Source organism: Rana temporaria, chromosome 1 (genome assembly GCF_905171775.1).
Source record: "Rana temporaria chromosome 1, aRanTem1.1, whole genome shotgun sequence".
Taxonomy (NCBI): domain Eukaryota; kingdom Metazoa; phylum Chordata; class Amphibia; order Anura; family Ranidae; genus Rana; species Rana temporaria.
In genome coordinates this window covers 464,216,341-465,369,773 of record NC_053489.1, presented here as the reverse complement: position 1 = coordinate 465,369,773, position 1,153,433 = coordinate 464,216,341, and the positions used below count along the sequence as shown (strand labels likewise).

General features: G+C 43.2%; 2 protein-coding genes across 3 annotated transcripts in view; one reads left to right on the top strand and one right to left on the bottom strand.

Annotated features, from left to right (window-relative positions):
- Window positions 1-103,232, bottom strand: part of RAP1GDS1 (Rap1 GTPase-GDP dissociation stimulator 1) — a 191,391-nt gene extending 88,159 nt beyond the window's left edge. The window contains exons 1-2 of one of the 2 annotated variants that reach the window (XM_040328113.1): window positions 103,011-103,232; window positions 13,622-13,729 (exon numbers count right to left, since the gene is read on the bottom strand). In XM_040328113.1, coding sequence (XP_040184047.1) covers window positions 13,622-13,729; window positions 103,011-103,014 — 112 coding nt within the window. In that variant the 5' untranslated portion in view covers window positions 103,015-103,232. The remainder of the gene's footprint in view (window positions 1-13,621; window positions 13,730-103,010) is intronic. The other variant, XM_040328123.1, reaches the window with a different exon arrangement.
- A 97,035-nt stretch (window positions 103,233-200,267) lies between these two features.
- On the top strand, window positions 200,268-1,074,992 carry STPG2 (sperm tail PG-rich repeat containing 2). Its single transcript, XM_040328101.1, has 15 exons — window positions 200,268-200,436; window positions 208,237-208,370; window positions 224,205-224,314; window positions 236,501-236,647; window positions 245,853-246,017; window positions 346,683-346,798; window positions 354,951-355,062; window positions 441,005-441,112; window positions 443,449-443,608; window positions 447,022-447,185; window positions 452,978-453,070; window positions 604,279-604,444; window positions 752,007-752,122; window positions 1,067,518-1,067,669; window positions 1,074,757-1,074,992. The coding sequence occupies exons 2-14, from the start codon at window positions 208,265-208,267 to the stop codon at window positions 1,067,650-1,067,652; spliced, it is 1,698 nt and encodes a 565-aa protein (XP_040184035.1). The 5' UTR covers window positions 200,268-200,436; window positions 208,237-208,264; the 3' UTR covers window positions 1,067,653-1,067,669; window positions 1,074,757-1,074,992.
- Window positions 1,074,993-1,153,433: the final 78,441 nt, after the last annotated feature.

Here is a 1,153,433-nt window from a genome sequence, read left to right as displayed (position 1 = left end):
CTGGGGGTCTCCCAGATTCCGATAGCCCCCCCCCCCGCAGACCCCGACAACCAATGGCCAGGGTTGTCGGGATGAAGCCCTTGTCCTCATCAACATGGAGACAGTGTGCTTTGGGGTGGGGGGGGGGATCGCTCATCCTGACCGGGCTGCATGCTTTCCTGACCGCGCTGCGTGCTCAGATAAGGGTCTGGTATGGATTTTGGGGGGCCCCCACCCTGTTTTTTCGGCGTAGGGGGTTCCCCTTAAAATCCATACCAGACCCAAGGGCCCACAAAACGATGTGCCCACAAAAAAAAAAAGTCAGGCATAAGGCAAAAGACAACTGGGCAGTATTGCCTCTAGCTTCCTCGCAGTGGATCTTCCCCCTATACTTACATTGCCTTGCTCTATTCTGTGCAGTACTATTACCATTTTGAAATCTCCCTTATATAGAATATCAAATCTTCACTTTAACTCAACTTTAACATGACCAACAATAGGATTCCTGCACAGTGAGAAAGTGTTAATTTGTTTGTTAGCTGTGGGAAAAAAGAGATTTTTAATACAGCTTACCTGTAAAATCTTTTTCTTGGAGTACATCACGGGACACAGAGCGGCATTCATTACTATATGGGTTATATGAAGTACCTTCAGGTGTAGACACTGGCAATCTCAAACAGGAAATGCCCCTCCCTATATAACCCCCTCCCACAGGAGGAGTACCTCAGTTTTGTAGCAAGCAGTATGCCTCCCAAAATGGTCCTCAAAAAAAGAGGGGTGGGAGCTCTGTGTCCCGTGATGTACTCCAAGAAAAAGATTTTACAGGTAAGCTGTATTAAAAATCTCTTTTTCTTTATCGTACATCACGGGACACAGAGCGGCATTCATTACTATATGGGATGTCCCAAAGCAATGCTTACAATGAGGGGAGGGAGAACATCTCCAAGACAAAAGGATTTAATTTAGAGATATACTCAAATCATAATAAATCCAACTTAGTTGAGAAAAATAAAATTTTTTAAATTTAACTCGAACAAGAGGAGCCCCCGGAATCCGAGGGTCTCAAACTGCAGCCTGCAGCACTGCCTGCCCGAAGGCAGTATCAGTATTCCTTCTTACGTCCAACTTGTAGAATTTTGTAAACGTGTGGACAGAAGACCAGGTTGCCGCCTTGCAAACTTGAGCCATAGAGATCTGGTGGTGTGCTGCCCAGGAGGCGCCCATGGCTCTAGTAGAATGAGCCTTTAATGATACTGGAGGAGGCAACCCTTTCAAGCCGTAGGCCTGAGTGATTAATTGCTTAATCCACCTAGAAATGGTGGACTTTGCAGCTGCCTGCCCCTTCTTGGGCCCATCCGGTAGAATGAACAGCACATCTGTCTTCCGGATCTTCTTTGTAGCTTTAAGATAGGCCTTCATGGCCCTGACAATATCCAAGGTATGCAGCAACCCTTCCTTTCTGGAAGTAGGTTTAGGGAAGAAGGATGGTAATACCAAATCCTGGTTCAAATGAAAACTGGATATGACCTTCGGAAGGAAGGAAGGATGAGGGCGGAGAACGACCCTGTCCTTATGAAAAACAAGATATGGTTCCTTACAGGATAAGGCTGCCAGCTCCGAAACTCTTCTTGCGGAAACTATGGCAACCAAAAATACTAACTTCCTTGTCAGTAGAACCAAAGGAATATCAGCCAACGGCTCAAACGGTTGTTTCTGTAAACTTTGACAGAACAAGATTTAAATCCCACGGACAAAGCGGGGATTTAACTGGAGGTCTAATACGTAAGACCCCTTGAAGGAAGGTCTTAACCAGCGAGTGGGTGGCCAGCGGCCGCTGAAACCACACTGACAGAGCAGAAATCTGTCCTTTGATTGTGCTTAATGCCAATCCTTTATCCACTCCTAGCTGGAGAAAACTTAATACTCTATCGATGGTAAATTTGCGAGAAAGCCATCGCTTGGACTCACACCAGCCTACATAGGCCTTCCAGACCCTGTAATAAATCACCCTAGAGACCGGTTTCCTGGCTCTGATTAGGGTAGAGATTACTTTCTGAGACAGACCTCTACCCCTGAGAATCAGGGATTCAGCTTCCAGGCCGTCAAATTTAGATGCCGTAAGGCAGGGTGGAGGATCGGACCTTGCGATAGCAGGTCTGGCCGTAGAGGAAGAGTCCAAGGGTCTCCCACTACCATCCTTAAGATTAGTGAGTACCATGCCCTTCTGGGCCATGCTGGAGCTACCAGGATGACTGGTATGTGCTCCACCCGGATCCTGCGCAGCAGGCGGGGTAGTAACTGGAGCGGGGGAAACGCATAAAGAAGTTTGAACTGATGCCAAGGGCAAACCAACGCATCGGTTCCGCAGGCCATCGGATCCCTTGAGCGGGACATGAACCTGTCTAGTTTCTTGTTGAGTCTCGATGCCATGATATCCACGTCCGGCACTCCCCATCTTTGGCAGAGTGCTTGAAAGACTAGTGGATGCAGAGACCATTCCCCCGGCCATAGAGTCTGGCGGCTTAAGAAGTCCGCCTGAAAGTTGTCCACTCCTGGAATGAATATTGCCGATATGCAGGGCACATGAGCCTCTGCCCATAGAAGAATCAAGCTCACCTCTCTCTGAGCGGTTTGACTCCTGGTTCCCCCTTGGTGATTTATGTGTGCCACGGCCGTGGCATTGTCTGATTGAATTCTCACCGGGAACCCCTGCAATTTTGACGTCCAAGCCCTGAGGGCTAGTCGAGCAGCTCTGAGCTCCAAGATGTTGATGGGCAACTGCTTCTCTGGCTTTGCCCAAGTACCTTGGCGAGTGCAACCATCCAAAATTGCTCCCCAGCCCGTCAGGCTGGCGTCTGTGGTCACTATCTTCCAAGCCACTGGGCTGAAAGACCTCCCCTTCAGTAGATTCTGAGGGTCTAACCACCAACACAGACTTTGTCGGACTCTTGATGAGAGCGGCAACGGGATATCCAAGGCCTGTGGCCTTCTGCTCCATGCTGACAGGATGGCTGCCTGTAGGATGCGAGTGTGGCTCTGGGCGTATGGTACCGCCTCGAATGTGGCCACCATCTTGCCTAGTAACCTCATACATAGGCGAATAGTCGGTTCTTTCTTGCTTAGAACCAGTAGGATTAATTCCTTGATGGCTTTTACCTTCCTCAGAGGTAGGAACACTCCTTGTTGTTCTGTGTCTAATCTCATGCCGAGATATTCCAACTGCTTTGTGGGCTGGAAAGCTGACTTTTCTCGATTTAGGACCCAGCCGAACCTCTCGAGGTATTGGACCGTGAGGGCCACTGCTCGCTCCAAGCCGGGAGACGAGTGATCTATGACTAGGAGGTCGTCCAGGTATGCTAGGATCGTGACCCCTTGGATCCTTAGTTTGGCTAGGATTGGAGCTAGGACCTTCGTGAACACCCGGGGGGCCGTAGCCAACCCGAAGGGAAGCGCCACGAATTGGAAGTGACGCGAAGCCACCATGAAGCGTAGATATCTTTGATGTGGCTGATAAATTGGAACATGAAGGTAGGCATCCTTTATGTCTATGGACGCCATGAAGTCGTCCTTCTGGAGTGTGGCAGCTGCTGACCGCACGGATTCCATCCGAAATGAGCGGATCTTTAGATATGCATTTACCATCTTTAGGTCCAAAATTGGCCTGACATCTCCATTGGATTTTGGGATGATGAATAGGTTGGAGTAGAAACCCAGCCCCTGTTCCAGGACTGGTACCTCTACTATTACTTCCTGGGAAAGTAGATGATCTAATGCCGATCTTAATGCGGCTCCCTTTTCCGGATCGTTTGGAATCCTCGACTTCTGGAAATGAGGAGGAGGAAACCTTAGGAAATCTAATTTGTAGCCTGTGGCCACGGAAGACCGTACCCACTCGTTGGGAATGCTGGCTTCCCAAATCTCTGAAAAGAGTCGCAGCCTTCCCCCCACCTTCGTGGGTGGGGGCGCCCCTTCATAAGGTTGGCTTGGGGGCTGGTTTTGCTGGTTTGCGAAACCACTGCCTTTTGCCTCTAACAGCCTGTCCTTGTGATCTGCTGTTGAAGCCGAAGTTTGCTTTTGCAGGAGGCCGTCGATACTGCTTGGCATTAGAGGGCCCCTGCCCAGGGGAATACTGTCGTTTAAACGCAGGTCCCTGAACCTTCTTCTTAGTTGGCAAGAGAGTACTCTTGCCGTTTGAAATGGTCTGAATGTATTTATCTAGGTCTTCTCCGAAGAGTCGTCCTCCATGGAAGGGGAACCCTACCAGGAGCTTCTTGCATGGGGGCTCAGCCTCCCAGCTTTTTAACCATAAGAGTCTTCTCATATGGATAAGGGATAACGATAAACGTGACGCTTGCTGGATAGAATCCTTGATTGCGTCTACCGTAAAACATATGGCCTTAGGGACATCCGAAAATTTTTCTGCCTGCTGGGCCGGAATAAGTTTAAGCATCTGCTTAAATTGATCCGATAATGCTTGAGCGACCCCAATCGCAGCCACAGCTGGCTGTACTACTGCCCCTGCAGTAGTGAAGGAGTTCTTAAGTAGTGCTTCCAAGCGCTTATCAACTGGATCCTTGAACACCTGTATGTTTTCTACAGGGCATGTTAACGATCTGTTAACACATGAGATGGCTGCGTCCACTGCAGGAGTAGCCCATCTTTTGGAAAATTTTTCTTCCATAGGATATAGGACAGAGAACCTTTTAGGTGGTAAGAAGATCTTATCTGGCTTGTTCCAATCTTGGAACAAAATTCCCTCTAATAGAGGATGGATCGGAAACACAGCATTGCTTTGAGGCGCCCTCAGTGAGCCCAAAGCTGAAACCGTCGATACCTGGAGATCTGGTACTGGCAAGTTGAATGTCCTATGGACCAAGTCCGACAATCCTTGAATCCACCAGCTCTCCCTCAGGGAGACTGCCCCAGACTCCTCTGTATCCGGGTCTTCGATCCCTGAACCTACTTGGTCCGTGTCCAAGAGGTCGTCCAATTCCCCTGAGGAAAGGACCTCCTCTTCTGAGGGTCCGCGCTCGGGCGACGGAGATCTATTCCGCTTACTGCCCCGCATAGCTGCGGATATCATTTTTTTTTTTTTTTTTTTTTTCCCATGCTTTTCTCATCTCTTTTAAAGAGGTGAGTAATACCTCCTCCGTGACCATCTTAGGGCTGGACTGACCCGCGTCAGCTCCAGCCCCAGATCCCGATGGCCCCAAGGCTCCCTGTAGGGAAAACAGCGGCATACCATGGTACAATACCGAGGTACACCTGCTACCTATTGGTATTTGGAACTATAAAAGTTAATTGTCCAAACACCTGTTTGGGGGATAAAAAAATGCTTCCTCTCCCCTAGATGACTTTTTTTTTTTTTTTTTTTTTCGTTTTTGTTTCAAATCCAGGAAAGAAAAAACATTCTGTCCCCCTGAGTAGTATTGCAAAGAAAAACTATGAGATGGAAAAGAAACAGCCTATTTCTAGGCTTGACAAAACAGTCCTCTGAAGACTGCAATATCCTTTCTGGCCACTGTGTGTCCTCGGCGCCCCGTGCTGCCACTCTGGTCTATGTCCTCAGTTCCAAAGTATTGATGGAACAAACAAGGAAGGGCCGCCCCTTCCTTTAAGCCACTGACCCGCCCTTCCCCCCCAGCAACCTCAAACAGGAAATGCCCCTCCCGACAGGGGGAGGGGGGGGGGATTTTGGGAGGAAGGGACCTCTCTGTTCCAGCAAACTGCGGCCTGCAGCCTGGAACCATGAGGAGGCCAGCGTTTTGCCTGCTTGCAGGCTCTGAGGAGGAAGACTGAATGGAGCATCGCCTGGAGGCCTGCAGGTAAGCAAAGCTCTCTGACACACACATATATTTTTATATAACACAGGCCCCACTCAATGCTTTTCCAACACTACAAGGGAGGTCACATCTTATGGGGAATAATACATAGAGAGCCATCCTATCTTTATGATATGTGACTAGTTTGCCAGATGCAGTGCATAACTTTAGGCATGTCCCCTGTGACCCCCCAGAAAAAAACCTGCTAAGAACCAAGTTCCGCAAGTTTTCCCCTCACTTACCTGCTCCATGCCGCAGGACTTTGCCAAGCAAGAGGCCCAATCTTCCCCCATCTCCGTGGGGATGTCTAGACCTTCAGGCCCTGGGTTCCTATGAAGGATCCACTGTCCTGGGCCCATATAGCACTCTGGCAACAGAAACATTAGGTACCCAAAGGTTTCTAAGTTCTGGGCCCAGGGTCCAGCTCTCTAAAAAGAAAAGCATTATGGGCTATACCCCAAGGGTTTGGGGTCCGGTTACTGACCACTTTAGCGCTGAGGCTTTTTTGGACAGAACCGGTAGCTCACCTAATCCCAAGGATGCGGAGGCAAGCTAAACCATGACTAACACCTAAGACACTGGCGTAAAAACTGAGGTACTCCTCCTGTGGGAGGGGGTTATATAGGGAGGGGCATTTCCTGTTTGAGATTGCCAGTGTCTACACCTGAAGGTACTCCATATAACCCATATAGTAATGAATGCCGCTCTGTGTCCCGTGATGTACGATAAAGAAACTGATACTTGAAGTCCAAGCATGTCATGCAGTCATAAGATGGATGCTGGCTGACATGGACAGAGCGTGTTTAGCATATGAACGGTCTCTGACCAGCTGGGACACCAATTGTCGGGTGGGTGGGTTTTGCCCCACAAACAGGAATCTGTCCTACTGCAGGAAGCAGCATGTATGTGTGTACAGACATATTGGGATTGCGCATCTGTGTTTTGACCTCAGAGACAGACGACTGGACCAGACTGCTGATGATACTTATCAGAGATGGGCAATCTCATAGAATGGATGTTGAATGGAGGCCGAGTCATAGTAGTCTGTGCAGAGACAGACTGAAGGTCTGAGAGGACTAAAGCATAAGCCTGAACAATTTTCCTTTGTGTATGCCTTTTTATGATATGATAGGAACCACTGAGAGAGATTCCTATACGTAAATGGAATATTGATTGATACATAAAGTGGGCAGGAGCTCTAAAATGCATGCTGGCATTTTAAGCGGAGTTCCACCTAAAAGTACATGCCACATTTGACAAATCATTTGTTTTGGGGGGCGGGGCAGGTACCCAGTTTTAAAAAGTAACCAGCTCCCACTTATGCTCAGGCTGCCTAGGCGACTCGAGCGGTTCTCCTCTCCCCCTCCCTCCCTGAAATCTTCTAGGAAACGTCACAGGTCCCAGAAGATTGCCTGGCCATTGAGGAGGCGCAGTGCGACTTGCGCATGTGCACACCCGGGTGTGAAGTCGCAAGCTGTCACAGCCGGGTGCCCACACTTGTGATGCTGGCACAGGGAAAAGGGCAAGGGATAGAACTAAGGGTTTAGGCGGCCACATCACTGGATCGTGGGACAGACGAGTGTGTGTTTATTACACTTTTTGTAGCTGCTGACTTTTAATAAACACAAAAACGAGTGGAACTCCGTTTTAAACAGAGTCTGTCAATTCTCAAATCGACCTCAAAAACACACACACACATATATATTTTTATATATATATATATATATATATATATATATATATATATATATATATATATATATATATATATATATATATATATATATATATATACACAGTGCCTTGAAAAAGGAATACATTTTCCACATTTAGTCGTGTTACAACCAAAATGTAATGTATTTTGTTAGGATTTGATCTGATAGACCAACACAAAGTGGCACACAATTGTGAAGTGGAAGGGAAATGATAAATGGTTTTCAAAATGTTTTACAAATAAATATGTGAAAAGTGTGGCGTGCATTAGTACTCAGCCCCTCTGAATCAATACTTTGTAGAACCACCTTTCACTGCAATTACACCTGCAAGTCTTTTTGGGGATGTCTCTACCAGCTTTACACATCTAGAAAGTGAAATTTTTGCCCATTCGTCTGTGCAAAATAGCCCAAGCGCTGTCAGATTGGATGGAAAGCTGAACAGCAATTTTAAAGTCTAGCCACAGATTCTCAATTGGATTTAGGTCTGGACCAGTCTAAACACATGATAATGCTTTGATCTAAACGATTCTATTGTAGCTTTGGCTGTGTGTTTAGGGTCGTTATCCTGCTGGAAGGTTAATCTCTGTCCCAGTCTCAAGACTTTTGCAGACTCTAACAGATTTTCTTCTAAGATTGCCAGGTATTTGGCTCCATCCATCTTCCCTTCAACTCTGACCAGATTCCCTGTTCCTGCTGAAGAAAAGCATCCCCACAACATGACGCTGCCACCACCATTTTGCATGGTGGGGATGGTGTGTTCAGGGTGATGTGCAGTGTTCATCTTCTGCCACACAGAGTTTTGCTTACCACTCTTCCATAAGTGCCAGATTTGTGGAGTGCATGACTAATAGTTGTCCTGTGGACAGATTCTCCCACCTCAGCTGTGGATCTCTGCAGCTCCTCCAGAGTTACCATGGGCTTCTTGGCTGCTTTTTCGAATAATGCTCTCCTTGCCCGCCCTGTCAGTTTAGGTGAACAGCCTTGTCTTGGTAGGTTTGCAGTTGTGCCATACTCTTTCTGTTTTCGGATGATGGATTGAACAGTGCTCCGTGAGATGTTCAAAGCTTGGGGTACTTTTTTTTTATTTTTTTATAACCTAACCCCGCTTTAAAAGGGGTTGTAAAGGTAACATTTTTTTTCCTAAATAGCTTCCTTTACCTTAGTGCGGTCTTCCTTCACTTACCTCAACCTTCCATTTTGCCTTTAAATGTCCTTATTTCTTCTGAGAAATCCTCACTTCCTGTTCTTCTGTCTGTAACTACACACAGTAATGCAAGGCTTTCTCCCTGGTGTGGAGTGTCGTGCTCGCCCCCTCCCTTGGACTACAGGAGAGTAGTATCCACTTTGCTATATCCTGTCCACCTGGCTGTGCCTCCACTCCCCTAGGTGCGCCTCCCCTCTCCACCTGGCTGCGCCTCCCCTCTCCTGATCCTGTCCACCTGGCTGCACCTCCCCTCTCCTGTCCACCTGGCTGCGCCTCCCCTCTCCTGTCCACCTGGCTGCGCCTCCCCTCTCCTGTCCACCTGGCGGCGCCTCCCCTCTCCTGTCCACCTGGCGGCGCCTCCCCTCTCCTGTCCACCTGGCGGCGCCTCCCCTCTCCCGTCCACCTGGCGGCACCTCCCCTCTCCCGTCCACCTGGCGGCACCTCCCCTCTCCCGTCCATCTGGCTCCATCCCTCCACCTAGGTGCACCCCCCCCTCTCCTATCCACTTTGCTATATCCTGTCCACCTGGCTGCACCTCCCCTCTCCTGCCCACCTGGCTGCACCTCCCCTCTCCTGCCCACCTGGCTGCACCTCCCCTCTCCTGCCCACCTGGCTGCACCTCCCCTCTCCTGCCCACCTGGCTGCACCTCCCCTCTCCTGTCCACCTGGCAGCACCTTCCCTCTCCTGTCCACCTGGCAGCACCTCCCCTCTCCCGTCCACCTGGCTGACCCTCCCGTCTACGTGGCGGCACCTCCCCTCTCCCGTCCACCTGGCGGCACCTCCCCTCTCCCATCCACCTGGCCGCACCTCCCCTCTCCCATCCACCTGGCCGCACCTCCCCTCTCCCATCCACCTGGCCGCACCTCCCCTCTCCCGTCCATCTGGCTCCATCCCTCCACCTAGGTGCACCCCCCCTCTCCTATCCACTATATCCTGTCCACCTGGCTGCACCTCCCCTCTCCTGCCCACCTGGCTGCACCTCCCCTCTCCTGCCCACCTGGCTGCACCTCCCCTTCTCCTGCCCACCTGGCTGCACCTCCCCTCTCCTGCCCACCTGGCTGCACCTCCCCTCTCCTGCCCACCTGGCTGCACCTCCCCTCTCCTGCCCACCTGGCGGCACCTCCCCTCTCCCGTCCACCTGGCGGCACCTCCCCTCTCCCGTCCACCTGGCGGCACCTCCCCTCTCCTGTCCACCTGGCGGCACCTCCCCTCTCCATCTGGCTCCATCCCTCCACCTAGGTGCACCCCCCTCTCCTATCCACTTTGCTATATCCTGTCCACCTGGCTGCACCTCCCCTCTCCTGCCCGCCTGGCTGCACCTCCCCTCTCCTGCCCACCTGGCTGCACCCCTCCACCTAGGTGCACCCCCCTCTCCTGTCCACCTGGCTCCATACTTCCCCCACCTGGCTGCACCCCTATCTCATGTCCACCTGGCTGAGAGTGCTGACCAGAGTGTTCTGGCGGGGGGCGTCCCCCTGTCAGAACACAATAAATCAGCAGGGAGATCGCTGTACTAACATTGGATGGTTAGTACAGGGGCTCCGACCTGAGCTGTCAGTATAGTGGTGTGTACAAGGCTTAATGCTTTACAACGGGCTTTTCAGTATTCACAAAGCCAGTTACTAAGCATTACTTACAGAGCCAGTTATAAAAGAGGTTTTGCTTAATGACTGGCTTTGTGAGTCATGCTTTATAACTGGCTTTGTAACCACTACTTTATACGTTTTAGAGGGGAACTGCACTTTATAACAGGGTTTGGCAACTTGTTTTCTAAAGTAGTAGCTCCCAACCCTTTTTTAAGGCTACATCTTTACACGTGTTTAGGCACAATGCAAATGGCAGGGGCTGGTATCTGCTAATTCCTACTGCTGTTTATGTAGGAACTGGACCATGGAGCAATAGAAGAAGGTGGCCTGGTCTAATGAATCATTTGTGCTTTTACATCATGGATGGCCGGTTGGGTGTGCATTGCTTACCTGGGGAAGAGATGGCACCAGGATGCACTGTGGGAAGGAGGCAAGCTGGCGGCAGCTTTAGGGATCTGCTAATGACACCTTGGCCCCCGCCACTACAGCATACCTTCAGAGGTCTAGTGGATTCCATGACTTTATGGGCCAGGGCTGTTTTGGCCGCAAACACAGCTTTTTAGGCGCTTTGGAAGCGCTACCCTAATTTCAATTGGCAGGGTGTTTTGGGAGCACTGTACACAGCGCTCCCAAAGATCCCAGTGTGAAAATTCACACTGAAATTAATAGGAGATGGTTTCCAGGTGCTTTACAGGCGGTATTTCTAGCGTTAAAACGCCTGAAAACCGCCTCAGTGTGAAAGGGGTCTAAAGTCTAGTTAAAAAGACTATGGCATGGCGCTAAACTTACATGTAACTAAAACAGCAAAATCATTTAAAAAGATAATAAAAACTGTTCCTACCATTTGTTATTGTAAAAATAACTGCGCACAAGTTGGAAGCCTGAAACAATGTCACGTTTATCTATGCAGCCATGATGAACAGCCCACAGCTCCAATGTCTGTTTAAACGTGAGTGAAACCAACTGTGCATGAGAAGGATACAAACTAAGCCGCTTACAAATTTAGCTCAATATGTAAATTAATGTTACCAGGGTCAAATAAGGACATACTAAAAATAGAACCAAGTGCAATCTGAACTAAACAAGTGTTAAATATATTTATTACTCTTCTGGTAGAGAAGACACAAACATGTGGAAATCCTGTTCATTTAACCATTTCAGTGCCCACGGCTCTTTTCTCTATACGGACCAGGCCGAATTTTCACTCCTTTGTAGCTTAACCAGCCTCAGTGTCCTGGAATAACTAGTGTTACTTTAGCTAAAATGCTATACATTTGTATTCTGCAACCTGTCCAATTTATCACTGTTATGTTTCTAATCACAATGGTAATTTACAAATCACATAAAAGCTTTTATTTCACATTTTAACACAACGCTACAAAAAAGGTAAATAGACTAAAATCTTTTAAAAAACTAGCAGAGAAGAGCCGCAATTCATATGCTGAAAACCAATTACTCAGGATTGCCAGAGGAGCTCATTTACATACTAAAGACTTGGGAAGATCTCAGCAGGTAGAAAAAATGTCTTGCTGGGTCATTTTGTCATACAGTTACCACAAGGTCATGATTTACTTTACCATGCCTGAGCACACAAAGTATGCTCATACCACCAATTGGAGCGCTGCATCTAAATATCACTCCAGTTTTGGGGGGATACCTGGGAGGTTTTTTTTTTGTGTCGTATTGTCTTTGTTTTACAATTTTACAACTGAGGACAACTGAGACCTGAGAACTGCTTTGCAGGGAAACAAAATTCAGCACATAGGCAGAGCTCCTTCCAGTTCTTCTCGGCGATCAGTGGGTGCTGGCAGTCATCGATTGGCCAGCACCCAGTGATCGGCGTCTGCTGTGCCTAATCACAGTAGAAGTTGTGCATGCACCCTACCCAGAAAAGCAAAATCACATTATATACATGATTCTGTGCAGAGTGGCCGCCCATAGCAGTAAAGCTACAATGGACCGGTTGCCAAGTGGTTAAGTTTGCCTAAAAATAGATAAAGAATAAGCACAAGGGACATTGCTTGCCTTTAGGGCCAGTTCACACCACATGCATTCCAGTGCACCAGAATGCCCTGGAAAACAAAAAAAAATTCACCGGATCCCAGTACAGTGAGAGAAAAAAAATACAGAAAAAAAGAAGAAAAAATGCATCTGGAATGCTTGCACATTTAGGGCAAAACAACAGCTTTTCTTTAACCTATTCTAGAGGCATGATTGGACTTGTTGTTCTACAACTAGAGGATGTACTGTACATTTGCCTACTTCTGCCATAGAGGGTCATTATGCCTGTAACCAAAAATATTAACACAAGCATGAGTCAGAGTGCATTCTGGGTAACAGAGCAGGGTAACAGAGCAAGCTGGATAGATTCCATACCGATTCCTCCTGGATAGGGGTGCAAGTTTGCAACGGATACAAAAACGGATCAGAGCCACCCAGTGTGCTTGCCAGAGCCCAGTGCACAGAGTGACACGCCTCCCCGCCTCATCGCGCTGACTACAAGTCAGCGCGGGGAGGCGTGTCGCACTGGGCTCTGGCAGGCACACTGGGTGGAGCAAGATGGCCGCCGCTCCGGAGCTAGGCCGAAGCCGGGGACTTTCCTAGGCCGAGGCTCCGGAGCGTTCCGCGGATCGCAGGGTGTGCCGATCCGAACGGGGTGACCCGTTCGGATCACGGATCGGCGACGATACGTTGCACCCCCAATTGCCACTAATGCTGGCCATATACTATACGAAAAATCGGCCAAACCCATTTTCGAAAAACTAACATTCGGTTGTGAGCGGAAACGATAGTGCCACCATGTAATGACCGATAAATCATTCAGTGGACATAAATTAATGCTTTTTTTTTTTTTTTTTTACATATACCTAGTGCAGACAGTTTGGACAGGAAACACATTAACCTTTTTCAATTTATCGTTCGTTCGGCAGAAACTTGTCCTTTTTCCGGCTCAAAAACGTCCAAATGATTATAGATTTTGTGCCCATTAACTGTCCGAAAAACTAACAAACTGTCTATAAGACTGAATTTCGGCTGATTTTTCGCATAGTATATGGCCAGAATATGTTTTAATCAGCACTGTATCAGATCTTTGTACTGGGCAGCAGGATTACAAGTTTAATGGAAATTGCTAGTAATATTTTTTTATATTGTAGATTTTACCTGAAGAGTTTTATCGAAACAAATGGATTATTTCTGAAAATTGCTGCTATTCTACTTCTGGCTGGTAGAATTTTCCAGTAATCACAAGAAAAATCATTTTAAACACACCGTTGCTGCCAGGTAATTAGTAGAAAGATGATTCTGGAACTTACTATTTTGACCAAGTGCCTGAAGCAGACAATCCAAACATCCATCTAGCTTGTCAGATGTGCAGTCAGATCCACTTATCTTCAACTTCTCCAAGGTGTCACTTAAATTATCTGCAAAATAAGCATTAAACAAAAAGGAAAAAGATCAGCAACACTGCATTTACTTTACAGTCTTGTATTACTCCTTTTACTGAAATAAACCATAATCCAAAGCCAAGTACTGAGTATTATAAAGCACATCTTGTATATTTATGTGGCCATATCATGGTTAGCGATTAGGATGTTCCAATATTAATCAGTAAAACAGTATTGCCACTTTTACAAAAGGCCACTACAACAGGTAAGAAGATACAAGCATAAAAAGCAGTAGAAGTGTGTAGATGACCTCTGGAAATTAAAACATGACCCCTTATACCTTAAATGTCCAGTCAGAATAGCTACGTGTACTTGTCTCAATACAGAGCATGAAGTGTCATTTCTATCTGTTGCTTCCTTCCTCTGCTTTCTGTATTAGTCATTTTCCCGACACCAAGAGAAAAATGGTGACAGGAGAGGGAGCTCCAGCTGATTGACAGCCTCAGCTCTGTTCCTATGTAAAGGGGGTCATGTCCATTTCCTCCAATCAGCTCTCACTGAGCTCTGCGGTGTGTAATTTCAGTTCTCCGCCCCCTGTTTTTTTCTAAGAGCTCAGTCAAGCTTTATAAAAATTGTGGACTTTGAATGGATGTATAGAAAAGACTGCAGATAAACAGGTACAATTTATGTAGGAGGATTTGTTTCATTTCTGTAAATCACCTGAGGTTAGCCACTTCACCGGGTATATGTAGGGGTTTACAACCACTCTAAAGTATAACTTTTTTTTAGTTTTGGATAAAGGGGAGAGGGATTAGAACACCTGTAACTTTGTATTGCTGTCTGTGCCCCTGTTAAAGAGGCTCATCCTCTCTATTTTTCTTGTTTACCATGTTTACCATTGAAAGTGAAAGTAAACAAAAAAACTAAATTAAGTCATTTTTTTCCATCTATTAAATCTATTATCTATAAAAAAAAATCTGCCAGTAAATGCCTTATACAGCCAACTTCCTGTTTCTTGTTTGGTAAAAAGCATAGGCTTATGACATCATGCACAGCTCTCTCTTACTCTGAGAATTTACCAGGAAGCGAGAAGGGAAGAGTCATAAGAGGGCCAATGAGAGCTGCAGAGCTGGAGGTGTGTCTGTGTAAATCCAGGAAATGAACAGGCAGCAGCTTCAGCTTCCCACAAAATGGTTGCAGCCAGATTCAGTGGGAGATATCTTCAGCATATTTGGCAATTACAGAATTTCAATATATATAAAATATGCAAAGTGGTTGGAGAGAAGCTTCAGAATGAATGACAAAGATGTTTTATTACAGATTATGTGAGCAGACTGCAGTTCCTCTTTAACCACTTAAGGACTGGAAGGATTTGCCCTCTTAATGCGATATGGCACCGTGTCGCTCTGACAATTGCACGTCGTGCGACGCTGTACACAAACAAAATTGACGTCCTTTTTTCCCCACAAATAGAGCTTTATTTTGGTGGTATTTGATCACCTCTTTGGAGTGGGGATTTGGGCTATAAACAAAGACTGACAATTTTGAATAATAAAAACAATATTTTTTACTTTTTGGTATAATAAACATCCAAAAAAAAGTAAAAAAATTATTTCTTCATCAGTTTATATATTCTTCTACATTTATTTATTTTTTAACAAAAATAATTATAGCGTCTACAAAACAGGATAAATTGATGGCATTTTATTATAATTATTTTTTCACTTGTAATGGCAGTGATTTTTAGCGGGACTGCAGACAGATCAGACACTTGTGGCAGTTTTTTGGGACCATTGACATTAATAAAAAAATTAAGTGTTAAAAATAGCCACTGATTACTGTATAAATGTCATTGGCAGGGAAGGGGTTAACACTAGGGGCGATCAAGGGGTTAAGTGTTCCCTAGGGAGGTGTTTAACTGTGGGGGAGGAACAGCAGTTCTGTCTATCCTCCCCTGACAGAATGGGGATCTGTCTGTTTACACTGACCGATCCCCGTTTTGTCTCTCTCAGGAGTGATCGCGGGGGCCGGCAGACATCGTGGCCGCTTTCCACGCACATTGGCTTTGGCATCGTGCCCCCTAGTGGTCTTAAAGCGGCCGACATACAATGGCGGCGATTCGCCCAGCAGTACAACTGTGACGGCTGGGTCCTGCCCCTATTATAGTTACCAGAGCCTTTTCCTCTTCACAGAGCAGACTAATAGCAGTGGAAGCTATTGGCTCCTGTTGCTCTCAATCAAATCCTGTAATTTCCAAGCTACGCTCTCTGTCTATAGGCGTAAGAAGCGTGCCTCAGGATTAAGCCTGCATGAGTGTCTTTACAAGAAGGGTCTTCCAAAGGAATGGACCCGTCAAAGAGATGGTGCCAAATACATCGGCAAGGGGTCCCAGAAGAGGAGAATCAGAGCTACTCTATGCAAAACCATTGCAGAGAGCAGGTATGTACGAGATTTTTTTTTTCTTTGTTAAATAAAGTTTTTCTCTCTGTTCCAGTTTCTGATACTTCAAAATTACCTCTGCCTCTTTTTGATCATCCCCATTTGCCACTGGTCATGACATCGTGCCTGACCACCATCTCTTTTCGGGATTCTGCACTTCATCTCATTGCCGTCAACTGTTGCCAGTCCAGGTGTATCCAAGGGCAGCAACCTGGAAGCAATTCACAACTTTCGCTAGTCCTTGTGGGATAAGTCAGCAAATACTAGGAAGTTCCTTCCTCATCTTGGCCATCTTCAGGTCCTACATATTTGCGACGATGGAGGTAAAAGTTCCGGGACTCATGTGCGTATAGGGCGAAAGTCAGTAGTGTATTTAGGATTTGTGCTGCCCTAGGCCTAACTAAACTCGTGCACCCCCTAATTTAAATATGATCCACCTCTTCCTGTCAAGGCCACATCCCTTGCTGTTCAAGATCCGCCCTTTCCTTACTCTATCCAAAATGAAAAAAAAAAGTGTTCCTATAGTTCTACTTTAGGCACAGAATTGTGATAATTTTATGGAGAGGACTAAGAAGAACCATGCCAATGGTGCAGCAGAAAATACATGGAAGATAGGACACCAGGATGATAGGACAGTCAAAATTAGAAGCTCCGCCCCGCCCTCCAGTTGCGGAATGCTGGCTACCTGCATAACGGAAGCAGTGCAGCCGCTTTATGGGGGCACCAGAGTCATTTTCCTCTCTGACCAACAGTGTAGCGCAAGCCAGCGGGGACTCTTTCTGTGCTGCCCCTCTGCAACATGCTGCCCTAGGCCTGGGCTTTGTTGGCCTAGGCCAGGATAGAGCGCTGGCGGGAGTGATATAAGCTTGGGGCGCGGAAAGCTGGACATCTCCTCCAGCCCTGTAAGCACCTTTAGCAGCCATGGTTTGCCGTCATTGGTGGGACAAGGACACTGCAGATATGGATTTGACTAGATATTTACTTTGACTTATCACATTTTAATAAACTGCCTATTGCTGCACTACATGGTGCTTTGCTTTCTTTATTAGGGTCACACACACACACAGGAGCGTTTTTTTTACAAGTACGTGTAGAAATACTCGGTATCGCCACCAATACCAGTATTGGTGCATCCCTAGTATTTACACTCAAGCCTATTTTTGTTATCCTGCTAAAAATATTTACAAATTTAATTTCAGCAGATCTTATGAATCAGTACCTAGTAATTTCCGTTGGCATAAGTCAACCTGTATAAAAGCCCATGCTGATATGAGAAGAGCTTAGGGAACAGAGTAAGCAGAAGCAAAATAATTTGATATGGGTTGCATGTAGACTGCCGATGGACAGAGGAACTTTCCCTGAAGCCAAGTAGCTCAGGGGGAAAGCAGATAGGTGCCTCCAAAAGTAAAATGTCAAGGTAAAGATTTGTTGCCTGGTTACCAACATCAAAAGTCTTGAATCCTCGGACGGGAGCAAGGGCCCTCATCTAAGAAACCAGAGTCATTGGCACACAATATAGTGTACACCTATGGGCAGAAGCCTCACCCTCACTACACGTATGGTGCTATATGATCAGATGGTGAATTACTTTGTTATTGTCCCAATGAACATAACAAAACAACCCCAAAAGGAGCTTTGCCTACTCTGGCATTTTAAATTAGCCAAGCGGCAGTTGCAAGTCACTTGTAACCTTGTGGTTAACAATCATCAGGAAAACAGAAGCAATTTATTTTGCAGCAATTTAATCAATAATAATTTCACACAGATTTATAATAATCAGCATCTGCACAGAACAAGAGTCTCATTTAATCTCCTATCAATCTTATTTTCATCTTTAAACAGTGCATAGAACATTCTTAATTTATATTACAGTGCATCAGTCTTATTCTAGGAATGGAAGTTTAAGCATATCATCTTCTTTTGTACAGTATATGAACAGAAAAAAGTCAAGCTTTGCAACTTTTTTTACACTGTATTCTAAAAGGATAAAGTGCAAGGTGCCGGAAGCAACTTGTCTCAGGTAAAAGGTTAGAGAGGTTAGGAGAGAAGACTCACTTCAGCAGTTGTACCATCTGGTTTCATTTATTTCTGAAACATGCACCAACTGATCCTCACTACGTACAGCCATCACAGGTCAATTGACTAAGGAGAGATATCCCTTTGTGTGGCAGGAGAATAAGCAACGTTGTTATCCCACTCAGTATTTGTAATCCCATGTCATGTCACATATTCTTGATAAGCAGTAAAAGCGTTTAACAACAGGCCCTAGCTCCATTATGGACTTTGGTAGGTGCAGGCCCTGTGGAGAAATGGATTCTCAAAGTTCAAAGCAGAAGCACTGAAGTCCTTGTCTCTCAGCAGCTCAGCTCACCCTGCTTAATGTTCCTCGAACTTCTGGTCTGTTTTTATATTAGAGATTACAAGGTTGGAAAAGGGAGATCTGTACTACTAAAAACAATAACTTTAGATCTTTCTGCTGTGAATTTGCAAATTAATTTCTCCAATGTGCTTTTATCTGCAGAGGTCAGTGAGTACTTACTTTAAAGCTCGTTTAATGCTTGTGCAGAATATGTAGATACTGTACTTTCAATTTCCATAGCCTGACAGGAAGAGCAGTTTTCATTAGCATTGTAGTACCCGAGTACTGTGATAAAATTAAATTCTATCTTTAGCTGCTATTTTACTCTCAGATGGAAAGAAAGCAGTCACTGCTTCCTGAGGATGTCCGAGGACAAAATACATTGAGGCAGGATTTCAGGTTGGCCATGCTGGCATCATATTCACCCAGTGGAAAGCACGCCAGCTTAAGGCAGAGCAGCTGCGTATCCAAGCTAAGCCGACACGACCTGTTGCATTTAATGCACTAGACGGAGCAAGAACGTCCATTGTTTCTCCACCTCTGAGATTTCTTCACTTCCAGTTGTGATTTGTTTGCTTTATTTTTTATTTTTTTTTATAAATTTCTTTTTATTGAAAGTTTTGACATAACAAAACATACATTCCTTGGTAAAGCACCAAGTAAACAGTTGGTCAACATGACCATGTACATACAACAGAGCCATCGCAGATGGCAGTAACCACAGAACTCCCACCCTCCCTCCCCCCTCTACTCAGTTCCCTTCCCCTGCCGAAAACCAGCGCAGGGCTCCTCTGAAAAACGGATTTACACCATGCTGCTTAATTATCCCCAATCATAGTCCCGATGCACCGGAAGTTAACCATTATAGGCACACAATGTATGAAAGATTCAGAAATCATTTACCGTTCCATCCTACCCAACCGTCTGATCAGATTCGTACCAGGCCCTCCACACTTTTTCAAATTTTCCCACACAGCCCCGAGATAAATAAGTTGCCTTGTAATATGGGAGCATAGCATTCACCAGCCCTTTCCAAAATACTATCTCTGGTGCCCCCGGACTTTTCCACTTGAGCAAAATAGCTTTCTTCCCGTAGAACAGGAGTATGCTAAGTAACGTCCTATGCGCCCTGGAAGGGACCACCTCCTCCACCAAGCCCAGCAGACAAACACTGATTTCTCTAGGTATAGGTACCCCCAGCACTCCCTCTATGCATGACGTGACCCCAATCCAGAACTGCTGAATCTGGGGACAGTCCCAAAACACGTGATGTGCGTCTGCTGGCGAAAAAGTGCACCTCCAACATTCAGGTGGCACCGACGGGTAAATCGCTGCCAGCCTGGCCGGGGTGTAGTAGCTTCTATGTAGGAATTTAAACTGAATGAGTCTATCCCGGGCCGCCACCAGATATTTAAACGGACGATCCCACATGTCATCCCACTCCTCCCCTAGTATACCAGGGACCTCAGTGGCCCACCGCTCTCTACATTTTACCAAGGCCTTAGGGCTGATTTTAAACAGTTCTTTATATGTCACTGATAAAGTTTTGGGTAAGTCTTCTGTCATTAGAAGGTCTTCCAGTCGAGAAGGAAAAGATGCAACTGTCTGTGTTTCAAACTGCGTCTGGAATGCGTGTCTCAGTCTCAGATACCGGAAAAATTGTGTGTTAGGAAGGTCATGGTTGACCTTTAGTTGGTCAAACGTTAGAAGTACCCCATCACGTGTAATGTCCTTAAGTTGTTTAATCCCTTTACCCGCCCATCCTGCAGCATCATCAAATTTGTAGAATTGCTGGAGCTTCGGGTTCATCCACAGGGGAGTCAAAGGAGAGACCCCCGTGTAGCTGGGACAGGCCAATTTCTCCACCTCTACCCACGCCTTAACCGTGGCCTTCATAGACTCTGTCAGCGGGAGGTCCTTTCCTGTACCTCGATGTATCGCCAACCGAAGGGACTCATAGGAGCCCAAATGGGCTGCCTCAAGTATGGTAGCCGAATCCCCCGCGTCTGAAATCAACCATCTATGTACAAAAACTAATTGCCCCGCCAAGTAGTATTTGCGCCAGTCAGGCAATGCCAGCCCTCCCTGACCCCATGGTTCCTGCAAAACCTTCAACCCCAGCCTGGGTGTTTTCGGTGCCCAGAGAAACGTGGTAGTGATACTATCCAACTTCCTGAAGAAAGACTTCGGTATCCATACCGGAGCATTCCTCAGAAAATACAGTATAACCGGGAGAATCTTCATCTTTAGAAGATTAACCCTGCCAATCAGCGAGAGAGGGAGTTTTTGCCAAGTTAGTGCTTTTTGTTTAAAGAATGTCAAAAGGGGGAGCAGGTTAAGAGACATATAATCCATCACACTCGCTGTTACCTTCACACCCAAGTAAGTTATCTGTGTAACCCACTTTAGTGGTAAGTTGGGATTCGCCTTTTCACTAGCTCCCTTATCCAAAGGTAGAATGGACGATTTGCCCCAGTTGACTTTCAGTCCCGAATATGTAGTGAAGGTGTCCATGACACCCAGAGCAGTGACCAACGAGTCCCCCGGGTCTCTTAGAAACAACAGGAGGTCGTCTGCGTATAACGCCAGGCCTTCATTTATACTACCTACCCGAATTGCTTTTACGCCCTCTGACGCCCTCAGCGCCACTGCAAGAGGCTCCATCATAAGGGCAAATAAGAATGGTGACAAGGGGCACCCCTGCCTAGTGCCCCTCCCGATCGAAAAATACTCTGATGTGGACCCTCCCATACGAATGGCTGTCCTAGGTGTACTGTACAAGAGTGCAATCCACTGTCTGAAAGATTGACCAAAACCCATGTGCTCAAGAACTGTATGCATAAAGTTCCAGTCCACCGAGTCAAAGGCCTTCTCTATATCAATAGAGACTATTACCCTGTCGGCCGAATCTACATTAGGGAGCTGTAAATGCGTAAAAAGTCTTCTCAAATTAGTATCAGTGGATTTTCCCGGCATAAAACCTGTTTGGTCTACATCTACCAGGGATGAAATAACCAACGCCAGCCTCTTTGCTAAGACTTTCGTCAAAATTTTGAGATCCGTGTTGAGCAGGGCTATGGGTCTATACGATGAGCATTCTAGCGGATCCTTACCTGGCTTAAGCAAAAGAATTATGTATGCATCCAGCATAAAGGCTGGGAGCACTTTTTTCTGCAGGCAGCACTCAAATAAAGTCGAAAGCCTAGGGGCCAACTGATCAACATATGACTTGTAAAAGTCCGCCGGGAAGCCATCCGGACCCGGCGCTTTATTAGGTGGGAAGGCAAAAATCGCCGACACCACTTCCTTATTTGTGATTTTAGCATCTAAAGCCATACTATCTTCCTCTGACAACTTAGGAAGGGATAAGCCCCCCAGCAATGTAGCCAGAGCCGCGGTGTTATACGGCGGTATCGGTGCATACAGGGCTGAAAAAAATGCCTGGAACTCAGCCAAAACTTCCGTCGGGTCCCCGACCAGATCACCACTACGCCCCCTCACTACCGATATGTGCTCTATGTGATTTTGCTCCGCTACCAGCCTAGCCAAAAGTTTCCCATTTTTGTCCCCTTCAGAAAACAGTGAGTTTGCTCTATGTGTAACCTCCGTATGTGCAAGATCATTACAGTGCATCGACAGTCTACGTCTAGCCTCCAACAAGGCAGAGTAAGAAGCATCAGTCCGGTCCGCAGCGTGTACAGATGCGCAGTCCTTCTCCCTATCCTGTAATTCTTGAATGGTCGCATTCTGATCTACCCTGACCCTTTTAATAGCAGTAATTGATTCCCCCCGCATCACCGCCTTAAACGCATCCCAAACCACTAGTGGATCGGCCGAGTCCACATTCTGTGTCCAATAGTTGTCAACTGCTTCAAGTAGGTGGTTGGAAACCTGCTCCTCCTGCAACCAGCCCGGTGACAGTCTCCAACTCCTGCCCCCCCCAACCGCTGGGAAGAGCAAAGAGACAGAGAGTGGATTATGATCTGAGAGCCCTCCTGCCAAATAGTCTGCCCCCCCCACATAGGGTAGCATAGCCTGATTCGCAAATGCCAGGTCTATCCTAGCCGATGAGCGATGTGTCTGTGAAAGATGGGAGTAGCAGGTGGTGGTGGGATGTTTAGCCCTCCATATTTCTGATAAACCAGCCATAGAAACCCATGACAATAAGTCCTGCGATCCTCCCCTCCCTGAATTGGAAGAGTCTAGATCACTAAGTGTAGCATTAAAATCTCCCATCATTAGCAGCGGTAAATGAGCATGCGGGGTCAGTTTCACATATAAATCATATAACATTTGTACACTAAAAGGAGGTGGCACATATACATTAACCAACAGGATTTTGCGGTTGGCTATATCCATAACCACCGCCGCATATCGCCCCCCTGGATCAGTTATCACCTGGTGGATCTTACAAGGGAGCGCCCTGCTAATAAGTATAGACACACCCCTTGCAAATGTGGAATAGGTGGCGTGAAAAGACTTTTGAATCCAGTGCTTACGTAAGGCCAAAAAAGAGATTTTTAATACAGCTTACCTGTAAAATCTTTTTCTTGGAGTACATCACGGGACACAGAGCGGCATTCATTACTATATGGGTTATATGGAGTACCTTCAGGTGTAGACACTGGCAATCTTCAAACAGGAAATGCCCCTCCCTATATAACCCCCTCCCATAGGAGGAGTACCTCAGTTTTGTAGCAAGCAGTATGCCTCCCAAAATGGTCCTCAAAAGAGGGGTGGGAGCTCTGTGTCCCGTGATGTACTCCAAGAAAAAGATTTTACAGGTAAGCTGTATTAAAAATCTCTTTTTCTTTATCGTTACATCACGGGACACAGAGCGGCATTCATTACTATATGGGATGTCCCAAAGCAATGCTTACAATGAGGGGAGGGAGAACATCTCCAAGACAAAAGGATTTAATTTAGAGATATACTCAAATCATAATAAATCCAACTTATTTGAGAAAAATAATCTTAAATTTTAAATTTAACTCAAAAAAAGAGGAGCCCCCGGAATCCGAGGGTCTCAAACTGCAGCCTGCAGCACTGCCTGCCCGAAGGCAGTATCAGTATTCCTTCTTACGTCCAACTTGTAGAATTTTGTAAATGTGTGGACAGAAGACCAGGTTGCCGCCTTGCAAACTTGAGCCATAGAGATCTGGTGGTGTGCTGCCCAGGAGGCGCCCATGGCTCTAGTAGAATGAGCCCTTAATGATACTGGAGGAGGCAACCCTTTCAAGCCGTAGGCCTGAGTCATCAATTGCTTAATCCACCTAGAAATGGTGGACTTTGCAGCTGCCTGCCCCCTTCTTGGGCCCATCCGGTAGAATAAACAGCACATCTGTTTTCCGGATCTTCTCTGTAGCTTTAAGATAGGCCTTCATGGCCCTGACAATATCCAAGGTATGCAGCAACCCTTCCTTTCTGGAAGTAGGTTTAGGGAAGAAGGATGGTAATACCAAATCCTGGTTCAAATGAAAACTGGATATGACCTTCGGTAAGAAGGAAGGATGAGGGCGGAGAACGACCTTGTCCTTATGAAATATAAGATATGGTTCCTTACAGGATAAGGCTGCCAGTTCCGAAACTCTTCTTGCGGAAACTATGGCAACCAAAAACACCAACTTCCTTGTCAGTAGAACCAAAGGAACTTCAGCCAACGGCTCAAACGGTTGTTTCTGTAAACTCGACAGAACAAGATTTAAATCCCACGGACAAAGCGGGGATTTAACTGGAGGTTTAATACGTAAGACCCCTTGAAGGAAGGTCTTAACCAGCGAGTGGGTGGCCAGCGGCCGCTGAAACCACACTGACAGGGCAGAAATCTGTCCTTTGATTGTGCTTAATGCCAATCCTTTATCCACTCCTAGCTGGAGAAAACTTAAAACTCTATCTATGGTGAACTTGCGAGGAAGCCATAGCTTGGACTCGCACCAGCCTATATAGGCCTTCCAGACCCTGTGATAAATCACCCTAGAGACCGGTTTCCTGGCTCTGATTAGGGTAGAGATTACTTTCTGAGACAGACCTCTACCCCTGAGAATCAAGGATTCAGCTTCCAGGCCGTCAAATTTAGATGCCGTAAGGCAGGGTGGAGGATCGGACCTTGCGATAGCAGGTCTGGCCTTAGAGGCAGAGTCCAAGGGTTTCCCACTACCATCCTTAGGATTAGTGAGTACCAAGCCCTTCTGGGCCATGCTGGAGCTACCAGGATAACTGGTATGTGCTCCACCCGGATCCTGCGCAGCAGGCGGGGTAGTAACTGGAGCGGGGGAAACGCATAAAGAAGCTTGAACTGATGCCAAGGGCAAACCAGAGCATCGGTTCCGCAGGCCATCGGATCCCTTGAGCGGGACATGAACCTGTCTAGCTTCTTGTTGAGTCTCGATGCCATGATATCCACGTCCGGCACTCCCCATCTTTGGCAGAGTGCTTGAAAGACTTGTGGATGCAGAGACCATTCCCCCGGCCATAGAGTCTGGCGGCTTAAGAAGTCCGCCTGAAAGTTGTCCACTCCGGGAATGAATATTGCCGATATGCAGGGCACATGAGCCTCTGCCCATAGGAGAATCAAGCTCACTTCTCTCTGAGCGGCCTGACTCCTGGTCCCCCCTTGGTGATTTATGTATGCCACTGCCGTGGCATTGTCTGATTGAATTCTCACCGGGGAGCCCCTGCAATTTCGACGTCCAAGCCCTGAGGGCTAGTCGAACAGCTCTGAGCTCCAAGATGTTGATGGGTAAAAGCTTCTCTGGCTTTGCCCAAATACCTTGGCGAGTGGAACCATCCACAATCGCTCCCCAGCCCGTCAGGCTGGCGTCTGTGGTCACTATCTTCCAAGCCACTGGGCTGAAAGATTTTCCCTTCAGTAGATTCTGAGGGTCTAACCACCAACACAGACTTTGCCGGACTCTTGATGAGAGAGGCAACGGGATATCCAAGGCCTGTGGCCTTCTGCTCCATGCTGACAGGATGGCTGCCTGCAGGATGCGAGTGTGGCTCTGGGCGTATGGCACCGCCTCGAAAGTAGCCACCATCTTGCCTAGTAATCTCATACATAGGCGAATAGTCGGTTCTTTCTTGCTTAGAACCAGTAGGATTAATTCCTTGATGGCTTTGACCTTCCTCAGAGGTAGGAACACCCCTTGTTGTTCCGTGTCTAATCTCATGCCGAGATATTCCAACTGCCTTGTGGGCTGGAATGCTGACTTTTCTCGATTTAGGACCCAGCCGAACCTCTCGAGGTATTGGACCGTGAGGGCCACTGCTCGTTCCAAGCCGGGAGACGAGTGGTCTATGACTAGGAGGTCGTCCAGGTATGCTAGGATCGTGACCCCTTGGATCCTTAGCTTGGCTAGGATTGGAGCTAGAACCTTCGTGAACACCCGGGGGGCCGTAGCCAACCCGAAGGGAAGCGCCACGAATTGGAAATGACGCGAAGCCACCATAAAGCGTAGATATCTTTGATGTGGCTGATAAATTGGAACATGAAGGTAGGCATCCTTTATGTCTATGGACGCCATGAAGTCGTCCTTTTGGAGTGTGGCAGCTGCTGACCGCACGGATTCCATCCGAAATGAGCGGACTTTTAAGTATGCATTTACCATCTTTAGGTCCAAAATTGGCCTGACATCTCCATTGGGCTTTAGGATGATGAATAGGTTGGAGTAGAAACCCAGCCCCTGTTCCAGGACTGGTACCTCTACTATTACTTCCTGGGAAAGTAGATGATCTAGAGCCGACCTTAATGCGGCTCCTTTCTCCAGATCGTTTGGAATCCTCGACTCCTGGAAATGAGGAGGAGGAAACCTTAGGAATTCTAGCTTGTAGCCTGTGGCCACGGAAGACCGTACCCACTCGTCGGGAATGCTGGCTTCCCAAATCTCCGAAAAGAGTCGCAGCCTTCCCCCCACCTTCGTGGGTGGGGGCGCCCCTTCATGAGGTAGACTTGGGGGCTGGTTTTGCTGGCTTGCGAAACCACTGCCTCTTGCCCCTAACAGCCTGTCCTTGTGATCTGCTGTTGAAGCCGAAGTTTGTTCTTGCAGGAGGCCGTCGATACTGCTTGGCATTAGAGGGCCCCTGCCCAGGGGAGGACTGTCGTTTAAACGCAGGTCCCTGAACCCTCTTCTTAGTTGGCAAGAGAGTACTCTTGCCGCTTGAAATGGTCTGAATGTATTTATCTAAGTCCTCTCCGAAGAGCCGTCCTCCATGGAAGGGAAACCCTGCCAGGAGCTTCTTGCATGGGGGCTCAGCCTCCCAGCTTTTTAACCATAAGAGTCTTCTCATATGGATAAGGGATAATGATAAACGTGACGCTTGTTGGATAGAATCCTTGATTGCGTCTACCGTAAAACATATGGCCTTAGGGACATCCGAAAATTCTTCTGCCTGCTCGGCAGGAATAAGTTCAAGCATTTGCTTAAATTGATCCGATAAAGCTTGAGCGACTCCAATCGCAGCCACGGCTGGCTGTACTACTGCCCCTGCAGAAGTGAAGGAGTTCTTAAGTAGGGCTTCCAAGCGTCTATCAACTGGATCTTTGAAAACCTGTACGTTTTCTACAGGACATGTTAACGATTTGTTAACACATGAGATGGCTGCGTCTACTGCAGGAGAAGCCCATCTCTTGGAAAACTTTTCTTCCATAGGATATAAGACAGAAAATTTCTTAGGTGGAAAGAAAACCTTGTCTGGTTTGTTCCACTCTTGGAACAAGACTCCCTCCAATAGAGGATGGATCGGAAACACAGCACTGCTTTGAGGCGCCCTCAGTGAGCCCAAAGCTGAAACCGTCGATACCTGGAGATCTGGTACAGGCAGGTTGAATGCCTTATGGACCAAGTCCGTCAAGCCCTGAATCCACCAGCTCTCCCTCAGGGAGACTGCCCCAGACTCCTCTGTATCCGGATCTTCGATCCCTGAACCTACTTGGTCTCTGTCCAAGAGGTCGTCCAATTCCCCAGAGGAAAGGACCTCCTCTTCCGAGGGTCCGCGCACGGGTGACGGAGATCTATTCCGCTTACTACCCCGCATGGCTGCGGCTATCATTTCTCCCCTGCTTCTCCGCATCTCATTTAAAGAGGCGAGTAACACCTCCTCCGTGACCACCTTAGGGTTGGGTTGACTCGCGTCAGCTCTAGCCCCAGACCCCGATGGCCCAAAGGCTCCCTGTGGGGAAAGCAGCGGCATAGCTCTATCCGAGACCTCAGATTCTGCGGGGGAATCCCCACCTTTTGTACCCTCTGATCTTGATGCCATGGTACAATACCGAGGTACACCTGCTACTTATTGGTACCTGGGACTTATAATAGTTAAATGCCCAAACACCTGTTTGGGGAATAAAAAATGTTTCCTCTACCCTAGATGACACCTTTTTTTTTTTTTTTTTCAAAGAAAAACTTTTCTTCTTTTTTTTTTTTTTTTTCAATCTAGGCAAGAAAAAACATTCTATCCCCCTGAGTAGTATTGCCAAAGAAAAGACTATGAGATGGAAAAGAAAACCAGCCTATTCCTAGGCTAAACCACAATCTTCTGAAGACTGTAGTATTCTTTCTGGCCACTGTGTGTCCTCAGCGCCCCGTGCTTCACTCCAGTCCTTCCTCCCTTAAGCCAGAGAAATGAATGAGCTGTGGCATCTAAGGAAGGGCCGCCCCTTCCTTTAAACCACTGACCCGCCCTTCCCCCCCAGCTAAAACGGCGCCAAATGCGTCTATAACACGTGCACGCGCACCGCGCGCGCGCCCGCCGACGGGGGGGGGGGGGGGGGGGTTGGGAGGAAGGGCCTCTCTGTTCCTGCAGCCGCAGGCCTGGAACACACGAGGAGGTCAGCGTTTTGCCTGCCTTGCAGGCATGAGGGAGAGGACTGGATAGAGCATCGCCTGGAGGCTTGCAGGTAAGCATAGCTCTCTGACACACACATACACTTGTACATAAAAGGCCCCACTCACAGCTTTTCCAACACTACCAGGGAGGTCACTTCTTATGGGGAAATATAACATATAGAGCCATCCTATCTTCATGATATGTGACTGGTTTGCCAGATGCAATGCATAACCTTAGGCATGTCCCCTGTGACCTCCCAGAAAAAACTTGCTAAGAGCCAAGCCCCGCAGGTTTTTCCCCTTACTTACCTGCTCCATGCCGCAGGACTTTGCCAAGCAAGAGGTCCAATCTTCCCCCATCTCCGTGGGGATGTCTAGACCTTCAGGCCCTGGGAACCTTCTTCTTCCATGAAGGATCCACTGTCCTGGGCCCATACAGCACCCTGGCAAACAGAAAACATTAGGCGCCCCAAAGGTTTTCTAAGTTCTGGGCCCAGGGTCCAGCTCTCTTAAAAAGAAAGCATTATGGGCTATACCCCAAGGGTTTGGGGTCCGGTTACTGACCACTTTAGCGCGCAGGCTTTTTTGGACAGAACCGGTAGCTCACCTAATCCCAAGGATGCGGAGGCAAGCTAAACCATGACTAACACCTAAGACACTGGCGTAAAAACTGAGGTACTCCTCCTATGGGAGGGGGTTATATAGGGAGGGGCATTTCCTGTTTGAAGATTGCCAGTGTCTACACCTGAAGGTACTCCATATAACCCATATAGTAATGAATGCCGCTCTGTGTCCCGTGATGTAACGATAAAGAAATTCTATTTCCATCCAGGTGAGTCTCCTGCAAGAGGACCACATGCGGCCGAGCTACTTTTAAATACTGAAACATTGAGGCCCTTTTAAATTTGCTATTTAAGCCCCGAACATTCCAGGACACAAACTTAATCACATTAGCCATATTCCCCAGTATAAAACATCTCCCAGGTGCATCTCATACAGACCCGGAGGTCTAGATCAGGACGCAGCAATAATACCTGGCATGAAACCCCCGCTAACCGAGGACTGGGAACTGAGTAGTAAGCACATACAAGGAAACCCATCCCCCCTCCCTCCCCTCCCAACAACCCTCCCCCCCTGCTATTATACCAGAACCAAAAAAATAAAAAAGACAAAAAAAAATACGAACCTTGAAGCAAAAAGGCTTCAAAAACACCCATTGTCTGGTATGCAGCTTCAAAACCCAAAAACATTTTAACACCCAAAAATCAGGTGTTACTGGAAGTTGTTCCGAAAGATTTCTCGTCCAACCGTGTCCTAAAAGTCTTCCTGAGTTCCAGAGAGCTCCACATAAACAGGTTTCAACTTGGAGCTATACAGAGAGGGCCTAAGCCAAACTGAAAAAGGAATAACCCACCACTGCCACCTGGTGGCTGCAAGGCCAAACTATCAGGAATGGCACACAGCTTTGAAATAATGCATTAGAAAGCACAATGTTCCATCTCTCAGCCTAATAAGACAACATTGTGAAAAGCCCAGAGCTGGGGCTGTAAAAAATAAAAAATAAAAACCCGATAACAAAAGATAAGAGATTCAAACGTGTGGCCTGCTGCGACAGACAGCAGGAAAAATTTGTGCAATGTGACTTGAAAAGAAGGCAAAGTACACAGGATTGTCCCAAAGTGCTGTTGTCTACAGTGATAGTAGATTCAAAATCAAGGGAAAAAAAAAAAAAGGGTGAGATATACTCAATGCTAGAAAATAAAACATCAAATTCTCAATACTCAGCTTGCATTGAAGTTAGTTCATGGGTTCCTATCCAACCAGTCGCAGGCATCTCTCGGATTATCAAAAAATTTTACATTGCCTTGATGTTGAACTCGCAGTTTACTGGGATAAAGCATGCTGTACTGTACATTCTTCTCACGCAGCCTCCTCTTAACATCATTAAATGATCGTCTTCTTCTCTGTGTTTCCGCCGAGAAGTCAGGAAAAAGCATTATTTTGGCATTCTCATATTTCAGCTCCTGAGCCCTTCTAGATGCTGACAGTATCATGTCCCTGTCCCTGTAGTTCAGGAATTTCACTAAGAAGGGACGCGGATATTCAGCCGGAGGCCTCCTGCCCATGGGTACTCTGTGTGCCCGTTCCACCACATAAGTCGGGGGTCTCTCTCCCAAATTTAGCAGTTTTATAAAGAAGTCCTCAGCAAAGGTGGTGGACTGTGGGCCCTCTGCCCCCTCCGGCAGTCCCACCACGCGGACATTATTCCTCCTTTGTCTGTCCTCAGCATCATTTGCGCGGTCCTGTAACAGTCTCACCACCTCTTGTAATTCAGACAGTTGATTGCCCTGTATATGGGTCTCATCTTCCACACTGGAGATCCTCTCCTCTGCCTCTGTCATCCTCCCCCTAATCTTGTCCAGGTCATGTCTTATCAGGGTAAATTCTGTTGTGAGGTGGTCTATGCTCACCATGACCGCGGCCTTGCTGGCAGTTATGGCCTCCAGGATCGGGCGAGTGATCGCCTCTTGAGCTGCATCTCGAGCCGGAGGGACAGGCTGAGGATCCCCCGCACGGATGTCCTGTGCATTCCCCTCGACATGTGCCATCTCCTTGGCTAGCCTCCGTGCACTTCTCGAGGAGGGAGGATTGGGCAAGATGGCGGCGGCGACTAGGCCCGCGTCTGAGCCTCGTGCAGAGCGGGTCTGGCGTTGGCACTTCGGGGTCTGGTTTCCGGATTTCGCCGCCCCCCTTCGCATGTCCGGAGGTTCCCCCACCAGAAACTGGGCTGCTGTGGCAAAAAATCGGGCAGAAAAGCTCCTAGAAACGGATAATTAGAGCGGATTACTGTGGAGCTCTCACAGCACACGTCTTCCCTCGATCACATCCGGACACGCCCCTGTTTGCTTTATTTTTAAGCCGTTACCAGCTTGTAAAGCATCTGATCAAACCGATCTCGGTTTGATCAGATGCTTTGGAGAGCAGAGAAGAGATCTAGGGATCCAATAGATCCCAGATCTCCCCATAAAAAGGACCTGTCATGGCCCATGCTATCAGAAGATTGTTCATCCCTTGTGATAGCATGAAAGGTCAAAAAATAAAAACAATGCTATGGTGCAATTTAAAAAACAAACGTAAAGTACCTCATTCCCCCTGTGAAAGTGTGTGTAGCTCCTGCATATATGTAAACAGTGATCGTACCACACATGTGAAGTATTGTCCCGAATGTCAGAGTGAGAGCAATAATTATACAGCCAGACCTCCTGTGTAACTTGTAAAGCCTTTTAAAGCATCGCCTTTGGAGATTTTTTAGGTACTGTAGTCTGTCGCTGTTCCATGGGCATACATAATTTTCAAGTGTGTCATGTTAGTTATCTATTTACTTGGTATAAGATCTTTTTATATTTTACAAAAAAATATATTGGATATTATATTGTGTTTGTGCGCACTAAAATTCAATAAAGCGTTTGATAAACCGCTGCTCAAATATCGTGTGACATAAAAAACATCCACCATTTTACTCTCCAGTAACATGGCTTTTAGAAAATATATATTGTTTGGTGGCTCCAAGAAATTTTCTAGTAATTATCAGGTGTCAGTGGAAGCAGGGGAGGATCAGAGAAGACAGGATCAAACAGCCTTTTTATACAGTAAGGGAGATTAACCCCTTAGGTTCCACAGTGAGTATAACAAGCATGCTTTACTGTATGTATAGACTGATTTTACTGTTGAGGGTTAAGTAGCACTTTAAAACTATAAAGACCTTTTTCATAAAGTCGGACCATGCTCAAAGTACAGTAAAAACAGTAGTTACCATCAATTGTTCTCATTTCTCTAAACTGATCACAAGTGACCAGTTACTGCACTTCTAAAAATTGCACCCTTTGTTGCATTTGGCCTATATACGGGACACTCCCATAAAAACATGCTGTTTCTACAGTGCAAGTGTGATTCTACTATGATTAAATACCTTTCTATCCACCTATTGCTCGGTATACTGTATATACATACACTACATTTTATTCATCAAGTTTTGAGTGTGGCTCACATGCCGAGAATGGTTGTTTTTTTAGACCAGTTCATGTATGTAAACACATCAAGAACCTGGCAGCCTCTCAGCCTCTTGCAATTTTAATAACATTTCCAGTAGATGCAACAGAATTATATTTTGTATTCGCTCAGAAATCTGTACTGGGATATAATGTTAGCATCACTGTTCTATATTTCTAGTGCTTACAAATGAGTCTGCAAATGCTCCCTTAAAGAAAGTGCTGAGAATTAAAAAAACAGTAAACAAAGGTGAACTCATACTTGTCCATTAGAGATCTGCTTAGTGTCTGGTTGTTATGCCAACTCCCTACTTAAAGGCCACGGTGAGACTGTAAACTGTCTATGGGGATTTTCAAGTGAAACTGTAATGGTAACATGCTGTGAAAAGAAAAAACTAGCAGTTCTCTTTTGAAAATGTGTTCCTCACAAGTGTATATAAAACGTAAATTATTGTTCTTGCAAAACTGATATAACAACTAAAGACTATGGATACATACATACATACATACATACATACAGGAAAAAAAACACCTTTCGGATTCAAGCAACGTCGCTATAGACCGTTATTCTCTCCCTCTATGGCTGCATTCACACCTGGGCATTTTAAAATCATGGGCAAATTTGCTGCATTGCGTGAAGCTTGTCACTCAAAAAAATTTCAGTAGCCTCTTTTCTGCTGAGAGCCTGAGACAACCTCTCCTGCCCCCTGCACAGCCCCCCACTAGAGTAAGGGGGGGGGGGCAGAGCATAGAACTGGTGACTGACCATCACTGTTCTCTGCTCAGAGCGGAGGGGGGAGGAACTGAGCAATCAGCAGAGTTTGATCTCTCAGTTCTCAGTAAAGAGCTGGTGGGGGACAGATGGAGCATTGGATCGATGCTACATTTACCTGGGTGAGTATAATAGTTTTTTTTTTTTTAAAACCCAAACTTCTCTTAACCACTTCAATATCGCACACCGTCATATGACGTCCACAAAGGGGATCTCCTATTGTGGGTGGACATCATATGACGTCCTGGACTTTGTGCGGTGATATCTGAATGATGCCTGCAGCTAGAGGCATCATTCAGATATCATTTTGTTCCGGCGGCGATCCTGCGCACCATAAGAATGATCAAAGCGGCGGTTCCACCGCTTGATCGTTCCTATAGGCGGCGGGAAGGGACACCCCCCCTCTCGCCGCCAGTCCGGTGCTTCTCCGGTCTCCCCCGTGCCATCAGGGGCCCGGAGAAAGGACCGCCGTGCGCCGGATAGGAAGCATAGAGATGACTGGTGACCAGATGGTCACCAGTCATCTCTATGAGCGTGGGAGGCCCCGGCGGGATGTGATGACGTCACTTCCGGGTACCGGTAAGTAAACAAAGCCGCAATTGCGGCTAGTAAGCATTAGATCTGTGAATTCTTTTTCACGATCTTATGCTTTCCAGCCTGGAGGAGAGATGTGGGGCCTTATTGACCCCGCATCTCTCCTTAAAGAGGACCTGTCACACACTATTCCTATTACAAGGGATGTTTATATTCCTTGTAATAGGAATAAAAGCGATAATTTTTTTTTTTTTAAAAAGTGTAAAAAAAAATTAAATAAGTAAAAAAAAAATAATAATTTTAAACGCCCCTGTCCCCGGTAGCTCGCGCGCAGAAGCGAACGCACACGCAAGTCCCGCCCACATATGTAAACGTTGTTCAAACCACACATGGTGAGGTATCGCCGCGTGCGTTAGATCAAGAGCAACAATTCTAGCACTAGACCTCCTCTGTAACTCTAAACTGGTAACCTGTAAACATTTTCAAAGCGTCGTCTATGGAGATTTTTAAGTAACAAAGTTTGGCGCCATTCCATGGGTGTGGGCAATTTTAAAGCATGACATGTTAGGTATCTATTTACTCGGCGTAACATCATCTTTCACATTATACAAAAAAATTGGGCTAACTTTACGGTTTTGTTATTTTTTAATTCATGAAACCATTTAAAAAAAAAAGGCGTTTGAAAAATTATTGCGCAAATACCGTGCAAGATAAAAAGTTGCAATGACCGCCATTTTATTCCCTAGGGTGTCTGCTAAAAAAAAACATATATAATGTTAGGGGGTTCTGAGTAGGAGAGAAGTGCCAGAATAGGCCCGGTATGGAGGTGGGTATAAAAGCCCTGTATTGAAGTGGTTAATTCTTCCAGCTCTGCTATCTGATCTATCTGTTGAAACCTTCCTTTATGTCTGGTACTTTAGTCGTTTTTCAGTATGACTGTTTTTTTAATTAATTAAAATGCAATGGAATGTATGCAAGTGCGGCATGGTTGTATGGTGCAAGAAAAACAAAGCCGGATGAAAAGAAAGATCATGGCCAGAAATGTTCTCAGTTAAGCAGCATACTTTGGACAAAAACAGATGGATGTCATGTCAAGTTTTTATCACGATCTGTGTCTCCACTGGAGGGATTACCCCATCTATTTCGGTGACCACTGTCAGTGGGACTGAAAGAGGGAAAATTCAACATTTAGAATTTTCCCCAGAAAAGGATTCGAGAAGAAATCTTCCAGTAGGTATAGCTGTTGCGGTGCCTGTGGATTTCCCTCACTTTGGAGAAATGTTCTCTTGTTTCCTGTAGTGTCTACAAGAAAGCACGTAAAGAGAAGATTCTCCAATGGAACAGAGATGGCAAAAAAAAAAAGGGCATGGGTTTTAAACGCTCTATACTTTATTCAACATTGAGAAAAAACGGTTTGGCATTAAATATAAATTTTAGACATCCGTCATATGGGATGTCCGAATCGCTCAGAGTGTATACTAGTGGACTTCATATCAAAAAAGTAAAACATTTTTGTATGACCGCTGAAAAAAGAAAAGAAAAAAAACTATTATGTAAATTTACTTTTGTAATAGAAATACAACTTTGAGGAACATCAACAATGAAAAGACAAATGAATAAAACACATTTAAATCAGGCAATGCCTAAATGAGATGAAAGTAACCTGCACCTCATTGTCTACACTTCTGCAGAATAAATGCTTGATAAAACAACCTTGTCTCTTTGTTGGCACTTTCCATCTCATTTATATGCTAGGCAGTACATTTTCTAAGAAAAAGCGGTGAGGCCTTCCGTACAAAACATTTCTCATCTGATCGCTCCCTGCCTTGAAAAAGCCACTTCACACTAATTCTAAAGCTGGCTACACACAAAACAGACACATTTTCTGCTTGACAGAGCAACTTGATTGCAATAGGCACCGTTCTGTCTGAACAGTGACACCATGCACATGCCAAAGTGGTTACCACATTTCTAGACTGCCCAATCGATATCATATTCAAGACCAGAAATGGCTGGTTATCAAGCCAATAAGGGACAAAACCCAGAAGCCAGATGACCAATGCCAATAAAAATATAAGATGTGCATGAATGTTGGATAGCTTTCTATTCTTCATTATTTTAGAAATCGTTTTTTTATTTGCAAAAAAAAAGAGAAAGGTTACAAACTTCAAGTGGGGCATCCCACACAGAGGAGGACACATCTTAATCTAGATGAAACAGTCTACCGAGTTCTACATTAAGACTGTCCATAGATGGAACAAACAGATTTTCCAATCTCCACAATCAAGGTGGATGGAGGAATCATTCCCGCTTCGCTATTGTATTCAGACAGTGGGAATTCTGCACTGTCAGAATACATTGATCAGCTGGTTTGTCTGCATGCGCTGATCAAGTGAAAGGTCATAGGTGGATCGAAATTCAGCCAGTTCATGCTTAGACAAATTTCGATACATTTATGGTCGGTTTAAAGTCCAACTCCAGGCCCCACTGCAAGGGTTAATTGTTTGTTCAGTCTAAAGTAAGGGCACAGTATTGAGTACATTACCTTGAAAAAGTATTCATACCCCTTGAAATGTTCTACACTTTGTCATGTTACAACCAAAAACATGAATTTATTTTATTGGGATTTCATGTGATAGACCAACACAAAATGGCACATAATTGTGAAGTGGAAGGAAAATGATAAATGGTTTTCAAAATGTTTTGCAAATAAATATGTGAAAAAAGTGTGGCGTGCATTTGTATTCAGCCCCCCTGAGTCAATACTTTGTAGACCCATATTTCGATTTAATTACAGCTACAAGACTTTTTGGGGATGTCTCTACCAGCTTTGTACGTCTAGAGTGAAATGTTTGCCCATTCTGCAAAACAGCTCAAGCTCTGTCAGATTGAATGGAGAGCGTTGATGAACAGCAATTGTAAAGTCAGATTCTCAATTGGATTTAGGTCTGGACTTTGACTGGGCCATTCTAACACATGAATATGCTTTGATCTAAACCATTCCATTGTAGCTCTGGTTTAGGGTCATTTTCCTGCGGGAAGGTGAACCTCTGCCCCAGTCTAAAGTCTTTTGCAGACTCAAACAGGTTTCCTTCTAAGATTGCCCTGTAATTGGCTCCATCCATCAACTGTGACCAGATTCCCTGTTAAACAAAAGCATCCCCACAACATGATGTCACCACCACCATGTTTCACGGTGGGAATGGTTTGTTCAGGGTGATGAGCATTTTTCCACCACACTTTTTGCTTTTAGGCCAAAAAGTTAAAATTTTGGTCTCATCTGACCAGAGTACCTTCTTCCACATGTTTGCTGTGTCCCCCACATGGCTTCTCGCAAAAACAGATTTGTGGAGTGATGACTAATGCCACATACACATGATCGAAAATTCTGACAAGAAAAGTCCGATGTGAGCCTTTCTTCAGAAATTCTGACTGTGTGTATGCTCAATCGGACTTTTGCCATCGGAATTTCCGCCAACAAAAGATTGAGAACAGGTTCTCTATTTTTCCGCTTGTCTGTATGCAATTCCGACGTGCAAAAAAAACCATGCATGCTCAGAATCAAGCAGAAGAGCCGAACTGCCTATTGAACTTCATTGATCTCGGCTCGTCATACGTCTTGTACGTCACCGCATTCTTGACAGTCGGAATTTCCGACAAGATTTGTGTGACCGTGTGTATACAACACAAGTTTGAGCCAACATTCCGTCAGAAAAAATCCACGGTTTTCTTGTCGGAATTTGTGTGTACGCGGCATAATAATTGTCCTGTGGACAGATTCTCCCACCTGAGCTGTGGATCTCTGCAGCTCCTCCAGAGTTACTATGGGCCTCTTGGCTGCTTCTCTGATTAATGTTCTCCTTGCCCGCTGTGTCAGTTTAGGTGAATAGCCATGTCTTGGTAGGTTTGCAGTTGTGCCATACTCTTTCCATTTTTGGATGATGCTCCGTGAGATGTTCAAAGCTTGGGATATTTTTGTATAACCTAACCCTGCTTTAAAATTCTCCACAACTTTATCCTGACCTGTCTGCTGTGTTCTTTGGTTGATGCGGTTTGTTCACTAAGGTTCTCTAACAAACTTCTGAGGGCTTCACAGAATAGCTGCATTCATACTGAGATTAAATTACACAGGTGGACTATTTACCAATTAGGCGACTTCTGAAGGCAATTGGTTCCAATATATTTTAGTTAAGGATATCAGAGTAAAAGGGGGTTGAATAAAAATGCACGCCACACTTTTCAGATATTTATTTGCAAAACATTTTTAAAACGATTTATCATTTTTCTTACACTTTAAAATGATGCGCCACTTTGTGTTGGTCCGTCACATAAAATTACAATAAAATACATTTATGACCTGATGAAAATTTCAAGGGGAATGAATACTTTTTCAAGGCACTGTAAATACTTTTCATTCTCCACGTTCCAGCAGGATCCATCCAGCACTGCGATCAGGCCTCAGCAGTCTGCCCCAGCACCCCAAATGAAAAAGACTCCTTATGTGAATACCACCATCTCTGATAATAGGGGCGCTTGTCAGATCTTATTGACCCATCTCTCGAAAGGTCAAGGGAGCAATAATCACAATCATCGGTGAGATGTTGTATATGCCCCTCTACGGGTGTCTTAAACTGTTTCTCCTCAACTCCAGACCAGTGGGAGGTGCTGCGCGCCGATTACATTGCGTTTACACTGATCCCGAGAGCGCAGGTATTGTTTTGCCAGCAAGAAAGACTGTACAGGTGGCGTTTATCTCTCTTATTGGATGTAAATTCAAATTTTAGTTGTTTTAATAAATTAGTAAATGATTTTACACTATTGGAGCATCCATTTCCTTTTATACATTCGTCCATGTGAATTGATGTGGCTATTCTGGAGTTGAGGAGAGACAGTTCAAGGTCCATAGTGGGGCATACAACATCTCACCGATGGTTGTGATTATTGCTTGCTTTGCCTTTCGAGAGATAGGTCAATAAGATCTGGTAAGTGCCCTTATTATCAGAGATGGTAGTATTCACATAAGGAGTCTTTCACTTGAGGTGCTGGAGCTCTGAATGAACTTTTAAAGGAAGATTGTTTTAATATTTTGTCACAATTTAATGACAACTCTATTCATTAGAGTGATTTTTTTTTTATTTATATTTGTTTTACTGTGCTGATATCACATGGTTAAGTCGCTGCTTTGCACTGGTATTTTGTTTTACACTTACTTTGGAGCACAGTTTTTCCTATTTAGATCCAACAGCAAACTAAACGGCTGAGGAGTCAGAACCTTGAAGTAAAATAGGGAGAAGATGGCAGAGCTTGTGACCAACAGGAGTTCTGACAGCATAGCGCTGGAGGGGATCGATTGCCAGGCAAGTCTGCCATTATGTCCTATATGTTATGCATACTAGCAGATTATGACTAAAAGCTCCAGTGGCCCAAAAAAAAAAAATATATAAAAATAAAAGGCCCCACTACAAGGGTAGATATTTTCAAAACCAATCAATTGATTCCAACTTTAAAGAGCATCCTTACATATGACTGGTGGAATTTTCAAAATAACTTTTGAATACGGATAAAAAAGAAAAAAAAAAAAAATCTCATGTTGGCTGAATTTAATGCACAATTTGCGGTGTTTTCGCCGCAAATTCGAAAGCCGTGGAACACCCTTTAAAGTCTATGGGGGAAATCAAAAGTGATAATTTTAAAGGCTTATATGCAAGGTATTGTCATAAAAAGTGTTTGGGGACCTGTGTCCTGCCCCAGGGGACATGTATCAATGCAAAAACAAGTTTTAAAAATTTAATTTTTTTCGGGAGCAGCGATTTTAATAATGCTTATTAACCACTTAAGACCCGGACCAAAATGCAGCTAAAGGACCCGGCTAGGTTTTGCAATTCAGCACTGCGTCGCTTTAACAGACAATTGCACGGTCGTGCAACGCGATTCCCAAACAAAATTGGCGTCCCTTTTTTCCCCACAAATAGAGCTTTTTTGCGCTATAAACAAAAATAGAGCGTTCTCAGTTTAGGCCGATACGTATTCTTCTACCTATTTTTGGTAAAAAAATAAAAATCGCAATAAGCGTTTATTGGTTGGTTTGCGCAAAATTTATAGCGTTTACAAAATAGGGGATAGTTTTATTGCATTTTTATATATATATATATATATATATATATTATATATATATATATATACTACTAATGGCAGCGATCAGCAATTTTTTTCTGACTGCGACATTATGGCGGACACTTCGGACAATTTTGACACATTTTTGGGACCAGTCATTTTCACAGCAAAAAATGCATTTAAAATGCATTGTTTACTGTGAAAATGACGGTTGCAGTTTGGGAGTTAACCACAGGGGGCGCTGATGGGGTTATGTGTGACCTCATGTGTGTTTACAACTGTAGGGGGGTGTGGCTGTAGGTGTGACGTTTTCGATTGTGTATCCCTATAAAAGGGATCACACGATCGATGCCGCCGCCACAGTGAAGAATGGGGAAGCTGTGTTTACACACAGCTCTCCCTGTTCTTCAGCTCCGGGGACCGTTCACGGGACTCCAGCGGCGTCCCGGAGCTTCGGACCGGGGTCACGGGCACGCGACCCACGGCTGGGTACTAGCACAGGACGTACCTGTACGTGCATGTGCCCAGCCGTGCCATTCTGCCGACCTAAATGTGCAGGAGGCGGTCCTTAAGTGGTTAAAGTGAAATAACATTTCGTACCTGGGGGGCGTCTATAGTATGCCCTTTAAAGTGGCACATTTTTCCTGTGTTTAGAACAGTCCCTGCACAAAATGACATTTCTAAAAGGAAAAAAAGTAATTTAAAACCAATGGCGGCTATAATGAATTGTCGGGTCCTGGCAATACAGATAAAAGTCATTGAAAGAAGGGCATGGGTTCCATTCCAGTCCATTACTCTTCAGATCTGGTGTGACTTTTAAGGGGAACCCCACACCAAAAAAAAAAAAAAAAATGGCGTGGGGGTCCCCCCAAAAATCCATACCAGACCCTTATCCGAGCACGCAACCTGGCAGGAAAAGAAGGGGGGGAACGAGAAAGCGCCCCCCCTGAATCGTACCAGGCCACATGCCCTCAACATGGCGAGGATGCTTTGGGGTCCAAAGCACCAAGTCCCCATGTTGATGGGGACAAGCGCTTTATCCCCACAACCCTTGCCCGGTGTTTGTGGGGGTCTGCAAGGGGGGGCTTATCAGAATCTGGAAGCCGCCTTTAAACAAAGGGGAGCCCCAGGTCCCGCCCCCCCCCCCATGTGAATTGGTACATTGTACCCCTACCATTTCACAAAAAAAAGTGTCAAAAACACAAGAGCCAGCTTGGGACAAGTCCTTTATTAAAAAATAAAAAATTCCAGCGATGTAAATCCATTCTCGAGTTCCGTAAAGGAAAACAAAAAAAAGCGCCACACTAGCTCTGGCTCTATAGCCAGCTCCTGCCGATTGACGCATCTACCTCTGTGACAGTAGTTATATAGCTGAGGGCGGGACCACCGTCGCATTATCGTTGGCGTAGGGTTCCCCTAAATATCCATACCAGACCGAAAGGGCCTGGTAATGGACGGGGGGAGGGACCCATGCCATTTTTTTTTTTATTATCTGTATTGCCGGGACCCAACAATTCATTATAGCCGCGAGTAGTTTTAAATGACTTTTTCCTGCAGGGACTGTTCTAAACACAGGAAAAATTTGGCATTTTACAGGCATACTATAGACACCCCCCAGGTACGAAATGCAAAGGAATATTTCACTTTTATTGTTTCACTTTAAGCATTATCAAAATCACTGCTCCCTAAAAAAATGGAAAAACTTTTTTTTGCATTGATAAATGTCCCTTGGGGCAAGACCCAGGTCCCCAAACACTTTTTATGACACAAACTTGCATATTAACCTTTAAAATTAGCACTTTTGATTTTTCACGTTCGTGTCCCATAGACTTTAACGGTGTTCGAAGTAATAAAACCATTGTAGAATTTTTGAATCAATCTACCGTATTTAACGGCGTATAACACGCACAGGCGTATAAAACACCCACCTTAACTTGAGGGTAGTTTAAAAAAAAAAAAACGTTCCACAGACCCCCTGCACAGTACACAGCCTCCTTTCCCTACACATCACACGGCCCCCTTGCCTTATAAAGCCCCCCGCACTCCCAGTCTCCTGGGTTAGCATTGCCTGCATACTTTAAAGTTGAGAATACATCACTGTCAGCCTCTTCTCATACACATGACCGCTCTCCTCCAATCAAAAGCTACACTCTAGGAGAAGGCGGCAGAGCGGGAGGAGGAAAGCGGCTCAAAAGAGCGGTGTCAATTGAGGTATTTAGAGGCTTTCATTTACATTGAGGGTGACACAGGAGGAGCAGTGTATGAGAAAGGACTGGCAGTTAGGGATGAGCCGATCATACCCGGGTTCGGTTCGCACCAGAACGTTCGAACAGACCGCGGGTTCGCGCGAACATTTAGAACCCCATTGAAGTCTATGGGACTCGAATGTTCGAATTCAAAAACGCTCATTTTAAAGACCAATATTCAATTTTATGTTGGAAAACGTCTTTCAGAACCCGGGTCTTGCCCCAGGGAACATGTATCAATGGAATTTTTTATTTTTTTTTTAAACGGCCGTTTTTCCGGAGCAGCGATTTTAATGCTTAAAGTGAAAAAAAAAAAAAAATGCAAAATTCCTTCAAATATCACACCTGCTGTGTGTCTATAGTAGTGGCACGTGTTTAGAAATGTCCCTGCACAACATGAAATTATTATAAGAACAAAGTAATTTAATACTGCTTGCGCACGTGCTGTTTGGCAACAATATCTCGATTATTTTAGGGGTGGTGGGGGGGGGGCATTATTTTTTTGTGAAAGCAAAATTGTAGAAAAAAGGGCACCCCTCAAACATACTGTAATTGGAGCGCAACAAAGAGCCACGTGCAAAGTATTGCATCAAAAATTGTTATTAGGCGCCCCTGTTACACAGGAGCACAAAAATGTGTCCGTAGGCACAACACAACACTGCAACCCCTCCCAATATCTGTAATTGGAGCGCAACAAGGAGCCACGTGCAAAGTATTGCATCAAAAATTGTTATTAGACGCCCCTGTTACACAGGGGCACAAAAATTTGTCCGTAGGCACAACACAACACTGCAACCCCTCCCAATATCTGTAATTGGAGTGCAACAAGGAGCCACGTGCAAAGTATTGCATCAAAATTTTTTATTAGGCGCCCCTGTTAAACAGGGGCAGAAAAATTAGGCCTTAGGCACTGGTGGCAGAGCACAGAAAAACAAAATTTCTTACTAGGTATCAGCAAGAAAAGTGAGGAGAAGGATATTCCATCAGCAGCATAACAGGACAGTCACTCAGCATCAGCAGTCTCAAAGGGATCTGACATTTCAACAAAAAATTCTTATTCAGTAACATCAGCATCAGGTGCTTGGTAGCTGGTGTTGATCCAAGCCTGATTCATTTTGATGAAGGTCAGTCGGTGGAGAGGCGCACCCTGTGATCGGTCACAAAGCCTCCAGCAGCACTGAATGTGCGTTCTGAAAGAACACTGGATGCAGGGCAAGCCAGTAGCTCAATTGCGTACTGTGCAAGCTCTGGCCAGTGATCCATCCTCAAGACCCAGTAAGCCGGAGGATTTTCGGTGGGGAAGGTGTCCAAGTCGGATCTTGCCGCTAGGTATTCCCGGACCATGTAAACCAGACGCTGGCGATGGTTGCTGGAACCGGTCAGACCTTGGGGCTGCGGACTAAAAAATTGTCTGAACGCATCGGTCAGACAGCCACCTTCTCCACCGCTCCTTCTCTGACTCACCGAAGCCTCAGCAAGACGTTGTCCAGGGCCAGGTTTTGGTAATCCCCCCGGTTCTGGGAACGCATTGCACAAACCCTTCTGCAAGGCCTCCCGCAGAAGTTTCATCTTCTGCTCCCTCTGCGATGGCAACATAAGGTCCGCTACCTTACTCTTGTAACGTGGATCAAGGAGAGTAATGATCCCTCTCCTTGATAGCACGTACACGAGGATCCTTACGCAGGCTTTGCAGGATCAGGGAGGCCATGCAGCGTAGGTTTGCAGAGGCATTCGGGGCAGTGGCATTATATGACCGTCCGGAAATGCACACAGACTTTCCTGGCCTGCTTCAGGACATCCTGTAAGCCCGGGTACCTGCCCAAGAACCGCTGCACCACCAAATTGAGAACATGCGCAAAACAGGGCATATGGGTGAGTTTTCCCTGTCGCAGGGCAGAGAGGAGGTTGGTGCCATTATCGCTGACCACCATTCCAGGCTTCAGCTGGCGTGGCGTCAACCACCTCTGAGCCTGCCCCTGCAGAGCTGAAAGAACCTCTTCCCCAGTGTGGCTCCTGTCTCCCAAGCACACCAGCTCTAGCACCGCATGGCATCTCTTGGCCTGCATTCCTGCGTAGCCCCTCGTACGCCTACGGAGCACGGCTGGTTCTGAGGAAACAGCACCACAGGAAGAGGCCACAGAGGAAGAAGAAGAGGAGGGGGTGGAGGAGAGAGGTGTGTCACAAGCAGTAGTAGTGTTTTGGAGGCGTGGTGGCGGAACAACCTCCAAAACCTTGCCCTGCGTCCTTCCCAGCTGCCAGCAGAGTCACCCAATGGGCCGTAAAAGACAGGCAACGTCCCTGTCCATGCCTGCTGGACCATAAGTCAGCGGTAAGATGCACCTTACCACTGACCGCCCTGTCCAGCGAGGCATGGACATTGCCTTCCACATGCCGGTAGAGACCTGGAATCGCCTTCCGTGAGAAAAAGTGGCGTTTGGGTACTTGCCACTGAGGTACTGCACATTCCACAAACTCACGGAAGGGGGCAGAATCTACCAACTGAAAAGCTAACAGTTGAAGTGCTAGTAATTTTGCTAAGCTAGCATTCAACCGCTGGGCATGAGGATGGCTGGGAGTGTACTTTTTTCGGCGCTGCAGCAGCTGGGGCAGGAAAATTTGTCTGGTACTATCAGTAGATTGCCCGCATGTACTACCACTACTAGGTTGTGACACACCTATTTCTACAACTTCAGTGCAGGCTTCAGAGAGGACTGGCGGTCTAGTGGGGTTGGAGGTCACAGAAGGGCAAGGGGAGGTACGCTTTGGTCTTTGGTGTGGGTCTTTCTGGTATGCTTGCCAACGAGCTGCATGGCAGCTCGACATATGTCTGGTCAAGCATGTGGTGCCCAAGCGGGTGATGTTTTGGCCACGCGAAATACGCTTGAGACATATGTTGCAAACAGCAAAGGTACGATCTGATGGACATGTTTCAAAAAAGGCCCACACCAAAGAACTTTTGCTGTACCGTTGAGACACAGCAGTGCCACGTAATGCAGTTGGTGTGCTGCCCTTAAGCTGACCCCTGGAGGGCATCCTGCCTCTTTGGAGATGTGCCTGTGCCTCGTCCTCCTCCTCTCTCCTATCAGGCACCCAGGTAGAGTCAGTGACCTCATCATCCCCAACCTCCTCATCATCACTGTCGACAACCTGGCAGTATGCTCCAGCTGGGGGAACATCACTCCCAGATTGTTGTCCCTCTCGGCCACCCCCTCTCCCTGGGCTCACATCAATGCCTTCCTCTATCTGTGTTCCGTCATCGGAGTCTTCAAAACGCTGCGCATCTTCATGCAGCATGTACCCAACACTGTGTTGGAACAGTTCGGGGGACTCCTCAGGAGGACACGGTGGGACTAGGGAAGGATTGTGTGATGCCATTGTGCAGAGGGAAGAGGACGCCTTGGCAGCTGCTTTGCCAGACAAACTATGATCAGTCTGTGTGAGAGAGGATGAGGAGGATGAGGACGGCTTGGTCATCCACTCCACTAATTTCTCTGCATGTTGAGGCTCAACACCGAAAAGAAGGACGAGCGGCCACGGCCACGTGCTGAAGAGGATGCACCACATCCACCACCAGCGTTACCTCTAGATGCAGAGCCTGGTTGCCCTCATGACTCTCTGCCTCTCTTTGTCCTTCCAGCCATATCTATGCGTTCAGGTGCTATGTAACAAAACAGACGCAGTCACACCAACTGCGTTCAGGTGTTAGTAAACTGCACACACGCAGCAAGAGCGACTGCGTTCAGGTGCTATGTAACAAAATAGTCGCAGTCACACCGACTGCGTTCAGGTGTTAGTAAACTGCACACACGCAGTAAGAGCGACTGCGTTCAGGTGCTATGTAACAAAATAGTCGCAGTGACACCGACTACGTTCAGGTGTTAGTAAACTGCACACACGCAGTAAGAGCGACTGCGTTCAGGTGCTATGTAACAAAATAGTCGCAGTCACACCGACTGCATTCAGGTGTTAGTAAACTGCACACACGCAGTAAGAGCGACTGCGTTCAGGTGCTATGTAACAAAATAGTCGCAGTGACACCGACTACGTTCAGGTGTTAGTAAACTGCACACACGCAGTAAGAGCGACTGCGTTCAAGTGCTATGTAACAGCACACACGCAGTGACACAAACTGCGTTTAGTTGCTATTAAACAGCACACACGCAGTAAGAGCGACTGCGTTTCTGTGCAATTCAATAGCCCACTTGCATTAACAGCGACTGCGTTTCTGTGCAAATAAATTGCACACGTGCAGTAACAGGTAATGCGTGTATGTGCAATTAACTAGTACTACGTTTAAGCTAATCCCTAATGCAGGCAATACAACACGTTAGAGCGCTGCATGAAGAACAATCTCCTGCCTGACAGATACTAATAGCAGATCTAGCTGAGCTATACAGTTTATAAATATATTGACAACTCCTAGGGATGTGAATATATTCTCTACAAACTGTAGATTAAACTATACTGACTAGCCTTCCTGCTCTATCTATCTATCTGGTAGAAGAGACACTGTGTCTCTATCTATCTCTCTCTCTCTGTCTGACTGACTTCTCTAACAAAAGCCAGAACACACTACACGAGGCCGCCGTGCAGGCTGCCTTTTATAGTGTGGGGCGTGTACTAATCCCCCTGAGCCATAATTGGCCAAAGCCACCCTGGCTTTGGCCAATTATGGCTCTTCGTTTTTTGCGCGCTGTGATTGGCCAAGCATGCGGGACATACAGCATGCTTGGCCAATCATCAGCGCTCATCGCCGCAGTGAATTATGGGACGTTTTGCGTCATTCCAATTAGGCGCAAACGACCGTTTTGTTCGAGTATAGACGAACGATCGATGTTCGAGTCGAACATACGTTCGTATCGAACGCAAAGCTCATCCCTACTGGCAGTAATGTTTTCTTAACTTTAAAGTATGCTGGCAGCGCTGTCCCAGGAGAGGTGGGGCTGCCGGCCTGACACCCCCCAAAGAGTGGTACCCGGGGGCCGATTTCCAATCCCCATTGGTAAAAAAAAAAATATTGGAGTATAACACGCAGGCACAGTTTACCCTCTATTTTAAAGGTAAAAACGTGCGTGTTATACGCCAATACATAAAGTATTTGGAGGAGCACATTAGGAATAGTTTCAAAGGAACCAGCTGCCACTGTAGGAATTACTATGCTGCTTCAGTGCCGCCTCATCCGCTACCATCAGTGCAGAAGAAAAAAACGTATTTGCTAAATTTTATAAGCAGAAACTAAGAAAAAAATATTTTTCTGCCTTGTTTAGCAAAACAGCAAAAAAATGTATTGGTGATTAAATACCAACAAAAGAAAGCCCTGTCTCAAAAGAGAACACAAATTTCATTTGGGTACAGCGTTGCATAACCACGCAATTGTAATTTAAAGTGCGACAGCAGTGAAAGCTGAAAACTGGCCTGGGCAGGAAGAGGGAAAAAGTACCCAGTGTTGAAGTTGTTAAGTTCCTGGAAGTTTAGAATACCTGCACTGGTTGGAAAAAGACCTGCTGGAGTTTCAACACATGGGCCCCAGAAATGCAAGAATAATTGGATTCTTCCTACAGCTTACCTGCAAAATCCTTTTCTTGGAGTACATCACAGGACACAGAGCAGCCATAATTACTATGTGGGTTAATTGCCACCTACAGGTGAATGGACACTGGCAGATCAATGAAACAGGAAGTCCTCTATTTAACCCCCTCCCTCCTACACAGGAAGTACCTCTGTTTTGTAGCAAAGCAATGAATCTCCCCAAAAGAATAGGGGAGGGACCTCTGTGTCCTGTGATGTATTCCAAGAAAAAGATTTTACAGGTAAGCTGTAGGAAAAATCTAATTTTTGTTATCGTACATCTCGGGACACAGAGCAGCCATAATAATTACTATGTGGGGTGTCCTAAAACAATGCCCCTGAGGGGAGGGAGACACAATCACAGAAACTGCCACCTGAGGATGACTTATTCTGCAACCCGTAACATAATGTGGCCAAAGTAGTATCCTCTGTGGCTTTGATATCCATCAGGTAAAATCCTGTGAATGTATGTACCAAAGACCATGTAGTGGCCTTCAAAACAGGAGCCACTGACCCCTAATGGAGCATGGCCTAAGATACCCCCACAAACCTGGTAGCGAGCCCTCTCACCAAAAAGGGGCAGGGACCTTGCCCTTTCAAGCCATAGGCTTGAATAATTAACTGGCGGAACCAATGAAAAATGCCCTTCCTGGAATTCTTGACCTGCGCCAACATGTAAATCCAAACCGCCTGAACTACCTTGAGAGTATGGAGCGATCTTACTCCTGCCAACTGAGGATTATAAAGATGGATTAGGACGCAACATCACCTTATCATGATGTAAGGCCAAGAACGGCCCCTTGCATGAGAGAGCAGTCAGTCTTGACACAATCCGACTCCCAATGGTACTTAAAGCCAATTTCCTTTCCCCTAACAATTGGAGAAAGGAAAAAGACTACTACTCACATATCTGCAGGTGCCTCTACCCGGCTTCACCCCAGGCATTTAATATTTATCAATCAATATAAGTCCTGTAATTTAAGCTCCCTGAAGCCGGCTTCCAGACGCTCAACAGTGTGGAGACAACAGGACCCAAGACCATTAAGTCCAGCTGGACTGAAAGTGTCCAAGGCTATGTTAGCCAAATAAGCCCAGGAGGGCTTGGTACTAACACTATTATCGGTGTTACCACCTCCCGGATTCAAAGATGCTGCAGTAGTTGAAACAAAAGGAAGGTGTCAATTAGGGAGAACTAGTTCTAAAAGGTGTTACCAGTGCATCTACCCCTATTGCCAGTGGGACTCTTGTCCTGGACACAATCTGTCCAACTTGTTGTAGAACTTGGAATCCAGTAGATCCCCCTGTAGAGTTCCCCCAACATTGGCAAAATGAATCGGGAAGCAGAGATCGCGTGGTCCCGGCATTGGTTGCTGATGACTGGAAAACCCCCTGCCATTTCTCTATACCTGGACTATGTACTGGTGACAGAGACAACACCTGTTGTTCTGCCCTAGACAGACTGTGGTTCACCTTAAAATCTTATTATCTTCCAAACTCCTGAAAGGAAGAATTTTACCTTCTCCAGATTCCGAACCACCAATTTAAGTCCTCCGGCAGCCCAATGCTTGGATCCTTAGGTTCCAGACAGAGAAAATATTCATCTACAAAAGACCTGGAGTAGGACTATACATAGAAATGTATCGAAGGAAAAACTGGAACAGACCGCTTCCTAAACAAAGATTGAGGTATACGGAAATTGACCCCCCTTTATTTTCAGGCAAGTCCAGCACCGGGGCTGGGAGCTTTGTGAACCCTGTGAGCTGTGGCCAGCCCGAAAATAAAAAAGATGACTTTGCACTGCAATTGCAAAAACCCTGGATGAGCCTGGTAATCTCTGAAAATTGAGCACACCTGTAGTACTGACGGCATATCTCTTCTTGAGACCTTAACATGCCAGGAAAGTACAAATACCCCCCAAATGACCCTTTTTGGAAAGGTATTCAGAAAGAGGCACGGTGAGGTTTTTGAAGTTGAATTTTTTTTCGCAGAGTATTGATGGAGCGTATAGAGGAGGCTGGAAAGGGCACAGAGCAGCGCTGTGGACACTACAGATGCAGCCCACAGCACTGCTGCAAACAATCTCTACCCTCTCCCCTCACACTGTACCTATTGGTACAGAGCAGGGAGAAAGGAACCGGATGTGATTGTTGTTGTGTTTGCTCCGTCATTTGACAGAGCGATCACATGGTAAACGGTCGCTATTAGCGATCGTTTACCGCAGGGCTCGACAGTATCCGGGCGCTCGCAATTGCGACAAGAAATTGTGACCTGGCGCCCGCCGGTAATTGAGGCCGCGGCTTTGCAGCCTACAAGGCCGCGCCCTCAATTACCGGCCGTCGCAGGCCTGCCGCGATCGCGCGGTGGTGGGGGCGCATGGAGGCACAGGATCCTGTGTCATCTGGTGGTGGCCGTTGGCGTTACAAGTAAAACAGCAGTTCTAATGTCTAATTTTTTCACTGTTTTCACTGCCATCTCCTTCCCTCTATTTAGAACCCCCAAACATTATATATATTTTTTATTCTAACACCCTAGAGAATAAAATGGCAGTCATTGCAATACTTTGTCACACCGTATTTGCGCAGCGGTCTTACAAGCGCACTTTTTTGGGGAAAAAATACACTTTTTATTTAAAAAATAAGACAACAGTAAAGTTATCCCAATTTTTTTAATATTGTGAAAGATAATGTTACGCTGAGTAAATTGATACCCAACATGTCACGCTTCAAAATTGCGTCCGCTCGTGGACTTTATATTATTCACTTTGGTATTTAACCACTTCCTGAGGGCCGTACGACTATATACGGCCACAGGGTGGTTCTAAATCTTTGGGTCGCCATCTTTTTACGGCCTCCGCTCCTCCTGGCCACTAGGGAGCGCGTGCCAGCCGCATCACTGAGATGTCAATGCGCGTGCCTGGCGGCCGCGATGTCCGCCAGGCGCCCGCGATCGGCGGTTACAGAGACAAGGACGTGGATCTGTGTGTGTAAACACACAGATCCACGTCCTGTCAGGGAGAGAGGAGACCGATCTGTGTCCCTTGTACATAGGGACACAGATCAGTCACCTCTCCCAGTCAGTCCCCTTCCCCCACAGTTAGAAACACTATGCAGGGTACACATTTAACCCCTGCCTCACCCCCTAGTGTTAACCCTTCAATGCCAGTCACATTTATACAGTAATTAGTGCATATTTATAGCACTGATCGCAGTATAAATGTGAATGGTGCCAAAAATGTGTCAAAAGTGTCAGACATAATGTCGCAGTTCCAATAAGATTTGCAGATCGCCGCCATTACTAGTAAAAAAAATAAAAATAATAAAAAATAACAATTCTGTCCCCTATTTTGTAGGCGCTAGAACTTTTGCGCAAACCAGTCGCTTATTGCGATTTTTTTTTCATCAAAAATATGTAGAATACGTATCGGCCTAGACTGAGAATTTTTTTTTTTTAATTGGGCTATTTATTATAGCAACAAGTAAAAAATATTATTTTTTCAAAATTGTCGCTATTTTTTTGTTTATAGCGCAAAAAATTAAAACTGCAGCGGTGATCAAATACCACCAAAAGAAATCTCTATTTGTGGGAAAAAAAGGACGTCAATTTTGTTTGGGAGCCACGTCGCATGACCGCGCAATTGTCAGTTAAAGCGACGCAGTGCCAGAAGCTGAAATTTCACCTGGGCAGGAGGGGGGTATATGTGCCCAGTAAGCAAGTGGTTAATTATTCATTTATTTACTTACATTTAGATTGAGTAGCAATTCTCTTTTATTATCATCATTCACCGTGTTCACTTGGAGGCGCGAGAGCCCTTTACATTTTAATCCAACAGGCTAAGTATTTGAGGGTTAATCCACAGCAGGAATCATGCACTCTTAGCGGTCCTTTTCATCTCTCCACCGGATATCAAAGGATCTCAGGATCAGCTAGATCTCTCTCCCAGGAATACACACTATCTCCTCGAGGGATTTGTGATAGGTAAAGCCGCTCAAAAGGGCAGATTTAGGCATATTGAAAAAACAAGAAAAAGAGGAAACTTCATGGTGCAGTAAATCAAAAAATGCACCCTTTATTAAAATACCAGGTTACTGACATCCAGATAAAACAAATTAAAAAAAGGCTACCAGCCGCGGCTCACGCCGAACCAGCTGGATTGTGATGACGTCAGAGTCCTTCGCTCCACACGATGCTGCATTTCCCCGTACAAGGCATCCACTGGGAAAGGAGGCCTAAGCACCTGAGGTGGACGAGAAGGCTGAATGGGGGCTTCCCAGTGACAAACCACCCACAACAGAGAGTGGACCCGGACGCCCCCACAGCCCCGCAAACGGGATACAGAGACCCTCAGGTATACCCCGGCCGACGCAGCAGGCCCCGCAAGGGGAGGCAGGGAAAGAGAAGGGACAGAGGGAGAGAAAAGCGAGGACAGGACAGGAGACCCCCTATTCGACCCCCCAGGAATGCCCAACTGTTCCATCCTGTCGGAACAGGAGGAACTTACCCGTCCATGCGAGGACATGCTGGTGCGTTCCAGACAGACCCATAGCAGAGCAGTAGGGAGTGGCTGTCGGCCATGGTCCACTGTGACAGAGAAAACAGCAGCCCGGTCATGTGTGGACCCCAGAGAATATAGCCCAAAGGCCACCCATGGAGCAAACGGGGCATGTTGTGGTCGACCCAGCGCGTAGCTAAGGTCTGCTCACGCTCGCTGGCCGGACTGGGGGGGGGGGGGAACTACCAGGATCTATAGTATCCAGCCTGTCACCCAGCCGGCAGTTGATAGTAGATCTCAGGATCAAAAAAAATTAATCCTCAGGACCCTAGGCCAAAAGGGCACTAGGTCCTTCTCCTACACTAGGCAAAATAAAAAAACTGAGCTGCTGGCTGCTGGGTGAGGAGTAATGACCGGAGGGATCGCCCCCTGGGCGGGCCTGTTCAACTCTGTTAAAGTTATAAGTTTTAAAAGAACCAACATGTATGCCTAGTCCTCTCCTATAGAACAGGAACATAACCCACAAGTCGAGATTTACAGAGGCTGTGTCTGTCCGTGGACGATAAGAGATACGTATTCTTCTACATATTTTTGGTAAAAAAAAGAAAAGTCGCAATAAGCGTTTATTGATTGGTTTGTGCAAAAGTTATAGCGTCTACAAAATAGGGGATAGTTTTATGGCATTCATATTAATAATTGTTTTTTTTTACCAGTAATGGCAGCGATCAGCGATTTCTATCGGAACTGCGACAATATGGCGGACACATCGGACACTTTTGGCGCTATTTTGAGACCATTCGCATTTATACAATCGATCAGTTTTTTTTTACCAGTAATGGCAGCGATCAGCGATTTCTATCGGAACTGCGACAATATGGCGGACACTTTTGGCGCTATTTTGAGACCATTCGCATTTATACATCGATCAGTGCTATAAAAATGCACTGGTTACAGTGTAAATGTGACTGGCAGTGAAGGGGTTAACCACTAAGGGGCTAGGAAGGAAGGGGTTAAGTGCGTCCTACAAAGTGATTCTGTTAGGTGGTGCGGCTTTGATTGACAGGTCACTGATCACCGCTCCCGATGAGAGGGAGCAGACGATCAGTGACATTTTACTAGGCAGAACGGGGAGATGCTGTGTTTACACTGGCATCTCCCCGTTTTTCAGCTCTGTGACCCAATCGCCGGACACTGGCGGACATCGGGGGTCATGGAGCTCACGCGCTGTCAAATTCAAACTGAACGTAAATATACAACGTATATCCACGCGAGCCGGTCCTTTAGTGGTTAAAGTGCAACCATGTCCTTTCAAACATGTGACTATGCCACATGTATCTATGCAACATCTATGCAAAACATGTGTTTATTCAAACACAGGCAACAAGTATATATACAATGCTGCACCTGCCCCCATACTAGTTTTGCAGAATTAGCCAAGCACATAAGCATCTCATGCAGCTTTTTTTATGCTTCAGAGCAGCCTAAAAGTAATATCCTGCAGACCAAAAGCACATTATTCTGGAGACAGGACCATATTATAAGGTCTGGTGTCACTCCAACATCACCTCCATCCATATTACAATACATATATACATAGGGCTTACCCTGGGACTTTAAATTAGGTGAATATGGTAAGCCAAAAAACATATCAGGATAGTAAAAAAGTAAATTTATTACAGTTTGTTGCACATGTAAGACAACAGCAATACAGGCCGATAAAATATGCATACAATGTGAACATGGGTCAGTCCACATACATGGTAAACAGTATAAAACAATTACAAACATCAGAGAAATGTGCAAGCATAAGTAGTACCCGACGATGTTTTGCGAGACCACGCTTGCTTATTTTGGAGACACAACACCCATATAAGGGGTACATCGACTTACAGTTGTACAGGCCCCCCGGATTAAGCAGTATGCGCAGTATAAAATCTTGACTTGTCTGGCCACACATTTCTCCCACACTTCATTAGTATCCATGGGCTGCGGTTATGTCTCAAGAGGCCCTGCTGAGCCTGCTGTTCACATGATAAACATGGCAGGCCCTTCACTTCCTGCCTATATAGAATTAGGCCATACTGAGCGAGGCTGCACCCTCAAGTGGCTGGAGGAGAAACAGCAGCTCACTCTCCTAAGAAGTACACAGAGCATGATTAAACAGCACACTGCCCCCTGAGAGAAGACCAGACAGACAAATCTCTTCACCTTACAGACACTGGTGAAAAAAACAAGGTACTTCCTGTGTAGGAGGGGTTGTATAGGGGAGGACTTCCTGTTTCATTGATCTGCCAGTGTCCATTCACCTATAGGTGGAGTAGAACCCATATAGTAATTACTATGGCTGCTCCGTTTCCCTGTGATGTCCAATAAAGAAAAATCATCTTTTGCTGACTTTACTTGTATTTACTTTCACCCTGTAGCGGTTCATTTTACCCTCATCATAGAAACATTTTTTTTACCCTTTGCTGGCAATCTCCCCACCCCCTCTGCTAACAATTGCAAGCGTAATGTTGAATTACTCAGCATTGATAGCTTCATATTAAAATCATCTATACAGACTAGCCTAGAGTCAGCAAGCTGCTCACTTCATTTCTGAAAGGGATTGCAATGTCTTGTCACATACATTTTTTTAAATGACCTTCCTTTCTTCTTCATGTGTGGGTAAAGCTAAAACAAATGGCTGGAATTGAAAAGGCTTAAGCTGGCCATACAATAGTAGATTTCTGAATGATTTTTCAAATGAATGTTCATATGAACATGTATACAAAAATTCTCAATCAGCACATTTAATGACGACGAATGTCATTCCAAAGTACTTTAAAAAAATTGCTTTAAACATTTGATTTTCACTCTTTCCAAATAAAAAATCACATTCATTGTGAAAAATGTGTTCAAGAAAATAAAATACGTTCTGCTTCTTCAAATTTTCTTGCCACTGTGGTTGAAAATGTAAAACTAGTGTATGCCCAGCTATACACTCAAAGCCAACTATAGAGGTTTACCCATTATGCAGACAGCAATACCAAACAGTCATTAAGACAGTGAGATATGCCCTGAGTGACCAAATGCCTCTCGGATTATGTGGCTAAAAATCTACTCCCCACCCTGTCAACACTACGCGAAGTGCTCTGCATGGGCCAATCTACCTCTCAACCTACTGGGTCGCATTAACCTGTTGAAAATGATTATGTTGCCAAAATTCAATTACCCATTTTGAAATTGCCCAGTCTGGGTCCCTGCTGCTTTCTTCTGGGAAATTGATAAACCGGCTGGCCCGCTCTACGTTGTGGCTGCCTGCCCGCTTAGGTGGCCTGGCCCTCCCAAATTTCCAGGTTTACTTTTGGGCTGCGGTTTTGGTCACGGTTCAGTGGTGGTTCCAGATCCAATACTGCGGTCCGTTTAGAGGCATGCTGCCTGGGCTCACTTGCTGGGCTTCGCAGTTTTGTCTACAGGGGACCCAGGGCATACGAGACCACGCCGTGTCCTACCAGGGCAACGTGGAGGATGTGGAAAGTTGCCCAACGGCGTTTCAAGCAACCACTTCAATGGTCGCCGGCACACCCTCTGTGGGGAAACCCCAGTTTGTCGCATCTCCGTACTGTTCCAGATCCCAGGGTTGGGCCAGATACGGCATTACTACCTTGGGTCAAGTTATTCCCCATGGTACTTTACTAACCTTTGCTGTTCTAAAAGCTCAGTATGACCTGCCCCATTGGATGCAGTTCAGGTACATGCAATTGTGCCATGCCATCAGGGCTCAGTTCCAGAGTTTGCCTCTTCCCCAGGCTGATCCTATTGAAGAACTCCTAGCTCCCGATGACCCGACTAAACCTCTCTCCACGCTCTATGGAGCACTCCTGGGCTCCGACTCCCAAGTTCGAGAAACTATGGGAATCATGGCACAGAGACATACCCTCACTGGACAGGGAGGGATGGGACGACTGTCTTGACTACAGCCCCAAACTTGTAATTTCCTCCAAAGACAAGCTCATTCAGGTTAAGTTTCTCCACAGGGTATACTTTACACCCCAAAAACTACACCAAATTTTCCCTGATAGGAACCCGGATTGTCCCTGATGTACCATACAAGTTGGCACATTTATGCATATGTTCTGGAAATGTCCTGTGATCTCGGCCTACTGGACAAAAGTTTTTACAGTCATTAACTCTAAACTGAAACCATCTCTTCCACTGAAACCCGAATTGGCCCCGTTGGGGGTTCACGAGGATGAACAGCGCTCCCACCACTCTAAATGATTGATCTCTTACCTGTTTTTTTAGACCAAAAAACACATACTGCTTAAATGGATTGAGCCCGCCCCCCATCCATCTGCTCCTGGAAAGTCCTGATTAAAGCTGCCCTACCTATGTATAAGATTACATACAAAAACCAAGGGCTGCCAATGGAATTATGAGAAAGTATGGGCCCCTTGGACATCTGCTTAATGGACACACAGTAGTCACATTTATAGCCTAGAGGCCTTTGTATTACCTGGTAGTGGTGGGGCATGAATACCAAGGTTTCTTGCTATTAAGATTGTGTTTTCAGTACCGCATGTAGATGTGCTCCCGATGATTTCACCTCCTTGTATATATGTGTACTTCGATTATATGCTCTGTTTTGTATCCAATGCATATGCTGTAACTTTTCCTATGTGACAACAAAAAAGAACCTAAAAAAAATAAAAAATAAAAGATATGCACCGAGTTCGTTTAAAGGTGAAGTATGGCCGAAGCTTGTTTGTTGTTCTGCACTCCTGACTCAGATTCAGAAGACAGCGGGCTAAAGACCTGGCAGCTGGCTCAGCCTCAGTACATTGCTGAGACCCTGGGCCAGCTGCTTCTGCCGCCTCCACAGTCCAGTTCTCCAGTGAAGCTGAATGTGGAGAGCACAGAGAGGTGACTGACATTCAGAGCAGAACTGAGTGATCAGTGCTCTTTGAACACTCAGTTCTTGGTGCAGAGCAGCTGGGTGACATCTAGGACAGTATGTTTATGGTTTTTTGATTCCCACACTTATATTTTAAAGCAAACCTGCCTCTTGCTTAAACCAATTAATGCTCAAAAATGCAAACATCTAAAAGCAGTCTCAGATGGAGTTCTTTGGAACCCTTGGTTGCTAGGGAGTGCTTGAACAGTTACAGCTAGCATAAGGGACTAGAAAATGCATTTCCTGCAGAAAATGTGTGGGAATGCTGAGTAGCTAAATTGCTAAGCCCTCACCAAAGCCATTTACCATAACCACTATGCTATCTTTAGGACATACAAGCAGTGTTCCTTCAGTACTTATAAAGCCTCTCTTTGATCATTAACCCCATACCTAATGAGTGAGAGAACCCTTCAAACAAGCCTTAATAAATCCACAACAGTACATGCTATCGAAACAGCGACTTCATCATTAGAGACACACGGCCTTTGTGAACGCATTTTGCTAAACAAAAATGTGGGCATGTCAGCAATTAAAAAAATACGTTTGCTGTGCGTTTCGCTGTGAAATGTGAAGAATTTTGTACAGGACAGTCAATGGAAGAAAATGTAGAACTCTTGTCATTTGAAAGCTCAATCAGCCAAAAGAAAAAAGCGTATCACAAAACTGAGCACATTGCCTGAAACTAGACAAATATACCCACGTTTTGATGAATAAATTGTGTATGACAAGTAGATATTGTGGGCGTGTGAGCAACTTATAGAGAAGGAACTAAGATAATTTTTTTAAAGCTCTGTGCTGTAGCGATGACATCATCCACTCTAACCAGTCCCATAGACACTCTGTTTAATCAATAAAATTTCCTGAAATGATCACTAAACTTACACAGCTTTTTCACAAAAACTGTAAAAGATATTAAACTGAAACGATATTTTGTGAACATTTTAACGTTTGTTTGGTGTCTGTAGGTGAAAGTATGAAGGAGCTGAAACTTTTGGTAGCGGAGAAGATTTGAAGGATTTGAAACATGCGCTCATTGACTTTAATGTTAAAAAAAGTGTCTAAAAGCTTAATATTTTAAAAAGTATAAAAAGAAAAAAAAGTTGAAGAAGTCCCATCATTATCTGAAAGAGCTGAACATTTTAAAAGTTTAATGGTCTTAAAAAGGGTTGTAAAGGTTTGTTTTTTATTTTCTAAATAGGTTACTTTAAGTTTCCTTCGATTTCCCTTCTAAATGTTTTTTTTTTCTTTGTCTGAATTTCTTACTTCCTGTTCCTTCACAGTAAGGTGTTCAGTAAGCTGTTCTAAATGACTTTCCACCGCTCGAATGATGGTGAAAAGCTTACAGAGGAGAAACAGGAAGTGAGAAATTCAGACAAAGAAAAAAAACATTTAGAAGGGAAATCCAAAGAAAAGGTAAGTGAACAAACAATGCACTAGTTTAAAGGAACCAATTTAGAAAAAAAAGACGAACCTTTACAACCCCTTTAATAGCTGAAAGTATGCAGAAGTTACGCAGAGCCAAAAAACGTACGGAATAAAATTAAAAATAACTAGAAAATGCATTTTCTGCAGAAAATGTGTGGGAATGCTAAATAGCTGAACTGCTAAGCCCACACCAAAGCCATTCACCATAACCACTAAACTATCTTTAGGACATACAAGCAGTGTTCGTTCAGTACTTATAAAGCCTCCCTTTGAGCATTAAAGGGGGTTGTAAAGGTAAAACAATTTTTCCCTAAATAGCTTCCTTTACCTTAGTGCAGTCCTCTTTCACTTACCTCATCTTCCATTTTGCTTTTAAATGTCCTTATTTCTTCTGAGAAATCCTCACTTCCTGTTCTTCTGTCTGTAACTCCACAAAGTAATGCAAGGCTTTCTCCCTGGTGTGGCGAATGCCTCTTGAGGGGGAAGGGGGTGAGCAGGAGTGTCAGGATGCCCACTAACACACAGCTCCTTTCTCTATCTGCAAAGTAAAGAGTGTCCTGACTTGCCTGCTCGCCCCCTCCCCCCTCAAGAGGCTTTCTCCACAACAGGTAAGTGAAGGAGGACCGCACTGAGGTAAAGGAAGCTATTTAGAGGAAAACACCTTTACAACCCCTTTAATCCCCACACCTAATGATTTTGAGAACCCTTCAAACAAACCTTAATAAATCCACAACAGTACATGCTACAAAGTCGAAACAGCGACTTCACCGTTAGAGACACACGCCCTTTGTGAACGTATCGGTATGAAATTTATGTTGATAAACTTAAAAATGTGGGCATGTCAGCGATTTAAAAAAGAGGTTCTCTGAGTTTCGCTGGGAAATCTGAAGAATTTTTTACATGACAGTCAATGGAAGAAAATTTGGAACTCTTGTCATTTGGAAGCTCAACCAGCCAAGAGTAAAAAGCGTATCACAAAACTGAGCAAGCACATTGTCTGAAACTAGACAAAAATACCTACGTTTTGATGTATAAAAATGTGTATGACAAGTAGATCTTGTGGGCGTGAGAGCAATTTGTTTTCTCTTTTAACCGGTTGCCGACCGCCGCATGTACATGTACGTCCACAGAATGGCACATACAGGCATAATGGGCGTACATGTACGTCCCCGCCTTTCCGCGGGTCCGATCGGGACCCCCCCCGCTACATGCGGCAGTCGGATACCCACGGGGAGCGATCCGGGACGGCGGCGCGGCTATTCGTTTATAGCTGCTCCGTCGCGATCGCTCCCCGGAGCTAAAGAACGGGGAGAGCCGTATGTAAACACGGCTCCCCCGTGCTTCACTGTGGCGGCTGCATTGATCGAGTGATCCCTTTTATAGGGAGACTCGATCAATGACATCAGTCATCCCCCCTACAGTTGTAAACACACACTAGGTGAACCCTAACTCCTACAGCGCCCCCTGTGGTTAACTCTCAAACTGCAACTGTCATTTTCACAATAAACAATGCAATTTAAATGCATTTTTTGCTGTGAAAATGACAATGGTCCCAAAAATGTGTCAAAATTGTCCGTAGGGTCCGCCATAATGTCGCAGTCACAAAAAAAAAACGCTGATTGCCGCCATTAGTAGTAAAAAAAAAAAAAAAAATTAATAAAAATGAAATAAAACTATCCCCTATTTTGTAAACGCTATAAATTTTGCGCAAACCAATTTACCAAAAATAGGTAGAAGAATACATATCGGCCTAAACTGAGGAAAAAGAACATTTTTATATATGTTTTTGGGGGATATTTATTATAGCAAAAAGTAAAAAATATTGCATTTTTTTCAAAATTGACGCTCTATTTTTGTTTATAGCGCAAAAAATAAAAACCGCAGAGGTGATCAAATACCACCAAAAGAAAGCTCTATTTGTGGGGGAAAAAAGGACAACCAATTTTGTTTGGGAGCCATGTCGCACGACCGCGCAATTGTCTGTTAAAGCGACGCAGTGCCGAATCGCAAAACCTGGACTGGGCATTTAGCAACAAAATGGTCCGGGGCTGTGGTTAAAGATATTTTTTTTAAAGCTCTATGCTCTAGCTATGACATCATCCACTCTAAGCAGCTCCATAGAAACACTGTATAAATCGATAACATTTTCTGAAAAAAATCACTAAACAAACTGCTTTTTCACAAAAACTGTAAAAGATATCAAACTGAAAACATATAGCCGGATAGCTGAATATTTTGTGAAAGTTTTAAAGTTTGTTTGGTGTCTGTAGGTGAAAGTCTGAAGGAGCTGAAACTTTTTGCAGCGGGAGAACGTTTTAAGAATTTGAAGCATGCTCTCATTGACATCAATGTTAAAAAAAGTGTCTAAAAGCTTAATATTTTAGAAAGTATAAATAGTAGAAAAAAAGTTAAAGAAGTCCCATCATTAGCTGAAAGAGATGCACATTTTAAAAGTTGAATGGTCTTAATAGCTGAAAGTATGCAGAAGTTACGCAGAGCCAAAAAACGTACGGAATAATACAATTAATAAGAATAAAAAAACGAACAACAATACTGGGAATGCTATAGAGCATTCCCACTAATAAGAATAATAAAAAACGAACAACAATACTGGGAATGCTATAGAGCATTCCCACTAATTAAGAATAACTAGAAAATGCATTTCCTGCAGAAAATGCGTGGGAATGCTGAATTGCTAAGCCCACACCAAAGCCATTCACCATAACCACTACACTATCTTAAGGACATACAAGCAGTGTTCCTTCAGTACTTATAAAGCCTCTCTTTGATCATTAAAGGGGTTGTAAAGGTAAAACAAATTTTCTCTAAATAGCTTCCTTTACCTTAGTGCAGTCCTCTTTCACTTACCTCATCCTTCCATTTTGCTTTTAAATGTCCTTATTTCTTCTGAGAAACCTTCAATTCCTGTTCTTCTGTCTGTAACTCCACACTGTAATGCAAGGCTTTCTCCCTGGTGTGGAGAAAGCCTCTTGAGGGGGGAGGGGGCGAGCAGGATGCCTAATAACACACAGCTCCTTTCTCTATCTGCAAAGTAGATAGTGTCCTGCCTGGTCGCCCCTCCCCCCTTCAAGAGGCTTTCTCCACACCAGGTAAGTGAAGGAGGACTGCACTGAGGTAAAGGAAGCTATTTAGGGCAAAAAACAAATGTACCTTTACAACTCCTTTAATCCCCACACCCAATGAGTGAGAGAATCCTTCAAACAAGCCTTAAAAAATCCACAACAGTACAGTACATGCTATCGAAACAGCAACTTCACCGTTAGAGACACACAGCCTTTGTGAACGTATCGGTATAAAATTTATGGCGATAAACTTAAAAATGTGGGTATGTAAGCGATTTAAAAAAGAAGTTCTCTGTGCTGGGAAATCTGAAGATTTTTTTACATGACAGTCAATGGAAGAAAGTGTGGAACTCTTGTCATTTGGAAGCTCAACCAACCAAAAGAAAAAGGCGCATCACAAAACTGAGCACATTGCATGAAACTAGACAAAAATACCTACGTTTTGATGTATAAATTGTGTATGACAAGTAGATCTTGTGGGCGTGAGAGCAATTTGTTCCTTCTCTATAAAGATAATTTTTTTAAAGCGCTCTGCTGCTGTAGCGATGACATCATCCACTCCAACAAGCCCCATAGAAACTCTGTTTAATCGATAAAATTTTAAACGAACAACAATACTGGGAATGCTATAGAGCATTCCCACTAATAACAATACTGGGAATGCTATAGAGCATTCCCACCAATTAAAATTAAGAATAATCTCCCTAATGCTATAAAGAGTTAAACTGGTTCCCCTTATTACCTGCACATTTCTCTTTACACTGTATTTTATGCACATGGGTAACACATATTACTGTCTGTTGCTGCGCCAAATATGTACCTTGAGCGTTTTGGGGTTGGAGTGGATACAGTTCAGTCATATTTGAGAGCCGTGGCTCTACCTTGGGGCAGACCCATTGGCCAGACGCCCCTACGATTCAGGGGGTGGTCTTTTTGTCTGTGCCAGAATTGGAGCACTAGACCCAACGGTTTCACCCTTTCCTCTACATGGGGCTTTACATATGAAATTATAGTAGTACGATAGCATCCCTTTGCCTTCCACGTCATATGTAACACTGCTTTTTATGCCCATTGAGACTCACATTTAGTGTTTTTTTTTTGGCTGTGTGCCCTGGGCTCCAGGGGTGGGACCGTGGTTTTTGGGACCACACTCGGGAATCGTGGCCTTGCCTTGGGGCGGGTTGCCCCCATGATTCATGGGTTGATTGGTTAATCCACCCCGGGCTTAGAGCATGAGACCGGTGCGGATTTTACCCTTTCCTTTGCAGGGAGCACTCTGCTACGGGCTTCAGAGGTGGAGTGGCCTGTTTTCAGCCATGGACCAGGGAGGGCCTCCCCCATACACTAAAAGGTTGCTGTAGATCCCTTGTTGTTTTCAGTATAGTTTACAACATTGCATTTTTGGGTCCTCGATGTTCAATTTCGCTGTCTAATGTTTTAATGGTTGTGCTCTTGGGTGAGTGGGGTTGGACTGTGGATTTAAGTCACAGCCGGCCCGGGCACTGCCGCGGGACAGGGCCAGTGGCTGTGAATCCTGAAATTTTGGGGTCTGTCCTGTTGCACTGCTTGGGCTTGGAGCTCTGGACCTGTGCCGACTTTGCCCTCTACTGTGGGAGTTTTTTTTTTCCAATACTTAATTACTAATGTATTTAACCTGTGGTTTGTTTGTCGATCTGCATTTATTACCTCACATCTTAGGAAATGCCGGTGTTCCAACATTGGTCGATGCTGGCTGGTGGGACCCCAATGGCGGGAGCTCTGTGCCTGGCCGTGCCTTGCTACTTCCCCACATTAGGTATACTCTGCCCTGGTGGCAGTAGTTTTAATCTGTAGAGTTTTTATCTCCTTCTAGACTCTTCTTTCTCTTTACTTTCTAACTCTCTAAACTTCCCTCCCCCCCCTTTTTTTTCCTTCCTTCTCACCCCAGGGGTGGTCACCGACAGAGGCAGATTCATTGGCAATATGTCTGTCAAGATCCTTTCTTGAAAACGTAAAGGGGCTGAATTCCCCCGGAGAAGCGCACTAGCGGAAAGATTTAGGCCGGCGTATCAGTAGATACGCCGGCCTAAGTCAGAATCTGCGCCGACGCAAATTTAAGCGTATTCGGGAAACCAGATACGCTTAAATTAGGCTCAGATACGAGCGGCGTAAGTGTCTTTCACCGTCGTATCCTAAAGTGTAATTTTTAGGCTAACCGCTAGGTGGCGCTTCCATTGCGGTCGGCCTAGAATATGTAAATTAGTTAAGCCGATTCACGAACGTACGCTTGCCCGACGCAGTAAAGATACGCCGTTTACGTAACGCATTTTCAGGCCTAAAGTTATTCCATCAAATAGCTGGAATAGTAATGTTAAGTATGGCCGTCGTTCCCGCGTCAAAATTTGAAAATTTTACGTTGTTTGCGTAAGTCGTCCGTGAATAGGGCTGGACGTAATTTACGTCCACGTTGAAACCAATAGGACCGTGCGGCGTACTTTGCCGCAATGCACACTGGGATATGTACACGGACGGCGCATGCGCCGTTCGTAAAATACGTCAATCGCGTCAGGTCACCCCCCATTAACATAAAACACGCCCCCTCAGCCAAATTTGAATTAGGCGCGCTTACGCTGGCCCGATTTACGCTACACCGCCGTAACTTAGCAGGCAAGTACTTTGTGAATCATGTACTTGCCTTGCTAACTTACGGCAGCGTAGTGTAAACACGATACACTACGCCGCCGCAAAGTTAAGGCGGTCTTTCTGAATCTAGCTATAGCTGTCTAGCTGAGCTCTGGAGACACAAAGTGCACATTTCTCCAAGAGACTCATTTCAGGGCAGACAGGATACCCAGATTATCTAACAAATACATTCCAACGGTCTACCATAGTCCGTCCTCGACCTCGAAATCTAAAGGAACAAGCATCCTCATATCAAAATCTCTTCCATGGCAGCTCCTCAATATGTACCACGATTAGGAGGGTAGATTCTTGCTCCTAAAAGGGACCTTTACCGTACCCCAAAAGGAGAATACTTTTCTTTGCGCAGAAATCCTCCCTATGCAGTAGGTATCAGGAAACCACGTACAAAATTTTGACGCATTGGTATAGAACTCCGTCAGTTTTGGCAAAAATATTCCCCCCTCAGACGGACCGTTGCTGTGGCCTCCACTCAGGTACCCTTCTCCATATTTTCTGGGAGTGCCCTACACTTGCCACTTTCTGGCAACCAGTGCTTAAACTCATACATAAGCTCACGGACATCTCACTGCAAGGTGACCCAGCTGCAGTCCTGCTTAACCTCACCCTATTGTCAAGGAAACAATACCATAAATCCCTTCTCAAGCACCTCCTTCATGCTGCACGGGCTTGCATTCCGCCTTTGTGGAAGCATCAGTCTGCCCCAATGGTGGCCCAGTGGTTCACGAGAGTGAAGGACATAGGGCAGATGGAGGAGTTGACATTGGCATTGCAGGATAAGTCTGAGGAACACAAGTCTAGATGGATACACCTGGACCTCTTCCGCTTCTCGGATGAATTTCTCCAATATACCTAGTTAAGATTCTTTTTTGGTAGCTCCCGCTGCCTGACTGACGCTGTGGATGCCTTCCTCTGGGTGGTGACCCCTCCATTTCTCCCACCCCCCCTTTTTTTTCTTCCCCCCTCTCCTTGCTCTTTTTCTTCCTTTTCCTACCTCGCTCTCATTTTATTTATGTGTTTTTTTTTCTTTCTTTTGTTCCTCTTCTAATTTTTCTCTAATAAATAAATGAAAATATGGTGTGTACAGGATAGCACTCTCTACCCCATTTTAGACTTCCCTTTATGATGTGATGGATCTCCCTGGCAGTAAAGGGGTTTCCCCCCTCGGATGGGCTCGCTTTCGGTGAGATCTGCCTGAGGGATTTTTCCTCTGGAAGATAGGAATGTCTTGTATTTTTCTTTCTTTCGTATGTTGCCTTTAATATTTGTTTGGACATTTCATGATTCAGTACGGAGTAATGGCAATACCTCACAAGTTTGACATTGATAGTTCTGTGAAGTTATCGTTTTATTGTATCTGTGACACATCTTTAAATAAAGAATTAAAAAAATATATATATAAAAAATAATAAAAACACGAATAACAATACTGGAAATGCTATTGAGCATTCCCACCAATTAAGAATAAAAAACGAATAACAATACTGGGAATGTTATTGAGCATTCCCACTAAATATACACAGTTCTGGCACCAATGCCACATGGAACAGCCAGTGGCAAAGTAGTAGTAACTTACACCAATCTTTATTAAATCAGGTAACTTTTTCTATTAAAGATTTTGTAATACATACATAAAATAAAAAATAAAACACAAAAATCAAAGCAAAAAAGTGCAGCATTAAAGCATCACTTGCTAGATTGTGGATATAAGCAATGAGTATATTCAGTATAATACACACAAATAACAGACTGTTAGTGCAAAGTTGAGACTATCTTATTGTTAGGCCTCTTTCACATTCACTGTTCACTTGCAGTTATGCATTGCGATTAGCAGCGCTTACATGCGGTTGCACTGGAACATTCTTGCCATTTCTGATGTGCTTCCCGTTTTTCTTTCCTTGTTGCCGCTGCTATCCGCAGGTAAAATAGTACACTGCAATTACCCGCGGTTATGTGCAGATAGCTGCGCTAAATCTGTCCTGGACGCAGTCAAATACATTTTTTGTAACAGCACAAAACCCAATGTAACGAAACCATTGCTAAACGCAGTGTGTGAATGGGGCCATAGGAAAGCATTGTGTGAGTTTAAGTGCGTTAGATAACATCTATCCGCAGCTAAAATCTGAATTCTATCCGCCCGTGTGAAAGGGGCCTTATACTCAACATATTTATTAAAGTATTACAATACCATCCCTAAAGGGTAAGTGTTCAGGCATATGGAGACAACGTAACTGAAAAGAATCACAATGTGTTGTACAGGATGACACTATGCCGCGCCGCCAATTCAGGTGGGGAGTGATGGAGAGGGAACCAAAGAAGAGTCCAACAAAGTGGAGGCTAACCAGGGGCACCATACTTCTTTTTTTTTTCCCGGGCAGCCCCTGTGTGAATAGGTTAATTTCTCTTTTTCCATAATACCATTGACTGCACTCTGCCATTGAGAAAATGTGGGAGAACATGGAGACAACTACTTTTGGGCTGTAAGTTTGCAGGCAAGAAAGAATATGCGTATTAGCATTAACCTGGATGTCGGTGGTATAAGGTCCTCTGAAAAGATGTGTCACCTTAGGGTCTGGTGATAAGGAAATTGAACAGAGATATTAAGCTACATGAAAAATGCTTATAATATTTAATGTCTCTAAAAGGGGCATTCTTCCCCTGATAATCAATATAATGGGTTGCTTCTTCCCCTGACCACCCATGTGAGAGATCCATTTTCCACTGATCATTCATGTACAGGGACACATTTTCCATTGACCACCAATGTAAGAGATCCCTACACTGACTCCTAATGAAAGTGAACACATTTCCATTGACCACACAGTCTTAAAGGGGTTGTAAAGGTTCAAATATGTAAAATAAAATAAAAAAAAACCAACATGTCATACTTGCTACCACTGTGCAGCTCGTTTTGCACAGAGTGGCCCCGATCCTGGTCTTCTGGGGTTCCTCGGCGGCTGTCTCTGAACCCCCCCCAAGAGCCAACCCCCTGGAAGCTCTCTCCCAAGGGGGTTAGCTTGCAGGCATGCTCCCGTGATACATAGTCGCCAACTGTATCACTCGGCCTGCCCCCGGATGTTTTTTCACCTTAATGCATAGGATGCATTAAGGTGAAAAAACACAAAGCTTAACAACCCCTTTAAGAGCAAACGATACATGCAATGACCGAATTTCAAATGATAAATCACTGAATGAACATCAATGAAATGTTTCGCTTCTGGGTCACATATGTGCAGTAACAACAGTTCAAACGGGCGAGAAATGCATTAACCTTTCACTTTATTGTCCTTTGATTTTTTTTGCTCAAAAAAGTCACAACCAATTTTCCATCTGTGCTCATTATCTGGAAGAAAAACGAAATGTCCAAATGATCGATTTTCCCAAATGATTTTTCAACTAGTGTATGGGCACCATAAGGGGCATTTTCCAAATTACCACCAATGTTAGAAGACACTTCACTAACCACAAATTTTGTCTGTCTGCATTTCTTTCCTTGGTAATATTAATTTCATTTTATTGTCAGAGAAAATCCTTTTGTTATATTGTGCCAAGGTGTTTAAAATTATGTGTTCTGGATGTCAATTATGCTAGGTATGCCACATCCCTCTTTCTTTTATGATTTATGAATAAAATATACGTAAAGCGCTGCGTAAATTGACGGCCCTCTACAAGTACCTGTAATAAATAAATAAATAATAAAATAATTATATCAACAACTTACTGATTATGCTATTGCAGCATGAAATGTAGATTTTTAGCAGAGGTTGCTGGAGAACTAAAAATATTTTAAGGGTTATTCTGTGGTTAAGGTTGAGAGGTGCTCTTCTAGAGGAACCTGCACATAGCCGTATCTTCCAGCAGTTCGCTCTCTCACACCTATCTCATCCCTCATTGCAATGTATGTTGCCTTCCTAACCAACAGACAAGCACAAATTGCAGGGGAAAAGCCAGAGCAATGAGTTTGTAGCTGGGTGTCGATATCTGCATGTTAAATGCCTTACGTTCAGGGATCCTGAGGCACATTTTCTTGAATGGTTATAAAAGGGGAGTCAGATTAATTATTATGGGAATTACAGTTTATCTTAAAGACACTATAATAAATGAGTTTTGCCATGCAATTCCAATTATGCAATTTAATGTTTTGTCTACATACAAGAATCTAAATTTTTGTATGTAGGAGGAATAAAATGAGCACAGCTACAGAAAGCTGTAAATCCAGACACACTTTCATCCTCATTAGCAAGATGTGTTAAAATGAAAAAATAGATAACCACAGCTGATTTCCTATTTATTTTGAACCTAAAGTAAACTTGTGTTAAAAAAAAGGGGGGGGGGAATATTTAAAGTGTTATTAAGCCCACAACAGCTAAATCGATGTATATATGCAGACGTGTGGAACCCAAGCGAAAAGGGGTTAAAACTGGCACTTTGCCGGCAGTTCGGCCGCGCTGCCCATTCATTTCAATGGGCAGGAGCAGTGTATACACTGCTCCAAAGATGCTGCTTGAAGGATTTTTTTTTTTTTTTTTTTTTTAACGTCCTGCCACCGCATCACCTCAGTACGAAAGCCCTCACACTGAGGCCCCATACACACGAGAGGATTTATCCGCAGATACGGTCCAGCGGACCGTATCCGCGGATAAATCCTCTCGAGGATTTCAGAGGATTTCTATGCGATGGCGTGTACACACCATCGGATTGAAATCCGCGCTGAAATCCTCTGCCGATGACGTGTCGCGCCGTCGCCGCTATTATGACGCGGCGACGGGCGCGACGCTGTCATATAAGGAATTCCACGCATGCGTCAAATCATTACGACGCGTGCGGGGAATCCCTTTAGACGGATGGATCCGGTAAGTCTGTACAGACGAGCGGATCCATCCGTTGGAATGGATTCCAGCAGATGGATTTGTTGTGCATGTCAGCAAATATCCATCTGCTGGAAATCCATCCCAGGGGAGATTTCTCTGCGGATAAATATCCGTTGGCGTGTACACACCATAGGATCTATCCGCAGAAACCCATTTGATGGGATTTATCTGCGGATAGATTCTATGGTGTGTATGGGGCCTGAGACTGCAGGGAGCCGTTTTGTCAGGCACTTTACAGCGTTATTCGGGCGCTTTAGATTTGTTTTAGCCCAAAAGCACCCGAAAAACACCCCACAGTGGGGGGGGTGGGGGGTCTGCACTGATAAACAATCAGCACAGACCCCCCCTGTCAGAAGAGCAGCCGATCTGTCAGACGTGAGTGAGGAAAAGCAGATAAAGACTTTACCTAAATTGGAGTTTCGGTCAGACTGAAACGCCGCAACAACGACCGCCTTGATGTGCACCCCCGGGAGCGTGCGGCGGCTTGTTATCCTGGTCATGTCATATGATGTCCGATCAGGCTAACAGAACCACTTTGCCGCCATCATTTTAATATATGGCAGCCAGCAAGTGGTTAATGTGTATATAGGGAACTCTCTGGTGTCTTAAAGTGATTGTAAAGTTGTTGTTTCTTTAAAAATAGCAAAAATGTTATATGTACCCGTTTTGTGCAGTGGATTTGCCCTCCTCTCCTCGGGTCCTCCTCATCTCGGGCCAATCAGGAGGGAGAGTCTTGGTAGGTCGAGACTCATGAACATCACTCGACAGAGATGGGGCTCAGGTAAGTATTAGGGGAGCTGCTGCACACAGAAGGCTTTTCATCTTAATGCATGAAAAAAAAAGAAAACCTGACTTTACAACCCCTTCAACTCTCCTTAAAGTGTATTAAACTCAAAACCAAAAATGTAATATAGTGCAGCTTACCAATCATGAGATGTGGTCGCTGCATTTGTTTTCTTTACAGACGAGAGGGAAAAGTGTTAAGAGTGCCTCTGGATGAAGGAGCACTTTTGGACAGCAGCATTGTTAATCTAGGGGGGGGGGGGGGAAGCGTTAGATGTACTAGCAGATTTAGGTATACTAACAAATTGAAGCCACCTCCAGCTAACACTAGTAGTAAAAGTAGATTTGATTTCTTTGCCAGTCTTTGTGTTCCAAAATTCTGGTGAGGCTTCCTTATACAGCATTTTATTCCGAATGTCACTACATGCATTTCACAAGGTACATAAACACAGACTAGATTGTCATTTGAGTATTTATTTATTCCATAATTAAACAGACCACTGAAAGATCTACAGCTCTTCCAAATAAATTTACCATAAAAACCAAAGACTGAACAAAAATAAAAGATGTGTGCAGGGCCATTTTTCAATGATACTTGTAATTTTGTATAGAAAAGTCCTATATTCACCCAACACTTTGTTTACCAACATAACATATGTAGACACAGACTATAGATAAGAGTTCTGCAACATCTGAATGTCCTAACCTCAACCCAGCAGCTGGCACAGTGTGCATGTGTTCACCATTGCCATAGACACAATTCCCTGCTGGTCTCCCTGGCAGATCAGGGCATTCAGAAGCATGCAAGTCAGAGCTGAGGCCTGTGTTTACATAAGGCATATCAGTTAGGTAAGGAGGAAAAAAGGGGAGACTTATGGAAAAGCTATACAAACCTTCAATCTGAATAAGAAAAAAAAAAAAAAAAAAAAAGATAAAATAAGCATCAGAGACAGACACCAGCTGCAGTTTTTCACAAACGGTAGCTATATGACTCCAGGATTTTCTCTAAGCAGTGAACACTATATTTACGAAAGGCAAATCCACTTTGCACTACAAAGTGCAAACTACAAGTGAAAGTGCACTTGGAAGTGCAGTTGCTGTAAATCTGAGGGGTAGATCTAAAACAAGGGGAAGCTCTGCTGGTTTTATTACCCAATCATGTGCAAGCTAAAATGCTGTTTTTTATTTTCCTTGCATGTCCCCCTCAGAGCTACAGTGACTGCATTTCCAAGTGCACTTTCAGTGCAATTTCAAGTGCACTTTGCACTTGTAGTGCAAAGTGGATTTGCCTTTTGTAAATAACCCCCTTTGTCTCCCATTTAAAAAGCTAAATTAGCCTGCCAGGAGAACAGTGATTATTTCTAGCAGCTATAACAGCTGCTAGCGATAATCACATGTACAATACAGCAGGCTGGTTGTACACAAGTTGATCGATTCATCAGTTTGTTTACATTTAGCCTGCTCACACATGGTTCGAATCTCGGACGGTTTCTGTTGAACTGGCCAAATTTCAAACTGTCTATATAGCCTGCACAGTCAGAAGAAGCAGTGCCTACAGATGAACAACCATAAGGCCTGATTCACACCTATGTATTTTGCACTACAGAACGTGTTCCATAGGAAACCATGTTAAATGGACTGTAGCGCAAATCTGCAAAATGTAAAAAGCACCAAAAATGCATAGGTGTGAATCAGGCACTGGAGTGACTAGGCACACTTGCATACCAGGAAGTACTCTTATTTTCATCCAGGAGAAATTCTAGACAATAATGGAAATCTTTTATAATATTACTTAGGCACAATGAACAATTCTAAAGGCTGCTTATAACATAAAAAAAAAAAAAAAAAAAAAAAAAAAAGCAAAGGTTTTCTGAGTCTAGGTCCACTTTAAAAGCTTTATGGATATATATTTTATATCATAATTTAGTTTACCTTAAACTGTATTATATAATTGTTCTGCTCTCCTGTAGGATAAATACTCCATATATGGCAGCCAAAATTTTGAGATGTTTAAAAAAAAAAAAAAAAAAAAAAGGGGGGGAAAGATGACCAAAGTAATTTTGGCTGTACCGCTCCTATGTATCACAGGAGTGCACTTAGTTCTGCACTCCTGTGACCCATTTTTAGTCAACAGAGGCTAAAGCCTTCTGTTGGCGGACATCATGCAGATAGTCCTGGCTCTGGACCGGCAGCTGGCTCAGCCTCTCAGACTGAACACTGAGAACTGAGCGATCAGAAGCCCTATTGCTCGGTTCTTAGTGTAGAGCCGGCAGGGGACAACTGCAGCTGGATTGGTGTGGCAGCCATCTAGGTGAGTGAGTATGTTTATTTTTTTTTATTCCTGAACTTCTCTTTTTTAAAGAATCAAAAGCGCTGCTATAATCCTTTGTGAAATTACTTTAACAGGCAAAATAACACAAGAATTATAACACATGCAATAAACTCAGCAAATCAACGTAATAAAACCTTTGGGGTTAACGTACACCGTTATCAGACTCAGTTACCCAAATGCAGTAGGCTTTCAGTTGTATTCAATTTATTTAACTTACTGCCAAGTTGCTTTATTTTGCCTTTGAGATACTTGTGTTGCTTGAAGGGGCATCAAATTGCTTGAGTTTCTTGAAACTATCTTAAATTGCGTTTGCATTCACAATGACTTTAAAGCGAGTTCCGACTTAAAAAATAAAAATTAAAAGTCAGCAGCTACAAATACTGCAGCTACTGACTTTTAATAGTTTGAACACCTACCTGTTCCAGGGTCCAGGGATGCGGGGGAACGGAGCCTCGCTCATCTCCCCCTCCGCTCCGCGGTGCCGGCATCACTACTGTGGCATGCGGGAGCCACGCTGCGCACCGTGATTGGCTGGGCAGTCATCTGGGAACTGTGACGTGTCCCAGATGATTGCCAAGTGCGAGGGGGAAAAGGTGAACTTCCAGCAACGCAGTGCCCCGAGTGGAAGAGGGAGTTGAAACCCTCTAAAAAGAGAGTTTACGCTCCCCCTCCCCCAAAAAATGACATGCCAAATATGGCAAGTCAGGGGGTCACCTTACCTTAAAGTAGAAGTTCCATTTTTGGGTGGAACTCCGCTTTCAGCTGGCCATAGACTGTTTGAATCAAGGCCGGTTCAACAGGAACCTGCCGAGATTCAAACCATGTATGGACTGGCTGAATGCACTCAAAGTTGATCGATCGACCAGCCTGTCGGATTTTACATGCGATTATAACTGCTAGCAATAATCACTGCGTCATTCCCCCCCCCCCCACCAGGAGAACACAATGGCTCTACGCAAGGAATTTCCCCATCAAAACGTAAGCAATTTTCTTTCCTGCAAACCACTTTATGGCCAGCCTTACTTGTATGGGGGGGGATAGGTGCTCTGAATCTAACAAAAAAGTCCATGTACACAAGCCCTTAGCGAGTTAAACAGTGTGTGCTATGCTTTTGTAGGTTGGTGCTACTGTGGGATCTCCTCTGTCACAAGTAACACTCCTAATAGGGAATCAAATTCCTCATTCCATGTGGCCAACTCATGTCTCATATATCTGTATTTGTTTTTTTTAAATTAGAATTAGGGCACTTTAACTGACATTTTCCTTTTTATTTCCATAATTTGAGCTTTCTTTTAATGGTATTTAATCACCTCTGCAGTTTTTATTTTTTGCACTATACACATTTATAGGACCACTGGCATTTATACAGAGTGCTATAAAAATGCACCGATTACTGTAAAAATGGCACTGGCAGGTAAGGGGTCAAAACTAGGGGACGAGCAAGGGGTTAACTGTGTTCCCTATGTGTGTGTTCTAACTGCGGGGGATGGGACGGACTATAAGAGATGAGAGATAGTGGTTCCCAGCTTGTAGGAATTCACAATCTCTCTCTCCTCACAGAACTGGGATGTGTTTGTTTATACACAAACACACACATGTTCTGCCTCTCGTGCCAGTGATCACTCGTGGCCGGCAGGCACCGCAACCGCCGGTCATGAGCATCGGCACCCCCGCTGTGCTATCCCACCTAAAGGGACTGAAGTACAGCTACGATGGTTCGCGGGATCGTGCTGACCTGCTGACGTATAACGACGGTGGCTGGTCGTTAAGCTGTTAAAAATAACAATGTATTCATCAGTTAGGCCAAATATGTATTCTACATATTTTTGCAAAATAAAAGATCGCAGATAAGCGTATATTGATTGGGTTGCGCGAAAAGTTATAGCATCTACAAAATAAGGGATACATTTATGGCATTTTTATTATAATTTTTTTTTACTAGTAATGGCAGTGATCAGTGTGTTTTAGCTGGACTGCGAAATTGCGGCAGACAGATCGGACACTTTTTTGGGACCAGTGACAAATATACAGCGATCAGAGCAAAAAAATAGCCACTGATTGATTGTTTGTTTTATACTCAAAAAGATAAAATAAAAAAATAAAAATAGCCACTAATTATTGTATAAATGTCACTGGCAGTGAAGGCGTTATGACTAGGGGGTTAAGTGTTCCCTAGGGAGGCATTTCCAACTGTGGGGGGTGAGTGTAGTGACTGGAAGAGAGAGATCGTGGTTCCTGATCACTAGGAACAGCAGATCTCTCTCTACTCACCTGTTAGAATGGGGATCTGTTTGTTTACATTGACAGATCCCCATTCTGGCTCTCTGTGGAGCGATTATGGATGGCTGGCGGACATTATGGTCGTGCGCATCGGCGCGGACGTGACTGCTATTGCTCTTAAAGTGGCTGGCATACAGCTACGGCGATTTGCGCAGCCATGCCAACCTGCCGCAGTAAATGACGGCGACTGGTCGGCAAGCGGTTAAAGCGATTGTAAACCACTGGACAATTTTTTTTTGTACCTGCAAGGTAAAGGCATAATGTGCAAGTATGCATCGCATACTAGCACATTATGTTAAACTTACCTTAAAACAAAGCTCTTCCAGCGCCGAGAAGTCAGCGCTGCAGGTGCTCTCATCTTCCCCCGTCTTGCTTCCGGGTTTGCGCACTCCGGCTCTATGACTGGCTGAAGCCACGATGACGTCACGGCATAGGGCTCTCAAGAAACGGCATGGGTGGCCGTTCCTTCAGAGTGCATACGCCAACGATGTTACTGGCTGCATGTAAACTAAATATCTCCAAAACGGTGCAGGTTTCGGAGATATTTACACTACCTATAGGTAAGCCTTACCTGTAGGTAAAAGCAAGTGATGGAAGTTTATTTCCAGACCGATAAACTGTTATCCTCTAATGACTGGCACCAATGACAGCATTACCAAGTTCTTCAATGACATTGCATGCTACATGGACAGCTGCAAATTCAGACGTGATCAGAGTGCATTGTGTCAGGGTTGGAGGATGTGCCTGTGTTGACCCAGATAGTGGATTTCCACAGAACACACTTATAAAGAGAATCCTTGTTAAGAGTGTTGAATTATAAGGGTTTATATAGGTCCCTCTATAAGAATTTCCTTTTTCCTCAAAGTAAAACCTTTGCCCTTTGCTTTACTGAAAGAAAGCTAGCATGACTAAAAGCATCAAGGGCAGACTTCCTGGAGTTGAGACATTGCACGTATTCTTTCACAATTAAACAGTAACCACCAGAAAAATGTATACGCCCCGTGGTTGGAAAGCTGGCTTTCAACTTGACATCAGAATGGGAATACTTTACCTAATGGCATGAGAATGCTGCTGCTGACACAATAAAACATAAAAAAAAAAAAAAAAAAGTCAGCAGAGAAAGAAAATCTTTTCAAGTGCATATAGCTCTAGCGGCACTGCAGAGCCAAAGTTTTATTTTATTAAGCTGGGCTGATCTGCAGTTGCTTCGAAGGCTTAGTGGGGAGAAACACACAATCACATCTGAGCTCCAGTATGCTGCGACAGTGCCTTTAGTATGAGTAGTCTGTAACCAGCTATAGACAAAGCTCTAGTGCTAAAAACACATAAATAACATCTGCCGCACAATATGAAACAAAGAACCGTTTCCATTAACCGTTGTATATTAAAATATTGAATTTTACAACATACCCAATCTACCATAACTTGCCTTAAAAAACTCCTTTGGCAAACGGTAAAAGATCGCCCGAGTCTTTTTATACACATATACATACTGTATATGTAGCGGACCCCTGTGACAGGTGTGTAGTTCACGGCACTGCCAAAATATACATCAATGGCCAGCACAAATTAAACAATTCCGCTGCATTCACACCTGAGCGTCACGTTTGAGCTTTTTTTCATTAGTAAAATACAGAAACAATATAATTTCATCATTTGTTGCTATGTTTTTTCATTCACTTTTATTCATTATTATTTTTGTGGGTTTTTTTTTGGAGCGACGGGGCACTCGAGAAGAGGAGACAGGAACGCCACTGAGGGACCCCAGAAGAGGAGGATCGAGGCCACTCCGTGCAAAACCAACTGCACAGCTGAGGCAAGTACATTAATTATTTTTTTAAAAACCCTGAACCTTTACAACCCCTTTAAGTCAATCCAAGTCCTCTTCTTGCACTGTAATAGTACATGATATATAAGCTACCAACCAGCAGATCCATGCATAATCTGTGGGGGAGCTCTATTCATATGTACATTTTAAAAAATGTTGTGTGTGTGTGTACACTGTATAAATCAGAAAATAATGGGCAAGTTCTAAGATGAGACTTTGTGCAAAGAAATGTATGCATTGACAGCTTATCACATTGGCTACCTGCTGTTCGCTTTCAGCCACAGGTTCACATTAAAGTTAAAGTGGTTGTAAAGGCTCCAGGTTTTTTACCTTCATGCACTCCATTATTAAATCATTAGTGCGGTCAAAACCGATGTTCGTTTTCGACCATAGTGCACTTCGAAGGAGCAGGATAAAAAATTCTGGAAATTTAACCAGTGAATGTGCTTTTTGTTCCATAAAGTCCACTTTACTCCAAAATGGAACTTCTGCTTTCCAGCCAACCCCCCCCCCCCCCCAGTGTCACATTTGGTACCTTTCTGGGAGGCACACAGGTCCCAGAAGACAGCAAGGACCAGTGAGGATGTGCAGCCGTAAGGCTTGACTTCCCGATTACCTTACTGAAGATGCCAGCGCCTGCACATGGGAGCCAAGAACTAAACTATACACTTGTAACGAACTGGCATTTTTTTTTTTTTGATGGATCACTTACTGTATTTTAGGATTTTTCATTTTCCACTTCCTCCTGTGTGGCTGCGGCCCCGCACATTTTCAGATTTGCATTGTCTCCTGGGATATGTGCGTCATCAATCCCAGGAGGCAATAGGCATTGCCGAGTCGTGGCATCACGTTATTTGCTATGAAAACCCGACCTATACTACTTGGCAGGTGTATTCTGGGTATCCAGCATGCACCGAATACAGGAAGAGATACTGTCCGGCTTCAGCTGCCCACACAGGAGATGGCCGCGGTCTGCTGGGACTTCCAAAAGAAAGAAATCAATGCTGCAAAATTACTAAACAGACCTTAGTATACAGCATAGCTTTACTGTAAGACACTAATAAGCATGGGCATTGAATGGGTATTTCAATCCAAAAAATAGGATTTTTTGTACTCACCGTAAAATCCTTTTCTCTGAAGTCCATGGACGGACACAGCTCCTTAAATCTTGACAAGTGGGTTATGTTCCCTGTTTACAGGAGAGGACTAGGCAGAAACATGTTAAATAGTTAAATACATGTTACATTAACAGAGTTGAACAGCCCCGCCCAGGGGGCGGTCCCTCCAGACATAACCCTCCTCACTGCAGCTTGCAGCCTCAGTTCGTAACAAGCAGTACAAACCTAAAAAGGAGGGGTGGGAGCTGTGTCCGTCCATGGACTTCAGAGAAAAGGATTTTACGGTGAGTACAAAAAATCCTATTTTCTCTTATCGTCCATGGACGGACACAGCTCCTTAAATCTTGACAAGTGGGACGTCCCCAAGCAGTGTCAAAAAACGAGGGGTGGGAAATATATCAGTAAAAACAATTTTAACTTCACCCCAAAACAAGCAGAGCTCCTCAACGGAGGAGGTGCAACTTTAAACAGCCGTCGGCAAAAACTAGCGGCTGAAAAAATCATAAGATGCACTCACAGCAACCCTGTAAATTCTGGAAAAAGCGTGAACGGACGAGCAAATCTCCGCCTCGCACACCTGTGAGACCGACGCATGATGTCGGAAAAAAAAAAAAAAAAACCCAGGAAGCACCAATTGCCCTGGTCGAAAGTGCCGTGACCAGAAAGGGGGGCCCGCCCCTTAGGAGCATAGGCCTGTATGACGGCCTGCCTGATCCACCGAGAAATGGTGTTCGACGAGACCGTCAGGCCCTTTTGTGGACCAGAAACCGACACAAAAGAGAGTCAGAAGCTCCGAAATGGAGCCGTAGTAGGCTGGTATACCCGCAAAGCGCGTACCACGCCTAAAGTATGAAAGGCCAAAACCTCCTTCGGAAGAATGGAAGGTCGCGGGCGCACCATCACCTAATCCTTATGAGGGATCAAGCATGGCGGCTTGCAAGACAAGACCGCCAACTCAGAAACCCCTCTAACAGGGGTAAAGGCCACTAAAGGGGCCACCTTCTGAGATAGTGTCAAGAGAAAATCTCTCTGATGTTTCCAAAAGGAAGATTCCTGAAGAACGGAGAGCACCAGAGTCAAAACTCATGGGGGAAGAGATGGGCCAAGAGGGGAAAGTATATGACAAACCCCTTGCACACAAAAAAAGGGGACCCACCAGGGAACGGGCCGCAAAAAGACCACTAAAAGAACACAGCCAAGGCTGAAATCTGCCCCCAAACGGTGCTTTAAGCAATTTTTAGATCCAATCCAAGCTTTAAAAACAGCAGGACCCTGGACACCGAGAGTACGCCCGTGGACGTCACTCCATCCCTTCGCACCAAGAGAGGTAGACGGTAGATCCTCCGGAAGAAGACTACGGTGCCCTGTTGAGATGACCGAGTCAGACAGACCCTGGTCACCTAAAGTCTGGCTTCCAATAACCATGTTGAGCAAGTCAGTGACTGTACAACAGGAGGAAGTATGGGACCTTGAGACAGGAACCTCCTGCCCTGGCAACCGCCAGGGTGCCTCCGCTATCAGGGGCCCGATATCAGCGTATCAAGGACGCCGAGGTCAATCTGGAGCGATTAGAATCATCGGGATCTCCTCAGCATCCACTCTGTGGAGCGGCCGAGGAAGCAACTACCATGGAGGAATGGCAAAAAATCACAGATACAGACAACACAGGGCCACCAGCGCGACTGACGCGTCTGTACAAGATCACTAGACCTGGCCACTAACTTTGACACCCTTGCGGCGGAGACAAGCTGCCAGGAGATCCATGCCATGTGAGGCTCACTTCCTGCAAGGGAGCCGAAACACCCCAAGCACAAAGACCAGTCGCCCTGGTCCAGCATCTGGCGACTCCAGTAGTCCGCCTGCCGGCATACCTGATGGTAGACTGAAGCCACGGCCGTGGCGTAGTCCGGCTGAAACCAGATCGGTCGACCACAAGGAGAAGCATAGCCTGATCGCCTAAAATAGTAGGACAATGAACAGTAGACAGCACCTGGTATTCCCAGGCGGTCTCCCACCAGGCACTAGCCAGGCCCGACCCTGGGTAGCTACCGAGACCAGACACATTCAAGGAGGTGTGGTCATAGGTCCACCCAAGTCCAGCGACTCAGGGTCGACTGGACCCCCCAGTTTTGTGAACCCCCATGTTCACAACCCGTGAGCTGTCATCCGTCATAAACACCGACCACTGGAAGGAAGAAACAACTTCCCAGGCCGGAGAGTCGGGAATCTCTGTCACCAACTCAGAGAGACTCTGACTAGGTGGCGCACAGGAATCTAATGATTTCAGAGACAAGAGATTTTTACCACCTGGACAGTAGTTCCCCTGGAAAACCAGGGCGTGGAACTGGGCATACAGTACCGCCTTGAAGGAGGCTACCCACAGACCCCGAACCAGCAGGCCCCCGGAGAGAAGACCGATTGCGTAATGCCAATACCTTCACCGCAGACTGAAGAGTCTGCAATTTCTCCAGGGGAAGAAGGACCTTTGCCACTGAGGAGTCTGGGTCAACACTAGATACTCCAACGCTGAGTCGGAACCTAGCATGCCCATGATTTGAACCCTGGGTCGCACACATGGAGGGCAGGCTTGCTGCCACTGAGCTACACTTTCTGGCCTAAACGTTTAACGTCCACCCGAATCTTCGGAGGGTCTGAATGGGAATAACCCATCCACTAGGTCGGAGACAGAAGCTGCTCTCAGAAGAAAGTCGTCCAAGTAGCCAATGAGGCAAAGCCTCGCTGTCGCAACAAAATTCAAATAAGTGCGAGCTCCTAGCTGAAAACCCATGGTGCTGACGCCAGATCAAAAGGGAGGGCCACAGGCTGACAGAGACCCTTCTCTCATCACGAAGCACAGAAAAAAACACTGTGACATGTGCAAAACGGGACATGCATGTATGCGTCCCTGATGTCCGAGGACGTCAGGACATCCCCCGGATGAAGCGCAGCTACCACCGAACAAATGGATTCCATGTGGAACTACCCGACGTTCACAAAAGGTATTTAGGGCCTGAGGCCCATAGAAAACCCCCAAACTCTCATCCTGCAGGAAAGGTAAAATTACCTTGCAGCTTAGCAAATCCCACACTGCCCAAGGCAGACCGACGGGCCGGGAGAGGAAGACACAAGGACAGAACTTTGTTCTGTGGATAGGAGGAAACCCTATCTAGTACTCCGAAGAGACCACCTCGCAGACCCACTAGTCGGAGAGCAGGGAGGTTTCACTGAATTGTGAACCTGCAAGCCGCCCCTCCCACCTAGAGACAGGGAGGGAAGGCTATATACATTGGCAGGATTTGGGTGCCGGCGTGATCGGCTTATGCACCCAGGGACAGATTAGTCCCCCAGCTGGGCCTTTGACGGCCTGGGAGGGTAGCCCCTGAATAATACACACACATAGTGTGTATGTATATTATGTAGGTGTATGCACACATGTCTTTGGAGGAAACCGGAGTACCCGGAGGAAACCCGCGCAGACACAGGGAGCGACAATGCAAGCTCCAGGCAGATTGGCGTCAGTGTGCGGATTCGAACCAATGACTCTTTTGCTGCCAAGTAATGGAGTTAAGCACTACACCACCGTGTGCATAAAACCATTCTGAAACAGACGCCCTGGATAACAAGGGCGCAGCATTCAATGAAGCATCACAGACCTATATGAGGCCCTGGACCAGCTGGTCCGCTAGGCTAATAACCTCAGGAGAGAGTCGGTGCTCCTCCACTGTCTGGTGCAAAATGCTCACTCTGAGTTGTATACTCCAGGATGGCCGCCGAGCGTTCAGAACTAGGCCACAGGAAAATGGCCGGCACAATGTAAGCTGCGCCATAGCGCGGCTATGACAAAATGGGCGCCAATGGGCGTTTTCAATGTAATTGAAAAACCTCCCAAAAAATGGCGCCAGCGTCGACTGAGACCCCAGTGTAGTGGCCACAATAGGCCCGCAAGCCAGACCCCAGCATGGTAAACATGGAACGGGTCAGTACTTCGGATCTTCTATCAGTCAGATCCATACAAGCGGGGGTTCCCGCCCGGCGGTGAGGGACTACAAAAGCCCTCAGAGGCTTTTCTCATTCCGCATCTCAGAAATTATCAAAGAAGGGCACAGAAGGAAAAAACCTACACAGCGGTCTGATTTGTGTGATCCAAAAAAGACCGAGCCCTCAGCGGAAACCCAGCTGCACTATGCAGCTTAGGAGAGTCCCATGCAGCAGTAAAAAGCGCACCCATAAATGCCTTATTCTGCCTTTTTTTTTTTTTTTTTTAACTAGGTACCTGGTCCATGGCTCCATAACAGAGCATTCCCCAGGGGATAACGGGGGAAGGGGGCACTCTTTTACCGCCCGCCCGCAGTCCACCCCCACCCTGGCACAAACTGTGTCCAGGACTAACAATAAAAATTCTGTGGGAATCCCAGGTGCTAACACCTGCTGCCACCACCAGCATGTGGGGAAGGACCCAGATACTGACTCCAATATTTACATATAGTGTGTATTATAATATGCACACCTGTCCATACAAATAGACAAAAGCTCCTAGAGCCCTATTCAGGGCCTCTCACCCACTTGCTTCGCTGACCAGGGGTAATCAGGGGACTCCCTCAGGAGGAGACTGCCCAGCGCTGCCTGTGAGGAAAAGAACCGTGAGGTAACTTTTGCAGGGACCTGTGTTTAAACAGGAAAAGCCTCATAGGGCTGTTTTATGTAAGGATAAGACACAGATACAGCATAAAAAGCAAAACCGTTACAGGTGTCACCAATCAGTCAGCGTCTGCTGAAGTATAATCATAAACATCTGTGCTCATCACAGGGCTTTTTACCTTACAGGAAAGCCCAATACAAAAAAGAAAAAGCACAGGCCAGATAACACAGTCCCCTCAGGAAGGCCCCCTCCCCCCTGACAGTGGCAATGTTAGCAATGCAGCAAGGGAAAGGAGCAGGGAAGGGAGAAGGGACCCCCGAACCCCAGGAATGCCCAGCTGTACCAACCCACCGAAGCAGGAGGGACTGTACTTACCCGTCCAAGCGAGGACTCGCTGACGCATTCCTGACAGAACTACAACCGAAATGGAGGTAGCTGTCGGCCCGGTCCACTGTGAGTGAGACAACACCACAGCTCAGTCATATGTGGACCTCGGAGCAAAGCTCACCGGCCCCCCCAGGAGTCATGGGGTATGGCGTGGCAGACCAAGCCTCTTTGCAAAGGTGTGCCCACGCTTGCTGGTCGGACTGAGTAGACTACAAGGATCTATATTATCCAGCCTGTCTCTCAGCCGACAGTTGAAAGAAGATTCTTCAAGAAAAAGTCAAATAAAATAAAATAAAATTTCTCCTCAGGGCGCTGGGCCCAAAGGGAGCCATACGTCCTTCTCCTTTGCTAGGCAGAACGAAACTGAGGCTGCAAGCTGCAGTGAGGAGGGTTATGTCTGGAGGGACCGCCCCCTGGGCGGGGCTGTTCAACTCTGTTAATGTAACATGTATTTAACTATTTAACATGTTTCTGCCTAGTCCTCTCCTGTAAACAGGGAACATAACCCACTTGTCAAGATTTAAGGAGCTGTGTCCGTCCATGGACGATAAGAGAAATTCTAATTTCGGCCAGAACACCGCTTTAACGTTAATAAAAATCTATATTTACAGCAAAATTTATGCACAACATGATCTGAATTTTACTTGCAAAACACGAGACTGCGTGAAGAAAGGATTCCAATAAATGAAAATCGCCTACTTACAAAAATATGCAAGTGGGCGACGGGGAAAAAATAAAAAAAAAGGCTTAGAACAGTAAAAATTTAAATGATGGCCTGAAAGCGATTCTTCTACCTCGAGTGTTTGTATCGCTGGTAACCGATGGTCAGCTTGTGGAGCGCAGAAAGACTTCCTGTGCTCCACAAGCTGACCATCGATTACCAGCGATACAAACACTCGTGCGGCCCCTGGTGCTCGTGGACGGCGGTGACAGCAGAACATTACAGGCTTGCTTATTTGTTCATTTACTTTGTTTTTTCTGTACGGGCATTTTCTAAAAGGGGGTTCTGTCTCCTTGGCATTTTGTGGGATATTTATTTAGTGTTACTTCACTATTGAGTATTTTCTTTTGCCTATATGTACCCCCAATGGAATGACCTGTGGCAGATTCTGAAAACAAGAGGAGGTTGTGCCTGAGAGGATTGACATTAACACGCCAGTCCTCTTACAGGCTGTGGTAAGCCTGCATCCCAGATGGGAATATTATCACTACTTTGGTGAATCTTTAAATAGGGTACAGGGTGCACTTACGCCTTGTTTCTTGATCACCTAGCACACCACCTCTGTTTTTACATTTAAGTTCCTATCTGGGGCTACACATTATTAATTTTATAGCGCGGTTTTATCATTGAACCACGTTTCCATATTTATTTTGATACTTTGTTTTTATATCTTTATTGGGTTTCACCCATTTTAAAATAGCAGCTTTTTGGATCTTTTATCAATTTTAATCACTATTGATAAATCCAACACATATCCTTCACATCTCTTTCTTCACTTGGGATCAGTTAATTAATTTATTGTCCGCTGGCGCCGGAAGTGCATTTTAGTCCCCTTTCTGTCCAGTCTATGCACCTTTATTTTATACTTTCTGACATTAGTAAGCATAAATGCTCAGATTATGAGCTCTGCACACAAGGCGAGGGCAAGAGATCACCACTAGTAGGCATCCTGTACTACGGGAGTCGCTGATCCCACAACCTCTAACCACCATTTATTATCTACTATAAACTGAGAAACACAAATACAAACTCTTAGAATTAGAGTGGTCTAGCTACTGTAATCCTTCAATAACACATATCCACTGAAGAGATTACATGCATTACAGAAAAAAATAAATGTGTGTATAAGGCAGGGATAAAAATACGCTGGTGAATGCAGAAAAGACAGCTTGGACACAGGGCCGACATATTCCTTCCAAAGATGGCACAATTTAAACTGAGTAGATCAACACCACTGTTGTCAACTGTTGGCCAGAGAGGGTTAAAGTGATATTAGAGGCAGATTTTTTTTTTTTTTTTTTTTTTTTTTAAAACAAACATGTTACATTTACTTTCCCTGTGTAATAGTTTTGCACAGAGCAGCCCTGACACTCTTCTTCTCGTGTCCACCGCCAGAGCTCCTGGCCCCTCCCTCCTGCCAAGTGCCCCCCATAGCAAGCTGACAAGAACTTCTGGATTAGTGTTCAGATGTATTAAAGAAGTTGTAAAGTCAGTTTTTTTATCTTTATGCATCAAGATTAAAAGTCTTCCATGTGCAGCAGCCTCCCCAGCACCCCTAATACTTACCTGAGCCCCATCACTATACAGCGATGCCCACGAGTGCCTGGGTCATCCAAGACTCTCCTTCCTGATTGGCTGAGACACAGCAACGGCTCCATTGGCACCCTCTGCTGTCAAAGTCAGTCAGCCAATCAGGAGAGGGAGGGAGTCTGAATGGACACATGGAGCGGTGACTCGGTTTGGGTGCCCCCATAGCAGGCTGCTTGCTGTGGGGGCACTCGACAGGAGGGGCGAGCCAGGATCACAGAAGAGGGACCTCAGAACAGGAGGACCTGGGCTGCTCTGTGCAAATCCAACTGCACAGAGGAGGCAAGTATGTTTTTTTTTTTTCACCCAATAAAAATAAAAGGAGACTACAATCAATCACTTTAATATTAATATCCCCATTCCCAGGTCTGGCAGTCTCAATTTTGTTTTTCAAATTTCTGTTTATACAAGACATATACAGTATTCCATTTATAAGTTTAAAGCTCAACTCAAAGCAAACAGCTTAAAGTGATATTAACCACTTCAGCTCCGGAAGGTTTACCCCCCTTCATGACCAGGCCATTTTTTGCAATACAGCACTGACAATTGTGTGGGCGTGCGATGCTGTACCCAAATAAAATGTATGTCTATTTTTCCCACAAATAGAGCTTTCTTTTGGTGGTAGCATACTAAAAGTATTCAGACGGCCGCAGGACCTGTCTGAATATCCGAACAGTCATTGCATCTGATCAGCTGCAGCCACTCTTCGGCTGACAACTCTCCACCTGGCTCCACCCGAGGTTGAATGAAAAAAATTGCACAATCTATGGCCAGCCTCAAAAGCATTTGGTACAAAAAGTGGATTTATAGCCCCTGTGGTTAAGAAATATATTTAAATGAAAGATCTTGTGTCTAGAGTTTAGCATTAATGCGGCACACAGACGTATACACAGCAATGACATTGCAAACGCACACAAACCTTTTGTCAGCTGTATGGATGATGAAGACATTGCTCTTCCAAACCGTCCTTCACACCAGATGCAGTTCCGTTCAGTTCTGTGCGCTTTTTTTCTGCACTAAAAATGCATGCACAGTGTTTTCCATGTATTCCAATGGCTCTAGCTCACACCAGTGCAATCAGTTTCCGGTGCAGAAACTGACCGGAACCGACTGGTATTGGTGCAGAAAAAACGGAACTGCATCTGGTGTGAAATGGCCCTCATATACAGTTAAATGCAATATTACTAGCCTGTAAACTCTATGAAAATGTAAAACAAGTTTTATCCAAACATTAAACTAAGTCTTCGCACTCAGGATCAAATTCCTAGACACAACTGGCCACCCTGTACACAAGAACATTCCAAGAACTGTACATGAAATCCACAGACGAACCACATACCTAAGAAATGACAACCTCCAATCAGACCACAACCAGACTACCACAAGCCTCAGTATTCATTAAAATGAAAATGTTTGCTGAGATGATATACCATAATGAATATCCCTAAGAGCTCAAGATGAACTCAACACTTTGGAATGACCCCCAGACAGACACTGAAAATTACAAGGCCTGGATTCAGGGAACTTGTGTTTCTTCACCAATACATACAAAAGGCTGAAAGTTAAGGCCCGTACACACCCAAAAACTTTTGATTTGACAAGAGGGGAACTCTAATGTTATTTTTTATTATTGAAGTGTGTATATTCTCATTCCTTTTAATGTTAAAAAGGAGAAGTCCAGTCTGAGCCTTTTATGCTGGGCTTCTCCTCTGGGTCACAGGAGTGCAATTAGTTTTGCACTCCTGTGACCTGTTTTCAGCGGCGAGCGGTCTGAAGTCTGCTCTCTACGGATGTCACTGCCATCAGTCGGGGCAGGGCATCATCCCGACTTCCAAGTCTGGATCCACCAGCTGCCCGGATTGATGGCTGTCTCAGCAAGCCGCTGAGACGACCGCTCTCGCCCCTCCACTGCTCAGCACTCCAATGAGCGCTGAGAAGTAAAGCAGAAGCTATGCTGACGTTTGATGGTCAGCATTGCTCTGCTCGGGGAGGAGTGAGAACCGAGCCATCGGCAATGTTTGGTGGCTCGGTTCTCAGTGCAGAGATGTCGGGGGACAGGAGCAGCATCAGTCTGATGCTCCATCCATCGAGGCAAGTATGAATAGGGAAAAAAAAAACGCCTTTACTTTTCTTTTAATTATTCATTTATAAAAACGGATTTTTTGACCTCAAGAATATTTGTAAAATATACAATGTGGCTCTCGTACTGAAAAGATTGGGGACCCAGATTTAGTATATTGTGTTAAGGCAGACCGGTCATTTGAATGGGCTGGCAATGCGGCAAAGCCACAATAAAAATCGGACACATTCCATTTTTTCAACACAAGGTGTGCATTGGGGTGCTATCAAGAATGACATTTTCACTTAGGCTAGGTTCACACATGTGTGGGTGTGGTTTAAAGTTTGAACCAGACCTAAAAAAAAAAAAATTGGACAGGACTCTTCGAAAATGGACCGTGGCCGCCCCAGACATGTGTGAATCAACTCCATTGCAAGCCAATTTGGTTCACATGTTATGCGAATCGGATGTGGTTCAAAATGCATATATGTGAATCGAGCCTAGCTCAGAACTGAATTTGACTGCTTGCTATATGACAATGCAGCTTGGTTGCCAACACAAAAGTATAACGGTCATAAGACAAATACAGAATCTGTCACACATGACCTTCACAGCCTAAGGTTAGACTGGTGAATAAATCTTTGTGCTACCGAGAGATTTTACTGCTCGTTGTCAGTTAGCTCATTACCATGACATCGATTTCTATGTGCTGCAGATGAGGATAGTCCCATCAACTAGATAACTCTGGTGGCAGCAAAGAAATTGCCTGTGTAGCCTTATGAACGTTCTTAAGAAGATTTCTCAATTCTGTAAAAGGTTCTCATGTATCCAGGCCATAGTACAGGTAGAAGTCGTCACATTAAACTGGGCTTGTTCTGTATTGTTGAAGATGTTTTGTAGCTTATCCAAGCCCTTTCTTCAAATCACTGCAGAACCCTGCAAGTTTGGATGAGCTATGAAATGTCTTCAACCTTACCGAGAGTGCCAGCATGGGACACAAGAAAGGTAAGGGAATGCACGGAGCAGGCAAGTATAATAAAAAGGCATAATATACTAGAAGTATATTATATAAGTATAATAAAAAGGCAGCTAAAAGACATCATCTAGATATCTTTTTTCAGCCAGCTATTCCCTGCAATGTAAAAGCCATCCTATCGGCTTATTAGCCACTGGATTGCCTTTACAGGCAGCGGGAGGTAAAATAAATATACAAAAATTATATAAATTTTTAAAGCACCCCTGCCCCATCGTGCTTGCACGCAAAAGCAAATGCACATGTAGGTCACACCTGCACCACACATGTGAGGTATCGCCGCGAAAATCAATCAAAGAAAAAATTCTAGTGCTAGACCTCCTCTAAGGGTCCTTTCACACCAGCGTACCGTTCGTCCGTTCATTACAAGTCCGTTAACGGACTTGTAATGAATCCCTATGGGAACGCGTCCGTTAGCGGATGGAGCATCCGCTAGCGTCCGCGTCAGTCGGGATCCGCTTTTCCGAACGGAAGAAACACTATTTTTCTTCCGTTCGGCGGAACGGACTGGATGCAGACGGACAGACGGTCCGTCTGCATCCGGTCCCCCATAGGGGAAAGCGGAGCAGAGACAGGGCGGTCCCTGCACTGTGTGCGGGGACCGCCCTATCCGCCGACAGCTCAGCGGGGATCCCCGCTGAGCTTTGGCGGACACACGGAGCGGACCCAGAAACGGTCCGCTCCGTGTGAAAGAGCCCTAGCCCTAAATTGGTAAACTGTAAAAAAAAAAAAAAAAAAAAAGAAGTAAAAAGAGCCACCCATGTAGGTTTTTAGACATCCATTTTCTAGGTATAACATCTTTTATATTTTACAAAAAGAAATGGGTTACATATTGTGTTTTTTTTTTTGCATTAAAATTCATTAAAGTGCACCCCCCCCCCCCCGAAATTGCATTTGAAAAATTGCTGCGCAAAAACCCACGTGACAAATTGCAACGATCTACATTTTATTCTCTAGGGTCTCAGGTGGAAAACATATATGTTTGGGGGTTCCGAGTAATCTTTTCACAATATATATATATATATATATATATATATATATATATATATATATATATATATATATATATATATATATATATATATATATATATATATATATATATATATATATATATATATATATATATATATATATATTCTGATGAATGCTCTCCTTGCAGTTGTGCCATGCTCATTCTATTTTCGGATGATGGATTGAAAAGTGCTCAGTTAGATGTTCAAAGCTTGGGATAAAATAATTTCTGTTGTTTCAATCTTTTTGTATTGAAATTTTTAAAGAACATAAGCAATATGAACATTGTGCAGAGCAGCAAACAATCCTTGCGTGCTCTGTATAAACAGGAAGAGATTGTAAAGTAGAGTAGGGAGAAAACAAGGTTACAGAATCTCTCGGCGATTGAGTGATGTCTTCTCTAATCTCACATGTGAGCACTTAGTCACCAACTAATAAAAGCAGGAATATATTTTTTATGCTATAACATGGATGTAGAAACAACCAGAACCTTATCAACACGGTGGGGTGGGGTGACGTGGTTCCCCCCCCGAGTCATAATGTGGGTCGAGAAACCCGTGATTTCAAGGTCAAGAATGCCATAAATATCAATCTCCAGGAGTAGGCCCTCCTGTAGAGAAGCCCATCCCCAGAGATCACGGTCCACCAAGGATCACTTGTTACCAAGCATTATTACGAAATCTATTGAGGAAATCAGAAAGGGAAAAGAGAAGATAAGGAAAGGGGGTCTGTCCGAGGATAATACATCAGCCTATTCAAACCGCCAGATTCATGCATTCGGGATCACCTAACCCTGCTTTAAACTTCTCCACAACTTTATCCCTGACCTGTCTGGTGTGTTACTTGGCCTTTAGGATGCGGTTTGTTCACTAAGGTTCTCTAAACAAACCTCTAAGTAGAGCTGGGCGATTTTTTTACGATTCAATTTTTTATTTTATTTTTGATGGACACCCCACCAGTCCTGAGGAGCTGCAGGCAGTAGTTTTTAGGCGAGGCCGTGGCTTCAGCCTAGTCCGCGTCGTGCAGCCTCGCGAACTAGGCCGAAGCCGCGACCTCTCCTAAAAACTCCTGCCCGCAGCTTCTCAGGACCGGCGCAGTGTCAGCGCCAGTCCCGGGAAAAAATAAAATAAAAAATCTAACAAATAGATTTTTTGAAAATATGAATCGATTTGACCTACCAACTGGTTTTGCCCCACCTCTAAAGGCTGGGTTCACATTGGTACTACACAACTGTTGTACAACCGTAATCCTACTTTGCCCTGAAACATGGATCCTACTTCGGTCCTATTTTTATCCAACTTGAAGGAACAAGATACGATTTTGCTCCAACTTCGAGATAGTTTCACATGTCCAATGACCAATCAAAACAATCCCAGGGTGAGATACATTTTATTTTACCGCTGCTGTAATCACCATGTCGGATGTCACAAGTCGGATGGTTAGGAACAGGATCCAACTTTGATCCGACTTCAATGATATTCAATGGGCTGAAGTAGGACCAGTCGTACCAAAGTAGTGCAGGAACCTTTTTCAAAGTCGGATCAGTTAAGGTGGTTCTCATAGGGAATCGTTGATTTACACATGTCATTCGACATGTGTTCGCAAACCCGGCATGTATGTCGTACCAGTGTGAACCCAGCCTCAGGGCTTCATACAACAGCTGTATGGATAGTGAGATTAAATTACACACAGGTAGACTCTATTTACTAATTAAATTATTTCTGAAGACAATTGGTCCACTAGTTTTTAGTTAGGGGTATCAGAGTAAAGGGGGCTGAAAAGAAATGCACACCAATTCTTTTCAGATACTTATTTGGTAAAAACGTTGAACAAAATGTATCGTTTTCCTTTCACTTCACAATTATGTGCCACTTTCCACATAAAATACATTCAAGTTTTTGGTTGTAACATGACAAAATATGGAACATTTCAAGGGGTATGAATACCTCTTCAAGGCACTGTATATATGTATCACACACACACTAATGTATCAATCCACTGGAAAAGAAAGACATTTTGAAGACAGCTTAACAGATGTTTGATGTAGTCTCTTGCAAGCTTGAAAAAGGAGATTAAGGGGATAATGATGTAATCTGTGTATATCATTTTTTTTTTTTTTTTTAGGGTTGGTAGCACTGGAATAGTTAATCTCATGTAACAAAAAAAAAAAAATTATATATATATATATATATATATATATATATATATATATATATATATATATATATATATATATATATATATATGCTAAATTGGAAAAAAAAAATTTGTAGTGCAATATTAGGGGAAGTACAAAAGCAAAGGAATTTTATGGCATATCATCTGCTGTATTTTTTTCAGCAACACTGAAGAAAAAAAATACACTGCTCAAAAAAAATTAAAGGAACACTTTGAAAACATATCAGATCTCAACGGGCAAAAATCTCATGCTGTATATCTATACTGATATGGACTAGGTAATTTGTTAGGAATGAAAGGATGGAACATCATTTGATGGAAATGAAAATTATCCACCTACAGAGGGCTGAATTCAAAAAACACCCCGAAAATCAAAGTAAAAAAATTACGCAGCAAGCTAGTCCATTTCACTCAAAATGGTCCGCAGTAGTTTGTATGGCCTCCAAGTGCTTGTATGCATGCCTGACAACATCAGGGCATGCTCCCAATGAGACGACAGATGGTGTCCTGGGGTATTTCCTCCCAGATCTGGACCAGAGCATCACTGAGCTCCTGAACAGACTGAGGTGCAACTTGGTGGCACTGGATGGACCGAAACAATGTCCCAGGGTTGTTCTTTTGGATTTAGGTCAGGTGAGCGTGGGGGCCATTCAATAGTATCAATTTCTTCATCCTCCAGGAACTGGCTGCATGCTCTCGTCACATGAGGCCGGGCATTGTTGTGCACCAGGAGGAACCCAGGACTCACTGCTCCAGCATAGGGTCTGACAATGGGCCACGGATTTCATCCCAATACCCAATGGCAGTCAGGGTGCCATTGTGTAGCCTGTAGAGGTCTGTGCGTCCCTCCATGGATATGCCTCCCCAGGCCATCACTGACCCACCAACAAACCGGCCATGCTGAACGATGTTACAGGCAGCATAAAGTTCTCCACGGCTTCTCCAGACCCTTTCACGCCTGTAACATATGCTCAGGGTGAACCTGCTCTCATCTGTGAAAAGCATGGGGCACCAGTGGCGGACATGCCAATTCTGGTGTTCAATGGAAAATGCCAAAATGAGCTCCACAGTGTCTGGCAGTGAGCACAGAGCACACTAGAGGACGTCGGGCACTCAGGCCACCGCCACAAAGTCGGTTTCTGATTGTTTGGTCAGAGACACACCAGTGGCCTGCTGGAAGTCATTTTGTAGGGTTTTCGCAGTGCTCATCCTGTTCCTCCTTGCACAAAGGAGCAGATACTGGTCCTGCTGATGGGTTAAGGACCTTCTACGGCTCTGTCCAGCTCTCCTAGAGTAACCGCCTGTGTCCTGGAATCTCCTCCATGCTCTTGAGACTGTGCTGGAAGACACGGCAAACCTTCTGGCAAAGACACGTATTGGTGTGGAGGAGTTGGACTGCCTGTGCAACCTTTATAGGGTCAAAGTATGGCCTTGTGCTACCAGTAGTGACACTGACCCTAGCCAAATGCAAAACTAGTGAAAAACAGTCAGAAAAGATGAGATGGGGAAAAAAAAACATCAGAAACCTCCGCCTGAAAAACCATTCCTGTTTTGGAGGTCGTCTCATTGTTGCCCATCTAGTGCACCCATTGTTAATTTCAATTAACAGAAAAGCAGATGAAACTGATTAACAACCCCCTCTGTATACACCCCTCCCCCTCTGCTACTTAACTGACCAGATAAATATCCCAGGAGTTCCAATTCAAAAGTGTTCCTTTAATTTTTTTTGAGCAGTGTACGTATATATATATATATATATATATATATATATATATATATATATATATATATATATATATATATATATATATATATATATATATATATATATATATATATATATATATATTAGACTAGGTTCACACTTGTGAAGGTCCAGCATACCACATTTGTGTGGGTAAGCAGCCTATTATCAGCCTATTTGAATAGGGTGCTGTGCCTGCAGGAACGTGGGGGACAAAGGTCTCCGGCCCTATTAAAAACGCGGCCGCAGAGAACAGCATAGTGCTGCAGCACCGTGCAGTTATGCGCACCTGAAAACTCTGTTTTCAAATTCGTGAGAGTACCATTAACAGCAGCACGTTTTGGCTATGGGTCGGAGAAGGCGTTGTATGTTTAACTTTATTACTGCATTTGTGTTTTGTAATTGCATCACTGGTTGTTAGGAGGCAAGCTGTCAGAGCCCTAGCAACCAATGACATTGGCTGAACAATGGCAGTAGGTAGAGTCTGCTGGGGTAGCTGAGAAACTAGTCCCCAATCAGGTCTGCCTTACTTGTGCTTGACAGCGAATGTCAGTGGGCGGGAACCATAGCTGCTATTAGGCTCTACAGCGTTAGGCAAACCTGACAGCGAGCAAGTCTCAGAGTTTCCCAGCAGTCTCCGCTAACCCAATAATTAAAGGAGCACAAGCCAGATGGGTAATGAGAAATGAGTTCTCCATCAGGTCCGCTTAGCCTCTGATGGACAGCGGATGGCGATGAACTGATTTTATAGCGACTATTAATCTGAAAATCAGCAATGTAAATGGCCATCTGCTGCCAATCACAAGTAAGGCAGACTTGATGGGCAACTAGTCTCTCAGAGATTACTATCAAACACTGCATACCCCGAAACAAAACTCCTCAGCCGCTGCACCTGTCTGTGTGTGATGAGCAGTGCCCAGGGAGTGAACTCAACATTACTGAGCTGCTGGAGTGTCCAGTATGGTCTCCAACATGCACATAAATAGGTGGCAAGCACAGACAACTCTATTGTGGAAGACCAACAGAGTTCTAAAGATGATCTGAAAGAATGGGATCAACTCAGTGTGCAGTAAAATCAGAGTAAGCAATTTCAATAGGAGGAGATGAGCCTGTACAAATGTACAAGACTGAGGGTTATGCCGCGTACACACGATCATTTTTCAGCATGAAAAAAACAGGGTTTTTAAAAAAACGTCATTTAAAATGATCGTGTGTGGGCTGCACATCGTTTTTCAGGTTCTGAAAAACGACAAAAAATGTTTTCGAACATGCTGCATTTTTTAACGTCGTTTTAAACTATGTCGTTTTTCGGGTTGTAAAAAATGATTGTGTGTGAGCTAAAACGACGAAAAAAAACTGTGCATGCTCAGAAGCAAGTTATGAGATGGGAGCGCTCGTTCTGGAAAACTACCGTTCATAATGTAGTAAGCACATTCATCACGCTGTAACAGACAGAAAAAGCGTGAATCGTCTTTTACTAACACGGAATCAGCTAAAGCAGCCCAAAGGCGAATGGAACTTCCCCTTTAAAGTGCCATCGTACGTGTTGTACGTCACCGCGCTTTGCTAGACCATTTTTTAAAAACGATGGTGTGTAGGCAACATCTTTTTAATGATGAAGTTGGGAAAACATCGTTTTAATGATGAAGTTGGGAAAACGTCGTTTTAATGATGAAGTTGGGAAAACGTCGTTTTTTAGACATGCTGAAAAACAAAGTTTTCTTTCATGCTGAAAAATGATCGTGTGTACGCGGCATAAGGCTGGTGTTCATCGCAGTGCAAGTTCACCTTTACATACCCGTTTCCTGAAAAGGTCTCCATGCACCATTCTGTCCCCAATATATTAAATGCAGGGCTTCACACCCCCCCTAAACAAATGCCCACCTCTTCCCATTCTCTTTGTATTGCTTCCCTTGTATGACATTCCTGATGTACCTGCCAGGCCCTCTGCTTCCCATGGTCAGAGAGCACACCATGTTCAGTTCTCTAGCTGTGCTAGGAACTCAGCCTGCTCTCCTCCAATCATCAGACTTGTCTTGACATGCACCCCCCTTGCACAGCCATTCACTGGAAAGCTCAGTGTGCTGCTGCTTCTCCTTCCCCCAGCTCTTATGCACCCGAAAACAGAGGGAATGTGATCATTAATTTAAAAAAATGGAAATATCTATACACAAATGTTTTGCCTTTTGTTGCAATTTATACTGAATGGGTTGTTTTACAAGGTGATCGTTTTTACAATCACTTTAACCTTTCATCCACAAAAACATACTCACAAGCCCTGAAACTCCTGCACTGTCCTTTCCTTTTCTATCCTCACTGCTCTTCTGCTTCACATATAGCCTGACACCACCATCTTTGTTCTTTGTCATTGGGGGCCGGCTGACTCTTCCCAGTTCTTGGCACCAGTACCCCAATTATGTGGCACCGTAAATCTTCATGAGCTGTGGGGATGCCAATGCCTATTGGGATATGTGATGTTGGTGTCCCAGAAGACTGTGTGTGGAGGTTTTATGTCATTCTCACCTAGGTGTAAATGGAGGCATGGTGCAGTAAACATAATAAAAATAAAAAATAAAATGAATAAAGTCATTTTTCTAACATTGGGGCAGGGGAGGATTAGAATTCTGCAAGGTGATATTTTTGTGTAAAGGTCACTTTAAAAAATACTGACATACCATGTTTAGAATGTTCATAACTTAAGCTGTTCTACATTTGGCAATGCGGGCCTGCTGCATTCCCTGCTATGTAATCTTTCCTTTCTGTAAGGGAACTTACAGTAATATGAATACATATAATACCGGAAAAGAGAAATCATATTTAAAAAGGACGGACACAATAAAAATGTGCAGCTTTACTGCAATATATTTGCTTAAATTTCTCAATCACTTCATTGCATACATTTCCTTACATCTTATACATCATCATATATATGACTAAATATCCCCAGTACTGTAAATGTTGGTTGTATATGTAGAATAGTACAGATTATAAACAATTGCCTTCCTATAAAATGACAATTCCATGGGATCCAGCCAATCAGATGGCGCATTAATGTTCTCTGTACTGGAAGCCGTCAATTGAAAACTCCCACTCTGTCCAGTCCCCCAGTGCTGAAATACAGTTAAGTGCTGGAGTAGGCTTGACATTAAGTGCCAACATTTCACAGACCTGATCATGCAAAAGGAAAAAAGGCTAAAACCATGACAATAGGATATTTCAGAAAAGGTTGCCGATCCCTGGGGTCCATGGAGTGAATTAGCAATAAAAACTATATTGCAGTGTAATCAGCTGCAGCTCAGGGAGGTTCTTTGGCGTAACACAAACAACAGAATGTACAGCACGCTTCCAAACAAACCCAACTTTAATTCATTTTGTCTTTAACAGAAAACAGTACTAGGAAACCCGAGATAGAGAACAGAAGTTTGGCATCAAAATAATCTACTTAAATTCCACATTACCACCACTAATGAAGTTACCTGAGACCAGCAGAAATAAATGAAATGCTGTTTGCAAATGTATGGCAAGAAAAGTGATGGTAATCATGTCATAAATGGGAAAAGCAGAAGATCCTTTACATTTTTAATGTGCGATTGATAGGTAACTGGGAACATCAACACATCCATCAGTGACACTTTCCAAGGTCCAGTCTAACAGTAAGCCATACTAGCACCCTAAAAAATACCAGAATTTTGGGTACAAAGGAGGCACAGGTGATCATGCCAGCAGCTTGGCAGGCTGGGTGATATGGCAGCTGATGTGCTGTTCCACGTGGTAGAAGACTGTGACAATGCTTAATGTTACTAACTAAAAATATGGGTGTAACCTGAAACATGGTCAGAAAAATTGAATGGCTTGTTCTGCCAAGAGGATGATGAATAGGATGATACTGTTACTCCGATCGTCACTCCCGCAGGCTTCCTCTGTACTGTAAAGAAGACTGGGCCCCTAAAACTTGCTCCTCTTGGCTGTCTGAACTGGTTTCAGTTCTCTTGTATTAGCAGAGTCTGCATAAGGCAGCCCATACATTTTCTTTATTTCATTCAAATTTATTCCCGCCGAATAATTGCATTGTGACAGTGGGGAGACTACTAATCGGCACTGCCGGTTATAGCCGGTGGCACTGATCGGGAAAAACCTGACATAGATCGAAATTCGGCTGGTCCCTCATGAACCAGTTGAATTTTGGTCCATGTATGGCCAGCTTAAGTGAGGTCCCCCAGAGGAAAGCACCCACAACCTAAGACACCAGAGCGCAGAATTATGCAAGTATGACCAGAATCAAACAAGCAGTGCGGAAAGGGTGCAAGGGTAGAATGCTTTATTTTCCCCGGGTTCAGTGGTTAACCCTTCTGTATCAGGCGATCAGTGTGATTGGCTCACACAGCGTTCACATGATTGGGAGCCCTTCCTGTTGGCTCCCAATCAAAGGCCTTGACGGAGAGATTTCTGTGACAGCTTGATCAGTGAGTGCGCTCTTCCAACACAAACCTCATGCCACTGTGGGCACATGTGTGGAGGATGGGCAATAAAGCTCACCTTTCTTGCCGCTGTATATCTGCATTATGCAGTTGGCAAGAGGTTAAATTATATGTAAAGGCGTTTTTTTCTCTTACCGTAATGCGATTATCAAGAGGTTTTAAATCCAATTGAAAATTCCCAGTGTTCTTGGCACAAAGGTCCTTGCACAGGAACTTTGTCAGGGTGACAACCGTCACACAACTATGCCCCCGTGCCATCATACACTTCTAACAGAGAATATAGATGGCCTTGCTGACATACATTGCACAGGCATGGTCTATGGTTGTTACTATCAGAAAGCCAGGACAAAGCAATGACAGTATAAAACAGAAGTGGTTGAAAGAGGCTAAAGCAGGAGTGCCTACCCTTTTGAAGAGTGAGGGCCACTTAAGCAACTTCGTAACCAGTCGCGGGCCAAGAGCGGGCAGATAACAGGTCACGGCTACTCTATAGGCCCTCTGATCCGCCCTGATGAATTCCCTTCTGTTTTTCGGATTGGAGGTAGGCGGGCGTAAACGGACACCTGACTCTCTGAAGAGGTGAATTGAGGGTCCCATTTGGTCGGGCTGGTTGTGTGAAAAGGGCCTAAGACTGCTTTTACACTGATGTGCTGCCGTTTACCCACACTGCGGGTGCAGCGTAGTGCACCTGTGTCTATCCTGCGGGTTAGCTTATCTTTGCCATAGACTCCTTCTGTGGCAAAAGCCAGTGCTGTAGAGGAAACATTGGCTTATGGGGCTCTGCTCCGCAGCCACTTTCTTCCTCTACTACCAGCTTCATTCACACCACTGATGCTGTGATATGACGGGTCAGCAATCGATCTGGGCTTGCCAACCGCCATTCCAGAGCAGGAGGTAGCGGCCACATCAGAGGGCTCTGCGGGCCACATGTGGCACCCTGGGCCACTGGTTGGCCACCCCTGGGCTAAAGGATATCAACAGCACTGAAATGTAAAAAATGACAAATGAAAATGTGTATACAGTATTTCATTCCTTCCCCCATCCCCCCTGGCATCATACATATATGTGGTGGCAGGCCAGGTGAGCTTTAGCGTCAAGCTGCCAGCACGTGTGTCCATGCAGCTCCGATGTTCTGTACTGACACTGTGCTTGCAGCACACTGAGCGACACTGTCTGATTGGGATGGGCTCCTGATCATGTGACCACTGACTGTCAAAATCACTGATAATATGGTTGGGAAGCCAGCTCTACCCATTTTGCCATTAACACCCACTTAAAGCTGAACTAAACCATCCTATGCTATCTTGGCCTCTGATCTTCAACTGGTGATGCTGCACGTGATCAGTTATGACTACAGGCATTTGATGGTTTGACAATTTGGTTGAGAGAACAACCAATGTGACAGTTACATTTTCAGCACATTTTGGGAATGGGACTTTTTGAAACTGTTAAATTGATGTGTTTAGTTTCGCTTTAAAGGTCCCCCAGAAGGCAGCAACAAAAAGACTTGCAATTTGTTTACGCGAAAAATCATGCAGTTAAAGTGGAACTTTAGTCAGAATATTCCTGAAAAAGTCCTGCTAGATCACATCAGGCTGGCCCCTTTAGCAGGTATAGTTATGGAAAACATTTAAAATAAGTACAGCATCTCACAAAAGTGAGTACACTCCCCACATGTTTGTAAATATTTTATTATATCTTTTCATGTGACAACACTGAAGAAATGACACTTTGCTACAATGTAAAGTAGTGAGTGTACAGCTTGTATAACAGTGTAAATTTGCTGCCCCCTCAAAATAACTCAACACAGCCATTATTGTCTAAACCACTGGCAACAAATGTGAGTACACCCCTAAGTGAAAATGGCTAATTGGGCCAAATATGGATATTTTCCTGCCCCAGTGTCATGTGACTCATTAGTGTTACAAGGTCTTGGGTGTGAATGAGGAGCAGGTGTGTTAACACCAAATGTATCTCTCCCACTCTCTCATACTGGTCACTGGAAGTACATCATGGCACTTCATGGCAAAGAACTTGCCGAGGATCAAAAAAAAAAAAATTGTTGCTCTACATAAAGATAGCCTAGGCTATAAGAAGTTTGCCAAGACCATACAGTGGTTTAACAGGACAGGTTCCACTCAGAACAGGCCTCTCCATGGTTAACCATAGAAGTTTAGTGCACGTGCTCAGCATCATATACAGAGGTTGTCTTTGGGAAATAGACGAATGAGGGCTGCCAGCATTGCTGCAGAGGTTGAAGGTGGGGGGGTCAGCCAGTCAGTGCTCAGACCATACGCAGCACAGTGCCTCAAATTGGTCTGCATGGCTGTTATCCCAGAAGGAAGCCTCTTCTAAAGATGATGCACAAGAAATCCTGCAAACAGTTTGTTAAAGACAAGCAGACTAAAGACATGGTCTTATCAGACCACAGGACATGGTTCAAGTGAGCCAAGATAAACTTATTTGGTTAAGATGGTGTCAAGAGTGTGTGGCAGCAACCAGGTGAAGAGTACAAAGACAAGTGTGTCTTGCCTAAAGTCAAGCATGGTGGTGGGAGTGTCATGGTCTGGGGCTGAAAGAGTGCTGATGACACTGGGGAGCTACAGTTTCATTGAGGGGACCATGAATGCCAACATGTACTGTGACATACTGAGCATGATAACCTCCTTTTGGAGACTGGGCCGCAGGGCAGTATTTCAACATGATAATGACCCCAAACACACCTCCGAGACGGCCACTGCCTTGCTAAATAAGCCGAGGGTAAAGGTGTTGGACTGGCCAAAGCATGTCTCCAGACCTAAACCTTGTTGAGCATCTGTGGGGCATCCTCAAACAGAAGGTGGAGGCACACAAGGTCTCTAACATCCACCAGCTCTGTGATGTTATCATGAAGGAGTGGCAACCTGTGAAGTTCTGGTGAACTCCATGCCCAGGAGGGTTAAGGTAGAGCTGGAAAATAATGGTGGCCACACAAAATATTGACACGTTGGGCCCAATTTGGACATTTTCACTTTTGTTGCCAGCAGTTTAGACATTATGGCTGTGTGTTGAGTTATTTTGAACAGCAAATTTACACTGTTATACAAGCTGTACACTCACTACTTTACATTGTAGCAAAGTGTAATTTCTTCAGTGTTGTCACATGAAAAGATAATAAAATATTTACAAAAATGCAAGGGGTGTACTCACTTTTGTGATATACCGTTTAAAACTGTCTCACCTTGCTCTGCACATGCTCAGTTGCTCTCCATTTTTAAGCACTGACAAGTTTGTAGAGGCCGATCTGCTGACAGCTGTAAAGCTGAATTATACCCTCCTATCCTTTACAGTCAAGAAAGCTGCCATGGTGCTGCACATGTGATCAGTTATGACACCAGCCATTTGACGGTTCGGCAGTTTGGTTGAGGACACAAGCAAATGTGACAGTTAGCAATCCCAACGTCCAGGAACATAACTTTTTTGGAAACCGATAAATTGATGGGTTTAGTTCCGCTTTAGGATTTACTGCCGATTAGGGGCTCTGGGCTTCAGCGAAATGGCAGCCGCCAGCAAGAAGAAACAGAAACAATGGTGGAGGCAATTTACAGCACAGGCTAATAATTATTAATGTGGAATTTATGCTCCTTGCTAAAGAACATTATTTTTTTATCAAGTTGTTATGGGTAAAGTTCCGCTCACAAGTGGACCTTCCCACACGAGAGCAACTTCCTCTCATCCGGTACCCTTGCCCTCCATACTTCTTACACAGCTGCATTTTTTCCCCTTTATTTATAGTGTGGCCACCCACTTCAGATTCCCCACCTAGGAAAATCACGCATGATCAGCTGCCCCATACACATCCCAGGAGGCAGTGTTGAAGTATCACAATGTTTTGTTTGTGATGGGCATACACGCTACTATAAAATAATTAATCTAAACCAGGGGTCTCAAACTTTCTAAACGAAAGGCCAAGTTACAGTCCCCCAGACTTTAGGGGAGCCAGTGAGAGCAGAAAATGTCAGTGGAAGAAAAGTGTCCCCATCTCCAGCGTCCGTGGGGGGGGGGGGGGGTAGAGAGATTGCCCCATTGCTAGTGTCTATGGGGAGAAATAATGACCAGTTGCCGGTGTCAGTGGGGAGAAATAGTGCCCAGTTGTCAATGGAAAGAAAAGCGCCCGTCGCAGTGCCAGAGGAGAGACATTGTGCCCCGTCGCTGGTGTCAGAGGGCAGAAATAGTAACTCATCTCTGGGGTATGTGCGAGATGCAGAGTGTTCTGAGGGGCGGCCCGAGGTATGTGCGAGGTGAAGCAAATGTTTTGAGGGGGGGCCGAGGTATGTGCGAGATAAAGCAAATGTTTTGAGGGGGGGGGGCGAGGTATGTGCGAGGTGAAGCAAATGTTTTGAGGGGGGGCCGAGGTATGTGCGAGATAAAGCAAATGTTTTGAGGGGGGGGGGCGAGGTATGTGCGAGGTGAAGCAAGTGTTCTGAGGGGGGGCCCGAGGTATGTGCGAGGTGAAGCAAGTGTTCTGAGGGGGGGCCCGAGGTATGTGCGAGGTGAAGCAAGTGTTCTGAGGGGGGGCCCGAGGTATGTGCGAGGTGAAGCGAGCAGTTTGAGGGGGGGCCGAGGTATGTGTGAGGTGAAGCGAGCAGTTTGAGGGGGGGCCGAGGTATGTGTGAGGTGAAGCGAGCGGTTTGAGGGGGGCCGAGGTATGTGCGAGGTGAAGCGATCGGTTTGAGGGGGGGCCGAGGTATGTGCGAGGTGAAGCGAGCGTTCTGAGGGGGGGCCGAGGTATGTGCGAGGTGAAGCGAGCGTTCTGAGGGGGGGCCGAGGTATGTGCGAGGTGAAGCAAGTGTTCTGAGGGGGGGGGGGCCCGAGGTATGTGCGAGGTGAAGCGAGCGTTCTGAGGGGGGGCCGAGATATGTGCGAGGTGAAGCGAGCGTTCTGAGGGGGGGCCGAGGTATGTGCGAGGTGAAGCAAGTGTTCTGAGGGGGGGGGCCCCGAGGTATGTGCGAGGTGAAGCGAGCGTTCTGAGGGGGGGGCCGAGATATGTGCGAGGTGAAGCGAGCGTTCTGAGGGGGGGCCGAGGTATGTGCGAGGTGAAGCAAGTGTTCTGAGGGGGGGGGCCCCGAGGTATGTGCGAGGTGAAGCGAGCGTTCTGAGGGGGGGCCGAGATATGTGCGAGGTGAAGCGAGCGTTCTGAGGGGGGGCCGAGGTATGTGCGAGGTGAAGCGAGCGTTCTGAGGGGGGGCCGAGGTATGTGCGAGGTGAAGCAAGTGTTCTGAGGGGGGGGGCCCCGAGGTATGTGTGAGGTGAAGCAAGTGTTCTGAGGGGGGGGGGCTGGGGTATGTGTGAGGTGAAGCGAGCGTTCTGAGGGGTGCCAGCTGTGAAAACGAGGAAGGAACAGCCGACTCCTGATCACAGCTGACGGTATGTGGACGCAGAAGAGTGGCAGATTGGCTGAATGCATACATTTTCCCTGCATTAATGAGTGTGAAAGGTTGTAAAATATCGGGAATGATTATAATGGGGGGGGGGGGGGGGGTCCTATATTAGAGAAGAGTGAGCTTCATTCAGCAGCTCCCCATTGGAATGAATGAAATGGCTGCAGCAGGATAGAACTAGGACATGCCATAGGAAGGAGCAGGGATGTGTAACTTCCTCACACACTGCCTCCAGATAATTTCATTGACACCCTGACAGCAGTGTGTCGGATGTCGCAGCCATCGGATGTGGGCGCTGTACCCAGCTAGGTGTGCATGCCCATTCATCACTCACCCATGACTCCCCCGGTCTCTGTGCCGCTCCTGGATTCTGGCCGATCGCTCCGGTCACGTGACAGCCAGGGAAGTGAGGTGGGGGATGCTCGCTGTGTACTGCCGCAGGTGAAGAGGGGACACAGGCGACACTCCGACACCCAGCTTCGATTCTCCAGACACCGCGAGAGCGAGCGCGCACCCCAAGCACCGGCTCACTGGGGGGAGGAGGGAGGGGTTTCGGTTCACTAAAGGGGACGCATGCGCACTAGGCAGTCACTGTGCCTGAGGCGCGCCCCACCCTGCTGGACTGGTGCTCTTCTCTCACGGTGCGCGGTGCCCTGGGCTCAATGGGCTGTGCCCAGTCACTTGGAGCAGGAAGCCTGCTCTGCCCTCTCTCTCTATACCTGCTACTTCATTGTACTGGGCCCTTGGGTGACTCAGTCCGACACTGCCTAGGGAAGCGACACACAGTCTGCTTTCCCATTGGGCTTCTGGTGTGAGCAGTGCTGGCCCAATACATTGTGCTGCCTGGGACCAAGAATTAAATGCCCCCCCCCCCCCCCCCCCCAGAAAAAAAATCACGCCAACCAAAAGGCCCCCACATTCATTATTTTATATCATGATAACTAAAGGGGACCCGTCATGGCTCTATACATGTATAAAGGAGTATTAAGAGGACCTGTCATTGCTCTATACATGTATAGGAGTATAAAGAGGACTTGTCATGGCTCTATACATGTATATAGAGGACCTGTCATTTACTCTTTACATGTAAAGGAATATCAAGAGGACCTGTCATGGCTCTATAAATGTATATAGGACTATAAAGAGTACTTAACATGGCTCTATACATGTATAAAAGAGTATAACGAGGGCCTGTCATGGCTCTATAGATGTATAAAGAGAACCTGTCATGGCTCTATACATGTATAAAGAAGTATAAAGAGGACCTGTCATGGCTCTATACATGTATATAGAGGACCTGTCGAGACTCTACATGTAAAGGAATATAAAGAGGACCTGCCATGGCTCTATAAATGTATATAGGAGTATAAAGAGGACCTGTCATGGCTCTATACATGTATAAAAGAGTATAACAAGGGCCTGTCATGGCTCTATAGATGTATAAAGAGGGCCTGTCATGGCTCTATACATGTATAAAGGAGTATAAAGAGGGCCTGTCATGGCTCTATACATGCATATAGGCGTATAAAAGGACCTGCCATGGCTCTATACATGTATCCAGGAGTATAAAGGGACATGTGAATTGCCGACGGCCACAATGTCTTTTGCGCAAACTAATCAATGTACGCTGATTGTGGTTTTTTTTGGTACCAAAAATATGTAGAAGAATACATATTGGCCTTAACTGAAGAAAATAGTTTATTTTTCAAAATTTTGGGGATATTTATTATAGCAAAAAGTTAAAAAATATATATATTTATAGCACAAAAAATAAAAACCGCAGAGGTGATCCAATATCACCAAAAGAAAGCTCTATTTGTGGGAAAAAAAGGACATCAATTTTATTTGAGTAGCGGAGCTGGCGGACCGGGCTGGCGGGCATCAGTATGCTGCCCCCCTAAAAGTGCTGCCTGGTACCCATGGTACCACCCGGTCCCATCATAGGGCCGGCCCTGGGTGTGAGGGAACCATGATGCCATATGGCCTTCATCCTAAAGAGGAACTCCACCCTATTTACACAGGGGTTGCCCTTGAAGGAGCGATTCATAGGGGATCATTTCTCAAAGGGCAGTTAGGAGGTTATATGTTCCCTTTTCGACACTTGTTCAACCGCTAAAAACCTGTGTGTGTTGCACATGGTTATAAACCGCTTAATTTCTGGGCACTTTCACCCCCTTCCTGGCAAGGCCAGCTTTCATCGCTGTCACACTTTGAATGACAATTGCACGGTCACGGGGTATTATCAACGGAAGACTCACCCCTTTTCCCAATTTTGGGAAACCCGCAGTTTGAACCAGGGTCGTTGAAAGGTCCCTTTAGTAAACTAATGGAACAGGGGCGGTTCCAAGCATCGCATTTCTTGAAGGAGGGTACCTGGATCTCTAGGCAGGAAATGGAAAGGAAAGACTCGCCTTGCCAATTAGACTTCTGGAGATCCTTACAACTGCACCATTTCTTAGACACTTTAAAACCACCAGCTAGATACTGTCGAAGACTGACAAGGTTTGAGAGGTATTGCAGCGGACAGGGGACTTTACGGCACTCCCTGTCAAGAATTAGTGAGTTACTTAATACTCCAACAGCTGATTCTCAGATGCCCTTCTTTAACAAGTGGGAACGGGAATTAGGAAGACCCATTACAGAAGATCAAAAAACCAAGATAATAGGGAATATTTTTGAAACATCCATGTGTATAAAGACACAAGAGATGAACTACAAAATTTTGTCCCAGTGGTATCAGACCCCCGAGATTTTGAGTAAATGCTTTCCAGATACGACAGACAGATGCTGGAGATGTGGGAAGGAAGGAGGAACCCTATTGCATATTTTCTGGGCCTGTCCCAAAATTCAAAGTTATTGGAGAAGGGTCCGGGAAATAACGCAAAGATTTAGTAGGGAACAATTACCAGTTGAATGGCCTTTTTTTATACTCCAGGATGTGGAGATATCAGTGAGGCGCTACAGAAAATCAGTGGTGTGTCATCTCCTGAATGCGGCCCGGGCTTGTATTCCAGGGCTGTGGAAACAGACAAGGGCCCCATCCATTAAGATGTGGCTTAACAGAGTGGAAAACCTGAATAGAATGGAGGACCTTGTATGGACCTCAAGGCAGAAGCGGAGGGTTTACTTTGAAACGGGGGCGGAATGGAATAGATTCAGATATTCGGAGGAGGGGAAAGCCTTGATGGATGTGGACTGAAGGTGGGACGACTGCTGGGAGGTCCGTGGGGGTGGAGACAGGCAGGTGTTTTGTTTGCGTTTTTTTTTTTTTTTTTATGTTTTGCTTTGTTTTGTTTAGTTGGGTATTGGGGTTGGGTTAGGGATTTGGGGGGGTCAAGTAAAGTAAACAAGGAGACACAGGGGAAATGTCCCAACCATGGCGGGATTTTGGCTTCCCGCTATGAAGGGGACAAAACCGTAATGGGGTAACAAAGGTGTTATTAGGGTGAGAGCCCCGAACTCAGAGGATTGAGGGAGGGGAAGGAAACAGGGATAAGATAAAAATATTCAAATATACTTTGTTTTCCCTTCCCCTGGCTATAAATGAAGAATGATAGGATGGGGAAATGTTTTTGAATTGTTCTTTTTTTGGGGAAATTAAATTGATATCCCTGTTATATGTGATTTGAGGGGGCTAATCCAGAGGAATATCCCTCGGGTTTGGTATCTTTTTCCCTTTTTTTTCTTTGGATTGTACCTGTGAATCTCTGTTTTCCTTGTTGTTTAAAATCAAATAAAGGATGATTAAAAGACAATTGCACGGTCATGTGACACTGTACACATATGACATTTTTATCATTTTTTATACACAAATAGAGCTTTCTTTGAGTGGTATTTAATCACTGCCAGGGTTTTTATTTTTTGCTAAAAAGAAGACTTATAATGTTGGGGAAAAAATGTTTTTCTTAGTTTCTGGCAGTAAATTTTGTAAATAAGTAATTTTTCTCCTTGACTGATGTGCACTGATGAGGAGGCACTAATATGCCGCACTGATGAGGAGGTACTAATATGCCGCAGTGATGGGCACTGATAGGTAACACTGATGGGCAATGATCGGTGGCACTGATGGGCAATGATCGGTGACACTGATGGGCACAGAAAGGCAGCACTGACTGGCATTATTGATTAGTGTCACTGATGGGGCTGCACTGATGTTCAGTGCCCCCATTTCCTGTACAGTGTCCCCTGCGAGGAGATGCCACTGATTGCCACACCTCTCCTCACACTCTGTCAGATAAACGGCACTTCCATGTTAACATGTGATTGGATACAGCCAATCACATGGGTAAAGAGCCACGCCTTTGGCTCTTTACTGAAGGTCGCGCTGCGGGCAGCCGAGAGTGGTGACACTGGGGCGACATTGCCCCAGAACGAGAGGGGATCCTGCCCGCCGTATAGTAAAACCTTTCACATTAAAAACAGAGGGTTACATGGATCAAATTTCGAAAGAATTGTCTTTAGGCCAATATATATTCTTCTACATATATGTGGTTAAAAAAAACGCAATATGCATATATTGATTGGTTTGCACAAAAGTTATAGCGTCTACAAACTATGGGAAAGATTTATGGCATTTTTATTATTATTTGTTTTACTAGTAATGGCGGTGATCTGCGATTTATAGCAGTGCTGCAACATTGCGGCGGACAGATTGGACACTTTTGACAAAGGTAAAAGGTTGGACATTTTTGACAAAGGTAAAAGTTTTTTCATCTTAATGCATTCTATGCATTAAGGTGAAAAAACATCCGACAATACCGACCCTCCCAGCCCCTACGTTATACTTACCTGACCCCTCGAAAGTCCTGCGCTCGCCCTGGACATCCTCTTCGCCGTTGAGCCTGGCAACAGTGGATGGATTGAAAGCAGCGCAGCCATTGGCTGGCGCTGCTGTCAATCACATCCAGGGGAAACCCACACAGGCACAGCTCGAAGCTGGTAGTGCCGTGACTGGAATTCGAACCGATGACCAAAGTGCTGCTGGGTGGAAGTGCTAACCACTTACCCACTGTGCTGTCCAATAGTTCTTCTTTAACCATTTGAAGACCAGCATGTTAAACTCTCTCTTTCAGCACTTTGATACTCTCATTGACAATTACTCATGCAAAATGCACCCAAATGCATTTTATGTAATTTTTGGACAGCTGTCCTGGTGGTATTTAATCACCTTTTTTTTACTTTATAAAGGAAAAAAGACTGACAATTTTGAAAAAGAAAAAAAAAAGTTTCTTTACTACTTTACACTGGAAACAAGGAAACAGCAGGAAAAAAACTGCAGGTCCAAGCAGTATCTTTACTTCACACAAGGCTTATCATAGGTAGTTGTGTAAGTAGGCACAGCATTATCTATGGCAGAACAGTTTCCTCATTATTCACCTCTGAACATTTATTCAGCCTTATGGTTAAGTTGTATCCACTGTGCACACATCGGCGAAACAGAAAACGTGTTAGATTGCTTTCACACTGAAAACGCCAGCTGTTAGCGCTAAAGCGGCACTCGATATAGCGGTGCTTTAGTGCTCTGTAAGCGGCGCTTTTGCGCCACTAGCAGGGCACTTTTAATCCAAAGAAAGGGTTAAAAACGTCAGTTTTGCTGCGTTTTCAAATCGCGTTGAAAGCGATGCCCATTTATTCCAATGGGCAGGGCTTTTTGGGAGCACTAAACACAGCGCTCCCAACCCGCCCCAAAGCTGCTGCTTGCAGGACTTTTCATAGCATCCCGCAAGTGCACCGCTCCAGTGTGAAAATTCACACTTGAATGAAGGAGAGTCGGTTTTCTGGAGCTTAACAAAGGTTATTTCCAGCGCTAAAGCGCCTGAAAACTGCCCCAGTTTGAAAGGGGTCTTATTATCTTGTCTGCTTATGCGAAATCCGATCAGTGGCCCCCAACCTTTTTGGGGCCAGGGACCAGATTTATAGAAAAATATTTTGCCAAGGACCAGGGGTGGGTGGGGTTTCTGGTGGTTGGAGGACAGGAGTTAGCCCTTCAATCATCCCAACACCATGGTTCATATGGTGTCAGCATGATTAAAGCACATTATTTTTATTACAGTGTATTACATTGCAAAATATAATTAAATAGTCACCATAATGCAGAATCAGTGGGAGCCCTGAACGTGTTTCTGCAACTGGACAGTGATATGATGCCTGTCACCAGATGCAGCTTGTAACTTGTCACTGGAGCCTACCACCAAATGCAATTTGTTATTTGCCACTGTAGCCTGCCACAAGATGCAGCTTGTCATTTGCCACTGTAGTCTGCCACCAGATGCAGCTTGTCACCTGCCACCAGATGCAGCTTGTTTCTTGCCACTGTAGCCTGCCACCAGATGCAGCTGCTTGTTTCTTGCCACAGTAGTCTGCCACCAGATGCAGCTTGACACTTGTTACTGTAGCCTGCCACCAGATGTTCCTTGTCACTGTAGCCTGTCACCAGATACAGCATGTCACTTGCCAATGTAGCCTGCCATGAGCTGCAGCTTGTTTCTTGCCACTGTAGCCTGCCACCAGATGCAACTTGTCACTGTAGCCTGCCACTGGATGCAGTGTGTCACTTGTCACTGTAGCCTGCCACCAGATGCAGCTTGTCATTTGTCACTGTAGCCTGCCACCAGATGCAGCTTGACATTCATCACTGTAGCCTGCCACCAGATGAAGCGTATCACCTCTTCCTGTAACCTGCCACCAGATGCAGCATGTCACTTCTCACTGTAGCCTGCCACAAGATGCAGCATGTCACTAGTCTGCCACCAGATGCATCATGTCACTTATCACTGTAGCCTGCCACCAGATGCAGCATGTCACTTGTCACTATAGCCTGCAACCAGATGCAGCATGTCACTTGTCACTATAGCCTGCAACCAGATGCAGCATGTACAGTAACTTGCTACTGTAGCCTGCCACCAGATGCAGCATGTAACTTGCTACTGTAGCCTGCCACCAGATGCGGCATGTAACTTGCCACTGTAGCCTGCCACCAGATGCAGCGTGTCAGGGTTTTCTCTGTGCAGTGTGAAGTGAAACCTCTGTACAGTGGGTATAGAAAAGAATCACCCCTTTTTAAAATAAGCAAATTGTATTGCTTTTAGCCTGAAATGAAGACAGACACAGCTTCTGTTTTATTCAGCTCTATTTACTCAGTGCAGCTTATAACATCCAAGTGAAAGATATAATACCAACATGTCAGATTTTTTTTTATTATTTAAAAACAAAATCACTGAGTTTGAAAAAGGATCACCCCCCTCCTAAAAATAAGTAAACTCAATCAGGTGTAGTTGATCAGCTTCCCAATGGCACACAAAGTCACTTTCAACTGTGATCAGCTGTGGTCATTTTGATTAGCTCAGCATGAAAAGAGCTTACTTGGAGCATTTCAGTCCCTGGTAGTGAAACTCAAGCAAACAATCAACTATGGGTGGCAAGGCACTGTCAAAAGGTCTTGGGGATAAAGTTGTGGACAGGCACAAATCAGCAGATTGATACAAAAAAAGTGCTCCAGTGCTGATCCTACCCTCCCTGGGGCCCTAAGCAAAATGACATGTCACATTAAAGTTGAGAAGCGGGGGGGGGGGGGGGATTTGCGCTGGCTAAACAAAAATCTCTGAAGCTGTAAAAAACGCATTTAAAAAGCTGCAAAAGCGCTTTAAAAAAAACCATTAAATCATTACGCTCAGGTGTGAATGGTACTAGTGTAGCTTCGTCTTAGCTGGCCATGTATGGATCAAATGGTCCCTATTGAACTGGGCGAATTTTGATCCATGTGTGGCCACTGTAGTTGAACAGAAGTCGATCTACCGACAGGTCTTGCATCACATACTGTAGGATCAGGTAAATAAAAACTGCTTTTTTTTTTTAAATCCCCTAAACATATATGAGCATTTACCTAGTTTTTGGGATAAAATCCATCCCTGGTCATTCCTATGTTGGGATACTCGGGTAAGGATAAGGTTGCGACTTCTATGTTATGGTGTTTTTCTTATTTCCCCTGCTGTTTTTTCTTCTTCCTTTGTTATAGATATCATTACTGTATTGGTATAGCAATGGCTCATGTATATTTTGCAGCTTTTCAGATGCCGTCTGGTCTCCGGTTCACCCACACCTCACATTACTTGTTACCTATTTACTTATGGCACCACACACATTTGATGAATTGAAAATGTTATTATGGAATGTTAGGGGGCTAAACTCCAAATTTAAAAGGGCGATAATGTTTCAATACTCCACACATGATTCTACTTCAAGAGACGCATCTCACAGGCAGCAAAATTATTAACTTTTTCAAACTATGCCAGAGGCGTCTCAGTGCGTATCAGTAAGAAGCTGCCTGTGTCTTTAAGCATGTGCATACGGATCTATACGGATATATATATATCTGAAAAGTGTGGTGAGCATTTGTATTTAGCCCCCTTTACTCTGATAACTAAAATCTAGTGGAACCAATTGCCTTCAGAAGTCACCTAGATAGTAAATAAAAAGGATCATCACCTCAATCTAGAGACATGCCTCTCTTTGATAGAGGACTGGATGACAAAGAGTTATCTTAAACTCAACGGAGAGAAAACAGAACTTCTCCTGTTTCACGCCAAGCGTATGAATCAACCTACAACAACTTGGACCCCCCCGCCCATTCTGGGCAAAATCATCACCCCTAGCGCCAAAGTCAAAAGTCTGGGGGTCATCTTTGACTCTCACATGACATTGGACGCACAAATAGGGTCAGTAGTCAGCGGATCTCACCATCTGCTGTGCCTACTACGCAGACTTACTCCTTTTATTCCCAAGGAAGACATATCGGTCGTGGTGGGAGCTATTGTAAACTCAAGATTGGACTATGCAAATGCCCTTTACCTCGGACTCCCCAAGTACCAAATCGCTCGTCTACAAGTCGTTCAAAATACGGCCACTAGACTTGTGACTGGGAAAAAACCTTGGGAATCAATCTCACCTTCACTGAGAGCCCTTCACTGGTTACCAGTAAAAGACAGAATCACTTTTAAAGCACTCTGTCTAACGCATAGATGTATCTATGGGAATGCTCCCCATTATCTATGCGAAAAAATAAAAGCTCATAAACCCAATCGCGTTCTGCGTTCCACCAATCAAAATTTCCTCCAGATACCCAAAGCCAGATACAAGTCCAAAGGAGAAAGGAGATTCGCGGTCCAAGGGCCTAGACTATGGAACGCTTTACCAACCAGCATTCGGTTGGAGGAGAATCACTTAGCATTCAGGAGAAAGATCAAGACTCATCTCTTTTGATACCAAAGGAGACAGGAACAACAAGCGCCCAGAGGCGATTAAATTTGCATGTGCTGCGCTATATAAGTTTTCATTCATTCATAAATAGAGTCCACCTGTGTGTAATTTAATCTCAGTATAAATACAGCTGTTCTGTGAAGCCCTCAGAGGTTTGTTAGAGAACCTTAGTGGGGGGGGGGGAAATGCATTATGAAGGACAAGGAACACACAGACAGATCAGGGATAAAGTTGTAGAGAAATTTAAAGCAGGGTTAGATTATAAAAAAATATCCCAAGCTTTGAACATCTCACAGAGCACTGTTCAATCCATCATCCAAAAATGGAAAGAGTATGGCACAACTGCAAACCTATCAAGACATGACCATCCACCTAAACTGACAGGCCGGGCAAGGAAAGCATTAATCAGAGAAGCAGCCAAGAGGCCCATGGTAACTCAGGTGGGAGAATCTGTCCACTGGACAATTATTAGTCGTGTACTCCACAAATCTGGCCTTTATGGAATAGTGGCAAGAAGGAAGGTATTGTTGAAAGAAAGCCATAAAAAGTGCCGTTTGCAGTTTGCGAAAAGCCACATAGAAGACACAGCAAACATGTAGAAGAAGGTGCTCTGGTCAGATGAGAACAAAATTAAACTTTTTGGCCTAAAAGCAAAATGCTATGTGTGGCGGAAAAATAACACTGCACATCACCCTGAACACACCATCCCCACCGTGAAACATGGTGGTGGCAGCATCATGTTGTAGGGATTATTTTTTTCAGAAGGGACAGGAAGCTAGTCAGAGTTCATGGGAAGATGAATGGAGCCAAATACAGTGCAATCTTAGAAGAAAACCTGTTAGAGTCTGCAAAAGACTTGAGACTGGGGCGGATGTTCACCTTTCAGGTAGACAACAACCCTAAACAAACAGCCAGAGCTACAATGGAATGGTTTAGATCAGTGGTTCTCAAACTGGGGGTCGGGACCCCCTCGGGGGTCGAATGATGATTTGCCAGGGGTCACCAAATCCTGGGCTGTTCCTGAAGCCCGCACCTCTCTCCCAGCCTTTTTGCGGTCGCAAAGCAGGGCTGTCCCTGGAGCCCGTGGCCACCCACTCAGCCTCATTGCAGCCGCCCATTCAGTTTGAGGCATGGCTGGGGGGCAGAGACTAGAGGTCAGCTGACTGGTGAGGAATGTGAAGTGGGAGGGGCTGGATAAGACCCCCATCTCCTTATTTTGGTATAGGTGTCACTGCTACAAGGCACCACAAAGTCAGAGACTCAGTGAGTAACACTACCTGTGATTATAGTTCCCATTAAAAGTCCCCACTACAGTTCTCAGATCAGCAGATGACCTTGATCAAGAGCTGATCAGAACTCGCCCCAGCATTGCCACTCATCCCAACTCCCTGCAAGCACTGCCACTCATACCATTCTCCCCTACCAAGGAGTAAGAGAAGGAATAAAAATAGAGAATACATGGAAGGAAGAAGAATAGAGGGGAAGGAACAAAGAAAAAGGAAGAGAAAGAACAAGAAAGATGGCTTGAGAGAGGGATGGGGGGGGGGGACAATAAATTAGGATAGAGAGAGATAAAAGGAAAAGAAAGGAGAACAAAGAGAAAGAGTGATACATCCTAAAATGTACCATAAGGGGTTTTATTACTGTTCGAGTGGAGGGGACTCAGGTAGTGCTAAATGTCCGTAGGTTAGGGGCGCAAATTACTTGCCTTGGGTGCTGACAACCCACGCTACAAAAATAATTTTACTGTTAGGGGTCCCCACAACTTGGGAGATTTTATCAAGGGGTCACGGCACTTGAAAGATTGAGAACCATTGGTTTAGATCAAAGCATATGCATGTGTTAGAATGGCCCAGTTAATGTCTAGACCTAAATCCAATTGAGAATCTGTGGCAAAATTAGAAAATTGCTGTTCAGAGACGCTCTTCATCCAATCTGACAGAGCTTGAGCTATTTTACAAAGAAGAATGGGCACAAATTGTACTCTTTAGGCCCCGTACACACGACCAAACATGTCTGCTGAAACTGGTCCGCGGACCAGTTTCAGCAGACATGTTCGGTCGTGTGTACGGCCGAGCGGACAGGTTTCCAGCGTACATTTGTCCGCCAGACCGTTTTCGAGCGGACAAATGTTTCTAAACATGTTTAGAAACATGCCCGCTAGAATCCTGTCCGTCGGACATGTTCAGTCGTCTGTACAGACTTACCGTACATGTCCGAGCGGCCGCCATCCCTCGCATGCGTCGAATGACTGAGGCATGCGTGGAAGCATTGAACTTCCAGGGCCGCGCGCGACGATGACGCAGCGACGTGCGCGGCCCTGGAAGTTCAATGCTTCCACGCATGCGTCAAAGTCATTCGACGCATGCGAGGGATGGCGGCCGCTCGAACATGTACAGTAAGTCTGTACAGACGACCGAACATGTCCGAGAAACATTTGTCCGCTCGAAAGCGGTCTGGCGGACAAATGTACGCTGGAAACCTGTCCGCTTGGCCGTACACACGACCGAACATGTCTGCTGAAACTGGTCCGCGGATCAGTTTCAGCAGACATGTTCGGTCGTGTGTACGGGGCCTAAAGAGTACAATTTTTGCCCACTCTTCTTTGTAAAATATGGGGGCGCAAATTACTTGCCTTGGGTGCTGACAACCCACGCTACGAAAATAATTTTACTGTTAGGGGTCCCCACAACTTGGGAAATTTTATCAAGGGGTCACGGCACTTGAAAGGTTGAGAACCATTGGTTTAGATCAAAGCATATGCATGTGTTAGAATGGCCCAGTTAATGTCTAGACCTAAATCCAATTGAGAATCTGTGTTAAAATTAGAAAATTGCTGTTCAGAGACGCTCTTCATCCAATCTGACAGAGCTTGAGCTATTTTACAAAGAAAAATGGGCAAAAATTGTACTCTTTAGGCCCCGTACACACTTATCACACTTATCATCATGGGGTGCCGCACAATGATAATAAAATACTAATCTGAGTACACATAAAAGATACTTACTTCTTCTAATGAGTCTTTTAATCTTCTCCATTTGCTCCAGCTCCCTTAATTTTAGGTCAGACCACCTTTTGCGGAGCTGTTCTTTTGACCTGCGCACCCCAAATTTATGGTGGAGACTCTTCACCACTTTGTCCATGATTTGGGCCTTCACCTTGTTTGGATTCTTGTAAGGGCCATGTTTTCCATCGTAATCCTCCCTCCTTAATATTGCCACCATTTCCACCATATCCTCAAACACCATATTTGTGGCCTCCTTGTACCTCCTGCTCCTGGATCTGGTGTGTGCTACCGCCTGGCTTCGCTCCTGGCTTGAGGTTGCCATTTGCTCCACGTCCTCCATGTTGTTTTGCATTAAATGACCGAGAAGGGGTGGGGAAAGTACTAGAATGAACGTCAGGGGCGGGGAAACGTGCGGAGCTTCACGCATGCGCAGTGTATAAATTGATACCATGTGAGTGAAAGCAGCGTTCACAGTCTGTGGAAGAAGGCGGAAGAAACGTCCGTGTACTACGACGGTACGTAATTAGATTTTTGACTTTATTAGTGATCAGTGGATGAGTTTGTGGGCTAGATATGGGGAGAAAGCTTAGTAGTAGAGGCTTGACTGACATTAGCTTTTTTGGCTTCATTTTGACTTGCAGAAATAATGGAGGCCTTCAGAGAACAGGAGTTCTTCACAGAATTTGTTCAAAGGTGGAGGGATCTCCCTATACTGTGGCAAACTAAAAGCAAACTTAATAAAAACAAAGAGGCCAGGAAGCAAGCACTGGAGACCCTGCTTGTATTTGTAAAGACAAGGGTCCCCAACACCACAATCAAGACTGTGAGCAAAATAGGGACACCTACAGGACCCAACGCTCACAAGTCCTGGCCTCAATGAGATCTGGAGCTGCAGCTGACAGTATCTATAGGCCAAACCTGTGGTACTATAGTCAGCTGCAGTTCCTGGATGACCACCTGGAGTCCAGGACATCCCGTTCTACCCTTCCCCCAAGAGAGAGCTCCAGTCTTCCCTGCAGTCAATCCTCCAGTCTTCCCTGCAGGCAAGAGCAGCCAACCTCTGAGGAAGAGCCAGAGTTCCTGGAGGAGCCAGATTGTGACCCATGGAGCCAGGTATTGCATTTTGCTAACAATTTTTGGGAATCAAAGTATAATAATGATGTCAAATTGATGTTACTAGTGCTCCAAATTTAAAAGGATTGAACAATAAGTGTTGAACATATCAATAGACAGTAGTGGCCAAACATGATGGGGACAAGGATGAAATATGCTGGGGTCAGAATGATTGTGTGAAAATTTCAGGGACGCCATCAGGGGGGTACAGGCAGTACACCTGTAAGGGGCCCCGGACGGCAACCACCCTTTTTTGTAAGAATTTATTTTTTTATATATATCTTTTTTTCCCTAATTTTTTGTTTTGGGTAAAGGCCCCCCACTTCTCAATTTCAGGCGGCAGCACCCCCCTTGCTCCAGGGGGCCCATGCCTGAAGCTGTGTAAGGGGCCCCATAATTCATGATGGGGGCCCTGTCTGTAATATATATTAGCAATCAATTTGCATCTGTCATGATTTGAAAAATGTGTGTGATTTATGAAGACAACAAATAAACTATGTACCTTTTTTTTATACACAGACAGAGCAAAGCCAGGAGGAGGCAGAGCCCACAGGGAGCCAAGGGGAGGCAGGCCCCACAGGGAGCCAGTGGGAGGCAGGCCCCACTCCAAGACAGAAGGTGGCAGAGCCCACTGGGAGCCAGGGGGAGGCAGGCCCCAGTGGGAGACAGGAGGGATGGCCTGATACCATCTCACGTATTCCTCCTCTCCGCACTCCCACGAAAAGGGCCAGGAGGCTTATTCAAATGGAGGAGGAGACCCAGGCCCTGATTCGCGAGGCAACTGCGGCCCTCCGAGAGCAACCCAACGAAGAAGAGGGTTTTGCAGCGCTCGTCGCAACCAAGCTCCATAATCTGGAGAGGGGCCAGCGTGTGCGCTGTGAAACCCTCATCTTTAAGGCCGTAAACATGGCCATGTTGGGGCAGCTCGATGACGACACCGACATTGTGCGGATCGCTCCTCCTGTCCTTGCTGCTCCTCCTGCTCCTAGTCCTGCTCCTGCTCCTTCTCCTCTTCCTGAGCCTGCTCTGGATCCTGCTCCTGGCACAACCTCGTCTCCAGGAACCAGGGCCGCCATCAGGGGGGTACAGGCATTACACCTGTAAGGGGCCCGGATGGCAACCCCCTTTTTTTAGAGGTCCGGAGGTCCCCAGAGGCCCCGGATGGCAACCCCCCTTTTTTTATTTATTTTTTATAAAAAAAAATATTTTTTATATATATTTTTATTTTATTTTTTAATAAAGAGCCATTTTTTTTTTAGAGGTCCGGAGGTCCCCATATATATATAATATTATTATTATTATTATTATTATTATTATTATTATTATTATTAAAGGGCCCAGAGGTCCCCAGGGCCCCGGATGGCAACCCCCCTTTTTTTATAAAAAAAATATATTTTTTTTATATATATTTTTTTTATATATATTTTTTTTGTCTTTATATATATTTTTATATATATATATATATATATATATATATATATATATATATATATATATATATATATATATATATATATATATATTATTAAAGGGCTCAGAGGTCCCCAGGGCCCCATGTGTGGCAAACCCCCCCTTTTTTTTAATAAATGTTTATTTTTTTATTTTTGTTTTTATATATATATATATATATATATATATATATATATATATATTTTTTTATTATTAAAGGGCCCTGAGGTCCCCAGGGCCCTGGATGGCAACCCCCCTTTTTTTTCATAAATGTTTATTTTTAATTTTATATATATATATATATATATATATATATATATAATTTTTATTATTATTATTATAGGGCCCAGAGGTTTCTTTTTTTCATTTTTATTAAAGGGCACAGAGGTCCTGGATGGCAACCCCCCTTTTTTGCAATTTCTTTATATATATATATCTATATATCTATTTATATATATTTTTTATTTTTATTAAAGGGCCCAGAGGTCCCCAGGGCCCCGGATGGCTACCCCCCTTTTTTAATATATTTTTTTCTTTATTACTCCGTTTTTGTGTAAAGGCCCCCCCCGCTTCTCAATCCGCGGCAGCCCCCCCCCCCCGCTTCTCAATTTATGGAGGCAGCACCCCCCCCCCCCGGTTCTCTGCTCCAGGGGGCCCATGCCTGAAGCTGTGTAAGGGGCCCCATAATTCCTGATGGTGGCCCTGCCAGGAACCCCCAGCCTCCGAGGACTCGGTCTGCAGGGAAGACTGCAGGGAAGAAGACAAGCAAGTCTAGGCGATGAGCGATGTGATGCCCCTAATGGTCAAAATTTTTGTGGTCACATCCTTGTTTGTTTGCTTTAGGGATGTGCGTCTTTACAAATGCAAGCAGGCTCTCCAGTGCTGCCTTCCTGGCTTCTTTGTTTTTATTAAGTTTGCTTTTAGTTTGCCATCAGTCTTTAATTTCTATTACTTTTATTATACCAGAATAAATGTTTTTTTTGTTTGCTGACAAAATTTGACCATGTGTTTTTCTTTAAAATAGAGAGATCAGTAGTGAGTAGGCAGCCAAAAATAACATTTTCTAATTAACAAGGGACACTAACCTCCTTGTGGGTAAATTATACTAAATAATAATGTTGTTGTGGTAACTTGACACACTCCAAATAAAAAATAAAAAAATGGAAAGCAGTCTAAAATATTATCAAATTAATAACCAAAAAAGAAGAGCTACAATAAAATATTTTAAATATGCAGATTTTTTCTTAGATGGAGATCTGGTTAAAAAAAATAGTCATTAGGTAACAATAAATAATAAAGTAACAAGCTTGTCATAACTACCGTATTTATCGTGGTATAACGCGCTCCCGCGTATACCGTGCACCCCTAAAGTTGCCCCCGAAATTCCTGTAAAAAAAAAGTTATATGATTTTATTACTTACAGTTTTGGTGTCTTCCCAGCGTCCATCGTCCGGTCAGGCGTCCGTCTCCGGCCTCGATGGTGTCCTCCCGGCTTCTCCAGCGCGTGCCTCAAGTCGAGTCCCCGCTTCCCGTGCTCAGTTCGAACGCCTCCGCCGACATATATCGAGTGCAGTACACTCGGGTACATTCGGCAAGGCTCGGCGTCGCTTGCGCTCACGCTCTGTGACGTTTATGCGTGAGCACGAGCGAAGCCGAGACTAGCCGAATGTACCCGAGTGTACTGCACTCGGTATATGTCGGCGCAGGATTTTAAACTGAGCGCGGGAAGCGGCTATCGGCGTATATCGCGCACCCACGATTTTCCCCTTATTTTAAGGGGAAAATAGTGCGCGATATACGCCGTAAAATACGGTATGTAACAATATCAGCAGCAAAAAATGAGGATTAGTGTAGCATTAAAAAGAAGAAAAGAATGCGCTGCATTACACAATGCAATAATTTCAAACCTAACGAATGTGCTTACTTCATTCTGAACGCTAGTTTTACCAGAACAAGCGCTCCCGTCTCATAACTTGCTTCTGAGCATGCGCAGGTTTTTTACGTCATTTTAGCCCACACACGATCATTTTCTACAACCCGAAAAACGACATAGTTTAAAACGACTTTAAAAAATGCAGCATGTTCGAATTTTTTTTTTGTCGTTTTTCAGAACCTGAAAAATTATGTGTAGCCCACACACGATCATTTTAAATGACGTTTTTGAAAAACGTTTTTTTCATGCTGAAAAATGATCGTGTGTACGCGGCATAATAGACTAAGGCCGCGTACACACGATAGGATCGCCAGAGGACAACGGTCTGAAGGACCGTTTTCATCAGTCCAAACCGATCGTGTGTAGGCCCCATAGGTTTTTTAAACTTCGGTCAAAAAAATGAGAATTTGCTTTAAAATTTAACCGATGGACTAAAACCGATCGTTAGTATGCAAAAGCATCGGTTAAAAACCTGCGCATGCTCAGAATCAAGTCGACGCATGCTTGGAAGCATTGAACTTCGTTTTTTCAGCACGTTGTTGTGTTTTACGTCACCGCATTCTGACACGATCGGTTAATTAACCGATGGTGTGTAGGCGCGACAGACCATCAGTCAACTTCATCGGTTAACCGATAAGAACGGTCCTTCGGACCGTTCTCATGGGATGGACTGATCGTGTGTACGAGGCTTTACTCAAAAAGACTTTTAGCTGTAATTTTAGCAAAAGGTAGTTCTACAAAGTATTGACTATTGTATTGGGGGGCTGAATATAAATGCACACCACACTTTTCACATATTTATTTGTAAAAAATTTGGAAAAACATTTATCATTTTTCTTCCGCTTGACAATTATGTGCCACTTTGTGTTCATCTATCACATAAAATCCCAATAAAATACATTAAAGTGGTGTTCTGGCCTTGAAAAAAATTAAAAAGCCAGAAGCTACACATACTGCAGCTGCTGGCTTTTAAAGGGTCACTAAAGGAAAATTATTTTTGTTGCTGAAATAACTGTTAACAGGGTATAGAGACAAAAAAGTTAACTGATTCCTTTTAAAAATGATTAAAAATAGATAAAAATCAATCATATAATGTGCCTCTAGTTTCACTTTCACTTTTAAACTGGCTTCATGTTTCTGTGAAGTAGAGACACACAGAACAAAAACAAACAAATCCAGGGTAGTGTTTTGTTTTTAAAATGAATCTGATTGGTTCTGGGAAGTTTTAGACACAGTAATGACAGCTTAGACCACCATGAGAAAGCTCCCAGCACTGTAGTTATAGAAAAAGATGAATACCTCTAAGTGAGGTGAGATTTTTCGGGCAACCAAAAAATGATTGTGACAACTAGGTCATAAAAATATAAATTTTAATACATTAGTTCAAAACATAAACATTTCATAATGACAACATTATTTAAAAAAAGAATGAAAAATTTCCGGATAGAAAAAATTGTTACTGCTAGAGGATCCCCACACACCCCAGGACTAGGCTAAGGGTGTAGGTGATCATTTATCCGACGCGTTTCAGATGTCTCAGTAATACATCTTTCTTCAGGGAACAGAAAGCAGTAAGAGTTTTCCTAAAACAAAAGAAGGGTATATAATAACATACATATAAGATATACCTGTGACCAAAGATTTGTTTTTTAGACATTTGCAGCATGTGGAAAACAAAGGGGAGAGATGGAAAGCTCAATATGTAAAAGGAAGTGGAACTCACCCCTTTCCAGACACAGAGCGCCTAGATCATCCCCATGGAGCCTGTATGTGAGCCGCAATCAGGGCGACCAAACCAGATGGTATGCTTAATGTCCACAACGATCCCCCAATCCAGAGGGCTCCATAACCATGGGGGGGTGGAATAACAAAAGTCTCCACAATAGAGTCAGCAGTCATAGAACAATAAGAGGTGTCATGGCTGAGGAGAGATTTAGGTAGATATGTACAGGGAGAGTGTTAGATTCTTCACTAAAAGATGAGGCTAAAAATAGAAAAAAAGAAAAAATCTCCCTAAAGTGTACTTACCACTTCAAGTGCATCAGCTCAAATAGAGATGAACAAACATTCCAGTCATGGAAACCAAACTTGACCAGAAACCAAAGTAACCTCCAGCTCCAACAAGGGAAAGGAGGAAATGAATGCTGACAGGAACCCCCCTGACTTCCCTTTATATACTTACTTTAAGGATGATGGGCCTCAGGTGTATATGATCCACTCACTCCAGCGATATAACAGCTGTTCCTTAGATTGAAAGGGGTAATTGCTTGTAGGTGGAGCAATAGATAAACTATCACCAAGCATGATTCCTAACCACCAAATCCACCGTGTTTGGCGTGCACAACAGCGCGCCCACTACACCTTCTATGCTCTCCCCAAGGTCCACAAAAATCTTGTGGACCCTCCAGGGAGACCCATAATATCGGGTAATGGCTCAATCTCTGAAGGTGTTAGTGAGGTCATTGACCAATATTTGAGACCACACGTTCTCAACCTACCATCCTACACCAAAGATACAATACATCTGTTACAGATGCTTGAAGATATGACTATACCGACGGACGCCATTTTGGTCTCCGTCGACGTTGAGACCCTGTACAACAGCATTCCCCATTCATTTGGGTTGAGGGCTGTTGAACAGGTTCTCAAACAGCAGCCAACTACTGATTTCAAATTTAACACCTTCATCCTTACTATGTTAGAATTTATTTTGTACCATAACACCTTTCTCTTCCAGGGCTCCCACTACCTCCAGGTACAGGGTGTGGCTATGGGAACGTGCTGCGCACCGTCCTACGCCAACCTGTACCTGGGGGAGTGGGAGCGGGATTTCCTCCTGGGAGAGAATGCGTCGATGTGCGCTGCCCATATTTTGATCTGGCAGCGTTACATCGACGACATTTTTATTATTTGGGATGGACCACAAAGTGGCCTTGACGAACTTCTGAGACTTATGAATATCAACAAATTTAATTTGTTCTTTACCATGTCTCATGATCAATCAGAAATCAGTTTTTTGGACATCAAAATCAAAAAAGACCCCGATGGTAAAATTTACTCCACTCTGTTTAGGAAGGAGACCGCCGGGAATACCATATTACATGCGGGTAGCTTTCACCCCGAACCTCTCAAGAGGTCCATACCCTATAGCCAGTTTCTTAGAATCAGGAGAAACTGTTCGATGGAAGATGACTTCCACGAACAATGTAATGCACTCTCTCTCCGGCTATCCGCTAGGGGGTACACAAAAACTTGTCTCCGGAAAGCGTTTAATAGAGTTAAAGCCCTAGACAGACGTAAGTTGATTTTTAAAACCAAATCACAAAATATTAGGTCTGAAGAAAACAACTCAAGGATCATTTTGGGGTTCTCAAACGAGCATGCAAGAATTAGAAGGATAATAACAAAATTTTGGCCTATACTCACTGAGGACCCCATTCTCCAAAATGTACTCTTGGATAGACCTCAACTTACGTTTAAACGTGCGGACTCACTGGGGACCATTTTGGTCCGGAGTGAATACAAAGGTAACTCTGCCAAAGACCCCTGCAAGACCCATGGGACTTTCCCATGTGGACATTGCGCGCAATGTGAGGTCATTGGTAGGAGGACCACACTGGCATTGCCTAACGGGGAGACTCTCTCGTTGAAACATTTTGCCAACTGTGCTACACGGGGGGTAGTCTACCTCATGCAGTGCCAGTGTGGTTCCTTCTACGTTGGCAAGACCAAACAACCATTCCATAAAAGAGTGGAAAAACACATGCATTCTATGAGAATCGGCAACTTGTATTTACCCCTTGGGAGACACGTGGCTAAAGCACATGGGTATCACATGCCCAAAGTCAACTTTTCCGTTCTTGACAGAATACATATCCCTCTACGTGGGGGGGACTGGAATAAGGTACTTCTCCAGCGCGAGATGCGCTGGATTAGACGCCTTAAAGCTACAATCTTTCCAGGACTTAATGAGATGGAGAGCTTTAGGCCTTTCTTAGAGGGGTTCAGTTCGGGGAAAACAGACTAGCCCCCATATGCCTTCTGGAGATTATCCTCCTGCCTCTTCCCCCTCCCTCTTTTCCTGAATCGAAAACTATTTTTTTCAAAAAAAACCCTCCTATCATCCCCCCAAACCTTCCCCCCCCCCCACCTCCCCTTCCCTACCCAGACCCTAACTGTACCCTCAGGGACACTGGGGCCTTAGGTTGAGATGAGATTTGTTATAAGTAGGATTTATATTTATAAATTATTGTATGATTTTGATTTTGTAAATGTATGAGTCAAAAAGTCTCTCTTGGATTTATACATGAAATTTTTGATTGTAAACCTGTGATCAACTATTGAGGATTTGTTGACAGTGCACCCTGTGGTTTTCCAACTAGGAGCCATATGTGATAGGTACCGCCTCTCCACCGGCCTTTCTGGATGTTTTTGGTGTCCGTGATGATTCCACTCCAACCAATCATAAGAGGGCTCCTCCATCCACTGCCGGGGGAGAGTAGCACCTTGGTGCCTGCCCCAGGGGCATTCTATGCCCTAGGGGCACTCTCTTACCCGGCAGTGGTGACTTTATCTCCCTTTTTTTAACTGTCAGACCTTTTATCTGCCAGTTTTCGAGCATTTAGGCACAGTAAACATCTTTGCCCTGTCCTTAGGAGTTCGTCCTCGTTTCATGAAGCGTTCCTCCAATGGTCCTATTTATTTGCCCTGCATTTATCCTTTGACCTCCCTATTTCCCCTGGCTCCCTGGTCCAATGATGTCTCGAAATTGCAATTTTATTGTTGTGGTTCAAACCCATGGACTACTCGGCTCTTTTGAGTGGGCAGTAATTTCCACTCCTTTTGTGCGGACACTCCTTTATCTTTTCCTGTCCGGTTGTTGAGCGCACCTCATTCGCGTCGTTGCGACGCGCACAATGGGCGGCTCCAATACGTGCATTGCGTTCCAGTCCAGTCATCTGACATCTCGTGCACCTGATTGGGTGCGCCGCTGCCACATGACCTTTGGGATTTTTTTGACTACACTAGACGCCGTGGATCAGATGCTGTGTGACGCACAGGATGTGCGTCACCAGCGGCATGGCCACGGTGTTGTGCCCTGATTGATCAGAGCTCGGCCACCTGACGCTGACGTCAGTAGTGGGCGCGCTGTTGTGCACGCCAAACACGGTGGATTTGGTGGTTAGGAATCATGCTTGGTGATAGTTTATCTATTGCTCCACCTACAAGCAATTACCCCTTTCAATCTAAGGAACAGCTGTTATATCGCTGGAGTGAGTGGATCATATACACCTGAGGCCCATCATCCTTAAAGTAAGTATATAAAGGGAAGTCAGGGGGGTTCCTGTCAGCATTCATTTCCTCCTTTCCCTTGTTGGAGCTGGAGGTTACTTTGGTTTCTGGTCAAGTTTGGTTTCCATGACTGGAATGTTTGTTCATCTCTATTTGAGCTGATGCACTTGAAGTGGTAAGTACACTTTAGGGAGATTTTTTCTTTTTTTCTATTTTTAGCCTCATCTTTTAGTGAAGAATCTAACACTCTCCCTGTACATATCTACCTAAATCTCTCCTCAGCCATGACACCTCTTATTGTTCTATGACTGCTGACTCTATTGTGGAGACTTTTGTTATTCCACCCCCCCATGGTTATGGAGCCCTCTGGATTGGGGGATCGTTGTGGACATTAAGCATACCATCTGGTTTGGTCGCCCTGATTGCGGCTCACATACAGGCTCCATGGGGATGATCTAGGCGCTCTGTGTCTGGAAAGGGGTGAGTTCCACTTCCTTTTACATATTGAGCTTTCCATCTCTCCCCTTTGTTTTCCACATGCTGCAAATGTCTAAAAAACAAATCTTTGGTCACAGGTATATCTTATATGTATGTTATTATATACCCTTCTTTTGTTTTAGGAAAACTCTTACTGCTTTCTGTTCCCTGAAGAAAGATGTATTACTGAGACATCTGAAACGCGTCGGATAAATGATCACCTACACCCTTAGCCTAGTCCTGGGGTGTGTGGGGATCCTCTAGCAGTAACAATTTTTTCTATCCGGAAATTTTTCATTCTTTTTTTAAATAATGTTGTCATTATGAAATGTTTATGTTTTGAACTAATGTATTAAAATTTATATTTTTATGACCTAGTTGTCACAATCATTTTTTGGTTGCCCGAAAAATCTCACCTCACTTAGAGGTATTCATCTTTTTCAATTGATACAGAGATGTTGGCAACCTCATGCCTCCATACATGAGCCAAATTCCTTCAGCACTGTAGTTATAAGGAAACAGACAATCAGGAAGTGTGGAGATCAGAGCAGAATTACAGCAACTTCAAAGCAAAAACAAACAATGAGGACATGAAACCAGTACTGCAGTAAGGTAAAGGAAGCTATTTAGATAAAAAAAAAATTCCTTTAGTGATCCTTTAATAAATGTACACTTACCTGTCCTGGAGTCCAGCGATGTCAGCAATCGCAGGTGATGTTTATATCAGCTGTTGGGTGCTCTGCCGCCATTGCGGGTAGGGAAACCCGGCAGTGTAGCCTTTTGGGTATATGCCGGGAGCCCTACTGCGCATGCGCGAGGCCCCTCTCCTCTCTCCTATTGGCCCTGCGGCCAGGGGAGAAGGAGGGAGCCCCGCTGTGACATCACAGCTCCGTGGCAGGGACTCCCAGAAGTGGGAAAGGATACCTGTCATAAACAGGTATCCTGTCAAATGCGCTCCTAAACGGCCCGCCCCCGAAAAGGGAGGAGTCTTGGAATGGCGCGGTCAGCGTGGAGGAGCAGCTAGATGGGAGCCCTCGCTCTCCAGCCCAGCTGATGCATAGGAGCCGGACCTCTCCCCCTCCCTGATAGACCGCCCCCCCTCCCTCTCCCCTGCTTGGAAATGCGGTCTCTGTGCCGAGTCCTCGCCCTCATCGTCTCGGTTAGGTCTGCCGGAGATCTCCCGGACGTCCGCGGTGCACGGAAGGTGCGCGATCGGGTGCGTTGCGGCTTCTCTCCCTGAGCAGCGGCGGCGACGGGGGTGTGAGGTATCGCGAGAGCGGTACTCGGAGACGATACTACGCCACTCTGTACAGAGTGGGGGGAGGATGCAGTGACGCGAATGGGGACCGGAGCCCCCCCCTGACGCAACAGAAAGTTTCTTTTTTTTTTTTTTTGGTATGGTGCCCTCTTAATTCTGCAGAGTTGGCGGGTTCCCACGCTGGGGATGTGTCTTGGGCAGTAGTGGGGTGGTCAGCAGCAAGCTGTGCATATCAACAGGTCCCGCAAGCAGGTCAGAGGCAGATGAAAGGGAGACCTAACATCAGCAACACCACGTTGTCTTGCAGCCTAAGTAACCCACCCCACCAAAGCAAAGAAAAGATTGAGCCCACATCTAGCCCTACAAATCCCTGGAACAGGAGGGTAAGATCCGAAACAAACAGCAGCAGTTCATATGTGGCATTTTATTTCCTTTGAAAACTACCAGAACGGTGAGTAGTTCATATTCATCAGAATGGTGAGTACAAGGCTTTAATACGGACTAAGATCTAATAACTAAAGGGAAAAGAGAAAAGAAAGAGGATTTTAAAGGGACACTGGTATTAGAGGGCCAACAGCCGGGACTGACACAGAGATACAACAATAAGTAACATAAGAGATATATGCCTGTTAATGTTGTTCTCTGTACCTGTAATCATTTGGATTTGGCGGCCGCTTCCCCCGCTATCTCTCCCTCTCCTATTGTGAGGATTCATTAAGATACAGTGAGATCCGTTTTTTTTTTGTGGAGCATACGTGGAACTCCACGAGAAGACAGTAATGTTATATAGTTCACATTGTGTGTTACTGGTTACAGCATATATATGACCGAGTAGAGAACGGGGCTAAAAACGGATAAACATTTATGTAAGAAAGTTGTATACAGTATACAGTATAACTCAAAGCAGCAAATACTTTTCCTTTCTCTTTCTGTAAGCTGAATAAGTATTGTTACATGTAGCATACACTCTCCACTACCGTAAAACGGACATTTTATAAAATACCGGTAAAGTGTGCAGGCACATCTCAGGTGCGGCAAGAAGGATATACACCCAGGGCTATTGTATGACAGATAGGGCTGAAGGATGGCCACTAGGGGAAAAGGAGCGAGAGGCGGGGCAATCCCAAAGGGCCCCCGCTTTAGTCAAAGTCCAGGCCCGATGTGTAAATTTGTGACACATGGGATAAACGGAGACAATCCACAAATAGAGAAAGCAATAACCACTAGAGGAACTCAAGCAGAAAAGAAAAAAAAGAAAAAAGAAGATAAAAAAAAGGGACTGGTAGTACCTTGGCGGACGCAGGATCACTTTCAGAGTCACTATTAGAGACTATAACAGACCAAGTCAGAGAAACAGACAAAGATAAAGAAATAGACCCCGAACAAAGAAATAAGGACGAAACGCAGGACATGACACTTTTGCCAACAAAAAGGGAAATGGAGGGAATGTTTGCTGCTTTAGAGAGATCACTTAAATCGCAAATGGAAAAAATGGAGAGAAATATGGGGCATATACTGGAAAGAGTTGAAGAAGTGGAGAAAAAAGTCGATTGTAATGCAACTTCAGTTAAAAAACTAGAGGATGAAATAAAAGCATTAAAAATAATCCAACGAGAACAGGCGTATAAATTAGAAGATCAAGAAAACAGAGATCGAAGGAAGAACATCAGAATACGTGGAATCCCAGAAACAACACAAGCTGAGGATCTCCCAGAAATAATAAGAAAAGTATGTAATCCAATATTAGAGAGAGAAACAACCTCCCCACTAAAAATAGAACGCGCACATAGGATAAGGAGTTCGAGAGAGAGAGTACAAGATTATCCAAGGGACATTATTGTCAGATTTGAAAGTTGGGAAGAGAAAAACCAACTATGGAGAAAACTGAGAGGGAAGTCGCCATTGGAATATGATCAACATAATATCCAAATATACCAAGACCTGTCACAAGAGACGTTAAAAAGGAGAAGAAGCTTAAAACCCCTGTTGGGAATCCTGCAGGAACATGATATACAATACAATTGGGGATTCCCGGCCTGCCTAATTGGCAGGAAAAATGGTATCTCTGCAAGACTGAGGTTCCTAGAGGAAGTTCCAGAATTTTGTCAGCGTCTAGATATCCCAATACCAAAGAGAGATTAATAATGTTGAGGCGATGGGGAAGGGGGGGGAGGGGGGGAAAGGGAGGGGGGGGAAAGGGAGATTCAAAGATAGTAAACAACGGAAGCTGGGCGGGCGAGGGGGGGCCCTGGAGAGTATTCCTTCCCCAGAGTTCCCATTTTTGGGGGATAGGAGACCGGGCCAAAAAGAATTCCACCTTAGCGGGAGGAGCAAAAGAGCGCCTAGAGCGCCAAACAGGAAAAGCTCCAAATGACCGAAGGGTCAAGGATCGATCAGAAGGGAGGGGGGGAGAGGGAGGGGATGAGAAAGCCCCATACAAAGATCACAGGGGCAAGGCAGGAGTGGCGGGGAGAGGAGGAAGGGAGGAGGGGAGGGAGGGGAGGGAGAGGGGGTTCGGGTGGGAGAAGGGAGGGGAGGACTAGGAAAGGGGACGTAGATCTGTGTGTCATGCAACAGGAAAAAACAAAAGCATCGGAGAAAGATAGAAGGAAAAAAAAAAAAAGAAAGAAATGACAAACATAAATTTCTTAACATATAATGTAAGAGGCCTCAATTGCCCGGAAAAAAGGCATATGATATTAAGAGAGGTCGAAAGGTATTCAGCTGAAATAGTTTTTTTACAAGAGATCCACATAACATTGGATTCTAGTGTTAGACTGTATTCTCGGGCAGTTCCCACCTGGTACTATGGGGACTCCCCAAAGAAGAGAGCTAGGGGGGTCGCCATAGGAATAGGGAAGAACATCGCTTTCACGGTAGAAGATAGGAAGGTAGACCCCGAAGGCCGTTATTTGTTTTTAAAAGGAGTACTCCAAGGAAAAAGATACACGTTAGCAAACATATACTGCCCAAACAGCCAACCACACAAATACCTGAGGGGGATTTTGAATGCTTTAATGGATTTTAAATGTGGACATGTAATATTAGCAGGAGACCTCAACCTTTCAATGGACTACCAACTGGATAGCACGTCCGGGGCACAGAGGCGTAATATTAAACAGCTAAGAATACTAGGAAAAAAAATGCACAGCTGCTGTTTAATAGATCCTTGGAGAATTGCATACCCAAACAAAAGGGACTATACTTATTACTCCTCTGTGCATGGAACATATTCAAGACTGGACTATCTATTGGTAGACCACGAGCTACTAGAAGAGGTAGTTAAAATATCAATAGGAGTAACTACAATCTCAGACCATGCCCCTGTAACACTGACAATTAGATTTAAAGAGATAGAGCAAAGAAAAGGATCATGGAATTTAAATGAAGAACTTATAGAGGACAGCGAGGTGGATAACATAGTGAGAACTGACTTGGATCAATATTTTACTCTCAATAACACTCCCGAAGTAAGCATAGCCATGGTTTGGGAGGCCCACAAGGCATACATCAGAGGGAAACTAATTTCGATAGGAGCAGGGAAAAAAAAGATAAGAAAACTAAATATGGAAAATTTAACAAATGAGCTTTTTAAACTGGAGCAAACACATAAAGAGCGAGGGGAAAGTGAAATATATCAAGAAATTGTTATAAAGAGGGCCCAGCTCAGAGACTTGATGAAGGTTGAAACAAGGGACATATTCAAAAACGTTAGAAAAGAGAGGTATAAATGGGGGAATAAACCAGGGAAATACTTAGCTAAAATATCCAGGGAAAAAAAAAAAAAAAATTACATAGAAAAAATAAAAAATCAAGACGGCCTAGTGAAATATAAGACGTCTGAAATTGCGGATTCTTTTCGGACCTATTACAGCTCATTATATTCAATAAGGCTCAACGAATCTCAAGAGCAGGAAAAAACTAGAAAAACGAAAATTAGGGAATACCTAAAAGAAGTGAAATTACCTAAAATCCCTCAAAAGGATATTGAATCACTAGAGGCTCCAATAACTCAAGATGAGATATACAGAGCTTTCCAGGAAACACCGAGTGGTAAGAGTCCAGGCCCTGATGGCCTGCCGATTAAATATTACAAAAAATTTAAAGAACTCCTGGTCCCAGAGATGTGTAACTATTTTAATAAAATAGGAGAGGAAGAGGAAATGAGAAAAGAATCCCTATTGGCAAATATTTCTATTATCCCTAAAACAGGAAAAGATGGAACTCTGTGCTCCAACTATCGACCAATAGCATTGCTAAACGCAGACCTGAAGGTATATGCGAAAATATTAGCAACTAGGATAAAGGGTTTAATGCCGCAATTAATAAACGCAGATCAGGCAGGCTTTGTAATAGGCAGAGAAGGGAGAGATAATAGCATAAGGACCCTGTTGGTGTTACAACACGATCCAAAAAAGAAACCCCCAGTCGTACTCATGTCGTTAGATGCTGAAAAAGCATTCGACAGAGTCGACTGGGGGTTTATGATGGAAACTCTACAGAACGCAGGCCTGGGACCAAGGTTTATGAAATGGGTAAAGAATTTATATAGTCACCCGACGGCAAGGGTGAAGGTCAATGGGAGTATGTCGTCTGTATTCGAAATGAAAAATGGAACCAGACAGGGGTGCCCGCTCTCACCTCTCCTATATGTAATAGCTCTGGAACCTTTGTTAGCAAAAATCCGGGAAAACCCGGATATAGGGGGGGTGAGAGTGGGAGATGAAGAACATAAGGTGGCGGCGTACACAGACGACATACTCCTATATCTGACCAAACCTAGGGTTTCCCTCCCTAATGTCATAAAAGAAATAAAAAGATACGGTGAACTATCAAATTTTAAAATAAACCCGATTAAAACAGTAATTTTGAATTTGGGGATAGATAAAAAAGAAGCAGAAGAACTACAGAAAGATTTTCCATTTACATGGGAGAAAGAAGCTATAACATATTTAGGAATAAAAATTACATCAACACTTGAAAAACTTTACTCGGTTAACTTTGTCCCCTTAATTAACGACATTAATCAAGATCTGAAAAATCTAGCAAAAAAAACGCATTTCTTGGATAGGTAAGATCAATGCGTTTAAAATGATGATATTACCGAAGATTACATACAAACTTCAAATGCTCCCAATTAAAATACCACAAAGTTTTTTTAAAGTAATCAAAACAGTAATCTTGAAATACATATGGGCAGGTAAAAAGGCTAGACTAAGCTATTCATTGTTGAGCATGAAAAAAAAAGGAGGGGGGTTGGGGCTCCCTGACATAAAAAGATATTATTTCGCAGTTAATTTAGCTAGGTTGATAGAATGGTCAAATATACACACAAAAAAAAAATGGGTACAAATGGAAGAAAAATTAAGTAGCACACAATTAAATAGAAATATATGGATACCACCAAAAATGAGGGAATTGGGCACAAATACACATAGTATAACAAGGAATGTATTTAGAGTGTGGGATATACTATTTAGACGGGAAAAATGGGAGTATAATTCCCCATTAATCCCATTAGTAGGCACAAATTTTTTTCCACCAGGTAATGGAACACGTTTTGGAAAGTTATTGGGGGAGAAAAAATTAAAAGACATTGTCACACGGGGAAAAATTAAATTAAGACAAGATATAAAGATAGGAGAAGGGGAACAAAACACTTTGTGAGCACACTAGCACAACCGATTAGGGAAGACAAGACACTACACCCAATAGAAAAAATATGCAATATGGACAAGCCCCTGAAACATGGTATATCAAAAGCATACGGGATACTAACGGAGCTCGAGACCCAGGACACACTTCCCTTCTTAGAAAAGTGGGAAAACGACTTGGGCATAAAGATTGATAAAATACAAACGATAGGAGCAGTATACAACTATGCTTCGGATATTACCACCATAGAAGCAAACTATAAATGCATGGTCCGATGGCACTTGACTCCATCAAGAATGAGTAAGATTCACCCACATAACTCAGAGTTATGTTGGAGAGATTGTAAACAAAAAGGAACAAATATGCACATATGGTGGGACTGCCCGAGAATACAGGAATACTGGAAAGAAATTGTGGAATATACGGTAGAAATAACAGGAGAAAGGATTCCCTGTAGCCCGCTGACCTGTCTGTTTCACGGAACTGAAAAAAAAAAAAAACAATATGGAACAACTCTGGTCCCAGTGTTGCTAAACGCAGCAAAGGCCCTGATCCCAAAAAATTGGTTACTTCCAAAGAGGCCATCAATTAAAGAGTGGATAGAAAGGATGGAATATATAGAAGAGATGGAGTATCTTGCCTGTAGAGAGACAGGAGAAGAGGACAAATACAGGGCGATTTGGGAAAAATGGAAAGTGTTTAAATCTACAGAGAAGTTTGTCCGGGGAATGACAGAAGTAGATAGGTGAGAAACCAAATAGAAGATTGCATGACACACAGATCCAGGATGGGGGGGGGAAGGGAAAAAAAAAAAAAAAAAAAAAAAAAAGGGGTTATTTATGATATAATAGTAAGTAATGTCGCCAGACCTATGAATCGCTAAAAGAATAATGAATGGCTCAAAAAACATCAAATCTCTAACCGTATAATAGAAAAGGAATCTAAATATATAATTAATATAAAGGAAAAAAAAAAAAAAATTAAACTCCACGGATGATGCGAAGCCACAAAAGAGACGCTAAGGGCGGTCGAACCGTGAGCTTGTCCCACGATCATACGTGAGCAGAGTCTGACGTGAAAAAAAAAAAAAAAAAAAAAAAAACAGGTATCCTGTCCCTCCTCCCCCCAGTAAAGTGCCAATTGTGGCACCGGAGGGGGGGGAAATAAGATGAGTGGAAGTTCCACTTTTGGGTGGAACTCCGCTTTAACGTTTTTGGTTGTAACATGACAAAATGTGGACATTTAAAGGGGTGTGAATACTTTTTCAATGCACTGTAGGTGCCACCCCCTGCACTTTGCACCTGTGTTTCACTGACTGCGGTTTCAATGCTTTGCAGAAACATTTGCAAAAAATAATAAATGTAAGATTTTGCTGCAAATATATGTGCATTTATATATATATTTTTTTTTACAAAAGGTGGACATAGCCTTTAAGGGGCATTCAAAAAGCGTTACTATTCATTCCTATAAAAAGTGCATTTTACTGAAAAACACACCAATGATGTGCACCACGCCAAAACACAATGGGATAAAAAGGCCCTTAAAAGAGAAGTATGTTTTTTTTGTTTTGTTTTTAGAAAAGAATCATACTTACATGGGGGGATGCAGCATTGGTCCAATTCTGCATCTGTGTCCCAACCCCCCCCCCCCCCACCCCCTGGCTCTAACACTTATGCCGCATAGACACGATCATTTTTTCGGCATGAAGTTTTTCAGCCTGTAGAAAAAACGACGTTGCCCACACACCATCGTTTTTAAAAAATGCTCTAGCAAAGCACTGTGACGTACAACACATACGACGGCACTATAAAGGGGAAATTCCATACAAATGACGCCACCCTTGGGGCTGCTTTAGCTGATTCCGTGTTAGTAAAAGACGATTCACGCTTTTCTGCCTGTTACAGCGTGATGAATGTGCTTACTCCATTATGAACGGTAGTTTTACCAGAACGGGCGCTCCCGTCTCATAACTTGCTTCTGAGCATGCGCGGGTTTTTAACGTCGTTTTAGCCCACACACGATCATTTTTTACAACCGGAAAAACGACATTGTCTAAAACGTTGTTAAAAAATGCAGCATGTTCGAGAAAAAAAAATTGCCGTTTTTCAGAACCCGGAAAATGATGTGAAGCCCACACACAATCATTTTAAATTACATTTTTTAAAAACAATGTTTTTTTTAAGGGGAAAAATTATCGTGTGTACGCGGCATGAGAACTAAGCAATCAAACACTTTCACAACTGAACCATTTGGTTCTCAGGGCTCCCTGAGCAGAGAGCTGGTGATTTTCAGTCAATTCTGTCTACTGCTCTACCCAAGCTCACTGGAGTTCTGAGCTGTGGAGGGAGCGGAAGCAGTCTCAGCTGGCTGTGATGTCAGCCGACAGCGGCTTCAGTCTGCTGAAAACGGGTCACAGGAGTGCAGAACGAACTGCACTCCTGTGATACACAGGAGAAGTACTGCTAAACGTATTTCTCCTTTAATTCTTTAAGCAGAATTTTTCTTTCGAAATTGCCTTTAAATACATTTTGATCATTCTCTCCTTAGGCCGCGTACACACGATCGGTTAAACCGATGAGAACAGTCTGATGGACTGTTTTCATCGGTCCAAACCGATCGTGTGTGGGCGCCATCGGTTAAAAAAAATCCAACTTGTTTTAAATTTAACCGATGGATTCCTAACCGATAGAAAAAAAAAACGATCGTTAGTAGGCACGACCATCGGTTAAAAATCCACGCATGCTCAGACTAAATTAGGGGACGGGAGCGCTCGTTCTGGTAAAACTAGCGTTCGTTATGGAGATAGCACATTCATCACGCTGTAACAGACAGAAAAGCGCAAAACGTCTTTTACTAACACAAAATCAGCTAAAGCAGCCCCAAGGGTGGCGCCATTGGATTTGAACTTCCCCCTTTATAGTGCCGTCGTACGTGGTTTACGTGTCCACGTTCTGACACGATCGTTTTTTTAACCGATGGTGTGTAGGCGCGACTGACCATCAGTCGGCTTCATCGGTAAACTGATGGAAAAATCCATCAGACCGCTCTCATCGGACCGATCGTGTTTACGCGGCCTTAGGGTCACTGCTTTAAATTATCAATACCTGTGGTCTAATTTAGAATTAACATTTGATATTAAAGACACTTTAAGAAACAGTATCCACGTTTCTTCTAGAAGGTCCTATAATTCTGAAAATGTAAGTCTGTGAAATAAAGCACATTATTCTTTGGATGCATTTCAGGAAATTGGCTGTCAGTACACTTAATGCCAGGACAGCTGATAATTTGTGCTGAGCTTGTCTCCACAAGATTACCAACTCACACCAGAGGTATGTGAGACGTATTAGAATTTTGGCTAATGCACAAAAGAAAGAAATGTTATTAACTGGTGTGGTCCTATTGAGGGCTCCTGGAATATAAGTCTTCTATTGATCCACACAGTTCATAGCATAGAGCAAAGCATTGCCTTTGATTGCTCTGCACCTAAATGCATGCAGACTGCAGTGTTCATCTGCATTGCATTATAGTCCCCATTTCCTAGCCAGTAAGGCTTGGTTACTTCAGAATGCATAAATAATGCCACCAAGGATCCCATTTAAAAAGCGACATTCTGCCACGACTATATCATAATGTAAAAGAAAAAAAATCCAGGGGACATTTAAAAAGCACAGAATTGGGCTTCAGGCTTTGTTAATATGGGCAGCCAGGGGGGAGGTAAAAATAGGTGGTTAAGCCATGGCTTGACTGCCTCCGAATACCAAACTAAAAGATAGGATTGTACACATGCCTTGGCAAAAATTATACAGTATGCCCTGTCACATTCATCAGGCAGTGTGTGGGGAGGTGCAGCATGGTGCAGTAACTACCCAGAGTCCAGTTGCAATAATAGACCTGTATTGTATCTGAAGTTCAATAAAGCACAACTACCCAGTGGAAAGACAACCCGACTGCGCACACTTACAGAATATTGCAGCGAAAAGTATAACAGTAGGTTTCAGGTGCACCAACAGCATCTGTCTCGAGGGACAGAATGTGGGTGTCCAGTCCCTACACAGTCCCTACACTACTCACACGTGAAATGCGCATCAAGCCTGGGAGCCAGGGTCTTAAATAGACATTGCCTGACCCAAGATGTCTGCAAAGTCACATGGGGAGGCAGCATCTAAATCGGTGCCACAGCTTCCCCAGTGACCCAAGAAATCATAGAGGAACTATGTTCCCCTTGACTTACCCTCCATATGAAATGCCGCTGCAGTTGAGCACCACATGCAGTGGAGAAAGTAGACTGCACCTGCCTACAATTGAATGGGCCCGCATTGCAACCATGAGGCTCCCTGGGTTGGTGCAGTATTTACATTAAAAATCTCCATTCAGCTGTCAAGCAAAAAAAAAGCAGGCATTCAGAAGGCAACAGTATCACCTACTGCAGGGGTCATTAACCATCAGGCCGTGGCCTTTCTGCAGCTGGGCTGCGGGTGCGGGTGGCATGAGACACCTGGGTGAGTGGGCGGCATGAAAGAGCCGGGCGGCTGGTATAAGGGAGCCGGGCGGGCAGCATGAGACAGACGAGCGGCTGGCATATGAGAGCTGGGTGGATGGAAGAAGTGAGTGGGCAAGCAGAGATGATATCATCTCTCTCCGCCCCTTGCATCACCGCTTTTCCGTCCTCACAGCCGGTGTCCTGACATCATCTCTCACTGCCCGCCCCGAATCACCGATCTCCTGCCTTCATGCAGAACCCACCACTGCACAGAGTATTGCCTCTGTGCTAAATGGACCAGTGCTGCCACCAATGCAGTGGTGGCAGGCAGTGTGGCAAGTGAAATTCCGCATCTGGTGACAGGCAACGTGGCAGGTGGCGTGGCAAGTGACATTCCGCATCTGGCATCTATAGTGTGTCCTGGTCTCAATCCCAATACTAAGTGTAATTTCTGCCTCCTACTTCGTCCCTCTCCTATCAACATGTAGGGCCGGATTCCAGACAAGGCCAGGCATCGTGGCGGCAGTGGGTGCAGGGGCGGCGCCGGTGGAATGGGAGTGCTTCTCCCAGCAATCGTGGAGGGGAAGAGAGAGAGAGAGCCGCCCGGATGTTTAGATCGCAGCGCAGGGAACACAGCGATAACAGTTTTCATTTCAATTGCTGTGTTCCCCGCCACTCGCTGTCAGATACAGCCCAGCCCCCTGGTCCCGGGACTTTGATATATAGATCACCCGTCCATCCTGGTGACGGGTGATCTGTCAATCAAAGCTCCCCGGCCAGGGGGAGGGGCTGTATATGACGTTGTGTGGCGGGAACACGGCAATTGAAATTAATGCTGTTTTCGCTGTGTTCCCTGCGCTGCGTGCTGATCATCTGGGCGATGCTCCTGTTCCTCTCCTTTCCTCCCCTGCACAGGTAGGCTGAATGGTGGGCACAAGGCTGTATCATGGTGGGCACTGGGCACAAGGCTGTATCATGGTGGGCACTGGGCACAAGACTGCAGTGGTGGGCACAAGGCTGCATGGTGGGCACTGGGCACAAGGCTGCATTTGATGGGCACAAGGCTGCATTTGGTGGGCACAAGGCTGCATGGTGTGCACTGGGCACAAGGCTGCATGGTGTGCATTGGGCATAAGGCTGCATGGTGGGCATAAGGCTGCATGGTGGGCACAAGGTTGCATGGTGGGCACTGGCCACAAGGCTGCATTTGGTGGGCACAAGGCTGCATTTGGTGGGCACAAGGCTGCATTGGTGGGTACTGGGCACAAGGCTGCATTGGTGGGCATAGGTACAGCTGTTGTTAGTAATTATTTTTATAACTTAATTCTGCATACTGGTAAAACATTTAAGTGTCATTTCATGAGATAATTTATGAGGGCATGTTTAGGGGCGGGGCGGGCCGGGTGGTGCAACTGGTGGCGAGTAACCCCTGAGGCCTGGCTAGTAGCTCAGGACTTGAAATTTTGAGCCCTGGTCTAAGGGGCGGAGAGCTACAGAAGAGGCCGAGTTTTCTATTAATGTGCAGAGCTGATAACTTGGCCGTGCTTTTAGCAATATAATATTCGTCTTAGCGGGGCGTGTTTAAACAAATGAAGGGCGGCTTTTGCAATGTTGTTGGGCACGAGTATATTGCTAATACCACCCCTAAGTTATCAGCTCTGCCCATCAATTGAAAACTCGCCCTCTTCAGTAGCTATCCGCCCTTTAGATGCTATAACAGTAATGCACCCACCCCCTTGCAGAGTAGCACAAGCATCGGGAGCGTGCAGCAGTGTCTGTCACAATATCGTCGTCATTGCGCAGGCGCCGTGTTCAGCTGACTCTGAGCGATTTATCTTTGGCTATTTCCTTCGGCCCGCTTTTGGTTTGTACTGCGCAAGTGCTGCGCCTGCGCAGTACAGGGGGGACATTATCCGCCGGGGGACACTCATCGGCAGAAAACCGGCAGCAAGTCCCCATGTTCCGACCCGCCGTCTCGACCCGCGACTACTATCAACAAGTCCTGGGGGGCAGGGGTGGCATTGAAGGACCCGGCCTTGGGGCGGCGGCAAAGGGAGTAAATCTGGGCCTGTCAATATGAATCAATTTGTGATCAACACCAAGAGATAAATGGTGACAGGGGAGGGATCTACAGCTGGTTGACAGCCTAATTTCTGTTCCTGTGTGCTGTGGCGGAGTGTGTCCCTTTCTTCCAATCAGCTATAAGAGCTCTCCTCACTGAGCTCTGCAGAGTGTAACTTCTGCTTTCCACTTCCTTTTTTACGACAGCTAGGACAAGCTTTATAAATTTAGCACTTTGAATGGATGTAGAGAAGAGAAACAGGTTTAACTTATCTAGGAAAATTCTTTTCATCTCTGTACCTCCTGAGGCCAGTCACTTCACTGAATTTATGTAAGAGTTTACAACCACTTTAACTTTTACAACTGTAAAATGTTTTAATACTCCAATGACCTATTCATACCTATGCGTTATCACAAAGCATCATATTTGCGTTAAAGCTGAGTTCTAGTCCCCAAACACTTTTTTTTTAAAGACTGTATTTCTCCTAACATGTACATGAACATTTACAACATGTCATACATGTTGCACTTTTACTTTCTTTGAAAATAGTTTATTACTTACAGATCTCCAAAGCAGACAGGTTCCATTTTAGCTGTGGGCATCTGAAGCGCTCCTGTCTTAATTTCCAGGATTTTCGTGCAGGTGGCACTTTCCGATCTCGCACATGTGCAGTAATGTTCCTAACAGGTTGCCATAGCAGTGTCGCATCGGCGGAAGTTCCCGTCCCATTGCTTTAGCAACCTGTCAATCAGAGGACAGGAAAGAAAGGTAATAGAAGTCGGATCTCCCATTCGCGTAATTTCCTGTCTGCAAATAACGCAAGATTTCAGCGGTAGGTGATTCCCAAGGACTGCTGTGATACGAGATGCAGCTATCCCAGGAATAGGGATGAGCCGAACACCCCCCTGTTCGGTTCGCACCAGAACTTGCGAACACACCAAACGTTCGTGTGAACTTTAGAACCCCGTTAAAGTCTATGGGACTCGAAAGTTTGAAATATAAAGTGCTAATTTTAAAGGCTAATATGCAAGTTATTGTCCTAAAAAGTGTTTGGAGACCTGGGTCCTGCCCCAGGGGACATGTATCAATGCAAAAAAAGTTTTAAAAACTGACGTTTTTTCAGGAGCAGTGAATTTAATAATGCTAAAAGTGAAACAATAAAAGTGAAATATTCCTTTAAATTTCGTACCTAGGGGGGTGTAAAGTTAGCATGTGAAATAGCACATGTTTCCCGTACTTAGAACTGTCCCTGCACAAAGTGTCATTTCTGAAAGAAAAAGAGTCATTTAAAACCGGACTTGCGGCTCTAATGAATTGTCGGCTCCCGGCAATTCAGAGAGGATTCATTCATAAAATTTTTTAAAAAAATAGCGTGGGGGTCCCTCCAAATTCAATTACCAGGCCCTTCAGGTCTGGTATGGATATTAGGGGAACCCCGCCGTCAATTAAAAAAAAAATGCCGTGGGGTTCCCCCCAAATATCCATTCCAGACCCTTCAGGTTTGATGTGGATTTTAAGGGGAACTTTTTTTTAAAAAAAATGGCGTGGAGTTCCCCATAAAAATCCACACCAGACCCCTTATCCGAGCACGTTAACCTGGCTGGCCGCAGAAAAGAGGGGGGGACAAAGTGCCGCCCCCCCTCTCCTAAACCGCACCAGGCCACATGCCCTCAACATGGGGAGGATGTCCCCATGTTGATGGGGACAAGGGCCTCATCCCCACAACCCTTGCCCGGTGGTTGTGGGTGTCTGCGGGCGGGGGGCTTATCAGAATCTGGAAGACCCCTTTAACAAAGGGGACCCCCAGGGGTCATCGCAGCATTCTGGAAAGAGGTTCACGACCTTATTACATTCATTTCGACTTTTGCTCCTGATTTCACAGCTGAACAGTATCTGCTTCATCTCTCCTCCTTACCCAACTCGGTCTATAAGGGTTCAATTGTCATGCATCTTATTAACGCGGCCAAGCTGTGTATCCCCATCAAGTGGTTGCAAACTTCTCCCCCTAGAATATCAGACTGGTTACGCAAGGTAGACCATATCGCTACTATGGAGGAACTTATTTCTCAATCTAAAAACTCCTCTAGGTCCTTTAGTGATAAATGGGCATGTTGGTCTAATTTTTCGCAATCTACAGAATACCTTTCCTTATTGGACGCGTGTTAGGCCCCGGTCTAGTTATAGTATTATTATTATCTTACTCACAGATTATACGTCTTTTTATTTGTATAATCCAAATGTGGTTGTTGTTTTCTCCGTATCTAATTACCATGGCTATCCTTATTCTTTCTGTCCCCCCTTATGTGTCACATTTCGTGATGCTTGTCCTAATTTATTTACTCTTGTGTACGCCATTTCTCTCTGATACAAGAAATGTTGTGTGTATGCTTCAGTACTGAATATGTACCTTCATGTATGGATTTCTATGCATTCTATATTGGTTGATATTCTATGTTTATTCCTATGTATGTTATAAATACTCAATAAACAGATTTGGAAAAAAAAAAAAAAAAAGAAAATCTTCAGCAAGCTGTTTGCTAATTTTCCCAGACTTTTTCTGCCCTTGGGTCATCTTAAAGCGGATGTGCCACGGGAACAAAATATTAAAAGTCAGCAGCTACAAATACTGCAGCTGCTGACTTTTAATATTAGGACACTTACCTGTCCTGGAGTCCAGCGCCGATCGCAGCAGAGCACGAGCGATCGCTCGTCACTCTGCTGCTCCCCCCGCCATCCACGCTGAGGGAACCAGGAAGTGAAGCGCTGCGGCTTCACTGCCCGGTTCCCTACGGCGCATGCGCGAGTCGCGCTGCGCCCGCCGATTGGCTCACACGCTGTGTGCTGGGAGCCGAGTGTTCCCAGCACACAACGGGCGACAGACGGGATGTGACGGAATGCCCGTCTTTCGCCCGTATCGTGTGGCCGGAAGTGGGTGCAAATACCTGTCTTTAGACAGGTGTCTGCACCCCCCTCCCCCCTGAAAGGTGTCAAAAGTGACACCGGAGGGGGGGAGGGTTCCGATCAGCGGGACTCCACTTTAGGGTGGAGGACCGCTTTAATGGTCAATAAGGCTGTCCATTGGATTTTTGTAGGCAATAGTTAGGCACAGGGGACATCTGGGGCACTATTTACAGCCTGCTGTTTATAGGCTTCATAGATGCAGTTTCAATTGAAATGGAGTTGGATGATGCTGCACTCCAATCACTCTTAAAAGGGTCCAAAAATAAAGCCAAAACACGGAGTGTTACAAAGAAAGCAGCATATTCCGAACTGTCTTTTTATCTAATCTAGTGCCCTATAAATCCTTATTAAATGTTAATTTGTAAAACAAAGATTGCATGTATTTTGTGAAAAAGATATAAAACAACGCTTTTTAAAAAAAAATATAGGATAAATTTGACTGAAAACCATTATAGTTTCTTTTTTTCTCGGAAAATAGGTACAGAAACTCATTCACGACTCCCGTCCCTTACACACACCCTCCAAACCGCATCAAATAGTGGGTGTGGCCAAATTTCACTGACAGTGGGAGGGTCTAAACAGTTTTATTAAATACCAGGAGTGCATTATGTACAGAGTGCAGAGTTCAGGGAGTGCTACATAAATAGTGCAGAGTTCAGGGGTGCGCTGCATACAGAGTGCAGAATTCAGTCTTCTTCCACAGCTGCTTACGTCTGCATCCCCCATCCACATCTCACGTTTACCCCTCTTCAGCTCTGATCTCTGCATACAACCCCCCTTTACTGCCCCCATCTTCTCCCCATCTCCTTAAAAGCTCCACCATCTTCCACATGTTTTATTTTTGTTTCTGTATTAAGCTGAAGCTCTAGTACCTCCCTGCATACTATAGTTGGCTCCACCTCTATCACTTGCATGGAGATCATCCAGTGGTGATGTTGGCATTTGCACTACACCCCATGTACCTGCATCTCCCTTGTACCCATCCTTCACTCAGTGGGAGCCACTTAGGAGATCTGATCTGTGGGAGCTGTTGGGGAACAAGCTGTAACTTGTAAGCATAGAGGCCGGACTTTTGTGTTTTCAAGTAATAGTGGTCAGCAGCATAGGCGTGCGCACAGGGTGTGCCAGGTATGCCCAGGCACACCCTAATCACCCTGAGCAGCACAGATTCCCCCTACTGCCCTGGCTCCCATCTTTCCCCCCGCAGCGCTGGCAGCTTCCCTCCTCTCATATCGCCTGTTGCTGCTGGGATGTTTTAGGAGTGGGAAAGGTGCCAGTAAATATGTAATTTACCGGCCCCTTCCCTTTCTGAATGAACATTGTGAGTGATCGGTAGTGTGTGTTTGGGCTTTGGGGTGTACACCCAAATGCAATAGGCTGCGCACACCTATGGTCAGCAGGTAGCAGAGGGCCTGAGCCAGAGGTGATGGAACTCAGTTCCACCAAGTTCTAGCCGAAAAAAAGCCCTGCATATAACTATTGAAAGGATTAAAACTTAAGGGGTTGTAAAGGTTCGTCTTTTATTTTCTAAATTGGTTCCTTTAAGCTAGTGCATTGTTGGTTCACTTACCTTTTCCTTTGATTTCCCTTCTAAATGTTGTTTTACTTTGTTTGAATTTCTCACTTCCTGTTTCTTCTCAGTAAGCTTTCCACCATCATCCGAGCGGTGGAAAGTCATTTAGAACAGCTTACTAAACACCTTACTGAGGAGGAACAGGAAGTGAGAAATTCAGACAAAGAAAACAAAGAAAAAAAACATTTAGAAGGGAAATTGAAAGAAAAGGTAAGTGAACCAACAATGCACTAGCTTAAAGTAACCTATTTAGAAAAGAAAAAACTAACCTTTACAACACCTTTAAAATAAGTGGCAGTTGTACGCTAATGACAGTTTATGTACAATATCATAGACGAGTATCTTGAAAAGGTCCCTGTATTTTTTTTCTATTGTATTGATAAAAATATTGGAACATCACAATTAGTATTACTATATCGCAATTTTCTTTTTTTACTTTTATACTTTTTTTTTCTCTATTATGCTTTCTGCTATACAGGCTTCTATTACAGCTACTGTATACCGTTTTTCAGATTAGGACAGCAAAATACTTATTTATTTGTATAAAGTAAACATTAGCTACATTTTCGCTGGAATCATTGTTTATGTATCATTCGTTGTCATTTTCAAAAAGCATGGAAGATGGAGGACTAGCTTTATGGACTCGGGAGAGACTAGTTGCATAACAATCATGCCTAGATACCTGCTCAATTAACCATAACTGCTTTTATGTGCCTGAAAGACCATTTTTGTTTCAGCTTCAAGGATTGCTAAGCATAAAATATGTTTTTATTTCTTTATTATTATTTAATAAGATACTGAACTAAGGTTATAAAATGGGGACAAACTTATGTGAGTATAAATCAGTATGCCTGTGTTAAGGTATATCTAAACCCAAAAACAAAAAAATTGTATTTCTTGATCTGGCTCCTGAGATGTGAATTCCGGTTCTGGAGAAAGAGAGGTGGGGGGAGTGGACAAAGAAAAATGGAGAGAAAGAAGAAGGAATAAAACGAACAAGAAAGATGGATAGGGAGAGAGAGAAAAGGGGAAGAAAGGACAACAGAGAGCAAACAGTAGGGTAAAAAATATTTGAAAAATGTTATTGGGGGGGGGGGGGGGGGGTGACACCACATTTTACCGCACCAGGTGACACCAACCCTAGTGACGCCACTGCTTGATCATACATCACGGGACACAGAGCCTTAATTACTTAATGGGTTATGTAGTCACCACAGGTGATTGGACACTGACAAACCCAATTAAAATTGAGTTCCTCCCCTATATAACCCCTCCCAAACCGAGAGTACCTCAGTTTTTTTCGCCAGGGTTTAAGGTGGTTGGTCACGTTCAACATGTACTAAGAAGAAAAATGCTCATTTGATGGTCTGGCTGCGGAGACCTAGGAGCTATAACTGGATCCATTATTGGGCTGATATCAAAGGCCTAAGCTGGTTAGTACCCGGGCCTTGTGTAAAAAAGAAACAAGGTTTGCCTGTAATGTTTCTCTGCAGAGGACTGGGCTCTGGGATCCAGACTTTGGTGTACTAATACATCTGTGGCACGAAAAGTTTCTGGCAGAGTCTTCTACAGGTCCAGGTATGAGGTTTTCTCTAATAAAAAACCCTTGATAAACTTGAAGGTTGGCACAACTTGCCCGCCGTGATGGGTGAATGCTGGAACTATTTTTTATAGCTTTCCTGAGGTGTGGATAAGGTAAGAAGAGGATAATTTTATTTGTGTATTATCTTTTTGAGTAGGATGTCTTTCCTGGTTCTCACTACTGGAGGGAGTAAGTACAAACCTGGGGTTTTCTTACATAGCCATCCAGGATACATGCTCAGTGAAGTCGGTCAAATTTAACACCACTCACCTCCTTCCGCTGCAGGCTCTGCCACAATCCGCATACAGGGGTCCATAATGATGCCCCCCAGTAATCTCTCCCCCCTCTTCCTCGTCTCCTGGGCGCCGCCATGACAGCGGCGTGTGTGCGCACGCCGGGAGCGCATTTTTTGCTGTTGAATGAGACATGGATACGGGGAGGGCCAAGTGGTTGCTAGTGATCCATGCGCAACGCAGGACACCTGTGTGCAGGCGCCAAGAGGCTGGTTCAAAATCCCAGCACACCAGAGCCTTCCGTAAGTGGCATGGGCAAAGAGCTGTGGGCTGTAAGCATCCCTGTGGATTGAACCTTTGCTTTGCAGTAAGGAATATGTCCCCGAGAAGAGGGTCAAGGGCTAGTAAAAGGGGCACCAGAAAATCCCCACGTATGGCTCAGGATTCTGAGCTTGCGTGCAGTTTACTATCCCCTTTGTCAGCCTGATAGCAGCTTCACAGGATGAGCCCCTGTCTGGTTTTGCAGCTTCTCTTATGACAGCTTCTGTATATGTCACTGAGGATGCTTTAAAAGTTGCTTTGGATGGCTTAGAAGGAAGGATTGCTAATATTGTCGCAACCTCCTTGAGAGATAGCAGAAAACAGGGTAGATCCCCTTCATCTGCTCTGGCTCTCTTTTCAGATGAGCCTTCTGAGGGTGAAAAATCCCTCTCAGGAAATGAGGATCATGTGCAGTCTGGGGACTCAGAGGATGAGAGGATTCCTCCGACTTCTCAGTCGATAAAGATGCATGTGCAATATTATGCAGAGATGGTGTGTGCCACTTACAAATTGCCTCCTGTCGAAGCTTCTAGGCCCTCTGTTTCCTCTTTGGGATCTTGGAAATCCCATCAGGCTGCATGCGCCTTTCCAGTACATCCCTTGCTGGATAAACTGATGTATGATGACTGGGTTCACCCAGATAAACTGTTTTCTCCTCCTAGGCAGTTTTCCCTTCTTTATCCTATGGAGGAAGGTTTCACTAAGAAATGGGGGGTACCACTACCTGCTATTGATGCAGCTATTTCTTGTGCAAACAGAAACCTGACCTGTCCTACGTGCAGGGTTTTAAGGATCCAACTGATAAAAATCTGCAGTCCCTATTAAAAGCCTCCTCTTTTATGGCTGGGGCTGTAGTACAACCTGCAGTGGCAGCCATTGGTGTATGTCAGTTCCTCAAGGAACAAATGAAGCAGATGATTAACCTCCTCCCTACAGAGGAGATTGAAGTTAATGAGGACCTTCCTAAGGCCTTGTGCTTTGCGATTGATGTGATTATGGACTATGTACACATGCGCAGGTCCCCTTGGTTAAAACATTGGGAGGCCGAGGCTTTTTGTAAGAAATACTTGGCAGCGTTCCCAGGGCCGGTGCAAGGATTTTTGCCAACTCAGGCGAAGCTGCATTTTGACGCCCCCCCCCCCCCCCCCGGCAAGCACACGCGCACACACATCCTACATTATATATGTATATATATCAGACCCCCCCTCCACTAACTACAGACCAGGAGCAGACTGACCATTTGGTCACTCGGGCACTGGCCGAGGGCCCCATGCCACTAGGGGGCCCCATCAGGGTTGCCAGCCTCAGTAAAACTAGGGACAGTATGTAAAAATCTGTGGTTTAAAAAAAAATCCCAAGATTATAGCTGCCCCGTCTCTCCAGTATCTTTTCAGCGTGTGTATGTATACTGTGTGTATATATTGTGTGTCTGTATACTGTATATGTATACTGTATGTGTGTGTGTGTGTATACTGTGTGACCCCATAATCTCCTATTGCCCGGGGACCCCTTGAGTTGTCAGTCCGCCCCTGCTACAGACCCCCCTCCCGCAGTATGGATCCCCCTCACTAAGAACAGACCCCCCTTCCTCAGTACAGACCACCCTCCGTCAGTATAGACCCCACACTAAGTACAGACCACCCTCCGTTAGTATAGACTCCCTCCCTTAGTACAGACACCCCATCAGTGTAGAATACCCCCTCTTAGTGCAGACACCCCACCTTTAGTGCAGACCCCCCCATCAGTATAGATTTCCCCCCTTTAGTGCAGACTCCATCAGTATAGATTTCCCCCCTTTAGTGCAGACCCCCCCATTAGTATAGAATCCCCTTTAGTGCAGATCCCCACAGTATAGACTTCCCCCCCCATAGTGCAGGCTCCCTCATCAATATAGACACCCCCATCAGTATATACACCCCCCCTTAGTACAGACCCCTGCAGTATAGACACCCCTTTTAGTTTAGACCCACCATCAGCATAGGCACCCCTCTCCCCTCCCATAGCGCCCCCCACATGTCTATCTACTTATAATAGAGTAATAAAGTGTACAGTACAGACCAGTGGCGGCCCGTTCATATGGGGCGCCCGGGCGCCACCCCCCTCCCCCAGTCAGTAAAAAAAAAAAATTTTTTTTTTTTAAAACTGTCCCTTTAAGGAAAAAAAAATCCCAAAAAAGGTCCTTATGTGCACTGTGTCCGCGCGCCGGACGCCGGGCACAGTGCAGTTGGAATAGCGCCACGTCTGTGCAATCATGGGATTGCAGACGTGGCGCTACATTGGCAGGAAAAATATGCTTTTGTGGCGCTTCCCAGCGCGCCACTGTTTCCGGCGCGCTGGACATTGGTGTTATCGCCGAGCGGGTGCATACACTTTCTGTGTGCACCCGCACGTCCTTGTGTTAGTTCCGACGTCACTCGAAAAACAGGAAGGGACGTCGGCACTCTGGAGCTCAGTGCGTCCCGCTGGAACGGGTAAGCTGAGCTATGTCTTCCTCTTCCACTTACCCTAACTGTATTACAACACTGCAGCAGCAACAGCATCGGCGGCCAGAACACCACCCCACCTTATACATGGATGTTATTTTTTTATGTAATGTTCGGCGGCCGGCAAAACAGCAACACCCCCCCCCCCCCCCCCGCTTATTACAAGTTTTCTTGTGTTTTCTTTCTAATAATCGGTGGCCAGCAAAGCCAATACAAACCCGGCTTATTGATTTTTTTTATATATGTACTATTCGGCGCACAAACAAACCACCCCCCACCCTCCCCCCCCCCCCCCCCCCACCCCCGCTTAATCCAATTTTGTTTTAATATTTAATATTAAGCGAAAATAACGCCAGGCACCACCACTTTAATCAATGTTTTTGTTTTATATTTAATATTATTAACAGTTTATTTTTTATATTTAATTTAATTTAGCACTCCACCCCCCCCCCCACCCCGCTTATTAACAAAATCTCTTTAATACATAAGAATTACTGCACAAATAGCGGGCGTCAAGCCCCCCCCCCAGCTATTATAAAAAACTTTTTTTATACTTCATTTACCCACTTATTACCAACATTTCTTTTCTATGTAAAAATTGATTACAGCACAAATAGCGGCCGTCAACACCACCCCCACAGTTATTAAAAAAAACTTTTTTTATACTTAATGTGCGGGGAAAATATCGGCCGTCAACACCAAACCACCCCCCGCTTGCAAATTGTCCTGCGACTTGGGACTGGAAAGTTGCAGGATAAGTCGGACCCAATGATTTCCAATGAGAACTGTCCCTGCATTACTTTTGTCCCACTTTGATGTGACTTGAGGTCCATAGACCTCCAGAATACATAGGCATTGTCGCTGCAAAATCGCAGCAAAAAATTGTGGCAGAATCTTGCGACTTTCAGGCTAACGCAGTCTGAAAGTTGCACAATTCTACCGTAATTTTGATGTGACTTAAAGCAATGCCTGTGTATTCTGGAGGTCTATGGACCTCAAGTTGCATCAAAGTGGGACCAAAGGAATGCAGGCACTACTTTGAAGTTGCTGTGACTTGAAGTCGCACAGATATGAACAGTTCTCATTGCAAATCATGGGGTACGACTTGTCATGCAACTTTGAAGTCCCAAGTCGCAGGACAAGTAATGCAGTATGTCCGCAGTCTTTGGTAATCTTGTGCAGTATGTTTGCAGTCTCTGGTAATTTTGTGCAGTATGGTAATCTCTGATAATCTTGTGCAGTCTCTGGTAATCTCGTGCAGTATGTCCGCAGTCTCTTGTAATCTTGTACAGTATGTCGACAGTCTCTGGTAATCTTGTGCAGTATGTCCGCAGTCTCTGGTAATCTTGTGCAGTATGTCCGCAGTCTCTTGTAATCTTGTGCAGTATGTCGACAGTCTCTGGTAATCTCGTGCAGTATGGTAATCTCTGATAATCTTGTGCAGTCTCTGGTAATCTCGTGCAGTATGTCCGCAGTCTCTGATAATTTTGTGCAGTATGTCCACAGTCTCTGGTAATCTTGTGCAGTATGTCCGCAGTCTCTTGTAATCTTGTGCAGTATGTCGACAGTCTCTGGTAATCTTGTGCAGTATGTCCGCAGTCTCTGGTAATCTTGTGCAGTATGTCCGCAGTCTCTTGTAATCTTGTGCAGTATGTCGACAGTCTCTGGTAATCTTGTGCAGTATGTCCGCAGTCTCTGGTAATCTTGTGCAGTATGTCCGCAGTCTCTTGTAATCTTGTGCAGTATGTCGACAGTCTCTGGTAATCTTGTGCAGTATGTCCGCAGTCTCTGGTAATCTTGTGCAGTATGTCCGCAGTCTCTGGTAATCTTGTGCAGTATGTCCGCAGTCTCTGGTAATCTTGTGTAGTATGTCCGCAGTCTCTGGTAATCTTGTGCAGTATGTCTGCAGTCTCTAGTAATCTCGTGCAGTATGGTAATCTCTGATAATCTTGTGCAGTCTCTGGTAATCTCGTGCAGTATGTCCGCAGTCTCTGATAATTTTGTGCAGTATGTCCACAGTCTCTGGTAATCTTGTGCAGTATGTCCGCAGTCTCTTGTAATCTCCTGCCCATTTCGAGTCTTTTATTACTAACAGTGTAATTTTTTACTTTGTTTGCACCGATCTGTAAGGCTGAGCTATATACCATGATTTGTGATGCTGGGGCTGTATACTCTGTGCTGTGATGCTGAGCTGTATACTCCTGACACTATGAGTGGAAGCAAGTGGAATACAGGGGACGGAGTGGGTGGATTATATAAGGGGTGTGGCTTATGTGAAGTGGGAGGGGCCACATGTGGAAGGGCGGGGTCTTGCGCCCCCCCATCCTAAAACTTCACCAGCCGCCACTGGTACAGACCTCAGAACAGCGCGGCAGCAGACGTAAACACACAGCGGTGTGTGTCCCTCGGTTCCTCCTCCTCATTGTAAGTAAAGAGCGAGGAGAAGGCGCCGGCGGCTGTGGGCAGTGATAGCGGTGCCGCTATCCATGGGTGTCACTAGGGTTGCCACCTTTTCTTCAAGCCAAACCAGAACATTTTAGCGACGCACGGCATGGCACCCCAACCACGGTGCGATTTTGCCGCGATTGTCACCCAACAAATTGAGGCAAAATCACGTTAACAGAATTGTGGGATGCCTGTCACCCAAAATAAGTTTTGCTTTGCGATTGGGGTGCCATCATCCCCATCTCCTCCTATTACAAATCTTCTTCCCCCTACCAGCACAAATCCTCCTCCCTCCAATACCCCCATGGCAGCCGACAGGGGGTATTATGGGGGACCAGCACACAGGGGGGGGGGTCCGGACAGCAGGGGGTTCAGAGTGGGGGGCAATTAAAGAGGAGGGGGACAATTACAGAGATTGGGGGGGGGGGCAATTACAGAGGAGGGGGTGCAAATACAGACAAGGGGATGTAATTACAGAGATGGGGGGCAATTAGAGGAGGGGGTGCAAATACAGAGGAGGGGGTAATTACAGAGGAGGGGGTGCAATTACAGAGGAGGGGGGTGCAAATACAGAGGAGGGGGGACAATTACAGAAGAGGGGGGTGAAAATACAGAGGAGGTGGGACAAATACAGAAGAGGGGGGTGAAAATACAGAGGAGGGGGACAATTACAAAAGATGGGGGTAAAAATAGAGGAGGGGGGAATACAGAAGAGGGGGGACAATTACAGAAGAGGGGGGTGAAAATACAGAGGAGGGGGAATACAGAAGAGGGGGGACAATTACAGAAGAGGGGGTGAAAATATAGAGGAGGGGGGAATACAGAGGGGGGGAAAATACAGAAGACTGCCCAGACTCATCTAACCTTGCCCCAACAATCAGCACCATGGGTTCTTCTAAGCAGTTGTCTAGAAAACTGAAACTGAAAATAGTTGATGCTCACAAAGCTGGAGAAGGCTATAAGAAGATAGCAAAGCGTTTTCAGATGTCAATATCCTCTGTTCGGAATGTAATTAAGAAATGGCAGTCATCAGGAACAGTGGAAGTTAAAGCAAGATCTGGAAGACCAAGAAAAATATCAGACAGAACAGCTCGCAGGATTATGAGAAAAGCAATTCAAAACCCACGTTTGACTGCACGATCCCTCCAGAAACATCTGGCAGACACTGGAGTTGTGGTACACTATTCCACTATAAAGGGATACTTGTACAAATATGGTCTTCATGGAAGAGTTATCAGAAGAAAACCTCTTCTACGTCCTCACCACAAAAATCAGCGTTTGAACTTTGCAAATGAACATATAGACAAGCCTGATGCATTTTGGAAACAAGTTCTGTGGACCGATGAGGTTAAAATATAACTTTTTGGCCGGAATGAGCAAAGGTACGTTTGGAGAAGAAAGGGCACAGAATTTAATGAAAAGAACCTCTGTCCAACTGTTAAGCATGGGGGTGGATCAATCATGCTTTGGGGTTGTTTTGCAGCCAGTGGTACAGGGAACATTTCACGAGTAGAAGTAAAAATGGATTCAATAAAATTTCAGCAAATTTTGGATGGTAACTTGATGCCATCTGTGAAAAAGCTGAAGTTAAAGAGAGGATGGCTTCTACAAATGGATAATGATCCTAAACACACCTCAAAATCCACGGGGGATTACATCAAGATGCGTAAACTGAAGGTCTTCACAATCTCCTGACCTCAACATAATTGAAAATCTATGGATAGACCTTAGAAGAGCAGTGCGTGACAGACAGCCCAGAAATCTCAAAGAACTGGAAGACTTTTGTAAGGAAGAATGGGCAAAGATACCTCAAACAAGAATTGAAAGACTCTTGGCTGGCTACAAAAAGCGTTTACAAGCTGTGATATTTGCCAAAGGGGACAGTACAAGATATTAACTCTGCAGGGTGCCCAAACTTTTGCAGGCACCATTTTTTTGTTTTCTGTAATTTTGAAAGTGTAAATGATGGAAATAAAATCTAACTTTTTTTGACATATTATAATGTCTGGCAGTGGCCACATGTAACAGTTAAAGGCCAGTGGTGAGATGGTACTGCCTTGAGGAACTCCACAATGTAGATGGCGAGGGAGAGATCTATAATCTCCTAAGCGAACTACATGTGTGCGATTTGAAAGAAAGGACTTTAGCAAGTTCAGCACTTTGCCTTTTATTCCGAACAGGAATTCCATGCGATTCGTCAGGATGTCGTAGTCGATCGTATCGAACGCCGCCGAGAGGTCATCCTTAATCATAAGGAGTCTTTCACGCATCGCTAACGCACATACTTCTGTGCTTCGACCCGGCCTAAATCCCGATTGGGTGTCGTGGAAAAGATTGTTTATTTCCATATGATGTTGTAGCTGATCAAAGTCCACACGCTCGAGGATCTTGGCCAGGAATTGTATTGAGGTTATCGGTCTAAAATTATTTAGGTCGGCAGGATCTAAGCCTGCTTTTTTCAACAGCAGTGAAATTATGGCATGTTTCAATTGAGTAGGCATAAGGCCAATTGCAAGGCATTTATTAACTAGCATTGTGATATCAGCCACCAAGGTCACAGCGTGTTTTTAAAAAAAAAACATGCTGGGCATGTATCGTCTAAATATGTGGAGGCTTTTAGGCGTGATCTTTAAAATGTCTAATATAGATACAAGTTTAAATTTGTCCATATTGATGTTGGTAGGATCATGTAATGGTTGATAACTAGATGAGGCTGATATATCACAGATTTTTTCAATTTTTCCAATAAATGTTTCATGTAAATCTGTACAAAGTTTTAACAAGCCGATATGGACGGTGCACACCGACTAGGCGTTGTAATGGAATGTACAATTTTAAACAGCGCACTGTCTTTATTAGGAGCATTGTTAATTAGATGGTTGTAATATGTCCATTTACATTTTAAATTTAAATTTTCTTTTCTTTGAGTATGCATGACAGAAAATTCTATATATTTTCTTATCAGAATCAAGTTTCATCTTTAGCCACCTGCATTCTAATTGTCTTCTGCAGTCCACACAGGGCAGGTCAGCAGACAGTTAAGTAGAAGCACAGGTTTTAAAAGCACAGTGAAAAGTAAATGTCTTATCTGGCCAGGCAGGGTGCATCCGCCATGTAAATACTTCCTGGATGGTCAGGTGATCGCTAGGCCCCTCCCCGCTCTGCGAGTAGGCATAAGGCCAATTGCAAGGCATTTATTAACTAGCATTGTGATATCAGCCACCAAGGTCACAGCGTGTTTTTAAAAAAAAACATGCTGGGCATGTATCGTCTAAATATGTGGAGGCTTTTAGGCGTGATCTTTAAAATGTCTAATATAGATACAAGTTTAAATTTGTCCAATAGCGGCATATTGATGTTGGTAAGATCATGTAATGGTTGATAACTAGATGAGGCTGATATATCACGGATTTTTTCAATTTTTCCAATAAATGTTTCATGTAAATCTGTACAAAGTTTTAACAAGCCGATATGGACGGTGCACACTGACTAGGCGTTGTAATGGAATGTACAATTTTAAACAGCGCACTGTCTTTATTAGGAGCATTGTTAATTAGATGGTTATAATATGTCCATTTACATTTTAAATTTAAATTTTATTTTCTTTGAGTATGCATGACAGAAAATTCTATATATTTTCTTATCAGAATCAAGTTTCGTCTTTAGCCACCTGCATTCTAATTGTCTTCTTTTTGTTTTTAAAGACAAACGTTTTCCTGTATGCCAAGGACGAGATTTAGTCAGGCTTTGCCGATTATTTGATGTTTGTAATGACTCTGCTGGTCTGCAAACAGTACATTTACAGACCCTTACTTCTGAGGATTCGTACCCGAACACTAATCAGACCGAGCTGATTTTAATCTGTGTCTTTTTGTTATTCGAAAGATATGCTTATGCAACTACATAACAAGAAAGGCCATGTACCACAATCTGCCCGTACGCCATGTAAATACTTCCTGGACGGTCAGGTGATCGCTAAGCTCCTCCCCCGCTCGGCGTGCTCTCACAGCGTCAGGCGGAGATTATCAGCAGGTGCCACAGATGGAAGGCGATCAAAAAGGCAGTCCACACAGGGCAGGTCAGCAGACAGTTGAGTAGAGGCACAGGTTTTAAAAGCACAGTGAAAAGTAAATGTCTTATCTGGCCAGGCAGGGTGCCGCCGCCATGTAAATACTTCCTGGATGGTCAAGTGATCGCTAGGCTCCTCCTCGCTTGGCGTGCTCTCACAGTGTCAGGCGGAGATGATCAGCAGGTGCCACAGATGGAAGGCGATCAAATAGGCAGTACACACAGTTCAGGTAAGCAGACGGGTGAGTAGAGGCACAGGTTTTAAAAGCACAGTGAAAAGTAAATGTCTTATCTTATGTAACTGTGGTATACAGATCATCCAAAAAGGTATATAGTGGCAGTATTTTAATGTGAAAAGAGTAAAAAGAAGGTTTATAAGCTGTTGGCACTGCGGGGGGGGGGGGGTTTGAGCGGATGAACCTTGTAGCCACGCTCTTTCTCCAAGCATGAACGTTCCTAAGCAATTTGTTGAACTGACCGGCATTTTTTACGGACGACCTTCACACCAATGAATAGAAAATAGTTTGCAAACGATGTGACACACTTTTTCCATTTTTTCAATCAGTCTTTTTTGTTCAAGAAATATAGATATTGGATATTACTTGCTGGGCATCAATCTGTAAGGGCTTACCTTGAGTGGAGTCCATTTTGCAGAGTGTAAGCTCACCCTTGCAGGTACACACAGCCCACGGTAATAAGGTAAGACACTACCTGGGCTGCGAGTCTGTGCACGGGGGCTAGATAGGGATTTGCCAAGGATAGTCAAAGTATAGCCATGGTCCAGGATTCCAGAATTCAGAGTAAACGATAAACGTAGCCAGGGTCAGAAGCCGGGGTCAGTCTTCTAGCTGAAACAAACACAGGAACCTTTGGCAGGACCATCACAGAACAACGAACTGACACATCCCTCATAGTGAGGCAGGGCTTTATACCCTGGTTGATTAGGAAACCTGCCTCATCTGGACCAGGATAGACAAGTGCAGATTGTAGGGAGATCCAGAGACAGGCAATCAGCACATAGTTCAGAACCAGGCTCCGACGGACAGCAAGCAGAATACCAACTGAGTAGTGGCTCAGAGGCAAAGACCTGGAGCAGCAACGGAGAGGTCCTGGGTTCAATTCCACCCAGAGCCACTTGGGGCGTGACCACGCCTCGCTGTCTGTTTGGCACAGTAGCGACCGTGACACAATCAGTAGAAAATCGGCCGTTCGTTTGTGGAACGAGAATTTTCTTACAATTGTCTTATCGTGTATTCCTGCCCTTAGTCCAGAAGTTTTGAAGCAATAATGGAAAACTGTTGGAGGCCTTAAGTCAACTAAATCAGGGATGCCTTTTTGTACCCTCTATAGAATATTGCTGTAATGCTCACCCTGCAGCCTCAGTATTGCAGTGTTATTGTCACTAATGTCACGTCTACCCCAATGCAGGTGGTCAGACACTATAGCTGGCTACTGAGTGCTTCACCTATAGCAGCCCCTTTCCCTTAAAGGGGTTGTAAAGGTTTATTGAGCCGTTCTGGCTGGGGGTTAGTCAGTGTGCTCGCCCCCTATCTTGGGACTACATCCCTGCGGGGAGACGATGTGTTCACAGCATCTCCCCACAGGGATGAGGGGGTGAGCCTGTTGACTAACCCCCAGCTATAATGGCTTGGATGATGGGGGCAAGCTTACTGAGGAGGAACAGGAAGTGAGAAATTCAGACAAAGAAAAAAAAAATTTAAAAGGGAAATCGAAGGAAAAGGTAAGTGAACCAACAATGCACTAGCTTAAATGAACCTATTTAGAAAATAAATAACAAACCTTTACAACCTTTTTAAGACAAGCAGGCCTACCGGTACTTGGTTGCCCCCAGGACTTATACACAATGCTATAGTGTTTGGCTACTACGCCAGGGCAGAGGTGAACGGAGCAAAGCAAACAGGTACTTGCAGTTAGGAGACAGGTAGTGTGGTTCAAAGGCAGTTCAGGTAATAAGGCATACTGAGTTCAGGGGATAGTCCAGTATCCAATTCAGGTCATACACAGGAGATACAACAACAAGCAAGGCAGACTAACGGGAGCTGCTGCTTTTTCCGGACCACGGCGATCGCGCCATTTAGTTGCCGCTTTTGTCCCCAGCCTCCTCCGCTATTATTACCAGAGTAGAGGAGCGAACGGCGGGACAATTCTGGACTGGGGGCGGGAAGAGAGGTAGCTGCCTGTCATGTTAGATGGGAGGTGATTGGCTGCTAGGAGGCGGTCATAGCAGTCAATCACCAGTTCGCTGAAATGTCAACCCAGCAGCTCCCACGCTTTCAGTTCATGATTGTCCCGCCCCCTGCTCTCCGCTCTGTGAAAGGTAGGAGTAGAGAGAGAAGGGAGGAAAATGTATTGTAAGGTTGGGTGTTGATAGCTCAAGTGGGATATGCGATTTTAAGCGATTCACGCCAGTCCAGAACTATATTTAAGGGCCTGGTAGCCCATTTTTATTAAAGGCAAAAATAAAAGTCCAAACAAAATAATGACTTCAGCCTCCTGGCTCACACATGCAAAAGGAAATGCCAAGCCACCTGGCTCTCTTCAGCAGTAGCACCACTGCTCAGCATAAAGCCCTCCTGACGCCTGTCAGCAACCTCAGATTTAGGTCTCTGGGTTTCACGGTTTCACAGTGCACAACTGCACTCTCCAGCTCTCTAACTACTTCCGTGCACACGTGCACTCTCTGAGTTCTCCCTTCCAAGCCTGGACTCCTCGGGAGGGTGGAGCCCAGAATACTGGTCCTGAATCTGCTATCAGGCCCACACAACTCAGGACTGGGGATTTCATCCCACCCGGATCTCTGCGAAATCCCCGGGCTCCAGGTCCCAAAGTGGATTTTAGTAAATACAGAGGAAACTGAAAAGCCAGTTTCCTCTCAAACCAGCAAATACCCTGGAGCCCCTCAACCTGCCTGGTTGAGAATACTGGGTCACCACACCCCTGGGGTACCACACTACTACAGTATGGAAATGTCAAGGATGGGGAGCGGGGGCAGTGCTGTGTGTGTGTGTGTGTGGGGGGGGGGGGGTCATGTAAAGGGGGCAATACTGTGTGGGGGGATATGTGATGGGGCAATACTGTGTGTGGGGGAATATGTGATGGGGCAATACTGTGTGGGGGATATGTGATGGGGCAATACTGTGTGGGGGGGTATGTGATGGGGCAATACTGTGTGGGGGGGTATGTGATGGGGCAATACTGTGTAGGGGGATATGTGATGGGGCAACACTGTGTGGGGGGATATGTGATGGGGCAATACTGTGTGGGGAGATATGTGATGGGGCAATACTGTGTGGGGAGATATGTGATGGGGCAATACTGTGTGGGGGATATGTGATGGGGCAATACTATGTGGGGAGATATGTGATGGGGCAATACTGTGTGGGGAGATATGTGATGGGGGTCATGTATAGGGGGCATTACTGTGTGGGGGGATATGTGATGGGGCAATACTGTGTGGGGGGATATGTAATGGGGCAATACTGTGTGGGGGATATGTGAAGGGGGGTAATTTTGTGTGGGATATGTGAAGGGGGTAATACTGTGTGGGGGGATATGTGAAGGGGGTAATACTGTGTGGGGGGATATGTGATTGGGCAATACTGTGTGGGGGGATATGTGATGGGGCAATACTGTGTGGGGGGGATATGTGAAGGGGGGCAATACTGTGTGGGGGGATATGTGAAGGTGGGTAATACTGTGTGGGGGGATATGTGAAGGGAAGTAATACTGTGTGAAGGGAAGTAATACTGTGTGGGGGGATATGTGATGGGGCAATACTGTGTGGGGGGATATGTGAAGGGGAGCAATACTGTGTGGGGTGATATGTGAAGGGGGCAATACTCCTGATCTAGAGCAATGCAGGTAAGCCTCTATCACAAGCAAGGGATATAGGGCCAGATTCACAGAACAGATACGACGGCGTATCTCCTGATACACCGTCGTATCTCTTGTTCTATCTATGCGGCTGATTCAGAGAATCAGTTCCGCATAGATAGCCCTAAGATCCGACAGGTGTAATTGACTTACACCGTCGGATCTTAGGATGCAGTACCTCTGCCGCCGCTGGGTGGAGTTTGCGTCGTATTCCAGCGTCGGGTATGCAAATTAGTATGTCCGGCGCGGGAGCGCGCCTAATTTAAATGGTACCCGCTCCATTTGAATTGGGCGGGCTTGCGCCGGACGTGTTTACGATACACCGCCGCAAGTTTCCAGGTAAGTGCTTTGTGGATCGGGCACTTAAACTGAAAACTTGCGGCGGTGTAACGTAAACGGGTTACGTTACACGGCCGTAATTCTCTGTGAATCTGGCCCATAGTGTTCGTTTTGCTTATATCAGGTGACTGAGCAGATCAATAACCAACGGGTGAACACAGACAGGGGGGATGCAACAGCCAACACCCGGCTGCCGAAATAGGGAGCAGGAGCACTTAAGTGATCATGACAGTGATTATGTTCGATCCGCAGTGTTATACTTCAGAGAGGATCAGCCATTCCCTTCATTTTTTTCCTTAAAGTGATACTTAAAACACACTGTTTACGTTGTCCCTTCTATTTCTGTACATGGATAATGGGACTTGTAATTATTTTAATAAAAAAAAAAACATCTAAATACCTTTTTCCTAATTAATATATAGCTGTCACATGACCCCAATCTTTCCCAGCCTGTCTGCATGGACACATAAGAAGGAGGAGCTTCTAGTCCTCTGCTGCTGGCAATATGTTTACTTAAAAAAAAACAGCCTTTAGAATACAGAGTAAAAATAAAATGTTTCAATTGTCATACAAATATATATTTAAAATCAAATCTCTATTAGTCAAAAGAGATGAGTCCCCACTTTTTATCATTTTTTGGCAATAACATGGTGTGGGTGGATTTCTGCCACTCGCAGACTGTGTCACTCCCCTCCAGCCTGTGTCCTAGAATATAAGGGAGGTGAAGCCTCCATCAATCTACATGCAATAACCCACCCCCATTGTGTTAAGCTGGTTAGTGGGAATGGAGGAGAAGGAGGAGGGAGTGGCTGCAAAATCCATTTACCACTGTGTATATGCCCACATGTGCCATGCTCACATGACGTGCTCAGATGTGTAATTTTGAGTAAATGCTCAGCATAGAAAATCACTGAAAACTGAGCATGTGCAGAAGCTGCCAACACTGCTCTGCAAAATCCCCAACTGCGTTGGGGACATTACCAAAAGGGGGAGATAGAGAGCAGAAGGATCAACCAGGATATCTGCAGAAGACAGAAAACAAATTCCATAGTGACTGAGTGAGTATAAGCAGCATGTAATGCACAATTTATTGATAGTTTTTTATGATGTGGGTTCAGTGACACTTTAACATCTACAGTATATTTTTCATATACATAATGTATACATGTAGCGACATACCAAAAGGAGACACTGGATTTGTTTGGATACTGTTATGCAATGGCTATACCTTACTGTTCTGTCTCAGGATACAAATTTTAGACAAAGAAGTGAAGCCAGGGTGGCTAAAGTCTTTACAAATAGTAGAATAATAATACTTCTAGAAGAGAAAGCATTTATATGTGGAAAGTCACATCGTTGATATACGTTAACTTCCACTTTAAGAAATAACTGTGCTGCAAATCTTTGGGACACAGGATGATTTTTCCAAGTTAAATTTTAAAACAAAGCTATTCTTCTGTTATCTACATTAGTGTGCCAATGTTTTGTTTTATGTTTTATTGCTCGCCTGTTCTATGGTTGTAATATTTGCCGCTTTGTCCTTGTATGGCTGAACACATTTGCATTGACCTTGGTTCACTTCTACAGCTGTATAAACTATTCCTATGCTACAAGTCTTTCTAAGCCCTAAGTAAAATATCTGTTAGGCCCCGTACACACAACCGAACATGTCTGCTGAAACTGGTCCGCGGACCAGTTTCAGCAGACATGTTCGGTCGTGTGTACGGCCGATCGGACAGGATTCCAGCGTACATTTGCCCGCCAGACCGTTTTCGAGCGGACAAATGTTTCTAAACTTGCTTAGAAACATGCCCGCTGGAATCCTGTCCGTCGGACATGTTCGGTCGTCTGTACAGACTTACCGTACATGTCCGAGCGGCCGCCATTCCCTCGCATGCGTCGAATGACTTCGACGCATGCGTGGAAGCATTGACCTTTCAGCGTCGCGCACGTCGCCGCGTCATCATCGCGGCGACGCCGCGAACAAGTCACCGCGCTGTCTGTCCGCGCGGATTGTCTCTCATTTCTGTATGATGGTGTGTACAGCCATCATACAGAAATCTCCGGGCGGGCATGTCCGCTGAAAGCGGACACGGACATGTTTGCCCGTGTGTACAAGGCCTTAGGGAAAGAATTTCCTAAAACAAAGAAATGGGGCGCTTATTAATTTTGAAAAACATTTTTATTTTCTGCTAAATACAAATGTAAATACAAATACTGGGCCAGATTCACAGAGAGATACGACGGTGTATCTCCTGATACACCGTCGTATCTCTGACTTAGGCCGGTCGTATCTATGCGCCTGATTCATAGAATCAGTTACGCATAGATATGCCTAAGATCCGACAGGTGTAACTGTGTTACACCGTCGGATCTTAACTGCAATTTAAAAATGGCCGCTGGGGGCGTTCTCGCTGATTTACGCTGAGAAATATGTAAATCAGTGAGATACGCCAATTCACGAACGTACGCGGGCCCGACACAGTGTTGTTACGATGTTTACGTAGCGGTTTTCCCGGCTTATACTTACCCCTGCTTCTATGAGGCGCAGCCAATGTTAAGTATAGCCGCCGTTCCCGATTCAATTTTTTTTTTTACGTCGTTTGCGTACGCCGATTCTCAAACCCGCTCGTCGCAAATTACGCTCACGCCGAAACCACTGACGTCCTAGCGACGTCAGTGGGAGCAATGCACGCCGGGAAAAATCGCGGACGGCGCATGCGCATTTAAATCGGTGCGGGGACGCGCCTGATTTAAATAGTACACTCCCCCTAGCCACGGATTTACGATCCGCCGCCACAAGTTTGGAGGTAAGTGTTTTGTGAATTACCCACTTGCCTCTCAAACTTGCGGCCGAGGAATCTTAAATCACATAGATCACGCAGATCTAAAGATCCGCTGATCTATGTGAATCTAGCCCACTGTATTTACAGCATTGCTATTGCTTTACCATCAACATGGTAGCTGTTTGTCCCAATCAACATAGGCTGCAAAACTCCTAGTAATTAAAACATTCTTTTGAAGGCTTTTGATGGAATATTAATCAATTATTTAAGCATTGCTTCAATAGCATACATTATACATACATAAGCATCCATATCCATTATAGACGGCCTACCACTCTACGTAGATTACACTGTACACAGAAGTCTAGAATGCTCTTTATGTTTCTGCAGTCACTATAAGTTTCACTGTGTTTTTCCACCTTGTTTTACAGTAATACAACTCCCAATTTTCCCACTCTCATCATTGTCCTTTGATCAGTCTTCCTAAAAACCTGCTACCCGGTGCTGCAGTGGTTTACAGTGTTTAATAATTTATATCTCGTTAGATGCATGCACTACTGGATCCATTGACTTGACACTTTCATTTTCCTGACTGTGCTTTTTAAATTGTGTAGAGCAGCAGAAAAGGAATGTATTTTTCCATTTAGAGCCTGGATGTCTCAGAAGTGACAGAGTCAAATCACATCTCCAGTTACGTACTGTGGGCCAGATTCACAAAAGAGATACGACGGTGTATCTCTGAGATACGATTGTCGTGTCTATGCGCCTGATTCATAGAATCAGTTACGCATAGATAGCCCTAAGATCCGACAGGTGTAAGTGATCTTAGGCTGCAATTCTAGGCCGGCCGCTTGGTGGCGATTCCATTGCGGTCGGCGTAGAATATGCAAATGACTAGTTACGCCGATTCACGAACGTCCGCTTTGCCCGTCGCTCTAAATTTACGTTGTTTGCGTAGAGATACTTTGCGTAAACTAAGCATGCCCTCTAGGTGGTCTAACCAATATTAAGTATGGCCGTCGTTCCCGCGTCAAATTTTTAAATTTCACGTCGTTTGCGTAAGTCGTCCGTGAATGGCGCTGGACGCCATTTACGTTAACGTCGAAACCAATGACGTCCTTGCGATGTCATTTAGCGCAATGCACGTCGGGAAATTTTAGGGATGGAGCATGCGCAGTACGTTCGGCGCGGGAACGCGCCTAATTTAAATGGTCCCCGCCCCATTTGAATTAGGCGGGCTTGCGCCGGGCGGATTTACGATACGCCGCCGCAAGTTTACAGGTAAGTGCTTTGTGAATCTTACGCTGTAAACTTGCGGCGGTGTAACGTAAATGGGATACGTTACGCTGCCGCAGCGTAACGCATTTTTATGTGAATCTGGCCCGGTATTTTGAAGGTGTATACTTTACTGCTCCTTGCGTATGGGGTCTTTAGCCCCTGTAGGTGAAATCCCGAGAGGCACAGGTGAAGTGTCCAGTCCCACTGCCTGCAGCCTGTCAAATTCTGGGGCAGACTGGCATAAGCTGCAGTTTTGATGGACTGAGTGGTATTCATGTTTAGGGCCCTATGCATTCAAGGACGAATACTCGGATGCTGCACATGTGCCTCCTTGACATTCTCCGTGTACAAGGGGCCTAAAAAAATGCACTTTTGCTATACTTTTTTACCAATTGTTCCATTAATATTTTTAAGTGTATGTGAAGCCAAAATATTTTTTAAACTTTGGATAGATTGCAGAAGGTTTGCCCTCGCTATGGGTTCTTGTGATCATTGTCTCTGCTACAGAAATGTCAATGATGGGAAGTTCTATAACTTTGAGTTAACACAGGAACATGCAATGACAAGCTTTTGCTAACAAAGCAAACATAATATTGGCATGCATTAAAAAGGGGATCAACGCCAGAGATAAAATGATAATTCGCCCGCTCTACAAGACTCTGGTCCGGCTGCACTTAGAGTATGCTATCCAGTTCTGGGCACCAGTCCTCAGGAAGGATGTAATTTATCGAGTACAAAGAAGGGCAGCAAAGCTAATAAAGTCTCTGGAGTATATTAGTTATGAGGAAAGGTTACGAGCACTGAACTTATTCTTTATGGAGAAGGGATGCTTGAGAGGGGATATGATTTCAATTTACAAATACCATACTGGTGACCCCACAATAGGGATAAAACTTTTTTGTGGAAGGGAGTGTAACAAGACATGTGGCCACAATAAAATTTGAAGAAAAGAGGTCTAACCTTAAACTACGTAGAGGGTTCTTTACTGTAATGCTGTGTACACATGGATGTTTTTCGGCTTCTAATGTTTTAATGTCATTAAAAACGATCGTGTGTGAGCTTCAGAGCATTTTTCACGATCTAAAAAATGGGCACCTTTTTTTTTGAACATGCTCTATTTTTTCACAACGTTTTTAATGTTTTTGGAGTTGTAAACGTTTTTGGAGTTGTAAAAAATGGTTGTGTGTGGGCTTTAACGACGTGAAAAAAACGCGCATGCTCAGAAGCAAGTTATGAGACGGGAGCGCTCGTTCTGGTAAAACAAGCGTTCGTAATGGAGTAAGCACATTCATCACGCTGTAACAGACAGAAAAGCGGGAATCGTCTTTTACTAACACAAAATCAGCTAAAGCAGACCAAAGGGGGGCGTCATCCAAATGGAACTTCCCCTTTATAGTGCCGTTGTACGTGTTGTACGTCACCACGCTTTGCTAGAGCAATTTTTTTCACGATCGAGTGTAGGCAAGGCCGTTTTAATGATCGGGTTGAAAAAAAACGTTGTTTTTTCTAGAGCCTGAAAAACATTATTTTGTACAACCCGAAAAATGATTGGGCCAGATTCAGAAAGAGATACGACGGCGTATCTCCTGATACGCCGTCGTATCTCCGAGTTCTGACGGTCGTATCTATGCGCCTGATTCATAGAATCAGTTACGCATAGATATCCCTAAGATCTGACAGGTGTAAGTGTCTTACACCGTCGGATCTTAGGCTGCAATTCCAGGCCGGCTGCTAGGTGGCGCTTACGTATTTTTACGCGACAAATATGCAAATGAGGAGTTACGCCGATTCAGAAATGAACGACCGCCCGGCACTTTTTTTTATCGTCGTTTGCATTCGGCTTTTTCCGGCGTTTAACCCCTGGGTCTATGAGGCGCAGCCAATGTTAAGTATGGCCGTCGTTCCCGCAACGAAATTTGAATTTTTTACATCGTTTGCGTAAGTCATTCGCGAATACGGATGGACGTAATTTGCGTAAACGTCGAAAGCATGGCGAATTGCCTACATCATTTGGAGCATGCGCACTGGGATTCAGTCGCGGCCGGCGCATGCGCAGTTCGTTCGGCGCGGGGACACGCATCATTTAAATGATACACGCCCCCTACCCGCCGAATTTGAATTCCACCGGGTAATTTACGCTACGCCGCCGCAACTTTACAGGCAAGTGCTTTGTGAATACAGCACTTGCCTGAAAAACTTGCGGCGGCGTAACGTAAATGAGTTACGTTACGCCAGCAGAAAGATCCGCTGATCTTTCTGAATCTGGCCCATTGTGTGTACACGGCATTAGAACACTATTTCCCTATCTGTTTCTGCCTTTATTGTTTGTTTCTAGAATAAATGACATAGAACAAGCATGGAGACTGGAAGGTAAGAGTCATATTAAAACTCCTGATCTATGTGTTTGTTCTTATTCAAAGCTTTACTGAATCTATTGGAACAGCCTAATGACTAGGCAACTAGCATTTCAGAAGTTCAGCAATATCAGCTTCCATTTTCTTTTACTGGGGGTTGCCTTTAAACACTGACAAATCACATAGACTTTCTACAACTAGGAGTATTGAGGACCCAAGGACTGGGGAGCCTACCCTGAGTGCCCATGTTATTCTCAATATCTGTAAATATGAAGCTTTAATTGAAAAAAATTATATGTTGATCCTGCCATGAACGTCCTTGTTTGGGTACCTCCCAGTGCCGGGACAAGGCCATATCGTGCCCAGGGCAAAGATGGCAACCTGTGCTCCCTCCCCCCCCCAGGTATAGAGAAAGAGGCAGTGTATTTTCAAAACCAGAAAACGCTTAAAACAATATAACACTACAATACAATACTGCAGCCCTGTCGCAGTATATGTACTGCGGCGGGTCGGCAAATGGTTAAAGTGTAAGTTCACCTCACAGAAAATCTGTAAGGTGAACTTGCACTGGACCCCATCCCCAATCCTGCTAACCTGGAGTCCAGCGATTCCTCGCACTGACAGCTCGTATCGCCGCTGTACCGATCTGGGGATTTGAAATCCCAGCGGCTTTTTCTCCTCTGCCCGAGTTAGCCAATTCATTCATTCATAGATGCCCATTTGCTTACTTTGTTATTGACTGCTTGGTTGGTTCCTCCTCTCGCCCAGCAGCTCTCTATGGTTTTTTTCTCCTCCCTGCCGGCCTCTCCGTGATGTCACGCCTCACCGAGACTCTAACGTGCCTGTCAGGCGGAGATTACTCCACGGCTCCGCCTGACAGGGAAGCAAAGACCGAGTCCTTTGCTTGTACCGGGGTGCAGGAGCGCACTCGGCACATCTTTGCAAGCAGGTGCAGCTCTGCAGTGTTGTAAGGGTGGCTGGCGGTAGTCACTTGTTACCCAGAAAGTTTAACAGCACACTGCCAGCACTGCGCCCCCCTTCCTACAAAAATTGCTCTGCCCAGGGCATCCGTTCATTCCGTCCACCCCTTGTACCAGCCCTGGTACCTCCTATGTTTGGGGGACAGCTTGTTGTCTATGACTCCTATACTGTATTGTTATCCTGTTGCATCTCATTTGTGGACAGTAATGAATGTGACATAACATCATCACATCACATCATGTGATGTCATATAGCTCATCAATAAAATTGTGCCCTAGCATGATATATATTGTTTAAAGAAAAGTCTGTCTTTCTGACAGTGTAACATGAAGCAGGGTCTGAAGCTCTCTATCCCCACATTGCCCCTTTCCCCCTCCCTCACACTTACAGAATCCAGAGGTTCTTCACCCACAATTTGCTCCTGTCATTAATTGAATTTGGTACATATGTGTGTGGTTCCAACAGCACCGCCATGTCATTAATTTAAAGAGATCTGTCAATGAAAAAATTACAAATCCCATTTTCTCCTACGGCAGAGGAACTTGTAGTCCTCAATGGAACAGAAGTGTGGTGAAATCATTGCATTGTAGTCCATTGATACCGCCTCCAGCCCTGTAATCAAATGTCCATACTTTGGGAAAGACCTGCGGCTGGAAGAAGAGTCTGCAGGAGCCTAAGCATTGCACCTGTGGTCCTTTGATGGAGATTGCAATGCTTTGTGGGTTCCAATGCAAAAGAAAAAAAAATTCACCTTTTTTTTTACTTTCAATAGATTTTTATTTTTCCAAATATAGAATACAATTACAGTATGACCATGTCATGGTCTTACCTCTCTGCAGACTTCTTTCATCTGACATGTGCTGACGGCCATTGGTTCCTGGGCTTCTTATAACTTACCACACCCTGCGGCTCCTCCTTCCCACTGGGAGGAGCTGGATGCCTTGCACATATATAGGAGGTCTGTTGCTTCATTTCCCTGCTTGGTCCTCTTGTATTCACATGCTCCTGAGATTGTGCTGCTGCTTCTGGTTACCGACCTGGCTTCCACGGACTATCCTTCTGGCTCCCGATCCCTGGCTTCGTTCGGACTACCCTTCTGGCTCCTGATCCCTGGCTTTGTTCGGACTATCCTTCTGGCTCCTGATCCCTGGCTCCGGTGGAAGACTCTGCACTGTTTGATCATCCGTTTGGACTTTAACCTTGCTGTTTGGTTTTTAATAAAGCCTTCCTATGTCATTTATCCGTTGTTGTACGTCTGATTCATGCTTCCGTGACAGACCAAAGGCCGTGTCTACAACATCAAAACATTCAACAAATAAGGCAAAATGTCAGCAACAAGGCCTCAACCGACTTCATATTGCCCGATTGTAGGCTGATTAAAGGAAATATACGAGTTTGCTAACAGGGGAAGGGGAGGAAAAAAATGAATATAGTGGTCACTCGCTCGGGGGAGTCCTACCTGTCCTGGGCACCCCTAATGGGATCATTCTGTGCCCCGGCCAGGCCCCCCCCCCAATCCACCCCCTCCTATAAAAGCATACGTAAGAAAATTAGTGGGTTCGAATTTGACTTCAGTGCACTTCTAGCTCGTACTCACGAATTCAATTAGGCCTATAGTGTTGCCAAATTGTTTTTATAAAAAAACAAATATAAAACATTACCCTTAAGTCAAACAACTATCTTAAAAGGATAAGAGGTAGGAAAGAGAAAGAGAAGTGGGGGGAAGAGAAAAAGAAAGGGAAGGGAGCATGTGCCTAACTAGAGCTGGATGATGCAGGTTGCCCAGGGTGTACCCCAGTATCTAGAGATAAACCACAGTGGGACGCCCATGGTTCCCATACAGCTTCAAATTTTTGTTTCGTGTTAGATAGGATGCTGGCCAGCTTTTCCTGCATCATGATCCACAAAATCTTGCGGTTTACCGCTTTAATGGAAACCCTGGGTTGTTTCCAAGCCCTAGCGATGGTAATTTTAGCCCCGAGGAGCATAAATCGGATCAGCTTCTGATTGGGCTTGGATATACCCGTAATCGGAGCGTTTAGGAGAGCAACAGATGCTGACCTGGGGACCGAGCATTCAGTGACTGTGTAGATGAGGTTAAAAATCTTCTTCCAGACTGGTCTAATTCGGGAGCATTCCCACCAGACATGCACCATCGAACCCAGGAGTTGGCATCCTCTAAAACAACTGGGATCTGATGATAGGTAGATGGCCGCAAGTCTGGCGGGAGTCATATACCACCTCATGAGAACTCAAGGAAGTATTTAAGATACCCTGAAATGAATCAAAGCAAGCCGCTTGCCAGGTCTCCAGGTCCCATTCAAGTTGGAGGTCGGCCTCCCATGCCATCATGTAGGAAGACTTCTCGGTCGGGGGAGTGAGGGAAGAGTAGATGACAGATATCCCTCCCCTTTGTCCCATGGCCTGCCCGCACCAGAGCTCGTAGTCTGTGAATTTGGGAGGTAGAGGTCTATCTGTCCATAGAGTGTGTAGGAATTGTGATATCTGTCTGAATCTGAATTTTTCAGTGTCAGGGAGATCCAACTTGGTTAAACAGTGGTCTAGGGTAAGAGGGCCTTTGGTTGTGAAATAGTGTCCTATGCAGTACAGGCCCCTGTCCAACCACCAACTGAAGGCCTTATTGTCCATTCCAGGTGGAAAATTTGGGTTTTGAAATATATTGGCTAGAGGTTGCGCTTTCGAAACCAGGGCTGGAAGGTGACGGATTCTATCCCAAAGGGCGTAAGATTGAGAGAGGGAGGGGGACAAAATGGGTGGTCTTCTCTTTTGGGGGCACCAAAGTAAGTAGTCTAGGGAAAGATGGGGGACAGCCTGTTTCTCTATGTGGACCCAGTCCGGTTTATCAAGTTTGGAGTAAACTACTGATAGTTGAGCCAGCCTGGCGGCTAAGAAGTACTTATATAGATGCGGTAATTCCAGCCCCCCTCTTTTCCTATGGTTATATAGGGTGTTTTGGGGGATTCTGTAACCTGACTTGCCCCAGATGAATTTGAGTATTTTGCTTTGTAAAGACTGCAACTGGTCTTTTCTGATGGGGATGGGAAGGGAGCGAAATAGATATAATATTCTAGGAAGCAAGGTCATCTTTATAGAGTTAATTCTGCCTAGCCAGGAAAGTTCATATTTGGCCCAGTTATTCATGTCTGCTGTAAGTTTTCGGTATAGGGGAGGATAATTGTTTGTGTATAGGGATTCTGTACGCGCTGTTAAGGAAATCCCTAGATATTTGATGGATGAGGGACACCATTCAAATTTGAATGACTGTTGGAGGAGGGATACTGTGGAAGGTGGGAGGGACACATTCAAGGCTTGTGATTTGGCATAATTAACCTGAAGCCCAGAGATTTTAGAGAATTCTGAAATTACCCTGTAGAGATTTGGTAAGGAAGTAATGGGAGAGGTTAGAAATAATAGTAAATCATCGGCAAAGAGCCCACATTTATGAGTTTGATCTCCGCATGATACACCCAGAATGTCAGGGTTCTGTCGGATAGCTATTGCCAGGGTTTCAATTGCCATTGCAAAAATGATTGGGGAGAGAGGGCATCCCTGTCTGGTACCCCTAGCTATGTCTATTGGGGAAGAATAGTACCCTTGGATTCGGATTAGGGCCTTGGGGTTGGAATAGAGAGCTTGCATCACCCCCAGGAATCTCGGGCCAAAGCCCCATCGCTCTAGTAGGGGGAGGAGATATTGCCAGGACACAGAATCAAAGGCCTTCTGCAGATCAAGTGCTAGGAGAAAGACTTGTTGTTTCGGACCTCTGTCCCAGTTGGATTGCAAGATTGAGACAATGTCTACTGCCCTTCTCACTTGATCTGGGCCTTGTCGACCTGGGATAAACCGAACTTGGTCCTTGTGAATATATTTACCAATGAAAGAGGAGATGCGGACAGCTAGAATTTTTGTAAGAATTTTTAGGTCATTATTTATCAGGGATATGGGGCGGTAATTACAAACTTCTTCTAGGATTTTTCTCCGGCTTTGGAATAACCGTAATGTATGCAGTATTCAGTTGTGTACCCAAGGGGGAGCCTTGGGTCTTGAAATTAAAAAAGTTTGTCATATGTGGGACTAGGGTATCTGCAAATGTTTTATAATAGGGGACTGATAGACCATCTGGGCCTGGGGCTGAACCCTTACGGAGGCCCTTGATTACTGTCGCCACCTCCTCAACCGAAAAAGGTGCTTCCAACCTGTCTCTATGTTCTGTGTCTAAGGATGGGATGGATAGGCTGTCCAGGAAATCGTCGATCGAGTCCCTGGGAAGCTGTGGAGGAGCACTATACAGGTTAGAATAGAATGTTTGAAATGCTTCCAGAATCTTTTTTGGATTGGCTGTAGGTTCTTGACCCGCAATGCGTATCTTGGGCAAGGAATGAAACCTTGTTTTAGGGGACAATTTGGTCGCTAACATCTGACCGATCTTTTCTTTTTGGGTGTAAAACTTATTGCCACTCCAGCGGAGAGATCTCTCCGCTTTTGTTGTGAGAACTAAATTAAGTTCTAGTCTCAGCTTGTCAATATTCTCTAGTAAGGCTAAAGACGGTTTATTTTTGTGTTGTGCCCTTAGGGTCCTGTATGACCTCTCCAATCGCACAACGTCCGCTTCGTGTTCTCTTTTTATTTCGTGTGGAGATCTGAATAATTTTACCTCTAATACAAGCTTTATGGGCTGCCCATAGGGTCTCCTCGGAGATATCCTCAACATTGTTAATTGTGAAATATTCTTGAAGAGCTTTATTGATTTCTGTTGTTGTGGTTGGATTGGAGAGAATGGACTCGTTTAGCCGCCAATGTCCACTCTTTGCCATACCGGCTATAGTGCGTATGGACATGATGACCATGGAGTGGTCAGACAGGACCGTGTCTCTGATTTGGGCCTTGATCACTGCCGGAAGGACAAATGAAGGAATTAAAATATGGTCAATCCTGGCATAGGTATTATGCGGGTGAGAGTAATGGGTGTAGTCTCTCTTTGAAGCATTAGACTCCCGCCAGACATCCGTCATCCCCCTGTCATGGAGTAATTTGGCAATTTTCAGGCTGACCCTAGTGGGTCTAGTAAGTTGGGCAGATGGAGGTTTGGATTTGTCCAAACCTTGGTCAAAAGCCACATTGGAATCCCCCCCCCAAATGACTGTGCCTTCCATAAGGGGGGTTACAGTATCCAAGATTAGTTGGAAAAACTTATCTTGCCCTTTGTTGGGAGAATAGTATGAGACCAGGGAGTAAAGATGACCCTCAATTTTGCCCTTAACCAATATAAACCTTCCCTCTGGGTCTTTGAAGTCAGAGAGATATTCAAAGTTACAGGATTTGGAGAGAAAGATTGCAACCCCTTTAGTTTTATTCTCAGCATTAGCCAAATAGAAAAGGGGAAAATGAGAGTGGACAAATTTGGGACTGTACCGCCCAGGAAAGTGGGTCTCTTGTATCATGAGGATGTCAAGTCCGAGTGCTTTGTAACTATCAAAGATCTTTCGCCTTTTGACGGGGGAGTTCAGGCCCTGAACATTATGTGTGGCTATTTTGAGGGAGCTGTGTACGTGATCAGCCATGGGGATCCGAAAAGTCACTGAGTCTGTCTCCACCTCCACTCACCCTTAGATGTCTTCCGTTCTCCCAAACCTGCCAGCTGTCAGGATGGACATCAGGCAGCCAGGTGAACACCCTTTGTTCGTAGGTAATGCAAGCTGTAAAATAATGAAAGGTTAGGCACATGTGGGAAAGGCAAGGAACAGAAAAGGAAAGAACAGAATAGAAAGAGAAAAAGAGATGAAAGGAAGGTCTCCCAATCCAACTAAAGAAGAATAGGTAAAAAAAGCGAAAATACATTCTCGGGGGGGGGGGGGGGGTGGGAGACGCCCCTCGAGAACTTCTACCAAGGTAGAACAAGTCAAGCTTGCTCCAGGAGGGAACAAGCGACCTCGCCCCCAGAGACCTTCTGGAGTCTGAGGGAAAGGCGGAGGTACATGGGGCCCACCCCAGCCAGGGCGCCCCTGAAAAAATGCATGAAACAATTTTCAAAAACAGTAACTGGAAGGAATCAAGTAAGTCAATACCCAGTTCGGTCGGATCTAGGTCCGACCCGAAAGTCCCCCCGTCCTCCCCTCTGAGGGAATCGAGGAGGGAGGGACCCCAAAATCAAGGTGGGGACATCCCCCTGCAGAAAAAAAAAGGGGGGCCGATCTTTTAAGGAAGTGAAGTAACGGTGTAATAGCAAATGTCCAAGAAATTGTTAAGGTGATCAGAGAAAGTCTAATCCTCAGGCTTAGGTCCATCCGAGATCCTCTAAAGTTCAAGGTGAATATGACCAATGTGTCAACCAAGGTCAGATGGGTCCGCCATCTCTAGCCTTCTTGGACTTTGACCTGGTCCAGAGCAGGGATTGAGGACTGGTGGGGGTTGGTCTCTTGGAAGTATTTGGAATACTATGAGAAGTATCCATGGCGGGTTCTTGCGATATGAGCTTAAGGCGTAGAAGTAATCTTTCACCATCAGGGAAAGTGGAGAAGGAGTAATTCTTCCCTTTTTCTGAGAACTTGACCGCAAAGGGGAATGCCCAATTTCACCTCTTTTTTAAAACTAATACTAGTGCTGTACTATATAGTAAGCTTTGGGACCAGATAGGAACCTCTATGTTTTTTGCATTTTTTTTACTCTTTTTTCACCCTACTTCTTCATTCCTGCCCTACGCAACAATGACGTTGCAGATCCCACAAACTGAAGCCTCGTACACACGCACGGTTTTCTCAGTAAAAACCAGCAAGAAAACTGCTGGCAGAGCTTTCTTGCAGAGTAAATCGTGCGTGTGTACGAGGCTTTGAGGTTTCTCGTCAATAGAACCTGCTCTCTATTTTCTCATTGTGATTCTCTGCAGTGTTTTCCTGCCGAGAAACACGAGCGTCTGTATACTTACCTGTTGCCGTGGAAACCTGTGCATGCTAAAAATGACTTTGACGCATGCGCGGTAGCTTTCAAGAAATAAGTAGGTTGAAGCAAGATGGCGGCGACGGCATTGAATGTGACGAGCACATCCTCGTCGTACTCGATGATGTCACCGCGTTCGCACCATTCAAAAGAACGGTGGTTCTTTTGAATTGAGTGTGTGTACACTCGGCCGGCAAGAGAATCTTGCCAAGAATCCCAGATGTCTTCCTGTGCTTTTTTTTTTTATCTCCTGGGCTTTCTCTGCAGAGTGTAGGAGAGGCTGAGTATCGGAGCATGCACTGTATGCAGGGGGAAAGCTCTCTCATGCTGATAGCCATTTTATGTACATGTTGCCATTGGGGCAACTTAAGCTAACCTTAGCCTATGTTGCCGTTACAATGGCAACATGCAAACAAAAAAAGTCCAAATTTATTCTATTGCGCATGTGTGGGATCTTACAGTGCGTCATCATAGTAATAGAAGATATAGTACTGAAGATGGCTGGCAGGAACGCTGGGTGTTTACACACGCAATTTTATTATAAAGGAAAGTATTTAATCAATGGTTGAAATTGTTCAATAATGGGTGCATTTATTATTTTTTGCAAAAGGTGGACTGAGCTTTTTTCAAAATCACAGCAGTAAAGTAAAATGTTAGAGAAATGTGCTAGAGTAGCCCATGGTACATTTCAGTAAGCAGCTATGGCACTGCAAATTATTTGCAGCATTTTCTGGATACCACTGTTAACATGATATCAGTGCAGCTGTTCTGCTGCTTGTCTGTACTGTCTGTAGCAGCTGCACTGGATCATAAACCTTGTGAGCTATCAATAAAAAGCACATCCATTCTTTTACCCTTTTGTAGTTCTTCAAGCAGTGACATTGCAGATGTATGACATTTCTACACTCCTGCAGCTCCATAAAATTTCAAATTCCCTATCTTGTGTGCATCATGAGTGCGATGACAGCAAATTAATCTAACAGCCACGGGTCTGACATATTTCCAGTTCAACTATTTTATACATTATTTATTAGCATTAGAGTTTGGGTGCCGTATCCATACCATGTACAGTTCCTCCTTTCTTTCTCCCCAGTGACACAAGATATAGTAGGAAAAATTATGTGCTTATGGGCGCTGGCTATAGTCAATGTTGAGCAAAAACAGTAGGCTGCTCGCTTGACAGTGTAGAGATATTACAACCATGTTATGTAAAGTATTTGAAGATAAAAAAAAACTGTATGTGTATATATATATATATATATATATATATATATATACATACATACATACATACATACATATACATACACAGAGAGAGAGAGGACATGTTAAATATAAACATTTTGGTAATAGATATTTATCATCAAAACATTATACAATAATTAGACAACATTTTCTCATGCATGAATACACAGTTTTAAATGTGTATCTGTGCATATATGTTTATATACAGTATGTTGGTGTATTCAGTATATTGTTTATGAATACATTTATGAATGCATTTTTATAAATTTTTAACCAAATCATACAGTTGTATTCAAAATTATTCAACCCCCACTGAAATTGATTGTTTTGGCCAGTTTGACACTGATTTTGATCATCCTGTCATCCTGCTTACAATTAAATCAAAGAGGCACGTGTAGGTCAGACAAATATAACATAACATTTATAATGAAATAACCACAAATGTCTTTTCTGTGCTCACATCATTATCAGTTTTATTCAACCCCCAAGTGACATTCAATCTTAGTACTTAGTACAACATCCTTTTACAGTTATAACAGCTTTTAAACGTGAAGCATAGCTTGACACAAGTGTCTTGCAGCGATCTACGGGTATCTTCGCCCATTCCTCATGGGCAAAAGCCTCCAGTTCAGTCACATTCTTAGGCTTGCGCACTGCAACTGCTTTCTTTAAGTCCCACCAGAGGTTCTCAATCGGATTTAAGTCTGGTGACTGTGATGGCCACTCCAAAATGTTCCAGCCTTTAATCTGCAACCATGCTCTAGTGGACTTGGAGGTATGCTTGGGATCATTGTCCTGTTGAAAGGTCCAACGTTTTCCAAGCCTCAGGTTTGTATCGGACTGCATCACATTGTCATCCAATATCTCCTGGTACTGAAGAGAATTCATGGTACCTTGCACACGCTGAAGCTTCCCTGTACCTGCAGAGGCAAAACAGCCCCAAAGCATGATTGACCCCCCGCCATGCTTCACAGTAGGCAAGGTGTTCTTTTCATCATAGGCCTTGTTCTTCCTCCTCCAAACATAGCGTTGATCCATGGGCCCAAACAGTTCTAATTTTGTTTCACCAGTCCACAGAACACAATCCCAAAACTTGTGTGGTTTGTCCACATGACTTTTGGCATACTGCAGTCGACTCTTCTTATTCTTTGGAGACAGCAAGGGGGTGCGCCTGGGAGTTCTGGCATGGAGTCCTTCATTACGCAGTGTGCGCCGTATTGTCTGAGCAGAAACTTCAGTACCCACATCTGACAAATTTTTTCTCAGTTCCTCAGCAGTCACACGGGGACTTTTCTCCACTCTACGCTTCAGGTAGCGCACAGCAGTCAAAGTCAGCATCTTCTTTCTGCCACGACCAGGTAGCGTTTCAACAGTGCCCTTTGCCTTGAATTTGCGAATGATGCTTCCTATGGTGTCTTTTGGTATGTTTAACATCTTTGCAATCTTCTTATAGCCATTGCCCTTCCTGTGAAGAGTAACCACCTCTTCTCTTGTCTTCCTGGACCATTCTCTTGACTTCACCATGTTTGTAACCACACCAGTAAATGTCTAGAAGGAGCTGAGTATCACAGACATTTTAAAGCTGCCTAATTGGTGCTTATTAGGCTTTATTGCTGCTCCCTGACATCTACAGGTGTTTTCAATACCTGATTGAAAACACTTCAATGAACCTCTGTTCTTCAGAGTGGTAGTCTTTAAGGGGTTGAATAATTGTGTAAATGAATAATTCACAAAATAAACATTTACTACTGTATTACAAAACCAATTGATGTCATTTTAGTTGCATATGGTTCTTTAAGAAGTCCTTGTAGGATTTCATTCTGAATACAATTACAAATCTACACTAAATTCCCTAAAGCCCTTTACAGCATTGGGGGGTTGAATAATTTTGAACACAACTGTATATTTACATTTTATTAATTAAATTATGAATTGACATTTATTATTATTAATTCATAAATGTTATTATATTAGCCTCGATGAAGAAGATGTAGATACCTTAAATGCATTTGATCTCCTGGAAAAAGTTTGCCATGGGGTATATAGCATTCCTTTGGACACAGGCACTGTCTGTCTATGACACGTGATGGTAGAGATGGTCACCCACATTCTCTGAGTTTTTTTTTTATAGAAGACCCCTCTGTTTTTCAGATTGCCATCTTATGGACACTTCATCTCCGAATTGAAAAAACGGACTTGAAGAATATGATACAGAACAGATCAGTTTTGTCAGAACAGTTAAGAATCCTGCAAAGTTGAACATTTTCTTTTTCATACTGTGATCCTTTCAACTAAAAGCACACTGTACAAGAGAACCATTGTGTTTTGTACTATGTGCTTGACATGAATGGCATGATGAAATGGTGTATGTTTTACCCATGGTTTTCTTTTGTAACCTTCATCTTCCTCCTCTTTCCTCATTGGCCTATACCTGGGATATGCAATTAGCGGACCTCCAGCTGTTGCAAAACTACAAGTTCCATCATGCCTCTGCCTCTGGGTGTCATGCTTGTGGCTGTCAGAGTCTTGCTATGCCTCATGGGACTTGTAGTTCAGCAACAGCTGGAGGTCCGCTAATTGCATATCCCTGGCCTATACAGTTCCTAATGCAGACATTTCTGAATCAGAGGTAGCCCAGGCTATCAAGGTCACCCGATTTTCGAAGGCCAAAGATCCGGATGGCTTTTGTGGCCTATATCATAAGTTCTCCTCCTACTTTAACAGTATGAAGTAGGGAGCACAGCCTTCTCTTGACTCCTTTACGAGCGCATTATTTTATGATGACCCAAAACTAGTGAGAAGGCCCGTGAGCCTCAGGTCTTCTGCCCCATCTCACTGCCCCATTTACTAAATGAGAACATGAATCTCTTGGGGAAGATCTTGTGCTTTTGCATCAATAAATACTTATGCTCCCTGATCCACAGAGACCGTCACAAAAAGGATATCCTGGCAAAAGTATAGAAAAGTACATTTGTGGCCCTTCAGGTCTGGTATGAGTTTTGAGAAAACCCCCACGCCAACATTTTTTAACAAACGTTGTTGGACCCCCCCCTGGATTTGCCGCATTCTTGCAGTCAAGATGATCGTTCTCCTGAAGATTTTATATTTCTTCTGGACCCTACCAATTCGAATCGCCTTCTCCAGAACAAACGTCTCTCCTTCATCTGGGCTTACAAGCACCCTGGGGTATCCCGCATTACCTTATATACCCACAGGTTGTGAGGTGGGCTCGGAGTCCCAAACATCACAAAATATTATCAGACGGCACAAATCACCCATCAAACCATGCTCCAGGCCACATCTGACATCCCACTTTGGGTTCTTTTAAGGATCCCCAATTGTGCACCAGTCCTTATCTCTGCCCTACTATGGCTCCCCCTTAAACTGTGCCCCGCCTCTATCAGTCCCCTAATGGCTCATAGCCTGAAGCTTCGGAACTTGGTCCGGTACTCTGGCAGGCTCATGTAGCCGTCCCTCCCACTTCTTTCTCTTTTGAATAACCCAATGTTTACTCCCGGCTTGGAACAACCACATGTCTTTTCGTGGTGGCCCGACCATGGGTTCTCTCAGGCCTGACATTTTCTCATATCTCGCATCTTTCCCTCATGGCCTTCGCTCCAAGAGACCCACGATGCTATATCGGTCAGATTTTTCCGCTATCTCCAATTACGACACTGAATAACCTCTCTCCAACATCATGACAGGGTGACATGCCAAAGATATTTAAACAATAAGTGGATTGCGCTAACCTATTTATTGAACCCACAACTAGCGAGTAACCTGTCTATAAAACCCTAAAAAAGCATTACCTTGTGCAGCATAACTGTGTGCATGCAAAAAACGTTCTTATGTTTTTCCCTATGTGTACATGTGAGTGTACAAATACGTATATATATGTTCAAAAAATACGTAAATCAAACTAAAAAATTTGTAAATATAGACACAACCCCCTGTGCTTTAAATTAAAGGCCTGTGAAAAAGTGCATGTGCTTACTGGTATAGATTTCCAGTTATAGTATACCTGTATTAGCTACTCCACTTGTATCAGTGGCACTCTTAGGCCCCGTACAGACGACCGAACATGTCTGCTGAAACAGGTCCGCGGACCAGTTTCAGCAGACATGTTCGGTCGTCTGTACAGCCGAGCGGACAGGATTCCAGCGAACATTTGCTCGCCGGGCCTTTTTCGAGCGGGCAAATATTTCTAAACATGTTTAGAAACAGCCCGCTGGAATCATGTCCGTCGGACATGTTCGGTCGTCTGTACAGACCTACCGTACATGTCCGAGCGGCCGCCATCCCTCGCATGCGTCGAATGACTTCGACGCATGCGTGGAAGCATTGAACTGGCAGGGCCGCGCACGTCGCCGCGTCATCATCGCGGCGACGGCGCGGCCTCGTCGCCGCATATCGAGTACACGCGGATTTCTGTATGATGGTGTGTACAGCAATCATACAGAAATCTCCGGGAAGACATGTACGCTGAAAACGGTCCGGCGGACCGTTTTCATCGTACATGTTTGCCCGTGTGTACAAGGCCTTAAACGTTATAAATCTCAAAAACAAAAATCTCAAAAACATCAAATAACACAAAACTTGAAAATAAATAATGTGAAATATACAAGAAAACAGCAACAAAGGGAAAGAGAGGGGAAACCCCTATGTAGGCCCCCTTCCCTTCCTCTGTTATTATGAATAGTCCCAGCTTTTTCAAAAAGCTTGGTGTTCCTCCTATGAGGTTATCAAGTGCAGTTGGGTTCACCACCTCCGTGATAATCCCGCCACCTTCTGCAATGGCCACTCACCAGATCCTGTTTTATTTGCACCTTTGGTTCATTATCTGGATAACCAATCCTATTCGCACCAACAAACTGCCACCTTTCTCGGATGGATAGATTGTTATGGCCGCTTTTCCTCTATAAATGCTCATAGGAAATAAGTGGCCATCATAGTGTAGTAGGTAAAAAACTGTTTATTTATTTAAAAAATACAAAGACTATTGCACTCACATATTCGTGTGCCTCTATGCCGGCACCCAGCTTCTCCAGCCGTGTATGCATTTAGGGAAAGTGCGTTCCTATAGTAGCGTACCCCGCAAGCCTCTCCTCTGATCGGCGGTGTGTTGCGTGGATTCCAGCAGCCTCTATGCGCTTCGCAAAGGTATTTGCGTCATCAGGAAGCTGCTGTATTCCTATTGTTCTTAATATTTATACCCCCTTGAAATTGATTATTATGGCCAAGGATTTCCGCTCTACCCCCTGCCGGAAGTAGCTTAACTGGAAGTGGTTTCGCCGACATTTTGGTCATTGGAACCATTGCCCTGTTTATCCTTTGTGCCAGACTCCCGGTTTTGGCACAGGGGATTTTGTTAGTCTATAAATCTCGTGGGTCCTTTCTTCCCTCCGCCCTCCCTACTGCACACCCTCAATTCCCTTGGCTGGCACCATGTCTTACCATGTGAATGAATGAATGAATGAATGACTTGTATAGCGCAACGCATGTGAACTGAATCGCCTCTGGGCGCTTTTTCCAGCCAGTATCTGCTTGGCTGGTGCGGTCATTTTTTACCCCGTAGGATCATGACACGCTAGGGACACACAGTCATACACACATATATACATATATACTGGGCCAATTTGGACGATCCAATTTACCTACCAGCATGTCTTTGGTCTGTGTCGCCGTTATCTTTCGTACGGCTGGAATCAGTTAATCCCGCCTGGCCGGATGTTATCGTTCCGCCTGGCCGGATGTTGGTATTCCGCCATCCTAACTATTCCCCCATTTCCCTTACCGGAAGTGTTCATGCCGCCATATTCTTTATTGGAAAAGCCTCCTCTTTACTTGTGCTCTATTTTTAGGTAATTTACAATACACACCGCTCCAAAGATGCGGCTAGCAGGACTTTTTGGCCCCTTTCACACTGGGGCGGGAGAAGCGTCGGCGGAAAAGCACCGCTATTCGGCCGCTAGCGGGGCTAGCAGGACTTTTTTTTACTGTCCTGCTAGCGCACCGCTCCAGTGTGAAAGCCCTGGAGAGACAGAAGCGGCTGTTTAGGGTCGGTTTGCAGGCGCTATTTTTACGCAGTAGCCCCTCCAAACCGCTCCACTGTGAAAGGGGTCTTTTTTCCCTACTGCCAGCGCACCGCTCCAGTGTGAAAGCCCTCGGACTTTCACACTGGAGAAACACCAGCCGTTGTTTCAGGTCGGTTTGCAGGCGCTATTTTTAGTGCAATAGCACCTGCAAACCGCCCCAGTGTGAAAGGGGTCTAAAGAGTAGGTCTGCTGTTGCTGCCGATCTGCAGCCTCAGAAGAAATCATACAGTAAGTCCCCTACTTATGAACGAGTTCTGTTCCCTTAAGCTCTTTTGTAAATCCAACTTGTTGAACAAAGATCAGTGCTTGCAGACAAAGACTGCGAGCGCTGATAAATGTATTCTGGTGGGGGGAGTCCCCCTGTCGGAACACAAAAGCATAGCTGGAGAGATCGCTGCTCCAACATTGCTTGTGTTGGTACGGCGATCTGCTATTTATTTTTTCATTCAGTCCTCTGAGTTGACCAAAAATAAAACTATGCAAACACGTTTGCGTCCCTAAAAGTTTTCAACTCGAAGGTTCATATATAGGAGACTTACTGTATATAGGATAGAATACAATGTTAACCCCTCTGTTCCTGTGGTGCTCTCTCCTGGACAATCATAATCTGCTACAATGCCTTCATTCTGTATATATTCCTATTACTTTAAGACATGATAGCCAATAGCTCCTTTGCTATAGGGATCCCTGCCTGCATGCCAGCCTGGTTCTTTTTGGGAGAAGGGTGATTTAGACTGTAAAGATGTTTTTTTTATTAACTTTCCATGTATTCAGCTCAATAAATGGGGTGATCACTGACACATTTTGGGAGAACAATTGGTGTTTTTACCCATCAAATCGATATAATCATTGAATTTGCTAAAAGTTTTATATAATTGTCAAATATCTGAAACATAACATTTGTTTCTCTGCTGTTCAATATTTGGGAAATGTAAACCCAAGGCCTTTCACCAGTGGGTGATATAGTGACTTACCATTGTCACTATGTCCAGTAAACTATAGATGTCACCAGCACATCTTCACCTTGATGCTTTTTATGAGCTTTTATTTGTCACAGAAAAGTGATGTTTTGCAGCCATCAAGGGGCCCCTTCCCTAGACAACAGTGGCCTGGATTCAAGAAGCAATTGCGCCTGTGTAACCATAAGTTACACAGCGCAATTGCTTACTTGCCCCGGCGTAACGAATGCTCCTAATTCAGGAACCTCGTTACGCCGACTGCAGCCTAAGATATGCGCGGCATAAGGCTCTTATGCCCGCATATCTTAGGCTGCATTCTTGCGATGGCCGCTAGGTGGCGTTCCCGTTGTGCTCAGCGTATAGTATGCAAGTTGCATACTAACGCCGATTCACAACGTTGCGCGAGCCCTGCGTACGCAATTTACGTTGTTTCCGTACAGCGGTTTTCGCGTAAGGTTGCCCCTGCTATTAGCAGGGGCAGCCAATGTTACGTATACCCGTTGTTCGTCGCGAAATTTGAAAGTTACGTAGTTTGCGTAAGTGAATCGTGAATGGCGCTGGACGCCATTCACGTTCACTTTGAAGCAAATGACGTCCTTGCGACGTCATTTGCCGCAATGCACGTCGGCAAAGTTTCCCGACGGAGCATGCGCTCTACGCTCGGCGCGGGAACGCGCCTAATTTAAATGATTCCCGCCCCCTACGGGATCATTTAAATTGCACGCGCTTACGCCGGGCATTTTGCGGGGGCGCAGGGCAAAATCGTTGCCCTGCGCCTCCGTAAAAATAGCGCAATTCTAACTGAATCCAGCCCAGTGTCTGTGACAAATAAAGGCACATAATGAGCATTAAAGTGGAAGTAAACCCATCCATAAAACAGTTACCTTTCTGGCACGTGCCAGAAATGTAACATTGGTTATGCTGTAAACCAGTCAAACCATCCAATGGCTGGTGTCATTTCTAATCACATTTGCAGCATCATGGCAGTTGTAGATTAAACAGAGGCCAAGATGACAGCTTCCTTGGCTGAAAAAGATAGGAGGGTTTACTTCCACGTTATTAAAGTGCTTTCTAAGGCTTTTTTTGCTGCACTTACCTCTTGGCCCCCCCAATTTCGCTCTCCACCTGCTCTGAGACATACAATAAATAGCAGCTAAACTCAAAATCAGTTTACTGTATCAGATCAGGCAGTGATTGTGATTGATTTCCAGAGGTTACAGCATTTCATTACCACTTACTGACTGGTTGCTAGAGGTTACAGCACACATTACAGCTCACTGATTAGTTGCTGGAGGTTACAGCATACATTACGGCTCACTAACTGGTTGCAAGAGGTTACAGCACATATTACGGCTCACTGATTAGTTGCTAGAGGTTATGGCACATGATTTGTGCTTGTTGATTTTTTGCTAGAAATTACTGTACAGTAATACTCCTCACTGACTGGTTGTTAGAGGACACAGCGCATTATCTCCTCACTGCCTGCTCACCATAGACTGGGGAGGTGAGCGGAAACATCAATAGACAGAAAACTCCTAGGGTTCCAACAGCATTCAGTAGAGGTGATGGTGGATATGACCTTTAGGGGAGCATGATATACATATGAATGCTGCCTTTATGTACATTGCCACCAGCCGCCACTATTTACATATGAATGACAGTTATTTACATGTAAACACAGGGTCTGCAGGTGAGTCATCCGTACACAACAATAGGGCAGAGCTGAGCAGCATTAGTAACAGAACTTCACACTGAGATATCGGGACACAGCACAGGACTAAAAATTCAAGGGACAAGGGCATTTAAACTGAGATAGTTGGCAAGTATGAGGCAGCTGCTTTGGGCCCCACAACAACGAAAGGGCCCAGGGCAGCTTCCCCTTTTGTCCTGCCTTAAAGACGGCCCTGACTTACCTGCTCTGTGCAACGGTATTGCACATATGCAGGTATTATGCATGATTGACAGTCGTTAGCTTGAGTTTTGTACCAAAAAACTGCACTTGTGCAAAACACAACGTGAAATTAAAAGTAAAGTGCAAAGCAGCAACTTAACCATGTGATACTTAACACAGTGTTCTCAAACATAAATACATTCCTGAGCTGCGCTATACAAAAATGTGATATAAATAACTGAATATACTAATCCACAATAATGGAATTACATATTTTAAATAGTGCAAAAAATAACGTGAAAGTCCAAGTGAATAAGTAGAAAATTCTTCTTAGAAAGTTTATAGATATATATCCGTCATCAGCAGCTTATACAACCTCTTTGTACAGGACCTCCACCTTAGGTAGTAAAAATGCACACATACCAGATAAAATTGACCTTCTAGCCTTAGAAAGGTCTAATGAACTTAGATCTTAATCCAATACACAGATCTCTGAGGAGCAGCTAAGGACACCTCATTTGTGAAGAAACACGTAGGGCGTAGCTGCGTGCTAACGTCATCGCGTCTATACCAATCCAGGGAGTTTTAATGGGTTGCTGGAGAAGAAACAGTACAGTGTTTTTTATCAGTTTCATGATGTACAATAAGTGTGATTTAATTTTTTTATAAAATATCCAAACAGGTTTTACACTATCAGAGCATTCTGTTTTCTGTATTCCTATCCCTGGTCTATTGGAGGTTGGTCTGGTGGAGGACCATCATTCCTGGTTTCCTTATGAAGAGTGTCCTTAGCTGCTCTTCAGATATCCGTGTGTTGGCTGATTAAGATCTGAGCTCATTAGACCTTTCTAGAGATAAAAGATACGTTTTTTCAGGTAAGCGTGCATTTTTACTACCGAAGGTGGAGGTCCTGCACAAGGAGGTTATATACGCTGCTGGTTATGGATATGAAACTATAAACTATAAGATGAATTTTCTGCTTATTCATTTGGACTTTCATGTTCTTTTTTTGCACTATATATTTATAATATGTAATTCCATTATCTGTGGATTAATATATTCAGTTATTTTTATCACATTTTCGTATAGCGCAGCTCTGGAATATTAATCTTGAGTTAGGTTGACTAGTGTGGGTTGGGAAAAATTGCACGCTTTCCCAACATGCATAGAAGCGCGCGCTACCCTTTAGAAGAGATAAGGAGGTGCTATTATTGTTTTTTGATGGCACCCCCACACATCTGTGTTTCAATGCTGTGCAATTTTGCAAAAGGGTCAGGGACTTTTCTACATTTCTCGTGCTTAAAAATGTATGGGCTGCCCTCCACGTGATGCACGAAAACACCCAGAAAACAAGCAGAAACACACACTCTGATTCAAGTGTGAATCAAGCCTTCTAAAGCATATTTACAAATGCGTTAGGCCCTGTACACACGCTCGAACATGTCCGATGAAAACAGTCCGCGGACCGTTTTCATCGGACATGTCTGCTAGGAGATTTTGGTCTGATGGTTGTACACACCATCAAACCAAAATCCCCGCGGACAGACATCGCGGTGACGTGGCGGTGACGTTGACCCCGCCACGTCACCAAACCAGGAAGTAAAATGCTTCCACGCATGCGTTGAATCCATTTGGCGCATGCGGGAGATTTCGGTCCACTGGTTAAGCGTACTAACCAGCGGACATGTCGGACGGACGGGTTTCCAGCAGATAAGTTTTAAAGCATGCTTTTAAACTTTTGTCTGCTGGAAACCTGTCTGCTAGGCTGTACACACGGTCGGATCTGTCCGCTGAAACTGGTCTGCGGACCAGTTTCAGCAGACATGTTCGATCGTGTGTACAGGGCCTTAAATGAATCCTATACAGGCAAATTAATTATCCTGCATGGTCACTGAAAAAATGCTGAGGCTTGCTCTGCTTGTTGCCAAGGGGGGTCACAGCTGTTGAATTATTGCTTAGACACAGCATCCCATGTGTCTACAATTTCTCAGTTGGCACAGGAACATTTTTATTTGTGTGCCTTTTGGCTCAGCATGTGCACAGCCTACTATCAACAGATTTGATTATATGAAAGCAGCAAAAAATCAACAACTCTTGCACATAGGTGGGATTTCCAGTCCTGGTAGTCTAATACTTAAAGCGGTGGTTCACCCTTATTAACATCTTTTTAGCATAAAATTCGGCATAGTAGCGCGAGCTACAGTATGCCTGTCTTTATTTTTTTATCGCCGTACTCACTGTGCACTCGTAGATAGAAGATTACGACTCCCCGCGGGGAGTGGGCGTTCCTATGGAGAGGGAAGGTGATTGACGGCCGGCTCTGGCACGTCACGCTCCCCGAAGACAGCCGGAACAGGTCTCGGCTCTTCACGGCGCTATACGGCGCCTGCGCACAGACTATGCGCAGGCGCCGTGAAGCACCAAGTCCTATTTCGGCTATTTCCGGAGAAGCGTGACGTGCCAGAGCCGGCCGTCAATCACCTTCTCTCTCCATAGAAACGCCCATTCCCCGCTGGGAGTCGTAATCTTTTATCTACGAGTGCACAGTGAGTACGGGGATAAAAAAAATAAAGACAGGCATACTGTAGCATGCGCTACTATGCCGAATTTTATGCTAGAGGGAAATTTTTTTTTTTTTTTTATCAATAGGGTGAACCCCCGCTTTAAAGGGTCACTAAAGGAATTTTTTTTTTTTAGCTAAATAGCTTCCTTTACCTTACTGCAGTCCTGGTTTCATGTCCTCATTGTTCGTTTTTGCTCTGATGTTGCTGTAATTCTGCTCTGTTCTGGACACTTCCTGGTTGTCTGTTTCCTGTGGACCACAGTACTGGGAGATTCTAGTTTCGTTTTCAAACCCTCACTTCTCTATGGCTCTATACAGCACAGAGGCAGCATAACATGCAAAAACGAAACTGAAACTAAAGGTACATTGTATGATTGTTTTTTATCTATTTTTAAAAGGAATCAGTTAACTATTATGTCTCTATACCCTGTCATTTGAGCAAAATTCTTTTTTTTCCTTTACAACTCCTTTAAGGGATGGTGTCTCAAGCTTTGCTGCCCTCCAGGATCAGGGATGTGCTCGTAGTCACAAAAGAAATAGAAAAAAGAGGGCGCACCAGCCTAGTACATTATCACAAGTACATTTATTAATAATAAAAACAAGGTTAAAAGCTACTCACAAAATGAGAAGAAAAAAACTAGGCAAAAGTCACTCAATTGTGGCAATAAATCATGGAACCGACAGTTTATAGCAGAGGAGAGGACATCAGGGCCTCTGCTGGCTGATGCATTTCGAAAGAATACGTTCTCCCTCAAACCTAGCCTTGTTGTTATTATTAATAAATGTACTTGGGATAATGCACTAGGCTGTTGCGCCCTCTTTTTTTTTAGATTTGATTATATTCCTGTTCTGACTTCTAATGTCAGATCTGCCTGACAAGTTTTTACATTTTCATTAAAAGTTGACTGAATAGTGCTAAAAAATGATCTGTGCATTGTCAGGTGAAGTTTCCTTGACTCATGTTCTAAGCAGACCGTTTCTAAGCAACGCATTTTGCAATCACGTGAAAAAGGAAATAATTTACAAACATTTGTCTTTACATTGAAGTCTCCTACGTTTTTTCTCAGACATCCGTCAAGGTTTTGCTAAGAGCTATCTTCCTGGACTATAAAAAATTTAGTGTTAATGGAATAAATAAAACTAGACTTGCTTTAGTACCCTGTATTTATTTGAAATCAATCCTTATTGAATACTCACTAAGGATTATGTTTTATGGATTATGTGTTATGGATTTTTCATGACGAGAAAAACGACATTAAAAATTTTGAACATGCTCTATTTTTTCTCGTCGTTTTTCACGTTGTTGTTTTTCACGTCGTGAAAAACGGTCGTGTGTAGGCTTTAACGACGGGGAAAAAAACGCGCATGCTCAGAAGAAAGTTATGAGAAGGGAAATTTGAATAATCAGCCCAAAGGGTGTCGCCAATCGAATGGAACTTTCCCTTTATAGTGCCGTTGTACGTCACCACGCTTTGCTCGAGCATTTTTTTTCACAATCGTGTGTATGTAAGGCAGGCTTGACAAGAATCATGTCGAGAAAAACGTTGTTTTTTCCATGACATTAAAAACAGTCGTGTGTACGCGGGATAAGGCACAACATTTCTGAGGGGTTAATACTACTTTAACATTTTTCGTTCTCTCTCTGTTTGTGATACTACAATCATTTTAGAGTTCTACCCTCCTTCCGTTCTATTTTTTTTCTTTTAATCTCTAATTCTCTATCTTCTGAGTTCTTCCATGTCTGTAATCAGTGTATTTTATAATCTCTTCTACTTGCTTCTTTCTCCTTGGTTTGCCCCAGAATGGATATAGATGTATGGATGTTACGCATATGGACTTTGCATGTGTTTTTTTTAATTAGGTTAATGCATGCTTAGCCATATGTAAGTTTAACAGTTGCAGGTATACATCTCACATGATCCCCCTGACAATGCAAAGAGGTAGTGGTAGTGGCAGAGAGGTGCTGGATAGGGGTTTTCACAGGTCATAAAAATGTGGGCATTACTTGAGCCCAAGTGGCCTGTATTTCGCAGCTTACAAAAAAGACGCAGATTCCCCAGGGCAAGACATTCACTCAAGTTGAGAAATCCAAATGTAATAGGTCAAAGAACGAGCCAAATAAAAAATTCTTAGTATTCAAAATGTTTCAACTGGTTACAACAAGCAGGGCAAAGGACAGCCAACGGGTTTCAGAGCCCAAACAATCCCCCTTTATAAGGGCTGAAGGAAAAGTTTATAATAATACACATAAAAATGATGCTAAAGCAGAATTACTACTAAAACACAGTGGGCCAGATTCACCGATGAAATACGCCGTCGTATCTACTGATACGCCGGCGTATTTTCAAATTTCCCGCGTCGTATCTTTAGTTTGAATCCTCAAACCAAGATATGACGGCATTTGGGTAAGATCCGTCAGGCTTCGTACGCCTTCGGATCTTAGGATGCTATACTTCGGCGCCCGCTGGGTGGAGTTTGCGTCGTTTTCCGCGTCGGGTATGCTAATTAGCTGTTTATGGCGATCCACGAAGCTACGCGTGCTGGTCGCATTCTCTTACGTTGGCTTTTCCCGGCTTATATTTAGACTAGCCATGTTAAAGTATGGTCGTCGTTCCCGCGTCGAATTTTGAATTTTTTCGCACGTCGCCGTTCAAAAAATTACATCGGTGCGACGTCATTTCGCGCAAAGCACGGCGGGAAATTACAAAAACGGAGCATGCGCAGTACGTTCAGCGCGGGAACGCGCCTAATTTAAATGATACACGCCCCATTTGAATTAGACGGGCTTGCGCTGGATGGATTTACGTTACGCCGCCGCAAGTTTACAGGCAAGTGGTTTGTGAATCAAGCACTTGCGCTGAAAACTTGCGGCGGTGTAACGTAAATGGGATACGTTGCGCCGCCGGAATTGTACATGAATCTGGACCAGTATTTTTAGTGGTAAACATTTTAGTAGTAAGTAGACTTTATCGTTTGGAGCTCTCTGATCTATTAAACATAGGGAAATATATTTTCCTTATGGTCAAACACTGATCATTTAAAACTAGGGCTGTTACTGATCAAAAAATTTCTGTTCAATTAATCATTTTTTTTTTAATCGATTAATCGACTAATTTCGATTAATCATAACGCACATACAGATCCAACTACATTTAGCTGATCTCCTTGCAGGCTGATTCCCAGTGCAGCTACCAACAACTTGAAAATGGATAACAGGATACAAAAAACACATAAAGGCAGCACTCGATGGGAATAGCATTAAAACTTCATTGTTCTAACTCTCAACCCAAGCTTGTAAACGTTATAGATAGCTAATCCAATTGTTAGTGTCAAGGTGACCACTCATAGCTCATCTAAGCAAATCTCACATTTCTGCCAGTAAATATTAAATGTATTATTATTATTTGAAGCATAACACACGACAACTTTCCCTCATCTCCTATTCCACTGATAACTGATTAGATTTCCATCACTTTCTGTCCTGTGACAGTGGTCAACAGGATCAAAAATAAGACCCATTTCACACTGGGGCGGTTTGCAGGCGCTATTGCGCTAAAAATAGCGCCTGCAAACCCCGTGGGCTTTCACACTGGAGCGGTGCACTAGCAGGACCGCTCCAAAAGTCCTGCTAGCCACATCTTTGGAGTGGTGAAGGAGCGGTGTGTTTACCGCTCCTCCACCACTCCTCCCCATTGAAAGCAATGGGAAACCGCGGCTATACCGCAGAGGCGCATTGCGGGCGGTATTAACCCTTTTTCGGCCGCTACCGGCCGAATACTGCCGCAATTTCGACGGTAAAGCGCCGCTAAAGATATCGGTGCTTTACCGCCACCACACCTCCTGCCCCAGTGTGAAAGGGGCCTAAGGGTGAATCCATGGGACACAGAGTGCAATACAAGGCCTGGCAGATATTTAAATTTAACTTTTTTATTGAAAGATGCAAATATTCAGATCAGCAGGTCACCCATGCAGGGGTATTAGAATTACACAGAACATCAATAAAAGTAAGTCCACAAAGATGACCAAAGTCCAAAGGCACTGGCACAAATCAGGAAAGAGCGAGGGTGAGAACAGGCAGAAGCCCAGCGTGGAAAGGAGAAAAGAGAGAGAGAAAGAAAAAGGGGGGGGGGGGTGGAGGATTTGTGACATGGGGAGGAGGAAAGAGGGTAAGATACCCACAGGTTAGTATTAAGGCCAAATCAACAAGTAAGAAGCACTCAAACTAGTCAGGTGCAATGTAGGGAGAGTTTAGGACCACCGAGGAGACCAAATTTTAAGGTTTTTGGCGAAAGAGTCATGTAGAATACTCGCCATTTTCTCATTAACCATAAGATAACAGAAACAAAGGACTTCTTCCAGGCTCTGGCAATGGCTCTCTTTGCAGCGATAAACAGGTATGTCACCAGTTTTTGTTGGTACGAAAACAAGCCCTGAATCGGGTAATGTAGAAACTCAAGGTTTGAACTCAGCTATCTCTCCAAATCTACTTCCCTGTGTGTGGCATATTGATTGGATTATACATCAGACAGGAGGCTCATATCTTATGCATTAATCCTTCTTTATTAATGCTCACAGCAGAAATGTAAAAACATCTTAACGTAAGTATTTAAAAGAAAAAACTGTAAGAACTATGTATCCCAGCAGCCCCTGGGCCTTAGCCACTCCCATCCTAGTCTCTATAAATGGACTGCTCTCTCCTGATTCCTCCTCTTTCTTTCTGCTCACGGCAGAGCAACAAAAGATAAGTAGTGACAAGATTTATATTGATTGGATAATTCATATACATGTATTATTATTAATGTGTATTATTATTATTGATCAAAAAATTTTGATGTGTTACTAGATGGTCATTTGTTTTGCTGACTTATGTCCTGATTTGTCGGGTAACATTGTGCAACTACCAGGGATCCTGATCCCTGCGCTAGCCCATCGCTTCACTGTGCTTTACTGGCAATAGTACCCTCCACACCATCTTCCACATGCTCACCTGGTAACGCTGCGATCGGCAGCGTCCCACGTCCGCATCCACCCCCCCCTTTTTCCTCCCTCTCTCTATCGAATCTCCCGCGGCGCCATCTTTAACAACTTTCTCTCCCCTCAGGAGAGCTTTCGCGCGCGTACAGGGAGGCGGATCCTCTGCCTCCCTGTAACCTATCCGCAGTGCCGCTCCCCCGTCCAATCGCGGGACTCGGGGGGCGGACTCCTCCACCATCCTCTAACCAATAGGAGCTCTGGGGCCGTAGTCTCGCGAGACTTCGCCCCTGGAGTACGATTTTTCTGCAGGCTCTCCTCCCACCGCAAGCCAGTCAGCGCTGGTGGACGGAGATTGAGCCTGCTAGTGAACTGCCTGTCAGTGAGTTTTTATCAGTATAGTACTTCCTGGGAATTTATTCCTTTCACTATCTTCCTACCACAGTTAGCCTGGTTTTTCCTACCCTATAACGATATCCTGCATAACATTAGCAGCATGGCAGAAGAGGGCTCTCTCCCCATCCCAGAGCAGGAGCTGCTGCTGGAACCAGCGCAAATTTTGAACGCTGCCCAGCTCCAGGACATCATCAACAAGTCCATACAATCGGCACTAGCTGCAGCTGCCACCTCATCTAGGGCTAATCAAACCCTGACCCCCCCTGAGCCCATGCCACATGGCAATGTACCGACCGTAAAAAAGGGAAAATCCTCCCAAAAGAGGAAGCATACGGTGACGGATTATGACTCCCCGGCAGGGGAAGTAAAGAATATGCTCAGAGCAGATCCCTACACGGACTGCCACCCCACGCATCCTTCAGACCCCTTTCAACCCCTGGGCCTCAGGGAGTCATCTAAGAGGCATGGATCCGCCAAACGGACCAAACCAGACTCGTATGTGATCGAGTCAGACGACGATTCGTCCGCTGAGTCGGACGGGTCCGAGGTCTCGGGGTCTGACTACAATGAAGAGGATGCGGGGCACCGGCACTCCTACAGGATGCCAACCCTGACGACCAGGGCAAAGATATTATGGACGCCATGGGTGAACCACTGTTCAACCCGGACGCCATTTCCCACCCCCGCTCTGGGGACTGGTCTCCCCTACCCCACGTGTCACAATACATTGAACTTTGGGCACGTAGACCCCTGGAGAGGTCAAACCGCAATAAGCTTAGAGCGGAATGCCCTCGCCCCCACATCCCCATGAAGGCGGTCATTACGCCTGAGGTGGACCCCATCCTAGCAAAGTATCTGTTAAAGATGGGGAAATTCCCCAAGAAAGGGATAGACCGGTCTTTTAAAAATATACAAGATCGCATTCTGGATTTATTCGGACCCCTGACCAAGATCCTGAATCTGCCAGAAGAAGCTGCGACTACTGGCCAGACAGTTGATCTAGCACAATTGCGTGGCTGGGCCCAAAGGGCCATATGTCTGACGGGCAGCGACAATACCGCCTGCTCCGTCGAGCGCAGACGCTCAATCCTCATGCGGCTTGATCCGCAACTGGCCCATCTGGCGGAATCCGAGCCAGGCCCCGCAGCAGAGGGCATGTTATTTGGTGATTCCCTAGTAAAGGACATCAATAAATTCGTGGGCATGTTTAATAGCCTTGACAAGGCGCAAACGTCTCTCAAAAAAGCGGGTAACGCTAGAGTTTTTCCCCGGGCCGGCAGAAGTAGGGGCCGTTCTGCCGGCCGCTATAACAACGGCAGACCATTCCAGAGATCAGCTGCCCAACCTCACTACACTCAGGCTCCCACTCCGTACACCACCACTGCGCAACCTGCACCTTTCTTCCCGCCACGTGGCAGACCCTGGAGGGGACGCGGCCATAGAGGATACCCTCGTTCCCGCCCGTATACCGGTGAGTACCACACACATTCCCATACCCCTCACACCTGTGGGGGGCCGTCTAATGTTTTTTATCCACGCTTGGTCTGCGATTACGGCAGAATCATGGATACTGAATATGGTTGCAGGGTTCCAGATAGATCTTTTATCCCCACCGAATCTGGGAGTAATACCACCCCCTATCCAGTTTGCGGAGCAAAATGTGTCTCTGATAGACAACGAACTCCGGGAACTCATATCCAAACATGCAGTGATCGAAGTCGACCCCTCCTCCCCGGGGTTCCTCAGCAACCTCTTCTTAGTCAAGAAGAAAGGGGGGGGCTATCGCCCGGTCATAAACCTTCGGGACTTGAACCAACATGTCGCCTATCGACATTTCAAGATGGAAGGCATCCATTGCCTCCGAGATCTCCTCGTTCCGGGAGACTGGTTGGTGAAGGTAGACCTAAAGGACGCCTACCTCACTGTCCCCATGCACCAAGAATCCCAACACCTTCTCCGTTTCATGTGGTGGGGACGCACTTGGCAGTTTACATGCCTCCCGTTCGGGCTGTCATCCGCCCCATACTGTTTCACGAAACTCTTGAAGCCGGTCGTAGCATCGCTGAGGAGCAGAGGAGTACGTCTGATCATTTATCTGGACGACATCCTCATAATAGCTTACTCCAAGAATCAAGCATACCGCCACATGACTTGGGCGATCAACCTTCTACAAGGTCTAGGCTTCCTGATCAATCAGGAAAAGTCGGTGCTCGTCCCGGCTCAAGAGATGGAATTCCTAGGCTTCTCGGTAGACACCAATCTAGCTGTCCTTCGCTTGCCCAGCGAGAAATTGGCCCTGATTCGCAAAGAGATCAGGGCAGTACTTCGCAAGGGGTTTTTATCCCTACGCGTACTGGCCCGCATAGTAGGCCTGCTAGCGGCGTCCATTCAGGCCATATTTCCGGCCCCCCTGCATTACAGGGCCCTCCAGAGGCTGAAAATTCTACATCTACGACAGGGTCTCCGTTACGCGGACGAGGTGCCCCTTTCCTCGGAAGCCCAGGTCGAACTACGATGGTGGCTCAAACATGCCACCGAGTGGAACGGCAGGACAATCTTCAACTCACGTCCGGACGTCGTCATAGAATCGGATGCGAGCCGCCGAGGCTGGGGCGCCCGCCTGGGGGAGACCTCGACGGGAGGGACCTGGTCCAGAGAAGAATCCCTCTTGCACATCAACGCTTTGGAACTCTCAGCGGCACTCTTTGCTATTCAGAGTTTCCTAGCGGAACGGTCCAACTGTTGCGTTTTATTACGTATGGACAATATTGCAGCGGTACAATACATCAACCGCTTAGGAGGCACCAGATCCAAGATTCTGGCGGACATTACTACAGAGATATGGCACTTCTGTCTGTCTCGAGACATCATCCTTATGGCGGAGTACATTCCGGGTACGTCCAACACTGTCGCAGACTGGAATTCCCAATACCTTATCGACTCCAGCGATTGGTGCTTGGACCGACCAGTCTTCGCCCAACTGAATCTACTTTGGGGCCCCTTGGGCATAGACCTTTTCGCCTCCCGTCTCAATCACCAGCTGCCCCGTTTTTTCAGCTGGAGACCGGACCCAGGGTCCTCGGCAGTGGACGCTTTCCGCCACTCTTGGACAGGAGAAACACATTATGCGTTTCCCCCATTCTCTATGATCCCCAGGGTTCTGCTGCAGATTGCGAACCAGAGGGCGACTGTGGTTCTGATCACGCCATGGTGGCCAACACAACCATGGTTTCCTCTTCTACTGGGATTGGTCATCGACCACCCCAGGCTTCTTCCCCAGTTCCCACACATCCTCTCCCACCCGACCAAGGGCGTTCATCCCCTGGTGGAGGAGGGCACACTGACACTCCTGGCATGGTTGGTCTCGGGGTGCCGGACACTCACGACGGCCTTTCAAACTCGGCTAGAGATCTCCTCGCCGTGGCCTGGGCCCCCAGGACTCGGGCGGCATATCGATCAGCCTGGAAGCTCTGGGTGCGTTGGTGTGACCAACGGCAGGCTGATCCCGTGCGTGCCCTGTAACCGTCATAGCGAATTACCTGGCGGATTCCTTCAACTCCGGCAGGTCCTACAGTTCCATCAATATATACAGATCGGCCATATCGGCCTACCACTATCCGGTGGATTCTCTGCCAATCGGCAAACACCCCCTGATCTGCAGACTGCTACGAGGCATCAGGTTCAAACGACCCCCTCGGCCTAAATACCAATCCACCTGGGATGTCTCCAGGGTCCTTGACATGTTCTCAGGTTGGGAGGACAACGATTCACTGTCTCTCAAGTTGCTGTCGTTTAAACTTACAGTACTGCTATGCCTGATCTCCATCAAACGTGTCTCAGACGTTAGGGCCTTGGACATTTCCAGACGTCAGTTTTCACCTCAAGGGGTAAGGTTCACGTTAGCCCGCAGAACCAAAACAGGCCTACATTCAGTGTTCTACCCCTATTTTCCTGCACACCCACGGCTCTGCGTGGTTAGGTGCCTACAGGCTTACGAGGCGAGCACGAATGACCTACGAACCCCGGGTTCTTCTCAACTCCTAATATCCTACATAAGACCTCATCACCCGGTCACCCCGGCTACCTTGGCACGTTGGGTTAGATCAATCATGGCAATGGCGGGTATAGACGTTACCCTGTTTGGAGCACACTCATCCAGAGGAGCCATGGCCACCAAGGTGGTTGCGACTGGAGGTTCTCTTTCTGACCTATTACTGGCGGCCGACTGGTCTTCTGAGACCGTTTTTTGCCTTTTTTATTTCAGGCCGGAGGAACATGTCGCCATGTCTGTCTTATGATACTATGATTTTGGGATGTCATATTTGTTTTAACGATGATATGAATGTCGTGTTAAGCTTTGAACTTGCATAAGATATGAGCCTCCTGTCTGATGTATAATTCGAGATTTTCCTAGCTTGTGACGGAAAATATTGATTATATGAAGACAGGAGGCGAGTATCTTCCCTCCCTTCCCAACCCTCTCATGGTTTTGGGTTTTATTTCAGGATATTGACGGCATTCCTGTTTGGAATATAATTGCGACCTGTCGTTCGGGTGATGTTCCCCGGTTTCTGGATGACCAGTGGGTCAAAGTCGCTCAGTTGGTCGACCCCGTTGGGACCTGTTGATGTTACCACAGAAGTCTTCGGTTAAGAAGTCGTGGGCCGGCTGGCCGAAGGGTCGACAGTTGAAGACACGGTTCACGTAAGGATCCTGATAAAGACACCTCAAGGTTCACACAAAGAAAGAGGAGGAATCAGGAGAGAGCAGTCCATTTATAGAGACTAGGATGGGAGTGACTAAGGCCCAGGGGCTGCTGGGATACGTAGTTTTTACAGTTTTTTCTTTTAACTACTTACGTTAAGATGTTTTTACATTTCTGCTGTGAGCATTAATAAAGAAGGATTAATGCATAAGATACTCGCCTCCTGTCTTCATATAATCAATATTTTCCGTCACAAGCTAGGAAAATCTCGAATTGTTGACCATAGATCCATTATTTCTGTCAGAAGTGAATGAAATTAGCCAGAGCTCAAGAAACCCCTGGCAACCTCTGGAGGAACCCTGGTTGAGAAATGCTGATTTAAACAAATACCTACAGTATATATGCAAAACTCATCTAAGCAAATACCTACAGTATGTATGTGTCTGTAATTGTAAGTGTCTGTGCTTCTTACTATCACAGGGTTATTTATATACATAATTTATAGTCCCTGCTAGCTGGGTCAAAAACCCCAGATTAGAGGACTTATATACATATGTATAAATGGGGAGTTTCCAGGAAGTAGATTTAGAGAGAACTGGGCCAAATATGCATGGAGTTGCTGCTGTTGTATTTTTCATCTATAACTAGACCTAATACTATTATAAACTACCAGGGATGGACTAAAGCACAGAGTGGATAGGCTGACTCTGAATTCGGATGCCACATCACCAGGGCCACTGATAAGGCAGTACAGCCAGTTCTCATGTACTGTGCCCAGGCCCCATCAGTTTAAAAAGGGGGGCCCAGGCACCTACTGAGAAGGACAGCCATCTGTACTGCCTTACTGCAGATACCAATCCTCTTCTGCAAGAGGATCAGTTCTAACATCTACATCCCCATCCTCCTGCTTTCCTGGCCCCTCTGTGCATCCCTTTTCCCTGCAGCATTGCTGGCTTCTCCTCTGCCACTGACAGCTGCTGCGGGCACACCAGAGGATGTTTCAGGATGGGGCAAGGGGCCGGTAAAGATGTCATATAATAATGATTTTAGTGCATTTTTAGCAAAAATATAATTTGGTATTTTGGGAGGGGGGGTCGGTCAGGTAAGCAGTATGGGGCCCCGTGATTTCTAACAGCAGCCCTGCACACCACAGTTCCTGTCGGCTCCATTCCAGGCTGGTCAGACAACAGTTAGAAGATACCCTTGTGACTGCTTATCTTGTCGTTAGGTCTCTGACACAAAGACAGAAGTTGCATCAATTGCGCGGTCATGCAACACTGTACCCAAATGAAATTTGTATCATTTTTTTCACACACAAAAAAAATGTTTTCAAAAACTTTGGTCTTTTTTAGTTTGTTTAGCAAATGCAAAAAAAAATCCAGTGGTGATGAAATACCACCAAAAGAAAGCTCTATTTGTGTGAAAGAAAAAGATAAAATTGATAAAATGATTGGGTACAGTGTTGCATGACCGGGCAATTGCCATTTAAAGTGGGACAGCGCTGATAGTTGAAAATGTACCCGGACAGGAAGAAGGGGAAAGTGCCTAGTAGGCAAGTGGTTAAGATAAATCCTTGGGGACCCCCAGGTCAACAGATCTAGTGTCCCCATAGGTAGATTTCCTTTTTTTACTTTTGTAGGGACAACACGAAAGTTGGGATTTTTTTTAAGCTTTCACTTTCAATGATAATTGTAAACAGGATAAATAGAGGGGGTGCATTTCCTTAACGGGGCACAGACAGCAATAAAAACTGATGGGGGATCTAATCCCTCTCCACTCTATTCAAATGTTTTTTTTTTTTTTTTTTTTTTTTAATTGCCTTTAGTTACAGTATACTTTAAATTCCCAGATTACTGATTAATTTCTGTTCACAGAGGCCCTGTCCTTGGTGGAGGCATTTCATCACTATCAAACCCAGTCTTCCACTTAGCAAAGCTTCTGGTTCTCGTATTTACCTATAGGGTCACAGCCATATCCTGTTTGCAGAGGGCCATTTCCCATTTGTCGTACCCCCCCCCCCCAAAAAAAAGTGGGCTACATGAGGTTGATTTAAACAAATGCCAATGTATGTGAGGCCAACACATACTGTACATAATGCACCAAGAATATGGCGGCCTAAAATTATCTAATTAAAATAAGGTTTTTAGCATTGTGCTGAAAGAAAAAAAAAAAGTGCCGATAATATTTTGACACGATTTTACAGCGATTGTGACACGATTTTACAGCGATTTTGACTCGATTTTACTGCGATTTTGACACAATTTTACCTTAGTTATGGTGTGTTTTTCATAGGTCATGTGACTCAAAAAATGTCTCCAAAAATGCATCAGAAACGCAACACGTGTGCATTTTCAATGCGTTCTTGCTGCGTTTTCAGTGCTTTTCAATGTGGTGGTGCGTTTTTGGTGAGGTTTACCAAATATGCACCAAAAATGCAGCAAGCAGGATAATTACCACAACTTCAAAAAGTGCCTACAATGGCTGACAATAAATTCATATATTTATTTAGATTCCCATGATTATTAAAAAGTTTAATATAATACAATTATTTATAAAAGTTTATATATATTTTTTTTTAAACGTCAATTTCGTTTTCAGCCAAGTGCATCCTAAATTTTTGGTTTCGGTACCACCATTTTTATTTTGGTGCACCACTAGTACATACTATATGTATGTAAAGCCCCATACACACTATCAGATTTTCTGCAGGTTTTTGTCTTCAGATTTAACAAAACCATCTAATATGAAGTCAAACCTTAGGAGTTTCAATTTGTATGCAATCAGGCAGGCCCTTGCACTACATGGTTTTGGTAAATCTGAAGAAAAAAATCTGCAGAAAATCTAATAGTGTGTATGGGGCTTTAGGCTCCTCTAACCTAATACATACTGGGGCAGATCCACATACAATTGCGTGGGCGCAGCATATGTGAGATACGCTACGCCGCTGTAACTTACTTTGCAAATCTTTGAATCCTGAAAGAATTTGCGCCGTAAGTTACGGCAGCGTAGTGTATCTCTCGCGGCGTAAGGGTGCAGAATTCAAATGCGGTGAGTAGGGGGCGTGTTTCATTTAAATGAAGCGTGTCCCCGCGCCAAACTAACTGCCCATGCCCCGTCCGTCAAAACTCCCAGGGTGCATTGCTCCAAATGACGTTGCAAGGACGTCATTGTTTTCGACGTGAACGTAAATGGCGTCCAGCCCCATTCACGGACGACTTACGCAAACGACGTAAAATTTTCTAAATAATACGCGGGAGCAACGACCATACTTAACATTGAGTACGCCACCAGATAGCAGCTTTAACTATACGCCGGAAAAAAGCCGAACGGAAACGACGTAAAAGAATGCGACGGCTGCTCGTATGTTCGTGGATCATTGGAAATAGCTAATTTGCATACTCGACGTGGATTACGACGTGAACGCCACCCAGCGGCCGCCGGAAAATTGCATCTTAGATCCGACAGCGTACTAAGGCGTACGCCTGTCGGATCTAACACAGATGCCGTCGTATCTTGTTTGGTGGATACCAAAACAAAGATACGACGCGCAAAATTTGAAATTACGCGGCGTATCAAGAGATACGCTGCGTAATTTCTTTGAGGATCTGCCCCACTGTATGCAAAGTATCTTTGTCGCTGATGGTGTCTTGCATTTGTTAGAAAATAGCTCCCTCTGGTGGCGTCCTAATCACAAAACTTATTTGATTATATTGAGTTGGTGATTCTTCATTGTGTGGATTGAGTTTCATCCTGAATTATTTACTAGTAAAGAATGTGGGTAAAAATCTACTGCACTGAATCAAAGGCTCCCCAGCTCTGTCGATTCATGTTGTCATCATGTTTAAGGGCAGGTATGTGGAATTGATAACTAGAGCAAGTCTTCCTAATAAAGTACCCCCAAATATTGGATGAGCTTAGTTAATTAAAATCCTGCTTCCCAAGATACATTTTTATTAAAATAAATATGTATTGTAATGATTTCTTTTTATATAGATGTCGCTCTTAAAAATCAAGTGGTCAGTAGAGTGGGGGAATAAAAAATAAATAATAAAAATAAATAAATAAAATAAATAAATAAAATAAATAATAATAATTATATATATATATATATATATATATATATATATACATATAAAATAATTATTTATTTATTTTTATCACACATACATATATATATATATATATATATATATATATATATATATATATATATATATATATATATATATGTGTATGTATGTGTAATAAAAAAAATATATATATATATATATATATATATATATATATATATATATATATATATATATATATATATATATATATATATATAAAATTATTTATTTATTTTTTATTACACACACACATACACACACACACACACACACATATTTATTATATATATATATATATATATATATATCATTTTATTATCCTAATGACTCCTGTATATATGAATCCCCCACCCAGACGATTTTTTATGTAGGGGATGATCAGAGCTGGGTAGAGGGAGAGATCGATCCTGCAGTGGTGGAATGCGCTCTGTACTGCAGTCCCGATGACGGGTGTGTACAGTGACTCCCCTGGTTTCCATGGAGACGCGTCTCGCTGCTTGCACAGGTGTCAGTGTGTGATCAGCACAGAGGAGATCAGCGCCGGAGCCTGGACACCCCATCCCGTGTGCACACAGCCAGCACCCCGACCTGTAAGTCATTCTATGTCCTATATGTGTGCGGGGTACAATACACTGAGATCCGGCCCCCCACCCCTTCTCATGTCTTCATACATATTGTATCAGTAATGAACTCTCTTGGAAGCCTGCTCCTATAGTGTCCTACAGGGATAAACGCAAAACAAAACAAAAAAAAACTTTTAAAGAGGAACCCCCCCCCCCCCCCCTTATGTGTGATCTGCCCCACAGTACTACCACTTTACCCTCCAGGACTTTTCCAGCACTTTTTGTTCACAATCAGTATTTTTTGCTAGAAAACTTCATAGAACCCCCAAACATTTTATATATATATCTAAATATATATATATATATATATATATATATTTTTTTTTATAAAGCAGAGGACCTAGAGAATAAATTGGTGGGTGCTGCAATTTTTTTATGTCACATGGTATTTGCGTAGCTGTTTTTCAAACGCAATAAAAAAAAAATAAACTTTTTTTTAAAGTTTTTTTAATGCAAAAAAAAGCACAATAAATGACCCAATTTTTTGGTAAAATATAAACATTGGGGTGGATTCAGGTACGACTTGCGCCTCTTACTTAGGCGCAGCGTACCGTTTTAACGCTGCGCCTCCGTAAATTACCTGCACTACGCTTCATTCATGAAGCAGCAGCTACGTAATTTGCGCGGGCGCTCCTTAAAAATGGCCGGCGTAAGGGCGCGTAATTTAAATGATCTCGTAGGGGGCGTGGATCATTTAAATTAGGCGCGTTCCCACGCTGAACGTAGTGCTCATGCTCCGTCGGGAAACTTTCCCGACGTGCATTGCGGCAAATGACGTCGCAAGGACGTCATTTGCTTTAACGTGAACGTAAATGGCGTCCAGCGCCATTCACGATTCACTTACGCAAACGACGTCGTTTTTTAAAATTGCGACGCGGGAACAACGGGTATACTTAGCATTGGCTGCCCCTGCTAATAGCAGGAGCAGCTTTTACGCGGAAACCGACGAACGCAAACGACGTAAAATGCGTACGCAGGGCGCGCGTAGGGTTGTGAATCGGCGTTAGTATGCAATTTGCATACTCTACGCTGACCACTACGGGAACGCCACCTAGCGGCCATCGTAAGAATGCAGCCTACGATACGACGGCATAAGAGCCTTATGCCAGTCATATCTTAGGCTGCAGTCGGCGTAACAAGCTTTCTGAATACAGAAAAGTCGTTACGCCGGCGCAACTAAGCAATTGCGCTGCGTAACTATGGTTACGCAGACGCAATTGCTTACTGAATCCACCCCAATCATGTTACTCCAAGTAAATAGATACCAAACATGTCACGCTTTAAAATTATGCACGCTTTTAAAGCCTTTACTGGTTACCACTTTACATTTACACAGGAGGTCGGGTGCTAGAATAACTGCCCGTGATCTGACGTTCGCAGTGATAACTCTCACATGTGGGACAATCGCTGTTTGCGTGCGTCTATAAGACCCCAGATCCCTCCTCTGCCCTTAAAAGTATTTTACCACACCAAGATCGGTGTGATCAAATGCCTTTCTTTTTTTTAAATGGCGCAGTTTACATCCTGGTAAACCAGAAGTGATGTGATGTCATCGCTTTCTGGATACTGGATGGCTGATCTGCATTCCAATCTGGTGGGATGAGAGATCCCAGTAAAGGTGCGAAAGGGAGTGGAGAATGGGGGGGGGGGGGGGGTCATTCCTTCCTGCTGCTTGTAAAAGCAATCCAAGGGCCAGTTAGCCGCTAGGATTGCTTCTACAAGAGAGCTGACTGTGGGCTCTAAAAGACGTGCATCATCCTGGTATAACCACTTGAAGTTCAGTGTTGTACAGGTACGTCGCTTGGCGGTAAGTGGTTAAAAAAAAAGCATGTGTGCAGATGTGGCGAAGGGCTCTACCTACCTATATCATCTTACCTCTTCTCCCATGCAGCCAACGAGTTGAGAAGCGGGGTAAGGGTCTGAAAATGACTTCTCACCAGGCGGGACCTCTAGTAATTTGGGGGGCCCTAAGCGGCTTGCATAGTGAGCAGGAACAAAAATTGTTTCTGGACAGCCGCACTCTGAACAAGTTGTAGCCTTTATTAAAAAAAGGACAGCACTACAAGTCACAGCAACATAAAATAAAACCCGACTGCTGACGCGTTTCGCACTGAACCTAGTGCTTAGTCATAGCTTAGGCTTGCATAGTGAGCCTATAGGGCCGATTGGCCCTGCGTGTGCAGATATCTGCTTGGATCCATAATCTATGCATGCGTTGAATCTGGTGCGGCAATAGGCTACAGGGAGCACAATGTCATTCTCGTTTACGTGTGAAGAAAAAAAAAATACATTTTTTATTTATTTTTATCTAATTGTGAGAGAGGGAAGAGGATGGAGCCAGGTACACACATTTTCTTTTACTGGGTGATGGTTTGCTTAATTTATTGCAACTTAAGCCTTAAATGTGATGGCTGCATTCATTTTCTTTTTTTAGGCCTTTTTTCCCTTTTATTATTCCCTTTATTTTTCACCTGGTAATAAGGCCAATAACACACTTCTTGTTTTAGAGTGTCTCCCAGTGGCGGCTCATCCATACAGTGCCGCCCCCCTAATCCATGCGTTCGGCCCCTAATCTACATGCAGGGTGCCGGACGCATGGATTTCAATGTTTTATTTTTTTTAAAGCACGTGATTAGAGCCAGAGGCTCTAATTGGCTTAAAAAAGGCGGGCTCGAGGCGCAGATCACTGCGCCCTGAGCCCACCCAGTTGTGTTACAATAGCAAATTAATATTCACTGTTGTCTTCCTTATTCTCCTCCCAGCCAATCAGAAAGTGGGTCCTGAGACCCGATTGGCCGAGAGGAGAAGCGATTGTATTGGCCGCCGAGGAGGAGAAGAAGACGTAGGGGAAGCCGCCGTTAAGCAGAGGAGGAGGAGACACTGGGTGATGCTAACAAGGAGAAAGCACTGCCTGCGACCTAGATGGGGTAAGTGCGGGGCTGATGATGGAGCAACGGGGGGTTGCGACTGACCGACCAACCTACCTAGCGACTGCGGAAGGGGAGGGGGGGTGTTGGCCGCCTCTCCAAAAAATAGAGCACCAGCTGCCACTGGTGTCCCCACTCTATGGGGGAACAATGGAGACACTCTTTGACAGCAGCATTGTCAATCTGGGGGAAAGGGAGTGTTAATGTATTAGCAGATTTACATAGATGAACCTAACAAATTAAAACGCAACTAAACCCCCCTGTCATTTCCAGCCAAGGAAGCAGCCATCTTGACCTCTGTTTGATCTTTAACCGCCAGACTGGTGACTGGGAAAAAAAAATGGGAATCAATCTCACCTTCGTTGAGAACCCTTCACTGGCTGCCAGTAAAAGACAGAATTGCATTTAAAGCACTCTGCCTGACACATAAGTGCATCCATGGGAAGGCTCCGCAATATCTTTGCGACAAGATAGAACCTCACAATTCGAATCGCGTTCTGCGATCCACCGACCAAAATCTGGTCAGGGTACCAAAAACCAAATACAAGTCCAAAGGAGAAAGAAGGTTTGCTTTTCAGGGTCCTAGACTATGGAACGCTTTACCAACCAGCATTCGGTTGGAGGAAAACCATCTGACTTTCAGAAGACGGATCAAAACTCTGCTCTTTTGATGTCATGAGACACGAACAACTAGCGCCCAGAAGCGATTCAGTTCGCATGCGCCGCGCTTTATAAGTTTTTCATTCATTCATTCATTCATTATGCTGCACCTGTGATCAGTTATAATTGGATGGTTAGACAGTTTGGTTGAGAGCGCAACCAATGTGACATTTATATTCCTGGCATGTGCTGGGAATGTAACGTTTTTTTGAAACTGTTAAATTTATCATTTTAGATCCACTTTAAAGTCACACACCAGCTCACACGTTATAAGCAGTTGCATAATTACAGTTAATAAGGTTTAGAAAAGACACATGTCCACCTAGTTTAACCAATAGAAAAGAACAAACTCAGGAAGTTATAGAAATTGTTTTTTTTTTTCTTTTTGGGATAAAAGTTTTATATAAATAAATAAAAGGTGATCATTGAAAGCAAAGTAACTGCCACTTTTGCTGGATAGCTGGTCTGCTAAAAAATAAATAAATAACAGACTTACTGGCTGGATCACGAGGTAAAAATAAATACTAGAGCACCCAGCACTTTCTAAGAATAGCTAAAGGAAAAACTTTATATATATATATATATATATATATATATATATATATATATATATATATATATATTATATTTTGAGATAGTGCTGAAGGGTTGGACCCACTGTCAATTTTTCCTGCTATCTGTGTCTCTGTTATGCTGGGCATGCGCTATACCAGTGGTCTCCAAATTGTGGCCCCTGGGCCAGGTGCAGCCCTTTGCTTGCCTTTACATGGCCTTCAGGGCACTAATCTTCCCACTGATAGCAACAATGGGGCACTATTCCTTCCATTGACACCCACGATGGGGCGCTATTTCTGCCACTGACAACAACAATGGTTCATTATTCCTTTCCCTGACACCAGGCATAGGACTCTATTCCTCACAATTACACAGATGAGGCATTATTCCCCCCACTGATACCAACAATTGGCAATATTCCTTCCACCAATACCAATGATGAGGTACTATTACTTCTCCTACTGGGACTATGCCATTTTCTTATTCCCACTCATAACCAAGCCTCAGGCATTGTTTACTCCCACAGACTCCCACAGTATTTTCTACTCCCACTGTCCCCCTTAAAGCTTGAAGGACCTTAATCTGGCCGTTTGGGAAGTTTGGAGACCCCTGCTCTATACAATACAGGGACAGATGTGCAGCCCTGGCACAATGTCACCGGAACTTAAAAGAGAGGTAAATCCAAAATTTTGAGCTGCCACCAGAATAGTAACAGTAGGGACATCCTCTAATTTTAACACTTGTTCCCATGAATAAGACCCCATGCACACTGGCCGTTTAGCGTCTGTGCATAAGACTTTGGCGGTTAGATTTGGGCGGCAGGCACAGGCGCATCATCCAGCTCCGCTGCTGGCGGCCTGTAAACTTGGAGCTAGATTCACGTAGCTCAGCGTATAGTTGTGCCGGCGTAGCGCATCTCATATGCGCTACGCCAACGTAAAATAGGGCGCCCAGACCATTATTCACAAAGGTCTGGCGCCGTACGTTGCGCCGGCGTAGTGTAACTAGGCAGGCGTAAGCCCACCTAATTCAAATGTGGAAGGTAGTGGGCGTGTTGTATTCAAAATAGCCGTGACCCCATGTACATTTTTCCACTAACGATCTGCGCATGCGCGTGCATGCTCAGAATCACGTTGCATATACTCCCTAAGATACGTCGGCTCAATGCTTTCGACGTGAACGTAACCTACGCACAGCCCCATTCACATACCACTTACGTAAACGACGTAAAATTCGAAGGCTGTTCCGACGTCCATACTTTAACATTGGCTGCGCCGCATATAGCAGGGGTAATGTTACGCCGGACGTAAGCCTTACGTAAACGGCGTAGCGGGCGCAAGTACGTTCGTGAATCGACGTATCTAGGTCATTTACATATTCTACGCGTAAATCTACGGAAGCGGCCAGCGTAAATATGCACCCTAGATACGACGGCGTACTAACACTTATGTCGGTCGGAGGAAGCTGAAATTCAGGCGTATCTAGCTCCGTGAATAGCACGCATAGATACGACGGCGCATCTACTGACTTACGCGAAGTATCAATAGATAGGCCGACGTAAGAGCTACATGAATCTAGCTCTTGGTCTCTTGATGCATACTGCAGCAAACAAGACATCCCACCGCCATTACAGAATCCAGAAAACAGGCATATCCAAAGTGACAGCAGCAACAAAAAGGGGCAGCCTCGGTAGATAATCACACTGCTCGCTTCACTCTCTACACTGGCTCCCACTCATCCGATCTGGCTTCCGCACCGGATCTCGCTCATCTGATCTGGCTTTCCGCACCGGCTCTCGCTCATCCGATCTGGCTTTCCGCACCGGATCTCGCTCATCCGATCTGGCTTTCCGCATCGGATCTCGCTCATTCAATCTGGCTTTCCGCACCAGCTCTCGCTCATCCGATCTGGCTTTCCGCACCGGATCTCGCTCATCCGATCTGGCTTTCCGCATCGGATCTCGCTCATTCAATCTGGCTTTCCGCACCAGCTCTCGCTCATCCGATCTGGCTTTCCGCACCGGATCTCGCTCATCCGATCTGGCTTTCCGCACCGGATCTCGCTCATCCGATCTGGCTTTCCGCACCGGATCTCGCTCATCCGATCTGGCTTTCCGCACCGGATCTCGCTCATCCGATCTGGCTTTTCGCACCGGATCTCGCTCATTCTATCTGGCTTTCCGCACCCGCTCTCGCTCATCCGATCTGGCTTTCCGCACCGGATCTCGCTCATCCGATCTGGCTTTCCGCACCGGCTCTCGCTCATCCGATCTGGCTTTGCTCACTGGCTCCCGCTCATCCGTTCTGGCTTTGCGCACCGGCTCTCGCTCATCCGATCTGGCTTTGCGCACTGGCTCTCGCTCATCCGATCTGGCTTTGCGCACTGGCTCCCGCTCATCCGATCTGGCTCATCCGATCTGGCTTTGCACACTGGCTCCCGCTCATCCGATCTGGCTTTGCGCACCGGCTCTCGCTCATCCGATCTGGCTTTCCGCACCGGCTCTCGCTCATCCGATCTGGCTTTGCGCACTGGCTCCCACTCATCCGATCTGGCTTTGCGCACCGGCTCTCGCTCATCCGATCTGGCTTTGCGCACCGGCTCTCGCTCATCCGATCTGGCTTTCCGCACTGGCTCTCGCTCATCCGATCTGGCTTTGCGCACTGGCTCCCGCTCATCCGATCTGGCTTTGCGCACCGGCTCTCGCTCATCCGATCTGGCTTTGCGCACCGGCTCTCGCTCATCCGATCTGGCTTTCCACACCGGCTCCCGCTCATCCGATCTGGCTTTCCGCACCGACTCTCGCTCGTCCACTCTGTCTTTTCCCTTCCGTTATAGGCGTTGCTTCTCTTCCCGGCTGAAACAGGAGGCGGGTCCTGAGACCCGTCCTAAGACACCTGGCCACTTTCTGATTGGCCGGGAGGAGAATTAGGAAGACATTAGCGAATATTAATTTGCTAATGACACACAACTGGCTGGGCTCAGAGCGCAGACCACTGTGCCCTGAGCCCCTCTTTTTTTAAGCCAATTAGAGCCACAGGCTCTAATCACGTGCTTAAAAAAAAAAACATTTGAAACCCATGCGTCCGGCGCCCTGCATGTAAATTAGGCACGGATTAGGGGGTCGGTGCCCCTAATGGATGGGTTGCCACTGTTGGAGACAGAGGAGAACCCATTAGTGGTTTTGCTATGGGGGGCTATGGGGACCCATCAAACATAGCTATGCCTATATGTAACTTTTGTATTATCAAGATATTTATTTACATGTTCAGAAATACTGCACAGCTGTTTTGAGCCATTTTGGGGAGAATTAGGTAGGTGGCCATTACAGGTGCCCTCTTTGGAAAATACCAGTTGCCTGGCTTTCATGCTGGGGGCATGAGAGCCAGCCAAAAATTCAGACTACACCAGCTGAATGCTGGTTTCAGGTCAGTGGCTCAGAAAGTGTTGAGAGGATCAGTATGAAAGCCTTGCCACCAACATTTAAAGTGGAGGATGAGTCCCTGTTTTTCTCCCAGTAGAGGTTACTTTTTTTATGTTATAGGTAATCACAGCAGCAACATAATGCTTAATAAGGAAGATAGTATGGTACAGCATGAGCTGATCAATATTGTTTTTCTCTCCTCAGGAATATTGTCTTCTACATTCAGATTACCATGTATGACCGCGCACCACGAACGCTTGCTGTTATTTTGGGCAGCACTCAGGAAAATGTGGGCCCAGGAACATATGACTTGTCTGCAAACCAAACCCACAAGCCAGGTTAGTTGGGGGCTACAGCTACTACATATGGAGACTTCACAGAAAATATGAGGGTTATCTTTGCTGATCTTCTAAAAAGGCTCCTTCCATGACTATGTCTGGGTTTGATTAATACCTCTCATGCCGCGTACACACGGTCGTTTTTTGTGTTTTTCTCATGAAAAAAAACGACGTTTTTCAAACTTCATTTTAAAAAACGACGTTGCCTACACACCATCGTTTTTTCTAAATGCTCTAGCAAAGCGCGGTTACGTTCAGCACGTACGGCGGCACTCTGTTCCATTCAAGCTCGCGTCATAACTTGCTTCTGAGCATGCGCGGGTTTAAAAACGTCGTTTTAAACGTCGTTTTAGCCCACACACAATCATTTTTTATGACACAAAAAACGACGTCAGGATTTTATCAGATGCGTTCCCATAGAAGATAAAGGGCCTGAATTCACACCTGAGCCGCACCGCACTGCCTAGAAAACACACACGTTTTTTGGGCAATGCGGAGTGCGATTGCACCGCAGGTATGTGAGCTAGCCTCATCCAAATTAATGTATTTTAAAATGTCATGTGAATTGGATGCGGTGTAAGCCATATCCAATTCACATAGGTGTGAACCCAGCCATAACAATCACACAGCAATCTAAGAGAAAAGTCACACCGTACACTTGTTCTGAGTCAATGGTTATTTAAAGTCAAGCAAATAGGATTTTCAGAAGAAGAGTTCAGCAATGACAGCCTTTATTTTTTTTAATGATCCATTAACCACTTGCTTACTGGGCACATATACCCCCTTCCTGCCCAGGCGAAATTTCAGCTTTCAGCACTGCGACACTTTAAATTAAAATTGCGCGGTCGTGCGACGTGCCTCCCAAACAAAATTGACGTCCTTTTTTTCCCCACAAATAGAGCTTTATTTTGGTGGTATTTGATCATTTGCTATAATAAATATCCCATTTTTAAAAAAAAAAAAGATTTTTTTTCTCAGTTTAGGCCGATACGTATTCTACATATTTTTGGTAAAAAAAAAATCGCAATAAGTGTATAGTGATTTGTTTTTTGCGCAAAAGTTATAGTGACTACAAAATAGGGGATAGAATTCTGACATTTTTTTTATTATTTTTTTTTTACTAGTAATTCGGCGATCTGCGAATTTTGTCAGGACTGCGATATTGGGGCGGACACATCGGACACTTTTGACACATTTTTGGGACCATTCACATTTATACAGCGATCAGTGCTATAAAAATGCATTGATTACTGTATAAATGTGACTAGCAGGGAAGGGGTTAACACTAGGGGGGCGAGGAAGGGGTTAAATGTGTATCCTGGGTGTGTTCTAACTGTGTGTGGAGGGGGGTGACGTGACCGATGCTGTGTCCCTATGTACAAGGGACACAGCATCTGTCTCCTCTCCCTGACAGGACATGGAGCTCTGTGTTTACACACAGAGCTCCATGTCCCTGGCTTTGTCATTGCCGATCGCGGGTACCTAGCGGACATCGCTGCCGCCGGGCACGCGCATCGGCATCTCGGGGACGCGCCGGGGGCGCGTGTGTGCCCCCCAGTGGCCGGAGGACCCGAGGACGTCATATGACGTCCTCCTGGATTTCTAGAGCCACCATGAGGCCGTCTTTGACTATGGCCTGGGGCTCAAGTAGTTAAAGCAGAGGTCACTATACTTTCCAGTACAAAGGACATAGCATATATATTTCAAATATTACCTGCTAGCAAAAAAAAAAAGAATATCAATTAGACTAATGTAGCAGCCTGCTACTTTCTAGCTGGCGCTGCTTTAACTTTAGGGGGTAGCCTGAGAGTTAGTTGACTCAGACTGTATGATTTTTCACATGGCTGTTTCAGCCATGGATGTACTGTGAGTGACCACTATTGTTGTCTGGGGTGTTTTTCTCACTCCAGGCCGAGGGTGGCAGTAGTCAGGTCAATGTGTTTTGGGTGTTCCCCCTCAGCAGCCAATCAGAGGGAGTTGATCGTGCCACTGTGCATGCTGGAGAGGAGTACTTAAGGGACAGACGTCATTAGTTCGGGGTCATCGCTGATCCTGGTCTGTCATCCCACCACCTCCCGTGTGTGGCCCTCCTGGCCGGGGGTGCGTGTTTAAGTGTTCCTGGCTCCGGGACTACGTTGGTCCGGGGTTGTGATCTAATAAGTAGGCCTGGTAGCCAGACTGGATCTACTTTTGCAGAGTGGTCCTGTGCTGTCCGTCCTGAGGGAGGAAGCCCCTCGATGAAGAACTTGTCTTGTAGAGCACCGAGCAAGAGGCTGGTATCTCAGGAGAGGCCTTGAACTTCATCGAAGGACACACTACTACTGAAAGGCTGAGTGATGGTCGCCTGTCAGTTCTGAGTTCACAAGAATGTATTCAAGATCCGGGTGCTTAATCCTGTGCTGAGAGGATTCTGGACCGAATATATCTCCATCTTTGGGAAGGTCTGTGGCAGAGACTGTACCAAGATTCCGTGTGACATCCTGGCTGCTATGTTAGTGAGAGAGGCTTATCCAGGTGCACAGTACCCACTCTGGCTAGAGTGGCGACGAAAGCTGCGTTGCTGGAGACAGGAGTGTTTCCAAACAAAAGTTATACACCTGAACCTATTACCAATTACCCTTCCACCTCTTCAACTACTACTTTTATTCCTTTTACTATGTTGGGTAAATAAAGTGTAGTGGTACCCCCGAAGGAGCTGCTGGTTTGTTTTGGGTGGCATGTTACCTCGTGGCTCCTCCGCCGTCTAAGGGTGTATGGTGAAAGCAGCAGAAACGGAATGTCCACGACAGGTGTCTTTTCCTGTGCTCTTTATTACCCAGCTGGGTAAAACAATAAAACTTGTGGTGAAGAGTAAAGATATAGTAGGAGAAGAACCAGCAGACTCAGGCGTAACAATAAGGTAACAGTCCTGCTTCCAACAATACTTGGTTTTCTTCGCCACTCCAGCCAGAGTGGGTATAGTGTACCCGGACAGGCCCACTCTCACTGACCTGGCAGCCAGAGTATCACTCCAAACTTTAAGGGAAAAGTCTCTGCCACAGACCCTTCTTAGAATTAAGATAGCGGAGATGATCCTCCTTGGTAGACTTTGCACCTGGATCTCCTTCAGGTAGTTTACAGCTAGGTTACCGACTGACAGGTGACCAACGTCCAACCTTTCAGTGTCCGGTTACCTTGATCCCCGGTGGATTGTCGAGACCCTATTGGATTGCCAGCCTCTCTTGGCTCTCCTCAGGTGGACTTCCCCACCGAACAGCTTCCTCTCAAAGGAACAACGCTTGGGATCTTAGAATTAGGGACCCAGTCGATCACTGGGGCCCAGCCACAGCTCAAATGTTACGGACCAACGTGGTCCCGAAACCAGGAACACTGCGTGGCACGCGCACCCCGGCCTGGAAGGCCATTTCGCCGGGGCGCCATGATGTGGTCACCCTGAAGGTGGGTGCCACACTGGAAAGAAAAAAAACCCCTAGACCAATGGCATCTGTCCCATAAATACCCTCCCCCAGCATGCACAGCGAGGAAAACCCCTCCTGATAGGCTGCTGGGGAAAGGCACCCAAACCTCAACTCCACTGCTGCCACCTGTTGTCCTGGGGTGGCATCAGCACCCCAGAAGCAACAGAATTAGCCCACAGCACAGACAGAGACCCAAATTCAAACAAATCAGCCTGGTCAGAGCTAACTAACTCTCTGACCCCCTCTAAATTTAAATTAGCACCAGTTCTTAGAAGTAACCAGTGCTACTAAAGCAAAGAAAAAGAAGCCTAAAGAAGTTTTTCTCAACTCTCATCTGATACCCTGGACGGCGAAGGATTAGAGGTAAAATGCCGCCCAAAACAAACCAGCAGCTCCTTCGGGCGTAGTACTACACTAAAATCTGTTGCACAACCACATTAAGGGCTCGTGTACACATACAGTAAGCCCCCCTGAAGAGCAATTCACATTTGATAGGCAGTAAGGAGGTGTTATATCACCTCCATCTCTACCTGTTTTAACCCCTAAAAGGCACTGTGACGGTATCGGTATGATATCCCCGTCAAAGATTCCCTTCTTCCATAAGAACATCACCCCAATATTCCACGAGGAGGAATATTCCTGAGATCGCCCATTAAGCCACACATGAGTCCAGGCTTACTGCTAGAACAAGACAGACTTTAATGTTATATCACACAGCTTATATGTCATTTCCAAAACTGTTACAATGACAAATCTCCGCCCCCTCACACTGGGGCTTCCATACAGATGATTAGGCAGACACGACGGAGCCGATGCTGAAAACACATTTTCTTTAGACAATGACATCAATGACGCTGATTACTAGTTGTACTGAATACATTAACTAGACAGCTCGACCCTGCATATAGAGAGATAATTACCACAATGAAGCAATCAGAATAATTAACACAAGCCACTTAAACACAGATCTCCTTCACACAACACAATAGATCAATTAACCTTTAGAAATAGTGAGGGGACATTAGCACGTCAATAACCTGTTAGCCGAGGACTGAATCACACAGGGCAAGCAGGGAGAATTAAACTGAGACATATAGGCAAATGCATCACAATGGCCCCCCTTTTTCTCCCTGCTCCGGCAAACCCGGTTGGACCTTCCCTGGTCCAGTAGGGTTGACGGGTTCAGAGCTTTTAGTCCGAGGTTAACTCCGTTTGGCGTGACTGACCTCCCTTGGCAACTGCTTCAGACTCAGGTATGCCACCGGATTGTCAGATCACACGCCGGTCAGTCCCCAAGTCTTTGTGCGATCTGCAAAGTCACCAGAAGTCAGTGTGAAGACGGCGAATGGGTCTGTGCGCCGCCATCTAGGTGTCCCGCTATGGGAGGGGCAGGTTATGGCTCTGAAGTGACAGTCACAGGAGATTCATAAAAAGAAAAAGTTATATTTGTTGAAATGCTGTAGCACCGGTGCTCAGAGTCCGGGGGGGGGGGGAATCAGTGCCCCATGGGGTCAGCCACCCTGTGCTCCCTCCGCAGCCACCAGTTCTCCTCTTTGAGCTTCTCCAGCTCCATCTCCAGTTCATGGAGCCTGGGGGGGTCAGCCTACTGTGACCTCAGGTGGTTGTTCTCCTCCTCCATGCGGCTTATGCACTCCTCCAGCTCCATGTACTCACGGATCAGCTCCTGCTTGCTCATGTCCTGCAGGCTCTCCACGTGGTCCTTCATCATCAGGAACTGGGTGGTGGTGTAAGGGGCCACCGGTGGGCCCTTGGCGAACATCTCGGCCCGCATCTGGGACGCCCGCTGCGACTCCCTCTCCTCCAGTCGCTTCTTCTCCTCCCAGGTCAGCTTGTTATACGGCTTCCAGGACCTCTTCTTCTTGGGGGGGTAGCCGGCGGTGCCTCTTTCTGCCCCGCTCCCTCCAGGGCCCCTCCGGCTCATGGCTGTCGCCCATGACCAGCTGACAATGGTGTTCCCTGTTGTCCGTAATACCAGATTGTACCGTGAGGACTTCGTAAATGGTGTCCAATGGTTCTTCCGGACCCAGCTCCTGGAGATCCCAAGCCGAGTCTACACAATGGGCTGCTGCTGGTGGGCGGTACCCAGGTTGAGACCAATTTGACCTGGTGTTGTCATTCAGGGGGCAATTCTGCTTGAAGTGACCCAGCTGTTTGCACCGGAAGCAGCGTTGTTCGTTGTCCTCCTGGCGTGGATAGCGAGGGCTAGATGTCATCGGTCTGTTAGGCGGTTGGTATCTAGCGGCTGGTGGGTGTGAGGGCGCCGTTGGTCGTGGAGGTTGTACCCGTGGTGTGACCTGGTTTGTCTTGCGAGTATCCGCATATTCATCTGCCAACTTCGCGGCCTCTGGTAGAGTCATGGGCCTGCGATCTCTCACCCAATCTTTGACATCCGTCTGGATGTGATTGTAAAATTGCTCCAGGAGCATTAGTTGCAAAATGTCCTCTGCGGTGGTGGCCTGGCCGCTGTTAACCCAGTTAGAGGCCGACAGGGACAACTGGCATGCCCATTCCGCGTAAGAGTCTTTCGTGGTTTTGCGTGAGTCCCTGAACTTCTGTCGGTGGGACTCTGGGGTTACTGCATAACGAGCCAGGAGCGCTTCTTTAACCCGGGCGTAGCTATGGATATCCTGATCTGGCACGGTCCGGAAAGCATCAGAAGCTTTGCCTGACAGTTTGCCTGACAATATTGCAACCCACTCTCCTCTAGCTATTCGGTGCAGGTTACATTGTCTCTCAAAATCTGCCAGGTAGTTATCAATCTCACAGTCCTTTTCATCAAAAGCTTTAAAAGCGCTAAACGGGATCTTCCTTGTGTCTGCTGTGCTGTACTCACTGGCCCAGATTCAAGAAGCACTTGCGCCTGCGCAACCATAGGTTGCGCGGCGCAAGGGCTTACTTGCTCCGGTGTAACGAGTGCTCCTGATTCAGGAACCTCGTTACACCGACTGCAGCCTAGGATGTGACAGACATAAGCCTCCTTATGCCTTCACATCCCAGGCTGCATTCTTGCGTTGGCCGCTAGGGGGCGCGGCCTTTGTGATCGGCGTATAGTATGCAAATTGCATACTACCACCGATTCACAAAAGTTGCGCGGGCCCTGCGCACGCAAGGTACGGAGTTTCCGTACGGCCACTTTAGCATAAGGCTGCTCCTGCTAATAGCAGGTGCAACCAATGCTAAAGTATAGCTGCGCTTCCCGCTCGCGACGTTCAAATTTCACGTCGTTTACGTAAGTGAACCGTGAATGGCGCTGGACGCCATTCACGTTCACTTAGAAGCAAATGACGTCCTTGCGACGCCATTTGCCGCAATGCACGTCGGGAAAGTTTCCCGACGGAGCATGCGCTGTTCGCTCGGCGCGGGAGCGCGCCTAATTTAAATGATTCCCGCCCCCGGCGGGATCATTTACATTAGGCAGCCTTACGCACGGCTGATTAACATATCGCCCGCGCAATTTACGGAGCAATTGCTCCGTGAATCGCGGGCAAAGCGCAATATTTGCGTGGGCGCAGAGAAAAATTTTTGCTCTTTGCCCACGCAAATATTGCGCGATTCTACCTGAATCTGGGCCACTGTTTGGAGAATGTGCGGCTGCTTGTTGGACTGCTGCCAGTTTTAACTGTAGTTCTGCGTCTCTTATTTGTTTAGCCTCCTGTAGTTCTGTGTCTCTTATTTGTTTAGCCTCCTTCGCTAACAGGTCCATCACTTTCAGCACCACATCCGTCGTTGGGTTCGGGCCGAACCATGCTAGCTTCTCTCTCATTAGCTTGTTGGCTGGCGATTCCTCCTCCTGAATCACTGGTGTCTCCATCTCTTGTACTGCTGGCGTTGCTGCAATCCCGTCCTCCTGGTCTATCTCCATTGATTCTGCTATGATGACCCGCTTGGTTTTGTTGCTAGCAATCCTTCCACGAACTTCCAGTAGTTCTTCCAGTGTCTGCTTGGAATCCGGGTGTAAAGGGGAATAGAAGGGAAAATCCCGCTGCTGCCAACCAATTGTGACGGTATCGGTATGATATCCCCGTCAAAGATTCCCTTCTTCCATAAGAACATCACCCCAATATTCCACGAGGAGGAATATTCCTGAGATCGCCCATTAAGCCACACATGAGTCCAGGCTTACTGCTAGAACAAGACAGACTTTAATGTTATATCACACAGCTTATATGTCATTTCCAAAACTGTTACAATGACAAATCTCCGCCCCCTCACACTGGGGCTTCCATACAGATGATTAGGCAGACACGACGGAGCCGATGCTGAAAACACATTTTCTTTAGACAATGACATCAATGACGCTGATTACTAGTTGTACTGAATACATTAACTAGACAGCTCGACCCCGCATATAGAGAGATAATTACCACAATGAAGCAATCAGAATAATTAACACAAGCCACTTAAACACAGATCTCCTTCACACAACACAATAGATCAATTAACCTTTAGAAATAGTGAGGGGACATTAGCACGTCAATAACCTGTTAGCCGAGGACTGAAACACACAGGGCAAGCAGGGAGAATTAAAGACATATAGGCAAATGCATCACAGGCACCATCGAGCTTTGTGCATTGCATGTGGTTGCTGATTAAATGCAGTGCAGCCGCCTTCACTTCAGGGGTTTTTGTTCATTGGATGGATTCACCCAGATAGTCCAGGTTTTGAATCTTGTGTCCAGGTTTCAGGCAGACTGAAACCGGACACATTATTCAGACCGGAGCTGTGGGTGGCTTTATGGGGGCAGGTTCGGGATCAATGGGGGGTAGGGAGATGATGTCATCAACAGTAATTTAGCCACACCCACTGTTCGCTCTGGCATGCCATGCATACCACATTACTTCTCTCCTTGGGACACCCAAAGGTGAATGTTTTAGGCCAGGCATGTCCAAAGTGTGGCCCGCATAAGGGTTTCGGACGGCTCGCCTGGTGATCTTGACATATATATCTTTTGAGGCCCCCAACGAATCCCTGAGCACCGGGGGCCACAAAAGATAGTATGCTGGCTACCTTGGAGGGGACAGTACAAGTGCCGTGCATACAGGAGGGTATTTCCTGTTTACACGCCGTCCTTTGTAAAAGGAAGTCCCGTCTCCTGCGCTGCCATTGGACAACTGTTCTGTCCATCACAGGAGGCAGGATTTTTAATTAAAGAGGCCCATCGAGAAAACAGGAGTTTCTCCTGTTTGTCTGTTGGCGCTCGTCTCGCCCCCTCCCAGTCTCCTCTGAAGGCTGTACTGACGATAATGGTGAGTCTGCATTCATGGCAATACAATGGGTGCTGCATTCATGGCAATTTAGTGGGTTCTGCATTTATGGCAATGTAGAGGATGCTGCATTTATGGCAATGTAGAGGGTGCTGCATTCATGGCAATACGGTGGGTGCTGCATTCATGGCAATACGGTGGGTGCTGCATTCATGGCAATACGATGGGTGCTGCATTCATGGCAATACGGTGGTGGGTGCTGCATTCATGGCAATACAGAGGGTGCCGCATTCATGGCAATACAGAGGGTGCCGCATTCATGGCAATACAGAGGGTGCCACATTCATGGCAATACAGAGGGTGCCGCATTCATGGCAATACGGTGGGTGCCACATTCATGGCAATACGGAGGGTGCTGCATTCATGGCAATACGGTGGGTGCTGCATTTATGGCAATGGTGAGGCTGCATTGATAGGCACTGATTAGGCTTCATTGATGGGCACTGACCCTTATTTTGCTTCACAGTTCTTTATTTAAAATGTAAGATTTTTTTTCCTGAGGATTTTTTTTCCCTGAAACGTATTTTTTTAAAGTGAAGGTGCGTGTTATAAGCCAATAAATACGTTATATCCAAATATTACGCCCAAGCTCATCTCTTCACCACACACAGCCACAAAGGCAAGAGAATTCTTGTTGGGCAGTGTATTAGTGCTTGGATGAATACACTTAGACCGAATTTTAATGGTTTAAAGAATGTCAGGCAAAATGGCCGGCCCTCAAGCATGTTCACTTCATCAAATCTGGCCCTCTTTGAAAAAAGTTTGGACACCCCTCCTTTAGGCTGTAGGCTGCATTCTCTATATGCATGTCTCAATGTTCAGTTTGAGGTGGAGTGCACCTCTTTAATTTTTACCTACCTAATATAAGGAGAGGAGGAGTATGTTCCAACAGTTTTCAGGGTTAAAGAATCGTAATAATATTAATCAATTTAGGACTACTGCTTTCATCTATAGACGATCCTTTCTGTTGTATTATTATTTTGCTGGCAACGTAGTAGAGCAGCTGATGTTTAGCTCCTGGTACAGATGTGGTAGCCTATCAATATACTGTTTCCCCATATATGCATTTCTTTTTACCACTTTCCTCTATTATACTGAGCAGCTCTGCCTAAATTGTCCTTAGAAGGTCTGGGAGTGTTTTTGTGACAACGCTAAAGACAGGCTGTGCTGAGGAAAATAATTTTGAGTGAATTTCTTGCAAAGTGTCTTACCTGGAGATCCTGCCGGTAACAACACTTCCTGTTGCAGGTTGACTACATTAAGCCACCGCTTTGCTATTAGCAGAAGCATTGTCAATCTGCTGTGTATGGTCTCTCAGTTGGCCGTTGTGCTGCTGATCAGATCTGCAGGAGTTATCTGCAGACCTGACATGTGACCTAACAAAATGAAGAAAGGGTGTTCCTATGACCGCACATCTGACGCATGATTAAGCTCCGAAGGGGTGGAGAGAAACACAGTGGGAGTGTGGCCTTGCCAGAGTCCAGGCTAAGGTTTACATTCACTATTAATCTCTGAGATGGTCAGATGTGCGTTCATAGAGACACCTTTTTCACTTCGAGCAAACATAGGAGCTGGGACCAGCTCCCTTCCGATTCGGCACTCCTAGTGGTGGATACCTAGTACTTGTTACCCCTTTTAGAGAGCACACCAAAAAGGTCTTTGACCTAACAACCAACTGTGTAACGGTAGGGCCAGTGGGACCCAGAAGCTCCCTGATACCTCTTATGTGTAGATCACCCTGTGTCTCTAATAGGGGCACAGGGTGAATGAGAACCCCACTATGGTCTGTGCTAGTCAGATTTAATTGTATATATTATTTATATATAATGTATATTGTGTGTTGGCTGTAGTGTACTATAAAGCTTGCTGTGATTGCATTTGTCTGTTGTGATGTAAATTAATCTAGGATGGCTTCTGAGGATCTGTCACTGTGGCTAGTGCTGATTGACACTGTATTGTGTGAAGGAGTCCTGTGATAAATGTGTATTGCAAGTTAACAGACAGTCTAAAGGTCATGTGTCTGAGACATCAGCTGTAGTTAATTAGCTCATGTAAATTATGTCAGAGCTGGAGCCAAGATGTGTATTGGAGCTCGTTGGGAACCATTGTGTGATGATGTGGGTGGAGTTGGGTCATTGTTCATTTTGGTTACTGCAGGATCCTAACTGTATATAAGAGCCTGATTTTCTCAATAAAGGGTCTATTTGTGTGGAACCTCAAACAGAGCTGTGTGTCTCGTTATTGGGGTTCGTCTGCCTGACTGTGGAGTGTCGGTAGCTGTCTTGGGTTTGGGAATGGAATATCTTAAACGGCTTTAACCCCTGTCCCATTTGGGGTTCCGTTACAAACTGAAAGACTTCTTTGAGACAGGAGGCAGTTCTTACTCTGAAAAGTGATCTGCAATGGATCACTTTTTACAGGGTGGCATAGCAGCAGCAGCAGCAGCAGCAGCTGACAGACATCCCGGAGGCACTACAGCTGCCTTTTTTTTTTTAAATGTAAAAACTTTTTTTGATTGCTGAACAGCAACTCTACATTATGAGACCACAACTGCGAGCCAAGCATTTGACCCGTGGTTACAGTGTGGCCCGATTAATCTCAGTTAACAAGTTTGACAGGCAGTGCTGTTTGTAAAACTCTGAAGCCTGAGTTAAAAGTGCCACGGTAGGAGCTGCGGTGGCTCAACGCGATTGGCACTGCGCTGATAAGCCATTCACCTCTGCAGCTAGGGGTTCGGATCCCGGTCTCGGTTACATGTGAATTGAGTTTGGTGGTCTCAGCCCGGCTCCTGGTGGGTGTGCTATGCGAGGTAAGCCTGTGCTTAGTACGGTGGGAAATTTCAAAACGGAGCATGCGCAGTATGTTCGGCGCCGGAACGCTCCTAATTTAAATGACACACGCCCCATTTGAATTAGGCGGGCTTGCGCCAGACGGCTTTACGCTACGCCGCCGCAAGTTTACAGGCAAGTGCTTTGTGAATCAAGCACTTGCCCATAAAACTTGCGGCGGTGTAACGTAAAGGACATACGTTACGCCGCCAGAATGGTATGTGAATCTGGCCCGCTGTTGCTAAATGCGAGGCTGTGGCTTAGTGTTAGTTTGGAACAAGAAGTGATGTGACTGGCAGGATCTCCAATTAAAAAAATGCAACGTACTTATAAAAAATTTTTCTTAAAAAACTGTACAGTATTATAGTGAGGCATGATGCCAACATACAAAAAAATGGATTTAGGGTTATTATAAACCACTGAATATTTTTTTTTTTTGTCTGTTTGCTCTTAAAAAAAAAATGTATCTAGCCTTCCCCCACCCCTCTTCCGCTGTTCTCGCTTAGGTAAGACATGTCTCTTCTCTGGCAGCCTCCTGGGATATTCCCATTACATATCTCACCAGGCTGCATGCGTAGGGGCATAAATCGACTGTGGGCAGAACTGGCAAGCATAGTTGCGGAAAAGGCGGCCTTAAAGTGGAACTTTAGGCAGAGAAATAAGTCCTGCTAGATCATTCCTGGCTGGCCCCTTTTGCAGGTATAGCTATGTAAAACATTAAAAATAAGTGCCTCTACTATTTAACTGCTTGCCGACCAGCGCATGACTATATACGTCGACAGCATGGCACGGACAGGCAGAAGGACGTATATATACCCTTTAGGAAACCGGCATTGTGGGCGCGCGCGTAGAAATGCTGGCATTGTGGGCGCACTCGTGACTCTGACCGTGGGTCCAGAGGACTCGATGTCCGCAGGCATACCTGGGATCGTGTCACGGTGAGGAAGAAGGGGGGAAATGCTCATATAAACAAGCTTTTCCCCAGTCTTCCTAGTGACAGGACAGTGTACACAGCTTCCTGTAATCAGAGGCTGTTATCACTGTAGTGTCACACACAGCCCACCCCCTCCCCCTACAGTTAGAACACGTCCCTAGGCACACTTAACCCCTTCAGCGCCACCTACTGGTTAACCCCTTCACTGCCAGTGTCATTTGCACAGTAATCAGTACATTTTTATAGCACTGAACGCTGTAAAAAAATGACAATGCTCCCAAAAATGTGTCAAAAGTGTCCAATGTGTCCGCCATAATGTCGCAGTCACAATAAAAATCGCTGATCGCCGCCATTACTAGTAAAAAAAAAATATTAATAAAAATGCCATAAAACTATCCCCTATTTTGCAGACGCTATAACTTTTGCGCAAACCGATCAATAAACGCTTATTGCGATATTTTTTTACCAAAAATATGTAGAAGAATACGTATCGGCCTAAACTGTGGAAAACATTTTTTATATATTTTTTGGGGGTATTTATTATAGCAAAAAGTAAAAAAATATTGGATTTTTTCAAAATTGTCGCTCTATTTTTGATTATAGCGCAACAAATAAAAACCGCAGAGGTGATCAAATACCACCAAAAGAGAGCTCTATTTGTGGAAAAAAAAGGACGTCAATTTTGTTTTTTTGGGAGCCACATCGCACAACCGTGCAATTGTCAGTTAAAGCAACGCAGTGCCGAATCGCAAAAAGTGGCCCGGTCATTGACCAGCAAAATGGTCCGGGGCTTAAGTGGTTAAAACCCAGTAATACACTGTCTCACCCTGCTCTGCACATGCCCAATTGCTTTTAGACATTTTTAGGCAGTTTGTAGAGGCCTATCTGCTGACAGCCTAAAAGCGTAATTAAACCCTCTAATCCTTTAACCACTTAAGCCCCGGACCAATATGCAGCCTAAAGACCCAAGGTGTTTTTACAGTTCGGGACTGCGTCGCTTTAACAGACAATTGCGCGGTCGTGCGACGTGGCTCCCAAACAAAATTGGCGTCCTTTTCCCCCCCACAAATAGAGCTTTATTTTGGTGGTATTTGATCACATCTGCGGTTTTTAGTTTTTGCGCTATAAACAAAAATAGAGCGACAATTTTGAAAAAAATGCAATATTTTTTACTTTTTGCTGTAATAAATATCCCCCAAAAACATATATAAAAAAATTTTTTTTTCTCAGTTTAGGCCGATACGTATTCTTCTACCTATTTTTAGTAAAAAAAATCGCAATAAGCGTTTATCGATTGGTTTGCGCAAAATTTATAGTGTTTACAAAATAGGGGATAGTTTTATTGCATTTTTATTAATTTTTTTTTTTTTACTACTAATGGCGGCGATCAGCAATTTTTTTCGTGACTGCGACATTATGGCGGACACTTCGGACAATTTTGACACATTTTTGGGACCATTGTCATTTTCACAGCAAAAAATGCATTTAAATTGCATTCTTTATTGTGAAAATGACAGTTGCAGTTTGGGAGTTAACCACAGGTGGCGCTGTAGGAGTTAGGGTGCACCTAGTATGTGTTTACAACTGTAGGGGGGTGTGGCTGTAGGAATGACGTCATCGATCGTGTCTTCCCTATAAAGGGAATGACGCGATCGATGCGCCGCCATAGTGAAGGACGGGGAAGCCGTGTTTACACACGGCTCTCCTCGTTCTTCAGCTCCGGGGAGCGATCGCGACGGAGCGGCTATAAACAAATAGCCGCGCCGTGGTCCCGGATCGCTCCCCGAGCGGACCCGACCTCCGCATGTAGCGGGGGGGGTCCCGATCGGACCCCCCACCCGCTAATAGGCAAGGACGTACGTGTACGCCCATGTGCCTGTACGTGCCATATTGTGGACGTATATGTACATGCGGGGGTCGGGAACTGGTTAAAGCTAAAGAAGCCACTTCTATTTGATCTCCGATGGCGCTGCACACGTAAACCATTATGACACCAGCCATTTGATGGTTTGACAGTTTGGTTGAAGACACAAGCAAATGTGACAGTTATCAATCCTGGCATTCTAGGAATGTTACTGTTTTTTGAAACTTAAATCAAGGGGTTTAGCTCCACTTTATGATTTACTGCTGTTCAGGGGCTCTGGGCTTCAGCAAAATGGCAGCGGGAACAATGCTGGAGGCGATTTTCAGCACACACTCATTTTGGTAGCATAATTATTAATGTGAAATATATGTTCCTTGCAAAAAAAAACCACATCGGGCCAGATTCACAGCAGAAGTACGCCGGCGTATCTACTGATACACCGGCGTACTTTCAAATTTGCCGCGTCGTATCTTTAGTTTGAATTCTCAAACCAAGATACGACGGCTTCTGGCTTCGATCCGACAGGCATACAGCTTCGTACGCCTTCGGATCGTAGGTGCAATACTTCGGCGCCCGCTGGGTGGAGTTCGTGTCGTTTTCCGCGTCGGGTATGCTAATTAGCATTTTCCGTCGATCCACGAAGGTACGCGCGGCCGTCGCATTCTCTTACGTCGTCGCTAGTCGGCTTTTCCCGGCGTATAGTTAGAGCTGCTATTTTGTGGCCTATATTTAGACTTGCCATGTTAAAGTATGGCCGTCGTTCCCGCATCAAATTTTAAATTTTTTTTTTTTTGCGTAAGTCGTCCGTGAATAGGAAAGGACGTAACTCACGTCGAAGTTCAAAAAATGACGTTGGTGCGACGTCATTTCGCGCAAAGCACGGCGGGTAATTTCAAAACGGAGCATGCGCAGTATGTTCGGCGCGGGAACGCGCCTAATTTAAATGATCCACGCCCCCTACCCGGATCATTTGAATTAGGCGGGCTTGCGCCGGAGGGATTTACGCTACGCCGCTGCAACTTTACAGGCAAGTGCTTTGTGAATCAAGCACGTGCCCGTAAAACTTGCGGCGGTGTAACGTAAATGCGATACGTTACGCCGCCGCAGATGTACCTGAATCTGGCCCATAATTTTTAAGCAATTTGTTACGGGTAAAGTTCCACTTTAACTTGGAAGAGGCAGTCAGCTTACAATCACTAAGGAGGAGCAAGATGGCGCCGTGGGACTTGACTATGACACCTAAACAGCGGATCACAGCAGGAAAAAAAAGAATCTGCAGGGCAGGTGAGGTTGTGAATTGAAGACAAGTCATCAAAATACGTAAAAGGTAAGAAGGTTAAAAAAAAAAAGTGGGAGGGGAGGTGAATTTTTATTGAGAATGATTATTAGCTGTATTTATTATAGAAATATTGTAATATAATTTGCCTATAACAATGTTTTTGCTTTTTTATTTTTTACTCCTAGGTGGATATGCCCCATTTCTGTCAATGTCAAAGCGGGATTTTGTCTTCAACGTGCCACAGACTAGCTCTGTTGCTCCCGGACCAGGACACTATGAAATATCCAATCTAAAGGTGAAATTAATAATGAAAGAGACATTATTCAAATGAGGACAGATATAAATGCGAAGAAGCAGGAATACAATGGGAGTTACAAGTCTGTGTCATAGGCCTCCTGCCTGTTCAAGCCTTCTGAGAGCTGGAGCACTGCTTGTAAACCATCTGCTCCCGCTAATTCCATTCTAATTGCTTTGGAAGTTGTCATTTTTTTTCTTTTATACAATATCACTTTCCTTAATGGACCGAAAATGTCATCCAAAAAACTGTTATTTCCTGAAACCATAACTAGCTTTTACTTAATCTGTAAAATAGTGATAGCACATTGCGGCTGATTAATGAAATCTGGATTAAAGAAAAATTACCGGTGTTAGAAAGCATGGTAATCACTTTCATATCTTTTTAACCTCTAAAACTTGGATATAGCGCAAATGTTGTTTGCCATAACGATTGTTATTTTCTGTCATGTGACTGATATTTTCAGCTGTCATTGGTACTAATTGCTTAAAATAGCAGTCATTATGGAAAATAATGATTGCTATATTGTAGTGAATTGAGCTCATGGGATCTAACAGGAAACTGCTACTTAATTAAGTTCATTTTTCACCAATGGGAGTTATTGACTCCCAATTTATGCTGATTTATTGTGCCGTAAAATCAGACATTTTTTTTTTTCAGGCAGACTTAACACCTTTGAGTTGAGATAATGTGCACATTACTGCAATTAATGTGGAACACACCATGTGCGCCTCGTACACATGATCGGAATTTCCGAATTTTCTTAGAATATTTCTGACTGTGGGCCAGATTCTCAGAAGAGTTACGCCGGAGTATCTACTGATACACCGGCGTAATTCGAATTTCCCGCCGGCGTATCATTGTTTTGTATTCACAAAACAAATTACGACGGATTTAGGCTAGGATCCGACTGGTGTAAATCACTTACACCGTCGGATCCTAAATGCAATACAACGCCGACCGCTAGGTGGCGTTTACGTTCAAGTCTCATTTGTTTATGCAAATTAGCCTGATACGCCGATTCCCGAACGAATTTGCGTCGCGTAGCCGTCGTTTGCGTAAGCGTAAGGTTACCCCTGCTATATGAGGGGTAACCTTACGCCAGTCCGCCGTATGCCATGTTAAGTATGGCGTCGGGTCCGCGTCGTCTTTTCCCATCGGGTACGTAGTTTTCCTAAGTCGTTCTTGAATACGACTTTACGTCAATGACGCACACGTCATTGACGTAAAGTCGTATTCCAGAACGACTTAGGAAAACTACGTACCCGACGGGAAAAGACAGCGTCATTGACGTTTTCCGTTGAGAACTGGAGCATGCGCACTGGGCTATTTTAAGCCCGGCGCATGCGCAGTTCATTAGAATCGGGGGTGCGCTTAATTTGAATACAAGCCGCCCCCTTGGAGATCCGCTAGGCTACGCCGGGGCATTTACACTCCGCTGTCCCAACTTACGGAGCAAGTGTTTGGGGAATACAACACTTGCTCCTGTAAGTTGGGACAGCGGAGTGTAAGTGCCTTAAGCGCAGCCCGCAGATTTTTAGAGAGAATATGGGCCAATGTGCACATTACTGGCCCGGATTCACGTACGAGTTACGCCGGCGTATCTCCAGATACGCCTTTGTAACCCTGAGTCCGAGCCCTCGTATCAATGCGCCTGATTCTTAGAATCAGTTACGCATAGATTTGTATTTGATCCGACCGGCGTAAGTCTCTTACGCCGTCGTATCTTTACGCCTAGAAATATGTAAATCAGCTAGATACGCCAATTCACGAACGTACAGCCGGCCGACGCAGTACAGATACGCTGTTTACGTTAGGCTTTTCCCGGCGTAAAGTTACCCTTGCTATATGAGGCGTAGATGTGGCGTACCAATGTTAAGTATGGACGTCGTTCCCACGTCGAATTTTGAAAATGTTACGTCGTTTGCGTAAGTCGTTTGCGAATAGGGCTGGGCGTCATTTACGTTCACGTCGAAAAAGCATTGGCTTCTTGCGGGTTAATTTGGAGCATGCGCACTGGGATACTTTCACGGACGGCGCATGCGCCGTTCGTAAAAAGCGTCATTTACGCGGGGTCACATTAAATTTACATAACACAAGCCCACATCTACCACATTTGAATTAGGCGGGCTTACGCTGCGCTACGCCGCCGCAACTTTGGTTTGAGAATACGGCACTTGCCTGTCAAAGTTGCAGAGGCGTAACGTAAATACGTAAATAGGATACATTACGCCCGCACAAAGATACGCGGTTCTACGTGAATCTGGGCCTACTGCAAATAATGTGGAACACACCATGTGCGCCTCGTACACACGATCGGAATTTCCGAATTTTCATCGAATATTTCTGACTGTGTGTATACCCCATCAGGCTTTTTCCGTCGGAAATTCCGTTCGTCTGTATGGAACTCTGACGGAGAAAAAAACATGCATGCTCTGAAACAATTCGTTGCATGCTCGGAAGCATTGAACTTTATTTTTCTAGGCTCGTAGTAGTGTTGTACGTCACTGTGTTTTTGACGGTCGGAATTTGGTCTGTCCGTGTCCAAGGGTAATGAATAAGCACCTTTGTGTGAAACGCTTCTACCATTTGAACTGTGTGTAAACACTTGGGATGTTCGTTCATTAAATAAGAATTTTGATGGATCTTGGAGTGCTGCCATTTCTTCAGGGTTGATCGTGTCCAAGACAGCTTGAATGAAATTCCGTCGGAAAAACCCATCAGAGTTTATTTTGACGGAAAACTCAGATCGTGTGTACAGGGCATAAGTGTGTTGGGTGGCATTATTTCTTTTTTTTCACAAGAAGAAGGGGTGGCCTTATTTCTGAATAGCACATACATGCATATGTGATTGCCAATGCGTGGCAGCGTGCAGCAACACATAGTTATGCACTATCATGCATTGCCATGTAGAGTTTCTAAAAAAGGTCAGATGTGAATTTGTGTGTGCTGCTGTGCTTTGGTAGCCCATTCAAAATGAATGGGCCACTTTCACATAGACTTTCACACTACAAAACATGCATGCTTTAACCACTTGCTTACCGGGCACATATACCCCCCTCCTGCCCAGGTGAAATTTCAGCTTCCGGCACTGCGTCGCTTTAACTGACAATTGCGCTGTCGTGCGACATGGCTCCCAAACAAAATTGGCGTCCTTTTTTCCCCACAAATAGAGCTTTCTTTTGGTGGTATTTGATTGCCTGTGCGGTTTTTATTTTTTGCGCTATAAACAAAAAAGAGCGACAATTTTGAAAAAAAATACAATATTTTTTACTTGTTGCTATAATAAATATCCCAGTTTTTAAAAAAAAAACACATTTTTTTTCTCAGTTTAGGGCGATACGTATTCTTCTACATATTTTTGGTAAAAAAAAAAAAAAATCGCAATAAGCGACTGGTTTGCGCAAAAGTTATAGCGCCTACAATATAGGGGACAGAATTATTATTTTTTTATTTTATTTTTTTTACTAGAAATGGCGGTCGATCTGCGATTTTTATTGCGACTGCGACGTTATGGCGGACACATCGGACACTTTTGAAACATTTTTGGCGCCATTCACATTTATACTGCGATCAGTGCTATAAAAATGCACTAATTACTGTATAAATGTGACTGGCAGGGAAGGGGTTAACACTAGGGGGTGAGGAAGGGGTTAAATGTGTATACTGCTTAGTGTTCTAACTGTGGGGGAGGGGGGGTGACTGGGGGGGGTGACCGATCTATGTCCCTATGTACAAGGGACACAGATCGGTCTCCTCTCCAGAGACAGCACCGCTGTCTCTGTGTGAGCCGGCAATGAGAAATGATCTCATATGTTTACATATGAGATCATCTCTCATTGGCCGCACAGATCGCATCGCAAACAGCCACTCTGATTGGCCGTTCGCGGCGATCTGTGATTGGCTGTGTCCAAGTGACATGGCCAACACAGACTTTCCCCGCAGCACGCTCTGGAGCGCGCGCGGGGAACGCCCAAAGGGGCGGCCGTCAATTGACGGCCTGTTGGATATTCAGATCCGCGCTGAAGCCGTCATTCGGCTATAGCGCGGGTCTGTAGTGGTTAACATGCATTAGCATGCACCAAACAGATGTGAAACTGGCCAAATAGTGATAATAAAGGCTCAAAAAAAATAAATGAACATGTCATACTTACAGTGCCTTGCAAAGGTATTCACCCCCTTGGCATTTTTCGTGTTTTGTTGCCTCACAACCTGGAATTAACATGGATTGTTTGAGGATTTGCATCATGTAATTTACAGAACATGCCCACAACTTTGAGGATGTTTTTTTTTTGTGTAGCAAACAACAAATAGGACACAATAACAGAAAACATCAATGTGCATAACTATTCTCCCCCCTAAAGTCAATACTTTGTAGAGCCACCCTTTGCGACTATCACAGCTCAGAGTCGCTTTGGATACGTCTCCATGAGCTTGCCACATCTTACCACTGGGATTTTTGTTCATTCCCCCTTGCAAAACTGCTCCAGCTCCTTCAAGTTGGATGGTTTGCACTTGTGAACAGCAATCTTAAAGTCTGACCACAGCTTTTCTATTGGATTGAGGTCTGGGCTTTGACTGGGCCATTCCAACACATTTAAACCACTCAAGTATTGCTTTAGCAGTGTGTTTGGGGTCATCGACCTGCTGGAAGGTGAACCTCTATCCTAGCCTCAAATCACACACAGAGTGGTACAGGTTTTCCTCAAGAATATCCCTGTATATCCCTGTATCCCTGTATTTAGCACCATCCATCTTTACCTCAACTCTGTCCAGTTTCCCAGTCCCTGATGGTGTTCTTTGGGTGATGTGATGTGTTGGGTTTGCACCAGACATAGCGTTTTCTTTGATGGCCAAAAAGTAAAATTTTAGCCTCATCAGACCAGAGCATCTTCCTCCATACATTTTGGGAGTCTCCCACATGCCTTTTTCGCAAACTCAAAACGTGCCATTTTGTTTTTTGCTGAAAGTAATGGCTTTCTTCTGGCCACTCTGCTATAAAGCCCAACTCTATGTAGTGTACGGCTTATTGTCGTCCTATGTAAAGATACTCTAGTCTCTGCTGTGGAACTCTGCAGCTCCTCCAGGGTTACCTTAGGTGCTGCCTCTCTGATTAATGCCCTCCTTGCCCGGTCCGTGAGTTTTGGTGTGTGGCCGTCTCTTGGCAGGTTTTCTGTTGTGCCATGTTCGTTCCATTTGGATATGATAGATTTGATGGTGCTCCTAAGGGATCATCAAAAATGTGGATATTTTTTTTATAACCTAATCCTGACTTGTACTTCTCAACAACCCTCCCTTACTGGTTTGGAGAGTTTCTTGGTCTTCATGGCAGTGTTTGGTTAGTGGTGCCTCTTGCTTAGGTGTTGCAGTCTCTGGGGCCTTTCAAAAAGGTGTGTATATGTATTGACAGATCATGTGACACTTAGATTGCACACAGGTGGACATTATTTCACTAATTATGTAACTGATGAAGGTAATTGGTTGCACCAGAGCTTATTATGGGCTTCATAACAAAGGGGGTGAATGCATATGCACATCATGCCAATTATCATTTTTTTATTTCTGAAAAATAGTTTTATGTATATATTTTTCTAATTTTACTTCGCCAACTTAGACTATTGTGTTCTGATCCATCACATATCATTCAGATAAAAAAAAAACATTGAACTAAAGGCTCATATAAAAACAGAAAACATATATGGTAGAGGGAGGCCCTCTTCCAGATATAGGGATTTTAATGTGAGACATGTCAATTGAAGTAATAAGGTAAGCACACCAAACACAGAGGTTATAAATGTATCAAAAAGTTTAATTTACATATAAAAAATACATATAAAACAATTAGTTGTATGAATGTGACCACAATAGTTACAAAAAGCGAGGGTATGCAGGTTGCCAACTAGTTTCACACTTTCGTGCTTCGTCAGGGCTTTGCAACTTAATCTTTTTGGATTTAGTGGTCTGTGTATGACATAAAAATATGCCGTTAGTACACCATAAAAATAGTACATTGTAATCCATTATACATTATTGATAACAAAAAAGAACATAATAACTGTGTGCTCACCAATTCCGTTAACAACTGAACCAAAAAATGTCAGGACGCATTCCAAAGAATCCCGGCTGTAATGTAACAAAATAGGTAAAAAGCCAAGGGGGTGAATACTTTTGCAAGGTACTGTACCTTCTCTGTGCAATTATTCAGAAGCTCGATCCACCGCTTCTGGTTCCTCCCCCCTGCCGAGTGCCCCATGGCATGCTTGCTTCTGAGCCCGCCCCGCTTAACCCCTCACTGGATTGACAGCAGCAGAAACCAATGGCTCCCGCTCCTGTCTCTGAGCCAATGAGGAGGCAGAGAGCCCAGGACAGCAGCTGCTCTCATGCACATCACTGGATTTGGAAAAGGCTCAGGTAAGTATTAGGGGGGCTGGAGGAAGAGCTGCACAGTGAAGGGTTTTTGCCACCACATTAGTGGTAGGGTTGTCCTGATACCGATACTAGTATTGGTATCAGTGTCGACACCGAGCATTTGCCCAGCCGCTTATTCTCCTCTCCCCTCCTTGGCTTTTAACTGCTTTATTGAAATCTATACAGGAAGATTAGTGATTGTAACACTTCCCCAGTGCCACACCGATCACCCCTGACTGTCCCCCATATCCTCCTCCAGTTCCCTTTCGTGCTCTACTGGTCCCTCTACGTGCTCCTTGGTCCCCCTCCATGCTCCTCCACCCCCTCTGTCCTCCTTCGGAGGAAGGAGCTAGTACATCTGTCAGTGATCACTGACTCTGTTCATTCATATCTGTCAATGGGCATCATAAACTGTTTTTACGATGCTTCATTTTATGAATGGACAGGAGCCTCTGTCTACTGTCTATTCATCTTCAGTGCAGCTGAGGCAGCAGAGAAAGGGACTGGGGGAATCTCCGTCCTCACTACCCTGTCTCAAAAAAGAGATGTCAGGGGTCTATCAGGATATCTTACCAAGGCCACCCCCCAACAGGGCCAATAAAAATAAAAAATAAAAATAATTGTAATAAATAAATATTGAAAAGGTTAAATTGTAAAAATTGTCCACCCCCCCCCAAAATAAAATTAAATAAAGCATTGTAAAAAAATAAATAAACATTTATTGTAAAAATATAAAAAAAAATTGTAAAAAATAAATGAAATAAAAATAAAAACTACTATCATAAAAGGGGGTCTCAAATGTGACTCCTGACATCACTAAGGGGCCACACATAATGTTCAACATATAATATGTAATTCTTGAGAGGACTGTCAGGGACTGCAGACATAGTAGAGATATTGAGGGTCAAGGAGTGTGGACATGCTAAATTTTTGGCTGGGATATGCTACAGAAGACAATATGAAAAAGGGAACATGTTACATGTTTGATGTTGAGTGATTTTAAGTTTCGAGCTACAAAATGCACAATTGTGAATGGAGTCTCAAGGTAAAATTTATTTGTGCTCATAGCAACCTATCTACTTTTGATTGCTTTTTTTTAACCAGTTTAAAACTATATTAGGCAAGCTGTTTTAGGGCGAACAAACGTCCCTAGTTTCAGGAGGAAGTACCCAATTTTAGGGGACTGTTTCTGGGAAAAAAATGTCCCGGATTTCATCCCCAATTAAAAAAAAAAATCCTCTATTTTTTTCCAGCTTTAATAATGGCATTCCTGACTCTGAGTACTGCAGTGTAATCCATCTTAGCAACATTTCTTTGGCTTGGAGCAGGAGGCGAGAGGGGAGGTGTCTCCTCCCGGCTGTGTCCGGGTGCATTGGTGATTTCACATGCTGATATTATGTGTTCCTCCCAGTCCCTCCCCTCTCAGTTTGTGCACACTTCCAAAGTAAGGGGGTGGATTATTTGTCACCCTGCCCTTGCTTGTGTTGGTGACCTGCAGTGCACACCTGGGCCTGTACTCTTAACCAAGAACAATGTAGGCTCAGGTGTTATTAAACCATATCCCGATAATGCCCCTTCCACTGTTGGCACACTTTGGTCCCATCCAGAACTTGGTATGGCTTTGAATGCCACCATTATACACACCTCCTGCTCTGCCTCTGTCCCACCCCCAATAAAAGTAGGTGTAAGCTGTCCCCAAATTGTAGATGGGCCAAACACCCCCCCCCCCCCCCCTGTTCAGTTCGCAGCAGAACTCTCAAAAAGGGGAAAAGTTCTGCCCAAAACAGCAAACTCTATTGAAGCCTATGAGACACGAACATTAGAAATCAAAAGTTCCATTTTGAAGGCTTATATGCAAGTAATTGGCCATAAAAGGGGTCTGGGTGTGTGGGTACTGCCCTGGGGGACATGTATAAATGCCCAAACAAAAATTTAAAAGAAAAAGTTTTTTCAGGAGCAGTGATTTTAATGATGCTTAAAGTGCAACAATAAAAATTCAAATTACCTTTAACCACTTAAGGACCGCCTCCTGCACATATACGTCAGCAGAATGGCACGACTGGGCACATCAACGTATATGTACGTTGATCTTTAAGCCCAGCTGTGGGTCGCGGGCGGGCTCCCGCGACCCGGTCCGAAGCTCCGGGACCGCGGGACAGCCGGACCCGATCGCCGCGGGAGTCCCACGATCGGTCCCCAGAGCTGAAGAACCGTGTGTAAACACGGCTTCCCCGTTCTTCACTGTGGTGGTGTCATCGATCGTGTGATCTCTTTTATAGGGATCCACAATCAATGACGTCACACCTACAGCCACACCCCCCTACAGTTGTAAACACACATTAGGTGACACATAACCCCTTCACCTCCACCTGTGGTTAACTCCCAAACTGCAACTGTCATTTTCACAGTAAACAATGCATTTTAAATGCATTTTTTGCTGTGAAAATGACAATGGTCCCAAAAATGTGTCAAAATTGTCCGAAGTGTCCGCCATAATGTCGCAGTCACGAAAAATTCGCTGATCGCCGCCATTAGTAGTAAAAAAATTTTTTTTATAAAAATGCAATAAAACTATCCCCTATTTTGTAAACGCTATAAATTTTGCGCAAACCAACCGATAAACGCTTATTGCGATTTTTTTTTTACCAAAAATAGGTAGAAGAATATGCATCGGCCTAAACTGAGGAAAAAAATATTTTTTTGATATATTTTTGGGGGATATTTATTATAACAAAAAGTAAAAAATATTATTTTTTTTTCAAAATTGTCGCTCTATATTTGTTTATAGCGCAAAAAATAAAAACCGCAGAGGTGATCAAATACCACCAAAAGAAAGCTCTATTTGTGGGAAAAAAAGGACACCAATTTTGTTTGGGAGCAACGTGGCACGACCGCGCAATTGTCTATTAAAGCGATGCAGTCCCGAATCGCAAAACCTGACCTCGTCCTTTAGCTGCATTTTGGTCCGGGTCTTAAGTGGTTAAAAATAGTGTGCGCATCTGTAGTATGTATAGCACATGCTGCAGCAAAAATAAAAATTTTCAAGCAAACCTGGGCTGTGGTTGTGTTGTTTTGCGGGTGGGGGGCTTATTGGAATCTGGACAATCCCTATTACAAGGTAGCCCCCAAACCCCGCCCCTCTCCCATGTGAATGATTATGGCCTACCCATTCACCAAAAAGTGTCAAAGTACTAAAAACACAGAGGCAGCTTTTTGACAATTCCTTTATTAAAAAATAAAAAACTGTGTCCTCCGATGTAAATCCATCATTAATCACGACCGGCCCCTCCCTCTGCCTGTCTTGAAGACAAACTGCTGAAGGCTGGCTTGCCGTTTGATAGCTCTTTTATAGGTAAGGGTGAGGCACCAGGTGGCAGCGCCCACTTGCGAAGTCACTGACCCAGCATGCACCGGTTGGTAATATCACAAGGGGGGCTTTGCCACCAGGTGACGTTGCCAGATGGCTCCGCCCTTACCTATAGAGGAACAATCAAACGGCAAGCCAGCCATTTGGCGGTTTGCCTTCACTGCGGGTCTGGTATGGATTGGGGGGGGCCCACACTTTTTACATTTTTTACTGTTTTTATCTGCTAATTTTTTTCATTTGTATTCAGCTGTCAGCAGGGAAGCTCATTGACAGCTGACTCATCGGTTGTTAAGGACACTGCAGCCAGCTTCCCGGGCCCCGCTCCTTAACAACCAGCTTTTACTGTGCTCTGATTGGGCAAAGCTTTGTCCAATCAGGGTGCATAATGCACTGTGCAGCATGAACACCCTGCAAATTTGGGTGCTCCCTGAACGGGGTGAACAGCCATGTTGCTCGGGCCGAACCTTTCACCCAGCACTACCCCAGATTTCATTTTGTAAATCTGGTTACCTTATAATACAAATATTTACCTTTATCGGGGCAGATCCACAAAGAAGTTACGCTGGTGTATCTATTGATACGCCGCGTAACTTCTAATTTGCTCCGGCATATCTTTGTTTTGTATCCACAAAACAAGATACGCCTAAAAGCTGTGCTAGATCCGACTGGCGTACATCTTAGTACGCCGTCGGATCCAAGGTGCATATTTATGCTGGCCGCTAGGTGGCGTTTCCGTCGATTTCCACATCGAGTATGCAAATTAGGTAGATACAGCAATCCACGAACGTACGTCCGGCCGGCACATTTTTTTACGTCGTTTCCGTAAGGCTTTTTTCGGCGTATAGTTACCCCTGCTATATGAGGTGTATCCAATGTTAAGTATGGACGTCGTTCCCGCGTCGAATTTTTAATTTTTTACGTTGTTTGCGTAAGTCGTTCGCGAATAGGGCTTTGCGTAGAATGACGTTCACGTCCTAAGCATTGGCTTGTTGCGGGTTAATTTCGAGCATGCGCACTGGGATACCCCCACGGACGGCGCATGCGCCGTTAAAAAAAAACGTCATTTACGTCGGGTCACGACGTATTTACATAAAACACACCCCCATCACATCCATTTGAATTGCGCGCCCTTACGCCGCTAAAGTTACACTACGCCGCCGTAACTTACGGCACAAATTCTTTGAGGATAAGGAAAATACGCTGTAAGTTACGGCGGCGTAGTGTATCAGAGATACGCTACGCCGGCCGCAACAATGCGCCAGGCTACGTGGATCTGGCCCATCATATTTTTTTTATCTCTTGCCCATAATTATGTATTGTGCTATTGTTTGCAAGTACACATGCATCATAAATCCTGTGCTTATAGCAGGGGCTTTTTAATAAGACAAAAAAGAATGTAATAAAGTGTATAATTAAAGCGGGAGTTCACCCATTTATTTAATTTTTGCCCTTGTCCCCTTAGATTCCTGCTCGTTCGGTCTAGGGGAATCGGCTATTTATATTAAAATATGATCCGTACTTACCCATTTTCGAGATGCATCTTCTTCCGTCGCTTCCGGGTATGGGTCTTCGTGAGCGGGCGTTCCTTCTTGATTGACAGTCTTCCGAGAGGCTTCCGAAGGTCGCATCCATCGCGTCACTAGTAGCCGAAAGAAGCCGAACGTCGGTGCGGCTCTATACTGCGCCTGCGCACCGACGTTCGGCTTCTTTCGGAAAATCGTGACGCGATGGATGCGTCCGTCGGAAGCCTCTCGGAAGACTGTCAATCAAGAAGGAACGCCCATTCCCGCAGCCCATACCCGGAAGCGACGGAGAGGATGCATCTCGTAAACGGTAAATACGGATCATATTTTAAAACAATTAGCCGATTCCCCTAGACAAAACGAGCATCCATCTAAGGGGAAAAAGTGCTCTCTGAGGGTGAACCTCCGCTTTAAATAGCAGCTTTATACCTTTCACTTGTCTGGCTATAGAAAACTGAAACAAAGATGGCTGCTACATATCATCAATGCGCTTCTCTGTTTCTTCCGTAGCTTACATTTTAGTTTTAGAAACTTCTTGCTTTAATGGTAACGTAAAACATTTTACAAGAAGATTCAGCAGTCCAACTTTGCATATTGATATACGCAGCGCTATTAAACTGTGCCGTTTTTTTTTTAAGCAGATAAAAAATATTTGCTTGGAAAGTATATTTACATTTATTGTAGATATTACAGTTACAAATTAGCCTATTAGTCTAGTAGCAAGTTCTTCAAAGTGTTTCATACTATTATATTGGGTAGAAAATTTATTTTAACAATTACAAGCTTGGTTGCATCTTGCTATTAAATCTCTAGATTCATTTGGTTGCCTTCATGCAGCTGTTCCAGCTGGTGTGTGGACTAATATTATTCCTGGGTATCTTTTTGTAGGAAAAGGTAAAAGGAGGACAGACTATTCAGAACAAAGAGAAGCGTTTTCGAGAGACTACATCTTCTTTACCTGGACCTGGCGCTTATGACCTGCAGGTTGGGCTGGATATGGATGAAAGAAAGAAGATATCTTCAAAATCTGGAAAAGTAAATACGGCTCTATTGTATAAGATGGATGAGGTTAACCTTTATAATGGATTGCACAAGAAAGACCATTATCTGAACCCTGTTATACTTGCATTGAACATTGTTCACCTTACAGTGTCTTAGGGTCAGATCATCCAAATCCAATAGTTTCATGTCTAACGAGGCTGAAAATAGACTGATATGAAGTTCAGCCTTTCACAGCTTCTGCAATTTTGGCTCAGAAGATGATAAAATAAAACCCCTTGGGCAACTCTTGCCAGTTTTGCTACGCTTGTGAAATTAAATTGTTGGATTAAAACTGGATTCCAGACAAATAGGTAGATTCAGGTAGAGTTAGGCCGACTTATCAGTAGATAAGCCGACCTAACTCAGAATCTACGCCGACTTATCTTTAAGCGTATGCTCAAACAGAGATACGCTTAAACATATCTAAGATACGACGGCTTGCGCCGTCCTATCTTAGATTGCAATATTTCGGATGGCCGCTAGGTGGCGCTTCCATTGCGGTCGGCGTAGAATATGTAAATGAGGAGATACGCCGATTCACGAGCGTACGCCTGGCCGACGCAGTACCTTTACGCCGTTTGCGTAAGAGATAGGCCGCGTAAAGTTAGAGCTGGGCCCTAGTTGGAATAGTAATGTCAGGTATGGCCGCCGTTCCTGCGTCGAAAATTCGAATTTTTTACGTTGTTTGCATAAGTCGTCCGTGAATCGGGATTTAAGTCGTTTACGTCCACGTCGAAATCAATAGGCCCGTGCGGCGTACTTAGCCGCAATGCACACTGGGAAATGTAGGCATGTGCAGTAACAAGAAAACGTCAAAAACGTAAGGTCAAGCCTCATTACCATTAAACACGCCCCCCTAACACACATTTGAATTCGGCGCCCTTACGCCCGCCCGCTTTAGGCTACACCGCCGTATATTAGCAGGCAAGTACATTGAGAATCATTACTTGCCTAGCTAACTTACGGCGGCATAGCCTAAACACGCTAAGCTACGCGTGTTTATTCCAATGTACCTGAATCTAGCTAATACAGTTTAAAGCTCCTGGGCCCAGATTCACAAAGGACTTATGAAGGCGTATCTCCAGATACGCCGTCGTAAGTCTGAATGTGAGGCGTCGTATCTCGGCGCCTGATTCAAAGAATCAGATACGCCAGAATTTGTCTAAGATACGACTGACGTAAGTCTCTTACGCCGTCGTATCTTAGGTGCATATTTCCGCTGGCCGCTAGGGGCGCTTCCGTATATTTCCACTTTGAATATGCAAATGAGCTAGATACGCCGATTCACGAACGTACTTGCGCCCGGCGTATTAAAATACGCTGTTTCCGTAAGGCGTACGACCGGCGTAACTTTACCCCTCATAAAGCAGGGGTAAGTCATGTTAAGGTATGGACGTCGGAACATTGTCGTATTTTACGTCGTTTGCGTAAGTCGTCCGTGAATGGGGATGGGCGTAGGTTATGTTCACGTCGACTAAACATTGAGCCGGCATAACTTAGGGAGAAAATTTGACGTGATACTGAGCATGCGCGCGCATTCGCCATTCGTTAGGCGCGTCATTTACGTGGGGTCACGATTCATTTCCAAACAACACGCCCCCTACAAGCCTACTTTGAATTAGGCGGGCTTACGCCGGCCCATGTACGTTATGCCGCCGTAACTTAGGGAGCAAGTTCTTTGTGAATACGGTACTCGCCTCTCTAAGTTATGGCGGCGTAGCGTATATGAGATACGCTACGCCCGCCTAAACTTAAGCCATTGTATCTGAATCTGGCCCCAGGATTATTATTTTTTTTTTAAATAGACTGGGCCAGTGTGGTTACCTCTAATACAGGGGTGCTTAGACTTTTATGGAGCGTGAGCCACTTAAGTGATTTGGCTCCCAATGAAATGAAATGGCTCAGAATGTCATAATGACAAAACAACAAACAGGAGGATCATCATTTTCCCATGGGGACCAATCCCCATGGGATGTTTACCCGCTGCTTAATCACAAAGATCTATATTTTTATCAACCAGATCACCTTTAACGTTTTTCTAAACCCAGGGCCCTGCATTCACTATATCTTGTCTACCACAGTACACAGAACGTGGAAATGCAATAGTTTTAATAAATATAAACTGCTAAATACCTTTTCACATCAGCAGTATATAGCAGTCTTGTGACAATCAGTGCCTAGTTAAAGCTCGTAGGAGGAGTTTTCATTCTCTCATGAGGCTGCAGGACCCCTGACACTCTGTCTGGACAGTGCTGATTGGCCCTGTGCTGATAACATGCACTCTCCCAAGATAAAAAAAAGACTCTCTAGCAATACACACAAAACCAAGCACGAGCCTCTGGAGATGGTTTAAAGGCCCCTGGAAGAAGAGGAGGATGAGAGGAGACAGGATCAAACAGCCTTTTTACACAATGGAGAGGATTAGCCTCCAGTATAACAAGCATGCTTTACTGTATATACATACTGATTTTACTGTTGTGGGTTTAGTAGCAATAGAAAGGGGAGGTGGCGCCCGTTGCGCCCTTAGTGGATGTGCCACCCCTGTTCTGTACTAATTGTAAAAGATAGGAAGTCGCTGTATTGTCACCTGGAGGATTACAGCTCAGATTGTATGTAGAACTGACTACCAATGACAATTTGAGCAACCCCATCAGCCTTCTGAACATTACATAACAATCATTAGCGGTAACCACATTGGCCAAATCTAAGTTCTAAAAATCAAATGTACCTGGAGTTCAGCTTTAAGGGCCATATTCTCAAATAATTTACGCAGGCGTATCAGCAGATACGCCGACGTAAGTCCGATCCTATGTTTAAGTGTATTCTCAAACTGAGATACACTTAAACATGCCTAAGATACGACGGCCTGCGCCGTTGTATCTTAGGCTGCAATATTTACGCTGACCGCTAGGTGGCGGTCAGCGTAGAATATGCAAATGACTAGTCACGCCGATTCTCTAACGTACACTTGCCAGCCGTAGTGTTTTAACGTCGTTTCCGTAAGCGATACGCGGCGTGCTCAATGTTAAGTATGGCCGTCGATCCCGCGTCGAAATTTGAAAATTTAACGTCGTTTGCGTAAGTCGTTCGTGAATGGCGCTGGACGCCATTTACGTTACAGTCAAAACAAATGACGTCCGTGAGACGTCATTTAACGCAATGCACGTCGGGTAATTTACCCGACGGAGCATGCGCATTACGATCGGCGCGGGAGCGCGCCTAATTTAAATGATCCACGCCCCCTACCAGGATCATTTGAATTAGGAGGGCTTGCGCGGGTGGACTTTACGCGACGCCGCCGCAAGTTTACAGGTAAGTGGTTTGGGAATCAGGCACTTGCCACTTAAACTTGCGGCGGCGTAACGTAAAGGACATACGTTCCGCCGCCTCAGATCTATAAGAATATGCCCCCTTATACACAGATGAAATACATAGGCCCAGATTCTCAAAGAAGCGCCTATCTTTAGGCGGGCGTAGCGTATCTCAGATACACTACGCCGCCGTAACTTAGAGCGGCAGGTCCCGTATTCAGAAAGGACTTGCGCTCTAAGTTACGGCGGCGTAGTGTAAATGGGCCAGCGTAAGCCCGACTAATTCAAACTAGGCTGGTAGGGGGCGTGTTGTATGTAAATGATTGGTGTCCCCACGTAAATGACGCGCTTTACGAACGGCGCATGCTCAGTATCACGTTGAATTTTCAAAGTAAATTACGCCCGCTCAATGCTTAGTCGACGTGAACGTAACCTACGCCCAGCCCCATTCACGGACGACTTACGCAAAAGACGTAAAATACGACGCTGTTCGTACGTTTCCGACATCCATACCTAACATGACTTACCCCTGCTTTATGAGGGGTAACTTTACGCCGGTCCAACGCCTTACGTAAATGATGTATCTTGATACGCCGGGCGCACGTACGTTCGTGAATCGGCGTATCTAGCTCATTTGCATATTCAACGCGGAAATATACGGAAGCGCCCCTAGCGGCCAGCGTAAATATGCACCCCAAGATATGACGGCGTAAGAGACTTACGCCGCTCGTATCTAGGCAACAGTGAGGCGTATCTGATTCTATGAATCAGGCGCAGAGATGCGACGCCTCACACTCAGAGTTACGACGATGTATCTGGAGATACGCCGTCGTAACTCCTTTGTTAATCCGGGCCATACACTATATTACCAAATGTATTGGTGCACCTGCCTTTACACGCAAATCAACTTTAATGGCATCCCAATCTTAGTCCGTTGGGTTTAATATTGAGTTGGCCCACCCTTTGCAGCTATAACAAGATCAACTCTCCAGGGAAGGCTGTCCACAATGTTTAGGAGTGTGTCTATGGGAATATTTGACCATTCTTCCAGAAGCACATTTGTGAGGTCAGGCACTGATGTGGACAAAATGGCCTGGCTTGCAGTCTGCGCTTTAATTCATCCCAAAGGTGTTCTGTCAAGTTGAGGTAAAGACAGTCAAGTTCCTCCATCCCAAACTCGCTCATCCGTGTTTTTATGGACCTTGCTTTGTGCATTGGTCCAAATCATTTGGTGGAGGGGGGATTATGGTGTGGGGTTGTTTTTCAGGAGTTTGGCTTAGCCCCGATGTTCAAGTGAAGGGAACTCTTAAGGCATCAGCATATTAAGACATTTTGGACAATTTCATGCTCCCAGCTTTGTGGGAACAGTTTGGGGTTGGCCCTTTCTGTTCCAACATGACTGTGCACCAGTTCACAAAGCAAGGTCCATAAAGACATGGATGAGCGAGTTTGGGGTGGAGGAACTTGACCGGCCTGCACAGAGTCTTGACCTCAACCCGATAGAACAGCTTTGGGATTAATAAGAGTGGAGACTGTGAGCCAGGCCTTCTCTGCAACATCAGTACCTAACCTCACAAATGTGCTTTTGGAAGAATAGTCAAACATTCCCATAGACACACTCCTAAACCTTGTGGACAGCCTTCCCAGAAGAGTTGAAGCTGTTATAGCTGCAAAGGGTCGGCCAACTCAGTATTGAATTCTACAGACTAATAGCTAGATTCAGAAAGATTTACGCCGGCGTATCAGTAGATACGCCGATGTAACTCTGAATCTGCGCCGTCGTAAGTTTATTCTCAAACTGAGATACACTTAAACCTAGCTAAGATACGACAGCCTGTGCCGTCGTATCTTAGGGTGCAATATTTAGGCTGGCCGCTAGGTGGCGCTTCCGTTGAGTTCGGTGTAGAATATGTAAATGCCTAGATACGCCGATTCCCGAACGTACGTGCGCCCGTCGCAGTAAAGATACACCGTTTACGTAAGGCGTTTTCCGGCGTAAAGTTATTCCATCAAATAGCTGGCCTAGTCAATGTTAAGTATGGCCGTCGTTCCCGCGTCGAAATTTGAAAATGTTACGTTGTTTGCGTAAGTCGTCCGTGAATAGGGCTGGACGTAATTTACGTTCACGTCGAAACCAATACGTCCTTGCGGCGTACTTTGGAGCAATGCACACTGGTATATGTCCACGGACGGCGCATGCTCCGTTCGTAAAAAACGTCAATCACGTCGGGTCACAAGTAATTTACATAAAACACGCCCCCCACATCCTCATTTGAATTAGGCGCGCTTACGCCGGCCCATTCACGCTACGCCACCGTAACTTAGGAGGCAAGTGCTTTGTGAATACAGCACTTGCCTCTCTGACTTACGGCGGCATAGTGTAAATGCCATACGCTACGCCTGCCTAACGCTGCGCCCGCCTACCTGAATCCAGCTATAAGACTGGAATGCCATTAACTTTCATGTACGTGTAAAGGCAGGAGTCCCAATACTTTTGCTAATATAGTGTATGTGAGAGCTGTTATATCTGCCAAGGATTAGTCCTACTACACAGCACAGCCAGCTTGGTTGTTGTAGCACACCACACAGCCTAGTTGCAGGGACAAAAAACAAAAAACAAAACAATGCCATATTAGGGCCAGTTCATAGCTCCATTTTTTGGTTCATTGTGTTTTAGATTACTTTTACTTGTGTTTTAGGCATTTTACCATTGAACTCTAATAAAAGTGTATCATAGATGCAGCATGCAAGACTTTTTTTTTATAAAGAACTGCACCTAAAATGCATATGAAACACATACTAGGTGTTAATGGTAACTTTAATATTAGATACAAAATAATCACCCAGTCCTTTAATATTTCACAATTGTTTTTGTAATTATTTTCTAATGTGGTAAAGCATTTCACAGCTTAACTGGTAAAAAAAAAAGTCAGCAATTTAACAAGCATCCGTGTTATTGCCAAGTAACAAAAATACAAGGTGGCAGTATCCTCGGTTGGCACACTGGCTTGCCGCGTGGTGATTCATTTAAATCTCATATACAGAATGCCACTGGCATTTTTACCTAGACCTGTACAGTATTTAAGATATAAATGAAACCACAGCAGTGCAGCAGCATTCAGTCATTCCTCGAACTATAACTGATGCTGAATTACAGAAAGCCCCATACCTGCTATCTGTCACATTCCTTAGGGGATTGCCAGTTCCCTCGCTGCAGATGAGTGAGTGAGTGAGTAACTTGTATAGCGCTGACAAATGCGAACCGAATTGCCTCAAGGCGCTTGTATCCAGAGTCGTGCTGATCCTTCAGAAGAGATGGGTCTTCAGTTTTTTCCTAAAAGCCCGATGGTTTTCTTCCATGCGAATGGTCGTGGGTAGAGCATTCCAAAGCCGAGGTCCTTGGACTGAAAATCTACGTTCTCTCTTAGATTTGTAGCAGGCTGTGGGGAATTCGAGAAGGTTTTGGTTAGTTGATCGGAGCACCCGATTGGTGACGTAGGGTTTAATTTTCTCGTTTAAGTATTGCGGAGCGCTTCCTTGTGCGCATTTGCGAGTGAGGCTGAGTGTCTTGAATGGGATCTGATCCTTTACGGCTATCCAGTGGAGGGACCTCAAGACCGGGGCGATAGATTCCCATGTTTTTTTACCTGTTACCAGTCTGGCTGCCATGTTCTGGATGACTTGTAGACGCGAAATCTGGTATTTGGGTAGTCCTAAGTAGAGGGAGTTTGCGTAGTCGAGTCGGGAATTGATGATTGTAAGATGGTAAGAAAGCTGTGACCTGGGTCAGAGTAAATGCTATGGATGATGGAAATGCCTGCCAGTATCACAACCAACACACGTGGCAGCAAAATATGTTGTAGTGGATTGTCAAAAACTAGTGAGCATCCGCCATATAAAAAATTATTCTTCTACCAAATTAGGTCATTTATCTAAGCAAGAATTTTACTTTTATTATTTATTTTTATTTGTTAAAAAAATAAAATAAATTACACATTGAAAAGAATTCTCATCTGATATTTTTTATCTGTTATTGTTAACAGTCCTCCCCGAAAACCTTCAAACTTTTCACACTCATGCCTTGTACACACGATCCGTTTTTTCCGGCGGTAAAAAGTCAGCCGGGAAAACCATGGGGAAAATCGAGAACCTGCTCGATAGCTTTTTCCCCCTACACGCGGCCGGGTTTCCCTGGCAGGAAAACTGCCATGAGAGCTTTGGTCGGGAAACCCGGCTGCGTGTATGCTCCACCGCAGGTTTTCCCCATAGGTAAACTGCCGGCTTAAAAACCACCGGGAATCCCGGCGGGAAAAAAGAGAACACGTTCTAATTTTTACCGCTGGGATTCCCAGCGGTTTTCCTGTCAGGAAAACTGCAATGGAGCATACACACGACCGGTTTTCCCAGCCAAAGGCTGTCATGACAGTTTTCCCAACGGGAAAACCGGTCATGTGTACGAGGCATTAGGGTTGCTCATGTAATAAACCCATGGTTTTGAAATAGCCTAACCACCTCAATACTACCATATTGTAAAAAAAAGTGGCAAAGAGGTGGGAATTAATTATAAAAGGTGCAGCAGAAAACACACATGTGTCATTGAGCATAGTCACAATCTATAGAGACAATCAAAGTGGCTCTGTACCTCATGATCTCTGTGAACCAATCAAAGCAATATTAATGTAAGTGATGCTAGTACGTTTAGAGCCGGTTCACACTGGGGCGACTTGCGATCCGACTTCATGTCGCCTCAAGTCGTCCCAAGTCGCGCTGTAGAGAAAAACAATGGAAGTGAATGAGAGCGGTGTTAATACACACGACTCAAGGCGATCCGACTTCAGAAAAAGTTCCTGTACTACTTCAATCCGACTTGTAGGCGATTTGTACCCATTGATTTCAATGGAAGTCGCCTCAGAAGTCGGATCACTGTCTTATCTGAAGCTACTTTCCAGGAAGATAACATACATTTCTCAGGGAAACATCTCCTGCAACCCTCCCTCCCCCTCCCTCTCCCAGAGCTGATTGTTGTTTTATTGGCCACTGGAAAGTCTCCTGTCCTGGAGACGACTTCAAGTTGTGTTGTAAATCGCCCCAGATCGCCCTGTGGTTCATGTTCAAGTTGTGTCGGAGTCGCCTCTGAAAGTCGCGCTGGAAGTCGTGTCGCCCTAGGAAGGGGAGCGTTGAATGTTTGTAAACACAGAAGGATGGATGAGAAGATGAATGTAGGGGGGTCTTAAAGTGCCACTGACCACCAATAAATTTGAGATAATTTTTTTTAAGGTGTGGGTTTAAATTGCCACTGACCACCAATGATTGTGGAATATTTTTTTTTTTTAGTATAGAAATGTAAGAAGTCCCAAATTGCTTTTTTTTATTCCTTTATATAGTAAAACATAAAAAATAATACAAAAAAATGAATCGTAAGTGCCATAAAAAGAAAGCTCTATCTAGCTCAAACAATTATATAACATTATTTTTGGCACAGTGTTGCATGATCGAATCATTGCCAATCAAATTATCACAGCATTAAAAACTTAAAGATGGTCTGGTAATGAAAAGGTATATGCAGACTAGTGCTCAAGTGATTAAAAAGAAAAATAATGACACAGGTTCTTACACTTCCAGGGAAGGTAATGTACGTGGTTGCTGTGCATTTGTTGGCAAAAATTGGGTTAAAATTGGGGCCAGTAGCCCCCTAAACCCTAAAGATTTCAAGCATCATAATAGTATTAGTCATCAGCACACTGGACATTCATTATTCCAGTAAGTACTGTCCTTGATGGAAACAAATGAAATCACTAAACTTCAGCTTTAATATAAGTCTAGGTAGGATAGGGCGCAGGGCTGCAAAGTGTAAGTATTACATATACATATTTTTTTTTTTCATACAGAAAGTTCACAGCCTTTCTAAAAAGCTGCTGAACACTGGTGCCCCATCCATCCCTACACCGGGAAAAGCCTTTGGTTTTGAAGAAACTGCAAGTGGCACACTTGTCAGACAAAGTCCACCTGCCGCGGACAATACTCTGGGCCCTGCCTACTACGATCTCTCAAATGTAAGTAGAAACTTATCAAAATATATCTGAATGGAAATAAGTATAACATCATCAGGGCTTCTTTAAAAGGGTGTACAAGAATGTGCACAGTATGGTAATCCATAAGAAATGATCCAAGCTCATCTTTGTTGTATTAATTTCAGCTTTTATCAGGTTGAAGCAACGTTTTTGCTTGCCATGAGTTACCACACTTAGTACATCATCACCATCAAACAATATTTATTTATTTATTTATTTATAAAAATGCTTATTGGGAGCGCAGTCATTACCCAAAGGCCTCGATGCGCTCATAGAACCGACATATACAAATACAAACAGTCTCTTATTACTGTACGATAATTATATAAAACCACATACTAACCATTTAAAAACTGAAGTACTAATATCTTACCCTAATATAGTTGCGCTATGTGAGTGAATGAAGGAGGTGAATACATTCAGGTGCAATTGAATAAAACCTCAATGAATGACCATATGATTGAATCTAGTGAAATCTAAATAATTGAAACCTGTGAAAAATCTCTCTACCCCAATAGTTGCAACACAAATTGGGCAAAGATTAATACGTACATCAAAAATGATCAAAATAAATATATAAGTTAGATATGCATCAGTGTCAGATAAAAGCAGAAAACATGTGAAAAGTCCAAAGAAGTATCCAAACTGAAGTTGGGATAAACCACATGCAAGTGTACACAAGTGAAATATGCGAATATTATATCAACAGAAGATATTAATATTGCTAATCTTGACTCCAATGAAGGAAAGAGAAGAAGTCCAAATTCACACGAAAACAGGTAGGTGAAGGAGATGGAGTGCAAGGCTGCCAGACGCCACCACCTCACAGAGATATCCTCCGGTGTAGACAAACAAAATAATAAGGGTGTACCCTTACCAGATAGATGGGACCTCAGAAGCCAAGGTCACAAAGGCATCTGCAGAAACAAACCTCTGCAGTAGGTTGTCAGGCTAACTGGATCGTCCGGACCGCTCAGGGATCTCGCTCCTCTGTATGCAGTAATGAGAGTATGTTCTCCTCCAAGGCAGGCCACTGGACTTGCTTGACCTTTGATCCCTGAGCCTGGCTGGGGTCTTTCCTCTTCGCCCAGACCAGCTGGAACTCCACAAAAAAGGCGGTAAAATCTTCATATACTTTCACCCATTTAGATTTGGGTGATTGCACCTAAATTCCCCCTGCCTCTGAAGCCCGATCTGCCTTCAGAACATGCTTCAGAGGCTTCTAACAGATGGCGAGGAAGCGATGCAATGTCTGTTTTAACCTCATCTTTGCAGACAAACAGAAAACCTTATTGCATGTGGTTGCGAGGCATTTGTGGTGTTTCCCCATTTACCTAAATGTGTAGCGTTCAGCAGGTCTGCTGTCCACCAATCGCTACATTTCAGGTGAACTTTGTTGCGGGAGTGAAGTAGAGCTGCACAATTAATCGTTAAAAAATCATGATCTCGATTCAACCCCCCTGACGATCTCCAATGCAGAGTTTGCCGATTCTTTCATATAACAAGTGGAGAGACTTTATCTGCTCACTCAGCTGTCCAAATAAAATATCCGGGCAGTCTGACAAGTTTTTAACGGGAAACATTGCAACTAAGCTTCCTTCTTAGATCAAAGGGATAAACTTCTGTGTGTGTAAGAGCCGGTTCACACATGGGCAGCACGACTTGCCGAGCGATTCGGCAAGGCGATCTGCACGCGACTTCATAGGCGACTTGCAAAATGACTTCTGTATTGAAGTCAATGCAAGTCGCCCTGAAGTTGTCCCAAAGTCGTAAAGGAACCTTTTTCTAAGTCGGAGCTATGACTAAGCACTAGTTTTAGTGCGAAACGCGTTAGAGGTCAGGTTTTATTTTATTTTGCTGTGACTTGTAGTGCTGTCCTTCTTTTAATAAAGGCTACAATTTGTTCAGAGTGTGGCTGTCCAGAGACAATCTTTGTTCCTGCTCGGAGCGATTTGAGTCGCTCCTATTAGAACGGTTCCATAGTACAGAACGGAGCGCGACTTGTCAGGCGGTTAAGTTGCCTGACGAGTCGCCCCTGTGTGAACCGGCTCTCAAGAAAAAATCCGGGCAGTCTGCCAAGTTTGTAACAACATGAAACATTGTAACTAACTTCCTTCTTAGAGCAAACTTCTGTGTGTAAATGCAGGAAGTTTAACCACTTAAAGTCCAAATCTTTTTCTGACACTTGTTTCTTAAGTTAAAATCAATATTTTTTGCTAGAAAATTACTTGGAACCCCAAACATTATATATATTTTAGCAGAGACCCTGTGGAATAAAATGGCAACTGCTGCAATATTTTGTGTCACACTGTATTTGCCCAACGGTCTTTCAAATGCATTTTTTGGGGGAAAAAATACACTTTAATGAATAAAAAAAAAAAAAAAAAAGAAAGTAAATTTAGCCCAATTTTTTTGTTTTATTGTAAAAGATGATGTTACGCCACGAGAATCAAGAGAGAACCGTGATCTATCTTTTAAGCAAAAAAAACCTGTGATTCTCATTTTAGCCAGAATCGTGCAGCTCTAGAGTGAAGCGAAGTATCGTGGCCACAGCTTGTAAACATCCCCATTCGCTGCCTGTTGCAGCTTAAGAAGCAGTGGTTGGCGGGCAGCAAAAATGCAGCTCAACCGTGCATTTTTGCTGCCCCCAACTGCAAGTCTAAGCAAAGCCTAAACATTTCAAAGCAGTGAGCTTTATAGAGACTCTGGGCCATATTCTGAGTAAAGTTACGATGGAGTAACTCAGGATACTCCATCGTAACTCCCTTTTTTGACCCGTGTATCTATGCTCCTGATTCTAAGGCCCCATACTCACGACCAAACATGTCTGCTGAAACTGGTCCGCAGGCCAGTTTCAGCAGACATGTTTGGTCGTGTGTGGGCGCGAGCGGGCCGAATTCCAGCAAACATTTGCCCGCCGGGCCTTTTCCCAGCAGACAAATATTCCTGGACTTGTTTTAAAACAGTCCGCTGGAATTCTGCCCGCTCGGACACGTACGGTCGTCAGTACAGACCTACCGTACATGTCCAGGCGCCCGCCGTCCCTCGCATGCGTCGAATGACTATTGTTTACGCGCGGACTTCTGTACGATGATGTGTACAACCATCGTACAGAAGCCCTCTGGCAGACATGTATGGTGAAAACGGTCCGACGGACCGCTTTCACCATACATGTTTGGTCGTGAGTACCCGGCCTTAGAATCATTTTTGCATAGATACACTTAAGATCCGCCATCTGTAAGTCACTTACACTGGCGGATCTTAAATGCAATGACGCCGGCCGCCGCTAGATGGCATTTACATGAAGGAGTCATTTGCATATGCAAATGATCCTTCTACGCCGATTCACGAACGAGTTTGCGTCGCGTAACCGTCGCTAACGTCGTTTGCGTAAGCGGAAACTTACCCCTGCTATATGAGGGGTAAGTTTCCGCAAGTCTCGCGTAGGCCATGTTACGGATGGCGTCGGGTCCCCGTCGTGTTTTTTCGTCGGATACGTCGTTTACGTAAGTCGTTCTTGCATACGACTTTACGTCAATGACGCACACGTCGGCGTCATTGACGTTTTCCGCCGAGAACTGGAGCATGCGCACTGGGCTTTTTGCAGCCCGGCGCATGCCCAGTTCTTTTGTATCGGGGGCGCGCTTCATTTGAATAGAAGCCGCCCCCTTGGAGATCCGCCAGGCTACGCCGGGACACTTACACTCCGCTGTCCCAACTTATGGAGCAAGTGGTTGGGGAATACAACACCTGCTCCAGTAAGTTGGGACAGCGGAGTGTAAGTGCCCTAAGCGCAGCAGGCGGAGATTTACTCAGAATATGGCCCTCTGTCACCAGACCATTCATCAATCCCATTTAAAAAACAGTCCTCCAATAAGAATATATGTGTTTAATATATTTTATGCATGGTATTTAACTGTAAAGCCTCCCCTGTGTAGACATCCAAAAGCCCGGAAACTGCTGCTGGTCACCACCATCTTGAATGTGATCTCAGTTGCCTCAGAAGACTTACAAATGTCACTAAGTAGTATTACCCTTCATTCCTGCCCTGACAGTTATAAAGGGAGATGAGGGGTGGAGGAGCTGGGCCAGCACAGACAGTATTATTTAGACACTCCCAGAAGAAGAGAGGGCTATGACAATTGTTGATTATTAAAGTGAAATTTAAAAATTGACTGATTATTCTTTACATGAAACAAGTTGTATTACAGAAGCTTCATGGTCTGCACATTTTTATGATAAGGGACAGTGCTTTTTCTCAAAAGTAGACTTTACTAAGCAAATGATATCTAGTTCATTCATTTCAGAAAGTTACAATTCTAGAAATATCATCGAATCATAGCTAATAACAATGTATAAATCTGTAATATTCTAATCTGTATAGATGTACTGTATTTCAGAATGACATTAGCCGTCATATGAGCATAAATGCATATTGTGGGGAAAAAATTGTGGTTATTTTAAGAAATATGGGCCAGATTCAGGTAGAATCGCGGCGGAGTAACGTATCGTACACCGCCGCAATTTTTCATCGCAAGTGCCTAATTCACCAAGCACTTGCGTGAAAAATTACGCCGGCGGCCTCCGGCGTAAGCCCGCGTAATTTAAATGGGCGTGTGCCATTTAAATTAGGTGCGCTCCCGCGCCGGACCTACTGCTCATGCTCCGTTTCGAAATTCCTGCCGTGCTTTTTGTGCAGTGACGTCATTTTTTCCAACGGCGACGCGCGTATCGTAATTCCGTATTCCCGGACGGCTTACGCAAACGACGTGAATTTTAAAATTTCGACGCGGGAACGACGGCCATACTTTATACAGCAATACGTTTGCTGTGTAAAGATAAGGCACCCAAAACGACGACTAACTTTGCGACGGGAAACTAGACTAGCGGCGACGTAGCGAACGCGAAAAACCGTCGTGGATCGCCGTAACTCCTAATTTGCATACCCGACGCTGGTTTACAACACGAACTCCCCCCAGCGGCGGCCGCGGTACTGCATCCTAAGATCCGACAGTGTAAAACAATTACACCTTTCCGATCTTAGGGCTATCTATGCGTAACTGATTCTATGAATCAGTCGCAAAGATACTCTGAGAGATACGACGGAGTATCTGAGATACTCCGTCGTATCTCCGCTGTGAATCTGGCCCTATGCTTTTTAACAATTCTTCTAACAAACTGTTGAGTCAGTCTGTAAAACACCATGCTGCTAAATCCTATCTCACTCAAGGAAAATGTTCATAGAAGTGTAGAGCACAGAGCACAGTAGGGAACACAGAAAATTGTTCCATCGCTGATGGCATATGGATGTGTGCTGCACTATCTTAATAAGTACATAATGCTGCTTAGTTAATTCACTTGGTGACTGGAGCTTACTGAGTAATGAGTTTTACGTTCTTCACTTGTGAAAATGCTATGAATTCCCTCAAAATGTAATTATGTTAGTATGTATGTATGTATGCTATTTGTATTTTCCTGTAATTCTAACTGAACTGTAACTGACCCAACCCAACCAGAACAGAGGCTTTTGTAGGGGACTGCATGGTAGCCTCTTGTCTACTGACTATGGGCCCTGGCATTTGAGGGATCTACGAGTGTTTAGGAAGATGTCTTGTTATATAATGCAAGAGGACATTTTTACATTTAAACAAAAGATGTCCTACTTACCTCTTCTGTGCAGTTGGTTTTGTACAGAGTGGCCCTGATCCTCCTCTGCTGGGGACCCTCAGCAGCGCTCCTGGCTCCTCCTCTTATCGAGTGCCTTGCTGGAGAGCCACTCACCCTCAGGGTACTTGTGTGGCCACGCTCCCGTGTCCCGCTGCTGCGTTCATTGACACAGACAGCAGGACTCTGCCCCACCCCCCAGATCCCACGGCACTGGGAGCCACTGGGAGCCAATGGCTGCGCTGCTATCAATCTATCCAAATAGGACCCAAGACACCGGCTGGTGTGCTCATCCCCATCACTGGAAAGACCGGGTTCAGTTAAGTAAAAGGGGGGCCTCTGTGAGGGCTTCTGTATCACAGGAGGTTTTTCACCTTAATGCATAGAACCTTGAGGGCTTACAACCCCTTTAACAGTCAAGGAAGCCATGCTGGTCTCTGTGAACTTGAAACTCAGTGAGAAGATGTATGTAAAAATAAATCTGGTTAATGAGATTTGGAGAGCCCTGGGTCTTCTTGAATACTGGTGCCGATTGCCGAACTGTCTGGGTGGATAATGACCTGAATCACCTAGGCTTTAGTTCATGTTAATTAGATTGCTGTCAGCTAATAGTTGCTAGATGTAGATTAGCATACTGTTTATGTTAGCTGTTCCTTAGATGTGCTAATTGCTTAGGATAACGTGATCAAGCTCTAATCTAAATTTGGGTGGCGTATATATTCTGTGTGAGTTTACAATAAAGCGAATTCCAGTTTGCACCTAAGCTAGTGTCGTCTAATTATTAGGTGTTCAGCTATAATACCTAGGTTCCTGGTTCCAGACTGGAGGAAGCTGTATCTTGGTAAAAGCACCCAAACTGGGTGGTAGGCGTTCTTTCACAAGAACTATAGGCAAAACGTTTTTCTTTGGATAGAGCAAGGGAGGGTTATAACCACTGTCAGATTTTTTTTGCGTTCTGTGTCCCATGGCAAAGATTTACAGTACAAAAAGAAGAAAAAGAAAGGCGCACCAGCCTAGTGTGTTACCGTTGACAATTTATTAAATAGATATGATAATATAAAACTACTCATAAGAGAAATGGTATAAAAGGCTTGTCAACAACGATGTGATGAATACCCCTCGAACCACACTCCTGGATAGGGGGGAAGGAGGTGTGTCATTGCCGGCAGTAGAAGGGCAGCAAGGCCACTGTTCCCAGTTTTGACATTTGTAGAATTTTCCATGCGGAACATTGACTAACTGTTGGACAACCCACCCGTGCGCAGGAATTTGTGTTTTTTGTCTATCAAAGATTTACAGTGCCTTCTCTTCCTGTACCAAAGCTAAACAGGAAGAGGAAATCCTTGCAAACTCAAGGAATTCCTTGATGACCCCCAGGTCACTAGAACTAGTGTATTCTCTATTTCTCCTCTATTACTTTTCTGGGGACAGCCCAAAATTTGGGATTTTCTTTTACTTTCACTTTTAATGATAATGGTAAAATAGAGGACAATTAGAGAGGGTGAATCTCCTTAACCAGTTAGCAACCGCCCTATAGACAAAATACGTCTACAAGGCGGTTGCTTAACTCTAGGAGGGCGTCAATGTACGTCCTCCTAGAATCGCGCTCCCGCGCGCCCTGTGGGGCGCGCACACGGGAGTCTCCGTGATCGCCGGGTCCTCCGGACCCGACTGATCACGGATCACGGTAAATCGCCGCTGATAGCGGCGGTTTACCACGTGATCGCTCCGTCCAATGACTGACACATTCAGTCACAGATCCAGCCATCCATCCCTCCCTGTGCAATACTCTGCAATATTACCCCCATACTCTGCAGTGCCCCCCATACTCTGCAATGCCCCCATACTCTGCAATGCCCCCATACTCTGCAATGCCCCCATACTCTGCAATGCCCCCATACTCTGCAATGCCCCCATACTCTGCAATGCAATGCCCCCATACTCTGCAATGCCCCCATACTCTGCAATGCCCCCATACTCTGCAATGCCCCCATACTCTGCAATGCCCCCATACTCTGCAATGCCCCATACTCTGCAATGCCCCAAAATACTCTGCAATGCCCCGCAATACTCCGCAATGCCCCGCAATACTCCGCAATGCCCCGCAAAACTCCGCAATGCCCCGCAAAACTCCGCAATGCCTCCCAAAACACCACAATACTCCGCAATACTCCGCAATACCCCGCAATACCCCACAATACTCCGCAATACCCCGCAATACCCCGCAATACCCCGCAATACCCTGCAATACTCCGCAATACCCCACAATACCCCGCAATACCCTGCAATACCCCACAATACTCCGCAATACCCCACAATACTCCGCAATACCCCACAATACCCTGCAACGTCGTCTATGGGGATTTTTAAGTAGCGAAGTTTGGCGCCATTCCACGAGCGTGTGCAATTTTGAAGGGTGACATGTTGGGTATCTATTTACTCGGCGTAACTTCATCTTTCACATTTATGCAAAAGAATGAAGAAAAAATACTAAATTTGCCAAATTGTATAACAGAAACAAAGAAAAATTATTTTTTTTTACAGAATTTTCAGTCTTTTTTCTCTTATAGCGCAAAAAATAAAAAACCCAACGGTGATTAAATACCACCAAAAGAAAGCTCTATTTGTGTGAAAAAAAGGACGAAAATTTCATTTGGGTACAGTGTTATATGACTGAGTAATTGTCATTCAAATTGTGAGAGCACCGAAAGCTGAAAATTGGTCTGGTTATTAAGGGGGTTTACGTGCCCAGTGGTCAAGTGGTTAATGCCGGCCATACACTGTTTGGATTTAAAAAAAAAAAAATTTCTTTCAAAAAATCGTATCTAAGAATTTTCGTACGAATTTCGCACCAACAGCCGACTTTCGATGTGCAAGAAAAGAAAATTCCCGTAGAGAAAAGAAGTTTCCCGGCCACGAAAATGATTTTCTGTAGCAACATGAGGTGAAATTGAAGGCTTGGTCGGCCTAATTTTGAAAATCAATGGTGGCACCATCGGATCACAAAAAAAACTAAAAAACTTTCTGATTTTGAAAAGAAAATTTGTTCGAAATTTTGACCATGTATGGCCTGCTTAACGGGGGCACAGACCGCAATAAAACCTGACAGGTGTTCTACCCCCTCTCTACTCTATCCAAAACGAAAAAATAAATAAATAAACATATCTTTAAATGCTTTCTGCTCCCGTTGCTTACTATTATCTGCCAGCAAAGAAACTCTGTTCCTTTGCTGTTTGTGGAAGGTTTTATAAATTGCATTGCTTGCTCAGAACTGTAAATTGTTACTAATACTAAATTTACAGCACTACAGTAAATGCTGGCTTTTTTAATATATAACTATAATTTGAAATAATAAGCTGCTGTTATATTGTAGCATATATTCACATACGTATTTCCAAATATGCACAGTAGAATAATTCATTTGCCTGCATGTTACTGAATATTTATAAAAAAAAATAGCAAAAATAAAAAAATGGACCTTGAGTGCTGGTTCTCTCTATTCCTCAAAATGTCCCAGTGGAATTTCCTTAAAAAAAGCCTTAAAGTATAACTAAACGCAAAATTTTTTTTTAATAATTTTCTAGTTTTGGATAGGATACAGAGAAATTATAGTCTATCTATCTATCTATCTATCTATCTATCTATCTATCTATCTATCTATCTATCTATCTATCGCGCCCCCTTACTTTCAGTATGGGCACTACGCTAAAGTTAGTGGGGAATGGGAGAGTTATTTTGCTCCCATTCACAATTTGCTAAATTGTGGGCTGCTGTCATTCCAGAACTGTCCTGTAGGTCAGTCTGCGCTACAGGGGTGCCGATTCGCTCAATCCGTTCGGTTCACTTAAAGTAATGGGCCTGTGGCAGAGGCCCTAGAGCCAGGTCTGTGGCAGAGGCCCAGCAATCTAAAGTGACACTTCGGCTGCCAGGCTTGTGGCAGGAGTCTGTCCGGGGGCACTTCACCCACTCTGGCTAAAGTGGCGACGAACTGTGACTACTACTACTGTGCTGTTAAGAGCAGGATTGCTCGGTTCCTATCCAGGCCTGATACCGCAAAGTTCCCTATCACTTCATCAACCTTTTTGCTCTACTTCATGTTGATGTTGGCCATGTTGGGCCTGGAAATAAAGCATTTGAAAACCTTATTTTATTGACTGGACATTCGCTCACTACTCTACTCATCAGCTACACCCCTGGACAACACTGAGAGGTAACTTAAATATGCCGATTCCCAAATCAACCAGCGGCCCCTGAGGGGGTATCGCTACATATCTATCTATCTATCTATCTATCTATCTATCTATCTATCTATCTATCTATCTATCTATCTATCTATCTATCGTATCTCACAAAAGTGAGTACACATCTCACATTTATTTTTAAATGTTATTTAAATGTTTTCTTTATTATATCTTTTCATGTGACAACACTGAAGAAATTACACTTTGCTACAATGTAAAGTAGTTAGTATACAGCTTGTATAACAGTGTAAATTTGCTGTCCCCTCAAAATAATTCATAAATCGCTGACAAAAAAAAAATTAGTACACCCCTAAGTGAAAATGTCCAAATTTGGCCCAAAGTGTCAATATTTTGTGTGGTCACCATTATTTTCCAGCACTGCCTTAACCCTCCTGGGCATGGAGTTCACCAAAGCTTCACAGGTTGCCACTGGAGTCCTCTTCCACTCCTCCATGACAACATCTCAGAGCTGGAGGATGTTAGAGACCTTGCGCTCCTGCATCTGCCATTTGAGGATGACCAAATAATTTGATCTTGGTCTCATCAGACCAAAGGACATGGTTCCAGTAATCCATGTCCTTAGTCTACTTGTCTTCAGCAAACTATTTGCAGGCTTTCTTGTGCATCATCTTTGGAAGAGGCTTCCTTCTGGGACGACAGCCATGCAAACCAATTTGATGCAGTGTGCAGCGTATGGTCTGAACACTGACAGGCTGACCCCCTACCACTTTAACCTCTGCAGCAATACTGGCAGCACTCATATGTCTATTTCCCAAAGACAACCTCTGGATATACCGCTGAGCACGTGCACTCAACTTCTTAGGTCAACCATGGCAAGGCCTGTTCTGAGTGGAACCTGTCCTGTTAAACTGCTGTATGGTCTTGGCCATCATGCTGCAGCTCAGTTTCAGGGTCTTGGCAATCTTCTTATAGACTAGACCATCTTTATGTAGAGCAAAAATTTTTTTTTCAAATCCTCAGGGAGTTCTTTGCCACAAGGTGCCATGTTGAACTTCCAGTGACTAGTATGAGATGAAATTTAACACACCTGCTCACCATTCACACCTGAGACCTTGTAACATTAATGAGTCACATGACATGGAAAATGGTTAATTGGGCCCAATTTGGTCATTTTCACTTAGGGGGGTAATCACTTTTGTTGCCAGCAGTTTAGACATTAATGGCTGTGTGTTCAGTTATTTTGAGGGGACAGCAAATTTACAATGTTATACAAGCTGTACACTAACTACTTTACATTATAGCAAAGTGTAATTTCTTCAGTGTCCCCTTTTTTATCGTGAACTAAACCTGTAATACGGAGAGCACTAGATTGTCCTTTCTTTGTTCTTATATTTGGGGAGACCATTGGCTGGATCGTATGTGATCGGTACGCCAGGTGTGGGTCTAAAGCTATGTGACCTGTTACAGGTCAAGTCTGTGAGGTGAGAGGCTTGAATATCTGTGGTGGATGGGCTATAATCACCGCTTTACCATCTTGTCCATTATTGCACCTAATGAGGCTTTCTTTATTTGGATAATGGATAATTTTATATGGACTATTCATTTTTTTGCACAGCACTATATCTTGTTTTATTATCTGTCAAGGCGCTCTGGATTATCCTTGCGTGTCAGCTAGCAATTCTATGTGTATTTAATTATTATTTATTTTTTATCTGCGCTGCATATTTGTCATTTATATTTTGTATCTATCTGTCTGTCTGTAGGCCCTATTGAGGGCGAGTGACAGTGGGGGCGGTATGGGGTTTGTTGGGGCTTTGTTTGCAGCCCCCCAAAAAATGGAGCACCAGCTGCCACTGGTTATAACCCTTCCTTGCTCTTTCTAAAAGGCTAAAAAAGGTTTGCCTATAGTTATTCTTTAAATTGGTTGTAAACCCTTAAGCCCTATACACACTATCAGTTTTCCTGCAGGTTTTCTCTTCAGGTTTACCAAAACCATCTAATATGAGGTCAAACCTCAAAAGTTTCAATTTGTATGCAATCAGGCAGGCCCTACATGGTTTTGGTAAACCTGAAGAGAAAACCTGCAGGAAAACTGATAGTGTGTATGGGGCTTTACACACCACTTTTACCTACAGGTAAGCCTATAATAAGGCTTACCTGTAGGTAACGTGAATATCTTCTAAACTTGCACCGTTTAGGAGATATTCTTTGTATCACTATGTGCTGACGTCATTGGCAAATGCGCACTGAAGAAATGGCTTGCTCGTGCCGTTTCTTCAGCTGCTGTGCCATTACCGGTGGCTCCCGCATGCAGAGTGACGTCATTGCGGCTCTGGCCAATCACAGCGCAGGAGCCCGTGATACACAGAAAGAACTCTGGGAGGCATGTCGCCGGCCACGGTGGTGTGCTGGGTCTGTTGCGAGGGCTTCCTAGCTCAATATGCCTTTGTCTTGCAGTTTTTTTGGGGGATTTACAACCACTTTAAAAGAAAAGTATAGGTTTTAGTTTTTTCCCATAATCATACTTACCTAGGTGGATGGAGCATCAGACCGATGCTGCAGCAGTCCCCCGGTGTCTCTTCACTGAGAACCGAGCCACTGAACACTGCCGCTCCCTGAGCAGAGCAATGCTGACTGTCAGGCTCCTGCTCAGGTCCTCTACGCTCAGTGCCGGCCCAAGACATTGTGCTGCCTGGTACCAAGAATGAAATGCTGCCCCCCCCAAAAAAAAATTACGTTCACCAAAATGCCCCCACATCCATTATTTTATATCATGATAACTAAAGTGGACCTATCATGGTTCTATACATGTATATAGGAGTATAAAAAGGACCTGTTATGGCTCTATTCAGGCAATTAACCCCCAGTGGAGCGGAGAGCGGAACGGGAGGAGCGGTTGGGCGGCAATTAGCCCCACAGTGGAGTGGAGAGTGGAGCTGGCGAAATGGGATGGCGTGCAGGCAGGAAATTTACTGCCCCCCTGAAAGTGCTGCCTAGTACAATGGTACCATCGGGTCCCATGGTAGGGCCGGCCCTGTCTACGCTCATTGGAGCGATGAGCTGTGGAGGGCCGGGGAGAGGCTGTATCATCGCATATCACATACACATCACAATCACCACATTCGAGCATTAATAATGGCCAAGCACATAACTAATGTGTACTGATATCTAATTGGAAAAACTCTGTTTAAGAGTTGATAATACAGTCTCTGTGGAGTTCCCAAATGCTATATATGCTCGGTCAGATAGCTCATCTAAACGTGGGATTTGTTTGAGTGAAGGAGTGAAAAAGAAAGCTGTTCTGACATCATGAAAAAGTTCACTAATGAGTGATTTCAAAATCCTGTGGATGTCAAAGTTGAATGACCGGACAGAATAGCACTATTTTGAAACAGGTAATTTGCTTTTTTGAAACAGGTAATTATTAGGTGGACTAAAGATACTCTCAACACATCCATGGAATCAGACGTTCTTCCTTTACACTCTACCCAACAAGTCCTCGGCTAAGAGCCACGCCCAGAAATAGCTTGTATTGTGGACACCTAGAGACTCCTCTCTGTGAAAACGAAGCCGTACGTGCAAACTTCAAATTGCATCAGAAAAAGCCTCGATCCGCCACCAGCTTACTGTTTCTGATGTGTTTCTCTTGTGTGGTGAGCAGGCGATTTCCCTGTGACATGCTGACGTCAAGCAATGTAGTCTACAGTATTCACAATCACAGACACTCCCAAAGCACACCTGTGTTGAAGCCTTGAATCCCCTCTGTTCCTGCTGCTGAACAGTGTCAGCTGAGCTGCCTCTCTGCCTGTTGCCACCGCCGCCCACTGAGCTGCCTCTCTGCCTGTTGCCACCGCCGCCCACTGAGCTGCCTCTCTGCCTGTTGCCACCGCCGCCCACTGAGCTGCCTCACAGCCTCTCAAGTCTCACTCTCGGCCCCCACTACTACTGGGTGGGAAGCAGAGATCACTCCGCCGGGGAAGGCAAGGAGATAAGCAGCTGGGGCTTGAGGCAGAAGAACAAGGAATGGGTATGCGCCCGAAACTGAAGAAATAGTTCCCCACTACGACCAGCACATGATTATCAGAGAGGGGCACAGATAATGGATAAAAACACAACCCCCCTAAGCTAGTAGGAGCGGCAGAGCTTTGAAATTGGCAAAATCCAGGGGACAAAACCGGGGACAGATGTCTGGTCACCCTAGGCTATGGGATTTGTAGTTTGCATAGAGCAGTGCACATGAACACAACTAATGTGCACTGCTCGTTCCAAACAAATGGAAGTGAGAAGGAAAAGAACTTCAAGAATAAAGCATATTTTTTTGTGTCACTTTAAGGCAAGCAACATTTTACAAGCATATTGACCGGGAGCTTCAACCCAGAGTGACCTCTGTAGGCTCCATGCACACTAGCGTATTTTTAAGCTCCTAGCAGCTTTTTTGAGCGTTTTTTTATCTTTCCCTAGAACCAAATAGTGTTTTCCTATGCACACTATTGTAGGCTAGAAGCATTTTTCAAGCTTCATCTTCTAGAAGCATAAAAAAAAATGCTTTTTTTTTGCGTTTTTGGGAGCGATTTGCTAGCAAAAAAAAGTTGACAGCTCTTAGAAACCCCTAAATGCTGATAACCACTGCTAAGCACAGTTTGCCAGTGTTTTATTTTTCTTAGCCAGCGCCCACCGGCATTCTTGACAACCAGTGTATACTGTAGCTGGTTGTTAAGGAGTGGGCCTGTGTTCTGGCGAGCTGGTTCCTACCATCTATATGGTTCCCGAGCCGATGGAAACCTCAGAGCGGGAACAGCTGTTCATCAGCTGTAGACGCGCTCGCTCCCGATGGCTAATTATACACTCTATACACGCCGCTCTACACAGCAAGGGCCAGCAAGGGGCAGATGTGGTATTGACCAGTGTTTTTTTGATTGGTTATCCACGCCGCTCTTTACAGCAAGGGGTGGATGTGATACAGCCCCTTGCTGTATAGAGCGGCGTGGATAACCAATCAAAAAACCACTGCTCAATATCACATCCGCCCCTTGCTGTGTAGAGCGGCGTGTACTAGTGTATAAGCAGGCTTCAGGTAGCGGGAGCGAGCTTGTCTAAGCTGACAATCAGCTGTTGAGGCTCGGAGATTTCCGTGGCCTCCTACTGCGCCTGCGCATTCGAGGCAGGAACCATATCGATGTAGGAACCAGCTCCCCAAGACACCGGCAAGCCAACTGCCGCATCCTTGACAACAGATGACTCATCAGCTGTCAGCAGGGTTCCCCGATAATAGCTGAATGTACACAAAACGATTTCTCGCAAATAAAATTTGGAAACAAACAGCATGGGCCCCCTCCCCACAATCTATACCAGGCCCTTTTGCATCTGGTACATATTTTAAGGGGAACCCCATGGCACAAATTAAAAAAAAATCAGCATGGGGTTCCCCCCATCCATCCAAGCATGCAGCCCGGCAGTGTGTTTTTACTTATTTTTTGACACTTTTTAGATGAATGAGTAGGGGTACAATGTACCCCTACTCATTCATAGGGGGCCGGGATCAGGGGGCCTTCTTTTTAAAAATGGTAGAAAACATTAAAGCAACAAAACATTAAACTGCTAATTTTCTTTTAAGTTGCAAAAATAAGTGCCATAAAATGCCAAAGAGACAGCCCAATCCAGCAAAGAGGCAGCCCAATCCAGCAAAGAAACATCCCCATTTAGAAAAGAGACATCCCAATCCAGCATAGAGACAGCCCAATACAACAAATACACATCCCATATAGCAAAGATACAGCCCAATCCAGTAAAAAGCCCAATCTAGTAAAAAGACAGCCAAATCCAGCAAAGAGACCGCCAAATTCAACAAAGAGACATCCCTAACGAACAAATAGACAACCACATCCAGCAAAGAGACAGCCAAATCCATCAAAGAGACATCCTCATCCAACAAAGAGACAGCCCAATCCAGCAAAAAGACTTGATCAGTGTAGGGTTCAGTGCGCTCACTTTCCTCCCAGTGGGTGACAGATGGCCCTCTCTACCCCTGTGCAGCTGTCGTGGTGTGACAACAGGTGTTATGAAGGAGAGAGCCTACCTTGTTCCTCCAGTCTCCAGCACCAGGCTTGGGAGGTGTGTGTCCCCCAGCAGGCAGCGCTTCCTGATTGTCACTGGAGCCATCTCTCCCACCTTTTGTCTGCACCTCCTACTTTGCTGGTGCAGGCCCTGCTTTAAGGCATCTCTGGGTCGGCCGGCCCAGTCAGCCCCTGCCGGCGGCCATGGCTGTGCCCAAGGTGGCTGCCTAGTCTGTCTAGTGGTAGCGCTGGCCCTGGCTGTCCTCTCCTTAACAAAAATGCTACCGCTCCTAAACACTTTTGAAAATGCTCCTAAACACTAGTGTTGCTCACGAATATTCGCATTGCGAATATTCGACTCGAATATAGCATATTCGAGAAATCGCGCTATATTTCGAAATTCGCGGTGAATATTCGCAATTCCGAATATTCGATTTTTTACAATTTTTTTTTTGAATCAGATCACATCCTAGATATCTCCATCGACGTCTAAAAGCATTGCTGGTATAATTAGAGACCCTGGGCCGAGTAGCTGAAGCGTTCATTGAATTTTCCAGAAAGATCGCAATGCGATTATTCGGCAAACGCAATATCGCGCGATTATTTTCCTCGCCCCGATCTTCCGCATCAGAGCGATTTTTACAGTTTCATTTTTAAAACAGATCACATCCTAGTGATCTCCATAGACGTCTGAAAGCATTGCTGGTATGATTAGAGCCATTGGGCCGAGTAGCTGAAGCGATCATTTTATATTGCCGAATAATCGCAATGCGAATATTCGGCAATAGGAATATTGCGCGATTATTTGCTCCGCCCTTTTGCATCAGAGCCAATCAGAGTTCTCCTTCCACACTCGTCACAGGTTAGCAACCAATAGGAACCTGCCTGCATGGACATTATATAAGCTCACTCCCAGCACCATTTCATTGCAGATTCAGAAGCTTGCTATAGAGTGTGGAGGCTGTTTCTGTGTTCCTGGTTTCCTGGTTTCCTGTGTCTTTGTTCTTGATTGATTTAGATCATCACCAGCATTGCTATTTAGTGATTCCAGTGGATCTTTTCCAGTATATCAACTGCTTTTTTCAAAGCAATAGACCCAAGAGCTTTTTTCAAAGCTACGTTTTGTGCTGTTTTGTGCTGTTTTTTTCATTTGTGTTACTGTTTGATCCTGCAATCCTCCCTGTTCAGTTATATTTGCAAGAGATTTCAGAACACATATTGATCTGAGCTTTATAAAAGAGCTTTTCTAAAAGCTAAGTTTTGTTCATCTTGTGTTACTGTCAGATCTTGCAGGTTCACTGTTCAGTGATATTTGATAGGCATCTCAGTTCAAATTTTGTTTAGTTTTCCCTAAAGAGCTTTTATAAAAGCTAAGTTTTGTGTTCAGTTTAGTTAAATTTTGTGTAGTAAGTGTACACACTGTTAGTGTACATTTATTTCATCTAGCTTAGCTTAGTGTGTGTTTAGTGTCTGTGTTTTGTGTTTAAAAAAAAAAAAAAAAAAAAAGTTAGTGTTTGTTTAGTGCTTTTTTTTTTTTTCTTTAATTTTGTAGTCCTTGTCTGGTGTACTACTTTTCTTATAGTTTAGTAGCTGTCTGTGTACGTCTTTGTCTGCGTGCCTGTCTTGTAAAAAAAACACAAAAACACATTTTGTTCACATTTTCCCCCCCAATAAAGTTTAACCCCCCCACACACATATCAGCAATTATGAGCGGCATCCGTGGCCGTGGCAGTAGGGGTAGGGGAGTTACTCCCAGTGCTGGATCGCTGCCAGCACGGGGTACCTCTCGTGCCCCTACTAGTGGTAGAGGATCGGGTGCAAGGGGAGTACGCCTGATCCGGGAGTTCTTCCCATCGGGCAGCCGCCCGATATTGCCATCTCAGGCTCAAGTAGTGGTGGACTACATGGGGCACAGCAGTGCCACTGAGTCGTCGGTCCCGACTCACAGTAGTACCACCATTACACCGTTGCCTGTACTACCCCCCCCCAGCCCCCAAGAGTCCAGCATCTTACTGTTCGACAGCGACAGTGATAGGGATCTCTTGGGGGAGGCCATGCATCAGGCAGACCTCCAGCTCTGTCCTGATGGTCAGGACCTTTTTGAAGGGATGGATGAGGAGGATGGGATACCTGCTGGCAGTATCCCAGAGACATCCCTTCAAACTGGTGCTGCTGTTTTGGTGCAGGAAACAGCAGCACCTAGTCAGACCCAGGCGTGGGTGAGGGGACAGCGGAGCCAGGCTAGAGGCTCCATGTCACGTGGTTCCCTCAGACCAACACATCTCAGCCCTTGGTCTGACATCTCTGGGGGCGAAGAGGGTGACCCATCATGGTTGCCATCTGACGCGTCGGCTCACTACGTCAGTGACGACGGGGAAGGTAGGCACCCTGGTGAAACGGTGCGCCAGGTCACCACCAGGGAGACCATCGTCAGGGTCTCCACTGGTGATGGCAGCAGGAGGTGTCAGGAGGAGGAGCAGCAGCAGCAGCAGCAGCAGCAGGCAGCTCCACCTGTGCGCACCGAATCCCAGCAGGTGCAAGTAAGCGTCACCCCATCTGACAGGAGGGCGGTGCTGAAGTCACCTGTCTGGAATTTCTTTACCCTGGTGGCAGACAACCCTACCGTGGCCATCTGCCGGATTTGTAAAGTGAGGGTGAAGAGAGGGAAGTGTTTGGCTCGGGTGGGTACCACAGCCCTGAACCAGCACCTCAGGATAAACCACTGGGCGTTGTATGAGGAGATGAAGCGTGGTGGTGGTAGCAGCGCCACCACCACAAGTGAGCAGGGTACAGCAGCCCCTGCCACATCTTCATCTGTTTCCAGCAGGTCATGCCCCCCCGCTCCCTCTAGTAGAGGTACTGGTACCGGCAGCCAGACCTCTACTTCCACAGCACCCTCCACGTCTGTGTCCCGCACTGCCGTCCGGCGCCAGGCGTCGATTTCAGACGCCTTTGACCGCACCACTCCCTTCCCCCCTGGAGACCGACGTGTGCGTTCCCTCAATGGGCTCCTGGCAAGGGTTATTGCCCAACATCTGCTGCCCTTCAACATAGTTGACAGCAACCCCTTCAGGCAGATGTTGGAGCAGGCCCAACCCCAATGGCGTGTCCCCAGCCGCCATTTCTTTGCCAGGACTGGTGTCCCTGCCCTACACCAGCACATTGTTCAGAATGTAACCCTGTCGCTGGATCACGCTGTCAGCGACAGGGTTCATCTGACAATGGATGGCTGGACCAGCAGGCATGGGCAGGGACGCTACATCAGCTTCACGGCCCATTGGGTTTCCCTCCGAGGCGTCGGTGAGGGATCGTCGGCAACCGATCTTGTGGTGCCGCCCCGGGGTGTCCAGGGGAGAACTGCTGGTCTCCCTCAAGCCACTGTCTCCGCAGCTGCTGAGCCTCCCAGCAAGCGCCCCCGTAGCTACTCAAGTGTGGGGCACGTGCGCTGTCAGGCCGTGCTCCAGCTTGTTAGTTTAGGGGACCGGAGACACACTGCAGAAGAAGTGCTGAAAGCACTTCAAGCTCAGGTCCAGAAGTGGCTGACACCCCGAAGGCTCCAGCCAGGTATGGTTGTCTGCGATAACGGCAGCAACCTACTCGCCGCCCTCCATGCTGGCAGTCTGACGCACGTGCCCTGTCTGGCACATGTCCTCAACCTGGTGGTGCAGAAGTTCCTGCGCACTTATCCAGGGTTGAGTGACATTGTGGCAAAGGCGCGTAGGATTGCCAGCCACTTCAGGCGCTCCCCAACCGCTACCGCGTCCCTGTCCAAATTGCAGCGGAAGTACAATCTGCCCCTTCACAGGCTGATTGTGGACAGTGTGACGCGGTGGAACTCCACCCTCCACATGCTGAAGAGGTTGTGGGAGCAGCAAAGGGCGGTGAGGGAGTACCTGATGGAACTAGGCACTCAGAGGGCTTCACCACAACTCCCTTTCATCGCCTGTGCGGAGTGGGGGCAGATAAACCAGGTCTGCCAAGTGTTGTCCTCCTTCGAGCAGGCGACCAAGATGGTCAGCAGTGAGCAAATTGGCCTCAATAGCGTGCTGCCAATACTGTTCATGCTGGAGAGGACACTAGATCGCCTGCTCGAGGCTGGGGAGAGTGCCTTGGTGGAGCAGGAGGAGTCAGCAATGCTCCACCGAGACCAGGGCCAGGACCAGGAGGAGGAGGAGGAGGATGATGATGAAGAGGAGGAGGAGGTGGTTGCTGGTGTCGTCCCGGAGTCAGGGCCTGGTCAGGAGGGAGAGCCGGTGTTGGGGGCACCGATAGTCCGGGGGTTGGGCATGTCTGAGTTTGACCAGCAGCGCCTCAGGGAAGAAGAGTCGCACCTCATTCACCTGGCCAGCATTGAGGAGTCACAGCGGGCTGTGCTCTTCCCCATGGCTGCCCACATGCTCAGATGCCTCAGGAGGGACCCCCGGGTTAAGACCATCAAGACGAGGGATGATTTCTGGATGGCCACCCTTTTGGATCCCAGGTGCAAGGGGAAACTGGAGCAGTTCATCCCAGCCAGCCGGAGGCAGCACCGGATGGAGGAACTGCAGGCAGCCATTGTCAGACGGTTGGAGCAGGCAACTCCCCGGCCTCCAGTTGTCCCCCCTCATCTCACCCAGCAGGTGGCTGCACCCAGCTGCAGCCGAGCAGGGGACCTAATGGAAGAGATGAGGATGTTCTTCCAAACCGAGCGACCCAGTACCACCACCAGCAGCAGCAGCAGCAGTCACCACCAGCGGCTGGCCCACATGGTGGCAGACTACATGGCGTCCGTCGGTGCTTCTGACAGTATGAGCACCGACGACCCCATGGAGTACTGGGTTGCCAGATTGGACACCTGCCGCGAGCTCGCTCAGTATGCGCTGGAGTTATTGTCTTGCCCCCCCTCCAGCGTACTATCTGAGCGGACATTCAGCGCGGCAGGTGGGGTGGTCACGGACAAGAGGACCCGTCTGTCCACAGAGTCCGTGGACAGACTCACATTCATAAAGATGAATGAGTCCTGGATCGGCGGTGACTTTCTGGCACCCGTCGTCGGTTCAGGGCGCTGAAGGGTCCCTTGCCATGCATTCCCTGATGAAGCCCCGGACCTGATGTATTTACAGTGCTGAATATAACTATTTCAACATCAGAGAAAATCAATGTTAATATTTGGTACAGTAGGCTTTCTTTGCAATTACAGCGGTCAAAAATTTCTTTTATTTTTACACCAGCTTTGCACACACTGGAGGAGGGATTTTGGCCCACTCCTCCACACAGATCTTCTCTACATCAGTCATGTTTCTGGGCTATCGCTGAGAAACACGGAGTTTGAGCTCCCTCCAAAGATTCTCTATTGGGTTTAGGTCTGGAGACTGGCTAGGCCACGCCAGAACCTTGATATGCTCCTTACAGAGCCAATCCTTGGTTATCCTGGCTGTGTGCTTTGGGTCATTCTCATGTTGGAAGACCCAGCCTCGACCCATCTTCAAAGCTCTAACTCAGGGAAGGAGGTTGTTGCCCAAAATCTTGCAATACATGGCCCCGGTCATCCTCTCCTTAATACAGTGCAGTCACCCTGTCCCATGTGCAGAAAAACACCACCAAAGCATGATGCTACCACCCCCATGCTTCACATTAGGGATGGCGTTCTTGGCATGGTACTCATCATTATTCTTCCTCCGAACACGGTTAGTGAAATTATGATCAAAAAATTATATTATAGTCTCATCTGACCACATGATTTTCTCCCATGACTCCTTTGGATCAGTCAAGACAATTATGTCAGCAGTTATTTCACACCCTATATACTCTTATTAAGACTGCTGTACATCATGGCAACTCCTGCCCATGTGATATGACTCTGTATCAACTACTACTGTTAATACTACTACTGCTGCTTCTGCTGCTGCTGCTGCCCAGTCAAGACACCTATGTCAGCAGTTATTTGACACTCTATATACTCCTATTCCTACTGCTGTTCATCATGGCACCTCCTGCCCATGTGATATGACTCTGTATCAACTACTACTGTTAATACTACTGCTGCTTCTGCTGCTGCTGCCCAGTCAATACACCTATGTCAGCAGTTATTTGACACTCTATATACTCCTATTCCTACTGCTGTTCATGATGGCACCTCCTGCCCATGTGATATGACTCTGTATCAACTACTACTGTTAATACTACTGCTGCTTCTGCTGCTGCTGCCCAGTCAAGACACCTATGTCAGCAGTTATTTGACACTCTATATACTCCTATTCCTACTGCTGTTCATGATGGCACCTCCTGCCCATGTGATATGACTCTGTATCAACTACTACTGTTAATACTACTGCTGCTTCTGCTGCTGCTGCTGCCCAGTCAAGACACCTATGTCAGCAGTTATTTGACACTCTATATACTCCTATTCCTACTGCTGTTCATGATGGCACCTCCTGCCCATGTGATATGACTCTGTATCAACTACTACTGTTAATACTACTGCTGCTTCTGCTGCTGCTGCTGCCCAGTCAAGACACCTATGTCAGCAGTTATTTGACACTCTATATACTCCTATTCCTACTGCTGTTCATGATGGCACCTCCTGCCCATGTGATATGACTCTGTATCAACTACTACTGTTAATACTACTGCTGCTTCTGCTGCTGCTGCCCAGTCAAGACACCTATGTCAGCAGTTATTTGACACTCTATATACTCATATTCCTACTGCTGTTCATCATGGCACCTCCTGCCCATGTGATATGACTCTGTATCAACTACTACTGTTAATACTACTGCTGCTTCTGCTGCTGCTGCCCAGTCAATACACCTATGTCAGCAGTTATTTGACACTCTATATACTCCTATTCCTACTGCTGTTCATGATGGCACCTCCTGCCCATGTGATATGACTCTGTATCAACTACTACTGTTAATACTACTGCTGCTTCTGCTGCTGCTGCCCAGTCAAGACACCTATGTCAGCAGTTATTTGACACTCTATATACTCCTATTCCTACTGCTGTTCATGATGGCACCTCCTGCCCATGTGATATGACTCTGTATCAACTACTACTGTTAATACTACTGCTGCTTCTGCTGCTGCTGCCCAGTCAAGACACCTATGTCAGCAGTTATTTGACACTCTATATACTCCTATTCCTACTGCTGTTCATGATGGCACCTCCTGCCCATGTGATATGACTCTGTATCAACTACTACTGTTAATACTACTGCTGCTTCTGCTGCTGCTGCTGCCCAGTCAAGACACCTATGTCAGCAGTTATTTGACACTCTATATACTCCTATTCCTACTGCTGTTCATGATGGCACCTCCTGCCCATGTGATATGACTCTGTATCAACTACTACTGTTAATACTACTGCTGCTTCTGCTGCTGCTGCCCAGTCAAGACACCTATGTCAGCAGTTATTTGACACTCTATATACTCATATTCCTACTGCTGTTCATCATGGCACCTCCTGCCCATGTGATATGACTCTGTATCAACTACTACTGTTAATACTACTGCTGCTTCTGCTGCTGCTGCTCAGTCAATACACCTATGTCAGCAGTTATTTGACACTCTATATACTCCTATTCCTACTGCTGTTCATGATGGCACCTCCTGCCCATGTGATATGACTCTGTATCAACTACTACTGTTAATACTACTGCTGCTTCTGCTGCTGCTGCCCAGTCAAGACACCTATGTCAGCAGTTATTTGACACTCTATATACTACTATTCCTACTGCTGTTCATCATGGCACCTCCTGCCCATGTGATATGACTCTGTATCAACTACTACTGTTAATACTACTGCTGCTTCTGCTGCTGCTGCCCAGTCAATACACCTATGTCAGCAGTTATTTGACACTCTATATACTCCTATTCCTACTGCTGTTCATGATGGCACCTCCTGCCCATGTGATATGACTCTGTATCAACTACTACTGTTAATACTACGGCTGCTTCTGCTGCTGCTGCCCAGTCAAGACACCTATGTCAGCAGTTATTTGACACTCTATATACTCCTATTCCTACTGCTGTTCATCATGGCACCTCCTGCCCATGTGATATGACTCTGTATCAACTACTACTGTTAATACTACTGCTGCTGCTTCTGCTGCTGCTGCTGCCCAGTCAAGACACCTATGTCAGCAGTTATTTGACACTCTATATACTCCTATTCCTACTGCTGTTCATGATGGCACCTCCTGCCCATGTGATATGACTCTGTATCAACTACTACTGTTAATACTACTGCTGCTTCTGCTGCTGCTGCCCAGTCAAGACACCTATGTCAGCAGTTATTTGACACTCTATATACTCCTATTCCTACTGCTGTTCATGATGGCACCTCCTGCCCATGTGATATGACTCTGTATCAACTACTACTGTTAATACTACTGCTGCTTCTGCTGCTGCTGCCCAGTCAAGACACCTATGTCAGCAGTTATTTGACACTCTATATACTCCTATTCCTACTGCTGTTCATGATGGCACCTCCTGCCCATGTGATATGACTCTGTATCAACTACTACTGTTAATACTACTGCTGCTTCTGCTGCTGCTGCTGCCCAGTCAAGACACCTATGTCAGCAGTTATTTGACACTCTATATACTCCTATTCCTACTGCTGTTCATGATGGCACCTCCTGCCCATGTGATATGACTCTGTATCAACTACTACTGTTAATACTACTGCTGCTTCTGCTGCTGCTGCCCAGTCAAGACACCTATGTCAGCAGTTATTTGACACTCTATATACTCATATTCCTACTGCTGTTCATCATGGCACCTCCTGCCCATGTGATATGACTCTGTATCAACTACTACTGTTAATACTACTGCTGCTTCTGCTGCTGCTGCTCAGTCAATACACCTATGTCAGCAGTTATTTGACACTCTATATACTCCTATTCCTACTGCTGTTCATGATGGCACCTCCTGCCCATGTGATATGACTCTGTATCAACTACTACTGTTAATACTACTGCTGCTTCTGCTGCTGCTGCCCAGTCAAGACACCTATGTCAGCAGTTATTTGACACTCTATATACTACTATTCCTACTGCTGTTCATCATGGCACCTCCTGCCCATGTGATATGACTCTGTATCAACTACTACTGTTAATACTACTGCTGCTTCTGCTGCTGCTGCCCAGTCAATACACCTATGTCAGCAGTTATTTGACACTCTATATACTCCTATTCCTACTGCTGTTCATGATGGCACCTCCTGCCCATGTGATATGACTCTGTATCAACTACTACTGTTAATACTACGGCTGCTTCTGCTGCTGCTGCCCAGTCAAGACACCTATGTCAGCAGTTATTTGACACTCTATATACTCCTATTCCTACTGCTGTTCATCATGGCACCTCCTGCCCATGTGATATGACTCTGTATCAACTACTACTGTTAATACTACTGCTGCTGCTTCTGCTGCTGCTGCTGCCCAGTCAAGACACCTATGTCAGCAGTTATTTGACACTCTATATACTCCTATTCCTACTGCTGTTCATGATGGCACCTCCTGCCCATGTGATATGACTCTGTATCAACTACTACTGTTAATACTACTGCTGCTTCTGCTGCTGCTGCCCAGTCAAGACACCTATGTCAGCAGTTATTTGACACTCTATATACTCCTATTCCTACTGCTGTTCATCATGGCACCTCCTGCCCATGTGATATGACTCTGTATCAACTACTACTGTTAATACTACTGCTGCTTCTGCTGCTGCTGCCCAGTCAATACACCTATGTCAGCAGTTATTTGACACTCTATATACTCCTATTCCTACTGCTGTTCATGATGGCACCTCCTGCCCATGTGATATGACTCTGTATCAACTACTACTGTTAATACTACTGCTGCTTCTGCTGCTGCTGCCCAGTCAAGACACCTATGTCAGCAGTTATTTGACACTCTATATACTCCTATTCCTACTGCTGTTCATCATGGCACCTCCTGCCCATGTGATATGACTCTGTATCAACTACTACTGTTAATACTACTGCTGCTTCTGCTGCTGCTGCCCAGTCAATACACCTATGTCAGCAGTTATTTGACACTCTATATACTCCTATTCCTACTGCTGTTCATGATGGCACCTCCTGCCCATGTGATATGACTCTGTATCAACTACTACTGTTAATACTACTGCTGCTTCTGCTGCTGCTGCCCAGTCAAGACACCTATGTCAGCAGTTATTTGACACTCTATATACTCCTATTCCTACTGCTGTTCATCATGGCACCTCCTGCCCATGTGATATGACTCTGTATCAACTACTACTGTTAATACTACTGCTGCTGCTTCTGCTGCTGCTGCTGCCCAGTCAAGACACCTATGTCAGCAGTTATTTGACACTCTATATACTCCTATTCCTACTGCTGTTCATGATGGCACCTCCTGCCCATGTGATATGACTCTGTATCAACTACTACTGTTAATACTACTACTGCTGCTTCTGCTGCTGCTGCCGCCCAGTCAAGACACCTATGTCAGCAGTTATTTGACACTCTATATACTCCTATTCCTACTGCTGTTCATCATGGCACCTCCTGCCCATGTGATATGACTCTGTATCAACTACTACTGTTAATACTACTGCTGCTTCTGCTGCTGCTGCCCAGTCAAGACACCTATGTCAGCAGTTATTTGACACTCTATATACTCCTATTCCTATTGCTGTTCATCATGGCACCTCCTGCCCATGTGATATGACTCTGTATCAACTACTACTGTTAATACTACTGCTGCTTCTGCTGCTGCTGCCCAGTCAATACACCTATGTCAGCAGTTATTTGACACTCTATATACTCCTATTCCTACTGCTGTTCATGATGGCACCTCCTGCCCATGTGATATGACTCTGTATCAACTACTACTGTTAATACTACTACTGCTGCTTCTGCTGCCCAGTCAAGACACCTATGTCAGCAGTTATTTCACACCCTATATACTCTTATTAAGACTGCTGTTCATCATGGCACCTCTTGCCCGAGTGATTTGACACTGTATTGTCAATGTCTACTACTACTATTACAGCTCAGTCAAGACACCTGTGTCCCAATTTTTTGGTACACTATTGACTACTATGACCACTACTGATGCTGTAAAGTATTCCCCAAGTGTTTTTATGCTATGTATTACTATTACCACTACTGCTTGTAAATCATGCCTGTGTGATACTTAGTGGGAATGCTTTAATAAGCATTCCTAGTATGGATACCCGTAAATGTATTAATCTTAATTAGTGTGAATGCTTTAATAAACATTTCCAGTATTGATATCCGTAAATTTAGTAATCTTATTATTCCTTAAGTTTTTTGGTTCTGCGTAACTTCGGCATACTTTCAACTATTGAGACCATTCAACTGTAAAAATGTTCGTCTCGTTCAGCTAATGATGGGACTTCTTCAAGTTTTTTTCTACTTTTTACACTTTTATAAATTTTAAGCTTTTAGACCCTTTTTTTAAACATTGAAGTCAATGAGAACATCCTTTTCCCCTTTGAATTCACATGCCATGCCAAAAGTTTCAGCTACTTCATACTTTCACTTACAGACACTGAAAAACCTTTAAAGCGGTCACAAAATATTTAGCTATCCAGCTATGACTTTTCAAATCGTTATCGTTTACAATTTTTTGGTGAAAACGCAATTTACGTTTTGCGAATTTTTCACAAAAATGCGATAGGTTATAATGTAATCCTATGGAGGGGATTTAGAGTCTGTCATGTGACCTTAACATTGGAGATCTTTGTAATTAAAAATATCTTTACAAAAAGGGGAAACAAATTGGTCTCACGCCCACAAGATCTACTTTTCATACACAATTTTTAGATCAAAACGTAGCTATGCTTGTCTGGTTTATGGCAATGTGACCAATTCTGCGATACGTATTTTAGTTTTAATTATTGGAGCAACAGCCAGAAATTATGTCTCATAGACTCTCATGTGAAATTATCTAAAAAATGTTGCTGCAGAACTCACAAAGACGCTCTTTTCTAAATCGCAGAAATGGCCACATTTTTAAGTTTATCTACATAAATTTCATATCGATGCGTTTACAAGGGCCGTGTATTTCAAACGGTGTAGTCGTTGTATCAATTGCATGTACGTTTGAGGATTTATTAAGCTTTGTTTGGAGGCTTAAATCATGTATTAGATCTGTGAATTAAAAGCGTTTGTAATGTTATTTCTTTCCATAAATAACTTTCCTGACCTCAGTGCAATATTCCTCCTCACTGACCTGGGGGGGAGGGGAAACCTATTGAGGGGGGAGGGGCGACCAAGAAGTCAGCATACTCTATACTTTGCAGATAGAGAAAGAAGCTGTGTGTCCTAAAGATAGTGTAGTGGTTATGGTGAATGTCTTTGGCAAGGGGCTCACCAATTAAGCTATTCAGCATTCCCACTCGCATTTTCCTCAGGAAATGCATTGTCTAGTTATATTATATTTTAATACTCCTGCTGCTGCCTCCATGCTGAGTAAAGCTTCATGAGCTTTCTGGCACAGCGGATCCACCAACAGCCTCCGCTACAAGCTACCAGACCGGACTACCAGACCGGATCTAAACAGCAAGTGTAACTATAACAATGAACCTTATGTTAAACCCTGTTTTGCGGCATTTATACTGCAACCATTGGGCTGACTGCAAGAGCTCATCTGCATTCTCTCTCTTTCTTGCTCTCCCTCTCTCTCTCTTTGTATATATATATATATATATATATATTGTTGCTTTTGTTATGTTCATTTTTCAACAGTTTATTTTGTGTTCGTCGTGTCTGTGTCGTGTGCTTTAGTTTGTCCTAGGTTAATGTTAAATAAAATAATAGTATAAAATGTTTTTGCTTATTATGAAGTTAAATGTGTTGATGTTGATTTGTTTGATGTGAAGTTAGATGTGTTGAAAAACCTACAACTCTATCTCAAAAAGAAATGAAACATTTCCAAAAAATAAGTTTTTTTAATACAAAAATAAATTTAAATATAGCTCTCAATCCGTTTTTGAATGCGGTGCATTTCCGCAATCTGACCCGATAGCTGCTGCTCTAGCAGAGCATTTTGTTGGTTGAGGTAGCTCATCTTACGCTGGTTCTGAAGGATCTTCTGGTGCGTCTTTTGGATGAGTATATTTTGCCTCTTCAGATCTCTTGATGCTTTTAGGATATAATAAAAAAACATTTGGATTTCAAATAACGTTACCAAATAAATAAATATTTTTTTTTGCTTATTAATCAATCATTATCATGTGTATACACTTGTTATGTGTCTAACACATCCCGGGAGTGCAGAATTATTAGGCAAATGAGTATTTGGACCACATCATCCTCTTTATGCATGTTGTCTTACTCCAAGCTGTATAGGCTCGAAAGCCTACTACAGATTAGGCATATTAGGTAATGTACATCTCTGTAATGAGAAGGTGTGTGGTCTAATGACATCAACACTCTATATCAGGTGTGCATAATTATTAGTCAATTTTTTTTTTTGGGAAAATTGGCCAAAAGAAGGATTTGACAGACTCTGAAAAGTCCAAAATAGAGAGATATCTAGCAGAGGGATGCAGCACTCTTAAAGTTGCAAAGCTTCTGAAGCGTGATCATCAAACAAAAGAAGCGTGTGGAAAAACAAAGGTGCAAAATAACTGCCCATGAACTGAGAAAAGTTAAGCGTGCAGCTGCCAAGATGCCACTTGCCACAAGATTGGCCATATTTCAGAGCTGCAACATCACTGGGGTGCCCAAAAGCACAAGGTGTGCAATACCCAGAGACATGGCCAAGGTAAGAAAGGCTGAAAGACGATGACCACTGAACAAGACACACAAGCTGCAACGTCAAGACTGTGCCAATAAATATCTCAAGAAAGATTTTTCTAAGGTTTTATGGACTGCTGAAATGAGAGTGAGTCTTGATGGGCCAGATGGAAGAGCCCGTGGCTGGATTGGTAAAGGGCAGGGAGCTCCAGTCCGACTCAGACGCCAGCAAGGTGGTGGTGGAGTACTGGTTTGGGCTGGTATCATCAAAGATGAGCTTGTGGGGCCTTTTCGGATTGAGGATGGAGTCAAGCTCAACTCCCAGTCCTACTGCCAGATTATGGAAGAGACCTTCTTCAAGCAGTGGTACAGGAAAAAGTCACCATCCTTCAAGAAAAACATGATTTTCATGCAGGACAATGCTCCATCACACGTGTCAAAGTACTCCACAGCGTGGCTGGCAAGAAAGGGTATTAAATAAAAAAAAGTAATGACATGGCCTCCTTGTTCACCTGATCTGAACCCCATTGAGAACCTGTGGTCCATCATCAAATGTGGGATTTACAAGGAGGGAAAACAGTACACCTCTCTGAACAGTGTCTGGCAGGCTGTGGTTGCTGCTGCACATTGCAATGTTGATGGTGAACAGATCAAAACACTGACAGAATCCATGGATGTCAGGCTTTTGAGTGTCCTTGCAAAGAAAGGTGGCTATATTGGTCACTGATTTGTTTTTGTTTTGTTTTTAAATGTCAGAAATGTGTATTTGTGAATGTTGAGATGTTATATTGGTTTCACTGTTAAAAATAAATCATTGAAATGGCTATCTATTTATTTTTTGGTTAAGTTGCCTAATAATTCTGCACAGTAATAGTAGTCACCTGCACACACAGATATCCCCCGAAAATAACTAACACTAAAAACAAACTAAAAACTACTTCCAAAAAAATTCAGCTTTGATATTAATGAGTTTTTGGGGTTCATTGAGAACATGGTTGTTGTTCAATAATAAAATGAATCCTCAAAAAATACAACTTGCCTAATAATTATGCACTACCTGTATACTTCTAGCATCAATACCATATTATGGTTATACAATCTGACAGGTGCGCTTTATATGTTGTCCATTTTTATATCTACATTTTGTTGTTGAAATGTTATTAATCATTGTGCACATATTTACCTTCCTGAATGAGGCTCACAGGACCGCTCTCTTCCTCCTGCTCTTCTGCTTGAGAAGTTGGGGTGGTGGGGGGGGGAAGCTCCTCAGCTTGCTCCTCAACAGGAGCTGGGGTTGGGGAGTGGGAGGGCCCTGGCTGCTCCTCCTCATCCATGTCCTCCTCTGCCGCATCCTCCTCTGCCGCATCCTCCTCCTCCTCCTCATCGGCCTGGCGCCTTCTGCGCTTGGCGCGGACAACTGGCATTGGAGCTCCTATAATAACACAATGTTCATATATTATAAAAATGTTTTCTAATGACGTATGCAAATTCTGTGTACTGTGCTGTATTGTATATGAATACAAATTGATTTATATAGACAGTTAACCAATGGGACAATGTTATATTAAAGGGTCTTGTGGGCACTACAGGGGACTGAGCGTGAGCTGGGATGCAACCATGTTAAAATGAGCTGTTTTTGTCTCCTTTGTTTTGTTCAGACCATCTCATGTTAAAAAAAGGGCCTGATGGAGCACACGGGATTACTATAACAACCCCACTCCTAACACAGGAATTTAGTGGTAATCTATATATATAAAACTCAACGTGTGTGTGTGCATAAATGTATGTATGTATGTATGTATGTATGTATGTTCCAGCATCACGTACAAACGGCTAAAGATATTTATATGAAACTTGGCACACAGGTTACTTATATGTCAGCCACAAACATAGGATAGGTGGTTTAAACCTTACCCACCCCCACTTGCCATGGTCGGGGTTTTTCTTTAAAGTCCCATGCAAAGCAATGGGAAAATTATGTTCCCACATAACTTCTGTGTTCCTGTCTGCTGCCCCATGTCTTTTTTCAACAGTACTATGAATACCTTGGCCGGTGGTGATATATGTTAGCACAACATGGCATCTTGGTTAACAACATCTGACCTTACATGAATTACATATGACCTTACATAACTGTCACCAAAGGAGCTGCGGTGGCTCCACGCGATTGCCACTGCACTGACAACTGATTCACCTCTGCAGCTAGGGGTTCGGATCCCGCTCTCGGCTACCTGTGAATTGAGTTTGGTGGTCTCAGCCCCGCCCCTGGTGGGTGTGCTATGCGAGGTTGGGTTGGGAGGACCCCCTCACACCCGCCATTGCCAACCGGGGCATGGAGAAAGGTGGCAGATTGCCTCTGGGGGAGGCCTCCCAACTCCTGCAGGCCGGCTCCTCTCTCTTTCGAGTTCACGCACAAAATACACTTTTTTAAAAAAAAACATAACTGTCAACAATAACTTACCTGGATGATATTTAGCCCGAAGACGTCTGACATTACCCATTTGGCGCCTCTTGAGGTCAGACCACTTCTTAACAATGGCCTTGTGGTCATGTTGGCCGCCAAAGTCAGCGATTAGGGCGCTGACCACAGCCCTTTTCTGTGGCTGCCGCCGCAGGTCATCGTATCCTGTTTCCAGGAACTTCTGCAAGATGAAGAACAAAGTATATTGTAATACTTCTGTTGACAGCCTTATGGATATATGACGTAAATGTATGCTATTCAACAATTGGAAGCATTCTCGCCTTATTAATCAATGACAGGGGTAACATGAAAGATTTTATATCCTGCCATTTCGGTCGCCACCTTTTTTGCATAAATATAGCAGCCATTATCATTTGCATAATTATGAATATATTATTAACAACACAGGATACACGTATAGGGGAGATATGCGTTGCTAACTCTTTTCCCTGTCAGGAGCCTAACGCCCCGGGGGGTCAGAGACGGGACCTTTTTCGGAGGACCACTGACGTATGTACCAGTCGCAGTTTTTTGTGATGTCACTCTTTAGGTGTGTGCACATTTTTCACTGCATCCGGGTGGAGTTTTTGGGTTGTGTTTTGCACGCCACAGGCTTTTCAACAGGAAAAAAAACAGCTGGAGGCAGAATGGTTGCAAAACACTACGTGTTTGTTACTTAACTCTGGGTTTCAAGACCAGTCCACCTCCAGCTGTTGCAAAACTACTACTCCCATCAGCCACGGTCTGTCAGTGCATGCTAAGAATTTTACTTTTGCTGCATTTAGGGTGCCACAGTTTAGAGACCCGTGCATAAAGGCCTGAAAAATGGGGGCCTGCAGAACTTACAATACTAGAAGTGCCAGCATTCCCAGGCATGCTGGAAGTTGTAGTTCTGCAACATCTAAAGGGCAATATGTATTCGAACGTCCTTGGGCCTTGAGGACACTGAAGTCAGGACGTTCGCATACGTCCTATGTCCAAAAAAATGTTAAATTCATTATGCTAAATAACAAGGAAAAGTGCCTAAATACACATTTGCCAACCAGGGTGTCTGCAGCTGTCCAGGCATGCTGGGACTTGTAGTTTTGTAAAAGCAGGAGACACTTTTGTTGTGAAATACTAATATATGATCATATATACTAACTTTTAAACTAGACTTAAATGCTGGGCTGGGCTGGGACTTGTAGTTTTGTAAAAGCAGGAGACACATTTTTGGTTAAATACTAATATCTGATCATATATACTAACTTTTAAACTAGACTTAAATGCAGTTGAAGATGATGAAATAACAGTGGTCAAAATACTTACACAAATCAGCAACTTTTCCTCAGACTTAGTGAAATTGCTTCCAACCATGTTGCTGTGTGATTGCGCTGCGATCATAAGTTGGAAACTGGCAAGGCTCCAGGAAATGGTCGCGTGTTGTTCGCGTGTTGATTGCGCTGCTTGGACCGAGATGGGTCCATATGGCTTCGGCTGTATGGACCACAGTAACTCTTTTCCCTGTCAGGAGCCTAGGAGCCTAACGCCCCGGGGGGTCAGAGACGGGACCTTTTCGGAGGACCACTGACGTATGCAACCGTCGCAGTTTTTTGTGATGTCACTCTTTAGGTGTGTGCAAATTTTTCCTTGCACCGGGTGGAGTTTTTGGGTTGTGTTTTGCACGCCACAGGCTTTTCAACAGAAAATAACCAGCTGGAGGCAGAATGGTTGCAAAACACTACGGGTTTGTTACCTAACTCTGGGTTTCAAGACCAGTCCACCTCCAGCTGTTGCAAAACTACTACTCCCATCAGCCACGGTCTGTCAGTGCATGCTAAGAATTTTACTTTTGCTGCATCTAGGGTGCCACAGTTTAGAGACCCGTGCATAAAGGCCTGAAAAATGTGGGCCTGCAGAACTTACAATACTAGAAGTGCCAGCATTCCCAGGCATGCTGGAAGTTGTAGTTCTGCAACATCTAAAGGGCAATATGTATTCGAACGTCCTTGGGCCTTGAGGACACTGAAGTCAGGACGTTCGCATACGTCCTATGTCCAAAAAAATTTTAAATTCATTATGCTAAATAACAAGGAAAAGTGCCTAAATACACATTTGCCAACCAGGGTGTCTGCAGCTGTCCAGGCATGCTGGGACTTGTAGTTTTGTAAAAGCAGGAGACACATTTTTGGTTAAATACTAATATCTGATCATATATACTAACTTTTAAACTAGACTTAAATGCAGTTGAAGATGATGAAATAACAGTGGTCAAAATACTTACACAAATCAGCAACTTTTCCTCAGACTTTGAGAAATTGCTTCCCACCATGTTGCTGTAATATTGGGAAACTGGCAAGGCTCCAGGAAATGGTCGCGTGTTGTTCGCGCAATTGCGCATGCGCGATCGAAAAATCGCAATCGCAATATGTATTTTGGTTAAAATATCATACATATTCGATTTCAGAGTGCTGCTACAGCAGTTTTCGAAATATCTGCAATAAATTTCGCATTCGCATGTTGCGATATTTCGATAAAATATCAGGAATATTCTGAGCCAATCAGAGCGCTCCTCCAGCATATCTCGAAATTGCGCAATAAATATCGCATTCGCATGTTGCGATATTTCGATAAAATATCAGGAATATTCTGAGCCAATCAGAGCGCTCCTCCAGCATATCTCGAAATTGCGCAATAAATATCGCAATCGCATGTTGCGATATTTCGATAAAATATCACGAATATTCTGAGCCAATCAGAGCGCTCCTCCAGCATATCTCGAAATTGCGCAATAAATATCGCATTCGCATGTTGCGATATTTCGATAAAATATCACGAATATTCTGAGCCAATCAGAGCGCTCCTCCAGCATATCTCGAAATTGCGCAATAAATATCGCATTCGCATGTTGCGATATTTCGATAAAATATCACGAATATTCTAAGCCAATCAGAGCGCTCCTACCGCAGTTATTAAAAAATCGCAATTATTTTCGCATTCGCAATAGCGAAAAATCGCATTCAATTAATTTCGATAAAATATCACGAATATTCGAATTTAGCGAATATATCTCGAATATTCGAATATATATTCGAGATATATCGCGAAATCGAATATGGCATATTCTGCTCAACACTACTAAACACTACAAAAACTTTAAATATTAGCATTTTTATCCAGCGTTTCTTTTGTGGTTTTTGAGCATCTAGTGTGCATGGAGCCTTAAGGCAGAACATGCTGATGTGATGTCATGCAAGGATACTGCTTTCAGGGCCGCCTGCATGTTACCAAGGGTACTGACCAAGGTAATATGGTCATGAAGTTTCTGTGTTTAACCTCTTCTTGTGTAGGTTCTCTCCTACATTCAGGCATTTTTTTTATTTTTCATTTGTTAGCATGTATATGGCTTTTCTGACTACAGTAGTTATTATTAACTTGTACGTTTTTCTAGGACAGAAACTCATATGAATAGGCAAGTGTTATCGGTTATATGCTTTGTAATGTGTTGCTGTGAATGACAAAATAGATAAGTCCCTTCTTTCAATTTGAAAGGAAAACTGTTATAAGTTTTTGTGCCGTGTGAAATATATGTGACTAGACTAATACGCAATACATACATTTTCCTTTATACAGGGATTTCAGTGGGTTTTTATCCTAAAGTAACAGTGATGGAAACAAAAAATGTTCTGTAAGATGTGATGTATTGGGCTGAAGTGCTCAGGTCTGGTCTTTTGAAACAAGGACATTAAACAACAACACTAAATTCAGTTAACTGCTTGATTAGCCATGTTTGGCATGCTTGTATTGTGCTTATGTATGTAGGCATCCAAGCTCATTTAAGTGAATTATGTTGATGGACAAATGCAGCTTGCTTTCAGGTGCATTTAGGCTGGGTTCACACTACTACACTACTTTCATCCTACTTTGCTCTGCTACATTGGTCCTACATTTATCCTACATTGGTCCTACATCCATCCTACTTTCATGAACAGGATACTACTTTGGTCCGACTTCAATGATATTCAATGGGTTGAAGTAGGATCAATGTAGGACCAAAAGTAGTACAGGGAGCATTTTCAAAGTCGGACTGACTTGTGTAGGACGCTACAAGACGCTCTCATAGGGAAACATTGAACACAGAGCAAAGTAGGATGAAAGTAGTGTAGTAGTGTGAACCCAGCCTTAGCCTGCATTTGAAATCAGACACATTTGAAATTTAGACACTTCTGAGATCATTCACAGATGTATTAGATCTGCAGTTGACCTGCTTCTGATCTGGAAACCTGCTGCTAGAAACCTTTTAAGTCTTGACATTCCCATTGACTTATATGAGGCTCAAAACCTAGTCCACAGTGGCAGTTATCCTGTCTGTAAGGTAGCTGCCAAATACAAAAAAGCTATTATGTATATACTCTGCACATTGGAGCGAGGCATTGCTGCCTAACTGGTTGTCTAAGCTCCCTGGTTTTCTGGTAGTAGAACAGGTGTGTCATGTACATTTCAGTGGAGCTTGAGATGACAAGGGTGGCTTCTTGCACAATTCCTGTCCAAGCACCCCTGATGATGGAGACAGCAACTGCTAGGGCAGCAGAAACACACAGTAATGCCCCGTACACACGATCAGGATTCCAGGCGGTAAAAAGTCCACCGGGAATCCCGGGGGAAAACCGAGAAACTGCTCATCTGGAAAACTGCGGTGAGGGATTTGGCCAGGAATCCCGGCCGTGTGTATGTTTCACCACAGTGAAACTGCCGGGAAAAAGAACTGTTCTCATTTTTCCTGCCGCGATTCGCGGCGGTTTTCCTGTCGGGAAAACTGCCATGGAGCATACACAGGGCCAGTTTTCCTGGTCAAAAGCTGTCATGGCAGTTTTCCTGACAGGAAAACTGGTCATGTGTACGAGGCATTACACACAGGTACCAGGAAGTTGTTTCAATAAACTTGGAATTGGAGATGCTGAGGTTGAATGAACAGAAGCAATGAGTCAGGGTACAAACAGAGTTAAGTAACAGCCAGGCAGATAGGTACAGAATCACAATCAGGGTCCAGGTTAGAGACAGATGAGTTGTGAACATGCTGGCAGCGAGGTATAGAATCAGCAGGCAGAATCATAGTCAACCTCCAGGTCAGGGTCAGTAACATGAATCAGTAGCAGACATAAGTAGGTAAGGGAAATATCAAGAAAGTCAGATGCACCCAGTTCAGTAACAGGATTAAGCAGGCTATCAGGAACAAGGTACTTAGGCAGGTCCCAGGTTTAAATAGGGCACCAGGGTGCCAGTATCTTTGGGCATGCCCATATGTCCATGGGTCCCCTGTGATGTGCAGGTTCTCATTCTTGCAGCTTCCTGACAAGGTGACATAAATTGGCCAAATGATCAGACAGATGGTGACTGTAACTTTACTAAATAGGTGCAGAGTTAGGATTAACAATCCAAGGTCAGAAGGACAAAGAATATACATGCGGTAGAGAAAAATAAGCTTCATGCACACAGATACCAACAATGGCCGGAATTCATCTTTATTAAATCCAGTGTGTCCATACATTCATGCACATGGGGCATTTACAGTGCCTTGAAAAAGTATTCATACCCCTTGAAATTTTCCAAATTTTCTCATGTTACAACCAAAATCTTAAATGTATTTTTTGGGGATTTTATGTGATAGACCAGCACACAGTGGCACATAATTGTGAAGTGGAAGGAAAATGATAAATGGTTTCCAAATTCTTTACAAATAATTATGTAAAAAGTGTGGCGTGCATTTGTACTCAGCCCCCCCGAGTTGAACCACCTTTTGCTGCAATTACAGATGCAAGTCTTTTTGGGGACATCTCTACCAGCTTTGCACATCTAGAGAGTGAAATTTTTGTCCATTCTTCTGTGAAAAATAGCTCAAGCTCTGCCAGATTGGATGGAGAGTGCCTTTGAACAGCAATTTTCAAGTCTTGCCACAAATTCTCAATTGAATTTAGGTCTGGTCTTTGACAGGGCCATTCTAAAGCCTCGTACACACGGTCGGACATCAAACAAACTTTCCCTTGGATTTTTGTCCGAAGGAAGTTGTCCGGTCACACCCATAGCATACACACGCTCTGACTTTTTCGGCAACAAACACGAACTAGTGACGTTTCAACATACTGATGAGAGTTTAAAAAAGGAAGTTCGATTCTCCGGCGTCACCCTTTGGGCTCCTTCTGCTAATTGAGAGTTAGTAGAGGTTTCGTCTGTGTGCATTCGCGATTTTCAGTTTCGTGCAATTTTGTTCGTTTCTGAACGTCTGTTCATCAAGCAGACATGTTGCGCAATGGGGTTGTGCTAACTTGACCCACAAAAAAATATATAAAAATATGTTTGATTCATATAACCAAAATACACTAATCCAAAGTAAAGACATTTGTTTTTACTCCGTCAGTATCACCAGCAAAGCAGCTTTTAGTATTATCACATTATAAAGAAGAAGAGAATGTGCGCTGCTTTTCTTGATTTCAGAACTTGCCGCGTCACAAAAGTGCTCTTTCAGTTTGTCCGTTTGCAGACCGAACTTTTTGTCCGATGAAACCCGAAAAAGTTTGTACGATGGAGCGTATATACAGTCGGACTAATTTGAAAACTTGCTGGATTTGAAGTTTGTTGGCAAAAAGTCTGACCGTGTGTACGGGGCTTAACACATGCATATGCTTTAATCTGAACAATTCTATTGTAGCTCTGGTTGTATGTTTAGGGCCGTTGTCCTGCTGGAAGGAAATCCTCTGCCCCAGTCTCAAGTCTTTTGCAGACTCTAACAGGTTTTCTTCTAAAGGCCCGTACACGCGGTCTGACTTTTTGACAACAAACTTAAAAATCTGCAAGTTTTCAAATTTGTCTGATCGTGTGTACGCTCCATCGGACCAACTTTTTCGGGTTTCATCGGACAAAAAGTTTGGTCTGCAAATGGACAAACTTTTCGGCAACAAAAGTCCGATGGTGCCTAGTCCGCCCGCGTGTACAGCAAGCCATCGGACTTTTGTACAAAGTGCAAATACGCATTCTCAGAACCAATGTTAAAATCAACCAACAATAGCAGAAGTTAACCAAAGGGTGGCGGTAAAGAGCAGAAAAGAGCAGAAAAACCACGTGATGTTGGGAAAGTTATAGAAAAGTTTGCAGAAAAGTCAGAGCTTGTGTATGCTATGGGTGTGATCGGACAACTCCCTTCGGACAAAAATCCAAGGGAAAGTTTGTTTGATGTCCGACCGTGTGTACGAGGCTTTAGATTGGCCTGTATTTAGCTCCATTCATCTTCTTATCAATTCTGACTAGCTTCCCTGTCCTGCTAAAAAAAAGCATCCCCACAACAGGATACTGCCACCACCATGTTGCATGGTTAGGATCAGTGGCGGCTGGTGCTCAAAATTTTTGGGGGGGCGCAAACGGAAAAAAAAAAAATTGCAGCCTCACTGTGCCCATCACATGCAGCCACTGTGCCATCAAACGCAGCCACTGTGCCATGCCACCAAATGCAGCCACTGTGCCATCAATTGTCACCACTGTGCCATGCCATCAAACAGCAACTGTGCCATCAATTGTCACCACTGTGCCATGCCATCAAACGCAGCCACTGTGCCATCAATTGTCAACACTGTGCCATGCCATCAAACGCAGCCACTGTGCCATCAATTGTCACCACTGTGCCATGCCATCAAACGCAACCACTGTGCCATCAATTGTCACCACTGTGCCATGCCATCAAACGCAGCCACTGTGCCATCAATTGTCACCACTGTGCCATGCCATCAAACGCAGCCACTGTGCCATCAATTGTCACCACTGTGCCATGCCATCAAACGCAGCCACTGTGCCATCAATTGTCACCACTGTGCCATGCCATCAAACGCAGCCACTGTGCCATCAATTGTCACCACTGTGCCATGCCATCAAACGCAACCACTGTGCCATCAATTGTCACCACTGTGCCATGCCATCAAACGCAGCCACTGTGCCATGCCATCAAACGCAGCCACTGTGCCATCAATTGTCACCACTGTGCCATACCATCAAACGCAGTCACTGTGCCATCAATTGTCACCACTGTGCCATGCCATCAAACGCAGCCACTGTGCCCCTCAACTGTTGCCACTGTGCCAATTGTCACCACTGTGCCCTTTAATTGTCACCACTGTGCCCCATGATGCCACTGTGCCCATTGTCACCACTGTGCCCCATGATGCCACTGTGCCCATTGTCACCACTGTGCCCCATGATGCCACTGTGCCCATTGTCACCACTGTGCCCCATGATGCCACTGTGCCCATTGTCACCTCTGTGCCCTTTGTCACCACTGTGCCCCATGATGCCACTGTGCCAATTGTCACCTCTGTGCCCTTTGTCACCACTGTGCCCCATGATGTCACTGTGCCCCTTTCCCTGTAAAAAGCACTTACCTGAGGATTCCATGTGCTCCCTCGATGTCTTCTGCCGCTGTGGTGAAGCTTCAGCCAATCAGGTTCCTGATAACCAGAATCCGGGAACCTGATTGGCTGAAACGGCCGTTTGTCTTATACAATGAGCGCAGATTGCCTGCGCTCAGAGTATAGACAGCTGAGAGCCGGAGAAAAGCCTATCAGAGCCGCTGGCTTTGATAGGCAGTTCCCCTCAGCCAACCAGCTGCCGCTATTCGGGTAACCGGCGTCCCGCATCCGGTTATCTGAATAGACCAGGCAGCGCTGGCAACCAACAATAACATACATTTGTGCATTTATGCACGAATGTGTGTTATTTGCGAGAGGGGGTGGCGCTGCAGCGCCCTCTATAGACGGCCGCCAGAACTGCGGCTAAAATGTCAAAATGACATTTTAGCCGAATAAAAGTTCTTAAAGGGCCCGTTTTTTTTTTTTTTTTTGTGACTGTGGGAGGGGGGGCGGCGCCCGTGCGTCCCTATGGACGGGCCGCCACTGGTTAGGATAGTGTGTTCAGGGTAATGGGCAGTGTAAGTTTTCTGCCACATACAACGTTTTGCTTTTAGACCAAAAAATAACATTTTAATCTCATCTGACCAGAGCACTTTCTTCCACATGATTGCTGTGCCCCCCACAAGGCTTCTCGCAAACTGCAAACGGGACTTCTTATGGCTTCCTTTTGACAATGACATTCTTCTTCTCTTCCATAAAGGCCAGAGTGCATCACTAATAGTTGTCCTGTGGACAGATTCTCCCACCTGAGCTGTGGATTTCTGCAGCTCCTGCAGAGATACCATGGGCCTCTTGGCTGCTTCTCTGATTATTGCTCTCCTTGTCCGGCCTGTCTGTTTAGGTGGTTGGCCATGTCTTGGTAGGTTTGCAGTTGTGCCATACTCTTTCCATTTTCGGATGATGGATTGAATAATGCTCCGTGAGATGTTCGAAGCTTGGGATATTTTTTTTATAACCTAACCCTGCTTTAAACTTCTCCACAACTTTATCTCTGACCTGTCTGCTGTGTTCCTGGGCCTTCATGATGCTGTTAGTTCACTAAGGTTCTCTAACAAACCCCTGAGTCCTTCACAGAACAGCTGCGTTTATGCTGAGATTAAATTACACACAAGTGGACTCTATTTACTAATTTACCAACAAAAAAGAGCTGCATGGTCAAGTCGCCAGAAAGAAGCCTTTACTGCACAAGTTCCACAAAAAGCCTGGTTACAATATGCCCAACAACACCTTCACATGCCTCATTGGGCTTTTTTGTGGTATTGGCACAGTAAAGGCTTCATTCTGGCAGCTCAACTATGCAGCTCTTTTTTGTTCGAGTATCGTTGAATTGTGTTTCTCAAAACAACCACACCGTCTTTTTGGAGAGCAGCCTGTATTTCTCCTGAGGTTACCTGTGGGTTTTTCTTTGTATCCTTTTTTAAATCTTTCGCCAGTTAGCTGCACTATTTATTGGTCTAGCGGACCTTGGCTTGGTATCAAAAGAGCTCAGAATTTTCCACTTTTTAATAAGGGATTAAACAGTACTAACTGGCATATTCAAGGCTTTGGGTATCTTTTTATATCCTTTTCCATCTTTATAAAGTTCCATTACTTTGTTACGCAGGTCTATTGACTGTTCTTTTCTACCTCATGGCTCAGTGTCTAGCCTGCTTAGGGAATCCAAGTGAGAGCTAACAAACTCATTGGCTATTTTTTCCCCCCAAGTATTTTATTGGGTTTTTAGTATAATTACAATTACAGGCATTACAGTCAGTACATTGTAGATAACAGTTTTCACAGGGCACATTGCATATGGACGTTCCCTGGGACTTCTAACAGGAACTTTAGAGTGCAACTGGAAGCCAGGGAGCCCGTAAGTAGGTGACAACCATAATCTGTCTCCATCAACAGGGATCCACGAATTGGAGCCCTATAATTGTGCTAGTCAGTAAGCCTAGAACAAGGGGGGTTGGGGGTTAGGGATAGCACAGTGCAACAGGAAGGGCACCGGACCTAGGGGCAACGGCCCCCCACCCATCCACCCCCAAAGGGATCACACTGTGATCGGGGAGGGGGTCCCATAAACTAAACACAGGAGCTTCCTAACAGGGTCCTCTATGAAGCTGAGCCCCTTCCTACCGAGGAGCAGGGGGCTAAAAAGGTAAGGCAGGGAGAATACAGGTCATGAGATTAGTTGCACCTAGGTGTAGTCAAAACCAGAGCTAACCAATAGTGGGGGGGGGGGGGGGGAATGGGTAGACGGACATATAGACAGGAAGTTTCTACACAGGAGTACGTGTAAGGAGCAGGGGGAAAAGAGGGGGGTAAGAAATAGAGGGTGGAGAAAGCAGGACACGTGACGGCGGTATCAAGTGGATGAAATGGTGGCAGTCTAGGCCGTTGGCACTCATTGGCTATTTATACACAGATACTAATTGTGATTTAAAAAGTCACAAATGTGAAAAATTACCCTTTAATTGCCATTTTAACCTGTGTGTGCCACCTTCTGTGTCTGTACCAAGGCCAAACATTCCAGGGTATGTAAACTTTTTATCAGGGCCATTTGGGTGATTTCTGTTATCATTATGATTTAAAAAGGATCCAAAAAATTATGTGATAGTAAATACCTCCATGTGAGGGGATATCCTAGACTCCTTTTTATGCTTTTACAAAGACCTGTATACCTCTAGGGTTGACTACGGTGACTCCCAAGTGAATGACTACTTGGCTGACATATCTCTCCCTTCCTTGTCAATAAAGGGGCGTGAAGTGCTGGATGCACCTATCTCGATTGAAGAAATTGCTGCAACCATTTCACAAATGTCTGCACATAAGACTCCGGACTTAGACGGTTTCCCGACTGAATGGTACTCACAATTTAAAGACCTTTTGTGCCCCTTTCATTTGCGAACCTATAACAAAGCTCTAGATGTTGGGATCCTCCCCCCCAACGATGCGAGAGGCTTTGATTGTACTTCTATTAAAACCCCGTAAGGACCCACTTAAATGCGAATCTTACCGTCCAATTTCTCTTATTAATGTGGACGTTAAGATTCTGGCCAAAATACTGGCAAACCGTTTGAGCACTGTAGTCACGTCCTTGGTCAATAGTGACCAAGGGGGCTTTATCCCCGGCAGGTCCACCAGAATGAATATCCGCAGGCTGTTTCAAAACCTGCAATATCCACATGACTGTCCTCCCACTCGTGCTATTGTGTCTTTGGACACTTGCAAGGCAATCGACAGTGTGGAATAGCCATATTTGTTTCGGGTGTTACAGATGTATGGCTTTGGCCACCATGCTGTAGCATGGATAAAACTCCTTTACACCTCCCCGGTAGCTCGGGTGCGGGTCAATTCCTCTATCACTGGCCCCTTTCCGATTACTAGGGGCACACGACAGGGGTGCCGGTTTTCACCCCTCTTGTTTGCCCTGGCCATGGAGCCGCTTGCGGTTCGCCTTCGCTCCTCCCCCTCGATTAAAGGACTCCCAATTGCTAATATAGAGGAGCGCATTTCACTTTATGCGGATGACACATTGGTGTATCTGGCTGATACTAATGAATCACTTCAGGCCCTGTTGGTGGAGATTAATACCTTTGGAGACTATTCTGGCTTCCGGGTGAATTGGGATAAGTCTTTTCCTCCTAGATGTGGCTGAGCCTCCCCTGATTCATCCGGATTCCAAGCTTCCAGTGGTATCTTCCTTTAGGTACCTTGGGGTTCTGGTGCAGACCCCTTTATCTTTATATGTCGCCAATAACTTAGATCCTCTATTGGTCCGCCTTCGGGAGCAGACCAAGCAGTGGATGGATCTGCCTCTGGATCTTATGGGGAGGGCTAACGTCCTCAAAATGATGTACCTACCGAGATTACTCTATATCCTTGCCAATTCCCCTTGCAAAATACCTAAATCTATTTTTAAACGCATAGATTCAATATGTACTACTTTCCTGTGGAAGGGTGGCTCCCCCCAAGGTAGCACTTGAAACACTACGGTTGCCAGCGCACTTGGCAGGCCTGGCATTTCCCAACTTCTTTCTATATCATTTGGCATCCCAGTTGGTGCACCTCCACGATTGGCTGTGCCCGGTTCCAGCCAATGCCTGTACCTCCATGGAGGGAGCCATCGCATCTTCTCTGGAAACCCTACATAATATTATCTACAGAGGCCGGGTCCCTGATCGCCCCGAAACCTCCCTACTTGCCTGATCCCAATCGCTGGTACTCCAGGGGGGTTAAATATTTATGCCACCTGTACAACGCTCAGGGCTTTAAATCTTTTTCTCAGCTATGTTTAGACTTTGATCTACCAAGATCATACCTATTTTATTACTACCAGCTCAGGCACGCTATTTGTGCCCAGTTTGGCTCCCTGGATGATCCCACTGACCTGCCTCCATTGGAAAAACTGCTCAGACAGCCAGATCCCACTAAACTTGTCTCCACCTATTATGCAGCCCTAATGACTGACTTTAACCCCAGATTTCACACAGCTCAGGTAAAATGGACCTCTCTGGACATATCCCTGATAGACGAGGACTGGTCAGAATTTAGTGATACGTATAAAACCTCTGTTATTGCTTCCCGGGACCGCATTATACAGGTCAAAATTTTCCATCAAACCCACCTCACTCCGGCTAGGTTACACAAGATGGGTCTCCTGCCCTCGGCTGCCTGTTTCCACGGCTGTGGCCAGGAGGCCGATTTCTTACACTGCTTCTGGACATGCCCGGTAGTCCGGGACTTCTGGGAAGAAGTGGGTGCTTTCATCTCATCGGCGCTAGGCCTCCCTAGCATAATCCACCCCAAGAACTGCCGATTAGGCATTTATGGCGAATTACACCTATCATCACATGCCAAGAGACTCCTCCGGATACTCTTCTTCTATGTTAAAAAAGCAACTTTACTGTCCTGGAAGGGCGCACAAACCTCTCTGAAATCCCTCTGGTTAAAATGTATTAATGATGCTATCCCACTGTATGAACTTACTTTTGAACTCTGGAAACGGAACAAAACCTTCCATAAAATTTGGGGTAGATGGTTGGCTAGTCCGCTAACCCTCTCCCAGCACTGATTGTACTACTCTTGCTTGACCATTGATGGGCCGTGCCTCACGGATCTCTAATGTCTGGACCTCTGCTTTTGCTATATCCCGGTGTTATACTGTACCTGAGCCTTTTTTACTACTGTGCCTACTTTATATTTTGCACTGATGTCAGTTTATTTTTCTATGTTTGAGTGTATTGCCTAATGTTTATGACCAGGTTGTCTGGTGGCATTGTTGTTTTTTTTTTTGTACATGTATGTTTCTTTCTGCTTGTTGGTTTGTTTTAAACCTAATAAAAATATCTTTAAAAAAATTAATAAATAAATACCTCCATGTGATCACTATTCTTAAATAAAAGACAGCTTTTTTGGGCATGATCAGTCATATTTTCAATATTGATGCCAAAATGTCACAATTTCTGCCAGGGTATGAAAAGTTTTGAGCTCAACTGTATATATTTTACTGCTCCCCATCCGTACTTGTAAACCAAGACTAACTATCACAGTGATACAGGAAAGAAGTGAGAGAAAATTTGAAATAGACAGAGAGCAAAAATTAAAGTGTGCTTTTTTCAGCAGTGTATGGGATGACTAGAATTCTCATTTCTGCCAATGTCACTGTAAATGAGCATAAATCTCTCTAATTGGGCCATGAATAGCAGTATATAATCTGACAGGTGTCCTAATCCTTCATCAAACTATCCAAAGCTAGATGTATTAGTCTTGGCTAGACATACAGTACACTTAAATTCAGTACTTAAATAACAGAGTTCCCCAGGTTGGATGCATGGATATATGGAAGGATGTTTTCAGAGGCAGCACAACGCTTATGGCACAACTGTGGCACATAACGGCAGCCTGATTCATCTAATATTCATATGTAGCATACACAGTATCTCACAAAAGTGAAAACACCCTTCATATTTTTGTAAATATTTTATTATATCTTTTCATGTGACAACACTGAAGAAATTACACTTTGCTACAATGTAAAGTAGTGAGTGTACAGCCATTAATGTATAAACCTCTGGCAACAAAAGTGAGTACAACCCTAAGTGAAAACGTCCAAATTGGGCCCAATTAGCCATTTTTCCTCCCCGGCATCATGTGACTCGTTAGTGTTACACGGTCTCAGGTGTGAATGGGGAGCAGGTGTGGTAAATTTAGTGTTATCGCTCTCACTCTCTCATACTGGTCACTGAAAGTTCAACATGGCACCTCATGGCAAAGAACTCTTTAAGGATCTACAGTAAACTAAAGTATTGTTACTCTACATAAAGATGGCCTAGGCTGTAAGAAGATTGCCAAGACCCTGAAACTGAGCTGCAGCATGGTGGCAAAGACCATAAAGCGGTTTAACAGGACAGGTTTCACTCAGAACAGGCCTCGCCATGGTCGACCAAAGAGTGCATCTGCTCAGCGTCATATCCAGAGGTTGTCTTTGGGAAATAGACGTATGAGTGCTGCCAGCATTGCTGGAGAGGTTGAAGGAGTGGGGGTCAGCCTGTCAGTGCTCAGACCATACACTGCACACTGCATCAAATTGGTCTGCATGGCTGTCATCCCAGAAGGAAGCCTCTTCCAAAGATACACACAAGACAAGGCACAAGAAAGCCCGCAAACAGTTTGCTGAAGACAAGCAGACTAAGGACATGGATTACTGGAACCATGTCCTGTGGTTTGATAAGACCAAGATAAACTTATTTGGTTCAGATGGTGTTAAGCGTGTGTGGTGGCAACCAGGTGAGGAGTACAAAGACAAGTGTGTCTTCCCTACAGTCAAGCATGGTGGTGGGAGTGTCATGGTCTGGGGCTGTATAAGTGCTGCCGACACTGTGGAGCTACAGTCCATTGATGGAACCATGAATGCCAACATGTACTGTTACATACTGAAGCAGAGCATGATCCCCTCCCTTTTGGAAACTGGGCCGCAGGGCAGTATTCCAACATGATAACGACCCCAAACACACCTCTAAGATGACCACCTCCTTGCTAAAGAAGCTGAGGGTAAACGTGATGGACTGGCCAAGCATGTCTCCAGACCTAAACACTATTGAGCATCTGTGGGGCATCCTCAAATGGAATATGGAGGAGCCCAAGGTCTCTAACATCCACCAGCTCCATGATGTCATCATGGAGGAGTGGAAGAGGACTCCAGTGGCAACCTCTGAAGCTCTGGTGAACTCCATGCCCAAGAGGGTTAAGGCAGTGCTGGAAAATAATGGTGGCCACACAAAATATTGACACTTTGGGCCCAATTTGGACATTTTCACTTAGGGGTGTACTCACTTTTGTTGCCAGCAGTTTAGACATTAATGGCTGTGTGTTGAGTTATTTTTAAGGGACATCAAATTTACACTGTTATACAAGCTGTACACTTACTAATTTGCATTGTAGCAAAGTGTAATTTCTTCAGTGTTGTCACATGAAAAGATATAAGAAAATATTTACAAAAATGTGAGGGGTGTACTCACTTTTGTGAGATACTGTATTTTATTAAACTAAATATTATTCACCAATATGTAAGCTATACTAAATGTACACTATACACTAAAACAAAAACATATACAGTATACACAAATGTTATTCTTGGAACAAGTGTTATGACTTCTAATTTTTTTTTTTTTTGTGCTCTGAATTGTATGGATCTTATTTTAGTTTGATCACTAGGGGGAAGCAAAGCTCCACCGGCAAAATGTCACAGGAGCTCATAGGGCTTAAGAGGAGTAATTTCGTTTTTTATTAATTTATTATAATAAATATGGGGGATTTTCTTTAATGCTGCTGTATTGGGTTACATGTGCACTTGTTCTTTCTAGGTGATTTATTAAATGAAAACTACTCAGACACACAGATTACGAAACATATTTTGCTTTAAAAAAGCCTTTGTTAATTAAATTAATATTTATTTTTAACGTGTGTATATATAAATATTAGATTTTTTTATATATAAAGTTAGCTAGATAGAGGTATACATATCTATCTATCTATCTATCTATCTATCTATCTATCTATCTATCTATCTATCTATCTATCTATCTATCTATATATATATATATATATAGATATATATAGATATATATAGATATAGATATATATAGATATCTCTCTTTATCTAGCTAACTTTATATATAAAAATATCTAATATTTATATATTTTTTTGTCGGCATATTAGCCTACCATTCGATGCGTTGGAACAGATCTGTACTGTAGCAGGAGAATAAAAAGGGCCTGTAGACTGAAGGCAAGGGGCGGAATTCATAGAATTCACAGATTACGAAACATATTTTGCTTTAAAAAAGCCTTTGTTAATTAAATTAATATTTATTTTTAATGTGTGTATATATAAATATTAGATTTTTTTATATATAAAGTTAGCTAGATAGAGGTGTATATATATATATATATATATATATATATATATATATATATATATATATATATATATATATATATATATATATATATATATATATATATATATATATATGTATATATATATATATATAGATATCTCTCTCTATCTAGCTAACTTTATATATAAAAAAATCTAATATCTATATATTTTTTTTTCGACATATTAGCCTACCATTCGATGCGTTGGAACAGATCTGTACTGTAGCAGGAGAATAAAAAGGGCCTGTAGACTGAAGGCAAGGGGCGGAATTCATGTTGCAATAAGTTTATTCCCCACTAGATGCCAGGAAATGAATTCATTGCATAATTTCCAGGGCTGCTAATACTGAACTAAATGTCAAGAAATAAAGGGACACCTATTTTCAAGTTGTGATACCATATATTAACTTGCTATCCTAAAGGGAATAAAGAGCCATGTCATTTCCAATTATATTACTGAATATTAACCCAATAGATTTCAGTAAATAAAAGGACGTGTCATTTCCATTTATACTATTAACCTGCTAGAAGCAAAGGGAGTAAATGGGCAAACATATTATCGCTGCACATGCAGGCCCCTGGGGGCATTAAGGTTTACATAAAGCTATAAACACATACCGAGCACCAGCCTGGATCGTGGTAATATTATGAGATAAACAGGATCATCTCTCTATGGAAGGAACCTTGGGACAGAAGAGAATGCCAATACTCAAATAAAGTGGCTGTCATTTGGAAGCATGCTGAAGCATCCTTTAAGCCACATCATGGACATAATCAGACATATGGCGATACGTCCCCATCCGTCCATGGCGGATCAGATTGGGTAAGATCTGATGAAAACGGACATCCTATCCGTTTTCATCAGAACGCTCCATAGGAGACAGCTGCACAAGCCCCTCCCAGCTCAGTGAGCAGCGGACAGATCTCCCGCTCAGCTGGCGGGAGCTGATGGACTCCGTAGCGCTATGGAGTCCGCCTAGTGTGAAAGAAGCTTTACACTCAGTAAGTAGATCTCTTTTATAGCATTAAGGTGAAAAAACATTTACCTTTACAACCCCTTTAAGGCTGGGTTCACACTAGAGGTCGACCAATATGGGTTTTTCTCTGGCCAATGCCGATATTTGGAAATCGGGGCGGCCGATGGCCGATATTTTAGGCCGATTTTTTTCCCTTCATCTCAAAAAAACCTAGGATGGAGAGGTGGGGAGGAGATAATTGTTTAGGGTGAAGAGGTGGGGTGCAGCCTGTGAGTGCCACATCAGTGCCCACTGGTTCAGCCCATCAGTGCAGCCTATCAGTATCCATTAGTGACCACCAGTGCAACCTCATCAATGTCCATAAGTTCCACAGCAGTGCCCACCAGTGCAGCCCACCAGTGCCACCTCATTAGTGCCCACCAGTGCAGCCTATCAGTGTCCATCAGTGCCACCTAATTGGTGTATATCAGTGCCCACCAGTGCAGCCCATCAGTGCCACCTCATCAATGCCTACCAATACACCAGTGCATCCCATCATTGTCTCACCAGCGCATATCACCAGTGCATCACATCAGTGCCAACCAGTGCATCACATCAGTGTCAACCAGTGCATTACATCAGTGCCAACCAGTGCATCACATTAGTGCCAACCAGTGCATCACATTAGTGCCAACCAGTGCATCACATCAGTGCATCACCTCATCAGTGCCAACCAGTGCATCACCTCATCAGTGCCAACCAGTGCAGATGTCTGCCTAGGGTTGCCACCAGTGGAGCCTATCAATGTCCATAAGTTCCACAGCAGTGCCCACCAGTGCAGCCCACCAGTGCCACCTCATTAGTGCCCACCAGTGCAGCATATCAGTGCCACCTAATTGGTGTATATCAGTGCCCACCCGTGCAGCCCATCAGTGCCACCTCATCAATGCCTACCAATACACCAGTGCATCCCATCATTGTCTCACCAGCGCATATCACCAGTGCATCACATCAGTGCCAACCAGTGCATCACATCAGTGTCAACCAGTGCATTACATCAGTGCCAACCAGTGCATCACATTAGTGCCAACCAGTGCATCACATTAGTGCCAACCAGTGCATCACATCAGTGCATCACCTCATCAGTGCCAACCAGTGCATCACCTCATCAGTGCCAACCAGTGCAGATGCCTGCCTAGGGTTGCCACCTTTTTTTCAAGTCAAACCTGAACACTTTAATTTTTTTTATAGTATAAACTATACATATATTTTGCTATTAAATAACATTTCTAATCTTATGAAGTTATTAACAAGAGCCCCCCTTTACATCAGAGTCCACAGTTTCCTTCATAATAATTGGCCGATGCCGATATCTTAAAAAAGGCAAAATATCGGCCGATATATCGGTCGACCTCTAGTTCACACCTGTGCAAATTGGATGCAGATTTTCTCTGCATCCAATTCACATGGTAGGAGTTTGTGACCGGCTTTCTATGCGGCTCCTGTGCATCTTTTGGTCCGTTGTAGGTCCAAATTCGAAATTCAGACTGAAATTGGACCTGAAACGGTGAACGGGGACACACCGGACCCCTGCTGAGAGCTGCATATGGCAATAGTGTGAACCAAGCCCTAAAATACACTTGTGCCTAGACTGGGAACATTAAAGCCACCTGCGCTCGGATCCATGCACCTCCTCTGGCCCGCATGTCAAACTTTGACATACAATTGTATCCGTGCTGGTGCTGCTTGTACATTTACTTCTATGGACTGCCTGCACGTAGCTCCGACGTGGATACATATGCATCTGCCACCAGCTCTGCATGCAGGTTGGCTGAATGAGCCCTGAAGTGGACCTACCCCTGAATTGTCACAAAGTAAACCCACCATGCAAAAGGTTGTTAAAAGACATATCAAAAGACATACTGTATTTAGTCTTATTGACAGACTTTTATATCTGATAATTGCTCCTGTCTGTTCTCTCCAGCGCTCATGCTCCCTTAATGTCAATTTTAAAAAAGAGCAGAGAGTTCTATCTCTCTTTACGTCCTGGACTTCTAACCCATCCCTCACGATGACGTGCAAACCCACATCCCGTGCAAACCACACCATGGAAACCTTTAGCAAGCTCCTGTGATCCTTTCCCACTTCCGGGAGTCTGGGTCGTGGCTCGTGACATCAGCGTGGGGGTTCCCTCCTCCGTCCGCCTCCCCCGGCCGCCGGCGTGCCAGTTATAGAGAGGAGCGGGCCTCGCGCATGCGCAGTAGGGTTCCAGGAGTGAAGCCGAAAGGCTACACTGCCGGGTACCCTTACCCGCAATGGCGACGGCAGCACCTGAAAGCTGATGGAAACATCAGCTGCGGGTGCCAACATCGCTGGACTCGTGTCCATTTATTAAAAGTCAGCAGCTGCAGTATGTGTAGCTGCTGGTTTTTAATAAAAATTTTTTTGCCCAGAACACCGCTTTAAGGTGATCAGCATCCATCATTGATTTAAAGTGGTTATATAGTCTATATTCTATATTATATTATATATTGTTAACAACCAATAAAAAAACTCAAGAGTTCATACACATGGACTAAATTAGGCATTTATTATGCCTAGCATAAATCTCTAGGTACTTTCCCGCACCCAGGGATCTACACATGCCATGTACAGCCTGCAATACAAGTAAATGGGCACATGTGGCAAAAGAAGCAATAAGAGTATGACCTTGAACAGCCATTCACTTATATGACAGGTGGTACGCAGCATGAGCTGCTCCCTGGGTCCAGAAAAGGGTTGAGAGATTTACTCTAAGCATAAATTGCCTATTTTAATCTGCATGCATTACCCTTAAACAATTTATCACTGACCACTCTAACTGCTTGTACTGTGGAGTAATTCATTCTCAAACACAGCTACACCGTTTTTTCAGTTTCTAACATCTGAGAAACTGATGTGTGTTTACATTAGAAAGCTGGCAAACTGCCAAGTTTCTGCTCCCACAGATAATAGGGTAGGAGGAGCTTCACTTTCAGGGCTTCCCTTGTAGACTTTGAATTCCTACAGCTACATAAGTCAGCGAGGGCTTATTTAAAAGTACTTTTATCGCTTGTATAGAATACAGCATCTAGATACTTTGATGTATAGTTTTGGGATATCTACACCTAAATGTGACTTTGTCCCTAGAAAAAAATTAAACATAAAGAGTCTCTCTAAAGAAAATGTTTAGTACTTATCTATGTTGCCACTTGCCCATGCAGCCAATTTGCTCTTCAACAGCGAAACTTGCAATTGCAATTCAAATCAAATTCAACATCTGACAGTTTGGGTTTTGTCAGATGCCTGCCTAGGGTTGCCACCTTTTTTCCAGTCAAACCTGAACACTTTAGTGGCGCGCAACAAATTTATTTATAGTATAAACTATACATATATTTTGCTATTAAATAACATTTCTAATCTTATGAAGTTAATAACAAGAGTCCCCCTTTACATCAGAGTCCACAGTTTCCTTTTCACATCTGAACTCGCAGAATTCCTTTTAGCTGTAAGGAGGGACTCTGCAGACTCTGATGTGAGGGAGAACTCTGGGGACTCTGACATAAGGCATGCTCTGGGAACCCTGATTGAAGGGGTAACACTGAAAACTCTGATGTACGGCGAGGACTCTGATGTAAGGGGGAAAACTGTGGCTTCTGGTGTAAAGGGGAAATCTGATGTAGGGGTGCTCTGAGAACCCTGATTTACCTTGGTGTACTCGCTCAGAGGCAGGAGAGGTAAGAAGGGAGACTTCAGTCACAGACAGGGATGGATGGTGAGCTCACTCACCCCTTGGCAGTCAGTACCTCTCATCCAGATGTGTTTGAGGCTGCTGGACTTTAAATTTCCGGCCCCCACTTTCCTTTTCTGAGGCACAGCGAGTGTGGGCAGACAGAGGGGTAGGGGTGGGAGGAAGAGGTGCAGACCAAGCCCTCTCTCCTCTCCTGTCTTTGTGTGTATGGGGGGTGTATGGGGGGGGTGTTAGAGATGGCTTTGGACAGTGTAACAGACACTCTCAGCTTGGACAACTGCAGCCAGCAACCCTGTTGGGAAGCCATAGTCCAGTCTAAATAATGTCCGGGTTTCAGGCAGTCTGAAACCCGGACGCATGATTCCAAACCCGGACTGTCCAGGTGAATCATGGACAGGTGGCAACCCTATGCCTGCCCCTCCTTTGCTCTCTGTGGTTTGATCCACTGGCCCTTACATCACTACAGGGATGGACCAGGAATCCAACCAGTGGCGGCTGGTGAAGTTTTAGGATGGGGGGGCGCCAGACCCCGCCCTTGCCTTTTGACCCCTCCCACTTGGTGGAAATGGGCGTGGTTTCATCAAAATAGTGGGCGTAGCTCTAAGGTGGTGTGATTAGCATCCGAGATGAACGAGGGTTGGAGGGAGAGAGAGGGAGAGCAGGCCCAGATTCTACACAACAATATAAATATGTGCATTCTACAAAGTTTAACAATCAGCAGATTAAAGCGGTTGTAAACCGCATATATAATTTTTTTTTTTTTTTTTACCTGCAAGGCAAAATGCATAATCAGCTAGTATGCACCGCATAATAGCTGATTATGAAATACTTACCTAAAAACGAGGTGAACAACACTTACCTGGTTCACGCCGAGCGAGATGTCATCTTGCTCCGGCGTGTCTTCCGGGTATCGCCGCTCCAGCGCTGTGATTGGCTGGAGCGGCGCCGCTCCAGCGCTGTGATTGGCTGGAGCGGCGATGACGTCACTCCCGCGCATGCGCGCGGGAGATTTAAAAATCGGCAAGGTCCGGCGGCTGCCGGATCTTCCGCCGTGGATCCCCCCTGCGCATGCGCCGCCCGCATTGCGAGGGGAATATCTCCTAAACCGTACAGGTTTAGGAGATATTCTTTTTACCTACAGGTAAGCCTTGTTATAGGCTTACCTGTAGGTAAAAGTGCAAATTTAAGGTTTACAACCGCTTTAAGATACTTCAATCATCCCGGCACCATAGTTGTTATGGTGTCAGGATGATTGAAGCGCATTATTTCTATTATTACATTGTAATATAAAATGAAACCATTCAACTCACCATAATGCAGAATCAGTGGGAGCCCCGAGCATGTCGCCTGCCACCAGATGCCATCAGGTGTCCCAAGCGGAGTCCCTCCTTACCTCACGTGTCCCCAGCGGAGTCCCTCCTTACATGCAGCCCTGTGTCACATCAAATGTAGCCTGAGTCACATCAAATGTCCCTATCACTTGCAGCCAGCGCATGTCCCCATCAATAGCAGCCTCTGCCCCTATCAATAGCAGCCTCTGCCCCTATCAATAGCAGCCTCTGCCCCTATCAATTGCAGCCTCTGCCCCTATCAATTGCAGCCTCTGCCCCTATCAATTGCAGCCTCTGCCCCTATCAATTGCAGCCTCTGCCCCTATCAATTGCAGCCTCTGCCCCATCAATTACAGCGACTGCCCCATCAATTACAGCGACTGCCCCATCAATTACATCAGCTGTCCCATCAATTACATCAGCTGTCCCATCAATTGCATCAGCTGTCCCATCAATTGCATCAGCTGTCCCATCAATTGCATCAGCTGTCCCATCAATTGCAGCGACTGCCCCATCAATTGCAGCGACTGCCCCATCAATTGCATCAGCTGCCCCATCAATTGCATCAGCTGTCCCATCAATTGCATCAGCTGCCCCATCAATTGCATCAGCTGTCCCATCAATTGCAGCGACTGCCCCATCAATTACAGCGACTGCCCCATCAATTACAGCGACTGCCCCATCAATTGCATCAGCTGTCCCATCAATTGCATCAGCTGTCCCATCAATTGCAGCGACTGCCCCATCAATTACAGCGACTGCCCCATCAATTGCATCAGCTGTCCCATCAATTGCAGTGACTGCCCCATCAATTGCATCAGCTGTCCCATCAATTACAGCGACTGCCCCATCAATTACAGTGACTGTCCCATCAATTACAGCGACTGTCCCATCAATTACAGCGACTGCCCCATCAATTACAGCGACTGCCCCATCAATTACAGCGACTGCCCCATCAATTACAGCGACTGCCCCATCAATTGCAGTGACTGCCCCATCAATTGCATCAGCTGTCCCATCAATTACAGCGACTGCCCCATCAATTACAGCGACTGCCCCATCAATTGCAGCGACTGCCCCATCAATTGCATCAGCTGTCCCATCAATTGCATCAGCTGTCCCATCAATTACAGCGACTGCCCCATCAATTACAGCGACTGCCCCATCAATTACAGCGACTGCCCCATCAATTACAGCGACTGCTCCATCAATTACAGCGACTGTCCCATCAATTACAGCGACTGCCCCATCAATTACAGCGACTGCCCCATCAATTACAGCGACTGCCCCATCAATTACAGCGACTGCCCCATCAATTACATCAGCTGTCCCATCAATTGCAGTGACTGCCCCATCAATTGCATCAGCTGTCCCATCAATTGCATCAGCTGTCCCATCAATTACAGCGACTGCCCCAACAATTACAGCGACTGTCCCATCAATTACAGCGACTGCCCCATCAATTACAGCGACTGCCCCATCAATTGCAGCGACTGCCCCATCAATTACAGCGACTGCCCCATCAATTACAGCGACTGCCCCAACAATTACAGCGACTGTCCCATCAATTCAATTGCAGCGACTGCCCCATCAATTGCAGCGACTGCCCCATCAATTACAGCGACTGCTCCATCAATTACAGCGACTGTCCCATCAATTACAGCGACTGCCCCATCAATTACAGCGACTGCCCCATCAATTACAGCGACTGTCCCATCAATTACAGCGACTGCCCCATCAATTACATCAGCTGTCCCATCAATTGCAGTGACTGCCCCATCAATTGCAGCGACTGTCCCATCAATTGCATCAGCTGTCCCATCAATTACAGCGACTGCCCCAACAATTACAGCGACTGCCCCATCAATTCAATTGCAGCGACTGCCCCATCAATTGCAGCGACTGCCCCATCAATTACAGCGACTGCCCCATCAATTACAGCGACTGCCCCATCAATTACAGCGACTGCCCCATCAATTACAGCGACTGCCCCATCAATTACAGCGACTGCCCCATCAATTACAGCGACTGTCCCATCAATTACAGCGACTGTCCCATCAATTACAGCGACTGCCCCATCAATTACAGCGACTGCCCCATCAATTCAATTGCAGCGACTGTCCCATCAATTACAGCGACTGCCCCATCAATTACATCAGCTGTCCCATCAATTGCAGTGACTGCCCCATCAATTGCATCAGCTGTCCCATCAATTGCATCAGCTGTCCCATCAATTACAGCGACTGCCCCATCAATTACAGCGACTGTCCCATCAATTACAGCGACTGCCCCATCAATTCAATTGCAGCGACTGCCCCATCAATTCAATTGCAGCGACTGCCCCATCAATTACAGCGACTGCCCCATCAATTACAGCGACTGCCCCATCAATTACATCCTCTCTCCTATCAATGGCACCCTCTGCCCCATCAATAGCAGCGCCTGTCCCATCAATCCATCAATTGCGGTGCCGCTGAGAGGGGGGGTTTGTGCTGCCGAAATTCCCCCCAAAAATTTAATTTTTCTTAAAGATGATAAGGGGGGGGGGGGATATTGCCACCGAAATTCCCCCTGAAAGTGACATTATTTTTCAAGCTGACAAACGGCTGACATTCTCCCTGAAAATGACATTCTTTTTTATAATGATAAGGGGGGGTTGCTGCGAAATTCCCCCTAAAAATGACATTCTTTGTTAAGATAATATGCGGGGGGGGGGGCCGGGGGGGGATGCAGCCGACGATCTCTACGTAGAGATGAATATACAACAGAGGGGCAGCAGCAGCACTTACTATTTTGGTGGGGCCATGGCTGTGGAGGAGTCTGCTCCTCATACTTCCTGTCTTCTCTCTCGGGCGCATGAGAGAGACACAACAGGAAGTGACATCATGGCCCTAGATGTCAATCAATCTGCCCGGCTATAGTAACAGATACTATAAGCGCCGGGCAGACACTGTGGCTACCCGGTAAGCGCCACAAGGCGGTACTAAAGCCCGCAAATGAAGCGCCGCGTCTGCAATCTTTTGATTGCATGGACGTGGCACTTCCCATAATGCACGTGGCCGGCGCCACATAGTGCATTTGGTAAAGGATTTTTTGATATTTACATTTTTTTTTTTCTTAAAGGGGCCGTTTAAAAAAAAAAAAAAAAAAAAGTTTTTTTTTTTTTTTTTTTTTTTGTGACTACAGGAGGGGGGGCGGCGCCCGGGCGCCCCCTATGGACGGGCCGCCACTGAATCCAACAAACATGGAACGGTGCTTGATGCTGAAGATTGCTTAACCGCTGTAGCTCTTCAAGAGACAGAAGATCAGTGGCAGGACAGGTAAGTATTAATTATTTTCTTTAACCGCTTAAGGACCGCCTAATGACGATATACGTTGGCAAAGCGGCGCTGCTGGGCATAAGCACGTACAGGTATGTCGCCTACAGGTATGTCCAGTCATGTCACAGAGCTGAAGAACGGGGAGAGGTAAGTGTAAACAAACCTTTCCCTGTTCTTCCTAGTGAGAGTTTCACTGATCGTCTGTTCCCTGTCATAGGGAACGACGATCAGTGACGTCACACGCCAAGCCACGCCCCCACACAGTAAGAATCACTCCCTTAGGTCCCACTTAACCCCTTCAGCGCCCCCTAGTGGTTAACCCCTTCACTGCCAGTGTAATTTTTTTCACAGTAATCAGTGCATTTTTTTTAGCACTGATCGCTGTAAAATTTACAATGGTTCCAAAATGGTGTCAAAAGTGTCCGATGTGCCCGCCATAATGTCGTGGTCACGATAAAAATCGCTGATCGCTGCCATTACTAGTAAAACATTTTTCTTTTATAAAAATGCCATAAAACTATCCAGTATTTTGTAGATGCTATATCTTTTGCGCAAATCAATCAATAAACGCTTCTTGGGGTTTTTTATTACCGAAAATATGTAGAAGAATATGTATTGGCCTAAACTAAGGAAACATTTTTTTTTTATATATATATATATTTTTTGGGGATATTTATTTTCCAAATTGTCGCTTTATTTTTGTTTATAACGCAAAAAATAAAAACCGCAGAGGTAATCAAATACCACCAAAAGAAAGCTCTATTTGTGGGGAAAAAAAGGACATCAATTTTGTTTGGGAGCCACGTCGTACGACCACGCAATTGTCAGTTAAAGCGACGCAGTGCCGAATCGCAAAAAGGGGCCTGGTCCTTTAGCAACAAAATGGTCTGGGTGGTTAAATAGAGACCTAGGGCCAGATTCACAGAAGAGATACGACGGCGTATCTCCTGATACGCCGTCGTATCTCCTGATACGCCGTCGTATCTCTGTGATCCGCCCGTCCTAACTATGCGACTGATTCATAGAATCAGTTACGCATAGATAGCCATAAGATCCGACAGGTGTAATTGACTTACACCGTCGGATCTTAGGATGCAATTCTAGGCCGGCGGCTAGGTGGCGATTCCATAGCGGTCGGCGTAGAATATGCAAATGTCTAGTTACGGCGAAACCACGAAGATCCGCGCGTTCGTCGCAATCCCGTACGTCGTCGCTAGTCGTTTTTACCCGTCGCAAAGTTACACCTGCTTTAACATGGCTTATCTTTAGATCAGCCATGTTAAAGTATGGCCGTCGTTTCCGTGTCGAATTTCGTTTTTTTTATTTTTTTCGCAAGATGTCCGGGAATATGAAACGCCGTAACGCACGTTGCATTTAAAAAAAAAACGTCGCAGCGTTGTAACATAAATGAGATACGTTACGCCGCCACAGAGTAACGTAAGTGTCTGTGAATCTGGCCCCTTATTTTGAGATTTTTGCTCTAATGACATGAGTCATTTAAAGGAAACAGTTATCAGCAATGGTAGCCTCCGTGTTCTCTCAGCTTTGCTGAAGAAGCCTATTGTTTTGTTTACAGAGCTCAAAAGTTCAAGCACAGATTTACACACACAATTGAACATGTTATTTGGATTGATTAATTTATGGAGCTCATGTGCTAGCAAAAATCCTGTATTCTAATTTTCTTTACACATTTTTGTGTATTCCAAAAGAACACAGATTTGCCTTATTTACTGTCATTTACTTTACATGGTGAATATCCTCTACTCCTTTTATAAATTAACCACACTGTTTATAAAAAGGGGGAAGCCTATCCTGTGCTCTCTTAAAAAAACAAACAAACATAATGCTCTGGGTTAGCCTTTCCAGCACAGGATTTGTAGTTGGTAACATGTTAAACTGTGCTTTATTTAACCTCTGCCACCCCTAGGTAGGTAATGGCACGTGTACTAAATTATGGTTTTGGAAGCATTTTGGACATCAATATAGGTTCAGCAACCATATCAGAGGTGGCAGTCATGGAACCCAAAAATGCTTAGTCCTGTGTTTATCAAGTTTGCACATCAGAAATCTCTCCAACATGTATGGGCTCTATGTCTTGCTCTTTAGTCACTGTGGCTACAACATATCAGAACATCAATTTTTTTTTTATCTTATGGGTTAAGTTATGTTTAAATTCAGTAAACTGACTGTGTGCCTAAAGTAAGGTTGTTATTGCTGTCTGTAATTCCATCAGGGTATTCAACCTCTCTGTATTCTGTAGTGACAACTAAGGGGGCATTTCTCGGAGGAATTGTGTAACGCAAATGTAGGGAAGTGGCTGTAAAGATTAGAGCAAAGTGGTTTATAGATATCTGATTATTTTTATTGCTCATATATGATCAGTTTCAGTGGTTGATTGTTAACATAGTGTGCAATAGATAATGTTCAATTTATGCTGCTCTCAGGATGAATCTTGGTCTATCTTGCTACACTGCAATTTTTTTTTCTTCGCTTCTGGAATATAACCAAAATGTACTTTCCGTAAATTGACAGCTTGTTATATTTTACGCAAATGAGATTACTAGGCATATTTTTAATGTCAAAGAACTTTGCTTACTTTGCTACTACTATTGCTACTATTTTATTACATTATGTATAAATAATATATATTTATATATATATATATATATATATATATATATATATATATATATATATATATATATATATATATATATATATATATATATATATATATATATGTATAAAGGGGTGTAAATAAAGGCCTGCAGAACACCCACTCAGCGCCAAATCAAACCCACAGATCCCTAAGCAGCACCAACAGAGACAAGAATAGTAAAATATTTTTCAATATAAAACCATTGAGCAGCCGTTTAAAAAATTAAAAGGAAAATGAAAACATGGTATGAAAATAAAACAGTTCAGTCTCTGTAGTATTAAAATACACAAAACAGCGCTAACAAAATCAATAATGGTAGACTCGTGGTAAAAACCACTGAATAAAGAAAGTCAGGTAGTCAGTGTAGTCAGGTCAGTGTAGTCTGGTCAGTGTAGTCTGGTCAGGTCAGTGTAGTCTGGTCAGTGTAGTGTAGTCTGGTCAGTGTAGTCTGGTCAGTGTAGTCTGGTCAGTGTAGTCTGGTCAGTGTAGTCTGGTCTGGTCAGTGTAGTCTGGTCTGGTCAGTGTAGTCTGGTCTGGTCAGTGTAGTCTGGTCAGTGTAGTCTAGTCTGGTCAGGTCAGTGTAGTCTGGTCAGGTCAGTGTAGTCTGGTCAGGTCAGTGTAGTCTGGTCAGGTCAGTGTGGTCTGGTCAATGTAGTCTGGTCAGGTCAGTCTGGTCAGGTCAGTGTAGTCTGGTCTGGTCAGTGTAGTCTGGTCAGTGTAGTGTGGTCAGTGTAGTGTGGTCAGTGTAGTGTGGTCTGGTCAGACTACACTGACCAGACTACACTGACCAGACCAGACCAGACTACACTGACCAGACCAGACTACACTGACCAGACCAGACTACACTGACCTGACCAGACCAGACTACACTGACCTGACCAGACTGACCTGACCAGACCAGACTATATTGACCACACTACACTGACCTGACCACACTACACTGACCTGACCACACTACACTGACCTGACCAGACCACACTACACTGACCTGACCAGACCAGACAACACTGACCTGACCAGACCAGACTACACTGACCTGACCAGACCAGACTACACTGACCTGACCAGACCAGACTACACTGACCTGACCAGACCAGACTACACTGACCTGACCAGACTACACTGACCAGACCAGACTACACTGACCAGACCAGACTACACTGGCCTGACCAGACTACACTGACCAGACCAGACTACACTGACCAGACTACACTGACCAGACTACACTGACCAGACTACACTGACCTGACCAGACTACACTGACCAGACTACACTACACTGACCAGACTACACTGACCTGACCAGACCAGACTACACTGACCTGACCACCACATAATAAATACACTGTAAAGAATTACAACATTGTATTCTAAAAGTAGGGGTATGATGAAATCCCACTTGACCAAAGTATAATTATTAACCCCTAGATATCAGGACATATAACATCAAAAGTAACAGTGATGGCAATGACCCTGAGGGTGAGCACTGGAAATGCTGATGAAATGCAGATCTTATACTGGGGCTATGTATTAAATGCTTCTACTAGGGAGTATAAATAACCTGCAAACAATGTTCCTATAGGCCAATATAGCACCAGGCAGAATGGAGAGCACATAGATCACTGTAAAGGTTAATCAATAGATCAGTCTATCAATTCCAGTGATAGTGGTAATGCTCGTATTCAAAAGATAAACCGCATAATTCAAAGTCAATCCAGTGTATAGAACTCAAAGTAGTGGCTGTCAATCAAAAAGTAAATAGCACCTGTCTGGGTGTCATCCCGGCTCCCCCCCTGGAGTCACTCACACTGCCTGGCTGGCTGTCTGCTTTAGCCGTCCTCCACCCCAGTCTCCAGCCGTCCTCCACCCCAGTCTCCAGCCGTCCTCCAGCGCCAAGGTCCGCCAGCGCCACGGTCCGCCGCCTCCTCACACAGACTCCAGTCTGTTTGCTGCGCCTGACGTGAAGTCAAGCTTCGCGCGCTGTCCCCCCTTTTGAATGGTCCGGCCATGCGTGACGTGACGCGTCATCACGTCCCAGCTGCGAATCGCGATAGGATTGGTCCATTGTGATGTCCATCTCAACAGCACAGCGCGCCTATGATGGACATCTCACTGGCCAATCCTGGGATTGCGGGCGGGGCTGTGTCTGATGTCGATGGATGGACGCTCACGGCTCGCACGGCACAGACACTCAGACAGTGACACTGACACTTGACTTATGCACGCGGCGCAGATTCGGGGCTAATGATGTTAAAATAAATTGCGGAGACTCGGGGCTTTTCAGGGTCACATTCGGGGCTCCAGCCCACCAAGCCCCGCCCTCCCGACGCCCCTGCTAAGGCCCCATACACACGACCGAGTTTCTCGGCAGAACTCAGCCAGGAACTCGATGGGAGACGTATTTTGCCGAGAAAACCGGTCGTGTGTACACTTTTCGCCGAGGAAACGGACGAGGATCTCGTCGGGCCAAAAAGAGAACATGTTCTCTATTACCTCGTTAGTCAATGGGAAAAGTTGGCTCGCCGAGATGCTCGGCGGCTTCACAAGGAACTCGACGAGCAAAGCGATGTGTTTTGCCCGTCGAGTTTCTCGGACGTGTGTACGGGGCCTAAGATGTAGTCAAGGTGATGTAAACAATCCAAAGTGCTGAATGATGTCTCAATAGTGGTAATCCTAGCGTGCACCTTCCACCAGGGAAAACAATGATCTCAATCCACCGCGTGATGCACTCTCGCCAAGGGGGTTAAACTCATCAGAAAACTGAAAAATCAGAGCCTTAAGTAAGCGAATACATCAGCCACTTTGTCACGGACCATCACCAGAGGGCGGGGACAGCAGGCACAGGAGCTCCACACAAGGTCATAAAAACATGGAACAGCAATATAGTGTAATCCTGTTTATTAATCCAAAGTAGCCCATACACTGAAAGCCCCCTTAAACCTATCTACGTACATCAAATCACAATAAAATGAGCATAAAAGTGACCCCAGAGGGCGCTATCACCAGATCCAGACATCCATGGAGAGCAGGGGAATCCTTTCAGATACCATAGCAGCTTCCTAGTTTGGAGAGCGAGTGAAGCGCACACGTCACTTCCAGGTTAGCGGGGATGTCGTGGGTCATGCTCTGACGCGGCGTTTCATCTAACGACTTCAACAGAGATGCTCTCTGTTGAAGTCATTAGACGAAACGCCGCGTCAGAGCGTGACCCACGACATCCCCGCCAACCCCGCTAACCAACGTTTTTTTCCTGACAGGATTCCTGGCCGTGTGTACAGGGCTTCATTTTAAGTATATGGATAACTTCTGTTTTTTAGTATGTGTAAAACAGAATGTACTTTTTAACCTTCTTTCCTCCTAGTTGGGAAATCCCTCTATTCAGTGTGGAAAACTGACCCTAAGGGGTTTCTGGGGAGAAATTTGCTGTAAAGGACCAAACGAGAGTGGTGGTAAGCTCTATGTGGAATGGTTTTTTTACTGTGAAGCCTCGTACACATGACCGAGAAACTCGACAGAATCCATCAAGAAACTTGGTGGGAAACCGGTCGTGTGTACATTTTTCATCGAGGAAACTGTTGAGGAACTCGACGAGAAAAAAAGAGAACAAGTTCTCTTTTTCATCGACGGGAGTCTCAATTTCCTCGTCGTGTTCCTCGTCGGGCTGGTTTTCAACGAGAAACTCAAGCGTGTGTATGCTAAGAAACCCTAGCATGCTCAGAATAAAGTATTAGACGGGAGTAAAAGTAGCATTTGTAATGGAGATAACACATTTTTCACGCTGTAACAGACTGAAAAGTGCAAATTGTCTCTGACCAAACTTTTACTTAACACGCAGTAACATGAGATTAGCAAAACCAGCCCCAAGGGTTGTGCCAGTGGAATCGAACTTCCCCAGCAATTGTATGTGTTGTACATCACCACGTTTGAGAACAAGGAGATTTTGTCTTGACAGTGTGTACGCAAAGCAAGCTTGTCGAGTTCCTCGACAAGCCTAACAAGGTACTCGTCGAGGAAAACGATGTGTTTCGTCCGTCGAGTTTCTCGGTCATGTGTACGAGGCCTAAGATGTATGAAAATATGGGATAGTCTTTTAGGAGAACTAGTTTTAGTGGATTAATGAAAACTATTATTTTTTTTACAAAATATGGATACTTTTGTAGAAGAAATTTGTAAAAAATTCAAATAAATGCACAACAGAATGTCAAACAAGAATTAATCAGATTACCATAAAGGGTAATCTGAGATAAAAACATTATCCTATAGCAATGTCATCTGCAAAGCTCATGCTCCCGGCTGATTGGAAAGCTTTAGCTCTCATGGAAAAGGATTGTGTTGAACCACTGTAAGGTGACCACTGTTTCTACACAAAGAGCAAGGGTCCTTTTCTGCAGCATGCTAGCAGGGGGCAGACTTTTCTACTTGAACAGTGGCTGTTTTTTTAAAGAACCCCAAGACTTTGGAGACTATTTGTAGCAGTGGGAGCCCTTGGCTCCTACTGCTGTCAATCACATCAAGTGAGCCAATCAGAAGATAGAGGGAGCGGGGCCGAACCATTCACACTTCTCTGTGTGAATGGACACGTAGAGAAGTGGCTTGGCTCAGGTGCCCCCAGGGCCAGCTGCTTGCTGAGGGGACACCCGACAGGGGGGAGGAGCCAGGTGAGCTGGCGTGGGACCAGAGAAGAGGGCGATCTGGGCCACGCCAAAAACCAGTGCACAGAGCAGGTAAGTATAACATGTTTATTATTTTAATAAATAAAAAAAATAGCATACATTTAATTTATTGAGATAAACTGTGTTAAAATGTCAAACACTTGAAATGAATGCTTCTAGCACAGCTTATGGTGCTATGAGGAGAGAAGTGATTGGTCTGTGGTTAGGAGGTAGGTATAGATTTATCTTTTTTGTCTTTGCAGTAAAATAGTTCTTAGTGTCTTGCGTGTGTTTGGACAGTGTCCAGTTTTCATAAATGAATACTCTACGTAATTAGCTCCCAAGCCACACCGTCTTCACTCTCTAGTACTAAATTAACACAAATGCTCTAGAAATGTCATACCCCAGAAATGATATTCAAATGTTAACAGCAAGAGGTATAAAATACAGCTGTAATACAGCAGCTTTAAAATAAAAGGTCTTAAAGTGGAAATAAAAAGAGTAATATAAGTTTGCTTAAAATTTTTGCCTTCTTCCTCCTCCTACCTATTCGGCATAGTGTTTATATAAGAGAGCAAACTAATCATGTGATCTAGAAGCAGCGGCTCCCCTGTGTCAGTGAGAGGCTGCTGCAAGAGCTGGGAGCAGTTTTGCCAACCGTCAGTATTTTTACTGGCAGCCAGTAAAAAACAGGCAGTTTTCTCCTCCCAGTAAATGCCAGTAAAAAGAAAAGGGTGCCAGTGAAAATATGGCTGTGACGATTGGCTAGTTTCGGAGCCGGCCAAGACCATCCGAATGCCTGCTACAGTGTGTTTGACCGGCTCTGGTGGAGGCGGTGCCTGAGCATGTCCTGTGATGTCATGGTGCAAGGGAGCCAAGCAGAGCGGCCAGAGCCTCGTGTGCGGGTCGGGAGCAAGGCAGGCCAGGAGCGGGACTGTCAGTGCTTTCAGTCTACTTTCTTACCCTCCTGAGTCCTGTCCCTAAGCTGCTTACTTACTATATCGAAAATACAATAAGAAATATGTTTTTTGCATTATTATGTATCTTAAATCATATTACTAATTGCATATTGTACTTGTTTGTAGCCTAAATACTGAAATTTGCACTTAAAACGGTAATTTTTTAACTACTGGCATTTCCAAAAGTTTAAAAATTACCATTTTAAGTGCAAATTTCAGTATTTAGGCTACAAACAAGTACAATATGCAATTAGAAAAATGATTTAAGATACATAATAATGCAAAAAACATATTTCTTATTGTATTTTCGATATAGTAAGTAAGCAGCTCAGGGACAGGACTCAGGAGGGTAAGAAAGTAGATAATAGTAAGGACATTAGGACCCAGGAGCGCTGGTGTTTTGAGCATAAAAGCCCAGATCAAACCCCGTCAGGCTTGAGAAAGGAGCACATGCTCCGTAAACACGTCGCCTATTGGCTCTCCGAATCACCCGGAAGTACTGTCATCCACACAACCCATCGTCCACCCGGAACTGACGTCACAGCCCCGGCTCCCAGTGTAATCGAGATACAGGAAGCGTCGGCATCCACCGGCACCACCCGCTCTACAACACAGCCACATGCAGTGACTCTCCTGGATGTTCCCTGGTGTTATATGCCTACATTTTACCCACGTTTGTGAGTATGTTTGCTGTTTTTGTCCAATAAATGTTATGCAACATACTGAATTTAGAGTGGCGCCATTGTGCTTTCTCCCCACCTGGCTGTGACAGCTTGTGGCTTAACAGCTGGTTGCCCACTGTGCATGCGTGGAAGGAGAACATGCGCTGGGATTGCCTAGTCGGAGCAGAAGTGGCAGCTGGTACCTGTCACAGTCAGGTACCCGCTCCCCCCTTCCCCAAAAAGTGCCATTTCATAAACAGTAGTGGGAGAGGAGGCCTTAACCACTTCAGCCTCGGAAGGATTTAGCCCTTCCTGACCAGAGAATTTTTAGCGATTCGCTAAACAAAATGGCAGCGATCTGCAATTTTTATTGTGACTGCGACATTGCGGCGGGCAGATCGGACACTTTTGGCACTATTTTGGGACCATTGACGTTTATACAGCGATCAGCGCTAAAAATGGCCACTGGTTACTGTATAAATGTCACTAGCAGGGAAGGGGTTAAACACTAGCGGGCGATCAAGGGGTTAAGTGTGTTCCCTGGATTAGTTCTAACTGTAGGGGGGATGGGCTCAATACAACATTACAGAGATTACTGTTCCCAATGGCAGGGAGCAGTAGATCCCTGTCATGTTGCTAGGCAGAACAGGGAAATGTCTTGTTTACATGGGCATATCCCCGCTCTGCCTCTCCTCACCGCAATCACAGGCCGATGGCGAACATTGCGCACCTGCTAGGCTGGGATTTCAAAGGGACGTACGGGTACGCCCTTTTGCCTGCCTGTGCCATTCTGCTGACGTAAATCGGCATGCGCCGGTTGGCATGTGGTTAAAGCAGAACTTCCCCTTTTTGGTGGAATTCCACGGGAGAGAAAAAAATCTCCTGTCAGCAGCATCTTTGGAGCAGTGAGAGGAGTGGCGTGTATACCGCTCCTTCCCATTTAAAACAGAGGTGCATTGTGGGCGGTATTAACCCTTTATCGGTCACTAGCGGGGGTTAATACCGCACCGCTAGCGGCGGAATCCCGCGGCAAATTCGACGGTATAGCGCCGCTATATTTAGCGGCGCTATACTGCCACCGCGGCTCCCGCCCCAGTGTGAAAGGGGCCTAACAGTCAGGAGAGGACCGAGAGGCATGCCTGACAGGACTGGGTGGAAGCAGTCTGAGATGGATGCAGAGTTAATCTAAGAGGGTTGTGGAAGTTAAGCCAAAAGGGCTGAAGAAAGGGGCAGCTGCAGCCAGGTGGGCTGGCAGTGCCTGAGTGCCTTTCTTTTTCAATGCATATGAATGCACTCTCTGCATAAGGTCTGCTGGACTTCCAAATGGTGAAATTCCCACCTGTGGAATGTCTAACTTTAATTAATTGATCCACCATACTTGATGCATCTTTGTGACTATAGTAGACCAAACAACTTTGGGCCAGATTCAGGTACAATTGCGGCGGCGCAATGTAACCCGTTTACGTTACACCGCCGCAAGTTTTCAGTGTAAGTGCCTGATTCACAAAGCACTTACCTGTAAACTTGCGGCGGTGTAACGTAAACCCATCTGGCGCAAGCCCGCCCAATTCAAATGGGGCGTGTACCATTTAAATTAGGTGTGCTCCCGCGCCAGACGTTCTGCGCATGCTCCGTTCGCAATTTTCCCGACGTGCTTTGCGCGAAATTACGGCGGCCCGACGTGTTTGTGAATCGCGAAGGGGTTAACGTACTTACGCCGAAAAAAAAAAAATTCAAAATCGACGCGGGAACGACGGCCATACTTTAACATGGTGGAGTAATTTTACACCATGTTAATAGCACACTTAACTTTGCGACGGAAAAAAAAGACTTCCGCGGATATAACGAACGCGAAAACCTCCGTGGATCACCGTAACTGCTAATTTGCATACCCGACGCTGGAAAACGACGCGAACTCCACCCAGCGGAGGCCGAGGTACTGCATCCTAAGATCCGACGGTGTAAGTCAATTTACACCTGTCGGATCTTAGGGCTATCTATGCGGAAATGATTCTATGAATCAGCCGCATAGATACGACAAGAGATACGACGGTGTATCAGGAGATACGCCGTCGTATCTATTCTGTGAATCTGGCCCTTTGTTCTTGTTCCATTGCCTTGCTGTTTTAGAAAATTAGCAAATAGGGGGAAAAAGATGGATGGATGGATTGCTCAAGTTAAGTACATGGCAGGTTGTACAAAGTGGTATATCCTGTGTCCTCCCCCTTATGAAAGTCCTTCAGAATGACTAAGAGGTCATTATTCTTGGACTAAAAAAAATGTTGCTTCAGCCCTCCTTGGGGATGTTAATACAGATATACAGTACATTGCCCATTGCAATAATTTTGAGTCAACATTTCATAGTTTAATGTGCATAATTTCACCGAAGTACAAGCAAAATACACACAAATAAAGATAATGGAGGCTCATTTATTAAACTGAAGCATGAAAATAGAGACCAATCCATTACTTAGCTTTCTGTTCTTTGCTCTGCAAAAAATAATCTGAATCTGCTTGCGCTAAGCTCCATTTTACAATAATCACCCCCATTCTGGTTGAAGCTGTTGATATTTTATAATTATAAGTAGCACTAGAGTAATGGAATTTTTACAATTTTATACATATTATATGATATTTATTGTTAGCTCAATCAATCTAGCAATTCTACTGATTGCTCTTAAAATTATAGAAGATTAGGATTTAATTGGGTTATACATCATTTATCAGTGGTTGGAGATGTCTTCTCTGTTGTATTACTTGAACGAATGCTTTGAATATTTTGTAACAAGAAAAGTATAATTCTGCACACTAGCAATGACAGAGATTATCACCTTTTATACTGCACTGTATGATACCATTTTCTCTTTGATTAATGAGTTAAAGCTTAAATCATCCATCATGAACCAATACGGCCTGCCTCTTTCCATTTTGGGTTTATTAGCTAAGCATTTGCATTTTTAATGTAAATCCACAGAGCATAAACTACAATATTGATTTAATTAATTTATTTTATTATAGTATACATGTAGGAGGAACAGAACTGAATACATACATTCATTCATAGTCTGCTACGGATAGAGGGTTCATTTACTTCACTGACAAATATCTTCCATATTGAGTGATTTCAATGGGTGTTACCAGTCCGTGTGCTTTGCATACGAATCCAATGTAGATGAATCTAAAGTAGCTGTGTGTTGCTGTTGTCCTGTATACAAACGGCACACAATTGTTGGCCAACAAACAAAAAACTACCTGGTTTTTCAGCTCTTTAGCGCCACCCTTTAGGCAACTTCTGCTAATGTTGTGTTATGGTTAGCATTGCTTCTGAGCATGCATTGCTGGACTTTTCGGTGGTTATACCTGGATGACCCGGTACCATTTTTAGACCCGACAGTCGGCTCTCTTGTAATAGAAATTGGAGCGGCTCATGAGCCACTCGATTGCTATTACAAACAGACAGTGTTGATAGGAGAATCTCTCCCACCGAGACTTTGTCTTCTCCTGGTAATAGACAGTCGCTAGTGATAATCAGATGTTAAATCCGGCAGGTTGGTTGTACCAGAGTTGATTGATCAACTTGGGTACATTCAGCCTGCCTATACACAGTTCAAATCGTCTATGGCCGGCGTATGTGTTCTTCTGCCCCGGCTGCTTGTTTATGTGTGACCGCCGTGATCCGTTGAGTTGTCTGTGCTGACAGGAGTTCTGAATGGTACAGAGCCTAACTAAAGGGTCAAATAACTTTCCTCATCCTGGACCAATAAGTCAAGCTATCACTGCAATCAATGGTGGTCTGTCCTGATGGAGGTCTGAATGGGATGCCATCATTCCATTAGGATTCAAAAATATTTCTGCTAGTGCCTATCCAGTGCTTTATGTTTCTTATTCCACACCATCTAATTTCGTATGCCATGCTGTACACTCCCTAGTCTGCACTACCTCATTCCATATACCATGCTGTATGTGTCCAATTCCACACCACCTAATTACATATTGTTGCAGCTGGGAGCATGTATTGGTGCTGATGGGGGTTTTATTGTATGTGGTGGGGAAATATATTGTTGATGCTGGGGAATTTATTACTACTGCAAGGGGATTAATTCTTTAAAAGGGAGTTATGCTGAGAGGTGGGTTGGGAAGGAGATAATGGGCAGAGCTGGGAGGTGTGTAGGGGGGCAGAGACAAGAGTCACCCAGGGTTCCTGCCTTTATTCTCTGAAGAAAAAAACACTGGGCTAGATTCAGGTAGCTGCGCCCCTTCTTACGGCGGCGCAGCGTATCGTATTTCCGCTACGCCGCCGCAACTTACAGGAGCAAGTGCAGTATTCATAAAGCACTTGCTCCGTAAGTTGCGGCGGCGTATCGTAAATGGGGCCGGCGTAAGCCCGCGTAATTTAAATGTGGAAGGGGGGCGTGTTTTATGCTAATGTGTGATGACCTGACGTGATTGACGTGTTTTACGAATGGCACATGCGCCGTCCGTGTACATATCCCAGTGTGCATTGCTTCAAATGACGTCGCAAGGACGTCATTGGTTTCAACGCGAACGTAAATTACGTCCAGCCCTATTCGCGAATGACTTATGCAAACGACGCAAAAAATTCAAATTTCTAAGCGGGAACGACGTCCATACTTAACATTGGCTGCGCCACCTAATAGCAGGAGCAACGTTACGCCGAAAAAGCCTTACACAAACGACGTAAAAAACTACCGCCGGGCGCACGTGCGTTTTTGAATCGGCGTAACTAGGTAACTTGCATACTCTAAGCCGAAAATGACGGGAGCACCACCTAGCGGCCAGCGTGAGAATGCACCCTAAGATACGACGGCGTAAGAGACTTATGCCAGTCGTTATCTTAGGCTAATGTCGGCGTATCTAGCTTTCTGAATACAGAAAGAAGAGCAGCTGGAAAATGTAGACAAGTAGGGCCTGTAGTTGGCAGCATGTGATTCACCACGTGTCTTTGCTAGCGGAATAAAGCTAATAATAAACCTTACAGGTTACAACGTTAGTGATTTTTTTTTATGCAAGATCCATTTATCTAATAATTCCCTTTAACATATTGCTTAGGATACATTTTCAGCGATATGGTATGAAATTTGAAAAAGTACGTTTTCCTCAGGCTTTAACCTACTTGTGCTTTATACTAATGGTCCCTACATCTGCTGAGTATGCCAAAATCGTAGATATGTATTTGACATATATTTGATAATTGGGTGCGAGGCAATTTATAATTGTTACTGTGCTCTGTGTATGCTTGATTGTGATAAAGGAATGCAGCAAGGTAGAATGCTGAATCAGAATAAACGAGTGCATCTTTTTCAGAGTTGGCTGGTAATACAATGAGAATCTTATAGGATGACTTTAAAGGTGAAAGTAAGGGGAGAGGTTTTATATTCCTCATTTAGATATAAATGTTAGAGATTTTGCTAGGCAGAAAACGAAAACTTTGTCTGTGCCTGTATAATGTCAGAAGTGAATAAGAAGTATACTGGAGCAGAAATATTTTTGTAAACTGAATTTTGTATGCTGTATAAGGCTGGGTTCACACTACTACACTACTTTCATCCTACTTTGCTCGGTGTTCAATGTTTCCCTATGAGAGCGTCTTGTAGTGTCCTACATTGGTCCTACACAAGTCGGTCCGACTTTGAAAATGCTCCCTGTACTACTTTTGGTCCTACATTGATCCTACTTCAGGCCCATTGAATATCATTGAAGTCGGACCAAAGTAGTATCCTGTTCATGAAAGTAGGATGGATGTAGGACCAATGTAGGATCAATGTAGGACCAATGTAGCAGAGCAAAGTAGGATGAAAGTAGTGTAGTAGTGTGAACCCAGCCTCAGAAAGATTTGCACACACTGTTGCGTAAATATCAGTAAACTAGTGCTGCATTTAGATCAGTAAAGAAAACCAAAAATCTATACATCTATCGTATGTATAGAAAGTCTGCATGTGCTTCTAAATACACAAAATTGAACTGCCTATTAAAATAATTAAAATTAACACAGAATATAGTTGATCAAGGTAGTATCAAATGTATCTGATGTGAACAGGAATGAGCTTAAAATACCTGGGTTTGGTTCAAGGGTGTATGAACGGGGGAACTCAGTCAACCGGGTCACAGTCAAGGAGGGCTCTCCCCTCATCAGAGAAGATAAAAGTGTTCCAGAGCGCCCAGGTCCTGGAGTAGCGCACCTGCGGGTGGCGGGCTGAAAGAACGAAGTCTTCCAGTTTGCTTATGTCCCTCACCTTACGTATCCACATCCCCCACATCCCTGATGTCGGGGGTTGTGAGGATTTCCACTTAGGAGGAATGAAGGCTTTAGTGGCGTCAAGGAGGTGGTGTATGATTGATTTTTTGTATACTTTCCCAGGGGTACTGAAGGCATCGAGAAGGAAAAAGGCATGGAGAAGGAAAAAGGCCGGGTCATCCGGTATTTGCCATTCTGTGAATTTTTAGGCAATGCATTTAACCTCCTTCCAAAAGTGTTCTAGTTTGGGGCAGGACCAAAAAATGTGAAGGATGGTTCCCCTGTCTTCCAGACATCTCCAGCACTGGTCAGGAGTCTCTGGGAAGATTTTATGCAGTCGAAACCACCTGGTGAAAATTTTAAAGTTGGTTTCCTGTATCTTCGTACAGATGGAAGATTTGTGCGTAAACCTGAGGATGTGCTGTCATAGTTGTGTATTGAGTGATGTACCTAGGTCCCCTTCCCAATCACTTATACAGCCTAAGGAGTGGGGTTCCGTAGGTGTGTTCAGCAAGTCATATTTGGCGGAGAGCATCGCCCCTGAGTCTGCGCAAAATTCCTCAAAGGATGTGAGGGGTCTGTCAAAATGCCTTGGGGCGGGAGGGATCGAACAAAATGAGTAAACTGGAGAGTGCTCTAAAAACCCAGGCGGAAGTTGCCCATTGGGTCAACTAACAGCAAAATAGTCGGCCATGCCCCTGAGATTATGAAATGAGAGGCTTGTGCGTGGCCTGAGCTCCGTAGGTTTCGAAAAACAGCCTCATGCAGTCTCGTGGAAAAAGTGGGTTCCCTAGTATCGGGAATAGAGGTGAAGTCGTTGACAATATGGGGGTGAAACACCACGGTGCCCTACCAAGAGGAACAATAGATTGGCCCTGTTCAATGCGAACCCAGAGTTTTAAGTCTGCGTGTCTGTTTCAGTCAATTAGCCTACTTAAGTGTATCACTTGACAATACTTACGTACATCTGGCACCGCTAGTCCCCCGTAACGTTTAGGTAACATTAGTTGGTTGTGTCGCAAATGCAAAGAATACTGTTTGGATCTGTTTGAAAAATGTAGATGGGATATGGATTAGCAGAGCCTGCAAGAGATAGAGAAATTTGGGGAGGATACACATTTTAAGAATGTTGCAGTGGCCAAACCAAGAGTGTACTCCAGTGTTGTCTAGGAGTAATTTGATTCTCTTCACTAGTGGGGTAAAGTTGGTAAATATATTTCTTAAGGTGCCATTGACATGACATTTTCAACACATGTTGGTAACAACCAATGCAATCCATAAATTCAAAGAAAACAGAATAAATACATTTAGAAATAAAGTTATGTGTAATAAAATGGAATGACACAGAGAAAAAGTATTGCACACACTAACTGAAATGTATTTAATACTTGGTACAAAATCCTCTGTTGGCAATGACAGCTTCAAGATGCTTCCTGTATGAAGAAACTAGTCGCATGCATTGCTCAGGTGTAATTTTGGCCCATTCTTCCTCACAGTCTTCAAATCTTGGAGGTTCCGTGGGCCTCTTCTATGAACTCTGATCTTTAGTTCTTTACATAGATTTTCTACTGGATTCAAGTCAGGTGATTGGCTGGGCCATTCTAGCAGCTTTATTTTCTTTCTTTGAAACCAATTAAAGGATCACTAAAGGATTTTTTTTTTTAGCTAAATAGCTTCCTTTACCTTACTGCAGTACTGGTTTCATGTCCTTATTGTTCGTTTTTGCTTTGAAGTAGCTGTAATTCTGCTGTGATCTCCACACTTCCTGCTTGTCTGGCTCCTTATAACCACAGTACTGGGAGCTTTTCACTGTGGTCTAAGCTGCCATTACTGTGTGTAAAACTGAAAGTGAAACTAGAGGCACATTATATGATTGAATTTAATCTATTTTTAATCATTTTTAAAAGGAATCAGTTAACTTTTTTGTCTCTATACCCTGTAAACAGTCATTTTAGCAAAATAAATTTTTTCCTTCAGTGACCCTTTAAGAGTTCCCTAGGCTTTGTGTTTGGGATCATTATTTAGCGGAAATGTCCATACTCATCTTCATCATCCTGGTGGATGGCAGCAGATTTTTATCAAGTATGTCTGGGTAATTTTTTCCATTCATCCTTCCTTCAATGATATGAAGTTTGCCAGTACCGTATGCTGAAAAACTACCCACACCATGATGTTCCCACCTCCAAACTTCACTGTTGGTATGGGGGTGTTTTTGGGGTGATGTGCAGTGCCATTTGACCTCCAAACATGGTGTGTATTATGGAATCCAAAGAGTTAAATTTTGGTCTCATCTGACCAGACTCTATTCTTCCAGTATTTTACAGGCTTGTCTAAATATTGTGCAGCAAACTTTAAATGAGCTTCAACATGCCTTTTCTTCAGAAATGTAGTCTTGCGTGGTGAGTGTGCATACAGGTCATGGCAGTTGACTGCATTACTTATTGTATTCTTTTAAACAATTGTACCTGCTAATTCTGGGTCTTTCTGAATCTCTCCACAAGTTGTCCTTGGCTCTTGGACAACTCTTCTCATAATTCTTTTCACTCCTCTGTCAGAAATCTTGCGAGGAGAACCTGGTCGTAACAGGTTTATGGTGAAATTATGTTCTTTTCACTTCTGGATTTTGGCCCCAACAGTGCTCCCTAGAACATTCAGAAGTTTTGAAATCCTTCTGTAACCAATGCCATTAGTGTGTTTTGCAACAATAAGGTTGCAAAGGCCTTAAAAGAGCACTTTGCTTTTACCCATCATGGGAAGCTTCTTGTGTGACACCTTGGTAATGAGACACCTTTTTATAGGCCATCAGATGAGACTGAACCATCTAATTACTGATAGAGTTCAGCTGGTGTCTTGGCTTTCCATTACTTTTTGCACCTCCTTTTCTTCATGTGTTCAATACTTTTTTTCCTGTGTCATTCCATTTTATTACACATAACTTAATTTCTGAACGTATTTGTTTAAGTTTCTTTGTATGTAGGGATTGCATTGGTTGTTACCGACATGTGGTGAAAAATTCATGTCAATAGCACCTTTAAAAACATATTTATCTAGAAAAATGGTGACGTGTTCAATACTCATTTTACCTGCTATATGAGAGGTACATAACACTCTTACTACTTTTTTTCACAAAAAAATGTAAGTTATAAATAAACACACACTTTACACACATAATTAAAATACTAGAAAAACCCCAGAAAATTTAGCCACATTTGGGCAATGATGTCAGCCACTATACCTGCGCCTTTGTTTACATGGCCGGTAATGTCACTGGTTGCTAAGGACATGGCGGGTGCCGGCTCTTGCTGCTTCCTTTACAACCATTGACAGCAGACAAAAAAAGCTAACGTTTATAGTAGGAGTAGAAAAAAAACACTACTATTTATTACTTTTGGCTCCTGCTGAACCAGCTAAATGTTCTGGCATTCGGAAGAATGCCTGAACAAGCATAGGTCGGTCCAAACCTATGTTTAGATAAAGCCAAGATCTCTAGCTGACTAATAATTAATTGCTTCTACCCTCGATAGGCAAAGCACAGGATCACATTAAGCATGCTTATGATCACCCTTGCTGTTTAATCACATAACGATCTACATTCAGCTATTTTGTTCATGAAATAGCTATGGGAAACAGAAATTAATTCCGTAAATAATGTCAGACCCTTTGCTATTCAATAGTACTTTGCATTAGTTAAAAAAATCTGAAACATACTTTACATATTTACTGTTCTGAATCTTACTGTTATACTACCTGCACCTGTCAAAATGATTGAAATGAAGGGAAGAAAATTGCAATATGCAGAAACATGTTTCTATACTTATAACTGCAGTTTTTAACCCATTTGCAAAATATTTTAGGTTATTTTTTCCCCCAAAAAACAAGACATTTTTTCAAATGCTTAATGAAATGATTTGATATATACATATGAATATAGATTTTGGCTTATGATGTTAATGCATAAATGTAGAGAAGGGTATTATTCAAGCATGACATGATTCAAATCTGTTTCCTAATTGCTTACTATAAATATGCAGGAAATCTGATTCTGCAATTTTTGGGGAATACAATACTCCATGTGGATATTCTTGTCAAAATATAAAAAAAAACAAGCTTAGCTCATAACCACATTTATCACCTTTTCCAATGACACTCATATATAATTCACATGTGAAAATGAATACTGTGGGGTATGTTACTGTTGAGTTCAGCTTCCTCACTTGATTTAATGACTGGCAATGCTGATAGCATGAAATAGACTATTAATTAGTGAGTTAAGGCATATAATAATACATTCCTTGAAAAGGTTTTAAGACGTAAATCATGCATCTGTGTGAAGAAGTTACACTAAGAGATTTTTAAGAAATTTAAACTAAATGAATGTACAGTACATTTTGTAATAAAATATACAAGTAGCAATTTGCTTTAATAATTTATGTCATTCAAATAAATGTAACTTCATGATGTGGTATTTGAAAATAAGCTGTCCTTATGACCTTACGTTGCCCTGAACCAAATTTTTAAAACGAGGTCTATGGAATGCACAACACCGGCATTCTGTAAGATGAGTATTCTGGTTACATATCTAAAGTGATATTTAACCATTAGCTTTTTAAACACTTTTAGCACTTTAATCACTGATGTAGAAACCCTGGTGTTTAGGCAGGGTTGCTATAAAAGTAATCTGCCAAGTGGTAGTTGCCTTGGATAATTATCAGGAGGTCAATTGATTTCACCCTAACTCTGAAATTGCTGCACTTCTATCTTCTGTCGTTTGGTGGCCGGGTACCTGGTGACATTAGACAAGACAAGGACATTGCAAGGACAGACTAGTAATGAATGGGGTGTTTCAGCCAATGGACAGGGTTTTTCTAGGATCCCTTGGCCTGCTGGGAGAACCTATTTGGGTGGGGTCAGGTGACCGGGGTTCTGTGCCACCGGGATGGCTGTCTGGGTGGGCATGTGTTGTAATGCCCCGGGCTGCTAGGCCATAAGCCTTGGGCCTATCCCGGGGACATCTGGCTGCTAGGCTGTCTGAGGGCCTATCCAGAAGCTATAGAGCAGCGTAGGGTTGGGACTGTGACTTTCAGTCCAACCAGAAGCAACAGTTCTGCCGGCCGGAGAACCAGCTGTGGTTTATAGGTAGAGGAAAAGCTGTTGCAACTAAGGAACCATCCACCTTGCTACCAGAGACCACTGTGAGTAGCTGAAGCAAGTACCTGAGCAGTATTCTCACCATGATGTTGAAGAATTGGGAAAACCTCAGCCAAGCCAGGAACCCAGCCAGTGGAGGTGATGCTTGCGGAGCATTATTGATTGCCAAGCCAGGGACCAAGCAGGCCAGCGTGGTGACGCTTGAGGAAGATACTGAGTGAGAAAATTAGAAGAGCTCAGGAGATCCAGTCACCAGTGGATCTGTTAGTCTAGTGAAAGACTGAGAGCTCAGCTGAGTGAAGTTCTACAAAAGGAGATTGTAAAAGAAGTGGAGGAGTTCATTGCAACTGTTGTTAGAAACGGTTACAAGATTGTTGCCATAGGAGACAGCGGTCCTACTCATGCAGATGTGGTGTCTAGATGGATGCCTTTCCCTGCATGGCTGTCTGCCTATAGAAGTCTCGGAGTCTGCCAATTAATATTTCATCTATTATAGGGTGCCCTCTTTCCCACAGTTCTGTTTAAGAGACAATAAAACTCTTTGCATTCAAAAAGTGTCTGGCAGCCATCAATCTATCTTGATGTCAGCTGTCCACAACTCTGGAGGTCACCATTAGGCCTCAAGGGGCCCGGGACTTGGCTACACTGAATATGCAGCTTCTTCATCTTTTAATCCTGGCATATGTTCTTGTTTAAGCTGGTGCCATGACCACTGCCCCAGGTTTCCTGTTTCAGGGTGGTTCCTTTCTCTTGAAGAGTCCTATGGAGCCACCCATTCATGTAGGAAGTTGTGTCTCTGCATTATGTGCATCAAGAGAAAGACACAACCCCATAGCCTAGGAATAAAAGGCACTCCCCTGTTCCTCTCTTCTTCTTCCCTCTCTTAGATGGCTCTTAAAGAGGATTTTCACCTATTTAAAAGTCAACAGATACAAAAGGTGTAGCTGCTGACTTTAAATCAGACACTCACCTGTCCCACGGTCCAGCGATTCGGGCGTATGAAACCCTGCTCCTCTTAATCTCCAATCACTGCACGCTGTGATTGGTGATTAAATACCACTAAAAGAAAAAGAGCTTTCTTTTGGTGGTATTTAATCACCACTGGGTTTATTTTTTGCTAAATAAGCAAAGAAAAAAACTAAAATTTGGAAAAAAAATACGAAAAACTGTTTTCAGTTTGTTATAAAATGTTGCAAACAGGTAATTCTTCTCCTTCGTTGATGTGTGCTGATGAGGCTGCACTGATGGACACTGATAGTCACTGAAAAGGCGGTACTGATGGGCACTGATGAGGTGGCACTGATCAGGAGGCACTAATGAGGTTGCATTGATAGATGGCACTGATGGTTACCGATAGGTGGCACTAATAGTCAGCACTGAAGGGCACTGAGAGGTGAGACTGATAGGTGGCACTGATAGGCATTGGTAGGGGGTACTGGTAGGCAGTACTGATAGGTGGTGCTGAGGATGAGACACTGATGATCACTGATTGGCAGCACTGGTGGGCACCGATAGGCTGCACTGATGGGCACTGATAAAGCGGTACTGATGGGCACTAAAGAGAAGGCACTGATGAGGCTGCACTGATAGTCAGTACTGAAGGGAACTGATAGGTGGCTTTAGACTTTAAACCCTAGTCTAAATAGTATCACATTCAAACAATTAAATTGAAATTTACATTTAAAAAGAATCAAGCAGTTTTCTTCAAGGAATTAAATCATCCTTCTGCTCCAGTCCTGGAAATACACATCCTAAAGTAGATATAGACCTTTTGTGTTTCAGTGTTGGTGATTTTCTGCAGACTCTTTGCAGCTACTCCCTGTCTACGTGCTATGGTTGAATGCCATTTCTTGGGGCAGGTTTCCTAATGGTTACAAAGGTGGGCTATTTCTGTGTAGTCTCAATCATAAGCCTGTGTATACAAGGTGACAATGCAGGTGTCCAACTGGGAGACAGGGACAGTGTTGTCACTCTATACTAGGAAGTGCCTGAACAAGGACCTTCATGGTAGGATTAGGATTACTAGGTGATATGTTAATGAAAGATGCAGATTTAGAAATGCTGAAAACAGCTTTTCAAATGACAATAGGAATTTTAAACATACAGTTGTGATCATAAGTTTACATACCCTGACAGAATTTATGATTTCTTGGCCATTTTGATAACAATGATAACACAAAAACGTTTCTTTCACTCATGGTTAGTGTTTGGCTAAAGCCATTTCTTATCAATCAACTGTGTTTACTCTTTTTAAATCATAATGGCAACAGAAACTAGCCAAATCATCCTGTTCAAAAGTTTACATACCCCAGTTCTTAATACTGTGTATTGCCCCTTTTAACATCAATGACAGCTTGAAGTCTTTTGTGGTATTTGTGGATGAGGGTCTTTGTCTTCTCAGATGGTAAAGCTGCCCATTCCTCTTGGCAAAAATCCTCCGGTTCCTGTAAATTCTTGGGCTGTCTTGCATGAACTGCATGCTTGAGATCTCCCCAGAGCGGCTCAATGATATTGAGGTCAGAAGAATGAGATGGCCACTCCAGAACCTTCACTTTATTCTGGTGTAGCCAATGACAGGTCGACTTGGCCTTGTGTTTCGGATCATTGTCATGTTGGAATGCCCAAGTATGTCCCATGCGCAGTTTCCTGGCTGATGAATACAAATGTTCCTCCAGTATCTTTTGATAACATACTGCATTCATCTTGCCAACAATTTTGCTCAAATTTCCTGTGCCTTTATAGCTCACACATCACCAAAACATCAGCGATCCACCTCTGTATTTCACAGTAGAAATGGTGTACCTTTCATCATAGGCCTTCTTGATTCCTCTCTAAATGTAGTGTTTATGGTTGTGGCCAAAAAGCTACATTTTGGTCACATCACTCCAAATGACTTTGTGCCAGAAGGTTTGAGGCTTGTCTCTGTGCTGTTGAACACATTGTAAGTGGGATACTTTGTGGCATTTGTATAGTAATGGCTTTCTTTTAGGGACTTGACCATGCAGCCCATCTTTCTTCAAGTGCCTCCTTATTGTGCATCTTGAAACAGCCACACCACATGTTTTCAGAGAGTCCTGTATTTCACCTGAAGTTATTTGTGGGTTTTTCTTTGCACCCCGAACAATTTTCCTGGCAGTTGTGGCTGAAATTTTAGTTGGTCTATCTGACCGTGGTTTGGTTTCAACAGAACCTCCAATTTTCCACTTCTTGATTATAGTTTGAGCACTGCTGATTGGCATTCTCAATTCCTTGGATATCTTTTTATATCCATTTCCTGTTTTATACAGTTCAACTACTTTTTCCCGAAGATCCTTTGACAATTCCTTTGTTTTCCCCATGACTCAGAATCCAGAAACGTCAGTGCAGCACTGGATGAAAGATGCAAGGGTCTGTCAGGAGTCCAGAAACTCATTGACCTTTTATACACACACACACACACACACAACTTACAAACAAATAGATCACAGGTGAGGATGGTTACCTTTATTAGCTATTCAAACCCCTTTGTGTCAACTTATGTGCATGTTATCAGGCCAAAATTACCAGGGTATGTAAACTTTTGATCAGGGACATTTGGGTCATTTCTGTTGTCATTATGATATACAATGAGTAAACACAGTTGATTGATAATAAATGGCCTCAACCAAACACTAACCATGAGCGTAATAAATGTTTTTTGTGTCATCATTCACCTTCTCTGAAAAATGGCCAAGAAATCATAAATTCTGCCAGGGTATGTAAACTTATGAGCACAACTGTATATATGATTTAATCAATGGGTTTACATACACTTTAATAGGGATGTAGGCTGTAGCTCTGCTGCCATTTAACTAGCTTTAGCACTTGATAAATGGCTGCTAAAGTCTGCTAAGTACTTATGTAAAGCTACAGCTGTTGTGTTCAACACAACAATGCTGGAGCTGAAGAGTTTTAAATCCTCAAGAAATCTTCTGACAATGTTTTAGACTCTTTGTTAAGCTTTTGTAATTGCTTGTTTAGCAAGCAGCTTTTTCACAGTTTGCATTTTATTGTTTTATATAAGTTACAGACAAATTTAGTAGTGGCGCACCAAAATAAAAATTTGGCTCAAATCACACTGCAAAGAATCACATGCAATTTCCATGTGTGTTTTCAATAATACTCAAAATAACACAAAAAATGTTTGGCGCTAAAACCACCTCAGTGTTATCTCTATGGATATGGTCGTGGTGCACTGGGATCCATCTAGCTGCTGTGTGAGAAATAGGCTTCACTGCCCGATTCCCTACTGCGCATGCGCGAGGATCGCGGTGCGCCATCACTGGTCCCCGCTTTCTACTGGGAACAGTGTTTCCCAGAAGACAGCGGGGGGTGACGTAACAAGGCTGGATTCCCTGCGGGAGTCAGAACCCGGAAGTGGTGCAAATACCTGTCTCAGACAGGTATCTGCACCCCCCTCCCCCTGAAAGGTGCCAAATGTGACACTGGAGGGGGGGGATGGATCCAAAAAGCGGAGGTTCACTTTTTGTGTGAACTTCCGCTTTAAGGCAACAGTTCAATAAAACCAAGGTGAAAGTAAGCTCAGAAGCCACAGTACATGAACATGCATTACTCAATGTATGTATCCATCCTATATGCTGCTGACTCAGCCTCGAGGGCTCGGCTGTGCTCCAGAGATGTGGACAGCTAGGCTTACACTGATTCATGATGTCCCAATGGAGTGGGAACCCAGGAGAAGGGGAGACAGGACCTCGCTGGTGGAAAGAGCCATCAATCCGATGGATCAGCCTTCCCCTGAAACAGAAGCCGGGGGGTAGCCGTAAAGCTGCGCAGTCACTATCCTGAGCCCCGAGGTCCGGGTGTGATGTCACGGCCGGTGCACCCTGAAATGACAGCTGTCGTCAGGGCTCATTAACGCCGGTCGGGGGATACACCAGGAGTGAGCGAAAGTGCTCCAGTAGAGCTGGAGGTATCAGATTAAAGTGGTTGTTAAGCTACTCTAACCTGTATACACCATTAACACTGTCTCCTATTGTAGTATACCCCTCTGTATGTGATTTATAAAAATAAATGCTGCAAATACCTCACTTCACTGCCGAGATTGCGATCACATGACTGGCCAGCTTTCTTCTTTCCTCGTCTGAGAGATGCAGCGGGCGGGGCTGAAATTCCTCTGCTGATGTCAGTCTGGAGGGGAGGAAGAAAGGAGGAGAGATCTGGCTGGTCATGTGATCGCAATCGCGGCTCTTAAATGAGGTAGTTACAGCATTTATATTTATACTTCCCTAATATCGTATCCTGGTGTCCAGGGATAGCTCCTACTTCTGTTTGCAAACAATGATGTCACAGACTTTAAAAAGGTATATTAATCAAACACTAGTTAAAAAAATTACATTAGTAATGTCCATAAGGACAGGAAGTAATGGGCTAAATTGAAAACTATTCCAGGGTTCAGTTTTAAGAGTGGAGTGCATTTCTAGCAGATCAACTGGTACTTTGTCTATACTTGCAGGGTCTTTAACCTCTTGTCCACCATGTAACATGCACACTTACCTGTCCAAGGTGCCCACGATGTCGGCCGCCCGAGGCCGATCCGGCGATCATGGCAGGTCCTGGCGCCGCCATACTTTTTTCTGCCTCTAAACATTGAGTTGCTTCTACAGGCAGAACACAAAACTCCTGTAGAAGCAACGTTTTTTTAAGCCAATGTGCATGGAGCCTAATGCCGCGTACACACGATCGGTCCATCCGATGAGAACGGTCTGATGGACCGTCTTCATCGGTTAACCGATGAAGCTGACTGATGGTCAGTCGTGCCTACACACCATCGGTTAAAAAAACTATCGTGTCAGAACGCGGTGACATAAAACACAACGACGTGCTGAAAAAAAACGAAGTTCAATGCTTCCAAGCATGCGTCGACTTGATTCTGAGCATGCGTGGATTTTTAACCGATGGTCGTGCCTACTAACGATCGTTTTTTTTCTATCGGTTAGGTATCCATCGGATACATTTAAAACAAGATTGCTTTTTTTAACCTATGGATAAATAACCGATGGGGCCTACACACGATCGGTTTGGTCCGATGAAAACGGTCCATCAGACCGTTCTCATCGGTTTGACCGATCGTGTGTACGCGGCATTACACATTACTTAGCACACATGAACTCTCCTGAACTATCTCATTCCAAGCCAAATGCATAACCTTTGTTATTTATTTAATTATCACTTTTTTTTAAATGATCAGATGACCAATAATTGTTCTATACACCTTATAGAATTTTGTGACAGATATGCTTTGTGTTACAATAAAGTAGCCTTTTTGTGTGCCTGTAGGAGCAAACAACTGTAAAATTATAAATGATGAAGAAATACTGCTTATGCTTCGACTGGCAATACTGTCCTGCAGAATTTGGATAATAGACTCTCTTCATGTACCGCTAAACTGTGCAATTTTCCAGGCAAGACACGGAATTGCTTTCTGCTGCTAGCCTCGACAATGACATATGAGCTAGCCCTGGAAACACACTGTGAACTACCTGTGCGCAGCCATACTGGAACGTAGTCCATTAGTGCCTAAATGAATGCACTCCAAGACTTTTAATTTTTTACTGAATCTATTTCCATATTTAATTGTGGCATGTCTAAGGAAAAAGTTGCAAAGCACCTTTTCATCCATTTTGTTGTCACCGGGAGTGGCGATTAGTAATTCTTCTTGGAGTTATATTACAATGTTCACTTAAAATAATGCAGCTCCTTGCTGAGTTTGCTTCAATTAAGCCATATTTTATTTGGTAATGACTTACCAAGCTGACAGTGACCTTGAAGTGGATGTTGTCAACACTTCTTGGCACAATGCGCATGGTGATTTAAAGTTATTAATAGAACATCAATTTATTCTTCTGTCCACGTCAGAGTTTTTAAAAGGCTATTTAATTCAATTACAAATGTGATTTTTTTGGTACCTGAGTAATGCTTATTGCTTAGGCTTCTCATTTAAGTAGTAGTCAATTTATATTATTTTAATGCAGTGATTTCAGCCTTCGTATGATGACATAGATTTTTTTAATGTGTTCACTTACAAAAGAATAAGCTCTCGTCAAACCACTTTGGAAAGGGAAATACATTTGATCTCCTGTTCTTATAATTACGATAAATGGGCACTGACCCTACTCACAGATCAATATGAGCTATATGTAGATAAGATCTTGTTGTAAAAGACTCAGCTTTATATTCCGAAAATGTAAAGGAACTGGCTAAGCAGTTTTTTTTTTTTGGAACTAAATTATTATTGCTTTAATAGCTGGGAATTTGTCTTGTTTGTCATTGGCTTTAATGGCAATTATTGAAAATTACCTGAATAATCCTGGGGATGTTCTTTGTCAGATCGTTGTTTGCTGTATTTAAATGCTTAAATATTTCAGGTTTCTTAATAGAAAATAAAATGTTAGGCTGTATAACAATATACAGTACACTATGGCCCGGATTCACAGACATCGGCGCATATTTATGCCGCCGTAGCGTATCTTTTATATGCTACGCCGATGCAGCGCAGAGAGGCAAGCACTGTATTCACAAAGCCAGTGCTGCCAAATCTGCGCTGGGTTTCTTAGGCGTAAGTGGAAGTGGGCGTGAGCCATGCAAATGAGGCGTGACCCCATGCAAATGATGGGCGGAGCGCCAGACAGATACGAATAACGAACGGTGCACGCGCCGTCTCGTGGACGTATCCCAGTGCGCATGCTCAGAATCACGTCGGAACAGCTGCCTAAGATACGATGGATCACTGCCTACGGCGTGAAAGTAACCTACGCCCAGCCATATTCACGTCCAACGTAAACTACGTAAGATACGACGGCTTGTGTTCCCTGGTCCATACCCTTGCATGGGTTGCGCCTCATCTATGGGGAATAACTTTACGCCGGACGTACGACTTACGCAAACCGCGTATATTATGCGTCGGCCGCAAGTACGATCGTGAATCGACGTATCTCCCTCATTTCCATATTTGAATACAAAATCAATGGGAGAGCCACTTGCAACCAGCGTAAATATGCGCCCACGCTACGACGGTGTAGGCAAGTTACGTCGGTGAGATGAAGCCTATTTTTAGGCGTATCGTAGTTTGTGGGCACGGCGTACAGATACGACGGCGCATATTTGCACTTACGCAGCGTATCTTGAGATACGTCGGCGCAAGTGCTTTGTGAATCCGGGCCTATATGTCTATATATGTATACAGTTATAGTATATTTCATATTCTTGTCTTCAAGAGTTTCAATCTTATCAGCAAGATATAGTCCTCATTTACACAGGTGTTGAAGCCTGTAGACTGTTAATGGACATCACTGCTTGTCAATTTGATGCAGGTGCTGCGGAGCACCCACAAACAAAGACAGTGGGGTCATTTACTAAAGGCAAATCCACTTTGCACTACAAGTGCAAACTACAAGTGCAAAGTGCACTTGAAATTGTACTGAAAGTGCACTTGGAAGTGCAGTCGCTGTAGATCCGAGGGGGACATGCAAGGAAAATAAAAAAAACAGCATTTTAGCTTGCACATGATTGGATAATAAAATCAGCAGAGCTTCCCCTCATTTCAGATCTACCCCTCAGATTTACAGCGACTGTACTTCCAAGTGCACTTTCAGTGCAATTTCAAGTGCATTTTGCACTTGTAGTGCAAAGTGGATTTGCCTTTCGTAAATAACCCCCATAGTGTTTTAAGGGTCATTTACCCACCCCTGCATGCCTGTCTAATTGGGACATGTGTCTGTGTCCATGCACTTAGATAGGCGCCTGCAAACAGCACCTGTCGCCTCAAGCCGCATAAACACACGACCTATGGGCCTCAGCACCCGTGTGAATGAGGCCAAAACGTTTTCAGAACTGTAGATTATTCAAGTGCTTGCTTTGTATAAAAGAACAAATCTGTTGCAATTTAAAAAATACTGCTACTGGATTATGGTTTAGACTGTTACACTGGCGGCCCTCCAGCTGTTGCAGAACTTCAAGTCCCATTCTGCCTCTGACTGTGGGAGTCATGCTTGTAACTGTCTGCCTTGCAATGCCTTATGGGATTTGTAGTTCGGCAACAGCTGGAGGGTCGCCAATTTGACACCTTTGGTTTAGTGGTTACTCTGAAGGGACACTGGATGATGCTGTGTAGTTCAAGGTCTGCTTATCCTTAGTGTACTGAATCCCTTTTGCAATTGTTAGCTCTCTGTATTACTGTAGCTACTTTAAGCTACTAAAAGTAGTAAGCAGAGATGTCTCTTCCATGTTTCTGCATCTGGCTTCACTAAAGGTATTTTCTAAGGCCGCGTACACACGATCGGTTAAACCGATGAGAACGGTCTGATGGACCGTTTTCATCGGTCCAAACCGATCGTGTGTGGGCCCCATCGGTTATTTATCCATAGGTTAAAAAAAAGCAATCTTGTTTTAAATTTAACCGATGGATTCCTAACCGATAGAACAAAACCGATCGTTTGTAGGCACGTCCATCGGTTAAAAATCCACGCATGCTCAGAATCAAGTCGACGCATGCTTGGAAGCATTGAACTTCGTTTTTTTCAGCACGTTGTGTTTTACGTCACCGCGTTCTGACACGATCGTTTTTTTAACCGATGGTGTGTAGGCACGACTGACCATCAGTCAGCTTCATCGGTTAACCGATGAAAATAAGTCCATCAGACCGTTCTCATCGGCCGATCGTGTGTGCAGGGCTTTACAATATCACACTGTTCTGTCTGTCCAAATACAGAAACAATTTCCTCTATGGGACTTTAAAAGGCGGAAATTCCTTAGCAATCAAACAGTGTTATAAACATATTTATATTTTATTTGGAAAGTTAAAATCATGGAGGTATAACATCAAAACATATAGAGACAACCACTGGGCTCTGTCAAATATGAAGATGATATATGAAAACTAGAAACTAAGGGAATACAACAATTCTGGGAAACAGTACGGAGAATTACACAAGTATTTACGGAATATCAGATTCCAGATGACCCCTCGTTTTTTCTACTACATCATGCTGAAATATATCCGGTGAGATATAAGGGATCAATGATGTGTCATTTGATAAATGCGGCGAAAAGTTGCATTGCAACAAAATGGAAAGACCCCGAGGCACCTCCAATATCTATGTGGCTGAAAAAAGTAAGGAAAATAGGGATAATGGAGAAACTCCTCAAAAACAATAGATAAGAAAGAGCAAATTGAAATGATATGGGCACCTTGGGAATTATTTTTACAGTCGGAGGAAGGTAAAAAGCTAATAGGAGAATAAGATAAAGGGTAGTAGATGGAAGAAAGAAGGAAAATAGGAGAGAGAACATTTTGCGCACGGTGGGAGGACAGCGGAGGAGGGGAGGGGTGTATTGTATTGTCTTATTAGGATTTTTTTTTTTTTTTTTTTTTTCTTTTTCTTTCTCTTCTCCTAATTCTTCTCTCCGGGCTGAGGATAGACGGCTGGAGGAGGGGAATGGGGGAAGAAGGGGGTCTAGAGGTAGGGATAAGGGGGGAGGGAAAGGGGGGATAAAATGAGGAAGGAAGTGCTGCGGGAATAAGGAGGGAATTAGTACTTTAGATAAAGAATAAATGGATATTTAGTGGGAGATGGAACACTCGGGTAGTCTGAAATTTAGTTTAGAAGTAGAAAGTATTTGGTCTATCATAGAGGAATGGATTGAAACTAGTAGTGATACAGATATTATGAATAGTAAATAGAGTTGAAGAGAGAGAATAAATATAATTTCCATATATATGTTGATGTATAGGACTATGTTTAGTCCTCTTCTTATGTTTCCTGTATCACTTTCTTGCTTTTTGTTTTCTTGGAAAAGAAACGAAATAAAAAGGGAATGGACTTTAAAAGGCACACAGGTAAACCATATAAAATAATTGAGTTTTATATTTTAGAGAAATATTAAAAAAGATTATTATACATAGATATATATAAAATTCATGTTGATGTTATTAAATGACCCACACATATAAATTCTGATAACAATTCCAAAGTAAAGAATTATATTGATAAACCCAGTGGTACAATAGTTGAAATTCCAATAATGGGAATGTATACATGGAATAGTTGAATCAGAGTGTGAATCCAAATACAGGAATTTCGCTCACAAATATGGAGATGAGACAGACGATGCCCAACACGTTTCAAGTTTTGTGACAGTAATCCTCTTATTCAGGGGCTAGTGGTTCAATAACGAATATTAAAGGGTCACTAAAGGAAAACATTTTTTTTGCTGAAATGACTGTTTACAGGGTATAGAGACATAAAAGTTAACTGATTCCTTTTAAAAATGATTAAAAATAGATTAAATTCTATCATATGATGTACCTGCAGTTTCACTTTTGGTTTTAAACTGGTTTCATGTTTATGTGAAGTAAAGAGACCCACAGAACAAAAACAAACAAATCCAGGGCAGTGTTTTGTTTTTAAAATGAATCTGATTGGTTCTGAGGAGTTTTAGACACACAGCTTAGACCACAGTGAGAAGCTCCCATGAGTATTTTCATAAGGAGCCAGACAAGCAGGAAGTGTGGAGATCAGAGCAGAATTACAGCTACTTCAAAGCAAAAACGAACAATGAGGACATGAAACCAGTACTGCAGTAAGGTAAAGGAAGCTATTTAGCTAAAAAAAAAATTCCTTTAGTGATCCTTTAATTGTCTAGGACAGAGAGCTTTACCTTTCCGCTCCAAAAACTTCAGATACCATATTTCTTTGATCTTAAATTTATTAGGACGAGCCAGGTGAAACACAAATTGATAAAACAAACATCAATCAGTATAATATTACATCTAATAAAGAAACAATGCTCTAACACACAGAATGAGATAACACAAACTCACTTTTGAAGCTCGCTGAGGGGTGATGGCGAGAGATTGAGAAACACACGCGTTAAAAGTCTTGCTGAAGATTCCTAAAATGGTGGCTCACTCACTTATTCTAGAGAATCTCCCAGAATGCTCTAGTTCCTAACAACTTTATTATCACATTCTAAGAAATTACAATAACTAAACTACTACTGCATATAGCTAGCTTGGTATACATCAATGAAAAACAAACATATTATTTCAGCAGCACAGTAACTGAATAAAGGCCCGGTGGGCCGAACACACACTGAGAAGTCTATAAAAAAAATTGCATAGCCTTTTGTGTACATTCTTCATTCTGTGTGAACTGGGCAAGAACAAATGTCCTTTAGACTATTCTCTTCTGAAGGAATATTCCTATATTATGAACAAGAGTATATATATATATATATATATATATATATATATATATATATATATATATATATATATATATATATATATATATTTATTTATATTTATATATATATTTATATATATGTATTTACTCTCATTCTGGCTGCCTCCTGGAGACCTCCTGTCTCTCTTGGTGTGGAGCAGTCTCCAACTGGGAGCCATGAAGTTTTCCAATACCCTCATTATAATGGCTGTGCTTACCTGAGTACACACCCTGCTGGTCATCTAAAAAATCTGGATACAGGGTTGGAGATCCAGTCCCACCAAAGACACTATGGACTCTCCAAACTACAGAGTCTCATGACGGAATACCAAAACCTGGAGAAAGCTGCAAAAGCAGTTTTCTTCAGTCCACATCTATGCTCTGCTGTCTTGCACCAAGCAAATGTGCACACCATGTGTCCCCTAAACTACCAATCCTCCAACTGTCACAATACCCATATCTCTTTGAGCCTGCTACAGTTAGTACAATTAGAGTGATTGTAAAGTCTTGTTTTTTTACTGTGCAGTGGTTTGCATGGGGCAGCACAGATCCTCCTCTTCTCAGGTCCCTGGCTGGGGCTACTGGCCCCTCCCTCCTGTTAAGTGCCCCCACAGCAAGCAGCTTGCTATGGGAGCACCCGAGCCGAGTTTCAGCTCTGTATATCTATTCAGATATGGAGCCGTGGTATGGCCCCACCCTCACCCTCAGGAGGGAGATTCCCGGACGACCGAGGCTAATTACTTTCCAGGTTTTTGTTTTGTCAAAGCCTAATTAAACAAGCTGAAGTTAAAAGCTGACTGGTTACAATGCACAGATGCACCAGATTTTGTGTTCTCCTTAAGTTTTAATAAATCATCCCCTATGTGCGCAGCATCATTACTTTCCTCAGGGTCATCAAGGGTGTCCTAGGACGTTCACAATCCTAGTTTCTTAGAGATACTTATAGCACATAGAGGATGCACTAAGGACATCTAGTAGCAAAAAAATAATTGCTGCAAGTACAGCACTGGAAAGGAGGTAAGTATTGTAGTCAGAGATACCCTTTTGTTTACTGGGGGACACTCAAAAAATGGAGTGTATGAAATATATATCGGAAGATCCACTCGTCTGTATGCAATTCCGACACGCAAAAAAACATTCATGCTCAGAATCAAGCAGAAGAGCAGAGCTGCCTACTGAACTTCATTGATCTCGGCACGTTGTACGTCTTATACGTCACTGTGTTCTTGACGGTCGGAATTTCCGACAATGTTTGTGTGACCGTGTGTATGCAACACAAGTTTGAGCCAATTTCCGATCGTGTGTACGTGGCATAAAGGTGTGCTGATTCTATGCAAAGGGTAGGAAAACCCCCAGTGATATTAAATATAATGCACAATAATTTTACCCAATGTTAACACAATAGGTAAATTGGAAACACGTGTGTGGTCTAGATTGACCTGTAACACATGTGAATAAGCAATGTAAATATATATCAGCAGTCTCTCTCAGCAAATCTAATTCAGCATAGTGAATGGGCTGAATTAAAAACACATCCAACCACGTCCCAAATCCAACTAATGCCGATCCCAAGGTGTGTGCACTCTTTAGTATGAAGACACCACCGTGCTCAAAAGTAATAAAATTGTCTGCTTATCAGACCTACATAGATCACAAGCGTGTGTGATCCACAGCTTAGGGATGCATTCCTCCTTTCTACCAAATCTCAGAGATTCACGATGGAGAACAGCTCCCAGCCGACCGATGGATGAATAAGTATGGACGCTCATCTGCCGCCGATAAAATGGATTCCTCTATACTTTCCTCGGGCTCAAGTGGATTATGCACATACAATTTTAAGAGATTTTGCCCATCCACATGTGTTACAAGGTCAATCTAGACCACACACTTGTTTCCAATTTATCCATTGTGTCCACATTAGGCAACATTTTTGTGCTTTATATTTTATATCACTGTTGATTTTTCCACCGTTTACATAGAATCTTTACAATATCAATCACAGTTTCAGGGTCTTGGCAATCTTCTTATAGCCTAGGCCATCTTTATGTAGAGCAAAAAAAATGTTTTTCATTTCCTCAAACAGTTTGCCATGAGGTTCCATGTTGAACTTCCTGTGACCAGTATGAGAGAGTGAGAGTCGGTTCACACTAGGGCGACATGACTTCCAGTGCGACTTTCAGAGGCGACTCCGACACGACTTGAGCACGAACCACAGGGCGATCTGGGGCGATTTACAACACGACTTGAAGTCGTCTCCAGGACAGGAGACTTTCCAGTGGCCAATCAAACAACAATCAGCTCTAGGAGAGGGAGGGGGAGGGAGAGGTTTGCCTGAGAAATGTATGTTATCTTCCTGGAAAGTCGCTTCAGTTAAGACAGTGATCAGACTTGGATCAGACTTGGAGGCGACTTCCATTTAAATCAATGGGTACAAATCGCCTACAAGTCGGATTGAAGTAGTACAGGAACTTCTTTTGAAGTTGGAGCGACTCGAGTCGTGTGTATTAACACCGCTCCCATTCACTTGCATTGTTTTTCTCGACAGCACGACTTGGGACGACTTGAGGCGACTTCAAGTCGGATCCCAAGTCGCCCCAGTGTGAACCGGCTCTAAGAGTGATAACACCAAATTGAACACACCTGCTCCTCATTCACGCCAGAGACCTTATAACACTAAAGAGTCACATGTCCCCGGGAAGGGAAAATGGATAATTGGGCCCAGATTGGACCTTTTCACTTAGACCCCTTTCACACTGGGGCGCTTTGCAAACGCTATAACGCTAAAAATAGCGCCTGCAAAGCACCCTGAAACAGCCGCTGCTGTCTCTCCAGTGTGAAAGCCCCGAGGGCGCATGATGTGCATGATGTCATAAGCCTAGGCTTTTTACCAGACAAGAAACGGGAAGTGGGCTGTATAAGGTATTTACTGGCAGAAAAAAAAATGTTTTATTATCCAAAGTTAAAACAAGGGCAGAAGATTTAATAGATGGAAAGTTGAAAGTTCTAATGAAGCAAATGTCACAATTCTCATGTTTATGTTCTGTTCACCATTATGAATCAGGTTGGAGCTTCTTACAGTCTGGGTTCTAGAAAATATTATTTTCTTTCTCTACAAGGGTTATTTTTAAGGAATAAATATATTTCTAGTTCTAGTTCTAGTTTCATATCTGGTCTTTTTTTTCCCGAATAAGAGGTTTGTGGGACAGGTTAGAAAACAAAGGGAGATAAATTGCTTTGGGCAATACAAACAGTTGATCTGTCAGACACTTTTACTCCTGTATGCAGAACCTTGAAATCTCCCCTGGACATGGTTGTTAGGCTACTATTTAATTCATAGCAAGCCTTAGTGAGAATTGAAAGAGTTGTTTTCCTCATAGCATTATTTTGAAAACCTCAGAGATGGCCAGCAATGCAATTTCTCAGCTATTTTCCTGTTACAGGGAAGATATTTCAAGCGAATGCACATCGTTTAAGCTATTATTTCTTTATGTACATTAAACTTCAGGTAATTATTTTGTATTTTTTTTTTTTAAGCTGGCCTACAATATTAAAAACAGCTCTGTCTGCAATATGGGCCGCCTCTTGTTTTTTCCTCCACATTAATTCCTTATATTACAAGATGTCCTCAGTCCTCCTTTACGATGGAGGACATACTGTGAGTGCAGAACATCATAGACCCACCCTCTGAGGGGTTGTCACCATGCCATTGTGCACTCATAATATAAAGATGTCTCTGCATCATTGAGTACCTGCCGGAAAAGATCCATTATGAAATATAAAATTCCTCTCCATGTCACCAGCCCCGAAAAATCTGAAAGAGGCGAGTATTAAAAAAAATATGTTACAAACTTGGGGGGTGAAGAGGAGGGCGATTGGGGGCAGAGCCCAGAGTTGGGCTTTAAATTAAACAAATTCACAACCACTGTGTAGCACTGCAAATCAGGCCTGAGGACAAATTGAGAAACTAAAGGCCTGTACGCATGATATGAAAATCGGAAGTAAAATTTCGTCCGGCGATGATCTGTCGATTTTCGGATCATTAGTACGGTGCTTTTCGACAGCCGATACAGATTTTTCGTCCGACAAAAGCTGGATGTGCAGACTATAAAATTTTTGTCATACAAAAACTCAACGTCCGTTTTTTTCCGTTTAATTAGTATGGTTTTCGTCCGAAAAAAATCGTAAGAGTAAGACTTCACATGCTCAGAAAGGAAAGACTACATACAAAACTATTCAACACATTGGGGGTTATTTACGAAAGGGGCAAATCCACTTTGCACTACAATTGCAAACTACAAGTGCAAAGTGCACTTGAAATTGCACTAAAAGTGCACTTGGAAGTGCAGTCGCTGTAAATCTGAGGGGAAGATCTGAAATGAGGAGAAACTCTGCTGATTTTATTATCCAATCATGTGCAAGCTAAAATTCAGTTTTTTATTTTCCTTGCATGTCCCCCTCGGATCTACGAAGTGCACTTTCAGTGTAATTTCAAGCGCACTTTGCACTTGTAGTTTGCACTTGTAGTGCAAAGTGGATTTCCCTTTCATAAATTACCCCCATTATGTCACTTCTGAAGTTGTATTCTGTTGTATGAGATTTTTCGTATGGTGCGTAACCTCTTCACTTTCCACATGAGACTAGTATGCAACAAAAAAATGGACGAATGGTCGTCCGAAAATCTGTTCGGGTGAACGAGGCATTAGGCTGTGATTTTATGTATAAATCATTAAAGTCTAAGGTTGGGTCCACACTATTGCGAATTGGATGTGTTTTCACGCATCCAATTTGCATGTCAGGAGATTGTGACCGGCTCTCTATGGAACCGGTTCACACATCTCCAGAGCCGCTCTGGTGCGATTTGCACGGAAGCCCTGTGCGTCTTCTGGTCCATTCCAGGTCCGAATTCAGCCAAAAATTCAAACTGAAATCTAACCTGAAACAGTGAACAGGGACACACCGGACTCCTGCTGTGAGCCACTCTGTGCTGTGGTGTGAACCCAGCCTTAGGGCTCATTCAGATGTGCGTCAGTCCTTGCTGCTCCTCCATAAAGCGATCTGAGGTGGAACATTTTTCAAAGGGTAATTGACAGGCAGCTGGTGCTGTTTTAACTAACAAAAGGCCAAACCACTGTGTTCATTACACTTAGTTGCAGGGCAGTTGTGCTGAAGTCCCATAAAATGGGTTGCATTCGGTGGCCGTACTGCCTACCAACCATGACTAGAGATTTAAATTTTGCCACAGCCATGAAGCAAAGTCTCACACCCATGGCATGTGTACAACCCTGAGCAGCTGCATGTCTTTGTTTAGGTGGGTGGCCGGGGCACTAAAACCTTTGCTCAAAAGTCTGCTTTTACTGCTCCCCCTGGCTGCATGTTCGAAACATTTATATATTTACATCTATCATGGTGATATATTATGCGCATAGGCTATGCACAGGGCATGCCAGGTGTGCGCCTGGGCACACCATAATCACCCCATGTGGCGCAGATACCCCCTGTTTGAACCCCTGATATTTCATCAAAGCCCCCTAGCGGAGCTGCTAGAAAAAACTGTTTATAAAATAATAGAATTGTGAAAAATAACAAAAAATAAAAAAATAAAAACTTCCGACACCATCCACTGTCCTACTGACACCATCTACAGTCCTACTGACATCATCCACCGTCCTACTGACGCCACCCACTGTCCTACTGATGCCACCCACTGTCCTACTGAGCTGACACCATCCACTGTCCTACTGACACCACCCACTGCCCTACTGACACCATCCACTGTCCTACTGACACTAGGGTGACCACATTTCCAAACTGCCATTCAGGGACACCAACCCCCCCCCCCTCCCGCATCCCAAAAAAATATGATTTTTGATACTTTTCTTTGCCAATTTTTGGAAAAACAAAAGCAAACAGTGGTCACCAGTTTAGACATGTGGTATACATTTTCTACATATATATATTTTTTGCCCCCACTTGTCAGCTTCATGTTTTATTGCCCCCACTTGTCAGCTTCATTTTTTATTGCCCCTCACTTGTCAGGCTAATTTTTCATTGCCCCCCACTTGTCAGCCTCATTTTTTTATTGCCCCCCACTTGTCAATCTAATTTTTTTATTGCCCCCCCAGGGCAGGGCCCCACTTTGTCAGCCTCATGTTTTACTGTACTGTCCCCAGCCCCAGTGCCCCGACTTGTCACCTGACCTGCTCCAATCAGGTTCCATTTGCTCACCTTCTAATCTGGACCGGTCTGGTGTGTGGTTGAGTGCCTGTCTTTGTTCCCTGGCCCAGGCTGGGAGGCCCACCTCATGCAGTTGGTCGGCTCGAGCCACGGGCGGGAGGAGGAGAAGTCGGGCAATGTGCTGTGGGTGTTGGAACGGGTAGCCAAGTCATGGATCTAAGCCAGCCAGCACTGCAGAATGCCACCGCCCACCAGGAGGTCACTGAAGACTGGAGGAGTCAGGAGGAAATGCTCTGGCTGCTCTCTCTGGGTGCTGCTGCCGTGGCCAGAGAAGGAGAGGAGGTGGGTGGACACGGAGCGCAGGGCAGCACTGGGTAAAGGCTTTCCTCATCCCTGCCTCGCTCCGAGACTCTGCAAATGTGACGTCACCGGTTGCTAGACACCAGGCGGGGTGGCCCTAGCAACCAGTTTGGCAATTGTCTATTAGAGTGGCTATGTGTCCTCATTTCATTCCGGGACACTGTATTGTCCCGGAATGAAGGTGCCTGGGACACGGGACACAAATGAGAATTATGGGACAATCCTGGGTAATCCGGGACACGTAGGCACCCTAACTGACACCATCTACTGTCCTACTGACACCATCCACTGTGCCCAACCACTGTCCTACTGACACCATCCACTGTCCTACTGATACCAATTTACCAATTTCTGCCCTACTGACACTGTCAATATATATATATATATATATATATATATATATATATATATATATATATATATATATATACACACACATGCATATGTGTTTGAGCTTTGGGTTACACACCCTAATGCAATAGGCTGCGCACACCTATGATTATGCATGTATATCTAAAAAATATTTCAAATGATATGCATTCACTTTTATAACTGTTAATGTAAAATCATTATTGTTCCTTAAAAAAAAATACTTTTAGTAATGTACAGTATATTATATGCTTTTAAGATTCCAGTTATATGTACCTGCCATGCTTTAGTTTCCGTGCTGTAATTTTAATGAGTTTTATTACTCATAGGATTTCACATGCATCCCTATAATAACAGCATTTAGTACATAAAACTCATACAGCTCAGACTTCCTGCCATTAGCATGCCAGACTAGCCCAGCAGCCCCCTCAGCATGTGTCTTTATATGCTACAAGTGATTGCTTCAGCTTTTTTTTATTTTTATATTCTGAAGTTTCTGGTACAGATTGTTGATGTGACCTTGGTCTTTTCTATAAAGATGTGTCTTCAGATATTGGCACCTGAGAATTTGACATTTTCCACATATCTACAGTTTTTGCATTACAAAAAAAATTACAACACATACCTGTAGGCAGGGCAGGACTTAGGGTGGTGGGGGCCCCTGGGCTTGAGTGTTGAAGGGACCCCCTGGAGCCGAGAATTGGGGGGGTCGAAGATGTTGAGCGGGGGGGGGGGGCATTAAAGTTGTTGAGCGGGGGGGCGAATTGAAGTTGTTGAGCGGGGGGGAGCATTAATGTTTTTGAGAACGGAATGTGTCGGCTCTCTTCCCTTTAGCAGACATCCACACACCGCTCCGGTTCCTCCTAGGGGGGTTTTGCAGTTGTTGAGCGGAAGGGGAGTGCTCACCTGTGCCGACAGCCGGGGCCACAGACTGTCATTAGCCCAGGTGTCGGCTTTCTTCCCTTCAGCAGCCACAGTCCTCCACACACACACACCGCTCCGGTTCCTCCTGTTTCCGTGCTGCCTCCTCTTGCAGTGTGGGAAAATTAACCCTTTAGCGGGACTGCGGGAAGAAGCTGTCTGTGCGGGAAAGTCCCGCAGAATCCATGCGTGTTGGGAGGTATGCGCAGGGCCGACATCAGGAATTTTGGGGGCCCTTACACAGCTTAAGGCATGGGCCCCCTGGAGCAGAGAACCAGAGGGGGGGGGGGGGGTGCTGCCGCCACAAATTGAGAAGTGGGAGGGCCTTTACAAAAAAAAGAAGAAAAATATTTATATAAAAAAAAAGGGGGTAGCCATCCGGGGCCCTGGGGACCTCTGGGCCCTTTAATAAAAATAAAAAATAAACCTCTGGGCCCTTTAATAAAAAATAAATAAATAAATAAATAAATAAACATTTATAAAAAATTCATGAAAAAAGGGAGGTTGCCATCCAGGGCCCTGGGGCCTCTGGGCCTTTTAATAAAAAATAAAAAAATATAAACAAAAATAAAAAAATAAACATTTATAAAAAAAAAAAAAAAAAGGGGGGGGGTTGCCACATGGGGCCCTGCTCCACCGTGGTAAGAGAGTAATTTTGACTGAGCTAATTCTACATGGCTAAGAAAATTTACAAGAATACCACCTATCCATCACCATGGACAGCTTCTTAAAGTGGAGTTCCACCCATAAATATAACATTACATCAGTAGTTTTAAAAAAATGTCATTAGTCCTTTAAAAAAAAAATTTTTTTTTTAGATGCCTTCAAAGTGTTGTTGCTAGGCAGAATAGTTAATCTTCCCACTTCCTGGACCTAGGTGCTTAAGCTTCCTAACCTACACCGCACAGACTCCTGGGAATGTAGTGGGTGTAACTTTCCAGGAGTCTGTGCACTCCCCAGTCTCGAAGAATCATGTGACTTGGACAGTACAGGTGCTGAAACCTGATCTGAAACCTATTACACTGCTTGTGCAGCACTGAGCATGTGTATTACAGGGGTATTTATATTTAGAAAGTGAAATTGTGGCCGGAACTCCGCTTTAAATAAAGGAGGGTGAATTGCTTGACAGCTGAGTAAGCCCCCATTTACCTTGGGCTGTTTTGACATGTGATTTGACCTGTCAAATTGCCACCTATTGCCAGCAACGTCACAGTCCGAATTGGTGTGCCACCTATTGCCAGTAACGTCACCGTCCCAATTGGTGCGCCACCGATTGCTGCGCTGCACCGATTCACAAAAGTAGTTTCTGTACTACTTTTGGTGACTTCGGGGGTGATTTCAATACACACGAAATCGCTCCTGAAGTCGGACTGAAATGTGGGTTTGAAATTGTGTGAGTTCAGCTGAACTTGTACGATTTCAAACCCGCCTCCAGTGTGAACCCAGGCTTAGACTGTATCACAAAGGCGCTAATGATGTTTTTCTGTAGTTTAGTGGCATTTATCCTGTTAAAAGCCCATGTTGGTGAGCTTCAATTTGGTTTTCTCTTTACCGCTGTTCCTTTTAAACTCATATTTCTAAAACTTTTTCCCTTGAGAAATCAAATGTTTACAGTTTCTAGAACAATGCACATGTAGTTCTGGCATACATTCAAACTCTGCTTTTCATGTTGCATCTAATATGACTCTTTGATTGTTACTATGATAAAGGTAACTCTGACCTAAACTATTTCATATGTTATTTGTTGTGTCCATTACCCATTTATGAAGAATTGTGCATGGATTGTGTTAACAATAAACTGTCCAAAACATCCAACATTCAAGGACAGATATCTTCCATCACTTAAAGCTTAACAACACATTTGGTTCTGTTTTTTTGCTTCAGAATGAACCATATGCAACTCTGAAATACCGTGGTGTGCACTTTGGAAAGTACTCAGGAAAACGTACAGAATTTCAAAAGCATGATGGACCCGGCCCAGGGGAATACGATATAGATCAGTATGTATGACATTTTTTCCCAGGTTTTTTATTAACTCTTACATGACACTTACTGCTATGTTTCTACAATAAGTAATTCAAAGCTGCTTGATTTTCTAAAGAGGCGCTTAGATGGGTATTTATGCTCCAGCTTGTAGCGGTGGCAGATTTTATTGCATTGTGAATTATATTCTAGCATTTAACTGCTAGTGTTGTAATAGGAACTGTCAAAACCAGTTTTCATATAATGCATAATGGATAATATAGCCTTCATAAAAGGAGTATAGTAAGGGATCAGAGCCAGAAACTGAAGCCAAACTATGCCCTGGGATTGTGTCCTTTCACTTGATAGCCAGAAAATCAGATAAAACGAAGCTGGTATGAATTTGCAAATAGCGCAGTAGTCAAAACCACAATCGTGTACAGGATTTTTTTTTCTGTAAGTCATAAAAGCCCTTTAAGTTTCATATCCTGCACTGATTAAGACCTAACGAGTTTCAAACAAAGTATGACTTATTTTTAAAGTGCATCCATAGCCAAAACATTTCTTTTAATTTTGGATATACAGTAGTGAGACAGTTTTTATTGTTGCCATTGTATTCGCTTCTTCATTTGTCCTTGTGACTGAAAATGATTAAACAAAAATCGAAATGTTATGGTTGTCACTGGAACATGAGATGACACTTTTGCTATGAAAACATTTAGGGGTAGATTCACGTAGAATGGCGCAACTTTGTGCGAGCGTAACGTATCCTATTTACGTTACGCCTCCGCAACTTTTACAGGCAAGTGCCGTATTCTCAAAAAAAAGTTGCGGCGGTGTAGCGTAAATAGGCTGGCGTAAGCCCGCCTAATTCAAATTGTGAAGAGGTGGGCGTGTGTTATGTAAATCAGGCTTGACCTGACGTGATTGACGTTTTTCCCGAACGGCGCATGCGCCGTCCGTGGAATTTTCCAGTGTGCATTGCTCCAAAGTTGGTTTCGACGTGAACGTAAATGACGTCCAGCCCCATTCACAGACGACTTACGCAAACGACGTAACTTTTTCAAATTTCGACGCGGGAACGACGGCCATACTAAACATTGGTACGCCGCACTTACGCCACCATATAGCAGGGGTAACTATACGCCGGGAAAAGCCTAACGTAAACGGCGTAACTGTACTGTGTCGGCCAGGCGTACGTTCGTGAATTCGCGTATCTAGCTGATTTACATATTTCGACGCGTAAATCAGCATACACGCCCCTAGCGGCCAGCGTAAATCTGCAGTTACGATCCGACGGCGTAAGAGACTTACGCCTGTCGGATCTAATAGATATCTATGCGTAAATGATTCTAAGAATCAGGCGCATAGATACGACCGGCCGGACTTAGAGATACAACGGCGTATCTGGAGATACGCCGTCGTATCTCCACTGAGAATCTGGCCCTTACACTGACTTTCTGTAGTTGCCTCTGAGACAGGAAGTGAAGAGAAATCTCCCCAAAAAGACACATATAACAAAATAAATGTCTCCAGAAATGTGTAAATGCCAAAGCTATGGCTGTCAAAATGGATAGATTCCTTTTAGGATTAAACTCTTGCTGTAAGTAGGTTTTGGTCCAATAAACAGTTAAGCAACTGTGAAGAAAAAAAAAGTGCACATTTTAGAAGTAGCATACTTAACAGATAAGTAACATTTTGTTTTAAGAGAGAGTGAATTAACAGTATCAATGTTTTCATGGTTAGGAATACAATATCTTTCTCATTTCACAGTTGCAGCCTTTTTCCAAGAGCATTGTTAACACACAGTGCAGCAACATTATAGTTCTATATTGGTTCAATTAAAAATGTAATTCTGTTCATTAGAAATTAATTATTCATATATTATCTTCTTCCTATTTTGGCCCTCATTTTGATAATGGAAACATAAAATCATTTGCCATTGTAATATGGGAAATTTCTGTGTAGAAACATACATTTAAAATAATACATGTTACAAGGGAGTGCTTAAAGGTTAAAAAAAATACAAAATTAGCAGGTTACCGGTTTTCATATCACCTGCAGGTTAAATGCATTGTTCAGTCATGCATCAACTGCAAAGTATAGACCATATGTCTTGCATAATTATCCTTAGTCTACCTCTATACAAATATTTACTGTAGATTTGTGATAGGTATCTGCTTATATATATATATATATATATATACTTATATAGTATCTTACAAAAGTGAGTACACCTCTCACATTTTTGTAAATATATTTTATTATATCTTTCCATGTGACAACACTAAAGAAATGTACAGCTTGTATAACAGTGTAAATTTCCTGTCCCCTCAAAATAACTCAAAACACAGCCATTAATGTCTAAACTGCTCACTTTTGTTGGCAGTCGTTTAGACATTAATGGCTGTGTGTTACGTTATTTTGAGGGGACAGCAAATTTACACTGTTATACAAGCTGTACACTCACTACTTTACATTCTAGCACAAGAAAAGATATAATAAAATATTTACATAAATGTGAGCGGTGTACTCACTTTTGTGAGATACTGTGTATGTATATATGTGTGTATGTATATATGTGTGTATGTATATATATACACACAATGGATATTAAAAGTCTACACACCCCTGTTAAAATGTCAGGTTTCTGTGATGAAAAAAAGAGACAAAGATAAATAATTTCAGAGCTTTTCCACCTTTAATGTGACCTATAAACTGTACAACTTAATTGCAAAACAATCGGAAATCTTTTAGGTGGAGTAAAAAAAAAAAAAATAATGTGGTTGCATAAGTGTGCACATCCTCTTAAAACTGGGGATGCAGCTGTGTTCAGAATTAGACAATCACGTTCAAACTCATGGTAAATAGAAGTTAGTACACACCTGCCATCATTTAACCACTTGGCGCCCGCCAATGACAAATTGACTTTGGCAAAGTGGTTGTAATATCCTGAGTGGACGTCATATGATGTCCTCAGGATATTGAGCCGATGCGCGCCTCGGGGGCGCGTATCGCGGCGATCGTTGGGTGTCAGTCTGACACCCCGCAACACCAATCAAGGTAAAGAGTCTCTCACGGAGACTCTTTAGCACGTGATCAGCCGTGTCCAATCACGGCTGATCACGATGTAAACAGGAAAAGACGGTAATCGGCTTTTCCTCACTCGCGTCTGTCAGACGCGAGTAGAGGAGAGCCGATCGGCTGCTCCTGTGGCAGGGGGGGTTTGTACTGATCAATTTTCAGCACAGCCCCCCCCCGAGGATGCCCACTGGACCACCAGGGATGCCCACTGGACCACCAGGGAATCTATCTACACAACATAATACATATTAAAATGTGTGTGCATTTTTTTATGTATATACTATCTTATATACAACATCATTAAACTTATTTCTAACCTAATTCTACCTCCCTCACACAAATATGATATCTAATACCTCTTTAAAATCTTTCCTTTCTCTTCTCATTCTTTCTACAGTATCTACCCATCAACTCCACATTTATTTCAGTTTTTTTTTAAACTCAAACCACCCCTCCCAAGTCCTATGTTTCTATCAAGTCCTCACTTGAGTGATATAGTTCTTCCATTGTACAGATACATTCCACCCTCCTTGGCCAATCTCCAATTGATGGAATCTCTTGCAAGCCCCAGAACTTTGGAATGAGTCACTTGGCTGCATTCAATAAATAATGGGGAATAAATGTTATCTTATCCTGTTCTACTGAACTTACTGTACTGTAAAAACAAACATGCATGGATCTCTGGGTATTTCAGTTGCAGAAATTTCTTGTACCATCCTATCTATCCCCTTCCAAAATTCTTGGATTTTTACAAAACCCCCAGCAAATGTGAATTGTTCTGTATTTCTGTTTCAGTGACCTACCATAGCTGCATAACGGTCTAAACTATATAAAAAAAATAATTGGGTACTGTCCATGGTACATTTTTTAAATTTGCGCAAACATCAACATTTTCAGGACTAGCTTTCAAGGTTTACTTTCTTTAAGGTCCAAGCAGTAGGATAGGGGGGTACACGCCAAAAGCTTGTCCTGAAAATCTGGATGTTAGTGTAAATTACAAAAAGTATTACGGACTGTACTCAATTGGTTTTGTAAGTATTCTAGTTACAATCATCTCAAGCATAAACTGTATCAGATTGAGAAGCTGTTCAAGCTGTTATGAATGTTGACTGACCCTACAAAAAGTCCTGACACATGCATGTAAAAGTGAATGTGCACCCGAAAACTAAACTGCATTGTATTATAAAAAGAGGAAATAATAACACCAGGTATTTTTAATAAACTAGGTACTTCCAATGGTACCTACTGTATATCTGCACAAAAGTTAAAGCGGAGTTTAACCCAAAAGTGGAACTTCCGCCTAATCCACTCCTCGCCCCCTTACATGCCACATGGCATGTAATTTTTTTTGGGGGGGGGAGTGGGGGCTTCAGGAGGAGTGGGACATCCTCGCCCACTTCCTCCCGCCGAGGGGCTGCTAAGGCGATACGTCATATCGCCTTTCGGCGGCCCCTCCCTGTAGGCGATCGCCTGGGACACGTGACAGGTCCCAGGAGATCGCCGTGAAGCCGAAAGCTGTCACGGCTGGGTTCCCACAGTAACAATGAGGACGCCAGCCTGGAGAGGGGGGGAGACTAGTGGAGCCCCGGCCGGCGCGTCGCTGGAACGTGGAGCAGCACTTTTTGTAGCTGCTGACTTTTAATAAACATTAACAATGCCTGGAACCCCCCTTTAAGAGCCCAAATAATAATCTGACTTTACTCAGTGTTAAAGAAGAGCATAATATATAGTATATATTGCAAAAATGAAGCAGCAGGTTTCTTCTATGCAGTTTAACTTTTTAACATAGTATGCAGAGCTTCACAAGGTACCTTGTCACATCAATCACATCACATCAATCTCTGCCTTAGTAATGCTACTTTACTTTCCAGTGACTCTAATGCCCCGTACACAGGATCGGTTTTCCCATTGGAAAAAGTCAGATGAGAGCATTTGGTCGGGAATCACAGCTGTGGGTATGCTCCATCAGACTTTTTCCAACGGAAAAACTGCTGGAAAAAGATAGAGAGCGGGTTCTAAAAATCGATCGGAATTTCTTATCGTGTGTACAAATTCCGACGCATGCTCGGAAACAAATCGACGCATGCTCAGAAGCATAGAACGTAATTTTCTCGTCTCGTCTCGTCTTTGTCTTTTATGTCACAGTGTTTTTGGCAGTCAAAAGTTCACTGCACTTTTGTGTTACCATGTGTATGCAAGGCAGGCTTGAGCGGGATTCTGTCGGGAAAAACAATCCCTTTTCTTTCCCGACGGAAAAACCTCTCGTGTGTATGGGGCATCACAGTCATGCCAGCACACACATACTTATAAAGGTTTGGTCAGAAACAAAAGAAACCTTCCTTGAAGAAACTATGGGCATCTGTAGAAAACTTACAGAAACAGAAGACAAAACTCTTCCACAAAAACTGGTCTGTAATCTGTGTTTAGGGGACTAATAATACGAAATTCACTGGAAATTAAAATTGAACTAAAGGCACTTTTTTTCATGTTTGATAATGTAAGAGAGGGACTAACCCCCTATTATTTTTTTTATTTTTTTAACCTTCTACTGGGGAGATTTCTCTTCACTGCCTGTCCCATAGCCAGGAAGTGAGAGGAAACACCTCCAAAGTTTTCACCAGGGTCACCGGAACTAGTGCCCCCCATTGGAATATTTCCTCTTTATTTTTGCTCGGGTTACAATCCAAATTTCAGGAATTTCATTTTCCCGTTTGATGATAACAGTAAACAGGACAAATAGAGAGGGTGAATCTCCCTAACAGGGAGCACAGACAGCAATAAAAAAACTGACATGTGTTCTAATTCCTCTTCACTTCATCTAAAACTAAAAAAAAAATCCCTTAGTCTTACTTTAAGAGCCCGTAAAAATGTGAAGATCCTATAAAATTTGCAAAACAGCCGGTAAGGCTTGGTTCACATTACTGCTTGACGGAAGCACGCTTGTTCCTAATGACACCCCCATACATCAGCAAATGTGTGCACACCCAAACCTCATGGTGCCACAACCCCATGGCTCTCACAAGGTCCCCTGTATCACTGAATATCTTCGGTTTTTAGGAAACTCTGGTTGGGTGTCGCACACCATCTCAATCAATTAAAGGGTAAATATGTTTGCAATTTGAATAAAGATGTATATTGCCAGCGCTATAATGCTTATCTTAATAATGTTTATACTGGTCAACAAGTAGTAAAAAACTTTTTGACATGTTCCTTAAAGTAACAAAATCCTCCTGATTCAGAAAGGGGGGATTCAAATGTATCATCACATTTAGTGCTCATGCGGATACATATAAATATTCAGTGTGCCACGTCCTAAATAATTTCAGAAAAACAAAAAGACCTATGGGCAAGTCATGGACTTTTAGGGCACTGTACTCTGATTGAGATATAGTCAAAAGAGAAATAGAATTTTTCAATAAAATAAATGTATTACATAGATTAGGTATACAATTATAAAAACTCAGTTCTTATAGAACTGTATAGAGGCAAACTTTACGACATCATAACAGTCCCTCAAGACCCAGAGGTAGGTATATACAATAATAATAGTATTGAAAACCATTAGAAAACACTTCCGGAGGTATGAACCTCCACCATACCCGGAAGCGGCGGTGAAAGTCGGTATGTACGGGAAAAAAAACAAAAAAAACAGCCGATTGTCATTAGGACAACTGGGCTGATTGTAATGTTAAAAATTTATTTTTTGGGTGAACCTCCACTTTAAGAGAGTTATGAATAGTAAGTACAGAAAATCATCACTTTGCCCTTCACTTTGGTGTCTCTCTGGACCTCCTTTTTTGGTCGGCCTCAGGTCTCGCATTTTCTGTTTGTGCCCACCAAAATACACGCTATATTCTTTTTGCTATAAATATAAATAATGACTGTATTTTTGTATGTTACTTATGCACTCTTTTTTGTTATTTTAGCAAACTTTATTAAAGGCTTTTTGAAAAAGCGCTCTAACATGGCGCGAAACATGTCAAAGCCACATCTGTATATATAACATCTCACAGACATCAAGTTCACGGTTCCTCGTCCCCCTCCAGGATATATTACATTTACTAAGCGGGTGGAGGTTCTAATGGTTTTCAATACTATTAATATTGTATATACCTACCTCTGGGTCTTGAGGGACTGTTATGATGTCGTAAAGTTTGCCTCTATACACTTCTATAAAAACTGAGTTTTTATAATTGTATAACTAATCTATGTAATAAATTTATTTTATTGAAAAATTCTATTTCTCTTTTCACTATATCTCGATCAGAGTACAGTGCCCTAAAAGTCCATGACTTGCCCATAGGTCTTTTTGTTTTTCTCAAAATCCTCCTGATGAAGACCATGAATGTAGGGGTCGAAATGCATTGGGGTTATCACATGTAATGTACAATTACCACTTACTGACATATTTTGTAAATGTGCATTTTATGTCATTGATGGATATTACTTGTTGTTCTACATTCCAACCAGAGATAATTTTTTTAATTTCTCAAAAAATTTGTATTTTGTACTTTAAAATTATTTACATTTTGACGACTATCCTTCCTGCTAAAAAAAACACTTGGGGAATCATTTCAGTCTTTTGGGGTGTGCAGCCCTCCAACTCTCATTTATGTGTTGTTTTCTCCATGCCACAACCCCATGATTTCCTGGTGTTGGTTTTTAAAAAAAAAAAAAAATGGTGAGGACTTCTTTCTCCTGTGTTTCTCGCAGGTAGGGCAGCCCATTGAAATGAATAAGCTGGCTGACACGCAGCTTGCAGCTACACAAATGTGAACCAAGCTAAATGTAACCTGCATCCAGAACGCACAAAAAGATTTGGGATGAAGTTGGCCTACTTGTTACGCTTCGATTTTCATATAATTTGAGAATTGTGTTCCTGTAAATAGCGGCAGCATTACAATTCGCATGTATCAGCAACTTCATTTACAGTAGACCCCAGTGACTGCATCCTACAGCGTAAGTGCGTAAGTCTCCATTACTGAGTGATCTGGCCCCCATTAGAGCCTGTAAACATAAGGGGGAAAGGCTTTCTCTCTCTACTTGTTTAGATGTCTGTGCAATCTGAACTGCAGACTCATAAATCTTTCTTTGAACTTTCTAAAGGAAAAGTGCACTGCATTATGAGAATGTCAACTCCAAGAAGGAAGACAAGAAAAAATATGAGCCATTCATTCCACGCTATCACGAAGTAATCGTATTACAGGAAGAGAAGAAGGTAAAGTCAATTTGGCTGTTCATGGTGCTGAAATACAATCATTAACTACAAGAGTGGAACTTGTGAATTCCAGGCTCATATGATTAGAAATAAACTTAAATAACTGCAACAAGCAATGCACAGCGCAAGTTGAAATGTTTTAAAAAAAAAAAAAGATCAATCTGTAGTTTACTTGAAATACATTCATTCTTAATTATCTCAGTGATTTTCATTGATTTGTAGAATATGCAGAAGAACACTGAGTTTGTACAAATGAACTAGACCAGCATCTGCTATAAAATGTATTCTGCTAGATAAAGGCATATAATAATAAGCTATAAATATATAAGCTAGTAATCTAACAAATGTCTGCAGTCATTAACCACTTCAGCAGGGCCGCCATCAGGGGGGTACAGGCAGTACACCTGTAAGGGGCCCGGAGATCCCCAGGGCCCCGGATGACAACCCCCCTTTTTTTTATATATTTTTTTTATAATTTTTTTTATTATATATATATATATATATATATATATATATATATATATATATATATATATATATATATATATATTATTAAAGGGCCCAGAGGTCCCCAGGGCCCCATGTGGCAACCCCCTTTTTTTATTTTCGTTTTTATAAATGTTTATTTTTATTTTTAATTTTTTATTAAAGGGCCCAGAGGTCCCCGGATGGCAACCACCCCTTTTTTTATAAAGAAATTAAAATAAAATAATATTTTTTTTAATTTAATATATTTATATATATATATATGTATGTATGTATAAAGAAATAAATAAAAAAATAAACATTTATAAAAAATAAACATTTATAAAAAATAAAATAAAAAAATGGGATTGCCACATGGCCTTGGGGACCTCTGGGCCCTTTAATAAAAAATATATATATATATATATATATATATATATATATATATATATATATATATATATATATTTTTTTTTATTAAAGGGCCCAGAGGTCCCCAGGGCCATGTGGCAACCCCATTTTTTTATTTTATTTTTTATAAATGTTTATTTTTTTATTTTTATTTTTATATATATACAGGGCCCTGGATGGCAACCCCCCCTTTTTATATTTCTTTTTTTTTATATATGTATTTTTTTTATTAAAGGGCCCAGAGGTCCCCAGACCCCCGGATGGCAACCCCCCTTTTTTTTTTTATAAAAAAAAAAAAAGAAATATTTTTTTTATATATTTTTTTTCTTTCTTTTTATTAAAGGGCCCAAAGATCCGGCTACCCCCCTTTTTTGTAAAGGGCCCCCCGCTTCTCAATTTTCTCGATTAGCAGCGGGACCCCCCGCTTCTCAATTCGCGGCAGCCCCCCGCTTTTTAAATTGTAATTATTATACTTATTAGGTTATACATATTTATTCTTTACATTGTATATTTGCAGAGGTCTTGAATTAATTGTTTGTTAATGGATATGCAGGGTGACAGCGGGTGTTTTTGTTCAATATTGTATTTCTTCTATTGTTTGATATATGTCATGCCTCTTTTTGGCCACAAGATGTCAGTGTTTACTGTGTTTAGTCCAGTTGGCAATGTAAGATTGCTACTTCTTGTCTGTGGAATCACTGCAGGTCAGGTTTGGTGTTGTCCTTCCTGTTAGAGGGAGTGGCTTCATGCCTCTGTTTGTGTCACGTTTTTGTGATGATCATGCTGCGTATTTAAATAAACGGGTGACGCAAATTGGCTCCGCCCCACTGAGGAAGTTCATGTGAACGTAACGCGTATGTGGGTAGGAGCCATGCTCTGACGTCACCCGCTGTCATCCTGGACCTCCATGCTTAAGGTGTCTGCTCCTATTTGCGCTGTTTTTATTAAACCTATTTTGGAGATTTATACCCATATGGGACATGTGTACTCCTAGAGGTGAGCGAAGCAAGTGTGCTGGAGGTGGAGGGAAAGTCACCCTTGCATTGAAATTTCTCACTGGGGCTCTTTGCTTGCTGGGACTGTTAGTCCACCTTCTGCTTTCGTTTATCATTTGGATTTATATGGACTTTTTATCACATATGCAATGTTTTAATGAGCCCTAATATTGCGCTGAACTCCTTTTGTATATTATCCACTGTTGGATTATGTGAAAAATCTTAAAAGCCCTGTACACACCATTGGATATCTAAACGAATCTAATCTAAAGGATTTTTTCGTTGCATATCCGATGAAGCTGACTTTCATCAGTCTTGCCTACACAACATCAGTCAAAAATCCCACCGTGCCAAAACGCGGCGACGTAAAACACTACGACGTTCTGAGAAAAATGAAGTTCAATGCTTCCGAGCATGCGTCGACTTGATTCTGAGCATGCATGGATTTTTCTCCGATGGAGTTCCACACAGACGATCAGATTTTTCTATCAGTTTTTTATCCATAGGAAAAATTTAAAACATGTTCTATTTTTTTCACCAATGGAAAAGAGTCAGGTGGGGCCCATACAAAATCGGTTTGTCCGATGAAAACAGTCCGTTTTCATCGGACAAACCGATCGTGTGTTCACGGCTTTAGTGTTCAGCTGCATGTTCTACCAATTCTCTCTTTGCGCTGATTGTATTCATTTTGTTATTAATGGCTGTGTGTTGAGTTCTTTTGAGGGCACAGCACATTTACACTGTTATACAAGCTGTACACTCACTACTTTACATTGTAGCAAAGTGTCATTTCTTCAGTGTTGTCACATGAAAAGATATAATAAAATATTTACAAACATGTGGGGAGTGTACTCACTTTTGTGAGATACTGAATCAATCTATCTATCTATCTATCTATCTATCTATCTATCTATCTATCTATCTATCTATCTATCTATCTATCTATCTATCTATCTACTGTATATATATATATATATATATATATATATATATATATATATATATATATATATATATATATATATATATACACACAGTTGTGCTCATAAGTTTACATACCCTGGCAGAATTTATGATTTCTTGGCCATTTTTCAGAGAATATGAATGATAACACAAAAACATTTCTTTCACTCATGGTTAGTGTTTGGCTTAAGCCATTTATTATCAATTAACTGTGTTTACTCATTTTAAAACATAATGGCAACAGAAACTACCCACATGACCCTAATCAAAAGTTTACATACCCTGATAACATGCACACAAGTTGACACTAAGGCCCCGTACACACGATAGAATCCATCCGCAGATAAATCCCAGCAAATGGGTTTCTGCGGATAGATCCTATGGTGTGTACACGCCAGCGGATCTGTTTCCGCGGAGAAATCTCCTCTGGGATGGATTCCAGCAGATCGGATATTTGCTGACATGCACAACAAATCCATCTGCTGGAATCCATTCCAACGGATGGATCCGCTCGTCTGTACAGACTTACCGGATCCATCCGTCCAAAGGGATTCCCCGCACGCGTCGTAATGATTTGACGCATGCGTGGAATTCCTTATATGACAGCGTCGCGCCCGTCGCCGCGTCATAATAGCGGCGACGGCGCGACATGTCATCGCCAGAGGATTTCAGCGCGGATTTCAATGCGATGGTGTGTACACGCCATCGCATAGAAATCTTCTGAAATCCTCTCGAGGATTTATCCGCGGATACGGTCCGCTGGACCGTATCTGCGGATAAATCCTCTCGTGTGTATGGGGCCTAAGGGCTCTTTCACACGTCCGTTCCGTTCGTCCGTTTTTTGGACGTCCGTTAACGGACCGCAATGCTTCCCTATGGACTAGCGTCCGTTAGCGGATGAGCATCCGCTAACGTCCGTTAGCATCCGTCTGCGTTCAGTTCCGTTTTTTTGGACGGAAGAAAACCCTATTTTTCTTCCGTCTAAAAAACGGAACGGACGAAAAACGGACGATCCGTTTATCATCCGTTCCGCTAACATCCGTTTTTCTATGTAAAAAGCCCCCCAAAAAAAAAAAAAAAAACGGATGAAAAAACGGATGGAAAAACTGATGCAAAAACTGATGAAAAACTGACGAAAAACTGATGGAAAAACGGATCAACTGATCTGAAAAACTGAACGGACGTGTGAAAGAGCCCAAAGGGGTTTGAATGGCTATTAAGGTAACCACTAGTGTTGCTCACGAATATTCGTATTGCGAATATTCGGCTCGAATATGGCATATTCGAGTATTCGCGATATATTTCGAATTTCGCGGTGAATATTCGCAATTCCGAATATTCGCATTTTTTCAATTTGATTTTTAAAACAGATCACATCCTATCGACGTCTAAAAGCATTGCTTGTATGATTAGAGACCCTGGGCCGAGTAGCTAAGCTGAGGCGATCCTTTTATGTTGCCAAATTGAAAAAAAAAAAATTGCGATTTTTCGCTATTGCGAATGCGAAAATGATTGCGAATTTTCGATAACTGTGGTAGGAGAACTCTGATTGTCTCTGATGCAAAAGGGGGGGCTTTGTGTATGTTTCTGTTATTAATATTTGTATGTTTGATATTATTTTTTTTTGTAAGAAGGAAAAAATTGCGCATACCTTAACATACAGCAGCAACTCAAAAATGTTATACAACATAAATTAATACAAGACAGAAAATGGAGTCGCTCTACAAGAATAAAAAATATGTCTAGTGACAAGACATGTGGGCAAATTATAAAATAAGCAAGCGCAAATAACTTGTGAAATACACAGTGAAACAAATATATAAAGAAATATAGTCCCAATAATAGAAAAATAATCTTTCATAAAAATGTCTTTGATATGTGAAGTGAAAAAAAGTCCAAAGCATGCAGCATGAACGTGTTCAATCTTCAAGGTGTTTGATTGACAAACGGCTGTGACAGATGGATAGAGTAAAGAATCACCACCAATGCAAAACACTTTTTATTTTTTATTGTAAAATATCACGAATATTCTGAGCCAATCAGAGTGCTCCTTCCGCATTTGCCGAATATTCGCAATTATTTTGTATTGTAAAATATCAAGAATATTCTGAGCCAATCAGAGTGCTCCTTCCGCATTTGCCGAATATTCGCAATTATTTTGTATTGTAAAATATCACGAATATTCTGAGCCAATCAGAGTGCTCCTACAGCATTTGTCGAAATTGCGCAGTAAATATCGCATTCGCATGTTGCGATATTTCGATAAAATATCACGAATATTCTGAGCCAATCAGAGCGCTCCTCCAGCATTTCTCGAAATTGCGCAATAAATATCGCATTCGCATGTTGCGATATTTCGATAAAATATCACGAATATTCTGAGCCAATCAGAGTGCTCCTACCGCAGTTATCAAAAAATCGCAATTATTTTCACATTCGCAATAGCGAAAAATCGCAATCATTTAATTTCGATAAAATATCACGAATATTCGAATTTAGCGAATATATCTCGAATATTCGAATATATATTCGAGATATATCGCGAAATCGAATATGGCATATTCTGCTCAACACTAGTAACCACCCTCACCTGTGATCTATTTGTTTGTAATTAGTGTGTGTGTGTATAAAAGGTCAATGAGTTTCTGGACTCCTGACAGACCCTTTCATCCATTGCTGCACTGACGTACCTGGATTGTGTGTCATGGGGAAAGCAAAAACATTGTCAAAGGATCTGCGGGAAAATGTAATTAAACTGTATAAAACAGGAAATGGATATAAAAAGATACCCAAGGAATTGAGAATGCCAATCGGCAGTGTTCAAACTCTAATCAAGTGGAAAATGAGCGGTTCTGTTGAAACCAAACCACTGTCAGGTAGACCAACTAAAATTTCAGCCACAACTGCCAGGAAAATTGTTCAGGATGCAAAGAAAAACCCACAAATAACTTCAGGTGAAATACAGGACTCTCTGAAAACATGTGGTGTGGATGTTTCAAGATGCACAATAAGGAGGCACTTAAAGAACGATGGGCTGCGTGGTTGAGTCGCCAGAAGAAAGCAATTACTATGAAAATGCCACAAAGTATCCCACTTACAATACACCAAACAGCACAGAGACAAGCCTCAGACCTTCTGGCACAAAGTCATTAGGAGTGATAAGACCAACATTGAGTTTTTTGCCACAACCATAAACGCTGCATTTGGAGAGGAGACAACAAGGCCTATGATGAAAGATATGGGGGTGGATCGCTGATGTTTTGGGGATGTGTGATCTACAAAGGCAGAGGAAATTTGGTCAGAATTGTTGGCAAGATGAATGTAGTATGTTATCAAAAGATACTGGAGGAACATTTGCATTCATCAGCCAGGAAGCTGCGCATGGGACGTACTTGGACATTCCAACATGACAATGATCCAAAACACAAGGCCAAGTTGACCTGTCATTGGCTATAGCAGAATAAAGTGAAGGTTCTGGAGTGGCTATCTCAGTCTTCTGACCTCAATATCATTGACCTGCTCTGGGGAGATCTCAAACGTGCAGTTCATGCAAGACAGCCCAAGAATTTACAGGAACTAAGCACAGTTCACTGATAATAAATGGCTTTAGCTAAACACTAACCATAAAAGAAAGGAATTTTTTTGTATTATTCATATTCTTTGAAAAATAGCCAAGAAATCATAAATTCGGCCAGGGTATGTAAACTTATGAGCACAACTGTGTGTATGTGTGTGTGTGTGTATATATATATCTAGATATATACATTTTCTCTCTCTCTTTCTCTCTCTCTCTCTCTCTCTCTCTCTCTCTCTCTATATATTATATATATATATATACTGTACATACATACATACTCTCTGTATATTTATTTATTTTCTATTTTATTACTTTTTACTCATAGGGGTTTTTAGATCTGGACAGTAAAGATCAGATGCAGATTCACTTAAAATATTAATCTATTGCTGGCTATGGTCAGCCAGCAGTAGATCACTATAGCCGTGATCTACTGCAGCTAGGAGAGGCTCAGCAGCTCTGTCTAATACTCTGTAATCGCAGGAATTGCTATGATGTCATTAGACTCCCAATGTAAACCCAATACAGAAGCCCTGTATTTGCACTCTCTTTTGCAGTTTTTAGAAGGATCAAAGACCCAGGGTCATTGACAGCCTGAAGATCTAGAGCTGGAAGTCACTGACACTCAGGACTTAAAAGGATTGTAAAGGCATTATTTTATTTTTTTATCTTAAATTGGGAGTTCACCCGAAATTATTTTTTTAACATTAGATTAAGGCTAATTTTAGTAAGCAGAATCGGGTGTTCTTTTTAAAATGAATGCAGTACTTACCGTTTTAGAGCTCGAAGTTCTCTCGCCGCTTCCGGGTATGATGTTCGGGACTGGGCGTTCCTCTTTGATTGACAGCCTTCCGACGGTCGCATACATCGCGTCACCAGTTGCCAAAAGAAGCCGAACGTCGGTGTGGCTCTATACGGTGCCTGCGCACCGACGTTCGGCTACTTTCGGGAACTTGTGACGCGATGTATGCGACCGTCGGAAGGCTGTCAATCAAATAGGAACGCCCAGTCCCGCAGCCCATACCCGGAAGCGGCGGGAGAACATTGATCTCTAAAACGGTAAGTACTACATTCATTTAAAAAAAAAACAGCGATTCTGCTTACTAAAATTAGCCTCAATCTAATGTTAAAAATTGATATTTTGGGTGAACCTCCACTTTAATGCATTCAATGCATAAAGGTAAAAAAAACTTCTGTGTGCAGCAGCCTCCCTCAGCCCCCCTAATACTTGCCTCACTACTCTATCAAAGTGATGTTTCACAAGAGCCTCGGCTGTCTAGGACTCTCCCTCCTGATTGGCTGAGACACAGCACCGGGCACCATTGGCTCCCTTTGCTTTCAATCAAAGTCAGTAATTTAATGATGAGAGAGCGAGAGGGGGTGTGGTGGAGCCACCGCTCCATGTCTGAAGGGACATCGGTTCAGCTCGGATTGCCCTCATAGCAAGCTGCATCCTGTGGGGACACCTGGCAGGAGGGAGGGGTCAGGCGTGCTGGTGAGGGACCTGAGAAGAGGAGGATCTGTTCCGCTCTGTGCAAAACCATTGCAGCAGAGCAGGTAAGTATAACATGTTTGTTATTTTTAATTAAAAAAAAAACTGACTTTAATATAATTTTAACATCCCATCAGATGCTGTCACTATTTGGGTATTCAGACAGCTGCAAGCACTGTGGCTGTCAGAATACATTAGCAGGCAGAGGGGATTCCTTTATCTATGTGTGTCTGGCTAGCCTTAGGTTGCATAAAGCAGTAGACAGAAGGTCCTGTCCAAATAATCTGGTGCAATATCATAAGACGTTGTTAAAAGGAAAGACAGCTATAATTGTGTCCCATACACTCTATTCTGTAATGGTACCTCATAATGTACTGTTCTATATTTCTGTAATACATTCTACATTCTGGATAGTTTTTTCATTTTTAATATTTTGTTTTTATAAAAAAAGAAAAAAGGTTTGGCTAAGCTTACATCCTGCAGCTTACTGTAGCTACAGGGCCAATTTATATCCAGAGACTTTGGCAGAGAACTGATTTTAAAGCAAAATTATCACCAACAAAAGAGTACTTGAATATAATTCACAATCATACGTAGTCTTTCAGTGTCCAGACAATGTTACAATGTAATTGCGAATTCAATTGCATGAAGCCAGGGATTTTAATAAGGTTCAGCAAAAACACTGAATTTTGTTAATTATTCAGTAATGAAGTAGAATGAATGTCATAATGGACAGATTTGTTTCACAATTACCCTGTACAGTCCAACCAAAACCGAAAATTAAACAAATTGTCAATAATGAAACTTGAGGAGTCCAATTTTCCCCATGCAGGCATTACGGTAGTACTCCAGGCAGTGGTGTATTTAGGGTTTGTGCTGCTCTAGGTCTGACTAAACTTGCGCACACCCTAATTTAAATATGACCCACCCCTTCCTGTCAAGGCCACACCCCTTCTGTTTTAACATCCGACCTGTCATCTTCATGGGAGGAGGACAGAGGGACGCCGTGGGAAGAGGACAGAGAGGGAGGTTGCAGTCGAAGGACAGAGGGGGACACCGCAGGAAAAGGACAGAGAGGGGACGCTGCAGGAGAAGGACAGAGAGGGACGCCGCAGGAGAAGGACAGAGAGGGACGCCGCAGGAGAAGGACAGAGAGGGGACGCTGCAGGAGAAGGACAGAGAGGGACGCTGCAGGAGGACAGAGAGGGGACGCTGCAGGAGAAGGACAGAGAGGGACGCCGCAGGAGGACAGAGAGGGGACGCTGCAGGAGAAGGACAGAGAGGGACACCGCAGGAAAAGGACAGAGAGGGGACGCTGCAGGAGAAGGACAGAGAGGGACGCCGCAGGAGAAGGACAGAGAGGGACACCGCAGGAAAAGGACAGAGAGGGGACGCCGCAGGAGAAGGACAGAGAGGGACGCCGCAGAAGGACAGAGAGGGACGCCGCAGGAGAAGGACAGAGAGGGACGCTGCAGGAGAAGGACAGAGAGGGACGCTGCAGGAGAAGGACAGAGAGGGACGCCGCAGAAGGACAGAGAGGGACGCCGCAGGAGGACAGAGAGGGGACGCTGCAGGAGAAGGACAGAGAGGGACACCGCAGGAAAAGGACAGAGAGGGGACGCCGCAGGAGAAGGACAGAGAGGGACGCCGCAGGAGAAGGACAGAGAGGGACACCGCAGGAAAAGGACAGAGAGGGGACGCCGCAGGAGAAGGACAGAGAGGGACGCCGCAGAAGGACAGAGAGGGACGCCGCAGGAGAAGGACAGAGAGGGACGCTGCAGGAGAAGGACAGAGAGGGACGCTGCAGGAGAAGGACAGAGAGGGACGCCGCAGGAGGACAGAGAGGGGACGCTGCAGGAGAAGGACAGAGAGGGACACCGCAGGAAAAGGACAGAGAGGGGACGCTGCAGGAGAAGGACAGAGAGGGACGCCGCAGGAGAAGGACAGAGAGGGACACCGCAGGAAAAGGACAGAGAGGGGACGCCGCAGGAGAAGGACAGAGAGGGACGCCGCAGAAGGACAGAGAGGGACGCCGCAGGAGAAGGACAGAGAGGGACGCTGCAGGAGAAGGACAGAGAGGGACGCTGCAGGAGAAGGACAGAGAGGGACGCCGCAGGAGGACAGAGAGGGGACGCTGCAGGAGAAGGACAGAGAGGGACGCCGCAGGAGGACAGAGAGGGGATGCTGCAGGAGAAGGACAGAGAGGGACGCCGCAGGAGAAGGACAGAGAGGGACGCCGCAGGAGGACAGAGAGGAATGCAGCATATTTTAATTTGGGAGGAAAGAGGGGGTAAGGGGATATGTTCTGAGTGCTTTGGGAGGGGAGAGGACATGTGCTAGTGGTGGGGGGGATCAGACCCCCCCCACTAGCACATATTCTCTCCCCTCCTAAAGCACCCAGCACATATCTCCTTACCCCCTCCCATCACTCCATGGGGTTCATTTCAGAGGAAGATCTGAAATGAGGGGAAGCTCTGCTGATTTTATCATCCAATCATGTACAAGCAAAAATGATGTTTTTTTGTTTTCTTGCATGTTCCCCTCAGATCTACAGCGACTGCACTTCCAAGTGCACTTGTAGTGCAAAGTGAATTTTCCTTTATTAAATAAACCCCCATGTGTGCATCTGTTATCTGCCCCCCCCCCCCTTCCCGGTTACTGTGTCCCTCTCCACTGTAAACTATACACAGACTTCAGACCAGCAGCGCGGCTCTTGCACTGAAGTCCTCTGTGGCTCCTTCTGGCTGTGTACACTAGAAAATTAGGAGGAGCCGAGGAGTGTGTGTGGATGACAGTGGGGAGAGAGGTGTCGGCTGCTACGGAAAGCCGATCGCCGCTTGTGGGACCCCGACGGGAGATGTCCTGATCAAACACCGCTGGTCGCTCAGTTATCACAGCTCCCTGAGCATAGAGCTGGTGACTGTCAGTCAGCAACTCTCTGCTCTGTCTCCCACCACCCCCCGCGCTTACTGGAGGGGGCTCAAGCTCTCGGTGGCTGAGTCGGATGTCAGTCCAGGCATGTGGGCAAATCCTGACCATACGGTCTCGATCCTTCCAAAGCCTGGACCAGCTTGTGACATCAGCCGTTAGTGGGCTTCAGCCCGCTGTCTGCTCAAAACAGGTCACAGGAGTGCAGAAAGAACTTCACTCCTGTGAACCACAGGAGAAGTACAGCCTAAAGAGCTTTGGCTGTACTTCTACTTTTAAACTGTTACCTCCCCCCTCCTAACACCTATACCTATTAATCTGTGAAAGGAAGATGCATATACTTACCTATTTTCAGGACACTTAGTTTCCCTGGGCCGGATTCAGAAAGAAGATACGACGGCGTATCTCCTGATACGCCGTAGTATCTCTGAGTCCGGCCGTCGTATCTATGCGCCTGATTCATAGAATCAGTTACGCATAGATATGCCTAAGATCCGACAGGTGTAAGTGACTTACACCGTCGGATCTTAGGCTGCAATTCCAGGCCGGCCGCTAGGTGGCGCTTCCGTATCTTTTACGCGTTGAATATGCTAATGAGCATTTACGCCGATTCAGAAACGAACGACCGCCCGGCGCTTTTTTTTTACGTCGTTTGCGTTCGGCTTTTTCCAGCAGAAAGTTACCCCTGCTATAGGAGGGGTAAGTGCGGCGTATCCTATGTTAAGTATGGCCGTCGTTCCCGTGCCAAGTTTTGAATTGTTTACGTTGTTTGCGTAAGTCGTTCGCGAATACGGCCGGACGTAATTTACGTTAACGTCGAAACCAATGACGTCCTTGCGACGTCATTTGGAGTGATGCACGCTGGGAAAATTTGCGGACGGCGCATGCGCTGTTCGATCGGCGCTGGGACGCGCCTGATTTAAATTATACACGCCCCCTAGCCGCGGAATTTGAATTCCGCCGGGGGATTTACGATACACCGCCGCCGCAACTTTAGAGGCAAGTGCTTTCTGAATAAAACACTTGCCTCAAAAACTTGCGGCGGCGTAACGTAAATCAGATAGGTTACCTATCTGAATCTGGCCCCCTGTGTTAGCCAGCAGCACTGCAGGGGATAGGAGGAAACGCCGGCAACATATAAGCCATTGAAGACCATGGCTGATGTCACCACTCCCAGGCATTTCCAGCCATCATTGGAGAACTTTCTCTCTCCTTTTCCCTGCATCCGATTCTGGCTGACACATGGGAGATCAATAGTTAAATATACAAATATTTCTTTGACAGTTTTAAGAGCTGTTAGGTTTATCTCGGAATTCTTCTTTAAAGCGGTTCTCCACCCTAAAGTGGAGTCCCGCTGATCGGAACCCTCCCCCCCTCCGGTGTCACATTTGACACCTTTCAGGGGGGAGGGGGGTGCAGATACCTGTCTAAAGACAGGTATTTGCACCCACTTCCGGCCCGGCATTCACGGGCAAAAGACGGGCATTCCGTCACATCCCGTCGCCCCCCCGTTGTGTGCTGGGAACACTCGGCTCCCAGCACACAGCGGGAGCCAATCGGCGGGCGCGGCGCGACTCTCGTATGCGCCGTAGGGAACCGGGCAGTGAAGCCGCAGCGCTTCACTTCCTGGTTCCCTCAGCGTGGATGGCGGGGGGAGCAGCAGAGAGACGAGCGATCGCTCGTGCTCTGCTGCGATCGGCGCTGGACTCCAGGACAGGTAAGTGTCCTAATATTAAAAGTCAGCAGCTGCAGTATTTGTAGCTGCTGGCTTTTAATATTTTTTTCCCATGGCACATCCGCTTTAAGGAGATCAGCAGTGTCTCTTATTTATTACCCTTTATGATTTAAAAGAGCAGTCATCTTTATTCAATAAGTGATAAATCAAAGTGTAAATGGCAGCAAACCAGACCAACTCATTTGACAACCTCTTTCACTCATCTGACTATAATAGAAAATGCTATGTGTTATGGATATGATGTGATGATTGCTATTTGCCTCGCATTATGAAATTAGTTTATATATGTAACTGTGCAATATAATTGATAAAATCTAAGGCCCTCGGGTGTTTTTCATTTTGGAAGCATTTTGTTGTGAACTTTCTTAACATACCACTAGGTGGTAGCAGATTTCTAGTTTTGTTGTAATAAGGCAGACTTCATTTTTTATTCCTGTTCTAAAGACAAAGTAGTATTTTTTTTTTCAGAGAAAGACTAAAATCTATTTTTAAAAGGAAACTGACAAATACTAATTACAATATACAAGGAGTTGCCTTTTGTTTAAAGCCTATCATCATAAGAGGTTGATAAAGAGTGACGCAATCATGTGAGAAAGCAAATAAAGCTGTGACATTTTAGTACTAATGTTAACATGGAACCAAAACTTGTATAGTGTTTATACTACTCCAATTCCCAAAAAGTTGCGATGCTGTGTAAAATCGACATAAAAACAGAATGCAATAATTTACAAATCTCATAAAACCACTTTTATAGAAAATAGAAAACGTATCAAGTATTTAAACTTAAAAAATGTACCATTTTAAGACAGAAATAAGGTCATTTTGAAATTGATGCTAGCAGCGTGACTCAAAGATGGGACAGGGCCATGTTTACCATGGTGTGGCATCCCCTCTTCTTTTAACAACATTCTATAAATGTCTGGGAGAGTAATGTTGTCCCTTTCTTACCTGATATAGGATTATAACTGTCCTCCTTCTTTGACATATTTTTTGTTTAACCACTTCCCACCTGGCCTATAGCAAAATGACGGCCGGGCGGTGGTTCAGTTATCCTTACTGGGCATCATATGATGTTCAGCAGGATAACAGTGGGGCGATCTGACAGCCGCGAGTAGAGGAGAGCTGATCGGCTGCTCTCCTGACAGGGGGGTCTGTGCTGACCACCAGGATGCCGCCAGGACCACCAGGGATGGCCACCTACACTGGACCACCAGGTATGCCACCCTAGACCAACAGGGATATGCCAACCAGTGCCTAGGCAGCTGCCAATCTTTGCCCATCCACAATACCTGCCAGTGCCACCAGGGGTGCCACGTATCAGTGCCCAGAAGTGCCATATATCAGTGCCTAGCAGTGTCACCTTTTTTTTGGGAGCCAGTATAGTATATATTCTTTACAGATTGCCATGTGAAATAAGGATGGTGGCGCCCTTCCTGTAATGTAGACATCCACCATAAGCTGTTTTATATATATATGTATATATATATATATATATATATATATATATATATATATATATATATATTTATTGTGGCGGTGGGGCCCTGTGCTACCGTAAAGATTGCTGGTTTACGCCAGATTTGGGAGAGAAAGGCACAGCTGTGTGTTAGGCTATTTAGTTGTGACCTGACTATGGCTTGGGGCCCACCCAACAGACAGGAAGTCTGTGCATTGGAGTCATATGGACTCCCATCCCTCTGAGAGGAGTCAGAGGCTGCATGGGCACAGCCAGAACATGTCTTTTGGTCTGAGGAGCAGACCTAAGGCCTAGGCTAAAGGCCTGGAGCAGCCATATGGCAAGAATGTAAGCCAGGAGGCTAAAGTATTGCATATACAAGATACAGTGATTGTGGAACAACATGTGTGGGCCACTGATACCTTTTGTGAACTTTTCTGTAATTTTAAATAAAAGTGGTCTACCAGGCCCTTAAAAATTCAGTTCTGGACTGGCGTACTCACTGAAAACACACCCACTGATTGAGTCTGATCATCCCAATCTTACTATATATATATATATATATATATCTCAGTCTAGGTTTGTCTGAACCCATTTTGCCTTATCTATCAATAATCTCTAAGTAAAATCTATATAGTACCTGAAAAATATGCTCATGGATATTCTTGAAGGACGGTCCTGTGAATTAACCCTACAACTTTCTAAAATCGAACAATAGACTTTAGTTCTACAAATGCTTGCGATGAGACACTTTGTTTTATGTAACACTTTTCCATGTAGATTTATTGGTACCATTACAGTAAGTGACTATATTTATGACTCTTCTAATGGACTGGGAATGTTGAACCCACATATTGCAGATGCACATTGACTGTGACGAGAACCTTCTGCATACATTTCCAATATACATCAAAGGGTCACTTTGAGCGCTGTATATTAAGCTTGCCACATAGAGTGTTGCTTAGAAGTTATTGGTCCTGACCTGCAGTTTCTCTAGTACCGGAGCCAAAAACATTTAAAATAACGACTCAAATGGATTTGAAAATCACAGATGATTTATTTTTACTTCCCAGCTCTGAAATGATTAAGAAACCTCATTTGTAGCTTTAGGCAACAGAACGCTTTTCAAGATCAGTTACTTCAAATCTCTATCAGTCTTTTTCATCCAGAAGAAAACCACTGACATTGCACAGAAGGGAAGCTTATTGCTGAATGATGTATCGCACAGGGTGGTAATCTGAGGTGCTGTGTTGACATTGGTTTGTGGCGCTGGAAAGCCTTTCGTTTATAGAATCAGTAAAATATGTAGATTAGCTCAGTCAAGTTTGAAAATATGAAATAAGATACAAAATTTGCAGTTTTAAAACATAATATACATCGTAATATACGTACTGCGTTTTTCATTTTCTCAGTTATATTTAAAGGAGATTTGAATTTAGTTACAAACTATAACAATGACTTTGTGCGTTAGTAGTAGCCACCATTTTGGGCCTACTACTAGAGGATAATTAACCATTTGAAGTGCTTCTACAGCTGAAGCACTGACATAACACTTTGAGGTGCAAGGAAGGATATGCCATTATTTGACATTCTAAACTTAGGCCGGCCATAGACGGTTCAAATCTTAGCAGGTTCAGATGGAACCAGTCGAGATTTGAACCATGTGTGGGCAGGCTGAATGTACCAAGTTGGTCGATTGACCTTGCGATTACCGCTAGTGGGCGCTATCAATAATCACTACCTTCTTCCGGCGGGGGGCTTCCCCTGCACGCCCCTGCCACTGGGAGCAACTATTAACTTGGCAGGAGGGATCCCCCTGTGATGTTGGGGGAAATGTGTGTATTTCTTTTGTGCAACCCATTGTTGCAGGAAAGAAATTTGCACCGTATATGGCCTGCCTTACTTGCACTTCTTGGAGCTCCTTAGATTGACTGAAGGCAATTTAGAGGCCTACTAACAATGTCAATACAATGGCTTGGAGCTCCTTAGATTGGCTGAAGGCAATTTAGAGGCCTACTAACAATGTCAATACAATGGCTTGTTTCTGAATACAGGTACAATTTAATACCCCTTTTTTTCCCATTGTTGGCGGTAGCCTTGTATGATCTGTCAAGACTGAAAGCCTGTATGTCATCAAATGTTAATGGCTTTCCAATTTCCTAACCTATTGATAACTACTATTCCTACACGTCACTTCAGTAGAGAACCAGAATCTGCCAGCTGTTTATTATTTTACATTAAAGCCAGTGCAAGTAACTAATAGATCCTCTTTTGCCATAACTAATAGTTTGTTGCGTTTCTAGGTAATACATTTTTTTTTTTAAATGTGACTGCGCATCATGGGTGCAGGTGCACAGCTCTCATGCTTGATGTGGCCAAGGTAATCCTCCTGGGGCTGCAACTAAATGAGCTTGGGAGGATGCTGCACGAAACATGGTTAGATCATATGGGTAGGCTAATGTGTGCTAAAATATAGAGATGCTGTGTGCTGGCACAGTGTCCTGTAGTCCCAGTAGAGGAGAGCTTATGGCAGGCTAGAAATGTTGCTTTTAATTGTTGAGGCAGCGGTTTAGTGTTGTCTGCCTGCAACTGTAAGCCCACTGTATAGTGCTATAACTGGCAGGATCATCAGATAATAGTCATATAAAAACATTCCAAAAAATGATTATCTTCAGTAAGCTGTAAACACTGAAGAATTCTTCATTATGGATTTTCTATTTACATATATTTTACATCCATACATAAAATAACTGAATCTTAGAACATTACACGTAGAACCTAAATATATACCATTTAAAAGTTAAACGATACAATATATTAGAAATTAAGAAAATGCCTGAATTAAACATGTCAACACATGACTCGTCTCTATTTTTTCACTTTTTCAACTGCAAAAGGTGAACTCACACTTTAATAGTCCACGCTTTATGATTCTTTCATAGGATTTATTGGCGGAATAAAAAAATACACTTGCAAAGTTCAAAGTGTGAATATTTTTATGCTAAAATATTTCTTAGAAGGCCAGAGGCATCAGTCCATGTACTTACATTTTTTCTGTAAAAGTTTAATTGTAGTTATGTATAACTGAAGGTTATATGGAAAGTCATTGTGGCTGTAGTAAGCCTCTCTTCTGCGTCTAATTTCCATTCTGGCATTGTGTTCCTTCCACTGAGTGGGGTGGTATTCTCTTCCAGCTTTCAGATTATTGTATACCTGTCATTTCATATATATGTTACAAAAGGGTATTATCTCATACAAATTACAACATATCTCACACAAAAAGTGCATTTCCTATTGACTACATCAAAGGTGTCCATACAGCTGCATATTCATTAGAGAAGACACTTGTTCTCTGCCGACGATTGCCTCTTGTATAGATTCCCAAAATTATTCCTGCCTGATATCTATCCACTTGGATATTATGAGCATGGAATAGAAGATATACTCGTTTAAAAGTAACATCAGCATTTAAATGCAGTTCTTACAGTATTGTGTTTAATCTCTCCCAAACAAAACCAACTATGAGCACCCAACTGGATTGGTAAACGATAAACGATTGGCCTGAACACCAGTATTGCCTGTAAGCTTATTTTCCCCCATTACCAATGTAGCGCCTGGCTACTCTCATAGCAGGTGCTGCTGTAAATTTAGAAGGGGGTCAGAGAGTTAATTGACTCTGACTATGTTTATTTGGCAATATTTGAGGCCTCTATTCCAGCTCTGGCTGTACTGGGTGTCCATGGCTGCTGTCTGGGGACTTCAGGTACCCCCAGACGGTAGGTGGCAGCAGTAGAATGAGGGTCGTGTGGATGCTTCTCCTCGGCAGCCAATCAGGAGGGTTGATCGCCTCGCTGTGGAGGGGTATTTAGGGGGCAGACGCCATTGGTTGTGGTCGTCGCCTTGCCGCCTTCCATCTGGGCAGTCGTCCCACCACCCCCGTGTGTGGCCCTCCTGGCCAGGGTGTGTGTTGCAGTGTTCCTGGCTCCGGGGACCACGTTAGTCCAGAGCATTAATCTACCTTGTAGACTCAGTAGGCAGACTTAGTCTACAAATTCGCAAGTGGTCCTGTGCTGTCCGTCCAAAGTGGAGTAAGCCGATCGATGGAGACACCGAGCACGAGGCTGGTGTCACAGGAGAGGCCTATCTGCTCATCGAAGGACACTTTGTATCTGAAAGGCTGGACGAGGGTCGCCTGTCAGTTCCTGATGCAACTAAAGCTATTTGAAGGAGATCCGGGTGCTGAATCCAGTTGAGAAGGATTTTGGACCAAGATTATCTCCACCTTTAGGAGGGTCTTTGGCAGAGACTTCAATCTAGAGTTTTCCGAGTGACACTCTGGCTGCTAGGCTGGTGAGAGAGGCCTATCCAGGTGCACTATCAGTTAACCCTGAATCCGCCATTTCCATTTCTTCTATCCTTCACCTATTTCCACTTCTACTGTTTTTACTCGGCTGGGTAATAAAAGCACAGAAAAGTGGACATTGACTTTATTATAGCTCTCATCCAGTACCCTAGACGGCAGGAATATAGAGGTAACGTGCTACCCAAATCAAACCAGCAGCTCCTTCGGGGGTAGTGCTACACCAACTTAAGGGCCGTACACACAATATCAGACGACATCGGCCAGTTCAATAAAAACTGGCCAATTTTCGACCTGTGTGTACGGAAGCTGGTTCGATAGAAGCTGGCTGTTCGTCCAGCTTCTGTCGAAGAGGCATGACCAAAAAAGGTCTGCCGATTGGCACCTGATCAGCGCTTTTAGCCAATGACTGAAGGCACTGACTGGTGTATTCTGATTGGGGGGGTGTGTGCCCCTGTCTGTCAGAACACAATAGCTCAGTGGGGGAGATCGCTGTAATAATGTTGTGTCGTTAGTACAGCGGCTCCTCCTGATCATTTTAATTTAAAGACCCCACAGCTGCCACCCAAAAAATAACATACAAAAAAAGTATAATCCCAAAAGGGCAGAACATTAAATAAATGAACCAACAAATTATGTAATCAACAGACAAAAAAAAGGTGCTCCTGCCAAAGATACAACGTTGATACATGTAGTAGAGCAAAACTCTGAGGTTATCACATACACTACATGAGACATGCAGCACAAGGCTGCTAGTGCCTTGTCCGTTGCAGAGCCGTTGTGATCTCTTTGATTCTTGCCGAGTTGGAAGCAGTGTTTCATTGGCCATATCATGATGCCTGCGAGAGGTTAGTGCAGCTCATACACTTGACACATGTGAATGTTCATTTTGTAAATGGTTTTATTCCTTTTTTTTGTTGCAATAACCAGTATTATGCTATGTGAGGTTTCAATATTTGAGCTTCCTTATACTTTATATGACATATTAGGATATTAGAGAAGGTAATGTGATTGTCTGTGATTGCAAACAAAGCATGCTATCACTGAGTTTGGAGGTCACAACTGTTGGTGAGTCTCGGTTCACACTAGCCCCGACTCCAAAGCCATACGACTTTCAGTGCAACTTTGGATTACAACTTTGATATGACTTTTTACCCTCTGTGGCATTAAAGTCATATCAAAGTCGGACCAAAGTAATGCTGGAACCTTTTCTAAAGTTGCACAGACTTGTGTAGTATCAGTTAAAGGGGTTGTAAAGGTAAAAAATGTTTTCCCTAAATAGCTTCCTTTACCTTAGTGCAGTCCTCTTTCACTTACCTCATCCTTCGATTTTGCTTTTAAATGTCCTTATTTCTTCTGAGAAATCCTCACTTCCTGTTCTTCAGTCTGTAACTATACACAGTAATGCGACACTTTCTCCCTGGTGTGGAGAAAGCCTCTTGAGGGGGGAGGGGGCGAGCAGGAGGGTCAGGACGCTATCTACTTTGCAGATAGAGAAAGGAGCTGTGTGTTAGTGGGCGTCCTGACACTCCTGCTCGCCCCCTCAAGAGGCTTTCTCCACACCAGGGAGAAAGTGTCACATTACTGTGTTTAGTTACAGACAGAAGAACAGGAAGTGAGGATTTCTCAGAAGAAATACGGACATTTAAAATCAAATTTGAAGGATGAGGTAAGTGAAGGAGGACTGCACTAAGGTAAAGGAAGCTATTTAGGGAAAACAATTACCTTTACAACCCCTTTAAGATGGCTCTCTTTAGGGAAAAATTAAATTTCACATGTCACCCCACTTGGTTTCTTAAGCCCTGTACACACGACCGAGATTCCTGGCGGTAAAAAGTCTGCTGGTAATCCCGGGGGGAAAACCGAGAACCTGCTCGGTAACTTTCCCCCTGTACACACCAGAGGTTTTCCCATCGGGAAAACTGCGGTGAGAGCTTTGGCCGGGAATCCCGGTCGTGTGTATGCTCCACTGCAGTGTTTCCCATATGGAAACTGCTGGGAAAAAGACCGCCGGAAATCACGGCAGGAAAAAAGAGAACATGTTCTAATTTTTCCTGCCAGGATTCCTAGCGGTTTCCCTGACGGGAAAACTGCCATGGAGCATACACACGGACAGTTTTCATGCTGTCATGGCAGTTTTTCCGACGGGAAAACTGGTCGTGTGTACAAGGCATTACAAGTCAGATTCTATGTTGCATCACTGTGAACCGAACCGAACCTGAGTTAAATTCTAATTTGGTGGAGGTGCACAAGGTGGTCAGGATTTGGATATCTTCATCACCACATGAAGATATTTTCACAAATATTGAACTTTATTGATCTAACACCATATTTACTTTTTAGACTTTTAGGGATATATAATTTCACTTCATTGGATGTTATTTATTTTATAGTTCTGATCAATTTTTTATGCTGATTGCATATCTTGTTGGTTAATGTTTTTGCACATAAGTAAGAAGCTCTGGCCTTTTGGGATTATACTCATAGGTGTGAGCAGCCTATGGCATTAGGGTGTGCACTTCAAAGCTCAAATACACAGTATCGATCACTCATTGTGATCATTCAGAAAGGGAAGGGGCTAATAAATTACTTATTTACAGGCCCCTTCCCCCACTCATCCTAAAACATCCCCTGTGTGTGCCCACAGCAACAGCCGGTGGGAGAGAAGAAGAGGAAAGCCAGCAGCGCTGCAGGTCGTAGGGGGAAGCCAGGGCAGTAAAGGGAATCTGTGCTGCATGGGGTGATTAGGGTGTGCCCAGGCACACCTGGCACACCCTGTGCGCACGCCTATGATTATACTTCTGTAACAATGTGTCTCTGTGTATGGGGGTGGCTATATTAGCAGAGGAGCTTGGATTTGCTGTCAGATCAGTCCCCCTGAAAACTGGTGATCTGATGACTGGTGGGGTAATGATCAAGAAGCAATAGGAAAGAGGCTGAAGGCATAGATCCCCAAAATAAATAAAGTAGAAACAGGGAGATCCTTATGCTACAGCTTTCCCTTCTGCAAGGAGAACAGGGAGCAGCACAATAGATACTTCATTAAACTCAATCCAAAGCTGATGGGACTAGCAGTCAAAGTGAAATGCGATGGCTGCATTTGTTTTCTTTATTTTCATCTAGTGATCCAGCCAGCAAATATGTTGCTTTTCAAAAGAACAAACCCTTTTCTAGATGTATTAGTTTACGTAGATGAGAAAAACCATTTACCACTTACAGGGGTGCTTATAATGATATAAAAACCGTTTGTTGTGATTGCTTATAACGTTTTAGTTTGAGTTTAGCTTCAGTTTGTTAGTGTATCTAAGTCTGCTAGTACATCTAACACTTCCCTCCCCCTCGAGACTGACAAACTTGCTGTCCAAGTGTGGCCCCTGTTCTCATTCATCCACACCGCGTTTGCGCTTTTAACCCCAACTAGCCGCCAAACAAAGGGTTAAAGGCGCCCGTCTTGCGACGCTGCTTAATCGCTTTGCAAGCGCTTCTGCAGCGCTGCCCATTCATTTCAATTGGGAGGGGCGGTGGAGAACTTGCAGGGCTTTTTTTTTCCATTCCGTAAGCACACCGCCCCAGTGTGAAAGCTCTCAGGCTTTTTACACTGGAGGGGGCATGAGAGGCGCTTTTCAGGTGCTTTGCAGGCACTATTATTAACACTAAAGCGCCCCAGTGTGAAAGGGGTCTAATACAAAAAGTATGTTACTGGTTATGTTACAGATCCCCAGGTGAAAACAGAAGGAAAAAAGCCTTTAAATAGCAGATCAGTCATATGGGAGAGAAAAGACACCCCCTTATGGCCATTTTTGCAGTATGACATGGTGTAAAGCTGGGAGTATAAAAGAAAAGTGGCCCTGCATTAGTCAATTTCTTCTTGCAAACTGTAGGTTCCATCTTGTTTCTTTTTCTTTTCACAATTAGGTTTTCCCATCTTGTTTTTATACCACTTAGTTTCTTTAAAACCTTTGCAGATACTAAACATCTGGAAGAAATTCTGCACAGTTCCTGATGACTGGATCTTAGAATAATAGACTGAAAAACGTTTTTTTCTTCTTTTTGGAAGGGGCAGGTCAGAAGTTTACTACAATTAGTCATATTACCAGCTGGAATGCACATATACTGTACATGTTAGTGTACCATAAGCAAAGTAATACATTAAAGTTAAAGAAATTATAGACAGGTATGCAAGCTCTTCGAGGTGTCTGAAAATAACTTGTGGTGTCAATTTTCTTCTTATGCCGTGTACACACGACCATTTTTCCTGTCATGCAAAAAAAAAATAAGTTTTTCTTGACGTGATCCGTCGTGATTCCTCTCAAGCCTGCCTTGCATACACACGTTCATGAAAAAACGCTGGAGCAAAGCGCGGTGACGTACAACACGTATGACAGCACTATAAAGGGGACGTTCCATTCAAATGGCGCCACCCTTTGTTTGTTTTTTTTGCTGATCCTGGTGAGAGACAATTTGCGCTTTTCAGCCTCAGTCCGTTACAGCGTGACGCTTGTGCTATCTCCATTACAAAAGCTAGTTTTGCCAGAACGAGCGCTCCCGTCTAATACTTGATTCTGAGCATGCATGTTTTTTTTCCCCTCGGAAAAGCATACACACGAGCGGTTTTCGCGACGAGAAAAAGAATGACGGGAAAAACAACGAGAAAAAATAGAGCAGGTTCTAATTTTTTCTCGTCGAGAAAACTGCTATGGAGCATACACACATTTTCAAGACCAATCTAAAAAATGACAGTTTTCTCGTCATGAAAAACGGTTGTGCGTACGCGGCATTAGAACTTTATCACAAGTACACTTATCATAATTGCCTAATAGAAGGAACAGTGCAGTTCCAAAACAAACCAATGAGGCTTCTCTGCTTCCCCCCTACCCCATACACTGGTACCATGGATATGCAAATTTTAACGTGAACACTTCCCACAATGCAGTGCATCTCTGCTTATTCCTGTAGCATACCAACATCTGGCTGAACTTTGCATACAGAGCACACTGAGCTTTGGAACCCCAGGGCATGCGTCTAGGCATAAATGGTATTTAGTTTAACTAAGTGACAGGTGCACTTGATGCGATTAAGAAAATGATCAAAATCAAAATGTAAAAATTAGGGCTGTGGAAATGAACTATTAATTCCTCGATTAATCTTTACATTTTTTGATCGATCAAAATTCTTTTGATTGGTACTCACCTTTCCACCGACTTCTGGGCCTTCAGGGAGTTCCTTCGGAGATCCGGTGACATCATGGACACCGGCGGAGCTTGCCGTGTCCATCTGAAGGGCGCCTTCATATCTGCATGCCGGCGGGACCTTACTATCTGCCTCACGCAAGGTCTGTTACACTTCCCTCTATCAACTTGGGATTCTACAGCCATCCACTGGGAGTTGTGATAGTTCCCTTCACGGGACATCTACATGCCGACGGACTGAAGTTAACCCCTCCTCATCTGGATTCAGCAGTGGTATCATTGTACACATTTTTATACCAGTATCATACTTAGCTACATGTTTTTATGACTGCTTTTTCTACTGTTTGGTATTACTCGCACCATTTTTACAATTGATTTAGCTACATCAATTTTATCTCCAGTGCAATGTTTATTTTGTTACCTACTTGAAGACTATAAAAGTTTTAATGCTATTCCCATCGAGCGCTGCCTTTGTGTGTTTTTTGTATCCTACTATCCATTTTTTCCAGTGGTTGGTAGCTGGGAATCAGTCTGCAAGGAGAACAGCTAAAAGTAGTTAGATCTGTATGTGCGTTATAATTAATCAAAATTAGTCGATTAATCGATTAAAAAAAAAATCGATTAATCGAACACAAAAATTTTAATCAGTAACAGCCCTAGTAAAAATGCCTTAATTATAACAGTTCATCTATTTTTAAGTCACTACACAATTACAGGTTAAATAATTAGCATGAGCCATCACTGATACTCCTGTGGGTAGATAAATCCAGAATTAAACATATATTACATACTAATAGCTTTACTGGATATGTCTATGGTTATGTAGAATCCCTAAATGGTTGTTAACGTATTTTTGTGTGTCAGTTTGTCATTTTTTTGCTGGGATTTTTATAATGCACAATCTCTAGTTCCCTTGCAAACAGGATGACAAGTTGCTTTTCTTAATCCTTATGCATGAGTCATAAGGAAATAAAATGATTTGCCAAAAGTGACTAATAGTTGGACGTCAACTGACATTTTGTAGCCACCAGCCACTTCCATATCATGATGCATAGAACACGGATAGAGATAACTAGTGTGAAATATTGAGGAAAAAACGACTGTTTCATTTTATCTGGCAAAGTGTTGTGCGTTCTATGGAAAGATTTCATTCCAGTTGCATTGTGTTTTTGACCTTATCTCTAGCAGCTGTGTGATCATTCATTCCAGTGGACAGGGGTGTTTCAGAAGAATTAATTTCTGACACGTTACAGTAAAGTCATAGTACATCACTGAGCTAGAAAGTGACTCTGGCATATTCTCTAGGAATAGCAAAAAGAATGCTTGTGAAGAATGAGAGTGTTAGAAAGTGAAAGAGATATCCCAGCAAGACAGATGATACATACAATTGCCCCTTCTTTATATCAGGATAAACTCTTTTGGTTATCAATCAGTCAAAGGTGACAAAAGAAGTGACCATTAGGTCCTTTCATTAACACCCTCTAGACTGGCAGCACAGGGTGACCCACATCTGTCTTCATTAGAAGGTTCCTATCTGCAAGTAGTGAACAGATGGGTCATTATTGCCTAGATTGCCCTCTGGGCCTACCTAGAGGACAGGCAAAGTCATCCTGTGTAGGACACACATGTATAAGATACTTCATGCTGAGTAAAACACACGTTTAAATTAATAGCATGCTCTGTCACTGTGCTGGACTGTCCTTGCAAAAGTGTCCTTGGGTGGAGGAGGATTGAAAAAAATAGTTTGGAAATACATAAAATGAAAGACAATGTGATAAGCATGGAATGCACCGAGTAAATAGCATAAAATGTCATGTAATTATCTAGAAGCTTTGTACTCTTTTATGTATAGGCACTTGCATGTTAGTATACATTAATTTCCATAATACACTGAATAAAGCAAATCAAAAGCTTTTTCTACTTATCATTCCAAATAGAAAATTAGTTCTGTATTATGGTGTACCTTGCATTTATAAAAACCATATGGAATAGGCTTCAAAAAGGTAGAAGGTGATAACATCTAGGAAGCAGTAGACTCTTAAAGCAAAACCTCAGGTAGACAGATAAATACTAATTAACATATTTCTGTTTACTGTTTCAATAGCTAAATGATTTTTAATCCTGTATAGCCAGGAGTCTGCTGTTACGTGACATTCCATGATGCTTTTTTCAGGGTGCAGACCAGTGAGCCTGCTTCTCAGCAGTCTCGTTGCTCCCCCATCATGATGTCATCACACCACTAAATTCTTCTGAGACTTAGGAGGAACCCTGCCATTGGACAGCCAATGCAAAATGTCCTTGTCACCCATGCACTGATGTGGGCACTTGAAGAAGGATCTTCTTACTCTGCCAGGTGACTACGGTTTTAGGAAAGTAAAAGAAGCTTTTACGATAACCCAGATATTAGTTTAGAGAGTAGTGGGAGTTAACTTCTTGAGACCCGGGCCATAGTAAAAAGATGGTCACAAGGTGGCTCTATAGATCCGGGAGGCCGTCTTTTTACGGCCTCGGGTCCTCCGGCCACTGGCGCATCACTGAGATGCCGATGCGCGTGCCTGGTGGCCACGATGTCCGCCAGTACGAGGAATAGTTCACTACGAGTTAATAGAACATGGTACAATAGTCAACCAACATTGTTACTTATAAATTCTGAAAAGGTTACAGGAATCTGTTCAGTGCAAAAGACTGGAACTCTGTCCTGAGAAGTGTATTCTCTGCCACAACAATGCTCCTGCACAAACATTTTTTTCTACAGTCCAATCCGGGAATTAAATTGTCACATCTTGTATTTTTATGTTAACCTTGTATTTAACTGTTTGCTTGGAGTTCCACTTAAGGGAGTGAAGTCAAGCATAATGCTCAAACTGGTAATCAGGCTGGTAATCATAGTGAAGGGCCAGCAGTAATATGTAAGGATTAGTAGCAGGCTCTGACACTACCTGAAAGTGTCAAAGCTTTGCCTGTCAGAATGGCCCAGCCAGTGGTGGTGCGTCCATTAAGGGCGCACGGGCGCTGCCCCCTCTCTCCAGCCAACCCCTCTATGTAAAATGAAAAGTTTCATGCATTGCAAGAATTTATCCATGGCCGTTGTAGCCACCCTCTATTTAGGCATCCGGCCCCTTTTTGGATGCTGGGCACCTGAATTACAGCTGCAGGGGTGTTTTTTTTGAAGAGCCTGATTAGAGCCATAGGCTCTAATATGCTTTAAAAAAAGGTGAACTGCGAGCGCAGAGCATTTCGCTCGCCGTCCACCCAGCTGTGTTAGCAAAGCAAATGAATATTTTCTTTTCTAACACTGAACCTCCTCTCCGCCAATCAGGAGGCGCTGATCTAATGCCGGTCACCTGATTGGCTGAAGGCAGAGGCGACCCATTGGCTGCCTAGCAGAACAGGAAGAAGAGACGCAGGGAGGACACAGGAGCTATCGCCTGACCCGTGCTACTCATCCCACAGCTCGTCGCCATCACCCGCTGCTTGACCCACCACCACGATGGGGTAAGTGCCAGGCAGATAGCAGGGGGGGGGCAGTGACTGCATATGATTGGCACAGTGGCTGCATATGATGGGCACAGTTGGCTGCATATGATGGTTAAAAAGGCTATGTATGGGCACAGTTGGCTGCATATGATGGGCACAGTTGGCTGCATATGGGCACAGAGGCTGCATATTATGGGCACAGTTGGATGCACATGATGGGCACAATTGGCTGCATTTGCTGGGCACAGTGGCTGCATATGATGGGCACAGTGACTGCATTTGCTGGGCACAGTTGGCTGCATTTGCTGGGCACAGTTGGCTGCATTTGCTGGGCACAGTTGGCTGCATATGATAGGCAGAGTGGCTGCAAATGATGGGCACAGTTGGCTGCATTTGCTGGGCACAGTTGGCTGCATATGATGGGCACAGTGGCTGAAAATGTGGGCACAGTGGCTGCATATGATGGGCATAGTAGTTGCATATGATGGGCATAGTAGTTGCATATGATGGGCTCAGTGGCTGCATTTGATCGCACAGTGCCTGCAATTGATGTTTTTGTTTCAGAATTTTTCTGTTCGTTTGCGCTCCCCCACTGGGCCCAGCTTTTGGCCATGGCAGGAAGGTTTGGGATGCCTCTAGGTGCCTACACTTCATACATGTAGCTGTTAATCTTCTTCCCTCCATTAACAGAGTCCCTTAAAACCATTTGGCTATAAATTAAGGATCCTCAAACTACGGCCCTCCAGTTGTTGCAGAACTACACATCCCATGAGGCATTGTAAAACTCTGACATTCACAGACATGACTAAGCATGATGGAAATTGTAGTTCCTGAACAACTGGAGGGCCGTAGTTTGAAGACCCCTGCTATAAATGTTGCGTTGAAAGTGTACCTTCCAGTTTTATTGTTTGCCAAAACCCCATGTAATTGTCACGTTTGTCACACCCTAATCTGTAGGGAAACGTGGAAAAAAAAACAGATAATGAAAGCGGGAATTGTCCATCCAATGCAATTTACTGAAACGTCTGAGGGTGTAAATGCAGGAAGGAAATGAGAGCTGTGCTTAACAGCTTGTTAACACAAAAACAAAACATGTTGGTCATTTAGGCTAAGATACGTATATACATATGGACCCGGATTCACATACATCGGCGCATATTTATGCCACCGTAGCGTATCTTCTTTACCAAGCATAGGTGGAGGCGGGGACACACCTCTAGTCACCTGCCCTCCATCTACCCATCAGTATTTTTTATGCCTCTATTGAGGAGACTTTAAAAGTTTAGTTAGGACTGCAGAACGCAGAGAGCCTTGGCGATGGCTCTGCAGCATAATCATGTACTTGCAAATGTGTGCAACCAATCCTCTGCTTTTAACGTACACAGTTAGACAGTTGAATTTGGCTTGCTGTTTGGGTGGTAAGTGTGAGCCTGATTAAAAACGTTTACAACTTTATTTATACTTACTGTTTGCTTAAAAACGCATCTCATCTAAAGTCCCCAAATCTCCCCTCTCTTTACGCTACGCCGACGCAGCGCAGAGAGGCAAGCGCTGGATTCACAAAGCCAGTGCTGCCAAATCTGCGCTGGGTTTCCTAGGCGCAAGCCGGCGTATGTGGAAGTGGGCGTGAGCCATGCAAATGAGGCGTGACCCCATGCAAATGATGGGCTGAGGCTCAGACAGATACGTATAATGAACGGCGCATGCGCCGTCCCGTGGATGCATCCCAGTGCGCATGCTCAGAATCACGTCGGATCTACTCCCTAAGATACGACGGATCACTACCTACGGCGAGAAAGTAACCTACGCCCAGCCATATTCACGTCCAACGTAAATGATGTAAAATACAACGGCTTGTGTTCCCTGGTGCAGACCTTTGCATGGATGCTGCTGAGTTACACCTCCTTTATGGGGCATCACTTTACGCCGGACGTATGACTTTACGCGCACTGCGTCGGACAGACGTACGTTCGTGAATCGGCGTATCTCCCTCATTTGCATATGTGAATAGAAAATCAATGGGTGCGCCAAATACATCCAGCGTAAATATGCGCCCACTCTACCCCGGTGTAGGCAAGTTACGACGGTCGGATAAAGCCTATTTTCAGGCGTATCTAGTTTTGTGGGCACGGTGCACAGATACGACGGCGCATATTTGCACTTACGCGGTGTATCTCGAGATACGTCGGCGCAAGTGCTTTGTGAATCCGGGCATATATATATATATATATATATATATATATATATATATATATATATATATAAAATGTGTGTGTGTATATATATATATATATATATATATATATATATATATATATATATATACAAAATGTGTATATATATATTTATTTACAGTATATATAATATGAAGTTATATAAAATAATTTGAACATATTTTTCTAAACGTACTTGTTGAATTTGCAGCTGACTTTGTTAACAACAACTTCAGTTAAATGCTTATGAAGGTGGATGGAATAGCAAGGAAACCATGTTTCTCACTTGTGCTAAGTTTGATTTTACATTAGTCAACCTTGATCATCTTTTTCTTTTTTTTTTTTTTTAGAATCCTATTATTTGCTATTTTTCACCAGCGTTTTGTATGTTATTTGCCAGTAGGGCCTCTTGCCATTTACCTGTTATTGAAATCATGGTCACTAAGCATCCAGTGGAGGTTTGAGAAAAACAAGGCTATTTGTCTAGTTGCTGCCTGTGGCAGGAACATCTTTAAATACCAAGTTACTCTTTCAAGATGATGTATGATGGACGTTTTCAGAATATCCAGATTGGCAATCCTGTCTATTTTTTTTTTCATATTTACAGTGTAGAGCTTTAATAACAGCCTTCCTAAGAAACCACACAATTCTTTGCTCATACAGGAATATTATCCTAACATCCTATCTAATCTATTACAGAATACGTGGGTTAGTTGTATAAATAATACAAATATACAATTGTTTTTAGGAAATTCTATAACTGCTAGACACCCAGGTAGCAAGAGAGCTGCACATATACAGTATATCTACTGCCAATCTGAGTCAATGCAGTTCATGCCACCCTACTCCCAGAAATGACCCAAAGTCACACACTTGACATAACAAATCTTCAACGATGCCTTGCAACAGGGATGACAGCGACTGTGTAATGCATGGGAGGATAGAACACACAGCATGCTGGCACTACAAGTTCCTGCAAAATGACAGCCTGGGGATTGTTATCATTGAAGCATATTACCTCTTCTGCCAGTTGTTCGACACATAAGTTGTGGATTATATTTAAGAGCTGCAAGTACCATTCAGCTGTAAAAGTGTTACTAAACACACAACAGTAAAATCAGTCTGTATATGCAGCATAGCATGCTTGTTATACTCACTGTGAAGCTTAAGGGGTTAATCCTCTGCATTGTGTAAAATGGCTGATTTATCCTGTATGCACAGATCCTCCCCCACCTGCAATGTCTATCTTGGGGAAGGCCAGCTAACACAGGGAGGGTAGTCGACCTGCACATGCTCAGTTGTGTCCTTTGTGATGGAGAGAACAGTTTCTTGTTCTCAGAGCTAGCCAGGTCACATGATATTGACATCACACATGTGGGCGTGTATACAGGCTGTAGTGGAAATTTCCTCCCTCCTGAACTATCGGCACTGTTAAAACTGTGCAGTTTATCATGTAACTGTGGTAAATAGGGATGAGCTTCGGCCTATTCGGCGAACAGCGAACAATTTGAGGTGTTCGCGGCAAATTCGAAAAGCCACGGAACACCCTGTAAAAGTCTATGGGAGAAATCTAAAGTGCTAATTTTAAAGGCTAATATGCAAGTTATTGTCCTAAAAAGTGTTTGGGGACCTGGGTCCTGCCCCATGGAACATGTATCAATGCAAAAAAAAATTTAAAAACTGAATTTTTTTCGGGAGCAGTGAATTTAATAATGCTTAAAGTGAAACAATAAAAGTGAAATATTCCTTTAAATTTTGTACCTAGGGGGGGGTGTATAGTATGCCTGTGAAGTAGTGCTTGTGTCCCATGCTTAGAACTGTCCCTGCACAGAGTGTCATTTCTGAAGGAAAAAAAGTAATTTAAAATCACTCGCGGCTATAATGAATTGTCGGCTCCCGGCAATTCAGAGAAAAGTCATTCATAAAAATAAAAAAAAGCATTTGGGTCCCCCCAAATTCAATTACCAGACCCTTCAGGTCTGGTGTGGATTTAAAGGGGAACTCCACCCCAAATAAAAAAAAAAATGCCGTGGAGTTCCCCCAAAAATCCACACCAGACCCCTTATCCGAGCACGCAACCTGGCAGGCCGCAGGAAAAGAGGGGGGGACGAGAGAGCGCCCCCCCTCCTGAACCGTATCAGGTCACATGCCCTCAACATTGGGAGGATGCTTTGGGGGTCTGTGACCCCTCAAAGCACCATGTCCCCATGTTGATGGGGACAAGGGCCTCATCCCCACAACCCTTGCCCGGTAATTTGGGGGTCTGCGGGTGGGGGGCTTATCGGAATCTGACGCACCCATCGTGGCCTGGGCTCTTCCTTGCGTCAGAGGGGGAGGGGGTCACGTGACGGGTGGCCCCGCCCTCACCGACATAAGGGCTGTCACTGGCTGAAGCCGTGTCATTGGATTACCACCGCTGGATTTTTATTTTTTTTAATAAAGGACTTTTTCCACGGTGTGTGTTTTTTCTTACAATTCTTTACACTTCCTTAGTGAAATGGTAGAGGTACAATGTACCCCATTACCAATTCGGGATCTGGGGGTCCCCTTTGTTAAAGGGGTCTTCCAGGATCTGATAAGCCCCCCGCCCGCAGACCCCCACAACCACCAGGCAAGGGTTGTGGGGATGACCCCCAAAGCATCCTCCCAATGTTGAGGGCATGTGGCCTGGTACGGTTCAGGAGGGGGGGATGCTCTCTCGTCCCCCCTCTCTTTTCCTGCGGCCTGCCAGGTTGCGTGCTCGGATAAGGGGTCTGGTGTAGATTTTTGGGGGAACTCCACGCCATTTTTTTTAAAATTTGGGGGGGAGTTCCCCTTAAAATCCACACCAGACCTGAAGGGTCTGGAATGGATATTTGGGGGAACCCTACATAATTTTTTTTTTACATTTGATGCGGGTTCCCCCTAATATTCATACCAGACCTATTCGATTGTAAGCTCTTCTGAGCAGGGCCCTCTTAATCCTCTTGTATTTTATTGTATTGTAACTGTATTGTCTCCCTTTTATATTGTAAAGTGTTGTGTAAACTGTTGGCGCTATATAAATCCTGTATAATAATAATAATTGAGTTTGGGGGGACGCCCACACTTTTTTTTTTTTTTATGAATTACTTTTTTCTGAATTGCCGGGAGCCGACAATTCATTATAGCCGCGAGTGATTTTAAATGACTTTTTTTCCTTCAGAAATGACACTGTGCAGGGACAGTTCTAAGCATGGGAAACAAGCGCTACTACGCAGGCATACTACACCCCCCCCCCAGGTACGAAATTTAAAGGAATTTTTCACTTTTATTGTTTCACTTTAAGCATTATTAAATTCACTGCTCCCGAAAAAACCCGGGTCCCCAAACACTTTTTAGGACAATAACTTGCATATTAGCCTTTAAACTTAGCACTTTAGATTTCAAATGTTCAAGTCCCATAGACTTTAACGGGGTTCTAAAGTTCACACAAACTTTTGGTCTGTTCGCAGGTTCTGGTGCAAATCGAACAGGGGGGTGTTCGGCTCATCCCTAGTGGTAAACAGATCATCCAAAAAGGTATATAGTAAATGTAAAAAGAAGATTTATAAGCTGTGAGGGGGGGGGGGGGCGATGAACTATTTTCATATTACTGGGTTTAAGTCAACAGTTGGAAACTAAGGAGAAATCTGGCGCCTCTTGAAAGAATTCAATGATCTGTACTTCAAAGTAACTGGAGCAATGTGGCCTGACCACCAATAAGGCATGAAAAAGGGCTGATTTACTACAGGCAAATAGACTGTGTACTTTGGAAAGTGCAGTTGCACTCTGCAAATGGAGTCAAAGCTAAGTAAATGGGGTAAAGCATCACTTTGCAGAAAATACCCAATCAAGTGCCAGGAAATTAAAAAAAAAAACAGCATTTTTGCTAGCACATGATTGGATGATGGAAGTCAGCAGTGGTTCTGCTCATTTACTAATCTCTGGAGCAACTGCACAGTCTATTTGCCTTTAGTAAATCACCCCCAAAGAATTCATCTGTGCCTAGAACTCTGGCCTGCTATCCCATACCATGCAGACAGTACTGGCACAAGGTCATCCAGTGCCCAGGACGAAGGTGGCAAATTGCACCCCCCCTTTTATCTGGGTGGAGGGGCGGGGCTAATAGTGAAATGAATGTAATGCTTATGGTATGCACTGAATTAGTACCATTTGTTATGGTACACTGCAGCAAACTGGAGAGTTTAAAACTGAAGCACAAATATGGGGTTAACAGTGGTGGAGAAAAAAAATGTACCTGTGTCGGTGGTGTTATTGAAAGGAAAAAATATCCCTGTGTCAGCGGTGTTGCTAAGAGAAAAAATGGTGCTGCATCACTAGTGTTAATCTGAGGATAGCGGTCAGTGGGATGAAGTAGGGATGGGGACTCTGAGGGGTGCATAGAACTAGAGATTCTAGGGGGGGCATTTCATTCTTGCTGTGGACGCAAAACATGGCAGTCATGGCATGTGTACAGAACAGCTGTATCACCTTGTTCAGGTCAGAGGTCATGGTGGTAAAAACTTGGGTCAGCTGCTTGCTTTTAGCATCCTTGGCCCACCTATGTGAAGTAACCCAACAAGGGCCTTGTTTACTTTTGTGTTGGGGGGGGGGGGATAAAAACAGGTGCCTTAGATGTGCCTTTTCTGCCTCTCAACTGCCTATGCCCCCTCCTCACCCTAAACAAGGTGCAAGGGGAAATACACATGTATGGCAAAGATTACAACGTTGTATCCCTTGTCACATTGACAGGCAAGCATCCCACTGAACATGATCCATGTGAATTGGACCGAGCTGCAGCCCCTCCACAACACCATGCAATGCATGTGGCTTTGGAATGTGGTGCAGGATTTAAGTTAAGGTTAAAAATAGGTTTGAGGGAGGCAATACAATGTCTTCTCTCATTTTTGTGAATTGTGAATTAGCTCTAAATTGTGAACTAGCTCTAAATCTCTGATTCACCAAGGGATCTGCTCATGGATCCCCTGCGGATTGAAATGGGCTTTGCTCTGTTTGAAATAATCCTCATCCACACCTGACTGGCTAAACACAAAACAGAGCTGCTACCAGTTGGTCACATGTGAGAAAAATATACAGGTATAAATCGCGCAACCTCTACCACCCTTCTTGACAAACACAAACGTATAAAAGTGGGTGATGTCTAGGAAAAGTTCACTTGCTATATCAAAACAGTGACATATGGTGGCCGCTAGGGTGAACCATGCAGCCACATCAACACCCCTCAACAATAGTAGTGATGGTGATTAAAAGAAAAAACAAACAAATAACACTTGAATCAAAAAAACATAAACTGAATTTGAATTTTTGCTCTGCATGAAATAATAATAATAGTGATAATAAACCAAAGTATTGACAATAAAAAGTCCATAAATAGCAGGTAAGATGTCAAACACCCGTGCATCTGTGTCACATGACAGATTAGTTGTAAACATGTCCAAAATAAGAGAGTGACATGTCCTCCACCAGACTTATAGGTACAGAAAACTCAGGCACCCGTCCACTGGGGGAACGTTTAGAGCTTCTTGGGTGACGTCTTCAATATTGAGAAATATCATGATGCCTAGGTAAGAATTCAATTGTTTAGGAGAGGACCTGGACAATCCTTTTCTCTTTCAATTTAAAGTCTTCATGCAAGTCCACCTAAAGAGTGCAGTCAAAAGTTAGCCAAACAGAATTCCTCAATGTAGGTACAACTAATCTACAAGCATGGAGAACTAGCCCTGATTTTAAGACGTGACCCTTCTCTTCTAAACTCTACCTACAGCAGTAGAAAAGTGTAGCCAACCAAACAAATGCAGGGTAGTAAAGTGTTAACCTCCTTACCTGATAACTGAAGATAGCAGCGCTGGGGCATAACAGCAGACCGGTAGATCAAGATGCCAATGTTAGCCCGGTATTAAATAAGGTTGAGCATGAACAGAGAACGTTCTGTTATCATGTGGGGAGATGAGACTTATTTCCCTGTATTTGTTTTTGCCTACGGTAGAAAAAGAGAAGGGAACTGCTGGAGATCCAAGTGCACCCCTGCCTGTACACAGAGACACTGCGCTCAAGGCAGGCATCCCTTCCGCCCATGCCTTGTACCAGCCCTGCATTCAGATGTTTTATATGCATCTGTGCTTTCAGAGGTGAAGGACATCTCATGAGGTATGTAGGCACTAATGCCCTGTACACACGATCGGACCTTTGCCGGACCAAATTCACATCGGAATTCCAACGGAATTCCATCGGAGGAAAAGAGAACATGTTCTCTATGTAATCTCCGATGGAATTCATCTGAATTTCCGATGGAATTACTCCGATGGTGCATACACACAGTTGTAATTTACGATGGAAAAAGTCCGGACTCTTTCCATTGGAAATTCTGATCGTGTGTACGGGGCATAAGAGGTGTTATTAAATCTTTTAAAATACTTTCCTCTGGTCTGCTTAAGCATGTAGATATAAAAACGTTTACAATACTACAGTTCCCCTTTAAGAAGCCAATATGTATGCATGCTCCTAACTTAGCAGAAGGTAAAGGAACACTTCTGGAAAGCAAGATGTTTCTTTTAATAGTAGGGGGCTCACTTTGACCATAGTCAAGCCACTTTTAAACCATTAAAGATTGGGGACTAAACTGCTTAAATACATTATCTACACTATACAGGGAGTGCAGAATTATTAGGCAAGTTGTATTTTTGAGGATTAATTTTATTATTGAACAACAACCATGTTCTCAATGAACCCAAAAAACTCATTAATATCAAAGCTGAATATTTTTGGAAGTAGTTTTTAGTTTGTTTTTAGTTTTAGCTATTTTAGGGGGATATCTGTGTGTGCAGGTGACTATTACTGTGCATAATTATTAGGCAACTTAACAAAAAAAAAATATATACCCATTTCAATTATTTATTTTTACCAGTGAAACCAATATAACATCTCAACATTCACAAATATACATTTCTGACATTCAAAAACAAAACAAAAACAAATAAGTGACCAATATAGCCACCTTTCTTTGCAAGGACACACAAAAGCCTGCCATCCATGGATTCTGTCAGTGTTTTGATCTGTTCACCATCAACATTGCGTGCAGCAGCAACCGCAGTCTCCCAGACACTGTTCAGAGAGGTGTACTGTTTTCCCTCCTTGTAAATCTCACATTTGATGATGGACCACAGGTTCTCAATGGGGTTCAGATCAGGTGAACAAGGAGGCCATGTCATTAGTTTTTCTTCTTTTATACCCTTTCTTGCCAGCCACGCTGTGGAGTACTTGGACGCGTGTGATGGAGCATTGTCCTGCATGAAAATCATGTTTTTCTTGAAGGATGCAGACTTCTTCCTGTACCACTGCTTGAAGAAGGTGTCTTCCAGAAACTGGCAGGAGGACTGGGAGTTGAGCTTGACTCCATCCTCAACCCGAAAAGGCCCCACAAGCTCATCTTTGATGATACCAGCCCAAACCAGTACTCCACCTCCACCTTGCTGGCGTCTGAGTCGGACTGGAGCTCTCTGCCCTTTACCAATCCAGCCACGGGCCCATCCATCTGGCCCATCAAGACTCACTCTCATTTCATCAGTCCATAAAACCTTGGAAAAATCAGTCTTGAGATATTTCTTGGCCCAGTCTTGACGTTTCAGCTTGTGTGTCTTGTTCAGTGGTGGTCGTCTTTCAGCCTTTCTTACCTTGGCCATGTCTCTGAGTATTGCACACCTTGTGCTTTTGGGCACTCCAGTGATGTTGCAGCTCTGAAATATGGCCAAACTGGTGGCAAGTGGCATCTTGGCAGCTGCACGCTTGACTTTTCTCAGTTAATGGGCAGTTATTTTGCGCTTTGGTTTTTCCATACGCTTCTTGCGAACCTGTTGACTTTTTTGAATGAAACGCTTGATTGTTCGATGATCACGCTTCAGAAGCTTTGCAATTTTAAGAGTGCTGCATCCCTCTGCAAGATATCTCACTATTTTTGACTTTTCTGAGCCTGTCAAGTCCTTCTTTTGACCCATTTTGCCAAAGGAAAGGAAGTTGACTAATAATTATGCACACCTGATATAGAGTGTTGATGTCATTAGACCACACCCCTTCTCATTACAGAGATGCACATCACCTAACATGCTTAATTGGTAGTAGGCTTTCGAGCCTATACAGCTTGGAGTAAGACAACATGCATAAAAAGAGGATGATGTGGTCAAAATACTCATTTGCCTAATAATTCTGCACTCCCTGTATAGTGCTGTATGGTAATGTGTTAGCACCAATCATTGCTACTTGTATTTGTATCCGGAGCTGAAAGTATTATGCCGCGTACACACGGTCGTTTTTTGTGATTAAAAAAAACGTAATTTTTTAGCATGAAAAAAAACGACGTTTTTCAAACTTCATTTTAAAAAACTACGTTGCCTACACACCATCGTTTTTTCAAAATGCTCTAGCAAAGCGCGGTTACGTTCAGCACGTACGGCGGCACTCTGTTCCATTCAAGCTCGCGTCATAACTTGCTTCTGAGCATGCGCGGGTTTAAAAACGTTGTTTTAAACGTCGTTTTAGCCTATACACGGTCATTTTTTATGACACAAAAAACAACGTTTTGAAAAACTACATAAAAAATTGAAGCGTGCTCAAATTTTTTTTGTCGTTTTTCAGAAGACATAAAACGGCGTTTTCCCCACACACGGTCATTTTAAATGACGTTTTAAAAAAAAAAAATTTTTCATCACAAAAAACGACTGTGTGTACGCGGCATTAGAGGTACTGCAGAACTACATAAAGCACACTTAACAATACATTTGTGGCCATATGTTTATTAATTCGATTTAAAAAAGCAGTTAACTTATATTCCAGTGAATAAATTAAGCTTTGCAGGGGGTACCATACAGTCTTGTCTTCCCAGGAGGCCCTCGTGTACTCACAGTGTTACTATGACAGCCAGCAAAAACAGGAAATGCTTCATATACATAAGGCAAAAAAGCTTTTCCCTTAGTGAATGCGGTGAAGCTTCACTTCACAAAGAATACTCAGGCATGTGCAAGGAAAATACAAAAAACAGCACTTTTGCTTGTATATGATTCACTAAACTTTGGGGAAAATTCCTTTCCATCTTCCATATCCTTGTAAAAGTTAAGTCTATTTGCATTTAGTAAATACTGCTACAACTTCACCATAGCATTTAGTTGGGGGAACAAAATTGACTGACATTTGTGTCCTATGCCTAAACCACCCAGAAACTGTCAGGCCTCGTACACACGAGCGAGTTTCTTGGCAAAAACCAGCAAGAAACTTGCTGGTATTTTTTTTTTTGCCAAGGAAACCGGTCGTGTGTACACTTTTCGACGAGGAAACTGTTGAGGATCTCATCGAACCAAAAAGAGAGCATGTCTTCTTTTTCCTCGACGGGAATGGGGAAATTTGGCTCGCCGAGATCCTCGACAGCCTAACAAGGAACTCGACGAGCAAAACGATGTGTTTCGCCCGTGGAGTTTCTCAGTCGTGTATACGAGGCTTCACTGATACGGTACCATCCAATGTGCTTTCTGTATTTTTTCCTATTGGCTATCAAAAGTATGTGACATGGTAATATGGGAAATAACCTATCAAATCCAATCTTTTCCTGGAAGGTGAAGGCTGATTGACTACTGTGGTAGAGTCAGGCTTAATCCCTGTTGCAGAATGTCAGCTTCGAAAAAATGTAAGGAGTCAAAGTAACCTTGCTAGTTATGAGGTTGTTTCAGATCCTTATCCAAGTATCATTAGGATGGCAGACACTATTCACTTCACAGCTGTCCAGACATGGCAATAAGCCTAGCAGGTAGTACAAGGGTATAAATAACCATCTGAACTCTATATAATCATCAAAACCTTGAAACTTGGAAAGCAGCAGTGTGACGTTTAACAGAATTAGGAGTTGTCTTTAGATTGGTTAAGCGTAACTGTTTGACCAGTTGAACTAGACTGCTGTTAATAAATTGTGCAGTCAATATTTTAATGAAAGCTGACATCTAACTTCACCGCATCCACATTGCTTTTATTAGATGAGGACATGTTGCATTTAGTGGATCAAAACATTTTTGGTAAAGGAATAGAGCAGGCGTGGACTGGGCCAGGGGGCATGTGCCCCCTGAGCCAGAGCTTCTGTACAACAAATATGACAGGCACTCATGCTAACATTTACATTTGATTTTAGTGATTGCATTTACAAATACTTCAAGCAGAAAAGCAGTCATCCAGCCACAATTAACTTTTCTTGTTTGTGGAATGACTGTTTTTGAACGAAAGATGAATTTGAAGTTATTGAATCTTCGATCGCCTTATTGCTTATCAATACATGTATGGTCATGACTAGTGTAGTCAGGGCTGGTGCAAGGATTTTTGACACCCTAGGCGAAACCTAATTTTGCCGCCCCCTTGGCTCCACTCTTGACCCCGCCCCCTTTTCCCTGCCCGTGCAAACCCCATCTTTTTAATGAAGCACCCATCAAATGCAGCCTCACCAGTGCGCATGAAATGTCATCTCACCAGCGCCCATCAAATACAGCTTCACCCATGCTCATCAAATGCCATCTCATCAGTGCCCATCAAATGCCGCCTCACCAGCGCCCAAATGCCATCTCATCAGTGCCCATCAAATGCCATCTCACCAGCGCCCAAATGCCATTTCACCAGCGCCCATCAAATGCCGCCTCACCAGCGCCCATCAAATCCCATTTCACCAGTGCCCATCAAAAGCTGCCTCACCAGCACCCATCAAATGCCGCCTCACCAGCGCCCATCAAATACCACCTCACCAGCGCCCATCAAATGCTGCCTCACCAGCGCCCATCAAATGCCGCCTCACCAGCGCCCATCAAATGCTGCCTCACCAGCGCCCATCAAATGCCACCTCACCAGCGCCCATCAAATCCCATCTCACCAGCGCCTATCAAATGCTACCTCACCAGCGCCCATCAAATGCCGCCTCACCAGCGCCCATCAAATGCCGCCTCACCAGCGCCCATCAAATGCAGCCTCATCAGCGCCTATCAAATGCCACCTCACCAGCGCCCATCAAATGCCTTCTCACCAGCGCCCATCAAATGCAGCCTCATCAGCGCCTATCAAATGCCACCTCACCAGCGCCCATCAAATGCCGCCTCACCAGCGCCCATCAAATGCAGCCTCATCAGCGCCTATCAAATGCCACCTCACCAGCGCCCATCAAATGCCATCTCACCAGCGCCCATCAAAAGCCGCCTCACCAGCGCCCATCAAATGCTGCCTCACCAGCGCCCATCAAATGCTGCCTCACCAGCGCCCATCAAATGCCGCCTCACCAGTGCCCATCAAATCCCATCTCACCAGCGCCTATCAAATGCCACCTCACCAGCGCCCATCAAATGCCGCCTCACCAGCGCCCATCAAATGCAGCCTCATCAGCGCCTATCAAATGCCACCTCACCAGCGCCCATCAAATGCCATCTCACCAGCGCCCATCAAATGCAGCCTCATCAGCGCCTATCAAATGCCACCTCACCAGCGCCCATCAAATGCCACCTCACCAGCGCCCATCAAATGCCACCTCACCAGCGCCCATCAAATGCAGCCTCATCAGCGCCTATCAAATGCCACCTCACCAGCGCCCATCAAATGCCATCTCACCAGCGCCCATCAAAAGCCGCCTCACCAGCGCCCATCAAATGCCGCCTCACCAGCGCCCATCAAATGCTGCCTCACCAGAGCCTATCAAATGCCATCTCACCAGCGCCCATCAAATGCCATCTCACCAGCACCCATCAAATGCCACCTCACCAGCGCCTATCAAATGTAATCAATCTCTGGGGGGGGGGGGGCATTTGGCAGATATGTCATCACATACAGTGCACAACAGTTTTTATTCAAGATACCAGTGTTAGCAGGTGACAGTCTTGGGCTCAGCAAACTTCCGGACAAAGTGAACGATGACCCTGTGATTGCTGCCTGTTTGCTCTCATGAAATCTGCTGCCTCTGCGTCGGAACTTCTTCCACCCAGGCTCCACCTGTCCCCAAGCCCCAGGAGCCTCCGTCAGGCGCCATGCATGAAATAATTTCCCATAATGCTGCATCCATTGACACGGCTAGGAGAGCGGAGGGGGGGGGAGCGCTGTGCTGCTGGACACAGAGGGAGAGCGGAGATCGTCACACACACCGACAGAGTGTCAGACAGCGGAGAGGGAGGGGCTGCTGCCTGACTCTGAACACATCTCAGAGCAGAGCGCGTACAGGGAGATGCTGGACAGTGACACATCAGAGAGCAGAGAGCGCCATGATGTGACACTGAGCTGGAGCCGCGATTTGGGGGGGGGGGGGGGGCGGTGTCGGCTCTGCTTGTCAGGACACTGGTGTACTGTGCAAGATCTGTGGAGGACACACAGAGGACAGTGACCGAGTGGAATAACCGGCGGCCAGGCGCTCTTAGCGGCAGTGCGCTCTAGGCGGTCGCCTAATCCGCCTAGTGGCAGCGCCGGCCCTGAGTGTAGTCCAGAGGTACCCACCTTACATTTACCGTTATGACCTTTATACTCCACCCCATACTTAACCTCTAAAATAATGAGACCACACCTTCGTTTTGGAGTAAAATGGCCACAGCAGCCTATTTATTTAAACATTGTAAGGTAAAACTCCAACTCAAAATAATCAAACATATATCAAGCATATATAACAACATTAACACAGTCTGTTGGTCTTTTCTGGCAGCCCCCCGACTCCAACACGTCTATAACCAAACAAACTGCGGGCCCATCTAACACATTAGGCCTCCAGCCGCATAGTCCGCACAGAAACCACCCCCGCCCGCAGTGCAACCATTACGGTATTCCAACCAACCTTCAGCTGGAATACACCGGAGGGGCACATACTACTGATGAGCCCCCCACCCCCATTTTATCACATTTCTTACTGTCACCGTAAAAGACCAACAGAAAAACACTCCTGGCTGTCATGACGACCATCTGCCCGTACTCCTGTAAAAGAGAAAAACAAACAAACAAAACAGATACTACATAGGGAGGGAGGGTGGGCAAAAACTGCCTCCTCCAAATCTAACTACAGCTTTCTGTCACTCTCTGGCCCCGCCTCTCCATTAAATAATACCACTCCCCTCCAGCTCTTCTTACTGCTCACTACTGACCCATGGAATGGCACCAAACTTCGGTACTTAAAAATCTCAATAGGCGACGCTTTGAATTTTTTTACAGGTTGCCAGTTTAGAGTTACATAGGAGGTCTAGTGTTAGAATTGTTACACACGCTCTAACGCACAGGGCGATACCTCACATATGTGGTTTGAACAACGTTTACATATGTGGGCGGGACTTACATGTGCAGTCGCTTCTGAACGCGAGCTACCGGGGACAGGGGCGTTTAAAAAAATGTATATATATATATATATATATATTTTTTTACACTTTTTTTTACATTTTAATTTTTTTTTTTACATCTTTTTAAGTGTATTTTGTGCGTGTACTCGAGAGAGGAGCCGGACTTGGGAGTAGGCAGGCCTCCCCCAGAGGCAATCTGCCACCTTTCTCCATGCCCCGGGTGGCAATGGCAGGTCCTCCCACACAGCCCGCCCTACCTGCTCCGCTTTGAAGCCCAACGGGGCAGAGGGACTCCCTATAAGGGAGTGAGAGGATTTGCCCGCTCAACCAGCCCCCTTTAGTCCTTCGCCTCTCTTTTTTTAGAGACCGCGTGGTCAAAGTGCGTGCATGTTAACCCAATTTCGAGTGCGTGTAAGTGTGGTGGTTTTTGTGGGAGGGGGTGGGCGTACTAAGCGCAGGCTTACCTCGCATAGCACACCCACTGGGAGCCGGGCTGAGACCACCAAACTCAATTCACATGTAGCCGAGACCGGGATCCGAACCCCTAGCTGCAGAGGTGAATGGCTTGTCAGCGCAGTGCCAATCGCGTTGAGCCACCGCAGCTCCCTTGTTTTAATTGTTTTGATCACTTTTATTCCTATTACAAGGAATGTAAACATCCCTTGTAATAGCAATAGTGTGTGACAGGTACTCTTTATGGAGAGATGCGGGGTCAATAGGACCCTGCATCTCTCCTCCAGGCTGGAAAGCATGAGATCGTGAAAAAAAATTCACTGATCTCATGCTTACTAGCTGCAATCGCGGCTTTGTTTACTACTGGGAACCCAGGCGTGACGTCATCACATCGCGCCCAGGCCTTTGACAGTCATCTCTATGCTTCCCATCCGGTGCTGGACGATTCTTTCTCCGGGTCACGGGAGAGCCCGGAGAAGCACCGGATGGCGGTGGGAGGGGGGATGTCCCCTCTCGCCACCTAGAACGATCAAGTGGCGGAACTGCCGCTATGATCATTCTTATTGTGCACAGAATCGCCACCAGCAAATAATGAAATCTGAATGATGCCTCTAGCTGCAGGCATAATTCAGATATCCACCCACAAAGCCCAGGATGTCATAGGACGTCCACCCAGGATGGAAGATCCCATCTGTGGACGTCATATGACTATGGGCGAGTATTGAAGTGGTTAAACAAACTCTTGATAGCCATGAAGAGTAGATTGATAGAGGTGCCTTCACATAAGGGCTGATTTACTAAAACTGGAGAGTGCAAAATCTGGTTCAGCCAATCAGCTTCTAACTTAAACTTGTTCAATTAAGCCATGCCAAAAAAAACTGGAAGCCGACTGATTGCTATGCAGAGCTGCACCAGATTTTGCTCTTTGGTTTTAGTAAATCAACCCCGTAGTGTAGCAGCTTCCACTGCTCTGCTGGTGACTTCTGATTGGGCAAAGCTCTGTCACCTTCTTGTAGTGTTCAGCTTTGCCCACTTCCTCTCAACCCTACACATTCATTCCCATTGTCGAAATTACTACAATAGTCGGCCTCACCAACAATACAAATGTGGAAGAGACGGCAGGGTTTCAGGCAAGTCTTTGCACTACTGGGAAATATCAAATCTTTGTTTCATAAGGGTAGAGTGAGGGTGCCTAAAGTGACTGAATGTACGTGATGCTTGAAAACTATTCTTATCCGACAATGGCAATCTCTATATTTTTTGACAGTAATACTTTAAAGCATGATGCGCTACACATAATAAAATGTAAACAAATGTCCAAAAACTAATGAAATAAATCATCCGTGAATGGTATGTGAAATATAAATGAACAGCAAATATTCGAAAAAAATCCTTAGTGGAAACAAAAAAGTCCTTTCACCAGTGATTATGAAAAGAAAAGTCCATATTGGTAAGTGACAATCCAAAAAGAAGAGACCTCCACCAAACGAGTATTGAATCTGCTTACCAGATTCCCGGTGGTCTCTTAATTAAAAGAAGACCCCAGGTAGCATGAAGATATTAAACTCTGCAGAGTCAAAGCTTGAAGGACAATCAGGCCAACGATCTCGGTTGCACTCCAGTGTTAGGGGATACGGTGACCATACCACATAGAAAACATAGGAGGCCACAATAGTGTAAATCCGTAAAGAATTACTTTATTTAAAAGTTAGTAACAAAAACACACTTACAATTTAGCAGTGTTTAACAGGCTTATCAAGTAAAGCTCCGGCCGGAAGCAGACCAAACAGCCCATCAAATGGTGTGGAAGATATGCAGACAACGGGGGGTGATACCGATGTGAAAGCACGTTCCGCCCGACCTGGTTTCGCGACAAATCGCTTCCTCTGGGGCACTAAGAGGAAGCGATTTGTCGCGAAACCAGGTCGGGCGGAACGTGCTTTCACATCGGTATCACCCCCCGTTGTCTGCATATCTTCCACACCATTTGATGGGCTGTTTGGTCTGCTTCCGGCCGGAGCTTTACTTGATAAGCCTGTTAAACACTGCTAAATTGTAAGTGTGTTTTTGTTACTAACTTTTAAATAAAGTAATTCTTTACGGATTTACACTATTGTGGCCTCCTATGTTTTCTATGTGGTATGGTCACCGTATCCCCTAACACTGGAGTGCAACCGAGATCGTTGGCCTGATTGTCCTTCAAGCTTTGACTCTGCAGAGTTTAATATCTTCATGCTACCTGGGGTCTTCTTTTAATTAAGAGACCACCGGGAATCTGGTAAGCAGATTCAATACTCGTTTGGTGGAGGTCTCTTCTTTTTGGATTGTCACTTACCAATATGGACTTTTCTTTTCATAATCACTGGTGAAAGGACTTTTTTGTTTCCACTAAGGATTTTTTTCGAATATTTGCTGTTCATTTATATTTCACATACCATTCACGGATGATTTATTTCATTAGTTTTTGGACATTTGTTTACATTTTATTATGTGTAGCGCATCTTGTTTTTTTCTATATGTTTCCACTGTTTGTATATATTCAGTAAGGTGCAGCTTCACTTTATTACATTTGATTGTCACTCAGTAGTAGTCACTTTTTCATCACTCAACACATTAGCGCGGTTGCTTCCCCATTTTTTCTATACTTTAAAGCACACCAGTCAGCTAAGCTGCATTAACTATAAAGGGCAAAAGAGGCAGCTGCTTTTTTTTTTTGTGTGCAAGGTGGCCCACCAGATCAAGAGCCATTTCTAGCACTGTATCAACCCTGCTGTCACTAGATCTTTGCACCCTGGTCAATCTTACAAGCATACTTGGTGGCTTCTTTGAGAGTAAGAAGAGATGTACAATTCTCACTCAAAAACAGCAAGAGTGCTTGCTTGTTAGTACAGCGGGTACTATATATAACTCTGAGGTCTGCTAAAGTTTGCATTTGTTAGATACACTTGAAAAAACACTGGATTTGATTATTTTCCCGACATGATAAATGTCCAGTGTCAGCATGCATGATGGCATTTGTAGTTATACAAAGCTGATAATGATGTCCTTCTCCGTCTCCATATTTGGTATTAACAAACCATATGGGATAAAATGGGATGGCGGCCAACCAAGGATGGTTTCCCTTGGTCCACCAATGTGTAAAAGGAGGCTTTGTCAAAACTGCAATAATATATTCTCAGAAAAAGTTTGAAAACATTTCAGTGTGAAAAAAGCCCTACTTGGGTGCCTTCACGTCAGAGAGGCGCACGGTGTCATGTGGAGTCCCCCAAGGATCCCCCCTGTCACCGGTGCTTTTCAACATCTATCTTCGCCCTCTCTTTGACATTATCAGTAGCCAAGAACTACTCTATCACTCTTATGCAGACGATACGCAACTGTACTTGCGCATCGGCAACAAAAAGAATCATCATCCCAGTTTAGAGAAATGTCTCTCTTTGATTGACAACTGGATGACCAACAGCTATCTTAAACTCAACAGTTCTAAAACAGAACTCCTTGTGTTTCAGGCCAGCCGAAAGAGTCAAGTGGTAACAACTTGGACACCACCGCCCATTCTGGGCCAAATCATCAACCCTAGCTCCAAAGTCAAAAGTCTCGGGGTCATCTTCGATACCTTCATGACAATGGACGCACAAATAGGGTCAGTAGTCAGCGGAGCGCACTATCTGTTGCGCCTACTACGCAGACTTATTCCATTTATCCCCAAAGAAGACGTAGCAGTCGTGGTGGGAACAATCATAAATTCCAGACTGGACTATGCCAACGCACTGTACCTCGGACTCCCAAAGTACCAAATCTCCCGTCTGCAAGTCGTACAGAATACGGCCGCCAGACTGGTGACTGGGAAAAAAAATGGGAATCAATCTCACCTTCGTTGAGAACCCTTCACTGGCTGCCAGTAAAGGACAGAATTGCATTTAAAGCACTCTGCCTTACACATAAGTGCATCCATGGGAAGGCTCCGCAATATCTTTGCGACAAGATAGAACCCCACAATTCGAATCGCGTTCTGCGATCCACCGACCAAAATCTGGTCAGGGTACCAAAAACTAAATACAAATCCAAAGGAGAAAAAAGGTTTGCTTTCCAGGGTCCTAGACTATGGAACGCTTTACCAACCAGCATTCGGTTGGAGGAAAACCACCTGACTTTCAGAAGACGGATCAAAACTCTGCTCTTTTGAGGTCATGAGTCACAAACAACTAGCGCCCAGAAGCGATTCAGTTCGCATGTGTTGCGCTCTATAAATTTTTCATTCATTCATTCATTCATTCATGAAGCCATGTCACACTAGTGATCCTCACACCGAGAACTTACCAGAGACAGGATTGCTCTTCAGGGCTAAATAGGTTAGAACAATACTTTTTTTTAATTCAATACTTTTTTTTATTGTTTCCATACAAATATACAGAAAAGTTTACAGATTCAATTTTTTTATATACTTAGTGCATTTTATGTGTGTACAAAGGATTGATTGCAAACGATTAAACGTGTCCTTTCCTCCCCTACCCACCCCTCCCCTCCCTCCCTCTCTCCTATCTTACTTTTAAAATGCATACACGTTTTTTAATTCCATTCTTTCCCTTAGGTTGTTTTTCCTTTTTCTCTTTTTTTCTCCCTTAATTTAAAGTGAGCGTCCTATTTTACATAACCAGTGCTCCCATATTGCCTTAAATTTTTTAAGGTTTCCCCTTCTGATCCATGTTCCCCTTTCCTTCCCAATTGTGCTATTCATTACATTCAACCATTCCTCTGCTGTGGGTGGGTTTTGTGCTTGCCATTTTAGTGCTATTAATTTCCTTGCCTGGAACAGGCATCTTATAACTGCTTCTAATGTGTCCCTCTGTCCCATTCCCTCCTCGATGCATCCTAATAGACAAACTCTGGCTTCAAGTTCCAGAGCTGTACTAAAAGTTGCATTTATAATGTCCAAAATTTTTACCCAATATCTATGCAACTTTGGGCATTTCCACATCATGTGGATGAGGTCCCCTGTATTTTGACATCTGGGACATTTATCATCCTGTTTCCATCCGAATCCATATAATTTCTTTGGGGTATAGTAGACCCGGTGTAGGAGGAATAAGTGGGAAACCCGTTGTGACGGGGCTAATGAGACCCTTGTCCCTAGTTCCAATATCCTGTCCCATTGGTCGTTCGTTAAAGGTCCAATATCCTCCTCCCATCTCTGCTTGTTTCTACTCAACTTCTCTTTTCCTATTAATTGATCGCTGATCTGTTCATATAATTCCGAGATAAGACCTTTCAGGACCCCCACCTTGATTAGCCTTTGAAGTTGCGTGAGCTTTTGCCATCTTATCGGCTGTGCTTTAAATTGGGCTTGTAGTGCGTGTCTAACCTGTAAATAAGTAAAAAACATGGAGTTTGGGATGCTATATTCCCTGCTTAGCTCTGAAAAGGGTTTTAAAATGCAACCTGTATACAATTGCACCACTCTGGTTATCCCCCGTTTGTCCCATTCCTTTAGTTTCCCCATGGCCAGGATTTCTTTCAGATTATTATTATCCCATAATGGGGAGTATTCTGTTAGTCCTTTAAAGCCCAAAGCTAATTTTGCTGCTTACCACCATCTTCACTGTTGGGTTTTTTACCGAGAAGGAGTTGGCCTCTAAAGTCTCTATTACCGAGCCGTGGGGAGATCCTCTTAGCATCATTTTCCCACTTGCGTTTCCTCCCCCCTCTATACTACACCCCCCCAAATGCTGCAGCTGTGCCGCCAAGTAGTAACTATAGGGGTGTGGGACCGCTAGCCCTCCTCTGTTTGTTGGTAATTGCAGCTTTCGGAGACTGATCCTTGGTTTTCCCTTTTTCCAGATTAGGGTCCTAAATAGGGTCTCTATCTTTTTAAACCATCGATTGTCAATCCACACTGGGGAGTTGTGGAGTATATAGAGCAATTGTGGCATCCATATCATTTTAATTAAATTGCTGCGGCCGGCCACCGATAGTGGCAAATGTCCCCATATCTCCGCTTTACGTTTAAATTTACCCAGAAGTGGCACTAAGTTATTATTTATAAATTGTTCTGGGTTACATGTTACCACAATACCTAGATACTCCATCTTCTCCCCAGTTTTTAATTGAGGAATTCCTATTCCATCATTATTGCTTACCGGATCCACTGGTAAAAGTGTTGACTTTTCCCAGTTTATTACAAGGCCCGAAAATCGACCGAAGGCTTCTACTGTTTGGACTGCCATTTTAAGGGAGGTTGTAGAATTGCCCAAGAAAAGAAGGATATCGTCCGCATAAAGTGCGACTTTTTCCTCCTCTGATCCTCTCTGAAACCCCTGTATTTCCTGTCTTGTTCTAATAGCAATCGCCAAGGGCTCGATTGCGAGTGCGAAGAGAAGGGGGGACAATGGACATCCCTGTCTCGTTCCCCTTTCCAATTCGAACGCCTGTGAAATTTCATTATTTATTCTTATTTTGGCCTTTGGGGAATTATACAATAACTTTATCCATTTAATAACAGATGGACCAAACCCAAACTTCTCCAGAGCATGCCAGAGATAGTCCCACTCCAGACTATCAAAGGCCTTGGTGGCATCCAATGAAAGGATAGATCTATCTCCCATATTCTCCGTTGGAGTCTGTAAGTTTAGGTACAGCCTTCTTATGTTTATACTCGTTGACCGATTTGGAATAAATCCAGATTGGTCTGGATGTATTAATTTCTGAATATATTTATTTATTCTCGTTGCCAATACCTTAGACAGTATTTTTACATCTGAACAAAGCAGAGATATGGGTCTATAAGATGATGTATCTAATTGATCCTTCCCTTCCTTCTGGAGCACTATAATAATTGCTTCCATCATAGAGGGGGGTAGCCTTCCCCCTTCTATCGCCCAATTCAGCGTTTTTAGTAATTCCGGGAGCAGTACCTCACCGTATTGTTTGTAAATCTCCGCTGGCAGGCCATCTGGCCCTGGGGATTTTTGATTGGAGAGTCCTTTGACTGCCTGTTGTAGTTCCACTAATGTAATTGGGGATTCCATAGCGTTTCTGTCTTCCTCTGACAGAACTGGGGTTCCTATTCCTCTAAAAAATTCTTCCATATGCACTTTAGCTTCCCCCTTTTTTGATCTATATAAATCTTTGTAGTAAGCTGCAAATGTGTCCACTATTACAGATGTTTCAAATGAAATCTTACCTCCTACCGTCCTAACTGCTGGTACTTTAGAGGGTGCCATATTAGTTTTCGCTAGGAGGGCCAAAGTATGGCCCACACTTTCCCCCTCCGAATAAGCGCTCTGCTCCTGGAATAGACGCTTGTTTTCGACTTTCTTATTAACCACTAACTTGTATTCCTGTTGCTTCTCCAGCCATAGTTGTTGTTTAGATGGTGTTGGATTTTCCACATATTGCTTTTCAGCCTCTAGGACCTCCTCCCTTATTTTCTCCTCCCATTCCCTTGAATTTCTCTTAATCTTAGCTACCTGCTGTATCAATATACCCCTAAGGAATGCTTTTAGGGCGTCCCAGACCACTCCCTCTGGCGCCGTACCTTTATTAAAGTCCAGAAATTCCCTTAATTTGATGCTAATTTCTTCTGGCTTCCCCATGACTTCTAGCCAGAAGGGACTTATTTTCCAATAACTTTGGGGGCATTTTTTCCCTGTATTCAGTGACAGCACCAGAGGGGAATGATCAGAGACCCCTCTTGGGTAGTAAGATATTTTGCTAACTGCTTGCAAACATACACCGTTTCCCAGGGCCACATCTATTCTTGATAACGTAGAATGTGTGCCTGAGAAACAAGAGTACTGCCGTAGGTCTGGATGTTTCACCCTCCAAACGTCCCACCACCCAACCTCTTTCAGAAATTGGCTAGAACAATACTTACACGTTTCCATAGGCTTCTCCCTTGCTGGCCAGTTGATGAAAGCATCATCTAGCCAATGGGGGTACAAGGCATGGAAGCTGCTGCGTATTTTCTTAGTAGTCTATGGTGATGCTGTCACTGATAAATTGTCACTGGTGACAGGATCGCTAGTGTGACATGGTGCTTCGAACCATGAAACATTACTGGCCATTGATTAATTATTGGTTACTGTACTGTTACTCCGCAGCTTGATTAAAAGCAAATATTCCTGGAAACAATCAGTAGTGCCCTGAGGGTTATAGGGAGAAGTGATTGGAAATCTGCGCTATAAAAGACATTGCATATTCTTCACTGACTTTCACATACCACCTTTTTTTTATCTCTAAATACAACAAATAGAAGAAGGGTTGCACAAGCTTAGACACAACAGAAGAGGTTCCCTGCAGCTTGGAAGGTCAGTTTGACAAAAAAAATAATAATAATGCAGTCTTTTATGAACTATGCTGTGTTTTCTTCTTATTAAAGTCCTTTCATTCACTTAAGAGAGCAGCAAAATACTGTCTTTTATTCTGAATAGCACAACATGATGAAACATTCCTATTTATATTCTGAGAACAAGATCTGAACCCTTTCTCTCTCAAAAAAGACAGAAAGGCATTAATGTGCAATTTATTGCAATTTGAAATGGGTATGTGACAGGAAAATTATTATAATGAGAAGTATGTTTATTATTTTTTTTTCTCTGAATCACACTTGAAAATTAAGCTCCTGGAATTATTAATTTAGTTTTATAATACAGAAAGTTTTAGTTTAGTGAGCACAACAAAATTTCAGCTGCATTCAGTATTAATTACGGCTTTGAAATGCCTTCATAATTACACGAATTAGCCATTAACAGTTAAAATTAAACTTAATTAAACTGTTGGCATTGTAGAATTGTCAATCTTTGTTAATGAAGGTAAATATGTAACTGTTATGAAGCAGGATTTCTTAAAATATACTTATGGATATTAAATATTTAGAAATGCAACACCTAAATTGTTTCTCCTTTGATCTAAACCCAAAACTATTTTTTTATTTTGGAGAGAGTAAGGCCTCGTACACACGGCCGAGGAACTCGACGTGCCAAACACATCGAGTTCCTCGGCCAGTTCAGCCCTGAAGCCGCCGAGGAGCTCGGCGGGGCGAGAGCTCCCATAGAACAACGAGGAAATAGAGAACATGTTCTCTATTTCCTCGCCGAGCTCCTCGTCGGCTTCCTCGGCCGAAAGTGTACACACGGCCGGGTTTCTCGGCAGAATTCAGCCAGAAACTCGGTCGGAAGCTGAATTCTGCCGAGGAAACTGGTCGTGTGTACGGGGCCTAAGGGAGGGCTATAACCATATCCGACTTATTTTTTGGCCATCTTTGTGCCATTGTGCTTTGTACACACGATCGGTTTTCCCGGCGGTAAAAAGTCTGCCGGGAAAACCAAGGGGAAAACCGAGAACCTGCTATGTAGCCTTTTCCCCCTACACATGTCCGGGTTTCCCGACAGGAAAACTGCCATGAGAGCTTTGGTCGGGAAACCCAGCCGTGTGAAAGCCTCACCGCAGGTTTTCCCCATAGGGAAACTGCTGGCTTAAAAACCACCAGGAATCCCGGATTTCCACCGGTTTTCCTGTTGGGAAAACTGCGCTGGAGCATACACACGGCCGGGTTTCCTGGCCAAAAGCTCTGATGGCAGTTTTCCTGCCAGGAAAACCGGTTGTGTGTATGAGGCATTGGAGAGATTTTCCTTCACTTCCTATTCCATGGCCGAAACAGGAACTGAGAGGAAATCCCTCAAAGTGAGGAAATTCCTGGTTGTCACCAGAACCAGTGTCCCCTCTCGAAGATTACTGTTATGAGGATGACACAAATGTTTTAGATTTTTAGGAGAAACAGGAGAATAAAGAGGGTAAATCCCCCTAGCAGTGCACAGATGCAGACAAACCAATGCAGCAATGCAGTCAGTATGCTGACTAATGGAAAGAGCTGATGATACCTTCATATCCACTCTTTTTACCATAACATATAAAGCAGGACGCAGGGTGGATACCATGATAGAAGTTGTCCTATGTCCTATGTTGAGTATATGCAGTTTATATATTGGTATTCTGGTTTCAATACTGTTCTGTGATTTCCACATTTTATGTTTATTTTTAACTAGACTTTAAAGGGCTAGTGCCCCAAAGCAGATCATGCTGTTTTGGAGAGATGTTCCCCCTTCCCGTGCTAATCTTCTATGCAATTCCCACCAATACAACCACCAAGAAGTAAGAAAAGGATGCCCTGTGTAAGCTCTAATATTGGTGTAGCACTACCCCCATAGGAGTTGCAAATGTCAGGGTTCCCCACTGCTGCATAGTCAGTCATGCCGCGTACACACGATCGGTCCATCCGATGAGAACGGACCGATGGACCGCTTTTAACTGTTAACCGATGAAACTGACTGATGGTCCGTCACACCTACACACCATTGGTTAAAAAAAGGATCGTGTCAGAACGCGGTGACGTAAAACACAACGACGTGCTGAAAAAAAACGAAGTTCAATGCTTCCAAGCATGCGTCGACTTGATTCTGAGCTTGCATGGATTTTTTACCGATGGTCGTGCCTACTAACGATCGGTTTTGTCCTATTGGTTAGGAATCCATTGGTTAAATTTAAAGCAAGTTGGCTTTTTTTTAACCGATGGTTAAATAACCTATGGGGCCCACACACGATCGGTTTTGACCGATGAAAACGGTCCATCAGACTGTTGTCCTCTGTTTAACCTATCGTGTGTATGAGGCCTCACATAGCATTTCCTTCTTGCATCCGGACGCAGAAAACAGTCTGTTGTTGTTGTTTTATTAGGGGATAAAACTTGGATGGGGAAGGAATTTTGAGATGCCCAACTTGACAAATAACAACAGAACCAGGGATAACTTCCTCCCTTATTTACAGCTTCCACTCAATCCTCCTTCACAAATCTTGATCCTTTGCACAGCTCTGCTGTGTTCACTCGTTTAGAAGCCAACAGTCCTTTTGTTAGCTTAGCAACGGCCCCTCAGGCCCTGTACACACGATCAGTCCAAACTGATGAAAAAGGACTGAAGTTCAGTTTCATCGGTTCACCGATGAAGCAGACTGATGGTCTGATGTGCGTACACACCATCAGTTCAAAAACCGATCGAGTCCAACGCGGTGACGTAAAACACAACAAAGTGCTGAAAAAAACGAATGCTTCCAAGCATGCGTCGACTTGATTCTGAGCATGCGCGGGTTTTGAACCGATGCTTTTGCGTACTAACCATCGGTTTTGACCGATCGGTCAGGCGTCCATCAGTCCGATTTTAAAGCAAGTTCTAAAACTTTGGTCTGAAGGACAAAAGTCCAATGGGGCATACACCCATGTAGTCCCATGTAGTCACGGGCTTCTTCCCAGCCTACTTGACTGACATACTCTGGATATCTCACAGGGCAAGGTTAGATGAAGCACACCGCTGTCTTCAAGAGAAACCTGCTACAGATGGTAGGCTCTCCCTTTATCTGTCCCTCCACCCAGCTGATCTGCTCTGTCTTTCTTTGCTCCTGCTGCCTCTCTGGAAAGCTTTTCTCCAACTGCCATCTGTGGTGGGATCCTTTCAGGCTAACCACCTGAGCTCTATTACATTTCTGGGGACAACCCAAAATGTGGGATTTTCTTTAACGTTCACTTTCAATGTTAATGGTAAACAGGACAAATGGAGAGGGTGAATCTCCTAAATGGGGGCACAGTTGGCAATAAAAACTAACAGGGGTTCCAATCCATCTCCACTTTGTCCAAAAAAAGTTTTGCCTTTTGTTATACTTTAATTGATTTTTACAGTGCTGGTGGTCAGCCTGCCCGCACTATGGCAATGCATGACATTGATTCAGGGCAAACTGCATCTTGTGTTCTCAGTACCCCACCCTAGTTGAAAAGAGCTGATGTAGATAAAACAAGCATTTAACCCTCAGAGTGTGGAAGAGGACCCCCAGCAAGGATAGCATTTTCTCTAGCCTGAAGTTCAGCTTTAAAATTGTCATAGTGTAAAAGATTACTTTTTCATCATTTAAACAATTTTTAGCCAAAGCTGTTCTTTAAAGGGGTTGTAAAGGTACATTTTTTCCCCTAAATAGCTTCCTTTACCTTAGTGCAGTCCTCCTTCACTTACCTCATCCTTCGATTTTTCTTTTAAATGTCATTATTTCTTCTGAGAAATCCTCACTTCCTGTTCTTCTGTCTGTAACTCCACACAGTAATGCAAGGCTTTCTCCCTGGTGTGGAGTGTCATGCTCGCCCCCTCCCTTGGACAACAGGAGAGTTAGGACGCTCTCTACATTGCAGATAGAGAAAGGAGCTGTGTGTTAGTGGCTGACTCTCCTGTAGTCCAAGGGAGCGGGCGAGCATGACACTCCACACCAGGGAGAAAGCCTTGCATTACTGTGTGGAGTTACAGACAGAAGAACAGGAAGTGAAGATTTCTCAGAAGAAATAGACATTTAAAAGCAAAATGGAAGGACGAGGTAAGTGAAGGAGGACTGCACTAAGGTAAAGAAAGCTATTTAGGAAAATAAAATTGTACCTTTACAACCCCTTTAAGACTTATTAAACTGAATATGAGAGGGTTGGTCCTTTCATAACTACTTACATGTGTTTGGCTTGCCTAATGCATACATAGCTCAAAAAACAAAACAAAACTATTGTTTTTTAAAGTGTTACTAATCCCAGAACCTGCATTTACTATATCTGGTCTCCCACAGTACACTGAACATGGAAATGCAATTTTTTTTAGTAAATAAAAACTGCTAAATACCTTTTCACATCCGTAGTATATAGCAGCCTTGTGACTTGTATCAGTTACTAGTAAAGCTTGTAGGAGGAGTTTTCTTTCTTCCCTGATCCTCTGTCTGGACATGTCTGGACAGTGCTGATTGGCCCTGTGCACCCATGCACTCTGCCAAGAAAAAAAAACCTCTCTATCAATGCACACCAAACTGAGCATGTGCAGCCCGTCCTCTAGTTCTGTATATATCAGAATATTTTTGGGAGACAGTGAAAGAAGAGGTTTAGAGTAAGACGTGATCAAACGGCCTTTATACACAATGCAAAGGATTAACCCCTTAGGTTCCACAGTGAATATAACAAGCATGCTTTACTGCATATACAGACTGATTTTACTGTTGTGGGTTTAGTAACACTTTAAGTTCATGCTATAATTAAGGTTTGTGAAGTTCTGTTGAGAAGACAGTACCACTGCATCTGTAATACCTGACAAAAACAAATTATAGTAGCGATATCTCCTTATACATAACCTGTGTGCTATAACTTACTCTAATTCCCAGTATTTCTTTACACTGAAATGGTGATAAAAATGAAATCAAGTCAATCTGTGTGACAGCTCGAGTGATTTGACAAAATGCATTATCTTTGGATGGTTGTCAGAAATGATTTTCTTGAAAATGAATAAAGCAGTCATTTGTGAATTTTCAGATAGAAGATCTGCAGGTACGGGGAATTAATCAAATGGTAACACTGACTCCTCTGTTGAGGTAGAGAAGATTTATGACTATTTTTGGTCCAGAAGCATGAGACGCATCATTCTGATTGGTCTGTTAGCTGGTGGAACGTATTTGCTGTATTGCTGTCATTTAAGCTACAGCATTTTTGATGGAGATTCATTTTAGCTCTGAGCACGACAAAGGTGTTTTCTACAGTATTCCTGTTTTCCAGTGGTCGATTCACTTGATGAAATTCTCACAATTTACCGCAGATGTTTTTCTTCAGGATCTAGTTCAGGGATGATGTCTCTCGGTGTTATTTACAGTTGCTTTTTGAAATGCTTGAATACAGCAAGTAACCTTTTGTAGTTTAAATGTGTTTTCCAAACCAAACTGTAGTTTGCTCTCTGCTTCTGATTTCTGTCCCCTTGCTTGTGATAAGTCCACCTCTCCCACAGATATACAATTTTCCTGGGATGTAAGCAGCTAAATTAGAATGGACGGCACAAGAATAATAATCAAGTGGTAATGTAAATTCAGTAAGAGAATACACTCGTGAATAACAATGACTTGGATCCTTTAGATCATGTGTGTTTAGTGGTGAATTTTTGGCAATGTTATATGGTGCATTGTCATGCATTGACACCAGTTTTTAACCACTTAACCCCCTGGACCATATTGCTGGTCAAAGACCAGAGCACTTTTTGCGATTTGGCACTGCGTCGCTTTAACTGACAATTGCGCGGTCGTGCGACGTGGCTCCCAAACTAAATTGGCGTCCTTTTTCCCCCACAAATAGAGCTTTATTTTGGTGGTATTTGATCAACTCTGCGGTTTTTAGTTTTTGCGCTATAAACAAAAATAGAGCGACAATTTTGAAAAAAATGAATATTTTTTACTTTTTGCTATAATAAATTTTCCCCAAAAACATATAAAAAACATTTTTTTCCTCAGTTTAGGCTGATACGTATTCTTCTACATATTTTTCTAAAAAAAAATCGCAATAAGCGTTTATTGATTGGTTTGCGCAAAAGTTATAGCGTTTACAAAATAGGGGGTATTTTTATGGCATTTTTTATTAATATATATATTTTTTTACTAGTAATTGTGGCGATCAGCGACTTTTTTTCCGTACTGCGACAATATTGGGGACACTTCGGACACTTTTGACACATTTTTGGGACCATTGGCATTTTTATAGCGATCAGTGCTATAAAAATGCATTGGATTACTATAAAAATGCCACTGGCAGGGAAGGGTTTAACACTAGGGGGCGGGGAAGGGGTTAAGTATGTTCCCTGGGTGTGTTCTAACTGTAGGGGGGGGGTGGACTGACATGGGGAAATTACTGATCTTCTGTTCATACTTTGTTTGAACAGAAGATCAGCATTTCTCTCTCTGACAGGACCGGTAGCTGTGTGTTTACACACACAGCTCCCGGTCACCGCTCTGTAACGAGCGATCGCGTGTGCCCGGTGGTGATCGGGCCCACCGGACACGGGAGTTGGGGGCGCGCATGTGCCCCTAGTGGCCTGCGCGAGAGCCGACGTATAGCTACGGGCTCTCGCGCAGGGGAGCCGACCTGCCGCCGTATAACTGCGGCGGCTGGTCGGCAAGCAGTTAATATGTTTTCAAAATTACAATTCGGAGTGGATAGGGTTAACAGCCATTGATCAAGGTAGAACCTTGGATTGCGAGCAGTTTTCGCTCCGGAAACATGCTTGTAATCCAAAGCACTTGTAAATCAAAGCAAATTTCCCCATGAGAAATAATGGAAACTCAGATGATTCATTCCACAACCATTTATTCAGAAGTCCTTCAGTTTATAGTCCATATAAAAAGATTATAGCAATGTGACTAGGTTGTGTAACCATAAAATGTCCATCCACAAATGGAAGCCTCCACAAGGGGATTAGAAGCAAAATCCAGCAGGTGCTACAGAGTACAAAAGAGACAAGCTAAATTTTTATAACTTTTGACTTGGTAAACGAACAATGTCTTGATAAACAAGTAGCATCATGTCACAACTCAGTATAAAAGAGAAGAGAGGCACCTCTAAGTGTAGCAGTATGGTTACATTTAATGAAGGTACAACATTTAGCAACTCACATGGTTAATGATTAAAAGAGGCACATCTAAGTAAGCAAGCATCCGGGGTAAAACTGTCCACATAGACCGTCCTCCTCACCGCCGGCTCTCACCGCTGTCAGTCTGCAATAGTGACCAGGAAGACTACCCTGCAGTAGAGCAGTCTAAAAGCGAGGCTTAAAGCGCTCGTGGAGTGGAAGGGGTGACATTGATGGTGGTGTGGAGGATGGTCTGTGTGGACAGCTTTACACCAGATGCCTGCATACCTAAATGTGCCTGTTTAATCATCAACCATGTGAATTGCTAAATGTTGTACTTTCATTAAATGTAACCATATTGCTACTCGCCTCTCTTCTCTTTTTAAGTTGTGACGTGACTTGTATATCAAGACATCGCTCGTTTATCAAGTCAAAATTTATAAAAACTTTTGCTTGCCTTGCAAAACACTCTCAATCCAAGGTTTTACTGTATATTCATCACATGTTGTTACAATTTGATCTGCTGCCGTTTACTTATTTGGGCCTTCCAACGTGCCTAAACACAGAAAAAACACATATTTATTATTTTTCAAAATACAGGCAGTCCCGGCTTACAAACAAGATAGATGCTGTAGGTTTGTTTGTAAGTTGGGACAGGTAAATTTTTTAAGTGTAACTCCAGCCAAAATAATAATTTGTATGTTTTTTGGATAGCATAGGGAAGTGTTAACACCGCTGTAACATTTGTTTTGCTCTCTATGGCCCGTTCAGAGATTTCACCTAATTTCTTTCCCTGGGACAATTGGAGCTTGAAAAATTTGGGTTGTTGTGGAAACAAAGATTGATTAAAAATCTTCAGCAAAGACACCTTTTTCCCCCTATGATAACTCTTAAGCCTCGTACACACGACCGAGGAACTTGTCGGGCGAGACACATCGTTTTCCTCGACGAGTTCCTTATTAGGCTTGTCGAGGAACTCGACAAGCTTGCTTTGCGTACACACTGTCAAGACAAAATCTCGTCGTTCTGAAACGCGGTGACGTGCAACACATACAACGGCAGGGGAAGTTTGATTCCACTGGCACAACCCTTGGGGCTGCTTTTGCTAATCTCTTGTTACTGCGTGTTAAATAAAAGTTTGGTCGGAGACGATTTTCACTTTTCAGTCTGTTACAGCGTGAAAAATGTGTTATCTTCTTTACAAAGGCTACTTTTATCCCTGTCTCATACTTTATTCTGAGCAAGCGCGGGTTTCTTAGCATACACACGCTCGAGTTTCTCGTCGAAAACCAGCCCGACAAGGAACACGACGAGGAAATTGAGACTCCCGTCGAGGAAAAAGAGAACTTGTTCTCTTTTTTCCTCGTCGAGTTCCTCGACAGTTTCCTCGATGAAATACGTACACACGACCGTTTTCCCCGGCAAAAAAGCTCTCCCACCAAGTTTCTTGATGGATTCTGTCGAGTTTCTCGGTCGTGTGTACGAGGCTTGACAGGAGTGAATTTCCCTTCCATGGGGTAGATTTTCTCTCACTTCCTGTTGTCTCCCTCCATTTGTAAGTATGAGCTGTATGTAAGTCAGATGTTTGTAACTCAGGGACTGCCTATACACTGCACTGCAGCCCTGAGATAGGAAAATACACCATCTTTGTTATGGTGGACCATGATTATGTGGTTGATTTACTAAAATTGGAGAGTGAAAAATCTGGTGATAGAAATCAGTCAGCTTCCAGGTTATTTGTCAAAGCTTAATTGAAGAAGCTGAAGTTAGAAGCTGATTGGCTACCATGTACAGCTGAACTAGATTTTGTACTCCCCCCATTTTAGTAAATCAACCCCATTGTGTTTTGATGTATTGGAGAGCATGCATTAAAATGCAATAGTGTAAAGGAGGAGGAGCTCAGGAGCTTATTTTCTTTTTTGAAGTTTACATTTTATTTGAACTTCTTTAAGGAGCTTAATTTTGATAATATGCTGTGATGTAATCCAGAGAATATGGCTGCAGCAATTTCCAGCTTTTACAGACAGCTATTAAATGTCAAACTCACCGATATTTGTAGTCAGGTTTAGGGATATCATATTCCTGTTTGATGTAAGATACTAAGGATATATCGACATCTCTGTGCTTAAAGGGTCACTAAAGGATTTTTTTTTTGCTGAAATGACTGTTTACAGGGTATAGAGACATAAAAGTTAACTGATTCCTTTTAAAAATGATTAAAAATAGATTAAATTCAATCATATAATGTGCCTGCAGTTTCACTTTCGTTTTTAAACTGGTTTCATGTTTCTGTGAAGTAAAGAGACCCACAGAACAAAAACAAACAAATCTAGGGCAGTGTTTTGTTTTTATGTTTCAATGTTTTTATTAGAAAAGACAAAATGATATAAACAGACAAGAAGCGTATCTGGTCATTGTACAGTCATAACAGCATATGGGATTTCAATACCAAGGGTTCTGACGTCCAAAGCTCCCAGTTGGAATATCATGAAAACATCAATAAAAGAAAAACAAAAATAAAATACAAAATCCAATAGAGAACGCATAGACTAGCAACAAACAATTCTTTCCCTCAGCTTCGGATCATTGACCGACAACGATCGTACAATGCGGATAAGCCAGGAAAGAGGACATCAAAGCCTAGCAAACCCTACATGGGCTTAATCCGGTCATACTAATGAAGATATAAAAAGGTAGCAGGGACAAAGAAGTCAGGGAGAGAGAATGAGATAGAAAGGAAAGAGTTAGGAAGGAAAGAGAAAAAGAAAAGAAAGAAGGGGAGGGGGAGGGGGGAGGAACAACGGATCGGCATTTCCAAGCTACAGAACTGAAAATTATAACTAAGTCCCACACATACTGGTGTCATTAGTGAGGTAAAAAATCCAAGGATCCCACACCTGATGAAAAAATTTCATTTTATCTTGTGTCAGGGCTGACAACCTCTCATTTAACATCAGCCAGGATAATTTGCCCTTAAGCTGTTCAAATGGGAGAGCCGCTGACTTCCGGTTTCTGGCAATGGTGATTTTAGCCTAAATAAAAATAAATGTCAGTAGTCGTCTGCTGGATTTAGAGGCTTCGACCCCCCCACTCCCCAGCAGCGCCTGCTTCGCTAACTTGGGCAGGTTTATCCGGGTGAGGGAGTAAATAAAGTTATACACCCTGATCCAGAACCTCCTCACCTTGGGGCATGTCCACCAGATGTGATAAATAGTACCTAGTTGGCCACATCCCCTGAAGCAGTACGGAGTAGCTCCTGGCACGAAAGTTGCCAGTCTAGCTGGCACCATGTACCAACGCAGCAAAACCTTGTAATTGGCTTCTATTATAGAAGTATTGATGAGGGAACGGGAAGCTATCTCCGCCATTTCACACCAGTCTTCTAGGTCAATGGTTTCCTGCAAATCGGTTTCCCACTGGACCATACAGTGTTTTGTTTTTAAAATGAATCTGATTGGTTCTGAGGAGTTTTAGACACACAGCTTGGACCACAGTGAAAAGCTGCCATGAGATTTTTCATAAGGAGCCAGACAAGCAGGAAGTGTGGAGATCACAGCAGAATTACAGCTACTTCAAAGCAAAAAACGAACAATGAGGACATGAAACCAGTACTGCAGTAAGGTAAAGGAAGCTATTTAGCTAAAAAAAAAATTCCTTTAGTGATCCTTTAATTGTTTAAAAAATGGTGTTGGCTTCATGTTGGGTGGAGATTTCCTCAAAATTCACCCTTTGGCTAAATAGTAACGTAAAAAGTCTTATTGAAGAGAAAGAAATGGTCTTTAAAAAATATTAAGTGGAGGGTGCATTGTGAAGCATTGCAACATTACAAAGAATGCAATAAGAAGTGTAAAAACGCAATCAGGGTGTCAACAATAGACTACGAGAGACACATAGCAGAGGAGAGTAAAAAAAATCCCAAGGAATTTTTTTATATATATTATTGTAAAAAAGAGATATCAGAGTACATCGCCAAATAAAAGACGATGATGGGAGGATGGTTACAGGTGACACAGAGAAGGCAACTGTACTAAAAAAAAAAAAAAAAAAAAATTGGGATATTTATTATAGCAAAAAGTAAAAAATATTGGGCCAGGACCACAAACATTTACACTTGCGCCGCATATCAGAGATACGCTACGCCGTCGTACCTTACCTGGCGTACTTTCAAATCCTCAAAGATTTTGCGCCGTAAGTTACGGCGGCGTAGTGTATTTCTGGGGGCGGAATTCAAATCGGCGGGTAGGGGGCGTGATTCATTTAAATGAAGCGCGTCCCCGCGCCGATTTCACTGCGCATGCTCCGTTTCAAAATTTTTCGCCGTGCTTTGCGGGTAATTTTTTGAACTTAGACGTGACATACGTCCATCCCTATTCACGGACGACTTAAGCAAAAAAAAAAAATAATTTGAATTTCGACGCGGGAACGACGGTCATACTTAACATGGCAAGTCAAAAGCCGACTGGAGACGACGTAAGAGAATGCGAAAACGCGAGAACTCCACCCAGCGGGCGCCGAAGTATTGCACCTACGATCCCAAGGCGTACGAAGCCATACGCCTGTCGGATCGAACCCAGAAGCCATCGTATCTTGGTTTGAGGGTTCAAACTAAAGATACGACGCGGGTAATTTGAAAGTAAGCCGGCGTATCAGTAGATACGCCGGCGTACTCGCTATGTGGATCTGGCCCATTGTTTTTTTTTGTTTATAGTGCAAAAAATAAAAACTGCAGAGGTGATCAAATACCACCAAAAGAAAGCTCTATTTGTGTGAAAAAAAGGATGTAAATTTTGTTTGGAAAACCACATCGCACGACTGCTCAATTGTCATTCAAAGCGTGACAGTGCTAAAAGCTGAAAATTGGCCTGGGCAGGAAGGGGGTGAAAATGCCCGGTATTGAAGTGGTTAATAAAGAAAAAATATTATTTTGCAGCTAGGTGTACGGTGCTCCTGTTGCTGATAAAGTTCTTTATTATTTCTTACCCATACTGTTTGCCGAGAACCAGAATAACGTAAGGGGCAGATGACAAGCATTATAATCACTTTTCATTTGTCTCTATTTAAGACAAACATTCTGATTCAAAGGATTTTGAGCATTTAATATGGCACACCATTATTAAGTCTGGAACTGCAGGCTTTTATCATTTGAAAGAACTAGAAAGTGCCAGTTTAATGGACATGGCAATACCGTTATTAATTATCAGTTACAATTTTCTGACTACACATTTAGAATAAAAAAGATAATTTGAAAATAATTATACTTATCTGCCTTCTATTTCAATTATATCATCAAGCGCTTGGATTGTGCCCACTGATCTCCCAGAAGCTGGATGTCAAAATGTATTGCTGCATGCAAATTGTTTCTAAAACGTATAACAATAGTAGTAATATTCCCATTTGTATCCTAATTAATGTCATTGTACGCCTTATAGCTGTTGTAGTTTACTAGACATTCTCTTTGCCATGAGCATGTGTCTGTATCTATCTATCTATCTATCTATCTATCTGTCTGTCTGTCTGTCTGTCTGTCTGTCTGTCTGTCTGTCTGTCTGTCTGTCTGTCTGTCTGTCTATCTATCTATCTATCTATCTATCTTAGCAAGATTTTTGCTCATATGAAATGCATGAAAATTTACATGCTCACTTAGTAAAAAAAAACTAAAAAATGTAAAGAGCATAGGGCAATGGAAGTGTCCATTGACATGACAATGAAAGACAGATCCAGTAGCCGTGTGTTCATTCTTTAAAACAATTTCTGCGTCAAGAGACATGCTCATCTATTTGAGTGTGCATGTCTGTGGATGGAGCAGACTCCCCTGGTACTAGATTTTTATCTCTGGAAAATTATAATTACCAGTCGGGGAAACCAAACTAGGACAATCAGTTCTTTCAGTGAGATTGCTCAATCAGGTGTTTCTGTGTAGTCCCTAGTGTGTCTATAGACATACAGCCATCTCTCAAATCTGCAAGGTTATGTGACAGTTAACTTATGTCTATAGTATCGTCCACTATAAAAATCATATTTCTGTTACCAAAGTTAAAAAAGATGATTAATTTCTATTGCTTACTACCTTGGTAAATAAACCGTGGTGGCACCAGAAGGGTGTTTGGGTGTGTTAAAGCACCCCCCCCCAATACCTATCCTAGCACCCTCAATACCTCACCTAGCACCCCCAATTAGCAGCCTCCATAGGCAAGGCCTCATAGCTAAAACATAATGGGCCAGATTCACATAGAGATACGACGGTGTATCTCCTGATACACCGTCGTATCTCAGAGTTGCGTCGGTCGTATCTATGCGACTGATTCATAGAATCAGTTACACATAGATATGCCTAAGATCCGACGGTGTAACACAGTTACACCGTCGGATCTTAACTGCAATTTTAAAATGGCCGCTGGGGGCGTTCTCGCTGATTTACGCCGAGAATATGTAAATCAGCGAGATACGCCAATTCATCTAAAGATCCGCTAACCTATGTGAATCTGACCCAATGGCAGCATTGGTAGTCAGGGCCTGAACCGTGTGGTCTGCAGAATAGTCTTGGGCTCCTGACACCTAGGCCATAGCTCTCAATTGTCCCTAATTTCGAGGGACTGTCCCTCATTTCGAACAAAGTCCCTCTGGCCAGCACATGGAAGGGCAACGCACATAAAAAACATACAAAAATTCCCACCTCACTTACCACCTAGCCTGCAACAAAAAAAAATTGACTATGTCTAACAGTTCACGTTAAAAACAAGGGGCCAGATTCAGGTACAAATGCGGCGGCGTAACGTATCGTCTTTACGTTACACCGCCGCAAGTTTTCAGCGCAAGTGCCTGATTCACCAAGCACTTGCGTGTAAACTTACGGCGGTGTAACTTAAAGCCGTCCGGCGCAAGCCTGCCTAATTCAAATGGGGCGTGTACCATTTAAATTAGGCGCGTTCCCGCGCCGAACGTTCTGCGCATGCTCCGTGTGAAAATTTCCCGACGTGCATTGCGCGAAATGACGTCGCCCGACGTAATGTTTTGGAATGGCGACCTGCGTAACGTACTTTCGTATTCCCGGACGTCTTACGCAAAAAAAAAAAAAATTGAAATTCGACGCGGGAACGACGGCCATACTTTAACATGGGCTGTCTAAAATTAAGCCATGAAAAAGCAGGCCTAACTTTGCGATGTGAAAAAACGACTAGCGACGACGTAACGAACGCGCGTACCTTCGTGGATCGCCGTAAAAGCTAATTTGCATACCCAACGCTGGAAAACGACGCAAACTCCACCCAGCAGGCGAAGTATTGCATCATAAGATCCGAAGGCGTACGAAGCCGCAAGCCTGTCGGATCTTAGCCAAATGCCGTCGTAACTTGTTTTGAGGATTCAAAACAACGCTACGACGCGACAAATTTGAAAATACGCCGGAGTATCAGTAGATACGCCGGCGTATTACAACTGTGAATCTGGCCCAAGGGGTTTAGTTACACACATTTACAAACATATGTGTAAGCTGCAGTGGCCGCATCAAGGCACCCTGTCCTAACTCTATAATTTTGAGTTTCCCAATTTGGAGCACAAATATATATCTGTAAATAGATTAAGGGTAGTGTTTGATTACCTCTGTAGTTTTTATTTTTTGCGCTATAAACAAAAATAGAGCGACAATTTTGAAAAAAAAAATGCAATATTTTTTACTTTTTGCTATAATAAATATCCCCCAAAAAATGTACAACATTTTTTTCCCCTCAGTTTAGGCCGATATGTATTCTTCTACATATTTTTGGTAAAAAAAAATCCAATAAGCGTTTATTGATAGGTTTGCGCAAAAGTTATAGCGTCTACAAAATAGGGGATAGTTTTATGGCATTTTTATTAATATTTTTTTTACTAGTAATGGTGGTGATTAGCGATTTTTATCGTGACTGCGACATTATGGTGGACACATCGGACACTTTTAACACATTTTTGGGACCATTATCATTTTACAGCGATCAGTGCTATAAAAATGCACTGATTACAATGAAAATGACACTGGCAGTGAAGGGGCTAACCACTAGGTGGTGCTGTAGAGGTTAAGTGTGCCCTAGTGAGTGATTCTTACTGTAGGGGGGATGGGCTACATGTGACAAGACAGTGATCACCGCTTCCGATTACAGGAAGCTGTGATCACTGTCATTGTCACTAGGCAGAGCGGGGAGATGCTTGTTTATCCCCACGGCGATCGAGTCCGCGGGATCCGCGGTCGGGCTCATGGAGGTTGCGGCGGGCGTGCACCACATCCACAATGCTGCGATTTCAAAGAGGATGTATATATACGTCCTTCTGCCTGTCCGTGCCATGCTGCCGACGTATATAGTTGTGCGCTTTTTGGCAAGCAGTTAAAAGTGCAGGGACGCACGGGACACCCCCCAAGGTCACAATGACAGCTGAAGGTATCAAGTGCATACAGCATCAATTCACAAACGCATTTTTAACACTTGCGGTTGGGCGGGGCTAAAAACTCACAATCAAGCTATGTTTTTACTGCCCTGCAACTCCTCCCCTTTAAGCGGCAAAGGCAGTGGATAAGGATTTACACTTGTGTTGCTGCAAGAATTATTCCTCTCATCACCATTGGCAGTCAGTACCACCCACTGAATGTGGCTACGCTGCAAATGCAATGCACATAGTTGCTGCGCAGAAGTGCAGGTTTTTACTAGTTAAAACAGGCTGTGAAGGCATGACATAATACCTCCTCACCACCTGTCAAATGCCCTTTGAAAAGTGATCCTGTGCAGATTGTTCTTAAGGGGTGGTACAAGTGTAAAGGAGCCCTAGGAAATCTTCACTGAAAAAATGTGTTGATATTCACTTCAATTATTTAATTATATGAAAAGCAAATTCCTGGTAGCTTTAAATACCCAACCGTGTGCAGATGCTTTTCACATGATTGGATAATTGAAATTAATATTCACACTTTTTTTTTGTGTGAATATTCTCAACTAGTAAATCAGTCTAAGTATTAGTCAGTTTGCACGGTCCGAGACTACTCTATTTTTATATTGCGAGTAATGCCGCGTACACACGCCCATTTTTCTAGAAAAAACAATGTTTTTTTCAACGTGATTCTTGTCAAGCCTGCCTTGCATACACGCGATCATGAAAAAAAAAAATGCTTGAGCAAAGCGCGATGACGTACAACACGTACGACGGCAATATAAAGGGGAAGTTCCATTCGGATGGCGCCACCCTTTGGGCTGCTTTTGCTGATCCCATGTTAGTAAAAGTTTGGTGAGAGACGATTCGTGCTTTTCAGTCTGTTACATTACGAACGCTAGTTTTACCAGAACGAGCGCTCCCGTCTCATAACTTGCTTCTGAGCGTGCATTTTTTTTTCACGTCGTTCAAAACGACAATGTGAAAAATGACGCAAAAAAATAGAGCATGTTCTAAATTTTTAAATGCCCATTTTTCACGTCATGAAAAATGCTCTGAAGCCCACACACAATCGTTTTTAATGACATTTTTCGTGTGTACGCGGCATAAGCCTCCACTGGGAGCAGTAACCTCATCTTGTCTTTTATGTATCTTTTTTTATACGCTCAAAGCAGTCAATAGTTAAGAGCTTATTTATAAAGCAGTGAAAGTGACTATTATATAATCAGTGAATCAATAACTAAATAGGTAAGTATACACATCTTCCTTTCACAAGGTAGATAGTATAGGGGTTAGAAGGGAGGCAGGTTTAAGCTTGGTTAGGAATAAGTTGAACTTCCACTTTAATTCCAGTCTCGTGCTAAACCAGAAAGTGAGAGGCGATTTCTTCAAACTAAAATTCATTGTTACTGGAACAGATGCTCCTCTAAGGCGTCGTACACACGACCGAGTTTCTCGGCAAAAACCAGCAAGAAACTTGCTGGGAGATATTTTTTTGCCGAGGAAACCGGTCGTGTGTACATTTTCGTCGAGGAAACTGTCGAGAAACTCGACGAGCCAAAAAGAGAACAAGTTCTCTATTTCCTCGACGGGAATGGAGAAACTTGCCTTGTCGAGTTTCTCGACAGCCTAACAAGGAACTCGACGTGGAAAACGATGTGTTTCGCCCGTCGAGTTCCTCGGTCGTGTGTACGAGGCTTATTGCCTCGTACACACGACCAGATTCCCGTAGGGAAAACTGCCATGAAAGCTTTTGGCTTTCCGCCTGGAATCCCGGTGGGAAAAATGAGAACATATTCTCTTTTTTCCTGCTGTGATTTCCAGCGTTTTTTTTTCCTGGAAGTTTTCCTATGGTACATAGTTACATAGTTACATAGTTACATAGTTAGTCAGGTTGAAAAAAGACACAAGTCCATCCAGTTCAACCACAAAAAATAAAAAAACAAAATAAAAAACACAGTAAAATCCTATACACCCAACTCCATACCCACAGTTGATCCAGAGGAAGGCAAAAAACCCCAGCAGAGCATGATCCAATTTGCTACAGCAGGGGAAAAAATTCCTTCCTGATCCCCAGAGAGGCAATCGAATTTACCCTGGATCAACTTTACCTACAAATCTTAGTACTCAGTTATATTCTGTACATTTAGGAAAGAATCCAGGCCTTTCTTAAAGCAATCTACTGAGCTGGCCAGAACCACCTCTGGAGGGAGTCTGTTCCACATTTTCACAGCTCTTACTGTGAAAAAACCTTTCCGTATTTGGAGGTGAAATCTCTTTTCCTCTAGACGTAAAGAGTGCCCCCTTGTCCTCAGTGTTGACCGTAAAGTGAATAACTCAACACCAAGTTCACTGTATGGACCTCTTATATATTTGTACATGTTGATCATATCCCCCCTTATTCTCCTCTTCTCAAGAGTGAATAAATTCAGTTCCTCTAATCTTTCCTCATAGCTGAGCTCCTCCATGCCTCTTATCAGTTTGGTTGCCCTTCTCTGCACTTTCTCCAGTTCTCCGATGTCCTTTTTGAGAACTGGTGCCCAAAACTGAACTGCATATTCCAGATGAGGTCTTACTAATGATTTGTACAGGGGCAAAATGATATCTCTGTCTCTGGAGTCCATACCTCTCTTAATACAAGAAAGGACTTTGCTCGCTTTGGAAACCGCAGCTTGGCATTGCATGCCATTATTGAGCTTATGATCTACCAAAACCCCCAGATCCTTCTCCACTACAGATCCCCCCAGTTGTACTCCCCCTAGTATGTATGATGCATGCATATTCTTAGCCCCCAAGTGCATAACTTTACATTTATCTACATTAAACCTCATCTGCCACTTAGTCGCCCAATTAGACAGAGCATTGAGGTCGGCTTGTAAATTGGAGACATCCTGCAAGGACGTTATTCCACTGCATAGCTTGGTGTCATCTGCAAAGACAGAAATGTTACTTTTGATCTCAGACCCAATATCATTTATAAATATATTGAAAAGTAAGGGTCCCAGCACTGAACCTTGGGGTACACCACTGATAACCTTGGACCATTCAGAGTAAGAATCATTAACCACGACTCTCTGAATTCTGTCTTTCAGCCAGTTTTCTATCCATTTACAAACTGATATATCCAATCCTGTAGACCTTACCTTACACATGAGCCGTGTGTGCGGAACTGTATCGAACGCTTTTGCAAAATCCAAATATATCACGTCCACAGCCACGCCTCTGTCCAGGGTTTTACTTACCTCTTCATAAAAGGAAATCAGGTTTGTCTGACAACTTCTGTCTTTCATGAATCCATGTTGTCTGCTGCTTAAATAGTTTTTTTCCAGCAAGAACTCATCCATGTGGTCTTTTATTAAACGTTCCAGTATCTTCCCAACTATAGAAGTTAAACTAACAGGTCTATAGTTACTTGGTAAAGACTTTGTTCCCTTTTTAAATATGGGCACCACATTGGCCCTGCGCCAATCCAGTGGTACTATTCCTGTCTTTAATGAGTCCCTAAATATTAGATACAGTGGCTTTGAAATGACAGAGCTCAACTCACCTAGGATCCGTGGATGGATGCCATCAGGTCCAGGTGCTTTATCCACCTTTATTCTGTCTAAATATTTCTGGACCATATCACTTTTGAGCCATTGTGGATGTGAGGCTGTGTCACTCCCACCCCCATTTTGGACATGAGCTCCCCCATGCTCCATTGTATACACAGAGCTGAAGAAAATATTTAATAAATTTGCCTTCTCTTTGTCCCCAGTCACCCACTCTAGATTATTTTGTAAGGGGCCTACATGCTCAGACTTCACCTTTTTACTATTAATATATTTAAAGAATTTTTTGGGGTTTGTCCTACTATCTTTTGCAATCTGTCGTTCGTTTTGAATTTTTGCATCCTTGATTTCCTTTTTGCATATCCTGTTATATTCTTTGTAACATTTAAACAACACTAGTGTTCCTTCATTTTTATATTTTTTAAAAGCTACTTTCTTATTGTTTATAGCTTTTTTAACTTTGACCGTGAGCCACATAGGTTTTATTTTTAGCCTTTTAAACTTATTGCCCATGGGAACATACTTTGCAGTGAGGTTCCACACAGTCTTTTCGAAGAATTCCCATTTCTGTTCTGTGTTCAGCTGTGCCAATAGTCCCTCCCAGTCCAAGTCCTGGAGAGCAGCCCTCATCCTTGGAAAATTTGCTCTCTTAAAATTTAGTGTTTTAATATTTCCTGTATGTATTTCTTGCTTATAGTTAACATTAAATGAAATCATGTTATGATCACTGCTACCCAGGTGTTCCTTTATCTGAACATTAGTAATAAGCTCTGCATGGTTTGAGATTATCAGGTCCAACAGGGCATCATTCCTAGTTGGGGCCTCAATAAACTGCACCATAAAATTGTCCTGCAATAGGTTTTTAAATTTTTGTCCTTTAACTGTCCCAGAAGTGCCATTAATCCAGTCAATTTCTGGGTAGTTAAAATCCCCCATTATTATCACCGTCCCAGACCTTGCAGCCCTTTCCATCTGTGCAAGGAGCTGAGTCTCCACCTCCTCATTAACATTGGGTGGATTATAACAAACTCCAATGATTAATTTTGAACTACGCACATCTGTATGCAGTTCCACCCATAATGCTTCAGCCTCATCACACTCTCCATCAACCAGGTTCTCTTTCACGCTTGCTTTGAGGTCACTTCTCACATAGAGACAGACCCCTCCACCTTTCCTTTTTACCCTGTCTTTCCGAAAGAGAGCATAGCCAGGAATATTAATAGCCCAGTCATGTGAGGATTGAAGCCAAGTTTCAGCAATACCGATTACATCATAGCTCTCCTCATGCACCAGAGCTTCCAGCTCACCTGTTTTGCTTGGCAGACTTCTGGCATTGGTGAACAAACACTTAAATGTATTGTTACATTTTTCTCTGGTGTTTTTCATATAATTTATAGTAGTACGAATGGCACTATTATTTCCAATGGCTGTTTGCAACATGGGAACTTTCTTGTCACCTGCCATAACCCTTCCCCCATCTATCCCCATTCCACTCTCCATTAATGTCTGACCACTAACTGACCTGTCTGCTCGATGTAATTCTAATTCACCCTCCCCCCTCAATCCTAGTTTAAATACTCCCCCAGCATTCCCATAAACCTCTCCCCCAGCACAGCAGACCCCCTTCCATTTAAGTGCAAACCGTCTTTAGCATATAGGTTGCACCCCAATGAAAAGTCAGCCCAGTGCTCTAGAAACCCAAATCCCTCCTTCCTACACCAGGTCTTTAGCCATGCATTCAGCTCTCTAATCTCCCCCTGCCTTTCCTGTGTTGCGCATGGCACAGGCAATATTTCAGAGAATATCACCTTGGAGGTCCTTCCCTTCATCTTGCAGCCTAGTTCTTTAAATTGATTCTTAAGGAGCCTCCACCTTCCATGTATACTGTCATTGGTTCCAACGTGGACCAAGACAGCTGGGTCATGCCCAGCCCCTCCCAGTAATTTATCCACCCGGTCCACCACATGCCGAACCCTGGCACCAGGGAGACAGCAAACCATTCGGTTGAAGCGATCCTGGCGACAAATTATTCTATCAGTCCTTCTGATTATAGAATCCCCTATTACCACCAACTGTCTATGCCTACCTGCACTCCCCTCCCCACCTCTACTAGATGGGTTGCTCTCCCGGCTGTTAGGGGTAGCAGTAACATCTAGGGCTGCCACCTCTGTGTTTGCCACCTCCACATCATCACCCAACTTGGCAAATTTGTTTTGATGCACAAATACAGGACTGGCCTTCCCTTTCTTCACGCCCCTTCCACTCCCTCTAACTGCATTAACCCATCTCCCTATCTGATAATCCTGACTTGCCCCTCCACCCTCCACATCAACCTTACTGACCACTTGCTCAGCGAGCAGAGGACCCCTTTCAAGGTTGTCATTTCTACCCAGTGTTGCAACTTGCTCCTCCAGATCTCTAATACGAGCTTCCAGAAGGGCAACCTGCTCACATCTGTCACAGCGGTATCCATCTTGGAGCTGTTGCACCAATTTTGCATACATGTGACACTCTGTGCACTGAGCAAAACCTTCAACCCTGCTAGCACTCATTTCCCAGTTACAATATAATTACTTGTATGAAGATTAAGATGATACTTACAGTTTTAGAAGACTCCTGTCTTAACTCTTGTTTTAAACTCCTGGTTTTTAACTCTTCCACTTGTAATCAAAAAATTCCACTTCTGATCAGAAATTCCACACCAGATCTCAGCAAGGAGCCAGCTCTTATGGAGTTTTTACAGACACTTATATATTCACCTGTTAACAATTAGACACTCCCCTGTTAACAATTAAACACTCCCCTTAATTAGCAGAAAGGAAAAAAAGAAAAAAAAAAGCTGTTTAAAAAGTGTCAGAGAAAAAAAGACAAACAATTGAACACTTGCAGCAGAAACAGTTAAAAGCAGCTAAAAGCAACTCCTGGTTTTTAACTCTTCCACTTGTAATCAAAAAATTCCACTTCTGATCAGAAATTCCACACCAGATCTCAGCAAGGAGCCACTGTGGTAAACACTGTGGTGGAGCATACACACGGCCGGGTTTCCCGGCCAAAGCTTCCTGCCAGGAAAACCGCCCGTGTGTAGGGGGAAAAGCTGCTGAGCCAGTTCTCGGCTTTCCCCTTGAGTTTCCCGGCGGTAAAAAGTCCGCCGGGAAACCCGTACGTGTGTACGGGACATTAGAAGGTTTTCCCTCTACTTTCAGTTATTTTGGCATTGGAGACACATAACAGGGCACTGAAAAATTACACCACTTTGAGGCAGGTGACCCCCAGGCCTCCAAGGGCCTGGACCTGATTGTAGACGCATGTTCTTACTGCAATCATCTATAATCTTATTGGATCACAACTAGGAATTTTTGCCTGTCAGCTTTTTTATTTGCTGAACGTTATTCTTCCCATTTTTTTGTGATAAGAAAATAGGCTATTTGAACAAGCATCCTAATATAATTATCTGCGTATTTAAACATTTTGTTTTCACAGTTTATAATGCTAAGTTGAGTTGTAAAAGAAATATACGATGTAATATTAGACCAGATTCACTCCTTTATTTCTCAAAAGGGATTTTTAAGTCATTTTTATTGTAGTTTTTCAGAGAGAAAAATTGCCCAGGCAAGAAATGTAATTCTGGGGCAGGTGACATTTATATGGCTGAATTTAATGTTAGCTGCTCAAGGATTTCTGTATGATGCCTCTGCTGACTGTATGGGGATAGATCTCTTAATAATGACCTTTTTACCTGAAATTGAAAAATGTTTCCGCCAACTATTTACTATTTATTACAACCCTCGCAGAATATGTGGGCACTTTCTGTTTTACTCATTTTCTCCTTGTATGAATGATGGGTCTGCACTCACGGCAGAGAGACAGTGAAAATGTTAACCATAAATTTTGACAATTAAAATGGAACTTTGTTCAGTTTATTGAGTTATCAGCTTTTTTGAAATGGTGTTGGTCAGTTTGTGATCTCAATGAAATGTGTGTTTGGCTTTCCCAATGTGCTGTAGATTTTTTTTTAGCGTTGTAAATCATAAAAACTGTTCATTACATTAAAGGGGTGTTCTGTTAAAGAAAAACAGAATAAAAACAAAATGTGTCTACTGTTTTGTTACCCCCTGGCAAACACATACTTTCATAGATTTTAGATGTTTCAAGGGTTAGTTTCTCTTTTCAGAAAAAATTAAAAGGTGAACTAAGACCGTACACCCCCAACCCCTCACCCCCCAGTTCCCACTGTACATTCTTCCAGAAGCGCATTTGTGAGGTCAGGCACTAATGTTGGGCAAGAAGGCCTGGCTCGCAGTCTCCGCTCTAATTCATCCCAAAGGCGTTCTGAGGTCAGGACTCTGTGCAGGCCAATCCCAAACTCGCCCATCCATGTCTTTATGGACCTTGCTTTGCGCACTGTTCAAACGGGAAAGGGCCACATCCAAACTGTTCCCACAAAGTTGGGAGCATGAAATTGTCTAAAATGTATTGATCTGCTGACGCCTTAAGAGTTCCCTTTACTGGAACTAAGGGGCCAAGCCCAACCCCTGAAGAACAACCCCACACCATAATCCCCCCTCCACCAAATGATTTTGACCAATGCACAAAAAAAGGTCCATAAAGACATGGATGAGCGAGTTTGAGGTGGAGAAACTTGACTGGCCTGCACAGAGTTCCTTGGGATAAATTAGAGCGCAGACTGTGAGCCAGGCCTTATCAACATCAACATCAACATCAACATCAGTGCCTCACAAATGTGCTTCTGGATGAATAGTTAAATATTCCCATAGACACACGCCTAAACCTTGTGCACAGCCTTCTCAGAAGGATTGAATCTGTTTTAGCTGCAAAGGGTGGGCCAACTCAATATTGAAACCTACGGACTAAGACTGGGAGTTTGTGTGCGTGTAAAGGCAGGTGTCCCAATACTTTTGGCAATATAGTGTATCATAGTGTATAAAGTTTAGGCCTAATGCTGCGTACACATGACCGCTATTAATGTCATGGAAAAAAAGTCAACGTGATTGCTCTCAAGCCTGCCTTGCATACACACGTTCATGAAAAAAAAACGCTCGAGCAAAGCGCGGTGACGTACAACACGTACAACGGCACTATAAAGGGGGAGTTTCATTCAGATGACGCCACCCTTTCGGCTGATTTTGCTGATTTTGTGTAAGTAAAAGTTCTGTGAGACGATTCGCGCTTTTCAGTATTCGTGCTTTTCAGTCTGTTACAGCGTGACGAATGTGCTATCTCCATTACAAACGCTAGTTTTACCAGAATGAGCGCTCCCGTCTCATAACTTGCTTCTGAGCATGCGCATTTTTTTCCCCCTCGTTTAAGCGTACACACGACCGTTTTTCATGACGTAAAAAACGAGAAAAAATAGAGCAGGTTCTAAATTTTTAACGGGCATTGTTCTTGTCGAGAAAAGTGCTCTGGAGCATACACACGACCGTTTTTCACGACCAATTAAAAAAATTGCATTTTTCTCGTCATGAAAAACGGTCGTGTGTACGCGGCAAGAGACCATCATTTAAAGTGACAATGTCGCTGTCAAAGTCACAAGCCTTCACTTTATTGCTTGAAGAATTGTATGCATCCACCACCACTTGCTGTGCTGGTCCTGCTCTGTGGTTTCTCCCGCCAACTCCATGTCACTATATAACACAGTCGCGCTGTAGGGATTGCAGCAGCAGAAAATCTACAAAGGATAAATACAAAGCTTAACATTGGAAAAAAAAAATCTTTCATTTAAGTGAAGTAAATATTTTACTTGTATTACAGAGCAGTCTGTGTTCACTGGCTTCATTAAAAACACATGCTTTTATTATACCTTTACGGCTCCTGAGCTGTTTTATTGTCTATATTTTTCATTCTGTCAATATTCTTGACTGTAAAATATAAATAAGTTATGTTTTAAACATATAAGTCAAGATTACTATCCTTGTATGAGCAGTTAAAAGCAGATTTTCTGCACATTTTACAGTGACCCAATAAGATTAATATATCCCAGATGTGTATTTTTTCATTGTTACTATAGGTATGTATAGTTATCTTTAGTGAAAGCAGAACACTGGCTTGTAGTATGCTAAATGCTGGTTATTCTATATAAACATTTGGACAAATATTTAATTAAAAAGATTTGTAATGAGAAGAACCAGATCACCACTCTCAGCTTCTTTTGCCTTTGCTGTTTTTGAGTGATCCTGACTATTTCTACGCTCACTACAGTCTTAAGGGCAGATCCACGTAGATCGGCGCATATATCCGCCGGGCGTAGCGTATCTAAGATACACTACGCCGCCGTAACTTTTTTTTTTGAATCCGCAAAGAATTTGCGCCGTAAGTTACGGCGGTGTAGTGTATCTTTGGCGGCGTAAGGGCGCAGAATTCAAATGGATGTGATGGGGGCGTGTTTTATGTAAATACGTGGTGACCCGACGTAAACAAAGTTTTTTTGGAACGGCGCATGCGCCGTCCGTGGGGGTATCCCAGTGCGCATAACTGAAATTAAACCGGAACAAGCCAATGCTTACGACGGTGACATCATTCTACGCAAATCCCTATTCGCAAACGACTTACGCAAACAACGTAAAAAATTCAAAATTTGATGCGGGAACGACGGCCATACTTAACATTGAGTACGCCTCATAATAGCAGGGGTAACTATACGCCGGAAAAAGCTGAACGCAAACAACGTAAAAAAATGCGCCGGCCGGACGTACGTTCGTGGATCGCCGTAACTAGCTAATTTGCATACTCGACGCGGAATTCGACGGAAACGCCACCTAGCGGCCGGCGGAAAAATGCATCTAAAATCCGACGGCGTATTAAGACGTACGCCTGTCGAATCGATCCGAAATGCAGACGTATCTTGTTTTGTAAATACAAAACAAAGATACGACGCGGGAAATTTAAAATTACGCAGCGTATCAATAGATACGCCGGCGTAATTCTTTTGTGGATCTGCCCCTTAGTCAACATCCTTTCCCTACTAGAGTAACCGAATCCCTTCAGACCTAGTGTTTTTCTTAGGGTACATAAGGACTCAATCTCCGCAAAATGTCTGTCAATTTTATGACTTTGCATACTGAAATGTTATTCTAAGCAAAAGGAACAAAAGCAATTCTTGATTTCAAAAGTTTTAGTATGGGTCTTATCAACGCTGTATCCTGGCCTAGGCCAACAAGGCCCAGGCCTAAGGCAGCACTTTACAGGGAGGCAGCACGGAAAGGGGCGGACTGAGCGCCAGTCTTATGGGGCGGACTGGGCTAAGAGGCAAATTAGTCTAGAGCTGCTTCTAATTTTAACTGTACTATCATCCTGGACCACACACCTTCCTCACTGTGCTTTGAGTTTTCTGCTGTATCATTGGCATGGTTAAATCTTCTTAGTCCTCTCCATAAAATTATCAGAAATTTGTCCTTAAAGTAGAACTATAGGCAACACTTTTTTTTTCCATTTTGGATAGAGTAAGGAAGGGTTAGAGCCCCTGTCAGTTTATTTTTTACTATCCCTGTCCCATTACAGAGATTTCCCTTCACTTCCTGCCCCATAGCCAAACAGGAAGTGAGAGGAAATCTATGCAAATTAAGGAAATCCAATGCCCCCTCCCTCCCCCAAGCCCTCAGAACTAGTGTCACCACTCAAAAATTTCAGGGCGGGCCTTAAATGGAAAGAGGTGTGACCTTGACAGGAAGAGGTGGGTCATATTTAAATTAGGGGGTTGGACAATTTAGGGCAGCACAAAACCTAAATACACTACTTGGCAGTGCCAATCCTGACCTTCCTGGGGCCCTAAGCAAAATGATATGTCATATTAAAGTTGAAAAGCGGGGGGGGGGGGGCTGCCGAAAATGATATGTCACAATAAAGATTAAAGTTGAGAAGCGGGGGGGTGCTGACTTCTTACCTCTTCTCCCATGCAGCCAGCGAGTTGAGAAGTGGGGTGAGGGGCCGAGAATGACTTCTCACCAGACGGGGCCTCTAGTAATTTGGGGGGCCCTCCGCAACTTTGCGGGGCCCTAAGCAGCTTGCATAGTGAGCCTATAGGGCGGATCGGCCCTGCTACTGGGTCTTATATCATGAGCAAAGTTCACATAGGAACACTAAGGCCTTGTACACACGACCGAGTTTCTCTGCAAAAACCAGCAAGAAACTTGCTGGGAGATATTTTTTTGCCGAGGAAACCGGTCGTGTGTACATTTTCGTCGAGGAAACTGTCGAGAAACTCGACAAGCCAAAAAGAAAGCATGTTCTCTATTTCCTTGACGGGAATGGAGAAAATTGGCTTGTCGAGTTTCTCGACGGCTTCACAAGGAACTCGACGAGCAAAACGATGTGTTTCGCCCGTCGAGTTTCTCGTGTGTACGAGGCCTCATTCTATAAGGGAGGAATGCTTGATGAGCCTTGGGGAGAGCGAAGCCTGTGGTACAATACTGCTGAGCTGGGGGAATCCAGAGTCTAACTACATCATGTTTTCTCATTGACTAACCATACAGTGCAGACCCAGGACACATGTTCCAGGTCTCCAAGGTCACCATGCCATGCGTGTCAATGTACTCTCTCAGCTGGCAAAATGTACCAGGCCAAACAGGAACCCCCTTAAATTGACCTGTTAACAAAAGAGAATATGTAATTTTCTGGTTGCCCATGTGTTTCTTTACAAATTCTTTACAAATTCTAACAGTTTTTTTATTTTAATTTTTTTGTAGAAATATGTTACCATGCATTTATGCATTTCCTAAAAGCAGTGTTATTTATGGAAGATATCTTACAATTCTCCTGACTTAACCCAGCCAGACTTAACCCAGCCATAGATAGATTGAAATTTGTCATGTTCAGCGGGGATCGTCAATTTTTGGTCCATCTATGGGCAGGCTGGTTGTACAAAGGTGAATCTCTCAAGCGACTTCTGTATAACCAGCCTGTTGTAAAATGTTCACTCGATCTGTAGCTGGTGGTGCTGAGTGTATTCTGATGGTGGGGAGACTTCCCCGCTGCCAGAGTACAATAGATCAGCGGGAGGGATTTCCTCATCCACACTGAATGTGTGCATGGGGGGCCATCAAAATGAATAATGTATGGCCTGCCTTAAAGCAGAGTTTCGGCCACAATTTCACTTTTTAAATATAAATACCCCTGTAATACACAAGCTTAATGTATTCTAGTAAAGTTAGTCTGTAAACTAAGGTCTGTTTTTTTTAGGTTGTTACAGCATTTAGACACTTTATAAAATAGAAATTGACTGGGGCCATCTTAAGTGTGGGCATCATGAAGCCAGACTGTATGACTTCTTGGATTTTAGCCTTGCAAATCTCGCACATGCTCAGTGCTGCACAAGCAGTGTCAGATCAGGTTTCAGCACCTGTGCTGTCCAAGTCACATGATTCTTTGAGACTGGGGAGTGCACAGACTCCTGGAAAGTTACACCCACTACATTCCCAGGAGTCTGTGCGGTGTAGGTTAGGAAGCATTAAGCACCTAGGTGCAGGAAGTGGGAAGATTAACTATTCTGCCTAGCAACAACACTTTGAAGGCATCTAAAAAAAAAAAAAAAAAAATTATAAAGGACTAATGACATTTTTTTAAAACTACTGATGTAATGTTATATTTATGGGTGGAACTCCACTTTAATGTTGTCCTTAATTTATAACTTCAAATCTTGGTTCATCACAGTGCTAAGTCCACCTCCTAGAAAGTAAGAGCTTTGCAACTGCATAATTGTCAGTGATTACCAAGATGTGTTTACAAGAAAGAGAAAGCAATAAAACAGATGATCAATGCTAAACAATAAAGAAAGGAAATATATTTCCCTTCCTGAACTAACAGTGCTAATAAACAATTTCCTGGCTGTTTGAGGTATTCATCACTTCCTAGTATATACGCTGTGTTAGATATTATTATTACTGGGATTATTTAGATAATCTTTTCTATTTTTTGTGTTTTGCTCATTTTTGGAACAGAGGGACATTTGCTTTATTAAAATCGATTGCTATTCTTTATTTTTCTTTACATTTTTTGCCAAGTTAAATAACTAGCACAGTGTTAAAGCATCTGTACATATACTAGTGCTGCCAGCTGCCCACTGAGACCTAAATACTAAGGTGCTGCAGTCTCCTGATAGCAAATTTGCGTGTTCTGCAATAGATTGCTCGTGTTACTATATTGTTTCTAAAACTGCACCAAAACCTATGCCTTTACAAATGTAACCTTATTTTGTTCTGAATTTTAAAATGTTTGTTTTATTTAAAAGAGAAGTAAAGTTTTTTGCTATTCATACCTACCTTGGTGGATGCAGCATCAGACTGATGCTGCATCTGTCCCCCCGGCATCTCTGGTCTCTGCACTGAGAACCGAGCCACTGAACACAGCCGATGGCTCGGTTCTCACTCCTCCCCGAGCAGAGCGATGCTGACTGTCAGTGAGCATTGTTTCTGCTCTACTTCTTAGTGCTCATTGGAGTGCTGAGCAGTGGAGGGGTGGGGAGCGGCCATCTCAGCGGCTCGCTGAGACGGCCATCAATCGGGGCAGCTGGCGGATCCAGACTTCGAAGTCGGGATGATGCCCTGCCCTGACTGATGGCAGTGACGTCAGCAGAGAGCGGACTTCAGACCGCTCTTCGCTGAAAACAGGTCACAGGAGTGCAAAACGAATTGCACTCCTGTGACCCTTAGAGAAGCCCAACCTAAAAAGCTCAGGCTGGACTTCTTTTACAGTTCAACTAACTGTTATTTATGCTAATAAATTGTATATATGTATATCACTAATATGTAATGAAGATAACAAAATATTACAGTAACTAGCGTAGCATTTTGATTTGTATAAAAATTGTTATACCAAACTGTAGAATGAGAAATATAGCAATTCACTCCTTATAGAGACGGTATCACACACTTAAAGCACCTCTAAACCTAATAACAAAAATGCTATATATTGCAGTTTACCAATCCTTAGATGCTGTTTCTGCATTCGTTTTTTGACTTCTGGCTTATTTCCCTTTTATTTTCACCTGGTTTTCCTGTCAAAAGCACAGTTCTTGTCTCTGGGTGGATACATTTACTCCTTCTCTGTATCTATGAAGTAAAACCATTGTAGCCACCAGTGGCGGCAGGTGCTTGATAACTCGGGGGTGGGGGGACATTAAAGAAGGGAACTTCGGGAAGACTGGGAACACCCCCCTACTTACCTCTGTCCTGCCCAGACTTCGATCTCCCCTTCCCAAGTTGGGGAATGCTGGATGGCTGAGCTGGATGCTGAATGATGAGCCATCCCTAGAGTGGCAGCTGGTGGGTCCGTTGGTCTTCCCCTTAGTGCTCCCCTGGCCACGCGTCTCCTCCCTCCGCTTCTGGCTCTAATCACGTGCTTAAAAAAAACACACTCCCCTCATTGGAATCCATGGTCTGGCGGCCCTGTATGTAGATCAGAGATCCGGACGCATGGATGTGCCCGTGCGCCCATAATGGATGGGCTGCCACTAGTAGCCACCCTGGGACTTCATGTCTGCCTTTGTAGACTTATTTGTATTTTTCATCTGGCCTAAAATGTAAAAGAAGGGGGCTGAAACATCATCTGGAACTTAAGCATAGTTGCTTGGGCTAATGTAAATATTTGCATGCTTGATGTCCACACAGACAAGTATACTTGGTTCTGTTAATGAAGCTGAGTGAGCCCCCATCTAACACTTGTAAATTTTTGCAGGTGATTTGGTTTTAAAAGTAAAGGTATGTTGTATTTTCAGTAAGCTCACAATTTTTGTGACTTTCATGCTTTTTCTTGTTTGCCTTTCAACATGTTAGTTATTGCATTAAATATTGTAATTTGTAGACTGGCTGTTAGAAAGCGCAGTCAATTTGCAGGCACTCATGCACCTTGCTTAATGTATACAGTATGTAAACTGTGATTAATATTACCTTGCTCAGAAGCCTATCACGTCTCCAACTAATCTTTTACCACTTCAGCTCATTCCCCACAGTTACAACCTTTTGTATTACCTGCCCCACCCTTTTAGATTGTAAACTCTTCTGAGCAGGGCCCTCTTAATCCTCTTGTATTTTATTGTATTATAACGGTATTGTCTCCCTTTTATATTGTAAAGCACTGTGTAAACCGTTGGCGCTATATAAATCCTGAATAATAATAATAATAATTATTATTATTATTCCACATCCTTATATACATCATCATTTAATTAAAGTACCACATCCCTTAAACACTGGCAAGAAGTGCAGAGGAGATTTCACGGGACTTTTTAGGTACATAATAGTGAGTAACAAAACTTCAGTAAAAATACAATATTTATTAGAAATGTAATTAAAACAATATTTCCATTAAAAAAACAAGTCCAATCATGACCCATACGGTCCTTAAATTAGTTGCGGTATTATGGTGGTGAATCCAGACATGTTGTTTCGCTGGGCTTCTTCGGGGGTGTACCGTCCGCTAAAGATCATGATACTATAGCAAATAAAGACAAGGTGTAAATATTAATCAAATTAGCAACAATCTATACATATATTCCTTGTATACAAATTTAGCAACAGCAAAAAATGGCCTGGCCTGCCTCGCAGATTATTACAAAAATAAATAAAACAAATACATTTTTACAGAACAAAACAATGAATTTTGTAAAAAAAGCAAAAAAAGCATTGTAATACAACTTTGACAAGTTATTGTTTTTGATCTGTTTAAGACAACTAAATCACATCATGATATAGCGCTGTATTATAATTATCCAGTTCCGTTCAACAGTTGTTGAACCTCAACACGTTTTCTGGACTGTACAATCTGCTTCATCATGAGTGCATAGGGTGAATATAATAAACATATTAAAACATAACAATTAAGTATTTATGTATTATACACTGAATTAACAATTCCAAAAATAGTACAACAAAGTACCCCTTGTCCTGCCAGGTGGATGGAAACTATTGGGCTCAAACCTTGACTTGAGCGAGAGCTAAAGGGGGGATCCACCAGTACCCACAGAACTTGTCAAGGATTAAAGATATTGAAGGTTCTTGTGATTTTCATATATGTATATATACGGAACCCTCCAAAAGATGTCAACATTCTTGCAGGGCAAGTTTAATAGTCAATGGCTCCCAGTCCCAGATGGTGTATTTTCTTTCAGCATTTGATACATTTTTTAGATTTTTTTTTGCCTTTCTCATGAGGGTTTGAAGTAAAAAGGGTCCTACCCCAACCAAGAAAACATCAACTTCCAAGGAAAGGGGTTGATGATATCAGGGCTTTGGAAAGTGGAATTTAACAAAAAGAACTGAGTCTGTAAAAAGATATTGATGGCTTCAGGGGACCTTTTTAATTAAAGGGGCTGTTAGGGTTCGTTTTTATTTTCTAAATAGGTTCCTTTAAGCTAGTGCATTTGTTGGTTCACTTAACTTTTCCTTCGATTTCCCTTCTAAATGTTTTTTTTTCTTTGTCTGAATTTTTTACTTCCTGTTTCTCCTCAGTAAGGTTGCCCCCATCATCCACGGGGGTTAGTCAGCCAGAACAGCTTACTGAGGAGGAACAGGAAGTGAGAAATTCAGACAAAGAAACCTTTAGAAGGGAAATCATAGGAAAGGGTAAGTGAACTAACAATGCACTAGCTTAAAGAAACCTATTTAGAAAATAAAAAACAAACCTTTACAACCCATTTAATGTTCCTTTGGGTAACGGAGATAATAGGCACCAGTAAGATTGGGCCAGTTGGATATAGCCCATAGTTTGGCTGGATCTATAAGTCATTGATCCATGACAATGTAGCCAAGTAAACCTGTGTTTGTACAAAAAGGCTTTTCTCCAAGTTGGCATAGAAATTGTTGTCTCACAACCACTGTAGAATCATTTTCACATGAAGACAATGGGTGCATAAGTCTGGGAAAAGAACCAAAATATAATCTAGGTATACTGTAACATAAGTATTCAAGAGGTTATGGAAGACCTTGTTGATGATTTTTTTTTAAGACTACCAGGGTGTTTCATAACCTAAAGGTCATCACAAAGTACTTGTAAGGACTGGTAATGTGGAGAGAGCATTGGATATAAACAGATCTAAAACAACAGTTTAAAAACGTAATTTAACAATCTCTTGTTTAACAGCACAGAAGGCAAGAAATAATTGGCAGCAAAGGTTCTTCTGTGTCACTGCCATTGAGAGGTGATACATACAAGGTGGTAATGGTTACTACATATTAAAAAATGTAAATATTTATTTTCTTTTACTTATCTAATTTCTATATTTTTGATGTTATCTAAGGTAATTTTGCTTTGTTTGACCATGGTGGTGCATCTCATATGCTATTTTTATACATAATTTAGTCTCTCAGTGCTCTGAAGTGTTTATATGTGGCAAACAAACTTTGTGACATTGTGCAGTTCAAGGAAAAAATTTCCACAAAGCAGTAGCATGCTCTGTGATTTGCTTTACTGTACATTAACAGAACTTCCAACAATTTGTGAGACCGAAATCAAATTATTAGAAATGTAGGGCCTGATCCACAAAAGGGATACGCCGGCGTATCTACTGATACGCCGTCGTATCCCTGTTTTTATCTATGGAACTGATCCACAGAATCAGTTTCACATAGATAGGCAGAAGATCCGACATGTGTAAGGGACTGTCGGATCTTAGGATGCAGTACCGCAGCCGCCGCTGGGGGCATTTCTCGTCGTAATCCAGCGTCAGGTATGCAAATTAGCACTTACGGAGATCCACAAAGCTTTTACGCTTCTTTTTTTCTCCGTAAGTATTAGTTTGCCGTCGCAAAATTAGGGCTGCTTTTACAAGGCCTAAACTGTTTACACCTTGTAAAAGTAGACCCTTCTACCCCGCGTCGCTGTCATTTTTTTTTTAAATGTTTTTTTTCCCACCGCAACTCGTTTTTTTTTTTTACGCCCGTAGCGATTCTCAAAACCCGGCGCAACGTAAAACCGCGCAAAGCACGTCGGGAAAATGACGTCGGGAGCATGCGCAGTACGTCCGGCACGGGAGCACGCCTAATTTAAATGGGACTCGCCCCATTAAATTAGGAACGCCTTGCACCGGACGGATTTAAGTTACACCGCTCAAAATTTCTAGGTAAGTGCTTTGTGGATCGGGCACTTAGGTAGAGATTTTGCGGCGGTGTAACTTAAATCCGAGTATTTAAGTTAAGCCCGCTCGTTGTGGATCAGGCCCGTAGTTTGTGCAGTTTTTCTCAAAACCTCCTTTCAGAATATATACTTATTTTATTGACTGGCATGCCTTAAAATAGCCAGGGGATGGAGTCATGGCAAAGAACAGAGAATCCATTATTCCAAGCGACTCCTGCGGCGGTAAGCACTGCGTAACAAATTACTTTTAGTAGTAAAGCAGCACATTGTGTTTGGTAGCCTAACATGACCTGCAACTAAAAAGTACTTGTGCATGCACTAATACTGCTATCGCAGTCTGCACCAGACATATATATGCATGAACTTTTATAATTGTTCTGTCTATTTTATTTTTTTATCTGTCTATATTTCTTTTTTATTATTAGGGTGTTCCAGGGCCAGGAAAATATGAGATTGGACGTGAATTTGATGTAGCAAACAGGCTGACCAAATCTGCTGATAATTCTCGACCTCCATTTCTGTCTTTGGCACAGGTAGGAAAAGACCAAAAGTGGAGTCGTATTGTAATTTTTCAGTTTTTTTGTCTTAAAATTTAGCTGAATAGTGGAAAAAAAAAAGTTGCTTGCCATTTTTTATTTTGGACAGGAGTACTACCAACAATAACTGTTGTTTACTATAGTGACTGTTGTGTCATTGCTGGAGACTCTTCTTAATCTGTGAAATGTGAAATTTGCAACATCAAAGCTTTCCAAGCAACACCAACAGTGCTTACGATACATAATGTGAAACTAAACCCTTCTATAGACAATCAGGCCTCGTACACACGACAGAGTTTCTCGGCAGAATTCGGCGAGAAACTCGGTCAGAGCCTGATTCTGCCGAGAAACTCTGTCGTCTGTACACTTTCGGCCCGATGGAGCCGCCGAGGAACTCGTAGAGAAAATAGAGAACGTGTTCTCTATTTTCTCGTTGTTCTATGGGAGAAGGCGGCCCGCCGAGCTCCTCGGCGGCTTCATCCCTGAACTCGATGAGGAACTCGATGTGTTTGGCACGTCGAGTTCCTCGGCCGTGTGTACGAGGCCTCAGATGTCTTTTAGTATATCTGGTAGTGAGAGATTTACCTGTCACCAGTGATATGTTGTAAAGCGCTGCGCAAACTGTTGACGCCAAATCCTGTATAATAATATGACTGAACCTGACAGATTTATAGCCACTTTGCAATGTAATTTAAGAGGCGTGCATGTGGTGAAATCTGATGGAAAATCTTACAAGTATTTTGTAAACACTTCCAGTAGCTGTGAGTGCATTATTCCCATTATGGTAAAGTTTTACTAAACCCACAACAGCAAAATCAGTCTGTATATGAAGTAAAACATGCTTGTTAAACTCACTATTGGACCTAAGGGGTTAATCCTTTGCATTGTGTTAAACAACTGTTTGATCCTGTATGCACAGATCCTCCTATTCTTGCATTGTCACCATAACATGTCAGGATAAGACAGAGTTACTGGAGTCAGGCTGCACATGCTCAGTTTTGTGTGTATTGCTCGAGATTGTATTTTTTATTTTTGGGAGAGTGCATTAGATCAGCACTGGGCTAATCATCACTGTCCAGACAGAGGTTCAGGGATCCTGCTTCCTGATAGGACAGCTTAGTGCAGTATGAAAACCCCTCCTACAAGCTTTAACCAGGCACTGATAGAAGTCACAATGCTGCTATATACCTCTGATGTGGTATTTAACATTTATATTTATTAAAACGATTACATTTCCATGTTTTGTGTACTGTGGAGACCAGATATAGTGAATGCAGGGTCTTGGGTTTAAAAATTATGATTAGTAATATGGTGTAAGTTTGTTCTGTACACCTTAATCATATATTGAGTATAATGATATAATGAGTTATTTTTTTCCCTTGCTTTATATCCTCAATATTCAAGCACTGAATAAGATAAGATATTTAAAGACAACAAAACACAGACTTGCAAAATGTTGTTGCTATGGCTCCTAGATAAAAATAAAAATGTATATGTATTTTTAATACAATTAACATGTAGTTTTGTACATTGAACTGTGCCGGTGGCAGCAGAGATGCAGAATTTAATTTAAAGACACTAATCTAAATATAGTAATTAAGGTAATTCTCTTGCAAACTCCATTTTATTTTGTATTTTATGTTTAGCAGATATATATTGCCATTGTTGTCACCAAGAGTCTTGCTAATACTAAGCTATTTCCTGGTTAATTTTATTAATTATGTCCCTTTAATTTTTCTAATCTCCTGCAAACTCCACGACATGTGTAAAATACAGATGCTTTCACAAGAGCAAGTTGATTAGTACTGGCAGTGTGCTTACAGGTTTTCTATGGTACATCAGGGTTAGCTCTTTTAGAGCAATCCAACATGACTCACTGGGGTTCAATTACTAAAAGCAAATAGGATGTTCTCTTTGCAAAGGAATGTTCCCCTAAGCTATGTGCAAGGACAATAATAAAAAAAAAATAGCATTTTTGCTTATGATTGGATGATGGAAGTCAGCAGAGCTTCACCTCATTCGCTAAGCTCTGGTAAAAATTCCCTTTGCAAAGTACAACATCCCTAAAAAAAGTGAACAGCCTTTAGTAAATTAACCCCACATTGTTACAGTCGTCTTGTGCAGAGATTCCAGAGAAAAGAATCTGGAGCTGTGCAATGTTATCCGTATGTATACTCACTAACACTGGGGAAGTGTTTTTGGCACAGATTTGCTTTAAGAGTGTTCTACAGTTGTTGGATTCAAATGTATTGAAGTCACTAAACGTTTTACTGCCTATGCAGCTGTCAGTTATTTCAGAATATTTTATTTTATTTTCTTGTGTGCCACACTAGCGATTTCTGCCTGTGAAATCAATCACCCCAGCCCCAGGTGCCTATAATGAACAGCGTACAGCATTTGAGACTTTGAAGAAAACATCAAGCATGGCACAAATACCATTTGGTTATAAGGCAGTGCGCTTTATACAAGACTCAAGATTGCAGAAAACACCAGGTAAGCAATTAAACTGGGAACATGACTGGGGGTCCATTAACAAATCTTTACTTAAAATACATGCGTTATGTGCTACAGCATGTTTTATGCTTTTTGTGCATATTGATCATATATTAAAATGTCTTTATTATGTACAAATCGTAAGGGTACTAGATGTATTTTCTTAGTAGTGACATGCATTATAACATAAATGAAACACAGCATGATAAAATGGAACAAATCTAGCTTAGTTTTTTCTACAAAGTATTAAAAGTCTTATTTCCAGACATGGTATGACAGCATAAATGTATGAGTAGAAGCTCAGCCCCCTGCCCAATTACAGGACCGGTTATACTGTATAAATAAGTAATTTCCCATAAGGCAGAATTCTTATTTTTTTACTTACCGCTCAGCCAGTTATGGGACTGTTTAAAGCAAGAATTCTTACCTTCCAGCCTCCCAGTGTAGCAAACTATTGAACTTTGTCGCCCCCGAATCCAATGATAAAGTGGGCCCACTGGTGGATGAGAACTTTACAGATGGCGTTCTTCAGACAATGGAAAAGCCCTTCTACTCGCCAGAGGATCAGGATGACTTCGGGAATGAGGCGATCCCTCGATTGGTGGAGGGAACCATTAAATCTATTCAACTGTCACCAATTAAATCTGGACCCAATATTGGCAAACAACTGTAGATGCGTTTGCGGTCGGGTGGGGTACTCACCTCAATGCCATTTTAGTCCAGGGCCGATAGAAGAACAGACAAAACAAAGTTTCCAGTGTGATCAAATTGAGAGCAGCCTTTTGGGCCTTAAGGGCATTTCAGGAGCAGATTTGGGAAGACAATGTGGTCCTTCACATGGACAACAAGACGAAGATTGCATACAGTACATTCATTGCCAAGGTGGAAGGTAGAGCCGAGTACTCTTGGCAGAGGTGTCACCCATAATGACATGGGCACAGCAAAATCTTGCACACCTGTCAGCTGCCCATTTTTTTCAGCCCCTCAGAATTTCCTAGCAGATACTTTGAGTTGCAAGTCTTTGGTCAAAACTAATGGTCCCTGAACCTGTCAGTTTTTCACTGAATCTGCAACCAGTGGGGATATCCAGATCTGGATTCGATGGCAACTCGAACCAACACAAAATGCAAATGCATTTTTGCAAGGGTGACGTTTCTAGAAGCCGAAGTGGTGGAAGCTCCAGTTGGGTTTGCAAACTAGTAAATGCATGCCCGCTAATACCACTGATCTTTAGACTGCTCAACAGGATTCACAGGCATCCTGGGCTGGTAATAGCAATAATAACAATCTCTGTGGCTTTGCAGGTCTTGGTTTCCATTAATACAATCTCTGGCAGTGGAGCCTCCAATTCTGCTTAATATCAGATTTGCTCCAGAAGGGGCTGGAGATACATGTGAACCCAGTCAAGCTGAGAGGAAAGGAAGCTGGATGCTCATTAGCAGTAATTGAAACTTTACCGAAGGCAAGAGCTTCTACGACAAATCATACTCATTGCAGAGTCTGGGAAAGGTTTGCTACCATTGCTGAAGCACAAGATGTTCATCCCATGTCACATCAGAATCACAAGTATTACATTTTCTTGGAAATGGTCTTGCGCATGAACACACTCAGAGTACAGGTTTCAGCCCTGTCCTTGCTAACAGGAGTAAAGTGGGTTACACACCAATTAGTTTGTCAATTCCTTAGAGCATGTGCTATAATCCATAATCCAGAAAGATTGTTTGTCCCCCCATGGAATTTACAAGTGGTACTGGACGTGCTATCCCAGTCACCCTTTTTGGTCGATCAATCCTCATCATGGAACGTCATTTTAAAAGCAGTATTTCCCATAGCCATGATGTCAGTAAGAAGATTATCAGACATTATCAGACATCCAAGCTCTAGGCTACAAGCCTCTTTATTACTACGAGTGTCCCCACACTGTGGTATGCTTAAATAAGTTTAAATTCAATTAAATTTTGACTGCGTCAAGAAAAAGGTGTGTACTCCTTTAAGAATTAGTATGGGACGTTCCTGCACTGTCTGTGCTCAGTAAAATATGTAGAATCATAAAAAATAGTCTACAATATCTACCATATAATCAAAAATATCTACTACAACAAATCACAGAGCATAACAATAAAAGTTCATAAAGTGCTGTGATTCTTCAATATCATGATGATTCCGTGCAAAGTTCTTTAAAAAGTGCAATCTGTGCAGAAATATATGGCAAAAGTGATGAAAGTGCCATGCTCCCCTTCCTCCTGTGCCCTCACTCACCAGCTATCCATGTAAAGACCGCCTGTACTGGTGAAATATATCTTTCATGGATCATGGACCTTACAAACAGCACTCTTAAGGTCTGTGTCAATGAGCTTTGGGCTTGTGTTGATATAATCTATTTAAGATACTTCTAAGATCATTTAGAGTTTATTTATAGGTGTATTTGACCTGCAATTGACCATTTTAGATCTGCATTTAACCTCCTTCTAAGGCCTCGTACACATGACCGAGTTTCTCAGCAAAAACCAGCAAGAAACTTGCTGGGAGATATTTTTTTGCCGAGGAAACCGGTCGTGTGTACATTTTCGTCGAGGAAACTGTCGATAAACTCGACGAGCCAAAAAGAGAGCAAGTTCTCTATTTCCTAGACGGGAGTCTCAAATTGGCTCGGTGAGTTCCTGGTCGGGCTGGTTTCCGACGAGAAACTCGAGCGTGTGTATGCTAAGAAACCCGCGCTTGCTCAGAATAAAGTATGAGACGGGAGTAAAAGTATCATTTGTAATGGAGATAACACATTTTTCAAGCTGTAACAGACTGAAAAGTGCAAATCGTCTCTTAACAAAGTTTTACTTAACACGCAAACACATGAGATTAGCAAAACCAACCCCAAGAGTTTAGCCAGTGGAATCGAACTTCCCCCGCCGTTGTATGTGTTGTATGTCACCGCGTTTGAGAACGAGGAGATTTTGTCTTGACAGTGTGTACGCAAAGCAAGCTTGTCGAGTTCCTCGACAAGCCTAACAAGGAACTCGAGGAGGAAAACGATGTGTTTCGCCCGTCGAGTTCCTCGGTCATGTGTACGAGGCTTAACAGGTTTTCCATTCCCATTGACTTGTATGAGAAGGCAAAACCTGCTTGAAGCAAGTGAAAGCCCATTGACAAAAGGCATTACTTTGCACAAGGTTAAACACTGCATTTTACAATGCACAAAGTGTATGTTCTGGCTGGCATTCTGGCTTATGGTGCCTTGCGCTTGTAAAGTTTAGAGCATTACTTACTTTTTTAACTTTATTGAAATGCCAAAGTGTGACATATCATTCATTTCTATGCACCACGGCATGTATTACTCTCATGATAGGTTGCCTAATGTTGCTGCAGAAACAGTAATATTGATGTTAATACTAATACCAAAAATAAATATTTTTTTTCAGGGCCAGGCTCTTACGAAATGTTTAGTTATGGAATTGCAAGTGAGAGTCTGAAGAGAGCAAACTTGGAGTGCTCAAAACGGGGAGCATTTGGATCTTCTGCTGTACGTGCCTTGTCCATCTCCAACAGTGATGCAGTATGGACTCCAGGACCCAGTCACTATGTAGTAAGTTTTATTGACTGCCTACTGCCTACTAGGAATATCAGTAACAGAGGGGGCTCTTTATTTAGGAAAATTAGGCAATCGCCAAAGGCCTCGTGCTCAGAGGGGCCTCGCAGGCTGTGACTGCCTAATTTGCTTCCGCGTTCCAGGCTGGAACACACGCGGCGCGAGTGTTATACACGAGTTATAAAAGAATCTTCGGGGACCAGTTGCATACATGAAAGGAGACTGCTGGAGTGAGGAGTAAGGGAAGTAGTACACCTTACTACTACTGTACTACTAATAGTACACTCCCCTGGAGTTAGTGAGCATTTAATCCTTCATGTGCAAGCGGAGGGGGAGGGAAACTGCTAGGGTAGTATTTTTTATATACATTTACAGACTTAAAAATGAATTCAGAGCTGAAATAGTTTGTGTCTTTTTTTTTATTTGCCTGGATTTAATGGAAAACCTATTTTAAATGTAGCGCCCCCTTACTTTCAGTATGGGCGCTACGCCAAAATTAGTGGGGAATGGGAGGATTAGTTTACTCCCAGTCACAATTTATTGAAATTTGGGCTGCCTTCAATTCAGAACTGTCCTGTGGGTCAGTCTGCGCTCCAGGGGTGTGTTACCACCCCTGGGCGACAGTTGGCGCTAGAGGGGTTCTGATGGAGTCACCTTCCCCAAGCTGCCAATCAGAGGAGGTTTTTCGCTCGTTGGGCATGCTGGGGGAGGTATATCTGTGGCAGCGGCCATGAGCTAGTTCTTCTGTGCGGGGCCCGAGTTCCAGGTGCGGCATCCACCTTCAGGGTGCGCGCATCCATGGGCCCCGCCACCGTGGCCTACTTCACTGAGGTTGTGCACCATGCGGAGCCTCAACCCAACACTGAAAGGGGGCCCCAGCGGCTTGCTGGGTCCCAAACCCTCTGCTGGGAGGATCCTAAGCTGAGAGCTGTGCGATGGGTATCGGCCCGGGGAGAACCTAGAACTAGGGGTTTTCCAGGAGGCCTAGACGAACCATCGGGGATCCAGTCACCACACTGCATGACAAGTATGCTTAAAGCTGTCAATTGGTGACACTATTTGAACTGTCTGGGAGGATTCATTCAACCTGATCTCTTATATTTCAAATTTGCAAAGCCTGTGGCAGAGGCCTGTTTCCTCCCAGCGATTTACAAGTGGCGCTCTGGCTGCCAGGCCTATGATAGTCGCCTGTCCGGGGGCACTTTACCCACTCTGGCTGGAGTGGCGACGAGTTGAGCTTTATTATTGCTGAGAGCGGGTTTGCTCTCCTTCATATCCAAGGCCTGATACCAAAGCTCTCTCCTTGCTCATCAACCTTTCTCTATTGTGTGCCATGTTGATGTTGGCCGTGTCAGGCCTTGGAATAAAGCATTGAAAACGTATTTGCTGTCTGGACACTGACTCTCTATCTACACTCACAAGTGTCACCCTAGAGAGAACAAGAGGGCAACTTAGTACGCCGATCCCAAACTAATCAGCGGCTCCTTCGGTGGTAAGCGCTACATAAATATAAAACAAGGCCCCCGGGTAAAAATATCCTTTTTGAGACACTTTTGGATGTAAAGTGTAATTATAAACAGAACGGCCCAGATTCTCATACAATTACGTTGCTCGTGGGCAGCGTAACGTATGTGATTTATGTTACACCGCCGCAGGTTTACAGCGTTAGTGCCTGATTCTCAGAACACTTACCTGTAAACTTGCAGCGGTGTATCGTAAAAGAGCTTGGTGCAAGCCCGCCCAATTCAAATGGGACAGGCACCATTTAAATTAGGCGCGCTCCCGCGCCGAGCGTACTGCGCATGCTCCGTCGGGTAAATTACCCGACGTGCATTGCGCTAAATGACGTCGCCCCGACGTCATTTGCTTAGACGTTAACGTAAATGGCGTCCAGCGCCATTCACGGACGTCTTACGCAAACAACGTAATTTTTTAAAATTTCGACGCGGGAACGACGGCCATACTTAACATTGGTTGCCCCTCATAATAGCAGGGGCAACGTTACGCGTCGCTTAAGCTACGGAAACGTCGTAAATTCTCAGCGTCGACCACACGTATGTTCGGGAATCTCGGGTAATTACCTAATTTGCATAGACGACGGGGAAAACGATGATGCGACACCTAGCGGCGGGAAAAAAAATTGCATTTAAGATCTGACAGCGTAAGAGCCTTACGCCTGTCAGATCTAATGGGTATCTATGCGTAACTGATTCTAAGAATCAGTCACATAGATACCGGGGCCAGATTAGGACTTACGACGGCGCAAATGGTGTTGCGCCGTCGTAACGCCATTGAGAATCTGGGCCAACATGTTTTAGATAGAGTAGGAAAATATTTAAATCCTTTTTTTCCTGTCTGTGTTTCACTGATGAAATGCAACAGGAAGTGAGTGAAAATCCATCCAAAGAGAAATAAATTGTCACCAAAATTTGTGTCCCTTTTTGATATTTTCTCCTAAGGTTTTGGATTTTCCATTTTTCCAATGGCGATTATCAATAGGAAAAAAACAAGAGGAGAGATACACACTCCCTACAGGACCTCAGATCATGTGCTGAGTGTCCCCAAATAGGAGTTGCTCATCCTCGTGTTCATTTTTTTTGCAAACTAGACTCTTTGGTCCTTTCATGCCTCTTGTGATTGCTTGCAGTCTTTGGTCTTATGGTGTGTGCTTAACCCCCTGAACCATTATCAATTGCAATATATTTTGGGAAGGCTCTGATATTCATTTGGACAGCGTCTCCAGAGGAAGCCCCATTTTAAGGCAAAACATGTTGGGAACCGTACCTTTAAGGACTGTACTGTATGAGTCTTTTCTAATTCAACTGCTTTGTTTTTATTTTTTTATAAAATGTATACTTTTTAATACATTTTTCCTATTAATTTATTATGCACACAAAAAATCACACAAATCTCCAATATACATATTATAAATGGAGTTCTGGTATTTAATAATACATAAAGATGTTTAAAGGAACTTGAATAGACATTGACAATTGCAAGAAAAGCAAAATACCCATATAAATTAAAATATGAGAATTTGATTTGTAGAGATCTGTAAGTGAATTAAACTCATTGCACAAAAGAAAATATATAATATGTATATCTTACTGTGTAGCAGATGCTTTGTTAAATTATGAAAAACCTATTTTACATTATTTTGACTCTATTATCCGCGTGTCTGAAGTCTGCAAACCCTAAGCTTGATTTCTGCCTAAAACAGAACAATGGCAGTTAGATGTTGAGTGATATTGGCATGAGAAAGGTAATTTGTTTAGATGTGTGATCAGAAGCAGGTTTTAAAGCAATAAATGTTGTATCACATTTAGGGTTTTCGAAGGTAATCCCCTAAGTGACATGTCAGAACAGAGACTGCAAATGAAATTTTCAAAAAAATGTGATTCCTTTTGCTGATATAACTACCTTTCTTCCTTAAGGAACTAACACGTTTCAATTACTAGAACTTTCACATAAATGTGAAAAATAGAGAAATCATATTACAGGTGTTGATAGAGTCCTTATTGTAAAGCTGTAATAGAACTGAAAAAGATGGGACTGATGCAGAGAATACATTATTTATAATAAGTCATGTAGCTTGAATGCAGCAGAATCTGATATTTTTTAATAAAGTGGCATTGCATGTATAGCAGAAATATTAATTTTCATCTTACCAAAATCCATTTATTAAAGAAAATCCAAATGTAATCACTAAATCTCATATAAGCCTTAACCTGTTAATGTAATTTCAGAAGTTGTTTTTAGTCAATATAACTATGTATCTCTCATTAAAGAATATAAGCCCTCACCTTGTAAAACAACCCATTCAGTTTAAAATAGAAATACAAGGGAAAGCATTTGTGTATACATACACTTATGCCGCGTACTCACGATCGGTCAATCCGATGAGAACGGTCTGATGGACCGTTTTCATCAGACCAAACCGATTGTGTGTAGGCCCCATCGGTTATTTATCCATCGGTTAAAAAATGTAAACCTTGTTTTAAAATTAACCGATGGATACCTAAGCGATAGAAAAAAATACGATCATTTGTAGGCACGTCCATCGGTTAAAAATCCACGTATGCTCAGACTAAATTAGGGGACGAGAGCGCTCGTTCTGGTAAAACTAGCGTTCGTTATGGAGATAGCACATTCATCACGCTGTAACAGACAGAAAAGCGCGAAACGTCTTTTACTAACACAAAATCAGCTAAAGCAGCCCCAAGGGTGGCGCCATTGGATTTGAACTTCCCCTTTATAGTGCCATTGTACGTGGTTTACGTGACCGCGTTCTGACACGATCGGTTTTAACCGATGGTGTGTAGGCACGACTGACAATCAGTCAGCTTCATCGGTTAACTGATGGAAAAATCCACCAGACCGTTCTCATCGGATTGACCGATCTTGTGTACTTGGGCATTAAAGTGGATGTCCCCTGAAAAAAAATATATTAAGAGCCAGCAGCTACAAATACTGCAGCTGCTGACTTTCAATATCAACACACTTACCTGTCCTGTAGTCCAGCGCCGTCCGCAGCAGAGGACGAGCGATCGCTCGTCACTCTGCTGCCCCCACCTCGGTGAGGGAACCAGGAAGTGAAGCGCTCCGGCTTCACTGCCCGGTTCCCTACGGCGCATTCGCGAGTCGCGCTGCGCCGTGCTGACTGGTTCCCGATGTGTTTTGGGAGCCGAGTGTTTTCCAGAACACAACAGGGGGGGGGGGATCTGAGACGTCCTGTCCGCAGTCTACCCGCAGACTGTGTGGCCGGAAGTGGGTGCAAATACCTGTCTTTAGACAGGTATCTGCACCCCCCTGAAAGGTGTCAAATGTGACACCGGAGGGGGGAGGGTTCCGATGAGCGGGAGTAGAGGTGGAGAGTGGAGCTCCGCTTTAAGGAGCTCAGAAAGCTGGGGGAAGAAATACAGCAGGACACTGATCTTCCCAGTGAAAGGCTGTGAAGGGAGGGCATGGCAGCAGTAATCTGACAATTGGAGGAGAGCAGGCTGAGTTCCCAGCACAGCTAGAAAACTGACCATGCTGTGCTCTCATGCCCAGTGCGGTCCATTTGCAATAGGAAAGCAGAGGGGACTGGCAGGAACACAAGGGGTTTCACACAAAGTAGTAAAGGATACTTTTTTCACACAAATACATGGTACAGCCGAACATATCAAGGAATAAGAAATGTTGGGTTAAAAATTTCTCTTAATGATCTTGCTATTAAAGTCTATGTATGTCTATTACTGGGTGACAACTGTCTTCAATTGATCTCTTATTTTGTCACCATATTAGGGCCAGGGCTACCTCAATAATAAGGACAAGTAGGAAAGCTACCCCAGGCACACCATCTAGGGGCCCCTTTCCATCCTGGCAAAGTAGTCCTGTTCCTGCCATTACCTAACGGAGAGGTTCTCATGGCTCAGCCCAGTTACATAGTTACATAGTAGGTGAGGTTAAAAAAAGACACAAGTCCATTAAGTCCAACCTACGTGTGTGATTTTATGTCAGTATTACATTGTATATCCCTGTATGTTGTGGTCATTCAGGTGCTTATCTGATAGTTTTTCGAAACTATTGATGCTTCCTGCTGAAACAACTGCCTGTGGAATACAATTCCACATCCTTACTGCTCTTACAGTAAAGAACCCTCTACGCAGTTTAACTACGACCCCCAGGTCCTTTTCCATCCTAAATTCCCCCACTAGTTCCCTGACTGCTACTTAAGGTCTACCGCTATGGTACTGTCTACTTTTTGTTATTACTCTTTTTCATGTATTTTCTTTTTGTTATCATAGTTGAAAGACAGAAATGAAGAGCCATACAAGCATCACACATCTTCTGTGTTTTCATCTGCAACAGAAAGGCTTAGCATTCAAATGGGTCCAATGGTAAGCCTATTTCCTAAATAACAACTATTCTCGTTATATAGAATTGCTTGCATATGTCTTTGTTAAAACCTTCTAATATTACTTTAAAATACAGTGTGCCAAAACAACCATGTGATATATCACTCCCTGTTTCCCCGCGACCAATTCGCATGACAGGAGACTGTGGCTGGTTTTCAATGGAGCCAGTTCACACAGCTCCGGGGGGGGGGGGGCGCAGAGCGCACTAGATAAGGGTCCTGTGTATTTTTGGGTCCATTTCAGGTGCAAATTCAGCCAAAAAGTTGGACCTGATTTGCATCAGAAATGGTGTACAAGGACTCACCGGACCCCTGTTGTGAGCCGTGGCCGCAGCTAGTGTGATCCTGGCCTTAAACTCCACAGCAGAAATCCAGAAAGGCAAGGTTCAGTTGGTTATGCAATGCATAATGCATATCAGACCAAAACAATCATACTTTTGTTCTCGGAATGATCTTACATAACAAAGATCTTTTATTAAACTTCTACTACAATCAACTTATGTCTGCAGCCAACATGAATTTGTATAGTTGTGAATGAATGACTGACACCTGTCTTGCCTTTTGACCAATTTAAAAGGATTGCTTTTTACTATAAACCATTGCATAAGAAAAAACATTTTTTCCAAGATCTCCAACTTTGACTCCTGTCAAAAGTAACTAAAATGTAAAATAGTTTAAATCGGTTTCACCTTTATCTTGTATGATCCATTTCTTTCATTTCACTTTTGAATGTTTTAAATCATTTGTAAATATACATTACAAATCATCTAAAAGAAGAAATACATTATTTATAATCTCAGCCTTTCCTTTGAGAGAAACTTGATCACTTAATTTCCCTACAGCACCATCTGTTGGTGAATTTGAGATCACAGCCCTTCCCAACAGTAAAGCCTCCTACACACAATCGGATATCTGATGGAATCTAATCCGATGGATTTTTTCGTCGGATATCCGATGAAGCTGACTTTTATCAGTCTTGCCTACACAGTGTCAGTCAAAAATCCGACCATGCCAAAATGCGGTGACGTAAAACAATACGACGTGCTGAGAAAAATTAAGTTCAATGCTTCCGAGCATGCGTCGACTTGATTCTGAGCATGCATGGATTTTTGACTGATGGACTTCCACACAGACGATCGTTTTTTTCTATCGTTTTTTTTTAACCATAAGAACATTTTAAAACAAGTTCTATTTTTTTTCATCAGACAAACCGATCGTGTGTACAGGGCTTAAAGCGGTTGTAAACCCGCATATACATTTTTTTTTTTACACCTGCAAGGCAAAAGCCATAATGAGCTAGTATGCACCACATATTAGCTCATTATGAAATACTTACCTCAGAACGAGGTGTAGGGAATTTACCTGGTCCACGCCAAGCGAGATGTCATCTTGACTCGGCGTCTTCCGGGTATCGCCAATCCAGCGCTGTGATTGGCTGGAGCGGCGATGTCGTCACTCCCGTGCATGCGCGTAGGAGATTTCATTCCGGCATGGCCGGCGGCCCTTCAGCCGAGGATCCCCCCCTGCGCATGCGCCGCTGCGGCGCATTGCGAGGGGAATGTCTCCTAAACCGTACAGGTTTAGGAGATATTCTTTATACCTACAGGTAAGTCTTATTATAGGCTTACCTGTAGGTAAAAGAGAAAAAGTGGGGTTTACAACCACTTTAAGGCTACCCTCACAACATTTGCATACATTTTTAAAACATTTTGAGATGATTGATTGACACCCATATATGTGACGTGAGAGGAAACAGAAACCTAGCAGATGTGTTCAATTTTCTCCATTCCTATAAAATGGGTGTTTCTTTATAGGGACATGAGAAAATAGTAATTCTTAGAAATCTTATACTGCCACCTACCGGAGCAACACTGGCAAACAAAAAACATTAGACCAGCCCCTATATAGCTCTGCCTCCAACTATCATACCTTATTTTCTTGCTAGTGTCTTAGGCCCCTTTTACACAGGGCGGATAAGTAATGATCTGCCCCGTGAACCTCCGTATGCTCAGCAGGGATCGCTCTGTTGATCCTCGATGAGCCGGTGGATGACAGGGCGGTCCCCGCACACTGTGCAGGGACCGCCCTATCTTTTCTCTGCTCTGCTCTATGGGGAGTTCGGATGAACATGGACCGTCTGTACGTGTTCATCCGATCCGCAGACGGAAGGAAAAATAGGGTTTTCCTCCGTCTGCAGAATCGGAGGAGTGTGGAAGCGGGCGAGATCGGGTGTCACCGCTGACACCCGCAATCTCATAGGGACCAATGTATGTCCCTTTTTCATGGATGGATGAAAAAGCGGACATATGGTCCGCAGGTGTGAAAGGGGCCTTAGACGGTTGGATGCCTTTTCCTCAAATCCGCTGGCTGAGAAAAACTATAACCATTTGTATCTAGCAATTTTTTTTTATTGTTTCTTCAATCAAGATACTTGGTACACAGTGGGTATTTTTTCTTCAGTGATTTCAATCAAAACAAATGTTGCTTGAGCTGGTCTCTATATAGTAGCTATCCAGGACAGCATAGCTGCAGCATCCTAGCTTTGAATGTAGTACCTGGACCCTGCTGAGCTGGAAGATTTGTGGAGATTGCCTAGAATGTGACCTTTGAGCACTGAGCTTTGCATTGTAATGCTTTCCAGACCTCTGTGTTTGTTAGCCACCGAGACCTCCCCAGGTTCAAAGTCATGGCACAGTCTCGTGTGTAATCCAATGTCTAAAGACTAATGTTATTTAGCCTTTGAATCTAGTGAGGTTAGGCTGGAATGTGACCTTTGGGCTCTGGGCTCTGCATTGTGGTGCTTTCCAGACCTTTGGGTGCTCTGCTAGTTAGCCGCAGAGGTCCAGATCCATGCCAAAGCCTCTGGTATGACCCGGTCTGTGAGGACTCGCAAAGTGAGTAAGGCAAATAAAAAGTTACAGTCAGAAACAGTCTAGCTTAAACATGGAGATGCCTCATGGATGGTAGCACTGGGGACTATTTTAAAATTCCCACCACCACCATCTAAGAATGGTAACGATGAAGGCAAATGAGTATGCTGACATCATCCACTAGACTGAGTGTTGCATGTCTTCCACCATTTAACCTAGAAGAAGCAACTTACCATTGCTGTTCCTATTTTTAAATAGCTTTGTGGATCAGCCACATATCTTTTCTATCCAAGCATATTTTCCATGAAGTCAAGGGTTAGGTTAATAGGCTCAAACCTTTATCCTAGTAAACATTCCTTTTGTTGACCACCCTAGTTGTTAGTCCAAGTTTTCATTTCCTGTTCAGGTAATTTGTTATTTCACCAGTTTTCTTTACGGTGCATTGTTTTTTGTCCTTCACATTGCTAATGTAGGCCCATCACTCTTCAGGTAGCAGTTTCCTTTTACTGCAATTACCTATCCTGTTTTGGAGCAATAGGTTGATCATTAATGCCATTCCCCTGGGTTGTGGTAATTTTAATATTTGATTGACCCTGATTCATTTATCCTTCCTGCTTTGATCACTTCAGATACACTTTGTTATATCATTTCCAAATCTCTTCAATCTCTCATTGGTTATTACCCACCGCTCATTTGTACTATTTTTACTTTTATACTTTTGTCCATTGACACACAGTTCTGTGTGAATGGCCTTATATTGTGTATTGGGTTATACAGGGGCTGACATTATTGTATTCTTCTGTCCTTCAATGGACAAAAGTACAAACATCTTATTTTTTCTTCTGTCAGTGTCTCTGTTTGAGAGACTTCCCCTCATTTCCTGCTCTTGTGACAGGGTTTATCCCAGGTTTGTTTGGGTTCCCTGCACCGTAGGATCACTGATTCATACCCTAATAACACCTTACTCTTGGGAAACCATCACAGATTATTATAATTCTTGGGGGGACAAGAAATTTCGGGGGTAGAGACACAAACTCCAGTAGAAACCAAACTGACCCTTATCCAGTCTATCCAAAAAAAAAATCTTGGGGTTAAGCTTTAAAGAAAGAATTTTTTATTTTTTAGGATTAAAGGAAAAAGAAATGCATTTACTTTTTTTTTTTTTCCATTTTATCTAAAGAAACTACAATATACATCCAAGCAAAAACCATTACTCTGAAAAAGTAATAAAATAAATATTGCTGAAATTATCTCTGGCGCAGCCATATGCAACAATTGATAACAGTTCTTTAAATTGGCCTAGAGCTACACATAGCTTTACAAGTTAATCCTATTTTAGACTTTCTCAGAAGAATCACAAAGGACATTTTAGTTCTACGTCTGTAAACTCATTTTAATTGTGTTATTTTTCCTGAAAGAACAATTATTCCACTTAAATAATGCTGGGCCTGGTAGATTGTTTTGGTTGTCATGTTATATTTTTCTTTCTACATGTACATTTTATCAGTGCTTTAGCCATACTTTTGGGTAGGGAAGCACTTGCCCTGATTAATTCAGATGCACTGACAGTGCAGGCTCCAGCTACCGTTACCTCAAGAAGGGAGGAGAGAAGAGAGAGTAGGAGAGAAGCTTGCCACCTAGTGCCCTGTTTTTGTGGACACATGCTGCATAAGGGGGGCTTGTCTGTGAATATTATGCAGGAGCCCCATGGGACCCTGTAAGAGGAAAGATTTCACCCCCTTTATGATCAGGACGTTTTTTGGTGCTAATTTAGCTTGCAGTCATGCAATCCTGTACGCAAACACATTTTATATTAAAAAAATAATTCACATAAATAGAGCTTTTTTTTGGTGGGATTTGATCACCACTGAGGTTTTTTTTTTTTATATATAAACGAAAAAATTATAACAATTATATTTTTTACTTTCTGCTATAAAACATATCCAGTAATAAAAAAAAAAAAAAAAACGAATTTCTTCATAAACATAGGTCAAAATGTTTTCTGCTACATGTCCTTGGTAAAATAGAATCCCAATAAGTGTAAATTGATTGGTTTGCGTGAAAGTTATAGCGTTTCCAAACAATGGTATAGATACTGGAATATTTTTTTTTTTCACTAGTAATGGTAAAGATAAGATAATTATAGTGGGACTGTGACAGTGTGGTGGTCTAACTGACACTGAGTGGGAACTGACTAACTGACATTGACATCTCCAGTGACACTAATACAGTGATCAGTGCTAGTATGTACTGTCCCAGTACTAATGACACAGGATAGAAATAGGTTAACATCTGGGGCAATCAAAGGGTTAACTGTGTGCCTAGCAAGTGTTTAATGTATTGACTGTGTGCTGTTTACTCAGGAATTGTTAATGTTTATTGCTTATTGCTTGTATAGCGTAGAATCACCCGAAGGTATCGAAACGCTTCCAGACCTTAACAATTCACAACAGGACCGAGTGTTACAGGCATAAATTAACATAGTAACAATATAAAATATGTACCACAATTAAAATCAAATAATAAAACAACAATATAACACCATAAAACCAATACAGTACAAAAACCATAGAAATCACATAAGACCAAAGGAGAGACAACACACAATTCCCAACAGATCTAGCAGTGCTTCCCGCCAGAATGACCCTAACCTCACTCTTCCTATCAATCTGCCTCTGCCCACAGATAGGTTTTTAGATCCCTCCTGAATGTGGGTAGGTCAGGACTCTGTCTAAGACTTAGGGGAAGTAGATTCCATTCTCTCGGGCCAAGGACAGAAAAAGCCCTGCCCCCCCCAATTTTTTCAGCCGACTCTTTGGCTGTTCCAAACGGAATTGGCAGCTCCATCTAAGGGAGCGGCCAGTAACATGTCTATTCAATTTCTCACATAGATAGGCGGGTCCTAGCCCGTGAAACGCTTTAAAAACAAGTGTTAGAATTTTAAAACGCACCCTCTGACCAACTGGCAGCCAATGCAGGGCAGCCTGATGTCTCGCGGTGGGGCAGTGGCCTCTGAGATTTAATGCAAGCCTTACCGCCTGATTCTGGACTTTTTGAAGTCTCCTAATCTGCACTTGAGGCAGTCCAGCCAGGAGACCATTACAATAGTCCAGATGTGGAAGGACCAGAGTGCGCACTACCGAGATCCTCTCCAGATCTGACAGAAAAGGCAAAATGCGGTAAAGAAGCCGCATCTTAAAATGGCAGGTCTTGACAACCTGACCGACATAGGGGATTAGCGTCAAGTCGCTGTAAATTAGGACCCCTAGTGTCCCCACCGTGTCGGCCGTTCGCGTGCACACCCCTGCCCCATCGGGCCATGATAACACCCAGTGTCCCTCAGGAATATTCCCTGATCTCAGAACCTCGGTTTTGGCCTGGTTTAGCTGCAGGTAGTTAGCTGCCATTCAGTTTTTTATGATCTCCACACCTGCTACCAACTTGGCCTCCGCCCCTGGCTCATTGGTCGAGATTCTGGAGAACAACTGGGTGTCATCCGCATAGGACTGAAATCGAAGTCCCAGACTTGCGATCACCGCCAGCAGAGGGCGAAGATAGATGTTAAAGAGAAGAGGGGAAAGCGGGGACCCCTGTGGGACCCCACACGTCACCTTGATAGGCTCCGAGTAGAAGTCCCCCAGTTTCACCCTATACTCCCTCTCCTCTAAAAATGACTTAAACCATTTCAAGGCCTGGTCACTCACCCTCGCCACCTCCTGAAGCCGTGTCAGCAAGATCTGGTGATTTACTGTGTCGAATGCGGCTGACAGGTCCAAGAGAATAAGGATTGAGTGGGCCCCCCGGTCCGCGTCGACCAGTAGATGGTCCATGACATCCAGCAACGCCGTCTCCGTCCCATGTTTGGGCCGGAAACCGGACTGCCACTTATCGAACAGATAAGTCAGGAATGTGACAGTTTTATTCTCTGCCGACACATCCCCGTTGTCAGTAGAGAGATCTGTGTTGTTTACATACACAGATCTCTCTGCTGTCATCCACTCCGCTGATTTGTGGGTCCAGGCCATATACATTGGCCGAGACCCACTGATCAACATGTGCTGGAGCCAGTGATAGCACATCCGGTTTGGCAGTCGCGTATATACATGCCCCCTACCCGGAAATGTGAAATGACACAGCCGGTTCGCACTGTAGCAGTAAAGCAAATAAAAAAGAAAATCAAGATAGAAAATTGAAATGTTTTTTGTAGTATATCATATAAAAAGCCAAATTCATCTCACCGCAGAAATCTTAATGTTACAATTAGGTTGGAGTGAGGATCTTCCCTCTGGGAAAAACAAATTGCCCCAAGCTAAAAAAAAACTAACAGTGTTGGCTGGAGTCTTAAAATCAGTAGTCTTTTAACATACATTTATAATACTTGCCAGTATGTACTCTATTGTAGCTGATTTTTGTTATCTTGCAGAGCTATAACCACTGCTGGAATCTTCAGAATATGACTCTTCTGTCTTTTATAGCCATTGTTAATAATCCCTTTCATTGGAAAGAGTACATGTGATCTATAAGATATATATATATATAAGATATAAAGGAGTGTAAATATGAAAAGCCTACTGCAGTGTGCACAAAAAGCTACGTGGTGTGTGTACTGTCCGTGTCCTCTGCACATTGTGCACCTAACGTAAAGCTGGTGTTTCTCATATTTACTCCTAGAAGCAGGGATCTGCTCATATTAATACTACGGGCAGGGGATATTGCTGCAAGTACTTTCACATGGTGTACTGTCTGTGTCCTCTGCAGTGTGCAGCTAAAGCTACGTGGTGTGTGTACTGTCTGTGTCCTCTGCACATTGTGCACCTAACATAAAGCTGGTATTTCTCATATTTACTCCTAGAGGCAGGGATCTGCTCATATTAATACTACAGGCAGGGGATATTGCTGCAAGTACTTTCACGTGGTGTACTGTCTGTGTCCTCTGCAGGCCATTAGTATGTCTGGAAGGACAACAAGGAGAGGCAGAGAGTCACGAGCCCATAAAAGAGGGCAAGCAGGCTCTGTGTCTAGAGGCAACAGTGCTGGTCGTGGACACGATGAATCCTCATCAGCACGTGGCCATGGAACACGCTTGTCCTTTTTTTTGGCAGCTGGCCGTGTTGAGCCGCAACATGCCGAAGACTTGGTAGAGTGGATGACCAAGCCGTCCTCATCCTCCTCATCCTCTCTCACCCAGACTCAGGGTACTTTGTCTGGCAAAGCAGCTGCCAAGGCAGCCTCTAATCTTCCGACCCTGTAAAAGGAAAGATGTCTATACGTACCTATTCGGAAGTTATTCTGGTCACATAGCCAGCTTTTAACATTGGCAACATTGGGACAGGCAACAATGGATGTCTTATAGTAAACCTAAAGGTGATATTACCCAAGCTCTGCAGCCGTTGTTGGTGATTGATCTATCCTTTCCTTTCAAAGGTAGATAGAATAGGCTTAGCATTGGGGTATGAATAGATTTAAGCTTAGTTAGGTAAGGCTTGCCTTCCACTTTATTAAATGTTTATTGTAAAGAAAGGTTAACTACAACAGTGCACATATTGAAGGTTTGAACATTTTAGAGTAACTGATGTAGCCATTTGCAGTACTTTTTACAGTAATTATTTTTTGCTTCATAGCAATTATAATTGATCTGTTATTAAAGCAGCCTTTCATTTAACAATTCATAAAAGTGCTAGTATCAATATACCATTAAGGCCTTGTGCACATGGACAGTGAAAGGCTGAAAATATTCAGTTTTTTTTATTTATTCAGTTGTTCTCCAGTTTATAAAAGTGTTCTCCAATTTTTAAAAGTGCTAGTACCAATATTCAAGGTCCCATGCACACGGACAGCGAAAGGCTAAAAAATGTGCTGGGTACTTACAAAAGTACGGCTGTGTATGGCCATTCCACTGTAAAGCAGGCTATACATAGCTCCTGCGACAAACGCTGTATCCTGGCCTAGGCCAACAAGGCCCAGGCCTAGGGCAGCACTTTGCAGGGGGCAGCACGGAAAGAGTCCCCCCTGGCTTGTGCTACACTATTAGTGTAGTGCCAGTCTTATGGGGCGGACTGGGCCGAGAGGCAAATTAGTCTAGCGCTCCCATAGTCTAGCGCTGCTTCTAATTTTGACTGTCCTATCATCCTGGACCAGAAACCTTTGTCACTGTGCTATATGTTTTCTGCTGCACCATTGGCATGGTTATATCTTCTTAGTCCTCTCCGGGGAGGGTTAAAGCCCCTGTCAGTTTATTTTTTACCATCCCTGTCCCATTGCAGAGATTTCCTTTCACTTCCTGCCCCATAGTCAAACAGGAAGTGAGAGGAAATCTATGTAAACTAGGGCAATTCATTCTTCCCCCACCCCTCAGGCCCTCAGAACTTGTGTCCCCACTCAACATTTGACAGAAAGGGGTGCATGAGTTTAGTCAGGCCTAGGGCAGCACAAAACCAAAATACACTATTGCTTGCGACTCTGAAATTTTACACTAAGCATATTTTCAGCCTCTTACTATCTGTGTGCTTGAGGCCCTAACCTGAGCTTTAGGCTTGCTGATTAATACACAAATGCAGTACATATAATGTAGCTGTTTAACCTGCCAAACATGACATCTGGTCATCTCCATTCTGAGCAGAAGGGTGGAAGGTCAGATGGAATTCCAGAATTTACCAGATTTTAAATAAATGGCACTTGAAAGCATATCAACATGTAGGCAGGTCCAGTTTACCTTCCCTTCTGTAGGTGGTGCTGTGCTGTCGGCTGTATAGAGGGAGTGGAGGATGAGAGGAACATTGTTCCCCTGCATACTCCAAAGGTGCACCACTCTCCTAAGTGCTGCTTGCACCACCACTCTGCCTATCAACAATCCCCTATGCAGATGATGCTCCGGTAATATAAGCTATACCAAAGTGACAACCTTTATGCTGGAATTTTGCCAATGTACTGCTAACATTGCTGAGAACACTGCTATCAGCCTTTCCTTGTCTGTGTTGCCAGTGTCTCTGTTACCATACCATTGAAAGACAGAAAAAAGGCAAGAGTCTCACCCACTTTGCAAAGGCCATTCAGAAATTGTGAAAGTGGTTGCAAAATATATATTTTTTTAGGTCTGTGCTGACATAGATGCTCTGGACAAACTTACAATCCCAGTTCTTTCATTGGGTAAATTGTTGCCCAGTACGCTGGGCCCCTACAGGAACAGATGAGGTCCAAAACCTTCCTCTTCTTTAATGATGTCCTAGTGGAGGCAGTGGACGGGAAGCAAGAAAACACAAAAGCCACTGTGGTGGTGAGAAAGAAAAGTGAGATGATGTTCCTTTAGAGAAGACGCCCTGGTCCCTTCCCCTATTTGGGCCATACAAGTAGCACTAGGTGAGTTGACAGTCTATGACCTCCATGCAGTAAGAGATGACTACTGTCAAACATAAATTAGCTTGTTTTTTTGGGGGAGGGAACCCCTTATAGAGCAACCTTGAAAAGCACTGAAAGTGTTGGTGGTGGGTGCATTGTTGACATCTTTCCAGGAGCTGCAGCCGAAACATAAACAGGGGCGTCACTCACAAGCCATTATACTAAAAGTTCTCAGAGCACATAGACAACCTCCAGGAACCACTCTGAAATGTCCCAATACTCTTAACTCAGTGCTCTCCCAATGTCTGGTGGTTGCAGCACTAATAAATGGGCAGCAAGTGCCGTGTCTAATTAACACAGGGTCTGAAATCACCACTATGGAGTATGGCTTTATAGTGTGGCGATTTAAGGCTCAGAACCAGCTGGACCTGTCACGGTTATCCTTGATATCAGCTTATAACTTACCTATCATGGTAGAAGGGGTTACCTGAATGATAGTGCAGGTATTTGACCAAATGGTAGGATGGGTAGGAATAGTGGTGACCCTCAGCCCTCTTCTGTACTCATGGTCCTGGGCATGAACATCCTCAAAGACTTGAATTTGCCCTGGCTTTAAATGGAAAGATCCTATGGCCCTACCTGGAATTGCAAGCATTGAGTAGTTTGGCAAAACCTAATCCACATTTGTGAGCTACATAGAAGGGAGAGATAGGGGTAGCCAGAGAGGTTGGGAGTGGTCCATGTACTGCTAAAGAAAAAGCTATGGTATGCACCACAGCAAGAAATTGTTTAGCCTTTTCCTATAGGAGCCCGGAAGAAACTTCAAGTGAAGGTAAATTCCGGCCCCCTATAGAGGCCAGTAGAAGGAGCTGTGTAGCCTTTTCTTCCACAGAGACAGTCCTGACCCCTTCCTCCCACCCCCTGCTGGTGACATAATTTCCTCTTCCGGTTCAAGCTGAACAGCATGGAGCTGACTACTTCCTGGTTTTCCTGAATGTACAGGGATTCAGCACATCACACCAGAACCTTTCCCAGCTACCCAGATCGTGAGAGGAGCCTGTGGAATCCAGTAGAACTGCCAGGACTACCTACTTATGATAAGCATGACTCCCACTTATATCTGTAAGAGCAGGTCTACACAGGGGCGACTTGGGATCTGACTTGAAGTCGCCTCAAGTCGGGCGGTTGAGAAAGTCAATGTAAGCCGTCTTAAAAGCTTCCTGTACTACTTCAATCCGACTTGTAGTCGACTTGTAGGCAACTTGTACCCATTGATTTAAATAGAAGTTGCCTCCAAGTTGGATCACCTGTCTTAACTGAAGCAACAATACAGGAAGAGAAAATTGTTTTCTTAAGCAAACCCCTCCCACAGAGCTGATTGTTGTTTTATGTCAAACATAAATTGTTGTTTTATTGGCCACTGGAAAGCCTCCTGTCCTGGAGGCGACTTGAAGTTGCCTTGTAAGTTGCCCCAAATCGCGCTGTGGTGCACGCTCAGGTTGTGTTCAGGTCGCCTCACAAAGTCGCGGCCAGAGTCGTGTCGCCCCTGTGTTAACCTGGCTCTAATGCCGCGTACACACGACCGTTTTTCGGGTTGTAAAAAATTAAGTTTTTTTTTAATGTCATTAAAAACGATCGTACTTGCGCCCGCTACGCCGTTTATGTAAAGCTTACGTCCGGCGTAACGTTACCCCTGCTATATGAGGCGCAGCCAATGTTAAAGTATGGACGTCGGAACAGCCGTCGAATTTTACGTTGTTTACGTAAGTGGTACGTGAATGGGGATGTGCGTAGGTTACGTTCACGTCGAAAGCATTGAGCCGACGTATCTTAGGGAGTATATGCGACGTGACTCTGAGCATGCGCGGATCGTTAGTGAAAAAATTTACATGGGGTCACGGCTACTTTGTATACAACACGCCCACTACCTTCCACATTTGAATTAGGCGGGCTTACTCCTGCCTATTTACCCTACGCCAGCGCAATGTACGGCGCCAGATCTTTGTGAATAATGGTCTGGGCGCCCTATTTTACATTGGCGTAGCGCATATGAGATGTGCTACGCCGGCCTAACTATACGCTGAGCTACGTGAATCTAGCTCTTTGTTTTTTCTAGACCATTAAAAACGTCATTTTTTACAACCCGGAAAACTGTTATGTGTACGCGGCATCAGTGTTTTTAATCTTGTGCAATGTTACTGTTTCTTTTGGAAGAAACTTCAAGGGACTTCTGTTATTATAGAAACTCAGAGAGACGTGGAGGTGCCAGGAGAAAGGCTGACAACCAGAACCCTTTCCAAGGTTCATCAGGCAAAGTACTGGTTCAGTTGATCAGCTTGGGAACCATCCCTGTTCTCCTGCCCAGTCTAATGGTACTAGCAGACATCTTTGTGGTGCCCAAGAACTATGTTGCTGCCTTCCAACATGTGGCTGGGGCTGTATGTGCTCCACTGAAAGCCTCTATGCCTTTCCTGGGGACCACTCAGTGCCAACAGCTACTTGATCAGTTGACCATCCCCTTCCGGGAGTTTCCACTGTTCCAGCAATATATGCTGGCCCAGGACTATGGGTGTATCGAAGCATTGGATCTATACGGGAGAAGCAGCATCCACTCGGGGGGCGATGACAACATATACCTCCTGCTCTGTTCCAAGAAGTCAAGGACTTGATTCACAACATGCTGCAAAGCAGAACTGCACCTATTGTTCTGGTCTGAAAAAAAGATGGAAGTTTGCGTTTCTGTGTGGACTATTGCAAGCTTAACGCCTGTTCCCACAAGGATGCTTACCCATTGACCCTGGTGGAGGAGTCCCTTATGGTCCTTGGGAAGCCTGTTATTTCTTCACCTTGGACCTGGCTAGTGGCTACTAGTATGTTCTGGTAAGAGAAAGGGATTGAGATAAGCTTTTATAACACCATTAGTAAGAAAGAAATAATACACATTTTGTATCTGTATGCATACTGCCATCACAATTCTGTTGAGCTGAATGAGGTCTGGTTGAAGGTAATTACAGAAAATGTGATGAAGATAAAGTTAGTGAAATTTGTGCTTTAAGTGCAGCTGCAAGATTAGCTGTATAACATACTTAATTGGTTTTACTTTTTGCCTCAAATGCTCTTTAAAGCCCCTTTTTTCAGGAAAATGTGCACCATGTTTTAAGGAAGTCCCATTCAAAGCATTTGTAAACCACTGGGTGCCTTTTTTTCTTTTCTGGCCTGCAAGGTAAAGGCATAATGCTCTAGTATAGATTGCATACTAGCACATTATGTGAAACTTACCTGAAAACAAAGCATTCCAGCGATGCAATGTCATCGCTGGAGGCCACTTCTATCTTCATGCGTCTTCCTTCTGGGTCCGCTGACTGCAGTTGTGTGACTGGTCTGAGCTATGATGACGTCACTTCCATGCATGCGCGGTAGAGCTGCTGTTTAGGGCACAGGATTCTGAAGGTGGCCTTTGTTTCAGAGTGCATGAGCCCATGATGTCATCGGCTTCATATATAATAAATATCTCCCAAACAGGGCATGTTTAGGAGATATGTAGAGTACATATAGATAAGCCTTATTATAGGCTTACTTATAGGTACAAGTAAACGACTGAAGTTTGCAACCAATTTAAAGGATACGTTCACCTTTCACAACATGTTACATGTTAAACCTATATTCAGGGTGTAACATGTTACAAAAAGGCTCCCGCCCCCCCCCCCCACTTTGCAGCTAGCCCCCCCTAGCTGTCACAATTTAAAAAATACACAGCCGTGTCACTCATTCACCATGTTCTGTAAATGGAAAACTACAAGTCTGTGGGCGCTGTGGTAGGTCATTGATTCTTCCTCTCAGAATGCAGATACACTGCTGTTCATTGGTGCAATGCTTTACAGGCTCCTGCAACAAAAAATAATAAATGCACATTTTTTACCAGCAAATTGTTTGTCAAAAGGTGAACTTATCCTTTACAGCTACAACTTTTGTCACTGCCTAAACTCTCTGGAGGAGTGGGCCTTCCTGAAGTGAGGGCTTACTATGAGTCAGCCCACCTTACTAGACTAGTTGACTAGTATTGTCATTAGGGATGGTCCGCATGCTCTGCTGTGAGAGCCATGATTGGCCAAAGTCAGGGTGCCTTTAGCCAATCATGGCTCAGGGGGCTAATTCCCCGCCCCACCAGGGGCGGATCCAGAGTCTAGTCTCGGGAGGGGCACTGACAGAAAATAAGGTTTTTCTCAGGCAATTTGTTGGGGCAATGGCTGGTGTTGTCGCTTCAATCATCCCGACACCATGGTTGTTCTGAATTGCATCCAGACGAACGGAAATTCCGATTTTTCATCTGAAAAATTGAGAACATGTTCTCTATCTAATTCCATCTGAATTTCCTAAGGAAAAAGTCAGATGGGGCATACACACGGACAGAATATCCAATGAAAAGCTTCCGTCTGACTTTTTTCGTTGGAAATTCCGCTCGTGTGTACAAGGCATAAGTTTACATACCCTGGCAAAATTTATGATCTTTTGGCCACTTTTAAGAGAATATGAATGATAACACGAAAAACATTTTTTCACTCATGGTTAGTGTTTGGCTGAAGCCATTTATTATCATTCAACTGTGTTTACTCTTTGTAAATCATAATGGCAACAGAAACTACACAAATGACCCTGATCAAAAGTTTACATACCCTGATGATTTTGGCCTGATAATATGAACACAAGTTGACACAAAGGGGTTTGAATAGCTATTAAAGTAACCATCCTCACCTGTGATCTGTTTGCTTGCAATTAGTGTGTGTGTGTATGAGGCCTCGTCCCCACCCCCTTTCCTGACCAGCCAGGCTGCTTGCTCGGCTAAGGATCTGGTGTGGATTTTTTCGGCGTAGGGGTTCCCCTTTAAATCTGTACCAGACCCAAGGGCCTGGTATGCTCTTGGATGGGGAACCCATGCCGGTTTTTACCCCCTCAAGATCAGCAGAGCACAAGTCATATGCCAAAGTCGGATCTTGCAAGACGGCGTTCCGACTTTGATCCGACCTCAATGATATTCAATGGAGAGAAGTAGGATCAAAGTCGGACCAATGTAGTACAGGGAGCATTTTCAAAGTCGGTCCAACATGTGTTGGACCAGTTAAGATGGCTCCCATAGGGAAACATTGATTTTCACACGTCATGCCACATGAGCTCCCAATGTCGGAGCGTTTGTCGGACCAGTGTGAACCCAGCCTTAAAGGTCAATGAGTTTCTGGACTCCTGACAGACCCTTGCATCTTTCATCCATTGCTGCACTAACGTTTCTGGATTCTGAGTCATGGGGAAAGCAAAAGAATTGTCACAGGATCTGCGGGAAAGGGTAGTTGAATTGTATTAAAAAGGAAAGGGATATAAAAAGATACCCAAGGAATTGAGCATGCCAATCAGCAGTGTTCAAACTCTAAACAAGAATTGGAAAATGAGGGGTTCTGTTGAAACCAAACCACGGTCAGGTAGACCAACTAATATTTCAGCCACAACTGCCAAGAAAATTGGAGGTTGAGAACTCCCGGGATGCTGCATCGAGCTGACCCTGGATCTCCTCTCGATCTCTCCGATCCCCTCACCCTTTGTCCTAGTCATTGGCAATCCCAAATTTGTGCCTGGACTATGATCTAAACTCTTCAGCCCCGTACACATGGCCGAGGAACTCGACGTGCCAAACACATCGAGTTCCTCGGCCAGTTCAGCCCTGAAGCCGTCGAGGAGCTCGGCGGGCCGAGAGCTCCCATAGAACAACGAGGAAATAGAGAACATGTTCTCTATTTCCTCGTCGAGCTCCTCGTCGGCTTCCTCAGCGAAATTGTACACACGGCCGGGTTTCTCGGCAGAATTCAGCCAGAAACTCGGTCGGAAGTTGAATTCTGCCGAGGAAACTGGTCGTGTGTACGGGGCTTTCCAGTGCCTATCCTCCTGCAGCTATTCTAATTTCTCAGACTTTCTCTCTTTCTCTCAGGAGAGGGGGTTATTCCTCCATCGGATGTGACACGCCTTTCTGACCCACTTTTGGATTTCTGGAGCGGACTGCAGCTGCACCATATTCTGCATCAGCTCTCTAGACAGTGAGGCATGGCTTGTCCCTTAACTGACCTTGAACGCATATGTCATAAACAGGAACCCATACGTTCATGCCTCTCTACAATCTATCATTCTCTGCTCCAGATGCAGGCTGATTATACCCCCCTTTCCCTCTAAAATGGGAGTGGGATCTAGGACTTCAACTAACTACTCAGCAACAAGGAAATATCCTCCACTTTACCAATGAATCAGGAGATGAGCAACAAGTTGCTTAGGAGGTTGTATAGAATCCCAACTACCCTCCACCGGTTCACCCCTCAGGTGTTTAGGCAGTGTCTAGCGGTACAGACTCTCTGGTGAGAGGTTTTGGACATTATCTTACATCTCTTGATGTACGTGACAACCCAGTGGCAGTTCTGCTGCCCTTATCGCCCAGGCCAATGAAAAAAACATAAAGCCTCTTTGACTATTCACCCTCTAAATGCAAATAACGCGTGTATTCCGCTACTGTTGAAGCAGGCCTGTCTGCCTACGAAGTCTCTCTGGTTTGAAAAAGTTAATGAGATTTTGTACATGGAAGATTTTATAGCTACTCTACACAATACTGAAAAGGTCTTCATGTCTTTGTTTTTACAGATACTTACATGAATGCGCTCATGCAACCTCTCTCGATACACTCTCCCCACATTCTCCTTCTTTCTCCATTATTTCCCTACCCCCCTTTCCTCCCTAGCCTAGACGAGGAGTCTACTGCGAGTGCCCCTTTATTGTGTAACTAAACCTCTGACCACAACACCTCACACTTTGATAGACCCCCCCGTCCCTAGGCATTGGCCACACATAATTGTTGGTTTAGACAGATATAACTTCACCTACAGTATGTCTCTTATGCTTATACTGTTGTTTCTAGTATGCTGATTTATTGGGGATGTTTCTTTTATTTGTGAATCACCGCAAGGCCGTGCTCCTGACCCTGTATGGTTGGCAACATTGTATGTCTGACCTCTTAAAGTCATTCTATTTACTTGTATTATGATTTAAACCTTTAAATTAAGTAAATTGCAAAAAAATGCTCTTTAAATTAGTCATAAGTAGTATGCCAATTCAGTTGAACAAAGCAGTCAAGGCAGGCTGAGTTTGCGCATACTTTCTTTATATCTCAGAGCTCTACTGTAAACCCCACTTGGTATATAAATTTCATCCCTGAAGTCTAAAATCAGACCTCACCTACTGAGAGGATCAAACAATCCACTAGAAGATCTAAATGAGTTGAGATTTTCAAACTAAGCTTAGAATGGTCATAAAAGTGATTGCAAAGTCTTCTATAAAAATACCAAACATACTTACCTGCTCTGTTGCAGTGGATTTGCACAGAGCAGCTCAGATACTCCTATTCTTGGGTCCCTATTCTGTGCTCCTGGCCCCTCCCTCCTGACAAGTGCCCCCACAGTAAGCAGCTTGTTCTCTGACTCTGGAGTGCCTGTGAAAATTCAGTGTGCCGGGCTGTGCAGGGTGGGGGATCCCAGTTTACTCGCAGCTCCTACATACAATTGGAACAATGGGAGATGTGTTAATCTGTGCTGTATAGTGTGAATGGAGGAATCTGTTTTTAGGAGTGCATGGCCTCCTCTAGTTTACAATACAATTTTTGAACAATGATTAAAATGTAGACCGTATGTTGACCTTTCCTTTTTCAAATAAAGGTAAACTCTACAGACTGGTATGAATAAATATAGTTCAATATTTTATAAAACTATATTCATACCAACTTTGTGCACTTCAGAAGTAGCTGGCTTATGTAAAAACATTTAGCATTTCAATAGGGAGGTTATTTCCCTTGAAACACTGTCTTTTTTTTTGTGTGGATAAAAATATGATTTTGTGGAAGCAAGAACAAATTTGTAAGTTTTTCTTTGAAGCCATTTTTCATTGCTTTGTTCCATGCTTTCTGACTCAGTTATGGGTAGCAGACTAGCAGTGTTATATTATTTTGGCTGCCATTCTTGATCATTGTGTAGAGTGTTATTTGACCTGCTGCTGCAACATCAATCTCTAATGGAATAGTTATTTTTCTTTTTACAGGCAAAGTTATGTAACAGACTTATAAGTCTACATGTGCTCTGTTCTTTTTCTGCTTAAGGTAAAACTGTAACAAGGTGATGCAAAAGCAAGTTACCCTGCAGATACCTAGCAGGCACCCTGCTACCCAACATCACCTTTTTACAATGCCTGCCTTTCTTCCGGTGTGCTGCTCTAGCCCCCTTAAAAAAATAAATTCTAAAGTATAACTTAAAGTATAACTAAAGGCAAAACTTTTTTTTAAGCTTTGGATAGTGTGGAAAAATATTAAAACACCTGTTCGATTTGTATTGCTGATTGTCCCCCTATTAGGGAGATTCACCTTTCTATTTGTCCTATTTATCATTTCCACCAAGCGCGAAAGCAAAACAAAATGCCAAGTTTTTGGTTGTCACCAGAACAGATAAAAAGAAAATAATCTTCCAGTGGGGGCATAGTTCTGGTGACAATGGTGTATCCCTCACTTTGGAGGGATTTCCTCTCACTTCCTGTTTTGGCTATGGGACTAGAAGTGAAGGGAAATCTCCCCCCCCCCAAAAAAACGATGGGTTATAAAGCTTTCTTGCCATACCCAGATCAGGGAGCCGGTCAGCAGACCTTTTTCGGTAATGAGCCTTTGACAGAAGCCACCCAAAGGCCAGCTTCTCTCAGACCGGCTGCCATACACATGGCCTGAATGTCCACCCTCTAATATTGAGTTGGCTGATGCCGGCTGACATTCGGCCCATGTATACTAGGCTTTACTCTGAATGGCTGAGCACTGCTGTGATAGACTCTACTGCAGTAGTTCTCAACTTTCTAGTGCCGTGACCCCTTGATAAAATTTCCCAAGTTGTGGGGACCCCTAACAGTAAAAGTAGCGCTCCCTGACTCCCTTCCACTCGTACAGTATTAAATCCCCTTATGGTACATTTTATGATATACCACGCTTTATCTTTGTTCTCCTTTCTTTCCCTTTTATCTCTCTGTCCTAATTTCTTGTTTGTTTTTTGTTTTTTCCCCATCCATCTCTCTAGCCGCCTTTCTTGTTCCTTCTCTTATTCTTTCTCTCCCTTTTTTTTTTGTTCCTTTCCCTCTTTTCCGTTCCCTTCCATGTATTCTCTATTTTTATTCCTTCTCTTACTCCTTGCTGGCGGGAAGTTGGGATGAGTGGCAGTGCTGGAGGGGAGTTGGGATGAGTGGCAGTACTGGCGGGGAGTTGGGATGAGTGGCAGTGCTGGCGGGGATTGTGGGATTAGTGGCAGTGCTGGGGGGAGTTCTGATCAGCCAACTTAGGTGCTCTTAATCAAGGTCATCTGCTGATCTCAGAACTGTAGTGGTGACTTTTAATGGCAACTATAATCACATGTAGTATTACTCACTGTGTCTCTGACTTTGTGGTGTCTCGCAGCAGTGACACCTATACCGCAATCAGGAGCTAGGGTCTCCTCCAGCCCCTCCCACTTCACATTCCTCACCAGTCAGCTGGCCCCTAGTCTCTGCCCCCCAGCCATGTCGTGAACTGAGTGGGTGGCCATAAAAAGGCTGGGAGAGCGGTGCAGGCTTCAAGAACAGCCCAGGATTCGGTGACCCCTGGCAAATCATCATTTGACCCCCGAGGGGGTCCCGACCCCCAGGATGAGAACCACTGCTTTACTGCGTTCCGGGTATGAAACGTAAAGTCTCCGCTTCAACCAAGAACACAGCATGGTATGCTGTATGTATCCTCAGCTACATACAGTTTATACCATACATCCAGTGGCCTTACATGTTAGTGAGGGCCATAGTTTGTTTGGGCCAAACAAACTATGTAAAGTGTATGAAATGCTGGAGTTCAGCTTTAAGGGGAACATTTTAAAAGTATGATGTGGCATAGCAGGGTACCCTCCAACAACGATATCTTACTTTGCTTTGATATGTTACTTTGCCTTGGATCTGCTTGTTACAATAATATATGTAATGCATACGTGTTTAAACAGCGTATGCACGATTAGACAATAACAATTTGCATACTAGATTAAATGCAGACATATAATGAATGTTAGATTATAAGTATGAGCATATGTTGCTAAGTAATAGAAAGACTCTCACTCTATCATATCTGTAGCTGATATGCTAAATCTGTATCCTTTAGTCTTAAGGATCCTTGCTTAATAAATAGAAGTGCAGGTAAATCTCCAAAGTAATGAATTGAAATTAGCATTCATCTGTTTTAATTTTTCTTTTATTGTTATGACTTTTAGCTAATCCAAACGCTTTAGAAATTGAATATGACTGATTATGTTGAGTTGTAAAGTTTACGCATCTTCAAACCTGAGCATGTTCTTTTCTATTTATTTTTGGCATAAGCTATCTATGTAAACCCTAACAACGTTAAAAATACGAGTGGAAACATTTTGTTATATCTGTTAGATAAGTGCAAAAAATACCAGCTGTGCTGTGTTTTGTTAACACTTCCTATGTTATCTCAAGGATAGCACTCCTAGTTATTATCTTGGACTACAGAATGAATAGCATTCATGTTCTAGAGGTCTGGGGTTGGTCTGAGAGTGAGCACATGGAGGCGGATCACATGGAACCCAACCTGCAGCGTTTATTGTGAGGCTTGGGTGTACAGGAGGGGTGGTGATGGGACAAAGGCCAGAAAAATAGCCCACAAGGCATTAATATATATCACAGTATAGACAGACAGCCACACTGCGAGGGGAGATGCTCCTCAGTGCCGTAATAGAGCACAGCAAGGGGTAAAGATCCTCAGGGCGGGGGGCGTGTCTGGAATGGCGGACTGAGTAGACGTGCTTGCTGAGCTCTGCTGGAGAAGGATCTGAATATCAATCCGTATCTGGGTGGAAACTACACTAATTTGGTCCTATAGCCCCCGTATGCCTTCCAAATTCTCTGGGGGCCCAAAACGGGGCAAGAAGTTGAAGTTTCCCGCGGGTATTGTTGCTGTGGTAAGCCCGCTCTCTGAGCTCCGGGACACGCCAGCGCGCCTTCACAATATGGCGTCGCAGATGGACCAGGCCGAATGTGCGGCGGTTTCTGTGCCTATCTGTGTGGGTTTCCCCGCCCGGTATCCCTAAGGTGATGGCGGCTATTTCGACCTGCCAGGCGGCTATTGCAACCTGCCAGACAACACTTACCTCCAAGATCGACGCGGTGCAGCTTGATGTGGGGTTGCTGCGCCAAGATATGGACAAGATCCGCTCCAGAATCTCCGCGGCCGAGCAACGTGTCCGAGATGTGGAGGACACGGTCACCAGTCATGAGACCTCGATTCGGACCCTCGTCACTAAGGTGAGGGCACTGGAATATCGGGCAGAAGATGCCGAAAACCAGAGCAGGCGCAATAACATCCGGATTGTCAGTCTCCCAGAGGGGGTGGAAGGCTGCAATCCTATGGCCTTCAACGAAGATATACTTAGAACCCTGCTTCCTGCCGCCCAACTCTCCCCCTATTTTACGGTGGAGAGGGCCCATCGCGTGCCGCCTAGACCGGATCCGGAGGGTGCCCCCCCGCGCACATTCATACTTTGCCTGATGAATTTCAGGGACAGGGATGAGCTTCTTCGGGCAGCTCGCCAGGCTGGCAAGCTTCCTTACCGCAATACCAACCTGATGATATTTCTGGATTACACTATTGAGATGCAGCGGCACTCCATTGACGGTGTGAAGGCAGCGCTTCGAGCGAAGAGCATTACATACAGAATTTTGTTCCCGGCTAAGCTACAGGTGGTTGATGGTGAGACCGTGCGGGTCTTCACTAACCCCAAAGATTCCGGCGCGTGGCTGGAGACTCTACCTCCGTAGGATATGCCAATTAGAGCTACCAAAGTAATGGCCTGTGTCTGATGTACAGCTTTGCGGGACCGACATGGGGACTCTCTCTTATACCCACATTCTGGCGCAGTTTGATGTTCTGCCCTGTAGGGGTCCACACCTCCATTGACGAGTGACTTGTCATTTTGTTCCTGTTTGAGGGGTATGTGCTCTTCTCTGTTGGGAGGGCATGGGGAGGGGGGTGGGAGTTGGATGGCTGTTGCCTTCTGTTACCAGGTTGGTTTTCTGGTGGGTATGTTATGTTTTATGGGTTTGGTCTTTGTTTTTTCAGCTTTTTCAAGTAGCGCACAGAGGTACCTTGCCTGTCTCTCTGGGGAACTGCATTGCCTCATGCCTATCTGTGTGGGCTTGGGGGGCGGGCACGTCTGCGGTGATGGCAGTATGACGGGATATGTTATCCTCCGTTATATATTTTTTCTCTCATATGCAGTATGGCTAATTTTAAAGTAATGTCATGGAATGTCAGGGGCCTTAACTCTGCCATTAAGTGGTCATTAGTGTTTAAGTTTATACAGCAACATGGCCCTAAGATTTGTATATTACAGGAGACTCACCTGGTGGGCTCCAGGGTTTTGGGGTTGAGACAGGCTTGGGTCGGTGCGCATTATCATGCCTCCTACTCCAATTATGCTAGGGGTGTGAGTGTCCTTGTGCACCGATCCCTGCCCTTCCAGCTGCAGGCAGTCCGGACTGACCCTGGGGGTAGATAGGTTATGGTTCATGCTCTGATAGCTGGTACTCAGTACGTCTTGATTGGACTATATCTGCCTCCCCCTGCGGATCTCAACTTCCTCCATAGGGTGATGCAGATAGCTACTCAATACGGGGTGGATAGGTTTCTCCTGTTGGGGGATTTTAATCTGGTCATGTCTGACACGCGGAATAGACTCCGCCCTTCCCAGTCCCCTGCCCCTGGACTGTCCGACTGGGCATCATCTTTTGGTATGACGGATCTCTGGCGCCACTTTCACCCCTCTGACGCGCAGTTCACTTGTTTGTCCACTACTTATCGAACGTTGTCTCGTATTGACATGGCATTTGCCTCCTCTGGCCTCTTGGGGTAGGTGGTGTCCACCAAGATTCTTTCCCATGGCATATCTTATCATGCCCCTCTATTGGTCTCGGTTGGGGCGGCCTCCCCTGGGGGTCAGAGGGTCTGGCGACTTTTTAGTATTGGATACTGGACTTGGAGATTCAGGAGGCTATGCCGGAGGAAGTGTATAACTTTTGGTTGTCAAATGACGGGTCCTCTGGTCCTTTGATAGTTTGGGATGCTTTTAAAGCCTGGCTCAGAGGGGAATACATTAAGCGTATTGCTGCTCGGAAGAGGGGATCTGTGCAGTCTCTCGGGCTCAGATACCTATTACGCCTGGCAGCACACCCTAAGTGAGCTGTCCCTGCTGAGAATAGACCTCACTAAGAAATCCATGCTTGACAGTGCCCAGCGGGTGTTTGAGTTTGGCGACAAGAACGGTAGGCTTTTGGCTAGGGGTCAGACTCCCACTACGCATATAGGCAGGGTGAGGGATGCAGATGGCAATTTGCTGACCGCTCCAGATGACATCAACTCTAGGTTTCTCCGCTTCTACCAGGACCTTTACTCCTCCAGGGTGTCCTATACTCCGGGTGACCTTACTGACTACCTAGATAAAATCCCATTCCCCACACTTGACTCAATCAAACGTGCAGACCTAGACAGGGACATTAATTTGGAGGAGGTACAGGCGGCCATGGGTTGCATGCAATCGGGTAAGGCTCCTGGGTTGGACGGGCTGCCCACTGAATTTTACTCTGAACACCAGGAACTACTAGCTCCTAGACTGACTTCCCTTATTTCACAGTTCTCTGCTATCGGGCTCTTCCAGGATCGATGTCTGAGGCGGTTGTGGTGTTGGTGCCTAAACCTGGTAAGGACCCTGAGGAGTGTGGGTCATACAGACCCATCTCTCTGATTAATGCTGACGCCAAGCTTCTGGCCAAAATTTTGGCCCTGAGACTGGTCGCGGTGATGGAGGATTTGATCCACCAGGATCAGACGGGGTTCATGCTGGGGAAGGGCACGGACATAAACATCTGTAGACTGTTCCTCAACTTAGATACTTCCCATGACAATGGTGGCTCCCGGGTCATAGCCTCCCTAGATGCCGAGAAGGCATCTAAGGCGCTTTGGTTTTGGTCCTCAATTTCTGAAGTGGCTGAACATGTTATATGCATCCCCCAGGGCGAGAATTCATACCAACGGTACCTTGTCAGGGTTCTTTCCCCTCCAGAGGGGCACCAGACAGGGCTGCCCTTTGTCGCCCAGCCTGTTTGCTCTGGCACTGGAACCGCTGGCGATCCTGATTAGAGAGTCGGATGAGGTTCGGGGACTCAGAGTTGGCCCCCTGGAGGAGAAGATTTCTCTCTATGCGGATGATGCTCTGCTCTATCTGCATGATGTGGGCACCTCGCTGCAAGCGGCCTTGCAGATTTTTGAGCGTTTTGGGTGCTTCTCCGGGGGAAGGATCAATTGGTCTAAGTCTGTCTTGTTTCCGTTGGACCCTAGGGCCCGGGATGGAGGGACTTTGTCCCCGTTGCTCTGGGCTGAGGAGTTTAAATATCTTGGGATTGTGGTGTCGCGGGACCTTCGGGACTTTCATCACCTCAACCTGTTGTCAGAAGGCTTAATGGAACATTGCTCCAGATGGAGGGAACTGCCCCTTAACCTACTGGGACAGATAAATGTACTGAAAATGTTATTTCTACTTAAATTCACCTATGTGTTCAGGAATTGCCCGGTTTGGCTCCCCCTTTCCTTCTTCGGGGTACTGGATGTCTGTATAGGCTCCTTTCTGTGGAGAGGATCCTCCCCTAGGCTAGCCAGGTCCACCTTACAGTTACCGGTCCGTTGTGGGGGTCTTGCACTTTCTAACTTCCTGGTGTACTACCAGGGGGTGGTTTTGGTCTCTGTGAGATGGTGGTTTGAACAGTCCCGGTTAAACGCGGCCACCTGTTTGGAGGCTGCCATACTGGGATCACTTTGGTGTATAGAGGGGCCTCTGCATACCCTTCACTCCCGGGCCCTACCAAGACGACCCTTCAGGTGTGGACCATAGCCCGTAAGCGGCTGCTTCGCCCCCACCATTACTACCCCTTTTGTCCGCTTTGGGGTAATCCCTCCCTCCCCCACTTTAGAACAATACCTGACCCGCAACTATGGGCAAGGTATGGGTTCAAGATTCTCCAGGATTTTGTTCGCTCGGGTTCCCTGTTGCCCTTCCAGGACTTGGCGGTCAAGTATGGACTTCCGGGGCAAATGCTGTTCAGGTATTATTAGCTGAGGCATTCAGCTAAGGCACAATTTACGCAGACTATCCACCTAACTGTTGACCCCATTGAGGAGTCTCTGGCTCAGGAAACACTTAAAAAACGCTCTCTACACTGTATTTAGCCCTTCTGGAGGTTGACTTTCCTAAGATGAACGCTCTCTGGGTCAAGTGGCGGTCGGATATCCCCAGCCTTGATAGGGAAGCATGGGAGGAATGTTTTGAGGATGGGGCAAAGTTAATGATTTCGTCTAGGGATAAACTGATACATACTAAATTAATGCACCGAGTTTACTACACACCCCAGAGATCCCGTTCTGACAGGGAAGTACAGAGTGATTAAGAACAGCGATCACTCTGTACTCCCAGTCAGACCCTCCCCCCCACAGTTATAAAACACCTTGATCACCATTAACCCCTTCCCTGCCAGTGTCATTTATACAGTAATCAGTGCATTTTTATAGCACTGATCGCTATATAAATGTCACTGGTCCCAAAAAAGTGTCAAAAGTGTCCGATCTGTCCGCAGCAATATTGCAAGTCCCGCTAAAAATCGCTGATCACCGCCATTCGTACAAAAAAAAAATGTAATATAAATGCCATAAATCTATCCCCTATTTTGTAGAGGCTATAACTTTTGTGCAAACCAATCAATATTTGCGATGTAGCCAAACAATTTTATTTTATGGTTTCTCTATTCCACTAAACATCTCTAAGAATGGTCAGAATAATTGTAAAACTTACTTTCTTTAGGTAACTTATGCAATATTTTATTTACCTTAGCAGTTGGTCTGCAAGGGTTATAATCAAATTAGCCTGTAATACTGATTGTCTACGTTGACGAATTTGCCAGGTTTTCTGGGCTAGGTATAAATCTATGCTATTGACTTTGGATCCTCTCCTGGACCCTTTACCACCTACAGTCTCTCATCTCAGGGGTGTCTTCCATAAAGTACTTGGGTATAACTATTTCTGCTTCTCCTCAGTCGTATATTTTAGATAATATACTTCTATTACTCTCTAGATTTCAAGTTCAAAGTAAAACCTGGAATAAGTTGCCTCTTTAGTTAGTAGCAGTATTAACCTAATTAGGATGATATGGATGTCTCAGCTTTTGTATTTTCTACACAATGCTCCTATTTGGATACCCCTACGTATTTTCACTAAGATTAACAGTATATTTAGGCATTTACTATGGTGAAATTAAACCCTCCGCATTAAACTGGAGGTTTTGCAATACCCCAAAAATGCCGGGGGATTGTCAGTTCTCAACATGAGGATATATTTCCTTGCAGCTCAACTACAGCACTGAGCGGAATGGGACTCTGAGCAGTTATCTTCTTCTGTTCAGCGTCTATTCTCTCAAGTGTTTAATGACTTTTGGTTCTCATGGGTTTCCAGAGATGGAAAAAATCTGGAGCAACTACTCTAATTCAACCAAGGGTCTTACCTCTGTGACATATAGGGCTCTGTTAGATAAGTTCCTACTGAATTCTCCCATTTGCTCTAGGGCTGGGTGGGAATAAGATATTGGCCCTATTTCCAAAGAGTTTTCGGACAACATACTTCTGTCTTTGTCTCTTGTTTCCCTCTCTATCACTATCATACAATGAGTTCATACAGAATGCTGTGTTCAGATGTGCACTAATTACAGAGTGCAGAGTTCAAGGATGTGCTTTGTACAGAGTGTAGAGTTCAAGTGTGCTCTACATACAGAGTGCACATGTTTACCCCCCACTGCCCTCATCTTTTCATTCCCCACCTTAAGAGCTTCACCATCTTCTATATGTCTTAGGCCTCGTACACACGACTGAGTTTCTCGGCAAAAACCAGCAAGAAACTTGCTGGGGTTTTTTTTTTTGCCGAGGAAACCGGTCGTGTGTTCACTTTTCGATGAGGAAACTGTCGAGGATCTCGTTGAGCCAAAAAGAGAGCAAGTCTTCTTTTTCCTCGACGGGAATGGGGAAATTTGGGTCACCGAGATCCTCGACAGCCTAACAAGGAACTCGACGAGCAAAACGATGTGTTTCGCCCGTCGAGTTTCTCGGTCGTGTGTACGAGGCTTTACTTTTGTTGCTGTTAAGAAGAATCCCAACAGCTGGCTCTATTGCAGTACCTCCCCACACACTGTAGGCAGTTCCTCCTCTTTCACAAGCAGGGAGATCATGTAGAAAAGGCACTGGTATCGGGCCACCAGGCAACACATGAGGATCTCAGAGGATGCAGCCTAGCTCACAACACGCCCCTTTCATCCACAACTGCACTGCAATTCGGGCACATGCATCTCCCTTGTCCCCACCATCTCCCTTGTCCTAATCCTACACTCAGTGGGAACCCCTGAGGAGAACAGATCTGTAGGAGCCACTGGGAAGCCGCTGTGACTTCTGTATTTACAAGTGATAGTGGTGAGTTGGAATTAGGGGGTAAGAGATGGAGGAGTTTGGCTACACATCAATTAAAAATAACAGTTAATACTGTTGAAGCTGGGTTGTTTGTTCCCTTAACGAGTAACTCTACTTTTAAATGAGAAAAAAAATAACATTACACTCTGGGTGATCTATATACATTGCAGGTATTTTAACAAACTTTGTTGCAGATTCCTACCTTTTTTTATTGTAAATAGAAATGGCTGTTTGTTTGACTGTGTCCACGTGCAAAATTAATGTGAATGGTAGTGACTTTTTTATTAGTGTTCAGCTGCTGCAGGAGGAAAATGGCAGGGTCTGAATCCCTTTAGACGTGAATAACCTTTTGGTATCTCACCAAAACTGAAATGATTATTGTAGAGCAGGTGCCTTAAACTAGCGGCCCTCCAGCTGTTGCAAAACTTCAAGTCCCATCATGCCTCTGCCTGTTAGAGTCATTCTTGTAACTGTCAGCCTTGCAATGCGTCATGGGACTTGTAGTTTTGCAACAGCTGGAGAGCTACCTGTTTGAGATCCCTGTTGTAGAGAATTCAAGGATTCCCAATATCCGATTTGTATCTTAAAGGAGAAGTACAGCCAAAGCTTGTCTGGCTGTACTTCTCCTGTGGATCACAGGACTCACAGGACAGTACTCATGTGACCCATTTTTTAGCAGACAGTGGGCTGAAGCCCACTGTTGGCTGACTTTACGGAGCTAGTCCAGGCTTGGGAAAGATTGCAACCATATGCTTAGGATCCACCCACATTCCTGCATCAGCACCCTGCTCAGTCTCTCAGCAAGCCGCTGATAGCCTGAGCCAGCTGTTCCCGCCCCATCCACAGCCCAACGCTCCAGTGAGCATGGGAGAGGGCAGAGCAGACAGCCAGTTTCTGACAGACACCAGCTCTCTGATCAGGGTGCAATTAGAACCGAACGATCAGCAGTGTTTTATCACACAGCTTTTAGCACGGGGGTGAAACACAGCCGAAAATTCAAAAACTACGCAAAACATAACACACACGGTACACTGTAATCTTACAGATTACATTACTGTATCAAATCATTTCACATCCCTTTTGTTCCTAGTGTTTTGGCCAGTGCCCTGCATGCAGTTTATTATTATATATACTGTTCTTTCTGCCTGGAAACTTGAGATTGTCCATGGCAACCAAAAAGTGTTCCTTTACGAAAAAAGTGGTTCTAGACCAGCTAAAAAATAGCGATTGTAAATTAGAACACTTGCAGAATTGAGAGAGAGTGAATCGTGGGGAAATTAATTTTATTATTATTATATTATTATTTTTTATAATTACTTGTAGTTATTTATTATATTATAATTTATGATTTTGTGTTTCAAACTTATCATACCCGGGACGTCTACTAGACTCTTGTTTGGACAGATTTAAGTGAGTTATTTCTAAGAATTACAGGCCTACAATATAGAATACCAATGGGTAGATTCACGTAGGGGCGCCTAAAATTAGGACGACCTAGCCTACTCATTTTAGGCTACACCGGCGTAAATTATTTAGGTTAGAAGTGATTCTCAAACCGGTTACCTTCAAATTTTCGGCGGCGTAGCCTAAAATGAGCGGGCGTAAGCGCGCCTAATTCAAATGACTGGGAGGGGGGCGTGTAGTATTGAAATGAGGCTTGACCTCACGTTTTTTGACATTTTTTAAACTGCGCATGCGCCGGGCGACTACATTTCCCAGTGCGCATTGCGGCTAAGTAGGCCGTACGGGCCTATTGATTTCGACGCGTACGTAAACTACGTAAATCCCGATTCGCGGACGACTTGCGCAAACGACGTAAAAAATTTGAACCACGCGGCGGGAACGGCGGCCATACTTAACATTGTTATTCCACCTCATAACTTTAGGCGGCCTATCGCGTACGGAAACGACGTAACTCGACGGTGTAGGCCCGGCGTACGCTCGTAAATCATCGGGAATCGGCGTATCCCCTCATTAACATAATCTAGGCCGGCCGCAATGGAAGCGCCATCTAGCAGCCAAAAGAAACATTGCAACCTAAGATAGAATGGCGCAAGCCAGCCTATCTTAGGTATGTTTAAGTGTATCTCTGTTTGAGAATACACTTAAACATAGGCCGGCTTAGATTCAGAGTTAGGTCGACTTATCTGTAGATAAGCCGGCCTAACTCTTTGTGAATCTACCTACAAATTTCCAAGCGAAACAATGTACTGCTTTGAGTTTCAAAAATCTGATATAATCATACCGCCAGGGTAGTTAATGCTGACTTCTGGGAAAATCAGTGAGCCAATCACACAAGCAGGAAGTTACATTTTTGGGGGGTTATGTACACCATCTGTGTACAGAATACCTCCAGGTTGCCATATTGCCTTTCTGTATTTCATTTTACAGAAAATTATAGTGTTGCAGAAAAGGAAAAGGAATTTTTAAGAACGGTATATTACAATATGGCTTTTGTTGCAATTGTATATGTTACATTATTTACTTATTAACATTTTTTTTTAGTCATGCAAGTAGAGTTGTTACCGTTTAACATGGGGGATCATATTAATATAGATTAGCAGGGCCAAATCAAAAAAAATTAAAATAAAACTTACCAATATAAATGTCTTATGCATAATATAATTACTTTACTTACTGTATTAGATAATTCCACAACTATATAGACACATGAACACTTTTTCTGGGTATCAAAGCTAGTAAGTCTCAATGTTATCATTATGGATGTTCTATGATACATTGCATTTTTTCAGATTATTAACGCCAGCCCTTAAAACTGTCAACTGTAAATCTCAACTTCCAGTACAAACCATGTCATACAGCTTTTGTTTGCACATAATAAAGCTATTTTAACTATTATTGTGAGAACTATTAACGGCTCCCCATTCTTGGTTGATTTCAGATAAATGTCAAAAGGCAGGCAGACAGAAGACTGGAAGACAATAGGCGCATGCAGTGTAGTCCTGTACTCGCAAAAATTTGACAAGATTTCAATGTAAAAGAGAGATGCTTGCGGCCACGCATAGTGTAAAACTTTGAGCTATATTCTTCTCCCTGTCTCCTTTGGAGGTTTTACTTCTGTTAATGCTGATAGCCAATCATTTGGCTAATAAGGAGTACATTGATCTGAGTTGATGCACACATCAATTCTATGATCAATATCAACCTATGTGAGGGAAGGGGAGAATGACAGATATATTTTAGCAGATTAACAGAATTGATAATTGATTTCTTACTTAGCAGTCAGGAAGCTTTAGTAAAGGGAACTAGATGGAATGTTGCTCAGGGTTATTGGCTGGGCAACCACTAACACACTGTCACTAAACCTTCCTGAAGTCACAAAGTGCTTGCATAAAATAAGGTATCATTTTTTATTGGTTATAGTGGGCCACTTTTTTCCTGTGTTTTAAAATAAGTCTACTGCTTTGCTGTTTACTGTTGTACGCCAGTTTTTCAAGATGCCAGGTATTTGTATGTTTGCCAATGAAAAAAAGAAAATAGTATCCACAGTATATGCCATTATTTAAAAAAAAAAAAAAAAACATATCCTCTCTGATTTAAACATTTTCCATTGACATTCAGGGGGGGTATTTATAAAGCAGTCAATTGCAACCACTGTGCCCATCAAAGGCAGCCACTGTGCCCATCAAATGCAGCCACTGTGCCCATCAAATGCAGCCACTGTGCCCATCAAATGCAGCCACTGTGCCATCAATTGTCACCACTGTGCCATCAATTGTCGCCACTGTGCCCATCAATTGTCGCCACTGTGCCATGCCATCAAATGCAGCCACAGTGCCATGCCATAAAACGCAGCCACTGTGCCATCAATTGTCACCACTGTGCCATCAATTGTCGCCACTGTGCCATCAATTGTCGCCACTGTGCCCATCAATTGTCACCACTGTGCCATGCCATCAAATGCAGCCACTGTGCCATGCCATCAAACGCAGCCACTGTGCCATCATTTAACACCACTAAGCACATCAATTGTCACCACTGTGCCATGCCATCAAACGCAGCCACTGTGCCATCAATTGTCGCCACTGTGCCCATTGTCACCACTGTGCCATCAATTGTCGCCACTGTGCCATCAATTATCACCACTGTGCCATGCCAAACGCAGCCACTGTGCCATCAAACGCAGCCACTGTGCCATGCTATCAAACACAGCCACTGTGCCATCAAACGCAGCCACTGTGCCATCAATTGTTACCACTGTGCCATCAATTGTCACCACTGTGCCCAGCAATTGTCACCACTATGCCATGCCATCAAACGCAGCCACTGTGCCCATTAATTTTCACCACTGTGCCATCAATTGTCGCCACTGTGCCCATCAATTGTCACCACTGTGCCCATCAATTGTCACCACTGTGCCATCAATTGTCGCCACTGTGCCCAGCAATTGTCGTCACTGTGCCCAGCAATTGTAGCCACTGGGCCATCAATTGTCACCACTGTGCCCAGCAATTGTCACCACTGTGCCATCAATTGTTGCCACTGTGCCCATCAATTGTCACCACTGTGCCATCAATTGTCGCCACTGTGCCCATCAATTGTCGTCACTGTGCCCAGCAATTGTAGCCACTGGGCCCATCAATTGTCGCCACTGTGCCCAGCAATTGTCGCCACTGTGCCCATCAATTGTCGCCACTGTGCCCATCAATTTTCGCCACTGTGCCCTGTAAAATGCCCCCCCGCCTGGCACTTACCTTTTTGGGGCCAGCCATCCTGTCTTCTCCCGTCCTCGATGACGGTTCTGTCAATCAGGTTGTCGGTAACCAGAACTGGTGAACCTGATTGGCTGAGACGCCTGTCATTCTTATCCAAGGAACGAACTCCCCATGCATCCCTGGATAAGCCGCTGGCTCTGATAGGCACTCCCACAGCCAACCAGCTGCCGTTATTCAGATGGCCGGTGCTCGCCAGGAGGCCAGCCATCTGAATAGTCGGCGTCAGCGGCAATACATAGATTCATGCAATGCATGAATCTATGTATTGTATCAGTGGCGGTGCGGGAGCCAGAGGGGGCGGAGCTCCGGCGCCCTCTATGGACGCACCGCCACTGATGTTGTATATGGATATAAGTGATTACTTATAAAACTATTACTAAGTTTCTTGTAAATAAATAACTAAAGTTCTATATGGATATAGACCCATACCACACTATACCCCAAATTTTTACTGACAAGTCTCTTTTAACTAATTTTAGAAGCTGCAGGCTTACCCCATTTTTAAGTACACAATATGGTTTATTTACTAAAGCTGATGAGTGCAAAATCAGGCTCACTTCTGCATAAAAACCAACAAGCTTCTTACCCCAACCAATGAAGATTTGGTAATAAAACCTGGAAGCTGATTGGTTTCTATGCAGAAGAGAGCCTGATTTTTCACTTTCCAGCTTTAGTAAATAAACCCCATTGTGTACATTTCATGAACTGACAAATTTTCAAAACCAAATGTCCAATTTTATTGTGTATTATTACAGTCTGAATATACTGTTTTATAAATACGGTAAGTATTTGATTTACTATAAAAGTTGAATCAAGATTCATAATGATCATCATAATAGTACATCATCATTTGTATAGTAGTAAATGATATTGTAAGAAAGCTTGTTGTAAGTATGGCCTTATCATAGATCTTCTTATTCCCACAGGACACTGAATAAGCACAGAAGGGAATTTTAAAATATTAACTCCTCTCTGTTGTTTTAATGAATCTCTTAGGACATTATTACAATGAATAAAGCATACTGTGTATTCAAGTATGCAATATTCATTTTCTGCTTGAAATAATACATTAGTTTGTAACCAGTGCCGGCTTCCTTAGTTACCTGTATGTCTTGGATTTTTCTCAATGGCAGCACTCAAATGCTGTACAGAGCTTGTTTCAGACCTATTGAAGTATGCTGAAGCCATAGGCACAAAGCAACGCAATGTATTCCGGAGCTGATGCGAGTGCCCGGTGGGCGCGATGATTGCTGGGCACCCACGATCGCTCGTGACAGAGCAAGAACTGGGATCTGTGTGTGTAAACACACAGATACCGGTTCTTTCAGGGAAGAGGAGACTGACCGTGTGTTCATACAATGTATGAACACCGATCTCTCTCTTCCCCTAGTTAGTCCTTTCCCCCTACAGTTAGGGAACACAGTTAACCCCTTAATCGCCCCCTAGTGTTAACCACCTCCCTGCCAGTGACATTTATACTGTAACAGTGCATTTTTATGGCACTAATCGCTGTATAATTGTAAATGGTCTAAAAAATTTGTCAAAAGTGTCTGATCTGTCCGCTGCAATATCGCAGTCCCAATAAAAATCGCAGATCGCCGCCATTACTTGTAAAAAGAAAAATAATAATAAAAATGGCATAAATCTATCCTCTATTTTGTAAAAGCTATAACTTTTGCGCAAACCAATCTACAGTACCTGCCACCGAGAATGTGTTTTTAGTACGACAGCATCGCGCTGATTCTCGGCGAAAGGGTGCCGACATCTCGCACTCGCTTGAATGGTGACAGCACATTCCAGCAAGCGCGTCATAGAAGCGACGGGAGATCCAACTTGGATTCCCGCCAATTCTACACGTGTGCGGCGTTTGTTATGAATCCTGAGGGGGAAGTCCCCGCCGGATTTTAAATAAAAATCCGGCATGGGTTCCCCCCTCAGGAGCATACCGGGCCCTTAGGTCTGTTATGGGTTGTAAGGAGAGCCCCCCTACGCCGAAAAAACGGTGTAGGGGGTCCCCCTGCAATCCATACCAGACCCGTATCCAAAGCACGCTACCCGGCCGGCCAGGAAAGGAGTGGGGATGAGCGAGCGCCCCCCCCTCCTGAACCGTACCAGGCTGCATGCCCTCAACATGGGGGGGTTGGGTGCTCTGGGGCAGGGGGGTGCACTGCGGGGCCCCCCCACCCCAGAGCACCCTGTCCCCATGTTGATGAGGACAGGGCCCCTTCCCGACAACCCTGGCCGTTGGTTGTCGGGGTATGCGGGCGGGAGGCTTATCGGAATCTGGGAGCCCCCTTTAATAAGGGGGCCCCCAGATACCTGCCCCCCACCCTAAGTGAATGGATATGGGGTACATCGTACCCCTACCCATTCACCTGGAGGACATTTTTTTAAAGTCAATAAACACAACACAAGAGTTTTTAAAATAATTTATTAGTCTGCTCCGGAGGCCGCCCCCTGTCTTCTTTAGCTATTTTTACCAGGGGGGGCTTCTTCTTTGACGTCTTCGGGTGGGGGCCGCTCTTCGCCGCTGTCTGGTTCTCTTCCACCGCCGGGAAGGGTCGCTTTTATAAAAGCGCCCACTCCTCGGCGGGTTTCCTCCGATGTCTTCGGCGGGGGGTGGTGTGCTTCTTCTTCCGCTATCCGGGGGGTCTTCTTCGGCTATCCGGGGGGTCTTCTTCACTCTCCGGGGGTCTTCTGCTATGTTCGCCGCTCTCCGCTGTTGACTCGGCGCACCCCAGCTGTCCGGTGCCTTCTCCTTCAGCGCTGAACGTCTATCTTCTTCTTCCGTGCTGTGACGTATTCTTCTTCTTCCGGGCTGTGACGTCATCTTCTTCTCTTCTCCCGATGTTGACACGCCGGCTCTTCTCGCTGAAATGACGGGTGCGCGGCTTGCATCGGACCTATATAGGCCTCACAGTCCCATCATGCTCTGTACCTACCCATGTGATACCTACCCACATTTTTTCGGCGTAGGGGGGCTCTCCTTACACCCATAACAGACCTAAGGGCCCGGTATGCTCCTGAGGGGGGAACCCATGCCGGATTTTTATTTAAAATCCGGCGGGGACTTCCCCCTCAGGATTCATAACAAACGCCGCACACGTGTAGAATTGGCGGGAATCCAAGTCGGATCTCCCGTCGCTTCTATGACGGCTTTGTCTCTATCGCGGCAAGCCAGCTCGGCGCTGGCTCCCGCGATGGGGCTCGTAGGTGGTCAATATCGCCGAGAAAGGGAGCGAGATTGACACAATATCGCGTGCACCTACGGTATATAGGCTTATTGGGATTTTTTTTTTACCAAAAATATGTAGAAGAATACATGTCGGCCTAAACCGAGGAAAAAATTGGGGATATTTGTTATTAAAATACAAAATATTGTGTTTTTTTTTTTCAAAATGTACGCTTTTTCAAAATGTACGCTTTTTTTGGTTTATAACGCAAAAAATTAAAACCGCAGAGATGATCAAATACCACCAAAAGAAAGCTCTATTAGTGGTAAAAAAATAATGTCAATTTTGTTTGGGTACAGCGTCGTATGACAGCGCGATTATCAGTTAAATCGACGCAGTGCCATATCGCAAAAAAAAGGCCTGGTAATTGAGCAGCCAAATCTTCCAGAGGTGAAGTGGTTAATAACATGATGCTCTATGAAAATAAAACTATTGAGACATAATAGATATACCGGTAAGCAGGATATACAATAGATATACACAGTTTAAAATATAAACTAATTATCAGAGTTTTCTCTACACCTCAGAATGATACTGTATGCTTTTTTGATTGTTTTTCATTATGGATTTAAATGGAGCCTCATTTCTTTGATGTGGAGTTACTGTTATTTTGCTTTGATTGCTTTCTTCAAAAAAATTTTTTTTTTATTTCAGGTACTTGTATAGCACTGTAAATTTACGTAGCGATTTACATATAAGTTGTACATTCACATCAGTCCCTGCCCTAATAGAGCTTACAATCTAAGATTCCTAACTCAAATTCATACATACACATACACATACATACACATTTAGACAGAATCCAATTAACTTACCAGCATGTCTTTGGAGTGTTGGAGGTAAATCGGAGGAAACTCACGCAGGCACAGGGAGAACATGCAAACTTCAGGAAGGTGGTGTCGTTAATAATATTAATAATAATAATAATAATAATACGAGCATATTCAACCAAAAATCTATCAAATGTTTATGCTCAGCAAACTCCTAGGCCTCGTACACACGATAGGTTAACCAGAGGACAACGGTCTGAAGGACCGTTTTCATCAGGCAAAACCGATCGTGTGTGGGCCCCATAGGTTATTTAAGCTTCGGTTAAAAAAAGACAACTTGCTTTAAAATTTAACCGATGGATTGGTAAACGATAGGTCAAAACCGATCGTTATTACGCACAACCATCGGTTAAAAATCCATGCATGCTCAGAATCAAGTCGACGCATGCTTGGAAGCATTGAACTTCGTTTTTTTCAGCACGCCGTTGTGTTTTACGTCACCGCGTTCTGACACGATCGTTTTTTTAACTGATGGTGTGTAGGCACGACGGACCATCAGTCAGCTTCATAGGTTAATCTAGGACAATGGTCCTTCAGACCGTTGTCCTCTGGTTAACCTATCGTGTGTACGAGGCTTTATACTGTATATATACACAACTGTAATACACATATCTACAGAGAATTACCAGAATTGTATATCATTATACAGGAAAGAAAAACTGTTAAAACAATATGAGATAAAGTGTTGATTTACTAAAGAAAAAAAGACAGTTCACTTTGCAATTGCAGTTGTATTCTGCAAGGGAATTTCCCCCAGAGCTTAGTAAATGAGGTGAAGCTCCCATAACTTCCACCATCTAATGTACTAATCAGATGCTCATCCGCAGTCATAAGTAAAAATGCTGTTTTTTTTTACTTTTTTTGCACATGATTTGATATTCTTTGCAAAGTGAAATTCTAGTACATTCACTAAGCTCTGAGGAAAATTCCCTTTCAGAGTGCAACATCACTTGCAAAGTGAACATTGTATTTCATTTAGTCCCTATGGTATACTAAACCAGGAATGAATGATCCACTAATCTCTTTCTCAATGGCAGCCCACATATGACTGGTAAAGCGTATCTATGCAAATACAGTGCGTTGAAAAATTATTCTTGAGATTTTCCACATTTTCTCATATTACAACCAAAAACGTAAATGTATTTAATTGGGGTTTTATGTGATAGACCACCACAAAGTGGCACATAATTGTGAAGTGGAAGAAAAATCATAAATAGTTTTTCACATTTTTTACTAATATCTGAAAAGTGTGGTGTGCATTTGTATTCAGTCCCCTTTACTTTGATACCCCTAACTAAAATCTAGTGGAAAGTAAAGGGATCGAGGGTGAACTAAACAGTGAAAAAAAATAAAGTATCTGATGATACTACAATGAACAATACAGATGAAAGTGAACAAACACCTATAATCCTGTAAAGATTTAACAGTGAAAATACATAGTAAAATGGCTACTACATATACAAACACCAAAACTAGCATAAAATAAGTGGAAAAAAGTGCAAAACTATCAAAAATCACACATGTTATAAAGTCCTGTCCATAAATAAGGATCAGATCTAGCAGTCCAGTAATTCCTCCACAGAATACTGTCTAGATGAAACACCTCCACCAAAAATGCAACGTGCACAAATTAAATCTTTAGTTATGACACCTCTGAGTGTGCTAGCAGCTCAGCTCACGGCTGTTTGTCCAAACAGCTAACAGAGATACTGATCGCAGCTGGATGAGTAGGCTGATAAAACACCTCCTCCTGACTCCTAAGACAGCTCTCAGCGGCCAATGTGTGTCATGGAAAAGAGAAGATATATGCAATGCATATAGCGTGACACTGTGAGGGTACCTCGAACAGGTAAAGATTTGAGAAAATGCACTCACATGAATGAAAGGACAGCAGGCATAAATCCACGAGTACCAAACTCGTATCCCCCTCAGAGTGTCAGCTATACAGGTGACAGGGAGCATTAAGAAGCGTGAAAAATAAACCATAGCGTGACTCCATATAATGGATGAATTTAATAAAAATTTTATAAAAAACAGATAAAAAACTCACATTTAGGTAGTGAAGTAGAATAAAACATCCACAAGTTCGGCGCTCGTGGATGTTTTATTCTGCTTCACTACCTAAATTTGAGTTTTTTATCTGTTTTTTATTAAATTCATCCATTCTATGGAGTCAAGCTATGGTCTCTTTTTCGCTCTTCTTAATTCTCCTATGATACATTGAGTCTTGCCATTTGGACGTAGGAGGATCAGATCACACTCTGACCTGTATAGCTGACTCTCTGAGGGGATACGAGTTCGGCACTCGTGGATTTATGCCCGCTGTCCTTTCATTCATGCGAGTGCATTTTCTCAAATCTTTACCTGTTCGAGGTACCCTCACAGTGTCACGCTATATGCATTGCATATACAGTTGCCACAAAAAGTTTGTGAACCCTTTTGGAATAATATGGATTTCTGCACAAATTGGTCATAAAATGTGATCTGATCTTCATCTAAGTCACAACAATAGACAATCACAATCTGCTTAAACTAATTATACACAAAGAATTAAATGTTACCATGTTTTTATTGAACACACCATGTAAACATTCACAGTGCAGGTGGAAAAAGTATGTGAACCATTGGATTTAATAACTGCTTGAACCTCCTTTGGCAGCAATAACTTCAACCAAACGTTTCCTGTAGTTGCAGATCAGACGTGCACAACGGTCTGGAGTAATTCTTGACCATTCCTCTTTACAGAACTGTTTCAGTTCAGCAATATTCTTGGGATGTCTGGTGTGAATCGCTTTCTTGAGGTCATGCCACAGCATCTCAATCGGGTTGAGGTCATGACTCTGACTGGGCCACTCCAGAAGGCGTATTTTCTTCTGTTTAAGCCATTCTGTTGTTGATATACTTCTATGCTTTGGGTCGCTGTCCTGTTGCAACACCCATCTTCTGTTGAGCTTCAGCTGGTGGACAGATGGCCTTAAGTTCTCCTGCAAAATGTCTTGATAAACTTGGGAATACATTTTTCCTTCGATGATAGCAATCCGTCCAGGCCCTGACGCAGCAAAGCAGCCCCAAACCATGATGCCCCCACCACCATACTTCACAGTTTGGATGAGGTTTTGATGTTGGTGTGTTGTGCCTCTTTTTCTCCACACATAGAGTTGTGTGTTTCTTCCAAACAACTCAACTTTGATTTCATCTGTCCACAGAATATTTTGCCAGTACTGCTGTGGAACATCCAGGTGCTCTTGTGCAAACTGTAAACGTGCAGCAATGTTTTTTCCGTGAAGCAGTGGCTTCCTCTGTGGTATCCTCCCATGAAATCCATTCTTGTTTAGTGTTTTACATATCGTATATTCGCTAACAGGGATGTTAGCATATGCCAGAGACTTTTGTAAGTCTTTAGCTGACACTCTAGGATTCTTCTTTACCTCATTGAGCAGTCTGCGCTGTGCTCTTGCAGTCATCTTTACAGGACGGACACTCCTAGGGAGAGTAGCAGCAGTGCTGAACTTTCTCCATTTATAGACAATTTGTCTTACCGTGGACTGATGAACAGCAAGGCTTTTGCAGATACTTTTATAACCCTTTCCAGCTTTATGCAAGTCAACAGTTCTTAATCGTAGGTCTTCTGAGAGTTCTTTTGTGCGAGGCATCATTCACATCAGGCAATGCTTCTTGTGAAAAGCAAACCCAGGACTGGTGTGTGTTTTTTATAGGGCAGGGCACCTGTAACCAACACCTCCAATCTCATCTCATTGATTGGACTCCAGTTGGCTGACACCTCACTCCAATTATCTCTTGGAGATGTCATTAGTCTAGGGGTTCACATACTTTTTAAACATGCACTGTGAATGTTTACATTGTGTGTTCAATAAAAACATGGTAACATTTAATTATTTGTGTTTTATTAGTTTAATCAGACTGTGATTGTCTATTGATGTGACTTAGATGAAAATCAGATCACATTTTATGACAAATTTGTGCAAAAATGCATATCATTCCAAAAGGGTTCACATACTTTTTGTGGCAACTGTATCTTCTCTTTTCCATGACACACATTGGCCACTTAGAGCTGTCTTAGGAGTCAGGAGGAGGTGTTTTATCAGCCCACTCATCCAGCAGCGATCAGTATCTCTGTTAGCTGTTTGGACAAACAGCCGTGAGGTGAGCTGCTAGCACACTCTGAGGCCTTGTAAGCACGACCGAGTTCCTTGGCAAAAACCAGCAAGAAACTTGCTGGGAGATATTTTTTTGCTGAGGAAACCGGCCGTGTGTACACTTTCGTTGAGGAAACTGTCAGGAAACTCGATGAGCCAAAAAGAGAGCATGTTCTCTATTTCCTTGACGGAATAGAGAAAATTGGCTTGTCGAGTTTCTCGACGGCTTCACAAGGAACTCGACGAGCAAAACGATGTGTTTCGCCCGTCGAGTTTCTCGGTCGTGTGTACGAGGCCTGAGGTGTCATCACTGAAAGTTTCATTTGTGCATGTTGCATTTTGGGTGGAAGGTGTTTCATCTAGACACTGTTCTTTGGAGGAATTACTAGACTGCTAGATCTGATCCTTATTTGTGGACAGAACTTTATCACATGTGTGATTTTTGATAGTTTTGCACTTTTTTCCACTTATTTTATGCTAGTTTTGGCGTTTGTATATGTAGTAGCCATTTTACTATGTATTTTTGCTGTTAAATCTTAACAGGATTATAAGGTGTTTGTTCACTTTCATCTGTATTGTTCATTGTAGTATCATCAAATACCCTTTTTTTGTTCTTTCACTGTTTAGTTCACCCATGATCCCTTTACTTTGCATACCCATTCCCCTTCCCATTCCCTCCCCCACAGTGCAGCTACCATACTTCACATTATTATACATTTTTCTGTTAGGATCAGATCCACAAGTGCTGCTGCAGTCCCCCCCCCCCCCCAGTCCATTAGACAGCACCGGAATTCTCTATTTCTAAAATATAGTGGAACCAATTGCCTTCAGAAGTCACCTAATTCGTAAATGTGTGTAATTTAATCTCAGTATAAATACAGCTGTTCTGTGAAGCCCTCAGAGGTTTGTTCGAGAACCTTAGTGAACAAACAGCATCATGAAGGACAAGGAACACAACAGACAGGATAGGATAAAGTTGTGGAGAACTATAAAGCAGGGTGAGGTTATAAAAAAAATATCCCTAGCTTTGAACATCTCTCAGAGCACCGTTCAATCCATCATCCGAAAATGGAGAGTATGGCACAACTGCAAACCTACCAAGACATGGAAGACATGGTCATCCACCTAAACTGACAGGCCGGGCACAAGGAGAGCATTAATCAGAGAAGCAGTCAAGAGGCCCATGGTAACTCTGGAGGAGCTGGCAGAAATCCACAGCTCAGGTGAGAGAATCTGTCCACGGGACAACTATTAATCGTGCACTCCACAAATCTGGCCTTTATGTAAGAGTGGCAAGAAGAAAGCCATAAGTAGTCTTGTTTCCAGTTTGCGAGAAGTCATGTGGGGGACACAGCAAACATGTGGAAGGTGCTCTAGACAGATGAGACCAACATTTTACTTTTTGGCCTATAAGCAAAATGCTATGTGTGGCAGAAAACTAACACTGCACATCACCCTGAACACACTATCTTCATCATGAAACATGGTGGTGGCAGCATCATATTATGGGAATGCTTTTGTTCAGCAGTGACAGAGAAGCTGGTCAGAGTTGATGAGAAGATGGATGGAGCCAAATACAGGGCAATCTTGGAAGAAAACCTGTTGAGTCTGCAAAAGACTTGAGACTGGGGTGGAAGGTTCACCTTCCAGCAGGACAACAACCCTAAACATACAGCCAGAGTTAAGCCTCGTACACACGGCCGAGGAACTCGACGTGCCAAACACATCGAGTTCCTCGGCCAGTTCAGCCCTGAAGCCGCCGAGGAGCTCGGCGGGGCGAGAGCTCCCATTGAACAACGAGGAAATAGAGAACATGTTCTCTATTTCCTCGCCGAGCTCCTCGTCGGCTTCCTCGGCCGAAAGTGTACACACGACCAGTTTCCTCGGCAGAATTCAGCCAGAAACTCGGTCGGAAGCTGAATTCTGCCGAGGAAACTGGTCGTGTGTACGAGGCCTTACAGTACAGTTGAACAGTTTAGATCAAAGCATATTCATGTGTTAGAATGGTCCAGTCAAAGTCCAGACCTAAACTCAATTGAGAAGCTGTGGCAAGACTTGAAAATTGTTGTTCACAGATGCTCTCTATTCAATTTGACCGAGCTTGAGCTATTTTGCACCCCAGTCTCAAGAATGGGCAAAACTGTCACTCTCTAGATGTGCAAAGCTGGTAGAGACATCCCAAAAAAGACTTGCAGCTGTAATTGGAGTGAAAGTTGGTTCTACAAAGTATTGACTCAGGGGGGCTGAATAAAAATTATTATTATTTATTTGTAAAAAAAAATTAAAACAATTTATCATTTTCCTTCCACTTTACAATTATGTGCCACTTTCTGTTGGTCTATCACGTAAAATCCCAATAAAATACATTCACATTTTTGATTGTAACATGACAAAATGTGGAACATTTCAAGGGGTATGAATACTTTTTCAAGGCACTGTATGCTTAGCCCCATATCTCAAAAATGGCCACACAACATAACTGCATTGCAAATGGAGAAAAATTATTATTATGTCCCACATACTTTTAACGCAAACAAAATATACAAATTATTGACAGTTAGCCCCAGTGCATGACCACTACTCCAATTTTGTAATTTATAGCTGAATAGGCCTTATTTGAAATACAATTTAACTGCCATTAAGCAAATGTTGGTTTTCTAGTCTACATTTGCATGATCTGTGCATATTGTAGAGGAGAAACTGTGTGTTGATTATTGGATTTTCTTATTATACAGTGAGGCCCCGTACACACGTCCGAGGAACTCATCGTTTTGCTCGTCGAGTTCTGTGTGAAGCCGCCGAGGATCTCGGCGAGCCAACTTTCCTCATTGAACAACGAGGAAATAGAGAACATGTTCTCTATTTGGCTCGACGAGGAACTCGTCGGCTACCTCGGCCGAAAGTGTACACACGGCCGGGTTTCTCGGCAGAATTCAGCTCCGATCGAGTTTCTGGCTGAATTCTGCCGAGAAACTCGGTCGTGTGTACGGGGCCTAAGACTGCTAAACGGTTATTCGTAAATTAGTACAGTAAAACCTTGGTTTGCGAGCATAATTTGTTCCAGAAACATGCTTGTAATCCAAAGCACTTGCAATATTTTTTACAGGGTATAAAAGAGAAGAGAGGCACATCTAAGACCCCTTTCACACTGGGGCGTTTTTCAGGCGCTTTAACGTTAAAAAAAGCGCCTGTAAAACGCCTGAAAGAAGCTGCATCTGCAATCCCAATGTGAAAGCCTGAGTGCTTTCACACTAAGGCCCCTTTCACTTTGGGGCATTTTTCGGGCCTTATTCAAGCGTTTTTCAGGCGCTTTAGTGTTAAAAAAAAGCATGTAAAGCGCCTGAAAGAAGCCTCATCTGCAATACCAATGTGAAAGCTCAAGTGCTTTCAGAGCCCTTTCACACTGCCAGCGCCCGAAAAACGCTGGTAAAGCTCCCTCAATGGGAAAGGGGCTTTAGGAGCGATGTATTCAACGCTCCTAAAGCGCTGCAAAGTAGCTGCTTGCAGGACTTTTTTTGACGCCCTGCCAGTGCAGCGCCTTTCACATTGGGATTGCAGATGCAGCTTCCTTCAGGCGCTTTACAGGTGCTTTTTTTAACGCTAAGACCCCTTTCACACTGGGGCGTTTTTCTGCGTTTTTCAGGTGCCTTAGTGTGAAAGTACTCAGGTTTTCACATTGGGATTGCAGATGCAGCTTCTTTAGGTGCTTTACAGGCGCTTTTTTTAATGCTAAAGCGCCTAAAAAACGCCCCAGTGTGAAAGGGGTCTATAGCAATAAGTTGCTAAATGTTGTACCTTCATTAAATGTAACCATATTGCTACACTAAGAGGCGTCTCTCTTCATTTTTATACTCAGTTGTGACATGACACTACTCTTATATCAAGACAATGCTTGTATATCAAGGCAAAATGTATTAAAACATTTTGCTCATCTTGGAAAATGCTCTCAAACCAAGTAACTCTCAAACAAGGTTTTACTGTAAATTCAATAGATTATGATTTCGGATTATGCTTTTAAAATAATGCATACCGCTCCCATAAGACAAGGGTTCTTTAATTGGCCTTTATCTGACATAGCACTAGGCTTATGAATAAAAACATATCTATCTCAAATATGCTATTATCTGCGCAAAACAATAAAAAAACTGACTTTTGTGTTCCATATACATTACCTATTTTTGAATAATTCAAGGCATCTTCTATAGAAGTTTGTTGTTTTGGAATAATATCTTTTACATTAACATGATCATTAGTTTTTCCCACAGACTGGCAATATCACCATTCTCCCTGTTTCAGTTTTAGTACAGAATTTACTCTTTCTCTCTGTTATTGCAAATGTTTTATGAGGCATGTTAAAGCACTAAAATAAAATAAGAATCTTTATAAGAGATACAGAAGAACATTGCTGTAGTATTATATTAACTATATTAGTCTTTTTATGTTCCATTTTCACTTGAGCTAGAGTTTGTTTGAGTTGTTCCATTTTGTATTGACGCAGCATAAGTAATCTATTTTTATTCTGGTACACTGCCTGTTAAATTTGTGTTTTATCTAAAACTCTCAACAGAAGGATCGTTAGAGATAACTTTACAATGTAATGATGACCAGATGCTCAGAAATGTAGGCTTCTGGTGGTGTGAAATGGTTGAGTGGATTAACTATGCCAGTGACAGCAGGTTGGTGTAAATGTAGACAACGTTGAAGCCACTTGCTTTATTTATAACCAAAGAAACCAATGACAAACAGATGGTTCTGGTTACAGCAGTCTACGTGGTGGATGCTGATTCTGGAAATGCAAATGGCAGCATTTATTTATGAGCAAAAGAAAAATGGGTTTGCTTTCTTTAACATGCTGGTCTGGTTGACTTTGTAGAGAAAGACTACGAAGAGATGACTTTTTGCTGGAAGCTCTTTCTAAATTGAGATTTATGTGCACATACTCTGTGATAAATCAAGAGTTTATTTTACTATCCATGGAAGGTTTGTAGATCAGTTGTATGGAAGTTCTCTGCTATTTTTTGGGACTTTTTATATATTGCTAACAACTGTGACAGTTCTAAAAACAGCACCTTCACTTTTATGGCCTTTCTTATATGTTTCTACAGTACAGTGGTTTAGTGGTTAGTACCATTGCCTGGCAGCACTAGAGTCATCAGTTTGAATCGCAACCTGTTGTAGGTGGGTTTCCTCTTCCTTTTCTCCCACACTCAAAAGACATGTTGGTACTGTGGGTTAATTGTCCCCTGTCTAAATTGGCCCTAGTATGTGTATGTATGAATGTGAGTAAGGGACTTTAGATTGTAAGCTCATTGAAGACAGGGACTGCTGTAAATGTGTATATATATATATATATATATATATATATATATATATATATATATATATATATATATATATATATACTGTATATACACAAACACACACACATTGGCCACTTTATTAGGTACACCTTGCTAGTACCAGGTTGGACCCCCTTTTGCCTTCAGAACTGCCTTAATTGTTCATGGCATAGATTCAACAAGGTGTTGAAAACACTGAGCTGCTAATTTACAAGGAGGATTTTAAATTTTTGGGAGTTTCAGAAACTCGGTTTGACAGCATACATGATTGTCAGGGACAAAGAGGGTAGCAAAGGAGGAGGGGTATGCATGTATATCAAGAATGATTTGCAAGTGAATGCGAGGGACGACATTACTAATGGAGGAAGGGAGGAGGTGGAATCCTTGTGGGTGGAGCTCCAAAGGAAGGAAAATAATGGGAAAGTAATATTGGGCATATGCTACAGACCTCCTAACCTTATGGAAGAGGAGGATCCTGACCTCCTATCACAACTAGGAATGGCAGCAAGACATTATAATGGGGAATTTTAATTATCCAGATATAGACTGGGTGGAAGGAACTGCTCAGTCATCAAAGGCTTGCCATTTCCCAAATGTCTTGCAGGACAATTTCATGGGTCACTTGGTGAATGCACAAACAAGAGATAATGCATTACTAGACCTACTGATTACAAACAACATAGACATGATCACAGATGTGTAAATTCAAGGCTACTTGAAATGGAAATATTGGAAATTGGAAATAGCGATCACAGGTTAATTGCATGCAGCATAAATCACAGAAATAAGAAGCACTAAGGTAATACAAGTACACTGAATTTCAAAAGAGCTAACTTCCCTAAACTGCGCTCATTGCTACATGATACTAAATGGGATAAAATCCTAGGAACAAGGAACACTGAGGAAAAATGGGAGTACTTAAAGCGGGGGTTCGCCCTGTAAAAAAAAAAAAAAAAGTTTTTTTTTATTAGACAATTAAATTCGGCATCGTAGCGCGAGCTACGGTATGCCGGTCTTACATTTTTTATGCCCGTACTCACTGCGGTATCGTTGATTGAAGAATCCGGGGAATGGGCGTTCCTCTGGTGAGAGAAGGTGATTGACGGCCGGCCCTGGCACGTCACGCTTCTCCGGAAATAGCCGAAATAGGCTTGGCTATTCACGGCGCCTGCGCATAGCCTGTGCGCAGGCGCTGTGAATAGCCGAGACCTACTCCGGCTGTCTTCGGGGAGCGTGACGTGCCAGAGCCGGCCGTCAATCATCCTCCCTCTCCATAGGCACGCCCATTCCCCGCGGGAGTCGGATTCTTCAATCAACAATAGCACAGTGAGTACGGGGTTTAAAAATTTAAGACCGGCATACCGTAGCTCGCGCTACGATGCCGAAAGTAATGGAATAATGGGGTGAAGGAGGGTGAACTACCGCTTTAAAGAGCATACTAAATAAAGGTATTGGCCAGTGCATCCCAATGGGCAATAAGTATAAAAGAGCTAAAATTAAACCTGGATGGCTGAACTCTAATGTAAAAATGCATTTAAAAGCAAAAGAAAAGGCCTTTAAAAAATATAAGGCTGAGGGGTCATTGTCAGCATTCCAACAATACAAAGAATGCAATAAGAAATGTAAGAGCGCAATTATGGCAACTACAATGACCACAAAAGGCACATAATTGAGGAGAGTAAGAAAATCCCCCAAGAAATGTTTTAAATCTATAAACAGTAAGAAAGTCCAGAGCATATTGGCCCCATAAAGGATAATGAAGGGAATTTGGTTACTAAAGACAAGAAAAAGGCAATTTTTTTAAATGTATTCTTCTCCTCGGTTTCAAAAATTAAAAAGGAGTCTATAGTAGTAACCAAGACTGTAATGTTAACAACACATCGTAGAATGTACCCTCATGGCTAACAGAAGTCAGTATCAGAAATAGACTTGAAAACTTAACACAAATAAATCACAAGGACCAGTAGCTTACACCCAAAGGTCCTTAAGAAACTCAGTCAGGCAAAAGCCAGACAATTGTTCCTAATTTTTATGGACAGTTTACTGACTGGAATGTTATCAGCTGAATGGAGAAAAATCAACGTGGTACAAATATATAAAAAAAGGCAGAAATATATCTCTGGAAAATACAGGCCAGTCAGCCTAACATGAATAGTCTAAGCTATTGGAGGGGATGATAAGGGACTACATCCAAGATTTTGTTAATGAAAACAGTATTATTAGCAGTAATCAGCATGGTTTAATAAAGGATCATTCTTGCCAAACCAATCTATTAACATTCTATGAGGAACTGAGCTGCTATCTAGATAAAGGAAGACCTATGGAATTGGTGTATCTGGATTTTGAAAAGGCAACTAAGGTCTTTTGGCATGGACCATAAGGTGAGTACCTGGATTGAAATCTGCCTCCTGGAGCGGGTCCAATGGGTGGTGATAAATTAGTGTATGGTCTGGTGCGGTAAGTGGTGTCCCCCAAAGGATCTGTCCTGGGACCAATTTTGTTTAATACATTCATAAAAGATATAGACGTTGATATAAATATTTCATTTCCAGTGTTTGCAAATGATTAAAAGCTAAGCAGGGTAATAACTTATGTGCAGGATGTGAAAACCTTACAGGAAAACGTAAATAAAAACATAGGGTGGGCAACTACACAGCAAATTAAGTTTAATGTTTAAAAATGGGGGGTCCTAGTAGATGACAGGGTCAGCAATGGCATGCAATGCCAAACTGCTGCAAGCAAAGACATAAGAATTTTTTTTTATAAAGGAATTTCTTCCTGTAATTTTTACTTTTTGTGACACTTTTTTTGGTGAATGGGTAGGAGTAAAATGTACCCCACACTAATTCACATAGGGGGGACAGGATCTGGGGGCCCCCTTGTTAAATGGGGCTTCCAGATTCCGATAAGCCCCCCACCCTCAGACACCCACAACCACTGTGCAAGGGTTGTGGGGATGAGGCCCTTGTCCCCATCAACATGTTAAGGGCATGTGGCCTGGTACGGTTCAGGGGGGGGGGGGCGCTCTCTCGTCCCCCTCTTTCCTGTGGCCTGCCAGGTTGCGTGCTTGAATAAGGGTCTGATATGGATTTTGGGGGACCCCACAACATTTTTTTTATATGTTGGTGTGGGGTTCCCCTAAAATCCATACCAGACCTGGACGGCCTGTTATGGATTTTGGGGGGACCCCACACCATTTTTTTGAAAATGTTGTCGCAGAATTCCCCTTGAAAAACAAATCAGACCTAAAGGGCCTGGTATGGATTTTGCGGGTGACCCCCACACCATTTGTTTTTGTCGCAGGGTTCCCCTTAACCACTTTAATACACTATTTTATACTGTATATACTACACTGCCTGAATATAGATTCTACACTGAATATCTAAGCTACACTAAATGCAGAGTATATGAGCATATATATCAAATACACTGCCTGAACTGACTGGATATAGATTCTACACTGAATATCTAATCTACACTAAATGCAGAGTGTATATATATATATATATATATATAATACACTGCCTGCACGCCACTAACTATGCTGCCTAATCTCTCTTCATTCATTACACTATATATAGCCTCAGTGTAAGCAGCAGCCTTATATAGTGTGGGGCGTGGACCTAGCCCCCTGAGCCATGATTGGCCAAAGGCACCCTGCCTTTGACCAATTATGGTTCTCTCAGCAGAGTACGGCCAAAGCATGCAGGTCAGGTGCATGCTTTGGCCGATCATAAGACGCTAATGCACTGAGATCTCACAGTGCATTGTGGGGTGTTCCGCCGCACTCGACTTTGCCGCAAACGCCCCATACCGTTCTAAATTCGGCAAACACCTGATGTTCGACCCCAACATTGAGCTCATCCCTAATTAAGACCCAGCCCCTCAGGATCCATCCCCATCACACCCACTCCCTCAAGTGCCTCCCCCTATGTCAGGCCTCAAGCCTCTCCTGTCCCCAGGAAGGCTACCAGGAAGACCAGGGGGGTTCCTGAGTTCCTTCTGAAACATTTAAGAGGGAGAGGGAACCAATGCCGTTTTTTTTTTTAAATGTAGCATGGAGCTCCCTCTGAAGATTAATACCAGACAGAGTGCCTGGTATTGTCGGGGATCAAAGTCGGATCCCTGTTCATTGAAGTCGGACGCATGTCAGACTTCAAGTAGCAGGCAAAGTCAGATCCAAAGTGGTATGACTGTCGTGTCGTACCAGTGTGAATCCAGCCTGAAGCCTAAAAGCTGATTGGTTAGGTTACTACACACAGCTGCACCAGATTCTGTGTGCCCCAGATTTAGTAAGTCTCCCCCTATAGTATTTATCTTGCCTCATGCAACAGATTCTTCTAATGTGGTGTTCATACCATTAAATTACCCAGCCATACAGTGGTTGGATTTTGCTTTCCTTCTTGAAATTTTACCTGTCTACTTGCTGTCACTCTAGAAATGTCTTTTGTTTTTACTAAGCTTTTCATTTTGGACAATACTGTGCTGTCTTCTATTGTCATCTTGTCTTATTTCTAATCTGTACATATAAAAACTCTGCCGGAGTTAGTACAGTTTGTTAAACTTTCTTTATTTTATTCCAATTATTATTACATTTAGTCATTTTTGTGGACTACTTTAAAATTATCATGTAAGAAATCACTATAATTTGCAGAATTTGTTCTATCCAGGAGTTCTTTAGACTATGTTAACTTAAACTTCACTAAACTGGGATAATGTTAGATCAGAATTGACAGCAGACTTGAAGGCTTTTACATTGAGACCATCATCTGTGATGTCAGTGTTCCTAATATATACTTTTTTGTAAATGTAATGAATGTTTTGTGAGGTCTATATATCAGGGTTGTGTTTGTTTAATCTGCTATTGAAACCTTATTAACAACATTTTATTTTATTAAGGCTAGGTTCACATCACGATTTTTACATCCGATAATCGGACCGTTAAATCGGATGGAATCGTATATGACAAAATCGTATGTAATCGTATGTCAAAATGTATTTTTTAAATCGGATTCATAAATCGCACAGCTAAATTTTCCATCCGATTTTCACTAAAAAATCGGATCCTGATTTTAAATAATGTCTGGCAATGGCCATAAAGTTTTGGCTATTTGAATGTTTTTTTTTTGTTTTGTACAATAAAGCTTGTTTCAATGAACAAAAGGGGTGTGGTTTAGAGCGTGGAGAAAGAGAGACGAGCTTCCAGTGTCTAGTGCGCATGCGTAATAAAAAATCGGGTACAATTTTTCGGATAAAAACGCACAGTCATCCGATTTTTTAAGATTTAGATTGACCACAATATAAAAAAAAATCGGACACGATTTTAATACGATTTCAAATCAGGACCAAAAATCCTGGTCAAACACGATTTTTGATGCGATTTTAAATCGTATCAAATCTGATGCGGATCAAATCGGATGCACTTGGGGACCTACATTAATGAATGGAAGTGAATGGATATGTTTTGCCATACAGATTTGTACGATTTCAAACCTAAGAATCGTGAGAACAAGTAGGATGATAAAATCGTGGTGTGAATGCACCCTTATACATAAGTCTTGTTTTTCATTTCATTCTACTGAATTGGTACAATGGTACTATCAATAATACAACTAGTATATGACCCTTTTTAGCTATGGTAGTTTGACAGAACTTCTTCTATTATAAATAATAATAATAAAAAAACTCTGTGGATCTGTTTAGATTTGAGACTGACAGGAAAGTTGGAGAATAAAGACAAAGTTTTCAGTTTTATTTCTAACTTAGATGGCTCAAGTTTTACATATTTGTATACCGATAACAGTCACAGCTGGAGATTTAACATGTCTAGTGCTTATGCAGGTTAATTGACAATGCATCAAAATGCTATGTATTCTTTACCTTGGTGAAAGACGTTTTGTGTCTTTGTCACAAATATATCATGACAAATGACAAGTTTCTTATGAAAGACCTTCTATGTGATGTGAAATATCAGTAAAACACAGAGAGGAAGAGTTTGTGGTTGAAGTTTAAAAACAGCAATTTAAAAATAAAATAATGTACAAGATATGTCAAGGCTGCCTTGTCTAAGCATATATAGTTTCATACTGCATTCTCAAGGTCTGAGGCTTTTGTGTCACGTGACATCAAACTCAAGGCTCTCTGAAAGACTCTATACTCTTACCGTTATCAGTCATTTTATCTGCCTTGTTGCACATGAAAAAATTGAATATTTTACATGGCCAGCCACATGTTTTAAGGACATTTCAAAGCAAAAAGAAAATCTAATGTCCGTAAGATTGTTTTTTTTAACAGTAACTTTTTTAATAGTAAGGTGTGTAATGCAACCAGAAAAATAACATTACAAGAATGATGCATTGAACCTGTAAAAAAGACCTGGATGGCATATAGTACAGTGATACAGAAGCATCATAGTAAACATAATATAAAGACATACAACCCCAACGGAGTTTTTAGTTCTAGCTCATTGACAAACTATAGTTGACAAATGAATAAACAAGGGGGGAGGGGGGATAAAACTGTAGGAGGGAGGGGGAGAGGGGGTATTAAGGGAAGAAAAAAGGGAGAAGATGGGAGTAGTTCAAAGAAGGTAGCACAATAAGGAGTTCGAACATCAACCAAGGAATTCTGACCATACGCATCGATCCAAGTGGACAAAATCTTGTCAAACTTTTTACGACAGTTTCTGCTTTCATATGTTATCTTTTATAATGGTAACACCAAATTGACTGCCTTCCACCAGGAAGCATGACTGTCATTGGATTTCCATTGTAACAGAATTTACCTTCTTGCTTAGAACAAAGTAAAAGTAAGATAGAGCTTGGAATACCTGTTACCCTCAATATCCTCCATGTAACTCAATAGCAAGACAAGAGGGTCTAGGGGCAGAGTGACTAAGAGATTCTTTTTAACACACTTTTTTACAGGTTTACTTTTTGCTGTTGCAAATTTTTAAGTGAAGCTGGATATAGAGGGAGCTGCGGTGGCTCAACGCGATTGGCACTGCGCTGACAAGCCATTCACCTCTGCAGCTAGGGGTTCGGATCCCGGTCTCGGCTACATGTGAATTGAGTTTGGTGGTCTCAGCCCGGCTCCCGGTGGGTGTGCTATGCGAGGTAAGCCTGCGCTTAGTATGCCCACCCCCCTCCCACAAAAACCACCACACCTACACACGCACTCGAAATTGGGTTAACACACACGCACTTTGACCACGCGGTCTCTAAAAAAGAGAGGTGAAGGACTAACGGGGCTGGTTGAGCGGGCTAATCCTCTCACTCCCTTATAGGGAGTCCCTCTGCCCCGTTGGGCTTCAAAGCGGAGCAGGTAGGGCGGGCTGTGTGGGAGGACCCCCTCACACACCCGCCATTGCCACCCGGGGCATGGAGAAAGGTGGCAGATTGCCTCTGGGGGAGGCCTGCCTACTCCCAACTCCTGCAGTCCGGCTCCTCTCTCGAGTACACGCACAAAATACACTTAAAAAAAAAAAAGTGAAGCTGGATATTGCTTCTATTGAATTCAATGGAGAATGTACAGGGTAGTCTATGGGCCAGATTCAGATAGCCTTTACACCAGCGTATCTATTGATACGCCGCATAAGTGCTACGAAGCGCCGGCGTATCTTCTTTCTGTATTCAGAAAGCTAGATACGCCAGAATTTCCCTAAGATCCGACCGGCGTAAGTGTCTTACACCGTCGTATCTTAGGCTGCATATTTATGCTGGCCACTAGGTGGCGCTTCCGTACATTTACGGGATGAATATGCTAATTAGGTAGATACGCCGATTCAGAAACGTGCATCCGCCCGTCGCATTTTTTTACATCGTTTACGTTAGGCTTTTTCCGGCATAAAGTTACCCCTGCTATATGAGGGGTATCCTAAGTTAAGTATGGACGTCGTTCCCACGTCGAGTTTTGAAAATTTTACGCTGTATGCGTAAGTCGTTCGTGAATAGGGCTGTACGTAAGTTACGTTCACGTCTAAAGCAATGACGATTTGCGGCGTAATTTCGAGCATGCGCACTGGGATTTTTCACGAACGGCGCATGCGCCGTTCGAAAAATACTTCAAATGCGTGGGGTCACAGTGAATTTAAATAAAACACGCCCACATTATCCACATTTGAATTAGGCGGGCTTACGCCGGACCACAGATGTTACGCCGCCGTAACTAAGGGCGCAAGTTCTTTCTGAATACGGAACTTGCGCCCTAATTTACGGCGGCGTAACGTATCTGAGATACGTTACGCCCCGCCGAAAGATACTCCAATGTTTCTGAATCCGGCCCTATATGTGTATGTGGAGTCTGCTGTAAACTAAAAATGTTGTGTGGTGAGGCTATCTTCTGGTTCTCACAGACTTTATTCTGTAAACGTCACATGTATTCAAACCATGCATATTCAAGTATAAATCCAGCCAAACCATGCTCTTTTTAGTTTTTCATAGAGTGCAGAAGTGTGAGAAGATCGGTCATTGTTGTATTGAATCTGATCCCTGTTCAGGAGATATGTCCTCATTGCGGTGATAGAACAGAAACAAAATAGACATCCTTGAGCCCCACCGCTTTTGTAGGACAGTGTGTCACCAGCTATCCTGCTGGGAACCTTGGGTTCATAGTTTTGGAATTTACACAGTTGAAATATACTGGTTTTGAGCATGTTATTGAATGTGTGTTGGGATGGCTAGGTGGCACAATGTTCATGCTTTGCTCCTTAGCTTGTTGTTTTCCTTTCTTTTCTTTTTCTTTTTTTTTTGTACATTGTCATTATTGGATTTTGTTATAGCCCTATACCAGTTGCTCATTCTTGCTGGACCTGTTGGGGCCCAAGTTTTGAGAATATGCTTTATTAATGGAAACAACTTGGTCAGAGTTTTTGATCTAGATGTATACTTTAGTTGCTTTATGGCAATCATTTGTATGCAACATTTTTAAATAAAAATATTCTGTAAGAAAGAAAAAATGGACATCCTTCCCCTCTCTACATATCACTTTGTTTGGTGCTCTGCGTTTCTCAATTGGAGATATTATACCTCTACTTGGAGTTCTGTTCTGTTGGTTTCGTAGAGGTAAAAGAGTGTAAGACAAATAGTCATTTGTTTTCATTTTTCTTTAATAAGATTTTGGTAGATATTTAGATATGTTGACATTTATTTTTATTAAATACTATCTTTTTTCTCAAGTATCAAAACAGATTACATCATTATGGTATCATACAATGCATAAACCAGATCTTGCTTTTTTCTCTCTCTCTCCACTGCTACGTCTAGGGGTACCCCATTTCCTCTTTTTCTCCCTGAGATCTTGCAATTAATAGGAAGAAATTAATACATAACGATTATGTGGTGTGGGGAGGGTGGGTAAGGGAAGTTAAAGAAAAAGGAAAATTTATTATCATACTTACCGTAATTTTCCTTTCCTGATGGACTCCATGGCAGCCTACGTGTGGGTTAATCCCGCCTCCTCTCCATTGATAGGACCTCATACCCATAAAGGTTTACTCACCGCCCAGTACTGGTGTTCCGTAACTATCCCGACTCCATAATTTCAGGGTGGGAACTTCGTCTGCCATGGAGTCCATCAGGAAAGGAAAATTACGGTAAGTATGATAATAAATTTTCCTTTTTCCTGACTGACTCCATGGCAGCCTACGTGTGGGAAATAACTAGCCAGACCACACGGGTGGGTATGCTGAACAAAAATAAATTTTAATTTGTCCCGTCAACTGACAAAACTGATAAACCAAAATTCACAGAGGAAAGAGATGCAGGCTCAACACAGTAATGGGACATAAAGGTATGTATAGAAGACCAAGAGGCCGCTCTGCAGATGACATCTGGAGCCACGTGACGAGCTGCCGCCCAGGAAGCTGCCATCCCTCTGGTAGAGTGAGCCGTCACCGCTTGCGGAGGAGCCAAGCCCTTCGCCCTGTAAGCCTGCTGAATTGTCTGAACGATCCAGGCCGCGATTGTTCTGGCAGAAGCCTTTTTCCCCTTGTTACTGCCTGAGTGCAGGATAAACAAATGATCTGAACGTCTAAAGGGGGACGTCATCTGGATGTATTCAGAAAGGATCTTGCCCATGTCTAGAGGGTGAGTCTCATTGGAATCCGAAGACCTGAAGGTAGGAAGGACAACTTCTTGATTCTCATGAAAGATAGAAGAAACTTTCGGATTTGAACCCAGCATGGGTATCAAAACCACCCGATCCGGGAAGAAGGTCAGGAATGGCTCTTTGTGACCAAGAGACCCGATCTCCGACACTCTTTTGGCCGAGGTGATAGCGACCAAGAATGCCACTTTAGCTGAAAAGTCCTTTATAGAGGATGGGGAAGGCCCCGACGTACTGAGTCCACTCAGAAAATCCAGGACTAGTGGGAGATCCCACTTGGGAAATCTTGGCTTCCTTTGAGGTCTCAACCTTGATGCCCCTCGAAAGAATTGTTTGACTAGTGGGTGTACTGCCCACGAAATTCCAGAGAAGGCTGACAGAGCCGAGATTTGAACTCTCAATGAACTTACGGATAGGGGAAGATCTAACCCTGTTTGGAGAAAACTCAATACGATTTCTGGATTCCTGAAGGACCTGCCTGAGACCGTAGAGAATTCTACAAATTTAGCCCAAATTCTTCCGTAGACTTTATTCGTGCTTGCCCTTCTCGAGCTCATCAGCGTGGAGATCACTCCAGAGGCGCAACCAAGGGATTCCAGCCTCTCCCTCTCAAGAACCAGACCGTCAGTTTCATCAGAGCCGGACAGGGGTGTAGGAGTGAACCCTGAGAGAGAAGGTCCGGTCTGACTGGTAGAGGTACTGGGTCCCGATAGCTCAGTTGGACCAGGAGAGGGAACCATGGTCTGTTCGGCCAGTAGGGGGCCACTAGTGTCACCTCGACCTCTTCTGCTTGAAGTCTCTGTAGAAATCTCAGAATTACTGGGATCGGGGGAAAAGCATATGCTCTCTGAAAACTCCACCGATCCGTCAAGGCATCCGTCCCGATCGCCTGACTGCAATGACCTCTCGAGTAGAACTTCTCCATCTTGGTATTGTGCTGTGAAGCAAAAAGATCTACTTGGGGACTGACTCCCAGAGACAAGATCCATTGGAATGTTTGGATGTGGAGAGACCACTCGTTGATGTCCACCTGAGTGCGAGAAAGAAAGTCTGCCTGGGAGTTCTGTATTCCGGGAATAAAGACTGCTGTCAGGTTGACCAGGTTTTCCTGTGCCCACTTCATGATGGGTTCGACTTCCCGTAGAAGAGACGAACTCCGTGTCCCTCCTTGCCTCTTGACATAGGACACTGCTGTGGTATTGTCCATCCTCAACAGTACCGACTTTCCCTTCAGGAGTTGGGAGAAGGACTGGAGGGCATACCAGGCTGCTCGAAGTTCTAGGATGTTCGAGCCCGGATTGCGGAGGCGAGCATCCCATCTGCCCTGTGCCATGTTTGTACCACACAGGGCCCCCCAGCCGTAGCCACTGGCATCGGTCGTCACTGTGACCCAGGAGACCGGGGCAATGGAATGACAATTCCGTAGATTTTTTGGCTGGAGCCACCAAAAGAGGCTGTTCCTCATGGAAGTTGAGATGCGAATCTGCTGATTCTTGTTGCCTGACTTCCACTGCTTGAGGAAGCCGGACTGGAAGGGACGTAGTCTCCACAATGCCCATTTCACCATGGGGGTTGTGGAAACCATTGTTCCGATGATTTTTAGACACTGGAATGCCTTCAGGTGGTGGGTGTCTAACGCTCGAGAAATCCTCTCTTGAACCACAGGGATCTTTTCCACCGGAAGAGAGATGGTTTTCTTCACTGTGTCGAACTGGGCTCCCAGATATACTAGGCATTGAGTTGGTTCCAAATGGCTTTTCGTTAGGTTCAGGAGCCAACCGAATTCGGACAGGATCGAGATTACCTGATCTCTTTGCGCTAAGAGCTGTGTCTTGTCCTGGGCTAGGACAAGGAGGTCGTCTAGATAATGATAAAGTCTTATCTTTTTCAGTCTGATAAAGGCCACCACTGCCAACAGGGTTTTGGTGAAGACTCGTGGTGAGGTTGTCAGCCCAAAGGGTAGGCACACGAATTGAAGGTGTTCTTGCCCAACGTGGAACCTGAGATATTTCTGTAGCTCGATTGCCACCGGAACGTGGAAATAAGCGTCCTTCAGATCTATCGAGATCATCCAATCGCCTGGCTGTATGGCTTGCTGGATTGTCGACAGAGATTCCATCTTGAACCTTCTGTGTTTTATAAATTTGTTTAGATAGGTCAAATCTATGACTGGACGCCAAGCACCGCTTTTCTTCTGTACCAAGAAGAGGGGGGAGTATACTCCATGAAATTGTTCGTCCTTTGGGACACATACTACTGCTCCTTGGGATTTGAGTAGATCCACATAAGTTAGAAGAACCTCTCTCTGTTCCGCTGACCTTGGGAGAAGAGTGGAAATAAACCTTGGAAGAGGAATGCTGGAGAACGACCATGCGTGGCCTGATGTTATTGTCTTGATGACCCAAAAGTCCGTGATCGAGGCCGCCCAAACGTGCCGAAAGAGGAGCAGTCGAGCTCCCACCCGATCCGCCTGGGCGGGCGTTGTTTCAAAAGGACTTAGGCTGATCGCGTCCACTCGACGCTTGGTTAGAAAATGCTGGTTTGCGAAAAGATGCACGGCCTCTACCCCAGTTTCTTCTGAAGTTTCCGCCAGGTCTGTAGGCGCGAGCCTCTCTAGTGCGGTCCGGACTATACCTTCTGAATTGCGGTTTCTTCTTACCGGACTGACGCCTGTCCTGGGGGAGAAAATCCGATTTACCACCTGTAGCTTTAGCAATGGCGTCATCCAGCTTGTTGCCAAACAAGGATGATCCCTCAAAGGAAATCTTACACCAATTTTGTTTGGACGATGGGTCAGCGACCCAGGGGCGCAACCACAAGGCCCTTTTGGCTGTAACAGAGGACAGCATAATTCTTGCCAATAGGCGAATTAAATCAACGGATGCCTCCCCCAGAAAGGCAACTGCTAGTTTAAGTTCTGAAGTAGCAGAACTTCTGGCCAGCTCTTCAGAGACACCCTTAAGGAAGGAGTCCACATTTTCCGTCCAGGCCTCCATTGCTTTGGATAAAGCTGCTAAGGCCAAAGCTGGTTTGCAGGCTGTACCAGCCAGACCGTAGATTCTTTTGAGGTCTTGATCCATTCTCCTATCAAGACCGTCCTTGAAGGACACTGAATCAGCCAGTGGCAGTGTAACATGTTTGGCCAGTCGTGTCACTGCTGCGTCTACCACAGGAATATTCTCCAGGTGTTTAACGTCATCTGCTTTGAAGGGATACAGTCTGGAGGCCTTGTTGGCCATAGAGGACCTCTTGTCCACTCTACTCCATTCTTCTTCAAAGATGCCCTTTAATTCGGTTAACAACGGAAAACTTGGGCGTTCCTTCCCCAGTCGTTTGAAATATTTCTTTTGTTTAGCTGGAGAAGTAGATTGCTCTTCCCACAAGAGAGCCTCTTTGATTGCTTTGATAAGTGGTGTCACTTGGGAGAAGTCGAACTCTAGACTCTCCTCATCGCTTTCCAGTTCACCCTCCTGGGAATCTGGAGAAGCAGCGCGAGGCTGGGAAGGACCGGGATCCTCAAGGACCTCGATGGCCGGAGAACCAGACCTGACGGTACCGGTTTGACTTTGCGTGTGGGAGACATTCTCTCTCAAAGATTTTTGAACCACACGTTCCACAAGAGACTCGATACGACGATCTTCAGTCTCCTTTTCCCCAACCGCCAGGGCGTAGCATTGGTCACATAATGATTTGCCCTCCGGGACATAAGCATCACATCCCCAGCAAGCTCTGTGATCAGAGCGGCTTTCGTGGCGGTGGGAGCGGTGTCTGGAGGAGGAATGGGAACTTCTCCTCTGATGGGAAGATGTAGACGGAGATCTTCGTTTACTCTTTGATTTAGATTTTGATTTTGAAGAGGAACGTTGATGCGGCCTGGCAAGGTCTGCGGACTGGATAGCGGCATAAGGATCAGGACTGGAAGGGCTAAGGAAAAAATGAGACATATGTATAGGGGGAATAAGTCAGACAAAAAACATATAAAGTGTGACTTCCACCCCTATGCCCCCCCTCACCCGCACATACCTTGTGCGTGAGGGCTGGCCACCTGTAGACGGTGACTGGTCCGTGGTTTCTTGGACCTGCATAGTACTGAGATATATATATCCAAACAATTGAAGAGATCCTAAGATGCCAGATAAAAAATAACAACATAAGAGTACTGCCCCTTTAAGAAGAAAGAACATTTTTTTTTTTTTTTTTTTTTAAAAACCATACAGAAAAAAATTTAAAATTTAAAATTTTAAAATGCTACGTCAGAAAAGAAAATACATTTAAAAGAATTAATTTATGCAGCATTTAAAATACCAGCAAAGCATTTAAACAAGAGAAATGACAGAGAGAATCTATGCCTATAGCATAGGCAGATCCTTCACTGACCTGGTAGAGTGACACAGGATCAGCTGCTCGCCTGTCAGGAAGAACCCCAATGTACACAGGCGAGCAGCTGTTTTTTAAATCCCCCGCCGGTGACGTCAGACGCTGCCCACGTACGCGCCTGCGCAGTGGTGAATGGCTCAACGGCGCCTGCGCGGCCGCCGCGAGTCCCGTCCGACTGCGCATGCGCGAGCCAAGCCTCGCTCTGGGATTGTGTACTGCGCATGCGCGAAGGGCTCTGGTGCTCACACCAGGAAGAGAACAAACGGCGCTGGAACGCAGGAGCGCTCCAGCCGCCATACAGGCAGAAAAAACACACATGGGAAACACACAACACATAGGTGACTGCCATGGAATAGAAATAAGACCTTGCCAGCCAGGAAGTCCGGATCTTCAGCACACGCAGCAACGACCGCACAGCGGAGGGGAAGTTGCTGCAAAGCTCTCCACCCGCCCATGGCTGGGATCCGAGCTGCACCGCTTAAAGTGTGCTATCCATTTCAAGTAAGTCCTTGTTTGCACAATCTGTATTTCCTAGGTCCATGGAGGAGGACAAAAAAGGAACACCAGTACTGGGCGGTGAGTAAACCTTTATGGGTATGAGGTCCTATCAATGGAGAGGAGGCGGGATTAACCCACACGTAGGCTGCCATGGAGTCAGTCAGGAAAGATATTTTGACATTTTATTTAAACTAAGGCTCCCTATAAAGCCCTGTACACATGGCCCAGAATCTCGCAAAGAAAAAAAAAAAGTTTTTCCTGACGAGATTCTTGGCAAGAATCTCTTGCCGACCGAGTGTACAGACACTCCATTCAAAAGAACCGCCGTTCTTTTGAATGGCACGAACGCGGTGACATCATCGACTACGATGAGCATGCGCTCGTCACATTCGATGCCGTTGCCGCCATCTTGCTACACCCTACCTATGCCTTGGAAGCTACCGCGCATGCGTCAAAATCATTTCGAGCATACGTGGGTTTCCACGGCGACAGGTAAGTATACAGACGCTTGGGTTTCTTGGCAGGAAAATACTGCCAAGAATCACAACGAGAGCAGGTTCTCTATTTTTCTCATCGAGATTCTGGGCAGTTTTCTTGACGAGAAACCTCAAAGCCTTGTACACACGCATGGTGTGCGTGTGTACGAGGCTTTAGTCAAAAGGGCAAAAATGTTTGCCGACATGTTGAAAGGTTTAGCCAAATAAAGAGTTATCAGTTAAGCCCCATAACATGTTGTATATAATTTTTACTCTGATGACAAATCAAAAGTAAAGTACCGTATCAACAGATCAAAATACCTACTAAAATCCTGATCCAGCACTCCACGAATAAATCTCAATTTCTGTCACTAGAACAAGATGTCAAGGAAAACCTCTCAAATGAAAACACAAAAAGTAAAAAAAAAAAAAAAAGACAATAAAAACACAGACAGCAGAAAAACCTGATACAGATTACAACTCTTCCCCTGATATTGATCATCCTTAGAGTCTCTATTTAAAATATCTGCATTAACTTTGCGTTTGTTGCTGGAAGTGAGAGAAGTCTTCCACAGTGGAAGCACAGACAGCAGTAATACTTCATGCAGAATATAACCCTGGCCCAGAAGTAGAAAAAAAAAAAGGTTTTGAGTGGAATTCCAATGTAATATTTAATATTTGACAGAATGACAGAATGTGACATTAATTAACGTGTATCTGTGGTCAAAAATAATTCATGACATGACTTGTGTCTATAAATTGTACCATTTTCTATCATGTTAGAATTTAGAGCTTACTAAGTTGAAGTTGAAATTTTGACCTGACTTTTTTATATTTAGTTTTGGCTAGAGTGGGGAAGGTTACAACCTCTCCCAGGATGTTATAGCTGTCCCTATTCCAGCTGGGAAGTTTTCATTCTTTCTTTTTTTTATCTTTTTATTGGTGTTAACAACACACATAGGTAAACAACATAGAATACATAAACAAAACCAAAAAACAAAGGCACAATAGTGACTCTCGCACTAGTGCATATGTTGACATCGATACATTTTTACACTTCAATAAAGCGGTAGGCACCATTACGCTAAGAAAGGTGTGGATTTTACAGACAGAGTCATGGGAGTCAGCAAAATTGCTGGCTTTGTGCTCCCCTCAGTGACCATATGGAAAATAAACAGCAATCACAACTTACTCAAAACCCGGACATTCGTGGATAGAGGGGGTATAACTGGATAGGGATGCAGCTAAGCAGAACTGCTATTCGCTCAGGCACTGCTGTACCTATTTATGCCGTGGACGGCTCAGCTAACCACTTGGACCACACCTTTTGGTATTTGTTAGGGCAGCCCCTGTTGGTGTATGTATCTTTATACAGGGGCAAGCACATGTTCACCAGCTGTTTCCAGAAGGTGATTATAGGTGGGGGCCAATTTCTTCCAATGAAGTGTGATGCTTTTCCTGGCATAAAAAAACAGTAGGCTCACCATGGCACGTCCTGCTACAGTGGGAATTAGCAGTAGGCAGATTGATATACAGGGCAGTAGGGGGATAGCACTGACCAAACGGATACATGACATTACTTCCCCCCAAAATCCGGTGATAGCTGGACAGGTCCAGAAAATATGAGTGAAGTCCCCCGGGATTCCCCCACACCTCCAACAGTCAGCAGAAAGATTGGAGCTCATTTTATGTAGCCTATAAGGTGTGAAGTAAGCCCGGTGGACCAACTTAAACTGTATCATTCGGTCTCTAATGGAAATTAAGGACCGGATTGGGAAGTCCCAGATATCCTCCCAATCATCCTGGTCAAGTTTCGGGACATCTCTGAGCCAACAGGCCCTGAGTTTCAACAGATCCGGTAGCGAAACCCTAAGAAGGTGCGAATAAATCTGAGAGGTTGGTTTGCTTGTGCAATCCAGTTGAAGGACCTCCTCAAGAGAGGCCTGTATAAGCTGGGGATTAGCATGGGAGAATTGGCAGCTGAAGGCATGGTATAGTTGGAGATATCTATAGAAGTATGATCCTGGAATATTACATTTAGAACGCAAGAGGGGCAGCGAGATCAAAGAATTGTCTTAAACTATTTGGAAAAGTGTTTTTATATTCAATTTAGTCCAGGCCCTAGGCTCCAGAATGGTATAGATGTGAGACAGATTGGGATTGCCCCACAGAGGCGCATTTGGAGGGAGTGCATCCGCAGGATATCGTTCGAGTCTTAGACCAGCCCCCCACGCCCGCAGGGTGGTGGTCATAGATGGGGTCAGTGCATAGGGGGCCCGAGGACCCCGGAAAAAGTAGGAATTTTAAAGCTTCAAGGGACTGCACCAGTGCTGCTTCAAGTAGCACCGCAGGATTGGTGACATCTTGATTCAGCCACCACACCGCCGTGACCAGTTGGGCGGCCAGAAAATATTTCTGGAAGTCCAGGAATGCCAGCCCTCCCCTAGAGGCAGGGCGCATCAGTGTAGTCCACCTATACTTTGGGAATTGGGGGCCCCAGACAAAGGTGGAGAACAGTTTGTTGAGTTGGGTGAAAAAAGATTTTGGAATCCACTGCGGCTAATGTCTGAAAAGGTAGGTAAATTTCAGTAGAACCTTCATCTTAATCAGATTAATGCGACCTAACAGGGAAAGGGGCAGGGACTCCCATGCCCTCAGCCTCAGCTGTACCTCCTGGAGTACCGGGGTCAGGTTTAGGGATATGTAGTCAGTGGCCTTTCGGGATATTTCCAGCTGGATCAATGGGGAATAAGAGGTATTTAGGCCAGTTCACTCTCAAACTGGTAATTGGGGCGAATGTATTCAATACCTGAAGGGCACGCTCCCAACGATGGACCTGCGTCATTGAGAAACAGGAGGAGGTCATCCGCGTACAGGGCCAACCTCTCCTCCAGCCCGCCAATCCGCAGCCCCTTAATGTGTGTGGAGGAGTGGAGGGGCTCCGCCACCGGTTCAATGGCGATGGCGAACAAAGCGGGGAGAGAGGGAAGCCCTCCCGGGTACCCAGTGACAAGGAGAAGGGATAGGAAAGGCCCCCTCCCAGCTTAATGGCCAAAGTGGGGCTCTTGTAGATTATTTGTAGCCACCAGATGAACAATAGAGTTGTATAAGTCAAGTCTGGTAGCCTCTGTCACGTGGAGGTGCAAGTCCCTCTGTTTAGTTTGAAGCTGGTCAAAATTGGTCTCAGAAGGGTCAGCGGCGTATTCTGCGGAGGAGAAGTCAATGGCTCTCTGGAGGGAGGCTGTCAACGCCTCTCAGTCTCTACGAACTGCTAAAATAGAGGAGATATAGTGAACTCTGGTGTACGCCTTAAAGGCATCCCTTGTGACCTTTGACGATGAGGACCCTGAGTTGTGCTCCCAATATTCGATGAGGAGGGGGGATTTTATCCACTATCTCAGGGTGGGCAATCCAATGGTGCCCTATTCTCCTCAAAGCGGAAGTGCGCAAGCCCCTGGAGCAGATTGTATACTTCAAGGGATTGTGGTCCGAGAGGCCGCTGGGCAGGTAGACTGCCTCTAGAATATCTGACATCAAGGAGGGGTTAGCAAAGGCCAGGTCTATGCGAGAGGTCGTTTTGTGGGTGGTGGAGAAGCAGGAGTAGGCCCGTTCAGTGGGGTGTTTCCATCGCGATACCTCGTCCACCCCCAAAGCCTGGGCCCACGCCTTCAGCTCTGCTAAGAAGTATTTGGGGGCACTGGGTCTAGCCAGATCAGGGGCTAAGATGGCATTAAAGTCTCCCATGAGAAGAAGTTTAGCCGTACAATATGGGGCAATCTTCTCCGTGATGGTGTATAGTACTGTAGAGGAGAAGGGAGGTGGTACATACACGCTAACCACAATGTTACGTTGGCTCCAAAGTTTTGGAACCACCAACATGTATTTGCCCTGAGGGTCGTATGAATATGTTAAACCTCCCATGGAAGGGACTTAGAGATCAGTATGGACACCCCACGAGCAAAGGTTGAATAGGAAGCATGAACGGCTCTACATATCCATGTTTTTTTTAAGTGCCATCAGTTTGCTGCCCACAAGATGTGTCTCCTGCAGAAGTATTAAGCTAGGGAAGTGAGATTTAAGGTAGTGGAAGAGCAGTGCCCTTTTAAATTTGGAATTTAAATTCCAGGATAGGATGGTGAACGTGGAGTTAGTTGGCGGCACCATGGTAGGTGGGAGCAGGAGAGATTATAGGAGGAGTAGTCGGGGGAGACTCATAACAACTTGGGAGCAGCAAATACTCATCTTTTTAAACTAAGGTGGGCACAGATCGAGCCTATTCCCGTAAACTGTAACCTTAACAGGCAAAGTGCAATAGTTGTCCAATAAACCTGAGGGAAAAAAAAAGCCACTGCATAATGCAGTTACAGATCCAGTTCCTGGACCGTGATGGGGGGGTTATGCTATGGCCAGCAAAACATCTCTGTCAGGACTAGCACCAAGGTTAAGGGGGCTGGATAGGGTGAAAAGCAAAGGGAGGCAGTCACCAGTCCAAAGTTCTGTGGCTGGGGGCAACAATGAGGGTCCCGGCCAGGGACTGAGGTGGGAAGGGGGTCTGCTGTAACTAGCAGAAGTCCCCGCAGGGAGGGGTCCAAAGTTAGAGAAAGGGACTGATCACTGTTCAGGGGTCAAAGAAAGCAATCAATGGTGGTTGTTGGAGCTGCTCAGTCAGGAGGAGTGGGCATTATTATAGCCAACAGAGGATATTAAATACAAAATTAGGATGATGGCGAAGTGCAGCAGTGAAAATGAGCTTAAGGCCAGACAGTGGGCATTGCTGAGAGTCATTGTGAGGCAAAGGGTAGAACATTATAGAAGGATGTGGTACTTAGCTGATCTCAGCGTGTTGCATTTCAACCATAGTTCCTGGGCAGTATGTCGTTAGCGGGTATCTAGCCATGCCGCTGCAACCTCCGGAGTGTCAAAGAAGTGAGTGTTGTCACCATCAGTGATCCTCAGCCTACTGGGGTATAAAAGGCCAAAGCGGATTCCTTTTTCCCGAAGTCGGCGTCGCACGTCGGTAAAAGACTTGCGGCGTTGCTGCACTTCCTGAGAGAAATCTGGGGAATAAAACAATCTGGTGTTCTCATGTTTGAGCCGCCGCCAGGATGCGGTCCCAGTCACGGTAGTTTAATAATCGCAGCAGGAAGGGACGTGGAGGGGCCCCAGGTCTTGGAGGGAGCGGTGGGACTCTGTGGGCTCTTTCCACTACAAACGTGGGCGGTGTAGTATCGAGATTAAACAGAGTGGACAATAACTGTTCAGTAAACTCAGCTGGCTTGGAGCCCTCAGCTCTCTCGGTATGCAAATGTTGTTCTGCCTGAGGCGGTTCTAAGTGTCTGTGAGCCGCTCCTGGAGCGCTTTCACTTGATGCTGCAAGGCTCTTACCTCTGGAATCCGACTGGACTGTATCCTCCACCGTATGAGACCCTGTCCGCCACCTCCGCGATGCGGGACCAGAATTTATCCATGTCCTGACAGATGAGACCGCCATCTACGGTCAGGCAGTCGATCTTGGCAGTCAGGGTTTCTTTGCATGCTGTAATGGCCGGGAAGTTTTCTTTTTAATGCTGAACTCCATCATTACCTCTTGATTACAAAATAAAAGTATGGGACTTTAAATGAGGCAGGCTAAAACAAAATATGGGAGTAAGGATTTATTGACATAAGTGTAAAAAAAAGCGCAACATCGTACATGAAAAGTAAATGCTCAAAGCATATACAAACACCCTAAAATAATGAGTGTAATGCATTACATACATATAACCATAATGTAAAACATGATTGCAATAACAGGGAAGCAAATATACATAGTACATGAGTGTGATGGAATAAACCTTGTGATGTACAAATAATTGTCCATAAAAACAATGATGGAAACGGGGAATGCATCCTCAAAAGCTTGACACGTTTCGTCGATAATCCAACTCATCAGGAGCGGATGCTGGAATATCTATAAATGATAATAAAAAATGGTCTGAATAAAAAAAACATGTTATGGGGGAGTTAATATGTAAAAAAGTATTTATGAAATAGATGGTCTAATCCACAAACTTTTAACACATTGAATGTTGAGCCCGAGTGATCCTGGTATGCATGAGTCACTGTGTCGATCTCCCCGGGAGCTGAGGTGTTGAAATCCACCAAAACACCAGACCCACACAAAAGCGCCCCCAACAAGTTGTAAATGTATATTATGTAATGAATATTATGCCAATATTGGTTAGCAGAATCTGTAAACTGATCTGTAAACAGGTCGTCTGGTCAGCCACAAGTGGGGACATCCAGGTGGGCCAGAATATATAAGTCGGGCATACACCAACATCACGCGAGCGCGATGACATGCGAGAAGCGTCCGTCGCCAATGGCGCCAAAACTAATCCCGCCACTGTATCAGCCAGGGTGGAATAGCCGCAGAGACTGGGCGGCGCCCAGTCATGAACACATGTACAGATGAAGCTGTCGCAAGTCAGAATGAGGTCACCTTATTTCTTGGCCAGAGGATGTCCGCAGCCTAATCACCCTATTTATTTATTGGATTTCAGTTCTTTCAATCATGGAGGCTAGCTTTGCTTGTGGGCATTACCTAGGGAACCCTGCATGGTAATGCAACCTGCCTAGAAATGATCACTCTTCCTAACCGACATACACCTGATATTTGCATAACTTTTCTCAAGGACAAGCCCACTGCTTGCATCAAGGGCATTTATTTCTTTACAGCACATAGCCCTCTCCAACAGGCATGATCCACCTGCATTGCATAGAGAAGCATAGATTTAAAGATGCCATTAGCATGTTGAGGGGGGGTGATTTTAGGGAAGGCTAAACAGATTAAACTTCGGGTTTAATATATAGGTTTAATATACTGTATATATTTTATTATATATTATATATTCTGTGACAACACAGGAAGTGATGGGAAATCACCCGTACAAGGACACCAACGTCAATTAATAAATTACTAAGGTTTTTCCTGTGGTTTGGGGTTTGAAAATCCCCTGCAGGTGGAATATTTTCACATTGGTCAGTGGAGAGGACCAGTCACTATATACAGTACAAAGGACCTTTAAAACTTAAATCTGTCCAAAAACTATTTTAGGTTATTCGCACTGTAAAAATAAACATGTGCATGCAATGTGTGGCTGCTGTTTTATGTAATACTCACTCTTACTTTCATTTCCCTACGTCCAGTCAGCGGTAAATGATTGTCGCTAACACTTATGCCGCGTACACACCATCACTTTATGTGATGAAAAAAAATTAAGTTTTTAAAAACGTCACTTTAGTTGACTGTGTGTGGGGAAAACGTCGTTTTATGTCTTGTAAAAAACGACCCAAAAAAATTGAAGCATGCTTCAATTTTATGTGTCGTTTTTCAAAAGTGCACTTTTTACTTCACAGAAATTGACCGTGTGTAGCAAAAAACGTCGTTTTCTAAGACGTTTTTTCATCCACGCATGCCCGGAAGCTACTTATGAAGCAAGCTTCAATGGTAAAACGTGGTGAACGTAACCTCACTTTGCAAGAACATTGTGAGAAAAACGATGGTGTGTAGGCAACTTCGTCTTTGAAAATTGAAGTTTCAAAAATTTTTTACTTCACAGAAAGTGTCGTTTTTTTTCATCACATAAAGTGATGGTGTGTATGCGGCATTAGGCCCGGTACACACGGTCGAACATGTTCGCTGAAACTGGTCCGCGGACCAGTTTCCGCGGACATGTCCGACTGTTTGTACGGCCTAGCAGGCAGGTTTCCAGCGAACAAAAGTTTGGAAACATGTCCGTCTGACATGTCCGATGGTTAGTACACCTAATCGGACATGTCCGCTGGTTATGACGTGTAACCAGTGTCCCGAAATCCCGCGCATGCGTCGAATTGATTCGACGCATGCGTGGAAGCATTGCACTTCCGTGTTTGAGAACGTCGGTGTCTTCTACGTCACCGCGTTCTCTGTCCACTGGGATTTTGGTCTGATGGTGTGTACACACATCAGACCAAAAGCTCCCAGGAGACATGTCCGATGAAAATGGTCCGCGGACCGTTTTCATCGGACATGTCTCCTCGTGTATACGGGGCCTTACTGTTCTGGCTGAAGTACACCAATCGCATCAAGTCATTCGCTCTGCAGCTCATCCATTCCAAAAATGTCATAGTATTCTTTTCCATGGCTGCAAAGCATTCTGTGATTGGAAGAGGTGCAGATGAATGTCAGGATCTCCCCTCCCCATTTACAGAATGCCTTGCATTCACTGAAAAGAATGCAGGTCATTTTTTGAGTGGATGAGCCGCAGTGCGAAAGACCAGCTGTAATCTGTGTACTCAAATTTAACTAGAACGCATTTGCTACTGACAGTACTGTGCGTGGGAATTGAAAGTAAGAGTATTATAAAACACAGCAGCAGCCACACATTGAACACACTTTTTTAGTGCTCATTTATTTTTACAGAGCAAATGGATAAAATGTTCCCTTAGCTGGAGTTCAGCTTTGAATGTCACATAGGCGCTTTTATTTGCTCCTTTGCTGCAAATCCACAGCTTTTGAAAATCATCTTCAGGTATCTATCTCCCTAGAGAAGCAAACTGATCAATAGCTTTGAAAGGCAACCAGACTCCTTTCTTTTGGTGCTGTACTGTTCAAAGGTTTAACTAATAGATATTTCCTACGGTGTATCAATATTTGTAAATCACTGACATTAAATGTAGAACAAAAATTCAATTCGTATTAGATACCTCTGTGCACAATGCTTGGGAGAAAATGTAAAAATAAGCAGACATACTGTTGTCGCCTCTTGGCTCAGTGGAGAATGGAATTAGCATGAACAGCTACATAGAAAAGGGACTTATAATATTAAATTATAAGCAAGCTCATTGTAAATTGTATGTAGCGCCCCCCCCCCTTTTAGTTAGTGGGGCATGGGAGACTTCACTTGCTCCCATTCACTAATTGTTAGTTTGTGCTGGTGCCAGTTCAGAACTGCCTCTTGGGTCAGTCTGTGTGTCCAGGGGTGCGCTTCCACCCCTGGGCGACAGTTGGCGCTATAGGGGGTTCTGACGGAACCATCCATCCCTAGCAGCCAATCAGAGGAGTTCCCCTCTTTGGGCATGCTGGCGGGGGGTATATCTGGAGCACCGGCCATTTTTTTCGTGTAGTCTGCGGGGCCCGAGTTCCAGGTTCGGCATCCACCTTTAGGGTGCGCGCATCTGCGGGCCCCATCCTCATGGCCGGTCAGGTTGAGGCTGTGCACCTCGCTGAGCCTTCTGTTGATGAAGAAAGGGACCCCAGCGGCTTGCTGGGTTCCAGATCCTAAGCTGGAGGCTGAACGGTGGGGGATTGGCTCGGGAGAACATAAGTGCAGAGGTTGTCTGTGAGGCCTGGACGAACCACCGGGGATCCGATCATCGCGCTACGTGACAGGTATTTTTCTTTTGCTGTCAGTGGGTGATCCTGTAGATCAAAATTTACTGGGAGGATTTGCTATCCTTACACTTCAATTATACCAAGAAAATTTACTACGCCTGTGGCAGAGGCATTGTTTCCTCCCAGTGATCTTATTATTGTGAGCGACCCTTTGGCCGCCAGGTCCAAGTTAATTGCCTGTCCAAGGGGCACTTACCCACCCTGGCGAGGGTGGCGACGTTTAAATTATCTGAGCCGAGAGCAGGCTTGCTCTCTATGTTTTTTTGATATCCAAGGCCTGATGCTACAAGTCCTTCCTACTCATCAACCTTTTTCCTATACTGTATGTCATGTTGATGTTGGCCTTGTTGGCTCTGGAATAAAGCATTAAAAACCCACGCTACCTGCTGGACACTTGTTCTTTCATCCACACTCACAAACATCGCCATTAGACAGAAGAATTTGGTAACTTGATACGCCGATCCCAAATTAACCAGCGGCTCCTTCGGGGGTAGCGCTACATGTAGATGAAGAAAGAGGCAAAGCCTTTCACCTAACCATATCACCTAACCTAACCATGACCAAACTTTCAGGACATGCTGTTGTTTGTGGGATATTTCGATTTTCTTCTGCATTGAATAGTTTGCAGTATGTTTAACCACTTCCTGCCTGGCCTATAATAAAAGGACTGCCAGGCAGGAGCTCTCTAGTTCTGGGAGGATGTCATATGACATCTTCCCCAGAATATGCCTCGAGTGTGCCCCACAGGCTGTGGTGTTGTGCCTTCTGTCAAATCCACTGTGTCAAATGAATGATTGATCAGTGTACTGGCCAACTGCCGGTAACATGTGATCACTGTGACCAATCACAGCAGATCACATGGCAAATGTACACAATGGATGGCTTCCATTCATACCATTCATTGTGTACTATTGTATTATTTTTTGATTTGTCACAGTGATCACATGGTACAGACAGGCCAATCACAGCCCATATGTACCATGTGATTAGCTGTGGCCAATCACAGCTAATCACAATAGTAAACACTAAATGAGTCTATTTTATTCAGAAAAAATGGTTGCTTATAACAGTTAAATTCACTGTTTTAAGCAATTAACTTGTACCGCCACACCAGTTATAAGATGATGCTGTACTGCACTGGTGATGGCATAGGCGTGCGCACAGGGTGTGCCAGGTGTGCCCAGGCACACCCTAATCACCCTGTGCTGGACAGATTCCCCCTGCTGCTTGGCTGCAGAGAAAGCGACTCAGGAATCTCTGTCCTCAGCCCATTTCTCTGTCTCAAAAATGAAATATCAGGGGCCCGTCTAGGCCCCTGAAATCTCACCAAAGCCCCCCCCCCCAATGGTGCTCCTAAAAGATTGTAAAATAAAATAATAAAAATGTATTGTAAAAAAATATTGTAAAATAAAATAAAAAATAAAATAATTTTTTTTTAAAAAGTAATAATAATAAAAATAATAAAATAAAATAATAAAATAAAAGTAATAATAATAAAAATAATAAAATAAAATAATAAAATAAAAAGAATTGTAAAAAATATTATAAAAAAAAAAAACATTGTAAAAAGTAATAATACTTTAAAAAGTATAATAAAATAAAAAGTAATAATAATAATAAAATAAAATAAAATAAAAATAAAATAATAAAATAAAATAAAAAGAAACTACTGACAACAGTCACTGACACCATCAACTGTACTACTGACACTGTCCATTGCCCTACTGCCCTATATATATATATATATATATATATATATATATATATATATATATATATATATATATATATATATATACACACATGTGTGTTTGAGCTTTGGGGTGCACACCCTAATGTAATAGGGTGCGCACACCTATGGGTGATGGTATGTAAAAAAAATGTGAAAGAAACAATTTTTTTTTATTTCTTAATTTTCCCAAAAATTGTGACAAAAAATTACAACTTCAAAAAAATTGCCATGCCTCTTACTAAATACCTTGGATGGTCTAATTTCCAAAAAGGGGTCATTAGGGGAATATTTGCACTGTTCTGACATTTTTCCATCACTACATCAGGATTGATTTTTAGATATACACTATGGGCCAGATTCAGGTAGGAGAAACGACGGCGTATCTCCAGATACGCCGTCGTATCTCTGAGTGTGCGGCGTCGTATCTATGCGCCTGATTCTTAGAATCAGTTACGCATAGATTTGACTAAGATCCGACCGGCGTAAGTCTCTTACGCCGTCGTATCTTAGTTGCATATTTACACTGGCCGCTAGATGGAGCTTCCGTCGATTTACGCGAAGAATATGCAATAGGTAGATACGCCGATTCAGAAACGTACGTCCGCCCGGCGCATTTTTTTACGTCGTTTACGTTATGTTTTTTCCAGCGTAAAGTTACCCCTGCTATATGAGGCGCATCCTATGTTAAGTATAGACGTCGTTCCCGCGCCGAATTTTGAAAATTTTACGTTGTTTGCGTAAGTCGTCCGTGAATGGGGATGTGCGTAATTTACATTTTTGCGGGTTATTTTGGAGCATGCGCACTGTGTTTTAAATAAACGCTGTTACGTAACGATTGGCCTCCTGCGGGTAACTAGTAATCTACCTGATTACTTTTACCCTCTCGGCAACGCCGTTCCCACTACATTGGCGGCGTTACCGAGATTACCGCCGCCCGCCGTCGCCGCCGCCGTAGCCGTCGCCGCCGCTTAATTAATCAGCATGCGGGGAACATACAGCTTTCATTTGAATAGCTGTCTGGTCCCCGCCGCGTATAGACACTCCCCTTTGCTCGGGATTCGACGGGTGACCTGTCTATCAAAGTGCAGATCACCCGTCCAATCCCGAGCAAGGGGGAGTGTCTAGGCGCGGCGGGGGAGCAGACAGCTATTCAAATGTAAGCTGTAATGTTCCCCGCACGGTGATTAACTAGGCGGCGACGGACGGCATCTAGGTATGGGGAGAGTGAGACACAGACATGGCTGCATACTGTATGTGGGGGGGGGGAGTGAGACACAGACATGGCTGCATACTGTATGTGGGGGGGGGGGAGTGAGACACAGACATGGCTGCATACTGTATGTGGGGGGGGAGTGAGACACAGACATGGCTGCATACTGTATGTGGGGGGGGGGGAGTGAGACACAGACATGGCTGCATACTGTATGTGGGGGGGGGAGAGTGAGACACAGACATGGCTGCATACTGTATGTGGGGGGGGGAGAAGACACATGGCTGCATACTGTATGTGGGGGGGGAGAAGACACATGGCTGCATACTGTATGCGGGGGGGGGGGAGAAGACATATGGCTGCATACTGTATGTGGGGGGGGGAGAAGACACATGGCTGCATACTGTATGTGGGGGGGGGGGGAGAAGACACATGGTTGCATACTGTATGTGGGGGGGAGAAGACACATGGCTGCATACTGTATGTGGGGGGGGGGGGGAGAAGACACAAGGCTGCATACTGTATGTGGGGGGGGGGAGAAGACACAAGGCTGCATACTGTATGTGGGGGGGGAGAAGACACATGGCTGCATACTGTATGTGGGAGGGGAGAAGACACATGGCTGCATACTGTATGTGGGGGGGGGGAGAAGACACATGGCTGCATACTGTATGTGGGGGGGGGTGTTATTAGTAATAACTTATTAGTAATAACATTTTAAAATATGCATTATTTGTAAAGGAATTTTGTAGTGCAGTTATACAGTATAGTACAGTATATGGCAGGCCCAGCAAATGCAATACTGTGTACAATTATTAATATCATCATCACACTCCACCTGCCCAGGCAGCAATACTGTACAATATAGATTCAGTGTGCACTGCAGCAGTGTCACTCACACTGCACACTGAATCTATATTGTACAGTATTGCTGGGCAGGTGGAGTGTGATGATGATATTAATAATTGTACACAGTACGAAATGTTCTAAAATACTGTATATAGTGTTTTTATTCTTCAATCAGTTAATATAAACATCTTTGATACTAAAGATGTTATAGAACGTAATAGCATTGTAGAATATAAAAAAATAAATCTCAGTTACTTTTCCGAGTAACTAGTTACTTTGCTAATAAAGTAACTGAGTCACTAACTCAATTACTTTTTCGGGCAAGTAACTTGTAATTGTAACTAGTTACTTTTTTAAAGGAAGATGAACAACACTGGCGGTGACATAAAACACAACGACGTGCTGAAAAAACGAAGTTCAATGCTTCCAAGCATGCCTCAACTTGATTCTGAGCATGCGTGGATTTTTAACCGATGGTTGTGCCTACTAACGATCGGTTTTGACCTATCCGTTAGGAATCCGTCGGTTAAATTTAAAGCAAGTTGGCTTTTTTTTAACCGATGGTTAAATAACCTATGGGGCCCACACACGATCGGTTTTGACCGATGAAAACGGTCCATCAGACCGTTGTCCTCTGGTTAACCTATCGTGTGTACGAGGCCTAAGTCGTGCACTCCACAAATCTGGCCTTTATGGAAAAGTGACAAGAAGAAAGCCATTGTTGAAAGAAAGCCATAAGAAGTCCCCTTTGCAGTTTGGGAGATGCCATGTGAGGGACACAGCAAACATGTGGAAGAAGGTGCTCTGCTCAGATGAGACCACAATTTAACTTTTTGGCCTAAAAGCAAAAAGCTATGTGTGGCAGAAAACTAACACTGCACATCATGGATGGGGCCAAATACAGCCTAATCTTAGAAGAAAACCTGTTAGGCCGCGTACACACGGTCCATCCATCCGATGAGAATGGTCTGACGGACCGTTTTCATCGGTTCACCGCTGATGTGCGTACACACCATCAGTTCAAAAACCAATCGGGTCAGAATGCGGTGACGTAAAACACACGACGTGCTGAAAAAAACGAAGTTCAATGCTTCCAAGCATGCGTCGACTTGATTCTGAGCATGCGCGGGTTTTGAACCGATGCTTTTGTGTACTAACCATCGGTTTTGACCGACTGTCAGCCGTCCATCGGTTCGATTTTAAAGCAAGTTCTAGAACTTTGGTCTGAAGGACAAAGGTCCGATGGGCCGTACACACGGTCAGTTTGGACCGATGAAACTGGACTTCGGTCCGTTTTCATCGGTTTGGACCGGTTGTGTGTACGCGGCCTTAGAGTCTGCCAAAGACTTGGGACTGGGGCGAAGGTTCACCTTCCAGCAGTACAACAACACTAAACATACAGCCAGAGCTACAATGGAATGGTTTAGATCAAAGAATATTCATGTATTGGATGGCCCAGGCAAAGTCCAGACCTAAATCCAATTGAGAATCTGTGGAAAGACTTGGAAATTGCTGTTCACAAATGCTCTCTATCTGATCTGACAGAGCTTGAGCTATTGTTCAAAGAAGAATGGGCAAAAGATTAAATCTCTAGATGTGCAAAGCTAGTATAGACATACCAAAAAAGACTTGCAGCTTTAATTTCAGTAAAAGGGCGTTATACAAAGTATTCACTCGTTTTCACATATTTATTTTCAAAATATTGAATTTTGAAAACCATTTATTATTTTCCTTGTACTTCACAATTATGTGCCACTTTGTGTTGGTCTATCACATAAAATTACAATAAAATACATTTATGGTTTTTGGTTGTAACATGTGACACCAACCCTAGTAACACCACTGCTTCCCACTGCAAATGCGTGAACCACGTTGTACTTTGTGAATGGTCCAGCAGCTCTCTGGGACCTGTGATCTGTCCCAGAAGGCTGCCGGGGAAGGATGGGAGGGGGGGCTGAACTTCAGCTTGGATCGCTGCGGCAATCTTACCAAAATTGGGAGCAGGTACCTACTAAAACCAATACACCCCACCACCCCACACCCCTCCAAAAAAAAAGTGCCAAATTAGAAAAAAACACCTGTGCCAACATCTTTTGGGTGTAGTTCTGCTTGAATAACTACTTACTGGAGAACAGTGAACATGATCAGGATTATTTAATATAATAGTGCGAGGAGCAAAGTTCTGTCTAGGGTTGTCCCGATAACACTTTTTTAAGACCGAGTACAAGTACCGATACTTTTTTTCAAGTACTCGCCGATACCGAATACCGATACTTTTTTTAATCTCATGTGACAGCGGCAGATGTGTCAGTCGTTTTTTTATTTTTTTATCTTTTAGGGCTCTTTCACACTGAGCGCCCATACAGGTCCGTCTGTCAGTTTTTTTTGCGGACCTGTACGGGCGCTCTGTGCTCCTCTATGGAGCCGCGGATGTCAGCGGTGACATGCACGCTGACATCCGACCCGCTCCGATCCGCCAAAGTGTGACGGAGGAAAAACCTACCTTTCCTTCCGTCTGGCGGATCGGATGGGGTGAACACGGACATACGGTCCATGTTCATCCGATCCCCCATAGGGGGGAGCGGAGAAAAGACAGTGTGCGGGGGCACAGTGTGTGGGGACCGCCCTGTCATCCGCCGGCTCAGCGGGGATCAACGGAGCGATCCCTGCTGAGCAAGCGGAGGTGCACGGGGCGGATTATTACTGATCCGCCCAGTGTGAAAGAGGCCTAACAATTTGTTTTTAATATTTTACATTTTTTTTTAATGTTTTTTATTTATAATGCTTTCTTTTTTTTAAGGGGGGGGGGGGTGGACCGTGTCAGTGTGTTTTTTCTTAAATTTTTTTATTTTCTACAATAATTTTTTTTATTCTTTATTTTTTTTATTTATTTTTTCAGCCCTGTTGGGGGGGCTTTGGTGAGATATCAGGGGTCTTAACAGACCTCTGACATATTCCCTTTGAGACAGGGAAAGGGACTAGGGACACATGTTCCCCTGTCCCTTTCTCAGCAGCATCAGCTGCGCTGAAAATGAAAGGAGAGAAGACAGCGTCTTCTCTTCATTCATAAACTGAAACATTGTAATCACAGTTTACAATGTTTCAGTTATGTGAATGGACAGAGTCAGTGATCAATGCCTGTCCATTCGGAGCAGTAAGGAGCCGGATTTACTGGCTCCTACCCCGCTCTCCATCCTGACAATTCCAGGGGGTGGAGGAGGAGCACGGAAGGGGAGAGAAACATGGCGGGATGCACGGGATACACGGCGGAATATGCACGGGTTACACGGCGGGATGCACAGGATACACGGCGGGATGCACGGGATACATGGCGGGATGCATGGGATACACGGAGGGAGGAAGACAGACTGCAGCAAAACGGAGGGGGGCTGGAGGAGGACACGGGACAGTCAGCGGTGATCGTGTGTGGGGGAGTTACAAGCACCGATCACCGCTGATTTTAAAGCAGCTGAAAGCCGCGCGGGGGAAGGGGTGTAGAGAAATTAATTTTAAATCTATACAGCGGTGATTGGTGCCTGTAACTTCCCCACGCACTGATCACCGCTGACAGTACAAGTATCGGGTGAAGCATCGGGAGCATTTGCCCGAGTACAAGTACTCGGGCAAATGCTTGGTATCGGTCCCGATACCGATACTAGTATCGGTATCGGGACAACCCTAGTTCTGTCCATAAAGTGCAAAGCAATGATATAAAATAGGGGGGGGGATGAATACAAATACAATCCACACTTTTCACATATTTATTTTCAAAATATTGAATATTGAAAACCATTTATTATTTTCCTTCAACTTCACAATTATGTGCCACTTTGTGTTGGTCTATAACATAAAATCACAATAAAATACATTTATGTTTTTGGTTGTAACATGACAAAATGTGGAAAATTTCAAGGGGTTTGAATACCTTTTCAAGGCACTGTAGCTAGTACTAGTGTTGAGCAGAATATGCCATATTCGATTTCGCGATATATCTCGAATATATATTCGAATATTCGAGATATATTCGCTAAATTCGAATATTCGTGATATTTTATCGAAATTAAATGATTGCGATTTTTCGCTATTGCGAATGCGAAAATAATTGCGATTTTTTGATAACTGCGGTAGGAGCACTCTGATTGGCTCAGAATATTCGTGATATTTTATCGAAATATCGCAACATGCGAATGCGATATTTATTGCGCAATTTCGAGAAATGCTGGAGGAGCGCTCTGATTGGCTCAGAATATTCGTGATATTTTATCGAAATATCGCAACATGCGAATGCGATATTTATTGCGCAATTTCGACAAATGCTGTAGGAGCACTCTGATTGGCTCAGAATATTCGTGATATTTTACAATACAAAATAATTGCGAATATTCGGCAAATGCGGAAGGAGCACTCTGATTGGCTCAGAATATTCTTGATATTTTACAATACAAAATAATTGCGAATATTCGGCAAATGCAGAAGGAGCACTCTGATTGGCTCAGAATATTCTTGATATTTTACAATACAAAATAATTGCGAATATTCGGCAAATGCAGAAGGAGCACTCTGATTGGCTCAGAATATTCTTGATATTTTACAATACAAAATAATTGCGAATATTCGGCAAATGCTGAAGGAGCACTCTGATTGGCTCAGAATATTCTTGATATTTTACAATAGAAAATAAAAAGTGTTTTGCATTGGTGGTGATTCTTTACTCTATCCATCTGTCACAGCCGTTTGTCAATCAAACACCTTGAAGATTGAACACGTTCATGCTGCATGCTTTGGACTTTTTTTCACTTCACATATCAAAGACATTTTTATGAAAGATTATTTTTCTATTATTGGGACTATATTTCTTTATATATTTGTTTCACTGTGTATTTCACAAGTTATTTGCGCTTGCTTATTTTATAATTTGCCCACATGTCTTGTCACTAGACATATTTTTTATTCTTGTAGAGCGACTCCATTTTCTGTCTTGTATTAATTTATGTTGTATAACATTTTTGAGTTGCTGCTGTATTCTCCCCTTTTTTAAGGTATGCGCAATTTTTTCCTTCTTACAAAAAATAATAATATCAAACATACAAATATTCATAACATACACATACACAAAGCCCCCCCCTTTTGCATCAGAGACAATCAGAGTTCTCCTACCACAGTTATCGAAAATTCGCAATCATTTTCGCATTCGCAATAGCGAAAAATCGCAATTTTTTTTTTTTTCAATTTGGCAACATAAAAGGATCGCCTCAGCTTAGCTACTCGGCCCAGGGTCTCTAATCATACAGCAATGCTTTTAGACGTCGATAGGATGTGATCTGTTTTAAAAATCAAATTGAAAAAATGCGAATATTCGGAATTGCGAATATTCACCGCGAAATTCGAAATATAGCGCGATTTCTCGAATATGCTATATTCGAGTCGAATATTCGCAATGCGAATATTCGTGAGCAACACTAGCTAGTACCTTGCTCCAGGTGCACAGTTACTACATTCACAACACTTTCTGCTACATCTATGCAATGGTACAGCTAAAGAGTGTTGCTTCTTTGGATGCAGTTCATTACCAAACCACCAAAGTTTTGCCCAGTGACACACATTTTTTTTCTGCTTATAAGTTGATAAACATAACTAACTAACTTAAAGCAGTTCTTCGCCGTGGAAAATACTGTAACTGCTGTCTTTTAATAATAGCCCAATGATCTGTCCCGGGATCCAGCGTGGTCCTCACATAAGCTGTCTCTTCTTGTCTCCAACATAAATGTGGGAAGTCGACTTTGAACGTTTGCGACTTCACAGCTGGCTTCTCACCAGTAGTGTCACTATAGGGTGCGGGGGGTGTGGGCTTCACTCGGGTGACACCCGTGACCCGCCAGAGGGGTGACACCTGGTCCACGCTACACACTGTACTATTATTTGCAGAGCTGTGCGAGTGTGCCTAGCTGGCACAAGTCATTGTAGGCAGTCAGCTTCCTAGTCCTGGCTGGCGTGACCTCATGATTCAGAGGCGGGAGCGCGGGATTGAACAGGAGAAAATAGTGCTGCCAATATGACCTAGCCAGAACCCATGTGCATGTAAGTGAGTGAGCAGAGCAGCTAATAGCTCTACCAAAGGTACTGGATTATGCAGCATGGATGGGGTTAATGTACTCACTGACACATTAGTGACCAGTGAAAATTAATTAACCCCTCTGTGCTTCATCAGTGGCAGTGGCACCATTGGTGTTAATTAACCCCTGTATGCTGCAGCATGAAGGGGTTTTTAAACACTGACACTAGTGCCACTAATGCAGCACAAAGCGGTAATTAATTTTCACTGGTCACTAATGTGTCTGTGAGTACATTAATCCACTCCATGCATTAACCCCCTCTCCTCATTGGCCGAGGCACAGCAGTGGGAGCATTGGCTCCCACTGCTGTGATTTACAATCAGTGAGGAGGGAGTGGGGGGCGGTGCCAAGCCACATCTCTCTGTGTCTTATAGACACATTGATAGCGGCTCGGGAGCGAGCACACACTGTGCCCTCCATAGAAAATGGCTTGCTATGGGGGCACTGGTTAGAGGGGGAGAAGACAGAAGCACCGGCGAGAGACCCGAGAAGAGGATGGTGTGGCCTGCTCTCTGCAAAACCATTACACAGAGCAGGTAAATCTTGCATGAAACCAATAGTTGTCATTATTTGTAATTTGGTTTAAAAGAAAAAAAAATGGGCTGCGTAGTCTAAAATGCCCAGGCCTATTTTTTGTCCAAGTCCGGGCCTGGGTGACACCATCAAGTAGGAAGAGATGCAATGGTCTCGCCCCCCAACCATGACAGCACATAAATTGGTGTGTGCATCATTAACAGGGGCCGGTTTGGGGTGACCGTGTGCGGCCAGCCCACAACTAGCCTACCCAGCACCCTGCAGACAGGAGGCGACTTATTTTGAAATCAATGGGTACAAGTCGCCTTGAAGTAGAAGTCGAATTGAAGTAGTACAGGAACCTTTTCTGAAGTCGGAGCGACTGCAGTAGTGTACATTAAGACGGCTCCTTTCACTTCAATTGCTTTTATCAACAGCGCGACTTGGGGCGACTTGGGGTGACTTCAAGTCGGATCCCAAGTCGCCCCATGTGTGGACCGGCTCTTAGTGGAAGGCAAAAATGTTTCATCTCATATAAAGTTACATATATTTATATAGTATTGTACTGCTCACATATTCTGACTTTGTTTTTGCAGTGAAAGATTACATAGTACAATTGGAGAAAAGCAATAACAAAACCAGCTTTTGTACTTTGCTCGGAGGAACAATTAAACACTTTCAGAATATCCAGACAAACAAACGCTAGCTGTAAAAAGCAGTGTATTGTGTGATTAATGTTGTCTTATGATAAATGTAATTGTGTAATTGATCATACAGTTTTAAAAAGCAACAGATGAGAATGCCTTCCGCTGGCGCTGTCTTGTTCACTTCAGTCGTGTTGCCAGCCTGCTCCTGCAGTGGACTCCCTTGAGCAGAGTGTCCATCAAACTTTGTTAGGGGATCTGCTGGAGCCAAACAAACGTTTAGCTAATCTTATCCAATTATCTTAATCACACTGTTTGACTGCTCTTATATTAAATGAAATATTTATGTTCTTAAGAGATCAGACTGAAAATATATTATAGTCAAACTCTTTGACTGACCTTCATTTATGAATGAGCCAAAGTTTCCTTGGCTGAACATTTAGGGCTAGATTCAGGTACGAGATACAACGGCGTATCTCCAGATACGTCGTCGTATCTCTGAGTTGCTTCATAGAATCAGTTACGCATTGATTTTCCTAAGATCCGTCAGGCGTAAGTGTCTTACACCGTCGTATCTTAGGCTGCATATTTACGCTGGCCGCTAGGTGGCGCTTCCGTATATTTACGCAAGGAATATGCAAATTAGGTAGTTACGCCGATTCAGAAACGTACGTCTGCCGGCGCAATTTTTTACGTCGTTTACGTTAGGCTTTTTCCGGCGTAAAGTTACCCCTGCTATATGAGGCGTATCCTATGTTAAGTATGGACGTCGTTCCCGCATCAAATTTTGAAAATTTTACGTTGTTTGCGTAAGTCGTTCGTGAATAGGGCTGGACGTAATTTACGTTCACGTCGAAAGCAATAACGATTTGCGGCGGAATTTCGAGCATGCGCACTGGAATTTTTTCACGAACGTCGCATGCGCCGTTCGTAAAAAACGTGAAATACGTGGGGTCACCATTCATTTAAATAAAACACGCCCACATCATCCCCATTTGAATTAGGCGGGCTTACGCCGGCCCACATAAGTTATGCTGCCGTAACTTAGGGCGCAAGTTCTTTCTGAATACGGAACTTGCGCCCTAATTTACGGCGGCGTAACGTATCTGAGATACGTTATGCCCGCAGAAAGATACGCTTATCTTTCTGAATCTAGCCCTTAGTAACTAAACATATTAATAGGAAGTTTATAGACATAAAAGCCTGGTTCACACTGGTGCGTTTTGACATGCGATTTGGCATGTCAAATCGCATGTCAAAACGGCGACATTTGCCGCGAATTGCCGGCAATTGTACCATCCTAATTGGAGCGACGCCGCATCTGCGGGGTTGCACCAATTTAAAAAAGTAGTTTATGTATTGCTTTTTGCGATTTCCGCCCACAATTTACATGCACAGATGTCTCTAAAATCGCGGCCGAAATCAGGACTGCCAGCGGGAGTGAAATCGTGCGAGTTCAGCTGAACTCGCACAGCTTCACTCCCACAGCCCAGTGTGAACCTGGGCTAAGAGATGGAGCTAGCAGTTTTGGGACCGCTTAGAAATGGTACTGTGCTTTGAAAAAGTATTCATACCCCTTGAAATTTTCCAAATTTTGTCATGTTACAACCAAAATCTTAAATGTATTTTATCTGGGTTTTATGTGATAGACCAACACACAGTGGCACATAATTGTTCAGTGGAAGGACCATTATAAATGGTTTTCATTTTTTTTTTTTTTTTAAATGCATATCTGAAAAGTGTGGCATGCATTTGTATTCCGCCCTCCTGAATCAATACTTTGTAAAACCATCTTTCGCTACAATTAAAGCTGCAAGTCTTTAGGGGATGTCTCTACCAGCTTTGCACATCTAGAGAGTAACATTGTTGCCCATTCTTCTCTGCATAATAGCTCAAGCTCTGTCAAATTGGATGGAGGGCGTCTGTAAACAGCAATTTTCAAGTCCTGCCAAAGATTCTCAATTGGATTTATGTCTGGACTTTGACTGGGCCATGCTAACACATGAATATGCCTTGATTCTAATCAATTTCATTGTAGCTCTGGCTGTATGTTTAGGGTCGTTGCCCTTCTGGACGGTGAACCTCTGCCCCAGTCTTAAGTCTTTTGCAGGCTCTTTTAAGATTGCCCTGTATTTGGCTCCATCCATCTTTCCATCAACTCTGACCAGCTTCACTGTCCCTTCTGAACAAAAGCATCCCCACAACATAATGCTGTCACCACCATGTTTCACGGTGGGGATGGTGTGTTCAGGATGAGGTTCCTTTAAGAAAGTGACGAGGTAGTCACGATATGCGCGAGGACAGGAAGAGCCATGGTGACATCACTTCCGGGTTACGGCCGAACCCAGAAGTAAACATTATAGAAGACTGTTGTTTTAATGCTCTAACTACTCTACTTAAATATGAATGTTTTACCTTGAATAACATTATTATTTTTATGAAATTACTACACTATGGAGTGCTTATTTATCCATTTATGTGCCTGTCTGAGATTTTGAAACCAGGAGGTCTGTAAGAGTGGAGGGATCTTTTAAAGGAACACAACAGAAAGGCTTATTTTTAAGCCTATTAAGGTGAGAGGCTGGGGGAAATGATTGGCACCAGCACTGGAGGATCAGCACTTGCACTTTTTGTATGACACTACAATTGAAATTGGATTGCCTGTCAGGCCTCGTACACACGACCGTTTTCCTCGACAGAATCCATCAAGAAACTTGGTGGCAGAGCTTTTTTGCCGAGGAAAACGGTCGTGTGTATGTTTTTCATCAAGAAAACTGTCGAAGAAAATGGACGAGAAAAAAAGAGAACAGGTTCTCTTTTTCCTCGACGGGAGTCTCAATTTCCTCAACGTGTTCCTCGTCAGGCTGGTTTTCAACGAGAAACTTGTTCGTGTGTATGCTAAGAAACCCGCGCATGCTCAGAATAAAGTATGAGACGGGAGCACACCTTAGGTAAAAGTAGCGTTTGTAATGGAGATAACACATTTTTCACGCTGTAACAGTCTGAAAAGTGCAAATCGTCTCTTACCAAACTTTTGCTTAACACGCAGTAACATGAGATTACCAAAAGTAGCCCCAAGGGTTGTGCCAGTGGAATCGAACTTCCCCTGCCGTTGTATGTGTTGTACGTCACCGCGTTTGAGAACGAGGAGATTTGGTCTTGACAGTGTGTACGCAAAGAAAGCTTGTCAAGTTTCTCCACAAGCCTGACAAGGAACTCGTCGAGGAAAACGATGTTTCATTTACGACGAGTTCCTCGGTCGTGTGTACGAGGCCTGACTCACACTATTTTGGACTTTTACGCACATTGCTGTGGATCACTTATAGAAATTTTCCAGCACAAGGAACTGCATTTGCACATGTTGCTGTTTTTTTTGGATTGGCCTACTTTGCACATAATATTGTAGTTTGATGCACTTTATACTATATATCACTGAATATTTATATTAGTTTTTATCAGTCTTATCAGTTTTTTGGGGGGGGGGGGGGGGGTTTACACAGATATTTTACACAGGATTTGTTTTTTCACATTTGGATTGCTGCACTTGGTATTTATTTGCACTGTAGAGGAAGTCAAATTTATTTATTTATTTTTGAAAAACATATAAGATATATGCACCTTTTATCTTTATTTAATAGTAATTTTAGAGTGAGCGCCCCTATACCCCCTTCTTATATTCATTTTGCTATCAGTCTGTGAACACTTACTAGGTGGCTGCTACACATTTGTTTCGTTTTTTCCTCCCACCCCACCCCTTGTTGGTTTGCGCATCAGTTTCCCCTAATTTTCAGGATGATGTGCAGTGTACGTTTCCTGCCACACATTGGGCCAAATTCTCAAAAGAGATACGCAGACTTAACTGCTGTTCAGCCTGCGTATCTCTGTGCCTAACTTTGGAAACGATTCTCAAAAGGCTTTTTCCAAAGTTAGGCAGAAAATCTGACATGTGTAAGACACTTACACGGTCAGATTTTAGGATGCAGTACCGCATCCGCCACTGGGGGCATTTCTCATTGAAATCCAGCTTTGCGTATGCAAATGAGGACTTAAGTAGATTTTCAAAGCATTTCAGCACTTTGATTTCTGCCTAAGTTCCGAATTTGCCGGCGCAAAATTAGGGCTGGTTTTACAATGTGGAAAGTTAGCCAAACCTTGTAAAGGCCCATTCCAGCGACGGCATTTGGTATACATTCCTGAGGGAGAACTCCACGGCAATTTTGAAATTCAAAACCGGCATGGGTTCCCCCCCAGGAGCATACCAGGCCCTTAGGTCTGGTATGGGTTGTAAGGAGACCCCCCCACGCCGAAAAATTGACGTAGGGGGTCCCCCTACAATCCATACCAGACCCGTATCCAAAGCACGCTACCCGGCCGGCCAGGAAGGGAGTGGGGACGAGCGAGCGTCCCCCCCCCTCCTGAGCCGTGCCAAGCCGCATGCCCTCAACATGGGGGGGTTGGGTGCTCTGGGGCAGGGGGGCGCACTGCGGGCCCCCCCACCCCAGAGCACCCTGTCCCCATGTTGATGAGGACAGGACCTCTTCCCGACAACCCTTGCCATTGGTTGTCGGGGTCTGCGGGCGGAGGCTTATCGGAATCTGGGAGTCCCCTTTAATAAGGGGGCCCCCAGATACCGGCCCCCCACCCTAAGTGAATGGATATGGGGTACATCGTACCCCTATCCATTCACCTGTAGGCAAAAAGTAAAATGTAGTAAACACACAACACAAGGCTTTTTAAAATATTTTATTATTCTGCTCCGGAGGCCCCCCCTGTCTTCGTTATTAGCTCAATTACCAGGGGGGGCTTCTTCTTCCACTCTCCGGGGGTCTTCTCCGCTCTCCGGGGGTCTTCTCCGCTCTCCGGGGGGGCTTCTCCGGACTCCGGGGGGCTTCTTCCATCTTCTCCCCTCTTCCGCTCTTGACTCGGCGAACCCCGGTTCTTCTGCAGCTCTCCGGTGCCTTCTTCTTCAGCGCTGGCTGCCTGCTATGTTTGTGTGTTAGCTCGATTTCAAACAGGCAGCCGGCGCGGTCTTCTGTGACGCCAGGGTCTTCTGGTCTTCTGTTCTTCCAATGTTGCCTCGTCGCCTGTTGTCGCTGTAATGATAGAAGCGCGCCTTGCATCCCATTTATATAGGCATCACCGTCCCATCATGCTCCGGCAGGTACCCACGTGGTGGGTGCACGTGGGTAGGCACCCACCACGTGGGTACCTACCGGAGCATGATGGGACGGTGATGCCTATATAAATGGGATGCAAGGCGCGCTTCTATCATTACAGCGACAACAGGCGACGAGGCAACATTGGAAGAACAGAAGACCAGAAGACCCTGGCGTCACAGAAGACCGCGCCGGCTGCCTGTTTGAAATCGAGCTAACACACAAACATAGCAGGCAGCCAGCGCTGAAGAAGAAGGCACCGGAGAGCTGCAGAAGAACCGGGGTTCGCCGAGTCAAGAGCGGAAGAGGGGAGAAGATGGAAGAAGCCCCCCGGAGTCCGGAGAAGCCCCCCCGGAGAGCGGAGAAGACCCCCGGTGAGCGGAGAAGACCCCCGGAGAGTGGAAGAAGAAGCCCCCCCTGGTAATTGAGCTAATAACGAAGACAGGGGGGGCCTCCGGAGCAGAATAATAAAATATTTTAAAAAGCCTTGTGTTGTGTGTTTACTACATTTTACTTTTTGCCTACAGGTGAATGGATAGGGGTACGATGTACCCCATATCCATTCACTTAGGGTGGGGGGCCGGTATCTGGGGGCCCCCTTATTAAAGGGGACTCCCAGATTCTGATAAGCCTCCGCCCGCAGACCCCGACAACCAATGGCAAGGGTTGTCGGGAAGAGGTCCTGTCCTCATCAACATGGGGACAGGGTGCTCTGGGGTGGGGGGGCCCGCAGTGCGCCCCCCTGCCCCAGAGCACCCAACCCCCCCATGTTGAGGGCATGCGGCCTGGCACGGCTCAGGAGGGGGGGGGGACGCTCGCTCGTCCCCACTCCCTTCCTGGCTGGCCGGGTAGCGTGCTTTGGATACGGGTCTGGTATGGATTGTAGGGGGACCCCCTACGTCAATTTTTCGGCGTGGGGGGGTCTCCTTACAACCCATACCAGACCTAAGGGCCTGGTATGCTCCTGGGGGGGGAACCCATGCCGGTTTTTTCTTTGAAAATTGGCATGGAGTTCTCCCTCTCAGGAATGCATGCTGAGCGACGCTGTCATTTTTTTTTATAATTAATTGTTTTCCCGGCGCGTCTTTTTTTTTCACCCGTCGCAACTTTAGTGTCCCGTCGAAATTCTCAAAGCCGACCGGCGTTAATTACGTTCGCGCGCTGCACGTCGGGAAAATGACGTCACACGCATGCGCAGTACAGCCGGCGCGGGAGCGCGCCTCATTTAAATTTAAAACGCCCCCAGGAGAGGAGGACCGCCTTACGACGGCGGCACTTAAGTTACACATCGTGTAATTTCTACCTAAGTGCTTTGACGATCAGGCACTTAGGTAGAAATTTTAAGTCAGTGTAACTTAACTGCTGAAATTTAAGTTACGCACAGTTTTTGAGAATTTGGCCCATTGTGCTTTGCTTTTAGGTTAAATAGTTACATTTTGATCTCATCTGTCCAGAGCACCTTCATCCCCCATATGGCTTTCTGCAAATGGCAATCTTTATATGGATCACTTTCAACACTGACTTTCTTCTTGCCACTCTTCCATAAAGGCCAGATTTGTGGAGTGTATGAAAAATAGTTGTCCTGTGGACAGATTCTCCCACCTGAACTAGGGATCTCTGCAGCTCCTCCAGAGTTACCATGGGCTGCTTATCTGATTAATGCTCTCCTTGCCCGGCCTGTCTGTTTAGGTGGACGGCCATGTCTTGGTAGGTTTGCAGTTGTGCCATGCTCTTTCCATTTTTGGGTGATGGATTAAACAGTGTTCTGTGAGATGTTCAAAGCTTGGGATTTATTTTTATGACCAACCATGCTTTAATCTTCTCCACAACTTTATCCCTGACCTGTCTGGTGTGTTCCTTGGCCTTTGTGATGCTGTTTGTTCACTAAGGTTCTCTAAAAAAAAAAACTCAGAGGGCTTCACAGAACAGCCGTGTTTACACACAGGTGGACTCTGTTTACTAATTAGGTGACTTCTGAAGGCAATTGGTTCCACTAGATTTTAGTTAGGGTATCAGAGTAAAGGGGGCTGAATACAAATGCACACCAAACTTTTCAGATATTTATTTGTAAAAAGTGTTAAAAACCATTTATCATTTTCTTTTCACTTCACAATTGTGTGCCACTGTGTTGGTCTATCACACAAAATCCCAATAAAATACATTTACATTTATGGTTGTAACATGACCAAATTTGGAAAATTTCATGGGCTATGAATACTTTTTCAAGGCACTGTATAACAATGTAGTCTACACTTTTGTAATACTGAGTATGTTCTGAGTATGATTTTGTCGCTGTGTGCTGCTTATATTCACCCTTTTAAAGTATGTACAGTATGCTCTATACATATTTTAACAGTGAACACATTGCAGTGCGAGTATCTCTGTATGGAAGGTGCTTTATTTCCAAGAACAGAGCAGACACTTCTGACAGGTGAGTGTAGAAGAAGAATTTTCTATGATCCTTTGTATACATTTAAAATTTCCAAGCATGGCTGTCCTGACTACTTAAAGCTAGATATAACCCAAAGAACATTATGTGTGAAGAGTATTGTTAAACCCTATCCTGGATCCATTCCTTTTTTCCTTTTAATTAGTAGAGATGAGTCATATGCTCTTGGGTTTGCTTAGGGGTGCATTTGGCGAACATTACTGAAGTTCAGTTGCTGAATTGGTACCCCACTGGGTCTTAGAAATCAGTAAAGGCCTTTTCCTATACTAATAGGCAAGGGATTGTCACATAAATGGCATGGGGGGCTGGGGAATATATACCAAAGCAAAAAAGATTTGGAAGGTAGCAGCAATTTTTAAAAGTGCTTTAAGTGAAAATTAAAAAAAATGCACAAATCATTTAACAACTTAATGCCCTTAAGACGTACCTATATGTCGGGTGTCAGTGGTTATACCAGGGTCAATGCTGACCCTGGTATCTTTTTTCTTTTTCAACCAGCAATGCTGAGTAATGTAAAAGTGATCTGAGTGGCTATACAGATGCTGGATCACTTTTACATATGGCGGAGGGTGGTTCCCTCCTCCGCCAACCTTCTGCCGCCTTCCCAGTCATAGAGATAAAAAGGCAACAGAAGTGTCACAAGCAGGGCAATTTTTCCAGCTCCAGACCTCCTGTAAACTCATAACCTGTAAAAGCTATTATGGCCTATGGAGGTTAGGCCCTTAGGGTTCACGTACACTTGGGTTTGCTGTTTAAAAAACATTATTGGCTTGTAATACCATTAGATCAAACTGGTCTCAGATTAGGTGCTTTTAAGGGCAGAGAAGAGTACCTGTCACTGCCCCAGCTATCACAAGGGATTTTGTTCATCTCTTGTGATAGCAATTAAAGTGCTAAAAAATAAATAATAATAAAAAAAATTAAGCGTCCCTGCCCCTTGTGCATATGCATTGGTGCTACACACATATGTAAACGGTGATTGCACCACATATGTGAGGTATTATTGCAAGAGCAATATTACTAGCTCCAGACCTCCTGTAAACTCATAACCTGTAAAGGTTATTATGGCCTATGGAAGTACTGTAGCCCTATGTACCCCTTACTCATTCATGTGGGCAAGGAACTATCTGGCGTCCCCTTATTTTTGAAGGGGCTTTCAGATTCCAAAAAACATCCTGCCTGCAAATCCCCACAACTACCCGACCAGAAGCCTTGTCCTCATCAACAGGGGAACAATGCACTTTGCCAGGAGGGTCCCCCCATGTAAGGTACCTTCCCCAAGTTGAGGGCCTGGGGCCTGGTATGGCTAATCTAGATCTGGTATGAATTTAAGGTGAGCCACCCCTTTCTGTACATTCACTTGTCAGCAGGGAATCCCCAGCAGAAAGCTGAATAGGAGCTGAATGTGCTGGGTGGGGATATGTTACTAATTGTTAAGATGCTGCCAGCTATCGCCTCACTAAAAACCAGAAACAGAAAACTGTTATGCCACGTACACACGACCGTTTTTCGGGTTCTAAAAAATTACGTTTTTAAGGGTCTAGAAAAAACAAAATTTTTTCAACCCGATCATTAAAACGGTCTTGCCTACACACGATCGTGAAAAAAAAATGCTCTAGCAAAGCGCGGTGACGTACAACACGTACGACGGCACTATAAAGGGGAAGTTCCATTTGGATGGCGCCACCCTTGGGGCTGCTTTTGCTGATTTAGTGTTAGTAAAAGACAATTCGCGCTTTTCAGTCTGTTACTGCGTGATGAATGTGCTTACTCCATTACGAACGCTAGTTTTACCAGAATGAGCGCTCCCGTCTCATAACTTGCTTCTGAGCATGCACATGCACACGGTCATTTTTTACAGCCTTAAAAACAACAACGTTAACATTTTTTTGAAAAAATACAGCATGTTCGAAATTTTTAATGGCCATTTTTTAGATCTTGAAAAATGCTCTGGAGCCCACACACGGTCGTTTTTAATGACATAAAAAAACCCGTAATTTTTTAGAACCAGAAAAAGGGTCGTGTGTATGCGGCATTACCTTTAGAAGTGCTAAATGTTTCACTTGCTGCTGCAGTTAAAATTGCCAAACCTCCAAACAAGCAAAATTGTGTTTGAACATGAGTTTGGATCAAACCAGCAGCTCATCCCTATTTATTAACTAGAATGCCTTGTTTATAAAAAATGTATGTACTTCAGAGTTCTAGAAAACAGTCCAACATATGCTGTTTTATGTACCTTTTATCTGACTGGATCTTCACAGGGACCTGTATTAATGGGAAAGAATTGTCACACTTCACAGATCTGAAATCTTGGGCAGACTCAGGCCTCGTACACACGACTGAGTTTCTCGGCAAAAACCAGCAAGAAACTTGCTGGGAGATATTTTTTTGCCGAGGAAACCGGTCGTGTGTACATTTTCGTTGAGGAAACTGTCGAGAAACTCGACAAGCCAAAAAGAGAGCAAGTTCTCTATTTCCTCGATGGGAATGGAGAAACTTGCCTTGTCGAGTTCCTCGACAGCCTAACAAGTAACTCTACGAGGAAAACAATGTGTTTCGCCCATCGAGTTCCTCGGTTGTGTACGAGGCTTCACACTAAAACTGTGGCAAAATGTGTGTGACCCTCTTTGCTGCTTGGCTATGTTACGTGTTTCTGTTTCTTACTTTGGTTGTAAACTGCAACTTTTTTTGAAAATAAAGGAATTACATAAAAAATGATTTTGGCAAAATGCACAATGCTCATTTGGGTTTAATTATCAGATCTGCGTTATGTCACATGTTTTCCGTGCTACAAACATGACAAAAGTTGCGCTGAAAAAATGTGCAATGCTCCACACCTAATGCCGCATACACACCATCACTTTATGTAATGAAAAAAAACGACATTTTCTGTGAAGTAAAAAACGACGTTTTTGAAACTTCAATTTTCAAAGACGAAGTTGCCTACACACCATCGTTTTTCTCACAATGTTCTAGCAAAGCGAGGTTACGTTCCACCACGTTTTTCCATTGAAGCTCGCTTCATAAGTAGCTTCTGGGCATGCGCGGATGAAAAAACTTTGTTTTAAACAACGTTTTTGTTGGCTGGTGCAGATGATGCAAAGAATAATCAGACATATATGGGTAGCTGTAGTTTACTTGGATTCATTTGTATTGAAGAGACATACAGCAGAGAGCATGGTGCTCATGTTAGCACACGAGATATAGAAGAACAACAACCATAGATAACAGGAAAAATGCAGTAACAGATAGTTAACACAAAGAACATTATGATAGAGTATCTGTGTATAGTGACATCTAGTGGTCATACTCCAAATACACAGGGAAATAAACCAAGCAATGTATAACATAGCATGAAACAATGTTCAGTCTCCAACACCCCTTCTCATTGTGAAGTGCTTAATTAGACAAACCGATTCTTCTTGTTAGATCCATATGTCTCTTTGCAGGCAAGGGCTTAGTAAGGATGTCTGCTAACATTTCCTCAGTGGGACAGTATTGTAGATCCATCTGTCCTTGCTCTTGTAAGTCTCTTAAGAAGTGATATCTCACGTCTATGTGTTTGGTTCTCGGGTTTATCCGCTCTGTCTGTGCGAGTGCTATACATCCTTGATTGTCCTCATAGATGGGCGTGGACTCTTTCTGGTTCTGATCTAGATCTTCCAGCAATTGTCTCAACCAGATTACCTCTTGCCCTGCTTGTGATGCGGCCACGTATTCTGCTTCGGTGGAGGACAGTGTCACTGTGGACTGTTTTCTGGTGGTCCAGCTGATCAGGTCGTCTTTAAATAGAAACAGGTGTCCACTGGTGGATTTCCGATCACTGGGGTCACCTGCCCAGTCTGCATCCACATATCCAGTCAGACCACTCTTCCCTGTTGATGAAAATTTCAGTTTAAAGTCTATTGTTCCCTTCAAATACCGTATGATCCTTTTTGCTGCGTTCCAGTCCATCTGGGTTGGCTGGGATACTTTTCTGCATAAGAATCCCACTGCTGTAGCTATGTCAGGCCTTGCCACTGTAGCAATGTATAGTAACTTCCCCATTGCCCTTCTGAATTGTGAGTCATTTTGCAAGGGGTTAATTGAGTTGTTTAATTCTTTAAGATAATTTGTCTCCATAGGCGAGTTGACTGGTTTGGCATCATTAAGCCCAAAAGTTTCAATTACTTCCTGTATTTTGTGACTCTGGTTAATAAGAAAACTACCATCTTCTTCTCTTTCTATCTGCATGCCTAGGAAGTGTTTGACATCACCTAGATCTTTTGTTTCAAAGTCCATGTTTAAGACCTCCAGCAGTCTGGAACAATCCCCTTCTTGCTCATAACATACTAACAGATCATCTACATAAATGAGTACAAAGATCCACCTACCATTTAGTTTCTTGGTGTATAGGCAGGGATCGGCCTTGCTCCTCTGAAAGGATTCTCTCAAAAGCGCCTCATTAATCTTCATGTTCCATGCTCTGGCTGCTTGCTTGAGCCCGTAGATCCCCTTCTTAAGTTTACACACCTGTTCTGGCTTTTGTGGGTCTACAAAGCCCTCTGGTTGCTCCATGTAGATGTCTTCTGTTAAGTCACTGTGTAGGAAAGCGTTTTTTACATCAAAGTGCTTTACTAGCATTTGTTTTGTAGTTGCAACTGTGAGTAGAGCTCTGATTGTGGTATGTTTGACGACTGGGGCAAATGTCTCATCGTAGTCTTCTCCATATTTTTGGGAGTATCCTTTGGCTACGAGTCTCGCTTTATATCTCTCAACTGTGCCATCAGGGTTGTACTTGACCTTGAAAGTCCATTTACACCCAATTGCCCTCTTTTTGGCCGGCAGTTGCGTTAGTACCCAAGCCTGCGTGTCCTGTAGTGAGATGATTTCTTCCTCAGCTGCCTTTATCCATCTCTTGGCTTCCCTCTCTGGGAGTTGTGTTATGTCTTTCCAACAAGTGGGTTCTCTTACGCAGGATGTTTCTACTTTGTACGAGAGTCTGTTGGGGGGTTTACCTCTGTTTTCCCTCATTGAGCGTCTTGGTTCAGCGTCATTAGCTGGTTCAGTTTGTTCCAGTCTTTTCTGTGACACAGTATCACTTTCGGGGGTTCGTTCCATAGGAAAGAAAACCTGCTCAGCGTTATTTGGTTCTTCTGCTCTTGGCATGGCTGGCTCCGTTACTTCATTTCTCGAGTCCTCGATAAATGTTACGCTGCTGCTGATTGTCACTTTATCGGTCTTCGGGTCTATGATTCTGTATCCTTTGGTGTTGTCGGCATAACCAACAAAGACACCTTCAATTGCTCGATTCTGGAGCTTGCTGCGCTTTTCTCCCGGAATGTAAGCAAAAGCTTTGCTTCCAAATACCTTGAGGTGTCCTATGCTTGGTTTTCGACTGTGCCATAGCTCGTATGGAGTTTTGGTTGTTGCCTTGGAGTGTAATCTGTTTTGTAAGTAGGTGGCCGTTTGTGCTGCTTCTCCCCAATATTTTTCAGGGAGTCCAGAATCAGTCAACATGCATCTGATCATTTCAGTCAGGGATCTGTTTTTTCCTCTCTGCTACCCCGTTCTGCTCTGGAGTATATGGGACAGTCTTTTGATGTTCTATTCCTAGTTCCCTGAGTGTATTCTCAACTTGAAACCCGGTGTACTCCCCACCATTATCACTTCTGAGTACTAATGGTTTTTCTGTGAAATTTATTGCTTACTTTGGTAACATAGTCCTTCAGCTTGTCGAATACTTCTGACTTATTCTTCATTAGGTATGTCACTGTAAACCTTGAGTAGTCATCTATAAAGGTTAATATGTATTTATTTCCTCCTGGGGGGGTTGTTCTCATAGGCCCGCATACATCTGTGTGTATTAGGTCGATCGGTCTTGTTGCTCTGCTTTCACTTGCCTTTGGTGGTGTTACTCTGGTGGCTTTGGCCTTGATGCAGCATTCACACCTTAGCATGTTTGGGCAGCCTGTTAACTTGAAGCCTTTCGTTAAATCCCGTCTGGCCAGCTCCTGTATGCTGTCGGGGTGCCTGTGGCCCAGACGTCTGTGCCATAAATGAATACAGCTCTTGTGTTTATGTGTGCAGAGCTTTGTTTCTTGCTCAACAACATCAAGTTCATAAAGGTGCTTGCCCGCTTTAGCTGTTGCTATCACTCTTTCCCCATCTTGGATAGTGCATTGGTCACCTTTAAACTTTGTGGTTAGTCCTTTGCTTGCCAGTCGCCTGACTGATATAAGGCCGCCATTGAGTCCGGGAACATACAATACATCCGTCATTGGTATTTTTAACACTTGTCCATCCTCATTTTTACAAGTGACTATTCCATGTCCTGTTCCTTCAGCAGTTGTGCAACTCCCGTCTGCAAGATATATGGCTTCTTTCTTGTCTGGATTGAGCTCTACAAAGAATTCTCTGTCGTTAGTCATGTGACTTGTTGCTCCAGAATCTATATACCATTTATGGTTGGTGACGACATCTGTCACTTTAAAAGTTCCGTGCCACGCTGCTTGGTCGTTGTTTTTCATCATGGTTATGAGTGCCTGATTGGGATCTTTTTCCCTCTGCTCATTCCTCCACAATGGACAGTCGCGCTTGAAATGCCCAGCCCTGTTACACCGGAAACATAGTTTGACCTTCCAGTTTGGCATCTTAGTGTCTGTTGCTTTAAGTGCTGCTCCTGTATCGCTCTCTTGCCTGTGAGAAGTTTGCTCCTTTCTGCGCTTGTATTCATCTGAAAGTCGAGATTTCACTAACTGTAATGTGAGTTCTGCTTCAGATCTTGTCTCTAATGCATTAATCAGAGGGTTGTATGACTCTGGCAGGCTGCATAAAAGTATTGCTGTCACATGGTTATCTTTGATCTCCTCTGCGAGGTCCCTGAGTTGTGCAACAATCTCCAGCACGCTTCTTATATGTTCTTGCATATCCCCTTCTGGAGTCAGTTTTGACTGGTACAGCTTCCTTAGTAAATATAACTTGTTGTTTAAGCTAGAGCTCTCATGTAATCTACGGAGTGCATTCCACATACCTTTGGCAGTATCTTCCCCTTTTATGTGGATAAGCTGTTCATCTTCTACCAGTAGGGCTATTGTGGCTCTTGCCTGTCTGTTTTTCTTATCCCACTCCTGGTTGTCTACATCCGGCCTGTCTGTGGTGAGGACATCCCATGTGTCATCTTTGCTCAGCAACATCTCCATCTTGAACTTCCACATCTGGTAGTTGTCACTATTTAGCTTAGTGATCCCCAGTTTAAGATCTCCGCTGCTAGCCATGATTAATGTACCTTGCTCGTATTCCAAGCGCCTGGATACCTCAGAGCAGATTTCCTCCGCAGCTTGATCAAAGATGGTGTGCAGGTGAAGACTAGGCCTCTGTTCCGGCTGTCTGATGATTCACGTTGTCTGGGCCCATAACCTTTGTTGGCTGGTGCAGATGATGCAAAGAATAATCAGACATATATGGGTAGCTGTAGTTTACTTGGATTCATTTGTATTGAAGAGACATACAGCAGAGAGCATGGTGCTCATGTTAGCACACGAGATATAGAAGAACAACAACCATAGATAACAGGAAAAATGCAGTAACAGATAGTTAACACAAAGAACATTATGATAGAGTATCTGTGTATAGTGACATCTAGTGGTCATACTCCAAATACACAGGGAAATAAACCAAGCAATGTATAACATAGCATGAAACAATGTTCAGTCTCCAACAGTTTTTGCTACACACGGTCAATTTCTGTGAAGTAAAAGTTGACGTTTTGAAAAACGACACATAAAATTGAAGCATGCTTCAATTTTTTTTGGTCGTTTTTTAGAAGACATAAAACGACGTTTTCCCCCACACACGGTCAATTAAAGTGACGTTTTTAAAAACGTCATTTTTTTTCATCACATAAAACGACCGTGTGTACGCGGCATAAGTGATTGACTGCCCTATGCACGATGTGCAGAAATAAGCTAAAGTCATGCAAAAAAAAAAAAAAACGAGCATGAGCGTGTGTTCCCGCTACGCAAATTGTATGGGGCCTTATTTTACATTTATGTAACTTAATAAACAAAAAAAAGTATTTTAGTCCTGAATATATTAAGAAAATATATACAAAACACTACAGATTACCTTTAAATTGCTAGATTTTAGTGTGATGTTTTTCTTTAGTGTTCTGTTGTGCTCATCCATCCTTCCATGAATGCTTAAAAATAAAGTGTGTCTGTGATATACACTAAATGCCAACATATTAACATAATGCAGAACAACAGTCATCTGGAGCCACACCGGAACACATGCCACTTCCCATGCAAAAGATCTACTGCAGCAGATTTAGTTAAACAAGTTGGCAAGAACCGCCAGCATCCAGCTGCTTGGGTACCTCACATCTTGCTGTTCAGAAAGACAATTCATTTTTATTTAGAACTTCTGTTTCTATATGAATACAGTCTAGACAATCATAAATTGAGTCGCAGTAATTAATTTAAGCTCAGCAGTCAGCTGCCAGTAATTGGCCTGTATACAAATTAACATACATGACTTATGATAGTCGCTGTGGTCCCAATTTATTAAAAGTTAAACATAACTGACAGAGCATAAGTCTCTTAATTAGGAAGAGTACCTGTATAAAACCAGCTCAGATAGTTTAAACTGACAGACTACAGTGGAGCATAGCTCATTCATTCATTTATCATTTACCTTGAAGATGCCTCATTAAAACATGTTATGTTATCTCAAAGTTTACCTTTATGCTGGCCTGAGTTATTTTTTATAAGAATTCATCTTACATTTTTTGTCACTGCCTATAACAAAAAAAAAAACACAAAGTGCCAAAATCCCTTTGTCATATAGCATGATTTTTATAAATAATTTTGTATCGTTTTTTTGTGAAGTGTTGTTAGGGCCTTTACAGTGTTCTGGAGAGGCTTTTACCATTATGATGTGTTACCCAGCCAGGGAGAGGTTTGTATGTGGCCTAAACAATAGACAGGGTCCTTGTCCTCCTCCACATGGGGTCTTCCTGTGGAATATAAATCACTGCTTCCTATGGGGGAACACCTACAGGTTCACTCCCAACCTTGGATGTGTGCGTCTATTGATGCACACAGCATGGCTTGGCCTCACCCTATTCTCCCTCCTCACTGGATTTGACTGACAGCAGCAGGCAGGGCCGGTACAAGGCAGGGGCGGAAGGGGCGAGTGCCCTGGGCGGTACCATTTCGTATTGGAGGGGGACGCAGCCGCCGGTGAAGTTCTGACACAGCCGCGGCCGCCAGTACACTTGTGCCATAGTCAGCGCGGCGTGGGCAGTGGCACTGTACAAATTGTGTGCCAACTGCCGAGTGCGCTCCGCGGCTCCTGCATCCGGGACCGTCACCTCCTGGCTCCCTTTGCAGTTTGTTTACTCCTCCCCCTATGGAGGAGTCTCTTGGTCCATTCCAGCGGTGTGACGTCACGGACAGAGGCAAGGTGGGAGAGGGAGGACTCGGAGCTACGCAGGGAGCTGTGTCGGCGCTGCCTGTGACTCAGCCTGTGAGCTAGAGAGGAGCTGGGAAGAACTAGTCTCGATGAGCCTGCCTAGGAACCTAGCAGTGTGCTACAGTGCTACTACAAAGACTACTGAACTTGGGTAAAAAGTAAACAGAACAGAACCTGTTAGAGCAAATGATTAAATGGCTGGATTGGGGGGAGCGGGGGAGGAGGTTGACTGAGGTGACCAGCACTTTGTTACTAAAAAATGGCAGATGTAAAAAATGTTTTTGTGTTATTTTGAGCCATGCTTGCCTTCTCTGACTAGCAAAAAAAAAAAAAACATCAATGGCAGCCACACTATGCCACCAAACACAGCCACTGTGCCAACACACGCAGCCACTGTGCCATCAATTGTCGCCACCGTGCCCATCACACGCAGCCACCCTGCCCATCACACGCAGCCACCGTGCCCAACACACGCAGCCACTGTGCCATCAATTGTAGCCACTGTGCCCATCACACGCAGCCACTGTGCCCATTACACGTAGCAGCCACTGTGCCCATCAAACGCAACCACCGTGCCCATCACGCGCAGCCACTGTGCCATCAATTGTAGCCACTGTGCCCATCACACGCAGCCACTGTGCCCATCACACGCAGCCACTGTGCCATCAAACACATCCACTGTAACCATCAATTGTTACCAGTTTGCCCCATCAATTGCAGCCAGTGTGCTGCCAGTGTGCCCATCAATTGCCGCCAGTGTGCTGCCAGTTTGCCCCATCAATTTCCGCCAGTGTGCTGCCAGTGTGCCCATCAATTGCCGCCAGTGTGCCCATCAATTGCCACCAGTGTGCCCATCAATTGCTGCCAGTGTGCCCATCAATTGCTGCCAGTGTGCTGCCAGTGTGCCCATCAATTTCTGCCAGTGTGCTGCCAGTTTGCCCCATCAATTTTCGCCAGTGTGCCCATCAATTTTCGCCAGTGTGCCCATCAATTGCCGCCAGTGTGCTGCCAGTTTGCCCCATAAAATGCAGCCACTGTGCCCATCAAACGCAGCCACTGTGCCATCACACGCAGCCACTGTGCCCATGAAACGCAGGGGGGGGGGCAGTTTGCCATCTTTGTCCCAGCACTGGCAGCAGGAGCCAATGGCTTCTGCTGCTGCCTGTTAGTCCCTCTGTGAAGAGGAAGGGAGGAAAGAAGACTGCAGCCAGGCACAGTGCTGGATCGATCTCGGAGTCAGGTAAGTGTTTAGAGGGTAAAAGGGGCACAGCGAGACCTAAAATAAGTTTTACCTTAATGCAGGTAATTCTTTAGAACCACTTTAAATCTTCTCAAAGTAAATTATACAAATGTACATGAGAAACATGTATTAGACAGGTATCTGTTCCCCCCTGAAAGATGCCAAATGTGACACCGAAGGGGGGGGGGGGGGTTTTAACCGGAAAAGCGGAAGTTACATTTTTGGGTGGAACTCTGCTTTAAATGACTCAGAAAATCAAACAAATATTATTACACAAAGATAAGCCGAGTAAATACAAAATGCAGTTTTTAAATTATGTTTTGATTTAATAAGGCAAAAAAGCTGTCCAAACCTGCCTGGCTTTATGTGAAAAAGTAATTGCCCTCTAAGCCTAATAACTGTTTGTGCCACCCTTGGTGAGTCTTTCACATTGCTATGGAGCAATTTTGGTCCACTCTTCTTTTCAGAATTGTTTTAATTCAGCCACATTGGATGGTTTACCAGCATGAACGGCCTGTGTAGGTCATGAAACAGCATCTCAATTGGAGTTAAGTCCGGGCTTTGACTAGGCTACTCCAAAACCTAAATTTTGCTTTGTTTGAACCATTTGGAGCTGGATTTGCTGTTGTGTTTAGGATTATTGTCCTGCTGCATAACCCAAGTGCAATTGAGCTTTAGGTCATGAACTGATGGCCAGACATTCTCCTTTAGGATTTTCTGGTAGAGCTCAGAATTCATGGTTCCATCAATTATGGTGAGTCATCCAGGTCCTGAAGCTGCAAAGCAGCCCCAGACCATCACACTACCACCACCATGTCTGACTGTTGGTATGATGTTCTTGTCATCAAGTGCTGTATTCATTTTATGCCAGATGTAACGGGACGCACGCCTTCCAAAAAGTAAAATTTTTGTCTCATCAGTCCACAGAATATTTGCCTAAAAGTCTTGGGGATAATCAAGATGTTTTTTGGTAAATGTGAGCTGAGCCTTTGTGTTCTTTTTGGTCAGCAGTGGCTTTGGCCTTGGAACTCTCCCATGGATTACATTGTTTGCCCAGTCTCTTTCTTATTGTTGAATCATAAACACTGATCTTACCTGAGGCAAGTGAGACCTGCAGTTCTTTAGATGTTGTTCTGGGTTCTTGTATGACCTCCTGAATGAGTCATCATCATGCTCTTGAAGTCATTTTGGTTGGCCAGCCACTCCTGGTAAGGTTCACCACTGTTCCAAGTTTTCTCCATTTGGTTCGCTGGCATCCCAAAGCCTTAGCGTGCTTCACTTAGTCAGACAGCTTCTATTTATGTGATTTTTTGATTCAACAGGTCTGACAGTAATCAGGCATGGGTGTGGCAAGTGAAATGTAACTCAACTTTCCAAAAAATTGTGGTTAATCACAGTTTATTCATGATTTAACATAGGAGGGGGCAACTACTTTTTCACATAGGGCCAGGCAGGTTTGAACAGCTTTTTTCCCTTAATAAATTAAACAATGATTGAAAAAACTGCATCTTGGATTCACTCAGGTTATCTTTGTGTAATATTAAAATTACTTTGATGATCGGAATAATTTGTGAGAATATGCAAACAATTTGAAATCAGGATGGGGGCAAATACTTTTTCATAGCACTGTATATGGTGTACTGTCTCTTTAACTGCTTCACCCCCGGACCATTTTGGTGGTTAAAGACCGGGCCACTTTTTGCGATTCTGCACTGCGTCGCTTTAACTGACATTTGCGCTGGCCGTGCGACGTGAGGCCCCCAAACAAAATTGATGTCCTTTTTTTCCCACAAATAGAGCTTTCTTTTGGTGGTATTTGATCACCTCTGCGATTTTTATTTTTTGCGCTATAAACAAAAAAAGAGCGACAATTTTGAAAAAAAATCTATATTTTTTGCTTTTTGCTATAAAAATGCACTGACTGTTTTATGGCATTTTTATTAATATTTTTTTTTACTAGTTATGGCGACAATCAGCGATTTTTATTGTGACTGCGACATTATGGCGGACACATTTTGACACTATTTTGGGACCATTGTCATTTTTACAGTGACCAGTGCTATAAAAATGCACTGATGACTGTACAAATGACACTGGCAGTGAGGGGGTTAACCACTAGGTGGCGCTGCAGGGGTTAATTGTTCCCTAGAAAGTGATTCTTAGGCCGCGTACACACGGTCGTTCCAAACCGACGAGAATGGTCCAATGGGCCATTACCATCGGTTCACCGCTGAAGTGGCCTGATGGTCTAATTGTGCGTACACACCATCGTTCCAAAAACCCATCGGGTCAGAACACGGTGACGTCAAACACACGGCGTGCTGAATAAAACAAAGTTTAATGCTTCCAAGCATGCGTCGACTTGATTCTGAGCATGCGTGGGTTTTGAACCGATGCTTTCTGTACTAACCATCGGTTTGGACCGATCGGGGAGCGGTCCATCGGTTCGATTTTAAAGCATGTTTTAAAATTTTGGACCGAAGGACAACGGACCGATGGGCTATACACACGGTCGGATTTGACCGATGAAACTGGACTTAAGGTCGTTTTCATCGGTTTGGACCGACCGCGTGTATGCGGCCTTACTGTTAGGGGATGTTGCTACACTTTGTATTTATAATCAACTAAATTGGTGAATCTCCACACATGCTCCCCCCTCAGATCCGCGGAGCTTTCAGCGTCACTACGTTTTTGGTCTATGGAACGCAAGGCGTCCCAGACTAATTTGTTATACAGTCATGTATTGTTTTATAGCACTAATGACAGTGGCCCAGATTCAAGAAGCAATTGCGCCTGTGTAACCATAGGTTACGCAGCGCAATTGCTTACTTGCTCCGGTGTTACGAATGCTCCTGATTCAGGAACATCGTAACGCCGACTGCAGCCTAAAATCTGCGTGGCATAATGCTCTTATGCCACGCAGATTTTAGGCTGCATTCTTGCGTTGACCGCTAGGGGGCGCTCCCATTGTGATCAGCGTATAGTATGCAAATTGCATACTAACACCGATTCACAATTGTTGCGCGGGCCCTGTGTACGCAAGTTACGTCGTTTCCGTACGGCGTGCTTAGCGTAAGGCTGCGCCTGCTAATAGCAGGCGCAGCCAATGCTAAGGATACCCGACGTTCCCGCGTCGCGACGTTCGAATTTTACGTCGTTTGCGTAAGTGAATCGTGAATGGCGCTGGACGCCATTCACGTTCGCTTTGAAGCAAATGACGTCCTTGCGACGTCATTTGCCGCAATGCACGTCGGGAAAGTTTCCCGACGGAGCATGCGCTTTACGATCGGCGCTGGAACGCGCCTAATTTAAATGATTCCCGCCCCCGGCGGGATCATTTACATTGCGCGCGCTTACGCCGGGCAATTTTGCCGGCTCGCCCTCGCAATTTACGGAGCTACTGCTCCGTGAATCGAGGGTAGTGGCGCAAATTTGCGGGGGCGCAGGGCAAAAAAGAGCAAATCTCTTTGAATCTGGGCCAGTGCTTTTTATTAAAACTTTTACCTAATAAACTTCAATTTAGGGATTTACACCTTTTTTCTTATCTAGCTATATGTGATTGTATTGAATGACTGTGGATATCGAGGAGGGATTGCAGGACCAAGAGCTGACTCCATTGTGTGGCCTTTTCCCCTTGCAGGGGTACATCCATTTGGTGTGTGCGAACCTGAGGGGGGAGCACATGTGGCGATTCACCAATTTTGTTGATTATAAATTCTTTCACTTCACAAGCAAATTTTTAAAATTTGATTTTTTTTTGTTGATATGTTGGTTCTGATTTTTTGCTGATAGATGCACTATGGAATATTTTGAAGGAATAGACACGCTGTGGACACATATTTGTTGATCAGCCCTTGAACACCTTACATTATTGTGTTTGCACATACAACACATTTGCACTTTATGTGATGATGTTTTAAAGCGGCAGTCATGGGCGGACTGACCATTCGGACACTCGGACACTGCCCGAGGGCCCCATGCCGCTTGGGGCCCCCATTATGGTTGCCTCAGCAAAACCAGGGACAGCATGTAAAAATCTGTGGTTTTTTTTACATATATCCCTGAAATGTCCATTACTGACATCCTTTTGGTAGAAAAATCCCAAGATTATAGCTGCCCCGCCTCTCCAGTACCTTTTCAGTATGTGTATGTGTATTCTGTGTGTGTGTATACTGTGTATGCGTACTTTATGTGTGTGTATACTGTGTGGCCCCACAATCTCCTATTGCCCGGGGGCCCCATAATCTCCTATTGCCCCCATGAGTTGTCAGTCCGCCCCTGGAGACAGTACACCATATATATTTTCAATTTTTTTATTAATATTTTTGCCACATCATTAACACTTTGCAGCGCCAATTCACCCTCTTTCAAATGTTTTTTTATTGAAGTTTAAACAATAAAAGCTTACAACAGATGCAATGCATTGAATGATAAACAGTAGCTTACAAATATTTTTAGTAAATGATTCCTCTATGGGGCCCACAAGTTAAGAGAGCACACGCCTTCTACTTCACTATGTGGATGCTACATACACCTGTATGGTCTAAGCAATAGACTGATAATTGAATATTACCATAATAATTTATGCATATGTTTGAGCTAATACAGAAACATTTGGAGAAAAGTAATAGCCATTTCACCCTCATACCTTTCTCTTATGCCTTCACTGATCCCACATACAGCTGGGGTGGGCTGCAGCTAATTTCATCTTCTGGGGCGGAACACTATATTTCTTTTATGATGATAAAATTGAAAGCTAATAACTGTTCTTGCCTATTGTGTTAATGGACAGCACAGATGAGCGAATAATAGAAAACCTATCCTGACAGTCCCTGACTTACTCCACCATTAAAAATAAATAAAAGGGTGGTTCAAAGAGCCACTTACCAGTTCACTTAAAATGGAATATGCAGTGAGGCCTCTATAGAGGTAGCCCTTGTTGAAAGACAGCATAAGCTATCTTCCCATGGGTCACCACATGATGCACCATAACCTCATGTCTTATCACCCATGGCACGGAAAGCCTGTACACCATAGCCTCTTGTGTTGTCACCCATGGGAAGGAAAGCCTGTACACCATAGCCTCTTGTGTTGTCACCCATGGGAAGGAAAGTCTGCACACCAGAGCCTCTTGTGTTGTCAACCCTGGGATGGGAAGCTTGCACACCCTAACCTTCTGTGTTGTCACCCATGGGATGCGAAGCCTGCACACCATAACCTCCTGTGTTGTCACCCATGGAACGGGAAGCCTGCAACCATAACCTTCTGTGTTGTCACCCATGGGACAGGAAGCCTGCACACCCTAACCTTCTGTGTTGTCACCCATGGGACCAGAAGCCTGTACACCATAACCTCCTGTGTTGTCACCCATTGGATGGGAAGCCTGCAACCATAACCTTCTGTGTTGTCACCCATTGGACGGGAAGCCTGCAGACCATAACCTCTTGTGTTGTCACCCATGGCACAGGAAGCCTGCACACCATAACCTCTTGTGTTGTCACCCATGGCACAGGAAGCCTGCACACCATAACCTCTTGTGTTGTCACCCATGGGACAGGAAGCCTGCACACCATAACCTCTTGTGTTGTCACCCATGGAACGGGAAGCCTTCAACCATAAACTCCTGTGTTGTCACCCATGGGACGGGAAGCCTGCAACCATAACCTTCTGTGTTGTCACCCATGGGACAGGAAGCCTGCAACCATAACCTTCTGTGTTGTCACCCATGGGATAGGAAGCCTGCACACCATAACCTCTTGTGTTGTCACCCATGGGACAGGAAGCCTGCACACCATAACCTCTTGTGTTGTCACCCATGGGACAGGAAGCCTGCACACCATAACCTCTTGTGTTGTCACCCATGGGACAGGAAGCCTGCACACCATAACCTCTTGTGTTGTCACCCATGGGACGGGAAGCCTGCACACCATAACCTTCTGTGTTGTCACCCATTGGACAGGAAGCCTGCAACCATAACCTTCTGTGTTGTCACCCATGGGACGGGAAGCCTGCACACCATAACCTCCTGTGTTGTCACCCATTGGATGGGAAGCCTGCAACCATAACCTTCTGTGTTGTCACCCATGGGATAGGAAGCCTGAACACCATAATCCGCTGTGTTTTCACCCATGGGACAGGAAGCCTGCAACCATAACCTCCTGTGTTGTCACCCATGGGATGAAAAGCCTGCACTTCATTTGAAGCATTGGCTTCATTCTTTGTCAAAGAAAGGGTTCCATTACCATTCTGCTTAAAAAAAAAAGAATATGTTTGTGTGTGAGATATGAGTGCACACTCCGGGCTACCTGGATAAACCATATGGGGGACAGAGAGTACTGGTCCCCTTGTACTGCTAGGATAGCAGTTATATGTTATACCTTTTCTCTAACTGTTTATATGAATATACTGAAATCCGATTTATACACGCTAAATAGTAAAATAGAAAAAAGAAAATATAAAGGCAGATTTGTATTGCTTTACCTTTTCTAGAGAGGCACCTCTGCATATGCTATTCTTATTAAATCTGCTGTTAGTAGAAGCTCATATAAATGCTTCCCACTGACAATTTGTCTTTTTCAGTTTAATTATACATCATGCATTGTGATACGCACAAAGCGCCGATTTCAACATCTTGCATGGACTAACATCAATTTCAGGTTGCTTTGTCCACTCGCCTCTGCTCAGTGTTTTGTGAAATTACCAGCTTCTTATTCAAAGCATTTGAATGGTGCTGATTTGGCATTCCAGCTGGCAGACATCGGCTCCATGGCATGTTTATATAGGCTGTCTGTCATGTTTGCTTCTATGAGTGATTTAGGTGTTGCTTCCTACAGCCATTAGTTGCCCAATGCAGTATTACATTGGGAGCTATGAAAAGACTGTCTGTAAATGGGACAATTTACCTTGCTCACAGTGCCATATCATTTTGCCAGGTGGTGTAAATAACAGATCTAGCAATTACAAAGTCACTTCTGTGAATTTATTTTATAAATGTTTTGCATCATGTTTTGATTGTGTATTATTCTAACATTATTGATGCCCGTAAAATATCTAGTGACAATTAGGTTCTTTGTGTTATATCAGTTCGGAGTTTAATATTATGAAACATGAATGTCTGATTATTTATTTAAAAGCCATATTTATTGTCTCAAATATGTTCTACTTGGAAATACAGAGTATCAATGAGTCAGAAGTTACTAATTAAAACAATTTACCAGGCTTTTTAAAAATAAATCACACACATCAGTAGAACGACATTTTTTCAGGACAAGTGGTGGTCAATAGTGATCTGTAAAAGAGTCATTATGGAATATTGAAATAACTTTAATTTAAAAGAAAACGCTAGTAAGTTCCCTTAGTAATACTGTGGGGTTAATTTACTAAAGGCAAATAGACTGTGCATGTTGCAAAGTGCAGTTGCTTCAGAAATGAGTAAATGAGCAGAAGCTCTACTAACTTCCATTGACCAATCATGAGCAAGCAAAAATACTGTTTTTTCCTCCCTCTGCATGCGATTGGGTATTCTCTGCAAAGTGAAGCTTTACAGTGCCTTGAAAAATAATTCATACCTCTTGAAATTTTCCACATTTTGTCATTTTACAACCAAAAACGTAAATTAATTTTATTGGGATTTTATGTGATAGACCAACACAAAGTAGCACATGATTTTAAAGTGGAAGGAAAATGATAAATGGTGATAAATGAGTCGATACTTTGTAGAACCACCTTTCACTGCAATTACAGTTGCAAGTGTTTTCGGGGATATATCTACCAGCTTTGCACATCTAGAGAGTGACATTTTTGCCCATTCTTCTTTGCTAGATAGCTCAAGCTGACAGAGCAAAGATTGGATGAGAGCGTCTGTGAACAGCAATTTTTCAAGTCTTGCCACAGATTTTCGAATGGATTTAGGTCTGGACTTTGACTGGGTGTCAGGAACTATGAATCAGACCGAGATAGAAGTACAGTTAAATAACACTTATTTAATAATAATGATAAAAATGTAAACAGAGTAAGCGTAGTCAAACAAGCCAGAGTTCAGTACCCGGGTCGCCAATGGCAGGGGTTTTCTTTCATCCCTTGGCCTGCTGGGAGAACCTATACTGTATATTCGGGAGTGGTCAGGTGATCTATGTTCTGTGCCACCAGGACTGCCATCTGGGTGGATGTGTGTCATCTGCCCCGGGCTGCTAGGCTGGAAATTGAGCCTATCCCAGGGGGCATCTGGTTGCCAGGCTGTGTGAGGGCCTATGCAGAAGTAAGAGGGCAGCACAGTGTTGCAGTCCAACAAAAAGTGACGGTTCTGCCAGCCGGAGAACCGGTCATGTTTGGAGGTAGAAGAGAAGCTGTCGCCACTAAGGGAACAACCACCTTTACCAGTGCAGAGCAGCCGTCTGTGTCAAGCCAGGAACAGCAGGGGTGAAGCTTGAAAGGTATCTGGAGTGCCAAGCTAGGGACCCAGTGGTGAAGCGTGAGGGAGTTACCACCGGAAAGCCTTGAGGAGCTCATGGGATTCAAAGTCAGTGAATCAATGGGTCCAGTGAGAGACCAAGAGTTCAAGGGGCTTGAGAAATACAAGTAGAAGTTGTAGTGAAGCTGAGAGGACTGTTATGATTTGTGTTAGGAACTGTTAAGTACTGTTGCCATAGGAGACAGCAATCCTGCACGTGCAGAAGTGGCGCCTTGCTGGGGCCTTTCCCTGTTCGGCTGTCCTCCTATTGAAGTCTCGGAGTCTGCCAATTGAAATTGCAACTAATCTAACCCTTATGCCGCGTACACACAATCATTTTTCAGCATGAAAAAAAACGTAGTTTTTCAGCATGTTAAAAAAACAAAGTTTTTCCAACTTCATCATTAAAACAACGTTGCCTACACACCATAGTTTTTAAAAAATGATCTAGCAAAGCGCGGTGACGTACAACACGTACAACGGCACTATAAAGGGGAAGTTCCATTCGCCTTTGGGCTGCTTTAGCTGATTCCGTGTTAGTAAAAGACGATTCACGCTTTTCTGTCTGTTACAGCGTGATAAATGTGCTTACTACATTATGAACGATAGTTTTACCAGAACAAACGCTCCCGTCTCATAACTTGGTTCTGAGCATGCACAGGTTTTTAACATCGTTTTAGCCCACACACGATAATTTTTTACAACCCGAAAAACGACATTGTTTAAAACGACGTTAAAAAATGCAGCATGTTCGATTTTTTTTTTTGTCGTTTTTTTTTAGAACCTGAAAAATTATGTAAAGCCAACACATGATCATTTAAAATGACGTTTTTTAAAAACAAAGTTTTTTTCATGCTGAAAAATGATCATGTGTACGCGGCATAACCCTCTTTCCCTTCAAAATATAAAAAGGACTGTTAAAATAAAAAAAAACTCTTTTGCTTTCAAGAAGTGTCTAACACCCAATGACTTTCACCATCTCTGCACTCACTATGCCTCACAACCCACCACATATTGAAGGATGTCAGCAGTCTTTTGCCTTAAAGGCTCTCATTAGACTGGAAGAGGCTAGAGATTCTGCTACATAAGCAAACTGTACAACCAATCATACTGGAAACATTTCATGGAAAAATTATAACTTTTATAGTGTCGACACTGAATCCCAATCTGCAACCACTACTCATTTAAATTTAAAATGTTATTGTCACATACTGCCTGTCAGAAGGACCTGCTACATACAAAGAAATGCAACACAAAGCAGGTCAAACACAGTCTCCACTGTCATCCACACTACTCCATTAAAATAGTGGAACTCGACTGACCTGCATTTGATGTGCACTTTAGATGCGCATCTACAGTACATGAGCTCTAATGTTGGCAATTGCAGCAATTATATAATTGAGGCTGTAAGGCTATTTATGAATAGTTCTATTTGGTACAAACATGATTAAACTGTTTCTGACAATTTGGCACAGGTAGTGGAAAATTTCACAGCATGCACTCAGCCTCACTCAAATGGAAATAGGCACACCATTAAGTCCAGTAGGTCATATATTATATTTTATACAGGAAAGTATAAAACACTTTACTACAGCTGACATTCTTTGTGAAATGTAAATGTGATGGTAACTAAGTTTTGTAATTCAACTTTTATTCAGACTATAATTAAATTAATTAATAAAAATATATACCATATAATATATATATATATTGTAAAAGTATTTGCCCCTTTCTGATATTTTTTTTTTTTTGCATATTTGTCACACTTAAATAATGCAGATCATCAAAAAAAAATTAATATTACACAAAGATGACCAGATTAAATACAAAATGCAGTTTTTAAATTGATGATTTCATTTATTAAGGGGAAAAAAGCTGTCCAAACCTGCCTCAGCCTATGCGACAAAGTATTTATGCACGTGACACTGTACACAAATTTATATAATTGTTTTTCAGGCAAGTAGGGCTTTCTTTTGGTAGTATTTGATCACAACTTTTTTTTTTATATATGTAAGTGAAAAAAAGACAATATCTTGGGGGGGGGAAAAAAATGTCTTCTTTCTATTATAAAACATATTCAATAAAAAAAAAATTCTTCATAAATTAAGGCCAAAATGTATTCTGATACAAATCCAAATAACTATATATTAATTGTTTTGTGTGAAAGTTATAGCGTCTACAAACTATAATATATATATACTGTATTTATCGGCCGTATACCGCACACTTTTTTCCCCTTAAAGTCAGGGGAAAATCGTGGGTGCGCAATATACGCCCATACCCGCTTCCCGCGCTGTGTTTGAACGCCGCCGACATATACTGAGCGCAGTACACTCGGGTACACTTGGCCAGGCTTGGCCCCGCTCGCGGTCACGCCCTGTTCCGCCTCCTAGCCTTTATGTGAGAGGAGCCGAGTGTGGCCGAGCGTGCCCGAGTGTACTGCGCTCGGTATATGTCGGTGGCGGTGTTCAAACACAGCGCGGAAAGCGGGGATCGGCTCAGAAACAGCGCGGGAGAAGCGGGGAGGACACCACCAAGGCCGCAGACGGACGACAAGGCCGATGATGGACGCCGATAGACGCCAGGCAAGACATCGACGAGTGGCATTCAAACCGTAAGTATTTTATTTTTTCCCTGAAATTTCCCTTCTAGGTTGGGGGTGCGCGCTATACGGCAGTGCACGCTTTACCCCGATAAATACGGTATTTGAAAACTGATCAATCCTAATGTACTGACTCAAATGCCAAGACGACAGTACAAATACCCCCAAATGACCCCTTTTCGGAAAGTAGACAGTCTGAGGTATTTAGAAAGAGACATGGCAAGTTTTTTGAAGTTGTAAATTTTTGTCACTAATGAACAATTTTTTTTTTTTTCACAATATGTTTTACATACTGTTACCAGTGCAGTACACCATTATATTATGACTGGTGTGGTGGTGAGCAGGGATACTGACTGGTGAAAGTATGTTAAAAAAAAAAAGTTTGCTCTTTTTTACATATTAAGTGTCATCATAGTGATACTGTACTACTCTGGGGAGGGGGGTGATCAGGGATTTTTTTTCTTTTTTTTTTCACTTTTCTGTTACATTGATGATCACTGTAACAGCAATGTTTTGAACTGTCGTGAATGGGTTGCATTCATACTAACTGTGATATACTATTGTGTGCTGTGATTGGCCCACAGCTGTCACCTGGTACAGAGTGCTATGATTGGCCCAGGTACCATGTGATGGCTGTGGGCCAATCACAGCATCACTATAGGAATCACAGCTGTTATGAATGACATTTTTTTATAACACCTTTGTGCAGCCGGAATATCATGTGATCGTTATGTGATCACATGGTACTCTTGCTGCACAAAGCGTTCTGGATACTGGGAGCAGCAATCCGCTGTTTCCGGTCGACAGCTGGATAACATATTGTGGCTGATCAGCAACTGGTTAAAGTGGGTCTAAAGGCCAATCATTTTTACCTTGATGCATTCCCTGCATTAAGAATACAAATGTCCTAATAGTAGTGTAGTGATACCCCCTCAGGAGCCGCTGGTTAGATTGGGACGGCATGTTATGTTACCTCTATGATGTGTCTAGGGATGATGATGATGATGAGACTAATGACGGAATGTCTAGACAGCAGGGTGACGTTTTCTGTGCTTTTATTACTGGTCCAACATGACCAACAGTCATGTCGAGGTAGATAGAGAAAGGTTGGTGAAAGGAGAACTTGCAGATTCAGGCTATGGATAACGGAAGCAGCCCTGCCTCCAATGATAACTCTTGCTTTGTCGCCACTCCAGCCGGAGTGGGTATAGTGCCCCTGGACAGGTCCCTCTCACAGGCCTGGCAGCCAGGGTGTCACTTGGAACCGTTGAAAAGGAACAAGCCTCTGCCACCAACTTGGCTCAAAATAGGAACAGGATTATGAGTGTAGACCTCTGCCACAGGCCTTGGACTCAGGGACATGAAAAATGGAGCGAATCCTCTCAGTTAATAATTTGCCTGAATCTCCCTCAGGTAGACTTCCTATATTTGGGGTCACCGACTAACAGTTTGCAGCATACAACCTGTCAGTGTCCGGCCACCCAGATCCCAGATGGATCGTCTAAGCCCTGTTGGATCACCTGCCTCCGGGTTCACCTCAGACCGACTCCCCACCGAACAGCACAACTCGCTTGGGATCCTCCTCCTAGAAAGTGGGAACCCAGTAAGTCACTGGGGTCCCTTTGCAGCATTAGTTGCTCCGGGCCATGAGGGCCCAGGGTCAGGAACTCCGCGTAGCACGTGCGCCCGGCCTGGTAGGCCATATGGCCGGAGCCTGTGATGTGTGCACACCCTAAAGGTGGGTGCTGCACCTGGAACCAGGAACGCGCGAAGAACCCCACAAAATGGCATCTGCCACAGAAATACCCTCCCCCAGCATGCCCCGCGAGGGAAACACTCCTCTGATTGGCTGCTGGAGAAAGGCGCCTCCGCCTGGACCCCTCTGGCGCCACCTGTTATCCAAAGATGGAACTGTATCTTTGGAACACAGAATGAACCCACAGGACAGTCCAGGGCTGGCAGCAGCCCAATTTAAATAGATCAACATGGATGAGAGCAATGTAACTCTCTCATCCCCCCCCCCCCATTAAATTTAACATAGCACATGTACTGAAAGTACACAGGCGCTACAGTAGTATACCCCCCCCCCCAAAAAAATACTTACCTTAGACCTGTATTAATCCAGTGCTGTGCCCATGTGCTGCAGCTCTCAGCCCTCTCACAGGCAGCAGCGGGAGCCATTGTCTCCTGCTGCTCTCAATCATATTTTGTGAGCAAAGAGCAGGGTGCAGGGCAGGGCCAAGCTGCGCTATATGGGGCAGATCCACAGAGATCTGCACCCGCGCAGCGTATCAGAGATACGCTACGCAGCCGTATCTTACCTGGCTTTAAATCGAATCCTGGAAGAATTTGCGCCGTAAGTTATGGCGGCACAGTATATCTCTGGCGGCGGAATTCAAAACGGCGATTAGGGGGCGTGATTCATTTAAATGAAGCGCGTCCCCGCGCCGAATGAACTGCACATGCTCCGTTTCTAAATTTCCCGCCGTGCATTGCACTAAATGACGTCGCAGCAACGTAATTTTTTTTTATTTAGACGTGAATTACGTCCATCCCGATTCACGGATGACTTACGCAAAAAAAAAAATTCAAAATAATCGCGGGAACGACGGCCATACTTAACATGGCAGGTCTAACTATATGCGACGAAATACCAGCTTTAACTATACGCCGGAAAAAGCCGACTAGAGACGCCGTAAAAAAATGCGCCGGCCGTCGGAAATAGCTAATTTGCATACCAGACGCGGAAAACGACGTGAGCGCCACCCAACGGACACCGAAGAATTGCATCTTGGATCCGAAGGTGTACGAGGACGTACACCTGTCGGATCTAACCCAGATGCCGTCGTATCTTGGTTTGAGGATTCAAACTAAAGATACGACGTGGGTAATTTGAAAGTACGCCGGCGTATCAGTAGATACGCCGGCGTACTCGCTCTGTGGATCTGCCCCTCAGTGTCCATATTTGCACACAGTCTGGCTCAGAAGCGAGCCTGCTCTTCTGCCCCCATATCAAGCGGCTTGCTATGATGGCAGACACTGAAGAGGAAGAGCCAAGAGTGTCGATGGGGAAACCAGAGGAGAAGGTTTGGGGCCGCTCTGTGCAATACTATTACAGTTAAGTATGACATGCTTACCATGTTAATAGAAAAAAAAGACATAAGTCCTTACAACCACTTAAATTCAATATGACTAGAAATAAGATAAACACAATACAATATAATAACACAATTATAATAAATATACAGATAAATCAATGTAATGGCTTTAAATTCATGTTCCAGAAAATGAGCTGACCTCCAGCCTAACAAAGTCATAATAAAGCCTATCGTTTTCCTTTTCATGCTGTAGATAGCTACTGCTAACTGTATAATTAAAGTTTCACCCAGTTATTTTTGGATCATTTGCAGGAAATTAGAAAGTAAAATTCATGATCTTGTATTAAAAATGCAAACGCAAAACAGAAGCATCAAAGAAAAAAAGTGTCATTTTATAAAAATATAATGTCACCTTCTTCTCATCATTCTGTTGCAGTCACAATTTTTATGTTTATCAGGGCTTAGAAAAAGGGTAAAGAGTTGGTGAATTTCAATTTTGCCTGTCACCCATGTGTATAGGGAATAAAGATTGAGTGTGATCTCCATAAATAGACAAGCCTCTTTAGTCATCTGCCTATGAAAGTAGTTTAGAAGTTCCATGCTGGGTCCCCTTTGAACAAATTTAATGAAAATCAGCATGGTGTTGTGGCAGTCAGTATTGGATTTCGTTACTATCTCCTTATGCTTCATAGTGGGAATTATTAAAATTGTGACTAATAGCCTAGTATTAACTGCTTAACATCTTTCATGTGTGACAAAAATGACAGGCTCACTCAGTGCCTATTCACGTCCCCCCTAGATGGTGATCCCCATTCACTTGTCAATGATTTCCTGGAAAAAAAACAAATAACAGGTTTATTTGCGGGTTTCTTTCTTATTCATTAAAAGTGTCAAAGCACGGTTTACCTTAGTCGGTTGGGGCTGAAAACAATTGACTGGATTTGCGACAATATATTAATCTGAATGGATGCTTCCCTGGTGCAATCACTGAGCATATAAATGCCATATGTCATCCGTTCTTATCAACACTTGAATGCGTTAAAATGGATTTCTTGGGGTGATGTATTTAAGAAGAAAAAAATATTCCCTGGGGTTGATTTATCACATTTGGGTATAATGTGCTTATTATGCCTTTGAATGGCTCTTAACTTTAGATAGGATGTTATAAATACACAGATTATTCTGTGCTCTTAAGCAATAGAATTGCGTTTATGTTTTTTAAATTAATTTGTAATGTTTCCAATATACGGAAACAAGGATAAATGTTAACATTGCTGAAATTTGTAGCCAGATCATAACATTACACTTTAATCAAATTAAACAATTTAAATGGATCTGAGTGGACCTAATATTACTTAACAACAGCGTTAAAGGGCTTGTAAAGGTACAATTCTTTTCCCTAAATAGCTTCCTTTACCTTAGTGCAGTCCTCCTTCACTTTCCTCATCCTTCCATTTTGCTTTTAAATGCCCTTATTTCTTCTGAGAAATCCTCACTTCCTGTTCTTCTGTCTGTAACTCCACACAGTAATGGGAGGCTTTCTCCCTGGTGTGGAGTGTCATGCTCACCCTCTCCCTTGGACTACAGGAGAGTCAGGACGCTCTCTACGTTGCATATAGAGAAAGGAGCTGTGTGTCAGGCCTCGTACACACGACGGGACATGTCCGATGAAAACGGTCCGCGGACCGTTTTCATCAGACATGTCCGCTGGCGGATTTTGGCCTGATGGCTGTACACACCATCAGACCAAATTTCCCGCGGACAGCGAATGCGGTGACGTGGCCGCGCCGTCGCCGCGACGATGACGCGGCGACGTGCGCGACCCTGGAAGGTCAATGCTTCCACGCATGCGTCAAATCACTTTGACGCATGCGAGGGCTTTCGGCCGAGCGGACATGTCCGGTGAGTCGTACAGACGACCGAACATGTCCGACGGGCAGGCTTCCAGTGGACATGTTTCTTAGCATGCTAAAAAAAATTTGTCCGCTGGAAACCTGTCCGATCCGCCGGAAAATTGTCCGGTCGGCCGTACAGACGACCGAACATATCCGCGGAAACTGGTCCGCGGACCAGTTTCAGCAGACATGTTCGGTCGTGTGTACGAGGCCTTAGTGGGCATACTAACTCTCCTGTAGTCCAAGGGAGGGGGCGAGCATGACACTCCACACCAGGGAGAAAGCCTCGCATTACTGTGTGTAGTTACAGATGGAAGAGCAGGAAGTGAGGATTTCTCAGAAGAAATAAGGACATTTAAAAGCAAAATGGAAGGATGAGGTAAGTGAAGGAGGACTGCACTAAGGTAAAGGAAGCTATTTAGGAAAAAAAATTGTACCTTTACAACCCCTTTAAATTGCAGGCAAATTGTGGTGCGAACAAGTGCCTGTGTTAGATCGGCCATACACGGTTCAAATTTTAGCCGGGTTTAGCAGGAACCAGCCAAGATTCGAACCATTAATAGTCAGGCTGAATGTACCAAGTTGATCAATCTATCAACTTGGGTACAACCAGCCTGCCAGATGCAATAACATTATGAACATCCACCATAACATGACCACCCACCTAATATTGTGTAGGCCTCCCTTTTGCCACCAAAGCAGCCCTGACCCGTCGAGGCATGGACCCTACTAAACCTCTAAAGATAGGCTGTGGTATATGGCACCAAGCTGTCAGTAGCAGATCCTTTAAGTTCTGTAAGTTGTAAGGTGGGTCTACATGGATCATACTTGTTTTTTCCCAGCATGATGCTCGATTGAATTGAGATCTTGGGAATTTGGAGGTCAAGTCAACACCTTGAAGACACATTCTTCCATTGCTCTGTGGTCCATGTTTTAGTGTGACTTCTTTGAGAGGCTGCCAGCTACTCCAGGTTCAGTCCAGTGTGCCTCCCAATGATGTGCCGTTAGGAATGCCCCCTTCTCCTTTACTTGAATGTAAGGCTTTGCCTCCTGGGGTATGTGATCTGCATATCCCAGGAGGCAAAGTGAGGACAGTGAACGTCATTTGTCCAGGCGAATGACATGCAAGGGGGCTTGGGTATGGATAATTTATAAAAAAGGGTAAATTAAAAAAAGCGCTCTGCTTGTGCAGAGGACCGAAGCAGCAGACGGGACGAGGGATTATGTATTTGGGGGTGAAGATCTGCTTTAAGCTACAGTAGCTCTTAAATTAGATTAAACTACACAGGCCAGCCTTCGCTTTCCATGTGCATCAATGCTCCTTGACTGTCCACGTTGCCAGTTTGCCAGTTTTCCTTCTTTGGACCACTTTTAGTAGGTCCTGACCATTGCAAGCCATGTACTTCCCACAAAAGCTGCAGTCCTGGAGTTGCATTGACCCAGTCGTCTAGCTATTACAATCTAGCCCTTGTCAAAGTCACTCAAATTCTTACACTTGCCCATAATTTTGGCTTTCAGCACATCAACTACAGGTACATCATGTTCACTTGGTGCCTAATATATGCCACCCACTTTCAGATGCCATTGTAACAACATAATCAATGTTATTCACTTTACCTGTCTATGGTCTAAATGCTGATTGGTGTATAATATGATTGGCTTTATGCTGGCACCTTACTACCCAATGGGATTTGACATCAGCAGTTCAGATGCTCCCAGTTATTCTATGTACAGTCCCAGTAAGATTAAAATAGGTGTCTCTACAGGCCATACACAGCAGTAAGCTGCTGATTGGAAGCTACAAAGAGGCTATAATTGCATTTTCCAAATGAGCTGTGATATTTTGTATACTGTGCAGCCTGCATCTTAATATCTGAGCTGTCTACGGAGCATAATGCTGTAGGGGAAAAAAGTCTGCTAACCTGCTAAATCCATGATCCATTTTCACTTGTCAATGATTTCCTGGGGGAAAAAAAATAACATGTTTATTTCTTGTTCATTGGTCAAAGTATGGTTTTCCTTAGGCCCCTTTCACATGGGCTCTCCGATCAGGTCCACCTGTCAGTTTTTCAGGTGGACCTGATCAGACACTCCAATTAGCCCTATGGAGCGGCGGATGTCAGCAGTGACATGTCTGCTGACACCCTCCGCTATCCGATCAGATCCTGTCCTTGAAATCGGGACAGATGGAGATCCTATTTTCAATCCTTCTGGTGGATCGGATTGGATAAAACCAGACAGGCGGTCCATTTTCATCCGATCTCCCCATAGAGGAGAGTGGGACTCTGACAGGTCCATCTCTGCACAGTGAGTGGAGATGGACCTATCATCCGCCTGCTCAGCGGGGATTAGCGGATCGATTCCTGCTCAGCAAAACGGAGTCTGCCGGGGAGATTGTCCATGTGAAAGAACCCCTATGCCTTGTACACACTATTGGAATTTCCGATGGACAAAGTCAGACGGGATTTTTTCATCGGATATTTTGACCGTGTGTGTGTGCCTCATCTGAGTTTTTCCATCGGAAATTCCGACGGACTTAGAAAAAGAACATGTTCTCTTTTTTTCCAAAAAAATCAGTTCATCTATATGGAACTCCGATGGAGAAAAAAAAAACACTCATGCTCAGAATCAAGTCGACGCATGCTCGGAAGCATTAAACTTAATTTTTCTCGGCTCGTTGTAGTGTTGTACGTCACCACGTTTTGGACGGTCGGAATTTGGTGTGACAGTGTGTATACAAGACAGCTTGAATGGAATTCCGTCAGAAAAATCTCTCTACGTTTATCCCGATGGAAATTCCGATCATGTGTACGGGGCATAAATCAGTTGGGGCTGAAAACAATTGACTGGATTTGTGACAATATATTAATCAGAATGGATGCTTCCCTGGTGCAATCACTGAGCATATAAATGCCATATGTCACCCGTTCTTATCAACACTTGAATGCGTTAAAAGGGATTTCTTGGGGTGATGTATATAACAGGAAAAATAAAACTCCCTGGGGTTGATATATCACATTTGGGTATAATGTGCTTATTATGCCTTTATATGGCTCTTAACTTTAGATAGGATGTTATAATTACACAGATTATGCTGTGCTCTTAAGCAATAAAATTGTGTTTATGTTTTTAAATTAATTTGTAATGTTTCCAATATACGGAAACAAGGATAAATGTTAACATTGCTGAAATTTGTAGCCAGATCGTAACATTGCCTGGGCCTAATATTACTTCATAACAGTGTTAAAGTGCAGGCAACTTGTGGTGCCCACAAGTGCCTGTGTTAGTTTTCTAATCAATTCTATTGTACTTGCTTGGTTCCTATGCACATGCCAAAAGCTCTGCTACCTGCTGAGGATTTGGGAATGGACAGTTGAACAATAGAGCTGGATTTAGCATTAGGAAGGTACACAGCTTGAACTCAGCTACTGTAGGAAGGAAGTTGCTGCCTTGTGGTTAATCGTGGTGATTACCTTATCAGTAACCACTCAGTGGTCACTGATTAAGCTTCTGAGTTTTCCTGGTAGCACTTTGCAGCCAGTGCTATAAATAAAAAATATCCTTTACTAGATCCAAATTGTATTAAAACCATTGTTGAAGAATAAATCCATATTAGTGGGTGCAACTTCAGCTGGTAGCATGTGACCTTGGCTAACACCAGCAACTCCTAACAGGCATTCAAATCAGACTTGTCTTTACAGCAATCAGCCATAACATTTTGAACACCCACCATAACATGACCACCCACCCAATATTGTGCAGGCATCTCTTTTGCCACCAAAGCAACCATGACCCATTGAGGCATGGACCCTACTAGACCTTTGAAGGTATGCTGTGGTATATGGCACCAAGCCATCAGTAGCGGTCCTGTAAGGCCTCGTACACACGACCGAGTTTCTCGGCAAAAACCAGCAAGAAACTTGCTGGGAGATATTTTTTTGCCGAGGAAACCGGTTCGACGAGGAAACTGTCGAGAAACTCGACGAGCCAAAAAGAGAGCAAGTTCTCTATTTCCTCGACGGGAGTCTCAAATTGGCTCGTTAAGTTCCTCGACGGGCTGGTTTTCAACGAGAAACTCGAGCGTGTGTATGCTAAGAAACCCGCACTTGCTCAGAATAAAGTATGAGACGGGAGTAAAAGTAGCATTTGTAATGGAGATAACACATTTTTCAAGCTGTAACTGAAAAGTGCAAATCGTCTCTTAAACTTTTACTTAACACGCAAACACATGAGATTAGCAAAACCATCCCCAAGAGTTTAGCCAGTGAAATCGAACTTCCCCTGCCGTTGTATGTTTTGTATGTCACCACGTTTGAGAACGAGGAGATTTTGTCTTGACTGTGTGTACGCAAAGCAAGCTTGTCGAGTTCCTCCACAAGCCTAACAGGGAACTCGACGAGGAAAACGATGTGTTTCGCCCGTCGAGTTCCTCGGTCGTGTGTACGAGGCCTAAGTCTTTAGTACATAATTACTGTAAGTACAAGCTTTGGCTGAACAAAGTGTAATTTATGTCTGCTTCTTCTTCTCTGCTATCAGCATGATTCACTTCTGGCAAGTTTTCCTGACACCAAGAAAAAAATGGTGACGGGGAGGGATCTCCAGCTGATTGAAAGCCTCAGCTCTGTTCCTTTGAGCTGTGTGGAGGGTTTGCGTTCTTTCCCTCCAATCAGCTCTCACAGCTCTCCTCACTGAGCTCTGCAGAGTTTAACTTTAGCTGCCCGCCCCCCTTTTTTAACAGCTCTACAAACTGTATAAATTCAGCACTTTGGATGTAGAGAAGAGAGGGCTACAGATAGACAGGTACAACTTATGTAGAAGGAATACGTTGTGTATCACCTGAGGCCAGTCACTTCACTAGGTATAAACAAGGGAAAGAGGCGCTTCTAAGTTAAAAGCACTTTAAGGGCCCTTTCACATGTACGGACAAACGGTCCGTTTATTACAAGTCCGTTTACGGACTTGTAATGGTTCCCTATGGGATTGCAGACGTTAGCGGATGATGCATCCGCTAACGTCCGCAACCATCCGCGTCCGCAAAGATCCGCTTTTGCGGACGGAAGAAAACCCTATTTTTCTTCCGTGCGGCGGAACGGATCGGATGAATACGATTCCCCATAGGGGAGAGCGGAGGAGAGACAGGGCGGTCTCTGCACAGTGTGACCATCCTGTTCGCCGACAGCTCAGCGGGGATTAACGGAGGAATCCCCGCTGAGCCAAACGGGCTAACGGAGCGGATCAATACGGATCCGCTCCGTGTGAAAGAGCCCTAATGGTGACATACAAATGGCAACATGGATGAAGCTAAAAAGGGCACATTTGTAGGTAAAAGCATCCCAGGAGAAAGATAGGTGAACGAGTCAAGGTTCCTCTAATCTTCCGCTGATCTATGTGACTCAAGTATAGCAGACACATCTGTGTGTTGAGATATCCCGAGAGGGTAAGGGTGGTGAACCGTCAGATGTCTTCGCTCATGGCTCTGCAGAGCATGTGTCCTTGCTAGAATACGCTGATGGTAGAAACGGCCGTGTGGTGGGCAATCCCAAACGTGGCTTGGTGAGTAGAAAGCAGAGCGGTGTGGGGTTATGACATTTCTACGGTGTGATGCGTTTCCGAGCATGCATGCTGCATGTGTTGCGGCAGCCACGCTCCTTTGTCAAGCAACTATGATGCACGACTTCTGGGTCCTAATACCCCACACAAGGCTTTGCTCTCCGGAGAGAGATGTGGAATGCATGCCATCCCTAAGGGATTAGCCGACTTGCACACGCTGATTGCACCTAGTGCCAGGCCAAGCATGTGAGTGTAACTGCTATTGCCATTGCTGTATTTATTACACAAATTAAAATACTACACTATGAGACTTTTATCCATGTCTCCTGTGGAGTCATTTTTTATATCCTAGTTTCATCTCGAGCGGCCAGTGGGGTGGAATTGTGCTGTCAGTGGAATCAATTTGGTATTCCAAAAGCGTTTTTTGACCGTCCTGTAAAAAGGGGTCAAACATCTCTGGTTAGTGGCCTCCTTTTCATTGAGCACTTGTGGTGGAAGAACTAGAAGTTATATCTCAGAGCATTCTACTTTGGTGTTGGGATTATATCACATATGGACTTTTAGCTTGCTACCTACAGTATGCAATTTATTTAATCTGTGTCACATATTAATGTCGGATGATTATTATTGTATTCACCCTATTTTTTTTCACTGAACATTTATAGCGGCTCATCCTTTAATTACATATCCAACTTTGGTGATTTGTTCTCTTTTAAAGGGGCAGCCCTGGGGGCGCCAAACATTGGTTTACAATTCTTTAAGTAAATGGTATACTTGCTTGTTAGGTGCTACTGTTACAGGCAGGTACTATGGGCCAGATTCAGATACATTTACGTTGCTCCACGGCAGCGTAACGTATCCCATTTACGTTACACCGCCGCAGGTTTACAGCGTAAGTGCCTGATTCACAAAGCTCTTACCTGTAAACTTGCGGCGGTGTAACGTAAATCTGCTCGGCGCAAGCCCGCCTAATTCAAATGGGGCGGGCACCATTTAAATTAGGCGCGTTCCCGCGCCGAACGTACTGCGCATGCTCCGTCGGGAAAATTAACCGACATGCATTGCGCTAAATGACGTCGCACAGACGTCATTTGTTTAGTCGTTAACGTAAATGGCGTCCAGCGCCATTCACGGACGACTTACGCAAACGACGTGATGTTTTAAATTTCAACGCGGGAACGTACTTAACATTGCTTAGAACACCTAGGAGGTAGCCCTAATTTTACGACGCGTATCTTGACGGAAACAACGTAAATTTAGATCGACGGGCATCGCGGACGTTCGTGGATCGCCGTAACTAGTCATTTGCATATTCTAAGCCGACCGCAATGGCCTCGCCACCTAGTGGCCGGCATTGAATTGCATCCTAAGATCCGACAGTGTAAGTCAATTACACCTGTCGGATCTTAGGGCTATCTATGCGTAACCTGATTCTATGAATCAGCCGCATAGTTAGGACGGGCAGATCACAGAGATACGACGGCGTATCAGGAGATACGCCGTCGTATCTCTTTTGTGAATCTGGCCCTATATTTCCTTTAACCGCCCCTTTAACAACCCCACGAACATATACTGCAGCAGGGCTTCCCTTAAGCGCAAAATCACATACCTGTACGTGATTTTTTCTTTCAGTTCTGGCACGCGTGCGCGTCCTGCTGGACCCCCGCTCCTGCTGTGTCCAATCAGCAGGTGCAGCAGATGCGATGTTCGCCAGGACCCACCGTTTGTTCTAGGGCGAGGCAGAACGGCAGTCTGCCTATGTAAACAAGGCACGCTTACGTCGGCACATTTACGCTACGCCGCCGTAACTTTAGACGCAAGTGCTTTGTGAATACAGCACTTGCCTCTCTAAGTTGCAGCGGCGTAGCGTAACTACGATAGGCTACGCCCGCTTAGATTTACGCCGCCCTACGAGAATCTGGGCCCTTGTGTTTCTGCTAAGAAGAAACCCGGATCTCTGTTTTCCTTTAGTGAAAGCACATCCCCGCAGTTAGAAATCACCCCCTAGGGACACACTTAACCCTTTGATCACACCTGATGTTAACCCCTTTCCTGCCGGTGTCATTAGTACAGTAACAGTTCATTTATTTTAGCACTGAGCACTGTAATAATGTCACTGGTGCCCAAAAAGTGTCAAAAGTGTCAGTTAGGTGTCCGATTTGTCTGTCACAATGTTGAAGTCCCACTAAAAATCGCTTATCGCTGCCATTACTAGTAAAAAAAAGTCCATAAATCTATCCTGTAGTTTGTAGATGCTATAACTTTTGCGCAAACCAATCAATATACACCTATTGTGATTTTTTGTTTTACTAAAAATATGTAGCAGAATATATATTGGCCTAAATTGATGAAGAAATATGATTTTTACTGGATATGTTTTATAACAGAAAGTAAAAAATATATTTTTTTTGTTTTTTTTTTCAAAATTGTAGGTCTCTTTTTGTTTATAGAGAAAACAATAAAAACATCAGAGGTGATTAAATACCACCAAAGGAAATCTCTATTTGTGGGGAAAAACTAACATTTGAAAGTTAAATCATTTTGGAAATTTTAGAAGGATATTTCTGGAAAAATATAGTTAGAAATGCATGACAATGTACACTGTGTAGTCATCCAGAGCCCTTACATGCACAGAACTCCAAAATATTTCAAGACAAACATAGACATACATTAATAAGCAAGAAAAATGCTTTAGGGAACCTCTTAGCTGTTGTCAGCCATATGTCAAAGTACATTTCAGATTTTCCAACATCATAAAACGAAATAGGGTATGTAGGCTTTGCTTGCTCCTGATACTCAACATGCTTATATTAACCACTTAAGCCCCAGACCATTTTGTTGCTAAAGGACCAGGCCACGTTTTGCGATTCGGCACTGCGTCGCTTTAACTGACAATTGCGCGGTCGTGCGACGTGGTTCCCAAACAAAATTGGTGTTCTTTTTCTCCCTCAAATAGAGCTTTCTTTTGGTGGTATTTGATCACCTCTGCGGTTTTTATTTTTTGCGCTATAAACAAAAATAGAGCGACAATTTTGAAAAAATTTAATATTTTTTACTTTTTGCTATAATAAATATCCCCCAAAAATATATAATTTTTTTCCCCTTAGTTTAGTCCGATACGTATTCTTCTACATATTTTTGGTAAAAAAAATCGCAATAAGCATTTATTGATTGGTTTGCGCAAAAGTTATAGCGTGTACAAAATAGGGGATAGTTTTACTAGTAATGGCGGCAAACAGCGATTTTTATCTTGACTGCAACATAATGGCGGACACATCGGACACTTTTGACACTATTTTGGGATCATTGTCATTTTTACAGCGATCAGTGCTATAAAAATGCACTGATTACTGTGAAAATTACACTGGCAGTGAAGGGGTTAACCTGTAGGGGGTGCTGAAGGGGTTAAGTGTTTCCTAGAGAGTGATTACTACTGTGTGGGGGCGTGGCTTGGCGTGTGACATCACTGATCGACGTTCCCTATGACAGGGAACAGACGATCAGTGACACTCACACTAGGAAGAACGAGGAAAGGTTTGTTTACACTTACCTCTCCCCGTTCTTCAGCTCTGACCGGATCCCGGGACACCGGGCGGCGATCGGACGGGTCGCGAGTGCTTTAAAAAAAAAAAAACAGTAAAGTTAGCCCATTTTGTTTTGTATAATGTGAAAGATGAAGTTACGCCGAGTAAATAGATACCTAACATGTCACGCTTCAAAATAACTTCGGTACTTAAAAATCTCCATAATTTTTTTTACTGGTTACATATTTTGAGTTACAGAGGAAGTCTAGGGCTAGAATTATTGCTCTAATGTTCGCGGCGACACCTCACATGTGTGGTTTGAACACCATTTTCATATGTGGGCGGGTCTTACGTAGGGTCTTACGTATGCGCTCGCTTCTGTGTGCGAGCACACGGGGGCAGGGGCACTTTAAAAAAATAATTTTAATTATTATTGTTAATTTAAAAAAAAAAAATTAAAATGTTGACACTTTAAAAAAAAAAAATGTAAACATCCCTGGTAATAGGAATATGCCATGACAGGACCTCTTTACAGTGATATATGGGGTCAATAAGACCCCACATCTCACCTCTAAGCTGGGAAGGCAAAAAAACAAAACAAAAAAAAAAAACGATCACCGCTTCACAGCCGAAGCGGCGCAGTTTTTTTGAATGCAGAGGCCGGGCGTGATGTCATAACATCGTGCCCGGCCTCCGATGATCATAGAGACTTCAGCGACCATCTGGTCTGCCGGAAATCTCTGTGATCACCATCCGGGGCCGGCCGATCCTGTCACCGACTCACCGACCACACAGGTGAGTTGGTAGAAGCACCGGAGGGCGGCGGGAGGGGGGGATGTCCCCTTTCACCGCCCGTAGGAACGATCAAGCAGCGGAGCAGCCGCTATGATCATTCCTATGGTGTAAGGAATCGCCAGCTAAAAATGCCGATATCTGAATGATGCCTGTAGCTTCAGGCATCATTCAGATATAGCCCCACAAAGTCCCACAAAGCCCAGGACGCCATGTGACCTCCTCTGGGCGTCAAGTGGTTAAAAAGCACAAAGTGCAATGATCATGTGCCGTAACTCTGAATAACCATTTTGAATTCAAATGTATAAAGTAATGAAAATTCTGATTACTGCCATGGATTAAAGTACAGTCATGGTCGAAATTGTTGGCACCCCAGAATTTTTTTACAGAAAATCAAGTATTTCTCACAGAAAAGTATTGCAGTAATACATGTTTTGCTATACACATGTTTATTCCCTGTGTGTGTATTGGAACAAAGCAAAAAAACGAGGAAAAAAAGCAAATTGGACAAAATGTCACACAAAACTCCAAAAATGGGCTGGTCAAAATTCTTGGCACCCTTAACTTAATATTTTGTTGCACACCCTTTTGGAAAACATTACTGAAATGAGTCGCTTCCTATAACCATCAATAAGCTTCTTACACCTCTTACCTGAAATGTTGGACCATTCTTCCTTTGCAAACTACTTCAGGTCTCTCTTATTGGAAGGGCACCTTTTCCCAACAGCAATTTTAAGATCTCTCCACAGGTGTTCAATGGGATTTAGATCTGGACTCATTGCTGGCCACTTTAGAACTCTCCAGCGCTTTGTTGCCATCAGGGGTCAAGTCTTGGGGAAAAAAGTGTGGGAACTCCCACCCAAGATCCACTCCCCCACCAAAAAAAAATAAAAAAATTATACGCTCATATGCATAATTACTAAACCGCATGTTTTTGTTTTTTTTCGATCCACTGTACCTTAGAAATCCTTTATGTTACTGGCCGCTTCCTGTATATGGATTCATCGGGTAGTGTGCGGGTATTCCGTCACTTCTTCGATGCCTTCCTTTAAGCAAGTTCTTCCTAAATCCCGCGATAACTCGCTGCAGACCTCCGCAATGTCTCCTGGAAACAATGACAAAAGCTCCCAGGAGACATTGCGACATTGAGGAAGTGACGGAATACCCGCACACTACCCAATGAATGAATCCATATACAGGAAGCAGCCAGTAACATAAAGGATTACTAACGTTCGCCTGCCCCTGACAGTGATTCGAGCCGGGCATCGCCGCTTAGTGAAGGATTGGCTCGGACGGCTCGGCTGCTCTAAGTCCTGCAAAGGGAACTGCGTTCCTGCTGTGAAAAAAGTGCAGGAACTCTGTTCCCACGCGTTCCCGCAGGACTTGAGCCCTGGTTGCCATCCATTTATGGGTGCTTTTTGACGTATGTTTGGGGTCATTGTCCTGCTGGAAGACCCAAGATCTCGGACGCAAACCCAGCTTTCTGATACTGGGCTCTACAGTGTGACCCAAAATCCTTTGGTAATCCTCAGATTTCATGATGCCTTGCACACATTCAAGGCACCCAGTGCCAGAGGCAGCAAAACAACCCCAAAACATCATTGAACCTCCGCCATATTTCACTTTAGGTACTGTGTTCTTTTCTTTGCAGGCCTCATTTCCTTTTTCGGTAAACAGTAGAATGATGTGCTTTACCAAAAAGCTCTATCTTGGTCTCATCTGTCCACAAGATGTTTTCGCAGAAGGAACATTTTGGCAAACTATAGTCTTGCTTTTTATGTCTCTGTGTCAGCAGTGGGGTCCTCCTGGGTCTCCTGCTGTAGCGTTTCATTTCATTTAAATGTCGACGGATAGTTGGCGCTGACACTGATGCTCCCTGAGCCTGCAGAACAGCTTGAATTTCTTTGGAACTTGTTTGGGGTTGCTTATCTACCATCCTGACTATCATGTGTTGCAACCTTTCATACATTTTTCTCTTCCGTCCACGCCCTGAGAGATTAGATACAGTGCCATGGGTTGCAAACTTCTTGATAATGTTGTGCACTGTGGACAAAGGCAACTCTAGATCTCTGGAGATGGACTTGTAACCTTGAGATTGTTGATATTTTTCCACAATTTTGGTTCTCAAGTCCTCAGACAGTTCTCTTCTCCTCTTTCTGTTTTCCGTGTGGCAAACACAGACACACAATGCAAAGACTAAGTGAACTTCTCTCCTTTTTATCTGCTTTCAGGTGTGATTTTTGTATTGCCCACACCTGTTACTTGCCCCAGGTGAGTTTAAAGGAACATCACATGCTTGAAACAATCTTATTTATCCACAATTTGCTTTTTTTCCTCCCTTTTTTTGGTGTGTTCCAATACACACAAAGGGAATAAACATGTGTATTGCAAAGCATGTGTTACTGCAATACTTTTCTGTGAGAAATACTTTATTTTCTGTAAAAAAAAATGGGGGTGCCAACAATTTTGGCCATAACTGTATATTGGACACTACTGGCTTCATAATAAACATGTCTTTTTTGTACTTACCTAGGCCCCTTTCACACATGAGGATCCGTTTTTAAACATCCGCTTGCTCAGCGGGGATCGCTCCCTTGATCCCAGCTGAGCCAGCAGATGACAGGTCTGTCTCTGTACACTGTGCAGGGACCGCCCTGTCAGATCTCCGCTCTCCTCTATGGGGGATCGGAGGAAAACAAACCGTTTGTTCGTTTTCATCCGATCCGGTGCGCCAGATGGATGCAAAATAGGGTTTGCATCCGTCACATTTTAGCGGAGAGGATCAGATCGGGGCTGATCGGGCGTCAGCGGACATGTCACCGCTGACATCCGACGCTCCATAGAGATACATGGAGCGCCCGTTCAGATCCGCCTGAAAAAACTGACAGGCGGATCTGAACGGTCTGCAGGTGTGAAAGGGGCCTTAGGCGCACCCCACTTTTGTTTTTTGCTATGCAGTTATCCAGGTTGTGTTTAAAATCTTTCTAGTCTGGCACCTTGCTCCCAGCATATTCAAGCCCTGAACTTTATTCAGAGGGCTACAGGTAAATTTTCTCTTAATGGGAATTGAATTAAAGTTACATTTGCTGAACAGACAAGGGTTACTGCAAAAACATTGAACATCTGCATATCACATGAGCATGTTATACTACACAATGCTGGTATAAGGGGTGCAAGGTTATCCTTTAACTAAGATTGTTTACATTATATGTGTAGCCAAAATGTTTCGTCCAAGTTGGGATAGAGTGGTGTATGGTTGGAATATCTGTCAAACCATTATTGCTTTCTCTGTCTCCAATGGGTAGATCCGCCTTCTATATTTGTCTTGGTGACAATGGTCACCAACCAACAAAGCAATGAAAAATAAATGTTATAGTTGTCAACAAAATAAGAGGTGAGCAGAAATATTCTCATCGAAATCACCTGTTTGGATTACAAAATGTCTAAGAAGATAATTCCCTTAAATTTTGAGAGAGTTCCAATAGAAGCTCCAGGACAGGAAGTGGAAGGAAAAGTCCCCAAAAGAACAGTCAACAATAATAAACCCCAAACTTTATACATTCTATCTTCAGTGATCTTTATCTTTGTGTTTGACATTTCTACACTTTGACATAATAAAAGCTACAAAAAAATATAAAATATATATATATAAACCCCTTTCTAACTAATGGCACAACAAAGCTCTTAAGTCGTTCCTTGGTCATCTCTCGCCTTGACTACTGCAACTCCATCCTCCTTGGCTTACTTCTACATAGTCTATCCCCCCTTCAGTCCATCATGAATGCTACTGCTAGACTCATCCACCTTACCAACCGCTCTGTGTCTGCTACTCCTCTCTGTCAATCCCTCAACTGGCTTCTGCTCACCCAACAAATACATATCAAAATACTAACAACTACTTACAAAGCCATACACAACTCTGCCCCAGCTACATCACTGACCTAGTCTCAAAATACCAACCTAACCGTTCTCTTCGTTCTTCTCAGGACCTCCTGCTCTCTAGCTCCCTCATCGCCTCCTCCCATGCTCATCTCCAGTACTTTTTCAGAGCCTCTCCAATGTTATGGAACTCCTTAGCCCAATCTGTCCGTTTTACTCCTACTCTATTAGCTTTTAGACAATCCCTGAAAACCCTCCTCTTCCGAGAAGCCTATCCTACCCACACCTTACAACTGTATTTTCATTTTCTCCATCTGATCACCCCCCACAGCTATTACCTTTTGTTCCACTTGATCCTCCCATCTAGATTGTAAGCTCTAAGGAGCAGAGCTTACTGTCGGTACTGTCTGCTCCCATGTTGTAAAGCACTGTGCAAACTGTTGGCGCTATAAAAATCCTGTATTATAATAATAATAATAATAGTAACTAAGGATGAGCCGAACCCCCCCCTGTTCGGTTCGCATCAGAACTTGCGAACACACCAAATGTTCGTGTAAACTTTAGAACCCCGTTAAAGTCTATGGGAACATTTGAAATCTAAAGTGTTAATTTTAAAGGCTAATATGCAAGTTATTGTCCTAAAAAGTGTTTGGGGACCTGGGTCCTGTCCCAGGAAACATGTATCAATGCAAAAAAAAGTTTTAAAAACGGCCGTTTTTTCAGGAGCAGTGAATTTAATAATGCTAAAAGTGAAACAATAAAAGTGTAATATTACTTTAAATTTCGTACCTAGGGGGGGGTGTAAAGTCAGCATGTGAAAAAGCAAATTTTTCCCGTACATAGAACTGTCCCTGCACAAAGTGTCATTTCTGAAAGAAAAAAAGGCATTTAAAACCGGCTTTGCGGCTCTAATGAATTGTCGGCTCTGGCAATTACAGAGATAATTCATTCATAAAAAATAAAAATAAAAAAGCTGGGGGTCCCCCCAAATTCCATTAACAGGCCCTTCAGGTCTGATATGGATATTAAGGGGAACCCCGCCGTCAATTTAAAAAAAAATGACGTGGGGTTCCCCCCAAATATCCATACCAGACCCTTCAGGTCTGGTGTGGATTTTAAGGTTAACTCCACCCCAAATTTAAAAAAAAATGGCGTGGTGTTCCCCCAAAAATCCACACCAGACCCTTATCCGAGCACGTTAACCTGGCCGGCCGCAGAAAAGAGGGGGGGACAGAGTGCGGCCCCCCCTCTCCTGAACCACACCAGGCTACATGCCCTCAACATGGGGAGGATGTCCCCATGTTGATGGGGACAAGGGCCTCATCCCCACAACCCTTGCCCGGTGGTTGTGGGGGTCTGCGGGCGGGGGGCTTATCAGAATCTGGAAGACCCCTTTAACAAAGGGGACCCCCAGATCCTGGCCCCCCCTATGTGAATTGGTAATGGGGTACACTGTACCTCTACCATTTCACGAAGGAAGTGTAAATAGTTAAAAAAAAAACACACAGACACCGTAGAAAAAAAATCCTTTATTAATAATAAAAAAAAAAAATCCAGTGATGTGAATCCACTCTCGGCCCGGCCCCCCGGGCCGAGAGTGGATTTTTGGGGGAACTCCACGCCATTTTTTTTTTAAATTTGGGGTGGAGTTCCCCTTAAAATCCACACCAGACCTGAAGGGTCTGGTATGGATGTTTGGGGGGAACCCCACGTCATTTTTTTTTTAAATTGACGGCGGGGTTCCCCTTAATATCCATATCAGACCTGAAGTGCCTGTTAATGGAATTTGGGGGGACCCCCAGCTTTTTTATTTTTATTTTTTATGAATGAATCATCTCTGAATTGCACTTTGTGCAGGGACAGTTCTATGTACGGGAAACATGCGCTTTTTCACATGCTGACTTTACACCCCCCCAGGGTACGAAATTTAAAGTAATATTACACTTTTATTGTTTCACTTTTAGCATTATTAAATTCACTGCTCCTGAAAAAACGGCCGTTTTTAAAACTTTTTTTTGCATTGATACATGTTTCCTGGGACAGGACCCAGGTCCCCAAACACTTTTTTGGACAATAAATTGCATATTAGCCTTTAAAATTAACACTTTAGATTTCTCCCATAGACTTTAACAGGGTGTTGCGTGGCTTTTCGAATTTGCCGCGAACACCCCTAATTGTTCGTTGTTCGCCGACTCAAACTCGAAGCTCATCCCTAATAGTAACAAAGGCCCTCCTTCAGTGAGGCCAGCCCTTCTTTGAAAGTAGCTATGAATGAAGAACAACTTGCAAATCTGCTACAAACGATACCAATCCTGGTTTGATTCAGCGCAACTACAACTACTGCCACATAGATTTCTTTGAGAAATCACATTGCAAAACGATGAAGGTACTTTAAATAAAAGTGTGCAAGGGGAGTCTGTTCTCGGCAACATCATTAGGAACTGAAAGGCAATATACAATGCTGGTTCAGTATTGCAAGGTAAACTACATGATATATTTTTTTTGTTAAATACCTTCTTCTACTGTACATACAGTACATGTAATGTTAATATGCAAAAGTAGTTTCTGCTCCTCTTGTACCATGTACTGTATCTGTAGATTAATAGTAAGATGGATTCTAATGGTCCAGTCCGGATATTTTATATTAAATAATGCAGGAATAATTTAATTTAATCTTTAAAAATACATGGAATTCATCTGAGCTAACGATTCATTCTGACAATTCAGTCATGTTATAAATGACTAATAGTGTCTTTACACGGCATCAAATCTTTAGCCTGATATGGGCATTTTTAAAATTTATAGACCATCAGACAGTAATAGACTTTGTAATGTATAGCTTTAGTAGTCTTTTGAAGTCTAAAATAATGTAAGGCATACTAAAATGTATTAATATACAGATTACACTGAATAATAAATGCATAATAAAAATTAGCCCATTGTGCTTTTCAATCTGAAAGCTTTCAGATAACAAAAAAAGGCTGTATTAATTGTGCTGACATTCAAATACAATATTCTTTCTGACTCTTCATTTTGTGCTTGTGAGATCACGGTAATGGAGATAACAGGTTATCTTGATGCCTATTCTATAACCACACCAACCCACGCTGTCATTTTTTTGACAATCTAATTTTCTGATATTTACATTCAGTAGTGCCACACAATGTTAAGAAAATGTACAATACAATAATGATTATTCATTAAAAGGGTATAATCTAATGTTCACCATACACAACATAACATCTAATAGAAAAATATTATAAAACATCCAATTCTTATAGTTGAGCTGAAAATCACACATGTCCAAATAATTTTTGCACAGTTAAGTATCAATGTATTAGATTATACAGGACAATACTGGTCTAGGTGTCATGCTGCGATACACTCCATTGCAGGTAAAAAGTAACAGTTTAATGTTAAACTTAAATAAATATTTGGGACTGCTTTACCTGACAAACAATTTGTATTTCTGTCCATCCAGTATTGAGATTTACACATATCTCTGCCACATAGCTCAGCCCTGTCTGAAGTAAAATAATAATAATAATAAATTGAAAACGCCCCTGTCCCCAGTAGCTCGCGCTCAGAAGCGAACACCAACGTAAGTCGCTGTTCAAATCACACATGTGAGGTACTGTATCACTGCATGCATTATAGCGCCAGAAACAATTCTAGCACTAGACCTCTTCTGTAACTCTAAGCTGGTAACCTGTAAAAAAAAATTAAACGTTGCCTATGGCAATTTTTAAGTACTGAAGTTAGGTGCCATTCCATGAGTGTGCGCAATTTTAAAGCGTGACATTTTAGGTATCTATTTACTCGGCACAACATAATCTTTCACATTATACAACAAAATTGGGCTAACTTTACTGTTTTGTTATTTTTTAATTTATGAAACCGTTGTTTTCCCCAAAAAAGGCATTCGAAAGATTATAGCGCAAATACCGTGTGAGATAAAAAGTTGCAATGACCGCCATTTTTTTCCCTAGGGTGTTTGCTAAAAAAACAAACATATATAGTGTTTGGGGGTTCTGAGTAATTTTCTAGCAAAAAAAATTATGATTTTTGCATGTAGGAGAGGAGTGCCAGAATAGGCCCGATATGGAAGTGTTTAACGGGCAGGGAAACATTCACATAAAGGTTCCTTACCATTTTGCTCCAAAAGATATGCAACCCATTCTCTCCCCAAATCTCGATACTTACCTGGTTTTCACCACCAGGCCTGCAGCCTTGACCTGATGTCTGCACATGCACAGGATAGCCCTGTAGACTTCTATAGTACTGGGGAATGGATAAGCCCCTATTCATCTACTGGTCCTATAGACTTCTATAGAGTATAGAAGTTCGCATGTGTAGTCCTTGAGTCACAAAGACCAATAAGCTTCCTACCCCACTAGGAAGCTTATTGGTCTTTGTGACTCAAGGACTACACATGAGAACTTCTATACTCTATAGAAGTCTATAGGACCAGTAGATGAATAGGGGCTTATCCATTCCCCAGTACTATAGAAGTCTACGGGGCTATTCTGTGCATGTGCAGACATCAGGTCAAGGCTGCAGGCCTGGTGGTGAAAACCAGGTAAGTATCGAGATTTGGGGAGAGAATGGGTAAGGAAACCGTGTGAAAGTTACATTACCCGTTAAGGGCTTCAGTGCTGAGATCTCTCATTGGATTATATTGGAAGTATAATAATGCAGCCAGGGGGATTAACCATGTGCCCCATGCAGGGACATCTTTTATCGACACAGGAATGTACAGGCGTTTAGGACCATGCACACACATGGATGTCACATTGGGACACAGCGGCCGTGTCCATGCAGGCATGTGTCCCAATACACATCTATGGAACTGCTGGAAAGGGGATGCATGAAATACCCATGCCAGTAACACACAGCCCTGCATGGGTCATGCAACTAATAGCCCTGTGTTATCAACTTTAACTTTTGTATTGACAAAATCATGATGCATTACAATTGAGGGCCAATGTGTCTATCAAGAAGGGGTTAATCACATACTGATCAATATTTAGCAATCCTGTGTGTGGAACAGCTCTGCCCTGAATTTCACAAGAGACAAAAGATTTTGGTGTAACAAATATACAGCCTTCATCAATATAATCATCTTTCTACAGCTGCTATTTGTATATATTTTCATTCATTTAGCCAACAGTCATTTGAAGAGCATGGTAACACAGAACATTCTCAGTGGAATTTTTTTTAATCATTTCCCATATCCCAGATTTATTAATTTATACTGCCTTCTGCGTAAGTCTATCTGAACTTTTTCTTTCTTTCATTTCGCACTTGGGTATTTATTCAATATCATCGAAACACTTTTATGACTATAAATGTCACATCGCAATTCTAGTAACTATGAATCCTGTTGTAGATAATTGCTTTGCTGCTATAATAAAAGAAATAGCACTTTTAAAACTTTGACACTGCATTTAAAATAAAACCCTATTGTATTTTTTTTTACCACAAGTCTAGACTTTCTCTTTTAAAATCACTTTCAATGACTAAAATCATAGAAATATCGGCACTTGAAAGCAGTTGTCTTATTTAAACAAATTTGACAGCCTTTTTCACAGGAAGGAAGAACTTGTTCAGTTATATATTTAAATACATTTAGGATTTAAACACTAATTACAGTACTGTATAATGTGACATATTTAGACCCTGCCACTGTGTGAGAGGTAAAAATCACAGAGTTCTCAAGGATAAAGTTTGAGGGGCTCCAGAATGTTGCTACTGAGTTGAGAAAGTTGGTTTTTCAGCTTCCTAGGGGTTTTGTAATTCCTGGATTGGGCTCTAAAGTCCAAAGGCTTCAAAGAGTCTTAGGTGGGATGGAGCCTTTATCCCATGATCAGGCTTTACCAGAAACCAGCAGGCTGTGTGTGTGCGCAGGTGTGCACACTTTAAATTCAAAGGCTTGGCAGTTGCTTAGGCCACCACCCTTGTGAGAAGTTCATGAGGCTGTGAGGTGTCCATGTCTGCATCATATAGGTCTGTGAACAGACATAGGGCCAGATTCAGGTAAGACTTACGCCAACGTATCTCGAGATACGCAGCGTAAGTGTAAATGTGCGCCGTCGTATCTTTGCGCCGTACCCCCAGAACTAGATACGCCTGAAAATAGGCTTCTCCCGACCGACGTAACTTTCCTCCGCCGGCGTATCGTAGGCGCATATTTACGCCGAACGTATATGGCACACCCATTGATTTCCTATGCAAATATGAAAATGAGGGAGATGTGCCGATTCACAAACATACGCGCGTCTGGCGCAGGCTACGCACGGTGCACGTAAGCTGTACGCCCGGCCTAAAGTTACCCCTCATAAAGCAGATGTAACTTTGCACCAGACTTGCACAAGTCAGCTGGAGAGTAGCTTTAGCAGCACCGTTACGAACGAGCTGAGCAACCACACTTGCAGGACAACACATGGCAGCCGTGGTCCTAGCACTACTAATGGGTCCACGGAGGGCACGGGAGAGAATATATCGCACGCGCATGAATGTCTTTGGCATGGGTGATTTGGAGGTGTATCGCATCTTCAGATTCAGCCTTGAAGCCATCCTGGAAATAGCCACAACCCTGCATGATGACATCACCAGCAAGACGCACCGCTCACATGCAGTGCAGCCACTGGTCAAGGTACTGGCAACACTCCATTTCCTTGCAAGTGGATCATTTCAGCGTACAAGTGGAGTCGTGGCTGGGATGTCACAATCCACCATGAGCAGATGTGTGCACCAGGTTGTCCCCGCAATCCTCCGATGCATGTCCCACTACTTCATCAGACCCACCCATGAGCATCTGCAGCAGAAGGCAATGCAGGATTTCTACGAAATTGCAGGATTCCCACGCACCGTGGGGGCCATTGATTGCACCCATGTGGCACTACGGCCCCCCCGTGACACAGAGCACATATTTCGCAATCGGAAGCAGTGGCATTCCATCAACGTACAGGTGATAGCCGATGCCCAATGCCTCATATAGCACGTCCGTGCCAAACACCCAGGGTCCGGCCACGACAGCTACATATACCGTCAAAGCACCATCCCAACAGAATTCGAACAGAACGTGTACGGGAACAGCTGGCTGGTTGGTGAGTGACATGGGTGTCAGGCATGACTGTCCGACCCCATGATGCAGACACGAGAGAAAATACAATGATGCACACATACGTACACGTGCAGTGGTGGAACGCACATTTGGCCTCCTGAAGTCCCGTTTCCGATGCCTTGATAATTCTGGGGGGACCCTGTTGTATTCCCCAAACTTTGTGTGCCAGATCATCGTTGCATGTTGCGTGCTGCACAACTACGCCATGAGAAAGGGCCTGGAGATTGACATACGTGATGACCTGACCCCCGAACCACACAGTCCCCCCCTAACCGAGGCTACCCCGTCTGCTGAGGGAAGAGCAGTCAGGAGATGCCTCGTGGCATCTCCTGGGTGTCACCCTGGGTCGTCGGAGAGAAGTTATCCCCATGACCGTGTGAATGTGGTATGAATGGTCAGCAACATAATTGGAGCCTTTGCGCGGTGTTGCTGCTCCCAAGTCCTGCATGGTGGACTTGGGCCAATCCAATGTGAAGTGGATGTGGTGTGTGTGAGCTAGGGACCACAGTGGTGTGCATGCGTGCATTCTCCTTGTGCCATGATGAATGTATGTGTTTAACGTGCAAACATGCCTACCATGAGGCATCTCCTTGGATGCGATGGACGCCGGGCAAGACACCGACGAGGGGCATCCAAACTGTAAGTATTTCTTTTTTTCCAGGAATTTTTCTTCTAGGTTGGGGGTGCGCGCTATACGCCGGGGCGTATTATAGGAAGATAAATACGGTATATATATATATATATATATATATTGTGACGCTATGCGAGGTGTGATACATGATCATAGGTACATTTCACCTCGCATACGTTCTATCATGAGAAACTGAACCGGAATCCATTCCGGGTTTTACAGCCTCTGTGCCTGGCTAGGATTCCGGTGCGGATGTTTGGGTCCACTGGAGTCCACAATCAGCTGGACTTTAAATGTCCAGGAAGAGAGCACAACAGGGCTCTGGCTTGAAACTCAGGAAGGGACCTGAGTGAGGGGAGCGCTGAGTGCTGGACTAAAAGGTTTGCTTTACTGCATGTTTTGTGGGTGTCAGGGTCTAGCCCCACACTGTATAGAGAGGAGATCCTATTTGTTTAGTTTAGCGCCGGACGGCAAGGATTTAATTTATTGTTTTGTTTATTTTAATCTGCAAACCGTTTATAAATAAAATCTGGCATCCGCCAGACTTAAAAGAAAGTGCCTGCTTACAGACTGTGATTTCAGAAAAGGTGATCCCCACGAGCTAATCCCTCACACGTGGTGGATTCAGCGGGCACTTTTCTGAAAATGGAAGAAATGTTAAAGGCCCTGCTACAGGCCAATGCAGCCCAGCGGGAAACCAACCTCCAAGTCGCAGAGGCTGCTGCAGCACAACGAGAGGCCGCTGCAGCACAACAGGCTGCCCAGCAGGAGATAAACCGCCAAGTCGCAGAGGCCGCTGCAGCACAAAACCGCCAAGTCGCAGAGGCCGTTGCAGCACAACACCGCCAAGTCGCAGAGGCCGTTGCAGCACAACACGCTGCCCAGCAGGAGATGAACCGACAGTTCGCCGAAGCTCTGGTGGAACTGAAAAAGGGGTCCGCACCTCCGGTGTTAGCGGAACCAAAGATTGTACGTGCTTCCTACCACCTGCAAAAGATGACACCGGCGGATGATGTTGAGGCATACATGGCGACTTTCGAGAGAGTCGCTGACCGCGAAGGATGGCCAAAAGAGCAGTGGGCGGGACTATTGGCCCCATTCCTAACAGGAGAACCCCAAAAGGCCTATTTTGACCTAGAACCAGATAAGGCCCAGGACTATGAGACTCTAAAGACAGAAATACTCGCACGCTTGGGTGTCACCATGGCAGTTCGGGCCCAGCGCGTGCATCAGTGGTCCTATTCCAGCAACAAGCCACCCCGGTCACAAATGTTTGACCTGGTCCACCTCACCAGGAAGTGGTTGCAGCCAGAGACTCTGACCAGCCCCCAGATTGTGGAGCGTGTGGTAATGGACCGGTACCTGCGTGCGCTCCCTGCTACCCTGAGAAAGTGGGTTGGACAGGGGGACCCCAACACTGCAGCCCAAATGGTGGACCTAGTGGAGAGGTACAGTGCTACTGAGGACTTGATAAACCCACCTACGCCCCACTTCGGTGTGTCTCGGGGTGCAAGATCTCCCAACGGTTCGGGTAAGACTATTCCGGGGTTCAAGAGTTTGGGGAGAGTGGATAAGACTGTTGTTACAGCAGATGAGACTGTAGGTCCTAGACCTGGAGACTGGCCAAAGAAGCCAGGAAGGTTTTTGGGACCGTTAAAAGGACTGGGGGTAGGGCAAATACGGTGTTTTCGTTGCCATGCATTAGGCCATATTGCTGCAGATTGCCCTCTAAATGATGAACCTATGCAATGTGATTATGTTGATAGGGTAAGACGCATTTCTCTGTTTGCACAGGTCGCATGTGTTGCGACAAGTCAGAGTCGCCTTGAAAAACAAATGTGCGTTATTTCAATAGATGGCAAGCCTCTTACAGCCCTGCTAGACTCTGGTAGTGTGGTGACCTTAGTCAGGAGTGCATGTGTAGACCCCGCAAAACTACACCCCAGTTGTATTGGGGTAATATGCATCCATGGGGACACTCGGGACTACCAGACAGCGGTGGTTGAGTTTGATACCCCCTGGGGCTGTGTAACACATTCAGTGGGGGTGGTACCTTCACTGCTCCATGAAGCCTTAGTGGGGAGAGACTTTCCTCATTTTTGGAAGTTATGGGAGAGTGAAGGGAGGCCAGTAGATAGCGCTCCCCCTACTGGCGAAACTCGAGAACTCTCACCAGACCCGTTTTGCCAAAAGGAAGGGCATGCTGTTGGTGGGATCGAGGAGGCCAGAGATCCTCCACCATTCCCTGCCATGGCTGGGGAACCGGATGACTTAGAAGCTAGCACCCAGCCTGAGGGTAACGAACAGGAAACCTCGCCTGACCCTGACATGGAGAGTAGCCAAAATGTGGTACCCGACTTGGAGGTCAGGAGGGAGGATTTCTGTACCGAGCAGCTGCGAGAGCCCACCCTCATGAATGCCAGGGAAAATGTTAAGGTGTTGGATGGGGAACCGGTGGATCCTAATTGGGTGGTGTCCTTTCCCTACATGGCAATTAAAAACAATCTGTTATATCGAGTGATAAAACATGGAGAGGAAGAGGTAGAACAGCTACTGGTTCCCAAACCCTTTCGCAGGGTGGTGCTAGACCTGGCTCATGGTCACGTAATGGGGGGACATCTAGGGGTCGAAAAAACCAGGGAGAGAATCACCCAAAGATTCTTCTGGCCCGGTTTGCATGCAGAGGTCAAGGAGTACTGCGAATCGTGCCCCGAGTGCCAAATGTCAGCACCATCGCCCCATTTTCGCAGCCCCCTTGTTCCTCTACCAATAATTGAGGTCCCCTTTGAAAGGATTGGCATGGACCTGGTGGGGCCGGTCGTGAAATCTGCCCGAGGTCACCAGCATATCCTGGTGATCCTGGACTATGCGACTCGCTATCCTGAGGCCATACCCCTGCGTAACACCTCCGCCAAGGTTATTGCCAAGGAATTAGTCCAGGTGTTTAGTCGAGTGGGGATCCCAAAAGAGATCTTGACCGATCAAGGCACCCCTTTTATGTCAAGGGTTACCAAGGAATTGTGTAGATTGTACAAAATCTCCCATCTCCGTACTTCTGTCTACCACCCCCAGACAGATGGTCTGGTCGAAAGGTTTAATAAAACATTGAAGAGTATGTTGAAAAAGGTGGTCGACAAGGATGGGAGAGACTGGGATTTTTTGCTACCATATCTCATGTTTGCCATACGAGAGGTTCCACAGGCCTCCACAGGCTATTCCCCCTTTGAGCTCTTGTATGGTAGGCATCTCAGGGGCCTGCTAGATATTGCTAAAGAAACGTGGGAAGGAGAGGTCAGCCCATATAGGAGCATCATAGAGCATGTCTCCTTGATGCAGGACCGAATCGCAGCCGTTCTGCCCCTAGTACGGGAACATATGGAGCGAGCCCAGGAGGCCCAAAGGAGGGTCTATAACCGGGGTGCCAAGGTCCGTACTTTCAACCCGGGGGACAGAGTGTTGGTACTGGTTCCTACGGTAGAAAGTAAGTTTTTAGCCAAGTGGCAGGGTCCCTTTGAGGTTGTCCAAAGGGTGGGGGAGGTAAACTACAAAGTCTACCAGCCAGGGAAAAGGAAACCACACCAAATTTACCATGTAAATCTCTTAAAGCCCTGGAAGGACCGAGAGACTTTACTGGCCACGTCCCCACTTCCAACAGACCGGATACCCGTGATACCTGACGTTCCCATCACGGATTCCCTGTCCGTAGCACAGCAAAGTGACGTTAGGGCATTCGTGCAGAAAAATAGAGATTTTTTCTCCCCCTTACCCGGACTGACCAACACGATCCAACATGACATAGTGACGGAACCAGGGGTTCAGGTAAATGTAAAACCATATAGAATTCCAGAGGCCCGGCGAGAGGCAGTTGCGGAAGAAATAAAAAATATGTTAGAGTTGGATGTGATCGAGGAGTCTCACAGTGAGTGGTCAAGTCCCATAGTGCTGGTCCCAAAACCTGATGGCAGTATTAGGTTTTGTAATGATTTTAGAAAACTTAACAGTGTGTCCAAATTTGACGCCTACCCGATGCCCCGGGTCGACGAACTTGTGGACAGGTTGGGACAGGCTCGCTACATAACGACCCTAGACCTAACGAAAGGTTATTGGCAGATACCGCTTACTGAATCGGCCAAGGAGAAGACTGCCTTTTCCACTCCTGAGGGCTCGTTTCAGTATAAGCGGATGCCGTTTGGTCTGCACGGAGCCCCTGCATCATTCCAGCGAATGATGGACAAAACTTTGAGACCACATCGCTCGTATGCAGCGGCGTACTTGGACGATGTGGTCATCCACAGCCCAGATTGGGAATCGCACCTGCTCCGTGTACAAGCGGTCGTAGATTCCCTTAGGGAAGCACGTCTCACGGCCAATCCAAAGAAATGTGCCATAGGCCTGGAGGAGGCCAAATACCTTGGGTACGTTATTGGCCGGGGGATGGTCAAGCCGCAGACCAATAAGATTGAGGCAATTCAAAAATGGCCCCAACCAGTCAATAAAAAACAAGTGAGGGCCTTCCTGGGCATTACGGGGTATTACAAGCGTTTTATACCCAATTTTGCCACCATTGCCGCCCCCTTGACCGATCTAACGAAGGGTAAGGGGTCGGTCATGGTCAAATGGAACCCCGAAGCCGAGGGGGCATTTCAGAAGTTAAAACAGGCTCTTTGTATGGTACCCGTACTAGTAACCCCGGATTTTAGCCAGGAGTTTGTTATACAGACGGATGCCTCTGAGGTGGGACTAGGGGCCGTACTGTCACAGATCAGGGATGGTGAGGAGCACCCAGTGGTATACCTGAGCAGGAAGCTGAACAAGCACGAGAAAAATTATGCCATTGTAGAAAAGGAGTGTCTCGCCATTAAGTGGGCCTTAGACTCCCTGAGGTATTACCTACTGGGGAGGTCATTTAAGCTGGTCACAGACCATGCTCCCCTGAAGTGGATGTGTGATAACAGGGAGAAAAATGCTCGTGTGACAAGGTGGTTCCTGGCTCTACAGCCTTTTAAATTTGCGGTGGAGCACAGGCCAGGGAAGCTCCAAAATAATGCAGATGCCCTCTCCCGTGTGCACTGTATGGTTGGGTCAAGTGCTCAGCCGCAGGGGCTTGAGCAGAGGGGGAGGATATGTGACGCTATGCGAGGTGTGATACATGATCATAGGTACATTTCACCTCGCATACGTTCTATCATGAGAGACTGAACCGGAATCCATTCCGGGTTTTACAGCCTCTGTGCCTGGCTAGGATTCCGGTGCGGATGTTTGGGTCCACTGGAGTCCACAATCAGCTGGACTTTAAATGTCCAGGAAGAGAGCACAACAGGGCTCTGGCTTGAAACTCAGGAAGGGACCTGAGTGAGGGGAGCGCTGAGTGCTGGACTAAAAGGTTTGCTTTACTGCATGTTTTGTAGGTGTCAGGGTCTAGCCCCACACTGTATAGAGAGGAGATCCTATTTGTTTAGTTTAGCGCCGGACGGCAAGGATTTAATTTATTGTTTTGTTTATTTTAATCTGCAAACCGTTTATAAATAAAATCTGGCATCCGCCAGACTTAAAAGAAAGTGCCTGCTTACAGACTGTGATTTCAGAAAAGGTGATCCCCACGAGCTAATCCCTCACAATATATATATCTATATATATATAGCATTACCCCCGGAGCAGCTGCTGGTTGTTTTAAGTGGCACATTTACCTCATTGCTCCCCCGAATTCCTAGGGGTGAATGATGCGTATTGCATTTGGTAGAAGTAAAGGAATGTCCACAACAGGTGTTCTTTGCTGTGCTCTTTATTACCCAGCCGGGTAAAAAAAATAAACTTGTGGTGAGGAAAGTAAAGTTGAAGAAGAGAGAACAGCAGATTCAGGCGTGATGATAGGGAAACAGTCCTGCTCCCAAGCGTAACACTTCTCTGCGCCACTCCTGCCTGAGTGGGTTTAGTGTACCCGGACAGGCCTCTCTCACTGACCTGGCAGCCGGAGTATCACTCAAACAATTGTAGCATAAAGTCTCTGTCACTGACCCTCCTTGGTGAACTTGAACTTGAGGAAAAGTCTCTGCCACAGACCCTCCTTGGTGAGCCTCAGAAAGACACCTCTACCACAGGTCCTTTATGGATTGTAATAAAGGAGATAATCCTCCTTAGATGAATTACGCCTGGATCTCCTTCAACTTTGGATCCTCAGACAGACTCCCCACTGAACAGCAAATACAGCTTGGGATCCTCAAAGGTGGGAACCCAGTTGCTCACTGGGTCCCCGTCGCTGTTCAGATGCTCCGGGCCAACATGGTCCCGGAACCAGGAACACCGCGTGGCACGCACGCCCCGGCCAGGTAGGCCATAACGCCGGGGCGCCATGATGTGGTCACCCTAAAGGTGGGTGTCACACTCGAAGATGAAGACCCAGAACCAATGGCATCTGCCCCATAAATACCCCACCCCAGCATGCACAGTGAGGTCAAACCCTCCTGATTGGCTGCTGGGAAAGAGCACCCAAACCTTGACTCCACTTCTGCCACCTGCAGCACCAGAGTTGGAAGAACAACCCAGCGCAACAGAATAGCCCACAGCACAGCCCAGCTGAGACAGAGACCCTGTTTTGCACTTAACAATCTGCATCAGAGTTTAACTACACTCTGATCTACCTCTAAATTTAACTAGCACCGGTACCATAAAAGTACACAGGCGCTACATATATTTAGATGTATTTATGTATATATATATATATATATATATATATATGTGTGTGTGTGTGTGTGTGTGTATATATATATATATATATATATATATATATATATATATATATATATATATATATATATATATATATATATATTTATGTATATATCTATATCTATCTATCTATCTATCTATCTATCTATCTATCTACTCACCATATTGCCTTAGTGTAAGTACTGAGCTTCTCCCAGCATCACAATTTTTTTTTTAGGTACTTATATAGCGCTATCAATTTACGCAGCGCTTTACATATACATTGTACAGTCACATCAGTCCCTACCCTCAATGAGCTTTCAATCTAAGGTCCCTACTGTAACTCACATTCATACTAGGGCCAATTTAGACAGGATCTAATTAACGTACCAGTATAATGTGTATGTCCAAACAAAAATGTTTTCAATGTATATAGTACATTGTATGTGAACGTTTATATACTTTCCATTGCTCTGTTCCCTCTTCATCTCCAACATCTTACCTGTTGATCCTGCCAACAGGTCCCTTCCTGGATAACTTTCTTTGGAATGCTTAAATTATTGCTCCAAATTTTTTTTTGGGGGGGGGGGGGGGCGCAAACAAACAAAAAAAAAACATCAATTGCCGTCACTGTGCCCATTAAACGCAGCCAATGTGCCCATCAAACACAGCCAGTTTGCCCCCTCAAATGCAACCAGTTTGTCCCCCCAATTGCAGCCAGTTTGTGACCCCAATTGCCGCCAGTTTGTGCCCCCAATTGCAGCCAGTTTGTGCCCCCAAATACAGCCAGTTTCCCCCCAGCCCAGCACTTACCTTCCTCGGGTCAGCATCATCCTCTCCACGCTCCTTTGATGTCTTCTTCCGCCCTCAATGTCACTTCAGCTAGTCAGGTGACCTGTAACCAGACCCGGTGCACCTGATTGGCTGAGAGGCGGGTCAGGCCTCGTACACACGGCCGAGGAACTCGACGTGCCAAACACATCGAGTTCCTCGGCCAGTTCAGCCCTGAAGCCGCCGAGGAGCTCGGCGGGCCGAGAGCTCCCATAGAACAACGAGAAAATAGAGAACATGTTCTCTATTTTCTCGACGAGTTCCTCGGCGGCTCCATCGGGCCGAAAGTGTACACACGACAGAGTTTCTCGGCAGGATCAGGCTCTGACCGAGTTTCTCGCCGAATTCTGCCGAGAAACTCTGTCGTGTGTACGAGGCCTCAGTGTTAGGGAACCGATTCCCTAACATAGTACTGTTAAACCAGGGAGCGCACAGCCTGTGCGCCCTCTGGTTAACCATTTGGAAGCCCGCAGGCTCTAATTGGGAAGCTTATTAGAGCATCTCGCTCTAATCAGGCACTTCCAAAACACACCCACTGCTGTTATTCAGATGGCTGGCTCCTAACTGGGGGCCGGACATCTGAATAGTGGGCGGCAGCGGCAACAATACATAGATTCATGCAATGCATGAATCTATGTATTGTTGATTAATGGGTGCAGGAGAGAGGGGGTGGCGCTCCTGCACCCACTATGGACGCACCGCGGTGGAAGCACTGACAATGTCTACCACAGGCCTTCAATGCCAGAGCTGAAGTTCTTGAAGGAAAGAGGGCACAATGATGTGTGTGTGTGTGACCTGTGCGCTGCAAGTGCAATCAGGGAAGGCAAAAAAAGAGAAACTCTCAGCTTAGAAGTGTGTAAGGCCTCGTACACACGACCGAGTTTCTCGGCAAAAAACAGCAAGAAGCTGGTATTTTTTTTTTGCCGAGGAAACCAGTCGTGTGTACATTTTTCTTCGAGGAAACTGTCGAGGATCCCGTCGAGCCAAAAAGAGAGCATGTCTTATTTTTCCTCGACGGGAATGGAGAAACTTACCTAGCCTAACAAGGAACTCGACGAGGAAAACTATGTGTTTCGCCCGTCGAGTTCCTCGGTCGTGTGTACGAGGCTTCACAGTACCCTGCAGTGCCTTTCTAATCTATAAAGATATAGCAGGCATAGACTGCTATTGAGTACAGTAAATGCTGGGTGGCTTATACATTGTGATTAAAATATTAATATTACATGGTTCATTAGCATTGTGGGAACATTGAACATGAGTATTTTTAAGTCAGTGTATCTTAGTGAGTACTGGCATTCTTTAATGTGACCTCATGTATCTAAGCATTAAAATGACAACTCATACAGAAATGTCAGCTATTAGGGTTGAAAACTGAAACATTTTCTCTCTGATTATTAAGAATTATGTCAAAATAGTGACACTAATGTAATGAAATGCCCAGATTACATTATACATCTATCTGACTTCCAGCCAGTGTCTCTGATACATAATTTAGGAATTCAGAACTTTTGACTTTCTCACGTTGAAATTAACTAATGATACGAATGTGCCCCATGGTGCTGAATAATTTATGACAGTGATAGTTCTAGTCCTAGAATTATACGTGCAATGGTTTAAGGAAGCAATCACGAGAGAAATATAGAGTTTGCCATTTCTAGGTTGTATCTGAAAATGCTCACTACCTTGATTTTCATGCTGACCCAATGTCTTCAGTACTTTTAGTTACTGACCTGGAACAAGTTTGCTTATCAGGAGTTCTGACTTCACTTGCTATCATCTTGTCATCTGGTTTTGGACCTTTGGAAGTCAAAGTTCAGCATGACTGCTTTTTCTCCAGATGAAGGTCATATAAGGAACCTTTATATTTTTCTGATGACAGGTTTTCTTTAACCACTTCAGCCCCAGAAGAATTGGCTGCCCAATGATCGGTCCATTTTTTGCGATTAAGCACTGCATCGCTTTAACTGATAATTGTGTGCTCATGCAACGTTGCACCCAAACAAAATTGACGTCCTTTTTTTCCCTCACAAATAGAGCTTTATTTTGGTTGTATTTGATCACCTTTTGCACTATAACAAAAAAAGCAACAATTTTGAAAAAAAGCAATATTTTTTTCTTTTAGCTATAAATATCCCCCAACAATATATAAAAAACAATTTTTTCCTCAGTTTAGGCCGATATGTATTCTTCTACATATTTATGGTAAAAAAATCACAATAGGTGTATATTGATTGGTGTGCGCAAAAGTTATAGCGTCTACAAAATAGGGGATAGTTTTATGGCATTTTTTTTATTATAATTTTTTTACTAGTAATGGCAGTGATCTGCAATTTTTAGCGTGACTGCGATATTGCGGCGGACACATCGGACACTTTTGACACTACTTTGGAACCATTGTCATTTATAGAAAAAGGACGAGGTACTCACTGCTTCAATAGCATTTGTGTTAGCCACATCCCTTATTCGCATATAACAAAAAGAGAGTATCTCCCCCTGGATGGGACTTTAAAGGCTACACGAAGTATCAAGGTATAACAGCGATCTTTAATAGGAATTGGTACAGAAACTGGCACTTATTATTAATGCACACAATAGGCACCTATTGACTTTGGATAACGCCACTACACACCTCACCTATGGACTCCATAGAGCCAGTGGGTCTCTTTAGACCTGAACGGGGATTTAAGCAGCGATGGGATTTGGAACTGGGCAGGACGCAACCTGGCTAGTCACGTACCGGAAGGTCCTGGGCCCCTTTACAATCCACTTCCCTGGATATGAGGGACGCTCGGACGTAACTCCTTCCCCACACAACTCTATAACTAAACAAAAAGGGGGTCTACATCCAGTTTATTACATATTTATTATTATTATTTATTACGATTTGCACTACTCTTCCTCCGTGGCCCCTGATGACGGTCGACAACCAGAAACGCGTCGGGCATACACATCTCATCTACTAGGAGAATGCTTTTTTGTCTATTTTGCCATCTGTTTGTGGCATATGTATTGTTTTATCATTACTGTTTTTTGTATTTGTCTATGTGTTGCTTTTACATGCACCATGGGTGCGTGGTGTGTGCATTAATAATAAGTGCCAGTTTCTGTACCAATTCCTATTAAAGTTCGCTTTTATACCTTGATACTTTGTGTAGCCTTTAAAGTCCCACCCAGGGGGGAGATACTCTCTTTTTGTCATTGTCATTTATACAGCGATCAGTGCTATAAAAATGCACTGATTACTGTGTAAATGACACTGGCAGGGAAGGGGTTAAACACTAGGGAGCAGTAGATCACTGTTCTGTCACTAGGCAGAACAGGGAAATGCCTCTCCGTGACACGATCGTGGGACACTGGCGGACAACGAGTCCATGAGTCCCGCAGGCACAGATTTTGCGCCGGGCGGCAGATTCAAAGCAACGTACAGGTACGTGCTTTACCTGCCCGTGCCATTTTGCCAACGTATATCTACGTGAGGCAGTCAGCAAGTGGTTAATATGCCTGTTCTCCCCCATTTTCTTCAGCTTTTCGGCTTCCTGTGTAACCTCTCTGCCTCCAGCATGCTTACTAGGCAGTAAATTACCATCATCTTACTGTTGATTGGTTGTCCATCCAGTCAAAACTGGAAAAAAAAAACACACCATAACTATAAGGCTTAGTGTACACCTATGCAAATTGGATGCAGGGAAATCCGTATTAAATTTGCATTGGTGTGAACCCAGCCTTATAGTGATGGTGTTTTAGATGATTTCCCCACATTCAATTTGCATAGCAGGAGAATGTGACCGCCTCTCTATGGAGACGGTTCACATATGTCGGCAGCAGGTCTGGTGGGTTTTGCTGGAAAAATGTGTGCCTTTTTTGGTCTGTTTCACGTCTGAATTCAGACCAAAATTCAGGCTGAAATCGGACCTGAAACGGTGAACCAGCACGCATCGGACCCCTGCTGTGGTACGGATCTGGCGATGGTGTGAACCCAGCCTAAAAGATAATGTGCTTTACAAGTTCTGGTGGGGGATTGTACCTGAGCGCTGAAAAACATAATTGCTGAAGTCAATACCAGGAAGTTGTATAGCTAAACCAGAAATCAACCTATCGGTTGTAAGATGTGTCATTAAAAAGACTGATAGGTAAAACAGGTACATACAGTATCTCACAAAAGTAAGTACACCTCTCACATTTTTGTAAATATTTGATTCAATTTTTTCATGTGACAACTCTGAAGAAATTACACTTTGCTACAATGTAAAGTAGTGCGTTTACAGCTTGTATAACAGTGTCAATTTACTGTCCCCTCAAAATAATTCAACACAGCCATTAATGTCCAAACCACTGGCAACAAAAGTTTGTACACCCCCAAGTGAACATGTCCCAATTACGCCCAAAGTGTCAATATTTTGTGTAACCACCATTATTTTCCAGCACGGACTTAACCATCTTGGGCATGGAGTTCACCAGAGCTTCACAGGTTGCCTCTGGACTACTCTTCCACTCCTCCATGACGACATCACAGAGCTGGTGGATGTTAGAGACATTGCGCTCTGCCACCTTCCATTTGAGAATGCCCCACAGATGCTTAATAGGGTTTAGGTCTGGAGACATGCTTGGCAAGTCCATTAACTTTACCCTCAGCTACTTTAGCAGGGTTGTGGTCCTCTTGGAGGGGTGTTTGGGGTTGTTATCATGTTGGAATACTTCCCTGAGGGCCAGTCTCCGAAGGGAGGGGATCATGCTCTGCTACAGTATGTCACAGTACATGTTGGCATCCATAATTTCCCTCAATGAACTGTAGCTTCCCAGTACATGCAACACTAATGCAGCCCCAGACCATGACACTCCCACCACCATGCTTGATTGTCTTGTCTTTGTACTCCTCACCTGGTAACCCCCACACATGCTTGACACCATCTGAACCAAGTAAGTTTTCCTTGGTCTCATCAGACAAAAGGACAGTAACCCATGTCCTTAGTCTGTTTGTCTTGAGCAAACTGCAGGCTTTCTTGTGTATCACCTTAAGAAGGGGCTTCCTCCTGATACAAATTTTAATGCAGTGTGCAACGTATGGTCTGAGCACTGACAGGCTGACCCCCCACCCCTTCAACCTCTACGGCAATGCTGGCAGCACTCATACATCTATTTCCCCAAAACAACCTCTGAATATGACTGTGTTGGATGGCACAGTGGCAGTTTTTTTTCTGATTTTTTCAGTTTGTTTGTGCCTCCCAAAAAAATTGAGCACCAGCTGCCACTGGAATGTACAAGTCATATTATAGCAATATCCTTGTGGTCAATAGAACAGTCATTGCGGGAAACCCCCTGAAATAGTTCAGTCATGGAAAAAAAATCTACTACTGATGCTTACTTTTTGACTACTCCATAGCAGCCATCAGTAAATACTAAGTGCTTTTGGGTATGGGAGACAATGTGACATACTCAAGTTTTAGCTGTATTCACACACTATGTTGGAGCCTTCTAAATAAAAGGGTTTGCATTGTAAATACTGCCAAATATTCTGCCACTGACTATTGCAAAAATGGGTATCAGCTGCCTTTAGTTTAATTCTATAAAATCGAATAAATACTGACTAAAGCTCAGCAGGTCACTGGGCTCAGGCATGCCAACAACTACTTTGACACATGAATCTCCTTGGCATATGCTAGAGCAGCCAGGAAAGGTTATTACCAATGTGCTTTATAAATCATTTTTATTTACAATTTTCTCTTTTCAATTCTATTTTAGGATGCGCCACCTCCTGGTTCCTACAATGTGAGTGAATCATATGAAAATCTGCATGCCAAGGGCAAATATAGACCTCCAAGGACAGTCCAAGCCAAGAGAAAGCAATCTTCTTTTCTTAGTGGTGTTCCCAGATCCCTTGCCCTGCTGAATGACTTTCACATACCAGGTAAGAATATAATATGCCGGAGCGGCCCAATATTTTATAACAAATAAGCAGATATAGCCATTGCTTGTGACTACTGGGAGACCATTCAGCTTTGTAGGAATTCACTAAAGGATGAAAAGGGCATGAAGGCCCCAGTGCGCTACCATTGCAAGAAAGGTAAGAGTCCTTACTCTTGTAAAATCTTCTCATCTATGGCTAATCTTAGTCCAGAGCTGGTGCAAGGTTTTTTGAGTCCCTAGGCAAAACATAATTTCCCCCTTGGCTCCGCCCCTAACTCCACCCCTTGTGCACTGCCCTTGTAACACATGTGACCTACCTGACCACATAAACTGTTTTACTACCTGACCACATACACGGTTCTACTACCTGACCACATACACTGTCCTACTACCTGACCACATACACTGTCCTACTACCTGACCACATACACTGACCTACCTGACCACATACACTGACCTACCTGACCATTACACTGTGTTACCTGACCACATACACTGAACTACCTGACCACTACACTGACCTACCTGAACAACCTGACCACATACACTGACATACCTGACCACATACACTGACCTACCTGACCATTACACTGTGTTACCTGACCACATACACTGAACTACCGCACACATACACTGATCTACATGACCACATACACTGACCTACCTCACACATACACTGATCTACCTCACACATACACTGATCTACCTGACCACATACACTGACCTACCTAACCACATACAATGACCTACCTAACCACATACACTGACCTACCTGACCACATACACTGACCTACCTAACCCTACACTGACCTACCTGACCACTCCACTGACCCACCTGACCAACCTGACACATACACTGACCTACCTAACCACATACACTGACCTACCTGACCACATACACTGACCTATCTAACCCTACACTGACCTATCTGACCACTCCACTGACCCACCTGACCAACCTGACACATACACTGACCTACCTGACCACATACACTGACCTACCTGACTCCTACTTCCTGCACTACCCACACACCCTATTACCCCCATCCCCCCTCCTCCCCCCACACACACAGCTCGATATAGATAGGAGGATTCATCCTCCTCCTCACCTCTCCATAGCGTCATCGTTCATCACATCTCTCCTGAGGGCTCTCCCCAGCACTGAGCGGGCAGTATTGCTTAGGAGTCCCCGCCAGTGCCATCCAGCCACTCCATGGTGTCCTCCGCTGGGAGGTTAACTCAAACACAAGGCCCGTAGGACGAATCTGGCCTTCCAGGCCATTTCATGTGGCCCTCGCACCTCTCCAGCCCTCCTCTGGTCCTTCTCCAGACCCTTACTTTCTGCTTACAAGCAATGCATCCAGCTTCATCATAAGGAAAGGGGGGTGCACTGTGATGTAAGGGAGAGCAGGTGACTCAACTTCCGAGGGTGGGGTGACTTTTGACATCTAATGTAGGGGAAAATGCGCTGGAGATCTAATCTTACAGATACAACCGGCCCTTTTGAGGGCAATCATAATGCTGATGCGGCCCACAATTAAATTGAGTTTGACACCCCTGCTGTAGACTATTCCTGCAGCTGCTGTTTCATATTAAGGTACTGTATGGACCTTTGGTTCAAAGAGGAAGTATCAATAAACTACAGGTGCAGTGGTGTCAAGGCACTTATTTTCTATTGCGAATTGCAGTCTTTTTGCCACAATGGCAGATGTAGCTCATAGTTTTATATTTACAGATTCCTCTAAAATGAATGAAGCGGCTGTGTGGGGATGTGCAAATTTTGCATGGGATAAATCATAGTTAATTTTCCTAAAATGTACATGTATATCGCTCTAAGGCAGTTTATCTTACCCTGCTGCTCCAAAAAGCCCTGTATGCAAACAGATAATTAGCAGAAAAGAAGGCTGGATGGCTGCACTCCTGTTCAATCTCTTTATTCAAGTGTCCCGGATACAAAGGTAAACTACAGGTATCAGTTTACATGTTTCACACCATCGGCGGGTGCTTACACATAGCTCCATTACTTGCTATGAGTAAGCATCCGACCTTGGTGTGACACATGTGAGCTGATACCTGTAGTTCACCTTTGTATCCGGCACTTGAATAAAGTAATTGCACATGAGTGCGGCTGTCCAGCCTTGTTTTTTTCTTAATTTTCCTAAAGTTTTACACTGGTTTGTGAAACTAAAATATTATTTAATCACTTCAGCTCTGGAAGGTTTACCCCCTTCAAGAGAAGCGTAAGCTTATATTGATTGATTTGCGCAAAAGTTATGCGTCTACAAACTATGGGCTATTTTTATTTTTTACTACTAATGAAGGCGATCAGCGACTAATAGCGGGAATGTGATATTGTGGCGGACAAATCGGACACCTAACTGACACTTTTGACACTTTTTGGGGACCAGTGACACTAATACAGCAATCAGTGCTAAAAAATATGCACTGTCACTTTACAAATGACACTGGCTGGGAAGGGGTTGACATCAGGGGCGATCAAAGGTTTAAATGTGTTCCCTGGGAGTGCTTGCTAACTGTGGGGGAGGTGAAGATCTGTGTTCCTGCTTAGCAGAAACACAGGACCAGTACAATTCTCTCTAACAAAAAGGTGGTCTGCTTAGTTTAGATAGTCAGACTGCGGTTCTGCCTAGTCTGGCAGGGAGGAGCGGCCCTGCCGCAGTATATGTGCGTAGGGTGGTCCGCAAGCAGTTAAATCAAAAAAGGGCCCTAGAAAAAGATAGACCTTAATGATAGTTTCTTTTTTCTGTAAAGCTAATAAATCTACCAAAAGCTAAAACTGAAGATAAAGGCAGCTAAAAAATATGTGTAGTGGAAACAAAATGTTGCTTTTTCTCTAAAGAATACACCATCAGCACTCAGCTGGTAAACAGTTAACAGTAATATTTGACCTCCAAAAACCTCTTAACCACTTAAGACCCGGACCAAAATGCAGCTAAAGGACCAGGCCCCTTTTTGCAATTCGGCACTGCGTCGCTTTAACTGACAATTGCGCGGTCATGCGACGTGGCTCCCAAACAAAATTGGCGTCCTTTTTTTCCCACAAATAGAGCTTTCTTTTGGTGGTATTTGATCACCTCTGCGGTTTTAATATTTTGCGCTATAAACAAATATAGAGCAAAAATTTTGAAAAAAATGCAATATTTTTCACTTGTTGCTATAATAAATATCCCCCAAAAATATATAAAAAAAAACATTTTTCCTCAGTTTAGGCCGATACGTATTCTTCTACCTATTTTTGGTAAAACAAATCGCAATACGCGTTTATCAATTTATGGTTTGCGCAAAAATTAAAGCGTTTACAAAATAGGGGATAGTGTTATTGCATGTTTATTAATTATTATTTTTTTACTACTAATGGCGGCAATCAGCAATTTTTTTCGTGACTGCGACATTATGGCGGACACTTCGGACAATTTTGACACATTTTTGGGACCATTGTCATTTTCACAGCAAAAAATACATTTAAAATGCATTGTTTACTGTGAAAATGACAATTGCAGTTTGGGAGTTAACCACTATGGGGCGCTGATGGGGTTATGTGTGACCTCATCTGTGTTTTTAACTGTAGGGGGTGTGGCTGTAGGTGTGACGTCATCGATTGTGATTCCCTATATAAGGGAACACACGATCGATGACAGCGCCACAGTGAAGAACGGGGAAGCTGTGTTTACACACAGTTCTCCCCTTTCCTCAGCTCCGTGGGCGCTGTGGGCACGCGCCCGCGACCCACGGCTGGGCCCACGGCTGGCCCAGCCATGCCATTCTGCCGGCGTATATCGGCGTTAGGCGGTCCTTAAGTGGTTAATGGGGTTGCTAAGGCAGAGGTTTTTTTTTTATCTTAAGATAAAAAAAAACGAGTGTGCATCAGACCCCCTCAGGCTCCTTAATTATTACCTGAGCCCCATCTCAATCCAGTGAAGTCCTTCGGCCATCGAGGACTCTGCCTCCTAATTGGCTGAGACACAGCAGCAACGCCATTGGCTCCAGCTGCTGTCCATCAAAGTCAGTTTGCCTATCAGGAGAGAGAGGGGATGGGCCGAACCACAGCTCTGTGTCTAAATGGACACACAGAGCTGCAGCTTGGCTCGGGTGACCCCATAGCAAGCTGCTTGGTGTTGGGGCACTCAAAAGGAGGGAGGAGCCAAGAGCAGTGAATAGGGACCGGAAAAGAGGAGGACCCGGGCTGCAAAACCATTACACAAAGCAGGGAAGTATAACATGTTCGTTAATTAATTTTTTTTAAATTAGACTTTTTAATCACTTTAAATCTAAGAAGTATTTAATCCTAACTTTTTTATTAATTTTTTTAATTAAGTAAAAGCTCCAATGTGACCAACACTCATTTTCACACCCCCTATAACTACTCACTCCTGACCAGAAAATGTCACATCTAGGGTTGCTACCTTTTCTTCAAGTAAAACCTGAACACTTTAGCGGCCTGGGACACCTTTTGGGTGCCCTGAAGGAGAGTACTAATGTGGTGCGCATAGCGTACCGCAGTGAACAGTAGGTGTGGCCAAATTGATCTTGCTGACATCATCGGCCTGCCCCCCAGTGATGCTGAACCTGCCCCCAGACAGCCGTCATAACTCCCAGACAGCAACAGATTTGTGTGTGACTATCTTCGTTACTTGGGGGGCCACAGCTAGGTCTGAAAAATGTGTCCAGGTTTCAGTCTGCCTGAAACCTGGACACATCCTTGAACATCTGGGTAGGACACACACTGATTGCACAGTGAAGGCAGAGGAACGTGCTCATTGGAGGATGCAGAGGGGGGTAGAAGCAGTGGCTTGCCACTTTAGACAAAGTCAGAAAATGGCTGCATGCCAGGAGTGCGCATTGTAAGAAGAAGGCAACATAAAAGTAGCAAACCAGGGTACCAGTGCTGAAGGGACGATATAAATCCAGTGGAAGGAAGAAGATGTACACATCAAGAGACATCAAATAAAGTAAATCTGTTTCAAATATTTTATTGAAGTTTTAAGAATTAAATATATAACAGTAAGTATACATAAATTATATAAATCATATAATATAAAAATATATATATAAAATAAAGTAAATCTATACATCAGGATTAGTCAATTGTCTAGACCTGCGAGTAACATTTCCTGGACACTTCTTTGAGACTTGTCATTAATAATTAGGTTTGTAATCAATTGTAGTAAATATTTCCACCTTTTTTTATTTATGACAACCCATGATGAGAGCTTTTAAGTTAGACTATCAGGAATCTATGCTGTATGCTGGGAAGTGTAAAGCACTGCGAGAATTCTTCCTGCCCTAAACCCTAAATATAGACATCTACATGTTGAAAGCTAATGTAATGGGGAAAGCAAAAGAAACCATTCAGCTTCTATCACACCAATGTAACACAATACATTCGGTTGGAATGCTAGGAGCTCAAAGTCCATCACATTCAAGACTTTTCTAAAACATAAACATTTGAATTTAATAATGTGAAGACATTTGACTTTAACCACTTCAGCCCTGGAAGATTTTTCCCCCTTCCTGACAGCACTTTTTACAATTTGGCACTGCGTCGCTTTAACTGACAATTGCGCGGTCATGCAATGCTGTATCCAAACAAAAGTTGTGTTTCTTTTTTCCCCACAAATAGAGCTTTCTTTTGGTGGTATTTGATCACCTCTGCGGTTTTTATTTTTTGCGCTATGAACAAAAAAAGAGCGACAATTTTGAAAACCAAAACAACATTTTATACATTTTACTATAATAAATACCGTATTTATCAGCGTATAACACGCACCCCAATTTAAGAGGGAAGTTTCAAAAATGTTTTTTTTTAATAAACCACTTTGAAGCAAAATAATGGTCAGTGAGCATCAATGCAGCATGATTAGTGCCCATATGCACCCTCAATGCAGCCTGATCTGTGCCCATCTGCACCTTCAGTGCAGACTGATCTGTGCCCATCTGCAGCCTAATCTGTGCCCATCTGCAGCATGATCTGTGCCCATCGGCAGCCCAATCTTTGCCCCTCTGCAGCCTTGCTCCTCACTGCAGCCTTATTAGTGGCCATCTGCAGCCTATGCATTTACCAAAATGCAGCCTGTTCAGTGCCCATTTGCAGACTCACCTTTGCCATCCGTGTCAGATTATCCCCGCTGTCTCAGAGGGAAGAGGAGCGAGCGCCGCTGAATTACATAGAAGCCGCAATCTCCTTTCTGTGTACCCATCACTCACAGCCACACCTTCTGTCCCTGCTCATATGTAATGCCTCGTTTCCACTGAATAGAACGGTTCGGGTCTGTAAATTTGGAACGGTTAGAATGGACCGGTCTATTCTCGTGAGCGTTTCCACTGCAAATCGGACCGTCGGGGACCATACAGGATTTAGAAAAAATGCCTAGCGCATCCACCAATCAGTGGAATGTATTGCATCTCCGCCCTAATGGAACCTTTCCATTTTCTATGGCCCCACATCTGAAGCAGGAGCCAGAATGGTACGGTACGGTTCGGTTTTATGGCACACTTTCATAATGGAAACACCCAAAATAGCGTACCGTACCGAACCGTACCGAACCGTACCGAACCGATCCGCTCAGTGGAAACGAGGCATTAGACAGTACAGTGGTCCAATGCGGGGCCAGGAGGTATGGCTGTGCACGGCGGATCGCCGGGTACACAGGAAGGAGATCGCGGCTCTATGTAATTCAGTGGCGCTCGCTCCTCTTCCCTCATCGACAGCAGGGATCAGCGTATAACACGCACACACGATTTCCCCCTGATTTTATGGGGAAAAAGTGTGTGTTATACGCCGATCAATACGGTATCCCCCAAAATTAAAAAGAAAAACATTTCTTCATCAGTTTAGGCCAATATATATTCTTTTTCATATTTTTGGTAAAAAAAAATTGCAATGAGCGTATATTGATTGGTTTGCGCAAAAGTTATAGCGTCTACTAACTATGGGAAAGATTTATGGCATTTGTATATATTTTTTTACTAGTAATGGCAGTGATCTGCAATTTTTAGCGGTACTGCAACATTGCGACGGACAGATCGGACACTTTTGACACATTTTTGTTTTAAATATGCTATAAATATGCACTGATTACTGTGTAAATGTCACTGGTAGGGAAAGGGGTTAAATGTGCGCGTGTTCCCTAGATGTGTTATAACTATATGGGGATAGGATTGACTGGGGGAGGAGACATATCGTCGTTTCTACTTAGTAGGAACAAATTATGTCTCCTCTCCTCTGACAGAACAGGGATTTGAGTGCTGGCTCTCGTGCATGTGATTAATGGGGCCCGATCAATTGCGCCCGTCGGCCACGTGCATTGGGTCCCAGCGGGCATACCCTCTGGCGGCTCTTAAAGGGAAAGCAGTACCCGTATGGGGTTTCCCCCAAGAAATCCATTCTGCTGCAGTAAATCTACGTGAGGCGGTCGGGAAACGGTTAAAGTGGTTGTAAACCGCAGTCATAGAATCTGAGCAAAGCAAATATATCTCTGTTGTTTACATATCTCTCGTCCAATTTCAAAGTCTTGTTTCTCTCTGGTGCTTTGTTCCTCTGTTATCAGCATTAATCACTTCTGAGACGTTTTCCCGACACATGAGACAAATTTATGTGTGTGGGGGGAGAGAGCTCAGCAAACAGCTTGTCTATTCAGAACACAGTTCTGCTGTGTAGAGAGGGGTGTGCCTTTCCTCCAATCAGCTCTCATACACTGTTACTGCAGCCTCTCCGCCCCCTCCTTTGTTCTCCTGACAACTAAAGGTAGATTTTAACACTTTTCTGCCCCTTTGAAGGGGTGTAGGCAAGAGAAGACTGTGGGTAAACAAGTAAAACCAATGTAGGAGGATTTGTTTCATCCTTGTGTATCATATGAGGCTGCTCACTTCACTGGGTATATGTGAGGGTTTACATCCACTTTAAAACAGCAACAAGTAACAGCATTATTTTGCTATAGATGAATCACTTCCTGTTATATTTACAAAAATTGCTAGACAGCTCAGATGGCCTTTGTCCTAGCCTGTCCTCACTGATAACGTACAACTGCTGCTTGCACTTGGCTATATAAGAAAGTTTTATATATTTATTTAATGTTGGGTGAACAGTTTGGGCCGACCATATGCTTTTTCAACGAACGCCCAAATTTGTAGGGTGTTTGCCCTTTAGTTCTGGTATGGATTTTAGGGAAACCCCACGCCAGAATAAAAAAAACTGCATGGGTCCCAATCAAAATCCACACCAGACCCTTATTTGAGCAAGCAGCCTGGCAGGTCAGGAAACAAGGGGGACAAGCGAGTGCGCACCCCTTTAAAACCATACCAGGCCACATGCCCTTAACATGGAGGGTGCTTTAGGGGCAAAGGGAGCTCCCCAAAGCACGTTGTCTCTATGTTGATGGGGACAAGGGTCTCTTCCCGACAACCCTAGGCTGTGGTTGTCAGGGTCTGCGGGTGGAGGGCTTATTGGAATCTTGAAGCTCCCTTTAATAAGAGGACCCCTAGATCCTGGCACCCCCTATGAGTATGGGGTATATAGTACCACTACCCATTCACCCAAGATTTTTCCAAAATCCTTTATTAAAAAAACCATTGTGTCCCTCAATGTAAATCCATCGACAATAACGCTGCCCGCTTCACCGCCGAAGTTCTAAAAAGTAAAAAACAAAAGCTCCACCTTTTAGAACGTCCTCTGGGCTTTGACAGTTCTTATATAGGTAAGGCATTGTCACCTGGTGGACCTGTCACATTATATCATCACTAAAAACTATAATTTTGAAAAAAATTATTGCATTGATACATGCCCCCAGGGCTGCACCTGGACCCCCATACCCCTTTTATGGCCAATTACTTGCATTTAAGCCTTCAAAATGGGCACTTTGATGTTTTCCTGTTGGGCTCCTATAAACTTCAATGGGCGAGACCTGTTCTGAGTAGAACCTGTCCCAATAAACCACTGTATGGTCTTGGCCACCGTGCTGCAGCTCAGTTTCAGGGTCTTGGCAATCTTCCTATAGCCCAGGCCATCTTTATGTAGAGCAACAATTCTTTTTTTCAGATCCTCAGAGTGTTCTTTTCCATGAGGTGCCATGCTGAACTTTCAGTGACCAGTATGGGAGAGTGAGAGCGATAACACCAAATTTAACACACCTGAGGCCTCGTACACACGAGCGAGGAACTCGTCGTAAATTAAACATCGTTTTCCTCAACGAGTTCCTTGTTAGGCTTCTCGAGAATCTTGACAAGCTTTCTTTGCGTACACACTGTCAAGAAAAAATCTTGTTGTTCTCAAACGCGGTGACGTACAACACGTACGACGGCACTATAAGGGGAAGTTTTATTCCACTGGCGCCACCCTCGGGGCTGCTTTTGCTAATCTCATGTTACTGCGTGTTAAGTAAAAGTTTGGTGAGAGACGATTCACGCTTTTCAGTCTGTTACAGCGTGACGAATGTGCTATCTCCATTACAAACCCTACATTTACCGAAGGCATGCTTCCATCTCATACTTTATTCTGAGCATGCGCGGGTTTCTAAGTATACACACAAACGTGTTTCTCGTCGTAAACCAGCCCGACGGGAAACACGACGAGGAAATTGAAACTCCTGACGAGGAAAAAGAGAACTTGTTCTCTTTTTTTCTCGTCGAGTTCCACAACAGTTTTCTCGACAAAAAACATACACACGACCGTTTTCCTCTGCAAAAAGCTCTGCCACCAAGTTTCTTGATGAATTCTGTTGAGGAAAATGGTAGTGTGTACGAGGCCTGAGACCTCGTACACACGACCAAGGAACTTGTCGTAAATGAAACATTGTTTTCCTCAACGAGTTCCTTGTTAGAACGAAAAGGGGAGTATGGCCTCTTGTATAGAACACTAAATTAATTAAAACAGTACCTTTTCATCCCGGTTATAGTAAAAAGAGGGGAGTGGGGGCGAAGGACCAGTGGCTGAAGTTGGACCTAGCGCCGCCCATTCAATGGTTTGGGAGGGACTATCTCGGTTCTGATGAAAATACATAAAACATAATAATGTAAAAAAGTTTATTAATGTATAAAAATTGCAAAACAAATAAAAGTACAATTCAATGATTGGTCAAACGTCGACTAGTTTCGCGGGTTTGCCGCTTCGTCAGGACAGACAATCTATAGAGTAATGCGATAAGAATATGTAACAAACATCAGCAGTACAATATACAAATAATAGAAAACATTAATGATCGCTTACAAATGGGGAGTAAGCGATCATTAATGTTTTCTATTATTGTATATTGTACTGCTGATGTTTGTTACATATTCTTATTGCATTACTCTATAGATTGGCTGTCCTGACGAAGCGGCAAACCCGCGAAACTAGTAGACGTTTGACCAATCATTGAATTGTACTTTTTTTTTTATGTACTTACATTAATAAACTTTTTTACATTATTATGTTTTATGTATTTTCATCAGTACCGATATAGTCCCTCCCAAACCATTGAATGGGCGGCGCTAGGTCCAACTTCAGCCACTGGTCCTTCGCCCCCACTCCCCCCGAGTTCCTTGTTAGGCTTGTCGAGAATCTTGACAAGCTTTTTTTGTGTACACACTGTCAAGACAAAATCTCCTTGTTCTCAAACGCGGTGACGTACAACACGTACGACGGCACTATAAAGGGGAAGTTTTATTCCACTGGCGCCACCCTTGGGGCTGCGTTTGCTAATCTCATGTTACTGCGTGTTAAGTAAAAGTTTGGTGAGAGACGATTCGCGCTTTTCAGTCTGTTACAGCGTGACGAATGTGCTATCTCCATTACAAACCCTACTTTTACTGAAGGCACGCTCCCATCTCATACTTTATTCTAAGCATGCGCGGGTTTCTAAGCATACACATGAACGTGTTTCTCGTCGTAAACCAACCCGACGAGAAACACGACAAGGAAATTGAAACTCCCGACGAGGAAAAAGAGAACTTGTTCTCTTTTTTTCTCGTTGAATTCCACGACAGTTTTCTCGACAAAAAACATACACACGACCGTTTTCCTCTGCAAAAAAGCTCTGCCACCAAGTTTCTTGATGGATTCTGTCGAGGAAAACGGTCGTGTGTACGAGGCCTCAGACCTTGAAATCACCAACAAGTCACATGACACCGGGGAGAAAACATGGCTAATTGGGCCCAATTTGGACATTCATACTCACTTTTGTTGCCAGCGGTTTAGACAATAATGGCTGTGTTGAGTTAGTTTGAGGGGACAGCAAATTTACACTGGTATACAAGCTGTATGCGCACTCTTTTACATTGTAGCAAAGTGGCATTTCTTCAGTGTTGTCACATGAAAAGATATAATAAAATATTTACAAAAATGTGAGGGGTGTACTCATTTTTGTGAGATACTGTGTGTGTGTTTATATATATAAATTCAAACTGATGACCCTAGTGCTGCTAGGTGGAAGTGCTAACCGCTCAGCCACTGTGCTGCCCCCAACTTTTGTTTACATTGTTATAAATACTTTTTTGTAGTTTGGTTGTATTTCTAGATGGATATTTATATTCAGTAGGTTTTTCTGGGCTTAGACAAATGTTGTTATGAAAAATTCAGATTTGCAGAGTATGTAAAGTAGTAGAGCTAAACACACCATTTTTATAAAAGTGATTCTTTCTTATCTTCCCAACCTTTGAGACTTCTTACAAACAGAAGCTCCACAGGGGATATTTCAGTAAGTTTCTCAGGAAACGTTATATCCAAATAATGCTTTTTTTCCATATGCCAAAGTCCCCTCCGTGTCATCTACAGCGAAATTGCTTTCATATACGCAGCTGTGGAGAGAAATAAAAACAACAGGCACCTTATTTCATCTACAATTAGTCAAAGCAGTGGAATGAAGCCACATAGTAGCCAAGACTATAGTAAATGAATAAATGTGCTATTACATTGGAAATAATGAATCCAATTATATAATTTTCTGTAGAGACTTTTTTTTTATTTTACAAGTGCATTCATTGTACATTCTGTTGTAAGCCATACACACATACAATAATCTTCCCTATGTGCTATACAGGAAAACCACCACGACCTAGAGCATTTACCTTTTGTTGTGGACAAAGGCTTAAAACAGGCTTTTGGTCCTACGACTGAACAATGTGAAAATAAAAGCGAATAACAATGCTTGCTTTCTGGGGTAAAGGAAAATGAATTATTATAGAAAAAAATGTAACCTACTTAGTGAAGATGAATCAGGAGACAGGTTTTGAAAGCATCGCAACTATAAATGCAGAGGGCCTTGTTTTTTTTTTCGTTATTTTTCTTTGATGATTTAGGCCTCGTACTCACGACCAAACATGTCTGCTGAAACTGGTCCGCGGACCAGTTTCAGCGGACATGTTCGTTCGTGTGTAGGCAGTAACGGACAGAATTCCAGCAAACAATCGTCGGCCAGACCGTTTTCCAACGAACAACTGTTTCCTGGTCTTGCTTTAAAACAGTCTGCTGGAATCGTGTCCGTCAGACATGTTCGGTCGTCTGTACACAAAAGCAGCGTACAAAAACCCCGCGCATGCTCAGTCCAAATGAGGAGACGGGAGCGCTCGTTCAGGTAAAACTCGCGTTTGTTTGGGATATGGCACATTCGTCATTAGAAACCTTTTATTCTAGCAAGAGAACAATGTCTTAAAAAGGCGCACTAAACCACATTTTAAAGCCTCGTTTTATTAATTCTTCTCTTGCTAGAATAACCCCGTTCTCTTGCTGATGCAATTTCAATAGAGTTGTCCCATACTGAAATGTCACATTTCTTGCTTGTGATGTAATCCTTTAATAATGTTTTCTATGCCAGACGTGTGTTTTGGTTGGTGGTCCTCCATAATTTAGAGTAGTCATTTTTGTAAAGGAATGTGCATTTTTTTAATTTTATTTTTTTTGTTTCTAGTTATGTCACCATTTAACCTTTTTTTTTTTAACATGTTTTTTTCATTTTTTTATTTTTTTTTATTTTTTGGTGTTTCATTAGAGAATATTAAACCATGTTGGCACACCAAATGTCCCCCCCCCCCCAAGGAGTGTGTCCTTTGTAAATTACCCATTGTATATTTATTAAAGGTTTGCTGCCTAATAATCCCCACAGTATATCAAACAATAGACATGTTTTCAAATGAAAGCAAAAAGCCTTTTATTCAGGCAAATGTCATCACAAAAAATAAAAAGAACGGCAGCACTAGAATAGATAGCAAACTATATGCAAACTTGCATTTCCAACATGGTGAAGGATAAACTTCCAAGCCTCAGGAGCCAAACACAAAAATATGAAGCAGCAGCACACAAAGGAACCCAAACTGTGGTAGTACAAACAAGATGTCCTTTATGTGGAAGGAAATGGAAGGCAGAAAATCAACGTTTCCTCCTCTTTCCAGCCTTCCCTCCAGGCAGCCTTCCAGCGGATCTAACACGGGGTCTTGCAGGTGGGGTCGATGTGGCAGCAGGAGGATGGTGTTCCGCAAGCCGGGCCGGGTCACATAGCCCAGTGTCTGGGGTCAGCAGGCCCTTCTGCATCCACCAAAGGACCTGGTTCATCAGGGCCTTTGCCAGTCTTCTCTGGTCCTCCTCCCCTTCATTTAAATCATGGGCCAATGAGGCACTGAAGGCCTCTGTGGGGTTGAGGGGGGCCCTCATGATGGCGCTTGCCTCCTGGATCATGCGGAGGCTTGCCTCCTCCACAGGCCTCAACTGCCTCCTTCGGCCTGATGGCCTCACCTGGGGGGGAGAAGACTGGCTGGTGGTGCTTCTCCTGGCCGGGTGGACCTGCTGCAGGCCACTGGGCCCAGCCTCCTCCTGGCTGCCACTGACCCCGGCCTCCTCCTGGCTGCCACTGACCCCGGCCTCCTCCTGGCTGCCACTGACCCCGGCCTCCTCCTGGCTGACAGACACCTGAGGATCTGCCACCTCCTGGCTGATCTCTTCTTCCTGTGTGGAAAAAAAAGGAATTTTTTTACAATTTCGCTAAATAAAACCACACTCATTTTCATGTTTTTCGTTTAGTATTTTATGTTCATTATTACTTGAATACACTCTACTTCTGACCCCTGCAGTTGTCATCCCTGACACCTATTTGTCTGTACACCTTTTTGTTTGCTTTTTCCCAGCTTGTTTTTTTTTTTACAATATCTAATCATTAATCCACCAAGAATTATTTACGCCATAAATATAGAGCAAACTACTATACCTCCTCATCGAAGGGTGGCAGATCTGCATCTCTGTCAGCCAGGCCCTCTTCCTCCGACTCTGCAGGGCTGTGGTCATCTGGGGAATGTCCGCTGGAAGGTAGCATGGAGGAAAGGTTGGAAGAAAGACTGGACATCGTTTTCCTGCCTTCCATTTCGTCCCGCAAAAAAGCCATCTGTTTATAATACCACAGTTTGGGTTCCTTTGCTTGTCTTGCTGCTGCTCCCGATTTTCGGCTTTTATTAGCTTTGTATGCTCTCCTGTATGTGCTTCTGAGGTTGGCAAGTTTATCCTTCACCATGTTGGCAGTGCATCCTGGCACCCAAGTTTGCATATAATTTGCTAGCTCTTCTAGTGCTGCCGCTCGTACCTCTTTATTGCAATATAATGCGTGTTTTGAATTCCACAGGATGGGCGTGTCCTGGTATTTTTGAAGTAAGGCCTCTATAGATTCCTTGCTTTGTAGGAGGTCCATTGTAATTTTTGCTAAATTATATTTCTTTTGGAGTCTAGATTACAAAAACATAAACCACATAAAAATAAATATTCCAAAGGATCAGCGTTGACCTTGATCTAATATGTGTCTTCAAATTTATTACCTATATCTAATTCCAAACACAGTCTCTCTTGTTTAAACAATGATTGGCAGCTCGGCCGCATTGCTTGTACCAAACATTGATTTGCTAGATGCAGAGCCATTGTTCACATTGCAGTAAATATTTTAAATATATAAAATTAAACAATGCTTACATATGACAGTATTCATCTAGGCACTCTTTCATGTGTAAATCTCATGCCCCTGACAATGGATGACATAAAAGACACTTCCTAATGACCTCTGTACAACCAACACTTGAACAATACTTTGCCTGATCTGAATACACCATTCAAAAACTTGTCAATGAGGTACAGCATTGTTCACATCTCTATTTTGTGAGGTGTCCAAAAGCATTTGGATACCAAAATAACATTGTGGTACCCCATAGACAGAATAGCTTAAAAAGGGTGCAACCAACAGCCCAAACCCCCATCCCATGTGTCTACATTTTCAAGGCCTCTGCTGATCACATTTTTAATTTCCTTACCTTCCTGTCTCTCGCTCCTCGTTTCTCACGCTCGCCTAATTACCGCGTAAGATGCGTAATGACGGCGTAAACCTTTTAAACACTCCGCGTATTTATGAAACCCCGCCCTCGTCACCTTTGCGAGGCCCCTAATCAATGAGTTTAGGAAATATGGCGTTAACTGTGTATGTTCTGGATGCGCTCGAAGATTTTCCGCGTAACGGACGTAAACACGTTGTTTGCATTCTCTACACTCCGCGTATGTATTAAACGCCGCCCTCTTCTCCGCCCATGGCGTAACAATTCATCTTTTCCACGCCCAGAATCTCTGTGGGAAAGGAAAGATGGCGATGTCACACGAGCGGGCACGATGCTCTCATGCCACAAGTGAAGGGACAGAGGCAGGGACGTCACGATCAAGGAAAAGAAGATATAAAGCCACTAATATGCGGTTCCATGAAATGGTGGAGTTAGTTTACATCATGCGAAAGAAGGACTATGATGGTGAATTAGGGCCATACAAGACCCCTAACCGCCGAAAGGCACATATTATGGACAAGGTGGCGAGGAGAATGCAGAGGATGTTTGGGATCACCAGGTCCAAGGAACAGCTGAGGAAACGATGGTCAGACTTAAAATTGAGGGAGCCACATCAGATGAAGAAAATACTTAAAATTCTGCGTAAAAGTAAGTAAATATATTTTGGGGTTGGGGGGGGGGGGGGGGATTGTCTGCAATAATGTGTTGCCATGTATATTTCACCATCTGCCTCCTTGGCCTGCTTGTAATTTTAAAGACATGTTGTCATTTTTTTTTTAGGACATAAATAACTACATATTTACAAATAGTGTTCTTAGTAAACAACGTAACATCACATAGTTTATCATAAAGGCTCGGTTATTCCAGGAACAACACACCTGGACATGGCTCACTGGCCAAAAACTTTGTTTGTAAACATTGTGTAAAAGCTAGTTCTCGAAAAAAAAAGTATGAGAATGGGAAAGGCAAACAGGATTCATTCTAAAAACAGTGGTAATAAAGCAGATGTTTTCACATCTGCAATGCAGAGCACCTGTGTCTCCCCAAACCAAAAATGGGTTTTGGTAGGGTCTCCCAGAAATACTGTTTAGGGGGGACATCCATGTGTGTCACTTTGCTAAAAAGGGGCAGGATCAGAGCTTCCCATAGAAGTAATTGCAAAATGTAGGTTTGGTGAAAGATAAAAGTAACTAAATGAAAGCATCTTCTAAGCAATGTGTGCGATTTATGCTCTCCAATATCTGTGTGCTGATGAGTCTACATTTGTTTTGGTTTATTTCAGGGGAAAGAAGTCGCCAGCATTTGGAGGAGGCAGAGAGGGCCAGACAAGGCCAAAATCTGCCATCTCAACATGTGGAGGAGGAGGAGGATGTGGAAGGAGAAGAGGATGTGGAAGGAGAAGAGGATGTGGAAGGAGAAGAGGATGTGGAAGGAGAGGAGGATGTGGAAGGAGAGGAGGATGTGGAAGTAGAAGAGGATGTGGAAGGAGAGGAGGAAGGAAGAAAGGAGGAAGGAAGAGAGGAGGAAGAAGTAATTTTGGACTTAGAAGTCATAGCAGATGAAGGGCAAGTGGCGGAAGAACAATTTGGCGAATTGAAAGAAGGTGGATTGATGGATGAAGGAGGAGTCCAAGATGATGGGGAAGTGGTGGAAGAAGGAGGAGTGATAGAAGATGATGGGGAGGTGGTGGAAGAAGGAGGAGTGATAGAAGATGTCGAAGAGGTGGAAAGGAGAAGCCCATCAGGTCAGTGTCACCCTAGCTTGATTCAAAAAAACATATGTAGATAGGCCTCATCGAAAAATAATGTTGTAAATGCCATTTTTTATTTTGTTTTAGGGGAGGAGGATGGTGTGCCAATATTTTCACGTGCAAGTGCTGCTATAATTATTCAGCAGGTAATGGAGTGCAGCACTGAAATGCACAATATGCGTGAAAGGATGTTTCTCATGGAACAGAATGTAACAAATGTCCTTTTGGAATGCAGCACGGAAATGGACAATATGCGGCAAAGAATGATGGTCATCGAATCTAATTTTAAGAACATTATTGACATGATGGGCCGTGTCAAAGACTGAAACACCCCCCGCCCATCCCCCGCCCCCACAAACATTTTTACAGTTTGAATAATGAATACGCCAAAATTTGAAGATACACACACAGTGTGCCAATATGTGCTATCTGCCATCACAGAATATCTAATGTCTGTGCTTTGTGGGTCCAACCCCCTCCTCCATCCTCAAGTAGTTGAGAGGAAGGGTTTGCTCCCACAAAACACAGACATTGATCACCCATGATGTCAGATAGCACATGTGGCCATTTGTCTGTTGAACCAATGACATTTGGCGAGTTTGCACTGAATGTGTGTATCTTCCAATTTTGGCGTGTTCCAGTGTGAAAGCACACCATGACTGACTGCTGTTGTGAGTTTTTATATTTTTGGAATTGGATTTTGTTACTTTTTGACCATGTTGAACATTTTGGGATACTATAAAGTTTAGACCATAAAAGAATAAACAACGCCAAAAATTTGTAAAAATATATATATAGAATTATAAATCTCTCTAATCACTGAATTTAGTGAAGTAGAGATTTGACTCCAAATTATCACCTAAAAATTTACTTTTAGAAAAAAACACCAAAAAAAAAAAAAAGGGTAAAAAAATTATTGTTTTTTGTGCATAAAAAATATGCACAAATAAAAAATTAAGGCGGTAAACACCCCACCAAAAATAATCTATAGATATATATATATATGTAAACAATAAATCTAACTATATTTGAAAAAAAAAAAGAGAACTTGTTAATAAATGTATAATCTGCATAATATTTTTGGTTGAATTACCTGAAAAAAAAAAAATTGTATAAAAATATTTTGTAGACTCCTAAGTACAGAAGCAGGGAGTAATGAAAAAACTATAAAATTATTTTTGGGGTCATGAACAAGCAAAAATTAAACAAATTGACCTCAAAATTTTCAAATGGAGTTGCTTCTTATTTCTAGACTCAATACCCTGTTTGTAGATGAGTGAATACTGTGCAAAATGTGGTTAGTTACTAAAAGTGGAGAAATCAATTATGCATTACAATTGAAGAAGTTAGTTAGAGAACCAGGAAGACAGATAAAAAGAGAAAAAGCATTAATGACAAACAACTGTATAAAGTCCAATGGTCTAATTATTTTTTATTTTTGAGAATATTCCTTTCTTTGGGGGCCGAATTAGAAAGAAATATGATCTGGCATAGCAATGGCCCCCCGACCCATGAAGTACTCAACATATTTGTCGCGTACCTCACGAGCTGATTGGGGGGCCAAGCCAGCGCGACCAGTGTCCAGCCCGGGAAGGGGATCTGAGGGTAGTCCTGCCTCAGAACCGATGTCGGGTAGGTACGTCTGGGAGTGCCTGCGTAAAAAGTTGTGCAAAATGCAGCAGGCAAATACAACGGTGTCCAATTTATATTCCGCCAGATGTATCGATGTCCTGAACAGGCGGAACCGGTTGGTGAGTATCCCAAAGGCATTCTCGACTACCCTCCGAGCCCTGGCCAACCGAAAATTAAACACACTCCTCTCTGAGGTGAGGGTCCTCTGGGGAAAAGGCCGCATGAGGTGAGGACCAAGCCCGAAAGCCTCGTCCGCTAGGAACACAAACGGAAGTCCTTCCACATTCTCTTCATCTGGTGGCAATGCCAGACCACCAGCTTGGAGACGATCATAGAAATCAGTCCGTGCGAACACTCCCCCATCAGACATCCGGCCGTTCTTCCCCACGTCCACATATAGAAACTCATACTGTGCCGACACCACCGCCATCAACACAATACTATGATAACCCTTGTAATTATAATAGTACGACCCCGAGCGGGGTGGGGGCACAATGCGGACGTGTTTCCCATCTATTGCTCCACCGCAGTTTGGAAAATCACACCGCTGGGCAAATTGGGAAGCCACAGACTGCCATTCCTGTGGTGTGGAGGGTAGCTGTGGGGACAAACAAAAAAAGAGATTTAGTACTTTGGCACAAAAACATCCTACAAGCATCCTTGGGACAGTTCACAGTATTAAAATTGCATTCGAAAAATGTTCATGGAGAATTTGGGAAATGAAATATATAGGGCCACTTCATTAAGAGACTCCACAGCCCTCTGATGGGGACAATAAAAGTTTGAAGGGGGGGGGGGGGGGGGGGACACAAAAACCAAAAAGTCCTGTTTGAAAAAATGGCAAGGTGGGTTTGTCCCTAGGATAGCATGCTGGACAGGTTAATATTGGGTAAGGGACAAATATGCAGGTAGGCCAAGAATAAAACATGTAAAGCTGATATCAACATGCATAGGGAGAAAAGGTAACGTTAGTTAAACACACAGCATATCTGGGAAAATAAAAATAAAGTTCGTTAGCAACATTATTACAGCCAGGAAACTTACCTTAATATACTCCTCATGCAGAACTTTGATGATGGCAGCACACGTGTCCGGTATGATGACCCCAAGCGCCTGCGGAGAGATGCCTGTCGAGAACTTGAGGTCCTGCAGGCTCCTCCCAGTCGCCAGGTACCGCAACGTGGCAATAAGCCTCTGCTCGGCCGTGATGGCTTGGCGCATCACAGTGTCCTGCCTCGTGATATAGGGGGACAGAAGATCCAGCAGACGGTTGAATACGGGGTCCGTCATGCGGAGAAAATTCCTAAAGTCATTAGGATTATTCTCCTGGAGTTCCCTAAGCAGAGGCATATGTGAGAACTGGTCACGCTGGCGCAACCAATTCTTGGTCCAGAAACGCCTCCGCCCCCTGTTTCTGGCCAAAGTACTGGAATGATGAACATATCCAGCAGCCATCCCATAAACAGCACCAACTCGCGAAAATTGACGCTGCTGCTCCATCATGGCTTCAAACCGGCCGGCTGGTCAGTCAAGAACACACTGAAACAGAAAGCACTCGCAAATCCAGCACTACCTGCGACAAACGCGTGACAAACAGATACGAGCGCACAGGATGCAACTGCTAAAGCAGAAACAACCTGCTTGCCTATAGCCGAATGACAACTACGTTACCGCAAGCACACGCACTGAACCCGTGAATACACGCTGTCAAAGCCTGGAGACCGAGAAGCGCGAATCAGCTCTAACCAAACCTTCACTAACACGAGCAAACACGTAACTAGCAAAAGAGGAACAGAGGGCGGCGCCATTAACTTTGGTCTTCCCCTTTATAGTGACGTCGTACGTAGTTTACGTGCACGCGTTCCGGTACGACGGGAATTTGGTCCGCTGGTGTGTACACGCCAGCGGAACAAAACACAAATCAGCCTTGTACGCCGGAAACTGTCGGGCAGACAGTTTCCAGCGCACAGATCCGGTCGTGAGTACAAGGCCTTAGAGTTATTATTAGTTATTATTATAGTTATTTTTTTATTTTGTTTATTTGCCATTGTGTTTTTTCCCCCTATAACTGAAGGGCTGGCTTTAAAATGATCTTGTTCTAGTTACAGAATGTGCCTTATGGCTTTTTTTTTGTCAAAACTTGCTTCTCTTCCCATACAATGTAAGGCAAGGGTCTCAAACTGGCGGCCCTCCAGCTGTTGTAAAACTACAAGTCTCATCATGCCTCTGTCTGTGGGAGTCATGCTTGTACTGTAACCGTCAACCTTGCTGACAGTTAGTTACTTCATGGTACTTGTAGTTTTGTAACAGCTGGAGGGCCACCAGTTTGAGACCTATGATGTAAGGGTATGCAAAAATATCAAGAAACAATATGATGTAGCTTAGAAGGAGGTCAAATGCAGGTCAGAGGGTGGTCAACTGTAGGTCAAATGCAGGCTGTAGGTTGATGCTTCCCATGCATACCCTGTACTTGGCCATGTGACATCATAGCTCACTGGATCATAACAGGGCATGTACAGTATGGGTTTCACTACAGTCTGTAACGGAACCCCAAATGGGACAGGGGTTAAAGCCGTTTAAGATATTCCATTCCCAAACCCAAGACAGCTACCGACACTCCACAGTCAGGCAGACAAACCCCAATAACGAGACACACAGCTCTGTTTGAGGTTCCACACGAATAGCCCCTTTATTGAGAAAATCAGGCTCTTATATACAGTTAGTAACCAAAATGAACAATGACCCAACTCCACCAACAACATCACACAAGGAGCCCCAGTACACATCTTTTTGGTAGACATCATGACTCCAGCTCTGACATAATTTACATGAGCTAATTAACTACAACTGATAATTCAGACACCTGACCTTTGGGCTGTCTGTTAACTCACAATACACATTTATCATCAATAGACCTTTACACAATACAGGGTCAATTAGCACAAGCCACAATGACAGATCCTCAGAAGCCAGTCCGGATTCAATACACATTTATCACAGTAGCAGACTTAATTACCACAATAGACAATAGCATGCAATCACAGCAAGCTTTATAGTACACTACAGCCAACAAACAATATATATACACTATATACAATATATACCGCATTAAATCTGACTAGCCCAGACCATAGTGGGGTTCTCATTCACACTGTGCCCCTATTAACACCCTACACAGGGTGATCTAAACATAAGAGGCATCGGGGAGCTTCTGAGTCCCACGGGCCCTTCCGTTACACAGTCTATACTAACCATCAACCACTTCCCTGTACAGCTCTGCTGTGATGGATGAGACCAGGGCATACCTGCTTGGTGTGATCTGCATTAAAAAATTTGGGGGGCAGTAAAAATTGGATTAACAAGGAAGAGTAAAGGGGGGGGGGGGGGGACATCCAGGTCAGGGTGCAGTTGGGGACAAGGCTAAAATGAACAACAAGAATTGCATCTGTAGCCACACCATTATTCACCCTAGGCAGATCTCATGAGTTAGATCTTTTCAGTTTAAAAAAAATAAAATAACAATTTGGACAAAGTAGAGTGTGCTTGAACATGATAAAATATACATTTTTCATATGTAAGTCTTCAAATTTAGCATAATTGAAGACTGAGTATTCTGATGCCTTGTACACATGATCGGTTTTCCCGAGGAAAACTGCTGAGAAAAAAACAGCCGTGAATTCCCCTGCAGGAAAAAAGAAAACATGTTCTCATTTTTCCAGCCGGGTTTCCCGGTGGTTTTCCAGTTTGGAAAACTGCGATGGAGCATACACACGCCCGGGATTCCCGGCCAAATGCTCTCATGGCAGTTTTCCTGTCAGGAGGCATTACAGTTATATAAGCCCAACATAACTTGACCTTGCACTTGTTTGTTTACTAATTCAGTATCTATCAGACACCATTCGAGATCATGAGATCAAGCAATTGTTTGGGCGGCAACTCTAAAGCCTTGTACACACGATCGGATGTCTGATGGAATCTAATCCGATGGATTTTTTTGTCGGATATCCGATGAAGCTGACTTTCATCAGACTTGCCTACACACCATCGGTCAAAAATCCGACCGTGTCCAACAAGGTGACGTAAAACACTACGACGTGCTGAGAAAAATGAAGTTCAATGCTTCCGAGCATGCGTCGACTTGGTTCTGAGCATGCATGGATTTTTGACTGATGGACTTCCACACAGACGATCATTTTTTTCTATCGTTTTTTTATACATAGGAACATTTTAAAACATATTCTATTTTTTTTTCACCGATGGGGCCCACACACGATCGGTTTGTCTGATGAAAGCAGTCCATCGGTCTGTTTTCATCAGACAAACCGAACGTGTGTACAGGGCTTAAAACTGGAGTACACTAGTAGATTTTTGAGCAAATGTTTGTAGGAACTTGCATACAAAAATTCTCCTGTACATTCAATGACTTGATGAATGTTGCTCAAAAATTTTTCTTTGACATTCGATTTTGGTGTGAAAGGACTTTTCCAAACATTCACTGTTAGAAAGTCGTTTATTCAAAAATGTTCATCCTGCTCCTTTACATTTTCTCATCACTGTGATTATAAACAAACGTCAATGGACTCCATTTACTCGCAAGAGATATTTAGGTGTCAGGACACATTTTTCCTAAACATCTCATGCGATCCTAAAACTGTCAATTCACTAGACCATTTATGTGGTATTTACTGAAAAACCCTGAAAACAGGCTTTAAAATTCACTCACAGAATGAAATAAATAATTAAATGCACCTCGCTGATAGCTGAATCTAAAAAAAAATAATAAAAAAAAAATAGGAGAAATAAGAAGCAATATAAAAAGTCCACGGGAAAGGAGAAATCCAATCAATTGTGATGAAACGTGGATCTTGAAGGCTGGTAATAATAGCAGCAAAAATGGCAGAGTCTTTAAGGAACAGATACTAAGGGCACCTCTTCTCGTGAGTGAAGCCAACTCAGGATATCAACATAGAAGAAAAACAGAAAAGTGCCTCTAAGTAAAATGTTTAATAAGTAGTACAAAAAAAGATATCAAACACTTAGGCCTCGTACACACGGCCGAGGAACTCGATGTGTTTGGCACGTCGAGTTCCTCGGCGAGTTCAGCCCTGAAGCCGCCGAGGAGCTCGGCGGGCCGAGTTCTCCCATAGAACAACGAGAAAATAGAGAACATGTTCTCTATTTTCTCGACGAGTTCCTCGGCGGCTCCATCGGGCCGAAAGTGTACACACGACAGAGTTTCTCGGCAGAATCTGGCTCTGACCGAGTTTCTCACTGAATTCTGCCGAGAAACTCTGTCGTGTGTACGAGGCCTCACATGTAAGTAAGTACAGATGTGTTCATAAGCGAATCTTGTGGGGATTTTCCCAGTGTCTGTAGCATGGCCAGCTTAAGACTTCTTTGAACATTTCATCTCCTGACTGCTGCAGAGTCAGACATAGTCACAGGGGCAGATCCACAAAGCGAGTACGGCAGCGTACTTTCAATTTTCCCGCGTCGTATCTTTGTTTTGAATCCTCAAAACAAGATACGACGACATCTGGGTTAGATCCGACAGGCGTACGGCTTCGTACGCCTTCGGATCTAAGATACAATTCTTCGGCGTCCGCTGGGTGGCGTTCCTGACGTTTTCCGCGTCGAGTATGCAAATTAGCTATTTCCGACAATCCATGAACGTACGAGCGGCCGTCGCATTCTTTTACGTCGTCTCTAGTTGGCTTTTTTCGGCGTATAGTTAAAGATGCTGTTTCGTGGCGTATAGTTAGACTTGCTATGTTAAGTATGGCCGTCGTTTCCGCGTTTAATTTGAATTTTTTTTGTTTGCGTAAGTCGTCCGTGAATCGCGGGATGGACGTAATTTACGTCCAAGTCTAAACAACGACGTCCTTGCGACATCATTTTGCGCAATGCACGGCGGGAAATTAAGGGACGGCGCATGCGCAGTTTGTTCGGCGCGGGGACGCGCTTTATTTAGATGAAACACGCCCCCTACCCACCCAACTTGAATTCCGCGCTGTTACGCCGCTTGAGATACACTACGCCGCCGTAACTTACGGCGCAAAATCTTTATAGATTTGAACCAAAGCCAGGTAAGGTACGGCGGCATAGCGTATCTCAGATACGATGCGTCGGGGCAGATCTTTGTGGATCTGCCCCACAGTAAATAAGGCTAAATAAGTTAGAAAATTTGAATCATTCAACAGTGAGTCTAGAGTTGTCATAAAGACTGAGGCCGCGTACACACGATCGGTTAAACCGATGAGAACAGTCTGATGGACTGTTTTCATCGATCCAAACCAATCGTGTGGGGGCGCCATCGGTTATTTAACCATCGGTTAAAAAAAAGCCAACTTGTTTTAAATTTAACCGATGGATTCCTAACCGATAGAAAAAAACGATCGTTAGTAGGCACGACCATCGGTTAAAAATCCATGCATGCTAAGACTAAATTAGGGGACAAGAGCGCTCGTTCTGTTAAAACTAGCGTTCGTTATGGAGATAGCACATTCATCACGCTGTAACAGACAGAAAAACGCGAAACGTCTTTTACTAACACAAAATCAGCTAAAGCAGCCCCAAGGGTGGCTCCATTGGATTTGAACTTCCCCTTTATAGTGCTGTCGTATGTGGTTTACGTGTCCGCGTTCTGACACGATCGTTTTTTTAACCGATGGTGTGTAGGCGCGACTGACCATCAGTCAGCTTCATCGGTTAACCGATGGAAAAATCCATCAGACCGTTCTCATCGTATGGACTGATCGTGTGTACGCAGCCTTATTATTCAGATTCTTGCATAATCTGAGTTGTGACTGGTTCTTCTTATCAGAACTGTGTATGATGTCAAGGCTCATCAACATTGCTGCTTGAAAATAAAGGAAAGGGTTGGGTTTTTTCTGTCTCTTTGCTGGATCATAGCGTACAGAAGAAATAAACTTACATCCTGCAAACCTGTAGAGAGCAACAGACAGTTCTCATTTAAGACAGTCCTTAGAATGAAGCCCTGTACTGCATATATTTTTAAATTTCAGAATATATTTGCTGAGTACAAACTCAATTTTTATTGTTGTATAACTTGAGGTTGTTCTCAGGTTCAATTTGTAAAAGGAACATGAGATTGCTTTGTTGTGTAAACTAGGGCTGTTGTTAAATTATTAATTTGGCAGAGCCATTTTCTCTACATATCTACTTAATATGTGGGAGATGTTTAGTTAAACATAATCACATCCCCTAGATTTGATGAATGCAATTAAATTAGATGTGTAATTAAATGAGAACTGCTTTACGTTGAGCCAGAACCTATTCATTGTGTGGTGTTTGTCATAAGCTTTGATTAATGTCTCATACATGACTCTTCTTTTTTCATTACATTGTTTGCCATAAAAATGAAATATCAGAATTACAATGCTTCATAAAGTTTATGAAAGACTATAAACTAATAGATTTATTGCCGTAAGCATTAGAGATCAAAATATTTTCTCCAATGTCTTCTTTTTTATTCTCTTACCACTCAGCAAATCATCAGCAGGATGTTAACCTCTTGGTGCCCACATGTTCACCCAGAAAGTTCCTTGTATCAGGGAAATGTTAGCTTCTGCTGTACTGGAGCTTTGTGCCCGGTAAGAACCTTCAGCAGCATGTTGGCAGGTGTTCCGCTTTATTGTGTGGACAGGATGTGTGTCCTATTCTTGCCAGCCCGGTATATAGTGGGAGAATGGGCTAATTGAGGTCATCAGTCTGCAGCAGAACAAGAGGATTGATTGATAAGATTAAGTACTCCTCCCAGGGGGGCTTGGGAAAGGGAAACTATGTGGCCTGGGGCCTGGAGAGTAAACTGTGGAAGTTCTGCTCAGTGAGTAACACCATAGCACCCCCTTCTGTGTAGATATTGGGGCTGTTATATTAGCACAGCCAGGATGTGGACCAATTCATTTTATGCACCATGATTGCGATGTTTGTAGAGGGGGCTATCCTCCTCCACACACCTTGTGTAATGGAGTACAGCACCATTGTATAGACACGTTTGTAATTTTTTTATAACTTAAAGATAAATTCCATGTGTAGCCCCCTCTATCATAGGTAGGGGCTAGAATAGTATTTTTCTAGTTAAAAACTGTCAGTGCATGCAAATTTAGGCAGGCTTATGCTCTTGAGCCTGGAGTGGCAGGCAGCTCATCTGAGGAGCCCTGACCAATCCCCATTCGGTATTGGCAAGGGGCAGGGCTCCCATATACGCTCACATGCTGCTGAGGATTCTTCTGTCGGGCTGGAGAAGTGAGTATGTAGTTTTAGGCAGCTGCTGCAGTCCCCATGTGGGCGGATGCGCCGAATGCGGAGGAGGGCCGGAGGACCTGCTAGGATGTATTCCCGGATAAAGAGCTCCACCATGGAGTTAGTGCAGGAGAAGGCCATTGTGGAAGTCACAGTGGAGTGCTGGGTGAGGAGTTCTGAAACAGAGGAGATACTGTGGAGTGTAGTGTGAAGTTCCTGTGGCCAGGGAGCAGAGAAAACACTCAGCACTCAGGTAACATTATCCAAGAGACTGTGTAGCTGTTAAAATTTCTAGGCGGCTGGGGAGAGTTAAGGTATACCTCTGGTTTAGTAATGTGCTCAGGCCACACCATTTCAGAGACTTTATTACAGTAACTAATTACAACCAGCAAGTTGGGGTTATTCAACAAACTGTGCCTCAATGGTAACAAAACAGAGGTCATGATAGTTGGAAAAGGCAAGACCGACTTTCTTCAAAATTGGCCCACTGAGTTGGGCTTGACACCAAATCCGAAAGATAAGGTGACGGTCCTGGGGGTTATCCTTGACGACAAACTAAGTATGATTCCCCAGGTTAGACAATCGGTTTCGAGAGCCTCCCATTTTCTACGACTTATCCGCAAGGCAAAACATCTCCTGACCCAAGACCAGAGGAAAGACTTAGTCCAGGCACTAATTATTTCTCGCCTTGACTTTTCAAATGGAGTCCTACTAGGCATTCCAATTAAATGGTCTAAGAAACTGCAGCTGGTGCAGAATCAAGCAGCCAGGCTTATCTACAATCTCCAAAAGCAAGACCATATCAGCCCTGTGCTCAAAGAACTTCACTGGCTCCCTGTTACAAAACGGGCCGATTTTAAAATCCTCTGCCTGATCTACAGGGGCTACCACCAGCTGGGCCCACAGTTCCTATCAGATCTGACTCCACACTATATACCTAGACGCTGCCTTCGCTCAGCCGACAAAGCTCTACTCATTGGCAATACTGACAGGCTAATTTCTATAGGAGGAAAACGTATTGGCTCCGCGGGGGCGACTCTTTGGAACCAAATCCCGCTTAACATTCGCATCTCCCGTAGCCTATATACGTTCAGGAAGAAGCTGAAGACCTGGCTATTCTGCCAAGCATTTCAATCCTATGCCAATTTTTCTCCGCTGATTTCTTGTTTTCTTCTCCCTTCTGTTTTATTTATGCTCCCCTCGCCAGAACATCCGGGCTATTTTGTCACAAAGCGCTTTGGCACCACCGACCGGTGGTATATGCGCGCTTCCCAAATAAATAGTAATAAATAAAATAAAATTCAGAGAGATCCCTATTTGTCTTACTGGAAATGATGAGACAGGAATCAGTTTGCAGCAAAGGAGGAGGAGGAGTAATAGTCTGCGGTGGAGATATGCAGGGGAAGAGACTGTGAATGTGAGAAGTGCATAATTTTTCAGGGCTAAATCTACTAATCAATGTTCTATGGATGTGATGGCAATTCAACAAGTGGTATGGGCATCTCATATTTTCCTATACCCCAACCAAGTTGTATCACGCAATAAACAAAACAAAACATCGCAAATGACTGCTCATTGTCTCAGAAGTGATATATGGGGTCTGGCAGCAGGGTGATTTGGTGGATGTCTGTTACTAGTAGCAACCAAGCGCTACACATGTGTGGTATATTTTTCCTTTTTTGTTTTTTGTCCAGCTTGGACTAACTATGTATATATCATACCTGATCGATCTCCCTAGAAGCTGGAAATCACTGAAGTAGACACTGCTACAGTGGTTCATTGATCTTTACTTACTTCTGGGTCCTGATGCATTATGAATGCAGGAGGTTGCCAGCTCAGCACAGGTGCCATTCAGAGAATGCTTTGCATTTTCTCAAAGAATGCAAAGTATTCCCTGACTGGAGGCAGGGCAGTGACACTTTCCACCTCATCCTGCCACCTTTATTTACTTGTGCAAACCTGATCGGCTCAGGAGCAGGCAATAATTAGGGAAAAGGAGTCACCCTCTTGGCAGTTAGAGTTAACTCCCTCATAGAACACATGCCAGAGGACCCAGGGCCCTAAGCCCTGAGTGTTCAGTTGGACACCCAGAGACCTAATTTGAAGCATGGTAAATCTGGAACATTGGAACTAAATCTGGAACATGATCAGGGAGATGCAGAAAATTAGCTTCTTCATTTTAGGTTGTTCTGTATACATTTGCAGAGAGAAAAAAAGATTAGCTGGATGGGTGACAAAAAAGTGTTATAAAAAATACCTTTAAAAATACCTGTATACTTTAGCCTTGATATTGGTTTCGGGCATAAAAATTTTTTTTGCAAGCTAAAATGAATCACATTAAATAGTCCCTAAAACATTTTGATACTGTAGCCCCCCAATCGTTCCAGAAATCATTGCAAAACACTTGCCTTATATCCTCCAGCTCATGTTGTGGCCGTATCCATCATATGTGTGGGCATGTGAAGCCCAGTTCCTTTTTCTTCCTGGTTTTCAGGGAGAGGTGCATGCGGGGCAATTTTTAGGCACATTAATGCTCAGAGACTCCTGGGAAATGAGTGTCATCATTTCCCAGGAGGCAATGGGGTCTTAGGACAGGAAGTTGAACCACCTAGGACAGGAACTTTTTTTTTTACATTAAAGGCAAGCTGTTAATAGAAAGTTCATTTTTAGGGTGGAACTCCGCTTTAACTACTATGACCTCCAGGGCTTAAGTGGGAATATCTAAATGATGCCTGCAGCTACAGGCATCATTCAGATATAATTTCTTTCAGTTGGCGATCAATCATTGCATCCTATCCCATCGTCCTCCGGTGCTTTTACCAGCTCGCCCATGCAGTCAGCGAACTGAAGAAGGAATCAGCCAGAAGTTAGCCATAGAGAAAACCGAGGGCCAGATGGACCCCCGGCAGTCTCCCCTGTCCCTGCGTGCTCACGTCCACATATGTAAACGACGTTCAAACTACACATGTGAGGTATCACTACGAACGTTAGAACAATAATTCTAGCCCAAGACCTCCTCTGTAACTCTAAACAGCTAACCTGTAAAAAAATAAGGAGATTTTTAAGTACCAAAGTTTGGCACAATTTTAAAGGGTGACATGTTAGGTATCTATTTACTCTGCATAACATCATCTGTCACATTATACAAAAAAAATGGGCTTTCGTTACATTTTTTTTTCCCTTAAAAATATATTTTTTTAGAAAAAAAAATGTGTTTTTAAAAAATTGCTTTGATAAAAAAAAAAGCATATTTCAGTGATAAAACTTCCTGGAAAAAAAAAATATTCAAAATTCAAACTGAAATGAAGCAAGTTGTAAATGAAAAATAATAATTTCCATGACCACGCTGTGACTGTCTGTAAAAAATGTACCGATTCATAACATCATATTCAGCTTTACGGCACCACATGTCACAAAGCATGTAATTTAAAGGGGTTGTAAAGGATCAATTTTTTTTTATTTAATAACAAACATGTTATACTTACCTCCACTGTTCAGCTCGTTTTGCACAGAGTGGTCCTGATCCTGATCATCTAAGGTCCCTCGGTGGCTGTCTAGGCTCCTCCCCGCATCAGCTAACCCTCTTCATGGGAATCTCTCTCCCAAGAGGGTCAGCTTGAGGGCGGGCTCCCCATGATACAGCCGGCGGCTATAGCTGCCAACTGTATCACTCGGCCCCGCCCCCCTGGCACGCCGCATCATTGCTTTGATTGACAGAAGCGGGAGCCAATGGCTGCGCTGCTATCAATCATCCAATGAATGAGCCAAAAAGCCTGGTTGAGAAGCCTGCTCGTTCACGACGCAGCACTTTCGAAGGCTCAGGTAAGTAAACGTGGGGGGCTGGAAGGCCGACAAACATCAGATGTTTTTTCACCTTAATGCATAATGCATTAAAGGGGTTGTAAAGGTACATTCTTTCCCCCTAAATAGCTTCCTTTACCTTTGCAAGGCTTTCTCCCTGGTGTGGAAAAAGCCTCTTGAGGGGGGAGGGGGCGAGCAGGAGTGTCAGGACGCCCACTAACACACAGCTCCTTTCTCTATCTGCAAAGTAGAGCGTGTCCTGACTTGCCTGCTCACCCCCTCCCCCCTCAAGAGGCTTTCTCCACACCAGGGAGAAAGCCTTGCATTACTGTGTGTAGTTACAGACAGAAGAACAGGAAGTGAGGATTTCTCAGAAGAAATAAGGACATTTAAAAGCAAAATGGAAGGATGAGGTAAGTGAAGGAGGACTGCACTAAGGTATAGGAAGCTATTTAGGGATTTTTTTTTTTACCTTTACAACCCCTTTAAGGTGAAAAAACATGAACCTTTACAACCCCTTTAAAGGATTTATGTATTGTTAATGTTGCCCTCAAAGCTTTTTGCTGCTCTACAGTTTTTTTTAAAATTGCATTGGTACCTGTACCCCATTGCAGTGCCCAACTTTCTATGCCTTTTACAGTAGTTTGCCTAGAGAGGGGAAGTGTTCAATAATCCCGTACTGGGATGACAATACTGCTTTTTAATAGATACAGTACAAAGAGTGAGAGCATTGCCATGCAAGGACATTAAATGTATTAGTGGCAGGATCACAAAGTGAAAATAAATGTAAAAAAAGTCCAAGAAAAAGAAACTAAAGCATGATTATTTGTTCTTGGGACTAAAAAATATTTAAATGCAATATTACTTAAAGGGGTTGTAAAGGAAAAGCATTTTTTTCATAATAAGCATCCTTTACCTGCAGACATTCCTCTTTTCACTTCCTCATTGTTCGTTTTTGCTCAGAAGTTGCTCTATTTCTTCTCTGTTCTGTTCACTTCCTGCTTGTCTGATTATTACTCACCACCGTGATGGGAGGCTTTACTACGGTGGTCAGTGACGTGCTCACCCCCTCCTGGGAACTACATTTGTGCGGCAGGATGCTCTCTACGTGTTGGAGACTTCAAGGGGGTGTGAATTACTGGGCGTGCCGCAATTCATACTGGGAAATGTAGTTCTTACATGACCGAGCGATGCAAACCAGGAAGTGAATAAGAGAACAGAAACTAGAATGCCGGAGGTGATATAGATGAAGGAATTTAATAGGTATTTACTTGTTTTTTAACAGAATCATTACACTATTCTGTCTGTCTACCTTGCAGACATTGGGGCAGATCCACAAAAGGATTATGCCGGCGTATCTATTGATACGGCCGTGTGTAATTTCAAAATTCCCGCGTCGTATCTTTGTTTTGTATCCATAAAACAAGATACGACGGCATCTGGGATCGATCCGACAGGTGTACGTCTTAGTACGCCGGCGGATCTTAGATGCAATTTTTCGGCGGCCGCTAGGTGGCGTTTCCGTCGTAATCCGCGTAGAGTATGCAAATTAGCTATTTACGGCGATCCACGAACGTACGTCCGGCCGGTGCATTTTTTTACGTTGTTTGTATTTGGCTTTTTCCGGCGTATAGTTAAAGCTGCTATATGGTGGCGTACTCAATGTTAAGTATGGCCGTCGTTCCCGCATACAATTTTGAATTGTTTACGTCATTTGCGTAAGTCGTTCGCGAATAGGAATAGAATGACGTCACCGTCGTAAGCATTGGCTTCTTCCGGTCAAATTTCGAGCATGCACACTGGGATACCCCCAGGGACGGCGCATGCGCAGTTAAAAAAAAACGTTGTTTACGTCGGGTCACGACGTATTTACATAAAACACGCCCCCATTACATCCATTTGAATTAGGCGCCATTACGCCGGCAAAGATACACTACGCCGCCGTAACTTACGGCGCAGATTCTTTCAGGATTTGAAAAAAAAAGGAAGTTACGGCGGCGTAGTGTATCTTAGATACGCTACGCCTGGCGCATAAACGCGCCGCTGTACGAGGATCTGCCCCATTAATTTTAGGCAATTTTTTTTTTCCTTTAGTGACCCTTTAAGTGAGAAAAGTAATTTAAAGTTGTGATAACACATACAATACAGATTTGAACCGTTTTGCTTGGATGGATTTGTTAGGGGTACCTTTTGAATTCTCCTTTCTTCATGTATTTTTTTTTTATGTTTTTGAGGTTTATTTGGCCAAAAACGTGCATCTTGGTGTGCATTGATGCACGCTTGGCAATGTGTGTTAAATCAAACCGGTGTGAATGTGGTCCTAATGTTTACTATTTCTGTAGAAAATATGCTTCAGCTTCAGGTTCCTGCTTGTGCTGGCCATATGATCAGAAGCCTAGCATTTGGCTACTTGATTTCTTCAACTCATTTTTCCTTTAACAGAGATCACATGACCAGATGCTTTGGCTATTGACCATTAAAATAAAAAAGGCGGTTGGAGCAGCGTCTTCTCCAGAAAAGATATGCAGCCCTTCTGCCACTTATTAATTATTCATCCAAGCTAAGCTGTTAACATAGTTAGTCAGGTTGAAAAAAAGACCGAAGTCCATCTAGTTCAACCATAAAAAAACGTGGCTTTAGGTTTGTATGAAGCCATCAGCCATCAGTCCACCACAAGGTAGTTATATCTTTATCCTCCTACAATAACAAATTCTATAGGCCCAGTACCCTGTTTCCCAAACCATTTCTGAAGAACCATTATCGGTGAGATGTCTGCTGTTGACTTCCTGAGTGAAAGCAGGGCTTGAAATATGCAAAGGTGGGCAGTCCCAATCAAACAGGAAGTCAAGATTTATTTTGGTTGAGATCCTGCTGTTGAAATATCAAAGACATCTACGACTCCCAAGATACCACCTATAAGTAAACTCATATTTTTAGGTGGCCTGATTAGGTTTCTTCACGAGATCAGTGAAATTATGTAGTTTTAAAAAATATACTAATTTATACAGATATTTTTTCCTAGAAGCATGTAAAACTTTTACTATTAGGCCCCTTTCCCACCGGGGCGGGAGGTGCGATGGCGGTATAGCGCTGCTATTTTTAGCGGCGCTATACCGTCGGAATTGCAGTGGTATTCGGCCACTAGCGGTGCGGTTTTAACCCCCGCGAGCGGCTGAAAAAGGGTTAATACCACGGTTTCCCATTGATATTAATGGGAAGGAGCAGTGAAGGAGCAGTAAACACACCGCTCCTCTCACTGATGCTGCTGGCAGGACTTTTGGAGTGGTCCTGCTAGCGCACCGCTCCAGTGTGAAAGCCCTCAGACTTTCACATTGGAGACACAGCAATAGCGCCTGCAAACCGCCCCAGTGTGAAAGGGGTCTTAATGATATTTGTAGAAAACTTTGGGCACCGTGGCCTTGGTTAATTGATTAGCATTAAATCTGGTTTTCTTATCTATTTCTTAATTCAGACTTGACGTGATTGTAGCCGTATCCTTGAAGAAGGGGACATACCCAAAAAGCTTGTCCTGAAAAATTGTATGTTAGTGCAAATAAAAAAAGTATCACGGACAGTACTCAATTTTCTCTGTCTTAATTCAGAAAAAGTTCTAAATAAGTAAATAAGAACATTAATTAGAAGCAAGACATTTTGTAACATTAGGCCTCGTACACACGACCAGTTTCCTCGGCAGAATCCATCAAGAAACTTGGTGGGAGAGCTTTTTTGCCTAGGAAACTGGTCGTGTGTACATTTTTAATTGAGGAAACTGTCGAGGAACTCGACGAGCCAAAAAGAGAGCAAGTTCTCTTTTTCTTCAACGGGAGTCTCAAATTGGCTAGTCGAGTTCCTCGTCGGGCTGGTTTCCGACGAGAAACTCGAGCGTGTGTATGCAAAGAAACCCGCGCTTGCTCAGAATAAAGTATGAGACGGGAGTAAAAGTAGCATTTGTAATGGAGATAACACATTTTTCAAGCTGTAACAGACTGAAAAGTGCAAATCGTCTCTTACCAAACTTTTATTTAACACGCAGTAACATGAGATTAGCAAAAGCAGCCCCAAGAGTTGTGCAAGTGGAATCGAACTTCCCCTGCCGTTGTATGGGTCAGTGGTCATCAACCTTGTCCTGCAGGGCCCACTAACAGGCCAGGTTTGCAAGATAACTGAAATACATGACAGGTGATATAATTTGCTCCTCAGTGATTGCAGTATTCTAGACTGCATCTCCCCAAGTTAATACATAAAACCTGGCCTGTTAGTGGGCCCTGCAGGACAGGGTTGATGACCACTGTTGTACATCATCGCATTTGAGAACGAGGAGGTTTTGTCTTGACAGTGTGTACGCAAAGCAAGCTTGTCGAGTTCCTCGACAAGCCTAACAAGGAACTCGACGAGGAAAATTATGTGTTTCGCCCGACGAGTAACTCGGTCTTGTGTACGAGGCCTTATAAATATTTTCTGGTCTACATTAAATAAAGCAATAAAATAAGTAAAGTATTTGTATTGTAATTTTTACAAAGCAAAGTTAGGTGCTGATTTACTAACAGTGCAACATCTGGTGCAGATTTGCATAGAAACCAATCAGCTACAGCTTTCAGCTGAACAAGCTGAAGTTTGAAGCTAATTGGCTATCATGCACAGCTGCACCAGATTTTGCACTTTCCAGTTTTAGTAAATCACCACAATTTTCACATAATACATTTAGCACTTTGTTGTCAGTTATGATACCGGTACTTGTCTTGGTGTATTTGAAGCACGGGTGAACTGAGTATGGTTAGCGACAATGGGCCAGATTCACAAAAGAGGTACGACGGCGTATCTCCTGATACGCCGTCGTATCTCTGAGTGTATCTATGCGACTGATTCGTAGAATCAGTTACGCATAGATAGCCCTAAGATCCGACAGGCGTACGGCTTCGTACGCCTTCGGATCTTAGGCTGCAATACTTCGGCCACCGCTGGGTGGAGTTCGCGTCGTTTTCCTGCGTCGGGTATGCAAATGAGCTTTTACGGCGATCCACGACGGTTTTCGCGTTCGTTACGTCGTCGCTAGTAATTTTTTCCCGTCGCAAAGTTAAGCCTGCTTTAACATGGCTTAACTTTAGATGAGCCATGTTAAAGTATGGCCGTCGTTCCCGGGTCGAATTTCAAATTTTTATTTTTTTGCATAAGACGTCCGGGAATACGAAAGTACGTTACGCACGTCGCCGTTCAAAAAAATTACGTCACTTCGGCGCAAAGCACGGCGGGAATTTCAAAACGGAGCATGCGCAGTACGTCCGGCGCAGGAGCGCGCCTAATTTAAATGGTACACGCCCCATTTGAATTAGGCGGGCTTGCGCCGGACGCCTTTACGTTACACCGCCGTAAGTTTACACGCAAGTGCTTGGTGAATCAGGCACTTGCGCTGAAAACTTGCGGCGGTGTAACGTATAGTCGATACGTTACGCCGCCGCAAGTATATGTGAATCTGGCCCAATGTTTTCACTTTATTTTCTCACTGTGAGATTTTTTTTGAATGGGGCATTTGTTCAGTCATTCAATCATGTTGTGATATTTATTGTTGCAATAAAGGGTGTTTTATATAAGGAAACCTCAATTCCCTAATTTGTTTTACTTTTATTTTACTTACATAGCACATAGTAAAAGTGGAAAGTTACTATCTACAAAACATACATAGTGTTTCTATTCTGTTCTATAGCTAAAGTAATTTAATAAAGGTTATACTATTTTAACCACGTGGTAAGCAGATGAATGATAATGTAAGATTGGGCTAAATTTCCTCTTGTTGTTAAGCTGTAGTTTAATAAATCTGAACTGTTCGTTGTTTCTGTAATATGAGAATGCCAAGCAGGTCAAGAAGTCGGCACCTGTTTCTTGTTAATCGTTTATTTTATACAGATATGCATGATGGAAGTGCATAGCAATGGTTTTATGTGAAATTGATACATAGGTCAGTTAAAAACATTAACTGTACTGCACTGCTGACCTCTTCTGCAGATATCGCAAAACCTTCAGTCATGAAAAATGTCTGGTGACTTCTTACTGAACTATAAAGTCTTGCGTGCCAAACAACAAAAACACTGATTTGCTGTCCTGTTCTGGAAGAATTTGTACGTGTTAATGATATAAACACATGTGCTTTACTAACAGAAAAGTCTCTTCCTGGAACGAAATTCACTCAATGTTTAAAGTAAAGAGGGAAAAAAACATTGAAGAAGAATTCCAGGTATGGCTCATTTATGCATAGTTACAGTGGTCCAACTTGGACCACTGAAATTATGCCTATATCATACCTGCCTTATGCAGAAAAAAAGAGTGGATACCCTGTGCTGCCAATTGTACGTAGATGGTAGCTGCTAACACGGCTCATTCAAAAAAGCAAAACAACAAAAGGATACATAATGTGTAGCGCTAAAATTGACAAAGTGAATATCAAAATACCATACTGTGTGTAGTGATAAAAATTAAAACACATGCAACATTGATAAATATTGAACACAAATCATAAGACTTGAATAGGTCCCTCTAGTGCGAGGAATGAGAGAATGTGCCAGACTGGCACGTGGTCTGATACACCTGTTGTGGTATCAGAGGTGAATGCAAAGTTCAGCAAAACACAACGCTGTGATAATCAGATAGATATGACAAAGTTCAACAGCATCAATAAATCATTCAGGTGAGTGAGTGAATAAATGGAATAAGCGTGACTTCTTTATCGTGACAATCCCACCACCAGAAAGAGTGCAGGCTTACCGGAACTTGTTGACCACTGATGGCGTATGCCAACAAAGGTCAATCAAGGCTTTGTATGACAGATGTCAAAAAACGATCCTTGGCAGGAAACATAGGCCCAACTGGTTGAGATGTCTTTAGGTAGAATAGGTGCCTGGAAGCAAGCTGGAAGCTGTACTGGTATTGGAATCCCAAAACCAATTGCCTCAGTGTATTATTAGTGCATAAAGAAAAGAAAGAAGGGTGGCCACATAGCGTAAGTCCGTATGATAAGTAAAATATGTTTTTATTCACAGCTAACAAACTTACATTTGGCTGGAAGTAAAAGAGCTCTTGCATGCAAATGGGGCGACAGTGGAGTACTCCCCACGCGTTTCGTGGTCAAAAGCACATCGTCTGGGGTCAATACCATACCTGCCTTATGCCCCTGGAAGCTGGAAATCACTGAAGTAGACACCATTACTCCAGTGATCTCCACTTACTGCTGAATCCTAGGCTGAGTGGTTGGCCTGCTGCAACACAAGAGATAGCAACTCGGCATAGGCTACTTTAGAAGAATGCATCGCATTTTCTAAATTAATGCAAAGAATTCTTCAATTGAATAAGGTGGAGAGGTGGGGCAGTGGTGTCACACTCTCCACTTTGTCCAATCAGAGAATGTTTTGCATTCATTGAGAAAATTCAAAGCATTCTCAGATTGGCACCTGTACTGAGTGGCTGGTCTCCTCTGTTCACAATGTTGCAAGGTAGCCACTTGTCACGACTCCGAGACGCAGAAGCTAGTGGAGATCACTTGAGTAGTAGCCCCTATTACAGTGTTTTCCAGCCTCTAAGGGGATCCCACAGGTGTGGTACAGTATATGCATAGATAAACTGTGCAAAACTCTGCGCTAAACAAAATGGGCTAGATTCAGTAAGAAGTTACGTTGGCGTATCTGTTGATACGCCGCGTAACTTCTAGGATTTGCCGGCGTATCTTTTTTCTGTATTCAGAAAGCAAGATACACCGGAATTTTGCTAAGATACGACCAACGTAAGTCTCTTACGCCGTCGTATCTTAGGGTGCATATTTACGCTGGCCGCTAGGTGGCGCTTCCGTTGATTTCAGTGTCGAATATGCAAATGAGCTAGATACGCCGATTCAGAAACGTACGTGCGCCCGGTGGATTTTTTTACGTCGTTCACGTAAGACTTTTTCCGGCGTAAGGTTACTCCTGCTATATGAGGAGTATCCAATGTTAAGTTTGGACGTCGGGACAGGGTCGAATTTTGCGTTGTTTGCGTAAGTCGTTCGCGAATAGGGCTTGACTATTTGCAACGTGATTAGGAGCATGCGCACTGGGATACGTTCACGGACGGCGCATGCGCCGTTCGTTAGACGTCATTTATGTGGGGTCATGTTTTGTTTACATAAAACACGCCCACCTCTTCACAATTTGAATTCGGCACGCTTACGCCGCCAGATTTACGCTACGCCGCCGTAACTTAGGGCGCAGGTTCTTTGTGAATCCAGCCCCAGCCTCACTAAGCTACGGCGGCGTAGCGTATCTGAGATACGCTACGCCCGCACAAACTTACCGCGGGCTATCTGAATCTAGCCCAGTGTGTACAACTGTGACAGTTGCTGGCACAGGTCAGTAGATGACCTCAAACAATGTAATCTTAAATTAAAAGTGCTGCAGAGCATATCAAAAAAATAAAGCAAACATTTTTTTTTGAGCATTAATTAACCACTTCAGCTCCGGAAGGTTTTACCCCCTTCCTGACCAGACCATTTTTTTGCCAGACTGACAATTGCGTGGACTTGCGACACTGTACCCAAATATAATTGCTTTCCAGAAATAGAGCTTTATTTTGGTGGTATTTGATCACTTCTGCGGTTTTTATTTTTTGCGCTATAAACAAGAAAAGACTGACTCAAAAAAACAAAAAAAACAATAGTTTTTACTTTCTGCTATAAAACACACCCAATAAAAAAATGCAAAAAAATCTAAATTCTTCATCAGTTTAGGTCAATATGTTTTCTGCTACATATTTTTGGTAAAAACAAATCCCAAAGAATTTTATTAACCCAAAAAAGTGGTATAAGTTTATTTATTATTATATCTGTCTGAGATTTGATGTAGCTGCCTGTAGTCCCATCTCTTTTCAAATAAAAACATTATTCAACTCAATTAAATGTAATTTTCCTCAGTTTATTACACACTTAAACGTATTAGATTTCCTGAGTTTTTTTTTTTCTCTTTGCAAGAGACCAGATATCTTGTTAGTGTTTCATTTATATGTGGTCTAAGTACAAAATGGGAGCAGTAATGCAGAAGCTTCTATTGTTAGAGCATCTTGTTCATGCCTCTTAATAAATTTCATATAGAAATGCGTGAAAAAATGAATATATTTAATGCTCATTTCCATTCACTCTTCACATCACCTGGCAAAACCTGGAGAACAGTTAATCTGTTGGCTTAATAAATGTTCCAAAAATTGCTATTCAAATAGAGGAAGATAGGTCATGAAAGATCACATAGATCTTCTTATTGACTTTTATTCATTTCCTCTTTTTGTTTTAAAATGCATAAAAACAAGGTCCCTAGCCAACCTTCATATTAAAATATCTTACTTACTTATCTTATGCCTTACTTGTCTGACAACTTTTTGGCAGCACTAACTAACAGGGTGTCCAACTTTCAATAACTCTCAGATTTTATACAAAGGTTGAACTATCATTAAACTGAAACTGACTACACACTCAGTAGGGATCGCTTGGAGAAGAGATATCCAACATTGTGATATAGAGTAACATAATCATTATGACTGTATATTTGCTTTTCATAGGCTTGACACATAATATTTTTACTACAGTAATTTTTTTTATTTTTTAAATGTGGCCTGCAAAAACATTTACTACATCCCCTATGTTTGTGTTCAACCTTGTAGAACCTCAGTTTCATATTTAAAAATTAATGAGCTGTCTCCCGTAACTATATTTAAATAAACACTTCCATGAATCCTATTAAATCTTTTTACATACAGCAAATTCATTTATGAAAGAATGCAGTAAAAGTTTTTGTAGCTCATTCAGTATCATATTTATGTGACCATGTATGGGTTGGAGATATTACTGCAAGTATTGGAAAAGTCTCCATATGTATGTAAAAACACACAGTAGCTTTAAAAATTCTCTTTCTTCTCTAGAAGATACAGAATATGTAATTAACAGGTAAGTTATAATCTTTTCAGGTTTTAGTTATACATTTAAATAAAATCAAATGTCCATATTACAGCGCCACCATTAACTACTTAACCCAAAAGTTAAGGACTCCTAATTCCCTGACATGCCACATTTGGCATGTCATTTTTTTGGGGAGGAGAGTGTGTACCTAGTTTTGACAGGTACCCGGCTCCCACTTCCGCTTGCGCAGCCTAGGCGACTCAAGCGTAAGTTTTCCTCTACCCTCCCCTCCCTGCAAATCTTCTGGAATGCATCACGTTCCAGAAGATTCAGGATGTGCAGCGCAACTTGCACATGGGCAGTGGGCACCCGGCTGTGAAGCCGCAAACTGTCACAGCCGGGTGCCCACACTAGTCATACTGGCGCCGGGGAGAGGCGGGGGAGAGAACCGAGGCTTCGGCCGGCCGCATCGCTGGATCATGGAACAGGTGAGTGTGTGTTTATTAACCACTTGATGACCAGACGCGGCAGTTTTACTGCGGCAACATGGCTCGGCTGGGTGAAACAAAGTTATGTTACTTTGCTTCGCCCTGTGGCCACTGGTGCCTGCGTGCGCTGCCAGAGGCACATGCGGGTGCCAGCTGTTCGCCCCTGGAGCCGATGACCGCCAGGCACCTGCTCCCAGTTCTTTCGGGGGAGAAATGACTGATCGTATGTTTATACAGTATGAACAGCGATCTGTCATTTCCCCTAGTAAGTCCCATCCCCCTTTAGTTAGAACACATCTCGGGAACACAATTGACCCCTTGATCGCCCCTTAGTGTTAACCCCTTCACTGCCAGCACATTTTTTACAGTAATCGGTGCATTTTTATAGCACTGATCGCTGTAAAATTGTCAACGGTCCCAAAAATGTGTCAAAAGCGTCTGATCTGTCCACCATAATGTCGCAGTCCCAATAAAATTTGCAGATCACCGCCATTACTAGTAAAAAAATATTAATAAAAAAATGTCATTCTATCCCCTATTTTGTAGACGCTAAAACTTTGGTGCAAACCAATCAATATATGCTTATTGCGATGTTTTTTTACAAAAAATATGTGGAAGAATACATATCAGGCTAAACTGAGAAAAAAAATTGGAATATTTATTATTGCAAAAAGTAAAAGATAGTGGGGGTTAATTACGAAAGGCAAATCCACTTTGCACTACAAGTGCAAAGTGCACTTGAAATTGCACTGAAAGTGCACTTGGAAGTGTAGTCGCTGTAAATTTGAGGGGAAGGTCTGAAATGAGGGAAAGCGCTGCTGATTTTATTATCCAATCATTTGCAAACTAAAATACTGTTTTTTATTTTTCTTCCATGTACCCCTCAGATCTACAGCGACTGCACTTCCAAGTGCACTTTCAATATAAGTGCAAAGTGGATTTGCCTTTCGTAAATAACCCCCATTGTGTTTTTTTTTTAAATTGTCGCTGTTCTTTTGTTTATAGCGCAAAAAATATATACTGCAGAGGTGATCAAATACCACCAAAAGAAAGCTCTATTTATGGGACAAAAAGGACGCAAATTTTGTTTAGGTACAATGTTGCACGACCGCGCAATTGTCAGTTAAAATGACACAGTGCCATAGGCTCTAATAGGCTTCAAAATAGGTGTGAATATTCGCTTTTCTTAAGACTGAACCACCTCTCTGCCAATTACGTGCTTGGGTGTGTTACCCGTCACCTGATTGGCTGAAATGACAGGCACTGTGATTGGACACCTATCAGGAGGAGAGAAGACGCATGGAGGACACTGTTCGCCACCCTCACCCACTGATCCACCGAGACCGGGTAAGTGTCGGGCAGACAGCGAGCGGGGGGGTCACAGTGATGGGCACAGTAGCTGCATTTGATGGCCCAGTGGCTGCATTTGATGGGCACAGTGGCTGCGTTTGATGGGCACAGTGGCTGCATTTGATGGCCCAGTGGCTGCATTTGATGGGCACAGTGGCTGCGTTTGATGGGCACAATGGCTACAACTGATGGGTACAATGGCTGCAATTGATGGGCACAGTGGCAGCATTCGATGGGCACAGTGGCTGCATTTGATGGACACAGTGGCTGCAATTGATGGGCACAGTGGCTGCGTTTGATGGACACAGTGAGGCTGCAATTGATATTTTTTTTTTCAGAATTTTTCAGTTTGTTTGCGCCCCCCCCCCCCCCCAAAAGCACCAGCCGCCACTGGGTACAAATGTTATATCAAATACATGAGCAAATGAATTAATCTGTACAGCATTTTTAGCTCATTTTCCCACATGAACTGTTGGAGTTAATTCAAGATCGAAGCTGAGAAATCCTGTTCTGTATTAATTAAACAGTATTTGTTTTAGTTGTTTTATGATTCTTAGGAAACAGTGCACTATTTTCGAATTAAAAGTAATGAGGCACAGCAAATCTCCAAGAGTTACTATGCAGCTCCACTGAGTTAAAAAATTAGATTCTCTTTAGTTTATTGCGAAATGAACAAAATGAAATATTGGTGCACTTTTAAGTGAGATCAGGAATCAGCACTAACTTAAATTCCCCATTGTTCACTTCACCCATGGTTTATTTTACTGCCTCCGAGAAGCCCAGACTTGTGAGCAAGTATATATTTAATGTCTGATAATTAAGTCATGTTTATGATCCCATATAAAATCTAAATATGTCAGGTAGTCAGACTTCCCCTGTTGTGCAGAACACATGGAAATTCCATTCGCTGTGGAGCCTGGTTGCTTCACTGTATGAATGGATGGAATGTTCCCTTCATTAGTGTTCCATTGTAAAACTGTAGATGGAATCTAATAAATTAGGACATTCAGAAGATATTAACTCACCCGAATACTGTTAGTGAACATAATTTTATATGGTGCAGTTTTTTTTCTGGTTTATGGTAGATCAATATTGTATTTCATTTTGTTGCCCTGGAAACACCTGTATTTGTAACTTAAGCTATTTCCAGGCAAGAAAACGAATTTTCTGTATTTTTATAAATATACTTGGGCTTTTCTCTGTAGAGGTGTCACAAGGTCAAATGTGGGCTTAATCAATGTATGGCTAACCAATTTAGTGAACATAGAAATGTTATATGTGGTATGTGATGAAGGTAGTTGTATTTTGCTTATCTAAAATAGCTGTTCTTACCATTCAGAAATATGTATGCTGTGTGAAAAGTTCAAGTTATGTACACAGCTTCAAGGTAGAGCCTTGCCTAAAACATAAAAATATATATATAAAAGAAATAAAAATTGCTTGTTATACCTCTAGAAGAGATTTAAGTTATTTTGGGACAGTGGGCAAAGTCAGGGAAGAATTTTTGTTGTTCCCACGTTGCCAAATTAACATCCAAAACTGCGTTTTATGGAATAAACCACTATGACTGCTGAGAAGCTTAGGCTGGTCTTAACACCCTTTATTTAAACCACCACAAAACCTTGCCCCCCAAGAAGATACTTAGACCACTTTAAGTTGGAAGTAGGGCAAGGCCACAATGGCCAGGTGGGTGGGCAACTCGTTTGACGTCAAATTCTCCCGAGAGTGGTGGGGCGTGCCTCTGCATCACCCTTTGTAGAGTTCCGGCTCCACCCAGTCACCTCGTGCCATTGTAGCCAATCCCAAAGGAGCCACTCCGACTCATCGATTATGTTGACGCCCCGCTTAGTTGCCAAGCATTCAGCAGTCAAGGCTCCATTTCCATAGAGCAGGGAGGGTCAAGGGGCCTTCATTATCTGCATTATTTTGCACCCAATGATGAAAGATTTTTAGGATGCTTAACCACTTAAGGACCACCTCCTGCACATTTACATCAGCAGAATGAAATGGCTGGGCACATGCACGTACAGGTACGTCCTGTGCTAGTACCCAGCTGAGGGTCACGGGCGCGCGCCCGTGACCCGGTCCGAAGCTACGTGACCGGGACCGCGGGATCCGTTTGCCGATGGAGTCCCGCAATCGGTCCCCGGAGCTAAAGAACGGGGAGAGTTAAAAATCCGATCGTGTCCAACGCGGTGACGTAAAACACTACGACGTGCTGTTCAATGCTTCCGAGCATACATCGACTTGATTCTGAGCATGCATGGATTTTTGACCGATAGAAAAAAATGATCGTCTGTGGGGAAATCTATCGTTTTTTTAACCATAAGAAAAATTTAAAACAGCTTCTATTTTTTTTCACCGATGGATAAAAAACCCACACACGATCGGTTCGTCTGATGAAAATGGTCCATTGGTCCGTTTTCATCAGATGAACCGATCGTGTTTACAGGGCTTTAGCCTCCATATCAATGACCCTTGTGCAAGAATGGTTTACCTTCATGAGCATCATGTAGTCAATGATGCAGCTGCCACAGAAATGCAAGCATGTAGACAGAAAGTGCCAAAAAAGAGCCTGGAATTTGTCTGGAACCAGTGACGTTTGCTGGCATCTGCCCAGGGCTCCGCAATGATGATCTCTCATGGAACTGATGATGCCAGTTGCGACTCAGGACCTGGGAATGATGATCTCTTACAGGGCCAGTGATGTCAGCAGCAACTCAGGACCTTACAGTGGTGATCTCTCACAGCTGTGACCTCTGGGTAGACATAGCAGGAGAGTCTCTCTCTCTCTAGTGATCAACTCTCAGCTTATCATAAGAGTGTGCCAAGCACCGAGAGTCCTTCCATTTCCTTTCCTGCTGCAGTTCTCTGGTCTCCCGGGACTTGCAGTCCTGTCCCCTTCCTTGGCATAATAGGAGGGTGTCTCCTGGGGACCACATTGTTTAAAGGCCCAGGTGGTTCCCAGCAGTCCTCTGCACATCAGCCAATCACAATGTCCTCTGCAACCAGGGGTATTGGGTGGGCTCTCCTTCATTTCACAGTAATTGCAAAACTTATTACTGATCAGTATTTTTTTTATAACAGTGGGTACCATACTCAATGTAAAGCATTATATATATATATATATATATATATATATATATATATATATATATATATATATATATACAGTACATATATATATATATATATATATATATATATATATATATATATATATATATATAATTATCCATTGTAGGGTTCACTGAGTGCATGTTTTGTTCATAAAATTCTGCTTTGTCTATCACTCATGTGTGACTTTCACTGACATTCAACATGTAACACTGTATGAAATGTGGGATTTAAATGAATTTTTAATTCCATTTGTTAGCAATAGTGTATACTGTTAATTTCCCCAATGAATTGTGAACATTGCTATGGGGGTTTTAAACGGAATGCTGTTAAATTGTTGAAAGTAAATCCTACTTTGAAAGTCGATCATCAGGCATTGCTTACATTTATTCTATGAGAGTTACTTTTTTTTTTTTTAAATCAAAATAATGACAGTGTATACAGAGCCAGGAAGGCCATAGGATTTATAAGTCTGTTTTTTTTACTGTTAGGAATTGTGGGCCAGATCCACAAAAACCTGGCGTAACTTAAAAAATCACATTTAAGTTACACTGCCTTAAAGTTTCTACCTAAGTGCCTGATCCACAAAGCACTTATCTAGAAATTTCAGGCTGTGTAACTAAAATTCCGCCGGTGCAAGGCGTTCCTATTCAAATGGGGCAAGTCCCATTTAAATGAGGCGCGCTCCCGCGCCGGCCGTACTGCGCATGCGCGAAGTTACGTTACGCCGAGTTTTGAGGATCGCGACGGCTTAAAAAAGTTGCGTCGGGGAAAAAAAAATAAAAAATTACAGCGTCGCTCGGCATGCATTCCTGAGAGGGAGAACTCCATGCCAATTTTCAAAGAAAAAACCGGCATGGGTTCACCCCCCAGGAGCATACCAGGCCCTTAGGTCTGGTATGGGTTGTAAGGAGACCCCCCTACGCCGAAAAATTGAAGTAGGGGGTCCCCCTACAATCCATACCAGACCCGTATCCAAAGCACGCTACCCGGCCGGTCAGGAAGGGAGTGGGGACGAGCGAGCGCCCCCCCCTCCTGAGCCGTGCCAGGCCGCATGCCCTCAACATGGGGGGGTTGGGTGCTCTGGGGCAGGGGGGCGCACTGCGGTCCCCCCCACCTCAGAGCACCCTGTCCCCATGTTGATGAGGACAGGACCTCTTCCCGACAACCCTTGCCATTGGTTGTCGGGGTCTGCGGGCGGGGGCTTATCGGAATCTGGGAGTCCCCTCAAATAAGGGGGCCCCCAGATACCGGCCCCCCACCCTAAGTGAATGGATATGGGGTACATCGTACCCCTATCCATTCACCTGTAGGCAAAAAGTTAGTTAGTAAACACACAACACAAGGCTTTTTAAAATAATTTATTATTCTGCTCCGGAGGCCCCCCCTGTCTTCGTTATTAGCTCAATTACCAGGGGGGGCTTCTTCTTCCACTCTCCGGGGGTCTTCTCCGCTCTCCGGGGGGGTTTCTTCTTCCGCTCTCCGGGGGGGGGGCTTCTCCGGACTCCGGGGGTGTTCTTCCATCTTCTCCCCTCTTCCGCTGTTGACTCGGCGAACCCCGGTTCTTCTGCAGATGTCCGGTGCCTTCTTCTTCAGCGCTGGCTGCCTGCTATGTTTGTGTGTTAGCTCAATTTCTAACAGGCAGCCAGCGCGGTCTTCTGTGACGTCAGGGTCTTCTTCTCCCTTCTTCCGATGTTGCCTCGTCGCCTGTTGTCGCTGTAATGATGGAAGCGTGCCTTGTATCCCATTTATATAGGCATCACCGTCCCATCATGCTCCGGTAGGTACCCACGTGGTGGGTGCACGTGGGTAGGCACCCACCACGTGGGTACCTGCCGGAGCATGATGTAAACTAGTCACACCTAAAAGCCCATTCCAGCGACGGCATTTGGTATGCATTCCCGGTATGCATAGAACCAGCCCTAATTTTACACTTGCAAAATAACACTTACGGCGGAAAAACGAAGCTGGAAAGCTTTGTGGATCGCCTTAAGTGCTAATTTGCATACTAGAAACGGCATTTCGACTCGAAATGCCCCCAGTGGCGGATGCGGTACTGCATCCTAAGATTCGGCAGTGTAATTCAATTACACATGCCGGATCTTCTGCCTAACTTTGGAAAAAGCCTTTTGAGGATCGTTTCCAAAGTTACACACAGACTGAACAGCAGTTAAGTCGGCGTATCTCTTTTGTGGATCTGGCCCTGTATTCTCAAAAGAAAAGTTCATTATGGATGATCTGAAAAAATCAAGTCTCCCAAGGCTGTGGTTGTTGGTCTCCAGTTGCTATTAGCAAGTAAATAGCAACTGGAGACCATTCTATTAAATAAATCATATATAGTGTATGCTGGGGGGCTCATTTGCCTCCTTTTATTTCTAAAGGACCTCTAGTGGAAGTTGATTTCTTTACTAGATTTCCTGACACTGCTCAGCACTTCCTCTCCTTACCAGAATTCTACTCACCTGCATCTACCTAGAACTGACAAATTCATGGAAATTAATACAGGTGAAAGTGTGACCTGAAGATAGTATATTATGACTTTCAGTGTACAGGTGCATCTCATAAAATTAGAATATCATCAAAAAGTTTATTTCAGTAATTTAATTCAAAAAGTGAAACTCATATATTTTCTATAGATGTGTTACACACAGAGTGATATATTTAAAGCATTTCTTTCTTTTAATTTTGATGATTAAATTATGTATCTCAGAAGATTAGAATATTAAATAGGACCAATAAATAAAAAATGTTGGCTTCCTGAAAAGTCCATATACAGTATAGTATGCACTCCTTTAGGGCTCCTTTTGCATGAATTACTGCATCAATGTGGTGTGGCATGGAGGTGATCAGCTTGTTGCACTGCTGAGGTGTTATGGAAGGTTAGGTTGCTTTGATAGTGGCCTTCAGCTCATCTGCATTGTTGGGTCTGGTGTCTCTCATCTCCCTCTTGACAATACCCCACAGATTCTCCATGTGGTTTAGGTCAGGCAAGTTTTCTGGCCAATCAAGCACAGTGATACTATGACCATTAAACCAGACATTGGTACTTTTGGCAGTGTGGGCAGGTACCAAGACCTGCTGAAAAAAGAAATCAGCATCTCCATGAAGCTGGTCAGCAGAGGGAAGCATGAAGTGCTCTAGAACTTCCTGATAAAACACAGTGGATCAACACCAGCAGAAGACATGGCTCCCCTAAATCATCACTGACTGTGGAAACTTCAAACTGGACCTCATGCAACTTGGATTCTGTGCCTTTCCACTCTTCCTCCAGACTCTGGGACCTTGATTTCCAAATGAAATGCAACATTTTCCAGTCTGTGATGATTTGGGGAGCCATGCCATCTGCTGGTGTTAGATCATCTAGCAAAGTCTAGATCATCTACCTGGATTAACATAGTAACAGTGTAAAGAGAGGATCAGGTAGCAGCCTTACAAAATTCAACAAAAGCTCAGAAAGCTTCCAGTAGTGTGTCTTGACTGGGAAAGGAGGAACCTTGCTCTTGATACCAAAGGCCTGAGAAATGAGCTGATGAATCGATCTAGCATTTGTGGATCGAGAAGTTCCATTGACTAACACTTAAGCCATAAGATACTTCTTGTGTGAAAAGATGTAGTGCCTACCTGTGGGATCTGCCACAGTATTCCAATGCATTCACCACAAGATTCAAAGCTCTTGGAAAATATGGCAGGACCTTTTGGAACTATTTCTCTTAAATGGAGTATTCGCTTAGCCCAGACTTTAGGGATTGACATTGACAAATTCTCACCGCAGCCACAGCAACTAGAAGAGGTACTCCCTCCAGGAGGAATGATGGAAAAAAAATGGTCCATTAACCTCCTTATCTATGGTGTCCAGGACGAAGAGGAAGGTGCCCATGGGGCTGAGAGGAGTGTCAGCCTATGCCAGTGATGGCAAACCTTTTTAAGCCCGAGTGCCCAAACTGCAACGCAAAATCAATGTATTCATTCCAAAGTGCCAATATATACAGAACTTGATGAGTGTGTGCTTTGATGTCTGGGGGTGAACATAGGACACATCAGAAATCATTGTGTATTTACTATGTAGTCATAGTGGTTTGTACAAGAAGATCTAAAACTAGAACACATTTTGACAAAAGTTAATTTTTTTGGAAGCTGTCCTAGCATTGTGCAATCAAATTCCAGTATCACTATTCTACTAACTATACATTAATATTCAATACACTCAAGTTGCATGACAGGTGCACTTTAAATTATTAGTTGTTCAGTAGAAGCACTGGTTGTATGATAAAGAAATCCTGTTACAGGGGGTGACATGCAACCAGCAACTCTCCAGCTGCAGCAGAACTTCCCAGGCCCCCCATTCCCTGCTGGCACACATTATGCACTCTGACTGCCAAGGTATGTTGAGATCTGTAGTTCTATGCCAGCTGAAGACATACTGGTTGCCCTGCATTGCTGTAGCAGAAGACTACTTAGAAAATCTCTCATTCCTGACTATGTTCATAGTCCAATATGTCCAGGAAACATCGTTCTGAACGTGAACACTCAAAGACAACTGTAGCAATGCTTTACCAATGGTTCACACACAATGCCTTGCAGTTCATTGCACGTCCAATGCAAACTCCCAGCAGCATCTCTACACCTCTCTGTATAATGCCAGTGATTCTGGACTGTCTGTCATGTGACTCTGGTGTCATGAAATACAAGGGGACAAAAACTATATGTATTTACATCTCACACTGTGCTGCAGTGATCTCTGCAAAATCTAGCAGGCATTCCCAGCCAGATAAACCTGAATAGCCAACACAAAGCATAAGACATCTGCTGTAACACAGACAGCATATAACACAGACAGCATATACACAGCAATATTCTGACCATACAATTCCATATTTTGTGGCAATGTTGGGAACGAGAAGAAAAAAAAATCCCCAAGGAATAGATTCTATTTGAAGAGGCACAGAAACAGTGCACACAGCTAAACACATTTATTCCCCACACAGCATGTACACGTACTTTAACAATTGCCACAGCACTCCAATAATACACGCATCAGCAAACTCAGTTCCCGGGCACGAGAACGGCCTGTGATTGGGCATCTTCAGTAGGCACCATTATGGCCCCCCATTGGCTCAATCCCCACCACGTGTTCCGCCTGCCATCCAACAAAGAGCAACTCTTCATCTCATCCACGCCCCATCCTAGACACGGCCCCCCATTGGCCCAATCCCCACCACGTGTTCCGCCTGCCATCCAACCCGGAGAAACCCTTCATCTCGTCCACGCCCCATCCTAGACACAACCCCCCATTGGCTCAATCACCACCACATGTTCCGCCTGCCATCCAACCCGGAGCAACCCTTCATCTCGTCCACGCCCCATCCTAGACACGACCCCCCATTGGCTCAATCCCCATCACATGTTCTGCCTGCCATCCAACCCGGAGCAACCCTTCATCTCGTCCACGCCCATCCTAGACACATCATCCCTGGCCCCAGAGACTTGTTGGAGATGTAGTTCTATGTGAAGGGGAGCTGTGGACGCGATATACCTCAGTACAGGATTTTCTCACGTGCCCACAGAGAGGGCTTGGCGTGCCGGCTGTGGCACGCGTGCCACAGGTTCGCCATCACTGGCCTATGCCAATACGTAGCAGTCACCCTCAGTAGACAATGTCCTAATACTTGATGTGCCTGGATTAATACGCTTCAACTACTGCACAGGGCTGAAAGCAGAAAGTGCACTGAGTCGATTGCTTTCAGAGTGGTATGTCAGTATCCCAAGCTGTGAAGGCTTATAAGCTGCTATGCACATGTACTGTGCCCAAGAACCGGCTAAAAATAGATGCAGATATGTGTGATGACATCATTGTGCACACATGCAATGCTGGACCGTCCCTTTTGCACTTTGCCACCCCTAAATGGTACCCAAAGAGAAAACTGTCCAGACAAACATTGCAAGGTACAGGGAACACCATCAAGGGGAAATCATCCACATTGTTCCATAATTCAGCACTTTGTCAGGACCTAGATCACCTGCTGGTGGCACTATGGTTCCAGGAGATGAAGAGTGGAGTTTCGATGGCCACCAGTGTGTGCCTCCCAGGAGCGAGAAGATCCCAGTAATTAGGCTCCACCTGGTGCTGGCTGCTGGGAAGATACAGAATATAAACCTTCCCTTGATTTGCATCAGTGCTTCAGTGTTTTGCCTGTTACCTGTTTGCTGATTCCTGCCTTATCCTGTACTGTCCATCCAGTACCCTTTATCCTGTTACCCTGTCTCTGCTGCCTTTGTTCTGAGTCCCAGTCCTGGTCATGCCCTGTTTATGTCAGCTTTCCTCCATTTGTATATAGTGTATTGTAGTTAGGTTGTTGGTTTAATTTTGCTTCACTATCACATTTATGTTTTACTTTTGCTTTGCTTGTGGTCTGTTGGTGTTGGAATGGTGTTGTATGCATTAATAAACTTAATCTTAAACAGTCTGATTCTGGTTCAATAAGTACAGCTACAGTCAACTGGTCCTCCCTGTTGCACTCAGTATCTTTTACACACTCACCAGTCCAGCTCTAAGGCCAGCAGATTCTTTCTTCTTCCTCCAGGGTTTCACTGCCCTGGACCTGTTAAACAGTCTGCTAGGGGGTTTACCAGATACATTGTACTCTGGAGTTTGCTGCCCGTAGGATCCAGTGCCGATTGTCTTTTGTCTGTGGGGTCCAGGCACAGCCTTTGGGCTTCTTGCCCATAGTGACCAATTCAGGTAAAGCCAACCTCCTCCCCATGAGGGGGGTTAGGAACATGCCATGATAGAGAAGCAAAGCCCATGAAAAGGATCTTCAGAGAGACACATAGAGGCACTTCCGTCCCCTAAGAACACTTGGCTTAAGTTTTTTTTCTGAACTGGGAGGTGGTTGGGGAATACTGCATTTTTTGTCCATTGTCCATCTCCTCTGTGCCCTGCAATGTACAATTAAGAAAACATTTTTTTTTATAGAAATTAAAGCAGAAATATACTCACCTCACCTCGGCTCCAGCGATGCAGCGTCTTCAAGCTACCCGCCCGGCTGCTGACATCTTCGGGTGGCTGGCTTCTGGGCCTCGTTCGTTGGCCACTGTCATTGACGGATGGGGACTCCCGTGCATTGCCACATTTGTACTGTGAGCTGCACGTGTGCGACTCACTACAAAGGTGGACAGGCTGGTAAGTAACTTTATTGCAGAAGAGACAAAGCATGTCTCTTCTGCATTAAAATCCCTACCTGTTCTCCCATCTTTAGTTCCACTTTAAGCTTCTGTTGCAGAAGTGGTATTCAGGGTTATTAGAAAATTATTCTTGGATTTCAAATCATTATTATTGGTCCTTGTTTTGTTTGTTTGCTGCATACATCTTACTCAGAACTAAGATGAGGCAATCATTTTATTATTGCTCTCCTAGTGAATCATGAAATCATGCATTGCAGTACAACCTCATTTTTACAAGAAAAAAATAACAGCAAACATTGCTGGAAGTTTACAGTGGTTTCTAGTTGAATTGTGCCAGTTATCAGCTCGAAGTAAGGCTGCTGAAAGTGCACATTCAAAATAATCCTTTCTGATTTTTGCATATTTCACTGAAATGTCACCAGAAATCAAATTAATCAAGTACAATCAATATGCCATTTTTAATAATGGACCCTAGCATTCAATTAATGGTGTTTTCTAATTAAAACCTGCCTTCTGGGATTAAATTCGTCATTCCTAATATTTCCTTTCAACATGTTTCATGGTGCATTGTGTTTGAGCAGTGTTATCCTGAATAGGTTGGTCACACCAATTATGAGAAAATGGTAAAGTAATGATTCACATGCTGATTTTTCAACAGGTTGTAAAATAATTTGTAGGAAGTATATGATGGGAAAAGAAGAGAAAAATTTGCATTTTTATTAAGGATTTGTGTATTCAGGACTCTGCTCAATCACATTGTTTTCAAAGGTCTACTGCTTAACCCAGTGGCGGGACAAGGTCATACAGCGCCCAGAGAAAAATAAGTCAAACTGTGCCCCCTTCATTATGTGTTAGCTTAGGGCAGGGGTGCCCAACCAGTGGCCAGGGGGCCACATGTGGCCCGCGGAGCCCTCTGATGTGGCCCACGAACCTCCTGCTCTGGGTTGGAATAGAATACTGTTAATTAAGGCCAGTTTATTACTAAAATCACAGTGTATATATGGGCAAATCTGTTCTGCAGTGGTTACTGGGCTGCTTTCAAACTGATCTGCAGATTCAGATCAGTGCACCTGCGGGTTATCTGCACTGAGCCATAGACGTCTGTTATTACTTGCGGGTTTGGTGAGCTTTCTGAAAGTGCACCAAACCTGCAGAATATAAAAGGAGTCTATTGCAAAGTGCAGGAAAGCCAAAGGTACACTTCGTTGCACCAGCGCTGTGGGTAAACCGCAGTGCATCAGTGTAAAAGCAGCCATGGGCCCCTTTTACACGGTCAGTCCGAAGCAATTAGATCCTCCATTCATCTTTAAGGAGTGGCAGATTTAAACCAACTTGTGTCCTATCTCCAATCCGATCCTCTAAAAAAAAAAATAAAGTATAGTGGGCCGTGTCCACTCTGCATTGACCTTCCATCCGCCCACTCCGCTCATTGTGGCCCGCGACCGGTTACCAAGTCGCTTAAGTGGCCCTCGCGCTTCAAAAGGTTGGGCACCACTGTCTTAGGGGATACTAACCCCAGCAGTCATCCACTTGTCAAAATGTCTTGTTTTTAGAATGAGCGCACTGGTGCCTCGATCCATACAGTAAACCACTGTGCTTAGGGCAGTTGTCTCTTCTACCCACCCATTGTCCCGACCCTGACTTAACCCACCATTTCCACTGCCTTTGTAGTAAAGCTTGCATGTATCTACAGTGCAAGGTTACCATTTATTTAGCGCTGCTTACACATCGGACTTTTGTTAGTTTGCTTACAAATCCTACATGATTTCTTTCGATTCCCTTTCTGCTGTCATGAACATTTATTGCACATTGCAAATGATGCCTTAGCTATCATTCTTAGTAGGTTAAAGCAGCATCAAATCCAAAAGCAAACTTTTATTATACTGCAGCTTATCAATTCCTAGATTTGATGGCTGCATTAATTTTCTTTTTAAAGCTTTCTTTCTTTTATTTTCACCCGGAGATCCTTTTCTAGATTCTGAAAGAAGATAAGGGTCAGTCCAACCAAATTTTTTACAGTTGGAGCCTGGTAGGACGAGTGACTCCTCAGATTCCTTGAATGCCTTGCCTAATTCAGCAACAAACTTCCTGTCACAATCCAGGGCTTGGTTCCTGATAATTTGGGAATTTTAAACGTTTCTAACCACCTTTGTATTGTCTCCTGTAATATAAAATAAAAGGCATACTAGGGACCTGACACTGCAGATGGGGCAGGCCAAAGGAGGAGGGCAGAAATAGGCAGAATGGGGACACCAGAATTGACCTTAGCAGATGAGTAGACCCATAAACAATCTCTATAGAAGGTGGGAACACTCAACATCCGAGTCCCTAAGCAATGTAATCAATGGTCAGGTAGTCTGGCCGTTCTTTATCTTATGATTAACCAATATTTTATCTGCCCCTTCAGCAAGAATTCAAATTTTCCTCTGTGCTCAATAAGTTTATTTTGAATCAAAAGCAAAAATATTTTGCAATTCTGTAGTTGTAGTATAGCAGTGCTGAACGTAAGATGGCTTTTCTTTATTTAGTGCCCAGCATCATTCTGCAGCAATGACACGAGAGTTCCCTACTCCCCTGTCCTTGCTCATGCATTCAACTACATACTGTATCTGCCTGCACAGCCCTTTGAAGTTATCTTTGCAATTCACGATGCTCAGTGGGCACCCGGCTGTGAAGCCGCAAGTTGTTACAGCTGGGTACCCATAGTGAAGATGTCGGTGCCAGGGACCGAAGACAGCGGCTGTGATCGACTGGGGTGGGCACACCGCTCGAACCTGGGACAGGTGAGTGGCTGTTTTTTTGAAAGTCAGCAGCTACAGTTTTTGGAGCTGCTGACTTTTATTGTTTCCATAGGTGACTAGAACTCCTCTTTAATGAAACATAAGTGTAGTGATTACCCCACTCATACTCCATTGACACTTCCTTCAGCACTCTAACTAAAAGTCCATACGTTGTACATACATAGGAGCGGTAGAAAGTCTGCAGCAGTCTGCCATTTATGCAAATTTGTTTCAGAACTGTGTAAAAATTGTGAGCTAGTATTTGAATTTATTGGTGGGGCAAGCACTATAATCTTTGCCACAAATGCCCTATGTCAATGATAGTTCTCTTCCTGGCACACTGACAGTCCTTGCTTCAGGACTGACACTGATGCAGACTGATCCCCATACCTGTTCCTGGTCAGTGACTTAGGCCCTGTACACACGATCAGTCCAAACTGATGAAAACGGACTGAAGTTCAGTTTCATCAGTCCAAACCTACCGTGTGTATGGCCCATCAGACTTTTGTCCTTCAGACCAAAGTTTTAAAACTTGCTTTAAAATCGGACTGATGGAATGATGACCGATCGGTCAAAACCGATGGTTAGTACGCAAAAGCATCAGTTCAAAACCCGCGCATGCTCAGAATCAAGTCGACGCATGCTTGGAAGCATTGAACTTCGTTTTTTTTTAGCACGTCATTGTATTTTACGTCACCGCGTTGGACTCGATCGGATTTTGAACTGATGGTGTGTAGGCACATCAGACCATCAGACCATCAGTCCATCAGTCTTCAGCCTTCAGTCCGTTTTCATCAGTTTGGACTGATCGTGTGTACAAGACCTAACAAAGCACCAAAGCTAGAGGTAAGCAAGATAAACAGGCAGCTACTGAATCCCCCCCCCCCACCTATTTCTCTCACAACAGGTTTTCTTAACACTTACTTGCAACATATTTATGTCATATAAAAAAACAATACAATTATGATGATCCCTAGTGTATGTAACTGTCAATGTGTTTCTCTGTGTTTTCCGAACCTCCATGTCTGATTAAATGTGCAGACACTGTATAAATAAACAGTAATATTAAAAATAATTATATCCTTGCAGGATTCTGATCACTTTCAATAGTTAGATTAATGACAAGTACATTATCACTGGGTAATTAGACTTGTTTTGCTAAGTATGCAGTAGAGTATAACCACAGGCATCTGACAATAGCAAATTCAAACTGTTGCTAAAGAGAAGAAAAAAAAACATTGCTTTGCAGCCAAGGCAACCGAAAAAAAATACCTTTAATTTTAGTTTTGTGTCCACGTTTGATCAACACCTACATCCTTGTGCAATTTTTCATACAGGAACGGAATGTGTCCTGAATATAGTGTTTAAAAATTTCTCTTGCCTATCTTTTAATCAGAGTCTTTCTACTTTGAGAACAGAACACGAAATTGGTCCAACCGAACATCAGAAATGTCAAAAGAAAAAAACGGAATTCAACTTTTTTTTTTACTTTGATCACTAGAGTTTGTTTGCTTTCAGTAGTTCAATATACAGTATGTATTCTTTGTATTTAGTACAAACCTTACCTCTTGTAAAACAACCCAGGTGCTTAAAGTATACGAAAACGAACTAGATGACATTTTGTTGACTAATACATGGTGCATCATAAAAAAAATTGCCATTTTAACCGCTTACGAACCGCCCACCGTGGATATACGTCGCTACTTTGACGTCAAATACCGGAGTTATATATATATATATATATATATATATATATATATATTTTTTTTTTTTTTTTTTTTTCCAGTGGGCGATCCTCTTTCACCTAAAAGTGGTCCCAGTGACAGGTTTGGGAGAGATTCTTCCTCTCTCTCGCCGCTTCTCGGTAGTTTCCACCGCTTACCTGAGAGATCAGCAGTGGCGGAAATGATTGGATCCGATGGACCGATGGGCAGGAAGTCGAGTGAGGGCAAGATGGCCCCCAGTCAACTCTGTGCCCCTGGAGGACCGGAGCGACATCAAACGTCATTTCTGCCCTCCGGCCTTAAAGGGATAAAAATAAAATTATATATATATATATATATATATATATATATATATATATATATATATACAGTATATATTGCTTTTAAGTTTAAATGTGAAATCTGAGGTCCTTTTGACCTCATATTTCACATTAAAGAGGACCTCTCCTGCTTATTTCTATTACAAGGAATGTTTACATTCATAAAAGTGATCAAAATGTAGTATTTTTTTTTTTAAGGGACAGTGTAAAATGAATAAATAAAAATGTAAACCGCCTCATCCCTCCGAGCTCGCAAGCCGATGCGAATGCATATTCAAGTCACACCCACATATGTAAACGGTGTTCAAACCACACATGTGAGGTATCGCCGTGATCATTAGAGAGAGAGAGCAATAACACTAGATATGCTCTGAACTGTAAACCGGTAACCTGTAAAAAATTTACATGCACAATTTTAAAGCATGACATGTTGGTTATCAATTTACTTTGTGTAAGATTTTCTTTCACATTATAGAAAAAAATTGTGCTAACTTTACTGTTTTCTTATCTTTTTGATTAAAAAACATGTATTTTTTTCAAACAATTGCATTTGTAAGACCGATGCGCAAATACGGTGTAAGAAATTTTCTACCAAACAATACTGATTTTAACTTGTGAACAACAAATGTCAGAAATGGGCTTGAATTTCCCACCTGCCCCATTGCAGATTGACGTCAGCAATGTGGCTCCAATATCCTGATTGGACATCATATGACATAGGCTATTTACCCTGTGATCTGCTGTGACCAATCACAGCTGATCACAGCAGTTACCAGGAAGTGCCGTTGATCGGCTTTCATCTGTTTTCACTGACAGGGAGAGCTAATCGGCAGCTCTCCTGTCGGGGGGGGTCTGTACTAATATTCAGCGCATTGATTATCAGCGCAGCCCCCATCAGAGGTGCCCACCATAGCTGCCAGTTAGTGCCATCAAAATGCCAGTCAGTGCCCATCAGTAACGTCTGTCAGAGTCCTTCACAGATGCCAATCAGTGCCCATCAGTAATGACTGTCAGTACCTCCTCATCAGTGCTGCCTATCAGTGCCATCTATTAGTGCCCATCAGTGCCACCTATTAGTGCCCATCAGTTTTGCCTATTAGTGCCCATCAGTGCTGCATATCAGTGCCCATCAATTCCACATATTAGTGCCTCCTCATCAGTGCCCATTAGTGCAGCCTCATCAGTGCCTGTCAGTGCAGCCTCATCAGTGCCGTCCAGTGAAGGAGAAAACAACATTTTATAACAGAAATTAATAAAAACTTTTTTAGTTTGTTTACCAAAAAATAAAAAACCCAGTGGTGATCAAATACCATCAAAAGAAAGCTGTATTTGTGGGAAGAAAATTTGTTTGGGTACAGTGTTCCATGACCACACAATTGTCATTCACAGTGTGACAGCACAGAAAATTGTCCTGGGTAGGAAGAGGGGAAATGCCCTGTATTGAAGTGGTTAATATAAAAACACTTGTTTTACCTTTTCCAATCTTTGTTGCATCTCAATGCTTCTTATGTTTTGGAGCAATTTCCTGTCTAAATGCATGCACTCCACCAATAGCTGCATGGGCTGTACTTTGTTCTCATTCAGGCTAGAAACAACTTTATTAAGTTTCAGCATGAACACCGACACTCCAACCCACTCTTTCCACTGATGCATTTCGCTCCCATGTGAAGCTTAATCATGGAGCCATGCTGGAACTTGAACAATAAAATAGTTTTTAGCCTAAGTATGACCTTCAGAACAAATAGAGAAAAATCTCAGCCACTGCACACCCAGAATGTAAGATCTGATAGCAACCTAAGCCTAACCCCAACCAGGTCACACCCCCACATGTTTTTCCTTGTCCACAGGGCTTAGTCATGAAGGTCCATGACTAATTGTGCCGTGGTGTAAAACATGTTGGGGGGGGGGGGTGTGGCCTGGATTGTTCAGATTGGCAGTTTTCCTAATTCAGTCATTGCTACGTGAAATCTGGGGTATAGACAGAAACAAGTGGCAAAGGAACAAAGGTATGTATAAATAAGGTACAAAGTGACAGTCTGTGCCTTAATAAATAATAAATAATGGAGGCAAAGTGTCTAGTCAGTAATTGAAAAGAAGACAATATCTAGGCCAGATTATCTTAAACAAGTGAATATTAAGGGATGAACTCTGGGCAAACAGCTAATCAAACAAATAAAATGCATATACAATATATGTGGGATTTTTTACATGCCATAGGATTTGTATTTCTGTTCCTGCAGTCCTGCTATTTACACAACTCTGCTACACAGCACAGACCTGTCTGGCAAGGGAGGGCACCCTAATTTTCTTTCACTTACAGTCCCCCTTTCTACCCCACCCCTACACTGTGACTGGGCAGTAAAAAGAGGTAAGACAGACTAATGAGCTCATCTCTCTCTCCGTCTCCTATCAGCATGCTGGTTGGGCTGCACGATTATTCGTCAAGAATCGGTATTGCGATCTTTTTCTCGTTGTGATCTTGACACAGGGTTTCATGATCTTTGGCATGAAAATAATTTTCTCTCTCTCTGCACTTGGTATGCAAAGAATTTCCTCTCTGCTCTCAGCCAAAAGTCAAAGGCCCAAATTCAAGAAGCACTTGCGCCCGCCCAACCATAGTTGCGCGGCGCAAGTGCTTACTTGCTCCGGTGTAATGAGTGCTCCTGATTCAGGAACCTCGTTACACCGACTGCAGCCTAGGATGTGACAAACATAAGCCTCCTTATGCCTTCACATCCCAGGCTGCATTCTTGCGTTGGCCGCTAGGGGGCGCGGCCTTTGTGATCGGCGTATAGTATGCAAATTGCATACTACCACCGATTCACAAAAGTTGCGCGGGCCCTGCGTACGCAAGGTACGGAGTTTCCGTACGGCGCCTTTAGCATAAGGCTGCTCCTGCTAATAGCAAGCGCAGCCAATGCTAAAGTATAGCTGCGCCTCCCGCCCGTGAAATTTTAATTTCACGTCGTTTACGTAAGTGAACCGTAAATGGCGCTGGACGCCATTCACGTTCACTTAGAAGCAAATGACGTCCTTGCGACGTCATTTGCCGCAATGCACGTCGGGAAAGTTTCCCGACGGAGCATGCGCTGTTCGCTCGGCGCGGGAGCGCGCCTAATTTAAATGATTCCCGCCACCGGCGGGATCATTTACATTAGGCAGCCTTGCGCCCGGCTGTTTAGCATATTGCCCGCGCAATTTTCGGAGCAACTGCTCCGTGAATCGCGGGCAAAGCGCAATATTTGCGTGGGCGCAGAGAAAAAAATTTGCTCTTTGCCCACGCAAATATTGCGCGATTCTACCTGAATCTGGGCCAAAGTCTGTGCAGCCTGCCAAGTTTTGAAAACATTCTTTATCAGTGGAATGTTAAGTCTAAACATTGTATCAATTTGACTTTTGCATCAAAGGAATAGACTTCTGTATGTAAATTAGTAATGTTTAACCACTTAAACACCAAACCTTTTTCTGACAGCTCTTTTCAAGTTAAAATCATTATTTTTTTTGCTAAAAAATTACTTAGAACCCCCAAACAATATATATATATATATATATATATATATATATATATATATATATATTTATATATACATTTTTAGTAGTGACCCTAGAGAATAAAATGTTGCAATATTTTATGTTGCACTGTATTTGCGCAGCGGTCTTTTTAAATGCAATTTTTTGGGGAAAAAGTTACTTTAATGAATTTAAATAAAACTAGCCAGTAAAGTTAGCCCAATTGTTTTTTTGTATAAATATAAAAGATTTTACGCTGTGGGAATCGTGAGAGAATTGTGATCTTTATTCTAAGCGAGAGAATTTTACAAAAGAGGAAATGTTTGTACTAATGGCTGAAAAGGACAGTATGAAGGGTTATGCTGCAATGATATGTAGACATTAGATGGGGGGACATAGGATAGCATAGACTTTGTCATTAAAGCGGGGGTTCACCCTAAAAACGATTTTCTAACATTACATCCAGCTCACTCTCTACATTCACAGTATGCCGTTTGTTTTTTTGTTTTTGCTGTACATACCTCGTACAGCTATTTGCTTCCCCGGCTTCCGGGTCGGGACTCCCGCGGGAGTGGGCGTTCCTATCCAGCAGGTGATTGACGTGATAACAAAAACAACCTCACCCCGTCGCATAAGAAGCATCACGAGTTGCCGAAAGAAGCCGACCAGCGAGTCGGCGCTATACGGCGCCTGCACACCGACGTTCGGCTTCTTTTGGCAACTCGTGACGCTCCTTATGCGACGGGGGGAGGTCGTTTTTGTCATCACGTCAATCACCTGCTGGATAGGAATGCCCACTCCCGCGGGAGTCCCGACCCGGAAGACGGGGAAGAAAATAGCTGTACGAGGTATGTACAGCAAAAAAAAAAAAAAAAACGGCATACTGTGAATGTAGAGAGTGAGCTGGATGTAATGTTAGAAAATCGTTTTTAGGGTGAACCCCGACTTTAAGAGTTAGAATTATTTCTGCTAAACTGATAAGAGAAGTGATATACAAATATTTAGAGGTGCATTTTTACATAATCCATAAAAAAGTCAACACTGCCATATCCCACCACTTTAGACACTTCGGGCCAGATTCACAGACAGCGGCGTATGTTTGAGCGGGCGTAGCGTATCTCATATGCGCTACGCCGACTTAACATTGAGAGGCAAGCTGAGTAATCACAAAGCACTTGCTCCTATATTTACAACAGCGTAACGTAAATAGGCCGGCGTAAGCCTGCCTAATTCAAAGTAGGCAGGTAGTGGGCGTGTTGTATTAAAATCAACCGTGACCCCATGTAAATGAATGGCCGAGCAAACGGCGCATGCCCTACGGACTAAGACTGGGATGCTATTACAGTTTATGTGCATGTAAAGGCAGGTGTCCCAATCGTTTTCACAATATAGTGTATATAATACTGTGCAAAAGTTTTAGACAGGTGTGAAAAAATACTGTAAATTAAGAACACTTTCAGAAATAGAAGTGTTAATAGTTTATTTTGTTATCAATTAACAAAATTGAAAGTAAATGAACAAAAGGGAAATCCAAATCAAATCAATATTTGGTCTGGCCACTTTTTGCCTTCAAAACAGCATCAATTATTCTAGGTACATTTGCACACAGTTTATGAACTCAACAGGTAAGTTGTTCCAAAAATTTTGGAGAACTAACCACAGATCTTCTGTGGATGTAAGCTGCCTCAAATCCTTCTGTTTCTTAGTGTAATTCCAGAGAGACTCGATGATGTTAAAATCAGGGCTCTGTTGGGGCCAAACTATCTCTTCCAGAACTCTGGGCCATATTCTCAAACAAGTTACACCGGCGTATATGGAGATGCGCGGCGTAAGTGTAAAGATGCGCCGTCCTATCTATGCGCCGTAGTCACAGAACCAGATCCGCCAGAAATCAGGCTACTCCTGTCCGTCTTAACTAGTTTAAGTTTACGCAGCGTAGGCGTATATTTCAGCTGATGGCATCCTAGGCTGCCATAGAATTAGTATTCAAATATGCAAATGATGTAGATGCGCTGATTCCCGAACCTACGCGCGATCGGCTTAGGCTACGCGCTGTGCGCGTAAGACGATTGTCCGGCTGAAAGTTACCCCTTATAAAGCTCGGTTAACTTTGCTCCAGACCTGAGTAAGTTAGCTTGAAAAAAGCAAATACAGCAGCACCATCCCGGACGAGCTGAGCAACCAAATTTTGCGGACAACACATTCGTATGCCAACATGCCAGGGGCAGGCGTGGTCTTAGCACTGCTAGTGTGTGAGGAGGAAGAGGCACTTAGAAGGAGGAGGGCACGGAGGAGGGCACGTGAGAGGATCTACCCACAGCGCATTAGCCTCTTTGGCATGGCTGATGTGGATGTGTATCACCGTTATAGATTCAGCCCTGATGCCATCCTTGAAATTACCAGAGCCCTGAAGAATGACATCAGCAGCCCAACACAACGATCCCATGCAGTGCAGCCACTGGTGAAGGTCCTGGCAACATTGCATTTTCTTGCCACAGGCTCTTTTCAAAGAACCAGTGGAGACGTGGTTGGGATATCCCAAACCAGCATGAGTAGATGCGTGCACCAAGTTGTCCCCGCAATACTCCGACGCATGTCGCACCATATAATCAGACCCACCCAGGAGGACATGCGGCTGAAGGCAATGACAGATTTCTGCCTAATTGATGGTTTCCCACGCACTGTGGGTGCAATTGATTGTACCCATGTGGCAATACAGCCCCCCCACGAGACCGAGCACATATACCGCAACAGAAAACATTGGCATTCTATCAATGTCCAAGTGATCGTGGATGCACATGGCCTCATATGGCACGTCCGTGCAAAACACCCCGGATCCAGCCATGACAGCTTTATATTCAGGCAAAGTGACATCCCAAGACAATTTGAGCAGAATGTGTATGGGGACAGTTGGCTGGTTGGTGAGTGACATGGGTGTCAGGTATGACTGTCCCCCCCCATGATGCAGACATCACGAGGGGCACATGCATTACTAACATCCTCCTGTCTTTTCCCTTCCAGGTGACTCTGCATATGCCCTGGGACCTCATCTCATGACTCCATTCCGCAATCCGCAAACACCAGGAGAGAGAAGATATAACGAAGCACACGCACGCACCCGTGCAGTGGTTGAGCTAACATTTGGCCTCCTTAAGTCACGCTTTCGATGCCTGGATAAGACTGGGGGTACCCTGCTGTATTCCCCCAACTTCGTGTGCCAAATCATCGCTGCATGTTGCGTGCTGCACAACTTCGCAGTGAGAAAGGGCCTGCAGATTGACCTACGTGATGACCTGACCCCCCAACCACCATGTCCCCCCCTAACCGAGGCTACCCCGTCTGCTGATGGTACAGCAGTCAGGAGATGTCTCGTGGAGCGAATCTTTGAACGTTAAACACAAACATTAAACATGGCACACAGAAAATGCACGCATGCACACCACTGTGGTCCCTAACACACACCCCACATGCACAGAACATTGGATTAGACCGAAGTACACCGCACGGTACTAAGGAGCAGCAACGCCGCGTCAAGGCCCCAATGATGTTGCTGTCCATTCATACGTCATTCATACGGACCTGGGGAGAACTTATCACCAGCGCCCGAGGGTGACACCCCTTACTGGCAGGAATGTCACCACCCCACATTCACACACCATTCACACTGTACTCTGCAACACTGCCTGTGTGCAGCACCCAGAATTAAAAAAAAAGCTCTTAACCAGAGCAAATAATAAAATAAGCTCTTAACCAGAGCAAATAATAAAATAAGCTCTTAACCAGAGCAAATGAAGAATAAATAATCACTTGCCCCGGCGCGGGCTACGCCTGGTGCCCAGGTTCCTGGCCCTCACTTGCCTGGGGGGAGCTGGGGCATCAGGTGGAGGAACATCTCCAGGTGGAGGAACATTCCCAGGTGCCTCCCTGCCTGCCTGTCTGCCCTCCAAAGCTAGTGCTATGCGGGTGAGCAATGACTCCTGGGTAGCTGTCTGGGCCTGAACAGCCCTTCGCAGGCACCTGACCTCCCCCACAAGTTCGGCAGTTGTAGTCTGCAGCTCACCCAGGCTGGTGATTGTGGCTGCGCAGTTTCCAGCCACATCTTGGAGAGCATCTGGTACTGCTCCCGAGGAGGCCAAGCTGTCAGACAGGCGCCTCAACTCCACCAAGATTTCCCCCATATGACGGGTTTGCTGGTCCTGCTGCCTGGCCAGATTCTCATGCAGCATTTCTGCCGCACCCCTTGTCCTGTGGGTAGCCCTCCTGGGGACAGGAGTGGCTGGGCCCCTTGCATAGAGTGAGGACCTTGAGGGGCTGGAGATGAGGGGGATGGGACGGGAGGGACTGGAGAGGGTGTTGGAGGACCCTGAGGGGCTGGAGATGCGGGGGCTTTGTGATGGTCCTGCCACCACATGCGACTCCTCCAAAAAAAGGAAGACCTCCTGCTCGCTGTGGACCACCTCTTCCTGGACCACCTCTTCCTGGACCACCTCTTCATGGACCTCCTCCTCAACAACCTCCTGCGCGGAGGACTGACCACTCCCCTCCACCAAGGCCTGTTGGCTTCCCAGGAGGTCAGTCACAGAAGCAGACTGCTCAGTGGATGATGGTCTGTGACGGCCATTGGCAGCATTGGATGGCCCCGCTTCATCCTGCTCACCTGTGGATGACACAAAACATTCACATGTTGGTGGACCCACACACTTGTCACATAACCCACCACCCCCACCACACATGCAACACACCAGAAGATAAAACACACTTACCTGTCCTCATGGGTGGCTCACTTGAGTCATGGCCCTCCAGGCCCTCCACCTGCTCCCTCCGAAGGCAGTGGGCAATCACTTCCTCCTCTTGAGTGAGCCGGGTAGAACAGGGTGGCCCCCCTCCTGTGCCCCTGGCATGCTTTGCAATGATGGCCATCTTGTTCCTGACCACACCACGCAGGTCATTCATTTTTTTCAGAATTTCCTGGGGGGTCCTTGCCTCATGGCCTAAGGCATTGACCTGGGCAGTCACTTTCCTAAGGATCTCCTCCTTTTTGGTTTTACTTGTGCTGCCACTGTCAGCACCATGGAGTCTTGAATCGTATCTCTCCATGGCAGAGACTACGATGGCCCTCTCATCTTGGCTGAAATTTTTTTTTCTCCTTTCCTTCCTGGGTCCAGGCATTGCAAAGCTAAAGAGCAAAATCTCACGGACACCACCAACAGAATAAATGGAGTCACTTTGCACTCGTTGGGCGCATGTGGTGACACTTTTATGCACTGGGCCGGCCCAACTCAGCAGGGATTTACGACTACTGTTGTTTTGCGCATGCGCAGAGGGCGGGGCACGTCCGGCGCATGCTCCGTTCGGTCTGGACATCATTTGCATGGGGTCACGGTTCATTAGCATTCTTCACGCCCACATCCCTCCTACCGTCACTTGCGCCTACTTACGCCGACACATTTCAGCTCCGCGAGCGCAACGTAGGACGCATGTGGTACGGGAATATGGGAGAGCTCGCTCCAAGTTAAGCCGGCGTAGCGCAACTATGATGCGCTACACCTGAGTAAATATGCGCCGATCTACGAGAATATGGCCCTCTATTTATTTACACTAAAGATAGTTCCTAATGACATTGTTTGGGGTCATTGTGCTGCTGCAGAATAAATGTGGGGTCAATCAAATGCCTCCCTGATGGTATGGCATGATGGATATTTATCTGCCTATATTTCTCAGCATGGAAGACCCCATTGATCCTGACCAAATATCCAACGCCAATTGAAGAAAGGCAGACCCAGACTTGCAAGAAAATTCCACCATGCTTCACTGTTGCCTGCAGACACCGATTATTGTACCGCGCTCCAGCCCTTTGGTGAACAAACTGCCTCCTTCTACAGCCACATTTTTCAAATCAGTCCAGATCATCTGCGGCAATATTTCTGCACCCCAGTTCCTATGTTTTCATGCATAGTTGAGTTGCTTAGCCTTGTTTCCACGTGAGAGATATGGATTTTTGGCCGCAATTCTTCCATGAAGACCACTTCTGGTCAGTCTTCTCCAGACAGTAGATGGGTGCACCAGGGTCCCATTGGTTTCTGCCAGTTCTGTGCTAATGACACTGCTGGACATCTTCCAATGTTGAAGAGAAGTAAGCATGATGTGTCTTTCATCTGCTGCATTAAGTGTCCTTGGCCGACCACTATGTCTACGGTCCTTAACGTTGCCTGTTTCTTTGTGCTTCTTCACAAGAACTTTAACAGGACATCTTAAAATCCCAGTCTGCTTTTAAATCTTCGTCTAGGAGAGACCTTGCAGATGCAGTATTACCTTCTGTCTTGTTGCTGTGCTGGGCCTTTAAATGGTGTATGACCTGTGACATTAAACTTTCTTCCATAACCTCACCTCAGTAGCATAGTTTGACTTTTTGTCACCCAGTTTTAAGACCCTTATGCAGGTGTTTTAGTTAATGACTGTGTTCCAGCCTGAAATTGATGATCATTATCACCTGCTTGGTATAATTGGTTAATCATACACCTGACTCTAATCCTAAATAATACATTTGAGCAAGTGTACAAAGTGTACAAGTATAAGAATTTATGCCGATTTGAAGCCAAATGGTAGTCACACCAAATATTGATTTGATTTGTTTTTATGAGGGTATAGACATCCAGTATATAAGAAACTTTATGTCACTCAACTACCAATACAGTTCTGATTAAGATTTTCATGGTTAACACCTTCATAGGACAGTCACTTTCTACTTTCATCTAAGTATGCCTGTCTGCTGGGCTTGGACTATTTTAGGCACATGTTTCTCTATCCTAGAACCATCTATCCCACACCTTTGAATACTTATGCGTGCACTTTCTAGGCGCATAGACTATTTTTTTAACTGGTAGTACATCATTAATGTCCCTCTTCCATTGGCATATGGAGGGAGGCTGAGCCTGCATCCATACCTTGGCTATGCCCTTACGGGCCATAAACAGAGTTTCATTTAGAAATGTAGCCTGGCAGAAGTCCCAGAAGACATAGTTTGGGGTCTAATACCACTGGGGAACCCATATTGTCATGTAAAAACTGGACAATCTGCGTCCAGTATGTCTGAATGTTTGGGCAGCTCCATATGAGATGGAAGAACGTTCCAGGTGCTGCGTGGCACAAATAGCATGTTGGGTCATAAGTATGGAGGAATTTCGCCTTTTTTAGGGGAGTCAGGTAAGCTTTGTGTACAATGTATATCTGTGTCAGTCTTTCAGATAACTTGGGGGACATCAGTCTGGTCCCTTCCAATATTTCATCCCAGTCTTCCTCCTCCATAGGGCCTATGTCTTTTTCCCATTCCATTTTTGCCCTTTGTGCAATGGCATTTGAACTACGGTTTCTGATCTTTAGATACAGGGTCGATATGAGTTTAGAGGGTTCCTCTCCCATTATTACATCCAGAACTGGGGGAGAATCTGATACTGCTTCCATATTTGGTAATTGTGTTTTCAATGCATTGCGCAGTTGTAGATACTTAAAGGCGATCTGGTTAGGGAGTGTATATTCTTCCTTAAGTACTTGAAACTGCTTGATTGTGGAGTTAGATAACACCTGATGGAGGTATATTATGCCATGTGTAGCCCATACTGTCAAGTCTGAGAAATATTCTGACTCAGGTAGGTGTTTGTTGAACCATAGTGGGGTGTGGGTGTGAATTTTCCCAGTGTTTTGTTTTTTCAACGTGATTTCCCATATTCTTTGATAATGGAGTAGCATTCCCATATTATACCTTGTGTTTTTTTAGTGAGTTGTTTCCCTCTGAGGATAGCTTGGAGCGGGGTAAATGCTGGGTGACCCGGTTTATTACATACTAGGGACCTATAGCGTTGCATTTCCACTTTGTTAAAGTGGTATATGTGGGAGAGTTGAGCTACCAAGTAACAATCCTGTAAATCAGGAAGGGACACTCCTCCCATATCTGTAGGGTTCCTTAAAACATGCCAGGCCAGTTTATGTCTGCCATTTCCCCATACAAATGAGTTTAGAATGGCTTCCATTTGTTTAAAGACTTTTAAAGGGATATAGAGAGGAGCATGCCTAACCATATATAGTATTTTGGGTAACAAAATCATTTTTATTATATTTATACGTCCCATTACCCCTAGTGGCAACCTGAACCATGTCTGGGTTTTGGACTTCATTAAGTCAAATAAGGGTGTGACATTCATGTGTGTGTAGTCCGTTAAAGTCCTAGTGACCTCTACCCCCAAGTGCTTAATATTTGATACTCTAGATAATGGTAAAGTTAGGTTTGTTTTGGGGGGGGAGATGTCCAGTGGAAGGATTTGGGATTTGTCCCAGTTGATACACAATCCCGAGTAACTATCCATTTTTTTAATGATGTCAAGTGCGGCCTTTAGCGAAGGTCCCTGATCTGCCAAGTACAAAATAGTGTAATCAGCATACAGACCTATTTTATCTACTGGGTGTCCTCTTCTCAATCCCTTTATATTAGTGTCTACTCTGGTGGCAATTGCCAGTGGCTCTGCTGCCAGGGCATACAGTAATGGGGACAATGGACATCCCTGTCTCGTACCCCTTTCCAGAGGGAACTGCTCCAAAAGCCAGCCGTTGACAAATACCCTTGCTTTAGGTGTCTGATAAAGAAGCTTAACCCGCTTTATAAACTTTGGACAAAGCCATAGTTATGCAAGCACTCCCACAAGTACGGCCATTCTATGGAATCAATGGCTTTGGCAGTGTCTAGCGCTACCACCACCCTGGTTCCTGAATTGTCATGTTGAGCCTGTATGTTCATATATAGTCTCTTAATGTTCATGGCAGTGTTTTTCCCTGGCATAAAGCCTGTTTGGTCAGAGTGTATTAGCGTGAGTATAGCTGTATTCAAGCGATTGGCCAGTATTTTAGCTAGTATCTTAATATCTACCTGTAGGAGTGAGATAGGCCTGTATGACTCAGGGTAATGGGGGTCTTTGCCTGGCTTGGGGAGTACGATTATTTGGGCCTCCTACATGGATAGAGGGAGCGTGTTTGTGTCAAATATGGATTGGTAGAGATCCTTGAGTTTAGGTATGAGTGTTTCGGATTATGTTGCATAAAACTCCAGAGGCAGTCCATCTAGTCCAGGGGCTTTAGACTTGGCCAGTTGGGCAATCACATCAGCAATATCCTGTGTAGTTATGGGTGCATCTAGTAATTTCACTTGCTCTGGTTTTAACCTAGGGAATTGGATTGTATTTAAATACGCTTGGAGTTCCCCTTGTGTATGTGTAGTATGGGATTTATAAAGGTTTCTATAGAATTGTAAAAACTGGAATGCTACTTGAGAGGGGTCCATAATGTTATTTTCCCCAGTGTCTATTAGGGAGACTACTACTGGAGGCCTATCGTCCATGTCGGCTAGATATGCTAATAACCTAAGAGAAAAAGTTGCGCTACTAATAGAAAAGCAGCCTGCACCAACAATAAGACTATATTGTGTACAAGAATAAAAGAAAAAAGTGCGGCGCTGGGTAAGATATAGTGTGAACTGTAATCAAAAACAAATATGTAAGGACACTAATAATGGTGAATGCCACCTAATATATATAGATGAACTAAATCGAATAGTAACAACAATAATTGTGAAAACACAGCTGTTAGTAAGTGATTATGTACATATAAGTATATCACAATGGATTGAACAAGATGATACAAGTCCAAATTAACCACAGATAAATGTGAAGTGATACAACACACAGTAGTGGGATGGCATCCTGTATAACCAATGAGCAAAAATAAGTCCCGTTGTGTGACTATGCTGAGGCATGTGAGGTGAGTCGCATCATTCCAGAAGTTTACAAGCTCATTAGGGGGTCCACCATAGAATCCAAAGATAACCAAGACATGTAAGAAATGGGTACTCTTACCAGACATGTTGGACACACTCGCCAGCGGCGGTGTGTCAGACAGGCATAAACAAAATCCTCAGGATGATGACATCCATAGAGTGAGCGATGAAGCTTCAGGGATATCGCTGTAGTCCAACGTCTTTGGGTTTTGTATATTCAGGATGTGGTGGACAAAAATGGAAACTCCTGCTAGAAGGCAGTAGGAGAGCATATTCACATGGAGGAACATAAAAAAATAAAAAAGAGGCTCCACATAGTATAGTTAATCCCAATGGGAGGTAAAAAAAAGCCTTTATTGGCATAGATAAAAAATAGGATAAGAACAATAAAAATACAAGCCTTGTGAAGAGGCAGGTACAAGTGATCACAAAGGAATGGCAGAGCGTGGTGAACAAGTAGCTGTAGCAGGCTATGTACATATGGGTACATAGCTCCTCTGGTCTCCCTGCTGGGTGCTGTGCTCTGCTCACATCCTAATCCTCTGGTTTTACTGCTGGGTGCTTTGTTTTGCCCACATCCTTATCCTCTGGTTTCACTTCTGAGTGCTGTGTTTTGCCTACATCCTAGTCCTCTGGTCTCCCTGCTGGGTGCTGTGCTCTGCTCACATCCTAATACTCTGGTTTAACTGCTGGGTGCTGTGTTTTGCCCACATCCTAATCCTCTGGTTTTTCTGCAGAGTACTGTGCTCTGCCCACATCCTAAACCTCTGGTCTCCCTGCTGGGTGCTGTGCTCTGCCCACATCCTAGTCCTCTGGTCTCCCTGCAGAGTGCTGTGTTCTGACCACATCCTAATCCTCTGGTCTCCCTGCTGGGCAGAGCACAGCACTCTACAGGCAAACCAGAGAATTAGGATGTGGGCAGAGCACCGCACTCCGCAGGGAGACCAGAGGATTAGGATGTAGGCAGAGCACAGCACCCAGTTATTCCCTAGTCTATTCCCAATCATTGTGGAGGGTGATTTCATTTTGCAGACTTCTCACACATTAGTGAATTTTGCATTCAGCTATTTCAGCTCTACATTGTGCCTTGTGATGGTGTATTGTACATATTTATAGAGGTTTTCTGATTTATTCTGACTTCAGCACATCTACCCCCTGCTATAAACACACATAAGACAGAGTGCACATTTTCTGCCTGGAATGGAAAAAATGGCATCTGACACCTCCTTTACTTCACAGTGTTTACACAAGCCTTGTAAAACATTATTGCATTGGGAACTGACTGTTCACTTTGCATGAAAAGAGAAGATTTTCAGAAGAAGCCAGACACAGAGGGCTCAGGGTCAAGAGGCAGCTCAGCACTTCCAGGGGGGAACAATAATGAGAGGAGAGGGTGAGAGTCATCAAACATCAGACAGTTAAAAGAGCAGGAAGATCAGGATAGAAGAATCTGAAGGTGGTGAGAGCGGGAGTAGAGGGAGCATCAGACACACAAGGGGCTTCTACAGACAATGGTTGTGGAAGAATTACGATCACTCGCGGAGCCTTAATAATCAGAGATTGACCACGCATCTCTCCCCTGCAGTCCTGCGCTGACACACTAAGCTGTGCCCGCTCTCTGCCACCCCCTGCAGGCTGGAGGGAGGAGAACACACACACTCTCTGTCCAGCTATCTCTCAAACTGACAGATGACAACCCTAGACTCTGCGCTATAGGCTCCAGATTCGGGGCTATAGCCCCAATAGCCACCCCCTAGCGACGCCACTGATGCTTGGTATACAGCATATATTGATATCTCTCAGAAGTGATGTAATGGGGTCAGGTCGCCTCTGTATATTTTCCCAACACTCTGCTCTCTGTAATTGTAGTGTAGATTCTGCAGTGTTCCTACGGGGTCCTTTCCTATATCCTCCAGGTATGAATGTATAGAAGAGAATACTCTAGTATATTATATTAACGCTTAAACACGTTTATTAAGAAAAAACAGCTAAAACTATCCTTACTAGAGTCACTTCCGGTATCCCCCTGCTCACGCCATTTGCGTTACATCACGCCCATGTGACTTCTTCAGGTAAGCAGTGTACTGTAGCTGTTCTCTGCAGCAGCTGCTGCTGTTAACCTTCACAGAGTCAGAAGACGACCACAGTATCTACAGGCCGTAATGGAGACACTGAGGCAAACAAAGCCACCTGCAGCACATGGGATACACAGCATTACATATAACCAATGTGTATGGTGCTGTATTCTACCACCCCAAAATAAATAGATTGGTCATATAATTTTTTTTTAATGTCAATAACAACGATCGTGTGTGGGCTCCAGAGCATTTTTCATGATGTGAAAAATGGGCATTAAAAATTTAGAACATGCTCTATTTTTTCGTGTAGTTTTTCACGTTGTCGTTCTTCACGTCGTAAAAAATGGTCGTGTGTAGGCTTTAACAACATGGAAAAAACGCGCATGCTCAGAAGCAACTTCTGGTAAAACAAGCGTTCGTAATGGATATAGCACATTCGTCACTCTGTAACAGACTGAAAAGCACGAAAACTGAAAAGCGCGAATCGTCTCTCACCAAACTTTTACTAACACGAAATCAGCAAAAGCAGCCCCAAGGGTGGCGCCATCCGAATGGAACTTCCCCTTTATAGTGCCGTCGTACGTGTTGTACGTCATTGCGCTTTGCTCGAGCATGAAAAAAAAAATAGTTTTTTCTAGACCATTAAAAATGGACGTGTGTACGCGGCATAATAGTTCCTTCCTCCAACTGGTCAAAGCATTTATTGAGCAAATGTGATTGCCATTTTCAACATTGCCTTCAAGGAAACTAAAATATATTTTTCTTTTTATTTAGGTTCTTCATGTTTATAGAGATCAAGTTGAGATTTGTGTAGGATGGACTTTTCATTTACCAAGTGTTTAGCTATATTTTTGGCTGCTGTTCCTTGACACTGGAACAGCTTATACATGAAATCTGTGCCCCATAACGGTTTAATGAAGTAGCGTTGACAACAACCTGCATGTATTAGAAAGCCAAATGTTTTGACAGGGGACAATGTTCCTAATCACCTTTGTGTGGGATTTACTAATTCTCCTTTAAACTAAATCAAAAACTACATGAGAGCAGGCTCTTGTAAAATGTAATGTTTTCAAACGGAATTTGATAATGGTTTCCAGTGATAATTTATTTCTTTGTGGCTAAATCTCATCTCCCACTAATAATAATGGATAGCTTATTTGCATATAAATAGATTTTAGTATTTGCTGAAGTACAGACCTAATCTGTTTTCTTGTTTCATGGACATTGTTAAATAAAAAGGGTTCAGCACTGATCAGTAGTTATGAATTGCAATCACTTTGTTTTTAAAAGTATAATGTAGATTATTCTGAAGAGTGTATGTATCTTTATTTGCATCTATTTGTTAGACAAAAAACATAGCTAAGTAAAGTAAAAATTCAAGAATGGACACGCTTGAGAAAAACTGTTGGGTAACATGCCAGAGGTAAAAGCAATGTACCTATTACCGATTATATCTGATACAACTATTTAGGGTCACGATTTGTCCATGAGCTGCTATTTTTTAAAATGGGATATACCTATATATATATATATATATATATATATATATATATATATATGGCGCAAACAAACTGAAAAATTCTGAAAAAAACCCCATCAATTGCAGTCTCACTGTGCCCATCAAACGCAGCCACTGTACCAAATGCAGCCACTGTGCCCATCAAACGCTGCCACTGTGCCCATAAAACGCTGCCACTGTGCCCCAAATGCTGCCACTGTGCCCCAAATGCTGCCACTGTGCCCATCAACCGCTACCACTGTGCCCCAAATGTAGGGCCGGGCACCTGAATAGGGGGTGTCAGCAGCGACCATAGATAGATTCCTGCAATGCATGAATCTATTTATAGTGATTAGAGCGGTGACAGGAGAGGGGGGTGATGGCGATAGATTGAGCAAGACATGTCCTGCTCCCTGAAGTTTCTTCTCAAAGCATGGTGGCTGTTTACTTCCTGTGAAGATTCTACCCAGATATCCCTGCTTACGAACAACTTCCTTACTAACTTCCTTACTAAACACATAGTGAATTAAATAACAGAACTTAAGCAATACCAAAAAAGAACACTAGATGGAGCCTGCACTCCACATATGATTATCTTATGTAAATTACAAATCTAAAATGTTATTATTTTAACAACACAGATACAGGTAATCAGAATATAAGTCTGGTGGACAGAACAATGGTTGCTGTCTGGAGAGAAACTCATTTTTAGGGCTGCATGCATTCAGGGACATATGCCCTGAATGGAGGACTTATGCATTCAGGGCACATGTCTCTGAGTGCATATGGCCCTGAATGTGAGTACTACTATTCACACCCAACTGCGTCCAGCTACCACGTATTTTCAGTCTGTCAGTTTTGACAGTGGGGCTGAATGCTGCTCCTGTGGCTCATTGGTGCCCAAAAAACGTTGGGATTTGACACTGTGAGCATGTAGCCTTAGGGCTTTCTAAATTGGGAAAGGGCAGGTGGAGAGTCACACAAAATTGCATAGTCATCAAAAGCAAGCAATCATACAGAGCTTTATTTAAAGAGACATGAAGCAATTGATGTTATGCCCTAAAACATGGGTGCCCAACCTTTTGAAGAGCGAGGGTCACTTAAGTGACTTGGTAACCAGTCGCGGGCCACAATGAACAAAGCAGGCAGATGACAGGTCCATGTCCACTTTGCATATTCAGAGACAGGGGCACAGCCCACTCTACTCTATTGGCTCTCCAATCCAATCTGCCCAGATGCAAAGGGACGGATCCCCCCTCCAGTTTTTTTTTAGCAGATCAAATTAGAGGTAGGTGGGTGTAAATGGCCAAAAGTCCATTTACATCTGTGGCTCAATAGAGGTGAATGAAGGGTCCAATTGGGTCGAACTGATCATGTCAAAGGAGCCTAAGGCTGCTTTCACACTGATGCACTGCGGTTTACCCACACCCCGGATGCAGCGCAGTGCACCTATGGCTTTCCTGCAGGTTAGCTGCACTTAGACTTCTATTATATCCTGCAGATGTGGTGCACTTTCTGAAGTGCACCAACCCAGGGGTAAAAACAAAGGTCTATGGCTCAGTGCAGGTAAACCGCAGGTGTTCTGCTCCGCACCTGCGGATCAGTTTGAAAGCAGCCAAGTAACCACTGCAGAACAGATATACCCATATATACACTGTGATTTTAGTATTAAACACCTTTTATAACAGTCTTCCATTCAGGTATCACCAGCTGTTGCCATCCCAGGCATAGAGAATTTGGTATCACTCCACCTGTGGCAGGAGTTGGCGCTATACATGCCAACTCGCCATCCCAGAGCAGGAGGTCGCGGGCCACATCAGAGGGCTTCGTGGGCCAAATGTGGCCCCCGGGCCAATGGTTGGGCACCCCTGCCCTAAAACAACCAATCACTGTCAGCATTTAATGCTTACATTGTGCAAAGGTAGAATATGATGGGCACCACAGACTATATGAGACCATTCTTCCTTCAGGTGCTTTCATAAATACAGCCCATGGTCAATTGGCAATTAGTATAGCTCCACTGAAACAGACTATTCTACCAAGAGTTTACATTAAATGCTTTATTAAATGCCTCTTACAGGCACAGATGTGCATGAGCCCCAATCGCTATTCTGGAAGTTAGCCCTGCAAATACTAATGGCCAAAATAAAAGTTTAAATACATTTTAAGTGGAAATTAGTTACTTTTTTGGAGTTTTGTACAATTTACAAAGTATAATGTCAACACTGGTGGATAAAATATTTATAAGGATTATACAGGGCAAGCTAACATGAAGATGGCTAAGAGGAACTTCCAGTTCACAGCACTTCATTCGCATCATTAAGTTAGGTATAAGCTTAGGTTACATAAACAAGAACAAGTAGGTGACTTGAAGAATCCTCCACCCATCATCTGATTTCTTTCATTATTATTGGACAGTTTGACAGCAGTCAGGGTCATGAGCTCACAACATGCCATAAAAGGACATTAAAACAAGCAACCAAGCAGAGCGCTTGCTTTCAGCTCTCTGCTGCACCCTGATTGGGGTTAGCAGCCTGGTTAATTAGTCCACTGCATCTAGTGCTGAGACATTAACTCAAAAACTGCAGGCAAACACAGCGCTAAATAGAGTTCGACACATTAAACGACATATACAGTACTTTATCTTCCCGACACTCACAGAGCAAAAACACAGTACAAATGCAAATATTACACATTTATGACCGTCGTGCTTCCAAAATTAAATGTACCCAGGGCTTTTTTTCTGGGGGAACTTGGGGGAACTCAGTTCCACCACCTTTGGCTCAGACCCTTTGGTGCCCGCTCACCACAATCACTTGTAAACACAGAAGTCCAGTTTCTGTGTTTACAAGTGACAGCTCTGCACTCTGTGTGTAACCCCCTGAACTCTGCACTCTGTATGTAATGCAATTCTGGTATTTAATGCCCCTTTAAGACCCTTCTACTGTTTTTGAAATTTGAACGGATCATGGTTGAGTTCCTGCACCTATTTTCTGAGAAAAAAAGCTCTGAATGTACCGGTATATCATATAAATAATCCTGGTAATATTATATTATCTATATCTCTGTGTCTTTATGTGCTCTTCTGTACATTATTATCTTGGTGCTCTTCTATACATACACATTATACATGTAAATATATGTATTTTTAAATGGAAAGAAATGTACTGATCTACATTAAGAATCAAGACGGTACCTTTATGTTCACTGTTTAAAGGGGTTGTAAAGGTAAAAAATATTTTTCCCTAAATAGCTTCCTTTACATTAGTGCAGTCCTCCTTCACTTACCTCATCCTTCCATTTTGCTTTTAAATGTCCTTATTTCTTCTGAGAAATCCTCACTTCCTGTTCTTCTGTCTGTAACTCCACACAGTAATGCAAGGCTTTCTCCCTGGTGTGGAGAAAGCCTCTTGAGGGGGCGAGCAGGATTGTCAGGACGCCCACTAACACACAGCTCCTTTCTCTATCTGCAAAATAGAGCGTGTCCTGACACTCCTGCTCGCCCCCTCCCCCCTTAAGAGGCTTTCTCCACACCAGGGAGAAAGTGTCGCATTATTGTGTGGAGTTACAGACAGAAGAACAGGAAGTGAGGATTTCTCAGAAGAAATTAGGACATTTAAAAGCAAAATGGAAGGATGAAGTAAGTGAAGGAGGACTGCACTGAGGTAAAGGAAGCTATTTAGGGGGAAAAAATGTTACTGTACCTTTACAACCCCTTTAACCCCCTTAGCGGTAAACCCGAGCGTGACTCGGGGTGGATTTTTTATGCTAAGAATGGTATCCCCGAGTCACGCTCGGGGTAGATGTGCAGAGTGTGCAGCGGCGCAGCTTACCTTTCGCAGCATCCACAGACAAGTTACTCACCTTGTCCCTGGATCCTGCGATGTCCTCCTTGCTCGATTCACAGTCTCCCCGTGTGCCGCCGATCTCCGTTCCCTGCGACGTTACGACGCACGGGGCGGAGAACGGCGCCAAATTCAAAAAAGTAAACAAACACTATACATACAGTATACTGTAATCTTATAGATTACAGTACTGTATGTAAAAAATACACACCCCCCTTGTCCCTAGTGGTCTGCCCAGTGCCCTGCATGTACTTTTATATAATAAAAACTGTTCTTTCTGCCTGAAAACTGTAGATTGTCCAAAAGTGTCCCTTTATGTCAAAAATGGTTTTAGAGCAGCTAGAAAACAGCGATAATAAATTATAATCACTTGCAGAATTGTGCGATAGCGATTTGTGGGGAAATACGTCATAAAAAAAATAAAAGTAATGACAGCGACAATTCTGCAACTGAGCAAATTTCAGTGATTTTGAGTTGATTACATTATTGAATAATTTTTATTATAATTATATTATTATTGTTATAATTATTTATAATTATTTATTATATTATAATTTATGATTTTGTTTTTTTTTTAAAAATCATACCCGGGATGCCTACTAGACTCTTGTTTGGTCAGATTTGAGTGAGTTATTCCAAAGAATTACAGACCTACAGTATAAAACGCCAAATTTCCTTGCAAAATAATTGTACCGCTTTTGGTACGTAATTCCAGACAGAATCTTCCCGCCAGGGAGGTTAAGGAGCGTTGACTTACTCTGCTTCAGTACAGTTCCTTTGGATGTCATGCAGCTACAATTGTATTGGTATTTATTTATATTTATCTTATCATTTTTAATGTTAACAGGCTTTAAAATAAAGTGTGTCTAATAGTAAACAAAATAATATAATAGCAAAGCACTATGTGTTTTCTTAGATAGAAAATTAGTATTTCAAGTTTATCCTCAAAAGCTCAGATGACTTCCTGTAGCGCATGGCCAGTGCAGAAATCCTTCCTGATCCCATACTGGCAAACATAAAATTATATAATACAGTGTGACATAAAGGAAAAATGATCCTTGCCAAATTTACATACTTATGTTGATGTGATTTGCCTCCGCACCTGAAATCATTTACAGTACACCAGTCTAAAACATTAAAGGATTTGTGATCCCAGTAGTTTTAAAGGCAGGAATAAAACAGGGGAAACAAATCTCTTGCTGAGCTTGCCTTTGCTATAAATGAAAAATGTATGTGCCTTTTTTAAATCTTTGATCCTGCATTCACATTACCACACAACCTCCTTGGTATCCTGCTTTCCCGAACAGAGGGCATGTCAACAGCAGACAGTCAGGGAAAGTGTGCCACTACAAACAACGGCAGGACCGACTACAGGAGACCCCAGAGACACAAACTGACCCCACCAACACAGATCTGCTTCTGTGCTTGGCATGGTCAGTTTGAAAAAGGAACCTAGAGAAACTGGAAGGATCATCAGGTTAATAGCAAGAAATAAGTCAATATTTTTTTCCAGACAATATTTTTAAGAAACCATAGGTCAGGGGTGCCCAACCAGTGGCCCGGGGGCCACATGTGGCCCGTGGAGCCCTCTGATGTGGCCTGCGACCTCCTGCTCTGGGATGGAATAAAATATAATAGAATACTGTTATTAAAGGTAAGTTTATGACTAAAATCACAGTGTATATGTGGACATATCTGTTCTGCAGTGGTTACTGGGCTGCTTTCAAACTGATCCACAGGTACAGAGAAATGCACCATAGACTTCTATTACCTGCGAGCTTGGTGTGCTGAGAGTAGAGTGGGCTCTATAGAGCAGAGTGGGCTGCCATCCACCTGCTCCGCTCATTGTGGCCTGTGACCGGTTACTAAGTCGCTTAAGTGGCCCTTGCTCTTCAAAAGGTTGGGCACCCCTGCCATAGGTATAACCCAACACATAACAAATCTTCTGTTTTGGGGTAGCATACGCTTTAAAGCAGGCATGTCCTATTTTATTTTTTTGTTTATGATCAGTAGTGTTCAGGCACAGAGCAGTACCAAGTCTCCACCTCAATGCAGCTTTCTACTACTAATCTTAAGAAGTGTGGTCAGACTGTGGACACTTATATATTTACATATACATACAAAGAAGTTAAGAAGCTTTAAAACAAGCCCTCACTGACCTCTGCAGCTACATGCAATGTGGAGCAATTCATCCTCAAACACTTTTTCTTTTTATTTCAGCATCCCAGCTTCCCCTTCCCCTCCCCTTCCAGCAGAAACTTGAAAGCTTACTAGGCTTAATTTTCTGTTTTATGCACTTATCTATGCACTTATGCATATCTATTTTTTTTTTATCTATGCTCACAATTATTTTGCATTATATATATATATATATATATATATATATATATATATATATATATATATATATATATATATATATATATGTTGATTATGTGTTAGTAGCGCTGCACTGCCATTTTTCTCCTTGATACAGTACTACTGGATCCTAAAAGAAAAATAAATGATTTGTTTATAACTGAAATGCATTGTCTACAGACATGTATTAACGTCTGACTTTATTTATAGAACATACCTCTTTTAGAGCAAACTGGACTGGTGGTCACCTGTGTTTATATCATTTGTCAGCTGCATATCTCTCCTACATGCATGCTAATCCCTGCTGGCTATGGTAAGGTGACCAGATTTAAAAAATCAAATCCGGAGACATATTTTTTTTTTACTAGTAATGACTCTCTGCCCGTCACTGCCCGCCTCAAAGCCTGTCAAGTCCTACTCTCCGGGCCCTGGCTACTACTGGGTGGGGTGTGGAGGAAGATCACTCCACCAGGGAAGGCAAGGAGATAAACAGGCAGGTGGCTGGCTGGGACTTGAGCCAAGGCAGAAGAACATGAGAGTGGAGCTGGATGGGCATCCGAAACTGAAGAAATATTCCCTCCGCTCCGACCAGCACATGATCATCAGAAAGGGGCACAGATAATGAAAAAAATACACCCCCCATAGCTGTGTAATTCAGAATTTTTTTATTCTGCACTGACTGTCTTTGAAATTGCCCCAGCCCCTCTTCAAATGCAATCCAGGGACAAAAACAGGGACAGACTTGGTCCGGGGACAGTGTCCTCAAGCTGGGGACTGTCCCCTGAAACCTGGGATGTCTGGTCTCCTTAGGCTATGGTGTCCTGACAGCTAGTACTCATGACTGTCAGAATACCGGAATAGTGAATGACTGACTGCTGCCATTGTTGAACAGAAAATTTTCCGCCCAGCTCCTTCAATCTTCAGATGAAAGTGCATTGAGCTGGCAAGTGCCAGCAGGGCCATAGATGGATTACATTGAGGGAGATTAAGCAGGAAATGGATGGAATTCAATCTGAGTATAGCAAGCTCAACACATAAAAAATGATATACTAAAGCAGTTGAAAATCTTCATACAATAAATCGTTTTTCTTTTTTTCATCTGCACATGATTAGATATTTCAAGTGAATATTCTCACAACTTATTGTGTGAGGAGCATCAACTCTTTTAGTAACTAAGTCCGATAGACTGTCTTCCTGTCTCCCATCCATAGAAAAGGGAAGGGCATGAAAGAAAGGTACAGGGGTCATGCAATTAGGGCAAAAAAACATTCTGTGCTGCATGATCCCCTCAGCCCCTCCTTATACTTACCTGAGCCCAAATTTGATCCAGCATTGTGCATGAGAGCAGCAGCTCTCTCTGCTTTCTTCCTCCTCACTGGGAAGATTGATAGCAGTGGCAGCTATTGACTCCTGCTACTGTCAATCAAATAATGTGATGAGGGGGTGGTGTGGGGGTTAGACTGAGCCGCACTGTCTGTGTTTTAGACCAGTGTTTTTTTAAGGGGGCACTCACCGAAGAGGAGGAGCCAGGATTGTTGGCGATGCACCCCAGAAGAAGAGGATCAGGGCTGCTCTGTGCAAAACCATTGCACAGAGCAGGTAAGAATAACGGGCCATATTCTTATACATCTAAGGCGGCGGAACGTATGTACTTTACGTTACTCCGCCGCAAGTTTAAGTGGCAAGTGCCTGATTCACAAACCACTTACCTGTAAACTTGCGGCGGCGTCGCGTAAAGTCCACCCGCGCAAGCCATCCTAATTCAAATGATCCTGGCAGGGGGTGTGGATCATTTAAATTAGGCGCGGTCCCGCGCCGATCGTAATGCGCATGCTCCGTCGGGTAAATTACCCGACGTGCATTGCGCTAAATGACGTCTCACTGACGTCATTTGTTTTGACTGTAACGTAAATGGCGTCCAGCGCCATTCACGGACGACTTACGCAAACAACGTTAAATTTTGAAATTTTATATATAATAATATATAATATAATATAATATATCTGTCCCGCAAGGAAAAATGAAGCGAATATCGAAGAACTTTCCTTTTAAGACGTGTACGGAGTCGATTCGATACTTAGGGATTAGTATTTCAGCGTCACCAGCACAACTATACTCTCTAAATTTTCTCCCGATGCTCAATAAAATCCAAACGACCCTGACATCATATACACTCAAACGTCTTTCGTGGTTTGGTAGAATTAATACCCTTAAGATGGATATACTCCCTCGTCTTCTATACTTGTTTCAAACAATTCCAATCCACCTTCCGGCAGTGTTTTTTCGTAAAATTCACCGACTATTTTCTAAGTTTATCTGGAATTCAGTCCAGTCAAGAATTAGTTTCGGGACACTATCTCTAATAAAAAACAGAGGTGGAGTGGGGGTACCAGATGTTTCGATTTACCATAAAGCGACTATATTAGCACGTATTACGGACTGGTTTCACCACTCCACCTCGAAGCAATGGGTTCAATTGGAAGGACATATGAATCCTATAGATTTATGCGCCCTTCCATGGACCTCGCCTATTCTTCGAAAAGGCCTTTCAATACCAGTAGACCTTACTAGGCAAACACTGTATATATGGGACCGACTGATACCCATATATAAAATATCAAAACAATTGAGCCCTATGACCCCCTTTTTTGGAACGCCGGATTTTTTACCAGCCCTACACTCAATCACGTTTGGGCCCTGGTATAAACAAGACCATAGAAGAATTGCTCAAGTCCTCCAGACAGATTCACTATTAGTGGTAGATTTTCCATCGACTAAGACCCCTCAGAACTCTGCGCAGTGGTTGCAGAGACATCAAGCCTTTTGCTATATACGATCAATCCCATCGAAACTAGATTTCTATGCTGAACCGACTGCATTTGAATCCTTGCTACTGCAAGAAGAACCAATATCACACTCAATTTCTATAATTTACTCTATCCTTTTGCTTTCAATCCATCCAGATCTCCCCCCGTTCACGCGGAAGTGGGAGAAAGAACTCCAAGAGAATATAGCTTTAGCAGACTGGCAAAAAAGCTTTATTTTGACTCACAAAACCTCAATAGATACAAGATCACAAGAAAAGGCATATAAGTTGGTGAGTAGATGGTATAGGTGCCCTTCTATAATGCATCAAATCAATCAAAATATACCGGACATTTGTTGGCGTTGTCACGAGGCAAAAGGTAGCATGTTACATGTCTGGTGGGATTGTCCGCCGGTAAGAAGGTTTTGGAAACAAATTTTTGATCTATATGGAAAATTGGAGGATACAGTAATTTGCGCATCACCCAGAGTGGCCCTTCTAAACATGACCCCAGGTCCTTTAAAAAAGGCAAGAGAGGACGTGATTGGATACTTTATTTCAGCAGCTAGAGTAGTTATTCCTCGATATTGGAAGACAGGGGTAGTGCCTTCCCTAGGGGAGTGGGTGAAGGAATTGGAACGTTCTAGAGACTTGGAAAGCCTATTGGCCCGGGAAACGGGAAGGGAAGAGCAGTTCTCTCATACTTGGTCTGCATGGTCTGACTTTCGAAAATCAGATGAATTCCCAACCTGGGTTAAAGGGAACCTTACAGACGAGTAGCCATGGTGGGGAGATTATTATTACTGTTTGATTTTATTTCCCCCCCCCCACCCCCTTTTTTTTTTTGTTTTTGTTCCTCCTTCCCTTTTTTTTCTATGTGCCTATGGGTATTATATGTTACAGATAAGAAAATATGTATTATGTACATGTATGCTTGACTGCTATGATTATAGTAGTAATGTATGTCTATGTAGATACTACTAAAATTCAATAAAATTCAGATTGAAAACAAATTTTGAAATTTTGACGTGGGATCGACGGCCATACTTAACATTGAGTACGCCACCTAGGGGGCATCTTTATCTTTACGCCGCGTATCGCTTACGGAAACAACGTTAAAACACTACGGCGGGCAAGCGTACGTTAGAGAATCGGCGTGACTAGTCATTTGCATATTCTACGCTGACCGCCACCTAGCGGTCAGCGTAAATATTGCAGCCTAAGATACAACGGCGCAAGCCGTCGTATCTTAGGCATGTTTAAGTGTATCTCAGTTTGAGAATACACTTAAACATAGGAAACGGACTTACGTAGGCGTATCTGCTGATACGCCTACGTAACTTGTTTAAGAATATGGCCCAACATGTTTATTATTTTAATCCAAAAAACAAAAACAAAGCTTTAATATCACTTTAATCTGTTTGCTGCAGGTAAGAAACTTTACAATAGAAACATTTGGGAAACAAAATGTAACTTTTGCACAATTCAAACCTAATTAAAACTGCATGTATCCCTTAAAGTGGAACTGCATCAGAAGTTTAAGGCCTAGTACACACGAGAGGATTTATCCGCGGATACGGTCCACCGGAACGTATCCGCGGATAAATCCTCTCGAGGATTTCCACGGATTTGGATCCGATGGAGTGTACTCACCATCGGATCGAAATCCGCGCCGAAATCCCCTCGCGATGACGTGTCGCGCCGTCGCCGCGATGATGACGCGGTGACTAGGAGCCCAAACTATCATGGAATCATGTCCTTAAGCTGAATATATGAATGTCACATTATGAACTCCCAGGGCTTTTTTTCAAAGAATAGGTGTAGGAACTCCCCCTTTAAGAGTCACCCCTTGTCTCTGCCCCCTACTTACCTCTGAGCACCGCCCCTTGTTTGAAACCCCTACTCACCTCCCAATACCACCCCTTTTAGAAAATACAGAACCAAGTAACATTGGTGGTGCTAAGTAATTGGTATGGAATTTGTCATTGATAACAATAAAAGCAGTAACATAGATCCCCTGCAGCCAACAACAATAGATATACCCCCCCATCAACAACAGATCCCCCAGCAACAATGGGCTGCTTGCAACAGTATACCCCCCCTAGCATCAATAGACCTTCCAGCAGCCAGCAACAAAAAACCCCTCTTTCAACAGTAAATCCCTGCTAGCAGCACCTGAATCCCCCAGTAACATACGCCACACTATTGCAGCAACAATAGATCTCCCAACAGCAACGATAGACCTCCACAGCAATAAAAGACCCCTGTACAAAATAGATCCCCTCCAGTTACAATAGATCCCCCAGTAGCCAGTATCAGTTGACCCTGCAGCACACCCTAGCACTCCTTGTCATTACATACATTCAGTGCTGAAGGTGCCGGAACTGAGTCCCCCCGCATTCCTGCTGAGAAAAAAAGCCCTGTGAACACCACATTCTAAAATCCAGTTGATGCTAAGCATTTTGAGCCTGGGGGGTGGGAAGGAACATGTACAGAGCTAAGGATTTGTTTGCAAAGGAAAGTATATGAATGCAATGTAGAATGTTTACAGAACTGAAAAACATATTTGTAAAGCTGGACATCTTTTTTTTTTTTTTCAATCAGCGTGCATATTCTAATAGGTCTTAGTCCCCTTTCACACTGCTCCAGTACGGTTTCCCAGCAGCAGTGTACTCATGATTCTCATGCAGGTTATCCATGGTTTCTCATAGTCTTCCATTAGATCAGCATTTTTCGTGTGTTTCCTGAAAGTGCACCACGGATGCAGTTTGCTGGACTATTGGTGTACTTTCAGAAAATGCACCATAAGTGATTGATCTAATAGAATTCTATGGAAAAGTCTGAGTAGACCACACAAAAACTGCAGGTAGAGTGCTCTGAAACCACGCTACAGGGAAACCGCACAGGAGCAGTGACAAAGAGCCCTAACAGAATATTATATTTCCACTATATGTATGGAAGAATCTCCCACTGCATCTACGATATTTCGACAGGTAGCCCCACTGGCTATCAAAATACCTGAACAGCTCCTGCATGTGACTGAATGCATCCTCTGTTAATCTGACAACTGCCTGCCTGGCTCATTCAACTTTTCATTCAAGGGATGTTGGATGGGATTTGACTGACAGGGCCACCCACTGAGCGAATTTGGCTGCATTATCAGGAAGTGGCCAAAATTTGATCCATGCACTGTATGATATATTTTTTATCTCTACCCCCCCCCCCCTTAGTTTTGCCCTAGACATGTGCATTCGTTTTCGTCCGAATGCATTTTCGTCCGAAATTCAGGTATTTTCGTTATCGTTTTAACAAACAATAACGAAAGCGCACAAAACGAAAACCTAGAGATCCGTAATAAAAAAATGCTTTTTTTCGAATAGCAATCTGTCTATCGAACCTGATATTCTACTACACACACATACTGTACTTTTCGACATTATAGAGAAAAGAAAAGATTCGACATTATAGAGAAAAGATTCGACAAAGCATCGAAAATCGCCGAGAAAAGATTAGACGGAGAAGATATACTGCACTCGTACATTTTTAATGCTCAATCCATAGGCTATAGAAAATGTCTAATGCTGGTTGACTAGTAATATAATAAATAATAATAATAATATAATTATTTATTATTATTATTACTAGTCATACAACGTTAGAATTCTTGTAGGCAAAATATTCGACCGTACGACCGTACGATTCGACGTAAAATTTCGATGTTCCGTCGAATATTTTTTGACCATTCGACACTGAAACCAAGTATATCTGGATTTTCGGACGAAAGCTATTCCCAACGAAAAACGAAATAAATCAAAACGATTTTCGGCAGTAACTAAATACATTTATTTTTCTGACGTTTCTGAAATTACGAAACGAAATTCTGAGTATGCACATGTCTACCTATCACTGTGATGACTGGTATTTTTTCTATTTTCAGAGTTGATTACTATTGCAATTAGTACATGTTACATGTTGTTACTTTTTACTGTATGTCTCATCTTTCTGATGTTTGATCTGAATCACTTTATATTTTGTACCTTTTATACAGTCTTAAGCCGCGTACACGCAATTTTTTAAATTGGTCGTTAAAAATGGTCGTGTGTAGGCTACAGAGCATTTTTCTCGTCAAGAAAAATGGGCATTAAAAATTTAGAACATGCTCTATTTTATCTCAGAGTTTTTCACGTCGTCGTTTTTCTCGACGTGAAAAACCATTGTGTGTACGCTTTAACGACGGGGAAAAAACGTGCATGCTCAGAAGCAAGTTAGGAGATGGGAAATTGGCATAATCAGCCCAAAGGGTGGCACCATTCGAATGGAACTTCCCCTTTATAGTGCCGTCGTACGTGTTGTACGTCACCGCGCTTTGCTCGAGCATTTTTTATCACGATTGCGTGTATGCAAGGCAGGCTTGAGAGGAATCACGTCGAGAAAAACGTTGTTTTATTCCATGACATGAAAAACGGTCGTGTTTACGCAGTATTACCTTCTGTATATTTTTTGAAAACTTCAATAAAAATTTATATAAAAAAAAAAAAAAAATCTATCCATTTATGGATCAGCTCAATGACATCAACTATTTTAGAAATATGTACTAAAGTGTAAAGCCCCACTTTAAGAGCTGGTCGAGATACTCAAAGAGATGCCACAGCTGAAAGACTGGCCTAGATAGTTTACACAGGCTGTCAACAAGCATGTTCTGCAAATTGTTTTGTAATATATAAAGTTATAAAATGCTATAAAGCAGTACGAAATTGGAATACGTCCAAATACATAATATATGAGTAGAAATAAATAAAATTGCCTACAAAAACTTTAAGAACCCAGACAGTATTGGTAACTATTATAGATGAAGCTCAACTTTGCAATAAATTTTACATTTTATGTTCTATATTTAAGTCATAATAAGGTTGCTGAGGGAAGCTTACAGGCTCAGTACTGAGTTCCCTTTACAGACTGTTAGTAAATCAGGCCCACAGAGTCTAATAGAAGGCCTCAGAAATGTTAATTTTCCACAGTTGGTTGCCATGGCAGCACAAATTGAAAGTACAAACAATTCCTGCTCAGTTTGATTTACACTCTGTGATGTTCTGTGACATAAAATGTGTGTATATATGTGTATATATATATATATATATATATATATATATATATATACTGTAAGGGGTTAGCTCGGTGGCAGGGTGTGTGACCCCTTGAATGGGTTCACCACACACTGAATTTATACAGGCAGTCGAAGACGGTTGAAAACAAAGATTTTGGTTTATTCTTTCATCTTGCTGGAAACAATTGCAAGCATCCAAACAGCATAAACAAAATCAAACATAAAATAAACCCTGGCCACTTTGGGTGTCTACCTTCCACACAGGAACCTATCTATGGAGTCTGGCACAGCCTAGTGCTGGGCAGACAGTGCTGTTCATACAGCAGAAAAACAATAGTCTTTTGATTTTTATCACACAGAAAAATCAATCCTCTCCTCACCTTCTCAGAAGACTTTCAGTACTGCTCTCTTTCTTTTAGAAAGCCTCAGCATGCAGCTAATCAGTGGTAATCCTCTGGACTACTTATAGAGGCCTTAATTGCCTCATTCTGAACAGCTGAAGTTTTTCAACGGCCTTTAGCCTTTTCTGGCTACGTTTGCAGCAGACGCCTAATAACAATTGGTGTACTGTCTAAACAAGGCATAAATGTATGTCCCGTCTGTGATAACACCCACAGATTTACCTGACTTCCTGTCACAATACACACACACACACACATATATATATATATATATATATATATATATATATATATACATACAAATTCTAAATATTTTGTTTTGTTAAAGCTGTTGTAAAATTAAAATTAAAATTAAGAAATAAAAAATAAAAACCTGCAAGACAAAGGCATAATGAGCTATACTAGCTCATTATGAATTGCTGACCTTAGATCGAAGCCCCTGAAGCCGTCCTCATCTCCCCCTCCGGCCACAGACATCTCTCCGGAAGGTTACTTCCGGGTATCGCCGCTCCAGCGATGTGATTGGCCGGAGAAGCAAAGACATCGCTCTGCGCATGCGTGTGGGGGCTGTCAAAGCCAGCATTAGCCATTCACAAAACCGGCTTTCTCAGTGCGTCTGCGCTGTTGCCTACGGCGCGCATGCGACATAGACATTGGTGCATAATTTTGGGGAAATATCTCCTAAACTATGTAGGTTTAGGAGATATTGCAAACACCTACAGGTAAGCCTTAATCTAGGTTTACCTGTAGGTGTAACTAGCCCCAGAGGGTTTATTTCCTCTTTAAGGCTGCATTCACACCTAGGCGTACAAAATCGTGGCGTTTTGTCCCGCGAATTGCGGCGACAAATTGCAGCATTTTGTACCGCGATTTGCGGTGACAAAACGCTGCGATTGTGATGAATGCAGCCTCACCCCCTCTATGGAGATGGTTCACATCTCCTATGCCGAACGCCGAAAGCCGCCTGAAAAAAAGGTTCGGGGCTTTTTTTCAGGCGGCAGGCGTACGGCGTTCGGCGTGGAGATGTGAACCATCTCCATAGAGGGCAATGTGTTTTCATCCCTCCAGCGTCTCGGGGCTGCTGCGGCGTCACACTACAGGCGACAAAACGCCTAGGTGTGAATGGGGGCTAAATGCATACTGAAAACCAATTATTGATATCTTTTGGTGTTTTGTAATTTTTGATGCTCTTTTAAATTATGCCAATTCAATTGGGAAAACTAATAAATGATATTTCAAGTCTGACATAAGCATATTCTAAATCATATAGCAGCCAATGCAACAGCTCAGTTGAACTGCTTGCAGTCAGGTATAAGTCAAATATGGCAGGCAAAAATCTGTTAAGCATGCTTAAATCAGAACTAAACCTTTCTGTGCTTTACAGCCAAGGAAGCTGCCTTTTTAGCCATGTGAAAAATATACTACAGCGCTAATTAAATAATCAATTCCACGTGCACCTAAATAAAAAAACAAATAATATAGCTGCTATCTTGAGTGATACCAAATCCAAACAGTGAAACATATAAAATATAGATGCGCTAATATTAACTTAAAAGGTGATAAAACGTACAAAGAAAACTAATCAGGGAGAACACTCCATAAACTGTGAATTACTAATATGTCCTTAATTAGTGCACAGTGATTAGCAGGATTCCATGCAGGGAAAAATCACTCTCTTCAATCTGAATGCTAATCCAGCCCTCCACCGCTGTGATCAGATGATACAGGCACTCACAGACAGGGATTGCATGAAAGAAAAGAGAAAAACCTCATTGCGCAATATTCGATGACAGATCAAAAATGTAATCTGAGCATTGACATATGCACTCACGAATCCCCGCTTTCAGTAAAGCATGAAAACGCCACTCAGTATGCTGTTTCCTCAGCTCGATCCGATGCACTCGGATTCGATCGCAGGCTCCTCCCTACGCGTTACGTCACAGGCACGCGACTTACTCATGGGTTCCTACGTTGCCTTTTTAGCCTCTGTTTGATCCACAGCTGTCATGGTGCTGCACGTGAGATCAGTTATGACACCAGCCAATTGATGGCTTGATAGTTCGGTGAAGAACTAACCTAAGCACACTAGTAATTCTAAAGCTGGCCATAAAATGGAAAAAGAAAATATGGACAGCCGCACTCCAAAAAACCTTGATGGTTGTCTTTATTTTAAAAAGGAAAAATGCACTACAAGTCACTACATGGGATTAAACCAGCTGACGCGTTTTGCACTATAAATTAGTGCTTAATCATAGCTGGCTATACATGGATCAAAATTTTGCAGTTTCAGCAGGAACTGGTGGAATTGTAATCCATGTATGGGCAGGGAGGTTGTACAGAAGTTAAGCTACCAATCAAGCTCTGTATAACAGCCCTGTTGAATTTTCCTCACCCAATTAGCTTTGCAGGCTCTACCCTGCAACACTAAACAGTATGTTCTGACATCGGAAGTCTCCCTGCTGTCAGAATACAATAGCTCAACCCAGAGGACTCCCCCATCCACCTTGAGTGTGTGGATGGGGGAATCAAGTCCATTTGTTTTTTGTGCAACCCACTGGTTGAACAAATAAAACAGACTCATCTATGGGCTACCTAAGGCCCCATAGTGGGAACTCGCCTTCCCACACGTGGGTTTTTGCATGTTTTTGTGCAGTTCCACGCAGGGCCGTCTTTAATATTGATTGGACCCTAGGCAAAAAAATTCTTGCAATTTCACTCTCCACCTGCTCTGAGACATACAATAAATATAAGCTAGACTTAAAATCTGTTTACTGTATCAGATCAGGGAGTGATTCCGATTGGTTGCCAGAGGTTACAGCATATCATTACAGCTCACTGATTAGTTGCTAGAGGTTACAGCACATGATTTCTGCTTGGTGATTGGTTGCTAGAGATTACTGTACAGTAATACTGCTCACAGATTGGTTGCTAGAGGTTACATCACATCATCTCTTCACTGCAGAGGGGCAGATATACATATGAATGCCACCTTTATTTACATATGAATGCCGTCGGCCTCAGCTATTTACATTTGAATGCTCACTCTATTTACATATGAATGACGGTTATTTACATGTAAACACAGGGTCTACAGGTGAGTCATCTGTACACAACAATAAGGCAGAGGTGGGCAGCAATAGTAACAACACTTCACACTGAGATATCGGGACACAGCACATGACTAAAACTTCAAGGGACAAGGGAATTTAATTGTGCATAGTTGGCAAGTATGAGGTAGCTGCTTTGGGCCTCACAACATTGACAGGGCCCAGGTCAGCTTCCCCTTTTGCCCTGCCTTAAAGACAACCCTTGTTCCACGCTGTTGTAATATTAATATATATGTGTAGGTATGTATGGCACAATATATTGTATTGCATTACCATATTGACCAGGAATTCAGTTGAACTGTCCAAGCCAGCTGAATTCTAACATATCAAAGGTACAGAAGACCCTTAGATGTGTTAATCTTATGCAAGACTACCTAGGTGTGTGTGAGGTATGGCCCGTTAACCTCAAAGGCTATATCGTTTACATACGTTAGGAAGTATTTATTGATGGTAATTAGACTTGAGGGGGTATTCATTCATGAGAAACATTTGGTTGGGGTCATTATCTGTCACTCTGAAAGACAGAATGTAGATCAAAGACGGCCAATCAAATTGCTCAGCTATTCAGTGGATAGGGAATATAATTCTGGAGGTCAATGATCCTAAATTTATAAGAGGGGTGAGTGAAATTCATCACTCTAGTCATGATTTGAAACATTGTTGAATCAGTTGTTTATAATATGCTGAAGGCTATGACATATATGGATGAAAAAGACCTTTCTACTTTTCATAAAAAATACTGGCAAGAATTTCCACTTCCGATTTGTCTGGATAGAAGAAGGCACTGATATCAAGCTGATTCTATCTGAACCATCGCATGGGGGTATATATATGTTGGTATACCATTCTGGTTGAATTATGGACTGAATGATACAATTAACAGCTCTATTAAAGGCAATGAGGGGTCGGCCTACAGCACATTACGAAAGCAATTTGTTGCTGGCAATCAACAAATTCAGGTACTTGACATGTACACAACAGGTCATCATTGCTCAAATAGGAATGGAAAGAAGCAGATGGACTACAGCTTTATTATCAGAGAATATTGAGGATTTGATGTTAAAGGAACCAAGTGTCCTGATTGGTGGATTAATGATTGAAGGTGTCAAGTGCAAGGAAATAGTTTGCAGCACAGAATTTTTACTGCTGTATCCAAACCTTTTGACCTTGAAAGCGACTGCTGATACATTAATGGTTCTTCTTACTATAAAGATGGAAGTAGAATTTCAGGATTTGCTGGTGTTTGTGTAAAAGCATCTTTAAAAATGAAAACTTTGAGCCTAGAGATGAGAGAATCCTGGACTGGAATCCTGGAATGTGGATTCGACCTCCCAAAACACACCAAGCTTTACTTTCAGTGAGATGGTGAGAGATGTGATGAAGTCAGAATGGACTGTGACATCAGCTTGTTTTTGCACAATATTCAAGATCGTGATGTGATTTACAAAAAAAAAGAAAAAAAAGAAACAATCTTTGAAATGAGGCCTAGCAGCTATATGGGACACAGATGTTTACCGAACCCTTTTACAGTCATGGTCTAAAGTTATATTATCTAATACCTGGTTCATGGGGATATTTTAGAGCAGTGGTCTCAAAGTACCGGCCCGCGGGCCATTTGCGGCCCGCGGACCAGTTATAAATGGCCCGCAGGCAGGGTGGAAGTGAGGGGAGCAAAAAAAAAAAAAAAAAAAATTTTTTTATTTTTTTTTGAGCTGGCACCATCTGGTGGTGAGCCGTTGGTATTACAAGTTATTACCACCAGATGTGAGCTGGCGCCATCTGGTGGTGGCCGTTGGTATTACTAGTTAAGCATTACAAGTTAAAGGAGTTCTCTGACCTAAAACTTTTAACCCCCGCTGTGCCCGGGCTGTAAAAAAATAGAAAATAAACTTTCACTTACCTGCCTACGATCCCCCGTTGTTCCGATATCGCCGTCCCGTTCTCCGGTCCCGGGCCCCTTCCGCTTCCTGTGTGTCGGTGACTCATAGTGCGCTCAGCCTATCAGCGGCCGCAGCAATGTCCCGTCGCGGCCACTGATAGGCTGAGCGCACTATGAGTCACCGACACACAGGAAGCGGAAGAGACCGGGACCGGAGAACGGGACGGCGATATCGGAACAACGGGGGATCGTAGGCAGGTAAGTGAAAGTTTATTTTCTATTTTTTTACAGCCCGGGCACAGCGGGGGTTAAAAGTTTTAGGTCAGAGAACTCCTTTAAACAGCAATTCTAATGTCATTTTACACTATTTTCACTGCCATCTTCTTCCCTCTAATTAGAACCCCCAAACATTATATATATTTTTTATCCTAACACCCTAGAGAATAAAATAGCGATCATTGCAATACTTTCTGTTACGCCGTATTTGCACAGCGGTCTTACAAGCGCACTTTTTTGGGAAAAAATTACACTTTTTTTAATTAAAAAATAAGACAACAGTAAAGTTATCCCCATTTTTTTTAATATTATGAAAGATAATGTTACGCCGAGTAAATTCATACCCAACATGTCACGCTTCAAAATTGTGTCCGCTTGTGGAATGCCGACAAACTTTTTTACCCTTTAAAATCTTCATAGGCGACGTTTAAAAAAATCTACAGGTTGCATGTTTTAAGTTACAGAGGAGCTAGAATTATTGCTTTCACTCTACCAATCGCGGCGATACCTCACATGTGTGGTTTGAACACCGTTTACATATGCGGGCGCTGCTCAATTAATAATGTGTTCGCTGACACCAGTACTGTTGTTTTTGAAGTTTGAAAGTTTGCATGCGGCCCCCCATGGCATATGAAAACTTGTCTTGTGGCCCTCTGGTAATTTGAGTTTGAGACCCCTGTTTTAGAGGTTGGTGAAGAGTGATGTAACCAGTCTCAACTTCATATTTCATATGAGCCATTGTAAAGCATACAGTAACTCAAACCATAATGATGTTTGTTGCTTGATTCATGAGTCAGTTCTAGTAGTTAGAACCGACTCAAGTGGGGGTATATGTCTTAATATTAATATAGATGTGTGGGTATGTATGGCACAATATATTGAATTGCATTACCATATTGACCAGGAATTCAGTTGAACTGTCCAAGCCAGCTGAATTTTAACATATCAAAGGTACAGAAGACCCTTAGATGTGTTAATCTTATGCAAGACTACCTAGGTGTGTGTGAGGTATGGCCCGTTAACCTCAAAGGTTATATTGTTTTCATACGTTAGGAAGTATTTATTGATGGTAATTAGACTTGAGGGGGTATTCATTCATGAGAAACATTTGGTTGGGGTCATTATCTGTCACTCTGAAAGACAGGATGTAGATCAAAGACGGCCAATTAAATTGCTCAGCTATTCAGTGGATAGGGAATATAATTCTGGAGGTCAACATTGTTACTCAGAATATTCTCTGTATATTCTCTGAATGTGGCACAGGTCTAGAACTGATCTAGTCAAATGGGACTTTGAATTACTCTGTTGGATTTGTATCATCTGTGGAATTTGGACTTTATTCTGTATTGGAAGTCAAATAAATGCACTCTCTGGAGAGCCTGGTGTGTTGCTGCGGAACATAAATTATAGTCATCATACTAACACCTAAATATCAATTATCTAACCGGACTACACTATATATGACTTCACTACACACGCATCACTCAACAGGCAGCTTTGGCACTTGCCAGGCTGCCCTATGCACAATGAATGCGCCAAAGGAGATCCTGCACCCTTCTGGGCATCAAGCTTTGTGCATTTTTTTACAGTGCATTTCTAGCACATTTGTTGCACAACAAAAAGCGCATCTTCTAGCCATGTCTGGGGTGCCAATTTACAATGATGGCATCTGAAGAGTGGTGCGTGTTTGTAGCAGGTGTAAATGAGGCCTAATGCCGTGTACACGCGATCTGGCTTTTGCCTGGCCAAATCACATTGGAATCCTGACAGAATTCCATCGGAGAAAAATAGAACATGTTCTATATCTAAACTCCAATGGAATTAATCGGAATTCCTGATGAAAAAACTCAGATGGGGCTACACACGATTGGAATATCCAATGGAAAAAGTCTGTCTGACTTTTTCCATCGGAAATTCCGATCGTGTGTACGTGGCATTAGAGTTATCATCCAAGGCATGCCCTGAATGTAACTGTTTTGGAAAACAGTTAAATTGATGGGTTTAGTTTTATTTAAACTGGAAACATTTCATGTGCAGTGAAATCTAAAATATGCTTTGCTGATTTGCTATATTGTGCTGACCACAATAGTCATAGAATACCCGCATTCATCGACAAATGTCATTATACACGTATGTCAACTGTCACGGTCATTGAGTACCCAGTCATTAAAAATTCATAATTATCTATAATCTGGAGTTTTCAAATTATAATGAAAATGCTCAATTGGCTGTCATAAATGTTTTGGACTGCCGGTGGGTGGTAGACAAAGATTTTTTTAGTATAGATTGCCTTTTATTAGCCTTGTAAGGTCAGCAGGCAGTAAGCAAATTGTATTTTCCAATAGTACTCATTACCAGGTTTTTCTCCTAAATTGAATACAGGCTTTCAATGTAGTTCCAATGTCTAATGTAAGTGTTTAGCTTTCCAATTGTGACAATTGGAAATACAAGGAATCCAATGTTAACTATTGTCTATGTATTAGATTAATATCTTTTAGTTTTGCAAATGTTTCTAGAGGCATCTGAAAATATTCCAGCCCTGTCATTGAGATTACTGAATGCAGCAGATACCTGTTTGTCTGTCAGGTGTTTATACTCATGGATTAGGAGATAAGAAATCTGCTCACAAGGTTGTCATTGTGTTGAAAAAAACGTTGTGGACAGTTAGCCTTTTTTCTCAAGAGTGAGCCTTTCCAACAAATCCATGTGTGAGGCCCCATACACACGATAGAATGTATCCGCGAATACGGTCCAACGGACCGTTTCCGCGGATAAATCCTCTCGAGGATTTCGGCGGATTTTCATGCGATGGAGTGTACACACCATCGCATTGAAATCCGCGCCGAAATCCTCTGGCGATGACGTGTCGCGCCGTCGCCGCGATTATGACGCGGCGACGTGCGCGACGCTGTCATATAAGGAATTCCACGCATGCGTCGAATCATTACGACGCATGAGGGGGATCCCTTCGGACGGATGGATCCGGTGAGTCTGTACAGACCAGCGGATCCATCCGTTGGGATGGACTCCAGTAGATGGATATGTTCTGCATGTCAGCAAATATTCGATCTGCTGGAATCCATCCCAGGGGAGATATATCCGCGGAAACAGATCCGCTGGCGTGTACACACCATAGGATCTATCCGCTGAAACCCATTTGCTGGGATTTATCTGCGGATGGATTCTATGGTGTGTACGGGGCCTAAGCCTCTCTAGCGTTTCTTTCTCATGTGAGAGCCTCTCCAGAATTTCTATGTTTGAGCCTCCCCAGCAGTTTTACTGTCTGAGCCACACATGTTTCATGTGTTTCATGTTTCAGTTTCATGTGTAAAGCCCCATACACACTATCGGTTTTCCTGCAGGTTTTTCTCTTCAGGTTTACCAAAACCATCTAATATGAGGTCAAACCTTATGCCGCGTACACACGGTTGTGTCATTAAAAACTATCGTGTCTGGGCTCCAGAGCATTTTTCACGATGTAAAAAATGGCCATTAAAAATTTAGAACATGCTCTAATTTTTCACGACGTTTTTAACGTTGTCGTTTTTAACGTCGTAAAAAATGGTTGTGTGTGGGCTTTAATGACGTGAAAAAAATGCACATGCTCAGAAGCAAGTTATGAGATGGGATCGCTCGTTCTGGTAAAACTAGCGTTCGTAATGGAGTAAGCACATTCATCACGCTGTAACAGACTGAAAAGCGCGAATCGTCTTTTACTAACACGAAATCAGCGAAAGCAGCCCCAAGGGTGGCGCCATCCGAATGGAACTTCCCCTTTATAGTGCCATCGTACATGTTGTATGTCACCGCACTTTGCTAGAGAATTATTTTTCACGATCGGGTGTAGGCAAGGTCGTTTTAACGATCGGGTTGAAAAAAACTTTGTTTTTCTAGACCATTAAAAGCGCAATTTTTTAGAACCCGAAAAACGGTTGTGTGTACGCGGCATTAAGAGTTTCAGTTTTTGTATGCAATCAGGCAGGCCCTTGCACTGCATGATTTTGGTAAACCTGAAGAGAAAAACCTGCAGGAAAACTGATAGTGTGTATGGGGCTTAAGTCTCTCAAGCAATTGTATTGCTCAGAGGCCAGTAGCTATAGCAGTGCAAGTCTCTCCAGCAATTGCATTGTCGAGTCTCTCTACCAGTTACATTTTTGAGCCTTTCCAGCATTCTGAGCAGTGTGGAACTCTCCAGTAGTTCCATGTGTGAGCTAATCCAACAGTTTTCATGTGTAAGCCTATCCAGCTGTTCACATATTTGGGACTCTTTAGCAGTTCCATGTGTGGGTCTCTCCAGAAGTTCTACGTGTGAGCCTCTCCAGCAGTTCCATGTACAAGTCCCCCTGGCTGGTGAAGTGGGCTCACCCAAGGTGCGAGATGTAAGCTTTAATCAGTCTTCGCCAGAGGTCCTGATGGTGGAGATGGGTTTTGCTGTGTGCTAGCGCCAGGTTGCTGTCCTCAAAATTGCCCCTCCAGGAGGTGAGCAAGTCAGGGCCTGAACGGTTCCTCATAGGTAAATAGTGGGAACCAAAGATGCTGGAGGACCAAACGATATTGCAGGGTGGCTAACACGTTTTGAGGGAGGATCCTCTTCCTCAGAGTCAAAGCGATAAATGCATCGCTTTAGCCACCCTGCAATACTGTCTGGTCCTCCGGCATCTTTGGTTCCCACTATGTTGTCCTCTTTAGCAATTCCCATGTGTGAGCTTATCAAACAGTTCCCTTATGTGATCCTGTCTTCCACTCCCAATGTCTGATCCTTTCTAGAAATTCCCATGCATAATGCTCTCAAGAAGTTACCATATGTGATCCTCTCGGGCAGTTTCTATGTGTGAACCTCTTCTCAAGTTATTCCTCTCTTGTACATGTCTGTAACTCGTGTTTTTCCTATACCCATAAAATATCTTGTGCAAATTAGAGAGTTTAGGATGTGCTCAGGACAATGAGAGACTAGCATTGTGTTCTATTTTTTAAATGTATGTATTTATACCAGCATTAGTTTCCTTTCTTAAAAGGAATGTAAAAACAAAAATAGAAGATGCTATTCATGCACTGAAGTTGTAATTTTCTGGAGACATTAGTTATTCATGAGGAGTGAGCAGACCAACAGCAGGACCAGGGTCATCTTCTACATTAAAGTGATATTTGGCAGCACAGGCTAGTGAGAGCAGATAAGTATTTACTATCTTCTTTGCACAGAAAAGGTTTATTGGCACTAGGGTTTTAGTCACTTTAATACCTTAACATCTGCAAAAAAAAAAAAAAAAGATGATATCATGTTGTGCAGCTACTCTGTTAGGGACTAAGGAAAAAGTAGAGTTCATATTACCATAATGCTCAATAATGTATACTGTTGAAGTCCACTTAATAGTGTGGAAACCTGGAACCTTGTGTATACTGTACAATACTTTAACCTTATTCTCTGAATCAACAGTACTGTAAAATATATCTATGTTGCTGTCATAAACTGCTGACAGGGTCATTGTGGAGGCATGTTACAATGGCAGGACAAATAGGAGGCACAGGTGAGCAGGCTAGTTGGTATCTGCAGTGGCGGAACTACCGCCATAGCGACCCACGCAGGCGCTATGGGGCCCGCAGCCGAGTGGGGCCCGCCGATGGGGAGGCAGATCGGTGCGCTGTGACAGTTACAGAACGATGCTGTGTTTCTCTCCCTCCTGTCGGCAATATTTCTGTCACAGCGCACCGATCTGCCTCCCTGTTCTAACCACATGTGATCCTCTATGTCCTATAGGTGCCTGGTCTCCCCCCAGCGCTGCCTGTTTTCCTCTCCCTAAAAGCTGGGAGATTCGTCAGGACACTGTGAGAGCGGGGGAGAGCTTGCCTGTCTTAATGCACAGGCACTTCTGTGAACTGCCCAAGGGTCCTAGGTGCATGGGGGGCCTTTGAAGTTTCCTCCCAGCAGGTTCGGGCAGCAGTGGTAACAGGTCTCCTCACGTTGGCTCTCTTCTGCTACAGTGTACAGGTCAGTTCTGTTATCTGGCTGTGTCTGCAATGCTCTCTCTCCCTGGCATCTTCCTCCCCTCCTCAGACACTATCTGGCCGTCCTGCTCCCTGTCGTCCTCACACAGATCCATTCATCTTTGCCTGTCACACTGCTCCTCTCAGATACTTGTTATCTCTCCCCCTCCCTTCCCTGACTTTTCCCCTGCGGACACTTTACCTTCACACATGTGTGTGTCCCCCCCAGGATCTACAAACATTACAAATGTCTGGAAACCCCCCCCCCCCCACCTTGCACACCCCCAACACTTTCTTTACTAGGCAATGGAGATCACTCCCTCTCCCCTTCCTGCCAGACAGCCCATTTACTTTTTATACTATGGCTATTTATTACCAGCTTAGAGTATGCCCCATGCCCATCTCTGATTATCCCTCTCCAGTCTCCTTGACAGCGATCTATCTGCCCCATCTCATACCCACCCCCACTTTTACCCCAAGGGTTGCCACCTCATCCCTTTAAAAAGGAACACATCTGAATTACACAGGTTCTGTGGCTGATTAAGGAGGTAATTAAACTCACTTGGTGCCTTATCTGCATTAAATTAGCCTCAGAACCTGTGTAATTCAGATGTGTTCCTTTTTAAAGGGATGAGGTGGCAACCCTATTTACCCCCCCCCCCCTTTTTTCTCCCCTACCCCATGGTTCTCATTCCCACCCCATTTTTTTTAGGGCTTAAGGAAGAACCCCGAGGTGGAGCATCTTACTACTGCTGCTTGTGTGGGTGAGATGTGTACTGTGTACTGCGCCAATCCCTGCTGACCCTCTTCCCCTATTCATCCCATGTGATTGGCGCAGTACATATCCCACCCGCACAAGCAGCAGTAGTAAGATGCTCCACCTCGGGGTCCTTCTTTAACCCCTGCAAAGCACCAGAAGAGAGACAGAAACTCTGATGGGGAAGGAAGAGGGGAATTGTCTTTCCTGTTGTATATTTAGCCCAGTTCCCCTGTAAGTTTATAAGTTTTTTTTGTGCTTGTGTATGTTAAAAATGATTTTTGTGGTGTATTGTTAGCAAAAATATTTGTTTTTTGATATTTTTTTAGGGGGGCCCTGTCAGGTAGGCTGTACGGGGCCCCGTGATTTCTAACAGCAGCCCTGGGCGCCGCGGAAACACAGGGGTGAAAAAATCCTCTCTACTGTCACTTGTCAATACAGAAGCGCTGCTGTATTTACAAGTGATAGCGCTCTCCTCCCGACAGCCGTTTAGAACCCTCTCTGCTCTACAAAACACATTGTCTATCTATCTCTATGTGAAAGCAGAGAGGGGAGGGGGGAAGGGGTGGGGGGGTGTACACAGACAGGAGCTGCTCCACTAGGGTGACCACATTTCCAAACTACCATTCAGGGACACCCCCCCCCTCCCAAAAATCAGGTGGGATTTATGATTTCTCCAATCACAAGAAGGGGGCGGGGACTGTGCTCCTCCAGGCATTCCCGGCCAGGGCAAGTACCGTCAGTGAGTAAAGCGGTGATGTGACGGCCTTTTTTTGGGTCATAAAATTGGCCGGGGGGGTGGCTGTGTCAGTTTCATTCCGGGACACTGTATTGTCCTGGAATGAAGGTGCCTGGGACAGACCTGCAAAATGTGGGACTGTCCCGGGCAATCCGGGACACGTGGTCACCCTATGCTCCACGGACATGCAGTGAGTTACAGCTTCTCTTCTGCAGCCCATCTCTGATGTTAGTTGGGTGACCGGAATGCTCACTACTGAAAGGGGGAAGAAGGGGGGTTGATGCCAGAGGAATGTGTATTGATGGAGGGTGGGCTCCAAACTAATCTGGGGAGAGGAGAGCTCTGTACTTGGGAAGGAGGGTACTTGCATGTGCACAGATCACCCCTAAATCCTGCACACCGTACACAGATCACCCTTAAATTCCCCCATACACAGCTCACCCCTCAATCCTTATACATTTTATATGTAGGTCCACCCGTATGATTTTTCCGTGCGCTTTCAGGGTTGGGGGACTTTTAGTTTTTTTTGGGCGGGGGGGGGCGTCATTGAAGGACCCGGCCTTGGGGCGGCAAAGGAAGTAAATCCGGGGGGGCCCCATACAACATTTTGCTATGGGGCCCTGTGATTTCTAGTTACGCCCCTGGGTATCTGCATAGTTAAAGTTACACTAAACTCTGGTTTAATAAAATATATATATCCTTCAGCTTCAGGCCTTTTTTGACACGTTTGTTTACGTGTAAAAATCAGTATTTTTTGCTAGAAAAATAGAACCTCAAACATTTCTATATATTTTTTTAAAGCAGAGAATTTTCTAGAGAATAAATTAGTAGTTTTTTTTTTGGGAAATAATACAACACTGTACCCATATTCGTCCTTTTTTTCCACACAAATTGAGCTTTCTTTTGGTGGTATTTAATCACCGTTGTTTTTTTTTTTGCGCTATAAGAGAAAAAAGACTGAAAATTCTGTAAAAAAGTGAATTTTTCTTTGTTTCTGTTATAACATTTAGCAAATTAGGGCCAGATCCACATAGATCGGCACCGGCGCAGCGTATCCAAGATACGCTACGCCGCCGTAACTTACTTGGCTTTGTTTCAAATCCACAACGAATTTGCACCGTAAGTTACGGCGGCGTAGTGTATCTCTGGCGGCGGAATTCAAATTGGCGATTAGGGGGCGTGATTCATTTAAATGAAGCGCTTCCCCGCGCCGAATGAACTGTGCATGCTCCGTTTCTAAATTTCTCGCCGTGCATTGCGCAAAATGACGTCGCAAGGACGTCATTTTTTAAACTTAGACGTGACTTACGTCTATCCCGATTCACGGAGGACTTGCGCATAAAAAAGAAAAAATTCAAATTTCGACGCGGGAACGACGGCCATATTTAACATGGCAAATCTAACTATACGCCGCAAAAAAGCAGCTTTAACTATATGCCGGAAAAAGCCGACTAGAGACGACGTAAGAGAATGCGACGGCCGCGCGTACGTTCGTGGATCGTCGGAAATAGCTAATTTGCATACCCAACGCGGAAAACGCCGCAAACTTCACCCAGCGGACGCCGAAGTATTGCATCTACGATCCGAAGGCGTACGAAGCCGTACGCCTGTCAGATCAAATCCAGATGCCGTCGTATCTTGGTTTGAGGATTCAAACTAAAGATACGACGCGGGAAATTTGAAAGTATGCAGGCGTATCAGTAGATACGCCGGCGTACTCTCACTGTGGATCTGGCCCTTAGTATTTTTTCTTCATAAATTTGTCCAAAATTTATACTGCTACATATCTTTGGTAAAAGTACAAATTGGTGCATATTATTTGGTCTTTGTGAAAGTTATAGAATGCACAAGCTATGGTGCCAATATCTGAAAATTGAGCACTCCTGAAGTACTGATGGCCTATCTCATTTCTTGAGACCCTAACATGCCAGAAAAGTACAAATACCCCCCAAATGACTGCTATTTGGAAAGAAGACATTCCAGGGTATTTAGAAAGATGCATAGTGAGTTTTTTGAAGTTGTCATTTTTTTCCCACAATTCTTTGCAAAATCAAGATTTTTTTCTTTTATTTTTTGTTCACACAATTGTCATATTAGCAGGTTATTTCTCACACACAGCATATGCATACCAAAAATTACACCCCAAAACACATTCTGCTTTTACTCCCGAGTATGGCGATACCACATGTGTGAGACTTTTACACAGCGTGGCCACATAGAGAGGCCCAACATGCAGGGAGCACCTTCAGGTGTTCTGGAGCACCCAGGCCAATTCTGACATTTCTCTCCTACATGTAAAAATCTTCATTTATTTGCTAGAAAATTACATAGAACCCCAAAACATTATATATGTTTTTTTTTTTAGCAAAGACCTTACAGAATACAATGGTGGTCGTTGCAACTTTTTATCTCGCACTGTATTTGCGCAGCAATTTTACGAAAAAAAAAACATTTTGTGCTTGAAAAAAACAAACAAACAGTAAAGTTAGCACAATGTTTTTGCATAATGTGAAAGATGAAGTTACTCCGAGTAGATAAATACCCAACATGTCACCCTTCAAAATTGCACACACTCGTGGAATGGCGCCAAACTTTGCTACTTAAAGTATTGCAGGTTATTGCGGAGTATTGCAGAGTAATGCAGGGTATTGCGGGGGTATTGTGGAGTATTGCAGGGTATTGCGGAGTATTGCGGGGTATTGCAGGGGGAACGCGATTTTAGAAGGCTGTTAATTAGTTAAGCAACCGCCCTGTTGCCGTACTTTGGCTATGGGCCGGTTGCTAAGTGGTTAAATGTTTTTATTTTATTTTTTACATTTTTACACTGTTGCTTTATTTAAAAAAAATTCAGAAAGAGAGAGAGTTTGGTCAGGGGGACTTTGAATGAGGCCAATAACTATATAGAGTAAGCATGTGGGATATAAAGCACAGTATAGCTTATATGGGTTCCGACAAAAAAGGTGGAGTTTGAATGAGAGATGTATACCAAAAAGCAGTCTTGGCAAAGAGCATTTTATTATACCTTGTGAGATCATGTACAGCATACTGAATGACAAAAAAATTGCATACACAAAAATCGCATAAACGCAGGGCATGCTAAAAACCACATATACATATTGATGCCATGGAACTTGGCATATTATGAGGTAAAGACAAGTCTTGCACAACATGGGCCACTGGAAGGGCTAGATGGTGTTGGAAAATCTAGAGTAAAACAATATAAAATACATAAAATCCTCTGTATGGACATCATGCATCTATGTAAGACTGGCGTGTTACGTTGGGGGTGTACCAACTCTTCAGGGGCGAATGCAATGGTGATCTATAACGAGATATAACCATATGGTATAATAGTGTAGCTGAATAATAGGAATACGTAATGGTTGTAAGGGACAGGATGGACATATGCATAGTCAAGTCAGATGCATAGATGTGAACAGAGGATTAGAGATGTCTGGCATGGGAGCTGAGGTAGAGAGCAGGGAGCACTGTGAATTCCCCAAGGCCAATGTGCAAATGTGAGTGACAGGGAGCCAACACTTCTGTGGATTGAGATCAGTAGTATATTTTGAATGTATAATATTATTGATTAGAATTGTGAATGGGCTTTTCACACTTCTCATCAATAATAGTATACAGTGACTGCAGGCATCATCCAGGTATAACCACCAAAAGTCTAGCATCGCTGGTTGTTAAGTAAATATTGTAGTAGTGGTGCACCGAATGGAAATTTTGATGCTGAAACCAAAAATGCTGGATGCCGAAACTGAAAATGACAGTTTTAAAAAAATATATATATATATTTTTCCCAATTGTATTATCTTTAACTTTTTAATTAATATTATCAATTAAAATTAACATGGATTTATTGTTGGCCATGATTGGCACCTTTAGTGCAAGAAAAGCTCAAGAAAAATGCAGTCTGCAGTCTCTGACCATCTCTTGTATCATGTCTGCAATCTCTTACCGGTATTTAAACTTAAACACTTAGTACCCATGCAGTCTCACCAGTGCCTATGCAGTCTCACCAGAGCCCATGAGATACAGTCTCACCAGTACCTATGAAGTCTCACCAGTGCCCATGCAGTCTCACCAAAGCCCATGAGATGCAGTCTCACCAGTGCCCATGCAGTCTCACCAATGCCTATGTAGTCTCACCAGTGCCCATGCAGTCTCACCAGTGCCTTTGCAGTCTCACCATTGCCTATGCCGTCTCACCAGATCCCATGAGATGCAGTCTCACCAGTGCCAATGCAGTCTCACCAGAGCCCTTGCAGTCTCACCAGTGCCCATGCAGTCTCACCAGTGCCCATGCAGTCTCACCAGTGCCCATGCAGTCTCACCAGTGCTCATGCAGTTTCACTGGTGCCTATGAGATGCAGCCAGTGTCCAGTGTCATGGAGCTGGATTGAATTGCCAGGCAGCACTGTAACAATATCCCGCCTCCTAGGTTCGGCATAGGATCAGTGTACCTTCTATCACAGAAGCCGGTCTAGGAGGCGAGACATTGTTACAGCGCCACCTGGCGATTCAATCCAGCTCCATGACAAAGCGGGAGCTTGCCATGACAGGAGGGGGACACTTGCAAAGAGAGGGGGAGGATGGAGAGGAGGACTGTGACAGGGGCGCACCAGGAGAAATAGTGTGGCACCCAGAGAGGACCGCCCCCTTTTACGAACGCCCTCTTTTGCGCTCCAATTATCGGCCCTTTTTCTACTTTCGGCCAGTTGCTGAGAAAAGTTTCCGGGCGATAATTTTCAGCGGCCAAAATTTCGGTGCACCACTATATTCAAGTAGGGATTCCTTAATCAGATATGTACTTTAAGGCCTCGTACACACGGACGGACTGTCCGCTGAAATTGGTCCGCCGGACCGTTTTCAGCGGACATGTTCTCCCCGGAGATTTCTGTCTGATGGTTGTACACACCATCAGACAGAAATCCGCGCGTACACGATACGCGGTGACGTGGCCGCGCCGGCGCTGCGACGATTACGCGGCGACGTGCGCGGCCCTGAAAGGTCAATGCTTCCACGCATGCATCGAATCACTTCGACGCATGCGAGGGATGGCGGCCAAGCGGACATGTACGGTGAGTCTGTACAGACGACCGAACATGTCCGACGGACAGGCTTCCAGCGGACATGTTTCTTAGCATGCTAAGAAACATTTGTCTGCTCGAAAACGGTCGGCTGGACAAATGTCCGCTGGAAACCTGTCCGATCGGCCGTACACACGACCGAACATGTCTGCTGAAACTGGTCCGCGGACCAGTTTCAGCAGACATGTTCGGTCGTGTGTACGGGGCCTAAGATCTCAGCCTCCTTCAAATCTCCAAAAAAAAGAAAAAAAAAAAAAAGAAACAATAGGGTTTATAGTGTGCACAGAGCAGTGCGCATGACTGCAATTAGCAGTGCACTGCTCATTCCAAACAAACAGTCAGAGGTAAAAGGAGAGGTCTGGGAGCTCATAAATGACATTAAAAGGAAGCAGAAAAACACAGTAAAACTATTTCATGAAAGATAGATTGCAGGGCCGTTAAGTAGTGGATGTATGTGGATTATTTTTAGAGACTAAGGCCAAACTGATGAAAACAGACTGATGGTCTGATGGCCTGATGGTCTGATGTACTGATGGACTGATGGTCTGATGTGCCTGATGTGTTCAAAAACCGATCGAGTCCAACGCGGTGACGTAAAACACAACGATGTGCTGAAAAAAAACGAAGTTCAATGCTTCCAAGCATGCGTCGACTTGATTCTGAGCATGCGGTTTTGAACCAATGCTTTTGCGTACTAAACATCGGTTTTGACTGATCGGTCAGACGTCCATCTGTCCGATTTTAAAGCAAGTTCTAAAACTTTGGTCTAAAGGACAAAAGTCCGATGGGGCATACACACGGTAGGTTTGGACTGATGAAACGGAACTTCAGTCCGTTTTCATCAGTTTGGGCTGAATTGGTGTACAAGGCCTAAGGAAATATATGTGAACTGGTATACAAGACTGTAATACAAATCTAGTAACGTATAATCATAACATCAAAAGTGCTCAAAAGTTTGTAAATAAAAACAGGAAAAAACCAAGATGCCTTGGAATAGTAAAGTCCCATGAGATATGCAAAATCAATTAATCCAACAAAAAGTGACTTGACGTTGAAAACATGAAGTGAAGATCTATAGTGAATCCACCACCAAAGTAAAATGGAGGCTTACCAGAATGAGTGGACCCAATTAAGCATATACTTAGTGGGTCATATAGGCTTAAAGAGTGATGTGTCCTGATTCCAGAGGTATTTTAGATGACAGGCAGGAAGGAGATTTCCAATGCGATGCAGTAAATGTACCAGAAGAGAGGATTATCCCAATATCAGCCAATGATGATAAGGGCTTGAGCCCATATAATCAATTCAAAAACTCAGCGTGTGGAGAAGGATAAAAGAGAAAGCAAAGATGCACATAGTGTAAAACTCTATATAAAAGTTTACTTGGCAGTAAATGGACATGAAGTTTACACTCACATTTCAGCACCCCAGATGACGATCTAGTGATCGAAACGCGTCGGGACCCGCTGATCCTACTGCTTTTATGATTATAAGCCTGATTTTATCTGCTGAAATGTGAGTGTAAACTTCATGTCCTTTTACTGCCAAGTAGACTTTTATATACAGTTTTACACTATGTGCATCTTTGCTTTCTCTTTTATCCTTCTCCACACGCTGAGTTTTTGAATTGATTATATGGGCTCAAGCCCTTGTCATCATTGGCTGATATTGGGATAATCCTCTCTTCTGGTACATTTACTGCATCGCATTGGAAATCTCCTTTCTGCCTGTCATCTAAGATACCTCTGGAATCAGGATACCATCACTCTTTAAGCCTAAGTATATGCTTAATTGGGTCCACTCATTCTGGTAAGCCTCCATTTTACTTTGGTGGTGGATTCACTATAGATCTTCACTTCATGTTTTCAACGTCAAGTCACTTTTTGTTGGATTAATTGATTTTGCATATCTCATGGGACTTTACTATTCCAAGGCATCTTGGTTTTTTCCTGTTTTTATTTACGGACTTTTGAGCACTTTTGATGTTATGATTATACGTTACTAGATTGGTATTACAGTCTTGTATACCAGTTCACATATATTTAGCGCTACATTTTTTTTGTTTCACTTGTTTGTTTGCCTGCAGAATTGATCATATTCTGTGGTGTTGGCTGTCATTTATATGTTACTAGCTGCATACCCGGCGTTGCCCGGTCTTCCTATCTTAACCTTTTGGGGAGGAAAATCATAGTAATATAAATATACCCATCTTTTATATAAGGGTGTAGGTAAGGGTTAATTTAACTGTCATATATTTTTATTTGGCATATAAGTAATATGTGAACCAGGTATTATTGAAATATCTCCAGGCGTACAGAAGTTATGTGGGAACATACATTTCCCATTGATTTGCATGGGACTTTAAACAAAAACCCCGACCCTCACAAATGGGGGTAGTAAAGGGATAAATTAGCTATCCTATAGTTTAAGTGGACATATAAGTAACATGTGACCAAGTGTTATCGAAATATGTACAGCCGTTTGGAAGTTATGAAGTAACATGTATTTCCCATAGAGTTGAATGGGACTTTAAAGGAAAACCCCGACCATGGCAAATGGGGGTGGGTAAGGGTTAAACCACCTATCCTATGTTTGTTGCTGACATATAAGTAACATGTGTGCCAAGTTTCATGTTAATATCTTTAGCTGTTTGGACGTGATGCTGGAACATACATACATACATACACACACACACACACACACGTTGAGTTTTATATATATATAGATTACAGGTAGCGCGGTGATATTTATACATAATTTTTGTATATTGTTTGCACACGTATTGTTTAGCATCACTTTAGGAACTCAGAGTTTTAGGCTATTGGGGCACTCTGGAAGATACCTCTGGATATAGGACGGTACCTATAGATGCCTACCCTGCCAGCAGTTTACAACCTAAAGTCATGACTTTTTATGATAGATAACATTTAAGGCCCAGATTCACAAAAGAGATACGACGGAGTATCTCAGATACTCCGTCGTATCTCTCAGAGTATCTATGCGACTGATTCATAGAATCAGTTACGCATAGATATCCCTAAGATCCGACAGGTGTAATTGTTTTACACTGTTGGATCTTAGGATGCAGTACCGCGGCCGCCGCTGGGGGGATTTTGCGTCGTAAACCAGCGTCGGGTATGCAAATTAGGAGTTACGGTGATCCACAACGGTTTTTCGCGTTCGCTAAGTCGCCGCTAGTCTAGTTTCCCGTCGCAAAGTTAGTCGTCGTTTTGGGTGCCTTAACTTTAGTCAGCAATCGTATTGCTGTCTAAAGTATGGCCGTCGTTCCCGCGTCGAAATTTAAAATTTCACGTCGTTTGTGTAACACGTCCGGGAATACGGAAGTACGCTACGCGCGTCGCCGTTCGAAAAAATGATGTCACTTCGCGCAAAGCACGGCGGGAGTTAAGAAACGGAGCATGCGCAGTAGCTCCGGCGCAGGAGCGCGCCTAATTTAAATGTTAGCCGCCCATTCGATTTGGCCCGCCTTGCGCCGGACTTATTTACGATACACCGCCGCAAGTTTCCAGGTAAGTGCTTTGTGGATCGGGCACTAAAACTGAAAACTTGCGACGGTGTAATGTAAACGGCTTACGTTACACCGGCGCTAATGTACCTGAATCTGGCCCTAAGTTTCATTGCATTGAAAATCTAGAAACTTCAGATTTGTTTTGCTTTCTTCTAAAGCAATGCTATTAAGACAACAGTATAGAATAAACTTTTTTCTCTATTTTTTTTAACTTTACTTGTAGCATTAGTAATATGGAAGTGTCTGTAACTTAACTTAATGCACCCAACACAATGCAATTACTTGTTTGCTATGTCTAATCTAAAACTCTTCTACAAATTCAGCAAGTATAATATAGAATATTTTATTTAACTTAATGAAGAATAAAGTGAAAGACATTACTGTGCAGCAGAGCTAGGATAATTCTTTGACTAGCCAGCAGAGGTCACCACGTGTATACTTTACTAATTGCATGAACCAACTGGGTCATGTATAATATGCCAATAGTGATTGAGGCATTTATACCTGTTTAGAATTCAGCTCTGGTTCTCACAGTGCCACTGGGGACATTTGCCAAAGGCAAAATGGCAATTACATTGTTGATGACATGAGCAGCAAAAACTACTGTGGGAAGGAATCTTTAGTGTAATATAATGTAAAAAGAGAACCTTGCGTGTCATTTTTTTTTTGCGCTGCATAAATAAAAGCAGTCCAATTAAAATGCGTTCGAACTTCCAACCAAATGAAATATGACATTCAGATTTGTCTGTTTACATCTGGCATTTTCATCTATACAAGCGTGTGCTGTATTCGCCAGTAACCCCAAATACTATGAGACTCTCCTATTATGAAATGACAGGCTGCCTCTCATCTTCCAATGCTCTTTAGAAACAATCATCTAGCAGTATTTGTTCACATTTCAATTGAGACCTCATTTTGGATGATGTGTGAGCAATTAATAAACAGGATTAGAAATGCAGGTGAACGGGGAAGCAAATCATTTTCTGCTTAACTGACAACTGAATTACAATGCTTGGACCTTTTGGCCTTCTGCTTAGCTACAAATTATTCTACCTAGCTTAGCATTCCTTTTTCCTGTGCCACGGCAAGCACATTAACCACTTGCTTACTGGGCACTTAAACCCCCCTCCTGCCCAGACCATTTTTCAGCTTTTAGCACTCTCACTCTTTAACCACTTAAGACCCGGACCAAAATGCAGGTAAAGGACCCGGACAGTATTTGCGATTTGGCACTGCGACGATTTAACTGACAATTGCGCGGTCGTGCGATGTGGCTCCCAAACAAAATTGACATCCTTTTTTTCCCACAAATAGAGCTTTCTTTTGGTGGTATTTGATCACCTCTGCGGTTTTTATTTATTGCGCTATAAACAAAAATAGAGCGTCAATTTTGAAAAGAAATGCAATATTTTTTCCTTTTTGCTATAATAAATATCTCCAAAAATATATATAAAAAAAAAAAAAAATTTCCTCAGTTTTTTTTTGTAACCGCGACATTATGGCGGACACATCGGACAATTTTGACACATTTTTGGGACAATTGTCATTTTCACAGCAAATAATGCTATAAAAATGCATTGTTTACTGTGAAAATGACAATTGCAGTTTGGGAGTTAACCACTAGTGGGTGCCGAAGGGGTTAAGTGTGACCTCATATGTGTTTCTAACTGTAGGGGGGAGGGGCTGGACGTGTGACATCATTGATCGTGCTTCCCTATATCAGGGAACACACGATCAATGACAGCGCCACAGTGAAGAACGGGGAAGCTGTGTTTACACACAGCTCTTCTCGTTCTTCAGCTCCGGGGACCGATCGCAAGACTCGGGTCCACGGGTCCTGCAGCCGCGGTCACAGAGGTTCGGACCGGGTTGCGGGCGCGCACCCGCGACCCACAGCTGGGCACTTAAAGAGGAGGTACAGGTACGTGCTTGTGCCCAGCCGCGCCATTCTGCCGACGTATATGTGCAGGAGGTGGTCCTTAAGTGGTTAAATGACAATTGCGCGGTCATACAACACTGTACCCAAATGCATTTTTCCCCATAAATAGAGCTTTTTGGTGGTATTTGGTCACCTTTGTGGTTTTTATTTTTTGTTAAAAAAAATTAAAAAGGCCAATCAAAAAATAAATAAAATACAAAACTGTTTTAAATATTGTTATAACATTTTGCAAACAGGTTATTGTTGTCCTTCATTGATGCACGCTGATGAGGCTGCACTGATGGGCTGCACTGATGGGCACCAAAGGGCTGCATTGATGGGCACCAATGGGCTGCATTCAGCAATAAGGCAGCAATTGTGGGCACTAATAGGTGGCATTTGTGGGCACTGATAGGTGGCACTGAGAGGTGACACTGAGAGGTGGCACTGAAGGGCATTGATAGGTGGCACTGGTGGGCACTGAGACATGGCATTAATAGGTATCACTGATAGCTGGCAGTGATGGGCACTGATAGGTGGCAGTGATGGGCACTGATGGGTTGCAGTGATGGACACTGAACGGCACTGGTAGGTGACACTGATAGGCAGCACTGCTAGGTGGCACTGATGAGGCACTGATTGGCACCACTGGTGGGCATTGATAGGTGCCACTCGTGGGCATTAATGGGAGGCACAGTTTTGCACTGGTGGGCACTGGCAGATGGCACTGGTAGGCGGTACTGGTGGGCACAGATGAGGTGCCTGTGTCCCTTCCTCTTCGGGACCGATATCCCTTGCACAAGAGCAAGTGATCGGCTTTTTTCCTCTTCATGCTGTCGAGGAGAAAAAAAAAGATTACAGAGCTTTTGTTTACATCGCATGATCAGCTGTCATTAACTGACAGCTGATCACGTGGTAAGGGGCCGGGATCACCTGAGTCTCAGTGACTCGTAGGGATGAGCACTATGTTCGGGTCGAACGTGTTTAGAACAGTCCCTGCACAAAATGACATTTCCAAAGGAAAAAAAGTCATTTCAAACTACTCAAGGCTATAATGAATTGTCCGGTCTCGTCAATACAGATAAAAGTAGTTGAAAAAAAAGACACATGAAGGGCCTGATATGGAATTTGGGGGGGACCCCCACGCATTTATTTTATTTTGGTTTGGGGTTCCCCTTAATATTCATACCAGACCCAGCGGTGCGTGTTCGGCTCGTCCCTAGTGACTCTGTGATCACAGCGCGCGGTGCGCACGCCCTGCAGGGAGCGTGCAGGAAGAGTGCAAAAGGGGAGGACGTCTATTGACGACCTCCCGGCAAAGCAGGTCCACGCTGTACCCGTTATTCGGCTATAGTGTGGATCTGAAGGGGTTAAGGTGTAACTCAAGCTGAATCCTTTTTTTCTTTGTTTGGTTAGAGAGGGTAACAATTCAGATGCGCAAAATTCCGTCGCATTCTCGGAAACAATTTGACGCATGCTCAGAAACAATTTGACGCATGCTCAGAAGCATTGAACTTCATTTTCTCAGCTTGTCGTAGTGTTGTACATCACTGCATTCTTGACGGACGAAAGTTCAGAGAACTTTTGTGTGACCGTGTGTATGCAAGCCAAGCTTGAGCGGAAGTCCATCAGAAAAATCATCCAAGGTTTTTTCCGACGGAAAATCCGATTGTGTGTACGGGGCATAACACTAGATACACTATACCCACACTACACTGACACTACATTAAAACTACACTTTACCCACACTACACTGACTCTACACTAACACTACACTGACACTACACTAAAACTGCACTATACTGACACTACACTAACACTACATACACTGGGCCATATTCTCTCTAAATATCCGCCTGCTTCGCTTAGGGCACTTACACTCCGCTGTCCCAACTTACTGGAGCAGGTGTTGTATTCCCCAACCACTTGCTCCATAAGTTGGGACAGCGGAGTGTAAGTGTCCCGGCGTAGCCTGGCGGATCTCCAAGGGGGCGGCTTCTATTCAAATGAAGCGCGCCCCCGATGCAAAAGAACTGGGCATGCGCCGGGCTGCAAAAAGCCCAGTGCGCATGCTCCAGTTCTCGGCGGAAAACGTCAATGACGCCGACGTGTGCGTCATTGACGTAAAGTCGTATTCAAGAACGACTTACGTAAACGACGTATCCGACGAAAAAACACGACGGGGACCCGACGCCATCCGTAACATGGCCTACGCGAGACTTGCGGAAACTTACCCCTCATATAGCAGGGGTAAGTTTCCGCTTACGCAAACGACGTTAGCGACGGTTACGCGACGCAAACTCGTTTGTGAATCGGCGTAGAAGGATCATTTGCATATGCAAATGACTCCTTCATGTAAATGCCATCTAGCGGCGGCCGGCGTCATTGCATTTAAGATCCGCCAGTGTAAGTGACTTACAGATGGCGGATCTTAAGTGTATCTATGCAAAAATGATTCTAAGAATCAGGAGCATAGATACACGGGTCAAAAAAGGGAGTTACGATGGAGTATCCTGAGTTACTCCATCGTAACTTTACTCAGAATATGGCCCACTATACCCACACTACACTGACACTACACTAAAACTACACTTTACCCACACTACACTAACTCTACACTAACACTACACTGACACTACACTAAAACTGCACTATACTGACACTACACTAAGGCCCCATACACACGAGAGGATCCATCCGCTGAAAAATCTCAGCGGATCGGTTTCAGCGGATAGATCCCCTGGTGTGTACGTTCCAGCGGATATTTATCCGCGGATATTTCCGATTTCCAGCAGATAAAAATTTGTAGACATGCTTACAAATCTATCCGCTGGAATCGGAACCAGCGGATCGATCCGGTGGTCTGTACAGACTCACCGGATCGATCCGTCCGAACCCATCCCTCGCATGCGTCGTAATGATTCGACGCATGCGTGGATATCCTTATATGACAGCGTCGCGCACGTCGCTGCGTCATCATCGCAGCAACGGCGCGACACGTCATCGCGAGGGGATTTCGGTGCGGATTTCCCACACTACACTGACACTACACTAACACTACATACACTATACCCACACTACACTGACACTACACTAACACAACACTGACACTACACTAACACTACATACACTATACCCACACTACACTGACACTACACTAACACTACACTGACACTACACTAAAACTACACTATACTGTCACTACACTAACACTACATACACTATACCCACACTACACTGACACTACACTAACACTACATACACTATACCCACACTACACTGACACTACACTAACACTACACTAAATCGACACTATACTCACGCTACACTGACACAACACTAACACTACACTGACACTACACTACCACTACACTAAATCGACACTATACTCACACTACACTGACACAACACTAACACTACCATGACACTACACTACCACTACACTAAATCTACACTATACTCACACTACACTAACACAACACTGACACTACAATAAAACGACACTATAACCCATAATGCTTGGTGTCAGTGGTGTCAGGGTTACACTCTGTAATAATAATAATTTGTAAAATAGTACAATAGATGTTTTATGTAAACGGTAATGCATAAAAAAAAAACTGTTTCGGTGAGAAGCTTTAAAGAGATGAAACAAAAATGTCCCACATTGACAATGACTTATTTCATGGTACTCTATTGTGGAGCCTAGGGCAGCTATAAAGTTTCTTTCTAGCATTCTCTTCTTTCCAAGTGCCTTCACACCACACACATTGACAATAACATAGAACAAAAATGCACAATATTCTGATCTGGAAGAGCAGCAGAAAAAGCAAATTCACATAATGTAACCATTACAGAAAATAGAACCTTTGCATGTGGAAGTTATTCCTAAGAAATGTGTCCTTGTTTATTTGTGTATAAACATCTTTGTGTTTTTGTCTACTCATTTATTGCATAATACGGCAGCTTTTACTTATAGTTATTTGTTTTTCTTGTCATTTTCTATGAATAATAGAGAGACCAGAGTAAAAACAAGATAGTTGCCGTGCATTATTTATTCTCACATGTTTAATGTCTTTTCACTTTTGTTAACTAACTTGCAAATATTGGAAAAATAGATCTAAGCTTATAACTCTGTAAATTTCTGGTTTACAATGTACTTTTTATGACTGTAGTAGTGTGGTTTAACTTTTATCTTTAAAAATAACATAAGTGAAAAATCCATCACTAGAATTGTGCGACTGCTCAAAACACAAAGGGAGCTATTTCTTAATATTAGAAAAGAACTGTAAAAAATGTTATATGGTACTCTCCTGAACAAATCACAAATGGGGTGTTGCTTATGTACCCAATCACATTTTCCAGTGCAGGTTAGAGAATGACGTATACTCACTTTTCATTTGTTATAGCTTGTAATATTAGCCCTGTGGCATTTTTATTCACAGTAAATTAGATCCCTATCCATGCGAAAAGTGAACAGTGATGACATTGACATAGCTCCATGTTGGTGTCCTCAAGCAGCTTCCCGTCATAATGACTTGGTCCCAATATTACAGGCTTTTTTTCCCCTCTAGGCAACTCAATTTTTCCATTTGTCAATGATGTAACCATGAATTTCAGTGGGGTCACAACTGCCACTAGTTCTGGAGGGCTGAATTGGGCCCAGGGGGTTTGAGCTGTGCTCTTGTTGACCTCATTGAGGTTACTTTGATAAACTTCCATGCAAGACTAGACTTTCTGTGACTCCCATGGTTCCAGAATGTGTACTAATAGCATTGATGGACTACTAGGGTCTACGTGTACCACTTTGGTATAGTAATCCCTAATGGAATGTAGATAATAGCAAGATAGATTTTTTTCCTTTTGCATATAGAAGATCATTAACACTTGATTAACTAGTGTGTGTGTGTGTGTGTGTGTGTGTGTGCAGGACTTCAGTGAGGATGTTTCCCTGGAGAGTGCTTTATTCTGTGTAGAACATTTGAATATTCAAACAGTGCCAACATGTGCTGCAGTTCTTTTTGTATAGTGTTAGTATGTAAACCAAAATATGAAATCTTGCAATAAGTCATGTAGAAAGACTAATGACAAACAGGAAAATGTATTTGATGCTTAATTTTAAATATCTCTATTATTAGTGGGTTAACATTGCAGTGTGAAATTATACCATAATAATAATAATAATAATAAACATTATTTTATATAGCACATTTATAGGTAGCTTCTCAAAGCGCTTAAAGGGGTTTTCCACCTTTTTTTTAAGTTTATTAAAAGTCAGCAGCTACAAAAAGTGTAGCTGCTGGCTTTTAATAAACAGACACTTACCTGCTCCACGGCTCCAGCGGCGCGCCGGCCGGGGCTCCGCTCCTCGCCCCCCCTCTTCATTCTTAGTGTGGTCACCCGGCAGTGACAGCTTTCGGCTTCACGGCCGGGCACCCACTGCGCATGCGCGAGCGGCGCGGCGCCATCCGATTGGACAGGCGCTTGCCTACAGGGAGGGGCTGTGTAAAGGTGATTAAGCTAATCGCCTTTCCAGCCCCTCGGCGGAAGGAGGAAGTGGGACAGGAAGTCCCCTTCTCCTGAAGCCCCCACTCCCCCTCAAAAAATTACATGCTAAATGTGGCATGTAAGGGGGCGAGGAGTGGGTTAAGCGGAAGTTCCATTTTTAGGTGGAACTCTGCTTTAACAAGGAAAACACAAGGAATACCCTGGGTAACATGAAGGGAAAAAAAGTCAATTAAAAGGGTTGTAAACCTTTCAGTTTTTTCACCTTAATGCATCTCATCCTATGCATTAAAGTGGATGTAAACCCACTCTCATCCTTTCTAAACTACTGCCATAGTGTTGATCTATAAGGATATACATGCCTCCTGCATGTATCCTTACCTGTCAAATGTCTCCTCTCTGTCTGTTATAAGAACTGAAAAACTGCAGATTCTGTGGGTGGATCTGTTGTCTGGAGCTCGATGGGTGGAGTCGTGATGTCAGTAGACTCCCCGCCCTCCTCTACACTCCCCTTGTCAACTAGGGTGCCCACATGTCCCTGATTGCCCGGGACTGTCCCGCAATCGACATGTCTGTCCCGGGCACCTTCATTCTGGGACAATACAATGTCCCCACCCACCTCGGCACCTCCTCCGGCACCCAGCAGTAAGCGGCAGGGACTGGTGTGATCTTCACTCTCCAGATAGTGACGCCACTCCTTTCCTTCTACACACGCGGCTCATGCAGAGGGAGTGACAGCAGCACTGAATCTGGTAGCAAGTGGCACATTCACCTGACAAACCCGCCGCCGCCAAAGCGAGCTGCGGTGGCACGACGCGATTGGCACTGCGCTGACAAGCCATTCACCTCTGCAGCTACAGGTTCAGATCCCAGTCTAATCTACATGTGAATTGAGTTTGGTGGTCTCAGCCCGGCTCCCGGTGGGTGTGCTATGCGAGGTAAGCTTGCGCTTAGTACGCCCACCCCCCCTCCCACAAAAACCACCACACTTACACGCACTCGAAATTGGGTTAACATGCACGCACTTTGACCACGCGGTCTCTAAAAAGAGAGGCGAAGGACTAACGGGGCTGGTTGAGCGGGCAAATCCTCTCACTCCCTTATAGGGAGTCCCTCTGCCCCGTTGGGCTTCAAAGCAGAGCAGGTAGGGCGGGCTGTGTGGGAGGACCCCCTCACACACCCACCATTGCCACCCGGGGCATGGAGAAAGGTGGCAAATTGCCTCTGGGGGAGGCCTGCCTACTCCCAACTCCTGCAGTACGGCTCCTCTCTCGAGTACACGCACAAAAAATACACCTAAAAAAAAAAAAAACAACCAAGTAAAAAAAAAAAGAAAAAAAAAAAAAAACCCCGCCGCCAAATTCCCCTCAACCCCCGAAACTACATTTCCCCCCGACCCCTCATCTTTTTTTGGGGAAGGTGGGGGGGGTGTCCCTGATTGGCAGTTTGGAAATGTGGTCACCCTATTGTCAACATGCATTTTTCCTATGTATTCCTTACACTAAATACTGCTATGATCACTAACATCCAGTCAAAATCTAGAAAAGTAACCACATGACTTCAGAAAAAGGAGTGGGGGTGGGAATTAAAAAATAATGCCTGTCTCAGGCTAGCGCTTGAGATATGTAAATAACCTGCCATTCACAGCAAGGGGGAAGAACAGACAAAAGTTTTCTCCTGTTTGTCCGTTTATCTCACTGAAAAAAGAAAAGAGGATTGGTCAGAGCTGGATTAACTTTGTGGCAAGACTGGGCACAGATGATAGGAAATATTATACTCTACATTGTGACAGCAAAAAAAATAAAAAAATTAGATTTACATCCACTTTAAGGTGAAAAAACATCTGATAATTACCGGCCCCCCAGCCCCCCGTTTTACTTACCTGAGCCCTCGAAAGTCCCAAGTCAAGAATGCACTGGATCTTGGCCCAGGCTTCTCGGCTCTTCATTGGATAGATTGAAAGCAGTGCAGCCATTGGCTCCCACTGCTGTCAATCAAATCCAATGATGCGGGTGACGGGGGCAGGGCCAGGTCCAGCATTCGTGTCTATGTACGCAAATGCTGGACTTGGGAGCACGCCCGCAAGGTAACCCCCTTGGGTGAGTGCTTCCCAGAGGGGGTTATCTGATGCAGAGAGGAGCAGAGACAGACGCCGAGGGACCCCAGAAGACGGCGTTCGAGGCCACTCTGTGCAAAGCGAACTGCGCAGTGGAGGTAAGTAATGCAAGTTTGTTATTTAAAAAAAAATGTCAAACCTTTAGTACCACTTTAAGTGAAAGTGGAAAGTGGAAAACCAATTTTAGATTTGATTTAAGTGAGTTTAGAGAAGATGACTCTGATGTTCTTTGGAAGTGAATTCCAGTGTTTTGGAGCATAGCAGAAGATGGCAGTGTAGGTGAGTAGAGGGGAGACACAGAAGACCAGAATTTGACGAGCAGAGGTTACAGGGGGGGGGGGGGGGGGAGTAAATGGCGTGCCATGCCATGAAGAGCATTATAGGTGAGAAAGGGGATATTAAAGGATGTGTTAAGTCTGGCAGGAAGCCAGTGTAAGGACTCCAGGATAGGGGTAATATGGTCACTTGTACCAGACCTAATCAGGATTCTGCCTGCATAATTTTGTATATAGTGTAGTCTATTGATAGTGGATTTAGGTACACCCAGGACCAGTACAAGAGGGGGGAGGGGGCGGAAGGGGCGGATGCCCTGGGCGGTACAATTTGCCGGAGCGAGGGGGGAGCAGGTGAAGTGCCGAGAGTGTGCTTCACAGTACACACTAGCCCCTAATAGCTGTACTCGACTAACGAAGTGCTAAGTGCGCTCCTGCACCCAGCACAAGCCTAGACAGGCCACAAGCCCTTCCCTGTCACTGATTCACTCCCCCTATGAAGACGCTTCGTAGACCCGTCCCAGCAGCATGACGTCACTCACAGCTGGAGGCAGGATGGGAGGAGCGTAAGGAAGAACCAACAAAGTGTATATCGCACAAAAGTAAGCAGATTAATTAACCCTGACACTGGTGCCACTAATGCAGCACAAAGATTTCATTACTGGATGTTTATTTACTGCACTGTCACTTTTGTATTTTGCAATTTATGATAAATTTGATGTTATTGCTCATTGAGTGAGCGCCACATATACCTATATTTAATTGTAGCACTACCCCCGGAGGAGCTGCTGGATTTTTGGGCGGCATGTTACCTCATGGCTCCTCCGAAATTCCTAGGGGTGAATGTTGCATATTGCACGTAGTAGAAGATGTTAACGACAGGTGCTCTTTGCAGTGCTCTTTATTACCCAGCCGGGTAAAAACAGTAACTTATGGTGAGGAAAGTAAAGTTGAAGAAGATAGAAGAATAGCAGATTCAGGTGTGATAATAGGAAACAGTCCTGCTCCCAAACGTAACCCTTCTATGCACTACTCCCGCCGGAATGGGCTTAGCGTACCCGTACAGGCCTCTCTCACTGACCTGGCAGCCGAAGTATCACTCGGACAATTGTAGGATAAAGTCTCTGCCACAGACCCTCCTTAGTGAACTTGAACTTGAGAAAGAGCCTCTGCCACAGACTCCCCTCGGTGAGCCTCAGAAAGATACCTCTGCCACAGGTCCTCTCTGGATTGAATCCTTGGAGATATCCCTCTTTAGATGAGTTACGCCTGGATCTCCTTCAACTTGTCGCCCAGGTACCGACTGACAGGTGATCAATCCCTCAGTGTCCGGATACCTCGATCCCGGGTGGTTTGTCCAGGCCCTTTTGGACCGCCAGCCTCTCAATGGCGCTCCTCAGACTGACTCCCCACCGAACAGCAGTACAGCTTGGGATCCTCAAAGGTGGGAAAGATGGTCCCGGGACCAAGAAGACCGCGTGGCACGCACGCCTTGGCCAGGTAGGCCATAGCGCCGGGGCGCTGTGGTGTGGCCACCCTAAAGGTGAGTGCCACACTGGATGAAGAAGACCCAGAACTAAATGGTGTCTGCCTCATAAATACCCCTCCCAGCATGCACAGTGAGGACAAACCCTCCTGATTGGCTGCGGGGAAAGAGCACCCAAACCTTGACTCCACTGCTGCCACCTGCAGCACCGGGGCTGTAAGAACACCCCAGTACAACAGAAAAAACCCACAGCACAGCCAAGCTAAGACAGAGAGCCTGTTTTGCCTTTAACAATCTGAATCAGAGTTTAACTACACTCTGATCTACCCTTAAATTTAACTAGCACCAGTACTATAAAGTACATAGGCGCTACATAATTATCACCGTGTGGGAACACCTTTTCATGTTGGCAGCTACTCAGCTTTATTTATAGTTATTTGGTTTGTGCATTAGTATTTTCACATATATTTACTTGTCTGTCTTGCTACCTTTTAACCAGTAAACTGTTAAAATAGTCCATTTATGCATTTACCTGTTCACTAAGACCCCTTTACCACTGGGGCTGTGGCCGCGTCAGCGCTAAAGCACCACTAATTTTAGTGGTGCTTTAGTGCTGTTTAAGCGGGGAGTTTTTAACCCCCCAAAAAACTCCCATCTTGCAGCGATTCGGAAGCGCTGCCCACCAACACTCGATTGGAGTCGGACCACTTGGCCTTCAGGAGAAAGATTAAAACCTATCTCTTCTGAGGTCAAAGGGTTGCACTCACAGAATGGATACAGCGCCCAGAGGCGATTCAGTTTGCATGTGTTGCGCTATATAAGTTTTTGCCTCACTCACTCATTCATTCCAATGTGCAAGGATTCTTGGGAGCGCTAAATACATCGCTCCCAAACCTCCCCAAAGATGCTGCTTGCAGGACTTTTCGGAACGTCAAGGAAGCACACCGCTCCAGTGTGAAAAGTCACACTTGAATGAATAGGAGGCGGTTTTCAGGCGCTTAGCAGCACTAAAGCACCTGAAAACTGCCCCAGTGTGAAAAGGGTCTAAAGCACATGAGAATTAAAAAATGGTGCAATTTCAAAGTAATTGTTGGTAACGGAGGCTCTTTCATTAAACTGTTAAATAATGGAAGTGTGATCTAAATCCTAATGCCGCGTACACACCATCACTTTATGTGATGAAAAAAAACGACACTTTCTGTGAAGTAAAAAATGACGTTTTTGAAACTTCAATTTTCAAAGACGAAGTTGCCTACACACCATCGTTTTCTCACAATGATCTTGCAAAGTGAGGTTACGTTCCACCACGTTTTACCATTGAAGCTCGCTTCATAAGTAGCTTCTGGGCATGCGTGGATGAAAAAACGTCTTAGAAAACGACGTTTTTTGCTACACACGGTCAATTTCTGTGAAGGAAAAAGTGCACTTTTGAAAAACGACACATAAAATTGAAGCATGCTTCAATTTTTTTTGGTCGTTTTTTACAAGACATAAAACGACGTTTTCCCCCACACACAGTCAATTAAAGTGACGTTTTTAAAACGTCATTTTTTTTCATCACATAAAGTGATGGTGTGTACGCGGCATAAGAGTTCAAAAGGTGATAAAAGACAGTTGCAGTCTCAGATAGTACAAAACAGGTTCTTTTTAAATCCCTTTATTCATTAAACTGTAGCTAGAGAATTGCAATACCAGGTTTCTTCTACAGCATTGTATGGGGGACATGTAATAGCACTGTCCTGGTCAGCAATGAAAACAGTGATGGGACTATAAGAGAATTTATTGAAATGAGACTGTACAGTGTTAAGAAATTTGTTACAACTACTAGGTTGTTCCCTTTAGACTGGCATACAATTGAGATCCACATTACCTTAGTATGCATGTGTTATGTATAGTAGAAATTCTTCAAGACACATGTATATTAATCATTCTGACACCAGTAGCGCCCTTCAGCCTATTAAACATTAAGCCCCAGGAGGTCAAACATAAAGGCATCCAATATTATTCTGATATGAGTTTCCAGAACTATGAACTTATCACACATCCAAAATGAATTTTGACATTTCAACTAATGAAGACAGCTTACTTAAACATGAGGGGAAGATGATATATATGGAAATGCATCATGCCATTTTGATTTTGCATCACTGCATGCATGTTGGTGAATGAAGTAGCTTACAACATGTACAAGGTTGTGTGTTAAATTTAACAGAAAAAAGGGAAAAAAACATAATAAAAATCTAATAACTTCACTTGTGCAGCAGTCATGGGGAGGCAGCTATTAATGAACAACAGACAACTTGATTGTAACACTGGTTATGCTTAAAATGTGTAACTAACCATTAAATGTTAAGCTTTAATGATAATAGTAGTTAAAGTAGATGTAAACTTTTGACATTTCGATTGCTAAAGCAGTGAATCATAAACAATTCAGTGGGCAATTCCCTATTTTTATTTTTTTTACCAATTTTTTATCTATTGTTACCTATCGGACCTGCTGACCTAATTTATCCTTTTTTAAGTCACTTCATGTCTACCCATAGTCCATTGGTGACGGCATGACATTTCTCAAGGCGAGTTTCCTGATAGTGAGAGAAGTGGACCATGCCAGTGGAATGTTAAGCTGGCCATACATGGATCGAAATTTGGCCGATCAGGATGGACTCATCTATTTGTGGGCACCCTGCTTGTACACAAGTCGATCTATTAATCAACTTGTGTACAACCAGCCTGTTGGGTTTTTTCCTGAATGATTAGTGCTGCTGGCTATAAGCTGGCAACAGTACTTTTTGTGTTCTGCCAGCAGGGGGCGCAGGGAGCCTTCCCTGCCGGCAGAACACAAATAGTGCTGCTGGAGGGATTGTCCCAATGAATACTGACTCTGTTCTCAATTAATTATTATTACATTTTCTTACATACAAACATTTTCATTAAACAAGATTCTGTCATATTATATATCAATTTCTACTCATTATTCAATATACAGAGTCTTAATCATTTTGCTTAATTCACATTATCTTTAAAAAACACCATTTACTACACCAGATACCTACATATATTCTACTATCTTCCAAACCCATTCATCCTCACGATCCCACTATTCTCTCCCGTTCCCTGTACTCATTTTATATTTCATTTACTTTTCCTCTTCATATTCTCCTTTACTTTCCACTTATAAATAATCTTTCATTCTTTTTGAGAGCCAAAATGTATCCAATTTCTGCCATATTTCTGGCATTTGACTATTTATGTATCCTTCTTCACTTATCTGTCTTTCCATATATTGTATTTCGTTCATTTCACATTCTCCTATATTTGGACTTTTTTTTTCTCTCAATTTGCAAGCTATTATTGTTTTGGCTGCTGATGTCATATGGTGGAATACTGGGTATGTTAAGTCCACTTGTGGTGGAAGCAAAGAAAATTGCATAATGTATGGCCTGCTTTAGTCACTACAGGCCACAGTAGAGAATGTGTGCTGACAATGCAGAAGCATGTTCAGGAATAAGGGACAGAGCATTGCCACCCTATAATATTAAGAGTTGGAATTACTAAAGGCAAATAGACTGTGTACTTTGCATGTGTAGTTGCACTCTGCAAGGGCAGGGGCCCCTGAGCTTAGTAAATGAGGGGAAGCTCTCCTGACTTCCATCACCCAATCATGTGCAAACCATATTGCTGTTTTTTGCATATGATTGGGAATTCTTTGCAAAGCAAAGTTTTACCTAATTTACTAAGCTCTGTAACAAATGCCCATGCAGAGCACAACTGCACTGGCAAAGTGCACAAACTATTTGCCTTTAGTAAATCAACCTCTAAGGTCCCATTCACACCTGAGCATAGCGTTTTCAGGCATAATGTCACGCCGCTGGGACTACAAAGTCCCTTCATAGGGGGAGAGAAGGGACAGTGCTGACATGTATGGCTGGTGTGGACTGTGTAGGCTTGTGCCGGGTGCAGGAGTGCACTCCGCACATTACAATAGTAAGTTACAGATGACTACAGTACAGCTAGCGGTGTCGGCTAGTGTGTACAGTGAAGCACACTGCCGGCACTTCACCTGCGCCCCCCTCCCGCCCGCAAATCGTACCGCACAGGGCATCTTCCCCTTCTGCCCCTGCCTTGTACCGGCCCTGCCCGTCGCTTCTATGTCGAGCTCGCTGGAATGTGCTTTTCCTATTACAATGAGTGCGGGATGTCGGCACCCTGTCACGGAGGACCAGCGCAATGTGGTCGTGCTGGAAACACATTCTCGCGGACAGGTACTGTAAGTGCCTAAACAAGGATCTTTATGCTAGGATACTTTCCTTTCTGGTTTGCAGTATCAGGCCAGCATTCGGGCTCGAATGCTTTAGGACACTGGGGACAGTGTCATTTCAAGTGGGGGGAGTATGTAGCGCCCCCTTACTTTCAGTATGGGCGCTACGCTAATAGTGGGGAATGGGAGAGTTATTTTGCTCCCATTCACAATTTGTTAAATTGCAGGGCTGCTGTCCTTTCAGAACTGTCTTGTAGGTCAGTCTGCATTTCAGGGGTGTGTTTCCACCTCTGGGCGGCAGTTGGCGCTAGAGGGGTTCTGGCAGAGTCACTTTTGCCCAGCAGCCAATTAGAGGAGTTTTTCCCTCGCTGGGCATGCTGGGGAAGGGTATATCTGGGGCAGACGCCATTGATTCTAGGTCCTTTTCGTGGGGTCCAAGTTCCAGGTGCGGCATCCACCTTCAGGGTGCGCGCATCCATGGACCCTGCCACCATGGCTTACCTGGCCGGAGTTGCGCGCCATGCGGAGCTCCATCCTGATGCGGAAAAGGGGCCCCAGCCACTTGCTGGGTCCCAACCTTTGCTAAGAGGATCCTAAGCTGAGAGCTGTGCGGTGGGGAATCGGCTCAGGGAGAACCCGGGAAAGAGGTTATCCAGGAGGCCTGAACGAACCATCGGGGATCTGGTCACCACGACACTGACAGGTATATTGCAGCTGTCAACTGGTGGCTTTAACTGAATTTACTGGGATGATTCGCTCAATCCAATTATTGCACCCTAAATCGCTAGGCCTGTGGCAGAGGTCCAGAGTCAGGCCTGTGGCAGAGGTCTGTTCCTCCCAGCGATTTACAAGTGACAACTCGGCTGCCAGGCTTGTGACAGAGGTCTGTCCGGAGGCACTTTACCAACTCTGGCTAGAGTGGCGACGAACTGATCTCATTATTACTAAGAGCAGGACTGCTCTTCTTCTTATCCAAGGCCTGATACTAAAGTTGATCTCATGCTTCATTAACCTTTCCTGTCTTGCCTTATGTTGATGTTGGCCATGTTGGGCCTTGGAATAAAGCATTGAAGAAAATCCAATTGATGACTGGACCTTCGCTCATTGCCTCAACTCACTAGTATCACCCCTAGACACCCTGCAAGGTAACTCAACATGCCGATCCCACAAACAACCAGCGGCTCCTGCGGAGGTAGCGCTACACAGGTATGGGTAGGTGTTCTATAGTACACATACTTGAACTTAGATGTGTAGAAGTCCACAAGTATTTCTGAGTTCCATGACAACATAATAATATCAGGTTATGCTGGCAGTTGTGTGTGCATACCCCCTTCACTGAATTGGTGCTATCCTACTTGCCAGGCCCTTCCACCAATAGGGGTTTGGTTACAGGCAAAATATATCTACAAACACATGCAGTGAAATGAGCACAAAGGAAATGAGGTATTGCATGCCTTATTAAAGCGAAATGATCTCATATTACAGCAACTGATAGAGATATAAGCCCTAGTAGTGCGTAACCCATCAGTCAGTGCAAAATAATTTATTGCCTATTTAGCCAACATCAGTCCTATGACCGCAAGGTGTTCTATAGTGTTTAACCTAAATTTACCTAATTATGTATTGCTGCTAGTTAGCTTTGATATGCACAATTAAAATACACGGCATTGTATTATTGCTTAATAAGCATTGCTAGGCAACTGAAATCAGACAAAACTAGTGAAGTGGGAGCTTCTGTTAGCATTTTTTACACATAATGAAATCTATGAATCATTAATCAACATCTGCAATTATCTGTACTTGTTAAACTAAGTTGGAGAACAATTAAAAGGGAAAAATAATCTTCTCATGAATGCGAATTTGCTTATATGAAAAAGTCTTTCAAGTGGGATATAGGGAATTATTTTGTATCACGCTAAATTATAGGCATGGTAACACACGCAGTGCAAAATGTTTTTTGGGGGAGCATACAATTGGCCGTCTGTTTGCAGAATGCACTTGTTTTGTCTTTGATTGATTATAATTATGCCTAATTTTCCCACTGTCTATTTTTTAATAAGCTTCGCTTCTCTATTTGATCCTTAGTGAAATGGTGTCAATTTGGAGAGCACGCTGAGGATTTATTAATGTCACTGTGAAAAACGCTCGTCTTTACTGTTGCCATTGTTCAGGCTTTTGCCATTAGGACTGATTCAGTCTCAACTACCTCCCACATCAATCTCTTTTCAGCACCGAACAGGCATTTTAGAAGAATGGATAACTAATGGCAACACACAGCCGCTGGGCAAACTTGAAACTTAGAAGGAATGGGAATTTTTCAAGATTTCGTTTTAATCTGCTTTTTTGGTCCAGAGGAAGTTCAGGGCCTTCAGTTTGGCATTTGCTGTAAAATGTTTGACACACATTCTTCACTTTTTTAGTTTATGTTCAGTTACTTTTTTTTTTGACAATGCTTTACTTTGTTCTGTCTTTCTTAAGTTATTCACTTTGTCAATTTTTTTTGGTCCTTTGGGTAAACTATATTTATAGGCATCCCTATGAAATAAGACCAAAAAAAGAAGTCTAATCAGTTTAACTTCCAGCCCTGCACAGGGCAACGGGGTGCAGCTTGCCGCAACCATAGGATGTATAGAGGTTTAACATTTTACAAAGTCCTGTCCTTATGCTATTACGCCACTGGCATATGAGGATGACATACCAGAACTTTGAATGTCTTGACAGCTCAGGACATGACATTTGTAACATCATGAAAGGGACTTGGAGAAGCTGGGAAAAGCCACAAGAGACAAGGTATTCTCAATTGCTGTCTATTTATCGCGCCTCAAAGATGCTGCTCTTCTGATGGATTGAAGTATGATGTTCACTACTCTTACTGTGACAGTGACAATCAGGTATTGATAATCAAAAAAATATATCCAAAAGAATCATGAAGCAGCCAGTATCCCAGGGCAGAATATGGGTTGCTTGGACATCTCGTAACACGACAATAAAGAGCACATAGGTAATAATATTACAATACAAAATCCCAGTGCTTGGTTGAGTTTGTTTTTAGTTGTCAAGAATGATGTTTCTCTATTAAGTGAATGTGTACTTTGCTGTGTTCTCCTGTTTATCACCCAGTGCTCAATGAAAAACCCAGGACTTCTGGAAATGGGGCAGGAAACAATAAGATGCTCTCCTCTTTATCAAATAATGCAGCATCACACTGGGCTCTGGTGCTGTCACCTGGGTGGAGGTCCTTAGCTCAGTGGAACCGCTGACTTAAATCTATCTGATCTAAAGATTGGCTTCTGTCGAATGGGCTTGTTGGAAACATTTGATCAGTGGCTGCAATTATTAGGCTGCAGGCGCTGATCACTGTATTCTGACAGTGGAGAGTCCCTGCTGTCAAAATACAATGTCTCAGCAGGAAGGATTCCTCCATCATCCTTGATTGTGTGGATTGAGGAATCGCTGGCTGAATGAAAAAAAAAGACCCATCTATGGCCAGCCTCAAAACTAACGCTGAACTTTTTTCCAGGAGGCTTGTGGGCAGACTGGGTGACCAGAGAGCACAGGGGAAGTAAATATCAACAGCACAGTGATTGGCTATCAAGCAGTGAGAAGCATCTGGAACCCACAATATTGCTGCATACCAAGACACTTAAACGGGTTGTAAAGGTTCGTCTTTTATTTTCTAAATTGATTCCTTTAAGCTCGTGCATTGTTGGTTCACTTACCTTTTCCTTCCATTTACCTTCTAAATGTTTTTTTTCTCTGTTTGAATTTCTCACTTCCTGTTTCTCCTCAGTAAGTTTTCCACCATCATCCGAGTGGTGGAAAGTCATTTAGAACAGCTTACTGAACAGCTTACTAAGGAGAAACAGGAAGTGAGAAATTCAGACAAAGAAAACAAAGCAAAAAAACATTTATGCCGCGTACACACGGTCATTTTTTGTGATGAAAAAAAAACGACATTTTTAAAAACGTCATTTAAAATTACCATGTGTGGGGAAAGCGTTGTTTTATGTCTTCTGAAAAACGACAAAAAAAAATTCGAACATGCTTCAATTTTTTATGTCGTTTTTCATAAACGTCGTTTTTTGTGTCATAAAAAATGATCGTGTGTGGGCTAAAACAACGTTTAAAACAATGTTTTTAAACCCGCGCATGCTCAGAAGCAAGTTATGACGCGAGCTTGAATGGAACAGAGTGCCGCCGTACGTGCTGAACGTAACCGCGCTTTGCTAGAGCATTTTGAAAAAAACGATGGTGTGTAGGCAACGTCGTTTTTTAAAATGAAGTTTGAAAAACATCGTTTTTTTTCATGAGAAAAAAACAACGTTTTTTTACAAGACAGAAAACGACCGTGTGTACGCGGCATTAGAAGGGAAATTGAAGGAAAAGGTAAGTGAACCAACAATGCACTAGCTTAAAGTAACCAATTTAGAAAATAAAAAACTAACCTTTACAACAGCTTTAAGATAATTTCTCAGAGTGCCATCTAAAAATAATTTGCTATTGCATTGTAGCATATTTTCTGATACTGACAGGCATTAAAGGCAAAATCCGGGGCAAAAAAAATGCTTTCCCGCTTCTGCAAGGGTTTATTGCTTGTTAAAAAAGAGATTTACTTACCCAATCCATCGGATCTCCCTGCAGCTCCCAAGCTCCTCCCATCCAGCATCCTGATGTCATCAAGACCAGAGCAGGCTCAATAGCCTTGCACTAGACATGAGGATGCCAAGGGACAGTCCATCATCAGATCGTGGGGGAGCGTCACCTGCTAGGAGAGTGGAGGATCAGATAAGTTAAACTGTTTCTCCTCTCCCCTAACAAAGTGAGCAATGAACCCTTGCAGAGGGGATAGTTTTTTATTTCACCAGAGTTGGACTTCCAGTTATCGTTGGTGTCTGTTCCAATTGAAATTACAAAAAAAATTCCCTGTGCCACTCATAGTAAAAACTGACTTTTTCAGCTATAAGAAACATGTAAGTTTTATAAGTTTTGGCAGGACAGCCTGATTTTTAACTTAGAGGTTGTCATATATTGACTAATTAGTCTACTATTCTACTTCACAAATAAAAAAGAATATATATTGGGTGCATTTATACTAAATGCTATACAATAAGTTTTCCAGTGAAGCTGAACTGCATGAAAATTCATTGTTTTTAACCACCTTACTACCGACCACCGTCAATTGATGGCGGCACGATAGCTCTCTTGTTCTGAGAGGACGACATATGACGTCCTCGTCTTGCAGAGCCACTAGAGGGCGCGCGCGCACCCGCCGCGTTACTGGGAACCACGATGGCCGCCGGGCACCCGCGATTGCCCAGTAACTGAGCAGGACCGTGGATCTCTGTGTGCAAACACAGAGATCCACGTCCTGTCAGGGAGAGGAGACCGATGCTGTGTCCCTTGTACATGGGGACACATATCGGTCACCTCCCCCAGTCAGTCCCCTTCCCCCACAGTTAGAATCACTAGTAGGGAACACATTTAACCCCTTCCTCGCCCCCTAATGTTAACCCCTTCCCTGCCAGTCACATTTATACAGGTATCAGTGCATATTTATAGCACTGATCGCTGTATAAATGTGAATGGTCCCAAAAATGTGTCAAAAGTGTCAGATGTGTCCGCCATAATGTGGCAGTCCCAATAAAAATTGCAGATTGCCGCCATTACTAGTAAAAAAAAAACAAAAAACATAATGTCCCCTATTTTGTTTTGCGCAAACCAGTCACTATACGCTTATTGCGATTTTTTTTACCAAAAATATGTAGAATACATATCGGCCTAAACTCAGAATTGTTTTTTTTTTTTTTTAAATTGGAATATTTATTATAGCAAAAAGTAAAAAATATTTAGCCAGATTCAGAGAGACGGGCGCAACTTTAGTTCGGCGTAGCGCATCCCATTTGCACTACGCCGACGTAACATAGTGAGGCAAGGCCAGTATTCACAAAGCACTTGCTCCCTAAGTTACGTTGGCGTAGCGCAAATGGCCCGGCGTAACCCCCGCCTAATTCAAATTAGGCAGGTAGTGGGCGTGCTACATGTAAAGTAACCGTGACCCCATGTAAATGAGGGCCGTTGGTACGGCGCATGCGCGCATGCTCAGAATCATGTCGCAAATACTCAATGCTTTTGACGTGAACGTAACCTATGCCCAGCCCCATTCACGTACGGTTACGCAAACAACATAAAATACGACGGCTGTTCCGTCGTCCATACCTTGCATGGGCTGCACCATCTTTTTGGTGGTTTATCTTTACTCCAGAGTATGTGTTACGTAAACGGCGTAGCTTACTGCGACGGGCGTACGTACGTTCGTGAATCGGAGTATCTTGCTCATTTACATATTCGACGCGTAAATCCACATACACGCCCCTAGCGGCCAGCGTAAATATGCACATAAGATACGACGGCGTAGGAGACTTACGTCGGTCGTATCTTAGCAACAGTGAGGCGTATCTCATTTTGAGAATGCGCGCAAAGATACGACGGTGCTCATTCGGACTTACGACGGCGTATCTACTGATACGCCATCGTAAGTCTCTCTGATCCTGGCTAATTGTGTTTTTTTCAAAATTGTCGCACTTTTTTGTTTATAGCGCAAAAAATAAAAACCACAGAGGTGATCAAATACCACCAAAAGAAAGCTCTATTTGTGGGGGAAAATGACGTCAATTTTGTTTAGGAGCCACGTCGCACGACCGCGCAATTGTCAGTTAAAGCGACGCAGTGCCTGAAGCTGAAATTCCGCCTGGGCAGGAAGGGGGTATATGTGCCCAGTAAGCAAGTGGTGAAAGCCCATTCTTACAGACAAGTTGCACTACAATGCATGTTTATGTTTTGGATAGATTGTCATGTGTAAAAAATGGGGAATGCCATTGCTGACCTTCTTAAAATGCTAGTTCCCTGGCTGCTGTGTTAATCATCCAGCTTCAAAACCTTTTGTAGTAAATAAGCTGGAAATGGAAGGCAGACTAGGATGTTCAAAGAAAAGTCAGTAGTTATCTGCATACTTTTTCCAGGCCAGTTACTCAAAGAATTGAAGCTAGAGTGCCATTAAGGCAGGCAGGCAGGCAACTAGTACTTTCAAGAGATCAGCGGTGGCAGCCAGAGGCAGCTCTTTAATTAGGCGGTCGTCTAAGGCCTCGCACTCACAGGGGCCTCGTGGCCGCCTACATTACATTGCTGTGCTCAGGCAGTGTTAAGAGCCCTGACTCAGGAGTGGGGCTGGCAGTGTCCCTAACAACAAGTGAATATCGTTGACACCACCCCTTGTGACGTCAATGACTCAGCATGATGAGTTAATGATGTCACAAGGGGGCGGGTTCACCAGGTGACAACACCAGGTGGCCCCCGCTGCTTAGTTATTAAAGAGCAGGATCTGGGGATGGCCTTGTTAAAGGGGGCTTCCATATTCCGATAAGCCCCCTGCCCGCAGACCCCCACAACCACCAGCCAGGGTTGTGGGGAAGAGGCTCTTGTCCTTGAATTATTTTCCCATCATGGGCGTGAGTGGGGCGCCATGTCAAGTTTTGCCTAAGGCCTCACAAAGCCTAGAGCCACCTCTGGTGTCAGCACCCCTATTTCTCTCTTTACAGGTTTTAATGTTTTGTAGTAAAAAAATAAAAAATAAAAAACAACAACCCGTATATGTAAAAATGTTAATCTATTTGTACTTGTGATTAATAGGATCTGCCCAATGATACTACCGTATATTGTATATAGGTAGATGCTGTTGGTTGTATTAACTTGTGGATTCCTTGTGAAGTTGATGACTGATTCAGCCTGCTGGAACAAACTAAAACAAACAGTTACATACATACAAGTTGGAATATACGTATTGAGATATGATTTAGCTGTCAAATGATTTGTGTTTCTGTCCATCTAGTCCTGAGATTTGCACAACCCTGCCAAACAGCAGAGCCTGACATTGCTCTTCTTCAGCTGAGCAGCAAAGCTAGATTTTATCTCTACCCACAGCCTTTTATTGGACATTGAATGATCAGCAGATTGACAGGTTCATCCTTCTGCTTACTCTGCTCTGTCTTCCTTGGTATAGCACTTACACAAAGCAGAACATTGTTGGGCCCAAGTACTATATTCCTCTCCCAGCCTGACTTCTGAATATAGAGGATGATTGCAAGAGCCCGATACAAAATTAAATTCAGGTTCTTACACTAATCACATTTGTAATACATTTTATGAATTTTAGTGTCATTTGATTCCTACCTGGGGTTTAACTTTAAGTTAGACATACTTTAACCACTTCACGCAAATCGCCGTGACCGTACGTCGCTACTTGATGCTAAATACCGTTGTTATGGTAGCAGCAAGCTCCCATAACCCCGGAATTTTCAGGAATGTTGTGCGTTTCTCTTTAAGATAAAAGTGGTCTCTGCGGCGGATTCATCACAAGATCACTTTTATCATTGGCTGGAGAGGGCCCTCCTCTCCCACTGTGCTTCGGTTGTCTCCGCCATATTGCAATGACCGCCATTTTATTCTCGAGGGTGTTGGAAAACAATATATCATTTTTGGGGGTTCTAAGTAATTTTCTAGCAAAAAAAATATTATTTTAACTTGTAAAGACTGTCTGAAAAATATGCCCATCACACTTCAGCCCCGGAAGGTCTTGCCCACTTAATGACCAGGCCATTTTTTGCGATGCGGCACTGTAACTGACAATTGCGCTGTTGTGCGATGTTGTACCCAAACAAAATTGATGTCCTTTTATTTCCCAAAAATAGAGCTTTTCTTTTTGGTGGCATTTAATCACCTCTGCTTTTTTTATTTATTGTGCTATAAACAAAAAAAGACTGACAATTTTGTAAAAAATATAAAAACTATGTTTTTTACCTTCTGCTATAATACATATCCAAAAACAATATATAAAAAAACAACGTTATTCATCAGTTTAGGTCAATATGTATTCTGCTACATATTTTTGGTAAAAAAAACACACAATAAGTATGTATTGATTGGTTTGCGCAAAAGTTATAGCGTCTACAAAATAGGGTATAGATTTATGGACTGCGATGAGCTGCGATTTTTTAGTGAGACTGCGACACTGCAAACAAATCTTTTTTTGGGGATCAGTGACATTATTACAGTGATCAGTGCTAAAAAAAATGCACTGATCAATGTATAAATGACACTGGCAGGGAAGGGGTTAACACTAGGTGCGATCAAGGGGTTAACTGTGTCCTAACTGGGTGTGTTCTAATTGTGTGGGGGTTGGGCTCATTGGGACAAAACAGAGATCGCTGTTCCTAATCACTAAGATCAACAGATCTCTATGTTGTTCCCTGTCAGAACGGGGATCTTCCTTGTTTACATAAGCAGATCCCCATTCTGCCTCTCTGTACCGCGATTGCGGGTTGCCAGCGGACATAGGGTCAGCCGGACCCAGGGGCGGACTGACAACTCATGGGGCCCCCAGGCAATAGAAGATTATGGGTCCCCTGGGCTTACTGATGGCCACCACGCCAGGAGGCAGTGCAGAGGCGGGGCAGCTAAAATCTCAGGATTTTCACATCAAAAGCATGTCTGTTTCGGACATATCAGGGACAGATGTAAACAAAACACTGATTTTGACATACTGTCCCTGGTTTTACTGAGCCTGGCAACCCTGATGGGGCCCCCTAGTGGCATGGGGCCCTCGGGCAGTGCCGAGTGACTCAATGGTCAGTCTGCCCCTGGCCGGACCCCCTCGCACGCTCCCACGCCCACAGTATCTATTGCATGAGACGACGTACATGTACGTGGTTTCGCGCAATAGAGCCACCCTGCCGCATTATATGCGCGGTGGGCGATCCAAAAGTGGTTAAGAAAGCACAGTATACTAAATGTACTAAATATTAAATGTAACAGATCGTATATAACATAATTGTATAGTACATCTATGTAAAGCAGTTTGTTTTATCGGAATATGTAATTGGCTCAAAACTTCCGTACTGAAAATCATTAACTACTTGGGACCCGCGCTATAGTCAATTGACGGCTACAGCGTGGATCCCAAGATCCAAGTGGACGTCAATTGACATCCGCCCCTTTGGGCGGTCCCCGCGCACGCTCCAGAGCGCGCAGTGGGGAAAATCTGTGTTGGCCGTGTCCCTTGGACACAGCCAATTACAGATCGCCGCGAATGGCCAATCAGAGTGGCCGTTTGCGATGCGATCTGTGCGGCCAATGAGAGATGATCTCATATGTAAACATATGAGATCATCTCTCATTGCCGTTTTACACAGAGACAGCGGTGCTGTCTCTGGAGAGGAGACCGATCTGTGTCTCTTGTACATAGAGACACAGATCGTTCACCCCCCCAGTCACCCCCCCTCCACCTACAGTTAGAACACTTTATAGGAAACATATTTAACCCCTTCCTCACCCCTTAGTGTTAACCCCTTCAATGCCAGTCACATTTATACTGTAATTAGTGCATATTTATAGCACTGATCGCAGTATAAATGTGAATGGCGCCAAAAATGTGTCCGATGTGTCCGCCATAACGTCGCAGTCCCAATAAAAATCGCAGATCGCCGCCATTTCTAGTAAAAAAATAAATAATAAAAAATAATAATTCTGTCCCCTATTTTGTAAGCGCTATAACTTTTGCGCAAACCAGTCGCTTATTGCGTTTTTTTTTTTTTTTACCAAAAATATGTAGAAGAATACGCATTGGCCTAAACTGAGAAAAAAAATGTTTTTTTTTTTTTTTAAATTCGGATATTCATTATAGCAAGAAGTAAAAAATATTGTATTTTTTTCAAAATTGTCGCACTTTTTTGTTTATAGCGCAAAAAATAAAAACCGCACAGGCGATCAAATACCACCAAAAGAAAGCTCTACTTGTGGGGAAAAAAGGACGTCAATTTTGTTTGGGAGCCACGTCGCACGACCGCGCAATTGTTAGTTAAAGCGACGCAGTGCCGAAAGCCGAAATTTCACCTGGGCAGGAGGGGGGTATATGTGCCCAGTAAGCAAGTGGTTAAAGAAGCTCTATCCTTTGGATAAGTGCGCCAACAGCTGGCCTTCTGAGATTAAGCCATAGAAAATAATATGCCCTATTATCAAAGGCTGTATTCACCTCGTCATGCAGCTGTGATCTAGTATACATACAGGAGCAGAGCTATATTATCTTATCATTTAGTCATTTTGGACTGTGTTCCTCTGCACTGAAACACATGTGCTGTTTTTAAATTATCCATCTCTTCCAGCCTCTGCCATTTTTGCCCTGTAGCACTGGCTGACATTTCATAGAGAGTGAACTAGCATAGGGGCGTAAAATATATAATTATAGGAAGCGCCTGCTTGTGATTTTCCCATTTCATACTCTTCATGAAGCAGACAGGGGTGTTTAACTTGGAATTATAAGTTTCATTCTTCACTGACCTGTGATTAAAACTCTGCCGTTTTTAGTAAATAAACAGACTTTTGCATAATTCAAGTTTTACAATAACAGCTAAATGTCTCTTCCTTCAGTAAATACCCCAGGCTAGTAAACTTTATATTGCATGAAAAAATAATATAATATAGAGTGCGCGAGGCCTGAAAAAATATGGCAGCTTTTCCAAGAGATGTCTAGAAACAAGAAATGCCTAATTTATATTGACGGCCTCATGCTGAATTAAGAAAGGGATGAAAGCAGCACTTAATATTTGCATAATATGAGCCATCCTAATGCACTTTAACATTTTTCAAATTGACTTTATTGCTGATCTGTTCGCAACACTCATGAGGATAAAACGTATTGCAATGACTAAAGCACAAAGAGGTTTGACTAATGCAACTGATATGTATGCAGAAGTTTGGCTCGCTCCGCTTGTCTCATTGGCTTTGATGCCAATTCATATCACAAAGGTTCCCGTCAGCACTGAAATATTCATAAAAAAGGACACATATACTGTGACCTTACAACGCAGGTAGCTTGCTGAGTGCAAACGTAGAATCAGAACATGAACGCTTCTGAGAAAACATTGCTACTAGGGTCACTGGATACACCAAGTGGGTGGTTATATAGCATAGACAATAATGCTGCAAAATAGACCACCCAATGGAATTAAGAAAGCACTAGTCCTAATTAAAATACATTTATTACCTTGAATTTTTTTTTATGTTAGCTGTAAAGCCAGCTACTATAGATACAGCATTAAAATGCATCTATGAAGTGTTTGCCTTATTGTCAATTGTGTTAAAGCGGAGTTCCAACCACAATTAGCATTTTTTAGATGTATGTCCTTTCATCCTGCGTTTTTATAATATAAATCCGGTCACTTACTATTTTACAATCCGCCACCGATCTGCATAGATATTCAAAAAAGATAGTTTATAAAACTATGTCTACACCGTTGTCATTTTGCTTGTGGGCATTGTGAAGCCTACAAGCACTTACTTCCTGGAAGTCTTGGATGGGGAGTGATAATTGGACAGGGCACTGCATCCTGGGAAATGATGACACACATTTCCCAGGAGCATTAGAGGGAGATGATGTCAGAATCCTAGGTGCTTTCAAAGGCAGATTTCATAGGACCACATAGCAACAGGCATTTCCAGATGAGTAAAAAAATAAAAATTTTGGTATGGAAACTCCACTTTAAGATATTTATACACTTATGTGACCTGCAAAGCAGGCCCCGGTGACGTCACTGCTTTTTATTTTGATTTTGCATCTTTCTATGTCATGTGCCTGCTCACTGAGCTATAACAGCATCACTGTAATTCCTCTTATGTATGAGTGTCCTGTGGGCAGTAAAAACAGGCAGTTGAATGTCCATCTAAAGTAAGGTGACCAGATTTTTAAAATGAAATCTGGGGACATATTTTTTTTTACTAGTAATGGCCGCCCACCTTACAGCCTGTCAAGTCTTACTCTCTGGGCCCCCGGCTACTACTGGGTGGGGAGCGGAGGAAGATCACTCCACCAGGGAAGGCAAGGAGATAATAGATAATATTTATATACTGTATATACAGCTATACCTATATATACATTATATACCCATGAGATTGCACTATAAGGGGCAGTGAGTTTACTTATTTAGCCCAACTCTGGGCACAAATTAAATGTAAATGGTGCATTGGGCATCAATTTCCTTACTCCTCAATCTTTATTCCAAACACCTCTTCTTTAGCCATCCTGCAGTGTAATGTATCAATGTTACAGTTTCCTCTATGCACCATGCTAATTTCCTGCCCTGGGAACCAGACATATTTCCCTGCTGTTATCGTCTTGGGCACTGGCCTATTCACCACCCCAGTGAACACTTTTGCCTTTGGAGCCTATAAAAAACCCGGACACAGCTGCTGAAAGTGTCACCTCCACCAATAAGAGGTGTCCACATCACACTGACAGTGATGTGGACACTCAAATAAGGACATCAGGAAGTAAATAGAAGAAGAGAGACGGATTGACCGTGGCTTCAGGTAAGTAAATTAGACATTTGGATACTTTTTTTTCCATACCAGAAGTTGGGGGGTGGAATAGAAGAGTTTATTATATGCTGGTGTTAGGCTTCAGTGCCACATCAGTTCTCTACATTTGCAATTAAAACATAACAACAGCCCAACACAGCATGCATTCATTCTAAAGACAAGATTGATAAGGGATTTGCACATTAAGGGCTACTGAAACAGAACAGAGATGTGTGGATTGGTGCTTATTACATTTCTTATCTGCATTTCTTCATCAGATACTTTCTCACATGCAAATATGCATTTCTCATTCTATTTTACAATACACTGATTAAATGTGAATAGAAATGAGCAAGACACTATTAAAATCAGTTTATGTATGCCAAACAAATGACTTGATAGTCTTCACATAAACAATTAGATATTTGTGTGAAATGGAAGTCAATGAACTGTAGTAAATGAAAAATATTTTGTCACTACGCACATAAAACATCAAATTTTATTTCTGTTGGGTTTTTCAGTAAGGTGAAACTCATAGCCAAGTGTTTAGTTTCTCCAAAGAGTGCCTAAAGTCCTTTGTATCTTGATGTGCATAATCTTATCTTATTTATTTATTTATTTTATAAGTCATATTTGCTCAATACATATGCAGGTTCAGCTTCCAACATGCAGTGTAACACAGTGGTTTTGCTTTAGTCCTTTTCTCACAATGTAAGGCCTCGTACACACGACAGAGGAACTCGTCGTAAATGAAACATCGTTTTCCTCGACGAGTTCCTTGTCAGGCTTGTCGAGAATCTTGTCAAGCTTTCTTTCCTTACACACTGTCAAGACAAAATCTTGTCGTTCTGAAACGCGGTGACGTTCAACACGTACGACGGCACTATAAAGGGGAAGTTCGCTTTCACTGGCACCACCCTTGGGGCTGCTTTTGCTAATCTCATGTTACTGCGTGTTAAGTAAAAGTTTGGTAAGAGACGATTTGCGCTTTTCAGTCTGTTACAGCGTGACGAATGTGGTATCTCCATTACGAACGCTACTTTTACCGAAGGTGCGCTCCCGTCTCATACTTTATTCTGAGCATGCGCGGGTTTCTAAGCATACACAAGAACGTGTTTCTCGTCGTAAACCAGCCCGACGAGAAACACGACGAGGAAATTGAGACTCCCGACGAGGAAAAAGTGAACTTGTTCTCTTTTTTTCTCGTTGAGATCCACGACAGTTTTCTCGACGAAAAACATACACACAACCGTTTTCCTCGGCAAAAAAGCTCTGCCACCAAGTTTCTTGATGGATTTTGTCGAGGAAAACAGTTGTGTGTACGAGGCTATAGTGTGTAAGTCAGCTGACTCGTTAAAACAATACTTTTATTGCAGGCCACACGGGCACTGGAGCATTTATACTACCCCAGTGGTAGAACAAGTAATGAAAGGTGATGTAAAGGGTGGTCCAGTGGTGCAGGGGACTGTGTATTGTAAAGAGGTGCAGGGGGCTGTGTAATGTAAAGGGGTCCAGAGGTGCAATGTAGTGAAAAGGGTCCAGAGGTGCAGGGGGCTATGTGATGTAAAGGGGTCCAGTAAAGGGGTCCAGTGATGCAGGGGCTGTGTAATGTAAAGAGATGCATGGGGCTGTGTAATGTAAAGGGGTCCAGAGGTGCAGGGTGCTGTGCAATGTAAAGGGGTCCAGAGGGCTGTGTGATGTAAAGGGGTGCAGAGTTCTGTGTAATGTAAAGGGGTCCAGAGGTGCTGTGTAATGTAAAGGGGTCCAGAGGTGCAGGTGGCTGTGTAATGTAAAGGGGTCAAGAGGTTGTGGAGGGGGTACACAGTAGTAAAAAATAGATATTTAAGGATGCAGAGGTATGCAGGGGGCACGGTGGGGTGTTTTTACATTTTAATGTGGGGGGGGGGGGGTGCCAGATATAGGATCCGCCCGGGTGCCAAATGCTCTAGGTACGCCCCTGATGTAGGCATACAACACCCTCTTAAAGGAGAATTATATGGGAAAGAAAAGGTTTGGTTGAACCCACAAGTGCTTTTTTACCACTACAATTCCTTTATACTGGCTTTTGAAAATTACAAATGCAGCAATTTTGAAATATAGTTTAAAGGTTAGCACTGGGAAACACTTTTTGAAAGATAAAAAGTGTATTTCGTATACAACTTTATAGATCAAACCAAAATGAGGGACACAAATAGGAGGAAAAGGGGACGGAGGGACTTTGTTCCAAATCAGGGTCAGCCCCTCAAAATCAGGGACAATTGGGAGCTATGTGTAAGTGCTGATTTTAAACATCTATTGGCTCAAGTGTTTTTAAGCAGTAAATTGGATGGGAAGGAAGACAGAGGCAATTGAGACTTCCACCTTGTACCACCGTTCTCTGCATGTTAGAATTGCCCTCTGGACTGAGACTTATTTTAAAATTAAACAAAGCAGGTTGCTTTAAAAAAGGTTTGGATTCTTTCCTAAATGTACATAATATAACATTTATAGGTAAAGTTGATCCGGGGAATATCCGATTGCCTCTCAAAGGATCAGGAAGGAATTTTTTCCCCTGCTGGAGCAAATTGGATCGTCCTCTGCTGGGGTTTTTTGGGTATAGGGTATATGACTGTGTATATGGGAATATATATATATATATATATATATATATATATATATATATATATATATATATATACAGTATATACTTATTTTTTTCCTTTTATAGGTTGAACTAGATGGATTTGTGGCTTTTTTTCAACCTGACTAACTATGTTAGTCGTGCCTAATTAAACTCTTTCAGCAAAAATTGTATTATGTCATGCAGTTCTGAGTGCGAATTTAATTAATCACAACTAATGAAGTATGATGTTAACGTGTATTTGTTTAATTAAAGAGGAATAGCAAGTACACATATACATTTGGGCTAATTAGTTCTAATTGCATTACAAGCATATGATGTATATGTTTTCCCACTTGATATATATCACAGCTAGCATGTTTGTTTTCACTTGAAGGCAATTGCACTCCGTTTTATTAATTTTTCTAATATTAACTGGTTTATACTGTTTCATTTTACAAATGGGGCATAGCTGTAATGGCTTGAAAAGAAGTGTCAGTCTTCAGCCATACTTTTTATATCTCACTATCTCTGTGACAGTAAATAAAATGCATGATATATGACAACAAAGTGCTGAAGGTGCCAGATTTTGAAATAAGTGGATTTGAAAATGAGTCAATTTGAAATAATAAAAAAATTATCAAATCGCTTTATATGCTTAATGCTTGACTTTTTCAATTTTTTTTTATAGCATCGGTGTTGTAAATGTGCCTCTATATATTATGTGCTGCATGCTGCGACTGTCCCAAGCCCATGAGATCCAAACATAACTGGCTTTTTCCCCCTATATGGCTTATCAATGAGTACCGTATTTATCGGCGTATAACACACACCCTAACTTTAAGGCCTCATGCACATTGGACGTTTTTGGAAATTTTTACAGCAGCTGTTTTTGTCAGTAGACTTTTTTTCTACAGTCAATAAACTCTCCATCATGTTATCCTATGTGTCCATGCATACATAGGCTGTTATCAGCAGTTTTGGGCAGTGGCATTTTTGAGCAGTAAAAAAAAAAAAAAACTAGTGGGTTCTGAGAGATGTTTTTCAGCTGTAAAAACGCTCTAACGCTGATAAACGTCGATAAACGCTGACAAACGCTCAAAACCATCACTCACCAGCGTTTAACGTTTTTGATCCATTAAAAAAAAAGAAATTCTCTTCAACAAAAAAACGCTAATGCGTAAAAACGCAAACAAACGCTAATAAACGCAAAAAAACGCTATTGAAAAAACTTTGAAAAAAGTTGAAAACCTCACTGCAAAGCTACTGGTGTTTTTATAACGTTATTTTAACGTCCAGTGTGCATGAGGCCTAAGAGGGAAGTTCACGGGGCAGATCCCATGTGAAAGGGCCCTTAAGTATTATTCTTGCCAAGTGCATGATTTTTTTTTTAAATTACATAAAAACCCCAAAACAAAAAGCTTAATATATTGAAGCTTACCAAACCTTTGATGTGTTGCCTGCATTTGTTTTATTTTTTTCATACTTCTCTTACATTTATTTTCACCTGGCAATCCTAATACAACACTTTCTGTCCCTGGGTTGTTATGCTTTCTTTGGGTGCTGTATCCATGAAGTGAGCCACGGTTGTCACTCAGATGGACCTCAAACATCTTTACCTTTGTTCAATTCTATTAGATGGGGATGGTAATGAGTTTAGTAGTTAACACAGGAAAATAAGAAAGGAACAACCATAGGATTGTTTTTTCTTTTGGTTCAGCTCACAGAAAATAACAGGGACATTGGGCCAGATTCACAAATGAGATACGACGGCGTTTCTCCTGATACGCCGTTGTATCTCTGTTTCTATCTATGCGACTGATTCATAGAATCAGTTACGCATAGATATCCCTAAGATCCGACAGGTGTAATAGTTTTACACTGTCGGATCTTAGGATGCAGTACCGCGGCTGGGGGGAGTTTGCGGCGTAAACCAGCGTCGGGTATGCAAATTAGGAGTTACGGCGGATCCACGACGGTTGTTCGCGTTCGCTACGCCGCCGCTAGTCTAGTTTCCCGTCGCAAAGTTAGTCATTTTTTTTGGTGCCCTAACTTTAGTCAGCAAGTGTATTGCTGTCTAAAGTATGGCCGTCGTTCCCGCGTCGAAATTCAAAATTTAACGTCGTTTGCGTAAGCCGTCCGGGAATACGGAAGTACGCTACGCGCGTCGCCGTTCAAAAAAATGACGTCACAGCGCGCAAAGCACGGCGGAGTTAAGAAACGGAGCATGCGCCGTAGGTCCGGTGCCGGAGCGCGCCTAATTTAAATGGTACCCGCCCCATTTGAATTGGCCCGCCTTGCCCCGGACGGATTTAGGATACAACGCCGCAAATTTCCAGGTAAGTGCTTTGTGGATCGGGCACTTAGCCAGAAAATTTGCGGCGGTGTAACCTAAATCGGTTAAGTTACTTTGCGCCCGGGCTACGTGAATCTGGCCCATTGAGTTTGTACCAAGATCAAAAAGTATTTTCTGTAATTGCTAAAAATGTTCTTAGCCTGAAAAAAAGAAAAACAATTCAGCCGCCACTATGATTAATATGTAAATTACACTCACCTGTTTCCCTTTTGTGCTGATCTATCATTGTAAAGATGCGCTCAGAGCCAGTTGTGGAAACCATGATATCCCAGAGACTTCTATGGTCCTGACATTTAGTAAGCTGTGCAGAGTTTGTCTTCACAGAATTAAAGGTATATATCAAAAGCCCAATTTTATTTTTTCTATTTTTGGATAGAGCAGGGAATTTCTAAAATCTTTTGTCAGATTTTTGATTTGGCCCAGTGGCCATTGTCACCAATGATAGGATATTCAGACCATTCAGCCCCCCTGTCGCTCGATCGTCAGCCCACCAGCCTCACACTTACCCCATCTCTAGGTCGCGGGCAGCTTCACCCTGTGTCTCCTCCTCCTCTGCTTCACGGCGGCTACCCCTGCATCCCCCTCGGCTGCCAATGCGATCACTTCTCCTCTTGGCCAATCAGGTCTCAGGACCCGCTTCCTGATTGCCTGGGAGAAGAATCAGCAAGAATTAGTCGTTTGCTATTGTCACACAACTGGGTTGACTCAAAGCGCAGTGCTCTGCGTCCCAAGCCCACCCTTTTTTAAAGCCAATTAGAGCCTCTGGCTCTAATCACGTGCTAAAAAACAAACAAAAAAAAAACATTGGAATCCATGTGTCCGGCGCCCTGCGTGTAGATTCGGTGCCAAACGCATGGATTTGGAAGCGGTTCCCCTGCAGATGCGTATCTAGTGAAAATGGCGCCTAGGGCAAGCACTGAAACTGCACCCCTGTTAAAACTTCTTTACCATCAGAGCCCCCCATTATCATCAGAGCCCTCCTTTACATTCAGAGCCCCCATTATCATCAGAGCCCCCTTTACATTCAGAACCCCCATTACCATCAAAGCCCTTCTTTACATTTAGAGCCCCCTTTACATTCAGAGCCCCCATTATCATCAGAGCCCCCCATTATCATTAGAGCCCCCCTTTAAATTCAGAGCCCCTTTACATTCAGAGCCCCCATTATCATCAGAGCCCCCATTACCATCAGAGCCCACCATTATCATCAATGCCCCCTTTACATTCAGAACCCCCATTACCATCAGAGCCCCCATTATCATCAGAGCCCCCTTTATATTCAGCACCCCCATTATTATCAGAACCCCCTTTACATTTAGAGCCCCCTTTTACATTCAGAGCCTCCCTTTACATTCAGAGCCCCCATTACCATCAGAGCCCCCCTTTACATTTAGAGCCCCCATTACCATCAGACCCCCCTTTACATTCAGAGCCCCCTTTACATTCAGAGCCCCCATTACCATCAGAGCCCCCATTATCAGAGCCCCCATTACCATCAGAGCCCCCTTTACATTCAGAACCCCCATTTTCAAAGCCCCCTATTACCACCAGAGCCCCCCATTATTATCAGAGCCCCCTTTACATTCAGAACCCCCATTACCATCAGAGCCCCCCTTTACATTCAGAGCCCCCATTATCATCAGAGCCCCCATTTACATTCAGAGCCCCTATTACCATCAGAGCCCCCATTATTATCAGAGCCCTCCTTTACAATCATGAACCCCCTTTACATTCAGAGCCTCCCATTATCATCAGAGCCCCCATTATCATCAGAGCCCCCCCTTTACATTCAGAGCCCCCATGACCATCAGAGCCCTTATTTACATTTAGATCCCTCCTAGTGCTGGAACTGTGCAGCACTGGGAGGAGGTTCTACTTACAAGCTGAGAGACGAGGAGAGCACTGCAGTGGAGAGCAGAACAGTCTGTGTTGGGACTCCGGGCCACCATACTGCTGTCACATGCCAAGCATGGAAGGAGGTTGAAAACCCCACAGGCATGGTACACAGACTCTGACTGGACCAACCTCCGACTGTTGTCACCGTGGTGTTGGAGCCTGCATATTACAGGACGGCTGCATCCCCATTCCCGCCCAGGCACCCACTCACATAGCCATAGGCAGTAAGGAGAAGACAGGATCCTCCTACTGAGGGGATGTTCTATCAAACGGTGACCTCCACCGCAGGATGATGGCTATTGGCTAATGAAAGTGACTTCTAGGGGGGGGGGGGGGGGGAATTTGTCCCGATCTCAGTCTGCAGACCTCAGAGCCCTAATGCTGCAAGCAGGTGGTGGCACCCCGGGATGCCCCCTTATCCCAGTGTTAGTCACTCCGGTGGGAAGAAGTGCTGTCCAGCCACTCACGAGCGCCCTCTTCATATGGCGCCCATGGCACTTGCCATATCTGCCATACCTTGGATACGCCACTGTGCCCCTGCACCCTGTATGGATGGGCCGCCACTGTTTGAACTTTAAACTAGACCTGCATAAGTAATATTTGGAATCCATCACATTTGACCTTGTTTACTGGCTATTATGCAGACTCAGTGATGTTTAATTATTAAAGGCAAATACACTGTTTCATGGGAAGTTTCACTTTACAAAGGAAATTTCTTGATGAATGTGGCAAACCTTTACTTCTCAATGAATAACCAGTCATGTACAAAGAAAATTAAAAAAAACGGCACTGTTGCCTGGACAAGACTAAAAGATGGAAGTCAGCAGAGCTTCACCCAATTCACTAAGCTCTGGGGAATATTCCCAAAGTGCAACTTCCCTTGCAATGTGAACAGTCTACTTGCAGAAGACTCACTGTCTTTAACACTCTCTGGATCAATGATTTGGATCATGCATGAAGACCTAGAAAGTCCTTATCAGCATATTCATTCTGGGTCAGTAAATCTGAGTATTGATGCCAGAGGGGAAGCATGACAGGCAACTAGCATATCAGGTATAAAAGTACAAGTAATATGTGCAGTACACTTACTTCACACACTGATCCTAATGGAATGCTCATTGCTAATCATGCTTTGTTAACAGGTTCTATTTGCTTTAATTTATTTGTACCTGTAATGCTATTTGCACGTCCACTAGTAATGAGAAACACACTTCACTGGTGTGAAAAGGCCATTACTCTCAACATGAACATTCCAAAGCACATTACTAACACATCTGATTATACTGCCTTTTACGAATAGCTTGTACCTCTAATGTGCATTATTTATTCATTCATCAATATATAATTACTATTCTTGCCTCTAGGGCCCGGAGCCTATAATCCAGTCATGAAACCAGTCATTCAGTCTCCATCTTCTGTTCCCAGAGAAGAACGTTTTAAAGATCCAAAAGAAGTTACACCTGGTCCTGGATCATATGAGGTACCACACAATGTAAAACTGATTAATTATGCATTTTTAGATCAAAGTTTTTCCATTATTTAAAGAAATTCAATCTCTAAACCCGAAGCAAAGTTTTTTTTTTTTTTTTTGGATGACTTATACTGATACGGTGAATGCTGTTGATTTCCTAAATACAAATACAGGTGAAACTCAAAAAATTTGAATATCTTGCAAAAGTTGATTTATTTCACTAATGCAACATAAAAGGTGAAACTAATATACTGTATGAGATAGACTCATTACATGCAAAGCAAGATAGTTCAAGCCGTGATTTGTCATAATTGTGATGATTATGGCTTACAGGTCATAAAAACCCCAAATCCACAATCTCAGAAAACTTGAATATTACATGCAATCAATAAAACAAGCATTGTACATAGAACAATATCGGACCTCTGAAAAGTAGAAGCATGCATATGTACTCAGTATTTGGTTTGGGCCCCTTTTGCAGCAATTACTGCCTCCATGCGGTGTGGCATGGAAGCTATCAGCCTGTGGCACTGCTGAGGTGTTATGGAAGACCAGGATGCTTCAATAGCGGCCTTCAGCTCTTCTGCACTGTTTGGTCTCATGTCTCTCATCTTTCTCTTGGCAACGCCCCATAGATTTTCTATGGGGTTCTGGTCAGGCGAGTTTGCTGGCCAATCAAGCACAGTGATCCCACGGTCATTGAACCAGGTTTTGGTGTTTTTGGCAGTGTGGGCAGGTGCCAAGTCCTGCTGGAAAATGAAGTCAGCATCCCCATAGAGCTCAAAATCTTTCCTTAGCCCAGGTAAGACGCTTCTGACGTTATTTGTTGTTCAGGAGTGGCTTGACAAGGGGAATACGACATTTGAAGCCCATGCCCAGGATCTGTCTGTGTGTGGTGGCTCTTCATGCACTGACTCCAGCCTCAGTCCACTCCTTGTAAAAGTCCCCAACACTTTTGAATGGTCTTTTCCTGACAATTCTCTCCAGGCTGCGGTCATCCCTGCTGCTTGCGCACCTTTTTCTTCCACACTTTTCCCTTCCACATAACTTTCTATTAATGTGCTTTGATACAGCACTTTGGGAACATCCAACTTCTTTTACAATTACCTTTTGAGGCTTTCCCTCCTTATAGAGGGTGTCAATGATGGTTTTCTGCAAAACCTGCAAGTCAGCAGTCTTTCCCATGATTGTGATTCCTACTGAACCAGACTGAGAGACCATTTTAAGGCTCAGGAACACTTTGCAGGTGTTATGGCTTAATTAGCTAATTAGAGTGGGACACTTTGAGCCTAGAATATTGTACCTTTTCACAATATTCAAATTTTCTGAGCTGTAAGCCATAATCACAAATCACAGCTTGAACTATCTTGCTTTGCATGTAATGAGTCTATCTCATATATTAGTTTCACCTTTTAAGTTGCATTAGTGAAATAAATTTACTTTTGCACACTATTCTATTTTTTCGAGTTTCACCTGTAGGCTGTTCACTTTGCAAGGAAGTTGCACATTGCAAATAAATTATCAACAAAGTATCGTGTATGTGGTGGAATTTAATTTTGCTTGAATTCTTTCTGTTCTGAATTTCATTTTGCAAAGAATATCCAATCAAGTACATTGAACATTAAAACAAAACCCCAGCTGTGATTGGATGATGAAAGTCAGCAAAGCTTCACCACATTCACTAAGCTCTAGGAATGCTTGGTTGTACTGTTATTTTATATTGTTTGACATTGTATTGTGATTTGGTACTGTGTCATATCCTGTATCTTGGGATATAAATATCTGCAGAGGACCAACCCCAATAAGAGAGGCCTGTGGGAGAGATTTTGGAAGACCAAGAGCTGTGATGTGATTTCTCTTCTTTTTTTTTCTGCCACTCCTTCCTTGCTTGTTCTTCAGAGAATCCAAGTTTTATGGACTCTTTGTTACTTTGGACATTATCCAATTCAGTTTTGGACCGCACTAAGTCCTCTATGCACCTTTTCCTATACAAACTGCTAGGGATAGTGTACCAGTTCAGCAGCACAGCCATTCTTTCTCAGCCAAATCACACTACTAATTTGTATGCAATCATCTGCATATGTGAACAATGTTGTAAGATGTACATGTGAACCTCAAGTTTGTCATTTAAGTGAAGATGTTGTCGGTGTCATTTACTGGAAGATGTCTATAGTCAATAACAAGTGTAACCCTGGTGTATCAAAAGAACATTAGCTTTGAGAGTTAAAACCATGCAACCCTTTGGGTTAAACAGCCTTGAATCGATGCAGAACATTTGTACAATGTACATTTTTTTGTGGTTAAATACATTTGGGAAAATACACAATTTAACCTTCTAGGTTGGGACACTCTTTCAAAAGGTAGTGGCCAGTCAGAGGAGGAAGTGTGTAACTGTGGCAGGGGGCGGCGTCCTTGTTTGGTGGGAGGGCAGGTCCCCTTCGTGTCTCTCTTTCCACGGCTCAGTCTACATTTAGGAGCCTGCTTCAGCGCAGTGTTGGCCTATGGACTTGGTCTGGGGAGTCACGAAAGCAAGGCCTTGCATCACCAGAAGTGTGGTAGCTTCCTGTGGTGTGTGCCTATAAGGTAAAGTGAATTCAATATACATAATACTAATGGCAAGATATGTGTGTCTAGGGAAGACACAAGGGACTAGTGAAGAATGGGACATGTTTTGCAGTCCCTTCTTGTAACGCTAATGTATTCAGAGTGAGGGATCAGGATTATTCACTTGACCTCCGGAAGATTTACGCCCTTTTATGACCAGGCCATTTTTTTCCGATACGGCACTGCATTATTTAAACTGACAATACTGTACCCAAATATTTTTTTTTTCTTTCACACAAATAGAGCTTTCTTTTGGTGGTATTTGATCACCACTGGGTTTTTTATTTTTTGTGCCATATACAAAAAAAGCTATATTTTATACTTTCTGCTATAAAACATATCCAATAACAAATAAAAAAAAAAAAAAATCAAATGTCTTCACCGATTTAGTCCAATATGTATTTTGATACATATTTTCAGTAAAAAAAAAAATCCCAATAAGCGTATATTTATTGGTTTGAACAAAAGTTATAGGGGCAGATCCACAAAGAGAGTACACAGGCGTATCTACTGATACGCCGGTGTACTTTCAAATTTCCTGCGTCGTATCTTTGTTTTGAATCCTCAAAACAAGATACGACGGCATCTGGGTTAGATCCGACAGGCGTACGTCTTTGTACGCCTTCGGATCTTAGATGCAATTCTTCAGCGTCCGCTGGGTGGCGTTCCCGTCGTTTTCCGCGTCGAGTATGCAAATTAGCTATTTCCGACGATCCACAAACGTACGAGCGGCCGTCGCATTCTTTTACGTCGTCTCTAGTCGGCTTTTTTTGGCGTATAGTTAAAGCTGCTATCTGGTGGCGTACGCAATGTTAGGTATGGCCGTCGTTGCCGCGTATAATTTTAAAAATGTTATTTTGTTTGCGTAAGTCGTCGGGCTGGACGTAATTTACGTCCACGTCAAAACAATGACGTCCTTGCGATGTCATTTAGCGCAATGCACGGCGGGAAATTTAGGGACGGCGCATGCGCAGTTCGTTCGGCGCAGGGACACGCTTCATTTAAATGAAACACGCCCCCTACTCGCCGCATTTTAATTGCGCGCCATTACGCCACGAGAGATAGACTACGCCGCCGTAACTTACGACGCAAATTCTTTGTGGATTCGAAGCTTCAAAAAGTAAGTTACATCCATGCAATTCTACGAAGATCTGCCCCATAGCATCTACAAACTAGAGATAATGCCCTATCCAGCCTCTTTCTTGTTTTAAAATTGAAGACAACTTCTCTGGATTTTCGAGTGGGATCCTGCTGAGCCAGTTTTACTTAGAGCTCAGGAGTGGTTCAACTGTGGACCAAACTTAAGTGTTCCCACTTCAAAGGGGTATGCCTAGGGAAGCAATACAACATAAAATAAATGTGTGTATGGGGATAAATAACCCAATATCACCACAAAGAGCCTGGCAAGGAAAGAGCTTCCACTGTACCTGTCAGATGGAGAGGGATCATATAATTCCGCCGTACAAGCCGTCACGTCTGTCCATCGGTAGCCGCCGCAACTATAAATAGTGTCAACCGGATGCCGCACATGCACAGAAGATTGACCGGGCGTAATGACGTCATCGCGACCGTGCCGCATAATGATGATACATAGTCATCAATAGTAAACATAGCGTTGTCCCGAATGACATGATGTATACTGCGCATGGGCACAAAAAAGCACTGACACAAGTCAGAGTGCAATGTATTCAAAGGGCAAATCCAGCAATTGGAGCCAAAGTAACATGCCACATCCAGCAAAAGGACAGACACCGGGCATAATATTGCAAAAATAGCTTCACAAGGGTAATAATAAAAGAAAGACGGTTTGTTTACTTGGACGGAGGACAAAAATTATCAATGTCCCTAGAACAGGTAAAAATGCTAGACCAATCAACACACTTTAAATGAAAAATTAAATGACTGGCATATTATTGAAAAAAATTAAACGTAAACGGGCGGGGGCCCCTATTGGGCGGGGCCCATGGGCTTGAGCCCAGTCAAGCCCAATGGTCTGTCCGGCCCAGGTGGCAGGGAAAGGGACTCCAGTGTGGAGATGTCACTTCTGTTAGAAGATATTTGAGGTGGGGCTGGCGAATGGGACAAAAATGTGCCTATTTTTTTTAGTAATTTCACCCCATCAAATCATTCTCTGCAGCTATTACCTTTTATACCACCACCCCTCCCTTTAAAATGTAAGCTCTATGAGCAAGGCCCTCCTGTACCTTCTGTATTGAACTGTACTGTATTTGTGCTGTCCTCCCTATACATTGTAAAGTGCTGCGTAAACTGTTGATGCTATATAAATCGTGTATAATAATAATAATAATGTGTATACACTTGATGAACAGGCACATCTGCCAGCGTCATATTGCAAGAACAATCAAATGTATTGCTTTGGAGCCCGTAGGACCATTGAGAATGAGTATATTTTGCCTAGTGTGCTTATTAAAAATGATTTGTCATTTGCACTAGTCTCTCTGAAGATATGCTTGTTACTGTCTTATATCAAAGAAGATGTGAAAGATGATAGTATGTAGGAGTATCTTCTTTTATTGCTTCTGTTATGAGCCCTGGGTGCGCAGAGAGATTGATGTAATGTAACTATGTAGCATAGGGTGAGAAGATGAAGATTAACATTGAGCATTAAAACTATAGATATATGCTTATGTTGTGGAACACAGTAATTACTATAGTATAATATAGTATTAGCATAGTGAATTACCGGTACAGTATATCTATTTTATCTTGTCTCATAAGCTTATTATGGATCATCAACAGAAATAATTGTTTGTACTAGTTCAAAAAGTAAAGGTTGCTAGCAATGTGGAATACAATATGTAAATCCCACATTAAATTATAAAACATAATTGTAGCAACAACTGGCTCTGCTTTTTTTTTTTATAAAATGTAGTATGGATCTTAATAAAGAATTGGCCACATCATGCACCATCTTTACATTTTCTCATGTTCAGCAGTTTCTTTGCTCAGTATGTACAAGTATCTTTTTAGAGATCCTTAATTCAGCTGTAAATATTGGTGTCTCATTCTAGCTTAGGGAAAATTTAAGCCACATACACAGCACTGACCCAATGCATAGACAAGTCAACTTGCTCTGTGTTCTTTAAGTTCAGCTCACACTAATGCAGTGGTGGCTGGTGCTCAACATTTTTGGGGGAGTGAAAAAACATCAATTGCAGCATCACTGTGCCCATCAAACGAAATCACTGAGCCCATAAATTGCAGCCACTGTGCCCATCAATCGCAGCTACTGTGCCCATAAATCACAGCCACTGTGCCATCAAATGCAGCCACTGTGCCCATCAAACGCTACCACTGTGCCCCATCAAATGCTTCTTCCACTGTGCCCCATCAAATGCTGCTACTGTGCCCCAACAAATGCAGCCACTGTGCCCATCAAATAGTGCCACTGTGCTGCATCAAATGCTGCCACTCTTCCCATAAAATAGTGCCACTGTGCCCCATCAAAAGCTGCCACTGTGCCCCATCAAAAGCTGCCACTGTGCCCCATCAAATGCTGCCACTGTGCCCATCAAATGCTGCCACTGTGCCCATTAAAAATTGCCACTGTGACCCCCCCTGTGACCCCCCCATGCTCGCAGTCTCCCCGGCACTTACCCTGTCTTGGTGGTGGGTCAGGCATGTGGGTGACGGGTGCAAGCGGTGGGACCTTGCAGTGGGTCAGACAGTGGCTCCTGTGTCCTCTGTGCATCTCCTCCCCTCCTCCTCCTTGTCCAATCGTAGCGCATATCCTTTCAGCCAATCAGGTGATTGGCTAAGAGGTGGTGGTTCAGTGTTAGGAAAGCGAATATTAATTCGCTTTGCTAACACACCTGGGTGGACTGTGAGCACAGTACCTTGCACTCGCAGTTTACCTTTTTTGAAGCCTATTAGAACCTATGGCTCTAATCGGGTGCTTTAACCCTCCTGGCGGTAAACCCGAGCGTGACTCGGGGTTGATTTTTTATGCTAGGATCGGTAACCCCGAGTCACGCTCGGGGTGGACGTGCAGAGTGTGCAGCGGCGCGGCTTACCTTTCGCTGGATCCACAGGCAAGTTACTTACCTTGTCCCTGGATCCAGCGATGCCACCCCGCTGTGTGAGCGAGTGGGACCTCCTCGCTCGATTCACAGTCTCCCCGTGTGCCGCCGATCTCCGTTCCCTGCGACGTTACGACGCACGGGAGCGGAGAACGGCGCCAAATTCAAAAAAGTAAACAAACACTTTACATACAGTATACTGTAATCTTATAGATTACAGTACTATATGTAAAAATTACACACACCCTTTGTCCCTAGTGGTCTGTCCAGTGCCCTACATGTACTTTTATATAATAAAAAATGTTCTTTCTGCCTAAAAACTGTAGATTGTCCAAAAGTGTCCCTTTATGTCAAAAATGGTTTTAGATCAGCTAGAAAACAGCGATAATAAATTACAATCACTTGCAGAAATGTGCGATAGCGATTTGTGGGGAAATTCGTCATAAAAAAAAAATAATAATGACAGCGACAATTCTGCAACTGAGCAAAATTCAGTGATTTTGAGTTGATTACATTATTGAATAATTTTTATTATAATTATATTATTATTTGTTATAATTATTTATAATTATTTATTATATTATAATTTATAATTTTGTTTTAAAAAAAAAAATCATACCCGGGATGCCTACAAGACTCTTGCTTGGTCAGATTTAAGTGAGTTATTTCTAAAAATTACAGGCCTACAGTATAAAACGCCAAATTTCCTTGCAAAATAATTGTACCGCTTTTGGTACGTAATTCCAGACAGAATCATACCGCCAGGGAGGTTAAAAACAACCCCCGCCACTGGAATTCAGGCGAAAAAAAGGCCGGACGCCTGAATAGGGGTTGGCAGAGGCGGCTATGGATAGATTCATGCAATGCATGAATCTATCTATTAGTCATAGAGAGGGTGGCTGGAAAGAGGGGGCGGTGCCCTTCCAACCTTAATGGACCCACCGCCACTGCACTCATGCATGGTGTTGGTGTGGGTTGAAAAAAGTAGGACATAATGCCTTTTCAAACAGCTATAGGATTGATTTACTAAAACTGGAGAGTGAAAAATTACCAATCAGCTTCCAGCTTTTTTTTTTTTTGCCAATGCTTAATTGGCCACCATGCACAGCTGCACCAGATTTTCCACTTTCCAGTTTTAGTAAATCAACCCCATTGTGTGCTGTAATTCACTACACTGCATCTCAATGTAAATTAATAAAATTACATTTTGTGAAATTTCATTGTACAGTATTAAAAAAGAAAAAAAAAAACACAAAATCTGGTGGAGCTCTGCATGGTAGCCAACCAGTTTCTGAATTCAGCTTGTTCAATTAAGCTTTGCCAAAACCTGGAAGCTGATTGATTTCTACGTTGAGCTGCACCAGATTTTGCCCTCCCCAGTTTTAGTAAATCAACCACAATGGTGCAATACATTGTAACCATGCATTGCACCACATCACCAAACTGTACACCAGAGGACATATGTTATAGGGAGCCTAACACACATCACTTGATTATTAGTATTATCCGTCATCAGTATGCTAAGAATCTGATTAATCTGATTGTCCTTTGTATACCATTATTGCTGTTTAAATGACTATATTTTAAATATAATGTAGGTTACAAGTAGGCTTAGCTATACATACCGCAAATTGGAAATTTCTTTTTTTGAATTTTAGGTGAATTAAGTGGCTGACAAAGTGGCAATGATAAATGTGTAAACAAGCATTTGGTCATATACAAGTTCTCTTTTAAACAGTATTTTTACATGCTTCTGCTTGCAGCTGTTTCCTTGTATATTGCTAAGCATCTACTGTATATAGATTTTTTGTTAGTGTCTGCAATAAAAATTGTGTGTCTTCTTATAAAAAAAAAAAAAAAACACTTAAAACAGCAAAATATTCTAGAGTCCTTCAGTGCAAAACTTAGCTTGATTCATGTTTTCATGGGCTATGCACAGACTTATTGCGGTTTCACAGAAATTATCTTGTAATATTATATCTTTGAAAAGACCAGTGAACGCCGTCAAAATTGCATGTGAAGAGTCATCCATCTTCATAACGTGGTTGGTGGCAATAGCAATAAAAATAGTAGTCAACTAATAATACACTGCATTGTCCATCATTACAGAGGGCAGACATATGAGGGCAGTTGTTTCTTTCCCAGAAAGAACATGTATGCCACATCCTGGGAGAAAAATGATTTGGAGGTCAACCATAAATACAAGGCTATGGCGTAAAACTCCTGTGATGCTCTAGTGTTACCAGGATGCAGTGTCTACAAACCTAACAAACATTCCACATGATTATCCATTGATGAAGTCAAATGCAATGTATGGCAGATGTCTACAGGGCTGCATTTTCATCATTGGAACCTGTAGGTGTACAACCATTAATTGTATGTGATTGAAGTAGTGGCGCCCAGAAAAATATATATAATTGTGTATTTGCAAACCATATGTGTTCAGCTGCCCCTTTTCAAGTTAATATGCCACCTTGTAAATTATTTTCAGAAAATAAAAAGTTCAACGCTAACTCAAAAACTCAAAAAATCTTTATTATCCATGCTTCACCATCACTTTTGCGAGAGAAATACAAACTCACCAATAGACTAAATATAATGAGCCTCGTAATAATCAAATTCCCTGGATATTGATATATGTCTGAAGAGGGTGATCCTCAGCTCAAGCTTAGCTCATGAGGTAACTCCTTAGATTAAAATGGAACTTTAACGGTACCACAAAAAGTATTTATAAAAAGTATAAAATTGTATTTGTACAAATGTTAAAATCAACAAAACCTATTACAAAATACTAAGTACTTATACATCTGCCTTGTGATGCAAAACATTACATGCTGTTCTTCCCATCATTCATTTCATATATGAAGTGATGGGTTGCTTGCTATTCTACAACACATTTCACGGGTCAGGATCCCACTTCATCAGAAAGACAAGCAATAACAACATGAACTCTGCAATTATAGAAGAATATATAAGAACACTTTGTTCAAATCATATGAAAAAGAACATTCCATATATATTTTGTTATTCTATTTTGACAAATATTCTTCCTACCTATAGCAGATGCCAAAATTGCTCATATAAAGAAGAAATCATTGCGGTTAGCAATTCAAACCATCATGGGGAGAATGGACCCATACACTGATGTGTGTTCAAATGAGCCAAAGTAGAAACATTTACCCAGTATGGGACCATGTGCCACAGAGTATACTGGAAGATCGTTTCATGATATGTAATGTTGTTCATACTACATAGGAATCCATTTATTACCTAACTACGCCTCTACGTAGATAAAAAAAAAAAATATATATATATATATATATATATATATATATATATATATATATATATATATATATATATATATATATATATATATATATAAAAAACAAAGTATCAAAATCAAAGAACTGGGGTTCAGATGATAAAACAGCGCTATATGGCTGGATGCAATCCAGCTCCAGAATTAAACCCAAAAGTAAGAGGAGATGAAATGTTGTGACCGGTGATCCTAGGAAAGATGTTAGTGCACCCTACACCAGTCCACTAATTTCACCAAAAAGTGGGTCCCACTTCCCCTCCGGGGTTCAGACTTACCACAAATAAGGTAAAATAAAGCTTTAAAAAGCTTCTCCTATGTCACATCATCATCTTTCTTCCAAATGGTCGTGGGGGTTAATCTCAATGGAGGCACATATAAAAAACAAAAGGTACTGCAATAGTATAATTCTGCTTTGACAAAGTGCCCCCCAAACAGTAAAAAGCCCCACTTAGAGTGCCCGTACAGGGAAATCACTTGTAAATAAACAGAGTAAGGAAAGGGTTCACCGCTGTCACCGCCGTCCTCCAAGCATAGGGGCCGCGCGCAAGCTGAGAAGCGTTGTGTTGATACGTCCTGGCTGGTCAGCGGTGGAACACAGTCTCCTTCCTTGTTGTGCTGTTGTAGCCACGCCCTACAATGGCGCAACAAGGAAGGAGACTGCATTCCACTGCGTTCCACCGCTGACCAGCCAGGACGTATCAACACAACGCTTCTCAGCACCCACGCCCTACAACCTCAGATATAAAACTTTGTTTTATATCTGCTTTTAAATGTTTTTTTCCACTTAATTTTAAATAGCTGCTGTTAGGCTAATACCAACTGTAATCTGTAGGTATTTCCCTTGTGATTTTTTCTCTGGTTTTGAGATATACATCCTATATTCTACTTCGGGAATAGTTGATACATTGTTCCTTGGCGCCGGGAAGTCCATTGCAGGCCTTTATTTATGCACCTTATATATATATATATATATATATATATATATATATATATATATATATATATATATATATATATATATATATATTGTGAGGGTGTGCTATGGGAAAGATTGCTGGTTTTCTCCAGATTTTAGAGAGAAGGGCATGCTGATTGCACAGCTGTGTGTTGGGCTATTTAGTTGTGACCTGACTATGGCTCAGGGCCCCACCCACAGACAGGAAGTCTGTTCCCGGGAATCAGGTGGATTCCCAAATCCCTCTGAGTGGAGTCAGAGACTGTGTGTATGTCTGCAGGAGGCAGATGTCCTCAATGACTGAGCAGCAAGACGCTGATAGGAGTAAGCTAGGTGTGTGCTTAACTCTAGGAAACTGTTTGTTCTGAGGAACAGAACTGGGGCCTAGGCTAAAGGCCTGAAACACCCGTATGGCAAGTGTGACAGCCAGGAGGCTAAACTGTTGATTTGGCAAGATACAGGAACGGTGGAACCCCCTGCGATGGCTTATATTGTATTTGTGAACTTTTGTGCTTTTAAATAAAAGTGGGCTACCAGGCCCTTAAAAACTCAGTTCTGGATTGGCGTACTCACTGGAAAACGCATCTATCGCTGAAGTCTAATAACCCCAATCTTACAAAATATATAAAAGAAGAGAGCCTAGCCATATAGAAAAGGCATGGCACCAAAACAGCATTCTCAAATTGATGCGCATGATGTCACTATCGACCCCCCCAACCCCCCGGTATAGAAATGTATTGCACATTGGAAATTTCGCCCAGTTTAAAGTGCTCATGCGTTTGTCATGACGCTTCAGGCGCAGTGCCACAAGGCACATCGCAGTGCCATAGCAGAATATATAACATGAAAAATCAATATACCGGTAGTTAGGACCCGGCAGGGGTAAGTGCAAAAAATAAACAAGGATCACCAGATCCAACTGTCCGTTAGATTTGAAAGAATAAAAAAAGAAGAATGTAATGCCCTGTACACACGATCGGTCCATCCGATGAAAATGGTCTGATGGATTTTTCCATCAGTTATCCGATGAAGCTGACTGATGATCAGTCGTGCCTACACACCATCAGTTAAAAAACCGATCGTGTCAGAACGTGGTGACGTAAAACACAACGACATGCTGAAAAATATGAAGTTTGATGCTTCTGAGCATGCGTCGACTTGATTCTGAGCATGCATGGATTTTTAACCGATGGACGTGCCTACAGACGATCGTTTTTTTCTATAGGTCTTTTATCCATCAGATAATTTTAAAACAAGTTCCTAATTTTTTAACCGATGGATAAATAACCGATGGGGCCCACACACGATCGGTTTAGTCTGATGAAAATGGTGCATTAGTACATACTAAATAGATACTAAATAGATTGATAGATATTTGTTCAATAGCTGGGAAAGTTATGTGTTTGCAGCACTGGTGTTGTGGTCTCACTTACCGCATATTTTTAATAGTTTTTAGGAAATGCCATAATATATTCATATTTATGTATTGCATGATTGTTATTACGTTTTTGCTTATACATTTTATGTAGATAGACAGAGTTTTTATTATAGTTTTAACGCAATACATCTTTGTTTCTTATGTGCTTATGGTGGCTGTATTCTTGTACTTAGTGCTTGCAGCTAGCTAGGTTTAGGTCAAGGGGAAGCACAGAAAATTTCTATATTTATAGGTCAGTAATGGCAATCTACATATTTTTCTCAGTAAAGCGTTCCTTTTAGCGAGCTGACGGTGGAACAATGATACCATGGAAATCTTATTTATCTTTTGTTATCATTAGCATTTCAAAGAATGTTTGCAATTTTTATGGCACCTTCTAAATGTTTAGTTTTACTTTCTTGAAAAGTTCACTCTGAGCTATGTAATTAGCTATTTAACAAGCCTCCAGAATCGATAAAGAAAAATATCAACCTTTGTGCAGAATCTGCAGTGATTATAAATGTCATTCCCACCTAATAAAAATGCACTAGCAGGTTATGGATAATTATGCTAATATAGGCATTTGAGACTTCAAAAATCACTTAACTTTTTATTGCATCCGTACAGTGGGTGAGACTTTTTCAATGATGTAACAGCTTTCTTTTGTTCAGTATACTGGTCTTGTACTGTGGAAGAGCTCTCGGGCCAAGTAAAACAAAAGAACTCTGAGATGCTCTCTTAGAGCTTTGATATATTAATACAAAGCTGTGAACAGATCTGTGATGTTATTTCAGAACTATTTCAGTAAGGTGTTTGGGTAGCAATAAGTTAAAGTGTATTTTAGCTTCCCTCAGGAAAAATGAAATCCTTTAAGACATTAAACCTAAGATGTTAGCAATTGTAATGTGAACATTCACTTTTTTCTTAAAGAGGAAGTAAACCCTGATGGGTTTTACTTCCTCTTAATTTCCCTGCAAAGGTAAAGCATAATGAGCTTCTATGAATCGCATAGTAGCCCATTATGTGTCACTTACCTGAAACCGAAGCCTGCAATGTCCCAGATGTCCCCGCTGGCTGGGAACGTCCATCTTCAGCCCTCTTCTTTCTGGGGCCACGGACTCCGGCTCTGTGACTGGCCAGAGTCGCGTGACGTCACTCCCGTGCATTCGCGCGGGAGCCGCCAGTCACCGCATGACCCCCTCTAGAAACGGCACAGCGTTAGGAGATATTTCCAGCACCTACAGGTAAGCCTTAATATAGTGTTTGGAGGGATATTACCGCGCTATCTGGTGGAAAAAAAGGAAAGAAAAAAAACTGCCGACACAAACAAATAGATATTTGTATTAAGCAATGATAGATAACATGTGCAGCACTGAAAAGTTAGTGAATGTAGTCAACCAATCATGTGAAAAAAAAAAAAAGAAAAGTGTAGATGGTGTGAGTATGTATATCAAAACAAATCACACTAAAAAATAGATCTCATAGCCAATTGCAAATCACAAGAGTGAAGACACCAGATGAGAGGGTTGTGATCCCGCCACCATGGGATCTTACCGTAAGGTGTAGACCCACACACCGATAGATGGTGAGTCAAGACAGCGTATGGCAAGAGTGTCAATATCACAGCTTCCTCAGGTGTTCATCATGGGCTGGCATCAATCTTTCTTCCAGTAATTGCTGAGCCGGTGACACACACTTCCCAGTCACAGAAGATTTGATGGCGTCCACACACAGCAGCAGTTCCCCTCCAAGGGAAAAAGGATTACAGATGGATGCCACGGATAAATCAATGAAGAAAAATAAAAAAAGGCCTCCACATAGCATAGATCAGCAATGACCAAAAAAATGTAATGATAAAAATTGATAAAATACGAAACATTCGGCGATGAATGCACAGGTGGTGAGCACAAAAAACAATAGGCGCAGTATGAGCAGCAGGTATATAGCACCCTATGCATTTCGTCCTATTGGACTTCAACTGGGGTGTGTAGGTGAAAGTGATTGTACAACCACTTTAAGTAAATCAAACCCACTGTGTATCTAAAGTGAAAAAATAAAATAAAAATACGCTAGGATCATTGATTTCTACACGTTCTTCCTGCCCTCTATGTGACAGTGGGTACGCTGTGCTTAGCAGCAAAGATTTATTAAAGCAGATCTTCACCCCCAGGTGCACGCCATTTGCCATTCCAGTAAACCCGGAAGCTGATTGAATTCTATGCAGGGCTGCGTCAAATTTTGCACTTGTCAGTTTGATTAAATCAACCCTATAGTTTATTTTTTCATTCAATCTCCGGGGTTAAATTAAAATATTAACACAACAATGTGTGATGCATTGATTTTTCCCACTGAGGCTTTTTATTCTGGTGGGGGGACTCTCCCCCCTCCCATCAGAATACATTGATTGTACTCGCAACCATTGGCTTCAAGCTCTAATCCAATATTGGGTTTCCTACAAAACCATTTGACAGAAGCCCATGGTTAGACCTGCTTCTGTTGAACAGAGAAGGATGCACACATACCGAAAGTCAGTCAGTTCCTGTTGAACCAGCCAACTTTCAGTACGTGTGTACTTGGCTTTAGTCACTAGATTTTTCCATAGCAGACATTTCTCCACATTAACATAGCAATGTAAAGCATAGCTGTGACAGACTCATCTGGGACAGGGTTTTTTGAAGGCGACTGTGGGGTAGCCTCTTGCCTACTGACTATGGGCCCTGGCTTTTGAGGGGCTCTAATCTTTGGAAGGTGTATGCCTGGGAGACCTTTGGAGAGGTTTTGCTTTGCATTCAGGTCCATGTCTCCCTGCAACACACAGACTATGGGAACCTAGGACCTGGATACAGATTTGGGGCCTCTGTGCCCATACCAGCAGTGATTGCTTTACCCCCCCCCCTTTTAGACTCAGAATAGATGTTAATATAATCAGCTCAAAACAACCTAATGCTGGTGTCCCCTGCTGTTATGTGTATTCTGTTTATTAAGGCATCTTTCATTGTATAACTCCCCATTGTGTGCCTCCTAGGTGTAATTTCCCATTGCTAATTGAGTCACCTTTTGTTTCTGTCTGTCTGCTAGTATTGTGTCCACTTCACCTCATTACCAAACTATGGTGGGATGTTTATGTGTTTATATTAGCTGTTCATTAGCCACTTGCTTACTGGGCACATATACCCCCTTCCTGCCCAGGCGAAATTTCAGCTTCCGGCACTGCGTTGCTTTAACTGACAATTGCGCGGTTGTGCAACGTGGCTCCCAAACAAAATTGACATCCTTTTTTCCCCACAAATAGAGCTTTCTTTTGGTGGTGTTTGATCACCTCTGCGGTTTTTATTTTTTGCGCTACAAAATAGGGGACAGAATTATGATTTTTTTTTACTAGTAATGGCGGCGATCTGCGATTTTTATTGGGACTGCGACATTATGGTGGACACATCGGACGCTTTTGACACATTTTTGGGACCATTCACATTTATACAGCGATCAGTGCTATAAATATGCACTGATTACTGTGTAAATATGACTGACATGGAAGGGGTTAATACTAGGGGGCGAGGAAGGGGTTAAATGTGTGCCCTGCATAGTGTTTCTAACTATGGGGGAAGGGGACTGACTGGGGGAGGTGACCGATCTGTGTCCCTATGTACAAGGGACACAGCATCGGTCTCCTCTCCTTGACAGGACGTGGATCTGTGTGTTTACACACACAGATCCACGTCCTTGTCTGTGTAACCGCCGATCGCGTGTGCCTGGCAGACATTGCGGCCGCCAGGCACGCGCATCGGCACTGCAGTGATACGCTGGGCACGTGCGCCCCCCAGTGGCCGGAGGAGCCGAGGACGTCTATAGACATCCTCCCGGCAATTGAGAGCCACCTCGTGGCTGTCTTTAGACTATAGGCTGGATACCAAGTGGTTAGATATACTGCTATTACTGTTTACAGTTTACATTGTTTAGGGCAGGGATCTCCAAACTACGGCCCTCCAGCTGTTGTGGAACTACATGTCCCATGAGGCATTATAAAACTCTGACATTCACAGACATGAGTAGGCATGATGGGAATTGTAGTTCTTGAACAACAGGAGGGCCATAGTTTTGAGACCCCTGGTTTAGGGTAATGTGATCAAGCTTTTACTACATTTTGTGTGGTATATAGTCTGTGTGAATTTACAATAAAGTCAATAAAGTCAGTTCCAGTTTGCAGCTAAGCTAGTATTGTCTAGTCATTGGGTGCAATTCTCAGCTATAATACCTGGTTCCTGGTTCCAGAGTGGAGGAAGCTGTATCTTGGCGGAGGCACCCACGCTGGGTGCCAGGCGGTCCGTCACAATAGCTACATGTTTGATCTGCCTCTACCTTTGGCAGTCATTATTGTTCCTTTTGCAGGACATTGTGCAGCAGTAAAAATCCACACTGTCAAAGCTGATATCTGTGAGTAATTTCTTTGTATTATGGGCACTGATTATGATCACTAAAGTTTGAATCTAGCAGTTAGATGGTTACTCAGTGGCCTGGGAACCTTATCATTACATATTTAAATCAGGTATATATGAATGTGTAGCTGCACATAAATAATTCACCATATACATTCAGCATGACAACATTATAACTGTATATGCAAAGGCTTCTAAGGCATGCCAATGTTGTTTTGCCATAAGGCTAGAACAGACTTAGCAGCAGCAAATACATCTTTATAATCCATGCTTACTCTATTCCAGCCCATCCCTGCATCTGTTTCATTGAACAGAATAAACCATTTAGCTTATAGATTCTCCAGCAACTAATTTACAGTGACTCCTGGTCACATCTCAGTGGGCTAAGACCATTATTTCTCTGTTGAGCTTCCAATACTCCGTAAGCCATTGCTCCAATAAATAAAGGTTGTTCTTAGGCCAAATGAAAGAGCTAATCACTGTTAGCCAGATGCACCTAATAAAATGATGGTTCAAGGTGTATAATAGTCATCCCTCACTATGATCTTTGCTTCTGTATGAATGTTACAGTTTGGCCCCTTTTCCTTAGAAATATCTCCCAGCTTTTCCAATGCTGTTTGCATTTAAATTGCTAAATGTCATATCTAGAGAAAAACATTTCACTAGATTGGCAGCATTCAGTGTCAATATGCAAAGAACTGAATGTTTTTTAAAAAACAATCATTTCAGTCTGACAGAACAAATCTTGGTCGTAATGGCTCCAGTCACTTACATGAGATATCTGATGTATTTTAGGTGAGCTGGAAATGTTCGTCTGTGGCATATATGAATAGTGTAAGTCTTGCTCTATTTTCTTCTTCCATTAAATAAAATTTCATTTAAAAAGGACAATGCTCTGATGTATTTAAAGTACTGTATTTATTGGTGTATACTGTAACACTCACTTTTTTTACCCTGAAAATAGAGGGTAAACTGTGCCCGCGTGTTATACGCAGGGGGCTGTGGAAATTTTGTTCCTGAAACTTCCCTCTTAAAGTTAGGGTGCGTGTTATACGCCTGTGCGTGTTAAACGCCGATAAATACGGGTATATCAATAGTGTTTCAGTACAGTTTGTTGTATCTCTTCATCAGTTGTAATTGTTTATACCTTGGAATTATTATTGCACACATTTCAGCAGGACACGTGAAATAAGTAGAGCAAATGTCGAACATGAAATTAATTCCACTCTGGTTTTTTTTTATTAATTATTTGATAGATTATATTGGTGTGGAGTATATGATTAATATTTATGACGTAATTATCACCAATATTTGTAAAGGCTGCTATATTGAATTAAATATATGGCAGATATGTTCCAAATACATGTCTCAAAGGCTAAATATTCTGCTGATATAACTGAAGTCCATCTAGACTGTATACATGGAACATAATTTCAGCTTGACCTTATCATTTTAGCTACACATATGTGGGAGAGAGTGGATCTCTTATCATTCATGTTCAATGTATACACTTATTCTGTTCTATAATAAAAGCTGTGTATGCTTATTCTTTTCATCTGAAGAAAGCTCAAACATGCCTGACAACCTGGTCTGCCGGAATGAAGTGTATACAGGCAGTTCCAGGCAACGAGTTACATTTTTACATGGGCCATGGAATTTTCTTGCACCGGGGTCCCGAACTGGCTACGGAAATGAATGGTGCAAAAAAGAAAAGAAAATACAACACAAAATAGTTTTAAAAATGCTTCAGCCACTTCACTTATTGCAGTGGTACTGAAGTTAAATCTTATACAGTGCATTATATGTTTGCTTATGTTCCAGTGCAGGCCATAAACACACATCCATGGAAAGCATCCCTAGCCCAGCATTACTGTTATCTAGAAGACAGTGCACAAAAGTATCTGAAGGGTGTCTGAGGGTGGAAGAAGGGTTTTTTGTTCACACCTCCCACCTAGTCTAGCCCTGGTCACATTTGGTAGCATTGTGATGTCACTGTTTTTAGAGTCATGAAGCCATAGAAAAGTGATGGCAGAAAAAGACCATTGAGTCTTCCCCTTTTTTTTTAATGTTTTGTTTTTTCATTAACTTTGTTGTCTGACTATAGATCTATGTTTATCCCAAACATGTTTGAAGCCATTTACGGTTGACTGTCTCACTACCTCTATTAGTAGTTTATTCCAAGCATCAACTACCCTTTCAGTAAAATAATACTCTTTAAGATTCATTTTTAACTTCCCTCCAGTTAGTTTGAGGTTATGTCCGTGTGTTCTTAATTTTGGTTTCATATTAAACAAACTGCACTTCTGAACCTTATTCACCCCCTTGATGTATTTAAAGGTTTCAATCATGTCCACCCTTTCCCTTCTTTCCTCCAGACCAGGGGTCTCCAAACTTTTTGAAGAAAGGCCAATTTACTGTCCTTCAGACATTAGGGGGCCCAGACTATGCTCAGTGGCAGTAAACCATGCCCAACCTTGGTATTGGGGGGGGAAATAGTTTGGCATCATTGGGAGGAATAGTGCCCTGTTTATGTTGTCAGCAGAGGAAATGATGCCCCATTGTTGGTGTCAGTGGCAGGAATTATGCCTCATTGTTGGTGTCAGTGCAAGGAATAATGCCTCAAGGGCCAGATAAAGGCAAGCAAATGGCCGCAGTTTGGAGACCACTGCTCCAGACTGTACATATTAAGATCCTGAAGTCACCATTTTTGTTACCCGTCTCTGGACTCATTCTATCTTATCAATATCTTTTTGTAAGTGAGGTTTCCAGAACTGAACAGTATTCTAAATGAGGTCTCACTAAAGATCTATATAGGGGAATCAGAACCCCCTTTCTCCTGCTGTGATCCTTCTAGGGATGCATCCTAGAATTGTCACCTTTTCCACTGCCTGGTCACACTATTTGCTCAATTTGCAATCATCTGAAATAAGTACTCCTAAATCTTTTTCTTCTGTAGTGCTGACTAACACTATACCCCCAATGTTGTACTCTCTCAGGGATTATTTTTCCCTGGGTGCATTATTTTCCATTTGACCAATCTTCCAGCAATACCAAATCATGTTTCATGTTACAGACACCTCCAGGGATATCATCCCTATTACACATATTCTGACTCCGCATGTTGTGAAGCGACTTATCCCTTGTAAGACCTCTATGACTGGCCTGTATAAGCAGATATAATCACTCAGGACAATCCTTATCAGATAGCTTGAACTCACCAATAACGATTCTATTCACAAAAGTTGTATTAATCCAAAACATCAGATGACAGGTTACAGCAGATGAACAGGTTGGAGTATTGTGTGGTCAAAAGATGATACTGTCTGAAGCTTACTTACTGTGCCCTTGTTACATGTGGCCTGTAGCTTCAGCCATGACAGAGGAAGAAGAAAGTCAGGAAGAAGGGGTGGAGCATTACACAGAAAGGAAGTGTGTCATAATCAGACAAAAGAAATACAGAACTGTGCATTACCAAAAAAGGTCACTAGATGGCAGCATGTAAGCTAAACATAACATACATAGAAAATGGTTGAGAAACAATATGAAAATATATATATATATAACAAATTTATGTCCATTGGGCGGCACAACACACCTTTGTATCATCAGCAAAAAGACATATCTTGCCTGACAAACTTTTAGTTATATCACTTACATATAGATGAAATAGATCAGGACCTAGTACAGAGCATTGTGGTACACTACTAGTGACTGCTCTCTGTTCTGAGTGAACTCCATTTAAAACTCTGGTATCTCAATCCTTTAGTGTCACGTACCTAGTAGATGAGCCCGGTATGCAGAGCCTTTCTTATGCCTCTGACTCACGGCTCCTGGTAGAGTAGACAGGAGGCATGGAAGTGCAGAGTAGCACAAGTGCCTGGCAGGATCAACTTCGTAGAGGTATGTCTGGAGTTCCGGATGGCACTGTGGCTGGGAATTAGCAGACTGGAGACAGCTGACTTGGCTGGAGGCAGGTGCAGGCTCATGTCAAAGGGTCACCCACAGGATGCAGAGGCAGGCAGGCAGGGAGGAGGTTCCAGGGCAGGAGCAGAGTCACAAGACAAGCAGGGTCGGTAATAGAAAGGCACGGATGAACCAGTGGATAAGGCAGATGCAGAGTCGTGGACAGAATGGTGTTAGGTGCAGGCAAACAGCAGAAGTAGTCAGAGGCAAGCCGGTTAACCACAAGAACAGATCAGATAAACAGGTAACACCTCAGGGAATGCTGTATATCAGACAGCAGGGTTTGAGTGTGACAGCTGAGTTTAAATAACCCGTCTGGCAAAGGGGATCACGTGCGCGCACGCGCATGCGCATAGGCACACACAACTGTGCACCAGTTTGTATGGAACTACTGTTCCCAGCAAGCCTTTCCTAACATTTAGCCAACTGCATATCCACCTTACCAATCATTCAGTGTCCTCCACTCCTCTCTGCTAATCCCTGCACTGGCTTCCACTCACCCAATGAATAAAATTCAAAGTACTAACAATAATTTACAAAGCCGTCCACAACTCTGCCCCCAGCTACATCACTAACCTAGTCTCAAAATACCAACCAAGCTGCTTTCTTTAGTCTTCCCAAGACCTCCTGCTCTCTAGCTCGCTTGTCACCTCCTCCCATGCTCGCCTCTTATAGGATTTCTGCAGAGCTTCTCCCATCCTTTGGAACTCCCTACCCCAATCTGTCAGACTATCCCCTAATCTATCCATCTTTAGACGATCCCTGAAAACCCTTCTCTTTAAAGAAGCGTATGCTGCTTCTTACTAATATCCTGTTTTACTTTCTCAATCAGCTCATCCCCCACAGCTATTAGGATGAAGGAAAAAAGCTGGGACAGCCGCACTCCAAAAAAACTCCTCCTTTAATTAAAAATCACAAAATACATGCCACAGCAAAAAACAGCACAACAAAAGAAAAGCTGACGTTTCGCACTATGCCTTAGTGCTTCTTCATAGCTAGTGTGTAAACAGTAAAATGAGTGAATATATACCTTACAACCCAATGAGTGGGAGGGGGCTCTGGAAACAATTAAGTTAAACAGGGTCCCCTGTGAAGTTTGGGTGTGTCTCGACAGACAATCAGAGAGTGTCTCATGTGGACTATGTCTCATGCAAATTCATAGTGAATAGTGAACATTGGATAAAATGATGTGTTGACCCAATAGAGAAGTGGGGTGCAGAAAAATTTGAAAAAGAATGTAGGAGTATGTGTAAGTGTGAAGAAATATATTTGAGTGTAAGAGAAGTGAATTGAAGTGGACAGGAAATGGAATGATATGTGTAAAACATGTATAACTTGTATAAGTAACAAATAAAATGAAATTAAGAAAACAAAAAATATGATATGAATTGAAGTGCGATAAAGTAAAGTGAAATTAATTAAAAAAGAAGAAAGAAAAACAAATAAAAAGTGAAATGGGGAAAAAAAGAGGAAAAAAAAAAAGGGAAAAAATAGGGGTGAATATGACGGTGAACCATATAAAGGACGATGCATAAACCATAAAATAATATGGTGTAATGTAGTGAACAAAAAATGCCTAAAGATTGAGCATAGTGTAAAGGTGCACCTTAATTCTAATGGTCTTATTTGTTTTATAGTGTATTAACTTGTGTTTTTTTATTATTTTTATGATTATTATTATTATATTATTTTTGTTTTTTGTATTTTTGTTGCCTGTATGTGTTTGTGTACTTACTCATTATTGAAATAATAACTGAGACACCGGGCATCTATCTGGACTGGTTAAACATTCATTGTGAGCTGAACCATTAATACAAAGACAAAAACAAAAGCAAAAAGATGTGAACATGTGTGTCCGTTTATAGAAGAGTTCTAAAATATCCTAAAAATCAGTAAATGAGTAAACATGCAGAGTTAATGGTTCAGCTCACAATGAATGTTTAACCAGTCCAGATAGATGCCCGGTGTCTCAGTTATTATTTCAATAATGAGTAAGTACACAAACACATACAGGCAACAAAAATACAAAAAACAAAAATAATATAATAATAATAATAATAATCATAAAAATAATAAAAAAACACAAGTTAATACACTATAAAACAAATAAGACCATTAGAATTAAGGTGCACCTTTACACTATGCTCAATCTTTAGGCATTTTTTGTTCACTACATTACACCATATTATTTTATGGTTTATGCATCGTCCTTTATATGGTTCACCGTCATATTCACCCCTATTTTTTCCCTTTTTTTTTTTTTTTTCCTCTTTTTTTCCCCATTTTACTTTTTATTTGTTTTTCTTTCTTCTTTTTTAATTAATTTCACTTTACTTTATCGCACTTCAATTCATATCATATTTTTTGTTTTCTTAATTTCATTTTATTTGTTACTTATACAAGTTATACATGTTTTACACATATCATTCCATTTCCTGTCCACTTCAATTCACTTCTCTTACACTCAAATATATTTCTTCACACTTACACATACTCCTACACTCTTTTTCAAATTTTTCTGCACCCCACTTCTCTATTGGGTCAACACATCATTTTATCCAATGTTCACTATTCACTATGAATTTGCATGAGACATAGTCCACATGAGACACTCTCTGATTGTCTGTCGAGACACACCCAAACTTCACAGGGGACCCTGTTTAACTTAATTGTTTCCAGAGCCCCCTCCCACTCATTGGGTTGTAAGGTATATATTCACTCATTTTACTGTTTACACACTAGCTATGAAGAAGCACTAAGGCATAGTGCGAAACGTCAGCTTTTATTTTGTTGTGCTGTTTTTTGCTGTGGCATGTATTTTGTGATTTTTAATTAAAGGAGGAGTTTTTTTGGAGTGCGGCTGTCCCAGCTTTTTTCCTTCATCCTAAACCTGCATTTTGATTGCACTGCCTGCACCCTTGGCTCGGACCACAGGAATCAGATTACCTGGTTCTCTTTGAGCGGTTACCCACTCTCTCACCCCACAGCTATTACTTGTTGTATCAATTGACCCTCCCTCCTAGATTGTAAGCTCTAGCGAGCAAGGCCCACTGATTCCTCTTGTACCAAATTGTAATGTAAATGTAATGTCTGCCTTAATTTTGTTAAGCTCCTCGCAAACTGTTGGCGCTATATAAATCCTGTACAGTATAATAATAATAATCATTTCAATTACACTAAGTTCAGTCAGCAAAATGGCAGACTTCAATATATATAGATCCCTTAACTTATATTAAGATGAATATTGAGGCAAGCATTACTGATATCTTTTGAAAATCTCTATTACCTGGTTGTAATATTGATCACCATGGCTTTGATAACCTCTGAGTTCCTACCCTGAGAAAAAGTATGCAAAAAGTTTTTTTTCCGCTATAGCTTCACTGGATGCATGTTTTTTCGAGTTAAAAGCAACGGATCAGAATTAGTATCAGGCAATTAGCATTTTCCAGAAGAACACAGCAATGGAAGCCTCCATATTTCTCTTGGCACAAGTTTCCTTTAAACAATGTAACACAGAAATAGTAACTAAATGTGCTGCCCAAACAGTCTATTATTTATAACCTATATGGCTGTAAATTTCAACTCTCTGGTAAGAACCATTTGGATACCTTTTATAATGAAATAAACCAAGATGTAACATTAGAGTTTTATTTGCAGGTTTAATGGTTTGTAAAGATGTCAGATACTTTTAGCCTGTGCATTCCTAAACAGAGAAATAAATTGAAGTTGCTCTGCATACAAATCACATGGGGAAGTGAAAAGCCAAAAGAAGCATTTTATGTAATGTAACTTATTGTACTTGTAGTTATAGAAATCTTGTGTACTGCAATTATAGTAGCATAGCAGAAGTCTCATCTTTATTCAGAACCAGCAGATGTTAAAATAATTGATCTGATCTCCCCTCTGCATAATTTTAATGATGACAAAAAACTTTCAATTCAGAGACATTCATGTGTATACATATGGAAACAAATTAGAGATATGAGAGAAAACCCCTCTAACAACAGTTTAATACAGTATTTACGAGCACTGTGTGTTGGATGCTGTAGTTTCATATATGTGTGCCAGGGAAAGGTTATTATTTTGGTTCCATGCTATTCTTAATAATCCAGCTGTGCTTTTTATTTAACCATTTCTGTCCCAGAGCCTGTTTTCTCTTTTTGACATTAAAGCTAAATTAAACTTTCATTTTTTTTATTACTGTAATAAATTCATGATGCATGATTGGTAAGAAATATTTTTAACACTACTGTTTACTCCAAGAAGGGTTAAAATACCTTGCAACTAGCAACTTGCTGGAAAGCCCAACCTCTTCTGAGCGCAAAGGTCCAGATCTCCAGTGGTCTGATGCACTCCCTGTCCATGCCCCAATCAACAGTGCAACTGCGCTATGCGTTAAATGGAGGAATGGCCCTATAGCATGCTGCTAAAAAAAAATCATATTGATTAGTATGTATGTATGCTGAATGGCTTAAAGGGGTTGTAAAGGATTTTTTTCCCCTAAATAGCTTCCTTTACCTTAGTGCAGTCCTCCTTCACTTACCTCATCCTTCAATTTTTCTTTTAAATGTCCTTATTTCTTTAGAGAAATCCTCACTTCCTATTCTTCTGTCTGTAACTCACCACTGTAATGCAAGGCTTTCTTCCTGGTGTGGAGAAAGCCTCTTGAGGGGGGAGGGGGTGAGCAGGCAAGTCAGGACACTCTCTACTTTGCAGATAGAGAAAGGAGCTGTGTGTTAGTGGGCGTCCTGAAACTCCTTCTCGCCCCCTCCCCCCCTCAAGAGGCTTTCTCCACACCAGGGAGAAAGCCTCACATTGCTGTGTGTAGTTACAGACAGAAGAACAGGAAGTGAGGATTTCTCAGAAGAAATAAGGACATTTAAAAGCAAAATTGAAGGACGAGGTAAGTGAAGGAGGACTGCACTAAGGTAAAGGAAGCTATTTAGGGAAAACATTTTTTTCCTTCAAAACCCCTTTAAAATAATAACCAGGAGAGTTTGGTTGGGCTTTAATTTTTGTTTTAGAGCTAACTTATTTTGTATTTGGCAAAGTGTAGTCATGAAGTCGAGGAAAGTTGGGCCCTATTTGTTTTCTTGATTATTATTGGTATAACGTTAGAAGACCTATTTTGATGTAGGAGCTCTCTCATCTTTGTCACTGGAAACTGTGGCTTGGTAGTCCCATTCTTACAATGTATTTATTTTTACCTTTAAAATATAGAAATGGGCAAGGAGAGTGCCCATGTAAAATAACAAGTTATTTAATCCAATGGCAGTACTATTGTAGAAATACTAGATTTGGGTAGCATTTTCCATGTTTGTTGGGAGGCAAAATCCCAGGTTGGTTCCTTGTTATTTTATCATACCTAATTTATTTTGCATAAAAAGAATAGCGGTCTTACTATAAAAAGAAAACTTGCAATATATCATTAGTTGATTTTATATTTATGTTCTCATGAACTGCAAGGGCAAAAACATTTATTGGAAGTTTGCATGAAACCATAAGGTGGTGACACCAATGCAAGGCTGTTTGACACCGAAATCTGGCCCATACGGCCACAGAATATACAGTAAAATAAATCTGAAAGTCTATGTACAGTAAATCAGCAGCATACAGGCAATGCAAACTTGTCATACTACACAAAGACTTTATTCACCATACAGTATATAAACTTTGTGATGCTTTTGCCCAAGGTCACTGTCCATGTGTTTAGTTACATTTTACTTTTTTCAGGAAATAAATAATAAGGGGAAATAAAGTGTTTGCAAACCCGAGTCATGGAATTTGAGCAAAGCACCTATATCTGCAGTGTTTACTTATCTCTCTCCAAAGTTTTAAGTGTTGTCTCTCTCTGGTGCTTCGTTCCTCTGTTATCAGTATGAGTCACGTCTGAAAAGTTTTCCCGACATATGAGATACATTTGTGTCGGGGGAGGGGGAAAGCTCAGAACAGAGCTTGTATATTCAAAATAGAACACTTCTGCTGTGTGGAGATGTGTGTATTCCAGTCGCTCTGCCCTCTTATCTGTGCTGCTGAGAGATGAAGAAAGATTTTTAACACACTATGCACTTTCAGAAGGGTGTAGAGAGGGAAAGTCTGCAGACAAACTAATAAAATCTATGTGCATCATCTAAGGCTGTTCACTTCAGTGGGTATATGTGAGGCTTTACATCCACTTTAATTTAACCCTGTACTATTCCTTCCCCTGGGATAGGGAGGGTAGAATATCTGGGGGGGGGGGGGTTTACTCTAAAGAAGGCTTTCAGATTCCTACAAGTCTCCCACATAAACCACCACACTTATTTTTTTGGTAGGCAGGATGTGGGGGAAGAAGTCTTGTCCCTCGACACTCAACATTGGGACAAGGGAAAACACCTTGCAATCCCTTGCCAGGTACTCCCTCTGTGTTGAAAGGCATTTGGCCTTGTGAGGTTCACGCAGTGGGAGGGCACACTCATTGCCCTTTCTTTCCTGGACAGGTTACTTGCTCATTCCCAGGAGAATTAGCACAGGAATAAATTAGTACCCCTTATTACTTAATCTCCAAATAAATTAAAAAAAGTGAAACAACATACACAGCATGAAAATATCCTTTAATTAAATTACAGGAACAAAGTCCACTGATTTAGATCTATTGTCAATCATGTCATCCAGCATTTTTATTAAAGAACTTTCTCAAGATGTGTGTGTTTTTCCTCACTTTTATATCTTCATGGGAATGGGTAAAGTACCCCTGTACTCCCGTGTGTGAGGGCAGGATATCTGGGAGTTACCTTTGTTATAAAGGGGACTTCCAGATTGCTATAAATCCCCCCACAAACACTCACATTGAATGTGGATAAGAGGCCGTTGTCTATCCAAGAGGGCTTAACACTGCCTTCTCATGTTTTCAATTACGAATTCCGGTAGTTTTTTTGGGTATGGTTTCTATACAGGCATGTTTTTCTAGACTGTTCTACTGTGATGTGTTGTATCATTTTGCGTATGCTGCACCAGATTTGTATACTGTTACAGTACTGTATGTCACACTATAAGATGAAAATGTTTAAAAATCATGGACTGTGATATTTAGCATTTTTCTTCTTATGTGCAGCCTTTTTTGCTGTTTTGGATTCATTTTGATTATGTTTCCCATAATGCACATGTATATACTTTTTTTTGCTTTGTTTCTTTTTGATCCCTTTTGTTTAATTTTTGATCCTGCAGACTGCCTACCTCCATGTGAGGTGTACTCGCGTAGGAGTTTTTGATAGTGTTAGTTATTATTGCTTTTTAGCAGACACCATACACATTTTTATTTTGTGATTATAATGCATATGCACATACTGCATTCTATGTGTGCACCAATTGCATACAATGCATAATCCAGCATGGAGACATGTTGTTCTCAGTTTACCCTGTCACCCACATGGCATTTTCAGGTAATGAGGAATGCTTTACACTTGTTTGTTTTTTATGTGCACTATTTCTTTGTAAATATTTTTGATTTAAACACAGCACACTATTGTTTTTTTAGGGGGATTACAACATCATCATCATGTCACATGGGATGGGTATTTGCTTCCATACGTTCACTTATGTTTATATATATATTTAGATATATATATATATATATATATATATATATATATATATATATATATATATATATATATATATATATATAAATCTATATAAATATAGCTATATCTATCTATCTATCTATCTATCTATCTATCTATCTATCTATCTATCTATCTATCTATCTATCTATCTATCTATCTAAGGCTGAAGCCTTTTTTTATCAATCAACTGTGTTTGCTATTTTTAAATGATAATGACAACAGAAACTACCCAAATGACTCTGATCCACAGTTTACATACTCTGGTGATTTTGGCCTGATAACATGCACAAAGTTAACACAAAGGGGTTTAAATGATCTGTTTGCTTGTAAAGGGTGTGTGTATAAAAGGTCAATGAGTTTCTGGACTCCTGATAGACACCTTGGGCCAGATTCACAAAAGAGATATGACGGCGTATCTCCTGATACGCCGTCGTATCTCTGATTCATAGAATCAGTTACGCATAGATAGGCAGAAGATCCGACAGGTGTAATGGACTTACACTGTCGGATCTTAGGATGCAGTACCGCGGCCGCCACTGGGGGGAGTTTGCGTCGTAAACCAGCGTCGGGTATGCAAATTAGGAGTTACGGCGATCCACAAAGATTTTTCCCGTCGTTACGTCGTCGCGAGTGTTAGATTTCCGTCGCAAAGATAGGCACCTTTAACATGGTGTAAAAGTACTCCACCATGTTAAAGTATGCCTGTCTTTCCCGCGTCGCTTTTGAATTTTTTTCAAATCTTTTATTTTTTCCCGGCGTAAATCTTTTTTCACATCGCGATTCACAAAACATTGGCGCGTCGTAATTTCGCGCAAAGCACGTCGGGAAATTTGCAACAGGAGCATGCGCAGTACGTCCGGCGCGGGAGCGTGCCTAATTTAAATGGTACTCACCCCATTCTATTTGGCTCGCCTTGCGCCGGACGCATTTACGATACACCGCCGCAAGTTTCCAGGTAAGTGCTTTGTGGATCGAGCACTAAACCTGAAAACTTACGGCGGTGTAAATTGTCTTACGTGTCCCCGGCGCAATTGTACGTGAATCTGGCCCCTTGCATCCAGTGCTGCACTGAGGTTTCTGGATTCTGAGTCATTGGGAAAGCAAAATAATTGTCAAAGGATCTGCGGGAAAGAGTAGTTGAACTGTATAAAACAGGAAAGTGATATAAAAAGATATCCAAGGAATTGAGAATGCCAATCAGCAGTGTTCAAACTCTAATCAAGAAGTGGAAAATGAGGGGTTCTGTTGAAACCAAACCATGGTCAGGTAGACCAATTAAAATTTCAGCCTCAACTCCCTGTTCGGGATGCAAACAAAAACCCACAATTAACTTCAGGTGAAATTCAGGACTCTCTGGAAACATGTGGTGTGGCTGTTTCAAGATGCACAATAAGGAGGCACTTGAAGAAAGATGGGTTGCATGCTCGAGTCGCCAGAAGAAAGCCATTGCTACGCAAATGCCACAAAGTATCCTACTTATAATATGCCAAACAGCACAGAGACAAGCCTCAAACCTTATGGCACAAAGTCATTTGAAGTGATGAGAACAAAATTTAGCTTTTTGGCCACAACCATAAACGCTACATTTTGAGAGGAGTCAACAAGGCCTATGATAAAAAGGTACAGAGGTGGATCGCTGATGTTTTGGGGATGTGTGAGCTACAAAGGCAGAGGAAATTTGATCAAAATTGTTGGCAAGATGAATGCAGTATGTTATTAAAAAATACTAGAGGAACATTTGCATTCATCAGCCAGGAAGCTGCGCATGGGATGTACTTGGACATTCCAACATGACAATGATCCAAAACACAAGGCCAAGTCTACTTGTCATTGGCTACAGCAGAATAAAGTGAAAGTTCTGGAGTGGCTATCTCAGTCTCCTGACCTCAATATCATTGAGCCACTCTGGGGAGATCTCAAACATGCAGTTCATGCAAGACAGCCCAAGAATTTACAGGAACTGAAGGCTGTTTGCTAAGAAGAATGGCCAGCTTTACCATCTGAGAAGATAAAGAGCCTCGTCCACAAATACCACAAAAGTCTTCAAGCTGTCATTGATGTTAAAAGGGGCAATACACAGTATTAAGAACTGGGGTATGTAAACTTTTGATTAGGGTCATTTGGGTAGTTTCTGTTGCCATTATGATTTAAAAATAGTAAAAACAGTTGATTGATAATAAATGGCTTCAGCCAAACACTAACCATAAGTGAAAGAAGAAAAGTTTTTGTGTTATCATTCATATTCTCTGAAAAATTACCAAGAAATCATAAATTCTGCCAGGGTATGTAAACTTATGAGCACAACTGTATATACAATATATATTATTGTATTGCTAGTTGTCACAATGCTGCCTTGAGGAAGGGACCCTGCATGGCCCCAATACATTGGCTTACTTGACTGATGTGACATTTCAGTAATAAAAAAGCGTATAGGTTTGCAACAGCTTTCTGGTGACATCTACTTGTTTTACTCTAGCATTTAAAACACACATTTCTAACAAATACCTAACCAATAACTGGTGTATTTTTATTCCTGCACAAGTTTCCTTTATGCATATATTACACCAACCTTCTAACAAAAAGTAATAACTTTCCAAAAGTGGGCTGCATATGGTATTAGTAATATACACGTATATCTCATTCTATTGCATTTATATATATATCAGTTTGTTAATGTACATTCTTACCATGTTTCTTATCAATGTCACCTCAGCCATTCCGTTTTCAAAGACCGAAAATAAAAATAACCATTGCAGTCGGTAATAACAGTCAAATCATAAGACAGTAATTTGATTTAATATGTATTGATATAATGACTGCAGGTAAATGCCACAGTCAGGAGAAGCAGCACTGTATATATCATTCCCATGGTTACTGTCATGCTGAACCATGCAAGTGACAGAAGATTCAATCTGAATGTAAGGAGCTAGCAATATTTAAAATGAAACAAGGATCTAAACAGATTTTCAATTAATTATTACTGCTTTAAGTAAAAGCGTGCACAGTAGGCTTCTCTATCAGGATAATGGGCTTCGTGCACCTGGTCCCACCGGTTTCCTAAAATCCATTTACTCATTTCATAATTAAATCTTAGACATATTTGAAGATAATCATGTCTGATAGTTGCACATTTATCTACGTGCTAACAATAATAATATTAAAAGTATAGCTATCTGCAATCATGCAGGAAATGCTTTTTTCCCCTCCTCGCGCTCCCGACTGCAGCCAAGGTGCCTTTCAACGGGGACGATGACGGATAGGTAGCATTCTGTCTATCCGCTCTACTGTCAGCGAGGGCACTCATCATGACTACAGCAGGAGACGGAGTGGATCGGGTTGCAGATACACCTTTTTTGAGAAAAAATGGCAAGATAAATGTGCATAATGTCACTGCGCCTTTGCTCCTGCTCAGTCATTAGTATGACACATCTATAACTGATGAGTTGACATGAGAATGAATGTGAACTTTCACTCCTGTTTTTCTGTCTTTTAAGTGTTTTGGGGGTAGTTTATACTGTACACCATTTCATCCAGTGTCCTAAGCCTATGTGATAACACAAAAAAAAAAAAAAAATTAACAAAAAATTATGCTCACACTTAATAGCTTAATTAGCAGGAAAATCTTGGAACATTTCGTCTGTGTTTATTGTTAAGGTCAGGAGTAGAAGTATTTTTATGTACACTGTAATGCCATTTTATTTAGCCCAGTCTGCTGTATAAACATCGTTTGCATTCTTAAACTTGTTATTTTCTGCAGATGCTTTGTTTGCACTGTCAAGCCAAAGAGATGAGACCAGCTATCTTTTTGTAACTGTTCCTGTGCTGTCAAAGATTATCACTGCGCATTAAACAAATGAGGCTGGCTCCAGAAATTTATAACTTGACATTCAGATTATGCACACCCGATCTGAATTACATTCAAATAATTGCTGTAAAATATTAAGCCTTTCAAACACTATATGGAAGATCTTATTTTTTCGATCTAATGGCATTTTTAAACAATTTGCATGCTTATTTGTCACAGGAATAGTGAATAAATGAATAAAATAGCAGTCGCTGAATTTATGCAATTAATTATTTTACTAAATTTCTGTCTGTCTCTCTATGTACACCGGTGAGCCATAACTTTATGACCACTGACAGGTTAAGTGAATAACACTGATTATCTTGTTACAATGGCATCTGAAAGTTGGTGGGAGATATTAGTCAAGCAAGTAAAGAACAAGTAAACATGTTGTCCTTAAAGTTAATGTGTTAAAAGCAGAAAAAATGGGCCTCACAGTTTGTTGTATATGTGGCTGTATAGGCGCAGACTGGTCAGAGTGCCTATGCTGGCCTGTGTCCATAGCCAAAAGGGCCTACAATAGGCATGTAAGCATCAGAACTGGACCACAGAGCAATGGGAGGTATCCTGGTCTGATGAATCACATTTACTTTTACATCAGGTCGATGACTGGAAAAGAGATTAATGCAGTATGGGAAGAAGGCATTTCAGCAGAAGCAGTGTCATGCTATGGGCTATGTTCTGCTGGGAATCCTTGGGTTCTATCAGTTACAGTATGTGGATGTTACTTGACATTTACCACTTACCTAAATATTGTTGCTGATCAAGTAACCCCTTCAAAGAAACTGATGACAGTGCTCTCTTTCAGCAGTGTAATGTGGCCTGCCACAATGCAAAAATGGTTCAAGAATGGTTTGAGGAACACAACAATAAGTTGTGGGTTATGCTGGAAAAACAAGTCCCATCCATGGAGGCCCCACCTCACATCCTACGGACCTTAAAGGATCTGCTTCTTTCAGCTTGGTGTCAGATACCACAGCATACCTTTAGAGGTATAGTGGAGTCCATGCCTCAATGGGTCAGAGGTGTTTTGGTGGCAAAAGAGGGATCTACTCTATATTAAGTGGGTTGTTATAAAGTTGGCATATCAGTGTATGTCTCTGTGAGTAAAGCAGTGCAAAGATTGATGATGTTCAGATTAGTTTCTGCGGAGTATTTGTTTCCCATGCATTTCGGATGCTCCAGCAGTATGCAGCAGGTGTAAGAGACTGTCAGGTGGTTTAACTACCCATTGTTTTGAACCATCGGTTTTGCATGGACTGACAAAATAACGCCTTCCAGCCCACAATCCCTATGATAAGAATGGTGTTGAGAGAATGGTTCGGGCAGAGCATAAGTTCAGTCCAACATTGGCTGTTCGCCCGTTCTGCAAAGACCCGAATTGTCAGGGTGTTCATCCTTTTGTTTGGCCCGCCATGCCGCACAGTGCATTGGAAGCTATGATTGACTGAAGCAATGAAGGCTTTGTTCAATCAGGGCAAAGAACACTGTCAGAGCCATAATTGGAGAAAGTAATGATGACTGTGCTCAATCATGGCTCATAGCTCATAGACCCTCCCCACACTATAAAGGGTTCTATCCCAGAGCAGCCATTTGCAGTGTGATATTGGAGTGGGGGTGTAGAGCTCTTTTCATTTCTACAAGTGAGTTAGTGTGCTGTAGTGTGCTATTGTGATTCTATTGTGAGCGTAAAGTATAGTAGCTAGATTCAGAGAGGGCGTCCTAACTTTGCGGCGGCGTAGCGTATCGTGTTTACACTACGCCGTCATAAGTTAGCAAGGCAAGTACATGATTCACAAAGTACTTGCCTGCTAAGTTACGGCGGCGTAGCGTAAATCGGGCGGGCGTAATGGCGCCTAATTCAAATTTAGCTGAGGGGGCGTGTTTTATGCTAATGGGGCTTGACCTAACGTGATTGACGTATTTTACGAACGGCGCATTCGCCATCCGCCTACATATCCCAGTGTGGATTGCGGCAACGTACGCCGCACGGGCCTATTGGTTTCGACGTGGACGTAAATGACGTAAATCCCTATTCACGGACGACCTACGCAAACGACGTAAAATTTTCGAATTTCGACGCGGGAACGGCGGCCATACTTTAACATTACTATTCTAACTATTTGATGGAATATCTTTAGGCCTGATAACGCGTTACGTAAACGGCGTATCTGTACTGCGTCGGTCGGGCGTATGTTCGTGAATAGGCGTATCTAGTGATTTACATATTCTACGCCGACCACAATGGAAGCGCCACCTAGCAGCCAGCCTAAATATTGCACCCTAAGATAGGACGGCGCAAGCCGTCGTATCTTAGATAGGTTTAAGTGTATCTCTGTTTGAGAATACACTTAAACGTAGGTCGGCGCAGATTCCGAGTTAGGTCGGCGTATCTACTGATACGCCGACCTAACTCTTACTGAATCTAGCTATAAGTGTAGTGTGAATATAGTGATAGTGCAGCATGCGTGTAGTGCGACCTTCCCTTTTTTTTACTTTAATGTCAGTTAAGTGTGTCAGGGTAGGTTTACTGCAGTATATTGAAATGTGTGTTGGTTTAGTGTGTCAGGGCAGGTTTACTGCAATATATTAAAGTGTGTCAGTGTAGAGTGTCAGGGCACTTTTACTGCAGTATATTGAATTGTGTCAGTGCAATTTTACTGCAGTATATTGAAGTGCATTAATTCACTTTTACTGCAGTATATTGAAATGCATTAGTGCACTTTTACTGTAGTATATTGCAGTGTGTCAGCACACTTTTACTGCAGTATATTGAAGTGCATCAGTGCAGTTTTACTGCAGTATATTGTAGTGTGTCTGTGTAATGAGTCCTCAAGTTAAAGTGCACCAAACACCACTTTCCATTGATTAAAGTGCATCCAAGTACACATTTCCCTATCTCAATTGCATTTTGGTAATAATCCCCCTCCCCATCATGTCTGGGAGGCCAACAAGGAGAGGCAGATATTCCAATGGCACTGTGAGTGGTCCAGCAGTGTATGTGTCAGGTCAGGGCACCATTTCCTCTGTTTAGCGAAGTTGCCCCTGTTATCCAGCCACAGCATGCAGAGGAGGTGGTGGACTGGCTTACTAAACCATCCTCATCTTCCTCATCCTCTATCATCCAAGCAGAAACTAGTGTTCAGTCCACCACAGCTTCCAGAGCAGCTTCTTATTCTGCCTCCTTGTCCACAGCTACTCCTGCCTTAGACCCAGCATGGGGGAATCAGCTGAGTTATTTGAACACAGCATCATCTACTTGCTCTTTGATGGCGCACAGGCAATAAATGTAATTTTTGTAGCAGCCGATTCTTTACACAGTACAGATGCACCACTTTACAGGCAGAGTGAGGGGACCCCCTGGTCACTATATTTAAAGGATTTTTTCATTTTTATTGTTTCACTTTAAGCTTTAGTAAATCTCTGCTTATTTTAAAAATATATTTTTTTTGCTAACTTTTTTTCATTGATCCACATCCCCCAGGGAAGTACCCCCCTCCCCCCAATACACTTTGTATGCCCAATAACTTGCATATAAGTGGGCACTTTTGATTTTTCCAGTCACGAATCGGGGGGCTGTTCAGCTCATCTCTAGTTAAGAATCATCCTTCCTTTGAAAGAAACCAGATGCAACTTTGCATGGTTAATAGGTGTTAAAATTATATCTTTCTGACAGCTTTGGTTTCTACTAACGATTAGGAACCAAGGTGGTTACTTATTATGTGATCGCTATGTTAGCTATGATATAGTAATCACGTCCAGGCTGGAGGCTTAATTGACCTTGCAAGCATTCAGCTTGCAGACGGCACTTAAGCAGGGTGCATATGTTAAATACTATAATTATCTGACACAATTACAGTATAAAAAAGAAAAAAAAATGAACGAAAATAAATTATTTCATAAAAAACACAGCAGAGTTTTTATAACTGTGTCCCAAATATAAGTCATATATGTCCTTAAAAATATAACAATTACAGTATTTATTGGCGTATAACACTCACCTTTTTACCCTGAAAATAGAGGGTAAACTGTGCCTGCGTGTTATACACAGGGGGCTGTGGAAAGTTATTTTCCTAAAACGTACCTCTTAAATAGGGATGAGCTTCGTGTTCGAGTCGAACTTACGTTCGACTCAAACATCGTATGTTCGACAGTTCGTCGAAATACGAACGTTACGGGCTGTTCGTGCCAAATTCGAGTGGCGTTTTCACAGCCTATAATTCACTGCAACATTGCAGTGCATTGCTGGCTGATTGGCCAAGCATGCGCTATGACATGCTTGGCCAATCACAGCTTGCAAAAAACGGAGAGCCATAATTGGCCAAAGCCAAGGTGGCTTTGGCCAATTATGACTCAGGGGGATTAGTACATGCCCCACACTATAAAAGGCCTCCTGCAGGTCGGCCTTGTGTAGTGTGTTGCGGTGGTTAAGAGAGGACAGAGAGAGACAGAGAGAGAGAGTAATTTTTTGCAGGTAGATAGAGCGGGCAGGCAGGCAGGCTAGTCAGTTAGAATTACAGTGTGTAAAGGATATATATGCATCCCAGGTGTTGTATATATATTTATACACTGTATAGTTTAGCTAGATCCGCTCTTCCTAATTTACTGACAAGCAGGCAGGTGATTGTGCTAGCTGCAGTATTCTCACGTGGTGTACTGTCTGTGTCCTCTGCAGTGTGCACCTAAAACTACGTGGTGTGTGTACTGCCCGTGTCCCCTGCACATTGTGTACCTAATGTAAAGCTGGTGTTTCTCATATTTACTCCTAAAAGCAGAGATCTTCTCATATTAATACTACAGGCAGGGTATATTGCTGCAAGGACTTTCACATGGTGTACTGTCTGTGTCCTCTGCAGTGTGCACCTAAAGCTACGTGATGTGTGTACTGTCTGTGTCCTCTGCAGTGTGCACCTAAAGCTACGTGGTGTGTGCACTGTCCGTGTCCTCTGCACATTGTGCGCCTAACGTAAAGCTGGTGTTTCTCATATTTACTCCTAGAAGCAGGGATCTGCTCATATTAATACTACAGGCAGGGTATATTGCTGCAAGTACTTTAACGTGGTGTACGGTCTGTATCCTCTGCAGTGTGCACCTAAAGCTACGTAGTGTGTGCACTGTCTGTGTCCTCTGCACATTGTGCACCTAACGTAAAGCTGGAGTTTCCCATATTTATTCCTAGAGGCAGGGATCTGCTCATATTAATACTACAGGCAGGGGATATTGCTGCAAGTACTTTCACGTGGTGTACTGTCTGTGTTCTCTGCAGGCCATTAGTATGTCTGGAAGGACAACAAGTAGAGGCAGAGAGTCACGAGCCGATAAAAGAGGGAAAGCAGGCTCTGCGTCTAGAGGCAACAGTGCTGGTCGTGGACACGGTGCATCCTCATCAGCACGTGGCCGTGGGACACGCTCGTCCTTTTTTTCGGCAGCTGGCCATGTTGAGCCGCAACATGCCGAAGACTTGGTAGAGTGGATGACCAATCCGTCCTCATCCTCCTCATCCTCTCCCACCCAGGCTCAGGGTACTTTGTCTGGCAAAGCAGCTGCCAACGTGGCCTCCTCCCTCTGCTCAATGGCATCAGTCACTCCCTCCCTAGCCCCACAATGTCCTCCCGAGGAGTCCCCCGAACTGTTTGACCACAGTGTTGGGTACATGCTGCAGGAGAATGTGCAGCGTTTTGAAGGCTCCAATGGTGGTACACAGCTAGACGAAGGCAGTAACGTGAGCCCAGAGAGAGGGGATGCCCAAGAAGGACAGCAATCTGGCAGTCATGTTCCCCCAGCTGCAGCATACTGCCAGGTTTTCTACAGTGATGAGGAGGGAGGGGATGATAAGGTCACTGACTCTATGTGGGTACCTGATAGGAGAGAGGAGGGGGAGGAGGAGGAGCAGGAGGCGGCACATCTCCAACGAGGCAGGATGCCCTCCAGGGGCCAGCTTAAGGGCAGAACACCGACTGCATCACAATGCAGAGCTATGCATGTGCAGGGCACTGCTGTCTCTCAGCGTTATTCCAAAAGTTCTTTGGTGTGGGCCTTTTTTGAGACAAGTTCATCAGATCGCACGGCTGCTATTTGCAACACATGTCTCAAGGGCATCTCGCGTGGCCAAAACATCACCCGCTTGGGCACCACATGCTTGACCAGATATATGTCTACCTGCCATGAAGTTCATTGGCAAGCGTACCTCAAAGACCCTCACCAAAGAACAAAGCGGATCTCCCCTTGCCCCTCATCAGCTGGAATCTCCAACCCCACTATACCCTCAGTCCTCTCTGAAGCCTGCACTGATAGGACTGAAGGTGTAGAATTAGGTGTGTCACAGCCTAATACATGCGGGCAATCTACTATCGGTACACCGATGGCAGATTGTACCAGGCAAATTTCCCTGCCCCAGCTGCTGCAGCGCCAAAAGAAGTTCTCTCCCAGCCATCCACATGAACAGCAGTTAAATACTAGCTTAGCTAAATCGCTAGCACTTCAACTGCTGCCTTTTCAGTTGGTAGATTCTGCCCCCTTACGTGAGTTTGTGGCTCTCTACCGCCATGTGTAAGGCAATGTCCATGCCTCACTGGACAGGGCGGTCAGTGGTAAGGTGCATATTACCACTGACTCATGGTCCAGCAGGCATGGACAGGGACATTACCTATCTCTCATGGCGCATTGGGTGACTCTGCTGGCAGCTGGGAAGGATGCAGGACAAGGTACAGTAGTGTTGGTGGTTGTTCCGCCACCACACCTCCAAAATGCTACTACTGGTTGTGACACACCTCTCTCCTCAACCCCCCCCCTCTTCTTCTTCCTCTGTGGCCTCTTCCTGTGCTGATATGCCCTCGGAACCAGCAGTGCTCCGTAGGCGTTCAAGGGGCTACGCAGGTACGCAGGCAAAGAGATGCCATGCAGTGTTTGAGCTGGTGTGCTTGGGGGACAGGAGCCACACTGGGCCAGAAGTTCTGTCAGCTCTGCAGGGGCAGGCTCAGAAGTGGTTGACGCTACGCCAGCTTAAGCCAGGAATGGTGGTTTGCGACAACGGCACCAACCTCCTCTCCGCCCTGCAACAGGGACAACTGACCCATGTGCCCTGTTTGGCTCATGTCCTTAACTTGGTGGTGCAGCGGTTCTTGGGCAGTTACCCGGGCTTACAGGATGTCCTGAAGCAGGCCAGGAAAGTCTGTGTGCATTTCCGACGGTCATATGATGCCAGTGCTCGGCTGGCAGACCTCCAAAAGGAATACAACCTGCCCAAGAACCGCCTAATCTGTGACATGCCCACCAGAAGGAACTCTACGTTGGCCATGCTGCAGCGGCTGTACACGCAGCAGAGGACCATCAATGAGTATCTGTGCCAATATGGCAGCAGGACAGGGTCAGGGGAGCTTGTTTTTTTTCCCCACGCCAGTGGGCCATGATCAGGGATGCATGCACTGTCCAAGTCACCATTTGAGGAGGCCACGAGGATGGTGAGCAGTGACAGTGCATGCCTCAGTGACACTGTCCCTGTTATTCACCTGTTGGAGCACACGCTGTGTGAAATAATGGACAGGGCCCTTGAGGCAGAACAGAGGGAGGAAGAGGAGGACTTCCTTACCTCTCAAGGCCCCCTTTTATCCAGACAGTGTTCCTGCTTGCCCGCCTATCACACAGGAAGAGGACGAGCAGGAGTAGGAGGAGGAGGAGGATTGTGTCAGCATGGAGGTGGAGCCTAGCACTCAACATCAGCAGCAGTCTTCAAGGGATCAATTACAGTCCCAAGAAACCCATGGACTTGTACGTGGCTGGGACGAGGTGGCTGCGGATCATGTCGTCCTCAGTGACCCAAGGGACTCTGCACCGAATGCCTCAGCAAACCTACGTTGTATGGCTTCCCTGATCCTGCAAGGATCCTCATATTTGTGCTATCAAGGAGAGGGATCATTACTGGCTGGCAACCCTCCTTGATTCACATTACAAGAGTAAGGTTGCGGACCTTATCTTGCCGGCACAGAGGGAGCAGAAGATTAAACATCTTTGGGAGGCCTTGCAGAAAGGTCTGTGCAACGTGTTCCCAGAGACTGGGAGGTTACAAAATCCTGGTCCTAGACAAAGTGTTGCTGAGGCTTTGATCAGTCACAGAAGGAGCGGTGAAGAAGGTGGCCGTCTGACCGATGCGTTCAGACAATTTAGTCCGCAGCCCCAAGGTATGAACGGTTCCAGCAACCATCGCCAGTGTCTGTTTTACATGGTGCGAAATACCTAGGGGCAAGATCAGACTTGGACACCTTTACCAACGAAAATCCTCTGGCTTTCTGGGTCTTGAGGATGGATCACTGGCCATAGCTTGAACAGTACGCAATTGAGTTACTGGCTTGTCCTGCATCCAGCGTTCTTTCAGAACGCACATTCAGTGCTGCTAGAGGCTTTGTAACCGATCACATGGTGCGCCTCTCCACCGACTCGGTCGATCGACTTACCTTCATAAAAATGAATCAGGCTTGGATCACCACCAGCTACCAAGCACCTGATGCTGATGTAACTGAATATTTTTTTTTGAAATGTCAGATCCCTTCAAGACTGCCTATGCTGATGCTGAGTGACACTGAATCCACCCTTTTTTTAGGCCTATTAGAGCCTCTGGCTCTAATCACGTGCTTAAAAAAACACACCCTCCCCATTGGAATACATGCGACTTGCATGTAGATTAGGGGTCTGGACTCATCGATAGGGGGTAAGGTGTCCATGTGCCCCTAATTGACTGGATGCCACTGGTATTGACTGAATGGGTTGGAACGTTTAGGCCAGTGTCTTTGGTCTAATCAGATAGAGAAGCTTTGGCTACTTCTGCAGCTGTTTGTGGACTTCATCTGATACAGTATCTATTGTCCTTTGTATGTTCCAACCATGAGAACATGAAAAAAATCTTCCAAACATCTGATCAGTGGGGATGAACAATTGAAAGTTATGTCTAGTCTCCTTTACTTCATTTAGCAGAATGTTTTGTTTTTAGTAAGTTTGACGCTATATGTAAAAAAAAACAAAAAAAAACAAAAAATCCTAATGTAGTCTGATCATAGATACACATATGATAAACTATCTGGCATATACTGTATGCACATTCTATCTACTAGTTTCTGACATTGAAATCAAGGTAGGCGAATTTATGTTGGTTGTGCACAATATGACCGATAGTCTCTTGCTGTTATATTCAGGAGTATACTGTACTTCAAAGAGACAAGGACAGTAGCTACTTCTTTTATTTTACTGGTATGCCAACATCTTATCTTTTTACTGCGTGCCTGCCCTAGTTATTCTTCATACTGCCATGTTCTACACATCTCTCATATTCTTCAGAGTAATTATAGTTACAGGATTGTAATTATGTCATTTAAATGACTTTGAAATTACGTGATGTATAGAATCAGATACAGCTACAACAATGTTCTCTTGCTGTCCTTTTCATCAAACTAAATCTCTTCTCCTAATCCTTTGCTTCTCTATACATATTTTTAGCTTTTGCGGTATCTGATTAGTGAGCTGCCTTACTATGATGTATGCATTTATCAAAGTTTTTAATGCTACTAATGAAGCTATGGGGGTTATTTACGAAAGGCAAAACCACTTTGCACTACAAGTACAAACTACAAGTGCAAAGTGCACTTGGGAGTGCAGTCGCTGTAAATCTGAGGGGTAGATCTGAAATGAGGGGACGCTCTGCTGATTTTATCATCCAATCATGTGCAAACTAAAATGCTGTTTTTTATTTTCCATTCATGTCCCCCTCCGATCTACAGCGACTGCACTTCCAAGTGCACGTTGCACTTCTAGTGCAAAGTGGATTTGCCTTTCGTAAATAACCCCCTATATGTGACCAGTGAAGATGTGCATCTCTAATATATAAAATTATATATATATATATAGATATATATATATATATATATATATATATATATATATATTTATTATAGGTGCGCATCTTCACTGGTCTCATGATTGGATTTGATTACGATTATCTGGTCAACGATTCGATTAGATTCCGCACTGCATCACGATTAGGGATGAGCCGAACATACCCGGGTTCGGTTCGCATCAGAACGTTCGAACAGACCGCGGGTTCGCGCGAACATTTAGAACCCCATTGAAGTCTATGGGACTCGAACGTTCGAATTCAAAAACGATCATTTTAAAGACCAATATTCAATTTAATGTTGGTAAACGTCTTTCAGAACCCGGGTCTTGCCCCAGGGAACATGTATCAATCGAAAAAAATATTTTAAAAACGGACGTTTTTGCGGAGCAGCGATTTTAATGATGTTTAAAGTGAAAAAAAAAAATGAAAAATTCCTTCAAATATCACACCTGCTGTGTGTCTCTAGTAGTGGCACATGTTTAGAAATGTCCCTGCACAACATTAAATTATTATAAGAACAAAGTAATTTAATACTGGTTGCGCACGTGCTGTGTGGGAACAATATCTCGATTATTTTAGGGGTGGTGGGGGGGTGGCATTATCTTTTTGGGAAAGCAAAATTGTAGAAAAAAGGGCACCCCTCAAACATACTGTAATTGTAGCGCAACAAAGAGCCACGTGCAAAGTATTGCATCAAAAATTGTTATTAGGCGTTCTTGTTACACAGGGGCATAAAAATGTGTCCGTATGCGCAACATAACACTGCAACCCCTCCCAATATCTGTAATTGGAGCGCAACAAGGAGCCACGTGCAAAGTATTGCATCAAAAATTGTTATTAGGCGCCCTTGTTACACAGGGGCATAAAAATGTGTCCATAGGCGCAACATAACACTGCAACCCCTCCCAATATCTGTAATTGGAGCGCAACAAGGAGCCACGTGCAAAGTATTGCATCAAAAATTGTTATTAGGCGCCCCTGTTACACAGGGGCATAAAAATGTGTCCGTAGGCGCAACATAACACTGCAACCCCTCCCAATATCTGTAATTGGAGCGCAACAAGGAGCCACGTGCAAAGTATTGCATCAAAAATTGTTATTAGGTGCCCCTGTTACACAGGGGCATAAAAATGTGTCCGTAGGCGCAACATAACACTGCAACCCCTCCCAATATCTGTAATTGGAGCGCAACAAGGAGCCACGTGCAAAGTATTGCATCAAAAATTGTTATTAGGCGCCCTTGTTACACAGGGGCATAAAAATGTGTCCATAGGCGCAACATAACACTGCAACCCCTCCCAATATCTGTAATTGGAGCGCAACAAGGAGCCACGTGCAAAGTATTGCATCAAAAATTGTTATTAGGTGCCCCTGTTACACAGGGGCATAAAAATGTATCCGTAGGCGCAACATAACACTGCAACCCCTCCCAATATCTGTAATTGGAGCGCAACAAGGAGCCACGTGCAAAGTATTGCATCAAAAATTGTTATTAGGTGCCCCTGTTACACAGGGGCATAAAAATGTGTCCGTAGGCGCAACATAACACTGCAACCCCTCCCAATATCTGTAATTGGAGCGCAACAAGGAGCCACGTGCAAAGTATTGCATCAAAAATTTTTATTAGGCGCCCCTGTTACACAGGGGCATAAAAGTGTGTCCGTAGGCGCAACATAACACTGCAACCCCTCCCAATATCTGTAATTGGAGCGCAACAAGGAGCCACGTGCAAAGTATTGCATCAAAAATTGTTATTAGGCGCCCCTGTTACACAGGGGCATAAAAATGTGTCCGTAGGCGCAACATAACACTGCAACCCCTCCCAATATCTGTAATTGGAGCGCAACAAGGAGCCACGTGCAAAGTATTGCATAAAAAATTGTTATTAGGCGCCCTTGTTACACAGGGGCATAAAAATGTGTCCATAGGGGGCGCATGCGCGGCGCTGATCGGGATGGACGCCTGAGGCTGTAGCTCCGCTCCACTCCGGACCAATATCACTGCTAGAGGGCCATACGATCAAACTTTTCTCCCCAATTTTGACACCCCTCAAGCCGCAACCTAGTAGTGCATGCCGCCGAAGAGGAAGAAACAGTCCAAGGGCCCGGCTCAGCACACGTTGACGCACTATCTCCTCCGTGCACGGGAGCAGGACAACATGTCGCAAGATGGCGCCGCCGAGGATCCGGGCCTACAGTTCCCTCCACTGCTAGCCTCACCACCGCGTGGGTCTCCCGCATGGGGTTTGGAGACGAACCGGGAGCACCAGGTCGGATTATCTAAGGCTGATCTTGATGCCAGCTTGGAGTCTATGTACGAGAAACTGGCCTCCAAGTTCCAAACGGAACTCCACAAAACCTCCCACACGTTGTCGCAGGAGATCGCGGCCCTCGGCTCGAGAACCGATCTCCTGGAAACTAAGCACGACGAGCTGGCGTTGGCCTATGGAGACCTAAGCAGGGAATATGACTCACTATCCACAGCGTTTATACAAATGCAGTCCCAAATCGAGGACCTGGACAATCGTAACAGGCGCCATAACCTACGCCTGCGGGGGGTCCCTGAATCAGAAGCGGAACTTATTCCCACGGCCATCAAGATCTTTAAGTCCCTACTCCCTAACTGTGATTCGGCGGCATTCACCTGCGACCGCATTCACAGGGCTTTGAGACCTAAGCCACCCCCGGACAAACCCCCGAGGGACATAGTCCTTTGTATGAAGGACTTCCTTATTAAAGAAGAGATCCTGAGGGCTGCGCGCTTGAAACAACGGATTGTGTTAGATGAGCATGTTATCCAGATCTACCCAGACATCTCCCCAGCCACCCTTGACAGACGCAGGGGCCTGAAGGAAGTCACGGCGATTCTCCAATCAGCCAGGATCCGCTATAAATGGGGATTCCCCTTTAAGTTGTCGATCCCCCACAACGGTACAACTTACATCGCGACTTCCCTACTGGAGGGGCAGGAAATCTTAGTGAAGTTGGGCCTCCTGGACGCGGCCGCGATCCGTCGCCCACCCTCCACACCTAGACCTGCTCCGATCTGGCAAACACCTCGCAGAGACAGAAGGAGAATCAGGTACGATCCTGGGGACAGAAATCCTAACTGAACTACACCTGTAGCCCCGCATGGGACATTTCTACACTTCCTCTTTGGCGACCACTACCCTCTGCGATGGAACAGTTTACAAGTTTTTCTTTTATTAGGCTATTTACTTTGATCCTCCATCCATCTATGTTGCTCTCCCCCGGGAGTTGGTCCCGCGGAGCCGTGTCATGTCCTCCCCACCCAGCTACATTGAACTTCCTTTGTTTTCTTGTGTTAGTGTCGAATCTTTTCCACTACACGTTTTTGGACCAGCTGGGCTCGAGACCGAGTTGTCTCGTTTTGTTCTGATTTTCTTGTTGTCAGGTTGTGTTCTTGTCTACCTGACCCAATGTTTAGGTGCTGCATTTTGTTTTATTCTCTTTTTTATTTTTATTTCTGGTTTTCATATATTTTTTTTTCAGGTCAGCGATTTTATACTTATACTTTAAATACCTGTCTTGCTGCTAAACTATGTGCTCCACGGAGGTGGGCTTTGATTGAAGTTCCCTGGCGCTATTTTTATGTTCATGGGTCTATGATTATGGTGGCGCCCCTAGAAGGTAATACTTTTAGGTCATTCCCACAAAGGGCGTTTCGCTCTAATTTACACTTGCAAATTATAATTCCCTTTTTCTCCCCTTATGCCTGTCACATGTATCTCACATAATGTGAAGGGGTTTAACTCCCCGATTAAGCGGCGTAAAGCCTTCGGAATGTATAAATCTTTGGGTGCCAAGGTCATTCTTCTACAGGAGACCCATTTTGCTCATTCTTCCCATCCCAAATTTTTTCACAGACAATTCCCTCAAGCTTACTACTCTCTCCACTCCTCTAAATCTAGGGGCGCTGCCATACTCTTGCACTCGTCCTTTCCTATGGAGGTTAAGCAAACTGTAAAAGATTCTGAGAGTAGGTATGTTATAATCAAGGGTCTGGTGAATAACAAAGAACTGACTATTGCCAGTGTTTATGCCCCTAGTGATGCTCCTGTCTCATTTTTTAGCTCCTTTTTTGCCACCTTGTCCAAGTACCAGTCCTCGCATATGATAGTTGGGGGGGATTTTAATATGGTGGCCAATGCTAACTTAGACAGATGTACCACCGCTGCCAATGCCAGAGCTTTTCCTAAGACACTGACAAGAAGTCTTCTGGACCACCAATTGGTGGATACCTGGAGGGCACACAATGTGGGCGTTAGAGAGTTTACCTTCTACTCCCACCCTCACAATAGCTCAGCTAGGCTGGATTATATTTACGCATCTCCAGTTCTATTGGCTAACTCCTCGTCCTCCTCGATACACAATTGCGTTTGGTCGGACCACCATGCAGTTTCTTTCACCATGAATGTAATTGGTCTCCCCGCTTCCCCTTATTCTTGGCGCCTTAATGAAGCACTTCTGTCTGATGCTGCAGTTCAGCCAGAGGTGGAGAAAGCCATACTGGAATATTTCACATATAACGCCATCCCTGAAACCCCGTTTGCTACGGTCTGGGCCGCCCATAAGGCGGTGATCCGTGGAAAACTAATTGGAATTTCCGCGGCGCGTAACAAACAGAACAGACATAAGATTCTGTCGCTTTCGTCAGAGTTAGACCTTCTTTATAAAAAAGCAGATTCTCTGCATTTGGACTCCACTAGGCAGGCGATAGACCAGAAACGTCTGGAATTAGATACTCTGCTCTCGGACAGGGTTGAAAAGTCTCTGAGATGGTCGAGGGCGCGGTTTCTGCTTCATAGCAACACGGCCTCTTCCATGTTTGCTAGGAAATTGAATCAGCAGACGCGCCCTCCACATGTTTACAGACTAGATGTGGGCCCAGGCCGTACCTCCTCCCACCCGCAGGAGGTGCTGCGGCACTTCACGCGGTTCTATTCCACTTTGTTGGCAGCCAGACCCTCGGAACCCTCAGTGCAGAATGATCCCTGGTTCCAGGCCCTTCCCCTTCCCTCCCTTTCCTCCTTACAACAAGATAAATTGAATGCACCAGTCACCCCGGTTGAAGTCCTGAGAGTGATCAAATCATTGAAATCGGGTTCAGCCCCGGGGCCCGACGGGTTTTCGTCAATTTATTATAAAAAATTCTCTGAACCACTATCCACTAGATTGGCCCAATTGTTTAATTTAATTTTGCAAGGTGGTAGCTTCCCTGAAGAAATGTTGCTCGCCAACATGTCCTTGATCCCTAAACCCAATAAGAATCATGCTCTCCCCCAGAATTATAGGCCCATATCGGTAATTAATAATGACCTTAAAATCTTCTCTAGGATCATGGCCGATAGATTAGCAGGAGTTATCCCCTCTCTTATCTCCCCCTATCAGTCAGGCTTTATCCCCCATAGGCTTATCACAGATAATATCCGCTTAGCCACGAACATTATACAGGATGCCAACTTATTTTCCCGTAAACTTTTCTTATTGGGCCTGGATATACATAAGGCCTTTGATAGTGTCTCCTGGAACTATCTATCCACGCTTTTGCCCCGTATGGGCTTCCAGGGGGAATTTTTTCATGCGTTTCAGGCATTGTACCGGAACCCAAAAACACGAATCCGAATCCCTGGGTGCAGCTCAGACTTTTTTAGTTTAGGAAGAGGCACGCGCCAGGGTTGTCCCCTTTCCCCTCTTATCTTTGCATTAGCCCTTGAACCCCTGGCCATTGCCATTTTAAATAACCCTGATATACGAGGATATACCAAAAGTTTTTCCACATACAAGTTCTGTATGTATGCGGATGATGTTCTAATGTTTGTCACTGACCCCTTGCTCACCTTGCCCCCGCTGTTGTCCACTCTGACTGCCTTTGCGCGGGTCTCCGGTCTCACGGTCAATGTTACAAAATCAGTGGCTCTGCCGGTAGGTTTCTCCCCTGCGGAGATAGATCACCTGAAGCAGAGTTTTTCGTTCTCTTGGAGGGTGGACTCCCTTTCTTATTTGGGCATTGACCTGACCGGTGACCACTGCAAACTCTATCAAGCCAACTACCCCAAGATGTTTGCTAAGTTGAAGGGGCTTCTGAGGCTCTGGGCCCCGTTACACATTTCCTTCCTCGGCAGGATCACAGCTATTAAGATGACAATCTTGCCCAAACTCCTTTACCTGTTCCGTTCCCTTCCTGTCAGACTTTCTAAATCCCTGTTGCTAGATCTCCAGTCACACTTCAACAAATTTATATGGCAAAGCAGGCCCCCGAGGTTTTCCAGAGATGTACTATACCGTCCAGCAGCCCAGGGGGGTTTAGGGGTACCTCAGATTTGGCTCTATTATCTGTCCAGCAGGTTTACCCAACAGGCTCAGTGGAATATAGCAAATTCAAGAGTCCCCTGGGTCGGGTTTGAGAGGGAGTCCATCTCCCCATTTTTTCTCCCCTCCCTATTATGGTCCTCGTGTAAATCATGGCCAGGATTACACTTAAAGAACACCATTGTAGCTGACAGTTTGAGACTATGGTTAGGTTATAAAGATAAACTTAGACTGGTCTCAGCGGCCCCACTGGGTGCTTCATTCCTCGGAGATCCTAGATTCCCCTCTGCCTTCAATTCTCCGGACTCATTTGTCATTTGGAGGGACTGTGGTCTGACCCAACTAGATAAATTCTTGGTGAACTCACAGTTTGTCACGTTCTCGCATCTACAATTGCTCTACCCTTTACCCACTAGGGAGTTTTATCATTTCCTGCAAATCAGACATTTTTTCCAACAACATTACCCCCTCCAAAGTTCCGGCCCATCCTCCCTTTATGAAGATATCTGTTCCTCAGCCCCTAGACAGAGAGGCCTCATCTCCTTGGTTTATAGATTCTTAGAGTCAGTGACAGAATCTACTTTAGTGAAATATAGAAGGGACTGGCAGCGAGAGTTGAATTTAGAAGAGGATACCCTGGACTGGGTCAAAGGATGGCAAAACATGCGCAAATGCACTAAGTCTCTGACAGTTAGAGAAACGGCAGTTAAACTCTTGATGAGATGGTATTACACCCCCATTCGACTTAGTAAAATGTTTCCGCAGGCTTCCTCGACTTGCTTTAGGGGCTGCCCACAACAGGGTTCCTTTATCCACCTATTTTGGGAGTGTGAGAAATTGTTACCCACCTGGACGGCAGTGCGGGAAATGATTGACGTGTTGGCAGGGGAACAAGTCACCCTGACCTTTAAACACTGCTTACTGTTCCAAGACGTTAGTGATACTCCCAAACATATGGTTAGGTTGATACACTCCATTTGTATCGCGGTTCATTGGGCTATTGCTCTTCACTGGAAAAAGCAAGTGGTCCCCTTCGCTCCTATAGTTACTCGAATAGACCAGATGATGCTCTCAGAGAAAATTTTTCATACTTTACATGATACGATCCCAATGTATGACGCCAAATGGAACCCATGGTTTCTATATAGATTACAGGTATAACTGACCCTGAATTTAGTTTATTATGATTTGTTTTTCTTTTTTTTTGTGTCTTGCTCATTTCTGGTATTTATTTTATTTCACTTTATTATTTCCAAATGGGCATTTTTCCTTCCTCTTATATAATATTTTCTTTCCACCTTGGCGTAGGCCACATATGTTGTACGGGTTTAGTTTGGAATACTTCCAGAGTATTTGAGTTCTGATTCCTCCCAGGGCCCTGGGTAGGAGTTTATATGATATTCCTTTTGGTTTTCAGACTGGATGTATAGTTTTTATCATGCATACTTTGTCAATGCTGCTTAAACCACTTTGCTGTATGTGTTCACCTATGTCTTCGGTATTTACCGAGTGTTTTCTATTTCAAATAAAACTATTTGTAAACGAAAATGTGTCCATAGGCGCAACATAACACTGCAACCCCTCCCAATATCTGTAATTGGAGCGCAACAAGGAGCCACGTGCAAAGTATTGCATCAAAAATTGTTATTAGGTGCCCCTGTTACACAGGGGCATAAAAATGTGTCCGTAGGCGCAACATAACACTGCAACCCCTCCCAATATCTGTAATTGGAGCGCAACAAGGAGCCACGTGCAAAGTATTGCATCAAAAATTGTTATTAGGCGCCCTTGTTACACAGGGGCATAAAAATGTGTCCATAGGCGCAACATAACACTGCAACCCCTCCCAATATCTGTAATTGGAGCGCAACAAGGAGCCACGTGCAAAGTATTGCATCAAAAATTGTTATTAGGTGCCCCTGTTACACAGGGGCATAAAAATGTGTCCGTAGGCGCAACATAACACTGCAACCCCTCCCAATATCTGTAATTGGAGCGCAACAAGGAGCCACGTGCAAAGTATTGCATCAAAAATTGTTATTAGACGCCCCTGTTACACAGGGGCACAAAAATTGTGCCTTAGGCCACATGCAAAGTATTGCATCAAAAATTGTTATTAGACGCCCCTGTTACACAGGGGCACAAAAATTGTGCCTTAGGCCACATGCAAAGTATTGCATCAAAAATTGTTATTAGACGCCCCTGTTACACAGGGGCACAAAAATTAGGCCTTAGGCCACGTGCAAAGTATTGCATCAAAAATTGTTATTAGGCGCCCCTGTTAAACAGGGGCAGAAAAATTAGGCCTTAGGCACTGGTGGCGGAGCACAGAAAAACAAAATTTCTTACTAGCTAACAGCATGAAAAGTGAGGAGGAGAAGGATATTCCATCAGCAGCACAACAGGACAGTCACTCAGCATCAGCAGTCTCAAAGGGATCTGATATTTCAACACAAAATTCTTATTCAGTAACATCAGCATCAGGTGCTTGGTAGCCGGTGTTGATCCAAGCCTGATTCATTTTGATGAAGGTCAGTCGATCAACAGAGTCGGTGGAGAGGCGTACCCTGTGATCGGTCACAAAGCCTCCAGCAGCACTGAATGTGCGTTCTGAAAGAACACTGGATGCAGGGCAAGCCAGTAGCTCAATTGCGTACTGTGCAAGCTCTGGCCAGTGATCCATTCTCAAGACCCAGTAAGCCAGAGGATTTTTCGTGGGGAAGGTGTCCAAGTCGGATCTTGCCGCTAGGTATTCCCGGACCATGTAAACCAGACGCTGGCGATGGTTGCTGGAACCGGTCAGACCTTGGGGCTGCGGACTAAAAAATTGTCTGAACGCATCGGTCAGACGGCCACCTTCTCCACCGCTCCTTCTCTGACTCACCGAAGCCTCAGCAAGACGTTGTCCAGGGCCAGGTTTTGGTAATCCCCCCGGTTCTGGGAACGCATTGCACAGACCCTTCTGCAAGGCCTCCCGCAGTAGTTTCATCTTCTGCTCCCTCTGCGATGGCAACATAAGATCCGTTACCTTACTCTTGTAACGTGGATCAAGGAGAGTTGCCAGCCAGTAATGATCCCTCTCCTTGATAGCACGTACACGAGGATCCTTACGCAGGCTTTGCAGGATCAGGGAGGCCATGCAGCGTAGGTTTGCAGAGGCATTCGGGGCACAGTCCTCTGGGTCACTGAGGACGACAGGATCCTCAGCCACCTCATCCCAGCCACGTAAAAGTCCACGTGTTCCTTGGGACTGTAAATGATCCCTTGAAGATTGCTTCTGTTGATGCTGAGTGCTAGGCTCCACCTCCATGCTGCTGATACAATCCTCCTCCTCCTCCTCTTCCTCATCCTCCTCCTCCTCTTCCTGTGTTCCAGGTGGGCAAGCAGGAACAGTGTCTGGATAAAGGGGGCCTTGAGAGGTAAGGAAGTCCTCCTCTTCCTCCCTCTGTTCTGCCTCAAGGGCCCTGTCCATTATTCCACGTAGGGTGTGCTCCAACATGTGAATAAGCGGGACAGTCTCACTGATGCATGCACTGTCACTGCTCACCATCCTCGTGGCCTCCTCAAATGGTGACAGGACAGTGCATGCATCCCTGATCAAGGCCCACTGGCGTGGTGAAAAAAACCCAAGCTCCCCTGAGCCAGTTCTGCTGCCATATTGGCACAGGTACTCATTGATGGCCCTCTGCTGCGTGTGCAGCCGCTGCAGCATGGCCAACGTAGAGTTCCATCTGGTGGGCATGTCACAGATTAGGCGGTTCTTGGGCAGGTTGTATTCCCTCTGGAGGTCTGTCAGCCGAGCAGTGGCATTATATGACCTCCGGAAATGCACACAGACTTTCCTGGCCTGCCTCAGGACATCCTGTAAACCAGGGTACCTGCCCAAGAACCGCTGCACCACCAAATTGAGAACATGCGCAAAACAGGGCACATGGGTGAGTTTTCCACGTCGCAGGGCAGAGAGGAGGTTGGTGCCATTATCGCTGACCACCATTCCAGGCTTCAGCTGGCGTGGCGTCAACCACCTCTGAGCCTGCCCCTGCAGAGCTGAAAGAACCTCTTCCCCAGTGTGGCTCCTGTCTCCCAAGCACACCAGCTCTAGGACCACATGGCATCTCTTGGCCTGCATTCCTGCGTAGCCCGTCGTACGCCTACGGAGCACGGCTGGTTCTGAGCCAACATCACCACAGGAAGAGGCCACAGAGGAAGAAGAAGAGGAGGGGGTGGAGGAGAGAGGTGTGTCACAAGCAGTTGTAGTGTTTTGGAGGCGTGGTGGTGGAACAACCTCCAAAACTACTGTACCTTGACCTGCGTCCTTCCCAGCTGCCAGCAGAGTCACCCAATGGGCCGTAAAAGACAGGTAACGTCCCTGTCCATGCCTGCTGGACCATGAGTCAGCGGTAAGATGCACCTTACCACTGACCGCCCTGTCCAGCGAGGTATGGACATTGCCTTCCACATGCCGGTAGAGAGCCGGAATCGCCTTCCGTGAAAAAAAGTGGCGTTTGGGTACTTGCCACTGAGGTACTGCACATTCCACAAACTCACGGAAGGGGGCAGAATCTACCAACTGAAAAGGTAGCAGTTGAAGTGCTAGCAATTTTGCTAAGCTAGCATTCAACCGCTGGGCATGTGGATGGCTTCTTTCGGCGCTGCAGCAGCTGGGGCAGGGAAATTTGTCTGGTAATATCAGTAGATTGGCCGGATGTACTACCACTACTACGTTGTGACACACCTATTTCTACACCTTCGGTGCAGGCTGCAGAGAGGACTGGGGGTCTAGTGGGGTTTGAGGTCACAGAAGGGCAAGGGGAGGACCGCTTTGGTCTTTGGTGTGGGTCTTTCTGGTATGCCTGCCAACGAGCTGCATGGCAGGTCGACATATGTCTGGACAAGCATGTGGTGCCCAAGCGGGTGATGTTTTGGCCACGCGAGATACGCTTGAGACATATGTTGCAAACAGCAAAGGTAGGATCTGATGAACAGGTTTCAAAAAAGGCCCACACCAAAGAACTTTTGCTGTACCGTTGAGACACAGCAGCGCCACGTAATGCAGTTGGTGTACTGCCCTTAAGCTGACCCCTGGAGGGCTTCCTGCCTCTTTGAAGATGTGCCTGTGCCTCGTCCTCTTCCTCCTCCTCCTCTCTCCTACCAGGCACCCAGGTAGAGTCAATGACCTCATCATCCCCTCCCTCCTCATCATCACTGGCGACAACCTGGCAGTATGCTCCAGCTGGGGGAACATCACTCCCAGATTGTTGTCCCTCTCGGCCACCCCCTCTCCCTGGGCTCACATCAATGCCTTCCTCTATCAGTGTTCCGTCATCGGAGTCTTCAAAACGCTGCGCATCTTCAGCTAGCATGTACCCAACACTGTGTTGAAACAGTTCGAACATACGTTCGAATCGAACGCGGAGCTCATCCCTAATCACGATTACTGACGATGGTTTCCATAAAAAAATTCAAACATTTAGAAGAACTCAATTTTTAAAATGTTATCTGCTTTAAAAAAAAAAATACTCCCTGCATATCGCGCGACAAGGACATGTTCAGTATATGAGGGAGGGGTAGGAACTGAAGGATGGAAGAATCCATGAATAAGAAAGGATGGAAGAGTCCGAGGATGGAGGAATCCATGTATAGAGAATGAAAGCCCAGAGAAGTCTGGAGATAGGAACTGAAAGATGGAAGAGTCTGGGGATGGAGATGGAGGAATCAATGGATAGGAACAGAAGGATGGAAGAGGCTGGGGATGGAGGAATCCATGGATAGGAACAGATGGATGGAAGAGGCTGGCGATGGAGGAATCCATGGATAGGAACAGAAGGATGGAAGAGGCTGGGGATGGAAAAGGAGAAATCCATGGATAGGAATAGAAGGACAGAAGAGCCTGGGGATGGAGGAATCCATGTATAGGAACATAGTTATGGAAGAGTTCAAAGATAAAAATGGTGGTGGTGAAGGGGGAACTGAAGGATGGAAGAATCAAAAGGAAGATGGTCATCATGGAGCCCTGTAGGTGAGGAACATCAGAGGTAGAGGATCCCCTGTGCTATATACATGGCAGGGTTTGGGGGGGGGTGATGGTCTCCTCCTGAAGTCCAGGGTTGGAGATGTCATTGTGCTTTCTGTATAAACATATTTTATCAAAGTGGAATTTCACCCAAAAGTAAAAATTCTGCTTTAAGGAGTCCTGGCCCCCTTACCTTACATGCCATAACTGGCATGTCATTTTTTGGGGGCGGAGGGGGGGGGGGTGGGTACCTAGCTTTGACAGGTACCCAGCTCCCACTTTTGGTGATGACACACATTTTCCAGGAGCATTAGCGTGCTGAGGAGCCGAGGGAGATGATGTCAGAATCCTAGGTGATTCCGAAGGCATATTTAGTGGGACCGCATAACAACAGGCATTTCCAGGTGAGTAATTTTTTTTTTTTTTTAGGTCTAATGAGCACAATAATAAAAAAAACATTTGGGGATGGAAACTCCACTTTAAGTACCCCGCTGTATGTGCTTTTTCAAAAATATGGAGCTTCATACCGCATTTCTCAGTGTGTGTACACGCTGCCTCTCTATTCTCTCCTCTCGTGTCACATCCCTCCTGACGTCATTGGGGAATTCTCAGTCCTGCCCACTGACTGTAGCTATCAGATCAGAAGAGAGGCGGGCAGGGCTGAGAATTCTCCGCTGATGTCAGGAGAGACGCGAGAAGAGAGAGGCAGGCCGGGCAGTCACATGAGCTGCATGTACACACACTGAAAAATGCGGTATGAAGCTCCATATATTTTAAAAAGCACATACAGCAGGGCACTTAATCAGGGCTGTCTTAATGAGAGGGCACACCTGGGCTCTGCCCAGGGGCCCCAGCTGCATGGGAAGCCCCTGCACGTTTCCCAAAACAGCTGGTCCTTAAGCCTACGCTGCCCTGAAATTGGGGGCCCCACGATGGTGCCTAGAGTGATAGATGCAAAGGGAAGGCAGTCTGTTTCCTACCTACTTAATGTCTGTTTACCTGCACTGTCATCATTGTAGGGTCCCCAGAGCATTACTTTGCCCAGGGGCCCATGATGCTATTAAGACGGCCCTGCTCTTAATGGATTCTAACACAAGATTTATTAAAACACAGTTATTTTAAAAACTATACTCGGAGCTCTCTCCCGGGAGGGGCGGGGGAAGTCACCGGGCAATCGATTTCTCCGGTCATTTGCATCAATGCTGCTTCGGGGACACCCGGATCCTGATGCAGCGGTCAATTGCCCCCCCTGGAATTGTAAGAAGGTGTTGAACTGAATCATGTGCCTGGGATTCAGCTTACCTGATCCCAGGACACATTATTCACGCTGGCTTTGGCTGAAGAAGCTTCACACTGCAGCAGTTCTCGCAGTGCTGACTGAACAGTATACTGAACATTTCACACGCTCCCTTGCTAACCCCTCTCATATAGAGCACGCTGAGTGCAGGAGTGAAGAAAGTGTGATCTCGGGCATGCAACAGGAAGGTGGGAAGGTAAGGGTAAAGTGGAGTTCCACCCTGAAATTTTTCCCCCCCAAAAATCCTAAAAGAAAAATGAAAAAAGAATTATACTTACCAGAAATAGCGGTTGCTATGCGAAAGTGCCTCTTCATCGTCCGCGGTGGATCTTCTTCCTCCGTTCTAGTCTCGGTGTCTTCTCTTCTGGTAAATGGGGCGCGCTGCCTTCTGGGAACTGTGTGTATCCCAGAGAGCAGTCGGCCCATTTACAAAGAGCCGCACGGCTCGCGCATGCGCAGTAGGAAACGTGCAGCTGCACGGCTTCACTGCCTGTTTCCCTTACTGAGGATGGCGGCACCGGGAGCTGCTAGGATCCATGAATCGGCCTTAGGGGGGCTGACATCGCAGGCGAGTAGGACAGGTACAAGTGTCCTTATTAAAAGTCAGCAGCTACAGTGTTTGTAGCTGCTGACTTCAAAAAATAATAATAATTGTGGGTGGAACCCCCCCTTTAAGAAAGCAACATGCCCATGCATTCTACTCATGGCACTGTGTACAATATACTACTGCACTGCCACTAACTCCTAATATTATAAATACTTAAAGTTGCTGCTCACCATCAAATGTGTTCCCACATTCCACAACTTAATATATAAAGATTAATGGTGTTGCACTACCCGTTAATCACATGCAGAAACATACTTTAAATAAATTATATACAAAAAGTGATAATTGAATACACAATCCCAATGCAATAAACCTATAAATACCCCCAAAAATATACTCCAAAATATTACCACATATGTTGAAATATTATAAATGAATTGCATAAAAAATGGTAATTGAATACACAATACTAATGCTGCAAATCTACTGATTAGAATATACCAATAAGTCGCTTCTAACCCCTGCTAGAGGTCGAAGAAAGGGTTAAATGCGACTATGTATCGCCGCTGCCGAAGTGGGAAGAACCACAGGTGAAAAAGAAAACCAATGCAGTCACCATATCTAATGACTAGTGAGCTACATTATATTACATTTTTGGGTTTAAATAAACTTGAAAGGTCCACGTGTACAGTATTCAAGGCTCAGCTGCAGAAGTTGATACTGTTGGTTAGTATCCCTTAACCTTATGTTTTAAATTGTTCTTCAGCAGATTTTAAAGGAGCATAAGCTAAATTATAATTACATTTATGCTTAAAGGTGTTGTAAAGGTAAATGTTTTTTTCACCTTAATGCAGCCTATGCAAAAAAACTATGAAAAAAACATCTGACAATAACGCCCCCCCCCCCCCCCCCGAACCCCCGTTTTACTTACCTGAGCCCTCGAAAGTCCCGCGTTTGCCCCCGTCATCCTCCTAGTTTCTGAGCCTGGCTACACTGGCTACATAGGCTTGCGCAGCTGTCAATCACATCCAATGATGCGGTGCGTCGGGGGCGGGGCCGAGTGATACAGTGAGCGGCAATAGCCGCCGGCTGTATCACTGGAGCGCGCCCGCAGGAACTCAACATCATGCGAGCGCGCTCACATGAAGGTGTTGAGTTCTTGCGGGGGGAGCCGAGACAGCCACCAAGGGACCCCCTGGTGGTCTAGGGTGGCATACCTTTGTTTTACAGGGGTCCATTTATACACTGTTTTACAGTGGTCCAGTGGGCATCCCTGGTGGTCCAGTGGGCATCCTCGGGGAGGCTGTGCTGATAATCGATCAGCGCAAACCCCCCCTGTCAGAGGAGCAGCCGATCGGCTCTCCTCTACTCGCGTCTGACAGAGGCGATTGAGGAAAAGCCGTTTACATCGTGATCATCCGTGATTGGACACGGCTGATCACGTGGTAAAGAGTCTCTGTGAGAGACTCTTTACCTAGATCAGTGTTGCGGGCTGTCAGACTGACACCCTGCAACAACGATCGCCGCTATGTGCGCCCCCGGGGGCGTCATATGACGTCCACTCAGGATATTGAAACCACTTTGCCGACGTCAATCTGTCATTGGCGGGCGGCAAGTGGTTAAATAGCTGTGAGTTTAGGAATTGATTTTTCCTACCCCAGGTCAAACAGGGGCACTCTATATTAAATTGTGTTCTCATAAGAGCTAGTGTATGAGAAGTGTTTTAGCAGGAACATTTCTTGGTGCATATAGTGAATAACTGTCCTGAATTTGTCATTTTTGTAATCTGATTGTGAAAGGGAAAAAGTATTCTGATCTGTTGCTATGAGCACAAGAAACTTTCTTATGAGCACTATTTTTATGCATAGGTCCCATAATCACAAATCACCTGCGCATGTACAGCTGTTTTTGACCATGGACGTTATGGGAAGGATTAATAGTTAATGTATTTTAGCAGAGTGAGCAGTTCTAATTTAGTTATACTGATTTAGCAAAAATCACAGTTCAGTAAGTTTGTGTGTTCTGAATTTGTCATAAGTTTACAGTTGGCAGGAATGTTTTAGTATGAAATTAGCATCAGAACCAAATTTCTGATCTTTGTAGCTGCTATTCAGTTTAAAAACGTTATTTTGCCAGATGCTAAATCTGTGAGAATTTGGCAATTTTTATTTTGTTCATGTATCACATCGCTGGAATGTTTATTTTATTCTTTATTTTTTTATTTTTAATTAAGAACTTGTCCCAAACCGTCTCCTGTCGTTTTTAAAATTTTGACACATTTTTTTTGTAAAAAATTGTAGAAGTAAAATGTACCTTTTACCAATTCACATAGGGGGGGCTGGGATCTGGGAGCCCCCTTTTGTTCCGATAAGCTCCCTGCCCACAGACCCCCACAACCACGGGACAAGGGTTGTGGGGATGAGGCTCTTGTCCCCATCAACATGGGGACATCCTCCCCATGTTGAGGGCATGTGGCCTGGTACGGCTCAGAAGGGGGGGGGGGTGTTCTCTCATCCCCCCTCTTTTCCTGCGGCCTGCCAGGTTGCGTGCTTGGATAAGGGTCTGGTATGGATTTTTGGGGGAAACCTCACGCCATAAAAAAAAAAAAATGGCTCAGGGTTCCCCTTAATATCCATACCAGAAGGCCATGGTAATGGAATTTAGGGGGACCCCACACATTTTTTTTTCAATGACTTTCAATGACTTTTATCTGTATTGCCGGGACCCGACAATTCATTATAGCCGCGAGTAGTTTTAAATGACTATTTTTCCTTTAGAAATGTCATTTTGTACAGAGACTGTTATAAACACAGGAAACATGCTCTACTTTACAGGCATACTATAGACACCCCCAGGTATGAAATTTAAAGGAATATTTCACTTTTTTTGTTTCTCTCTAAGCATTATTAAAATCACTGCTCGCGAAAAAACAGCCATTTGTAAAACTTTTTTTTTTGCATTTATACATGTCCCCTGGGGCAGGGCCCAGATCCCCAAACACTTTTTATGACAATAACTTTCATATTAACCTTTAAAATTAGCACTTTTGATTTTTCATGTTCGTGTCTCATAGATTTTAACGGTGTTCGAACAAATTTTTTGCCTGTTCGCATGTTCTGCTGCGAACCGAACTGGGGGGTGTTTGGCTCATCCCTAATACTTACTGTAGAACCTAAGGATATTATTCTCTGCATTGTGTATAAAGTCTGTCTGATCCTCTCTTCCCTGATCCTCGCCTTCACCCACTGTTCCCAATCCATGTCCTGATTAGATAGAGCCTTGGAGGCACTCTGTACATGCTCAGTTTGGTGTGTATTGCTAGAGAGATTTGTTTTCTTGCATATGATTAGCAGAGGGCCAATCAGCACTGTCCAGACAAGTCAGGGGTCCTGCAGGCGCATAGGACGTTCATAGTAGAATGAAAACTCCTGCTACAAGCTTTAACCAGACACTGACAGAAGTCACAAGACTGCTATATACTGCTATTAAGAAAAAGTAGGGTATTTAGCAGTTTATATTTACTAAAATAATTCCATGTCCATGTTCTGTGTACTGTGGGAGACAAGATATAGTGAATGCAGGGTCCTGGGTTTAGTAACACTTTAATCTTAAAGTTCAGGTTGGCCTAATGAGTGACCTTTACAACAACAAAACATATTAAAATATTAAAGCAGCCAGTGGGAACATGACTCACCAGTCAATGTTTCAACAAAGAGTTTGAAAGAGGTCCTTGGTATGATCTGCTATATCCTTACAGCTGTATTTTTATTCATAGCTTCAGAAAACAGAATTGTATGAGCTGCAATTTTCCTTTAATGATATATCTACTTTGTATTTTGTTTATTTTTCTGTGAACTGTATTCTCATTGAAACTGCTTTAAAGTCCTTGTAAAGGCTCAAGGTGTTTTACCTTCAAGCATTCTATGCATGAAGGTATGCATGAAGGTAAAAAGCCTTCTATGTGCAGCAGCGCCTCCCAGCCTCCCCTTAAAACTTACCTAAGCCCCATCATGATCCAGCGATGTGCACGGGACCCTCGGATCTCTTGGGTCTCTCCCTCCTTATTGGCTGAAATTGTAGCGGTAGCCACTGCCTCCCGCTACTGTCAATCACAGCCAGTGAGCCAATGAGTATAGATCAGGGTCGGGGCTGAGCCACACTGTGTGTGTGAATGGACACACAGCGCAGAGGCTCAGGAGTGAGCCTGCTTGGGTGCCCCCCATAGCAAGCTGCTTGCAATGGAGGCACTAGGCAGAAGGAAGGGGCCTAGAGCACCAGCAGGGGATGAGAGAAGAGGAAAATCGTACCTGCTTTGTGAAAACACTGCACAGAGCAGATAGGTATAACATGTTTGTTAGTTTATTCTTTTTAAATAACCTTTAATATCACTTTAACTATGGTATTATATTAAGTATTGTCCTGCAGCATCCCTGCACCTTCATCCATCGTTTTAAACTTTTGGTCTCAGGCATTCTTTGGGCATGGATTTATGTTGTGTTATGTAGGTCACATCTAGAAATGCTCTGTATTTGATCTTGACAATCCACCTTGTTCTTTTGGAGCTCGTGCAATGCTTTTAAAACCCCTGAGTGGGCATACAGGGAATATACAGACTAGACACAGTTGTTCTGGCTTCAGCTATCTGGCTTTCAGTAATTATTTGTCTACGTGATGTCCTATCATACCCTCAAAAATGTGTTCCAAAGTTCTCTTTTATTGTAGTCTATGAAAATGCTTCCTCCTAACATGCTGAACAGCAAACATGCTGCCTGTGCTAGACTTATACAATACATTCTATCAGGGGGCCAGCACACAACTGCATATTTTTTCTTTCCTGCGTTTTTCTTCCCGCTTCATTTTTTTATTTATTTTCTTTAAACTTAGCTGTGTACTCTGTGTATCTGAAGACACCTCAGGCAAACAGCACAGAGGGTCCAGCAAACGTTAGCAGACAGTATCACCCTCTGGACATACCAAAGACATTGACTTTCTGTCAACAACTTGACATTCATATTGATGCAATTCTATACTTCTACTAAGGTTGTGCTTCAAACTCTAATTAAATCCTCAATGTGTATTATTTTCTAATGGGATCTTGCCCGCTTGACAAAAAAAAAAAAAACGAATGGCTGTTAGCGGTATATATTTTGTTTGTTTTTTCAGAAAAAAGCATGCTAGTACATACAGTATTGATGGAGAATTGTACATATTTCAAGGACATTAAAGGATATTTTAGTCTCAGAACTTTGAATAAAGATATGAAAAGATCAGGAAACTTGCATACCCAAGGAAAAGTTAATTCATGTATCACTCCACCCCTCAACTTACACAAATGTTTTCACCATAATGCCTGGTCCCAATGCTGTATCCTGGCCTAGGCCAACAAGGCCCAGGCCTAGGACAGCACTTTACAGGGGGGGCAGCATGGAAAGAGTCCCCTGTTAGTGTAACACAAGCTGCTTCTAATTTTGACTGTCTTATCATCCTGGACCACAAACCTTCCTCACTGTTCTATATGTTTTCTGCTGCACCATTGGCATGGTATATCTTCTTAGTCCTTCTCTATAAAATTATCAGAAATTTGTGTTTAAAGTAGAACTATAGGCAACACTTTTTTTTCTATTTTAGATAGAGTATAGGGAGGGTTATAGCCCATGTCAGTTTATTTTTTACCATCCCTGTCCCATTGCAGAGATTTTCCTTCACTTCCTGCCCCATAACAGGAAGTGAGAGGAAATCTATGGAAATGAAGGGAATCCAATGATCCCCAGGCCCTAAGAACTAGTGTCCCCACTCAAATGTTTTGGGGGGGTCTTAAACAGAAAGGGGTGTGGCATTGACAGGAAGGGGTGGGTCATATTTAAATTAGGGGGTGCACGAGTTTAGTCAGGCCTAGGGTAGCACAAAACCTAAATACAACACTGCCTGGTGCCACCCTTTTATGAGGCCCTTTTGTTTTGAATTCCTCTCCAGCCGATTGGCTGCACTAATCAAAAAGTCACACTGATTATTGGACCTTTAGTAAAATTCCCAAAAATGAGAGTTTCCATAGTATTATTATTAACTATTAAATATGAATTGTATTCAATTAATTATCATTATTTACTTTGTACCCACTAGTTTCATTTAAAGTCACGATTTCCCTCTTCCCTCCCCCCTCCCCTTTTCCCTCCCCCTTCCCTTTTTCCCTCCCCCTTTCTTCCCAATTTTCCCAATTTTCCAAAGTTTCCATAGTATGAAATATCATTGAATATCATTATACCGCCGGGATTGCAGCGGGAATTGGCTGCTAGCGGTGCGGTATTAACCCCCGCTAGCGGCCAATAAAGGGTTAATACCGCCCGCAATGCGCCTCTGCAGAGGCACATTGCGGGCGGTATTGTCACGGTTTACCATTGTTTTAAATGGGAAGGAGCGGTGAAGGAGCAGTATACATGCCGCTCCGCTCACTGCTCCAAAGATGCTGCTGACAGGAGATTTTTTTCTCTCCCGCCAGTGCATCGCCTCAGTGTGAAAGCCCTCAGGCTTTCACATTGAGTAGGCAGTGAAGGAGTTTTTCAGGCGGTATAGCAGCGCTAATTTTATCACTGTACCACCTGAAAAACTCCTCAGTGTGAAAGGGGTCTGATTGAACAAGCTGACGTTAGAAGCTGATTAGTTATCATGCACTGCTGCATCAGATTCTGAGTGAACCAGTTTTAATAAATGTCCCCCCCTGGTGTGTGTCTTGGGAGAGTGTTTCTGCAGAGATTTTGCTTGTATGTAAACTGGACAAAGCTAGTCACCCAGTTTGTATGCAGCCATAACACAGACTGCAGCTTCCTCTACAGGCAGCATTTCAGGCATTCATTCTGTAGCACATAGGACCCAAAACGTAGTGCCACTCAGTACAACATTCAGCTCCATCCAGGTATAAACTTTGACAGGCTATAGGCAAAACAGAAAATTCTGGGTGCACTAAAATGCTGGAAGGCGCGCCCAGCAGCTAGAAGCCTTAGTGTACAGGGGGGCCTAAAGCCTCATATACACAATCAGATTTTCTGCGAACAAAGTGTAGGACTTTTGTCCGAAGGGTGTTGGCCATGAACTTGCATTCAATACAAACGGCAAACAAACTACGTGTTTCTTTACCGCTTTAGCACCACCCTTTGGGCAACTTCTGCTAATGTTGTGTTATGGTTAGCATTGCTTCTGAGCATGCGTGTTTGTACTTTGGATTTTTGTCCGACTGACTTTTGTGCACACAATCGGAAAATCCGACAAGACACATTTGTTGTCGGAAAATTCTAAATCATGCTATCCAACATTTGTTGGGGGAAAATCTGACAACAATTGTCTGATGGAGCGTACAAACTGTCAGATTTTCCGACAACAGCCTGCCATCACACAATTCCCATCGGAAAATCCGATCGTGTGTACGAGTCTTAGGCCTCGTACACACGACCGAACATGTCTGCTGAAACTGGTCCGCTGACCAGTTTCAGCAGACATGTTCGGTCGTGTGTACGGCCGACCGGACAAATGTCCGGCGGATCGGACAGGTTTCCAGCGGACAAATGTTTCTTAGCATGCTAAGAAACATGTCCGCTGGAACCATGTCCGTCGGACATGTTCGGTTGTCTGTACAGACTCACCGGACATGTCCGATCGGCCGCCATCCCTTGCATGCGTCGAAGTGATTCGACGCATGCGTGGAATCATTGACCTTCCAGGGTCGCGCACGTCGCCGCAACGGCGCAGCCACATCACCGCGGTGTCTGTCCGTGCAGATTTTGGTTTGATGGTGTGTACAACCATCAGACCGAAATCTCCGAGCGGACATGTCCGCTGAAAACGGTCCGGCGGACCGTTTTCAGCAGACAGTCTGCTCAGCTGTACAGGGCCTTAGGAGTCCACACAGCAGTCCATGTTCAAACTGGCTACTACCAACTTTATTGTAGTTGAGCAATATATTGATGTAAGGAGCATTTCCAACTGCTGTGCATAGAGTTGCATTAAATGTAATTTTGAGACATTTCATTAAGGTAAACAAATAAATAAATAGTAAATGTTGCAATGTTTTACCATTACATCATGCCACCCTACACAATGCACATCAGTTATACCTGGGGCATAAACAATGCCTGATTCAAAACCTTCTTTTAATAATTGTAATATATTGCATGTGTTAGGATTTAAGACAACAGTTGAAAAATATAATGTGTCTTGTGCACGTACACTGTTGGCAGAGCACTAATAAATGGCATACTGTTCAGTAATGTGTCTAAAATAAAACTGATGAATAAATTGGTTTTCTAATTTAAGGTGTGACATAAAGCTTTCTTTGCTGATTGGAAATTCAGATTAATATTGCAGATGGCCCTTTCCTCTATTGGCTGTAGAATGTATCTAATCAGTACAGCATATGGCGCTACCACTGACAAGTGACAGTGAAGGCCAACATCCTGAGGCATTTGGATTTAGTGTAGGCCAAAGATATCTTTTGTAAAACTCACAGCTGCATATCCAAAATAAATGCAAATCTAAAGGGAACCACATAAACTAGAACCATATGCGTGATCTAGGATAAAATACAACCATATGTAATATAATTATTTAGCATAACTGCGAAGCAGCGAAATCCAATACAAAGCAGTACAGCTGAAAATGTGTACAGACCAGGTCACAGAAACCCTATATATGCTATTATTTTAATGTTCCACTTAAACCGCAAAACAGATATCGTATTCTAACATTATGCATGTAAGAATTTCAAAGGTATAAACCTGAATTTGCAAACTCTGCAGTACTATAGAATGTAATACTAGGTGTAGAACTCATCAATTATTATCAATAAAGAGTTCTAAACCAAAAATAATGTTCTCAATATTCCTAGATGTGAATGTGAATCCTTCTATATGGAGTCAACATTATACATTTACATGATAGAAAAACTTGTCACTGCGATACTGTGCTTTTTGTAATTCAAACTGCAGTTTAAATACAGGGAATGTGTTCTATTAAAGGAGATCTCTATCCACAGCTTATTACTTTGTTTCAGAAGGGACATTTTGATTCCAGCCCACAGAGGAAGCTTAAAGCGGAGGTTCACCCTAATAACATGTATATCTGACCAACTTCCTTATATTCGTAACAAGTACAGTCCGCAATTTTTTTATTTTTTTATGCTTTACGTACTTTGTAATCCATCTTTTTTAATCTACTTCTCCCCGCGGGTAGTAGGCGTTTCTATGCCTAGGGGGATTGTCATTTGGGAGGTCACCCAGATGACTGACGTCTGTTCCCCCCGGCAGATAAGGCACCGCCCCCCGTATTGCGCAGGCGCGCACGAGTTGCGGGGTTTCCGAAAGAAGCCGAACATGCAGAGATGTGAGTCGGCTCTATACGGCGCCTGTGCTCTGCATGTTCGGCTTCTTTCGGTAATCCCGTAAACTCGTGCGCGCCTAAGCAATACGGGGGCTGGGCCTTATCCACCGTGGGGAACAGACGTCAGTCATCTGGGCGACCTCCCAGATGACAATTCCCCTAGGCATAGAAACGCCTACTCCCGCGGGGAGAAGTAGATTGAAAAGATGGATTACAAGGTACGTTAAGCATAAAAAAAAAAAAATTGCAGACTGTACTTGTTACGAATATAAGGAAGTTGAATGTTATTAGGGTGAACCTCCGCTTTAAAGGGGTTGTAAAGGTTCGTGTTTTTTCACCTTAATGCATCCTATGCTTTAAAGGGGTTGTAAAGGTTCATGTTTTTTTACCTTAATACATTATATGCATTAAGGTGAAAAAACTTCTGATGTTTTCTGGCCCCCCAGCCCCCCAGTTTACTTACCTGAGCCCCCGAAAGTTCCGCAATCGTGAACGAGCAGGCTTCTTGACCGGGCTTTTCGGCTATTCTTGGCTCATTCATTAAATGATTGATAGCAGTGCAGCCATTGGCTCCCACTGCTGTCAATCAAACCAATGACGTGGCGCACCGGGGGGTGGGGCTGAGTGATACAGTCAGCGACTATAGCCACCAGCTGTATCACGGAAGTGTGCCCGCAAGCTAACCCCCTTGGAAGAGAGCTTCCCAAGAAGGGGGTTTGCTGATGTGGGGAGGAGCCGAGACAGCCGCTGAGGGACCCCAGAAGACCAGACCACTCTGTGCAAAACGAGCTACACAGTGGAGGTAAGTATGACATGTTTGTTCTTTTTTTTTTATATTTGAACCTTTACAACCCCTTGCAGTGACCGGCCCCCCAGCCCCCTTATTTTACTTACCTGAGCCCCGAACGTACCTTGCGCCGTCCCTCTCTCCACGGGGTCCCAGCTCTTGAATGGATTGATTGATAGCAGCCCAGCCATTGGCTCCCACTGCTGTTAATCAAATCCAATGATGCGGGTGCCAGGGGGGGCGGGGCCAAGTCATACATTCGGCGGCTATGGATGCCAAATGAATGACTCGGGAGCGCGCCGGCAAGGTAACTCCCCGGCAGAGCACTTCTCCCAGGGGGTTATCTGATGTGGGGAGGAGCCACGAGAGCCGCAGGGGGACCCCGGAAGAGGATGTTCGGGGCCACTCTGTGCAAAACAAGCTGCACAGTGGAGGTAAGTATGATATGTTTGTTATTTAAAAAAAAAAAAAAATCCTTTGCAATCACTTTAACTATAGTTAGATGTTGTACTTCTTTTATTCAATGATCTCTTACATATTGTACATTGCTTGTTTTAGTCCACTAGATCAGTGGTCTCCATACTGTGGCCTGGATGTGGCCCTTTGCTTGCCTTTATCTGGCCGTTGGGGCAATGACACCAATGATGGAGCACCATTTTCCCTACTGACACCATCAATGGGGCACTATTTTTCTCATTGATAACAATGGGATGGGCACTATTCTTTCTATTACAACCATTGATGGGGCACTGTTGCAGGGGCATTTTCTACTCGCACTGGCCATAGTTCGGCCCCACCTAAAGCCTAAGGGACAATAAACTGGCCATTTGCTTAAAAAGTTTGGAGACCCCTGAACTAGAAGATGACATGCTGACATTTGGTCAACAGGAAAGTTTGCATACAAGCCTTTATTTGTATGCTTATACAAATGAATACGTATCTGACATTTCTTGGATGTTCTCCTCAAACTAAGGGATTTTTATCTCTGCACATTGCTGCTATGCTTGTGACAGATATCAGAGACGAGGGATGAGACGAAAGTATAACTTAGAATACTTTAAGAAAAATCTGCGCTTAGGAAGAGGTGGTGCTGCTGCCTCCCTAAAAGTTCTCAAAGAAGAGATCAGTAGTAAACGTATAAAGTAAAAAGGGGTGGTGGCGCTACAAATTTTATAAGAAAGTATAACTTAGGCTCGGCCACACCAATGCGTTTTTTCATGCTTTTGCAGAAATGCAAGATGTTATTTTTAACATGGGACACGTTCACATGCATTTTTGTGCCACTACATTTTTGGAAAGGGTCAGGAATTTAAATGCGAAAAGGGTGCTTTGTTTGCTTTTTTGGTTCACTAGACTTCAATGGAGAAGCTGCAGAAAAGCATGTAGTGCGTTTTTATCGTGATTTTGCCACAAATTGTGTTTTGCATTTTTTTAATCTGCCCAACAACAAATTTTCCCAAAAAAGCGCAAATCGCTGCAAAATCGCAGTAAAAACCAACAAAAAAGTACAGCAAAGAGCACTGCAGAAATGCTCAAAAGCAAACTGCATAGGTGTGAAAGGAGCTTAAAGGCAGGCATTTTTTTTCCTGTCTGTGTCCCTGTTAAGATTTCCCCTCTATTACTTTCCTTGGGGACAACCCAAAATTTGGCATTTTCATTTACTTTCACTTTCAATGATAATGGTAAACAGGACAAATAGTGAGGTGAACCTCACTATTTGTCCTGTTTACCATTATCATTGAAAGTGAAAGTAAATGAAAATGCCAAATTTTGGGTTGTCCCCAAGGAAAGTAATAGAGGGAAAATCTTCCAATGGAGACACTAGTTCTGGTGACCTGGGGGTCCCCAAGGAATTCCCTTCATTTGCAGGGATTTCCTCTCACTTCCTATTTGTCTATGAGACAGGAAGTGAAGGGAAATCTCCGCAATGAGACACAGATGGCGAAAAATAAAAAATCTGACAGGGGTTTTAACCCCCCATTGCTTAATCCAAAATGAAAAAAAGTTTAAGTTCTAATTTAAGGCTCGATTTGAGCACAAGTTTGGAATGAGCCTTGGCTGTTCAGGCAGTCAGATGAACGCCTGAACATTTGCCTGCTCAGCGGGCGCTTAACCTCCTTCAAAATATTCGTATTGCTACTGCTATTATACCTGACAGGTTCCCACTCTCAATAGTTGTTAAGGGTGCCATTTTTGTATGCACTGTTGCCTCCTTAAAGTGTATGTAAACCTGATTCATAAAATGTAATATGGGCACATATATATGTACTGTTTCCTTATCTATCCCAAAGCACTAAGTCCCGTGTGTTTATACTGCTCCGTTCTTCTGTTATCAGCATAATAACTTCTGACAAGTTCTCCGGGACGGAAGATAAAAGCAGCCTGAGATATGTGTCATGGGAGGTTGCTATAAAAATATTAGACTTGTAAAAGCGCAGCTCAGAAAGCAGTTTCCTTCTTCTGCCAATGTAGAAGGGGTGTGTGCCTTTCCTCCAATCAGCTGTCACACAGAGTATGTCAGAATGACACTGCTACTGCTAAATGAGGAAGTGAAAATTCTTAACCAATATAAGAATTCTAATGTATATAACAAGATGAAGACACATAATACACATGTCAAACTTATGTAGGGAGATTTGTTTCATCCCTGTGTATCATCTGAGGCTGTTCACTTCACTGGGTATATGTGAGGATTTACATCCACTTTAAGGACCAGTGATGTCATCAACCCCATTTGGTTACAGAGCATGGAACCAAATGGGGTTGGAGGTGGTGCCATCACTAACCAAATATTGCCATGGTTATTTTTTATGTATATCTAATGATGGCTTCGGAGAATTGTCAAGTGTAGTGTGAGCAGACAGGTCAAAGTATCGATAGTCTTTTTTCGAATATTCCTGGGCAAAGTTCATCATGAGTGACACTGGATTTACAAAGTTGGATTTTTTTTTTTTAGAAAAGTGTCTTTTACAGATTCTGATAAGCACCCCATCCACTCTGCCAGGGTTGTGGGGAAAAGGCCCATGTCCTCATCAAGATATCCATAATCCCCCACCCCCCATGTTGCTGACATTTGGCCTAGTATGTGCAGCTTTCCTTTCTTGCCATGCTGTCTGCTTGGATTTGGGTTGCCCCCACACCATTTTTTGCACTAAGTTCCTCCTTAAAATTTATGTCAGATCTGAAGGATCTGGTATGAAATTTGGGGCTGAGGGGGGCCCTATATCATTTGTTTTTTTTTTAACATAAATAGTAAAAGTGACACATAGAAAAAAGCTACTAATCCACTTTTGCCTGCAAGCTTCCTTTTTTTTAAATAATGCAATGGGGACCCACCCAAAATACAATTCAGACCCTCATCCCCCTTGATGAGATTCTGATATGTATTCATGGGGAGTCCCCTTTGTATTAATTACAAAATAAAGGAGACTTGCAGGTAAATGTGAATTACCAGCATTTTAAACAGCATTCCTTTCCTTTGTAAATGTCACTTTTGTTTTGCTACGTTGCTTTTTTGCTACTTTGTTTATATGATAGAGATGCACCACTTCACAGGCAGGTTTAGTACATTAGAAAAGTTGCACTTTCAGCAATATTAAATTCTCTGCTCCCTGCAACATGGTATCTTTTTACCTTTTTTTCATTGGTCCATGTAACCTGGGCAGGGCCGTCTTTAACGCCGGGGGAAAAGGGGCAGCTGCCCTGGGTCCAGTCATTGTTGTGGGGCCCAAAGCAGCTTCTCCAGGCTCAGACATAAGGCGGTTGCATGGTGCCATTATGTATAGAAAGGAGGGTAAGCCGGGAACGCTGGCTGGTCAGATGCCCAGGAAATCCCAGTAGACTACATTGCAGTGCTGTGACTGTGTTTGGAGGAACTTTCTGTCTGGGGACATGTTGCTAGGGGAAAGGTATTATCTGCTGACAGCTGGGCGTAAGTAAGTCACTGGTGTGGTGATTTGATTTTCTCTGATTTTGGGTTGTGTGTTGGTAACCTAAAGAGGGCAGTTCTGATTGTGGGCTCTCGGGTCACGTTTTATGGAGCACTATGTATTGCTCGTCAGATGTAGAGGAGGATGGAGTGCATCTGGGACCAACAGCAGCCCACCCCCCCCACAGGTGCCTTAGAGCCCAACCTGGGCTCACTAATATTGGGGGCGGCTACTGCAGGCCTCTTCTACTGAAAATTTAAGCTGCCTGGCTACCAAGCTTAGTTAACCTGAGACCAAGCATGCTGATCCAGAGGACTGACTGCATGCCTTTTCTAGAATTTCCTGCAGCTAGGCAAGCAGACCCTGATATAAGTGGGAATACAGATGTAAATAATGTGTTGTGGGCTGCATCCGATCAGTAAGTGGTAAGTATGTGCAGTAACCTCTAGCAACCAATCAGCAAGCAGTAAAGATGTGCAGTAACCTCCAGCAACCAAAAAAGCAGGTGTGAATGCAGGTGCAGATTTTCATCACTATACTGCAACTCTACCTGCTGCTCAGATGAAGGAATCCACTTCCAGTGCGGCCTGCTGGGCTGCAATGGGGTAAGCATTCTCTATTGTGGCATACCTCTGAAATATGACCCTTCCTGAAACAATATATTTTCAGTTGAAATAACAAAAAAGAGCCCCAGTTATGGCATCAATTTATTTTTAAAATAACATTTTACAAATATATATTTTTCATCCTGCTATACATTTGTCAGGGTCCTAACCATTCTATCCAAAACAAATGCCCTTAATTCTAAGGTTTTAGATTAGTATTTTTGGCAAGTGATGGTTATAAGTCCCTTGTTGAATATACAGTTATTTCCAAGCATCCAATATGCTTGAAATTTCTGCTTTTAAAAAAAAAAAATATATATTCACTCCCAGCAGCTTTAAAAAGACAGAAAGTCAGCAGCCATGTCCTGAAATATTCTGCAGCATTAAAAAAATAAATTGGTTACTTAATTGCTCTCCTAAAGTATGTCTCGGTAGAAATGATTGGTTGGCTGGAGAGTTTCTTTGCAGGCACTATAGGGTTTACTTCTAGCGTGTTCATTTACGCACCGCCAGGAAATCTGTATCAAGAGAAAATTAAGATCATTATTAGTTTTTTTCTGTCATTCTTGTGCCTAATCATCTGACTTAATCCCCTGCTATATTTCTTCATAATATCAAACTAGTATTAAATCAGCCATGGCGTGTTAACTCTAGCTTACCAAGTGGCTTTGTAAAGTGCCTACATTTTTATTTGATATTTTTTTTTTCTCCTTAGCATTCTAGCAATCAGAAAATTACGCTGCTTGCACACGCTGAGGATTATGACCGAATTGCTAAAGGAAAAATTCACAGTTGTCCAAAGCAAGCAGTTAGAATCTATTATTAATTTGAAAGATGGACTGCAGAAACCATTGGTTCCTATGGGAAACAGGAAATGTTTCCTATTTAAAAAAATTTCATATACATTATCAGCCCCACTGTATTTCTGTTAATGTTAGAGTTTATTTTCATTGAAAAACATCCATAACAACAATTAAGGAGTATATTTACTGGCATAATGATAGAAGACAACCTATAGGTTTGAAGGCCCAATACGGCAACCGTTTTCTTCTCAATTTCTTTCCTGTATTCTCTTAAAAAACAAATCTGCTCTCTTTTAAGGTCCACACTGATTGGTCTGATGGATGCTGTAATTGACTCTTCCTGTCTGTGCATGTCATCAGGCCGTCTTTAACCACTTACCGACGGCCCACTGTATATGTACGTCCTCTTTTTAAAGATGGATATCTCGGTAACGGCAGCAGCTGCTGCCACAACCGAGGTATCCATCTTTTCAGTGGGCGGATTCACTGTGAGATCGCCGTTATCGGTGGGAGAGGGGCCCCCCCTCCCGCCGCTCTCCCGCTCCCTCCGCCGCTTACCGTAGCCGTCGGTAGCGGCGGAGGAGATCAGGTGCTGCTGCCTAGTGTGTGAGGACTTGAGTGAGGGCAAGATGGCCCCCACCCGTCCTCATAGCTTTGCTGGGCGGAAGTGACGTCAAAACGTCAGTCCCGCCCAGCGTCTTAAAGAGACAATTTTTTTGTTGTCATTTTTTTAAATGACAAATTTTCCTTTTTTTTTTTTTTTTCTTGCATTTAAGTCTAAATATGACCCCAGATCTCATATTTAAGAGGACCTGTCATGCTTTTTTCTATTACAAGGGATGTTTACATTCCTTGTAATAGGAATAAAAGTGATACATTTTTTTTATTATTATTTCAGTGTAAAAAATTATAAAATCAATAATAATAAATAAGAAAACAAAAAAAAAATATTTTAAAGCGCCCCATCCCGACGAGCTCGCGCGCAGAAGCAAACGCATACGCAAGTAGCGCCCGCATATGAAAACGGTGTTCAAACCACACAAGTGAGGTATCGCCGCGATCGTTAGAGCGAGAGCAATAATTCTAGACCTAGACCTACTCTGTAGCTCAAAAAATGCAACCTATAGAATTTTTTAAACGTCGCCTAACGAAATTTTTATGGGTAAAAGTTTGACGCCATGCCACGAGCGGGCGCAATTTTTAAGCGTGACATGTTGGGTATCATTTTACTCGGCGTAACATTATCTTTCACAATATATAAAAAAATTGGGCCAAATTTATTGTTGTCTTATTTTTTTATTCAAAAAATTGAATTTTTTCCCAAAAAAGTGCGCTTGTAAGACCGCTGCGCAAATACGGTGTGACAAATTGTATTGCAATGACCGCCATTTTATTCTCTAGGGTGTTAGAAAAAAATATATATCATTTTTGGGGGTTTTAAGTAATAATCTAGCAAAAAAAACTGTTTTAGTCTTGTAAACGCCGAATCTGAAAAACACCTTCTGTCCTTGGGCAAAAAAATTCTACTCTGAGACTCTGAGACATACAATAAACAGTAGCTAGACTCAAAATCTGTTAAGTAGTGAGTGTACAGCTTGTATAACAGTGTACATGTGCTGTCCCCTCAAAATAACCCAACAAACATCCATTAATGTCTAAGCCGCTGGCAACAAAAGTGAGTACACCCCTAAGTAAAATTGTCCAAATTGGGCCCGATTAGCAATTTTCCCTCCCCGGTGCCATGTGACTCGTTAGTGTTACAAGGTCTAAGGTGTGAATGGGGAGCAGGTGTGTTAAATTTGGTGTTATCGCTCTCACTCATACTGGTCACTGGAAGTTCAACATGGCACCTCATAGCAAAGAATTCTCTGAGGATCTGAAAAAAAAGAATTGTTGCTCTACATAAAGATGACCTAGGTTATAAGAAGATTGCCAAGACCCTGAAGCTGAGCTACAGCACGGTGGCTAAGACCATACAATGGTTTTATCACTCTCATTCCATCATGGCACCTCATAGCAAAGAACTCTCTGAGGATCTGAAAAAGAATTGTTGCTGTACATAAAGATGACCTAGGCTATAAGAAGATTGCCCTGAAACTGAGCTGCAGCACGGTGGCCAAGACCACACAGCAGTTTAACAGAATAGATTCCACTCAGAACAGGCCTCGCCATGGTCGACCAAAGAAGTTTAGTGCACATGCTCAGCGTCATATCCAGAGATTTTATTACGGGAAATAGACGTATGAGTGCTGCCAGCATTGCTGCAAAGTTTGAAGGGGTGGGGGTCAACCTTTCAGTGCTCAGACCACACTGTATGAAATTGGTCTGCATGACTGTTGTCCCAGAAGGAAGCCTCTTCTAAAGATGATGCACAAGAAAGCCTGCAAAAAGTTTGCTGAAGACAATCAGACTTAGAACGTGGATTACTGGAACCATGTTCTGTGGGCTGATGAGACCAATATAAACTTATTTGGTTCAGATGGTGTCAAGTGTGTGTGGCAGCGACCAGGTGAGGAGTACAAAGACAAGTGTGTCTTGCCTACAGTCAAGCATGGTGGTGGGAGCTACAGTTCATTGAGGGAACCATGAATACCAACATGTACTGTGACACACTGAAGCAGAGAATGATCCTCTCCCTTCGAAGACTCGGCCGCAGGCCAACAAGATAACGGCCCCAAACATAACTCCAAGACAACCACTGCATTGCTAAAGAAGCTGAGGGTAAAGGTGATGGATGGACCAAGAATGTCTCCAGACCTGAACCTTATTGAGCATCTGTGGGGCATCCTCAAACAGAAGGTGGAGGAGTGCAAGGTCTCTAACATCCACCAGTTCTGTGATGTCTTCATGGAGGAGTGGAAGAGAACTCCAGTGGCAACCTGTGAAGCTCTGGTGAACTCCATGCCCAAGAGGGTTAAGGCAGTTCTGAAAAATAATGGTGGCTACACAAAATATTGACACTTTGGGCCCAATTTGGACATTTTCACTTAGGAGTGTACTCACTTTTGTTGCCAGCGGTTTAGACATTAATGGATGTGTGTTGAGTTATTTTGAGAGGACAGCAAATTTACACTGTTATACAAGCTATACACTCACTACTTTACATTGTAGCAAAGTGTCATTTCTTCAGTGAAGATATAATAAAATATTTACAAAAATGTGAGGGGTGTACTCACTTTTGTGAGATACTGTACTTTAACACAGTGTTTCTCATCCTTTAAAATTATGAACAATCTCGAGTCACCCAAGTCTGAGGCCCCATACACACGATAGAATCCATCCGATTGAAAAATCCCAGCGAATGGGTTTCAGCGGATAGATCCTATGGTGTGTACACTCCAGCGGATCTGTTTCCGCGGATATTTATCCCCTGGGATGGATTTCCAGCAGATAAATATTTGCTGACATGCTAAACAAATCTATCCGCTGGAATCCATCCCAACGGATGAATCCGCTGGTCTGTATAGACTCACCGGATCCATCCGTCCGAAGGGATCCCCCGCATGCGTCGTAATGATTCGACGCATGCGTGGAATTCCTTATATGACAGCGTCGCGCACGTCGCCGCGTCATAATCGCGGCGACGGCGCGACACGTCATCGCTAGAGGATTTCGGCACGGATTTCAATGCGATGGTGAGTACACTCCATCGCATGGAAATCCGCACAAATCCTCGAGAGGATTTATCCGCGGAAACGGTCCGCTGGACCGTATTCGCGGATAAATCCTCTCGTGTGTATGGGGCCTAAAATATATAAAAAAAATAAACTAATAATGTTATATAATGCAGCAACATCCACACATGTAGGACACCCAACATTAGAGGTGATTTATTCTTCCAAAGCAAACATACCTTTGCACACTGTTGCTGACTAGTATTCCAAAGTTTCTTTTTGCTCTCAGTTTCTCTTCCTCACTCAACTAATGCGACCCCAGTGCTGACAGAGAGTGGCTGGGAGGGGCAAACTAGGATTCTGCGCAGACATCTAATGTCCTCCTTATTAACCAATGATGTCACTGGTTGTTGCAATGCCGGTGGCTAGAAGGTTGTAATTATGTACAATGAAATTCTGTAGTTTTGTGCAACTAGAAGACAGGCTTGATTCACCCCTGGCTTGTATATAATTGTTTGGCATTTTTTTGGATTTTTACCAAGGCACCCCTGAAGAAATCTGTAGGCACCCCAGGTTGCCTCGGCACCCTGGTTGAAAAAGGCTGCGTTACCATCATGCATGTGGACAGGGCCGTCTTTAATATTGATTGGACCTTGGGCGAAAATTTTCATGGGCCCCTGAGCTGAACTAGCTAGGTCACATGATATTGACATCACACATGTGGGCGTGTATACAGGCTGCACTGGAAATCTCCTCCTACCTGAACTCTCAGCACTGGAGAAACTGTGCAGTTTATCACTGACCGTCATATACAGATCAGCCAAAAAGGTATAAAGGGTATATAGTGGGCTACACCCAGACTGGGTTCCAGTGTGCATTTAAGTGGCCATTGTACCTGCTGTCAAGTGACATAAATAGAAATTACCAAACAAATATCTAGTAAGCTAGTAAAAAAAAATGAGCTAATCATAAAAAAAATGATGTAAATCTCCGCAGCAGGGGCACAAACAGCAGTGAAGTGAAGAGATTCTAACTCTTCCAACTCTATCTAAAGCTAAAAGAAAAAGTTTTGGGGTTAAGTATTCTTTAATGTATTAGTAAAGCTGCTGCCCAGAAATTAATGTGATTTACATATACCGTGTATAAATCAACACCACGGTTTTGGTAGCATAGTGGCAATATTTATATATTTGGTAAATATAAATGAAATAAGCATTACTTTAATGTAATTATGTGGGAGAGGCACGTTGGAGAAGCTACTAGAGTTTTGCATTAATGCACTATAAATGCAGTTAAAAACAATTTCTTATATATTGCAGCCGGTGTGTCTGCCAATAACAATTGCTAAGGGTACAGTCTCTTGCCAGTTACTTAACCTAATATGACAAGACCATAAATCAATGGCTGACTGATGGGATTGTCAATGTTTTTGTTTCTAATACAGTAGATAATGATTTGTGGAAGGTTAGGAATTGTATTATGAATTTACTCCATTTTTATTATAATTCACTGTACGGTTGTTGCCAGCAAATCAGTTGTCTAACTTTCACATTGTGGCAATAAGTTTTGTGTGATCTCTTTTTTTTCCTCTTTCTCACTGTTAAGGAGAGGCAAAGCCAGGGAGTAAATATTCTGCTTTTCCCATAGAACACAGCCTTGAACTGTCAGAAGTGTCACAGGTTAATGGCACGGCTCAGCTCCATTTATCTTATTCTGACAGCTCACCCAGCCTAACACAATGTAACAACATTTTTTTCTGGACCAGGTGACAGTCCTGGCCCCTTTCCTCTGAAAACTGTTCGCCCCAAAAGACATTAAAAATAGTTTTGGATGTCAGTGCAAGCGTACAGTACACAATACCTTGGATTTTTTAAACTATAAAATGCAAACTTTATGATGGCTTTGAAAGTTTGTTTTGGTATACAGAACACATAAAAAGTAGTGCTACCTACATTATTATATTACCTAATTAATAACAATGGAAATACTAGTTGCCCGGCTAGAATGCATTCTCTGCTGCTTCAGTCCTTCGGGTTACTAACTCAGATTGTTAGCCAGATTCAGATAGACTGGCTTACTTTTGCGGCGGCGTAGCGTATCGCATATACGCTACGCCGGTGTAAGTCAGAGAGGCAAGTGCTGTATTCACAAAGCACTTGCCTCCTAAGTTACGGCGGCGTAGCGTGAATGGGCCGGCGTAAGCGCGCCTAATTCAAATGAGGATGCGGGGTGTGTTTTATGTAAATTACTAGTGACCCGACGTGATTTACGTTTTTTACGAACAGCGCATGCGCTGTCCGTGGACATAGCCCAGTGTGCATTGCTCCAAAGTACACCGCAAGGACGTATTGGTTTTGACGTAAACGTAAATTACGTCCAGCCCCATTCACGGACGACTTACGCAAACAACGTAAATTTTTCAAATTTTGATGCGGGAACGACGGCCATACTTAACATTGACTAGGCCAGCTATTTGTTCGACTAACTTTACGCCGGGAATAGCCTTATGTAAACGGCGTATCTTTACTGCGACGGGCAAGCGTACGTTCGTGAATCGGCGTATCTCGCTGTTTTACGCATTCTAGGTGTAAATCAGCGTTCACGCCCCTAGCGGCCGGCGGAACTAGACAGCTAAGATATGACGGCGCAGGCTAGGTTTAAGTGTATCTCAGTTTGAGCATACACTTAAACATACAACGGCTTAGATTCTGAGTTACGACGGCGTATCTACTGATACGCCGGCGTAACTCTTTGTGAATCTAGCCATGTATATCCAGATAAGGCCTTAAACATCTCCTTGACTATATTTGTTAGAGGTCAGTCACTGGCCATAGCAGCATACATATTCAATTCATGAAAGGTTTGTTTTTGGGGTCATTCAAACCAGAACATGGTGCAGCATTCTGTGTGCGTTTCCCGCATGTGCTGAAAAAACGCTCAGGGTGTGTGATCGGCTGCGTGTGCGTATTCCTAACCACACAGTAAATCGCAAATCGCAAATTCAGTGTGTTTGCCTGTGCTAGATTGCATGGTACCACGGTCCATGCAATTCCGTGCAGTGCATTTCTGAAAAGTAGTACATGTATTATTTGTGTGTGATCCAGTGCGATTTCAGCTCACTCAAATGGATGGGCTGACAATTGCACCGCACTGAATCGCACAGAAATGGAAAAAAAAAATGTGGACTGTGTTCATGTATGATTCAGGTGTGAACTAGCCCTTAAAGTGCTCCTAAACCCAGGGCCCTGTATTCACTATATCTTGTTTCCCACAGTACAGAGAACACGGAAATGCAATTATTTTATTAAATATAAACTGCTAAATACTTTTTCTAATTAGCAGTATATAGCAGTCTTATTACTTCTATCGGTATCTGGTTAAAGCTTGTAGGAGGAGTTTTCTTCACCTCTGATTGTCCTATGAGGCTGCAGGACCCCTGACCCTCTGTCTGGGCTGTGCTGATTGGTCCTGTTCTAATCACATACACCCTCCCAAGAAAAAGAAAAAAACTCAATAGCAATACACACCAAACTGAGCATGTGCAGAGTGTCCCCAAGGCTCTCTATTATTAAGAGATAGATTGGGGATTGGGGACTGTGGAAGAAGGGGAGGATCAGAGAAGACAGGATAAAACAACCTTTTTACACAATGCGCGTGATTATCCCCTTAGGTTCTACAGTGAGTATAACAAGCATGCTTTACTGCATATACAGACTGATTTTACTGCTCAAACACACATGCGCAGTAAAGCAGTGGATAGTGTCAATAGAGCAGTGGACTGTGTCAGTAGGGATGAGATTGGTGTCAGTAGTTTTTTTCTTTATTATTTTATTTTGTTGTCATTTTTTATTATTATTATTATTATTTTTTATAATTTTGTTAGGAGCCCCATTGAGGGGCTTTAGTGAAATAGCAGAGAAAGGGACTGAGGATAGATTCTCTAGTGCTTTTCTCTGTAGCCTCAGCTGCCACAGGGGGTAAGGGTATTCGGCAAGGGAAATCTGAATTGCACAGGGTGATTAGGGTGTGCCCAGGCACAACCAGCACACCCTGTGCGCACACCTATGCCCCACACTTTTTCTATTTAGCATAGGTGTGTGCAGGGGTGTGCCGGATGTGCCTGGGCACACCCTAATCTAATCACTGGTGCCTATAAGCATATGGCTCTGTGTGCAGGTTCTCTTTTATCACCCCCAAATTCACAGTGCATGTTTGAGTGTCTAAAGATTTTTTTAATCAGGGAGGGATAAGGCAGGGGACTTTTCCTTTAATTTGTGGAGGGATACAGAAGCTCAGAGCCTCAGAATTCGATAGTGCTTTCATAGTTCCGGCTGCAGGGGGCAGGGTTGCCACTTACATTGAATTGAGAAGTGTCCCTTCATTCCTCTGCCACCATTTCCATACACACACACACACACACACACACACACATGTGTTTGAGTTTTGGGGTGCATACCCTAATGCAATAGGCTACGTGCACATATGCTATTTAGTATATAAGTAGATAGGCCTATGTTTGTACACACATACCACACCTTAATGTAGCCCTGCCTTCTCTCCTTACAGAAATATCCCTATCTTTCAGAATGTATAGTAATATGGCTAGTAGGGAAAAATTAGCTTTGCTGTTAATGTGTAACTTGGTGTAAATCATAACTAATTTGTGTATCAAAAAGCTTGGTAAGTTGACTGAGCCAGCAAGGTCCACTGGTACAGCTATGTACTTATCCATACCCCTTTGTCATGGCGAAAGAAAGATAAAAAAGATTGATCTCATGCTCTCATACTTTAAATTGTTAGATAGCTGTTTTTTTTTCTAAATCGGAATAATCTTGGAATACAAATACTTATGTTTCAGGTGCCTGCAGCAGTCTTCCATAATTGGAAAATTAATTTACTGTTCCTGAGTAAATGGCACGGCAGCTTTAGGCCATAAGAGAATCCAATATAGCATTTAACATTAAATGGGTCAGTGACTCATAAATATGGCTGCTTGACTTTGCTGTGCTAGCGTTTTTAATTCATGCACTTTTTATATTACATGAGATTAATTATTTATTAAAGTTAAATAGACTGGTTTGTGGCACTTGGTTTTATTTCAGAGGCTGATTTAATTTGTAACACAATTTGTATCGGTCATAGGTTAAACTAACCATAATGGATTCCTCCCTGGGTCATTTGGAAGAAATCAGAATTAGTGGACTTCTATCTATTCTGAAAGTATTATATGGACACATCTTCTGGGGCTGGGATTTAGGTGTGGTAGATATTTTATGCATTTCACATCATTTAAATATATGCAGTTGTAATGTGTGATAGACTAAAACATCGGGAGGCTTTATGCATGGCTGAGCTCACCATGGTGTCCAATAAATCACTTGTCAGGATACAGAGAAATGGAGACATGAATGCAATACATAATGACATGTGGTAGATGGGTAAGAAGAAGGAGGAAAGCAAGTGTAGCAGATACTAGGGGAATCACTACTCCTTATAATTGCACATTTACTTTGCCCATCCTTATAAACAGACTTAAAATGTGGATAATTTAATTTTCATCTTTTTAATGAGCAACAAATTCATCAGGGAGGACGGATGTGTTCTCATTTTACACATGTTTAATTTACAATGATTTAAAAAGCACCATATGTCAGATCAACCATTGTGTTTAAATGACATGGTCTAACTTAAAACAACACTGATCACCAGGGGAATTATGGATGCTGGATTGTGAGGAGGTGACACATGAAGCACGAAGGTATTGTCTCCCAGCCAAGCACACATAGTGCTGTAGACTATTTACAGAGACATCGATACTCAACAGAGTTTCATGAGTGTGATAATATGAATTGTGGTTCAGGTCCATGCTGGCAGGAACACTGCAGGTCTTCTCAGTGAAGTATGATCTGGGATTAGACATGTGGTGGTAGACACACCTTTAGTGTTCAGAAGGTCAATTCTAAGCAGACAAGAAAAAACAATAAATTGATGTAAAATTTCAAATACATTAGTGTTTTTGGAACATAATCTAAACTGACATCCAAGAGCTGAAATAGATCTGATGTGAAAAAAATCAGGCATACAAAAAAATGCTTCTATCAGGACAATAATAATGTATTGGAAAAGTTTACAGATCTCTAATTAGATATGCAATTGGTGTTCCATTTTGGTATTACCTCTATGCAAGTATATATATTTTTTTCCACTTGGAGCATTACCGGTATGTTCATTTGTGTTGTCCATTCCCCAATAATACAGGGAGTGCAGAATTATTAGGCAAGTTGTATTTTTGAGGATTAATTTTATTATTGGACAACAACCATGTTCTCAATGAACCCAAAAAACTCATTAATATCAAAGCTGAATATTTTTGGAAGTAGTTTTTAGTTTGTTTTTAGTTTTAGCTATTTTAGGGGGATATCTGTGTGTGCAGGTGACTATTACTGTGCATAATTATTAGGCAACTTAACAAAAAAAAATATATACCCATTTCAATTATTTATTTTTACCAGTGAAACCAATATAACATCTCAACATTCACAAATATACATTTCTGACATTCAAAAACAAAACAAAAACAAATAAGTGACCAATATAGCCACCTTTCTTTGCAAGGACACTCAAAAGCCTGCCATCCATGGATTCTGTCAGTGTTTTGATCTGTTCACCATCAACATTGCGTACAGCAGCAACCACAGCCTCCCAGACACTGTTGAATGAATGAATGAAAAAAAAATGAATGAAAAATTTATAGAGCGCAACACATGCGAACTGAATCGCTTCTGGGCGCTAGTTGTCTGTGACTCATGACCTCAAAAGAGCAGAGTTTTGATCCGTCTTCTGAAAATCAGGTGGTTTTCCTCCAACCGAATGCTGGTTGGTAAAGCGTTCCATAGTCTAGGACCCTGGAAAGCAAACCTTCTTTCTCCTTTGGATTTGTATTTAGTTTTTGGTATCCTGACCAGATTTTGGTCGGTGGATCGCAAAACGCGATTCGAATTGTGAGGTTCTATCTTGTCGCAAAGATATTGCGGAGCCTTCCCATGGATGCACTTATGTGTCAGGCAGAGTGCTTTAAATGCAATTCTGTCTTTTACTGGCAGCCAGTGAAGGGTTCTCAGCGAAGGTGAGATTGATTCCCATTTTTTTTTCCCAGTCACCAGTCTGGCGGCCGTATTCTGTACGACTTGCAGGCGGGAGATTTGGTACTTTGGGAGTCCGAGGTACAGTGCGTTGGCATAGTCCAGTCTGGAGTTTATGATTGTTCCCACCACGACTGCTATGTCTTCTTTAGGGATAAATGGAATAAGTCTGCGTAGTAGGCGCAACAGATAGTGCGCTCCGCTGACTACTGACCCTATTTGTGCGTCCATTGTCATGAAGGTGTCAAAGATGACCCCGAGACTTTTGACTTTGGAGCTAGGGTTGATGATTTGCCCCAGAATGGGCGGTGGAGTCCAAGTTGTTACCACTTGACTCTTTCGGCTGGCCTGAAACACAAGGAGTTCTGTTTTAGAACTGTTGAGTTTAAGATGGCTATTGGTCATCCAGTTGTCAATCAAAGCAAGACATTTCTCTAAACTTGGATGATGATTCTTTTTGTTGCCGATGCGCAAGTATAGTTGCGTATCGTCTGCATAAGAGTGATAAAGTAGTTCTTGGCTACTGATAATATCAAAGAGAGGGCGCAGATAGATGTTGAAAAGCACCGGTGACAGGGGGGATCCTTGGGGGACTCCACATGACACCGTGCGCCTCTCAGACGTGAAAGAACCCAATTTAACTGTTTGTGAACGGTTTTCAAGAAAGGAAGAAAACCATGGTAAATCACCTTCTGCAACTCCTGCTACCGAAGCTAGTCGCATCAGTAACAGTTTGTGATCTACCGTGTCAAAGGCTGCGCTTAGGTCCAGCAGAATTAGGAGACAAGATTCTCCTTCATGCGGCCTCGAGGGCGTCGTCCCATATTTTAAGTAAGGCCGTTTCTGTCCCGTGTCCAGGACGGAAGCCTGATTGTAATGGATCCAGTAGGTTGTGGGTATCTAGATGCTGTTGCAGCTGTTGTACCACTATTTTCTCCATTATCTTAGAGAGAACGTTTAGGCCTGTTATGGGGCGGCGGTGAATTGGGTCCTTGGGATCCAGATTCGGTTTTTTCAGGATGGGCTGGATTATGCCCTCTTTCAGCATGGATGGCACTATGCCTTCCTTAAAAGATTGATTTATAAGCTGTGTGATGGGTGGTGCCAGAATGTCGGCACAATCCTTCAACAGATTAGTAGGGATGATATCATTGGGCGATGTGCTGTTCCGCAAGGCACCGATGATATTTTTTGTGGTGTCGCTGGAAATAGGCTCCAGAGTGAATTTTGTCGAGTGCAGAAAATTTCTGCGGGAATTTTGTGGCTGATTGATAGCCGGATTGAGGTGGGTATTGTTTTTCAGAATACTTTCCCGGATTCTTTCAATTTTGCTAATGAAGAAATCCGATAGTTCATTACAGAACTCTTGGGTGTCTGAGTTGGGGACTTCAAGACATCCCGGATTCATGGTCTGGGTGACCATTTTGAATAGTTCGCGGGGGCGATTTAGGGAACTGTTAATCGCCATAGAAAAATGGTGTTTCTTGGCTTTGAAAATTTCTTTGTGATATCGTGTTGTTATTGCTCTGTAGAAGATAAGATTATCCTCTGCAGGGTTTCTTTTCCAGGCGGCTTCCGCCCTCCTGCGCTCTTGCTTCAGAAGCGATAGCTGGTTGTTATACCAGCCAGACTTTTTCCTGCGGCTGCCGAATTTGCGTTTCGGTGCTACTAAGTCGGCTGAGTGTAGTAAGGCTGCGTTTATGGCGTCCAGTGTATCAGCGGCTGTTTGCTGAGGCTGGATTGTTTTGATTTTGTTTCTCAAGGTAGATTTGAAGAGTTCCGAGCGGAGCTTCTTCTGAGACCTAGCCCAGTGTATTGTCACCGGTTTTGGTGCTTTTGACACTGGGGGGATTTTGGAGATTGTGAACTTGATTGCATGGTGGTCTGTCCATGGCAATGGTTCATTTTCTAAAATGCTTATTTCCAGATTTTGTCTGAAAATTAGGTCAAGTGTGTGACCTGAAGCATGAGTGGGCCCGCATATAAGTTGCTGTAGTCCTAATCTATCTAGGTGATCAATGCAGGCGTCCGCAATGGGATCCTGTGTGGAGTTAGCCCACAGGTTGAAATCCCTGAGTAGCAAAAGATGTTTGCTGTTGAGGGTATAAGTGGATATAAACTCCGTTAATGATGGCAAAAACTGCGATTTAGGCCCAGGTGGCCTATAGCAGAGGAGAATGTGAACAGTCTCCTGGGGGGAGGTTTGGAGCTGAAGAGTAAGGGTTTCCATGAATGGAAGAGGATTTTGCAGGGCTGGTTTAGTGATTGCGATGTGATTCTTATGGATCACCGCAAGGCCTCCTCCTCTTTGCCCTATTCTGTTTTCTGTTATTAGGTGATAGTTTTCTGGCACCAGTTCATCGAGAATGGTGTTACAGTCGTCTGAGAGCCAGCTTTCTGTAATAAAGAGGCAGTCTAGATCGTTTTGTAGTAAGAAATCGTGGATTTCTGATCGGTGTTTTACTGCCGATCTTGTATTAATCAAAACACATGATATGTGTTTTGGCTGTGTCAAGTGGTTAAAATTTTTGATGATCGATCGTCGATCGACTCTCCAGAGTTGGTCTATTTTTAAGGCCTTTTTGGTGACGGCTGGTAATGTAGTTGCGAATTGTCTCAGATCTCGAATGGAGTCCGCAGAGTAACGCAGATTACCCATTATTGCCTGTCACTGTGGGGGGGTTGATGATTTAAGTTATAATTGGAGGGAGGATTCACAGAATCCTTCCTCTTGATCTTGGTCCGGAGGAAGGCGAAAAAACCCCTGGCAGAGCTGAGCCAATATGCTGTCACGGGGAAAAATTCCTTCCTGATCCCTGAGGGGCGATCGGCTGCAAAGCCCTGGACCAAGTATCGTAGGGTAGAGGGAGGAGAGGAGGGTGACAGGTGTCCCTGTTCTGAGGGGGTACCAAGCCTCAGATTTGTCTGGGTAGTGTTAGCTTTTTCTTTTATTAAAAAGTAAAAAACACTGCTGATTGCTAATCCCGGGAGGACGGGGTCCTCCAGGGATATGGGGGGGGGGAGTTTCTTTCCTAGGACTAGCGCATTTCCGGCTGGATTTGTTCCTGGCTGCGGCGCGCCGCTAGGCCGCGGCTGAAGCCGCGGTGTTTCCTGATTACGGCGGCCGCAAAAGAGTCAGGCCTGGCGCGGATGCGGAGAAAAACGGCCGCCCGCGCAGTGCAAGAGACGTGCGAGATGCGGGGCGATCGTGGGTGGTTGTATGGGGACCGATGTGGGTTGCAGTAAGCAGTGTCCACAGTGTCCACAGTTGGAATCGCTGGGGTGGCTGTCCTTACAAGGACGGTTCTCAGTGATTCCAGGGGGATAGACCTGAGAAGCAGGGATAGAGTCTTACCAGTGAGAGAGCTGGTCAGTCCAAGAGCTGCAGGTGGGAAAACGGCAGCAAGGCAGCAAGGTGCTGGAAGCGAGCGGAGGCGACGGAGAGGAACCCCTGCCTGTCTGGGACCAGGAGCCACACGTCCTACTACTAGGGCCGTGCGCCGATTACTGCTGGCCCAGTTCTAGCCCTGGGGAGGAGTCAGAGTCAGAGTGCTTCTGTTCAGAGAGGTGTACTGTTTTCCCTCCTTGTAAATCTCACATTTGATGATGGACCACAGGTTCTCAATGGGGTTCAGATCAGGTGAACAAGGAGGCCATGTCATTAGTTTTTCTCCTTTCATACCCTTTCTTGCCAGCCACGCTGTGGAGTACTTGGACGCGTGTGATGGAGCATTGTCCTGCATGAAAATCATGTTTTTCTTGAAGGATGCAGACTTCTTCCTGTACCACTGCTTGAAGAAGGTGTCTTCCAGAAACTGGCAGTAGGACTGGGAGTTGAGCTTGACTCCATCCTCAACCCGAAAAGGCCCCACAAGCTCATCTTTGATGATACCAGCCCAAACCAGTACTCCACCTCCACCTTGCTGGCGTCTGAGTCGGACTGGAGCTCTCTGCCCTTTACCAATCCAGCCACGGGCCCATCCATCTGGCCCATCAAGACTCACTCTCATTTCATCAGTCCATGAAACCTTAGAAAAATCAGTCTTGAGATATTTCTTGGCCCAGTCTTGACATTTCAGCTTGTGTGTCTTGTTCAGTGGTGGTCGTCTTTCAGCCTTTCTTACCTTGGCCATGTCTCTGAGTATTGCACACCTTGTGCTTTTGGGCACTCCAGTGATGTTGCAGCTCTGAAATATGGCCAAACTGACGGCAAGTGGCATCTTGGCAGCTGCACGCTTGACTTTTCTCAGTTCATGGGCAGTTATTTTGCGCCTTGGTTTTTCCACACGCTTCTTGCGACCCTGTTGACTATTTTGAATGAAACCCTTGATTGTTCGATGATCACGCTTCAGAAGCTTTGCAATTTTAAGAGTGCTGCATCCCTCTGCAAGATATCTCACTATTTTTGACTTTTCTGAGCCTGTCAAGTCCTTCTTTTGACCCATTTTGCCAAAGGAAAGGAAGTTGCCTAATAATTATGCACACCTGATATAGGGTGTTGATGTCATTAGACCACACACCTTCTCATTACAGAGATGCACATCACCTAATATGCTTAATTGGTAGTAGGCTTTCGAGCCTATACAGCTTGGGGTAAGACAACATGCATAAAGAGGATGATGTGGTCAAAATACTCATTTGCCTAATAATTCTGCACTCCCTGTAGATGTAACAAGGTCTTCTCAATGAGTTGGACTAGTTTTTGAGCTTGAAATAGGGCTCTGGTCATAGCCTGAAGCTCAGCACTTTCTAAAGGTACATCACCTGGATAGTCAAATATACAATTCTTAGGGCCTCTGGGAATAATAGCATGGAATATGTGTTCTAGGAGCAGTAGTATTCCATCCCAGTAATGGATAAGCTTTAAACAATGCCAAACGTGAAGTAAATCTCTTACATCTATACTTTAAGGGGTTGGAAAGCATTTTCATAGTTAAAAGTCAATGAGGTGTATTATGTGTTTTAAAGAAAAAATATGTGAAGAATGCAGCGTACACACGACTGTTTTTCGAGTTGTAAAAAATTACGTTTTTTTTAAATGTCATTAAAAACAACCGTGTGTGGGCTCCAGAGCATTTTTCACAATGTAAAAAATGGGCATTAGAAATTTAGACGTCAAAAAAACATAGGAAAAAGGGGAAAGATAGATGAGGAGAGTGGAAACTCTCTGGTTACCAGTTTTATTGTGAGTTACAAAATATATTAAAGGTTCATAAAAATGTAGATACATGTGTCTAAAGTTAGGCTTTAAAGGGGTTGTAAAGGTACATTTTTTATTTTCTAAATTGGTTCCTTTAAGCTAGTGCATTGTTGGTTCACTTACCTTTTCCTTCGATTTCCCTTCTAAATGTTTTTTTTCTTTGCCTGAATTTCTCACTTCATGTTCCTCCTGAGTAAGCTTGCCCCCATTATCCAAGCCATTTGAAAACAAAAGAAAAACCTTTAGAAGGGAAATTGAAGGAAAAGGTTAGTGAACCAGCAATGTACTAGCTTAACTAGTAGCCGACCAGCCACCGTCATTATACGGCGGCAGGTCGGCTCTCCTGGGCGAGAGCCCGTAGCTATACGTCCTATCGTATAGCCGCCACTAGGGGGCGCGTGCGCGCCGCCGGAGGGGCGCGCGCGCGCTCCCCGCTCGCCCCCGACTCCCGTGCGTGTGCCCGGCGGGCGCGATCGCCGCCGGGCACACGCGATCGCTCGGTACAGAGCGGGGAACGGGAGCTGTGTGTGTAAACACACAGCTCTCGTTCCTGTCAGCAGGGGAAATGCTGATTTTCTGTTCATACAATGTATGAACAGAAAATCAGTGTTTCCCCTAGTGAGGCCACCCCCCCCCCCCACAGTAAGAACACACCCAGGCATACTTAACCCCTTCCCCGCCCCCTAGTGTTAACCCCTTCACTGCCAGTGGCATTTTTATAGTAATCTAATGCATTTTTATAGCACTGATCGCTATAAAAATGCCAATGGTCCCAAAAATGTGTCAAAAATGTCCGAAGTGTCCGCCATAATGTCGCAATACCGAAAAAAAAATCGCTGATCGCCGCCATTACTAGTAAAAAAAATATTAATAAAAATGCCATAAAAATACCCCCTATTTTGTAAACGCTATAACTTTTGCGCAAACCAATCAATAAACGCTTATTGCGATTTTTTTTACGAAAAATATGTAGAAGAATACGTATCGGCCTAAACTGAGGAAAAAAAATGTTTTTTTATATATTTTTGGGGGATATTTATTACAGCAAAAAGTAAAAAATATTCATTTTTTTCAAAATTGTCGCTCTATTTTTGTTTATAGCGCAAAAAATAAAAAACGCAGAGGTGATCAAATACCACCAAAAGAAAGCTCTATTTGTGGGAAAAAAAGGACGCCAATTTTGTTTGGGAGCCACGTCGCACGACCGCGCAATTGTCTGTTAAAGCGACGCAGTCCCGAATCGCAAAAAGTACTCTGGTCTTTAGGCAGCAATATGTTCCGGGGGGTAAGTGGTTAAAGAAACCTATTTAGAAAATAAAAACAAACCTTCACAACCCCTTTAAGGCATATCTAAGCAAAAGAAGAGTAAGAGCATACAGCATTGAAGGAAGATAAAGCAAAAGAAAATGAGATCCTTCATTAGGGCTTTAAATACTATTTCCTTTTCTGCATAGAATGAGAACAATTCACTTGTTGCATATATTATAAGCGGGCTTAATTTGGGTAATAAGGATTTTTTTAAAATCTATCTATCTATCTATCTATCTATCTATCTATCTATCTATCTATCTATCTATCTATCTATCTATCTATCTATCTATCTATCTATCTATCTGTCTATCTGTCTGTCTGTCTGTCTGTCTGTCTGTCTGTCTGTCTGTCTATCTATCTATCTATCTATCTATCTATCTATCTATCTATCTATCTGTCTATCTATCTATCTGACTGTCTATCTATCACCTATGCATATCATGACTGAAGTATTTCTGTGAAATTGCTGTTGCTATGTTGATTGCATACGGTTTAACAATACAGTACAGTAAAACCTAATAGTAATCCAAAGCACCTGTATTTTTTACAGGGTATACACTAGAAGAGAGGTGCCTCTAAGTGTAGCAATATGTTTCTAAATGTTATACCTTCGTTAAATGTAACCATATTGTACACTTAGAGGCTCCTCTCTTCTCTTTTATACTCAGTTGTGACATGACGCTACTCTTATATTAAGACATCGCTTGTATATCAAGGCAAAATGTATTAAAACATTTTGCTTGTCTTGCAAAACGCTCTCAAACCAAGTTACTCTCAAACCAAGGTTGTACTGTATGTGTATACAGTATGTGTGGATGTATAACTTTATTAATGAGTCATTTTGTCACAGTACCATGCCTAAGCTCCAATAAGTATGCACACACATGTGGAGATCATCACTGGAATACTGCATTCTGATAGACAGCAAGCACTTAAGTCTTTTGAAGTCTGTAAAGCCAAAATAGTAAGACTTTATGTACATAAGTATTACTTAAAGTCAGCGTAACCTCATTGTAACCTTTTCTATTTCCTTCTTGTAATAATAACCTGCATGCTTTTTTTTTGAAATAGTACAAATGATTTTTTAGAGAGGAGTAAACCTTCTCTTGTATAGATGTAATATGATTGCTACTTATGAAGCAATTTCAATCTTCTAGGTTTGAGTCGGGTTTTAATTACAGTGTTTCCGCACAGATTTAGTGTTTTACACTTGACAGCCAACTTTCATTTTAGCATGCTGGCCATACAATCATATATGCAATACACTGTCCTCTGGTTTAATATGTTACCTTTCCTCTTGTTCTTTATATGTGCTCAAGAAGTGTTTTGGTTTAATCCCGAATCTGATTGACATTCAGTTATAAGCACTATTGCATCGCTCAGCATTAATGGAAGCTAAAACATCAAATACTCTATCAACAGACAAGGGGGCTTCAGAGTTATGGAAAAAAGAATTGTACACTTTAAAAAGAAAGTTGTTCTACACTGCTTTTCTCTGTCAGTGTACATGAATCATTTGTAGGTAAATGAGAAAGGAAGGTCAAATACATCATCACTTTACATATTACAGATATGAAAAGGAAAAAAAAAATGTTTTATTCAGCATCTCATCTATTGCAGTTGATGGAAGGATATTTTAAATATGTATTTCAGGGATGTAATGGACCTGGGAATTAGATTTTCTATGGATATCATATTTATAATGTCTCTAAGCTTTTGGCAAAATATTAGAATCAACCTTTCTAAAGTAAAATTTGTTTGCTGCCAATGCTCAGCTCCTTCTAAAATTGCCAGTTGCGGGCCATTATGCTGACCCTATACTTTCAATACATTTTGAGTCAGTGACCAGGAATAAACATAGGGATACGGGTTTCTGTCTTTTTTTTATGATTTTCATTTGCTGCATGCTGATTTCAAGTTTTACTGAGGTCAAAAATAGCCAGGCCACTAGCATTTTTAGGAGATCAGGAAAAGCTTACATATTTCTCTCATGACAGCTTTTATCTAAAGTTAAACTAAAGTCAGGAGTCCTTATTGTAATGCCTTTTCTACATTAATGACTCATCGTGCCAAAGAGTAAGCACAACTAACATTTACCGAATAAGATCTTTGAAATACCAGCCCCTAATTTTCTGGCAGGAAAGGCTTTCCTTAAATGTTTCGTCATCATAGAAAAGTCCCATTGTCAAATTTTTACTATTGTTTCTTTTTTTTATTGTGTATTAATATTTATGAATATTGTAATTATTGCAACTTTATAGATGTAGTTAGGATATAACAATTTGTATCCTAAATACATTCATAAAGTTGCAATAATGACAATTATTTATGGCCATAAATATTGATACACAATAAAAAACAAAAACAGAAAAAAAAAATAGTTTATGTTGTGCTGCTCCTTTTTATCCCCTCTCTATGCACTGTCACATTAGTGTTTTATAGTATCATTTCATGCAATGGAGATAAAATGCAGACAAATATTAGACAAACCTGTAATTTTAGTAACGAATGGGACACTTAAATGAAAATGTTTTAGATACTGTATTGTGTATAGCAGGGCTTTTTTTCAGGGGGAACTTGGGGGAACTCAGTTCCACCACCTTTGGCTCAGACCCTGCTCACCACAATCACTTGTAAACACAGAAGTTCAGTTTCTGTGTTTACAAGTGACAGCTCTGCACTCTGTGTGTAACCCCCCCCTGAACTCTGCATTCTGTATGTAATGCAATCCTGGTATTTAATGCCCTTTTAAGACCCTTCTACTGTTTGTGAAATCTGAACGGGTCGTGGTTGAGTTCCTGCACCTATTTTCTGAGAAGAAAAGCTCTGGTGTATAGGTATTGGATCTTTAAAGAGTTTGTCAAGCCAAAATTGGAAAAAAAAAGGTCTGTAGTACTGCTCTGCAATTCTTGCAACTTTGTCCATGCATTATCCCTTTTAAGACCATGCAAGTGTAGAAAACACAGCAGGTTATTTATGAAAGGCAAATCCACTTTGCACTACAAGTGCAAACTACAAGTGCAAAGCGCACTTGACATTGAACTGAAAGTGCACTTGGAAGTGCAGTCGCTGTAGATCCGAGGGGGACATGCAAGGAAAATAAAAAACAGCATTTTATCTTGCACATGATTGGATAATAAAATCAGCAGAGCTTCCCCTCATTTTAGATCTACACCTCAAATTTACAGCGACTGCACTTCCAAGTGCACTTGCAGTACAATTTCAAGTGCACTTTGCACTTGTAGTCTGCACTTGTAGTGCAAAGTGGATTTGCCTTTCGTAAATAACCCCCAAAGTGTTGATTTGTCAGAATGCACTCCGCTATTATGTCCTGTTGTGGGCGGACAACACATTTTGTGACATAAATTACATTGACCTTCCCAGTAACATTTGCTAAACTTCTCAGTCACTACCACTCTCAGTTCTCTATAGCACATGGACACATCATTCTGTAGCCCAAGATCCAAGATTAGAACTGGGAGGGCTCTTAGATTGTACACAAGGGGCTGGATTCAGATACCTGAGCGCATCTTTCTTCCGGCGTAACGTATCTCCGATACGTTACGCCGCTGTAACGTATCTACGCTGCTGTAACTTTGGGCGCAAGTTCTGTATTCAGAAAGAACTTGCGCCCTTATTTACGGCGGCGTAACGTATGTGTTGCGGCATAAGGCCGCGTAATTCAAATGGGGATGTTGGGGGCGTGTTGTATTTAAATTTGACTTGACCCCGCGTTTTTTAAGTTTTTTTTGAGGGGAGCATGCGCCATCCGTAAAATATCCCAGTGTGCATTGCGCCAAAGTACGCCGCAAGGATGTATTGGAATCGATGTGAACGTAAATGACGTCCAGCCCTATTCGCGAACGACTTACGCAAACAACGTAAACATTTTAAAATTCGACGCAGGAACGACGGCCATACTTAACATAGGATACGCCGCACATACCCCTCATATAGCAGGGGTAACTTTACGCCGGAAAAAGCCTAACGCAAACGACGTAAAAAAAAAAGCGCCGGGCGGTCGTTCGTTTCTGAATCGGCGTAAATACTAATTTGCATATTCCTTGCGTAAACATACGGAAGCGCCACCTAGAGGCCAGCCAGAAAATGCAGCCTAAGATACGACGGTGTAAGACACTTACACCTGTCAGATCTTAGGGATATCTATGCGTAACTGATTCTCTGAATCAGGCGCATAGATACGACCTCCCGCACTCAGAGATACGACGGCGTATCAGGAGATACGCCGTTGTATCTTGTCTCTGAATCTGGCCCAAGGTGTGCAGAGGACATAGGATTACCCTGAATTTTTGACAATGACTAGTATGTTTATCAGACCAAAAGATATAAAATAAGATAAGTTCATGGTTGGGCATTACAGACACTTTAAACTTCTGACAAGTTTTCCTGTCACTAGGATAAAAATAGCAACATGAGAGGGAGCTCCAGACTCAGCTCTCTTTCTGTGTGCTGTGTGAATAGGGGTGCATCCCTTCCCTCTAATCAGCTCCCAGAGCTCTCCTCACTGAGCGCTGTAAAGTAATGTCAGCTCTCCGTCCCCCTTTTTTTAACTCTCGGGATAGCTTTGAAAGCTTTGAATGAATGTAAAGAAGGGAAAACTGCAGATAAACAGGTACAACTTATGTAGAATGCTTTGTTTCATCTCTATATCACCTGAGGGAAGTCACTTCACTGGGTATATGTGAGGGTTTAAACTTGATGCTGCCACTTCCACCACCTGCTTCTGACATCACCCATGCTCTGAGTCCTGATAGAGACCAATGAAGACTCGGATGATCTGCAAAGACAGTCTGTGAATCATCAAACCAGCAACTCATCCATTTTCAGATTCCTTGTTACTAGGTTTCAGCCAGATAAAGCAAGCTACAAAGCAATCTTTATCTGCTGTCACTTTAGCTAACCCATATTGTTTTGAGAACATGTACTATGGTGTTTTTTCTGGGAAACTGATGGTAGCAGATCATGTAAGAGAATTATTTTTGATATGCACACATTAACCACTTCAGCCCTAAAAGGATTTACCCACGATCTGACCAGGCAATGTCTTGCGTCCCTTTAACTGACAATTGCGCGGTCATGCGAAGTTGTACACAAACAAAATGTATGTCTTTTTTTTCCCTCACAAATAGAGCTTTCTTTTGGTGGTATTTTATCACCTCTGTGGTTTTTATGTTTTGTGCTTCAGACAATTTTGAAAAAACAAACAAAAAAAAAAATATTTTTACTTTTTGCTATAATAGATACCGCAAAAAATAATAATTCTTCATCAGTTTAGACCAATATTTATTCTTCTACATATTTTTGGTAAAAGAAATTGCAATAAATGTATATTGATTGATTTGGGCAAACGTTATAGCGTCTACAAAATAGGGGATATACTGTATTAATTGCATTTTTTATTTATTATTTTGTTTACTAGTAATGGCGATGATCAGTGATTTTTAGCAGGACTGCGACAGATCGGACACTTTTGATACTTTTTTGGGACCATTGACATAAAAATGCACTGATTACTGTGTAAATGTCCCTGGCAGGGGTTACCACTAGAGGGGTGATCAAGGGGTAAATGTGTTCCCTGGGAGGTGTTTCTAACTGTGGGGGAATGGGACTGACTGGAGGAGGAGAGAGATCGCTGTTCCTGATCACTAGGAACAACAGATCTCTCTCTCCTCCCCTGTCAGAATGTGTATCTGTCTGTTTACATTGACAGATCCTTGTTCTGACTCTCTGTGGAGCGATCGCAGGTGACTGGTGGCCACCCTCTCTGGCTTCGCAGCTGACGTACACCTACGGCAGTTTGCGCAGCTGCGCCCACCTGCCACTGCATAACGACGGCGGCTGGTCGGCAACAGGTTAATTCATATTAATTAATGAAATATGAGCAAGGTTCCTCTGTAGTGTCTAAGGTGGTCACCTGCAGAAGAGAAATACACACTTGTATATAAAAATATTTTATAAAAAGAACCCTATAAATACGCAATGGTGAAAGACAGTTACCGTGTATGAAAAAAGAATATAGCTACGTATTCCCAAATTTCTACATTCTGAAGCCTCGTACACACGACCGAGGAACTCGACTGGGGAAACACATAGTTTTCCTCGTCGAGTTCCTTGTTAGGCTGTCGAGGAACTCGACAAGGCAAGTTTCTCCGTTGCCGTTGAGGAAATAGAGAATTTGCTCTCTTTTTGGCTCGTCAAGTTTCTCGACAGTTTCCTCGCCGAAAATGTACACCCGACCGGTTTCCTCGGCAAAAAAAAATATCTCCCAGCAAGTTTCTTGCTGTTTTTTGCCGAGAAACTCGGTCGTGTGTACGAGGCCTTAGTTTACTTTAGCTCCAAGTTCTATCCATTCCCTTTGTTTCAGTTTTCTTCTCTCTAGTCATTTCCCAAGAATCCACCTTCAATTATCTCAGATCTTTTTTATGCAAATAGCTTTTTTTGCAGACAAAGTGATTCTTTTGATGATTATTCGCTCTTCTTTAATTCCTTTACTGTAATACACTTAATGGAACCGTAAACAACAAGCTTCGTCTAGAACAGATGTTTTTCTCAAATGGTTTTATTCTCGGAAGAACTTTCCTGTTTATTAATAGGCAATCCTTTGCAGGAATGACCAAGTCATTTAAATAGAAGGGAGATTGTTTTCCCTCACAGATGTCCACCTATTGAAACTAGCGTGACTCTTGAATTAAAGACATTTGTTGATATGTTAATTGACTAAAAGGCTATATCAACAGCCGGTAAGGCATAACTGTCTTGTTCATACACATATGATTAACAGTATCATCTTTTCCCAAAATACCCAGAATATATAGATTTATCATGGTTGCTAACATTTATCTATAACAGAACTCTGTACCAGGATTGATATGCTATGTGTGTTCATTGCTGTTCTCTGTATTTTCCTTCTTTTTTTTTTTTGTACAAGGGAGTACTCTAGTTTATGTAAGAAACAGCTGGTGGAAAAGGTAGAAGTGCAGATAGATTTATTGCAACCTCTGAGCAGTAGATGGAAGGAATTACTGTAACTGCACAAGAGCTGCTCCACATGCTGGTTAACCAAACAAGTCATCCGTGGGTTCCAACCTCTTATTTATTTAGATACTGATGTTTTGATGCAATATTTGATTTAGGGACAATTAATCTTAAAAGTGGACACAAAGGAACCAACAGAACTACATATCTCTTGCAGGGTATTGTGAGTATATGTTGTTTATTGCTGGCTAAAAAGTGTTGGCAGGTGTATCCTGTCCTCCCAAAACCAAGACCTGGCACATCTAAACCACGATAGATCCCTCTCTATATTACTTCATATTAATACTAATACTACTATAATTATCAATAATAATAATAATTATAATATTGGACTGGAGATTTGGGCCTCGTACACGACTGAGTTTCTCGGCAAAAACCAGCAAGAAACTTGCTGGGATATTTATTTTGCAGAGGAAACCGGTTGTGTGTACACAAATTTTTCGACGGGGAAACTGTCGAGGATCCTGTCGAGCCAAAAAGAGAGCATGTCTTCTTTTTCCTCGACGGGAATGGAGAAACTTGCCTTGTCTAGTTCCTCGACAGCCTAACAAGGAACTCGACGAGGAAAACAATGTGTTTCGCCCTTCGAGTTCCTCGGTCGTGTGTACGAGGCTTGAGGGAAATCCCATTCCAGCAACAATCTGGGAAATCTGAAAAGATGAACATCCATGGCTTCTTTGCCTACATTCTTTTCATGGTGACTGATTGTTTTAGAAAATTATAGACACGGGAGTTGGACAATGCCACATGAGACAGGTACCAATGAAAAAAAAAAAAAAAATACTTCACAGTGAGGGCTTTTTTTGAGCTGTTTTGAGTGCAACATTGAAAATACACAAATCTTTTAAATAACATGCTTGTGGGATGCTTAAAGCTTTAGGCTGGCCATACATTATATTCATGTTCAATTTGCTTTAGATTTACTTTCAACTATGTAGTAGAAGGGTCCGTCTGATTTCATATAAACTGAATGCGTGTTTAGGTTTGACCGCATATTATATAGTTTTCGTAAGAAAATGATATGTCTGGCCAGCCTGATGTTACAAAACAGCATGGCTTTCATGGATAGTCTCAGTGACAGGTAAATTTAGTAGCCACACATGCTTTTTCATCAAGCAGTAATGGGACTGCTTTTGCTGGCAGATAGTAATTGGCCAGTAGTTCACTGAAGCTTTTCCAGTTCTCGCTGATTCAAGAACTTTCCAATTTCTGCCAAACTGTCATAAAAGTTTATGTGAACCCTCTCCTTTTAAAACAACCTATTCAGATTAAAATAGAAATGCAAGACTAACATTTGTCGGTATATACAGTATAATATATACAAAAAAATAAATATCTTTTGTTGTTTAAAGTGGATGTAAACCCCAATTTTTTTTGTTTTTGCTGGCACAATTTAGGGTATAAGATTTCCTATGATCTGTGTCAAGTCTTGCCACAAAGAGTTAATCCAGCTCTGAGCAATACTCTTTTATTGTTCAGTGAGATAAATCTTGACAAACAGAGAAAAACTTTGTCAAATCCTCCCCCTTGCTTTAAGTGACATGTTATTTACATGTCTCATGCACTAGCCTAATGCCCTGTACACACGATCAGTTCATCTGATGAAAACGGTCTGATGGATTTTTTCATCAGTTATCCGATGAAGCTGACTTTCATCAGTCTTGCCTACACACCATCAGTTAAAAAAACGATCATGTCAGAACACGGTGACATAAAACACAACGATGTGCTGAGAAAAATGAAGTTCAATGCTTCCGAGCATGTTTTGACTTGATTCTGAGCATGCGTGGATTTTTAACCGATTGACGTGCCCACAGACGATCGTTTTTTTTTTTCTATCGTTTTTTTAACCATCAGATAATTTTAAAACAAGTTCCTCGTTTTTTCACCAATGGATAAAAAAACGATGGGGCCCACACACGATCGGTTCGTCTGATGAAAACGGTTCATCAGACCGTTTTCATCAGACAAACCGATCGTGTGTACGCGGCATTAGACAGGCATTATTTTTTAATTCCCACCCCCACTTCTTTTCTGAAGTCATGTGGTTACTTTTCTGGATTTTGACTGGATGTTAGTGATCATAGCAGAATATACTGTAAGGAATACACAAGAGAAAATGCATGTTGACAAGGGGAGTGTAGAGGTGGGCGGGGAGTCTACTGACATCACGACTCCATCCACCGAGCTCCAGACAACAGACCCACCCACAGAATCTGCAGTTTTTCAGTTCTTATAAAAAACAGAGGGGAGACATTGGACAGGTAAGGATACATGCAGGAGGCATATATATCCTCATAGATCAGCACTATGGCAGTAGTTTAAAAAGGATGAGAGTGGGTTTGCATCCACTTTAAGTGATTGCATAACCTCTGTTCTCAGCTGCATAAAGGGCTTGGAGAGATGGGGATGCAGACTGCAGGAGGAGGGTGTGTCATCTGGAGGCAGAGAAAGACCAATACACTGATCTTTCCAATGAAGAGCTGTGCATAGGGAGAAAATATACCCCTTTTTTCTGAATGTGGTAACTGAATGTGAGTTTAATAATACTTAAAGTGAAACAATAAAAGTTTTTTGAGTGTAATAATACTTAAAATGAAACAATAAGAGTTTTTTGAGTGTTTAGAACAGTCCCTGCAGCAAAATGAAATTGAAAAAAAAAGTCATTTAAAATTACTTGCGGCTATAATGAATTGTCAGATAAAAGTAATTGAAAAAAATGGCATGGGTCCCCCCCAGTCCATTACCATGCCCTTTGGGTCTTGTATGAGTGTTAAGGGGAACCCTGCGCCAATTGTTTTTAAAAATGAAGTAGGGGCCCCCTCAAAAATACCAGACCCTTATCCGATCACGCAACCTGGCAGGCCGCAGGAAAATAGGGGAGCGCCCCCCTCCTGAACCGTACCAGGTCACATGCCCCATGTTGGTTGGGCCAAGGGCCTCATCCCCACAACCTTTGCCCAGTAATTGTGGGGTTTTGCGGGTGGGGGGCTTATCGGAATCTGGAAGCCCCCTTTAACAAGGGGACCCCCAGATCCTGGCTCCTCCTCTGTGAATTGGTAACGAGGTAGATTGTACCCCTACCATTTCACCAGAAAAGTGTAAAAAAGCAAAAAAAAACAAGAGCCAGCTTGGTCCTTTATTAAAAAATAAAAAAATAAAAAACTCCAGCGATGTAACCCATTCTCGACCCAACAATACTGAAAAAAAAGGCGCTACTGATGCCTCACAGGAGGTTCCCGTTGAATGACGATACACCCATTTCACTTCTATTGTTTCACTTTAAGCATTATTAAAATCACTGCATTGATACATGTCCCCTGGGGCAGGACCCAGGTCCCCAAATGCTTTTTATGACAATAACTTGTATATAAGCCTTTAAAATTAGCACTTTTGATTTTTAATGTTAGTGTCCCATAGACTTTAAACGGGGTTTCGTGGCTTTCAAATTTTCCCCGAACTCGGCATATTGCTCGGTGTTCGCCAGAACACCCGAACAACCAAAGTTCGGCCCAAACTTATGCTCAGGCCGAACCGTTCGCCCATCCCCAATAACAACGATGACTGCATTCCCATGGACATCAATCCAAAAGACGTCAATACGTTAGCAAAATTAATCATTAAACAACATCAATTAACATCATTATGAAAAATACCTACCTACCATAACTCTAAAACTATTCACCAAAATGAAAATGAAAATGAATAAATATAAAAATAAAACTAGAAATAAAAATAAAAATGTAAAGAAATAAAATAAAATAATGGAAATTACCAATTGGAAAGAAAACAATTCAGATCCAATTTTATATTCCAATTCTATGTTTTAACAAAAGGCAGCTCCTAGAAAAGATAATTAACAGAAAGTGAGCAACCCAGCTTACAAAAATGCCCTATCAGCATAATTAAAAATCCTGAAGAAAATATCTAGAATTCCCTGAAGGAAATAAACCCCACTTGTTTAGGGAACATCTTTAAGCAAAAGAAGCAATTTAGCCTTTAAAAAGTGTCAATCAACATATAAAAAGGTATACTCCTAGAAGAATTAAAACCCCAAAATAATAAAGCCCACTTTATTTTTAGAAGGAAAGGCTTGTGGAAACAACAACAACAAACAAAAAAGTTTTCTATGGATGAGAAAGCAGCTAAATTTAATCATTGACCTTAAATCCACCACAAGAGAAAATTATAGTTAAAAAGACACCCAATAACCCTAATCTCTCCCTATGCATTTTTTTCACTTTGTTTATCAATTACCTACAGCAGCTTCCAATACATTGACACAATGGTTGCTCTAAGCCCATCCTTTTTTTAGTAAGGGGACTGGCTCATCCAAAAGCCCCCTTATTGGTCTTCCTAAACCTGCTGTCCATAGCTCAAAGACCAGGCATTATGGTTTTCAAAATCTACATATAAGTTAATCAGGAACAAGAATTTTGATCCCTGTGGGATCAGCCTCAAACCCATGGTAGCGGTAAACATTAGCCTTCTTTTCACTAGTTGGTGAGTTGTAAAGCTGTAATGCTGCCATAAGGGAGAAGATAGAGTATGATGATTCTTCATTACAGCACTTTCTAGATAATGATGATCCTGATTGATCCTGATTGCCAAGATCCTAATTTTTGGTTTCTCCTCGACTGAAAAAGTTAGAAGTAAGATTGGCAGCTTAGCATTAAATTACTACTTACAGTATACCAAGCGATCTCAACCAGGGTTCCAGTGCTAGCTGTCATTGAAATATTTATATTCATCCAATGGCAACTTCATGTTTCCCCCTGCATAATCGGGATAATTTTAACCTGATGATATTATTTGAGCCTAGGTGCCTGATGTCACCATTGTGATCAGGCAGCATGGGACAAGAGGAGCATCTCATCTCTTTGGTAAGTAAAAACTGCAGAGAAAATCTATACACCCAACTAAAGGGTATTTTCCCCAAAGATTTCTTGAAAATTACAACCATTAAGTGGTGTATTTATTGGAATATAACACTCACTTTTTCACCCTGAAAATCATGTGCAAATAGTGTGTGCATGTTATACACTGATACTGCAATTTGGGCTGCCTCAGAGGAAACGTGGAGGGGGTGGGACGAGCGCCGTCAGGTTACATACAGCGAGAATCTCCTGTTTACTCAGTGGCCTCTGTAATAGGAATTCCCGTCTCCTGGGCCGGCATTGGACCAGTGTTCTGTCTATCATAGACACCTGTCCAGGAGCGGGACTTTGTATTAAAGAGGCTGCCGTGTAAACAGGAGATTCTCACTGTATGTAACCTGACGGCCCTCGTCCCGCCCCCTCCATGTCCCCTCCGAGGCAGCAGTATCTGAGGTGAGGCTGCAGATGGGCATTGGTCAGGCTGCATTTATGGCAATGGTGAGGCTGCTTATGGGCATTGATCAAGCTGCATTGATGGTCAATTGTGAGGGGCCCCTGGAAGAAGTACGTTTATTACGAAACGGACGTAGGGCGAGCAGCGCGCTGTCGTCACCCAAGAAGCTCCGGACGTTCCCCCAGTGGACGGGTGCCTGAGAGTTTTGTGTACCGGCCGGCACATTAGATTCAAGGCAAATTTTAAACTGCATAACTGTAAGTGCAATTTTAACGGTTTAAATACATTTCTACACATTTAATGCACTATGTGGAGCTGTCACTGTTTTTACATGGTGGTCATTGATACTGCTGAAATTTCTTGAAGAACCAGATGAAACTGCGAGATTGGGACCTATTATATGCTGATCCCCTGTAATAAGGGATCGTGGGAATCTGGTAAGAGGCCAATTCATAAGTTTGGTGGAGGAGATATCACGTTTTCCTTTGGACACGTTTACAACCAATCTGTAATGTGGCACAGATGCACGGGTGTTTGACATACTACCTGCTATCTAATGGACTTTCTGCTGTTAATATTTTGGACTATTAACTCATTCATAGCCAAAGTTTATATTTAGCTAATGTCTTTTTGATTTAAGTGTTCTTTGTTTGTTTTTGGTTCTTACTTGTAAATCACCATCACTGGTGTGGGATTCTGAGGTGGCTGCATGCTGCACCCTAGTGGCCAATATAGGTCGCTCTTTTATTTATATATATGTGGATGAGGGCGCTGTGGTTCAATATGTGAACCAATTACACACAATCAAAAAAATTATAAATCCAATAACACAGATTGTCACAAATGTGATGTGATCATGTGAAAAAGTTCATGAAGAGAAAAGTTCATGTGGATAGATGCTTGTAAAGGTAAACATGTGGTTAAATTCACAGCAGATAAGGAAACGCCTTCACCATCTAGTTTCACCCGAAGTGCTCTGGATAACTTATGCGCTTACCCCTACATATGGACCCCTTAAGAAAGTGGGTCATGCGCGCTGAGCAGGATGAGTGCCTGCACACTGTATGGCAGAAGCAGCAACAAGGAATCCACTTGTACAAAACGATGTGTTCAAACCGCAGGAAAAACAAAAGGGGATCTCATAGTATAATACTGTTTTATTAAAATACACTTAAAAGACATCAGCTGGCCGGGATCAGCTGGCGTGCGTGGTGACCAACACTAAAGCCGCCGACATATGTTTCATGCAAAGCATGTCATCAGCACGTCATCAGGGGGGCGTCAATGTTTAGGGACCTGGGTCCTGCCCCAGGGGACATGTATCAATGCAAAAAAAAGTTTTAAAAACGTCAGTTTTTCGGGAGCAGTAAATTTAATAATGCTTAAAGTGAAACAATAGAAGTGAAATATTCCTTTAAATTTCGTACCTAGGGTGGGTGTCTGTGAAATAGCGCATGTTTCCCGTGCTTAGAGCTGTCTCTGCACAAAGTGTCATTTCTGAAGGAAAAAAAGTCATTTAAAAATCACTCGCGACTATAATGAATTGTAGGCTCCCGCCAATTCAGAAAAAAAAATGTGGGGGTCCCCCCAAATTCAATTACCAGGCCCTTTAGGTCTGGTATGGATATTAAGGGGGAACCCCATCGTCAATTAAAAAAAAACGACGTGGGGTTCCCCCCAAATATCCATTCCAGACCCTTCAGGTCTGGTGTGGATTTTAAGGGGAACTCCACCCCAAATTTAAAAAAATAATGGCATGGAGTTCCCCCAAAAATCCACACCAGACCCCTTATCCGAACACGTAACCTGGCTGCCCGCAGAAAGAGGGGGGGCGAGAGCGCCCCCCCTCCTGAACCGTACCAGGTCACATTCCCTCAACATGGGGAGGATGTCCCCATGTTGATGGGGACAAGGGCCTGATCCCCACAACCCTGGCCGGTGGTTGTGGGGGTCTGCGGGCGGGGGCTTATCAGAATCTGGAAGACCCCTTTAACAAAGGGGACCCCCAGATCCCGCCCCCCCTATGTGAATTGGTAATGGGGTACATCCTTTAAGTTTGTAAAATGATAGCACACCACATTATGTGACAGTCTCACAGTGCAGCTGGTTGAGAGTAAGGAGAGCCAGCAGCTCTCCAAATTCAAAGCTAGTAACTGAATTGCAGCCTTTTACTGTATATGCTGTTCAGGAGGCAAAATGGGAAAAAAGGTGCTTATGTGAAACCATATTACAAATAAGCTTATTAATTTCACAGATAGTAATAATCGAAATTAAATGTTGGGAAAAAAAGATGAGCCTTTCAAAAGAACAGACATTTTATTTTCATTCATTTTTTTTAATGTTCTGCTTTTTCTGGATATTGTTTATCTTGTTTCATATTTTTTGCCTCCCGTTGTCCTCTTTTTTTCTTTTTCTTTAGCTTACACTTGTTTATACTTTCTCCTTGTGATCTTTGTAGTTTGTTGGCCTCCCACCAGTTTTTGTAGCCCCTTGTGGTAATGAAACCTAAGAAAAAAAGCTATTTACAAAATTCCTAGATGTGGATAAAGATAAAAACAAATGGTTGGGACACAAGCGCCTCCATCCCTGTGTTGTAAATGTGCAATCACTATTTACTTTAGAAGATGCTGCACAAACTGTTGGAACTATATTATAAAAAACAAAAACTAGTCCATTTGTTCAAATCAGAGCAGAATATCTTCCAATTCTTAGAACCACTCACCACTTATGCGCTATACCATCCTCATAATCTTGGAGCTCTCTTGGGTATTTCTTATGTTTAGTCTCCATGATCTTGGATTCTGATTGACCCATGTTGGCTTGCACTTTGGTCTTGAACTCTTGATAAGATGATGATTACGATGTCTGTATAAGTTCCTTTATATCCACTTTCATTTCATTCAGAGCAGACTCCTCATACGTAAAATAACCTCAGCTCTCAACAGCGGATGAGCTAAGGTTTGGGCTAAACTGAGTTTCCGCAAGAAACTGTTACATGATGGCAGGCAATGGGCCCAATCATCTCTGGTTGTGGAATTTCCTTCCTCGCAGCTGCATGTAACAAATGGGCAGGAATGCCGGTGACAACAATAACCTAATATGGCCACATCACCATATTTGCTTATGTTCAAATATGGCCAGGTACTGTAGACATATTGGTCCAATGATGTTAAATTGGGCTGTAAGGCTGGAAATGTCACAGATACAGCTGATTGGGCCAGCAGCCTGATATCATGCGACAGTTTCCCCTGGCTTCAAGTCGAATTCTTACTCTCAACTCTGTAAGCTATTAGTCAAAACCTGGTTCTATTCCACCACAAACTTTTCTGAATAGATTGTACAGGGTATTTTCTAACTCCTGAACCATAACTTCACTGATGTGTTTATTAAAGCTTGTAAAGTAAAGCTAGTACGCCATTTGCCCTTAACTGTCTTTGGCACTTCAAATGCAGGTCAGAAAAACCTGCTTTGCTTTGTGTTTCTTTGGACACGTCATGTCTTATTAAGGCACATTTAAATTGTAGGCAAAGAGGGTCAAATATAGCCTTTTCTTTTAAATGCTGAGCTTTCCATTCAAATGCATTTGCATAAAATATGAAATTGCACAAAAGATAGCAGAATTAACAAGTTGCAGAAGGAATGACACGTCTTGGTCATTCACACACCAATACAGAATCACAGCATTTTGTATGATAATTTCGGAAAACATCTTTCAGAGACTCTGCCATGATTATGAGTCTATGAATACTTTCAAAATTTTCATATCTTCTCCCAAATTTTTTATTTTTCTCCCAAAGGTATGTGTAACTATAAAAAGTAGACATGTGCACACTGAAATATTTTGTTTCGTAATTTCGTTTTCGTTCAAAAAATAAATTTATTTAGTTACTCCCGAAATTCGTTTTTATTTATTTTGTTTTTCGTAAAAAAAATGCATTCGTCCGAAAATCGAAATTAAGGTTGAATCTGTTATTGAAGGCTTATGGTGTCTGTCGAATGTTCTAAAAAAAAAAAAAAAAAAAAAAGAAGATTCGATAGAATCTTTAAAAAAAAAAAAAAAAAAATGTCGACTCATCATGTCTCTCTATGTCGAATCTTTTCTCTCTATGTCGAATCTGTCATTGAAGGCTTTTGGTGTCTGTCGAATAGGGTTTTTTCGGGAGCAGTGAATTTAATAATGCTAAAAGTTAAACAATAAAAGTGAAATATTACTTTAAATTTCGTACCTGGGGGGGGGGGGTGTAAAGTTAGCATGTGAAGTAGCGCATGTTTCCAGTACTTAGAACTGTCCCTGCACAAAGTGTAATTTCTGAAAGGAAAACAAGTATTTTAAAACCGGCTTTGCGGCTATAATGAATTGTCGGCTCTGGCAATTCAGAGCAAAACCAATCATAAAAAAAAAAAAATAGCATGGGGGTACCCCCAAATTCCATTACCAGGCCCTTCAGGTCTGGAATGGATATTAAAGGGAACCCCGCCGTCAATTTAAAAAAAAAATGACGTGGGGTTCCCCCAAATATCCATTCCAGACCCTTCAGGTCTGGTGTGGATTTTAAGGGGAACTCCACCCCAAATTTAAAAAAAAATGGCGTGGAGTTCCCCCAAAAATTCACACCAGACCCCTTATCCGAACACGTTAACCTGGCCGGCCGCAGAAAAGAGGGGGGGACAGAGTGCGACCCCCCCTCTCCTGAACCGTACCAGGCCACATGCCCTCAACATGGGGAGGATGTCCCCATGTTGATGGGGACAAGGGCCTCATCCCCACAACCCTTGCCCGGTGGTTGTGGGGGTCTGCGGGCGGGGGGCTTATCAGAATCTGGAAGACCCCTTTAACAAAGGGGACCCCCAGATCCTGGCCCCCCTATATGAATTGGTAATGGGGTACATTGTACCCCTACCATTTCACGAAGCAAGTGTAAATAGTTAAAAAAAACACACACACACCTAGAAAAAAGTCTTTTATTAATAAAAAAAAGGAAAAAAAATCCAGCGGTGACACTCGTTCCCGGCTTCCTGCTCCAATGTTGTCTGTATCCAGCGACGGGTGAGGGTGATCTCCGGTCCAGCGATGAGAAGATCCATCCATCCTCTGACGCACCCTCTGCTACGTCACTGGGGAACCCCAGTCTTCCCCTTTGCTGGGCTTCCCCAGTGACGTAGCAGAGGGTGCGTCAGAGGGTGCGGGGTCACGTGACGGGTGGCCCCGCCTCCCCTATATAAGAAATGTCACAGCTTCAGCCGCTCATTCGCTGGGCTGTGTCCAGCGGTGAGAGGAGGTCGGCGATGCTGCGCTCTGGATGGATCTTCTCATCGCTGGACCGGAGATCACCCGCACCCATCGCTGGATACAGACAACTTTGGAGCAGGAAGCCGGGAACGAGTGTCACCGCTGGATTTTTTTTATTTTTTATTTATTAATAAAGGACTTTTTTCTAGGTGTGTGTTTTTTTTTTAACTATTTACACTCGCTTTGTGAAATGGTAGGGGTACAATGTACCCCATTACCAATTCACATAGGGGGGGCAGGATCTGGGGGTCCCCTTTGTTAAAGGGGTCTTCCAGATTCTGATAAGCCCCCCGCCCGCAGACCCCCACAACCACCGGGCAAGGGTTGTGGGGATGAGGCCCTCGTCCCCATCAACATGGGGACATCTTCCCCATGTTGAGGGCATGTGGCCTGGTACGGTTCAGGAGAGGGGGGGCGCACTCTGGCCCCCCTCTTTTCTGCGGCCGGCCAGGTTAACGTGCTCGGATAAGGGGTCTGGAATGGATATTTGGGGGAACCCCACATCATTTTTTTTTAAATTGACGGCGGGGTTCCCCTTAATATCCATTCCAGACCTGAAGGGCCTGGTAATGGAATTTGGGGGTACCCCCACGCTATTTTTTTATTTTTTTTTATGAATGGATTCGCTCTGAATTGCCAGAGCCGACAATTCATTATAGCCGCAAAGCCGGTTTTAAAAGACTTTTTTTTCTTTCAGAAATGACACTTTGTGCAGGGACAGTTCTAAGTACTGGAAACATGCGCTATTTCACATGCTAACTTTACACCCCCCCTAGGTACGAAATTTAAAGTAATATTTCACTTTTATTGTTTCACTTTTAGCATTACTAAATTCACTGCTCCCGAAAAAACGGCCGTTTTTAAAACTTTTTTTGCATTGATACATGTCCCCTGGGACAGGACCCAGGTCGATAGAATCTTAAAAAAAAAAAAAAATCGACTCTTCATGTCTCTCTATTTCGAATCTTTTCTCTCTATGTCAAATCTTTTCTCTCTATGCAGAACACTATTGGACTAATAGTTAAGGTTAGGCACATTCGACCACAAAACAAAAACGAAAATAAAGCATTTTTTATGTCGGATCTTTCGGTTTTCGTTTTCTGTGCTTTCCTTATCGTTTGTTAAAACGATAACGAAAATACCTGAAATTCGGACGAAAATGCATTCGGACGAAAACGAATGCACATGTCTAATAAAAAGTATCCTTCAGCCTAAAAATTGAACTTGAGCAAAATTACATACTTAAGTGGTTCTAAAGGCAGTTTTTTTTAAATCTTAATGCATTCTGAGCCCCATCTCGATCCAGCAATGTTGAACTAGAAACTCGGCTGTCCAAGACTCTCCCTCCTGATTGGCTGAGACACACAACGGGCGCTATTGGCTCCCACTGCTGTCATAGACAGTGAGCCAATAAGAAGAGAGAGGGGGTGGGGCTCAGTGTCTGAGTGGATACATGGAGCTTCAGCTCGGGTGCCCCCACAGCAAGCTGCTTGCTATGGGGGCACACGGCAGGAGGGTGCTAGGAGTGCTGGAAGTGCCGACGAGGGACCCGAGAAGAGGAGGATCTGGGCTGCTCTGTGCAAAACCACAGAGCAGGTAAGACTTTTGTATTACTTTAAGATATCGCTTATCCTATTCTGACAAACCCAGCCTCCAATAACCCAAGGCCAATCCCCTTGCTATACTTACAAAAAACATTGTTATTTTGTGAAACCATAACAATTTAACAAATATGAAAGACAAATTCAAAAGCATTAATATCAGCACATTCAAGTACAATAGTTCTCTACAAAGGTCAAGACTACCCACTAATTTTTGGTATATCTTCTATTTTAAACTGCAAGCCATAGATAGAAAAATTAAATGTGAAATGATTTGAATACTAAAAAAATAAATTGTTCTCCCTAATGCTCCAAGGATCCAAATAATTGTGTGCAGGTGCATTTTATACATCACTGTTACATTACATTACTGTGTGAATATTTTGTTGTGTGTCCTGGTGTTTGACATGACCCAGGAGACATACTAGCTGCATCAAAAATCTAAAACTCTGTAATCAACATCTAACACACTCTACAATTAAGCTCATTGCAGAGTGAAATATATTAGAGGGTGGAGGTTCAGTAATTTTACCATTTGCACCAGACGGATTAATACATATCTTTATAAGCTTTTTTAAATGCAGCTTGCCTTTCTCTTGCCAAGATGGCTCTAAAAACCTCAAAATATATGTGACAAACAATGTTATGCCATTTGCTAGTTATTACTCCTGAAACAGATTTTCTCAGGATGTATTGCATATCTGCAGTGTCCCATAACCAATGTCTGAGGCTTAAAGATTTGCAAAGTAGTACCTGTCTTTTTGGTTCTAAGAGATCTGTTGGACTGGATGTCATTTGAGGTTATTATGTGTTACATTCCAATATCCTCCAATGATATCCAGTGACTCGTATATTAAGGGTATATGTTATGTCTCCACCCATAGGTAGGCCAGTTGTGTTCCACTGCCAATTGTGTCTACAGGTATCTAACAATATAAAGCATGCTTTAAAAAGGCATAGTCATATTTACTATCATTAGATCTACAATAGATTTCTAAAGCATGTTACTGATGCAATTTAAAACACTTGTCAGATGTATCATAAACAAATTGCAGTTTAGTGCAATTTTTGACTTATTCTGCTTCAGCTCTGTTTATGTGTATGTTTGTTAGGGCTCATCGTCTTCTTTAATTATTGCACTTTAAAGGTTTTTGGTTATCACATGAGAATCTTTAATCAGTAGAGATTTACAGACACACTTCTAAAAATCAAAGGATGGCAGGATTGCTCCATCGCTGTATACTGGCACACATTTCTCTCTTAAGAGAAAAAAAAACTCACAACTATACAGAAGTAGCAACAATCAATCAAATCACTGGTGTGTAAAGATGTTGGCAGCCTAGTGATCCCACTGTATCTTGAGATTAGATTAAGAAGATGTGACAGAAAGGGAAAAAGAGAAAACTATGACAAACTAAGGGTTGCAAAGGGCACACTTAAAAGGTAATGCCAAGATAACACGTGAGAAGGCTAATGGAGGTTACTATTGGTTTAGTAATGATATTTTGTTGCACTTACACATATTGCCTTTTCTGAAATCGATAAATTTAGGATACATTTATGAACAAGACAAAATGAATAATTGCTAGTCTTTCATAGCTAAGTTCATTACTCATTAGTAATAATATGCCAATGTAATGTATTTAGGTAAACCACAATTAACCTACATACACCTCTACCCTAATATTGCATTGTCATGAAGATTCGAGGGCTGTTTACTTAGAGTCCTGTCCTCAGAAATTATTTACAAACGGAACAGGTTTAATTTACAGAAATATATTATACATGGTTTCTACAAAGGCTGGCAAATGTCCTCATAGATCATCTTCTAAAGGTATTCCTCTTTGATAAGTCATCCGTACAAAATCTCTTTTATGCTTCTAAGGTACAGGGGATGATACAAACTAGATGGTTGGATTCCATCTATATATATAGATGAAGGACATAAAAGTGAATATGAACACACAAAACCACAAGAAGGCCGACAACCTATTAATAAACCCTACAAGTGAGGTTGCATATTAGAAAAAAAGTCAAAATATGGTACACATATGGTACACATACATCTATATATATAATCCTTTTTTATATATTTTACATATATTGTATCTTGTTTGTTTATGAGCTTTACATCTTGCACATATGTTTTGGACATTGGGTTTTTCTTTTCTTTCCCTCCCCCCCTGCATGTGGTTTGCATCCAGCTAATTACTGGAGCTAATCAGAGGCTGGGTGGGACCTGGAAAGTTTACACCCTCATATGTATATATTGAGAATTTTGTATTTCATTTGTAGCTATGACTAAGCATTAGTTGTTAATGCAAAACGCGTCAGCTGTCTATCCCACTGTATGCTGTTGTGTGCTGTGCATTTTTTCCTTTTTACAATAAAGAGCACGTCTTTTTTCAACAAGACTTTTTGGAGTGCGGCTGTCCATCCATTCTCCCACCTGCTTAATTCTATGCATTGCCAGCACCCGTGTGATTCCTGAGTGGACATTGATTACCTGCCTGTGCTCACCTGGAGCGGCGGTCTCCCTACCTATCGAAGCCTTAGTACTACTTGAAGCTTTTTGCTACAACTTATTTAACCACTTCCTGACTGTAGGATGATGCCAGCATCTACAGACATCATCCAGATATCTTTGTTTTTAGCCGGCAACTCCCTCTCTTGTAAAAGCCATCCTAGTGACTGATTACCTCCTCAACTGCTTTTACAGGCAGTGGGAGTGGACTACCCCCCGCCCATTGGCACCTCTCTAGGCTCTCCTGTGGTTCCCGGCCACCTGTATGATCTTGGGAGGCCAGAAGCAACATCATGATGTCACTGCCGGCTCTGGCAGATGTAAACACTGCCATTATTTCCCCCTGTAAATCAGAGATTAATGTTTTTTTTTTATCTCATGCTTTCCAGGTTAGAGGAGATATCTGGGGTCCTATTAACCCCAGATGTACCCATCAAGAAGGCCTGTCATACCTTATTACTATTACAAGGGATGTTTACATTTCTTGTAATAGGAATTAAAGTGAAAAAATAAAATAAAAAATAAAAGGAATAGTGTAAAAATAAAGTGGATAATAATAAAAAATCAAAGCTCCCCCTGTCCCCTCATTCTCACACACAGCCGTGAACCCATATGTAGGTTGCGCCTGCATATGCAAACAGCATTTATACCACACATGTGAGGTATCACTATGAACATTAGTGCTATACTTCTTCTGCAACTCTAAACTGGTAACCTGTAAAAATGTTTTTAAGTGTCGCCTATGGAGATGTTTAAATACTGTAGTTTGGCGCCATTTCACAAGTGTGTGTGTTATATATTGTGTTTCTGTTGCATTAAAATTCATTAAAGTGTATTTTTCCCCAAAAATTGCATTTGAAAAACTGCTGTGCAAATACCATGTTACATAAAAAATTACAACAACCACCATTTTATTTTCTAGGGTCTCTGCTTAAAAATATATAAAATGGTTGGGGGTTCTGACTTACTTTCTAGAAAAACAATGTGGATTTCTACATGCAGGAGAAAAATGCCAGAATTGTCCCAGTAGGGAAGTGGTTAAAGCGAGAGCACTTCCATTAGGATATCTCTCTAAAGCCTCGTACACACGACCGAGGAACTCGACGGGCGGAACACATCGTTTTCCTCGTCGAGTTCCTTGTTAGGCTGTCGAGGAACTCGACAAGGCAAGTTTCTCCATTCCCATCGAGGAAAAAGAAGACATGCTCTCTTTTTGGCTCGATGGGATCCTCGACAGTTTCCTCATTGAAAAATGTACACACAACCGGTTTCCTCGGCAAAAAAAAAATCCCAGCAAGTTCCTTGCTGGTTTTTGCCGAGAAACTCTGTCGTGTGTACGAGGCCTTACATTTCCAACCTGGTGTAAAATGGTGCATCAGTTGCTTCAAGAAAGCTGCTTTAAGCTAGCTGAAGGCTTTGCTCATGCTCTATTAAACCAAGCTGTACACACTGGGCCAGATTCACAAAAGGGATACGACGGCGTATCTCCTGATACGCCGTCGTATCTCTGTGATCCGCCCGTCCTAACTATGCGGCTGATTCATAGAATCAGTTACGCATAGATAGCCCTAAGATCCGACAGGTGTAATTGAATTACACTGTCGGATCTTAGGAATGCAATTCTATGCCGGCCGCTAGGTGGCGAGGCCATTGCGGTCGGCGTAGAATATGCAAATGACTAGTTACGGCGATCCACGAACGTCCGCGTTACCCGTCGCTCTAACTTTACGTAGTTTCCGTCGAGATACGCGTCGTAAAATTAGGGCTGAGCCCTAGGTGTTCTAAGCCATGTTAAGTATGGCCATCGTTCCCGCGTCGAAATTTAAAAAATCACGTCGTTTGCATAAGTCGTCCGTGAATGGCGCTGGACACATTTACGTTGACGTCTAAACAAATGACATCCGTGCGACGTCATTTAGCGCAATGCACGTCGGGTAATTTTCCCGACGGAGCATGCGCAGTACATTCGGCCCGGGAACGCGCCTAATTTAAATGGTGCCTGCCCCATTTGAATTAGGCGGGCTTGCGCCGAGCGGATTTACGTTACACTGCCACAAGTTTACAGATAAGAGCTTTGTGAATCAGGCACTTACGCTGTAAACCTGTGGCGGTGTAACATAAATGGGATACATTATGCTGCCGTGGAGCAACGTAAATGTATCAGAATCTGGCCCACTGCTCTTAGCAAATAAGTTCAGACCCACATAAACAAGGTTTTGTAAATACATGGCCATGGGGGACCAAGGGGTGTGGGGAATGGCACAGGGAAGACAAGCTAAAAATCAAACAACAGGAAGATATTTGTCTTTATTCCTGTGGGGTTTACTCTATGGTGCTCTTGTGGTGGCCTCAATAGCCTCTTTAGTTGTCCTATTATTGAGGTTAATAAACCACTGCAGGTGGCAATGAATGTTATTCTCAGACAAACCCATTAGGAAGCTCATATAAAGTTTTGAATCAGTATCCAAAGTTCTACATTGTAGGGCATTAGATATGGGGGCACTGACCTTGTTTAGATTTGTTTGGGGGTCTTAAAATATATTTTAACGATTAGGGTCAAGTTTATAGAAAGACATTTCTAGCATGTTAACAAGTTTGCAGTATGAAATTTTATTTGTTTTTGAAAGTCGAGAAAAATGTTGTACAGAAGGTAGGCCAATTAGAAGGCTCCTTTCCTGTCTATTGTCAAGGTGAAGGACAAAATTAATTTTATGGGAATGAATGATACATTAGCCTGCACTCCATTTTACAATAGAGACTACACGCTGGGGAAATGAGCACCAGTTTTATGCTGAACAGAGTATTTTTTTTTCTGGTAGACGTTGGTGTTTAGTTCAATTTACATCTTGTGGCCTCTACAACAATTTGCTTTTATTGTGCTGTACACAAAATGATGTTGCATAATTTGCCTAGACCGCTTAATTAAAACAGTTAAACATATTTAAGGCACTTCATAAACCAGCTCTTGCAAAAGCAAGCAAGTTTCATTATAGTGAATGATTTCAGCTATAGTGTCATGATTTGTGCAAGGGAAAACAAAGTAGTTGGAAAACTTATGTTTTTTTTCTTCAAAGAAATGGAAAATTTTCGGATATCAAATTTACATAACTAATTTGAAAGATCTGCTCGCATTTAGTAGTAAATTAATACTACATGTCATGTCTTGATGTGCTAAATTGCTCAAGCTAGGGACTGCTGGAGCAAATCGGCTATATAGTACAGAATATTATAGAAAATAACTATGATAGAAAAATACACAGCTAAAGTACAGATGCCACAAACCTTGTTCTGTACAAACTATGCTACTAATAAATCACTCTGGGTTGAAGCTGTTAGGGGCATCTCTGCACATCAATCAAGACCTGGCAAGTACCGATTACAGTCAAACATTGCCAAAGGCAAGGGGGAAAACAAAATGCTTTTATTTTGCAGCCTTTTGAAAGTTATAAAATTACTTTTCATCTTTTAAACAGACATCTATGCCTTTTGATATTTGCTAAGCAGTATAAATGAATAAGTGCCCATGGTGCTTTGTGGTACATCTTCCTAACCAACAAACAGGGTGGGCCAGTTGTGTATATACAGCATTTAATAATGTTCTTAAAACTGTGCTCATTTGGTTCATTCCCAGTTGGCACATGGATTTAGTGCAGTGCTGGAAGTGATTGAAAAACAATGTCAAAGTAAATTAAATTATTCAAATGAGCAGTGAAAAAGACAGTAGGGAAAATATAATATCTTTATGTGCTCTTTATCAGTGATGCTCATTGCTTTCTTCACAGTTGGCACCTGATGAGTCAATTTGCAATTGGTTAAAATGAATGTTGGATGTAAAACAGAATATTTATCTTCATTGCCCACTGAGCTTTGTAAAATTAATGACATGGGTCAAAACATTACTTGTGTTTTGTTCTGAAAGAAGTGCCGGGCTGCCATTCCTAGATTCTTTTAAATAGGCTTGCTGTCTGGCTATATCTGGCATCAGTACTTTCTGAGTCATAGACTAGGAAAATGCAGATAATGCATTGATAGCCAAGAAAGTAGTATCAGCATGATGGCCGAGAAGCTAGTTTTTTCAGAAGGAATAGTCAGCAAAGGCAGCCTTTATTATTCTCCTATTACAGGATTCAATTAGAGTCATGTACCACCTGTTTCATGTTGTGCATAAGGGGTGAAAAAGTAATAAAACTCTCAGTGGCGACAGTGTTCCTTACTGGTCATGTTATATTACAGGAAAAATAACTTTTTTTAAAGCTCTTTATGTTCTCCCTTTGGTGGTGAACCTACAGTATGTATTATAGGTCAAAACAGTGCCTTTCCATTTAAGGTGTATTTATGTTATTTGAACACTGGATGAAGCTATATATACTGTGTGTGTGTATATATATATATATATATATATATATATATATATATATATATATATATATATATCTCGATATGTATACACATATTTATATATATATCTATATACAGGGCAGCCATCACAAATTTTTTGGGCCCCTTACACAGCTTTAGACAGGGTCCCCCTGGAGCAGAGAACTGGGGGGGGGGGTGTGCTGACGAAAAAAAACAAAACAAGTGTAAGCTCTTCTCTCCTGACGCGAGATAATAAGCGGGGGAGAGGGGCCTGGGGACCATTGGGCCCCTTACAGGTGTAATTCAAAACAAAAAAAAAATGGGAGGGGGCCAGCCTATCTATCTATCTATCTATCTATCTATCTATCTATCTATCTATCTATCTATCTATCTATCTATCTATCTATCTATCTATCTATCAATCTATCTATACAGTACAGACCAAAAGTTTGGACACACCTTCTCAATCAAAGAGTTTTCTTTATTTTCATGATTTTGAAAATTGTAGATTCACACTGAAGGCATCAAAACTATGAATTAACACATGTGGAATTATACATAACAAAAACGTTTGAAACAACTGAAAATATATTTCATATTCTAGGTTCTTCAAAGTAGCCACCTTTTGCAGCAGACACATCTCTAGAACTGTTAAGAGGAGACTGTGTGAATCAGGCCTTCATGGTAGAATATCTGCTAGGAAACCACTGCTAAAGAAAGGCAACAAGCAGAACAGACTTGTTTGGGCTAAAGAACACAAGGAATGGACATTAGACCAGTGGAAATCTGTGCTTTGGTCTGATGAGTCCAAACTTGAGATCTTTGGTTCCAGCCCCCGTGTCTTTGTGCGACGCAGAAAAGGTGAACTGATGGACTCTACATACCTGGTTCCCACCGTGAAGCATGGAGGAGGAGGTATGATGGTGTGGGGGTGCTTTGCTGGTGACACTGTTGGGTATTTAATCAAAATTGAAGGCATACTGAGCCAGCATGGCTACCACAGCATCTTGCAGCGGCATGCTATTCCATCCGGTTTGCGTTTAGTTGGACCATCATTTATTTATCAACAGGACAATGACCCCAAACACACCTCCGGGCTGTGTAAGGGCTATTTGACCAAGAAGGAGAGTGATGGGGTGCTGCGCCAGGTGACTACCTCTTGAAGCTCATCAAGAGAATGCCAAGAGTGTATATATATACATATATATATGTACATATATATTACATATATATTACATCTATATATTACATCTATGGCAGAGTATAATTCTTATTAACAACTACAATTATGTAGTGTTATTACTTGAATGTTTTTTAAAGAGAAATATAGGGACAATATAGGGTTTAAAAAGGCAAACCTATACTCACCTAAGTGTATGCAGCGGCGATCTGATATTGCATCTGCCCCCAGCTGCCTTTAAGGCTGAGAACTAAGCAATCACAGACCGCTGATTGCTTGATTCTTGGTCCTCAGTGAGCAGTGAGCTGATGACGGTCATCACCACCTCTGCCCCTCCAGTGCTCACTGGAACGCTGAGCTGTGGAGGGGCAGAAGCGGCAGGCTCTCAGCAATATGCCATTCCATTAAAGTCAGGATCCCTCCAGAGTCTGGACTGGCCAGTGACATCAGCATGCATACTAGGGAAGTGGTCAGGTACCAGGAAGAGCAGTGCTGACCACGGAACAGACTCTGTTAAGGGGACATACACACAGTAATTATTTATGGAGAGCACTATGGTCCCTATATGTTTATTTTGAGTCATTATTTAGAGGAAGAAGGTTGAGAACTTGATTTTTGCAATATAAGACAAAGGAGATCCAAGACAAAAGCGGGGAGAGCAATATTTTAATCCCTTAACCTGGAAGACACTTTTTTGACCTACTAATATATGGCTCCACCATCAAAGTGAGAGCATAAAGAGCACGGTGTGGGCAGTATGTGCCATGAATTTTGGAGTGGATCATCACATTTAAGAGCACTTGTCATGGAGAGGTCTTGAAGAGACTGTTATATGAGTTGTTTTTATATATAACACACAATTTGGAATTGTACCACTCGAATTTACACTATGGGGGAGATTTACCAAAACTGGAGCACACACAATCTGGTGCAGCTGTGCATAGAAACCAACAAGCTTCTAACTTCAGCTTTGAGTATAAAACCTAGAAGCTGATTGGTTACTATGCACAGCTGCATGTTAGTAAATTTCCCCCTATGTGTGCACGTATACTTTGAATTTAAAAGTTTGAGGTTTGAAATATCACAGTGGAGGATTGCACAAAATAGCAATCACGCTGAAATATTTTGTTCTTTGTTGAGGTAGCAGCACTGCGCTTTATTTATGTATGTATACTTTACTGGTCATGTTATGTGTGATATTAGCAAATTCCCCATATGCTATCTGAGCATAACCAAATATGACAGCTCAACATTACAGATTATTCCTAGATAATGCAGGCCACGAGTAGTGATGCTAGCAACTCTGATATATAATTCTAAAGATATACTTTTAATGTATTCATAATGCAAAATATTTTTGAGTGTTAGCAGCTAGTAGATTTTAATTATATATTAGGATAACAAAATCTGCGAATGAATAGTTATTTCACAAAGAATGACAACTGAGACCAACTCTGCACTTTTTTGAATCACAGACTTGTTTCCATTCTCTCTAACATTGTCCCCTGATTCAACAGATGTTTTTATGTAGCATACATACTTTTTCTCCTCACGATCGCAGGTCACCGGTGGACATTGAGTCCGCCGGACCCTCTGGCACGTGCGCACTGGCGGCATGTGTGTGCGCTAGCCCAGGATTATGAAGGAACGTACGGTATGCCCTTTTGCGCACCCGTGCCATTCTGCCATCGTACATCGACGCACAGCGGACGGGAAGCGGGTTAAAAATATACACCCTGCCAAAGAGCAGATACCAAACTGCCTACTATAGCATTTGTTACCTGGAAAAGCACGTAATGGTATGGCTTTTTTATTTAGCAATACTGAGTTATTATGAACCTGACTTCTCTGGCATTTGGCCAAAGGCCTTCCTTTTTGGCTACTCCCTGTACAATGACAGTACATTTACAGTAACTGTCACTAAAATTATCTAATTAGAGAGCAGAATGTCAGCAAAAAGGGTGTTGGCCTAAAAGTGAGGGAAATAGAACTCCTAGTAATGTGTTGACACTAAATCAAAGAGATGCATAAAAAAGGTTTTTTAGGTAATAAAGACACACATATGCACCCTGTGGTACCTGCGCGTAGGCAGGACTTAAAATGATTAAAATAACTGACAGATTTGTTTTACATAAAGTGTATTGAATGCAGCCTCAGTTGTTTATGTCAAGCGATAATCAGCTGGTTGTATACTTTCATGCATGTGAAAATTGGAAAACCTCAAAAGGGACAAGATTTTTAAGGCTTTTCTTTGTAAAGATTTATTACATTCTTAGTCAGCTGAATCCCTAAATAAGAAATACTTGTTTCTGCCCAAGCACCAGGCTAAGAAGATTATAATATAATTATGTTAGTACTATCCAAGCCTAAGCCTATACAGTATGAGTTGATATAATTGATTTCATAATATGAGACAGCACTAAATTCCTTCAAGATATTTTGGAACGAAAACCAGGAAACCATTGGATCAGTCAACATAAATATGACTTTGTCCGCAAATAAATACATTTTGTGGACTTCTTCACTACTTTGAAATCTGGAAACTAAATGGTGGGATCTAATATGTTCGGTGAGAGACTCCTTTATAGGATCGAATACACAGTAAGTGGTGAGAGGGGACATCTTTGCCTAGTTCCATTGGTAATATAAATGGAACATGATAAAATATCATAAGTTCAGATTTGGGCTGAGGGAACTAACATTTTCAAAGCAGAGTTCATCAAAGGCAGCCTCCATGATCTTTTCAGGGACAGTGTCCCTTTAAAATGCATTGAGAGTTTTTCTTTAAGATCATTATAACACCCTTCAATGCAGTCTGGGGCTACTGGATATAGATCTCATTGTGTGTTGTTTATATGAAGTCTTGTTTTAGTGCAGCATACATGGGATAAAAGGCAAATGACCACAACATTAGTTGCAAAAAACAACTGATACTTTTGATCCTCTGATAGGGAAACTTTAGTTGTTTTTGATCAGTTATGTTCTAATTGTACACTTTTTAAAAGGTTTAAACAGATTTAAAGAGGTTGTAAAGGTAAATATTTTTTCCCCCTAAATAGCTTCCTTTACCTTAGTGCAGTCCTCCTTCACTTACCTCATCCTTTGATTTTGCTTTAAATGTCCTTATTTCTTCTGAGAAATCCTCACTTCCTGTTCTTCTGTCTGTAACTACACACTGTAATGTGAGGCTTTCTCCCTAGTGTGGAGAAAGCCTCTTGAGGGGGGAGGGGGCGAGCAGGAGTGTCAGGACACTCTCTACTTTGCAGATAAAGGAGCTGTGTGTAAGTGGGCGTCCTGACACTCCTGCTCGCCCCCTCCCCCCTCAAGAGGCTTTCTCCACACCAGGGAGAAAGCCTTGCATTACTGTGTGTAGTTACAGACAGAAGAACAGGAAGTGAGTATTTCTCAGAAGAAATAAGGACATTTAAAAGCAAAATCGAAGGGTGAGGTAAGTGAAGGAGGACTGCACTAAGGTAAAGGAAGCTATTTAGGTAAAAAAATAATTACCTTTACAACCCCTTTAAACTGCAGTTTTATATTTTCTTTTTCACTTTGAATATGCAATCTGTGTTTTACAAAAAAACTTGGCAAATCATTGCCTGTTCACTAAGTTCTCATTCACAACTTTGTAATTTGGTGCACTTTCGCACAAGGATGCACAAGAGTCCCATTATTGTTTACGAGGCCCGCTCACACCTATGTAACATGCTTCTGTGCAATTTGGAAAAAGGTGAAGGTGCCTTTTTTTTATGAAAGATATGTGTGTTTTGTCCCCATAGATTTCAATAGGAGTGCTTGAATAGCGTATGAAAAAATGCATGAAAAACACATAAAAATGCATACAAATTGCCCAACAAATGCATATATAAGCAGACAAATGTTAAAGCGGTTGTAAACCCACATTGACATTTTTTTTTTTTTTTTACCTGCAAGGCAAAAGCCATAATGAGCTAATATGCACCGCATATTAGCTTATTATGAAATACTTACCTAGGAACGAGGTAGGGAACTTACCTGGTCCACGCCAAGCCGAGCCAAGCCGAGCGTGTCTTCCGGGTATCGCCGCTCCAGCGCTGTGATTGGCTGGAGCGGCGATGACGTCACTCCTGCGCATGCGCGCGGGAGATTTCCTTTCCGGCATGGGTCGGCGGAGCCGGCCCTTCAGCCGAGGATCCCCCCTGCGCATGCGCCGCGGCGCATTGCGAGGGGAATATCTCCTAAACCTTACAGGTTTAGGAGATATTCTTTATACCTACAGATAAGCCTTATTATAGGCTTACCTGTAGGCCAAAGTCAAAAAAGTGAGTTTACAACCACTTTAACCCAGTCTAAAGATAACCTAAAGGCTTTTCTCTATGGTGTTATATAAAATTGGAGAAAAATATAGAGTCCCCTTTAAATACATTAAGGCCGCGTACACACGGTCAGACAAAACCGATGAGAATGGACCGAGGTTCAGTTTCATCGGTCCAAACCGACCAGGTGTATAGCCCATCGGTCTGTTGTCCTTTGGTCCAAAATTTTAAAACATGCTTTAAAATCGAACCAATGGCACTCTGCCCGATCGGTCCAAACCGATGGTTAGTACATAAAGCATCGGTTCAAAACCCACGCATGCTCAGAATCAAGTCGACGCATGCTTGGAAGCATTGAACTTCGTTTTATTCAGCACATCGTGTGTTTGACGTCACCGTGTTCTGACCCGATCGGTTTTTGGAACGATGGTGTGTACGCACATCAGACCATCAGGCCACTTCAGCGGTGAACCGATGGAAATGGCCCGTCGGACCATTCTCATCGGTGTGGAACGACCCTTATGCCGCATACACACCATCACTTTATGTGATGAAAAAAAACGACACTTTCTGTGAAGTAAAAAATGACGTTTTTGAAACTTCAATTTTCAAAGACGAAGTTGCCTACACACCATCGTTTTCTCACAATGATCTTGCAAAGTGAGGTTACGTTCCACCACGTTTTACCATTGAAGCTTGCTTCATAAGTAGCTTCTGGGCATGCGTGGATGAAAAAACGTCTTAGAAAACGACGTTTTTTGCTACACACGGTCAATTTCTGTGAAGTAAAAAGTGCACTTTTGAAAAACGACACATAAAATTGAAGCATGCTTCAATTTTTTTTGGTCGTTTTTTACAAGACATAAAACAACGTTTTCCCCCACACACAGTCAATTAAAGTGACGTTTTTAAAAACGTCATTTTTTTTCATCACATAAAGTGATGGTGTGTACGCGGCATTAGAGTACATGTCCTCCTTAGACTCACCACAGATGGAAAGATCTAAGGGGATCTTGCTTGGCCTTTTGAAAGAAATGTTTTAGGTAAAAACTGATTAATCATTTGAAAGTCATATAATTTGCAGATTAACAGTTAGCTTTATTACGTTAGACCTACTGTAAAGCAGATGAGACATACTTCAAGAAGATTGAGAACATTGTTAGTGGTTTACACTTTTTTTGGTGTATGTACAGTAGGTAAATACAATGTATGAAAATTGCCTTTTGTTTGGTACAGAGCCAATTCTCGTGGTGATTTGAGTATGTAATTTTTATACTGTCTCAGCAACTTACTGTATGTGTTTATTTCAAACAAACAATCAACTTAAAGCGGAGTTCCACCAAAAGTGGAACTTTCTCTTATAATCTTTCTCCCCCCCTCTGGTGTCACATTTGGCACCTTTTAGAGGGGGGGAAGGGGATCTGTTTTTGACTGGTCCCCTTCCCCACTTCCGCGAGACAGGCAGCGGCCAGATCTCCAGGAAGTTTTGGCCCTTCCCCTACCGCTGGGCCAATTAGAAAGCACAGCGTGAGTAGCGTGTGCACAGTAGGGAACCAGCAGTGAAGCCTTTTGGCTTTACTGCCTGGTTCCCTTACCAGAAATGGCAGCGTCAGCACCCGAGAGTCGATTTGAAGATCAGCTGGGCTGCCAACATCCCAGGCTTCCTGGATAGGTAAGTGTCCTAATATTAAAAGTCAGCAGCTACAGTATTTGGCGCTGCTAACTTTTAATTTTGTTCACCTAGGCTGGACCTCATCTTTAATGAAAATATTGAAATACAGTAATAAACACTCCCCTGAAAGTGTCCCCTGAAAGTGGATGTCTTAGTAAAGTTAAGTGCTCTGAAATGTGAATACATTTTTAAAATGTCAGTTTAATGAGGTATTTTAGTTTTTGGTGAAAGTGGAAAGGTTAAATCACTGAGTGGTTTCTCTTATATTACCCAGGGACTCTATTGAGGAGATTTCTGTTCTTTCCCAGTTTGAACACTAGCTGTGGCATATAGCTTGGGCTTCCACTCTCTCTGTCTGTTTTGAAATGTCTTATATATTATGACGAATACAAAAAGAGGAATTGGAACATTCTTTGAGGCCCCATACTCACGACCAAACATGTCTGCTGAAACTGGTCCGCGGACCAGTTTCAGCGGACATGTTCGTTCGTGTGTAGGCAGTAACGTACTGAATTCCAGCAAACAATCGTCGGCCAGACCGTTTTCCAACGAACAACTGTTTCCTGGTCTTGCTTTAAAACAGTCTGCTGGAATCGTGTCCGTCAGACATGTTCGGTCGTCTGTACACAAAAGCAGCGTACAAAAACCCCGCGCATGCTCAGTCCAAATGAGGAGACGGGAGCGCTCGTTCAGGTAAAACTCGCGTTTCTTTGGGATATGGCACATTCGTCATTAGAAACCTTTTATTCTAGCAAGAGAACAATGTCTTAAAAAGGCGCACTAAACCGCATTTTCAAGCCTCGTTTTATTAATTCTTCTCTTGCTAGAATAACCCCGTTCTCTTGCTGATGCAATTTCAATAGAGTTGTCCCATACTGAAATGTCACATTTCTTGCTTGTGATGTAATCCTTTAATAATGTTTTCTATGCCAGACGTGTGTTTTGGTTGGTGGTCCTCCATAATTTAGAGTAGTCATTTTTGTAAAGGAATGTGCATTTTTTTTTTTTTTTTTTGTTGTTTCTAGTTATGTCACCATTTAAACTAATTTTTTTTTACATGTTTTTTTCTTTTTTTTTTTTTTTTTTTTTTTTTTGGTGTTTCATTAGAGAATATTAAACCATGTTGGCACACCAAATGTCCCCCCCCCCCCCAAGGAGTGTGTCCTTTGTAAATTACCCATTGTATATTTATTAAAGGTTTGCTGCCTAATAATCCCCACAGTATAACAAACAATAGACATGTTTTCAAATGAAAGCAAAAAGCCTTTTATTCAGGCAAATGTCATCACAAAAAATAAAAAGAACGGCAGCACTAGAATAGATAGCAAACTATATGCAAACTTGCATTTCCAACATGGTGAAGGATAAACTTCCAAGCCTCAGGAGCCAAACACAAAAATATGAAGCAGCAGCACACAAACAAAGGAACCCAAACTGTGGTAGTACAAACAAGATGTCCTTTATGTGGAAGGAAATGGAAGGCAGAAAATCAACGTTTCCTCCTCTTTCCAGCCTTCCCTCCAGGCAGCCTTCCAGCGGATCGAACACGGGGTCTTGCAGGTGGGGTTGATGTGGCAGCAGGAGGATGGTGTTCCGCAAGCCGGGCCGGGTCACATAGCCCAGTGTCTGGGGTCAGCAGGCCCCTCTGCATCCACCAAAGGACCTGGTTCATCAGGGCCTTTGCCAGTCTTCTCTGGTCCTCCTCCCCTTCATTTAAATCATGGGCCAATGAGGCACTGAAGGCCTCTGTGGGGTTGAGGGGGGCCCTCATGATGGCGCTTGCCTCCTGGATCATGCGGAGGCTTGCCTCCTCCACAGGCCTCAACTGCCTCCTTCGGCCTGATGGCCTCACCTGGGGGGGAGAAGACTGGCTGGTGGTGGTTCTCCTGGCCGGGTGGACCTGCTGCAGGCCACTGGGCCCAGCCTCCTCCTGGCTGCCACTGACCCCGGCCTCCTCCTGGCTGCCACTGACCCCGGCCTCCTCCTGGCTGCCACTGACCCCGGCCTCCTCCTGGCTGACAGACACCTGAGGATCTGCCACCTCCTGGCTGATCTCTTCTTCCTGTGTGGAAAAAAAAGGAATTTTTTTACAATTTCGCTAAATAAAACCACACTCATTTCCATGTTTTTCGTTTAGTATTTTCTGTTCATTATTACTTGAATACACTCTACTTCTGACCCCTGCAGTTGTCATCTCTGACACCTATTTGTCTGAACACCTTTTTTTTTGCTTTTTCCCAGCTTGGCTTTTTTTTTACAATATCTAATCATTAATCCACCAAGAATTATTTACGCCAGAAATATAGAGGAAACTACTATACCTCCTCATCGAAGGGTGGCAGATCTGCATCTCTGTCAGCCAGGCCCTCTTCCTCCGACTCTGCAGGGCTGTGGTCATCTGGGGAAGGTCCGCTGGAAGGTAGCATGGAGGAAAGGTTGGAAGAAAGACTGGACATCGTTTTCCTGCCTTCCATTTCGTCCCGCAAAAAAGCCATCTGTTTATAATACCACAGTTTGGGTTCCTTTGCTTGTCTTGCTGCTGCTCCCGATTTTTGGCTTTTATTAGCTTTGTATGCTCTCCTGTATGTGCTTCTGAGGTTGGCAAGTTTATCCTTCACCATGTTGGCAGTGCATCCTGGCACCCAAGTTTGCATATAATTTGCTAGCTCTTCTAGTGCTGCCGCTCGTACCTCTTTATTGCAATATAAAGAGTGCTTTGAATTCCACAGGATGGGCGTCTCCTGATATTTTTGGATTAAGGCCTCTATAGATTCCTTGCTTTGTAGGAGGTCCATTGTAATTTTTCCAAAATTATATTTCTTTTTGAGTCTAGATTACAAAAACATAAACCACAGAAAAATAAATATTCCAAAGGATCAGCGTTGACCTTGATCTAATACAGGGAGTGCAGAATTATTAGGCAAATTAGTATTTTGACCACATCATCCTCTTTATGCATGTTGTCTTACTCCAAGCTGTATAGGCTCGAAAGCCTACTACCAATTAAGCATATTAGGTGATGTGCATCTCTGTAATGAGAAGGGGTGTGGTCTAATGACATCAACACCCTATATCAGGTGTGCATAATTATTAGGCAACTTCCTTTCCTTTGGCAAAATGGGTCAAAAGAAGGACTTGACAGGCTCAGAAAAGTCAAAAATAGTGAGATATCTTGCAGAGGGATGCAGCAATCTTAAAATTGCAAAGCTTCTGAAGCGTGATCATCGAACAATCAAGCGTTTCATTCAAAATAGTCAACAGGGTCGCAAGAAGCGTGTGGAAAAACCAAGGCGCAAAATAACTGCCCATGAACTGAGAAAAGTCCAGCGTGCAGCTGCCAAGATGCCACTTGCCACCAGTTTGGCCATATTTCAGAGCTGCAACATCACTGGAGTGCCCAAAAGCACAAGGTGTGCAATACTCAGAGACATGGCCAAGGTAAGAAAGGCTGAAAGACGACCACCACTGAACAAGACACACAAGCTGAAACGTCAAGACTGGGCCAAGAAATATCTCAAGACTGATTTTTCTAAGGTTTTATGGACTGATGAAATGAGAGTGAGTCTTGATGGGCCAGATGGATGGCCCGTGGCTGGATTGGTAAAGGGCAGGGAGCTCCAGTCCGACTCAGACGCCAGCAAGGTGGAGGTGGAGTACTGGTTTGAGCTGGTATCATCAAAGATGAGCTTGTGGGGCCTTTTCGGGTTGAGGATGGAGTCAAGCTCAACTCCCAGTCCTACTGCCAGTTTCTGGAAGACACCTTCTTCAAGCAGTGGTACAGGAAGAAGTCTGCATCCTTCAAGAAAAACATGATTTTCATGCAGGACAATGCTCCATCACACGCGTCCAAGTACTCCACAGCGTGGCTGGCAAGAAAGGGTATAAAAGAAGAAAAACTAATGACATGGCCTCCTTGTTCACCTGATCTGAACCCCATTGAGAACCTGTGGTCCATCATCAAATGTGAGATTTACAAGGAGGGAAAACAGTACACCTCTCTGAACAGTGTCTGGGAGGCTGTGGTTGCTGCTGCACGAAATGTTGATGGTGAACAGATCAAAACACTGACAGAATCCATGGATGGCAGGCTTTTGAGTGTCCATGCAAAGAAAGGTGGCTATATTGGTCACTGATTTGTTTTTGTTTTGTTTTTGAATGTCAAAAATGTATATTTGTGAATGTTGAGATGTTATATTGGTTTCACTGGTAAAAATAAATAATTGAAATGGGTATATATTTGTTTTTTGTTAAGTTGCCTAATAATTATGCACAGTAATAGTCACCTGCACACACAGATATCCCCCTAAAATAGCTAAAACTAAAAACAAACTAAAAACTACTTCCAAAAATATTCAGCTTTGATATTAATGAGTTTTTTGGGTTCATTGAGAACATGGTTGTTGTTCAATAATAAAATGAATCCTCAAAAATACAACTTGCCTAATAATTCTGCACTCCCTGTATGTGTCTTCAAATTTATTACCTATATCTAATTACAAACACAGTCTCTCTTGTTTAAACAATGATTGGCAGCTCGGCCGCATTGCTTGTACCAAACATTGATTTGCTAGATGCAGAGCCATTGTTCACATTGCAGTAAATATTTTAAATATAGAAAAATAAACAATGCTTACAAATGACAGTTTTCATCTAGGCACTCTTTCATGTGTAAATCTCATGCCCCTGACAATGGATGACATAAAAGACACTTCCTAATGACCTCTGTACAACCAACACTTGAACAATACTTTGCCTGATCTGAATACACCATTCAAAAACTTGTCAATGAGGTACAGCATTGTTCACATCTCTATTTTGTGAGGTGTCCAAAAGCATTTGTAAACCAAAATAACATTGTGGTACCCCATAGACAGAATAGCTTAAAAAGGGTGCAACCAACAGCCCAAACCCCCATCCCATGTGTCTACATTTTCAAGGCCTCTGCTGATCACATTTTTAATTTCCTTACCTTCCTGTCTCTCGCTCCTCGTTTCTCACGCTCGCCTAATTACCGCGTAAGATGCGTAATCACGGCGTAAACCTTTTAAACACTCCGCGTATTTATTAAACCCCGCCCTCGTCACCTTTGCGAGGCCCCTAATCAATGAGTTTAGGAAATATGGCGTTAACTGTGTATGTTCTGGATGCGCTCGAAGATTCTCCGCGTAACCGACGTAAACACGTTGTTTGCATTCTCTACACTCCGCGTATGTATTAAACGCCGCCCTCTTCTCCGCCCATGGCGTAAGAATTCATCTTTTCCACGCCCATAATCTCTGTGGGAAAGGAAAGATGGCGATGTCACACGAGCGGGCACGATGCTCTCATGCCACAAGTGAAGGGACAGAGGCAGGGACGTCCCGATCAAGGAAAAGAAGATATAAAGCCACTAATATGCGGTTCCAGGAAATGGTGGAGTTAGTTTACATCATGCGAAAGAAGGACTATGATGGTGAATTAGGGCCATACAAGACCCCTAACCGCCGAAAGGCACATATTATGGACAAGGTGGCGAGGAGAATGCAGAGGATGTTTGGGATCACCAGGTCCAAGGAACAGCTGAGGAAACGATGGTCAGACTTAAAATTGAGGGAGCCACATCAGATGAAGAAAATACTTAAAATTCTGCGTAAAAGTAAGTAAATATATATTGGGGTTGGGGGGGGGGGAGGGATTGTCTGCAATAATGTGTTGCCATGTATATTTCACCATCTGCCTCCTTGGCCTGCTTGTAATTTTAAAGACATGTTGTCATTTATTTTTTAGGACATAAATAACTACATATTTACAAATAGTGTTCTTAGTAAACAACGTAACATCACATAGTTTATCAGAAAGGCTCGGTTATTCCAGGAACAACACACCTGGACATGGCTCACTGGCCAAAAACTTTGTTTGTAAACATTGTGTAAAAGCTAGTTCTAGAAAAAAAAAGTATGAGAATGGGAAAGGCAAACAGGATTCATTCTAAAAACAGTGGTAATAAAGCAGATGTTTTCACATCTGCAATGCAGAGCACCTGTGTCTCCCCAAATCAAAAATTAGTTTTGGTAGGGTCTCCCAGAAATACAGTTTAGGGGGGACATCCATGTGTGTCACTTTGCTAAAAAGGGGCAGGATCAGAGCTTGCCATATAGAAGTATTTGCAAAATGTAGGTTTGGTGAAAGATAAAAGTAACTAAATGAAAGCATCTTCTAAGCAATGTGTGCGATTTATGCTCTCCAATATCTGTGTGCTGATGAGTCTACATTTTTTTTGGTTTATTTCAGGGGAAAGAAGTCGCCAGCATTTGGAGGAGGCAGAGAGGGCCAGACAAGGCCAAAATCTGCCATCTCAACATGTGGAGGAGGAGGAGGATGTGGAAGGAGAAGAGGATGTGGAAGGAGAAGAGGATGTGGAAGGAGAAGAGGATGTGGAAGGAGAAGAGGATGTGGAAGGAGAGGAGGATGTGGAAGGAGAGGAGGAAGGAAGAAAGGAGGAAGGAAGAGAGGAGGAAGAAGTAATTTTGGACTTAGAAGTTATAGCAGATGAAGGGCAAGTGGCGGAAGAACAATTTGGCGAATTGAAAGAAGGTGGATTGATGGATGAAGGAGGAGTCCAAGATGATGGGGAAGTGGTGGAAGAAGGAGGAGTGATAGAAGATGATGGGGAGGTGGTGGAAGAAGGAGGAGTGATAGAAGATGTCGAAGAGGTGGAAAGGAGAAGCCCATCAGGTCAGTGTCACCCTAGCTTGATTCAAAAAAACATATGTAGATAGGCCTCATCGAAAAATAATGTTGTAAATGCCATTTTTAATTTTTTTTTTAGGGGAGGAGGATGGTGTGCCAATATTTTCACGTGCAAGTGCTGCTATAATTATTCAGCAGGTAATGGAGTGCAGCACTGAAATGCACAATATGCGTGAAAGGATGTTTCTCATGGAACAGAATGTAACAAATGTCCTTTTGGAATGCAGCACGGAAATGGACAATATGCGGCAAAGAATGATGGTCATCGAATCTAATTTTAAAAACATTATTGACATGATGGGCCGTGTCAAAGACTGAAACACCCCCCGCCCATCCCCCGCCCCCACAAACATTTTTACAGTTTGAATAATGAATACGCCAAAATTTGAAGATACACACACAGTGTGCCAACATGTGCTATCTGCCATCACAGAATATCTAATGTCTGTGCTTTGTGGGTCCAACCCCCTCCTCCATCCTCAAGTAGTTGAGAGGAAGGGTTTGCTCCCACAAAACACAGACATTGATCACCCATGATGTCAGATAGCACATGTGGCCATTTGTCTGTTGAACCAATGACATTTGGCGAGTTTGCACTGAATGTGTGTATCTTCCAATTTTGGCGTGTTCCAGTGTGAAAGCACACCATGACTGACTGCTGTTGTGAGTTTTTAGATTTTTGGAATTTGATTTTGTTACTTTTTGACCATGTTGAACATTTTGGGATACTATAAAGTTTAGACCATAAAGAATAAACAACGCCAAAAAATTTAAAATATATATATATAGAATTATAAATCTCTCTAATCACTGAATTTAGTGAAGTAGAGATTTGACTCCAAAATCTCACCTAAAAATTTACTTTTAGAAAAACACACCAAAAACAAAAAAAATGGTTAAAAAATTATTGTTTTTTGTGCATAAAAAATATGCACAAAAAAATAATTAAGGCGGTACACACCCCACCAAAAATAATCTATATATATATATATATATATATGTAAACAATAAATCTAACTATATTTGATAAAAAAAAAAGTGAACTTGTTAATAAATGTATAATCTACATAATATTTTTGGTTGAATTACCTGAAAAAAAAAAAAAATTATAAAAAAATTTTGTAGACTCCTAAGTACAAAAGCAGGGAGTAATGAAAAAACTATAAAAAATTTTTTGGGGTCATGAACAAGCAAAAATTAAAATACTTGACCTCAAAATTTACAAATGGAGTTGCTTCTTATTTCTAGACTCAATACCCTGTTTGTAGATGAGTGAATACTGTGCAAAATGTGGTTAGTTACTAAAAGTGGAGAAATCAATTATGCATTACAATTGAAGAAGTTAGTTAGAGAACCAGGAAGACAGAAAAAGAGAAAAAGCATTAATGACAAACAACTGTATAAAGTCCAATGGTCTAATTATTTATTATTTTTTAGAATATTCCTTTCTTTGGGGGCCGAATTAGAAAGAAATATGATCTGGCATAGCAATGGCCCCCCGACCCATGAAGTACTCAACATATTTGTCGCGTACCTCACGAGCTGATTGGGGGGCCAAGCCAGCGCGACCAGTGTCCAGCCCGGGAAGGGGATCTGAGGGTAGTCTTGCCTCAGAACCGATGTCGGGTAGGTACGTCTGGGAGTGCCTGCGTAAAAAGTTGTGCAAAATGCAGCAGGCAAATACAACGGTGTCCAATTTATATTCCGCCAGATGTATCGATGTCCTGAACAGGCGGAACCGGTTGGTGAGTATCCCAAAGGCATTCTCGACTACCCTCCGAGCCCTGCCCAACCGAAAATTAAACACACTCCTCTCTGAGGTGAGGGTGCTCTGGGGAAAAGGCCGCATGAGGTGAGGACCAAGCCCGAAAGCCTCGTCCGCTAGGAACACAAACGGAAGTCCTTCCACATTATCTTCATCTGGTGGCAATGCCAGACCACCAGCTTGGAGACGATCATAGAAATCAGTCCGTGCGAACACTCCCCCATCAGACATCCGGCCGTTCTTCCCCACGTCCACATATAGAAACTCATACTGTGCCGATACCACCGCCATCAACACAATACTATGATAACCCTTGTAATTATAATAGTAGGACCCCGAGTGGGGTGGGGGCACAATGCGGACGTGTTTCCCATCTATTGCTCCACCGCAGTTTGGAAAATCCCACCGCTGGGCAAATTGGGAAGCCACAGACTGCCATTCCTGTGGTGTGGAGGGTAGCTGTGGGGACAAACAAAAATAGAGATTTAGTACTTTGTAACAAAAACATCCTACAAGCATCCTTGTGACAGTTCACATTATTAAAATTGCATTAGAAAAATGTGCATGGAGAATTTGGGAAATGAAATATATAGGGCCACTTCATTAAGAGACTCCACAGCCCTCTGATGGGGACAATAAAAGTTTGAAGGGGGGGGGGGACACAAAAAACAAAAAGTCCTGTTTTAAAAAATGGCAAGGTGGGTTTGTCCCTAGGATAGCATGCTGGACAGGTTAATATTGGGTAAGGGACAAATATGCAGGTAGGCCAAGAATAAAACATGTAAAGCTGATATCAACATGCATAGGGAGAAAAGGTAACGTTAGTTAAACACACAGCATATCTGGGAAAATAAAAATAAAGTTAGTTGGCCACATTATTAGAGCCAGGAAACTTACCTTAATATACTCCTCATGCATAACTTTGATGATGGCAGCACACGTGTCCGGTATGATGACCCCAAGCGCCTGCGGAGAGATGCCTGTCGAGAACTTGAGGTCCTGCAGGCTCCTCCCAGTCGCCAGGTACCGCAACGTGGCAATAAGCCTCTGCTCGGCCGTGATGGCTTGGCGCATCACAGTGTCCTGCCTCGTGATATAGGGGGACAGAAGTTCCAGCAGACTGTTGAATACGGGGTCCGTCATGCGGAGAAAATTCCTAAAGTCATTAGGATTATTCTCCTGGAGTTCCCTAAGCAGAGGCATATGTGAGAACTGGTCACGCTGGCGCAACCAATTCTTGGTCCAGAAACGCCTCCGCCCCCTGTTTCTGGCCAAAGTACTGGACAAATGAACATATCCAGCAGCCATCCCATAAACAGCACCAACTCGCGAAAATTTGACGCTGCTGCTCCATCATGGCTTCAAACCGGCCGGCTGGTCAGTCAAGAACACACTGAAACAGAAAGCACTCGCAAATCCAGCACTACCTGCGACAAACGCGTGACAAACAGATACGAGCGCACAGGATGCAACTGCTAAAGCAGAAACAACCTGCTTGCCTATAGCCGAATGACAACTACGTTACCGCAAGCACACGCACTGAACCCGTGAATACACGCTGTCAAAGCCTGGAGACCGAGAAGCGCGAATCAGCTCTAACCAAACCTTCACTAACACGAGCAAACCCGTAACTAGCAAAAGAGGAACAGAGGGCGGCGCCATTAACTTTGGTCTTCCCCTTTATAGTGACGTCGTACGTAGTTTACGTGCACGCGTTCCGGTACGACGGGAATTTGGTCCGCTGGTGTGTACACGCCAGCGGAAGAAAACACAAATCAGCCTTGTACGCCGGAAACTGTCGGGCAGACAGTTTCCAGCGCACAGATCCGGTCGTGAGTACAAGGCCTGAGAAATAAACTCCAAGGAATATAGAACTATGGCAGGGAGATTTTGTTGCTTGAGTTTGTGAGAAATAATAGCCAATTTGCTCACCCAATTGCATAATCTATTTGGATTGGACTAGCCTGTTAAAAAATCCTTAACCTGATAGGTAATAATTGGCTTTAAGAGACAACTAAGTTGGAAAAGTCACAGCGTCTACTGTTTGTCCAGCTCCCAGGAAGCTATATTCACCGGTCTGTGTTCCCCAGCCACCTCTTCGCTCAGTCAGAACCCTCACACCATGGGGTTGATTTATTAAAAGCAAATAGTTTATTCACTTTACGTTACACTTCCTTCAGAAGGGATCTTTTTTCCAAAGCTTAGTAAATGTGGTATTCAGTATAGTTTCCAAAGAATACCCACCAAGGTGCAAGGTAAATAATTAAAAAAAAAAAACGATTTGCTTGAACATGACTGGGAAATAGAAGTAAACAGAGCTTCACTTCATTCACTAAGCTCTGGGGGAAAATGTCTTGCAACTATCCTTGCAAAGTGAACAGTCTATTTGCCCTTAATAAAGCAACCTCCATTTCTCAATAAGTGAGTAACTCCCAAGTATGCAGGAGCATGTAACCTACAATGAGTGCACTGGCCTAAGCAGCCAATCAACAGTCTTTAACAATGTCATATGGATAGGGGCAGTGACACAGTCGTCCCCTGGTAAGCTTCAACACCACATGACACCCATGTTTAACCATACAGGGAGATGGCAAAGGTTTGTGGATGGGAGAGTTTACTTTTCCTGGGTGAGTGGGAAGTGGGGTATCAGCACAAGCTATCATTTTGCCTCTAATGGGACAAGTGACATTGTCGCTCATACTAAAGCACTAACGTCATACTGTAGCTGCGTGTATTCTTTTTATCTCAAATCAGAAACTTTTATTACTTTGTTCAATTCAAAATTAAAATTTTATTCTAAAGACGTGAGTGAGCCCATGGAATCAAAAGCAACACAGTTTGGCAATGATCATTTATCACTCCTAACAAAATCCTCTCAAGAGACACTTTCACTATATTTAATGCAAATGTGTGTTGGGTGAGTGCTTACTGTAGGTATGCAGTTCTTTAAAATACATGCCAACATTATTTAGTACCATAATAATATGAATTCAGCCATAACAAAAGAGTTTCATGTTGTTACATTCCAATTCCATTTAAAGCTTACTGTGCGGCACCACTTGACTCAATTTACGAGGTGCAGATTTATTTAAATGAGTTGTAATGTTAGGCTGTTTCACTCAAAGTCTTTAAAGTATATATGAGTAAATGTTGTAATCAAACTAGGAATAGCAAACTGAAGAAATAAAAAACAATGGAGTGAAAAATAAAATAAAATGAAAGCTAATTTCCGGGCTGTGAAACTAAGCATAGTCTTATATAATTAAAACATTTCCTCAATGCATATATTTGACTAGCAGCATTTCTTCCATTTGGGATCTGGATTTCCAGTGAAGGGATTAGGACCTTCATTAGAAAAGGCAAATTAAAAATGATGTCATGTTGTGACATGGGGTATTTGAGAAAACGTGACTCTAAGGTCAGAGTTGTAAATTGCTCTATCACACAAAGATAAAATTGTTCTAAGTTAATGTTTTCTTGTGTTTGGACAGGAACTTGTACAAATAGCAACCATAAGAAAAGGCAAAATGAATGTAAGAACAACCTAAAAGGCGTGCTAATTTTTGCAAGAATGTTTTTATTTTTTGTTTTATTAATAAGGCAGATTGAACTTTAAAAGTGATTTGAAAAAGGATTTACATGTAATGCAAGAAATGTCTTCTGTTGTTGGGAGTGATAGCACAATGATCGAGCAGTTAGCATTATGATTTTGCAACATCGGGGGTTCTGAGTTTATTCCCCATCAGAGAGTCTGTCTACAGCATATTTGTGAGCTTTCTTTTAAGTCCGAGTGTGTTTTCCCTGTATGATGTTACTTCCTTTCTGAACCTAGATGTTAGGTTAGTTCGTTTTTCAGGCAAAACACTTTAGGAAGTGATTTTGTATAATAAATTCCCCTGGGGACTTAAGAATTTACGCTAGTTGTTAAGTGTATTCAGAAAAATCGACACAATCTCAATGAAATTGCAAAAAAATTCCCTGTTTCAAAATCATTGTGAATATATATATATATATATATATATATATATATATATATATAGTGGGGATCAAAAGTTTGGGCACCCCAGGTAAAAATTTGTATTAATGTGCATAACGAAGCCAAGGAAAGATGGACAAATCTCCAAAAGGCATCAAATTACAGATTAGACATTTGTATAATATGTCAAAAAAAGTTAGATTTTATTTCCATCATTTACACTTTCAAAATGACAGAAAACAAAAAAATGGCATCTGCAAAAGTTTGGGCACCCTGCAGAATTTATAGCATGCACTGCCCCCTTTGCAAAGCTGAGACCTGCCAGTGTCATTGATTGTTCTCAATCATCGTCTGGGAAGACCAGGTGGTTTCAATCCCAAAGGTTTTAAATGCCCAGACTCATCTGACCTTGCCCCAACAATCAGCACCATGGGTTCTTCTAAGCAGTTGTCTAGAAAACTGAAACTGAAAATAGTTGACGCTCACAAAGCTGGAGAAGGCTATAAGAAGATAGCAAAGCTTTTTCAGATGTCAATATCCTCTGTTCGGAATGTAATTAAGAAATGGTAGTCATCAGGAACGGTGGAAGTTAAAGCAAGATCTGGAAGACCAAGAAAAATATCAGACAGAACAGCTCGCAAAATTGTGAGAAAAGCAATTCAAAACCCAGGTTTGACTGCACGATCCCTCCAGAAAGATCTGGCAGACACTGGAGTTGTGGTACACTATTCCACTATAAAGAGATACTTGTACAAATATGGTCTTCATGGAAGAGTGATCAGAAGAAAACCTCTTCTACGTCCTCACCACAAAAATCAGCGTTTGAACTTTGCAAATGAACATATAGACAATCTGATGCATTTTGGAAACAAGTTCTGTGGACCGATGAGGTTAAAATATAACTTTTTGGCCGGAATGAGCAAAGGTACGTTTGGAGAAGAAAGGGCACAGAATTTAATGAAAATAACCTCTGTCCAACTGTTAAGTAGAAGAAAAAATGGATTCAATAACATTTCAGCAAATTTTGGATGGTAACTTGATGCCATCTGTGAAAAAGCTGGTTAAAGAGAGGATGGCTTTTACAAATGTATAATGATCCTAAACACACCTCAAAATCCACGGGGGATTACATCAAGAGGCGTAAACTGAAGGTTTTGCCATGGCCTTCACAATCTCCTGACCTCAACATAATTAAAAATCTATGGATAGACCTTAAAAGAGCAGTGCGTGACAGACAGCCCAGAAATCTCAAAGAACTGGAAGACTTTTGTAAGGAAAGATACCTCAAACAAGAATTGAAAGACTCTTGGCTGGCTACAAAAAGTGTTTACAAGCTGTGACACTTGCCAAAGGGGGCAGTACAAGGTATTAACTCTGCAGGGTGCCCAAACTTTTGCAAACACCATTTTTTGGTTTTCTGTAATTCTGAAAGTGTAAATGATGGAAATAAAATGTAAAATTTTTTTGACATATTATAAGAATGTCTAATCTGTAATTTGATGCCTTTTGGAGATTTTTCCATCTTTCCTTGGCTTTGTTATGCACATTAATACAAATTTTTACCTGGGATGCCCAAACTTTCCATCCCCACTGTATATATATATATACAGTTACATATATACATATATGGTGGTCGATCAAACTAGCAAGTGGTAGATTCTATTGATGATTTGTGGTGTCTCACAAGTGGTTAAAATTACCTAAACATTGATACATGTAGCATCTAATTGCATTACTTGAAGGGAACCAGACTCTAAATCTTTTTTCTGTGTTTTTGAGGTGTTTTGCTATTCATTTCAGTGGGAAACTGTGTTTTTGGAGTGATTTTGAAAAGCCCACCAAAGATGCAGCATGAAGAAGGGACAAATCTAAATCTATATTCAGACAAAGCGTTTAGTGCAAAACATTAAAAAGGCAAACTCGCTAGACCACCTGTTTTTTTTTTTGCCAACATTCTTCTTCGTTTCTATGCCTTATGCCACGTACACACGACCGCTTTTCATGATGTGAAAAATGCAATTTTTTTAATTGGTCATTAAAAACAATCGTGTGTAGGCTCCAGAGCATTTTTTATGACGTGAAAAATGGGTATTCAAAATTTAGAACATGCTCTAATTTTCCGCGTCGTTTTTCACGCATGCTCAGAAGCAAGTAATGAGACGGGAGCAATCGTTCTGGTAAAACTAGCATTTTTAATGGAGATAGCACATTCTTCACGCTGTAACAGACTGAAAAGCACAAAGACTGAAAAGCGCGAATCGTCTCTCACCAAACTTTTACTAACACGAAATCAGCAAAAGCAGCCCAAAGGGTGGCGCCATCTGAATGGAACGTCCCCTTTATAGTGCCGTTGTACGTGTTGTACATCACCGCCCTTTGCTCGAGCATTTTTTTTTCACTATCGTGTGTATGCAAGGCAGGCTTGACAAGAATCACGTCGAGAAAAGCTTTGTTTTTCCCATGACATTAAAAACGGTTGTGTGTATGCGGCATAAGTATGAAAAACTACAAGAACCTGCTATTACCATTATTATCCAGGAAATGTAAGGCATCATTAATGAAGTAAAGGTAAATCAGAAGAGGCCATTAAAGAGGATTTTCTGTCTTAAGATATACTGCTCCTAGGTAAAACTTTTACCTTCTTTTCTAAGAAAGCCTAAAGATGGAAACTTATGCCCACTGGTGTAAAGGGCAGCAGCAAAGACCATTTATGCTTGTGTTTGAATGATGTCACGACTCTGCCCCTGTTTTTTTTAACCCCCCCCCCCTAAAAAAAACTGCAAGACAAAGGCATAATGAGCTAGTGTGCATCGCATACTAGCTCATTATGAAATACTTACCTTAGGACGAAGCTCTCTCAGCGGCGTCCGCACACCGCTGAGACCGCTGACATTTTACCATCAGTTTCTTCTGTCATGGCACAGGGTGCTGAATAAACGGTACTGGCAGCGGTTTCTTCAGAGCACATGTGCAGATGACGTTGGCAGCGGCATATATAGTAAAACTTTGCAAGTTTAGGAGATATTTAAAGTACCTACAGGTAAGCCTTATTATAGGTTTACCTGTAGGTACCATTAAAAAGGAAGACTTTACTTCCTCTTTAAGCTTTTAAATTCCAACTGCAAAGTATCCAACCATTTATAGTCAACTGAATAAATTTGTGCCATGGTCTTGCTTTCTGAGCTATATAGCAGTGTTTACAATACTGCTCTAACATGGATGTAGTTTGGTGTAAATGTTTTTTTTGTTTTACCCTTTAATATTGTTCATAGTGTCTATTACATTGTTGCTGTACTAAGCTTACTTTTAATGTGGTTTTGCACAGTTCTACCATGGTAGATCAAAGTAGGTTCAGGTGGCAGATCTTGATTATTCTTCTTCTCTGGTTCTTGTGTATCAGTATTTCAGTTATAATCTCTGTTTTGCCTTGGATGATCATGAATCTCACACATCTGGCTAAAGTGTACTGTACAGTCTGTTTTCTCATGCAAATGGAAGTAAGTATGGAGCAGTATAAATACAGCATCTGCAAAGTTTAGATCTATTCATATTGTATAAAGAGCAAATTGATACCTTTGGGTAATTAGTAGTCTTCTGCATAAACAAATTAATGACACATTTCAAATAGTCTGTGAACATCACACAATCCTGTTTTACAGTAATCTGCAAATCTCTGTAGCTTATTACTATTTGACGTTTCTAATATTCTGGTCCATATGTTGTTAAAAACATTATACCAAAGAATATATCTACATTGTACCAAAGAACATACAGTATCTTCCAAAGTGAGTACACCCCTCACATGTTTGTAAATATTTTAATATATATTTTCATGTGACAACACTAAAGAAATCACACTTTGCTACAATGTAAAGTAGTGAGTATACAACTTGTATAACAGTGTAAATTTGCTGTCCCCTCAAAATAACTCAACACACAGCCATTAATGTCTAAACCGCTGGCAACAAAAGTGAGTACAACCCTAATGCCGCATACAGACCAATCGGAATTTCCAATGAAAAGAGTCTGGCGGAATTTTTTCATCGGATATTCCGACCGTGTGTGTGCCCCATCTAAGTTTTTCCTTTGGAAATTCCGACGGACTTAGAAAGAGAACAAGAGAAACATTTCTCGACGGAGAAAGAAACATGCATGCTCAGAATCAAGTCGACGCATGCTCGGAAGCATTGAACTTAATTTTTCTCGGCTCGTCGTAGTGTTGTACGTCACCGCGTTCTTGATGGTCAGAATTTGGTGTGACAGTGTGTAGTCAAGACAGCTTGAACGGAATTCCGTCTAAAAAATCAGTTGGCGTTTATCCCGACATAAATTCCAATCGTGCGTACAAGGCATTAGTGAAAATTTCCAAATTGGGCCCAAAGTGTCACTATTTTGTGTGGCCACAATTAGTTCCCAGCACTGCCTTAACCCTCTTGGGCATGGAGTTCACCAGAGCTTCACAGGTTGCCACTGGACTCCTCTTCCACTCCTCCATGATGACATCACAGAGCTGGTGGATATTAGAGACCTTGTGCTCTTCAGTTTGAGGATGCCTCACAGATGCTCAATAGGGCTTAGGTCTGGAGACATGCTTGGCCAGTCCATCATCTTTACCCTCATCATCTTTATCACGGCATTGGGTGTCTTAGAGGTGTGTTTGGGGTCGTTATCATGTTGGAATACTGTGCTGCAGCCCAGTCTCCAAAGGGAGAGGATCATGCTCTGCTTCTGTATGTCACAGTACATGTTGGCATTCACAGTGCACTCAATGACCATGATACTCCCACCACCATGCTTGACTGTAGAAAAGACACACTTGTCTTTGTATTGCACTCCTCACCTGTTTGCCGCCACACATGCTTGATAAATAAGTCTATCTTGGTCTCATCAGACCACAGGACATGGTTCCAGTAATCCATGTCCTTAGTCTGCTTGTCTTCAGCAAACTGTTTGCGGGCTTTCTTGTGCATCATCTTTAGAAGAGGCTTCCTTCTGGGCCAACAGCCATGCAGACCAATTTATTTTTTTCAGATCCTCAGAGAGTTCTTTGCAAATTCACACTGTTATACAAGCTGTACACTCACTACTTTGCATTGCAGTAAAGTGTCATTTCTTCAGTGTTGTCACATGAAAAGATATAATAAAATGTTTACAAAAATGTGGGGGTGTACTCACTTTTGGGAGCTACTGTATCTGTATGTAAAGTCAAAAGATTTCTCAAGGTCAAGAAAGTTGATGTGTCGGTGCCTTTGCCACTCTATCTATTGCTCTCTAGGTATTTTGGGGCAAGGTTTAGACCTAACTTGTGAAAATAAATATTGCTATGTAAACAGAAATGTGTGACTGTAACTAGGGTATACATAATCCTTATTCCTAACAATTTGTACAGGGGTATAAAACCCTGGCATTTCATAAATAAGATATTGTTCTTCTACATAGGAAAAGGATGATTTAGGATTAAGAACACTTTATGATCTATTTTCCTGTAATAAAGTGCATCTGTTTCATTGCTTGAAGAAAAAATCATATTCATTAGCGTGTGGTAAAACACATACATTACCATATGTGCAACATCATTGTTTTTGTTTTGCTTTTTAAAGAAGGAAATGTAGCAGTTAGGCCCCTTTCACACGTGGCAGTGGAGGTGCGGTGGCGGTATAGTGCCGCTAAAAATAGCAGCGCTATACCGTCGGATTTGCCGCAGGATTTGGCCGCCAGCGGTGCGGTATTAACCCCCGCTAGCGGCCAAAAAAGGGTTAATACCGCCCGCAATGCGCCTCTGCAGAGGCGCATTGTGGACGGTGTTACCGCGGTTTCCCATTGTTTTAAATGGGAAGGAGCGGTGAAGGAGCGGTAAACACACCGCTCCTCTCACTGCTCCAAAGATGCTGCTTCCAGGAGATTTTTTCTCTCCTGCCAGTGCATCACCTCAGTGTGAAAGCCCTGGGCCTTTCACATTGAAAATGCTGGGTAGGAGTTTTTCAGGCGGTATTTAGGCACTATTTTTAGCGCTATACCGCCTGAAAAACTCCTCAGTGTGAAAGGGGCCTTATAAGTGTTTCAACTGATTTGTGAAAGTCACAACAAGTCAGCCATGCTATTCTAAGTTGGGAATTGCTGAGACATTAGCGATTACATTTTGTCAAGGACACGATTGGCTGAATTCAACAAAAAGACTACTAACCAGTTCACTTCCAGCTTGTAAAGTAGCAGTGGGCTCCCTCAAAAGGGCAGTGGCTAAATTTTATAGCATCTACAAAATAGGGAATAGATTTATGGCATTTTTATTATCATGTTTTACTAGTAAGGGAGGTCATCATCGATTTTTAGTGGGACTGCAACATTGTGGCGGACAGATCGGACACTTTTGACACTTTTTTGGGACCAGGGAGATTTATACAGTGAACAGTACTATAAAAATGCACTGATTACTATATAAACTACACTGGCAGGGAAGGAGTTAACACTAGGATGCGATTAAGGGGTTAGGTGTGTCCTAGGGAGGTGTTTCTAACTGTGGGGGGAGTGGACTGACTTGGAGTACAGAGGTGTAAGAAATGCATTAAAAAATGCCTTTTCATTTTCTTTCCACATTTTCCAAAAACTTGTGGAAAAAATGACATGTTCCAAAGACTCATAATGCCTCATAGCATATACGTTGGGGTCTAAGTGGTTAGCACTTCTGTCTAGCAATAATAGGTTCAAATTCCAACCGTGACACTACCTACCTGGAGTTTGCATGTTCTCCCTGTGTCTATGTTGATTTCCTCTGGGTACGCTGGTTTCCTCCCACACTCCAAAGACACGCTGGTAGGTTAATTGGCTCCTGTGTAAATTGGCCCTAGTATATGTACTGTATGTATAAATTAAAGTTTGGGAACTTAGACTGTAAGCTTCTTGAGGGCAAGGACTGATGTGAATGTACAATATATATGTAAAGCACTGTGTAAATTGACAGCGCTATATAAGTACCTATAATAAATAAATAATAAACAAAATCCAATCTGCTGTTAAGGCTACTCCAGCTTGAAGTGGAGCTAAAGTCTGCTAACTAAGGCCTCAGAGGTTATGCCAAAGCACTGTCTTCCTATGACCCCAATGGCTGCAATCTCTCACTTCGCTAACATCTTTGTCCAGTTTTCTTCTGGGTTCTGTGTCTTTGGTCCTTTTAATTGGCTGTCCTGGGATACTATACCTTCCACACTCATGCACAAGAGTTAATTCACCCCACAACCAGGCATGCTAAGATTATATACTGAGCCAAGCATGCACAGTTCAGTGTACATCCAAAAAAAAATTGATGGCTGGAAGAAAAGGGGCTTCTATTGAAGAAAGACCTGTGTGTCCTGCAATTAAAGACTACCTGTTAGCAATGTCTCATTGAAAGAATTTAGGCCTGCTTAAAGTTTGAGCAGAAAACATAAGCAATACCTTTTTTCATCGAATTGAAAATCTATTTTGCCAACCGAAGGTATTATCTGAATTTTCACTTTCCTGACACAATGCAAGCTTAAAGTGATATTAAATTCTCAATTTTATTTTGTTAAAAAATAACAAACATGTTATACTTACCTGCTCTATTGCAGTAGTTTTTCACAGAACAGCCCAGATCCTCCTCATCTCGAGTCCCTGTCCTGGCCCACTCCTGGCCCATCCCTTCTGTAAAGTGTCCCCACAGCAACCAGTTTGCTATGGGGGCACCCGAGCCGAGTCACAGCACCCTGTGTCTATTCAGACATTGAGCCGCGGCCTGGGCCCCCTCACCCTATCTCTCCTCATTGGATCACTGACTTTGATTGACAGCAGTGGGAGCCAATGGCATTTCACTGCTGTCTCAGCCAATGAGGAGGGAGATTCTTGGACAGCCGAGTCTCTCGTGCATCATCGCTGGATCGAGATGGGGCTCATGTAAGTACTAGGGGGGGGGGGGCGAGGGGGGCTGCTGCACACAGAAGGTTTTTTATCTTAATTTCAATATGTTTATTGAGGTTTTAACAGAATAAAAATAACATACAGTAACAATTGTAACATTGGCCTGCAAGGCCTACATTTACTGATACAGATCATAAGAAAACAGTAGAAAAACTACTACAACATTAGCTTGCCAGAAAGAGCTCAGGTTGAATCGCAAGCCTTGCGCTTTAGGCTGGAACGTTCCCTAGGACAGTGGAGACAGTTCCTTTCAAATCTGAGGATGGGTCCCCCCTCCCGGGGGGTTGTCCTAAAGAGCCCCACCATATGCTACTGTTGTTCCATGCTGAGAAAGTCCCAAGGGATCCTTGGGGGGAATATTCCAACCACACAAGGGGAAGTCCTGCTCGTCACCCCAATGGGAGCAAACTGTGGCCAAGCTCAACCTCCCCCAGTACCCTGCCTTTCCCCCCAGGTTTAGGACTGCGAAAAGCTAGCTATGGGACCAGCCTGATACGCCACAGTATCAGGATCTTGGATAGGAGATCCAGTAAGATGATTTAGGGCAGTGGTCATCAACCCTGTTCTCAGGACTCACTAGCAGGCCAGGTTTTATGTATTACCATGGGGAGATGCAGACTGGAATACTGCAATCACTGAGCAGCAAGTGATATCACCTGTGATGTATTTCAGTTTTCTTGCAAACCTGGCCTGTTAGTGGGCCCTGAGGACAGGGTTGATGACCACTGATTTAGGGGACAGGGTTGCTAATAGGAGGCTTTTTATCTTAATGCATAGAATGCATTAAGATGAAAAACCTTCTGCCTTTAAAACCCCTTTAACACAATGCGCCACTTTTTATTAGTTCATTTGTAACCAATTTACTGTTACCTTGAACAAAGTAAATATTAGCCTAAGTGGAGTGAATAATAAGATTAGCTCAGATGAATCACTGGCTGGGCGCATTTATCCATAATTCTCTCATCTTCAGTAGAATTTTCATGTGCATTAAGCTGGCCTATTGTAATGGTTGGTAAAAGCACAAATATGCACCTTGTGTGTTTTGTGTATTTTTAGCACATCTGCATCATCTCTATTTTAATCATTTCACCTGTAATTCCACATACAGTAACTCATAAACGAGTACATACTTTAAAAATGCTCAGAGAAATAAATAAAAGGTGCACATTAGGGTGTATAAAAAGATGTGCCCATTACTGCATTTGCATTGACGTAAAGGAGCTCTTCCTGGCAAAGAAAATGTTCCTTTACTGTTTTTATACAATACTGTATATAATGGATCATTTTGTACATTTGCCCAATTTAAAGTACAGTAAATGTCCATATGAATTTTAGGAACAATACTGGGTTACAATAATTGAAAGAGCTTAAAAGTTTCAAATCTTGACATTTTGTACTAATTTGTAAGTGTGTTGTCTACATTCCTTTTTAATTATGACAAATGCGGCGATAATTAGAAAAATTATGAATATACAATATTTTTCTTGGGATCGTTTTAGAAGAGATTGTACTTATTAAAACTCACACTTCTATGACATTTCCTTGTTTACATGTTCACAGCTTTTCAAATATGCAGTCATATCTCGCAAAGCAACACCCACACATTTGTTCGTTGCAGCAACTATATGCAGTAACTATATCATTTCTTTTCATTTCAACTATATATTCACCAGTTAAAAGCAGCTAAGTTGACCATTTCATACTTATTTAAAAATAGTATTTGGTCATTGCTTAGGAGCAAAAGAAGGTTTGTGAATAAATTTAAAGGTTAATTGAAATTTTCCAAAAATTAAGTTAAGGGGCGCCAGTAGATGAGTAGTGGGCCATTTTCACCCTTCCAGAAGCCTGCCCAAGAAACTCCTTTAGCTGACGTTCTCCCACCCTACCCTGTTGCTGGGATTTTGCTTGATGTTTCAGCTGATGCTCCAGCTTCCATCATCACAAGAGCAAAGTCTCTCTCGGATTCAATGATCACATATGCGTGGTGTGCTATCTACCCCATCATTAAAGCACTGAGTTCAGAGCTACTGTGTCAGATAAGAAAGAGCACATGCATTGGATTTTTAAGCAATTGACCCTGACTGACATGCAGTGCTAGCCTTTACTCTCCTAGTTCAAGGCTTGCTATGCAATTAGATTAAGAAACTATTTAAATACTGTATATATTTGACCAATTAAGGACCAGGCTTATTTTTCCAACGTGTTGTTTACAAGTTAAAATAATTATTTTTTTGCTTAGAACCCCAGACACCATAGAGAATAAAATTGCAGTCGTTGCAATGCTTTTGATATCCACATGCATCAATCTTCGGGGTCCCATTTGTTGCCCAAAGATCTAACTCTGTCCTGGACCTTAAAGTGTATGTATAGCCAAAATGTTTCTTTTTAGTTTTAGGTTGAGGATTAGACCCCCTGCCAATGTATTTCTCCTGCTTGTGACTCAGGGATATTTTTCGAACAAGGCAAGTAAAGATGCAACAGCAAGGGAGAGGATATCTCTAAAAATAAGAGATATTCCCCTCAGGTAAATGTCCCTGGAAAAGATGTATGTATTGGAACATTTCCACTCATATCTTGTTCTGGTGAGGACTGTAAATTTGCCTATCACTTTCCTTCCTATAGTCACTAGACATTTGCATTCATTTTCGTCCGAATGCATTTTCATCCGAATTTCAGGTATTATCGTTATCGGTTAAAAAAACAATAACGAAAGCACAGAAAACGAAAACCGAAAGATCCGACATAAACAAATGCTTTATTTTCGATTTTGTTGCGGTCGAATGTGCCTAACCTTAACTCTATTAGTCCAATATTATTCTACATAAAGAGAAAAGATTCGACATAGAGAGAAAAGATTCGACATTATAGAGACATGAAGAAGAGTCGACATAGATAGAAAAGATTCGACATAGAGAGAAAAGATTCGACATAGAGAGAAAAGATTCGACATAGAGAGAAAAGATTCGACATAGAGAGACATGAAGATTCGACATAGAGAGACATAAAGATTCGACATAGAGAGACATAAAGAGTCAATTTTTTTTTTTAAAGATTCTAATAAGCCTTCAATGACAGATTCGACCTTAATTTGGATTTTTGGATGAATGCATTTTTTTAACGAAAAACGAAATAAATAAAAACGAATTTCGGGAGTAACTAAATAAATTAAATTTTCGGACGAAAACCAAATTACGAAACAAAATATTTCAGTGTGCACATGTCTAATAGTCACCAGGACAAACAGAGAGGGTTAATATGATCAATCTAGACGAGGCAGTAGAATAAACAGAGGTTCTATCTTCTCATCACACTATCCAAAACTAAAATATGTACACTTTGTAATAAAAGTTCTCTCCCTCACCTTTTAGTGTGCAGCACAGTGATACCAGGATTGCAAAGGTAGACTTGATTAAATAAGTACAACTATGTGTTATGCTAATATAAATGAGTTATGTGGCACACATAAACACCTAATTACATTTATGGTGGATTTCAGGGTTGCTTAGTAAAATGTTCAGTAGCATTAATTAAATGGATTGCTAAAATTAAAAATAAAGAATTTATACATAAAAACTATGCCTAAATATATGCCAGCAATTGCATAGCTCTATCACAAATGATTAAGAAATAGCTTAGTTTTATTTGGTCCTCAAGGACTAAATATTTGGATCACAGTTCTAGAGATTTGCATGCTTAATGAGGAAGAGTAATATTAATCTGCTCATTTTAGTCTTTATGCATTACAGATGCCAAAGAAATAGAAGTCAGATAAGAAACTAGTGCAATCGCTTTGAACAAACAGTATGTCTAGGCTATTGCCCTCTACAAAATTGCTTTTCTCCTTTAAACTTTGGTATTGTTACTGTTCAACTTTATCATAGTGCATACTACTAAATGATTTCAAAAACTAAATGAGACAATTTTCTCTAGTGCATTTCATGTAAATTAACCTAATGCAATAAAGTAATTGTTTTGGATATGTGTTATACCAATTAAACTTTGAAAATGATATGCCAAGTGAAACAGGAAGTATTTTCTTCAAGCTTTCAATTAGGACAGACAATAATGAACATCAACTTCTGATTAACTCTTTCATAAAATGCAGAATCTTATGAAATGTTATTAGCCTCACCTGTGAGCTGAAAAATGTAAAACTTAAAAATTAAAGGATTGTAGTCAAGACCTTTTAATCCATGAAAATTGAATTTTTTTAAGTCATGTGCAATGCTAAAGGTGCAGAAAGCGCAGTTAGGAACTAGTAAACATACATTTAATGCATATATACTGTATAGAGTATGTATTTGATTACAGATGATTTCAGATCTAACAGTAATTTTACTATTATTTTTTTTTTTTTTAAAAAGCATCGGTACTGCTGGCACTGTTTTGGATTGGTTAAGGAGCCATAAACCCATTCATTATACACAAAACAGTGGCATTGTGCTGTGACTGTAGAGCAACACTAAAACATCCCCTATCAGGACAAATATGATATTGCATGACCAAAGTTCTGTCCTTAGCTGTAATATACAGTACGGTATATTTTTTGTGTAGTGGGCTTTATTATAGATAATTGTATTGCACAGAGAACATCTACTCCAGGGCCAGACTAAGTAAAAATTAACCTTGGTATACAAATGGCATCAGCCTTATTTGTATGCAGTATAAATTATTGCTAAACTTGAAAACAATGTTGTAATTAATTGCAGCTTAGCAGTCCCTGGTGACTGCATTAGCTTTTTTTTTTTTGTTTAGGCTAAGAACATATTCAGCTAGTACAACAAATACTTGTTAAAGGCATATTCCACCTTTTGCAAAAAAATATAAATGCACCCACATTGAATTAAAAAAGTGTGCAATTATTAATTTCTGCAAACTTTGTTATGGAGCTTAACCTCCCTGGCGGTATGATTCTGTCTGGAATTACGTACCAAAAGCGGTACATTTTTTTTCATGGAAATTTGGTGATATGTATTATAGGCCTGCAATTCTTAGTATTTACTTACTTAAACCTGACCAAAACAAGACTCTAGTAGACATTCCAGATGTGATAAATTTGAAACACAAACACATGAATTATAATTAATCAATAATATAATTTTATTCAACAAAGCAATGAAAAATAAAGAAATTAGTCAAAGAAAGAAATTCAATACACATCCATAGTGTGAAACACTTTGAAGCAAGGAAATAGACAAAGTCCGACATTGCAATCTGGGCAATAGTACCTTGATTCTTTTCGGACTTTTTTCCCATTTTCATCCCTCTTGGCGCAGCAAACGACGCACATCCTGGTAGGCGCTAACTTTCGTGCGGTTGGCGGTACAGGTTCCAAAAAATGACGACCTGTCAGGCGCTCTGGATTCCCAACGTCAACAGAGCGTCGTCCGTGTCTGTTAGCAGACACTGATGCCGTCGGGTGATTGATAAAGATCTGCTCAGCCAACTTCCATATAAAGTCCGAATGAACAAGAGGTATGTTCGTGTTTTCTTTGTAAAGGATATAGGCGTTCCAAAGACATTGTTCAAGGAGATGCCTAAAAATCTTTTTATAGTACTTCTTTTGTTGTTTTCGCATCGCCGGGTAAAAAGTCATCGCCTGATCGGCTCGGTCGACACCTCCCATTGTGTGGTTATAGTCGATCACGACTTGTGGTTTCAGCACTTCGTTTCCGTATTTTGTGCGGACCATGGCAGTGGAGGTGCTGTGCACGGTGCTCATGAGACACACGTCCTTTTTGTCTCGCCAGCGCATTGCCATCATTTTGCCCTTTTGAAAGGCAACCATCTCTCCTTTTTTTATTTTTTTCTTGCCAAACGTAGATGGCATGTCACGCCGGTTTGGCCTCACGGTACCATACCCGTCCGTTTTATTGAGGAGCAAAACCTCATAAAGTTCTGGTGACGTGTAAAAATTGTCTGTTGTCACGCAGTATCCCTGGTTCAGCAATGGGTCCAGCAGTGACAGGACAGAAGATGTGGCCATCCCATAGCGGCTGTACCTGGGATTGAATTTGGTACCTTTCCCGGTGTAAATTACCGAATTCCATATATAGCCGGTGGATGATTCACATAGCATGTAAAATTTTATCCCAAAGCGCGCTCTTTTGGACGCAATAAATTGGATCCAACTCAGGCGTCCCTTGTAGGCCATCAGACTTTCGTCCACACTTACGTCCCTTTCTGGCACATAGGTCCACTGAAAGTTGGCAACAATCATCTGGCACACCTCCCAGATTTTTTTCAGCTTTGGCGCAGGATGTGTGGCCTCGTCAAATTCTTCGTTGTTGGCGAAGTGCAGGTTTTTCATTATTAGTGAAAAGCGATACTCGGACATCACAGTGCCAAAAAACGGAGTGGCCAGCATCTTATTGGTGGTCCAGTACCACTTCTGGAGCGGTTTGCCCACCACCCCCTGAAGGATGATGAGTCCCAAAAAATTCCAAATGTCCTCCTCGGTGACCGGTTCCCATTTTCTGGACCTGGAAAATCTGCCACGCAGCGTAGCAGATTGCTGATCGTGGTAGCGATTGGTCTCCGTCACAATTTGTAAAATGACCTCCTCAGATAAAAAGAGTTTCAAATACGCCATAGGGTTGTCGGCCTCCACATCTACCTTCATCCCAGGAGATCCAGTAAATCGGAACCTCGGGGGCGCTGTCTGGTCCGCATCGCTATCTATAGGGCACCAAGTGCGCACATCACTCAGGTCAGGTGCGGGATCATCTGCGGCGTCACTTTCTATATCAGTGTCAGTGTCAGATCCAGATGATAAATCTCCATATGATTCACTGTCGCTCTGATCTGCGAGCAACTCCGTGTCGCTGTCGCTCAGCTGGTCCAAAAGCGCATTTGGAGGACAGCGCTTTTTTGATGCCATTTTTTATATGGTTTATAAGGTTTTATATGTCAGCAATGACAATGGCAAGGGGCAATGAAAGGGCACTGTGTCAGTTTTCAAAGTGATACAGTGTAATCCTCTCAGATTACATTGTATCACCACCTTTTTATGTGTTTGTGTTGGTGCAACATTTGAATTTCCCTCCCAGTTCCGTTCCCATGCACCATTGCGGTGCAGGGAACGGAACCAGGAAGTCAGATGACCGATGGACGGCGCGGTGTGTGTCTCGGCGGCGATCACAGCAATGATAGATCATCGCTGGATCGCCTGGACAAGGTAAGGAACACCGCTGCGCTCTCTGCACATTCACCCCGAGCGCGACTCGGACTAACCGATAGTAACATAAAAAACCAGCCCCGAGTCGCGCTCGGGTTTACCGTCAGGGGGGTTAAAGAAGTATCAATAGACTGCAAGTGTGGTGACATCACAATGTTTGTGCTCCATTGAGGTCTATGAGTCCCTCTGCCCCAGTAGCAGATAAGACTTGTCTCTCCATTCACAGACCTTAACGGGGTTGTAAACCCTCATGTTTTTTCACCTTGATGCATCCTACAGTAGGTGAAAAGACACTTACTCACATGAGCCCGTTCATTCCCTCAGCGGACACACGCTGTATCTCTCTGCCTGGGGTTTTCGGCTCTTGATTAAATAGCTTGATAGCAGTGCAGCCATTGGCTCCTGCTGCTGTCAATCAAATCCAATTACGCGGGCGCTGGGGGCGGGGCCAAGTCCGGCATTCTGTGTCTATGCATGCAAATGCTGGACTCAGGAGTGCACCTGCAAGGTAACCCCCAGGGAGAGCGATTCTCTCAGGAGGTTTACCAATGCGAGGAGGAGCCATGAGTGCCACCGGGGAACCCCAGAAGACGAGGTTCGGGCCACACTGTGCAAAACAAACTGCACACTGGAGGTAAGTATGATACTTTTTTTATATAAAAAAAACAAGGGTTTACAACCCCTTTAAGAAATGACAGAGGGACTGCCCCCACCAGAACACAATGGTCAGCACTTGCAGCCATTGGCTACCAATCGCTGATCGGATGCTAATCAGATGCTGGTTTTCCATCATACCCATTCAACAGAAGCTGGCTGTTAGGCTGACTCCTATTGGACAGGCTGGTGTACTTTCGGGTCGAATGTCAACTAGTTTCAGGTTCTGTTGAACCAGACGTTATTCCGCCCGTGTGTATGGGGCTTTACTACAACACCCAACACCCCAGTGTTGGTATTTTAATATGATACACACGTATGCTGATCATTAGTGAGTTGCAGAAGACAAGCTATAGTAAATATTTTCTAAAGAAAGCACCTAGAACACAGGTGTAAAACTGGTGTCCCTTTAGCTGTTGCAGAACTACAAGTCCCATGAGGCATTTCAAGGCTGACAGTTACAATTATGACTCCCACAGGTAGAAACATGATGGGACTTGTAGTTCTGCAACAGCTGGAGGGCTGCCTGTTTGACACCCCTGACCTAGAATTTCAAAGTTGCCAGGACTCTTAGAAATATTTTTTAACCAGAAGGATTTACCCCCTTAATGACCAGGCCATTTTGTGCGATACGACACTGCATCGCTTTAACTGACAGTTGCACGGTCGTGCGACTTTGTTCTTAAACAGAGTTGATGTTCTATTTTTCCCAAAAATAGAGCTTTATTTTGTAGGTATTTAATCACCTCTGCAGGTTTAATTTTTTGTGCTATTAAACAAAAAAATTGACAATTTAAAAAAAATATATATATATTTTTTACTTTTTGCTGTAATAAATATCCCCCAAAAAATGTTAAAAAAAAAATTTCTTCATCAGTTTGGGCCATTATGTATTCTTCTACATATTTTTGATAAAAAAATATGCGTATATTTATATGTTGCGAAAATTGTATAGCATCTACAAAATAGGGGATAGATTTATGGCATTTTTATTATCATGTTTTACTAGTAAGGGAGGTCATCATCGATTTTTAGTGGGACTGCAACATTGCGGCGGACAGATCGGACACTTTTGACACTTTTTTGGGACCAGGGACATTTATACATTGAACAGTACTATAAAAATGCACAGATTACTATATAAACTACACTGGCAGGGAAGGAGTTAACACTAGGATGCGATCAAGGGGTTAGGTGTGTCCTAGGAAGGTGTTTCTAACTGTGGGGGGAGTGGACTGACTTGGAGTACAGAGGTGTAAGAAATGCATTAAAAAATGCATTTTCATTTTCTTTCCACATTTTCCAAAAACTTGTGGAAAAAATGACATGTTACAAAGACTCATAATGCCTCATAGCATATACGTTGGGGTCTTTTCTTTCCAAAATGGGGTCATTTTGTGTTGTCCATTGTCCTGGCACTCCAGTGCCTTCAAAATTGTAATAGGTAGTCAGGAAATTATATGTGTAATTTATGCTTCTATAACACCTGGCAGTGCTTCCTGCATGTTGGGCCTTTCTATGTGGCTAGGCCAGCCTTTCTCAACTGGGGTGCTGCAGCACCCCACTGTGACCATGAGGTCGCCAGGGGCCCTGTGGCAGAGAAAGGCTGTCGCATGAGACCGAGCTCCCCGGTCCTCAGCCACACTGTCAATCAGCACTTTGGGAGCTCAGCCAGGCTGTGTATACACGTTCTAAGATGAAAGCAAGGGAGATGTGCTCTCTGTCTCCCCCTACAGTGCAGTACCCGGCAGGGAGAGTGAAAGTAAGTAATGCCAATTTTGTATGTGAGAAAGCTCTATTTGTGTGAAAAATTATTCAAAAATGTCATATGGGTACAATGTTGCATTCCTAAGTTATTGCCATTCAAAGTGTGAGAGCGCAGAAAGCTGAAAATTGGCCTGGTTAGGAAGGGGGTATAAGTGCCCAGTGGGCAAGTGGTTAATACAAGTTCTCACTGATCTCTGTGGCTAAAGCCAATGTGGATGAAATCATCCTCAAAGTTTACAACAGAAGCTCTGAATGTAAATGCAAGTCTTGGACTGGAAGGGTGAGCTGAACTGCTGACAGAATGACTTGGACCACATCAGTTTCTATTGTGAGATTTGAGGAATAATTGTTTCACAGAGTTAGTTATTGAGGTCCGTGAGCGTATTGTTCGAAGAATTTGAAAACATGACAAAATTACATGGGTAATCAAGTACATAGCTTCCAGTATTGAGTAGGAACATTGCATGCAATATGCAACTTATAATGCCGTAAATTTTGTTACTAAAAATAGCACAGAAAACAGTGTGGATTAACTGTCGTAAAGGAGCAAGGGGACACCGAGGATGCTACATACTGTATGTTGTTCAATAGCAATATCTATGAGTTACTTGATTAATGTCCTGTTTGGCTATACCATATTAGAGGGATAGTGTGTTATTACCATATCAGTGTTCAAGTCATAGGTGACTATGCTAGGGGTATAAGCTATGTAGCTATGGTAATGGTAGAAGAGAGGGGAAGAAGGGAGGGGTATGAAGGAATTAGAGGGTATGAAAGATAGATCTAGGGACTGTAGGGGAAATAGGAACAGACTAAGTAAAGGATGCAGCTGTCAGTGAAATAAATAGGGTGAGTGACAGGAGATCCACAATGTAATTAGACATTCAGAACAATGATACTTCATCTTAGATGCATTGTGAGTCTTTAATCAATCAGGAATGTTTAGTACTGATTTAAGTATCCTTTCTGTTACTGTCTATGGAGGAGGAACCAAAATGCCAAGATGATAAATATTATTTAAGATGCAGCAGTAAGCGTACATTAGAATAGGGGGGTGGCATTCGAAGTTACAGTTCTCATGAACAACTGAGGTCCAAATGGATGGATAGAGCATTTGTTTCTCCCTAATGATCTATTTTTGCTTCTCATTCCTTCAGAGGATATCATTGTTGATATTGCTTTGTAAACATATTGAAAGCCACAGATTAGTTATACTGTATTGGTTTAAAAAGATACATCTGCATAAAAGGTTTCAAGGTTAACTCAAAGATAAAAAAAATACTGTACATATCGATACATGCACATTTTTGTGTTTTACCCCCTTTAAATATCCTGCAAGTACAACAAAAAAATTCATGTTGATCTATCAGAAATGCACTCAGCTTGTAAAGCCTCCAATCTTGCACATTAGTACAGGCTCCTCTCCTGTACTGAAATACTGTAGCTTGCTCTAATTTCTCAGAACACTCTGAGCTTCTCACAGTGTACATTATTGTTTTAGCAAGAAAGGTAATGCCTGCCTCTTCTCCTTGCTGGAGGGCATCCAGATTCATCTAATCCTTTGCTGTTCAGCCTGTTCTGCCCCTTTTATTCCTTATATTTATTTTATTTTACTTATGGAAGCACAGTACCATATGTGTACATTACCTATGGCAGTCTGCATTTAAATGACCCTGCATAGAAAGGACTAGGGATGGGCCGATCACCCCCCAGTTCGGTTCGCACCAGAACATGCGAACAGGCCAAAAATTTGTGCGAACGTGTGAACCCTTTTAAAGTCTATAGGACACGAACATGAAAAATCAAAAGTGCTAATTTTAAAGGCTTATATGCAAGTTATTGCCATACAAATTGTATGGGGACCCAGGTACTACCCCAGGGGACATGTATCAATGCAAAAAAGTTTTTAAAACCATTTGTTCAGGAGCAGTGATATTAATAATGCTTAAATTGAAACAATAAAAATTAAATATTCCTTTAAATATCATGCCTGAGGGGTCCCCTTAGTCTGCATGATGGCACATTTGTGTGATGTGTTTTACAGTGCCGCAAAAAAAAAATACATTTCTAAAGGAAAACATTTCATTATAAATTGATTGTGGCTATAATGTATTGCAGGCTCCCAGCAATATAGGAAAAAATCAAAGAAACTTGGCTTGGGGTCCCCCCCAAAATCCATACCAGACACTTATCCGAGCATGTAGCTTGCAGGACAGGATGGGGGGGGGGGCGCTCGCTCCTAAACCATACCAGGTCACATGTTTATGGTGCTTTGAGTCCCCACCAAAGCACCTTGCCCCCAAGTTGATGGGGACAACGGCTTCATCCCCACAACTCTGACCATTGGTTGTGGGGGTCTGTCGGCGAGGTGCTTATCGAAATCTGGAAGCACCCTTCAACAAGGGGGCCCCCAGATCCCACCCCCCCATTTCCCTATGAAAATGGGTATGGGGTACATTTTCCTCCTACCTATTCGCCCAAAAAAGTGTCAAAAAGTTAAAACCACAAAAGACAGTTTTTGACAATTCCTTTACTAAAAAATAAAAAAAAGTTTCCCCGCAATGTCCATTCTTTTTAAATCATGCCGTCCGACAGGCCAGAAAAATAGAAATACTCCACCTTCATGGGAGGCCTCCCACGATTGTCTGTCTCACTGTAACAGCTGTTATATAGGCATGGGCAGTGCCACTCACTAACGTAACCGGATGACCCCACCTTCTCTGACGGCACATGACATCAGAAAGGGCAGTTACATCACCGGGTGGTCCCACCCTTGTCTATATAACAGCTGTCACAGCCAAGAGACAGCAGACGTCGGGACACCTCCCATCGAGGTAGAGCTTTTTTTCTTTTCATTTGGGCAGCATGATTAACGATGGATAGACATTGCGGGACACTTTTTTTATATAAAGGAATTGTCAAAAACTGTCCTTTGTGTTTTTTTGGTAAATGGGTAGGGTTACAATGTATCCCTACACATTCACATAGGGGGGAGGGATCTGGGGGCCTCGGATTCCGATAAGGCCCCCACCCGCAGACCCCCACAACCACCAGACCAGGGTTATGGGGACGAGGTCCTTGTCCCCATTAACCACTTGACAACTGGGCACTTAAACCCCCTTAATAACCAGACCAATTTTCAGCTTTCGGTGCTCTCACATTTTGAATGACAATTACTCAGTCATACAACATTGTACCCATATAACATTTTCGTCCTTTTTTACACACAAATAGAGATTTCCTTTGGTGGTATTTAATCACTATTGGGTTTTTTATTTGTTGCGCTATAAGAGAAAAAAGACTGAAAATTCTGTAAAAAAGTGTTTTTTTTTCCTTTGTTTCTGTTATAAAATTTAGCAAATTAGTATTTTTTCTTTATGAATTTTGGCCAAAATTTATACTGCTACATATCTTTGGTAAAAATAAGTACAAATTGGTGCATATTATTTGGTCTTTGTGTAAGTTATAGAGTCCACAAGCTATGGTGCCAATATCTGAAAATTGATCACACCTGAAGTACTGACGGCCTATCTCAATTCTTGAGACCCTAACATGCCAGAAAAGTACAAATACCCCCAAATGACCCCTTTTTGGAAAGAAGACATTCCAAGGTATTTAGAAAGAGGCATTGTGAGTTTTTTTAAGTTGTCATTTGTTTCCCAAAATTCTTTGCAAAATCAAGATTTTTTTTTCTTAATTTTTTTTTTCACACAATTGTCATATTAGCTGGTTATTTCTCACACACAGCATATGCATACCACAAATTACACTTCAAAACACATTCTGCTATTCCTCCCGAGTATGCCGATACCACATGTGTGAGACTTTTACACAGTGTGGCCACATAGAGAGACCCAACATGCAGGGAGCAACTTCAGGGGTTCTGGAGCACCCAAGCCAATTCTGACATTTCTCTCCTACATGTAAAAATCATCATTTATTTGCTAGAAAATTACATAGAACCCCCAAACATTATATATATATATATATACTTTTTAGAAAAGACCTTAGAGAATACAATGGTGGTCGTTGCAACTTTTTATCTCGCACTGTATTTGCGCAGCAATTTTTCTAACACATTTTTTTATGGAAAAAAAAAAAAAAACGTTTTGTGCTTGAAAACAAAACAGTAAAGTTAGCCCAATGTTTTTGCATAATGTGAAACATAAAGTTACGCCAAGTAAATAGATACCAAACATGTCACCCTTCAAAATTGCACGCGCTCGTGGCGCCAAACTTTGCTACTTAAAAATCCCCATAGGCGACGATTTAAATATTTTTACTGGTTACATGTTTTTAGTTACAGAAGAGGTCTAGGGCCAAAATAATTGCTCTCGCTCTAACGTTCGCAGCGATACCTCACATGTGTGTTTTGAACACCGTTTTCATATCTGGGCGGGACTTACGTATGCGTTCGCTTCTGCATGCGAGAACACGGGGACAGGGGCGCTTTAAAAAAAAAAAAAAACATTTTATTGTTCATTTTACTTTTACTATTTATTTTAGTTTGACACTTTTTCCCGCAAAAATAAATTTGTTGATCACTTTTATTCCTATTACAAGGAATGTAAACATCCCTTGTAATGGGGATATGGCATGACAGGTCCTCTTTACAGTGAGATATGAGGGGGTCAATAAGACCCCACATCTCACCTCTAGGCTGGGAAGCCTGAAATAAAAAATAAAATAAAAAAAACTATCCTGGCTTTGATTGTAGCAGTGAGTTGCTCGACGCACCAGAGGACGGCGGGAGGGGGCGTCCCCTCTCGCCTCCCATATGAACGGTCAAATGGCGGAACCGCTATGATTGTTCTTATGGTGTAGGAAACCGCCGGCTGAAAAAGCCAATATCTGAATGATGACTGTAGTTGCAGGCATCATTCAGATATCCCTGCACAAAGTCAAGGACGTCATATGATGGCCAGCGGGTAGGAAGTGGTTATTGCGGAGTATTGCAGGGTATTGCGGAGTATTGCAGGGTTTTGCGGAGTATTGCAGGGTATTGCAGAGTATTGCAGGGTATTGCGGGGTATTGCGGAAGAATTGCAGGGTATTGCAGAGTACTGCAGAGTATTGCACAGTATGGGCAGGGTATTGCACAGTATTGGGCAGGGTATTGCAGTGTATGGGGCAGGGTATTGCAGAGTATTGCACAGTATTGGGGCAGGGTATTGCACAGTATTGGGGCAGGGATGACTGATCATGGATGGCTGGATCTGTGACTGCAGTTGTCACAGATCCAGCTCACACTGCTGCTGCCTCCGCTCTCCTCTCACACTGTACCGATCGGTACAGAGAGGGGAGGGAGGAACCGGCGTCATCACATGACGCCGGTTTGTTTACAAGTGATCGCTCCGTCATTGGATGGATCGATCACATGGTAAAGCACCTCTGATAGATTTACTGTGATGCGCCGGGTCCTCTGGGGTGGTTTTTACTATTTGATACAATGTACGATGTACCCGATACCCATTCACATAGGGGGGGCTGGGATTTGGGGGCAAGCGGCCTGGTATGGTTTAAAATTGATGTGGTGTCCCCCTAAAATCTATGCCAGACCCAATGGGCCTGGTATAGACTGGGGGGGATGCTGTTTTTTCTTAATCCTGTCATAGGGTTCGCCTTTACCACCTCAATACACTGTATTATATACCAGACACTGACTGCACTGTACGCACACACTACACTGACTGCACTCTGTGTGTGTGTGTATGTATATATATATATATATATATTAGACTGCCTGCACTGTGTATATAGGCTACACTAAATGCAGAGTATATATATATATATATATATATATATATATATATATATATATATACACATATATACAGTATACATATACTACACTGTATATATGTATTAACTAACCTAGCCCCCTGAGCACCTTGCCTTTGGCCAATCATGCCTCTCAAAGCAGAGCGCGCTGTGATTGACCAAAGCATGCAATCATCAGATGTCAATGCACTGCAATCTTGCAGTGCATCATGAATTTTTGCGCATTAATTTGCTGCAAACACCCCATAATGACCTATTCGAGTCAAACTTACGTCCTGATGGACTGAGGGCTCCTGAGAGAAATACTGAGGCAGGGTTCTGTAAAGTTTCCAGGAAGCTATGGACAGCATCTTGCTTTCCACTCCCATACCTCACAATTTACCTACATTTCATACAGATTTACAAATACCATGTGATGACATCACCGTGTCTAAAAAAAGGCAAGTGTCAAACAGGTTTTATTGAAGTGGAAGTAAACTCCCATGTTTTATTTTTACCTATAGGTAAGCCTAAAATAAGGCTTTAGAAAAAGTTTTGTGTGTTACCGGCGCCAAGATGATATCAATATTCTTATTAACCACTTCCATACAGGGCACTTATACACCTTCCCGCCCAGACCAATTTTTAGCTTTCAGCGCTGTTGCACTTTGAATGACAATTGCGCGATCATGCTACACTGTACCCAAACTAAATTTTTATCATTTTGTATCCACAAATAGGGCTTTCTTTTGGTGGTATTAGATCACCTCTGGGATATTTATTTTCTGCAAAAAAAATAAAAAAATTACCGAAAATTTAGAAAAAATAAGTTTTTTTTGTTTCTGTTATAAAACATTGTAAATAAGTACGTTTTCTCCTTCACTGATGGGCACTGATGGTACTGCATTGATAAGGCGGCACTGATGGGAACCGATGAGGTGGCACTGATGTGGTGGCATTGATGGGCACTAATATGCGGCACTTATGGGCGGCACGGATGGGTACTGATAGGCGGCATGGATAGGCGGCATGGATGGGCTTGGATAGGCGGCACGGATAGGTGGCACAGATAGGCACAGATAGGCAGCGCGGCTGGGCACGGATAGGCGGCACGGACGGGCACGGATAGGCGGCACGGATGGGCACTGATAGGCGGCATGGATGGGCACTGATAGGCAGCATGGATGGGCACTGATGGGTGGTACGGATGGGCACTCGTAGGTGGCACGAATGGGCATAGATGGGCACTATTGTATGTGTTGTACTAATGGATCCCAATCAGTGCCAAACAATGCCTGCCAATCAGTGATGCCCATTGTGGGCACTGATTGGCATCCATTGCGGCACTGATTGGCATCCATTCTGTGTGTCCTCCTCATCCCTGGTGGTCTAGGGTGGCATCCTTTTTTTTTTATCCCTGTGGTCTATATGGCCATCCCTGGTGGTCCAGTGGGCATCCTCGGGGGGGGGGGCTGTGCTCATAATCGATCAGCACAAACCCCCCCCTGTCACAGGAGCAGCCGATCGGCTCTCCTCTACTCGCGTCTGGCAGACGCGAGTAAGGAAAAGCCGATTACCAGCTTTACCTATTTACATCGTGATGAGCCGTGATTGGACAGGGCTGATCACGTGGTAAAGAGTCTCCGTGAGAGACTCTTTACCTTGATCGGTGTTGCGGGGTGTCAGACTGACACCCTGCAACAACGATCGCCGCGATGCGCGCCCCCAGAGGCGCGTAGCGGCTCAGAATCATGAGGACGTCATATGACGTCCAGTCAGGATTATACAACCACTTTGCCGACCTCAATATGTCATTGGCGGGTGGCAAGTGGTTAAGTCTTGCTGCAATAAAAATGCAACCTCAAAGGTTGGGTTTAGATTTGTGTATCTGTGAAGTAAATTGCGCTAACTTATATTTATATAAACATTTTACCACGACTGATACTGTGAACTTGTTACTCAAAAAACAAAAAGTATGTACATGTGTCTATGATTATTAAATAATGTGCAAACAATCCATAAATAGTGTGCAATAAATACCAATTCAGTGCCCTGTGCCAAACTATAACATATAAATCTCTCAAACCATCAAAAAATGAAAAATAAATCCAAAAAATTTCAAATATGCTACTGTTACAATCAACAGATTGAATGTGCCCCAAGAAAGCAAGAAAAATGTGTTGTATACGAAAAAATATAAAAAATAAAAAATATATATGTATATGTGCTAAGAAAGTCCTTAAAGCGGTAGTTCACCCCCCCCCGACACATTTTACCATCGAGACAGGCATTGTAGCGCGAGCTACAGTATGCCTGTCCCGATTTTTTTAACCCCGTACTCACCTTGTAGTCGTCCATCGTAGATTTCGGCTCCCGCGGGGAATGGGCGTGCCTATGGAGAGGGAGGATGATTGACGGCCGGCCCTGGCACGTCACTCTCTCCGAAGACAGCCGGAGTAGGTCTCGGCTCTTCACGGCGCCTGCGCACAGGCTATGCGCACGCGTCGTGAAGACCAAGCCTATTTCGGCTATTTCCGGAGAAGCGTGACGCGCCAGAGCCGGCCGTCAATCATCCTCCGTCTCCATAGGCACGCCCATTCCCCGGTATCTTCGATGGACGACTACAAGGTGAGTATGGGGCTAAAAAAAACGGGACAGGCATACTGTAGCTCGCGCTACAATGCCTGATTTTAAGGTAAAAGAAAAAAAAAATGTTTTTTTTCCCGTCGATAGGGTGAACCCCCGCTTTAATAGATCATTTCTTGCAGTGATGCCAGCTATGTTTCCACCTTCACCGCAAATAGTGCCTACACCGTCACCAGATAAAATGGCCACTCACCAGATGGACCCAGAAATCTGCCTTTGGTTCATATGGATAACCACTCCCTCTCTCAGGTTTATCAGCAATCACTCCCAATGCTTTGGCTGTAGTCTCGTTCTATATCCACTCATGTAACATATAAAAGACTATCATGGTGTAGTATATCAAAGAATTTATTATGATTAAAACATATATAGTTATTCCACTCACATGTAAAAGTGCCTGGGAGCCGGCACTGAGCTAATCCAGCCGTAAATAAGAGTAATTACCAGACTACTGCAACTTCCGGCCGGACTGGCCGCCATTTTAGTTACTGGCTATTATTCACTGCCGCTGGTGCGAACCTGTTGGCAACATTTTATTTAATTTTTTGACATTTTCCATAGCTCCCCCGCTTTAGTTCCATTGGTTTTATATTCTCATTAGACTTAGAAGGCTGCACTCCTCATTCCTGGAAGTAATACAACCTCTATTTTAACAAGTGGTGGGTGTGTATTGCCCCAAGTGTAAGGCCCCGTACACACGACCAGTTTCCTCGGCAGAATTCAGCTTCCGACCGAGTTTCTGGCTGAATTCTGCCGAGAAACCCGGCCGTGTGTACACTTTCGGCCGAGGAAGCCGACGAGGAGCTCGGCGAGGAAATAGAGAACATGTTCTCTATTTCCTCGTTGCTCTATGGGAGCTCTCGCCCCGCCAAGCTCCTCGGCGGCTTCAGTGCTGAACTGGCCGAGGAACTCGATGTGTTTGGCACGTCGAGTTCCTCGGCCGTGTGTACGAGGCCTTAGTCTCCATAACAACAGGGGGGGGGGTTGCCAGCAGGTTTACACTTGTGGCAATACACACCCACCAGTTGTTAAAATAGAGGTTGTATTACTTCCAGGAATGAGGAGTGCAGCCTTCTAAGTCTAATGAGAATATAAAACCAATGGAACTAAAGCGGGGGAGGGGGAGCTATGTAAAATGTAAAAAAATTAAATAAAACGTTGCCAGCAGGTTCGCACCAGCAGCAGTGAATAATAGCCAGTAACTAAAATGGCAGCCAGTCCACTTCCGGTAAAATGGAGTCTGGACTTCCAGCCGGAAGTTGCAGTAGTCAGGGAATTACCAGTAGTCAAAATGGTGGTTGTGATGCTTCCGGTTGTACGAAGCAGATGATAGAATAACAAGTAGCACAGGGAGGTATAAAAAGACTGACGAGCACCAATGAGGCAGCTTCCTGATGATGCATTAAGTTGCGAAATGCATAGAGGCCGCGGGACCATTGCCAGCTCGTCATGTCCAGTCTGAGTATAACGAGGCTAGGAACGCAAGCGATAAAGTGAGGCATCACACATGCGGACCAGGACATACTCGAACATTTGTATACTCCTATTTATGGCTGAATTAGCTCAGTGCCGACTCCCAGGCACTTTTACATGTGAGTGGAATGACTATATATGTTTTAATCATAATAAATTCTTTGATATACTACACCATGATAGTCTTTTATATTTTACATGAGTGGATATAGAACAAGACTACAGCCAAAGCATTGGGAGTGATTGCTGATAAACCTGAGAGAGGGAGTGGTTATCCATATTAACCAAAGGCAGATTTCTGGGTCCATCTGGTGAGTGGCCATTTTATTCGGTGACGGTGTAGGCACTATTTGTGGTGAAGGTGGAAACATAGCTGGGCATCACTGCAAGAAATTATCTATTAAGGACTTTCTTAGCACATATACATATATATATTTTATTTTTTATATATTTTTTTCGTATAATAAGGCTTACCTATAGGAACTGTAAATACCACCTAAATGTGCACTGTTTCGGAGATAATTGCATGCGCCGATAACATCACCGGCATATGCACTCCGAGGAGGAACGGCATACCTGTGCCATTCCTTCAGAGCCATGCCATAAACAGCAGTTCCCGCACATGTATGTGATGTCATCGCCTGTTCGGCCAATCATATAGCCGAAGCCTGCGAACATAGAAAGAAGACTTTCATTAGTGACAGCGCGCTGCTGGAGGGCTTTGTTTTTAGGTAAGTCTGTCATAATGTGCTAGTATACGATGCATCCTACCACATTATGACTTAAACTGCCCGGAGGGCCCATTTTTTTTTCTTTTTTTCTGTATGCAGTTTACTACTGCTTTACAAAATCTGGGCCTTTGAGATTTATATGGTATATAGATAATTGCAAGAAAGTCTATGAAGTCATTTCATTATATATCTTTCTTTTTTGCATAAAATTATAAACTACATTAAGCAGCGTTGTTTAAGTTTGCCATACAACACTGATATTTAGATGAAAAGTTTAGCTCCTGTCTCTTCTCTTTAAAACATTTCCCCTTAGTCTCTTCCTTTTACTAGCAGAACTCTTTTACTGCAATGTAAATGAGGCCAGGTGGCAGGATGTCAACCCTGCAAATAATTATCCACTTGAATTGTATGCTGGGTATGATTCAACCAGTGAAATGTAACGTCCTTGTATTAGACTTTTGCTGTGACAGGAAACACGGTAGACATGAATCTTTACCGGTGGTTGAACAAACCAAGGAACAAGTTATCAAATACCATGGCATTCGAGAGAAGTTTCAAAGCACCACAAGTACCAACTGTCAAAATGTGAACTACTTCCAGCATAATTAGCTGAGCTCTTAGGCTTGGACCTTGACAGTTCTTTAAAAAGAAACACGTATGTGATAAAAAGGTGAATGACACTTTACCAAGTAACCTCGCACATTAAGTTCTTATTGTTCTGTTTATACAAAAAAAATCTATTTTTACAATATCTCATTAGTGTAGATAAAGCTGATGAAATTTAACGATGAAAAAAAAAAAAAAACCCCACAATGCCTTAATTATATGTAATTGCATTGCTGCAAAAAATGAAAACTATTAAACCAACCAACTTTTTTTTTATTATTCGCTGCTAGCATAATCAAAAATACTGAAATCCAGTTTCTTGTTTTGGCAATATATATTATTGTGCTTTTTTTTTCCATTTCAATATCTGAGTTGGCCATAGGCTCATAGCTCTTAAGGTCGACTTTGTTTTATATAATTTTCCTTCGAGGAGATTAAATGTATTTAACAAAAATGTCACTGGTTGTCAACATAATGGATGTTAAAGATTTTTCTTTCTGTTTTATTTTAATGAAATGCCATATGAACAGAATATGAAATTTGATGGATCGTGGTAACAGCGCAATAAAGAGGATAAGATTTTCAGTGAAAAGTAATAAAATGTTACCATCCAGGATGCTGTCTGACCTCTGGCTGAGTTGTTTAATGGCACTTAAAAAAAGCAAAGTTTTATGTGGTGGAATATGATCCTCAGCTAGGGCTCCATATCAGAGATGCCCCTGTGATAACATATGTCACACACTGACATGTCACATAGACATTCCCACAGTTCTTATTTAATAAACCTGCCTGGAAGATATTATCTAATTGCTGCATTTCTATAATGCTTGATGCGTATAGCATGGTGCTATCTTATAAATTGTTGTTTTTATGGCTAGTAGTGTTAAAGGCGAAGTATGGCCAACGATACTTTGGTCCGACTTCTATGGATCACAGTTAGCTCTGTACTTCTGTGACCCGTTTCTGGCTGACAGTGGGCCAATGGTGTTGGATCGATTCCAACTTCACAGTCAAAAAACAGTGGTGGCCTGCCCATTAGGGCCTCCCGGGCACTGCCCCCTCTCTCCACGCCACCCCCTATATGCAATGGATAGATTCAATCTATCCGCGGCCTCCCCCTATTCATGCGTTCTGACCCTTTCAGGACACCGGGCACATGAATTACAATGGCCGGGGGTTTTTTTTCAATTTTTTTTATTGATAAAAGAGATCAAGTGATGTACAATAAATTGAAAGATAATGATTAACCGCTACATTTAAGGAGTGGTATACAGTACCTGGTACAAAGCCAACCTGAGTAGTACTGTAGCCTGTTATACATATAAGAAAAGCAGGAAAGGGTGGGGGAAGCAGTGCTAGGGGAGAAGGCAAGGCCATTTTTTTTTAAGAACCTGATTAGAGCCAGAGTGTTTGCCGCCCCCCCCAAAAAAATGTCCTCCGGTCGCCACTGGTCAGGACCCACCCAAATGCTTAAACTGGCAGCTGGCTCAGCCTTTTAGCCTGCCACTGGGAGACTGAGCCTGCCCCTTCCACAGCCCAGTGCTCCAGTGAGCCTTGGAGGGCAGAGCAGAGAGGCGGTGACTGACAGTTACTGCTCTCTGTTCAAAGCAGAGGGGAGAACAGAGCAATCAGCAGTGTTTAATCGCTCATTTTGCAGTGCAGAGCTGGCAGGATCCAATGCTGCATCCACCTAGGGGAGTATAATTTTTTTTCTGACTCCATACTTATTTTTTAATTATTTCAAATATGTATTCCTTACTAAAGCTTATTAAAAGGAACCTGACCTGCTGCCTAATTATTTTAGCAATGGTACTAAGTGGTGGGGGGCTCGGGGTGCCATGCACCCTTTTTAGAGCCAATTAGAGCCTCAGGCTCTAATCATGTGCTTAATAAAAAAAAAACATTGAAATCCATGCGTTTAGCACCCTGCATGGATTTGGGGGACAGTGTCCTTGCATCCCTTATGAGTGTCCGTCACTATTCACACCACTATGTGATAAAGCACACTTTACTACAAACCACAGAAATGCATGTTACATGTTTTGGCGTGCTCATTCTGAATGGAATGGAACCACAATGCACCGTTGCACTATGCATTGCACTGATTAGGGTGGGGGAAGCATGATTTTAGTTCATTTAAATGGGCTACCTTAATTCAATGCATGGTAACAGGCCAGGCTGGTGTGAATGACCCCTAATGGTTGTTGCTAGTGTGAACATTCATTATCAATCAGGTGAAAATTATTTGTACTGAATATTCCTGTGCTTTACCTTCTGCTTCTTCAAAAGCAATCAAGCACATTTTCTGAAGTTTAAGTCTAATGTACTGTGGAGAGGAGTCAGCATATGTAACAGACATTATCAGGGTCAGGCTCTGCACACCATATATTCATGCATAATTAGCACTACATTTCCACATATTGCAATACATGATAAACTAACCAACCATGCCAAACTGGTCTCCTTTTGGCTAGTACTGCACTAGTAACAAAATGTAAACAATTAAAATATATAAATTGTACTATATTTATATGCTGGTTGTTGTAATAAAAGGATTACACATACCCTTGCAGAATACATATAGCATACATATAAAGCTGGAGGTGCAAAAGCAGAGAGTCAAATTGCTTTTAAATGCAGTTTTTCAGCCTCTGGTATCATGTAATGTTCTATTGTAAGTTTCTCAGTGCCGTCATTGAAGAACTCGGGAGATGTACTTGCTGCATTTTTACATATTGAAAGTTTAGCAGGAATTAACAGAGAAAGTCACCCTCTAAAACAGGGGGGTCAGCAATCTTTTTCATATCTGTTTCATTTTTGCAAGCATCAGGCAACTTAGCGAGCTGTAGTCTTAGCTAGTTTTACCATCTTACACTCTTTGGGGTCATTTTATTAAAGGCAAAAAGGCTTTGCAAGGAAAGTAGCACTTTTCTAGAGATTTTGGCCTAGAGCTTAGTGAATATGGGAAAGTTTCACAATCACATGCATGGGAAAAAAAAAAAAAAAAGTTGCCGGCACATCATTAAATGATGGAATTACACAGAGCTTCGCATCATTCACTAAGCTCTGGAGAAATTCCCTTGCAAAGTACAACTTCTCTTGCAAAGTGAGCTGTCTATTTGCCTTTAGTTAACCAAACCCATAGCTGTACTGCTAACAGAAGCTAAACTTGTAGTTATTGTAAGCAACCCTACAGCATTCCATAAAAAATATCAGATTACCCCTAATTTCTGTAGCTTCTGATCACTGATTAGCCCCAATTTCTGCATCTTTATACCTCAGATCAGCCCAAAACATGTTCCTCTAATCACAGATCAGCCACAGTTTCTCCACCTTTAGACCACAGATCAGCTGAATGCAAGCCCTTCTGATCACAGATCAGCCCCAATATCATGACCTACGGGTATAGACCTCAAACAACCCAATGAGTGGCCTTCAGACCTCAGATCAACCCCACTGCACACATGCACTTGAAGCCTCAAAACAGCCTTAATGTATGCATGCAGTTCAAATTTCAGATCAGCCCCAATGCGTTCATGCACTTCAGACCTCAGATCAACCTCATTGTACACATACCCTTCAGACCAACCCCTAAACACACATGCACTTGATTCCATATCCAATTTATTCTGACATTCACAGGGATACATGAGTGGTACAATGTATGGCTATATACACATGCGCAGCCTACAAGTGTTTTTGTTTTCAGGTGTGCATGGGGTTGACAGGATTGCTTTTCCATTTTTATTAATTAATATTATTTTTATGTAGTTTATCATAATTTATTTTTTAACACGTTTTTATTACAAAGAGGCTACCAAGCAACCAGTATTGTAAACGTGATCACTTGCATGAATACCAGGATGTTAATAAATGTACCATGGTAAACAAAGGGGTTAAAATACATAATCAGTGTAAAATAATAATCCTTTTGTCTCATTATGTTTTATAAATTAGGGTAATGCCGTTTGTAGGTGTGCATGTGTGCTGGCTGGCACAAAGGTTTCCTCAGTGCAGCATGAACATGTAGTCACCAGCTGCTTGACTGAAGTCGGGGAGACGGTTGGGACAGACTTTGTGATTGACTGCCTAGGGAGCTGCCAATTACACCTAATGCCTTTGCGTGGCCCCAGTGATTTCTGACCAATGCTCAAAACAACCAACTACAAAATTTAAAGTGAAAACCCTATCAATCCTGGTGGAACCTTTTACATCTGTGATGCTCTATCCGTGCTTGCATTTTGTTGATAATTGTACTCAACTGTGCTTACAGTTCTAGCATAGAGATGCACAGAGCACTTATGTGCAAGATATGTAAAAAAAAAAATACATTATATTTATAGATCTTGATCAGAAAGAAAGAAATTTACTTTAACTTCCTTGGTGGTAATCCCGAGTGTGGCTTGGGTTGAATTTTCATTCCCAAAAGCAGTAACCCCCGAGCCAGACTCGGGATTGCATTGCAGAATCCTGGTAAAGTAACTTACCCTATCCCCAGGATCATGCGATGCCCCTCCACTGGGTGTGTGGGCTCTGCTCCACCTGATATACTGTGTGCCGGGCTCCGTTCCCTACGAGCGTTGCAACGCACGGGAACGTAACCCAGCGCCAAATAAAAAAATAAATAAAGCATACAGTACACTGTAATCTTAAGGATTACAATACTGTGTCAAATCATTTCACCTCCCTTTTGTGCTTAATGCTTTGTCCAATGCCCTGCATGCACTTTTATATTATACATACCGTTCTTTCTGCCTAGAAACTTGAAAATGTCCATGGCAACCAAAAAGCGTCCCTTTATGTCAAAAGTGGTTTTAGACCAGCTAGAAAACAGCGATAGTAAATTAGAAATACTTGCAGAATTGAGCATTAGAGATTTGTGGGGCAATTCATCATCAAACACTGAAAGTGACGACAGCGACAATTCTGCAACTGAGCAAATTGCAATGTTTTTGATTTGATTACATTATTGAATAAATGTTATTATTATATTATTAGTATTTTTTATAAATTATTTATAGTTATTTATTAGATTATAATTCATGATTTTGTGTTTCAAACTTTATCATACCCGACTAGACTCTTGTTTGGACAAATTTAAGTGAGTTATTCCTAAGAATTACAATGTACCGCTTTGAGACGCAAAAATCTGACATAATCATACCTCCAGGGAGGTTAATGCACAATTCAATCATTTTTTTTCAACCCCCCCCCCCCCCACCTTCCTGGTTGAAAGATAGACAATAATAAATAGATCCTGAATAATAATATTAATAATAATAATAATAATAATAATAATATTTATGAAGAATTTATTTTTATTTTTTTATAAATTAATTTAATGAATATTTGTTTCCTATTTGTCACTTATAATGAAAACACAGCCATGTTTTTGTTAAAGCAATGCATTAAATCGAAAGCCTTACATTTCCTTAAAGAAAGTAACAAAAAAATAGAATAGTATCAAATAGAGAGTAATAGAGGGTTAATGTCAAGTTAAACAACACATACTGATGTTGATAAATTTGGCCTAGACATCTACATTTCCATGGACACAAAAGAGTTAAGGAAGAGTAGAATTTTGTTTTTTATTCAGCAAACTGAAGTGGAAGAGGTGGCATGCAGCATTTTGGGAGAGCAATAATCATTCCTCTGCTGCTATACAGAAAGTGGCACTCAAGCAAGTGTAAACATTAAAACATGTAGACATTGGCCCGGATTCACATACATCGGCGCATATATATGCCGCCGTAGCATATCTCTTTTACACTACGTTGACAGGCAAGCATGGAATTCACAAAGCAAATGCTCCCAACGTTGCGCCGGCGTAACGGAAATTCGTAGGCGTAAGCCAGCCTAATTCAAAGTAGGTGGAAGTGGGCGTGATCCATTTAAATGAAGCGTGACCCCATGCAAATGATGGGCCGTCCCGTGGACGCATCCCAGTGCGCATGCTCAGAATCACGTTGAAAATACTCCCTAAGATATGTCGAATCACTGCCTACGACGTGAACGTAACCTACGCCTAGCCCTAATCACGTACCACGTAAACGACGTAAAGGCATAACTTTACGTTGGATGTACGACTTACGTAAAGCGTGTATATTAATGCGCCGGGCGCAAGTACGTTCGTGAATCGGCGTATCTCCCTCATTTGCATATTTGAATCGTAAATCAATGGGAGTGCCTCTTGCGGCCAGCGTAAATATGCGCCCACGATACGACGGTGTAGGAAACTTACGTCGGTCAGAAGAAGCCTATTTTCAGGCGTATCTAGTTCTGTGGGCACGGCGCACAGATACGACGGCGCACATTTACACTTACGCGGCGTATCTCGAGATAAGTCAGCGTAAGTGTTATGTGAATCCGGGCCATTAAGTATAACTACAAAGCAACTACTAGCAGCTGATAAGCAGTTACTATGGGCCTTCCCAATAAGATGCCAAAGAGAAAGCAGCAGTCATGATCACAAAATATTAACCACTTGACCTCCAGAAGAAATACCTATCTTAACAAACAAGCCATTTTTTTGTGATACAGCACTGCGTTATTTTAACTGACAATTATGTGGTCATGCCACAATATACCCAAATAAAATGTATGCCTTTTTTTCCAACAAATAGAGTCTCTTTCTGTGGTATTTGGTCTTATTTTTTATGAAGTAAGCGGAAAAAAAAAGAGCAAACATAAAAAAAAAAAAAAAACATAATTTTTACTTTCTGCTATAAAACCCATGCAATAACTTTTTTTTTTAAATCATCAAATGCCTTCATCAATTTAGGCCAATATGTATTCTGCTACATATTTTTGGTAAAAAAATCCCAATAAACGTATATTGATTTTGCGCAAAAGTTCTAGGGGCAGATTCACAGAGCAAGTACGCCGGCGTATCTACTGATACGCCGGCGTACTTTCAAATTTCCTGCGTTGTATCTTTGGTTTGAATCCTCAAACCAAGATACGACAGCATCTGGGTAAGATCCGACAGACGTACGGCTTCGTACGCCTTCGGATCGCAGATTCAATACTTCAGCGTCCGCTGGGTGGAGTTTGCGTCGTTTTCTGCGTCGGGTATGCAAATGAGCTTTTTCCGACGATCCACGAACGTACGCGCGGTCGTCGCATTCTCTTACGTTGTCTGTAGTCGGCTTTTTCCGGCGTATAGTTAAAGCTGCTATTTTGTGGTGTATAGATAGACTTGCCATGTTAAAGTATGGCCGTCGTTCCCGCGTCGAAAGCATGTGTACGAGGACCACCATAAGGCCGTTTGTGTTAGCAATCCCTGTAAAAAAAAAGTCTAGTTTCTGTAGCCATCACCCTCCCTTAAGTGAAGGGAACAGTGCTGCACCACACACGGTGTATTGGGAGAGATTATATATGAATCTGTATGGAAAATATGACATATGGGGTTACCTACCGAGTCAGTAACAATAGGTGGGTCGAAGCCATGATACGTTGGCTTGATGTATTCCTAAGGATGTATTTAGAGATCGATGACTGCTTGCTGCAATGCTACACGGGTGGAGCAAGATGGCCGCTGCCCCCCAGGCCCGGAGCTGTTATCTCACTTTCCAGGCACTTTAAGGAAATTGGAATGCCCGTGCACACAGTTTAGGCAGTGGTGTGGCAGACCAGGCAGAACCAGCGGCCCGAGGAAGGGGTGCGCTGAGGCCAGAGGTGAATGCCAGCCGAGTTCGGGAGTAGCAAGATGGCCACCGTACCTTGTGCTGGAGCCGTGACCACAACCCGTCTGTCAGACGGCCTTGGGGGCAGAGAGTGCCGCGATGTTGTGGTCGGGTGGTGCGCCGAGTACCCGGGAGGGCTCTGAGGATCGTGCGTAGGAGTAGGCTGAACTGAAGAAGATACATAAATTAATTATGTGAGATAGCAGTTCGAAAAGTACTAATTTTTCAGGCCCAAGGAGGATTGTGACTACAGGCAATCAATTTTTTTAACTTACTGTTAAGTAGCCATTGCCAAGACTTACACCATTCTAAAATACCAATTGTTCTTGTTTCTTTAAGGATTTTGGATTGTCTATTAGGTGGTACATAACAAGAAAAACAATATGGAGTGGCATAGGCGAGACCAATATCCTGGTGACATTATGCTATACTATAATGTACAGTATGTGCTGTTTGCAATAGATGGAATGTAATAATATGTGAAGTGCACAAGTCTCAGGGATAAAAAAAAATTGGTATTCACAATAATACTCTAAATTTTATTTTCCCATATCACAATTGTAAATAAATCTGCCACAATTCACCAGGAATTAAACTTTTTGTAAATATGTTTTAAGAAGCAGAAAATACATTTCTTACTGGGACTGGGCCATTTCTTACTCCATTAAAAGAAATACCCAGAAAGATGCTGATTCTGGTTTAAACTGCTTTACAACTCTGTTCATTGACATTATCTGTAAAAGAGCACCTGGAAAGTTGTTGACATTTGCTTTCACTTAAATGCTGCTTTTCCAAAATACTCCTAATAATTCAGGTTTTGCTAAGATAAAATTTGACAAAACATCCTTATTAAGCTGTAGTTCACAACACCGTCTCTCAAAATGTAAGGTTTAGGAAAGGGGGTCCTTATTTTTCTTCAACAAAGAATTTACCTGATTTGCCTCCCTATGTTTCTTCTGACATTAATATTAGCAATGATTAGCAAATATTTCCCACAGTGTTTTTTTTTTTTGGGGGGGGGGGGTTATGTTTTTTACATACTGTATTTGCTGGCGTATAAGACTACCTTTTACACTTAAAAAAACTGGCCAAAAATCAGGGGTCGTCTTATACGCCGGGTCAGCTGCTCGGATGCCTGCTGGATGTGCTGTAATACTGTATGTAGCTTTGGCTACATACAGTATATACCGCTAAGCCAATCCCAGTGAGCGATGTATTCAAATGAATACAGAGCCTGCTCGGATTGGGGTAACAACCTCTGCCAATCCGAGTGCCTACATACAGGCTGATGATGTTAAAGCCTCTGCCAATCCAAGCAGGCTTTGTATTTATTAATAGAATACATTGCTCACCGTGATTGGCTCCATCTCCAGCAAGAATGAAGAAGATTATGGCTCCAGAAGAAAGAAATATGAAACATCGGAATGGGGGTCGTCTTATACGGTGAGTACAGGCAAAAAAATCTTAAAAAAATTAAAATTAGGGGGTCGTCTTATACGCCTGGTCGCCTTATACGCTGGCAAATACGGTAGTTATTGTACCATTGGTCCATCTTGGAAGCTGGAAATTACTTTAGTAGGTACCATAACTAGCTTCTAGGCTCTGCTGCATTGTGTACACTAAAGGCCTGCCACTCGGCATGGGCACCATTCAGAGAATGCTTTGCATCTTCTCATAGAATGGAGGGAATTCTCTGATTGGATGAGGTGGTGAGTATGATATCACTTCCCCACATCTCCACCTCGTCCAGTCAAGGAACACTTTGCATTGAGAAAATAGCAATCTCTGACGGGTAAAGGCTGAAGCAGAGAGAATACTCTGCTTTAGGTTTCTAGTGTCCCATTGGGTTCCAATGGATGTGTTGTATATGTTGTGACAGTATGAGATGCTGTCACTGTGAAGTTGGTCATCTGGGGGACATAGGGTGTGCACATTGGCTCAGTGCAGGACTGCAGCGCATAGATGTGGACTGGAGAAAACTGCACCGGGCTCTGTAGTTTGGAGATTTCATAGTGTCTTGGGTGGGATGTAAACTCCAACCCTGTGTCCAGGTTTTGTAGAGGACCAGCAGGGCGTTCTCAGGTGAGCACAGCCCTTATAAAGAAGGCATAGGAATACCTCAGAGCTCCCAGTTGGAGACTGCTCCACCCAAAGAGAGAGACAGGTGGTCCCTAGGAGTCAGAGGCTGCAGGTGGCAGCCAAAGATTGTATGTGTCTGCAAGTAAACAACGGCCTAAGGCCAGAGCGGAGCTGTGGGTGCTGGAGTAAGGCCGTCCACACTGAAGAACCTGTCGTCTGTGTGACCAGTGAAAAGAGCAGAGGTACTGCTAAAGGAGTCAGGTTGGCTAGCATTTACGTTTGTTTGTTATTTTTCCTGGAGAAGAACCCCTTCGCAGGAAACCTTTATGTTATAGACTTTTTATTTGCCTTTTAATAAAAAATAGGCTACCAGGCCCTTACAATATAGTTCATGACTTCCATGAATCACCTGAAAACGCATCTACCATGTTATATATATATATATATATATATAAACTTTATATTAAAATGGGCATTTTTTAAACTAATTGTAACTGAGAACCCATATACCATCACATCACTATATCTTAATAACTAATCCTTAATGACCAATTCATCTCCTGTCAGTGAGGGTGGACAGATCTGTCAGCTCACGTCTATGTCAGCTAAGTCAATGTACTGATTTACTAGCAGAGGGAGGTTCTTTTGAATGAAATTCCAAACCCTTTGTAACTTCATTGTTCTGTCATTTGCAGATATCTGTACATAGCATGTTCTTTTGCAAGCTACAGTTATACCATACCTATGTCTACTGCAACTGTATAGACATATGCAATATTAATTTGAGCAACTTAGCATACAATGCCAGGATTTATTTACCAGTTACCAAGAGTGACTCTCTATGAAATTAAGTATAAGCCTCTTCATTTCTCAGTAACAAATTTTCTATAGAACATTTTAGTAAATCTTTAACTAGCTGTCAAATGACAGTGGAGCGATGCGGCTCTCGTTCTGGGACAACGTCATATGACGTCATCCTAGAACGCTAGGACACGGCGCGACCCCGATCTCTGTAAAGAGCCACGTCCGTGGCTCTTTAACCATGTGATCAGCTGTCTAATCACAGCCGGTCACATGTAAACACGGAGATGACGATAATCAGTTCTCCTTGCCTCATACTGACAGAGTGTGTGGCGAGGAGAGCCAATCAGTGGCATCTCCACGCAGGGGGACATCTAAGAATGTAATCAGGGCACTGATCATCAGAGTCCTGATTACAGTATAGCAATGTAGTGCCACCAAACAGTGCCCACCATCGGCCACCAGTGGCAACAATACGTGCCCACCACTGCCCACAAGTGCCACCAATCAGTGCCCATTAGCAATGCCAGTCAGTACTGACTATCAGTGCTGCCTATCATTGCCCATCACTGCTGTCGAATAAGGCCTATCAGCGTCGCGTATCAGTGCTACCCATCAATGCCCATCAGTGCCCATCAGTACCGCCTATCCATGTCGCACCCACTAGTGCCACCTATTAGTGTCCACCAGTGTCGCCTAACAGTGTCCCTCAGTGTCACCTATCAGTGCTCATCAGTGCCACATAACAGTGCCCATAAGTGTGGCATACTAGTGCCACCTAATTAGTGCCCATAAGTGCTGCCTCTTCAGTGCCCATAAGTGCCATCTCATAAATGCCCACCAGTTCAGCCTATCAGTGTCACCCTATCAGCACACATCAGTGAAGGTGAAAAATTACTTAGTTACAAAATTTACTGACAGACTAAGTAAAAAACATTTAAATTGGTCTTTTTTTGTAAAAAAATAAAAACCCAGCAGTGATCAAATACCACCAAAAGAAAACTCTATTTGTGTGAAGAAAATGATAAAAAAATGTGTTTGAGTACAGTGTAGCATGACCGCGCAATTGTCATTCAAAGTGTGACAGTGCTGAAAGCTGAAAAATGGCTTGGGCAGGAAGGGGGTGTAAGTTCCCTGTAAACAAGGGGTTAAAGGTTAATGGGGATTACTTCCCAAAGATATTGGTATTAAATATCTCTGGAGCTGCATCTTGCATTGTTAGAGGGCAACAGGGAAAAAATACCTTTATATTTTAAGAGTATAATACAATGCATATTAGTAAAAAACTATTTTATGCATTATACTTTTGTTTAATGTTCATAGCACTTCAAATTTTTAGCAACAAAGTTTGTGTGCTCTATATTAACTTACAACGTGCATTTACAGCTGTCTGGCCCCTTTGTTTCTGACCAACAGTTTTAATTTAGAGTGTACACTTCTCACAATAGAAAATTGCGCCAATAATACAGTCAGTTTTGTGAGGTGTATGCTAAGAAGCGAGAGCAAATTTTATTTTCTCAATTTCAACTGACTTCACAATGCATAAAACTGTGTGACTGCACAGTGCTGATAACAATGAAAGCTGTAGAAATATAAAAACAGAAATCTGCCATTTGAATTAAAAAAAAAGTGTTTAGTATTTTTGCTGAGAAATTATTCAGAAACATTTGCATTATTAAAGGCTTATTTAGATCAAAAGAAAGGGTAGTTTGTTTGTGAACTGATACCAGGAACACATAATAAAAATGTGTATATATATATATATATATATATATATATATATATATAGTGGTTGGTTGCTGCAAGTTAAAACATCCACACATTCCACCCTGCTGCCAGACATCCATTAGACACACTCCTTTAGTCAATGAATGTCTCTTGCTTGTTTTTGTTATTTTATTAGGGGATTGAACTTGGTTGGGGAAAAGGACATGGGATGCCCATAGAACTTTGACGAGTATAGTAACTGCATCACACCTCTCAGAAAGGACAAGATGGCTGACCCTAAACTTGACAGTCTTTTACCTCAGAACACTTCTTCCTCCAGCACACTGCTTGATAGACTTTTACCTCAGAACACTTCTTCCTGTCACAGTCTTAAACAAAATCGAAAAACTCTAAGTAATCCAGTCACACCATCAGAACTTGACTAGGCCTCACTCTAAATAAGTTCCAGTTAATTTAGTTGATAAACCTTTGTAGGCCTGGGCCTGCAGTACCTCTTTATGGTAGCAACCATTTACTTGAGAAGAGTAAATGGTGATGGACTACTGATCCCAGCAAGTCCGACTTGCAAATCATGCCTATCCTCATGGCTGAATCGATTTGACACAAACGCCACAGTCTCTCCTTCTGGCTCTACATCCAGCTCTCCTGGCATGCCTCTTCCAGATCTCTCCACTGTGCTTTCATTTACTGACACCTGCCCTGGATCCTTCCTGAAGGACTTACTCCGGACATGCGGACCAACTGCCTCTTCCAGCTCCTGTTGCAGGACACCTCTCTATGACCGTGTAAGGAGAAGCTTGTTCCCGAGCTCCTCTGCCTGAGTTACACCCCCCCTCCAGATGGGGGTGGCCCTCCTGCATGACAGGAAAAAAACCTGCACGAGGTGTTAAAAATGTTCTTGCTGTACACTACACGATGTTGAAGCCCAATTCTAGCTATCTGTGTCCATCGATGCAGCCTACCTGTGCAGGGGAAGAGAGAGAAGAGGATGACTTTGATTTCTGGTCGGATCATCAGAGAGCCGAGGAACATCGCTGTAACAGCTTTCATTTAAATTGCAGAGTGTCAGTGTTCCCGCCACTCGCTGCCACATACAGCTCCTCCTCCTGGCCCCGATACTTTGATACACGTCACACATCCTGGCATTGGACGGTTGATCTGTCTATCAAAGTACCTGGGCCAGGAGGCGGGGCTGTGTGTGACAGCAAAGGTGGGAACACTCGCAAATTCTAATGAAAACTGTTACAGCAATGTTTCTCAGCGCTCTTATGATCCGGCCGCCTGCTTTCCTCTCTCTTCCCCGGGGTGACCGCTAGTAGAAAATCTCCCATTCAACCTCGCCTGCCGGTGGTGGTCGCCCCCCCCCCCCCTCCCACTCCGAGCCCACACTTGCCAGACCTCATTTTCCAAATGCGAGTAGGCGAGTGGAATATTTGAGGGCTGTGGATGGTATGTAACATTTTTAGAAAGAGCATATTGTACATATTTTCTACTGTAAGTTTCATAACGGTTAGTGTTTTGCTACCCCTTTAAATTGTACAGCAAAGAATGACAAACGTTTGAGCAAAAAACAATATATATATATATATTTTTTTTTTTTTGCAATTAGAGCAGACAATTGTCTAGACTTGACTTTTTTTTTTTTTTAAGTTTTTTTTATCATAGGCTACTCTACAGGCTTGTAGGAAAAGTGATATGCATGCCTTACAGGCAATTTGTATGAGATTGTTTATGAAATTATTATTTTGGCATCACATTTGTGAGCTTGTCCTATTTTAATGATCCGCACAACGTGGAAACACAATTCATTTTGCTGGTAGCCTGAAACTATAATTTTTTATGTTTTGTTTGTTTTATATTTGAGTTTTCTTCTCATATTGACTTTTTGAGCTCATATTAAAGCAATTTAATCTTAGTTCAAATATGTATGTACACTTGTTTTTTTCTGCATAGCATGCCTTTCAGATAGACAGTATCAGACCAAAATGTTAAAAGATTTTGAAGTACCGGTATGCTTAAACAATCTTCCTTTTCTTTCTGTGCACTTGTTTAATGCTCTTGGGCTGACTTATAAAAATAGGAGTGAAAACTAAAAAGACAAACCTCTGGCAGTAGGTAACCAGTACAATTGCTTGTTTAATTGGAGTTGTCTGATTGGTGATTACCTTTTTAAGATTACCTTTAAGCGTAAATAGTAGATGAGCCATTGTTCAAAAAAAGGATAAGTAGCTAATGCATGACTAAGATGATCATGTGACAAAGTCTAAGTACAGAAACCCAAATGACTGAATTCAATTACATTTTTTAGTAACTTGACTGTGTGGGTAAGGCCTTAGGGGTGAACTGAATTAGAGAAAGGAGCTTGTGTGGTCTGTGTTCAGGTCAATAAAACTAACACCTGTATTCCATGTGCAGCTACCATCTTTATATACTGTGTCGTGTGTGGCTTGGCCTCCCAAGCCCTGAGTAGCCACCGGCTTTGAGGGAGTGGACAGTTGATGGTGGCTTCACATGTGGACTCTCTGATCAGAAGTGCATTCTTTGATCAAAAGTGCGAGTTAAAAACCAGGATTTGGCTATCATTTGCTTCTGCTTGCAGATTTGTTTTTTCCCCTCTTTTTCTCTTACACTTTTTAAACAGCTTTTTTTTCTTTTTCCTTTCTGCTAATTAAGGGGAGGGTTTAATTGTTCACAGGTGTGTGTTTGTTCACAGGTCTTCACAGGTGAGTATTAAAGTGGCTGTACAAGCTCCCAGAGGAGCTGGCTCCCAGTTGATGGTGGCTTCACATGTGGACTCTCTGATCAGAAGTGCATTCTTTGATCAAAAGTGCGAGTTAAAAACCAGGAGTTTGAAACAGGAGGTAAGACAGGAGTCTTCATTATTTTTTTCAATCACTGATCCAGAACAAGCTTGCAGCTAATAAAGTTGGAACTCTTGCTATATAGATTCAGCGGTGCAGCAGACGCTCTCATCTTAGTCTGCTCACCCCAGGGATAGTGAGAGCAGGACGCTCTCAAACGAGTCGGCTCTCCCCAGGGATAGTGCAGCCAGGCAGGGTCCACCACACCCCCCTAGCCAATTGATCCAGGGTTGCACCGATCGCCGTTAAGGGGTCAGGAAGGAATTTTTTCCCCCGATCGCTGCAGATTGGCACAGCACGCCTGGGGTTTTTCGCCTTCCTCTGGACCAATCGGGGAGAGAAGACTCAACGAGTGACGGCTCACTTGGACAGTCTTCCACCCATCACGTCCGGCGTCTCGCGGCTCTTCCCGCATCCGCGCCAGACCAGGCCTCATTCGCGGCCGCCGCAATTAGGAAAGACTGATGACAATGTGACTGGCGACAATGGCTAATCTGCGATACTCTGCGCACTCTATTCGGGGTCTGAGACAATTCGCAACAGCATTACCAGCCGTCACCAAAAAGGCCTTAAAAATAGAGCAACTTTTGAGATTCGATCGACGATCGACCATCAAAAATTTTAACTATTTAACCCAGCTCGAGCACATATCATGTGCTTTGATCAACACAAGATCGGCAGTAAAACACCGATTAGAAATCCACGATTTCTTACTACAAAACGATCTAGACTGCCTCTTTATTACAGAAAGCTGGCTCTCAGACGACTGCAACACCATTCTCGGAGAATTGGTGCCAGAAAACTATCGCATTATAACGGAAAACAGAATAGGGCAAAGAGGAGGAGGCCTGGCGGTGATCCACAAGAATCGCATTACAATCACTAAGCCAGCCCTTCAAAATCCTCTTCCATTCATGGAAACCCTTACTCTTCAACTTCAAACTTCCCCCCAGGAGACTGTTCACATTCTCCTCTGCTATAGGCCACCTGGGCCAAAATCGCAGTTTTTGCCATCATTAACGGAGTTTATATCCACTTATACCCTTAACAGCAAACACCTTTTGCTGCTCGGGGACTTTAATCTGTGGGCCAACTCCGCACAGGATCCCATTGCGGACGCCTGCATTGATCACCTGGAGGGATTAGGGCTACAGCAACTTATATGCGGGCCAACACATGCTTCAGGTCACACACTCGACCTAATTTTCAGACAAAATCTGAAAATAAGCATTTTAGAAAATGAACCATTGCCATGGACAGACCACCATGCAATTAATTTCATAATCTCCAAAATTCCCCCAGTGATAAAAGCACCCAAGCCGGTGACAATACACTGGGCTAGATCTCAGAAGAAGCTCCATTCGGAACTCTTCAAATCTACCTTGGGAAACAGAATCAAAACAATCCATCCACATCAAACAGCCGCAGATACACTGGATGCCATAAACGCAGCCCTGCTACAGTCAGCCGATTTAGTAGCACCGAAACGCAAAGCCTGCATCCGAAAAAGAAAGTCCGGCTGGTTCAACAACCAGCTGTCGCTTCTGAAGCAAGAGCGCAGAAGGGCGGAAGCCGCCTGGAAAAGAAGTCCTGCAGAGGATAACCTCATCATCTACAAGGCAATAACAACACGATATCATAAAGAAATCTTCAAAGCCAAGAAACATCATTTTTCTATGGCGATTAACAGCGCCCTAAACCGCCCCCGCGAACTCTTCAAGATGGTCACCCAGACCATGAACCCAGGATGTCTTGAAGTCCCCAACTCAGACACCCAAGAGTTCTGCAATGAACTATCGGATTTCTTCATCAACAAAATTGAAAGAATCCGGGAAAGCATCATGCAAAACAATACCCCCCTCAACCCCACCGTCAATCAACCACAAAACACCCACAGAAACGCTCTACAATCAACAAAGTTCACTCTGGAACCGATCTCCATCGATACCACAAAAAATATCATTGGTGCTTTGCGGAACAGCACATCACCCAATGATATCATCCCCACCAAACTGCTGAAGGAATGTGCCGACATCCTGGCACCACCCATCACACAGCTTATAAACCAGTCATTTAAGGAAGGCACAGTGCCATCCCTGTTGAAAGAGGGCACAATCCAGCCCATCTTGAAAAAACCTAACCTGGATCCCAAGGACCCAACTCACCGCCGTCCCATAACAGGCCTAAATGTTCTCTCCAAGATAATGGAGAAAGTAGTGGTACAACAGCTGCAACAGCATCTAGATACCCACAATCTACTGGATCCATTACAATCAGGCTTCCGTCCCGGACACGGGACAGAAACGGCCTTACTCAAAATATGGGACGATGCCCTCGAGGCCGCAGACGAAGGAGAATCTTGTCTCCTGATTCTGCTGGACCTAAGCGCAGCCTTTGACACGGTAGACCACAAACTGTTACTGATGCGACTAGCCAAGGTAGCAGAAGTCGCAGAAGGTGATTTACCATGGTTTTCTTCCTTTCTTGAAAACCGATCACAAACAGTTAAATTGGGTTGTTTCACGTCGGAAAAGCGCACGGTGTCATGTGGAGTCCCCCAAGGATCCCCCCTGTCACCGGTGCTTTTCAACATCTATCTTCGCCCTCTCTTTGATATTATCAGTAGCCAAGAACTACTCTATCACTCTTATGCAGACGATACGCAACTGTATTTTCGCATCTGCAACAAAAAGGATCATCATCTCAGTTTAGAGAAATGTCTCTCTTTGATAGAAAACTGGATGACTAAGAGTTATCTTAAACTCAACAGTTCAAAAACAGAACTCCTTATGTTTCACGCCAGCCGAAAGAGTCAACTGGCAACAACCTGGACACCCCCGCCCATTCTGGGCCAAATCATCACCCCTAGCTCCAAAGTCAAAAGTCTCGGGGTCATCTTCGACACCTTCATGACAATGGACGCACAAATAGGGTCAGTAGTCAGCGGAGCGCACCATCTGTTGCGCCTACTACGCAGACTTATTCCATTTATCCCCAAAGAAGACGTAGCAGTCGTGGTGGGAACAATCGTGAATTCCAGACTGGACTATGCAAATGCCCTTTACCTCGGACTCCCAAAGTACCAAATCTCTCGTCTGCAAGTCGTACAAAATACGGCCGCCAGACTTGTGACTGGGAAAAAAAAATGGGAATCAATCTCACCTTCGTTGAGAACCCTTCACTGGCTGCCAGTAAAAGACAGAATTGCATTTAAAGCACTCTGCCTGACACATAAGTGCATCCATGGGAAGGCTCCGCAATATCTTTGCGACAAGATAGAACCTCACAATTCGAATCGCGTTCTGCGATCCACCGACCAAAATCTGGTCAGGGTACCAAAAACCAAATACAAGTCCAAAGGAGAAAGAAGGTTTGCTTTTCAGGGTCCTAGACTATGGAACGCTTTACCAACCAGCATTCGGTTGGAGGAAAACCACCTGACTTTCAGAAGACGAATCAAAACTCTGCTCTTTTGATGTCATGAGACACGAACAACTAGCGCCCAGAAGCGATTCAGTTCGCATGCGCCGCGCTTTATAAGTTTTTCATTCATTCATTCATTCATTCATTCATTCATTCTATATTTGTACCAAAGTGGGGGTCAGTAATTACTGTTTCATTAAAAGAATGTACCGTATTTATCGGCGTCTAACAGGCACAGGCGTATAACACGCACCCTAACTTTAAGGCCCCGTACACACGACCAAACATGTATGCTGAAACTGGTCCGTGGACCAGTTTCAGCATACATGTTCGGTCGTGTGTAGGCGCGAGCGGGCAGAATTCCAGCAAACATTTGCCCGCCAGGCCTTTTCCCAGCGGACAAATATTCCTGGACTTGTTTTAAAACCGTCCGCTGGAATACTGCCCGCTCGGACATGTTCGGTCGTCTGTACAGACCTACCGTACATGTCCGAGCGCCAGCCATCCCTCGCATGCGTCAAATGACTTTGACGCATGCGTGGAAGCATTTAAAAGGCAGGCCCGCCCACGTCGCGGCGACGGCGCGGACACGCTCCGCGTATTGTTTACGCGCAGACTTCTGTACGATGGTTAGTACAGCCATCGTACAGAAGTCCCCGGGCAGACATGTACGGTGAAAACGGTCTGACGGACCGGTTTCATCATACATGTTTGCCCGTGTGTACCCGGCCTTAGAGGGAAGTTTCAGGAAAAAAACTTTCCACAGCCCCCTGCGTATAACATGCAGGTACAGTTTACCCTCTATTTTCAGGGTAAAAAAGTGAGGGTTATACGCCAATAAATACAGTATATTTTACCAATTTTTGAGGATTACTATATAATTTCTTTCAGTTTTGCACTGTGCAATGCTTTATTGAATACGTTGAGTTTATGAAATAATGTTGAGTTACATATTTACAGTCATGTCTTCAGGAAAACAAAAAAAGTAGTAATACAACTCTGCATTAAGAATGCACAAATCAGCAAAACGAACAGTGCATTCTTATCTTCATCTCAACAAGCACTATCTAACATCTAATGTATGCAAAGTAAAATCAACTATGTCCATTGCACTTACTGTATACTGTATATCTGCCTCTCCATAGGATCATCAGTAAGATTAGATGTCTTTTAGCAACTCACTTCATTACTTTTTTCCTAGCTAGATGAAAGGCCTGTGTTGTGTCTTTGTTTTTAGAACACTGGAGGATATTGATTTCACGTTTATTGGTTCTTCTAGATTAATGAAAAAGAACAGAATAAATTGGCACAACATGTATTCCATCAGATAAACTTTCATCCATTGCCTCATTTTGTGCTTATTTTGCTTTCCCAAAGAACACTTTAAGAAAATAGGGATTCATGGTCTACATCAGTAGGATGTTACTTGACTTCCATGTCCAGAAAGCGTAGGAAATATTGTTTTTTTTTTGGTAGAAAATAACATACATTTACAAAATTATATGATTTGGCCAAAAATAGCCATTACAGTAGGCTATACAATAAAAATGCTGTTTAGCTGGTAGCATCTGCTTTTCAATCTTAATGCAGGCTCTGCTATTTTATGGTCACTTGTAAAAGGTTAGTTGCTATCTTGTTAAAGCTTATATGTATCCTGGGTATTACTTGTTTGAGAGGATATGCAATATTTACAATTGGTACTATACCTGCAAAATCCTAAATTGCAACTCCTTTATTCCCTACGTGGTTGGAGCAGTACTAGTTTAAATACATTTATCACAGGGGAACTATGGAGGCTGCAATTGCTCACCTTACATAGTTGCATAGTCAGGTTGAAAATAGACACAAGTCCATCTAGTTCAACCAAGGAAAAAAAAAACATAGAATTCTAAATACAAATCCTATACCCACAGTTTATCCTGAGGAAGGCAAGAAACCTCAGGAAAGCATGATCCAATTTGCTTCAGCAGGGGACACAATTCTTTCCTGATCCCCCAAGAGGCAATTGGATATTCTCTGGATCAACTGTACCTATAAGTGTTAGTATCCAGTTATATTATGTACATTTAAAGTCAGAACCAGCTCTTGAGAGAGTCTATTCCACATTTTCACAGTTCTTACTGTAAAGAAACCTTTCTGTTTTTGGAGATTAAATCTCTTAACCTCCCTGGCGGTATGATTCTGTCTGGAATTACGTACCAAAAGCGGTACAATTATTTTGCAAGGAAATTGGCGTTTTATACTGTAGGCCTGTAATTTTTAGAAATAACTCACTTAAATCTGACCAAGCAAGAGTCTTGTAGGCATCCCGGGTATGATTTTTTTTTTTAAAACAAAATTATAAATTATAATATAATAAATAATTATAAATAATTATAACAAATAATAATATAATTATAATAAAATTATTTAATAATGTAATCAACTCAAAATCACTGAAATTTGCAGTTGCAGAATTGTCGCTGTCATTATTATTATTTTTTTATGACGAATTTCCCCGCAAATCGCTATCGCACATTTCTGCAAGTGATTATAATTTATTATCGCTGTTTTCTAGCTGATCTAAAACCATTTTTGACATAAAGGGACACTTTTGGACAATCTACAGTTTTTAGGCAGAAATTACATTTTTTATTATATAAAAGTACATGTAGGGCACTGGGCAGACCACTAGGGACAAGGGGGGTGTGTATTTTTTACATACAGTACTGTAATCTATAAGATTACAGTATACTGTATGTAATGTGTTTGTTTACTTTTTTGAATTTGGCGCCGTTCTCCGCTCCCGTGCGTCGTAACGTCGCAGGGAACGGAGATCGGCGGCACACGGGGACTGTGAATCGAGCGAGGAGGTCCCGCTCGCTCACACAGCGGGGTGGCATCGCTGGATCCAGGGACAAGGTAAGTAAACCAAGCCTGTGGATCCAGCGAAAGGTAAGCCCGTCCAGCCCGAGCGTGACTCGGGGTTACCGATCCTAACATGAAAAACCAACCCCGAGTCACGCTCGGGTTTACCGTCAGGGGGGTTAAAGAGTGCCCCCTTGTTCTCTGTGATGACCTTACAGTAAATAACACAACACCAAGTTCATTATGTGGACCACCTATGTATTTATACATGTTAATCATACTCCCCCTTAATCTCCTCTTCTCAAGAGAGAATAAATTCAGTTCCTCTAATCCAGGGAACCCTTAAACTACGGCCCTCCAGCTGTTGCGGAACTACATGTCCCATGAGGCATTGTAAAACTCTGACATTCACAGACATGACTAGGCATGATGGGAATTCTAGTTCCTGAACAGTTGGAGGGACATAGTTTGAAGACCCATGCTCTAATCTATCCTGATAGCTGAGCTCCTCCATGCCTTGTATCAGTTTGGTTGCCCTTCTCTGCTCTTTCCCCAGTTCCCCAATATCCTTTTGGTGATCTGGTGCCCAAAACTGAACTGCATATTCCAGATCACATCTTACTAATGATCTGTACAGGGGCATAAGGATATCTTTTTTTTTTTTTTTCACATTTACTCTTTTATTTTCCTTTTTCTTTTATAACAAGGTCACAAGAGATTATCATACAATTAAATACAACCATACATTACATTATTCTAGACATAATGTCTCTTCAAAAAAAAAAAACAGACACAAACCCAAAAACATAGTTATAGCCAATTCAGTTTTCACTCTATTCTTGAATACACCCGTTATCGATTTTGGCCTACTTTGTCTGCTCCCCTAGTTAAAAATGTATGTACTTCAAGCACATCCTCCCATCTGTTTCCTTGTTATCAGTATGCCCTACTTATCTAACCCCTTAGATGGGGACCCCCCGAACTACACAAAAAAAAAGGGAAAAAAAAGGAGACCCAAATTCCTCTCTCTCTCCCCCCCCCCCCCCCCCCCCCCCCCCCAACCGCACAGATCCCTCCCGGCTTCCAGTCACCCTTACCTTCGGCTCACTTCTAATCAGTTGGACTCCCTCTCCTCCTGTCCCTCTTCAGATAGTTTCCTCCCCTCTTCTGTGAGTATAAACTTATTCCATCCTGCCCATGTTTCTACGTACTGTTCCCTTCTATTCCTAGATGAAAGCATTAAGTCCTCCATAGCTCCAATTTCCCTGACCCTATTGAGCCATCTCGCTACGGAGGGAGGTCTACTGTCTCTCCACTGGAGACTTATTCCCATTTTTGCTGTATTTATCAGATGCCGAAGCACCGACTTTTGATACTCCCCTACTGGAATCTGTGAACTATGGAGGAGAAAAAAAGCTGGGTCATCTGGAATCTGAAATTTCGTAAATTTTTGTCCTATTCTACGTACTTCCTTCCAGTAATCTTTCACCTTTACGCAGTCCCAAAATATATGCCGCAAAGTCCCCTGCTCCAGACCACATCTCCAGCAATTCTCTGAGTTTTCGTTAGAGAGTTTGTACAACTTTGCTGGAGTGTAGTACCACTGCGACAGTAATTTATAATTGCATTCCTGGATCCGTGTTGATACAGATGAATTTAAAGCCAGAAATACTATTTGTTTTCGTTGGGTCTGTGAGAAGGTTATCACCAGGTCTCTTTCCCATTTAATGATTCCCGGAAAGACAAAATCCTCCCGGGGAGCATTCAGTATTTTATACATTTTGGAGCTCACTCGCTGTATTGGTTCTTCCTCATCACAATATTTTTCAAATTTTGTCAGTTGCCGCCGAAAATTTGAAGGGTGTCCCAAAGAGCTTAGGAAATGTCTAGTTTGGAGCACTTGCCAGAAACTTAACTCATATTCTCCCCCTACCCTCATCAGTTCAGCAATTGATGGCCACCTATCTGTTTTCAAAAAATGGGATACCTGGACTTTTCCTCTCCCTTTCAAATTATTATATATTGCTCCAGCCATCCCCGGTGTAAATCCTGGGTTCCGCAAAAGCTATTACCTTATGACTCCCCTCCCCTATCTGGATGCCCTGTATATCTGGATTTTGCCGAATTCTGTTTAAAAGAGGTTCCAAGGACAGGACAAAGAGCAATGGTGACAGGGGGCATCCCTGTCGTGTTCCATTCGAAGTTGTAAATATTTTAGAGTGTATCCCATTCACTCTCACCGAAGCACGTGGGTCAGTGTACACACTTCTAATCCATCCCAACATATTTTCTCCTAGGCCCACGCGACGCAGCACAGAGAACAGGAACTTCCAGCTAACTCTGTCAAAAGCCTTCTCGGCATCGGTATTTAGGAACATGGCAGGGATGCCCCCCTCAGATGCCCCCTGTACCAGATTAAGGGCCCTTATCGTACCATCTCTTGCCTCTCGCGTAGGAATAAATCCTACCTGATCCCTATCTATTAACTCCGGAAGCCACACTTGTAACCTACTAGCTAGTATCTTCGTGAACAGTTTCAAATCAGAGTTTAACAACGAGATTGGCCTGTAACTGCTGCACTCCGCCGGATCCTTCCCCTCTTTAGGGATCACTGTAATATGGGCTAATAAAGCCTCCGGCGGGAATGCAGCAGAATGACCCATATCATTGAAAACTTTTGTCATTTGGTTACTCAAAAATGGTAAAAACTCCTTATAATATCTAATCATGTAACCATCTGGCCCCGGGGCTTTCCCATCTTTCATGGTTTTTAACGTTGACTCTAATTCCTCTACTGAGATGGGAGTATCTAGACTGGCCTGAGCGATAGGGGGTAATCTAACTAGATCCGCTGTTAAAAGATAATCATCTATCTCTGTTTGGGACACCGATGTCTGAACCAGATTGTGCAGATTGGAATAGTATCTACCAAATTCCTCCGCTATCTCCTTTGGTTTCCGCTTTAATTGCCCCTCCTGCCCCTTGATTTGTGGGATATACGTTGCTTGGCTCTTTTCTTTCAGCTTCCCTGCTAGCAGTTTGCTACACTTGTCCCCAAATTCGTAGTTTGTTTTTTTGCCCCTTTGTATAATTGCTTTAGCCTTGTATCGTAGTAGTTCTGTAATCTGCCTCCTCAAATGGCTCAATTCTCTACCTATTTGGGGGGTCAATGTCTTTTTATGCTGGAGTTCTAATGTTTGGATTTCTGCTAATAAGTTCTTTACCTGTTGGTCACGTTTCTTTTTTATTTTCGCTCCATGTCTCATCAATGCCCCTCTAATTACTGCCTTGTGGGCTTGCCACACCATCCCAGGGTTGCTCCCAGGAATATCATTCAGTTGGAAGTATTCTGTAATTTCCCGGGCAACATCTTCTCTCACTTCTTCATTCTGTAGGAGGCTCTCGTTAAGACGCCACCTTCTTTCCTGTACCAGCTCCGTCCCCGCCAGCGAGATACGTAAGCTCACCGGCGCGTGGTCTGACCACGTTATATTTCCTATGGATACCTCTGTTACAGACGGAATCAGATACTGGGGTACCATAAACAGGTCGATCCTAGAGTACACCTGATGTGGGTTGGAGTAAAAAGTGTAGTCTTTCTCCTCTCCGTGCAACGTTCTCCATACGTCCACTAGCTGGGCCTCATAAAATCTACCCAGCACACCCCGTCTGATTCCATCTGCAACAGATGAGGTCCCCCCGGAGCAATCAATCTTTGGATTTAGTGGAATATTAAAATCGCCCCCAGTATTAATTTACCTTCCGAAAAAGCCATCAGATCCTTCAGGGTTTTCCTCAGAAATACATCCTGTTGTACGTTAGGTAGATACACCGTGGCTAGAGTCACCTTAATCCCTCTTATTGTCCCCTTTAGAAAAAGATATCTCCCTTTTGGATCTTGATACTTATTTTCTAGTATCCATGGAATCCTATTTGATATCAAGATGGAAACCCCTTTGGATTTCGCTTCCTGGTTTTCCGCATGATACACATATGGGTAATACTTATTTTGTAGCATAGGGAGCCCTCCTGATCTAAAGTGCGTCTCCTGAATGTAACCGATGTCTGTTTCTGTAGACCTCATGTCCCTCAATAGCATCCTGCGTTTCTCAGGGGTGTTAAGTCCCCTAACATTTAAAGATGTAATTTTTATTCCCTCCATTTGGGCACCAAGGGGAAAAACAGTGCGCGGGGGGCGGGAGAGAGGCAGAGACCCGAGAGACAGAAGTGGTCCAAATAAATAAAATAAAAAATAAATAAATAAATAAATAAATAAATAAAAAAAAAAAAAACCCTTTATATTTTAGGGTGGGTCCCACACCCACTAACCCCCCTCTACTTCCCCATTCCCCCTCCCTCCCACCTCCCCCCTTATGTCTCACCTAGAGAGAGAACCCACTTATGACCCCCTACCCCAATTGGTCAGTGGATATTTTCTATTCCAGGGATTGGACCAATTTGGCAGAGCGCTGTATCTAGTTTATCTGATTATTCCCACTTAACCGTAATATAGATATAGAGAAAAAAAAATAGAATCCCAAAAATAATATATAAAAACGTGGAAAATTTTGTACTCCCAGCTACTCCGCCCCCGCCCCTCCGTTTTATTGATACCCTATAAATTCGTCCCAATTTCCTTCCTATCTCATTTTCCTCCCTCCTTAACCTCCCCTCTTCCCACAACCACATCCCCAAGCCTCCCCCCCCCCCTCTTCCTCAGGTCGACCCTCCTCACCTCCTGGGGTTCCCAATATTCTGCTTCTCGCTTCCTCTTCCCCCTACCCCCTACCCCCCCCACAAATCTACTGGGGGGGAGGGGGCGGGGGGAACACCCCCATCGAAAGCGGGGAGGACCTCCCGCATCCCACCCGCCCGCCCGCCCCCCCTCCCATCCACATACCAATATACAGTGCACTATACTGTGCTCCCAAACTATTCCAGGAGGTATATGGGCCGGCTCCCCCGCCCTCTTCCCACCCCTCCCCTCCTCCTTCTTAGTGCTTACACACCCACTTCGTGATTAACATAAATATTACTTGTATTATCTGTGTTTGACCTCTAGGGTCTACTGTGTTATACTCTCATCTCCTCTTCGAGGGGATCAGAATAATTATAGTGCGATTGTAATACAAAAAAAAAAAAAAAAAAAATTCCAGTGTCACACATATTCTAACAATAACACACTTGTGATATTCCCTTCATATCACTCTTGATGTTGTATATCCTCTAGGGACAACATCACCTCATTTGAAAGCCACCCATCTTTAGCGTCTCCCAAAAAAAAAAAACTTACAGGGGAGACACGGAGGGGGGAGGGAAAGCCACCCATAGCAGCCGAGAACAAGCCCCGGAGCACATGGGTCTCTCCCCCCTCCTATGGGCCCCTCCAAGTTGTCTCCGCCCGCTGTCCAGTGGAACCACTGGAGGTCAGGCGGGGGGCCCCGAGGGGGTATGAACCCCCAAGAGAAAGGTTAACCTAAAAAAAAAAAAAGGGGGGGACGGTACACGGGGGATCAATAAACCAGTAGAAGGGGAAAAATCCACCCCCTCCCTCTATGGCCCTGGTGCCACAAGGATATCATGAAAAAAGACCTTGAACTTATGACCTTCAGAGTAAAAAATAAAAACTGAACCCCAGAAGACAAAAAGAAAAAAACAAAAATTTAGCCCATCGTTCCTCTGTTTTTGGTCTATCAAAACAATAATAATCCATCATTCCTCTAGTGGTCACAAGTCCTATCACATTATGGGGTATAGGGACGTTATTCCTATGTAAGCACAGCTCTTCCCTGGCCCCTTTCTATCCTCTCTGATCTCTTTGGCCCAGTGAAGTTTGTTGTATTGTAGGTTCGGTTTGGTAGATGTTGTAGCCAATTTGGGACCTCCATCTCCTCCATCTCCATAAACCTAAACATCTCAGGTAACTCCGTAGGCTGTTGTAAATGAAATGACTGTGCATTCTTCTTAATAATGACCGCTATGGGGTACCCCCAACGATATGTTCCGCCTGCTTGTTTAACCTTATCTAATACCAAGCGCAGCATGGCTCTCCTTTGTAAGGTAGCACGGGAGAGGTCTGGCAATATTTGTATCCTAGACCCTTCATACACCACTCCACCTGCGTCCCAAGCTTTCCGGCTCACAAGTTCTTTATGTGAAAAGTTCAAGAAGCAACCAATCACGTCTCTTGGTTTATTGAGGTTCGGTGAGGGGGGGCCCAGTGCTCTATGAAGCCGCTCAAACTCCAAGGGTTGAGAAAGGCCCTGGCCCACCAATTGTTGACAAATTGCTACTATGCATTGCTGCAGCGACTCAGTCCCCACTGTCTCGGGGACCCCCCTGAACCTCAAATTTTTACGTCTGCTTCTGTCCTCAATCTCTTCTATCTTTAACTGTAGGAGATCAACTTGCAGGGAATGTGTACTCTGTATTTGTTCTAATTTAGCTACTCGCTTTTCCAACATTCCCCCCTCAGTTTCAACGTATGTCAACTTATCTGTCAGATGTTGTATCTCCCCATGAACAGACTCCATCTCTCTCCGGTGGGACTCCTCCATTCGTGTTACCAGCGCTTCCATCTCTGCACGTGTAGGGAGCGCTAATATGTCAGCCCGCGTTGGTAAGGTCTGTAACATCTCCTTCAGGGACCTCAGCTCTCCCTCCTGCAATCCCTGCTGTGGCTCCATATCCGGCTGTCTCCTCTCTCCCAGACACAAGCTACCGGCGCCCCCTCCTTTTGCTCCGCTGTCTGTAACAACTCCGACCGAGGGGGACTCACTTTGGTCTACTGTCTCTCTGTGAGTAGATGGGGACGCTGACGGAGCACACGCTTCCTTACTCCCACGTGACTCAGCTGATCGAATCCGGTTCACCGCCGCCCGTGTCTGGGGGAAGAACTGCTGGATATCAGCCTGCACGCGCACTCTGGAGGGTCTGGAGGATCTCTCCTCCTGCTTCATCCCCAGTACACCTCTTTAGGCTTGGATCCCCGGAACCGCCACACCACTACTCCCTTCAAACAAGCGGGTAAGATGAGCTTTTTCCGGCCATAGGGTATCGCTCAGTTGCTCGCTAAGTTCCGGAGGTAAACGGGGGCTTAGAGGAGCTCTGGAGTCAGCTTTTTTCTACTCCGCACTGTCATGAATATGCATCAAACCTGTCTGCCTACCTGATCTCCATGTGTTCATTAGAGGCAGATCCTGCTCTGGTTCCCCTTTTTATCACTTCCTCTTCCTGTATGGCTCCACCCTAGTCCATCCCAGGAAGCCTATATTAACCGTTGCTCTACAGGTCTGCAGTGCTGTTCAACAGTGTTCCTATGCTTACTTCCTGTCTGCAGTGTATTGCTAGTTCCTGGTTGCAGAGTGCTATGATCATCTTCCGTGTACCGTTTTGGCTTGTCCCCGACTTCCCTGTCTGCCTGTGCCCCTGACTATTTGCATGTTCCACGGTTATCCTTGTCTGCCTGTTGCCCTGACCTCGGCCTGTCCATCACCACTGTTTGTCCTGCTGGCTGCCTCCCCCTTCTCCCTGCGGAGTGTGACTTGAGGAATCCCGGGAACGCGACCTGGACCCAGTTGCGGCCAAGACCATCCCTACCACCAAGGGCTCTGGTGAATACAAAACTGGGTCTTAGACTCCGCGCCCTGGGTGACCTTAGGTTCACGCTTCGTCTCTGCTAGCAGCAGTCGGCCATAGGATTCACCACCCTGTGGTGCATCCCTGACCCCTACGGGGTGCACTTGTCATCTGGCTACGGGTGACCTGACAGTTTGAACAGCCATGAATCCGGCCGACATGCCGCTCCCCGCAGATGATCCATTACAGGGCATTGTTCGCAGACTCGAGACGCATGAAGCTAATCAGGATCAGGTGATGCGTTTCCTTCAGGATCTGGCTTCCCGCTTTGATCAGCTTCAGACCTCGCTGGGAACCCCGAATCCGCAACCCCAAGTACAATCAGCAGCTGCACCTGTTGCACCAGTCGCAGAGTCGCATTCACTGAAGTTATCACCTCCAATCCGTTTTTCTGGAGACTCCAAAGCCTGCAGGGGATTCCTTAGCCAATGCACTATTCATTTTGAGCTCCTGCCCCAGTACTTCTTGTCTGATCGGGCCAAGATAGCCTATATCATTTCTCTCCTCTCCGGGGAGGCCTTAGCCTGGGCTGCCCCTCTGTGGGAATTGAATGATCCAGTGGTTTCTAGCCTGCCTGTTTTCTTGAAACTTTTTCGGAATATCTTTGAAGAACCGGCTCGTGTCTCTTCAGCAGCCAGCGCCCTTTTACGTCTCCGCCAAGAATCCCGTTCAGTGGGACAATATTCTCTGCAGTTCCGTATCCACTCAGCTGAACTGAGCTGGAACAATGAGGCCTTAGTCGCAACCTTTTTGCATGGCCTATCTGATAGAGTGAAGGATGAACTAGCAGGAAGAACCATCCCCACTGATCTGGACGGAGTGATCTCCTTGTGTAATCAGATCGATATTCGCTTTCAGGAAAGGACCCTAGAAAAGCGACGCCAACATTCCTTGGCCCTTAGTCAGCCTGAGCTCCCCTCTCTTCGACCCGTGGAGCATCCCTTGCCAACTGAGGAACCCATGCAGCTGGGTCGGACCAGGCTATCCCCTGAGGAACGTACCAGGCGCAGAACTCTAGGCCTGTGTCTATACTGTGGGGGCAAAAGTCATTTTCGTGACACTTGCCCTCTTCGCCCCGAGAAACGCTCGGGTTCAATACATCTGGAAGGTGGAGTATTGGATCCAGAAATATCTCCTTCACCTTCTCGTCTTTTTCTTCCTGTGTCCCTTCATTTTGGTGCTTCTTCTCATTCGGTCTCGGCATATCTGGATTCCGGAGCCGCTGGCAATTTCATAGACTGGGAAATCGCATCGTCCATGAGACTTACCCTTTTGCCCCTCATCACACCATTGGTGGTCTCGGCGATTGATGGCACTGTTCTCCCGGGGGGTCCTATTCGCTTCCAGACAGTCCCTGTTAAGATGTCAGTAGGCACACTTCACCATGAGTGGATATCCTTCCTTGTTCTACCTAAGACCTCAGCTCCTATCATTTTGGGTCTTTCTTGGTTAAGACTCCATTCTCCTCACATTGACTGGACTGCCGGACAGATCCTGGCTTGGGGTCCCTCCTGTTCCACGTCTTGCCTACCCAAGGTTGCCCCAAAAGAGAAACTTCCTGTTGCCACCATTCCAGAATCTTTTGCTCGTCCCACCACATGTCGTGATGTCCGGAATGTGTCCTGCAATAGTCAGGCTGATGCACTTTCTAGCCAATGTAGCACTCTGGATGAGGAGCCCGTCTGTGAACCTGAGCCAATCATTCACTCCAGTTTACCGTTGACTGTCCCTAAAACGCACAGCCAGGCTAACTTTTCTGCGAGTTCTGCAGTCACTACGCCTTGTGATGCGATTCGGGTAATCGCTACACCTGAATATGCTATTCAATCGGCCTCTGCATCAGCTATGCCAGGTCAGCCCATGCCCAGTGAGCCTCCTACCTTTTCTTGTTCAGGCCCTCCTGCAACCTGTCTAAGGGGCTCAATCCATCCTTTGGATAGATTGCCATCGTCGGCCAAATGGGGTTTTCTACCTTGTTTTCAGGGCTCTCTGCATTCTGCTGGTTTCCCTGCTATCCAGCTTGACTCCTGTGCCCTGTCACCTTCTAACCAACCTGACTTCAGGGTTCCTCTGACCTCTGCCCAGTCTGATGGTCCTGTGCTTAATCCCCAGTTCATCTTTAAGGGTCTGCTTGATCCTCCTCGGATTCCTGTTGACCCTCTCATGCCCTTACTTATTCCTAAAAGGCCTTTGGTCCTCAATAAATCCTCTCCTCCTGTCCCTACTTCGGTTCTGGTCAATGAGGATACTCAAGTTCTGGATTCTCGTCTCCGCAGAGGCGTTCTTCAGTACCTTGTGCTTTGGAGAGGATTTGGTCCTGAGGAAGCGTCTTGAATTTCTGCATCTGAGATCTTTGCGCCCCATTTGTCGAAGAGGTTTCTTCTGGGATTCCCCTTTAGACCTGGCTCCAGGCTGGGGAGGGGGAGGGGCCTTAAGAGGGAGGGTACTGTCATGAATATGCATCAAACCTGTCTGCCTACCTGATCTCCATGTGTTCATTAGAGGCAGATCCTGCTCTGGTTCCCCTTTTTATCACTTCCTCTTCCTGTATGGCTCCACCCTAGTCCATCCCAGGAAGCCTATATTAACCGTTGCTCTACAGGTCTGCAGTGTTGTTCAACAGTGTTCCTATGCTTACTTCCTGTCTGCAGTGTATTGCTAGTTCCTGGTTGCAGAGTGCTACGATCATCTTCCGTGTACCGTTTTGGCTTGTCCCCGACTTCCCTGTCTGCCTGTGCCCCTGACTATTTGCATGTTCCACGGTTATCCTTGTCTGCCTGTTGCCCTGACCTCGGCCTGTCCATCACCACTGTTTGTCCTGCTGGCTGCCTCCCCCTTCTCCCTGCGGAGTGTGACTTGAGGAATCCCGGGAACGCGACCTGGACCCAGTTGCGGCCAAGACCATCCCTACCACCAAGGGCTCTGGTGAATACAAAACTGGGTCTTAGACTCCGCGCCCTGGGTGACCTTAGGTTCACGCTTCGTCTCTGCTAGCAGCAGTCGGCCATAGGATTCACCACCCTGTGGTGCATCCCTGACCCCTACGGGGTGCACTTGTCATCTGGCTATGGGTGACCTGACACGCCATCATTAGGCCACTCCCCGCATAAGGATATCTTTATCTCTGGAATCCATACCTCTCTTAATAGAAGAAAAGACTTTGCTCGCATTGGAAATCACAGCTTGGCATTGCATTATTATTAAGGTTATGATCTACCAAAACACCCAGATCCTTCTCCACCATTGATTTTCACAGTTGTACTCCCTTTAGTATGTATGATGCATGGATATACTTAGCCCCAAAGTACATAACTTTACATTTATCAACATTGAGCCTCATTTGACGCATAGTTGTCCCATTAAACAGTGTTTTGAAGTCTAAAATACCTTCTGAAAATGGTATTTGGCTTCAAGACCTTCTAAGTTACTGACCCAAAAAAATATTACAAATAAGGAAAGCTGGATAAAGGTCAAAACTTAGGCCCCGTACACACAAGGAGACATGTCCGATGAAAACGGTCCGCGGACCGTTTTCATCGGACATGTCTCCTGGGAGCTTTTGGTCTGATGTGTGTACACACCATCAGACCAAAATCCCCGCGGACAGAGAACGCAGTGACGTAGAAGACACCGACGTTCTCAAACACGGAAGTGCAATGCTTCCACGCATGCGTCTAATCAATTCGACGCATGCGCGGGATTTCGGGACGCTGGTTACACGTCATAACCAGCGGACATGTCCTATTAGGTGTACTAACCATCGGACATGTCCGACGGACATGTTTCCAGCAGACAAGTTTCTTAGCTTGCTAAGAAACTTTTGTCCGCTGGAAACCTGTCCGCTGGGCCGTACACACGGTCGACATGTCCGCGGAAACTGGTCCGCGGACCAGTTTCAGCGGTCATGTTCGACCGTGTGTACGCGGCCTCAGAGGACTGAAACAAGAAAGCCAGCATGAAAGTCAAACAGCTGGTATTTTAAGAAGTATGGGTGTACAATGGATGCCTCCATATATCTCCCATAACAGACATTTTTATGCTTTAAATAATTTAATGCAATTACATATTCTGGCCCAGATTCAGAGAGCAATTGCGTCTGCGTAACCATAGTTACACAGCGCAATTGCTTACTTGCCCCGGCGTAACGAGTTCTCCTGATTCAGAGAGCTCGTTATGCCGACTACAACCTAAGATATGCGTGGCATAAGGCTCTTATGCCCTCATATCTTAGGCTGCATTCTTACTTGGCCGGTAGGTGGCGTTCCCGTTTTTGCATACTAACGCCGATTCACAACGTTACGCGAGCCCTGCGTACGCAGTTTACGTCGTTTGCGTACGTCGGGTTTCGCGTAAGGCTGCACATGCTAAAAGCAGGGGCAGCCAATGCTAAGGATACCCGTCGTTCCCGCGTCGCGAGGTTTGAAATATACGTAGTTTGCGTAAGTGAATCGTGAATGGCGCTGGACGCCATTCACGTTCACTTTAAAGCAAATGACGTCCTTGCAACGTCATTTACCGCAATGCACGTCGGGAAAGTTTCCCGACGGAGCATGCGCTCTACGCTCGGCGCGGGAACGCGCCTAATTTAAATGATTCCCGCCCCCTACGGGATCATTTACATTAGGCGCCCTTACGCAGGGCATTTTTGAAGAGCGCCCACGCAAATTACGTGGCAACTGCTTCATGAATAAAGCGTAGCGCAAATAATTTGCGTAGGCGCAGGGTAAAAAGGGTACACTGTGCCTCCGTAAGGAGCGCGCAGCTGTACCTGAATCTACCCCTCTAACTTTATTTGCTAGACTGTGAAGATCTGAGACAAAGATCAAACAAGATAAATTGACAGTAGAAGAGGTAGAGAAGTATTGCCTATGGAAACCATGGCCTGTGAACCATAGCTGATACCTCAGGATGGTATGAGGCCAATCAGACATATTCTCTAGCACTTGAAAAAATGAACTTACCACAGAGGCACAAAATAAAATATTTGTCCCCCTGTAAGGCCCCATACACACCATAGAATCTATCCGCAGATAAATCCCATCGAATGGGTTTCAGCGGATAGATTCTATGGTGTGTACACTCCGGCGGATATTTATCCGCGGATATTTCCGAATTCCAGCAGATAGATATTTGTCGACATGCACAGAATATCTATCCGCTGGAATCGGATCCCACGGATGGATCCGCTGGTCTGTACAGACTCACCGGATCCATCCGTCCAAAGGGATTCCCCGCACGCGTCGTAATGATTCGACGCATGCGTGGAATTCCTTATATGACAGCGTCGCGCACGTCGCCGCGTCATAATCGCGGCGACGGCGCGACACGTCATCGCCAGAGGATTTCCGCGCAGATTTCAATGCGATGGTGAGTACACTCCATCGCATAGAAATCTGCGGAAATCTTTGAGAGGATTTATCCGTGGAAACGGTCCGCTGGACCGTATCCGCGGATAAATTCTCTCGTGTGTATGGGGCCTAAGTCATATCTTCTCTCTGAGATGATGAAGAAAGTGGGTTACAGTATGAGAAGTTTAATTTTGGAGCACCTCTACAACCATTTTTTTGGTCTTGCAGATGATACTTCCTGTATGCACAACACCATCTGATGGCCAAGGAGAGAAAAATTGCGTCTGTAACTTTGTTTGAAACCAAAGAAAAACAGATTTATTGTGTTTCTCTGTGACTCAAACTTCCCTTTTAATGCCAATCGACCTACTATGCCCAGATGTAGGCACAAGCCTTTTAACTCCATTTTCCCACAAGTTACTAGGTTACTAGACACGCCCAAGTAAGATATGTTTTTTTGCTTTACCCCCCCCCCCCTCCAGCAGATATGAAAGGTCACACCTAAAAAGGCAGATGTAGCTGGGTAAGTAGTCTGCAATCAGATGGGTGAACCTCCAGTGTTGTTACTTCTTGTGGGCATGCAGAGCAGAGTTTAATAGCATGCAGTTTCTCCAAATGATCCAGCTACTGAGAGGAGAACCTCCACAATTCCTACCAAAGTACTCTAGTTCCAATGGGCTGGTGCTTTGTCCTTGTTCCTTCAATCCCTCTAGCTGTTTATCTGCATTACCAGAGCTACCCATGATTTCACTGAGAGCAATGTGTATGAGGTAGGGCTGTGCGTTAAACGCGATATTAACGGCGTTAACGCAAACCCATGTTAACGCCGTCAATATTTTTATCGCGCGATTAACGCGGGAGCGCTCGGGGTGGACGTGCAGAGTGTGCAGCGGCGCGGCTTACCTTCTCGCTGGATTCACAGGCAAGTTACTCACCTTGTCCCTGGATCCAGCGATGCCACCCCGCTGTGTGATCGGCGATGCCACCCCGCTGTGTGATCGAGCGGGTCCTCCTCGCTTGGCGGGTCCTCCTCGCTCGGCGGGTCCTCCTCGCTCGAATCACAGTGTCTGTGTGCCGCCGATCTCCGTTCCCTGCGACGTTACGACGCACGGAAGCGGAGAACGGCGCCAAATTCAAAAAAGTAAACAAACACAATACACACAGTATACTGTAATCTTATAGATTACAGTACTGTATGTAAAAAATACACACCCCCCTTGTCCCTAGTGGTCTGCCCAGTGTCCTACATGTACTTTTATAAAATAAAAACTATTCTTTCTGCCTGAAAACTGTAGATTGTCCAAAAGTGTCCCTTTATGTCAAAAATGGTTTTAGATCAGCTAGAAAACAGCGATCATAAATTATAATCACTTGCAGAATTGTGCGATATTTGTGGGGAAATTTGTCATAAATTAGATAGATTAATCGTGAGTTAACTATGACATTAATGCGATTAATTGCGATTAAAATTTTTAATCGTTTGACAGCACTAGTATGAGGATAATCACAAGTAACTGTTTGTGTTATGAACTGTTTTGCTGGAGTAATGATTCTCAGCTAGACTGTCAGTTGCTATTAATTGTTTATAAAGAGTATGTTATGCACTCATTGGGCCACAGATACATTGCTGTAAATAGTCAGTGTTTGTGCAGCACTCATAATCAGATTTTTTTTCTTCATTGTATGCATGCTTTTTGCCATTCTGACCCTGTTTTGAATTATTGATTCTACTTTGCACCTGTTTAGTAAACTGTGAATTCTGGTTACTGTCTGTCTGATCATTCAACTGATTACTGATTCTCTTACAACAATATACAGGCATGCTAGTTTTTTAACATTTTCAGCATTTCAGGAAGTTCTGGAATGACATACAATCTCAAACTGAAACTAAAGTGTTTTCACTACTTTTTGAAATTCCTTTTTTAACAATGATTTTAAACAGGTTGAAGAGTATTTCAGAAGGAAGAGGTACAGTATCTGGCTACCCTTCAGGTCTGGTATGGATTTTAAGGGGAACCCCACGCCAAAATGAAAAAAAAAATGGTGTGGGGTTCCCCCCAAAAATCCATACCAGACCATTATCTGCATTATCTGCATTACCAGACCTGCAGGTCGCAGGAAAAGAGGGGGGATGAGAGAGCCCCCCCCCTCCTGAACCATACCAGGCCGCATGCCCTCAACATGGTCCAGGCTAGAACCAGGCTAGAACTGAAGCCTCCAGTTCTAGTCTGGACTACATGACTGTTCCTCCACACAGGGTATTACAAGTGCCATCTCTGATAACTAACAACACTTCGGGCCCGGGGAATTCACTGGCTCCAGCAGCACTTCTCTTTTGAGGGCAGCCTGTTTATTTATCAGGTGTCTTTCAACACTACTACCCCCTTATACCTCTGGCCACGTCGATACAACCTGGACCAGCAGTCAGTTAGTGTTTTTAATCTGCATGATCAGAAAGACCTGTACAGTATACAGCCCACTATAGCTAGTAATAGGTGACTTTGCAGTATACCCCTGAAGAAGGAGAGATATTTCTCTTGGAAACGTTGGGACAGCTCTGTGAACCACACCATACAACGCTAAGCTGCAATTCTGTATTTATATGTACCAACATATCATGTCTACCTCCGATCATGCTAATTTTTTATTAAATTAATTGTTTGATTTTCTAATAAATGCTATATAAGTTACAATTCTCCTTACACACTTTCTGTTTATCATTCGTGCCTTAAAAGTCCTGTTAGGGGTTCCAGTTCTCTATTTTGGTGAGAGAGGTAAAGAAGAACTCAAAGATCACTGTGGCTAAGCTTCAGAGATGGGAGAAAGTTGTAGAAAGTCAACAATCACTGTAGCCCTCCACCAGTCAGGGCTTTATGGCAGAGTAGCCCGACGGAAGCCTCTCCTCAGTGCAAGACACATAAAAAGCCTGCATGAAGTTTGCTAAAAAAACGCCTGAAGGACTCCAAGATGGTGAGAAATAAGTTTCTCTGGTCTGATGAGACCAAGAACTTTTTGGCCTTAATTCTAAGAGGTATGTGTGAAGAAAACCAGGCACTGCTCATCACCTTTCCAATACAGTCCCAACAGAGAAGCATGGTGATGGCAGCATCATGCTGTGGGGGTGTTTTTCAGCTGCAGGGACAGGACGACTGGTTGCAATCGAGTGAAAGATGAATGCGGCCAAGTACAGGGATATCCTGGATGAAAACCTTCTCCAGAGTGCTCAGGACCTCAGACTGGGCCGAAGGTTTACCTTCCAACAAGACAATGACCCTAAGCACACAGCTAAAAGAATGAAGGAGTGGCTTCACAACAACTCCGTGGCTGTTCTTGAATGGCCCAGCCAGAGCCCTGACTTAAACCCAAATGAGCATCTCTGGAGAGACCTAAAAATGGCTGTCCACCAACGTTTACCATCCAACCTGACAGAACTAGAGAGGATCTGCAAGGAGGAATGGCAGAGGATCCCCAAATCCAGGTGTGAAAAACTTGTTGCATCTTTCCCAAAAATATTCATGGCTGTATTAGATCAAAAGGGTGCTTCTACTAAATACTGAGCAAAGGGTCTGAATACTTGGGACCATGCGATATTTCAGTTTTTCTTAATAAATCTGCAAAAATGTCAACAATTCTGTGTTGTTCTGTCAATATGGGGTGCCGTGTGTACATTAATGAGGTAAAAAATGAACTTAAATGATTTTAGCAAATGGCTGCAATATAACAAAGTGAAAAGAGGTTGTTTTATGTGGATTTCAGGGTATATTGGATGCCTGGCTGACTCTCAACGTAGTACTAGACATAACAGTTGAACTATCCAAGAAAAGTGCATATGCTGTTGTAACGATATTGCGCGCTGGACACACGACTAGCTGTTGTGTAAGAACCACACAGCAGCCATGTTGTTTAAAAACAGTAAAAGCAGTGGAAAGAAACTCACTCCCTCCCTCCCTTATTCTCAGGAATTCATAGGCATTCTACTTCAAAAGATCTGTTATCTCCTCCGAGGAACAGAGCAATCTAGGGTTCTTAATGTCTCCTGGCAGGGTTCCTGGCCTGTCGTAAAACTGTCGTCCTCTCAGCCTCGGAGAGTCTGCAGACCCCGGTCGTAAATGCCTTAGACTCATAAACGCTGAAGACTGAGGAATAAGTATGAACGTTACACATGTTTCATAACTTCCAGCTAACTCATAGCACAGCCAAACAACAGACATATTTAGTTTCCTCAGATAATTTGTAACGTTTCAAGCTCAGACATGAATATGATCAATCATACGGAAGGCCCCTGGCCCCATTTATTCGTCCCAGGTAGAATAACCATGGTAGACTTGTCACGTTTGGACTTTTCTTAAAGCAAATATCACGCTGTACCCTAACACGGATGTTGGTAGTCTGTAACTATTAGAACTGCAGAGATATGAATATGTATCACAAAGTGTACCTGGATTATGGGCGTGAATGTGGACCCTCCCAGTAACCAGCCCCTAAATCAGATGACCAGACAATTGGTTACTGGTCGTGTCAACGCCCCTTCTTGATCTGACAGAAAAGAGGAGATGTCAAGTGAAGGGGAGTGCTCCTTTTACCATCCAAGCAAGAGCATCTGCCAAGTTTGAGAACCGATTACCCAGTTCATCGATCGAACTCTGATCAACCTTGGACATTAATTGCAAGTATTCTTCTTCTTCAATTCTACCTCCTTACTTTGTGGCTGATATTGTCATTATCTCTTTAAAACATATTTTTCTGTAACACTTTATTGCACCAAGTTTGCCCTTTTCGTAATAAACCTTTTATGTTGAAAAGTGTTAACCTTGTCTCTAAAACTCTTAATGCAAGCTATGAACGAACCTCTGCCTTTTGAAGAGCGCTACTGGTGTAGAGTAAGGCCTCTGAGCAGACCTGCCTGTGTTGACAGTTTGTGCTGCAGACGCTTATTCTAAAATCCTAATTGGTATTGCTAATTGACGGGAGTACCAACGCTTCCTTATCAATGTTGGTGGTGGCAGTTAAAGGGTTAATTTTGTCATTAGCCCAGTGACAATCGCTCTCAGGCTACTAGCACTTAGATTGTGGTCCCGCAAGCAGGGAAATCTTTGTGCTGGGCGCAGATGAGAGTGGCATTGTTACGTAAGTGACAGCGTGATGTGAGGTCGGCCTGTTCTTCGTCGCAAGTTGGCGCGGAGGGCGGGGATCTGACACTCGCGTTCGTCACATATTGGCTGGCAGCGTAGCGGGATAGCTTTGCATTAAGAGCATTCAGTGCATTGTTAGGAATTAGCTCTGCACTGAAGGATTGTAACCTTTTTGGAAACAGTCCTTAGAGACAAGCTGGTGCATATATTTTTTTTTTTTTTGTGTTAAAGAGAGACATACAGCAACAGCTCCTTCCTACCCCTTTTTCCTAACTCTGCTTTCTGTTCTATCTTTTCTGCTTGCAACATGTCTGGGTTATCAGCATATAAAAAGATGAACAAAAATGACCTAACTGCTGAGTGCGCAGGAAGAGGAATTGACATTAATGGCAAAAATCGTGAAGGCTTGATACATGCCCTACAGGAGTTTGATATCCAGGCAAACCAGAACCTGGAGGGAACCGGACCAGAAAGGGGTTCCGCTACTCCAGAGCCCAGTGGTTCAGAGGCGGCCTCACCGGATAGGCCAGCAGAGACTGACACTGGAATACCATGGATTGTTACCCCCAAGCCAACACATGAGCAGGCCAGCACCCCATTGCTTGCAACCAGCATAGACTCTCCTCAAATGCAGGAAACGCTACAAAACCTCAGGGAAACGGATCCTGTGGTGTACCTGCAGTTTCTCGAGCGTCAGGCTGAGAGAGAGGAGCGCAAGGTTGCGGCTGAGCGAGAGGAACGCCAGGCTGAGAGGGAGGCTGCGCAGAGGGAAGCTGATCGTCGACACGAACTGGAGATGACTAGGCTCCAGCAGCAGCGACAGGTTCAGAACCCCGGATCCCTAGAGCACAGGGATGCCGCTCTGCCAGTAGCTCCGGCAGCCAAATTTCCTGTTATGGAAAAGGACAGTGACATTGACGTGTATCTACTGTCGTTTGAAAAAACTTGCCGTCAGTACCATCTGCCCCCAGCACAATGGGCCCGGTACCTGACGCCAGGGCTACGAGGCAAGGCCCTGGATGCTTATGTTGAACTGTCTGAAGAGCAGGGCAATGATTATGAGGCCCTAAAGGCTGCGATCATCCAAAAGTTTCAGCTAACCCCGGAAGTGTACCGGAAGCGTTTTAGGTCCTTGCAAAAAGGGCCTGGGGACTCATACCTGGATGTGGAAAGTCGCTTACGCACCATATTCCGGCAGTGGACTAAAGGCTTGAAAGCTGACTCTTTTGAGTCCCTGGAAGATCTTATGATTGAAGATCAACTTTTGCACATCTGTCCTACAGACGTCAGACAGTTTGTGCTGGAGCGAAAGCCAACCTCGGCTAAAGTAGCAGCAGAACTGGCAGATACCTATATCCACTCTCGGGTATCTGACCATCGCAAGGCTCCTCCGAACGGCTGGAAAGGAGGAAAATCGCACATGGCAACCCCTCCTCCACCTGCCAACCAAGTCCCTCAGCGGATGGAACCTGCAGTTCCTGGTGCCAAGGCATTCCTGACTAAGAATCGCACATGCTATACCTGCGGGAAAGCCGGACATCTCAAGGCACAGTGCCCTGAGCAGAAGAAGCTGACATCACCTGGCCATCCGGCCAGCAACCCTTCTGCTGTACTGTTCGTCAGTGGGAAACCTCCAGGAACCAATGCCAACTTGCAGCCTGTCACCGTAGGCCACCGGACTGTAATAGGGTTGCGTGACACTGGAGCAGAAGTTACGTTGGTCAGACCAGAGGTGATAGAAGAAACAGACATCATCCCAGAGAAGTTTCTTACCCTCACTGGAGTGGGGGGAACCCTTTCCTGTGTGCCCCGTGCCTATGTTTTCATCGATTGGGGTGCCGGGAGTGGGATGAGAGAGGTGGGCGTCTCAGAGGAGATCCCTACTGCTGTGTTGTTGGGTGCTGATTTAGGTACCCTTGTTTCTTACTATGTCCCTGCTAAGAGCACCCAGGATGCTCCCACGGAACTCTCTGGACTTACCAAGGTACTGTGTACAGATGTTGGGGTAATATCTGGGAAACCTGTGGATGGACAGAGGGAGGGGGAGGGTGAAGTTGAAGTGCAAGGTCCTCCTTATTCAGAAACAGGAGAGGAGACCCCCTTGCTTGGGAAGGTAACTGATACAGGTTCCAATGATGCTGCAATGATAAATGTTAAATGTGATGATGCTGATGTTGATGCTGATGTTGATGCTGATGTTGATGATAATGCATTGCCCGTTTTAGTGGTCACTCGCAGTGCTGCCAAGGCGGCCGAGGTGCAGGCCCTGATCGCAGAACAGCAGGAGGAGGTCTCTGGGCCCTCTCCCTGTTCTGACCCAGCGGACTACACCTCTGTTGAGCCTCAGCAGCCGTCCTTGTTTGCCACAGGACTGCTGGCTGGGACTTGTGGTTCCGCCTTTGAAACAGCACTGCAGACCGACCAAACACTAGCACAGCTCAGGAGTTCAGCTGATCGCCCCCCTGCAGAGAATTGCAAACAAAAGGTCTACTGGGAGAAAGGGAAACTGTACAGAGAAGGTTTGCCTGCAGAGGGGAATGAATCTGACACAAGAAGCAGGCAGCTAGTTGTACCCAGGCCATTTAGGAGACAGCTGCTAAAAGTGGCTCATGAGATTCCCCTAGCAGGGCACTTGGGAATTACTAAGACCCGAGGGCGGTTGAGGCATAACTTTTATTGGCCTACGATGCTCACTGACATAGCTGACTACTGTCGGTCCTGTGTTACCTGCCAGCGAGTTGGCAAGGTAGGGGATGTACAGCGGGCTCCGCTAAAACCTTTGCCTGTGATTGACGAACCTTTTAAGAGGGTGGCGGTGGATATCATTGGGCCTTTGGCCATCCCTAGCAGTTCAGGCAAACGTTTTATCCTGACAGTTGTCGACTATGCCACACGGTATCCAGAGGCAGTGGCTCTCTCCTGCCTCCGGACAGACAAGGTTGCTGATGCTCTGCTGGGAATCTTCACAAGAGTGGGGTTTCCAGCCGAACTCATTAGCGATCAAGGACCTCAGTTTATGTCTGACTTGATGCAAGCTCTCTGTCTGAAGATACAGATGACGCATATCATGGCCAGTGCTTATCGTCCACAAACCAACGGCTTGTGTGAGCGTTTCAATGGCACCCTGAAACAAATGTTGTGCACCTTTGTGCACTCCCAGGGCAAGGACTGGGAAAGATATCTGCCTCATCTGCTGTTTGCTTACAGAGAGGTGCCTCAGGAGTCCACAGGCTTTTCGCCATTCGAACTTCTGTATGGACAGAGGGTAAGAGGGCCCCTGGACCTAATCCGTGAGACCTGGGAGGGCAAGATTGCCGACCCAGAGGTCTCAGTTGTGGATTACGTTCTAAAATTCAGAGATAAAATGGAGACGCTGGTGGGAATTGTACGGGAAAACATGACCAAGGCCCAGACCAACCAGAAACAGTGGTATGACCATAATGCTAGAGAGCGGACCTTCAATGTTGGTCAGCAGGTGTATGCTCTGCTTCCCCTGCGGAAGAACAAACTCCAAGCCGCATGGGAAGGCCCGTACACCATCACCCAGCACCTGAATGATGTCACCTACTTGGTCAGGTTGGGGGAAGGGAGTAGACGGCAGAGGGCCATTCATGTGAACATGCTCAAAGCCCATCATGAGCGCACGGCCTATGTCATGCCAGTCTGCAGCAGGCCGGAGCCTGAGGAGGCTGATCCACTTTTAGACCTGCTAGCTGACAGCAGGGAGGTAGACTCAGAACTCCTGATTAACTCCAAACTAACCCCCCACCCAGGTACCTGGGCTAAAGAGAGTGCTGGCAGTACATGGTAGCAGGTTTACAGGGAAACCTGGGAGGATGCACCTCGCTATCCACCAGGTGGACACCGGGACACATCCGCCCATTAAACAGTCGGCCTATCGCGTCTCCTTGGAGGTGCTGGCTGACATGAAAAGGGAGGTGGAGAAAATGCTGCAGCTGGGGGTGATTCAGAAGTCCCACAGTGCCTGGGCATCCCCAGTAGTCCTGGTCCCCAAAAAGGATCGGACGACCAGGTTCTGTGTGGACTACCGGAAGCTGAATGCCATCACCACTGCAGATGCCTACCCCATGCCCCGGATTGATGAGTTATTAGATAGGCTGGCGGCCGCCCACTATATAACAATCATGGATCTGAGAAGGGGGTACTGGCAAATTCCTCTGGCCCCTGAGGCTCGGGAAAAGTCGGCTTTCATCACCCCATTCGGCTTGTTCGAATTTACCGTCATGCCGTTTGGGATGAAGAATGCCCCAGCTACCTTCCAGAGAGTCATGAATGATTTACTGGAGGGGCTGGAACCCTTTGCCGTAGCCTACCTGGATGACATCGCTGTGTTCAGCCCTACCTGGGAAGAACACCTGATGCACCTGTCACAGGTCCTGGACTGATTGACCGATGCCAACCTGACTGTCATACCCAGTAAGTGTCAGATCGGCATGAATGATGTGCATTACCTGGGACACCAGGTAGGAGGAGGCACCCTGAAACCCGAGACAGGAAAGGTTGAGGCCATCCTGGCCTGGCCTATCCCCCAAACCAAAAAACAGGTTATGTCTTTCTTGGGGACCGCTGGCTACTATAGGAAGTTTGTAGGTAACTATAGCAGCCTGGCCAAACCTCTGACTGACCTAACCAAAAAGAAACTGCCCAAGGTGGTGTCTTGGACACCAGAATGTGAGCAGGCATTTCAGGCCTTGAAGGAGGCGCTGGCCAGCGCCCCTGTGCTTCAGGCTCCTGACTTCACCCGCCGTTTTCTAGTGCAGACGGATGCCTCTGCCTATGGATTGGGTGCAGTCCTGAGCCAAGTGGATGATGCCGGTGAGGAGCATCCCATCCTCTACCTGAGCCGGAAGCTGCTTCCCAGGGAAGTAGCTTATGCCACGATCGTAAAGGAGTGTCTTGCGATCGTGTGGTCTCTCCAGAAGTTACAAACGTATCTTTATGGACGGCATTTCACTGTGATCACCGATCACAATCCCTTGAGCTGGCTAAATCGTGTTGCTGGGGAGAATGGCAAACTACTTCGGTGGAGCTTAATTCTGCAGCAATACGATTTCACCATCCAGCATAAGAAAGGCAGTGCCCATGGAAATGCTGATGGGCTGTCACGACAAGCCGAGCCCGCCGGAGTCGGTTGCGTCAGGAGGGAAATTGTAGTTCCCTCCCATGCAACCACCTAAGGGGGAGGTGTAACGATATTGCGCGCTGGACACGCGACTAGCTGTTGTGTAAGAACCACACAGCAGCCATGTTGTTTAAAAACAGTATAAGCAGTGGAAAGAAACTCACTCCCTCCCTCCCTTATTCTCAGGAATTCATAGGCATTCTACTTCAAAAGATCTGTTATCTCAACCGAGGAACAGAGCAATCTAGGGTTCTTAATGTCTCCTGGCAGGGTTCCTGGCCTGTCGTAAAACTGTCGTCCTCTCAGCCTCGGAGAGTCTGCAGACCCCGGTCGTAAATGCCTTAGACTCATAAACGCTGAAGACTGAGGAATAAGTATGAACGTTACACATGTTTCATAACTTCCAGCTAACTCATAGCACAGCCAAACAACAGACATATTTAGTTTCCTCCGATAATTTGTAACGTTTCAAGCTCAGACATGAATATGATCAATCATACGGAAGGCCCCTGGCCCCATTTATTCGTCCCAGGTAGAATAACCATGGTAGACTTGTCACGTTTGGACTTTTCTTAAAGCAAATATCACGCTGTACCCTAACACGGATGTTGGTAGTCTGTAACTATTAGAACTGCAGAGATATGAATATGTATCACAAAGTGTACCTGGATTATGGGCGTGAATGTGGACCCTCCCAGTAACCAGCCCCTAAATCAGATGACCAGACAATTGGTTACTGGTCGTGTCAACGCCCCTTCTTGATCTGACAGAAAAGAGGAGATGTCAAGTGAAGGGGAGTGCTCCTTTTACCATCCAAGCAAGAGCATCTGCCAAGTTTGAGAACCGATTACCCAGTTCATCGATCGAACTCTGATCAACCTTGGACATTAATTGCAAGTATTCTTCTTCTTCAATTCTACCTCCTTACTTTGTGGCTGATATTGTCATTATCTCTTTAAAACATATTTTTCTGTAACACTTTATTGCACCAAGTTTGCCCTTTTCGTAATAAACCTTTTATGTTGAAAAGTGTTAACCTTGTCTCTAAAACTCTTAATGCAAGCTATGAACGAACCTCTGCCTTTTGAAGAGCGCTACTGGTGTAGAGTAAGGCCTCTGAGCAGACCTGCCTGTGTTGACAGTTTGTGCTGCAGACGCTTATTCTAAAATCCTAATTGGTATTGCTAATTGACGGGAGTACCAACGCTTCCTTATCAATGTTGGTGGTGGCAGTTAAAGGGTTAATTTTGTCATTAGCCCAGTGACAATCGCTCTCAGGCTACTAGCACTTAGATTGTGGTCCCGCAAGCAGGGAAATCTTTGTGCTGGGCGCAGATGAGAGTGGCATTGTTACGTAAGTGACAGCGTGGTGTGAGGTCGGCCTGTTCTTCGTCGCAAGTTGGCGCGGAGGGCGGGGATCTGACACTCGCGTTCGTCACAGCTGTATATATCACTGATTGTGTGCAGCCTCTATCCCACATGCAGTGTCACAACTTGTTTCTCATGCATTTAGGGTGAATACACAGGCATAGGCTTCCTTTTGGGCTTCCTAGAGTGCATAGACATGGGATATATAAAACATATACTTTATTCTGTAGAGAGACCCCCCCAGGGGGAAAGAGCAAAAAGCGCACTAAATTACACTAAACAGGGCAAAACTTACATTGACCTCTGTGCGTGATTAAATCGTCTGTTTTCTGCTAACCCACAAATGGAGATGATCAGCGGGTCTAAACGAGACCCTGCTGGTCATCTCACTCTATAAAGTGTGTCCCAACCATCATGCCAGGCGCGTGCAATCAGCTCGCCACCTGAAGTGAAGTGGCCCAGCCGAGGGTGCACGCCTAAATAGTCGGCAGCTCTGCGATTGCAATGTGATTGGCGTGGTCTGACTAGTGAAGCAGTGCAATCTCCAGAGCTAGGGGAAGAGTACTGAAGCTCCCCCTGGTGGCATCTGGAGGCGACGCACCCACAACCAAGGCAGGACATGACAAAGTCTGACCCTGCTGGTAAACAAGATTGGCGCCTTCAGCCGCATATCTACCCCCCCCAAAAAAAATAGAGCGGGGGGAAGTACAGGGGAGCCAGGGAGCCACTCAGCAGTCACGGCACTCCTTCATGGTCTACACCTGATATAAAAAAACATAACAACGGTTTAATATATTATGAACAGAGGCTGGAATAGTGAATAGCTAACATATTAGGAAAAGATACAGGATCATTAGAGGAATGGACCCGTGTATGTGGAGCTTTCTATGTTGGAAAGACCATCAGACCTTTTAGAAAAATAATTAATGACTTGTTGGCCACAGCTCCGACATGATTTTGAACAGTGGCTCTCATGCTTGTAAATCCAGTGTTCTCCCTATATCTGACATGGCACAATACCCCTTTTGTTTTGGTTTTCATTGTTTTTCAACTTATTATACGTTATAATTATATTGGACTTTGTTATATTTTTTGCACTTTTTTTCTGCAAAAAGTCGGTGATTAGGTCTTTCATTTAATTTTTCTTCTTTAAAGGAATGTAATACATTCCTTCTCTGTATGCTTTATTTCAGTGACCTTGTATTCTCTATTCCTTTGTTTATTTCATGTTCATTTTAATATTAATAAAAAATAATAATTTTCCATAAAAAAGAAAACAAATTTAACTGTTGCAGGTCACCCATAGCATACATACATTAACAGCCTATCTTTTGGTTTAGATAAATCAAAAGTTTGCTTTCTCGATGATGACTCTTTTTCAATCACCTTGTTTTAAACGGCTTGCCTCCTTTCACCTGCTTATCATTTTAGCCTTTCGTGTTCTTTCTTTGCGAGAGAAGTGCTGCTGCTTTTGGAAGGATGAAATGTGTTGAATGTTATCATTACTGTAAGTCATGCTGCTTCAAGGAGGATAATAAGGATATGGATATTTTTTATTGTCATTCCAAAAACATGTCATACATAAAAGGAATAATGTCCTTAGGTTTCAGTGAACTTTAGTAAAGTCAAGACAAACAAATAAAGAACATTAAATAAGTATTGTAAACATAAAAAAATACATCAATTATTATTGCAATTATTAACAGCCATAAAATGCAATATTATCCATCTCAGCAATGCCTGAAAATACCAATACAAGTATATAGCAGCAACAATTCAAGGCTTTGCAGAATGTATCAATCACACAGCATTAATAAAAAAAAAGCTGTTCCATTGCCTGGTGGTTCTAGCTCTAATGCTGTGACATGAATAGACAGGGACATTCAGTAAATAAGCAGGATGGGAAGAGTCCCTCATATTATTAGGGTATTCTTTCTACACCTGCTTATATAATATTTTTGATGCTGGACATACAGATACTAGTAATCCTCTGGGCTGTTTTTACCACCAACTGCAGTGCCTGTCTGTCTGCAAAAACCCATCTTCTATACCAAACGGCAGTACAAAAAGTAAGGACAATCTCCTCCACACATCTACTGTATAAAATGAGATGAGGACTGAAGTATCAAGTCCAGCACACTTCAATATCCTCATAGGCAGGCCTTCTTCACTATGCTGACTGTATTGGTGAGGTTATCAGGAATATGCACTCTCAGATTTTTAAAGCTAAACCATCCGAACAACTTCATCTCTGATGTAGAGAGGTAGGGAATATTGTCAGTGTTCTTTAAGTTCATAATCATAAACTTTTTCCTTGTTACGTAAATACACAGATTGTTAACTTTGGTAACTTTGCACCAGACTTCTAGATTCTTCACTTCCTCACCTACTACCGCCATATCAAATACAATATACTTAGCTAAGCAATTCTAGATCAGCAGAGTGTACAGACACATCCTCAGTGGGGAAATTATATGATATATTGTGAATTTTAACACAATTTAGTTCAACAAATGTAATTCTATCTAACAACAATTGTGGAAATAAAAGTATTGAAGATGGAACTAAAATCTGTAAAGAGCAGTTTAACTTAAGAATTCTTATTTTCAAAGTGATTAAGGGACAGGTGGAGTACTGATAGGATAGCATTTTTGTCTGTAGGCATCCTGATGGGTCGATGGGCTTTTTTTGTGCCATGACCAGCCTTTTGAAGCACTTCATATTTAACGGGGATAGTGCTATTTGGCGATAGCCATTCAGGCATAACACTGTATTGCAGTTTGGAACAGGTGACATTTTAGTATTCTTAAGGCATGTAGGGACAGCCACCTGAAAAAGGGAGTTATTAAAGCTGGTGTGCACAGTCACTAAGGACCCAGCCTGGAATAATATCCAGGCCAGCAGCCTTTAACTTTCTACCGGGACCTCCTCACCTCTGCTATTGTGATGAAATCCTCAAAATGAAAAAAAAAATGTTCAGAGCATCATGAAGTGAAGAATCCATTGGACACTCTTCATCATTGCTGGTGTAATCAGTGATGCTCTTAAAGCCCCTTTACATGCTGTATGGGTCATTGGTGGAAAAGTGACTCTGAGTTTTGAGAGGTTAGGTAGCCTTGTCCCTCCTTATACTCACACTGAGGCTTCTCCTTGCTGCTCTGAGTTCAAATGCATCACCAGACTTGAACACAGAAATACAGGCTTTCAGTAGAGAGTAAAACTCTGTATTCATCATGGTGTCTGGTTGAGGTAATCCGTTCTAGTTGTAGTAAGTAGTAACATTCTCTACACACTGGCTGGTAAAGCCCATATCAAATGATGCATATTCTTCCAGGCCCATGCACTTAACACCTTTAGCTTCCTCTTTAAAGATCTGCCAGTTAGCATTTTTGAAAACAGTCCTATAATATTGAGGCTTTGTCAATAGGTCACATCATAATAGCAAGGGAGGTAGGCATCAACCAAAATGATGGAAAAGTGAGACTGAGGTGGGGATAGCTCTACATGCAGCCTGTCTATTTATATACATTCAATCAAATGTATTTACTCCTCGATTGGCAATTGTGACATGTTTTTAAAGATCTTAAAGATCAAGTCATGAAGAACAAGGACTGTTCTTGATGAAAAGTCGTTTTTCACTGTACAAGACTTGCAGAAAGGTTTAGCTGACACAGGAATTGCTGTGCACACATGAACATTATAGCGCTGCCTGCATAATTATTATCTTTTTTAGAAAAAGAAAGCCCTTCGTGGGATTTTATCACAGCATCTGAAGTACAGTGCCTTGAAGAAGTATTCATACCCCTTTAAATTTTCCACACTTTTTCATGTTACAACCAAAAACGTAAATGTATTTTATTGGGATTTTATGTGATAGACAACACACAGTGGCACATAATTGTGAAGTAGAAGGAAAATGATTCAATACTTTGTAGAACCGCCTTTCACTCTTTTTGCGGATGTCTCTACCAGCTTTGCACATCTAGAGAGTGAAATGTTTGCCCATTCTTCTTTGCAAAACAGCTCAAGCATTGTCAGATTGGATGGAGAGTGTCTGTGAACAGCAATTTTCAAGACTTGCCACAGGTTCTCAATTGGATTTAGGTCTGGACTTTGTCTGGAAAATTCTGACGCATGAATATGCTTTGATCTAAACCATTCCATTGCAGCTCTGGCTGTATGTTTAGGGTCATTGTCCTGCTGGAAGGTGAACCTCTGCCCCAGTCTCAAGTCTTTTGCAGACTCTGAAGCCCTGTAACCGATGGACTGTTTTCATCGGACAAACCGATCGTGTGTGGGGCCCATCGGTTTGTCTTCCATCGGTAAAAAAAAAGAACATGTTTTAATTTTTTCCTATGGATAAAAAACCAATAGAAAAAAACGGCATAGGAGACTTACGCCGGTCGTATCTTAGCAACATTTAAGCGTATCTCAGTTTGAGTTTTCAGTCTTTCTAAATCCGGGCCCCAGTGTTTTTCTTTTAAGCCAAAACGTTAAATTTTGGACTCATCTGACCACCTTCTTCCACATGCTTGCTGTGTCTCCCACATGGCTTCTTGCAAACTGCAAACAGGACTTTTAATGGCTTTCTTTGAACAATGGCTTTCTTCTTGCCACCCTTAAATAAAGGCCAGATTTGTAGAGTGCACAACTAATAGTTGTCCTGTGGACAGATTCTGCTACCTGAGCTGTGCATCTCTACAGCTCCTCCAGAGTTACCATGTTTCTCTGATTATTGCTCTACTTGCCCAGCCTGTCAGTTTAGGTGGACGGCGATGTCTTGGTAGGTTTGCAGTTGTGCCATACTATTTCCATTTTAGGATGATGGATACAATAGTTCTCCATGAGATATATTTTTTATAACTTAACCCTGCTTTAAACTTCTTCACAACTTTATCCCTGACCTATCTGGTGTATTCATTGGCCTTCATGATGCCGTATGTTCACTGAGGCTCTCTAACAAACCGGCTCTGAGAGCTTCACAGAACAGCTGTATTTATACTGAGATTAAACTACACACAGGTGGACTATTTACTAATTAGGAGATTTCTGAAGGCATTTAGTTCCACTATATTTTGTTAGAGGTATCAGAGAAAAGGGGTCTGTATACAAATGCACACAAGAGGAGGAGAGAGCAATGACGAGGTGCAGGCTGGGCTTTCTGTACACAGGATTTAGGGCCCTTTCACACGAGTTGTCCAATCAGGTCAGTTTTCAGGCAGACCTGATCGGACACTGCATTGTCCTCTCGGGAGCGGCAGATCCAATCCTGTCCACCAAAAACAGATGAATTCTGGTCCTATTTTCTATCTGTCCGGCAGAACAGATCTGATGGAAATGGACAAGCTGTCAGTTTCATTATATTTCTTCATAGAGGGAAGCGGGATTGTGTCCGTGTCCGCTCTCTACAGCACAGTGGACACAGACCTGTCATCTGCCTGCTCAGTGGGGCAATCCGCCGCTGAGCAAGCAGATTCCATTAAGCAGAGGCACCTATGTGAAAGGGGCCTTAATAGTGCTCCCTTCTTCCTCTATCACAAGAGTTAACATATGATCACTTAAATTGGAATGTACAGGAGGGACAGGAGCTGGGGGGGGAGAGCACAACCCACACCTCTTGGCACTCTCCTCCTCTCCTCTTCTCTACTGCTGTCACTACTCCTGTAGGGACAAAATGTGTAATTTGTTCTGGGGGGGTTGGGATGGGGAGGGGTTGTGCTAGGAAGGTAATTTTGGGGGAGGGTTGTGCTAAGAGGAGGGATTTGATGGGGTGGGGGGATTTGTGCTAAGAGAGGACATTTGGGGGAAAAGATTTACAACCTACTGACCACTGAACACTGCCTCACAGAGTACATTTTATGGACTGATGCAGTGTGGTCACATGTGTGAAATCGCACGTTTCCCCATACTGCACAAAAAATGTACTGCTGTGGGGGCCCCTGATTCCTTCTATACTGGGGGTCTCTCATTCCTGATCCCTCATCTGTCATATTGGCAATGAAATGGTGCTAATCCTCCTTATCCTGATCCTCCAGCCCTTTACTTAGCAGCTATTCTCCTCACCTATTACGCAGCATATCCTCCTTACTCTGCTCCTTCAATGCATCTTCCTTTTCTTATGCATAACATGGGTCCTCCTTACCCAGCTCTTCCAGTCCTTCACATGACATATCCTCTTCACCCTGCACCATTTGTCTTTACCCATTAAATTGCATCTATCTGCCTTACCATTTACATGGCATGTATCCTTGTTTCCCTGTACATAGCATACATGCTTTGTACCCAGCTCCACCAGTCTTTAGATGCCATACATCTTCCCTGCCTTTTAAATAACATAGAGCACCCTTTCACTGCTCATCAGCCCTTTAAATACCATGCATCCTCCTGGCCCTTTACATGACATGCATCCTTCTTTCCCTTCTCTACCAGCCTTTACCATTTACATGACATGCATCCTATTTTCATTTTAAATTACATGCATTTTTCTTACCCTTTAAATACAATGAAGCATCCCTTCCCTGCTCCACTAGTCTTACCTTTAAATACAATGTTTCCTCCTGATCCAGTACATGGCATGCATCCTCCTTTCTCATTAAAGCAGAGTTCCACCCACTTTTGAGAGGTTGTCTTAAATGAAAGACCGCCTTTCCACCCCTCGTTTTTGGATATTCCAAAAGTACCTTTTTTTAGAAGTACAAGTGTATTTCCTGTTCAGCCGGGCTGTGGCCTTGGACATCACATCTTCCTCTTCGGCGAGCCCCCCGTTGTCTTCTGGGACCTGTGTGTGTCCCAGAATACAAGCTGGCCATTCATTAGTGCATGCGCATTCGGAAACCGGCAGTGAAGCCACAAGACATTGTGGGCTCCCTGGACAGGCAAGTGCCCTTATTAACCACTTCCCGCCCATCCTATATCAGAATGACGGCCGGGTGGTGGTTCAGTTATCCTGACTGGGCCTCATATGGCATTCAGCAGGTTGACAGCTGCCGCCGCACGCCCATGGAGGTGCACATTGCATTGATCAGTGATGTGGCTTGTCAGTCTGACACACTGCTACACTGATATCGTTAAGAGCCTCTGATGGAGGCTCTTTACCACATGATCAGCCGTGTCCAATCACGGCTGATCACGATGAAAACAGGAAGAGCCGTTGATCGGCTTTTCCTCCCTCGCATCTGACAGACGTGAGTAGAGGAGAGCCGATTGGCTGCTCTCCTGACAGGGGGGGTCCGTGCTGTTTGTTTATCAGTGCAGCCCCCCACGGATGCCCACCCAGGGCCATCAGGAGGCCACCAGGACCACCAGGAATGGCCACCACACTAGACCACCAGGTATGCCACCCTAGACCACCAGGGATATGCCAATCAGTGCCCAGGCAGCTGCCAATCTGTGCCCAGGCAGTTGCCAATCAGTGAACATCAGCAATGTCTGCCAGTGCTATCAGTGATGCCTATCAATGCCATCTATCAGTGCCCATCAGTGCCACGTATCAGTGTCCATCAGTTCCACCTATTAGTGCCCAGCAGTGCCACCTATCAGTGCCACCCATAAGTACCCATCAGTGCAGCCTTTCAGTGCCCACCAGTGTCACCTATCAGTGCCCATCGGTGTCCACCAGTGCCACCCATGTGTGCCCATCAGTGCCACCTATCAATGCCAATCAGTGCTGCATATCAGTACCACCCATCAGTTCCACCTATCAGTGCCCATCAGTGCCACCTCATTGGTGCCATTTCATCAGTGCCCATCAGCGAAGAAGAGATTGTACTTATTTACAAAATTTCATAACAGAAACAAAAGAAAAACTTTTTTTTTTCAAAATTTTCAGTATTTTTTTATTTGTTTAGCAAATAATAAAAACCGCAGAGGTGATAAAATACTACCAAAAGAAAGCTCTATTTATGGTATCAAAATGATAAAAATTCTGTTTGGGTACAGTGTAGCATGATCGCGCAATTGTCATTTAAACAGCGACCGTGCTGAAAGCTGAAAATTGGCTTGGGCAGGAAAGGAGTGTAAGTGCCTGGTATTGAAGTGGTTAAAAGTCAGAAGCTACAGTTAATAAATTGGTAAAGGAAAAAAGTGCGCTTGTCTAATATAATAAGTAATAGCTGCAAACTCAAAATGTTTATACAAACAAATAATGGTATGGGTGAAAGGTGGAGTTGCGCTGAAGAAAACAAACTGTGTCTTATGCAGATCCCCAGTGAAAAAACAACAAAAAAGGAAGTCCAATAAACAATCTAGAGGATTTCTTCAGATGTGCAAAAAAATGTAAAAAAAGGTGATGAAACAGTTCATTGTAAAAACAGCTGTTGAAAACGTGTTCAAGCAAAGAAATGTAGAGAAACCAAAATTAATCCAGGATGCCTGGTGTTGCAGACCCTTACCAGAGTTAATGATCCACAGGATCAAAACGAGCTGATAGCCATACACCTGGGCTAGACAGGGGAACGGATCCACAGCCAGACACAGACACCCGATGATCCAGCAATGGTGAGCAGCCAAAAAAAGAACAAAGCTCCAATAGTGTGATATTGTAAAATAAAAAGATAAACACCCCAAGTGACTGGCAAACGGACAGTGTGACAAGAACCTCCACCTCAGAACACACTGGTCCTTACCAGATTCATGTGAATAAGGGCAATGAAATCGTGGAAGATAACTATGCAGCTGTTGTAGGGAAACCTCACGTCCAGCAATCCTCAGAAAGGCACTCAGGGCAATGGTCCAACCATCAGAGAAAAAAGGCCACAATGGTGTGATATCGTTTGATAAATTTAATAAATAAAATAGCTCACTTACAGGTTAGTAGACAAAAATCAGCAGACAAACAAAGTTCCGACCGGTACGGAACTGTTCCTCACAAGCGGTGACGTCAAGCACGCCTTCTCCCAACGTTTCATCCAATAGGACTTGATCACGGGGTGTGAGGAGGCGTCTTGCGTCACCGCTTAAATAGCACAACAATGGGCGGAGCAGGCGTGGGCCACGTCCCAGCAGCCAGCTACGCCGTCAAATCAGAAAAGGGCAGGTGGAGCCAAGGTGGACGCGCGTCCCGGACCGACGGCCGTCGGCCATTTTGATTAAGGGAAAAACTAAGGGAAAACAAATATAGATATAAGATGACCAGAAAACATAATTGGTGGTCACCGCATGAAATATATGCTAAAGATAAAAATCAAATGTAGTTCAGAGTTCAGGGGTGACTAGACTCAAGGAACAAACAATGAAAAATATGTAAAGCACAATAATAAAAATAAAAATAATAGGCGGAGCCAACGAGGACGCTCGTCTCAGCTGTCGGCGCCTACTTGCATGATGGCAGATAAAACAAACATGGGCAACTCATCCCAGACAGTCCCCTATCGGCCATGTTGATTGAAGGCAAAACAAGGGCAAATAGGTATAAATAGTGCAAATCGTGCGATCAGTAATGCCTTTAAAAAATGATGGGTCCAGTGGAACCCGGAAAGAAGGATAAACCTCATGTTTGAGCAGCATTTTATAAAAAGAACGCATAGCCAAATGTCAATTTGGTATGCATAATTGTAGTTAAAAATAGATGTATATATATATATATATCGTAGTATAGTGCAGAAACCTAATTAAAGGGAATTCCACACCAACGACATATGAAAAAACATATATCTATACATTTATGTGTGACCACGGAAAAAATAAAGTAATTGTTAATTAAAAATGAAAAAAACTAAAATAACCGTCAATCATGACGTATTGATACACAATAATGAAAATGGTTAAAAAATGGCGACCGATAAACGCCAGGTAAAAAATCTTAGCATTTGCAAAAAACAAATTTTTTGAACTATCAGATGATGGACAGAACTGGGCCTATATGTGAAGTCTTGTGCGATTTGCCAAAACCAGCATCAGAAATGACAACAGTTGAGCCAGAGACGCGTGTCCACCATATACAAAAAGGTAAAAACCATAATGTGATGACAAAAGTAGGAAGTAACGAACATATAAATCGTTATCATATATTCCACCCCAATCGAGGGCTTACATAATAAAAGCATGAACTGGATATTAGGAATTATCGATAAAACAATTAACGTCGACCTCTATATTTAAGCCATGAGGCTCATAACACTTAAGGGTATGTACCCACTGCATTTCAGACCTCGAAATGTTCCTGACGAGATCACTCCCTCTCCAGTGTGCCTGAAATTTATCTATGCCTATACACTTAATACCAGTAGGATCTTTTTTGTGACACAACAAAAAGTGCTTTGACACTGAATGGTTGGGGAAACCACTCAGAATATTGGTCAAATGTTCATTAAGGCGAATATGCAGAGCTCGCTTGGTCCTCCCTACGTATTGAAGCCCACAAGGGCATTCTAACAAATACACCACCCCAACACTCGAGCATGTAATGAAGGTCTCTATAGTGTGTATTTTGGGTGAGTGTCTAGAGTGGAAAGTCAAGGTTTTCTTAGGAATAGCCGTGTTAAAGGCACAAACTTGACATTTACCACACTTGAAAAAGCCGACAAGACCTGACAGGAACATTGAAGCAATCTTCGGAGGGTCCAGAACATTGGGGGCCAGTTTGTCTTTTAGTGATGTGGAACCCCTGAATACCACCCTTGGTTTGTCAGGGAGAATGGCACTAAGGGTTCTATCACTTTTCAAAACATGCCAATGTCTAGACACAATGTGTCTGACATTGGCATGTTGGCAGGAATAATCTGTTATGAACGGAGTTGTGAAGTTGGCCAGCTGGTCTGCCTTAGGTTTGGTCCGAAGCAAATCCTCACGTCTGGTCTGGCACACCAGACCCAGTGTATTTTCAAGGGAGTTGTGACTATAACCCTTGTCTAGAAATCTTCTGGTCAAGACCCCTGCCTGTTCAACAAAGGTGTCATGTTTGGTGCAATTCCTCTTAAGACGAAGGAATTGGCCTTTAGGTACAGCCCGGAGCCATGTGGTATGGTGGCAGCTATCATTAGGTATAAATGAATTTCTGTCTGTGGTTTTGAAAAAAGTGGAGGTGGCAAACATCCCCCCTTCAATAGAAATGGTGAGGTCCAGAAAGTTGATGCTCTCTCTACTAGCTTCATATTTCAGAAGTATACCTCTGGTGTTACAATTGAGGAAAGCCATAAAGGTGGAAAGTTCCTCCTCAGACCCCCTCCATAGGAGGAGGATGTCGTCAATGTATCTGGCCCACAGCATAATCTGGGGCCTAGAGACTACATCGACGACATCCTCCTCCCACTTGGCCATGAACAAATTTGCCAGGCTGGGGGCGTATTTAGCCCCCATGGCAACGCCTCTATCTTGACGATAGAATTGTCCATTATGCCAGAAAAAATTATGGGTCGCTGCAAACTGCAGTAATTCCATAATGTATGCAGTCTGAACAGTAGGAAGCCCTGAGTCCCTATCCAAAAAATAACCTACTGCCTCAAGGCCTAAATCGTGAGGGATCACGGTGTAGAGGGATGTGACATCAGCTGTCACAAGCCACAGACCTGGGGAGGGTTGTAAGTCTGCCAGAATGTTGATGACTTGTCTGGTGTCTTTCAAAAAGGAAGGCATCTTTTGAACCAAGGGCTGCAAGAAAAAGTCAATATATTTGCCCACCCGGGACGTCACGGAGTCGATGCCGCTGACTATCGGTCGACCCGGGGGGCAAATCGGGTCCTTGTGTACTTTTGGCAAGTAATACATAATTGGGACCCGAGGAGCCCTCGGAACCAAAAACGCCTTTTCCTTTTTGTTCAAAACTTTTAAATTAAAGCCCTTATTAACTAGTTTAACTAAAGATTTTCTGTACTTGTCCCCCGGATCAAGAGGGAGACGAGTATAGGTATCCTCGTCGCTAAGAATACGGTGCATTTCTGCCAGGTAGTCTGCTTTATTCAAGACCACAATGCCACCGCCCTTATCAGCAGGGCGTATCACCAGATTTTTATTGTCAGTCAGAGATTTAATGCCCTCCTCTAATTGCTGTTTGCATCTCACTTTTTTAACTTTGAGATTTTCCAGGTCCTTAAGGATCAAGTCCCTAAAGACTCTCAAAGAGGCAGGCAATTGGCCAGGGGGGTTGTAAGTGGAAGCATTCCTCAGATCAGAGTGCGTGAAGTTGGAAGATGAAGTATTGGAGGGGTTAAACGGGTTAGAGGAGACATACCATTGGATGTTGAGTTTTCTGATAAACTTATGCACATCCATGTATGTTGTAAATTTGCTGATGTTCTTGGGTGGGGCGTATTTCAGGCCTTTGTCAAGTACACACAGCTCAGGGTGGGTAAGTTCATGTGAACTAAGGTTAAAAATACCAGTCCCTGTTAGGTTTTTGACCTTTTTGGACTGAGAACGCTGTCCTCCCCTAGTCCCTCTTTTAGCTCTGCAAGCCTTTTGGTTCCCTGTCCGGCCCGTGGAAAACCCCAGTTGGACTGGGAATGCAATAAGGGTTGATTCGGATAGCCCAATTCATAAGGCACAGAGTATTGGGCCTGACCCGCAGTGGAGGTGGAGGCAATATTGTCACCCCCAAAGCTGGCTAGTTCACCCAAAGGGAGGAAGCTGTTATGGGTAAGGATATTATAGTCAGCCTCATAAGACCCCGTATAGTGTGAAACATTAGGATCTTTTTGTCTTTGAGTAACATTGGGGTGTGGGCCTAAACCATAGGAATTGACTTGACCCACATTGTGTAGTTGTGTAGAGTTTCCACCATAATTGGAAGGGTAGCCTGGAGGTGGAACATTATACATGCCCCGACCACCTGAAACATTGACAGTGGGCATACCCAATCCATTTTGGACCCAAGTTTGAGGATAGTAACTGGGAGGAGGGCCTGATTGGCCACGTTGGTTAAAACCTCTCCCTACAATTGGAGCCTGTGTCACTATAGGTTTTTTGGCTTTGTGATGTCCCTTGGGTGTATTATTTAGTTTGGTGCGTGAAGCACCCTCTTTAGCAGTATAGAGATTAGGAACACCAAGGGGAGTGGCTAAAGGATTAACTGAGGTCAAATCTGCTGTCGGAACTATTGCAGCGCCTGCTTCAGCCAATAGCTTCCTTTGCCATTCAAATACAGTGTTACTGTGGTAATCACCATAATCCCTGTTAAACTTTTTCTTTTTCTTGATCTTTTGTTCCTTTTCTTCTTTTTCCAAAATGCGTAATAAGTTTTTGGACCTATCAGAATATTCCTCACTCTCCATGAAGGGAGTTAGTTTGTCTTTAATCAAAGTGATTTCATCATCTAGCCGTTTGAGTTTAGTGGTTTTGCGATCTCCCAAAAACTTAAGCAGATTGAGGCCAGCCTCATTAAAATACTTATACAACCCCTCCAGGTCCTCATCTCCTTTGTGGGGAGCAATCTCCCACCTCAGGCTTCTGGGAACCATGAGGTGTTTGATATAAGTATCTAGAAAAACGATATCCCATTGTGTATGGAGTTCTGCAATAGTCAGGTTTTTGAGCCTCATAAAAAGGCCACCCTGATCATTGTCTCCCTCCTTAAAGGTTTCAAAGACTCCTTCGGAGTTAACAACACGACTAGCCCTGAAAGCAAAGATATCCATGTGTATCTAAGGATTTGCAAAGAGCTCTATGATGAACCCAAACGACAGCTGCACTATATAAGTATAAGAACAATCAATGGTAAAGGAAAAAAGTGCGCTTGTCTAATATAATAAGTAATAGCTGCAAACTCAAAATGTTTATACAAACAAATAATGGTATGGGTGAAAGGTGGAGTTGCGCTGAAGAAAACAAACTGTGTCTTATGCAGATCCCCAGTGAAAAAACAACAAAAAAGGAAGTCCAATAAACAATCTAGAGGATTTCTTCAGATGTGCAAAAAAATGTAAAAAAAAGGTGATGAAACAGTTCATTGTAAAAACAGCTGTTGAAAACGTGTTCAAGCAAAGAAATGTAGAGAAACCATAATTAATCCAGGATGCCTGGTGTTGCAGACCCTTACCAGAGTTAATGATCCACAGGATCAAAACGAGCGGATAGCCATACACCTGGGCTAGACAGGGGAACGGATCCACAGCCAGACGCAGACACCCGATGATCCAGCAATGGTGAGCAGCCAAAAAAAGAACAAAGCTCCAATAGTGTGATATTGTAAAATAAAAAGATAAACACCCCAAGTGACTGGCAAACGGACAGTGTGACAAGAACCTCCACCTCAGAACACACTGGTCCTTACCAGATTCATGTGAATAAGGGCAATGAAATCGTGGAAGATAACTATGCAGCTGTTGTAGGGAAACCTCACGTCTAGCAATCCTCAGAAAGGCACTCAGGGCAATGGTCCAACCATCAGAGAAAAAAGGCCACAATGGTGTGATATCGTTTGATAAATTTAATAAATAAAATAGCTCACTTACAGGTTAGTAGACAAAAATCAGCAGACAAACAAAGTTCCGACCGGTACGGAACTGTTCCTCACAAGCGGTGACGTCAAGCACGCCTCCTCCCAACGTTTCATCCAATAGGACTTGATCACGGGGTGTGAGGAGGCGTCTTGCGTCACCGCTTAAATAGCACAACAATGGGCGGAGCAGGCGTGGGCCACGTCCCAGCAGCCAGCTACGCCGTCAAGTCCTTTTTTTACATTTTTTTGCACATCTGAAGAAATCCTCTAGATTGTTTATTGGACTTCCTTTTTTGTTGTTTTTTCACTGGGGATCTGCATAAGACACAGTTTGTTTTCTTCAGCGCAACTCCACCTTTCACCCACAGTTAATAAATTGCAGGTGGAACAAATAAATAGCATGCACCCTCCTTTCCCTTCTTTTCCAGCTTTTACCCTTCATGTGACATGCATCCTCCTTTCATTTTACATGACATGCGTCCACCTTAAAGCGGTTCTCCACCCTAAAGTGGAGTCCCGCTGATCGGAACCCTCCCCCCCTCCGGTGTCACATTTGACACCTTTCAGGGGGGAGGGGGGTGCAGATAAAGACAGGTATTTGCACCCACTTCCGGCCACACGCTACGGGCAAAAGACGGGCATTCCGTCACATCCCGTCTGTCGCCCGTTGTGTGCTGGGAACACTCGGCTCCCAGCACACAGCATGTGAGCCAATCGGCGGGCGCAGCGCGACTCGCGCATGCGCCGTAGGGAACCGGGCAGTGAAGCCGCAGCGCTTCACTTCCTGGTTCCCTCAGCGTGGATGGCGGGGGGAGCAGCAGAGTGACGAGCGATCGCTCGTGCTCTGCTGCGATCGGCGCTGGACTCCAGGACAGGTAAGTGTCCTAATATTAAAAGTCAGCAGCTGCAGTACCATAGGGTTTTAAGTTAGGAATACATACCTTAACTTGTCTGTAACTATGGGCCAGATCCTCAGCCAGCGGAGCAAATTTAGTTCGTCCGAACTTATGTCATTTAAGTTACAGTGCCCTAAGTTGGTGTCGTAAGTGCCGTATCCACAGCGCATTTGCGTCTAAATTTGTGCCAGCGTAACTTAAATTCCGAGGCGTAAGGTGGGGTTATTGCAAGTGGGAAGGAAGTGGGCGTGCTTCATTGTAATGAGCCGTGACCCCATGCAAATGAGGCGCCGGCCGTACTGCGCATGCGCGCACGAATCTGGACCTCACTGGGCATGTGCAGAACTGGTCTCGGCGCAATCAGTGAGATAGGTAAAAGGCCAAGCGTACTTAGTTTGAGGATCGCCCTGTGTATAAAAAGCCCCACACAAACACACTTCCCTTGCAAAAGTATATCCCATTGTTTCCCTTCCATGAGCAATTTGCTTCTGCTCTGTTTGTTGGTGTGTTGTTAAGTTGTGTTTGTGAGAAAACTGTTTGAGGAGTTGGAGAGTCTAGTTGGTGTTTGTTTTTGAGAAGTGTATTTAGTTAATTTGTTTGTTAGTGTTTTTGCTGATTGTTTTTTGGTGCTTGTTATTTTTTTTTTTTTTGGTGCGTGTTTATTTTTGAATTTATATTAGCTGTGTCCTTGTGTGTTTAGATTTTTGTCAGTTTTTTGGGGTGTATATTTTTGTCTGGTTTTTGGGTGTGTATTCTTGATTGTTTGTCGGGTGTGTTTCTTGTTGCTGGGTGGTGTATGTGATGGCCCCCAAACGCAGGAAGCTTAATTTCACCCTGGGAGAGAAGCAAATTCTTGCTCGGGGCATTGTGAAATATGGGCGATTTCTGCATGGCCCTGAGAGCTAGAACACCACCCCGGCCAGGAGGAGGCAGCTTATTCAAAGGATCACGGACCAGATCAATGCGGCGGTGGGGGGGGAGACCAGGACCCCCACTGGCATACAGAAAAAAATTAATGATCTGAGGAGCGTCGTCAGGAATAAGATGGCAAGGATCGACGCCCATACCAGGGGCACTGGAGGAGGGGGACCCTGCCCAGTCAGACTGACGGAGGAGGAATGGGCAGTGGCCCAGTGTTTCCACCCACAGCAGGTGGTGGGCCTGCCTGGCTATACGTCAGATGTTCCTAGGAGGACAGGTACGTTGTTTTTTTTGCTCTCTGTTGATTAGCATGTGTGGGTGGGGGAAGGGAAGATGTGCCAAGTGTGTGGATCCTCAAACCTGTGATTGTTTTGTGTCCTCCACAGATGGCCAGGAGGTTGCAGGCCAGGAGGTTGCAGGCCCATCGGGCCACGCTGCTGCACCACCCCCAAGACAGGCTGATGATGAGTCCCAAGAAGGGCAGGATTCCCCAGGGGAGGGGATTGGCCAAACCTCCCCTCATGAGGAGGTTGAGGGGGAGGAGGTTGAGGGGGAGGAGGATGAGGGGGAGGAGGAGGAAAATATGCAGATTGTCCGGGAAGTCCTCCTGGCCTCTGATATGATGACCTTTGAGTCTTCCCCTGAGGCTACCCCTGAGGCTGGCACCAGTCAGGCCACCATCAGGGGTAGCCCCTCCCACTTCTCCCCCAACAGGCCTCCAGTCACAAGGGTCACTCTCTCCCCTCCTCCAGGCCCGCAAGACTCAGCGGCAGCCAGGAGGCCAACCCAGGAGACCGTGGCTGTGGGCGAGCGTCTGTCGGCCAGTGTGGTGAAGGACAATGCCCGGCAGACCTGCACTCTAGGGAAAATGCTACAAAAACTTACCCAGATGGAGCACAGCCAGGGTGAAATGATGGAGGCACTCGGTGATGTGGCCACCAACTCAACGGCGGTCATTACATGCTTGAACGACCTACAGACCACCACAACACGCGTGGCCCAGGAGCTGAGTGCCCTGACCCAGGCTGTGCAGGACAATACTAGGTCTGGCCAGGCCAATGCGGCTGCCCTCACTGCCTGTCTCACTAGAATTGCAGGGGCCATGGAGGGCAGGCCAGCAGGGGCGGCTCCTCCTTCCCCAGCTCACCACCCCCAGGAGGCTCTTCCTTCCCCAGCTCACCCCCCCCAGGAGGCTCCTCCTTCCCAAGCTTACCCCCCAGGAGGCTCCTCCTTCCCCAGCTCACCCCCCCCAATGGACATCCTCCGCGACGGCGTGGCCGTGGCCGTGCCCCTGCCCGTGCCCCTGCCCAGCCAAGGCGTAGCAATCGCCGCCGCTAATTAATTAGCAGGGATACTTTTGTTTTGTTGTTTTTCTGATTATTTCGTTATTTTTATTATTTAATTTGGTCTTCTGTACTTATGATTTGATTTATGTGTGTGAATGATGTGTGAATGTGGGGGGGTGGCATTCCTGATAAAATAAGGGTGTCACCCTCAGTTTTGGTGGAGTAGGGATCCCCAGGACCAGGGAGAAGTGCAATCCCAGGTTCCTGAATGGGGTATGTGATGTGTCTGTGGGGACCACAGTGATGTGAATTCATGCATTCTCATTGTGACTTTATTCATGTGCATTTACAGGGAAAAAATACATTCTTATTGTGACATTATTCATGTACGTTTACTGGGAAAAAATGCCTTCTGCGAGGCGTCTTCTGGCTGCTGTGCCCTCAGCAGACCGGGTAGAGTTGGTTGGGGGGGGATTGCCTGGGTCGGGGGTCAGGTCAGCACGTAAGTCAATCTCCAGGCCCCTTCTCATGGCAAAGTTGTGGAGTATACAACATGCCCCGATTATCTGGCACACAAAGTCTAGGGAATACAGCAGTGTACCCCCAGACTTATCCAGGCATCTGAAGCGGGACTTCATAAGCCCAAATGTACGTTCAACCACTCCCCGGGTACGTATGTGCGCCTGGTTGTAGCGTTGCTCTCCTGGGGTTTGGGGGTTCCTGAATGGGGTCATCAGGTGGGGTCCCAGGGCATATCCAGAGTCACCTGTAAGGGAAAAGACAGGAGGATATTAGTCATGCATGTGCCCCTTGTGATGTCAGCATCATGGGGGGGACATACCTGACACACATGTCACTCACCAATCAGCCAGCTGTCTCCATACATGTTCTGTTCCAAATCTCTGGAGATCTGGGTCTGCCGGAAAATATAACTGTCATGGCAGGATCCCGGAAATTTAGCACAGACGTGCCAGATGAGGCCATGGGCATCTACGATCACCAGCACATTTATGGAATGCCAGCCTTTACGATTCCGGAACATGTGCTCAGTATCATGGGGGGGTTGTAGTGCCACAAGGGTACAATCAATGGCCCCGATGGTGCGTGGGAATCTGGCAATGTGATAGAAGTCTGTCATGGTCTTCAATCGCTGGTCCTCCTGGGTGGGTTTTTGAAATTGATTGCCCATGCGCCGCAGGATTGCAGGGACTACTTGGTGCACACACCTGCTCATGGAGGATTGTGCCATCCCAGCCACACCTCCACTTGTGCGTTGGAAAGAGCCAGTGGCAAGAAAATGCAGTGTTGCCAGTACTTTGATGAGTGGCTGCAGTGCATGGGAGCGTTGTGTTGGGCTGGTGAGATCATCCTGAAGGATTGTGGTTAATTCCAGGATGGCTTCACGGTTGAATCTGAAGTTGCGGAATACCTCAGAAGCAGGCATGCCAAACACATCTTGGCATGGGCGGTATACCCTCTCCTGTGCCCTCCTCCTCCTCCTCCGTTCCCTCCACCTTCTTTGCGCCTCTAAAGACACTAATGCAGCTAGGATCATGGATGGCCCTGGCATGTTGGCAGACAGATTGTAGTCCAGCAAGTGTGTGTGTGCTGAGCTCTTCCTCAATGGTGTTGCTTCAGCAGACATTTACACGGCATGTGTAAAATTAGGGCTGCTTTTATAAAGTGTAACTTCCCGCCGGGAAACTAACAGGTGCGCACAGGGCGTAATCTACGGCGCACACACTTAATTCTGTGGATCGCCCTATCTCCCTCATTTGCATCTTTGCCTATCAAAAAAAGCGGCATGCCTAGCGTAATTTGCGCCCGAGGATGCGCTGGTGTAATTATTTTAGGTAGGACGGAAAAGCCGGAATTTCAGGCGCATCTCGTTTTGAGGATCAGGCGCAAAGATACGCGCCGTGTAAATTTAGAAATCTCGAGTTAAGTCGGCGTATCTCTTTTGAGGATCTGGCCCTATAGTTTTAAGTAAAGCCAACTCAATTTTTCCAGTTTCTAGAACATAGCAAATGTAAATGTAAACATCTTCTTTTTTTAGAAAAAGACTCTTTTTCAGCTAACAAATCAAACTGAAACACACACTTTTTTTTTACTTTTTGGAAAGTAATTTGCACTTTTTAAATGTGAACTTTTAAAGATATTTTCCCCACATCTAGCTCTAAAAAGATCTTCTAAAAAACGTCAAAGGTATATTTTAGTTTTTTAGGGTAGCTCAGGTTAAAAGCATAAATTAGTCCCACAATCATTCTTTCTGATACAAAATGAGAGTGCTATATGAAAGAAATACACTATACCAATATGCTTGTTTTTTCTGCACAAATATATAGTATATTTGGTTTTGAAATGTAAAATCATAGTGCAAATTGAGTAGGGCTTGAGGTCACAATCTAAATTGCAGTAACTTCAAAATCAAATGGCCTGCGGTCCCTCACCCTGCATCTTGGTTGCGTTATGCCGAATGCAGAAAGTGCAAACTTTGCTTGCGCACATGTGAGTTGTCTTAATAGGTGTATACAAAGGACGTATGTACATTTATTATAAATATATAAATCGGCAAATAAAATAAACATTTTGGATGGTAGGCTAAGCAACATTTAAAGCATGTGAACGATAATTTGTTTAATCTTTAGTCTTACCTTTCAATGCCGTCGCATGGCTTTGTAGTGACTTGGAAAAATTCTTGTCACTGGTGGCGCTCTTTTGTCCTGATGGGACTCAAACGTATGGAAACTGCCTTGTGCAGGTTTTTAAAGTTCCAAAAGATGTCAAACTCTTTAAAATATACAGCATCAAAACTCATGCGGTTGCACGTTTTGCAAACATATGCTTCTCGTAATTTCAAATGAAAAGATTATTTTTTAAGTAAATGTAACTCAATTAGAATATTGAAATGCACATACCTTAAAAGTTTTGTCTAGATTACTCAATATTATACATTATTTTTGTAAATGTAAAAGGTGTGTTTTAGAAACGAATAAACATTAAGTAAGCTACTTAAAATATTAACATGTATTTGTTGAAAATGATAAAATTTTTATGTTAAGATTGCAAGCCAACAGAAACATTTTTATCAGTGTGGGCTTTGTCTTCAGGCAGGGAGGAAAGAATTCTCTGTGAAATCAGGGAGACATAGTCTGACCAATAGCCTAAAGAGTGACAGGCAAGTACTATAGATGAATTTTCATAATGGCTTTTTGGGATTGGTACACTCTTCAGGAAAAGAATGATTATAAATTATAGAAGCACCATTCACTTGCTTGATAGCTTCTTCTGTAAACTATAGTGATGGTTTCACTTTTACATATGTGATGTGAACATTCTTCACTCATTGAATGTCCAGTGGGAAGCATTGTATGTGGGTTGGGGGGGGGGGCAGTGGGAAGCATACAATGTGGGTTGGGGGTCATCTTTTTTTTTTAATATTTAAAAATATTTGAAAGAAAAACAATATATATATAAAAAAAAACTTTAAAGTGCAGCTATTAAAAAGATCTTGAGGGAAACAGGTAATAAGAGCTGACAGGCTAATAATAATTTCATTTTCAAGTACTGTATATTTAATTTGCAAAAGCTAGAAGTGTTTCACACATGTAAGCTTAAAATCAATACTGAATATTGACACTTGGCTTTTTTCTTTTTGATCACACTGAACATTTTAGCCTTAGTTCTAGATATTTTCACAGTGAGTTCCAGTAAAAAAGTTGGATCATGTTGCTCCATGTCAAGTGTTATTTTACAGTCTAATTTATTACATACAGAATAATCCACATTTCAAAAAAATCTGCATATTGAGGTCTAGGGAAATCTTACATTAATGCCCTTGTCAGTTCAAGGACATTTTTTTTCAATCAATAAAGTGATTATAAATATTGTAACCGCAGTATGCAGTGGTACTGAGCTGCTAAGAAAATCGCCATGGCTAAGCAAACCATGAAATCTTCGAGCTTACTGATCCACGATTTCTGCATAGTGAGCAAAACTTTATTCTTCAGACCTCATAACTTGTTTTGATAACTATAACCAAATGTTCGAAAGCCATAAAGAAAAAATTGGCCTCACTACAACAAAACAGCAGTTCTCTCACACTGATACTTAAGCTTTACATTGATTCTGAGGTGTATAGTTGCTCCTTTCAACTATTTTAAACCATTCTTGTGTCAAAAAATCGCTACTCATTAATTTTCAAAAAAACAAACATTAGATAAGTGAACAAATTTAACCACTTACTGCCCACCACAGTACATTTACTGCGGCAGGGCGGCAGTTGCAGGCTTAGTGATGGAATGGTACATTTCAGAGCACGCGCGCATTGGTGGTGATCCTGTGACCACTGTGTCCACTGTGTCTGGGGCTCGGGGTATCATGTAATCACTATGATTGGTTACAGCAATCACATGTATGTTGTAAGCTCTAACGAGCAGGGCCCTCTGATGATTCCTGTATTAAATTGTATTGTAACTATAATGTCTTCCCTGATGTTGTAAAGCGCTGCGTAAACTGTTGGCGCTATATAAATCCTGTATAATAATAATAAATAAAACAATCACAAATGGCTTCTATTCATAACTGTTTTGATTACTATTGTGATGCTGTGATTACCCCACAGCTATCACATGGTACTTGGGCCAATCACAGCACACTGTACCATGTGAATATATATTCTAATCACAGATCACAAGCTATCATGAATGAAAACTATTCATGACAGCTAAAATGCATGCTTATCAGTGATTATCACTATTATAAGCAATAATAGTTTACAAAAATCCCTGATCACTCACCAGAGTAGTGCAGTGTCACTATAGTGACACTGAACTACTCTGATGACAGAGTGTAAAAAAAAATCTTAAAAAAAGAAAACATCTTTAAAAAGAAAATAAAGTTTAGAAAATAAAAAAAAGACAACATTTCTTTCTTTTTTTTTTATATACTGTCACCAGTCAGGATCACCGCTACCTCAGTCATATGATGATTGAGGTAGTCATATAAGTTCTTAATTTTACAAAAAAATGTGACAAAAGATTACACCTTCAAAATGCCTCTCACTAAATACCTTGAACTGTCTAATTTCTGAAAACGGGCCATTTGGCGGTTATTTGTACTGTTCTGGCATTTTAGGGTCTCAAGAAATGAGATGAGGCGATCGGTACATTAATCAATTTTCAAATATATATATGTATTTATATATATATATATATATATATATATATATATATATATATTTATTTATTTATATATTATAAGTTAATCACACCTTAAATGCAAAAAGCACAATGTTTTGAAGAAAATTTCACTGAAATGGGGCATCAACTAGCAAATAGGGCAATATTTAACATTCTAACAGACTATGGGGCAGATCCATGTACATCGGCGCATATATAGACCGGCGTAGCGCATCTCATTTACGTTACGCCGGCTCAACTTAGAGAGGCACGTACCGTATCCACAGAGTATTTACGCCCAACTTTGCGCCGGCGCAACGTAAATTCCGAGGCGTAAGCCGGCGTAATTGAAAGTGGGAAGGAAGTGGGCATGTTCCATTTAAATGAGCCGTAACCCCATGCAAATGAAGGGCCGAACGGACGGCGCATGCGCAATGACGCTGACTATGTTCAGCGCCTCTCTGCGCATGCTCAGAACTCGGCCCGGCGTAATCAGTGAGATAGGAACTAGGCCCGGCGTAATTAGTGAGATAAGCCCAGGGCATAAATACGCCCAAACATGCGCCCGTCCATTGCAAAAGTACATTTGTTTCCCCCCTGAAGCAAGGTGCTTTTGTTCCGTTGTTTGTTGGTGTTTGTAGGTTTGTGTCGGTGTGTTTTTTGGAGCGTGTTTTTTGGAGTGATGTCAGCGAGGAAGAGGAAGCTGAACTACTCCCGTCAGACCCGCCATCTGGGTCAGGTTACCCAGACTTTGGAGCGCATGGAAGCCAGCATGGCCTCCATAAAGGAGTCTGTGCAGGACATGGGTTGCAACTCCCTGGCTCTGATAACCTGCCTCAATGACATGCAGATCACCACAGCAAGCGTGGGTCAGGAGGTGCGTGCCCTGACCGAGGCTGTCCAGGCCAACTTGGCAGCCCTCAATGTGGGCCTCACCCGCATCGCCCTGGCGTTGGAGGGCAGGCCACCAGATGGGCAGAGACCAGGGGATGCTCCTCCTTCTCCTGGTCCCCCCCCATGAGTCTCCCCTGAGGAGCCGGGGCCGTGGCCAGCGCTGTTAGTTTTTTTTTGTACTCAGGTCATGAGTGTTTTATGTTTGTTTGTTATTTTATCTGATTATGATTTGTTTTATTTTTGTGTAGCCCAGGCAGGCTACAGTGTGAATGATGTTTGAATGTGGGGGTGACATTCCTGCTGGAAAAGGGGTGTCACCCTTGGTTGTGGTGGAGAAGGAATCCCCAGGACCAGGGAGAAGTGATCCCCAGGTCCGTGTGAATGGTGTATGAATGTACAGTGACATAATTGGAGCCTTGGCGTGATGTTGCTGCTCCCAAGTCCTGCATGGTGGACTTGGGCTAATCCAATTTGATAAGGATGTTGGGTGTGTGTGCTAGGGACCACAGTGGTGTGCATGCGTGCATTTTCCTTGTGCCATGATTAATGTGTGTGTTTAACGTGCAAAGATGCCTACTGCGAGGCATCTCCTAACTGCTGCTCCCTCAGAAGACAGGGTATCCTTGGTCAGGGGGGGAATGTCTGGTTGGGGGGTCAGGTCATCACATATGTCAATCTCCAGGCCCCTTTTCACGGCGAAGTTGTGCAGCATGCAACATGCACCGATGATCTGGCACACAAAGTTTGGGGAATACAACAGGGTACCCCCAGACTTATCCAGGCATCGGAAACGGGACTTCAGGATGCCAAATGTGCGTTCCACCACTCCACGGGTACGTATATGTGCAGCATTGTAGTTTTCCTCTCCTGGGGTTTGGGGATTCTGGAATGGAGTCATGAGATGGGGCCCAAGTGCATATGCAGAGTCACCTGGAAGGGAAAAGACAGGCGGATGTTAGTCGTGCATGTGCCCCTCATGATGTCTGCATCATGGGGGCGGACAGTCATGCCTGACTCCCATGTCACTCACCAACCAGCCAGCTGTCCCCATACATGTTCTGTTCAAATTCTGTTGGGATGGGGCTTTGACGGTATATGTAGCTGTCGTGGCTGGACCCAGGGTGTTTGGCACAGACGTGCCAAATGAGGCATTGGGCATCGGCTATCACCTGTACATTGATGGAATGCCAGTGCTTCCGATTGCTCTATGTATATGTGCTCTATGTCATGGGGGGGCCGTAGTGCCACATGTGTGCAATCAATGGCCCCCACGGTGCGTGGGAATCCTGCAATTCTGTAGAAATCACGCATTGCCTTCACCCGCAGGTCCTCCTGGGTGGGTCTGATGATTTGGTTGGCCATGCGTCTGAAGACTGCGGGGACAACCTGGTGCACACATCTGCTAATGGAGGATTGTGCCATCCCAGCCACAACTCCACTTGTACGCTGAAAAGAGCCACTGGCAAGGTAATGAAGTGTTTTACCAGGACCTTGACCAGTGGCTCCACTGCATGTGAGCGGTGTGTCTGGCTGGTGATGTCATCTTTCAGGGTTGTGGTTAATTCCAGGATGGCAGTAGGGGTGAATCTGAAAATGCGATACACCTCCGAATCCCCCATGCCAAAGACGTTTATGCGCGGTCGGTAGATCCTCTCCTGTGCCCTCCTCCTCCGTGCCCTCCTCCTTCTATGCGCATCTAAAGCCAGTAGTATAGCTATGACCATGGATGCCCCTGGCATGTTGGCATACAGATTGTTGTCCTGCAAGTGTGGCTGCTCAGCTCGTCCCTAACGGTGTTGCTTTAGCTGACCTGCACACGTCTGGTGCAAAGTTAAAGCTGCTTTTATGAGGGGTAACTTTAGACTGGACTTAGAGCTTACGCGCACAGCGCGTAGCCTGCGCCGGACAAACGTACTTTCGTGCATCGCCGTATCTCCCTCATTTGCATATTTGCATAGCAAAAAATGGTGCGTCCAGCGTATCTTTGCGCCCACGATGTAGAAAAATTACGTCGGTCGGAAAAACCTAGTTCTCAGGCGTATCTCGTTTTGGGGATACGGCGCATAGATACGCCGGCGCATATTTACACTTACGCCACGCATCTCGAGATACGCCAGCGTAAGTGCTTTGTGGATCTGCCCCTATATGTCTCTGACCTGCCTGACCCATGCCGATTATATAGAGAATCATGATGTGCTTTATTATCCTAGTTCTTTATATTTTTTTGTAAAATCTAAAAAGTGCAATTACCTATAGCAGTCAGGCACAATTTCCTTCAAAGAGGCCAGGCCAAAGCAAGATGAATGCTGATTGATTGGTATGGTACTACACTTTTCATTTAGCTCCTTGCAAAGTTTTTTTGATTAAGTATCCAAATAATGCATCTTGGTGACTTTTTTTTTAAAACAAGTGAATGTTGAAAATAGTAGTTCATGAATATATATCATAAACTAATATCAAACATTTTTGGAAATTCAATGCATACTTTTTAAACATCATGTTTGCTTTGATTTGGCTAAGCTGTATAATTATTCATCTGCATAAATTACATTTCATTTTCATTCACAAGAGACTGTATAAGCATTCCGGGAAATTGATAAGTTTTATTTGGAGTAAGCTTTAGTAACCCCAACTCTCAGTCTGATTTAGTTAACTGGGATTCTTGATTCAATTTATACACTTTGGGCTTTAGCAACTTAAAAAAAAATCAAAGACTTCCACATTTTTGTAACCTTTTCTAATATTTAGTTCTTGTGTTTAATTTCCTAATTCACACTGTCCTTGGGTTCTTGTCCTTACATTAAGTGAATTCCCGCCCTGCTTATTTGCAAATCAAATGCAAAGTACATTTTTAATACCATGGTCATTACAGCTTGGCTGGATTCCAAGGTATGAATTTTATAAAGCTCTGTGCTTTATTAGATCTGTGGCTGTCACACGATTTTATTGGTAAATTGAAAGCGTTTGTTTCCTTGATGTTTGAAGTTCAAACCAACAAGTAAGTAATTCTGAAAAGCATCTTATAGTGATAATGATGAGAGATGAAAGAATTCTGGCATACCCTTAAATAGAATTATGATTTAAATTGGTATTTTAAATATATAGTCTAAGTTGTTTAGGGAAGTTTTTTTTTTTTCACCACTTCAGATTCAACCACAGCAAGAGACTTGCTCATGATTTTATTCATTAATTCCGTCTCTACTTCGGTTTAGCAAAATTTGTGGTATTACGAATGTTGATTTATATATTTATCGTTTACTTCATTTTATTAATTATTTTTCTTATCTAATTTAATTGTAATTATATACCATACCCACCCCTCCCACCCCCCTCCCCTAAAATGGTTTGTTCCTTGCTTTACTTTTAATCTTTTTTAATGACCCATTATCTACTAATATTTTTCCCAGATATTTATCCGATGATTTGAAATCTTTCCACTGTCTCCATCTCTTATTGTGTGTACTGAGTTGGCCCTCATCACAACTACTGTACATAAATATTTCCTGACCATATTCCTTTATCTTTGGACAGTCCCACCATATGTGTGTAGTTTGTTCTAATCTGTCCACATTCTCTCCAACACAATGGGGTTTTATCTTTACTGAATTTGTGAATCACTTCAGGTGTCCTATGCCATCTCGAAATGCATTTATAGTTCATTTCAATTGTATTTATATCAGTTGCGGTGTTATGCACGGATGCTATTATTCTTTCCACTTGTTGGTCCTCAAATTTCTTATTTATTTATTTTTCCCATTTCAAGTAGGGTTTTCCTTGTAGGTCTAATTCTATCAGGATTTGATATACTCTTGATATAACATGCCTTAGTGGGGTTTGTGTAGAACATAGTTTTTCTAGTGCTGTTAATTTCTTTTCATCTCTTATAGGCGAGGGTACTGAAGTTACCAGATGTTTTAATTGTAGATATTCCCATTCACTGATGTCCCATATGTTTTTTTCTTTCCTTGTTCTGTGATGTCCTTTATTTGTGCTGTCCCCATTTTAATTCCCAGCCGAGTCCCTTTCCCAGGGATAAAAAAAATTAGCTTCCGTGAGTGAAATTAAAGGTGAATTATAAATCCATTTATTCTGTCTATAAATGAAATCCCAAACTTTGAAAACATTTTTTGTTAATCTGTGCGTATCTGCATCCAACACTCTGGGCCATATTCTCGTATAATTCCGGCGGGCGGCGCGTAAACCATTTACCCTCCGCCGCCCCAACCTACAGGAGCAAGTGCTGTATTCCCCAAACACTTGCTCCGTAGTTTGGGGCGGTGGAATTGGCCTGGCGTATCCCCGCGTATCTCCAAGGGGGCGGCTTCTATTTAAATTAAGCGCGCCCCCGATTCTAACGAACTGCGCATGCGCTGGGCTTAAAATAGCCCAGTGCGCATGCTCCAGTTCTCGGCGTAAAACGTCAATGACGCCGACGTGTGCATCATTGACATAAAGTCGTATTCAAGAACGACTTAGTAAAACAACGTACCCGACAGGAAAACACGACGCGGACCCGACGCCATACTTAACATGGCCTACGTGGGACTGGCGTAAGGTTACCTCTCATATAGCAGGGGTAACCTTACGCCTACGCAAACGACGTTAGCGACGGTTACGCGACGCAAATTCGTTCGGGAATCGGCGTATCAAGCTCATTTGCATAAACAAATGAGACCTGAACGTAAACGCCACCTAGCGGCCGGCGGAGTAATTACATTTAAGATCCGACAGTGTAAGTGACTTACACATGTCGGATCTTCAGTGTATCTATGCGAAAATGATTCTAAGGGCCAGATTCACGTAACGCAGCGGATCTATAGATCCGCTCATTCTACGTGAATTAAGATCCGCTCCCGCAAGTTTAGGAGGCAAGTGGCTAATTCACAAACAACTTACCTCCAAACTTGCAACGGCGGATCCTAAATCCCCCGGCGGAATTCAAATTCCGCGGCTAGGGGAGTGTACTATTTAAATCAGGCGCGTTCCCGCGCCGATTTAAATGCGCAGGCGCCGTCCGCGAAATTTCCCGGAGTGCATTGCTCCCACTGACGTCGCTAGGACGTCAGTGGTTGCGACGCTTACGTAAACGACGTCCGTCCGTATTCGAGAACGACTTACGCAAACGACGTTAAAAAATTTAAATTCGACGCGGGAACGTCAGCTATACTTAACATTGGCTGCGCCTGATAAAAGAAGGGGTAAGTATACGACGGAAAACCGCTACGGAAACGACGTAAGAACACTGCGACGGGTCCGCGTACGTTCGTGAATTTGCGTATCTCGCTGATTTACATATTATTTATCGTAAATCAGCGGGAACGCCCCCGGCGCCATTTTTAAATTGAAAAAAAGATCCGACAGTGTAACACATTGTAACACTGTCGGATCTAGCCCTATCTATGCGTAACTGATTCTATGAATCAGGCGCATAGATAGGACCAGTTTACGTCAGAGATACGATGGTGTATCTGTAGATACACCGTCGTATCTCTTTGTGAATCTGGCCCCAAGAATCACTCGCATAGATACACTGGCCAAAAAAGAGAGATACGATGGAGTATCCTGAGATACTCCATCGTAACTTTACTCAGAATATGGCCCTCTATACTTTTGTGGTATCCATACATTTTTGTGCAGTGCTGTTTTACTTATAATATTTTCCATTCGGATCCATTTTTTCTCTTTCTCTTTGTCTTTATTCCCCCATTTTACCATTTGTGCAATAATCGTGGCCTTGTAATATCTATTTATATCTGGTGCTGCTAATCCTCCATGTTTTTTTCTTTTTGTTATTGTGGCAAAATGTACTCTCGGCTTTTTATTTTTCCATATGTATTTTATCAGCATTGATTTAAAAGTGTTAAAGAAACTCCGGGGAATGTCTATAGGTAGCATCTGGAATTTGTATGTTATTTTTGGGAGGGTGGCCATCTTGAAAACATTTATCCTTCCTAGCCATGAAAGTGGTCTTGTGTTCTTATTTAAGTCCATTTTTATCTCATTTAACAAGGGAATATAATTAGCTAGGTACAGGCCATCTACTGTAGGTGTCAATTTAACCACCAGGTAAGTCAGCTCCCCTCTCACCCATGTAAATGGATGTTGTTTTTGTAACACAAGCACTTCTTCTTTTTCAACCCCTATGTTAAGTATTTCTGTTTTTATTGGATTCATTTTGAAGTTTGCAAGTTCTCCATACTTTTTTATTTCCTTAACTATGTTTGGTAGGGTCACCCTTGGATTAGTTATGTACATTAGGATATCATCGGTGTATGCCACTACCTTGTGTTCTTCTTTGCCTATTCTCGCCCCCTTTATATTTTGTTTTTTTCGCAAGGAAGCCAGGAAAGGTTCCAGGGTTAATACCTATAAAATTGGTGAGAGCGGGCACCTTTGTCTAGTCCCATTATACATTTCAAAGGATGACGACATTTTGCCATTAACTTTAACCCTTGCCTTTGGTCTATTGTACAGGTTTTGTATCCAGCGTCTAAATTTAGGTCCCATTCCCAGATATTGAAGCATATCCATCATAAATCCCCAGTCTACCCTGTCAAACGCTTTCTCGGCATCTACTGACAGGAGTAGGACTGGGGACTTTCCATCCCTGTTTTTCTGCAGGAGTAATATAGTTTTTAAACTATTGTCTCTACCTTCTCTTCCGGGTATAAACCCGGTTTGGTCTGGGTCGACCCAATCTGGCATTAAGTTCTTTAATCGGGTGGCAAAAATGTTTGCATATAATGTTGTGTGGCGTTTAGTAATGCTGTGGGCCTATGACTAGAACATGATGTTGTGTCTTTTCCAGGTTTTGGTATTATAGTGTTATGGACCATTAAAGATTCACGTCGTATTTCTTCTTCTTCCCCTATTTTATTAAAGTAGACACATAATCTAGGGATCAGCTGGCTATGAAATGTTTTATAGTATTTAATGGTGAACCCATCTGGACCAGGGCTTTTCCCAGTAGGTGTTTCTTTCAGTGCTCTTATAATTTCTTCCTGTGTGATTGTTGCTTCCAGAGCTGTCAGGGGTTCTTCATGTATTTTTGGAAGTTTTGCGTTCTTAAAATATTCTTGTATTTTTTTCTTTCTTCTTCTCCTTCTCCTTATATGTATTTTCTTTTCTAATTGCATATAAGGCGCTATAGTATGTTTGGAATGCTATTGCGATATCAGCTGTTTTATTCACCATTTCCATTCTTTATCTTCTCTATGTAATTCAATGACTTATTGCGCCTTAACATTTTCGTGAGGTATTTTCCAGGCTTGTTTCCTCCTTTGTATCTGTCCTTTCTAAGTCTGTAAAACTCCTTTCTTGTTTCCTGTTCCATAAGATCTTTCAATAGTTCCCTTTTTAGTATTAAGGCTCGTTGAATTTCTCTTTCCGCATTTCCTTTATGCCTTTGTTCCAAGTCCTGTATTTCTTTTAAGAGTTTTTGCATATTCATTTCTCTTTCCTTCTTTTTTCTAGACCCAATGGCTATCAATTGACCCCTTATAACGGTCTTATGTGCTTCCCAAATTGTTGCTTTACTTAATTTTGGTATATCATTAGTCAAGAAATACTGGCCGATTTCTGTTTTTATAATCTTCTCTACTTCTTGATCTTCAATTATATCTTCATTTATTCTCCATGCTCCTCTCCCCAGCGCTTCCGTTTTTATTTTTAACTTCATTATTACTGGGGCATGATCCGATATTGTGGCTATTCCTATTGATGTTTCCGTAACTACCTCCAGTACTCTTTGTTCAATCAATATGTAGTCCAGTCTGGAGTACATTTCGTGTATCGTTGAATGGTATGTAAAATCTTTTACACTAGGATGTTGAATCCTCCACTAATTGGTGTTCAAATAGTTTTCTTTTTACCCTTCTTAATACTTTTTTTTTTATCTACCGCCCCGGAAGTGGAGTCTAGTTTACTATCCATGGTAAAATTTTAATCTCCAGCCAGTATTAAGTGAACTGCCTTAAATTCTCCCAATTCCTTTAGGATCTCCAACAAATATTTTTTAGGATGCTTATTGGGACAATATATATTTGCCATGGTGTATTTTATGCCTGATATAGTTCCTCTCAGAAACAGGAATCTGCCCTCAGGGTCCACCTTCCTATCTTCTATCTCAAAGCCAACATTGTTTTCAAAGCCTATTGCTACCCCTTTTGCCCTTTTTGTAGGGGAATCACCGTAATACCATGTAGGAATCTTCCTGGAATATAGCTTAATATTAGTGTCTACAGCCAGATGTTTTTTTTGTAAAAATATTATTTCTGCGCCCATTCTTTCTAGTTCCCGTAACACCATATGTCGCTTCTGTGGAGAGTTTAACCCTCTTACGTTATAAGTTATACATTTTATCAGGGACGTTTTTTTAAGGTGTAAATATACACACTTTTTGATATATACATACCACCATAGTTTACAATTTACAATATTCTATCTTACGCATTTACTAGTGTTGCAGAACTAGTACAGTGACTTTTTGAAATCTTTAGACTCAAAGCTGAAATCTAGGAAGATATAAAAGACACAAATTAATGCAGCGGTTAAATAATAAAAAAAGTGAACAGTGTTAGGCTACAATCACACCAGTGATTTAGGTCAGTGCAAATAGTAGCAGCAGGAATCAAAGATACCTGCTGCTGCTCTGAGCACCTAAGTATGGCTGATGGCCCAGTTCACTGTTCCTTTCACACTCTAGCTCTACTATACAGGGGACTGCAAACGGCTGATACCAGGTCAAATTAAGGTACTTAGGTTACATTCACACCGGCGATCTAGGCCAGTGCAAAATTGTAGTGCCAGGAATCAGGAATTCCTGCTGTGGTTTTGAGTGGCTAGATGCGTCAGCTGGCCCCTGTCCATTATAATGACATGTTGTAAGTGGCCTCAGCTATTTGTGGCTCTCTGCGCAGCCAGCGCTTACCTGCAGTGGTCAATGCTGGATGCACTTTATATACATCCAGCCGCAATCACTGCAGGTATTTGCTGGCTGTGTGGACAGCAGCAAATAGCGACCTGTCATTATAGTGAACAAGGCCGGGGGACACACCTAGAAAGGAACAAGCAGCATAAGGGTATAATCAGTTCATGTGCTGACAAGAAGCCTGCTGATACGGAAAAGAAAGAGGGTGACAAAGAGATGAGAGATGATTTTGTTGTTTAGCTTAGGTGATTAGGCTCATCTGTATAAAGTTTCTGTCCTGCAAAACAGAGTTCCTCTTTGCAAAATCGATTTGTTACACTGTAGGGAACACAGGAATCTCTATGCATGCACTTTGTACACAGTACAGAGGTTTCCCTCATATTTCCTATTTTGGTCAAAATGATTTTAGCCTATAATATTGGACTATTTTCTCTATTGATCAAATATGTTTGAAAATGTTTCTTTTGAATGTTAACGTTACAATGCCGTGTGAAATGTAATAAATAGAAATGGTCATTTATTACATATTAAAAACATTACTCATTATTCATTACTTTTGCATGAATGCTGAGGCATTCGTAAATCATACTTTTTATAAATAATTTTTCAGTAGATATGTGATTGTAACTCTATACAGACTTAAGCCCTGTCCATGGTACTGACAAAACAACCAGATTGATGATGATTTTTACTGTGATTATAATTCCCTTTATAACTGAAAACATACCAGCAATGAAAAAATCCTAATTCATAAAATGGGAAATTTTCTTTTACTTTTTATTGGTTTTAATGATATTGTAATCTTTTTATTTTAAGATTATTGTATCCAAAGCAACCACTGTTTTTTTAATTAGTTTGCATGTTTGATTTTGTTCAGTAGTTTGTAGTCTGTGTTTGATTTTTTTTTAGATTTTAACACATTCTTTTGTGAGTATCTTTCTTTTTGTTTAATAAGTCTTTGAATTAATTTGGATTTATTTTATAAATAGTCATTACAATTGTTTGTTTTAAACAGATATGCTTTCCATTGACCATGCAATTATAGGTATTTACCATGCCAGGGTGTGATTAAATAATTTATGGTTTCTCACTCTTCCACCTACCTACTGTAATTTGAATAACCTATTTGAGCAGCTAGCTCGCACGTTAATGTGTTCCCACGCCTATGAACTAAAAAAATAAAATAACGCAGTACAGTACTACTCATGAACATACAAATCTACAATACATCAATTATTATGCTTTTAACTGTGCTATTATTAACACATATACTGTGTATTCAAAACATATCCACCTCCTCTACCATTATTTGAAATAAAATAAATAAGTATCCATTATGCTGAAAAGGTGTCCTTTAAAATTTGTCCAATTTGTTTTCCACACCAGTCACTGTGTTTCACTGCAAATCAGTGCTCCACCACATGTAAGCACCATTCCAGCTGTGCCCTCACTTCTGATATATGAATTCATATACATATAAAGGTCAACAGGAGCTTTTCCCTTTTAAGGGGTAATAGTAATGGTCTTTGCTTTATTCTCTTCCTTCAGAAAAAACAAATGGCAACTGCCCCAACCTATAACTGACCTTAACAGCAAGGAGCACATGGAAGGGTGATGCATGTGAAACAACAACAAAGAACAATTCCCAGTTAAACTTACCAGCCAGCGTGCAATAAAAATGAATTCCTTTCAGGTAGACTTGCATCAAACATACCCAGTACTTATGACTTTTCTGGTTCATTCAGTATCCATCAATATATGACTAGGATCGTGTAACCTAACCATGCAATTGTTCTTGAATGATTAAAGGAGCAGTACAGCCAAAGCTTGTTTGGCTGTACTTTTCCTGTGGATCACGGGAGAGCAGATAGTTGTACTTTTGTGACCAATTTTCAGCAAACAGCGGGCTGAAGCCCACTGTTGGCTGATGTCACTGAGCTGGTCCAGGCTGGGGTAAGTTCAATATAGTCGGGATCCATCCAGAACCCTGGACCATCACCTGGCTCAGCCTCTCAGCATTCCAATGAGCGTACAGTGGGCAGAGCAGACAGCCGTGACTCACATAGAGCTCTGAGTACCGAGCTAGCAGCGATGTTTAATTGCTTGGTTGTCGGTCTGAGAGCTGATCTGGGACAGATGCTGCATCGGACCGATGCTACATCCACCTAGGTAAGTATGATTCTTTAAAAAACAAAATCCTATACTTCCCTTTTAACACTTGTGCTTAGCAGCTTTATTTTAAATACCTATAGCAGTATTTTTCCATTGTGGAAATGCTTTTATTTTTTTTGCTACAAATAAAACTGATAACATAAGGAACCTTTTGAGGGCTAAATATCAAATAGCTTTATACCATCACTCCAGCTTGCAGAAAAGCTCAGTGGAGTTGGTCTACTTTTAACAGCTTTTTAGTCTGATTCGAACTGTGTCATTCTGTACTGTTTTGACACGTTAATGCATTAATGGTATCTGTAGGCTGACATAACTCCACTAAAGTACTAAACAGTAATTACTGGGACTTTAACGTGAGACACTTAAAGTTAAAAGGTGACAAAGAACACGTAAATACTCAAATATTTTTTACATACCTATTTCAGTGACAGAGCATAATTAACAAGCTAGAAAAGTTTCAAGATAATGGCTGTCTACTGTGAATACTGTCAAATCTCAGAACAATGAAGAGATAGTTGTCAAAAGAATTCCTCGGTTTCAGTAATAAAGAAGTAAAAGGCTCAGTGATTGAATCCCTTGTCTAACTCTGATGGATCAGAGTGATCGTTCTTCAGAAAACATGAATTAATCTTATTGATGTTCCCTTTAGGGGTGCTGCTAGGAAAGATTTAACTGTTTTTCCGATACTCTGAGTATATAGAAACTTTTTAAATGTTTTTGAATAAAGTGGTGAAGGCTTTAAATCCCAGGCAGGTCTTTATTGTGTTCACACAAATGAGATTAATTCTTTCTGTTTGAGTAGGGGTTCACTGTCACTGGAATTAAGTGATGGAAATTCCAAAATTTGGAGATGTCACCAGAATAGGAATAGAGCAAAAATCTGTCTTAGATTAACCTCACTTTGGAGAAATTTTCTCTGACTTTCTGTTGTGTCTGGAACACAGATGGCTAAAAAACTGAAAGGGGGTTTTAATCATCCCCTATCCAAATTGTTATCTTAACCTAATGTTCTCTAGCCATTCACTAGCCAAAATTAGAAAAATGTTTTGGCTTTAGATAGGCCTATAAGTTAATATGTCTATAAAATAAAGCAGATGTATAAATACAAGAACACATTTAGATAAAAAATAATAAAGAGCCTGGAGGCTTGAGCATAGATTGTGTGTAAGAGCGAACACTGAGATTCTGTGTTTACTCGGGTATGGACATGAATTCCTTGTAAGAGTGAACACTGGGATTCTGCTGTGAATAAATTCACAGCATGTGGGCAATCGCTAGTGGCATTCCAGATTGAGATCACATTTCCAGTCTACCTGTCTTCCTCAGAAGTACTGTGAGGGTAACACACAAATGTGTTTCTGTATAAGAATTGTTATTTTTCATGTGATAATGATGACCATTGGGAAATCTACCATTTCTCACTTGAATCACATATCATAAGGTCCTAACCTCACTGCCCAATGATGTAGCAGATATGTCGTGAAAGAAAAACTCCACTACTTTGGAGAAAGGGAAAAGTATTATGTGACTGCAGAGATGTCTCAGTTTGTTGCTTAGAAGTGTCAATTTTCCTATAATTGGCATTTACAAGCAATGCTTAATCCAGTCGCATTGTGTGGCCATCCATGGACTGCTTGCTGTCCAAAGCAACCATTAATCCAATGACTTATATTATGGAACTTGCATCGGGTAATGAAAGCTGAACAAATCTTATTGTTTTGGATAGCTATGTCATATTTAATAAGTCCTTTTTTATTTTGTTGTTCCTTTTCAAGGCACACAACATATTATATTAATTGGCTTGCTTTTATCCTTATTAATGCAGATCTCATTCTTAGGAGTAATTTTTCTAAAACTCCATTAAACTAATTCTATCACAACAGTTTAGTGTTTTACAACAATCAAATCATGTATGAAAATAATATTAAAACACATTTTTGTATTCTATAAGACAAATAATTACAGAAAAATGTTTGACTATAAATGCAAATATATAAAGTAATACCCACACCAAGGGCAAATGTTGTATAAACTGCGTTTTTTAAAACGGGCATACAACATACTTAAAATGGTTGTAATGCCACTTATCAGAATTCCTATTTGTATTTCTAAGGTATGCAGTACTTCACAGTTTGTTTGTTTTTAGAAAATCCGGCAGCTACATACCTTTTTTCACATCCCCAATGTGTGGTCGCCTGACCACCATCTGCTATCTTCCCCCAGTCTAAGGACTACAGTGTGAGGGGCTGAGATTCCCCTCTCACATCAGCTGGACGGTCGTTTGACCGCAAATCGGCGATGTGAAAAAGGTATTTTGTTTCCAAATTTAAAAAATACAAACTTACTTTAAAGTATACCTTAGTATTACTGAGGGTCAGGCAGAAATATTGATTAGCAACTTTACTGTTGCATGGGATAGAGGCAGGAGAGGAGGGGGGGGGGGGTTCAGCTCAAATACAGGAACTGGCAAGGAGGGAGAGGGGAGATGGAGAGCAGCGTGATGATGATGGTGGAATGTAAACTGACCAGGGTATCGCGGATCAGCAGCCATGATTACCATGGTCAGTTTACATAGAGGGAACACAGGAACAAGTAGGATCAACCAGATTTTTTACATCATACAATGGGACACATGAAACTGCACAAGCACTATGCAGTTTAACACTGTTGTAATATGCCCAAAACATGCTCGGGCACTTCAGTATACAAAATAGCTTAGATCTGCAACTATCAAATGATGTTTGGAAAGATGCTGGCATAAGCACAGTACTATATATATATAATTGTGGGTTGGTTTGCCTGGGACTGGATGCATGACTTATGATTCATAACCAGATGACCTGTTGACTTGTGTTAACTCATGATGACATATCTTAGAGGGTCACTGACTTGTATAAACCATATATCGCTGACTTGTTTAATTATAGTCATGATATTAATGATATTACTGTATCCCTTTACTAACCGCTCCCCCTTCCCCTATTGTGATTGGTAAAGCTGAACTAGATATAAGCTGTAAGCACACCCAATAAAGTAGGCATTTTCTTTGAACTTATTCCGTGTATCTTCTGTTCATTTGAAGTGCCTCACGGTACCGGGGGTCTTCTGGGTGTGGTATTGCAGTATTAATTCTTTGCTGATCCCTCAGGTATCCTGGAATACCCTTGTAATCTCTTCAAACACGTGTTAAAGGTAATGGATTTTTTTTTAGGGTTACATTTTTTTTAAGTGACCCTTCATGAAAATGTTTCAATTTATTTACCTGAATGGTGCATCATTTGGCTGACTTTGCTGCAAAGTGCTGGACAGGCAAGAAAACCTGCACTTTGGGGGTGCATATGCATCAATGAGAAACAATAGTGTTTGTTTTCCAAAATCATTAGGGTATTTAAAGTGAACACAGCTTCAACTTATTCACCAACATTCACTACTATTATTTTAGTAAATCAACCCATTGTTTGATATTTTGGTATGAATGTTCTCAAATTCAAAGCCATTTAGCATCATGTTAACATTAACCATATTCAGCCAGTTGCTCAGTACCCAATACCATATTTACCATATTTTTTCTAAAATTTCCCAGAATACAGAAGGATAGGAATATAAATATGTGCATCACTTGATTATACAATTGTAAATGTTACAGTTACATGTACACAAGCCATTCTGCACCGTGTACCAATAATAAAGCAAGGACCATATATATACAGGTGAAACTCCAAAAATTTGAATATTGTGCAAAAGTTTATTTATTTCACTAATGCAACTTAAAAGGTGAAACTATAATATGAGATATGCTCATTACATGCAAAGCAAGATAGTTCAACCCGTGATTTGTCATAATTGTGATGATTATGGCTTACAGCTCATGAAAACCCCAAATCCACAATCTCAGAAAATTTGAATATTGTGAAAAGGTGCAATATTCTAGGCTCAAAGGACCAGATTCAGGTACATCTGCGGCAGCGTAACGTATCGCATTTACGTTACACCGCCGCAAGTTTTACGGGCAAGTGCTTGATTCACAAAGCACTTGCCTGTAAAGTTGTGGCGGCGTAGCGTAAATCCCTCCGGCGTAAGCCCGCCTAATTCAAATGATCCGGGTAGGGGGCGTGGATCATTTAAATTAGGCGCGTTCCCGCGCCGAATGTACTGCGCATGCTCCGTTTTGAAATTTCCCACCGTGCTTTGCGCGAAATTACGTCGCACCAACGTCATTTTTTGAACGTCGATGTGAGTTACGTCCTTTCCTATTCACGGACGACTTACACAAAAAAAAATAAAAAATTAAAATTTGACGCGGGAACGACTGTCATACTTTAACATGACAAGTCTAAATATAGGCCACAAAATAGCAGGTTTAACTATACGCCGGGAAAAGACGACTAGCGACGACGTAAGAGAATGCGACGGCCGCGCGTACCTTCGTGGATTGCCGGAAAAAGCTATTTAGCATACCCGATGCGGAAAACAACGCGAACTCCACCCAGGGGGCGCCAAAGTATTGCACCTACGATCCAAAGGCGTACGAAGCCGTACACCTTTCGGATCGAAGCCAAAAGCCGTCGTATCTTGGTTTGAGGATTCAAACTAAAGATACGACACGGCAAATTTGAAAGTATGCCGGTGTATTAGTAGATACGCCGGCGTACTTGTACTGTGAATCTGGCCCAAAGTGTCCCACTCTAATTAGCTAATTAAGCCATACAGCTGGTATTGTCCCTAAACGGGTCTCGGCAGCGGCAATATTCGCAGCTGTCGAGCCCCGTCACGGGAGACAGCACCAAGCTATGTTGCTCTTCCCGCTCACTGCCTTAATTAAACTCCTATGGATACGCGGCATCTTGTGGGGGCGGCGAGTGCGAGAAGCACAGCCTGCATTGCCGATTTTCAGTGTGATGGGATCATGCTGGAAGTACAATATCGGCAGCAGGTACTATAACACCTGCAAAGGGTTCCTGAGCCTTTAAATGGTCTCTCAATCTGGTTCAGTAGGAATCACAATCATGGGAAAAACTGCTGACCTGACAGCTGTGCAGAAAACCATCATTGACACCCTCCATAAGGAGGGAAAGCCTCAAAAGATAATTGCAAAAGAAGCTGGATGTTCCCAAAGTGCTGTATTAAAGCACATTAATAGAAAGTTATGTGAAAGGGAAAAGTGTGGAAGAAAAAGGTGCACAAGCAGCAGGGATGACCGCAGTCTGGAAAGGATTGTCAGGAAAATGCAATTCAAAAGTGTTCACAAGGAGTGGACTGAGGCTGGAGTCAGTGCATCAAGAGCCACCACACACAGACGGATCCTGGACATGGGCTTCAAATGTCGTATTCCTCTTGTCAAGCCTCCTGAACAACAAACAACATCAGAAGCGTCTTTCCTGGGCTAAAGATCTGGTCTGTTGCTCAGTGGTCCAAAGTCCTCTTTTCTGATGAGAGCAAATTTTGCATCTCATTTGGAAACCAAGGAGCCAGAGTACGGAGGAAGAATGGAGAGGCACACACTGCAAGATGCTTGAAGTCCTATGTGAAGTTTTCACAGTCTGTGTTGATTTGGGGAGTCATGTCATCTACTGATGTTAGTCCACTGTGCTTCATTAAAGCGGAGGTTCGGCCAATTTTTTTTTTAAAAGCCAGCAGCTACAAATACGGCAGCTGCTGACTTTTAAAAAATGGGCACTTACCTGTCCAGTGCGCCCGCAGTGTCAGCAGCCGAGGCTGAGCAATCGCTCGGTCCTCGGCTGCTTCCGCCGCCATCCTCCATGAGGGAATCAGGAAGTGAAGCCTTGTGGCTTCACTGCCCGATTCCCTAATGCGCATGCGCGAGGATCGCGGCGCGCCATCACTGGTCCCCGTTCTCTCCTGGGAACAGTGTTTCCCAGAAGACAGCGGGGGGATGACGTGCCAGGCTGGATTCACCGTGGGGATCCGAACCTGGAAGTGGTGCAAATACCTGTCTCAGACAGGTATCTGCACCCCCCTCCCCCGTGAAATGTGTCAAATGTGACACCAGAGGGGGGGAGGGATCCAAAAAGTGGAGGTTCACTTTTTGTGCGAACCTCCGCTTTAAGTCCAGGGTCAACACAGCCGTCTACCAGGAGATTTTGGAGCACTTCATGCTTCCTTCCGCAGATGAGCTCTATGGGGATGCTTTTCCAGCAGGATTTGGCACTTGCCCACACTGCCAAAAGCACCAAAACCTGGTTCAATGACAGTGGTATTACTGTGCTTGATTGGCCAACAAACTCGCCTGACCTGAACCTCATAGAGAATCTATGGGGCATTGCCAAGAGAAAGATGAGAGACATGAGACCAAACAATGCAGAAGAGCTGAAGGCTGCTATTCAAGCATCCTGGCCTTCCATAACACCTGAGCAGTGCCACAGGCAGATAGTTTCCATTCCATGCCGCATTGAGTCAGTAATTGCTGCAAAAGGGGCCCAAACCAAGTACTGAGTGCATATGCATGCTTATACTTATCAGAGGTCCGATATTGTTCTATGTACAATCCTTGTTTTGTTGATTGCATGTAATATTCAAATTTTCTGAGATTGTGGATTTGGGGTTTTCATGAGCTGTAAGCCATAATCATCACAATTATGACAAATCACGGCTTGAACGATCTTGCTTTGCATGTAATGAGTCTATCTCATATAGTTTTAAGTTGCATTAGTGAAATAAATGAACTTTTGCCCAATATTCAAATTTTTCGAGTTTCACCTGTATATATATATATATATATATATATATATATATATATATATATATATATATATATATATTCATATAACCTATTAACAGCTGCACGTATAAAACACTGTAAATAGAAGCCAGTGAATTATTATAAATCACTATATGCAATCTAAGGTTAACCTCTGAAATAAGACACAATTGGATAATGTGTCCAATGAAGCAGCCTGAGGAACTGCCTTGTAAATGTGTAATTAGCTTATTGATTGTACTAATGAGATAACTACTGTATTGAAGACATTTTCCTCCAAAAAATAGCCATTGATTTGCTATTTATGGTACATTCCACCACAGTGCTGTATTAATCTCTATAAAGTATGTTTGCTTATACTGTAATTACATACCTATATGTTTCTTTTTCATAATAGATGTAATTTTTTTAATAGCCTATTGTTTTTTGTATTGTGTTAACAAACCTTTACACACAATTAGTTTTATAAAAAAATTCAATCCATAGAGACTGTGTGACAGTGTGTGCCAGGGATCACGGGGCATTTTTTTTAGAAGGCATTAAAAAGGCAAGGCAGGGTATTTTAGATATTGAAAGAACCCATGTGGATTGAAATGTAGTAGTTGCCAATACTAGCTTTTGGTCTTGAGTGTGCAAACACCAGGGCTGTCATCTTTGTCATTCCATCAATTCTTGGTGAGACATTGACCAGGAAAATGCATGGAAATGTTAGATGACATAATCTTTTGTAACATATACTTATTCTGGTTCTGTCACTCTCCTATATTTTAATTTGAATGTTTTTGTTTATATCCGCAGCATATTTTAAACAGAAACTACAACTAGCTGTCTAATGTAAGACAAATACATTTCCAGCAAGTAGAAATATCTGCCAAATGACCCCTTTTTGGAAAATAGACAGTCTAAGGTATTTAGTAGGGGGCATGGCAAGTTTTAATAATATATAAATATATAAATAACAATATTAATTTTACTGTTCTAAGAAACCATTTTTACTGAATTAACTTGATTCATTCTGTGTGTATTGTTGTGATTAGCTGTGATTGGCCACAGCTAATAACATGGTACAGACAGGCTGTGATTGGTCACAGCGATCACATGGTAAAGATAGGGCCAATCACAGCTAACAACACAATTGTATGCAATGAATGGCATGAATGGAAGCATCCATTGTTTACAATTGTCAAGCTCCTACTTTAGGCACAATGCTTTCCCCCTTTGTTCCATCCCTATAGCACTCCCTCTCCCACTTCATGGTTAGGGACAGTGGGCTCCTATCCCTGGGGTTATACCACCTGTAAACAGTGCAACAGACAAGGCTGTTATTTATTTTTCAACAGGTAGAACATATTCAGTTAAACGTTATATAAATTGCAACTCAAAGATGATTGTTTATCTAATTGATTGTAGTACCTGTAGAGTACAGTGTGTGGAATGCACTATTCGCAATCTACATATTAGAATATCAGAGCATTATAATGACACTCTTAACAGCAATGCAAAAAATATTTTGAATGTGTCTAAACTCTTTAGAACAGTTCATAGTGGTAACTTGGAGTTCTTTTCTTTTTGTGGTTTGGAACAGGTGAAAGATCTGTTAGGGGGTTTATACACACCACACTCTACTTCAGCGGGAGGTGTGGTGGATGCACAGATTGAACATTTGATTCCCTTGTGGAATGAACAGTAGAATGTCAATGTGCGTGAATTTGTTTTTAAAGTAATATAATTTGATTTTAACTAATTTTTCTCCCTAGAGTCACCATTCCCCCCCTCTCTCTCTGGTTCCACCAACCTCACATGTTTTTAATTGTTAACTGATTTTAAATTGGATTGTACCGCCCCCTAAAATGCATAGCAAATCTCCTACGCTCTGCAGCATTATGGGCTTTTGTAATTTCAGATTTTAATAACATTTTAACTTCAACCTGGCCGGATTATGACTGTGATGTTTAAAATATGTATGAAATAAGTGAAAACATGATCCAGAGCCATCACAAAGTACACTGTATCATGATGCTATTAATTATGTATATATATATATATATATATATATATATATATATATATATATATATATATATATATATATATAGAGTATATATATATATATATATATATATATATATATATATATATATATATATATATATATATAGTGCAAGTAGAACTGTTGTGACCTCTAACCTTTTTTTATATTTTGGTCTTAGCAGTATTAAATTAGCTGTGCTGTCTAGTTTGATCTATGATCCCATACATCTTCGACAGCTATGGACCACTAACTTCATTGCTCTATTGAGAAGACTTTTTCTCCATGTCAGTCATAAGCAATTAGGATTTTCCTACAGTAAATTAGTCTGTGTTATCATTTGTGTATATTGACTATGGCTGCAATGGAAACTAGACTTGCTAAACACAAGCAGACTGATCTTATGCCTGATTCATTTGTGATTTTATATATATATATATATATATATATATATATATATATATATATTATTTCACAAAAGTAACACCCCTCACATTTTTGTAATTATGTTATTATATCTTTTCATGTGACAACACTAAAGAAATTACACTTTGCTACAATGTAAAGTAATGAGTGTACAGCTTGTATAACAGTGTACTTTTGCTGTCCCCTCAAAATAACTAAACAGACAGCCATTAATGTCTAAACTGCTGGCAACAAAAGTGAGTACATTCCTAAGTGAAAATGTCCAAATTGGGCCCAATTAGCCATTTTCCCTCCCGGAGTCATGTGACTCATTAGTGTTACAATGTCTCAGGTGTGAATAGGTAGCAGGTGTGTTAAATTTGGTGTTATTGCTCTCACGCTCTCATATTAGCACCTCATGGCAAAGAACTCTCTGAGAATCTGAAAAAAAGTTATTGTTGCTCTACATAAAGATGGCCTAGGCTATAAGAAGATTGGCAAGACCATGAAACTGACCTCCAGAAAATTGGCCAAGTCCATACAGCGTTTCAACAGGACAGGTTCTACTCAGAACAGGCCTCGCCATGGTCGACCAAAGAAGTCGAGTGCACGTGCTGAGCGTCATTTCCAGAGGTTGTCTTTGGGAAATAGATGTATGAGTGCTGCCAACATTGCTGCAGAGGTTTAAGGGGGTGGGGGGTCAGCCTGTCAGTGCTTAGACCAAATGCATCTGCACACTGCATCAAATTGGTCTGTGTCGTTGTCATCTCAGAAGAAAGACTCTTCTAAAGATGTCCTGTAAAACAGTTAACTGAAGACAAGAAGACTAAGGACATGGATTACTGGAACCATGTTCTGTGGCCTGATGAGACAAAGATAAACTTATTTGGTTCAGATGGTGTCAAGCGTGTGTGGCGGCAACCAGGAGAGGAGTACAAAGACAAGTGTGTCTCGCCTACGGTCAAGCATTATGGTGGGAGTGGCATGGTCTGGGGCTGCATGAGTGCTGCTGGCACTGGGGAGCTACAATTCATTGAGGTAACCATGAATGCCAACATGCACTGTGACTGACACGTACCTGGTACAGAGCAGAGCCTGACGTGCGGGGAGTGGCAACTCTTGCTCCTCTGACTCCGGAACCCCTGATAGAGCAGACAGGGAGCGCAAGAGTTCAGAGTCGCACAAGCGCCTGGTATGGTGCTGTGCAGGTCTGCGGTGGTTTCCTGAAGACCCCGAAGATGCTGTGCAGGAACTGCGGAGATGCTGGGAAGATCAGACAGCAGACGACAGGAGCTTGGTGCAGATGGCTGGAAGCAGGCAGCAGGTGGGAGGTGTACTGTAGTACAGATGCTGGCGGAGTCAGGCAGGCCGGGTCAAACACAGGCGGGCGGATCAGGTACAGAGAGGAGGCAGAGGCAGGGTCGTGATTCAAGCCGGGTCGGTAACAGGCGGGCAGCAGACCGTTGGAAGGAGGAGGCAGGAGCGGAGTCAGACAGGCCGGAGGTCAGGGCAGGCGGAGATCAGAAGGGTCCAAAGGTAAGCCGGGTTCACAGGTGCAGGAGACAATCAGGTAACAGAAGTCGGGTAAGGTAACAGGAACGCTGTTGACTGAGCAGCAAGAGGCTATGGGATAAGCCCCATTAAATAGCCCAACTGGCGCCAAAATGGCGTCATCACGTGCCCGCGCGCCGCTGCCGCTATTGCGCGTGCTCGTGTGCGCCGTTGCCGCTATTGCGCGCACCCATGCGTGCCGACGTGCCGCGAGTGTGCGCTCCCGTGCGCGCTGATGCGCTATTGCCGCGATTGCGTGCTAATGCACGATTAGCGCCACCTAGTGGCCGGGCAGGTCCATGACAGTGACATAATGAAGCAGAGCATGATCCCCTCCCTTTGGAGACTGGGCCGCAGGGCAGTATTCCAACATGATGACAACCCCAAACACACCTCCAGGATGACCAATGCCTTGCTAAAGAATCTGAGGATAAAAGTGATAGACTGGCCAATCATGTCTCCAGGCCTAAACCCTTTTAAGCATCTGTGGGGCATCCTCAAATGGAAGGTAGCAGACCGCAAGGTCTCTAACATCCACCAGCACAGTGATGTCCTCATGTTGGAGTGGAAGAGGAATCCAGTGGCAACCTGTGAAGCTCGGGTGAGGGTTAAGGTGGCCACACAAAATATTGACACTTTGGGCCCAATTTTAACATTTTCACTTAGGGTTGTACTCACTTTTGTTGGCAGCGGTTAAGACATTATTGGCTGAGTTACTTTGAGGGGACAGCACATTTACACTGTTATACAGGCTGTATATATATGCAAGTGATTATCAGTAAGGGACCCCAGGCATCACTACACTCAAACAGGAGTTTGGGGGTTCTCTACATCATATCACTTTGAGCATATAGGGATGTATTAGGCCACTAAGGGAGATGCTATAAAATAGCATCAACCCCTAGCATATAGAAAAGTTAGAGCGAACATGTTCAAAAAATTAGGACAAGGCCTATAAGGGATCAGTACTTATGTCGAGCTCGTAGTAAATAGGAGTTGTAGCAACAACTAGTACTTGCGTATGAGAGGCAATATAGTTAAAGTAATAATAGTTGCATATGAGAGGCAATATAGCTCAGGTAATTATAGTTACATACTGTACATGAGGTAAATATTGCAGACGTAATAGTAGTTGCATGCGAGAGGCAATATAGCTCAGGTAATTATAGTTGCATATATGAGGTAAATATTGCTCTAGTAATTTGAGGGTAGCTGACCCTTTAAGGTACTTCTTAGCAAACAGTCCTTAGCACAGCAGTATCTCCCAAATAGTATGTTGATATCCACAAGGCATATTTAGTAACACAATTGTATTAGATGGAACACTAGCAGTAGATCTTCTTATAGGACTACAAGTGATACAATGGCTACTTATTCGTTTGTAGGCTTCTATGCAGGAGATAGAGGATCCATGGTGTAGGGTGTTCAGCAAAGGCCTCAAGGTTGTCCCCAGCAATGCTCTGTTGCAGTAAGTGCATTAGCACCAAAGTAGTAGTTGTTGCCTGGAGCGGTGTTACAGCATGGGGAGCGTAAGGCAGCCTGGACGCAGTGAGGGTCTGTTGCTAGCTGGTCATAATGTTTCCTCTATTGTAGCATGGCCGGAACGGCTGACAATAATAGAACAAAGTTCTTGTTTAAAAATAACTCCTTTATAGGCAAGTGGGCAGCTGCAGTGCATTGCAGCAATTCAAATGACCTCCGTTGATAGCGGCACACTTATGCGTTCCAAGCTGGAATGCACGCGGTGCCGGGCGATGACGTCATCGTGCGAGCGCCATATGCGTTCCAGCATGGAACGCACTATGGCGCTGAAAGCACCTGTCACTATAGGAAGTAACAGGTGCGAGGAGCGCCTGTTACAACCTGAAGCAGGAACTTGACACACATGTAGCCCCATTTCTCCTCTACAAATGTGCAAAGTTTGTTGACTGGGAGATCTACGGCTGGGGAGCACCGATTTTTTTAAAGCCGGGCACCCCTTCCATAGACTCCAATGTTAAACGTCAGTCTAGTCATGGACACAGTGAGGCATGGGCACAGTGAGGCATGGACACAGTTAGGCATGGACACAGTGAGGCATGGACACAGTGAGGCATGGACACAGTGAGGCATGCACATGGACACAGTGAGGCAAAGTGAGGCACGCAGATGGACACCCTAGGCTTATATTCGAGTCAATAAGTTTTCCCATTTTTTTTGGTAAAATTAGTTGCTTTGGCTTATATTCGGGTCGGCCTATACTCGAGTATATACGGTAATTGCATATGGATTGCACATACATTTATAAAAAAGACATCAAATGTATTGGAAGAATGGATGTGTTTGAACGTCAGTGGAAGAACACAGCAAAGTGCTTACTTCCTCTATTCTATTCCATCTTCGTATAATTCTAAAATACGATATTTTTTACTAGTACTGTAGTACGTGGGATTTAAAGCTAAATCAGACTTTATGCACAGTGTAAAATCATTTATGGAAATAGTTTTACATAACATATTATCACTGAGTATGTGACACGTGTTTTGTGGTACAAGGATCTCTATGAGACAGCAGGGAAAGGAGGGGGAAAGGGTGTGAGAGGATGTAGAGTCCTTGTCTAGGTGGAACCAATGAATCAAAGTTTGTGTTGATGGTGATCAGACCATGTAATTTGGTTGTAAGTTTCTCATTGACCAAGACTCATTGCATACAAGCTTTAGCTTCAGCTATAGGGATCATATTGGATAACCATGCCTTCGCAATTGTCTGCTTCAGGGCTGTCAAAACAAGGACCATCAAAGCATGTTATTTCTGAGTGATGTTTGCTGATTTTAAGTTAAGAAGGGCTTTTTGTGGTAGCATAGGTTTTGTTTTTTTGCAGAAGAGTATGTCATAGACTTGACCTGACATGACCCCTTGTCTGGACAGCCACAAAAGCAAGAGGGGTCAGATGGGAATGCTCTGGGTAATCCATCTGGCGCTAACTGCCACTGGAAAAGAACCTTCTAGTTGGTCTTGAATGCAGCGGCCTGTCTAGAACTGGATTTGGCAATATGCCAAATTTGGTTCCACTCCTAGGATTCCAGGCATATCTCCAAATCCCTCTCCCAAAACCGAACATAAGGAGAATTTGAGGAGATATAATGTTTTACCTGGAGGTATCAAAGCAGTTCAGATGGAGGTAGTTGTTTAGAGATGTGTAGGTCTTTGAAGGATTTCACTCCACTGGTGGTCATCAAAGCATGAAAGCGGGTAAATTTCTGAGCAGTTCTATGTAAGAAGGCCAAGGGTGATTTAAAGCCAGATAAGAAGGCTGGGTTATGCAGAAAGGGCAATATGGGGAGTTGTTGGGACAGCAGTCCCCTGGAGTACTTGGAGTCGTCCCAAATTCTCAGAGAATAACGCAAAGCCAGATTAAATATTGAAGTCCTGTCTCACAGATGTAGCCACAGCAGATTATTAATTGCTTTATAATTTTATGCTTTTAAGTCTGGAGTATAACTTCAAAGTATTTGTAAAGATAACCCCTTTTTTTGCTTTAGATTGGCTTTTCCAGTTTATTTTCTGCTATATATGTGATATTACGAGATTTGTGGAGACACAACAGGAAGTAAGAGAAAATCTTTTCAAAGTTAGGGAAATCTTCATCTTGTTAGGTGGTTTCAGGAAAAGAGCCCCCAAACTCAACTCTGCGTTTAATACCTTTCTTCTCCAGTCCATTACAGTTTACATGGGGCAGAACTGTATTCGACATCTCACAAAAAACAACAACACAGAAATCAAATGCTGCATTTGGGTAGTTTCAGTTATTTTGACTTGGCTCAAAACTTTGTGCCAATTTTCATCAGTCCTTTTCCATTGAAATTATAGTCAATCTTTTTTGCCTGTTCAATGAACATTTACAAGTACATTCTTATCAGTGTTATTCTTCTGTGAGTTTATCATTCCCTCCCTGGTAATTGTACAGATAATTTCACGGAGCTCGTTTTCTCTGGTTCAGACATTTTTCTTTGCATTCAGACAGTCATCCCATCATTTAAATGATTGCCTGGTGCAGGTGGACTCAATTTATCTGAACTGTTCCAGGGCCTTGCTGCCCTTTTTGATGTCATCTGAAATGAATTTTACTCAACAACTGTGGAATTCAAATATGTTGATTGTATAGAACAGCACAGGCCAACCTTACTTGGCTAATGTAGAAACAGATGTTAACTGTATTATATCTGTCCCTCTCATTAGAAGTTGGCAATCATAAATAGTTTAAATTAGAATCGTTGATTGACCAGATGGTGAACACATCTTAGAACATTGTCTGTTTAGTACAATTTAATATGATTTTCTACCAATTGGCATTTTAAAGTGCTTTATTTGCTCGCAGACTGGGTAAATTATATCAAGGATCTTTTATAAAGCTTAGTGTCCATAATTAGATGTTTGTACAGGGTTTTTTTTTGTGACAGCGAGGAAGAGACTGTTTGAATGTCATATCTGTGTTAGCTACTGGGTAACCAGTAATCAGTAATAGTTTTCTTTTTTTAAATTATAGATTTTATTTTTTTTTGTTTTTTATGTATTTACACATTACATTTAATTGTATGCTTTTATGTTATTAGAAATTGAGTAATATGCATTTATGGATTAGAAGTTACACATTAAAGCACCTTTCCAGTGCAAAAAAAAAAATAGCCGCTTTAAATCCTCTGTATATGTTCACATCACTGTGCTGCAGGTGCGCTACATTTTCAAAAGTCCTGCATGCTGCATCTTTGGTGGCTTGTTTTAAAAGTATACCAAAATTGCACCTCCTTTTAAAAAGAATGGGAGCACATCAAAAACTTTTTTTGAGTCACGTGTCAATTTTTCTCAGGTGACCATGAATGAAAAGGCATGTAAAACGTATCTAAAATGCATGTGTTGCATTAAAGTTTAATGCAACACATTAAAAGCGCATTAAAAACACAATATGCATTTATAGGCACACTAGTGTGAACAAGATTTAAAGAGGTCTTTTCACTCAGTTTATCTGAATAATATCTAAATAGAGACGAGCCACATCACGTGCTAGTAGGGGTAATTGCCTGGGTGCAATCCATGTAAAAAAGTATGTAGAATATGCAGAAGGCAGTAGGTGCACTCAATGGGACTTACAGCAAGAGAGTCTTGAGAAAGGTGAACTGTGGCTCACCAAACCAGTGACATTATTTAAGTTACGTTAAAACTTCCTCCTGCTGTAAGTCCGATCGAGTGCACCTACTGCCTGATACATACACACACACACACACACACACACACATTGTATAATATATATATATATATATATATATATATATATATACATACACAATTGTGTGAAAAAGTATTTGTCCCTTTTTCAGATTTTTATGTTTTTGCATATTTATTACACTTAAATGACTCAGATCATCAAACAAATGCAAATGTTATTATTACACAAAGATAACCAGAGTAAATACAAAATGCAGCTGTTAAATAATGGTTTCATTTATTAAGGCAGAAATGTTGTCCAAATCTGCCTGGCTTTATGTGAAAAAGTAAGTAATTGCCCTTGGCAGCAACAACTGCAATCAAGTGCTATATATATATATATATATATATATATAGTACAGACCAAACGTTTGGACACACCTTCTCATTCAAAGAGTTTTCTTTATTTTCATGACTATGAAAATTGTAGATTCACACTGAAGGCAACAAAACTATGAATTAACACATGTGGAATTATACATAACAAAAAAAGTGTGAAACAACTGAAAATATATTTCATATTCTAGGTTCTTCAAAGTAGCCACCTTTTGCAGCAGACACATCTCTAGAACTGTTAAGAGGAGACTGTGTGAATCAGGCCTTCATGGTAGAATATCTGCTAGGAAACCACTGCTAAAGAAAGGCAACAAGCAGAAGAGACTTGTTTGGGCTAAAGAACACAAGGAATGGACATTAGACCAGTGGAAATCTGTGCTTTGGTCTGATGAGTCCAAACTTGAGATCTTTGGTTCCAACCCCTGTGTCTTTGTGCGACGCAGAAAAGGTGAACGGATGGACTCTACATGCCTGGTTCCCACCGTGAAGCATGGAGGAGGAGGTGTGATGGTGCTTTGCTGGTGACACTGTTGGGGATTTATTCAAAATTGAAGGCATACTGAACCAGCATGGCTACCACAGCATCTTTCAGCGGCATGCTATTCCATCTGGTTTGCATTTAGTTGGACCATTATTTATTGTCCAACAGGACAATGACCCCAAACACACCTCCAGTCTGTGTAAGGGCTATTTGACCAAGAAGGAGAGTGATGGGGTGCTGCACCAGGTGACTACCTCTTGAAGCTCATCAAGAGAATGCCAAGAGTGTGCAAAGCAGTAATCAAAGCAAAAGGTGGCTACTTTGAAGAACCTAGAATATGAAATATATTTTCAGTTGTTTCACACTTTTTTGTTATGTATAATTTCACATGTGTTAATTCATAGTTTTAATGCCTTCAGTGTGAATCTACAATTTTCATAGTCATGAAAATAAAGAAAACTCTTTGAATGAGAAGGTGTGTCCAAACTTTTGGTCTGTACTGTATATATAATTTATGTATTTACTATTTTATCCAATTAACCAGCTCCCCCTACTGGGGAAGTTAATATTCACTCAGTTATTTACTGCCAAACCTAAAGAAAAGGGATAGCTTCCATTCTTCAACATCAAATACATATATGAATGCAAACTTCATACAAATATAAATATAAAATTACTATATAACACAAAATTCTAAAATTCATAAATTCTAAGTTGTTATTTAAAGTTATTAATGAAACTTTTTAAAACTCATTCAATCTTGTGGCCATAGGGTGCATAAGATTTTAAGTTAAAGATCCTACATTCTTAATTACTTTCTAGTTAGAGTGCATTTCTGTTCCCCATTTTTGCATGTTCAGTTTTCAATATGTTAAATGCATTATACCAGTCAAAACACATTCTAAACAAAAGCATCAAGCTACTGGAATACAAGTTTGAAATGCTAAACCACATCAGCAATCCTAGGTACGCAGCATCCTTACATCTTAAAATATCTGCCTGAGTTTTCAAGCATGCTTTTGCTGAGCTAAGTAAATTTTCAAAGCAGGCCATGGCAAAAAAAAAAAATCCAGTTAAAAAAGTAAGAGGATTTGTGTCTGTGTGCCCTACAAGCTTTGAAAATGTGTCCTGCTGAGTTCAAATGTGACTACTTTTAATCCATACAGCACCAAAAATTACCTGATAACACATTCTGTAAAAAAAAAAAAAAGTAAAAATAGCAGATGCAGCATATTATATTTGAATTTGGCATGTTTTCGAAAAACGTAAATATCATATTGTATGTATATTTACTACCAGTTTACTTCAAACTGTTTATTCTCCCTGTAGTCCGTACAGAATTGTAGTAGATCTGACAATGAAACACATATAACATACCTACATTTTAGGTAAAAATACACTGTCGCTTGTTTTCTGTTCAACTTACTGTACCATTGATGCTCACTAACTGCATTCTTTTCTTTACCTTAATGTCATATGGTAAGCCACTACACACTATTTGACATGTATGTGAAAATGGGAAAACAGTATTTTCTGCAACATTGCATTATGTGCTTACTATTTGTATTCTCATGATAAAATCAATAAATATGATAACGCAAAAGAAAATCCCACGGGGGAAAAAAACATACGGTCACATCTCCCTTTTAACGTGAATTGGCAAAAAGGCCTCCCTTACTCACTGGTAATAACTTGCCAGTGCTCCAGTGCAACATGCTAAAACGTCTGATGATTCTGGGTATTGGGTAGCATGTGACCTCCTCCCATGTGAGAGAGCACTGGTATAGTAGCTAATTGCTAGTTCTGAACTCATCCACATGACAAAGAGAGGGAGTGATATCACCCCTGCAATGGAAGTCGTGGTGGGAGTGCCGGCAAGATGAATATCAGTGTTTTAGCGGAAGAGCCCCTTTGCAAACACACTCATTTTGCCCTAAATGGAGACGGTGGCGGTGACAGATTTGTCATATAAGTGAAAAGATTTTTGGAAAGGACATATAACCACTTGACACCCAGCCTATAGACAAATGATGGCTGGGCGGTGGTTTTCCCATCCAGACTGGACATCATAAGATGTTCTGTCTGGATGCATTAATCACAGGGGGCACATAGTGGAGCTATCTGATACCAGCCATGTCCACGGGACACAGCTGATGACTGAACAGAGCACCTGCTGGTACCATGAGACTGACGTGTTGAAGCACAGCAGATCAGATGACAGTTGTACACAATGGATGGCTTTCTTCAAGCCATCCAATGTGTACAATTGTGTTGCTAGCTGTGTTGTGTTGCTAGCTGCTAGCCAATCACAACCCATCTGTACCATGTGATTAACTTTGACCAATCACAGCTAATCACAACAAAACAAACTAAATTACTCAGTTGCATTCAGTAAAATCTTTGCTTATAATAAATACACTGTTGTAAGCAAACATCATGGGTAAAAAAAAATCCTGATTCGTTCCCCAGAGCAGTACAATGTTACTGTGGTAACATTATATTTCTCTGGTCACATTGTGTTTAGAAAACATAAAACTCATTAAAAAAAACAAAAAAAATGTAATAAAAAAAAAGAATTTACATGGTTTAAATCTCCCTAACATATCTAATGAACATTCAGAACTGATGGAAGAAGAATTCACGATACATGAGATATTGACAGCTATTAAATCTATAAACCAATCCAAATCCCCAGGACCTGATGGGTTCTCTGGTCATTATTACTGTAAATATGCTGACATTTTAGCCCCACATCTTTGTAAATTTTATAATGACTTGAGAAAGGGTACACATCTCCCAAAACAGGAAAACGCGGCTTTTATCCATGTAATTCCTAAACCGAACAAAGATCACAGTGATTGCACAAACTGTCGTCCAATATCAATAATCAATGTTGACCTTAAGCTGCTAACCAAAATACTAGCCACTCGTATGAACTTATTCATATCAAAATACATCCACCCTGACCAGGCAGGATTTATACCCAATCGACAGGCCCCAGACCAGACCAGACGTATCATAGAGATTATTTTAGCGTTGAACTCGGGCTGGGATGGAGGAGGCCATAGGGGAGCTTTATTAATGTCTTTAGACCTACGTAAAGCGTTTGATTCCCTGACTTGGAATTATTTATTCTTTATATTGGATTGATACGGTTTTGGCTCAAAATTTATCACGACACTTAAAATGATATATGACATCCCTACGGCAAAACTAGTAGTGAAAGGTTACAAATCTCAAGATATAACTATAGGAAGAGGTACCTGCCAAGGTTGCCCCCTTTCTCCTTTATTATTTGTTTTAGCACTTGAACCATTAGCCATCAAAATAAGGGAACATCCTGACATACTGGTAGTTATCTACGGTGATCGAGAACACAAAGGCGCATTATTCACAGAAGATATTCTACTGCTCCTCTCCTCCCCAATCACATCAATTCCAAATCTTTATGTGGTATTAAATCATTTTACATCCTTTTCAGGATTACGAGTTAACCATTCTAAATCACAAGCTCTTTATATCCTTCCACAATACATTCTTTACGTGTATCTTTCCCCTTTAGTTTCAATAAAGAATCGTTACCCTACCTAGGAATAAATGTAACTCCTACTATAGCTACTTTATACAAACGGAATTATCCAACCCTCTATGATAAAATACTGAAGAATCTTCAAAGTTGGTATAGAAATCCCCCTTCATGGTTCGGTAGACTGTACTCAGTTAAAATGATAATTTTACCAAAAATATTGTACTTATTTAGATGCCTTCCAATATCTATAATAAATACGGATTTGAAGAAATTCCAGGCAAAATTAGTCAGTTATGTATGGAATGGTAAAAAGTCTAGAGTGAACAGACAAACGTTATATACTCCTAAAATTGGAGGAGGTTTGGGTATGCCCAATCTGCTGAAATATTTTCAAGCGACACAATTATCTCAATTAATTTGCTTTCATACTACGCAAGCTAGACCTGTGTGGATGAATCTTGAATCCTCCCTGTACCCCGATATTAGTCACTTAATGTGGATGAAATGTAGAAACAGACCAGCTATTCTATGTCCGTCTTTATCTTTTTCCCTTCACTTATGGGATAGACTCTCCACCTCTCACAAGCTTAAATCTTCACATACTCCCTTGGCTCCATTACTTAATAATTCCTCCTTTCTCCCTGGATTGCGTCCGCAAGATTTTTCATGGTGGACTAATAAGGGATTGATAAGAATTGCGGACCTGTGTGATCACAGAGGCGCATTAACAGAATCGGTGCTAAGGGATAAATTTAATTTACCAGACTCAGAGTACCACCGTTATACTCTTATAAAAAGTTTCTTAATGAAATTAAATCACCCTTTCTAATTTGTCTACACTCACTCCCATAGAGAATCTTTGTAAATCTTTCGATAAATATTCAAGCCATATATCTTCGATCTATGGTATCCAAACCTTAAATTCTCAGAAACTATTTTATATGCAACAATGGGAACAAGTTATTGGTTCTTCTATGGAAATTGCTGAATGGAACAAATAAAGAATAATCACACCGACTGACGAATATGTTTAGTCCTGCCGCTGACTAGCACGAGATGGCATCTCCTGGCATCTCCTGGACCCCACCACTAACAGTAAATGAGGGGCGGGTGGGTCTTCCAAGTGATTTCATTGACCAAATATGGTCACAACCTTATTTGGTTGATGCTATTGCCCAAATATTGCCATGTGGTTATGTTTAGTCAATTATGTAATCCTCTCCCCAGCCCTGGGGTGATGTCACTGGTAACTAAGGAAACAGCAGGTTCTGGCAACCACTGCTTTCTTAGCGACTATGGAAAGGTAGGAAGCTGTCATAGATGTTATCAGTAGAAATAAAACTACTATATATAATTTTTGCCACTGCCAAACATATTAGAAGTCTGACGTTCAGACAGGTACCTGGACAGCCCCAAGCTCATCCCTAGTGCTAACACTGAGGGAGCTAATGCAGCAGCAAGGTTAACAGGGCTGTAATGATTTCATTGTAGAAGCACGTGCCTTGCCTATCAAACGTAGTTGCTATCCTTCTGTACTAGTATTACAGATATTTACAAGATCATTGAAAAAAAGAGGGCCCAGTCTTCCTGGAATGGGCAACCTTCATAACATACTAACATACTGTCTGTGCTTTTATAGAATAATCATAGTTCTACTTTAATAAAATACTTAACAATCGTGTTTATAAAATCAATGAGAGTCTACTGTTGTTCTGAAATCATTTTCACAAATACATGTTTCTTTTATTGGTTTAAAATAATAGTTTATTTGTCATCAACTTAGGGATTTACTTAGTAAATATTTATGTTCTCTTCAAATTTAATTTAGACAAAACTAAATGATCAGTAAATATGTATTATAGCACTTTGAGGGGACATTATGCTTTTATAATGCATTTTTAAATAAAGTGAACGCTATTCTTAAAGTAATCTGCTCAATTAATGCAGCTAAATAAAATCAATTTAGCTTCTTAACAAAAACATATAAGAGCTTTGCAGCTTCCAAACAAATACCATGTATTTTTAATTGATTTATTCCATTGTGTGAAACTACCAAACTGTTCTGCATTTCTGAAAAGCAACAAGTGTCCTTTTGGTAACCATTAATGTACAAAGCCTTTTCAATTTTACAGTAAGTCATTCAGGACAAAGAACATCTATAAATTAAACTTGACTGCACGGTTTCAGACCAGACCACAATACTTAGGAATGTGAGTTCTGTTAATCTAATTGTGTGTTTGCAACGCCAGCCAGAGCAAGTTCAGCTTTGACATTGTATAGCATTAGGATTAGATGGTTTGCCCTTAAATATCCTTCACTTTCAGATACTGGTTTTGACATAATAAGTTGCCGTATGGATAGTGCTAGTCCTGATTTCAGCTTTAGAAGTATTTTTTTAATTTGTAATAAAAGCTGATTCAATTCCTTTTAGATTTTTTTTTAGAAAAATGATTCAGAAAGTTTTCTAATCAAAATACATCATAAACATGGCCATACAGCACATTGCTTAATTAGGTACAGATATGGTATATGTGCTATTCTAACCCCAGCTCAATTTATTCACCTGTCATACTTTCTTCAAACAACCACTTATACCCAATCACTTCCATTATATGGATGCCAATCCTACTATGAAGAAATGGGAGAAGCTAAGGGTCTTGTTACCCAATGATTGCAGAGAAGGCCTAAAGTGATAGGCTGACATCATCTAAAAGAGAAAGCGACTTTTAGTAATCGTGTATGAGTAACCAGCAAGTTGGTTACTGGAAAGAACAAGACATGCATGTGGAAAAAGGGTAGTGCCAATAAGTTGATGAAAAACAAATTTGAATTTAAGGACCACATGCCTTTTATCACTGGATTTTTACAGCAATCTATGTTCCAGGTGACTGACATTTATTTTACAGATGAATAGAGAAATACTAAAGCCCAACTTTAGGGGATGTGGTTTGTAGCCTTTTACCAGATCTCCTAACTCTGTCAAGTGATATTTACCTGGAGCTCAATGAACATATGTTTTGTATGAGATTTGTGTGATATTACTTTATTGAGAATAGCTGAAATGGTATGCAAATCCTTTTTCGACCATCATAGCTTCTTAAGATTAACTTTAATGAGATAGGTAGTGTAAGCTACCATCTTTACTGCACTTATCTCCTTGTTCCCCCCTTATTTTTAGTTATCTTCAGTCCATCATACAGTAGCTCCTGCACATTGCCACCTGTGTCATTTTTCCAGGCAATCTATTACTATTTAAAAGAGTTGTAAACCCTCAGGGTTTTTCACCTTAATGCATTCTATGCATTAAGGTGAAAAACCTTCTGTGGTGCAGCTGCCCCAAGAGCCCCCCCTTTTCTTACCTGCGCCTGATGGTTTCAGAGTCGAGAACGAACAGAGCATCTCATGTCACTTTCCCGGGTCTTCATTGGATAGATTTATAGCAGCAGGAGCCATTGACACGGGAGCCTGGGGCGGGGCCATGTCCTGCTGTCTGTGTCAATGCATGCAGCAGCAGGACTCGAGAGCACACCTGAACGAGTGCTACCATGGAATATGGGGTCTCCGTGGGGGCACTCAATGAGTTGGAAGAGCCAGGAGCACCACCGGGGGACCCCAGAAAAGGAGGATTGGGGCCAAAAAAACCTTGCACAGAGCAGGTAAGTATAGGCATGTTTGGTATTTAAAAAAAAAACTAGCCTTTAAAATCATTTTACGTGTATTTGCATTTGACTCATGCTTGGAATATATGTATCTGACTTTTTACCTATTACTATGTCCTTAACTCATGGTTTGCAATTTGTGTGTCCTGCTTCTCCACTCAGTTCATTGTCAGCTCTGCATGGTATATCTGCCATTGCTCTCCTACTCTGCTACAGCTCTAATAACCATGGCAGTGTCCAAGCATTCTTAGGTCCCAGTCTCACAACAAACCATCACCAAAATATGTCACAATATCCTCTAGTTGCTAGTTCTTTCAGGTTTTTTTTGTGCATCACAATTGCTTAGAGATTGTTTCACCTTCAGCACCTTTACATATTGTTCATTTGGCTTACAGTTATGAATATGTCTACTCTGGATGTTATTTTAAGAGTGCACAACTTAAAACCCTTGCCCATATAAATGTGGAATAGTGTCCCTGGGGGGAACTCAATCCATGCATATTTTTATTTGTTTAGTTATGTCACAATATGTTCTGCCAATTTACAAAACTCTGATCCAGTCACATCTTGAGTATGCCACCCAGTTCTAGTCACCAGTCCTCAGGAAGGATGTGCTGTAACTGGAGAAAGTCAAGAGACATCAAAGCTTATATGGGGACTTGAGAACCTCAGTTTGAGGAACTACTACAATCATTAAACTTATTCTCCCTGGAGAAGAGACACTTAAATGTACACATATCTCAGTGTGCATTCTAGTATAGGGAGAAAACTATTCAGTTTAAGGTTGCTTACGATGACTCGTGGCCACCCAAGTTATACAAAAAGCAGTTTAATCTTAAACTGTGTAAGGGGTTCTTTGTTGTCAGAGCAATACGGTTGTGGAACTCCCTTCCACAGTTGGTGGAGTCTGCAGGGAGTATTGATCATTTAAAAAAAACTCTTATTAGTTGCGGTATGCAGTATCTCACAAAATTGAGTGCACCCCTCACATTTGTGTAAATATTTTATTATATTTTTTCATGTGACAACACTGAAATTACACTTTGCTACAATGAAAAATATTGAGTGTAAAGCGTGTATACGGGTGTAAATTTGCTGTCCCCTCAAAATAACTCAACACACAGCCATTAATGTCTAAACCACTGCCAACAAAAGTGAGTAAACCCCTAAGTGAAAATGTCCACATTGGGCCCAAAGTGTCGATATTTTGTGTGGCCACCATTATTTTACAGCACTGCCTTAACCCTCTTGGGCATGGAGTTCACCAGAGCTTCACAGGTTGCCACTGGAGTCCTCTTCCACTCCTCCATGATGACATCACGAAGCTGGTGAATGTTAAAGACCTTGCGCTCCTCCACCTTCTGTTTGATGGTGCCCCACAGATGCTCAATAGGGTTTAGTTCTGGAGTCATGCTTGGCCAGTCCATCACCTTTACCCTCAGCTTCCCTAGCAAGACAGTGGTCATTTTGGAGGTGTGTTTGGGGTCATTACCATGTTGGAATACTGCCCTGCGGCCCAGCCTCCAAAGGGAGAGGATAATGCTCTGCTTCAATATGTCACAGTAAATGTTGGCATTCATGGTTCCCTCAATGAACTGTAGTTCCCCAGTGCTGACAGCACTCATGCAGCCTTATGATCACTCCCATTACAATGCTTGACTGTTGGCACTTGACTTGTCTTTGTACTCCTCACCTGGTTGCCTCCACACACGCTTGACACCATCTGAGCTAAATAAGTTTATCTTGGTCTTATCAGACCACAGGACATGGTCCCTGTAATCCATATCCTTAGTCTGCTTGTCTTCAGCAAACTGTTTGCAGACTTTCTTGTGCATCATCTTTAGAAGAGTCTTTCTTCTGGGCTGACAGCCATGCAGACCAATTTTGATGCAGTGTGCAGCCTATGGTCTGAGCGCTGACAGACTGACCCCCTACCCCTTCAACCTCTGAAGCAATGCTGGCAGCACTCATACACCTTCCCAAAGACAACCTCTGGATATGACGCTGAGCACATGCACTCAACTTCTTTGGTCGACCATGGCCTGTTCTGACTGGAACCTGTCCTGTATGGTCTTGGCCACCATGCTGCAGCCATCTTTATGTAGAACAACAATTCTTTTTTTCAGATCCTCTGATTTCTTTGCCATGAGATGCCATGTTGAACTTCCAGTGACCAGTATGAGAGAGTGAGAGTGATACACCAAATTTAACACACCTGCTCCCCGTTCACACCTGACGCAACACACTAAAGAGTCACATGACACCGGGGAGGGAAAATGGCTAATTGGGCCCAATTTGGACATTTTCACTTATTGGTGTACTCACTTTTGTTTCCAGCTGTTTAGAAATGAATGGCTGTGTGAGTTATTTTGAGGGGACAGCAAATTAACACAGTTATACAAGCTGTACACTCACTACTTTACATTGTAGCAAAGTGTAATTTCTTCAGTGTTGTCACATGAAAACATATAATAAAATATTTACAAAAATGTGAGGGGTGTACTCACTTTTTTTAATTACTGTACAGGGATATAGGAAATTGTATTGATATAAACACACAGACACATCCACACAAGTTGAACTGGATGGACTGGTGTCTTTAATCAAACATACTGTACCAGTTATGTAACTATGTTATACAACAATATAAAAATAGATAATTACATTTAGAAAATGGCTCCTAAAATAAGTAGAAATTGTGACAGTAAGGTTCACTCTCTGTGTGAAAAGGCAGCCAGGAACAGGTTTTGCAGAGAACTGGCACACTGATGGTGCAGGTGTATTCTGAGTTCTTAGGGTAATCAGAACTATGGGTCTTGGCTGCACCCTCCCTAAAAGTCTATTGCCCCATACAGACGATCAGACATTCCGAGAACAAAATCGTGGATTTTTTTCCGACGGATGTTGACTCAAACTTGTCTTGCATACACACGGTCACACAAATGTTGTCGAAAATTGCGAACGTCAAGAACGCGGTGACGTACAACATGTACGACGAGCAAAGAAAATTAAGTTCAATAGCCAGTGCGGCTCTTCTGCTTGATTCCGAGCATGCGTGGAATTTTGTGCATCGGAATTGTGTACACATGCTCAGAATTTCCGACAGCAAGTTTTGTTTTGGAAAATTTGAGAACCAGCTCTCAAATTTTTGTTGCCGGAAATTCCAACAGCAAATGTCCGATGGAGCCTATACACAGTCAGAATTTCTGACAACAAGCTCCCATCGAACATTTGTTGTCAGAAATACTGAGCGTGTGTACGCGGCATACAGTATGTGTGGTTGCAAGGGAGCAGTCAGAGAGGTGTGCATGTCTGCATGGTGCTGTCTGGGAGAGAGGCTGGAGCCTGAGAGACAGAGCAGGGTGCTGCAAGAAAGAGACAGAGAGCTGACAGAGGTACAACATTTGTGCACGAGCACTGGGATGTTGTGTTAGATGGTCAGAAAGACTGAGGCATGAGACCTGAGCAACGGTGCTGTTAAAGAGAGCAAGAAGGGCTGAACATTGTTGTATTTTGTGTTTATGGAGGAAAACTCCTGCAAGGGATACTGACTGATGTGAACTTTTTCCTTTGTGCTTAATAAATATGGCCAGAATAAGAAAAGGCATATCTGCATATCTGGCATGGACTGGACTCACTGGTGACCACTACATTTGAGTTAAACAACCCCCCAGGTTGCCACAAAATACATATATTACACAAGAAGAGAATCATTGTCTGCCTATACAAAGTTACAACCAATTTAAAATCCAGGACCCATGAGCTGCATAACAAGAGTTGCAACCACTAAAGCCCTGTACACACGGGCCAGAATCTCGTCAGGAAAAAAACGTTGTTTTCCCTGATGAGATTCTTGGCAAGAACCGCGGTTCTTTTGGAAGGCAAGAAAGCGGTGACATCATCGAGTACGACGAGCATGCGCTCGTCACATTTGATGCCGTCGCTGCCATCTTGCTGCACCCTACCTATGCCTAGGAAGCTGCCGAGAATCACGACGAGAAAGCAGGTTCTCTATTTTTCTCGTCGAGATTTTAGGCAGTTTTCTAAAACCTGAGAAACCTGAAAGCCTCGTACACACGCTCGGTATACTCAGCAAGAAAGCTCTGCCAGCAGTTTACTTGCTGGTTCTTGCCGAGTAAACCGAGCGTGTGTACGAGGCTTAAGCCACAATGCTGCTGATCTGCAATCATAAAAACAAAATAAAAATAAGATAACGGAATGCTTAGCGTCAGCATTCCAAAACATCCACAGCTCTTTCTAAACAGTACAACATCCCATTGCACATTTCTGAATTAAAATGTCATATTTTCTAGAACGATTCACAGCAATGAATTCTCTAATATTTCCAAACCAATACTGGCTCTTTAAATACATAATGTTGGTTTGTTTTTAACACTTTCTCCTGAACAGCATAATGCATCTTAAAAAATACATTATTATAAATTGTTTTAATAATGGATTTTGTAAATGGCAGTTATTTAATGGTTAGTAGGCTGATAAAATATGTACAATTATTTTTTTGTTTACAAAAGAAATACAGTACTTTTACTCTTTTGGTGTGGTCATTCTGCAAGAAAGTAGCTCAAAAAGCTTTTCTTGTGGTATATGGTTACAACATAATACATTAATCATTCATCATGACCTTTTCACTACCAGGATATTTGAATGAAGATTAGCATTCAGAAATATATGCAGCTTACCCTTTTCACGGCAGAAGGCACATTGCCTTACAGGTATTCGGTGAAATAAATAGAACTTGTGCCACCCACAGTTCCGCTTAAGTAAAATAGCATGTAAAAGCTACCTATTGCCACATCTGGTAAAATAATAAAATCAATGGTGGCAAAATAGTTGCTGAATAATAAGGGTCAACATTAAATCTATACACACATAGGTCACCTATCGTTGGCAGTTTTCCAGCAGTGAAGCATAGGTCAATTCCTTTTTTAAATTGTTGCCGTTCTTTATATGTATTGTGTGGTCAGCAAGACAAAGGTTAATCCAAATTCTGCTATTTTCTTTTCATAATTTCAGCTTTCTGCAACCTCAATTCCCAAAAAATTGGGACGCTGTGAAAAAGCTACATAAAAAAAAGAATGAAATGATTTGCACATCTCATAAACCCATATTTTATTTACAATAGAAAACATATCAAATGTTCAAACTGAGAAAATGTAAAGTGGGAAGAAGGATGACCGCTCAGATAGACCAAAGAACTCTCACCAAATCCAAAACCCTGGGTGCCGGCAATGCAATAACATGCAACAATTGATGAGGAAGACTAGGACAGCTGCACTCCAAAAAAAACGTTCCTTTTTAATAAAAATTGGTCACAAAACTGACATGTCACAGCAGAAATTAGAAAAAAACAGCTGACACGTTTCACACTGTCCTACAGTGCTTAATCATAGCTATGATTAAGCACTGTAGGACAGTGTGAAACGCGTCAGTTGTTTTTTCTAATTTCTGCTGTGACATGTCAGTTTTGTGACCAATTTTTATTAAAAAGGAATGTTTTTTTTGAGTGAGAAAATGTAAATTTTTAAGAAAAAAAAGGTAATTTTGCAATTGATGGCAGTAACACACCTCAAAAAAGTTGGAACAGGGCAACAAAAAGCTGGCAAAGTAAGTGGTACTACTGAGGAAGACCCATAATAACATTTTGCAATGAATTAGGTAAATTGGCAACAGGTCATTAACACGACTGGGTATAAAAGAGCATCTTAAAGAGTCAGAGTGTGTCAGAAGTAAAGCTGGGCATAGATTCACCAATCCGTGAAAAGATGCATCTAAGAATTGTTGAACAATATCAAAATCATGTTCCTCAAAATAAACTTGCAAACAATTTAAATATATCATCATCTACAGTACATAATATCATCAAAACATTCTGAGAATCCACAGAAATCGCTGTGCACAATTAACAAAGCTGAAACACAATTTTGAATGCCCATGATCTTCTGGACCTCAGGCAGCACTGCATTGAAAACAGCCATGATTCTCTGATGGCCATCACACTGCATGGACTCAGAAATACTTCCAAAAATCACAGTCTATGAACACAGTTCAAGTTAAAGCTCCATCATGCAAATAAGAAGCCATATCTGAATAGACATGTGCATTCGTTTTCGTCCAAACACATTTTCGTCCGAATTTCAGGTATTTTCGTTATCGTTTTAAAACGACCGCACAGAATACGAAAACCAAAAGATACAACATAAATAAATGCTTTATTTCCGTTTTCGTTGGTCGAATGTGCCTAACCTTAAGTCCAAGATTATTCTAGATTTGACATAGAGAGAAAAGATTTCACATAGAGAGAAAAGATTTGACATTATAGAGAGAAAATATTTGACATTATAGAGAGGAAAGATTCGACATTATAGAGAGAAAAGATTTGACATTATAGAGAGAAAAGATCGCTGCTGAAATTGGGTGGAGGAAGTAAAATAAAAATAATGATGATGATGAATGTTATTGGCTGATTGTAACCAAAGAGGAGGAGCAGTAAAATAGCTAGAACTAACTTGACATTTCAACATGAACGACGAAGATTCGACAAAGCATCAAAAAACTTACAAACGCTGAATCTGTCAAAGGCTTATGGTGTCTGTTGATAGTTCTAAAAAGATTCGATGGAGCAGCTAAACTGTACGACGCTGCAATCATAAATTTCCGGTCAAATGCTCGGCCCATAGGCTATAGAAAAATTCTATTGTTGGTTGACTAGTAATAATAATTATTAAATATAATTATCACTAGTGTCATACAACATTAGAATTCTACTATAGCTTGTAGGCAGAACATTCGACCGGAAAAGTATGATTGCAGCATCGTACAGTTTCGCTGCTCCGTCAAATCTTCTTTGAACATTTGACAGACAGTCAGACACCAAAAGCCTTCAATGACAGATTCAACCTTAATTTGTTCGGATATTCGGACGAATGCAATTTCCAACGAAAAACAAAATAGATAAAAACGAATTTCGGGAGTAACTAAATAAAAAAAAAATTTGGACGAAAACTAAAATCCGAAACTTAATATTTCAGTGTGCACATGTCTATATCTGAATATGATGCAGAAATGCAGCCTTCTTCTCTGGGTAAAAAAATAAATAAAATGGTCTGTTGCAAAGTGGAAAACTGCTCTGTGGTCAGACATTGTTTTTGGCAACCATGGGCATTGCATCCTCTTGACTAAAGTATTAAGGGACCTTTCAGCTTGTTATCAGCACTCAAAAGCTTGCATCGCTGATGGAATAGGGGTGCATTAGTGCATATGGAATGTGCTTGCACATCTGGAAAGTCACTAGGCATGATAGGAAGAGTAGTTCCTGAACAACTGAAGGGCCATAGTTTGAAGACCCATGGTCTAGACCTTTCACCAATTGAAAATATTTGGCACATCTTGAATCCAAAAATGCAACAAAGACCCCAGACTGTTAAGTCGTTAGAATCCTATATCAGGCCTCAACATTCCTCTCCCAAAACTCCAGCAACTGGTCTCCTCAGTTCCCAGACATTTACAAAGTGTTGTTAAAAGAAGAGGGGAAGGCTAAATTGTGGTAACTTTTTTGAGATGTGTTGCTGTCCATCAATTTCAAGAGTGCCTTTTTTTTCCTTAAAATAGTTTAAACATTTCATATGTTTTTTATTTTCTATTGTGAATAAACTAAGGCCCCATACACACGAGAGGATTTATCCGCAGATACGGTCCAGCGGACCGTTTCCACGGATAAATCCTCTCAAAGATATCCGCTGATTTCGATGGGATGGAGTGTACACACCATCGCATTGAAATCCGCGCGGAAATCCTCTGCCGATGACGTGTCGCGCCGTCGCCGCGATTATGACGTGGCGACGGGCGCGACGCTGTCATATAAGGAATTCCACGCATGCGTCAAATCATTACGACGCGTGCGGGGAATCCCTTTGGACGAATGGATCCGGTAAGTCTGTACAGACGAGCCGATCCATCCGTTGGAATGGATTCCAGCAGATGGATATGTTGTGCAGCACAACAAATATTCGATCTGCTGGAATCCATCCCAGAGGAGATTTCTCCGCGGAAACAGATCCGCTGGCGTGTACACACCATAGGATCTATCCGCAGAAACCCATTTGCTGGGATTTATCTGCGGATGGATTCTATCGTGTGTATGGGGCCTATGGCTTTATGAGATTTTCAAATCATTGCATTCGGTTTTTGTAGACTTTACACATCGTCACAACTTTTTTGGAATTGGGGTTGTATATATCTTATAATTTAGGTTGACTAGCTAACATTTGCACAGCGGACAAATTGGACACTAGGTGACACTTTTTGGGGACCAGTGACACTAATACATGATCAGTGCTGAAAAAATTGCACTGTCATTGTACTAATGACACTGGCAGCAAAGGGGTTAACATCAGGGGCGCTCAAAGGGTTAAGTGTGCTCCTAGGGAGTGCTTTATAACTGTGTGGGGGATGGCTTAGGCCGCGTACACACGGTTGATCCAAACCGATGAGAATGGTCCGACGGACCGTTTTCACCGGTTCACCGCTGAAGTGGCCTGATGGTGGCCTGATGGTCTGATGTACGTACACACCATCGTTCCAAAAAACGATCGGGTCAGAACTCGGTGACGTAAAACACACGACGTGCTGAAAAAAAGTTCAATGCTTCCAAGCATGCGTCGACTTGATTCTGAGCATGCGCGGGTTTTAAACCAATGCTTTTGTGTACTAATCATTGGTTTGGCCCTATCGGGCAGCGGTCCATCGGTTCGATTTTAAAGCAAGTTCTAACATTTTTGACCGAAGGACAACGGACAGATAGGCCGTACACACGGTCGGTTTGGACCGATGAAACTGGACTTCAGGCCGTTTTCATCGGTTTGGACCGACCGTGTGTACGCGGCCTTACAGTAACTGGAAGAAAATAGAGATCTATGGGCCAGATTCACAAATGAGATACGACGGCGTTTCTCCTGATACACCGTCGTATCTCTGTTTCTATCTATGCGACTGATTCATAGAATCAGTTACACATAGATATCCATAAAATCCGACAGGTGTAATTGTTTTACACCGTCGGATCTTAGGATGCAGTACCGCGGCCGCCGCTGGGGGGAGTTTGCGTCGTAAACCAGCGGCGGGTATGCAAATTAGGAGTTACGGCGGATCCACAACGGTTTTTCGCGTTCGCTACGTCGCCGCTAGTCTAGTTTCCCGTCGCAAAGTTAGTCGTTTTTTTTGGTGCCCTAACTTTAGTCAGCAAGTGTATTGCTGTCTAAAGTATGGCCATCGTTCCCGCGTCGAAATTCAAAATTAAACGTTGTTTGCGTAAGCCGTCCGGGAATACGGAAGTATGCTACGCGCATCGCCGTTCAAAGAAATGACGTCACGGCGCGTAAAGCACGGCGGGAGTTAAGAAACGGAGCATGCGCAGTAGGTCTGGCGCGGGAGCGCGCCTAATTTAAATGGCACACGCCCATTTGAATTGGCCCGCCTTGCTCCGGAGGCCGCCGGCGCAAGGCCCGCCTTGCGCCGGAGGCCGCCGGCGTAGTTTTCATCGCAAGTGCTTGGTGAATTAGGCGCTTGCGATGAAAAATTGTGGTGGTGTAACGTATCTAGGATACGTTACGCCGCCACGATTCTACGTGAATCTGGCCCTGTGTTTCTGCTTAGCAGAAAAGCCCCTCAATACCAGCATGTATTTTTGATTTCCAAAACATTATGGCAAAAAAATTTGATTCCCTTGAGGGGTTTACTTTCCAAAAAGGGGACATGTTTGGTGGCAACTGAAAATCAACGCAATGGAAAGTAAGGAAAACAAGTTATAAAATCAGTTGGGTACAGTGTTGGCATGGCTGAGTTATTGCCAGTCCAAATATCACAGATCTGAAAATGAAAACGTTTTTCGGGTCATTCGGTATGATCGCAATTTGTAAATTAGAAAATTCATAAATTATAAAATTCATAAATTCATACATTCATAAATTTGAAAATGTGTACCTCCGAAAACAACTAACTAATAATAACTTACTATTACATTTTAGATATTGGAATTTTCTTTTCAAATTTGGCTGTTAGTGAATGTAATGAATACAAAGTTATCCGAAGTTACGAATAATCCAAAAATAACAAATGCTGTATCTAAACAAATGGAATGGAATAAATAATAAATAATAGTAATAAAACGTTTTTATTATTATTGATATTTATTTTTATAAACGCTTTCATGCCTAAGCCCATTTCTGACATTAGCTAAAATCTGTATTTTTCGCTAGATTACTTAGAACCCCCCAAAAATTATATATATTTTTTAGCAGAGAATCTAGAGAATAAAATGTAAATCAATGCAATATTTTATGTCGTACTGTATTTGCGCAGTGGTCTTTCAAACGCAATTTTTTGGGAAAAAATATACTTTTGTGAATAAAAAAAAAAACTAAACAGTAAAATTAGCCCAAATTTATTGTAGAATGTGTAAGATGATGTTACTTTGAGTAAATAGATACCTAACATGCTTTGAAATTGCACACACTCGTGGAATGGCGTCAAATTACGGTACCTAAAATTCTCCATAGGTGGCGCTTTAAAAAAAAAAAATTGTAACCAGGTTAGAGTTACAGAGAAGATCATTATTTATCTCGCTCTGACAATTACGGTGATACCTCACATGTGTGATTTGAACACCGTTAACATATGCGGGCGCGTCTTACGTGTGCATTTTCTTTGCTACGCAAGCTCACGGGGACCGGGCGCTTTAAAAAAAAAAATCTTCTTTTTTACATTATCACTTTTTTTGTAATAGGTGGTGACAGGTACTCTTTATGGAGGGATCAGGGTCTAAAAGACCCCAAATCCCTCCTTTGAGCTTCAAAGTATGCAGATCGCCAAAAACTGCAATTTTGAATACTGTAATTTTTTTGTAAACTGTGCCATTGGAAGCCTAGAAAAACTGGATGTGACGTTCTGACGTGTTTACACAAGAAGACTCTAGCTGATGGAAGTGCCGGATCGGGTCTCCCAGTGGGACAGGAGGCCCGGGAAGAGTGGTGGAAGGTGGCGGGATCAGGGGACGTCCCCTCTCCCTCCTTCGGAATTACAGCTGAACGGCTTTTAGCCGCATTGGTTGCTATCCCTAAAGAGCCGACCATCCCGGTATAACCCCTTGAAGCCAAGGCGCATATATGCGTACGGTTGCCGCAAAGGGGTTAATTCATTACATTCCATTTGTTTAAATACGGCATTCGTTATTTCGGATAATTCGTAACTTCAACTAAATTTGTATTCGTTACGTTCACTAACAGCCACATTTTTAAAGAAAATTCCAATACCTATAATTTAATAGTTATTATTTCAGATTTTCTAGTTTTTGGGTTTTTGGTTTTTCTAAAATTACGAATTGACGAATATTCTGAAAAATTTGTTTGAGTTTTCGTTAATTCGTGTTGGAATTAACAAATTTGTTGAAATTGTTAAAAAATGATTTCGGAACAAAACTAATTGCACATGTCTACTAAAAAGTGGCCTGGTAATTATGAAGTTTATACAGACTAGTACCAGTACTGAATTGGTTAGATCACAACTTTATAAAATGAGTTGTTTCCATTACATCATTTCTGAAAATAACAATTATTTTCAGTCATAGATTGCACAAACATCAGTTAATTCTCTTTGTTATATTGTAATGTACAGTATGTAAAGATAATATGAAGATTAAGAATGGAAGAAAAGGCATTGATACATACCGTATACATTAAAAAAATTCTCCTTTATTTAATTTTGTTTTGCTTTTCTTTATCTATTGTTTGCTGTGTCTCAGTCACTCAGTTTTCTACTATTGACATATCAGAAAGAAACAGGCCAATATTCCCACAGTTTTATAAAAATGCAGAGTCTTTCTTAAAGTTGTAATTTCTTCTCCAGTAATTGGTTTCTGTGAACAACAAGTGCTCCTTTCAACTGGTACATAGCAATTCTCTTTTTTAAACCCTCATTTATTGTCCAACAGAATTAGCTGTGTCCCATGTAATGGAACCATAATTACTTCCCATACTCAGGAAGAAGCACTTCTTTCTAATAGTATTTGTGCGTAAAAAAAAAAGACTTCAGAAAGAATACTAAGAATAAAATAATACATAGAAATGGAAATGGTAGAGAATATTTTCCGCTGAAAAGATCCAATTGATCATTGTATTATACAGTATAACAATATTAAAGCAATAAGCAATTTTTGTTCAAGTTTATGATTAGAACATAAGTATATAATAAAGTGGTTGTAAAGACAGAAGGTTTTTTATCTTAATGCATTTTATGCATTAAGATAAAAAACCTATGTGCAGCAGCTCCCCCCCCATCAGCCCCCCCCCCCAATACTTACCTGAGCCTCATCTAGATTCAGCGATTTTGCAGCAGTGTCTCGGACTCCCTTCCTCATTGTATGAGACAGCACTGCGGCGCCATTGGCTCCCCACTGCTATCAATCAAAGTAAGTCAGCCAACGAGCAGAGAAAGGGGGTGGGGTTGGGCCATAGCTCCTTGTCTGAATAGACACAGGGAGCTGTGGCTCGGCTTGGGTGTCCCCCCATAGCAAGCTGCTTGCTGTGGAGGAACTTAGCAGGAGGGAGGGACCAGGAGCGCCAGCGATGAACCCGAGAAGAGGAGGATCCAGGCTGCTCTGTGCAAAACCATTGCACAGAGCAGGTAAATATAACATGTTTGCTATTTTTAACAAAAACAAAAAGAGATTTTAGTTTCACTTTAATGACTAAAAATATTTTCCAGTTGCTTTAGAAGTTTCTTTAGGGGAAGCCTAAAGCTGATACTCTTAATTGTAGGTTACCCTCAATCTTTGAAGAGAACCTTGTGCTAGTTTTAAAGTGCACTTTTCCCCTGCATTGGAAAAACCTGGCTTCATGCAGTTTAGAATGCTAGCCAAATAATTTTTTTTTTACTTTTAGATAGAGAAAGGGTTAATGTTTTTGCAGTTGGGGAGATTTCTCAAATAAAAATCAATTAAACACTTCTAGAAGTTTTAATCCTTCCTCACACAAAATGTTATTTGTTGTGATCAGTGTTCTGTTCAGAGATTCACCTCATGTTGTGTCCTGGTGACACACCAGGAAGAAAGAGGAAATCTCTCTAACAGAGACATGGCCAGAAAACATATGTCTATCTCTTCCCCATTATACTTAAAATAATTGTTTATGGGGAAACTTAATGTGACACTGTCTGCATAGGTTCACCTCCATACCAATATTGAGAATGGAAGAGTTGATGGGAATTTAAGATCTTTTCCATGCTTCACAAAACAAACATGAGATCCACTCCAAAAATTTTATTTTTAGTGCATTTCTATTTTCTAAAGAAGGCACATCTCTGTTGGTGGGGCTTCCTTGAGTAGAAGTGCCTTCTTAATGCTTTGCTCTGTCTACCCAAAATAATGTTTTGTCTCCCTTCTAATCTTTTATTGTGTTGTTTCTATAGTCTATGGGGAAGATCCACGTACATCGGCGCATATATAGGCCGGCGTATCGCATCTCATTTGCGCTACGCCGGCTCAACTTAGAGAGGCAAGTACCGTACCCTCAGAGTATTTGCGCCCAACGTTGCGCCGGCGTAACGTAAATTCCTAGGCATAAGCCGGCGTAATTTAAAGTAGGAAGGAAGTGGGCGTGTTCCATTGAAATGAGCCGTGACCCCATGCAAATGAAGGGCCGAACGGATGGCGCATGCGCCGTGATGCTGACAATGGTGCGTCCAGCGTATATTTGCTCCCACAATGCGCCGGCACAGAAAAATTACGTCGGTCGGAAAAAGCCTATTTTCAGGCGTATCTCGTTTTGTGGATACGGCGCATTGTTACACTGGCGTATATATACACTTACGCAGTGCATCTCGAGATACGCCGGCGTAAGTGCTTTGTGGATCTGCCCCTATATCTCCAGACATTCTCTTTAATGTTCCTTAATCTGGAAGTCATTCCCTTGCCTTCTGGACACCCTAAATTACTCTTCTACACTGAATTTCTTAGGTTATCTTTTTTGTTCACGAACCCTTATTTTCCTGTTTCCTTTAATTATATTAAAAACTAGATTTAATATCTTGCATGCACAATTGTTATCATTGTTATCAGAATTACACCATAAGAACTACAGTATCTTTATCCCTTTCTTTCCATCAATTAATATATCTATGATGTATCATACTAATTACAGTTACTGATTCTGACTTGATGCTAGTCCACTTAAAGCGGTGGTTCCCCCTTAAAAACAACATTTTTTTATTCCACTGCCCCCCCACATTCCATCACGATTAATGCTCTTAATATTTTTTTCCTGCTGTACATACCTTAGTACAGCATCTTCACCCGTGCATCCGGGTTGCGAGTCCCGCGGGAGTGGGCGTTCCTCACAGGCTGTTGATTGACGTTTTCCCCCAAAACGAGCTCTCCCCCCGTCGCGTAAGCCGCGTCACGGTTGGCGAAAGGAGCCGAACGGCGAGTCGGCGCTATACTGCGCATGCGCATCGCCGTTCGGCTCCTTTCGCCAACCGTGACGCGGCTTACGCGACGGGGGGAGAGCTCGTTTTGGGGGAAAACTTCAATCAACAGCCTGTGAGGAACGCCCACTCCCGCGGGACTCGCAACCCGGATGCACGGGTGAAGATGCTGTACTAAGGTATGTACAGCAGGAAAAAAATATTAAGAGCATTAATCGTGATGGAATGTGGGGGGGCAGTGGAATAAAAAAATTTTGGTTTTAAGGGGGAACCACCGCTTTAAGAAAAACTTTATTATACATCATAGATTATATATTGCATTTTATATTATATTATTTATAATGGAAATCATGTATATTTCTCTTTGACTTGTGTATGCAAGAGATAGAATGTATAAATAAAGAATAAAGCCCTATCTTTTTTTTTTAAATCAGCAAAAACTTTATTAACTACTTCCAGTCCAGCTGCATTCTTGTACTTTTTGTTCACATATAACAATCAGTATTTTTTGCTAGAGAACTACTTAGAACCCCAAAACATTATATATTTTTTAAAGCAGAGGCCCTACAGAATAAATTGGTGGGTTTTGCAAAATTCTTTTATGCCACAAAGTATTTGCGCAGCTGTTTTTAAATGCAATTTTTTGGGGAAAATACAGGTTTTTGAATTTTAATGCAGCAAAACACAATATATAACCCAATTTTGTTTCATAAAAGATGAAGTTATGCTGAGTGAATAGATACCATGTACAACGGCGACAAATGACGTACGTTTCACTATCCATAGGTGATGCTTTAAAAGTCTTTACAGGTTATCACTTTAGATTTAGAGAGGAGATCTAGTGCTAGAATTACTGATCATAATCTGACGTTCATGGTGATAGCTTACGTGTGGGACGATCAATGTTTGCATGCGTGTGGGACCAAAGCACGCGTTCTCCTTTTTCTCCTTTTTCGCGCAAGCACTGGACACATTTTTTTGATTTAATTTATTTTACTTATTTTTAGTTTTACACTGTTTCTTTCATTTATTAATTTTGTTATTACTTTTATGTGACAGGTCCTCTTTATGGAGAGATCTGGGGTCTTTAAGACCCCAGATCCCTCTTCTGCACTTAAAAGCATTCAAAATCACCAAGATGAGTGTTTCAGAATGGTTTAAATCATGGGTCTTCAAACTACGGCCCTCCAGTTGTTCAGGAACTACAATTCCCATCATGCTTAGTCATGTCTGGGATAGTCAGTGTGTTACAATGACTCATAGGATGTGTAGTTCTACAACAGCTGGAGGGCCGTAGTTTGAGGATCCCTGGTTTAGAATTTTCCAAAAATCTGCAAAGAGTCACAGCATATCACATTATACTGGAGAACAACATTAATCAGTACATACCAGTATGAACCAAGGGCGTACTAGTAAAATGCATAGGCATATATGACAGACATTGCAAAAAACAAACTGGATTACATTGGACAAGCCTCTTGAAAAGCTATCAAAACTGTAACATAAGCATTGGATCATAGTAGAATACCTATCCAGCCTGTCACTGGAACCAGTGAGATCAAACTTGGTATGTGCAGCCAAGCTGACCAGAGTTTTTTTAATTTGAGTGAGAATTCCCTGTATTGAGCCTTTGAGTTGGAGGGTAATACTGTACCAAATTGTTTAAGCCACTCACCCACAGTGGGTGGATTATCAGACATCCAATGATTTAGAAAAAGCTTGCTTGCTTGTATGATGTAATATGGCCATTAAAATAGCCTCCTTAGTGGGTGTTTGAAACTCTAAAGAATCCAGTATGCCTAAAATACAATATTTCAGGTCTGTTGGTATATTGATTACTATTCAAGATATTTACTACTCCCATCCAAAATAAAGGCAATTTGGGATAGCGCCATAGCAAATGTATGAGGTCCCCATGTTCTCTCTGACATCTGGGGCACATGAGTTCCTGGAGCACTTCAATCTGTAAAAGTTTTAAGGGGATATACTGTAAATGCAAGTAGGATATAATGTTGAGAGAGCCTCTGTTGGTGGTTAAGTAAACATACAAGGCATGGTCTACAGTGCTACATATCTCCCATTCATCATCTATCGGGTTACCAACATTGACTTCCCATTTCCTGGCAGCCCTATCTGGAAAAAACACTGCTTTTCTGCTTTCTGGCTGCTGCCAATAATCGACCTTTCAGGTGGGTCATAATACCTGTTTCCCTACCACACACCATGATTTATTCTGCCGACAGATACATCATGTAGTGGTGCAAAACACAGCAGGAGAAAACAGAACATGTGGTGAGGGAGCAAATATTCTACACATCCTAAAGTGCAGAATACATGCAGTAGCTAGGGAGCAGCAAATCAGTGGTGTTTTAAGACACAAACCACTGAAAAGGTAAGTATATACACTCTTCTTTCAACTGGTGTATTTTTTGTACACATGTGAACCTGTGCTAATAGGGTCACTTTCATTGTTTGGTATAGTCAGATTGGTAATGACTGGATCTGCCTTCACTGACATGCTTCTTTGTGAATGCCACTGTGGAGGATATGTGGAACAATCTCAGTTGATTTTATTAGCTTAACTTAAGCAAAATGAATAAACATAATTTTTGTCTTGTGTGATGTTGAGTAAAATTAGAATTCTAAATGTGAAAAAGTGTGAAAGTTATAAAAAAAAAAGTGCAATTAAACTTCATCACGATGGATGCAGCTGTTACTGTAACATGTAGTAGCTCCTCAAGTATGTAATTACTTTAATAGCAGCTTAATAACCTTAATTATTTATAAACTGATTATGTGTCTCACATAGGATCATGTAAAGAGTTTATCATTACTCTTATTGCTTAAACCAAAGCTTTAGCTATCAGCACTTATTAACAGAATTATTAACCAAAAACCAAAAATGATGGATTATTTTATTTTAAATCATCCTCTTGACTTTCAGTGTATTCAGTGTTAGAGCTCTTTTCACTGAATGTCTTATTGTGAGAGCCTTCACACAATGATAACCTCGTCTAGATACAGACTGTACTTAACAATATAATTGTAAAGTATTTTTGAGACTTGAAGGACATATAAGTACTTGAAAACTTATATTTAAATATGCCTGAATTGATTTAACAGTGACTACTCAGCAGGTAAATTTGTCTTATTTTTATCTCTATGACTGAACACTACAATAGAGGCACTTGGCTCCAGTGATGATGGAAACAGTGCCCAAAGTGTATGTCAAAGCCGTTCAACCTGGGTTTGCTCTGCATCTGAGATCTGCATTACTATTTAGTTTACTGATAGAAATGCATTCATCAAGCCCTAAACATTCGTTTTATGAAAAACATTTAAATAAAGCTGACCTTATGGTTGTTATAATGCTAGTTAATGCACAGCAATCAGTTATTGGTAGACTCTTATCACAGTGTATTCACTGGCTTTCCAACAGAGTTTGAGGTGGGTGTACTCCCTAGCCCTCCAACAGAGTTTGAGGTGGGTGTACTCCCTAGCCATCCAACAGAGTTTGAGGTGGGTGTACTCCCTAGCCTTCCAACAGAGTTTGAGGTGGGTGTACTCCCTAGCCCTCCAACAGAGTTTGAGATGGGTGTACTCCCTAGCCATCCAACAGAGTTTGAGGTGGGTGTACTCCCTAGCCCTCCAACAGAGTTTGAGGTGGGTGTACTTCCTAGCCTTCCAACAGAGTTTGAGGTGGGTGTACTCCATGGCCATCCAACAGAGTTTGAGGTGGGTGTACTCCCTAGCCATTCAACAGAGTTTGAGGTAAGTGTACTCCCTAGCCATTCAACAGAGTTTGAGGTGAGTGAACTGAATGGCTCTCCAACCACGTTTGAGGTGGTGGAGAGCACTTAAGGGGCCAGATTCACAGAAGAGATACGATGGAGTATCTCAGATACACCATTGTATCTCTGATTTTTACTGGTCCTATCTATGCACCTGATTCATAGAATCAGATACGCATAGATAGGGCTGAGATCCGACAGTGTCACACTGTGTTACACTGTCGGATCTTTTTTTGGATTTAAAAATGGCGCCGGGGGCGTTGCCGCTGATTTACACTGAATAATATGTAAATCAGCGAGATACGCGAAATTCACGAACGTACGCGGACCCGACGCTGTGTTCTTACGTCGTTTCCGTAGCGCGGTACCCGTCGTATACTTACCCCTGCTAAAAGCAGGGGTAAGTATTGTTAAGTATGGCCGCCGTTCCCGCGTTGAATTTGAAATTTCCTACGTCGTTTGCGTACGCCGATTCACGAACACGCGCGTCGCAAGTTCCGCTCACGTCGCAACCACTGACGTCCTATTGACGTCAGTGGGAGCAATGCACGCCGGGAAATTCCCCGGACGGCGCATGCGTATTTAAATCGGCGCGGGAGCGCACCTGATTTAAATAGTACACTCCCCCAGCCGCGGAATTAGAATTCCGCCGGGGGAGTTAGGATCCGCCGTCGCAAGTTTGGAGGTAAGTGTGTTGTGAATTTGACACTTTCCTCACAAACTTGCGAGGGCGGATCTTAAAACACATAGGTTACACGGATCTAAAGATCCGCTAACCTTTGTGAATCTGGCCCAAGAAGTGTACACTTGTGTATATTCTTCCCAGAAGGGTAAAGGGAGAGTTATGGACACAGAATGCAAAGCTTGCTGGTAAAAGAAGGGCAGTAACAACACAAAGCTGATAGAGACAAGTCAAGGCTGCTCCCATTGATGGCTGACCGTTTAACCCTAGGTAACACTGTCTTAAAGGTAGACACTTCACTATCAGGACTAAATTAACATAGAGCACTGTATTGAACCTAATCAATCTAACATCATTTATTGACCCTCTATAGATCACCTGCATAGTCCAGCTGACCATCAGTAACAGATCCTTTAAGTCCTGTAAGTTGAAAGCTGGGGCCTCCATGGATCAGACTTGTTTTTCACATCCCACAGCTGCTGGATTTTATTAAGATCTGGAGAATTTGGAGGCCATTTCTACACTTTAAACTCATTGTTGTGTACCCAAACAGATTATTGAATTAATCAAACAAAGCCACTCTCTTCAATTGCATTGTGGTTTAGTTATGATGCTCACATTGTTGGTACTTTTGGTTGAGGACACAGGTCAGTATAGTCACCCTGGCCCATCCTCTACGCAGCTCCCTATGTACCAAATTGTGATGCACCGTGTTTTCTGACATCTGGCAATTTCAGCTACAGTAGCTTTTCTATTAGAGAAGACTACACAGACCAGCCTTTGCTGCTTATGTGCATCAATGAGCCTTGGCTACCAATGGCTCTATTGCTAATTCTTCTTCCTTGGACCACTTTTGGTAGGTCCTGACCACTGCAGATCAGGAAAATCCCACAGGAGTGTAAGAAAACATTCGCTATTGGTTTTTATTGCTGTGGGTATTTTGATATTTTTGATAAAATTGTAAGTTTGCGGTTTTACACTATGTAGCTTGCCCCAATTATTTTTTATGGATACAGTGGAGTTTTGGATAACAGGAAGTACACACAGGAGAATGAATGCATGGTGCTGAGTGGAATCCCATCTATTCAAGCATGTTTTGACTTATGTAAAAGGGAGTCAAAACATTCTGGTAAGCGTGTTTATGAAGTGCATGGTGAAGGTGCACAGAGGTGTGGTTTCTCTATGGTGGATCAATTTGTACTTATGTTTAAAAGGAAGATCTATTTCAATTACAACAGATTTGGGACTGTGGACTTTTAGTTTCCATTCGTTTTGGACAAATTTTCACTCATGCTGATTTCCCTAATTAATGTATTATAATTTTTTTGCATATTTGCATTAGTCTAGCTTGGCCCAATATTATACATTTTTCATATCTGGCCCTGTGGAGCAGGCACTGCTACTACAGTGACCCTTACTGTCTTCTGGCTCCCAGAGGGAGACTGTAAAGGCTAGATTCTAAGAGGAGATACGACGGCGTATCTCCAGATACGCCGTTGTATCTCTGCGTCCGGCCGGTCCTATCTATGCGCCTGATTCTTAGAATCAGTTACGCATAGATATCTATTAGATCCGACAGGCGAAAATCTCTTACGCTGTCGGATCATTACTGCATTTTTCCGCTGACCGCTAGGGGCGTGTACGCTGATTTACGCATCGAAATATGTAATTCGGCAAGATACGCGAATTCACGAACGTACGCCCGGCCGACGCAGTACATTTACGTAATTTACGTTAGGCTTTTCCCGACGTATAGTTACCCCTGCTATATGGTGGCGTAAGTGCGGCGTACCAATGTTAAGTATGGCCGTCGTTCCCGCATCGAATTTTTAATTTTTTACGTTATTTGCGTAATTCGTCCGTGAATGGGGCTGGACGTCATTTACGTTCACGTCGAAACCAATGATGTCCTTGTGGAGTACTTTGGAGCAATGCACACTGGGAAATTCCACGGACGTCCCATGCGCCGTTAGGGAAAAACGTCAATCACGTCGGGTCAAGCCTAATTTACATAACACACGCCCACCTCTTCACTATTTGAATTAGGCGGGCTTACGCCGGCCTATTTATGCTACGCCGCCACAACTTTCTTTTAAGAATACGGCGCTTGCCTGTAAAGTTGCGCAGGCGTAACGTAAATAGGATACGCTACGCCCGTACAAAGTTGCGCCATTCTACGTGAATCTAGCCCTAAATGATGAAGGCACACAATCATTGTTAAACTATGAAAACATTTAGGGCTCTTTCACAACTGCTGGTCCATTTTCACGGACTCTGCTTGCTCAGCGGGGATCGATCCACTGATCCCCACTGAGCCGACGGATGACACGTCCGTCTCTGCTCACTGTGCAGGGGAGGACCCGTCAGATCTCCGCTTTCCTCTATGGGGAATCGGATAGAAATGGACCACTTGTCCGTTTTCATCCGATCTGATATGCCAGATGGATGGAAAATAAGGTTTCAATCCATCTGAATTTAGCGGAACGAAGAGGATCGGATGTCAGCGGACATGTCACCAATGGCATCCGTTGTTCCATAGAGGTACATGGAGCATCCATTCAGGTCTGCCTGAAAGACTGACAGGGGGGCCTGAATTGTCCATAGGTCTGAAAGGCTCCTTTTACCATTCTTTCATTCGCAGAATCAGCTCCCTCTTGTGCAATGTTACATTTTTTTTATATTTCTGAGCTAAGGGCATTCAATTCTTTGCTGTCTCACATTGAAACATTGTTTTCTTTTCAGTAACTGGCAAGCGCAAAGTTCTTCTAATTTTTATTTATTTTTTTCTAAAATATTAAGTGCCTATACCATGTGATAAATAACATTTTTTTTTTAACTGAATTGACAGTACAGTTATGTTGCGAGTTGTGTGCAATATTTACCACATCTATGTACAGATTCTTTTGATATTTACTGCAAATTTGATATTATGATTTATTGAATTGGCTTTTTAATTATAGCCGGAAAAATGTATTAGAAAATGCTTATGTGACACAAATATTGCATGCATTAACCATTACTGAATTTACCTTTGGGTGAGAGTGATTTCTGTAGGATAACTTCTTGGGAACCAGGACAACACATGAATCCTCCAAATTCATTATACAAGTCATAGTCTGAAAAATAGCATTGTTTCAAGAGCAGAGCCAGTTGTCAGTCTGTAAAGGAGCAGTATTTGGAGCACTCAAGTTTTTTAAAGCAATGTTGAAAAAATAAAAATAGGAGAACATGGATGTTGCAAAAGTAAATTGAGGTTTCCATCTATAATTTAAAAATACAAAAGTTGTATTACAAGCTATACTTTACCACAGCATACTACCGATAACAGTCAGAATGTTTCTTTCTAAATCTGATTCCTTTTCAAAGCCTTTGATGTAGCGAAGGAGCAATTATAGGGGAAATCCTCTATACGCATACTCGGTATCCACAAGTTAGAAATGTTCCTGAAGGATAAATTAAACAAATATAATTTTACCATGACTTAAATTCATTTTTCTTTGAAGGCATTTCTTTCATCTTTGTGATTGCAACATAACTTGTCCAGTTGTCACACAAAAAGTGGATCACCTATACACTATGGGAAAAAAATTTGCCCATATTTATAGAAGAACAACATATGACATAGTATTACATTCACATAGACACACATTATCAGATTAAAGTAATGGTAAATGATCACCTTGTAAAACAACTCATTCAGTTTAAAGAACAAACATTTTTGTATAGGTATAAAAATAATAACATAAGTAACTTTTTCCCTTTTTATAAATTATCATATGCCCTCTGTTCTCAGTTGCATAAGAGCCAGTGAATGGCTGTGTAGCGGGGGCATGTCAGGACAAGTCTGATCACACTTAGGGGCAGATTCACGTAGCTTGGGCGCAGCGTAACGTAACCCGTTTACGTTACACCGCCGCAAGTTTTCCGATTTAGTGCCCGATCCACAAAGCACTTACCTGGAAATTTGCGGCGGTGTATCGTAAACACGTCCGGCGCAAGGCGGCCCAATTCAAATGGGGCGGGTACCATTTAAATTAGGCGCGCTCCTGCGCCGGACGTACTGCGCATGCTCCCGTCGCAAATTTCCCGACGTGCTTTGCGCGAAATTACGACACACCAACGTTTTGTGAATCGCGACGTGATCAAATTACTTACGCCAAGAAAAATATTTTTTTAAAAAAAAATTCAAAAGCGACGCGGGAAAGACGGGCATACTTTAACATTAAAGGTGCCCTATCTTTGCGACGGAAATCTAACACTTGCGACGACGTAACGACGGGAAAAATCTTTGTGGATCGCCGTAACTCCTAATTTGCATACCCGACGCTGGTTTACGACGCAAACTCCCCCCAGCGGCGGCCGCGTTATTGCATCCTAAGATCCGACAGTGTAAGTCCATTACACCTGTCGGATCTTCTGGCTATCTATGCGTAACTGATTCTATGAATCAGTCGCATAGATACTCTGAGAGATACGACGGAGTATCTGAGATACACCGTCGTATCTCCTTTGTGAATCTGGCCCTTAGTTCCCAGCACAGCTAGAGAACTGACCACAATGTGTGTTCTTCTGCTTAGTGTGGTCAGTTTTTAATAGGAAAGCAAGGAGACCAGAAGGAACACCAGGGATTTCACATAAATAAAGCAATACAAGGAGAACAAGATACTTTCTCATACAAGTACGTGGTACAGCAGGCACATATCAGCAATATGAAACGTTGGGGTAACAAACGCTTTAAGTAGGAAACAATTCACTGGTAACTTTGTGTAGGAAAAGACCAGAGCAGAGCTATTACAGCAAAATGCATAGAGGTCGGATTGCTGCTTGTTCACCAGTGGACCGCAAGTGACGTCACATCCGTTTGCTATTCGAACACATGCTTGGTAAGAGGTAGGGCGGTGCTTGTCAAACAATCTGAGGGATTTATGAGCTGTATTTTAATTCAGACACGCTGATCGAGCTGGTGCCAGTCTGGGCACACTAACATATAAGCCCATGGATTGTGGAATGAGTTTTTAATTGGATAATTTTATTAAAACCGTGTTGCACGATCACTCTGTTATTTACCTTTTTTGGTGATTGGTGTTCATCCATTGAGATTAGCGCCTACTTTATTTTTTAGGGTTTTGATCATTAGTGTGTTTCACACTTAAAAGGGCAGCTGTCATTTTTTCTTTTCACAGTATATACTGTGGGGCCCGGATCCACAAAGAAGTTACGCTGGCGTATCTATTGATACACCGCGTAACTTCTAGGATGCTCCGGTGTATCTTTTTTCTGTATTCAGAAAACAAGATACACCGGAATTTGGCTAAGATCCGACTGGCGTTAGCCTCTTATGCCGTCGTATCTTAGTTGCATATTTACGCTGGCCACTAGGTGGCGCTTCCGTCGATTTACGCGAGGAATATGCAAATTAGGTAGATACGCCGATTCACAAACATACGTCCGCCCGGCGCATTTTTTTTACGTTGTTTACGTAAGGCTTTTTCCGGCGTAAAGTTACCCCTGCTATATGAGGCGTACGCAATGTTAAGTATGGACGTCGGGCCACCGTCAAATTTTTTTTGCATAAGTCGTTCGCGAATAGGGCTGTGCGTAAGTTACGTTCACATCTAAAGCATTGACGATTTGCGGCGTAATTTGGAGCATGCGCACTGGGATTCTTTCACGGACATCGCATGCGCCGTTCGTAAAAAACGTCAAATACGTGGGGTCACGATTAGTTTGCATAGAACACGCCCCCCCAACCAGCCTCTTTTGAATTAGACGTGCTTACGCCGGCAGATTTACGCTACGCGGCCGTAACTTTAGAGGCAAGTGCTTTGTGAATACAGCACTTGCCTCTCAAAGTAGCGGCGGCATAGCGTAACTACGATACGCTACGCCTGCCTAAAATTACACCGTGCTACGTGGATCTGGCCCTTTATCTTTTAGGTTGGCACCGTTTATATTTTTGCTCAGTTTAATTAGAGCAGAGAAAAGCCTCACAAACACCAGAAAAATCTGGAAACTTTATGTAGACTGATCTGAGGACCTGAGCGCCGCAAGGCAGACATACAAACTACCGTGCCGCAGTCCCTTTCTGCTATGTATATTTTTGTTCTTTGCTTTATGGAAATTTACATAACTGATAATTTATATTTCAAAGTTTGGAACTTATTAAAGTTTATTAGTTACATTCTGTAAATACACATGTAATACAAGGTGAAGTGATCCGCTCTATATTTACATATTTATGAGCAACACGATCTGAGTATGACTTTGAATCCTTAGTTGTCAACCATAAAAAAAGGCAGAAGCCAACAGATGAAAGGAACACATCCTTTGAAGGTAAAATAGCTTGTCATGAAAGTTCACAGAGGAGCATTGAAGTTTGTTTGTTCTCTGTTGACTTAAGCACATTTTAATGTAAACATGTTAATGACAAATATAAATAAATGAACATAGCCCAATAGAAAGCTAATCTAACAAAAAGTAAAAGACTTTCTCTTAATGCCATTTTAACTGCTTAGCATTATGCGCTGTTGTCATCTAGGTGTCTGCAATAAGCAGAACAGTATATACTCAAGTAATTGGCCCCAATCTATCCCACACTTTCATCTAAATAACATGCATATTATCACCTGTTATAATGATGTTACTGATCAAATGAGTTAACCTCCCTTGGCTTATTCAACTCTCTAAATAGGACATGTCCCTCATCTAGCTCCCCCCCCCAGTCCAGACAAATTATCTCATGTTAACTCTTTGGTGTTGGCACCTACCAGCCCTTTAAAGGTTTTCAGATGATGGTGCAGGGTCTATGATCATGTGATCGCAGTGATTGGCTGTCATGGAGGTCACATGATCAGAAAGCTCCCGATTGCAAGCAGCAATCGGGAGCTTTCCGTTGGCTGCCGGCAACTGTGTCAGGAGCAGCTCAGCGCCAAGGTCCACCTGCCGAGAGGATGCATATTTGCATGCTGTCTGCACCAACAGGTTAAACAGTGCAGTACATTCCAAGTTCATCCTCTGCAGGACACTGTGTAGTGCTCTTCTTACATAATTTACCGCCTGCAAAGTTTGTCCTGTGTACAGTACTGAATTTGACTTACATCCACCTCTGCCTCCCTGCACACACCACTTGTACATGTTCCATGTCTTGCTCTGAATAGAAACATGGAAGAGTGAGGCAGAAAAAAAGACCAAGTGGTACTTTGAGTCTGCTCCATTTTCTGTCATTGGAAAAAAAACAGCTACTCACAAGTGCAGCGGTGTCACAAGCATTTAAAGGGGCAGATGCCCACTGGTGTTCCCTGTCTAAAGAAGGAGGGGGGAGCAGGCCCCCGATTTTGACAGGTACCCCACTTCCGCTTTGATTGTCTAAGGCAGTGGTAAGCGGAAGTTCCCCTTCCCCCTCCTTCCCAAAGTCTTCTAGAACATATGACAGGTCCCAGAAGACTTCAGGACCAGTCACAGAGCGCAGTGCCGCTCATGCATGTGCAGTGGGCACCCGGCTGTGAAGTTGCAAGCTGCCACAGCCGGATCCCCATGGTGAAAATGCAAGCTGTCACAGCCGTGTCCCCATAGTGAAGATAGCGGTGAGAGAGAACATGACTTTGGTGAGAACACCGCTGAAACACACGATAGATGAGTGGCTGTTTATTAAAAGTCAGCAGCTACAGTTTTTGTAGCTTCTGACTAGGGATGAGCCCAATGTTTGAGTCGAACAAGCCAACAATTTTCTGTGTTCTCGGCAAATTCGAAAAGCCGCTGAAACACTATTTAAAAGTCAGTTAGAGATTAACATTATAAATCAAAACTGCAAATTTTAAAGTTTTATATGCATGGTATTGTCATAAAAAGTGTTTGGGGACCTGGGTTCTGCCCCAGGGGACATGTATCAATGCAAAAAAAAAGTTTTAAAAACTGCCGTTTTTTGGGAGCAGTGATTTTAATAATGCTTAAAGTGAAACAATAAAAGTGAAATATTCCTTTAAATTTCGTACCTGGGGTGTCTATAGTATTCCTGTAAAGTGGCACATTTTCCCCGTGTTTAGAACAACCCAGCAGCAAAATTACATTTCTAAAGAAAAAAAAGTAATTTTAAACTGTTGTAATGAATTGTCAGGTCTCGGCAATACAGATAAGTAATTAAAAAAAAATGGCATTACCAGGCCCTTTGGGTTTGGTATGAATATTAAGAGGAACCCGAAAACAAAATTGGAAAACAAAATTGCATGGGGGTCCCCCCAAATTCCATACCAGGCCCTTCAGGTTGGGTATGGATATTGAGGGGAACCCTACGCCAACCGTGCAGGCTGCAGGAAAAGAGGGGGGGATGAGAGAGTGCCCCCTACTTAACCATACCAGGCCACATGCCCTCAACATGGCTCTGCACCCCGCACTCCAAAGCCTCATCCCCACAACCCTTGCCCGATGGTTGTGGCGGTCTGCGGCCGGGGAGCTTGTCGGAATCTGTATATAGGTGACCTTGCCCCCCTCTGATGCCACGGGGGGTTCCTGTGGCGTCAGAGGGGGGTGGGATCACCATATACGTATACATCACTGGGTGGCACCATGGCATTTCCCTGTGGTGTCAGAGGGGGCGGGGTCACACGTATACATCACTGGGTGGCCCCGCTTTCAGCTATATAACAGCTGTCACAGACGCGTCAGTCAGTGGGACCCGCCCATGGAGGCAGAGCTGGTATGGATTTTAAGGGGGACCCCTATGCCATTTTTTTAATTGGCACAGGGTTCCCCTTAATATCCATACCAGACCTGGTATATAATTTGGGGGGAACCCCACGCAATATTTTTTTTTCATTTTGGTTTGGGGTTCCACTTAATATTCATACCTGACCCAAAGGGCCTGGTAATGGACTGGGGGGAACCCATGTTGTTTTTTTCAATTACTTTTATTGTATTGCCAAGACCCAACAATTCATTACAGCTGCGAGTTGCTTTAAATTACCTTTTTCCTTTAGAAGTGTCATTTTGCTACGGGACTGTTCTAAACACAGAAAAAATGTGCCACTTTACATGCATACTATAGACACCCCCAGGCACACAATTTAAAGGAATATTTCACTTTTATTGTTTCACTTTAAGTTTTATTAAAATTACTGCTTCTGAAAAAAATTCAGTTTTTAAAACTTTTTTTATATTAATACATGTCTCCTGGGGCAGGACCCAGGTCCCCAAACACTTTTAATGACAATAACTTGCATGTAAGTCTTTAAAATTATCACTTTTGGTTTTTCATGTTCGTGTCCCGTAGACTTTGTGTGTTCGAACACATTTTTTGCCTTTTCGCAAGTTCTGGTGCGAACCGAACCGGGGGGTGTTCGGCTCATTCTTACTTCTGACTTTTCATTTTTAGTTCAGAGACTGGAGCTTTGTTTTAGGTATGAATTCAAAAAGACTCTCTTTGGAGCAGAAATATATCTCTATCATCACCCCAATGGGGGTTGGTGATGGGATTTGATGCCATATTCAGCAGTTAATGTATCTGGTGCTGTGTTTTTACAGATTGCACAGCAACCACTTTATCACTATGAATAGTTTTATTGAGACTGTGAAGGTTGCAGGCCACATGCATGTCACTGCAGTTTTTCTGGATGATTTAAAGGAGCCGGAGGCCCCGTACACACGAGAGGATCGATCCGCTGAAATTGATCCGCTGACCGGTTTCAGCGGATAGATCCCCTGGTGTGTACAATCCAGCGGATCTGTTTCCGCGGATTTTTGTCCCCGGGGATGGATTTCCAGCGGATAAAAATTTCCTAACATGCTAAGAAATCTATCCGCTGGAATCCATTCCAACGGATTGATCCACTGGTCTGTACAGACTCACCGGATCAATCCGTCCGAATACATCCCCCGCATGCGTCGTAATGATTCGACGCATGCGTGGAAGTCCTTATATCACCGCGTCGCGTACGTCACCGCGTCATCATCGCGGCGACGGCGCGTCGCGTCACCGCGGACGGAATTCTGCGGGGATTTTGATCTCCTGGTTAGTACAACCAGGAGATCAAAATCCGCCAGAGGATTTATCCGCGGAAACGGTCTGGAGGACCGTTTTACACGGATAAATCCTCTCGTGTGTACCCGGCATAAGGTTTTGCCAACATACACCAAGGAACAGGGGCAGTTTCTTAAATATATGCAGAATCCACTATTACAATAGAATGCTTATTGATTAAATATTTAATCCTGTGTGTTGATGTGTGAAGAATAGTCCACAATTCATGAAACTTCAGATATTAGAATTTTAACACCTATAGCACCCCTTTTGCTTTGAAATTTTAAAAACATTTTGTGGTATTTTGCTCTGTGTTCCACCCTAATAAAGAAGTAATGTACATTTTTACTATATCTGCGGTGTGTAGAGGAGGTTTCCAAATCCCTGCACAGGTCTTTCCTTGGTTACCTGCAGCTGTTTGCCAATGGTTCCCACTTAGGTGCAGAGGGTTCCCACTTAGATGCTGTGGATTCCCATGTAGGTGCTGAGGGTTCCCACTTTGGTGAAGAGGGTTTCATGCTTGGTTGCTGAGGGTTCCTGCTGTGTTGCTAAGAGGGTTCCCACTTAGCTGTTGAGAGCTCCTAGTTGTTCTACCCTTACTCCTTTACTCCCTCACTCCTTTGCTCTTTACTTAAAGACCAGTCCAAGGTATTTGGGTTTTTGTATTTTATTTGGAACTGGGATGGGAGAGGGGATGAGTGGGATACTCCAACTAGAACTATTCACAATAGATGAGGACAACTCTCACTTGGTCTCACCGGATTATATGTGGAAGCAGACATACTGCTTGAACCATTCAGCCACATGTAAGGAATGGTTAAGTCTTCTTGCTCTCACTAGCAGTAGACTTGATGCACTACATTATCTTCAGGACACTCTCTAGCATCCCCTTTACTGACACCCGTCCAATGACTCTTCTAGCTGAAGGGGCAGCCCTCGCTCGACAGGCCCCAAAGACACAGATCTGTACTTACAGTAGGCAGAATCAGATCCTTCCTGGTGTCTACCTTCCAGTCAGCTCTGCAGGACCTCTGGGTTTAGCGTCTCTCTCTAGACCCCTAGGTCAACCACCCAGGGCCACACGGCCTCCCCGATAAAAAATGTGTTAGGTCTGCTATTGGCTCCAGCTGCTGTCAATCAAATCCAGTGACATGGGTGCCAGGGCAGGGCCGAGTCCTGCTGTCTGTGTCAATGGACACAGCAGCAGGACTCGGGAGCGTGCCCACATAAGTGCCCCCATGGAAAGCTGCTCTTCGTGTGGGCACTCGATGCAGAGTAGGAGCCAGAAGCACCACCAGGGAATCCCAGAAGAGGAGGATTGGGGCCGCTCTGTGCAAAACCTTTGCACAGAGAAGGTAAGTATAACATGTTTGTTTTTTTAAAACAAACCTTTACAATCACTTTAAGAAAAATAACAAACATGTCATACTTACCTGCTCTGTACAGTAGATGTGCACAGAGCAGCCCGACCCTTCTCTTCTCGGGTCCCCTGCAGGCGTTCCTGGCCCCTCCCTACTGCCAAGTCCACCCCGCCAAAGTAAGCAGCTTGCTATGGGGGCACTCAAGCAGGCTCAACCCCAAGCCGCTGCTCTGCGTGTCCATTCACAAATAGTGCTGTGGTTTAGTCCTACCCCCTCTCTCTCCTCATTGGCTCTCTGGCTGTGAGATGGTCCCTTCTTCTGTCTCAGCCAATGAGGAGGGAGAGTCTACAGAGAGCCGAGGTGCTTGTGCACATTGCTGGATCTAGAGGGGGGCTCAGGTAATTATTAGGGGGGCTGCTGCACAAAGAAGGTTTTTTATCTTCATGCTTTGAATATATGAAGGTAAAAAATCTTGAGCCTTTAGAACTACAGTAAAACCTTGGTTTGAGAGTAACTTGGTTTAAGAGCGTTTTACAAGACAAGCAACATATTTAATACATTTTGACTTGATATACAAGCTATGTCTTGATATAAGAGTAGCTTCATGTCACAACCGAGTGTCAAAGGGAAGAGAGGCGCCTCTACTGTATGTGTAGCAATATGGTTACATTTAATGAAGGTACAACATTTAGCAACATATTGCTACACTTAGAGGCACCTCTCTTCTCTTTTATACTCTGTAGCTCCTGCTGTATTTTGCTTCTAATCCCCTTGTGGAGGCTTCCATTTGTGGATTGACATTTTATGGTTACACAATCTGGTCACATTGCTATAATCTTTTTATATGGACTATAAACTGAAGGACTTATGAATAAATGGTTGCGGAACAAATCATCTGAGTTTCCATGATTTCTTATGGGTAAATTCGCTTTGATATACAAGTGCTTTGGATTTCAAGCATGTTTCCGGAACTAATTATGCTTGCAATCCAATGTTTTACTGTACTTTAAATGCAATAGCCCGGATTCACATACATTGGTGCATATTTATGCCGGCGTAGCGTATCTAATATACGCTACGCCGACGTCGCGCAGAGAGGCAAGCACCGAATTCTCAAAGCACTTGCCTCCCAACCTGCACTTGGTTCCCTCGGCGTAAGCCGTCATAGGTGGAAGTGGGCGTGAGTCATGCTAATAATGCGTGACCCCATGCTAATGATGGGCCAAGCGCCATAGAAGTACTTTAAACGAACGGCGCATGCACCGTCCCGTGGCCACATCCCAGTGCGCATGCTCAGAATCACGTCGAAACAACTGCCTAAGATACGTCGAATCACTGCCTACAATGTGAACGTAACCTACGCCTAGCCATATTCACGTACTACGCAAACAACGTAAAATACGACGGCTGTGTTCCCTGGTCCATACCTTTGCATGAGTTGCGCCTCCTATATGGGGAATAACTTTACGCCGGACGTACGCCTTATGCAAACCGCGTATATTATGCGCCGGGCGCAACTACGTTCGTGAATTGGCGTATCTCCCTCATTTGCATATGTGCATAGAAAATCAATAGGAGCACTCCTTGCGGCCAGCGTAAATATGCGCCCACGATACGCCGGCATAGGAAAAATAAGTCGGTCGGATGCAGCCTGTTTTCAGGCGTATCTCAGATTGTGGGCACGGCACACAGATACAACGGCGCATAGTTACACTTAAGCGGCGTATCTCGAGATACGTCGGCGTAAGTGCTTTGTGAATCCGGGCCAATATATTCATAGAGAGCTCAGTCCTATGTTTTAAAACTATCCACACTTTAATAACACGTAGTGTATATCGTGTTACATGTTTTTTCATTTGCTGGTAATACAAATATATTACTATGAAGTACTGAAAATATACACAGTTTAAAGTTAATAGTCACAAGATAAAGACCCAATTATAATGCAAGGTGGTGTGTTTTTCTTACATCTCATTACCTTTAAACATTTTCAGTATCATTACATGTACATCAAGTGCCAAAGAACCCTTTCTCTGTCACTAGTCACTTTTTTATTACTGTATTCCTACTTTCCAATTAGTGAATGTGCTGTTCCTAAGTTCCTGTATTCTGTGTTATTACATTGTTCAGTAGTAATTGTATTCCCTTATATCCTAAAAGATGTAGCTTTATCACAGCTGCACTTATTGCAGTACAACATTTTTCAAACCTTTAGTTGCATAAGCAATCTCTTTAATAGATGTGCCAGTTGTCAAGTTGTTTTTTATACACTTTAATATAAACACTCCTTTATCTAGCCCAGGGAATGGAGATCACAACCTTCATGCTAAAGGTGAATCATTACCGTTACCATCTCTTACATATGTGATTATCTTATCTGTGACAGCTCACACTGATACAGAGACTGCAGGGAAATTATTATCAACACCAAATCACAGCCGAGAGCAGAGGTTTTCAAAACATTGTGTCTAATGGCAAATTCTCCTCATATTTATTCAGATGAAAATATCAGTCTGCATGAAGTGTGGTATTTAGTTGCTATGCACGTTGTGTCTGCAGGGTATGTTTGGCTTTTAAAAATGATGTTAGGATAGATAGGATAGACATAAGTAAACTGCCATGTCTGCTGCTTGTTTTTAAAGTGGTTGTAAACTCAGAAAAAAAACCCTGCAAGACAAAGGCATAATGAGCTAGTGTGCATCACATAATAGCTCATTATAAAATACTTACCTGAGATCAAAGCTGTTGCAGCAGTCCCCACACACCACTGTGACCGGCGACCTGTCTCCTGGCGTTATTTCCAGGTTTGCGGGCTCCGGTGCTGTGATTGGCCAGAGCCACGATGACGTCACTCAGGTGAATGCACGTGGGAGCCCACGGCCATGGCACAGAAACAAAAAAGGGAAGCGCCACCTAAGTGCAATATGTCAGATATTACAGTATGTTTTAATTTCAAAAGAAATGCACTTACAATACACAATTAAAAAACAGGCTCATCAGGGTCTCATGATACGCGGTGCTGTCCAGTCTCAGGTCCATCTTGATCCACGGATCTGCAGGCAGGGAGAGAAATCCATCCTGTGGACACCAGGAAACAGCCATGTTCAGCGTGGAGACACAGATGATGACGTTACCAGAGAGTGGGACCAGGGAGAGCACCGGAAGGATGGTGAGACTAGAAACAACAGGCTACAGGCTCGGAGACAAGCTCCTTCTACAGGCCTACTGGGATACTGCAGGTGTGATGGTGTTTATATACTGTGGCCACCCAGAGAACAGCAAACCACAGCACACCAGCAGCAAATTAAGACATCTATACACTATAACGAAGATCTGATCATGAATAGGCCAATGCTTGTTAGATATAGTGAAATGACTGAATATAATAAATAGCTGTCAAGAAAATAGGACCCCACAAAAAAGCATAAAAACACATTGATAAAAAACAGGGATCTCATAATTATACAGCGTCACCAATAAAATACATATTTATATACGTATATAAACAAAACTAAAAAACACTAAAAAGGTTTTTATTGTCTGTAATATCTAAAATTGGGAGAATAAAAAACGGGGGTAATTTCTATTGAAACATAAATATGTAAAAAATATGTATATATATATATATATATATATATATATATATATATATATATACACATATATATATACACACATATATACATACATACATACACATATGTAAAAAAACATACATATATAAAAGGGGAAAGATAAGAAGGTGGGTTCTTGCCTAATTTATATTGTTCCAAATAGTGCAGCGACCAAAATCGCATAAAATGGACTACCTTATAAAGCATATATGCACAAAAAAGAAATTGGAGAAATAGAACAAATGTCTACCAATATTTATGTATATGGGTATGGACTACTTACTATGAGTAGCAAACCCAATATGGACAAAAAAGAAAGTCTGCTGTAAGGAAAAGAAACATATGAGATGTTATATAAGGGACCCCCACAAGGAATATATGGTATAGATTTAGTGTAACACAATCTTATAATTTACATTTTACAGGAGAGTATGGACTTCTATTTCTTCCTTTAACCCTCCTGGGGCCAAAGTCACCAAAGAATATATCCAAAAAGATTCCTGCCGGCATAAGCATTTAAAACGCTCTGCTGCAGGTAAGGTATCAGAGATGGCTTCCAATACCCAAACTTTCAGGCCTGTGGTAGATTTTTTATGGTGGCACAGAAAATTTTGTAAAACCTATGGTGGTCCCGTCCCTTCTCAATGAATCTTCTGTGCTCACCAAAGCGGGCCCTCAGAGTCCTGATCGTCCTCCCTATATAAAAGAGCCCAGATGGGCAGGTAAGACAATAAATAACATAATCACTGGAGCAGTTATAAAAATCTTTAAAAACATATGTCTTACCTTTTGCTAAAAAGGACTTTTGTCCATGTTGGACAAATTGACATGTCAGGCAAAGTGCTTTTTTACATTGGAACATGCCAAGGAGGGGAACCATTACCAAAGGAGAAATTTGTCTGTTATATACGACTTTACTGCAAGCTATTTTGCTCTTGGTGTTACGGGCCTTCCGATATGTTATCTTAGCATAAGTGGCTATACTAGATTTGAGGTGGGGATCCTCAAGTAATATAGACCAATGATTAGCTAGAATTTTTTCCATATTTTTATGTCTGGCATGAAACTGGGTGACAAAGCGCGTGGACGCTTTTTGGTCAGATGGAGCCTTAATACGTGAGGTAGTATTGACTTGTTGGTAATATTTGCAGGCTTCATCTACCAGTGTAGCAGGATACCCTTTATCCAGAAATTTCTTGGTAAGGAGGGCACTATGAAAATCATAAACGCTGTCTCTAGTACAGTTTCTCCTCAGGCGGCAGAATTGACTTGTGGTATGTTATTCACCCACCTAGGGTGATGACAACTATCATAATGAATAAAATAATTGCCTGCTGTTGGGTTTAACATAATTCTGGGCAAAAATAATTCCATCATCATGACATAACTGTAAATCCAAAAAGGCAAATGAGCTTTGATCAAATGCATGCGTGAATGATAACCCTAAATCATTATTATTACAGTGATTAACAAAAAGGTCAATATCTTGAAGGGTTTTATCCCATATTATTACCACATCATCAATGTATCGACCATAGTATACAATATTAGAAGCAAAAGGATGATGGGCAGAGAGGGATAAATGTTCCCAATATCCCATTGTCAGGTTCGCATAATTCGGTGCAAAATTTGACCCCATAGCTGTACCATTTATTTGGAGGTAATGCTTATTATTAAATTCAAAATGGTTATGCTTAAGGCAGAATGTAAGAGCCTCCAAAATAAAGGAAATTTGTCTCGAATTAATGATGGAATGATGGAATCCTTCGAAAGGAAATGTTCAGCTGCTCGGAGTCCAAAATCATGAGGGATGGAGGTGTAGAGGGATGATATGGGATGATATGTCTAAAGTTAACCAACAGTAGGTTGGTTCCCAACGATATGATTTTAACATCTCTAGTAGATGTGACCCGTCACGGATATAAGATGGTACATTTTTAGCTAAAGGCTGCAGGAATTGGTCTAAAAAAATGGTGGTGACACTCTCCATGGCCGCAATTATGGGACAACCATCCTTATGGTAGGAATATCATCCAGCAGACTCCCACAGAGTCCAACATCAGACCACCAGTAGATAGTTCCTATTCCACTACATCCAATATACCTGTAGCTCCTACGCCCAAGCCTCAACTTCATAGAAGATCCCCCAAACAGATTCCTGCTCCCAATAGATCATTCAGTCAGGTAGTTTCAGATGGTATTAGAGGCCCTGTCTCATCTATTCTTCCTTCTATACAGGAGCCCTCTAGGCCCCCCGATACCCAATTCTAGTATACCCATGGCATCACAAGCGGTTACAGATGCCACCACTTTGCCAGATTCTTTGTCATCCAATGAGCCTGAAAGTGTATTATTATCATCTAATCATACCAGTGTTTTCTTAGGGAATGGCTCTCCTCTCAAAAAGAAAACACATAGAAGAGGAAGGAGGGGGGGGCAGAGGTCGAAAGAAGAGAGAAAATTAAAATACTGTAAAAATCTATAATCTGTCTGGCATGGAACTATCAGTTCACGATATCTCTTTACTTAGTAGAGGACTCACATTTGCGCCAACAACACAGCCAAATCCCTTTTCATTGTTTAAAGATTTAAATAAGTTTATTAGAGATTTGACGTACAGAGGTTTTATAGCATACAAGTGACCAAAAACCCTAGACCTATAAGTACACAGGAACCCAACAATCTATCAACTGTTGATATTTCCCTTAATGACCCAGACCTTGCTGTCATTTTTATGATGACAACTATCATGAGGAAGATTTGGAGTGGCTCACTTAACATATCCCCACATCTCCTTCCATAGTACACACTAGTTTACATCCAAAATCGATTTTTAACCCCACTCACTGCAAAGGTCCTTACCTCCAGTCTTTTTATCAAGTCGTTTATACCGATTTGATTCAAATGTGCAAACATGATTCTTCCCATACCAACTATAGGCTTAACCTTAGTAGTATGGAGCGTCAGGCTTTAGAACAGCTCATGAGGAATGACACCATTGTTATTAAGTCAGCAGATAAAGGAGGCAGTATAGTTGTCCAAAATAAATCTGACTTTTTAGAGGAATCCTTGAAATTATTATCTAACACTGCAACGTATAAAGTCCTCCCTAATGTTCCAACCAATCTATATTCTATTGAAGCTGCTGACATTGTTCGGAAGGCCCAAGAAGACAATATTATTAGCAAACTTGAAGCTAGTTTTATTAGGAAAAACTTTTATAGCACTCCATATTTTTACCATTTGCCTAAAGTGCATAACAACCTTACTAAACCACCCGGTCGTCCCATAATTGCGACCATGGAGAGTGTCACCAGCGGTTTTTCAGTCTACATAGACCAATTTCTGCAGCCTTTAGCTGAAAATTTACCATCTTATATCCGTGACGGGTCACATCTACTAGAAATGTTAAAATCATATAGTTGGGAACCAACCTACGGTTGGTTATCTTTAGGCGTATCATCCCTCTACACCTCCATCCCTCATGATTTTGGACTCCGAGCAGCTGAACATTTCCTTTCAAAAGGATTCCATTATTAATTTGAGACAAATTTCCTTTATTTATTTTGGAGGCTCTTACATTCTGCCTTAAGCATAACCATTTTGAATTTAATAATACGCATTACCTCCAAATAAACGGTACAGCTATGGGGGCAAATTTTGCACCGAGTTATGCGAACCTGACGATGAGATATTGGGAACATTTATCCCTCTCTGCCCATCATCCTTTCGATTCTAATATTGTATACTATGGTCGATACATTGATCATGTGGTAATAATATGGGATGCACCTTTTTGTTAATCAACATATCGGAAGGCTCGTAACATCAAGAGCAAAATAGTTCGCAGTAAAGTCGTATATAACAGACAAATTTCTCCTTTGGTAATGGTTCCCCTCCTTGGCATGTTCCAATGTAAAAAAGCACTTTGCCTGACATGTCAAATTGTCCAACATGGACAAAAGTCCCTTTTAGCAAAAGGTAAGACATATATTTTTAAAGATTTTTATAACTGCTCCAGTGATTATGTTATTTATTGTCTTACCTGCCCATGTGGGCTCTTTTATATATGGAGGACGATCAGGACTCTGAGGGCCCGCTTTGGTGAGCACAGAAGATTCATTGAGAAGGGACGGGACCACCATAGTGTCCCCAAACATTTTTTGTGCCACCATAAAAAATCTACCACAGACCTGAAAGTTTGGGTATTGGAAGCCATCTCTGATACCTTACCTGCAGCAGAGCGTTTTAAACGCTTATGCCAGCAGAAATATTTTTGGATATATTCTTTGGGGATTTTGGCCCCAGGAGAGTTAAAGGAAGAAATAGAAGTCCATACCCTCCTGTAAAATGTAAATTATAAGATTGTGTTACACTCAATCTATGCCATATATTCCTTGTGGGGGTCCCTTATATAACATCTCATATGTTTCTTTTCCTTACAGCAGACTCTTTCTTTTTTGTCCATATTGGGTTTGCTACTCATAGTACGTAGTCCATACCCATATACATAAATATTGGTAGACATTTGTTCTATTTCTCCAATTAATTTTTTGTGCATATATGCTTTGTTATAAGGTAGTCCATTTTATGTGATTTTGGTCACTGCACTATATGGTTGCACAATCAAATATGTGGAACAATATAAATTAGGCAAGAACCCTTCTTATCTTTTCCCCTTTTATATATGTATGTTTTATTACATATGTGTATGTATGTATGTATGTATATATATATATATATATATATATATATATATATATATATATATATATATATATACACATATTTTTTACATATTTATGTTTCTATAGGAATTACCCCCGTTTTTTATTCTCCCAATTTTAACAATTATAACAGACAATAAAAACCTTTTTAGTGTTTTTTAGTTTTGTTTATATACGTATATAAATATGTATTTTATTGGTGACACTGTATAATTATGAGATCCCTGTTTTCATCAATGTGTTTTTATGCTTTTTTGCAGGGTCCTATTTTCTTGACAGCTGTTTAATTATATTCAGTCATTTCACTATATCTAACAAGCATTGGCCCATTCATGATCAGACCTTCGTTATAGTGTATAGATGTCTTAATATGCTGCTGGTGTGCTGTGGTTTGCTGTTCTCTGGGTGGCCACATTATATGAACACCATCACACCTGCAGTATCCCAGTAGGCCTGTAGAAGGAGCTTGTCTCTGAGCGTGTAGCCTGTTGTTTCTAGTCTCATCTTCCTTCCGGTGCTCTCCCTGGTCCCACTCTCTGGTAACGTCATCATCTGTGTCTCCACGCTGAACCTGGCTGTTTCCTGGTGTCCACAGGAAGGTTTTCTCTCCGTGCCTGCAGATCCGTGGATCAAGATGGACCTGAGACTGGACCGCACTGCGCATCGTGAGACCCTGATGAGCCTGTTTTGTAATTGTGTATTGTAAGTGCATTTCTTTTGAGGTTAAACATATAGGTAGATTCAGTAAGAGTTAGGCCGGCTTATCAGTAGATAAGCTGACCTAACTCAGAATCTACGCCGACTTATGTTTAAGTGTATGCTCAAACAGAGATACACTTAAACATATCTAAGATACGACGGCTTGCGCCGTCCTATCTTAGATTGCAATATTTCGGATGGCCGCTAGGTGGCGCTTCCATTGCGGTCAGCGTAGAATATGTAAATGAGTAGATACGCCGATTCACAAATGTACGCCCGGCCGACGCAGTACTTTTACGCCGTTTACGTTAGAGATAGGCCGCCTAAAGTTAGAGCTTATCCCTACATGGAATAGTAATGTTAAGTATGGCCGCCGTTTTTACGTCGTTTTGCGTAAGTCGTCCGTGAATCGGGATTTACGTTGTTTACATCCACGTCAAAATCAATAGGCCCGTGCGGCGTACTTAGCCGCAATGCACACTGGGAAATGTAGGCGCCCGGCGCATGCGCAGTTGAAAAAAAAACGTCAAAAACGTAAGGTCAAGCCTTATTAACATAAAACACGCCCCCCTTACACACATTTGAATTTGGCGCCCTTACACCCGCCCGCTTTAGGCTATGCCGCCGTAACATAGCAGGCAAGTACATTGTGAATCATGTACTTGCCTAGCTAACTTACGGTGGCGTAGCCTAAACACGCTAAGCTACTACTCCGCCGCAAGTTTAGGCCATTGTGTGTGAATCTAGCTAATAGTATCTGACATATTGCACTTATGTGGCGCTTCCCTTTTTTGTTTCCTTGTCTTCCCCTAACAGAGTTGACTTTTCTCTGAAGACAGCTGCCGCCCATCATCTTCCTATCTCCTTCCTTTTTAGGACTGGCCATTTTGTACCACTATATGGACTATAAATCTGTGACTGCTTTCTAGACACATACATTGCCTGCTTTTTAAGTGTTCAGTAGTACCAGTGTTTGCGCTAATAGTTTATTCCAAATTTCTGTCCCTGGCCATGGCACGGCTACTGAAGAAATGGCTTGTGTGAGCAGTTTCTTCAGTGCGGATACAGTGAATATCTCCTAAACTGTGCACGTTTAGGAGATATTCATGGTACCTACAGGTAAGCCTTATTATAGGCTTACCTGTAGGTAAAAGTGGCGTAACAGGGTTTATAACCACTTTAAAGGTGAAAGCTCTGGGACCAACATCCCTATCCTTGCTATGCTAGTTTATGAGTTCCCGAATAACTGTGCAAAAAGAGGAGTTTTAGAAAACCTGGCCTGCATGTTTGTTTCAGGTCAGTGACTTACTAAGAAAGGAAACAAGCATTAGTATTAGCAGCTTGGAACTGGTGTGTTGGTGAACTCAGCCAGGACAACTTCTTTATTTATACCTTGACAAATTCCCCTTTAAGTGGGACTGCCTTTCCAGCATGTTTTACATACAGGTCACAGTTGAATTCACTCTGGAAGTGTTGCTTTAATATCATTTGAAATCTAATAATTAAAGATCAATGCATTAAAGCTTCATCCACGAATTGTTTAGTCAACTATTATTTTAATTAAAATTTTTGGAAACATATCAGGACTGTCAAACAAAAAAAAGGGGCAGTTGGGAAGTATGAGATCCTTATACAAATAGATATTAATCATTTGCAATGATCGGTTTGAATTGCGTTGAAGGAAGAGAGAACATTGTAGGTGTTGCAACAATTACAGTACTGGTATACTGGTATACACAAGTTATGGACACTAGGACAGAAATAGTAAAACCTTTTCTTTATCACCCTTTGATGGACACAGGTATTATACATAATCCTGGACAATTGGGTTATTATAATGCCACCTTCAGGAGGTTGGCACACAATGTATTTACTTTCTATTGGTATGAGTACCGCCACCCGATCCCAAATTTGGAACTCTCTACACTTGGCGGACCAGTTGTACACCCTTCTTTGTGCTACCTGTACTTTTTTCATATGCTCCTTTACTAGTGACATCACCTTCGTGATCCTTTTTCTCATCTAGTTATATGCTCTATTACTGCCTTATGGGGAGAGAATTCACTTTCCCATGTTTCTCTAGCCCCAATTAAGCTGTCTGCGTGATCTTCACCTGTACACTAACTCAAAACAGGGAAAATTTGTGGATGCCTAAGTTACTTCTCTAATGGCACACAGTGCTGGGAACAGTCTAAATCTTTACTCAATCTTTGCACAACCTTTTTAGGCACTGACACAGATTTTATTAAGCTGCTTAACCAGCCTGACCATCTGTGGGTGGTAGACAGAGGTATATAATTGTTTGATCTCAAATGTTAAACAATCGCCTGACAATTGCTCTTGAAAAGGTCTTCCTCAGAGGGACTGCCTATGGATACCTGGTGGCATAATTGAAAGCCATGAGGATGTATTGGTGGTGACCCTTTGTCTTTTAATTCCCCAGGTGTACTACCAATGCGTTATTGTGGGTCAGATTAAGTACCGTGTACCTGAAAGGCTGGGGAACCAGTAACTGGTCGAACAACTCTCCCCCTACCTTAGTATCTCTGTATAGCAGCTCACCAAAACTGGAAAGCTGGATAACCTTTTCTCAGCCTCAGGCACTTGTGACGCCCCATTAATCATGATAATCTGTTCCCAGGACTTTTTTCGATGTGGGGACCCCAAATTGGGCAGGACCAAATGCACCTTCTGACTTTTCTAGGTCAGGGTGGGCAGGATTAGAAGAACCTTACCCGTCATCCTCCTTGGACATAACCTGCAACAAGGAGGTTTCCTTTATTTTAATGGGAGTAGGACTGTTGCACTGTCTCGGCAGTCCTTTGTTTAAATAGCCCCAAAGTTCAATGAATAAAGGGCAGTCCCTTCCTACAATAACATAATGTATGAGATTTGGTACCAGCCTGACCTCCTGGGTAACTGTGCTATACACTGTGGTTTTTGTCACTAGCACCAATGGGCACTCCTTAGTATCACCATGTATGTGTACCACCCTCAGGGTTCTTGTTACAGGGGCTAACTCTGCAGCTAACCCAGTATGAACAAGTGCTACCATGGTCCCAGAATCCAGCAGTGGAGTTGGTTCACCCAGAGGTCACTTTCAAACTGTCCCTTGGTCAGATCCAGGTTGGCAGCACAGAATCTTGGGGCAAAGGAGGATATCCTCCATACAGCTCTATTCTCCATGGGCTCCTCCTGCAGGAGCTCAGCATGTCCCCACTTCCTCATGCTGGAGCAGATCGTTGAAATACTGGGGTTGCCACTGGGGTATATATTTGGTTACAATAGATAATGCATTAGGGAATGTGGTGACAGGCCAACATGATACCTCCAGCAGTGCATCCAGTGTAAGGGTCCCCCCCAAAATTCATACCAGACCCTTATCCAAGCATGAAACCTGGCCGGCCGCAGGAAAAGAGGGGGGACGAGAGGGCGTCCCCCTCCTGAACTGTACCAGGCCACATGCCTTCAACATGGGGAGGGTGCTTCGGGGTCTGACGCTAAAACACCTTGTCCCGATGTTGATGTGGACAAGGGCCTCATCCCTACAACCCTTGCCCAGTGGTTGTTGGGACCCCCATATCCTGCCCCCCTATTTGAATTGGTAATGGGGTAAAGCACCTTGTTAAAGAGGGCTTCCAGATTCCGCTAAGCCCTCCATCCGCAGACCCCCACAACCACCAGACAAGGGTTGTGGGAATGAGGCCCTTGTCTCCATCAACATGGGGACAAGGTACTTTGGGGTCAGACTCCAAAGCACCCACCCCATGTTGAGGGCATGTGGCCTTGTACAGTTCAGAAGGGAGGGTGCTCTCTCGCCCCCCCTCTTTTCTTGTGGCTTGCCAGGTTGCGTGTTTGGATAAGGGTCTGGTGTGAATTTTGGGGGGACCCTACAGCATTTTTTTTATTTGGCGCAGGGTTCCCCTTAATATCCATTTCAGACCTGAAGGGCCTGGTATGGATTTTGGGGGGACCCCCACGCAATTTATTTTACATTTTTGGTTCATTTTTTTCAATGAGTTTTATGTATACCACCAGGACCCGACAATTCATTACAGCCGCAATCAGTTTTAAATTACGTTTTTTCCTTTAGAAATGTAATTTTGCTATTGAAATGTTCTAAACACGGGAAAAATCTGTCACTTTATAAGCATACTATAGACACACCCCAGGCATGAAATTTAAAGGAATATTTAATTTTTATTGTTTCACTTTAAACATTATTAAAATCACTGCTTCTGAAAAAACATCAGGTCCCCAAACACTTTTTTTATGACAATAACTTGCATATTAGCACTTTTGGTTTTTCATGTTAGTGTGCCATAGACTTTAACGGGGTTCCGCGTCTTTTGAATTTGCCCCGAACATCTGAACAACCAAAGTTTGCCCGAACTTATGCTCGGGCTGAACCGTTAGCCCATCCTTTCTAGCCATCTCTTTCTATGACCTCCTAGATTCCTTCTTGATTCTGGGATGCTTCATTGGTTTGTTTTCTGAATATCCATTATGCCTGAAAGCAGTGATAATGTCACATGAAGCTCTTCCCTGTGCTGACTGAGGGGTTAATTTACTAAAGGCAAATAGACTGTGCACTTTGTAAAGTGCAGTTTCACTCTTCAAGTGCAGTTGCTCCAGAGCTTAGTAAATGAGCAGAAGTTCTGCTGACTTCCATCATCCAATCATGTGCAAGCAAAAATGCTGTTTGTTATAATTTTTCTTGCATGTGATTGGGTATTCTTTGCAAAGTGAAACTGTACCTCATTTACTAAGCCCTGGAGCAACTGCACTTGCAGAATCTACTTGCCTTTAGTAAATCAACCCCTGTGTCTCATGAAACTCCTCTTCTGCAGCCCTGCGACACACAGAAGTACATATTTACAGGGAATAGTAAAAATGTGCTTCTGAAGTAAAGGAAATAAATGTGTAGTTCTTCACAAAGTACATTTATGATCATTCTGATTAACAAATAGACTAGAACTAAAGAAAAATCGATGGAGAAATTCCTCACACTAGGATAGTGGTGGAGCTGTGTAAAACATTCCTTTATAAACTATGACATATGACTATTTTGTATAGTACTTTAAAGAAGATTCGATTGCAGATAATTGGTCATTTCAGTGGCATAGTTCAACAACCTTCAGAAAAATTGCTGGTTTACAAGGGAAATGTAGAAGTATTAGAGCAAAGGAGGTCTAAAGCTATGACAGCACACTATATTTTTGCAACAACAATGGGCTATTTCAGGTTTAGAAGCACCGGCATGACTTTTACTGTTGTTTGCTTTGAATTGTTGCATTAAGCTTGGTTTGCTGGCAAACAATATTTGCCACACATACAGACTATCATTTGAAAAGTTATAATGTTCACAGGTCAGAAAGGAAAATACAGAATTCAGAATGATACAACAGTTTCATATGTATGTGTATGGTATATGACAATGAATTAACTAATACGTACATGTTTATCATACCTTTAGCCTTTTTTAGTGTGTATATGTATGTATATATATATATATATATATATATATAGGGCCAGATCCTCAAAGAAGTTACGCTGGCGTATCTATTGATACGCCGCGTAACTTCTAGTTTGCTCCGGCGTATCTTTGTTTTGTATCCACAAAACAAGATACGCCTGAAGCTGGGCTAGATCCGGCTGGCGTACGTCTTAGTATGCCGTCAGATCTAAGGTGCATATTTACGCTGGCCGCTAGGTGGCGTTTCCGTCGATTTCCTCGTTGAGTATGCAAATTAGCTAGATACGGCGATCCACTAGCGTACGTCCGGCCGGCGCATTCTTTTACGTCGTTTCCGTAAGGCTTTTTTCGGCGTATAGTTACCCCTGCTATATGAGGCGTATCCTATGTTAAGTATGGACGTCGCTCCCGCGTCAAATTTTGTAAATTTTACGCCATTTGCGTAAGTCGTTCGCGAATAGGGCTTTGCGTAGAATGACGTTCACGTCGTAAGCATTGGCTTGTTGCGTGTTAATTTCGAGCATGCGCACTGGGATACCCCCACGGACGGCGAATGTGCCGTAAAAAAAAAACGTCATTTACGTTGGGTCAATAAGTATTAACATAAAACACGCCCCCATCACATCCATTTGAATTGCGCGCCCTTACGCCGCCAAAGTTACACTACGCCGCCGTAACTTACGGCGCAAATTCTTTCAGGATAAGGAAAATACGCTGTAAGTTACGGTGGCGTAGTGTATCAGAGATACACAATGCCGGACGGAACAATGCGCCACGCTACGTGGATCTGCCCAATAGTATCTACTGTATGTTTAGTTAGATCAAAATATATTTAAACCATTGCTTCCAGATTCCCGATAAGCCCCCCGCCCGCAGACCCCCACAACCACTGTCAAGGGTTATGGGGATGAGGCCCCTGTCCCCATCAACATGGGGACAAGGTGCTTTGGGGGTCACAGACCGTACCAGGGCATATGGCCTGGTACGGTTCAGGAGGGGGGCGCTCTCTCATTCCCCTATTTTCCAGTAGCCTGCCAGGTTGCATGCTCAGATAAGGGTCTGGTATGGATTTTTGGGGGGACACCTGCACCATTTTTTTTTATTTGGCGCGGGTTCCCCTTTAAATCCATACCAGAGCTGAGGGGTCTAGTATGGATTTTGATGGGGACCCCTCCGGTGTTCGCCAGAACACCCGAACAACCAAAGTTCAGCCGGAACTTATGCTTGGCCGAACTGTTCGCCCATTCCTACCTAGCACATGCCATTGTTTTTATGAGTCCAATTTCATCCATTTAATAAATGCTTTCTGCATTTTTGGGTTCTTCGCTTTCCTTTTGTTTTTAGGTGAGCAGCAGGAGACTAGGGAATATTTCCTAAAACACACATTCCAAATCTGCATAGTAAAAAGCATTGGACCTAAAAGTAAATGTTTCATTGACTTATAGGCAGATTGTACATACGATTCCATATTAGCGAATATACAGTAAGTGCATTGGGTATATTTACCATGAATAATTTCTGACCACTGACTGGGTGCGCCTTGGGAAGGCCAGTAGAGAATATAACGTAAGTGTGAAGCATGATGGTATTTCATGAGATATGGGGCTCCTAGGCCCCTCATCCTTGATCTTAAGGATAACAGCACTGAGCTAGCTATTCTGTGGGTCTTGTTATGCCATATGAATTTAATAAAATAAAAAAACTTTTTTATATTTCGTAGCTGTGGCATAGGGGGAATTCTGTGTTTGTTTTCCAAGGGCACAATCTGAATAAAATATCTTCTTTCCATGTTACCTTACGTTTGTTTTGAGTGTTCTGGCTTTAAAACACCAACGCAAACTTTCTGGTGGGTTATTTCCAGCAAAGACTGGACCTGGTCTTGTGGTAATCGCTATGATTCTGGAAGGGACATTACAGTTTATACCTTTTGGAGAAAGAAACTGATAAGCATGAACTCTGAGGCCCCGTACACACGTCCGAGGAACTCGACGGGCAAAACTCATCGTTTTCCTCGTCGAGTTCTGTGTGAAGCCGCCGAGGATCTCGGCGAGCCAACTTTCCTCATTGAACAACGAGGAAATAGAGAACATGTTCCCTATTTGGCTCGACGAGGAACTCGTCGGCTTCCTCGGCCGAAAGTGTACACATGCCGGGTTTCTCTGCAGAATTCAGCTCCGACCGAGTTTCTGGCTGAATTCTGCCGAGAAACTCGGTCGTGTGTACAGGGCCTGACACTTTTAAAGTGCTTTAGCATTTGATACTACAATATAAATAAACTAAATACATATTAATTTAGTTTAAGTGCAAAAAATCATTCCTGATTACATACTAAAACAAAAGGTTTTTATTATTTGTGTTTATAGCTGAGCCCAGTATTTAAAGACACAGTGCTTAAAGGAACATTTAATGCAACTCTACCGAATCCATTGCTGAATCAAGTGGAAGGCCCTTCACGGAAGGACATAGCAGATAAACAGCCATTTTCTCTAAGTGTCTGATACTGTTCAAATTACAGGTAAGTAAAAGTTGACCATGTTTGGTTTAAATGTTCATAATGCAAAGTGTAATAATGTATGCCACCGGCTACAAGCTAACCAATATTACTGGTACATTTTAGAAGTAAAGACAATTTTTTGCAAACACACAGGGAGATTTTTTTTTAAAACTGGTGTACTCATAATCTGGTGCAGCTGTGCATGGTAACCAATAAGCTTCAGCTTGTTCAAATAAGCTTTACCAATAAAACCTGGAAGCTGGTTGGTTTCTATGGAAAGCTGCACCGGATTTCCCCCACAGTGTCATTCAGTAGAAAAGACAAGTGTTCTAGTCATGGGGTATAGGACATCATTTTTTATATATAATTTCTATTGATATCCCCAAACCTTAATGCAATAATGGTCTATTTACCTGATACAGAAGACAGCACATGATTTTCAGTGTGTGTAATGCTACAGATACCTGTTATACTGTAGACATAATCTGTAGGTTTGATCTGATTGGGCCATTCTTGTGAAAGGAACATAAGTGAAATTCAGTTGTTTTTAAATTTGGCACACATTAAGGGCATTGTTTATTTATATTGGCCCAGATTCACATACATTGGCGCATATTTATGCCGGTGTAGCGTATCTAATATACGCTATGCCGACGTCACGCAGAGAGGCAAGCACCGAATTCACAAAGCACTTGCCTCCCAAACTGTGCTGGGTTCCCTCGGCGTAAGCCGTCGTAGGTGAAAGTGGGCGTGAGCCATGTTAATGAGGCGTGACCCCATGCAAATGATGGGCCGAGTGCCATACAAGTACTTAAAACGAACGGCGCATGCGCCGTCCCGTGGACGTATCCCAGTGCGCATGCTCAGAATCACGTCGGAACTACTCCCTAAGATACGACGGATCACTGCCTACGACGCACATTTGTACTTACGTCGGCGTATCTTGAGATACGTCGGCGTAAGTGCTTTGTGAATCCGGGCCATTGTGTTTATACAGTATTTCTAGCAAACGGTTTGTGGCATCTGTAAGCTCAACGTTATTTTACTAAAGAGTGTATGTAATTATTTTAATCTGTTGCGCACAATAAAAAAATAAATGTTAATTAGATAAAAGTAAGTGTCTGCTACTTACATTTTCCCAATAGATTGAAAGCCTACAGCATTTATTAAACCACCTGTAAGGAAATAAGTTTCTGAAACATAACACTTTATTTTGTGACTCTATTGCTGATTTAAAATGTAACTGCTGGACATCTGTGGAATTGACAGAACCATATCAGAACTGTTGGTTTGTATCCAACAAAGGCTCTCTTGTCTATTTCAAAATATGTACAGGGGAATTTATCACAGATGTTGAGGAATAGATGGCAGGTTTTTGCATCAAACACAGAAAGCAAAGACTATTTTATGCATGTAATACATATTGTGATATTTAAAACATAAAATATAGTTGTTAAACAAAGGTATACTTGTATAAGATTATTTTGTTTGAAATTGCCCCACCACAACACATTTTTACTGATTTGACTTACTTTTTATCTTACTTTTTCTAATTTTCCTTATTTTAAGTAAATTGGGTAATTGTGTTTTTAGCCTTTAGGGAAGTCAACCAGATAACTCCGCCAACTGAAAAATAACTGCACCCTAAAACAAACAACATACTTTGGTTCACCTTACTTGGAAATTCTTAATACTCTTATCACATAAAAATAGTAAGCAACCCCATCCTCCTCCCTAAACTGTGTAGAAAGTTCTAGCAAAGCCAAAAGGCATATAGATGTAGTGACCTACAATGGCCTGATAGTGACCTCCAGAGTCAGGAAGAGCTGACATCCCTCTTTGTAGAGTGAATTACTAGGCATAGTAGGTGTAATACAAGATGGAAGAATTGGGTGCCAGTCACTTTTTTATGCAAACAAGAGCTTTATTATTTCTTAACAAGAACTTTGGTTGAGAGGGTTAGGGCCAGGACACCCTTAGGTAGATGCAATGTTAATTGGCAGACTCCAAGACATTATAGGTATACAGTTATACAGGGAAAGGCCTCCAGCCAGATGCTACATCTGTATAGGTCGGACTGCTGTCTCCTATGGCAACTGAACTTGTAAGGCCGGGTACTAACGAGCAAACATGTACGATGAAACCGGTCCGTCGGACCGTTTTCACCGTACATGTCTGCCAGAGGGCTTCTGTACGATGGCTGTACTAACCATCGTACAGAAGTCCGCGCGTAAACAATACGCGGGGCGTGTCGATGACGCGGCGACGTGGGCGGGCCTGCCATTTAAAGGCTTCCACGCATGCGTCGAAGTCATTCGACGCATGCGAGGGACGGCGGGCGCTCGGACATGTACGGTAGGTCTGTACTGACGACCGTACATGTCTGAGCGGGCAGGATTCCAGCGGACGGTTTTAAAACACGTCCAGGAATATTTGTCTGCTGGGAAAAGGCCCGGCGGGCAAATGTTTGCTGGAATTCGGCCCGCTCGCGCCTACACACGACCGAACATGTATGCTGAAACTGGTCCGCGGACCAGTTTCAGCATACATGTTTGGTCGTGTGTACGGGGCCTAACAGTCACTAAAGGTAATCATGCATAACTCTTGGTAACACAGAATAGTTATTCTCTTATCTCACAGTATGCCACGGTAGGTCTTCACTCACTGAACTCCCAGTCTCTCCCTAGACTTTCAGATCCCAGTTGTCACCGGATCTCCTGAGCTCTTCCACAGCTAACCTGCTGTATACTCCTCAAGCGTCACCCCTGCTAACCTGCTGTGTCCCTGGCTTGGCACTCACTGGAGCTTTCCCATTTCTTCACCATTTCTTCACCATCCCTGGCTGGTGAGAAGACTAATCTGGTACTTGTTTAAGCTTACTCACAGTAGTCTCAAGTAATAAGGTGGATGGTCCCTTAGTAGGGACTGCGTCCCCTTTACCTCCAGCCACAACTGGTTCCCCGTCTGGCTGAACCTCTGCCACTCGGTTGGGCTCCAATCCTGCAGTCCCAACCTTACGCTGCTTCTCCTGCTCCTGGTTAGGCCTCAGGCAGCCAGGCAACCTAGCAGCCAGGTGTCCCTGAGATAGGCCTCTGGCTTCCGGCCTAGCAACTCAGGGCAACACACATGTACCTAGACAGCCGTCCAGGTGGCAAATAACCCAGATCGCCTGACTCCTCCTAAATAAATAGACTCTCCCAGCAGGCCTAGGGACTAAAGAAACCCCTGGCAGTTGGCTGAGATACCCCATCCATTCATGATCTGACCTTGCTATTACCTTGTTGATCTAATGTCACTAGCCACAGTGCCACCTAGTGATAAAAAAGAAAAAGGTGCAGCAATTCCAGAATTAGAGGGAAATCAGGGGATCTCCTAACAATTGGCCAGGCCAATTACTACCTGGCAAACTAAATTTGTTAGCAACCCTGCCTAAACACCAGGGTGCTTCATAGACTACATACTACACCGAGCTTTGTTATAAGTGCTCCTCCTACCTTGAATCAGATAACTATGACCTTTCAGAAACATGCATTCCCTTTGCGTCCTAAGAGCACAGAGAGTTGATAATCTGCAAAAACACATGAATCTACAGTTTTTTGGTCTGAAAGCACTCAGAAACCAAAACATTGGAATCCCAGTTACCTAAATAATAACCATATGGTATACAGTCTTTTTAGAAGTTTCATCCACTTTTAGGCCATATGCATATGTCGTCTGGAGTTTATGTTCTAAACTCTGAGTATATTTCCCTGCCTGGAACATGCAGCTTCTGCATACTGCCCATAAAAATCAATTACAGGAATTAGCTATACACAGGTATACACTGGTATTTGTGTAACCACATGCATGCGTTCAGAAATACAACCCTGGATGCAGACTGTATTTGTCAAGGGTTGTATCCATATGTACTGTATGTGTGTGGTTATGCAAACACCAATGTTTACCCAGGTACAGCCACCCTTAGAAATCAAAGAAAGGATACAGCTAAACATGGCTATATGCAGCAGTTATACACTCACATTTTACAGCATATGGCCATGTACTGTACATGGACCTTAACCAGCTTTATTTTGTAAAACAGATCAAGATAACCTACCATCAACATGCAAAACAGATGCCACCAAACAAATTTAATGGTATTACATCAGTGGTTCTCAACCTGGGGCTTGGGACCCCCTCGGGGGTCAAATGATGATTTGCCAGGGGTCACCAAATCCTGGGCTGTTCCTGAAGCCCGCACTGTTCTCCCGGGAAGGGACATGATAAGAGGGGGAGGAACAAATAAAAAGGGAGACAAAGGAAAAAAAGAGAGAGCAAGAAAGACAGTTAGAGGGAAAGATAGGGGAAAAAAAACAAGGAATTAGGATAGAGAGATGAAAGGGAAAGAAAGGAGAACAAAAATAAAGAGTGGTACATTCTAAAATGTACCATAAGGGTTTTTTTAATACTGTACGAGTGGAAGTCACTCAGGGAGCGCTAAATGTCTGTGGGTTAGGGGCGCAAATTACTTGTCTTGCCTTGGGTGCTTTCAACCCACGCTATGAAATTAATTTTACTGTTAGGGGTCCCCACAACTTGGGAAATTTTATCAAGGGGTCACAGCACTAGAAGGTTAAGAACCACTGTATTACATTATATAGAAAGTGGTGGACGGTCACTGTAAACCGTTCCGTTTATTTTTGTGAACTGATTTTTTTGTGCAAATACAGATTTTAAGATTTTGGATTTCCCATAACTTCTGTGCCTATAAGATGTATGGAGCAGGCAGTTAGCTCAATACAATATAGGACAATTCCCATGTTTGCAGTTATTTACCTGCTTCACAAGATTGTGTAGATTATGCAGTTCTCTTTTCTTCCCCTCAGCCAGGACAGAGCCAGGAGTAATACTTCTAGACTCAAAAGGGACTTTATTTCAATGTAAGTCACAAGTGGTTACTATAATTTGGAGCTATATCTCAGCTGGGTACCCATCAAGCAAAAAAATGGTGCTTGCTTATGTTCTTTTGCTCTTGGTGACAAGATGTCAGTAAATGGATCAAATAGACTTGTATTCCAAATTGTATCTCAATTCTTTAGTAAAATGCATACCATTTTCAAGTTTCATTTGATTTGCTAGGAAATAATTTGGAGATATTTGATTTGTGTACTTTGTTTGTCCCACCTAGTCATAAATAACTATGAATTGATATAATTTAATAGCATTGCAAATGTTATCCATATGCTGGTTTATTGGGAGAATATGTGTGACAGGGTTTTAATGGGGATGTACCTTTTTTTTTAAGCTTTGTGTTTTTCTGTACAAAGAAAATTGGATATCAAGATTGAGAAGCAATTTCTTGATTTTTTTTCAAATACAAGTGTATGGAGTATTTAAATTTTTTTTAGTTTGTAGACTCTATTATACAAGGTGTGTTTCCAAGATAATTAATCTAACTACCAGAGACCCCAAGCCAATATTTTTTGAACCTGGTAGTCAGTTTTCAATCATTTAATTCTGACATTCTGACAAGACCATGGAATGCTTATGCACTAACTATTGGAGTCTTTGGTTAGTTAAATCGTTCTTGCTGGAGAGGTGACTGACTACCAGTGTCAGAAGTGTGGGGTGTCCTGCAATCCAGAAATTGTGGGTAAATACAGTATTTAACCACTTGACAACCGGGCCTATTTTGGCACTTATTTTGGCACTCTCCTTCATGTAAAAATCAATTTTTTTTTGCTAGAAAATTAATCAGAACCCCCAAACAGTATATATTTTTTTTAGCAGACACCCTAGGGAATAAAATGGAAGTCATTGCAACTTTTTTTCTCGCACGGTATTTGCACAATCATTTTTCAAACGCCTTTTTTTAAGGAAAAAAACTGTTTCATGAATTAAAAAATAAAACAGTAAAGTTAGCCCAATTATTTTGTATAATGTGAAAGATGATGTTACGCAGAGTAAATAGAGATACCTAACATGTCACACTTTAAAATTGCGCACAGTCATGGAATGGCACCAAACTTTGGTACTTTAAAAATCTCCATAGGCGATGCTTTAAATTTTTTTACAGGTTAATATTTTCGAGTTACAGAGGAGGTCTAGTGCTAGAACTGTTGCACATGCTCTAACGCACACGAAAATACCTCACATGTGGGGTTTGAACGTCGTTTACATATGTGGGCGGGACTTGCATGCGTGTTCGTTCTGCGCGAGAGCTACCGGGGACAGGGGCGTTTTAAAAAAAAAAAAAAAACATTATTAAACATTTATTTTACTTAATTTTTTTTTTATATACTTTTTTTTACATTTTTTTTTATCACTTTTATTCCTATTACAAGAAATGTAAACATCCCTTGTAATAGGAATCACTGTGACAGGTCCTCTTTATGGAGAGATGTGGGGTCAATAAGACCCCACATCTCTCCTCCAGGCTTACAAGCATAAAATCGGTGAAAAAAAATTCACCGATCACATGCCGACAGCCGCAATTGCCGCTTTGTTTACTTCCGGGTACTGGGCGTGACGTCATAACGTTGCGCCCGGGCCTCCGATGGTCATAGAGATGACTGGTGACCATCTGGTCACCAGTCATCTCTATGCTTCCCAGACAGCGCTGGCCGATTCGCTCTCCGGGCCCCCGATGGCACGGGAGAGCCCGGGGAAGCACCGGATGGCGGCCAGAGGGGGGGACATCCCCTCCCGCCGCCTATAAGAACAATCAAGTGGCGGAACTGCCGCTTTGATCATTCTTATAGTGCACAGAATTGGGCGCTGAAGACAGTGATATCTGAATGATGCCTGTAGCTGCAGGCATCATTCAGATATCACCGCACAAAGCTACACAAAGCCGAGGACGTTAAAAGATGGCCTCCGGTTGTAAAGTGGTTAAAGTAGGTACTGAATGTGGTGTGTGTTGTTTAGAAGCATTGTATGTGTAAGTGGCTGTACCTACCTGCATCTTTGCATTATTGGCCAGCATCCAGTTAAATTAGCTAGAAGGCGACTGCTCATCTGTGACACCAATAGTAAAAAATAAAATGTGTTTATGCAATATTATTAAAATGTTATCCAGATTAGTGATTATATTGTATATCATTTTCATAATGATTTTGTTTTGCTACAGCTAAGCCTCCCTAGGCTGAAACCAGCAACACTACAGATATTCGTCATCATTCTTATGAAATACCGTACCTACATATTCACTAGACTGTCTGCTTAAACTAAAAAAATTACAAGAAAAGGAATGTTGTTGCTAAAATTGCTGCATGAATGTCTTATTTTACATGTACTGTATAACTATATGTTATCAAATTTCTGGCTTCCAATAAAAAATATTTTAATAAAAGTTAATCTTCCTGATATGCTTCTGGGTTTATTAAAGAGGAGTTATTTCTAGCAGCTTAGCTCTGTTATGTCCCACCACAGGTTTCCAGTGAAAATTAAAAAAAGAAGTCCTGGAGTTATACTTCAGCTTCAGGACCAAAGTATGAAAACATACGATCGAAAATCGTTCTGTATGTGTGAATAAATGCTTCTGATCTAAGATCCAATCTAGTGGGATGGGCTAATTTTAAAAGCTTATATGCAAGTTATGGCAATAAAAAGTGTATGGGGACCCGGGTACTGCCCTAGGTGACATGTTTTAATGCAAAAAAAGTATTTTCAGGCGCAGTGATTTTAATAATGCTTAAAGTGAAACAATAAAAATGAAATATTCCTTTAAATATTGTGCCTGGGGGTCCCCTTAGTCTGCATGTAAAGTGGTACATCTGTCTGACGTGTTTTACAGTGCGGCAGAAAAATTACTTTTCTAAAGAAAAAAAATTACTTTAAAATTGCTGTAATGTATTTACGGCTCCCGGCAATATTGATAAAAATTAAGGCAACAATTGGCGTGGGTTCCCCCCAGTCCATACCAGGCCCTTTGTGTCTGGTATGAAATTTAAGGGGAACTCCACGCCAAAATGAAAAAAAAATTGCGTCCCCCCCCCCAAATCCATACCAGACCCTTATCCAAGCATGCAGCCTGAAGGACAGGATTAGTTGGGTGAGTGACCGCCCCCCCTCCTGAACCATACCGGGCCACATGCCCTCAACATGGGGAAGGTGCTTTGGGGTTCCCCCAAAGCTCCTTGTCCCCATGTTGATGAGGACAAGGGCCTCATCCCCACAACCCTTGCCCCGTGGTTTTGGGGGTCTGCGGGTGGGGGACTTTAACAAGGGGGCCCCCAGATCCCACCCCCCAATGCTTATGTGAAAGGGGGATTCCAACTTCTGATAAGCCCGCAGACACCCACAACCACCGGTTTTGGGGATGAGGCCAGAGGAATGAAGCCAAGGGGCTTTTGGGCGGGGGGGTGGGCTTGCTTATCCCCCTTTCCTGACCTGCCAGACTGCATGCCAGGATAAGGGCCTGGTACAGATTTTGGGGGGACCCCACACCATATTTATTTTTCCTTACATGTTATGGACAAATTACAGTCCTTCTTCAGAGTTTTTTTTATGTCAAATGGGTACCAAATTTAAAGCCACACATACAGTTTTGCATATGTCTAATGAAGAGATGGGAATAATGATAAGTCCTTCATGCTGAGAGCATGCATAATCAAACCTCAGATTGGAAAGGGAGGGTCATGGATACATGGCAACAAGTGCTTCACTACAAGGACCCCTAGATTTGGGGCACCAGGGCTCCTGCTACTGATGGGCCAGCAGTCAGAGATGTAAACTTATTCCTAAAAGTGCAGAGATTGTTGTGGGCTCAACTTTGAACATACTTGTGTGAGCATGTAAAGACATCCATCATGCACTTCCTTGGAGGTGTGTCGTGCCTGCGGCAGACTTTATACATATTTTTGGAGCTGTTCCCTGGCCAAGACCTTTTGAAATGAGGTTACCACATTCATTCAGACAGTCACTATGGTTCAGATTCCATTGAGGGTAGAAATATGTTTGCTGTGGCTTGTAAATCCACTGGCTCCTAGCCGAGCAGTTAGAACTCTTTTGGGGATACTACTTTGTTAAGCACGCAAGCCCATCGTCATGCAATGGAAATTCTCAAATAGAAAAAAAATCCTAAAACATGGAAAAACACTGCGCTAGATAAATGTCAAAGTGAAAATTTCCACAGTGATACTGGGATGTACAGCTGCCAGTACCAAAACATTAGCATACCAAATTTTAGACAATAAATTAAACAAGGTACAGCGCTACACAAATAAATAGTGACAAACCTGATAAATAAATATAAGTGTACAATGATAAATGTGTATTGGAATAATAAAGTGCACAAATCTAAATATTCAAAACCAACCGGTGATGAAAAAAAAAAAAATTAAAATAGAATAATAAATGGTGAAAAAATAGTCCCACATTGATGATTAAAACAATAAACCAAAAGCAATCCTTATAGTGTGATTCATAATGGTGCACAAAGTTGAATTTGTCAAAAGAGGAAACCAATAAGACACCCGAGTAGTGGTAATGTAGTCTCCTTACCAAAAGTAGGTGACCGCTATCATGGCGGTCTCTCTAAGCACAGGGGTTTAAAGTCTCCCAACAGACTCACTGCAGATAGTTCGCAAGCACAGGATGGTGTCTTAATGTCTCAAGAGATGAAAAACAGAAAGAGACTCCATAGCGTAATACTGCATAACAAAATATTTAATCTAAAAGTATTGCACTTACAATTTGGCTGTTAAAAATGTGCGATGGATTAAGCATAGAGGGACACAGCATTTCCTCAAGGTTTCTCCTGTCTGTTAAGCTCCGTATCAGTGTAACTCTGTGTAAAGAGGCGTAATGACGTTGAATCAGCTGGCCACGAAATGCGTAGGTTAGGCCAGCTGATTCAACGTCATTACGCCTTTATACACGGAATTTGCCCGGAAGCTCAACATCCAGCGGCATTTCATTTCAGACACTACACCATATATGGAGCGAGCTGCCACCTCAGGAACTGTGCATTCGGGCCTTTCAAACCCTTCACTGTTCAACCCGGCTGTTCCATCTTCTTCCACAGTCAATGTATTTAAGGATTTGGTCCTTAAGGACTTGGAAGCTCTCTCTGTCAAAAAAGTTTATACACACCCAATACATAAAGAGGGCTTCCTGTCTTTGTGCAACCGCAAAGATCTTGTCGTGCGTCCAGCCGACAAAGGGGGTGGGATAGTTGTTATGAACAAACCTGACTATGTTGCAGAGATGAACCGTATACTAGGTGATATGGAAACATATCAGGTTTTACCTAATGATCCAACCAACATTTTCAAAAAGGAATTGACCCACTTGGTCTCAAAGGGGTTCAATTCATGTATCCTAAATAAAAAAGAACAAGCTTTCTTGGTACCTACTGCTCCAAGAATCCCAACCATATACCACCTACCCAAAATACACAAATATTTGATAAATCCACCTGGTCGACCTATCGTGAGTGGTATCGACTCGATTACATCACGTATAGGTTGATACATCGACTTCTATCTGCAACCATTAGTTAAGTCTACACCTTCTTATCTTAAGGACACAACCTCCACTATGAAAATTCTGGAGAATATTGTGATTAAGGGTGACTATCTTCTTGCGACTGCCAATGTGGCGTCTTTATATACGTGTATCCCACAACATCTTGGTGTTGACGCGGTCAGACATTTTTTGAATGGTGAAGATTCAATCACAGAAGAGCAGAAACTTTTCATTATTGAACTGCTAGATTTCGCAACAACTCACAATTATTTCTGGTTCGACCAGAAATATTTCCTCCAAAGACGTGGTGTGGCGATGGGGGCTAAATTTGCCCCCAGCCTCGCCAATCTTTTTATGGCCAAGTGGGAGGAGGACGTCGTCTATTGTCAGAGACCATCCTCCCTAGTCCTATGGGCTAGGTATATAGACAACGTCCTCCTCCTATGGGATGGCTCACAGGAATCTCTAGATGACTACTTCCGGGTTCTGAACACGAATGATCGTGGTATCTCTTTCACCCACGACAGTAGCCCCAGTAAAATCACCTTTCTTGACCTAGAGATTGAACTTGTGTCTAGGAATTTCAGGTTCAAGACCCATTTCAAAGGTACTGACAGAAACAGCTTCATCCCTACGGACAGTTGCCACCATAGATCATGGCTTAAGTCTGTCCCTAGGAGTCAATTTTTGCACATACGCAGAAATTGCACGGATGATGATATGTATTTTTCACAGGCAGCCATGCTCAAGGAAAGATTAATCGAGAAGGGCTATGATATATCCTCTATTGATTTGGAGTTACAACAAGTGGCATTAATTGAACGCGATACTCTCTTACAGGATAGGGAACCACGTCGGAGGGATGACTCTTACAAGTTTTCAATGGTGACCTCTTACTCAAACCAACATAGAGATGTTAAAAACATCATCAATAAGCACTGGGACATTCTCAAGAATGACAAAGTGTTGGGCCCCAATTTGCCTGAACATGCTAAAGTCATCTTTAATGGTGCTCCAACATTGAGAAATAGCATTGCCCCTAATGTGGTTGACCCCCCTGAACGTCCCGTCTTCTTTCAGGATATGAAGGGTTATTACCCCTGTAAGAAATGCAGAGTCTGTCAGTTTAATATCAATGGAAGGTCAAGATCAGTGGAATTTGGGTCTACAAGCACTGGTCGCCACTATCCTATCAAGGTTTTCTGCACATGTGCAACTACGCACGTTGTGTACCTTGTCACCTGCCCGTGCGGGAAGCAGTATGTTGGTCGTACCATACGTGCCTTTTCCGTACGGGTAGGTGAACATGTGGCAAAGATTATTGGTGGAAGCACTAAGCACACGGTTCCTAGACATTATAGGGAATGCCATGCTTGTAACCCTACTGGTTCCCAGTTTCTCATCATCGATAAATATGTGGCACCTTGGAGGGGCGGAGCCGAGACTAGAGGTGTTTCTCGCCTTGAGGCCTATTGGATATACTGTACGAGTTGCGCACGTATGTCCCACATGGCCTCAATGTTGATTGGGACATAAATGCGTTTATCAACCAATCTTAATTTGTTGTTGTTATGCATTCTCTATCCAATGGTGGCTCCAGTTACTTTTGTATATCTTTGCCCTCCCAAATTTTGGTTTTTGACCTTTTGGCATTTTTGAAATGTCATTTTTTACTAAAACACAATTGATGTTTTATTTTATTTTAATTGTAGATTTTCACTTGTTTTCATTACTGTGAAACTCTGATTTTTTAATTTGTTGCCAGGTAGGTGTCCATATATGGTTGGGCATTTTTAGATCACTTGTGTCTTCTTCGTTTTTATTTATTCATTTTTTATTTTATTTTTCATTTCATTTTTTGTTCTTTAGATTTTTCAATTTCTAAAGGCATTTTAAATTAATTATTAATAATGTATGGAACTCTCCTACTTCATTTGTCCTTTTTTACACATAGACCCCCATATACCCATATTAGTGGTTTCTTTTCCCGTGAGATTAAGTCTTAAGGATATTGGTCCAAAATAATATATATTTTTAATTAGTCCTTTGTATTCTCTTTTGAGGAGTCTTTACATTGCCTCATAATTGAATACCCGTCCTTTAAGACATTAGTACGTCCCCTTTCCTCCTTTCTTCTCATTAAACCATATTGCTTGCTGTTATTACTGCTCGCTTTTAATTGTGATGAGTGTATTCATATATCAGCTTTTTGTCCCTGCCCCTTCCGTGCATTGAACTTGGCTTAAAGCTGTGGAACGCACAGTGGCTTTGTATCTCCAACGAGAGGCGTGGAGCGCACTGTTGGAGCGCACGCCGGCGGATACATGTGCTGGTGTTAAGAGGACATCACAGTTTCAACTTGAGGCGCGGTGCGAATGGTTGGAACGCACGTTGGCGTGTATACGTGTTAACGTCACACATTCCAGCTGAGGTGTGGAGCGCATGGTTGGAGCGCACGCCGGCTGGATGAACGCACACGTCCGCCCATATTTTTATGACGGCTGAGTTTTGGATTATCTGATCGGCTTTAGGCAAGCCGCATTTGCGGTCCGGCTCCTTCACCCTCCTAGTGAGGCTTGGAGCGCATGCTGGCGCCCTGTCTTTGTTTTACCCGGAAATCAGGCCGGATCAATCAGAATTACACACGTGGAGCCACTATTGAGGTAGGGGTGTCTTTCATATATAAGGGTTCTCTGTGCAGTATGTCAGCACCCCAGATGATGATCGATTAGATCGAAACGCGTCAGAAACCCTGCTGACATTACTGCCTATTGTTATATGCCTGATACAAGTGCTGAAAATGTGAGTGTAACTTTTAAACTTTGCTGCCAAGTAAACTTTTTTAAAAACGGATTTACACTATGTGCATCTTTGCCTTCTTTCTCCTTCCTTCTATTGAATTGAGTGTCTGAACCTCCTTATGGATTCGAGTTTACAATACATCTCAAGTTGATTCCAAGTTGTTCCCTTCCTGATCCTGCATTGGACTTCACCTTCATGCTGGTACCATCAATTACAAGTGTTTATGACCCACTAGGTATAAGCCTATTCTGGGTCCACTGTTTCCGGTAAGCCTCCATCCACTTCGGTGCTGGATTTTTTCATCTCTTATCTGTGAAGATTAAGCCACTTCAATTTTTGCACAACTACCTATTATGAACTGTCTTCATATATTTATTTAGTAGAGACCTTTTTTATAGTTTATCCTGTATCTGTGGATATCTTATCATGTTTCACTTCTACGGTTTTATATGATTGGATATTTATCAACATATCCAATCTCTTATTCACCTATATTTAGCGCTACACTTTATGTTTTATACACGGAGTTATACCTCCATTAGTCGGGTCCCCGACTTGATCACCGCCTGAAGTTTCCCGATTCTGCACATGACCGTTTGGTGAGAATGCTGCTCTGGTACTTGCTTCAGTTATTCACTATGTCGACCATGACTGGTTATCTGGCTGGCATTACGCCTCATTTTGCCTATTTATACGAAGTGTCACCTCCATTAGTCGGGTCCCTGACTTGATCACCGCCTGAAGTTTCCCCATTCTGCACATGCCCGTTTGGTGAGAATGCTGCTCTGGTACTTACTTCAGTTATTCACTATGTCGACCATGACAGGTTATCTGGCTGGCAGAACTGTCACTTCTGGTTGGACTGCAAGCCGCAATCCCAACCCTGCACTGCCCTCTTACCTCTGGATAGGCCCTCAAAAAGCCTGGCAGCCAGATCCCCCAGGATAGGCCCAATCTCCGGCCTAGCAGCCCAGGGAATACGACACACGTCCACCCAGACAGCCATCCAGGTGGAACAGAGCGTAGATCACCTGACTCCACCCAAATATATAGGTTCTCCTGGCAGTCCAAGGGATTCAGGAAAACCCCTGCCCATTGGCTGAGATAACCCATATACCCATAACCCGACCTTGAGTTGTCCTTCTAATATCTAGTACCACCAAATGCCCTGCCACCTAGTGGTAGAAGGTAAAAGCACAACAAGGTCAAAGAAGAAATCAATGGATCTCTAACAGTTGACTAAGGTATCTACTCTTGCACATAAATCTGTGAGGAGCATCGCTGACTAAACCCCAGGGTGCTACACTTCATTTGAGAGAATCTTTCCTGACACATGAGATATGGAAGAGTGCGTATTTTCATAAATTCCCAAGTTAGCTTTGTAGGATGTTTGAGAGGTAGAATGGCCAATAAGAATCCTAATATTTCAGCCTGCAAGGGCGGTTAGAGCGTACCAACTTTTCCATAGTTTAGAGTGCCTTGATTTTAGCTAGGTTGTTTTTCTTGTGTTTGCTATTGTGCTTTTGTTTCTGTTTGTTTTTCTTGTTTTTGTTTTGCTATGAAATTGAGCCTGGGTATGCCTTATAGGCTCTGTTGTGTACTGTTAACGTCAAAACCTGCAATACAAATTATAAAAAAAAATATATATATATACACACAAGACTAACAAAATTTTAAATATCATGTGAATGAGGTAAGTGAGAGAAAAGCACATTGGGAGGGCTGGGTCAGGAATGGCTTTGGAACACCCTTCTATTTATTATTTATCATGAAAAGTGAAATTATGCCCAAAAAGGTGAACTTATCCTTTATTACAATGTTGTTAATTTGTTTTGATTTGTATTATCCGTAATTCCATTCAAACTCTTTAAAGGTGTTACACAGAATACATTAACTGGTAGTTCAGAATTAAATAAATAAATCCCTTAGTGTAAATTAGATGACATTTATATATTACATACTAGGTGAAGACTTTTGATCACAGATTTCAGCAAGGTATTTTTCTTGTTCTATGGAAGAACTGACACTTAGCAACAGATGGTGGTAGTGACACACACCTGCTTAGTCACCCTTTAAAAGCCTGCCAAGCTGTAAGCCTTTGATAATAAATGATTATGTAAAGCTAGAGGAGACACTTATAGATATTGCTGTGGTAATGGCAGAAATGTAATCTGAATAACCATTTAATTGCTCAAAACCATTATATGAACTTCACCACTTATGTAAAGTAATATTTCAGTTGGTAGATATAATTTGCTATTAGAGCATTTTATGTAAGAATTAGTCTGAAAAAAAGATACATTTCACTGAAAAACACTTTAATAATCTCATAAGCTGGTATGGTTCATGCACAGTAAGATGTAAATGGTGACCCGGGGGTTTTCAAGCAGCACACACACTAAGGCCGCGTACACACAATCGGTTAAACCGATGAGAACGGTCTGATGGACCGCTTTCATCGGACCAAACCGATCGCGTGTGGGCCCCATCGGTTAATTATTCATAGGTTAAAAAAAGCAATCTTGTTTTAAATTTAAGCGATGGATACCTAACCTAACCTAACGATCGTGTGTACAGGGCTTTAGAATTTTTATTAACTGGTTGGAATTTGGATTTTTTTTTTCTAGTAATCATAAATAAAAAATACATGATTAATTGTGTTTTACATACTAAAACACTGTGCCCCCACAGGCCTTAGTCTATAAGGCATATATATTAGTTTGATGGGGCTTCTCATCGGTTTTCCTTACCTTGTGTTCTCCTATACTGGTAAATACTGAGCTCTTAGCACAAGTGCTTTACTGTATGTGGTCATCACTTAAATTGCAGCTTGCATGACATGCTCACCTCAATTATGATCATGTCTTTGCTTTGTCAGTATGGACACCATAAAAAAAAAAAAAGCAAAGGAATGCAGTTGTTTTACTGTAATTTCCTCTGTGACATTCTAGAGAGGGACATTCAGGGACCTATGAGACAAGGTGGAAAGCTCATCTCATACCATCTATGGGGTTGATTTACTAAAGGCAATTTTACTGTGGACTTTGCAAGTGCAGTTGCAAGTGCAGTTGCCTCAGAACTTAGTAAATAAGGGGAAGCACTGTAGACTTTCATCATACAATCGTGCAAACAAAAATTATATATTTTTTTCCTTACATGTGATTGGACGTTCTTTGCAAAGCTCTGGAGTAACTATACTTGAAAATGCACTGTTTGTCCTTAGTAAATCAACCCCTATGACTTTTTCATATAAAACTTAAACCATTCTTCACAACAGAAACGTTCCAGGGTTTTGGGTATTAAAGTGTTTGATCTCAATGTATATAGTATCCAACACCTTAAAACTATTTTGACACTGTCCACCAACACAGAATATAGATAAGCTCATGATATGGCAACAGAAACTTCAGTAAGTATTTTCTAGGTATGTTCTTTGTGTGCTCCAATGTAGCTCTGCGAGCTTTGGACATTGTCAGCAAACGTTACACCAACTTTAATGTATATAATTTAAGGAACCTTTTTTCACAGTCACAAGTCTATGATTTTGCAGTGAAATTACTATTTTGTTATTTTACCTTTCTACTGTCTACTGTCTATTGTCTGTTGTTTTTTTTTTATAAATAAAAAAACGTAACTCAATTTCGGTTAATGATGGTCCATGATAATTGGAAGAAGCTTTCTTAACCCCCCAGGATCCGTATAAGGTCTATTTCACCCTTAAAACCACCAAAAGCCACCCCAATTTCACCTTATCACTGACACCAAAGCATTTCCCTAAATTAACATTTTTTTAAGTGTTAGTAGTAGAGAAGTAGAGAAGGTAGAGTAGCAGTAGAGAGTAGAAAAGGTATAATCTTGTCAGTTTTTCTTTATTTTGCGGTCTGTGGAGTTTGAGAATTTGGAGAGAATTGTCTTCACTTTTTTTTTTCAGTTCTCAATGTAACAGCCTAATGTAGGCACGTTTTTTTAAAATGGCATTGTTCATCCATATTGTGTCTATCTGTTCATCAATGTCTGCCAGCCTAAAGGTGGCAACAGACAAATGTTGACCTGTGCCTCATCTGTCCAGTTGCAGTTGGCTCACTAAGACTGGACACACACTAGAATTTTTTTATTTGTTCAACTCAGGTGGCTGAACTAAAAAAAATGGAGAGATTGCCGTATTAACACAAGTGATGTTATCCACCGTCAGAACACACTGAACACATTGGTTTTCCAGCACACCCTTTGACAGATGATGGTAAGAAAGACCGTCTTCTGACGAACAGGCAGCTGAACACATGGGCCAAAATTTGGTTAGTTCCTTCCAAACCGACCGATTTCATGCGAATTTTGGCCCATGTGTACTCAGCATAAAGGGCGTTCACACAACCACACTGTGTGCTGCAGTGTATGCATTGTCATTTATTGCCTTGCGGTACATTAACCACTTAAGGACCGGAAGGATTTACCCCCTTAATGAGCAAGCCATTTTTTGCTATACCCCACTGCGTTACTTTAACTGACAATTGCGTGGTCGTGCGACGCTGTACCTAAATAAATTTATGTCCTTTTATTCCCTTCAAATTGAGATTTCTTTTGGTGGCATTTGATCACCTCTACAAAAAAAAAAAGAAAAGGAAAACGACAATTTTGAAACAATATTTAATTTTATTTGCTATAAAACATATTCAATATTAAAAAAAAAATCGAATTTCTTCATCAATTTAGGCCAATATGTATTCTGCTACATATTTTTAATAAAAAACAAAAACAAACAATAAGCATACATGGATTGGTTTGCACAAAAGTTATAGCGTCTATAAAATAGGGGATAGATTTAGATGGAATTTTTATAATTTCTTTTTTTACTAGTAATGGTGGTGTTCAGCGATTTTTAGAAGGACTGTGACATTGCGGCGGAAAGATTGGACACTAAGTCCATTAGTGCTAAAAACGTGCACTGACAGGGGCCAACTGTGTTCCCTGTGTTTACTAACTTTATGGGGGATGGGCTGCATAGCAGAAAGACAAGATCTCTGCGTCATCACAGATCTTCCTTGTTTACACAGAGATCTGCCTTACACAAGCGAAGCAGAGTTATAAACAAGATATCTCATTGCAATCAAATTATTACATTTTGAAGTATCGTATATACTCGAGTATAAGCTGAGTCTTTTTGTGCTAAAAATGCCCCCTCGGCTTATACTCGAGTCACCTTTTTGCACCTGATCTCCCGGACTTTGGGGACCCGGTACAGGCAGGCCGTCGGTCCCCTGGACTCCAAACTTGGCACATACGTAGCCCCACTTCCTCTACAAGTGTGCACAGTTTGTTGTCCGGGGGACCTACGGCCAAGGAGCACCCCTTCCATAGACTCCCATGTTAAATGGTCATTTCTCTGGTGAATTTGGGGACCCGGTACTGGCCAGTCGTAGTTCCCCTTGGCACACATGTAGCCCCATTTCTCCTCTACAAGTGTGCAAAGTTTGTTGTCTGGGGGACCTACGGCTGGGGAGCACTGATTTTTCAAATCCGGGCACCCCTTCTATAGACTCCCATGGTAAACGTAAGTCTAGTCATGGACACAGTGAGGCACGGGCATAGTGATGCATGGGCACAGTGAGGCATGGACACAGTGAGGCATGGGCACAGTGAGGCATGGACACAGTGAGGCATGGACACAGTGAGGCATGGACACAGTGAGGCAAAGTGAGGCACAGTGAAGCATGCAGATGGACATCCTAGGCTTATACTCGAGTCAATACGTTTTCCCAGTTTTTTGTCGGCTTAAACTCGAATATATACGGTAATTACACTCACATGTCATCAAGAAATAGAGGTTTTTATACAACAGCCAAAGAAGTTAAAAAGCGATCAAAGATATCCATCCTAATACTGGGGGAAAGAGGGGGTGGTAGCATACTCACAGTGCCATTGGGACGGTCAAACAAGGATTGTCTAGAGTGCATTCCAATAGGAGGCAGGAATATCACCTCAAAATACAATCTAGTATATAAAAAAAAATGAAACATTGTAGTCATAATGATAAGCAGGCAACGGATTATTGCAAAGAATGTATTCACTAAAAATAACTACAAGGAATGTTCATTAAATATATACACACATTTTTGGTTACTTGTGGTACACAATTTTTTTAGCAGTATTTTTTGTCATTTGGCCTCTGTTGTTGATATTGTTTGCTACCGCAGCTCCCATGGCCCTGGAGTTGCTGGCCCTGCCTGTCAGCCCTTTCTCGCTATTGGCTTGATTGAGCACATGCGTATTACACAATATGTGTTTTTAAGAATTTCTGACAGGCATTATCCTTACATGTGATCCTTGATCATACTCCTGAGTGTTGTAAGTGATGTACATAATGTTTCATGTTTCACATTGATATCTGTATTAATAATTGGTATTGATGAGTGTCCATTTTTGAATGCCAAGGTTCCAGGACTGACCCTGGAGAAGTGCGTCAGTCTCGAAATGCATTGAACATTGGAACTACATTATCTGGACTATACCCAATTCCCTAGCTTAAGCTTTATTAAAGTGTTACTAAACCCACGACAGTAAAATCAGTCTGTATAAGCAGTAAAGCATGCTTGATATACCCACTGTGGAACCCAAGGGGGTATTTCTCTGCATTGTGTAAAAAGGCTGTTTGATCCTGTCTTCTCTGATCCTCCCCTTCTTCCACAGTTCCCAATCCATCTGCACATGCTCAGTTTGGTGTGTATTGCTAGAGAGTTTTTTCTGGGTGGATGCATATGAACAGCACAGAGCCAATCAGCACTGTCCAGACCGAAAGTCAAGAATTATGCAGTCAGGACAGGGAAAACTCTTCCTAAAAGCTTTAACCAGTGCTCGGCCAGACACTGATAGAAGTCACAAGACTGCTCTAACTGCTAATGAGAAAAGATATTTAGCAGTTTATATTTACTAAAATAATTGTATTTCCATATTCTGTGGGAGACCAGCTATAGTGAATGCAGGGTGATGGGTTTCTAACACTTTAAGGTGTTCTACAGTATATTACATCATATAGTCAACTGGCTCGTTTTGGTTATTGTTTACATCTTGGCTATAAGCCTGTTTTTTCTTTGTGTTTTTTAGCCTAATATTTGTTTAATAAAGCAGATATTTTTTATTATCATGTGTGTGTTTTTGCTCTTTAACATCCCTGCCACCTTACATTTTTTGATCTATATTTCTCCTGGGATGGGCATTGATTGATCTCCAGTCACACCATTTCACATTTGACTCCTTCCACACATAAATCTAATTGTGGATATTTATTGAAATATCTTAATACAGTATAAATAATTTTTAAAATCTCAAGCAATGATAGACACTTTCCTTCGATCAAAATATGTAAATCGTTGGTTGCGTTCATCAAAGTTGTAGCAGGGTGACTCCGTGCCAGTGGGTAAAATGATGGTTTACGCTAGATTTTGTAGAAAGCGAGCACACTAATGGCACAGGTGTGTGCTGGCTTCATATGAGAGCCACAGATAATGCTCAGAGCCCCACCCTCCCGAGGGGGACAGTATGTAAAGGGAGCAATGAGAAGTGATGGTGTACACCATGGTGTCCAGGTCAGAACAGATCAAGGCCCGAGCCTGAGAGAGAGTCCATGAGGGACAGAGCAGCTAGGAAGGTGTAAGGAAGAATGAGAGCGGAGGTGCAGTACATAACCACTGGAACATGTTTCATGGTGAGGAGGACCAAAAAGGTGCTAATAGACAGGAGGTCCCGGAAGAGATACTTGAGGCAGTAAAGCTGCCACAAGAGAGCCAGGAGGCTGAATGTTATGTTTGATTCATAGTGATGGTGAGAACTCCTGCGTGGAAAGATATGCCTGTGTGAATTTTGACTTTCTTTTAAATAAAAGTGGGCAGGAAAGGCCTGAAAACTATATCTGGCGTGGCGTTAGCACACTATTTTGGCACTACCATTCAGCTAAGAAACCCTGTCATAAGGTCTAAGGGCCAAATCCACAAAAGGGATACGACGGCGTAACTGCTGTTACGCCGTCGTATCCCTGTTTCTAACTATGGAACTGATCCACAGAATCAGTTTTCCATAGTTAGGCAGAAGATCCGGCATGTGTAAGGGACTTACACTGCCGGATCTTAGGATGCAGTACCACATCCGCCGCTGGGGGCATTTTGTGTCGAAATGCCGCCTCGGGTATGCAAATTAGCACTTACGGAGATCCACGAAGCTTTTCAGCTTCGTTTTTTCTCCGTAAGTTTTAGTTTGCAATCGTAAAATTAGGGCTGCTTTTACAAGGTGTAAACTGTTTACACCTTGTAAAAACAGACCTTTCTGTCCAGCGACGCGATTTTTTTTTAATTTTTAATTTTTTTTTTCGCGCCGTATCTTTTTTTTTTCCCGACGCAACTTTATTGACCCGTCGCAATCCACAAAGCTCGGCGTAACGTAATTTTGCGCTATGCACGTCGGGAAAATGACGTCACGAGCATGCGCAGTACGGCCGGCACGGGAGCGCGCCTAATTTAAATGGGAAACGCCCCCATGAAAATAGGAACGCCTTGCGCCGGCGGAATTTAAGTTACACAGCCCAAAATTTCTAGGTAAGTGCTTTGTGGATCGGGCACTTAGGTAGAAATTTTAAGGCAGTGTAACTTAAATGGAAAAAAATAAGTTACGCAGGATCTTTGTGGATTACCCCCTATAAGTCGGTTCTGATGAGAGAACAGAAAGTTATTAAATGACAGCATTTATGACAGAATCAACATGTACTTTTTGCATCTATTAAACAGATAGAAAGGAAAACACTTGTACTTGTATATTTAACAGAATAAAGGGGAGAAAATAAAAAAGCTAATTCTTGGGCTTTGCCAACACTTTAATAACAACTAGGGATTATTAATATTTAACAGTATATATTTTAAACTTTTTGTAAGTTGCAAGAATTTAAGAAGTAAGTTAAAAATTGAACAATAAAAAGCAAATATCTGCCTAAAAATTCATTTTTACAAACCATTAAGTGGAAACTGAGACGTGATCCAGCTGTTCAATGCAGATTTAGTGCCAATATCTTTTAAGCTCATTTTAAGCACCGCTTAATACATTTTATCAGTCAGTAAAAACACTGAGGCAGCATATACAAAATGACTGTGATGTACCATACACACCAGAGTGCTTTTTGACAAGAAAACTTTCTTTTATACCTCTGCCCTTGTGAAACGAAGATTTGAATTTAATTAAGCAAAATGATGTTCTTCTAATGTGTTATGCAAGGCCTCTGTGCATTCATAAATCAAAATAAAAGTTCTTGCTGTCATAATTTGGTACCAAGCCACAAAGCATGATCATTTTTACTTTGACTCGGCTGAATTTGTTTTAATGCACTAAAACCAGCAATAGAACATTTAACGTTCTACACAGTTTTCTTTATCTACATACGATTTTTTTTCTACATCCACATCATTCTACTTGATACTAAGACAGCAATAGATTGATAATTGTTAAGAAATACTAGTACTACTGGTAGTTATTTTCAAATAATACTGTTTTACAAATGATTAGTGTAAAAGTGCTTCCCGTAATGTTTTCCAGATTGATCATTTTAAGTGCTCAGATTTTTTAATTTTTTAATTTTTGCTCTGTGTCTGTTCATGAGTGTATAACTTTGTAATTAATTATGATAAAGAATTTATACATATATTGGGCCAGATCCACAAAGAAATTACGCCGGCGTATCTATTGATACGCCACGTAATTTCAAAGTTCCCGCGTCGTATCTTTGTTTTGTATCCACAAAACAAGATACGATGGAATGAGGGATCGATCCGACAGGCGTACATCTTAGTACGCCGTCGGATCGTAGGTGTATATTTACGCTGGCCGCTAGGTGGCGTTTCCGTCGAATTCCGCGTTGAGTATGCAAATTAGCTAGATACGGCGATCCACGAACATACGTCCGGCCGGCGCATTTTTTTACGTAGTTTGCGTTCGGCTTTTTCCGACGTATAGTTACCGCTGCTCTATGGTGGCGTACTCAATGTTAAGTATGGCCGTCGTTCCCGCGTCGAAATTTGAATTTTTACGTTGTTTGCGTAAGTCGTTCGCGAATAGGGATTTGCGTAGAATGATGTCACCGTTGTAAGCATTGGTTTGTTCCGGTTTAATTTCGAGCATGCGCACTGGGATACCCCCACGGACGGCGCATGCATCGTTCAAAGAATCGTTGTTTACGTCGGGTCACGACATATTTACATAAAACACGCCCCCATAACATCGATTAGAATTGCGCGCCCTTATGCCGTCAAAGATACACTACGCCACCATAACTTACGGCGCGCATTCTTTGGGGATTCGGGAAAAAAAAGTAAGTTACAACGGCGTAGTGTATCTTAGATACGCTACGCCCGGTGGAAATATGCACCGATGTACATGGATCTGCCCCATTGTCTCAATTCCTCTGAGATTTTTTTTTGCATTCTAAGGGCAAAAGGAGTAAAAAACAGACACATTTTTTTTTCTCAAGTTTGATCAGTAATAAAACAAGTACCGTTACTGTGGAGAAAACTATTCATTTTATTCTGCTGCTTGTTCTATTTAATGCAAAACTAAAAAAATAGTTTCCTGACAGACTCCATGGCAGCCTACGTGTGGGTTAACCCCGCCTCCTCTCCAATGCTAAAGGACCCCATACCCATAAAAGTCAGCTCACCTACCAGTACTGTGTTCCTTTTTTGTCCTCCTCCATGGATCTAGGATGCACATTCATTCAGATGTCCCAGGATGGATAGCACACTTTAGTGGTGCAGCTCGGATCCCAGCAACGGGCGGGTGCAGAGCTTTCAGCAACTTCTTCACTATACTACATTGTTGCTGTTGTGTGCCAAAGATTCTGAAGTCCCACGGCTGGCAAGATCTGAAAACATCTCCATGGCAGTCATCTCTGTGTTTTTATGTGTTTTCATGTCTGGTCCGTTTTTTCCCCCTTATTTCTTGCTGTATTGCTTTGCCTGTATCTTTTTCTTATGATGGCAGTGTCCTACGTGAAGAGACAAGGGGGGACCCATCATGAGGTGGGCCCAGAAGAACCTGGCCAACTTGTCAACCAGTCTTCATCCCTGGAGAACAGAACTCCCAGGCGGACTTCCTCTCACGCACTCAGTTAGACAACAACGAGTGGTCCCTCCACGAACAGTCAATCAGATGGATCCTGTCCCTGGGAATCAATCCCCAAGTGGATATTTTCGCCTCCCCCTACAACTTTAAGGTGGAGAAGTTCTATACGAGGGGTCGTTGCATTCAGGCGATCAGGACGGATGCCTTGACGGATAGGTGGAGGTTCAAGAGGGCGTATGCCAATCAGGAAATTGTTCTTCCTACCTTTAAGTCTCCAGAGTCCAACAAAACTCACTCCCTGGACATAGGCAAGATCCTTACCGAGTATCTTCAAGTTACGTCTCCCTTCAGACGCTCCGATCATCTATTTATCCTGCACTCAGGCAGCAATAGAGGAAAGAAAGCCTCATCCAGGACAATTGCTTATTGGATCGTCCAGACAATCCAGCAGGCATATAGGGTTAAGGGCTTGGCTCCCCCACAGGCAGTGACGGCACACTCCACCAGAGGGATGGCAGCTTCCTGGACAGCGGCTCGCCACGTGGCCCCTGAAGTCATCTGTAAAGCGGCCTCTTGGTCCTCTATAAATATGTTTATGTCTCATTACTGTATTGAGCCTGCATCTCTTTCCCCTGTAAATTTTGGTTCAAGAATCCTGTCGGTTGACAGGACAAATTAAAATTATTTTTTGTTCAGCATACCCACCGTGTTGTCTGGCTAGTTATTTTCCACACGTAGGCTGCCATGGAGTCTGTCAGGAAAAAGGAAAATTTATTATCATATACTTACCGTAATTTTCCTTTCCTGATGGACTCCATGGCAGAGGGAGTTCCCACCCTGAAAGTAAGTAGTCGGCTAGTTACGGAACACAGTACTGGTAGGTGATCTGACTTTTATGGGTATGGGGTCCTATAGCATTGGAGAGGAAGCGGGGTTAACCCACATGTAGGCTATCATGGAGTCCATCAGGAAAGGAAAATTATGGTAAGTATATGATAATAAATTTTCCTTTTTTTGGTACAAAAGCATGACAAAGTTATTTACAAAATAAATTAAAAAAAAATGTTGTTTTTGTTTTTCGCATACATTTCATTTTTCTCATAATGTGTCAGTAATTTAAAGTTCTTACGCTGATAAAAATAATTCTGTTGGCTTGTAATTTTAACATAAAAATGTTATAATTTTCAACAAATAAATAAATGTTAATTAATTTACTTTAATATTTTAAGTGCGGGAGATGCTGCTGGTGTCATTTCCAACTCACTGGTATTAGGTGCGGGAGATGCTGCTGGTGTCATTTCCAGCTCACTGGTACAGTATTAAGTGCGGGAGATGCTGCTGGTGTAATTTCCAGCTGACTAGTATTAATTTTCTCCCCTTTTTTGCTTTTTATAAATTAGTTCAGGGCAGTGATGGTTTGGAAAACGAAACTGATTGGTGCTGAGGGGTTTTAGACACACAGGGCCAGATCCACAAACGAATTACGCCGGCGTATCTATGGAAACGCCACGTAATTTCAAAGTTCCCCCGTTGTATCTTTGTTTTGTATACACAAAACAAGATACGACTGAATGAGGGATCGATCCGACAGGCGTACGTCTTAGTACGCCGTCGGATCGTAGGTGCATATTTACGCTGGCTGCTAGGTGGCGTTTCCGTCGAATTCCGCATTGAGTATGCAAATTAGATAGATACGGCGATCCATGAACGTACATCCAGCCGGCGCATTTTTTTACGTCGTTTCCGTAAGGCTTTTTTCGGAGTATAGTTACCCCTGCTATATAAGGCGTATCCGATGTTAAGTATGGCCGTCGTTCCCGCGTCGAATTTTGAAAATGTTACGTCGTTTGCGTAAGTCATTCGCGAATAGGGCTTTGCATAGAAACGTATTCTTCTACCTATTTTTGGTAAAAAAATCGCAATAAGCGTTTATCGATTGGTTTGCGCAAAATTTATAGCGTTTACAAAATAGGGGATAGTTTTATTGCATTTTTATTATTTTTTTTTTACTACTTATGGCGGCGATCAGCGATTTTTTTCATGACTGCGACATTATGGCGGACACTTCGGACAATTTTGACACATTTTTGGGACCATTGTCATTTTCACAGCAAAAAATGCATTTAAATTGCATTGTTTATTGTGAAAATTACAGTTGCAGTTTGGGAGTTAACCACAGGGGGCGCTGAAGGAGTTATGTTTCACCTAGTGTGTGTTTACAACTGTAGGGGGGTGTGACTGTAGGTCTGACATCATCGATCGTGTCTCCCTATAAAAGGGATCACACGATCGATGCATCCGCCACAGTGAAGCACGGGGAAGCCGTGTTTACATACGGCTCTCCCTGTTCTTCAGCTCCGGGGAGCGATCGCGAGGGGGCGGCTAGAAACGAATAGCCGCGCCCTCATCCCGGATCGCTCCCACACGATTTCCGACCGCCGCATGTACCGGGGGGTCCCGATCGGACCCCCGACCCGCGGAAAGGCAGGGACGTACATGTAAGCCCATATGCCTGTACGTGCCATTCTGTGGACGTATATATACATGCGGCGGTCGTTAAGTGGTTAATCATTTTTAAAAGGAATCAGTTAACTATTATGTCTCTATACCCTGTAAACAGTAATTTCAGCAAAAAAAATGTTTCCTTTACAACTCCTTTAAAGGGGTGTTCCAGCCAATTTTTATGTTTATTAAAAGTCAGCAGCTACAAAAAGTGTAGCTGCTGGCTTTTAATAAACATACACTTACCTGCTCCTGCTCCGCTCCTCTCCCCCCTCCCCGGCCGGCGTCTTCATTTCAACTGTGGGCACCCGGCCGTGACAGCTTTAGTCTTTTTTTTACGGCCGGGCACCCACTGCGCATGCGTGAGCGGCACTGCGCATAAGCGCGCAGCCCGGCACGACGCTGCGCCGTCTGATTGGACAGGAGATCGCCTAGGACCTGTGACGTGTCCTAGGCGATCGCCTACAGGGAGGGGCTGCTGTAGGCGATTAAGCTTAATTACCTAACCAGCCTCTCGGCGGAAGGAGGAAGTGGGACAGGAAGTCCCACTCCTCCTGAAGCCCCCACTCCCCCCCCAAAAAATTACATGCCAAATGTGGCATGTAAGGGGGTGAGGAGTGGGATAAGCGGAAGTTCCAATTTTGGGTGGAACTCCGCTTTAATGACTGTGTGTTGAGTTTTTTTGAGGGGACAGCACATTTACACTGTTATACAAGCTGTACACTCACTACTTTACATTGTAGCAAAGTGTAATTTCTTCAGTGTTATCAAATATTTTTTATTTGTAAGGTAGTGAAATCTCTGGTAAAGCAAACACTGACAGGGATGGAAATGCAACCTGGGTACCCTCCTAACAAAAAAAAAAGTTTCCAAACTTATACACAACCTTTTCCCAATGGAAAAATAAAAGAGGATGCCCAGGGGAAAGTGCAGACAACAGAAAATGGAGGGGGGTGGGCGGGGTGATTCTATGGCCAGGGGGAAGGGTAGGCAGCGGCCAAACTTTAAGTATTAGCATAGGCTGCCTGCCCTTCCCCAAATCTTCTTTATTTAGTCACACATGTCAGAAAGGCAGTGTGGCTAATTTCTGGGGGAGCTATTGCTATTTTTCACCTTTTCCATGTTGAGGCTGGCAAACCATTTTTTTTATTCCTCCCAGGTATAGATTAGACACTTGCTTACAAGTACCACTGTTAGGAGAATACCTGTAGTGAGTGGAGATCAATGGCCGATAACGTCAGGGAAGGTGGATTTTGTGCTGTAGTCACCCATGCTTTGCTGGAGCTTGCACAAGTGGCGTTTTTAATACTACGCACGCTTACTAGAAATAATTTCTGTAAGTAATTTTTTGGCTTGCTACAATAAATCCTTTGACCTATTACATTATTGGAGGTCTATATTTTTTGTGCCAGGTTGATCACGGAGCAGGGGAAGGAGATAGTAGTGGAGTTTTCATCAGGAATGCCGCATGTATTTCTGTGTCGGATGATCCGTGTCGAGATCCCTGTAGCTTTATGTCATGTGAGACCTACTATAACCTGGGGTCGGATGATTCGGTAAGAGGCTCTATGTGTAGGTGGTGGATTCATTAATCACATTTCACCGGGACTCATCTAGGATATTATGGACACTTGATTTCATGGATGATCACTTTTTAGACTCTAGTCTTCACTTAAAAAAATTAGATGGACTTATTATTGTTTTTACGACACCTGTAGGGGTTATTGATTTACTTTTAAGGCATAAGGACGATATTACTTGGGACTATTATTCTATTATTTTTTATTTATATTTACACAGAGCAACTACTGTATATTTGGTTAGTACACATTTTGAGCATATTGTATGTTATGTTGTGAATAGGGATGAGCCGAACATCCCCCCCGGTTTGGTTCGCAGCAGAACATGCGAACAGGCAAAAATTTGTTCGAACACGCGAACGCCGTTAAAAAGTCTATGTAAAACGAACATGAAAAATCAAAAGTGCTAATTTTAAAGGTTAAAATGCAAGTTATTGTCAGAAAAAGTGTTTGGGGACCTGGGTCCTGCCCCAGGGGACATGTATCAATGCAAAAGTTTTAAAAACTGCATTTTTTTCGGGAGCAGTGATTTCAATAATGCCTAAAGTGAAACAATAAAAGTGAAATATTTCTTTCAATTTCGTACCTGGGGGGTGTCTATAGTATGCTGTAAAGTAGCGCATGTTTCCCGTGCTTAGAAAAGTCCCTGCACAAAATGACATTTCTAAAGGAAAAAAAGTAATTTAAAACTACTCGCAGCTATAATGAATTGTACACTACGTACAAATTAGTATTTTTAAAATATATTTAATGTATTATTTTTACTCTTTTTTTGTTTTATTATATTTTCTTTAGGAAAACATAACTGGTAGGCATGGCAAGGATGTAAGTGAAATGCTTTCAAGTAAACAAATCTCCTGAATTAAAGTCTGGACTGCCCCTTTTCTCCTGCCACATTTGGGTATACCGATGTAATAATATTAATATGGCCCCAGTACAACCAAATGGAACTAAAGAGGATTGAAGTGAATGCCAAAAGAAAATGCCTTCTATCCAGCTTCCTTTGTTGTAGCAGTCACAGGGTGGCCAAGCAAATGAAAGCTTGTGAATGTTTTCTAAATGGCAATGCAGACATTACTCCTTTGCCTGATAAAGAAAAAGAGCTTGATGAGAATACACCAGCTAACTTTTCCTAAGCAAGCCAATGCTTGTTGCAGAACCACCATTTTTGTTGAAGCAAGTGAATTTTTTTTTTTTTATTATTTATACATCTGATTGTTCAGGCAGTTACTGATGAATTTCTTCTTTGTAAAAACGTAAAAATAGTTAAATAATTCTGCATCTTGTAAGTCAAACAAACTATTTTCATGTATGTATTAGCAAAGGCATAGAGAGTTTCTAAATAAAAATAAGCATATACTACAGTAAAATTTTAAATATGAAGAATAGGTCTAACTAATGTATGCCTAAATATCATGTGAATTGGTAAATCACCCAGCTGTGTCATTTTAACTCTGAGTATTATTAAAACTAGGGGTAAACATATCTGAGTTTGGTTCAAAGAGGTTTTGCAGTAATTGACTAAAGTTCATAGATTAAATAATTACATTTGTGTGGATATTATCATAGGAAACAATTTCCTGCAAGTTTTATGTTGCTGTTCTTTTTGGCTGGTATTGATACACGTATAATACGTTTTATAATTTGGGAATAATATATGATAATATATATATTTTTCAGTATGTGGGATAAGATGCTTTTAGGAAAAGTTAAATAATGATTTACTGTCATTAAACCGTGCAACAGTATAAAAATAAATTGTTGGAGGGGAGAAGCAATTTTTAAAATGCCTAAAGGTCAACACTAAAAATGTAAAATTCCATGTGGGACACCCTGAACCTGCCTGTGAAGTGGCACATCTGTACAATGCATACAACCTACTAGAATAAAATTGGCATTGACAAAGAAAAAAATGCTATTTAAATCACTGTTAAATGACAGCCGCTTACTTCTGTTTGTGAACAAAGGGGGTGGGAATTTCCTTGATCTATACAAGACTCTTATCCCAAATTAGATTCATTTGTTAATGTTAATGGGGAACCCATTACATACATACCAGGCGCTTATCCTTGATGAGGGTCTGGTATGGTTGTCAGGCGTTTGGATAAATGCCCAAACAACCAAAATTCTTTCCAAACCTGGGCTTGGAATGAACCTTGGACTTATCCTTAAAGGAGAAGTATGGGTTTGGGGATTATTTGATATTCATACTTACCTCGGTGGATGGAGCATCAGACCGATGCTCCATCTGTCCCACGCCATCCCTGCACTGAGAACCGAGCCAGCGAACACCGCCGCTGGCTGGGTTTTCACAGATCCCCGAGCAGAGCCATGCTGACTGTCAATTAGCATGGCTTCTTCTCCACTTCTCGGCGTTCATTGGAGCACCGAGCAGTGGAGGGGCGGGGAGAGGCTGTCTCAGCGGCTCGCTGATATGCTGATACTGCCATCAATCAGGGCAGCTGGCGGATCCCAACTTGGGAAGTCGTGATGACACACTGCCCCGACTGATGGCGGTGACGTCAGCGGAGAGCGGACTTCAGACTGCTCTCGGCTGAAAACGGGTCACTGGAGTGCAAAACGAATTGCACTCCTGTGACCCTGAGGAGGAGCCCAGACGAATGAGCCCAGGCTTGACTTCTCCTTAAAAGTGGTTGCAAACCCTCACATATACCCAGTGAAGTGAACGGCCTCAGATAATACACAGAGATTAAAAAAATCCTCTTACATAGGTTTTACTTGTATATCTTCAGTATTTCCCTCACTACACCCTTTAAAAAGCGCATATCGTGTGTTACCTGGTAGTATATTGAAATGACAAGGTCGGTCTCCATTGTATCTCCAGCACAGGCCCCACTGAGAGTGGAACAGAGGGTGCCAAGGGACAGGAGGAACACGAGTGCCCATAGATGTTGGTTGCAGAGCTTGTGGCAAAAGTTTTAGGCTTGTGATTCAGGCAGAACATCAGGTCAGGAACTGTGATGGTGCTGGGTAGATCAACTGAGATTAAAGGGGAACTCCTCCAGGCTTGCAGGTTCTGGATATGTGGCTTGCCGAGACTTCCAAAAAGTATGTAGACAATAGTGTCCAATGGAGCTTGGATGAGAGGAAGCCAGCTCAGGTATTTAGAGATGGTGTTGAGCCAGACAGAAAACAGGAGCAAAGTCAGAGGATCAGCCAGAGTCAGCAGCGAGTGGACAACAAGGTACCAGGGCATCAGACAGAAGTATCGTCAGGAGTAAGCTGGAATTAGGAACCAGTAATCGGTAGTATAAACGTTATCCAATTGTTAGGTCAGTGGAAGGTAGGTCAGCAACAGATAGTAAGCAGGATACAGGCAGGACACAGGAAAACAACTGAACACCAGTGAGCATTGAACAAAGATCAGCGAACCCTTTAAATAGGCGGTCTGGTGCCAAAGGGAACTGTGGACACGCTCCCGTAAGTTCGCACATTCGTTTGTGCACCTGCGATCAGCCTGGGTTTAGTGTTCGTTCATGCGTGCGCGTGTGTGCCTGATGCGATACAACAGTTCTCTTACATTATGTTGAAAATCTTTCTTTATTGTTCAGCAGTACTTAGGGGTGGGTGGAGAAACTGTATTTGCACTGTGTGAGAGTTAGTTGGAGGAAAAAGACACCCCCCCCTCCACATAGGCAGAGGAACAAAGGAACATGCAGAGCTGTGTTCTGAATAGACAAGCCCCCTGCTTATCACCCTCCCCGGCACAGATTTTTAGCTACTGTTATCTCATGTGTCTGAGAACTTGTCAGAAGTGACTCATGCTGATAACAGAAGAACGAAGCGCCAGAGAGAAACAACACTTAAAGCTTTGGAGACAGATAAGTAAACACTACAGATATATGTGGTTCGAGCAAATTTCATGAATGGGGTGTACAACCACTTTAATTTAAACCTTAATGGTTCAATTTTCAGCAGCAAGACAATGCTTATCAGACACATATATGACCATAGAGTATTAGGACATTTGTACAATTGTGTTAAAACACAATTTACCAGCATGTACTGCTGTAAATAGTGCTTAAATGCAACTCAAATTAAACAAAACTCAGGAGTCGGGAAAGGGTATGAATATTTAAAGGTGACATGCAAAAAAAGAATTTCCAGTTACAGTGGAAATTCTCTTTAGCAACTATAGTAACTGTCATTTTGATTGTGCTCAAACTGTTATAAATGCATGCATATGTGGTATATGTGGGTTCATGCATAGTCTAGTACAGTATAAATAAAAAAGGTTAATATCTGCTTGTTGTTTTTACGCTTACTGAAGCAGTGGAATGGGTTAATATCTCAGCTATTTTTAATAGAGACACAGGAGTATGAGGATATTATTAGGGCTTCTAACTGACTCCAGACACAGTGATAAACAATACAGGGAGCCAGGGATTACAGGCAGCTGTACACTTCCATGTGGTCTGAAGGGCACAGTAGGACAAAAACAGATTGAAATATCATTAATTTACTCTCTCGTCTGTTTCTTCCAATACACACAGGAAAAACAATCATTCACAGGCAAAGGGGAACGACCCCCTGCCTTTTATAGCCTGTCACCCGAAAACCCTTGGCAAAGCAACCCTGAAATTCAGCTTGCTCAGCACTGTTGGAAATGGCACTCATCACCGTAGGAAACCAAAATATATGTATCACAGGCTCCGACTTTGCACCCTTAAATCAATTGCCGGAGACACTGATTGACTGCTGTCCTTGAATAAAAGCACTCTGGCTTTTATTTTTCTATTGACTTGACTTTTTTTTTATATATTCTGTAACAGAGTACATTGTCACAGACTGTGAATGTTCTCTGGGGAATTGGCACTTTTAATATCACATTTTACAACAGGGATGCCTTCTTTAATGTACATTCTTGCTGATTTATGTATATCTGCATCCTTGATGATTATTACACCAAATGGATCATGGCTGGTATTTCCAGCAGAGTCTCCACTGCCCTTTGCATAGTTATAAATCTCGTGGCCATGTAGAAAATTAGCCAAATCCTCTCATTGATCTTATGCGGTAAATTGCAGCTCGGCAGCGGGAGTTCCGTCAATAAACAATGAACTAGCACAAATAACTTATCAGTTTACTTTTAATCAATGCAGCTTCTTACAGTGTATTATTCTCGCAATAGGCTTAAATTACAGGGCCACTGTTGTTTTCCAAACCTTTTAATCTAATTAGAAAACCTTCCTTTTTTACTGGTAATAAACACTGCGTAAACTGTCTGCACCCAATTGAGCTATAGTAATTTATGTGGACTTCCCACTGTTCCTCCTCTCATAGACAGGCTGTTTTATGTCTTTAACTAATGAAATCTAAGAAATCACCATGTAGATGTGATCTGACTTTGCCAGTGAATAAATCTTCATTACAATACATTACACAATGTTCTGCTGTTGCATTTATATGCTTCATGTTCATTGGCAGATTTTGATAATTTACTGCTGAATTTCCTTAAAACTGGGAAGTATTTAATGTTATGGTCATTTGCTTCTGTTGCCACTGTGTACACTGTCAAGAAGCGTGCTGTGTTATATTCCTTATACCTTTCAGTTATTAACTAATGGAACTATTACATGTTTATTCAATGGGTAGAAATCTCTGATTTGTGTGCAAGCAGTACATCTGGACTGAAGGAAAGTTTGTAAATCCAAACTATGAACTTCTTTTTTGCCACATTTTGGCCTGTTAAATATACCACAGAAAACTTTTTTTTATACCAGTTTGATAAGTGCAACAAAACCAATTTATCACATCAGAAAATTCATTATTCTGTGTTATAGATGTGGAAAAGTGGGAGGGTTTAAGTCATTTAGCAAAAGACAACTGGACAGTGCTAATTCTACTCAGTCCCCAAAAATCATGTGTGTTGCCAAGAATTAGAAATTTAGTTCATTTTAAATGATCATCTGTGAGGATTAGATTTGAGTTTGAGGTGATGCAGGGTTCACCTGACCCTGATTTGGTGAATGGGTGAACTACATGACCTGTTCACCCACCCACCCAGCACCAAACCTCTGGCTGTGGAGGAAGCCTTTAATGAGGATCTGGTATAGATGTTAAGTCCATGCAAAAAAAAAAAACAGCTTGGCGTGTGTGCCCCACCTTCTTGAACCATATCAGGCCACATGCCCTCAAAATGGGGGTACCTTGCACCAATGTTGAAAAGGACAAGGTCTCTTTCCCACAGTCTTGGCCTGGTGGTTATGAGGGTCTGTGGGAGGGAGGACTTATCAGAATCTGGAAGCCCCCCTGACATTTACTTGCCACAAATAACAGCTCCTGGGCCTGAATGTTAGCAAAAGGGTAGGGCATTCTGGATGACATAATTGATTACATTTGGATATAGCCATATTTGTCATGTGACATCATGTAACGTCAGAGGGGGGCCGGTGACCGGGTAGCCCCGCCCTACATCTACAGTTGCAATAAAAAGTATGTGAACCCTTTTGGAATGATATGTAGTTCTGCACAAATTGGTCATAAGATGCGATCTGATCTTTATCTAAGTCACAACAATAGACAATCACAGTCTGCTTACACTAATAACACACAACAAATTAAATGTTACTATGTTTTTATTAAACACACCATGCAAATATTCACAGTGCAGGTGGAAAAAGTATGTGAACCCTTGGATTTAATAACTGGTTGAACCTCCTTTGGCAGCAATAACTTCAACCAAATGTTTCCTGTAGTTGCAGATCAGATGTGCACCATGGTCAGGAGTAATTCTTGACCATTCCTCTTTACAGAACTGTTTCAGTTCAGCAATATTCTTGGGATCTCTGGTGTGAATTGCTTTCTTGAGGTCATGCCACAGCATATCAATCGGGTTGAGGTAAGGACTCTGACTGGGCCACTCCAGAAGGCGTATTTTCTTCTGTTTAAGCCATTCTGTTGTTGATTTACTTCTATGCTATGGGTCGTTGTCCTGTTGCAACACCCATCTTCTGTTGAGCTTCAGCTGGTGGACAGATGGTCTTAAGTTCCCCTGCAAAATGTCTTGATAAACTTGGGAATTCATTTTTCCTTCAATGATAGCAATATGTCCAGGCCCTGACGCAGCAAAGCAGCGCCAAACCATGATGCCCCCACCACCATACTTCACAGTTGGGATGAGGTTTTGATGTTGGTGTGCTGTGCCTCTTTTTCTCCACACATAGTGTTGTGTGTTTCTTCCAACCAACTCAAATTTGGTTTCATCTGTTCACAGAATATTTTGCCAGTACTGCTGTGGAACATCCAGGTGATCTTGTGCAAACTGTAAACGTGCAGCAATGTTTTTTGGACAGCAGTGGCTTCCTCTGTGGTATCCTCCCATGAAATCCATTCTTGTTTAGTGTTTTACGTATCGTAGATTCGCTAACAGGGATGTTAGCATATGCCAGAGACTGTTGTAAGTCTTTAGCTGACACTCTAGGATTCTTCTTCACCTCATTGAACAGTCTGTGCTGTGCTCTTGCAGTCATCTTTACAGGACAGCCAGTGCTGAACTTTTTCCATTTATAGACAATTTGTCTTACCGTGGACTGATGAACAGCAAGGCTTTTGGAGATTCTTTTATAACCCTTTCCAGCTTTATGCAAGTCAACAATTCTTAATCCTAGGTCTTCTGAGAGCTCTTTTGTGCGAGGCATCATTCACATCAGGAAATGCTTCTTGTGAAAAGCAAACCCAGAACTGGTGTGTGTTTTTTATAGGGCAGGGCAGCTGTAACCAACACCTCTAATCTCATCTCATTGATTGGACTCCAGTTGGCTGACACCTCACTCCAATTAGCTCTTGGAGATGTCATTAGTCTAGGGGTTCACATACTTTTAACACATGCACTGTGAATGTTTACATGGTCTGTTTAATAAAAACATGGTAACATTTAATTCTTTGTGTTTTGTTAGTTTAAGCAGACTATGATTGTCTATTGTTGTGACTTAGATGAAGATGAGATCACATTTTATGACCAATTTGTGCAGAAATTCATATCATTCCAAAGGGTTCACATACTTTTTATTGCAACTGTATATAATAGCTAATTTGCATACCCGACGCGGAAAATGACGCAAACTCCACCCAGTGGACGCCGAAGTATTGCATCTACGATCCGAAGGCGTACAAAGCCGTACGCCTGTTGGATCAAACCCAGATGCCGTCGTATCTTGGTTTGAGGATTCAAACTAAAGATACGACGCGGGTAATTTGAAAGTATGCCGGCGTACTCTGTCTGTGGATCTGCCCCCTTAAAAAAAAGTTTTAAAAACTGCCGTTTTTTCAGGAGCAGTGATTTTAATAATGCTTAAAGTGAAACAATAAAAGTGAAATATTCCTTAAAATTTCGTACCTGGGGGGGTGTAAAGTTAGCATGTGAAATATCGCATGTTTCCAGTACATAGAACTGTCCCTGCACAAAGTGTCATTTCTGAAAGAAAAAAATACATTTAACCACTTCCATACCAGCCGCCGTCATATGACGTCCACAAAGTGTCTCTACCATCCAGAGTGGACGTCATATGACATCCTGGACTTTGAAGGGGGATATCTGAATGATGCCTGCAGCGAGAGGCATCATCCAGATATCTATCTCTTGTGCCGGCGATTCTGCACACCGTAAGAACGATCATAGCGGCGGTTCCGCCGCTAGATCATTCTTACGGGCGGCGGGAGGGGACATCCCCCCCTCCCGCCGCCATCCGGTGCTTCTCCGGGCTCTCCCGTGCCATCGGGGGACCGGGGGAAAGAATCGTCCGGTGCTGGCAGGAAGAATAGAGATGACTGGTGACCAGATGGTCACTAGTCATCTCTATGACCGTCGGAGGACCCGGGCGCGATGTGATGACGTCACGCCCGGGTCCCGTAAGTAAACAAAGCCGCGATTGCGGCTGTAAGCCACAGTATTCATGAGATCAGTGAATTTTTTTCACCGATCTCATGGTTTCCAGCCTGGAGGAGAGATGTGGGGTCTTATTGACCCCGCATCTCTCCATAAAGAGGACCTGTCACACACATTCCTATTACAAGGGATGTTTACATTCCTTGTAATAGGAATAAAAGAAATAAAAAAATAAAAAATAAATAAAAAAAGTGTAAAAAAATAAATAAATATGTAAAATAAATAAATAATAATAATAAAAAAAATTAAAGCGCCCCTGTCCCCGGTAGCTCGCGCGCAGAAGCGAACGCACACGCAAGTCCCGCCGACATATGTAAACGCTGTTTAAACCACATATGTGAGGTATCGCCGCGTGCGTTCGAGTGCCAGCAACAATTCTAGCACTAGATCTCCTCTGTAAATCTAAACTGGTAACCTGTAAAAAATTTCAAAGCCTTGCCTATGGAGATTTTTAAGTACCGAAGTTTGGCGCCATTCCATGAGTGTGCGCAATTTTAAAGCGTGACATGTTAGGTATCTGTTTACTCGGTGTAACCTAATCTTTCATATTTTACAAAAAAATTGGGCTAACTTTACTGTTTTGTTATTTTTTTAATTCATGAAACAATTTTTTTCCCCAAAAAAGGCGCTTGAAAAATGATTGCGCAAATACCGTACAAGATAAAACGTTGCAATGACCGCCGTTTTATTCCCTAGGGTGTCTGCTAAAACAACATATATAATGTTTGGGGGTTCTGAGTAATTTTCTAGCAAAACAATTATGATTTGTACATGTAGGAGAGAAGTCCCAGAATAGGCCCGGTATTGAGGTGTGTATAAGAGCCCTGTATGGAAGTGGTTAAAACTGACTTGCGGCTATAATGAATTGTCGGCTCTGGCAATTCAGAGCGAATTCATTCATAAAAAAACAAAAATAGCGTGGGGGTCCCCCCAAATTCCATTACCAGGCCCTTCAGGTCTGGAATGGATATTAAAGGGAACCCCGCCGTCAATTTAAAAAAAAATGGCGTGGGGTTCCCCCAAAATATCCATTCCAGACCCTTCAGGTCTGGTGTGGATTTTAAGGGGAACTCCACCCCAAATTAAAAAAAATGGCGTGGAGTTCCCCCAAAAATTTACACCAGACCCCTTATCCGAGCACGTTAACCTGGCCGGCCGCAGAAAAGAGGGGGGGCAGAGTGCGGCCCCCCTCTCCTGAACCGTACCAGGCCACATGCCCTCAACATGGGGGTCCCCCAAAAAACACACACACACACCGTAGAAAAAAGTCCTTTATTAATAAAAAAAAAATTAAAAAAATCCAGCGGTGGTAATCTACTCGGTCCCAGCTCCCTGCTCCAACGTTGTCTGTATCCAGCGACGGGGGATTTTTTTTTATTAATAAAGGACTTTTTTCTACGGTGTGTGTGTGTGTTTTTTCCAACTATTTACACTTTCTTCGTGAAATGGTAGTGGTACAATGTACCCCATTACCAATTCACATAGGGGGGGCCAGGATCTGTGGGTCCCCTTTGTTAAAGGGGTCTTCCAGATTCTGATAAGCCCCCCGCCTGCAGACCCCCACAACCACCGGGCAAGGGTTGTGGGGATGAGGCCCTTGTCCCCATCAACATGGGGACATCCTCCCCATGTTGAGGGCATGTGGCCTGGTATGGTTCAGGAGAGGGGGGCGCACTATGTCCCCCCTTTTTTTCTGCGGCCGGCCAGGTTAACGTGCTCGGATAAGGGGTCTGGTGTGAATTTTTGGGGGAACTTCACGCCATTTTTCATTTTTTTTTAATTGACGGCGGGGTTCCCCTTAATATCCATTCCAGACCTGAAGGGCCTGGTAATGGAATTTGGGGGGACCCCCATGCTATTTTTTTTTTTTTATGAGTGAATCCAATCTGAATTGCCAGAGACGACAATTCATTATAGCCGCAAGTCAGTTTTAAATGTCTTTTTTCTTTCAGAAATGACACTTTGTGCAGGGACAGTTCTATGTACGGGAAACATGCGCTATTTCACATGCTAACTTTACACCCCCCCAAGGTACGAAATTTAAAGTAATATTTCACTTTTATTGTTTCACTTTTAGCATTATTAATTTCACTGCTCCCGAAAAAACAGCAGTTTTTAAAACTATTTTTTGCATTGATACATGTCCCCTGGACAATAAATTGCATATTAGCCTTTAAAATTAGCACTTTAGATTTCTCCCATAGACTTTAACAGGGTGTTCCGCTGCTTTTCGAATTTGCCGCGAACACCCCTAATTGTTCGTTGTTCGCCGAACAGGCGAACGGGCAATGTTCGAGTCGAACATGATTCGACTCGAACTCAAAGCTCATCCCTATTCAGGAATTACAATTCCCATCATGCCTAGTCATGTCTGTGAATGTCAAAGTTTTGCAATGCCTCATGGGATGTGTAGTTCGGCAACAGCTGGAGGGCCGTAGTTTGAAGATCCCTGCTTTAGAGCAATGGTCATCAACCCTGTCCTCAGGGCCCACTAACAGGCCAGGTTTGCAAGATAACTGAAATACATCACAGGTGATATAATTTGCTGCTCAGTGATTGTAGTATACTAGTCTGCATCTCCCCAAAGTAATACATACAACCTGGCATGTTAGTGGGCCCTGAGCCTGAGGAGAGGGTTGATGACCACTGCTTTAGAGGTTGTCTCTCAGCTAGTTTGCGTTTCATAAACACATCATTGTTGTACTGAACATATGTTCTCCCTTTGCTGTAGTTCCAGTACAATGAACTGTAATATCTTCCTTATACTTTTTATAGAAGAATAATAGCCTGTCCCAAGAGATCAGGATAACAGTGAACCCAGTATAACAATAGAATGAATACACAGCATGTTTGAAAATACAAACTATTGTACAATGTAGACTTCATAAGAACATTTGTTCACTTTACCTATAAATTATTTGCTAGTAAAGAAAAACGAATGTTACATTTTGTTTATGAAAAAAAAGTGATGCTTACAATGAGATAGGATTACACTACAGTATATTTATATAACACACACATTCATTTATTAAAGACATAAAATACAAGTCACAACAAAATCAACCAACAGCTAATGTATATAAACAAAATTGTTATGGTTTATCAAGTGATCCCTTTGCTAGGAATGCCCGCTTGTAACCCAAATAGCCAACAGTTAATGATGTGGTTATAGCTCAATGCATATGTAGCGCTACCCCCTCAGGAGCCGCTGGTTGATTTGGGATCAGCGTATTAAGTTACCTCTATGTAGTGTCTAGGGGTGAAGGCATTGAGCAGAGCAGTAATCGAATGTCCAATAGTTAAAGGTTTTGAATGCTTTTTTTCCCAGGCCCAACATGACCAACATCAACTTCAGGTAGACAGGAAAGGTTGATGAAAATAGAGTAAATTCGCAGTATCAGGCTTTGGATAAGGAAAGCAGTCCTGCCTTCTGTAATTATATCAGTACGTCGCTACTCCAGCCAGAGTGGGTGAAGTGCCCCTGGACAGACCCCTGCCACAGGCCTGGCAGCCAGAGCACCACTTAAGGTTGCTGGGAGGAACAAGTCTCTGCCACAGACTTGGCTCTGATTAAATGTTGAGACCTCTGCCACAGGCCTAGTGCAAGGTTAAGCTGAATAATAGAGCGGATCCTCCTAGTAAATCACGTCAGGGTCACCGGTTGACAGTGTGAGTGTACCTGTCAATGTCCGGTCACCAGATCCCCGATGGTTCGTTGAAGCCTTTTTGGATAACCTGCCTCCGGGTTCTCCTCAAGCCGATCCCCCACCGAACAGCATACAGCCTGGGATCTTCTTAATAAAGATGGGGACCCAGTAAGTCACTGGGGCCCCTTGGTAGCATCAGTTGCTCCAGGCCAGGAGGGCCCAGAGTCAGGAACTCAATGTGGCACGCGACCCCAAGCCAGGAAGGCCATAGCGGTGGGGCCCGTGATGTGCGCACACCCTAAAGGTGGGTGCCGCACCTGGAACCAGGAACCCGCGAAGAACCCAGAACAATGGCCTCCGCCACAGAAATACCCCTCCCCAGCATGCCCCGCGAGGGAAAAACTCCTCTAATTGGCTGCTGGGAAGAAGCGGCTCCGCCTGGACCCCTCTGCCGCCACCTGCCGCCCAGAGATGAAACTGCATCCCTGGAATGCAGACTGACCCACAGAACAATCCAGATTTGGCGACAGCCAAATTTGACAAAAATCAAGAATGAAAGCAACATAACTCTCTCATTCCCCCACTAAATTTAACATAGCGTCCTTTCTGAAGGTAAAGGGGCGCTACACATACAGCTTGCAGACATATTCAAAGGTTTACAGTCAACCCACAGAACATTTCTCCCAAGTTGCACTGCTAATTTTTCCCTCCTTTATGATTGAGATCACAGGTAGAAGAGAATAGCAAGGAAGAGTGATGAAGCAGCCTGAGACTAGAGACTGTCCTTGGCAACAAAGAAAAGGGAACAACTCCCATAGGATGCTCGCCAGACGTGTATCCCCACCAATTGGAGGATGGAGCAGAGTGGGTGCAGGGGCTACTGGGGAATATAGTTCCCTGGATGGTGCAGTCCTGGAGACTATGTTGTACTACTGCATGAGAGACAGAGCTGCAGAGAGTAGACTGCTGCAGAGTGCTGAGAACCGAGCCACTGACTGAGTTGTAGGCAGTGGTATTCCTGTACCTAGAGCTACAAGGACAGGAGAGACCCAGAGAACTGTGGGAGCAGACTCAGAGAGCTGCTGAGAGGACTAAGGTTTCCATGGTTCGGTTCCTTCTACTGACTTGTGGGTGAGCCTTTTGTGTTTGGGGTGAGCCCTTGCCAGTCTTCCAGAGCACAGATCAGAAAGTTCACCATGTTTGACCATTAAGATCTACTCTAACTTTGTTGCTTGTTGCACTTGGTTGCGTTGCCTTTAGAAACCTTGTTGCAACCCACTGATGGCAGGGGACATTTGGAGCACCCCTTCAAGCTCTTCCTCTTTTGGAATAATAATTACTTTTTCAAAGGGAGAGACAATTGAAATCCATTGCTGTAGGTTAATTAGCTTTATTCTAAATGGGGTGTGTGAGTGCATATGTAAGAGGCAAACATATACATATTAGGCTTACACATTTAAAAATACAAGAATTAATAAATAAACTCCTGATACAATATATATATACAGGTGAAACTCGAAAAATTAGAATATTGTGTAAAAGTTCATTTATTTCACTAATGCAACATAAAAGGTGAAATTAATATATGAGATAGACTCATTACATGCAAAGAAAGATAGTTCAGGCCGTGATTTGTCATAATTGTGATGATTATGGCTTACAGCTCATGAAAATCCCAAATCCACAATCTCAAAAAATTTGAATATTACATGCAATCAATAAAACAAGGATTGTACATAGAACAATATCGGACAAGTAGAAGCAAGCATATGTACTCAGTACTTGGTTTGGGTCCCTTTTGCAGCAATTACTGCCTCAATGCGGCGTGGCATGGAAGCTATCAGCCTGTGGCACTGCCAAGGTGTTATGGAAGACCGGGATGCTTCAATAGGGGCCTTCAGCTCTTCTGCATTGTTTGGTATCATGTCTCTCATCTTTCTCTAGGCAATGCTCCATAGATTCTCTATGGGGTTCAGGTCGGGCGAGTTTGCTGGCCAATCAAGCACAGTAATCCCACGGTCATTGAACCAGGTTTTGGTGCTTTTGGCAGTGTGGGCAGGTGCCAAGTCATGCTGGAAAAGCATCCCCATAGAGCTTGTCTCTGGAAGGAAGCATGAAGTGCTCCAAAATCTCCTGGTAGACGGCTACGGTGACCCCGGACTTAATGAAGCACAGTGGACCAACACCAGCAGATGACATGGCTCCACAAATCAACACAGACTGTGGAAACTTCACACTGGACTTCAAGCATCTTGCAGTGTGTGCCTCTCCATTCTTCCTCCATACTCTGGCTCCTTGGTCTCCAAATGAGATGCAAAATTTGCTCTCATCAGAAAAGAGGACCACTGAGCAACAGGCCAGGTCTATTTTTCCTTAGCCCAGGTAAGACGCTTCTGACGTTGATTGTTGTTCAGGAGTGGCTTGACAAGAGGAATATAACATTTGAAGCCCATGTCCAGGACCTGTCTGTGTGTGGTGGCTCTTGATGCACTGACTCCAGCCTCAGTCCACTCCTTGTGAAAGTCCCCAACACTTTTGAATGGCATTTTCCTGACAATCCTCTCCAGGCTGCGGTCATCACTGCTGTTTGTGCACCTTTTTTCTTCCGCACTTTTCCCTTCCACATCACTTTCTATTAATGTGCTTGGATACAGCACTTTGGGAACATCCAACTTCTTTTGCAATTACCTTTTGAGGCTTTCCCTCCTTATGGAGGGTGTCAATGATGGTTTTCTGCACAACTGTCAGGTCAGCAGTCTTTCCCATGATTGTGATTCCTACTGAACCAGACAGAGACCATTTAAAGGCTCAGGAACACTTTGCAGGTGTTATGGCTTAATTAGCTGATTAGAGTGGGACATTTTGGGGCAGATCCACAGAGATCTGCACCCGCGCAGCGTATCAGAGATACGCTACGCCGCCGTACCTTACCTGGATTTAAATAGATCCTGGAAGAATTTGCGCCGTAAGTTACGGCGGCGTAGTGTATCTCTGGCGGCGGAATTAAAATCGGCGATTAGGGGGCGTGTTTCATTTAAATGAAGCGCGTCCCCACGCCGAATGAACTGCACATGCTCCGTTTCTAAATTTCCCGCCGTGCATTTTTTTTAACTTAGACGTGAATTACGTCCATCCTGATTCACGGACGACTTACGCAAAAAAAAAAAAAAAATTCTAAATAAACGCGGGAACGACGGCCATACTTAACATGGCATGTCTAACTATACGCGACAAAATACCAGCTTTAACTATACGCCGGTAAAAGCCGACTAGAGACGCCGTAAAAAAATGCCCCGGCCGTTCGTACGTTCATGGATCGTTGGAAATAGCTAATTTGCATACCCGACGCGGAAAACGACGTGAACGCCACCCAGCGGACGCCGAAGTATTGCATCTTAGATCCGAAGGCGTACAAGGACATACACCTGTCGGATCTAACCCAGATGCCGTCGTATCTTGGTTTGAGGATTCAAACCAAAGATACGACGCGGGTAATTTGAAAGTACGCCGGCGTATCAGTAGATACGCCGGCGTACTCGCTCTGTGGATCTGCCCCTTTGAGCCTAGAATATTGCACCTTTTCACAACATTCTAATTTTCTGAGATTGTGAATTTGGGGTTTTCTTGTTTACAAAAGTTTTATTGTATAGTTTAAGATGAATATAAACATAGACAATATGTATGAAATCGTCTCAAGAGGTACAAAGAATAAACATAACAAGTAACATGGTATGCAAATCTTACACGAGGTACAGCAATTTGGTGAGTCCGTTGATGAGGAAATAATGAATAAAAAAAGAGAGAAATTAATATTTTGGTCATAGAGTAACTTGTGGGTGAGATTGAGATTATTGTGTAATAGACCAGTACGACCATTTATCATCAAATATATGCAGGGTATCATTTAGTGTGTGGTAGATCTTATCAGAGAGTTTTAGCAATTCCATCCTATCTAGAACCTGTGACCATTGTAGGGTATCTGTCCTCCAGTTGAGAGCTATCATCCATTGGATGGAGCTACAGAGAGAGTGAAACAAACTGCTACATGGGGGAGGAACATCAGGGATACTAAAATACAATAGGCATATTTGGGGGGTGAGATTAAGTTTATGTTTTGAGGATCTTTCAAATCTATGTAGTGCGGCTTTCCAAATTGGAGTTAGGTGGGGACAGCTCCAGAAAATATGCAATAATGTGCCCTCTACCGGGCAACCCCTAAAACAATTAGGGGAGACTGAGGGATAATACGTATGAATTTTGGAGGGGGTTAGATACCATCTGCAAAATAGTTTTATCGGGGTCTCTCTAAAGGAGGCCGCCCTGTTACTTTTCCGGAGGTTTTCAGACATAGATTTCCAGGTATCAGGAGTGAAGTTCGACCCTATATCAGCTTCCCAATGCAACATTGGTTGTGATTTATCAGGAGTAGAAATGTCATTGAGGTATTGATAAATTCTTGAGATCATCCCTTTGTCTCTAGAAGTGGAGAGGCAAATTCTCTCGAATAGTGTGTTCATAGGTTGGGTGGAGAGGGAGAAGTGAGTGGAAAAGAATTATTTTATCCTAAGATACCTTGCATGCTCGGCAAGGGGGAATCCATCTACTCTCTGGAGAGCCTCGAAGGACTTGAATTGCCATTTGTGTTGAAGTGATCCTAGTGTGGTCTTATTGGTGTTCATCCAGCATGAAAATAAGGATCTATCGTCAAATTCTGAGGCTAATCTGGGGTCTCCAAGGAAGGATGTGAGTGGCGAGATGGGGGAGGATAACCCGAATGTGTCCTTAATTTTAAGCCATAATTGAAGCATGTGTGCCACTATCAAATTAAATTTGCGGAGTTTACTGTATAGGACTAAGTCAGACCACAATATCCCCTGGAGATGAAAAGGGAGGATGGAGGATGTTTCAAATTTAATCCAGGGGATATCCTGAGAGGGAGAGAACCACTGTGATATTTGTGAAAGTCTGGCAGCTAAAAAATACTTCCATAGATTAGGGAGGCCTAGCCCACCATTGGAGAGGGTTCTATGTAATAGAGCGTAGCTATATCTGGGTTTTTTGTTGGAGAATATGAATTTATTAATAAGCCTTTGGATGGATTCTAATTTGGATTTGGGGATGTTGATTGGAAGGGTACGGAAATAGTATAACATTTTGGGTATAATGCTCATTTTAATAGCACAAATTCTTCCAAGGAAAGAAATGTTGTAAGTGGACCAGGTGTCGAGGAGGGAACTAATATGGTTAAAGAGGGGAATGTAATTAAGTTTGAATAAATCATTATGATTAGGGGTAATATTGACCCCTAGGTATTTCACAGAGCGTGAGTTCCAAGAAAAAGGGAAGTTGGCTTGAAGTAGGGTAAGGGTGTTTTGTGGGATGTTAATGGGCAAGGCTGAGCATTTATTTAAATTTATCTTGAGTCCTGAAATGTCATGAAACATGTTTAGTTCCCTTAGGAGGACCGGGATAGAGATATGGGGGTCTGTAATATATAGTAATGCATCGTCAGCATAGAGGCTAATTTTGTATTCCAAGTGATCTTTAGAGTATCCCCTAATATCGGGATTAGCTCTTATGGCTTGTGCTAGGGGTTCCATGGCCAGGGCAAAAAGGAGTGGGGATAGGGGGCAGCCCTGCCTGGTGCCTCTACCAAGAGGGAAGAAATCCGAATTATAACCCGGGATCCTAATGCGGGTTTGTGGGGCATGGTATAGAGCGTTAAAGCCTTGTAGGAATTGGCCTGAGATTCCAAATCTAGGCAGGAGACTGTTCAAGTATGTCCAACTGACACTATCAAAGGCCTTATGTATGTCTAGGCTGAGTAGGCATGTTTGGCGCGAATGTAAGTTGGCATCCTGTATAATGTTGGTCACTAATCTAATGTTGTCGGTTATCTGTCTATGGGGGATGAAGCCTGATTGATCAATATGTATGAGTGGGGAAATCACCTTAGCGAGTCTATCCGCAAGAATCCGTCCAAATAATTTAAGGTCATTGTTTAATACTGATATTGGTCTGAAATTTTGTGGGAGAGTATGGTCTTTGTCTGGTTTGGGAATGAGAGATAAGTTTGCCAAAAGCATCTTGTTAGGAAAGTTGTTACCTTCGAGAATGTAGTTAAACAACCTCGCAAGATTGGGGGCTAGGAGTGGGGCAAACTTTTTGTAATATGAGGATGTAAATCCGTAGAGGTTTTAAGGGTTTTGATGATATTTGTTATTTCTTCGACTGTGCAAGGGGAGTTGAGGGAGTCAGTTTGTTGTTGTGTTAAGAAGGGGATAGAGAGAGACTCCAACCACAATTTGGACGCATCTCCCGGAGCCCCACCAGGGCCTGCCATGAGCTCTCTGTAGAAGGAACTAAAAATTTTAAGAACCTTTTGTGGGTGGGTGACCAAGTCTCCCTTACTGTCCCTTAATTTATAGATATGTGTGGGTTTACAGTCCTGATTTAGTTTCCTGGCAAACATCGCCGAGGTAGTGTTGCTGTAAAGCATGAACTTGGCCCTGGAGAATCTAAGGGATTTCTCTGCATTAGTTGATAAGATCAGGTCAAGGGCCTGCCTTTTTTCCTGTATCTGTTGGGTAATAAGGGGTGTGGCAGAGTGTTGTAGTTTGTTGTATAGATGGTGTAGGTCTCTAGTGAGTCTCTTAATGTCCGCTTGTCTTTCTTTGTTTTTGATGGAAGCTATATTAATTATATGGCCTCTTAGGACCGCTTTATGGGCAACCCATATTGAGGTAGGCGCAGTTTCGTCGTTTATGTTTTCAGTGAAGTAATTGTCAATATGGTTGGAGATAGTCGCAATGAATGTAGGGTCAGTAAGTAAAGAGTCATTAAGACGCCAGTTAAAGGTGGAGGGGGCAAGGCCGATATAAGAGGTGTCAAAAGAGGTGATACTGTGGTCTGACCACGAGCAGGGGTGGATTTGTGCTTGTGTGGAGTTTGCCATGAGGGTTGGGGTGCAGTATATATAGTCAAGCCTAGCGTAGCAATCGTGTGGATGCGAGTAATGAGTATATGCTTTCACTCCTGTGTTGTGGGCCCTCCAAGAGTCAATTAGCTGCATCCTATTAATAAGTCGACTGATTGTCTTAGTGAATGATTTGGTGTGGGGGGAGATCTTGCTCCTATCTAGAACCGGGTGAGCAGCCAGATTGAAATCCCCTCCAATCACCAGATGTGGGGAGTGATATTTGTCTATGGAGTCGAAGAATTTCGTGAAAAAGGATGTATGGGTGTCATTTGGGGCATATACAGATGCAATTGTGATATCTCTGTTATTTATTTTCCCTTTAAGGATGATGTATCTACTATCGGGATCTTTAAAAGTGTGGTGGATGTCAAAGATTATTGAGTTGCGAATAAATATCGCCACTCCTCTGGTTTTATTTGTGAAGGTGGTGAAGTAGGCCTGGTTGTAAGATCTGTGAAAATATTTAGGATGGGCTGAGGTGGCGAAATGTGTTTCTTGGAGCAGTATTATATCTGCCCCTAGTTTTTTATATTGTTGGAATGCTTTTTTGCGTTTATTAGGGGAATTAAAGCCATTTGTGTTGTGAGATATTATTTTAAGGCCCATATTGTGTTTTTCCTAGAACTATCGACTGAGTATCGTACAAAACTATTCCTATTGTAGGGTTATAATAATAGGATGGCACCCTTCTGTGTCTTGAGACAAAACCGCTTATAAGTATAAGAAGGGGTGTAAGAATGATTCCCTCAATGTGTGAGGGAGGTCTGGTAATTCTACCACAAATCAAGCAATATGGACACAAAGCTGTAGGAGCATACATACCATTAGGAACCAATGAGATTGCATATTTATAGTCAAAAATTGCTATGTAACTATAGGCCCAAAAAGCCTTGGAAAGGTAAACTCTGCTGGTGCCTACTAGCATCAGTGGGACAGGGGAAAGTCTGTCAAAATTAACCTGTAAAGAACACAATAAAGTGTAGAGGACCAAAAAGGGGTCCATTTCCTGCAGTAGACTCGGGTGCTGTAGCGTCTAACGCGCGGCAGTCGAGTCTCTGAGCAGGAGTGGGGTCAATCCAGCAACGGCGGATGCCCCCAGTCATTGGAACAAAAAATGCAGGAAAAATAAACATATATTATAATACATTTAGTTAGCTTGGTGCATGGAGTTAGTATGCAAAATCATAAACATATGACCTGTTAAGAAGGAAGTATAGATATGCCTCTAAGTTATAGATTATTACATGTTCTCCTCTGAATCAGCTATATCTTGTGTGAGCAATAGGAGATTTGTCTAATCGTGCCAAGTTATAGATTGACACAATCCTACAGGTAGGTGGTGGTTGGTGGGGTTGTCACATCTCACTCGGTGGGTGAGCATGTATGGCTATTGGATTATCAGATACTTTGCCCAATTGAGGGTATCAAGACAGGGTGAGATAGATACGTGACCCATGATAGGTTGTTAAAACCTAGAGAGCTGGAGAGGGGTGGGGGGGGAGGTCTGTGACACAAATCTTGGACAAAAACCTTTATCACATTACTCAAAGAAAAAATCTTTCCTTCACAGCTACTCATCATAAACATATGACCTGTGGAAGGAAGGTATATAATTAGAGCTGTCCAAGGGTTGTAAGTCACCATACATACTCTCCAAGAAAGTTACAAGTCTTGTATATACCAGAAGAACAACTGGGCATATTAGACAACATTGTGGTATGTTCTGGAGGATAGTGGTTAAGATATAAAAGACTTAAAGAGCAGGGGGGGAGGGGGGATCTGTGAGGCAAGGCAAGGACAGAGATGTCTGTCCCATCTCCCAGGGTGGATTCGCTCCTCAAGGGTTTCCAAAAAAAAAAGAAAAAAAAAAGGAAAAAAATAAAACATATCATATTCTTCCAAAAGAAAAATATTATATAGAATAAGGAGGGGGAGGGGAAAAACAAAAAGTAAAAATTTAGGGGACACAGGAGGGAGAGGAAACAGTCACATCGCAGTCGGTGCAGTTCTGTGCAATTCTTATGTAGCTGGAATTATCAATTATGTTGATTTTGAAAGGAATTGATCAGCCTCCTTTGGTCCCTCTGGTTGCGCCTGTTAGAGGGGGTGGACCAGATAGGTGAGGGTCTTGGTGTGGATGGAGGGCGGGCGTGAGGGTCTTGTGTCAGCAGGTCCAATTTTATCAGAAGCTCCTTGCCTTCAATCACATTAAAAACAGTGTATGTGGATCCATTGTGGGGTACTGTGAGCTTAAATGGGAATCCCCAGCGATACCTTATTCTGGCTGATTGTAGAACAGAGGTGACCTCCTTCATCCGACGTCTTCTATCTAGTGTGGCAGGAGAGATATCTGGGTATATCTGGATTCTTTTCCCCTCATGTGAAATATTGGGAGTATTTCTAGATGCTCTCATGATGTCCTCTTTAACCAAGAAGTCCTTCATGCACATGATAATGTCCCTGGGGGGGTTATCAGCTGTGGGTTTTGGACGAAGGGCTCTGTGAATCCTGTCACATGCAAAAGCAGTTAAAGGCTTGTCTGGGAGGAGACCATGAAAGATTTTAGATACTGCAGGCATTAGCTCTGTGACAGTCTCAGGGACCCCACGCAGCTGGATATTTTGGCGGCGATTTCTGTTGTCCAAATCTTCAACCTGTGCCTGCATAAAGGCAAAATTATCTGCCAAATTCTCATAATATTTTCTCAGGTCGTTATGAGCCAGTGAGAGCTCGTCATGTTTAGTCTCCAAGAGATCTGTGCGTGTGCCTATGCTGGCTATCTCATGTGAGAGGGCTGTTGTAGATTTGTGCACCTCTCTCTCTATTTTCTCCACCAGTTTAATATATATGGAGGTGAGACTCTCATCCAGGTCTGCCTTTGACAGAGGGGAGTTGTACTCACGATTGTCCTGAGTGCTGGGCTGTAGTGAGGCCTGCTCTCCCCCTCCCCACGTGAGGCCGCCGGCGCCATCTTGGGATGCCTTGCTGCTCCTCTGCTCCATGTCCAGGAGAAAGTTAGTGAGGCAGTGCTGGGGTCTTTTAAACCGATTCTTCCTCGCTGATGGCATGCACCTTTTGTTCCCACGGGGGTGCTTGGTATTTTCGCCGCGATCTGTGCTGTATAGCCCCGGGGAAATGAGCCAAGAGGACCGAGTGTGACGGAGCTGAGCTCAGGCGGGTCCTGTCAGCATCGCGCCGCGCATGCGCCCCCGAATTTGGGGTTTTCATGAGCTGTAAGCCATAATCATCACAATTATGTCAAATCACGGCTTGAACTATCTTGCTTTGCATATAATGAGTCTATCTCATATATTAGTTTCACCTTTTGAGTTGCATTAGTGAAATAAATGAACTTTTACACGATATTCTAATTTTCAAAGTATCACCTGTATATGTACTGTATATATATGTATATATATATGTACCGTATTTATCGGCGTATAACACGCACCCTAATTTTAAGAGGGAAGTTTCAGGAAAATAAATAAATAATTAAATACTGAACTTTGAAGCAAAATAAGGGTAGCTCAGGAAGTGGGTAAATCCTTCTGGGGCTGAAGTGGTTAAGACCAGTGCACACTGATGCCTGACAAGGGAGGGCAAAGAGACACAAACTATTTGCAGGGAGGGGGACCTGTCAGCCAGTGTGTGTTGTGTGTCTCTCTTACCTCCCCCCTGTCAGGCAGTGTCATTCATTGCTCCCCCCCCCCGCTGGCATTATAATTTATTGCTCTCCGACGACCAACAGATACCCCCCCCCCCCCGCAGACCAATTTTATTTTTTTAGTCAGCTTACATTCAAATGATTTGTACCTGCCGGGTACAAGCTCTGTCAGATCCAGCATACATGCTCCTGCTGCTCTGCACACGGAAGCCAGTCTTACTCTCGCGCCCGTCAGCCTCAACTCCCATGAGCAGTGCAGAGCGTTACCATGGCTACGCTATGACGGCCGTGAGAGTTAGACTGGCTTCTGTGTGCAGAGCAGCAGGAGGATGTCTGCTTCTGGATCTGAGTGTACCCCCCTGTCTCTGGTGTCTGCTCGCCTGAGATCGCACCTCCCAAGGCACTACAGTATATGCAATATGTACAATGCCGTTTTTAAACTATATCGGCGTATAACATGCACAAGCTATATTCACTCTGTTTTCAGGGTGAAAACGTGTTATACGCTGATAAATACGGTATATATATACAGTACAGACCAAAAGTTTGGACACACCTTCTCATTCAAAGAGTTTTCTTTATTTTCATGACTATGAAAATTGTAGATTCACACTGAAGGCATCACAACTATGAATTAACACATGTGGAATTATACATAACAAAAAAGTGTGAAACAACTGAAAATATATTTCATATTCTAGGTTCTTCAAAGTAGCCACCTTTTGCTTTGATTACTGCTTGGCACACTCTTGGCATTCTCTTGATGAGCTTCAAGAGGTAGTCACCTGGCGCAGCACCCCATCACTCTCATTCTTGGTCAAATAGCCCTTACACAGCCTGGAGGTGTGTTTGGGGTCATTGTCCTGTTGAAAAATAAATGATGGTCCAACTAAACGCAAACCGGATGGAATAGCATGCCGCTGCAAGATGCTGTGGTAGCCATGCTGGTTCAGTATGCCTTCAATTTTGATGAAATCCCCAACAGTGTCACCAACAAACCACCCCCACACCATCACACCTCCTCAATGCTTCACGGTGGGAACCAGGCATGTAGAGTCCATCCGTTCACCTTTTCTGTGTCGCACAAAGACACGGGGGTTGGAACCAAAGATCTCAAGTTTGGACTCATCAGACCAAAGCACAGATTTCCACTGGTCTAATGTCCATTCCTTGTGTTCTTTAGCCCAAACAAGTCTCTTCTGCTTGTTGCCTTTCTTTAGCAGTGGTTTCCTAGCAGATATTCTACCATGAAGGCCGGATTCACACAGTCTCCTCTTAACAGTTCTAGATATGTGTCTGCTGCAAAAGGTAGCTACTTTGAAGTACCTAGAATATGAAATATATTTTCAGTTGTTTCACACTTTTTTGTTATGTATACACCTGTAATTCCACATGTGTTAATTTGATGCCTTCAGTGTGAATCTACAATTTTCATAGTCATGAAAATAAAGAAAACTCTTTGAATGAGAAGGTGTGTCCAAACTTTTGGTCTGTACTGTATATATATATATATATATATATATAAATATATATATATATATATATATATATATATATATATATATATATATATATATATATATATATATATATACATACATACAGTACACACACATATACAGTGGGGAAAACAAGTATTTGATACACTGCCGATTTTGCAGGTTTTTCTACTTACAAAGCATGTAAAGGGCTGTAATTTTTGTCATAGGTACTCTTCAACTGTGAGAGACTGAATCTAAAAATTCCAGAAAATCACATTGTATGATTTTTAAGTAATTAATTTGCATTTTATTGCATGGCATAAGTATTTGATACATCAGAAAATCAGAACTTAATATTTGGTACAGAAACCTTTGTTTGCAATTACAAAGAACATACATTTCCTGTAGTTCTTGACCAGGTTTGCACACACTAAAGCAGGGATTTTAGCCCAGTCCTCCATATAGAGCTTCTCCAGATCCTTCAGGTTTTGGGATTGTTGCTGGGCAATACAGACTTTCAGCTCCCTTCACAGATTTTCTATTGTGTTCAGGTCTAGAGACTGGCTAGGCCACTCCAGGACCTTGAGATGCTTCTTACGGAAGCCACTCCTTAGTTGCCCTGGCTGTGTGTTTCGAGTCGTTGTCATGCTGAAAAACCGAGCCACGACCCATCTTCAATGCTCTTAAGGCCCCATACACACGAGAGGATTTCTGTGGATTTTCATGCGATGGAGTGTACTCACCATCGCATTGAAATCCGCGCCGAAATCCTCTGGCGATGACGTGTCGCGCCGTCGCCGCGATTATGACGCAGCGACGTGCGCGACGCTGTCATATAAGGAATTCCACGCATGCGTCGAATCATTACGACGCATGCGGGGGATCCCTTCGGACGGATGGATCCGGTGAGTCTATACAGACCAGCGGATCCATCCGTTGGGATGGATTCCAGCGGATAAATTTGTTTAGCATGTCAGCAAATATTTTATCTGCTGGAATCCATCCCAGGGGATAAATATCCGCGGAAAAAGATCCGCTGGAGTGTACACACCATAGGATCTATCCGCTGAAACCCATTCGCTGGGATTTTTCAGCGGATGGATTCTATCGTGTGTATGGGGCCTTACAGAGGGGAGGAGGTTGTTGGCCAAGATCTTGTGATACATTGCCCCATCTATCCTCCCCTTAATACAGTGCAGTTGTCCTGTCCCCTTTGCAGAAAAGCATCCCTTTGGAATTATGTTTTCACCTCCATGCTTCATGGTTGGGATGGTGTTCTTGGGGTTGTACTCATCCTTCTTCTTCCTCCAAAAATGGTCAGTGGAGTTTAGACCAAAAAGCTCTATTTGTGTCTCATCAGACCACATGACCTTTTCCAATTCCAACTCTGAATCATCCAGATGGTCATTGACAAACTTCAGATGGGCCTGGACATGCGCTGGCTTGAGCAGGGGGACCTTGAATGCGCTGCAGGATTTTAATCCATGATGGATAGCGTAGTGTGTTTTCTTTGGTTTTCTTTGAGACTATGGTCCAAGCTCTCTTCAGGTCATTGACCAGGTGCTGTTGTGTAGTTCTGGGCTGATCCCTTACCTTCCTCATGATCATTGATGCCCCACAAGGTGAGATCTTGCATGAAGCCCCAGACTGCGGGAGATTGACCGCCATCTTGAACTTCTTCCATTTTCTAATAATTGCACCAACAGTTGTTGCCTTCTCACCAAGCTGCTTGCCTATTGTCCTGTAGCCTATCCTAGCCTTGTGCAGGTCTACAATTTTATCCCTGATGTCCTTACACAGCTCTCTGGTTTTGGCCATTGTGGAGAGGTTGGAGTCTGTTTGATTGTGTGTGTGAACAGGTGTCTTTTATACAGGTAACAAGTTCAAACAGGTGCAGTTGAGTTGAGGTAATGAGTGGACAACAGTAGGGCTTCTTAACCACTTAAGGGCCGCCGCATGACGATATACATCGGCAGAATGGCATGGCTGGGCTCATGGACGTATATATACAAGTCCTCTTTAACCATTTAAGACCCGGACCATTATGCAGGTTAAGGACCTTGTCCCTTTTTGCGATTCGGTACTGCGTCACTTAAACTGACAATTGCGCGGTTGTGCGACATGGCTCCCAAACAAAATTGGCGTCCTTTTTTTCCCACAAATAGAGCTTTCTTTTGGTGGTATTTGATCACCTCTGCGGTTTTTATGTTTTGCGCTATAAACAAAAATAGAGCGAAAATTTAGAAAAAAAATGCAATATTTTTTACATTTTGCTATAATAAATATCCCCCAAAAATATATATAAAAAAACATTTTTTTACTCAGTTTAGGCCGATACGTATTCTTCTACCTATTTTTGGTAAAAAAAATTGCAAAGCATTTATCGGTTGGTTTGCACAAAATGTATAGCGTTTACAAGATAGGGGATAGTTTTATTGCATATTTATTAATTTTTTTTTTACTACTAATGGCGGCGATCAGGGATTTTTTTTGTGACTGCGACATTATGGCGGACACTTCGGACAATTTTGACACATTTTTGGGACCATTGTCATTTTCACAGCAAAAAATGCATTTAAAATGCACCGTTTACTGTGAAAATGACAGTTGGAGTTTGGGAGTTAACCACAAGGGGGCGCTCATGGGGTTATGTGTTCCCTGAAGTGTGTTTACAACTGTTGGGGGTGTGGCTGTAGGTGTGATGTCATCGATTGTGTCCCCCTATAAAAGGGATGACACGATCGATGCAGCCGCCACAGTGAAGCACGGGGAAGCCGTGTTTACACACGTCTCTCCTCGTTCTTCAGCTCTGGGGACCGATCGCGGGTCTCCAGCGGCGATCGGGTCCGCTGGTTCCGCGGTCCCGGTCACGGAGCTTCAGCTTTTTTTTCATATCTTTTTGGGGGATATTTATTATAGCAAAAAGGAGGATTTTTTGATTTTTTTTCAAAATTGTCGCTCTATTTTTGTTTATAGGGCAAAAAATAAAAAACGCAGAGGTGATCAAATACCAACAAAAGAAAGCTCTATTTGTGGGAAAAAAGGATGTGCAATTGTCAGTTAAAGCAACGCAGTGCCGAATCGCAAAAAGGGGCAAGGTCCTTAACCTGCATATTGGTCCGGGTCTTAACCGGTTATAAAAAAAATAGGTCTGTGAGAGCCGGAATTCTTACTGGTTGGTAGGTGATCAAATACTTATTGTAACGGAATGACCCGGGACACCCAGAGACTTTGTGAGGATGGGGGATACTCCTGTGTCAGCGTCACTGATAACTCTTGGGTCTGAGTCCACCCTGTGCCTTTTGGGCATGGGGTGGCAAGTGAATCATAATTCATGTATTACATGAGATAGGACATCACTGATAGTTCGCAGGATTTTGAGATTCTGCAAGATGTTGGCCCAACCAGTCAATAGTGACTCATTCTATGATTAGCCCTGACTAGTGACATGCTAATTGAGTCAGGGCCCGGAAGACATTCCATTGTCCTTGTGTAAAGGTGTTAACCCAGGTCTGCTCCCAGAACTCTAATTATGCATGCTAAATACTGTTTATGTGTGATAACACTGTCTACAGCCTAGTGATGCTCAGAGGTGTGAATAGGTGTCAAGCTGTATGCGGAGACGAAACGTCTGCCTAGGGAACTCAGTGTGTGAAGGTGTTTTGTTTGTTATGCTGTTAATTAAGGAATGTTTAGTAATTAGCCTTAGTGTGTGATTAGGGGGGTGGAGATTTCATTGTTGCTTTAATGCCTTGTACTGTATAAAAAGCTAAGAAGAAACCATTAAAGTGTCAATACATTTGAAACCAGAAGCACAGAGCTGTGTGTCTCGTGTCTGGGGGGAATTCTTATGTATCGGGTCCTGTTGGTTGGAGTGTCGATAAGCTGTCTTGGATGGGATGGAAGGTCGTAAACGGTGGTGACTGTTACAGTGGTGGCACAGCAGTGGGATAATTCCATCGCTTAAAGGCTACAAGGACACAGGATGATGGAGACGCTGTATGAACGGCTGAAGCTCTCTTCCCTCAAGGACTTACTGGAGAGCCGGGGCAGATCGGCCTGCAACCGTAAGAAAAGGGACATTATCGCACAACTTGTCGAAATGGATAGAGCTGAGAGGCCCAGCGGAACAGACAGGACACCTGATGAAGAGTATTTTGACCGGGCTGTTAGACGTGGACTGGCACAGTATGGACCTAATCCTCCACCGGAGATCATAGACCGGGTTATAGTGGCTGTGGATGCCACTTGGCTAGAGCAAAGAGGTGCTGCAGCAGCAGAAGTCACAGCAGCACCAACTGAAGAGAGGGGAGAGGTACAGAGGTTCCAGGGAGCCGGGGCAATTGGCCCCTCTCCCCAGCAACAAGCTGTGGTGGTAAAGCATTTACCCCCAGCCGAATCCCTGGCAGCAGGGCAGGATGCTACTGGCTGCGGCACACAACTGCAGCTTGAGCTGACATCGGGGGATGGGACTGTGGTCTCCCCTCAAAGCGACCCAGCAGAAGGGCTGGCAACGGAGCAGAGTGCCACAAGTCTCTGCTCTCACCTAGCAGGACAGGGAGTTCCTGGGGCAGTGGATGGGACTGTGGTCTCCACTGACACAACCCCAGGAAATGGTGCGTCACAGAGACAGGGGGATGTCGGCTTTGCTTTGCAAGCATCAGGGGATTTTCTACCACCAGTGGATGGGACTTTAGTCTCCACTGGTATACCCCAGGGATGGGGGCCAGTTGGCCCAGATCCCCAACAACATGATGGACTGAGCCCAGTCACCCTGTCTTCTCTCCAGCGGCTGAAAGGACTCCAGGGAGAAGGGCCAGTCCCGGCCTCTCCCCAGCGGCAGGCAGGTTCTCTGAGAGAGACAGAGGTTGGCAGGGTGAGTAATGCTCTGTTTGGAGCAATTTATTTGGGGTATGGTATGGATACCAGCATTGGAGGACTGGATCTACTGACTGACTTCGGAGTCTGGCACAGTATGGACCTAATCCTCCACCGGAGATCATAGACCGGGTTATAGTGGCTGTGGATGCCACTTGGCTAGAGCAAAGAGGTGCTGCAGCAGCAGAAGTCACAGCAGCACCAACTGAAGAGAGGGGAGAGGTACAGATGCCAGTCACCATGGAAGTGGAGTTCCAGGGAGCCGGGGCAATTGGCCCCTCTCCCCAGCAACAAGCTGTGGTGGTAAAGCATTTACCCCCAGCCGAATCCCTGGCAGCAGGGCAGGATGCTACTGGCTGCGGCACACAACTGCAGCTTGAGCTGACATCGGGGGATGGGACTGTGGTCTCCCCTCAAAGCGACCCAGCAGAAGGGCTGGCAACGGAGCAGAGTGCCACAAGTCTCTGCTCTCACCTAGCAGGACAGGGAGTTCCTGGGGCAGTGGATGGGACTGTGGTCTCCACTGACACAACCCCAGAAAATGGTGCGTCACAGAGACAGGGGGATGTCGGCTTTGCTTTGCAAGCATCAGGGGATTTTCTACCACCAGTGGATGGGACTTTAGTCTCCACTGGTATACCCCAGGGATGGGGGCCAGTTGGCCCAGATCCCCAACAACATGATGGACTTAGCCCAGTCACCCTGTCTTCTCTCCAGCAGCTGAAAGGACTCCAGGGAGAAGGGCCAGTCCCGGCCTCTCCCCAGCGGCAGGCAGGTTCTCTGAGAGAGACAGAGGTTGGCAGGATGAGTAATGCTCTGTTTGGAGCAATTTATTTGGGGTATGGTATGGATACCAGCATTGGAGGACTGGATCTACTGACTGACTTCGGAGTCAACCCGTTCGGGGTCTCCTGCTATGTCAGTCTCCCACCGAAAGGGGAGAGATGAAACGGGATGACCCGGGACACCCAGAGACTTTGTGAGGATGGAGGATACTTCTGTGTCAGTGTCACTGATAACTCTTGGGTCTGAGTCCACCCTGTGCCTTTTGGGCATGGGGTGGCAAGTGAATCATAATTCATGTATTACATGAGATAGGACATCACTGATAGTTCGTATTGCAGGATTTTGAGATACTGCAAGATGTTGGCCCAACCAGTCAATAGTGACTCATTCTATGATTAGCCCTGACTAGTGACATGCTAATTGAGTCAGGGCCCGGAAGACATTCCATTGTCCTTGTGTAAAGGTGTTAACCCAGGTCTGCTCCCAGAACTCTAATTATGCATGCTAATTACTGTTTATGTGTGATAACACTGTCTACAGCCTAGTGATGCTCAGAGGTGTGAATAGGTGTCAAGCTGTATGCGGAGACGAAACGTCTGCCTAGGGAACTCAGTGTGTGAAAGTGTTTTGTTTGTTATGCTGTTAATTAAGGAATGTTTAGTAATTAGCCTTAGTGTGTGATTAGGGGGGTGGAGATCTCATTGTTGCTTTAATGCCTTGTACTGTATAAAAAGCTGAGAAGAAACCATTAAAGTGTCATTACATTTGAAACCAGAAGCACAGATCTGTGTGTCTCGTGTCTGGGGGGAATTCTTATGGATCGGGTCCTGTTGGTTGGAGTGTCGATAAGCTGTCTTGGATGGGATGGAAGGTCGTAAACGGTGGTGACCGTTACACTTATGTCATGTAATAAAATACAAATTAATTATTTAAAAATCATACAATGTGATTTTCTGGATGTTTTAGATTCCATCTCTCACAGTTAAATAGTACATACGATACAAATTACAGACCTCTACATGCTTGGTAAGGAAAAAAAAACGCAGTATATTAAAAACTTGTTCTCCCCACTGTATATACAGTATATATATATATATATATATATATATATATATATATATATATATATATATATATATATATATACAGTGTGTATATATATATATATATATATATATATAAACATATATATATGAACGTATATATACTGTATATATATAGTGGGGAGAACAAGTATTTAATATACTGCGTTTTTTTTTCTTACAAAGCATGTAGAGGTCTATATAGATACATTATAATCTAACACATGAATGTACAGTATATCATTGTTTTTAATTAGCTGCATTTTACAGTGGTTGTTGAATTGTGATTGATAGCCAGTAGTACTGTGGTGGTTTACAGGGGGTGTTTCAGGGACAGTCTCCTTGACTTTCTCCACTGTATTGCTGCTCAGTATTACAGGGTGATATGTCATTCATGACTTTACAATCAATAAGTCAGTTAGATAATGACATTCTGTAGATCTTTATCTAATTAGCATTATAGACACATGACCAGAACTGATAGCTGTTATATTACTTTCCACTCATGTGATGATAAATAGATGTGACCACCGTTCTCTTTGTTACACCTATTCCCAGTGCATGGAGGTCTGGCCTCTGACCTGGAGAGCTCAGATCAAGTTGCATTAACTGAACATCCCTCATTACCAGCTCTCTTACTACCTTCACAAGGTCATGGCTTCCATTTCTATTTACAGCTGGATAATGCACTAGACTTTGTATACATTACTTACAAGAAGATAAATCATAAAGAACTATTTTGGGGCTGAGCTTTTTTTGCAACAAATTATTATGTTGACCTCACACAGAAAAAAGGTACCCTTAAGGCGGGGTTCCAACCACAATTAGCATTTTTTAGATGTATGTCCTTTCGTTGTGCGTTTTTATGATATAAATCCGGTCACTTACTATTTTACAATCCGCCGCCGCTCTGCATTGTTATTCAAAAAAGATAGTTTTATAAGCTATGTCCACACTGTGGACATTGTGAAGCCCACAAGCACTTAGGGCCAGATTCTGATAGAATTACGTTGCTCCACGGCAGCGTAACGTATCTGATTTACGTTACACCGCCGCAGGTTTACAGCGTAAGTGCCTGATTCACAAAGCTCTTACCTGTAAACTTGCGGCGGTGTAACCTAAATACGCTCTGTGCAAGCCCGCCTAATTCAAATGGGGCGGGCACCATTTAAATTAGGCGCGTTCCTGCGCCGAACGTACTGCGCATGCTCCGTCGGGAAAATTACCCGACGTGCATTGCGCTAAATGACGTCGCACGGACGTCATTTGTTTAGACGTTAACGTAAATGGTGTCCAGCGCCATTCACGGACGACTTACGCAAACAACGTGATTTTTTAAATTTCAACACGGGAACGACGGCCATACTTAACATGGCTTAGAACACCTAGGGGTCAGCCCTAATTTTACGACGCGTATCTCGACGGAAACGACGTAAAGTTAGAGCGACGGGTAACGCGGACGTTCGTGGATCGCCGTAACTAGTCATTTGCATATTCTACGCCGACCGCAATGGCCTCGCCACCTAGCGGCCGGCATAGAATTGCATCCTTAAGATCCGACAGTGTAAGTCAATTACATCTGTCGGATCTTAGGGCTAGCTATGCGTAACTGATTCTATGAATCAGCCGCAAAGTTAGGACGGGCGGATCACAGAGATACGATGGCGTATCAGGAGATACGCCGTCGTATCTCTTTTGTGAATCTGGCCCTTACTTCCTGGAAGTCTTGGATGGGGAGTGATAATTGGGTAGCGCACTGCATCCTGGGAAATGATGACACACAATTCCCAGGAGCATTAGAGGGAGATGATGTCAGAATCCTAGGTGATTTCAAAGGCAGATTTTGTGGGACCGCATAGTAACAGGCATTTCCAGATGAGTAAAAACATTTTTTTTCTTCTTTTTTAGGTCTAATGAGCACAATAATGAAAAAAAAATTGGGATGTAAACTCCACTTTAAGTGCTTATCAATTTCGAGCAAGAAGCAACAAACATATTTGCTATGTTATGTGTTTTCTTTTAACCTAAGCTGACCAGATTTTTTAAATTAATTCCAGTAACACCCTACTGACCATGGCCACAAAATGATGCCCCTATTTCAAATCAGTATTTAGTCAGTACATGCATGATAGGCTGTGTTGCAGCACAGTGGCTTAACAATTAGCACCTCTTCCTGGCAGCACTTGGGTTCTCAGTACAAATTCTAACCAGGAAAATACCTGTATACTGTAGGTTTTACATGGTCTCCCTGTGCTTACATGGGTTTTCACGAGTTTCTGCCCTCACTCCAAAGACATGCTGGTAGGTTAACTGGCCTCTTTGCAAATTGGCCCTAGTAAATTTATATATGGATGTGAGATTATAATATAAACTTCTTGTTGGCAGGGAATGATGTGACTATACAATATGTAAAAAGCTGCATGAATTGTCAGTGCATTATAAGTAACTTTGATGATAATGTATGACCTAAGGGTGATCCTCCTAAGGGTGCATTTTTTTGGCGGCCGCTAGGTGGAGTTTCCGTCGAATTCCGCGTCGAGTATGCAAATTTGCTTGTTACGGCGATCCACGAACGTACGTCCGGCGCATTTTTTTACGTCGTTTGCGTTCGGCTTTTTCCGGCATATAGTTACCCCTGCTATTATGAGGTGTACTCAATGTTAAGTATGGCCGTCGTTCCCGCGTCACCTTTTGAATTTTTTACGTCGTTTGCGTAAGTCGTTTGCGAATAGGGATTTGCGTAGAATGACGTCACCATCGTAAGCATTGGCTTGTTCTGGTTTAATTTCGAGCATGCGCACTGGGATACCCCCACGGACGGCGCATGCGCCGTTCAAATAAAACGTTGTTTACGTCAGGTCACAACGTATTTACATAAAACACGCCCCCATCACATCCATTTGAATTCCGCTCCCTTACGCCGCCAAAGATACACTTAGTTCTGTATAGGTAAAACCTATAATCGAGGCCACAATTATATCTATTGCTATAATGATGAACATGTGGGATGGAGGCATCAACATACCAACAACAATATGTTCCACAATACTTAACAATCCAGTGATTTTACAAAAAAAATAATACCAGCATCATACAATATAATAAACAATTGTGACAAATGAACATTGTGACATATAAGTCACATGTCTAACAAAGGAATGGGTGTCACTAGAAGAATTATAGGAACAGTGCACTATATTTTCTCATTTAACTTGAGTTCCTTTTAAAATGAACCTAGTATCAGATATACTTTTTTCATGTTAAGTGAATAAATGTTTGTGTAGGCCAGTGTCATCTTTGTTCAGGCATCATTTAGGTTAAAGCGGGAGTTCACCCATAAAACAATTTTTCCCCTTAGATGGATGCTCGTTTTGTCTAGGGGAATCGGCTAGTTGTTTTAAAATATGAGCCGTACTTACCGTTTTCGAGATGCATCTTCTCCGTCGCCTCCGGGTATGGGTCTTCTGGAGCGGGCGTTCCTTCTTGATTGACAGTCTTCCGAGAGGCTTCCGATGGTCGCATCCATCGCGTCACTAGTAGCCGAAAGAAGCCGAACGTCGGTGCGGCTCTATACTGCGCCTGTGCACTGACGTTCGGCTTCTTTCGGAAAATCTTGACGCGATGGATGCGACCGTCGGAAGCCTCTCGGAAGACTGTCAATCAAAATAGGAACGCCCAGTCCCGCAGCCCATACCCGGAAGCGGCGGAGAAGATGCATTTCATAAACGGTAAGTACAGCTCATATTTTAAAACAACTAGCCGATTCCCCTAGACAAAACGAACATCCATCTAAGGGGAAAAAGTGTTATGTACGGGTGAACCCCCGCTTTAAGACTTGACTTACTGCAGAAAATGCCTTTATGTTCTTGGTTGTGTTAGCATGGTTTCTCACAAGCTTCTGCTCCTATCTCTTACCATGAGGCTTATAAAAACATAATTGATCAACAGGGAACACTATAAAAAAATATTGTGCTGGGTATACTCAAAAAAAATTGAGGCAATTATTTGCATCAGCTTTTTAAGTACTGTCAACTACACATATTTTTGTTTGACTCATTAGACGTTTCATGTTTTTAACTTCGTTCTTTTAAGTAAATCCAACTCATTTTTTTTCAATTCATAGCCCCTAGTGTTTTAAGTTAGGAATAATGTAGATACCTTAAAACCCTTTCACGCCGAGCGAACGCATATATGCGTCCTCGGCTTTCGGGGGTTATACCGTGATGATGCCTGCAGCTGCAGGCATCATCCCAGTACCGTTGTTTAGAGCCAGCGATTGGCTATCCAAACATAACAACCGATGCGGCTAAAAGCCGCTCGGTTGTTATGCCAGAGGAGTGGGAGGGGACAGGAAAGTACATTTTCCCCAAAAAGTTGCGTTTAAAACACCGCCGCACAAATACTGTGTGACATAAAATATTGCAACAATCGCCATGTTATTCTATAGATTCTCTGCTAAAAAAAATATTTATAATGTTTGGGGGTTCTAAGTAATTTTCTAGCCAAAATTACGGATTTTAACTTGTATACACCAAATGTCATAAATAGGCTAAGGCCCCATACACACGATAGAATCCATCCGCTGAAAAATCCCAGCGAATGGGTTTCAGCGGATAGATTCTATGGTGTGTACACTCCAGCGGATCTGTTTCCGCGGATATTAATCCCCTGGGATGGATTTCCAGCGGATAAATATTTGATGACATGCTATCAAATCTATCCGCTGGAATCCATCCCAACGGATGGATCCGCTGGTCTGTACAGACTCACCGGATCCATCCGTCCGAAGGGATCCCCCGCATGCGTCGTAATGATTCGACGCATGCGTGGAATTCCTTATATGACAGCGTCGCGCACGTCGCCGCGTCATAATCGCGGCGACGGGGCGACACGTCATCGCCAGAGGATTTCGGCGCGGATTTCGATTCGATGGTGAGTACACTCCATCGCATGGAAATCCGCGCAAATCCTCGAGAGGATTTATCCGCGGATACCGTCCGCTGGACAGTATCCGCGGATAAATCCTCTCGTGTGTATGGGGCCTTAGGCATGAAAGGGTTAAAGTGGAGGTTCACCCTATAAAAAATTTCTAACATTATATCCAGCCCAGTTCTGCAAATAACATGACACTGACCTTTTTTTTTTTTTCCCCTGTAGATATCGTTTAGCCATAGAATTCACCGCGGCTTCCGGGTAGGGAATCCCGCGGGAGTGGGCGTTCTTATTGACATGACAATCAACTGGCATGCTAAACGACAGCGCACACAGCGCGTCACGACTTCCCGAAGGAAGCTCGGGTCAGCTCGGCTCTATTCGATGCCGGTGCGTAGGCGCCGAATAGAGCGGAGCCGACCCGAGCTTCCTTCGGGAAGTCGTGACGCGCTGTGTGCGCTGTCGTTTAGCATGCCAATTGATTGGCATGTCAATAGGAACGCCCACTCCCGCGGGATTCCCTACCCGGAAGCCGCGGTGAATTCTATGGCTAAACGATATCTACAGGGGAAAAAAAAAGGTCAGTGTCATGTTATTTGCAGAACTGGGCTGGATATAATGTTAGAAATGTTTTATAGGGTGAACCTCCACTTTAACTTGTCTGGAACAATATTTTTAAGTAAAGCCAACTCAATTTTTTTAATTTATAGACCATAGGTTCAAGTAAAGCCAACTCATTTTTTCCAGTTTTTAGAGAAGTTTGAGTTATGAACACATACATTACCTTATTTATTTAAAGTACTTATATAGCATAGTCAATTTACAGAGCACTTTACATATACTGTACATTGTACATTCACAGCAGTCCCTGCCCTCAAGGAGTTTTCAATCTAAGATACATACACATACTAGGGACAATTTACACAGGAACCAATTACCCTACCAGCATGTCTTTGGAGTGTGGGAGGAAACCTATGTAGGCACAGGGTAGAAAATGCAAACTGCAGGCAGGGAATGTCTTGGTCAGGATTTGAACCAGCGACCCTTTTGCTGCTAGATGAAAGTGCTAACCACTACATCACTGTGCTGCTCTATTACTTAGTTACTTAGTTTTAATTGTCATTAACTTGTAACTTTAACTTGTAAACTTATTTTCCAAATGTATTTGATATATGCTTGAAGGTTTTTATATAAAAATAATACAATATGTTTTTAAAAAAAAAGGAATAGTCTCATGTGGTGAAACAGGCTTTCAAAACAAATGAACATTTATTATGTATAAAGTGTTGCAAATCTAATATTATTAAAGCAGCATCAAATGTAAATATAAACATTTAAAAATAAAAATAAAAAAATGCCTCTTTCTCTGCTAACAAATCAAACTGAAACACAAGTGTATATACAGTTTATCTGTAAAGAACATAGAATACAGAATGTATAAACTTTTTTTTTTAGGCCTTTTAGGAAAGTAATTTGCACTTCACTCCACTCCACTTCAGCCCTGGAAGGATTGGACCCCTTAATGACTAGGCTATTTTTGGGATACGGCACTGCGTCGCTTTAACTGATAATTGTGCGGTTGTGCGACGCTGTACCCAAACAAAATTGACCTTCCTTTCTTTCCCACAAATAGAGTTTTCTTTTGATGGTATTTGATCACTTCTGCATTTTTTTTTTTTACGCTATAAACAAAAAAAGTCTGACAATTTTGAAAAAAAAAAAAATAGTTTTACTTTCTGCTATAATACATATCCCAAAAATATATATATAAAAAAAAAATTTCATCAGTTTATTCTTCTACTCTTTTTGGTAAAAAAAAAAAACGCAATAGGCGTATATTGATTGGTTTGCACAAACGATATTGGCCCAGATTCTCAAAGAAGATACGACGGCGTATCTCCAGATACGCCATTGTATCTCTGAGTCTGAGCCGTCGTATCTATGCGCCTGATTCATAGAATCAGTTACGCACAGATTTTTATTAGATTCGACCGGCGTAAGTCTCTTACGCTGTCGGATCTTAACTGCATATTTACGCTGGCCGCTAGGGGCGTGTATGCTGATTTACTCCTAGAAATATGTAAATCAGCTAGATACGCAAATTCACGAACGTACGCCCAGGCCGACGCAGTACAGATACGCCATTTCCGCTAGGCTTTTCCCGGCGTAAAGTTACCCCTGCTATATGGTGGCGTACATGCGGCGTACCAATGTTAAGTATGGACGTCGTTCCCGCATCAAATTTTGAAAAATTTACGTAATTTGCGTAAGTCGTTCGTGAATGGGGCTGGACGTCATTTACGTTCACGTCGAAACCAATACGTCCTTGCGGCGTACTTTGGGGCAATGCACACTGGGATATTCCACGGACGGCGCATGCCCTGTTCGTGAAAAACGTCAATCACGTCGGGTCACATAACATTTACATAAAACACGCCCCCTGTTCCACATTTGAATTAGGCGGGCTTACGCCGGTCTATTTACGCTACGCTGCCGCAACTTACAGAGCAAGTGCTTTGAGAATACTGCACTTGCCCATCTAAGTTGCGGAGGCATAACGTAAATAGGATACGTTACGCCCGCTCAAAGATGGGCAGATCTACGTGAATCTGGGCCATTGTGTCTACAAACTATATGATAGATTTAGGGACTTTTATTTATTTTATTGTTTTTACTGGTAATGGCGAGATCTGCGATTTTTAATGGGACTGCAACGGACAAATATTACCCTAAATTACACTTTTCGGGGACCAGTGACATTATTACATTGATCATTGCTAAAAAAATGCACTGATCAATGTATAAATTACACTGGTAGGGAAGGGGTTAACACTAGGGGCCGATCAAGGGGTTAAGTGTGTTCCCTGGGTGTGTTCTAACTGTAGGGGGGATGGGCTACCAGGGACATGACAGAGATAGCTGTTCCCGATCACTGGGAACAGTAGATCTCTGACATGTCATCTGGCAAAACAGGAATTGCCTTGTTTACATAGGCAGATCCCCGTTCTGCCTCTGTATACCGTGATTGTGGGTCGGTGGTGGACATCTCGTCTGACTGACCTGTGGGCATGCTCCTGTAATACGTGGCAGGCACGTGTGTGCGCCCGTTATCTTCTGTGCAACGACCAAGGTATACCTACGGTGGTTTGCGTAGGAGAGCTGACCTGCCGCAGTATAATGATGATGGCTGGTTGGCAAGCGGTTAATGTGTCAACTTTTGAAGATAGATTCCCCACATCTAGCTCTAAAAAGATCTTCTGAAAAACTTCAAAGGTATATTTTAGGTTAAAAAATGTTTTTTAAGCTTAAAAGTTGGTGGCCCATCACCCTGCATCTTGGTTGCATTCTGCAGAATTCAGTAATTGCAAGTGAGTTGTCTCAATAGATGAATACCATGGACGTACAGTGGAACCTTGGATTATGAACATAATCCATTCCAGGAGAATGCTTGTAATCCAAAGCACTCGCATATCAAATCGAGTTTCCCCATAGAAGTCAATGGAAACTAATATAATTTGTTCCCCATTAACTTCTAGTGCATGCAATACCGCATGTGGCCAGAGGTAGGGGGGCACTGCAGAGACTCGAAAATACTCGGAGATAGCTCGGCTGAATTTAGAAACACTCAGGAACTGAGTATTTCCGAGTGTTTCTGAGTATTTATGAGTGGCTACAAACCGTTCCAAGTGTCACCAGTGCCCCCGCACCTCTGGCCAAATGTGGTACTGCACACCACAGAGGCTTGAATCCTGCTCATTTTGCAAAATAACACTTGCAAACCGAGTCAGGATTTTTTTTAAAAGTTGCTCGTCTTTTAAAATGCTCATTAACCACGTTACTCGTAAAGCAAGGTATGTCCTGTATGTCCATTTATTATAAATGTATTAATCAGCAAATAAATAAAACATTTTGGATGGTATGTTAAAGCGGGAGTTCACCTGAAATTTTTTTTTTAACATTAGATTGAGGCTAATTAAGGGGAGCAGAAACGGGTATTTTTTTTTAAATCAATGCCGTACTTACTGTTTTCGAGATAGATGTTCTCCCGCCGCTTCCGGGTATGATCTTCGGGACTGGGCATTCCTATTTGATTGACAGCCTTTCGACGGTTGCATACAGCGCGTCACCAGTTGCCGAAAGAAGCCGAACGTCGGTGCGGCTCTATACGGCGCATGCGCACCGACGTTCGGCTACTTTCGGAAACTTGTGACGCGCTGTATGCGACGGTCGGAAGGCTGTCAATCAAATAGGAACGCCCAGTCCCGCAGCCCATACCCGGAAGCGGCGGGAGAACATCTATCTCGAAAACGGTAAGTACGGCATTGATTTAAAAAAAAAATACCCGTTTCTGCTCCCCTTAAATAGCCTCAATCTAATGTTAAATACATTTTTTGGGGGGTGAACCTCCACTTTAAGCAACATTTAAAGCATGTGAACGAGAATTTGTTCACTGTTCATTCTTACCTAAGCATTGCATTGCTTTGTAGTGACTTGGAAGAATTCTTGTCACTGGTGGCGCTCTTTTGTCCTGATGGGCCTCAAATGTAGGGGAACTGACTTGTGCAGGCTTTCAAAGTTCCAAAAGACGTCAAACTCTTTAAAATATACAGCATCAAAACTCATGCGTTTGGCAAACATGCATCCCACAATTTCAGTCAAATGAAAATAAAAAAATTTAAGTAAGCGTAACACAATTAGAATATGAAAATGCACATACCTTAAAAGTTTTGTCTAGATTACTCAATATTATACATTATTTTTGTAAATGTAAAAGGTGTGTTTTAAGAACTAATGAAAAGTAAATTAATTAACATGTATTTTTATGGTGAAAGTTATAAGATTTGTATGTTAAAATTACAAGCCAACAGAATAATTTTATCAGTGAAGAGCTGAGAAAAACATTCCCCCTTCTAGCAGTGGGCCGATGACAAAGTGTATTGTGAAAAGGATGGGACTTTAAAGGTACCAAAGTATTTACACAATGTATTTTATAAAAATATAACTTTTATTTTAATAACAGATGAAATTTCTTTAAAATGACAATTAAATATTCAAGCAAAAGCATATTGTTTAGATATCATGAGCAACTACTTCTTACTCTACATGTGTCGCTCAAAGAGCTTTGTCACAAGCTTTGAAAAGTGTTGCATGAAGTTTTTTAAAAAATACAAAAGAAGCAACAATCACAAGGATTTTCTTTTTGAATTAAATACTACAATAATAGTAAATTATATGGTTACATATAACAATACAAATAATTATAGAGTTTCAACAAAAATATAGTTTGATAAAGAGCTGAGAGTGCACGCCTACCAGATGCTTTTGTTCGCCAAAAATTGTTTAATAGTTTCTAGATACATGAAGGGACATAAATGCAACCATAGAGAGGAAATACATTTCTGAAAAATGAAAAAACACAAATAAGTATTTTAATTGAAAAATAATAAATTAACCCCTGTTAATTGAATCAGGATCAAACATGCTTAAAATTAGTTACCACATTTTACCCCCAAATCTGGTTGTTGGTATAGAACCAATATGATCTTCTCATTCCCAAATGAGGGGAAGGGAAAGGAAATTGCTGTGTTATCTCGCAGGATAAGCAGTAAGTTGTTCACTGCACCCCGTGGGAGTCCCAGAAAAGGACCTATGGCAACCCTGCCATTAGGTCTATTTAACTGGGAAAGTAGCCAACAGCAAAAACTGCAAAAAACAGGACAAGAATTTTTTCCTTTAACCACCTTGTTACTGAGCCTGTTTTTCAGATTCAGTGTTTACGAGACTAAAACAGTTTTTTTTAGCTAGAATATTACTTAAAACCCCCAAACATTATATATATTTTTTTTTCTAACACCCTAGAGAATAAAATGGCAGTCATTGCAATACTTTTTGTCACACCGTATTTGCGCAGCGGTCTTACAAGCGCACTTTTTTGGGAAAAAATGCACTTTTTTTAATTAAAAAATAAGACAACAATAAATTTGGCCCAATTTTTTTATATATTGTGAAAGATAATGTTACGCCGAGTAAAATGATACCCAACATGCGCCCACTCGTGGCATGGCGTCAAACTTTTACCCTTAAAAATCTTGATAGGCGACGTTTAAAAAATTCTACAGGTTGCATTTTTTGAGTTACAGAGTAGGCCTAAGGCTAAAATTATTGCTCTCGCTCTAACGATCGTGGCGATACCTCACTTGTGTGGTTTGAATACCGTTTTCATATGTCGGCGCTACTCGCGTATACGTTCGCTTCTACGCGCAAGCTCGTCGGAACGGGGCGCTTTAAAAAAAAATTGTTTTGCTTTTCGTATTTATTTTGAGTTATTTTACAATTTTTAACACTGAAATAAAAAAAAAATAAAAAAATTATCACTTTTATTCCTATTACAAGGAATGTAAACATCCCTTGTATTAGAAAAAAGCATGACAGGTCCTCTTAAATATGAGATCTGGGGTCAAAAAGACCTCAGATCTCATATTTGGGCTTAAATGCAAAAAAAAAAAAAAAAATTTGGAAATGTCATTTTTTCAAATGACAAAAAAAAAAAAAATGTCTCTTTAAGAGGCTGGGCGGGACTGACGTTTTGACGTCACTTCCGCCCAGCAGAGCTATGGGGGACGGGCGAAGGAGATTTTTCCTTCAGTCTCGTCCCCGCTCAGCTGCCGGATGGTCGCGATCCCCTCCGCCGATACCGACGGCTCCGATAAGCGGCGGAGGACGCGGGACAGCGGCGGGAGGGGGGGGCCCCCTCTCCCGCCACCGATAACGGCGATCTCGCGGCGAATCCGCCGCGGAGACTGCCGTTATCGTGTACAGGACCGTCGGCACTAAAGATGGATACCTCAGTTGTGGCAGCAGCTGCTGCCGTTACTGAGATATCCATCTTTAAAAACAGGACGTATTTTGACTATGGGCTGGAAACCAAGTGGTTAAAGTTGTAGTATAAAGAAGATATATGAAAAATATATTGTATTGATACAGGAGGAGGGTCGATTTTGAGGTTCAATATATATATATATATATATATATATATATATAGAGGAAACACCGAGGTCGCATGGAGCTAAAGGATAGTAGCTCAGACATAACGGCCAAGGATATCAGCGCCCTCCGTCCCCTGCACATGGCAGGTAAATACTGATCCAAAATGCAGAACCTCCTTTCCCAAAATCAATTGATAAAATAAAGATTGATGGTACTTATGATATGGCGACTCGAAGAGCAGCTCACAAAGAACGAGGGAAGTCAGACAAGATATATAACTCACTTCGACAGAGATTCCCTGTCAGTGTGCGATGGTGAATGGCCACCATATAAACACTCTCCATCCCGCCATCGTCTGACATCAACAGTGGGGCGTGGACGTGCTTTTCGTGCCATCGCGCATGTCCGGAACCCCGATGGCAGAAATGACCGCACACGTAGATGTATGAGGTTCACGTCTGCCATCTTGGAAAGTCCACGTTTGCCAGACTAGGCGCAAGGGAGGGACGGACAGAAAACCGTCCAGCATCCCAGCGCTGCAGCCAAACGATTCGCCCATTTGTGTGAACCAAATGGGCAGTTACTTCTCACTATAGTTGGAATTAAGGGGGATAACAAGACCACAAATAGGCATCTAAGGGCCCCAACAGCATATTGAGTGATTTGTTAGGCATTCAAGACTGCAGGTACCCAGGGCGTCCATATGATTGCTTAATCGCCTCCATTCAATACCTGGCCCATAAATAAAATATAAGGGTAAAAAATGTAAAACATTTATAAATAAAATCCCTTAATGAGGAGAAAATAATTTAAACATTTGATAAATAGTATATATATATAGGCATCTGAGACAAAATTACATACTCTTCCAACTCTCCATTTACATTGAGACAAAGGTTCCACAGTGCTGTGTTTTTTCAAAAAAAGAAAAAATAATAAATGAAGAATGTTGAGACATTAGGCAAAAAAAGGAAAATAAATAAAAACAAACAAAAATTCTCAAAAATTCTAAATCCATATCAACTTTGAAAGCCATTTGCAGTGACCAAATTGATGACAAGGACACATAACATCCATAGTGATGAAATAGAGGAGCAATAACATAAAAAATTGTCCAAAAAAAAAGCATCTGGTAGGCATGCACTCTCATGCTCTTTATCAAACTATATTTTTTTGAAACTCTCTAATTATTTGTATTGTTATATGTAACCATACAATTTACTATTTTACTATTATAGGAGTATTTATTTCAAAAGAAAATTCTTATGATTTGTTGTTTCTTTTGTAGTATCAAAAAACTTCATGCAACACTTTTGAAAGCTCCTGATGAAGCTCTTTGAGCGAAACACGTTGAGTAAGAAGCGGTTGCACATGATATCTAAACGACATGCTTTTGCTTGAACATTTTATTGTAATTTTAAAGAAACTCCATCTGTTATTTAAATAAAATTTATATTTTTATAAAAAAAACTTTGTATAAATCCTTTCATACCTTTAAAGTCCCATCCTTTTCAGGGTACCAATTTGTGATCTTTTCACTGCCCAGTTCTATTAAATTACAATTTTGAAGTAATTTTCTCTATGCTTTTTAAGTCAGATCTTGACAGACCATGCTTAGGAACCGTTGCTTGAATAGTACTTTTTAATGACAAAAGCTACCATTTTTTATTTATTTTTTGAACATTATAGTGTTTTATATTTAATCAGGTTAGGAATTTATTTGTGCAGGCTTGTAAAATTACTGATTTTAAATTGTTTCTATAAGACTTTGAATTTCTTCACAGTGCTGCTCAGTTTCCTCTGTTAACATTCAACTTGTAACTGAACTATTAAAATGGTTTATGCAGTTCAGTAGTAATGTTGATACCAAAATTCTCCTCTAGGTTTTTATTATTGTACCTTCTACTTTGGCGTTGGTATTATATCCCAGAGCACAATAAATGGTAAATATGTTAAAATTTTCATAATATTTGTGATACATTTTATAGCATATTTGTAAACCCAAGAGTGTTCTACTCATCCGCCTGGTCCTGTGCCAGCACATAACATAAAACAATGCATCTGAAATTGAATTGAAGGAGAGAAAAACAGACGACTGTTGCTATGTAGCATTAACATAAAGCATAGCTGCTTGGCAAGATTATAAGAGGTGTAATCTACTGGAAGAAAATATGTTAAATTTAACCAGCCGTTTAGCATGAAATAAATAACGTTTTGTTCTAGAAAAAAGTGTGCTATCATTTATTCTGAAGCTTGGTGTTCATGTGCTCAGGAAGAGCTACAATACGGAATTGTCTGAGCGAATGGAGAGGAGCAATGTTCTCATTGCTAATGCACCCTCTAGGATAACACCTTCCAAATGAGAGGAACTGTGGGAAATAGGCTGACTTTATTAATAGTCCTTGCGAGTTAATCTGCAACATTCTCATACTCATTTAGGAAAATGATGTTACGCATTAGATTATGTTACATTAAGAAGTGTGAGAAGAAGATAGGGGATTGAAACCAGCACGTGCCATAAGGAAGATAAAAACTGTCATGATGCCTTCTGATATCGGATATTCCCCATTTGCATGGCTCTTTAAGCAAGCACTCTAAATGGAAATGGGGTTGACATTTTTGTGGCTTTATGTAATCAAACACCATTAGAATTTGGCTTATGTTACAGAAGATAATTAAACACATTTCTTGTTCATTACTAACTGTTTTTCCCACAAAAATGCAAGAAATAATTTCATCTATAAGATGACTTCCAGATGGAAAATGGGCTCTTTAAGCAAGCTGGTGGACAATGGCTTGTTTTCCTTAATTAGGGAACATTCATATATTTCAGAAATTCTGACACTGTTGCTGCATTATTATATTGCAAGAAAATAGTATAAAGTGTATACTTTATACATGAAAATTTTATATATTACAGGTTTCCAGACCCTAAATGTGATGCTTGCATTTATTTTCTATTTTTTGTCGTTTTCCCTAGATTTGTACATGGTAATTCTGCAAATAACACACAAACTGTCCCACTAACTATAGCTATGAACTTTGGGTTCAGGCTAGGGTTGGGTTTGTGATGGACTTAAAGTAGAGTTTCCATTTAAAAAAAAATCATTATAGTGCACATTAGACCTAAAAAAGAAAAAAAATATTATATATTTTTAATCACCTGGAAATGCCTGTTGCTATGCGGTCACACGAAATCTGCCTTCGGATTCACCTAGGATTCTGACGTCAGCTCCCTCAGAACGCTAATGCTCCTGGGAAATGTGTTTCATCATTTCCCAGGATGCCGTGCGCTTCCCCTAGGGCTAGAATCGCGGGACTTTGATACCAGAAGTGACGTGATTCATTGAAGATTTATTTTTATTAACATGAAGGCAGACACAAAACTAAATAAAAGGTGAACTTGTATACCGGTTTTCTCATGTAATTCTTCTTTTTGAATCTTCCGGCTTGTTATTGTTTATTCGTTGCCATCACAACGGCATGCACTTCCGCCGCTCGTTGTGATGGCAACCCGAGTGCTTGACGGCGCTACGCTGCTGCTGCAATGCGCATGCGCGAGAATGGGGCGGGACGGGTGGCCCTATAGCACTCATCCCGATCGGATTCCCGGAAGTAAGTGCTTGTGGGCTTCACAATGCCCACAAGCAAAATGACAACGATCTGGACGTAATTTTATAAAGTCTTTTATCTGAATAACTATGCGGAGCGGCAGCGGATTTTAACCTAGTAAGTGACCGTATTTATAGCACCACAAATATTGATGAAAGGACATACATTTAAAAAATAAGTAAAAAAAAGTGCAGCGCCTATAACAGGAACTCCTATAACAAGAGTTCTATATAATGAAGTGAAATGAAACAAATTCAACCATATCAAAGTGAATTGTGATTTACAACTTAATATACATATCATATATATGTGTCCATAAAGGTGAAAAAAAATCCAAATAGTGGAGTAATCTTTGTAGAATCAACATGGAAGGTTTCCCTCCAAGAAAAGGTGATCCCTCCAGAGACAAACAATCAAATGGAATACCCTTACCGAATAGGGTGGACCCAAACTACACCGTACGGCGGTGGGTCATACATGCGTGGAAGGCCGATTGCCCACTCTGGTCACTGCTGTTAGAACGCTCCCCGCTTCTACTGGACTGGTGATCTCCTCGACAGAAGACTGTATGAAACAACTTCCAGGTAGTGTTGAGCAGAATACGCCATATTCGATTTCACGATATATCTCGAATATATAGTCGAATATTCGAGATATATTCGCTAAATTCGAATATTCGTGATATTTTATCGAAATGAAATGATTGTGAATTTTCGCTATTGCGAATACGAAAATAATTGCGAATTTTCGATAACTGCGGTAGGAGCACTCTGATTGGCTCAGAATATTCTTGATATTTTTTCGAAATTTCGCAAAATGCGAATGCGATATTTACTGCGCAATTTCGACAAATGCTGTAGGAGCACTCTGATTGGCTCAGAATATTCGTGATATTTTACAATACAAAATAATTGCGAATATTCGGCAAATGCGGAAGGAGCACTCTGATTGGCTCAGAATATTCGTGACATTTTACAATACAAAATAATTGCGAATATTCGGCAAATGCGGAAGGAGCACTCTGATTGGCTCAGAATATTCGTGATATTTTACAATACAAAATAATTGCGAATATTCGGCAAATGCGGAAGGAGCACTCTGATTGGCTCAGAATATTCTTGATATTTTACAATACAAAATAATTGCGAATATTCGGCAAATGCGGAAGGAGCACTCTGATTGGCTCAGAATATTCGTGATATTTTACAATAAAAAATAAAAAGTGTTTTGCATTGGTGGTGATTCTTTACTCTATCCATCTGTCACAGCCGTTTGTCAATCAAACACCTTGAAGATTGAACACGTTCATGCTGCATGCTTTGGACTTTTTTTCACTTCACATATCAAAGACATTTTTATGAAAGATTATTTTTCTATTATTGGGACTATATTTCTTTATATATTTGTTTCACTGTGTATTTCACAAGTTATTTGCGCTTGCTTATTTTATAATTTGCCCACATGTCTTGTCACTAGACATATTTGTTATTCTTGTAGAGCGACTCCATTTTCTGTCTTGTATTAATTTATGTTGTATAACATTTTTGAGTTGCTGCTGTATTCTCCCCTTTTTTTAAGGTATGCGCAATTTTTTCCTTCTTACAAAAAAAAATAATATCAAACATACAAATATTAATAACAGAAACATACACAAAGCCCCCCCCCTTTTGCATCAGAGACAATCAGAGTTCTCCTACCACAGTTATCGAAAATTCGCAATCATTTTCGCATTCGCATTAGCGAAAATTCGCAATTTTTTTTTTTTTTAATTCGGCAACATAAAAGGATCGCCTCAGCTTAGCTACTCAGCCCAGGGTCTCTAATCATACCAGCAATGCTTTTAGACGTCGATAGGATGTGATCTGTTTTAAAAATAAAATTGAAAAAATGCGAATATTCGGAATCGCGAATATTCACCGCGAAATTCGAAATATATCGCGAATACTCGAATATGCCATATTCGAGCCGAATATTCGCAATACGAATATTCGTGAGCAACACTACTTCCAGGTGACTCACTCCGCTCCAATTCCAGGTGAGGACAGTGGGGAAAACAAAATCAGCTAGTAATGGACCCGATGGGCTCCAAGCATGAGGGAAAAACAGGAAAAACAAGGAGAACAACTCCTCATAGTGTAAAAAAGCTTAATATTTAATGCATATATATTTCAAAAGTCCAGACATTAAATCAAAAATGTCAAATTTAAAAATGATGAAAAATCTCATCTCAAACACCACATCCAAAATAAAGGTAAATGTCATTAGTTCATACACAAATTGCGCAGTATGGAAGTGGTGTGGACCAGTGTATGTTCCCGACCGGTTTAGTCCGAAAAGACTTCAACAGGGGCATACATCTGGCCCCCACTACCACTGCGCTTAAATAAGGGTACCAATAAGTGTGCTTACATGGGACACCGCTCCGTGCTGCGCATGTGAAGCCACGTGCGTTCCACCAAGGCTTCCTAACTTCCGCATTGATGTCAAAACGTGCGTTCCAATACCCAGAAACGGCCATGTGAACATGGCGTCTAGGCGTGCGCTCCAATACCCGGAAGTGGCCTTGTGAACATGGATCCAAGCGCGAGTGAGCCAAATTCGTCAGAAGCCTGATCATGTGCACCGTTTCTCCCCTGGCACATCCATCGGCCAGCACAGCCAGGAAAAACGGGTGTCAACAGGGCGCTACCACCTGGACCCGGAAGCGTGCGCTCCAAACGAAGCAAGCGCAACCAATCACGTCAGGTCTAACGTGGGGGCGGAGACTCGTGTCCACATCACAAGACACGTCCGGATAGTGAGGGGAGAAAGGCACCTCACGCCCCCATATCCATATATGGAAAATGGGAGCGTACAATGTGAAAAATAGGCCAGTAAGGATACCCTAGAGAAAGACACCTCTCATATAAGGAAGGGGCGTGACAGTACCTCCCGCACCACACCTCCACAGATGATCACAGGCTCATCTAGGGGACCACGCACCCACCCGTCCCCACAAAACAAGAGGGGAATAGAATTAAAAAACAATATATTCTACAAGAGAGGGGTCTCGATAAAACGCTAGCACTGAAATAAAGGTCACTCTAAACAGTGATGTAACACAAAGATAGTAATAGAACATATCCGCAAAGTTCAATATATTAAGTACCCTAAAAATCACAGCGACTACACAAAATCATTCTATGAGAAGAAAAAAACAAAAATAATTAAGCTTAATGGGCAGGGAAATTCAAGACTGATTGATAAAAGCATTGATGTCCCAGTCCACATTTAAGCCATATGGCACATAACATTTAAGCTGGTATATCCAAAACGTTTTGAGTCTGGATACACCCCTTAGGCTTGATTCCCCTCTCCAATGGGGAACAAATTTGTCAATGATTTGAAAACGGGTACCCTCTACCTTCTTGTTGTGTCATTCAAGGTAGTGTCTGGGCACCATGCAATTGGTGCAGCCTTTTTGGATACTAGTAATGTGTTCACCTACCCTTGTGGAAAAAGCCCGTATGGTGCGACCAACGTACTGTTTTCCACAAGGGCAGGTGATGAGAGACACAATGTGCTTTGTGGCACAAGTGAAAAAATGTTTCATGGGATATTCCATAGAGGTGGTGGTAGATCTAAAACTTGTAGTTTTCTTTCTTCCACATATATTATGTACACATACTTTACATCTCCGACAGGGATGAAATCCTTTGGAAAGAGGAAAAAAACTTATGTGAGTGGGGGGGTCCGTAACGTTGGGTGCAATTTGTCCCTTTTGGGACATAGTCACTTTTCAAAATCTTCCAGTGTTTTCTTATAATTTCCTTAATTTGTTAATGTTGGGTAGAGAAAGTAGTTATGAAAGAATTCTTAAATTTTGACTCTTGAATAGGCTTAGGACGTTCTAATGTCAGCACCCTCCTATCTAAAGTGGCGATCCTATTAATCTCTCGATCAATAGAATGGCCAAGATAGCCTTTATCAACAAATCTGTTTTTTAATAATTCGGCCTGATTGAAAAAGTCTGAAAGATTGGAACAGTTCCGCCTTATCCTTAGAAGTTGACTTCAGGGCACTGATTGCAACCAAGAAGTGTGGTGGCAGCTATCTACCGGGAAGTAACCATTCCGGTCCATCTCCTTAAAGTAGGTTTTGGTCAGCAGCTGGTCATTCTGCATCAAAATCTCCAGATCGAGAAAAAGTATATTACAGTTACTTGCCTCATATGACAGGCTAATTCCAACCTGATTGTGATTCAAAATGGCCATAAAGTCAACAAGGGATTGTCGATCACCCCTCCATAGGAGGAGGATGTCGTCTATATACCTGGCCCAGAGAATTACTGTATCTCTGGCCGGTTTAAAGCATAGACGTCATCCTCCTCCCATTTGGCCATAAAAATATTAGCCAGACTGGGGGCAAACTTGGCCCCCATAGCTACCCCTTTTTGTTGGAGATATAATTCCTTATTGTACCAAAAGTAGTTATGTCGGGTAGCAAACTGCAACTGGTCCATAATGAACCTTTTTTGCGTATTTGAAATGTTGCGTACTCTGGCCAAAAACGACTTGACTCCTGCGAACCCTAAGTCATGAGCTATGCAAGTGTACAATGAAGCCACATCTGCTGTGACTAACAGTATGTCTCTACTATAGCTAATCCCCTCTAACATGGAGATGGTATGACGTGTGTCCTTCAAATAGGATTGTATGGCCTTTACTATGAGCTGTAGATGAAAATCTATATATTTTCCCACACGAGAGGTGACTGAGTTGATGCCACTTAAAAAATGCAACTTGTGGTTGGAACCCCGCTTTAACTCATCCACAGTTTATGAACAACATAATGCAGCTGTTCACTGCCACAGGAATCAACTAGCAATAATGCAATTCCTGAACTGGTCAGATCAGGTGGCTTAGAATGAGCAATAATGGGGGCTGTGGTAAGTACCAGCCACTGACTATAAGTTCCTAGGATCCATATTGACAATATGCTTAGCTGTGATAGGGAATGGATGGGGAGTGCAGATAATTTGTATTGGGGCGGATTAGTATAGCATTTGTAGACAATGGGGGTTATTTACGAAAGGCAAATACACTTTGCACTACAAGTGCACTGCAAGTGTACTGAAAGTGCACTTGGAAGTGCAGTCACTGTAGATCTGAGGGGGGCATGCAAGGAAAATAAAAAAACAGCATTTTATCTTGCACATGAAAGGATGATAAAATCAGCAGAGCTTCCCCTCATTTCAGAGCTTTCCCTTATATCTACAACGATCGGAAGCATTTGCACTTTCAAGTGTACTTGCAGTGTTCTTGTAGTGCAAAGTAGATTTGCCTTTCGTAAATAACCCCCAATATTTAAGTATTTAAAGTAAAGTATTTAAAGTAAATGTAAACCTTTACTGAATGTCCTTTAGGTAGCAAAATGTTATGTATAATAGGGAAGTTAGGGGGTTTACTGGTTAATGCTGCTGATGTGTATCCTGCAACCTGTAACAGCCTTTCCACATGCATTGTTTACAGTCATATTAACCACTTCCCTACCACAGGCCCTCATATGACGTCTTTGGCTTTCAGGGGGATATCTGAATGATGCCTGCAGCTACAGGCATCATTCGGATATCATTTTCTGCCGGCGATTCTGTGCACCATAAGAACGATCATAGCAGCAGTTCCACTGCTTGATCCTTCTTACAGGCAATGGGAGCATTTCCGCCACCATCCGGTGCTTCTCCGGGCTCTCCCGTGCCATCGGGGACCTGGAGAAAAAAATCAGCCACCACTGAATGAGGACCATAGAGATTTCCGGTGACCAGATCTCTATGACCGTCCGAAGGCCCAGGCGCCTCGGATTTAAACAAAGCTGTGATCGCGGCTGTTAAGCATGAGATCTGTGATTTTTTTTCGATTTCATGCTTTCCAGCCTGGAGGAGAGATGTGGGGTCTTACTGACATCTGTCCATAAAGAGGACCTGTCACAATAGATTCCTATTACAAGGGATGTTTACATTCCTTGTAATAGGAATAAAAGTGTAAAAAAAAATTGAAAATGTCCCCGGTAGCTTGTGCTCAGAAGCGAACACACACGCAAGTCCCACCCACATATGTAAACGCCATTCAAACCACACCTGTGTGGCGTTGCCGCGTACGTTAGAGTGCAAGCAACATTTCTAGCACTAGACCTCCTCTGTAACAGTAAACTGGAAACCTGTAAGAAAAAATAAAGCATCGCCTATGGAGATTTTTAAGTACCAAAATTTGGCGCCATTCCATGAGTATGTGCAATTTTAAAGCGTGACATGTTGGGTATATATTTACCCTAGTTACTCTAGTTACTGTGCATCATCTTTCACAAAAAAATTGGGTTAACTTTACTGTTTTGTTATTTTTTAATTCATGAAAAATTGTTTTAAATTAATTGCTCAAATCCTGGGCGAGATAAAAAGTTCCAACGACCGCCATTTTATTCCCTAGGATGTCTGCTAAAAAAACATATATAATGTTTGGAGTTTATGAGTAATTTTCTAGCAAAAAAATTATGATTTGTACATGTAGGAGAGGAGTGCCAGAATAGACCCAGTATGGAAGTGGTTTAGCTGAATGTGTGTATTTGTTTTTTTAAAGAGCACATTTTCTTCTCTTTTTTTTTGCAGGCTGCACCTTATTTTCTTACAACTTGTCCCTGTGCCCACTGAATTCACTTCTTTGTTATTCAACTGCTTTTTTAAGGGCCTTTAGTTGTTAAAACAGTGTAATATTACTGGGCACTGTTTCATCAGCACAGAAGCTCATTTGCAGGCAGGAGATTGTGGGAGAGAGGACCCCCTACAACCCAAAGCCTAAAATAGGATTTTATATCAGTATCACCAGCTGTTTAATCCTGTATGACATTTTAGGGGGTGGGTTTACATCTGCTATGGCAAACTATGCTTGAGGTATTTAAATTCCAGTACCAGAGTATATTTTTTTATGTGCCTGGCCTGTGTACACAGATCTGTAGATCTGAAAATCCTTTATCCTTTTAAGGACTAATATCTGTCCACAACAACTGATGATTGAGCTCTTTAATTGTCAACACCTAAGATACTTTTATGTTAAATGGGGTTCTTCCTCTTTATTTTTTTAAGAGTATAACTGTGTTCTTGTTGTGATTATAGCACATTAGGCAGTTGTTAATGACAGCCCATTCAAGAGCTTTGTGCACCCAAACCCCTCACTTTATATCACTCTCATTCACTGCACCCCCTACTCACCAAGAAATTTTAAAAGTCAGGTATATGCCAGTTAGGCCTATTATTTCAGAGAAAATCTACCCTGGCCAATTTTACTCTGCTGTATCTTCTATTTTGTCTTAATTTTTTTTTTAATTTTAAAAACTCTTTATGACATTATTAATAGGTAAATGAAAAATGAAAATAGCCATTATAGCTTAAATAGTAATAGTGAGTGGGACCTGCATTTGACTTAAATCACAAGTAATGCCACATACACACGATCGGTCAAACCGATGAAAGCGGTCTGATGGACCATTTTCATCAGTTAACCGATGAAGCTGACTGATGGTCAGTCGTGCCTACACACCACTGGTAAAACAAATTATAGTGTCAGAACGCGGTGACGTAAAACACAACGACGTGCTGAAAAAAATGAAGTTCAATGCTTCCAAGCATGCGTCGACTTGATTCTGAGCATGCCTGGATTTTTAACCGATGGACGGGCCTACAAACGATCGTTTTTTTCTATCGGTTAGGTATCCATCGGTTAAATTTAAAACAAGATTGCTTTTTTAAACCTATGGATAAACAACCGATGGGGCCCACACACGATCGGTTTGGTCCGTTGAAAACGATCCATCAGACCGTTCTCATCGGTTTAACCGATTGTGTGTACGCGGCATTAAGCTCAGGTTTTTTGTCTTTTCTAATTTGTTTAAAAGACCATTGGCCTCCCACCCCTTTTAATATGATGGTCAGTCGTGCCTACACACCACCGGTTAAAAAAACGATCGTGTCAGAACGCGGTGACGTAAAACACAACGACGTGCTGAAAAAAATTTAGTTTAATGCTTCCAAGCATGCGTCGACTTGATTCTGAGCATACCTGGATTTTTAACCGATGGACGTGCCTACAAACGATCATTTTTTTTCTATCAGTTAGGTATCCATCAGTTAAATTTAAAACAAGATTGCTTTTTTTTAACCTATGGATAAATAACCGATGGGGCCCACACACGAACGGTTTGGTCCGATGAAAACGGTCCATCAGACTGTTCTCATCGGTTTGACCGATCGTGTGTACGCGGCATTAAGCTCAGGTTTTTTGTCTTTTCTAATTTGTTTAAAAGACCATTGGCCTCCCACCCCTTTTAATATGATGGTCAGTCGTGCCTACACACCACCGGTTAAAAAAACGATCGTGTCAGAACGCGGTGACGTAAAACACAACGACGTGCTGAAAAAAATTAAGTTTAATGCTTCCAAGAATGCGTCGACTTGATTCTGAGCATACCTGGATTTTTAACCGATGGACGTGCCTACAAACGATCATTTTTTTTCTATCAGTTAGGTATCCATCGGTTAAATTTAAAACAAGATTGCTTTTTTTTAACCTATGGATAAATAACCGATGGGGCCCACACATGAACGGTTTAGTCTGATGAAAACGGTCCATCAGACTGTTCTCATCGGTTTGACCGATCGTGTGTACGCGGCATTAAGCTCAGGTTTTTTGTCTTTTCTAATTTGTTTAAAAGACCATTGGCCTCCCACCCCTTTTAATATGATCTAATCTGTGTCAAAGATAATAAACAAACCAGATCTGCCACTCAAGGTCTATCCTTCCTTACTACCGTATGCTTTGTTCCAAAGAAAAATCATGTGCATGACCCTCTCTGCCCATCATGCAAATAAAAGGTTGTAGCTGATCACACCCCCAAAGTGGGGCATGATGGGCATGTTGGGTTCCCTCTGTGATGGTGACAGTGAATCCTCCAAATGTTTCCCTTCTATCAGGGAGGAGTAAAATGTCCCCCTGAAGCCCTCCACCAATTTCCTTCTCTTCTTCACCACCAACACTCCAACCCTCCTCCTCACCATGAGCACATCAACACTGCTCTTCTTCACCAGCACCCCAACCCTCCTGCTTATCAGAACCCCATCCCTCCTCCTCACTGCTAGCACCCAAACCCTCCTCCTCCCCTCCTATCCTGCTGCCTCATGGCATTCCATGTGCTGGTAAACAGCAGTTAGGCCTTCTGTGCAAAGTCCTGGCAACTGACATATTGCTTTTTGGGCACAATAAAGGTGGCTGGATATCTGACACCATGGTGCATCCTAAGCCACAAACTATCATAACTAGAATGCTTTCTAAAACAATAATGGTCTTTGTTTTTCTTGTTTTCTTTGAGCTCTGTTCACACTAGAATGTTGGTGCAATTTTTTTTATATATGCAACAGAAATGTGTCTGCAAGGGCACAAAGAAAGCAATTGTTTTATATGTGTCCAGTTCACACCTCATTGTTGGTGTCACCTGTGCAGAAAAATGCATGCATGTCTTTGCCCATGGTGTTAACAATGCCTAATTGTTTTAGTGCACTCTATTTTGACATTTTTTGTGTTTAAGAATATGCAGTGTGGCATGGTGAAAAAGAAACCTACAAACTATACTAGTAAACTGTTTGCCACTGGCTAATCATATGAAGTTGAGAGATTTAGCTTAACTTTTTTTTATATATACATTTTAGATCTATTGTGGCTCTTATTTTCACCTTTCGATTCAGGTTCAATACCACTGGATAGCTAAATCAGGTGTTTTAGCAAAAACTATGTGAAAAAAGTATTTGAATCAGATTGGGGTGTTGCTGCTGTACCTAAGTTGAGCAATAATGTAAATATAACATAATCAATAACACATGCAAAATATGTCATGCCAAAATGCAAAGTTGCTGATCCTGACTGTGAGAAACATATTGTTGCATAACATTACATCTTGACTCCTTTATGCCAGTTGGAGCTGGCACTTTAATATGTCCCTGATGTTCCTGTTGAAGGTATTTAAAAAAATGATTCATTAGTACATTTGTCCCAAGGCAGCGCCCAGCTACCAAAGCCTTTCTTGACAATACCTTGCATATAAGCCTCTCCTCCAATAAACTTCAGTGGTGTTTGGTTTTAAGGTTATAATTTTCCCAGACACATTCACCCATCCTTAGGCCCCTTTCACACTGGGGCGGGAGGTGCAGTGGCGGTATATCGCCGCTATACTGTCGGAATTGCCGCAGAATTGCGGCGGTATTCGGCCGCTAGCGGTGCGGTTTTAACCCCCGCTAATGGCCGAAAAAGGGTTAATACCGCCGGCATAGCCACGATGTCCCATTGTTTTCATTGGGAAGGAGCGGTGGAGGAGCGGTAAACACACC

Coding starts and splice junctions, on each gene's coding strand:
- STPG2 (XM_040328101.1), top strand. CDS start 208,265: ATGTATGACCGCGCACCACGAACGCTTGCTGTTATTTTGGGCAGCACT. Junction 443,609..447,021: donor AAGATTGCAGAAAACACCAG/GTAAGCAATTAA, acceptor ATTTTTTTTCAG/GGCCAGGCTCTTACGAAATG. Junction 752,123..1,067,517: donor CTGGTCCTGGATCATATGAG/GTACCACACAAT, acceptor TTGTGTTTATAG/CTGAGCCCAGTATTTAAAGA.